This window comes from Rissa tridactyla, chromosome 6 (genome assembly GCF_028500815.1).
Source record: "Rissa tridactyla isolate bRisTri1 chromosome 6, bRisTri1.patW.cur.20221130, whole genome shotgun sequence".
NCBI lineage: Eukaryota > Metazoa > Chordata > Aves > Charadriiformes > Laridae > Rissa > Rissa tridactyla.
The window spans coordinates 24,723,894-25,877,326 of NC_071471.1; the positions used below are offsets into that span (position 1 = coordinate 24,723,894).

Here is a 1,153,433-nt window from a genome sequence, read left to right on the forward strand (position 1 = left end):
AGATGCCACCACTATCCTCTGGAAATGGTGAGGCTAAACTGTGCCTCACCTCCCTGCCTCTCCTGGGAGCCACATCAGGTGTGCATGTTGGGCAGATGCAATTTTGATTCTCAGGGACACTGAGCAGTGTTTACAGTCTGTACTTGGTGAGATAGCCAAGCTGTTGGAGCACCCATAGACATAGTAAGGAGATGTAGGTTGATTCCTTTCTTGGTTGTAGATTTTCCTAGCCATCAGTCTAAAGTAGACTTTGGGGGGGTACTGTCCTGGCCTTCTGTATCTCAAATCTAGTTCTTAGAGCTGGGACAAGGCTCAGAAAAGAGTGCGCTTCAAGGACTGTGTTAGGCATTCAGTAAAACGTAATCATCTTCCAGGATTAAAGCAGCCATGTCTTCCAGATTGCTTTTTCTGAAGGTGTTCTCTTGTCCTAGCATCTGTAACATTGCTCTGAATTTGCTGGTGCTCTGCAGCTTGTAAGTGGCTAATGGATCACAGGGAGGCTCGCAAGGCAGGCTAATAAAAGGCTTTTTTGTGTTAATGGTTGAAATATGGAAGTTGCCTGCGACAGGGTTTCAGATTCAGCTAAAGGTGAGAACAATTAATTCGGATACCAATCTTTCATTTGGAGCATTTAGTCCTGGGATTTGTGGGGCACAATCATGTCATAGATGCAGCTGAAACTAACGACATGTACAGCTCTGCAGAGTGTCATAGGATGAAGCAGTTGTAAAATATTTCTAAGAACACTTAAAAGATGGAATATTTAATATTTGGTGGTAATCTATTTACTAAAGGCAGTACATACATTACTGAAAACTGATGAGAGAAACCAATCTACAGATGCTGTGTTTGAAAACATCTTAAATTGTGCTTTAATACAGCACAAATTGGTGGCCTTTCAGTCTTCCTGGCTTTTGACCTTTTGTGAGTTATATTTGTCTGCTTTTACTTTTTCAGATTTTAAAAATGCAATATTAAAATCAAATGCAAAAGTTCAGCTCTGTTCAGAGACACATGTAACAGGAATAATGGCTTTTATCCAGAATCATTTAGCATGTGTCTACACAGCGCAGTGCTTAACGAGGTAGGTCCTAGAAACAGCATAACTGCATTAACACTGTGCTCTGCCTCTGCAAACATACCCTTCTTCTTGGCAGTGCTAATTAGCCTAAATAGAAGACTGCAATGATGTTTTTATACTGTTTTTAGTACTGGGGAGGTCTGACTACATTTTTCAGTATAAACCTAGCCATCTTTTCCTTGAGTGTCTCTTTAAAATTAATTTTCCCATCTGCAATGCCTCAAACTTCCTATTACTGATATCTTCCTCGCTTTCTCCAGTTGACAAGTTTTAATACAAGCTGGAGAGGATGTTTGTGGGTGATGTCAGTGGGAACAATGCTGGTCTTGAAAGTCTCTATAGACTGTTTAAGCTATTGGAATAAACTAATGCATTATGTATCAATGTTGATCTTTATTTTTTTTAAAGGGTACTTTGTAAATGTGATTACTCAGCCTTGTTTTTATAGTTCAAGAGTTTCTGTACTATTAAAATAGCCATACTTAAGCTTAGTTTTGCATAGCTGTTCAGTACTGGTAAGATTGCAAGATGCTGCAGCTAATATTTTGGTTTTTTTATGCTTCTGAAGACATTGACATGATATTACATCTAAGTCCTACCATAGCTGATCTGAGCCTTACCTGTAGAAAACTTTCCTCTGAAATCTCTTCTGTACTCCTCTTGTAGAGAAGAAAACCATGCAAATGTGTTATGAACAATATGGGATATTTCTTTATTGTGAAATAATTTGATAGCATCTGTAGGCTAATTTATGTACAATGTTTATCCATGCTGTTTGTGACTCCTTGTTCTTCTCATGCTGCTTGTAACTAGGAACACTCACCTGTAAAATCAGTTGTCTTTCTCATACAGAGCATTTCAACTCTACCAGGTTTTGCATTTTAAGGAAGTGATTAATGCTCCTTCTCAAGATAGGTCTGTTGCTGTTGGCTTTTTATGGAAGCTTGTTTCATTCATGAATCCACTTCTGTATATTCAGTTTGTCTTCCTTGGCTTACTTGTCTTCAGATGCAGATCCTATAATACAGCTCAGTTGTAGTTGTCACGCCTGTGCGTGGAATAAGACAGTGTTGAAGGGAGAGTGTTACTTTGGTGTGTATTGTGAACAGCACTACTCCTTCATTGTCAAACCTGCCAAAAGGCACAAAACTGAGGGACTGTCATGGGATTCTGCTGACACAATATATCCCAGAGCAGTTAGTGGAGTGGCTTCTTCAGTCTGTTGCCAGTATGAAGTGTGATACTGTGGTAATTTCTGTTCATCTCAGGCTTGTGTTTATTGAAAGTAACTATAGACTGAGGCTGTTCACTAGCCTCTTTCAAGTAAGATGCTGATGACTGCAGATACTGACTCTGGCAAGAATCCATCCTTGTGGTTGATGGCCTTGTTCTCAGAGTCAAAGAGAAATCACGTGGCAGCATCTGCAAAAAATTCTCCCACTTTAATATTCCCTATTTCGTATTCCTGAGACACTTAAGTATTCAGGACTGTGACCCTGTCACTTCTCTACAGTTTCTAAATTAACTATAAAAGGATTTGAATACCTCAGTTGTTGAAATCTAGCAGAGGCTATTGTTAATGGAGACTTCTCTAACTGTCCATGTTTCACTGGCTTGCTTTCCCACTTCATGCTTTGTTATTGAAGACATAGCAGTGATCTTTATTTGCTTACTCTGGTTTCATGCGTGTTGACTAGATTTTTTTTTTCTTCCCTGTGTCTCCCTTAGGCACATTTAGTAACTTGCATTACTATTTTTGTTGCCGCTGGATTTAAGACAACACCTAACTGAATTGGTCTATCCCTATACCCCCAGATATAACCAGTATATCTGCCTGGTTTATGACTGTCTTTCTAATCTACAGACTTGGCTGACAAGTTGCTTCCTGATAAGACAGAGTTGTTACTGATGGCTGTCTGCCAGCAGAGGTCTGTTATCTTTGCAGGCTGTTTTTCACTGACAACAATTTCCTTCCTTGCTTCCAAAACTCATTACCATTTTTTACTTTGAATGTTCTTGGGAGGCTGATATTTATTTATTTGATTTATTCTTTCAATTTACATGAAACTGTGGTAGCTTCAATTAACAGGCATCCATCTGTTCTCTCGGCACCCTGGTGGTAATTAAAATTAAGCATCTCTGCATTGTCCAAAGCAATATATAGAACCAAATTTTTCAAAACACTTCTGGAAATGTCTAGGTGTAGGGGCTCCCTCTCCTGCTGGCTTCCCTTAGTTTGTAGCATTGGAGTGCAATCATAGCTGTGAATGAAGCATGTATTTTAACGGCTTTGCCTGCTGCTTTTCTTCAAAGCTTAGCAGTTTTTTACAATGGCAATACTTCACAATACATACTGGAGTTCACACCCCCTGCCCAGGGCCAAGAAGTCCACCAGTTCCTGTGAAATAGCAAGCTGTTAGGGAAAGCAAAATACACAATGAAAATGTAAATGCAAAAGTTTTTTTTTGTGTTAGTTCATCCTTCAGGCTGTCCTGTTAAAGTTTGTGCTGATAGCTTGCTGGAGGCCTACCAAAGGGGGCTGTTTCTGGAGCTTGTGTGCTCCAGCCTGCAGCACAACTTCAGTATCAGTGGTCGGTGATTCCTTGTGCTTTATTTGTCCAGTTAATAACAGTATGGAAATGACTAACCTGCAGAACAGTAGTTTTCCTCCTGTTCAGCATCTCAAGTTCTAATGGCCTTTGGCTAATCATGAAAAGGAAATGCTCTTCATTAGTTTATTCTCCCTCTCTTGACTCTCACCCCAAAAGCCGTAAAATGCTTTTCAGAAACTATTATTAAATATAAGGATTATAAATTTTTCTATATTGACAGCTTGCTCCTTCAGTATTAGGTCACTTGACTGAACATTCTTACCTTTGTACCAGGAGACCTCTTGGCAATGGAGAGGTGTGAGAAGATGATGGGGTTGTTAGTATGATGTAGAGTATAATAACCTCACACTAGATGCACTCTGCCTGTATCTTCATGTGTTTTAAAGTAAATGCAGTCTCAGGTGAAAGTTTAGTCCTCTTTAATTTAGCAGAGGACAGGTTGCAGTATAGAAGGCTGGAGGGATAACTTCAGGATGCAGGTAACCTGTGTGTAAAACTGCTGCTTTGGCCTTGAGGCTGGCTTAGTTCAACTGGGAACTGTATAACCAACTTGTATTGTGACATTGCAAACACCACAAAATAAGCAGTCTGTTTAATATTGCTTAATGGTGAATTTTTATCTTGAAGGCCCTTGTACTAGTGAATTACTGATAAGGGTAATGGGAGTTACGCTGACAAGCAGATTCTAAGGATTGGGCTTTCTTGTACTGTAGGCCATTCAGATCTATTTTGAGATTTTCAGCTATTGGTTTTTCCCTGTCTTTAGCACATGTTACCAGACAGAGTATGTCGTAACCTAGGTGCCCTCAGCATTATTCACACCAAAGCTTTCTTCTGACAGTCTTGGAACAGTGTGCCTGCTACATCTTGCATCCATTAGCATTTCTGCTGTCAGAGACTTTGGGAGCAACAAAAGAGATTGAGGGGGGGAAAAATGCATTAAATATCTGAGGTATGGGCATGTTTCTAAGCTCTTATTGCTTTGAAATTATTATTTAACATGGCAAGAATATATTTTTGTTGACATCCTTTAAGCAGGAGCATAGGTTTTTGACAAACTGTACCTCACAACTTGTTAAGGACAAATATTTTAAAGTTGCTGCTTTGCTAGGGATGTGTCAAAAGGATGGTAATACAATCTTAGAAATTCAATTTTTTGTTCAGTTACTCTTTGAAATCATTATGCTTCTGACTTCAAGATCTGGCATCCTTGGTGTATTGATTTTCATATTTTAAAGTATAGATTGTGTAATACTTACATAGCAGTACTAGTAGGTCTGGCATCCTGCAGTTATTCAGATGTAAGATACAAAATTTATAGGTTGAAAGGATGTATTTTATTATAATAGCTGATGCAGTTGGAAAAAGTCAGAAAGCTTTTGGGCACAAGGTCCCCGCATTAGGCTCAACAAAATCAGCGCAAACTTTAAGTTAAGGACACTAGCTGAAGGCTGTTGCGCTTAGTGTAACCTCCCTGTATTAATCTGCTGAATAATTTCAGAAAAATGTATGGGTAACTGTAGGTGTATAAGTGTTGCTTTCTGTAAAACTATTCATGTGACTGTTTTGAAGGGCTGTGGATGTATTTTGGAGGTAGGTGTAATTGCTGGAAAAACCTTCAGGTAAATGGATTTTCAGCTTGTTTTTTGTGGACCATAGGCTACTGGAAGTGTAAGACTGCTTCAGGATAGTTCAACAAAAATAATTAGTTGGCCAAAATTGGGATTCACTGTGAAATAGTCCAGGTTTAATTTGCCATGGCTCAGAGGACTCTTGAAAAGACCTCTATGTTTTGTACCTTCTGGGAAAATTGCTTTGCAGCCAAATCTGAGCCTGTGAATAACAGCAGGCTAAGCACTGCAAGTCGTAATCCCACATTAAATTGTCAGTCATAGTCAATGTTGGGTTTTTTTTTTCCCAATGAATTAAGCTGTGGAGTTGTTGGAACATAGGGCTCATTCCAAAGAGGGAAGCATTTAGTTGTAAAATAGGATGTATGGTGGGTATAAGGCTTAGGGTCTGATCAACTAATCTCACTCACAAGAAGAGAATTTGGAGACAGAAATCACTTGTTTCAGCATGTTCTTGGAGGGCCTGCTCATTATCAGGGACTTCTGCCTTTGTAGTTATTGCTCCACCACTCAAGTGAAAACTTTTCTTGTAGGTAAATGCAGTCTAACACAAAGGCTGCTAACACCAGAGCTAGAAGTAAGTTAAAAAAAAAATCGCCATTGGGTGTTGATTTATGCTCGACAACTGTTGAAGTCACAACAGTACCTGGTTCTGGTTCCTGTGTAAGCCTATTTAAAACCATGAGAAGAAATATGCTCAAGTATTTAACCAATGTCGTCGAGAAATAAATCGAGAACTTTAAAATGTTACCAGATTTAAAAAAAAAAAAGCAAAAACCCAAACCAAAACCCAACAAAACACAATAGCCTGATACCACTGTTATGGTGATAAGTATTAATAAAAACAATCAATTGGTGCTAGATGAAATAGATGTCACACTTTTAAATGGAATATTCTCCAGCTCAAACCTCACTCTATGGATATTTTGGTATATTTAACTGATTTGAGCTATGTCCTTATATATTTTTTCACCTTGTTGTACATCATGAAAATCATTAGTGCTCAGCTGAGTGAAGGCTATTTTGTGCTCATAAGGAATCACAACAGAAAAGTCTTTCTGAGAAACTGGTACTTGAGGGAGGCTGATGCAGGCCTTGCAGCAGCCATAGGAGACAGCTTCCTTTGGGAGCTGGATGAGACCCTTTGTCAGATCCTCCTGTGTGGGAATGTCTGTTTCATCAGCCCTGTGTCTGGAGACTTGTAGGAACACAAACCTGACATCCAATATATCTGAGCTCTGGAATCCAGACCCAGTCACTCAAACATATAAAATTGTTAGCAACAAGTTATTCACCCAGTGTGAAGTGTCACAGGGGAATCTCTGTATTTGAACTTCTGTTTTGCATCTGTGCATTTTATTCTGTGGAAATATGTAAACTAAGAGATAGGCAGCCTAGAAAGAAAGGTGGAGAGATGATGAGTAAGGGGAATGAAACAGTGTGGAAGCAACATCAATGGAAGGAAGAGGCCGAGGGCTGCACTATTAATAGAAAGGGAATTGCTGACTGACCATGAAGTCTTGTGAACAGCCAACTCTTACTCCATATAAACTGTTGTAGTTTGCAGTGCACTGATACGTTCTCTTTTCCTTCCTTCTCTCAATGAGCACTGCTGACGGCCTTGCTAAAGTTTAATTCTTTGCTTTGTGGCTCATTCTGAATCACTTTAAGGTCCTGCATAAAAGCAGGTATTGTGCTGCTGTGTTGGACAGATGAACTTGTATTATTCTTGATGAATTTTTAAGTCTAATTTATTAATTTTGAGATCATAAGTCTATGGTGTTCCCTTTCAGTTGAATAAAGATATTTAGATAAGGACAGTGCGATTTATTATGCTAATAAATTATTGATGGGAGGTAACTACAGGAATAATGTGGGCTTTTTCTGCCAGTTGGGGCTTAAAACACAAGAGTTGTAAGTACTGTCTCTTTATGATATAAAAACCCACTTCCAAGTTTGCTAGAACAAAGAATATGCATTTGAAATATTTCCCAGACTATCAAGTCTTGGATGTGTTTCATTGTAGACCATGTGGGCACCATTAGCGCCATTTTGTCATTCATACTAGTCAACCATGGGAAGGAGAATGCAATGCAGGAAGAAAACTGACGATTCTGTCCTTTCATGTTGCTAACAGACTCCTGGTGTTATGCCTCAGTACAGTACCTCTATCAGCCCTACCTCCTAGCAATGCCACACAGAGTCCTTGCCTCAAAGAAGACCTGGCCTCATGGCCACTGTTAAAAGCATGGGATTAAGAGTGCCGGGGGGGGAGCGGTGGAGAAGGGGAAGAGGCTTCTACAAGGCATGTTTAAGCACTTAATACCGCATCCCAGCATGATGTGTTCCTTTCTCACTCTCATTCTTCATTCACATCTTTTTAAACATGATGAAGGGCATGTTTCTTTGCTTTATCTAATTGAATTAGTAGTTACCTTAAAATTGGCATACAGTAAGTTGGCAAAACAGTTATTGCTTACAATAACAGAGCCTGGGCACTAAGCACAACTCAACATCCTTTCCTAAAAAGAAAAACCACTCTTGAACCAGAGAAAGTGATCTGAATTTGCAAAAATGTTACCTTTTATTCCTTGCTGGACCCTCTGAGATTGCTCCCAATTCGATTCACTCTGTAGAACAATGGAGCCATTGTCTCCAGGCTGGCAGCAGTCACTTGCACAGCTTGCCTCAATGAATATTTTGTCAGAATGTTTTTTGCATTGCCAATCTTCTATGCTAACCCCCATGCCCCCAGCTTGGAGCTAATTAGTAATGCATAACAGAGGAAGTGCTTCTTTTCCTCTCCCTGAAAGAATAACTTGCCCTGCTAACAGATAACTCTTGGCACTATGAGAACAGGCCACAGAAATGTTTTTCTTGTAGTGAAGATGCAGCAGGAGGAATGGACTGTTTTCTGAAGGTTCTCTTGGGATTATTTGCATATCAAACATTAAATATACCATGGAAAACAGTTATTTAACTGACTGCTTATGTTTTTCAAAACTTGCCTTTTTTTTTCCTCTGCTCTTTACTGTGTTATGTCAGAATTTGATATACTTATTATAGCTCTACTATGAAACTAATAGTTGACAAGATCATGCTCTGTCACACCCACCATGTGTTAGTTTATTATCTAAAGTTCTTCTTTGCTTTCCTTCCTTTCTACTCTACCCACACCATGGCACCCCTGCTAATTCTTTCATGGAGGCTGCTGCTGTCTAAGCCCTTTAGATGAGCTCTGAGAAAAGCATTGTGAGCAATGTGGTGGCCTCCTTTTCAGCTGTCTCTTCTGAAGATGGTAAAACATAAATTAGCTGTGTTTGTACAACACAAGATTCATTCCTGTTTTATAGCTAAGAATGGCTCAACTAAAAATCTAACTTATCGTAGAATGGTTAGAGTTGGAAGGGACCTTAATGATCATCTAGTTGCACCCCTGCTGCCATGGGCAGGAATACCTCCCGCTATAGACCAGGCTGCTCAAAGCCCCATCCAGCCTGGCCTTGAACACTTCCAGGGATGGGGCATTTACAACTTCCCTGGCAACCTGTTCCAGTGTCTCGTCACCCTCACAGTAAAGAATTTCTTCTTAATATTTAATCTAAATCTCCCCTCTTTTGGTTTAAAATAGTTACCCTTGTCCTATTGCTCTACTGCCTCTCTGCCTTTCCTGTAGGCCCTTTTTACATACTGGAAGGTTCTTATAAGGTCTCCCGAGAGCCTTCTCTTCTCCAGGCTGAACAAGCTCAGCTCTCTCAGCCTGCCTTCATAGGAGAGATGCTCCATCCCTCTGATAATTTTTGTGGCCCTCCTCTGGACTTGTTCTGGAAGGTCCGTGTCTGTCTTCTGTTGAGAGCCCTATGGCTGGATGCAGTACTCCAGGTGGGGTCTCACCAGAGCAGAGTAGAGGGGCAGAATCCCCTCCCTCCACCTGCTGGCCATGCTGCTTTTGATGCAGCCCAGGAGGTAGTTGGCTTTCTAGGCTGTGAGTGCCCATTGCTGGCTCATGTTGAGCTTCTCATCCACCAACACCCCCAAGTCCTTCTCCTCAGGGCTGCTCTTAATCCATTCCCCACCCAGCCTGTATTTGTGCCTGGGATTGCCGTGACCCAGGTGCAGGACCTTGTAGTTGCCCAGGTCCCTCTGGATGGCATCCCTTCCCTCCAGTGTGTCGAGACTGCTCCACACAGTTGGGTGTTGTCATCAAACTTGCTGAGAGTGCACTCAATCCCACTGTCCATGTTGTCAACAAAGATGTTAAACAGCACTGGTCCCCCATTTATGACACAGTCTGGAGAAACAATTATACACCAAGGAGGAGAAAGTGGTGAAGGGGGACATAACAACAAGCCCAAACAACATAAAAACAAATGTATGCTGTGAAAAGCCACAAGAACCAAAACAGGCAATATAATCACTTATTAAAAGCAGTTTAGGTTTTTCTTTCCTTGAAGGAAGAGAAACACTGAATTAATGCTGCCCTGAACAAAGCCCCTTCACCTTCTGGGGATGCTTTTGTATTCAGTGGTATTAAAATAATTCTAATTCAAATTAAAATTAAGGCTGTCTTGAAATCACCTAAAAATATGGTTGTCGATAGCTTCTGATAACTTATTCTCCACATACTGCTTTTCATCACTGGCCATTGTGTTCTGTTGTAAACTGCATCCTTTGATTCATGGGGATTTTGGCTGCCGTCTCATGCCAAAGTAATTCAGAAGGTTGCTTTTGATTTTGTCAGCATAAGTGACATAACTCATGTTTGCTTCCTTTATTAAAAATTCCAGTTTATGGTGTTAATTACTGATGATAATGAAATGGGTATAGCAGGAAACCTTAGCAGAAACTCCTACATTTGCTGTAGAACTTCTCATAATTGTTGCCTGGCTATCAGAGTCCTTGAATCTCTGGAATTTGATTACTTGTGAACTATGGTGCTTGCTTAAATAGAGGAATAAATTCTGCAATCCACAGAAGACCTCATCAAATGGGGTGAAACTGAACATGTATGAGTTAGAAGGGTTTTGTTGCTTCTTGTAATCTCTAGTATTTTTAATTAGTTAGTTGATGGACAAGACCTGTGTTACTGTCTAGTTCTTAGCCTAGTTACGTTTATCACATGTGATCCTCACCTTCTCTTTTCACGAATGCGAAACTTCTATTAACTTGGCTACAGTTTCAATTTGGCATGACTTACCGAGTAAAGGTTTTCATAAGATGCTTATGAAACAAAATTTTACTGTAATAGCTGTTTGTTTGAACACACCAAAAGATGATGATGCAGCTACTCTAGGAAATATTTCCCTGAAAGCAGCTTTGGATTTGCTTTTGCAAATAAATTTTTCTTTAGCACAGCTGAAAGGCAGTGTCAAAATGTGCTTGACTTTCAAGTTTGATCTTGATAGGATCAAACTTTAGCTGTATATGACTGTGAATTATCAGATGGAGTTAGGAGGTCAAAATACTCATGGAATTAAGAAAAGGGTTGAATGCTGAGAGTGACTGAGAACATGGCACTTCTGTTGCTGACAGAAGAAATCCCTTGTGTCAATATTAGTTTCTAAAGAACTATATAAGGTGTACATTGCTTCGATGGGATTCTTTAAAATCATGATGAATTTTTCTGTGTAAATCTTGCTGTGTGGCATCTGAGAAGGTTGAACATAAATCAGTGTATGCTGTAGCTCTTCCAGGATCATGTTTAAGTAATTGGAAAGACTTGAAATCTTAGCCCTGGCTTCAGGACCTGGGACAACTGGAGCAGGGTAATCTCTGGTCAGTAGTGGTCTGTGGAGTTACGCTTTTGGGCAGAAACCATATGTGGCTTCTGCCAAGGCTCTGCCAGTAAGGCAGTGTGTATGATCCTGTAATTATTGTCTGTTAGACTGTTGACTATCCACCAGAAATCTTGTCCAACCTGCAGATGTCTCTCCTGAAAAATATAGCAAATAATTTTTTTTGCACCTATTACATTTTATTCAAGGGGATCATTGTGTCTTACAATAGTTCTGTGTATTAATTCTCCTGTCAGCTAGTAAATGTATTTCATGGAAGGATACACAGAGACAGAAATTGCGTAAAGTCACATAAGAAAAAATAGTTAGACACAGAAGTCAATTCTCCTGTTTTATCTGTACTTTTTTTAATTCCTAAGCATGACTTTCAATTATGTGTAATATTAAAGATTTTTTCCTCAGTGAATACCCAGTCATGTGAGGCAATGTGCTTTCAGGTGAGGTTCTTCGATAGCTTTATCACTAATATCAGCATTTGTGGAAGGTTTTTAAGTAGTTTCACAGGAATGTACATAATCTTGCAAGACTGATTGTTTGTAAGGAACAGGAATGCGAAAGTCTTCCAGTAGTTTTCAGGCACAGTTTTTAAACTGTTTCCTGTTCTTCCAGTCCAAGTGATGAGTTGTGGCAGCAGCATTGTGTGGGAAGTTGTGGCAATGCATCCAGGGTCAGCAGTTCAGCTTCTCTGAGGAAAAGCCAGGTGCAGACTTTCAGGGACAAGTAGGAGTATACCTTTAATACAGTCCAAGGTAGAACTGATCCATGTGAAGACTCAAGGATGACAGCTGTGGTAATGGTCCCCTCTGAAAGCAGCCACTTTCTGGGGGCATGGTCCAAGCTACTGAGTGCACACGTGGGGTCTTGAATGGGCTTGTGCAGGCCCTGATGGATGCCAGGAATCTGCAGTTTCTCTGCTAGGGATAACAGAGCTGTCTAGCTCAAAGCTGGTTTGAGTGTTTTCTTGTGTACTGCAGATACACTTCTTGACTGCATTGCAGATAAACTGCATATATAACTTGATTTATGTATGTACATGTTTCCTCACCCTGAAACAGAGAAACACAAAGACAGTATGCAGCATTATCCCTACTGTACAAAGTCTTCCAATGTCAATAAGATGACTTCCAGGGAAGAGCTGTGCCTTATTTGCCTCAAACCAATAACATTTTCCAACTGCTTAGTTGTATATCTTACAGTTTTGACACCAAGTTGCATCATCTTGAAGATGAGTACATGCTTATGCACTGCAAAAATAGTTGAGGAAGCTGTCTGTGATTTGCCCTTCTTTGTGTCCTATGATACCAATGTAGCATGTGTATGAGTTTCTCGTACTGGTTAATGAGTGAACAAGATTCACCTCAAGTAATGAGTAAAAATTGGACAGCATGGTGTATGGCCAAACTGCCAATGACCTTAAAAAAAAAAAAAATTTAAAAAGGCTTCCTTTATTATGGCCTCCTTCAGCTCTTTGAGGGTGTAACTGCAATTTCTATTTATCTTCAATGAAGTGTTCAAGTATGTGAAACTGTGAAACTAGTAATATGCAGAGTGCCGTAAACAATATGGTAATCTGTAACCAAAAGAACTGCTATGTGCACTCCCACCAACCAAGGGGGGGGGGAAATAATGATTTAGCCAAATTTTCAGAGCAAATAATCTTGTGCCTATTCCTGTCTCTTTGAAGTTTCTGTGAGAATATTGCTGAGTTGGGACTTAAAGTTCAATGTGGCTCTAATTAGTGACTGAGAAAAGGTGTATTTGTGTCAGCTGGAAAAATGTGTCTTCAAGGACTCAGCTCTGTTGATCTTGGATCTGATTTCAAATTGGCTGACTTGCAAACCAGCCCTTTAAACTTAGATTCTGCTTTAGAACGACTGCTGTCAAAATAGTAGAAAAAATAAACAAGAAAGTCCTATATATATAACCCTGTAGTGTATGCAAAAAGCAGCTCTAGGAGCAGCATGGGTGACTGTGTTATAAATGATGTGCCATAGGCATCCAGCTGTGTAGATGTAAGTCTTCTTCCTCTGGAAATGCATGTGCATCCCTTTGTGTTTGCTGAGGCATTATCTAAACTCAAATATACAATATTTTCTTGGGAATTGAACTGCATTTTAAAAGCTCTAGTGGCTTCATCAAACAGTCTGGAAGAAATACAGTTGGCTGCTACGTATATTTGAAAATATAGGAACAATCACACCTTTTTTGAAGAGGGTCATGTGGGATAGAGATGGGAGAGGTAATATTTGCCCACAGGAAATTGTGAGATTTTTGTAGTGTAACCTCTCAAGCTTCCCTATGCAATGTCATCCAGCTGTTCCAGCAACAAATCCATTTTTTTTCAGATGTATCCATACATTTATGAGATGATTCGAGCTTGAAGAGTTTTAATCCACTGCTGTTTTGGGCTCAGCTTTTGCAAAAATATATTTATCTGCTTAGTAGTTCTACAGTTATGAAGAACCTATAGGATTCAAAGCGGGCAGAGTGATTTAGAGACTGATGCTAGAAAAAGCTGCTCAAAACCTGGTATTTTGATATAAAAACCAAATTGAAAAATTGAACAGCAAACCCACCACTGTTTAGATTAAACAAACTTTGTGCGTGTACTTTTCAACAAAATGGGAAAAATGTAAACACTTACTTTGGAGGCAACTGATCCTTTTTTCTTCTTTTGACATGAAGAAAAATAGATAATTTATTATTTCATTATTCCCTCCTCCGGGATGGATTTTCAGAAATACGATTTCAGACAGATTGAGGACTCATTTTGAAAATGTAAAAGCAAAATATTTTGTTATTTCCCAAGAGAATAACTTAATCTGAAAAAGTCAAACTTAAGTATTTAAACCTGTTCAAGAATCCCCATTTACACTTCTGTTTAAAACTTGTTTGCTGAATTTGACGTAGATTTGTGGACATTTTTACTCCCTCAGAACTTCATTTCTCTGTGAGTTTGGTAACAGATGTGAGGGTAAATCCTCTGTTACAACTCGTTGCTTGACTGTAGGCAAATCATGCTCTTGATGTCTTCAGCGTTGAAGAGAGACACTGTGCAGACTCATATATTCATTTACTCTTTCACGTAACAGGGCAAGTTCAGCTTTGGACAAAAGCAGACCTTGAGGATTAGGTCTGTGGGGTTTCATGAAGCTTCACATAGTGTTTGGAAGCAACAGAGCTGGAGAAGCAGTCCAACTGATGCTGCAAAACAGAGCAGTTATTCAGAGCAGTTCTGCATCTGTGAGTTATAAGCTGCAAATTGCTATTGCCATGACTGATCTTCTCCAAGTATATACATACGTGTCAACAAATTAGAGCAGAGCAGGAGTACAAGTAACCTGGCACTCCTGGCTTGGTTTACTCCCGAAGATATGACCCACCCTCACAGTCTAAATTTCTCTTGGCTGCGGAGAAGCAGGACATGAGCTTAAAATTCTGGATAATAAACAGAATACTGAATTAAAATCAGGATGATGCACCAGACAGAGAATCATTTGTGCTGCTCTGCTTGTCTCTCGTTGGGCTTTTTGCCTAGCTGGCCAGCACCCAGGGAGTGCAAACTGCTGCTGTTCTCTCCAGGAGACCAGCAACCGAGGGAAACTGGTTGGAAATTAAGTCCTGCTTCCCATTCCTGACGATGAGAGGCACTTACTGAGTGCAGCAGGGGAGTTGATGGTCAGTCTAAGGAAAGCAGCTTGCTGGGACTCCAGAGGGAATGGCAGCTGCTCGGGGAGGCGGAGCAAAGCATTGGGATGCAGTGGTGCATAAGGCCAAGCCTGCAGCTGTAACACAGTGTTATTTTAGAAATCCTGAGCTGATTCAAATAACAGCCTGGTTGAACAGCTTCAGCATGTAATATCGCCATCGTGACGGCACTGAGAGACACGCCTGAGGGACTGGGTCAGTTGGAAGTCAGAAACTAAGGAAGCAAAATGGAGTAGCCAGGGGTGAGGTTCCCAGGCTTGACCAGGGACCCTGTGGGAAGGGCAGGATTGTGGCAGCATTGAGTGTCCACCTGAGAGAAGGTACCCCATCCTGAGGGAGAAACTGAGTGGGCATTGGGCAGAGGAGGCTGCTCTGTGGGTATGTGGGGACAGTGCAGCAGAGTAGTGCTGCATGAGAGTTTGTCATAGGGCATGTGTGTAATGGTAAATACATCCACAAGGAAAAGACCATGAAAATAAAAGCAGGAGGGAAAAGTCAGGAAGGCTGCTAATGTCCAATGTGATTTACTCTGAAGTGGAAGGGGAGGAATGGAGCATGGAGGGGAAAATGAAGAAATTGGAGTAGTGGGCGAAAGGGATTTGGAAGCTGAAAGTGTCTTGTGACCAAAAAGTATGCTTGTGGGAGCTGCTCTACTAAAAATGACCCTGACAACCACTGAAAAAATAATTACATTCCCCTGTGCAATAAGTTTCTCTCCTTCGTAGAATGGGGACACTAACACTCTTCAATCTAAGTTGTGTGTGTGCACCAGTTATTTTTGTGTGGGAAGGACCAGAGACCCCAGTCAGGGTCTGAGTCTTGTTATACCAAGCGTTGTAAACAGCAGAAGAGCCCAGACATATTTAAAAATAATTAATATGCAATTTAAGTGTATTTATGTATCACTGTAGGGGAGCTCTTTGTAAGACTCCAGGCAATATGTTATGGCTGGAAAAGGAGGACATAGGTGGGAAGTGAAGAATAACCGTGAAATGGCAAGAATCAAATGAATTAAGCTTGTGGAATAGTAGTTCTTAGTCATAAACAGAAAATAGTGGGAACAGATTTCCCAATACCTGGCAGAACTGAGAATAGATCCTTTCCTCTTTCCTGACCTTTCATTGCAGATAAAGATTAAAAACACATTAGCCTTGGGATACTTAGGAGAAAGGGGCACAGAATTGGCATGGATTTTGCTACTCTTGCTGTGAGAATAGAGGTGATCATAAATTCTTAGTCTGTATCTTCTGTGGCTAGATAGGGTATGTACTGTTAAATTTATGATTTGGAATCATGGTGTTAGAAGGATTATTCAGTGTCCTGCGTGCATTTAGCTGGCCCAAGTGTGTTTGGTTTTTTTTTTTTCTAAATGAATAGTGTAGGCAGAGTGCATTCAATCCTGATCTGGTTAGAAGGAGGGTTGTTAAATGGGAAGTGGTGTATTGATTACTATTTTCACAAGCTGTGATAGCTTACCTTTATCATTTTAAGAGATTCTTGTTTTGCCCTTTCACTTAGTGCAAGGTCATGGAACAATTGATTTGGCATTTAGTACAATTTGCAGTTAAAGGGGATGGAAACCATGGGTGAGGAAGTAGAACGGTTGCAGTATTTGTTTTGCTGCTTCCCCCTCGCTCCTCCCCCCCCCCCCCCCAAATGATCACCTGCTGCATTTGCAAGGAAAATTAATAACCAGATTGTCAAACTACAGATTTCTGCTTGATCAGAGGCTCAGTTGGATCCAATAGTTATTTCTCCAGCAGGTGCCAAAGACAGGATGGGATTCTTCTGCTGTTACCCGCACCCTCCCTCCCCCCTTTGCTAAGATAACAGTAATTCCACGTTGCATGCTTTTATCAAAAAGTGTAATACAGCATTTATGGTGCAGTGCACAATTATTCTTTATTCTTAGCTATTTTTAATCCTTTATAATGTTCTCATCTAACATATGATATAGCTTTCTTAGTTGTAAAATAGTGTGATTTGACTGTTGTTTGAAGGTACTATTTTATTTTTGTTAAAAAACACAACAGACCACAAACGAACACCCAGCAAACAATGCAGTGCTCTCATATGCAAGGATGCTCTATCATGACGTGCAGTCGACATAATCAGCCTCATAATGCAGTGTCTCTTTCTCCATGGGGGGTAGAGGTCCTGATGTAATTTGGAGGATGTCGAAGCTAGTGGGGATTTTCACGCAATATGGGCAGTGGTTTGGCTTTTTGGGTTGGAAGTGTGGTAGCAGCAGCCCTGTGACAACAGCTCTGTTTGATACTTTTGCCATGACAAAGCTCCCTAGCAACCGTGGCTGGCAAGCAGGGTGTGCTTGCAGGGATGCTGTCCTCCTGCCTCAAAACACTGCCCTTTGTGTGCTTCCGAGCGCTGGAGGAAGAAAATGGCCTGACTCCAATCAGGACCGTGTGCTTGAACAACTGGAGAGCAGCTATCTTGCAAATGGCAGGCACACAGAAAAACTGCTTCTGTGTGTGCCTTGCTTTTCAGAGCTATAGTGCTTGCTAGGATGAAATGCTTTGTGACAGATATTAGCTGGTGTTTATGATGGGTTTTGTCCACAATATATCATACTGGTTAAAGATTCCTATAGGAAACACTATTCTTGGTACTGGGGACAAGAATAAACTATAGACTGCACAGATTTCAGTCCTTTTTCTTTGTGAGGAGGAGTTTGTGATTAGAATAATCTGTCATACAGCAGCTGCAAAAAGACAGCCCAGCCCCTGCAGTCTAGTATATAAGGTCATTTTACTTTAAGGAAACACCGTAAAGAACAAACTGGCCCTAACCTTATTTTCATAATGAAAATAGAGAGAAATCTAATGAAGCCTTCTGATGCTCAGGCACTTAAAGTGCTCTGTTGCAAACAGTAGCCCAAACCTTTCTGCGCAACCTCACTAGATAAGTGATTGCTTCTTGCTCTTTCTTAGGGAATGTTTTCTATTAACAAGCCCTATTTACAGAGTGCAGAGAGTTAATTATATCCTATGCTTAATGAGTTCTTAGTTTCTGAGAATTCCTCTGGCTGAGAACTGTTGACATATTTCATAGGCAAACCATTTGCTGTTATCCCTGGCTTGCTGAAAGGCTACAATTGCTTTACCTTTGTACGCCCTGGTAGTGAAAGAGGCGTTGATGATAGGAATGGAAGTTCCCTGAGAAAATTATGCTATAAAACACATGCTGTGCAACTTCCATGGGAAGTTTCTAAATTTTTGTAGCCTTGCTCTTTAAAGCTGCCCAGCTTCAGGAAAAGTAATTGTAGGAAGGCTACCTATGCAATGGTGCCATTTTCAGAGGAGATGTGGGAGGAGGGGATGGCGATTCCCCTACAGCTAGTAAAAAAAGAAGATGCATGATTATATGGGCTTCATATTTATGAGAAAAGACAACCTTTTTAGTATTGCACTAACCCATGGTCAATACAAGCATTACTTCATCTTGCTGACTACGCTTCAAGATGTGGGGAAGGCTTAATCTCTTTCTTGCCTACCTAATTGTATCACTAATGAGAATCAGCGTTTAAGGGCTATTGAGTTGCATGTCTCAGTGAGAGCTGGGGATGCCTGGCACTGGACAGGATGAAACCTCTTGGTTCCCTTTCCCTGATGTAAATTGGGATTAAAACTCCACAGATATGCTGCATGGTTTTGGTGAAAGGGAGAAGAGACTGGGCCCTGTGTTTATTTTTTTTAAATGAGGATACTGGTTACTGCAGTGGAAGTCTGCATGTGTGAATGATAATGACATATGAATCAGGAAATGAATGGAGAAGAACATGTTAGGGAAACAGTCAGGAAATGGCAGTTAATTTCAACTGAAAGGAGAATGAGCTGTGCTACAGCACTTACACAGCAAGGGATGAAAAGGAGAGGAGCAATATTGTTAATATGGCTTCTCTCATCATATTTATTTTTTTTGATGGGGATGAAAGCCTGAAAATAAGCTGGAGGCAGCAGACTTTCATGTCTAATCCCTAAGCACTTTCCTCTTTTCCAGGGTAACTAGGGGAACCTGGCATTAGTCATTACTTGAGGTGATTGGGGAGCAGGAGGGATTTATGGCTGAGAAGTGAAGGGTTTAGAAGTCAGTCACAATTCATCTAATCACAGCCACTGAACTGACTTTAATTTGAGAGCATTTGGTGTGTTGTTGGCAAGCTTTCCATCTGTCATAAAGACACCAAACTAACGAAAATACTTGCCAACCCCCTTACCTCCTACACAAAAACATTACAAAGGCAAGTGGCAAAGACGTGTTTGATGTTGAATTAATACTGGCAGGGGTGGGAGAGCATCTATTGATCTGCTTCACATATGCATGTCTATAACTCAGATGGCTGTGTTAAGATGAAATATGAGGTACAGAGAAGTGGTTTGATATTGGGAGAGAAGGAATCTGCCTCTAATAGAATCATTTGGGTTGGAAAAGACCCTTGGGATCATCGAGTCCAACCATCAACCCCACTCTACAGAGTTCTACCCTACACCATAACCCCTAACATATATAATTATACACATGGGCAAAGCAGCTTTTAAAGCAAATCAAAATGAAGACTTTGGTCCGAATTCAACTCTGCTACAACTCTGAGGGCAGTACTGTTACACCAAGGATGGATTTGTCTTTCAGACCTTCACAAAGGGGATGTTATTGAGGCTGGTGAAATGAATTGACAATATAGTGGGTCTCATGAGAGGATATTCAGAGCAGTAAAAGCCCTGTCCTTTTTTGCCAGGCAGGTACTGGAGACAGTGCAAAGGGCTCTGTGTTCCCCACAGTGCCACAGGGAGGGATCTTTCTTTTCGTGAAAGGGAAAGGCAGTGATGAGAGAGATAGACGGCAGCCTACCTGCCTATAGGAGTAGGCATTAACATGAGAGGAAATAATCAGCCCTTTGTCTGGGCATTGGAAACAGTCAGCCGTCTTGCTGAACAAATGAAAATGTTCAGTCAGGTTACATGCATCTCTTTGCCGGGGCAGGAAAGGGAAGCAGTTGTAAATACAGTGCAAAGCTTGTATGGTAGTGCTATTCCCTGCTTTATTTACAGTTTATAGAGCTTTCAACTCTGGGTTCTTTGGCAAACGCTAATGCTAAGCAGTACTAGACTTCTCCAGACGACCTTCCACAAAATGACTGTAAGGGCTGAAGGTTTCAATTCTCTGCTTAAATTTTCACTTTTCAAGTGGAAGTAAAGAGAAAAGCATTTTTTAGTTTATGCTCCATTCTTTCCCAGCTGAAATGAACTTGGCTCAGGCCATTAAAAAAAGCTGAAGTAAACTCATTTTCTGGGAGAATATTAAAATCTTCAAGTTTTTGAAGGGTGTAAATGCCAAGAAGAAAGAGGCTTCATTTTCATAATGATGAACAACATACTGGGAGCAACAGATTGAAATTAAGGAAAGAAAAATTTAGGCTTTATATGATGAAACACTGTCTTTCATTGGAGCCTATGTGCCACTCGCACATTCTGAGGAAGAGGCAGAGCATGCCAGCAACTGGCTCTCTTAGAAGTGGAAAAGCTGAAATGCTGAGCTGTGTAGTTACTGGTCCTCAGAGCAGCTGGGAGGTAGCTGGTGATGGCGTGAAGGTCTGAGACATGCATGTTCAGTGAGACTGAGGTTGTCATTTTTATTTATGTGCCTTGTGCTCAGTGCTGGCATGTGTGGCAGGGACTTGGGGTCATTGTGGTGTTCCTCATCACGAATGTTGCAGTACTTTCCAAGCTATGGGTATACGTAGGCATCTAAGGCTTCAGGTTTAAGAAACAGCGTGAAAAACTATTGGCTGGTTTTGAAATAACTTATTTTGATTTTTTTTTTAATGTTAATATTCCCCTTTGGCACTGGAAAGCTGAAGTACCTAGAGGAGATCTGGAGTCAGATTGGTGATCAGGTTCATCGCCTTGTGGCAGAAACAAGGCTACAGAGATGAGGGAAATAGTAAAAGACGGAGTTGCATTAGGAGACTCAAGCTGGGATTTCCAACCTTTTCAAAGTTGGGGTAGAGACTATTTAGGTCTTGGTTCCTGGGGTAGGGCCTGTCTCCTCCCAGGACTTGTAGCACAGGGCCTGTTCTGCCTAAAGTGTGACTCTAATCTTGTGTGCAGCATGTTTTTGCAAGAGGAATAAGAAGCAGCCTATTATGCAATCTGCTCCCATCAGATGGGTCAGCTTTTATTTGTAGCGTTCAGTCTTGGCTCTCTGCTAGTCCTGATGTAAACCCACCACAACGCCTGTCTGTCTGAACACAGGCTCCCCACCCTATCCGCAGTTTATCATACAACAGGGGCAAAGCAGCACACTTTTGTTGGAGTAAATGGGACCCCTCAGTTATCTAATTGTTGCTGATTTGCCCGTAATTGCTTCCAGCAAACATGATTTGATGCTTCGTTGAAATGAGACTAAATGAATTCAAGTTGTGAATTTCCCTCATCAATTTTTTGAATGGGGTGGGGTGATAGGAGGGAATTATAATAAAATAAAAACAACAAACAAACATACAAAACCAAAAAAACACACCCCCCCCAACCCCCAATAGTGGGTGTTATCCCGTTCAAGAGGTAATTCAAGACCATTAGTAACCTGCTCCTCATTCTGTGCCCCTCACTGCTGAAGGCCAGGAAATGGCACAGGAATGCACTAAATTGCATGTTCTCGGTTATAACGGTTCAGTGGGCAAGAAAATATCAGTGAATAAACCTTGTCTCAGAAACGTTCTCCTCTAACTGCTCTTACTATCTTCTCAGCTGTGTAACAACAGTGCCTTCAAGTCCATTGTCCTCCTTCTCCTTGATGTATTGACTTTGGGCCCATCTTCCAGTTGAGCAGAAAAGGTGACTCCAAAGGCTCTCTCCCAGCTTTGCCTCCCTGTACCACAGCATTGATTTGGTTCAGTTAAGGGCAAGTGCAGCCTTCCCCATGGCTGGGTCGCTTGGCAGCACTGGCAAGGAGGCCAGACGCATGCACAGTGGCATGTGGCTGGGATGCCTCTCCTGGTAAACTTTCTAACCTACATTCCCCCAAAATGAGGTGAAGAGGAGGCTTTGTTTATTCATCTGCTCCCCAGATATAAAGGAGGTGGCGCTTTAAGGTGAAAGGCAGACAGGATATTTTTGATGATACCTGCTTTAAGTTCAAAGATCAGCAAAATTATCTGATATTTGCTGCCTGACTTCTTAAATTCCTGAAGTCAAACTGGTTCCCATCCAAACGGAAAAATAAAAAAGCAAACCATGTTTCTAGTCAGAAGGATTTATTCTCTCGGAAAAACCAATAGTCCTTTCAGTGCATTAGAAAATTGGCTGCACTGTCCAGACATATGCTCTGTTCAGCTCTCTGGATTGCTGTAAAACCAGCTTTAGGTATTTGAATTCAAGCCACTGATGCAAGACAGGGAAAAGCAGTCCCACAAAAAGGGAAGCATTTACAGGGCAACTGTCACTGCGTGTGGCAAGCCCCTTTCATAGCACAATCAGTTAGGATTAAGCTTTTTCTTACATAATGATAAATCTGCAGCTGGACTTGTGCACAGATCAAGATTTCAGCAGGTAGATCTGAAATTAAGATCACACTGGGTCCCTGTAACCTTCCCCTCTCCTAAGGGAACCATACCCACTTTGCATCTGAGAAACAGGATGATTAAAAGTTATGTATCACAGGGCTATTGTGAACATTGCCAGCAACATCTGTCTTGTCAACACTGGAAATAAAGGTGGGAGGCTCGTGGGAGATGGCCACCTAAGTCCTGGGTGGCCCGGCTCTGGCGGCAGATGGGTGTGTTTCCCACTGGCGACATGCTGGGCAGGCAGAGCGGCATTCTGCAAGTGCTCCTGCTCCTTCCCTTCCCCTCCTCCGGCACTAGGACACAGTGCTGGTGGGACCCCTTCTGTGATCAGGGCTACCTCTGCTCTGAGTGTTAGAAATGTCTGTGTTAGCTCCTCTTGTCTCCCTGAAACTGATTGCCGTTTCAAGTCTTAAAATTTACTAATTGCTCTAATTGATTTAAAATGGAAAAAAAAATTGTAGAAAAACGGAAAATTGATGCTTCTCAGTCACTTTTTACCCTCTCAGCTTTCTCTAGAGCAATAAAAAGCACTAGATTTTTATGGAAAAAAGCAATTATCCCCCTGTTTGGTTTGAAAGTACTTTTTTATTTTGGAATCATACTATCAAATTGAGAAAAGTCCAAGGTAAAAACTTTGAAGAAAATCAAAGCATTTTTTTCCAAAAAAGTAGAAGTCCAGATTTCATAGTAACAGAAGAGTTTTTGCTGGGGAAAGGATTCATATACTTTGCCTCTTCAAAAAAAGTTTTTTTCTTTTGGTATAAACTTTCTTGTATGCATTCTTTTTTCCCCTGGAACTTTTCTTAAACACAACATCGAATCAAAAAAACCCCCAGAACCTCAACTTTGCAAACCTGGGGAACTTGCCAAGTTCTCTCAAATGTATGATTCCTGTTGTATAGTTTTCCTTTTGACATAAAGAGAATGTGATACATGAAAATATCTTTCTTTTCTCTGTAAGGGGATAAAATGAATGTGTTTGCCAAATGGACAGCTTATATGAATGACTTATGATTTTATATTTTAACAGAAATCTGCCAGCTATGTACAGCTGCATGTTTAATTCATACTGAATAATTTATGCAAGCAATTTCTTTTTTTATTCATAAATTCTTTTTTTAACACAATCTTTATTTCAGGCTTAACTCCAGTTTAACAGATGCTTTTGCCCATGAACATATTAATAGATGGTTGTCCTTCCTTTAACTAGTGTGAGTTTCCTGGCTTTGTCGTCATGTTCCCATTTAAACCTCTGGGGATTTTGAGGCCGTGTCATGGAAAAAGATTATTGTAGTGGGATGGAGCTTATTTGGGTGAAGCGGCCAGGGAGCCAGCAAAGAGAGGAAGTGAGCTGGTTTGAGACTGCTGGAGTTCATGTGATAAATGACATTCTTTACTACCCTGTCGCTGCTGGAGCAAGGAGATACTTGTCCTTTCTTATCTGGGAAGCCCTGTGCATGTCCTGTGTTCCCAGCGGGGCTGTTGGCCATAGGGGTTGGGCTCTGGGCCTGGAAGCAGACTCTGTTAGCCAAGGTTCAAGGAGACAAATTAGTGTTTTTATAAGGGCTAATCCTAGGGGGGATGACACAAAAAATCCTTATATCTGAAAACTTTTCCCGCTTATGAACTAGAATGAAAACCTAAAATCTCTTATGAGGACCTGAACCAGTATTGTTTCATAATTTAAATCTTTTTAAATATACTTTTGAATTTAGGTATAATATACAATGTCAAATAATATCCCTCTATACTAATATTTAATGCAGTAAGGGTATAAGTGTGCAAAACTTTAACCAAAACAAAGCAACAATCAAAATGATTAATGCTGAGTTCTGTTCCTTGGAGCTTTTAGTGAAATCAGCACAGTATTGTGCAATGCTTGATTTTTTTTTTTTGATGTAAAGGTGCTTTTTTTTATTGCAAAACATCTGAGCAGTATTTTTGATCAGTTCTATTGCAAGTACCCGGCAACAATGAGAGCTAATTTAACTATGTCCAAGTCACTCTGAAAAGTCACTCTGAATTCTGTAGCTTATGGACAGCACTGCAGTGGAGCAGCAAAGGTGAAGACTATCCAAGGGGAAATGAAATAATAAGGTGCAGAAAATGGGCCATCAATGAATGTCATACCAGACATCTAATACTGTTATTGCTCTAGAGAAATCTGAGAAGGTAAAAGTGACTGAGAAGCATCAACTTTCTGTTTTTCTGACTTTGTCCTGTGAACTCTTGCACTGGCTTTCCCAGTTGTCTGCATTGTTGAGACAAGAAAGACTATTTTGTATATAGAAGGGGAAAAAAGGACATGACTGATTCTGAGGGCAAGAAGGTTGATGGCTACCTTCAAAGGGGTGATGCCTGCTGACCTTCACCTTCATAGGCATATGTCATTTTTTGGAAGGTTTTGAGGCATATCTGCCCCTTCTGAAGACATCAGGAAGGACAGTGGCCAGTGCAGGAGGACAGTTTGCCATCTGCAGGGAAGCATCAGCATAACACCATGACAGGCACTGGGGATAAGTGCTGGGAATAAGTGTTTTGTTTCTACAATCTTCAGTGGTGGTGGCTTCTTGTCAAACCAGTTTACCTTGGAGGAAAATGTGGAAATATGAGTCCCTGCAGGAGAGGAGCAGGAATGATATGTTTTGTGTCTTCCTGGGATGACTGTTGTCCATGCAGGTGTGGGCAGGGTCTGGCCTGGCTCTTGCACCCTTTGGAGCTGGCGGAGCAGGTCACCCTTTGGAGAGGCCTTCACAGAAGCCTGCTCTGGGGAAGCTCCAATGCCTTATCTGCAGCATAGTTATGGGCAACTGGTACCTATAATGTCTAGGGAAACTGGGGCAGAGTTTGTTGAGGCATGATTTGTCAGGTGGGTGGAAGTAGGCCAAAAAAGTCAGGAATAAGGGCCAGGAGCTGTACTTGCATGAATATCTACTGCCCTGAATTTTCTTTATGTGGCTATGGCTTGAAACTGTTTAAATTATATTGTAGCTGTAGCTTAACTTGCTAATTATTTAGAGATGTTAATTTCTAGATAATACAAAACCTCTTTGTAAGGACTGTGGGAAGGTAGGGGATGTATTAGTGAGGTTGGACAGTTTATCTCTAATTAGAAAATCTTATAAGCCGCCTTAGTTGTAAAGAGTTTGGGCCTCCACTTAATGCTGCGGAGCTGCATGTTGGCAAATTCATGTAAACTAGAGCATTGTTTCACTGTGCTGCAAAATTAAAGCATTAGAGTGTCAATCTTCAATTTACACCTGAAGGAGAAACCTCATAGATCTTAGGAACTGTTTTCCCTATATGCAGTATATCCCAATATAAATTGTAGATCTCATCTGTGTTTGTAGCTGCTTGTGGAGCATATTCTCTTCATGTTTTCAGAATTTGGAAGAACAGATGGTGAAAGCTTAGTCTAAATAAACTGAGTCCCAACCAGGGCTCTCAACACGAGTAAATCCTGGATGTTAAAATGACAAAGAATCCAAGAGCTTCAGGCATTGCTTATCTCCAACAACCACACCTCTAACCTTGCACTACTGCATCCTGAAGTGATACCTTTCTGTACAGGAAGTTTCTGAGAAAATCCTCATCAACTAAGGCTGTTAGGAGTAAGAGACCAAATTGTACAGAAGCCATATGCTGGAGCAGCCATGGAAAAATATGCTGCAACACACACTGGGTTTTCACACAAATCCTGGCTCTCCTGAGAAGTCATGCAGACTGCTCCACATTGCCTTGGCTGAGAGGCTGAACAAAAGATGAGGTCATCATTCCTCATGCTTGCCCAGGTCCTAGCCTGGGCCTCCCTGGGTAGCCTCAACTTCAAAAAAGAAAAAGGAAAAAACCAAACAACCCAAACCAGTCCAGCAGCAATGGCCTGGAGGGGGTTAGCACTGTTTACTCCTTACACAGTTGCTGAGGCATGCTGCAATGGAAATTGGTTTCATTCTTGGAGTAGGGACCTTACTGTGCTGATCAGATCAAGGTGCATTTCATGCTGCAGTCTTGTCTTACAAGTCCTGCTGGGAGCAATGAGCACTTTGGCACTTCCTATGGGCTAGTTTCAGTGTGACTTTAAGGCTGCAATAGGTTTCACTGAGCTGCTGGTTATTAATTACTTCCAAAAATTAAATTATTTAGCCTATGAATTTTAGGAGGTTAAGTTTAGACTAGTTTTAAAAAATCTTGGCTCACTTTAACATGAAGCAAATCTTTGGACAACCTTGTAATAATAAATACATGGATTTAGTAGTGAAGATGAACTGGGGGTGGTTATACACTGCTCCAACCTATCCTTGATCAGGTTCCCGTAGGAAACGAAGGACAGAAAGGCAAAGGGGAGGCTGTGTACTGCTGGACCGCATCTGGATCTCTCCTGCCTCAATCATCGAGGCTGGAGCAGTGCGATTGCACAGACTGTTTGCTGGCTCAGGTCACCTGCTTAGCAGTGGGCTAGTGCAGCAGACTGAGGGATACTGAAATAACTTTCTAAGTAACCAGAAGTTATTGACAGGTCTAGAAATCATCTGGGAAGCTCTAAGAACAGTCTTGATTTATGTAGTGGTCTTCCTTACTCCCATTGTGTACTGTGAGTTTTTTTAAGAAAAGCACCTAATAAAAGTCTATTGAGGTCATTCAGATGATACTCATGATACAACCATTTCTAAATCTTTTGAAGAGACACCTTAAATCAGTGAAGAGCTATTTTTAAAGGCACCAGTGAATCTGTTTCTGTCTTTCTTTAATAAACCTTGTTAACCAGGGTTTAAATGGTTTCAGAAGATGGTGCCAAGTGTCTGTGGAATTAACCAGTTTTCCTAAGAATTCTGTTTGAGGTGGGACATAAAAACAACTTAAAAGTGAACTACACTAAAAGTCGGGGAATCTGTCTCTGTGTTCCTACCTGTATACTGAAATCCTCATCCAGGATCCAGGATTCCTGTAAATAATAAGGGTCTCAGTGTTTGCAGACAGATCCCTGCAGTAAACAAGAGTAAGAAACAGAACAGTGATTTTTTTTTTATTTTATTTTTTTTGCATAGGCCTCATGGTTCATTCAGTAGAAGCTACAGTACTTGTCTCAAGCACCCTCTTCACATTTAGCTTCCACTCAAAAAAGCGCTCCAGTCACTTCTCAAATGAACAGCGGCAGCAGGGCTCTCAGTACCAGGAGGAAAACGTGCCTGCACCATGAAATGGTAAGTGAGCAATGCCACTTTTCCTACTCTGCCAGCTGGAAGCCTCTGCTTGGTTTGTTGCAGATAAATGTGAGCCCTCCCATGGGTGAGGGACCTTTCCCTCCAGGAGCTGCCCAAGGCTGTGGGACTATGCACTAAAGTGGGAAAAGAGAGCAGGTTTGGATTTAGGGTGTGTATCAGCGTTCTGCAGCTATTGTCTGTGCTGGCACCTCCCCAGCAGTGGGTGTAAGCTAGTGTGCCCTAGCTTTTGAAGGTTAAGCTGTCTCATCCTTACTATAAGAAAAGAACATGCAGACGGATTGCTCATATGATGTTGCTGACTGGCTCTGGTGCTGACTGGCTCTGAAACCATGTTACTTCTGCCTTTGAGACTGGTTTCTGTGGCCTGTCTTAAGGAGTTTTGCTCCTGTTCGTTCCTGTAAAGTTACGAGCACTTGCTCTTAACTTTACTAGGCATCGGGAAGTGCCTAAAGGATATTGCCATGTGTTTGACCCACCTGTTTTTGTGATCTCTGCTTGGAGTAGAAGTTGTATAGTTCATGCACTCTTGCATCGTATCAGTTTCTTTTTGAAAAGCTATTAAAATTGTGTTGGGTGTGGACGTCAAGCGAAGAAGGAAAAGGACTTCATAAAACTTTGCTAGCCCAAGGGGTGGGGGAAGTAAAGTTTTCATCTTAAAATAAAGGTAAACCAGAGAAGATGAAAGTGACAACTTGGTGAGGGGGAAAAAAAAAAGCTGGTGAAAGAGAGAGAAATTAAATAAGGAAGACTGAGGAACTTATATCTTCAGTTGTTTTTCCATACTTCGGCAAACAGCAGACTCGTGTTGCTTTTATTGCTTTGCTAACAGTGCTGTTGAAAGATTCGCCTTTCACCCTGGGTCCTTTTTCTTCATTTTCTTTAAATTTGGTCAACCTTCAGCTGGCAGTCGTGGCTCCCTTTAGGTCTATGGAGTGCCTAAGACTTAAAATGCAGTAGTGTCAGGAATATGCCTCTAGCAAAGTTTTTTTAGAAATGGTCTTCAAACTAATTCTTAGTTTCTCACACTACTGGAAAATACTTAATTTGGGTTTTAGTCTGCAGTTGCTATGAATATCTTTCTGATCTTTTTCAATTTGAGTATTATCTTTGGCACTGATTCTCCCCCTTTCCTTCCTTCCTTCATTTATTCATTTCCTTTTCTCTCTTATGTTTTCATTTCTAGTCAGGCATGTGTTATAAAGTACTGGGTTACATTTAGAAGGTACTGTACCTCTGGAACAAAAAAAATCTCATTAAGCTTATGGGATATTATCCTGTTTCAAGTCACTTGTGTATAACTTGTCCTAGGCCTGCATAATGCCTAAAATCATGGCTTAAGGTTAGTTCCTTAAGTGTTTAGATTGTTAGGCATAGTGGTCTCTAGTTTCAAATCCTTATTGAATAAAGTAACAGTGTTTTATTTATGTCCATCTGCCTTTGCTGCAGCACGCACAGAAGCAGACAGCTATGTGGTAAGGAATGATGTAGAACAGTATCTGGAAAACGCTCCTGGGTATTGTCTACTGCTTCTGGCACCTGAATTTCAAGCCCTGCCAAGTCCTCAGAAGGATGATATTGATTTGACTTGCTCAGATTTGGGATACTCTGAGGCCTGAAACAATATTTGTTTTTCTGTACCTCAGGTCTGATTTTTGTAGGGGAATAATGTTGACCGGTGACACTGAATTAGGTGGGGAAAATGTTGCCTCTTCTCTGACACTGGTAAAAAAAAGTCTGATTTGTGAGCAGAATCACTTCTGTTACACGTACCATGCAGCAGAGCTTGTGCAGCACTTGTCTCCTCTGGTGTGCAGAGGGAAAACTGCCCAGAGCCAGGGTGCGCTGGTGTGAGAGGAAATCAATGTGGTTGTTAACAGTGGGAAAGCTGGAAGGGTGTAATTGGAAACCTGAAGACTGTAGTGTGGTTTTTTGTTTTTTTTTTTCTTTTTTTTCCCCAGTAGAACTCCATGGAAGTGAGAGACAGTCTTGGCTCGTGGCTTTTCTAGCAGTGCAGCTGCAGTGGGCCCATGCTGATGGTGCTAAGGGGCTGTTAAGAACAGAGCCAAAGTTGGAGTTGGAGGCTTGACACGCTTTGGGTTAACTGTAGGAAAGTACCTGTACTTTTCACGTGGGAAAGACAAATCTGGGCCGTTAATTGCCACCATGGAGCTGACAGACATTATGTTTTATTTTTTGGAGAAGTTGTCTGTGCTTCTTAACAAATGCCAGGATGTCCAGTAGGTTGTTTTAAATCTGAAAGTGTAACTTGCACCACCAGGCTGTTGAAGGGGATATTTGCTTGGCTGATGTCCATCATTGCACTAGGCTGTCCTATTTCCTTAATCACTTGAAAGGGATGAATAAAGAGAAAGACAAGTACTGCATTGGCAGACAAAGTCTTCTTTCATACTGTTCTGGAACTTGCACTCAAGTGTGTGATTATGATGTAAAAAAACCAAAACAAACCCCAAACAAACAAAAAAACCACCACCAACAAAAAAAACCCCAAAAACCAAGCCAATATTCAAGGAAAAACATGTTCAGGTGTTTTGTCTAACTCTCCTGAACAGTAATATCTGCCATAAAAACTAATCACTGAGCTAGGAGGAGGAGGGGATTTCATGATCTGAAAATTGACTGGTATTGGGACCAAGGCTGTGGTTAAACTAACATTTTCTTTGGATTAACTGGAGAATTTTGAAGTTTTGAAAGACTGTTTATGAAATAAAAATGTTGACAAGTCTTTCACAGTTTACTGAGCAGAACTTATGTCTGTTGGGATTATATTGTCAGAGATGAGTTTGCTCATGTTAAGTTATTTAAAATGCTTAGAACCGGTTTGCTTTAAGATGTTGAAAAGGACTATTTTCTGTTCTGCTAGAAGGAAGTAAGTGAAAAACAACTTTGTCTTTAGAAGAAATAGTTTTTCAATCTCTAAAGTGAGTATTCAGAATATTTTCTTTGTTCTCTGAAATCCATAATTAATATTTGTACCCCAAGAATTCTCAGTCTCAGAAATAAAGGTGTGTAATGCTCATGTGCCTCTGAAATAGACTTATGTATATTGCTGCGTTTTTGTTGTACCCAAATATACACAGCAATTGGGATGTTACAGGCTCAGTGTTAGTTGGTGGCTGATAGCAAAATACAGACCAGCTTTCAAAAGGAAAGGCAGACCTATTATACCAACTATCCTCAGCCCAGCAAGGCACATAAGTTACTAGGTGGAAAGGGTGTGAACTGCTCTTATGGCTTCAATGCAATTAGTTTAGTGGCTTAAGTTATGCACAATGGGTTAATCGCATTGCTGAAGATAGCCCTAATGTGGTTACTATGGAAAAGTCTGAACTTTTAACACAGCAACAAAAATGTTTACTTTCCAATGGCCCCCACTTTTGTTGAGGTTACTAAATGTTGCGCTTTTCTGTGGAAGTTATCATAGTGACCTGATATTTGTAGTACAGTACCTCTTTGGACTGTCTCTGCTGTATAGCCAGGATTCATTCTGCTGCTTCCAACCTTAGCCAAACAATCTCAGCAGTTCAGTATGAAATTACAGTTACTACTTCTGAAACCTAAAAGCTTTAGCAGTATTGCAGATTTCCATCTTTCCTAACACTTTGGCCTTTATTCTGAGTATGCAGGCACTACATTTTGACAACATATTTTACACTTCATTTTCTGAACAGTGTTTTATTAGATTAACTCAAAAAGGAAGACTAGCTTCTCATTTATCGTGACTTGCACATTCAGTCAAACACTGTGTGATACTGAGTAGTTTAAATCTCCAGTGTATGAACTGTAAATTGACATTAAAGACCTCTCTTAACATCCATTACTCTGTTTAAACAGTCGTGCAGAATTACTAGTTGCCAGTAATTTCTCCTTGAATACAAATATATCATCTGTTCTAATGTTGTTTTAACTCTCTTGATTTGCATGTCATGAAAGGAATATCTTAAAATTAGGAAATGGCAAGGCTGAATAGTGTAATGGATAATAGTGATGACTATTGCTATTTAGTAGAAGTTTTGGGTTTGCTTGCACATGAAATTACTAATTTTCTTAAAAGCTAATAATACTTTGGTTGCTGAGCATGGTCCTGGAGGATAAATACCCATCCTGCTGGGACCACCAATTTGGCCTCTTCAGTCTTATCACAAAAATCTGACCTGTGAGGATGTGAAGTATGCACTCTTCTGTTGCAAGAGATGACTTTCTTTACTTAGTTGCCCTTTAACGCATTCAGGCAGAACAGTGTGTACTCACCACACAGACTACAAAGAGAATTTCAAACCCCAGAGCTCTCCATTTATCACATTGCATAAGTGTGACAAATTTGGACAGAGGCACAATAAATAAATCAGTAAAACCCATGTAGAGTATACTGCAGGATGCATTTCAGGGTGGAATCTGAGAGCAGAGCTGTTGGTGAAGAGCTTGTCATTTCCAGTTCATGTAGCAGTTGTGAAAAACAGCTTTGCATCTTAATACTGCAGCAGTTTATTGATTTGCACTATAACCGAAGGACTGGGATCCTTGCTTCCCAAGGAGGTTATGTAGCCTGGTGACATGCATTCTGTACTTCTGAAGATTGAAATCAGAAACTCTGCCTACTGAAAACAGGACTGTTAGGGCCTGTCTATGGTAATACCTCCTCACTGTGTTGCCACATATTTGCCTCGCTGCAGTGTGTCTCCACCTGCTTATCCCGCCTCCTGTTATCTTTGCTATCTCTTTCTGCATGCTGCAGGGTGCACAGTAGCAGGCCAGAAAACCTTACCTCTTCATCCATTCTCCATCCCTTCTCGCAACCTGCTGCGCATCTTTTCCCACCTCATGCAGCTAAACAAGGCAAAGCAGGGAGCTGGAAATTCATTAGTTCTCCTCAAACTTGTTATCATGCCTGAATATTATTTGTTTTAAACCACATTGGGATTAAGATCCTTTGAAGTTCTTTGATAAGTGTTTAGGGGAAAATGAGATGCGAGTTTAAGCTTCTGATATTTTGTAACAGCATATATAACACCAGTGTTCAAATTTATGCTTAAACCAGCTGTTTTAGAGTCACATTTAACCAAAAATTAATTAGCCTGGAAAAGAATGACTGAAACTTGATTATATTTAAGTTTGTATTTCAGCTTCCATCTGTGGTGAAATCAAGACCTATTCAGCTTTATGATCATTCATGGTGATGGCTTGATTTTTATTCTTATAGATTACAAATTTCTTGCTTGCTTGTTGTCTTTGTATATTAAGAATGACCTTATTTAAAAACTCCTTGTGGTTTAACTTTCTTAGCAGGAACATTATCATACACAGTTGAAACTCATGTGGTGAGAAAAGGCATGTGCCTCTAGCAAAAGCCTGGTTCTATCCATGTATTTGCACTACTTAGCCGATATGTGCAAAAGTTGATCTGTGCTGATGCTTGATAACAGTATGTGGCAGCTAGCTGTATGTATGGCTGACCAGTTGTTTATCCAGTTACTGTGTTTATGCAGACACAATTAGTACTTTCACAGCTCAACTCTCCTCTTGTTTGTTGTTTGTTTTTTTTTTATATCTAGCCACCACTGTCCTCATCACTAATGTGACATTGAGTGCCCAACATAGAGAGATGGAAAAACTTATCCTTGGAGCAGCTGGTCTTAATATATAGCTGTTTTGCAGAAACATTCGATTAGAAACAACTTGCTTTCCTTGAACAATAAAAAATGAAACTGTTTACTCCTTAAATCAAAGCATATATTTGGAATGATCTTGTGAAACAACAAAATTTTTCCCAGCATGTAGGCTTCATGTACTGCAAAGATGTAATGACAAATGCTTTGCGGAATAACTGCTGTTTAAACACTGGTCATGCCCATTCTGTGCAGCAGTAAAAGGGGCTCTGTTGCTGGTTTCATAGACTTCAGTGACTCCTACCATCAATGTTCAGTTTGTGGCAGCCTCCTATATAGACTAGGCTATAAGGTGCATTTAGAAAGCACATATGTCGGGCTGGTTCTCAGGAAAAGTCTATACTGTGAGCCTGACTTATTAAGACTGAGGTGCTGTGATGCATGTTTTAAGTATTTTTAGATCCCATACTCATTGGGCAAATATTCTCCTGCTTCTTTCTTATAAATGTAATGGCTATTGGAGTAGTAGCTATCTATAGATCTGTTCAGGAACAGCTGTATAAAAACTGCTGTTGTCACGTGAGCATAAACATATTAAGAAGCTATTTCTCTGCATTCCAGCTGATTAAAGACTGTAAGCAACATTCAAAGGCCTGTGTACATGTGAGGGGCATGGTACAGTCAAGTGCTGAGACAAAACATGACTGTAATGGATTTACAGTGAGAGTGCCCTACATCTTTTTATTTAAAAACTGCTGCAGTCAGAAACCCTGCATATTGTTGTAGGTACATGGATGATGGTAAACTCTTTCCTGGCAGAGCAGACAGTTGGTAAAATCTACGTTTTCTGTGGGGTTTTTTTTGTGTGTGTGCTTAGTACACTTTCTAGCCTGTTGTTCACTAATAGTATCTCATATTTCTTTCTTTTAGTCTTATTTCTTGTGATTAACATTCCACTGTTCATGCCAGTGAATTCATCTGGGGTTGACCCGCAGTGTGTTCAAGCTGGAGTTCGTACCCTCCTAATCCTAGGTCTCCTTCATGAATATCTTCCTTGCCTGTAGCCTGGGTGAAGCCTGTTCTGTCCTGTGCTGGCCCTGGTATGTGAGCAGACGATTCGTAGTTTTCAGTCAGTTCGTCATTATTTATGATATAATCTGTGCCATCATCCTTCAGTTGATCCTGTATTTGAACAAAGAAAAATATCAGTGGAAGGGAGACTGAGGAGGTTTTTTGCTAAAGCTTAAATGAAGAACAAGTCTGATGAAATTCCACTTTTATTTCATTATTTGCTTCAGGTGTTAATTTAGTATCTTGATGTTGATTAAAGCAAATAGTTGCTTACTATGTTCTGCTCTTGAGCAGCGTTGAGAAACATAACCTACCCTTCAGATCTTTAAGATAATTTCAGTGCTTAAACATCACTGATGGGTAGCCAATACTTCCAGCATCTGGCTGAATAATTCAGAACATGTCACTCACGTGAAGCTTGCAATATTAGTGGCTATTCTTGAAAATGTAGCACAGCACCTCCCAAGATCTCTTCTCTACACCCCTGAAGAAATTGTATAATTCTTAGCCTTAAAAGTAATAAGCTTTGGAAAAAGGACTCTAGAAAAATGTTTCAATGAGTATGGCAGGTTTTGGATTACACCTTAAATACAATTAACCAAGGTAGGTACTTACGCCATATGCACTGGGGCTGGTCAGAAGCCTGGCAACAGGATTACACCATTCAGGTAATGTCGTCGTGAGAGGTGGACCAGCGTGGGTTAAGATAGGTTTTAGGTATCTGAAGTTTGTTAAAGAATATTTCCTATACAGATATTGATGTTAACACTCTTCTCTCTTGGACAAAGAGATTTCATTTTAAAGCATAAGGGAATCATCTAACCAAATGGAAACATAGAAAATACTATCTCTTTACCCACCTGTTACCGCATACATTCACCTGTAATCAGTCTTGTCTAATGTTTTTTAGTAACAACAAAAAAACCACCAGTCAAAACCAACCCTCCCCCTTCCAAAAAAAAAAACCCCGCCCAAATGCTAAAACACTTGATGCTCAAAATCTGACTTGAAGAGTACCAGAATGTCTGAAGGGGATGTATTGTGGGATACATAAATGCAGTAGGAGCTGGAAGAGAGGAAATGTGTACTAGATAATCCTGTTTACTTATTCTCATCTGCTGTTTGCTCTAAGTGTGTGATCTCTTATGCAATTTTAACAGGAAACCATTTAAGATGCAACTGTATCAGCTACTTTATATAAGAACAGTAGTGAATGTTTTCTTAAATGCATATACTCAGCCTTTTGCAAAATCAGTGCATTTCTTCAATAGGCAAAGTGTATTTCATCAAATATTAAGTTTCTTTATCGCTGGGAGTGTACATAAGTTGTTCTCTGTAATACTTTATTTTCAGTATTCAACGCATTTGTTTTACACTTCATACATCAATTCTCCTTTATATAAAATTATGTAAATAAGTTAGGAACAGGCTTTATGCTATCGTCTTGCACCTGTCTTTCCAATCTTCTCATCCCAAAGTACTTTATTGAGATAAAAGAAAAACCTGCTCATCTTGAGCAACTATATCATTCTTGTACCTGTCAATAACGGCTCTCCCATGAGTCCTTCAAGTTGACTTATCCTCTCTGCTACTTTTACTCACAAAGTAATTTTCTGTGTTTTTTGGGAAGCAGGTCTGTCAGCTCTTTTTGCTCCCAGGAAAAATTTGCTTTATTGATTGTTGTCTCACTTTCTCCCCCCTGCTCCTTTCTCTTGCTTGCTTGCTTGTGCTCTCTCCCTCACTTTTTCTCTCTGCCTCCTTAAAGAAGAAAGGAACAAATGTAAAACTGAGCAGTGATTCAAGTCCTGCAGCAATATTGTAGAAAAACCGAGTAAGTAACAATGGGTCTTAAACCATTCCAGTGCCTCCTTTTCTTTCATAATTGGTTGTTTATGGTATCGCTGCTTTACACACCAAGTACAAATTCTGAATCCTGAACAGTTATGTAAAACATCCTTATGATCTCAGTTACTGATTGAAAAGCTAAATAACTTCCTCTGCTGTCCTCCATACTACAGCCATGGAAGTTGTGCTATAGTTATCTGGGTTTTGTGTGCATTTGTGTATTTTTTTTTTTTAAAATTAAATTGCATCTGTCAGAGGATTGTGTGATTCCTTCATCCAATGTCATATACTGAGTTAGTGTGGAAAAAAAAATTGAGTCTACTTCAAAAAAGATTGTAAGATTGTAATATAAATTCTTAGCAGAACCATGATCAAGGTGGGAATCTCATGAGATCAAATTTTGTAGGGAAAGTTTAGATCTTCTTGCTTCTGTAAGAGTAAAATCAAACCAAACAATCCTTTTCTGATCCATGCCCAGTCTTATTTGAAACCTCCAAAGTGCCAAGCAGTTAAGAGCTATTATTAAAAAGCAATATATGAAAGCCATCAATTAGAGTTGTTCTGTTTTCAGAACTTCAGAAAAAACTAATTAAAAGGCCAAAAATGGAAGTAGGAGCCTAGTTCTAGGTTTTTAATCTTTGGAAATATTGGCTTTGTTAGTACAAACAACTTGAATTGTTTGAACTGAGTTGTCAGACCTGGCATGAAAAATACAGGCTTCTAATGGAAGTTGCATTTGATTATACTGAGTTCTGTCTGCTCTGTTCTTTTATTTTTTTTTCAGAATAAGTAACTGAAGATTTAATATTAGTCAACATTTCCTCCTTAATCTGATGATCTCTGAGCTAGGCCTAACTTCTAAGCAGCCTTATAACTTCATAACAAGCTTTTATACCTCTCAGTAAAAATTTGAGTCCTGTTTTCCTCCCATGCTTGCACCACATCATATAGGAATAGGAGGTGCAATCTACTTGGCTGCCACAGTAGTCTTCAGTATTTTGACCCACCACCACTTTTAGCATAAACTGTTGTGTCTGGTGTGTTTAACTAGTTGCTATGTGTGTACACTGATGTTTAAATTGAGTGATGGCTTCATTTTGGGCTGCAACATATCCTCTACATCCCCTTGCTTTTGCAGTTGTGCCGACATGTTCATTGTGTATTGTCCGTGCTTCTGCTTTGAAGCCTCTTGAGATGTGGTTTAAAGCAAAGACAATTTTCTTGTGCTTGGCATGATGCTTCTGATTTTGCAATAAATTTATTTGTCTCTTTGTTCCTTATTTAACTAGTTATTATTTAGCCCACTAAAGGAACTTAAGTTGCACTGGCCTATTTTTCATTGTTTTAATAACCTATGTCATAAATGTTTCCTCTTTATTGTTGGCACATTTGCTTTATAATATTACAGACATAATCACATTGTTCAGTGCAGCATGAAGAAGGAATTCTAACCCATGTGCAGTGCTGGCACTTCAAAACTATATCAGACATGGGTCTATAGCGTTTTAAGGCTGGCAGAGAAGTATTATCACACTCCAGGTGCTTTGATTGCATCTCCAGGGAGAAATAATTTAAATAGTGTAATAGAAAAAGGTAGATTTTGCACTAAGGCTGCTTTAAAAATTGGAAGAAACTAAGTGTAAACCTCTTAGCATAACTCAGGAATTACTGCTGCACCAAATTCATGCCTGCCTAATTCAGGGATAGGGGAAAACATCGTATCAATCAACCCACTTCTAGATTTGCACTTTAGCCATCCATGGGCAGAACAGCCCACCTGCATGTCTCTGCTTCTACACCATATGATATACTGTGTTAAAGAACTTCCTTAATATTGTATAGGTGGTAACTTCTAAGTTGGGGAACTGAATTCAGGATGCCTGTATATGCACATGTATAGAATTTTAATCCGTATAGAGTGCTGGCACATTAGCATGCTTTGCTTTCATAATCAAATACCAATTTTTCCATTGATTCCACACACCTTCAGGCTTCTGCTCTCAGTTCACATGCCCAGAAATGTTTACCCTGGGTCCCCTCGTTTCTGGTTGAACATCCCTTTGTTCAGGCAGTTCCAGTCTCTCCTTGCCATTAGCGAGGCACACTTCCTGTCCCTTCCTGTATCACTGCCACCAGACTCAACATCTAAATCTGTTTACCCCTTCCTGGTCCACTTCTGTCTCTTCTGAATTTGACTTATGATGTCCTCTTCTGTACTGCCCAGCAACAAGCAAAGAAGGTAATGCCACTGCAGATAAAGCAGTTGGCAAGTGTCTGAACAGTGTAGCCAAAAGTTGAATCACAGGCAAGTTGTTCACGGGGGCTGATGAGGCTGAGGAGTTCAAACAAGGGCTGTGGGAGGGTACAGTGTGCTCAACAGTAACAGAACCTTCAGAATTTAGCTCTTCAAATTGAAGAGTATGGGGTTTTGGTTGTTTTGTGGGTTGGTTTTTTTTTTTTTTGAAGGGTATCAATAGCCAATTTTTCAGTCTCACAATGTGATTTAGTTTAGGATGGAGTTTCAAAGAAATGGCACAAGGCATCCCTAGGGTGGAGTATGAGGTCTTTGCTCTATGTACAGTGCATTTAAACATAATCTCATGAGGATTTATAAGGAACAAAATAATAGAATTGCATTATTTTTATTTTTTCCCCCAAAAACATTATACCTGAAACAAGTATCTATCACGGAAATTATCTTCCTATATAGTTACTGTTTTGCAAAAATACAGGTTACCTGAGCCAGACTTTTCAAGTGAGAAGTCTCAGGTAATCTTGATGAGAAACACTACTGCAACTAGTCATATGGCAGAACATTTAGGATTTCCTTTATGCAGAAAATTCTGAGACTTCAAAATATTTTTTGCATCATATTGGGATGAAAAATCTGAATCTCAAAAATTCTGGGTTTTTTTAGGCCAATAAGTATCAAACAGCCACACTTTGTTAAATTGATATGTTCTTTCCAAACTTGGAGAATGTTGGTAAAAATTACTATCTTTTTGATAAAATGATATTAGCATGTTCAAATAGGGAAAAATATTCTGGCTGTTTTGACTCGGACTTAAAGGAGGTTCACTCTCTTTCTGTTGGAGAAAGAGAGTCCTAGTCTAACTGTGGCTCTGCTGAAAACTAATAGTAAGAGAGAAATAACTTGCAGCTGGGGGGGTGGGGAATAAAAACAACAGCAAACCAATCACAACAACAAAAACCCCAAACGAAACACCCCACACACACACACTCTGACGAAGCAAGAGATGTGGTCACAGTCAGAAATACACATGGCAGCTCTGCTTAAGCTCTGTAAAGTCCTGCATTTGGCCCAGAAGGTATTTTAACTTTTGCCTCATCACATAATGGGGGCTCTGTAACTCAAGGTAATGCCATCCTCCCCAAAGGCAAATATACCCACACTGTAATATTTACTATTAAAAAGCCCCACAGTACAGGAATTTTTGTGATACTGGTCAAAGTTACATATAGCGATTTTTTTTCTTTTTTTTTTGACACTATTTTCCTATATCAAATGGCACTATAAATACACATTCTATTGCTAGGTGTTATACTTCTGCTGTAGGCATGAGTCTGTAGAGGTAAATGTCACCACTCCCAGAATCCATTCTTTGTGCAATGTTTTTAAGATTACTTGAGGCTTGCAGCCTTTATTTTAAAATGTCCCTTTTGTGAATATTTTTATTTAAGTCTGAGTTTGTAAATTGGTTATGTCATGAGTTTAATACTACTCTTTGTTGTGTTTATTAAGAAACATACATAAGAAATCCATCAAAGAAAATATGTCACTTCTGTTCCTTCAGTCTATTTTCTGTAGTAGAGACAAATGATGTTTTGTTCCTTGGTAGGGTGTTGGGTGGGTTTTTTTTTGTGTGGGTGGTTTGTTTGTTTTTTTTTTTTTTTGAGAGGGAATGATTTTGATATTAGCCATGTGATAGCCTAAAGAGTAAAAATTTCCATTTTGGTAGTGTTTGAATTGGGAGCAGGCAAACCATGAAACTTTGATTATCTGTTTAAGTTCTGCACGTGGCTGACTCCTGCTAACAGCTGACTGAGATTATTTGGTTACTTTATGCAACAGCTCACGTGCATGACTGAGCTGGTGAGGCACAGAGACATCTCCAGGTCCCAAGTGCATGCACTGCAGATTAAAATCACCTGAAGAAGGAGAGGTTTTTAGAGGGGGTCTCTCCTGACTCTTGTGAGAGATGAAGATGTTTTCTCGTGTACTGGGGAATTGTCTTCAGAGGATGGGGAGTTACCAGCGTAGACTGTAGAAAAGTGCACGGCATGGTTATGTTAGATTTCATTGTAAAAATAACAGATATGTTTTTGAAAAGACCACGACATCTATAGTGAATTAACATGTAAAGGTAACCTAATCTGCACTGTGGAGAAAGCTGAGAAGGAATCACTAAATCTGGCATAAATAATATTTTAACTTATAGCCGTTATTAGTGAATTCTGCTCTAGTTCTTTGACTCTTCTCCTTTTACGAAGTAGTTTAAAAAAAATAAAATTCACACTACCGTTGTAACTTAATATTAAACAACTGAGGATAAGTGGAATCATACTTTAGTCCTGCAAAGTCAAATCATCAGGTTGTTTTTTGTTTGTTTGTTTTTTTAAGATTCATTCTTTCTGTCTACCTTTGTCTTTCTCATGTCTGAGAGCAGAGAGGGTGGATGAAAATCGGTGGTAATAGAACTAGTTCAATATATCCTTACAGTACAGGAAAGTTGGTCTGACTGTCAGATTGTAGAGGCAGATGTAGTGTCAGACCCAAAGAATTAACTCTGGCTTTTATGCAGAATATGGCTAAAAATTTGCTGCTTTCAACTCTGAAACTGTAAGCATTGCAGAGATGTGGGCAAAATGGAGGGAGTTAATAGAATTGATTTTAGTCAGGTCTTTTTACACATAAGTAGCTGCAGACTGACAAGTGGCTTGTTCTCTAGTACGCACTGAGCAAAATGTGTGGGATATTTGCAGACCATGGGCTTCTGGTTGTGAGCTTACTGAAGCAGAGAAGAAAACTGAGACATCTTACTGAAGTTATTTGAAGCCTATTATATTCTGAATATAACTCTTCCACGCAAAGAAAAAATGTGAGACATAAATGGGAACTTGCTTATACAACTGATGAGTGGGTAATGCAGCTACTCTTGAAAACAGAAGGATAGGGCATGCAAAAGGATAGAAGAATACTTATATAAGATTCAAAAGGAATATATGAACAGGCACTAATATCAGACAAATTAACATTAGAAAGAGCTTTGGAAGATGCAAACTATGTGGGACAGCTAAAGAGAAGAAAAAAAAAAAACCACCTTGACATCAGTTGTATAATAACAAGGAAATGACCCTCCATCCAACAAAAAAACCCCAACCAAAATATAACCAACTACAAAAAATAATGCACCACCAGAGACGCATAGGAGTCAGCTACACACATAACGAAGAGAGAAGGCTGTATTGCATTAGTGGCATCAGCATTGATGACATGCATGTGACGTCTCAGAAAAATGTGTGTGATTCAAAATTGATATCATTGGAGGATTCATCTCCTCTATCTTCAGATGCCTTATAGTAGGATATTGGAAAGAAATCTAATCTACCAGCCTTACTTTTCATCATTAAAGAGAAATGGCCAATTCCCAAGGCAGTTAGTATCATCCTGCAGTGCTGGAGTTAATTGGAATTAATTGAAACTAGGATGATTTTCTTTCCCTTTATTGACTATAAAAGAGCCTGAACAACTAGATTAGACTTTGGCTAACAATTAAATATCTCAAGTTTGGTGAAACAAATCTCACTTCAGGACATATGTAAATAGGAGCCCTGAGGCAAAAATATAAGAAAAAAACCCACAACATCCTCAGTACTAAGGGAAACTAGGAGTGTATGAAAGGCATCCATTTCCATAATGAAGTGCTATATTAAATGCTTTTAGAAGAAAGAAGATAAAAGCAATACGTTTAAATATGGCATCAAAGCCAGCAGCAGAAACAAACAACTTTAAAATCATTAAGTTTGTGAAAACCTGAATGACCATGGAATTCATAAAAAGAAATTTCACCTCAGAGAAAACTTAAAAAGACTTCCTGGCATGTTTGAAGGCATAGAAAATTTCTCAGGACATTGCAAAACTGGTCTACCCGTGGCTTGGCAATAGGGTTTCTTTTCCTGTAAAAAAGGAACTTATGCGTATGGTACATCTTTAGCATGATTACAAAGCTAGAGATACTATTGGCACGACTAAGCTAAATTATTGCATTTAAAAGGATGAACACTGGTGTTACCTAGCTGTGCGTAGACCCTTAAGGCCTTAAAATGCCAGCTGCTTCAGATGAGATGACTTTCAAGCTCTTCACGTGAAGCGCATCAACTGTATAAAATGTCTCAGCCCTGGTACTGGCAGAGGGAATGCGTGTAGAAGAGCAAGCAGGTTAGCAGGGATTTCGGCACTCTGTGTGGAAGACTATGCTTCATGAGAATGTCCTTGGCACAACCATCTGCCTAAGAAGTATTCCAGAAAGCAGATGTGTGAAGAATGAGGACTGGCAGCAGTTACACGCCTTGCTAATGACAATCTAATACCAGTGGCACGACAAATTTAATCATTTGCAAGATGCAGAGAGAGTAAAGCTTAAAGATTAAATGCAATGAAGTGCAAGTACAAACTGGTTTTGATCAAATGAATTACTTCAGTTGCATCATAGAGGAACAGAGAAAAGTTCCAATCCAAATAAAGTGAAAGCTATAAAGCTTTTAAAAAAACCCCTCTTATCAATAAATTACATTGGGTACAATGAACTTGCACGTACTAAGACAGGTACTGAGGATAGGAATGGTTGTAGTGCATCTACCTTGAGAGGAGAACTTGGAGACCAGGAGGGTGTTGGAAGGAGTGGGTAGCAAGAGGCTAACGTGAACAAGGCTTTCCAAACGAGATAGGCATCATTCTGCTCAAACTAAAATACTACAGTGAAAGCAGGGCAATAAAATGGCTACTAGAACTTTGTAAGCAACAGCTGGAGTAATATTCTTGCTATGGACCTCTGGTGATGTGGACTGAGAGCTACAGCCAGTGTACCAAAATTACACTTAAATAGGAAAATAATTATCTGGCATATTTTCAGGAAGTCAGATCACATATTTTATCATTACATAGATATAACTACACAGTAACACTTAAAATAGTTCACAGATCTGTGGAGAGCGTTTTTGACGGATCTCCGGTTTCTGCATTGCCAAGATTCAGAGGATGCTCTCACAGTTATGAAGGTACAGCTTGAAAGGAAAATATGATCCCCTATGAGAAAATCCTGTAAAGAACTTATTTTCTTGCACGATTTTGTTGAAGGATGAGCTATAAGTGTGGAAGAAGGCTTGGAGGAATAATGTGTCTTATTTTCTGATGCTTGCTTGTGTTTGTAAAGATGCTAACAAAAACAGAAACAAAAGTGATAATTAGCTGTATCTTTAGGAAAAAAAAAAAAGAGATGATCTGTATAAAAATAACAGAATCTCCCTTCCTCTATCAGAAGACTGTGGAAAAAAGAGTAAATAAGGAGGTGGGTGTCATGCCAGAAGGAAAGAGAACAGTAGCTCCAAAGAAAATGAAAATTTTAAAGAAGTTTTTTTGAGGACTAGTTGGTATAGTAGTGAAGATAGACCAGAGAGCTGTTCTCTTGGCCCAGTATGAGTGTACAAACAGAACTGTGATCAGGGATTTGTGTATCCCTATAGAACATAAAAGCAGGGCACCAAGGTGACCTGTGCTGGGTGAAGCCCCCGGCAAAGCTGACAGCAACAGAGTAACATGCAATGTACTAATGAAATTATATTAGTGCTTATTTGTACAGTTGTGAGAAACAATGCTCATTCCAGATATGGAAGTAGATTCAAAACCTGTGTGAGAAGATCAGGACATGGTTTAGCACTTTTGCAGAGGACTGTTTTACTCAGTAGTGTACTTCTGGCCGGTTAAGTAATGAGTAAGAGGCGCTGGAAGTGACTTAAAAAAAGCAGTCTTTTAATCTCCCTATGCTGAGCTGAGCCGAGCTGCTGAGAGCAGGATAGCCTTTGTAAAGCCTTGTTAATAGAAAGCTTGTTTAGTTTAATATATCCTCTGAGAATCTCTAGTCCTGTGAGCAGATTGGTCTAAGGATTATGTCTTCAGATTCTCCAGCAGCTTTTTCCACAGTGTAACCCATGTTACATGCACAATTATCTAGCTGGATGAAGTTGGAAGTCTCTAATAGGTTTGTGAAGAAAGCACGTAAAGAAGTGGAGGGCTCAGTGTTGAGGAAGCGAAGACGTATTGCACAGGACTAGGTTCCGGTGTAATACAATGAAAGCAGCTTTCTGGCAAGCCAGATCTTTGCTTTTGTAAAGATATTTTAAAACAGAGAAAGACCAGTTTGAAAACCCTCATGATATAATGTTCCCTAAGAGGTATGCAAATTTCAGTGCAAAGAACAATTGAGGATAACGAATTATGGCAGATACCATAGCAAAAAAAAAAATAATAATAAAAAAAATTACTGAATGAGGATAATTGCAGCTTTTATACTGCTAGAAGTGAAAGAAATGTGAGGTATTTATCCTATTACAGTTTAAAATTCTAAATAGGTAAAACAATATTTTGTTTAGGGACAGTGGCAGATTAAAATAACAGCACAGAGGATACATACTAAAAGAGATCAAACTGCCTTTTGATCAGCAGAGAAGCTTATAAAATATAAAACAGAAATAGGAAAAACTAGCACTGGATTTCCAGTTGGGATAGTTCATCTCACTGCTGCTATCGCTGTACTAGTCTGGAGCGCAATAACCAAACTCTTAACACCTGTCTTTGTGCACAAGGCTTTCCTGTGAGCCTGTGAACGAATGGTAGAGAAACATACGTTGAGTGAGGACAGTGTGCTGTGATGGAGAAAATTTGAGACACACAAGGCGGGCGGGGTGTGTGCAGGGTGGGAACAAGAGAGATCTTTGTGAGTGTGACAAGTGACTTTTATGGTTTGGTGAAAAGTATAGTTGGGCAAAGGTGGGGAAAAAACCGATTATTTTTGCTAGGGTGAAGATTTGAAGGGGATATAGTTTTGCAAAGCTATGGTATTCTAGATGAGAAGCTACAATGAGAATTTCTAAGCCTTTCTTCTGTTTTACTCCATTTTTAAAGGAATGTGGGGACTTAACGAAATTAAAGGGTGCTCACTTTCAGGCAAACAGAAAGATGTATGATTTTACAGCAGCAATTCATGGTGTGGCAATCATTGCCTGAAGAAATCACGGAGCTTGTGAGAAAGGGAAGTGTAATCTGATACTGTAACACAATTACAGCTGTGCAAGCCAAGGCAAGAGGGGGGTGACAGACCTTAGGCCTCCGGGAGGGGTGAGGGAATACCCCTGCTTATTTCTGTACAACCCACAAGATGTAATTGTAGGCTTTTATTTTTTCCATCTGCTGCTGGGACATCAGCGTGATGGTAAATAACGAATGTGCCACAGTACGAGGAGATCTGTGCCCTTGTAATGCTGTCATTGCTGTGTTTGGATAAAGTATAAAATGCTTTTGTAATTTTTTTAATGGATTACTTTTGATGTGTTATTAGAGATGTTGCAGGTATTAGTCAGGCATTGGTTTCAGAGAGGTTAAGCCAGTCTCTTAAAGCTTGCCTACCTCATGTCTGACAGTTCATTATGTTTCCAGTGAAAGATTCTGGAAACAGATCATGAAAGATATTTTTGTTATAATTTGGCATCAGTCCCTTCTATTTATTGGCACAATACACTGTGCACATGTACCAAGGCTGGCACTGACCCAAATACAGGCAATAATAGAGGTGGGGGAAAGTACAGTGCAGCATGAATGAGCATGAGGTTTTCTCATTCTCAGTGTTTCATTACAGATGGAGAGGTCAGCTATTGGGGTTTCAGTCACGAGTTGCTTGTAATACAAAAGCCAGCTATACTGTGCACGAGCAAGTGTTAGCTGTTCCCTGAATGTGATTTGGTTAAGAAACACATTCATTGAGATCACTGCTTTTCTTTTCCTTTCCCATCTCTGACAACTCCTGCACTTAACTCCTGATCCAGATCTGATTTCAAAATGCCACTCAGATTTCACTCTAATGGTTTGTTTCCAAATACTTTCACATTTTAATTGACTTAGACCTAGATTTGTATTCAGATGGCTAACTCTGTGAGAACTTATGCTCAGTTTATTTCCTTTTTTTCACAGATATTTTTTTCCCCACATAAAACTGATGTAGTCACTTGCTTATCTTTTATCTTTTTTTTTTTTTTTTTTTCTTATTGGTAGAGGTATGGCCTGTTCTGATTCAGTGAACTTTAAAATTATTTCTTGGCTGTTGATGACAGCTTGGTTGGATGACAGTATTTGGATAACTAAGACCATTGATCTGTTTTACCCTGAGAAAACATAGGAAGGAATTTGGTCACTTGGAGGCACTTGACTAAATTCTTCTAAAAATTTGTTGCAAGTAGAGGGGACCTGTTTGCAGCAGTGCAGTTAACTCTCTCCAACGTGTTTACATAGCTCTGCAGTCTGCTGTGGAAGGTGGGTAAAGCATGGTCCGTCCTTCTCTGGGGCTTCAGCTTTCAGGATTTATGTTAGAGGCCTTGTGTGCTTTGGTTTCCAAGAATGCCTATGATGACGACCTGGCAGATATCAAAATGACTTCTAAGCCTGTGAGAGGAGCATGGATAGCCTAGCACTATAAATAACTGAACTTTTGCAATAGTACGGCTAGAGCTAATTTGGCAACAACCAAAGTACAGTAGTGTAGAGGACAGAAGATCAAGCAAAGAATGGAAATAATCTCTGGACCTGTGTTTCTTAAAGTGTGAAAGAGCTCTAAGCAGCAGCAGGTAGGACATGCCTCCTGCTTTCCATATGAGCTAAGGCAACGCACCAGGCTCGCTGTGTGTGAACTGCAAGGGTCCTGTAAGGTGTTTTGTAAGTGAAAATCTGAATACAATATAGGTTAGTTTGATTTGCCCTTCTGAGTTGGTGTCAGTTATGTGTGGTCTAATGGCTGAATTTTTCATGTTGAACTATAATAAGCTCTTGTCTAGAGCGTTACCATTAAGACTCCCATGGCAAGGCGTTCCTTTGCATGTCACTCAGTGACTTAGGTCATGTAATCCTCCAAGCTCCTGTCAAACAAAGGTAGGCAATGCTGCCACAGGCACCTGAGTTGGCAAGGCTTTCTGGTACGGATCGCTACATCTAGATTTCTGTGTTGCTAATTAATAATCCAAACTGAAGGACACCTATTATTTATTAGGAGGATGATAATCTCCGGCAGTTTTTTTGAATCAAAATCCATTATGGTACCTTAAAAAAACCACAAAACAAACAAAAACCAAAACCAAACCCCAATCTCCCAAAAAAACCCTGTCGGAAGTGTGGAAACTGAAAACATGTTAAAACGTATTGCTAAGTATACTGCGTATCTTAGCAGTAGCAGTCATATTTTTGAGTACTTAATGAATTGTATGTAACACTGCAGTATAGAAATAGCTGGCATCAAGGTACTCTCTTGGAGCTTGCAATGTTAAAGTCAAATTCTTCTCAAAAAAAAAGAAAAATAGGGAAGAGAAAATGGTCAAATGTTTTGGTTTTGCTAGAATTGGAAATTGTTACTATTTTGTGCTAGATGCTATTTAATTGACATTGACAGCTTGGTTGGATGACCAAGCTTTTAACTCTACTACATTTTAAACTCTACTACATTTATCTTCTCTTGCTTACTGTGGAATCTGGGACTAAGTATCAAATAGAGTTAGTATTCCAAATTGTAAAAAAAATTATATGAAAACCCCACCAAACAGCCCAGCATTAGTGAATCATAATTAGTTTAAAATCACATAATAGAAACTTAAAAAAATATTTTCTGGTGTTTGGTACTAGAAACCTGCTCCAACCTCTGTAATGTAGCCCTTGGAGATAGATCATTTTAGGCTGCATTTGGAACTTTTTTCCTGTGGCTTTCAAGGCAGAAGAGAACTGTAACACAGTGACAATAACGTCTATTTAACCTACATATAAGGCTGTTGAGAATGTTTTTATAGAAAAGAGATCTTGTCAGGCAAATCTAATTTTATCCTTGGATGAAATTACAAGTTTGATAAAAATGACCTGCACTTAATAAGCTTTGTTAAGGCATTTGGAATGGCATTACGATAAAAAATTAGCTCTCTACAGTATCAATAAGGCATGCATTAAATTGATTAAGATTTAGCTGGTTGATAGACCTGAAGAAATAATCACCAGTGGAGAACTGCCATGAATTAGTGAGTGCTTCAGTGCAGGTTTTAGAGGAATCAATAGAAAATTTGATATTCAATAATTTCACCACTATGAAGTTACTGATAATAAAACATGTGAATGATGCAGACTAAATCAAGATAAGGACAGAGTGGTCATGTAGATGTACCTTGATTGCCTGGTAAGCTGGTCTCATTCAAATATATTTCCTCTAATTGGATTCCTGAAAACAAATAAGCAAGGAGACCCAACTTCCCTGCAGTGCCTGTGGGTTGTAGTGACTTTTCATGAGCTCTGAGGAAAGAGATGCACGCCAACTGCAAGGGGAGAATAAAACTAGTGTGCCAATGCTTCTGTATTAAACACTAGTGAGACCAGTGCTAGAAAACCATGCCCAATGTGGTGGTCCATGTTTTAAAGGGGTTTTCAAAAAGTTGGGAAAGATGTAAGAAAGAAAGAGCCCCCCCACTCTTTTCCCCCCAAATACTAAAAATAAAGGAAAAGGTAAAACAGTGACAATGAAATCTTTAAGTACCTTTTCATGAAAAAAATACATGATACTGGAATGTTTATTTTTTTTAAATAAATTTATGCAGGCAATAAGCTAAATCTGTGCTAAAGGACACAAAACAGATGTTTTATCAGTGACAAACCAGTGGAAAATATTCCTAAGGGAAGTAATGAATTCTCCATTCCTGGTATTTTCGGGTCAGGAATGGATACCTTCCTGATACCTGGTATCCTTTAGCTCACACAAGTTTCTGAAATCAATATGGAATGAAGTTTAAGAGTCTGATGCCCAGGAGTTCAGAATTGATACTGTAAAAGGCCCTGCGCAGCCTAAAATTTAAGCTTTATGAATTTAATTAGTTAACACCTTAGAAGCCCTTTGACACTAGGGAAGTCACAGAAGTACTCACTTACTTCCCCTTCCTTTTGGAAACATAGCTGGCTTAGTATCTGAGAAAGATTTAAGTATTTTTTTTCTTAATTTCCTATAACCTGGAACAACTATGCATATGACTGTGCGACTACGCTCGGTAAACCCTATCTTTCCAGTTACTTATCTCTGCTTCATTTAGCTTGTTAACATTCTGTGGAAGCACATCTATGTTCCTCTTTGTTCTCTATCAGAGGAATAAGTACTTCGCTATCTTTGAGTGTGAACCTGTAGTTCTTGAATGAGTTTTACAATACTGTATTGGCTTTGTACTCAATTATAATCACTAGCTTCAAGTTTGTCAACAACAGACTGCAGAGGACACTTAACTCATTTAACATCCTGAGAAAATTGCTGTGTGCCAAGGTATTTAGATTTAAAGTAACTTTGATTTATTTTTTTTTTTTACACTCTGTCTCCAACATGTATGAATAAAATTACAGTAACGGACTATTCTCTCTTATTATGGAAAAATATCTTCAAATCACATTGAAGATCTCATGGAAATTGACACCAGATCAAAGATCTGTCTATCTCTGCAGAACTGTTGTTGTTAGCATGCTGTTGCAAGGCTTTTGATGGTGCACAGGGAAAACACTATCCCAGCCAGGATACGGTTAGTGATGGACAGCTTTCAGAGGGTCAAATGTTTATTTTGCTACAGGTGTCACAATAGGTGTCCCAGCAAATAGCTACCTGTGGTACTGTCACAGAAGCTGCCTTAAATCTGTGTTAACTAGACTCATTCTTCACAAACATCATGACGACAAATGTCTCTGCTTCCTCTGGAGAAAGGCTGCTTTTCCCTCCTTTCTGCCTGGCCAGTGGTGCTACTGCCTCTGCTCCCCAAAGAGCCAGAGCAAACTGTGTGTGTATGTGATCAGCTGGCAACGTCTGGACCTCGGAAAACAGCAGCAAAGGAAGCTGTGTTGGGGCAGGGTGTTCCCACTGCCCCAGCCCCTGACAATTTCTCTCCCAGGGGCAGATACTCATTTTCCGGGGAGTTAGTGAGATGAAAGAGAGAGGCACTAGGTACAGTCTCCAGAAACCTGATTAGCTTCTTATCCGGAAGGCTCAATAGCATGGCAGTAGCTGGTAGGTAGTGCTTGATGATTTGTGGGTATCGGTATCAATGAAAGACTTAAATGAGGTTGCCTCTCCTCAGTTTCACTTCATCAGTCTGAAGGAACCCCCTGAGGGGACAATTTCCTTTAATCTATTTGGATCATTGGCATGGTCATGATCTGGATGAGGGATTATGACACCTTTACTAAAAAAAAATTATTTTTTTGCCTTTATAGCTAATAATTTTCTTCCAGAGCACCGTTCGAGCAGCTCCCTCTGCTATTTTTGGCATACACACCTCTAGACTGCAGACAAGAGCTCACTGTCTGCCCCTTCTTCCTATATTATGATTTTCTGTATCTGAGCATGATAGTGGGTGTTATTCTGGATTCTGTTGCAGTAGTTCTTAACAATTGCACATCCAGGAAAGCTCTTTTTGATCAGAGTGAGGGTTTCAAACTACAATTTCTGCAAGATGCTAAATTAACATTTATAATAGTTATAATATTTATGATATATAATGTATATTATAATAATAGATTTTTCAGATGAAAACGTTTCTGGGTTTGGATGCTTGACATTTCAATGAAAAGTCAGAATTTTCCAAGGGCACTTTCATTCTGTTGAAAGCTGCTTTTTCTGTTGAAAATAGTTTTGAGGGAAAATATTTGACCGGCACAGTTAAGGGCCGACTATATATACAAATACAGCTTTGTCCTCCCTAGGTTAGTAGTCGAGAACAGAGGACTACAAGTATTTTGCATTGAGGGATGGCTATGTAAGGCTGACCCCAGTACTAAGCAAAGTATTTGAACACCTTTTGAAGGAAAAGGGTAATCCAAGGACATGAAGTTACATGGAAAATTGGATAAAATGCAATGTGTTTTTAACAAAAGCTGATTGTGTCAGACTAGACCAGTATCTATCTTTGATAAGATAACTCATTTGCTAGACAAGGTTGAAGTAACAGATCAAATATATATGTAGGTTTAAGCAAAGCATATAAGGTACATTGTCTCATGGGAAAATATTATTCAAGAGAGACAAAAAGGAATAGTATGAATGAGAAGACAGATAAGAAATTAATTTCCTGTTTAGCCAGCTCGGGTCGTCTTACAAAGGGCATTTAAGAATGGAGAGAAGCTGTGTGGGGTGTGCCTCAGGCCCTAGTCTTGGGAACAGTCCTGTTACACATAAGTGAGGTTAATGCATGAAGTAGTGGTCATAAGTAGATTTCATAAACAGGTGCAAAACAAAACCAAAATGGTGTCACCAATACTGAGGAGGATTAGATTACTTGAGCAAAGAGATAATCTTGAGGACAGCAATAATAGAAAGGGAAGAAATTCAACAGTATAAAATACAGTCAAGCACCTAGTTACTAATTGTTTAATAAGTTTTCCTCCTTAGCTGGCAAGTCCTTATTTTTATATAACAAATAACGTCACCTTAAGGCGAGGAGAGCCGCTTAGTAGTTGCGGTGCAAAAGCAGCATGGCTTTGAGTGTCAGTAAGGAGACGCAATTTGCTCAAGAATTGCTTAGCACATTGGCACAAGGAGATTTGTCATACCTCAAGAACAGCTTTCCAGGATGTTTCTTGTGATTTATAGATTTGGTTGTGTGAAGATACCACTCGAATAATATGGACTTATATTTGTTTGCAACTCTGTGGATGTGTGTACAAATATAGTCCCAAATTTTCTTTTGAGCGGGGGCCATCAAGCATTAGAGTGGAGAAATGGAATTAACTTTATCCATTTTGCTTGTGACACGTTTTTAAAACTAAAAGCATATAAAAAGTGTGTCAGTTTGTTTAAAAGCATTTGATAACAAAGTTTTTCCTCTGTTTCAAGTTTGATTCTTGCCTAAATGTTTGGCTTTTATCTTATTTTATTCTGACAAATTTGTCAAGTGTTTAATTACTAGCTGTTCTTTGCTTACTTTTCAGTAAAAACTGTACTCACCAGGTATAATCATGATACATGTTTCTGTCAGGCACCATATTTCAGTGCTTCACAAATATTACTTGAACCTTACAAAAATATACCATCTTCTGAGTTCAGGAGATGGGAATCCTAGCTCAGCCAATAATTTCCCTTGTAAATGCACTTTTCTGTTTATCATTCCATAAAACAGGATTACTAATGTGATATTTGACCTACTTGACAGGTATGTTGTAATCTGCTCTGTTTCTGAGAATTTATTAATGCAGCTCACTCTGGTTCTGATTTAAAGTATCTTTAAAAGATTTTCAAAAAGAGTTACCATTTGAAAAAGAGGCTTTTGTATCCATAGTTCAAATTCCAGATAAGTAGGCAGATTTTCAAAAGAACGTGACAGTTCTTACTGACTATTGTGGCCTGTAATGTTAACTATTTTTAATTCACACTGTGATTGTCCAACAAATGAGATTTTTTTTTTTTTAAGGGGCTATGTTTTAATACCTTAGTGTTAGTTATTTTTGAGACTAAAAGAGACTTGAAACTGGAAGAAATGAAGATCAAAAGGAATTAAAATAGGGTGACATTTTATAAGAACATAAGGTACTTTATCATTGGAATGACTTATTTCCAGTTCGAATGCCAAATTTTTAGTATCACCACCAGTTATGCTGATTTACAAAGTAGAGAGGTAGAATAAGGCAGGTAGTATAACATTTTGGCAGTCTTAATCTGAGACAGCATTTGAAATAAAGTGTTTGGATGAGAGATTCATATGCAGAGTATAATGATTTGTGTCTTTATCAGGAATAATGCCATCAACCTAAATAAACCTGAAATTTACTCTTACTCTTCTAACTTTATTCAGCTCTTTATATTCACCTTACTCACCTGACTTTTGCAATCATGGGTCTCAAATAGCTTAATCCTAAACAAATCTATTGAGAAGATGGTAAAAGATACTTTCTATTAAAACCTCTAAAAAATTCATGGGCACAAGTGCTATCTGATTTGATCCTTTTTGTGAAGTCAACTCTGACAGCAAATTAAGCTGCATGTCATAAGATTACACTGCCATTTTTAAAACAAAATCCCCTCTCCTTTTTAACTGTGTGGTCTTGTGTATTTGTTTGTGTGATGGTATAGAAGAAATGGATCAATACCAGAGGTTTGAAATTAGCATTAGTAGATAGGTACCTAAAGGGAAAGAATAGGAAAGGAATCATACTGCAATTTGAACTCCAATTTGTCACAATTATTTGCCTCAGCTTCCTTACTGTAAGAGTTCATCCATCGTGGCCATTGAGCCTGCTTGTTCTTAAATTGATATAAATGGTACTTGGATACCTGCACTATTATTTTTATGTTTCATCCAGTGTTGGCAACAGGTTGTGTGTACACACTGAGGAATGGTATTTGGTACGTAATCTGTCTTGGAATTAGGAAACAATTAATCTGAGCCTTCAGTAAAAGCTAGACATCTTTAGCTTTGAATCTTTTGGCCTGTTTCCAAATATCTGTGTTGTATTTTGTTTCCTAGTATTTCTGTTCATGTGCTTATGCAGTAGACAAAAAGAAACATCTTTCATGTGCCTTACAGCAATAAAAATAAGAGCAGCTAGACAGGTGTCCAACATATAGCATTAAAAATACTCTAGAAACTATCCTTCTGAACTGTTTTGCTATTTTTGATTCTTGCTCTCTTTTATAAGAATGGATCCGCAGTATGTGGAGTTTAGTCTTCCACATTTTTTTATGGAACGTGGAAAAGATTCATTAATCTTAGTTAATGTGTGTTTATGTATATACCACCTAGGTTTTATGAAGCAATTTTCTTCCAAATGTCTGAACTTTCCTAATTGATACTCTTTGTAGGGTTATGTTCAAGATACTTTTTTGTACCCACTAGAAATCCTATGAGACTTCTCAACTTCTGTTAATTTGTTTGTGGCCTAAGGAACAAAGTCTTCGGTGGCTGTAAAATACTTGATTTGATTCTTGATCCTCTTTACTTGCTAACTCATGAATTAATTCATGCAAGTTTGTTTAGTTTAATGGTATTATTGCAGATGAGCAGACACAAATATGAACAGACATATGACTCTATCATCTAAAGGTATTTTCCTTTTAAATGTTGTCTCAGATTAAGACTGCTGAAGTGGTAGACTGCCTGCCTTTTTTAGCTTTATCTAGTTTGCAAATACTTCTACAGGATGCTCAAAGATTTACCAGTTATGTGTTATATTTTTGTGTGTGTGTTGCAAATGATTTCTTTTTTCCTACTAGGGCAGAGATGAAAAAGGGAAAATTAGTCACTGATCAGCAATTGTAAATGACAAATTCCAGAAAAGCGTGTTTAAAAAGAACTTAAAGTGAAAAGGCTAACCCTTAAAATTCAATTCCTACATCCAAGTTACTGTTCAGGGATGCTCTCTAGCAGGACAAGAAATTGATTTCCTAAAAATCTGTAGACTATGCTCAGTAGTTATAAGTTGGTGGTTTTCACCATTTTTGCTAGTAAGGTAATGAAAACAATACTAGAATGATACCAGAAACTATGTAAATAAACTGTTGTGTTAAACTACCGTAGGCAGTTATTGAAGTAGTATGGCCCTGTGCTAATACTATGAGACATGATGATGTTTTGGTGTCCTGTGCTAAACAGTTTGGTGAACTCGCATGATATCCAAGATGACAGGTCTGCCACCTACGAAAGTCAGACCGAGTTTTCTTTTTAATGGTTCACAAGGCAGTGAAGGGTGTTGGAAAGTGCATGACACAAGAAACTAAAAGGTCTACATTCTTCCTAGTCTTCTGCTGACTTTGTTTCTGATATTTGACATGCCATTTAACTTTACCTATCTTCCCTGTTTTTTTGTCTCTGATATTAGTGGTAAGGTCATCTCATCAAGCACTTTAAAATCTATGGGCAAAAAATGTCAGATGTGATTCATAGGCATCCTTTTTGAAAGCTATTTGCGGAGGAGTTCAAGGGCTGAACTGGGGGATGGAATCGAGCCACTCTTGCTGCCAAACACACTTGTTCCAAGTCAGAGCTGAGCGTAGGAGAGTGGTGGTGGTGTACTCTAACAATGTGTGGCTGTCCTTTGCTGTGTTTGTGAGTATCAGTTACTATAAAAAATAAGAAGTTAGACTGATTCTCTGTATAATTCCCTCCTTGATGTTTTTATTTCTAGTTATTTCTCTAATGGTATCAGGCTGATTGTCACTTACAATAAAACACTCTGACAATGTGAGAAAAGTGCCTGAGAAGTGCACGTTTCCACTGCTGTCACTCTGGGACACTGAGGTATTTTACTGTGAACCTTGTCAGGTGAACTAACTGAAAGGAGCCTGTGACATACGAAGTGGAAGGAATTTAAGACACAGAACGGTTTAACAGCAGAGCACTCTTTTGACCTCGCAGTTTTGACAAAAACTCTTACAGCATTATCTTATCTTGAGAGGCAACCAGAAGGCTGTTTTTTTCTGAAAGGAAAGATGACAGCAGATTATCTCTTAGGGCTGCAGTAACATTGTCTGAATGGGTGAATTAGGCTCCCGTGTTTGTTTAAGGATGAGACAGAACTTTGAACAGACCTAGCATCGTTTTGAGATGCCGTGTGTCAGATAGTTTTATTTGCCTGCGTCTCAGTTCCATCGCTAAGGAAACTGAGACAATTCATTCAGTCTCTAGCCATACCCTGCTGAGCTACATCAACTTTGAGTCCTGTCCCCAGCATCAATGATGTATAGAAAATACTCTTCAGTTTCCTTGAGGAACTGAGGCTGGCAGGTCCCAGCTCCCAGGTAGTATTTGTGGCCCTGCTGTATGAAGTCATTCTCTTTTACTCTATATTGCATGGTCTTTACCTGCATAGTTTGACTTTCAGTTGAGGTTTAGCAGTAGGTCCCTCTGTGTATGTATATGGGATAGCATTGTGGGATAACAAAGGGCAGAAAATTCGAATACACGATAATAGTACTAATATTATTTTGATTTTTCTTATTGGCAGTGTAGTGCTACCTGAAAGCATCCCGCTCAGACTAGACAGTGTGTTGTAATCTAAATAGCATGCTATAAAACACGTCATGATCAAATGAAACGTTATTTCAAGGAAATTAAATATCTACACAATGATCAAAAATGAGCTCTGTAGTACTCATTACAAGTGCTAGTAAGTTTTACTTCATGGCACTCCCATAACAACAGAAAAGTAGCTAAATTATTTGAACACATAAACAGTTTCATCTTGAATGTTTTTTCAATAACCTAAGGGATGATTTTTTGAGGAAAAACTTGTGATTCACTTTTGTCTCTCCTCCAGTTCTGGACCAGCCCTAACGATCTTTGTACACGTGCATTTGGGCTTACACCATAAAAACTAATAGGAGCTTGGAGGGATTGGGAGGTAGTAATAAGGGATGAGGAATAGTGTAATTGGATGAATTTTGCATTTGGGTGTCTGTCAGGCAAGCTAGATGGAGGGCCTGGGGGAGGAGGCTCACCACTTTGTGGTCTTACACTCACTTCTGATGTTTGGATGGAGAATCGAGAGGTGAGCAAAGCCCTGCAACAGGAATGTAGGCGGAAAAAGGACTAGAATGTGCACTGATCACTGAAACATGAACAAAACAGGTTTGAGGAAAAAAATGGCTTTTGTGGAAAAAACACTAGTATGTATCATAGTGCACACTGCATACACAATGAGCTGAATGACAATAATAGAGATATTTGCTAACTTTTGACGCTGTAACGCTGCAGATTTAAAAGAAGAGCAAAGCATTTTGGTGTGCTGCTGTTAAGAGTGAGATCCTGCTAAGGGGTTGCTGATTTTTCCACTGGATTTCAGATTTGGTGATGATTAGTCATGCTAAATCCCAGGGGTGTTCACATACATAGTCTGTCCTCCTTTTTTCTCTGTTCCTTTTGGACTCTTTCTCTTCTGTTTCCCCAGATTTTCTGATTGACTTTTCTGATTGAATTTTCATGGATTTGCCTCACCTCATCATTCATCTCTCACTCAGTATTAAGAGTTATTCTACCTCTATTTGTCAGCATTCTAGCTCACGTTATCTACCTATGAAACTTTCCAGAAAGCATGTTCTTTATTTTGTGTTGCCCCTCACGCTTCCATTGTTTTATTAGAAAAATACTTAGGACTAACTATTTAACTATTATTTATCTTAAAACTGCTGCTGTTATGTCAGACACCGATCTCCATCACACTCTCTCCAAAATCAAAAAAATCCTACCCCTAGATGCTCGAATAAGATGCAATGTTTGTTAATTATCAATTTTTCATTACCCTAATCTATTCTGCTGTCATATACTGTCTGATAATTTCCTTCTATATCTTTCTCTATCTGTATCTCCTTATGGTATTATGTCTGGCAATTTGTTGTCCTGCAGGGTGTGGGGGAGCTTTTTATTTGGTTTCTGCGCAGTGTTGAGCACAGTGGAGCCTCCAGTTTGTTGCTGAAGGTTCTGAGAACAAATAATATAGAAATAACAATAAAAATATAAACACATGATTTTGCACTTCTATTGTGCAGAAATTTTCTATCACAATGTTTATACACATGCTCTCCTTTACACCCCACCCTCAAATTTTAGGTATAAAATGAGATTTAAATTAAAATATTGCCCATTCATATGATTTTACATTGCTCAGTTAGAGATCAAAATTAAAACTAGAGAAAGTAAAAAAAAAAATAATAATCAAACCCTAAGAAATAATAATAAAGAAAGAATATGTTTTCATTGCTTTTCATTTTGTTGTCTTTCACCTTGCTCTTATTCACAGCCTTTTACCCAATGCAGGAGTGATTTCTTCAAAATGAGTTTCCCTTTGGCTTTTGGGCATTAATGCACTTATTTTTCTTCCTACTGCTGAATGTTATCTGATCTTGAAACTGGCTACAACGAATTATAGAATGTTCCTGTCAATCACAGCTGCTTATCTGAGTTTTATTTGGTCTGAAATTGAAAATTCCTTAATAGTAGAGCTTAGGTATTTTCTCACAAGTGCCAAATCATATTTCCTTCCTCCTTGCCCCTCTGCAGGCATCGCACCCATGACCAGCTGCAGTGGTTATCATCTCATAGAAAGTGTTGGGGTGAATCTCTGTGCACATTTCACTTTGTGAAATGTGAGGGATGCAGTGGTAGGAAGGAGGTGTTAGCTGAGTTTGGGAACTAGCTGAGTTCATCAGCTATTCTTAAGCACTGCAGCAACTCTGTTGGTGCAGCAGTTGCTGAAAGGTGAAGCTATTGCTGCCCTGTAATTCATGAAGGAAGATTCTGACCCAATGCACACAGCCTCTTTTCTTAGGTTTTGCAGGATATGCTTGCTTCCGCTCTACCTGCCCGACTCCCAGGAGATGTTAGAATAACATAATGTTCAGGTATCTGTCCCCAAACTAACAATTGCTATTAATAATTCATAATTTTGTTTGTTAGCAAGGGTTGTGTTTACAAGGGCACTAAAACTTTAAATCATGAGCAAAATTTAATGAAAACCATACTGGGAAAGAACAAAAGAAGGCATAAAGGTTTTACAAAGTGATGGTAGGAAATTAATTTTTAGAAAAGAAACTAAAACAAAATACAATTGTAAAGTATGGAAGAAGAACTCAACACAATAAACCCATGATTTTCCTTGTAATCTATATGACAGAGCTGAGTAAAGGCAGTATTTGTTTTTTATGTAATCTCCCTGTGTTTGTGCATAGCATAATATCAAGTCTAATTTCTGTCTTACTAGAGTATTGATCTGTGCTTCAGAAAACTCATAAAACAAAGATAAAACATCCTTTTTGCAAGTTGTTTCATGCACCTTCTGTTGTGTATTTGATATACATAGGTTGTGCCATATACTTTGTGGAAAATGTGGTTTAAATTGATGAAACATAGCGTAAGCCAAAGCAGTTGTATGACTTCAAGCACAGCACACGCTTGTTGTTTAGAAAGTCTCAGGGATTTAGCAAAAAGGTAGGATTCAAAAAATTGCAACTGGGGGAAACAGTCTGCCTTGGACAGGTTTTCAGACTCCCTTTCCTGTTTGCATTTCTGAGTAAATAAAACATCTTGGGAAAATAAGTAAGCAAATAACCTCTGTGTTTTAATGAAAATGTGATAACACGTTAGCGCAGCTGAGCGCGGTACTTTCTCATGAGACAGCTGGCTGGTGCTGGATGCACCTGAGAGGTGCCTCGCAAATAAAAGGTCTTGGCAACTCTCTGTCTTGGTCCAAAGACAGAAGATGGTTATTGATAAACACCCGTCTAACAGCCTCTGCAAAGGGAGACTACCTTAGTGTTACAGGCAGAGTTCACTCTATTCCATCCTTTGGAGCACTGATATTTGAGTTTTTTCAAATATATTTTTTTAAAATAGTAAACTCCTTCCTTATTTGCAACCAACATGATCAAATATTACTTAGTCTTAGAAGCTTTTATAAACATTTCTCAATCTGGGTAATTAAACTTCATTTATATGCTTAAAGGATTAATGAAATAGCTTTTCTTACAGGCATGGAAAGATTGCAAAAATATTACTGAAAACACAGGAATATTCTCAGTTTTGATTCTGAGGACTTAATCCATGTAACTATTGATATGAAACAATCTGCAAAACAAGTGTAAGAAGTTGTCCAATTTGTTTCAGAAAGAAACTTTTGGAGTCCTGTTCACATTGGAGTTTTCGATGGAGACATAGCATGCTGAGGAGTATACAGAATCCCTGGTAGCCTACTTGTATCTACGCGCAGATGAACCTATTCACACCAGGAGGCAGGGCAAAACAGATGTTACCTTTGAAAAATTGATTTGTTCATAAAGTATATTTATTCTATTTGTGTTAATAAATTTTGGCATCTCTCCAAAGAACTACTAGAATGCACAGACTTTTTGCTGTTTTGCTACTTAATTTGTTAGCTTAGGGCACATTGATATTCAGAGCTGTACCACTAAAACTTAAATCAGGTAATTCCATCATAAATCAGGTATGCTGAGCGTCTAGTGCACTAAAAGTGTCCAGTCAAGGTTTTTGCACCACTTTAAGTTTTAAAATATCACCATTGAGCCAGCATGACTGAATAAAGGTTGGGTGTAAGTTTTCCAACCTGTTTAACTGAGTAATGCTGAGAACAGGGGTAGGGATTTTTTTTTTTCCTAAGTACCACTAGCAGACCAGCAGTCAATGAAAACTGTACTGGGGAAAGAACAAATATAGTTAGCAAGCTTAGACAACACAGTCCTCCAAAGATGGATTGCTTCCCTTTTATCCTGTCTAGCTAGTGTGGCAGAACTTCCTGTTCTGAAACAGGAATAACCTGTGCCGCTGCCTGGGCTGGAAACATCTCTTTTGAGAACAGAAAAGGAAGTAACATATTTTTGTAATCAGCTGTAAACCAAATGTGGTTGTAGTTACATAATAATTTAAAAAATAATGCTAATGAAGATTCACATGGAGTTATGAAATTGTTTTGTTATAATAGGTCAAGGAACTCAGTTCTAAAGCCCTTGCTGATAATTCATTTTCTCACCAAATCCCCTGACACTACTTGCTTGTGTAGGTGCCACGTAGTGTGCACAGGAATTACAGAACTGCATCTACTGAGGTACTGTACAGTCCTTATCAAAACTGTTTCTGAAATTGATTCTTTGGGGTACTTGGGTGTTACAGCACTCACCGCTGCACCACCTAATTCTGGGATCCCAAACTGCCTACTGTAATCATGAGCTTTGGGCTCTATAATAACAAGACTTTGGCATAAAGAGACTTTGGAGTCCGGATGAGTTGAGAATCCACTGAAGCTGCAGAGGAACGAGATGCCAAGGGAGCCTGGGAAGCATAAGTATCTCTCCCTGTTTAGCGCTCTGCTCTGGCAGGCACTCCCAACAGTGGTCTTCTGTCTCTTGGGATCTTGACCTGGAATGTGGTGTTAGACATCCTCTGTAAAAATAACTTCTCCCCAACTTTCTCCTTCCCATAACTCCAGACACTTAATGGCCTGGGGGCTGGAGCACATTCAAAAGACTTGTTTCAGATTTATGCTGCCTGATCCAGAGTTGCAAGTTGAACCACAGCCAGAACTATGTGGCATTCTGTGGTGGTGGATCTCTTGGTGTGTTGCATCTATTAGTATTTACCCACTTGGACACAGCCTCAGTTTTCCTCACGTGAGGCACAGACAGGTTTTAGAGTCCATGCTTCTTTCTGCCTCATGGAGTATTTAATGACTTAGACAAGAGAAAGTAGCTGTAATGGGAGAAACAGAGATATCTGCACCTGAAGGGATTTCCATAATTTTTTAAAAGCTGAGATTCAGTCTCTACAAATGTGTGGCTCTTTATGCCTTACATAGCCGGTGAGCTCTGCTGGGCTGGGGAAAAGCTGCACTCAAATGGTCTTGTCTTCTGAGCACACCTAAAGAAAAGGAGCAAACTGGCAACTTAGGCAGGGCGTGACAGTTTTGTGAGTCATCCTCTAGGATGATGGCAGCAGTTCTAGTTGGGTTGCATGCTTTGCCCACTGGTGGAAATACAGACATCTGGGGTGGAAATTTAGCTACCACAAAATGCAGGTGCTTCTGGGGGTAGTTCACAAATGAAAAGTATCATGTCTGCCATTTAGGTTAATAAGCATCAGCATATGTAAAAGCTTGGAAGCTTCTAACTTGTTTTGGATGCTTTTTTTTTTTTTTTTGTGATTATAGGATTTTCTGGTGTGCTGCTTCTCATACCCTTGTACCTTTAGTTGAGTATACTGAAAGCATGTCCTTGACTTCAATGGTTTTGTTCCTTTTGAGTTTATCCTATAAATTGTGCTATCGCTATACGAAAAAAGATTAGAGCCCTAAATATATCAGGAGCATAATATATATTTTATTTTAGCTCAGCACTGCAACCATTTGAGAAAACTATTTACACAGAGAAATATGATAATAGAAGTAGTAACTCATGTGATACTTCTATGCAAATCAAGTCAGCATATACTAAAAAGCCGCAAGTAACTGATATCTTTGGGTGACAGACTAAAGTGGAAAGAGAAAAGTGAGAAATATTGTACTAAATCTAAAAATTATTGTTAGAATTAGAAAGTTTGTTTAGGACATTTGCCTGCAAAGTGGAAGAATAATTTATGGAATTTAATTTACACCAGTTAACCAAGAAGAATATTTACTGTGATAAGTGCCAGCTATTCTTTAACTTTGGGTTGGTTCTCCCTGCTTCCAAATGCAGCACAGTCCAGTGCTGGGAGATGTACTGCTTTCTGCAGGCTTAGATGCTTATCCAGATTATTACCTAGTCACGCTAAGGATTTCCTGTACTGAAAAAGCCAGGTGTGTTGGGCATAGTATTTTCTAATAAAGTGGGCCCTCTTCCAAAGTTATAACTGCTTTTATTTTATTTTAGTATCCAGATAGACACATCCTCTGTGTGTTTGAAGCTGGACACTGTTGAAGCAAAAAAAAAAGGCTGGTGGAGTCAGTAGGGAAAGGCGTTCATAGCAAACACATACAGAAAAGAAACACAGCTAAATGAGTATTTTGGAAAAAAAAAATTAGCCTAACAACTAGATTTGGCTCACATTAGCCAGTTCTGCTTCAGTTTTTGTGTAGTCTTAATGTCACTTTAAAACACTAGGCAGAATAACCATGCCTTACTTGGTATCTCATTAAAGAGACGGAACAGTGCTCTGCTAATTAATCAAAAAAATATCAGTTGTACATGTCCTTCCAAAGTATTCTTTCTCTATAAGTCTTTTTGGAACATTTCTTCACCAACTAAATGTTGCCTGCCTCCTCTGCTTGGGACCCTGCTCCCCAGTAGCCAGGGCTATGGAAAGGCGATCATCCTAAGTGGGTCAAGCTGCTGAGAAAAGCAGGAAAGGAGGCAGCTGGTAGCGTGGGAGACTTTCAGTGAGAACACAGAGAGAAGGGGGCAGGACTATACAACTGGCTAATTTCGTTCCTTGGTTCCCTCTGTTAGACTTAGATTTGTCTAACATTCCTCATTTCGTTGCTGTAAGGCAATTTATGTGTATTGTCAGGTCAGCAGTTTAGTCAGTTGCACATAATACAAATATCCTGTAATCTCAAGTGAACTTCCTCCCCACTAGTCTTTTGCCTTTTTTATAGCTTCTCTCCCAGGTATTTTTTTCTTCCCCGTAACTCACTTTTTAATATACAGATAACCACTAATTTTTTTTTCCCATTCAGAATTACAATCAAAATTTCTGCATTTAACATACTGCATTGTAACTCAGCATCAATAACGGCTGTCTTACTGTTTTTTCACTTTCCTTTGTAACTGAACTTGTAAATACTTCAAAAATAACTATAATCATTGACCTCTGTGATTACTAAGCCTGAAATTTGATTTTAACTTTTTTTTTTCATATGCTCTGCTATGTCAACTGAACATTATGATTGAATTAGGCTTGTGGATTACATTGCACATTTCTTGTATAGTACTGATACAAGTTGGTTTTATGGATTAGTTATAATTTACTCTAGCTTTTAGAAAAGCAAGAACCGATGGCACTGCTTGATATCTGTCCAAAGAACATCAGGAAACATTCAAGTTTCTACTCTTGAATCTAAACATGCTCTTTGGTTGTGACCTGAAACATGTTTACTAATCTACTGCTCTGCTGAAAGCACACTCTCCATTGAGAAAAAATTCCTTAGTGTAGTTTGACAGTTCCTACAGTATGAGTAAAGCATGAAGATCTATTTTACTTTTCATTCTAGCTTGGACTTATTATCACACATTAGATGTAATATTAGGGACTGAGTAGTTTGTGCATTAACCAGTATAAAATTTTTATCTAGTATTATGCATTTAACGTGTAGTTTGATTGTATTTGAAACACATTCTGGTTCTCTGATGAGGAACATTTAAATGCTTCTACCTGGTACAGAGATTATATTAGTACAGTAGTTTATCTACATCTTCATAAAAAATTTAGTTTTTAAAATGGAAAATGACTGCTTGATACTTCATGTGGAATGATATTACTTATCCATCCTCTGTTCTGAAGTTCATGAGATGCATGTTTTTCACACCTATCAAAGTAATAGAAGCTCATTCCTTTGTATATTGCAGATATTACTGCAGCTACAGACATGCCAACATGGTATGGTGTAAGGATACAGTGTCCTTATGAAACTTAAAAGAAAACCAAACTTGTCTTCAAGAAAGTCTTCTTAAGCTGGTTGGTAAATGTTACTAGATCAACATTGCTGCTGGTGGTGTGTTTTAGACTGGTAGACAATATTGTCTGCTTCACAGAAATATGACAAATAAAAGGGCAGATGAAGAAGACATCATTCACTGTGAGATCCTCGGTGTGATCTTTGATGACATCAGAAACTTTAAGAGAAGAGAACTAAATCTAGCCAATGAACTCTATAGAACTTCTTCTAAGTCTAGGGATGCTAGTTAAGAACCAGGGCATGGATCGATTCAATTAACCTATGAAGCCTCTATGTGGCATCTTGATATGTGAGATAAAACAGATTCTCCAAGAGTAGCATTCTGCATAAGCTTCAATCTGTTTAAAAAGTTGTCAACTAGTAACAACAAAACATAGTTGATATTTTTAGTCATCTGAACAATGCAAGAAAGGTGCATTTTAGTCCCATTTATATGACCTGTGGTACTTTAGAACTATTTTCCCCCAAATTAGATTACTGAAAAGGTAAATAATGTCACCCGATAAGAGCTGAAGTGAAAGAAATGCATGGCGCCTCTCAAGAAACTCTATGTGCTCATCTGGGTTTTCCAAGAACAGCCAAGGTTGGCACTCCAGCTGCAGAAACCAGAGAATCATTCCCCTCAGAAAACATATACTCCAGTGTTTTTTCCCTTACAGGGAAAGGAGGGTGAGAAGAAAAACATAATAATAATCCATGGAAAGGAAAAGGAGTCTAATGTGAATTTTCAAACAGTAAACCAAACGGTTAAGTCAATTATGGGGTATCTATATATTTTTAGTTACTGTAAGGTGTTTCTTTGCATAATATTAAAATGTATTTTGTATTTGTGGTGGACAGGGAAATAAGAATATAGATCCTCTTCATGTTGGCAAGTGTCTGCGTTTTGGAAAGGACAAATGCTATTAAATTTCTTCCCAGTAGGAAGTCCTCTGAAACCATCAGCCTTCTGCATACAAGTAGGTCAAGGAGGACTTCTTCCAAAATTTGTACTTTTTAGCTGCATATAGGACACTATTCCTCATTCTCATGTCCCAAAGGCCATATTAAACCTGACCTCAAGCTTATGTACAGTTTTGCTTGACCTTTAGAATCCCTTCTGCTAGAAAATTGCCTTTTGTTGTCACTTAAAATATATTTCACTGTCAATGTTAGTCAGTATAGAAGCACAGTGGAATCCTGACTTCACCGATGTCAGTGGAAACGTTTCTATCTTCTCTGATAGCACTAAGATTTTCTTCTACCTACTTTATTATATCAACTACTGTCATTAATTTTTTCCCTCTATTTTTCTTCTGGATTACAAAAAAAAGCGTTCTTTTGACTGAGCGGCATATGTGTTTGCATATATATTAGCATTCAGTTCTGCGTTCATGCAATGGCAGTTATATTTGTGTAACTGGCGTTTTCATGTTTTCATCACTCTCATCTTTATGAAAGAAATACTATTTTTCTTTTTGCTTCTCTTCAATTGCATAACATCTGCACAAAAGCAGAATTCTCAAACATGCTTCTTGTTCTGTTATTTCTTCTAAATATCAACCTACTTGTTTGTAGCAAGAGCAGTGACCCTGCCTGCAGACAGCGTGCTGATACCATAAGGAATCTCACAAGCCAGTTTTGTGGCTTGCTTCTCTCATAACACCAAATCTGATGAGAAAGTTTTGATAAAAGCTGGAACAATAGCAAAATAGGGATCTGTCAAGTTACTGTTTTCTTTCTTTCCACCATTTTAAAACATTCTAGTTTTTGCCTCCAGACTGACTACCACAATACATGCATTTTTTCCAGCTCTTGGCAAGTACTGTTATATCCACAACTTGTGAAAAGATCCTCATAAAAAGTGTGAATCGTCTTTGACTGCAGAGTTACAGGTGCAATTTGTTGTTACTGTATCTGTAGAAATGGACATCTATGTCAACAATTGGTACCTTAACTACTGTGTATTGTGGTTTATTCAGCTGCAAAAAAAGGAACAGTAATATTTATATCACAGGTGATCTTTAAAGAATAAATATTTTAAGGTGCGTTGAGGTCTGTGCTGAGGCTCTACTCATATACGTGCGCTACAGAAAATTGGTTTGAAAATTAGGCTAAAAACGCGCCCAAATCTGCATGTATTAAAATGGATGGAAAAAGCTCCCCTTGACTTCAGTCGTGCTGCTTATGGTCCATGCAACTTCTGTGAAGTTACATGGTGAAACTGGTGTGAACTTGGGAACAGAAGCCCAAGATCCTTTAACTTTGCATACCACTGTCATATGATTAAATAGGTGGTAAAATAAAGGCTTTATTAAGATTCTTCTTAAAACTTCAGATGATTTCTAATTCAGCAGTTCTTGAATATTTTGCCTATTTTGTGAAATTTACCTCCTAAAATTAAAGACACTTAGACACTTTTAAGAAAAAAAAAAGTTGTGCAATATCCTTGTTTTTTATGTTCAAGCAGTGTTAACAAAATTAAGGCACGTAGCCACAGCATGAAAACAAACTTGCATACTGTTTTGACATGTGCATCCCATGGAAGGATTGCTAATTGGTGAAAATGCCAGTCATTACAGGAAGTGATTCATTCTCAGGAGTGGATGATATCTACTGATGCCACATGGCATAGAATCAATGGTGTGGGAACCAGTCATGACCACTATTTAAAGTATTTGGGAGAAATTTCAGTCTTCAAAATGGATCTCCCACAGAAAGAATTGCACTTTTACCCTGTTGTGAGCACAGAAAAGGAGGAGTTGTTTCCAGGGGAACATTGAAACAGAGAAAAATAAGAAATCACTGAAGGAAAAAATAAATCTATGTATACATGTTTTTTAATTTTGGTAGAAAGGAAAAATAGTGCCACTCACCCACTCTGTGCTCACACAGTGGTGCTGGAGAATGAACAGTGACGGTTACCGTGGGAGTGAGCTGGTATGAGCACTGTAAGGGCGCAGTTGTTTCCTGACAGCTGGAGTCGGTGGGTTTTCCTAAAGCCCTGCACTGGGGAGTGGGGTGGTGCTGCCTCTGGGGACTCATAGTCACAGGGCACAGCTGCTGGCGTTTCACCAGCTGCATGTGCTGTGCTGAGAGATGGCGGAAAGGGGAGTGGGTGAGCCATACCTCTATTCTGCCCCTTTCTTCCTAGATACTTCCACAAATGTTCCTCTGTGCCCTTGGCAGTGAAAGATCTTGCTGTGCATCTTCAAAAAATCAGTCTTTTGCCCATTCTTGCCTCCCAAGACTGGAGACATACCTTACCTCAACATCTGAAAAGCTGTTAGCTCTGTGAGCTGGGACATTGTTTTGTTTATGAAATGCCAAAGGTCATTCTTCTGATTTGTCGTGTATCCTGTAGATTCAATGATACACTTAGTGCAGAGGTGCAACTGCAGCTTTTATAGGTTTCTCCTGCTAGACATTAGCTAGCTCAGGCTCTGGTAGCAATGCAACAGCAGAAGCAGCATGCCTTAGTGTGGGACAATTGTTAGGGAGCCTACTCAATTTCCAGGACAGGAGTTGCACTGCTGGAAGCAAATGGGCAAGAGTTGTCATAGTCATTAGTCAGATTTAGTAAGACACAGAACATGCTCTCATCTGTCAGGGATAAAGAGCAAGTTAAGTTTCATTAAAAGGACATTATCAAATGCTTATGAAAATCAGAAAATAGGCTTCCATTCCCGCAAGATTATCAATTTGCCTTCTCCAGTGACTGTTAGTCATAGCCTGCTGGTGGTATAGTTTACAATTGCATAAGCAGTGGCCGTGCCGGTGGTATATCTAAGTGAAGAATGAGAAACCTTGACAGACTTGCACTTGAATTGTGAAGAACAACATCTTTTAGAAGTCTCTAAACAAAATATAAGCTATTAAATGTGTTGCTGCAATGAAGTGCTGATCTGCAAATGGAGGGCAACTCAGTGCTTTTGTCAGGGGGAAAAAAAAAGACAAGGATTTCAGCTACTTTGGAGTCTCACAGATTACCAGGAGGCAATTTTGTTACTAGAGCAGTGGGCAGAACTTCTCCTTTTCTTGCTGTATCAAAACATCCATTGGAGAGAAAGGATTTTGTTCTCTGCCATGGAGATTTCTCCAGGTACTGAAGAAAATACCACAGCAGGCTTTTCTGAATCACAAATTTGCTGGCTTGCATTTTCATGCTCAAGGTGGGAGAGCTACATTTAAACATGTGATCCTGTATTTTTCCCCTTGTAGATCAGTTCAAAACACAGCATTTGGTCCTTGTGGGGAACAACAGGGATAATTACAGTGGTGGTAGACTCTGTGTGTAATTATGGAAATCGCATTCCCACAGTATATGGAGAGGTTTTAAATGTCTCGGTTTGGAGTTTTATTATATTGTATATGGCTCAACTAAATTTATGAAAAGGACTGTGCTTGTTTTTTGCATATATCTAATTCATGTCATTCAGCACATAATCATATATGATTAAAATATATGTTTAAAAAATACAGATTGTACTATGTGTGTATGTATGGTACAATTTGCAGGTAGCTCTTAAAACCAGTCATGAGGCATCTTTAAAGTCTGTTGAAAATGCCATGCTAATGGTTTAACTGAGAAAATGGATGATTCCAACAAAACAAATGAACCTATGGAAATAATACCTGTTGATTCATGGAAACCTTTTAATTTACAGATTAGAGGTCATCAAAATACTGTTTCTTCTATGCAGGTGACGTTCTTAAATAATGGTTGACATGCAACAATTCAGATCATCAAAAAAGCCCTGTAGGATGATCAAAGGGAAAGGATCTTACAGATATTTTTTTTAACCAGTCTACTAAGGAAGCATGACTTATGATGTTTATTAAAGTTTCAACTCTTCGGGTTTTATTAGATTCCCTTCAGACTTTTCAGAGAAAAATTACTGCCCATAGACAATAGCTGACAAAGTCTTATGGAGGCTGAAAACATTAGATATGGTATCAAGTAGCTGCATTGTAATCTCAGTCAGTTTTAGCAGCAATTTATTAATTAACCTATGGACAGATATTCTAGGGCTAAAGGATTCTGAAAAGATGATGGTTTTTACAAGTATGCTCCTGGAGGATTAGTATTTATTGGAAGCCTACTACAGCTACAGAATATTAGATAAGTGCTTATAGATAGTAGACTGGCAGCAAACTACCATCTACTGGCAACAACCCCAAACCAAAACAACCCACTCAACACCTAAAAATAAGATTTAAAAAAAAAATAATCCAATCTATCAAAAGGCAATGAGGAAAATAATAGTTCTAACATGAAAACATCAGGGTCAATGGGAAACTTCAACTTGAGCTGAGACACAGATTTAAGGCCCTTTCAGAATCAGATGAAGATGAAAGACAGAAAAAAACAGGTTGGGAAACTATACAATTGCAACTGGATACTGACACAAGTGGAGCCAGAACTGAAGTGATGCAGTGCTTCACCGAGGATGAAAGAGGATGGTGATTAGAGTTGAAGACTTATTTAGATCACCAGGGAAGAAAGCATTTTCAAGTAAATGTCTTGTAAAGAATTTGGCCATCCAGTGAAAAGGCTAGTGCCGTGATGAATGCAGAAATATCACTAACCAGTCTCTTAGAACTGAAAGAAAGTTTCAACACATTAAGGTGCGTGTACTTTGGCTACATACTGAAACTCATTAGATGATTAATCTTAAATCAATCAGTGTAAGGAAGTAAAAATGCCAAAGAGAAATGTTAAATATGTTCCTTAGCAGGAGAACAAACCAGTACCCTCAGCAACTGAGAGAGAACTGGGAGAGGTTAACTTCAATTCTGTAAATGCCAGCATGGGAAGGATAAAAAAAGCAAAATGATGCTGAATGATTTTTCAAAGCTTGATCTATCATTTATGGCTTTTATGCAGATCTACAAATCATGACCAGCTGTTTATTTCCAACTTACCTATGTCCTCTTCATTTGGAAATTCCAATAGGAAGACTCTAGAATTAACCTCCTGCAGAAAGGCACCTGTTCTCATTTCACACAGCTAAGGTATCACCTTGTCTTTGTATTTTTGCATCAGTTGGTCTTGGCTTATAATTTGTAGGTTAAGTTTGAAGCCATAAGTGTCCTCACCTTTTCAAGTGCTGTAAATTAGCATGGTCTGGTATTTCAGAAAGAGAGAGTTGGGTTATATATTATTTTAAAATGCCATCATACCTGTGAATAGAGCATATACAAATGAACAAATACAGCTTTAAATGTAGGCTGCTTTTCCCCGCAGTATATCAGTAATAATTTGTCTTAGATTTTGTTGTGATATATTATTTAATAATGTAGGAATCTTACGAGAATACTGAAGCTTGAGTGAAGTTTTTACTTGTATTCTCATTGACATGTGTTTTACATGCACACTGATGAAACGTCTCTCTCCTTAACATCTGCCTGATCCCTTTGCGTTGCCTGTTCTCTATTCTGCTTGTCCATACAACTTAGTGTTAAATATTATATTTAACGTATAAATATTAGGTTGTTAAAAACTTAGCATATCCTTATGAGAGCATCGTGCATCATGTAGCTCTTTACTTGGTGACAGATCTTGCAGATGGTCCTTCCACTGTGAAAAGACACACGTGGAGGTTGTGCCCCTAGTCTGCAGGACTCTGTAGGGAAGGCTGGTAGTGCACGCTGGGTGTCCTGATGCTTTCAGATTCCTCATGCTCATCTTGGGTTTACTCTGGCTTTCACAGCAGACAGTTGAAAAGCATCTCAGCCTTCAGTAGGCATGGACTGCACACACCATTCTTAGTCACTTCAGTGGCAGAAGAGCTCATTTAAACTTAGTTTCTATGATTTTTATTGTGTCCTGGGGCAAAAGGATTCAGTAGTTTTTTCAGTTCCTGCATGTGAAGGAGGAGCAAGATCTTGCACACTAGACAGCTCAGGTATCTACCCCTTCACTCATCATCACGCAGGGTACCTGTAACCCTGGCTATTGCTCCCAGTTGGTGAGAGTTATTGCTAAACACTGAAGTGTATGCTGGACCAAGCACCCTTAAGACTGGCTGTTCTTGCCTGGTGCCACCATTACATCAATCTTCACAACCCAGTGAAACAACAGGAAAGAACAGCCAAAGAAAATTCTGCCCTCAGTTACAGTGGTGCTAATGCAGAATAACTAACTCCATCTGTGCTGGATTTAGTACTTGGAGCAAGAGCTGTTATGTCAGGAGTCATATCGATTCCACTCCTTCCAAGGGGCTTATTTTGGATTTACTTTTACATTGGGTTGTTTGTTGCTTTATTGACACTAATACAAGGTGGCAGTGAATGTGTGTGCTATTTTTGCATGTAATTCATCTATATACTTTTCCTGTATGCTATTTTCACAACAATTTGTGTAACTGTAGTTTTAAAATAAAACATAAAATAGGAAGCATAAACACGGAACAAAGAAAAGAAGTAACCCCTATGCTCAGATAACACAACTTTTGCAAATGTAATTAATGCGTAGTCTAAGGGGACTAGCTGAAATTCTGTGCAGAATCATTATACACCCCCTGACCTTCCAAGCTCTCTATCATTTATTGTGAAATTTGTTGCTAGAAGATTCCCTGAAATGTGTGCATTCTAGCAGCAGACATCAAAACTGCAGGTATTAAGACACAGGGCATAGAAACATAAGAATCCAATAATCTTCTGGCTGTGTGTGATAGATTGTAGCTCTTTAGACTTAGTCTTGAGCATTATTTGATAGTTACAGTTTCGCACACAGTAGCTCTAAAAAATGTTCGTTGCTGAGGAGCTTACACCCACCTCTGTAAGCAACTAGAATCCAAATTAACGATAATGAGAACCGTTCATACATCAGAAGGAGAAAAGAATGCAAGAAGAGTCATTTCTCTCCTGAAGCAGCCTGTCTCCTCGACTGTCAGTAGAAGGAACGCATACCTTAGGAAATCAGTCTTCTCTTGTTAATTCCAGCTGAAATGTCTCAAAAATGTTTCTTGCAAGTGTTTTGACAGAAAGTACAGAGAAGGATAAGAGGTCTATTCCTCTGGTGTTTCAGCTGGAACTAACACTGGAAGGCTTTTAAAGAAGAATATAGTGAGGAGGCTCAACAGTCAAAAGGGGAGCTTATGCATTAATATCCAAATTAAAGTAAAACTTCTATATCTGAAAAAGTAAAAGCAAAACAAAATAAAAAAAGCAGGAAAACATTGGCGAAAAACAGAAGCCTCTTAACAGGTCAGAAATACTTCATAAATGGAAATAAGGACTTAGTCCTCTTCTCCAATGTCCAAAAGCAAAAGGGCTTACAAAGGCTGGTGCTGACAGCATATAATCATATGAGAGGAAGTCAGGAAGGGCCCCATGCACATCAAATGCAAAGCAAATAAGCATTTTAATTCAATCTGTCAAAATTAATTAGAAACAAGATTAAAAAAAACCTTCACAATCAGATGAAGCATTAGCTTGTTAATGTTAATTCCTGTTCTGTTATTGTTTGTGATAAACTGAGTCATAGCTATTTGCTTTGCAGCTGATGAACTGCTCTACAGAATCTGAATTTCCTTTTTATTTACCCCTGAAAGTTTGAGTAGAAAGTATCTATCTGCAGTGACAAGCTCATAGCGTATCTCCCCAGCCGTGGGGAAGGGAGGTTTTGGGGGCAAGGTCTTGCTGAGGCTTCTGCTGCAGGAACTCCCCTCCCCACCCGAAGGACCTGCACGCCTTCCAGGGAAGGAATATGGGAGTGGGTCCCAGATATATCTTATGGGGAACTCCTGAGAGAGCATTTGTGATGCGTCTGCCCTGAGCTTCCAACCTGATCTGATCTATGGCTATTTGCTTACAGCTTCCTAGTTGTATTTCATAGCATACCTCCTTGGTCTTTTCTTGCCATGTGTGCTCAGGAGATAGCAGCTCTGGCTTGGCACTGCTCTCATGTGCAGTGTAGCTTTCAGATTGCAATTACCTTGCGCATGGAGGCAAAGCAAGCATATGTCTACTTGCTAGTGAATGTGCAGCCATTTTTGCTCATTTGCATTGATTGGACCTGCCACTCTATGCATGAAATCATACCCCAAGCTTTCTCTATGCTTTGTGTCAGGTTTGATCTGACCAACTCAGTAGGGATATTACTGTAAACCCCACTGTGTAATGAAGGGGTGTTGTGCATTCTCAGAAGAACTGCTATGTGTCTGGACTAAGCGTGGTAAGGCTTGATCCAGGAGGTGCTTTTACTTTGAACAGATGTATCTAATGTTAGAAAAACATTGTAAATATGTCATTATAGGAACAGGTAAAAAGATTATTGTGCTGTGCTGTACAAAGGGTGGTTATGTAGAGAGAGGACTGAAAAAGCAGCCCAAGACATAATGCTCATTTTGTAGTTGCACGTGTAATTTAAGCATCCACGTATTTATGCTTAAAAAATAGGATCTAGCTCTCCTATGGGCAAAAGTAAAAACACCACCATTCTTGTTGTATCTGTAGCAACAGAGTCTAAAGCAAAAACATATAGAGATGCATTTTTTACTATATAACAAGTTAAAATAAAAATGTAATTTTCAGCTATCCTTTATGTTCTTGGAAATCTTGGTGAAGATGCACAGTCAAATAAAATGAGCAGAGTGGGCATTTTACACTGTTAAGAATAGACCACAAGTCACCTCCATTATTAGCCACAAATTTCCTTAGGTTCCTAGTCATATCCCTATGCATGGTAAGAAGCAACCTGGGCTGGGAAGAGAGGCATCAAAGAGGCAGACACCTCAGTATCACTGTAACTTGGGCAGGGCTGTGGAGATATTTCATTTCTGCCTTATTTCCTAGAGTGACATGATAAGTTAGGTGTCCTTGTACTATCCCTAACTCATTGAGACAGCAGTGAACTGAACCAAAAAACCTCAGCTGCCAGGTGAGTTACTGGCCATTTTTTACATAATAGCCTGGGTGTTAAAGCACCAATCTGGGAAGTGAAAGATCAGGATTTTTAGTTCCTCTTAGCCCAAGAGGGTTTGAATCAGCTGTTTCTATTTTCTAAAAGAATACCCTGGCAGGCAAGATAGAGACTGGCCTGTGTTGGGGCCATGCTTTCTCTTTTGAATCTTGCTACCGAGACTGCACCATTGTGTAAGTGAGCATGAAAGTAGGGAAAATGACAATTGAAAAATATTATTATATTCACTATGGACCACATATATATGTAGTCCATATTGTTATAAAATATTGTAAAATATACATAATAATAGATAATATATATGTATTATACATACATATTGCAAATTATATATATTCCATATTGTTTTTATTCTTTCCTTATATTTTAACATTTAAGGTATTATTGAGTATCACAGATAATTAAACATAAAAACTGTATCTCTCTATTGCTTCTTTAAATTTGTGTAGCAACCTGTGGAACAACCAGATTCAGAGTTGCTTTATCTGCATTTTCATGGATGATTAACAAATAGCGTTTTCTGCATAGCAAAAAGTGTAATTCTCTAGTGTAGCTGGAAGGACCAAGCCCTGAAGACCAATCACATCTTTATCCACGCCAGTTCCCACTGGTATCTGCCATGATACAAAGTATCAATAGCAGTTTAACTATGTCTTAGCAGACCGTACATATGTGTTTTTTACATCTGAGTTTTAATTAAATGTGAATGAACCTGATATGCAGTCATTTGTGCAGCAAGTGTAATCGTATTTTATGCATTTGAAACTTTTGGATGCCTGAAGTACATGAAAAGCACTTTACGGGTACTCGCGTTATTGCATATTTCATTATAATGTAATTCTATATTAGATATTCTATTTATGCAGAATCCAAAAATAGTTTGTGCTGTGTAGCAATGCAAATTTCAGTGAATAATCCACAAAGAATTTCAAAGCCTTAACCATTTGTGACATGCACTATTCCGTATCTTTAATGAGGACTCAGCCTGTGAATAAATCTTACTGGGCTTTTTATGAGTAAAACCCATTTCTGTGCTTCCCCATTAAAGAAGGGTCTATCACTTCTTATCGTAATCACATTGAAAATATTAGGGCTTATCATTACTGTTCAAAATTCCTCAAACTGGTTTTAGGTGTTCTGTCAACAGTTAAAGTGTAAATCAGGTTTCTGCACTGTAAGGCTGTGCTCCCTGCTTCCCACCTGATGGCTGACGGCTGGAGAATGGGAAAGCATACAGAGTTTTATGACCAAGGCTATGTAGGATAGTGCAATAGCTGAGGACAAAAACCACTTTCCCCTTAACTTTCTTTTTAAGGAATCCAACTTAAATCAATTTAGAATGGAGGGAATTTCTTTCCTGCCAGTTTAGGGAAACAGCGGACGTGAATAGGGATGCTTTGTTTTACCTAGTATAACTGAGACTCTTAAGACACTGAACGCAGAGACGTATACAGTGAAAGGCTCGAAGGTTGTATGCATTGATAGGTTCCCTTCTACTGGTGTAAAATAAGACTAATGGACTGCTCAAGTTAATGATATTACACGGCTGTAACAATTGCAGTTCAAATCATCTCTGAGTTTTGACCACAGGTTTTTAGTGGTGTACCAAACACAAAATGAAACAGGAAAGGAACCAATTCTTGAACTCCTTACAGACGTTACAAAGCTGGGACTTCTCTTTTTCTATTCTTTAAAATGGTACTAAGCAGAAGTTTGGCTGCTGCTGAGGATATAATAACTAACTATTTACTGTTTAAAATGTTAAGATTATGGTCAATGTCAGCGGGTTATTTTAAGAAATTCCGTATTTCAAAAAGTGTTAAAGAAAGGCTTCACTTTTTAACTGGTTTTCCCTACTTCTGCATCCAAAATTAAATATTGGAAGTATTATAATGGGATAAAGAGTCAGTTCAGAAAATCACCAGGTTGCTTTTTGCAGAGTAAATAAAACACCCCCTATAAATTTCTAATGAACAGACAGCAAAACACTCAAAGTCCATCAGCACTTTGTAGAATTTGAGCGAGATTTTACTATTCATAGCACAATTGTCTTCTCAGTACTTAGCTATATGGAAGACCAAAAAAAAAAAAAAAAACTGTAAAAATTGTAATCTGTAAAACCCTGCATAAATAATACATCCTTTACAATAATTTTTAAAAATTTTTAACAGATTAAAACTTTTTCATCAGGTATAACAGCAGAAGTTAAAAAACAATTTGACCAAAATCATCAGACCAAAATGCTTATTCTATTCCTTCATGTAATTAGGTACACGTTTCCCTACTTTCTGCGACAGTATTTCTTGCTTTTTGAAATAGCCCTCCAGGACATTGAACCTACAAATTTTTGGTATTATTTTCATCATCTTTTAGGTAAACTCTAGACATTTTGTCAGAGTTATTATTTTACAGTCTATCATTATTCCTCTCCCTCTGCACAGCTATGTGATCAAGCCACAAAGGAAGCATCTGAAAATGTTATGTGCTCCCACCTATTCCTCTACTGTTTGCTTTCAGGAATGGCTCCTTTTTCTAGAAGTAGAAGTTCATGAAATAATTGTGCTGTCCTGTTCTGTCACAGACCATACGCTCTAAGTCATAACATCTTCCTATGCCCCTGTTGCTAAGAACACAGTAACAGGTTTTATGGTTATGATGCTGGTATCAGAGGAGTAGAGCTGGTGCCGTGATTGGAAATACAGCTCGTTTTCTTTATCTGTACGTCAAACTGGACTCTGTTTATGACAAGCAGATGCATACTGATAAAGTTCTAAAAATACTGTCACCAAAATTTCTTCAGCTTCTGGGCCTATAGGAAGGAGAAGATTGTATAAATCTGAATGCTGCATTTACTATGAGTAAGTAAATCACACTGTGCAAAGAAGGTCAGGATGACAAGTTCTGTCAAATAGCTTTTAGTAAGAAGCTCACAGACATGTTCAGCTGGAAGCAATGGTGCTAGCTTTACGGAAAAAAACTCTGCGAAGATAACTGGAATGTACAGAAATCAAGAGGTTCCTGAGCTCTAGGTCTATATTTATGAAAAACAAAACGCCACAGCCTTGATTTTCAGAAGTGCTCTGCTGATTGTTTTGGCATCTAAATTAAAAGACTGTGTTCCTATGGACACTATACTCTGATTTCCATTTTACTTGAAGCTTGTAGTATAATTTAGGATGAAAGGTAGCCTTTGTCTCCCCTGTTTGGGACTTTTGCATTCTCTTAAAGTAAGCTCGTAAGATGTGATGATCTGCTGCAATACCTAATGCAAACTTGTAGTCAGCCTAAATCAGTATTTTCATTCTTCTGATTTATCCTCTCCACCTTCCCTTAGCATGCCCTTGAGAAGTGCTGGTTCTATGATTGGTTGATTCACAATAGACTTGAACATGCGATGATGCAATTGTTCTAGTGAATCAGGCACCTATTTCAATATCAGAAAATAGAAAATGGCTCTTGAGTTTCTCTGCTGCCAAGAATTGCATTATTTTGAATCACTGATTGCCAGAGTGTTCTTAAAATTAGAGGCAAATGGTTTTTTTTTTCCCCTCACATTTGCACATTTGCCTCAGCCTTATTGGTGGTTCTGTGTTACAGAGTGCTAAAGTAGTTTAACTCAACTCAAACTATCACATCCAATACAAACTGAGGATACCAACACTGCTTTTTCCAGAGCAATGACCTAAAACAGGAAGAATGCCAATATACAGATTAAGGTTCCAAATAAGACCTGTATTGAGGGCCTCATCCACACCCACTGAAGGCACTGGAACATGTCAGTGACTTCAAGGGTTTTGCATGCCAGTATTAGCTTTCTGTAAGTGAGTTCAATTTAAGAATACTTTCTAATGGAAAATCATTAACGTGCCCTTTGGCATTCCTGGCAGTAACCTTAATCATACTGAATTCCTTTAGTCTTACAGCTATTACAGGAATACCACTGTAATTTAACATTAATAACAGACCCTTACTAGGAAGTATTACCAATTTCTTGCTTAGGTGATGTTATAATTAGCAATATCTTGCTGTGACAATTGCCGCTGTAAAAGAAGTGCCATTTATAGATGGTATTACATATGCAGCATGTTCTGCATGCATGTCCAAGCATTCTGATATGTGCTAAGTGACTGGAAAGGCAACAGTGAAAGATATACATGCAGAAGAACATTTTAAAACACCTTAGATGTAATGCAAAGTCACTTTTTGCACATACAGGGCTGTAAATGAAGTAAGAGACTTGAAAGAAGGTTTTAAGTTATGCTTGATTAAATCTGTATTATAATCTTCTGGTACTCTTATATCATACTTAGGTCTCCTGGGTGCTGTTAAGTTTTGTCAGCCAACAAACTATAATTTCATGCTTGAGTGGACTAATACAAGTCCAGGCTTCTTTTTCTTTGTACATTCAGACTACAGTATGCTGTAATAATAAAGTAAGAAGGGAGGAAAAAATAAAGCAAAATAAAGAATTGTCACATGGAATAACAATTAATACTTATCAGTAAAATCAGATACAAAGATGTCTTGAGCTATAATTTGTTGAGATCAATAAACTGTGAGTCAATTTACTTCACTAGGCTTTAGATCAACCCTTCAAGTTCTGTATTTTGATTTGACAGGTACTGTAACACAGAAGTAAGCTGCAGAACTGGATGGTCTTTTTTAAATGCAGCAATTTTTCTAGTTGTGTCTTTTGTCCATGCTGGAACATTTGGCTTTTGGTCAACAGCTATTAATACAGCACCTCCGTATAAAATATGGGTATGAGAGGAATCCTCTGTACTTAGTTCTGTCTTGGTAGCATATGTGCTGAATTTCTCTTATGCTAAAATGTAAATCTTGACACTGTCTAGTTTTAACATGCTACAGCTTGTATGTGCCTTCATACAGCTGAAAATAACATTAAGAGAAAAAAAACGAAAACAGTTCCGCAAGCTGGATTGCCTGACTGAGGCCTTGCTTGTATGAAGTGCTACATTCTCTTGATGGGACTTGTAAGCATCCACTGATGTGGTGAATAGCTTCAGAAACAGCTCTTGGTAAATCTGGGAGGAATGGCTTGGGTATTTCAGCTCTCGGGTGTAGTGCAAAGGTTCCTCAGGTCGGGTGGGGACTGACCACTCATCCACAGGCAGGGATGAGGCATGTAGTGGTGCTTTGCTGGGAAAAGGGGCTTCTTTAATGCCAGCTGCTAAAACATACTGACAGAAATTAGTTGTAGCCAGTCAAAATTTTTCAGGTGTGTTATCTCTGTGTCTAAAGTGTGCGTTTGCTGAAATAAAAAAAGTCACTTTCAGCAGCATTGTAGACAGAAGTTTTGCCTGTTTCCTACCTCTTCCCCTTTACCCCCCCTGCTCTGGCACATTAACAGTCTCTTCTGAGAGCTCTGCAAAAGCCAGATTTCTCAGGGCTCCAGAGGTGCCAGTTCCACCTCTCTACCTTTTTTCAATTTTCTGACCTACTTGGTGGGCTGCCAGACTCCTATGCAGCTGATGAGCCTCAGAAACATTTCAGAAATACTTAAAAAAAAATAATCGACTTTAAAAATGAGCTTTGGAGTTGTTTTGTACTGGAAAGATTTGAGTTACATTTCTTCTGTGAAAAACTTTATATTTAAATTTAAGAACTCCTTGTGTGATGAGGATTGTAGTTTCTATAGTTTCTAGCTATTGCAGATTTTAATGCATTTTAATATAGTTTTACATGAAAGAAAATGACATAGTTACATAAAACCCCATGTGTTTATATTTGGGCCGTTGTGGTCTGTGAAACAATTTTTATATTTGGTTGTGGTCCTCGTTATCAGAAATTGAGAAAACCCCTTGAACGGCACAAACAAAAGGTATACTGCATCAAATGAGCTAGGATGTTAAATGGAAAAGCTGGTGATTATACACCAAGTTGTCTAGAATATGCTGTAGGCCAGGTTCTGCCTTAGAAACCATGCAAAACTGACAAAAATCAATGGCTGTTTGATGCAAAGAACAGAAAAAGAGAACCTGGCCCAGCACGTCTCCGATGGATGACAACAAGGATTCGATAACAGCTTACACAATGTTTTGGGGTTTTTTGACTTTACTGTGAATCTCTTTTCACATCAAAGCACTTCCTCTTTTCTCAGATTGCAATAATAATGACATGCTCTCCTTCTACACTTGTCCCATGCCTGCACTGCTTACCCATTATTTTGAACATTGATTATTTTTTAAATCCCACAAAGTTTCCCCCATGTGTGTCTCTATTCCTTCCCTTAAAGGCAAAAGCACTGCATACTACTATGAAGGCTTTAAAGAAATCAAGGCATTAGATATAATGGTTTTGCTACCAGCAAAGTAAAAGCCTTTGGCAAAAATAAAATCTTCTTCCAGAATTACTTAGTTTTCCTATTATTTTATATAAGAGAAAAAATAAAGACTATGAAAAAGAATCTGATCTTTCTATTTTCTACCCTTGTCAGTTCCTTTTCTCCCTAACTACATTATTTTTTTGCCTCTTTTTTCAGTTTTAAACATGTAAATAAACCTTTCGGCAATTTATCGAATCTTACTGTCAGGATGAAAAATCTAAATAGTAAAAATTTCAAACTTTATCTCCTTTTGATTGTATTTTGTGGAAACAAAATTCCTGCAGCTCCCTTGTCCCTTCAGGATAACGGCAGGGAAAGGATGGGTTCAAAGACTTATATTTTGCAATAAAAATAACAAGAAATGATCACAAATAATCATAGACTGGGTTAGGTACATATGTCTCTATGCGATGGAAGGGTAAAAAGGAGCATATGTGAAATACTATAAAAGAACCAGAGATTTTTTCATTTAACACTTTGTATTTAACTTTGCATTTATACTTAGCATTCAACTCACGTTTAGTAATGTTTTGTTGTAAAAATACCTGGACAAGAAAGAGATTTTCAACGAATTGACATGAGAGAAACTTTACAAATGAGAATGATTTTACTTGCATATTCAGCATGGAATTGTTTAAGAATTATTTATCCAGGTTTCTTTCTGTGAATGGAGGACAAACTGAGGTCACTTATTATTCTGGTTAATCATTAGCCATGTTTATTTATTAGGTTAATTTGCAGAGTTTCAACAATCTTGCGTCCTTGGAAAGGGTCAGGAAATAGCACGAAATCAGATATACTGATTATTTGTGCTGTAAAAACAACGAGTTTTTCTGGATCACATGCTTGAAAATTCAACATGTTGTTGGAATGAGTTTTGAACAAAGTTCATGAAATTGTTGCTAGTGATAAAATACCTTCTGGGGACCCTGTCCTGCTAAAGTTTGCAGTGCTTGAGAAAACCTTATGGTACAGTTACCTGCTCTTGCATCATGTTCATGTTATGATATCCACTATAATCCATTCACTAGGATTTGTGCTTTCCCCTCAGCTTTTACTATGATCTACTTGTAACACCTGCAAAACTGATTCTTGTGCTCTATTTGCATATCTGTGCTACGAGGTCTACATTTCTTGCTAGTCAATTACACATTACTGTTTCTGTGTGCTGCCTGAATTTGCTTACGTTACGTTATCTGATGCTGCTTTGATTCATAATTAGACTGAAGTCTTGCTGCGATAAAATTGTCTTTTCTGTTTTTGAAAACTGTCTAGCAAAATGAGGTTCAGGTCCAAAACTAGGATACCATGTGCTATTTTGCTGTCGTCATTGACGTGATAAAGAATATCAAATCAGAATATTAGTGATTAAGAAACGTTTCATTCTTCAGCAGGTAAAAGAAAATGGTGTGCACATGCATGTTTACAGCCTCTTGTCTTTTCCTTCCAAAGATTTCTGTCTCTGATATGAGAGTGGCAAGTCATCCCATAAGGAAAATTCAGCTGAAGACCACAAAATGCTGAATTTTTCTTTGATTGTCAGTTCACCCTGGAATGCACTTTTGCTTTTAGTAGCGTTTCCATTTTCTCACAGGCACAGAACAGTACTTATCTTACTTCATCGGCAGCCATTATGGCTGTTTTATCCACGTACAAAGCATAGGAGAAATAAAATGATAGGTGCCCTGATAAGTTAAGGAGGATAAACTTTTGAAGTCTACAAATAATGCAGTTCCTTTTGGCTGATTGATTTCAGGTAAGTGCAAAGGACAAAACCAACTTAAAACAACTTTTTTTTTTTTTTAAGCTGAAAGGAATGTATCTGAATGAGGGATAACTGCAGTTCAAGTAGAAACACTTTTACAAGTCGCTTTATGGAGAATTGGCTCACTCTGTCCCAGACTCCTGCTTCTATTCAGTGTAACTGAATGTTAGTTCCTCAGATTGAAAAGAAATCTGTAAAGAAGTAGAAAGCTCTCGTCTGTTTGTGGCACTGTGCATGTGAGCTGCTCAAAAGTAAAGCTCTGTGCAAGTTAGACAGCTACGTTGCTATTCAGTAGCTTGGAGCAATATCAAGGATGCACTAGGCCTGTCATTGCAATAGTTAAAATACCCAAACTAGCCAGCTAACAACAACCATCATCTTTCTCTTGCTCCCTCTCATCCCTCATGTGCCAGAGGTAGGCAGCATTAGTGCTCTGGTTGTTGTTTAGTTTTGGAGGATCACATCACACGCAATCTCATCCTCACCCCATTGTCAGAAGAAAAAAATTATTAGACTTGGCTGCAGGTGGGCCCAAGGCCTGTCTCTGGCAATTTAACACTGAAGTATTCAAAGAAACTTACCGTGCATTTGAAGTCTTTGTCCCTCTTCCTTCCCTTCTTGCATTCTCCTATTGTAATCTTGCATACATTTTCCTGTTACGCAGTAACTACTTTTTTCTCAATGCAAGTTTCAGTGTGTGCTATTAGAAGTACATATCCTGCAACATAACGTAGGCTTCTCCTTATGAAGACAGTGAACATTTACGGTAGGAAACACCTTAGCACATACATTATGCTCTCTTTTTTTCATCTTCAGTTTCAGTTATTTTTGCACTTTTGTGTTTTAGTGCAGAAATCCCAAATCCTTCCTTCTCCTCTCTGTATGCAGCACAAGAAGCTGGGAGAACAGTGTAGTCACCTTCCTGCCTGATGCTACAGAACAGCCATTGAGAGCAAATATGCCCCCACATGAGGAAGTGAGAATTACACGAACGCAGAAAGAGAAAGAAGCCTTAGTGAACAAAAAGCTTTGTATAAGATCGTGTTAAACCAGAAATGATCACAGGAGTTTAGTCTAAAGTAGCTGCAAAAACAGGTGAAGATTTTTTGCTAGTCATTTTTGTTATATGAATTTTACCTTTGTTTTTAGCAATAGATTGTAACTGGGAACATAGGCCTGTGTAGAGAGGGAATTCTGTCTCTAGTCAAGTACGCAATGTCTTGGGACCAAGCAGGCAAAAGCCAGTGATGCTTGTTGGGGCAAGCAAGTAAAGAGGTTTGGGACTCAGAAGACTTAAAAGCAAACTACTACCAGCTGGGAGCAAAGTTATTTGTGGGATGCTCTGGAATAGGATGACTTTGCGCACCATTTGTTTGAGCTCTGCCCTTATATACACAGGTACTTGCCCTTACAGGATAAAATTTCCACCTACTTATTCTTATGTTAGCTAAACTTGACTACATCTGCCTTGAAAAAACAGAAATGACAAAATAAAAGCCATGTACATAATCCGGGATTATAGATCTTGGTACTTTCCCCTGATAAATTCTTGAAATATCTTTGTTTATTCCCTCACTTTTCTACTTGCCCCAAGTAGGTTATTACAGCTTCAAATGGTAATGCATTGTAAGCTGTAAAAGCAAAGAAGTCAAAATAAATTCACTGAAATTTATCAATTTTTAGATACCAAGTATTTTATTTTTCATTTTCCTTGCTTAAATTATTGAGATGAAAATCCAAGATGACATCTCTAAGTACTTAAATGATCTGTTATTCATTTTTATTATTCCAATATTAATATTTTTTAGCCTAGATTTTAGAGAATGCTGTGTTTTTCTTAGGTATCAATGCCTGATTCAAAGATATTTGCTTAAAGAAAACAACCCTTATTGAACCCAGCTGGCTCTGGATCAGGCTCCTACTGTTTCTTTCAGAATAAAAATAAAATCGGATTCTCAAAAAGAATTTCAGGGTTTTTTTTTTTTTTTTGCATAGTTCTACCCTAGTGTGGCATGTTGCTACCTAGTGTGGCATGTTGCCATTGCCTAAGACCACTGAACTAAGTGGAAATCATTCATAAGGACAGCAAGGAACAGCATAACTTTTTGATTTCCTTAGTGATATTACCTGCCTCTTGATTTTCCCTTGTGAAATAAATAGGCATAAGAGATGCTATTGCCAGAAAGGTGGGCAGATCTGTGTCGATGCCTAAGTGAAAATGTCAAACTATAGAAACGTCACAGTCTTGTCTGCTTTCAAAGTATACAACTGGATAGATTATTATTTTGCTGTATCTTCTCTTCGAAAACTTTGTCATAATCCTCTATGCAATCTTGTATTGGGCACAAATACTGTGCTACATGGCAATTTCTTCTTCTAAATTTAGCACCGCAGCTCTGTAACATTAGGCAGGGAAAGGCAAAAGAAAGTTTGGGTGGATAATTTCTCTCTCGCTGAAAAGAATGTCTTTCAGAAATAGTCATACCAAAGAAATGCTGAGAGCTGTGAGTCATAGCATTAGCGTGTTAAACTATTATTCTGTGCAGGTATATGGGCATACATTTTCAGGATTAGTAAAATGAAGAAGTATTATTTGTAATAAAAATATATTTTAGGATAATGGCAGGGCTATAATGTCTGAAAATCTGAATTCTAAAGAAAGACTATGATGACTTGAAGAGAGTGACACTTATTAATAAATTTGTTCTTTTTAAGGATTTTTTTTTAAATCACTTAGAATATTTTCTTGAAATCCAAAAGACGTGGAAACCAGACTTTCCAGAATAAAGCATCAGACACCCACGCTCAAGATCACCACCACAGAAATAATCTCTGAGAAGCAGTGCTTCTGGTGCCTTCTAGAGTTCTGTCATTTCGCATGTACTCTTGTCAGGCTTTTTCATATTGATTTCTCCTTCCCTTCTGCCTCTGTCCCTTGTTTTCTAGCTCTACCCTTGTTGTCTCTGTCATGTCTTTTTTTAACTCATGCCTCTGTCCCGTTCTTGCCCTCCACATTTTCTTGATTTCTTTTTTCTCTTTTTTTTTTTTTTTCCTTTGCAGCAATGTTTTTCCCCCCTGTTTATCTGTTCCTTCTGACTTATCGTTTCTAAGATATACCACAACCACAGGCTATTCCTTCTGTAAAAGAAGGGGGACTGGGTGGTAGTTAAAGCCAGTTATGCTGGTACTCAGCATTAGCATTTAAACATATTTTCCCCCTCTATACAGCATTCACCTACCCTTTCTAAGTATTCTTGAAGAATTATTCTAGGGAAACACTTTAATGCTAAGTGTTTTTTGGCTCTTAGAACTGCTCTGGTAGATGAATCAGGGCAATACATTCATTGTTAACCAAAAAGATGGTTTTTTCCATCAAAAGTCTCTTTGAAGGGTAACTTCACTTGAATTCTCTAAGAACGCTGTATTCCCAAAGAGTTACATTTTATCAGCTGAAATACTTCATCCTAGTTTGCTGTAGCTGGTATCAGAAAAACAGACATGTAGCCTGAATGTTACTCTCTACTCTGCAGGGTAATGGACCAATAGATGTGCTATTGGATACTGGTAGAGCTTTGCCTGTTTGGCTCCTGAGCCAGTATGCACAGAAATTAGCAGATGGGCTTCTCTTATATTCGTTCTATATCTCTGTTAAAGACTTAGGGCATGACTGTTACTGTGGCATCTTACTGATAGCTATGCAAAGCCTTTGCAGAGTCAGCTTAAAATGGCAATAAATTAGAATGGTAGCTTTCACCATCTTTGCAAAGGCATTAGTGACAGTATGGGTGTCAAAGACTCTGCTCTACCTTGGCTTTGGGAGGATGTAGACGCGAGAGAGTGTTGCCTCAGTAAGAATGCGAATAGAAGCACAAAGGCTCGGGAATTGGGGACTAGGAAGTATGAGCTCCAGGGAAGTCCTGGGAGCTGTGTCTTCATAATAGGTGCATCTTCCTCTGTTTGTAAGAGGTGTGGGTAAACCAGTCTTGTCTTATTTTTACTTTCTCTTGGGTAGCTACTGCTTTGTGAATACATGGACAGGCAGCAGCCATTGGGCTGCTTCAGTCTCCAACCTTTTGGTTTCCCAGACACAGAATTTACACCATATCTGATTAATAATTGGATTAGTTTCATCCTGGAATTTAAAAAGGTTAATTTATTTAAACCTATTGACAATATATTACTGTAGGGCAGAGCTTCTCACTCCTTACAGCCTCAATCAGGAACATACTACCACTGTACTGTCCTGCTTTTCTAGACCTTCTGTTTCTTTGAACTTTCAAAATTTCTTCCACTTACAAAAATGTAATTTATTTTAATGTCTTTAGTTTTTGTTTTTAGAAGTATAATAATTTTTGGATTTGTAAATATTTTGAAGGTGCCGGTTGTAATGAAACTATCATCTATAGCAGAAAAGGATACTTGTGATCAAAGCCATACCATATTCTGAACAGCCATGCACTCTCAGCTTTGGTTGTATTTTTATCCAAATTAGATGCAGTCTGCAAAAATAAACAAATGAATAAAGTGAAAACCATTTTATAACATAAATAAATCATGAAGTTCCAATATTAAAAATACATGTCAAACCAAATTACAACTTAACTGCTTTTTTTTGTTTTAATTTAAAAAGCCTCCTTGCAGAAATGTCATCTCTGTGAATAAGTTCAGGCGCAAATTGGCTCGTATAGCACATTTCTCATTGCTTATATACTCATTGGAAGAGTGCAGCATTTACTTTTATTAATGATTCCAATTTTATTAAGCAGCTGAGAAGCACTATATTCTGAGATCAACAAAATGATATTTCCATTTAATTGCCATTGTGGGACTACTTCAGTTTACTTCCTGCAGGATCGGATGCTATTTGCGTATGGCTAACAAAATGTCATTCCCAAAGGGATCATGATATTCTAATAATTATGGCACTACTTTTCTTTCTGTGCTTCTTTCCAAGGGGAGAGGAACACAGCTTTGGAGCTGTGTCTGAACTTCCCTGTGTATGGCTGTTACTTTTCATTCCCTGTGAATCTGGAAAGCCCAACAATGTTCTCTTAGATGGATGACACTTGTTAGTATGGGATATATGCAAGAAAACCAACTTCTTTCACTGTGAAGACACGCTAACACAGGAAAAAAATGAAAAGTAGGTAAATCAAATAAAAATGTCATATTTGAAAAAAAGAGAAAGAAAAAGACAACAAAGGGGAAGAAGAAGAATGAGAGAGATGAGATGAGAGAGAAAATTAAAAGAAATAACCTGACATAAATTGAATAATTGTGACAGGTACTAAGTTAAAACAAAGAGGGCTGCAGAGAATGCAGCAGAGCTCTGTATTAGTAAAAGACTGAGATGTCAAATACAAAAAAATCAGACAAATGAAAATAGAATGACACAGGGGGGAAAAGGAATAATCAGTGTAGCAAAACTATCTTCCAGGGTAAAATTTACTACTATAAGGAATGCTGACTTGGACATGATAGGGCATGAAAGGTGTTATATTTATTTACAACTTCTGTGTTGTATTGCCAAGTTCTTGTCAAGAGAGGTAGGTGTTAATTCACAGGGCACAGTTGGGACATTGGATGTGTTATTGTTATTCATAAACATGATTATTTTCACTTTTAATAAAAGAAGGAGAAAATTAGATGCCTAGTGACTTCTGAAGAAATCAAGTTTTCACAAAACATGCATTCAGCAGTCTCTGATCTTTGATAATTCATGAATGCTGTAAAGTAAAAATTAGAAATAGAAAATTTCTGAAATTATGTATCTTTAAAATCCAGTCAAGAATAGATTAAGTTTCTGTGTCCTGGCCTTGGTCAGAATTTGGGCTGAGACATTGCAGGAATTCCCACCAAGATGCTCAGGGAGAGTCATATTAGTTGATTAGTCCCTTCAGATTCAGAATAAATCAGGATCTTGGCATGTGGTGCAATGGAGCTTTATGCTAACCCTTTTAATTGTGACTGAGTTGTAAAACTAAGGATATGGTCAGACATGAATAATATTGCTTTTCCTTTTTTTTTCTCCAAAGAACACCTGAAATCCATTCACTTTCAATGAAATCTGAGACCCTAAATGCCTTCAGATATGTGTAAATGTTAAGAATACTCAGTATGTAAGACAGATTAAAATTCTGCCTAATGATATCTTTAACGTATTTTCAAGTGAACAGGGTCTCTTATTCATGTCTTGCCCCAACAAATTTTCTACATTTATATCACTGTTGTGTGATTTCAATTTAAGTTCCAGTTGTGCAGTCTGAAAGAGTGCACGGGATGGTATTTCCTAGAAACAGGAACACAGTTATTATTAGGTGCTCTTTTGCTTTTGGCTGTGGCAACTTGTCAAGTGCAGCGTTGCTTCTCCCCAGCCCTACTGCTGTTCCGCTTACCCTGCGGAAGCACACGGCGCGTCTCTGTGTTGACTCTATAGATTTCTACTGTTGTTGCAGGCAGTGCTGCATTTGAAACAATGCCACACAGGCATGACAAAAAAGGGAGGGTGACAGATGAACAGCTGCAGCTTGTTAAATAGCCTCCTTTAGTTTAAAGTTTTCAAGTTCACAATGTACTTATGCTTCCATGTGAAAAATAGCTGAAAAATATTTTCATAAATCTAACCTACTAGAATTGAACATTACATATTTTCCTTTTGTATTCCAGGGAATTAAACATTGTTCTGAGATGTCTCACTTCCAGAAATGCAGCATTTGGAAGGTGATAAATATTTGGATTTATCAAGGCACTACTTCTATTATTTTGTTAATTAGATCTCTCAGGATATCCACATTTATGTATAATTTTCTTCACAAATTTGTAACATTTTTAGTTACAAAATTTTCATGAGTTCATGGACATTGAAAAAAAATCTATCTCCTCTCTTTCTACCTTGTGCAATAGATACTTTGCAGCTCCTTTTTATTTTCCACCTGTTGAATATTTTCAGCTAAAATATTATTTTTGTCAAACATGATCTGCCAACAACTGAACAGTTTTTCATTCAGCGTGTATGTCTAAAATCCTGACATACCTCGTTTGCAGCTTCTGCTTTCAGATCTTCATCTGGATCTATGCCAACTCTGTTAAAAAAGAAACCAACAAAACAAAGACGGCGGTAATGGTCTGATATACATTAGAGAGCTTTGAGGGTAGAAATATTTCTCTTGTGCCACTTGTTTCTTACTATATGAGAAATGTAGAGAAGAGCTGGAAAAACATTAAATCACTGTTTTTAATCAAGGAAGTTCTTGATAAGTTTTTAGGAAACTTGAGATTCTTTTTAACTGCCATTCACAACACCCGAGATTAGATATTTACCCTGGCTCTGATCCATGTCTGGGGAGAGATAATCAAGTCATTAACCTGTGCTATGAAATCCTTTATTACTGGCAGAAGAGAGGTGTTGAGGAGGAACTGGAGTTAGGGAGGTATGCGGAGAGTAGGATGGCAGGACTCTGTCATTTCTTGACTGTGCTGCATTATGGATGGCTTCTAGCATTCAGAAAGGGCTTTACTTAGTGCACAAGGTACAGGGAAGCAAACCAGAGGGAAGAGGAGATTGTGGTGGGTGATGTGCAACGTGATGAGGACCTGGATGGTATTTTACTAATATGGACAGGAAAAAAATAAAATTGGCTGTTAAAAGTGACATGGTGGAAAAATTGGCAGAGTCTGAATATGGCTGATACTCAGAACTGCGGAGAAATGCGACTGAGATGTTATGAGTTGAATAACAGGCCTGTGCTGATGTTCACACCAAGAAAGGAAGGAGAACAAGTGAGGGATGACAAATAACAAACCTTACCAGGGGAATCTGAAGCCCATAGCTATAGAGTGACCAACAGCACCCGAATGCCTCACAAGATCCCACATAGAACCAGGTCCACCAAGCTAATAGAGAATTTACTGATGCAAATAAAATGTGCTCTTTCACTAGATTTTCATTTAAGGCCACTTTACTGTTTTTCTGACATTCTTCCTTCTTGAGTATATTTTTGCTTTTGGTAATAAGACATCAAAATAAATTTAAAAATAATATTTAATATTAAAAACTACATACCTCAGCATTCTTTCCTGTAAATATTATGCACACAAACTTATTCAGTCAGAGACAATGACAGGAACTATATGCAAAGTAGATGCTTTTTATATGTAAATACTGAATAGAAGAGAAAAAAAGACGTTTGTTTCTATCATAGCTCTTGAGCTTCAACAAATCCGAGTCCTTCAGGCATAAATATTTCTATCTTTTTATTAAAAATAACAATCCTGGTGCTGACTCAACAAGGAGACAGAACGAGTAGCTGTCTCTCTTCCTTTTTTCTTTTGGTCCTGTTCTTTAAATTGCTAGAAACAGCTTCTGATGGCACTAACCTATTCATTAGTTTGGAGTAAAGCAAGTTAGGTATTTTCCATTTCATTAAAATGGAAACATTTACATGTGAAAAGAAAAGGAAACATTATATTGAGGTTTAACCATCTGTCTGACATAGTATTTGTTATTGTCACATACAGAACAGTGGTGTCTAGGGCCTTATCTGTGCTTGGCATTGTAAAACTAAGCAGTGTGAGACAGCCCTGCACCTCGGAGTGTACAGCGTAACTACAGTGGGATGTGAATGCTGAAACAACGGCACAAATGCAAGTGTGATGGCCCCAAACTCATCAACTGGGTCAGAATCAGAAAGAGAAATCCCAGTCTCCTAAATGCAATGATGTGCCCTGATTACTAGACTACACTTAGTTGCTAGATGTGTTCACCAACAACACTACTTGGCCAGTACAGAAAAACACCAGCAGTACAATAGTTAAGGATCTGCACCATTCTAGAAATAAAAGAATTCAAAGCGTTTACGCATGAGAGGGACAGCTGAAAGGCTAGAGCAGAAACTTCCCCACACTCTCTTCTCCTTAATGAGCTTGACTTGACCTCAAAGAATCAGTCTCCTGGGACAGAAGTAATTTAGCCTTCATGCAGTTCTGAACTTACTGGAGTTGAGAAACTGCCAGTTCTGACTGATTGTGTGTGTTGGAGTTGTGATGCGTTTATTATAGAATGTGCTAAGACAACAGAAAACATTTCACCCGGGACTAAAAGGACTGTAATAGCAAATGGGAAAAAGGGGAGGCAACGGGGCCAATAGGATCCAGAGTTTCTGGCTGTGTAATATAGTTTCAGTAGCAGTGATATAACAACTAACCAATCACATTGACAACAGGAATCCACAGGCATAAAAAAAATTTGGATGTACAGAGTTCTGCAGAATTTGTGGTATGCTTAAGTTTCTCTGCGTGTATAATTTCTAATCCTTATAGTTACAGAGGTAGCTAGCTGTTTTGCTTTGTTTATTCTGCAGACATTAGATTATTATAATATAGCATGTATGAAGATACTCACATGAAATCTTAACAGAAATATTACATTTTAAGTGTAATTTAAGCTGGCTTTAAGCCAGAAAAATCCAGCAATAAATATCTGATGAAATCACACTTCTGTCTTAGATTTTTCACATAGGAAAAAAAAAAAAGGTTTTTATGCCATGTGAATGCCGTAGAACTACAGCTGATGCTTTCCTTTGGTCTGGTCTCTCATTTAAAACACAGGGTCAGATGTCATTGCTGTTTTTCTCATGAAATAGTATCTCGCTACTGGAAATTTGTGTGGATAGCACAATCTTACCTATTGATTTAAAGTCCCTTGGGAAAAGGACCCGATCATTCTTTGCATTCTATGTGAGGTTTTTTTAATGCATTAAAATAGCAATAAATTTTTTGTAATATTTTGCATATTAGCAATTTTATTAAGTATGCACTAAGCAGACTTATTTCAGTCAGTTCTGAAATTGAGGCTAATTATTTCATATCAAACGTAGGCTTGGGAGCCTAACATCAGGCACCTAGCATTGCAAATCATGGTCTGCTATAATTAGCTCTGATATACTTGACATGAACTAGAATGCTATTTTTAAATTGCAAATGTTGAAAAAACAAAGCATAAGGAATTACATGAGACAGTCAAGACAACTGAAGTTAACTACTGATATGCACTTCAAGTTTACATCCTTGACTTCCTCATAAGACCAGCTAGATCTAATGCTATTGCACTAGAATTTGTAAACTTAAAACTCTTAAAAATTAATACAAAGGCCTCTAAGAAATACCATATTGTTATTATTTGTATAAAAGTCTATCCTTTTTTAACCTTCTCAGTTTTCCACTTCTGTGAGAAAATTTAATGGACGGTCAGAAAAATACTCTCTTAGTATTTTTTCTCCTTTCTTGCTGTCAACTTTGTCTCTTTTTCCCCTGTTACCTTGTTCTACTTCTTGCAGTCTCCCTTTTCCGTCCTTCTTTCCCACTTTCCTGGTTGCTCTCTGTTCCTTGTTCATTTCTTCTTGGCTCCTCTAAATATTGTATGCTTTTATTTCTGACTTTCTATTTTTGCATCTTTTTATTCTATACATTAAACATTTAGGATGACTTCCATAAAAAAAAAATGCAATGACTTTTTAATCAGAACTATATTGCAGTGGAGTTTATCTACTCTGTGTATTTAGATAAGGTTTACTAATGTCTTAGATTCAAATGCCTTCAATATGAAGGAATTCAAAATCCTTGAAAGCTGCTCTGTGTTCTTCTTCCTTTGGGTCTTTTTTGGGGGTGTGTGTGTAGTTTTTTGTTTTTAAATAATGGCTGGATGAAAACTTGGATTCAGAGATTGTTCAAAGCTGCTCTATTCAAAACCTGGAAGCCAAGCTCTTTACTTCAGTCAGACTCTAGCAATTAGGTCTAAGCATTGCTAGGAACCGTGCATTAGTCTGCAGAAGTACCCTTTACAGTTGACGGTATTTAAATCCCCGTGTGCTATCAAGTGCATCATTTTTTTTAGCAGCAGTCAGAATGCATTTGGTAATAAGAGGAGGAATTTGTCACTGAATACAAAGCAGTCAATAACATCTTTTCTTATGTGGTTTGAAATGAAAATGGATGGAAAGATAAATCCCAAATTGTCAGGGGAACTAGTAGTAAGAAATACAAAACCAATCCATAGGAATACCGAGTAGTAAATCACTATTCAGGCATTGCAAACTTTTAATTCCCTTGCTTCAAATGACCACAAAGTCAACACTGTAGGATAAAATCTCTGCTTTCCACAGTGAAGCCACAGAAAAATGTATGGACTCATGTCTTCATGAGAATGTAGGCATGCAGAGCAGAACTTTTGGTGTCTATACTTACAAGTGTGATTCTCAGCCATCCCTCACTTTAGCTGCCAGGAAATCTGTAAATAGAGATATTTCTCTGGAATCTGAATTCTAATTACTGAAATTCTATTTTTGGGCCTTTATGCAAGTGGAATCTTGCTTGCAGTCCCACCTATGCTGGTGTGCACCCACCATACACTCATGCTGGTTAGCTGCGCTCCACATGAAGCAGCCAGGGCTGCTTTTATTTGAAAACATGTCCTGACAGCAAGTAGTTGATTCCACCCCCTTTTTATTTAATGACTGATCAATTCGAGTGCCCTGCAAAGAACTGAAAAGCCTGGTTTCATCAGTCACCTCAAACTGAGGTGATTCCCCACCACACTTCTCGGAAGTGCCATAAATACTGGCCTGCGAATGATATGGATGGTGGCACTATCCACTGTCCTGCTGATGTTGTCCTCTTGCACCAAACATCTTTCAAATTCAAGCACCAATGAAGCCCCAAGAAATAGTTGTTTATATGTGTATTATTTAATGCAGCTAATGATTTAATGAACAAAACATCGGGCTTGGGAAAGTTTACAAGAGAAATGTCTCCTAATGTGAGTAACAATCTTCCCTGATCTAAGTGCATGATGGTGAATGTCCCAATGGAACATGATACTACAGAGCTGTCAGATACGAGTCAGAATTAGCCATGTCTCCTCTATTTCCTTTTCTAGATCAGTGGGGAAACAAAGGCAATTCAAGAGGTGAAAAGTCTGGCATCACTTTCTGTTTCTGGTCTTACATTATAAACTGGGGATAATACTTCCTCCACCCCATTGTTCATCTGTTGTGTGTATTTAGCTTGTAAGTGCACATCCTTCATTATGTTCATACAATATCTATCTTAGCAGAGCTGTGATTTTGTTTAGAGCCCTAGGAGTGCTGCTACAAAATAATTAATTATATTGGCTTCTTTGCTTGTCAAAGGTTTTACTGGAAGAACTCACTGTCTCAGTGCAATTGCCTCAGCCTTCCACTGGCTGTCTCATTTTAACTAAAATAGTCTTTAAGCCTCAGCTTATATCTTAAAAACTGCACATACCAGGAAGGGTTTTTTGAGTAAATGATTTATAACCCAATTTTCAAAGATGGCCATTAAACAGCATTTGCAGCAGGAGTCTTGAATATTTTTGCATGAATAAATCTGAAGCTTGTAGCTATCCATCACCAGCATATTGTATTCAGTACAGAATTATTAACTGTAAAGACTAGAAACATGAGCAAAATCTAAAAAAGATTGTTTCACCATCTCTAATAAATCATTACAATTGAAATTAAAAAACCTTCAGGATAAATAATGATTGCTCAGGCCATTATTCTTGTCCATGTGGCAGTAAGTGTGATGTGTATTCCTAACAAACTGACACCTAAAATCTGCTTTTGGTTCTAGATTGCAGTATTTCTGCTATGTATTGCTATTGCTGTGGACTGATGCTGCTTTTTATAGTACAATGTTTTGATTGACACAAAATCCATGGAGAGTTATGGCATGAGTATAGATCTTCAAAGTTCATCTCAAGCTGATTTTGTTAATAAATGAAAACACTTTAAGGCAGGAATAATCACTTGGGTATCACAGCAGAAAGACCAAATCAGTTTAATTTCTTGCTGAGAAGGAGTAAAATAAATTATCAGGTAAACGATGCTTCCGAAATGGTTATGACAGCTGTTTGTCATGTGGCTAATGCTTTCTATGTTATATACATGACATACTGAAATAGAACAGAGTATGACTTTAAACCACTAGAATCATATGAGTAACAGGTAAGTGTTATCATAGTTTGACTTTTGAACTTGTTATTTCACAAAAACTAGTAAGATAATTTTTTGGGAAATACTACTGCAAAACACTAGTCCTATGGTCAAGGTCTATGGATAATTTTTAGTGGACATATGAAGAACTACTTTGTTGCAGAGTTGGCAATTAAATTAATACGTTACCTCTATAAATGCCTTCCAAGTAAAGAAGGGTTGCAATACATTAAGATAATGTGTAAATGCAAATAGAAGATAAAGTTGAAGAAGGAACTGTAGTGCTCTATAAGAGATCCACAAGTTATAGTCTCTAGATGTCATCTTAAGTATCAAAAAGATTGTGAAATTGTGGATAATGTTACCGCACAAAATTTTACCAATCACTTCCCTACAGCTGTGCAGCTGTGTGAAATAAAATGATAAAATTTAAAAATAGATGATGGCTTACATTTACATCATGCACTTATGCGGATAGTAACTAGAATGATGAACTGGATCTTTAGGTATCTGGTATCTGATTCTCTATTCCGTTAATCGTATTTTATCTTGATATCAGGAGGGACAGGATAAAATAGTTTGGTCACTTTGAAGTAACAAGGTAGATCTGTATGGCAGAATGCAATATCAGGTGTCTTACACTCATGACAGCTTGGCACTCCAGCTCAGGAGTTCTGCGAAGCAGTGATTTACAGCCCTATAATGCTTCTGGCACACCTGGTACCTTATGAATGTCATTGTGCTATGTGAATATACCTGTAGTGAGGAATCAAGCCTCTTGCTTAAAAATAGGAACCAAAGTTGACTAAAATGAGCACCATTTAACTTCTGTGGAATTTTTAGAAATCATCATTTGTAGTAATATTGCTGCATGTGAACAGAATTGGAATAAAATCAGGGTGAAGGTTGGCTGCAACCAAAATAATGTGAACTTCTGTGTGGCAACAGTGTAAGAACTGGGACTTGTTTTCAGATTTAAGGGAATACCATTGTAGTAGATTCTCAGCCTAGAATAAGACATATTTGTTATATTGTTCATTACATTATGACACACAGGCTTCTTACACCAAAGTTTACCAAATCTAGCTGGATGGGAAATGCAGATTGTGTGTTTATGTCCACAGACACAGGAATTGCATGAATTACATTGAATTCCATGTTAAACTGGAAAAATAGCTGCTGACTCTGCCAAACCCCCTCTGCATGCTTACTTTGCCCTAACAGCATACTACCTGTCGCTAACTAAGCAGATCTAACTCACAGCATGTTGCTGCAAGTCAGTTCAGGACTTTTTCATATTCAGGCAGTGGGCTGCACGTGGTTCCCATTTTAAAGCTCGATTCTGAAAAATGTGTAGTGCAAGGCCATTTTACATTCATGCGTATATACGTACATGTGTGCAGTCTACAGGGATCCAAAGTCACAGTTGCCTCTGATACTAAGTGAGTGCATGAGAAATTTGGTTTCTGTGCTTTCTCTGGAACTGTTTTCTTGGAGTTCACAAAAGTTGCCCCATTGAATATCTTCAGTGTGTGGCCCATAGACAGCTAGTGAAACCCACAGGCCTTGGCAGCAATGTTAATCTGCCACTCAGGACATCAGCTGATCAGCACTATTTTGCTTCTTTTCTGTACTGGTGTCTCTTCTGTGAAACTCTCCCTCACTTTACTTTTCCCTCTTCCTCTTTGGTTTTACCCTTTATTTTTGGTTTTCCTATTTATATGTGCTTATAGTCATACATTGTTCCTGTTCCTTTCATCGCACTCTGGTATGTGATCCAGCTGCCGCCACATGCTTTGCTGTTTACAGCTCTACAGCTCTACTTTGGCGAGTAACAGTTCATGTGCGTGTTTTGTTTTTCTCGTCCTGCCTTAGGGAGAAGAAAAGCCATTCATAAAATGGTATTTTTAGTAGTCCAAATTTAGATTAATAAACTTTATGTCTTAACGTATGTGTAAAACTCCTCCATTCTTCACCCTTTTTTATATCCTTCTCTGGAAAACATGTATCTTGGATATAACTGTTTTTCTACAAACCTGGCAATGTTCAGATTCCTCTGGTAGGTTAGCGAAGCTTTGTTGTGTTCCCCATTCCTTAGTAAGGACTGCAGTGTGCGCTGTGTGCTTGTGCATCAGCCGTTCCCCTTCCACAGAAGAGCACTTTTTCTTCATCCTTCCTTTTTCTGAAATGCCCCCCCTGGTTTTTGTGCCGACTCCAAACTGCAGTGTGAGGGGAGGTTTCCAAAGGCTCCCAGCGTGGGGCTCACTGCTCCCCTTCACGCCAATGTCAATGGTGTCACTGTCACTCCTTCAAAAGGAGCAAACTTACGTGGTACTGAGTGTTTCCAAAGAGCCTTGCCTTAATATTTTTGCCATCTCTCAGCATCCCTCAGCTATACAGGGATCTGGTGGTCATTTTCATTTTCCACACGCCAGAGTACTGGCGCAGCTCATCTGAGATGCATGTCATCAACAGATTGGCTGGTGAATGGCACTTCCTGGTATCCCTGTCATTTGCTATTTTCTCAATGAAAGAAACAGATAGTTTCATGAAGCTCATTTATGTAAAAACCAAGATCTATAGAACAAGGTGAGCATTTTACTGCCTGCTTTTCGAGCATTCTATAAGCAAGTCTATAAGCTCCCTCTTACTTTGAAGAGCAAGAAGAGAAGAGAGAAGGTCCAGAACAGTGTCATAAGGCTACATGGCCATAGCCAGTTAGTAGTCACCGCCCTTCTCAGTTACACTCTTTACTTACTGAATGGGTGTGTGATTGCTCGTAGGCAGATGCAGATTTATGGGAAAAGGATGGGAAAGCTTGAAAGGACTGTAATCCTCCTAATTTTTTGTTTTTAATGTCAGCTACAGAAAAAACCCAAACCCCAAATCCTTAGCAAATCTGAGATTCAGAGTAACTCCATTGCTACCAGCAGCCTTCTAAAATGAAACTCTCATGCTAACAGTAGAATCTTTAATATTAAAATGTTACAAAATTATTAAAGTTTAAGTTTGTTCTGAATTGGAAAAAAATCTTTTCAGACTCAATTGAGATGCAGGCATGTCTGGAGAAAAATGGTTACAAGGTCACATCACTCAGGAATACTACATTGCGATTACAGACACTGAACAATAATAACACATGAAAAATAATGTAACCTGAATAATTTTCTAAAGCTGCAAGAGAAGTTTAGACATGAGGAATGTGCACGATAGTAGCTGCGATATACACTGCAATTATTACTTTCTCTGTAAGGCTGCATTTTGCTATTTTGTTTTCACCTGAGTTTTATGTCTCAGATAAGAGGTGGGGCTCCTAGAATAACAGGGTCCCCTGGTATCGTATTACAGCATTGGTGCAGCATTGACTTAGGAGAAAGGAGGGGATTTGGTACCTCTTTTGGTAGTAATGAGGTTATTTCTTTTGAGTCTCAACCCAGTAAATCCCAACAAAGTTGAGCTTTTGAAATATCATTGGATAACAGCACAGACTGGCAAGGCTCTTATGAGGTGACTGTGATGCTTCCCATCCAAACTCTTTACCCTGTAACTGTTTCGGAAAAAAATAAAAGGTATGTTTTGATTTCCCACACTTTAAGTCGAATAGTATTATTTTGAATAGCATCTGTTGAGACTGTTATCAGCCTACATGTGTTAAGGACAAATGATCACACAGAGAGGAGCAGCTACTGGTGATGGAAGGTGCTTTTTTGCTTTAACTTAAGATGTTGCAAAATGAAGAGGTATAGACACACAAATGCATTTCTGTATCATCCTTTCAATAAGAGGCAGTACACAAAACATAATATTGATCAGCCTCCACAGGCTTTAAGAAATTCAGTATTATTACCATACCTCTTCCCATGCTGTGAGGAAGTCTATAGATCAAATACTCTGTACACAATTCTGAAACTATATTAATAAAAAAAAGCCCTGGAACATTATCAAAAACGCATTTTCAGTCAACGCAAAAAGACAGAAACACTACTGCATTACAAGAAGTATCATTTTTGCACAGAGCAAATGTCCTAATTGCTACTTTTACGAACTCTAGGGAGATGAATACAGCTTTAAAAAAAAAAAAGAAAGAAAAAAGTCAGGAATTAGGCCATTTTGTTGGCATCTTACTTAGACTACTAATGAGCTTTGCCAGCCAGGAAAAATGAGAACTGATTTTACAAAAGATCTGTATGAGGAAAAGAAACTGTGCCGAGATGTATTTTGACAATTTCCTACAGATGAGGGTAGTTAATTCCTGGCTTAGAAATAACAGTTCCCTCCAGTGAATTATGTCAATGATTTTTAGAGCAGTAAAATGTTTGTTCTCTGAATCACTTTAGGTGTCTGTTCCTTTATTTTCCTTGAATGCAAACAGCACAGCTTTGGAAAGAAGCCCAGGCCATTGTAGACGCACTATATTATTGCTAATGTGATTAACACAAAATAAAACATTAAATGCTCCTGAGGCATTAGTCTAAATAATGAGATGACCAACTCTAAGTTCCCTGGGCTCACAGCATGGGGGAAAAACATATCATGCACTTAATCTTTTCCATCGACATTTGAAATTTCTCACATAAAGCCGATACTGGGAGCAATTCTGTGCATAGCCATTGCAAGTGAAGAGTAATGCTGGTCAGGATAAATGACCAGCACCAAAACGCACTGAGTAAACACTACTGGCTTTGCGGCTGAGAACTGGTGACAAGGTACCTGGCATGAAAGCTGTCACTAATTTTTCCATTTAGGTTGCTCTTTTCCCAACCTGTGAAAATCAGTTGCATTGCTTAAGTTCATATTTAATTCCCAGTTTCAAACGTGTTCACTTAAGTTCTGTCTGAAATGCTCAGAATAGCAGGAAATGATAGTAAGGACTCGTATGGATTGATTGACGCAAAGCTGTATAAAACAGATATACGGTATATTGGTGAATATACCTTCGAAGATATGCTGTACAATTGTTCTACCAAAAGGTAAATCACAATGGCATTTCTGGATTCTTGACATGATCTTAACCATGCAGCACAATGGCCTTTAGAGCTGAGGTCACTACATTCATAAGCAGATGCACTGTGGTTGGTCATCTGAGTAACCACTGAAAGGATTTTTTCACGTTTCCTCATCTAGAAGTAAATATCGTAGGACAGAGAGTGCTCAGTTAGCTGTAAATTAGTCATAGAAATACAGAAAAAAAAAACCCTGCTGTGAAATTAAAAAATGCTTTTATTTTATTTATATTTTAAATTATCTATTTTCATATCAGATGCATAATCATTAAATTGTATCAGCTCTGGGCATTCGCCTTCTTTTTACATTTGAAATCACTAAGCTTTCTAAAGGAAGAACCTAGGGAAAAGTCTCAGACCACGTAAAATGCTAGGTACTAAAATGGAAGAGTTTTGCCTAAATTTTCATTGTCTGATGTGTGCAGTGTCAACAATTATTACCCTTTCATTTTTAATGGCAGAGAAACACCTCTGCACATTCGTGTTGAACCACTTTAAATAAGCAGGGTATACAGTACTGTCATTTCTGAAGACAATGTTCTAAAATACTGCTAAATGGAAATTTTAACTTTTCATTTCTTTTACAACACTTTGCTTCTCAACAACAAAGAATAAAAAAAAAAGACTCAAAAGGACAGCAATTTTATTTAATTTTGTTACTCTATCATTAAAAAAGAAAACCACAAAGATTACATACGGTCCTGATACAGTAAATATCAATTAAAGCATAATAGTCTTTTCGACAGAGAGCGGCTATATGGAAGCGCTGAAAAAGTATGCTCCCCTTCATCATTGTGTTTATATCATTCCATGTTGGTTTTAACTAATGTTTTATTCCACTATAATCTTGGTCTCATAATTGCACTTTTTAGTTTAGACAGTGTAGATTTCAGTTAATTTTAGATTTTCTTTTGCAATGTAATCCTTCCTTCAGAAACTTGGCCATCTTTGCCAGTTTCAGGCAATGCATTTAAATCTCACCTGGCTGTTTCAACTGATATTTAGGCCTTTCACATGAAAACTTATTGTCTTCAAAATAGGTACTGATCTGTAGTCGCACTGTTTACAATGTGAAAATTATTATTGATATAACTGTGCCTGTGCGCATACCCACAGACAGACTCTCTCTCTACTACAGAGCTTCCAGAGGTAAAAAAATATTTTCCAGTGCAGTTAGTAATTTGGACCACGTGCCATCCATGATAGCATAAGTTCTGCTAGTCACACAGCGATCATCAAGCAGCGTATAGCTGTGATAGAATGTTATTCAGGGTTTTGTTGTGTGGTGTTTTTTTTTTTCCTCTTATGTTTGCAGGAGAGTTTTACTTCTACAACAGCGACAACAAAGATAGATACTTTTACCTCAGTTGCTGTATTTATCCAGAACTATAGGAACTGTCCTTAATTCACAGTATGTAAAGTCCCTTTCCAGAGTTCAGAAAGTACCCTAAATACAAATGTTAGGCTTGTTTTTTCTCTCTTGAATTTAGCAGTCTCACATTTTTCAATATGTATGACTTGGTAACAAGCTCATTCATCTAGAGAGAATAAGAGCTTAAGTGGAATGTAAATGATTCAGAAGCCCAGGTCTGGTGCCTTAACATAGGTGAAATTCAACTTATATACATACATTTGTATTATGTTATGTCGTAGTCAGAAGAATTTAGGAAATATCAGACACTTATTTTGCATTTCCAAATACTTATTCTGGGAAAGCAAAGGTTTCAAACGTCAACACGAGCTTTTTCCTTTATGTCAGCAACTCATCTGTGACTACAAACCTCTTGATCCTTCTAATTCCATCCATCTCGAGTCAAAAATTTCCTAATTTTCTTCTTTTTTGGGTAATTCTTGTCTGGTTTGCTGGGGGCTCTCTCCTATACATGTGCTGTTTTGAGATTTTTACACTGCCTGCACCAGTCCTTGCAAGCCTTTTGTGAGCACCCAGGAGGAGGGTTAGTCACCCCCTTGTTGAATAGCACTTATTAACTGTGACACTGTAGTTAAGGTTGATAAATCATTTTAATTAATTAAAGCCTTTATCTTTTTACATGAGCATTTGGAGACACTCTTCAAAGCTTCTAATTTTTTTTAATTATATTTTTTTCATTATATTTTTTTCTTCTTCTCCTTGTAACCATATACAGCTTGAGCATAAAGCCCGAAGCACCCAGTTGAAGTTGGCTACCATTTAAAATGAGTGCAGTGGAAAAGGAGTGCTGGGAGGATGAGATAGGGAGTGTGCTATAAAGATTCAGTTTTATTTTTGCTTCTTGTGTTGCTTAGCAGTGTGTTGGAAGGTGTTTGCTGCATTATGGTTAAGAAAGGGACTCCATTCCCATTGTGTTTCTGCCTTCTTGTAAAAATAATAAAGTACTGTATGTAGCAACTATAAGCCAACATCTGAATTCAAGCAGTGATCACAATGAAAGCAATAGCTTGCATGAGATAATGAAGAGGCAAAGTGAGAAAGAAGAGTAAGAAATTGCCTCAATCGGGGAGCCCCAAAGCATATTATACTTCTGCCTACAGGCCAAGAAAATAAATGAATGTTATTATGACAGTCTGCACCAGCCAAGGATCTCTCCCCATTTATCCATAGCCACTCGGCTTCCCTGGGGCTCTAAGTAATTCTCTGTGGCTAGTGACTTCAGGCATATGTGATAGTTCTGTTCGTGTGGTCATAAATATGTGATACTTTGACATTGGCTCCAGGTTCCCACCTTACCGTATAGAGCAAGAAGACTTGACAGCTGAAAGGCAAGTCTAATGCTTAAAATTCCACGTGCCCTGCACCCTAATGAATCAGTAAATACTGTGAGAGAATATGTCTTAAATCTAAAGGATTTGCCTCCTGTTTGAGGTATAACATTGGGATCCAGAAAGCATATATATACAAGAGTTGAGTTGTAAACCACAAAAGTGCTTTTGATTTTTTAAGAGCCCTATAAAATACAGCTTTTCCTCTTGTTGACAGAGAACACTTATTGACAAAATCATCAATAAATTAGGCTTTTTAAAAATGATTTTGTGTAGTTTTTTGTTAGGAAGATTGCTGACAGTCTGTTTAGCTTGATACAACTCAATGTGGTAGAAAATACCTCAGGGAGCTTGCTATCTAAATGACAAAACTGGGAAGGCAAGAGACACTGTGAAACTCAGAAAAGATTAATTAATTTTACATTTTAAATGTATCACTGCCCCTTTCTGGGATATGCATCTTTCTTTTCTGGTAAGTATAGTGTAAGTTGAGGTATATGTAATAAATTGGATTGAAAGCTGTGACATTTGCTTAATCTAAATTGGCAAACTTGTCACTTGTTTATAATTCAGATTTTCAATGTAAGTGATAGCAAAATGGCACACAGCCATTGTGACTTAGATTTCAAAGAGATAGGGTAATACAAAGAAATGCTCTGACAGAGAATCCAGTACGTTTCTTTTTCCAGTATTGTATTGAGCATAAATAAGAAAGGATGTAGGCTGCAGACTGTCTTTTGGAATTAAGTTGGGCAAATGGATGATTTTAGTCCTTATCTGTATGAAAGCATTACAATAGTATTTCTGAAGATGTGATAGAAGGAAATAATGCTACTTTTTTCGTCAGTAAACTAAGACATGGCAATTGAACCAGATCTGGCAACTTATTTTATGGGATGAGAAGTTTTCTTAATGCTTTCAGAATCAGCATAATGTAAAACCATGCCCAAGCATCAGTTTCAAACCAGCCCAAGCATCACCACTGAGGAGCCCAGGTGGTGCCCATTTAAAACGGGAGCTAGTCACACAAAGCCCGAGATCTTCAGATCAATAAAGGACATTCAGATTGATGGGAGACAACGTAGTCCCCCTAATTTCAGGAGGAAAAAATAATGATCTTTGGTCTTTTTTAAAAGCTTGATCTTGAGTAAATGCAAATATACATATACATAAGGGTCACTAGTTCAGAAAGCACGTGAGCAGTCATTCTGCTGTAGACTACTGAATAGGGTACTGGAAGACCTGGATTCTGATCTTGACTACACAGAAGATTACTGTATTTTAGTTGATGATTCATTTTACATTAAACAGAAACACTTATTTGGACAGGAGCCGAAACCTCCCTAGTGAACGTATTAACCACTAGTCTACAGAATAATTTTATCTCATTTTCTGTTTCAGTTAATTAAAATTATTTTCTGCTTTCTCTGCTTCCCTCATCTCATGGATACACGTGCATACACGTGCAGAACTGGTGAGGTTTGGGCTAGAATTCCTCCAGAAAGATGGAAGAAATATGTGTGAATTGAATGAGGCAGAGGAAGCAAACGATCAAGTCCGTACCACTAGTTGATGGGATGCAGCAGGGAAGAGGGAGAACTGGGCCTCTTTTTCTGTGTCTAAAATGAAAACTGGGGCTGCCACGGCAGGAATCCCTTTGGGTGGAGATTAGAAAAGTTCAGGGACTGATTATGATTCAGGAGATTCAGGCAGACTACCTGAACCTACGCTGTGATTCCTGACCAGGACTAATGCACACGGATAAGTGAATAGCAAAGGCAACTGGGAATTTTCAAGGTCACAGTGTATAGCACCTTGTCTACTTGTAAGATTAGTTCAGCAAAGCATGGGGTTTAGGATTGCTGTTTAGGGTATTTTACATAAACAGCACTTTATGAACTTTTATATATAAACAGACTTTCTATATATTTATTTACATAGAAAATAACTTGGATTTCTAAAAACAGAATTTTGTGTACAATTTCAAGATTCCTTTATATGTTATTTGTCATTACGTAACAAAATGGTACTCCTTGTAGAAGTAAAAAATGTAGAAGTGGATAATATATTTTTAAGCGCATTGAAATCAATTACTTCTTGCTGAGATAAGAGGTAATTTTCTCATTTAAATCTCATAGATGTACTGACTAGTACAAATCACTGTTGGGCTGTTGCTGCACTGATAATTCACTATAAAAAGTCTGTATTATAGTGTAATTAGCTGTTTACAAAATGCTAAAAGCTCATACTGCTATACAGAGCCTAGGTTATTTAATATCTGCTTTAATTAACCTTTTACATTCAACTAATTCTGGAACGATTTTATACGTTTATCAAGGGTGTGAGAGCTTTCCTTCCATTTGACATTTTAAAAAAGAACAGAAAGTTCAGAATTTCCAGAGGAATGTTTTATGAGAGTTTAAATTTTCAGGAAAGTCACACAGTTCTCTTCCATCAGTAAGTTCCTTTGCAAACCCTGATACACTAATGTATGCTTTTATTTGTTTAGATTTACAAAAGATTTCTATCACAACCCATATAATGTATAAGACCATTAAGGCCTAATTCTCTTCCCAGTTAGCACTGTTTTTCTTGTCAAAAGGTAAAGATATGTTTTGGTCTTTTTTCTACACTTGATGTATAGTTTAAAAATGGAATTTAATGTTCTTGTGTTGCATGAAATACTTGATAGCAGAAAGCTATCAAGAAAGATACTTGTTAGCAGAAAGCTAAAAAAACCTAAGAAAGACTGAGAAATGTTGGTTTTTTTCAGACGGAAACAATATTTTAAGTCAAAATGAAATATTCATTTCATATTTTCTTCTTGAAGAAATTCCAACTTTCTTTGTCAAGCAAAATGTGAGAAGAATGAACATACATCCTTTGGAAATTAAGCACGCTAACAAATGTGAAGAACATACTAATTTCATACCCTTCTATTTTTTGGGCCAGCCGACAGTATTATACAGTTCTTAAAATGTGAAAGTTCAATGAGCTTCCAGAGCAATTATTTTGCAAAAAGCAACAGTATGTGATCAATAATAGAGAGAGAGAGTTAAGAGGGATCTTGATCAATACCTACAAAGCAGGGATAAAAGATTCATCTCAGTAAACGTAATCGTTATTTTTTCTAGAGCCAGGATTTTGTAGCACGTATTTATCTCAAACTTTTAAAGGCTCAAATTATTTTTCTCTACCTCCTATTTACCCTCAAACACCACGGTTACCCTCAAACACCACCTCAAACGGCACACGATTGAAGTCAACCAAGTTTATGCTTGCACCAATCCAATTTTGGAGGACTCGTTAGAGAAAGGTGTGGTGCATTTTGGTAGAAAGTAATAAGTCATTAGTTTTATTCTAAAGTCACAGATAATTAATTAAGAAGTTCCCTACCAGTATTTCCAGATAGGTTTGTTTGAGTCCTTATTTGTAGTTTTAACAACTTCATCATGTTGAATGCTGCATAGCAGCTACCTTTTGTATGACAGGGAGATACATTTTAATGAAAGAAAAAATGATTGCAGGAAATGGAAGAAAAGGGTTTTTTGCATATTTGGACATATTAAAGCAACAGTATTTTAAATGATAATAAAAGAAATATTTTAATTGACACAAATCGTGATGGAAGCTATAGGTTTATTTATAATTTTCTGTAAATATCTATAAAAAATATTCTGGGTTTTTTGCATGTGAAAAATGCATCCTATTATTTATTGCTAGTAAACTGAAATGCATGAATCTTTCTTATTGCTGTGTTATTTTCCCTCTCTCCCATACCAAATATTCTAGCAATAAAATTCTATTTTTCATTTCTTTCTTCCTTTTCTGTTTTCAATAGCCATGTAGCGCTAGAAATACAAGGTATGTAAGGTGGGATTTATCTGTCATGACAGGAGACTGTGCCCAAAATTAGACACCTCTGGCCAATAAAGACCAACAGAGTTGAAAGCAGGAGTCAGGTACGTGTCATGCACAAGTCACAATTGCAATCCAAAATCTCCCGTTCAACAGCCACCCAGGACGGACTGCCTTTCACAGTCGGAGTCAGAAAGCCCAAGTCCTCTGTATTTTGGTCTTTTTATTTTGTTATCAAGGACTATTACAGCACAAATGTTTATAAACCTTGTTTAGTATCATCCAGGCAAAATACTATGGTGAATAACTCTGAGAGATCAAATGCACACCTTATCTTAGCAGAAAAGTACCTTGCAAATAAATGATAAGCATTTCAGCAGATCACTGCGATTCATTACCTGGACCATTTCTCATTTTCAGATAAAAATGAACGGAAATTATCCAATTTCTCTTTTTATAATAACATCCAATACATTTAATGTCCAATTTCATACTTCTTCTTGATTTATAGCATTTACCAGGCTAATCAAGCCCCAGCTACTATTATAAAGCAGCCATTATATTAACCCTTTCAAGTGTGGGTGTGCCCCAAGAAGAGTTTTCTTTGCTCGCAGATTATTTTACGTGTGATGCTGAACATATCAGGCTTTGAAGTAGAATGCATTTCCCCAATACGTCCTTACTCAGGAACACCAGATCATTTCCTATTTCCTGTAGATACTATGTACACACTATGAGTATACATATGCGCTAAGACCACTGGGCAAAGGGAAAGTATCCCATCTAGAAATATTTTTGTGTAAAAAAGATCTTTAACTAGGATCTAAACTAATGTTTTGGTCTCTGCTACTACAACAGATCAAAGGGAATGAAGTGGAAAACCAGAATCCGATCTTAGGCTCTCTGTGGCCCATGTCACAAGTAATCAATAGATTACTGTACAAATTACTCAAACGCTTAATCACAATGATCTCTAATGTGCTTGACCAAACTTGAAATTGCTGATAGTTATTTACAGCAGCTAAATTTCTTACAGCTGAAGCTAAAACTCTGCCTCTTCCTCTGTCTTCCTGGATCACTTGTTACCCATCTACTGGTGGACAGAGAGTGACTGACAGCCATGCAGTTTCCTACCCAAGTCAACCCTAAAATACTATTTTTCCGTCACGCTCAGAGTACTGTGTAGCAGAAAGGATGGAGCTCATCGGCAAAGCTCTGTGTCTTTAAGATAACGCTCCTTTGATAATCATGGGACAGTGCCTTCTCTAAATCATTGTTTCAGACTGTCTGTGAACTCGCACAAACGCTTCCTTGTTAGTTTTATTTGAATAATTTTCAAGGCGTTCTTTGCAATTGTGAAACTTATGTTTTAAATAGGAATGCGGATTTTGTGACCTAAGAGTCTGCACATAAATCAGTAACATCCTAATGCTGAGGAGAGCCTGGGGGTCAGCAATGTGGTTTCTCATGTATACGCATTTAGTGTTTGTTAGTGCAGGAACATTCAAACTATCATTGGTGTAAAAGATGCTAGGCAAAATGTTGTCATTTAGATGTCCACAGGGACAGATAGTTGGCCAACTAAGGACAGCAGTAACTTTAAAATAACTGTAGCATTAACGGTTAAACTTGCTACATTAAATTTCAGGTGTTTCTGGATTTCAGAGGGTTTCGTTAGGATTTAAAAGACTTTCCAGGCAAAGACAGTGTGATCTCTGTTGAAAGTTAAAAGTAACTCAGTGGGCTGAAGCAGCTTGGCTGAAATTGGGCTCTTAACAGGAATGTTTATTGCAGCATGATTTAAAATACTTACTGTACTCTGGCTAAAGAGGACTATGACCCTGGAAACAAAGAAAGAGCTTTGTTTATTGGAGCTATTTCTGTTACTGAGAGGGGATACCAGTTAGATGGATTATGAGTAATCTAAAACCAAAACAAAATAATAAACAGTACAAAGTGCACAGAAATATAACAGTACTTGAAAACATACTGCCTTTAATTGAACTGTTCGTCTCTATGTTGTGGTCACTCGCAAATTACAGTTGAAGGTACTGGGGCTGACATTCTGCTTTCAATAGTAAATCAACAGATCCTTCACCTTCACTAAATTGTTTTCCAGGACTCTAGAGGAAATATGACCCAAAGGAATATGGTTCTAAAAGAGAGAATGTGCCAAGGCCAGGAGAAAACATTTAATTAAACCTCCTTTTCCAAACTGACCTTCCTTCCTCCTGACAAACGGTGAAAAGAAAATGTGTTCAAAGGAATACAAGCAAAACAAGCAAGAAGGTTCGTAATAATTTATAACTATTGAATTACGAACCATCTGAAGATATGAACACATGCTCTTGGTTGTTGAATTCAGAGTATCTCAAGGACTAGCTATGTTTCAGGAGGGATAATCCTTGTGCGCCTGTGTGAGGCTGAAAGAGGAAAGCTAAGATGCGTTCACTCAGAGTAAACTTTCCACTCAATTTAGGAATAAATGAGGAGCAGCAGAGATCAAACTCCTACAGGAATCTAGTTCATAACAAATGACTGTAAGGAGATGTACTATCTCATGCTCTTTATGAGCAGAGAAGAATTCAGCAATGAAGTACAATATTTCTGATGAGCCTCTTCCTAACCAGGCAACAGGATCGCTCCTCCTCGCCTCTGCTGACTGCAGCCTCTTGCCTGGATCAGCTGTCAGGACACCATTCTTTCCAGTGCCATAGTCATGTCTCACCCCAGCAAGATTAGAGAAGGCATTGCACCATTTAGCGTCGCATGAAGCTGTCTAAATCAAACTTTTGAAAGTGACTTAGGAGCTTCAGCTCCATTGAATTTCAATGTATTTGACTTTTCTAAGCTGCATTTGACTATAGGACTTTGCAATATGGCGTAGAACATGTGTTTAAGACTTACTATTATTTGTTTTACGATTTGTGAATTTACAAGATACAGTTACTTTATCACTCTGAAAGTTTTAATACAGTTAGAAGAGACTCAAGATTCTCACTATTTTTATTTACAGTAAGAGATAGCATCTCAGGAGCTGAGGGGGCTCAGTTACCTGTTGGGAAACAATAAAAAGGGCCCATTAGAGTTTGCTCATAAGGCTCTGGGGCAGCAGCTTGTCAAGCACGTGAAAATGCTTTCTGGTCAACCGAAGGCTGAGACTTGTGTGACCTCTGCCTGAGTTTGCAGTGTTTGACCATCTTCTTAAAGCTCCAGATACCAGCGACAGGCGCTGCCTGTCCTTTACCTGCACAGCAGACTATTGCAGGTTGTGTCCATCCTCAGTATCTGAAAGTTCCTCATTATCAGGTAAAGATGCAGAACCCCAATGTGGATAGTGATGGAAGAAGCCTTACATGAGAGGAATTTTCTGTCAAGTTAAAGGTGAAAATAAGCAGTTTCTGGTAATACCTTAATCACTCAGTACAGTGTTGTTCTATCCTTGTGCCCACAGCACAGCAGATGCTGCAAATAGAGGCTGATATGAAAATTATGAGTTTAACATTGCTTATGTCTCGTTTAGATCACTTTTAAGCGAGTTTGTTATTGTCCAAAGACTTCTTTTTGGCATACATTGTAGGATTAAGCATGGTAACATCGGAGTGCAGTTATATCATTACCTCTCCCATAGATCCCATTCATAGAGATGTCTACAATTGTGGTCTTGAAGAAGATAATATTCTGTTATAACTGATTTGAAAAAAGAGAGCGAATAAAGCCATCCCGATGGTACAAACATACGATGGCAAATCAGAACTTAACTCTGGCAGAGCTCGGAAATAGGTGGATTTTTAATAAGACAGACTTGTATGTCATTATAAAAAAAGGAAGAAAGTATCAGTCTTTCTATATAACTGGAAAAATATAGGCAGCAGGCAGCACCATCCACCTTGTCTAAACCAGTCTGTTAGTCCTTTCATCTAAAGTGCATCCTTTGTTCTGGGGCCGTGGAAAGGGAAGGTTTCTGCTCAGCACCTCCTGTTCTGGAGCCCTGAGGCTCAGTCACGTTTTTACCACCATTTCAGCCCTTGAGATTTCTTACCACAACTGTTGCCTTTCTAGATAAGGCAGAACTCTTTCCAAAGCCCACAATATTGGTTTGGTGTTTTGTTTTGTTTTGTTTTGTTTTTTTTAATTTTAAGGGCCTCTTCTGGGAAGCAGAAAGAACAACTTTGGAAGCTTAAAGTACAGACCAAATCTGATCAAAGCTTCCCACTTGGCAGCAACTGGTGCTACCACTGTGGCATTGTAAACTGTCTTTCTGCAGCATCTCTTTGAACACAGCTGAACACAGGGAATACTACTATAGAGTTTGGGAATAATGAAAAGGCTATTTTTGCTACTGAAATAGTAGTGCTATAATACTGGCCAAGGTCACGTTGTTACTCCAGTTGCTCTATAATAGAGTTCTGTCTTTCAGCAGTCTATAACCAGTTGATACATGGCTGGGATAAGCACAGATTCTTACTCTACCAACCAATTCTTTTTTTGGTAGAAAGCTGTGGTCGCAAGCAGTCAACCCACAGCATTTAGCCCTGCTGCCCACCTGCATCCCTAATGCCATATTCTGGTAAACATATATACTACATTAGCCTTTGATACTGGAGCAACAGGTTAAAGTGCTGGATGCTGAAGGAATCAAAATTTTGACTTCTTGAAAGAATGGCTTATCCAGGAAACGTTTTCATTGTAAGGGGATATACTAGCATTCTCAATGACATTGAGCTCTGCTGGCTCATGACTTCTGGGTGCTGATGTCGGCTGAACGCTCATTTCCTATTGTATTCAGTGCATTTGCAATATGGCAATAGGTGGGAGTTTAGGAGTTAGCAGTGTTTTGATCTTCCAACTTTTACACCATAACACTGAATAATGTTATAATTCTATGCTTCAGATGTGATACATTCAAATAGTTGGCCTTATTTCAAAAGCATTAACAGCAAAGCCAGATTCTCAAAATGTTTTGGATACAGCCCTGTAACGGTTTTTCCTTTTTTATTTAGAAAATAGTGCTGCGGCCGTATCACGAGGAAACCCCCACGAAAGAATCCAGTCTGTTCATGTTTTGTGGTGGAACTTCTAATAGTGGAACAAAAAAACCTCAAAATAAAACTTTAAAAACTTTCTTTAAAAAATTTACTTTGCCAAAATAGCGATATATGAGTTGGTAATTAGGTCTTTCTGCAACTTTTAGTCTGAGTTCTTACGTTCTGTCAGTGTTATTCAGTGCAGATTTACCATCAAAATAGATAAACGTAAACCCCTATAAGGAGTGTATATTTGAGTTGGTTGAATGATTCAGTCTATGAAGAATGAAGGATCCTTGAGACAACTCTTTGTCAGGCTTTGGTGGCTTCATATCAGTGATAGACATATATCTATATGTAATCTGTAAATGATTTTTCCTTTCCTTCATGGCTGTAGATCTGGATGGGGGGTTACTGTATGCTTGAACCTTGCAAATGGCAGATTTTTTTTTCATGCTGATAACAATATTGCTCCTAGTTTACCTCCACTCTAATCCTAGTCAGTCAGCCAGCCAGCATCGTGTCTCATACAAAACAGAAAAGGGTCTCCACAGCAATGATATCCCCTTTGCTATGTACTTATTTCAAACAGGTCTGAGGACTCTTAAATTACAGGATGTGAATGCTATCCTCTTGTTATGTGCATTACACTATTTTTTCAGTTATATTTTTTACACTTGATGCATTTCTGGTTGGTGCTCTCAGAGATCACTGACTATATGCCAGTGGAGTGTAAATGAATGACCAGCTGCTGTTCACCATCAGAGACCTTTTGGCTCCATTGATGCAAAGAAAGTTTTGGAAGTGTATAACCTTGACATTTTTAGGTTTAGTTTTGCCTAGATGGTCAAAGAGAAATAGCTGTCAATAGTTATAAAGGTGGAATCTGAACAGTGAAAAGAATAAGCAGAGCTCAGGGAAACCTCTGGAAGCAAATCCAAACATTTGGGTCAAGTAGAAGTTTAGGGAAGGCAACAGTCGCATATTAGAAGAATATTTTGTTTTGATTAATTTCATTTCCTGTGTTGGTGCTTTCTCATAAAAGAGTACAATGAGGAGATGCTCCTGCTGAGAAATTGAGTTTGGACAGTCTTGCTCATCCCCCAAAAATGTGGTATGCCAGGCCTCTGGCATTAGTATTTAGAGAAAGTTAGGAGGTTTGGAACTGAAGTTTTAGGTAGTTTTAGGTGAACTACAGATGGTTAAGTTTTCAAGGGCAGCCAGGCATGTAGACATAGACAGTTTCTAAAATACATACCAAAGGCGATGGCCAGTTAGGCACAATTTCAAAAGTTTACTATTCAGTGCTGCTTAGTATTTATTTAGGATACAGAATAAGAATCTTCCTATTCACTGAAGAACTGTTGCAAAGAGATGCACAAGAGTCTGGAAATAATTTGACAAATATTTACACAGGAGGTGATGATAAACAAACAGGACCTGATAGCTAGCACAATGCCTTTATAGGACATGTTTTATTAGCAGCTTTGTATTTTTGCTGTGCCTGTCAGGAGAATCGTTTATCCCCAAACCTCTCATTGCAGATTTACTGTAAAATGTAGCTCTCTATTTTTAATCAGAGTATGGGGAATGAAGGGAGAGATATATCCAAAAGCATTAGCAAGTAATACTCAGCATCTCTGAAGGCACATTTATTGAATACTTCAATTTGACTGTGAACTCATGCTTAAATGGCTGTCTTTGTTTTGCTGTTGATGTATCATGATATTATTCTCATATACTGATGCAGGTTTATTCATTGTCTGCCAAGAGCAGTATATTGTAGCCCTTTCACATGGGGAGTAAAGACAATTTTTTCCTAGTTATAACTCTCAGATAAGCCAAAAGATAATGTATTATTTAGGAATGAGGTGCAACCAATTATGTTCTCAGAATGCCAGCTGATAACACTGTTACTGGCTGGGCATATGCCTCTATGCTCAGAAATGTTGTTACTGCGCCAGACAACTGTGAACATTTAAATAAGACTGGATTTTCAGAAAGGAAAGGCTCAACACTTCCCGAAATTCAGAATTTATGTTATCTAAAAAAGGAGACAGCTAAAATAAATAAGACATTTCTGAAAATGTATGTCTCATTCTTTTAGAACAAAGTTAAAAAATATTCAGACTTTGCCAAGAGTTTTAAGACTCGTTTTGAAGGCTACTGCGTATGGGTAAGTATACTAGTGAAATAATGAGAACTATTGGTACGGATTTCTTTTAAAACAGTATTTTTACATATAGAGACATGTAGACATAAATTCAGCCATTAGCAGGTCAGATTTCCAAGGCTTTAAGAATCTTTCTTTAGATTCAAGCTATGGTGTAAGTAGGAACACGTGTTTCGATATAATTTGTTTGTTAAATGTAGGGACCTAGAATTGTGAACCTTAATAAACTTGTGTGAACTCCTGGGATCCATTTAAGCTTCTTTTTACAAAAGCTCTCAGCACAGCTGGTCTCTGCAACCTTGTGAGATAGTTCGGTGATATTGCTGCATTGAATGGGAGATACAAACAGAGCCTTTTCCAGTAGTACATGGTTAGTTTTGATAATATATCTTACTATATGTTTTGGCAATAATTTGCAAGTGTTGTATAAGCCATACATATTCCTGGAATAAATCAGCTAGTTATCTCTGAAGACACATCTTCATCTTTTCTCTAAAAATAGAGTGACAGATTATATTTACATTAAGTTGAATTTTAACTGAAAAAAAAGAAATGCAGATCTGATGCTATTGCTGTGAGGAGAGGTGGAATATTATGGAAATTCCAGTTATTATGGAAACAAAGATTGATTTTTCAGAAGACTATTACTACTATTATTTTTAAAAATTGTCATTGTTTTATTCCCTTATACTCTGTTGATATACCAGGAGTCTTGGTCACCATTATGAGAATTTCACAATGTAAATTACAGAGAGTGCAATAAATCATTGAAACATAGTATAATATGCAGAAAATAATATAGAATAAGAAGGCTGTACGGATCTGGAATACTGTCTTTTACCTTGACTAACACTGTAATGCATTATGGTAGAGCAAATGGTAAATATATGTTAGTTATTTGTAATTTATGTTATTTTTACATGTCTTCAACTTAATTGATGATAGATTTATTTATGTTTTAAAACCAAAATGTGGATAAACTCAAGCGCTTATCTCTAGGATAAGACTAACTTGATCAACCTTGAGGAGTTAAGAGTTGCATCTCCTGAACTACTGATAGGAACTGTAACCTTTTGCGTATAACTAGAGTGGGCACAAATTAAAATGTATGTGAATAAGATTCAATTCATCCAAATAGTGTCAGAAATCACATTCCTCTTTATTAACCTCTGAATCCCTCCTGTTCAATTAAATACATTACCTGCTGGATAATCATTTTATCATGAAATGGTTAATTGGCAAAGAAAGCACACTCAGCCTTGGACTGTTTTTTGTTTGATCACTGTATTTTTGACCGTTCCTCTCTCCTGAGAAGGTTTACCTATACAGCAACTCATAGGTTACATAGGGAAATCAAGTGTAGTCACTGTGACCTTAAAGCAGCCATTCATATATTTTTTTATTTCCTGTAAGTACTTAATTTTGATATTGTGAGTAACTTTATTTCTAGTTGTTTAGATTAACTGATCTAGCACTGTGCTCTGGATTTGAACAATACGGTAAATCTGGTTCCCTAAAGCACTGGGGTAAAACACAGAAGGTTTCAAACTGCCCTGGGATGGTGCCTGATATAAGTTCACATCAATTGAACACTTAAGGGCTAGCGTGAGACCAGTCTCCCTCTTCTGTACTTACAGACACAGTTGCAGCATTTCACTGGCTTCACCCCTTTTTTCTGTAATTGATGATATACCAACCCATTCCAATGAGTCTCTTCACAGACAATCTCATAATTTTTGTACTCATAACACAGTTTCCCTTGGCTTTGTGAACAGAATCCCCCAAACTAACATGAAAAATACCATCTCCTTTAATTTTATATAAAAGCAAGTGGATATAGATGCAGCTCAGAATTGCCATTCAGGCACAGCTGCAAACACACTGGAGGTATTACACCAAGCAAGGTGGTGTAATTTGGAGCAGCCCCGTATCACTCAGCAAACCTGTCTGCTGGAATCATAGAGGTATCAACTTGCATGAATTACCACCACCTTTGAATACAATAATTTAGCAAAATTACTTAAAAATAAAATGACAAATGCTTGTAGCTAAGGACAAAATTCCATATTGAGGTGTAATAAATTATAAAGACAGTTAAATATATTTACTAGAAAGAGAAATCACAGCCTCGAGATATGTTTGTAATTAAAGATGTCTATTTAAAGTTTTATCTCAGTTTGACCACATACTCCCATTTTATGAAGCTGTACGTTCTGATGTCAAGAAATCAAATGTGAATTGTGAACCTGTAAGAAAATCTACATGCTGGTTACAAAAACAAATAATTTGATTGGTAAATCTGCCTGGCAGATCTGCTGGGATTTAGATGAGATCTCCAGAGATGACCATTTCAGACCAATTGATGACTGTCTACTTTCAGTGTCTCTGGTAAAATCTATTGTATGAGTGGGTAAAGAAAGAAGGACATGCTTGCATTGAATGGTATAAATAGTTAACATGAGAGTCAGCCCCTCGCTTGCCATCTTGTAAGCCTTCCCACCTCTGGGCAGGACTACGTAGCAGAAGAAATGCCATTGTATCCAACTGAGTTGCTTGTATTAGTGAAAGCACTTGACAATGTTCATTTAAAAATTACCTAAAAAGCTAGACCAGGACAGGCACCCAGTCGACCTAAGTTCTTAGAGTAACCACATGACTACTGCTCACCTCCTTTTTCCCCTTACTGTATTCTCAAAATTATTCCTTAATCTCCTATTATAGTAACGCAAACTGATTTGGTCCACAAGATCTAATGAGAATATTCCTCTGCACCCACGTTTCCATTACCATATAGAGCAACTCTGTTGCTGACTGACAGTGAAAAAGTGGCAAATCTCAGAAAGATGGCTGGAAGTGACAGAGTACATCGAAACTGTAATGACCTTAATTGACTTTATGGGACATGAGAGATGTCACAAAAAGAAATCAAACTGTCACAGAAAGCCCCCACATTGCATATGGATGCCTGCATTTTATGTTTATACAGGACACTTGTATGATGGTCCTTATTTTATCTGCAAGCTTTTACCTATGCTCTTTCTGAAAGCTCCAATTTAGTTCTCTTCAGCTGGTATTTTATAGCAACAGTCTGACACAGTGACTCGTTAATTAGACATCATTTGGTAGACAACGAAAGCATATGCTATATATAGAATAAATGATAAGGAATTGTGAATTATAAGCCTGTCTTGATACTGAGGTTTTCTTTGGTGACCTTATGAACCTTGTCAGTCAGCTCTAAATGGATTTTGAAGTAACCAGAACTCAGCAATAGCATTATACTCTTATTGTTAAAAGAGGGGTTTCAAAAAAGCACGCTTAGCAGGACACTACATTTAAATTAGATACTCTTTATTCCAGCTTCCTATTTCCTTCTCTTTTCTCATTTAACCTCCCTTGTCATTTGTTGCTGTCTGTGAATACAAGTGACTATGAGGTAATTTAAAAAGAATGTAATGAAGGAGCATTTATAAAACAATGAGTAATAAATCAACGGCTGAATGATGCACCAATGCAGGCTGAACTACAGACCAATGCAGGCAGATTTTCTAGTATATTCACATTATAATCAGAAATCCATTATTTATGACAAGTTTGTGTAATGAATAAACATGTTTAGATGAGGGCAAAATCTGCCTTTATAGCTCTTTCTTCAACAGTGAGGAGGACAGTGCTAACACTTATTCACAGTGTTTAAAAGGAACAGTAGTGAAACACACTCTTAGGAAACAGGGATGGATCTGACCTAGGTTCGAATTCCTAAAGAGCTTGGGAAGCACCTGTTCCTTGTGCTCTGGAGCCTCTACCAGGTAGAAAAATACTTCCTTTGTGCTTGTAAAACTCTATTAAAAAGCATAAATAAGCCTTAGAAAGCTGTAGGAATTTAGTAACTGATCATAGTGATTGCATTCTAATTTGATGGTTAATATTGTAAAGAGAGTACTAACCTGATCTGAAGCCACGTCAGCATTGGTGTTGTGCCCCCACCAAATACCCAGACTGTGAAAAACACGATAAGCAGTGCTGTTGTAAACATCATTTGTTTGGGTTGGGATTCTGTGTCTCGAATAGCCAATGCAAATGCTATTGCACCACGTAAACCTATAAAAAAAGGACAAGAATGATGAACTTAATGCGAAAGAGAAATAGAATTTTACTCTTTTCAGCCCAAACACAATTCCAAGGGCAGGGGGGGATTTTCCGACCACGATCATACTTATGAAATGCTGAATTGTGCTAACTGAAAGGATGGTGTTTAATGCAAGTGTAAGCAACTTTGCAAAAGTGGACAATGAAACTACTCTTACATTCACATAATAATCACACATTTGTTGTACATCCACTGAATTCTTTGTCTTGAATAATTGCAAATTAAATAGTAATCTGGACTTTATGCATTTAAAAAAAGAAATCTATTCCCTGTGTTGTTTCCCTGATTTCAGTGGGGACTACTCATGAAATCAGGTGGAAGTGAGAAAGAGGTCTGGCATTAAAATCTGTACCCAAATAGGCTACCCATTTCTTGCTTGAAACAACAGAAAATTTCTTTAAAATCTTTGTGTGCTAAGAACGGTCATAAAAGTTACGAATTAAGAACAATGAATGGTTTTTAAAAGATGAGTTTAAGTATTGAAAAAGGGGATGCAGAATAAATGTAGATTCTTAGCTCTTTAGTGTACTTGAAATATTATAACAGTAAAATTATACACCTACAGAGACCAAATAAACAAAAACTTACAAACATGGAGAAAACAGCTAACTGAGTTTAAAAAAAGCCCACTAGTGCCTCCAGCCCTCAGGATGCGTAACACAAATAATACTCTATCTTTTCCAATGCTATTCCTTTATTTAAATTTATTGTTTTCTAAAAATTTTTTTCCACAAAATAAGTGTAGAGAGCAAGGCCATTATAGGTGTACAACACACAGGGAAGCACAACAAGTACTTTCCAAGTATCGAGAGATTAAACCTAATTATTAAACCTCTTGTAAGGCACTGATAGTATATCCAAAATCATTTAATCAACTGCTAAAAAGCAGCTATTTTTGGAGTTGAACTCTAAAGCTCTTTAAGTTACATAGCTAGAATGTGAATTATTTGGTATAGAAGATGGGCAGTTTACCCAGAGAACAACAGAAAGCTGTTTCTGCAAGGAAGGACCAGACTGTGGTTGCACCAGCTGAAAATGGGCAGTGGCAGCAGATTTAAAATCTCTGCATTTATGAAAATAACGTTGCAGTCAACAAGGGGGCTTGTCCTTGGCTTTGCTTTTTTGTAGAAGACATCTCTGAGGATGTGCCTGCTTTTCTCTTTTCTTGTGGGGAAAAAAATACCATCTCATTTAAAACAAGTATCCAAGAAAGGAATGAACCACTACCGAAATGGTCTTTTTCCAGTGGTTACAATGGTAATGTAGGTGACTAGCCCAGATGAAATGCTTAAATTATTTGTGACTACATTTTGGTGGAAAACAATGCTGCTTTCCACAACTGCATCAAAATGGTATGTGCAATATTAAATCCTAGAACACCTGTTTTTGTAAGAGGGAATATTAAAAAAATAATTGTTAATTAATATGCTGCTAAGGCTTTCTACTTCTTGAGTGCTGGACTGGGTGTTTCTTCAGTTCAGGGAAATAGTGAATGCCTTCACTACATTTTTCATTTACAAAAGGCTCAACATGGTCTATGAGATCTAATTCAGTTTCAAATAAAACTGTCTCTAAAGTAAAATAAATAAGCAAACAAAGCTTTTGTTTCCACCTAAAGCAGTGGGAAGCAGCTGAATATAACCTCTGAAATATAAAGACTCAATGAGAAGCAAGGAATGCTCTTATATGTATCAAAATACATTGCAGGTAACAACACAACCGAAGGCAGGGAATTTTAACAACTTCAGAAGATGGTAAGATACTGAAATAGACTGAAACAGAAAGTTAGGTTTTCTGTAACACCTCAGGGAAAAACACCAACAGAAAGCAATGGAACGATTGGCTCCAATGGACATTGGTATCTCAGCTACACCTGGAGAGAGCGATGTGATAGAAGAAAAGTGCTCTGATGAACCGTTAGAGAGAGATTCTCTCCACTCATCTTTCAGAGATGCCACCCTGACAGCAGCTCTACATCTGTGTTGTGATCCATTAATCCTTTGGGCTCTGTCACAGACTTCCTACCAGATTTTTCTGCTAGCTGTGCCAGCTCTTAGAGATTTATCTTTAAGACATATTCTTCCATGTGTCAGGGCCTCCAAAGAAAACCACCCCAAAGGTTAAGCTTCAGAGGCCCACAAAATAGAAAAGGTGTGTTCTGTGGTTGTTATCTATCCTTTGCTCACACTCCACAAACACGCGTCTCTCCGAACCCCAGCCTCTGAAGAGCCTTTGAGGGCAGTAGTGTTTGTGGGTAGCGTGGAGAGAATCTGCCAGGAAAGGAGACTTTCTGTATGTAGATTGGGTGTTTTGGTTTCAGCTGCAGTTCTCTGCTCTTTTCTTCCTTGCTTTCTATTCTCTTCAGCTGATTTCTTTTCATACCTGTCTTCTTGGAAAAGTTCACTTTGACACTTCCCACCACCATGTATGTGTAAGTGTGCAGATGTAAATGCCTGCGCAACAGCTGCCTGTACACAGGCATTCCTTTTTCATTTTTCTTCTGCATTTGTGTTCTACCCTTTCAGACTCCACTGCTGCTGTAATGTCTTATATTAACAGCAATCACACCTGTGCACTGTGTCCCACAAGCCTCTCTCTTGCTGACTTATATGCTGTAGAGAAGAGGAAAGCATAGTAAAAAGTAAATATAAATACTGGAATACGAGTGGAAGGTGCATTACTGTACCTGTGAAACAGTCCTCTCCTGGTCAGGGGGCACTGATGCCTAAATATGAAACATATTCTTGCCATTAATAAGTCTACCTGGATCTATTTAGTTTCCTTAGTTTCCTTCCCTTTTAATTTTATTACCAGTTAAAGGCATCATAGCAGGGTCTGAATTGAAATGAGGCATTTCATGCAGCATAGACCACTAGTGTATAGTGATAGCTCCTTTGTAATTTAAGACATTAAAATATTTCTTTTTCACATGAGCAGAGACTGTTGGCCTGCTCATTTTAGCTGATGTTGAATTTAATTTGAGAAACTCAGCCTTAATTACAAAAGGACTAATCTAGTTTTGATTTGTAATGGAATATTATCAGAATCATGATTAAACATAGATGCAAAGGTGAATTCACCCTCTGTAATGTGTTGTTAGAGGAGTGGCATAAGCAAATGAAGAATGTAATAAATCAAAATGCTACATAATCCACTTCCAAGCTCTAACTCTTCCACCTTTTCTCAAATGTATTAATACTCCTCAAAAAGTAGAATTTAATGACTTCAGTAGAATTCTTTGCGGAGTAAGGTATACTCAAATGCTAATCAACAATATACTTGCCTGACTTTAATTGCTTTTTTCAGACTTTGATATTTATGGCGATTATGGCAGTAAAACTCAGTAAAGCAAGCAGGAAATGTATGTAGCATTTGGTAATGTTAAGATTGAAAACAAAACTATCCCCAAATTTGTTGTTTTCTGCATCTTAGTGGGTGATGCTGTGGTGAGTGAAGCTCAGTTTTCCCTGTGATGGACTAGAATCTGATGCTGTACCAGAATATTGCTGCTGATCTTGTGTAGGCAATAAGCATCTTCCTCCAAACTCAAATTCATGGTGTGTTTACCCATATCAGAAACGTGTGTCTCTTCTGGCACTCATTCTCTCTCTGTTTTTCATGATATACAGTATGACCGGTAAATAAGAATGTTACTGGTAACTGAGCACAAATCTTAGTGCATATTAAAAAGCACAATTATACAGAAAATCTACATATCCTAAGTGTGACATGTGAAGCTGCTGGCAGTGTGAGAGGCAGTGTATTGATTTACTTGCAGATGATGCTATTTACTTTTTTATAATGTTGTAAAGATATTTTTCTCTACAAAATACAGTCTTTCTTTGAAAACAGTTAAAAATTACTTTTCTGAGTATTTTAACATTTACATTTTAGAAGTTTTCAGTACTACTATTTTCAGTTCTTAGCTGCCAGATTGTACTGGAAAGCTAATGTGTGAGTTCTCATGTTCAGTTGTTGGCTGCAGGCTACTTTCAGCTCTTAGTTTTGTGGAGAATGAAATTTGACTGGAGAAAAAGAGGACAGAAAAGTTGAAGAATAAAATATATTTTGAAAGATTTTTAATTCTATACTTTATCTGATGAAAAATAAAAGCAAAAATGGAGCCCAGAAACTAGATAACTAATGATATGAAGCTATTTTTCATGCTGTTGTCAAGTTGGCCACCTGCTAGCTTTACTAGAGTGATCTACATATATGTCTTACACAGCTAACAATCGTAGGTGAGCAGGAGGTCTGAAAGTCAGTTCCCAATGGATGGATGTCATCATCTCTCACTATAATCTAGCTGGTATTAACTGACATTTTCAGTGGCAGCTTTTATCAGAAGGATTGTATGGATATAGAAATGAACTACTGTGTTGCTCTCTAGAGAAATGGAATTATATAGGCATAAATGAGGCACCATGATGTGGAGTACTCCTGATGAGGGAGCTTGAAATATGGTGTATTGTGCTTTACTTGTTATCTGGCTAAATAGATCAGTATATATCAAGGTTGTCAATCAAGAACTTTTACCTATAAAAATTTGGAATAGGTTTTTGTACAAAACCCAAGAAAATGAAGAAAAAAGTGCTGACTTTCTAATTTTAGAAAATTATTTCATAAATGGCATTGGTGGATCTGTGTTTCTGTCTTTTACTGAACAAATGCTATTAGCTGATAAGTGAGGTTTTTCCTAACTAGCATGAGAATGTCAAGAGGAGGTACTTCTAGCTTGTGCAAGTCCAAAAATACAGAATCCAGCTGAGATTTTGACAGTTCAGGGGATGATGCACAAACCAGAGTAGAACATGGCTCCCTCTTCTGGATTTTTTTTATTTTATTCTACAATGTTAACCAGAGTTAAAAATCAAAAAATCTGAATTTGGAAAATAAAGTACTCAAATATCAGGCTGGAATACGTACGAAAAGGTCTGTGAAATTACAGTCTCATGTTTTGAAGTAAAACTGTTCCTGAAGTTACAGGAATTGCCAAAGTCCATGTCTAATTTGAGTATCAATGCTAACACCTTTTAAGTTGGATATTTGTTTGCTGGTACGTAAGCATACTGTCAGGTATATTACAGGTGCCTCCAAGACAACACAACATAAAAACATGATATTCCCAAATTGTCATGGAAGTGTAGGCAGATGGGGGACAATGGGTTGAAAGATTGGCTTCTTGGGTGGTAGGTTTTCAAAAAGTTAATTAAAATAGGTCCAGAGCACAGTGAGGTTGATAAGAATACATCCATTGGCTTCAGTAGCTTTGAAGAGACTGTCTTGAGTTTTAAAATAATGACTTCTTTGTGATAGATGTGGCTTTTTCTAGTGATAGACGACTATCTTTGTCAGTTGTTAAATACAGACAGGAAAAATACCAAAATAGCACTTACCTGAAAACATCATCATGTGCTGAAAGTTCCTGGGAATCTTTTGTTTTCGACCCAAATTCAAAAGGAAAGAAAGTGGGTATATGTTGCAAGCTCTTGCTACAAAAACTGCCACCTAAAATGTAAGATGTTGAGGAAAATGGTGGAGGAACTACTGACAAAACCAGTTAACTTAAACTCAGTATTTTTCCGGAGTTATTTTAAAAGTGCAATTAAAATGAATATGAGATTATCTTCCTTCATATTTTACATATCAGATCCTTCTGGTTCTAGTTTCATTATAAAACTGTGCAGTGGCAGAGATTGTCTTCCCCAGACATCTGGGTTTTATATTCATCATTACATATCCCACTTCAGTTACTCTACTTTTACTCATCACATTTGTATCACATATGACTTCATCTTCAGTCCTTCAGTAAAATGCCCGTCATCAATTGCAGAGATGGCATTATCTCCTTGAGCAGCAATTTGCAAAGAATAAATGTGCTTTTGGACATGATTACTTTCTTCTTTCCTGACAATTCATATTGTCTATATCCAACGCTCTTTGCTTTTTTTTTTTTTCCTTTTTCTTTGGACATTTGTCAAAAGGAGTTCTTTATTACTCCTCTGTAGAATGATCACAAAAGTTGCCTTAATTAGAAATAGGAGGCTATTTCAGATTAAAAAAAAAGACAATCAGAGCTCCTTATATATGCTTTTAGCAGGTTCCGTCCTCCCCTTATCTTGTGACTCTTAGTGCACAATTACAGCACTCTCAGTCTGAGACATGCTGTGGGCTATAGAATCGATGAAGTACTTGAGTGGAAATGCCTGGATGTATCACACCTGCTGGGACAAAAGCTGCTTAAAGCTCCTATGGACTTGGGAGAACATGCGTTAGCAGCGGTTGCTTCACGTGGCCTGTGCTCAGCCGTCTGGCGCAACCCTGTTGCAGTCTGTGGGTCCTTAGTGAGAGGAAACAAGAGTGCCTGGTCCCTGCCATGCTCTGCAACACAGACCCCACCTGGGGTGCCGAGTACTGCTCCCACGTTCACCTGCCTTCCCACGCCAGGAGTGCAGGAATCAGGTGCTGGTGGGGTGCAACAGGCTCTTGGGGGTCCTCTCTGCCATCTAAACCCAACCTGTAGCCAAGGGAGCTGTGATGCAGTTCTTATTATTCATTTGGAAATTAGATATAAAAATTACTGCAAGTAAACAGTATGATCCCAACTTTCAAAGCTATTACAATTCATCAAAAAGTGATAAGCAAAGGGCTGCTGCTCTGAGCCAAAAAAATCATTGCGTGAATTGTCAGTATGAAAAGAATCAATGCCACTGTACAAGTAAGCAACAGATTTGTTGAGAAAGCATGGCAGAATTAAAGACAGAGTCTTTTCCTACTAATCTCTTAGGCATATGATCATGCAAATCATTTGATGTACACTAGAGGTATCAAATACAAACACAGACAGATTTGAGCAATGCAGAACTGTTTGCTTTTTAAGGACTTAATGTAATTTAAGTAGCTCTGAGGAGTTCTGCTTATGATACCTATGTGTCTGGAGGCAGCTCTACTGTTTGTGGATCTGCACTGGCTGTGGACAGGCAAGAAGATTTTGTGTGCCTGCACCTGTCCCCAGGGATGTGCCCCAATACACACCCCAATTTTCCACCCAACTTGTAAACCAGTGGCAAAAGTTCCCCACCTGGTTTAAAACTATTTGCCTTGTAGCAGATCTGCAAAACAGCAACTGTCAAAAGACCATGTGCTTACACGTATTCAGATGGTTATTGAGATATACGTAATAAAGACGATTGCCTTTGGACATGACAAAAAATTGATTTTTAGCATTTAAGGAACTGATTGGTTTGCTTGATGACATTTTTTTTCACATAGATCACGCATTCTTTATATAGATACACAAAAAAATATATACACATACATAGATATATATTACTTTAAAGCAAAGGATACAAATGCACCAAAGATAAAAAGAGGACTGAAGATATGATTTTGAAACGTGAATAGTGCAAGTCCCATGTAGCAGAAGATGACATTCTCAGCCAAAAAATTCATAAACTCGAACAACTTAAATGAGAGAGAAAGAACATAATTATGGCTCACGTCTGTAACTAACTACTGTTTATTACCAAGTTCTCTTGGAATACATAACTGTTTAGATGAACATAAATCCCACCTATTTCAAGGGTGGATTTTAAAACCGTCTAATTTGCTATACAGGATATGTAGTGTTTTTTAGCTTTAAAAATTCTAGTTGCTTGCATGTTTTTCTCTGATTTGCGTATGAAAGTTTGATGTAGACAATTGATAAAATATATAAGCAGCCAGTAAGTTATACAAGCTTCAATGCAAACTGCAAGGAAGTAGAGGGAATTTAACTTCACTCGTGTTTACACAGGTGAACCTGGGATATGGCTCAGATCCTGGTGACGGAAGTGGCTATGCACGATACAGTACTGGGCTTGGCTACACTAATGCCAACAGAGAAAAAAAATAACTCATGAACAGACTTTTGAGAACCTATGCCTTTAAAATCTAACATTAATATTATCCTGCAGATGAAAACTTTTATTGCACTGTATGGACGTCAATATCAATTACTTATTTCAAACCAAACTATTTAAGATATCATTTAAGCCTAAAATACATGATTACGGTAGGATTTCTTCTGTGAAAAAACAAGTAAAGCCAAAACATTCATTTGCCTTGAGGGTATGTTCTTGATTGCATTTGCAGCTGATGATATAAAAACTAATAAAATAAATTTTCGTATTTATCCACATCTGGAAAAAATCAATCACTGCTGCCAAATAACTACAGAGGAGAGAAAAAGAGGTCTTTTCACTTCTGAAGTCACTTTTGTGCTCAGAAGTCTATGCTAACAAATCCTGATGCAGAATTAGGGCCGAAGTTTGTCAGTCTGCCTACAACCAGTAATATATCACTTTCTGGAATGTTACTATGGAGATACTTTATTCATCCTCAATGGGCTTATGTATTTTTTGTAATATGTTTGTGCTTCTAAAAATAAATATCCAATAACAGTCACTAAGATCTAACAAAGGAAAAATGAGAGCTGTCAGAATCATTATTTAAAACAAATTTCAGAGGCAAAATGGCATAAACCTCAGTAGTATCTGGGAAGATATTTCAGACCCCATGGCAGCACCATCAATTATCCCAAGCACACATTCCATAGCCCCCATTATGTGCCGCAATGCTGAACAACATGAAAACAAACACAAGAAATATTTGTAAGTTAGTAGACTTAGATTATTTAAATTAAATTTAAATGAGACAAACCAGTTGTCAAAAAACCTCAAAATGTGGGATCTGTCAACCCATAGAATTATTATGATAAATCTTTGCATTTCCATTTTGGGAGCAAACATGATCCTACTTCTTTGTGGGAATGTCATCTGACACGTTTTTCTAATGCTTTAAAAAAATGTATCAGGAGTGTAATGATAAGATTTATATATATATAGAAAAAAATATGTATTTGTGTATATATAAAAATCTTACGAGGGAAAGATACTGCTACGAGGTGCACAACTGCATACTTCAGTTGTTGCGATAAGGTAAAGGTGCTCCAGAGGTTTTAAAGCTGAATAATATTTCACTCTTCATTTACAAAATGTCATTCAAGATTTAAAGAAATGTAAAGTAGATCTACTACTGGTGCATTTTAGAAACACAGTTTCTGAAACTAAAGTTTCTTTCTGCCTACTTGCTAGACGATTACCTCTGGGCTAGTTTCATTCCTTTGTATAGTAAAAATCCAGGTGCTATTTCAATAGCTAATTTTGAGTAGGCTCCTTCCTATTCCTATTCTCTTATGAAAGATTCAGGTCCTTAGAATGGTAAAACTGGCTTGTTAGCTTCATTCGGTCTTCTGTGTTCCCCATATAGTTTGCTCTCTCTTTTAAAAAGTATAGCACTCATATGACACGTTGATTCATGGAGTGCAGCCTATTCAAATTTCTCACCCTGAGTTAACCAAAAGAATATTTAAAAGTATCAACTGTGTCAGAACTAGTTATTGTCACAAAAGAAGTGATATATGAATGCCTTTTCCCAGAACATGGCACTTGTAGATATAACGTAAAACCTACTTGCTGTCCTTCAGACTTCACTTTTATCCCTGTATTCAGTATAGTGTTTGATTTAGTGTTTCTTCAGCGTCTGTGTTTTGTTCAACACTAATACAGAGCCCATGGAGATACTCCATTAAGCACTTAACTGTCAGTACTGTGGCAGCATAAATCCCATCAGAACAAACCAATTTATTCTAAAGAGATCTTCTGAAAACCATGTTAAGAAACAGCTTCCATAGAAGCATTTTCCCAAATTGTCATTCCTTTCACACAAATATTTCTGTCGCTATTTAAAGATGAGATGTCAAGACCTTTTGATGAGAAGCAGAGGACTAGAAGGAATAGGTTTTCAGCTGGAATTCTTAATTTCCTGTGACACCCAAGGAGTTCCAAGAAGAGCTGCACCATACACATTAGCTTCTGAAAAACATTCTTTTTTGTCCAAGTGGCCATAATCCAGGACTACACTATGTCCGTGGTCTGCTTAAGTGCCACTCAAAAATTTCCCTCATTTTGAATAAGGGAATTTTGCAAGTGGGATTACTTGTATGAAAAAAGGAAAAAAAAGTTAGGATTAGAATCCTAGATATTGAGACCTTGGAAGTATTTTGTCTATAACCATAAATTCCCTTCTCTTGCCTTCCACACAGACAACTAATCTCTTTCTACTCTAAATTGGCATTAAAGTGCTCATATGCTGCCATTAGTTTCCCCAAGGCTACCAGAAAATTATACTAGAAACCATTTTAATATACACATAGTAATGACTTTTTTTTGTATAAAACTGAAGAACCTCATTTGTAATGTGCCATTTCTACCTCTCCACGATGTCTATAAATCTGCTTATAGCTTTAAAGTAAGAGTTGTAATAAATCAGCAGTGTCAACACATTGCAGAGTAGAGTATTAATTACAAAAACACCAGTTCAGGACCAGTCTGGGCACTTGGTTTAGGTCTTTAGCTCAGTGAGTTACTGAAACTGGTATTTACTTTGCTTTGATTATTTTCTCTGTAAAAATTGAATATTACAAAAGATTTATACCAAAAATGTCTACTAAAATCAACATAATATTTACGCATTTAAAAACACATCGTTCACCAAATATGCTTAGGTTTTCTACTACTCTCAGCCATTGTAAGTACTAGGAGGGGTGCGCAAAAAATCAGTTTTAAGTTGGGATGTTTTTCTGCTAAGTGCCACTTGCAGTTCAGTTCTCACTGGCAGAGGAAGGAATCGATCCAGGTTGTCTACACCTTAAGCCACTACGTTTATCTTATACCAATGCTTTATTTTCACTCAAGTGAAAAATTGTATATGATATAAAAACTGTATTAGTTTTATCTGTTGAGCAAGAAAAGGAAGGCGCCTTCTTTTTTCTTCTTTCTTCCCTCCACCCCCACAGTTAAATTCAAGCCAATTAGAGAAACAAGCTATGCCAAAATGGGTTTTGCAACTTGATCCATTTTATAGAACTACTTAAATTTTCACTGAGTGTCAGAGAGATTATCTAGGTGAGTAAATAGTGTACCTGGAAGATGGGTCACGCTAAGTTCCCATCTCAGCTGCAATAAAAATAGAATTCTTTAAAGTAGTATCAAAAGGAGAAAATAAACATATTTTATTCACAGTCCCCTTGCAGTTGTGGAGATGGAAAATGTAAGATTTCTTAAATCCTAATATTTTAAACAGCATTTTTCATCGCAAGGGAATAAAGTTAGTATGAGAGTACTGAGTAAGTGCACTCTTTCACCTCAGGGGAATAATGGTAGTACGGGGATATCGGGTAAAAGCTGAATTACATCCACAACTTATTTCCAGCAAAATTCAGTGAATTTTACTCCCTGATGGCAATATTAGAGTTTTTCATGCGATTTAATACCTGCTGAAGGAATGTCATCCACCTCTTGTAGGTACCTGCAAGGCTTCTGCAGTTCCTTTGATTTTGCTAGCAACAGGGAGCAATGCCACCTGTCTAGGGGTTACACCTTACAGGGATATATTCTTGCATGACATCGAAATAGGGAGAGGTTCAACAGTGCAACAGCAGCTAGGAAGCTAGGATGGAAAATTGATTATACTTTTTAAGAGAGATTTGAAGGTGACAGGGAGCTATTAAAATCCCAAGCACTCAATGTTAAGTGATGGTTATAAAATTTATTATATTTGAATAATGCTATTTAATTAGAACACAGCTATCAAAAATGTTCCATGAAGTCAAGGGTATTGATAAATCAATAGCTGATGAAAATTGCTTTTCCCTAACTATTTTGAATTAAAATGCAGTGAGAATTCAAACTACCATAATTTTTTTGAGATTGTAGAAGCTTTTATTATAGCCTAATTGCTTTATTTAATCTTTCTCTTTTGATTAGAGGTTTCAAAATCAGAAAAAGGTTTGAATTTGAACCTCTTGCCTGAAATCTATTGTACAGCTATAATGAATCTTCACAGCATAGTGATACAATGCTCATTTCTAGAATAACATGCTTAGATTAAAAGAATTGGCAAAAGTACCTAGAATATAAACTTGTTTATGGTGCTAATTTTGATATCCAAGCATATTTGACTGTAAACTTACAAACACACCAGCAGAGAGAGACTCTTACAAGATCTTTTACATCCTGGGGCAAAATTCTGACCTTTTTTATCAGTAGGCTTTGCTACTGAATTCAATGAATTTCACCCCAACAGACTTATGGAAGGCACACAATAACTTTCTATTTTCCTATAGAGCTGTGAGGTTTAAAAAATCCGTAAGTCCTGAGAAAGAACTGGGAAAGTAAAAGGAAAAAGAAATAAAGAAAACAGCAGCACCAAGGGAGAGGAAAGGCCAGCATATTTACACAGTATGGATTATTCTTTCTGGCATAATCTACACACCACCACCAAAGGTCAGCTTGGGAGAAGCTGGATAAGTTACTGGCACAGAATACACTTCTGACTAGCAACAGTAAAGAAAGAATGTTGGCACCAGCTATCAAGGCAAATCCTTTCTGTTATTAAAAATGGCATAGGTCTTGAAGGGCTTTGCTGGACAAAAGAAGTTTAAACCAAAAATGTTGAAAATTGGGCAGCTAAATTAGAATCTTTTTATTGTTCTAAACTACTCAGAGCAATGAAAATCCGAGGGAGAATGACTTAAAAAGTAAAACATTCAGAACTTCCTTAAAAAGGTTTTACTTCAGGGGTGAATGGAACTTAGTTTGGTTCGTATTTACAATCTGTCAACATCATTAATTACAGGATTCAAATTAACCCTCAGAAAGAACTCTGTTATTTGGTTTTATCAATTAACTGACGAGTAAGTGACTGTTCAAAATCTAAGACTCAATATAGTAATTTCTTATGTGTGTAAGACACGGAGAGCAGTAGAAACATTGGTGTGCACTTGTGGTAGTATAGCCACATTCACAGCCTCAACAGAATTTATATATTGCCTTCAGTAGACTTTGGATGCAGTTGTAAAAAATTAATTATTCTGTCATTAGTCTTGCTAACTTGCCTAGGAAAGGGTGTTTCTTCAAACTTTCTTTTTTTTTTCAAATATGGATCAGTTTGTAAGAGAAGGAACTTTTTTCACAGACTCTTTTCAGTGGTTCCCAGTAACAGGATGAGGGGTAACAGGCACAAGCTGGAACATAGGAAGTTCCACACAAATATGAGAAAAAACTTCTTTATGGTGAGGGTGACAGAGCACTGGAACAGGCTGCCCAGGGAGGTTGTGGAGTCCCCTTCTCTGGAGGCTTTCAAGACCCACCTGGATGCAGTCCTGAGTAATGTGCTCTAGGCAATCCTGCTTTAGCAGGGGAGTTGGACTAGATGATGTCTAGAGGTCCCTTCCAACTCTGAAAAATTCCGTGATTCCGTGAACCTTTTAAGATCGCCATTTCCCTTTCCTACAGTACAACCAACTTTTGCTGTTATACATCAGGTATTAAGTTGTACCTAAAAATAACCCAAGAATGACACCTTAATGGAAGGTGCCAAAATAGAGAGGATGATGCTGTTGCTCCCACAGCTTATCATCTAAGCTATTATTTGGTTCAAAAACTAGAAACAAATGTTTTCAAAGTGCTATTCATCTTAAAATCCTGAACTGAGATGTCGCGGGCACAAAGGAAGGGAGGAATCATCAGTGCTCTCTTGTATCAAGATAATGTGCGCAGGGATTACTGCAGTTAAAGCTCTGTACGTTGACTTCCGCAGTACTGTATTACTCTGTGAGCATTATGGAAGGGTTCCGCTGAAGATGGGCATAACGGATTGTAGCTGGAAAATTGTTTGAAGGGATATAAAGAGCATTTGACTGGTCAGCGATTAATAGTGGTACTAGAAGCACTGTGTTTAGGGATGAGTTTGGAAATTTTGGGGAACATTGATGGCTATTCCATTTGCTCATGGAGGGATAATTATGGTAATGGAAAATGAAGAGGCTATGAACAGCCTGTGCTTTCTAGGATTAAGCTATTATTCTTATAAAGCTTAAATCAGAGAATAAACTATGCGTAGAAAAAAGAATTTTAAAAAAAGCTGTGAAATAATAATAAAAATGAAGCTTAAGTTTGTGACCTATTCTGAACAACTTGAAAGATACTTTCTTGGAAGGCATCCTTCTGGGGCAGGTGGAAGCAGGGATATTATGCACTGACAGTTAAGAGTATATTGAAGAGTGGTTAAAAAAATAAGCAAAAGAAAGAAATATTTTGTGGCTTTGCCAAAGCCAATTTCAGTTAACAAAGGAGACTTAGATGTTTTAAAACATGACTGTTCTCCTTCTGGTCAAAGAAAAATATTAATGTTACCAGTGTAATCTAGTTGTCTTTAAAATTGCAATGAACTAATACATCTTTTGTGTTTCTGCACTTATGTTAGAATTAGACAAAATGCTGCTGATTTTTCAAAAGTAAAGCACAAAATCAATCTCATCTTCCTCTCCTCACCCCTCTCAAGTGTTTTTTTCCATAACTTGCCATCACAGTCCTAACCTCAAGCGATCAATTCAATTTCTAAGGAGGACAAATGCAATTTATTCCATTTTAATTTGCTGAGAGGAAATATTCTCTAATATTAATTCTTGAAGTGAGTTCATAAAAACAATTTCCTTCCTTCAAAGTTTTGGCTGTTGGAAAGAAATTCAGTTACTCTTTGACATATTAGGAACTAGTAACCAATATGAGGGCCTTTACCAGGAAGAAAAAAAAAAAAGGATTCTTATGACATCTGTCATAACTTTTCTTTATGCTTTCCAGCAAGAATCAAGGCTGCAAAAAATTATCTGATGCTCATGACCTTAAGATTTCCATGTCCCTGCAAGTCCATCACGCTAGAGGACACATACTTGCTCTCTTTGCACCTGTTCTGTAGAAATTATATTGCAGCTTCTGTCTACTCGTATTGATGCTTCCCTTTATAGTCTGTAAAACTACTTCTGTGGAAAAATGCTGTAGAACTATAAATGGGGGAAGACTACCTTAATCTAGAAAACAGTAGCAATATTTCCAAGTGTTTTTCTGATGACATGCTGTTTTGTTTCTATTCAGTGCTTATTCTAAGATAAAAAGAGTGTTTACTAAATAACTTCTCTACTTTCTGTGCTCCAGCTATTTGTTCAGGGTTTTCCATACATACACTGTTTTGTTATCAGTCTATTTATAGAGCCTGGAGGGGAATGGGCAGAAGACCTTACCTCTTTCTAACCTAGGGAGAGCACCCTCACTCTAAGAAGTATTCTTACTCTAACTGGTGTTAAATAGCATGAGATGGTGATGATATTAAGTTCCATTTATTCTTCTTCAAGGCTTATAACTGATGAGGCAACTTTTAACTTCATTACCTTGGCAGAATGCTACTGTATAGTTATGTTTGGCAGTATTATTTGCAATTACTTTGCAGATTCTAATACCAGTTTCTGAATCAGGATACTGGGTTAGGAGGTCCACTGATCTGATCTTATATGGCAAAGTTTAGGGTGGGAATACGGGTAATTTTTTTTGTTTCATTTTTACAATCATCCTCAAGCAGCTTCCCTGTCTCTTGATGCATGCTGCTATTCAAAAATTGGTGACTCATTTGGAGAAAAAGACCGAGAAATGTGAATAGCAACCACGTTTCTGTGTGTCACATTTTTTAATTAAGTATTGGAGTTCATGACTTTTTGTATCTAACAGTACTCTATACTTAAATATATAATCTAGAGTGAATACTGTATGGAGATGAGACAAATGTGACATACAATGTGAGCAGGACTTCCTTGAACATTAAGTGTGAAAGGTCCAGTTTCTCAAATACAGAAAATGCCAGATACTCACTGGTGAGACACTTTTTGAAAGCAGTACAAAGGACCATCTTGTGGATAAAGCACAAGAAGGCTTTCATCAAATCCAAGTTAGCTTCGAAGTGCCTGCAACTTTTGTACTTCCACTATAAGTAAATAATTGCCTTTGGTGAAGGGCTGTTTAACACCCTGCACTTGTATCTGTGAAATACATCAAAAAATTGCAGATGAAAGTTAATTAGAGAAGATGAACCTAAATTTAAAGAGAGGAAATTATCAGCAGTGTTTGTACGTGCATTTTACATATCAGAGTGCATATGTGGGGATGTGTGTATGTCTGCATACACCAATATATGTGTACAATTCAGTGGAGATGAGTATGTAGTATTAAACACAAACAGGGCAAAGATTAATAATGTCAAAGCTACAAAAGCTAAAGCAGTTGGATGTTGTTAGGGTGCAAAGAATGAAAGGTGAAATCTTGCCCCCAAAGTTAGTGTAGACAGACCCAAATTGAGCCCGTGGCTATTTGAATTTAAATGATAGTTTCATAATTAATTTCAATGGGGCAGGTTTGCATCTGGCTGCAATGTGACTACTGTTGAAACGAACAGAATAGAAGCTGTTGGAGAAAGCACTGTAAAGATTTCAAGCATTTTCAGGTCTACTAAATTACTAGTAGTCTACTTGACAGCTACACCTTCAACTGTACTTAAATCTGAGAGCTCAGGACCCTCTTTATTTTGCATAAGATTAAGTATCTGTAGTGAAAAGATACAACTAGTCATTCTTTAATGCACCTTACAAATAGCTCCTGATAGGAATCTGTAGGAAAGCAGAAGGTGAGTGGACTAGGGAAGTACCATCTGGCACCTCATACAGAGAAATGGATTTTTAAGAAAAGTATTAGTTACTACATGGATGTGTGCTTCTGAGGATGCTAAACGTCTGTTTGTAATTCTCAAACATTCAGAACTCTTCTCAAGTTCACTGGAGGCAAAAGGTGGTTAACATCCCCCTAAATTGGTGTGACTGAAGGAGAATTAAAAGTCAAAAGCTTGAAATAGATGCTCAAACTTGCATGCTATTTTCATTATTTTAAGTGAATGAAAGTAGATAGGTACCAAAATATGTGGAAGGATAGAGTACTTATTTGAATCCTAGTCATGATTTAGACATTTAATCTGAAAGATTTTGACAAAGGGCTTTTTAGCCCTTAATTATTCCTGCAGACGGCACCATGAGAAAGAGATGAGCTATAGTCAGCCGTTTAGTATTTCTTGCACTGTGCTACCATTTTGTACAAATGTCTCTTTTGAAGGTAGAAAATCCATTAGTCGTGTAGTGGAAACACAGCTGTGCAGTCACTAAAAAGATGGGATGCTGGCAAGTGCTTTAGACTGTTATAGTGCCTTATTTTACAGTTATTTATTTTCTTCTTGAAGCCTACTGTGTGAGAATTTTAGTGTTAGCTACATATTTCTAAAAAGTTTTAACCAAGGCTTTTGTGCAGTTTTTGAGCAGCTATGGAATTTTGCAGATGATATCCCTAGAAAGAGAATTGTAAGGGATCAGCAGTCATGCAAGAATCATTCAAGTTATAAAAGGCGAGATATATAAAAGATATTTCAGATTGCAAGAATGGATCTTTTGTCAATAGCAGTTTGGTAATGTCAGAAATCACACAACAGCTCAGATTCCTTAAGGCCTCCTATTGCCCCAGGATCCTCTGGGCAGGGCAAAAGCATTGCCCTTTGCAGGGGAAGCAGAGGCCTCAGAACATCAATAAAGCTGCCGGCTCCCAAACCAGGCAGGCTTCTTTCCGCGAAGTCAGTGCACATCCGTGGACAAAATGTTTGAGGCTCTATAAAGATCACAACGTAACCTATCTAACCACCCAAGAAACAGCTTAATTTCTTTACCGAACACCATGTCCCGTTATGAACGCATCGACACATACTCATGCAAGTGTAAGGCAACACAGGGTTATAACAAAGGAACCAGCATTAAAACTATGTAAACCTATGTGCCTAGTAATTTTTCTACATTCGAATTTAGCGCTATAATGTACTATGCAGAGAAATACAAAGCAGAGGATGTTTTCTAGAGGTTCATTCCATAATTGGAGAACTTATCGATTAATTCTGGACTAAAATCACCCAACACAATAATGTGAAGTGTCAGTGTTTCAGACAAAGTTAGAGAAAATTATTACTATTGGGACATAACTATATTTTAAGAAAGAATCTGAGTGTTTTTACTTATTATCATTGTATTTGTAACCACTTCATTTATAGCATAAACCAAATCTCATTAAAGTCAAAGGGCTTTGGTTCATGACGTAAAACTCCATTAAATTGCTTTACCTGTATGAAAATGAAAAAAGGCTTTAATGAAGAATCCCACCTTTATTTTTTATCTCTGTCACAAATTCTCAGATGAGAGAGTTGTGAATGACTACATTTAAGGGAATGTTGTAATGGTCAACTTTTACAAAATGTGAAATTGAATAAGAGATAATTTAAACTAAAGGTAACCATATATACTCAAAGTATGTGATGTTAAACTGCACTCTGCTCTGTTTCAGTACAATGTGTTGCTGATGTGAGAGTATGTGCATAGCCCAGGATTAGACTGATTTTGGTTTGCTTTTTCTCCCTCTGCATTCCAAGTTGCAGTGATGAGGAGGGTGGCAATAATTAAGAAGGGACTTGATTTGACAACCTACATAGAGGAAATTGTCCTCACAAAACTAGCTGTGCTTTGCAGAGGTGGGGGATCTTTGCATGGATGCACACTTTAAGGATAGCTACTAGTGGTAGCTACCCACAGTAAGGAGAAATGTTTCAGAGGTCGCTCTTCAAACCTCTTTGAGAAGATCGAGAGAGACCCAATAACAGATGCATGCAAAGTACAATGACATGATCTGCATAGTTATATAAACCAGCTTTTTGGTTCTTCAGTAGCTTACATGGCCCCATAGAGTTTGACTCCACTGCACATATGAAGGCAAATGAGACTCTCATTTGCGATTCAGGGCACCTTTCAAGGCAACTACAGCATGTGTCTCAGTTTGGAATTCCATTACGTGTTTCTCCATATGCCAATGAGATATCTGGCCTATAGGTTTTAGTTCCAATTGGTATATGTTAGCTAACTGCTGGCATCTGCTACTGTGCGGTAAAGAGTAAACTTTAACCTTAACAATCAAAGAACTTTATTAATATTTAAAGAAAATGTTTAATGTTTAAACAGATTCTAAAAACTTTAATGAAGCCATTTGGAAACTAGTTTGCATATGGCATTATGCTTCTTATCCTACCAGCATCAAAAATGACATCATTTTTCAAGCATATGAACTTCCCTGCAGAAATACTGCTTTCACTACAGTTCTGGGTTTCTTCAGGGTATGAATTACATTTGAGCATGTGTATTTCCCAGTTCCTCTGCTTAAGCCAAATGAAGAAAAGTTGTTTTCCTTTGTTTTTCATAGAAAATCTCTTTTTCATAGGTCCGAAATACTATTTTTAATTCATAGGGGGGGTGCATGTGTAAGATATTAGAATATGGTATCCTTACAGAATGCTGATGACAGGAACATATGCTTGATGGGAACTAATGAGGCCAGAGTAAATCTGCACATTCTCAGTTAAGGAATCACTAAAGCAGGTATACAAAATGAGAGGAAAAATAGAGATTAAATAATGAAGAATAGAACTGAATATTCTAATGAGCTTTCTGTATTTTCCCAATATTTTCAGTATTATGCAGAAGATAGCAGCTAATTTATGACATAAATCATAAATTATGTGGCTAATTACTGATATACCATAGTTATAAAGTCTGCTGTTATCAGTTTATTTGTGGCAATGTTTCCTAGCTGTTTGCCATCCATCATGTAGCTCGTAGCTAAAAGAGAGGAAACAATTACAGCATTTCCACATAAATTTAAGGGGAGCTGCACGTACAGAGACTGCAGATTAACATTCTTTTAGCATGGTTAAGTAATCAGGAACATCAGTCAGATAATGAGGGATTTTGTTGAGAAATTCAGATTGAAAGACATGGTAGTATAATTCCTTCTACAGAAATCAAGATTTTCTTGTGTTATTTTGATTCTTCTTGTTAAACCCATACAGTAAGCAGCTTTAGCTTTCTTTATAGCATTATAGTATTCTACAGGGTTCCATAAGATCTTATGGTACATCTGGTCAAACAATGCCTCTGGCATGTTTCCAATCTTCAGCTTTTTCTGCTAAACACAGAAAATAGCTGTGTAGAGAACTGGAATTCATTGTACACTTCCTGTCAATTGCAATCCATTTTAAAGGTAATAATTATTATGAGCACTATGCATGTGGTGCATATTCAATTAGAGATAAGAAGGCAATTTATAAACGAGGGCAGCCTGTTTGTAACAGTGGCTCTGTAGAGATGCACTGAGTTAGCAAGCTATGAGGGTCCAGCTCAGGAATACATGCTTGGCCAGCACGCCTGTGGCACAGCTGGAGCTCATTAGTGCCTCAGGAGGGAAAACTGGAAGTTATAAGGGAAACTGCAGGAGAAGAATGAGGGGTTACTTCTCTTCAGGGTACTTAGGCTAGATGATAGCCTATGTGATTACCTAAATGATAGCTAATATCTAGAGACATGTGGGCTCTTGGACTTGTAGAAGACAGCCGTATGCTAAATGCAGCATAAGCCACTCTTCTTCGTCTTCTTGTTTTAACTCTGTGCTTACAACCTTTATATGTCCGAATAATATTCTTCTCGCAGAAAGAAAAAGAACAGGGGCATTTTTATATCCTCCCCAATCATTTGGAACAGCTGGTTTTGCTACAGGCCCTGTCTCAAAAAAAAAAAAAAAAAAAAAGAAAACACCAAAAAAACCCTGGGTAAAATATAAGAAACCAAGAGCAAGGTTTTTCCCTAATGTAATTCATTTCCAGAGTTTTTACTTTAAGCAAAACTGGCTAAAACAAGGGCAGAACTATACTAATATACCATTCCAATACAAATAAATCTTCCCAAATGATATTTTAGTTTCTTATTCTTGTTATTAGAAGTAGCTGCTGCTTCAGACCTTTCTGGTGACCACTGTAAGCTGGTCACCTGGACTCTTTCCTGAGCAGCACTGCCTGAAACCCCAGTCTATTGCTTTTGAGTCTGAACTTGAAGGGGTTCAAGGGCTTGGAAATTAGGGGGGTTTTGTTCAGCTACACAAAAGGAACCATGAGACAGGAGCCAGTGCCCATCAGAGCTAACTTTTATGCTCGGTCTCTACTTAAAGGGAAGAAAGTACTTTATGCATGCAACCTGTTTAATGCTAACTAGGAATTTGGACTTTATTGGACCCTTTAGGCAAGGAGTTCTTGTATACTTTTTGAAGAGTGTCAGACCCGAGTGCCATATATTAGTTAAAAAGAATTTCCAGTTTACCCTCAGATAGAATATTAGCCATCAAATATGTTATCTTATGTCAGACAGCCAATGGTGGTATATACCTCAGAAGATAATGAAAACACATTCTAGTATGGAATTTTCCTGCAGGCACTGTGGTTGTGGTGTGCTGGAAGAACAGATTCCTCCTGCACAGCACATATGCGAAGACTGATTAGAATCTGGTACTGGTGGCAATCTTGTTTGAAAGACAACTTTCTTTTCTCTCAGTCTTTCTCTCTGTCAATCATTTATGTGGAAACACCTGATCTCTTGCAGTGCCTTAAAGGTCATTTTTCCTTAAGTAGAGTTCTTCAACAAATCACAACAGCTGCCAATTAGGCTGCTCATTTAAAAGGATGAGAATTATGTTTTGTGGCTGTTGCTACTTTGTTAATTATTGAGGACATTTTGCTGTAAGTAGGGTTTTCCTCAGTCTAGAAATACTCTTGAATTTTTTAAAAGTCAAGAGACTAAATTGTAAGAGCCATTATATCCTGACATTTGTGTGGCCTTTTCTTCATAGAAGTGTAAACTAATTATCTATAAACAATCCGATGTCTGATAACAGAAAATAGTAGGCATTAACCAGAGATAAATTAATATAGGCTGTGTGCTTTAGAAGTAAGCACAGCTCTGATTGTTCTGTCTCTTAAACACTCATACAAATAGCAGGACCAAAGCCACAGGGCGCACACATGTCCTGTGTGACTGTGGAGGGTTTAAGGTAAGGGCACTAAACCCATTTCATTTTGTGCTGTTGCTCCCTATGATTTTAGAGGGCTGCTTCTCCCAAACACAATATGGGTGCTAGGTATCCAGAGCGGGACCCCTGGCAAACAGCAGGTTGAGGCAGTTTTGGCAGTAGTAGTACGCAGCCATCTCCACCCAGCTGCTCCCCTTCTCTCACAGAAAGACGGAAACAGTAGCTGCAGTTCCTGGCATATGATTGTAACAACAAACTCAAGAGGAAAACATTCTGCTACTGGAGCAGAATTTGCACTACGTCATTTATTTTCTTATGAAAAGATAGCTGATGGAAGAATCCTATAAGATAGTTACTGTATTGTGTATCTAGACAAAGGAGATCTGTTGTTTCAATTGTGAGAGTAGGTCTGCTTATAACTTGTTTACAAGACACTTAGGCCAGCGGAAAAGCAGTAGAATGACTAGGTCACAGTGATGGTGCTTCATTTGGATGCAGTGAGCCAAAACCCGACTTCAGCCATCTCTTTGCCTTTAAGTCCTACAATGCTCTTTTTACTAAACATTGTCTGATGCTGTTCAGGAACCACTCCTTTGATTCATCATTTTATTTTTTTTTCCCCCACTTTCAGCAGATTTGAACATCTCCATTGCCATACTTGAATTTTTAATTTATTCTCTGCTGTTATGTTCCGATTTGTTTCAGAAGTGAGTCTACAGTTATGAATGGAACAGCATCAAGTTTAAAGTTATATTGAGGCTATTTGATGACGTTATCAGGGTCAAGAGACTATAATGATTTGATTTACAGTTTTTGAGGAATTAAAAAGAAGTTTCATGACTTTTGTCAGCCTGTTTCAATTAATATGGTTAATTAGCATTAAATTTAACATGCCTATACACACAACCCTTTTACACGAAACTGTCTTTGGAATACAGCTCAATTTATGATCCAGCAATCAGCTGATTGATCCCTAGCCTGTTTCCTTGATGTAAAACTTATAGCTATATCAGAAATGAGCTAAACAAGTTTTGAAAACTTAATGTATTTTCAAGGGATTTCCAGGAGAGCTGCTCCTCTGCAAAGTGATGACTTTTAACAGAGATAATCATGTCCGCTTTATAGTGGAGATTAAAATTTGAAGCAATCAGTACTATGTCCACCAGTGAGCAAGGCCCAAACACCAGTCTGAACTTTCAGTCCTTCAGTGTAAGTTAATTTGCTCACGCAGCCCTAGTAATACCACATGCTTTGGTGAAGTTACTCAGAAGTTATGCAGCACTGAGTTCTCTTCTTTCACCTTTATGCAGTTCTCAAGTTGTGTAAAACCTTTGGAGGTGAAGGGCCGCTGAAATCTTAATGTGGCATCTTGTGCATACCGCACGCCTGGTGCAGCTGAACAATCAGGCCACAAGCTTTTGCCTATAAGGCAGGTGTTCCCTAATGGGTTTGCTATCAGGATCAGCAAAAAGTGTAACTGTTTAACTAGTAATGTGGTTAGAAAGGCTATTACACCTAATTTGAGAAAGCAACCTTCACGAGGTTGTTAGACACAACTATTTCAGAGGTGACAATGTAAAAAAGGGTTAGACTGGTGGAAGGAATGTACACAGGCAGGACAGTATGTGACATCCCCCCTTGCTGACTGGGCATGCTTTCCTATGCCTTCTGGTAATTCCCTGGTTCCACTCCATTGGAGACGCGTTTCAGAATTCCCTTTCCAGAATTTATAACTTGCTGGCACTGTATTTTGTCTGAAAGTAGAATTCTCCATACCCTTGCACACTGAACCAAAGAGAGGTATTGCCCTGTCCTCTGTTTTTTTTTGTTGTGGCTGTTCCCTGGAGTTAAAGGAACATAACCAGAAAATGGTATAACTCGTAAGTATGATGGATAACATTTACAGCCGTTAGCGAAAGCGAGAAGCTTCTGTTAATACTGCACCACTAGGAAACCGTGCTGGTCTTAGCTTGCCATTTGAGTGAAGCTGGTAGAGGACAGAGAGAAAAAAATAGTGAGGAATGTCTTCTCTTCCTGTAGAAAACACAGCGTTGTCCATGCATCCTTTTCTAGAGCTGACCTGTAGGGATTTACAGTCTGCCTGCTTTCAAACCAGTAATTTCTGTTTATCTAGCAACACTCTGCCCAGCCACTGACTTGCTTGTAGCTGTGCAAATCAACGCAACCCCACTGTACACCTGAAGAACGTAATGTAAAATCTGAACTATAATGTCTCAAGTTTTAGCAGCAACTGTTGTTTGCCTGCAGCATAACGTGAGGTTATACTAGCAGCTGTAAATAATTCTAGAGAAAGCTGCACAGAATCAAATAGCTTTCGATCAGGTCCTACCAGTTTCATCTTCTCCTTCACTAAAGATATATTGGATAAATTAAACTTTAAATGTGTGAAACTCAAGCACTCTGTTTGACCTAACCTTGTTGCCATGGATGGCAGTGTCAATTTTAATGGCAAAATCACTATGACTGTAGTCAGGTCAATGATGATGACTTAAAAATAGTGCCATAAAACATCTTTTATGTTAAAAACAAACAATAAAAACACACAGAGAGAATGTTCATAAATACTTAGTGAGAACTGGGATAATTGGATTGAATGAAAACTCTCTAAAGCCTGCATCACTAAATCTTTGTTATCTTACTTTTGACGATGTTAAAATAATCCATTGTTTGTGACAAGACTTGTGTTACTTCATACTTTCAGATTCTGTAAGTTTCAGATGCTTGAAATCTAGTATTTCATGGAATGTTAAACAGTGATTGACTGGATAATAAAGAATACATGGGGACTAATAAACACAGGGCATCTTTTAACAGGCATTCTTAAGACAGGTTCTTAAATTCTGATTTAAGAACTGTAGATAAGTTTTCATTTTATATCAATTCATGAAGAAAATTATACCGGTCTTTTTTTAATCTATCTTTTTCATAAAAATGATGAGGTATTATGAGAAATGCAGAACTCAGTATCATGGCCAGAAATGCCATCTCTATCATTGCATCCTGAATTTTACAATCAAGCTATGAAATTTTAACAGCCAGTAAAAAATGCAAAGAAAATTATGCAAAGCAGTAGGGAAAAAGCATTTGTTTAAAAACAGCCAACACAATCTCACAATCTGACTTCCAGTTTTAAATCTAATTTCCATGTTTTTTCTTAGGTTTAGCTTCGGCCTTAACTCACTGTTTTGTCAGTGTGCATTACAGCTCACCAGTCCTTATTGAAAGATCTGTCACATTGTAACAAAAGAGAGAGACTGCTTTGGAATAATTCTATAAATGAACTGAAAAGCCCTTGATTTTGGCCAGTAATGAGTAATAAAAATGACTTAAATTGGGAGTGAAGCCATCTGTCTGAGCAACAATGTTCATTTAAAATGCACTGAAGTCATATATGATTATGAAAATGCCAAGCGTGTGGCTTAGTAAATTTGCTTGAAGAGAATTCTTCAGGGGAGAGAAAGAAAGAGAGGCAGTGCAGGTCTCGCTGAAACAGCTGCATATGAAAGGGTAATCTTTGGATTAGAAAATAAATTAGAAGAATTCAAAGGAATTTAACAACAATTTTTGAACCATATCGTAAGGGAGGCTGAGGATTAAGGGCTTATGGGGGAAGAGAAAAACAGAATAGAAGGGGTGCATAAAACTCATAGCTCTATAGAGAAACACATAATCCCATTTCTGTGTGTTCAAGGGTAGATTCAGTTTATTTTCACTATTTTATTTTGCACTGTTGAATTGGGAGGAAATAAAAGAGTAAACATGAACAAAACCAATATGCATTTAAACTAAATGTTAGTTAATTCTGTAATTGAAAAGGTTCATATGTAATTAAAACCACCGTGGCGTTTCTTTCTCTCTTTCTGTTCCTAAATCAGGCAGATGAATCCCTGAAAAGCCTTGTATTCAAATTGTAACAGGTATATGCAAGGGTAGTAATGGCATATGCAATTCAGTATTTCTGCAAAATAGAAACAATTCTATAGTAGATATAAATGTTATTTCTTTATGATACAGTTATCAGAGAAAGGTTCTCTTCTCCGCTGGAATACTTTTCAAAAGCATCAGCCTCTGCTGGTATGAAGAAACACAATCGAGACTTATCCTGTTCAATATCTAGCAATTTATTCTGGAAGTACTGACCAGAAACTTTTTTGTGATTTAAAATCTGAGAGGGTCTGACAGTTGAACTGACACTGTGGCCAGTATTTTTTCTATCAAACTGTTTTTGATAGAAAATTGGATTTTTGATTAAATTGACATGTGCAAGAAGTGATGAAATTTTCTACGTAAAATTTCCAACACTTAAAACAGAGGAAGTGCTGAAAAAGGTACCAGATTGTATCATGAAAATTATAGTCTCGGACCATATGTTTCCATTTTGTTCTAGGAGATAGATTTTCTACAAGCTGGTTCTTGGGACATAGAAGTCAACATTAAAAGGGAAGAGAGCTGCATTTAAATGACTTCTCACAGGACCTAGGTAGTGGCGAGGTAGTCTAAAATTACTCCTTAAGCTGAAAAGTATTTTGAGCATTGCAATGCCATATATCTAGTACTGAGAACAGTCTGAAATTTTAAAACATAATTACAATTGCACTAGTCACCTATTCGAACAAAAAACAGATGACCAAATTTCTCTTGTCTCTGAACACTAAATAACACAATAGGAAAAAAAAACAACCACTCTTTCTAGTTATGTCAATTTTTTTAATGAAGCAGAAATGAAAGGATGTCATTGCTCAAGTCTGTGGGCCAGACTGCAGTTTATACAGTCTCTCTGCAAAAATCCACATGGATCCAATCTCTCAGACCACTTCTCTCTCAACTACCAGAGCTCTTTGATTTCCTTAACCTGTAGCATTTTTGTATGGAGGCTAGTGTAAACTTTTCTCCCTACCCTTCATCTTCTTAACCGACATTTCAGGTCTCTTGTGAAGAACAGATTCTTATTTTTTTTTTTACTTATCCAGAGGATTATTACTGTTTTCTAGGCAAAATCTCTAGTCTTTCCCCTAATGAAGACATAACCTTCTTCCTTTGCATTAACAAAATCCCATCCAGCTATATTCCAGAATAGACCTCTGTCTATTTCTTACACCAGTTGAAGACACAAAGTCAGTTATTTCCATGCCCTACCTGTTTAGTTCTCATTTTGGAATCTGGTGACAGATTGTTGTAGGTATAATGGGCCTGTGTAACTCCACAGAAAAGGACTGCAACAATACCTGAAATTCAAAGAAAAACCAGAGTTAGCGGCTTGTATTTTCTTAGGTTTGTCAAAGGGCTGCATAAAAAAGCTAATTAGACTGTTAACAGCATTTTGTAACAAAAAAACTCTAAGATATTTTTTATAAGAGCATCTTTCAAATAATCTAGAATTTTTTTTCTTTGCTAAAAATCATGAAGGTCCTGAATCTTCTACCTGGTCCGTCATGCATTCATAGCATTTCCACTGTTGTGTATTTCTACAGTACCAAAAACTGTAGAAAATTTGTTTGAATTAATACATGGTAACATCTGACTGTAATCTGACTGGCAGTTAGGCAAGGCTAACATAATTGTAATATGAAGGACTTTACAATGTTTGAAAATTTTGGCAGAGACTGAATAGGAAAGGAAAAAATAATTTTATTACATTTACATGGTTTGAGAGCACAGGGTACTGAATGACTGCAACAGGGGCAAGCCATTTCAGTCTGTGCCTGGTTGATAGCCTTGTTATAAGCAGTGTGTAACAATGTGCAAGGTGGACAACGACACATTTCTTAAAAATAATGCTCCGGCAGGTGCAAGCCGCATTGCCCAGAATGACTAGGTGAAAAACTGTAGCCATGAGGCAATAATTACACTTCCCAGCTTGTGGAAGGTCTTGAGGAGCCCAGCAGCAGGGTTGTCGGGTATAATAATAACTTTGTATTATAGTGATATTTCTTATTTTTGAATACTTCCTCCCTGGCCCCGGTCCTAACTCACTAGCATCATTGAGTAACGTCACTGTAATGCAGTATTATAATTAAAGTAGCTAGTAAGATTGTAACCGCAATTTCCTGTCAACTCTGGACACAGATAAGGCAGAAGGAACCCACACAGGGTGAAAATGGAAAACCAAAAATAAGTGTCCACCAGTAACCATATGTAAATGCCTATGGAGCAAGAAAGCTCTGTGCTTTTCTTAAACTTGGGGCACGTCTACATAGATAATTATTTACGCAACAGCTCAGGGCTTGCTCGTGTCCATTCCAATCATCATTCCCCTGAAAATCTCCACATGCGCTTCCTGAAGCATGCAGAGCGTGCGAGTTCTGCTCAGTTTCTAGATGCACACCACGTGAGCACCAAGCCAGCCTGCAGCGCCATTGCTGCGTGCCCTTGATCCCCGGGCCAGTTGTCCACCATCCACCCCACAGTGCTTTTGTTCTTGTGCCTTTCAGCCCTTCTACCCCCTTCTCCTGTCTAAGAGCTACAGCATGCCCTAATTAGCATTTTAGTTCTGCTTCCTCATGGGCTGCTCTGCAAATTGTTAGGTAATTTTTAGCTCACAGGCTGCTGATGTACTGAAATAACACCGATGAATCCAGGGAAACACACCAAGGCAACAAATCAAGCAAAAAGATACCTGTCCAGGTTTAGGCAATACCCATCCTTGCAATGTGACTGCGCAGCAGCTTTCTAGGTATTTATTGGGTTAAACTAGCATGAACTGAAACATAGAAACCAATTCTACTGGAAGCAAAGAGCATGAACTAGAGTTGTGAAAATAATCCCAGTCTGTGCCTTCACTCCTGGACGTGAAACTGGATAAGGCTTCCTCCAGCTTCTCCAGGATGGTGACTCTCCTGCATTTCCAAAGAGCGGGAAGAAGAGGCTCAGTAAGAGGGCAGAATTTACCGTGCTGCAGGCTTTAGCACGGCAAACCCAACATAAAACAAGCTGCTGCTTCAAAAGGATTAATAGAAGCAGCCCAGGCTTCATACAGTCCCAGGAAAAAATGGATGGTGATGTACTGAACAAATGTCTGGTCAAAGTGCTGGTGCCTCAATAGGTTCTTTAATAGGCTCATCCAAACCTCTAAATGTTTGAGTTTTAGCAGCATGAGTGCCCTAGAGGGGAGTGAAATACCCTCCTTCCCTAAAGGCCGGCATAGATAAGGAAACGTCAAAGTGAAAATTTAGACAATGCTGAAACTATTTTGTTTGGGGGAATGTGTGTGAGAACAACACATTCCCACATACCAGTTGGAGTAATTATTACCTTACCATGTCTTTCTCAAGTTTCTGACTCTCTTTGGATTGCTAACTGTGAAAATATTGTCCAACAAAATCCAACTTTCTTTACTTGCAAGCCTCTCTTGTTTCTGGGAAGGACAGGCCTGGCATTAATATGCCTTTGATGGAAGAAAAAAGTATGGAGTAAAAAATTCTGAGATGAATTTGGCATGAAGGATAACTGCTATCAGAAAGAAAATGAGAAAGCAATTTATTTTTTTTCCCATAAACCACTGTGGACATTTTCTTTTCCTCTGTGTTCTCTTTATATTGTAAATTTACCTGTGCTACTTCCACAGAACACAGTCTCTGCAGCCAAGAGAAATTCCACTGAGCTTTAACTGCTGTGTCTTTGGTTTTTAATATTTATTTTCTTACGTCTGTTTTGATATTTATTTTTTTCTAACTACACTAAGGCTTCTCTTTGCAGTAAACAATGTGGGGAGTAGCGGGATTGTCACTGCCTAAATACGTTCCTGGAAGTTCATGTTTTTGCGAGGTCTAATTGTTCTCTTAAATGTGTCTAACTCTTTTTTCTCAGTAACTGTATTTGATTGCACAGAACTGATCTGGGGAGTTTAAAAATTCTCAGGGCATTAATAATACGCAATGGGATGCTCAAACAAGGAAATTTCAGTTAAAAAATATAACCAATCAGTATCATTGCTGCTAAGCATCACTGGCTCCAGGCTCAGTAACAGAAATGGAGATAAGAGTTTCTGATTCACTTTCTTCTACATGAATCATCATCATGACAAGTCTTGCATTTTTAAAATTGACTACTAAATTCAACTATGATTATAAAATGTTTTTTGACTGCTAAGAAACTGTTAGTTATGGGTAGTGAGAGAACTGAGAGAGTGACATGAGGAATAAAATGGCCTAAATCTGATCTTACAATAGGAATAAATGATCTGAACCAAACAATTATGCAAGTGCAGAAACCAGATACCCTGTTTCCAGGGAAGACTGGGGGAATGCAGTGGAATATTTCAATTGCTACAACTGAAGGCTTAATATGTACCAGCCATGCCTCTTGCAATGAATGCTTCATTAAGAGGCTTGAAGAAAATTGTTTGTAATGCATTTCCATAAAAATGATTACTTAAGAGTAATGACCAATTACATGTTAATGCAACTACAAAGGAAAGAGAAGTACCTAAAGAGGCAAACACAGGACTTTTTAGCTGGAAGGAAAAAGCAATCTGGATTTCTTTGTAAGACTATTAAAGCTGGATTTTGAAGTTAGCTGGGTACCAAGATACGGTATGAACTGTGTACGGCACGTAAATTAGGTTGTTAAATTTTTGCAGGCTTTCTGTCACAGAAAACCAGATAAGACCAGATATGATAATACTGGAATTGTAAATAGAAAGTATTTATGAGATGCAGGGAGGCAGATAAAGGGAGATGGTCCTTTTACCAGTCCTTAGTGCTCGGTGCTTTAATTTCAGGGTCTTGGAGACTCAGCTCACTTTTTCAGTGCTGTTACATTGTTTCATTTTTAAGTGGCAGATTTAGCAATTACTAAGATACTTAATTCTACAATTGCTGAACAAAATGCTAACCTAAAGTAAACAGGGAGTGTTCTGAGTTGAAATGGGTGATCAGTTGTTAAGTGCAATACAGCTGCTTGTGTCTATAAATAAACTTATTGAATTTTTTCACTTAATATAAAAAATGAGAAAACTCTCAGTAAAATGTTGACAGTCACTAGTGAAGTTTCAGCTGCAGCTCAGCCTCTTTGAAGAGGTTTTATTAGAAATAAAAGCCTACCATTTTATTTGATGTTTTTGCTTCTCATGTAACAGAAATAGCAATAGCTTATTAGCTGCTTATACAGTTAGAGAACTTATTCTTATATCAGTTTTGCTGAATACTTGTATTATAAAATTGTTTCTACGAAAAAAACTGGTGATATCAAAATATAATATAGGATAACGGTGTAACATATCTTTAAAAGTATTTTACTGTTGGTGTCAACATTAACATGACAATGTGAGCATTAATTTATAAGTTTTAATCTAAAAATAATTCCTATATTGTCACTGAAAGACAAAATAGGTTTTTTTTTGATCATTTCAAAAATAGGCAAAAGGAAGCCCACCCTTGCTTTTCAATATCTGGTGCTAAGAGAATAACTGGAAAAAAGTCTGTGTTTTGTCAGAGAAGGGCAGCATGTGCATAAACTTCGGAATTTTCTAATCTGAGACAACAGAACTAACATTATGTCTCCAGCTGTCAGGTATTTTAGTGGTAAAAAAAGGAATTTACAAAAAAACCAACCCCCAAACTTCTACCTTCTGGGGAAACAGTGGAGTGGATAAAATGTATAACTTAATTTGAAAAGATCTATAGGTAAACTGACTGGTTTACATCCCAACTTTGAAGCATTCCAGGGCTTCAGGGATGAACTAATGATGCACAACGTACTGTAAATCCCACAGTACAACAAGCAACAGGAGCTGGTCTTTCATCAAAGGCAGTGAAATGTGGGGAAAAGAGACCAATGAGGACTGGGTATAGAGAAATTATTTAAATCGGATAACATTTACTTTGGAGTCATATTTATGTCAGAATATCTCCACAGCACCTACTGGGCACATCCCAGTGCAGACTGAAAGCGTGAGTGGCAGAAAATGAGGCACTGTCTTCTGCATCAAATTGTTGCAGTAATAAGGGAATGAAACCAGTAGCAACAATATCCCTATTCAGACTGTTTTCACTGAGGGTATGAAGTGTGACTAATCACTTTTTTGATACTGAAGCAAAGATTCAAGGCTTCTTTCACCCGACCTGCACCAATGCAGAACCGACACTGGTGCTTTGTTCATGAAGCTTTCATCTCTGGAGTTGTCTAAGATTGATTTTATGTTGAAGTGACAGAAAGCAACAAAAGACAGAGATGAGGGAATTTTTTAGGCCCTTGTCTGAGGAATGATTATTGGTATTGCACCTGGCTGCTTCAAGTGATACCTGAGCTTCAGTGTTGCACTTCTGTAACCCCAAATGAATTGCTGCATTCCACTTACATTGGAACTCATACGGTGAGACACACCAGGTTTTATTCTAGACACGCTAAGAGTGCTTACCCTGTTTATCCTAAACCTATTCACTAGCAATAAGACTCCAGATCCTCATTTTATGCAACTCATCATCAATCTCAGCCTAATGCCATGCTAGAATATGTACTTCTCTCTAAAAACAAACACCTTTCTCATCTTACCTACAACAGGACCTAAGTTAGCCAGACACAAGCACTGACTCAAGTGTGTGCACAGTCTGGTCAAGTGATGCTGTTGAAAGGGCAAGTGGGATAACTGAAACTGCACAGGGTATTGGATCTAGCTTATATGTCAGCAAAGTATGCCTAGAGCTTCCTTTAAAATACAGTATTGACCTGGCACTCCCCATTTTAGAATACAAATAGATCATCCAGAGCCATCTCTGAAGTCCTACAGGCAAGTAATAGGTTAATAACTGGTGGCATACTTGCCCAGTTGTCATCTGTCTTGGCACAGCAGTGCAAATGCCATATTCTTATCTATGAAGAGCCTGCTTTCCTAATTAGACCCAAATTTCACCCTTTCCTCTCAGGAGTGAGCGAACTACAACTTAAGACAGTTGAGGTCTATTTCCTTTTGACCTGGAAGCCAAGCTTGCCCCTTCTCCCTCGTTACTGGGAGGAGTCTACCTACTTCTCTGTATGCCACAATGTGGCCCATTACTTATGAATAAAGGAAAGAAAACCACAAAGCTGAGAATTTAAAGCCCAGAATAGCTTCCTTTTATGGAATAATGTCAGCCCAATGAATTAAAGCCAATCAGGTACCAACCTGCATTGTGCTCTCACAGTGCTCAGAACTGTTTTGATAGATCCCTTCTGAGAGTGATAGAAGAAGAAGAACTGGTCACAACATTTAAAAAAAGCAATGCGGTAGATGATGGATCCAAGGCAAATTACATCAGAAAACAATCACTTTGGGCTGGGCTTTGAAAACAGTAAGGAACAAAGATGATCCTCTCCAACATTTTCTCCTTCGAGATCTATTGTCTTAACTTCATAGCACAGGTCTTTGGCATGTAAAATCAGAGGTTGTTGGCTGTAATTTTGATGCATTTACAGTGATAAATTCTATGTGACTTTGAAGTATGCATTAACTGAATACATAAACACAAATAAATTCACAGATGTATATTTGAGTGCATTTTTGCAGGTATATTAATCTCTTTTTATTTGAATATCTACTTAGTTCAAACATCTGTAGATAGAAAGGGTCTAACTGAGGTGAACATTAAATGCCCACGTACATCTTGGAATCTTTCACAGACTAATGACTGTGAGTGATCAGTTAAAAATTAGCAAATTTTGTTAATTATAAAGCAAAAGAACGAGCAATTAATAAATCCAAGATGTACTTTCCACATTTATTTTGACAAGTGTTTAATTTAAATTATTTATGATTTTTTTTTTGTAGCCTACTAGTAAATATTCTGTAATTAAGTTTGAAAATGAAAGCAACTATATTAATACTGACCTTACTATAGTACTCTGCTGTTACAACTTTGCTCAGCGGTCAGGAATGATATACTTCAGGGCAAATCAGAAAGTGCACAAATTAGATTCTACTGTATAAGAATCAATTTATCATGCATATGTCACAGCTTGACGATAGGGCTATAAGATTAATAACCATAACATTCATTTATAATTTGCAGTTATCAGTATAACAATAATTGTGTAGTCATCCCAGATTTTTATTATGATTTGCTGGTTTGATCACATCAATTTTTCAACCAGGGTCATGTCCATATATTGTGTGTTATATATTATGGGATATCTTGAGGTAGAGGGATAAAATATTTTATAACATGTTGACTTGTACTATTCTCCATGCACATTTTATTTAAAAAATATGCAAGCTAAACAAGTGAGCACTACCACCTTCTATATCTACAGAAAAAACAGTATAGCCTTTTATTTATAAATAATGGCATACTTCAATATTAGACATCAAACGCCTCATAGTGATTGAAGAACTAGTGTGGAAAGCATTGTAAGGATAAAACTATTTTGCAATTACATTACTTAATAGCTACAGGGAAATACTGATGTCTAGTCCTTTGAAGTTCATTTAGAAGGGATCAACACAGGAAACACAATATCCAAGGAAAATGAAGAGGACTACAGGCATAAATCTACAGTGGATCGAGTTAATTTTTGAAGCAAGCCTACTGAAGTCAAAGACTTCAAACTATGAATTTAGTTCATTGAAGGGAGTGGTCCAGCAGAGTCATTGCCTGGTTGTGATGCTCTCTTAATTCTCATTATTGCTTTTGAGGATAGACACACTTGACTGCAAAACCAGATGATTTATGCATTAAGACAAAGGGCAAAGCAAGTAAGCTGGAAATGACTGGAAATGATAGAGTATGAATTAAGAGCTGAGAGTGTTCTGAAGGATGACTGACTTTCCCCCCGGCTCCCCGCGCCTTCTGCAACAGGTGCTTCGTGCATCCCACGCCCACGTGGGAGACTGCGCACAATAACTGCATTGTACACACATTTCCTTAGCATTGGTATGAGAAATCACAGCCACCTCTGAAATCTATACCTCTAACAGAACCCAAGTCAGATGAAAATTTCTTAACCAATACAGTAATTCTCCTGTTGAACTGGAAATCTAAAATCATGTTACGAAAGGAGGGGAGTTGGAGCTATTTCAGATGAGACTGAGAGAAGACGAAAGCGACATCAAAACTGGTTAAACCAGACAACTAAAAATATCCACTCTAAAGTGTAATGTTAGCCCAGTACTAATAAAGTCAATGCATTCACAAAACACAGCTTTGAACTTCTGAAGCTACAAGAAAGGCTCCATGAGGTTTTTTTTCCACCGTTATCAGCTTCTGACAAAAGCCTTTCACAGAAACCAAATGGCAAAGACTCAACTGATAAAACTTTCAAGATTAAACTTTGCCTCTTCACAACAGTATAATTAAACAATTTCCACCTGAAACTCAGAACACATCCATGAAAAAAAGGATAGTGACAGACCTAAAAGGGCTTGGTATATTTTTCTTGTAATTTGTGTGTTGGCAGAGCAATTCTCTTTTATATGCCTATATCAATTCCTTTATTTATAGAAACAGCTAAATTTCCCAAAAGTTTTCTATTTTTTTCCCTTTAACTGGAACTTTAATCTGGTTGCACTCTCTTTCTCTGACTCTCCCTCTGCCCATTTAAAATTCCTTACCATGGCTACTGTAAAAACATCTGTGGTGTTCAATAATTAAGTCTTTTATTTCAGATATTTTATACCTCACAAAAGAAAAGAGAAATGAAAGACTCCTCAGAGTGACTACCAGGAGAGACTATGGTGTCTGTCATCACATTTGCAGTATGCAAAAAGACATATGCTAATTATTTTTTTCTCTGGATGTACAGTCTAATCCTATGCCCCCAAAATGGAAATTGCCTTTGGTGCAGAACCTGAGGCTCTGAAAGATATTACTGTTTTCCTTACAAATCCACTTTTTGGGTATAATATGTAACTTAACAATTGTGCATTTGCTGAAACATAGCATCCTTGTTATCAGTTGGGAATGTATTTGAAAACAGTCTTTCCTTGGAAGTCATTGGATTAGGAAATCATTACCTCCAGTAGGAGGCAAGTGATTAATAATCATCCTTCTTTACTTCCATTTTTATGTCACGTTTTAAAGAGCCGTTAAGCATAAAGACACAAAATGGACTTTTATTCCAGCTGGTATCCAGTTTTATCTGCGTCATGGAATACCACCCTTTTGTTCACTTCATGTGCTTCTCTTTTTATTCATTGGCCTGAAGATTTTGGCAGTAAGCAGGATGCAAATTTGTATGTTTAATAAGGCAAAGATGCCAGAAGATGCATATGTTAATACCCATTCAGAAATAGTTTCATTGTGTGGCTAATATTAAAAAAGTAACATGCTGGCTCCATAGAATTCAGTAGAAATATAACTGTTGGCTTCAAAACGCTTTAAACAATTTTGTAAACAAACCAGCATGGGCTGCGTTAACACTCTATTAAACCGCTTTCTTCCCCTGATTATCCCTGACATTAATTAGAGCACTAGATTTCAGAGGTGACAGCATCAAGGACATTAAAATGATCGAAGTCTTACAAACTTTGTTCTTTCAAATTTCACTATACAATAGGCTGCTGTTGAGGTAAACTGTATCCATTTAAATTTTTGCCTAAATTTCTGTGAACTCTACATTGTAAAAAGCAGTCCCAGAGTATGTACTTGACTGTGATTGCACAATTTCTTTGTCAGTATTAACAAAAGCCCAATCAGATCACATGTCTTTCTACCTGTCACTGGGACACGACTGTACTTCTCCTGTTGCAAAAGGTGTTTATGGAGGTGCACCGAACAAGATAAATTTAAAAAAAAACAAATCCAGAGGTGGCTGCAACCCACCGGCAATGTTGAGGATGGCCCTTTCCTCTGTTTAGTCATTAGTAGTTGGGAAAGAGGAGGAGGGAGCGGGACAATGCAGTGCATGCAGAGCAGCATGCTCTGACAGTCACGCGGCACTGTGTATTTGCTTCCTCGTACTTACCATCAGCTTTGGTCCTATAGCTTGGCAGAAAACAGTGGCATCAATAGTGGGACTAATAGGGATGGGACAATGTAGGCAAGGTAGGGAAGAAAGACTGATGACTTCAGCCTGATCTACTAAGTCTTTGTCTGGAAGAACTATTCAATGTCTCTATAGATTTGTTCTTAGAGATGAAACCATCTCCAATATAGCAACTGGCTTTTAGAAGCTTTATACATGATGTCACACCCCAAATAAACATGCCACTTGCCCATACTAGAGGCATATTATAAAACTGCTTTTATTCAATAAAATGCAACACTTACCTGTAAGACCGGCGGCTTCTGCTGATAAGAAGGCACTCCAGGATAGGAGGAAAAACAGACCTGTCTCCAACATAGGGAACTCACACAGCTTTGTAAATTTTGTCAAGTGCTAAAAGATTACTAAGGAAAAGTAAAAACATAACTGTTTTGTAAGCTAAAACTGCCCCAACCTGAAAAAGGATGAAAGAAAGCAAGCTCCCCCACCATACTCATCTATAAAAGTTAAATGCAGGAAAAACTGCACCGCTTCTAAACTATCTCAAACAAAGAGAAGAATCCAGCACAGGTTTTAAATAGGTGAATTCTACAATTCAGCAGTTTCAAGTACTTTTGTGGTTTTTGAACCAATGCCTAATTGATTCCATTTGATATTCTTTTCCCAGAAAAAGGGAAAAGAAAGTAACTTTGTCCAGTTTGGTAAACAAACTGGCAGTTGTTTACATTTGCACCAATGCAAGAAAGATGAAAATCACTGCTCTTTCTACCATAGTATTTTACATTAAGAGCTGTAAAACACAAGAAAAAAATGCAGGGCAACAGATATACCTTTTATTTCTAGTTTAGGAAAACTGACTGACTTCATTTGTAGTCTAGTGTTTGCCTTGTATTTTTGTATAATTGTTGAGAGTCTGAAGTTCATAAATTAATGTTTTGACCTTAAAATACTTCAAAAAAACTTTCCTAAAAACATAATTATTTGCAAATAGTAAAATAAAGACCAGAGTCTTGCCTAATGTTAAAAAGAAATTTGCATATTAAGTTCTTTGTGGACTCTGACAAGTGAAATTTCCTGTCGATGTATGATTTGACTGTTTTCAAAGTCTTGAATTAACAGTGAAAAGGTTCAGCCTTAAACTAAAGATGGTCAGTCTCAGATATCACACATTTTTCCCAACATATAAAGATTTTTCTCTCTGAAAACAAACCATAAAGGATATTAAAGCTGTGACAACAGCGTAAGAGGATCCCATGGCAAATGATCCAGCAAAGATCCCTAGGAAATTTCCCACTGACTGGAAGAAAGCAGCAGCATCAAACGCATTAGGATTCTCCTTAGGACTGTAAATGGATATGGAGCTGAAACAAAAACAAAGGGATGGCTGAGAGGGAGAGAAAAAGAAATAAAGAATTCAATCCCGTCGTTATGATATTGGAATCAGTAATTGAAAATGGACGTTTTCAGGGACTCAAAATGTAAAACAAGGCTTCTCTGGGCTGATAGCAGATGGGAGAGCAAAGCAGATGGAGACTGGGGGGGAACACAGTTTATTTTCAAAGTATCACACTGGAAATCAATAGTCTACTGCCAGTCAGTAAACATTTTTATACTAGAAGTGCCATAAAGAATATTGTTTCCAGGCCAACTAAACATTAAAAGGTGGTAGGAGTATAAGAAAACTGCAGGGAAGATAGATAACTTTGAATTATTTATTGGCCATATGTCTTCAGAGCAGTTATATATTCACAAATATTCTTGATAAAAAGTGCAGCTTTATGGCTGAAGCTCAAATGGGTGACACAAATCACAGTAGGTACCAAATCTGCAGCAGCAATCTTGTCATAAACCACCTAGTAGTTCCCTTCTTGGTATTACCCTTCATAAATAGAGCTGAAAGCATATCAAGAGCTCAACCATAGGAAACCTTGTGGGCAGAATGAATGTTGTCCTACAGAAGGAAACTACTGCAGTTGTCAAAGGTCATCTCCTATATCCCACCCCTCAATACAGCCATCAAGGGTATTTTTGAATGGGAAATGATGCCACCAAAGGGAAGGCCGTGCACTAAAGCATTTTTGAGAGTTTCAGGGTTGCTATTTGCCGCTAGTCAGTTACTGCCCAGAACACTAGTAACACCAAGTGTGTATGCCTTTTTTCTTATTGAAACATTAAATTTAACAGATACAAAATAGCCCTAAGCGTCACTAACACTAATTAGGCAACATTTTAGATCTTTGTGGTTCTATTGCTTTCAGTACTGTCGGTCTTTTATGTTCATTGTCAAAGAAACTGTACTGAGTTTGGCATTGGATTACAGAAAGCAGCTTGGATTGCTGGAAAATGATTGGTATTTTAAGCATTAAAAATTTAGAATTTTTAAAATGTTCTGAATATTTTAAGCTCTTGCATATTAAGAACATGATCTTGGCGGCCTGATGTCTTCCATCTGGAGATGAGGCTTAGAGATGAAGCTCTGTGTGGAGGATTTTCTAAACAGTTGCATTCATTTAGGAATCTCCAAATAACATGAAGACATGTGAAAACAGATCTCATGCTTTCAATCTGGAAAAAAGGCATAAGGATTCTAAAGGCATATGGTGGAGCACCACTAAATACGAGTGGTGAATACTTATCCATTACAACAAAAATTACTAAGCACCAAAATCTGATATCTCCAGTTATGCTAATTAGCACCACCACAAAACTAGTGAGATGATTTGTAGCAGAAAGTGCTATTAATATAAATACAAAAAATATTGTTCCCAGAGGAAATGCTAATTGACAAAATGTTGCTATTTAAATGTTCAGTCCTCTTTCGATTGTGACTCTCCTAGACCAGAGGTCAGTTATAATTCTTTGCTTCTCTTGCCTTCAGATGATTCTTGAAATGTTTGTCATCTCTGGCCTACTCAACATTTATTGGTTTAGATCCCATATGAAATAATCAACTATATTAAGCCATAGATAGACTTTCTAAACTGATGGAATAGCTCTATCAAAGGAAATCTTATCAGCTGTGATACTGTACATTTATAGTCTAATTTACTAAGTGTATTTTGTATGCTTAGGGAGGGCTTCGGTTAGTTATTTAAAGTTGAAACTATTTGGTAGTGTAACCAGAACTGTTAGATATAAAACTTTTAGGCATGTCTTGACAGCAAAGCAGCCACTTGGTTCTCTGATATTTGCCCCAAATAGGAACTGCACCTGCTCTTCTGTATCGCTTAGTGAATCAGGAATTGATCTTTTGTGCTGCCACAAGCACTGAGTGGTGAATTCAGAGAAGTCAAGCTGCCTACACCCTAAAATCAAGGAAAATTGTTCTATTATATTGATGGGCTCTGCCCGCAGAAGGGATGGTCAGTAATGAAAAAGTAAAATAAAAATCCTGACATGGAGCGAAAGTTTAGTAGTCAAATGTAAGCTATAGCCATTAACGGCATTTTTATTAAGTATGTTAACCTTAAGGCAAGAAAGGTTGACTTTGTTAAGACCAGTTAGAGTTCCAGTTTGCCCTCCAGTTTACCAACAGCTTTCAGGTATGTAGAAAACTAGAAGAAAGCATCCTATTCTTAATGTAGGTATGTCGGGAACAAATACGGAGTGAATCATTCTCACTGGGAAATTTTTCTACTCAATATGCCCCCCAAGTCACATGATTTTTTTAAAGCACCATAACACAACATATGCTCATTATATTAACTCTGGTTTCTGGTGTAAATCTTTCCAGAACTCAGGTGTCCCTATATCTCAAAGAGTATTTAGTTCTATTTTTCATTTTGCATTATTCTTTACTAGAGCTATTATTTCTTTTTCTGAATATGTTTCATCTTTAACGCTAATTTTTAACTCTTTCAAGCATCTAAAATACATACTAATTTACCTGATAGTTTTTCTATATAAACTGTATTTCAAGAGAAGAGAATTTTATCCTGTTTGTTCCAGTACTCCCTGACAAGCCAATTATTTGACCTAAACTCAAAATTGTAACATTTAACACTGGAGAGAACCATAGTTAAACTTAAGAGTGCCCCTACTATTCTTCTTTCTCAGAGAGTAATTCAAGAAAGATGCTGGTGTGACTTGCCATTTCTGCTATCTGCTCTCTGCGCCTGATACAAAAGGGGTTGATCACAATTCATTAACAAGGAGCATGTGAGTTTGATACTAAATTTGAAACTGTGTTTAGTTTCTAACTGTTGAATTAGTATAAGAAAAAAAAAAAGGTTTATTTCTGTAAATTTGTATCAGAGGTGGATTAAGCAAATCCTGAAAATAAATGGAGTAGAAAAAACTGTTTTCAGAGATTGATAAATCAACAGAACTAATGACAAAGATACGCTTTATCTACCACCCATAATGAGATGGAGTGGAGGGATAGAAATAAAAGATTTTTATTGGGTCCTCACTGAATGCTTGACAAACATATCTCACAAACACCTGCCCTAGTGCCTACTATCTATCTATATGTAAGTTTGGTAACCTCTGCCTCTCCTTCAGGTTGGAGTAGAGAATAATAATTAGTTTCCTTACTGGTTCTTATAAGGATTAGCTAGCCCTTTCTACATTAGAAACTATTAAACAGATCACTTTTTCTTTCCAGTTCTTCTGTGCTTCCTTTACCAAATAACAACGGACAGGGTCAAGTGCTTTCACAGCTTTCAAAAATGAAATAACAGAAGCAATATTCATTTATATAATAAATTGCAAGTTAGGATGGTAGCTTTTGCTTGAAACAGAAAGAAGAATTAACAGTTTGTGCCAGTTGTACGGCGCTGATCATTCTGCTTCTTCCCTTCCCTCATCTGTTAAGATCATTTTAGGATGAGGCTCAGCATGACAAAGAATGAATGTTTCTTTCTACGGACTTATATGGGGATATATTACTGAAGGTCTCCATGACAAGCAGAAGTGCTACTGTAACAGAAAGAGTAGAGCCACATTTCCAGTTACATCTTGGTTACTTGCTTTTTACATCTTCAGTTATTCTCAAGGAAAATTTCATTTATTCATAAGATCATTCTCTTCTGTAAGTTTTCCCAGCCTGTGAATGTAGCACAATGTATTTGCCTTTTAAAAGAAATTGAAAGTATTTAGGATGAGAGCAAAGGCTTGCAGTAAGTCATGGAAGTTTTTTGAGGAAAAATCTGTAGGTGAGGTTAAATCTTGTATCCCACCTTTTGTTCCTGTCAAGGCCTGATATGCCTAGGGCTAGTGTGGCAGCATCGAATAAACGAGATGTTAATCAGTTGTAACTAGCGGAACAGCACAAAGATCCTTGGTTTTGATATAAGCCAGTGATGTAACGTGTATCAGATGAATTTTAGGAAACGGCAATGTGCTGAAGAAAATACACTCAAGCATCAGAACTGTGTGCAAATGGCAGAAAATTTCTAATTTTATGATATGGAATCAATGACTAGAAATAACCAGTAAATAAACTGTTTTATTTCTTTCTTCCTCCTTCTGTCTATTTGACCAACATGAAAACAAACAGCTTATTATCTTTAGATTTAGATTTCTTTCTACTTGCTAAGCCAAAGGGCTTCCTCTTGCCCAGTGGCCTCCTTCCTATTTGCTGCACTATCACGTGCCACATAATAGTGCACAGAAGAGAATCAGGGACAATCTAAAAAAAAAAATAAAAAAAAATCATCCCTGAAAATACAGAAAGGTCAGATATTCCTTAAAATACTTTCATTGAATGAAGTAGGATCTCCCTCGGGTGACAAATAATTATAGAACTACATGGTGATTTCATCAGCTGCTAATTAAGAAAAATAAAACAGGCCAGGGGAAAAAAAAATATTCTAGGGTTCAAGGTTGTTTTTAAGAGGGAAAGAAGGTTATTTTTTCCTGACCTAGGTATTATACCCATACAGAACAAGGTAGGTCGCTATACTGTGTTAGAAAACTTGGAGCTTTCAGAGAAGTGGATTGAACTGAACGATTTCTGTTCCCACACAATTTTTTAACGATCTAGTTTTCCTAAGTGTTGAAAGGAAGCCAAAAAGAGAGAATCATAATTTTCCCACAACGTAAGTGTCTGAACTAGAAGCTAGATGTGAAAGTGCATGCATAGCACCAGACACCTACACCTTCTCTTGGCAAGTTTTAGGTTGGTAAAGCCTTCCAGGCTTCCTGATAAAATAGCTCCTCACACAGTAATAGTAAGTAGATGAACTATAAAAATTAAAACAAATGCAGTAAGACTGGGATGTGATCATACTAAGCCAACAAGAGTATGTATGAAGTAGAGAAGTTTTGCAGAGAATTAAGGCAGGGCAAAGAAGAGACACGGCAGTGCAGGAAGGCTCTAGGACTAGCAAAAGCAGCTGATTGTAACAATAGTGTGAGGCAAATACATGGAGATCCTCTAGATGAAAATTTCCAACAACAAGCAAGCTTACTGTATTTTTCAGACATGTTTAAAACAGTGATCAGTAACCAACACAAACGCACAGAAGGTGCATTAAAAGAACACAGATGAGTCTTCTGTACATCCTTCTGTACAAACAAATCTGTCTCCTTGGAATTTATTCCTGACAATATTTGCAAACTTTTAGAGAATTAAGTCTCCAGAAACATGGATTTCACAGAAATATACATATTAAGCTTCTGTTTATATAAGAACTGCAAAAACAAAAAAAGGAAGGTTACTGGTGGCTGAGTTACTGGTCAGACGGCTAGTATTTGAACCTTCATTTTTCTGAATATCCAAAACTTTATTCTCCTTGGCAAGGCATCACATTGTGGGTTTTTTCCACTCGCAACCTGGTTTCAGCACAGTGCTAGTAGTGTTATTGGTTTTAATTCTAGCAAAAAGGTCTAGCAGTCATTTTAGAAGCTATTTTCTAGCTGGGATTACACTCTGTTCCTTTGCCTCTGTGTCATGGCATATTTGCTTTCTCTCTTTTCTGTCCTCACTTTTGATACTTTCTATATTTTTCCAGACTTTATGAACTATTATAGGACATTTTATTTCAATTACTTTAAACCAAACTAACACTTACTGTTGCTGTACAGAAGGCTTTTACTGTTTATGAAAACCTTTCTCAAAATGGATTTGTTACCAGTTCCAAAGTGGCTAGCTGCTTGCAGATGTCAAAGCATGAGCAATGGTGGAAAAGTAAAGCTGTCATAGACTTTATGGAAAATATAAATTTTCCCATTTATGAGCAAAAGCAACATCTGCATGAAAATAAAAAAGGAATTCAGGGTCTTTGCTAGATTTTCACTTAGCATAAAATATCACGGGCTAGTTCTGCTGTCTCAGGCTCCTTTTTAGGTGACATAAGGCATCCTCAAATCTGATGCAACTGGAGAGCTTACTAAGTCTTTCAGTGGTATTGCAAAGCAGCTGCAGAATTTGAGTGACTCTGTCCCTTAACTTGGGCAGCCAGAAATCAGCTTAGCTCACCAGGAGTCATTTTTGGCAGCTTATGATAAATATTTTCTACACTGGTAACTACTTCAGTTTTCTTTTGTGTTCAGGCCTGAGCTGACACATGGCAGCAGCTTGCAGTAAAGCCAGAGAAAATAATGAGTAGTTTGTGGTGTTCCAGGTGGACTTTCTCTAATGCAGATCTTAGTTCTCATCTACCTGCAAACAACAGGGACACAGAAAATCTGTCATAGTCCCTCCTTCTCCCCTGCTTCCCTAGACATTACCCTTAGGAAGCCTGCTCTGCCTCCTTAGGGAGGCTTGGAAACCATCTCTTTATCATGGTGATCCTGTTGTTGCCCTGAAAATTCCACCACCTTTGCCTTAAAAGGACCTGCTATCTCGTCCATCTCCATAGGGTTGAACCCAATATCCTGATGCCCAGAGACAACCTCTGCAAGCCCCCCCGACAGAGGTGCTGGGAACATCCCCTCCCTCTGATCCTCGTCAGAACTCGGTCACTACAGACCTGTAGTCACTACAGACACATAGAAAAGAGATGCAAGATGACAGTTTTGACAATGAGTAACGATGTAATGGGCCTGCAGGCTGAACAACTTCAAGTCTAAAGTCATATCTGATCTGGAGTGGATCTTCTCTACCCTTTTGCATTTGAGAAATGGTATGTGCTTTCCTAATGTATCCGTACAAATATCTTAACTTTTCATTATCTTATTCTAGGCAAATACTACCCTATTTTTATCTTTGACAGAAAGAAATCTGGACGAACAGCAACCTAGACTTAAAATTCTTTTTATAAAAGAAAATCAAGGCTTTTATAATAAAATATGTTAGCATTTATCTGAGGCTTGGTATAGGAATGTTTAATTTTAAATGACTGATATTGCTTCTAGATGTCTAATTTTCATAAATCTATTTGAAAATATGACAGTCATTTTCTAGTGACGACTCTTTTCCAAAAAGCCTGTCCCATATCTTTGAGAGGAATGAAGCACATCAGCAGAAAACAGATGGCTGATAGTGAGATGTCTGTGACAGCATGTGCTGTATTCTATGGTATGCTATTACCAGTGTCTGACTGTCCTTACTTATGAGTTGATCATATCGAAAGGCACATAATTTGCAGATTTCTGTGCCTGCAAATATGATCCTTTCTCATTTGGGTATCAGAACTGTAATCCAACTCAGTGTTAATTTCCATTCTTTGCAAACACTGCACAAAGAGAAATGGCCTGTGTATCTAGAGCAGCTTGAAGTCTGTCCTCCCAGTTAGGGAGCTCTTAGTGGCTTCATCAACTGCAAAGATGCGCATAGTGTGGAGAAAGTAGAAAAAAAGAATCAACCATCAAGGAACATATATATAAAAAAGTAAATTATTATTGTATTAACACGAAGAGCTGGATTTCTCCTCTGCCTTGCATCTCTCTGTAATCACTTATGCCTATGCAAAACAACTTATAAATTAGAACAGTACTGTAAAAAAAATGCAGTTTTTCTGCATAAGAAAACATGACTAAAAGTTACAAACCAGTGGTGTATGGAACTACCAACGCTCTGAGTTAACAAGAAACAATGAACAAGGAAAAAGATTCTCCGATTGGTATCTGGAGGAAAAAAGAAACAAATTCCTATATGTTGTTTGAACCAAATCTACTATGTCATGCTAATTAAACAACTCAGGTAGAGCATATCTAGTGGATAACAGTACCTCATACTTTGTGAAGGCATCTTCAGGCCCCTAAGAAGTGCAATAATCCCCAAGATACATGTCAGCTAAAACTGTTTCCTGAACAAAAAGAAAATGGTAAAAACCAAAAAGAGAACCTAAAATTTAAATTTATATATTGTGCCATTAAGGGAATTAGATGTGCTGTATGCGTTAACACTAACACTTGCCTGTGAGCCTGAACTATCTTTTTGCTTCCCGCCTCCTGATACCCGAGTTGAGAGAGCTGTCATCTGCTCCCAGCTTTCTCACTTCTAGAACCAACCATCTGAACTTGTAAAGTGATGTCATGATTTGTATTTCTCTAATAATGTGTGCAGCACATACTTTCTTCATATATGGCTAGAACTTTATCTGCTGTCACCTGTACATTATTTTTCTTCATTATATCATTCTTCACCTCTGTATTATCCTTCAATTTCTTGTCTGTGAGCCACTAGCCTCCAGTTACTCAGAGTAGAGTTGATAAATATTTATCAGAAACATTTGCAAGACCTTCCGTTTATGTGACAGTTCTTATCATTAGTCCAGGGTGATGAGCCCCTGAAATAAAGATTTTCAGTGAAAATGATGTACCTCTTTTGAAAGACAAAAATTGAATTAATGTGTAATTGCAAGTGTTCTATGAGAGTAAGGAAGAAAGTTTAATGTGCTCTTGGAGGAGTAATTCCATCCATGGCTCAGGTTTATTTGTACAAAAGTGTCAAAATGTGATACTATGGGACTTAATTTACTCTACACACACAGAGTGCAAAGAATAAAACATCAGAGCACACTAACAAGACACTGACTGATGTGTCCATAGGAGGTAAGGAGGGTGATTACCAGAAGGATGGGTGGTCTTAATTAAAACCCCCCTTTCATACTAAAATTGTTGGGATAACTCCAGGATGAGACAATGATGCCTTTCAATGACCCTCATCTTTTACGGTGACTGCACTCTTGCAAGTAAATGTGACATTTATCTATGTCAATTGAATTCTACCTCCCTGTTGATAAAACGATGCAGCCTGATGGTTGCCTGCGCTGAGCGATACAGGTTAGAACGCTGCAGCAGATTACCACTAAATGACTATGATTTACTGCCATTCTGCTTGAGCGCTCTAGATGAGAATCTGCCTCAAACTACCATTGCAATGATAAGTATCTAAAGTAACTCCACTGATTCAACGCAGTTGTTCCAGATTTACACTGATATCACAAAAAAAGTAGCATATGACCCAAACACTTTAAGGAACATTTCAAGGAGCATGGTTAGCCATGAAAAATCCTTTGCCCTTAAGGGTAACTACTAGAGATTAAGTGGAAACAGTTTGCAGTGAACCTTTACTGAATCGTAATTTTCTTAGAATCACACAGCTCATGATTTTGTTCAGGAGAATCTTAAAACTTGAAATAACAGAAAGCGATGTATATTTTATGCCGGGCAGTAGTCCCTTTATTTCGGGTTTGACTTGTTGTCATAACATTGTAGCAGAACTCACTATGCCCGTCTGCAGTGTGGAATACTGAGGGATGAATAGCAGCCTCTGTAATAGCTAGTCCTTATCCTTCACAAATGCATAGTCCTACTCACATCACCCTCCTTTGGGGTTTAAATCAGCTTCTCCCTGAGAGTTAGATGGTTAAACAGTACTACAGTATACTATAATCTGCTCTGAAATCTCCTCGAATTAATCTGAATGAAGGGGTGGAGGGTCAATATCAGAGTGCTTAGCTGATCAATGAAAGAACACATACAGCAGGTTCTTATTTAACATTCAAAGAGCTTTTCTCTTCTGTGGCCTCTGCTTATGAAGATGTCAAGACTGATGTGTTCGAGGGTGGTGTGCCCAATTTCTGTTCACAGACAGCACTCCACATTCACAGGAGACCTGTCTGTAGACAGCTCAGTACTCCCAGAGACAGCATGAGGAAGCTCTAGGTGCCCAGTCCTCCTCATCTCGAGGAAAACAAATAGCCTGTTCTTTCACTGCTTCTCTCCTCTTTGTCAGTGAAACAGGACAGAATCCTATTCTTACCATTGGTCCATGTTTTAAGTGTAACAGAGCATGTAAAGCTTCCCTATGAATGTTGAAGAGGAAGGACAGAATTGGGAGCATGCTACTGGTGATATGCTAACAAAGAACTCAAAGCATTAAGTGAGGGAGCAGGAGAAACTGAAAGGAAACTATATCTTCGTGATTTCTACCAGATCTCAGTCTCTTAAAAATATAATGTACAAATCACAAACTTCCGTAAATTTTTCTTAGGCACAACTGTAGTTTTGTTTTTTGTTCTGTCTTTCCACTGTGTCACCTCCCTGAACCAAACTGTCTATTATACAAAAATAATGTAATGAAGCTGGACTAAATGATAATTTTTGTTCAGAACAAACCTGGAGTTTAGTAAGTAGTCAAGGAGGTACGGGTACTCTTTGTTAAGAGATCTGTAAGCTACTGTTTGTGTTTAAAATATTGTATCCCAGACAGAGCTAAGTCTGCTGCTAGAGGATGCAGGTAGCTGCTGGAGCAGATGGATAGTCTATTACCAATCCTGAAGAGCTGTGCTGTGCCGTGCCAAATTTCTGGCCTATCAACAGCCGTGGGCTTTTTCACTTCTAGAATGTTTTGTGTAAAAGATTAAGAAAGGAGCCCCCAGTCTCCCTTCACACAACTTCAGCAGCTTTAGGAACTTGTGAACAGAGCAGTACACTGCGGGGCCTGATGCTGAATGCAACTGATGAAGATAAACTACGTTAAATCCTATAAAAATTAGAGAGAAAGGAGTTTGAAAGTCTGTCTAAAGTTTTTTTCTATTTCAGTGTTTTCCCTCACTCCGGCCTAGGGCTCTCTAATGTTTAATAAATAGGAAGAAATATGATCCTTAGTATCTGTCCACAACATGGTATGTGGTCCCTGTATAGTCTGTGCTTGCAAAACGTATTTTATCATATTCAGAAGGGAAATAGGAATATAGTTTTACATTTCATGTACTATTTTCCTATAAATAGGAAAACAGTTTTATATTTCATGTACATTTTCAACATCTGGAATACAGTTTGTCAATCTCCTACCCAGATTCTTGTGGAGATTAAAAAAAAAAACGCTGTGAGAAATACTGGAAACAGATGCAAAAAAAATGGGCCACATGATTCCTAATGTACCTGGACCATAGACCAGATGACCCTACTTCCATTCTGACTTGGAATAACATCACCTTGAGGTCAGTGCAAAACTTCCTTTATCTGCATTTTAATAGGGAAAATAGTACGCTATTATCTCAAGTAACATAGTATGTTGCAAGTGATACGAAGCAAAATCTTAAGGTAAGCGTAGTTCATTTTGAACTATTTTGTGTTAGCATTGCAAACTGCCTACGAATTTTTCCTTTGCAATAGACATTCGCACTTTTTAAGGACGGGTCACATCTTTTTTTTCCTCCAGTGCGGACACACCCAATGTACTCAGTTTGCTGTCTCTGTGCTTCAGTTGAGAACGCAGCTCACAAGGGCATGAGATTTTTAAATCTTGGTACCCCTATCAATTTTTTTTCGTGTGCCCACCAAACAGATGATAATTTTTGCCTCTTGCTAATCTGGATTTGAGATGAGCCAGTAATCTAAAGAAGGAAATCTTTTTAATCTCCTGAGCTGTTCAATCCCACCTACATTTCATTATTGAAAATATTTTCTATATTTTTTCTTTTAAAAAATGGAAAGGCTCTGGTATTGTCTGAATGAAATACTATCTTGATAACAGAGCTTCCATCACAAATATTAGTTCCACTTCTATTGCTTTATAATAAACGGTTACAGCTGTTGCCATGGCAATTTTCATTTTTAAAAATGTATCCAAGTGAAGACAAGAAATGCAGCTGTTATCATGAGAAACTCTAAAATAAATCCAGATGTGAATTGTATCCTCTAGTGTTGGCAGTAATAACGTCAAAACCAAAACACGTTACATGTTTTGCCTTCTTGACATACTGGAGCTGAGGATGGGGATTTAGGGATATTCTGAATTGCAGGTCTCTGTTCCTGATCCAAATATAGCAAATGAACAGAATGAAATTTCACCTTAGGGAAAGGCGCTTCACTTGCTAGAAAATCTGGTCAGCCTTGCATAGAGAATCGCAGTAATATTCCTGTAGGAGCAAGGTAGGCCTGAAGTTCTCTTCATTTATTCTGATAATAGGCTAACATTTTGGTTTTTATGGCTTATAAAAAGAAAAATCCAAGCCATGGTAGAAATCTTACAATAACAATCTTACCTACTGCTTGTTGCCTTATCAGAGCAAATAAAGACCCTGAAAGCTCTTTAAAATTACTGCTATATCTTTAACGTTAGACAAAGAACATTAAATGAAAATTACTGGGCAGTGCTCTACAAAGAAGGTGTAACAAGTCCTAACACATGTAAATAGTCATCTGCTGGAAAATTGAACTGTGGTTGGGAAGGTGTAGTGTATTTAAGTCACTTTAGAGAAAAAACTATTTAAAGAGAGAATCTCTGAGAAAGTGATAGAGGAACAGCTTTGGACTTATCTTCAGGGGTATTTTTCTCAAAACTCTTGGTACAGTCTTTATTTCCCTATCCCTGCTTGCAGGAGTTTCAAATGATAAACCAACTTTAAGCAGTGCTACATAAACATATGGCACTCTTGAAGAACAATTTAAAAGCTGAGTGGAATCTTGAAAATAATATAGATGATAAAATCCTAAGACCCCCCCACCCCCCACTTTCCTAAATATACTTCAAATCACTTAATCAAAGAGACCTTACATCAAGTATCTTCCTTTGATAAGAATGCATTATTCGTAAGTATATATGTTAAGGTTTTTGGACATATAACTGGCAGCCGGTCATGAACTATTCCTCAATGGTAAGATTAAAAGAGATAAGCAAGATCTCCCTTTGTTTAAAATTAAGGTATCTGCTATTATCTGTGGCCCAGATCCAGTGCACTGTGGAAAATTTCACAGAAATTATAGGCAGCCAAAAAGGCATTTCTTCTTTCTGGATTTGTGAAGACTCCATTGATTTATGGATAAACATTTAGTATAACGCACTGATTTCCACCACTTAGTTTTAAAACAGATACTTTCCCCAGACAGGCAGTTCCATGAGGCTTAAACACAGCTATTAATAAAATGAAAATAATTCTGCCTAGCTTCATTACCCTCGTAATTACTAGAATGAAGGAGTCTTGCCTCACAAACCTTGCATTTACCTCACTCTAACAATGTGCAATGAAAACACTATCCTAGCAATGGGCTAAGTCCTGCTAACTCTAGAAATAGAATGAAAAACTGTGAACATCCTAAAATGATGGTTTAGAAATACCTTTAACATTACTCTGTAGGAATAAAAATACCATAATAAAGAAGATGCATGCTGTTAAATGGTCCAGGTGGTTGAAATATTTTCTTCAGGAATATTTTCATCTAGCTATAACCCTTTCCCAGTGTGTTTGAGGCAGAGAACAGCAGCCTGCGAGGCACTCTATTATTCTCATTTCTCTCACTATCGTTTCTGACCGTGCTTGCTACAGATCAGTAGAACAATATAGAAAGGAAGAACTGTTTGATTTCTTTTAAGTGAGTATAAATATGCAATGAATAGGGATACAAAATGAAAATGTTGTATGTTTAAAAATTATTTCACTTTTGTGAGACTTTGTAATGAAGAAATTACTATGGGAAAATTGCAAACATCAGTTCAATGCATTGTTGGGATGCTATTTTGTTCAAATTTTAATCGTATTTAAACCTTCCTTTTCAAAATCCAAATTCTAATGTCACTAGGTCTCCCCAGAAATGTACTGAAATATCATTATGAATCCAACTAACATACACATATGCATATTACCTTCAGAATATGTAGATCGTTATAATTAGCAATTAGTTAGGGAACATCAAAGTACCGAACACATTAAGAGGAAACTGGTAACAAGACTAGATTTTTTATTTTCATACAATGGTTCTACAGCAACTGTTCATAAGTCCCATTTCCCTAATCACGGCAGGAATGAGCCAGCTCTGTCACACTGTCCTCTCTCAGGGCCACTCGCACAACTGCTGTCCCGAGTGTTTCCTGTCTTTCAGCCTAGCTCATACCTGCAGCATGCCAGGCAGTGCCCTGATTTTATTTGGCTGTTGTTTTTTCACGGTTTGTGACTGCCAAAATGACACCATTTTGACTATGTTTGCATGTTGCATTTGCACTTTTTGTGAGGACTTTTTCTTTTTTTTTTTAAATTTAGCCATTTTGCAGAACCAATGTAGAGAAATACGTTTGTGCTTATCTTGGATAGAAACCTTACAATGACATAATTACAAAGCTTTCTCACCGTACCGCTTTCAAATTCAGACATGTCGCTTCTAAGGGGAGGAAAGAGGAAATTACCCATCTGTTTCTCATGCATCTTTCACCCTTGTAAAAATGTGCCAAAATCGAGCAATTTCTTAAGGTTTCTGAAATGTTTAGTTGAGAAATCTCAGCAGAGATATGATAAACTTCATCAGCTAAAAATCTTCTAAGATCTCATTTGTATTAGGTATGTGCCATCTAAAACTGAAATATAATTTTTTTCCTGCAGTTGTTGCTCCCTAAACTCTGCCATCTACGCTTTCACCAGCCTTCAGAACTGACCATCAGCATCACCCTCTCTCATCCTCATTATCTCCTCTGTTTCTCACAACATAATAAGGAGGACAACAAAGAGGCATGTGTATCAGAAATAAGGTCAGGGTATCTCTTGGCTTTAGGGAATGAAGAAGATTGGGTAAAGAGTTTTCAGTCCTAGCTCATCTTTAGAAATAATTTCTTTCCATCTCAGATGGGAGACAAAAGGAGAAGTGGTGGAGTAGGTCATGCAATTCAGGGGAATGGGTAGAGTGAGATAGAGATGGTGACCCTTGTCTATTGAAAAATAAAGGAGAGAGAAGGAACGAGACTGAGACCAAAACAAAAGCAGGTGGAAACAGAGAGTGGAGCTCTATAACTATTGGAAAAAATTCAAAGAATAGAAATTTGCTGAGTATCACCATTTAAGCAACTATGAAATACAGTAGCTTGTGGTAAACAGTCTCTCCTCCTGCTGTGCCTGGAACTCAAGGAAGGCAGCTGCATGCTACTGTTATCAATTATTCTCTTTGCTCAAGTGACAAAAGGAGATTCTGAAAACATTAAAGTTCCTAGTCCAAAACGTGTAACACGCACACTGAAATAGTGCCTTGGGTATGGAGAGAGGGAGATTTCTGTGTATGAAAAAATAAACTTAAAAATTGCATTTGACTAAAATGTTTACAGAAGGTGTATCTCAACTCCTCTTCTGTAAGGCATGAAAATATATTTGGGGCATTATAGAACTTTTGAGTACTTGATAACCTTTGCGTTATTTTGATGTGCTTTCTGTATGACTCCTCATGCACGCATAAGCATATATGTACACATTTGCACACGCAAAAGAATTTCACGTAGAGCTATGTTGGTTCACTCTAACAGACTCGGTAGCTTAAGGATTTGAATCTTAAAAGATCAAGGCTTGCAGTGGGAACCAGTTTACCTGATGCTGCTGTTAGTTAAAAAAAAAAAAAAGCAGGGCTCACTAGAGATTTCAGTCTTTCCTAGTGCTCCTGGGTAGCCAGTGGAAATACGCAGTCCATTCTCCCACAGTGCGGATGGGTTCTTCTTTCATGTAATCACAACCTGATCTCCAAAGAATAAAAGAATTTTGATGGGAGTTTTTCCTGTTGTAACAAAACGTCTGTCTTGAGATAGCTGTACTCTTCAATACCGTATTTCTGGGAAGGATTTGAATAGTGAATAGGCATTTGTGGGTACTCAGTAAATGAAATGGCAAGCTCTTCCTCACCTTTCTGATTCATACTCCTTTTCTGTCTTCCCTGCCAAGAAGACTTGAAAAATATGGTGATCTACTGCAAGTACCAGACAGACTCTTATGTACAGTACCTCATCCAGAGAGGATGAAATGAGATTTCTTTTGGAACACTTCAAGGGAAATAGTATCAATACGTTCATTTTAAACTGAAAGGGAGTTGTCTCTGTAAGTAGAATTAGACTCTGTATGTAATTATCTTGCTCTCAGAAAATCTGTCTTATTCACTAGAGAAAGGTTATTTGGATAAGAAAAAACATCTGGAAGAGCTCAAAAAACAAGCTGACTCGTACCAGGGTGTACTTCAGTTCTGAAGAGTTCCCAATAGAAATCTTTGAAATGAAGAAGCTTTGATGCCAATTCGGTCATTTGTATGGAAAATGTAGCTAAATAATTGCCTCTTACATGTGATTTGCGAGCACTGCAGGCAGCATTCTTAATTCTGAGTTTGCAGATCATATTTTTAAATGTTATCAGTTTATTTGTGTATAAGTGGACAGAAATACCTGCAGCTAGTCTGATTTGATTGGATATGACAAGTACAGACATTCCCAGCTGATTTTGAGCTAAGCTGCATTTTCATACATCCCTGAGGGCAATCTCCATAAAAGTGCTCACTGAAATCTATTCTAGCTTAGCAGACTGCAACTGAAGGCTGCCTATTCAAATAAATTGCACAAACAAAGCAGAGCCAATTAGATAACTTATAGCTAGAAAGACCTTTAGCATGTATTAACTAGAAGCTAAGTAGAACCTTAATGTGGAGCTGATATTGGAAAAAGGGAGATGAAATGTTAAAAAGTGAAAAAAAACATAGCGATGAGGATTACCTCCTGAAAACATTCTGTTCCAAGTCTCCATTTTCCTACTGAAAATGCTATTACAAGCATTACAGAAATTCCATAGCATTTTTCCCCCTGATTCAAGCCCAACACTGGTCTGTACAGTAAGCCCCATGGAGAAAAAAGAAAGGAAGTTTTATTAAGCAAGGACACCATCACTTTATGGGGGATTTCCTCTGTTCTGGGAAAGAAGCTCTTTTAAAGTTCCTCCTAATAGCAAGTTTGGTTAGTTTCCCAGCGCTCACATCTCCTGTTCCAGATGGTCAGTGACGTGAAACTCTAATTATCATCAACAAAATAAGCTGGGACTAAACCCTTCCTCAAAGGTAAAAAGAGCAGATGGACAACCGTAATTTCATTATTATAGAAATAATAGATGGAAAGGGTTTCTCATCCACCTTTTAAAATTGCTCACTAACTTGTTGCATAATTAATTCCTTCCTGTATTAATTTATAAGTTACTCTGTTTGACTGGTTGAATGTCTGCTTGGTACATAAGCCTGTCTAACGATATAGGGAATAGCAGCCAAATTCATCTTGTCTTAAGGGGAACCAGTAAGTGAAATGTTTAGGCTGAGCTTCCATCCAGCACTTTGATTTCTGTCAGGTTTTCAGGTAATTCTATTTTATTCCCCTCCACAGTGTTACAGTCATCCCTCCTCAGGAATCTTTGTGTGGATAAAATCACAAATAGTATTCATCTGGAATGAGGTTATGGATAACTCCAGAGATGCAGTTAGGCATTTCTCCAGAACTGTAGCTCACAGGCATTCAAATCCCTAAATCACAAAGACTTGACAAACAAGGACTCAAGATAATGCAAGTCAGTACCTGGTCAGTCAGTACAATGCTGGTCTCACTTTGATCTGTGAGTTCTAGGTCAGGTTTTGCAAAGGCAACCACCCACCGAAGCCTGCCACTGCTCAAACTAGCAGCCTCAATTAGAAGCCTCAGTTCCTCCAGTTTTGCCAATTAATTTATGTAGAGACAGCTACAAAGAAAGGGTCTGGGCACAACTCCCTGTGTTTCTGGCAGAATCTTATTCCTTTCCTGAATTCAGATTCCTTACCTGATTGCAGCACACAACTCTTTAAAACTGGCTGTCCTAATTCCTATACTTTTCACTGTTTCTTCTCAGTTCAGGAGCACGTTCTACTGTACTACGTAAGGATTTCAAACATAGACATTCCTAACAAAACAATATAATACTGCAACAATGCACCAGAGAAAAATAATCAGGTTTTCCTCTGCATCGCTATGAGTAAAGAAGCTTTTCTTTCCTCTAAAGAGTCCTCGCTACAGGTTTAAGTATCACTGTCATGATCTGTATTTACACAGTATGCCATATCTTGGTTTCTCGCTGTGTCTTGTCTTTTCTCACTCTTGCTTCTTTTTTCTAGCCATGCCCTCACAATTTCCGTTTGTTGCTTTCATCAGTTCAATTTCTTACTTTCTCTTTCATCCCTGTTTCACCTTCTCTTCCCACCTTTACAAATCTATATGCCACCTATTTTCTTTAACCAGGAAAATGTTGCACGTGTTAATCCCTTTTACCTTTTTGTCATCTGCCTGATGGCACAGATGCTTGTATTTCCCTCTTTTCTGCCTTGGCTGGAAGTGTGTCTCTGTGCATACTTTCTACAATAGCTGTCAAGGAATGAGGCTTATATGCTTTTGAAAAAGAAGTACCTGGGCTGAACAGTTTTATGTGTAGCTACACTAAAGCTATCAATTGTGTGTGCATAAGGACTCATGAATAGAAGGGTGGTTTTTTTACACTATTACTTACATACTGATATGCTTAGGCTGTGTGAATAATATCTTGTCTGCACTGAGATACATGTTGGAAATAAACTTAAATGAGTTTCTTTTTCACTCCAGTGGCTGAAATAGTATAGTAAAAGACACTAAGAAATGGCATGAATACGTGGTTAAAAAATGTCTAAAAATACAAGGGCAATAGAGAAACAAATATCCATTTTTCACATGCAATGACTCAATACTGAAGCAATCATATTTTTGCTATTTGCTAACGGTGCCTAATAAATCTCTGCAGGAGGTATGGGATACGAGCTGACAGACTTCACCATATTCTTAGACTGAATGAACTCCCAGTTACCTACAGATGAGGAGGAAACTGAAACAAAGACAAAGTATTGGCTGATAGAAAAGTCTTTGTTTCTTAATTGACTACGTAATACAAAAGGTTTTGAGATAGTACATATGGAAGCTCATGATACCACTTTTAAAGGCTGCTTTTGACTATAAATGCAGTTTAAGGGAAAAATAGGATATGAGAATACTCAGCTGTATTTTCTTGGCAAAATTTGTTATTCAGTGGGTTCAGGGATCAAAGTGTGGCAAAATCTATACAGAATAATGCTCCAAAAATGGAAGGGCAAAGGATCCAAATTAGAGACAGCCCATGACAAAAGAAGAAAGCTTAAAATAATTGTAAAGGGAGCCTCACATCTACTGAGATATGCATCAAGGAGACACCCATCACAGTTTTCAAAGCCAATATTATTTCCTGCAAATCCCAGCTCCCAACTTCATTATTAAGCAGCATGGTTACAATATCTTTTCATGTCATTTACAGAACTGCTTATTTTAATATATAATAAACAAAGAATCACAATTAGAAATCTTGAAAATAGGAAAGCAATGCTTGCAGATAATGGATAGTTACCTCACCAGGCCAATGACCAAGTTAAGTGAAACATAAACTGAATATTTGCACCTATATTTGGTGTTTGTCAAATGTCTGTTTCTTCAGTCTCTGATTACATTTTACTCCTGTGTAAACTACCTTTAAGTTCAATGACATAACAACAGAATTAAAACCACAGAAGTAATAGAAGAATACAGGTAAACAAATAACTAAAACCAGAAAGGTTTAAAGGTTCTTACTAATTTTCTGTTTGAGATCCATTTGGTCAAAAGAGTTTCTTATATTTTGGAGAGAGCTGAACTAAAATTAGTAATATCTTGACTATACCTATCAGTAAGAATCACCAGTGTGACAGAAGGAATTCTCTTGACTTCCTCAGGCAATTATAGGGATCACTGTCTGAGAAATGTCAACCTTAGTGGGTGCTCAGCACAAACTGAGCCGAACTCTGTCTTCTGAGTTATTTCCCCTGGAAATGGATACTGTTTTTCAATAAATTTGTCTCAGTTACCTTTGACGTGTTATTTTAGGAAGCCCCATACAAGCTTCTAGGAGAACTTTGGCCAAGAAAGAATGGATTGAACATGATATTAACTTGCAAAAGCTACTACTAGAGTAGAATGAAAGTATTTTTTGAGCAGAGAACATATGTTGTGATGAAGATATGTTATGACATGCGTTGGTTCATGTCCATCCTGGAAATACTTAAGAGGAGCCATGATTTCCTCACTGGGCATTGCAAAGCTAACCATCACCTTTAGTGATTTGTCCTGCCCCTTCTTCCCTCAATACTATTCCCTGTACCACAAACACATTGAATAGTTAGAGTTCCTCCTTTATACCTTATCCTACTGTAGCAGATAATCCCTGTTTACGCTGAAGAAGGAAAGATAAAAGCAAGATGAAATGGGCAGTGCCCAAACTACCTGTCATAAATTTCAAGCCTTTTAAACTATTAAAAAGGGGTCTGGATTCTATGGACAGTTAATTTATCAAGCACAGATATAGTGTCATATGCTGTAGCTAGATGATGAAAAATGGACTTGAAATCCATCTATTATTAGAAAAAAATTATATTTCAAGAACTTTGGAAAAGGAGATTTCTTCATCCTGGTAAACTGCTTGGTAAATCTTTGAACCAGTCAATATAAGCTTACTACATAGAAGGTGGTTGTAATACCCTTTTACCAGCACAGATTTTTTTTTTTGGGGGGGAAGGAAAAAAAATTAAAGTTACCTATTTATTCTAGACCATTTTATCTGGCCAATCTGAATTCCTGAAACAATATTGCATCTGTGAGCATCAGTGCAAATATGCATCTCACCAGCAAATACTGTTCTATCAGCAATGGGTCATACAATAACAGGATCTGTTACACCTCCATTTCTTACCTAGTTCTAAGAATTTAGCCTTTCGGTGCTGGTCCTAAACTTTTGCAAAGGGAGCCTTACAGCCTGACTGTGTCAAAATCTGGGCCTTCCATTGCCCAATTTTTGCTAATAGGCATGAATGAACTTTGTGGAATCTATACAACTAACAAATACTTTACAAAAAAAGCAGAATACCTGTTTCAAAACAATCCATTATTTTTTGTTTCCTTTCCTCTTCATGTTCTTCTGAACCTCCAAGGTCATCATCTCTTCCTTTATATGCCATTTAAGGTACTTAAAAATGGCAATCCAAACTTCACCAGAAAACTACGCTTGCAGTATTACTTTCCTCTCTGCCCAGAAATATCTATACTTCTAAGCCTTCTAGGGCAATTGGCATTTTGACATGGGAGGTCTTCATTTCATATGTCAGCTAGTTTCTGTGTTCTCTGGCTTCACTGATGTGTGATCCTCAACCATGCTTTTTATCTCCAGGATTTTCACTTCATTCATGTATCAAACTGTTCTTGATTGTATATAACAGAGCTAGGAAATCCATTCCTTGCCATATGTCACAATGTCACGTGTCCTGTGTCCCCTGGCTCCCACTCACTTGTTTTGATCGCTTGTGAAAGACGATGGCATACGCCCCTGCTGCCCATGTGATTTCCACACTATCACCTCTCCCAGGAAGGGGATGAAACTCATCAGGTCCACTGAGCAGTGCTACAGGGCCAGCAGAGAAATGAAGTTGTGTCTTTCACAATAATGATGATACAAACGCTTCTGACATTGACTACAATGGAAACATCTCTCATGTAATGTTCTCTTAGATAATTTGTTAACAGGGAACACGTATCAGTATTCATTAATGCTTTCCACATCCTGCACTCACTGAGCACTCAGCATGAGAAAGATTTAATAGCTCTGCTAAATAAACTGTCTCAATGCTAATGACCTGTTCAGCTACTTTTCAGTCACATCTCAAGCTACTCAATGCTTTTTATACAACTTCTTCCGTACTTTCTTCATCAAATTTCTCTGCAAATGTGAAAAAACTATGCCAAGTCCAAACCTACGGCATGTGCACTCAAAATATATGTAGATGCTTTCTTCAATAAGTGATATATGGTCTGAAGACAGAACAATGAAAAATGAATGAAAGTGAAATAAGAGGTTAATCCTCATGACTTGCTCAAAAATATCCATAAATTATTGATTTTCATCCAGATTCTACCATCTTCATGACACACACAACTCCAACTGAAGTTACTGGAACGTTTCTCACTTTTGATCTTTAGAATGTGGTCCACTAGCTAGTAAGTGTCTAACTACGCAGGCAGTTCATTGTAGTTGGCTGTAAAGTTCTATCTACAAACCTTAGCAACAATAAACATTCCTGGGTCTGAAATCTATGAATGAAATAGATCACCTTGAACGTTGTGTCCTATGGCATGGATGCCTATGCATATCTGAAGCTGAACAAACTGCTGCTTTGTGATGTTCAGGGAATTGGATGGCAGAAGGTTAAGTTTATAGTGCAGAGAACAGCTTTCTGTGTGTTGGAACATTTGTAAGCTAAATTTTGTTATTATTTTTGCAAAAAAACTGAGGAAGTTGAAAACTCAGGAGTTAGAGGATACAAACAGTGGTACAAAAGCTATCATCTGGAATCGTTTATGAAAGTATTGACTACATCGTAGACCAACACCCAAGAAAGCAAAAGAAGTCATTCTACGTGCATATATTATGATACAGCAATGGAAGAAAAATAATCTTAAATTATATTCTTTTATTCCAGAAGCTACAGAATAAACTCAGGTAAACTTTCTTGGTGATGAAATACAATGTCTTCTGAAGAAGACAGAATGATTTCTTTCTTAAAAATTGTAATAAAAATATCATTGGAAAGATCTTTTCATAAAAGGTTGCCACAATCTGTTGTCTAAAATTAAATTCCGAATAGTGAAACAATCTCTAATCATAAAGACTATAAGTGTTTTTAAACACACTCAGAAGGAGCTCAAAAATCGTATTTTTCCTACATATATTTTCTTTGTTTTAATGTTAGCATATAAAAAATACTTCTACAGATAAAGCTTATGCTGTAAATAGACACAGAAAGTGGACACAGCTGCCCAGTCCTGGAAAACAAAGCACGTAGGAAATATTTGTGGCATAATTAGTCATATAGTTTTTTCTGGGTAAAAGCAATGTTTAGTCATCAAATAAGTACTGTCTTGAAGGGCTCTTATTATTTTTCTTAAATATCTTGAATCCTTGATACACAACAGGCTCAAAAATTACTCATTTTGAATATTTGAATCCTCATTTTCATCCAAAATGTTTATTTTCTGTGAGAATTCTTACAGACTTTTTATTAAAAGGAGGACTTTGCCCTAATAATGAAAATTTGTAAGCAACTCCGCAAGTTACTCATATAGGAGAAAATCCTTGTTACATCTACAGTACCCTTGCTTATAGAGGCCTTTGTATGAGCTCTCCCAGATGCGCGACAGCTTGTCAGCCTTTTTGCAGCCACTCCTGTCAATTTGATTCACAGTGATCCCTCCTGCATGGATTATCTTAAAATAGCACAGTATAAATGAAATTTTGCAATTATCACAAACAGTCAGGTGTTTGCAGTCAGGTGTTTGGTATGGCTAGATGGCCTGGGGGAGAGTTGCTGATTTGGCCTGGAGAACTTGTGTGCTTGATCGGTATTTTCTTGAAGGCAATTGGCCACTGTGTCTATACGTACTATTGCAGCAACACACAGCTAATTTGACTTTTTAAATCCATATGAAAAATGTAGGGGTAGCTGGTCCTGCTGCTGTCCTTCTAAATGGTAAACAGCACAGGAAAAATAGAGGTTGGAGGGAAAAGCTGGAGGAAAAGAGAGATGTCAATATAAAGCCTTGTTGGCAGACAGCCATACTACCTTCACCTTGCCAAATTGCCACAGCCAGCCATAAGGGCCTTCCCTCTTTTCTCCTCTTCCCTTTCCTGCAGTGAGTCACTCCTGCAGACGTTAACTTGGTTATGCTGTTAGTTGATAAAAGACACCGTGTAGTCTCTTTTTCTATTTTCTGTTTACCATTACATAGCATACAAAATGACTTATTGCTTTTCCAGATCTGTAAACATTATTTTCACACCTTTTTAAATAGTCCTCTATTACTGTAATTATGAACGTGTGTTTGCACCATCCTAAAAAGTGGTATGTGTTACAGAGAAAAAAACCTAGCTGTTCTTTTGTAGTGACAGAAAAATCACATTCTTCATTTAAACTTGTTTTGGTTTAGTGGGGTGTTAACGCACTGAAGCTGACATTATTAACAGTACAGCCTTACTTAAAAGGCTACAGGAAGGGAGATCATATTAGGTTGCAGAAACATTGTATTTGTGCATAAACTGATTATTTAAGCCAGAAATTAATTAAATGTGAAAATGATGCCGCCGTATATTCTCTTCAGTCTCTACAAATTACTAAATATATTACAGAAATAAAGGTATCAGTCACACTGAATATATAGAAAATACATGAGTTGTAATCTCCTGTGTACAGCACAGAAAACATGAGAAGGAGATAGCCAGCATTTGCATCAGGCATCCTTCCTATAGATATCTGTATCCATGTGCAGGCTGAGGGTCATAATGTAGAGTTGAGTACTGGCAAGAGTAAAGGTTAGAAACTCATGAATCATGTACAGTGATTTTTCATTGTCGTGTACAATGACAGCATTTTTCTTTCTAGATTTGCTTTGCAGTAGAGTTGTACCTTTGAAGAGATCCATGTGCTTTGACATCGCAGCAACTGAAAACTACAGACATTTGAAATATTCTGGGTCTCCTTGAGTTGCTTGTAGCTTAACTGTTCCACAGTCTATAGGAACCTTGCACTAGCAGGTGAAGAGTCTAAACGAGCTATAAATGCCTAGGCCTTTATTAAACAAAGCCAAGGAAGAGAGAAAAAAAACCCTCACTTTTTGTCACCTGCATGCTTCTTTCCAATTCTAATAGCTGCTTTAATGCTTTTCTATCCGTCTTCTCTACTGAAGCTTCTATTCTTTGCTTAGCTTTTCCCTTTGCACATTTTATTTTCTGATGTACTAGATGCTCTCCTAAGTGACGCATTCCAACCGCAGTCACTGAATGTGACAGCCATGCTGTATCTAATCATGAAATGCTGTGCTCAGACACTTGACAGAGTTTGAAAATATTACTCTTGCTCTAAAAACTATGTGAGGAGTTCAGTGTAGGTGAATTTAACTAGACTGATAATTGGAGAATGAGAAATTAAATAGGAATACTATTTTTTTGTATTGTGAAACAATTTTGTTTGGGGTTTTTTGCAATTCAACTATTATAAGTTTCTCCATGGGGTTTCAGACAAAATACAAAGCTAACTTTTTAATGACTAGAAACTCTTTAAAAGTCTGTTTTTCTGAAGGATAGGACAAATCTTAGAGGAGCTAAGGAGAAAGGTGTCACTGACTTGGGCCTTACTGTGCAGCATCTTCAAGCATCACAGAAAACTGAATTTGATTTTGCAGAGTTCTGTTACTTTTAAGATTATCTGAGAGGATTATTTGTATTTCTAGCAAAGCTCCAGGAAGCATATAATACATGTAGAGTGGAGTTAACTTGAGATCCTGTTAATCATGTACTTAGTATCTGTATTTTTAGGACAGCATATACTTGTGTGATTTTGACCCATCATTTGTGATCTGTTTGAGGATTTTTGAGAATAAAAAGGCTATATATAAACTTAGTATTATCAGCTGAAGCTCTGTCAGATTCAATAGGCAGAAGTAGATAAACCGAGCTACTGTGTACCACTTTGTGGTTTAATCTTGGAAAATAATAGATTGCAAAAAATAAAAAGATCCTATCTCCAATTTTATAGTTGTCCTATATCCTGGGTGCTCATTCAGCATTATTTTTTTCAAGATATCTTGTTTAGATGAGAAAATAAATCATATTAAATTAAATTCACGCATTTCACAGAATATACTGCTTTCTAGGTTGAAGAAAATGAACTAAAATTGTATTCTGGGTACACAGTCACCATTAACAATATTGGAATTCTGGTGTTTAACAAGCCAAGAACAACTCCAGAACTACAACTCTGTAATGAAATCTTCAAATGTTACATCTATACTTGCACAAGCTATATCAGTGAGAATTATACCAGCAATTAAAGCTTGTAATTATCTCACCAAGTAAAGAACGGAGGTGGGTGTACTTACTACGTCAGTACGATAGCCACGGCATCATTTAGGACACTCTCTCCAAACAGGAGTGTGTACAAATCTGTATCCACATGCAGCTCATGGAAAATAGCTAGGACTGTCACTGTATGGAGAAAAAGCAAAGTGAGTTTGTTATTTTCATATTCCTCTGGCAGTTCAAGAAATAAAGCAATGTTAGAATGTGAGTTTTGAGAAGTCCAGTCCTATTTGTTACCTGAGTGGATACCATAAGTTAAAAGGGATCAGCTGAAGTATATCAGATCCTTAAATCCAGCAAGTCTATGAGTTTTGCTGCTTCAGCTGAGTTAGAAAGAACCTTTCCCTGTCACGCAGAGAACCACGCACAAATTAAAATGTCACAGCATATTTCACTGTGCATAAAGGACTGTGATCTTGTGACCAAGGAGAAATAAGGGTGCTGAAAAGACGGGTTTTGCCATAGACTTTTTGTGCGATGAGAGTAGCAGTTTACCTAGTTTAAGAAGGATGTAATAACACTTATCCATCTGTTATGCGTGTTCACTGAGGAACGTGCATAATAACCTTATACCCTGTCCCACCAGCAGCAGAACCACTTTCATCGCAAGTGTAGCGTATCTGTAGTCATGAAGCTCTCTTATCCAGATCAGGCTATCTGATACTTGTCACCCATTTTAAGGTTCCGTCAGCATATCATTAATTTAAGTCCCTCCTTTCTTCCTGCTATATTTGATTTTACCTTATCGGTGCAATATTAAAAAATAGAGCGTGTTGAATTTAAACTGAAGTTGGGCAAATCACTTAGACACACATCCTCAAGGGCATTTAGACACTTGGCTTATATTCAAGTAATTAAGTCCTGTAGATATTACAGGATGTCTAAGTTGTTTTATGCCTCAGTTTGCTTACCTGTGAACAGGGGGTCATAATCCTTCCCAAGATCAACCTAGCACTTCATAATCTCCAAAGAGATAGCCAAAGAAGGCTATCTACGCTCTGTGTTGATATTCTTATTCTCTCTTCGCATGGATGAAGCAAAGCTTTCTCTTTTCAAACAAAACTCAATGTAAAGGGCCCCCATTATTTGTATGGTTAAAAATTACACAGTAACTCACTGCTTCACTGGTGCTCATTCTAGTACGTAATTGTGCAATTGACTCAATCCTTATAGCCCAGGAATCCCAAAGATTCGGAGTGCCTCTGGGATACTATGTTAACATCTGACATTTCAGAAATGAAAATTACATACTTTTACACTGAGACGACTGCTGATAATTCACACAAAAATATGAACAGGTGATTATGCTTTGTCTTAATAACACTTCTTGGAACTTTGAAATCACTGCTGGTAAGATTTTCTAAATGGCACTTAAATATCTGTGTAATCTAAAAATCAGTTTATAAACCCAAAATAGATTCACAGTTCTCCTGTGAGATTTTATGTCAAAGTGATCTCTGTTGATGTGTTATCTTTGAAGAATTTTCTTCTACAGAAGACAATTTAGGAGATGTGTGTAGCTGAACATTTGCTGATATAGCTATATTTAAATCAGCTAGTTATATTTAACCATCCTGGTAACCTCGCTCATGTACTCCCGGTACAGGTAGAATTTAAACTAGGAAGAGTTCTTTCCCCAGAACAGCTCAAAGGTGTAGGAAGAAGTTTTATTGGTAAAAGATATTTCCTTGGTTCACCAATATCTATATTCGCTTTTTCCTTGATTAGCAACTCTGCCTTAATGTGCTAAATGTGGACCCAATTTAGTCTCCCATTCTTTGATGTCATTGGCATAACAACAGACTTGTTTTCTAAAACTGTTTGCCATTTCCAGCTTTTGCTTATTAGCTAATTAGTTTGGGCTCACATTAATAGTCCCTGTGATAATGACAGAAGGAAAAGAAAATAGTAATCAAAGTCCGATGTACTGTTGGTATGTATGTATAGCAAGCCAAACCAATTAGACAGATGCCTACACGTTCCTCTCCTTCCTCTTGCCCCCTAAGAAAACAGCTTTCTCTTCTTGTTTTCTCTCCCAACTCTACCCCAAAAATCTGACTTAAAATCTTTTCAAATGAAAGCAAAGTAATAAAGCAACCAACATAGTAATGCATCAATTGCCTCTTCTGGGAGAGGCTCCCCAGTTCACCCAGTTCTCAGAAAGTATCTTCCATTTCAAATGTTTCTCCCATTCCCAATGGAGGTTCTTGGATCTTTGCAGCATTGCTGGTCCCTGACTGAAAAATTCTGATCTCTGCTCTGTCCCTATGTTTGTCTGGCCCAAGACGCAGCAAGCTTCAGCCATACTGCTGCTGACAGATCCTTATCTGATCTGTTTTTAAAGAACTAAAGTGATGCTGATTCCACAAATCCCAAGGGAGACTAACCTGCTCTTCAGTATTCATACAATTTATAAATGCAGTTATTCCTGAATGTCAAACCTAAATCTCCCCTCCTGCTCTTCAAGTCTGTAATTTCCATTCCTAGCCTAATGAGACGCGAATAATTTGTCACGTTTGTTCCCCTTTTCTTTCCAGCAACATTTGCCTATTCAAAGACTCATTTCAGACGTCTCCTCCCTAAACTGACTCACTTCTTTCAATCTCCTCCTTTCAGTAATGTTTTCGAGCCCTCTAACCACTTCTAATCAGCTCATATCTTTCTTGAAATACAGTGCCCAAAATCAGATCCAAGTACTGTAGTTGACACTTGCTGTCAAGAAACAGAGTGAAAAGATGCTGTAGAACACTTTAATAAATCCTGCTTTCCTTTTTTTGCTATGTATTGGTACTGATGACTCATTTTCAGGTTGTAAACTCAAAATCCTTTTCAGAAGTGAATGCTCATTTCTTATTTTCTATCTATGAAGTTGATTATTTCTAAGCGTAGCATTTATCCTTGTTGATTTTAAATCATTGCAAGAATTGCATTGAGTTCTAATCCTGTCCTTCAAAGTGTCTGCAATCTCCTCTCAGCATAGTATTATACATTAGAGAAGCATCCTCTATTGCATTAGCCAGCTCATTAATGAAAATGTTAAATATTATCTTCATAAGAAAGAGAACTGCATAATCTTTAGCACATCCACCCCATTTAAGAGTTCAGCAAAACATTTTCACCTTGTTTTGCCAACCAGTGACTAGTCATTTCCTCAAGATCTCATGTGCCTTCATTAATTATGACAATCTATGGTTATAGTTCAGAAGGGGCATACTAAAAGGGACATGATACTCTGCTATTGAAGAAAGGTAATTTAAATTACTTACTGGATAGAATAATGCTGTATGAATAGTCATCATTGTCCAAAGTAGTCACATCATATTTTGTCTGATGGATGACTTTAAAACTCAATGGAATTAATTAAAAAATTCAGTACTTGCTATCATATACCACAGTAACATATCTAGTCTCTGAGAACCTTCCTATCTAAGTAAAGATCATGGATACTACACTGCAGTGAGTCTGGCCTCTCCAGCTTTCTGAAGGCACTTTTGAGGAACAGTAAGTAGGGCTTGGTTTTTGTGTGGCAACTACTCAAAGACTTGTATAATTCATTAGATACAATATGTATTATAAAAATTAAAGTACACAGTATCTCTTCATCTCTTATTTCAGTCTAAGCATATGAGGACAGAGATAGAGACGGATAAAGAACTAGATGGCTAGAAGGCCAGATAATTGAGGGACAGCAAACAAACATCTTTTGTGGCAGTAGAAAACTGACTCAAATAGAAATAATATGTATCAGAGCTCCTGACTCAGAGCGGGTTGTGAATGTCATTGAAAAATTCAGTGATGGGAAGCATGAAATAGTGAAGTAGCTAAGATTTTCACAGTACTTCTGCCAACAGAAATCTGATTCACTTCTTCCTTGACTCCATGGACTGAGGTAACATCTGTTAGATGCTAAGCCTGGCACGGTTTTGGTTGTACTCGAGTCAGAACAAATGTCTGTGCAGCTGGTTTGTGAAAGATATCTTTAGACATATGTAGAAACAATTTGGCCTGTTATTAATTCCTGTAAAAAGTATGTATAACTGAAATATCAGCAAACTACAACAATCCCTAAGCTAACTGTATCCCATACTTCTTTGCTGTTATGCTTGAAAACAATACAGAAGCTCAGAAAATAAATGAGACCAGTATATAAAGTACTGGTATTATTGTATCTGGGTCTTCTGACTAGAACTATTAATATCTTTCATAGCTCATGGGCCTAAATTCTTTTAGGAGGGCAGTATCAAATGGGAAGAAAATAAGATGAGAGAAATCTCACTTAAATTTCCTATCCATTTTTCTCTAAAAATAACAATTCTAATTTTAATTATAGTCTCCTTTCCCTACTAATCAGTCACGCCACTCACAGATTAGTTCAGTGGTGAATAAGAAGAAAGCATAAAAATACTTTAATGAAAAATAGTTTTCTAAACAGTCTTATATAACCAGTGTATAAAATGTATTACTTTGCAGTATTTATAAATTATGCTTCTTAATACATAATCCTTTGATTTTATGAGAAACAGAAACTGCTCTTTCTGATAAATATCCAATTTTATCAATAATAACAGCAGTGCAACTTGCATTTTCACTTCAGCTGTAACCATAGTAACTTCAAATAGAGAAGAGCCTTGTGTTTATCAATATGACCAAAGGTAAGGGAGTTCATCTAACTCAGAAATAGCTATGCCTCAGCAAACCTTGTGAGGGTCAGTCTGTTTTCTATGCTTGAAATGTCAAAAGTTAAAAAAAAAAGAAGTGCTAAAGATACATGAAAAGTCTTTGGATTCGAAGGTCATTTCACAGAATGTGTTAATAACAACAGCTAAGACAAACTGCCAAAGTTGTACTTTCCACTTATTTTTTGCTTGCTAAGGTAGAGGTCAAATATATTCATTCATGTGCCAGTTTTGTTCTGTCATTCACCTTATTCCATTACAACTACTGGTACCCTGACGCAGCCTATTGCTGTGGCCTGTTGCTGTGTCGGCTTTCAACCACAGAGGACAGTTGTCAGAATACCCTTATCCGTGCTTGCATGTGAGGCAGTTTCGTTTTGCAGGTCTCTGATGCTCAGGGAGAGAGAGCTGGGGGCTCCACTCCCCACACCACCACCTTTTCCACAGTCTCTTTGCTGCTCTTGATGAGCGATGCATGTACCAGAACATAGGGAGGAACTGCTCCATACCCTTTGAAGGGATCACACCAAAAAAATTCCAGAGTCAGGTTATATTAGAAATCAAAACACAATATTAACACAAGGCAAACCCCTTCAACAGCAAAACAGAGGAATCCATGCTGTTTTACGCAGATAAAATAGCAAGAAGAGATGATTTCCCCAACTACACGATAAATGATACCTATTGATCAGAATAAAGAAAACTATAAATACTGGTCTGTCATTTTAAATTGAAGACTAATGAAGGGAGAATTTGAGAATTTTAAAATTCTATTCCTTAGAAATTAAACTTCTGACCTGAAGTCTTGAAATGAGAAACCTCTTCTGCTGAAAATGACAAATTATTGGAAGGCGATATTTGCTGTAAAATAAATGATTCACTTGAAAGTAACCTTGCTTTGTCCCTAAAGTTTCTACTTTTTCTTTCTAGAGATGTGAGAGTTTTTTGAGGCATCCCTAAGTATCACAGATGTTTAGGGATAACAGTCTATAAAGCAAAACATAGTCCCAAGTATATTTAGTCATAAATTCATTCCTTAAACTTAGTTCAAGTGCTGGTTTCCTAGATAAGGGAAACCCTAGCATGTAAGAGGAATTCTTCTGAACTAATTTCATGCAAAAATCTCTGTACTAAAGATCTTCAAATACCCTTCAAAACTAAAACCTACAGAGTGGTATGAGATTATTTCCTTCTTTTTAACAATATTAGCAACTTTTAGCTGGCGTGCATTTGTTTACTGCCCTTGTAGTAAAATTCTTTATTTAACATGTAAACATCTACCAGTCATCTTTAGTCTTACAAATAAGAAACTCAATCAGAACAACTTCTGTCAAGTCAACAGCTCAGTTTTTAACATCTTTTGAGACTTAATTGCTTTCCACAGCCAAGGGAAATTAAATCTTTTTTTGAAATGAGCTTATAATCCTACAAGGTGAAGAATTAAATGAAAAATCAGGTAGCAAATCTGACAGGAATTTATTATTTCATCTTAAGACAGTAATTTATTATTCTATCATGCTTCTATAACACTAACAACATTTTACCAAAGATTTCTTTATTTTTTTAAAGCTAGATATCACATATAAAATCATTAGACTGATTATTTTATACTCTAGGATGTATCGGTCCTCCAGGGGACCATATTTTAACTGATTTTGGAATTCCAATGAGCTCTTTACATGGCTTGAGTTTATAATTCGTTAGCAAATCCTACAACACAAATATTTTCATCAATGTCTACTGTTAAATTAAGAAAAAATTTCAATCAAAGTTCTCTAAGTCTTTGAGGGACTAAACTTTACAAATAAAATTAGTGAAAACATGAAACAGCTTAGAATATTGTGAATAGATAACAGAGGAAGCAAGACTGACCATTAAAAAACCTCTTGGATATGCACAGACACTCTACATAAGCAGAAGAGTAATTACAAACACTATTAATCAATGATAGTTTGTCACACTAGAAGTAGTTCTCTCAACTGCAGTTTTCAAGCTGATTTAAAAATCTGGGAGAAGTAATCCTTTTCACTTCTCATTCCTTCCAGCACAAGAGGAGCCTCTCTTTTTTTTCCCCTCATGATTGTTCCAGATTAATCAGTAGTGATTTAATACTATTATAATCAAAATCAGTGCATTTGTCTTATATACTTCTCCTCATAAGTCAACCCGTTCATTTGTGAAACTAAATCGTATTGGACTGGAAAATGGGAAAAGAAACTAAGCCAGCTGAAAAACTCTATTCATAGCACAATCAAGAAATGTACTTGGAAGCTGTAAGCAACCTTTTATTCCATAAGCAATTTATTTTCCTAGTTTTTCGTTGTGCTTTCAGTTTCTGTGTTTTTCTCTTGCTCTGAGGATAGGCTCCAATCATGTGCTGAATCTTATTAATGTACTTGGACGATTTTATAAGTGGCAGCATATTGGATGCTTGGATTAATTTGAGAATAACAATTCGATGCAGCTTTTACAGCAATCTTGCAACAACCAGTTTTGTGGAAATAAATTGTTATACACCATATTTTTAAACCATCAGAATGATAAATCACAAGCTCAATGTCTTTTGTTAAATATTGAGGGTTCATTTAAAGAATGGAACAAATTTGTAGAACAATGTTGCTTTTTGTCATTTCTTTTAATAGCCATGAATTTGAAAGATTTATTCATAAGTTTCTCAGAGAGGCTTCTCAAGGGTAGTTAACACTAATGCAGCATGTCATGTGCATCACCAAATGCCTTCTGTCCCACTTCCTGTAACAGCTCAACTGAAAATTTTGCAAAAATCCAATGTACCCTTGCAGTCCTTGTACTTTGTCTCTTTGTACATAACGTATCAAAAAATCCTTTTTCACTTCCTCCTTCACTATTGTCCCACAGCTGCAAAAAGCAGTACTTTCCTTTTCATATCAGAGTACTCTGATATTGACATTTTCAATGTAACAAAACCTGAATAAATCTATAAACTTGGCTAACTTTGAGGTTAGCCCTGTTTTGATTAGGAGGTTGGACTAGAAGACCTCCAGACGCCCCTTCAAATCTAAACGATTCTGCAATTCTGTGATTCTAAAATTCCCCGAGTCTGTTTCCCAGATTTGGTATTTACTGTAACTGTAGGCTTTAAATCTCACCTGCAAATTCAAGTCTGGTATTGTTAGACTATCTTTTGGTATCTGTCTTTGTATCTATCTTTTAGACTTGTATTTATCATGAAAAACTGCATTCACATTGTAAACCGATACCTTATAAACCTTATATGGCCAAATCTGAAAGCTATGTTTCCCATATCTTTAACCTGTGTTAGATCACACATGAATGCAATGTCTAAATTATTAACCATGAGGCTCCAGCATTACAGCAGTTTTCACATCAGCAATGACGAGACTGGTATCCTGAAGACTGGAGAACAACATTTTTCTAATCTCCCCAGCAACTTCATTCATATAGTTTGTGAGGTAAACATAGGTAAACCAGTTACTAAAACAAAAACTAGGGATATCGGGAGCCAATTTGACTTATGATTGTCAGAATATCAAACATTTAACAGCTATGGGAATAAAAAATCAAAAACAGAGATTTTGAACATTTCTACGGCACACGCAGTTGCTATGTCTTATTTACTCTTCTGACTTTTGAAAAAGTGATTTATTTTAAATGGTTACCTGGATCTGTGGCAGACATCAACGATCCAAAAAATAAACAGTCAGTGAAGTGGAATTCCCATCCTTTTAACTGGCCAATGTGTAGCATGGCCTTCACAAAACCATACATTATCAACCTGTCAGGGGAAAGATAAGACAGGCATGCAGACAGAGTATATAACACTTATGCTTAATTTACAATATTAAGCAGATTCTTATTCTCTTCAGCTTCTTTTAAATAACTGTATCACGTGAATACTGAACATAAACTGCTATCATATAAGAATTCTATCTCCTATTCAACTGTTCAAGTACTGCATTGAAACATCACAGACAATTCCAAAGCAAAGATTTTTCTGAATTATTGTCATTGGCTGGTAGCAGAGGACAATGCTTTTAGCTGTTTATTTTTCAAAAAGAAAGGTAATGTAAGCTTAAGACGACATTATTAAGACTAATTTGTCTAATGCTGTAGAACATTTAAACAAAGGCAGTTCTATTATCAGCTCTGTGGCTTGCTCTAATATTTCTAAATGAATTGTTTTATTCTATCAGCTTTTAAACGTTAGCTGTATTCCGAGTTCCAGATAAGGTCTCCAAATGAGACAGATATTTGACAACTCACAATGACAGTAAGGCAAGAAAGTCACACTTCAAAATGCACTGCTAAATCCTCACTATTTCATAGGAAATGTTAAAATTGGTGTATATAACTAGGTAATGGTATCCGAGATGTGCATTTTAACAAGAATCTTAACATATGTTAAAAAAAGCAATTCACTTGGTAGAATCTGTAGTAATTTAATTTTTGTACTTTCCCAATCTAGTTATTAAAAAACCCCATGGTGTTCAGTACCTTTTCGATAAACACAACGTATAAATTGACAACTGTGCTCTTCTAATTACAGACTTTAAAAAATTGTTTAAACAGAGTTATATGCATTCACATACTTAGCTACATTTTGCCCTCAGCTATACTCCTAAGATGTTTCTGAAGTCACGTAAGTGCAGAAGATCTGAGTGACAGATAAAGTGCTACTAAACAATCAGCCTGAGTTAATTACGAATTGTTTTCAGATACTTTACCAAGCTGTGGATTTTCTGAAGTATAGTAACCTTATTACATTGAGAAGGAAGCAGATAGGTCACCACAAAATTCCCCAATGGTTCGAAGTATTTGTGTATGTATTTACATAAGCTGCCTAGCAAACAGTTAGCCACCAATTGTTCTAAAACAATTTATCCAGCTGTGGGTCTCCTTGATTGATGAGCTCACTTTCTCTCCATTCCCAAAGAATAACGATTCAAGACCCTGCAGTGAAGTTAGTCTTTTTATCCCCAGTATAAATATGTTTGCTTTAGGGAATAAGTTCTTCAAAAACTGACTGTGGTGCCGCTGTCCTGATTTGCGATTGTCTCAAAAGTCACAAGTAATGGAAGTGAACATATGCCTGCCTTTTAGAAATGATTCCCCAAACCTGCTTGCGGTTTTGACCAGAGTTACTCTTCTGACTCGGTTTAAAATATTTTAAAATAATAAATAAAATGAAGTTTTGACTATCTGGTAAACGTAGTCATGATAATTCTTTAAATACCCAGTGTAAACATCATCCTGGTCTTTAGCATTGTTTCTTATACATTACTAAATATTTTCAGTATGTCTCTGCTTACTGGATGTACAGAGTTGCAGATGAACTGGACAAAATTGGATTCAGGAGTCTTTCACTGACAGAGGAGGTTTGCCATACAGTTTAGTACAGCAGAAGACTCACAGAACCTGGTCTTAGTTCACATACCATTTGGTTCTTGGCTGCACTGAAAATGGAAATAAAACTGAAGAACGGACTAAACAATGGTGCTGATTTGGTCACTGAGATGTTAACCCTTGTCCAAGAGATAAAAGAGAACTGCAAACTCAGAATATTGTGCTATTAAAAAAAAAATAATAAAAAAATTCATGAAGTACTTAATACATTTTGGTAATGCCAAAATGGCAAAGGTCCAATTTTTCAAACATAAACCCAACTAAGTGCAGACATTTGGATTATGTGAGAAACTACTGGCCTAAATAAGCCACATGAACCTGTACTTGTACCTTCTCCATCTAACACGTATGGAAACATGCACAGAAATAATTTCCTATTGTAAATTAACTTTTAAAACACACTGGTTTATCTTTTCTTTAAAAGCTGTGTATTTTTAATGAAGGTAATACATTAAAGTAAATAGTAAATAACTTATAAGTGATTTCTCACTAGACAAAGCCATACAAAATGCAAACCCTCCTTCACTTTAAATAACTATATTAACTTTAAAATAATGTTAAATAACTTTAAACCAGAAATAATTTATTTTGTTTTCAATTTTAATTTTATAGTCATCTCAATATTTGGTTTCTTGTGATCTCTCAAAACTACACAAAAAGTTCATGTAGAGGCTATTTTGAAAACTAGAAATCAAAGGGCAGTTCTGCACTGGGGGGAAGTTCTCTGAGGTTTGTAAAATTAGCAGAACTATGGCACCTTATACCAGCCAAGAGTTTGCTCTCAGGAAAAGAATTTAATAAATTCGCGGTCATATAGGATATACTCACGCATCCACTTTAAAAATGGGAATTTACCTTGTTGTATTTTTCTAGATATATCACAAGCTGTGTATGTCATGTCTTTAGTATTTTTTAGATTTACATTTTAAATACAATTGCTTTTATTATCCTGCACGTGACATCAGATCCTGTTCTCAGTTTTACAGATTAGAACGAAGATAAATATCATTTCTAAATCACAGGAGTTACTCTGCATTTTAGACTGTTAAAGCTGAGATCAGACTCTAACCCTGCGTATTCCAGCTTGTAATTTTTTATTATTCAAAAAAGTCACTCTGGCTTTATCATTGTCTTCAGTGACAGTGATTATTCAGGTGACACAGTCTAATACACAGTCAAATTTAAACAAGAAAGCAATTTATCTATGAGAAACATTAATACCAACTCTTTTTAGAGAACTAGTTGATGATGTAGTGTAACTTTTCCACTATATATTGAAAAGTTGGATCTCAGCTGGATACTTGAGCTCCCAATGATAGTGATATTAAAGATAATCCAGTATTACACAACGTAAGTGTTCTTGATGGAAATCCAATGAGGAAAGCATGCCCCAATGACAGCGGGACATTAATCCCAAGGAAATACCCTGCACTGATGTTCCTATTGCTATTATAAACTAGAACTAAAAAAAATAATAGTCTTATTGATTTTTAGGGCTGCTGTCACTTCATTTGATATATCTAGGTTATTCTTAGCAAGTTTACACTCACCAAGTTTTAGCAAATCTGATTGCTTTATTCATCTTCAACAATCCATTTAATATACATGTTAAAAAAATCATTAAAATATCTGTTAAAAAGTTGTAAATAAGTCAAAGTGTCAGTGACTCTGCATTTCCTCCAGAATGTTCCTGTCCCACTAGAGCACATCCCCAACCCAGTGCTCACTGTTGTCACAGAGTAGGCTATTGACACAAATCAAGTTAACACTATTAGCAGCTCTGAACCTGTTTAGTAGGACGGTACTTCCATCTTTCCTGTCTGTAAAATCATCTTTTTTACTTTACTTTTTACTTTTTTACTAACCTAGAATGCTAAATTTTCTTTTCTATTCTTTTAGAATATCAGAACTGAGATCTTCAAGGCTGTATAAAGGAAATAGAAGCCGAGTTGCAAATCAATGTAACCCTAATTTCCAATGTGGCTTTGAAAATCTTAATTTAAAACAATCTTAACTTAAAATACACTTGCAGAGTAATTTTATTTCATAAGCTTTTTTAAATCTTGTTTTTAAATCTATATTGTAAGTTCTTTGGGAAAGTGGTTGCCCCTTAAACTATGGGACCTTTACCTCTGTGTTCAATGTGATACTTCTCTGATAATTACTACAAAGTAACTGCTATTTTCTGTATATGTCTAGCTTTTGCATTTGTACTGCGAAGTGTGTATCATTTAGAATACTGTATTATTTGCTTGAGATAGCATTCTTTTATTTTCCCAAAATGAAGTGGCAAGTAGCATTCTGTGTAACAAAAAGAATGAGGCACAGATCTATGAAAGGACTTAGACGGGAGACTTCCACGTATGTTGAAAATCTAAATCCTCAGAGCTGCTGCCTTAGAGCCCTATTACACTTTATTTTCACCCTCTTAAATCCCAAAAGGTCTTTTTGGGGTGGCTTGTCCAGCACTAGGTAATGCATGTACTGGCTGCCTGAAGATCCTTTGGGATTCACAAGCTAGTGAATGACAGGTCTTGCCAGTGAGGTCTGTTAGAGTGATGCTGAGACCTGGCCCTCACAAAACCCAAAGCTGAGTGAAAAAGAGGTAGTTCCACTTCACAGTCCCTTTTCATTCAACTCAGTTAGAGCAAGATATGTGAGCCTTAGATTCAAAACCCTGCTTCATCTTGTTCATGTTCATTTTTCCTAGATACTAACAACATGCCAGAGAGAGACTCTAGGTTCCCAGTGCCTAGCAGCTGCTCCATCTTGCTTATCATTAGCCATTATTCATTAAACTAAGCAGCTAGAAAGTGCATGAATGTGGAAGTGTGATGTAGTATCAGGCGATTTGGACCCTCATCCCTGGTGACGGAAGTCTGAGCTTGAGCCTACACTTTGAACTTTTATTTTTTTTCCCTGCTCTGTCCCTCCAGCTCTGTATAGGTAACTTGAAGCTGTGAATTCTGCTAGGTGACGAAGTGTCTCAAACCATGTCTTTTTAGCATCTAGGAATATACCACTGTTCAAGGAGCTACACACAATCAATACAGAGCAGGGAGCTGATTTGGAGTTGCTCTACCTCTGTATCAACTTCTTATTGTCATGAATAAATATGCAAATTCAACAATTTATTTGTGTGAGCAGCAACTAGATGATTAGAAACATTATACTTCAGAAAGAAATGGCAAGTAGATCGGTCAGGAATAAACAGTCGCTGAGGACTTCTCAGTTGGACTTAGTGATGATTCGGTACTGCAAGTAATGTTTGTGAATAACTGATTTGGTCATGGACTAAGGAAGTGATCATCCCTTTGTATTCTGCACTGGTGGGGCCACACTTTGAATACTGTGTTTCGTTTTGGGCCCCTCACTACAGGAGGGACACCGAGGTTCTACAGCGGGTCCAGAGAAGGGCAAACTGGTGAGGGGTCTAGAGAACAAGTCTTACGAGCAGCGCCTGAGGGAGCTGGGGCTGTTTAGCCTGGAGAAAAGGAGGCTGAGGGGAGACCTTATCGCTCTCTACAGCTACCTGAAAGGAGGCTGTAGCAGGTGGGGGTTGGTCTTTTCTCCCAATTAACAGGCGATAGGACAAGAGGAAACGGTGTCAAGCTGCACCAAGGAGATCAGATATTTGGAAAAATTTCTTCACTGAAAGGGTTGTCAAGCGTTGGAACAGGCTGCCCAGGGAAGCGGTTGAGTCACCATACCTTAGGGATGTGGTTTAGAGGTGGACCTGGATCTTTTCCAACCTATGTGATTCTGTGATTTGGAATATTAATAAAGCAATGCAATAGAGGAATAAAACTCAGATTAGCTTTACTGCAGGAGACATGACATTTTCTACAACCAAACATAATTTTTTTGAAAGTATGGGGAGGTACCCATCAGGCTAGAGCAAGTATTTTGCCACTTCAAGAGGAAAAGAAAAAAACAGTAATGTAATGAAACACAAGCGAATTCAGAATTTTCCAGATTATGCAAGTCCGTCATTTACCAAGTGCCTCATCTCTAAAAAATGCTACATACAATGTTCTCATTACACAGTAGAGGAGATACTATGTAAACATTTGACTGGCTGAAGTAAGAATCATCTTCTGGGAAACTGACCTTTAGCTACCATAATTTCCAGTACGAATCGGCAAGTAGACCACATAAAATCTCAGTACAATAATGCAAAATAAATTTTAGACTGACAAAAAATCAAAGGAAATAACAGACACTGAAGAACCAGAACAAAAATTCTGCAAGGCTTTAATGATTCTGAGCACCGGGTCCTTACATTTTTGAAGCTCAACTGAATTAAAGCTTGCCGGTGTGAAAAAAGGGGGAAGAATCTCCATATGTAAAAGGTCCAGGTTTTTTACTAGCATAGTACTGCTGCTACTAACCTTTTATTGCCACGTGTTGAGGAAAGGAGTTTGGATGCAGTACTAGATGCAGCTCAACTGAAGCCTATTTTTTGCAAGAGTTTCCTTTAGCAACGGCCGGTTTTAAGAAGGGATCTAAAAAGAGATAGCGAAATTGCTTTGGGGGTTTTTGGGAAGCTCTTGTCAGGAAGTTCTAAGTAGTAAAACGTCTATCCAGCAAACTGCTAGTAAAAGAGACATAATGTGTAGTTTTAAAGTAGAGGCAAGCGGAGCATGTCTGATGCAGAACAGAATGGGAAGGCTGGAGGAGAGATGCAAAGGAAGAAGCTGTCAAGGGACTGGAAGAACGATTTTAACAGAAGCATTGTGAATAGACACAAATGGGATCAGATCTGTGAAGGAAAAAGATACTGGAGTCATCAAGACAGGAAAGATGAAAGCCTGGCAAGAGTTTTAGCCATATAGGTGGATGAGAAAGGCTATATAAGAAACATATCAGTGAGCAGCATACCCAACATCTAAACATTTAACAAAAAGCTGTACTATACCTAAATGCACCTGATAAAAAAAACCCAAATAGCATTTCTGGGAACGCAAGGCAACGTGGTGTCCAAACAAACTCTTGAGAGGGGCTATATATGCATGAACAGTGAACAAAGGGGGACAAGATGACAATGACAAGCAGGGTACCTTTCCATAAGGTAGCTTAGGTACATGTGAGATGAGACAAATACAAGTTGAAAAAAATCCTATAAATCTCTTATGGTAAAAATATGCCTGAATGGTGCAGTCAGGTGAGAAAACTTGTGCTGAGTTTTGTTTCCTAAAAATTCTGGCCAAATCTTCAGCTTGCATAAAGTGGCATCGCAGCACCTACCCCTGTGCATTAGAGCAAACTGAAAGAATTATGTCATTAAATACATATTGGCAGGTTAGTTTATAGGATGCTGTTTCTTTGATAAGTACCTTCATCCTCACATGCAAGCTAATGGGGAAACCTATCAGTTCTAAAAGAATATACTCCTAATTTAAAGCTGTAGGGGACATAATTAGAATGTAACAGAAACTGCTAAGTGAAGATGTACAACACACATACCATATCCTCAACAGACAGCCCCATCTGCCTGATGATTTTATGAGAAGTTGTATTTTCTTCAGTTTTATTATTCATTGTAACATCACTGCTGAATCTCACTGCTAAGGGTCTTTATTATATTAAAGGTTTAAAAGCATAATTCCAGATTTAAAGTGTTTGTGCAGTTATGCTATGTAGCATGAATGAGACTTGTAATTTAAATCTTTCTTGCCAAATGTTTTTGCTAATCTGCAGAGAACTTTCCATCTCATATTCTAACTCCCTAAAGAATCTTACTCTATCTAGACCTGATTATCTTGTAGCCTGAAGCCAGTTCAACATAGCTACAGATTGTAATCATGCAAGCAAAAGATGAAAATAATCTGTATTGCATTTCTTTCTTTTCACAAGAAATAGCAATATTAATAAGGCAACAGTAGCAAAAGTAGATGATTTTATTTTTGCTTATGTATGAGGTAACAGTGATTGACTTATCGATATCACAACAGTAATAAAAAGGCACTAGTTAGAATTTAAAATGTATGCTGAAAAACATAAATAGGAGAGGTGAAAATGAAATACTAATTCCTTTATTCTGATCTTTCTATTTCTATCATACCAATATATTCCTATAACTTTTTCTATACAGCAGAATGCTTCACATCAGATGTTTTGGCGACAGTGATTCGTTATTTCAAAGTGCTCTATGTACTAGTATAATCTCCTTTTTGTCATCTTTTAAATCAGTTTTGTCACCAGAAAGGATATTATCATGAGCTTTTCTTCAATAAATCATTTGCTAGCTAATCAAAGCAAGAGAAAACCTCAGTAAAGTGTCTCAGGTAACACTAAACCAATAATAAATTTACTGTAAGGCATTCTGTATAGATGGCACAAGAAGAAAACCCCTTTGGCTATAGAAATAACTGGAAGAATGGAAAAGAAACTGTCTTTACAAATCCACTGCATACCTAATTACCTGGAGCACGATGACTGCTCAACAGCTGAGTATTAGAACTATATGGATAGCTTTAGCATTTATAGATCTGACTAATGGTTCAGGTGGGGTCTTGGTAGGACATTAGGTGATGTAAGAAGTGCTTTTGCTTAGCATTTCCCAATGAGCAATGGAAAAGATCTACCACCAAGGTTTTTTTTAGTCGTCACAGATTATCTTCTTTTTGCTTCTTAAATCAGAAGTTTTGGTGGAAAGGCCTAAAGGAAAGAAACACACTTTACTTCAGAGATATGATGTATGTGGGTATGAGTAACAAGGGCTGCATTTCAGTAACCATGGTACTATAGATAGCTTAGCTCGTTAGATATTCCTGTGGTATTGGACTTTTGGGAAAGTGATGGCTGTTTAGAGTTATTCAAACGATAAGCAGATACTGAATGTGGATGAAAAAAGGCCAGCCCAGATTTCTGTATCAGTCAGTTTGGGGGCCACTGGTAACAGAAAAAGTGAAGAGAACTGAAACACGCTTCAAAATATTTCTCTTAGGTTCTGCGATCCACCTTTATTGGTACAGGACCAAAGCAAGAGACTGTCCTTACACTGAAACTGGGAGAAATCAATGGAAACACATGCAAACATACCCAGTCATGGCCTTCAGCAAGGTGCATGTATGAAAGATGCTGGCAGAGGCCAGTGCTAGTCTGTCACTGCTGTATCACGGAAAGCAAGCTCAGGGGTTACTGTGTTTGCTGGAGCTGCCCCCTTTGCTGTATCTCAATTGCAAGGCCGTCATGCCTGAGTAAGCCAAGTCCTTTGACTTTAGGAAAGACCAACCCTACTTGTGTTTGGTGCTTTAGGACTGGCTTGAATGAGACTATGAGGAATGCCAGAGTGGTTGGAAAGCCTGACTGCGTGAGCCTTCGCTTACTTAAAAACAACCTCCTACGGAGTTGTGCTCAAGAAGGTAAAGAATTGCTACATGTCAGTATGAATTTCATTTTGGTTAGTCTTCTGTAGTACATTTGACCATGGCAAATATCTATTGGGATATAGAGATGCTTTCCTTTAAAATGGAAAAAACATTTTGCCCAGGTTCAAAATTTCAGGATGCAATCCTAGGTTTTGCTAAGTAACGCTAACAAGGTAGCAAAAGTAAGTGAGGGGTGAAAAAAAGAGAGTAAGGTCTGGACCTACATGAGCTGAAAAGTTAGTTGAGGTCACCAAACAGCCAGAAACTGTCAAGAAATGGTATTTCAGGTTGTCGTTTTTTTAAAAAAAAACCACCTCTTTTTTCAGACTGACTTTCAAATAGCCCTTACTGTGCGATAGTTTTACAACATTTTGCATCAAAGACATACAAACCAATTCACCACAGCTCACAACTGCACAATATTATTTAATGTGTTTTTAATATTCCTCTAATGAGTATAACACAGCTTTAAGATCCCTGTGTTCCTGAGCTCCATTTAAATCAGAGACATTATGCATTATATACATAAAAACCTGAATCTCTTTGCAATGAAAAAGCTGCACTTGATCTTTGAGTGATGACTAAAATCACATAATTACTTGAGCGAATGAGCCATGAAACTCTGTCAACTGTACTGTGTCCAAATCATAGAGCCAGTGAATATTTTATTGCACTACAAAGATTTAAATATTACATCAAGATTTACTTGACTCAGTATTATTAATTGAGAGAACCTCCGATAGATATTGAATAATTGTGAATCTTACATGCAGATTTTGAGACGGATACCCTCATGAGAGTAAAAATAAAATCTACAAAAATCAGACATAAATATAAGATTTTCCAGATACAATAACGGCAGTTTATTTAAGAAATGCCTAAATCACCGTTGTACAGAAGGTGATGGAATTCTAAGAAAAATATTAGTGACACTGAGAGACTTCCCTATGAAAAGAGAACTGTGAAAACACCTAGTTTACAGAGGGAAAATTAGATAGTGACAGTGTATTACCTACAGGAGTTGAAAACATTGTAATTAAATAACAATTATTCTGAGTTCTCAGATTACACAACTGTTGTCACATACTGCACTAAAATAACAAGTCAGTCAAGGAGTCAGGTAAATCAGATTCACTAATTAATTAGCTAATTTATTCAGTCAGCAATGAATTCAGTTCACCAATGAGTTACTTCAAAGATTAACATTATTATAGCAATTATACATGCAAGGTTCTTTCTTTACATATAAGATGTTAATATCCTGAAGAATTTAGCGTGGTCAAAACATTCAAGAATTTTTGTAAGTTCAAGAAAACCTGTTGCAACCAATTATAAAATTGCCATCTATAAGTGAAGTTTCTGGTTCTCAGCTGAGTGAGTGCTTTGTATTCTGAAACGTGAAGACCCCTAATCCCATCTCATTATCAATATAAATGTCTGACTTTATTAAAGACTCTGCTAAATCCATGGCTTTAACAACATCTGATAGCATTAAGTATCACGGATTAGCTACAGACCAAGAACAAAAGTTTGTATCAGTTTTCTTCACCTTTGATCAGCTTCAAATGTGCTAACCTTTAATATCATTCAGTATCACCTCATTATTATATTGACAGAGGGATATATGAGGATCATTTTGTCTTTTCTTTTCAACCTCAAGAACATTCCCACTGTCAAAAAAAACTTTTATTTGAGTTTTCTTCAGAACTCCATGTAACGGCAGAATCCTACTTTCAGAAATAGGTTTCAGGACAGTTGAGAACATTAGTATAAAAGACCTGTCTAGGGAAAGTCTTCAAACCTTGAGGACTTAAATGATTAAAAAGAAAAAAAAAAGTCTGATTCAGCAGAAATTCAGAAGAAAAGTATTTTGAGTTAAGAAAGTTAGCAGCAATAATGTTTTGAACTCCTTCTCCAAGTACAGAAACATTGCTAAATACTAATGTGTGACCAATCTATGTGGAAGACAGACTCATGCTTCTGGTTATTATTCACTCTGAACTAATTCACAAATAATTCAGCTATTCTCTAAATTTCAGAACGAAAACCCCCCCAAAGATTCTGAAACAGCAATATTTTTGCCCCCCTTTTAAAAAATAGTGTAAATATGGAATTTTACATATAAAATATTACAATATTTTCATTTAGAATTTGCCATCAAAATACATAAAACCCATGATCTTATGTTTGCAAGAAACCGTTACAGTCAGTTTTCACAGGAGCACCTGATTTTCCCATTAAATGAGCTTGTATTACCATTAAAAGATAATTAGGATCAGTTTGTGATTTCAGAATAATGTAAATTAGATTAGAGAATAACCTGCTGTAAAATAGGACATTAAATGAACTATAGAGAAATTTGTTTGAAACCATTTTAGCATTTTTATTGGATTAACTCAGCCAAATTGTGATACAAGTGCACAAGAACAAAGAAAAGAGGAATTCATACCCGCACCATAAGTAGAGATTGTCAGGTACCCTAGATGGACATTTAACTTATAGTGCAGTTTTGAAATGTAAAATATATTTTTTGATTGAACAGTTGAATATTTTTAGGATAGACAGGGACCTTGTTAAGCTTTCAGATATCTACCTGGGCTTGGTTCAATCTCCCATAGGAATACCGGGCACTTAAGAATATCAACCCTAAGTTTCACGTTTCTAAGTAAGGGTGTGGTTATCTCTTGGGTCATGGTTCAGTCTTGTGCCAGATTTTCTTCCTTAGTATTTGAAATCCAAAATTTAGACCTCTGAAAGTCTCAGAATCTCTGTAAGTGTGTAGACAGGAAAAGAAACTCGTCTAACCTTTAAGAAATATTTTAAGTTTGGTTTTATTTTTTAAACAGCATCCTTGCTACAGCAAACAAGGATGGAGGAGAGTGACAAGACTTCTTGTGTCCAGGCTAGATGCTCTTTCTAGGGATACAAGAGTATTAATGTGCAATGATGTTCATTGGTCAAGTGGAAAACGCAATTTTTTTTCTTGGGAAAAAAGATAATTAACTGAATGACAGGCATACAGATAGGTCTAATGTGACAAGAAACTACTATGATAAACTTTAGGAACCTTCTAGGACAGTAAATAACTTCTCAGGGTGAAAGTATTTGTCCTAGTATGATTCAGCATGAATCAGCAGGACATGAGCTTCCAAACACCGTTACCTAACTTGTGGCAAACAGGTGAATGACAATGCAAATGAAAACCTCCTGTCCACGCTACCAAGAATGTACTAGATATTCAGAGTGCATGCTGGTTTTTGTCAGATCTGGACCATACCAGAGCGATCCATAAACTTCTGCCTCACAGGCTTTAACCCTGTAAAAAGCCCTATGTAAAATTTTTTTCTTCTGTTAACGGAGTTCATATTGCACGAACCCCAACCACACAGCAGTGCATTCTGTGGCTCTACCCTATACGCATGCTATACCTATACTCTATATCCTGTACCCAGGACAGGTCCTGCTTAAGGTTAGGAATTGCCAGGAAATTTGGTCAGTTATTGCTAGTAGAGGCATTAGGTGGAAGTTATTACTTATTCCTTCTGGTTTGTAGGATACAAACCTATAGGATCCTGTAGGATATATGACTGAACCTCTAGCATAAATCTACAGATGTGTCAAGATCTACTTCATTCCCTCTCCAGTTTTTCATTTCCTTTCCCCTCCAGGCAGAACAACTTTCTAAAGAACTGTATTTTATTTTACTAGCACTAGGATCCAATTAAGAAGACTTACACAGGCACAAGTCTGATGTATAAAAGTGAGTTTTACTACAGCATTTCTGAACAGTTTGAACGTTCTGAACAGTGGAAGCAACATCTTTAGGACAGATTGACTTGATGCGTCTCATGAAGGGCACTTTTCTAAGCTCCAAGGCTTGCACTTGCCTAGTTACAGGACATGCTATTCCCATTGCAGGGTCTTCATAATGGTTGTGTGTCTAGTTTAACAAATAAAATTTCCCATTCTACAGGACAAGGTTTGACAATCTTTAAAATCTAAAGCTACTGCTGTAGCTTTTAGTTGAAATGATTAAGTGGAAAATTGCCTTAAATGTTTCCTGGGTGAGGCAAATGAATGATAATTAAATTGATTAACTGGAAATGCAGTTGTAAGGTATTGGCTGCTTTCACATGGAAAATTTACTTTGTAAATATATGAAGAATAAATGTTTTTGATGAGAAAAGATTGAGAGATTTATATAACAGATTTTGACTTTGGAACAGCTTTAACATAGTAACAGTGGATTACAGGGGATATAATTCTCAAATGTGTATGTAAAAAAACAGGGGACAAGTAACTTTTGCCTAACTCATGTGAATTACGTCAAATTAAATACAAACATGAATAAGGCAAGGATATGGGATTTGGCTGGCTGAAAATAACACTAAAAAACTGTTGTGGCTCTTTTTCTTCACTTGCTCAGATGAAATGTCACTCCTAGACACTGATTCCTGTCAATAGGGTGTAAATGCAGAGTAACTGCATGAATAGCTTTGGACTTCCATCGCTATTCACTGGGCATGACTGCCAGGCCCTGGCACTGCTCTGAACACGTCTTGTATATTTTATTGATCTTTGAGTATTTAAAGAGCTTGGAGAAAGAGTTCCCTTTTCTAGCCATGAACAATTCTGTCAGATGAATCATATAAACATTTGCCTATCAGTAAACCAAATCCATGTGATATAATGCTTTATAAGACACACACTATTTACTAACATAAATGAACTGATAATAAAAAGGAGGAAAGCAAACTCCCCCTGTGAGAAAAGGCTGATTATTTCATTGCAAGTTACACTTTTGGGTTTTTTTTCACCAAGTCTATGACAGCTGATGGAATGACTGATTTTCCCTTTACGTGGTATATTAGGGCTCCTTCGGCTGAAGAACGGCTATCAAGGAGCGAGCAGAGCTGGAACTTAGGAGTAATGAATAATCTGTCCCCACCTCTAGCATGTCCATTGCTCACACGAGCAGTGTGACAGTGTGCCAGTTCTGCGCTGTTCCAGCCACTTCATTTTCCTATAGGGATCTTTAACCTGGTCAGGTTACAACGCTTCTGTGCTTGGGTAATGGAAGACGCTGTATCAGACCTGAGAACTGTGTACTAAGCGTAAACTGACCTTAAATTTCTAGGTTTGTGAAGACAGAACGCTACTACTGATTGTTAGAAAAGCAGGTGCAACTTACTCAGATTCAGGGTGCATTTATAAATATGTGTCACATTGTGCAGTTATGTTTGCATCAGAATGTAGCAGTCGCTCAATAGTGCCTCTCACTCTGATAAAGCCTGTGGAACAGGGAACAAGAAATACAGCCTACAATCAAAACTGCACAGGAAGCCTGTGTGAGAATGAAATGTAATTATTATAGCTAAAGCTCGTAAGGAGATTGGGCCAAATGTCACTATTCCTGCAAAAGTGTGCAATGGGACCTTTATACATGCATTATTCACAATTTTACAGTTCTTCTAGAAGTACAGGTACCCTTGCATGTTATTCTGGGCAGTATTCTATTAGAGGTGAAAGGAATATTTACTGAACCACTGACACTGCTATATTATGTTTCCTACACGCCAGCATTGGCTTCAACAATTCTCACCAGAGCCCTCTACTGAGGCCAGGACATGGGTGGAGTTAAGCGGCTATGCAGTAATGTGCTGCAATCAGACATAGATTTGACAAGAGGCTGGAAAATATTTTTCCAGCAATAGGACTGATTAGACATTCACAGCTCGAGCTGAAGCACTGTAGAAATGCAAATAGATTTGTTCTCTATAATGGCAGCAATTACTGCTTTGCTTCATCCTATAGCTGGATCAAAGCAGAGAGAAAAGGACTGACATTTCTGCACACTAGAATTGCTCCTTCATTATTTCCATGCTCCCAGGTTTTTATATATACTGGACAAAGTACCCAAGAATGCACTGCAGAGTAGCCTTTTAGGGATGGAATAATGAGCTATATGGTTTAATAGCTCTTTTCTTGCTCTAATTTCTGTGCCTCCGTGATCTACTCCTTCGTTTCATCACTTCAAAGATCAGAGAAAGATTATATTCCTAAACGAGCAAGACTGAAGAACATTCCCTTCCTGGGAGGACACTGATAAAAGTTAACTGATGTTACATCACTGAGCATAGCCTACTACGAACTATGGTAACTTTTGGTTTTGATATCGTTCAGCAGTGGTAGCCAAATTTGTTTTACACAGAAACATAGTTTTACAGAGTATCTATTTAGACTTTACTGTAAGCTGTAAACTGCGGAAATCTTTTTTTTTCTTTTTACTTTAATCTTATATGGACAATCGATTACTCAAAATGCTTGCCATTAGCAGCTTATATCATAGGTTGAACCAGAGTTCATGAGATACTGCTCATATCACATTAGAGAATTCTTTCTTAAATCAGGCCGGGCCTCCACAGATGGGAAAAGTTTTGAGATTACTCACAAAAGTAAGAAGTGCTTCAGAAATAAGTAAACATTAATTGGTTTAGGCTGCCTGTTGGTACAGTTTCAAGCAATTAAATTAGTAAGTATTTCTGGAATTTCTTGACAAAACTAAAAAAAAAGGCCTTAAGATCTCTACTTCCTTCAGTTTGGAATTCTTGCTATGTTAACTTGTATGTTATACTTTTTATATTACATTTCAGTTTTTTATACACATGCACACACATAGCCTTCTTTTTTCATAGCAATTTCTCCTGTACAATAATCATGGGTCTGTGTTTTGGAGCATTGAAAGGGTTAGAGGTGTTACAGAATTACCCACATTCGTCAAAGACCTACTGAAGTCAACAGACATTTGGGCTGTACAAGGAAATAACAATGACAATGTTTTTTTTCTAGTAACTGAACGTACGGTAAAAAGCAAACAGAATATGAAAGACAAGACAGAGAAGCACAGCAGAGCTGTCTGCAGTTAAGCAATAGCACTAGCAACAGGAGATCAGGGAATAAATCTTGATCCCACATGATAGATGAGGAAGCCTCCGGACTGGAAATGAATGTTAAACACCGGTTCAGGCGCAGGGAGCCCGAGCTGCGGGGGGGGCGGGTCACCAGCGCCCACCAGCATCCCCAGGCGTTTGAGAACTGCGCTTTGCCACCCTCTGCTGTCCAAGGCCTACCCAAGCACCAGTCAGTCATTTTACCCAGTTAAAACCTTTTTTGAAGCAACTTGTTTTCTGAGGTACATAACTAAAAGAGTGGGTATCGTTATCTTCTAGTAGCCTTTTACTTCGCAAGATTTTATGAGAGTTTGGTTTGTTCCCAGCCCCCAGCACAAACCCAGAAAGGGAGCTCCGAGTATAAATTTGGTACATTTTGTTTGCCACATCTTTTTCAAATACTTCAGCTGACTGCAGCTGGGACGTGACACAGCATCAAAAGGACAGGCAGGGTTCTGCACCAAAGCTTCTGGCCCACAAGCCAATCTATTGCTACCATGCAGGACGTGACTTTGACCCGACCTAAGGAGTCCCCTAGGATGGATTTATTCCCAGTTTTCCTGCTCTTCCCTGTCGTGTTGCAGCTTAAGCCTGAAGAATAAGTGAGCCTTGTTCGTCCTAGAATGACTGTTTGTACCTGCTTTTGCTGATTGAAAATATTTTCAATCTCAAATTAATTTCAGTGAGCGTTAGAACTTCTATAGGATAAAAAACAGACCCAGGAGCTGCATTTACACTCACTGAAGCTTGAAATCTGTTCGGTGGCATAGAAAGCAGAACTGTCTGCAACACCTTGCCAGGAGAAAAAGCACAGATGAAAGGAGGAATCACGGCACTAAGGATTTTACGCTTCCATTGCACTTTGATGTTCAGCTCTCACTCCCCTCCCTACCCGAAGAAAGCCAACACCACCGCGTGTGACTACATGCTTCTAAGTGGTTGAATCTGCCTCCAGGCACTCTCCTTGAGTCTTCCTTGCTACATTTGAAAAGATCATCTGCCTCCCCAGCATCTGTTCACGAGTGATGACGATCAATGCTAAAGGAAGAGAAAGGGCAGCCCAGTGGCAATTTTATCAACTGGAAATCATGCATGAGGCTTTCAAAATGGGCTAGCAAGAGGAAATTAAGAATAGGTAGACTGTAATGATTGCGCAGATCAAAGTAGTGAGAGGAAGAGGGGAAACTAACTCAGATGCGTTTTTAGAGGCAGAAAGCCCTGCAGAAAAGGAAGCATGAAGGCACAAATATCTCAGCAGAGCATCTTGGCACTGCACTGTTACACATTCCCTTGAGACGGGGGCTTATACGGTATCACTATGGAAAGAAGAGAGAACTCCAGTAGGGACACTGGCTGAGTAACACTGCAGTGTTTCCACCCCTAACGTGTTAAAAAACCATCAAAAGATAAATAACAAGTCCTCAAACAAAATTTTTATTAAATGACATAGTTTGTATTCTTTGGATTGTTCAGCTTTTAGTTTGCAGTTGGATGATATTTTCCAGTTTCTCTTCATAACGAGGCATTAAAAAGTAATTGAATATGAGGTTTTTGAGCAACAAGAATATCCTCAAGTGTGGCACTTTAATTAAAATATCGAAGATAATAAGGTTTGACAATAAAGCCAGGTTTGATAACACAGAGGTGTGGCACACCTCTGAAATGTGTTGCCTGGCTTCAGCCATCTGTCCTGGCTGTTACCTAAGGTTTTTGTCCTTGTAACACAATGGGGTTAGTTGTTGTTGAAGAGAGGTATGTAGACAGAGTTTGAATAATTAATTATTTCAAAGCAGAAGCCACCCAGAGGCCAGTACCTAATACACAGAGGAGAAAGAGTTTGTGGCTACAGATGCCTCGTTTACAGCCCATGACAAGTTAACGTCGTGGTGTGGCATTTTCTTCTCCTCATCCCCTTCCTGAGGCTCTTTAATCACTGGGAATATTATCTGAGACTATATTTTCTTTGTGGAACTGTTTGCCCTTCATAAAGCATTTGTGGGCAATTATTGGGAAATGTGTTAAACTGATACCAGGTGCTCTATTGATGTGAAAGTAGCCTGCCTGGATGCTTCACAGCTTTCCCAAGTCAACCTGAGACAACAATCTCATTTAAAGAATCTATGAGAAAAATTGGAATTTGTCCTTGCATTATACTGAACACTTTTACCTTTAGAACCCAATGGCTGCTTGTCTCTACCCTGCACTGAAAGCCTAGGGACTGACAATTCAGCCAGAGAATGAGGGTGAATACTCTGAAGGAATGAAGTCTGAATAGCTTATGAACCTTGGGCGACCCTTGCCAGCTGTCCTATTAGGCTGTGTTTTCTCATGATCAGACCCTAACACGCATGGACATGTATTTGAGCCCTACAGATTTTAGTAACAGGCTGCTGTTCTCAGGGCAAACACTGAAGTCAAGGATACCTTTCTCTCACAATGAGCTTTGATCGCCAGTTGCTGACACTCTCCTTGCTATATTGGTTTGTTATCCTGGCTTTGTTACTTGTTACTCTTTTTTTTTTTCCTACTCAATCGCTCCGCCAGCAGGGAAAAAGTCTTGCTACCTTCTTAGATCTTAGACGCAGTTAAGAGATAATAATGCTCCTTTATTACATGCATCACATGTGCTTGCTGTGTGCCAGACTGGTGCGAGGGACACATGAGGGAGTGCTTGTGGGCTAATGGCAGACCTGTTCCTAATTATATAAATTTCTTGTATTAGTGGAGTTAGTGAATGGGACCACCTACTGCCTGTCTGATAACAACTGATATTGCCCTGTAGTAATGCTAATGTATTGCAGGTCAATATGTCATTGATATATTCTTTCATTTAAAAAAGAATTATATACATCATCTTGTCATATATAAGAATTATATAGAACGTCCACACCACTGAAGAGACAGTTTTGTGAGGAAAGGGAGAAGTTACTTTATGTCTTGGCTCACTGGGAAAATATGACAAAATTTATGTGCTTACAATTATCATTAGATCTTAATTTTTGGCAGGTTTAACTACTATCTTCTCTTCCCATTTATTTTTAAGTGGGTTGTGTGTTCGTGAATGTGCCAGTTTGATAGCCCCAAAGACAGAGAGCATCTGTTTGCCTATAAAGGAAATATATTTACAACATTCACTTCCACAAACTGCTCCCAAAAGAGCGCTTCAGTCACACACTTGAGGGGCTAACAAGAGGATCAGTAATGTAAAACCCCCATCATCTTGCCAAGATTACTAATGAGGCTGCAATTTGCCAGTGAGAGGTTGCAACTGTAATGGGTTTTGCAGTCTATTCCTTTTGCTAGAAGGGCATTCTAACAACTAGTTCAGGCTCTGAGTCACTTCCAATCCTGCAAGTGTTCCCAGAACTAATGTAATTTTGTTAGTGATGTCCTTAAATCATTGTTTCACGATTCCAGTAACTAAGTCTCCATAGTCAGAAAACTAAGTGAAAACATTTGAAAATCAGGGTGATTATTAGCATTCTGACATTTAGGCACACTGGACAACAATTTTAGCTAAAAGACTCCCTCATATCTAGTTTTCTAGATATCATCTCTAGTTTTCTAATAATAGTTCATCAGAATTGTTTCATTCACTGCATTATTCAGAATCCTTGGGTAGATCTGTGCTTGAAGAGTGACTTGTAAAGGATGATGCTTGTTTGGTAACTCGTAGTATACCCTTACAACCAGTGTCCAAAGTTGGACAAAAGAGAAGTGAATGTCCTTGCTCCAGCAGACTTTGGAAGGTATTCTGGTCGTGCAATAAACAAGAGAGCTGGCGCTGGCTCTTCCCATTTTGGAATTGGGAGCATTGCCTCACTCCGGTTATCCTGAATCTGGATGCCCCCAAACTAGGCCCACCACGTGGACAGGTGCCCCCACCACTAACCTAGAGAAGAGCTCTAAATAGAAACCAGGCATTTGGAAAAATATGGTTTTGTTTGAAATAAAATGAAATGTTTATTTCCCTCCTTAATATTTTTAATGATCTAAAAACCAACACAAAAACTGCCTTTGACTCAGCTTGACATTTCTCCTACCCCCTTTCCCCGCTGAGCCATGTACATGAGCTCACAGGGAGTGCCGAGGAAACCCAGGGTCTGCTCCGCTAAACCCCGCTTTTCCCCGCGGCGGCCCGGGCGGGATGCCGCGCAGAGCTGCCGCCCTGGGCGCTTACCAGCTTTCTGAGTCACCGCCGCCCCCCACGCCCGCCACACCAACACGGCGAACAGCAGCGAGGGAGGAGAAGGCGGCCGCAGCGCTGCGTTTCCGCCGCGCCCGCAGGAGCAGCCTCGGCAGGCGGCACCGCCCGGGCGGGCGCTGGCTGCCGGCGGGGCGCGGGCGGAGCGCGGGCGCCACCTGCTGCCTGCGGCGGGCGCTGCCGGCGGCGGAGCCGGTGTGAGGGGGGGACGGGACCCCTGGACCCCCGAGCAGGGCTTCCCCGAGAGCGGGCGCTATTTTGATTATTTCTTACTGCAGCAGTGCGTGTTATCTATCCTTAAATATTTCTATTTGCTGTTTCTCTCACTGTCCGTTGTATTTTGTAAGAAGTTAAGACGTGGTTTTTCTCCTGACGCGTGTGGAAGGCAATGCCGAGGGCCCGGGTCTTCAACGGAGCAGAGAGTTTACAAACAGCCCAGCCACACGTGCTGCATGTTAAACGTATGACAAAGTCCAACAGCAAAATGGGACCATTCAGAGTCTTACTAAAAGCGTGACTAAGGCTCTTGCACTGAATGGCTGACTCAGGATGAAACACAAATGTTCCTTTTGGCCACAGTAGAGGGCTGTTTTGGGCAGATGCCAAAAAGGGATTGTGATTTGGACGGGAAACCAGACCCTGAGTAACCCAGCTCCATCTGTAAGCCCTCTGGCTCTGGCACTGCTCTTTGAGGCTGGCCTCACCGAGGCCATTCTCTCTTCCATTGTATGTGAATTTTTGAGCCACCTGAATGGTGATGGCAAAAAAGCGCTTTTCAGATACCCGCAGTTGCGCAGCAAACAGTGAACCACAGCCCAGCGATTAGAGCAGCGGCTGGGGCTTCAGAGCTGTCTGCCAGCTCTATCGCCGACACTGAGTGAACAGCCACATCCTTCAACCTGTCAGCACGTGCATTTTTCCCACATCTAAAGTGAGAGCAATATTGTACTTCCTAGAAATCATGCTGAACTTAAAAGGTACTTTAACATCTTTGAATGAGGCCGTCTATGTAGCAGACAGGTTAGACATGTAATAATGTGCTATAGCACAAATTGTACATACATTTCTGTATGGGCTAGATAAGATAGCGTTAATAGGAAGATTGCTGAAAGCTGGTTAAATGAAGTCACTCACCAAGAAAAACCCACTCTCCTGCTGGGTTCGGAAAGTAATGAACATTGGTTTGAAATCCAGCTGGTATTTTGTAACTAATGCTATTCTTCCGAGATGGATACTGAGATACATTCAAAACTTGACCAGATAAGGCTCAGAGTAGCCTGCCCTAACTTTTGAAGTTAGCCTTGTCTCCATCAGGGGATCGGACCCAGGGTCAGTTCTACCCTAAATTATGCAATGACTATGACAAAAGAGTGGTGAAGAGCAATCTCACTCAGAATGCCGTTTGAAGGGAGAGAAACTGAAATCAGCCATATCCATATCCCCATGAACAATGGAGGGCAACTGCTTAAACCACATGACAGGATTTGCAAGACCGAACAACTTGGATTAAATCAAATAGGCAAACAGAACTCTGAAAATAATCCCTATCCCTCAGCAAAATGAATCTTTCCTTATTTTCACCACCAAGTGGATTGTAAGGATGGGTGAAAGGAAGGTGAACAATTTAAAAAATTACTTTGTTTTGGTTTTCAGCCTGAGTAATAGCAATCGTCTATCAGAGGGCTACAAAAAGGTGCTGTATGTAGGGCAGTCAATGTGTCTATATATGACCTTATATTCTACTTGCAGAGTTTCACTTATATTCTTGTTGCAGAGTTTCACTATTAGTCATTGTTTTTTTTACAGACCAAGTATTTTTTACCAGTGACATCATCCTGCTCAAAACTCGCAGTGTGCACATGAATACCACATAACAGATAAAAGCACCCATGCTCCCAATAAGGGAGAGGTCAAAAAGGAGCGGAGATTGCGGTGTTTCAACATTTCAATTTTGTTTGCTGCTAAGCTTCAGGGAGAGGGTGGTTAGCTGGGGAGAGGTGATGGAGGAAAGAGCGAGTCCCCAGTCAGTACATTACAGAAATGAAAGTGATTTTTCCTTTTTAAGGTATGGAGCTGGGTATGAGCAGAGGCTAATTAGCATTTTAAAGAGGCATCTTCATGCATAAAGTCCTCACTGCAGCAGGAAATGAAATAATCCTAGTCATTTTTCTTCTGTAAGACTTTTTTATTGCAGACTCCATATTTCAAAAGAAGGTGAGGAGAAAGAAAAGCTGCCTGGGAAGATAATTGTCGGGTATGGGATGATGGGGACTAAGATAATTAAATTAAAAGAAAAAGTGGGAGAAAATCTGAATGTACAAAATGGCTGAAAGGAATGGACTAGGGGCAGAACATGTTCTGCTGTAATGTATGTTATTTATAGCATCACAGAATTGTAGACTAGCTTTGTTTGGAAGGGACCACAGGACATATCTACTCCAAATTCCTACTCAAAGCAGGGTCAGCTATGAGACCAAACCAGAGTGCTGAGGGCTTTAGCCACTTAGGTCTTGAAAACCTCCAAGGATGGAGATTGCACAGCATCTCTGGAGAACCTGTTCTGATGCTGGACTGTCCTCATGGTGAAAAAGTTTTTGCTTCTGTCAAGTCAGACCTATTTAAAATTACAACTTGTATCTGTCAATTTGTCTGCCTACTGTGCACTGCTTGAAGAGCCTGGCTTTCTCTTCTTGATAACCTCCCCTCAAAGCCTTTCTTATTTAGGCTAAACAAGCTCAGTTTCTGCAGCTCCTTCTTACAGGGCAAATGTCTCAGCCCTTGTCCATCTTGGTGGCCATCCACTGAACTTGCTGCAGTTTATCAACATTGTCAAATGTAATGGAGTTTCTTCTCAGACAGAAAGTATTAAGAGAACAGCCAAGACTAGGGAAACATCTTGGGTCGTTCATTGTCATCTTAATACTCAGAAACAACCAAAAGCTGAAGAAAAGCTCCACATGTTATTTACCTCTCACTGTGGAGAATGTGACTGATCAGACCAGCTTTGGTAGGTTCTGTCTCCACTGAGTGTAGCATCTACCCTAGAGCCATCATGAAGGCTGGTGTGTTTACAAAATATTTCCACCTAATAGCAGTTGTGCTCCATAAAACATTTGTAAGATGCAAACGTACTATTTGATCAACTGGCTCAGAAGATGGATATGTAAAATAGTGGTGGGTGGGTGAACAAAGCATCCTCTGAGTTGGCTTATTATGAAAATTTCAAGGTAACAGGTAGGAGGAGATCTATGTCACCCTCTCCCTTTCTGCTCCAAGTCTAGCACACCAATGAGTTACTGCCTGTACACTTCTAAATGTTGGTCAGCATTTTTTATCTGTCTAACTGTAAATTGATCAGTTTGAAGAAGCTAAACATTGCAGGCAGCACCATGGTCGTGAAGTAGAACAGGATTTTCCTCTTCTCTTTTAGATTTCTGTAACACCTTTCACCCTGAAGCAGCTCAAAGTACTTTGCAACCAATTCACAAATTCCTGTGTACATGACAGAGGTCATGTCATCGCCCAGAAGACGCGTGGTATGGCTCACTACCTAGAAAAGCCATACAGTTACATATGGCCTGCAGCAACGCATAGCATGGGCTGAAGCAGAGATATCTTCCTCAGTCATATGCTTTGTGTGCAGGTTTCTTATGCAGTGTGGAAAAAGAATAAATATGCCAGTCAGTATACCTCCTCCTGCTTTTGTCTTCTTCTCCTCTGTAGCCTGGAATTGTTCCGGGAAGAGGGTATATACTTTTGAGAATGGCAGTGGACTGTCAGGATATGGGACCAGAAGAGATGCATATTTTCCATTTCACTAGCTCTGTAAAGATGTTTTCCCTGAAAGTTAATATAGAGACTGCAAGAGTAGTCTTGCAAACTGGAGACTTGCCAAATGATGCTGCAGCCAAGCAAGCCGGGTTGCACAGGTGTAAGGATGGTCTGTAGCCAGAGAAATAAGGGATGGAAATCTCTGGATGCCACATTGTGTGTCAATTCTTAAAGCATCCCGGGAAGAAGACATTAGGACATCTATCCAAAAGCATTCTTGCAGTAAAAAGCTTCAACTTCTAAGGCAACTTGGAAGAAATTTTGTTAAAAAAAAATCTCAAAACCAAACAAACCCTTCCCTCCAGTGTGGGGTTTCTTCTTGGGAAATATCTGGACTCAGCTGTTCTTCCTATATTGCAACAAATGCCATTTGCACATTTTTCAGAAGAATGCACGATTTAAAGTTTTTGCTGGATTCCTGGAGAACCTACTGGATATCAAATACCAAATTTAACATCCTTTTGGCTTCCGATGAGTCTCCTGGTATTCCAGCCTCTGTTTGTCTCTGCAGTTCCACACCTTTAGTGTTCCCTAAAATACAATTATTTCAATATCCTTAGTATGCTGAGGGGTTCTTCTGGAAGATGCAAATAATTATGCCCTGCTGTTCACCACATCTGTTTATGAGAAGAAAAACTGTGTTTTCTGCATGATCAACTCTGCTGCAGTAAACAATGTCAGATGTTTATTGCGAAATAGCTACAAATTCTGACTGAACTTGCAGCAACACACACACTTGAATGCATCAAAGTACTCTTGGAAGAACTTTCAGATCTGTGTGGGTGTTAGTGGTCTGGGAAACACTATTTTATATCAGTGTCTTGATTTAACACAGCTTCTCATCCATAAATTGAGAATTTATGCAAATTAGAGGCTTTTTTTTTACTACTTTATAACTTAGAACTGCTAGAACCCTCTGAGAGTTATGTCTATGAGAAAGTCTCTTCCCTTTTTACTCCCTTTCCTTTTCAAAATTCCTACACCCAGATATCATAGCGGGGGGTATATTTTCAAGCTTCTCTAAACTCATACCTTAGTAACCCATTTTGGATTCACCAAACACCTTTAAACAAAGTGATAAGCAGCAATTACCCCTTGCAGCTGAAGCTGTGAGTTGCAGTTTGCAACTCCACAGACTGCAACAGAGTTATTTCACATTTGGACTGACCAAAGAATCAAAGCTACAGCACTGGGGCACTGAGCGGCACATTAGCAACTAACCAAACCAATTCTTTTCCTACCGGGGCTCAGTGTTAGGTTGCCGCCTTTGGAGAACTCTGGAGAGACTTAGCTTGATTTTTCAGCTAAATCATGCTTGTTGAGTTTCCTCAAGTCAGTGCAAAAATGGTGCCATACTGTCTCATGACTGAAAGAAAATGCCTGCATTCACTCTAAGATGGGACATGAAAGCAGCCAAAAAAACCAAAATAAGGTACCAACACAGCTACTATATTTTTACGAAAGTTATACTATATTCAAATGAACGTCTGCTTACTAGTTTTGTCTTTATTTCCAGTCATAGGCTGAATGTCTGGCTTTAGAAGGTCAGTAGAAATTATTAAAGCCAGACATTTGATCTTCAGGGGGTTTTATCACTGGGGAGGGCAAATTATCTATATATAATTTTTCCCTCTTTCTCCCTCAGTTAACTTCTACAGCACCAAGACACTTTAACACTCCCCCTCACCAGTTTCTGTTTATATCAAAAATAAAGCTTTTATTCTTGCCTCTGGGGAGGTTAAGCATTTGCTATTTACAGGTGGTGCGTGGAGGAAAGATGGACCTGCTTTTTTTATATCATTTGGTGAGAACATGTGGTAGAAAACAATATTTTATTAGAAAAAAGTACTACTTTCCTTGTGCATGAACTAATTCTGAATTAATACAAAACTGATCATCTGGGAGGGCAAGAGCTTAGGTGGTGTAGCAGCAGATAATCCATGTAAAGACATTTGATTAGTTTATGGAGAGCTCTACAACAGAGATATTTCCTTCTGTTAACCTTAACCTGGCCCCATTTTTCCTTGCAGACAGAGTTTCCAAAATCCAGAAAAATCCCATAGCACTGTACAGTAGATTGAAGCCAAATAACATTTGGGTTTGCTCTGCTGAAGCACGTAGCTACAAGTGTTTAGTTTCCAAGTTGTAAAGTCTATCCGGAGCCCTCAGATGAGAAAGAATAGTCAGATTATAAACTCAATACTGTTTCATATCAGCAGACCCTATTTGTATATTCCATTAAGCTTCACTGAGAAAATAATACAGAACACACCTATAAACTAACTAAACACACATCTAGCATTTGCCAAACTACTGTAATATCTATGAAAATGAAAACGAAAAATTAAGAAGAAATCCCCAGAGTCATGCAGTGCTCAGTAAACATAACTATTGCATGCTGAACCTTTCAGGTGTGCGCTGCCAAATGCTTAATGAGAGATGGACCCTGTGTCTACTGAGAATATGCCAATATATCAGTATATCAATAGTCTTATGTTACAATAAGGCCATACCAAGCTACTTGTTGAGAAGGAGGTTGTAAAATAAGCTAACTTTTCAGGAGGAAATTAATTAACCACACACACACACAAAAGTCACACTTTCTTCTTGTTTTGAAAGACTGCTTTTTACTAAAAATGATTAATTGTAAATAGTGTGTTAAAATGGTATGACAGTAGAAGGAATGTGTCTCCTAATCTGTAAAAGTACAACTGGATAGGTATACTAATGAGAGAACTGAATCTTTGACTGCATACTTAAGTCAGGATGCATCATACCCAGGTAAACTGTGTAAAGAAAAGTTGAACATTTCTTGCTACTTGCTGCTTTTTAGCAACACTGTTGTTAATTCAGCCAATCTCTTCCTCCTTTAGGAGGCACAAAGAGGGGCTGTTAAAAGTGTGCAGTTAAGAGTGAAGAAAAAACATTTTCATGTGATGATGGAATCTTGGTACCACAGTCATTTGAATGGAAAATGTCTAGTTTCATAGAAAGGTTATGATGGAAAACCCAACCTCAGGACTTTTTTTTCTCAAAAATATCTGGAGTGGTATTTGATATTTCTTGATATTTTTTGCCTTCTCTCTTACAAATTTATATGTGTGTGTGTGTGTATAGAAACAAAAAATAGTTCTGGCTTTCAAACAAAACCATTTAAGATTCAGTTTTTGGAAGAAGGAATTCAGAAAATATATTATATTATATTATATTATATTATATTATATTATATTATATTATATTATATTATCAGCTTTTAGTGATCATGTGCAAGAAGCATTTGAATATTCATTGCATAATGGTGAGGAATGGCAAGGGAAAGGATTCTCAACTGCCTGTGAGAAACAAGTATGATGACTTATTCCTGACACTTTAATTTAAATGTCAGAAGAGACTTCTTTGTCCAAACTTTTACTCTCTGCAGTTAAACACAGATGCATAGAAGAAACATTTTGATTCTCTGTGTTTGTTTTTTTTTTTTTTTTAATTTGAAGTTCACTTTTAGGCACTGATTACCATGAAACAATCTGATAGACTTATTCTAAAGCAAGCATCCATGTGCTCACAGACTTGTCCTGGAATTAATGAGGCCAAAATAAGCAACTTTGATTCTAGTTGGAATACAGAGAAGTCCTACCTCTCCAGCCAGAGAAGGCTATGCAAACTGAGTAGCTAATATAAACATCTACATCGTTCCCCTTAAAACAGTGATGATCTTGGAATGACTCTTCCTAACACCAGTATTATCAGCTGTTTGTATTTCATAACTTCACCATCTTGAAACTACAATTACTCTATTTTCTGATCCAAACCCTATTTTTCACCTCAGCTTTATTCAAGCAAAATTCTCACTGCAGCCACAAAAGTTTGCCTAAGTTGTCTGCAAATAAGTTTGCTATTTCAGTTGTACTCTCCAAGAGCTCTGAATTCCAGAAAAATCAGGCCTTGCCAAACATAATAGGCAGGCTGGAAAAATATGAGTAAGTGACTGTGAACATGCTGCATTCTGAATATCTAAAATGTGGTTTTGGCATTGCAATTCGAGAGAACCCAAGTGAAAACAAATCAAAAATTATAGATAAGGCCAGCTTTATGAAGTCAGTGCTCCTGTGCACAGGCATCTTGGCCCTGGCTGGCACTGAGAATGCTGATCTAAGAAGTCAAGATGATTTCAAGAGAGGAAAAAAAAATGCAAATCTTTCCACTTCTGCTACCATTCAGTACTTCATATATTGCTCTGATAGGCTGTTACCACAGTGTCAAGATTTTTCCAAACACTTGAGCACTCTTCCATTATCAAAATTGATAATAGGGCCCTTCTCCTTGCTTCTTCTTAAAAGGTAAAAAAAACCCAAAACCTAAGCCAGTGGGGGTGGATATTAATTTAATTTTTCATCAACCCAGTTTTCATGGGTTCACTGAGCAGTGTCAGCTCAGTGCTGCTCTTCAACTTACAGTCATCAATACACAGCTAATATCTAGATTCATATTGCAAAAATTGAATAACCCCTTGCAACAACAGGAGCATGACTGGCTAGATAGCTACGTGCAGAAAACCCCTGGAGTCTTGAAGGATATGAAGTTTAGCGTGAGCCAGAAGTGGTCTTCCTAATTGCAGCTAATTGCAAACCAGGTTGCGTTCATGGAAGTGTAGTGAGCGAGTTAAGAGAAGTAAGTCTCTTCTTGGCACTTGTGAGGTGGCATCTGGAATAATGTGTCTGGTTTTGGACTCCCAGTACAAAAAACACTGATAGGAAACAATCCGAACTACTAGGATAGTCAGGGGACTGATAGGCGTGATGTATGGGAAGAGACAAAGGGCTGAGTTATTTCAGCCTGGAGAAAACCAGCTTAGCTTTCTCATGGAACTGGGAAGGGAGCTAACTGCCGTCTTCAACTAATAGATGCCTATAGAGAAGATGAAGCCACCTTTGATGGATGCATAGTGAAAGGATGGGAGGCAATGGCCACGAGGTGAAGCAAGGGAAATTCCAATTGGATATACAGAAAAACAATCTTTGTAGTGAGAGTGGTTAAGATTGGAACAGGTTTCCCAGACAGCCAGTGGAATTCACATTCTTGGAGATATTCAAAACTGAGTTGGACAGAGCCCTGTGGAACTGGATTCAAATTTGAAGCCAGTCATGCATTTATTAGTAGGTTGGACTGCAAACATCCAGACATTGCTTCCAACCTAAATTATTCTCTGAGTCTGTGAAAATCAAGTAGTCTGCTACAGGAAGTGTGCCCACCCTGTATCAGAGAAGGCCTCAGAGACATTTAACCTGTATGATTTTTCTTAGGAGTAAAGAGCTGTCTTGCTGATTATCCTACACTATTCTTCAGGAGATGGGAGAGAAAATCTTCTCATTGGCAGATAAAAGATCTGTTGAGAGACTGGATGTATATGATCCTGTACTATGCGGACTCAGAGTCAGCAGACTCTGTTCACCATGAAGGGGACAACTTCAGCAATTCTGCAGTCGACGTGGCTTTTAGTGGGGCAATCTCTCCTTTCCCTCATGGGGTCTCTCTGCGTGGATCCTCGCTAGTCAGACTTGGTGCAAAGGGCATAATTTGGCCTAGCTGGAAGAGCTTGGGAATTACCATAACTTGCATGTGTGTTAAGTGGCTGAGGACAGTATACAGCTAACGGGCAGGCATTCCTTAGAGTAGGATTTAGTTGGAAGCAATTACGTTTCAGCGCTTCCTTCACTAAAAAAAAAGCAATCCCTCTTACCTCTCTTTTCCCTGTCCTCAGTGGGAATATCTGATTATAGCCTTTTCACTCAAATTCCACACAGTTCCTCTTTCTTGATGCCAGAAGACAGTCTTTCATACAAAAGCAAAGATTTACAAAGAGGAGACAGACACCATTGTATCACTGTGTTCCATGGCAACTTGTTACCACTCTGAGTTTGCACAATGCAAATGATGTGTCTGTTCTTTATTAATGATATTTCCCAGCTGTTTCTGGTTTCAAAGAGAGGTCTGGTCCTTCTTTGTTACAGGCTGTACCCTGTCACTACAGCAAGCCCCACAGGAGGAGTTCGCATTGGGGTGCTTTGTAATTTTCTCAGGCTGGAAGAGCACAGTCCCAGTGAGAGGCTGCAGATACACAGAATCTAAGCCTATGTATAGTGATGTACTGTACATATGTATGTGCTGTGCACATGTAATAAAAAGTAAGCACATATTTAATCATACCTACGCACAAAATACTTGTCTACAGCAGTGCAATCTAGAAGTATCTTAGGGTTCTGTCCTTTCTTTTGTAAGAATAACTATAGCTATTCATCCCTTCTCTCTTAGGATATGTTTTTCCTTTAGGACTTATTTTTAGTTCCCTTCAGTAAAGTTTTTATACCATCTTTCTTCTTCATGCACTCATTATCTCATTCGTATCCTGACGTGTATGTTATTCAAACATACTTCACATTCACATAAACCCTATTCTGAATATATTACTGCCTTCTCTGCAATGATTTCATTGGGGTTGGGGGTTTCCATGAACACAGTACAAGGCCCAGTGCTGCTCAGTGCTTACTCCTCTACCTTAGGGTTTTCTTTAGATCTTTATCCCTGACTATGGGCTTGAACTTTGAATTGCTAGTAGGAATTGTTCCTAGTAGGAACTTTCTGTAGTGGATTCTATCTGCATTTATTCTGTTTTAGATAAAATAACATGGATACAGGAATGACAGTGTGTGTAATTTAGGCTAAACTCAAAATATTACGTTTCTTTTAACAAGCTTATCAAAGCTGCTCTGGCATTTTCCATTTACAAAGGGCAATGACATATGTCAGAGCTCATAAACCAAATGCATGTTTAAGACCATCACTGGTCTGGACAGCCCTGCTGCTTTTCTGCAGACTCACAGAGCTAGTAGCAATCGGTTTACAGGAGAGAAATGTTCAATGGCTAAGACAAGTGAGAGGACGCACAGGAAGAGTCCCAATGAGATCTAGAACCACTGTTACCTCAGTAATGTGATAGCATTCAGCTCAAACTGTTATTAGGAGGTAGATTTTTTACTGAATTTATAATTGCAACCTTATGGGTGCTATTGGCCGTATAAATGGGTATGAAAAGAAGGAACTCCAAGAGCTAGGGTAATACAGAGGTGTGTATTACTGCAAATAAAGATGGGGGAAAAACATGAGTGGTTTAGCTGCCCAAGCTGTGATCTTCATGGATCTGTAAGCAGGCACTCACCCCACAAGTGACAATGTTGTGATACTGATGTTTCGCTTTCACGTGGGTTAGTGCTTTTGGAGCTCTACCACAAGCTTTAGAGCCTCACAAAGAAAGGAATAGAGTGGTTTAAGTGTAGGGACATCAAGAAACCAGACAGGAAATTGTTCTGATTGTTTAATTATGTCACTTTGTGGAAGCCTGAATATTCTGTGTCTAAACCACCATGCCTGTTCCCATTAGAAAAGAAGGATCCCTAAGATCCAGAGCTTTCTGCCTCACATCCTTCTCCAGAGGAGAACAAGCAATAGGAGAGATAAGAGGATGAGGTGCCATTTCTCAAGGAAAGCAAAATTTCAGAAAGAAAAGCAGGAGTAATCTTTTTCCTCTCCAATAAGTGAGACACGTGTCACACTGTCTCCTGGAGTTCCAGATTTGTGTCTTGAAATCAAAAGTATTCTTTCTCCTTACCCGATGTTCAGCAGTTTTTCTCACATGAAGGGGAAACAGCTGCAGACAGACCTCGCATTCCTTTTTATTTCAGCACAGAAGGTGATCATAATCTGAATGTTGCTTTTCATTGTGGAGTCTAAAATTTCCTGACATTTGGAGTGATCCTAGCTTGCAGAACATTTAATGGCCACAGTGCCTCAGGTACATTATGCTTACTAAGCTACTTGATTATTAGGAATCTAGAATATCAAGATAGATACGATGACATATTCATAAAAGAATAGTTTTAAAATCATTGAACTCTAAGTTATAGGTCAGTCATGTGTTTTACTATTACCAAAATGACATTAAAGGAGAAAGTTCCATCTCATAATAATGCCAGCAAGGAGCTTACACCTTGATGGAGCACATACATCTTTACTTAAAGGTCCATTATAAAGAAAGGGAAAAAAAAGAAATAAAAGATTAATTGCTTCTCTAATTTGAAAGTGGTGTTCATAGGTACAGAATTTTGACCAGTTTTAAATTCAGGCACCCTCACAAAACCTGAAGCGTTTCCCTAAATCTTTCCATATCATGCAGAGATTTAAATGGTAATTTCATAGTTCTACAGACCAGGACCTCACGTAAATCCTACAAGATGCAGTGTGCTTCCTAGTCTAAAACCTGAACACCAGAAAGTTCTGTGGCTTTTTGCCGTGTTGACTCTGCACAATCCCAGCAAGATCAAGGCCTCTCAGCAAGACTTAGTCACTTAGATGCAGCCCTGCCCCATCACCTCCGCAGAGCATACAGACTCAGCTAGCTCAGCTGTCTCCGCACCACTCCATAGCACAGAAATGCCACGGGATGCCTAGTAATGCTAAGGTTAAACTGTGAATGGTGCACTGCTTTTCTCAGTAAGGGTCTGTGCAGGCACAGATACCCACTCACTTCAGAATCCTCCAACTCTGGTCATTCATTTTCACTTGCATCAGGAACTTTCCTAGAACATGAGAGCTGAAGTGTCTGTGTGGTATCCATAAATATTGTGAAACACATGCACTTTTAAGATCCAAAAGTATTTTTAAATGGTTTGTTTAATTTTCATTGAGGTAACCAAACAGACAAACAAAAGTTTTACATCATGCCAGCCTGGAAATACATAATTCATTTCTGACTAGCAAATCTTTTCTTTCATTAGGCAAATTTTGAAACAAAATTAGAAATTTTCACTAAGGAGGTATGGAAATAAAAAAGGATTTTTTCTTCCTCTCTGCTTTTTCCCTTCCTCTTTTTCTGCAGAAGCCACTTAGTCATATCCAGGCTAAATTTACACAGAGCTCCAGACTGAGACTTTTCACATGATCTTCAACTAAAAAGTTTCATTTGGCCTTTGAAATTACTCCAGTTATTTTACATATACGCCACTAGGTTTCTGTTCCTCCCCCTTTTAAGCTTTAAAGTCCTTCCTTTTTTGTTAAGAGATCTGCTCTCCTCTAGGAGGAATTCTGGTTAGAAGTATGGAATTTCAATTAAGAGAATGGTTCTATATCTCAGGACAGATGATTAAAGCTACAAGGTTGTAGAAAGCAGTTCACGCTTACATCAGTCACAGACCAGAGATTAAGGACACAATTCCTTAAATGCCCTAGACAGTTCTTACTATCCAACAGTTTTGCCTTTTCCATCTCAGCATTCCCTGATAAATAATTACTTTATCTGTTACAGAAATTGTGAAGTATATTTACCATGCAGCGTCCGCAATTCTTTTTACAGTTTAGTTTTTAATTGAAAAAAAAAATACCTAATAGCTAATAACAACTTCAGCAATTATAGCAGAAGTCATTCACTTACCCTATGACAATGCAGGAGATGGCAGTTCCCAAAAAGGCGTAGGTTAAAATCGATCCTAAGTTACGAAAAAAATGTCTCTGCAGAGGAAGGTTTGAAAAAAAGTCCTTTGTAGTAAGAGTCAATAAAAGAACATTCAGACCAAGTTGAAACACTGCATCTAGAATTGCCATTTGTTACAATCCGTACCTCAAACATAAGATCAAACAATATAGGCTACATCAGTTATTTTGGAAAATACAGTTAAAGATGGAATGCCGTTGAAATTCCCTCTTTTATGTGTCCAGATAGATGCTTCAGGATCATAACAGAAAGTATCTGATCCAAACAGTCCCATAACTCCATCCCTTGAACGAAGTCCTGATCATGCAGTATATAAAACACAGACATTAATCACCATGCATCTTTAATTTGCTTCCATTCCTGCCAAGTTCTTCCCATGCAATTTAATTGTTAACTGACTCTTTTCTCTGTCACTCATTGGATCTACAAAGTAGCAATCACATTCGGTCACTTTTGTCATTTAAGAAAGAGACACATACCTTCTTTAAACTATACCCAGCATGAAATATAATCGGTGGCAGCAAAATATTGAAGAAGATAGAAGGATCAAATGTCATCTGCCAGAAAGGAAAAAACACAGGGTCAGGACAAACAAAATAGCATTTAATTTGATAGGGTAGGTTTTAATTGTAACTTCATATCAGGATTAATCTCAGGATCAGTCTCAGGATCAGCTTCAATGTCTGCAGGCCAGAATGTTATCCTGAGTTGTTTTCTTACAAGTATTAATGTGTAGTTCCTTACTGCTTACATATGTATAATGCTACTTGAAAAGTATTGCTTTAAAGGAGAAAATCAGTCATGCGCTGTTTTACAGGGAACACATATGAGCAGCGTTACCTGTGATAGTAAATATCTGCACTACCAGACATCCAACTTGACAGTCCTATGGCTTAATTCCTGGTTCAGACACGGACTTCCTCTTCAGTTTCAGGAAAGACACATCACCCGTGTTGTGCCTCAGTTCTCATGTACAGAGTGGTGATAAAAGACAAGGCCTGCGCTACCAAAACCAGTGTGATCTTTCCTTTGAAGCATATCTATTTAGGCACAGACAGGGCTTGCTGATGTTGCTTAACAAACTACTGGCTGTCAGCTATGTGCTTTCTTGAGCTACTGCACATTAAAACTGTGCACACTTTGACCATCTCCATTACTTCGTTTGAGTTAACCTATAAAAAAAAATAATTTACCTCACGTTTTTAGCAGGCAAGGAACATTCATGTGGCTAGGCAATGTACCTCAGACACGACACAACTCATTAAACTACACGTGTATCATCAGCTCTGCTAACCTGTCAGCACAGGTTTCTACTGTCCTGCAGTTTCTCAATAAATCTGCAGACTGGTTCTCTAGCATCACTTCCATTGTAACACATCTCGTAAAATATAATAGATCCTATCCAGTCAATCAGTTTTGGCCTGACTGCAACAAAACAAGCCCTAGACTCTTCACAGTAAATAGCTATTTCTACTTCCTAACAAAATATAAGTGTTGCAAAGCGCAAGTTGTCCTATTTGGCAAAAGGACTGTCTACGTAGGCATGAAATTCACGAACGGCATAAAGCCTTTTCTTCCAGATTTCAATTTGAGGGTTTGTGATGGCCTTAATTATTAGCAGCTCAAGTACTTTACTAGTAACTTCCTCAGTTGCTTGCTGTTTTTTCTATTTCTGTATGTGCTGACATTGTAAGTCATATTGTCACGGCAATGAAACTGTAATTTGCTTCTGGTGAGAGTTACCTATCTCTGTGTCACTGAAGATGCAACATATCACTGTGTTATGAAATCTGAGAGGCACTAGCACTGTCTATCGCCTACATATCTTGCATCTGTTTTATAGGCAAAGGGGTTGCCTTATATCCTCAATAAGCTAAGGGCTAGATACAGCCATTCTCCAAGACTAACTGGATTTTCTGCAAACACCCAACTACGGTGCTATTTGCTTTCAGACCTGAAGGTATGCTTCTGGCTACTCTCTTCACGCGTCCTGTTCCAAGCCACTGGCTGGCACAGCAGCAGACACCACTTCATCCTCTGTTGTGCAGTTTGTTACACTCAAATGCCTGTGTAATGTCAGCCGTGTTCATGTGAAACGTTCATTTTTGTTTCTACAACAGCCATAAACAGTTTATAAAATGCCCATTACAATTTTTAAAGTAATGCTAGAATGAGGATGATGTTAGGCAAGGCAAAAAGTTCTTATTCCAGCTGTTGTCAGTACTCTGTTCATATTTGCAGAGACCAGCAACAATGTTCAGTGACCGCACTTCATGACAAGTAGCTTTCAATAAAACATGATCCTGTTTAAAACCACAGCATTGCTTGAGAAAAAATATTTTAATAAACCTGTGTACTGTTTACTGTTCTGTCAGCAGGTGATATTATAGCCATACTTTTAAAAGAACAGGATGTAATTAATGCAATGGCTTGCAGCTCCTTTGTTCAGATAAATTGATATTTTAAGGCTACAGTATTCTAGATGAATTCTTTAGCTTCAAAAGAGTAAGACCTGCCTACAGAATTACTTCTGTCTTCTTACTAACAGACAGCTTGATTTGATAAACAGGAAGTGAGAGCTCAGCCTTTTTTTCCATTCTGCTTACTTTGAGTTACGAAGTTGAAAAAAACTTGCTGGCAAACAACGTGCCGGCAACTTTAGTTATGCCAATAACTTTCTTGAAAGCATGACAGAAAAAGGATTTTTTTCACTTATGAACTAACAGTCTGAAATGTTAATTTTGGAATTAATTCAGCAAATAACATTAAAAGTTTTCTCATAGGGGCCAGAAATCCTGACTGCATGTTTCATTATTCAAAACCGTGTTCTAAAGGATACGTGTTTGTATGATAAATGCACTTTGACCTTACACTGAGGTCAAAAGCGAATTACAGTTCTACAAAAAACACAGCACAGTGTGATCATATTTTGTGTTTTTTATGTTAGTACTTTTGCCAGTCAGGAAGGCTGCCAGGCATTGTTATGGTCTCCTAAATACTATTGAGTTCCTCCCTCTTTCCTTTTTTATTTATTTTCTTTTTAAGAGGGCATCTGCCAGATACATTTAAAGTAAAAAGGAGTGATGAAAACCCAGGCAGGCCGAGACGTCTCCAGTAATACAGAGAAACCCACAATTCACAGTTGAGACTGTTAAGAATCTTCCAAAAAAGCGAGATTATGGAACAAAGATTGGGCAATCCCCTGTAAGGGCAACAGAAATTTCTGTGTGAGTTAGTGCTCCTCCTTTCTCATAACACAGGTCAGCTTCAGTATACCAGGTTTGATGAAGATGTTCAAATGCAATGGATTTGCCTTGGAAACTAAACACACACTTTGACTAAGACAAACCTCTTGCAACCAACTAGCCGGAAAAAGGATGAAGATTCAGCAAAATCTGACTAGTCTGACTGCCACAGTATTTTCCTGTCTCCACCCACCACAGCTCTAGTAGTCCCCGACAGTCTAGTTCTTTCTGAGAATGGCAGAGTCCGGCAGTAACGACAGACAGGCACACAATGGTGCTGCGTCAGCAAGGAATTTGAGCAGATGGTGAAATCCTAGTTCTGCTGAGTTCCCCAGTGTACATTCTAAGCATAACTTAAAAGTTTTTATAATGATAACCACTACAATACACAGGAATATGTATTACTGTGCTAGATAAACAATAATACTTGGAAAAAACCCCAAATAATATATTGTAATACTGTAAAAAAACGCTTGTAAAGGCTTAGAAGCTTCATCTGAATATGTGATGTCTTTGAGCATAAATTCGAGGTTTTAAAACGTCCCTCCGCACTCCTAAATTCTTTAAATGCATGTAATTTTTTTAAGAAAGTGAACATTACAAAAAGTAAATATTGCAAGGGAGTGGGGGGAAAAGGATAGTAACAAAGTAAAGTATTTTAGTTGTTATATACTGGAAAAGAGAAAAGGCTATGATATTGTAAAGGACTGTAAACTTCCTCCAGTGCTTCACTTTTTGCATCCAGCCCGAATTGCCACAATGCTGCCTCCCCAAGCCTGGGGATAGCCAGTGAAATCCCTCCTGAGGACCAGGGCAGTACTGAATGAATCTGAGAACCCTGTAGTGCATTATAGCATTATAAAAACCCCCACTTATCTATGGAAGAAGTTTACATACTTAGAAGTTTATATTTTGTAAAATGTTTAGAGTTTGTAGACAGAAGGTAAAGCTCGCTTGTGTTCTGCTGCCAGAGCTAGCCACTTTTAAAAAAGAGGATAAACAGATTAAACAGTGGGGTTTATAAAGTTTTGGTGTCAATGAACTCAAGGTAACAGCTTCGCCTGCAAGTGAACGCAGTGTCTGCAGGAGGCAAGACTGCCACGTAAAAGAGTTCAGGCAACTATTCTGCAAGCATAAAGCTATGCAGTATGCTAAATGATGGTCAGATTTCTACTGCACCTTATTTCTGTTCCTGTTCTTCTTCCTCAGTTACCCTTCTCACCCTAAATTCAGAATAGCCTCTCTCTCTCTGTGTCACAATTTAGCTTGAAACTTGTTTTCCTCTCTCTAGGGTGTAAATAAAAGAAATATCTTACAGTTTAGAACAAAAATAAGACAGGTTTTACCTTTTGAAGCATTGCATTGCCCTGGTGACCGTTGACGTTGTGGTGGCTGATCTCTCTTTTGTATTGATATTCATACACCTGATTAGTTATATTAATAAGTAGAGTGGATGGCCCAGATTTCAGCTTTTCACATTCATAAACAGTTCCACTGTCAACATCTGATGCTTTTGTTGCGTATCGTATAATTAATCCCATTACAAGGCCTGGAGAGTAAAAACAAAACAAAAACAAAACCAAGGAGATCAGGTACCTTTAAGTATCTGATGCTATACAATTACTGATTTGGAAAAAAAAATGAACTCTATTAAAGCTACGACACCACTTTCTCAGGGTTTCCACCTTCACAGAGGCACACCTCACTCAACACTTCATGGATGACCATAAAATATTCTTCCAAGATGGTAATTTCACAGAATCACAGAAACTTCAGAGTTGGAAGGGACCTCTAGAGATCATCTAGTCCAACTCCCCTGCTAAAGCAGGATTGCCTAGAGCACATTACTCAGGGCTGCATCCAGGCAAGTCTTGAAAATCTCCAGAGAAGGGGACTCCACAACCTCCCTGGGCAGCCTGTTCCAGTGCTCTGTGATTCTCACCGCAAAGATGGTTTTCCGTGTATTTGAATGGAACTTCCTATGTTCCAGCTTGTGCCCGTTACCCCTCGTCCTGTTACTAGGAACCATTGAAAAGAGTCTGGCTCCATCCTCCTTAAATCCACCCTTTAGATACTTGTAAACATTAATAAGGTCTCCCCTCAGCCTTCTCTTCTCCAGGCTAAAGAGTCCCAGCTCTCTCAGCCTTTCCTCATAAGGGAGATGCTCCAATCCCTCAGTCATCTTTGTTGCCCTGCGCTGGGCCCGCTCCAGTAGTTCCCTGTCCCTCTTGAACTGGGGAGCCCAGAACTGGACACAGTACTCCAGTTGTGGCCTCACCAGTGCAGAGTAGAGGGGGAGAATGACCTCCTCCAACCTACTGGCCACACTCTTCCCTATGCAGCCCAGGATTCCATTGGCCTTCTTGGCAGCAAGGGCACACTGCTGGCTCATGGATAATTTACTGTCTACCAGGACCCGCAGATCCTTCTCCTCAGAACTACTTCCCAGCAGGTCCACCCCTAACCTATACTGGTGCTTAGCATTCTTCCTCCCCAGGTGGAGGACCTTGCACTTGCTTTTGTTGAACCTCATTAGGTTCTTCTCTGCCCAGCTCTCCAGCCTGTCCAGGTCACGCTGGATGGCAGCACGGCCCTCTGGAGTGTCAGCCACCCCTCCCAGTTTGGTATCATCAGCAAACTTGCTGAGGATACACTCTGTCCCATCATCCAAGTCATTAATGAATGTACTGAACAAAACTGGTCCAAGTATTGACCCCTGGGGGACACCACTGGTTACAGGCCTCCAACTGGACTCTGTGCCGCTGATCACAACCCTCTGAGTTCTGTCACTCAGCCAGCTCTCGACCCACCTCACTGTCACCTCGTCTAGCCCATACTTCCTCAGCTTCCTAATGAGAATGTTATGGGAGACGGTGTCAAAAGCCTTGCTAAAGTCTATTTCATTAGAATAAGAATACAGATGTTGGTCTGACATACGTTCAGCTGTACTCCTGTTTTTTGTTATCCAGTTGCTGGAATCATTCTGATATAGTTATTAACTGAGTTGCTCAACCACCCCATTTTCAACAGATACATAGAGAAGAGGGATGCCTGCATAACCGATGTGCTGTACTGAGCATACAAAAATCAGCTGTGCTTTTGGTGATTTCATACACTTCATTCATGAGGGCAAAACTCTTAACACAGTATCCTTAGGCACATTCTACTTTCTGTAGAAGACTCTATTTTTGAGACTCTATAAAGATGGGAAAATAAAAGCAGGAAGAAGGAAAGGAAGATCAAGACTGGGATTAATTGATTTGATTATCTACAATTTAGGACTCTTACTAAGACAGACATTTTGGCTCCCTTTACAGTTAACAGAGAGGAAAATGTACTTCTGCAACTGTCCTCTGGAAGGTATGCTTCTTTCTGTTGGCTCTAGTGGGAGCTTGCATGATTATTTCAGGAGAGTTGACTAATATTTAGCTAGATAACATTACTGAGATTATTTCCACCCTCAGAGAGTTGGATTTGGTTTCAAATTTAATTTCCATGCTTTTTTTATGTCCATGCTTTAAGTCCCATGTACATGATAAACAGCTTTACAGTAACTAATTATGAACACATTCATAAAATGCTAAGAATACTCAGATTAAATATTGGTGGAAGACATCTAAACATCTAGATGGATATACTTAGTAATGAAAGATAAGAGAGAAATTATATTACAGGAAATAGCTGATAAACATCTAAAAAATAATGATATTTAAGTTTTATCCAGTAATCTGATGCCATGGTGACAAAAGTGATCATAAATGCCTAGAGAGATAAATAGAATGTCTTTGTTATTGACACATTTTCCCATAACAGCGGCTCTCTGAACTGCTGATTTCTAGCATACACGCAAGGCAAGTCTGTAGCTTCCTGGACTGCAGCTACTAGAGAGTAACAGCTGTACCGCTTGTTTAGTATGCGTATGTATTTATGCTTGTTTTGTATCTATTGTTTAGTATGGTTGGTTTCTTTAAAGGGTAGAGGATATAGATAAGCAGTAGAAAATCCCAAGGACACTTTCACAAGTTGTAGAGCATTTGTGCAATAAATCAGATAATAAATCTAGCTGTAGTAAAAGATGGAATTCCTCAAAATTTTAGGGGAAAGCACAAATGGGAAAAGGGAAGCAAGCACTGCCCCTGCTACTATGAAATATGACTTCTACAGTGGTCAGCCCCAGATGTTCAAAATCATGAGTCAGAACCCGGGAAACCATTAATTAGTTAAAACAGCCTGGGTTTTCATCTTATTTTTATTAGATTTCCTCTAGAAAAACCACATATTTCATTTCCAAATTAGATTTCAAATACATTAAAAATTCAACTTCATTTGGTGGTTGGACAAGAATTTATGTTTTCTTCTTACTCTGTAAAATAGAAAAGTTTTAGTTTTTCCTTTACCATTTTTGTTCCTATCACTCAATGTTTTAAGCTATAGCCTCTGTTGCACTTCTGTTACCAGGTATTACATAGACTTAATCAGCTCAGGTAACAAAAACATTTTGCAGACCACCAATGCCTGTGCAAGGACACTGGCAGAAAAGGACTGCTCAAGAACAGCAACATTTGGCAACACACTTTGCCAGCATCAGTAACAGGTCACAAGATGGAATAGGTTTCGAATAGTCAGGAGAAAGAAGTGTTTTGTTAGACAAATGTGCTGTTACAACCTGTTCACACATCCCCATTGTCTCCTCTTTCCTTTCCCTTTCCTTTCCTTCTGCATTCTCTCTGTCTGCTTACCAAATTTCCCTGTATGTCCCTCATTACATTTCCCACACATGATTCTTCTGTGCTTGCCCAACTTCTTGTCTTGCTGCATTTCCTGGTCTCTAACATTTACCTGTTCGTTTACAGCATCTGTCATATTAACCTGCCTTTTTCTGGACCGTAATTTTTTTCTACTAGCCTGGCTTCTCTTATACCAGCAACAATGAGCATTGTACTTATTAGTACAAGTCGTCTTGGTGCATACAGAAGACAAGACTTTGAGGAAATAGTGCTGTTTTTAATGGAGAGCTCAAAAGTGGAGAATGAAGAGCTAAAAACATGAAAGTGATTTTTAAAATAAGTGTTTATATCCTAGTATTCAGAGTTGTTCTGATTTATTTTTTAGCCTTTAAAGTTTAACTGTTTACATGGCTTGTACACATCATAACTTTCAGAATGGCAACACCGAAGTGCTGAAGGGAGATCAGTGGAGACCGGCTGACATTGCCTTTACCATCTCTATTGTACAGCCAGGTGGACTACTATGTCCTACAACATTTTGAGATTCCCAGTATGTGTGTTGTATTGGCTAATATAGCATATACTTCGAAACACATCCTGTTTGATAGTTTTTAAAAATGAAAACAAATGTTCTCAATTATAGTAATGCAATTGCACTGAAATGTTCAAGGGTAAATTATTTCAACACGTAGTGTTAAGTTTAGACTAGGAGCAGGGGACTGTTCTTACTCTGTATTCTGAGAAATGATCTTATCTTCATCTGTAGTCTCAAACTGTCTCTGTAAGAATTTTCTAAAATGGAAAACAATGCAAATATTGTAGATCCTAGTCCTGCAAGACAGCTCTTGAGTATAAATAAATTAATTTGCAGAAATATTTTTAAAATATGATCACAGTAGCTGTAGAGAAATAAAGATCAACACTGACTGAGATTTACAACTGGAATTGAAGTTTGCATTTTGGGTTTTCTTCTACCAGCTTTAGATCTTATCCTCTGATGGAGTCCAGATCCAGGTAACATAACAAAAACAAATAATGAAATGATAATGAAAGAACAAGGAAATTGTGAGAGTATCCAACAGTATACACGTATTGGAGAAATTATATTAGAGAAGATTATAACAGTCAATATTCTCAGGGCATCAATGGGGTTTTAAGGTCTTTTTAATTCTCAAGGAAATTCTATAATGTATTACATTTGAACAAAATATGGACAGGATCCATAATGATGACTTCAGAATATTCTCCAATGCAATATGGAAGGTTCAGACGAAGACAATTGCTATCACTACACTATATTGTAAGAGTCAATATAAGCGATGGGATTGTATTCTTCCTTCAGTAATAATAAATGTGCCAAAGACTCTATATAAAATCCCCAGGGAATTAAAAATCTGGGAAGAGTGTATTTAATATTTTAGTAGGTGTATAATTTATGGAATTCACTTTCTGCTTTAAATCATTATATAACATTTCTTCCCTGGTAGAATTCAGGAGGCAGATTATATAGAAATAATTAATTTTTAAGTAGGCGTATAATGTATTCTCCCTTCTACTATTCTCCCCTCCAAACTGAAATAATGCTTTTGTCATGTATCTTCTGAAACATTCTTTATAGTTCATTTAAAGAAAAAAAAAGATTGGGGAAATACCATTTGGATATATCTACTATGAAAAAAGAATAATAATTTCTAATTTCCTTGCAATCAGTATTTCATGGCAGAATAATTTAACATGAAATTTTTCTCACAAAGTTCTATGGACTTTGTTATGTAAAATCATACCTTCTCTACAAATAGTTCTGACTTCATAGTGGCATGCACAGAAAGCCTGGCTTTACCACGTAAGTTCAGGAATTTGGCAGTTAAAACTCCCTGAAGATGAGTCAGGAATGATGCTGCATCCGTTACCTACATCCGTTAACCAATACCTATTATACTAAGGTATTGGTTAGCATGAATAAAAAGTTTCAAATAGTACTACATCAGTTAAGGATGTAGGTAATTGTAAATGCAAACTCTTATGCAAGGCTAAACTTGAGCGTAGTGGCACAACGTAGAGTACCTGTCTTGTATTCTAGGAGTCCAAATCCAATTATAAAAATTTTCATCTCAGCTTCCCTGTGTTGAAGATATTTTCTTTCAAAACTAGTACCAAGGCTTCTTTTAATTCATGTTTTAAAGCACATTTAAATGCAGGATTGAAACAGAAAAGGGTATAACTAATGTTACAGATTTCTTTGAAAAAGTCTCAATTGATCTTTGAAGTAAGATCTTGAAGCAGAATTTCACTCTAACTAGAACTCAGTCATGTTTCAATTGAAAGCAATGAAGGTTTTCCAACTTCTTCAGTGGAAGTAGGATAAAATCCTTAATCATAGATGAGAGCATTGGAAGGGATTTCATAAGCCATTCATGCCAAACTCCTGAGCTAAACAGGACTGTTCTTTCCCCAGGATTTTATCTAGTCAGCTGTTAAATGCATTCCTCAATAATGACATTCAGGGAGGCAGTTTTAGCCATTACTTGATTTTTCCAAATATTTTAGAATTTCTTCCACATTTCTTTGTTTGCCTCAAGAATGCTATTCCTGTCTTCCATCTACCTCCTACAATGTCAGTTTCTGCCTCAATCATGATTTTCCTCATGTATTCCTCTGAATCCTGACAACGTCTCTTCATTATGAATGTTGTAGTCAGGAAGACAAAGAAGTACTCTTCATTATTTCATTGAGGGCTAGAGATTCTTCTTTCTGGGACTTGCTACATCCATTGCTGCCTTTGAGAATTAGGAACACACTCACAATCGGAAGAAAAGTACAATTATTCCACACAAGAAGCAGAATGGATGTAGGAGGTGTACAAATCATATTGCCTAATCATTAGACATCTCTACCAAAGCAGAATAAAGAACTCTGCTACGTGCCTCACTTCCAAACAAGCCCTATGGGATCCTCAGAAGAAGCTAAGGAAGGGCTACTGTGAGGCAGCTTCCCCATGCACACCTGGCAACAGCCGAACTGGAGAGAAGAAAAAGAGTGGTAGACCTCCAATCCCAGCCCTCCAATCCCCTCAAAACTTCAGGAAGCATCTCTAACCACAGCAACACAAAGCCATTTCTTGTGAGTGCTGTAATGACTGTATTCTGTCATTCATCCTTTTTATGTTTTCCTTCCGGTCTGATTGACTAGTCTCACAGAGCACAACTTTGAGGGCAGATAGATCTTCCATCAGGCTCACCTCCACCCTAACGGGCATCACACATTCCCTAGGGATGACAACTATTCAAGCTGAGAACAATTTCAACCACAGTTGCTAATTAACCTAGCCAATAAAAGGCACAGATAGTATTGGTGGGAGTTTTGTTTGTCTGTTAACGGTGGGTTTTCTTTAATTACATTCTGGCTGCCTACCTGCAGGAGTGCTTTAGCCTCTTAGTCACAGGTAACTGGTGGCACCTATATGTAGCCCGAATACTTATGTTCTGGGGAGGATGAAAAATATTGAATACTTATGTTTTTTAATTATGGTAGCTCTGGGCTATTCCCCCACTAATGTGGAGGGCTATGATTTATGTATTATATGGGGAATTTAGCACCTAACATTTTATGACTGAGGTATCTAAAGAGATCAGGCTCTGCAGGAGCTGGCTAATAGGCACTTAAGTCTTTTTTTTTAGTGTGGTACTAAGAGACCGTCTTCTGGGGTCTGGTCCTAAGAGAAAGGCCACCTATTCTTATCTGAGAGAAGTGGCATTCAGTTTTCATTACTGCTTGTGTAGATAATCTACCACAGTAATTCTGACTATGCTGTTGTATAGAAAACCGTGCTGATAATGTATATAAAGGATGCGCTTCCCTTTCTGGGTGGCACAAAGTTACCCTTTCATGCTTACCTGACTCCTTGATATACAGAAATCAGTAAGTACGTTGACTTTACTATTTGGGATCTGTTTGTCAAACCTAGCTACGGTGTGCAGAGAAATTTGTTCTCTGAGATACTGGAAAACAATGGAATAAATGAAGAAACAGGTAAGTCTGTATTCTTCTTCATCATTTGTGAGTGATTTTTCAGATTGGTGTCAAAACAAACAAAAAAATTTGAGTGTTCAAATACTTTCAAGCTAAATGCCTTGAAATGTGTGTATATATATATCTACACATATTTTTTTTTGTGAAGTAATGTTGAATTCCTGTTGAATTGATTATGGGTTATGCTAAATGGTTTGGGTTTTTTTTCTTTGCAACTGCAGAAAGATTTTTAATTTAAGTATAACTATATTTAGTGTTGAACTATTGCTTTGCTAAAAAAATATTAATATATCTTATTTTTTAAAGTTTCTAAATGGACAGTTTTCCAGTACAGGCTTTTCTTTAGCTGGAACTATTAAGCCTAAAACTGCATTATCCTACAAAGCTTATGCAAAAAACCCCCAAACAACCCTTTCACTTGTTCTATACTTTAAAGAGAACTCTCTATCAGGCTGTTCCTCGTGTTCAATTTGTGGCTGTTCAGCACTTTGCAGTAACTGTGAAACTTCTTCCTGTTTTTGTATTTCTTTGTTGTTTTTTTTTCCCCTGGCCTTCCTCATATTTCACTTTCTCCATCCTTTCCGCTGCTATACCCCTAATGGCACATTGCCTTGATAGGGAATACAGACTCATTTATCATACTGTGGGACACAGCCTGCAAACAAGTGGCCATATTCTTCTAGCACCTGAAGCAAAATTATCAGTTTCTTGTGCTGCTATTCATGTATATAGCAAATAGCTGGATGGGCTGGAGTAAAGCAAACTCTAGGGCAGAGACTTTGGGTTTGTACAAAACAGGTATAAACCAGAACTGTTCTGACAAAGAAGGCGGGAAATAATTGAGGACAGGATTCAGATCGCTGTCGGTTCTTGGTGCTATGAAGATTTTCTCATGAAGTTGCTGCCTGTTGATCTGACACCACTATCATGACTTCTGAAATTCTTTTCATAATTGCTATTCCACAATGCTAAAGATACCTAAACCATATCCAGAATTTCTAATGATAAAAAGGACATCATCAGCTTTCTGTATCCTATGAATAAGCTTTTTCTCCCCTTTTGAAGGTTTCCATAAATAATGCAAGGCTAAATAGTTTATTTGCAATCACAAGAAATGTTTCCTTTGTTCATGAATGTTTTAATAATTCAAAAGCTCTGTCCTGCTGGAGCACTAATCTCTTAACTGATCAAAAGAATATAATGAGCTGGTTATCGTCATGATGTGTAGATTATGTTCTGGGCAGGCAGAAAAACAGAACCAAAAGATAAAACTAATTAAATACTGATTTTATTGTGTAATGTTGTATTCCCCCATGTTTAATTTCTATTTTGATAGGCCTTTGTCTAAATTCTCAACAAATGTTGTCAGCTGCACATGGGAAACGGCACAATAGTGTAAAGGAAGCTACTATAGAAGAGTCACCCATCTAATCAGAAAAAATTGTCGTAATTTACAAGTTGATCAAAATGTATATATTGCATGGTGTTTCGTGGCTTTCCCTTTGAGAGATGTTAATAGAAATGCAACAAGCAAATGTATTCTCAGTGATGCTATGAAGCCTGTACCCTGTAAAACTGTTAAACAACAATCTAGGTGATGTCTGACAATGAAAACCATTGCATTTAAACCAAGTATCGTGTGATGTGTCTTTCTGTCTCAACTGACTCAGTTGAAGTGTGTTTTCTACGTGCAACAGACTTCAAGATTAGAAAAAGGGCATATTATCAAATAAATACTTTTTCACAACTTTAAATAAATGCAAGGCAGATGAGAATTAAGAGATCCCATAGACTTCCTCGTCCAGGTGTTAAGGGCTCGGTGACTAGATTAATCCAAGAGTTTCTTCTTTAATTGCTTTCCTTCAAAGTATCAAGTCACTTGTGAAGAGTCACTGAGCCAAGAAGATGAAATAGCCTGTGTTCTTGAAATTTCATACAGTTAATTTATCTAATTAAATAGTTTGAAAGGGATACAAGGAAGTCTGTAATCTTCAACTGCAGTCCTCCTGTGGACCTGAAATAATCTAAAAATGCTTGATATAGAAAGAGCAAATGAAGCGTCTATCTCGAACTATCAACTGTCAGTTGCCTTTTCTGTTGCAGGCTTGCAACTGAACCTCCATAGAGTTTTTTTGCATGCAGGGTGCCATGATAAACAAATATTCTTCAGAATATGCAATCATAACAAAAACAGTTTTGAGTATTACACTGCTAGAGTATGTGATGTGCATAGAATAAGTCTGCGTCAAAACAGTTTAGCATTTAGATATGTAATGACTGAGCTGTTGATTTATGTCTTCCACTTTGACAGATTTATATCTTCCATTACCCTCCTATGTGTTTTATGGTAACATTTCTGTTACCAGTCACCTGCTTTTCTCAAAGTGAAACAACAGTAAGAGAGAATGACAAGAGAAATCATTATACACATAAGTGTATACCATCAAACCAGTGTGTACTACTTATCACTGGACAACGAAGAAAGTTCTACATGAAAGTGATACACAAAGTGATTGCAAAACTTCATAAAAGCAGATTAGAAATAGACAGGCAAACTGAAATTGCAGTACAATGACAGCACTCAGAGAAGGCTTGAGAGGCTTTCTTCACAGTCTGTTTGTCAAAGGCACAAAGAAAAACCAAAATAAAAATCTCAAGATCATTTAAACTACAATTAGACAACACGGCTGTATTCACAAGGCTCCTTAGTCTAACACCTTTGAATGTTATACAAAACAAGCATCTAAAATAAACCAAATTAAATAATCTCTTTCACTGTGGGCATTTGCTTCTTTTGAAAACAACAAACTCCCTAACTCCCAAAGTGTCATGCAGCATCTGTCTGCCCATAGAGGAACATAACGTGCGCATCGTGAGGATAATCAGCTCATGATAGTTGCTCCCTTAACAAGTCAGCCTCGAGCTACTTCATGAGATGCTGTTACGTTATTATTTTACTGTACAGCTACAGATCTGATGACATTCATTCAGTGCATTTTCTGAGCTGTGTCAGCACTTGATCTCAAGTGCCAAATCATAAATATGCAACTAGACCATGTTAAGCTGGCACTTGAATTTATACTCACCATAAAGCATAGCTCCTCCAGTTTCATGCAGAAAGCGGAATCGATGGTTTTTAAACAACCAAATTGTTAATATTGTAAGAATAAGCAGAAAGTTAAAGACCAGCAACTCCACAGCTCCCTGATGATAAAACTGATCTTCATCTTTCACTGATACGTATTTCTTCAACTTCTCCATTTCATTCCCTTTATGGAAAATATGTGCAAAACAAAACTATAAAAAAAAAAAATAATCACAGGAAGGAAAGTGTTACCACCTTTGGTACAAAAAAGTCCAGATAGTACAGAAATTCACAGCAAGCACATCTGTTTCATTTGCAGCCTCAGGGTAAAGTGCCCCAGCTCAGAATTCAGCTGGGTTCTAGTTACAGCTTCCTGTTTCTCTCTTAAAGCCGCCCTGTCTCATTTTTAATGTTACGGTTGCATCGCTGGACTGCGCTTGCTCCAGCTGTAGATGCACAAACCGCCTCCAAGGCTCAGGCTCTGTCAGTTTCTAAAGTTTTGTTGTAAAACTTAGTCAGTGTTCATATTTGTCCCTGTGGTTTGCAGCATACTCTGAATCCTAAAAATCATATTTTGTCTTGATAATTTAAGGTGGAAAAAATGATGTTAAAAGAATGGCATCACAACCTTCACTACGTTTTGGAAGTTTAACAATCTTTCCTCTTTCTTACTTTTAAATGTGATGTAGAATAAAGGTGGCACTTTACTATGGTGCAAAGACAGAAGAAGAAAACAAAACAATGAATAAGGATTTCAAGTCTTAGGCCTTGAACTTGTATTGATCCTGCAGAAAGACTGAAAGATCTTTGTAAAAGCAAGTGTCCAATTGCCTAAAATTAAAAGCACTTTAAAAACCTATCAAACTGAATAAAATGCAGCGGAATTAACTTTCCATCATTTCTGCTGTTTGCATGTTTTTATGTACATCGCTCAATTAAGCCAGTAAAACAGTAGAAATTGTCTTAGTACTTATAGCTAATGCTCATGGAAGCGTTCCTGTCCAAGCCCAGGGGCACAATACATGTATTATACTGGAGAATACCAAATAAACTCTCATCATCATCAGAAAAAAAACTGATTCTGCTTCTCATTAAAAAAAGGACAACCTTCTCATTTTTTGTCCCAATCTCACAACACATATTTTTTAAAAAACATTTTGGGCTAATCTGCACAGAATCCATTCGAAGTCAGATATTTCTCAAAGGTAAATAAAGTAGCAATAAATACTTAAGATATCCATACTTTCAGTAATTTCATGGCTGTAGCTCATAATAGTATGTGTGTTCCTAAGGAGGCACTGTTGCTTTGATCTGCAATGTTTTAATATAATTTTTGCTTGGCAAACAATCAGTTGTATCCTCTCTGTAAACTAATTTCACCATACTTTACAGGTTTTAATTTTTTCTTTCACTTTGCATGAAAAGCAGTTTCCTTCTAGTTCTTTTTTTAATTAATGCTTTTTCTTTGCTTACCAGATATTTTTTTTCAGTCTCTGTCGCTGGTTTTACCCTGTCCTCTCAACTGCTTCATTATCTCCTCTCCTTTGTGTTTCCCTCATTGTCTCTTTCTTTTTGTAATTTTACCTGATAATTTGCAAACATAGTCAGGATTATTTAAGTCAAAACTCTGTTTCTGAGATGATTATCAGTGGAGTCTCTGTGAGATGAAAAGTTGACAAAAACCAGCTGATACTCCTCAAGTTAATGAACCATGAAACTCAATTTCAAGTAAAGATAAAACTTTGATGTTAACCTGTATGTGTTGAGAATTATTTACTACTGTATTTTGAATGACAAAATAATGTATAAAGGACTTAGGCGTAGCAATTTCATTACATAACTGATGCAACTCTTTAAAATGCTGGAGTCACATAGCTAAGGCTTGTAACTTTTACAAAGGAGAAAAATAAAAATGGAGACTTGATTTGGATATCATATTCACAGTTTAGAAACAACAGTGACTTTAATGTTGTGAGACTGATCATCCATCTCCAATATGGAAGTATCAAAAGCAAACCAAAAATAATTTGACAATAACCACATTCAGTATCTATCACAATGAAAAACAAAGATTTACTTATTATGAAAACCAGAGTTCTTTGCTACCCTTGTCAAATAGGTAATTTGCAGGCACTTATAATAAAATTAATGGAAAATAAGCACAAAACAGTGAAAGGAGGTCATTTTATACTGAGAATCTCAGTGATTAGACCATTCACCTCAGATTTGGGAGACCAGGTGCAACTCCCTTTTCTATTTGAATTTACTTGAACCCATATTTCTCACCAGACAATAAGGAGTTTCTCAGTCTTACTGCTAGAGCAGTTGCTGTATGCAATACTTGAAATGCCGAAGTGTTAATTTCCCAAAGCTGCATTTTCCCTTTTGCAAAACAGGGTTATAATTCTGCCCTATCTCACAAGATAAGCTGATGCTTGTTTGTGAAACAATCACATGCTGTAGCCATTTGCACTATGCCAGAGCTTAATTAGAAACAAATAATTTTATATTTAGTATCAGATGTTGACAATAAACATATTTTAATTTATTATAAATAATTTAATAAAATAAACGTAATAACAGGAGGTGAAATGATGGAAATTTCTGAGTTATTTGTCCTCTGTGTCCTATCCATTTGCATACTCATCACATCAGTTACATAAAAAAAATAATACATGATCATATGAATAAAAGGTATATTTTTTAGGAGCAAGGGGGAAGAATTTAGATTTCATAAACAACTTGAATTCTTTATTTCCCAGTCTTCTGCGCACTCTCTTTTAATATGAAGTATTTTAGAGTGTATTGAAAATTCTGTGAAAAATATTACGAAGAATATGCTGACTATCACATATACACTACAAATTGCTAGGCAATATATTAGTGGGAAAAAAGTAGTACAGTTTCCCTGGCTTTTGACTCCCCAGTAAAGAATTTGACAGAGCTTTTAAGTGTGGTGTTTTGGTTTCTGGTGGCTTTTTTTTTATGTGCTTGTTTATATGGAAAAGTATAATTCAAGGGGAAAAAACAAAAATCTAACTTACATGGTCATTAGATAACCAAAGATCGGACTTTGTTCAGGAAGAAATTTCTACAAAATGGACACACTGTAAAAATAATTAAATTGTCTAGTGGTTGATCAGTCATGTTTCTGTGTGTGAAACTGTTTTAGAAAGAACTGTAAGGTCATCAGAGAGCATGGGTTTTTTTAGAGAAGAGCTGAAGGCATTGTCAGAGCTCTTTTATGTAAGAAAAGACATCTGTGTCAGGAAAAGCTTTACTCAGAAAACACTGTCCTCAGGAATGAGAATTTAGACACTAGTAATCCTGCTTCAGACATCACAAAGACTTGCCCTTGTTGGGGAAATGTTGGGGGTTTTGTGTTTGTTTTGTTTTGTGTTTGGTTTTATTTGTTCGTTTCTGCTGAACTAAAAATCACAGGCTTGTTCCAAGATTTACTTTTTTCGTAGGTTATAAGTTTCTGCAATTTGAATGTTAATAACATAAGGGCTTCAAAAAAGACCGTGTCTGAAAAGTAAGACCAAATGTCCTAGCCCTACAAACTTTTGAGCATATGCTTAAATTTCTGAAGGGGCACGCTCCCAGTTAAGTCACTGATTCAAGCTTCACTTACTGAGTAGGTTTTGGACTGAAATTAATCTAGACACATACCATGCTTTCTCTTTACTGATAGTTAAAGGGGTATGTTTCCTTAATTTTGGCATAGTAAAAAATGCCTATACTTCAAGAGCTTATTGCTGTAATGGATGAGGGATAAATTATGTATTTTATCGCTTTAGCTGCTTCCACATTCTGGGTTTCATACCAGTGAATTATTTTAGTAGAAAAAAACCCACACCTCTATAGAAATTAGCTAATAGTTTAGCATTCTTAGTATGTATTTGTCCTGTGCGGTTCTAAAGAAATTAATGCAGGTTTGCATCAGTCGATATCTTTTCCACATACTGGGTTAATCTTACGTTTTTGGGAAAGGAGATAAAACAGGCTCATAAGTGGACTTATTGCCACTGATAACATTCATGAAGCTACTAAAGAATCAAGTATTTAAATTGGCCATGTTGAAGCAGTATAAGCTTATCCGCTGGTAGATCTTGGAAGAAATACTTGTGCAGTGCTGGTGAGTAGAAAGCTGATGTTGCAGACTTGTTGTGACTGAGTAATACAGACTGAAACAGGCAAGTATTTTTCATCAGGTGATCTGTGCTAAGGGCCTGGGCTCAAAGAGAACACTTTTCTTTATTCTTTTTAAATACAGAGAAAAATCTCACTGTATGTAATTTAAAAATGTGACGTGTCTCACAACATGGTTGTTTGCTATTTCACAACACGTTTGCCAAAAGTGACCATTTTTCTTTCTTTCTTTCTAATTTAATGTCATCATTCGTTCACTATGAAGAAGTGCTACAAAAAAGAAGTAGCTTTTTTTTTTCTACAAAACAAAGGATACTTGTTTTTAGCTAACTGTTGCAATTTACCTACATCTGTAGAATCCCATTGACTTAGCTCGATTCCTTACAGAGAGTACAAAGCTGTCTCATTTTAGGATTGGGAATAGCAATGTTTACATCATTCGCAAGGCTTTTTAGGAATTCATTAATATTTGTAAATGGTTTTAGATCATTGAGTGAAAAGTGCTATCTGAATAAAAAGTAATCTTAATATCAGCTTTTGGCATTCACTTAGTTATTTTAAGTTTCCTTTGCAAATATACACTGGTGCTTACTTCATATTCCTTCTGTATCAGATAAGGCATTTGAAAAATACTCTAATGGCTGAGCACGTACAGAAGCAAAATTCTCATATCTGAGTTTTAATTTACTAATATATTCTAAGCGAGCCAGATGTTCAGCTGCAGCAATCCTCGTGAGAGTTCGCTACTTTATTATTGGTATATACTATCTGAACTACGCAAAAAAAATATGAAGATATGATGATTAAGGCAAACTAACTCTCTGATGCAACATGTTTGCAAGTGGGTATTTTATACATACATTACTGAGAGACATATACTTCAACCAGATACCTCTTGAGGTAAATCAAACCAAATCACCTCTCCAGTGTTTCTTCAGGAATGTTTTGCTAAGTGAAGTCCTGGAAAAAAGGATGACTCTGGATAGATGGGAAGCACCTCTACTGAAAAAAAGTAGAGCTTTCTGTGAAAAATACAGAGAAACACAGTATGGCCTCAGAAAACCTTAACAGTGAAGTAAGATCTCATTTGAAAAATTGTTGGCAATATGACTGGACAATCTTTGATTCTTTCTGTGCTCAGGCCTTTCCATCTTCTTATACATAACCACATTTTCAGTGGTATCCAGCCCCCTCATCAATGTCCTCTCTTAACTGGAATAACTTCCCTCCAAGTTTTCGTTGGTTTGCAGGTCAGATAGAACAACAATGTTTTGCAGCAGCTGCATCATATTTGCCATATTGATAACAGATGATAAATCAAGAAGGAGGGAATCTGGATAGAAAAAAAATTACATTTTGGTTTTCAGAACTGGCTACCAGGTGAATGACGAAAGTTTTCACAGGGAAGGTATTTCGAATATTATTTAACAGGCCAAAGAATAAGTTAAAGGCCAAAATAAGTTAAAGTTTGTGTTGGAAGGTCAAGCAATTCTCATAATACTGTGCTCTTACTACAAACAATATTTGCTTCATCTCCCTTGGCACGTAATTTTTACAAACCAAGAGGCAGTAGTCTTGCTTACTTTCTGTGTTCACCTTATCAACTCTACTTTATGAATTTCACAGAACAATAATCCTTTCCTCCCTTAGCTTGGCAGATGTAGAAGCCTGCTCTTACAGAAACTATCAGGCAAGAGGAGTCTTGTAAATAAGCGGAGCGATTCTCGTCTTAGAAAATATAAAGTCAGAAAAGGAGCACAATTTTAAAATTGTAATTAATTACAGTAATCATAGTGGGAATTCCAAGCAAAGAGACAATGCTTTAGCAACACTGGCAATTATGCAAGCATAGGAAAAGTACAGCCAAAAATAAAAACAAACATTGAAAGCAAGTGCACCTATATATGTAAATAAAAAAACCCAAGCAAAACCAACTCTGAAACTGAGAAATCAACCACATTGCCAGTGCACAGATAAATGTTCTGTCACAGCTTGCTTGCCTAAAATCCCCAGACAGACTGGAACAGGATTAGTGGGATCACAACTGGTTATCCTTCTCTAATCTATTCCAGCCAGGAAGATCTGCCTTGCTAGCTTCTGTTCTGATACACGGCTGCCTGTGAAATACTGTGGGCTAAGGCCACTAAGGCCACGGTGGTGGGCTAAGTGTCACTTTATAACTGCCAGGCCTCAATGTATTTTGAAATCTGTTCTTCTACTGCTTAGAAGAGCCTTCCTATGAAAATGGTTTATTTGCTGGTTGCTATTGATCCTGTCCTATCTTTTTTTTTCTGAGGTCAGACTCTGGTTTTACTATTGCTTATTCGGTATTGCTGGTATTCTATCTACATGGCTCACAGTGACAGAAATAACAGTCCATGTAATCTATGTATCTAGTATGTTACAGCTATTACTCTTAGCCAAAAAATAGCTTTAAAAATAATTTCTGCTTAGTGGAGTACACCTTTCTATCCAGAAGGCAAAGTCTATTTTCTATTTTTATAACGCCTTGTTTCAGAGCCTGTTTTAATGCCTAATCAAAATACAATACTAATTATGATAAATATACATTGACTGGAGTGGAACTGGACTTTTACTATCCCAAGAGAGTTGTGATATTTCTGCTCATATGTCACTGTCTCCAGGCATTGTATCAACACAGGAAAATCTCTTCTCCCTTTTAAGCACCAATGAATTCAGCGCACCCTGAGATGTAATATCCAGCTCAACACACTGTAATCATCATGCTGGAACCAACATTTACAGACCAATTTCACTTGAGAGAGCTGAAATGGTCATATACATTTTTCTTTCTGAGAAGACAGAAATGCCAGCAGTCCTGGAGAAATTAAAGCCCTGAAAGACAGAACAGTTTGCTTCTATGAGTTATCAAAGCGCAGTTGATCTGCTCTGTTTTACACTGTTTGAGCCAATGGGTTCAGAACTAAGATGAATTCTTAGGTAATACCAGTTTATCAGAATTTCATATTTATACAGTTTAAATCAATCCACATTGTTAAATGTCAGGATCATGAAGGACATATTTACAAGTTTACTTCTGTGGAAGTAAATGTACTTCAATCTTAATTTTCAGCTTGAACTGCTGCCCTGAGGTTTTGGGGTTTGTTTTTTCATATTTTAATAAACTGAAGAACAGTTTAGAGAGAAAGAGTTAACTTAAAGGTGCCAATTGTAAAGATAATTTTTAAATTATAGTTTCCTATTGGAAGACTACTATGGGGAGCTAAAAAGAGGACAGGTTCACTGTGAAATGTAATGTTCATCCACTGAAATCTCAGCACACATAAAGGTTGATTTGCTTCTTATCTCAGGCAGTCTATTTTTGGAAGGACTGTAGCACACTGGCTCATGTTCAACTTGTGGAACCATGGACTTGTGCATATCCACTGGTTTAAGTTTAGTTTCTTATACAGCAGGTAATGCATCATTCCCGTAGACTCTGCTGCAGGCTGCGAGGTGTGAAGGCAAACCTTACCACTAAAAACTGAGGGAAAAAGGTCATTGAATACCTTTGTCTTTTTCATGTCCTTTCTCACTAGTTTCTCTGCCCCACTGAGCCATGGGTCTATATTTTCAATAGCCACTTTTGCTGCCAATGTAGTCATAGAAGCCCTTTTTCTTATATCCCTAGCAAGTTTCAACTCCAACTGTTTCAGCACTTTTCTGTATGCTCAGGCAATGTCCCTATATTCCTCCTGCGTTGCCTGTTCCCGCTTCCACCTTCTTTGTCCTTCCTTTTCCCATTTGAGCTCAGCCAGGTGTTCCTTCTTCATCCACATTGCTTGTTTGACTTTCTGCATGTTGGGAGGTTCTTGCACTTTGAGGAAGCTATCTTTGAAGATCAATCAGCTCTCCTGGGCTGTTGGCATTAATAATACCCCACCCTTCCATATGAACAGTGATATCACATCACTGATTTGATTCTGTTGGATATACAGCAACTACAGACTGTCATGTAGCAGCAAACATCCTGACTCTGTTGACATTTAAATCTTAAAAAAAAACAAAAAATGCTGCCTGACAAAGTATATTGCTACAGTGCTTTTTGCTTTTCTCGGATTGTTGTTCAAATGTATGCCACTTGCTGACTTCTGTTTCAGATACAAATTACATTACATTGTACTGTGTACTATGAAGGAAAGTGGGAAAAATACCCAGTTTAACTGGCTGTTACATGACAATGACTGTTCTTTCTCGTAAATCGAATCTGAAAGTATATTCCACTAGAGGGCTGTCTTTACACATGAAATGAAAATCTGACTTTCAGCAGTATCTTCTATCGGTTTTTCAGGTTAAAGACAGGGCTTTTAGTTTATGTGAGAAACGTATTGTAGTGCATCACTATACTGGACAAGACCCCGTTTGGAATATATAATTAGTTTTGTGACTTCATTTTCAGAGGAAACATACTGGTCCAAATTAATTATTTTTAGACTGTGAACATGAACATTTTGGATAACACCTAATTAAATTAAACATCTTGTCCAAATTCACATCTCCCTGAAGTCAGTAGGAATTGGATGAGGCCAAAATTGGTATTCTGACAATATCATTAAAGTATTTTTAGTGGGGGTTTATGTTTACATATGGTGGCCTTTCTTTTGTGAAGATAATGCTGCTATCTTCCTACCTGAGAGCCTAAAAACATATTTTACTAAAATAGACCTATGATGAGCAATGCTGGTTTTATCTCTATCAGTATCCAAACAACAGCTGTTCCTTTTTTCACTTGAACACTCCTTAAAAACTTGTAAATAAGAAATATTAAGAACAGATAGCCGTCATTTCTATGTAATTACACTGTGCTACCAGCAGAAGCATTTCAAGAACACAAGTTGCGTTCTTCCATGTTGAAGAGAAATAGGGCTATGTTTGCAAAGAAATGTAGGCACAAGAATTTCAGGCAGGTGCTTTTGAAAATCCCAGTGGACTTAAACTCCTCTTGCAGACAAGGTTTAGCCCTGCTTCTCTCCTGTAGTAACCAGTCTTACTTTAAGAGAATAATGACACAAAATAACTAATTTAGATCTGGGAGTATGTGTCTGAAGGACTGTATTGCTTCCCTTACCCAATGGAAAGCCTGAGCTGCTCCCTCTCTCATCTCCAATCTAGCCCTTGGCCTGTGCCCTCTCTTCCTTTGTCATTGTCCGCGTAGGTTCTGGACAATAATTTCTCTTCACTTCGAGCCATGTTTTATCCTTATGTTGCTTTTGGTTCCAACCTTCTTATTCATAGACCTATTTTCTTCCAACTGACAGTTTTCAAATATTTTTCTTTTGTTCTTTGGAAACTCTAGTTGCTATAGAGACACCTGATGATTACAGAGACACTGACTACCTTTGTTAGAACCTCAGTTGCTATAGCAATGACTGTTGGCTATGGGTTCAATGAAATCTGCTACACGGTACGTGCCCTTTTACACAGCAATACAGCTTGTAAAATCTTCTTTTAATTGTTATGCTCAGTAATGAGACTGTGAGCCAAATTCTGTTCTAATTGAAGTCAGCGGGAGTTTTGCCATTAACTTCAGTGAGACCACAGTTTGGTCCTGGTGTCCGATGTGCATAAATAACAAAAGGAATCTACTTTCAGCACAGCAGCAAGCAGAGTATGGTTTCATTCAGTTAGTAACATCTGAACCCGGTAACAAAACTTGGGTGTCTGTGACTATTTGAGTAAAGACTGACTTAAATGATAATCTCTTTGGGAATATTCTATAGTCAATTCTCAGATCAAAAATATCACTGTCATCTTTAAAATACTTCAATCATTTGTTTTTCTTCAAGGATAAATGTTTATTGTTGCTTTGTGACAACAGTAACAAAAGTAAACATCTTCAAGGAAATATCTTCACATCACAGAAGGGGTATCCCTACTGAAAAGGTAGATATAATGCTGTTCTTCCAAAGGCCATTATTTCTTGGCAGTCTCTCTGAATTTCTCTGACGTTATGGGAATGACCTCTGAAGAATGTCTTAAAGCCAGCTTTGCCTTGGAGCTATTTCTGTTCTATTTAAGGTTTCCTGGAGATAGTTTTAAAGTTGTGGGAATCAAATTCAAGTACAAGTTGAGATCGGAAAGTACTATATTTGGTGTGTCCTTCCACTTGTGTTTCTTTTGTTAGGTTATACCCAAATTATCATATATTATGACCATTGTAGTTACTTGTTCCTTCTTCTGGTGGCCTTTTTAGGAACTCATTACTGTTCTCCTGCTTATCCACTGTTTTTGTGAAGCTATATGGAAATGTGCCGTGAGTTTGTGTCAGCAGAACAGAAGTGCTTCCCGTTGATCCCCTTGATAAGGTTTAAGTTACTGGCCAGATTATAAAGGGTCTAATTTTCAGCGTGCTCAGAATAAAAACTCTGACATGCTCATTTCAACAGCTGCTGCAGAATTAAAACACACTCAGAAGTCCTCTTACAGAGTTCTACCATGCACAATTTTCATGAAATCTGCTCATTTTAAGCAGTCAGGAATAGATGAAAGAAAATCATGAAAGTGCCTAAAATAACTACCATTGGTCCCTTTCTAAAGACCTAGGCCAAAATGATCACAGTGGAGTTTTTCATTTGCTAAGGGAAAAGTATAGAATGGAGAAACATTGCCATTGCAACAGAAACACTGAAGTCTTTAGTAAATCACACTGTATATCAGCACATATTTTATATAGTTTTCTACTAGAATCACTCCCCAGGTACTGTGAGATACATGCAGAACACTAGAACTCTGTATGTACTCCCATGCTTTTGGTGTGCTTACCACTCTGTAGTATTTTTTTGGGCCCAGACCAAGACTCTGGGGGAATCCAGGCTCACTTCTCTTTCCTTTCCCTTCATAGAAATTCCTCAAAATTTGGCATTTCTTCTTGCTGCAGCAGTCATTTCTGTTTCTCTTTTTTCTCCTGTTCTCCAAAGATAAGCTGTGGAAGACTCCCAAAATAAATCATAAAAAAAAAAAATCCTCTCTTATGAATTCTGCTCTCCTCTGGTGATCGGCCTCATCCGATGATCAAAGTCCGTTTTAGGCATTTCTTTGTTTTGATACTAGCCTGTTGGGCAAACTGGTTCTTCTTGCTATTTAGGCATGCTAGGTTTTCTGTGAATAGAGGCTCATGAATTGTTAACAACTGTCTATTATGAATCCTGTGCAATTATCTTTTGGAATTTCTGATTGATGTAGCATCATAAAATCAGAATAAAAGAATAATTCAGGTTTGAAGGGACTTCAGGGAGTCATCTGATCCAAAGTCTGAGCCAGCTTAGATCAGGCTCCTGCTCAATGCCTTGCTGTTTTGTTTACTGGGTCTTTAACTTGCAGGTAGAGAAGAGAGGAAGGAAACAAGTACTGCATTCAAATTAAGTTAGCAGTTTGAAGAAGTCAGATACACAAAAGACGTTTATAATGTAGAGCTGAAATTCAAAAGTTATATATAAATTATATCATACTCAAAGCATCATATGGTGACTCCTGCATTTTTATTCCTCTGTCAGTCAGGTCATGGAATAACAATAGAATTATTGTTTTTGTTGCTGAAGTTTCACTTTCTTAGGCATTGCAGTAACATTTTGCACCAATCTGTTATGGGGGACACAGGAGACTGCAATACTGAAAATTCTTGGGGACCGCTAATTTTAGTGAGATTTTCCCTGACTCTGCTTTGCAGGAAAAATGTTTATGAATTATGTACTGACAAATCTGCTCTATTTCTAAGGCATGTGAGGAATTCTGTCCTGTCTTCTAACATGCATGCACAATGTATTTTGGATTATTGACATACTCTGCTTGGATGCCTAGTGCATTCTTATATAATTTATGGACAAACCATATTCTAGTATTTGAAAGGGATTATTTTCCATATCCTTCTAGTAAGAATACTCGATCTGAAATGAGCAACAAAAAACCTTAAATTTGTGTCTGCTGCTATCGGAGGGAGAACTAATACTGATTCCCTGCTTGAGGATGTTCTTTCCATCCATGCCCCATGTTAAAATTTACAGCACTTCTCTGGCACTGGTAGGGAGAGGAACTACAGGGGCTCTCCATCCTAGCTTACTAAAGGCTTGGAACAAAGCTAGGTTTGTGTGTCTTCGAATCACACGTGTTGTTCTGGCAAGTGCTCCGTAAGTGCTTAACTGATTAACCAGTGCGCATCCAGGACACTGAGACTTTCATCGATGTTCATGTCTCTCACAGCTTAGGTGCTTCTTAGGAAAAACAGAGTATCTTCTCAACATCCTTAAAAGTAAAAGGAAATAATTTTAGGGGAAATTGGCTAAGTATCCCAGATAGAAAGTGGTAGAAAGTTATTCAAGCTGAGCCAGCACTTGTGGTATTGCTGCTTTGTTCTCAGACTTGTACTTAATAGTGTTCTTTATCCACCTTGTTGTCCCCTCTCTTACCAGTCTTCTTCCATCTCCATTGGATGCAGGCCAGGAGCAGAAGTTGTTCCTTGTAAGGCAGCTTTAGCAAAAAGAAAGAAAAATGGTGTTGAACTTAGATTTACTTCTTGTTGCTTGACTTTTCTCCTCTGGAGCACAGCTTGCATTCTTCCAAGGACGTTCTCTCCACCGTGTCTGACAGTCTAAATCTGGCAACACTCTACCTGTTGAGAACAGCCCTCCAGGTGTACGAAAGCTGGCAGGATGGGTCCTCACCTACCAGAACTAAGATTCTCTAAAATGAGAAGAGCCCTAAACGAGGGATTATTAGATCAATGTCTCACAGCAGTCCTTTCTTTGTTTGTTTTAGTATCAGCAAACCCCACAACTTCTGTGCATCTACATATCTGTCACTCCGAAGTGGAGTGAATTGAACTGGTCTTGGAAAAGAGGAAAAACTGGAGCTTCCTGACAAGCTGGATTTTACTGGATTTGGAGACACAACAGTCTGAAATATTCAGCACTCTTCTTGTTATTGCTTCCATCTTCTTCCCACCTCTTAAATGAATAGAGAATTTGAATGTAGTTCTTCATATATTCCATAATATTACACATGGAAAAAAAAAGGGTCTTTTGGGGGTGTTAAACGGGATATATTACATCATGAATCATGTTTGTCAGGTTGAGTTAATGGGTAGGCTTAAAGGTTCTCTTTCTGACTCTAGAAGACTCTGCCGGAGAAGCACAGGCTAGTTTGTTTGAATATTTGTTAAGTCTGGTTTTGAGTACGGCCTTTCGTTGAAAGACACTTTACAGGGGAGCAAAGGGTCAGTTATAGGCTCTGAAAGAAAGTAATTTCTTGGGTTACATTTGCATCTTGCATACTAATTAATTTTTAGTGGTTTTAAAAGAAGTAAAACTGAAAATACCATTGTCTGGCTTTGGGAGTTGTTCCTTTATCTAGGAATTATGCATTTCAAAAATAACATTAAATATTTGGAATCTGGATATTGTAATGTTTTTTAATGATACATATTTTTCATGTCTTAAGATGGTAGAAGAAGAGAGATAGTATGTTAGTATTCTGATAACACAATGAGTTGCATTTTTGCAATGCAAATTCAGATTTCAAAGTCTCCTCCTAAATCTCCCATAGAAATCAATTCCATGGAATTTAATAATACATATCTCACATTAGAGCTAGACTTCTTTGGGAAAAAAGTTAGTAAAAATGTTTTAATATATTATTTAAAGTTATTGACTAATATACGTTATTCAGCATATCCACAAAATGGAATATTGTGCACTGAGAAATACCTTTTATTGCACTGCTTTTTTTAAAAAAAGTGGGTCACATAAGTTTTCATGTGCTATTTGAAAAGATTTATGGCATTTTAAAAGGTATGATAAGAACACATCTTAAACTGAATTGCAGTCATAGTAGGCAAATAGAGGAACATTTGCATACCAAATGGGAATTAGAAAATTTCTCATCCTTCCTTAACATTTTTAGAATTTCTATATAAAATGATAATTTTGTGGAGGAAAATAGTATGATTTTTGATATTGAAAGAACACCGTTTAGACAATCCTTTTCAAATTTATCACTCATTTGAAATGGATGGGAGGGACCATAAAATTAGCTAGCCAGATAAACAATATATTTTATTGACAGAACTTTTGCTCTGGAATCAAATCTAGGGTTAGCCTGGTTAGTCATCTGCTCAGCCATAAATTACTGTTATTCTGCTTCAGCTTGGCTTTTTCTCTCTGTGCAATCTAAATCCAATGCAGACACATTTGTTTTGCAGTTCATAAAGGGGATATTGACATAAAAACAAGCAATTCACTACTTGTTGCTTGTGTACTGCCATCCTACCTGGACTCATTATAAAAATGAATCTCACTTCAGATTTTTACATATGAATTTATACACTTTAGGCCTGCCTCTTTCTGAAAACACTAGCTAAAATGATTAAATAGAGTATATACTTTGTCCTAAGGAAGCACTGAAATTACTTTAAATTGTCCAAACACCTTCATGTAAGTGAGGTAACATTTTCAAAAATACAGTAAATAATGGGTTTTTGTTTCCAGCATTCGTACTGGTAAGCAAAAGTTACTAGCAATACCATTATTTGAGCTTCTGTTGCAAAACAAATAGAAGTCAATACAGTGCTATTTAATGGGGGAAAAGAGACTTATTTCTTAAATAATACTAAAAAATGGTGTTAGTTGTAAATAGGATGTGCAATTGAAGAAAAGCTACCAATAGCTATACAGAAAATGGATCTTTACTTTCAACTCTGCCCTCCATTTCAATCCCATTTGCAGAAAACAAATGTTTTTGTTCCCTGTGCACTAAAGTTTAGAGTGGAACTCATGGGCCTGCATTTTTAAATTAATTCCACAGTGTGCAGAGGCTTGCATGGGAGAATGGCATTTCTAAAATTGCAGAATCACAGAAAGCTGGGATCTTGCCAGTCATGTAGCCTAAACAGTAAAGTACTACAGTGGCATACCAAAAAATATCTGTTTAGATATGGTATTTGTCACTTCTGCAAAACTATGACATATGTTTGGAATCTTCTGAGAAATTAGAAAATCCCATGCTAAAATCAATGCTTTGGGCGATGTTTTCATTTGTCCTGTAAATCTGCAACAACGACTGCTTCAGTTTAAGACAGAGTAGGTAAATCAGAAACACATTAAATAGCTTCCTCTAATTTTTCAGAAGTGTTTTGTACTCATACGGTTGAACTGTAGGAGTACAAAATTATGGTTGTTAAATGCAAGAGCACACAATTTTTTTTTGTGTACCCTACAGTGTGAAATGTATATTGACTCCACTGAACAATATTGTATCATAAATAGGTTGAAGGAGAGCCTTCTGTTAACTTGAACACTGAATAGTATACTGAGGAAGATGAAATCGAAGCCATTTAGTGCCATATGTACATAAGTGTGTAAAAAAATATGATAGAACCTTTGTGTTAGGAGGAATTTTTTTAGAACTGTACACCTGACTATTCAACATATCTGAATACATGGTGCTCTTAGTCTTTTTTTCCTTGTATCATTAATGTCTGGGAAACAAGATTTTCATCAGTAATAACAGCATTTAGCCAGATCTTTAAAAAATTCCATTGAAAGAAAAAAACAACTGTCACGGTGAGTTAGTTTACTGTCCTTTTCCTGCTGGAGACCTAAGGTTGAATTCTGAGTTGGGTCACAAATGAAAGAGTAATTTTATGCCAGTCACCATCTGTGCAGCACCACAACATTACCACACATTCTAGTATCACTCAGAATGGTATGAAATCAAAGTTGCAAAGACACGCATCCTTGCCTCTGTAGTGAGATGTACTGATAGTGCTGCTTGGGAACACTTAAGCAGCCCTACTGCATGATGGTTCATTCTGTTACTGCTTCACTTATTAAAAGCAGGCTCTCATCTCTCTTGCATCTGAGGAAATGAGATCACAATTTGGCCCCATAACAGTGAAATAACTCATTTGATACCTAATGTGTTACTCCATTAAGCACCAATATACCAACCAGTCACAGATATAATTCCCTAGTTCTTGTTTTAATCCTGCTACACTTTCAAACGCATTCCAAATGTCGGAGAATTTTTCTGCATGGAAATATAATTACATCCTTAAGTTGAGACCATGAAACATTGCATCTGGCAACAGTGATTTTGATACCTACAGATAGATTGCATTAAGCTAACTTTGCTACTGAAAACTGACAGGGCTTACAATTACGCCTTCACTAGATCTGCAAAAGCAGAGCAGGGAAGCAGCATTTGTAAGACTGCTTTGTGCCAGATGGCACACCATGTCAGAAAAATCTATTTGAGCCCTTGTGTTCTTGCATTATAACCAGCAGATTGTCAGCTGGAATAAAATACAGAAAGTATGTAATTCAACTGACCTTGTCTCTGTAGGAATTGATTCAGAATCAGAGGATAAAACTATTGATGTTTGACTTGGGAAGGCCACTTCCTTTTTTCTTCTCTCATACAAGATGTATCAGTGATTGATATGGACTGCTGCAAAACTTGCTCTGAAATGTGAACGATTTGTGAACTTGAAAGACATGCCATTTTAATAAAATAACACTCTCTAATACTGCTTCTCAATCCTATGACCTCAGATACCTAGAAGTAAGTTTCTTTGGATCGCAAATTACAAAATACAGCTCTACTCATTTTCATGGTTACATGCTAGAAACCATGTATTTTCAGACTGTGATCTTGGAGTCAAACTTCAGACACAAAATCAGGCTGCTCTGTAATTGATATGCAAAATTCCATGGATAAACCACTTCAGGCCGAAGACCCAAAGCACGTTGCCTTCTAACACAGTGTGGCCAGTAAGCAGCAACCTTTCAGTTACCTTCAGGTTCCTTCATTAACTTTCAGTTAATTACAGAACATTGGGTAGTGCACTCACAGGGGAACTGTTTGAGAACCCTCATGACCGGATATGTAGGGAGGAAAAAAAGCAGCTCGCTTTCTTCCCACCAGCACAGCTTGCTTGGGTGCATGCTCTTTATCTCGTAACAGGGAAAGATGCTCAGACTGTCCATTACTATCACAGCTGCACCCTGGTAGAGTTCTGAGAGTGCCCTACTTTGGATTCAGCAAAAGTTTGTTAAACCCGAGATATTTAAAATGAAATACCTCCGAATCAATGAACCAATGCTTTCTAACTATGTAACCAGCAATATATAATGGTCTTTTATGGAACTCAGTTAAAAAAATGTGAGGTCATCTGTCAAACCAGCCACTAATGTTTGTTTCTACAAATTACTCATTTTTCAACCAAAACCAGTTAAAATAAAATTTGAAATAAATGAAAATCAAATAAATAGTGCAATCTTAATTGTATCCCCTTATTTCTTCCAGTGCTTTAATTTTAAAAAAATAAGGCAGACTGTTGCTTTCTGGGAAATATAGGACACTTTTTATCTCACTGTTTATGACTAGCATAACACGGCAAACATTTCTAAGCTGCCTTTGAGCCTGGCAAATGTCCAGTGCTAATGCAACTTATGAAATCAAACCAGAGGTATAGCTGTCTCCTGAACAGAAGGCAGGTAAATAGAAAAAATTCAGCCTTAAACTTACATCTTTTTGATTGCTTTACAGTACAAACAAGAAAAAGTATTTATTAGGATAGTCAGAAACTTCAAAATATATATTACTCGCAATGCTGTCTTCATTGTTGTCCAAATGTTTCACCTTGTCAAGAAATTTTCCATTCGTTTTTGTTTTAGTAAGCAGTTAAACAATAAGTGAATACAGCTTTTTAAAATATATTTGTTTCTCTTAAGTCTCTATACCTTTTCTAGTTAATGAAAGTCTAGATGGTGCAGAGAATTAAGTAGAAAAAAACAAACCAACCTCCACCTGTGCACACTGTTACCCTGCAGGCAAAGTCAGACTGCAGGATATTCATTTCAACTAGCTTTGGGCTAAGTTTATACTTTCTAGTTGTAATATTTAAAGTGTAGTAAGTAAAATGGTTTTAATGGGAGTTCTGCACATGGTGCACTTGCATGCCAAACCCTTATTTGAGCACAGGTGATCGTATTTTGCTCACTGTCATAGTACTAAGGTGATTAATAGCCATGATGCCAAAATTCTGTCTATCATTTTGCTTTGCCTTTTTTTTACTCTTGTATAATTTATGTTCCCAAACTTATATTTAAAAAGACATTAACTTCTCTGTCTGTGATATCCCTAGTCCTTTAGTTTCCATTTACTCTAAGTGAATTAAAATGAAATCAGTTTTTTCTTTTTCGTTCTATCGGTGGTTATTTTTGTAATGTTTAGATGTGTGTTGCAATAGTGAATCTAAGCTTACTCATTTCTCTTGTTCTTCCCACTATGCTAGTTCTATAATTGGATACAAATGCCAGTTTTTCCACCTTTAGACTACTGTTTCTATTTCTGTAAGAGTACATCTTAACACTCTTGCTTATTTTGAATATGCTACCGTATCCATGTTATCCTAAAAACTAAACTATGCCCATGTAGCATTTTTGAGGTTCATTTTAAAAGTATTTCTAGTTATACAAACCAAAACTGAGTATCGTCTCTGTAGACAAAGGCACGTCAAAAGTCATGAATGTACTGTGGGCCACCATAACAACACTTACAGAAGGAAAAGGTCATTTCAAATAGTACTGAATTTCAAGCTTGGCAAAATTTTGTCTTGCATTGGGATTCTACACATCCTTTCAAGATCTCCCAAGTTTTTTCGTGACCATTATGGCTCTAACAATGGTTGTGGTTTTTAAAGATAGAAATTCAGTACTTTCCCCCTTTTTGGTATTCTTTGCCTGTTAACTTTCTGTGATTAGAAGAATTTAATTAGTTGTCAGTTAACAGATGAATCAGTAGACTTTTCTTTATCAAGTAGTTAAACCCATTTCTCTCTTTCTTAATGAATTTTCTGATTATTTTTTATTATTTTTTCTCTCATTTTTTTTACTAGTGATTTTTTTTTCTGTTTTAATTCTCTGCTCACTATTCATTAATTTTTATCTCACTTAGGTCTGTAGCCACCTTGCTAAGCACTAAACAATACTTTTTTACTTAGTTGTGTTTTTTATAGTAAAAGAAACATATACTTCTGGATTATTTAAGCTGAATTTGCTGTAGCTCTGATCTATATAAACCTCAGTTGTGTGGACATAACTAATTTTCCTGTAAATTTGAGGCATAAATAACCATGATATTCCTTATTCTAGTCATCTTTATTGTGAAGTCCTCAAATACGTAGGCCTTGTTACAGTATTCATCTGCAAAGCAGGGTAAGAAGTGTATGCTTTTCCATATGCAAAACTGTTGGCTGAAGCAAAAACTAGCTAGAACTGGCTTTTAAGTTATCCTGACTAGACAGTAATTTATTATTTTTTTCTCAACACAGCTTCAGTAGAAATGCTAAGCAGGTGACAGTATGTATCAAATCCATTTTTCTACTTTGTGGTGTATCAAATATTGTAACGTTACAAAAATGGGATGCATTTTCATGAGCTTCATGGTTTCCCAGACCAGAAAGGGTTATTAAATCATCCAGTCTGGTGTTTTACACAGAATCATAGAATGGCTCGGGTTGGAAGGGACCTTAAAGATCATCTACTTCCAAACCCCCTGCCATGGGCAGGGACTTCTCCCGCTAGATCAGGTTGCTCAGAGCCTCATCCAGCCTGGCCTTAAAAACTTCCAGGGATGGGGCTTCCACCACCTCTCTGGGCAACCCGTTCCAGTGTCTCACCACCCTCATGGTGAAGAACTTCTTCCTAACATCCAATCTGAATCGTCCCATCTCTAGTTTTAATCCATTCCCTGTAGTCCTACCATTACCCGACATCCTAAAAAGTCCCTCACCAGCTTTCTTGTAGGCCCCCTTAAGATACTGGTAGGCCACCATAAGGTCTCCTTGGAGCCTTCTTTTCTCCAGGCTGAACAACCCCAACTCTCTCAGTCTGTCCTCATAGGAGAGGTGCTCCAGACCTCTGATCATCCTCGTGGCCCTTCTCTGGACACATTCCAGCACGTCCATATCTCTCTTGTAGTAGGAGCTCCAGAATTGGACGCAGTACTTCAGGTGGGGTCTCACGAGAGTGGAGTAGAGGGGGAGAATTGCCTGCTGGCCACGCTTCTCCTGATGCAGCCCAGGATACACTTGGCTTTCTGGGCTGCTAGTGCACACTGACGGCTCATGTTGAGCCTCTTGTCCACCAGCACCCCCAAGTCCTTTTCTTTAGGGCTGCTCTCAAGCCAGTCACTGCCCAGCCTATATCGGTGCTTGGGATTGCCCTGACCCAGATGGAGGGCCTTGCACTTGGTCTTGTTGAACTTCATGAGGTTGGCATGGTCCCACCTCTCCAGCCTGTCAAGGTCCCTCTGGATGGCATCCCTTCCCTCCAGCGTGTCAGCCGCCCCACACAGCTTGGTGTCGTTGGCAAACTTGCTGAGGGTGCACTCTAGGCCACTGTTCATGTCGCTGACAAAGATGTTAAACAAGACCAGTCCCAGTACTGATCCTTGAGGGACTCCACTTGTCACTGGCCTTCACTTAGACGTAGACCCACTGACAGCCACTCTTTGGGTGTGGCCATCAAGCCAGTTCTTTACCCACTGAATTGTCAGTCCACCAAAGCCATATTTTATCAGCTTGGAGACCAGGATGTCATGCAGGACAGTGTCAAAGGCTTTGCTCAGGTCCAGGTAAATGATGTCAGTTGCTCTCCCCTTGTCTATTGATGTTGTGACCTTCTCATAGAAGGCCACCAGGTTTCTCAGGTATGATTTGCCCTTGGTGAAGCTGTGTTGATTGTACCCAATCACCTCTTTGTTATTCTTCTGCCTCAGCAGTGCCTCCAGGAGGATCTGCTCCATAATCTTACCAGGCACGGAGGTGAGACTGACTGGCCTATAGTTCCCTGCTTCCTCCTTCTTTCCCTTTTTGAAAATGGGGATTACGGTTCCCCTTTTCCAGTCAGTGGGGACTTCATCAGACTGCCATGACTTTTGGAATATAATAGAGAGCGGTTTAGCAACCTCATCCGCCAGTTCCTTCAGTACCTGTGGGTGTATCCCATCAGGTCCCATGGACTTGTTCACTTTCAAGTTCATCAGATGGTCACGAACCTCATCTTCACTTACGATGGGCAGTTCTGTCCAACCTCTGCCATTGTCTTCTGTGACTCCGGGAGTGTGGCTGGTGCCCTTGCCAGTGAAGACTGAGGAAAAGAAGTCGTTGAGAACCTCAGCCTTCTCCATATCACTTGTCACCAGCTCCCCCGTTTCCTTTCTGAGGGGGCCCACACCCTCCCTAGTTGTCTTCTTACCATTAATGTACCTATAGAAATTTTTGCTGTTTCCCTTGATCTCCTTGGCTAGATTTAATTCTATCTGAGCTTTAGCTTTTCTCACCAGGTATCTTGCTGTTCGGACAGCTTCCTTATATGCCCCCCATTCTAGCTGTCCTTTCTTCTACTCGTTATAAAGTTTCTTTTTGTGTGACAGTGTGTCCAGGAGCTCCCTGTTCATCCAGGCGGGTCTCCTAGCATTCTTTCCTCCCTTCCTCTTTAAATTTGAGTCAGTTACCCCTTTATTAAGCTAAATCCACTGCTTAATCAACCAGCAGTTTATTCTGTAATTCTGAGTTGGACAATTCCAAGACATTTTGGTTGTTTTATTGAGTTTTTAGGAATCCTCAGTGGTTGCTTAACTGAGAAGAAAGAAAAGAAAAAACTGCCAGCATAAGCCAATGTAAAATTGTTCTAGAGAATTATTTCCTTGTTGGAGATAAGAAAACGTTTCTTTTGTGTTAGACAAATAGTTTAGGAGATTTGTTCCTAGACTAAACTAATCACTGGACAACCTGGAACTTTTCATAGCTCCTATATGATCATAGTGCTGATTCTGGACTACATAACATTTTTAATGGTTATGAAAAAAACTTACATTAATTTTTGAATTGTATTTTTTGGGGAAGAGGTGCACTAAATTCTTAAGTGGTCAGACCTTTCTTTGAAAGCATGCCCCTTACAATTTTTCTAAAAATCTGTTTCTCCTGGTGTGGTTTGTTATTCTCCAGGTTCTGTTTCTCCAAGTGTTCTCTTTCATATAAGAGTAATGAAATTAGTTGGGTTTTATCCGCTGTTGTAAGATGCAAAAGCCTCATTTCACCTTTTGGGGATTTTCTCCATTCCATAAAAGTCCAAGCTTTATATAACAGTGTTAAAGCAGAAGAAAATCTCTCAACTTTCTTTAGTAGTCCTGTTCTCATTGAGTCAGTGAGCCTTCCACGCCTCTAAAAAAACCTGTTTGTTGCTTTAATATATACTTCCTTGGTGTTCTCACTTATCAGATATAATTGTATTTAAAATGAGTGGTTCATTTATCATTTACACTTGAACCTGTAAGGAATTCATACTGGTGCATCTGGAACACTATGGTAGTTCTGACACCAACTGAGACATCTATGACTTTAGTTCTGACCTAAGCAGGAGAAAACAAGGTGGGATGAGTCTCCATAGGGAAAAAAAGTATCCTTAGTTATGGAGGGGCATGTAGGCAATTAGTGGATCAGGGTAACGCTTTAAATGTTTAATCCTTTACTTAGAAAGACTAATCTTGACTGCAACATTTGTCTAATTAGAAGACAATTTCAGATCTTCGTTTCCTTGGCAAAAATTCTTAAAACGGTGCAGTCCCTTGATTATAATTATTCATTCAGTCCCTTGATTATAATTATTTACAATAGAGTTTGCAGTGTATTACAGAAGCTTTACTGAAAGACACAGTTATATTGTCAGCCCTATTAAAACCATTTGAAGACAAAAAGGTTAAGTGGTACCTTTTTTACCTTGTTCAAGACTGCCTTTTTTTATTATTTTGATAAACTTATTGAAATTTAAGAGATTCCTTTAGGTAAATCTTCATTTAGGAAATGAAGAAAAAAACAAAAAAAACACTGGGCCAACTTCCCAGACTTCTCAATTCAGCAGACTCTGAAGGAAGAAGGTCTTTGGGTTGTTGTGGCTGTATTCACAAAGGGCACCACTACAGGGAACGCTGCATACTGCTTTTCAGCTTCTGACCAAAATCCTTTGTTGGGGCCTATATGATCCAAAGACAACCTGACAAGGAAGTACCTTTGATAGATGTGATACATCTGGTAGATATGTCCTTCATCCTATTGAATTAAGGCATTCAGGTGACACTGGCTATGGACTCCTTACTGTTGTTTTAAATTCTGAAGGGACTAAAGCTAAGAGATGCTCAGCCCTTCTGAACGCAGCAGAACTTCAAGCACATAAGTATTTTTACTAGCAGAATGTGTCTCCATGGTTAGATGGCATTGGAACATCTTAAGATTTTGAGATGCTAAGACTTGAACACGTCTACCAATTCCTATCTGTTTTCCAGCTTTGCTATGTCTAACCTTAATTTTTAAACATATTTATTGCCATACAGTATGTTCTGTCTTTATTCTTTGTATTTTACTGTCCTTGCTACAACTTAATTCCTGTTATCATAGTTTAAAATTTAGTTTTATATTTCTTGTTATGACCATTCTCATTATCTCTCATAAACTGTTCTAGCATATACTTTGCATGACAGTAAAATTTATTTCATTTCTCTTTTCCTTTTGAATAGTTATTTGTTCATGTGCCAGATTGTTTGGCAAGTATGGCATATTCAAAATACTTAGTTTCCTCCAAGATTTCTGTATTGGGTTTATGTGGCAAGGTTTTGGTAGCAGCGGGGCCTGCAGGGGTGGTATGAACACACCTGAATCTATATTAATAAAGGAACAGAACAAAACCTCAAGTATTAAAAAAGTGGTATCCTTTGTCGCAGCAATTTCTAAGTTCTAAATTTCATCACTGTCGTGAGTAGTTTCAGAGTCAACAACAGTTTCTTTGTTTCTTCCAGTATGACTTAATTTTAATGAGCTCGGTGATTTTTTATTATGTTCCCTACTTAGCAAAATGCAGTTAAGAGAACTTCTGCATTCTTTAGAAGCTTCATCCCAGTGGCAGGAAACTTTCAATTAGGTTTTAAAAAATATGTCAATAAATGGACATCAAAGCAAGTGTTTAAGCCCTTCAGCTTACACTGAAGATCAAGTGTTTAAAAATGCAATGTTTTATAAACAGAATAATAATGGACCTACTGTCAAACAGCTGATCTGCCAACAACTTTCAAATATTTGCATTTGTTTCATGTCTGGAAAACAAATATAGTAAGATTAAATACCTTATTGTTGTTTTATATTTTGGAAGACAATGCTGTTTACAGGGTATGGACATTTAAAGACAAGCCTACTGGGCCAAACCAAATACCCATGAAGACCAATACCCTGTCATTAACTGTATCCATGAAGTGGATGCCTAGGAAGAAGTAGGAATTGGGTGGACACAGGCTTTCGCCTAATACTTTTGCAAATTTTTGCACCTGAGCAATCCTTTTCAGCTCAGGGACTTCCAAAGTCAGATACAGCTTCTGTGTACTCGGTTAGCCTCAATGTGCTTCTTTTTCATGAAGCTGCCCAGTCTTCCTGAGAAGCAATATAAACTCTGAGCATCTGCAATGACCTTTGGTAAGGAGTTCCACAGCTCTGTTACCCATTGCATTACTCATTTTATTGTTCTGAAACAGGATCCCACCAGCTTAATTTGTGGGTTTTTTAATTGGTTCTTGCAGTAGATAAGATGATGAACATCTGAGATGTATCCAGCCTTTCCATTACACTTACTATCTTGTACTTTCATCATATTCCTCTGTGATATCTTTTTCTCAAACTGAACAGTCGTAATTTACTTTATCGCTCCTAGTAAGAAAGTTATATTTTTGATCGCCCCTCAGCTCTTCTCTGAATCTTTTTCAGTCCTAGTTTACATTTTTTGATATAGCAGATAAAAGGACCGGCATGGTGAACCATAACAAAGGATTTTAATTCTTTTGACCCTTTTCTATGCCAAGTAATATTCTACTTCTGTAAGTAATACTAGACATTACTTACTTGTAATCTTTCTGTGTTATATTTTCCTCATCTTTGAAGCAGGGATAACATAAAATACTTCCCTCACAAGACTGTCAAGAAGATTAATGAGATTATTTTACTCTTACTGACATAAGGAACACACTTCGTACTTCCTCTGCCTGCTGGACCAAGAGACACACTGTTTAGGAAGTATCTAAATGGCGTAGCAGAATGCCATAGCTTAGATCTAAAGACATCTCTGAAAAGGTAAAATAGCATATAGTGTAGAACCAGAGGAAAACTGACTGGATTTTAGTTCTTAGAATATGGGACATGAAAAAAATAAAAATAGACCTATTGAAACAGAAGCCCCAATTATATATTCCTCCTGGAAAGGCTGGCAAGAGAGAAAAACTTTTTCATAACTATTGACTATAAGTACTATAAAAATTGATAAGTATTGATAATACAGACTTTCTGAAAGTGAATTAGTGGAAAATCTTCTCATCTTTTGAATTTGACAAAACAGTATGAAAGGGACTTTGTTGTGTTACCCTTTGCACAGTTATTTCTCATGGCACAAAATCGCACTAAAGTGAAGGCTTTAGCTAATCTTCAACAACTGTAAGACTGAAACGGGAAGACTAAATAAACCTAACTCATAGATTGGCTTAATTTGACATTAGATGTGTAGCTTTTGAAATGCTGGTGTCTTTTTTTCAGGTTAAACACATAAACACAATGCTGGTGTCTTTTTTTCAGGTCAAGCACATAAAAATTGGAAAAAGAGACATTATCATCTTTAACGTATATATGCAACAGCAATGAAAAGCAAGCAGCTGCTGTTGTGGCTAATAGTTACCATAGCAATACATTCCCATAGTCACTTAGAGATTCATTTATAATAATAGCAGCTTTAGTAAAGAAGAATACAAAAGTTGCCAATAGCATTCATGTGGTTTCCTGTATTACAGATTTTCAGTGTTTGCAATAAGATACTTTTATTAACATATGAACAGTCACCACTGAAGGAACATGACAAAGTAAATTAGAGAGTTGGTTTTTAGTTCCTTTCTTCCAATCTGAATAATTACTTGTAAACAATCCTTTGAAATCAGTAACACAAGACCCAGGACTGAACTAAAAGTCCACTAAAAGTCCAAGCCAATATCCAATCAATGATCTTCTGTTAATTTTGGCGCAGTCTTATCAGGTTCATACTTATATAAAATAATACAAAAAGAAGAATAAGCTTCAGATGCCCACAATTTCCCTGCCCTGAAAATTCTGATTACTGTAAAATAAAACTTGCAGACTGGTAAGAAAAAAAACCACCTAAACACCCCCAGCAGACAAACCTGAAAATCCACATTAAGCAATGCTATATTTAAATAAACACATGTATCAAATGCTATATAATACTTACATATAGAACTAATTGAACAAAATCAAGCTCCACGTAAAGCAAAATTCAACAACTCTTAAGACTGAAGCTGAAAGACTAAATAAACCTAACTCATGGATGGGCTTCAGCAGACTGCACTGAAAGAAAAGATCTTGTGTGTTTATGGTAAAACTTTTGTGTAAAGATTGAAGATGAAAATAAGTCATTGTTTTCATTGAGAGATTTCAAAATTTCCACAAGAAACAAAAAGACTTCACACAATAACATATGCACTGTCACCTTATTGTTACACCAATATGAAGAACACACTGCATGAAATCAGAATAAAAACAGATGTTGACTTTAAAGCACAAAAATAATGACCATCCTTAATGTATACTTGAAGATGTGAGGAAAGGGAAAGGAGAACTTAAAAATACTTGTGCAGATTTTGATATTATCTTGATATTATTATTTTGATCTTATGATTTTGATCTTCTTGATCTTATTATTTTGATATGCACATTTGCTATAATCAGCAAATGTGCATATCATGATGATAAAGCACATTTGCTAGGATGTTGATTCAGCACAATAACTTGTAACATTATTTAGCTGTTCAAAGCATGTATTACTTCGACAGCAATTAAAAAGAAGAAGAAATTGAGGAAAACCACCAAATTACTCAAGGCAAAAAATTCTACAGAGCCAGTATTTCTGTGTTATGCTGCTGTATGTACAGTATGTTACGTGCATGAAATTCAACCCAATTAAAAATTTGATGATTATTTATAAAAAATGTAACCTTGTTTTTTTTCATTTTTGCCTGCACTCTAAGCAGGAATTAGTATTGTACACAGTAAATTAAAACACCAATTTACTGTAATTTTTTATTGGTTAAAGAAGGGCACTCCTGCCCACTCCTCATATAACAGATTAACCTACAGATAGTAGCTAGATACTCGTAGTATCTATAGTTAGTAGCTAGATAGTAGTTAGTATAGACCGATAGTTACACAGCTCAGCCATATATCCAGATTTCTTCACGTGTTCTCTTTTTTGACAAGTGATCAAATTTGAAAGATGTCTGAGGATATTGAACATTTGTCTGAATCTGCGGATATCCCCCAATACTACAACGCAAAACATTCAGACATCTCAGGCATGCCCACTGCAGCCATTCCTGTGAAAAATACTTCTGAACTATGTGTATGCAGTCAGTCTAATGCATGTGAACAGAACTATGTAAACTCTTGATTATAAAGGCACAGAACTTAGAATTGTTTTTCATGGCACATCTTTCAGACTTGCCTGGTTAAAGTGACAGTGATCCCTGTTTTGAAAGTGGCAAGGTGATTCTGTCATTGAATGTGGGGATGAGTCTCTAGACAATTTAAAAAAAAATAAAATACTCCAGACTATTTTGCAGTATTTCCAAGGATTTTGAGATAGCTGTCATTTTGGACAGCTGCTCATTCTGTAGTTTGAAATAGAAGAGCTCAGAGTGAAGTGCCCTAGTAAGCGGGAGTCTGTTATCAGACCTTTACGTAGAGTTGCTGGATTATCTTTTCATTCGAAACTGTTTAAATTCTGGGTGGTTGTTTGCTTTCTCATTATGGAGAGTGAAGGCTTGGATCTATTCAAGTCTTCTTTCAAATCAATATACTAGATAATTTAATGTAGCACAAGACATCTCTGTAAGATGTACAGTTCATGATTTTCATGAAGCCTCTTGATGTCTCTGAAAACAGTGGGAATATATTACATCCACTTACATTAAAAGTCTGTGGCTAACTCAAACACAGCATTGTTATGGGAGATGGAAAAAAATCCATATATGGAGCCAGCAATAACAGGTAACTGTTAGAATGACACTTCATAACATGCAGCAAACTGAGACCCTATTGCTGAGCTACTGCAAAGAAGCCCTCTGCAACAAAACTAACCTGCTATACATGAGAGAACTTCCTGCCCTTGCACTCCACTGGTGGTCTGTATTTTCACTCCAGTCACTGGAATCTTTGATGAATTACATTGTCATATATAATGAAGTCTTCACAGGAAAATTACTTTAGTTTATTTTGAAGCTTAATCAGAAGAAGGCAACTCTAGAAAAATGGGAAATACATATATTATAGTGCATTATCTAGTCAGTTTTGCACTCCCCTGTGCCTTCGATTCCCCTTTCCCCTTGAAATGGATCCTCCACAAATCATGCTTTTTAAGAGTTACAAGATATAACTATCATTCTCACAGAATTATCAATTTTTTACTCAGTTGCTCTCCCTGCTTTGCTTTTACGTACCAACTCTGCCTCAACTTATTTTTTCACTTTTCAGTCTTCAAAATGGAATCAGCTGCATCTTCCTTTCAGTCTCTTTTGTTTCTTTAAGCAAAATTTGTAATCTGTGAAACCAAATTACAGCCACATTGTATAAAAAGGCAGCCTCCACCTTCCTTTATCCCTCAGAAACAACCCAAAAATCTCTGTAGAATACCAATGAAACCAGAAATAATAGCGACCTTTATGTAACTCAGAACACTTTCTGATCTGTTTAGAAACAACAGATCTATTTATTTGTTTATGGATTTGCAATGTCAAATACTTTAAGAACACTACATTGTTGTTGGAAAAACATATCAGTTAAACTATTTAAAAGATCCTTTGTACTTAAAAATGATATTTTCATCTAGTAAAAATGAAAATATTCTGCTCGTATTCAGAAAGAGCAAGCTGTTTCCCTATAACTGAGTCAATCAGAAAGCTTGAGAAATAAGCAATGTAGAAAATAAACGTTAATTCAATATATTTGTTTATATTTGGATTTGTTAGTGACTTAATAAGTTACAGACTAAATATTGTTAAATGAAAAAACACTACTAGCATGTAAAGAAGACCAAACATGTTTGGCTAGTGAGTTTGGAGTTTACATCCAGCAAAAAAATCTGTTCATCTTTCAGGATCTATTATTATTACTCAAAATGTGGCATCAAACAGTGTGACAACAAATGAAGACCTAAGTTAAGGAAAGCTATATATATTTATTTGTTATGTCTGTATATTTATTTTCTAGTAAAACCAGCGGTTTGCAGACTAGAACTTGCTGATTGGGTGATTTGACCCTCCAAGCAGCATTTAACAAGGCACGTTGAATGAGATATGGTCATGCTCAATATACACCAAGTGGTGCAAGTTCACTGTACACATTCAGCAGAGTGACAAAATCTCAGTATGATGGATTCTTTGAGCTGTTTTTATACAAATAAATGTCAAAACACAGTACGTACAGAGAAAAGTACACGCTAATGTAAAAAGACAGATGTATTTGCAATATTTTAGATACTAAGCACCTAAATTTATGTATCATGGAAATGAAATAACTGGAAGTTAACCAGTCTGCTACACTTGCCCTGATGATCACATCCCCTACTGCACTCTTGAGACTGAAGAGGCAATATGAAAGCGGTCTCTAACTTGGGAGAGTACAGGGCCATTTTAAGAAAAGCAGAATTGAAAGAATTAAGACTTTCACCTTCTTAATGTCTTTTTCTCTATTCCGTGTTAGTTTTATAGAATGGTTCTTAACCTGTGGCCGGCGACTCGGAGGGATTGTGAGGGCAGCCCACAGAGCACGCTGCCCCCTTCCTTCAGCTGGCTGGGTGGCTACACCCTGTCGGTTCTTCCCTGCGGATCCCGCGGGGATGAGCGCATTTGGAAGGACCAGGTGTAGCGCTCCCACGATAAAACCCAGACATTATCAAACACGTGAACCGCCCGTGCTAGCACTGCAACTTGAAACTGTAAAACCCGTCCTGTGGCCCCAACAAACCAAACTGGTTTGTGCAGCTTTATCAGTTGTTTGCAGACCGCACAGTTGTGTGAAGTGCTTTTGCACGAACCTCGGTTCTGTGCTTCTTTCCTGACGAAAAGCACCGTACACCGGGCGCGACAGGCGGGGCGCCAGCCGCCGGAGGCTGCCGGGCCCCGGCCGGCCGGCGGTGCCAGCACCGCTAGGACCGAGCCTTCCGCGCGGGCCAGAGGCCGGGTCCCGCCGCGCCGGGCCGTCCCGGGCGCTCGCCGACTGCGCGGCAGCCGCGGCCCCGCGATGCCTCTCAGCGAGCGGCCGCTTAGGGGCAGGTCTGAGCCGCGCTGGCGCCGGACCGCCGTGCCAGCCGATAGCGGCGGCCCCGCCGCGGCGGCCCTTGAAGGCAGGCGGGCGAGCGGGCAGCGGCACCCGCAGCGCTGTGAGGCGCGGGCCGTGAGGAGCGGGCTGGGCCGCGCGGGGGGACGGAAACTGCACGGACAGCAACAAGGTCGGGTCCGGCCGGTCGCGTAGCACCGCTGGCCCGGCTCGGGCAGACGCTGCCCGCTGCGTGGCTAGCGAGCGCCTCGGCCCAGGGCAGGGGGCAGGCAACATGGCGGCGGCGGGCGCCAACCCCTCCGCCCCCTGCCCAGGCGGCGAACGAGCCCGGCCGGGCTAGGTCTGAGGCGGCGGGAAGGGCGCCTCGCCCCGCCCCTTCCTCAGAGCGCGCGCAGGGACCGCCCCGAGCCCCGCCCTCCCCGCGTGCGTGGCGGCCCCGCCCTCCGACTCCGAGGGGCGGGGGGGGGGGACCGGGGCCGGGGGTGGGCGTGGGCCGCACGCGACCGCGCCGCGTCACGCGCAGCCAACCGCCGCCGTCGCTCGCGCCAGGCCCCTCCCACCTTCCTCGTGTGGGCGGGGCCAGCGGCGGGAGGCGGAGACCCCTCCGGAGCGGGGCGGGCGGGCGGCTCGCGCCCACCGCCGCGGCGGGAGCGGCGGGAGCGGCGGCGGAGCCCCTCCCCCGGGGGCGGGTCCGCCCGGGCCGGCGGGCTGCTGGCACCTCCCCCCCTCCCCTCCCCTCCCCCTCCCCGCCGTCCCCTCAGTAACTTGGCCGCCTTTTATCGGGCGAGCGGCGAGGCGGAGAGTTTATTGGTGCCGGAGCTGCGGCGCGGCCGGGGCGGGGAGCGAGCGCGGGGGGGGGGGGTGTGGGCGGCCGAGCCCGGCCCGGCCCGGTCCGGTCCGGCGCGGTGCGGGACGATGCTGCGCCTGGTGTCGCTGAAGTTGGGTCGGCTGTACCGCTACGTGAAGCTGGCGGTGCTGGGTAGCCTGGCGGCGGCGCTGGTGCTGAACACGCACTCGCTGCTGGCCTCGCTGCAGCGCAACGAGCTGTCGGAGCGGCGGTTCCTGCAGCTCAATAAGTGCCCGGCCTGCTGGGGCACCAGCTGGTGCCGCAAGTTCCTCAACGGGCAGCTGCGGCTGGAGAGCTGGGGCCGCCTGCGCCTCTTCGACTTCTTCAACGTCAAGAACGTCTACTTCGCCCGCTATGGGGAGCCCCGCGAGGGCAGCCGCCGCGTCGTCCTCAAGCGGCTGGGCTCGGCGCAGGAGCTGGCCGACATCGACACCAAGATCTGCCGCCGCGCCACCGGCAGGGGCCGCTGCGACCTCCTGCAGGCCCTGCACGCCACCGAGTTCGCCAGCCTCAACGGCGACGTGCGGCTCCTCACCCCCGACGCCGTGGAGGGCTGGTCGGACCTGGTGCACTGCCCCTCGCAGCGCCTGCTCGACCGCCTGGTCCGCCGCTACGCCGAGACCAAGGACTCGGGCAGCTTCCTGCTGCGCAACCTGAAGGACTCGGAGCGCATGCAGCTCCTCATCACCCTCGCCTTCAACCCGGAGCCGCTGGTGCTGCAGGTAAGCGCCACCCACGCCGCCCCCCGCCCCGCTCTCCTTGGTGCTGCGCGGCCGGGTAGGGGCGGCCCCGGCCGGGCAGGGGCCGACGGGCCCCTTGCTGGAAGCCTGGGCTCCGCCGAGCGGCCTCCGCGGCCCTTCCTCCCCCGCTGTCCCCTTTGCCGCCTGGTCCCCGTTGCCGCCGCGCCCGGGCGCAGGCAGCCGTGTCTCTGCCGGGGAGAGGGGGGCAGCTGGGCTCCGAAACGGCGGCGGAGCGCTGGGGTCCTCCTCGGGGTCCGTGCCCCAGCAGTGACTCCGATGTAAAGGTACCAGCTGGGTGGGCTGAGGAGGGGGTCCCCGATTCCCACTCCAGGCAGGAGGCGTTTCCTTGTCGCACTCAGTCTCACAGTTTTTAGTTCTTCCTCAAAGACTGTGCGTTTTCCTGATCTGTCTTCCTCCTCGGTGCTACCATGCCTTATGGCTTTAACTCCTTCTCCATCCATCCTTCTTGCTTTTCTCGTCTAGGCAGGGAGATTGCTTTTCTCTTCGGTATTGAAGGGTGAAAGCAAGCAGCTGTTCGGCTGGAAGCAAGGCGGGGTGATGCTTTCTGGTGGATTTATGCCTTTCTCACAGTTAAGTGTTAGGCTTTAATCCTGTGGCGTCTCCCATAATACATATATCCCTAGGCAGCTGTGGGAATCGGTGATTAGTTTCTTAGGGTCTAGTTTAATGGGTAGTGGGGTAGAGACTTTACAGTGATGCTGTTCTGCTTTCCTTGTCAAAAACTGATTCGGGTGCTACGTTGAGCTCTTATGTGAACTAAATCTAATTTTTATTTTTCTGTGGGTAAAAATGAGAAATAGGTATTTCGTAGCCTGAAAATGGAGTGACAAATAAGTGAACAGCATTCTCTTTCCAGCAGTTACTTATTCTGTATTCTTTAGTTAGGAGAACTGGTTATGTGCACAGACCAGAAATTTGTTCTTTAATGTCACGTACATTTATAGGTGAAAACTTTGTATATTCTGTGGCACCAGTCAGTTGCTTCCATTGCATGTCTGTTTACATTGGGAGCTTTGCATTTTGGCTCTTAACACTATCAAGAGAACTCCAAATACGCCTTTGTGTGCCAGTTTGGACTCGTAATTGTTTAGTCTAACTACTGAACTGTCCTTGCCTTTGTCTGGTGTATGATAAAAAGAATATTTGCAAATACGTTTCAAAGCATCACTGCACGATTATTGTTACAAACATTTGCTCTTTCTCTAGTCAGAGGCCAAGAAATATCTAATGCTTAAAAAGCAGTGCTGCAGGCTTTACCCTCCAGCACATTCACCTACTGAGGAATTTCTAGAGAATGCATTTATGAACTCTGCTTAATTAAAAATATGCTTTCGGTAGTATGTCTTCTGCCTTTCAGTCTCCCCATGTACAGCTCTTGGGTTTTGTTTTCAAAGTTTCCAGTCCGCTTCTCAGTGGGCTTAGGGTACGGTATGTCTCTTCCATTTTGATGTAAAGTTGGTCCTAAGCACAGTGGAAAAGGAAACTCCACTTAAGAAAATCAAAACTGCTTTGCTGAGTATATTTGGAAAATCTTTGAAAATTGATTTGTTTTGGCTGCATTTCATACAACTTAGAGTTTTCGTTTTGAACGCTGGTTCCAGCATACTGAGCAGAGACCTAGATGGCCAGAAAACAGCTCTGTATGTTTCTTCATAATTTGTGGGGGTAATGTATTCTTTGCAGACAAAGGGAATGGCACAGTTGCAGCATTTACTGTTGTGGTGTGGATCAAAGGCAGTGAGCAGCACTGGTTGATTTAAGAGCTTTGATTCCTGTCAGCATCTTGATAAGCTGTGGATGAGCCCTGAGGCTGTCAAGCAAATCTGTTGAAGAGATGAAAATCTTTGGATGTGAATTTAACAAGCACTTTGCTCGCCATTTATCTTAGCGAAGGTGCTGCTGAAAGCAGAGCAGGTCAAATTGGTGGGAAGTGAGGCAGCCGTTGCCACTCCAGAGTATGGTAAAGTTGTCACCTTTTACCAGATCAAAAGTGGTTTGCAGAGTCTTGTAAATTTCGATGAATAGGCATATCCTGGAAAATATTTCTGGGCAACTTCAGGCCAGCTTTGTGTGTTGAAACACTCTTCACGTATTCTCCAGAAGAAGTATTCATCAACTTTGTTAATGGGTACTGGAGGTTTGAATACCTTCCCTCAGTTGGGATGAAATATTTTAAATATGCAAATCTGAACGAACTCTTCTCATTTGCATAACATGTCACATTCTCAGCCTCTACCCAAGAAACATGTAGGGAATGGATAATTCTGTGTTGTGCAGCTATTGCAATGGCAAGATGCAAGGCAATCTTTATGAGAGATGAAGTTACTTTCCAGAAGTGATAACTGGCTCCTGAGAAGTTTGCTTTTATGTATACATGAGATATATAAAACATCTTATGGTATAGTTTCTGCAGTATTGACAAGGGCAGATATTGGCACAAGTATGAGACTTGTAGGCTTGTTCTAAAAATCAGTGGCTTCCAAGAAAGGAAACCTGCATGACATCATGTGAAGAATCAGATTTTAATTTAAAATAAATAAATAAATAAAAATGAGGCATTTAACTGATGCTGCTTATCACTGAACAGCACTGGAAAAGTACTGCTAGTTTTTGCCTTGAGCTTTTCATGAAACACTACTGTGGCTGTTTAAAAGCTGTCATGAATAGCAGTTTTGGTTTAGAAGCAGAGATGACTTCTAAATTCTTGGTGTTCAGTGTATTAAAGTTCTGTGTTATTTAATTAAGTTATAGGAGCAGCCAAAAAAAATTAGGCACTGAATTTAAAGCTTGATCTTTGTCTTATAGTAGAAAATTCACTTTAATCATCTACTAGAGCTAGCAGTTTGTGGATTATAAGACTTTTTATCAGAGATTGGGATTTTAGCTTGAAGCCTATTTGGAGTATGGATTATTCCTAAAGTGCTGTTGCTTACAAACCGCGTCTTGTCACAGCGGATTTACAGCTTTTGCCATAGGAAGTTTTCAGGTGGGGCTTTAACCCGTAGCATGGTACGCTTTTGTTACAAGTTTCCAAACAGTAGTAAACTAGCACAGTTTTGTATAGGTTACGTATTGTAATCCTTACTCAATATTTGTATTATTTATAGCTTTCTTGTTAACATTCTTTATCCACATTTGTTAAACAGTTGTGTAGGTGTACTCAATGAAGAATTCAGCCCCTTTGGCCATTTTATTTGATGAATCGAATGGAAGGACAGCTGCATTATTACGTGGTACAGTTTACGTCTTTTCTGGGTATTAAAATACTATTTTTACTTTTGTAGAACCTTGCTAAACTAGTCAGTACTTAAAATCTCTCACTTTTTTTATCTGCATTCACATTTGAATGAAACAACCTGTATGCGAGGGCTGAGGAAAGAATTTTTTAACTTGAAGTGTAAATGTTTAAGATTTACCTTCTGATAGGTTTTGGGTTTTTCCTTCCTCTTTCTAATAGTCCTTTCCCACAATAAAGGAAAACACATTTTAGTAAAGTACGTTCTGATCTGTAATCAAAATTTGATAGATCTAAAACAATATTTTATATAAACACTAACACTTCATTCAGACTAAAGCAAGAACAAAACTTGCTGCTGTTCCCTTCGACTCACTTAATGGAAACCAGAGTATTTTAACTAGGAATCACCTGGAGGATAGGATCCGTTCATGGCATCTGATTCATAATTCAATATGATGACTCTGTGTGTCAAACAATTGCAAAGATAGGTCGGCAAAAGTTGCCTTGTGAAGAAATAGCAAAATTTTAAAAATAAATTGGGTTACAGGCTGAGTGCAGTGTGAATATTCACTTCGTGCAGAATTCGTAGAACCAGCATGGATGCAAGTAGATTTATCCTCACTCTATGACTTTTTATAAACCACCCACCTTCTAGTTTGTCATTTAAAAATAACTGTAGCGGACAAACTGTCTTCATTTTTTTTAGCCATGATGTGCACTCAAATAATGGCTGTTATTCAACTTTATGAAGTAACATGATTAATTTTTATCTTCACTGGCAGACAGAACCATAAACTTACTGTTGTAGAACCAGAAATGTTTGCTGCCTATTGTTAGTTTCCATAGAGGCTAAGATTGTTGTTCATTCAGACTTTGACTCCTACAAAAATTCTTCCTTCCCCTTGATTCCCCCCCCATTCCTTCTAACAAGATTTTTTCCAAAATCAACGCAATTCAACAGAAAGATTTGGGGAAATAGTTAAGCTTTCTCTGGGTGTACCTCTTATTTTCCATAGAGCTCCTGCACTGATCTCTGTCAGCCTCCAGATTTCATACTTAGAGCCACTGTGACTGTCTCTTAACAGTTTTTGAGCTACTGTTGCTGTGCCACCGTAGCTGCCATGCTGTGAGCTACAGCCTGCGACCACACATTGTCCAACACATGGAGGCTTGTGGCAAAACTTTTTGTTTTGTACTTAAACATGAAAAAATCCTCCAAAACCAACAATACCCAAAGAACAGGGCAAAGTGGAGAATTCCTTGTTTTGGGAGTTGGGGAAACTACAGTATAAGTCACTATTGCTGAAAGAAGAAATTGTTTTCAGGTAAGAAAATTGTGTAGATAAGACAATTTTTTTTTTTCAGTAAAGTGGTTGTATTTCTCCTGAGATCTTATGGTTAGCTGTGAAAGACAGATTACTTCTGTCCCAGAGTAACTGAAACAGAGGTTCTATTACTTGTGGCAAAAGTCTAGAGCTGGTCTTGCAATACTCAGGCTTGCCTTTGTGCTGGCTATTGTATTGGTGTACAATACTGCCAGATGCACTATTAAAATGATAGTGCATTTGCTTTGTTTTCAAAGCAAACTTGAAGTTTCAAAGCAAACTTTGGCATTAAAATAGAAGTAAATAAAATGCTTGCAAGTAATGTGGTTGTTTTTTTCCAAACTGTCGAAGGTGTCTGTGAATTATATCCAGAGTGCATTAATGCTCGAGCTTTGTCTTGAGCTGTAGCTTTTAACAACCTGTTTAAAATGGACAGTCTTTAAAGAATGACGGCGAACATTGGTATCTTGTATGTAAAGTACAAGTCTCAAAGACTTTTATTTTTCTGACTCTAAGAAAAATTCCAATATCTATATGGAAAATAGCAGCATTTCTTCATTTTTTTAATAGATGGTGTAAATTTTTGCTCTTCTCTCAGATGGGTATTTAGCTTTCTCAATACTTAAGCGTAATGACTTTATACTTCTCACAACTTCTCATCATTGGTATTCCTTGTGGGGAAAAAAAAAACAACCACGAAAACCAACAGCTGTATCTCTATTCGTAGTATAATTACTCCACATGAACAGTCTGTTGCCGCATAACCTAAAATTATTCTGGTTTCTCTTCGTGTCATCATTGGGGTTTCTGTTGGGTTTTGTTACAGGAAGAACAATAATTGACATCTGGTAAACATCTATTAAAACATTAACTGTGATCTCTTTGAAACAATTTCTTGCGCTGAATTCACTCAGAGTAGCAATTTAGCCAAATGTTTCACAGAATTATTCTGCTGATCCATACATAACTCAGTAAGAAGTAAAGGGGCAACTTTTCTTGCCTGGGATTTCGTTTTTCTTTTTTTATCATTCACACTGTTTTAGTCATAGGCTATTTTCTGTAGTTCTATTCTAAATACATTGGTAGAATGCCATCCAGTTTTAATACTTGGTGCCTTTTAAACTTTCTTCATTACTCAGTTTGGTGTTTCCAGCACGTAATTGCTATGCTAAATACCATGTAGTGGATGCAAGGCAGTTATCTGCACTACCTGATGTGTCCTCTAGTGGACTTGTATTATTTAAGTCGTAGCTCACAGAGATACTGGCATTTTGACATACTAAGTTGTATTTAGTGTGTCATATTTTAAAATTTTGGATATTTTCCTCTGATCTTTATGAAAAAGTTAAAATGTAGTTGTTTGAGATCAGTTGTTAATAGTTATGTTACCTCCATTTTCTTTTGAGGCTTTTTAATCAAAAATTTATTATCTGCAATTTTATATGTTATTCCATTTTAAAGATTCACTATAGTCTGCTGCAGACAATTATAAATCATGACTTCCTGCTCCCTTCAAATTACTCCCAGTTGCAGTTGGATTATATTTTTTTGTTTTTTCTTTTTGCAGTTAACATAAACTGCACTTAAGGAACGTCCAGTGCTACTTTATGGGTAAATGGATTTTTTTTTCTTTTTAGGTCTTAACTTTTCTTAAAATTCATTTTTACACAAATCAGTTGACTGACAGTTGTAGAAAAGATAATTCAGCAAGCAAGGGATTTAAATTTCAGATGTTAAAGTGAGGCTTTAGTCTTTCGTGATTTCTGTTTTACATACTTTTAAGTATTGCGGAGAAAGGAGATTAATTTCTTTTCCATCCCTGAAGTTCCATTGTGCACATTTTAAAAAATAAAAATTACTGTTTTGTTAAATTAAAATTGAATTGCCTTGTGTTACAAGAATATTCCACTGATTTGATTATATTGAAAATTGAAGAGTTATTTTTTGCAGTGACATGTAATATGTATATATTAGGCCAGAACTGGCTTGTACTTGTCCCGTTACCATGTTTAATTATGCTTCTTAAATGATCAAAACTATTTTCATCCTTCTTTCTGGTGAAACTTTCGAAAAGTGATGACATGTAAGTAAAGTTATAGGAATGTTTTAGAACAGTGTAGAAATTCTTCAAGTTATTGTGGGGCAATCGAGAGGCTGCTGTGAAATCACTATACAGTCTTAAATAGAAATCCTTGTGATAAATTGTAACTCTGAGCAGTTTTCAGTAACACAAAAACAAGTGTGTTACCCCACATTCCAAACCTTGAACTACCAATGTTGTCCATTTACTTCTGGTATGTCTGATGTAGAGGGGGAGCTGTATTTTACTTCCTTGAATTAAGTAATTGAGGCTTTCTTTTAGTCTCTCCAATTTTGCAAATTAACTTTCATAAATAAGAGTGGGCCATCTCTGCGAGGACTTCTTCATAGTGATATGTTCCAATACCGAGAAGTAGATAGTGATCATTTTCATCTGTAGCAAATTTAATCTGAACCAACTTTTATGAACTACAAACTGATTTGAACAGGTAACAACCAATGCAACATTAAATTTTCTACACGATGGTTCTTGCCTTTACTCATTATTCATTAATTTGTTTGGAGAAATGACATGTATCTGCTAACATTGCGAAATATAACTTCTACAGTTCAAGCGTTCAACTTAATCATTGAGGAATTTCTAATTCTGAGTGGGTTTATATTTAGAGTTGTCTGTGTATTTTTGTCCTGCAGTGTGTCAATTAAGCCTTTTGTTGGCATGAATTGCTTGTAGTAACCAGTTAAAATGTAACAAAACTGAACAGAAGTCAAATAAATGAAATAAAAATAGTTTTAATGGAAATACTAATATTTGGAATATTCAATGAAATCCACCCTTTACTCTGTGTGTGTAGGCTATATATATATATATATATATGCGCTTCTGTGGGAGTTTTAGTCGAATGTCAAATGATTTGGCATATAGTTGAGAACAAAAGTTTTTTCATTATACTCAACAGCATTCGCAAATACATTTGAATACATACCTTCTAGAATTCAGATCAGTTCCTGACAAAAGAAGGCATCTGTGTTTAGACTGTGCTTTTTAACCTCCTTTGATCTGAAAAGTTTCAGATCAAGTCTGCTCTCCAGGTCTGCGTGGTTGCAGAGCTTTACTTATTTGCCTTGGTGACTAATACAAGTGCTACTCCTGTTTACACTGTAGAATCAACAGTACTCTGTGAGAGCAAACTAATTTTTTTCTTTCTGAGGAAGGGCATATTATTCAAATTCCACTTGCCCTGCCAGTTTGTGCCTGGGCAAACGCAATTTAGTAGGATGATTTTAACAAAGGTGTCACAAAGACTGTAATTTTGCCATGAAGGTCTTCAGGATCGTAAGGAATAGGAAGAGAAGTCCCCACTCTGTTTTGCTTTTTAATTTTGTCATATTTAGGTGTAAGTCTTTGGTTGGTTGGTCTGTCTTTTTAGATGAAACTCACTTTATACAAAAATTGGTAGTGACATGTAGCATCTTCTATAGTAGTTTTGAAAATGAAAAGCATATTTTTTTTAATGGTACAGTGAAATTGTAGCTCAAAGATGCAGTTGTTACTTAAACTGTTTTGGCTTTTTTTGGACTTGATTATTAGGATGAATTACATGCTTGATTATGATAAACTAATATTCTTTTAAATGTTTAATTCAAAGGAGATTTGTGTTATTGCAGACTACAAAAGGCCTTATCAGCTTCAGGCTGGTGAGTCTTTACTGCATGATCTAATTCACAGCTCTGAACATTCGAAAACAGTGGCAGATTTGTATATCTTCTCCTGTTTAGACAGGTGGAAGTGAGGAAGACAAATTCACTGATACTGTGTTTTATGCTTCAGTGAAATGATAAATTCACCCTATTAATTCTCAATATTTATTCCAAGACTACAGTGTATTTTTTTAAAAAGACATAAATGCAGTATTATTCTTTCAGGAACAAAGTGCCCTTTGTCCCTTTGACAGGGTTGGCTTAGGTTTTTAAGCCTTGCTTAGAGAGGTATCTTGTAACTACACTAATTAGAGCAACTAAAATATTTTTTTGATGTGTGTGTCACTGGGAATGGAGGTAGCAGAAGTTTTTGTCATATTTACTGTTTTCCATCTTTCCGTTAGAAATTATACATATTTCTCTGTGAATAGAGAAAGATAATAACTTTAATGAGGGACAAACTCACTAAGCTACCTGTTTGTAATTTTTCGTATGCATTACTATATTTTAAAACACTTCTAAAAGCTTAATTGTCTGTGGTTTCCATGGCATTTGTGTGTGTATTCACAGATGAAATGTGAGTGGGTGCATGAGGACTGCAGTTTCTTTTGTCAGATGGCTGTTTCTGGTTTTGAACAGGAGCTTAGTTTTTATCTTAATTGTCAAATGCACATTTTTCAGTCTTAGAATAGCATATTCAAGTACAAAATTATCTAATTAAATATTTATATTACCAATAATTAGAGAATCAAAATAAAAAATATGTTATGCATCACTCTACAGAAATCTGAGATTTTTGACAGCTATTTATTAAGCCTTTTGTTTCTAAATGCAAGTTGTTAATGGAAAACATGTTTAATGACCATAAAAATGTGTTCATGTCTTATTGGCTTTCAAAATTTTAATACATGAAGAAAAAAAATCCTCATTTTAAGTTAGCTGCAATTTCATATAGAAAAATGCTTTCGAAATAGAATAGGGCAAAAAGTTACAAATCTGTGCTTGCAAAGACAACAGATTTGCACTTCAATTAATATTCTTGTCAAACTCACTGAGTGAATATAAAACTGCTGAATGAGGCACTTGTACATATTTTTATCCCCTTCTTCGGCTACTGACTTGGGTAATGAAGTGTAGATGCGGCTGTTACATGCCAGTTGGAAGGGAGCCAAAACAGAGATGTTGTTTGTACATGTGCAGATGTTGGCAGGATTCCCTGCACTCCTGTTGTCAAAAGATCTTTTTATTGCCTCAGAGTTATAAATATATCTGTGTTACAGTATGGCATGCAGATACTTTGCTAGTAATGTTTGGGATGTTCACTTCTTAATAAACCAAGCTGCCTCTGGAATTTCTTGTGTGAAATGAAATTCAGTGTACACAATGCAGGTAGCATAATAGATGCGTTTTGAAGATCAGTGTACCATTGTGACTAACGCTGTACTTTCAAAATCAGTTTAATCCATTACACAAATCCCTGCTGCTGCTGGAAAGGAAAGGCCCTCTTAGCTCCTTTCCTCTCTTCTGCACCTGGCTGTTCAGGCCTTCTCCCTTCCTTGTGTCAGTACTAGCAAGATGTGGTGATGTGATGAGCTGGATCAGGCTACTGATCCAACTGAACACCAGCCCAGCAAGTACCAGCTGAATTGCTTTCCTAGTGGCATGATGGAGGGGATTGAAATGAGTGTGCTTGATGGGTTGGGAGGGATGGACACCTTTGCTTCCAATGGTAGCACGGTCTTTGCTAGCTTCAACTGTTTGTGGCTAAATTTGTATTTGGAAAGGGAAGTAAAGGTCTAAGCAGAGCAGGACTGGAATATAGGAAAGCAGAGGGGTGGAAAAGGAGTGGGGTGGTCCAAAGTCATGCTTAAATAAAAATATTTAGGCATATTTGCTGTAGCAATTGAATTGATTATATTGCATTGAGTGCTGATAAAATGCAGCAATACCAAAATGTTATGCACATTTTGGTGTAATCAGTTAAACCTGTGTTTATCAGAAAATGTAATCAGGTAAATCAGGTACATTTTCTCCAATTTAAGGTATAAATTTGGGTTTATAAGATAGGAGTAAAGTAGACGTGCATGGGTACAGGACTGATAGGTACACATATCCGGGCTTTCCCAATGGTAAGCTGTATGGCTTTTTCCTGATAGGTACTGGTAGGCAGTATTTTGAATTTTCCCATATGCCCCTTGATCCCACTCACTGTAATGAAAAATTTTTCTTGCCCAGAGTTCTCTGGACGTTATGCCTTAGCACCAACTCCTGCTTGCTTCTTTTTGAGTGAAATGGCATGTTCCTTTGTGAATAACTGATTTCATTTGATGGACAACAGCCATTTGCTTATTGGTTTGTTTTGATCCCGGACTGAATACAGTAATGATAAATGTGCATGAAATCTCATTTTGGTGGCATTTATTGATGCCACAGGCATGAGTTTTCATTGTATTGGCCTGTTTGTAGGATAAGTAAGGAAGACTGAATTAGCACACACTTCATTTGTTGGAAGGTTATTTTGCTAACCACAAAACAAGCAAAAAAACCCCAGCCAACTTCTTAACTGTGGAATGTATCACTTGACTTTGCCCTTTACTAGTGGAAATTTGCCTGTACTTACCACCTTCATAAATTGCTGTGAAGCCTACTGATAAAAAACCTGAAGACTGGATAATGTCATTCTTATTGCATAGTAGATTCAGTTAGTGAGAGAGATTTAGTTCTGCTCAATTATATGGTATCACAGTTTGAAAATATCATACTGGTCTCAAAACCATCAAATTAGTTCTGTATTATCCTCAGGTTTTTTCAGTATCACATTCACCTCTGGGTAGATCAGGTCATCAAAATACAGTGGAAATCCAGACACTTAGGCACCCCAAAAACTTTGAACCTATTCTGTAATGAATATGGGTTTGATGTCCTTTTGAACAACCAAGAAAGGTTCTTCGTTGCAATGGTGAACACAGTTATTCCCCCTAATATTGTCTTCTACACTTGCCATGTTAGAGGTTAGCTTAATGGCTTTTGCCATAAAGATGGCAAACTTTGTCAACACTATATATTAATTATGATTTTTAATTTCTTTACATATACAATATAGACAAGATTTGCTATGTAGAAACTTTGAAGCGTCCTTGAAAATTCCATAGAGGACATCTTGAGCCAGAATAGTCTGGGATGGATGCTCAGCTTGCAGTAAGATCCAGTTATCAAATATTGTTAACACATAAACAAATGGATATTTTTACTATCTCAAAGCTATATTTAAAATATTAAATAATTTTAAAACTGTAGATGAACAAATTGCAATGTTCTTAAGTGTTCCAAGCAAGAACCGCTGGAAGCTAGGTACAAGTTAACCTGCTACTCAGCCTTCATTTTAGATACAGGCTCAATTAGGGCCTCTACAAGATTTTATTAAATGCTTTAATTATATCAAACAAAAAGTGTTTTAATGACCGTTAAGTCATGCCGTTTTAACAAAAGCCAGTTAAATGTGAAAGTGGACACTTTTCATTTGGAAAGGCTCGTCTTCTTGATGAGAGTAGCTAGATAACATTAAACAGCGTGTCCTAACATCATAAGGCCTGTACTCAGAATGGAAATCTTAAAATGGTAATTGTGTATGCTCTGATGCTACCTTCTGTTAAGTATTTTATGGTTCTGGTAATAATACTTGCCTTAAGCTTTTCTGTTCTTAACTTTATCAAAATAAAAATTTAGTAAAGACTACCCTTATGCTGGAGGATTAAGCATTTCAGGTTCTTCCCTAGAAGTACATTGATTCCTTCTTATTTGACAGGTATATATTTGGAATAAGATACATAAACAATCCTTGCTTGACATTAGGAAGCTAGGAAGGGCTTTGCGTCACTTAGCATAGAACTTGGCAAGGACCATCGTTCCAGAGCAGAAACTTCGATCCTGAATCTTCTCTCTCTGTCTTAAAGCCTTTAGAAAGATGGAAATGAGCGTGCTCTGGGTAGGTGAACTGGTTTGCAGGGCTGGAGACCCCCAAAGTGAGAGCCATACGGAGCTTTAGAGTGATGTTCTCCGCTATCAGTGGCACAGAAATGGAAATGAATGCCCAAACCTTTTCTTTACCTTTTTTTTGGGGGTGGTTGGGGGAGTGGTGGTGGTGGGTGGTGGAGGAATTATTGCCTGGTCCATCAATAATAACTGTTTCTTTTTCCTAGTCACCTCTGTCTTACTTTTGATAAAAATGTTATGCAGCTGCGTGTAATAAACACACAGGGTATGTATGTAGCAATTACTCAAGAGGTAGATTGTTAAGGAGTACTAGAGGCATAAGAAACCTTAAGCTTGCTTTTATACCTTAATCTGTTCTGTAATCCTTTCTATGAGAGATTTTCAAGTGAGAGGATCCTCAAAGGAATCCAGTCAGCTGGGAAGAATGTGAAGGGGTGGTGGTGGAGAGAAGGAGGTGTCACTTTTTAAAGCTTTTCCCTTTAGGTTATTAAAAAAATCAGTTTTAATTAAAAATATCAGATGCATAACTATCTTGGTGGGAAGTATACTTGCATTAGTACAACAGATGTGTATAAAACACCAATAGAAAAATATAGTTTGTGGAATTGTGCATGTGTATGTGACAATACATATATATGTGTGCATATATAGTATGTGGAAAGCAAGATAAGGGTTGTATATTATTTCAGGACCTCCAGTTCTTTCTCTTTAGTAGTCCAGCAGGGCCTCTTGCTCACATAAACATATTTTGTGTTGTTTTTTCTTTCCCTTCAAAACTTAAAAGTATGTGGAAATGTAGCATTGATCGGTATTTATAGATGTCTCTTCTAATTTTTAGTGAACAGCCTTTTAAAATCTAAGGTGTTTTGTATTAATTAAAATTTTAAAAAAAATCTTTTTATATACAGAGTTTTCCATCTGATGAGGGTTGGCCGTTCGCAAAATACTTAGGAGCATGCGGAAGAATGGTGGCTGTCAATTACGTTGGAGAAGAGCTGTGGAGTTACTTTAATGCACCATGGGAGAAACGAGTGGATCTGGCCTGGCAATTAATGGAAATAGCTGAGCAGCTGACAAATAATGACTTTGAATTTGCACTCTACCTCCTTGACGTCAGCTTTGACAACTTTGCAGTTGGACCGAGAGATGGGAAAGTTATCATTGTAGATGCAGAAAATGTTCTGGTAGCAGACAAAAGGTTAATCAGACAGAGTAAGTGTCTTCTTTCTCTCCCTTCCCCTCATCCCATGTCTCTTGCTTCTTTCTCTGCAAATGCAATATTTAAAGTATGTGTAGTTGCTAAATACCCATTTTGTTGGCTTTATAACTAGACTACTAATTAAAAAAACAATTAGCTTTCTTCCGCAATTAGACTACTAATTAACTTGACCAATTTTCAATTTTACGAAGCATTGAGTTTACCTGAACTTGATTTACATACACTTTTAATCTCTTTAATCTTGCTTAAATGGAGTGGTGCGGGTGGAAAGGAGGGGTTTGGATGTTGGATGGGTTTGTACAGATGGATGGACAGATAGACAGATGGGCTGGCTGACCGACTTGTCTACCTTAGCTCAGAGAGGGAGCTTCCTTTCATCTTTTCCAGACATCTGTAAGGATGGTAGTCTTGATATTTTATTTTCTGTGAGTGACAAGACAGTCTTCCTGCTCGCTTTCGCCTTAGTTACATACCCTGCCTCTGGCTCAGTTGTTCAGGTTGGTGCTTTTTAATAACGTAACCAGAGCAATGGGTAATTTTAATGCTGTTTCCAAATGGGAATAGTGAAAATTCATTCATCTCTCTGTCAACTGTAAAAGATCAGAGCAGTGGCAGCAGGAGAGATGTTTGACAAAGTGGCATTACATGGGTTTATATTCTTTTTGAGCTTATAAGGAAAACTTTACAGACCTAAGGACTAGAGACATTGAACATGAAACCCTAGATTCTGCAGAAGTTCATGGCAATAGGCCAAGTGATTCCAGTTTGCTTTGGATGAGTGGATTTTTTTAAGCTTTGCAAATAGACTTCATATGCTGTGCTGCTGAATTAACTTTAAGACTATATTTTCTATCTACACACTTTTCTACAATGAAGTATGTTTTTGGGGTTTGGGGTTTTTTTGGTGGTGTGGGTTAGTTTGTTTTGGTTTTGTTTTTTTTTTTCTTGTATTAGATTTATTATACATCCTCAAGGATCTTAGAGTAAAATTATCTGAGCCTACCAAGAAAACCCTGGCTATCCAGTACACTTATTTCAGTACTTACAGGCCACACAAATAAACTTCATTTTTCTTTTTTTTTTTTTTTTTTTTTTTTTTTTTTCATTTTTCCACCCTCTTAAAATAATACTACTTAAGACTTTGACTTTTGGAGCATGTCCGAATTGCTCAGTCACAAAGATTACCAAGTGAACTCTGAAAAAGTTGATGTGTACATGGAATAGGAGCAAGTAGCATCTTGCAGAAGCTCAATGCCGGAAGTGTCACACTTATATCTGTTGTCTATAATTCTCAGAGTAATTTGGATCTAACTAGGATTTTGCTGCATGATTTGTAATCTAACGATTAATCAAGAACAGAGAAAACAAATTAGGACACAAGAAAGTTCTCAGTCTTTGTATAAACTTGACATTTAATACTGATTTCATTTATCTCCTGGAAAGTTTCATTAAGCAATCTCTGTCTAGAGTGATTAACATGCCTGTTTAGATATTTGAATATGTACATTCTGTCCACTTGCACTGTACAGTAATAACTAATTGTACCCTATGTGGGATATCATAGTTGAGTTTGCTGAAGTCCTTTTTTCCCATTCTCCTTTGCTAGCTTCTTTTCCATGTTGAGTTTGCTGTTCATTGTACAAATTTTACATCATGTTTTTATAGTTTTAGCAGTCATCCTTCTGTACGCTTTTTTTCTAGTCTGGCTTGCAGTGCACCGTGAATTAGTAGACCAATAGTCAGCTTAGAGACTACCAAACACAGATAAATTTTTCTTTGTACATCACAGTGCTAGAGGAGATCTGCAAAACTATGAGGCTCCTTGATGAGGACCTCTTCTCAGAGCTGTCAGTAATCTAGAAACTTAAGGTGAAAGTTTTCTAACAAAAAGTAGTAAGAACTCAGGAGACCTCACACTTGGTAATCTTTTGCGTATTGTCGTATAAGGTATTTTCTGTAAATCAGGTTTTAAGTTAAAGAAAGCTTTGTGACAAGGCCACTAGTTACACCTTCAAATTTTGATAACTCTTTATAAAGAAGGGTTTATACATGTGTGTAAATGCCATTTTTTTTGTTGAATTTTTTATTTTTTCAAAGATTATATGTAACGCATCTGCTTTTTTTTACACACTTCTTAGTTACTACCATGTCTGAAGTAAGAGGTTGGATGTTTCAGAAGTTTATGGCAATTACTTTGTGATGTTTTTTTAATTTTTTTTGTAGACCGCTTGACCGCTTAGTGTTAGTTCCCAGGGTAACTGGAGAAACCCAGTCTATGTTGCTAAAATAAATCATGTTGCTTGTTTGTTTTTCTCTCAATTTCAGCTATGAATCATTCTCTTATACTTGTTTGTACTACATTTTTTCCTCTGGGTATGTGTGTGAATGTAGATTTCATGTGTTCAGTGTGCTGTTGTTTTTGCTTCCCTCTCCTTGCTGTCTATTTTACCCTCTTTCTTTCTTTCCCTTATTTTTTTGTATTGCCAGGACCATTTCAGCAGAAGGGTATATGAAACTGTCAGATGCAATCTTAGACTAAAACGTTGAAGAGTTCATCTAAACGAAGTTGGTTTATAGCTTAAATATTTCCAGTTTGCTGTGTATTGATCTTCTGATTGTATTCAGGCACACATATGTTCTTTCCTCCTCTCTCTCACTTTTTTTTTTTTACTGTCTCCTTATATTTCACAGATAAACCTGAAAACTGGGATGTATGGTATGAAAGCAAATTTGATGACTGTGATAAAGAAGCTTGTCTGTCCTTCTCAAAAGAGATTCTTTGTGCTCGTGTCACTGTGGACCACAATTATTATGCTATTTGTCAGAACCTTTTATCAAGACATGCCACATGGCGTGGCACTTCTGGAGGACTACTTCATGACCCCCCAGCTGAAATTGCCAAAGATGGCCGACTTGAGGCCTTGCTGGATGAGTGTGCCAACCCAAAGAAGCGATACGGTAGATTCCAAGCTGCAAAAGAACTGCGGGAATACCTTGCACAACTGAGTAACAATGTGAGGTAGTCCACAGTGAAAATTTCTTGCAACACTGGCTAAAACACTATTGCAAAGACACATAGAAAATGAAGTTTTGAACTTGTGTATTAAAAAGAGAAAATAATAAAAAACCCTAGTTATCAGTTTTCTAAATACCATAAAAATATAATTTTATGGTGTTATAATGTTCCTTTGCAAACAGACAAGGTACTTACTGAATTAAAACTTGAGCTACTATTGACTCTCCTCCCTAAATATTTAAAAGGGAGTAGGTCAAAAAAGACTGTGATAGCTAATTGACAGCTTGTGTGTCAAAGGGTACTTTACATAAAACTGCATTAGTGTCACAGTTTTGTGAAGCTGATGTTCTTACTTGGAAAGTCAAGTTAGACTGATGGCCTGTTTTAAAGGCCTTTTTTTTGGACATCGTTGTCTCATTTTTGTGTTGTTTAAACACCTTGAAGTGGCATTTACATCCAGGTAAATCTAGCTGTCTGCATTGTTTCAAATTTAACAGGCTTACATGTTAATGATGTGCAGTACATTCCTACTGTGAGTGCAGGATTCCCACGTTTACTGTCTAATTTTAGGGGGTTTTACACTGTATTTTACTATGCTTAGACATTGTGTATTATTTTTTTTTTTAAGATCATCATAAACTCTAATGTCATTTGAACTACCATTCATTTGATGTCTTTTGCAGTTCTGCTATTGGAAATATCACTTAATGTAATTATTGTACAAAACTTTTACCCTTCATGCCAGTATATACACATGGCTGCTTAGCAGGAAATCATGGTATGAGCAAACTCTTACTTTTAACAGAGAAAATTTGAGAATTGGAGACACACTACAATTAAATGATCTGTATTAATTTAAATTGGGGATAGAAGCTCGACTAAAAGTAAAAATTCACTAGTACAGTGTAGTTAAGCATAAACCAAAGAAAATGGTTTTGTTTATTAGTTTCTAAACAAATACTAAAGAAAAAATGCTATACTGTAATGAAGCTAATAATTCTCAAAATTCACATTTCAGTGGTCCTTGGTTACTTTTTGAAGAACTTCTAAAACTATGTGCTTATGCTAGAAAAAAACCCCTAATTTGAATAATAATGTCTAGAAAATTAGCAGTTTATTTTACATCATTCCCATTCTGTTGAATTCATTGTAATGGAGTTTACTGAATACTCATCTTTTGGTTTACTGGCTAAATTGATAAAGCTCTATTCGTTCTAAACACCTTTTCTTGAACTAAGTTGGACCATTCCCAGTGCAGTTAAAATTGACTTGTTGAGGTTTTTTTAAATTTGGAGTTTTTCTGATAAATTACAGTTTATATAAAAACCTCAGTTACTGCTTCAAAGCTTGCTCTTTTTTTTATTATTATTATTTTTTTACAACTACTATTATACTATAATGCTTCATTTTCCTGAAGTCTTATTCATAAAAAGATACTCTTAGAAAATGTATGCATATTGCTTCTTGTAACAGTAATGAAGGAAACTAATATTTCTTAAATATATGTATACAACAATATTTCGCACAAGCTAAAAAGAATTCTGAGCAAGGTAGTATGTTCTATTTTCAAGAGCAAAGTTAGTACGCCTCTCATACGGCATCAGAAGACTGATGGAAATTGTTGCTTTACCAAACTGCTGCAAGCGCAAAGTGAGGAAAATGGCAAACTCACTGATCGGCCCTTCTTTCTCAAAGCTCAAAAAGTGGAGCTGTGTAATTTCTTAGATGACAAAATTAAGGATATTTCAGAATTCGAAATTCTCGCTTTAAATCATCTTTGCCTAAGTAGTCCTAATTTGCTCCCAGTCCCTTGTCTCATTTTCTGAAGTTAGAATGCCCAATGCAGCTTTTAATTTTCATTTCTCCCCTCTCCTCATTTGAAAATGGTTTTACTTGCTTGCTCTGGCGCAAGCTGTCAGAGAAGGTTCGTGTTGGTTTTCATCATAAAATCTTATTTGACGAAAATAGACTAACCCTCAGACTAGGTAATGCTACCCTACCATAAAAGCCTCGACTTCTCACTAAAGTTGATTTTTAAACATCTACTGCATTTCCCAATGAGCGAGTGGAGTATGCTTGTTGAAGTTATAAAAGAAACAAACACTGCCAGTTCTGGTTACTACTCGAGGCAGTTCAGTAACTGTCATAATGTCCTATCAGATTTGGGTGGGGGTTTATCTCCCCCAGAAGTAAGTTACTAAAGCCGATTATAAAAGGAATTTGGAACTTTAAAAAAAACACAAACACTACAGGGAAAACATTGTGGAGAGCAATAAATCTTGTTCCATTTGCACCTATCAGATATTTATTGTACAATAACAATTTATATTTTTAGTCATTGCCCATTATTATTGATGAAGACAGTGAAATATTTTTGAATGAGATGTTTGGGGTTTGTATGTGCATTACAATTGTCCTTTTGTACTGTAAGTTACTGTTTGATTGGAATATTTTATCAAAACTGTCTCCCTGTGCCTTTATATTACAAGAAAGTTGTTTCTGCAACTTCTAATGATATTAATAAAGAATACTTTAAGAACCTCATCTCAGATATTCATTTTCAGATCAGTAAGTCTTTTAAGATTGACTTCGTCTAGGATGCATTAAAATATGCATAGAAATAGTTTTTGTAGTGTTGGAGAACGCACCATCGTCAAAAGTGACATGTAGGAACTTTTTTTTCCCCTCCTGTCTAGTAGACTGCTTGATCCAAAGTATGAGTGTTCTGTCAGGAATCTTTTTGTTTTAGAGATTATCGTAAGTGGGACTCATTTTAAAAAAAACTCGATCAAGCCATGTCTTTCTGTTGCATTAACTGAAAGAAAATATTTTCACATTAAGCAAGTTGATAGCTTCTCTCGTTATTGTTTGAGAAATTTATTTTTTCTTGTATTGAGAGTCACTTATATTGCTAGTATCACTGTGTCTTACGTACAAGATTGTAGCAGTTAATGTAATAGTAATACATTATGAGTTTTTGGTGTTTCTCCTTTACTCTGGATTTTTCAGTGAGCATTTGAAACTAAGTCCTGCAGTTATACTGGAGAGTATATTCCTTTCTGACTTTCTGAGCCTGTGTAAATAATAGGAACAACTTGTCTCAAAAACACTTGGATTTTTCTATTTTTTTTTTTTTTGTTGCATTCCTACTGCCTGAACATATGTCTCCAGGATCTGCAAACATGCAGATTGAAACTTGTAAACTTTCCAGTGTGCCTCAGATGTCAAGATCATTACGATCTTAAAAAGAAACTAACATGAATAACTGCTGCATCTTTTCTTTCAACGTTTTCCAGAGTATAGTATAGTCTGATCCTGGTTGCCGTGAACTTCAAGACATGGTGTATCTGGTACTTGCTTATCAGGTACTTTTTCATGGTGGGATATTTTTTTATGAGACGCTTCAGACATGTTTAATTTTGCATGCTACTGTGACTTACCACAAAGACTAGGTTAAATGTGATTTTCTTTACATTTATTAGAGTTGAATCCTTGGCTACCCTTAAAAGGCACTAAAATGTTTTGGTTCCCTACAGTCAGTCTAATCTTTTTGTAGAAACTAGCAATGGTGCTTTCATGGATTCCTGTTTTTCCATATGATGTCTGAATTCAGTACTGACTTCTAAGCTCGTTTGTTAGTTATGTTGTTTGAAACCTGTGATTTGGAGATTAGGATAGATTGGACTGTGAAACCTCTGTAAAAGGCATGTCTAGTGAGTATCAGAGAAATGCTCCATTAGGGAAGTGTATTTCTCAATTTGAAGATTTGGTGTACCGCCTGCTTAAACCTCTTGGTTTCTTTCTATCTCACAGTCTTCCCAAGCCTTTAAAAATCCAGTCCATCAAATGGAGACTTCACTACTGTTGATTTCAATGACTTTTTTTTGGTTGAAGTTGCAATATACAGACCTGCTAATTTAATTGATAGCCTTCATCTGACTAGTTCGCTCATTATGAGCATCACTATTATTTCTACTTTAAATGTCTGCTGGTTTTCGTTTTCTGTTTCCTTACTTTCAGATCATGTTCAAATATGTACAACTAGTTTAAATAGACCTTTGTCTTCTCCTAGTTTCATTTTATGGTGTTTTAAAGGAATTTTTCCTATGATGATTTGCCATTTTTTTAATGTGACTCTCCAGATCTGACAAGTGTCGGTTTCCCTGGGGAACGTCTAAGCATCAGATTCCTTTTATATTTCATACTGAGTTTTATGAACACATTTCACTATTCTTGCAGGCAAAAGTCTTTGTTGGTCAGCCTTGTACTGTACACTACGCTAACGAGCCTTTGCTAGATGCAGAAAGGCCCTGTGGCTGCTAGATGTCTTTGTAGAGGGTGCATGTGATGTTAGGACAAGGAAGAGTCTGTTGTTTTGGCAGCAGATGAGTCTGTTGTTGCCACTCTGGAAGTATGAGGATATACCTGTTTTGTGTGGTTCAAAAGCTAGACAAATTTAAGGAGCATTAGTAATGAACGTTGGCCACGTATACCAACTTGCATGTTCAGGTCAGAGCAGGAAGGTTTTGACTTTAAAAAAAAAATATCTAAGGCTGTTTTTTATATTTGGCGGATTAACGCCAGTCTTCTGAGAACAGAAATGTGAAAGCAGAATATACTTCAAAGCAAAATAGACTGTTTAATATACAGCTTGTGTTCAGATAGAAAAAAAGAGCATTTTTTTTAGGTCAGAGTTTCAAATAGCTTGTCTATTAGTCAAAGAATTTTAATACACATCTTTCTATTCTGAACATGATGCTTTTGTATATGCTTAACTTTTACTACAGATTCTACCTTTTGATATTATTAATGGAGGCTTAGTGCATCCATTTATTGTGCCCTTGGTATAACTACACATTCCCAAATAGGTGCCCTGGAGCTTTTTAAAGGAATGGGGGTTTCAAAATTTAGTGCATTTTTATTTTGTGCCTTTTTTTTTTTTTTCACCAAAATAATTCTGAAACTCCTCAAAATAGTTGAGCAGCTGATTTCATTGCTTCCAACCATTATGGAGTTTAATTTTTACTTGAAAGTTCTCATCTTCTGCGGTTGTTCAGGCTGGGGTAGGAACATCTGGCTTTCTGTAAAATCTAGCAGTTCTCAGTGTGGAGCTATGGCACCCGGAGCTTAATAGATATTTTTTCCTTATAAGAGAATTTGTTTTCTTATTTTGTGGGGATTTTTGACAGTTTTATATATTAAATATTTTTCATACTGTTGCAAATAAGCTTGCAGTTTCACTGTGGGAAGAAAGGCCTACCTCTTCTGGAGAGAGCACAAAGAAATAATGATCAGAATTATGAGGAAATAAAAAATATGGGGAATATTTTGAGTTTACTGACTTCAGTGCCTCACAGTAGAAAATTAGTATACCAATAATGGGCCTAATTATTTCACTTCTTGTAGAATATCAAGAGCAGTTGTTGATTTAGATACTTATTTTGGAAACTATATGTTGAGATTGGTGAGCGTAACATGCTCGTGCTTGCTTTCCTAAGGGTAAATTTAGAGCTCTGGCAGACAGCAGATGTAGTTGTCAACAACTTGTAAGAATTGCTCTCTTCAAGGGAGCTCTTTCTTTGTCAACGGCCGCCACACTCAGTGAATGAGCAGAGAATATTTGTACACTGAATGCACAAAGTTACATGAATACGGCAACGCATACTTTGGGGTTTGGTGTCTCGAAACCTGGCTCTCGCTTGTTATCTAGTTCTAACATGGAGCATTAATCAATATACCTTTTTAAAAAAATATGTAGATTTATCTTTTAATTTGCTTACTGTTTTATAAAAGTTATACATGTGAACACCTGATTTTTTTTTTTTTTAAAGTCTGGCAGCTGTGTCTTCATTTATTTTAGAGGAAGATCAGATTTGACCAAAGATGGGAAAACATGTTTCTTTCTCAGACTACAGCCTTACATTCTTTGACTTACATGCTATTGGTTGTGTTTGGTTTTGTTGGTGGTGATGTTTTGTTTAAAAACTTCCTAGTTTAGGAAGGAGGAGAACTTGACAAGGAAGATAAAAGCAGTTTAATAGCTATCCCTTCAGCTGTTCACCTGCCAGTCCTTCTCAGCTGTACGTACTGCTACCGTTCTCCCCAGTCTTTTTTGCAGATACTGTCAGCTATTCCGTTACAATATTTTTTCTAATTATTTTTCTAATTACTTGGAGTACTGTAGGTTTTTTCCAAAGACATTATATAAAACTTTATATTAGAGGGTTTTTTAACATCTTTGTTGGAAGAGGTGGTGTTTTGTCTCTGCCAGATTGTAAAATTGTGTATATGTGCGATATTAAATGATAGTTCTCTTTCTCCTTTTTATATCCTGTTTATTTTCAGCATAATCATTAAGTACATTATAGTATAAATAGATTGGATTTGCTTTCTACTAGCATTATATTTTTTTCCTTAATAATTAATTGGCAATTGAACCAAAGGTTTAGGGCCATGTCATTCCCCATTCCTTTCAGGAAGGTGGGGACTGGGTAAAAAGAAACTGGCTAATGGAAGCGTGGTGGTGTTCACTGTTTAAAAAGTGTAAAATTGTGCTGTACTACAAAAGCATGGACCAATATCTAGTTTTATATGGCATGTACTTGCTATGATGTACACCTGCCCCATCACTGAATACATACATAGTCAGAAACCTTTTTTTATCAGTTTTGTAGAAATTCTTTGCTTCTGGACACAGAATGTTTATTATGTATATGACTGCATTATCCAGATCTTTAACAGCAAGTACAACTGGATGAGAACAGAAGACTCGGGAGGTCCTTGTCCCAGGCGCAGCACAGCCGTTCTTTCCCTGGCACTGTCTGCTGCCGTGTCTGCCCCACCGAGGAGTGCGGTGCAGCAGGAGCCGCTCGGCGGACTGTAGCATTGGTGTCAAAGCCTCTACATCTTTGCTGTGTACATGTCTGTGATTTCGCTTCAGCCTAAGTGAGCTCAGCTGAGCACCTTCAGTATGTGTATGCTCAGTTAGCAGGTTGAACTTGTAGGTGTCTGCCTGGAAGACATTTGGCACGCACGTGGATAACAGCTTCTGGCTTAGTTTTCTCTGCAAGGAAACTGGTTCACGTGTATCAACACTGCGTTGCGACCACACCAACACCTGGAAGTGGGAAGGTGATTGAGAGATGCACTTCAAATCTGCCTTACTTCTCTGAACCAAAATGTTAATGTAAACCCAGACGCTAATAGCTGAATGTGTTCTTCACTAGACAGAGTGAGGATCCTGCATTGACTGAACTTCCTCTGAGTTCTTAAGTTTATACATCATTTATCTATTATCTTTTATTGATGTCGTATTCAAATTTTATCTGTATATATAAATGTATACACATCTATAAATATATATACTCAAATTTGATTTCTGTAACTATATAAAAATGAAATTCGTATATATCTACACACATGTATATGTGTATGTATATTTAACAGAAGCTGCTATTGTAAAATTCTAATTGGACTCCAACTTCTCAGCTAAGAATGATGTTTTGCTTAATGGAAGTGTTTTACTTGTGAAAAGTCTGATAACCCAATTTCCCTCCTTTGTTTTCTTTATCTAAGTCACTTTGATCAGCAGATCTGATGTCTTAAGTATCTAAAAACTGATCTTATACTGGTGTTAATCTATAACCAGCTATTGTTTGGAACAGACTAATGATCTTTGTATTCTTATTTTAAGTCATTCTGAAGTAAGTTGTTTGATTTCTGATGTGATAACTGAGATTATATGACACTGCTGTATTTATATGATAAGGAACTGTGATTATTGATTGTTTTGCTAATTATGAAGGTGTTTATGTTTTCTCAATTTGGGATACTAGTCTTATAGACTTCTAGATGTTTTGTCAGTAATTTAAGAGAAGGATTGCGGCTCTGAGTTTTAGATCCAGTGATCCTTGACAGAGCTGATCATAGGAATTCTGAAATGCACTCACAAGGACCCCATCTCGTCATTCACTTCATGTGGAATGGGTACAAACTGTTTCTTTTAATACCTGGATTTTGGAGGCATGAGAATATTCCTGTGTTGGAGCAGCCATAACCTCCCTTAAGGCTAAAACCTCATGAAAAGGAGAAAATATATTCTTATAGATGAATTTTTGTTCTTTTTTTATTATATTTTTTTTGTTCTGCATTATTCCATACTTGTCTGGAGTTTGTGATTACAATTCATGAGATGTGTCTAATTATGCCGCCTTTATAATGTTAAAATCTTGCAAAAGTCACTTTTTAGAAATGCATAATTGTTACTTTTTAAAGTAGAATTTTATAATTTTAATGCAATGTATTTCCATAAATGAGCAGTAATTGCAAACGCTTTTGCTAAGTGTAAGCATATTTTTGTATTCTGATTGTTCCTAGACACTTTTTTCCATATTTGGGCATTGAACTTTAGCTGCCCACCAAAAATATCACTTGTACCAGACTTGGATTTACCCCGGAGGCAATCTCTTTCCTGTCTGTTATTACTAAAATTCATGTATGATATTCATGTAAGTGCAGTTGCATTTACCCTCTCCTGGTTGGGGCAATACCTGTCCTTGGTCTCTAGCACTGCTCTTTATTAGCAGATTATCAGAGCTTCTCTATTCTACCAACAACCAAACAAAAATGTGTTCTACTGCTTAGGTACCGTTACATTAGCCACAACATGAATTATATTTGTGTGAATTAAAAGTACCTGGGACTGCAAGCAATAGATGCATTAGAAGCTTCCATAGAAGCTTCTATTATTTTTAGCAAATAATGAAATATCACAAAGATATATTCATGTGCCAGGTGATGTGGGAGAGGTATCACTTCACCAGCCTCAGACTACAAACTAGCAGAAGTCCAGAAATTAGAAACAGTGGTTTGAGGAGTGAAACAAAGAATGGTGTCGCTGCATGGAAGAAGTAAGAACAACTTTGGTAAGTCAAGCATCATAACTTATGTGGGGATTTAACTGGTACTCAATTTTTTCTTAGTGAAGAAGAGGAATGCTGTGATTGGGATTTCTGTGTCTCAGCAGAAAAGGAGCGATGCAGGAGTTGAGGCGCTGAACTGCAATGCAGTAACTGCCTTGGCTCAGCAGCAGAGCAGCCTTTACCACCAGCGCTCCTCTGGATTGCTCTCTGTCTGGATTTATTACTGTTCCTGTGAGACGTGAAAGCCCCAACCGTACTAGAGTTTGTATCTAAGCAGTGAGCCATTCTGTTGATTGATCTGCTGTTACTGTATAGCAAATGGCTTGGGTATGTTTTAGCTGGGACAGGTGGGTTTCTGTTAGCCAGTATTCATGTGGCTCACAGCACAGATCATGTAAGGTACCACGTCATGTCAGACTCGCCTTGTGATCATGACAAGCAGACAGGTTGAGTATCAGAGAAAGGAAAGAAAAGAAATAGATGCACTGTACAAATGGAAAATCTCATATTTTTTTTTCTTTTGTGATTAAGAAAACATAGAGCAGATCTTTTATATATGTGGGCTGAAACAATTTTAAAAAAAAAAAAAAGATAACTTTGCTAAGAGAGACATGGTTTTCATCCTAGAGATTTTTACGGAATACCTGAATTCTAACTTGTATCTCCAACTATATAAGCCACTGCACTGTAAAAGTGCCCTTCAGATTCAGAGATCTCTAACCTGAACTGAAAAGGTGAGTTAAATCACAGGGAAAAGTGCTTAGCACTTGTGGAGCAATGGTATATTTGGATTACCTGGCAGTTCCCAGCAAAGCCAGTGCTTCAGAGCCAGGTACCTGAACACTGGGATGGGTAATGAGCTGCAGGCGTGGTTTACATGGATACTGGCAGTCCTCCACTGAAGTAATATTATTAGTGGATTTCTTAGTCAGGGAAGATAACATTCAAAGTAGAGATGTGCTGTTTTGACTGGAAGACCATCCCTAACAAGATTTCAGATTTGTAGTGGTTAAAGAATTATTGCAGTGAGAGGCAGACCTTGCTATTCTTTGGCTTACAATTAATCTATCTTAATTTTTAACTCTACATTTTGACAAATAAGGTAGCTGTAAGTAGAGGGTTCGGATGACAAAAATGTATCCTTATATGGTTGTTTATGCCATTAGTTTTTAAAGCAGCTTTTAAAGCTTTTTTTTTTAAAGCTAGCTCAGATTGCCGTATTACTTCTTTTTCTTTGGAGCCCACGTTGAAGAAAATTGAATTTAGATTACCAGATGCACTAGTTCGTAGCATTTCACAATTTTAACACAGATTTAAGATTTAAAATGTGCTTTTGGTCTTACTTGTACATCGTGTGATTTGGTTTATCTTTTTATGATTTTAGAAATAAGCAAAATGTATTTAAACAGGTCTAAATTGTGTATGCTTTTAAGGGACAAAAATGAAGCGTTAGGACAGAACATTTGGTTTTGAAGAGAAACAAAAGAAAGTCTGTTTCTCCCTCCTAATTAATATTCTTCAGGAAAGCCTCCGATGAAAATATGCAAAGGGCACAGGATCTCATTAGCAATATTTTCCTTTGTCTATCTTTTTTTTTTTTTTTTATAATTATATCAAAATCCTTCCTAATACTTGGAGATGTAGGAGATAAGGGTTTAAAGGGGAACTTTAGATGACTACGAATACTGGTACAAGCGCAGTGGGGACACCAAGAGCAGCTGCGATCAGGACTGTGACAGTTACAGTCTCCGAGCGCCTAAAGTCTAAGGGCTTGCATATTTTTAGAAGTTGCTGTGCTACAAATTTAAATCGGACATCCACAAATTGCTTACAGGATAGAAGTGCCTTTTGCAGAAGCACTTTGCCTTGTTAATGACGTCCCTTTCAAAGGGCAGGGAAATGAGCCTCCCGTGGACTTCTTAGACCTTTAAAGTTTTTATTTTCTGTCATCATTTCCTACCTTCCCTTCCAGAGAAGGTGGAACCTTCAAAATATGTGTACAATAAATTGAAGGCTATTTCTTAACCTTACATTGGGTTTGGAAAGGTAAAGGAGGGAAACCATGTTACTGTTTAGGTACCAGCTCAGTCACGGAATGGGCAGGAAAACCTGGGCTGCATAAAAACTGCAATTAAATCAATTACATACTACAATGTCTTCATTATCTTACTGATAATTCAGAAATATTCATAATACATAGTCTTCCAGGTAGAGAAGTTACTCCTATTATGTAAATGTTACTAAAAATCAATATGAAAATTTAATATTCTTTGGCCGGTTGTAACTTGCAGGGTGAAATGTCAAGGCATGTGGGAAACTACGCTGCGGGAATAGGCAAGTGGCTGGAAGATGTGTGAAAAAACAGGACTTGACTGTCTGCTAAAGACATCTAGGAGATTTACATATCTACAAAAGACCTTTTTGTAATTTATAATCACAATGTTATGGTGAGATTAAGAGTCTTTTGATGTAACACAGGAGTGTGTTACAGTAAGTGTCTGTTAAAAAAAAACTCATTCATGCTGGTTTTAAATTAATATTGAAAACATTTCTCAAGTCATTTCTCCTTTTACAGCTTTGTGGTGGATTTCCCCACAGACACTCTGCATGGAGAAGAAGGTGCTGCACACTCTAAATGTGGTACCTTCTTTAATCCACTCATTTCTGTGATGTGTCCCGTCTCTGTAAAAATGCTGGGGATTAGTTGAAAATGGTATTAGTAGCATGGCATCTGAGTGCTAAATGGTTTCTAAGTGCATACGGTGATTTAGGAGGTATTGAAATAAGCTGAATGTAGCTGCTTAGGTTAGACAAAGTGGGCTAATTGAAAATATGCCATAGCAGTGGGGTTGTAAGTCAACCTTCTCTTACTTCACATGCATCGTAGGAGGAGTGAACCATGTCTGAAAAAACCCACACATGGGAAAGTCATGCAGAGAGAAGAGATTATGTTTGGAAGAGTTTTTGTTCCCAGTGAGCTACACAAGGTAATTTGCGTCTGGTATACAATGGTATCGGCATACTGAATTGCAGGAAGAGCAGGTATTGCGGGGGGTCAGGATCTGTTTTTAAGATTTGTTTGTGCTCAATAGTCAGCAAGAAGAGAAGAAATATAATTAGAAGACCATGAACCACGTTAAGAGTTGTTTCTTCCAAAGAAGAAACAATGAGGAGAGGATGTCTGCTGAAATAGCCCCTCAGTCCAGGCAGCTGAGGGATGTCCACGGAAGGAAATCTGTTCAGCAGCCCATAATCGCCCCTAGTTCCAGGTAGATGTTGATCTTTTGTTCTACCCATTTCCTTTTGGTAACTGTTTTCTGTTTTGCAATCGAGAGACAGAATAAATTTGACTTACGCTTTTCCTTACCTAGTGACAAAGAGTCTAAGGCCAAGCCTTGGTGGACACTGGTTGCTCTTCAGGGAACAAAAAACGTGAGAGCAGAGGCACGCAGGCAGAGGCAGAATGCTTCACCTCCACAATGCTTCGGAGTTCACAGGGCTTGGGATATATTACTTCCTAGTTCTGTTTGATGCAAAGTGGTAGCTCGCAAAAGGAAGCCTCCAGGGGCAGGGATTAGCAAGCGCGCCTTTGCCGGGTTCCACTTGAAGAGAAAACAGTGTTTAACTTTGGGAATGTATCTTGGAGATTCCTTTGCAATTACTGCGACCAGACTAAGTCCAGTTTTTAGGGAACTTCATCTGCGCCAGTATCTGTCTATCAGGGGGTGTAATAAAAAGGGATACTGAGCCGTAATTCACAATGGCCGAAATGTATGGTCAGATGATTCCCCTACAAGAAAACTACCTAACGGAGTATTCGGATCATATTTTTGCAATTCAAAGATCTATGGTATTTAATTATATATTTAATTGAGGCCCATTCTTCTCTAGCATTTGAAAAGGCTTCCAGGTTCTTGCTAGTTGTCTTATTAACAGATAACTGTAAGTAGCCCTTCACTTTTGTAGCGCTTTGACAAACCATGGAGGGAAATGAGACATCAGCCTGCCAGCGCCTTACGGCTTTTGTAATTTTGAATAGATGTCCAAGGTGTCAGAAATGTTTTGAAGTAATTTGGTCTCTTAAGAAAAATGTTGCTGCATTCAAGGGCATCAAAACCAGGTAGTGTTTCTAAAATTTATATATTTTATATATTGAGTGCAATTTTTGTGTCAAAATGGTCACAGGTACCCTTCATATCCATCCTGTTTTGTACATCTGCAGAGTTTTTTCCCCAGTATGTTTGGGAATGTTTTGGTACTTACAGACCACATTTTCAAAGCTGAGTGTGGAAAGTGGTAGCATTTATCTTACTTGCTGAATAGGCTAAACCCAGTAATATTTTACTACTCTAATGATGGATGTAAATTCTAGACTGTATCCTCTTAACTGCCAACTTGTTTTCCTAGTGAAAAAAGATAGAATAACATAATAGGTGTAGTAATTGCCAGTTAAAATAGTACAGCAAGCTGAGGTCTCTATTTTAATAATACCAAGTGATAGAGGATCCTTTCATCAGAGTTGACCAACGTACAACAGTAAGATTTCTGTAGAAAATGAGATTCTGATACTACCTTGGTTTTCAGCGGAACAAAACAATGCCTGGAGAAATTAAAAAGGGAAAAAGAAAAAGAAAGAAAAGAATCGGAGACCATCTCACCTACCCACCCTCATGGACACTTAGTAAGGTGTAGAGTGTTTAAGGTTTTTGCCATGTTACAGGAACTTAGGGGATGCTCTTGCTCTGAATCAAGTCAAGCATTGACATGGCCATGGATCCTTGAAAATCCCTGGAGAGATCTCTCAGAGTAAGTATTGAATTAACTCACTTCCTGAGCGGCTATTCCACCCTGTACCAGAGCAGTCCTTCCTCCAGAAGTCCGTGGAAGACAATGCTGTGTTTTGAAGACAGATAGTCCAGAAAAGCAGGGGAAGGGTTCTGTGAACCTTCTACCAAATACATAGTAAACAGAGCTAGTTCCCATCTCCTTTCCCCTGGGCAGCACTTTCCTTTTGCTGCTGCCCTGTACCGCGTTGAAGTGCAGTGCGGGTCACCATGGCTTAGCCAGAGACAGATGTGTCTGTCCCACATTTATCGCTACAGAAAAGACATCTACAGCTGGGTTTTCCGTGAAGTAATGTTTGAGTACCGAAACAGCGCTGTGGAGACACACAGCGTGTCAAGGTTTGTGCAAAGTTTTAAATCAAAGGGTTGGTTGAATTTCCCTTATTGTTGTGCTACCAGTGGGTGCAGTGTGTTACCAGAGACTTCACCAGTTTTTGGAGACTGGTATTTGTAGAGAGCAGTTTCAGAAAACAGAATATTTATTGCTACTGCACTGAGCTCATAAATAGGGGAAGTGTAAAATGTTTAAGTGCTAAGGTTGTATTTTAGTATTGTTATTCAAGAACAGGCTCACATACTTCAAAGCAAAGCCTGGACTTGTTTATGGTGCTGTTAGAAATCTTTCTCTGTATGACATACGTAGTAACATAAATAACGATATCATTATTAGTAGAAGTAATTTATATTATGGTAATGTCTAGGCACTGCAAGGACTGAGCCTCTCCATGAGAGATCTCTGTAAAATAGAGAAGCAAGGAGACAATTTTGACCCAGAGAATAACAATTTAGGCATTAGTCTACATGTGGATGGATCAGCCAAAGGTGTGGGAAGAGGTACGACAAAACAAACCTGGTCAGCACTGGAGGCTGCTGTCGTCACTGACCAGCCAAACCGTTATCATTTTGTACTGTCCACAGGCATCGTGGCAGCAGGGAACTAGGGAAAATTTTATCCCTTTACAATCCAGCAAGGAAAGGGTGAGGTTCCAGCAGTGAAGGACACAGAAGAACTCACTGCAGTCGGTGTTCAACATATGGATTTTAACTAGGCTGTTCTAGGCCAAGTCTTTCCCTGAAGGGAACTCTTGAGAGCTGCTGAAACTGCTTAAGCCTGCTAAGCAATCCTTTTGGGTAAGTAAAGTGCTGTTTTCGAGGCTTTAAAGTGTGGCTCAACTGTGAAAATCTCCCTCGTAGAGGAGCGAATGTTCAAGGTTTGTACTACAACATCTGTATATTTATTTGTTTGTAAAGCATGAAGCGGGAAGCATTTCCAGGCCTGGTAGGAGAGGCACAATAAGTTTCCAGCCTGTTCGCTTTGCACATTCCGGGTTTCACTGAAGGAAAACTGAGGAGCGTGGGCTCAGAGGAGTCTCGGAGTCCTCTGAGGAGGGGGCTTGAAAATACCTCGCAGTGTGTTGTAGCAAGTAAACTGAAGTGCAGAGGAGAGGCTGAGAGGTGGCAAAGAACCAGTTAATCCTGAAACGTAAAATGCACGCAGAATCTGGGCTACCGTGCTGATTTTCAGGAAATACGTATTGCTAGGTCAGATTCTCTGGGATTTTATACATTTAAAAATTTTACTCCTTCCCTGTCTTTCTCCCAGGTTGTGTGTACGGATTTTTCTTCTTGGTTTTTTTTCAGCTTTTAGATCTAGATTTACAATACTGTGAAGTGAATGCATTTACATGCCATGCCATAATATGGTAATATTTGCCTGTGCAGAGTTTCATTATGCAAACCTCTGTGGAAAAAGGAAACTCGAGTTCCAGCAGTAGCTTTTCCTTGTTCTGTCTTGGAAAGAAGGGAAAAATTTATTTGTGCTCTTGATTCTGCTTATTTTGGTGCCTTCCTGGCAGCGTGAACGGATCAGAACAAGTCTGTCCCAACAGAACTGGTGTTGAAAGATGAATGTTTAAAGACTGTCATCGTCCCCATGCCACAATGCTGAATGGATTCAGCAAAGCACTTAAACACACACTTGAAGTTGCAATGAAGTTGCATGGAACCAAGTTTATATTTGTGTTATTTTAAAATGCATTTGAGGACCATTAAGTGCATGCATCTTTCAGGAAACCTTTATTAGATACCAGAGGAAATTAATTATGTCTAAATTTGATGTAACCTTAATATGCGCTGGGATTGCTGTACATTAGGTTTTGTTTCTAAATGACCAGAATAGAAAATTAAAACCAAAAAAAGTATTTAGGAAACTATTATTATGACTACATCAAGGTGATCACGCAACAAAAAGGCTTTAAAAATAGTGAAAACAATATGTTCTGTAAATTTTAGAGATGTAAGTCTATAAATGTTTCATTTCCAGCTGTTGAAAAACAAGCGTGGAAGCTGATGGTTCCGTTTAATTTTGCTTCTCTGCTAACTTAAGTCTACATTCAGACAAACGCTTAAAAAACGGTTGATCTCTTCAACTTCCTCTTACAGTTGGAATATTTGACTGAAGGAGGGCAGTAAATTGAGTAGACTGATTTAATAAAATAAATTATCCTTGTCACATATCTCTAGTACTTCTTCCGTTAATTTTCAGAGCTAATGGATTTATTAAATGTACTTGGAAAAGGGGAGAGTAGCTCTTTAGTAGAGGGTGTAGCGCAGTTTTTCCTTGTTTTACAAAAGGAACACAAAGTTAGTTTTGCTGCTTTGAATTTTTGAAACTGTCTTTTGAGTAGTTATTTTAAAATTTTAACCTTAGCGAAACTAAAACTTGTTTTAACTTGGCATGATAACAGGAATTTTTTTTGAAAGTATTGGCTTCATTGAGAGGGAGTCTCACTATCACCTTTTAAGTGCCTGCGTTCTTATACTCTGGTACTTCCGTAATTAATGCAGGGGCTCTTTCAGGCAGTGACTTAAAGCCTACTTCTAGAAATACTAATTTTGCAATATTACCTAAGAAAAAGAAAATAAAAAAGGAAAAGGTAATAGTCAGGAAATTCTGCTAAAGAAACAGACAAAGCAAAATGCTGGTGCATGGATATCACTTCATTGGCAGGGATTTTCTGATACAAGAGGCATATATGAATGTGGGACTCTCGTTTAATATTTCCCAAATGAGATTAAAAAGGTGAAAATTAAAAGTGATTGTTCTAGCGGTGTGTGCATAGGAGAGCCGGTTAAAATTGTAAAAGGTTCTTCAGTATTTTGAACTTCAAAGATGGATGTTTCCTGAAATGTCACACTTCCATTACATATGGCTCATAACCTTTAAATGTGGTTACAGTAAAACAAAATGTATTTCAGATTCAACACATTAATCCTCGATGAGAGATGTGCAGAGCTGTCATTTTCACCAAGCATTCATACACGGTCACTGGGGTTTTCCATGGGTCTCTTCCACAGAGATACTTTGCCTTTTAGCAGATAAACACGGGTATTTTTTTTCCTAGCAAAACTGAGAAAAATCTGTCCTCAAAGAAAAGCAGCTCTATACAATCTATAGGGCTACTCTCTTTTTTTCTGTAAAACCTTCAAGAGCTAAGAAACCCATTTTCACAATGCTGTCATAACGCTGTGCTTTTATTAGCAATTTTTTTTAAAGCATCTCTAGTAAACATTGTCAGTGGAGTTGCTTATTATCACACGAGTGCCATCTGGAACAATCAGCCTCTAAACCTGACTATTTAAAAATGAGGTGATTAAGCCAATAATGCTGGATAATATATGGTTCCTGCATTTTCTGTTTTGGTTTGCAAATTCATTCATAATATGTGCTAGCCCGCATACTCCCAGCTGTATTCAGTATTTTGGAAGACTTGCTTTTCTGATTAGTTTATTATTTATTTGCCAAACAATATATGTGCAATGGGTTATTAAGTAACATGGCACTGAAGCTATATTGGGGTTTTTTTTGATAGAAACACTTCCAAAAATGTTTTTAAAAGAACAAAGGCAAATCATTCAGAGGTGGAAAGTCAATGGCAGTTGGATCCCTCTGCCCCTCTGACTTTTACTCTGTAAATTATGACACAGTCATTTCCAAGGGAGGAAGGAAGTTGAATGCACAAACATCTGTGCTAAATGTCAAGTAACTTTGGCACCTGCGCAGTGAAAATAGGACCAGGCTAGTGGCTGGTGGGATGGGGGAGAGAAAGGGAAGAGCAAAAGGCAAGTCCTGCCTGACCAACTTTGTGGCCTTCTATGATGGAGTGACTACATCAGTGGACAAGGGAAGAGCTATCTGGACTTCTGTAAGGCCTTTGACACAGTCCCCCACAACATCCTTCTCTCCAAATTGGAGAGGTATGGATTTGAGGGGTGGACTGTTTGGTGGATGAGGAATTGGTTGGATGGTTGCATCCAGAGGGTAGTGGTCAGTGGCTTAATGTCCAGATGGAAACTGGTACTGTTTAATATCTTCATCAATGACATAGACAGTGGGATTGAGTACACCCTCAGCAGGTTTGTGGATGGCACCAAGCTGAGTGGTGCGGCTGACACACCTGAGGGATGGGATGCCATCCAGAGGGACCTGGACAGGCTCAAGAAGTAGGCTCATGTGAACATCATGAGGTTCAACAAGGCCAAGTGCAGGGTCCTGCGCCTGGGTCAGGGCAACCCCTGGTATCAGTAGAGGCTGGGCGATGAAGGGATTGAGAGCAGCCCTGCTGAGAAGGACTTGGAGGTACTGGTGGATGAACAGCTGGACATGAGCCAACAATGTGTGCTCATGGCCCAGAAAGCCAACAATATCCTGGGCCGCATCAAAAGAAGTGTGGCCAGCAGGTCGAGGGAGGTGATTCCGCCCCTCTGCTCCACCCTGGTGAGACCCCACCTGGAGTACTGCATCCAGCTCTGGAGTCCTCAGGACAGGAAAGACATGGACCTGTTGGAGCGGGTCCAGAGGAGGGCCATGAAGATGATCAGAGGGCTGGAAAACCTCTCCTGTGAGGACAGGTTGAGAGGTTGGGGTTTTTCAGTGTGGAGAAGAGAAGGCTCCAGGGAGACCTTATTGAGGCCTCCCAGTACTTAAAGGGGGCTAATAAGAAAGATGGGGACAAACTTCTTAGCAGGGCCTGTTGTGATAGGACAAGGAAAAATGGTTTTAAGTGAAAAGAGGGAAGATTTAGACTAGATATTTTTTTTACGATGGGTGTTGTGAAACCCTGGCACAGGTTGCCCAGAGAGGTGGTAAATGCCCCATCCCTGGGAACTTTCAAGGTCAGGTTGGACGGGGCTCTGAGCAACCCGATCTAGTTGAAGATGTCCCTGCACATTGCGGGGGGGTGGGATTGGAGTAGATGACCTTTAAAGGTCCCTTCCAACCCAAACTATTCCAGGATTCTATGATTCTAAAAGTGAGAAAACTCCTCGGTCAGCATAAAGACACTTTAATAAGTGAAGGGAAAAAACCCTCAGTGATGCAAAGGCCACCGCTCACCACCACCCACCGGCAGGGCAATGCCCAGCCAGTCGCTGAGCAACAGCCACCTTGGCAGGACAAACCCCTGCTTCTTCCTCTGCCACCAGTTTTACCGCTGAGCATGGCACTAGGTGGCATGGGGTTGGGGTGTCCCTTTGAGCAGTCCTGTGTCCCCTCCCAGCCTGTTGCCCACCCCCAGCCCGTTCCTGGGGAAGCAGAGAGGGAAACGGGGAAAGCCTTGACAGGGCGCCAGCAGTGCTCAGCAATAGCCAGAACGTGGATGCCTGGTCAAGCCTGGTTTAGCCACAAATCCAAACCCCAGCACTCTATGGGGTGCTGTGAAATATTAACCCAGTCCTGGCCAGAGCCAGCACAAAAACGATCCAGGCGAAACTGCGAAAGAGACTCACAAAGGCTGCTGTTACAAGGAAAAATACGTAAGGGCAATATTTCATTTCAACTGTTTATTTCAACAATTTATGTTTAGTTAAAGTCTCTTGGATTTGAGGGGTAATATTGTCTCGTTAGGAGAGATGATAAACTGATCTCCAATGACTAGTGGTTTATTGAACACGACCTAATTACAATGAGGTGAATGGGAAACGTTTTCCGACAGGCTGAGAAAAGCTCTGTGGGAAAGAGCTACGCAAGGTTGTCCTAGCCATGGCAGGAGGGGATGGATGGAATTTAACTCTTGAGAGACTGCTCCAGGCACTTAGATAATTGGACGATAGGAGCTATACTGGAACCCAGATAGAATAATTCAGACTTGTTTGAAGTCATCAAAAGGACTGAATCCACTTCAGAGCAACGGCGCGATTCTGAGTACAGTGTCTTTGGCAAGTCCTGCAGTGAGTGAGCTTACGTCTCTCAGACAGACATAAATTGGTGCCCACAGGACTTTTCTCAAATGAATTTGAGTTTTTAGCAGTTAAAATTCTCCCCACAGAAATTAATGATTACCTACTACCTCAGCAACCCCACGGGACCGTGCTGGTTTTTTGGAACACGAGGTTCCTTGGGCTGCACAGTTTACTATTTATTTCAACTTGCCTGAAATATGTCAGTAAACAGCGGTGGAGAATGTAATCTTGTACGTCGAGTCCCACAGATGATATCCATTTCCTACTAGTTGCATAATAATAAAACATGACAGCAAATGGAAGCTAGAGCAAGAGGAGAGTGAAAAGCAGGGGCCAAGGGGCCGAGCCGCTGTGTTGGGTCAGGGTGTAACAGAGCGGAGGAGCCGCAGGCGCGGGGCGGGAGGCAGCGGCAGTAAAATCGTTGCTTGATTTTTTTCTGGCCTCTATTGTTTATCAGCTGAAGTTGAAAAACCTATAATCGCCTGAAGAAATTGCAGCCTTAGGCCTACGCTCTGGAGTTCTCTCATCCCAGAAGCTTTTCAATTGATTTCGGGAGTGTGGCCTGGGAGAAGTAATATAATGCATAAGAGGCAGCAGCATTTTGGAGTCATATAGAGAAATTGGTTATAAATGCACACACACACCCCTTTTTTTTATAGACTACAGTGTTCATAGACTTTTAACTTGTAAAATTGCTATTACCATAAATATCAATAACATGGCAAATGAATTATTTTTTCTCCTTTAGTTCTGTTTTTATAATGGTGGTATAGATATAAAGATAGAAGCCAATTGCACAGAGTAACTGCAGATTCTGGAAAGAATTTAGATCGTTGTTAATATTTTGAAAAACAAAAACTGGAATTGCTGGAAAAAATGAATGTGCACTGTAAATTCTCACAAAAGTGTGTTTAATTTGTCAATTATGGACAATTTAAAGCACCTATATACACCTATATTTGATTGCACTTCTAGAACCTATTGTATTACCTTTATTGTTATTATAATTTTATTGTGCTCGTTTGATTTCAGTGTCACAAAACTTTGGTTGCAGTTGTTACACATGGAGGATCATATTAAATCAAATGGTGATTTGAAAATTGACTCTGATAATTTCAAACACGGATACAGAAAAGTAAGTCTGGAAGAAGCGCTAAATACGGAATTTGAAAGCACTCTTACTGTCACTGACAACGTTTTCTCTTTTTCAAACTTTTTTTAATATGGTATTCGCAGACCGGAAAATATATTTTCTTCTCTTTAGCGAAGAGAAACAGGTTTTTTCTTAACGTATTAAGTGAATTAAACTTGTTTGCTATGGACTTTGTTGGACCATAAGCCCCCAGAACCAGCTGGTTTCCCCTGCTTTCCCTGGCAGCGCAGGACACTGCAGCGGTGCTGTGGTTAGGAGAGGAGAGTGCTCAGCAGTCACATGGTTGCTGACAACCTTTTTTCTTTTTTCTTTATTTTTTTTTTTTTTTTATTCCCCCACCTCCCTCAAGTCTTTAAGTCTTTGCCAGGTCTGAAGCCAGGTGCAATAGCTCGCTCTTCCACAAAATCCAAATCACTCTTCTCCCACGAAGTGCTAAATGCAGGTACGGTGGCTGAGTGCTGTATTTGGTTGATAGTTTACATTTAGCTTGAGGTTTAGATCTCTTGTGGCATCTAGGGAATGAAATGCGATGCTCTGTTATTTTACTGAACTGACTTAAAATGTATCCTTTTGGCCTCATGAAGACATATAAAGCTCAGTGTGTTTTATAAACTGGACACTATTTCTATTCAAATGGAATGAAAGCTCTAATATTTTAATCACAATTCAGAACAATATTTTTGTATTTTCTTGCTGTATTTTTTTTTTTTAACCGTAGATCTGTAAATATTGGTTTTGCTCTGAACAGGAAAGTTGTTATCCTGTATTAGAAGTATTGCAACCTCTCCTCTGCAAATACCACATGCTCTAAGAAGTTAAAAACAGTCGGAAATTAGGCTAAAAAGCAGGTGCCAAATAACCTAACTGTACTTTTCACAGTTATGAGTAATCTGCACTTCCTTTTCCTAACGCCTTGACTAAAAAGGCTTATTTAGTGTATGTGCTTCAAGCTGTAATGTAGTGCTTCATTTCCCTCATAATTTTTGAAGCTGGGAGCTAAAATAATGTTTTTCTGGGCCTTAGCACATTGCTTGATCTTGCAAAGTCTATTTCATGGTCTGCTAGATCCTAATGGAGATTGTTGGTAATGAGATAACATTTATTTATATAAAACTAAATTTACTGCCAACCGCCTAAAACCTACAAGCAATTGAAGTAACAGGTTGTTTGAAGTTTTCAGTTCATTTCATCAGTATCTAAGAAAATATATGGAGGGCACAATTTCAACGCCCTAAAAAAACCCCAAAATTCTATATGTTATTATAGACAAGACGTATCAAGACATATTGTCTTCTCAGACTTTTAAATGAGGCTGTATATTAATGTTTCTGCGGGAGCTGCATTTATGTTTGGAGCTTCTGCTTCCCAAAGCCATTAAAATCATTTGGCAATAAAAGTTACACTTCATTCACTAAAATCAGATCTTATGTGCATCCGTTAATGTAACCAACCTTAAAGCTTAACCGTACGCAAAAAGAAGGGGAACTTCTACAGATGCTCGACAGGCTTTGAGAATGACCTTGATATTAGCTGTGCTAATAGCATTTCTAACAGAGAATCTGCAGTCGGCTTTTTGCCTCGAGCCACACTGTAAATTATTGCTGCATTGCAGATTACAGTTTAATTGTTCAAGGGAAGCGGGGGAAAAATTACCATTCTGAATTCCCAAGCGGGAGCTACAGTACATCAGTGAAGGCCGAACAGAAAAGTCTAGTATGACAATATAGATGCTGTACAAACCAAAGAGAATCAAAAGATTTGTCTTCTCCCAACGAGCTCGTTGTGCTGTAGACACCATCTGTGCTTTAACTTGCAGGAGGTGTCCTGTCAGCGCATGGAGCTCTATTTGCAAGTGGCGGTGACGTGAGTGCCCCGTCGCTGTTTTGAGGATGTTTTGTTGAGGTGTTGCCAGTGTTTGGGTGGTGAGCGGTTTCTAAAATCAGATTTCCGATTTGGGGGGGGTCATCAAAATCACATTCCGTTTGCAAATATGAAACACGTTATAAACAACTATACATGCAGAAAGCTTTATATCAGCCCACGTATGCATTTACAATAGGGGGAAAAAGACTATTGTGAAAGATCTATCTGTTGTTCACAAGGTTAGTAATTGGATTATCTATTGATTTTAAGTTCAATCCTGTATCTATAGATCAGAGTGATAATGTAATGAGTTCAAAGGTTTCGTGAGTTCATGTTTGAAATAGTGAAGCCACGGCTTAATTTTGTAGGTCATATCAAATCTATGCCAATAATTCTTTAGGTGATGGCACGTTATTTGTGCACAAACAACTTTTAAAGGGGTAGAGGCTCTGGAAAATGTCTATTATCTCTGTTTTTAATTATACCTTCATATGCAGAGTGCTGGAGACACTGATGATTAAGACTTCAAGTGTAGTGGCCTCAGGCAAAAGGGAACATTGTACCTCACTGTCAGAAACCTCTCCAAGTTGTCTAAAATCACAACTTTTTCACTTATTTTCTTTTTTTAAGATTCAGGATTGCAGGGCTCTCCCAGGCGATGAAGCTGGCAGTCTTCACTGCCCAGGAAGGTTTACTGAGAGATTTCAGTTTTACAGTCAAAGCATATTAGATGCTTTAAAATATGTACGCTTCATTTTCATGTGAATTTATACAAAGCACAAGCAATATGGAAAATAATGTTTTTAAAAGGTTGCAAGAGAAAGTTTATAACAGTAAGATGATGGAGCAAAAAATGGCAAGCTTTACCAACGTTGTGGGAGGTGGGATTTTAGGTTTTGTAGTGGTCTGCTTTATCGTCTTCTCCTGTTCTTTGTAAACAGTGTTAGGTTGAAGTTATATGATGTTGGTTGGTTTTTTTTCCTGGAGAGTGCATTTGTTGCTTTTTTTTCTGTTTGGTCAGTTAAGCTAAAATAGAGAATTGAAGAGAAATTGTGCTTTTGTTTATACCAGTGTGAATCTGGAATAACTAATCTAGAATTTGGAATAACAAATTGCATTCATGTGCAGTTATTCTAGAACTAGATGGGCAGAAAAAGAGAAGCTAGCTATGGCATTCATTGATGAGCAGGATGGAGATGAGTCTTTAAAGAGGGAGATTTTAATTAATGTCCAAATACTTCTATTACATTCAGATTTATGTTTTAGGAAAAGATTTAAAATACAAGTTCAGGAAATAAGTTTAAGGGAAAAATTCTCTTTGCTTTTCACATATGCTGCTGGGGGAGAGAGCTTGTGCTCTTTCCCTGCCTTTCTAGCAGTGAGAGGCCCACATAAAACACAAGAAAGTTTCAGGAGAGCAGCTGATCCTGTGGGTTCAACTGTTCGCTGCTGCACCTTCACTCGGCATTCCTGCTGTTGTCCTCATTTAGGTACTGGCAAACCTGCAGTTCTTTGGTCGGCCAGTTCTGCAGCTGAATGGAAAACTCATGAGAAAAAAACCCATGCTTTTCAGCTCCTGGATTTCTGAATCGGCTCCAAGAACCAGTTCACTTGGCAGCTGCGTTCTGGTTTGCTCTCCACCGCCGGGGAAAAAGAGAGGAGGGGCTGGGTGGGACTGGGGTAGGATGCAGGTCCTGCGCTCCTGAGCCAGCCCCAGTGAGCACAGATGCTTGGCTAGGACTTATAATTAGGTCTGACCTGGCCAGTTGGTTTCATGGTATCTGTGATTGAGGAGATGCTAGTAATTCCTAAAATCAGTAGCAGCGCGTGCCTCTGTGCCCAGAACGGCTGTCTGCCTGTCCTGGGATGGCAGGGGGAAACAACGTGTGCTCGGCACCCTGCCTTTTCCCCAGAACGGCTTCTTCCACTGAGGATAAGATTTTACCCTGCATCAGGAAAAGCACAATTAAAGCTGCAAATCAGCTAAGTAGTTCACTTTTCTTGAATGTAGGTTAATGCCAGAGCAGCCTTATTTTGTGTTATGTTGTGGTTTTCTTCTAAATTTATAAAAGGATGAGAACTATCTGTTCTCCAGGCACTTCAATCAACCAAATTAAAGCACAGAAAATGGGTGAATAAACACTATAATCCGTGTAGAAAGAAAACAACTAGTAATCACAAAATACCTAATTCATTAGCTATGCAGAGCCAATGATTAACAATAATACCACTGCACCTGGGGCATGGTTGCCCTTCAGCACGTTTAAAACACAATACCAAAAAGCCTCGCAGCACGTCCTGGGGGTCAGACAACCGGGTATTTCACGTCAATAACGCAGGAGCACAGTAAAGGTGCTGAAGTAGCTGCTGCTTATTTATTCAGAGTAGGGTTGGCCTTAGGGCATTCGCTGATTTCAGCTGCCACGTTGCATTTGGGGGCCAGAGGCAGCCTCGCAGGCGGGCAGGTAGCAGATCTGACAGGGCTTAGGTCAAAAAATTGCACCTTGGAAAACTACAGGTCGCTCCTACGTGCTATGAATCGCTCATGGAATGTGTTCATGGTCACTTGCTCTACTTCAGACTTTACATAAATTCCCTCTGAGTTGCTGTCTTGTCCTGTTTCATTCTTAAGATGAACGTATGCCCTGTCTTGAGGCTTGTAGCAAGCTGGCCAAACACTGACTAAAGAAGATAACGTGGACAGAAGTTAATATGAACAAGAAGTTAATATGAAGAAGTGCTTACCAAAACCATGCATGACAGACTGAGCATATGGGATCATCATTAGAAGAAATACCATGTATACTGTCTAAGAGGTACAGAAGTGCCACCGATGTCATGAAATCATTTACCTTGTACCGTTTCCGAGTTGAAACCCAGCAGCACTATGACAGCCAAGGCTCTCATCCACACTTGTGGTTTTTGGAGCAATGAATGACATTTCAAATTTTGAGTTTGTTTTTCAGTAGAGCCACCATCACCATGACAGCCAGCTCCAAATACTGGCACACACCTATCGATATCTGTAGAGACTGTACAGACACAACTGGGTGTGCCTGAAGGCGAGTGTTGCGAGGCACTCCCTGCTCCACTGTCGGCCAATGCCCTGGGGTGGGTCAAGGGTACTACACACACATTAAATTATTGAATTTCCAACTTCAGCTGGATAAATTACTCTTTATTTTCTGTGGAAGCTCGCTATCTATTATTAAGTGATTCCTGTATTCAACATCTGGAGCACTGCTTTGCAGAAGCACTGCTTTACAGTAACAGGTAAACTAGCTCCTTTACAATCTATTACTATTCTTCATTTTCCCAGATGAAAGGTATTAAAAAAATGTAAATGATTAATAATTTCTCAGGATATATATGGATTTTTTTTTTAATTTTAAGCAAGTGACTTAAATATTTAGAGTGTAAAATTAATAGGTCAGATCATACTGAAATGTTAGACTAAGTTCTAGAAACAAAGAAGTTGCTGCATTGTTTAAAATGTTAAGTATATATTTTATATCTGAAAGGTGCTTCTCAAAGTAACAGAAGTTCATATTTTAATAGAAAGGGGAGAAAAAGAACTTTATCTGAAAAGATTATGTTCTAGGAACTGCACTGCTTTACTCTGACCATTATATCTTTTATTAAATACTGTGTAATTCAAGATGCTTTAAAAAATTTATGCAATTTTTAAATCGTTTAATCAGTTTAGGTTGATTTTTGAGCTCAGAGAAACACATCAGTGCTGAGAGGCAGATGGAATTACAGAGGTGTATTAGACTGGAGCTAGCATGTTAAAATATTAACAAGAATGAATTTAATCTACTGTGCATTGCTACGAACTGTTAGCTGGAGAGAAAGCTGTCACAAAGATGTGATGTAGTACAAGTGGTAGCTGGAATTGAGAATGCTACACAAAAATATATGCAAAGCAGAAGTGAAATGACAATTCTACAATGGTATCTATGCGTGTGAAACCCAAATTGAAGGTTATGGATGAAATTCAAAACAACAGATTCGGGACTGGTGTAATTATTGTGCTGAGCTATTATTGTAAAGTCTTCATTCAGCTGAGCCTTCCAGGGTACCACATACAATGAAGTTTAGGTGCTCTTACTTAATTTAAAGCCACATGCTCACATAGGTCGACTCCCCTTGGCAATGCTGCCAAGTCTTGTTGAATCTTAAAAGGGAGCAGCAGGCTTTAGGAAGGTGAGGTGCTAGCTGTGAGGGACTTCAGTGGACCTTGATGGATTTAGAGGGGTTTTTTTGAAGTCTAGAAGGAAAGCAGAGTGATCCCGTGTCTCATGATTCACGGGGATGTGAGCAGATGAGGTTCGCATGACTCCCAGCTGTGAAGAGAAATTTGAATGTGTGCATCTGAGGACAGCATCTAACCAAGATGCAGCTGGGCAAGATGTCCCTCCATCACTATGTGGATTCAGTGCTCCACTGGAAATCCCTAAGGTACCTAGCATGGACTTTGAAGCACTTGATAAATTGGGAACGTTTGGGCTTTTTATGATTCTTGTACTGTTAAACCATGCCAGACACTGGGTTAAACTCCATTCCATTCCACTGTCTCCACTACCACATTATGCATTTATATTTTATGATGATTAGATTTGTCAAGTGATTTTGAGGCCGTCCCACTCAGAAGACTCCACTTCTTTCTAGATACTCTGTAGCCCGCTATGTTTTAATGATATAATAAATTCCAATTTAGTACTCTTAGTACTGAAAAATTGCTATGGGCACGTGGCAAAAATGCTGACTCCGTGTAAAAACCCTTTGCAGGTTCTGATAAGTTTTAAAATTATTGACAAGTTAACTTTGTACCAGTCCATTTATGCTGAACAGGTATTATTTGTCTTTTGTAGCCAGAATAATGTTCCATAAAAGTGTAAGCCAGCCTGAATTTCAGAATTCCTGCTTTGGTTAACTTGAAAAATGCAACTGTATGAATCTAGGTTCAGATCCACACCCTTCTGCTTAATGACAATGACTTTGAGAGAAACTTCCAGCACTGTGTACGTCAAGGACCGTAAACAATGCCGCGAACAATGGGTACATTGGAAGAGGAAACTGTTATCTCATAATATCATGACAATAATTTTGACATAAAAGTCTGACGTAATTTTATAAGCAACTATCACTTGCCCCTCAAGTAATATGGGAAATGTCAGAACTAAATTTAAAGTGTTTTGAAGCAGAAACACCAAAATAGTGATGGAGGGGAAAAAAGATGTTTAGGGAAGGCTGGAAAAACACTTTGCAAAGATCACTGGTATATTTTGGTTTAAAAGTAACTTGCTCTTTTTGAGCACAAGGAGGAGTGGAGTTGTGACTAGTGTTTAAGTAAGATCTCAGTTTACCTTTGAAAATTGTGTAGCTGCAGCTGGCTGGGAATTGGCTCACTTTATGTGTCCATGTGTTTTCAAATGACAGATGGGAAAACAATTTGGACTATTCATTTTTAGGCCACTGAAATACTGACGCGTATGGCAGACAGTAATTTCTAGAGGCATTGTATTTTCCTTCACTACTAATTGACTTATTCTATAAAACTTGTACCTTGAACAACTGGTCCTGTCCTACTTCCCCTTGTCATATTTTCTTCCCTGCTATAATTTAGCTGTGTAGCCTGGCTGCAATAGTAGGGCTTCTATTTTTCTTCTATTTCGAGGAGAAGTGTGAATGTCCTCAAAACGTGACTGAGACTCCCATGCAGAAAAGCTAAGAGGTCTGGTTACCTCCATTTTGTTTGGAGGAAGAAGAAGTAGTCTTGGCAAATAAAATAAGTCTTCCTAAAGTAAGATCTTGGACAACAAGACACAGCGAGTTGCTAGACCTCGTGTTTGGCTACAGTAATGTAAGAGAACTCTACAGGGCAGAGGAAGTTCAGATACTGCTGCCTTTGGCTCCTCCTAATTGCTGAATTCCCTGGTGTTCATCAGAATTCACTAACAGTGAGAGGCTGCCAGTTTTGATAGAAATAACCAGAAACCTGAAGTGAAGGGTGAGAAGAGTGTAACGTGGAGTTGTTGTAATGACTACTGAAATCAGAATGAAGACTGAATGGCATTGATGCCTATATGGTAAGCACTAGTGGGTCAAAATCTGAGCACTACTGTACCCCAGAAAATTGCAGTTATATTTAGGTGAAAGAAAGAAAAAGCCTGAAACGTGCCTGTCAAGTCACATTTCTCTTACTTATGTTTACTCTTTCAGTGTTGTCTCTTCAGTTTTTCCTTTTCTGTATGTGTTTCTTTCTGAGCCTTGACAAGATAGGCAATATTGTTACATTGACGCATTAGCGTAGCATAAGAAATTTAGAAAATATTATGTGAAAATGGTTGTCAGCACAAATTTTCTGGTGTCCTTCTAGACTTTTAGTTAAAATATTAGGTACTGGAAGCTCCTTTCTAGCTCTTACCTCATAATTTAATCTACCAGTTTAGCCTCTGGGCCACAGCACCAGTATTCTGTAGCTGTCCCTTTTCTCATTTCCTTTGACTTCTCTTTCACATTTGGACTCTTTCATGAAAGAAAACTCATCAGCGCGTCTCTGCCCATAAGGGGTTGTCCCAGATTGTCCTGCACGTGTCTGTCTTTGGTGACACGTGTCAGTCTTTTGGTTGTGGCAATCCCTATTGTTTCAGCAATCTGGTTCTAAATAAAATACTTGGATAAAATTCTTGGAAATAAAAAGCAAAATGCTGATGCAACAGAGGATACAATATGGGGCTGCCAAATGAATAAGTGGCTTTGGTAAAAGTTCCTTCTTCATGCCACTGCCTGCTCATGTGCCCAGCTTAGTTTTAGGAAAAGACATCTATTCACAGTGGCTTTCAAGCACATATTTCAGTGCTTTACTGAGTCAGAGTTTCAGTGATCTGTTTTTTAAATTATACTAAATTATATAAATTACTCACAGATGGCTTTGGATCACAAGTCAGCTTTTTGAGATGTTAGCCTTGTAAAATAAACAAGACTAAACCCCAGAGGGAAGAAAACCCACATTCCTTTTCTAAATTTCAGGCACAGGATTCTACTGCAGCCAACCCTTCCTCTTCCAATAAAAAACCCTGTGGTGACTTCAAGTATGTATATATTTCGCTTTTCTCTAATATGATCTTGGTCATTTGGAGAACTTGGAATTCACACTCCTCATCTCATCGGAAAACTTTTATAGATATTACTTGTGGTGGAACGGCACAGGCCTGCAGGCCGGGAGACCCGAACACATCTCTTTTGCCTCGTAGGCGAAAGAAAATGTACTTTCACATCAGACTTTTTCTCTAGGATGGAAGTGGATTGAAATCAAAATGACATTCTTGGAGATTTCTTTCCTTGAACCAGGCTCTTGAGGCTATCTGTGCTTGTCTGAGTAATGAACCGTGAGTTGCACCGGAGTCATAAGCACAGCCCTAACTGTTTTACTGAAGAGGTTTGGGATTAATCACGTGCTTACAATTGAACAGGTGTTTATTTGCTTTGCAGTCTTGCCAATCAAGGACCATCCCATCCCAATACTTGTCTTTTATGCTAAAAAATGACTACAAAACAGTTCTACTTCTTTGGCTCTGACTTTCCCCAGTTAACCAAAATGAATACTTTAAAACCCTTATCAACATAATGAATCTCATTCTCATATAATGCAGGCTTTTATTAGAAAACTGTAGCCATACGTCTTTTCTTACTCAAGGCTGATGATTCTGCAAGTATAGACAAGATGAATGGGCGTCATTCTCTCTGGGATTCTGCGCATTCCTTATTTCTCACAGCTCCTTTACTTTTAGGATCGACATTCGTTTAATCAGAGCAGTCCTGCCAGTCATACGTAGTCATTCTTGGAGACATAACCTTGGCTAGTAATTAATTATGCTCTGAATTTGTTAACGAATTCAGGTTCAGGACATCTTAGTATATATTCCTCTCTTATATCACATACTGTGCCTATACCCTAGTCAAACATAAATGGTTGTCTTCAGTAGGCTGCCATTCATGGCATGCCTGAAAAGATGGCTGAATTCTTTGAGGCTGTGATCCTGTGAGGTTAGGATCACAATCAGCTCCTGGACTAATGGCAAATTATATCTGCTGGAACTGCTCAGCAGTTTATAACATCGATGCTTTCTGTGCTTTTTATCATCAAATCCTTATATATTGCATAAGGTAAATATTCTTCTCCTGCAACGTCATTTGCAACAGAGCACAGGGAGTGGAGTAGCACCTTTCTGGCTGTCTCAAGGCAGGAAGTCACACTTCCGTCCTTGTTCTCCCGTTATTTGGTGGAGGAATCCTCTGTGCTAACTGGGGCATTGGTGCAGAAGAAGTGGCACTAAAACTGTCCTCATTTTCTGCCCACCATCTAGTCAGGGAGCAAGCCGTCTGGCAGGAGCTGCTTTCCTTCTCACTGCAAGCAAACTGCAGCCTCCACAGGAGAGTTAATGCCTTTCTATTCTTCTGTGGGAGTTTATCTCGGTTTCCAACCTATGAATATAAACATTAGTTGGGAAAATGAAAGATTTTCTTATTGATAAGCCATGAAATTAAATTCTCCTTTGATCTTTGCTGGAAATCATCATATACACAGGTTTCTCTGTTCAGGGAAAACGGAGGATAAGCTGCATTAAACATCTAGCAAATAAAACAAAAGCCATGACCATTTTCCTAGGAAATAATGGTGTCACATTATGCTTTATCAGTATAATTTATCTATGCATTGTGTAGAAAATAAATCCTTTTAAAGGCTATTGTGAGGAATAATTAAATAGATGAAAAGTGCCACTATTAAAAGTAATCAACGGAGTTTTTCGTCAGTTGTGGCCAGATCCAAAACCTGTTGAAGTTAATGAAATGGCTTACAGTGATGTAAGCTGGCTTTCGTATTGCTCCATATAATCACGAGTAAGCTGCACGGAAGGCTGTTGTGGTGTTTTTCTCTACCATGTCGTATAGGAGGTAAAATATTCAGAAGTTAGAGCAAGAATCAAAGAAGCTTATAAACCAAGTCTCACTATCAGTTATGACTTAAAGCCAGATTTTGAATGCATTTAGATGCTTAAAGATCAGCTAGAAAAACCTGCTGGGCTTTTCAAAATCATGCAAGTGCTTTCCTGCATGATCAAAAGGACCGTGGGTCTGTGCGTTGAAAGCTGCCTGTACACTCAAAATCGGGCTCCTAGATAAGTGCCCATGGGATTTTAAAAAGGATACTTAGTCATTAAGTCACTGAGGTTCCTTTGCAAATGCTATCCAGAAAAAACCCTTCTCATTCTAGAATATCTTTCAGCTTATCTGTAACTGCAATATGCCAACTTCAGTCAAACTAAGACCCCTGTCTCAGCTGTGTGGTCAGCAATGATTCTGGAATATACGGCTATAAAGTAATATGACTTATAAATCATCCAACCCAGAAGTTCTTTGTTATATTTTGTTAAATGCGATTATTACGCTAAATGAATTATGTTTTAAGAAAAAGATAAACAAAATATTGTAAAAGGTCTTGGAAAAAGACTGCAAAAACGTGTTAACAAGAAAAATGTTAGTTTCATGATACAATAGAAAACTTGCTAGCTGATACTTGAAGCCGAATAAATTGTTTTTCTTTACAATAGTTTTGACTCGTGATACTGACGGTAACGGAAACATATCTACAAAGTCAGTGCAACTTGGAAGTTATGTAAATCCAAATTTTAACTTGTCTCAGAAAACATCCTGCGAAAAATCTGTATCAACTTTAAGAAGCAAGCAAAATAGATAATGTTGCTTGTACATCTGGGGTGGCATTTGAAGGTTTCTAGAAGTGCTCCATTGGCTGAGAGCAGAAGATTTGGCATCTGTGAAGCCAGAGTGTGTAATACAGTGCTACCATTTGCGGAAACTCTGTTTGTGTGTTATCAGATATTCCCAAAAGGCTCCTGGGTATAAAGTTTAAAGTTAAATAGGGAGTCAATGTAAAAGCAATTTAGTGTTTAAAACTGTGGAATGAGGAACAAAAGCTGTCAACAGGCCAAGATAAATGCAGCCCCCTTTTGGTAGTTGTTTTCAGGCATATTCTAGGACTTTTGTATACTGTCTTCAACCCATAATTTATGAGATGCAGTTTAATTGCCTTTATCTTCCATTGTGGACCTATGCAACTAAAAGACCTTTGCTTCCAGGCAGTGTGTAGAATTTGCTACAGTCAAATTAATGACTCAGGCAACATTAAAGACTCTATAGCATTAAAATGCTTTGTATATCAAGAACACTGTATTATTAGTCAGCACAGTTTGTATTTAAGCTTTCTGAAATTACTTTATTCTGAGGAGAAACTGTTTTACAATGGAAGCCTGATTTTTCAGTTGCCAGGCATACCTGTGTGTGCCTAGTAAACCTAGCATAATAATGCAGTGGAGTTCACAAAGATGATACACACATATAATGTCAGACATATGGTGAAGGTATGAAATTATATACACTCATTTTATTGTACTCAGACATTTCTGAAAGTGCAGTCACACACTGCAAAACCTGATCAGTGAGACAGAGGCTCTCTTGCCACCACCTCAAATATATCATCTTAAAAATAAGCAAGCACTAAGAACAGCACTGCAAGCCCCAGCTACCCACAAATGGCAGCTTGTCTACTTGAAAGGTTACTTAAAAGGGTTGAATTCTGCACAGAGTCTTGATGTTACCTGTTAGCATTCATCAGCAATAACTGTGGATAAACACAGCATAGTTACCGAGAAAGTGAATACAAATCACCTCCGCCAGAGAAGACTAGTCATTAGACCTCAGAGGTAAGGAACAGAACTACTTTTATGCTGATTTCTCTTTTATCTTTTTTCTTTCCTTTGAAGAAGGAAAAATGAGAGACCACATCCAGTAAACGAGGAACTAAATTTGCAGTGACTGTTAGCTGTAAAAAAGCAACCAGCTCTAGTTCCATGCTGTCAAATGTGTATACTATGTTTCACTGTTGTCAGGATAAAAAACTACCTGGTTGAGTTCATTAAAAATAGGTTTAAAACCTCACATAAACCTATTTCTCGCATGCAGAATCTTAAATGAATCTTAAAGGATCCTGCTGAAATCTTGATTATTTATTTCTTAGCAGCTGAACAGCTGTTGACTGATGGCTGCTGGAAGCTCGGTGGTGAATGCTAAATGGCTTAGATTAAGAACTGGCTAAAAAATTACAAGGTATAAGGAAAAATAAACAACCAAGTCTTTATTAACACCAAGGAAAACAGTGCAGAGTGCCCAGAGATAGCTGTGGAGGTTGCCAAAGTCCCATATGGCTACCAGTATATGTTGGCTTTTCCACTTGAAAGGTGGCAAAGTGGTGAAAGTTACCCATACTTTGAGAGCTTTTTGGCTGGGAAAATCCAAAGGTTTTACTCCCACAGAATCTGATCACCAAATCTGTAATTTAAATCTGTAATTTTATCTGAGATGTATCTGATTTTCATCCATAATCAAGCTACAGAAAGGCAAGTGTCTTTTCTCTTTTCTCTATCCATTATCCAAAAGGAAACAGAGAAGGGCCAATCTTATGGACAATTATCTTGCAAACTATGTAGATGGACTTGTAATTAAAGCAGGGTAATCTCCACAGTCCCATATTCTGCCCAGGCCAGAAGATATAGCTCCTCTAATGCACCGCTTTCCCACCTAGGGCGCAAACAAACATTATATTTACGTTTAGCAGTGGCTGACAGTATTGATGCTTGTGGCTGCAGTGCAGTTATCTTTAGACTCTGTAGCAGAAATGACCTACCTGATATCCTAGACATCCTTTTCTTCAGGGTAGGGTAGACCTGGATGTCTCTGAAATAAAATAATCACGTGTCTTACCTAATTCTGCAGGCAGCTGAAGGGAATGAATTTGTACCTCATAAACCATTCTCCTCTATGTAGACTGAACTATGTCGACAGGAACCACTAAAAGCTACAATGTGATGCAGTTATTGCTCAGCTGTGTGAAGTAACATCGCAAACCGCTTTAGAACAGCAAGTGAAATACCTACTTAAAATTTTGGAGGAAACGCTTTCTTCAAATATAATGTACTTAGAGACTTAGCTAAACTTTGATTTTTCACTGTAAAAAATGCTCTAAAATCTTTAATAACTTCAAAGGTTGAGGGTTTCAGTTTTACAGTAGCAAAATGCTGACTGAGCCTTTCCTCAGGACGAGTTCAAAAGCAAGAGCACAACTTGCTTTGATCAGAGATATCTTCTTAATTATATTATGGTTCTAGCGAAGTCTGCATTGCCTTGATAACTGCAACTGGCAAATTTTACCCTTCCATTTCTCCATCATACTATACAAAATAATCACTTTCCACATATAACTCATGAGTTATGATAAATGATCCACATCGCACGGCCTTGCCTCTCATCTCTGATTCGAAGACCAAGGTTTTCAGTATACTGGTGGAAAGCCTTCTGTTCCTACACGTTCTTGCAGAACACAGAAAAGGAAAAAGCCCTTCCTAGCTGTTGTGTACCTGGGTCAGCTACTTCAAATTTCTGAAACCTGTAAGTTCTAGAACGTATTTTTGTTTCATTTAACAACTAACAACTATGCTCAAGTCTACCAGGTCATGGCCATATTCACCAACAGACAACTAATAACATCTACGTGAGAAGGGAGAAACTGAAGCCTGCTGAGAACAAGAGAACAAAAGACTATTATGCAATTTAATGCCCCTTACTGGGACTAAATATCTGCCAAGGGGCTGCCTGCTTTTATAACCCTTAAAAAACCCCACAAAATACTTCACCTTTTGTGATTGTGGGTTAGGCAAAAGGAGACGCTGTATAACACACAGCCAAACTATTGATCTCTTCCTTACTACAGGACTTCTGCAGGTGAGACCAAACACAATGAAATGCTTTGGACAAATTGGATTGGGCCCAAATCCTGACAACTGTGCCAGAGAAGAAAGCAGGCAAAGCATCATAGATCCTCAAGTAAATAACAAAGGTCCAATAATTTGCATGTATTAGCATGTGTCTATCTAGGATGTCATCTGTTCTGATGACAGTTGCCTGAACTGTCCACGTGGGACCTTGTCAGTACCTTCCCTGCCCCAGCCTGTTAGTGTTTCAACCTACCCTGTCTCCAGTTCATTCTCCCTTCCCTTCCAAATTCTATTTTTCTATTTTCTTCAGTCTTTTGTTACTATACTTTTTTTTTTCCTTCTCCCTATCTCTGTCAAGTCTTTCTAACTTGCTCTCTTTCCCAATTCTTCCCAGTTCTTTTCTTCTGAATTACACAGCTCTGTTTTCTTCAGTGCCAAAGCTACAGAAAACATAGGAGGAGTTTCTCTTTTCTTGTTTCTCAAGCACGGTGTTAAATTACTCAAGGCAATTGTGCAATTACAGAAAAAAAGGTTTCTTTAGTCCAGGCTAGAAATTGCATATTCAAAGCATTTTACTGTCAGGCTGTACCAAAAGCCTCAACTGTTCACGTGGGAACTCAAATTTTGGAGGCTTATATCTTAACCAAATTTGAGAGGATTTTCACACCATGACATCACAGTGATACCTTGCCTCTGCCAAATTTCAATTTCTTACTGTAGTCTGAAGGTGTTAAAAATTTTAAATGAAATTTTTCTTTTTTTTTTTGGAATGGTAAATCATTATTCATTTGCATCTTTCTTGAAATTGGTTCATCTGTTTAAACTGATACTTTCCCAAAATCTTTCAGCCTGAGGCGAGCACCCAGCAGCACAGGAAATTCCTAGGAATGGTCAACATTGGCAAAGTTATAGACAACTAAAAATAGGTCTTATCAGGGATTATGCTGACTGTAAGAGGTACTGTCAGCTCCATGTGTATGAGACAGAATAGAGAGCCTGGCTTCCTTTAGAGGTACCTTGGCAAAGACCTGCTCATCTCCTGAGGCAGTTCACATGCACACTGTTCCTGGGCACGTTTCCAAACAAAGAGTGGAGTAAATGCTACACCACAAGCCAGGACAGGATTGAAAAACTTGCTCTGTGGCCCCTGTGCTCTCAGAGCAATAAGCAAATATGGTAGGGTGAGACTGTGGTTTATATCCTCTTTACAGATCCCGGAGATTACTGTCTCCAGCTGCTCATCGCCACCTCTTTTGGAGTTCTTAATCTCTGTTGACTTGCCAATGGCAGATACAAGCGGTGGGTTAGATCAGTTGGCTCACTGATATATCAAATATGAAGAAAAAAAATAAAATCAAAAAGCTGGAGAATGATAGTTGTTTGTTTAGTTGATTGGTTTTTTTTCTGGAAGGACACTAGCATAGTTAGCATACTTTGGTGTAAAGACCAATTTACTACTAGTTTGCCTTACAGAATTTATGCAAACAGAAATGTTAATGTTACTCAGTTCATCTTCAAGTGCTGGTAGATTAAGCACTACGGTGTTCTTAACCTCAGCTCTCCAGCACGAAATCAATATGAGCCAATGGTTTTCTGATTAGCCCTATACTGATTTACCTTAATCTAAGTGTAATGTTTCTCCCTAGTAACAGTAATCCCTCAGGAATGCCATGGCTTCCTTGATGATAGATGACATAATAATCTTCATTACCTTCTTTTTGTTGTTTTTTTTTTTGTGGCATGGCTGCAGTTCACAAGTAGTGTATGAGCTGTTTCTCCATAAAGAACGTGCTTTGCTGCTTTACTTTGAACTTAGTGGCTTCATCTTTATTAGTTAATTAACTTTTAAAACTTTTTATGATGTAGATATCTGTAACTTTTACTTTTGTGGCACAGATTTTTAATATTCATGATCTGAATAAAAGTTTCTAGAAAGAGATGAGTATGGTACATCATTATGGACAGGGGATGACAGCATGAGAGTATATTTTTGCCTTCTAGAAGTAGGTCTTTTGAGAAAAAATCTCTCAAGCCTAATTGAAACTGCTGTCTGTAAAGAAGCTGTCAATGACTCAACAAGACTTTTTATTTTGTCATGGAGTTTTATCAGATGTGCTCAGTTTATGGATAAAATACTGTCCCTGATCCCTGTTAGCCTGGTATACATCACCTAAGATCTGAAAGCCAAGGTGGACACTTTCCTTTTGAACCCTACTTCTGTTAGTAAGAGCACCACAGGCTAAATTATGCCATCATTTAAGTTGTCTGCCCCCATTTATTTCTTTTAGGAAGGACATCTTAGGATAAACTTGTCCAAATCTATTAGTTTTCAGCAGGATTTGCAGAGGTGTAACTGAGGACAGTCTGGCCTGCAGCAGTTTATACTATTGCAGGTGACAGCACATGAAAACATGGATAATCAACACATGACCCGAACATCTCTGTCTTTTACCATTCTTCACTGAATAGAATTTATAGTGTCACAAAATTATATGCTTTTGTCACTGCTTCAATAGAACTGAACTGGTTTAATACAAATGGAATAAATATTCAGTCACCTGTAAACAGAAAGATTCGCTTCCTCTTCTAAATTCTCTTCCAGTAGAAGATTGCTATATACCGACTTTGGTGTTTTGGCTAGTCCAATTTTAAATTCAAGCAACAAGGCATCCATTGTTGCTATTTAAAGACTTTCATTCTAATAGCTTCTACTAGGGGGAATTTTGCAGCTTCCCTATTTTTTAACTTTACATTTGCTAAACCTGTTCATGTCACACAGAGCTGTTCTCTCAGCTCAAATTACTGTTAAAGCACAGCAGTTTGGTGTCCCTGGATGCTTACAGGAATCAAACTTCTTCAAGAGGTATGGAACACCTACAAACCGTATTTGGCTATGTTTTATTCTCTTTAATCCCATTTAGTGTATTCACTTAAAATACATCTTGCTGAGAAAATGACTTTTGATCCAAGACTGGCTTAGCAACTTTCAGGACCGCCTAATCAGGCAGCTTGAGACGTGTTTTGAGTTAAACCCAAGTGATGCAATTATGCCTGAATTCATACCTGGGAAATAACAACTATTTCAAATACAGTTACCATTCAGGGGCTGGTTTATGCCATGCAGATTTTGATGGGAGGAGATGAAGGTGGTAATTTGTGCTTGCAGAATCAGCTGTGCTAGAGGAGGGGTTAACACCTTTGTGACTGTGGCAGCTGTGTAGCTGATTTCTCTGAGAGTTTTTCTGGGGGAGAGAGGGTTTAAATTCTGCCTGCCTAGTTAAGAAGCTCTTTCAGTAGTGGCTGCCTGGGTGGAGGGTGCTTCTGTCTTGCCCAGGCTCTATGTCTCTTTAGTTGTTTAAGAACAAGAAATTAGTTAAATCAGAAAATAGAGTTGCAGGTAAGACTGAGAATGATTTTGTCTTTTGCTATTGTGAGAGGTAATATGTATATGTACGTATTTAATGTTTGGGGGTGAAATCCCTGGAGTTATTACAAGCTGGTAGAGAGCACTGGCAGCGTGTTGGCCTGGGCCTCCCCAGCTTTCCCAGGGTTCCCTAGCTGGTGTCGGCCTGGGCCCCTCTCCCACTTGTCTGAGGGGTAGGTGAGTATGTTTGTCGCTGCCTCCTCTCCTTAGTTTTACCTAGCTGAGCAGTCCTGACAGCAGCTTAGAGACGTTGCCTAAACCTTGGCAGAGATAGCTAATGGGGTTACCCAAGGGACTAACTGGTTTTGTCTGGGCTGTGTGCTGCTTTTAGCTTTTGCTGGCCTCGGCACAGGGAAATGTTGTGAGTGCGTTCTGCTGCTGCAGCTTTCTCAGCCTGCCTACAGTGAGGGTGAGCTAGAGCTTAACCCTAGAGTTGAGGTGAATCTTATTACTAAGGTCTACATTAATCTCTCTGACAAGTGTGCTGTATACCTCAGTGTGTTTCTGCTGGATCCAAATGAATTATTTTTCCTATGGACAGTAATCTTCGTTAAATATAGCAAGCACCTACACAGCGCATGAAGAGACAAGCAGGAACTTATGCCAGCATGCTTCAGCTATATATTAGTGGGATAGTTCTTACAAAAAAGCTAGCTCAGCGAATAGGAAAGAAATGATGTTTTGTCAATCCTGCACTGAATCTCCCTACCCTTATTATATATATAAGGTTGCGTAAGTGATAAATCAGGAGCAAGTAAATTGTATGATGGCAGAAAGCCAGTCAATCATTTCTAATCATCACATTATGCTTGACAATATCTTTAGAAACTCCTTCTGTTACAATAGGGATGAAGGAAAACTTCCTAGCACAGTATCTACCAGCTGCTGTGCTTTGAGAGGTCTGATAAGATGATATGAGGTTTCAAAGATAAACATCTAATTTATGGTTTGGGTAGTGGTTTGTTGTTTTTGTTTTTTTTTTTGTTTTGTTTTCTTTTAAAGGGAACAAGTAAATCTGACAAATGTGGTAGTTGGTTTGAGAGTGATTTGGGAACAAAGCATGTGGTAGAAAACCATTTGTTAGGCTTCACAGAAGCAGAAAATCAATTTGCCTCCTACAAAGGTGGTTGTTATCTCTGGTGTCCATGCTTACTGCCCATGTCAGGCCATCATTTCTGTGGCCTCTTGGTTAAAGATATTATCTACTTTAATGAAATTTAGTTCGTTTTCCCAAATGATCTCAAAGTCAATTGCTGTTTAAAATACACAATACAGTTCTGCTTTATGTTAAAGAAGATTGATCTCGTTCCACTAGTGTAAAGGGTCTACCAGTGAGCATATTTTATGGACTATATAGAGAAGCCAAGATCAGTAAATCCAAAAGGCATATGTTCCTTTTGCCTTGCCTCTCTACTTCTCCCATCAGCTACTTTCTTGCAGTGACCCTCCCCTTTGGAATAATATTCTTTTTAACATACTCCAAGTCTCATCTATCTTCTTCAAAAACAACCTGAAAACCCATCAGCGCTGCAAATGCTTCCAGTCTTAATAGCAATATACCTTTTCTAAAATCATTATTTCATTAGGCTTCAGGTTCTTTGCCTAAGGCTATATGTGTAATTTTACCTTTAGTAAAATGCTGTTTTTTAAAAAAAATAACTTAAAAAGTGTGAAAAATTATAATTTCCCTTCCCGCTGAAAAGAGGGGACTTCAGGGGACAGACTACAACAACTATTTAATAGAGCTCAGCAGTACTGAAACTCTGTAGATGAGATCAACATTAAACTGGCAAAGAGGCTTGAACAGATACAGTAAAACTTCAAAAGCTTTTATTTGATTACAAAATGGGCGAAGATTCCTATTATTAGGATAAATAACATTAGATTTTAACAATATAAGTCTAAATGTAAAGATCGGTGAAATTATAGTGTCTTTGAAGCTATTTGCTCTATTCTTAATGGTTTTGCTAGGGTCAGGATATCATCCAGCTCTTAAATAGCACTGAGCTTAGGGGGCAGGGGGTGAGGGAGAGAGTTGATATGCGATTTACTGAAGTGAAATAGTGGGATCGGTTGCAGGACTGGAGTCTTTATGACTCGAATTATCCAGCAGCAAGCTCCTGTCTGGTTTTCCTTCCAAAAATCTGGTCTTGACTGGCAATTGCTCTGCCTGTGGTGCTGTAGCCTTGCTTGTATGTTGGTTGTTCAGCTGGATGGAGACACTGAGTATGGAACTACTTAGAATTTAAAGTATGAAATATAAGGAAAACCTCAGTCTATATAAAGAGCTTTCCTTCATCAGTACTGCAGGGATTGTCTACTATTGTATGAGACTGAGGTCAAATCGTAGCGCCACAGGAATACAGAATTTTTAAAATTCATTCTGATAATTTTACTGGAATATTTGTTGTTATTAAATTGGGAAAAAGAGATAACTTCATTCTGTCATGCTTTTGCTTATTGATCTTACTGAAGTGAGCTGCACATTTTCCTATTAATCCACCCCCTCTTCAAGAATATGCCTAATGAAGCTTTCATGAATCCCATGGGATGGTTTATTGGAGAACATAATACTCCTGTTTTGTTTCAGGCTTCAGGTTTGCTTTGTGTCACATACCAAGTTTCTCTCTTATTTTAGGTAAACACAAAATTGAAGGAAATATCCCTCCTGCATATAAAAGTGACTTGAATACATATTTACTCTGTTGTATTTTTTAAGTACTTTGGTGATTAATCCTCTATATCTGTGACAGTTTAATCTCACAAGCTAATTGTGCAATGAGTTTACTAGTTTCTCAATTGGCAAATTTACCCTGAAGACACATCACTTAAAATTTGCACTAAGGGCTGAGTCAGCAGCTGGCTGGGTTGGAAAGGCAGAGTGAACAGTTCAGCATGTTTTTATGAACACAAACTGTTTGAAGAAACATCGTGATCTTCTCAGAATTATTTATTTGTCCAAATCAATTAGCCCCTTTTGCCTTGCTCTTTCCTCTGTCACACCTCTTGGCATAGATTAGCGGTTGTTGAGACAGGCACAACGTGCCAGCTCGGTGTTTGTGCTGTGCTGGTATGGCTTCATACCAGCAAGGGATGCTCCTTGACATCATTCCAATAACAAAAAAATAAAAATGCTGCTACTTATATAGTCAGATTCTAGAAACTGATGGTGAGTTTTCCGGTACTAATTTTGACTTTGCAGAATTCGATAACTGACTGGCTGAGAAAGAAAAGTGAATATTGCAATAAATCCTTGGTTAAGCATATGTTTTTGTAAAACTGTGTTGTTCACGATCCATTTGATTGTCAGTCATCTCTAGGAAGAATTATTTTTAAAAAAAGCTGGCTAACTGTTTATACAGTTTTGTCTATACTCGGCTTTTTGGCCTATACCTGAAGAGTGTCGCTAGTTTTCTCTGCACCACTTCTTGCACTACACTGTGGCCAATGCTTACTAAAAGAATGCCTCTATAAAACACAGCCTAGGCATGCTTTCTCACTCTGTTTGTGAAAACCTTGCTTTTCACACCCTTCTCCTTCATTTATCTTTGTTTCTGGTTCTGTTGCTGCTGTGTGTTCCTCCTCGGGCTCCTGCTGTGCCCCCTCTCTCCCTGCTGTGCTGAGTGAGGCCCCAAGCTGTGGAGGTTCCATGTTGCTCTTCCCTTAGAAAAGTGCTCTTTCAGGTACACACAGATGCTGTGAAGAGCATAGTGTGAGAACACAGGGAACTGCTAAAACCAATGGTCTAAGACAGTCTCTGGCAAAGCTAGGAGGAGTGTTGAGGGGTGTCTCTGTGGCCTGGTGAGGCCTAGCAGCGGCAGGGCCACCTCCAGCCTGAGGCGGGAGCAGAGGGACACACTGAGGGAAGGAGCCGGGGGCGGGATGGCCTGGAGAAGGCTGGGAGGGAGACTCAGAGGAGGTGTCCCTGCTGGCATTTGGCAGCCCTTTCACATGTCTGTCTCATGTGGAGAGCTGTGTGCCCCAGGGATGGGGGTCATGCGTGGCTTTCCCTTGTGCTGCTGTTTAAGATGACTGTTGCTGTGGAAACTGCCTGCCAGCCTGCGAGTTACACGCTGCTGAAGCCGGCCGCCTGTGACTTGTCTCGCTGTGAGCAGAGCGCAATCTGGCAGCCCGGCTCCCCAGGGGACATGTGCTGCGAGTAGGTGTGAGGCCTGGGATGGAGGGCTCATCTTCTGAGCAGGGCCCTCCTTGTCATCGCCATGACAGCCTCAACAGCGCGCCAGGGCTGAGGAGGCTCCAGGGAGGGCAATGGGCTGAACTCCTTTGGGAGCACTGATGGGGGAAGCTGGCAGTGTAAGTTTATCTTGGCTCTCCTTTTGGTGTTGTCCTTTAGATAGTTTGTTGTTGTGTTGTTTTTTTTTAAAGTGTACAGAATACACGTGCAGGTAAAAGCAGCACCAAAATCTGTCTGTTGCTACCCAGGCCCCTGCAGGCATGCCTGGGGCCTGCTGCCCGAGCGCAGTCATGGGGGTCCTGATGGCCAGGACCCTCAGGGTCCTAGCTTTCTAGTTTTTTGCCTACTATCTTGCTAAATCAAGTATATGGCGAAGTGGTGCTTTAGTTTAAGCCCTTGAATGCTGCTGCATCTGTGTATTCAGTGTACGGCTTGGTTACTTAAGCTGCTGTCAGAAAACATAAATACTCTGGAGAGCAATATATTCTTCAGGCGTCATTTCAGATTATATAGGTAATTTAAATTTAACCCCTCAATACTTTAATGAGCTTCACTTTTTTACATATTGTCACAACATGAGTGTACCTTTCTGAGTGAGAACAAGATACCTTTTATTGTTAGTTTCAAGTGAGAGCAGTAGTCGTCTTTGTTTTGTGTTGTGGTTTCGGCCAAATAGGCCAATGGCCGGCGACAGATGCTCCCCCCAGCCTCTTGTGCACGGAGAGGAGGAGGAGAGATAGAGAGATTTACAAGTTTAGAAGAAACTAAACTAATTTAATGAAATATTAATAATAAAACAAAAAGGAAAATAATGAAGTAGAGACAGTATACACAAAACCATATTAAGCTCCCAGGATGATGTCACTGGCAGTCACTGGGGAAGTCCCAGGCTGGACTCAGCAACGGGTGGGCACCAGGGTCCAGAGTTGGAGTCAGGAACACACTGATTGGGATCAAAGGCAGATGAACAGACAGGGTCCTCCTTGGATGTCAGCCATTGAAGGAAGAGAAGTTGACCCTTTGATCCCTCAGCTTTTATACTGAGCATGGGGCAGATGGGATGGAATACCCCTGTTGGTCAGTTTTGGGTCACCTGTCTAGTCCGCTCCTCCCTGCAGGTGGGACCCCTCTACGCTTTTCTGCCTCTGACCCTCCAACAGGGCAAATAACGAAATTAGCTGACCTTGGTTGTTATAGCAATAAGTATAAGCAAGAGCCTTTCTGCATACCATTCCTTGGCACAAACTGTGTTATCACTCTGAACAAACTGTTTTAGATACAACATGCTGTTAATTTCAAAGACAGAAGAGGCCTAGCTAAGAAAATAAAACTACTAAAACAGAAAGTTGGTTCTGTTTTACCTCAAACCAGGACAGTTTTGATATGTCAAAATGTTGGTATATCTAACTGTTTTGTTCCCTGGTCACATATACATGTGGTGTTTCTAGTCTGGATTTTGTTTCCAAACTTGTCTCTTTTTTCTTTTTTAAATATAGTATGTTGAATTATGTTACATTATATTACTGTTTATAGCAGGTAAAGCTGTATGAGACACAGTTTGGATGTAACCGGATGACCTAAAAAGTTGGGAATATTGAGTAAAACTGTATGACCCCACCGAGTAAAATAAAAAAAGAATAAAAGATCCTTAATTATTTTCTGCCTGAATGATACTGCTGGCATCATCAGAGAGAGAATAAATTTTATTACTTTCTGTTAACTCCAGCCATCTTACAGTCTTTCTATATTGATTGTGGGTGCTTGTTTGCAAACAAGACACCTCTTGTACTTCATATCCTGTATATGTCTTGTTAGTAATCTGTCCAGACTCTAGTATTAGATTTTTGTTGCTTTTTCCTTAAGGCAATCTTGGGCAGAATTTGTCCAAAGAATCTTGGTGACAGCAACAAATCTCTCTCTTTCAGTTGAAAAATGTCATAGAGTTCTGAGCAGCCAAAACACACATGGCAGTCTCCTCACTTGGAAATCTGTAAAACAGCACTGGCATAATTGAAGCTTTGCCTATTATTACAGGCTGATAATCTTGTCTATGCATTTTAGGAGGAGTCTTACTGCCTGACCTCATATATCACATGGGAAGACTTCACAGATAGCTCCAGCGTCATGCCCAGGGGCTAAAACGGTCGCTGATCTCTAATCTTAAGTTTTTGATTTGAAGACATGGTGAGTGTTGGAAGCCTGCTGCATATCTTGATAAGCTGCTATAAAGGTTGATTACATGTCATTTTACTTTCTTGAAAAGCTGTTTCATTTTCCAGTCTGAAATTTCCAGCTGCTGTGGCAAGGGGGCAGATTCCTGTACAAAACATCGTCCAGTGGGAACATTCTTGGGGCCAGAGTTCATTATATTAATGCCTTTCCTCTGGGGTGAAGTCAGGCAGGAGACCTGTGAAAGGCTTGCAGGAGGTAACACGAATCTGATGAGAAAGGCCATGAGAAGCTGAGAGATGAAAACTGGAGGTGAGGGGGGAGAGTCAGAGGCAGGGAGTGCTAGATTCAGATTGAACCCTTTTTAGGCTACTTCTCCATTTTCATTTCACTTGAATTTTTACTGTGTGCTTCTGCAGAAACCTATTCGATCAAGAAACCTAAAACACAATCTAAGACTGCAGCTCTGAACTCTGCCGTTCAGACTAACAGTGCAGATCTAAACAGCTTGAATACTGCATGGGCTAGAACGTGGTTTGAATTGGCAGTTGTGATGATGATCTCTTAGCAACTTTCTGCAGTGTGATAGGACATAACCTCCTCTGCCAAATGACATGTTGTCCTGCTTGCAAAGAGACTGGAAAAGGAGTTCCTAGTGAACAGAAATAAGAAACTACAGCTAAAAAAGCAAACCTATTGTATTCAATCCATAACTTGAAAATTACTCTGAAATGGCAGCCCTCATTTGAGATGGTGGCAGAGTTACAGTAGCTGATTAATGCTGCCCAAGTGCTTTGCCTGTGCAGGTTAGACATAGGCTGAATGCCTTAGGGACAACAGAGAGGAGGCATCACCTTCAACAGGTTAACATGGAGTGTCCCTCTTTCCTGCTGCGGTTGGTCTGCTCAGAGCCTTTGCTTTTTGTTGTGCAGGGCAGCATCAGCTTGCCCAGGAGCAGCTCTTCAGCTTAGTAGCCAGACCCAGTCTTGTGCTGAGCAGCAGCTTGCAGTAGCAACTTGCTTGTGGAGTTATCTGAACAAATGTTGCTTTTATTTACATGGTTAGTGCTAAAGAGGTTCCCTCTCTTGCACTCCCCATCCTGTATGAATGCACCTGCAGTATACACAAGTACTTTCGTATTTCTTCTACATTTTTGCATAGGTGAACATAGCGGTGTATTGGTGTAAGTCTGACAATGGTTCTGACAGCGATATAACTCTTGGTGAGAAAATTCTAAACTAATATCATTGCTGAGTCGCAAACTTTCAAATGTAGACCAGACCTAAATATTGTATTTACAAAACAGAGTAGATTTAAAGGCTTTGCTCAGCTTCGTTCAAAATAGCTTTAAAATATCTTTTGGTTTTTTGCACAAAGATTGTTTTATTGCTTTCAACAGTGAGATATGGATGCTGTGCAAAAGAAAGCATGGGCTTGGAAGAAAGTTCTTGTGCTGCCATGTACTATACAGTTAACTAGGAATGCGGTCAAGAGCGTGAAGCTCTTCTGTGGGAACTGCAAGCCTGCTGAAGTGTACCCCATGTTTGATGGGTACCCAGAAGTTATTTACTCAGTAGTTAGAAAAAGTCATTCTTTTGGAAAATGTTTGCGTTTAAGCAAACAATGCTGCTGCTTGGAGCATGCACCATCTAATTATTTCCCCACAACCTGTGATCCGATATCTTCTGCTCTGCTTGTGTTAATGTAAGACAGTTCTCCCTCTAAAGTGGTAGTTACTTTGTAGTGGTTTAAAAGACTGTGTAAGATGCAGTGCAATGGTTGTTAAGGTCTTGTACATCCAAATTTAGAAACACTTTCTGACAGTGCATTTCAAAGTCTACAATTATTTTTTGCTTTAAAAAGAAATTGCTAAATCCTGTGAAAACAACCTGCCAAGGCATGGAAAATTTGAGACAAACTTTAAAACAGAAAGCAAACTGCCTTCTGGCGTTTTACTATTTAATAGATCCTATTCACTCTGTATGCAGTTGCAGCTCTTGTTGACTTTAACAGGAGTTGGATTTATTTATATGTCAGGACTTCTATAGTTCAATAGTTTCAAAGATATCAAAGCATATGAAACAATCGTATGTGTTTTGAACTTATGTGCAGTTTGAAGACTTATTTTTTTCATAGAGCTGCATTTGCATCCAGATTTAAACTTTCAAAAAATGAAATCTACAGTCTAGAGATAAGCTTCTGTTTTCCTCCTATCTATTTAAATAAATATTACTGCTCATTCTCTTGTGAATATATGGTTTGGGTTTCTATAAAAGAAAAACGTCTAGCCTCACTAGGTGGATGCTGAGCTTGATAACATTTTGAAACCTAAGTTTGAACAAGTATAGGCATATAGATACAAGGTGCAGATGCTTGTGCCATTGCATTTTTTTTTATATGGAAAAAAGGTTTCTGAATATATAGGTTTCTCAATCTTAAGGCCATATACTAGAATTTTCCCATGTTCCAATAGAAAACCTGTTTCTTCCACATTTCATGTCTTTTGCACAGCTTGACGGATATTGTGCCAGACATTTATTGGTGTAAGCAATGTTGCATTCTACAATTTTTTAGAGCTATTTTGTTTCTAACCCAGAAAGCAATTGTTTTGTATTTTCTGGGGGTCTTCTCTCATTTGATTTTTTTTTTTTCAAATCTCTGGGAAAAGAATACAAAAACAAAATCCAGAAGTCTACAACTTTCTCCAGCTTTTCAGAGTAAAGTGAAATGACAAAATCTTCTTCTAAGTGCTAAAGTCGAAAGTAAAGGTGTGTGCCTCATTTTGAATGTCCTTAAAGTCATGTGCTTGTCAAATGTACTGGGTGAAACTCTGTAGACAGGTATTATGCACTTGACTATGTTTTGTAGAAACTAGTACAGAGGTGGAAGCGATCCATCTTTAAAGCGAAATACAGAATGTATGCTTTTGAAACATCTGTTGCTAAGATGGAGAAGCAATGCTGGTCTCCATTTCAAAGACTAGAAGAGGGTAATTGTAAAGAGGGCTATAGTGCAATGTAGTTCAACCTGTGATCTCCAATCTGACTGAACTGCAAGTGATCACAGAGGCGTCAAAATATCTGTGAAATGTTTGCCAAAAACTGAAGTGCTGACAGGCTTAGCTGGAATCTGATTCCTGGTGATTGTTAGCACTTTCTGGCAACAACAGCTACAAATTGCTAGAAATTGCCAGCCAGCAATTTTCATGCTAAAGTTATAATTCTGTGAGCCAGACACGTTCTGTTTAGCTCAGTGATAAGTACTGTACTGGTCATCATCAAAGAATGAGGACCACAACTCTTCTAAGGCAAGTCAAAGCAACCAGACTTGTCCCTTCTTCCCCTCTTCTCCCTTTCCCTTCTGTAATTTTGAGGTTTCAAAATAAGTATCCTGAATAGAAAGCTCATTAGTTGCCCATGTTATTTGATAATGCCTTTAGTTTACCATGTTTTGGAAGCTTGTTGGTACAGGAATGTGTAATGTCAATTTTAAGTATGCTCAGGTGTTTTAATTGAAAGAGAGATCATGCTGTAACTCTACCACCTTTTCGAACTAATAGAAAACTCGCAATGAGTGAGGGGGGGAAAACTGGGAATATGTATCAGATGAACTGCCTTAGACACATATGTATAGCGTCAGACATGACATTCTATCTCAGGAAATAAATACAGTCTCTTTCTGGTCAGAATCTGATATAGAGGTTTTAGTAGCATACAGTATTACTTGCATGAATCTTATTAATCACACATGATGCTGACTTTTTCTTTTTTGTATAGCTATCTAGATACTGCAGTTAACATAGCTCTTAAAGTTATCCTTGTCTTTGCTGTGCTGCTTCTTCACTCTTGATTGTTCTTGAATTCTGTAGTTTAATGACCGTTCTACCTTCAGTGATTTGTAGCTGCTATAAGGAAAAAGTACTTCATCCTTTGTTCAGCACAACTGTAACACATGGGATACATTTTTGTCTGTGTACTGGTCCTTGATATCTTAACTGCATTGTGCCTGGACCTTCAAGAATTTTGTGAAAGTACAGAACGTGTAGTCATTGTCTCTATAAAGTAGATTTGTATATATCCATATTGTTCTTCCTCTTTGCCTCTGCTGTTTACCCACCCCCTGTCATGATTGTCTTTCCCAACTGCTTCTCCTCTTTTTTTTTTTCAATTTTCCCCCTTCTTGCAAATCCTTATTGTAGTAGCAGTGCCTCAGGCAATATTTCTCCTGTTGTCTTGCTTTAATAACATCACAACTTCCCTAGAGCGCAGCCTTGCAATGCTGACTTGTGACTAGCTCAGTGTATCAAGGTCAGTCAGCCATCCTGCCTACGCCCTTTCCTCCTCGGGGAGATGCAGCATTGTCAAGGACTGGAAATCTGCCACTCACTCTGTGATTTCTGACCTAAACAGACGTGCTTTCAGATCAGCGCGTTCTATGCGTCACCTGCTCTGATATATTTTGCAGGCATCATTTAGGGCTGGCTCCCAAAATCCTATTCTACTTTTTAGAGGAAGGCAGACCCTATTAGAGTACTGAATGGTTTAGTAATTGGAATTGTCCTTCACTCTGAAAGTTCTTCACAGGTCATGAGAACCATCAATAATATAAATTTGCTTCATTTAAGCACTGTTTTATCAGCGATTTTAGGCCTGCATGGACTGCTTTTGTAACAGGATTAAGAATTCTAATTCTTTTAGGAAGGAATTTGATTTCTAGAAGGGAGACTGAAATTCTGTTACATAATGCCACTGCTTTTTTTGAGGGGGAACTGGTGTTAAATGGACAAAGATGTATAATGTTAAATTATTGCTTGTGTGTTTGCATGTGTGAAAGATTTTTATACTGTATGCTTTTGCCTTTTCATCCAGAAAGTCGTGCTGCTGTAGCTTGATCCAGCAAGCATTTAAACAATGCCTAATGTTAAAAATGCATATAGCTAGTTAAGATCAGCAAGGACTACCTTGAATTGAAATGTTTTTCTGGATTTGGTCCGGGGCGGGGGGGGGTGGTGGGGTGGGGGTGGGGTGGGGGTGCAGACTGTGGGAGGTGTTTAACTCCTGATGTATTCCTAAGGGGCAGAAATGCCTCACTTGCCCTGATGTAATATTACACCCTCCTCTCCCTCTTTGTCAAGCCTTGTCATCTGTGAGTGTGGGATATGGCATCATAATGATAGCAGCATGTTCCTTGCAGTTCTTTAACTCTTGTGGATGGGAGGAGATTTTAAAAAATTGCTAAAAGGTTTTCATTGCCCATCTTCCATTGGGAGTCAGCTATTCCAAACTGCAGATACTGTTATGAAGTTGACAAAATCATTTGACCGCACTGATGATTAATTTATCAAGGGCTTAAAGGCATTAAACCAGTGACCTGGTAAAAATCATTGGTCTCAGATAAAGGGATGCCTGCATTAACAGAGCTGAGGCCTTTTAACAGCTTTTAGATGAAAAGTATGTGTTAAAAGAATGGGAAAAATGACAGTCTTCAGAAAACAGGATAGCCAAAGTAATTTGCAAAGAGAAATAGTATGATACTTTTGCATACAGACTTTGATTGTTGCTTATACCAATCTGGGGCCCCAGCAGCAATGAGAGATGAAAACTGGAGAAAAATAAATTCCCAACCTCTTTTTTTCTTAAGGAAAAATTAAAATTCTTTCTATATTATTAAGTTCTTGGGTAATAGGAATCCCATCCTATCTTGCAGTTTTGGATCCTTGCATCCATCTAAAGCCTCACTTAAGCTATTGCTAGCAAAAGTGTCTGCCTGAGAGCTGTACATCTTAGTAAAGGGGTCTCATTCTGGTATCTATGCATATTCCCTAAGACTACTTGGTGCTCTGATATTGCTGGTTGTCCGTTGGCTCATATTTGTTCATAACATATTTATGTAAATAATTTTGCAAGGTCTTCACCATTTAGTCTAGACAGTACTGTTGATCCTTAAGTCCTTCTGGTTCTTGATTAAGTGCATTAAGCCACTTTTGATTAAGTGGCTTTTGTGTGATAAATTCTGCAATTCAAAAGACATCGTGGGAAGGTAAACCTTTATTTTTTTGAATGTATAAGCCAATATCTTTTGCTAAACAGACCAAGAAGCTCATAATTGTGAAACATGTCTGCCTTAATACATCAATATGACTTCTCAAATACTTTGGAATGCAATATTCTGAACTGGCTTTTTGAGGAAAGAAGGTAGTCAACTTGCATTCATTTACAGCTTGACTGTGTCATGGACTGTACCAGATAGGGTCTGTCAGGGTTATTTGCTCACAGGCAGCACTACATCAATGTGACAGTAGTGCTTCAAATGTTGAGGCTAATATTATCAAGCTTTGTAGACCTGTGCATCGCAGGAAGAACCATCCCCAATTCCTCAACACTACCTATTCAGAATGATTTGCGTGGGATTTTGCTCCTCTCCAATGACCGTTTCTTTGCTGATTTCGCTTGTCTCCAATGACCGTATCTTCTAACTTTCTGTATATTTTAAGATTGTGACTGTCATAACATTCTTCCTTTACATTTAAAATAGCCTGCAATAATGTAAGTTTTAAGCAGTAATTACTACTATATTAGACATCTTGTCTGCTCCAAGGAAAGTTCACACCAATTAGATTTTAATGATTATATGTAAAATTAAAGCCACTAGTCTCCATCTAGAAAATGCCTACTGTGATAAATCTATTATTGCAAGCAGATAAGAAATAGAAATTCAGACTTGTGGTAGTTTAATGATGACATCATTTGCCTGAACCTGTGTCCAATTACTACTATTCAACAGTGCTGTAACAGAATATCAAGTCTTGGGCAACCCACACAATAAACAATAGAGGCAATTATTGTGGTGCTGCAGTTACTGAATGACCTTGCTGGCAGAAACAGTAATTACAATTAAACATAGAGAGGTGGTTCTTCTCTTTGTTTGCTTTTTAAACACCACCACCCCCACCCCAACCCCCCCCCCCCCCCAAAAAGGTGCCTTTTAAGGCAGGTAAGGAAGTAAACAATCATCATAAGGAAGTAAAGTAAACAATCAGATTGCAGCTGGATTGTAAATGAAATAGCACAAGTCCTTTACCTTCAAACATCACTGCTGGTTTATGTTTATTAGCAGACAATGTACATCTGCTGATGTCTTCTCTAAAGTATTTTTAGTGGGTACTTAGCAAATTTACTAACACAATTTTTCTTGGGGCACTGAAAATACAAATCCAGGAGTTATTTCTCAATGGTGGTATAAGCTTAGTCACTTCTCTGTCCTGTCTTCTCAGTTCTTCCCATTTTTTTCAGCAGACCAGCTTGGTGAACAAGAGTGAAGAATCCATTTGAGCTAAAAACAACCACTTATTTCCTTGCTGGGAGTAAGATTGTGTTAGTCCAAAAGGCTCTGCAATGAAAAGATACTTTTGCTTAAATATGCGTATATTGCAGTAGCTAATTTTGCATGGTCTTCCTGTGGATTGGAAGCTGAATCAGTAAGTCCAGTGACACTGCCTACATTGAAACGCAGATTTAGCTCCTTTTCTTATTTGTGCTCTTATTTAAACCATCCTGTCCCCAAAGCACTGTAGAAGTGAGAAGCAGAACTCCAAAGAAAAGTTAATAGTGTGGAGTATAGAAAACCAATCAAATCTTTTCAAATACCAGTATTGTAATGTGTTTAGTTCATTGGATACAAGTTAAATAGGAGGCTAGTGATATTGGGAAATTTTGAGGAAAACCTCTTATTTCATTGTGTTTGGATGAAATTGCCTTTTCTAAACTTTTCATTATATACTCTTGTATAAATGTGTGCCTTTAATGTTTCAAAATTTAGAAATGTAAATCTATAAATTCTAAAAGTTTATATTGAATGAGGACAGAGTAGTTAACACATATAAAGTTTTTTTTGAGAAAGCTTTTACCCATGAAAATTCGAAACTAACTTTCTATCCTCATTCAAAATATGACCTTTTTTCTCGTGTAGCTCTTACTGGTAAAGTTATTTTTGTTGTTGAGGCTGAGCAAAGTAAAAATGTAACCAAATTCATGAATTAATGAAAAGAGGAAAAATGTTTTAAAATTATACCTTTATTAAAATAAAAGCTAGTGACTTTTTTAAACCCAGGAGTTCTTTAATGTAAAATTCCCATTGTGTAAGTTCTATTCTATGCTGTTCTGGTGAGATTGTCCTTCTTATTATGTGACAGGATTAGACAATAACCTGCCATCTGTGTGTTGTTTCTACATGAGGTTTTGTGTAATATGTACTTTCAGACCACACGGCAATTGGAGCTTGGGTTACAGTTTACCATGGTAATCCTTCAGAGGAACCTACTGTCAAGAGGATGTATGGTTTATGTTTGTGGTTTTGTGTATTTTTAAAAAAACTGAATATTTTAAAATGTTCGTGTTTGTCACTGACATGCTGAATAAGCACTATTCTAGGCTTAGTTTTAGAGGGAAAAATTGTGGTTCTATATTCCTCCTTTAATGTTACACAAAAGTGAGTGAATGATAATTCGTTCAGAACCTCTTCCAAACACTGGGTTAAATTTGGCTCTTCTCTTTTTTTTTTTTCTTCCTCTATGATTCAAGGCAAGCTTTAAAAATTTCTCAGTCTGCATCTAAAGTAGAATCTGAAGAGTAAGAGGCAAGGAATGATTCCCACAGTATACTAGAGCCTTTGTAGGCCCTAGAAAAAAGTGAACAACCACATAATACAGTTTAGCTTTCTATAAAAATTGTCATGTAAATACTTTTCTAAGATTTTAAACTAGTCAAGTACTGATTGTTCTTTAACATATTGTGTAGTAAAATAATTTTGTTTGTTCCCTTGAACCATCTTTTTATATTGCTCTAATAGTATATGTTGTATCTTTTGAAGAAAAATGCATTACCATTTATTAACAGTAGTTGTCACAGGAAAATTCTTGCTGAGATATTGCCCCTTGTCATAGAATAAATATGGAACAGAACGTTACAGAAAGGATTTTCTTACGTGTATATGATTTTGTTTAATTGTTCTCCTTTAGCCATCTGCCACAAATGGTTCAAAGTTAAATGCAAAGAATTCCATCTCTATATTCTTAAATTACTATCAGAATTTATATTTTAGCTGCTTATAGTTTAGTTTTAGAAGTTCCACTAGTTTTTGCGTATTACCTTATTGCTGTAGTTCTGCACAACTTATTGCACAGAAGTGCACATTGATATCAGGACTTATGACTTGTAACTCCAGAGTTTCAGAGCTCCTTGGATGAGGCACCAGATGCACAAGTGAGATAACCCTGTTACCCAGAGAGCCCTTGGGATTCTTCATCCTCCTCTTACACACCACCTTCTCTGCATTAATGGTTTAGATTCAATTTGTTCAGATTGAAGCTGAGCACACACAGAGTCAATTTTTATTTGCCTTGAGGCTTTTGTTAAAAATGTGGCAGAAATTATTTAACAATTAGGGCAAACTGAATTAAGGTTGCAATATTTATTTCATTAAAAAAAGTTCCAGTGGTATTAGGCAAGGAGTGTCAATAAAACATTGAATCACTTGTGCAAATAGCATAGCTGCTTTTAACCATGCAAATAAAATTCCAATAACTCAAAGGACAATTTAAATATATCATGGCATATATTAATTGTATTCAAGCATACTCGAGATAGTAGTTCAGCAGTAAGGTACCACCTTCTGCAATACTACTTTCACATACTCCACCCCATGCAGGATTCACGCTTCTGTAAAATCACCTGTGTTACAGCAGCAGGGCTGGCTTTGTGTTAATTCTGTTGTGGTGGTATCCTGTGGACAGGATCATGGGATACGGGGATTCACTTGGCAGCTTGGCTTCCTCTTTTCAGTGTGGACATGCACAGGAGGCACTGTTTTGGGCTGCTGAAAACAGAGCTCTTCTGCAAACGTGGATCCTTAGTGATCCCATGACTAAGTGGGAGTTGAGCTCTTCGGAACTGGACCTTTGGGATTTGCTGCCTTCCTGGTTCTACAGATGAGAAACACTTTCAGCATTTCTCTCTGTGTCTCTTCTCTCTATTGATGGTGATATCCTCCAAGGCAGGCCTGTCTCTTCCTACTTCTGTACTAATATGCTCTGGATATGGCATATCTTTGATCTCAAGTGGGGCCCCTACTCAGCCTGTTGGCGCAAATAATAAATGATAAAGCTCACTGACAGCAGAACACTGGGTTCAAAATACCTCCGGTCCAGCTGAACCGCATTTTTAAGTTATTCCTGAATTGCATTTGCCTTGGAAGTAGAGCTTTGCTACTTCAAGAATACGTGCTTCATATAATTTTTAATAGAAAAAGGACTGAGACACAGAAGCCTGCTGGATGTAGCATTTCCAGTTTCTCTTTTCACTATGTACCATTGTCTAAACTTAGCAATTACTTTAAATAACACTTGGCTGCAGTCTCTTCATCATTTTTCTTTCTGTGTTTGTTTTTTTTTTTTAAAGGCATAATAAAAGCATATTCAGGTACTTGGCTTCTTTGGAGAGCTGAATGATTTGTGAAAAAATCTTGCAATTTATGACAGCCACCTGCTCTCTTGGTCATAGATTAATAACACCTGACCAAGCATGAAAACATGCTGAGGCCATCTGCCTCTCCCCATACCGGGGGGCATTGCAGTGTTGTCTTATTAACTTCACAGCACAGCATCCCATTCAGAATCATATTAACAGTTCTGTGCCACCCAGCTCACTTGAGAGAGTGTGGGATCTGCTCACACAGGACCTTGGCAAACAGTGTTTTTATCTGGACTTCTTTTGCCATAGTGCTGCAAAGTTTTCTGTGTCTGCATTTTGTAAGAAGAGGGTTTATTGTTAGTTAATATTCCATAGAGATTCTTATTGAACCTCTTTGAATGAACCGCAGGGATGCTGCCTGTGTCTGACCGTGTCTCGCAGGACTGCGTCCGGATTATTGTTACTGCTTAATTCTGCAAAGTGCTAAAATATGTTTTCGACTTTAAGCACAAAATGGTCCTATTGAAAGAAGTACTAGGGTGGAATAAAGATGATCAGTAAACTAAATTTTTATTGTTATTTCAAAATAAAAAAAAAAATCTTTCATGGAGTCTGAATTCATTAAGATACCCGTAATGAGCAAACTGTATGAACAAGTGGTGGCTTATATCCACACAGAACATCTTACTTAAAATAGTAATGATAATTAGTACCTTCAGGAGCCATCAGCCTGTACTGTGCTTATATAATAGCCAGCTATATAATTAAGTGATCTTATTTTTCAGTTTGGTCCTTTCTTTTTCCACAATTATCAGTTCAGATCTTGCAATTCAGTCTGTGAAGCCTGACACTTGTGTTAGCATTGCAGTCAACCAAGGCTGGAGCCTTTATCCTACAGGTAGATCGGCATGTGCAGAACTGCTTATGGCATTAGTCCAAAAGTTTAAGCTCCTTGGGCAAAGGCCCCTACCAAACTACCTTGTTTCTAGACCAGATCTTCATTGTGATCTTACATGCTATAACAATGTGATTGAAAGATGGAAGCTCAACGTCCTATAAAGCTATCCCAAATCTGAGTAGAAAACATAACAAACGGATAAATTAGTTTGCAGGAGCTACTATAAATAATGAAGGATGTAAGTAACAGTAAGATTCCATGGATGTTAAAGTTGAACTATAATGTTGAAAGAACACATCGACTCTCTTGGAATGAAGTAAATGCCTGCCCTTTTTCAGAAGACTGTAGCCCCTCCATTTTTTGATTCATGTCAATACTGAAATTCCTTTTTTGATGAAAAGAAATATATAACTTTTTAAATGAAAACAAAAATTGCAGTAATTCAGTGAGAGTAAGAAGGACATATTTCAAAGTTTCTTTATCTATCCAGTATAGTTTGTAGATACTAGGGGGACCATGAAGGACTCTGCTAGTCTTTTCCACTGTGCTTTTCAAATTGTTGCTGTTTGGGACTTAATGCTCAAACTTGTGGACAAATGAACATCCAGGCACAAGGACTGTATGTAGTTGTATCCCATGTTGACTACTTATGCCCAAAGATTGTGCTGCTGTTCTTTAAATTCTAGGAAGGGAGAAAAATATTTTGGGGTAAGAAAATGAAGTATTTTACTTGACTTAAATGATTGCTTGACTTTTTTATTTGTGCAAATAAAATTAGAAAGCATTTACATTCCTCTGCAACAAATGTTTTGTTTTGCTTCATCTCTGACCAGAAAATAAAACTGTTATTCATTGTGCAGGTTTTGTCTGGGATAGACTCTAAATCAGTATGCTGTCATATTACAATAGTGGCATCAGCTGAATTGCCTATCTAACAGGAGAAGTTACTAAAGAAATGTTGGTGGTATATTCATATTCATGTGTCTACTCTTGTTTACATTTGCTACACAGGTGCTTTTATAGTCAGTGGAGAAAAGAGATGGTTCACTTCTAGGGAACTTCATCTGGGGGAAAAGAAGGCGATTGAAAGAAAGGAAGTGCTATTACAAATAATACTGAGTTTAAGTCCATTTTTAGACACATGCCATTGTTCGATTTACAATGCGATACCAAAAAAATTCATTTTCACCACATCCTAAGCAAACATTTTGTACAGAAAATTTGCAAAATGTAATTCTTTTGCGATGAGGGTTTTAATTTAATTACATAAAAAATAAACTGCTTGCTTATAAGGGTTATATTATGCAGAGTATTTTTATGCTTTGATAAATACTCTTGTGATATTTAGTCCCCCTTATGTGATAGCTTGTCAAAACACATGAGTCATTCTGAAATGTTTATGTTCTAGAAAGATAGGAATTGCTCTCCCTTTGGAGACGGAAATCAAAAAAGAACATCGATCAGTTTGTGAATGTAAGAATTATTTTACCCAGCGTATCCCGCCAAAATAGTTTTCAAATCCAGGGAATTCATTCTTGTTCAAGAATAGAAACAAAAGATGTATGGAATTGGTTTTGCTGTCACCCATTTTCTGCTGCTGCCTCCTCATGAGTGTCGTCTCACCTCCCCCATCTGGGATCTTATTTCACAACCAAAGAATGGCAGCAACTTTGTTCAGATTGATCCCAGTTTTGATAGTCTCTTCTGTATCTTATTGTTTCTTTTTTAACTTTCATAACAAAAAACAATCATACAGATCAAAGAAAATATATTAAATGTGCAACAGAACTAGCTGAAAGTTGCTCTGATGCAATAGTATTCTGCTGGGAATCGGACTCTAACAAAATTTGAATCTCTTAAAATTAAAAAGGTAACTAATTAGAAAATTTGACTTTACTTTTACATTCTATGAAAAATTTAAATGTTCTTTTGTTTCCCTCAAAATGGAGTGTGAAACTATAGTGGAAACATTATAACTGTAATGAAATAAATGATTGGCTTAAAAATAATAAAGAATCAGTCTTGTATAATTTGGGATTGAACTGTATTTCAAAGTCTCAGAAATTTCCACTGGATGACAATTATTGTGGTTTTTTTATGAACACAGCTGATGTAGATAAAAGACTAGGTAGCTAGACAAATAGTAGTAGTAGTATGCTCATTGTTCATATATATGAAACTACATTTCTCCCTTTTTTTCCTCACACGCTGTCTAGTCTAAGTTAAAAAGTTAAAAGGAATGTAAAAAGATTCACATTCTTAATGGAACAGTTTTGCAGAGTACAGAGGATATAGGCCTGTGAGTTTTGTTAACTTTGAGTCCTGTGTTGGCCCTGCCACTGTCCAAGAATTACTGAGGAATAGTTCTGTTGCCTCTGATAGACACAGCTGTTCCTTTTCCCTCCGAACTCTGACTTCTGCTCCTGCTTTCTTTTTTCCTTTTGCTTTATGGACTACTCACTCATCTTAAACGGGTGGCACCTGTATCTGACAGCAAAGTGCCTTCTTCATAGTCCATGAAACCACATAGGTTTTGAGTTTACTTTCAAACTTGTTACATTTGAGACTCTGGGGCTAGTAAAATGGTAAGTAGAAATTAGATTTAGTTTTGAGTAACTTTTTAGCTGTCTTGCAACACTTAAAGATTATTTTATTCACCACACAGGCCAAAATAGTCTCATTTGAAATAATTTTTGCTATTTGGCAGATCATGGGGGAAGAAGCTGGTTTAGTCTCAAACTGCTGTCATTTTCTGGCTGAGAGGAGCTATTTACCACACCTCCTTCAAGGTGGGAATTAAGTTTACAGCCTCAATCTTCCTAGCATCTCTACAAACATGCACTGAATGGTCAGCTTTTGTTGCTGTCATCAGTCAAACACCACAAACATTTCTTTTTATGGTATTGCAGGATGCAGATACTCTTATTGTTAATTTCTGAGGGTCTTTGGATTTGGTTTTTATTTGGAGAACATGCTACAACTTTGACTTGCTAACTATGTAGACTGTGTATTATGCCTGGTTTTTAATTATTGTGATTTACTGAAATCAAGGCTTTTAAATTAGGAAACCATACTTGATGAAAGTAGTTATGCAGAGGAACCTGTGAAAATGTCAAATCTCCTGTGCTTGGAGGCTTATATTTCACAAATGGGCTCTAGTGTGTTGGCATTTCAGTCTAGGATCTCACTGGCTACCCTTGGGTGAGTCTGCAGGCATCTGCAAGCTTTCTGCATATGCCCAAACACAGTCTGTCAGATGCATCAGACTTCAGTTCTTTTGTGTTTTATCAGTGTGAACTCACTACAAATCTTTAGCCTCTTGTCTATTTACTTTTGAACCAATACTGCTTTGTAGGTTTTTTCCTCTGTGTATAAGAGCCTGTTTTGCAACTAGGTGAAGACCTTGTTTTCTTTTACTTTAAAATTAATGCGCTTCTAGTCTAATTTCACATGCCTTCTTGTTGATGAACTGTAGTCAGTTTACAATTCCCTGTGCAGTTTCCCATTGCAAGGTTTTCTACACAGAAGCAGCTCTCTGATTTGTTTTGCAGCAGTATTTTCCACAGAGATCTGTCATCCCCTAAAACTATGTCAGTGTTGACCAATGTTATGATACATGTATTGTGGTTTTTGTTGTGCTCTCACTACCCATGGCCTTTTCAAAAATGTTCTTATTTGTGTAATCAAACTTAACCTTAACCATCAATTTGGCACTGTTTACCTATTGTGCTTGTACATGTAATGTGTTAAGGTCACACAAAAATAAATGTGCATAATCATAAAGAGATAGTTCATCTAGAGATGTAAAGAATGCTTAATTACTGTAGTTGGTGTAGAATTACTGTAAGAATAAAATGTTTGAAAGAATGAGATACTCTAGAAAGTGTATGGTGTTGAATTAATAATTGAATCAATTAACAAGTATTACATAATCTTAGCCTGAGGGTCAGAATCTGGTATTCCTAATAACACTGATTATAAGCTTCCTTTAGGGAAAGAAATCACTGTAAGGAAGAATTGCAGAGAATTTCCCCAAAATAGTAAATGTAAGCTAAAATTGCCCACGTATTAATCTGACATGCAGTTATATTGTTTTAGGGAAATATGTCTATCTTGCAGTTTATAGATAGATGAGAAGGCCAGAAAAGCACTCAGTAGACTATCTGCCATTTTATGAGTGGTTGCCAATAATTATGTCTCTCTTTTGAAATGATCTACCAGTAATTCAAATTGATGATAATGTGAGATGTGCCAAATGATTTGGCAAAAATATCAGGTATCTCCGAACATGGCAGTTCCTGCTGACCTGCTATATAAAATGACATAATGTGGTGTGACTGACGCTGCATAACATTAAGCAGCATGTAGGAAATTGGAAAATACAGTGTTTTCAAGGCCAAGGTAGTGAGGAAAAATACATTTTTGATGGATGTCTACTTAAAATGAAATCTTGCTGTTTGCGAAATGTCTCTTTAGTCTAGTATTGGAGGACAGAGAATGGATTTTATGTCTGGATATCAGCCTTGGCTCTCATCAGTTAAAAGATGCTGTTGAAGATATCGGGAAAGGTGTTAAATTATAGGGTAAACAGTTTGACCTACTTAAGGGCTGTTTTCTTCTGGATAGAGAGGGAGAAGGAAGGGAAATGTCCCTTAATAGACTGTATCCAAGGCTTAAAGGAAAACATAATGACACTAGCTATTATCAGAGACTGGGATTCTCTTCTGGATTCAGAGTTCTGTGCTTTAAACAGTAAGTTCCAAGCAATGAGATTTAAATATCCTTTCTCTCATTTGTTAGTACCTTGCTCCATGCACTGATCTCACTGATGTGAACCAAGCTGCTCTCAGAGCAAGGGGCAAGAGGGTGACAGTCTGGTCTACAGAGATGCATGTGCTGGCTCTACACTGAAGAGGATTTACCAGTTATGAGTAGGCAACAGCTCACCTGTGAAAACAGGCTGACAGAGATGCTTTAGTAGCTTGCCAAAATGGCCAAAGAAATGGTTGTCTCTGTAAAATAAACGGTGACTCGTTTTCACATTCTCATTCTTATTGTGGTTAAAGAAAAGGGATGAGTTAGAAGCTGCAAAATTAACAGGATCTTACAGACCTAGGTTCAGACCAAGAGCCTGTGGAAATGGATGGAAATCTTTGACCTAAACCTTATAATGTCAGCTTAAACTTCTAAGACTAATAGCCTTGTTATACAAGGAATAAAAATGAGTGAGTGTAGAATTCATATACTACTGCTAATGTAATTTGTGTTTCTAATAACTTATTTTTCAGTAGTACAAAGAAACACATTTTTTTGGTGTGGTGGGGTTTTTTTGTATTTTTTGTTTTTGTTGGAGCAAAACCCTGAGCAAGTTGCAAGTACTACAGAAAGAATTCAGGAAGCATTCACAGTCACTATTGTTGTCTTTTCTATACTTGTTTGAGGGCTTAGTAGTTTACAAGCCAGTGATATTTCACTCTGACTTCAGTGCTGATTCAGCTGCTTTTCTTGAGAAGCAAGAGTGATGCCAAGCCTCTCTCAGTGCTTACCTGGCTTTTTCAGTACTTACGTAGGTATCCTGCTGAATTTTGTGTTACAACTTGAGGTCTGAGTAAAGCACCAAAGGGAAAGTGTACCTTGTTCTTATTCTCTAGGAAGGGAGTATAGTCTACATTTCAGTTCAGCTCAGTGAGATTAGACTGTTGCATAAGAGATTCCTGAGGGGAATGGGAGCAGTTGAAAGAGTATAAATGAGGCGGGAAGGGATACTGTCATCTACATCAAAAAAATGCCCTACACTGATGGTGAGAATAGAATTGAATTATGTGATACCAGTTCACTGGTGTTATCCACCTCTCACTTCTCTTATTGGATGCACTAGCTGGAGACACTGCGATAACTATAGCACCATCTGAAATGTGTCATACACCTACTTAGACTAATACAGGCCCGTACTTGAGCATAGGCTTTCTTATCACTCACCCTTGTGTAGCATAAATTTTTCAAGTCCTGTTTTTTGCTAATAGCTGCAGCTCTAAGAATCTTTTTGCTGATATATAGGATGTATAGGTTGTTATTATTAGCTTAGTAAAATGAAACTGCTATGGATATGAAAGTTTTGATACAAAAATGCAGTGAGATGTCAGGAAGCTATGATGACTACACTGTTGTACCAGAAATATATATTCTGATAAGGTCTGTCATGCATTCACCGTATGCATGTACAAGCTGGTGAGGATTGAATCGTAGGTAGCATAGTATTCGTGCCATAGAAGATTATAGCTCCCCACTTCAAGAGGAGAGACAGAACTATCAGTTGGGATCTCTCCACTGAAGAGGACAATGGTGACCAGTTGTCTTGGGGTAACCCCAGTAGGCAGCCAAGCCTCACACAGCTACTCGCTCACTCCTTCCCAGTGGGATGGGGAAGAGAACTGATGGGCTAAAAGTGAGAAAACTTGAGCGTTGAGATAAAGACACCTTAATAGGTAAAGTTAAAGCTGCAAGTGCAAACAAACAAAATAAGGAATTAGTTCACTACTTCCCATGGGCAGGCAGATGTTTAGCCGTTTCCAGTAAAGCAGGGCGTCATCATGTGTCATGGTTACTTGAGAATACTAAGGCTGTAACTCTGAACGTACTCCCCTTCCCCCTTTCCTTCTTGACACCGTCTTTAACTGCTGAGCGTGACATCATATGATATGGAAAATCCCTATGGTCAGTTGAGGTCAGCTGTCCCACTGTGTCCCGTCTCAGCTTCTTGTGCATCCCCAGCCCGCTCACTGGCAGGGCAGCGTGAGAAACAGAAAAGGCCTTGATGTAAATAGAGACCAACAACAGCTAAAACATCCCTGTATTACCAACAGTGGTTGGGCCACAAATCCAAAACATAGCACCACATTAGCAACTGTGAAGAAAATTAACTCTATCCCAGCCAAAACTAGTACACCAGTGATTTGCTAAACTTGTGTCACTCAGCAAGTGACCAATGCAACTACAGCTTATTATGATTTACTATACGTTGTATATAATAGCAAAGATTTCTAGTGTGCTTGACACTGTCTTCCATGACTGCCTTGATCCCATAGAATCAAGCTATTGTGATAACACCTTTGTTTCTATAAACTAAAACTTTTATACCACTTCACGAAAATCTGGTGTTGTCAAAGGCAGTAAGATCAAAGTCCCATTGAACCTTCTTTTTGCATAATTTGTAAGTTGTTTTAGTGCACTGAAGCATGTGTGTAATGGAGAGTATGAAGCTAAATAATCAGGGAAAAGGAGTCTTATACCTTGTTGTGAGCAATCTTCTGAAATAGAATACTAATATTTGATGAAAGTTAATCAGTGTTAATTAATTTACGTGTTTGTCTGCTCTCCACTGTTACTTCCAATTTTGTCAACACAATTTTCCTCTGCATTTGGTTTTAAACTTGCAAATTTCCACAACTATTCCTATCTTTCATCATTGACCCAAATCTAGCCAAGAAGTTGCTCATAATCGTGCTGTTTTACTAGCATGTCACTCTTAACGAATTATGATTCCCCATTTTCTAACCATACTTCCTTCTTACTGTTTCCAGGACTATGTTTATGTGTAGATATCATAACTTTTAACACTATAAATATAGGTTATTTTTATCTTTTGACTTTTTGTGCAATTTTTATGTCTTTAAGCCAATACTAGTTCCTGTGTATTTGTAGAATCTCCTCAGACATATGTAAGGTGCATCGAGGTGAAACATGATAAGTTGACTCTGCATTTATTGAAGTCAATGGGGATAACTCTTGGGTGCAGAATTACTCATCCACTTAATTTTTTTTTTTTCAAGATTGAAACCTAAGATTACAGCAATTATTTTAAGCTTTTCTTTTTTTGTTAGTTAATGCTGAGTGGGCTGAAATTATTTATTTTTTAGGATAAATAAGCAGTTAGCTTCTAATGGGTAGAATGGGAGTGGGAAGCGACAATTTTGTAACCTAGATAATGTTTATGGACCCAGATTTTTAGAGGTAATTTTTTTTAGAGGAATTAGGAACTTTGCTTGATAAACTTTTGGTTTTGTTTTAGCTTATATTTTTAGAATGTAGCTGCAGTGGAATTTTTTGTTTGATTGTAAGGAGATAACGATGTTAAGATGCTATTTGCCAGACTGCCAGAGAACTTGCTCATCAGGTTTTCCATCCAGTCAGCCTGGTTTCAAGTGTCACAAGTACCAGAAAGCATGTTAGCTCAGTCTAAGTTTGTAAGAAGCACAAAGTAGTATAAAGCCTTTTATTTTCTGATATGAGTAAATGCAAAAGTTCTGTTTAATATGTAGTCTGTAGCTTCAGTCATTGAGTGGGAAGGCAACAATTCTGAGCTGTGCAGTTCTACATGGGGCATGTAGGTAGAGAAAACTTGCCTTTGATATCTAGCTTGGAGTAGTTGCCTGCTGGGCACGTGGGTGAGAGCTGCCATCACCATGGTGGTGACTCTGTTGATACTGCCCTTCACTATCTTAAAGGAAGAACTAGAATAATGATTTCTTCATCTCAATATTAGTGGGACAGGGTCATTAATATGGAAAACCTTCCATTAGTATGGCAAACCATGGACCTTCCTACTCATTCATTCAGCATCCTCGTAAAGATGTAGATAGGCTATGCGCATCCTAGCATGGCACTAGCAGAAACTGGAAATGTTATGAATGCAGATGAAGTATGAAATGCATGACGTATGATAATGTTAGCTTACAAAAAATAAGTCATAATCTATGGTAAACATAGGTATAAACAGAACTCATTAATTTTTCAATTTGGCCAACACAGAATTTACTACTTTTTATTGTCCAGGCTGGAACAACACTCAGGTTAATTTCTTTCCTTTCAGATTTCATTAGCCCATAGTAATAACGGATCCATGCCAAACAATAAACAGTGCCGTTCCCAATTACTTTTGGTTTTTTTACACTGATATAAACAGTGAAGGTAATTTTCATTTTTGTTCATGCTTAGTGATCTTGGCCAGCCAAAACCTTATGTCCTATTTAATTCTGAGTCAAGGACTGGGCTCAGTCATGCCTGTGAAAACTTGTCAGCTTTCCAACCATTCATCTTCACAGCCAAGGAGTAGGAAAAATGTCTGCAGCTGAATGCTGCTCCTCCCCCAGATTGCTTTTGTCTCATTTTACAAAACTATCCTTATGCAACGCACTTAGGCTGTGACGTAGTGATAACTCCAGTGAGGCTTTTTCAGTTCTAAGTCATTATTGCCTATTATATTCTTCCTGCCTCAAGAGCTGCTCTAATTATATAAAGAGAACTGGCTTTTCATAAAAATAGACATACCAATCACAGCATGCATAAACTTTCATGAGGAAAAAAAACAAGCTTTTGTCACTTGCTATTAATTTCCACCATATGCTTTCTGTATAAAAGGATTCATGGTTTTGATTTCGTACAGCTAGAGTCTTTTAATAGTTTTAGTTCCCTTTTTTCCCCATTCATAGCAATGGATATGAAATGCTCATGCTCAAATGCCAAAATAGTGATTGCTGGTTTATAGTTGTTGCAGGATTTGTTGTTTGAATGATATTTTAGTTTCCTTAAGTGTTCAAGATAGTAGTCTTTATTAAAGAAAAGGAATAAATGGAAAATTTAAATTGCCATTGAATGCCTGTGGAAGAACAGCCACCTCTGAACAATGTATTTTAGCTGTGATGTAGAAGTGCATTCTTGCCAGCTGGGAAAAATGTTAATGATGCCAATTACCCACTTTATGATAATGAATGGGGAAGGCTGGAATGCAGGATTCTTCTTTTGATGATATGACTGCATGAGTGATGTTCAAATAACTTTCAGTAAGATTCATATTTGAGAGCTGATTTTTAAACAATACAATTAATTCGCCTTCATTCTGTCTTTCAAATAAGTGTTAGAATGTCAGATAGTATATCTATTGGGGGAGGGGGAGGAAATCGTAAATGGTGAGTATTCACTTAAGTGATATGAGGAAATACTGGCAATAAGGGTATTCTACGGAAGAAGACTGGTCTGTGGTACTGTCAGTGCTTGCTCTTTGTAGCAGGACTGTGCCAGATGTTCCCAGCAGCCGAGGAGGTGCACACTTCTCCCCCAGGTGACCAAGAGGCTCTAGGCTGGATGAATTGTTGTGGCAGTCCATGAAGTCTTCAAAGGCTGCGCTGTTGGTATTGCTGATGTAGCCTCAAGTGCATATATTCTTATCTACCTGCAACCTATCGTTTGGTAAGGCAGATAAATCAAACATTCAGTAGTTAGGAGACTGCAAAGCTTATTGTCCTCCCAAGAATAAGTTAACTGATCTTGAGACTTCTTACATGTAGAAAAGCTCTGCTGAATGGCACGAAAGTCTTGCTTATGGAAACCGGTGAAGCTCCATTGCATTAAAATGTACTGACTTTAAACTTAAAATATACCTGTGTTCCACGTGAGTTTGTAGACTATTTTGTAGTCTCCTGCCTGCTGAGAGGGAAGTACAAACCCTTTGACTGCAGAAAGTGTCAGGGGGTTGGGGAAAGATATCAAAAGTAGAAATTGATTTTCCATGTGGGATGAGCAATTTTAACACAAGAAGTAGAGGAAGGAAGTAGCTATGTCTCACTGCTATCGCCGTGGTTATGCACACAACACTGCATTTCAAATTTAGGAACAGAATGTTAGCGTGGGCTGCAGCGATCAAATTAAAAACAGAAACCATAGAAATGTGCTGTAAAACTTGTGCTTGATTAAGCATTGTCTCTTATTCCCCAGCCTGCTTACTGCCAGGACAACTTGCTACAAATTGAGTGCTTGAAAACTCCCATACACTATTCCTCTGCTGAAAACCTTCCCGACAAATTCTTCCCCTGAGCTAGAGTTCACTAGCAAATTCCAGTAATGCTCTGGGTAGTTGTGTGTCGTGTAAACTTGTGTCTTAACCTCTGAACTCTGCTGTTTCTAATTTCAGCTGAACATGTGTGGCAGGCCAGGGCTGTGGCTTGTGAAACCAGCTGTTCTGTGCTCACTGCAGCTGTGATAAGCCACCAGGCACTGTCTTTCATTCCTTTTGATAAAGAAAACATTTATTCATGTGCTCTAGTCTTGAAGTGGCAGAGTTCATGACAGAGACATGGTACCACTTGTGTAAGCTTTCCTTTCCTGCATTCCTGTGTGTGTTAGAAATGTATGACATAATTCAGACAAACAGTTCACTAATAAAATGATTCACTTCATAGCCAAACTCCTCTTGGCTATTGTTTATGTCTAGCTGCAGATGAAACTTAAAAAGAAAAGAAGAAAAGGGCAGAAGTGTTGATTTTCTCTCTAGTGCTGGTCAAATGACTCCAGTTTCACAATATTCACAAATAGGAAGTTTCTATTATTGGCACAGATTTGCTGAGAGAGACACTTGTCTAGGGTAGGAAATGACTTAAAATTACATCTGACCTTTCTGTTTAAAGTCCAGCAGAAACCCATGCTTGTTATTTAGATTTAATAACTAGAGGTATTAAGTTGTATTTGTGCATCACAACCCAATTAAGTTCTGCAATTATTTAGATTTCCTTCTATTCTTGGTAAGGTATCTGTAGCTTTCCTGCTTTCTATGCAAAGAAAAGATAGGAGAATCAAATTTTTTTTCTACAACTATTCTTTATTTCTTTTGGCATTTGGTGAATTAATAAGTAGCTGTATTCTGCAGATCAGCTTCTTTCTTATTCTAGCTCATGACTCAGCTGTATTTCCAAAGACTGCATCTGATGTGCATATTCCCCCTACCTCCTGGAGTGACGAATATTTATAAAGAGAGATCACTTTTCAAAATACATTTTTAGTTCAGTCACTTTGCTTTCTGAGCTTTAATTGGCATGGCCAAATTCAAGTTCATAGCATCCAAGCATACAGCAGTGACTCATTCTTAGTTAAAATTGCAGATACCAAATCTGGCATGTCTAGCTGCTATTCAATATGCCAATTATTAAACTACTATATGCTGCCTATTGCTAGCACAATAGTCATACTGCCCTCTCTGTAAATTATGCTGCTTCTTATTTTTATTGGAGAGAGATGACCACCTGTTTTTATACCCTGTGCACGAGTGCATTTTTTTTTTACATGGAGGCAGGTGGTAATGCAGGCCCCTCCTCTTGGTGGGAATCTGTAAATACTTGTACGCTTCCTTTTTTTTTTTACTTTTATGCCAAGTCAGGTGTTCTTGTCCTCTTTTTTTTTTTTAACGGGTGATCTTGTGGATGAAAACTGTTACAGACTTATGGAGAAGACTTTCATTTTGGTTTCTAGCTCTACCTTCTCTCAGGTCCTTTTTTTTTTTCTTTTTACAGTATACACTATCTCCAGAAGAAAAAAAAACCTAAAAACCTAGCCTTGTAGAGATCAAGTACTTTGTGATGCACGTGCAGTTCGTAGTCTGATTTGTGTGCTGTATATTTTCCTAGGTCTTCAGATGCCTATGAAGGTCATATGAAGTAGAGATAAAGGAAAAGGCTGTATTGAAGCTGTTTCAGCTTTCCTTCACGTAGATGAATGAAGAATAGAAACTGGACAGCAGGGCACGATGGTGGAAATAGAAAATAACACTAAAAGGATTTCAGCATTAGTATAAAAAGGAGAAACGAACCATAATGAAGCTGTCATTCCACTGTATAACAGTAGCTAGTATTGACCTGAGAGAAAGGTGTGATGATCTAATGACCTGAGAATCCTGACTTGCATTTGCAGTAGAGAATAGACTTAAGCCATAGAGTGATTTCTCTCTCCACTACTTGCAAATGTATTCCCTTCCACTTCTGACACATTCACTTTCCTTTCTGCAAGCAACTTCAATCGTTTGCTTTCCTTGCATTCAGTCTCTGCCCTAGGCAGCCGATGGCTTCCTGTAGAAATGCTTAAAGCCACACTGCTTACTTAATCTTTGCAAATGTATAGCACGAATCTATGAAGTCTTCTGTTTTAAAATACAAGCCTCCCTTGAAAGTTTTCGTGAGTGTAGAGTGCATTTGAAACCTTGTATCAGATTAATTACCTCTTTCTTTGTACGTTTAATGGTAACTTTTTAAAATAATATGCTGTGACATCTTTATTATCCGTTAGTGATGAGGACAGTGAGCACAATAATAATTTTAAGCCTCAGTAGGTTAATGGAGTTAGGCATGTCACCATACATTATAAAAGCAATCAAAAGTGTTTTTAATGAGCTTCAGTTGAGTGTGAATCCCAGCTTTATACAGCTCAAGCTGGAGAGCGCCTTATAACAGAGCATGTCTTACCGCTTTGGAAACATGCTAGGAGGAGCTTTCATCTTCTGTCACCAAACACAGGCAGTTTGACTAAACCCCTGAGTCTAAGGCTTGTGTAGAGAAAATAGAAACTGAATTAAGTAGAGTGACATTTGCAGACATGTTTTAGTTGGCCACCTTCTTTACTCTCCCTGTATTTGTCATGGCTGAAAACTATGCCTGAAAGGAAATAAATAGTGTCAACTCTAGGCTTGTTTTGCTTTGCCACAAGTTAGATTTTATGTGGGCAATTCAAGCCAAAGAGAATCTATAAACACTCTTAAATGATAGTGACAATAGGCCTTTTCCTAGAATACTCATAATACTGTAAGAAAGGTCCTGCTATTTTAAGTTGTGACACACTCCTCAATAGGCTCCTGTTAATTTCTGTTGCTTTACCTCAAGTCCCATTTTGTTCTCTTAGGTGCTGTCGTATATAACGTATTGCTGAGGTCTGTGGGAGAAATACACAATTCCTGTAGTGCCTAGGTATCTAAAGATTTTGCAGTTCTAATCTTGTGACTTCCCCAAGGGTAATGCCTTCAGACCTATGTATAATCAAAGCTAGGCTCATGCCCTAACACACTAGACCCTTTTTCCTACTTCAGGTTGAGGCATCCGTTTTCTTAAACTCCATCCCTGGACTTGATAATGTCCATACCTTGCCAGTTTGCCTTTCCCTATGAGCTCTAATAAGGATCCAGCTTCCTATTTCTAATCCTTCTAACCTAAAATATAAAATTACTCCATTTGAGGAGAGGGACAGCTTGCTGAAATAACATGGCTTATCGAGTGGCAAGTAATGAAACTTCTAGGAAAATGTGTCATCAATGGCTAGATAATCTTTGCTGCTTGCTTCTGCTCTTTAGGCATTAATCCTGCCTGTTTATTCTGTGTGTGTTGTCTCTGAATAATTTTCTGACTAATTTCATGTGCTTTGGTTCTAGCTTTGTAATTATAGTATTGCAGCCACATTCAGATGTCGTGATGGTGAATTGTTATTCTCCTGTAATTGGGGTGAAAAAGTCACTTTCTTTCAAAGCCCTTTTCTGAGTTGGTTATAATATTCTGAATAACTTATTTGGCCAGAAAACTTGTATTACTTGCGTTCCACAAAATGAGATTTTAAAATTGAATTCTATCAAAGTCTTTATGCCATTTAGGATTTCCTGACTCTGAAAATTTGTGCATTGAGAAAACTATGAATAAATTCTCCTTATACTTTGCTAAGATCATCACCCTTGTAACAAATCTCCTATATGCATGTAAAATTTGAAATATTTTGATGCTCAAGTTTCATGTAACTGGTGCAGAGGAAGATGTATGGGTTTGTTGTGGTTTAACCCCAGCCAGCAACTAGGACCACGCAGTCACTTGCCCGCTTCTCCCCCTGCAGTGGGATGGGGAGAAGAATAGGAAAAAATTAAGGAAAACCTGTGGGTTGAGATAAAGACAGATTAAGTAAAGCAAAAGCCATGCATGAAAGCAAAGCCAAACAAGGAATTAATTCACTGCTTCTCATCAGCAGGCAGGTGTTCAGCCATCGCCAGGAAAGCAGGGCTCCATCACACATAATGGTTACTTGGCAAGACAAACATCACTCCTCTGAACGTCCTCTCTTCCTCCTTATCCCAGCTTAATATACTGAGCATAATGTTATATGGTATGGAATATCCCTTGGGTCAGTTGGGGTCAGCTGTTTCAGCTGTGTCTCCTCCCAACTTTTTGTGCACTCCCAGCCTGCTTGCTGGTGGGGTGGTGTGAGGAGCAGAAAAGGCCCTGACTGCTTAGCAACAACCAAAAACATCTGTGTGCCATCAACACTACTCCCATCCCAAATCCAAAACACAGCATCACACCAGTTGCCAGTAAGAAAGTCAACTCCATCCCAGCCAAAATCATGACAGGGTTTAAAGCTCAGTTTTGGACCATGGGGTCTGGAGCTCAGCACATTTAAAATTACTTGAAGTGAGAATCTTTCTTAATAAAAATGAGGTCTTACTGTGGTATTCTTGGGAAATGGTGTGCTCTTCCTATTTGCTTAAATGTGAAGTCCAGTAAAGTTCACTAGCAACTCATTCTGTACATAATTGCTGGCTTCGTTTCCTGTGGTGGCTACATGATAGAAGAAATGGCTTTTCTGCATATTTAATTTCTAATTCAATTTGGTGATCACATTTGCCTGTCAGTCAGGTCTCAGAGATTTTCAGATCTTACTGTTTACAGTGTTATTCTGTTCTGCAGATGCTGATGATCTGTTATCCACGCTCCTGCTAACAGCCCTCTCTGCTCCACTCTTTTTCCTTTCTCAAATGCCAGCTACTCTTTCTCTCAAATTTTCCAGTTAATTAACGTAATTAGGTTAAATCATGGTCTTGGAGGCTGTGATACTGAGGAACCTTTTCTTGGCAGTTCTTTTCCTCTTGAGCAGTTCCTGTGCTTGTTCTTCCTGCTTCCCACCACTTGTTTTCATTGCTGTAGCACATTGTAACCGGATTCATGTACGTCAAAGAATCTCTCCTCCCTTTTTTAAAATCCTAAGCAATTCCCTGCTCAGGTTCACAGAGCAGCCCCACAAATGGTTGCTTTGGGACTACTGGAGGGTGACAGCAAACGGGTGAGTGGACAGGAACTCAGGGCTAGCTGCAGTAAGAGGGGAAAGAAAAGGCCTAGGCTACCACTGCTGCTCAAAAAAGAGGTCTGTATTTATTTGAGATCTGCTGTTTTGTCAGAACTTGTGAAGGGAGGAATCCCAAAGCTTGGTGCTTTTTCACAAGGTTTCAGTGGATTTAATGCTAAAAAAAAAAAAACCCCAAAAACGACACACCCACCACCAATAACAAAAACACCAAGCAAACCCAAAATCAAGCAAACCAACAGAACACCACCCCCTGCCCCGAAACCTAAACAAAAAAACCCTTACTTTACAGACCTTGCAGAACCCAGCTCCATCACCTTCTTCAGTACCATGTTCTGGTCTGAATGGAACTGCCTTAAATATTACCACTGAATTGTACCTTGACTTGCTGGTTGTTATGACAGGTGCTCATCAACATTTCCATCAATGCCACCGATTTCAGCACAAGGAAGGGCGATGATTATGGCACCAGGGAATCATCACGGCCTGTAATGATACTTTTGTTCATGTGGTTGTAAAATGAACATGTGCAAGTTAAACTCTTTAATGCATGGCACAACTGAGGGGATAATAAGGTAGAAAGGAACTACTCAAACTGGCACTGCCACTGGAAGAAGTGCTTATAGATCTACACCTATAGTTGTTTCTTGCTGGGGAGTGCTTGGCCTCCCTAGTAATTCTATTTTTCAATTCTTTCAAATGAATAGCTATATATAACGCTTAATTTAAAATAACAAAATTGGCCACTTTGGCCTAGTGAAGCTTGGAATTTCGACTTTATCTTGGAGCTAATCTACCTTTGAGTTTTGCTAGTATAAAAATGCTATTCAGGAATATGGGTACACTTATGTTATGAGGCAGAGTATCCATTCCTCACCTGAGTAATAGCCCTAGCATGTATAGCTGCTCCAGTCAATGCTCTAGTGTATGCCTAAGTATACCAACTTAGCCTCTTGAGCCTCTTGAGACTTACGTGGTTTGTTTACAGGCTGGTATAAGCTATTCTAATGGGAGTTGATGTTAAAACTCTTCATTGAAAATGGCCGTGGATAACTTTAAGGAAACCAGTGTGAGCTATCACCCACAAGAAAGGCACAACACACGGGTAACATAGATAGAAAGTTTTCTTGAGGGTTTGTGGTGATACATCTTTCTGTAAAGCGCGGAAGTGAAGTCAATGAAAATGAGACAAAAGAGAACAAATAACTGGTGTGGAAGATACAAACAAAAACTTTTGCCTATGTTTCTTCTCCCAGTGCTGGCTTCAGCAAATTTATTTCAATCTCTATAAATCCCTACAATATGCGTAGTATCAAAGTAAAAACCATATTGCTTAACAACAAGATTAGTGGTGTTTACCCTCATTACCTGGTCCCTGTCAATATTGCTGGGTCACTAAGTCATCAGTGTGTTTGACTATACTGTGTTGAGACTAATTACACTGTTGTTCAGAGCAATTGGAGGCTATAAAAGGGAGCCATTTCTTAGAGCTACTCTGTTTGTATATATACACACACACACGAAGGCAGAAAAGCTTTTAATGTTAGCTGTGCTTTGTAACTTGCTGGATGAGCACCACTCGGTGGTCTCTGAAATGCAGACCTGTTTGGGTAGAATATATGCGTGCTAACAGATGCAAAAGCTGCAAATCTTTGTTCATACGTTTCATAAAAGGTTGGGGAGGGTGATGTGTCCTCCCCCCACTCCCCGCTTCCGCTTCTCTCATACTAACTCTGAAGTCAATCTGGTTTTGTAAAAAAGTAGACATCCAGTTCTGGAGGGCGATTTAGAAATGTAAGTATTTCTTCTGCTGGCTTTCAAATTCTTAAGCCTTTTTTTACTTTATCTGTGGCCTTCATATATATGATTTTATCTGAAATAATGTCTTTGTCACATAATTATACTCAATTTAAAAACAGAAGGCTAAATATGGAAGAGTTAATGGGGAATTTTCTTTGTATGTCCTCTCTTCCTTTGCCATGTGGTTACTATCTTCTTATGCATAACTGTGGCTTTGGCATAATTGAAAGATTCCCCTGATGTCCTTGCACTTGTTTTCACCACGGCTGAAGTCAACTTTGTGTTTTGTGATTTGGGTGTTCTTTGGGAGAAAAATAATAAAGGACTTGGACTGATAAACTACAGCAGATTTAGCAATGAGAAGTTAAGACATTCTTCTCTCCAGCTGCCTGCCTGTCCCATCAGCTGAGGTTACAGCCAGGAAAGCAAATCTGGCAGCATAAAACATGTCTCCAGGCAAAGCACCCACTCACTCTGGCATCCTTTGCTGACAGTTTGTGCGAATGTGCCAGACCCTGACTGACAGTGGCCGAGACACACACGCATGTGGTGCAATGGGGGCAGTAACTACTGGCAGAGGAGCTGGAGACAGTAATGTCTCCAAATACCTCAGTATCACCTGATTTTATCTTTGGAAAGTCTGTCTCTCTCTCCTTTAGTATCACTTCTTTCAGCCTGCCCTTGAAAATAGGATACAGCAAAGTCCCTGACAGAGAAAGCAATCTTCTGTCTTCATATTTTTACAGGAAGAAATAGCGTCCAGTATTCCTAATTCATTATTTTAGTAATAATTCTAATGCCTTGGAATTACTCTTTAAGTGAAGAATTTAGTGTAATTTTTATTACATATAGTGATTTTTTCTTTATCAATGACAGTGATGAACAAAGATTATTTTCTGTTTTCTCTTTATTAAAAACCTGGTTCTTTTCCTGTTCATATGAAGCTTTATCTAAAATCATTTTTATTAACATCTTACTGTGAATGTCATACTTTATTTTCATTGGGTGTATTTTGAAAGGTTGTTTAGTCTTCCCAGTAATATTCTGAATCTCCTACTCTTGAAGCATTTTTCCTTTCTTATCTGTATCTTTGCTTTATATGCACTGACATCCTAATCCTGCCAGATCAGAGTCTTGTAATTTTGCTCTTGCGGAGCACTTAAGTATTAATGGCTTCACAATAGTGGAACTGAAGAGCTGGCACCTTGCAGTACAGACCTGTAGAACAAGGACTTCTTACTTCTGATTTGTACAGAGCTGAGCAAATTGCTCCTGTCAAGGGGTACGTAAGAGTAGTGCTGGTTTATAACTGTGGTAACTAACAATGGATTGGCCCTTTAAAATCAGGTTTGCCCTGTTATATCGTATCCTGCTTCCACTGGCAAATCTTCCCACAGCAAACCTCAAGGCTGCTCACCCCAATGGGACTATTGTTTCTGTCTTCCATTTCTATTGCCTTACAAACAGTCAGCTGCAGACTGGAGGTTACATACCCATTCTCTATGGACAAGGTAACAGTGTAAGATTATTATTTTTTTAATACTGCTGAAACCTGTGTGAATTTTAGTCACTCCAGCTGTATCTATATTCAATGAATTTTGATGTTTTGGTACAGGATTGTCCAACCTTGATCCTAGCAACGTAATTGCACTTTGTATTATTAGTGTTCCTCAAGGTAGTTCCAAAAACCATCTCAAAATTAATGTGCATGCTTGCTTTCTTTTTTTTTTTTTCCCCTCTTTTTTCTTTCTTCTTTTTTGCTCTCTTTATATGTATCCTGTATGCCTGCTTGTGTGTGTAGGAATTGACGTCACTAATATATAAAACAGAAGTGTTCAAGACCAGGCTGGATGGGGCTTTAAGCAACTTGGTCTAGTGGAAGGTGTCCCGGCCCTTAGCAGGGGGGTTGGAACTAGATGATCTTCAAAATCCCTTCCAATTCTAACCATTCTATGATAAGGTGGTGGCACATCTTTATTAGCTCAACATATTTTCACTAGACGTTTAAAGAATTTCATTGAATCCATTTGAAAATGTGATGACTTAAAAGTATAATAGAGGGCAAAGTCTTCAAGTATATTTTTATTGCAATTTTTCACATCGTGTATAATAGAAATAATTTATTATACTAAACATAAGTACTTCATTCCAAATCATTTGACGCATATTCAAATACATTGTGAAACTACGGACAAATGCATGTGTGTAAATATTATTTAATATATCATAATTTCTTTTGTTTGTGGACTCTGAGATCAGAATTACAAGTATTTCTTTCTATGGCTAACACCTTAAATCCACAACATCTAATTTATGCGGCTGAGTATGAATTTAGCAGTCTAGTATCAAGCATGTGCTTTTGGCTATACTGATCTTTAGCATTGTTTTATTATTTTAATGCAGAATTTAACCTTTTAGTTGCTACTTCTTTTTTTTCAGTTTGGGTCATTTAAAAAATGAATGGTCGTCCAGTGTTTCACACTAACAATTCTTTTTCTTCATATCCTTACTGAGACCAAAATAATATCGTCATGTGAATATGTGGCTTTTTCCCCACAACACTATCTAGAAAACAGTAAAAATATCTATGCTAATATTATTTTGTTCAGCTTTAAGTAGTTTTCCACTCTCCTCTGCACTCAGCAGAATAAGCCAGACCCACCTGACCCAGAGCCAAGAATAACAGTAATGCTGCCTCTTTCTTCTCCCTTCTCTTCCTTCTTCTCTCACAGAAAGAAAAAAAAAAATAATTTTTTTTTCTTTATTTGGTGAGCCCAAACAAGTTAAGGCTCTGCATCAAATATTTTTTTGTACCCTTTAACATTTCTGAAGTATGATAACAGATTTTGTGTTGATTATGTGGCAAATAGTTTACTCATGTTATGCTTGTAAAAATTTCCTTTGCCTATACTGGTGGTTAGAAATGCTGCCAGTATGCATGAGTAATCGCAAGAACAGCCATCGGTCTTCAGATGAAGTCAATATTTGCTTGTGCTTCAAGTGTGGATATGTTCGTGTGGGAGCTTAAAACTGTCGATAAATGGTGTGAAGCCATCTTTATCTGGAACACAACGGTAGCTAAGGTGGTATTAGAAGCACTGTATTATAATTCTGCGCAAGAACTATGCTCCTTACTTAGTTTCTTCTGAAACATGACACCGATTTAAATGTGAATTTACATGATTTCCAATCTAATAGTTAATATTAGTGGAGTCTCAAGGGTTTAGAGAGGAAAAAAAAAAATCTCAAAAATGCCAATGTGTTAATACAAGAACTAAAACTTACTATTCTAGCTTAATTAATTTGGCCGGAAAATGTTTTCTGGTGATGTTTTGGATCCATTTTTATTGTTTTCTCCTTATTTTTGCATTAAACACAATTAGAAAGCATGGTGGGGTGCAACAAAGGAAAAGCTCTTGAGGCATATTTGAATTTTATGTTATGGTCTTTTAAATTTCACTTTTGGAGGGGATTTGAGGGATGAGGTGAGACTGGAAAGTTATGTGTTCGACATTCATTCCTGCCTCTGACAAGAGGAGAAAAGCAGGACTTTTCAATATTTTAATTGTACATTGAAGTAAGAAAGGGGGGATGGGGTGGTGTGTGCAAAAAAACTCTAATGGTATATACTGCAACACAAATTTGCATACATATGAGATCTTTGGCATATGAACAGCAGCTTTCACAGCCATCTGTTCTTTTGTTGGGGTTGCAGCAACTTGCCTCAGTTCCAAATATTCACTGATGTGGACTAAATATGTTTAATAAGCACCTATTGAAAGCATAGGTTACAGGAAGCAAACCCCATGTTGTTTCTAGGCAAATGATGATGATTATTGTGGTATACATCCAGTCAGCTAGCTCTTGTCCATGCTCTTTTGTTTTTCTTTGGGAAGATTGTGGCTGTTCTGACATGTTTATCTGCTGGTATTGGCATATTCAGAGATCAGGGAATCTTATTACACGGAGAGAAGGAGCTCCACTGTAGCTGGGGTCAAGAGCTCTGCACTTCTAGATGGGCAAAACCTAGGGAGAGAGGAGAGGATTACAACCTTGTGTGATCTGCCTTTACAAAGGAAAAGTGGGTTTGGGGAAGGATACAATCCAAGTATCTCTCAAACTCAACCTCTAAAACTCTGGTGGTATCTAATAGCTGACTTGGACTCTCCACCCTTTAAACTAGGAGCGTGTACTTGTCTCATTTAACTGTCAGACAGCCCTGTGGCCGAAGGGGTTATGATACAGATATCTAGATGTAGTGTTGCAATGATGCACTTTGGGGCACTTTGGATAAAATACATCTCTTTTGTTCCTATAAATTAATGTTAGGAATGGATTCAGCCCAGGTCCTCTCGTATTGAGTTTTGCTAAGTCCATCCAGCAAAACATTCAAAACAAAGACTGCTGGAGTGCTGGAAAGTAATTTGTGTTGGCTATTGATTATTCTAGGAGGTACGGGAAAGGATGGGCTCTTTGGCTTGCCTTATTATGCCTTATTATTTTTTGTTTTGTTGTCGTCGTCCCCCTCCATGTCCCCCCCGCAAGTTTCCTGTTGAGTTTCTGGAAATGTAAAATATTCAGGCAGACAATCTAAACTGAATCATAGAATGGCTAGAGTTGGAAGGGACCTTAAAGATCACCCAGTTTCAGCCCCCCTGCCATGGGCAGGGACACCTCTCACTAGACGAGGTTGCTCAAAGACCCATCCAGCCTGGTCTTGAACATTTCCAGGGATGGGGCCTCAAAAACTTTGCTGGACAACCTGTTCCAGTGCCTAACCACCCTCATAGTGAAAAATTTCTTCCTGATATCTAATCTAAATCTATCCTCTTCAAGTTTGAAGTCATTACCCCTTGTCTTATCACTACGTGCCCTTGCAAAAAGTCCCTCTCCAGCTTTCTTGTAGGCCCCTTTCAGGTACTGGAAAGCTGCTATAAGGTGTCCCCGAAGCCTTCACTTCTGCAAGCTGAACCCCAACCCTCTCAGACTGTCTTCACAGGAAAGGTGCTCCAGCCCTCTAATCATCTTTGAGGCTCTCCTCTGGACTCACTCCAGCAGGTCCGTGTCCTTATGCTGGGGGCTCCAGAGCTGGATGCAGTCATGTCATGTGAGACGTGAGGTCTCACCAGAGCAGAGTAGAAGGTGAGAATCATCTCCCTCGACCTGCTGGCCACACTTTCTTTGCAGCCCAGGATGCAGTTGGCTTTCTGGGCTATGAGCACACATTGCTGGCTCATGTTGAGCTTCTCTTCCACCAACACTCCCAAGGGCTACTCTCAATCCATTCTCCGCCCAGCCTGTATTTGTGCTTGGGATTGCCCTGACCCATGTGTAGGACCTTACACTTGGCCTGGCTGAACTTCATGAGGGTTTTCACAGGCCCACCTCTCACGCCTGTCGAGGTCCATCTGGATGGCATCCCTTCCCTCCAGCGTGTCAGCTGTTCCGCACAGCTTGGTGTTACTTACTGGGGGAATACTGACTTTAACTTATTTTCTCTGCACATCTTTACTCTGGGCTAATACAGGAATGGGAAGTAAGATAATAATTCAGTATTTAGTTGGTGTTGCTAACTTTCTCCCAATTCCTGATTTTCAGCAGTTACCTCACAGATTTCAGAATATCTGTCTGTAGCTGCGAATGTGTCAGAAGTTGCTAACAAGCACTTGTAAGTGTGAAAATTGAAGTATAAATATTTTTAATCAAAATCATTCCTGAATTATTGTAGTTGGTGAATGAATAAGCATCTAATTAGTCATTACAAATCCATGCTGGAGAGAGCTATGACCACCCTGTGACCCAGTGACGAAGATCTGGCAACTGTATGCGTTTAAAAGGACAAAGTGTCTAAAATATAGCAACAAGAATGAATTGCAGAAGTGAAATAAGGAAAGAATGCTTCAGAGCTGAAGAATTTCAGGCTTATATTTTTACTGGGCTTATATTTATAAATTTCTAAAGACAACTTTGTCTTTTAAACCTCCTACCATAATTTCCTTAAAGACATTTAATCTAAGGAATATAAAGCATTGATCAAGGACTGGATGTCCATTTAAGACAAATCTGAAGAGGGTATAAACATAGCTGCGATATTTGCAGGCCTATCAGCAATATATGGCACCTTAATACATGGGAAGCTCCTTATCAAATATATGGCATGGTGAAAATTTGTTTCGTACTGAAATCAACACCTCTGAAAGGGCTGATAAATCCATGATTGAGGAATTTTTTCACTATAGCAGCTGCTGAAGTCATGTACAAGGTAAAATCCAAACTATTTTGACTATAGCCTCTTCAGGATTCAGGTATGATATCAAAATTAATACTGTGCCAATCCAGTTAAAACACAAATGAATTTCTCCCATTTCTAGAATTATGAAGATGATAGACAGTTTGGTACAGTTTGGAGAGAAGTGCGGGTCATGATTGCTTTCAATGAGAGTGACTTTATCTCTGTGGCTTCTTTTTCCAGGGATCCATCAGAGTAGATTGTAGTTTCTGGACTAAGTACAGAATTCACAAATTTGAGGTTAATTAATTCGAACTATCATAACTAAATGCAGTTATTCAGTAGCTGAATAGGCATATCCAGTGAGGTAAAGACTTTCACATAAGTGTGTTGAAAGATGTTTTTCATTTATTATTGTGTGCCATAGATTATTATGGGGACTTGCTGTCCCTAATCAGCCGACCAGACCTCAGGCGAGTGTTCTGCTGCATAACTGTTCAGAAAATCAATCAAAAACTAAATCACTGGAGTTGTTGGATTGGCAGCTCATTCCATTTAATGAAGGGTTAAAAAGGAAAGCTGCTGGTCTTGAACACTTGCCTAAAGTAGCTGGAATAGACTGGAAAATCCAGACATGTTTGACAAGTCCTTGAATAGGAATTGGGAGAGTAAATTTTACAATAAATACTTTCAGTTTTAATACAGATAACATCTAGTTACATAGAAAAATTATGTGTCTGATTTGTAGTTAATCATGAAGCAAGACAAAGTCACAGTGATGAACAAGCAGTCATATGTGTACAATTTAAACCTGTAGGTCATGATAGCTGGAGATTCTAGGTTTTGGGATTTATCTATTTTATGTTCTTATTTGCATATCTAATGAATATGCATTATCATTTGCATATATGACATGATCCCTAACATCAGGTCTTAGCCTAACAACATATTTTCTCAGCAAGAAGCCAAATGACTGTGCTTTAATCTTACAAATGCTGGAATCCAGTGCACTAGAATTAGATACAATCTCTGTACTGTGAGTAACTGGAGGAAAATGACCCTGCCCCCTTTTAGTGTGCAAAAGCTGTTTGTAATTTCTTGGAATTACTCCCTTCCCACAGAGATAATATTTAGACATAATATTGAAGGTTAGCACTCTTCTCTTAAGTCAATGCTCTGCCTTGGTTGCTGGATGTCCTTCTGGGTTCTCTGTAGCTCAAATCCTGGAGCAAATCAGACCAATAACTGAATTCATCAGTTCTCTAGACAGCCTTGTGTTTAGCTCCCTTTGGGAGGCTGAGTCATTCCCAGCAGCTGTCATGTTATGGAGCTTCCTGTAGAGTAGTGCCAAATCTAGAGATTTTCAGTTTGCTAGTTCTGATTTTTGGCTGAACACTCAAGTTCATTCAGTTATGAAATTGTGATTTCAGCTTTCATTTAAAACTAAAAGCAACTTTTAACCCTTATAGAAATGTAGAAATCTGAAACTGTGAAACAGTACGAGCTAAACTTTTTGAAGAATAAAAAAATCAAAACAAAGCAAACCCCCAAAACCCCAGAAAAAGGGAAGATAGTAGTGTTTTTGCATCAGATGATTTCTTTTTCTCTTCCACCCCCTACCCCTCCTGGACAGATTTTAGAAAGGGCAGCCTGTACCTGGGACTGACAGTGGGAGTACTGAGAGCAGGGGTGAAGAAGGGCTGCTTTAAGATGGGATAAGATAATTGGGAGGCACAAGCTCACCAGTAGACTTCTAGACTTCTGTATGGGATACCTAGGTTGGGAATACTGAAGAAGTGGCTGTGCCCCTTTTTATTTTACCCTTACCTCCTTTTCCCAAACCACCTCTCTTGTTTTCATTAGGCACCGTAGAGTTTCCTCACTTTTCATAATCTATTATAAGTCAAAAATTCAGTCCTCCTGCTTCAAACTAGTCTTCGTATGTACTGGTTTACCTGGGCTCCTACTGTTCTCACTTGTTCTCGTTGGTGTTTGACTGCAGTCTTTTGGATGAATTTTAATTGCAAAAGTGAAGCCCAGCTTCTGCTCTGGCAGGTTCTGAGAGATGCTGGATAGAGAATGAATATACCACAAACCTCCCAGGATTCAGAAAAAAGTATGTACAGAGTTAAAAATGGTCATTATAATAGAATTATTCCAACTAAATCAGGACTTTTATTGCATTTTTATGCTGTTCCAATTTACCTGAGATAAAAGGCCAAGCAGTAGCTGCTACTTTGCTTCTAGAAGTAGGAGGAGTTTGAAAGGAAAAGCACATCCAAGCCTTTGGTTTAAATAATGAGAAGTTTAAATGGAAATAAAGAATGTTTCTTGGAACAGAGTTATCTTATCTGACACAGGAAAAAATGTAAGACTCAAAAGACTGATACGCAAAATGCTGAATGCTTATATTGCTTGGCTACAGTTGTGCTGCAGAAGCTTGTTCTTAAATTTTTTTTGTTTCTTATTGTCCATTTTGTTCCTTTTGTCAAGAAAGTCTGAAATGCTACTGTTTTCTGTTAGATAACCAACAGCTGCTTAAGGCTCATTTTCTTGGCTTTTCTAATGAGACTATTGTTTTTTTAGATCTTTTAGTTCTTGTAGAGTTGACAAGAGGTGAATTTTCATTGTTACGGTTTGTTTAGGAGCTCAGCATGTGACCTAAGACTCTACTTCTTCAGGCATAATAACCACAGAGCAAAAGCACAGTTGCTACATCCACTCATACTCACCTCCGTTATCAAAGGTCTTACTGGCCTGAAATGTTTTGCATGTAAACAATACTTCCCCGCATTGCCCCCTCCCGCCCACCCCTCCCCGTCCCCCGAACCTAGAACTCTGGTTGTAGTGCTAAACATTTCTGATTAGAATTCATTGCTACAGCGCTCTTCTGCACAGGAAAGTTCATGCGCTATCCTGGAACGACTTTATAATGTAAGTTGCGGTTTCTGCTTTGGTATTATTCAGCTGGTTTAGTTAAGTACTTACTGTTGGACACACTGTGATCAAGCCTAAGTGTTAATGTCTGGTTTTGTTTTCTGGTGCCTTTATTTTTTTTTCTCCTTCCACTCCCTCCATTCCTTCTTTGTTGGAAAGTGCTGCCCAGCTCCTGGCTTTACTCTGTCACTGACAGCAATGGAGTGATGAGGCCTTCCCAGAGCCAGACAGATGCTACTTATTGGAGTTTTGTTTGCTGTATATGTTTGGGTCCCCTTCAGATCTGTCTTTTTTTGGCAACCTAATCCCAATCACTAGGTCAAAAGAAACCCTTCACACTCTGGAGGACTGAGACTGAACTTGGTAAAATTTGTCCAGATTAATGTTACTTTTGAAGTTGCTGCAAGGTTTAGGATTCTGGCACATCCTAATCTCTCAAATTTATTTTAACATTTTAATGAACACAAACAATATAAAATGCCCACAATTAGTGGCTAGCAGTAGGAAATAAATCTTTATTGTCAGATATGTATGTTCCAAGTGAAAAACAAACATTCTTTCTAGCCTATTGAGACATTTCATAATAAAATGTTTCCTAGGTATGTCTCTTTATATTAGTCCTTATTTAACTTTCTGATCCAGCTGCTGAGGATCCATCCCTAAATGGAAAAAATATAAATGCGTCACACTTGCACTATTTTATTCTCTCCATTATCTAAGGTGCTGAACTGTCTTTTTCAGTAGAATTTGTGATGGTGTTCCATCAGTCTAGCCTATTTTTAAAAAAAACAAACCAACAACAAACCAAATTATTGAAAGTTTGTGGATAGGATCATGCCTATTTCCCATGGCAGCAGACTGCCTTAAAATTAATGGTCACATAATACTTCAGAAGATCGATACAATTTTTTTAAGGTAGGGTATTCTGCTTGTCTGAATAAACCCACCTAGTGTGACTTGTAATTTAAGTAATGGGGTTGCCCGGTACCCCATTATAGACCTTTTGTACTGAAAGATGGTGGAAAGTGGCAGAAAACGTCATTGTTTTTACAAGCAGCATATGAAATCACTGAATATGACGATTTTCTAGAATACTTGAAAATTGAACTAAATGCACTGTCTATAAGAAGGACAGATACCAAGTCTCGTTGCAATGAGCAATGTCAGAAATAGGCTGAGAGTGATGGGACCTGAACTGACAGATGTACTGAAAGATATAATATACTTATTGTTTAATCATGTGGATAGAGTAGAAGATGGAAACATTGAGAATAAGAAGCTTACAGTAAGAGCTACCGCTTAATCTGAGCAATAGCCCCTGAGGCTTCTTAATCTACTAGGGGAATTGTACAGATGCACTAAGTCTGACAAGACAAATAAAAGAATAAAGAATCCTGTAAATCTGTGAAATTCTAGATTTTAATTTCTGCTATTCTACTAGGGATTAGGGAAAGGCAAATAAAGAGAAGAAAGCAAAAAAAATGTTGTGCACGAGTTCTGTTCATAATTTAGGAAATAGAAATGAGTCTAAGATGTACTAGTTTTTCCTTTTGGAAGCATATTAATTGCAGGCTTAGAATCCCCAGCCTTGACTGAGGAGTAAAGATGGCTGCGCTGCCGATTGACGTAGTTTGTGGTTAAATATTGCCATGGTGTCAAAAAGCCTCAGCCAGGTCTGAGAAAAACATGTGGTAAATAACTGTCCCTCTCCCACAGGGCTTGTGGTTTAAAAGTTTGCAAGAAATTAAAGGATGTAAAGATCGCCTGAGGGCTATATAACTGCCGCCCATAATGATGTGTTGGATAGGCAGGACTGAAGTAGCTCAGTTTTGATCAATGGGAATGACGTGGGATAGGTGGGCGTGGAATGAGAAAATAGTAGTAAGTCCTAACATGCCCATCTTAATAATTTAAAAATGTAAACACACTAGGAAGTTGGGCTTTTCAACAAGCATGCTTGTGTGGGAGTATATCAATGTTACACTTGTGGCCACAGAAGGCAAGGTAATGCAAATAAATGCAGGTAATCTACTGGTAGTTAGAGGGACCACAGATAAAGCTTCCCCTTGTGTGCTGCAAGAATACACTGCTTATTGCAACATGTGTTTAGAGAACTGTAAACTAATATAATTTTTTCAAGATAGAAAATCATAAAAACTATTTAGCATATTTATTATTGCTAACAAGTCATTAACATTGGAAGCAATGTAACGTAAACAGACTGCTCTCCCTGACCTGTCTATCACGGCAGTTGTTGAACAGCACATTAACTTGAACAACTGCAGCAACTTTTACGTGTTCTGTGAAACATCTAAACTGCATCAGTAGGAAAGGTATTTTAGGAAATTTAATTAGATACCAAAGTATGCAGATGCTTGAAATTTAGTCACTCAAAAAGGATGGATTGCTAAACGCTTCATAACTTTGTTTTTGTTCATCTTTTGTTTAGTGCACACTGGTTCCATGAATGCTAAGCAGTGGAATTTTTACTTAAAATTTTAATAAACACTACAATAGGAAATTTAAAAACTATAAACATTTAAAATTCTTCTGTAGTCTGTAGTAGATGTATGATGCAATAATTTAAATTATTCTGTATGTTATTATAAAGATCTTAAGAAAAATTTCTATCCTTTCCAAGTCCAGCAAATCTTGTGCAATAGAGAAATGCCTTATGTGGGTTTCTGCAGTGTTGAAGACTATTGTCAGCCATAAGCCTTCAAAGAATATAAATCATAAGCTTAAAAATAAAAAACTTTTACTACCCCTATTTTGATACATAGAGCTGTCTTGCTCCCTTAGGGCACAACATGTTATGCTTGCTTTCAGCTTTAACTTCTCTTTTGCTGTTAATTCCTCTCTCTGGTATGTTCTTGTCTTCTCAACTCTTCATCTTCCCGTCACCTCTCACTTACTCTGTGTTTCTGCGTTTTTCTGAGTCGCTAACCACAAAAGCCTGGCTTAGAGCTTTAGTTGACTCCGGGGGCAGTGGTGAATAGGAAGCATGACTGTATTGTCATGAGGAACTGGCTGTCAACTACAGAAACTTGGGAAGAAGCATCTTTCTGTGGCTTCATGCCTGTTGAAAGAGATGGCCAGAAATCATCTTTGTAATTACAATAAACATTTGTAAAAGCTGGCAATTTAAGATGACCTTAATCTCTCCTAGATGTCTTCTCTGCTTGTAACGTGAGGACCTCAGAGCTTTTGTTCTGAGTGCATTGCTTTCCAGACCGTACTTGCTTCCCTTCCAAGAATGGTGTCAGGACTCATTCTTTAAAGTCTAAACAGTGAAACTAAAATATGTTTAATTAAAGCTCATATGACTAATGATTTAATCTCCCCTTTCCTCTCCTCCCTGTTATCACAAACAGTGCTGGAATGTGTTCTGCAGCAGGGCTAACGCTAGTTTCAGTCAGTCCACTTGCTGCTGTTCTAACTTGCCTGAATTGGTTGCTTTCAGTACAGACCCATTACCCAATACTTCCTTGCCAGGCAGTGTCCCAAGAATATGCAGAAAGCAATAGAAAAGGAATATTGCTGTATTTCAGTTAAGCATAGTTAGGCTCATTTCATCCCGAGAGGACTTGTTCTGATTGCAATACTTGGACAGTGTTTTTATAACATGAAAGTGTTTCTGTGTTGAGAGATGAGGAAGCTTATGTTAATGAAAAGATAGTTTCAACATTGTTAGTTACCTACCCAAGCTCTTTAAAGGTTTTTCACAATATTTTTATCAGTAATAATTTAGTTTCACAAAGTCACACATCTCAGTGCAGTCGGTGCCACTGGAGTTGGTGTGTCTGAATGGCTCTGTGGGTGTTCATGCTTGGTCAGCTTCTCAAATAAACACTTAAAGTTCCTTTAAAAAAACCCACCTATTTTCTGTAAATGTCATCTTGATATCCAAGAGTTTCACGCTGATAGTGATCTCTCTTCCATTTCCTCTTCCCTCCCAATAATGCCATAGCATTCAAGTGCATTTTTTTGGTAAAAAGTAACTTTAAGGTAATATCAGAGGAAAAGTTTTCAGTTTTCAGATGGAAAAAACTGTAGGTGGCAGAACAAAACTTATTTGTTTTCATATTTTTTCTTCTAATTTGGCTATGCCTGTTTAAATTTAGAAGTATAATGAAGAATATACAAATAAGGAATGATTAATAAGTACCTATAATTTTAAACTGTTTTGCTATCTATATGAAACTTATTGCATTAAAAGAAACAAAATATATTTCAGGACAAATAAGATAAAGGAACAATAGGTAATTTGTCAAAAAACTGGCTCAATTATCTGAGTACAAGATACTGAATAATTATCTATGCAAGCACTAAAAAGTCATTAATTCCCTGATTGGTTTGGATTGTCAGTGTTTTCAATATTTATACAACTAATTCAGAAAAATATAATAAAATCAATGGGATTATAATAATTCAAAACAGTCAGGCTTTGAGCCTCTAATCATACAGGTTTTTCAGTGCTTATCTGCAAGTAATGGGAGTAGTGAATATATTGGAGGTAAGTCTTTGGGTTATAGTATGAGTGGAGTCAAGTCTTCTCTGATTGTTATCGTTATTACTTAAATTAGGTATGAATAAACATGTGCTTGAGGCTTATTTTTGCAGGGGCAAAATGAAGCCAGATGATTTAAATGGGGTTTCCATGTGTTGAAAGGCATTGAGATTACTGGAAACTTTAACAAATGTTCTATATAAATTTTAATCTAAAAATGTGATATACAAATAATTATATATCAGATTATTTTATTTCAGTATATTATTGCTCTTTCCAAAAGAGAGGTAGATAGAGGATTTGGAAAGGCAAGTGTTTTTCCTGAGACATCTGTATATTTTTGAAAGGATCCTAAGTGACTTCCATAACTGTTTTGTGTACCCGAGCGTGATAATATTTCATTGTTAAGGAACATTTCCCATCCTTAGCTTGGGGCCCTTCCCTAGTGTATTGTGATACAAAAATTGGTTTTTTCAATTTCTTACTGAATTCATATGAAAACCAATGAACAAGGAATAGGTACCTGCCAGATCTTATTCTGATATGATCTAGCTACTTTGAATTCCTATCCAAATACTGATGCAATGTAGAGTGATGTCCACCAGCTGTGCAAGAACTTTGCAGCCATAAAGTGCACCTGTTATGCTCATTCTGTTTTCTCTGCATTTGTGGAAAAAAAATGTTGGTGGAATGACTGTTGTCATTGAAAATTGTACATCTGGGAAGGTCAATCTTTCTTGTCAACTAATTTTTTACATCTTTATGCCTCTTAGACTTGAATTGTTTAGCTCAAGTACCCCCTTTTTTTTTTTTTGTTGGATTTGTTCTTTTTGGTGGGATATTTTGGGTTTTTTTGAGGGTTTTTTGTTGGTTTGTTGTTTTCGGGTTGTTTGTTTTTTTTAAGGCTTGAATTGTTGAGGAAGGCGATGGTGATATGGTACTGCTGTGGAAAAGCCCAGTTTGAAACTGTATATTTAAAGCCTTGAAAAAACTTTTTTAAAAGATCCTAAAACAAATATGTCATCTTGTGTTTAAACCTAAATAAGTATCCATCAGTGGAATCACACTGTATGCTTTATAAACACAAAATCTCAGGGCAGGGATACTGGCAAGGAACCATCGTTTCCTTAGACCACAGAGAACAATATCAGTGAAGATTCAGTTCATTTATGTCTCAGATAAAACCAATGGAATACTCCCCACATATAGGGAGCTGGTATTCTGAAGAAAGGAGTTGAGGAAGACCTTATCAGTAGATAAGATTTTTATATCACTAAGCAAAATGCATGTAATCACCTCCCAAGAACTGTTTTTCCATTCACTTAGTGCCCCTAATCAGGTTTTCTGGTTCAGTGAGATGAGTGTAAAGGTTGCTAAAGCCATTGTGAAATAATGAGAAATAGACATAGTTAAAGCAGATTTGTAGTCATTTGTGATGCCTAGTTTTGCAATTAAGATGTGCTATTTTCTATTTATGATCACAAATAAGCCACTACCTTCTGTAATATTGATTGGCACATAGCAAATTGAACCTATTTACCTGATCTTCTTAATATGTCTCTGCACTAAATGTGGGGCAAGACAGCTGAATATAAGAAAGTAAATCAAAGCAGCTGCCTGCTTCCATTTGTAATGGTGTAGAATTCTAGACTATGAGGGGTATTTCCCTGTTGGACAACTTATTTCATAAAGCAACCCAAGAAGCAGCTTTTTGAGAGAAAATCTCTTGTTCGTTGTGAAACAGCTTTAAAAATACTGTCATAAATAAATCCCTGGAAATCACTGGTTGGAGTAAGATGAATTATGATTTACATCATAGCTAAATCTAAGATATTTCATTATGTTTTTTATATCCTTACTGAAGATTTATAAGAACCATTAACTTAATGCAATTCTGTGACGATGCGTCCTTCTGAAATGAAAAAGGGTTATTTTGGGCATCGGTTTAATGCCAATTTGTCACTCTATGCATGAGTACGTAAACAGGCACACAGACACATACTTAAGGCTTTTTAATTGTTTGTGCTCTACTCATGTCCCAGGTTATACTCCTTACTGGACAGTTAAGCTGATAAAACTGTTCTTGAGACGTTTCTAGCTAAGATACTTTTAGCAGATTAAAATGAATAAGCAGGATGAACATCCGTTTAAGTGTACAAAGAACACTGTATTTAGCAGGCATCTCCTGCAGCCACCTTGGAATATTTCTGCGCTGTGAATTTTAACAAATTTGGTTACAGGGGATACTTGTTAGTGTCAATTATCAGTTATTCGAAGGTCACTATTGACAGGAGTTATCATATGTGTAGAAGTGTCAGAGTGAAAGGAAGAACATGTGGCCTCATATTCTAGTTGCCCCAAATTAGGAAAAGAAACATGAATATTCTGAGAAATGTACCAGTATCAAGAGAAACCTATAAGATAAAACTTCAGTATTTATTATGAGATCATCTGTGTGTTTTTAGCCAATGATCAGAACCAAGGCAGGTCCCAAAACCACAACTGGGGTAAGATTTTTTTTATTTTTTTTTTCCCTTGAAGATGCACAAAGGTTTCCAGAATGCCTTGGGGGCAGAGGGATTTGCGAACGCTAGCATTTCAGGATTGGCCAAGATTTATTGAGCTGCCTTTTTTATTTTGTGAAGAAAGTGTATTTTTTGTGGAAATGATAACTACGGAATATTCACAGGTTAGAGAATGTCTTTTGCTTTTTAACAAAGAAACACACAATTTGTATTAAATAGTTGATGGGCTGTTACTTTGCTCTTCCTTCCCCAACCAGTGCATTGTTCTGAGGTTTGGTTTTTTTTTAGCCTGTGATAATTGACTTATGTGAAACAAAAAAAAAAAGATTGCTTAATTCCTAATGGAAAGCACTTGTGTTAGTTATGTTTGAGAAAAGGTAATGCTTCACAGAAAGAGATCTGCTTTTTCCAAAGGTGACTAGGAATCATTTGAGTGCTGATGTGCAGCAGCATCCTATACCTGAAATATCCCAGTTTGCAAAGTTAATTAAATATGCCTAATTCATTATTACCAAGGACAATGCAAAATCTGTTTGGAAAGATCTCAAAGAAGGAAAAAATTATATATGTTGTCTTCATTTCCTCTGAAAATTATACTGTTAGGATCTGTTTATGTAGGATTGAAGATCAGAAAGCTTGACAGCTGAAGCTAATCGCTTTCTTCAGTAAAATTTCATTTAGAAACTGAAGCTGAAAACTGGGTTCAGTGAGTAGTTCCTCAGAACTGAGACAGCTGCAGTAAGTTTCAGTTCAATCTTGTTTATGACTTTCACCTCAGAGCGGAGGTGAAAAAGGAGGTCAGGATCCCCTAAGTGGTCAGTAAGGGATACTTTTGTGTCTAGAGCTGTATAAGAGTTGTGAACTTTAGAGTACTGAGTGTTTATAATGGGGAAAGAAAAGTCTGAGAAGAGGGACGATAGAAAGACGTGACTTTCTGTGCTGCTTCCATTTCTTTTTCCGGTTGACCAATCTCAGAAACTTTAAGAAGGTTATTTCAAGCATAAGTAAGGGATCCATTAATATCTGGGTTGGGCAGAACTACGCTGCTGCAGAAGCTATACCTGTAGTCTGCATTGGTACATCTGAAGTAGCTGAATAATAGTATGGTGATCAGTAAAAGCTGACTGGGTGACTGGGTAATGGTTCTCTGCTAAAACCCATGCCACCTAACATCTTTACTATTATTGAGAACTAGTCCAGATCAAAGATATCTTGCTTAAGTGTACTTTCCGAAGGCCAGGCAGCTGTACTATAAAGACTGAGGGAAGAAGAGATGACAAACCCCTTAAATTTAGAAATGCTGCATGGACTCTTCTAGGTAGGAAAGAGTCACTGTGTTTCTGTTGATGCTCCTTAATGCTGCAAGAGGACCAGGCACTTCTTGGATAGTGTTAAAATTACCAAGTGGGAAGTCCCACTTCTTTCTCTAGGACTTCCAAAAAGAAGGGCATGGTACATGTTTCTCTGACACAGAGCTGCAGAAGGGAGTGTTTTCTATACTTTTTGAAGACATTAAAATGCACTTTTATATCTGCACTCTTTCTGTCTGCTTTTAGTCAGTGCCATAATATTCCCTGGCTGATTTACTGCTGCTTGGAAAAAGTACTGGTATCATTCAAACCCCCATGAAGCACTTGGAGCCATTGCTTGGTTTATCTGCATTTTGTGATTCTCTTCAGACTGTATGTACCGAGAACAAGGAAACTGATAATGGGGGAGGAGGAAATTTTAACACATTCTGAGGTTAAGCAGATGAGTAGCTATCTCTGAAAAAGCTGGTCCGGGCCCAGAACATGATGCAGTACAAAAAGGTCATCCTACTCAGCAGGTTTTCCAGTTACTTAGAGAAGACCTCCCCACTCCCATGCTAGCAAAAATTAAATTGACAGAACCCCTTTTGCTCTCTTGAGACCAATCAGTCAGTCTCCACTCATTAAGTTCCCGCTTGAAACTACTTTCAGAAATTGCTCGAGGGGAGAGGAGACTCTGAGAGCAGCAGTAGGAATTATTTTTTTTTAAAAAAGATGCATTTCGGAAGAATTTAAATGAAAAGAAACCATTTTTGAGAAGTTCATTAAAAACTACTTTCTCAGCAAAACTGAGACCTTAACTTTGGTTAGATGCTTTAGATTTGGGCTTATTTCTACCTTTGTCTTATAGCACTCTGACTTTTTTTTATTCACTTTAAAATAAATGTATTTTTTACTCTACTAATTCTTCTACTGTAATTTAAACTCATTAAGTAGAAAAAAAATCATTCTGGATACATAATTTTTCCATAATTGTAGAGATAGAAAAATGCTTCTAAATTCTGCTGATTGTTGTTCACTCAAATTAGATTACAAACAAGAATATCAATTCAGCTAATGTAAACTTGGTGTAGCTGCATTGACCAGCAGAGGAAGCTGCTCACTTCAGTGTATTATACTGTTATAGGTGCTGAAACCTATGTGTCATCCTCAGGAATTTTATTCTTGAAGCTAAATTTTACTGTTCTCCAAAAAGATTTGAAAATAACTCCAGCTTGTAATAGCTGTCTCTCCTAGCTTGTTGTCAATTACATTTAATTTAGCAAATGTAACAAGTATATCTCATCCAAAGAGGCAAGATTTGTCAAGAGATGTGTCTTTTCTTAGACCAGCTAATATAACCAGGAAAGCAACAGAGATTTCAGGCATCTAAGACCTTCTTGAGCCCTCAAATGTCATGTGAAAAGCAAAAGAATTTTGTTTCAGTTCAATTTCCATTCCAAATTCTCCAATAATAATGTAGAATTCACATTTCCAACACCACCAGTGTCAAATTCTTTGCCTTATCAGTTGATGGCATGAGCCATACTCTGTTATTAGTGTGTCAGTTTCTCCTCCTGCCTCCTCTTCAGCCATATCATCTAAACTTAAATTGATGGCTTCAGAATAATATTTTGTGAAACAGAAAAAAAGAATATCAAAATAATTTAGGCCCCAGTTGGTTATGGAGAGCCTAGTTGTCCTACAGGCATGGTATTAAGTAAACAGTTTTTTTGAAGTGTATGTAATTTGTCTTTTAAATTAATGAAATTTGGTGATGTTGCTGAGAACCTAGAAAAGTTTTTTACTTTGGGAATTATTTCACTTCTTGGCTTGAAATGTCCTATAACCCATATTTTTTTACATCTATGTGTAATATTTTTTGTTTGTGTGATAGAAGAAAGTGACAAAGGAGTCAGTACTTGAAGAAACTGGGAAATTTGGAAACATTTTGAAAAATACAGCTCTCTGTGCAATGTTCTCTTGTTTAAACATGCATTACTTTATTCTATCTAATAATTTATTTTACATAGTGACAAATGCCTTCACATAACCGTAAAAACCTGAGCTGCTTTGCTGTGGTAGTTCTGTCCCTGCAAAACATATTTAAATGGTACCCTAGGCTTGGTGTGTTCCCCAAATAGCATATTGTAACTACAGCTGAGATAGACTTAGAATCATAGAATTGTTAGAGTTGGAAGGGACCTTAAAGATCATCTACTTCCAAACCCCCTGCCACAGGCAGGGACATCTCCCACTAGATCAGGTTGCTCAGAGCCTCATCCAGTCTGGTCTTAAAAACTTCCAGGGATGGGGCTTCCACCACCTCTCTGGGCAACCCGTTCCAGTGTCTCACCACCCTCATGGTGAAGAACTTCTTCCTAACATCCAATCTGAATCGTCCCATCTCTAGTTTTAATCCATTCCCTGTAGTCCTACCATTACCCGACATCCTAAAGAGTCCCTCACCAGCTTTCTTGTAGGCCCCCTTAAGATACTGGTAGGCCACTATAAGGTCTCCTTGGAGCCTTCTTTTCTCCAGGCTGAACAACCCCAAGCTTGGTGTCGTTGGCAAACTTGCTGAGGGTGCACTCTAGGCCACTGTTCATGTCGCTGACAAAGATGTTAAACAAGACCGGTCCCAGTACTGATCCTTGAGGGACTCCACTCGTCACTGGCCTTCACTTAGACATAGACCCACTGACAGCCACTCTTTGGGATCGGCCGTCAAGCCAGTTCTTTACCCACTGAATTGTCAGTCCACCAAAGCCATATTTTATCAGCTTGGAGACCAGGATGTCATGCGGGACAGTGTCAAAGGCTTTGCTCAGGTCCAGGTAAATGACGTCAGTTGCTCTCCCCTTGTCTATTGATGTTCGTACTTGACATATGAGGTACATGATAGCAATTTAACTGTAACTCTAATTACAACGAAGCACCACAAAGAAAAACTATCTAGAAAGACCACTGGGCTCTGTCTCTTTTTTTCTTATTCTGGTACAAATAGGAAATAACTCTGCTCCCTACTACAGTCAACGGAAACAAGTCAGTGTAAAATAAATTTATATCAGAATATTTTTAATATAGAAAATCCAACTTATTAAAGAGACCAAAAGAAAAACAAGCAGTCCTGCAGAGTTTGTAGGAAAAAAACCCAAACAAATAAACACTATTGCATGTTAAAACATTTTTTTTAACTGTAAGTAATTTACATAGTCTGACAAATAGCATGATGGGGGGGGGGAATAGAAAAGCGTGTGTAATCTATAAATATCCAGGAAAAATATCTCCATTTTAAGGATAGTTTGTGATTTCCATAACCATACTAGTGAGTGATAGTAGGGCTACTCAAGTAAGTGATCCTAGTGTGGCAAAAAAATAGGAATATTGTATAAGCAACTATTTATCTATTTACCTCTAGATTTGAGATTAGGTTGTATGCAGCTTTCACTCTAGAAAAAGAATTCTAGAACCTGTAAAAGAATATGTTGGTGGCCCATACCACTACATGTGACATGAAATATTGCTTTGCAACATCTGTGAATAGCCTTGTTCTTCTGGAGATGCTTAATATGGCTATTAGCTTACAGCACAGGGTATTTATCCATTCACTGAAATGTACAAGATAATTCGACAGCAAAATTAATGTGTCAGCTTGAACCAGTACAGAAATTCTTTTATTCCAAAAGAGTATAGTTCTCAAACATAAATAAATACCTGCTGGTATTTTAGGTTAGCAAAAGTTGAATACTTGCTGCTCCCTGAATTAATAGCCATAATTTTGTATAATTTTCTTTGAGGTTTAGAGTGAATGTATTTTAGCTTTCAGAACTTTAGTTCCTTCTGATTTTTGCTTGTCCTCTTTTCTGACCTAGAAAAAAGTGAAGTTGGTCAGAAAAATACTTAAGCGTTTCCTCTGAGGTTGCAAAAAGAGGGAAATAAGGATGGCCAGAAAGAATTATTTCACTTTAATTGTGATGCTGGTGGGGTAGGTCTCTTCTCTTATGCTGACTATATGCTAATACCTCCCTGCACCTGATTAGCCTGAATAACCATGTTGTATTTTTACTTTTCTGTAATAACGTTTTCAAAAAGCTGATATGAGCATACACAATACTCCCCACACCCATGAGACAGTAGTTATCAAGAAAAACGAACCAAACTTTTTTTTCTGGGGGGCTAGAAAGAAACACATACGTAAGGTAAGTTTGAAGGGGGTGGTGCAGTGAAGGAGAGGAAGGATTTTGCGTAGGTTAGTTTTAGCCCAGGGTATCTAGTTTCCCTACACTCTCTTCTGTTGATGATGATGATGGCAGACACTTTTTCAAGAAGACAAAATCTGAGTCTTAACTGTGCTCAAGAGGATCCTGTTTCTCTATTCATTGAGTATATGGAAAACATATGGCTGTTAACCTCCTTGGATTAAAGTAAGACTTTTAAATACTGCCATGCTGCTCTTTCCATTTTAGGATATATAAGTAGTGCTCTAATCTGTGATAAGAGATCAAACAAAAGCTTAGACATATAGATAAAACATATGGGGCTGCTTACCTCTTTAGACAGCTTTAGAAGAGTCTGGAGTTGGTTGCCGGGATCTGATATAATTTGTGCAGAAAAAGAAGAAAAAAAATTAATTACACTTTTTTTCTCTCTGGTGGCTAGAAAGTGCTGTCTTGGTATTTTATAGACATGCTTGGTTTTCAGTGATAACTAAGTATCCAGAGCGTAAATAGTCATTCTTTTATTTGTGTAGACAAATAAAAATTACTATTGTATTAAATAATTTTCCCTGCCTGTCTGGACTGATTACCTATTACCTACTGCATTACCTGTTTACCTACTGCCTGTACAGAGCTGCACTGTGTGTACTGCTATTTGCAGGATCTTCGTGGGACAGTAACACTGCATGTATAGTCAACAGAAAACTTAAGTTATACCTACATTTTTATTAGAACCTCATGTTATATAGTCACTTTTTAGGATACAATCATTAATATGACAGTAATTAACTGAAATAACTTCAATTTTCATATGATTATGAAAAATTACCCATCCTTATTCTCCATAAAAACTGTACATGCCACTGGGCAGGGGTGAGATTGCACAAGCATTCTTTGGCAAGGAACAGAATAAGTACAGCTTATCTGTGTGTTTGCCACTTATTTACATCCTTTGCTCTCTACAGGTCAGACTTGACTTTGTAGACCTTTTCTAAATGACCCATACCCATAAAACACAGAATTAAGGCCTGTCTTCATCAATGTATTATCTGTTATCTAAGTTGAGATTGTATTTTTAACCTAGTCAAACACATAGCTGTCACCTGAGCTGGTTACAGTTGATTTAAGCATTTTAGTATGTGCATGAAATAATAAGATCCCATCTGTCCTACAACAGTCAACTGTGTCGCAGGGAATGACGATGTTCTAATCAGTGTCCTTTGTTGATTATAACCATGGTAATGATGAAACTCAAGGGTGGGCAGATGGGGTAGGGTGGGGGGTGACTGGGATTGTTAATTTGCCGTAGAGGCTTTTCTTCCGGAAAGAGGTTTTACCCCATGCGGTCGTTTCCTGCAGACTACTAGACAGCCATCAAATGATGTGACCTCTTAGGGACAAAACCTCCTGTATTTATACAACAATCCCTCAGCCAGGTCTTGAGGAACTACAGTTTTCTGAAGGGGTATCAGAGATAGAGCCGTTTTCTACCCACAAGGGGTCTCTTAACACTTAAGCACAAATGTTTCTCTACCTTAGGAAGCTTTGGTTAGTATTAAAAGAACTGAAATTGAGGATTTCTAGGGCTATTTCGATGGAATATAGTGTATTATATCAGAATGTGTTCTCCTGTTTTTTGTGCGGCTGGTGTTCTCTGTCCCTCCCCTGCAAGCCTACCTGCAAACATAATTTGTATCGCTTCCAGTCATCTTTCCTTGTTGGCAATAAAAGGAGCCTAAGGTCTGGACAAATATGTTTCCCTGTTTGACCATTAGAAACAGCTGAACAGGCTGCATGCTTTTGTTCATTTAAGTGTGAAGATCAGTCTCTTCTGTTGGTATTGCTGTGTCCTAAACACGTCGGGCTGGGCTTTTAATCTTTGGCTATAGCTGCTGAAGTCAAGTCCATCAAAAATAGGAATTATGGTACTGAGTGACCAGGTGTGTGTTGTGATGGCAATCACAGTCACCGTTATTGCATTGCTGACACTGAATGATCTGTGGAAATTCACTAGCAGAACAAGTTGCTGCTTTGTGAATACTTTTAGTCTATTTTCCTATATTTTGCTTGGCTGTGCGCTCCATGGTCTACTTCACAGAGATGGAAAATTTACTATGGAAAATTTAGCCTCTCTTTTATCACTAGAGCAACAATGACTGGTGGATAGGGTAGTGAGAAAGGAATACAAAAGGAAAGCTTCCATAGTCTTGTATACAGATCGTTTGGGCAAAATTTTTCCCTAATATCAAGTGCAGATCTGTGCATACAAGGAGCCATAAACTGATTTTATCATTATTTTGATTAGAGTAAAAATTACACGACTTGACCATGAGAACTAGTTTCAGTAACTTGCAAACCAGCAAAGTGAAGTCATTCATTCCCTTTACTCTTGATTAATACATTGTCATACGAGTAGCAGCTTGTTTCTAATTCTGTTAGGATTACTCCAGTTTATCCAGACACTTGCCAATGAGTAGCAATAACGCCAGTTTGGGCAGGTTGCAATCTGCCTCCCACATCAATGTAACAGTTGTGGCAAAGCTGTGAACCTCTAGAGCCCTGAGCTTGCAGAAAGCAGTTGTCTACCCCACCCACATGGACACTTCTGGTGAGTTGGGCTGGAACTGGGGGTTGAGGGCTTCTTAAAGTTGCCTCTTTTTGCCACCTCTCCCTTTCTGGAAGATCACTGACATGAACCTCAACATCTGGCATTATCAACCTTAAAAGCGTCTGTGGAAACTTGGCAGGAGATAGTCCCCAAGCCCTGAGTTTCCATGGTAGGCTACATACTTGAAGAGATTGCCTGTGCAGTAACCCTAGCTGGCATGCTTGCTGTTATGTATGTAGCCTTGGTTTCTCCTCTTCCTCCGGATTTGCCTTTGATACTAAACAAACTGAAGATGAAAAATAGCACGCAAGATTATTGCAGTGAAATAGCAGTCTAAACTTCTGCTATGGAAATGAAAACAGTTATGACAGGGAAATCTAAAACATGGATTTAGAGCACGTGACACCAAATCACTCTCTTTATCAAGGTAAATTGCAGCTGTGAAGACAGTGATGCAGCTAAGGAGAACTTTGTTCTTTCAGTATACTTTGAAATTACTGTCAAGGCCACTTTGGGAATGAGAGAGAACTGGAAATCCTGCTCCTCTCTCATGCACAGGTTGATAGCGGTTTGAGATCTTTCTCTCTTCCTTTCTTTGAAACCAGATCTTCTGTTTTTATCCACTGATAGTCTTATCTAATTCTTTTTTCCATAAAATGAAAATATGTATCCCTGACCTCTGTTCTGGGGATCATTATTAAGTTGTGTCTCTATTGTTTAGTAACTAGCATATTCCTTCCTGTGTGAATGCTTCCCATAGTGGCCACAAAGCTCTATAAAGCATTGGAAAAATTCATTGTGTGTGTCTCTTCATAAATTCAGTATTTCCTCCTCACACTCAGCTTCCATGGATGCTGCATGTAATTCAATCAAGGCAGACTCAGTATAAGGGCATTTGTCAAACTAATCTCCCTTTTTGTTTTAGGAATTGCTGCGGTCAAAAATCCAGCATTTTCTGTTGAGATGTGAAACATACCAGTGCTTCTCTTCTGGTTACAGTTATCCCCCCTAGTCTTACACAGCCTGGAGTAGAACAACATGCTAGCAGTTCTTCTACTGCTATATTTATAAAGTGCAGCTGTAACTGGAATATGTGGTAGGGGAACGGTAAATTTCCTGACAGTCTGTATTCTCAGGCTAGATTAATGGCTAACTAAATATACTGCTTACCCTCCTCTTATCCACAATTTCTGTCTCAAGATGAGAGCATTTGCTGTTGAAGCACTGCATACTCGTCACTTTTGGAGGTGGATGTTATGTGGCAGCCTCTTTGTTAAGAGCATCTTATTAACTGTAGATTTGGGATAGCAATGGTTTGGGGAAGGAGGGTGTACTGCAGAATTTTTTTCTATTTTTTTCCTAAGATATTTTGCATATCCAAACAAAGAGAGCTCTTGATAATTTGAAACAGAAATGTGAAGAGCTAGCAGGAGAGGAAGAAAAATAGAAGCTAAGCAGAAAAATATTGGCAAGAATCAGTATACCTGAGCTAATTTGGTCTAAGTTTTTTGTTGCTGGTATTCCCTGTAAAATTTTCTTCATCTGAGCTAAAAATTGTCTTTTTCCAACTGTTTTAATTAATCAAGGGTTTCTGTCCCCCTTGCCTCTAGTGACCGTTTCTCTGGGCTGGCCCGGGAAACTGTAGATCCTTTGCTGAGGAACAGGAAACAGCAGCTACATGGTATATTCCTCAAGTGGTGAACACCTGCTGCTGGAGAGGTTCTCAAATCTATGCTGCCCACAAAGATCAGAACAAAACCAAGCAGCATGCTGAAGGTAAGACTGGGAAATTAAGAACAGTACCTGTTAGAGAAGCAGTACGTCCTTCTTGGACTAAGGAAAGGGCTCACCAGATCAACATGTTGTTGGGAATTGGATCCAGGTTTCCTGTGTCTGGTCTGGTGACCAGTCCTCAAGCTAGGAGTAGTTGCCTGGTCAATAAGTTAAAGACTTTGGATAAATCATTAGAATAATCTCCAGAATTTATCACTCTAGGATCAAACTTCAGAGTTCTCTTCCAGACTAATAGCTATTGTTTTGTTTTGCTGTGTTTAGAATCAAATAAGTGTGAAATTCTGTAGCGTGAAATTAAATTTATTCCTGTTCATAAATAATTAAGCTTTACATCCCTAATACCTGACAAGCTGGAGCCATGCTGAGATAAAAAAAAATGGGGGGAAAACAGAAAACTAATGACTGAAGCTCTACTGGTTGGATAGAGACAGACATAGCGTATGAACCTGAAAGCCTATGATTAAATCGCCTGGTGTCTCTGTTTAATTTGCTGCCATGGCTGTCCTTGCTGCACAGCTCTCCAGACATTCAATCCTTGTCTTATTAAGTGTTTGTTCTGATCTTTCTTCTCTGTTCCTACTCTTAAGCCTTTTTCATTCTTTCCACCCTTTGGGGTTGCTAGCATTCATGCTCCAAGAGGACTGAAAAGAAAACATTACCTTTCTGAAGAACACAGGCTGGATTATGACTTTCCCCTGTCCTGCTGTTCATTAGGAAATGCATAATTTATACTGCTATGCAATGGTTCCCATGTTTCAATTTTATGCCTGCCTGGTTTCCTGGATCATGCACTGTGCTTACAATTTGCATGATGAACTTCTAATTTTGTATTTGCATGTGATAGCTAGTCAATGTTTGGTTTTGATACAACTTTCTTTTTTTACCCTTGCATACATCTGGTGACTTAGATAATGCAGCAAATTGCTTCAGAACTGAAAACTGTTAAATTTGTGTCTCCTGGTCAGGAGCAGCTTAGCAACCTGTACCACCTCTCTTTTGTGCGAAATGCTGGTGTTCAGCCTTATTGTTCGGGGTTCAGAAAATCTGTCACCAAGGCCAAAGTGTAGAAAAAACCCCATCATTATCACTCTGTGTGCCTTATCCTTCTCACCCTTTTAATATCTCTTAAACTAAAATAAGGCAATCTCTTCTTTATGGTGGTCAGTGGGGAGAGCTGGCAGCTGACTGAAAAAGGAGCTGAAAGTATGGAGAGGCTGTGCTGTGAGCAATTCTGCAGCTGCTATTATCACTTGCATTTACTTGCTTGTTTGTCCTGCTTGTTAGTTTTCAGGTTTTTTGCCTTCTTTAAAAATCAGTTCTGTTTCTTTTGGGTACAACTAGTGCCCCCACTTGCAAATCAGACACCAATGTTGTTTATAACATGAAACTGAGGTTGTTTATCTTCAGAAATTTCCAGCGCATCCAGTCGTATGTTATGACTCTAGTTCATTCTTAGCAAGATTGTGACTGTTTCTTTACAAGCACTTAAGGATCTTTGGGTGTTATGCAAACTGGCCTTTTTTTTTGTTTTAGAAGCTTTATAGTACTTTGCACTTCTTACAAATTAGACTGAGCTAACATGCTTTCTGGTACTTGTGACGCTCAAAACCATGCTGACTGGGACAGAAAACCAGATGAGCGAGTTCTCCTGTGCACTCCGGGAAGCAGCTTCCTAACATGGTTAACTTCTTACAGCCAAACAGAAATCTGCACTGCAGCTCCATAACTCCACCTTTTTTTTTTCTTTTTCTTTTTTTTTTTTTTTTTTTTTTTTTTTAAAGTTGGGGAGGGTATCTTTCAAAAACTGCTTGACTTACTGACCGGTGTAACACAAGTTCACGCATGGTTTGTGCAGGTATCTTGAAGATAACTTCAAGATCCTGCTATGATACACGTCTGAGCTGGGGCAGGTATGTCTCATTTTTCAGACATAAATAAAATTAATTAATCAGATCCTAATGTTTAAGTGGGTTGGAAAGAAAAAACTCCAGCCCCAGTCTGCATTAGGATGATTATATAGAAGGTCTGATTTGGGTTCGAGAACCCATTTTGAATTTGAAGGACAGAAAATTGTAAATGTCTGTCTTTTCCTGTTAGCTAAAGGAAAATGATCTTTGCTATTTACGTGATCTTTTTTCAATTAAAAAATGATAATTGATGATTAATATAGCGTTTTAATTAAGATGTTTCAAATTTGGATTTCAAATAAATGCTCTCTGTTCTTTAGCTTCTTTTGGTGACTTTTTAATTGATGCTTATGTTGTAACAGGATATACATATTTAAATATACGTATAATGAGCTCAGACAGATGAGGGGACAGATGTTTTCTTCAGCCAGTGTCTCATTATGCATGTTCTTGCTTCAGACAAGGTTACTTTAAATAAGTTTTCTTAAGAATTTTAATCTTCAACTTCACTACTCCTTCAACTCTTTGGTTTTGAGTCAGGCTATTTTTACATTGCATAAATTCAGTGCTACCCTTCTCAAGGGGATGAGGATTGTTTAATTCTGTTCCTATTTACATTTATAAAATCCTGATAAGCATATAAAAAAATTTTGCCCAATATTCTATTTAGTAAATACTTATCCAGAAACTTTACACATTCTGTGGTTACTGCAGTAACGGGGCATCAACTTTTGCTCGGCCTTCATGCACAATTTTCTGAAATATCTGTGTGCTAAGGAAGTATGTTATTCATTCCTTATTGAAGCGCTTAAAACACTGAGAGTCTGACACAAGTCAGTCTTCCCAGGCTGGCGGCAATGTCTTTTTCTCAATCTGTGACATGAGTAACTTTTTTTCCCAGCAGATAGAACCTCCGCTAGAAACCCCTCCATACAGTTCTGGGTTTATGAAACACTTCTGAGCTGGTAGATCAGGCGCTCTAATGGTGTGGTGCAACTGTGCCTGCGGTGGAGAAGTTTTAACGAGTAGCTGTCCGTCTGCACCACAGCAACTGAGTGTTATCAGGACTGTTGCCCTATGGTATCATTTGTATTGGGGGAACCTAAGGTAGATAAGACTTGAGAAGCACGGAGTATTTCATCTTTGGGGTTGCAAGCAGTGTTTCTCACTAAAATCAGGATCTGACCCAGTGTCCTGTTTTCTTTTGGAGCATTGCTTACTTGTGATGTGTCACAGAAATCCTGTAACAAAATAGCACAGATCCCCAGACTAGTGTTTGAACTAGGTCTGCTTCCAGTCATCTGGTTTTCTCTTTGCTCAGCTGCCAAACCTTTGTTAAACTTCATGGTTATCAATTTTTCGTTGTGCTGGTTTTTTAAAGTGCATTATTTCGCCAACCTTCTTAAGATCTTCGCAGAATGCTATATAAATGTGAACATCTGAATGATTAACAGCCCAATTTTGACACACTTCATATATGAGCATTCAGCTCTAGTGTCACTGCAAAACTTCGTACAAAAAGTCTTCAATACAGTGAATATTGATATTTTTTTTCTATTTTTTTTTCTCTATGTTGCTAGCACTGGTAGCTGCTTTCAATTTGTCTTCACCTTTATCTTCTTATAATAACTCATTAAATGCTTTTTGAAGGTTTTAAGGATTTTCAATGACTTTGATTTTACTGCTGTTCCTTTTTACTTACATGCTATGCCAGTAGTTTTTAGCTTGTCTTCCCACAGCTGTTACCTACTAATCTGGGGTGTCATGGAGACAGGTCACAGCCTGTCAGGCCTGATGTAGTGGAAGCAGCCAGCATTTTCTGTACATCCAAGGGTCTGGTGAAGGAATCCCTTGAGTCACTATGAGCACTCACAGCAGTCAGAAGAAAGTGTGGGAAGGAGGTGTGTGAAAAGGAGATAGCGAAACTCATCTGGAAGTCACATTAGCTCTTTACACTTCCATAGGCCATCAGGTAACCGTTTTTCATTAACAGAAACAGAATTCTGCCCAAATAGATTAAGTGCTCTGATGCAAGCAGGAGATGACAACAGGCTGTTTAGTGACTAATTTTGAGGTGTCTCTGATTTACCTCCTCTTCTGGGTCTGCCAGAAGTGAAAGAAGTTGAGCACCTGGCCCATGAAGCAGGTAAAGCACCTCTGCCAGCCTTACACCGAAAGTCAATACCTTAACACAGGGGGAATTGTCTGTCCGGTGTCTAATCTTTTCAGTGCTGAAGGCGTAATATGGGGAGTGGTCCTAGTGGTCTGAAAAATTCAGCCTTGTCTCTCCATGCGCACTCTCTGTAAGTTATTTATGGTTTAGATACGAACATTTCCTTTTTCTGCGCTAAGGCCAGAGTTTAGGCTTTGTCTTCATACAGTTTTTTCTGCTGTGTTTGTTTATGTTTGTGTTGTCAGAGGAGTTCCAATTTGTCAATGTGATGCTAGGTGTAGCAAAGTGGCAGAAATCTAAGCATGTGCCTCGGTGGTGTAACGAATGGGAAATAATGATTACTTTTGACAGGGTATGTTGAACAGCACCACCCTTCTGCATTACATTTTGCATTTGAAATGTTAAGTACACGTTACTAGCTTACTGACAACGTAAAGGACACGTGCACCTTAAATGTAGGTCATACTGCTTCATATGAAAACCTCTGCCCTTACAGCTGAAGATATGCCAGGCATTCTCTCTAGGGGCAGCAAAGACAGGGTACACTTGACCTGATCTACATAGTTCACTGGATCTAACATCTGCGTTATGATACCAGAGTTCAGGTGCTTCATTTCTTACCTTATTTTGTCACTTTATTGCTGCCAAAAGAGGATAGCAGCTGAGTGTGAAATAAACAAATGTTTGCATATGCAGATGAATTTTTTTGCAATTGCATCTGTTAGATGATGTTTGGGTTGTTTGTTGTTGTTTTTTTGTTGGTTTTTTTTAATGGTTATTCAAGAGTCACTCAGCAGCTAAAAGGAAAAACTTACTAAATATTTAATGTCTCTGAATCACTCTGAGACTGAAATAGTCCTGTTTCTGCAGCTTTGGTTTAACATAATGGACTATAAAAGGAGGCCAATGATTATAGGACCATTTGAGAGTCAAAGTCAAACCTAAATCAAGTATGTCAGCAAACAATGAAAGAATTTTGATAAAAATCATGCTGACAAAAATATAGCAGAAATACTATATATAGAGAAATAAAATATGGAGTACATGATAGTTTCAATGTTCATAAGATAAAATGTAGCCTAATATTAATGAAATGGATATACAGTATAGTACTTAACCATAAGGGATATTTTTGTTATCCTTGGTCAGCAAGAGTAGCACTTTATTTTGTGAATGTACCTGCTGAAACGGGATAGACTAGCTATTCCTGGCATGAAATGCTACTCAGTGGGACTGTGGCCACCTGAATGCTGCACTTCCTGACTAAGGATCAGCAAATTTCAGAGAAGTGCAGAGCTTGCTAAAGTTTAGGAAGGCCTCTGATATTTTGGAAGATTGGTTGAATTAATAAGTCTTCTGCAAACATTCTTTATTTGTAAGGAAAAACATAATAATAATAAAAAAGGACATTCTTTCCCAATTTGCTCTTAGACATCCACTGGAAATGAGTTTGTTTTTAAGTTGGGTTTCAGACTTTAGGGAAGCAGAATGACGGGGTTTGCCAGAACCAGTCAAACGTCACTGTGAATCGTACTGTGCTAGGCTGATCATTTGGCTGCGCTTGTGCAACTATCAAAGCAAATGGAGTTTTGCAGACACAGCTAGAGTAGGTAAAAAAATTGTGGCTTGTATTCAGATGTAGTACAGGCTGCTGAAATATGTCTGAGTGATATAAAATAAAGTTTTCCTAACAGCCTGAGAAGAATCGTTCCACTCCCGGGTCTCATGTCTAGATTCCAGGTTACTCCCATATGCTCTCAGAGATGGTATCGGGTAGGACTGAGATGTGTTTCTCTGACAGGCATATCAGGTGGATACTTGACACTTGTCCTGAAGTTTTTTCTTCCCTTTCTTCCTGTAAGAGTTGAACAATAGCCACACCATTGCATATCTGAGTTATCTTCATGTGAGTGAATCTAGTTTCATCTAGCTATTGACAACCCTGTTGAACTTGCCTTTAAGTCAACATTATTCAATAAACTGACGCTTTGCAGACTGGTATTCTATTCATTATTTTTCTACTCAAGGATGTGAAAAATTTGAAGCAATTTCTTTACTCTTCCTATTAGCTAGTGTAATTAGAGATCCTTAGCAAAAGATGATAAATTGTTCATTTATCAGTCCTGAGCAACAGGAACATGATGGACTTTCCCACTCTGAAGCAAGAGCCAAGCAACAAAGGTGAATTTACAATTAAAAAAACAAAACAAAACAAAAAAAACCCCACCAAACTTCTCTCTGTCAAAGTGACATTTAAGATAATCCCCAGATAAATTTATACTAATGCCTTTGATTTCTTTGTTTTATTTATTTTTAGACCAAACTTTCTTTCTCTTTTTTTTTTTTTTGGTGGTTGTTGTAGTAATAGCATACACTCATCTGATTTGTTACCCTGTGCTGCTGCTGTTCCAACACTAAATAAAAAACACATCTTTCCTTAACTCTTTCATTCACTATTCCTGCAGGGCCTAATTTTCCTCATCTTACTGTTGGACTTCAATGAACTTCCATCATCTTAACATGAGGAAAATGTGCCTGTGGCATGGAAATTTTGATGTCTGATTTTAATTCAGTTTTTGATTGATAAAACTTGAATAACTCATGTTTCACAATGACAGAAGATGTTGAACTTAAGCAGGACCAAACTAAAATTGTTCTGAGATTTCAGCAGTTAACTTGCATCTGTGGTAGAAGTGACAGCAGAATACGTTCATGAATCATACCTTAGTTCCCCCAGACAGATCCCTGCAGATGATAAAACCTCTATTTCCATTCAAGCACTTAAATTTCCTTTTGATTAAATAATTCCATGTTTGAGTGATGTTCACAGGTAGAACATGCTTCTGTAAGCTCCCTTGATTAGAGCAGCATCCTGAGGAATTTATCACTTGATGATTTTTAGCTTCAGTATGTTCTGGCAAAGTAAATCTTGCTAAATAGTCTGCACATCTAATCCACTGAACTCTTTCACACCGGCTTTAGCATAAACCTCTAGCTTTAGAGCAGTGCTTCAAGTTTACAAGCTGCTAATTGTTCTGGGGTGCAGCTGTCTGAGTTAGATTATCAGTCATGATTTACTAGTTGCTTTATGATAGCACAGGGGATCAGCACAGGGGATCACCAGCGGCCCTCAGCGCTACACCCTGCGCGAAGAGACCTGGAGAGCTCCCAGACACCTTTCAACCAGAAGTCAGCTACCAGACACGGGTTACCTTAGGTGGGCACAGGGCAACAGGGGAGCAACACAGATCAAAGTGGAGGCAGATTATCAAACCACATGTCAATACACTTGAGATGGGAATGATCTGGATTATTTAAATCTGGTTTGAATTTAAAGTGTTTTGCGTAGTCTCAGCAAAAGACCACACGATGCTGCTGGAAGTGAGACTACTGCCTGGGTAACACTGCTGATAGAATGCCTTTACTTTAAATTGTGCTCAGGTGTGTGTAAGTATTCCTAAAAAAAATTCCATTTGTGGCAGCCAGTATTTCAAAGGAGGAGGTTTACCAAATGTGGGAGCAAAACAAAAGTCATTTTTTAATTGAATTTCTGAAATGTTAGACCACTGTGCCAACAGTTTTTTAAAAATAAAGTAAGAGAAGCTATAATATATCTTTTTTTTTCCTGGATGGTTCTAGTCTCTCTAAGGATATTTTATTTTTATACAGCGTATTTATAAATTGTAACATATACAAGCAGTTTTTATTTAGTCATTACTCACACAGGACTCCCACAGAAGTCTACAAGAACTATGTGTTTATTTGACAGTAGAAGGTATACCTAAGGCGTCTACATTAATTTCTTTATCTCATTTCACATTTATTTTTTGTATACCACACATTGTAAATACATACTGAAAACCAAGAAATACTTAGCTAGGTTCAAATTCTAATTTTTAGAAAACGGAGGAAATGCACAATGAAAAATACACTGGGAACCTGGGCTCTTCTGTGCAAAGTGGTGGCACGCTTCATACAGTGCCCCTCCTACTTCTCCTGGGTTATGAAGTGGCAGAGCCAGGCACCAGTGCGTTCTTCCTCTTTCCAAGGCCTTTCAGAAAGGGGAAGTAGAAAAGCACCACATCACTTCATAAAGTACGTCCAAACAACTGGCTCTCGTTAAGTTTTCAAAGTAAGTGACTTTCAAATTTGTATCCCACTCTAGTGCTGCAAGAACAAGCCCTAGCAAAACGATGGGAGAGTGGTCCCTTCCACCAAGTGGTCCTGTGGTGTATGGAAATGAGAGGTGATTCGACAAATCGCTCTTTAATTTCAGTTAGTGGGGAAAGCCTGCATCTGAATACCCAGCATGCTCTCAGGCAGCACTGTGAGATCCAAGGGCTTTTACCAACAGTGAGTCAAACTGGTGTGTGTATACTTTTATATATATACTATATAAATATATATATACTATATAAATATAGTATATTTTTCCCCCCCCGTTAGTTCCTGAATACATTTATGTCTTTCCTTAGATATGCTCAAAGATCTTGATTGGAAACAAAGCCATACTGCTTGGGAGTCCAAACTAAGCTAAGAAAATCAGTCAAAAGCAGCGCCAGTCAGCTCCTGTGTCATAACAAACTTGGTTTTAATTTATGGCAGGAAAATATGCGTGTTGCTGCTGTTGGGGGGGTGTTTGTACAAACACATTTTTTGTGGATGTTTTGCTCAGCTGAAGCAGGTAATAAATTTTTCAAACTCTGGTTACACAGATGGCTGGAGATACCTCTGCTGTACAAAGCAAATGGGGAGGGAAACCTTCTGTTTTTCGCCATAGTAGCATATGAGGGGCAGTAACAAAACCTAGCCATTGTCTACTTCAGAACAAATTAAATGCACCGGTACGTCTTGCTGTTTGTGGAATTAATTTAAAAGCTTAATTGACTACTTCTGACTGGTTTAAAGAAATGTCCTTCAAATGTAAAGGTAACTGATCCCGTTCCTGTAAATAGAATAATATATATGTGCATATGTTTAGTCAGTGCTCACCTGCTTTGCAATCTCTTTGCAAAAGCAGTTCTAGAATTATGTATCTGACCTTGCTACAGGAAAACAGTGTATTACACCTCACACTACATTGTTTCAGTGATGCTGCTTTTTAAATGGCCCTGTATGATAGTGTCTGCACTGTACTGGAGATCACAGGTCCGAACCACGTTAGTTTTAGAAACCGCAAGGAAATTAATTTCTTTTCCCACGTTACTTCTTGAGTTTCTTTTTTATGTTCGGTTTGGGTGCAAAACAGATTTGTACAAGAATGCTGAAGCCAGACTAATCAACCTTTCTTCCTGATGCACGCCATTCCTTGACAATTGGGTGAATGGGGATTGCTCGTGTGTATGTATAAGGCAGGGTCAGGTGCCCCTTTTAAACTGGTCTTGTGCCATTCACTAACAACAAGAAACAGATGAGAGTGAGAAGAGTGGTGTAAATTGTGCGTGGTTAGTTTTTCTTCCCCTGATTCCTACCTTTGAGTATGTTTTTTTGGGTAGTAATCATGCAGACTGGGGAAGAATAATCCTACTAGTGAAGAAGTAAGGCTCAAACAGGAAGCTAAGTGTCAAAATTAGGGTCCACTTGTTCTCTTTTCTCCTTTAAAAGTGCTCTGAACATAAGTAAAGGTTGGACACGTGGCAGTGTTGCAAAGACATTACAGGGGCAGGGAAGAAATGAGTTTCTCATCAGTGGACGTAACTGCATAACTCTCAGTAAAGCTAATAGCCTGATGCTGTATTTCTTCCAGTCAGTCAGAAATTTCCTGAGACTGAAACTTAACTGCAGTGTTGACTGGAAGAAGAAATAAAAAGATTTTGTGCTATCTAAATAAATAGCACTTTGTTGTACTTACCTATACACCTTGTGTGTTACTCTAGGATTACCTCACTCTTGAAGAAGTATTTTCCCCCTTTATATGCAAAGATCAATTATGGAACTTGCTATTTCCTTTGGGGGAAAGATATCCCTCTGCTTGTGTCTGTCTGTGTGCGCAACTGTTGTCTTCAATCCATGCAGAGGTAATTGAGTCAGGATTATGGATGCATGGTCTAAATGAAGGAAATCCTACTTGCTACGTAATTATAAAACAATCTGAAGACAAATCTACATTAGTTATAAAGAAGCAGAAACCTGAAGGGTGTAAAACTCTTGTAGCACTTTAGCACTTTTTTATTTATTTAATTAATTAATTCTTTCATTCATTTTGCACAGCTGAGCAGGGAAGGCCTGTTGTCTCTCCTGTTTATCGTTTAGAAAAAAAGTTCCCAGATCTGAAAATTTCGCAAAATGTTAAGCAGTCGTGTGCTGCTCCTGCTGGGAAGTAGATCAGCCCATGTGCTTGTTCTCCTCCCTTCTTATTCACTAACAATAGGGCCCTCCTTTGCAAAGAGGCATCTGCCTTACGAATTCTATAGAACAATAAATTACCTTATGCAGGTGACTAAATCACTTTTCAAGAGCACAGAAGGTTATTTTTCCAATAGTAAATAATAAAACAAAGTTTACTTGACAAGGACAGATGGAAAGACATGCAAATAAGGCTGTGCAGCCAATTATACATTGTTTTTGATGAGCATATGGACTATAGCAAAACAGAATAGGTCCACGCCAGACAAATGAGTTGACTACATTAAGAAAAACACTTATAAAGAGCTCTAAACAGAATTATGCCCATTAATGAACAAGATAAATTATATTAATGGCAACTCTAAAATGGCTGAAATTGTTTTGCCTTTAGCAAGAAAAAAAAAGTTATTTGGGCAAAAAAGATATTTTGGGAATGAGGGAAATGAATATACCCCGATGAGCTTGTGCGTATCCGATAGTGAAATTCAGAATGTTTTTGGTGACCAGGAAAAGTCACACGTGTTACTGAAGCCCTTTCCCTATATGTGTCACACACAAAGTCTGCATGTTGCAGCAGTGGGTGAAGCTGCCCTTTAAGCAAAGGTGAATTTAATTTCTCCTCTGAATTCCAGACGCACAAACCTGCAGTCAGATGTCACCCAGTGTTTGTGTGCTGTGTATACCATTGGTATTTTTGAGACTTGAGTTTGAGACTTTTTGAGTTATTTTTGAGACTTACAGAGAATGAAGGAATGGTGAGAAATAGTAATGGATAGTTCAAAAGAACAATCAATGCAATAATTTTCTGAGGTTAAAAGATTTCTTATTTTAGTAATGTTTGCGGTTTTTTTAGTTTTAATATTAAATTCTATTGAAAGAATTTGGGCAAGCTGAAAACGTATTCATGAAATATTTCTAGATATTTCTGAACTAACTTTCCTTTGGTTAATATTTCTCCTCGTAAATAATTGTAGACTGCAATCCAGCAAGTGAGGGAGAGGTAAACTGTGTATATGAAAAAGGAGATTCAGGCTAGCAGGCTGTTTGAGGTATACACCACCTGTTTCTTTTTATATCAGATGTATTTCTATCTCATAACTTCAGAACTCATTTCTTGTTGCATTAAGATCAGTTTAACATAAACCGTGGCCCTACTGAAGCCAATAATTCATTAACTTCAGTCTAAGAGAACTAAATATTCTGCAAGGATTTTTTGCTTTTTGTGTCTTATTAAATAATACCAGGTGTGGTGATCAATTGCCAAAAAAACATGTTTTATGGTAGCCACACTCTATTTTTTTACAAGATAAAATCACTATGTTCTCTATAGCAGGAAATGCTGTTTGTTTCTAGTCTCTGCCTATTGCTAAATGAGCAAATTGTTGCAAACAAAAATCCATTTTTGCAATCACAAACTGAAGTTTATTGTTTATGCAATGTATTTAGCTGCAGGAAGCTTTTGTTTAAAATTATCTACTCACTATAACTGCTAGAAATGCTTTTTTCATCGCCATTAAACTTCTGGTTTAGTTCATTAACATATTGTTAATTGTTGTGTGATTTAGTTTAGTTCCACATGAGTGACATTTGTGAAGAAGAAATTGGTTTTTATATTTATCATTTGTTTGAAAAGAAAATCTTTTAAAGTGATTGGAAAGCGAGGGGAATGTAGAGTACTTGCAATCATAGCTGTACCTCTAAATAATTTTGAAGTTTACTATTTAAATAAATAAAGAAGAAATAAGTAGGTACAAGATTGTGCTTACAGGCAGAGAAATGAACAATCTGATAAATTCACAAACAGCATCCATACAGAATGGAGTTAGCTTTAAAGTACATCTAAAATGTATACATTTGAGGGAAAAGAAAGAGCTTTAATTTAAACTCAGCCACATTTCTTTGAAAATTCTGAAGTTCTAGGGGTTTGTACAACATAACTGTCTGTTGCTTTGTGAGGTACTCCCTGCTAATCCAATTGGGACTGAGAGCTGAATGCAGATATTGAATGGTAACTGCTTGCAAAAGACAGAATTTTATCCAGAAAGACAAATAATGCCCCCCATCCCCTTGCCCCAAATGCACAAAAAATCCTGGATGATACAGGAAAAATGTGAAAACCACAGCTGGAAACATCTTTCTCAGAATTTCTTACTGCTTGAATTGCAGCATCTGAAAACTATTTAGGTCTTTTATTGCAAACCATCAAAGTGCTGGTTCAAAAGATACAAGCCAACCCTCTGTTCTGCCCTCTCTGTTCTGGTTTGCTCTAAAGCCTCTGACAATTGTTTTGATTAAATGCACAGTCAATTTTCATACTTTAAAATTGAGGCTCTATAGAAATGTATCTATGTATACGCACACACAGTTTTATATACATACACTTTCTTTTTAGGGGAATATAAGGATACATCCAAAATAAATACACTCAGAGCTAATCTGTATCACAGTAGTATTTTTCTGCCCTGGGTTGCGATTTGGTCAAGTGTTGATATTTAAATAAAACGATGACCAGGCACCACAAAAAATGACCTAACTGCTGGAGAACAGATTACCTCATTGTTTTAAAACCGTGAGAAATTTGAGTATATCTGGAATAGACATCTTAAATAAGGCTGATCTGGAAATGTCAAAATATTCCTCTATGTCTGGAGGAAGAGATAGGGAATGGTTTTAGGCTAATCTGAAAATTAATATGGAAATAATTATTTTCATAGTTCTGCATGACAAGAAGGCCTCAAAAGATCTACTTCAGATTTTCTTTTTTTTCAGGATTCCCTCCTCCCCTCCCCACGCCACTCCACCCCCAGTAATTTGTTTATGTGAGGCTTTTCAGATTCTTATTAGTTATGTGATAAATAATGTTGACATGACTGCTGGAGAGGACCAAAACATAAATACAAAAGATAATAACAATTAAAATAGAATGACAAAAAAAAAATCTGCAAGGTAAAGCCATAGGACTTCACATTATAAAATATCAATTATTTTTTTTGTAAAACTACAGCATGAAATTGAAAAATCACCATTTCTATTTCAAAGAAGGCAGTATTTTTTAATTGTAAAATATTTCTCACAAGTCTGCTTAAGAAGGAATGTTTTGTGATCTTTTAACAAGCTTTAGAAAACAATGTCATGAATATCTAGAGCTTAAGAATATGTATGTTTCCTGTTAGGGTTTTACAGTTCTGAAAATAAAATTTGTGGTTTTCCAAATTCTGATTAATTGCTCAGTAGTGTATTGTGCTGATCTTCCTGTTTGCTGCTTTGTCATCACTGTTTCTGCCAGCACTCAGAACAAATATCCGCCTTTATAGGAAAGATGTTTCTGTGGCTGATACCAAGTCTGAGATAACAGGTAGAGCCTGGAAAAAACTCTTTTATAATCCTTAAGAGTTTATTGATTGTTGGGGGTTTTTTTGTTTGTTTTCCCCCTAAAATTAAGAGTAGTGAGTTTTTGTATTTTTCTGAAAAATTCTATAAATATTGCCAATTTGCAGGTGTTTAACAGGAGGCTGGATAACTTTGCCATATCCTTATGAAGAGATCTATCTTATTCTATTTATGCACTGAACTTCGGGTTTCATGTCCAATGTACTGTGGCTGCATACATTTGTGTCAGCGTCTCTTGGGGTTTCCTTAAAATATAATTTGGTTTTAGTGTGGTTTTTATGTTGTTTGGTTGTTTTTTCATTTTTGCTCCTAAGTGAGGAGCAACATAAACTGCTCATAAAACCCAGTGAAAATGAATCCAAAAAAGTCTTTCACTGTGAAAGAAGTCTACTTCTGTGCCTGGAAAGTAAGAACAGATTGTAAGAAGAGAAGCTTGGAAAGATTTGTTATCTGTTGTACGTAAAAGCGGTTAAAAAAAATGCAAGGGGAACAGGTTCTGAGCACGCTGCTCATTTGCTCCTCACATACAGCCCAGCCCCGGAATGCTGTCCCAGTGGGCCCACCAAGGGCTTTCAACTTGCCTGACCGGTGTTTGAGGGCCCTTGAAAACTGCTACCGGTTGCAAACAGAGGGGAACAGACAAAACAACAGACACAACGTGTGTCGATGCCTCTTCCTTTGTTAGGCTTAAGGAGGAGGTACGATGTGCTTTTCATATTTTTAGGTAGAAAATACCTGGTGTTTAGCAAAAGAGTAGTTCAGCTGATACTCAGAATATATTTGAAACATTCTTCCAATATACGACCTGAAATAAGGGGGTGACCTTTCTGGGAATGTGTTTGACAAATTTCTTTGCTCTGAGATCATACATTTACCTAGCCTTTGTTATTAAGAAGAAAATGCTTTCCTTAGTTCTCTTTTTTCCAGTTCCTTCGAAGTTGTGAATTAAGGGTTATATGCTTGGGAGCTGTGAAAATTTAATTTTACCAAAACCATGGATCAGAAATATGGAGGGTACAGAGTGTCGTCTTAGCAGGAATTTTATTCTGTGCTGTGATTGATGAGGAAAAAATTAAATGCTGTTTCTATCAGAATCAATCTAGCACCACTAATGAAGTACAATTTTATAGACTCTGCTCTTCCTTGGATGGATAAGAAGAGACAAGTCACTTGTGGATCCAATCAAATTTAAAATTTCTACAGTTAACTTAAGTCAGAATTGTCACAAATTAATGTGAAGAGACAAGCCTCTGTGTTGATGTAAAGTTCAAGGCAACATTGCTTTGCTATTGAAACACTTCAGTTCCATTCTCTGCTTCCAGCACAGGAAACAATTCTGGTGCAGTGGTTTTACCAAACCAGAGCAGTCAACAGGACTGATGGGAAAAAAAGTTGTACATTTTTTTTCTCAACATCATGTAAGAGCAATATGCTTAAATCTGGGGTAAAAAAAAAAAAAAAGTAAATACTGCTGTTGAAAACCCTTAAGAGGTTTTTTGCACTGGAAGAAGTGATTCTTTCCTTGGTACATGCTTTATGAGGAGACTGCTATGTAGTCTTTTGATTACGTTGATAAACATGGATTTGCTTCTGCTTGATGCCAGTTTGGCATTTGTGCACGAAGTGAATCTGAAAATCTTTCAAACTGTTAGCATGTATTTATCACACTGCATCTAGGGGCAGCTCCCCTTCCTTGTCCCAGCTGCAACTCTCTCAATAACAGCTTTATAGTGTTTCTGTAGGAATGCACTCGGGAAAAGACTCAGTGCTGCTTTAGCTTTTCTTCAGTGGGATTTGAGAAATGGAAACAATGAGGATGAGTCATCCCCATTTGGTCAGTAGGTTTGCTTATCCAAAGAGCTAGTCAATTCTCCTTGGATCATTCCCGGGTCCTAGACATAATTTTGACCATAATGGGTTCTTGCATAATGCTACCAGTTTTTCCATGTTTCCCTGGCTTTCTATCAGTACCACAAATTATAGGTTACACACAATGAAAAGACATTTTTTCAAAAATAATAGGAAAATACACTTGCAAATATGGAAAATCTGTTTTGTTTTGATTTTTTTATATGCTAAGCCCTTAGGCCCTATGTTATTTGATGTAATTGCTTGGAGGCTGTTAGTTTAGTTATATCTAGAAAACACACATCAAATTCATGCCTTAGCCTGTTAGTGATCTTTATATTGAACAAAGCAGATGAAGTACTGGGAAAGAGCAGATGAAAGAGAAAGAAGAAAGCATTAAGAAATTTAGATGAAAAAATGTAATTTACTTAAGTCTTTGAAATAACAGACAGCAGAGAACATGACAGTAGAAAGAACCATTTTTGCAAAAAAAATGGTTCTATGTTTGAAGCTATGGGGAAAAAAGATCCCATTCAAGCAACTTAGATAAATGGACTTATGAAAAGTAAATAATGCACAATCTAAGAGGACCTGAAGCACCATTCTAGTCTTAAAACGCAACAAGTTGTCAAAAGTCAAAACGCATTTCCTTTTCTTTTTTTTCATGCCCAGTTTTTCACCCTTTTGCAAACAAAGCGATGAGCTGCCACTGGGAGGTAGCTTGTGCTCAGAAGGTACCTTCAGAGCCGCGAGCGCAGGAGAGCTTGCTGGCTGGGGCCTTTTGGGGCTGGTGGGGCTGCGGTGACTGCCCTGTTCCTGCACACTGCTCCTGCATGTACTGCCTTTGCCAACCTCACTGCTGCAGCTGCATTTGCCTCTGATTGAACTGACTTTATTTATAAAGAAAAGGGTTTTTTTTAAAGCCTGTTTTATTTCCAGCAGTACTGAGTGACTTAGTTAAGGCAGGCAGTCCTGTTGTTCTTTATTTTATGGCAAGAGGATCCCACTGACAGATCAAAGGAGCCTTGTTGTCCTCACCAGGCCTTTCCATGACTAGGTCAGCAGTTTTGCCTGCTTTCTTCTTCTGTTTGTGAAGATTTGCCTCCATCTCTGATTTGGGAAAGGACATTTCCTATAGTGTTAGAGCATATGTTTACATTTAAGCGGATACTTATAGTGTTCTCTTTAAAGACTTGGTTGTTTTGTGGGTCTAAAGTGAAGAACCTCAAAAAATAAATTATTATAGCCAAATATGGACTCTAAGTGCATATTAATGAAGCCTAATAAAAATACCTGTGCTCTCAAAGGGTCTGATAAAAAATTAATTTTTTTTGGCCAGTTTTGAAGCAGAAATCAGATCAAGTAGCCCCAGAAATGGCAGGTGGTGTAGTAGAACATTACTTTCTGGCCGCCGCTTCACAAGAAGCCTAAAAGGTTTCTGCCCTCTGCTGTCTATGCTTACTTGTTCTTGTTCTCCCTTTTGTAGGCCTCTGTAAGAGAAATCTTCTGATCCAGATTCTGATACAGTTTTACAAACAGCAGCGCTGGCACTGTTGGGTGGGTGATGAATGAGCGAGCAGGCAGAGGAGAGGCTCAGCACCTCTCTTGCTGGCTGGCTTGCTGGAGAAAATGTAACAAGAAGCTGCGCTCTGTCGGTGAATGGTATTAGCTGCTGGGGTGATGTTTAATGTAGCCTGTTCCCGCAAAGTGCATTTATTTCGTCTAGAGGATTTGGAATAAAAATGAGCCAGCCAGAAAATATGAGCAACTTGCCAAGAAACCTAAGACCCACACTACCATCTGGGGATGCTCACGTAGAATTTACCTACAAGGGAAACAATTCCAGAATATCTGCTTGCTCATCTCAGTATGACACAGTTTCATTTTAGTATATGAGTGTTTGCATAAGAAGTCTATTCAGTGTAGCAATCTCCCTTTACATTTACATCTTTCTTTAAAGTCACTTCCTTGTGTAAATATGTCCTTAGAAGATCACTTAAAGTGAGTAGCATTACTTTTGTGCAGGATACCCAAAGTCCTTTGATAATCTGTTTATAAGATTATTCAGATTCAAAACTATTTCAGCTGGTCTTTAGCTCTGGCTCTAGTTAATGTAGGAATGTATCCTGGAAGTAGATTTTTGCTGAACATATGGGTATGAAGTAGACCAAGTTGTAAAAGGGATAAATTAAGTAGAAGGTGTATCTGGAGAAGAAAAATGTGACAGCTAGTACAAAGAAAAAGTGAAATCAGAGTTGCTTTTCAACATAGCAGTAAAATCATGGAGTGATCACCGAAGAATGAATTTTAGTAATATATGAATGAGGTTGGGTGGCTTCAGTGCAGAGATGGTGTATGAAGTAGAAGACGCATGGACTGTAGGTGTGTTTTGTCTTTTGAGTGTTAAATCTCAGAATGGAGGTCTGACATAAAATAAACATCCATGATTATCAAACATTGAAAGTAAATTCATTTTTCATCCAATCAGTATTATATTTAAAGATAGTTTATAAAGTTTTAACCACATGCTTTAAGTACAAAGTTTTTTTAACCACAAAGTTTTAACTCAGCAGTTAACAGTTAACTGCTTGGCTCTAGTAAGGTGCTTGTGTACAGTACTTCTTATATATACATCTGAAAATATTTGCTAATGATATGCTGTTGCACATTGTATTGACATCTGTAAAAAAATATGTAATGCTTATTTCTCAACTTTATTTGTAAACCTTGTGTGAATGCATCTTTGATGGAAAGCAAGACTAAGCTAGTGGCTTCACTGATCCTAAAGTAAAGAGTCAATATTTATGCGTTGTAGCTAGGGTTTTAGAAAGGCTTGGAGGTTGATAACAGAGATTGTGTTGCTCCAAAGAGACAGGAGTGAGAATGGATACAGGTATACTAGTAAATAATGTACGGATAGTATGGGAGAAGAAGAATCCCGAGGATACGTAGAGTGCTGAAGAGTCAGCAAACACTAGAATTCTCCTGTGAATGCAGAGACTTATGTGCTGCTGAGCAGCCAGAGAGTGATGTAAGGCAAAAATAAATTTAGCAAATGCAAGAATGCTTATTACCTTTACATGCAAATGAAGCATCATTTATTTAATCAGTTTTTGATGTCTGTAGTGGTGTGCATACTGTGTTTTATATGGTTCCTGTGTGGCCATAAATAAATTTTATTTAGAACATTGGAGGGAGCGGTTATTAACTGAGTTACTCACAGCCAACATCAATTACCTCTGGTATTCTACAAACAGTTATTTATGGTTACAATAAAATATTGTTGTGGAAGTGCAGTTCTGTAAAACTACCTAGAATACCTAGTATGGGGACTTCATCTTCTAGAATAAATCCACTGTTTTATGTGACAAAAATATGGAGAATTGGTGAGTCACTGAACAACCCTCAAAGTGCTAGCCCTTATGAGTTAGCATGTTCTGTCATTTGTCTGTGTCAGGGCATGGTCCTCTTATGTCATGAATAAAAGCTCACAAGAAGATTACCTTTGTAAAGAGAAAAAGGTATAATAATTTGGAATGTGGTACTAAAGCTTTCCATGATTAAAAATCGGATAGATAAGTTTCTTCAGCAAACTGATTATAGACATTTCTTGTAGTAGGCTTTTGGTTTTTCTCTACTTTTGTGACTTGTCATAAAGATAATTTAAGTTTCTGGAGCAGAGGGTGTATTTTTTTTTAATATTGTGGTATGTGTGTACCCAGTCTTTGATAGTTTCAAGGCCCTAATGCGTTACTTATTCTGCACTTTATCATTAGAGTATTCTTTTTATTATAGGGTTATGTGTATGAATTTTTTTCCACTTATACCACTGGTAGGGAGCATTATAGCTACCAAAAAGCGCAGTATTTTACAGTTTGTTTGTCTCTCTGTATTGCAAAGATCCAAAGAAGAGAGCCCCATGCACACTGACAAGCATGTGCAGGTCATATAATGGAAAAGAGTTACTTCTTCATTTGTGACAAAATGATTGGAAGATTATTAGTGGCAGAACTTTCCTTCTCATCTGAAAGGGGGCTGATGTAGTCTTTTGCACATGATGACAGTTATCAGCCTGTATTAGACAAGAATATTTATGAGCTATAGTTGGTAAACTGTAAATCACCAGAGTCCCTGAATTAGCAAAGACATTAATGGTTAGCCATATATTTTATAGTTAAGTGTATTTCTTTTAAAGTATAAAGGAATATAAAGACATTGATATGATTTCTAAGGAGCATGTGTTGCATTAGTCATTGGCTATTACATAATTCCATTGTCATTGGATTATTATAAAGTGTTTTAATTTGTGGCTTTAGCAGATTAGATTTTCTGGAAGTACTGTCAGGTTGTATGTGAAGCTGTGCAATTAGTGATTGTGCCCTTTTTAATATTTTTATCTCAGATTCTTTAATATTTTTATCTCAGATTCTTGAAGGTCTGATGAACGATGGAAAATCATCAGATTCATATTTGTCAAATCACAAGCAGATTTCACTGCCAGCGAAACTGGAATACTGCAGAACTTGAAATATGTTTCTCTTCTGTTCTATGCAATATGAGAAAGTAAGAGATAGGCAGTCTCACAGCAACCCACAGAAAAAGTATAAATCATCAATCTTAGATGCCAAATTATAGTCTGATCATAAATGAAAAACCATTAGAGAAGAGTTTGAAGTCAACCAGATATCATGTGGAACTTGGCTACTACTTCTCTTAGGAGTCAAGGAAATTATTTATCACCGATTTTTCAATATATTTTTTTCTTTTTTAAACTATATTATCAGTAAGAACAAAGTATGACGTTTTCATCACAGTCACAGCTCTTTTTTTAAGAAGCAAGGTGTCCAAGCAGAAAAGAACCTTTCCGTATTGCTGGAGTATAGATATAGGATATGAATAACGTCCACGTGGAAATGAATGTACAATGCCAAGTAAAATACAGCTGACTGTCACAGTGTGACACCCAAGTTTCATTGAACTGGACTATGTGTTGCGCAATATTTTTCTTTCCATGTAGTATTAGACAAATACTTTCTTGTTTCTGATATTGTTAGACTGCCATAGGCTTATCATGGATATTTATGGGTGAGCTGGAGCTTAAACTACCTGAATTATTGTAAGTTACTATGAAAGACAGGAAAGTTAGCAGATATATTAATATAATTTCAAAACAGAAAGCCAGAAAATGCAAGCAATCTGCCAAAATACATACATCCTAATGCTGGCCATGTTTTCCAATTAGTAAAGACAAGGCTACTGTTTCTCCACATCTGAAATGCTTCAAAATTCTGACACTACTGGAAACCAAAGTAAGTTAAGAGGTTAATTGTTGCACGAGTGTCTGCGGTGCCATTTCAGTTCCAGCTTTTACAGAGAACTTCACTGCTAAGTGATTTAACAGTTACTTAAGTAAACGGATATATCGTAATTTACTACAGCCGCTTCACTGTACTGCAGTTAAAACCTTCCAAAGCAGGAGCCGGAGAATGTCTCTATGTAGTTATTTTGTTCTGCCTCATTTGCCACAAGGGAAAATAACCTTCGTTCTGATCACAGAGCAGCTAACGTGGTGCACAAGACACTTCCTACAGCACAGCTTCCTCCTGATTACCCTTTTAGTGAGAATATTCCCCAGTTGCTCCTTTTATCCATAAATATATAAAAATTACTAGGCCCATAAGAAACATGTTCTTTTGTGACAATTTTTAAACTGTTAAAACTCCTTGTCTGGCAAAACAAAATTATCACAAATAGTTGAAAAAGATGAATGAATACCATAAAAATAATTAGAAACTTAATCTCTTGGTGGTTTTAGGGGTATTTTTAAAGTTTTGTTTATAATGTTTGGTTTTATTTAGCATAAGAAAAAATCGAGGCAGGATTTTAGAAAACCATATTCTTGTGGTCCTTAATCCACTCATGTCATGCCTATTTTTATTCCACATTAAGTATTGTTCCTGCAATATTCTGTTTATTATAGTCACAAGCTTTATGGACAATTCTGTTCCTATGTTGCCATCATGAGATGGAGCACACTGTCATGGCAATGTAAAAGCTCTTCCATTGAATGAACTTGGAGATTTTGGAAAGTAAAAGGCTTAGATTTTAGTTGGTTCATTTTTATGTATTATACCATGTCAGACAAATACAGGACATAATCCTCACGCTATTTGAAATTTATCTGAGGCACACACATAACCTTTTTGTCCATATGGCTTGCATACTTGCTTTTGATAGCAAATTTTATTGGAAACTCATGAAATCATTTGTATGAATAGAAACATGCACACTTACAGGTCCTCCCAGATAAGAATGAAGTATTAAAACGTGGGCGTTGCTCCAGCCTGCCCTGTGTTGTGCAAAATAGCAAATGCGATGGAGGAAAGCTCCCGGAGATACACTATAAGAGGAAGGACAAAGGGGACCAGCTTCCCGCTAGAAACGGTTGCTGCTGAAGTGGTTTTTTTCTGGCCTGTGGGGATAAGACAGCAGTTGTTAGTGGGTTTTGCCACCAGGCTCTCCCGGCTTCCCATCTGCTGAAACTTTGTCCCATCTACGAGCCTGGCTATGCAAGTGTACGTTAGGGAGCGCAGCGCACTACTCCTGGCTGCAGCAACAGGGTCACGGTGTGCCTGAAAGGGCATCTCTGTCACTTAGCCTTTATAGCTACAGCAAAAATCGTTATTCTTATAAGGAAGTCACTGTGCACGTTGTAGATCTTGTAAGCTTCCTTTCTGTCCAGCAAGCTCCCAAACATTAAAAAATGACACGTACCACTACCACTCTTATCCGGTTTCCTTTTAATTTTTCAGGTTCTGCTTTTGTGGCTTGTTTTCTTTTTACAATGGGCATTCAGCGGTTTTCCAGTAGCTCAATTCGAAGTCTCAGGCAGCTGCTGTAATTGTTGCCAGGGAGAGGTTCGGTTAGTTACACACCGAAGGCCTAATTAGTCTTTTAACTGTTAGAGGTCACCTAGTTAGTGAAACAGATTGAAACGATTCTCTCTCCTCTTGCCATTTCAAATAATTCCATTTGGAGTGCTGGTTTAAAAGGGAAATTCTGTCTTCCTAAATTTAAATGATCTATTACTCACTAATTCCCTTGAGTTAATAGCTGTTGAAAACATATGTAGCATATTCTTTACTTACTGGGAGATGCGATTTCTTGGATCAGACCATTCTAGATGGAGAAGAGGGACGTTTTAATTTGAATTTCAGGTCATTTCCAACTTTGGAGTTGTATTACATAATGACTAAGTGGTTTGACTCCTCTGGTTATTTAAGCATTTAATATTCTTAATTGCTGAACCCAAAAGAAGCTGATAGAAGATGAGACTGTAATTTATCTGTCAGAATGCATTTCCTTTGCAGCAGCCCTGTAGCAACGGTAAAAATCAGTGGTTTGCCTTGGGTATTTCATCAAGTGGGGTCAATTTAAGACACAAAATCAGAACGGATCCCATATACTTATAGCACACTAATGAAGTCAATTAGCTAATATGACTTTTGTCTATTTATTCGAAGAATTGTCTGCATTAAGAAGTGATGTTGGGTTTTTTTTATAGCCAGCACAGAAAATTTGAACTCACTTCTACAAGAAGTTTGAAGGTCATTGTAGCAATTGGTGAATGATTTTAAATTACAATAGGAGTGGATAGAGATCTCTTAAAGTGATGGAATTCTGCTAAAATAATAATGACATTGATGTGACTTTTTTTCAGTGTAAGTTAGCAAAAATTTCATGATACTATGTTTCAAAAAGAGAAGGATCTGTGAAACATTAAGGTTAATGAAAAATTGACTAAATTACTAATATGCAGTAGTACTTTTGCTGATCATATAAACTGTGTAGAAAGAGGGATGAGGACCGAGATGTGTTAGACTTGCAGTATTCTTTGAATCATCCTCACAGAGTTACCACCTCCAGTTTACTCACATGTTGTTTCTCATGCTTAGCGTATGGACAGGAGACTCCCAAACCTTGTGTATTCTACACCGGTCATTGCTTAATGCTTGTCTTTTAATTCCCGTTCCATACCCAGGCAAACAGAGCTTAAATACCACTACATCTGTGAGTTTATGCTTGGAATACTTGTTAATTTTGGTTTATATATTTGTTTGTTGGAAACAAATGACGTCAACTGAGATTTAGTCTGGTGCCTCTGGAATACATATGATGAGCGTAATGCAATTTAATCTCAGTAAATTCTCTTTTCTTGGATAGAACTTGCTATAATTGTACTGTGGCCCTAAATCAAATTGAGATTTGGGAATAGAAATGAAGTTTTCTGATATACCAATAGGCTTAGTCAAAAGCCTACTATATTTTTTCATCAGCTGTAATGGGCTCAGACCAGGTGTAAGGATAATTAAACACTTTTGTAGCAACAGCTAAATGATGTATCAATGAGATGGTTTCATGTAGGATTTTGGTTTTTTAAACATAGATGAAACATGCTTTTTTCAGCAATAATATTAGGAAAAAAAATAATCTCAAAGATGAAGCAGCATCTCCCTGATGGGGTGGGACGTTTCAGTCCTGCAGCTCAGGAAATTGCTTTTTCCTATACACAAAAAGACTGAGGATCCAATACTGTTCTCTTACCTACATGCTACCCATTACAATTAAGGAAAGCAATTTGTATCTATAAAAAGTCTCATTAAATCAAACAGCATTCATTTCAGTATATAATAGTCTCATCAAAATCAATAGGATTGAAGGCGATAATCTTTGCGTCCAAGGGGAATTGTGTGTGCTGGTGCCTTCCTTGTCTTGGAAGGTCTCTGAACCTTTCTGCACAACCCTGTAATATAGAAAGGAGCCTCTTGAAAACCTTCGTTGCTATATATTGAACTGCTTTGATTTTCCTTCTTTTATGAAATATTGTGGGATCCTGTGTACCACTGTCCTTGGGATGCCTATTAATAGCCATTATAATGGATATACTATTCCATTTCTTTTTCATGTCAGTATAAAGGTTTGTATCCTCTAAGAAAAAATAATTACCGTGCATTTTCTGTAATGTTTTTCACTTATGAAAAAAGAAACCCTTAGTAAATGGCACATCTTCTGATGTAATTATTCAGCAATGTAGTTTAAATCTCTGACTCTTCCATTTTCTGTATCTTTTCCCAGTCTGATTAACATACACAATGAAAGTATTTATCAGTGTGGCTGAAAGAACAAAGTGCAGCTGTATGCTACCAAATCTAATGAAAGACATCTCGCTGTCTGTGGAGGTTGGTTTGAATTTTCTATTCTGCCTTGTTATCATTGAGAGAATCCTCTCTGACTGATTATGACAGTTGAAAATGTAGCAGCAGATAGTCTGAAGGGAAAAAACACCCTAAATCATTACAAAAACAAATTATTTTATATTACTATGCAATTGCAGTGAACTACAAGCTTACCGCAGTAAACATAACAATAACTTGTTTTCACAATATCCTGCACTGACTTACAATTTAAGGAATCATTCACAAAGTGGGATCTGGCAGTGGGAACTGCCAGCTGATGCTGACAACGTATTAATTAATACAATCAAGCATCAATAATGACACTTAAGGGCATCATGCAAATCTTATATTTGAGTTATACTTATAACCTGATTAGGAATTACTCAAGGGACTTCACATTATTAACTGAGTCCTTTTTAGGCTTTTAGCAGGAACCTTTACTTTCTTTCCTTCTTCTGTGGATAAGTACAGGGGTCACACTCTGATGTGTCTGACTACACCTTTCACTGTATAATCATGCTTTTTGTTATAGAAATGTTATAAACTATTTTGTCGATTACCTCTTAGAGTTAGCAATTGGTATAAATAAGAATAAAAGGGATAGTCTTTTTTTTAGAAGATTTGATTTCAATCCTGTGAATAGGAATTGTGTCTGTGACACTCCACTCCCGCCTAAACAGTCTGGCTGCATCAGCCATTGTGGTGATCAAGATCCTTTCACTTCAAAGTGTTTAAACCATCTCATCAAATATACACTAAGAATAGAAATGATGAACAGCCAGTCTCTCATTTTTCTGATTTTTTCTTTTTTCTTCCTGTTTTCCTTTCAAGTTTTGAAATCTTTGGCCATGGGGATAATTAGCCTGCTCTTGGGATGGAGTCTTTCCTCTGGCTGACAGCTTGAACAAGCAGCTAAAGATAATTTATAAGTTGAAAGTTGGTTTATGACTGAAAGGATAAATGCAGTCAAATAAGCAAATTTGTTGCCTATGACCTACCTTTTAAGTCTTTCTTCCATGTAATGCCAGGTGTATCATATCCACATGTCATCTTTTTCCCCTTCCACTTTTAAAAAGAGTTATTTTAATCATCAACCTAAGTGTAAGATCATTTGTGATCTTCAGAGACCATGGAGCAACTGGGAATGACAGAAGGAATAGAGATAAACATAGCATGGCCAAAAGACAGAAGGAAGGAAATAGAATAAAAAATCTAGATGAAGCCTTCTGTACTGCGTTTCACACATCACGGTGTTGGTGATGGCTGAAAGCTTTGGAAAGTCTTATGGAAATAATATCAAGAAAGTAGTGTTGCTCATGTCTGTTCACAGCCCCTATGCATTAGATAAAACTTTATTTTCCTCTTCTTTTGTTGATATTTTTCACTTACTAGAAACTTTGTGACTTTTACAAGCAAATACTGAGTGTGGGAAAGGGTTTGGTTTTTTTTTTTTCAATTTGCCACACACAAAGATTTAAAAAAGGGTGGGGCAAGGTATATTTAAAGCACCAGTGTTAAGGTGCTTAGCTTTGGTGTCTGAGTGAAGAGGCTAAGCTCTCTAAATTCCATGAACAGACATATGATAGCAGTCTATAAAATCATTAGCAACATGCAAATGATAGATGGAGACTAGTTGTTGCTGGCTTTTCCAGCAATAGTAGCTGGAGGCCATCAGATGAAGCCAGGATGGGAGAGGTTCAAAACAAACAAAATGAGCAGAAGGATTAAGGGGTAGGAGGTCTGTGATCTCCTTGACAAGGAATGCTGTGGGTGCCAAAAGTTCAAGTCGGTCCTAGGGCAAATTAGACACATTCATTTGAAGTTTTGCATGAAAGGCTGTTTTATTAGTAAAATGAAATTATGCTGTCTCTTAAAAGAAACCCTAGATGATTCTGGCTATTTTTACCAGCCAGGATGAAAGGAAAAAAAAAATTTACTTAGTATTTTAGGAATTCCCACTCTGACAATACTCAGAAAGATGGAAAGGTGTTAGCAGCTTTGCAAACAGACTTTGTCTTTTGAAGTTTGATTCAGTTTTGGGCGAAGGTTTCCATAAACTGATGACAAATGAGATTTGTAAGAATCTAAGTGCAGAATAATAACTATTATGAATAATGGTATGTGTAGCTTTTGGTAGTGCCTCACTCAGCATCCTGGTCACATTGCACAGACAAGCAGTTTCACTAGAATTTCATAGAAATACTTTTAAAGGTAAGCATTTGCTTTCCTGCAACACCTATTTCTTTCTTCAACCTGTCAGCATATTTCTTTCACGTAAGAAACCAAATGTAGAGAGCAAGCATTGACTAATGTCTTTCTTTTGTGTTTTTAATGTGGGAAAACTCTCCATAAAGAAGATACATTTATTCCTTAACTAGTAGTAAAGCATTACAGCTGGCTAGATGCTCCATTTGCCTATTGCAAGATTTTATGTTAGTTTGGCATACTTCTTTAAACCTTCCAAAAATCCTTCATAAAGCAAGTAAATGTAGTTTTGCGTACAACGTGTAGCGAATATGAGCTATTTTCCTCTTCATTTGCTTTCTTCTTTTTTAGTTGGTGTGTGTTATATCAGATGATTCAGGTTTGGGTGGTTTCTCTTTATACAAATATATGATTATCCTCTCAAAGTGAAAATGTGTTAAAACTAAATATAGTACCAAATAATTTTACAGATGAAAAGCCATCAAAGGATTTTTAAATTCTGCATATTTCTCATGCGTAGTCAGATGAGAGCTAAGTTCTCCAAAAAAAAAAAAAGAAAAAGGAGTGTGATGATCTTTAGATATGCAGTCCTCACTACAAATAGAATGGTTTTCTAGCCTTTAAAATACCTAAGCTTTATATTTCAGGACAATCTGTTCCATTAGAACATTCTTCCTTTAATTTTTTCTTCTATCTCCATTTGACTCACTGGAGGGGGGACGGGGGGAAGAAGAGAGCAAAAAAGACTTATGCGCTTGGTTTTAAGAGAATAACGATGATAACTTTTGGTGTTTCCACTGCTTTATTATCTAGTAACAAATATCCAAATGTAGAAGTATTTCTCATAAATGTCAGCATCTCTATTCTTCAAAGTGTATTTGGGCTAGTCCCTTACATCTAACTCCATTTCACTTTTGCATCCACAGTTGCTGTGACCTAAAGTTATATCACCTACTGGCTGATATAATGTTAGTCCATTTTAGAAACAGAATAGTGTATGTGTAAGACTCATATACATGCAAACTTACTGTGTCTGCATTACTAAATTATATATTCCCGAGAAAACCTCACTAGGGAACAATATGAGCTGTAAGCAACAGTCTATAGTATGCATGAAGAAAGCCTTTATTATAATAGTTAACTTCAGTGTGTGCTGGCAGGGCTACTAAAGAGTTTCTTCAGATTTTTTTAAAATAAAATGTAATTTCTTTGTAAAGTTTTGTTCTGAGCCCACCATGGAGTAACTCGGTAGGATTTCCTTCAGAAAAACAAGAATTTGTACATTGCCTAATTACGATTCACTACCCTTTCTTTGTACAACAGAATATAACCTGAGTGTGATAACTCCCTGACTCAAAACCACTGATACTTTCTGCTTGGGAAATACATTTTAAGTGAAGAATGTTGACCAAAACCATAGTCAGATAAAACAGATTTGACTAATTACAGTGGTCAAAAGCCATCTGTGTTAAAACATACATTATTGGAAAGAAGCTGCAGTTGATAAAGGGTGCTAGTGGAAATATGTCAATGGCCAAAGGGTTAAAGAATTTTTAAAAGTATTTTAGAATATAATTGGGATCAAAAAAACCCTTTATTGGATTCTTTGCTTGATACAGATGGTGAAATCTTGAATAGTGATGCAAAAGAGGCAAGACATCTCAACATCATGTTCCGTCCTAGATTTGGAACAAAGCAAGAACACACATGCAGGAGGCAAATACTGATGGAATAGAATATTCACCATTTAGGACAAAAAAAAACGTAGTAGCACTTACTGAAACTAGGATCTTTCTTAAACCATGGATTCAGAAAATTTATGTCAGTGACTTTAAAGACATTAGATGAACAACAGTGTTATTTTTTTCACAGATCTGAGAAATCTGGGGAAACTCCTGGTTTCAGAAGAGCAGGCAACTCTAAGCTGGTTAGCCTCAGGTCAAGCAGAGGCATAATAAATGTAAGGGTTAAATAGAGACTGTAAACAAAAAATTTAAGATTAAAAATGTAAGATATGTCCATCAACACGGCTTCATGAGAAGTATTTTTGGTAAAAAACCATCTGTTATCCGTTTCATAGAAATACAGGTTTGATTGATAAAAACAGCTACATTGAGTAGTAAATTTTAACAGAATTTAATATCACGTGACCTACTAAGGTGAGCCACGTGTGTCAATTGCGTTATGTAGACTTATCAAGGGTGCGTGTTAGTTTGATTCACTGATAATTTTTAAAATGTAGTTGTCAATAGAGAATTATTAATGAGCAAGGTTTTTATTAACAGAGACTCTCAGGAATTTCTTCCGTTAATGGTATTTGACATTATCAACATTCTAAATTCTAAAATCTTTATGATTAAGGTTTGCTGATGAAACAAAGTCTGGTGATTCAGAAGACAATGAGGGCATGTTACGGTTGTTAAATGATTTGAACAACAATTTTGTCAGAATCCAGCATCATAAAATCCACCAAAGACAAAAAAATGCAGAGAGGATCAGGGAGGGGATAGAGGTTGATATTGCAAATGGAAGACTTCTGTGAGGTAGAAACAGAACTAAGATGTTATGATGGCACCAGCATGAACATGAGATGCCTTTAGAGTTTTGTGGTTGGAAGGTTAATATAATCCTTTGATATCCAAAAAGAAAGGGCTATTGAAGTGCTCCTTCCTCTTGTTAAAAACACCAGAAATCTGCAATGTTAATTCTTGTTTTAACAATCTCCAAAGGACTTTCAGATAGCAGAAAAGGATGTCACAGAAGTGAAATAGACTTTCAATGTGAAGTTCTGGCTTAGAGCCAACACACAGTATAGATTCAGTGCAATCGTGGTTTTCTGACCATGTTTGGTATGCTGACAGGATCAAACCCACAAACACAACGGATTTTCCACTTGAAACAAGAAAAGATGCATTAGGAGCTGTAGGCTTGGACCCCTTTGATTTTTCCTTTACTTACAGCCTGTAAATTCTAAAATTATTGGGGGAAAATTACAGCACCAATTTCCAATTGATGTACAGGTCATGTCTGCAGTACTTAGTCTAGAATGGTGTGAGGAGGAGAGATTACTCTTTCTGCCACAGGTGTTTTGTGGCCACAGATCAATCAGAGCAGCTCTTTGAACCTACAGACTTCTTTGAATAAAGCAGATGGGAATGTTATGTGGAGAGTTGTGGATATACTTGTTATAACAGGAGCCGAGCGCTTCCCATTGTAGTAAATCTGGTTTTTTTGCTTAGCAATCTGAATTTATATTTAGATATCTGATTTGTGGAATGCAAATCATTAAAGTTTTGGCTTCAGCATATTGGGTGTGAAATGGTACTTTCAGGTTCTGTTAAAGTCTATAAATACGAGGGTCTAAGGATAGTGATAGTGTGGGTAGGAGTCAGAAGATAATGCAGTTTGGATTACGTACATACTCCTCTCTCTATTCTTAATGGCTAGTGGAATCAATATGGAATTATACAAAATGGTGGGCTACCTCTTGAATGCCTGATCCTTGTCTGAGGAGTGTTGATTAACGTCAGGCAGGGTGAATTCTTGACATCGACATGCCCTAAGCATGCTGTGGTCTAGTGCTTTCACATAGTTTCAAAACCCAACAATACTTAGCCCTGTTAGCTCTTAATATGTCGTGGTGCAATCCATGTGTAAATAACAGATAACAAACCCAAGGAACTATATACAGTTTCGTTTTGTTCATCAGACTGTAAGTTGCATGTATTGGGGTAAAATATGGACAGTATTTGTGTAGAAAGGAAGCCCCTAAAGCACCTCTAAACACCCCAAAGACGTTCTAGGCTTGGGAGTAGCACTCCCCTACACCAGGGCCCAATTTACAAATTTTGGGGGTTTATTAAAAATTTAAATTACATATAACACCCCAAATACATCTTTTCTTTCTTATTGTAATCTTCTTTTTGGCAGCATTAATAGAATAGCAATTTCATTTAACTGCTTAGGGACATAGCTACTGGGAACTCTCAGTGGAGAAGGAGCTGAAGTTTTCTGAGTGCTTGCAGTATATTTGGCATACTAGCAATATCTGCTGAGTTATGTTCTACATAATTTTTTGAATCATGTTCCACAGCACTCAGCAATATCTGTCATATGCTTCATATCTATGTCACAGTTATTGCTGACTTCAAATGAATAATATTTAGGTAATTTTCTTTGAGAAATTCAGGTGAAAAACTCCAAAAGATTCACACTGTAGCAAAGTTTCATCTTCTACAGATGAGTCATTACTTTTTATGAAACTTTAATGAGCACCAGCAAGTACATATAAGTCGTAACCGAGTTTACAAAGAAAGGTAGCATTATAATTTCTTTTTCTGCACTCATCTGAAATGCTGATGACTCCCAAGGACAGGCCTTTTCTTTCTTAATCAAACTAAAGAAAAATTGGTTTTATAAAAAAGTATTTCAAAATAACTTTCGCTGTATGTTAATGTCAACAAAATTGCTTGTGAAAGCAATCATTTAAAACACAATAGGCTTTAAACAACAGAGATCATGCTTAGTATGCAATGATCAGTTAGCTTCAAAGAGCAGAAATCAAAGGTTTTCAAATAATTAGAAATTGGAAGTGGAAATTATCTTTTTAGGTCACCTTTTCTTTCTCTGCACATAAATTTTTCAGCTTTAGTATCCTTGCTAGCTGCAAATATTATTACCTTAGCCAGCCTTTACCTTTGTGTGACAGCTTTCCCATGTTTTTGAATGTACAACTTTTTTGTCTGGGAGGTTGAAAGCAGCTGAGAATATTTGTGTTTTACCCCTATTCACCCTCTCTGTACACTCCCCTGCAGTAAAAGGTTCCGAATTTCTGTGCTGTACCACTATACCTGTCTCACAGTCTTCTTTGCAACAAAGGACAAAATGAACATGTAAATCTGCAGCATATTTTAAATTCAGTAGGGATTATTTTCCTTCATCATATATATAATTTCTGGTAGATTTCCTTGGGCCCATATTTACATCTCTATAACTAGTACTCTTTTAAAACTCACAGAACTCACAGGCAAAGTTGAAATATTCCAGAAGTTGGATGTGAAATGCTATCTTAATTGTTTGGATTAATTCATAGATACTACATTCTTTGCTGAAGAAGAAGAGATTTAAAGATGCAGGGTCTAATTCTTGCTGATATCCAGGTACCTCTAAACGGAGTAACAAATCCTCACTTTTCTAAATACCAGGCTTTTGACCTTGGTAATAAGAGTTTACTTGGATCGAGTTGCGTCATGCTGTTCTTCACACAAGAGCAAACTGAGTTCAAGTACATTGCACATGGCAGTGTAACATAGAGAGAGCTGAACCAAATTAAAAAATAGCAAGAGAGTTCAAGAATAGCAGCTTTAGGCTTGAGGTAGGCTACGTGATAGCCTGAAACTTCAAAGTGGTGCCTCACACCCAAAGTGGTGATCACACACCCTTCTGCATGGGAGAGGGATGAGTGGGCTTCATTTGCTTCTGCTGGCTTTTTGTCAGAGGAGCTTCCCTCTCCCTGGAGAACTGTCAGCACCCAAATCTAGAGGAGTCTGGGGGGCTTGTAGATTTGTGACATCCACCTGGTGGTGCCTTTACGGTGTGAGTTATTTCATTTTCTGCATTAACTCAGCCTCCAATTTAAAAACATTCCTGAGCTGGTGTCAGTGCAGCTCCTGAGCTGAGAGTGCTTGTCTGCCACCGGTAAAACCTGACAAGAACAGCTGTTCCGAGATATTCTGAATTTCTTTTGCTAGTTAGAAATTCCTTACCTCTTAAACACACTTTACCTTTTCTGTGAACCTCAAATGATGAGTACATTAATTTAGAGGTGCTCACAAAGATATCATGCCTTTTATATTGAAAATGACAAAAGCAAACAGTGTGAATGTAATGTTCTATAGCTGTCTGTTTATACTTAATGTAATATATTGGGTTTATCAGCTCTTGTTTGGCTTGTGGCAACAAGTAGATTAATTAGTGTAATGGTGCTGTATTGAAGAAGCTGTGAATTATTTGGGTTGTGGAAAATAAATGTTATTTGTATGAGTACCAGAATTAAAAAACTGTACCAGAATGACTCATAGGAAACTAGGCTATGGGATTTTGGGCAAGGCCCCTCTGACAAATTTAGTAATCTAGTCGCTTTTGCTATCCATGCACATAGGCGTCCCATTCCTTTCTGTAAGCAGAGTTACAGATCTGATAAAGCCTTGATGTTTCTGCATGTGTCACTAAATATTTTTGAAGGAGTACCCTGTGAAGATGGAATGCTCCAAGTGTAAATGGCAGCTCCAAAACAACTAAAAATGACTGGGGACGTGCCTCAGGCTCCCAGGCCTTGTTTTTAAATGAAAAATATAGAGTGAGACTCCCAGATATCCTTTTCTTTCATGTTCTATGCTTAGGGCCATAGCAACTAAAAAGCCTTGCTGCATTGAGACTTGAGATAAGCTGAGGGAATATTGAATAAGCCAGTACGCAGAGATCACTGGGAGTAGGTAGGAGTTTGAAAGCTCCAGTTTATAAAAGTAACTAGGAAATTGTGCTGGTAGCTAAAAGATCAAACATTCAACTTATCAAAGGTTATGTTTGAAGTTTTGGGAAACAAAATAAAGAAATTCCTTGTTCTATTTCAGTGACTTCTGTGGCATATTTTCTTTGGCCATCGCACTTTCCTTAATAAGAGCTGATTTTTGTGGGGGTAACTTTTAGCAGTGCTGCATCATACAAGATGATTCCACAGTAAATGTTCTGCAAACAGTGTGTTAAATTGATTTCTTGTTCCTACTTGAGGTTGATTAAATGTAAATTTCAGGTTCTTGATCTAGTAGTTGTTGGCTTTGTGCCCTGGCTCAGGCTAGTGTGTTTCTTCTAAAACACACTTCAGCCAAAAGCACCAGTCTTTCGTAGTCCTCTGTATTCATGCTGAGAAAAATATTTTTCTTGCTGGAGAAAGGCAGCAACTTTATTGCATCATGGATTTTTTTCATTTGGTATATGGCACCTAACGACTCTCTGCCTCTAACCAGCTTTAACATTGTGTTGCTGATCTAGAATACAGGCTTCAAATGAGTTTACAGGCAAGAGCTGTAGCAGGATTAATGAAAATGAAAATATATTCTTCCTCATTTTGGCGATTGTGATTGAATAGTTTTCCCCCTGTTTTGGGGGAGCATTAAAATCATAAGCCTATAGAGAATGAGACCTTTATGTGCTTTTTTGCAAAAATCACGTTAATTTGAAAAAGAATAGAAGATTTTCTTTGAAGTAGAACCAAAACCACTGAAAAACAGGACTATTTCTACTCAGCAAAATGCCAAACATTTCCCTGTTTATTTATAGGTCAAGTCTGAAGGAGACTTGGAAGCCTGGGAACTTTCCTCTGGCTACATCCCTAATTTGTCCAGCAGTTAAACTCTGCTTGCCTGTCTGCACTGTGAATAGTCTGATTTCAGTGGGATTATTTATAGTACATAAAGTTAAATCATGAGTGAGCTTTGCAGGATTGAGACCTTCAGAGGCAACTGGCAGATTTAAAATGCATTATTCCAAAATGCGCTGAAGAGTTCTTCAAGTTATGCTAAGTGTGCTTTATTACACCAAACTAATCTCCTAGTTATAACTAATCTCTTAGAGCTTGATTCTGTTCATCCTCATTTCAGTAAGGGCAAAGTCATTGCCTGAATCAAGTTAGGGTGTCTGACTTTCTTATTCCTTCATCCTTAATTATTACATAACCTTTAATACAGAGTTTACAGAATAGAGAGATAGGTCCAGCGTATAAATTGGATTACTCCTCCTCAAACCCATGGAGTACAACTGTTTACGGTGACTAAGAATCTGCCCCATAAACTTCACTGAAAGGCTTTCTGTAATCTGGCAGTATAATTAGACTGAAAGAGTTATTTTCAAGGGTTGTTACTACCTGAAAATGAATACTCACTGGGGCATCGTTAGCATAATAGCAAAGTCAGTTCTCGAGGACACTGAAAATCCAAACACTCTGCTCTGTGTTGCTCAATAGGACAGTTAATGTATTGTTTGTCTCCTATGTGATCTGTGTAGTAAAACTGGCCTATTAACTATAACATGTGCATATTTCCCTAATCAAAAAATGAAACTGATGTCTCTGGCAATACTTAACTATACACCTAGCAAGACAGGTACTCATGCCTTTTGATAGAGAAAGCAGCTTTTCCATGTCCAGTGCGGACTTTACAAAAACACATAAACAGCAAAATAATTTATATTTGTAGATAGAAACATCACATATACTGAATAAACTAGAGAAAGCTGAGCATATATCTTTTAATACAGTTCATCAGCAGTACATTAAGGAGCAGACCTAAAGCCTTATGGAAATGGAAGGATGCTTCCTGACTTCAGCAAGGCCTTGATTGATCTTGTTACCCTTAAGGTGCGCGGGCTCTCATGGGGGAAAGGAACCATGACACATATAATATTCAGGCATACACAAAATCACAGCGCCAACTATGTAGCCCCCATGAGGCAGCCCTACTCATACGATCAGGTGAATGCAGACATAGAATAAGGCTTCAGATAACTGCTCATCTGGCAGTGGCTGCAGGATTGTTTGTGATTTATAGACAAAGCCCATAGCAAAGATGAGGCACAGACACATCAAAAAGTGTCATGACAGGCACCATGGCTCAGATGGGTGAAACACCCTCTACAATCAAGCTGTCTGCTGCTAAGCCTTGTGTGACAGCAGTGAGGACAGCAAGAAGAGGGAGCATCTCCTCTCTGTGTCCCATATTTGTGGAAGTTGTGAGCATCCTCTTTGCCTGCCTTGGCAAGCACGGTTACAGTCTGCCAGGCACTGGTGAGTGCTGCTTGTCCTGCTCAGTGGTGAAGTCAGTGTTGAGAGCAGCAGAGCCATCTCCCCCTGCCTCTGTCCTGTCCCATCTTGCTGCCGAGGTAAGGGCTAAAGGTAGTCCCTGAGCTTTAAGAGTCTCCCTGGGCCTTTTACAGGCCTTAGGAGACGTATAGGAACAAAGTCCTCTCCAATGCTGCAGGCTTGCCAGGTAGGACTTCAAATCTCTCCTTGGCAAGAAACCAGATATTACGAATATCTGTGAAGGTCTAGCCACTTTCTTCCTAAAAATCCTGGTAAGACTTCATTATTTGTTGGTAAAGATAAGAAAGCATTTTCTCATGATAGGTCCTGTCAGTCCCTGCCACGAGACAGACAGAATCACCATCAGCTCTTGCACATCTGCGGTTATCAGATCTACACAGAGAGCGTGGGGCTGGTGCAGTTCAGAGTGACAGATGAGCTCTGCACGCTCTCCTCCGGTCCCCTCGTCTACCTGGGCACTGTGCGCACTCACACCCTCACCCCGGCACGGTGGTTTTCTCAGACAGGCTATAGACGTATCCCAGTGGCAGAGCAGCGGCGAGGAAGAATATTACAGCAGTGAGGTCTGCGGCTTTTCTGTACAGATATGACTGTTGTTGTAACACATCTCATTTTATATGCACAAAATGCTTTATGCCTGTACTTAAAATAGTTGCTCAAGTATTAAGACATCTGTTTTACATCTGTTATGCATATGAATGCAAACACTGGTCTTTAAAGGTAATTTTTACTAATGTGCTCACCATTTCAGAATTCCCTGTCTTGATGTATCATCAGGGTGATACATCTAATGCCATCAGCACACCATATTTCAAAGCAAATTATAATGTGTTGCTAGTGTGAAGCTTAAGACATGCTTTGTTAAAAGCCAGCTTTTATCTGAGAGAAAGGTTTTTCTCTCTAACATCAGAGACTGTTTACACTGAATACAAATAATTCTGCCTCTGAAAGTTATCTGGCCAAATTAATACTGTCAGTTTCTACAAAGCTGTATCAGGAAATTTTGGTTTATTTCTTGTTTCTCCATGCTAAACTTTAATACCATTTTGTCCCACTTTATGTATTTATGCTTTTGCAATGTTTATGACTTGACCACTGAGGGCTAATCTGGTGCATAATATATCAAGTGAAATTATTTTCATGTCATCCATTTTTATCCTAATTTGAATTCTAAAATAGCTGTTGAGCTGGTTAAATGATGGCTTATTAGTATTTCTGTATTTGCTAAATACGAGTTGGAACTTTCTATTTAAAAGTTACTCCAATCTCCTAATGCAACTGTTTGTAATATTTTTAACCACAGATTAATTCTTCCAAGAGCCACAAAGAAGCAAATACCTAAGACATGTATGCTCTCTAAGTATAGAAAAGTTCTGGTACTGAGATGAATGATAGGAACAGAATTATTTTATGCAACAAAACGATCAAAGAGAAGCTTCTGGTAAAGTATCAGTTGATAGAAATTTGTGCTGAGCTGAAAAAAAATCTGCACTTTTGTGAAGTCTACAGCGAACCAATTTTAAATGTGAATTAATCTACCACTGCTGGCCTTAAAAGCTAAAACTGCAGAGGAAAAAAAAAAAAAAAAGAATATATCATCATGTCAGATGCCAGAGTAGTGAGAAGATGAAATGTTTTCTTCATTGTTGGATTATAAAAGTGAAACTTGGTAGTCATCTGATGGACTGGATCGTAAGATATTATTAGGTATGATTGCACAAATTCCTACTACCTATTTCCCACCTCTTTCTCACTGGGACTATAAGTGCCTAAAACTTTGTGTTAAAAAAAAAAAAAAAAGATTTCTCTTTCAGGGAAACTCCCCAGTTTTCTCTCATCCAATGGATACATAAATGGTTGCTAATGCAAAAAAGGCGTGAAAACATAATTTCTGTGCTTGGAAATCCTGAGGAACATTATGCTACATATTTATTTAGGAGAATTGGAATACTTTCAAAGGCAGAGACCTCTGACATTATTAATACTACTAATTAAATCTTCCTGTCAGGAAGGTTCTCAAAGCTAATTTAGAAGGACCTCGAGGATTTACTAGCACTGTGCCTGCTGTGTAGCTGTGCCAGGATGGGTACTCATTAGTGGCAGTGTTGTCTTGTACTCATTTAGCAAGGACTGCAGGGTCCAACAGCAGTCTGAGGCTCTGTTTTCCTTCTACCTACCTAGCCTGACCTGTACCAATTAAGAATAGATATTTTTGGTATCAAATATTTTAAAAGTACAACCTTTTTAATGACTTTCTGATACGTTAATGAGAAAACGGAGGGAGGAGGCAGATTTTGTAACTTTTAATAAAACTTCATGGGCATTTGTATGCTTCAGTAAGAGAGTCATCTTTTCAGCATCTTTTGTTTGTGTTTACTTTCCACAACTAACACTGAAGGCAGTTATTTTTATGAGGAAGTAAAATAAATGGGCTAATGTGAACTGAGAGAAAGCCTGTTATTATAGATCCTCTGCGAGTGGCCCTTGCGAAGATCTGTAAAGCTGCAAAGAGCTCACAAATCTTTAGTCCTTGGGCATCTGCTCCTGAGCCTGGTAAAGAGCTGGGATCATCCATATTTGTGCACAATGATGCTGTCTGCCGCCTTCCTTTGTCTGCTCATGTTACTCTAGTTGCAGGTAACTGGTTGTGCGTGAGGGGCCTCCCCTGTAATCTCAGTAGCTGCTGTTACTTCTTTTTTTCTCTGTGGCACAGGGATCTTTTCCACAAACACCCACAGCCTGATACGCATTTGCAAAGTCACAAGGACCTGATAGGCTAAAAGGGCCTGGTTTGCAGTTTCCTGTTTTGGAACACTCTCCTGAGTGCTTTTTCTGTTTTTAACTGTACCATGGGGAAGAGCTTGCAGCTTGACATGACCATCATACTATAATAATATATTCCATTAAATCATTGTTTACTGCTTGTATTAGCTTTAATTTTTTTTTTTAAAGACAGACATCAAAAATACAAGGGTTGGGTTGTGGTTTTGGTTTTTTTTAAGGGAAAAACCCCCAGTTATACGATAGGAAGAAGGATTTTGGGCTTGTGCAAGGCTTAAGAAGAACACTTAAGTACTCTTGACCCTCTAGTGAGGAACAGCAGAAAGAATAAAAGTCAAGATTTTCCATGCAGTGGGCATTTATGTGCTTAACAGTATTCAGCTTCATAAGCTGTAACAGAAACTTCTTTGGGTAGGTCTTTCATCTCTATAAACAGCTTACTGCAGCCATCACAGTTAATTTGATTAGTGGCACTCAGACATAAACCCAGTGAAATAGCAGCTTAAGAGCACTTTTGCAACCAGCAACTATATTGGGAATTCTAATCTTTCAGAGCCGCACAGGAGGACAGCTACTTCTCTCGCGTTTCTGAATGTTTTTAAACTATTTTGAACACTTATGTGCTTCAGGGAATGACAGATAAAGGGTGAGAAAGATTATCACCTGACAAAGCTTTCTTGAATTAGGTCACTGCAGGCTGTTTCATTTAACAGTTGTTCCTTTTCCTATGTGCTAAAAATCAAGCTTTCCTTCTCCGCTCTTGCATAAGATAGGGCAGTGTTTCTTGATGTGCGAACCCAGAGAGGATGCATGCCTGTGGTGTCAGAGAAGGAAGGATAATACCTTTCTCAAATACCCTTGGAAGGAAGAAAGGACAGGATCCATAATTCGTATAACAGTTGGATTTTGCATGCATCCCAGGATTGTGCTGTGCTGCTCCCATAAATTGTCTTTTCAAGACTATCAATAGTTAATATGGCTTTGTTTCCTATTTCTCAAGTTGGATAGGATGGTATATTTGCTTGCAGAACTGATGAAATGCGCAGATTGTTTGGGTCCTGCAGATTTTAAAATGGAAAATGTGAAATGCAAACTATTGTGGCAGGAAAGGAAGGGGAAGAAGCTGCAGGCTTTTACAGCTCGGAGTCTTTTCGTGTACAAAGATCGGAGCGATCAGTTTCCATATTTGACATGCAGGTGACAAAGGCAAATGCTGTACTTGAGAGAGGATGCACTTCCCCTCTCTCCTCTGTTGGGGAGGTACAGATACAACATTCAGTTCAAAGGCTGTACCTGTTCATATCTTGATACAGTAAAACTGAGCGGAATTATCTCTTATCTTAGTATCTTATACATAGAATAATAGTGTAAGGTTTTGATAATCACTGGTTAATTGTGGCTGGCAAAACACTCAGCAGTGAAACAGTTGAAGTGAAGGTATTTAAGCACTGCCACTTGGTTTTATAGTTAACACCTCCTGCGATAAATTCAAGCTGCTAGCATTAGTTGCTTTCAAAATGGGAAAAAAAAAAAGTTTCACTTCTGTAAGTGAAAGTTCTGTATGTGACTTGGCAAATTTCAGGAAAGAGAAAACTAAGCAGCAGTTTATGTGACCAGATTATCGTGTCTTCCCTATAAGATTTGAATTACAGATGCTGCAGAGGCTCTTGGCCCACACACATTTAATAAGCACTAAAACATCTTCCAGGAACCGTGTGTATCTGAGAATGGATACATGCTATGGCATTACAGATGGCACTGTATCTGATCAGTAATTTTGATCTCAAAGTTTTCTGTTGTTTTTTTTACAGTATGTCCTTTCCCTAAATAATTAGAACTGACTTTAAAATGTTATGCACGTGATTGCAGACTTATCAATACTTCCCTCAGTCTCACATGAAGGCAAGCATACTACTCTACTCTCAGTTTAATATTAACCAAACTGGTTAATACACTCAAAAATTATGGCAAACTTTTTCCTGATAGTATGAAGACCATAAAGTTGTGTAAAATGGTTGTTTGAACCTTCCCTTCAGTAGTGCTGCAGAGTAACACTAAGCCATGGTTGCCAGCAAAAGAAGGAATGTAGAGTTTGCCAGCTGTTTTTTTCCTTACAAAAATCATTTGGATCAAGGTACTTTATATAAATATATTCAGGGTACATATGAAATATGTTTTGGATATGTTTGCCAGTTTCTTTTATCTAAACAGAAGCTTTGAAAATTACAGCTGTTTCGCACACAATGTGCCAACAGCAGTCAGGTGACAGAATGACAGACTGAGAAACTGAATGGAGTTTCTTTAAACAAACTATTCAAACATTCAGATCAGCTACACCTAGTCATCTGTCTAGCAACTCACCAACCATCCCACCCCTCCCTGGGAAAACATGGGAAAGCAGGAGTGTCTGGAAGGATGATAAATTGAGACCTGATAAACAAAGGTGGAACAAGACTTTCAGAACTGGCTGTGCTTTTTGAGGAGTGCCGTGTTCTATTGAAACATATGTGGATTTACACTGGTTTATTATATTGTAGTGAGACAAATCATTCAGTCCTAGAATCAATTTGCAGTTAAAAAAAGACAAATTGTTGAATTGTATTGGCCAATAATGGCTACTGTATATATTTGGATTCTGCTATTCAGCTCAGTTTCAGGGGCCTGAACAAATGACAGGGAAGTAATGTAAAATTGCATGGCTCGAAGGACTGCTTAATAGGATACAGAGCCTCTTATCTCTAAGTAGTCTGTGTGGGCTTAATAGGGCCCAAATGTTGTGACAAACACTTATGCAGACACCAGAGCACAGTGTCCTGATTTTTTTTTAAGGGCTACATACTCTAGTCCTACTGACGTCAATGGAACCGTGAGTGTCTCAGCTTCTTATAAATGACTTAGTATGCACAGACAAAAACTAATTTAGATCACCCAGTTTTTAACTCTTACAGAGCCTTATGTAAGTAAAGAGAACAATATATATTTTAGTCAGCTCTCAAATTCACAAGAATCCACTTAGTACCAAAAGGATTCTTGCTTGTTTGAGCAATTACCTCTTTTCAAACTGCTTCACGTTGTTGGCACGAGTAGCTGTGTCTGCTTCTTGGCAGAGGGAGAAAATAGCCATTTCAATGTGTTTCTTGTGCCACCTATGTCACTTGTTTGTGTACGTTAGTGATACCACTAGGTGCAAATGCACTGAAATCCAAAGTGGAAGTGTCAAAAACTCCCAAGAGATTTCAAGTTGCATTGAAGTACTTGGATGTGTGTTTGTAGAGTGCTTAGATCCTTTTGGAAATCCCACAACTATTTTTTCTTGGTGCTCATCGTCTGCTGAGTACAGAAGTGGGTACGGTAAAGAAGGGACAGACCATGACTTATTCTTTCAGTTGCTGGCTGCCTCAAAGAGGTTCAATTTTAGAAGTCTGTAAGACCTGGTTTGCCTTTCTGTTTATGCTCATGTCCGTGTTAAGGCACAAAATACAGCATGGCTGATGTCTGCACTTCACTTACTAGGAGAGAAGTTTTCTTTCCAGGACTCATCGTCTGAGTCCTTTCATGGGTACTGACTAACCAATAAAAAAATTAAAGATTAAAAGGAAATAAAATGTTTACCATGAACAGTGTTAACAGGCTTAACTAAACACTGCTGCTACTGAGAAGAGGTTCCACCAGACACTAGTTTTTCATTACTTGAAAAGCTCTTTCATTAGAATGCTCAAAAATGGCTGTATTGAAATATATCTGGCTCTACTTACATAATCTATACACCTATCATAATTATGTACTGTTGTAAAATTCAGGTTCAGCATACTACAAGTAGATTCCTGCTTGCAAGTAAATCGAGTTTGTTTAAAAAGTTAGAAGTAAAGAGAAAGAAGAACATATTGAAAAGGAAGATATCTTCCAGAATTTTCCTTGGATGATTTGGAGGATTTCATGGTTATTCTGTAAATGTTGCTGAGGAAACCGATCTCTTTTGTTAAGCTGGCTAGAAAGTTCATTTTTCAGAAAAAAATTTATACTTTAAAACTAAGTTCTAAGATGACACAAGCCAGTAAATCCAGGCAGCACATCTAAGAAAGCAATTTTTTCTCATCACAGAAAACCTGAAGCTAATCTAACAAGTATAAAAAGACACTTCTTCCTTTGCATTTATATAAGGTAGAAAACTATTATACCAAGCAGACAAAATATCTGACATTGGCCTCTTGATCTCTGTCTTACAAACTGGATAATGGTATCCATTCATTACATCATCCACTATCTCTTTCTGCCCTGTTCAATGGGAACTATTCTCTGGTTGCAGTGTACTTCAATGAAAACTTTTTTAAAAAGCACCTGCTTCAACACTTTGCTGCTCTATAATCAAGCAGAAAGCTCTTCAAAAGTTCTATACATATACATTTATATATATGTACTGTCCGTACATATATATATAAAATATACACACACATATAATATATGCGTCCTATGCTGCATTCACTGTCGTTGACTTACTTTCCATTTATGAATGATGAGAATTCTGCATGCTGTAGGGGTAAAAATATGAGATCTTTCACCCTACTGAGCTGTTTCTGTAAAAGCTACAGTCTCTCAAATTGCAGGCAGAGTTTAGAAATTGCTGGAAGTTTGAAGAGCTGTAAATACCCATTTCTTGATCAGAAAATTTCACTGTTTATTTTCACTTCTCTCCAATATCTGGTTTTCATTCTTTCTGTGTCTTATAGAAAGAATCTCTGTCCTATTTGGGTTCTATAGTTCCTAAATCATTGCATGCATCTGTATCTACAGTCATGCATCACTGTGGTGTCTGACTTGCAGGGAAAAAGCAAAGGCTGTGGGGTTTGTTTGTTTTAGAACAAGCTATTTCTATACTCTTACCCTTTCAGTTTTGGAATATGGAAATATAAGTCTAATAAGGTTAAAGAACCTGTAGGGAGTCCTTCCATATAAGGAGAAAGTTTAGTAGCATGAAGTCATGGAAGTGCATGTCATCACATGCTGGCCCATAGCATTTTTTCAACGAAAAAGGAAAGAATTTGTTTTTAAATCTCAGAATGGCCACTGCAGAGCACTTAGAAGACAGTCATACAGCAGTCAGGCTATTCTACCCTTCCTCCAGCAGCAGTGTGCTAGTATGTGACAGCAGAGTTATCAAAAATTTACAGAAGTGTTGGTAAAATAGCTTTGTCTTTTGCAAACTCAACACTGAACATACGTTGGCTGCAGAACCCAGCATATAATGCCTGGAGGCATGTAGCATCAGCTGATTCCCATGATAATCTGAGGAGTGCCCTATTTAATTTACTTGTTCAGTAGCAGTGGTTAAGGAAGAGTCAGGCCCAGATGAACATATAATGCAGTGCTGCATTGCTTTTAATGAAAGCTGAAACAATATCCAGCTGTTCCAGAGGATACTTGAGCATCTTGAGTCATTATTTCTGCTCTGTTTAAGGGGCTAATACCATGATTGAGGGAATGTATTAGTCATGCATACATCAATACTGGAATTTGGTTAGTAACAGGTTAGTTCTTGTTCACAGCAGATGCTCTTTATTATAGCAGGAAGGTTTGGGAGGGAAAGTTAGAGTTAACAAAGAACTATCCTGTTGCAATTGTATTTTCTTTCTTCCAAGTGTGCTAGGCAATCTGTATTATAGTCATGCAGGAGTACAGCGTGACTAATGCATTTCTGAGATACTTTTCATTTCAGTAAGTTAAGAGTGTAGAGCAGTAGGTGGCATTTTAGTGAGGGTCCTTCCCTCAGCTCTGGATGCAAGGCCTTTGTCAGACACCACTCGTGCCACTCTGAAATCCCTGTGAAGTGGCCTATGGGAAGGTGCATTGCACAAAACTGAGCTCTGTACTTTCGTGTTTCCTCTTTTTGTTCTGCTAAAACCAAACCCCAAAATTGTTTCATATAGTGCTGTCGCTAGTCTCATCAGCTCTAGAAATGGGTAGGAATAAGAGCGTTTGAAGCAATGTTTTATGCACAGGCTGCATTTCCCATCGAAGTCAACAGGTAACTTCCCTCAGCTGCAGCTCACCAGGAGAGTTGCTGTCACCAACTCATTTCCTCTGAAATGACCCTTTTCTCTCTGAAGTTGTGCTTGTTTTTATACCCAGATTCCATGGTAATTTTTATTGTTAATTTTGTGTAGCAGTGAACAGAGAAGTTTTTGTTTACATAGCATAAGACTTAGAAGCCATTGAGTTGTTTATCATCCATGACACTCATTTCACATCTCATCTGTTGTATGATTGCAATATGAAAATAATCATGTTTTTCTAGCATATCAGGGCTAAAATGGCTTACAACCAACAGGAACGTCTGGAGTTATTTTTAGTCTTCTTTGTTAGTGTAATTTACCAGCTAAAGACTGGAACCATTTTCCCCTTTTCACAGGTTTATAGTAGTAGTAAGGGCCAAAACTACAGAACTGCTACAGCTCACAAACCCATTGATGGGTCTTAAGATACTAGTCTCAATGGCGGGGTTGTTTTTTTGCATTTATTTTAATATAGCACAGACTCAGAATTCTTTGAATGCTCACCTTGCAAATAATCACAACTGGCCTAATTCTGTTACTCAAGCACACTGAGAAAAATTCTGGATGGTCTAAATGACATCAGTATCACTGCTTGATGTACTTTCCATTCGCCATGAGCAATGGTGCGGGGATTGGTACCTGATTTCTCTTGAGTAAAGATATTTAATTGGAAACAAATTATGTTTCTTTTATTTTGAACTAGAGAAGGCAAATATTTGGAAGGAAGGGAAAAGACAAGACTGTGCTGTCCCCTATAGAGTATAGCATCAAATTACAGTCAACAGGCTCTTTAAAGATTCAGAAGAGAAACAAATTCATAGTACAAAAACTCATAAGAGAGTGGCTGTTCTTGTCAGAGCAGAGTAACAGATAAGAATGGTGGAGTTAGGTAGTTAGAACTTGCTAAAGAATTATTTGTGAGTTGTGCTTTGTAATGAGACAAAGACCTAGGGTTTTTGGTTGGCGGGGTTTTTTGGCATCTTCTTGAGAGCAGAATGGTTTTTAATTCTGATCTGATTTCCATTGTGAACATAGTCATTATAACTCACTCGATTATAACTCTGAAAATTACTAGTTGCTTAGGGCAACACTTTGATGAAGTTTGGAATGTAGTTTAAAAAGTCTGTAAGAGAATTTTATGTTTTACTTTATACGCTTCAGACTATATAGGTGGTTCAAATGTCATAATGAATATTAGGAGAATCAATTTGCTTCCATACCTAAATATAGTTAAACCAGAGAGCTCCAGGCTTGTCTTTATGACTTCGTATATCTATTATACATCAAAGGGACACAACAGTTGTGTTATGAATAAGAAAATTCACAATTAAAGAAAAAAAGTTGCACACGTACTCAGCAAAACCGAAGTGCAACTCATTAGAAATTAATTAAGCAACTCACTGTGAAATCCTTATAAAGACAAAACTCCCACTGGTACAAATTCACTGCTAGCCTAGCAGGGTTGAGTTTCAAGAAAGTTGAATTTATCTCAAGATTTAAATGTTAGAAAACAGTTGGAGTTCCACAGAGCAAGGATTACAGAATAAAACACTAGACTTGAGCAGGACAGATTTGTTCTCTCATTTTGGGAGGTAAGCCCCAGTGTTTTTTCCTTTCAAGTTGAAGAAGAGACAAACACAGATTTTTTTCTTAAAAAATAAATATGGTAAAGTAGGATGCAAAAGTCATTACGCTGTAAGGACCTGGATTCATTCATATCTCTGTCCATTATTTAAAGACAATTTAGGCCATTACCTAAATTCTATAAAAAGAGAGATAGATGTCTTTTCAGATTTCAGGCCTATCCAATGACTTTCAAGGAATATCAGCCAATGAATCAAGGTCCGACTTCTGTCCATCCATGTAACTATGTGAACAAGGTCAAATTGTACCGATGAAAGCACATGTGCAACTCGTCTCTTGTTTATATTAAACATGTCTTTCTAAAATATTCATGTTCAGATGTGAAGATATCTATTGTTATCTGCATACAATTCATCTAAGACTCACAGATTTTGTTTTCATGGTTGAGGACAACTTAGTAAATGAAAGACTAGCCTGAAGCACGTACTAGGAAAAAAAATGGAAAGGCAGTAAAGGAACTTTAGGGAACATGTATGACATTCACAAATTGTTTCAGGTATTCAAACTTGTAACAGTGCAGCTAATTTTTTTGATACTTAATTTCTCCAGTTGTCTTTGGCAGCAGTTTTTTTTTTATACAGAATTAGTCATTATTAAAGGAAACAGTGATTGAGTGGTGCAGTTAAGTATGATGAGAGAAGCATCACCTGGAGCCTGGCTTCTTCAGTTGGATTTGAAATCTTGTATCCTAGATGTACACAGACATTAACTTCTCCTTTCTAGCTGATATGTTCATCTTAGGGTCAAAAGAAACACTTTATTACAGTTAGTCTTCTACCTCTCCCGGAAGATAGGGAGTGATGCTGTAGAAGTTGTTCAAACAAGGAATTCCTAGTAGTCTGATTTACTGATGAAACCCAAGTGTCTTCACATGCCATTGCTTGTTCCATGCAATACATTTGTTTAGGATTTATAGGCATCTGACAATCTGATAGAAGCAATAAGTCTATCTGGAATCCCAGACAAATGGTCTTACAGGTTTTTGGGCAGCACACCAGACTTTCACTCCCAAACTGAGCGCTGAAGTGCTCGCATGTGTTAGATCAGATTCAGTCCTGATATATTGACCTTACTGCACGCGCACTGCAGGACACACATGATCACACGAGAGATGGGTGTAGTCCCATGTCACATGATTTACTCTGCACATCCCATTCTTCCATTTGCTAAGAGTCAGAGCAAATAAAAAATTGTTCTGTGATGGTTGTTTGCCTACTATTCTACATAGTCAGAGCAGAAAACCTTTATAAAGGGGTACTATTTCATTATTTTCAAGATAGTTCAATTTTTATGCTGTTGCTGGAGAGAGAAAAAGCCATGTGTGATTTACCTTTCTATAGCTGTCTTACACAGAATGATATAAACAATTTCACCTCTTAATTATTGCATTTGGCTAACTGATATCCAGAGACCTAATAGTGATAAAAATGACATAGAATAGGTTATGGAGCTAAGTACCACAATGGATAAATTGTATTTTCAGTTATGTCTTTGAAAATCCTTTAGAAATCAATGAAGATGTGTTGCGTGGGTGTGACTGATGGCAGGATATGGCCTATTAACTCTGCATTAAAGAAGGGAATAATGTGAATACCTCTGATTAGTGTGGCTGCTGAAAGCAAAGATGGTCTTAGCTGCTGCTATGGAGTATAAAAAACATTTTTCTGGTTTTAAATCCACCTCTCAACAACAAAAATAAAGGAGAAAAGCCAGTTTTCTCCCTGAAAGGAATAAAGCAACGTCTATTTTGATCAAACTTTCGTTCCCATTTGCAAAGAAACTGATGTTTCAGGCCCAAGCAAATAAATAAATACATGTTTGCTTAGAGATATTGCCAAAGCTTTAACCCTAAAAATATGGGCCTGTCAGGAAACAACTGGCCTTCTCTAAAGCTCGGCCCAAACCATGACACTTTAATAATGCTTTTTTTTTTTTTCTTGTGATATTCCAGGCCTCCAAGGTACTGTAGATTCCAAAGCAAAACATCAAGAGAAACTATAAAGAGAAAATAAACCATGATACAGTTGCAATGAAAGGACTTATTTTTCTCAGTTTTAATGTATGCTAAGGTTTGAGCGCTGTCTTAGTCTTTTCAAAGCAAGTTTTACAGGACTCGATGATCTCAAAGGTTCTTTCCAACCATGAAGATTCTATGATTGTTATCCTGAAGCAGCATTCAGCAAAATAATTTTGCAATCCACAGGGTCTCTCCTGGGTGCTTTTTTTGAATATTAATAAGATATTTTTATTTCATGGAAAAAATTTATCTTTTAGATTAGAAGAGGAAGTACATATAAACTGTGAAATAAATGGATCTTAGAGTTTCATAATTCAACGTTTTGACATGACCACATGCAACAATTTAGAGAAACACTGGAAAGAGGGCAGCTCAAGCAACTTCTAAGGTGACTCACATCTTGAATTTTCAACTTGTTAAGAAACATAGTTTCTTAAAGGTAGTTGTCAGAAAGATTGTTCACAACATAAATTTGTCTCTTGTATGTGAAAGTGTAATTAACAACGTTTCATGGCACTGTTTTCTCTCTGATTTATTTCTTAAAAGAAGTCTCCAGAGATTTTGTAAGAATGAATTAAAAATGTTAAGCAGATCTCCCCTTATCATCAGTGTAATTTAATGTATCTTTTAATCAGAAGCATTCAGACTGACTGATACTCAAACAACAAAACCTGCAGTCACATTCAATTTTAAGGAATTCTATAATTGTTTATGGTTAATAAGCTGTTATTAACAGTTGTCTTTGCAAGGTTGCACATGGTTTACAGATATATATGTTGCATCTTTACCTGGCTAGCTGGCCATAAACAGAATCAAAATACAATTTAAGCCTGGTCTAAGTTATCCAGGTAGTTGCAGGTTTCTGTTCTGAGAATCTTTTCTAATTGCGTCTGGCTGCTTGGGAGTTAGCAGGTATTTCAGAAATACAGAGTTCAGGTTTTACAGTAACATTTACATTTGGAGCAGGTTGCTATTGCCGCCTTCTTCGTTTGCTCTTTGGTCCTTGGTTTTGCAGTAAGCAGGATCATGGGAAAAAGCATTCAGCCAAGCCCTGCCAGAAACAGCAGAAGCCAAAAAATGTAGTACAGTCCACTGTGGTAGCCCCACAATGAGACTCTTCTACCCCAGATTGAATACTCAGGGAAAATGTGGTAGTTTACCCTGGAGATAGAAAAACCCCATTATTTCAGGGAAGTCCTGTCAGTTTCTTCTAGAACATGGTTTACAATATGAAAATGCTGGAGAGCCTCTATTTTTCTGACAAAATGAGCAGAATTTAGTCTCTGCACTGTGGACTGTTTTATCACAGCTGATTCTCACAGAATGTTCTTTATGGATCTAAATATTTATCCAACACTGTCTGGCTTCATTATGCCCCTCCTCTAGATTTGGGATTTTTTATGGTTTCTGTTTTGTATCAACTTGGTTAGATGCACTATTTTTCTTTCACTTTCTAGTTACTGTGCATAGCTGAAACCTCCTGAGTCTTTCTTTATGTGGTTTATTTCATACTCCTTTTTTTCTCCCAAATGTCTGTCTAGCATTTGGCATTTAGGGTCTTTGACAGTCACTCAAAACAAGTTAAGGTTTTTATTGCAAATTACTTACGCAAGGGTTAAGGAAGGTGGTAAGGTGTAAAACGAGGAAAGAATGCTATTGTCAGCTCAGATTTCATTGACTGGAAGGATAAAACTGTGGCTACGTATTGCCGCTGAAAACCACTCTATTCAGAAGACAAGAGCCATATGCAGCAAAAATGCTTGTATATGGTAACAGGGATGCTGCAACCTAAAAATTATTTTAAATAGGTAGCAACCCTCATTTCTTATAAGTTCAAATACCACCTAATACATTTGAATAACTAAGCGTAACGGGAGCATTACAGATTTCTCTGTATTTTTTTCAGACTCTTAAAACTGAATAGTAACCACAGGCTTTGGTACAATAAGAGATGGGAGCCCTGAGCTCTTACAAAAGTAGGTAGAAAAGGAGGAGAAAATTTCATCAGAAGAAGAATACTAAGTACTGGACTTAAAATCACTACTGCAAAGGGAATGAAGAGAAAAATCTATTTTGATCTTATTATGTGTTGACAAGACTTTGCATCATTGAAATATAAGATGGACTAATTGCATTAAAGCAATTACACTTAGGTTTTTTTAGTTTGCTGTAAAACTAATTATAAAACAGCTTTTAATAAAATATTCTGTGGCAAAGCCAATGTATTTTATATTGTCTTCGTTACAAAATGAATAATCTCTTGTGCTGCAGTTTTAAATTCTTAATCGCATTCTTCATTTAGATTCTAGGAAAGAAATGAAGATGTTACATATAACTGCCTCTTTGACAGGGTTTTCTTTATGAATAGTCCAGGGATGTGGTGAAATGCTTTCTTTAATGTAGCCTGAATGATAACATAGAAGCTTTTTCTCAATAGTGGGTCAGTTTAACTGTGATGTTACTAGATACCTGCCTGTGACATGCCCTAAACTCTAAGTCAGGGATGTTTTCCTAACACTCAGTTGAGCCTTATCGCTATTTTGTTCATCCTTATTAAGTCTACAAATTGACACCTATATTCAAAGAAAGTCACCAGTTCTCAGTGTAAACTACAGTCTAAACGATTCTTAAAAATAATCTCAAAAACAGACCAATTTTCTACCAGAGACGTAGAAAAGAGCTAAAACATTGCAAATTTCAACTTCTTAGCCTAAGACTTTAAAAAGTTATGTTGATTTAATTACTCAAACTCTACAGCTTTTAGTGGGAGCTGTATACATAAAATCCTTCCCCATCCTTTGTACATTAGTCAGAGGATTTAATGGGGAAAAATAAAAAAAGGAAAAGCACATATGCATGCAATTTGTTTTTCTTTTTGTCTCTCAGGCTAAGCTGAATATAAGTATGTGTTGGACTACCCAGTCAGAGACTTTGTAGGGCATCTAATATTCAGAAAACATTACACAGAAAATCTTGCATTGTAGTTTTTTTGTGGGTTTTTTTTAAGGTCTTAACATTAGGTCCAAAGTAATCTGAATGTTTGCCATGATTGTGCTTGCTCCTGTGCAACTCCAAAGATAATCCATGTCCTGAAGGACTTGCAGAGCAGATTGTTTGGGACAGAATGTTACGTGATGACATGCCATTGCCAACCCTGATAATAACGTCAGTTGGCAAGCAATCTCACTAATTTCAGTGGAGTAAGATGTTACTCCAAGTGAGCCACATTGTCTGAATCTAGAATAGTCAAAGTCCTGTAAGAGTGAGCTGTTTTGCTCAAGCATCATATTTTGGCTGATAATTCTTGAAGTCTGTCAGTGTCTTGAAAACAATGTACAGATGCCTCTTGCTTCAGATCAGTTATATTTGCCAGCATTGTCTCATATCAACATGATATGTCTTTGTAGTGTTATATACAAAAGTGGTATTTCTTACATCACTGTGACATTTTATTTCGTATCGACCAAAAGGAGAATATCTGCAAGGACGTTTTATCTGTGTGTGGAAAATGGAAGGAGGACAGCGGTGTGCAGAGATGGTTATTCGGGGAGCCATGTTCCACGAGATTGCCTGCATCTCCTTCAGTAGGGTCCAAACACACAGAGCATAAACCAGGCCCATCATTTAAATGCCCAACTGAGGAATTCCTCTCCCAGCCATACAGGCACCGCAACTGCCTTCTGGTCTTGCTGGTTTAAAGTTTCTTCTGGAGAATCTGTGAGTGGCCAACTAGATGTTTAACAATGCACTAAGCGACAGACTCCTTCAGGCCTGGTGGACATGTCATGCTCACACTGTCAAACTGCTCGCCAGGCTCGGCAAGGCAGGAATTTTTGCCAGTTAAACTCAAGTGTTTGCCTCAATGGATTCTGATCTTTGATCCTCTTGATATTGTAGTTTGTCTAGAAACAATCTATTGGCAAATATAAGGGAAAATCATTCAATATATGGGGAAATTTAGAGGTGAAACCATGACCTGAAGATCTAGGAAATCCTTTATGTGGAGATGTGAAGTAAGTAGAAGAGATGCATATAAAGATCACGCAATAGAATTAGCTTGTCTGAGGCTGAGCAAGTTTTCCAGAGGAGGAGGAGAGGATGATGCTGTGTATGACAGCCAATAGGTGAAGGCCCATTTAAGGTTAGGTGTTTGGTGCAAGGAGGAGGAGGGGAGGAGAATTTCAGCATGGGAGATCAGCAGAGCCCACTGCAGAAGTAAGGGAGGACTGGTAAGAGTTAAAGATGGTTGGCATTGAGGCTGTCAGATGAGAGAGATGCAGGAAAATGGATTGTTAGGAAAAGTAACATAAAAGTAACAGCATAAAGTGAAGGATAGTGAAACTAAAAATTAATCTTGAAAGAATAAAGATGACTGAGAAACAAACCGTCAGCTATTGAAAGCTGTAGTTGGTATGTAATATGACAAAGACAAGACACCTAACAGATTATTAATTCAAACTCTCAGAGCAGGTAACTCAGAAGGGTAGGTGGCTGAGGAGCTCAGTGACAACACAGCTGGGTGTCATGGGGTGGGTGGAGCAGGTGGTGCTGTGGATCTTCAGGCAGGAGGTTGCCTGGGTTTGCTTTTCTCCCTGAAGCCTGTTTTGTGGAATCCTCTACTTTTCAACTCGCAAAGATAACCCAAGGTGAGATTGCTGCTTAGAAAATGAGAAAGAACATCATCTGATGGTACTGTATAACAAATGCTTCGTTTCTTGAACTCATGACTGGTATTAGCTACCCGGACCTATATGTGCAAGCAGTTAAACACAAGTTGTGCAATTCAGCCCTTACTACTAAATAGCTGTAGGCTTTTGCTTTGAAATATTTGCTTCGTGTTTATTTTTTCTGGTGAGGCATGATCATGAGGTTTCTACACAAACTGCTGATTGGCTTTATTGTTTTTAATGGTCTTGTTTCTGGTAGCTGTCAATAGAAGCAAAACAGAAACCTTGTTCAGTTCCAGAATCTGCCTGGGCTGTTGGCTCTTCCCAGTGAGAGCTGTTAGTTACTGAAATCAGCTACTCTGATTTCAACAAGCCTTGCTAGACCTAGCTTTTACTCTTTCAAACTTACCTCCATCCAGAACAAAAGGGCATTTGGGTATAAGTCAGACACGTACTTATCTACTTGCAACATCAAAGCAAAATTGCGTTCCTGCAGTCTGGTTTAAACAGAAGAGGGTTTGTGTTCATTGTAAAGCTGGATTTGAACCAGTGGCAAGTAAACAGCAGACACAGCTCAGCCTTTGAGTAATTTGCAAGTGCCAGGTTAGCACAGCAGGAATAACTGTAGTGGGCTACGGGAGAGACTGACTCCTGTTCAGACATCACTGGCAAAGAATCAATCATCCCCAGATCAGTCAGAGCTAATCAACACTTTTCAAGTTATGAATACTGAACACTTGTCACAATCTGCAGCTGAAAAGTTATTCACTGAAATTATACAGTGAATTAATTGAAGTAGTACCTTTGAGAAAATTCTAAGTGTTTTGCAGGCAATTTGTGAACAGGTAGAATTGAAATTAATTGAATGAATTATTTGTTATGAACTATTCTTCCAGCAATAATTTAGAAGTAGGAAGGTTCTGGTTTTCCTTTTTCTGATTTTACTAAAGGAAGCTGGAAATGTTCACCCGTATATCCTGCTTTAGAAACATAATCCCAGACTTGGCCATTCTTTTCATCTTCTTTATCACCTTGCCATATTGTGAGATCACCGACATCTTTAGGTGTATTCATGAAGCAACCTATAGCTGAAACACATTAGGAGTTTCTTTGATGATTATTATGTAATTAGAAATAGAAATTGTCCAGTTTATTATTTTTTACTCACTTTCCCTGCTGTACGACATTTACATCAGTCTACCATATAATGCTAAGACGTAAAATTTTATCTATAAGCAAAATTTTGAAGCAATAATCTAATGCGGATTTCTCCCTGATATCTGAAGTAATTCTACCTCTGAAAGATCATATTAACAGCTGACTAACAGTTTTAGAAAAGAGAAATGAAGCACTCTCCATCTTTTTCACTCTGTCTTTAGTGCTTAGCATAATTTTTCCATTTCCACAATGTAATGCATTGTGGTTTTGCCTCAGAAAGCAATTGTTCAGTCTTTATTAATGAACACTTTTATCTAGACTTAATAAATTTGTCAAAACTGCAACGCATTCTGACTTGACTAGATTGAAAGCGAATGCCATGTGCCTCCCACATATGCTCTGTTCTGAATACGAAGGTACTTTCATTGTATGATCTTCGGTTTTTGCATGTGAAATATGTCCAAAACATAAAACAAAGTCCTATTTTGTTATACTTCTGTAAGTTATCTGTAAAGATATCACCTTAACAGTGATATTAAGTACAATTGTGACACCTGATAGCTTTTCACTTTATCCCCAAGTTCTTGCCCCTGCACAGTGGATAATGCTTGGTAGCTCAAGAAGTCTCCTGCCTGAGGAGATTTTGCTACATTTAATGAATTCCTCCATCCCTGGCATTTTCATACAATATACCAGAGGAAGCATTTTCAGAAGTATCTGTTGGCTTCTTTGCTCTGAAATCACTAGAAATTTTACTTTCCTCTCTGAGTCAGGCTAAAGTGAATTCTTTTGAAAATCCCATTCTACTTGTCTATACTGGAAAAAAACATTGTGGCCTACAAAGATAAAAGCTTTCTCAGAGAAACACTGGCATCTTGATATCACACTTGGGGAATTCTTATTAGCACTTTATTATACGGCTTTGGAGAGCAAAACCAGGTTCCTTTGCTGTGTCTGCCAAACTATCTGAGGAATCCTTGAGCAGCATAGAATAAATATCCTTAGGCCTTTTGAAAAGATCAGAGGTACCATGACTGAGATTTGAGACTGCAGTTTCCTAGGACCTTGATTCTTGAAGCTCAAATTGTCACTATTTAAACTAAAAGCTTCCTCCTTCTGTGAGAACAGTTTTGATTTGTTATAATAACGCTATGGAACAGTTTATTAAGGAACAATTAAACATCCTCTTCCCCTGCCCCCCTCCTCCCAGGATCCTTTGAATTATAGCTGCCCTAACTAATTGCGGCAAGCTTGAGCTTATAGTTACAACGTGATCTAAGGGGAGGAAAACCTTTTAACTTCACTTCCAACCAAATTCCCTTCCTCACAGTCTAAAATACTTCTCTTTATTGACATAAGCAACATGAAACAAAGATAAATACTAGCATTTGTTAACAATCCATTTATTTTAGCTGCAGCTTCTGACTGAATTGACATTATTCATTTTAGCTATCACCTCCTTTAGACAGCAATGTAGGCTTAGACCAGGGACCATGCTGTGATCTGTATACCTTTTTTGTGGATGAATTATTCTACTATCACGTGGTAAGAAGAGACAGAGAGTGCTGAACTAGAAGTAATATGGGTTTCTTTTTCTCTCTCACCTTGGATTTAATTTGGAAAAGGTGAGGGGGGAGAATGTTTTTCTCATTTACTTTTAGAGAAGCACATTAGAATGATCTGTGTAGCTAAGGCAGGCAAACCAGCTGACATGTAGTTTAGGATGGATGAAAGAGTCTCGTGTCTGCTTTTCCGTGGGTAGTTGTTGAGTTGACTTGCCTGTTGCCGAGTTGCTCTCTGGGGAGGAAAGGTGTCACGCTGATCTGTGCATGGCCTGGCTGCTGCTTGGTCACTTCACGCCGGTGTTCCCAGATTCCTACACAAAAGATTTGTTGGATAGCTTTTCTCAGGTCTGGGATTTCTACAAATATGAAGATTTTTTTTTTATTGTTTTTCTTCGTTCCAATTTGGATTGCTTCGACAGTGCCAAAATACTCTGTCGCCTGAATTAAATGTGCCTTCCTGGCTGTTGTGATCTTGCTGCCTTCATGAAGCTCAAGAGGGATGGGGGAGATGCAGCTTCTGGCCCCAGGACACTGCTGAGAAAGGCAGGAGTTCACATGGTGTGTGCCGCCCCAAGTATCTCCCTGCCTGCGGGGCACTCCACCTGGCAGATTTGCCTTGAAGCCATGGATGCCCAATTGTGAGACATTGCTCCGTAAATCCCTATGTGTTTCCCTGTAAGGAACTAGGTAGTTGTCAAAAGTTCATCACTAATGAGATTTTTCAGTTTAAGTTACTTGAACATACTCTATTAGTGTTTTCTGCGGAGCTTTTCTACAGAATATATTTCATAGTTGTAATTCTAGTATCATTATCTGCTTTAACAATGCTGCAATAGAGATGTCCAAGAAGTTTTCATTTCCTCACTATGTTTCCAAAGAAAATCTTGTCTGTGCTAAACACAAACAAGTCAGTGCATTTGTTTTAGTACTTTGAATTCAAACCAAGTCAGCTCTAATTGCCTTGAGCTTAGTTTCACATCAATTAAATTGATACGGTATTTGTGAACTACACGATGGACAAGAGAGACCAACTTTAAATTAGTAAACTACTTTTTTTTTAAGCGAAGGGGAATTCAGAAATACTGGAGCTAGATAAATGTGGCTTGTGTTTTACTAACTGAGTTAAAAAACATTTTGCTCTTTCTGATGTGCACATCATTCCAAGTCCATTTTTTTCCTTTGAGTCCCTAGACAATGTTGCCACGATAGGAGAATGGATCACCAGATAGTGTGTGAACACAGTGGGGGTTCACACTCTTTAAAACTATGGGTGTATCACTAAAAGGCTGATAAATCACTTGAAAGCGGTTCCACCAGCTGTAACCTTGGAACAGACTGAATTGTTAATTGCCAAGACTTACTTAAAGGTTCCAAATTTGTAGATTCAAAGCAAAATATACAATAATTTCAGGTCCAAATCTGATATGGAATGTGATTTAACAATATTGTGTATGCATAAACCAGTTCTGCAATGTTTTCTGCTGACTGAGGTAGAACAAAAAGAGCAAAGGCTGGATTTGCCATTATGCATTAGCTTCCAGCTTTGTTAAACATAGGACCTTATCTCCAGCATGCTCCAACATCGTCTTATTCCAGATGAAGCTAATGTCACCACCCCCATCAAATTCCATGATTTACTGTTAGCGAGAATAAAAACAAAAGCTAGGCTTCAGGTCTGCAGTATCATGAAATGTATTTTCCTGTTTAGGTGCACAACAAAATTTATTTGTAATTAGGTTATCTCGTCCTTGTTGTGTCCTGTTGATTCCTATTAAGTGGTAGGATTTCAACGTAGGTACCGTGCACTTCTGTTGTGCAGAAGACAGTGTACAAAGAGATCTGGGTTGTGCTTTTCCTGTTGCTGGTATATAAACAGTGCCAGAGCCTCTCTAGACATAGCAAGTCACCAAACAATTAAACTTTCTATGTCAGTGCTTTGCTATGGTCTTAATTCTTCTTCTTCAGAACTAAATACACAGGTTTGGTGATTATGGTTTCCTGCATGTGAAAAGCTTTGAGGTGGAAATATGAAGTCTCTTTCATAGGTGCAATTAACTGACATTGAGAATAGCTGATCTCTGGTTCTCAAAACAAAACATCATTTTTTAAAATGTATGTTAAGATTTTCCAAGAATACTTGTTTGGTTTTCTTGTGAAGAAACAAAGCAGTCTTTGTAAAAAAGGCTGTCTCCTGATTGACTTGTACTGCTATTTTGCCACGTGGATGCCACCACAATCAAACGCAAACATGATGGGATAATGCAATAATGATTAGCTGGAATACAGCTGTGAAAACGTACAGATTAATTTTACCATATGCAATGCACAGAAAGGAAACAGTGAATAAACCTTTAAATGTATTTGGAAGTGAAAATGAAAGGCTGTAGCGGGTAAGTTAATTACTAAGGGCAAATTCAACACTTGGTCACATACACCAAATTAAGCATGGGTGCAACATGGTGCATGATAAAATGCATGTTGCTGAATGCTGAGAGGAGTTACCATTGTTCCCAAGGAAACAATTATAGCCAGAAACATTCAGATGCATCAAGTCATCACCTAGTTGTATTAAAGCTCATTGCTTTAGACAGACACTCTCTCTTGAGGTAGAAAAGACGAGAACGGAACATAGATGATTTTGTAGTTCCTAAAGAAGTGTTTATAAACCCTATTTCTGAAGACTTTGGCTTGTATCTGATGCCAGTTCCAAATTAAATACGAGCAAATGTTTGAGTTTCTTCTTGTGGTCTGTCTCAGGCTTTCATGTCAGGCCACCCAGGAGGATGCTTTGTACGGAGGGGTTTTCCTAACCTCCAAACTGGTGTTTGGATGCTGAACTCAGGCTGCTCTGTTTTGGAATTCAGTACTGCGTCTGCCAAGTGAGTGCGATAATGGTGTTAAAAAGAACACATCTCTTCCCTCAAGGAAGTTCTTTGCATACCCCTTAAAGGAATTGTTATCTGTTAAAATAAGCTATCTTGATAGATTTCATTAGGTGCATTAATTGTTATATATTGGAATGTCATGTAAAATTTACTAGCCAGATGGACTTGCTTTCATGAGAGATTTACTTTGATTGCTAGATTTTTTCAGTATTTTTAATGTTAATGTTGCCTTCCACTCAAATAACGTGTTGTCACAAAGCATCTAGGGCGTTCAGGGCACTAAAGATCTAAACCCTGCAAATTACAAGGCAATTAATTTTTGAATTATTTGGTAACTTCAATTAGAGTGACTAAATGATGTACATAATTGCTTAATTATATGCAAATATGTATTTGTGAAGTAATTACAGAGTATTACATGTGGCAGGTAAATAGTGAAGAGAGGAAGAATCCATGTGAATGAATTCGACTGAAGACATACAGTAATCTCCCAGATAGAGGGAGCCAACTTTGAATTGCTTTCCATTACATCTGGGGGTCAGGATTTCAGTTCATATTGTGAAGTTTTCTAAAATTAGTCAACAGGATAGCTACAGGGAGATTGCTGAGCCACTCTGGTTTTCTGCTTCTTTGCTTTCTAAAATAATTGTTCTCATGTCTTTCCCCTCCAAAAAGTTCTGTAATTACCTGGATACAGTTAATGAAAAACTTGAGTTTTGGCAGTTACAATGTTTAAAGAACAGGAGCTTTAGCAATTAGTAGCAGCAATTTAAAGTTTACCACCCTTATTTTGATCCCTCTCGGCATTACGTAAATAAATTTGTTTTGCAATTACCTATTCTCATGAGAGGCTTTGTCAAAAGAGCAAGGGAGCAGGATGAAAGCCAGATATCTGCTAGGAAGCGTTACCGTGTGCTCTGTAGTGGGAATCCTTGGCATCTTTCTTTCCTCTAGCTGGAGTTTCAATTATAGGAAAAATATGTAATAATAAGCTGGCACGCTGTGATGAAGTAGTGCTCATACTAAAGAGGGAATGGTTGATGGTTAGTTTTAGGATGCTTAACAATTTTTGTTATCCAGATGAACGTGAAACTAATATCATAAATCATGTTGGGGCCTGCGAGGAGCTCCATGTAATTCTGCCCAAATACGGAGCACCTTCCTGGGAATTTTAAGGTAGGCTGTGGTAGTGACTATCACTTCACCATCATTCCCAGTATGGGAATACAATGTCCAAGGCAGAGAGAGGGCGGGAGACTGTGTATGTGAGAGAGAGTGTGAGAATGTGCTCTGCTTTTTCCTCACCTCCCTTTAAGACCACTGATGGGCCCTGACTAATTTTAGAGCATCATGTCTTGCAGAAATATGGTGAGAGTTAAGAAAGTTATCATACAAATAGATAGCGGTAGGCTGGAGCAATCAACACCTCCTTTTGCCCAGAAGCCTGCTGATAGACTATGCTGCAGATTGCATTAAGCATTGCTCCCCAAAAACTTTCTGGGAGGAATCTCAAGAGACAAGATTTACATAATCCTCTCATTCTGTGCTGCTTCTGACAATGCCTCTCGGAGGTGTTTTTATTCCAACCTATTAATTGTGTTGTAACTTACAAGCATATATTTAAAGAACACCTTGTTTCTGCCAAGGATTCAAGGCAGCTGAGCATGTCGACCTGCTGTTCCATGGGAGAATTAAATGGTCAAAGATTGCAGAAATACTGGGCAGCTTTTAATGGAGAGGCTCTAAAAAGTCTTTTGTGTCTGTCCTAATACAGAAAGAAATTATAATCAGAACACTTTTCAGAATTGGCGTTGAGCTTCCTACTTGGAAAAGCACTTATCTAGCAAAAGCAAATGATTTCTTTACTGCTTCAAACTGCAGACCCTTTTGAAATGTAAATTAGGAAAATGGAGGTCTCAGCGCTAGGAAGAGCTCTGAAGATTCATTTGTTATGATGTTCCTCCCCGCTGTGCTATACCTAAAGTCATACAATGGGGCTGCCTTGCATAGTTCAGCTGTATCAAACAAGGAGGTACCACATTTAAAAGATTAGGCTACAGGGACGTGTGTTGCTGCAGTTTATGGGAAAGCCAGCTCTATCAGCTATAGCATTTAGCTGTTTCTCTTGTCTTTGCTTTTAAGTTACAAATTAATGAGCATACAATGAACCCACCTGTTATAGCAAGAGAACTGAAAGAAGTCCAGTTTTTGATGAATGCAGAAATAAACGTGCAGAGAAAGTTCCCAGTGCTCTACCACAGATGAGAGAAGAGAGATAAAAGAAAATGACTGTGAATGATATGAGACTACTATCCTCACAGCGCCATTTCTAACCTAAGTCCAAACGTGTGGTCACATTTCATGACTGGAGACCAGCATCATTAGTGAGCTGATGATAATTTTAAAAACATAAATTCTTTGGTTTTAAACCATCAGAAAGTAACAAAAATTATTATTTTCCTTGAGAAGCGGTGGTCCTTTTAACTTCACTTTCATAGTTGCAAATAAGCTAACAATTTTATGAAACAAAATAATGCTTTTTGTGACAGTCATTCTCTTTAGTACAGCAGGACTGAATATATTATTCCTAAACTGAAGAAAGCGTCTGCACTAAACTGGAAAATGACACCGGGAAGTGAAATTTCAATTTGTGAAGGTTGTCCTGAGGCTTGAATATGGTAGCCGACACTATGCTGCAGAGATGCATATTTAAATGCATCTCTCTGTACTTTTGAACAGTATTATTGCAATGCACAGCGGGCTGTAGAGAGCAGTGTTCAGGCAGGATAAATCTTCAGTCCATCAGCACCTCGTTGGGGATCACACTGCAGAAGTCTGTGCTCTTGCCATTCTTCCTGCTGCTTCGGGAAAGTTTGGGCTGATTTGTGGAAATCTGTCTAATCTTGCATGACATGGGTTTGTGATGTTAGCATCCAGCAAAATACTGGCTTCAAACATTTTGCCTCAGGAGGAGGAGGTTTCCTTGCTAACAGTGGATGGAAGAGGCACTTTTGGTTATTAGTGTTTCATTAATAAGAAGGCTTTGATACCTTTTCAACGATCTAATAGCTTAATAACAGCACTCACTGTTTTATCAAGGTATTTTTCTTTCACTCACCTCAAGCTAGTGTTGTTGTAGGTTGATCGGTGTGTTAAATAATCCTGCAGAATGGACCATGAAAATTATTGCAGAGAGCTGTGGGAGCCAGTGTGGACTGTTTTGCATGTTTCGAGAATGTTTGCATTTTTCGAAATACCTGCATTGCTGGTATCTCATAGATGACAATGCTGGAAGCAACCACTGTACTGCAGATTGCCTAAACTCTTGTTTTACTTTTGGCCTCCTTTGTGTTCATCCATGCCTACAGGCTTTTTTCGAAATTTGGAAATGGTAAACCTTGATGCAAACACAATATATTTAGAAAGTAGTTAGCCATGTTATCATTATGAAGCTATTCTTGTGCATGCGTTTGAGAAGAGGGAATATTTCCCTTCATGAAGGGAACGATATTTAAGTATTTTCAGTGAGGATCTCAAGCACTTTTAGCAGTTACATAGCCAAATTGGGAGCTCACCACTGGCACCATGTCTGATGTGCAGAAAATGATCCTGAAGTGGCAAAGTATTGTCATGTGATAAGAACAGGACATTACATCAAATGAATTAACTAATTGCTTTGGTTGGGTGAAGGGGCCCTGAACTAGCAGTAGATTATTTAATTTTGAGATGGCATGGCAGTGGCTAATATACCTCCGCCTCTAAAAAATGGAATGTTACAAAATAAAGCAAGTTTGGAGGTGAAACTTCGCAAACATAAATGGCAAGCTTGCACTTGAGTGTAATACAGCTCCCAGTGCTTTGGCGGTGTTGATGAACACTCGCTCTTCCTTCGAGCACTTAGTTGAAACAACCATTTCTCAGTCTCCTTCCTCCCTGCTGTGAACTGATCCAAGGCTACAAATCTTGCATGGACTATTGGTCCTTCCAGCACTGGTTTAACCTCCTTTCCTCTTTGCAACTACAAAAAGTAAAAGTACAAGCAACTACAAGTAAAAGACAAGCTTAAAACCTAGCATTTTATTGTTAATGTTATGCCTCTAAAGTTATATCCTTTCATATATATGAATTTACCTTCTTTGTACCCAATTCTCCGTCACTGTCAGATGCCCCCGAATTTTTTACTTTTACAGGTCCTGGATTCTGTCCTTCACAACCGCAAATTCTCCTGCATTGGCAGATTTTTGATGACTGAATTACCGAAGAGAGAGAAAGTAAAAGCGAGGAATACTATGTATGACTGAAGTTTCTTAGGATGGCATGATCCCCTGGTTGTTTTATTGTAGGTTGTTTGCCATGTGACACAAATGGTCTGAAGAACTTTATGAGCCAACTTTGGGTGGCTGCAGTTTGGTTTTTGAAGATCATTTGTTAAAGATGCATGAGTACAGAGGAGAGTGAGCTTTCTTTTCCTTTTTACCCCTCCAAACTTGATGATCATTATAGTACAGGTGGAGCGTGATATCACTGAAGTGCAGGACAGAGGTAGACCAATGGCTCTGAAATATCTATCACTATTCATTACACCCTCTGAAATGATTTTTGGAGGTTTTGCGATAAATCCCTTAATTTTCAAGTTCACAAAGACCCTGAAGCAATGCTCCACTAAAAACTTTTCAAATTCAGTGTGTTCTGGATAATACTAAGTGGCTTGCTACCTGTGACTAGCCCTCTGAGCTCTCTGCTTTCAGTGCAAGGTAGACAGTTCAGTTAGATGTATTGCTATATTTTCACAAAATAATCCAGGTGAATTGTTCTGTTTGTGTCATGGTCATTGGTTCTTAGTTCTGGTTCATTATTTTTTTCTGTCTAGGTACAGATGAAGTGTTAATCATAAAAACAGTGAGCCACTGAGAGCAACGCCACTTGCATCTGCAACAAAGGAAAATGCCCAGTGTTCCCCTACATAAAAATTAACAGGGGCTGTCTTTCTGTTGCTGCACAGAAGAAATTGCTACGCAGGCTTGCTCGTGAAGAGACATGCCTAAGACACTGTTATTCCTGACCGGAATCTGCCCTGTCAATTAACACTCAGCATGGCAGATACTGCCAAGAACAGAGCTAATGTGCTGTGTCATGATTATTGTACTCCTCCGAGCATAAATTGAATGGGGAATGGTTAGTAATTAGCTCAAGCCAAATAGACACTACACTTGTCTTCTTTTGTCATTAAAGTCCAGGCTGATAACAAAAGAAGCTCTGGTAATTAGCACAGAACCACGCAAGAGGCCTGACTGTGCTTCAAGAACTCTTTCACACATGTGTTTTTGTTCTAATGAAATTTTGACTTGAGAAAACAATGGGCAATGATAAGATGATTGTACATTAATAAGCAATAATTATTTTAGAAAGAAATTCAATTTAAGGATCCTTTCTCTTAATGGCAAAGAATTATTAATAAAGCAATTATATACAGGTTTACGGATATAGATATGTAATCAAATACGTGTATGCATGCAGCCCTTCCCCCGAACTCTCCTGCTTAGAGCTAAACAGAGCTGCTTTTGAATTTTGCGAATATTCCGTGCTCCCAGCAATAAGATTTGCAGAACCTGCATTTTGTGCAGTGTTTTAGAGGAAAAGCTACCTTTTGATTTTTTTTTTCTTCATTTTGATTTAAAGAGTCTAGAAAACACCTAAGGAGTTCAGTACAAATGAATATTTGAAATTTTTAATATATTTTATACAAATATATGTATATATTTATGTTCTGCTTCCTGAAAAGGTAGGTATTACACTTGCGTTCATTGACTCATAGTTTTGGGAGCTACACAATGAATGTTTCAAACTCTGAAAATACGCATGAAATTTTTTTTTACAAGTCCTTTCTGCTATTTTTTGGGATTTTTTTTTTACAATAAAATATAAAGATGCCTGCAACACAGAAAACTTGTTCATAGACTGCTTAATGTTTGTTGACCCCACCAAGGCTTGTAGAAAAAGCGAGACACTGAAATTCGTATGAGACTTCTAGATTCCAGTTTGCAAACACTGGTTTTCAACTGTAGCAGCTCTATTTTTTTTGGGGGGAATGATTTAGGGTTTTTTAACTTGTATAAGAAAAATTTAATAAGATCCTTTTCGAGATAATCTGTCCATGCTTCCCGGGGTTGTAATAGAATTAAAAATTATCCTCCTTGTGCATTGTAGCTACTGCATCCCAAACTAATGTGAAAGAACTGATGCAAATTTTAGGAGAAATATTTTTCTTTCTGTGCTTCAAAGCCATTCCAGCTTGCTCCTTCACTCTGATAACGGTGTTTACACTTCAGATAGCAACAACCAATACTAAAACACACCAAGTGTGCATGTGCGGAGAATGAAATGCAGCAGTTTATCTATTTTGGCAGCTCTGCTATATTCCTCTCTTTTTTTTCTTCTTTTTTTCCTGAAAGTGCTATCTAAGCATGTTTTCCCAGAGAGATCAATAGCTGCTTCATGTGTGTAAACTGATGTGTATATGGCTTACAATGAGGATATGATAGAGGAAGACTCTAGAATTGCTGATATAGACAAATTCATTAAGATAACAGTGTTTATCTAATCTTACTGATGTGTTGCAGTTATAGATCACCTATTGTTATAGCAATTCATTTCTGTTTCTATTCAGGTGATTTTTATCATTAGTTTTGTCCCCACATAGATGGCTCTAAATCATTTCTCTCAAGATTTAGAGATATTTCAGGTTTTAAAGACAAAATACTTCTCTTAGTTATAATGATAAAGACAGAAATACATAGCTGTAGTCTATTGGCCAATAGTGTGAGGTCTTCAAGAAGAGCACTAAAAGAAATCAGTAGGGTGAAAAAACCTAGTCTTCAACAGGATCACCCAAGGTCTTAAGGACTTTGCAGCTTCAGAGCTGACTGTTGGGGCTGTAATCTCCAGCCTGTTGACTGGCATCGCTCCAAACCAGTAAAGGTGACAAATCATTGGGATCAAGGGGCCCTCTTGGGGCTTCTGTGAGATGCGCCTGGGATGGCAATCCCCTCTGTGGAGAAGACAGAACAGTCTCTAGGGCTACTCATTTAACTGCTTACATTGGCTAAAGACAAAATATACCCAGGTTGTGACACTCTGCATCCAGCACAGTGCCAGTGCAGAGAAGCCCATAACTACTTCATGGGGTGCCCCAATGGCAGTTTCAGCTCTTCTAATGCCAACATATCTGGTGCGTTACATATATAAGCCACTCATCATGTTAGATTCAAGTTACTTTTATTCAAAGGATACTGATGAGTTCAAAAGTACAAACGTTGATAAAATTCTCACAAACCATCCAGGGAAGAAAAAAAGATAAGTGTTATCTCCCCATTTTGCAGAAAGTGAAGCTGACACTTAAAAGGAGCCACTTCCCTGTGGAAAGTGCCTTGCCTATCCCTGAAGTATCCTTTTTCAAAGCTGCCAGCTTATGATGTATATGTGAATAAAACATTGCGATTAATACTGAGTTGGGGAGTGATGCCATTCATTGTGTATAATGCTGTCATTGGCATCATGTTCTTTTCAGCCCTAAATTGTATTCTTAAATTTTATTCATCAATGTGTTTGGAAAGGAAAATTGATAGAGCTCATGTTATCACGTGGAGTCTCGTGTACATTTTTCAGCCCTGGCTTGAAAGGATTATGTTTTCTGCCCTGTGGATGCCATGGCAAGGAGTGAAATGCTTGGAGGAGACAGCTGTTTGGGTGAATGCTGGGTGCTGTCCCCCCAGCTCTGGCTCTGGGAAACGCCTGCTCTGCTGAAGGTGTAATTGCCTCAATGTGAAAATTGTCCTCATCAGGCAAAGATGGACTGTGGATATGAAACTTCTGGCACAACTTTTAAGCTGTGATGAGAACTACCTTGCACAGTTGTGCAATTTGCACTCTTAAGCTGTTACACTTTTTTTCTTACTGCTTATGAAACTTTATGAAAAAGTAAGGGTCTTAGATTATATCTTGAGTTTAATATTCTGTTTATACAGTAAGTGCAAACAACAGCAGCAAAATATGATGAATGGTTCCAATGCTTTTATTGTGCAGTTAAAACCTACATTAAAAACAAATCTGTTTCTAGTACATCACAGCGAGTAGCTCTTCAGCGTAGATGCTTTTATAGTTATCAAGTCACTTTCCAAAATTTTAGATGGTAAATAGCTGGCAGTATCCAGAAACCCTCACACCAGATAGGAAAACATAATTGATGTTGTATTAAAACAAGTAATTTGTCCAGGCAGCCTGGATTCCACTTTCACTGCTGTCGTGGTTTGGCCTCAGACGGCAACAAAGAGCCACGTGCCGCTCGCTCGCGCCTTCCCGATACAGGAAGAATCAGAAGAAAAAGGCAAAACTCTTGGGTTGAGACAAAGGCAGTTCAACAGAACAGCAAAGGGAACAGGCAAACAACAACAACAACACGGACAGAGGAATATACAAACACGACTACGGAACCGCCGCTCCCCGACCGGACCCGGGACGCCCCAGCCCGCTCCAAGCGGCACTTCCTGCCCCCTCCCCCGGCAGCTCCGGGCGGGCATGGCTCACACGGCATGGAATACCAGGAAAAATTAACCCTGTCCCCGCCGGAACCAGGACAACTGCTTAGATGATACGTATTTGTGTTTAAACATGTACCATTGTTCAGGCATTTTGAATGGAAATAATTGAGTGCTGTTGGAATTTCATAGTACGGGAGAAAGTATTTCTATGTTTAGCGCTTTCACAGTTGTGTTACCTAAAAGCCCAGACCACTTTTTTTTTTTTTTAATTGCTTGTCCATTGTCAGTTTTGATCAAAATCACTGGAAGCAGTAGTCCAGTACTGTTGGTTTGGGTGGTAGTTGCTTTTCCAAAAGGTTTTATTTGTAATCGTTCATGAAATTGCTTGAGCATCAGGCACTTGGATGCAAGGATAAGAGCTGATATTCCACATAGCATCCCCTCAGAATTTTATTGCCTGGTTTATTGTTATATCTAGCCTTGCACTGGTCGGTTTTGCTTTTTTTTTTCTTTCTTGCTTGCTTTTTTTTTTCCTGATAAGATCTGTCAGATGCTGATTCATCTGATGTGTTGATTCTGATTTAGGTATTGTCTGTGCTCTCCCAGGGAAAACTTTACGGGTATTATTTTGAACAAGATATTAAAGGAATGAGAACACTGTATTGTCAATGAAAGCTGAAATAGTACCTAAGACAAGGAAAGCAAGGATTCTTACTTCTAGTGATACATTCAAAAAATGTTTAGCTGGTTATGTTGAACGCTTAGGCAGTGAAACTGATAATACATTACAGAGTAACTGTTCAGTTAATGACTAGGGTTTTTTGCTGCCTTCCAGGGTAGGTTAGGAAGGGGAGCTTGAATCTGCGTGAAACAGCCAGAATAGCCGATATCTTCAGCTGTATGCTGAAGTATTTTGGTTATTTGCTGCGCCGCAAACAGGAGGGATGAAACCATTCACACACATTGTGGTGGGGTGACCCTGGCTGATGACAGGTGCCCACCAAGCCGCTCTGTCACTCCCCTCCTCAGCAGGATGGGCGTGGGGGAGAAAATAAGATGGGAAAACACCCTTGTGGGTCAAGATAAAGGCAGTTTAATAAAAGCAAAAGCTGCACGTGAAAGCAAAGGAAAACAAAAGAATTATTCTCTAACTCCCATCAGCAGGCTATGTCCAGTCACTTCCCAGGAAGCAGGGCTTCAGTGTACATAGTGGTTGCCTCAGAAGACAAACGTTGTAAATAATGAATGCCCCCCCTTTCTTCTCCTTTCTCTTAGCTTTTATTGCTGAGCAAACATCATATGGTATGGAATATCCCTTTAGTTAGTTTGGGTCATCTGTCCTGGCTCTATCCTCTTCCGAGGTCTTGCCCGCCCGCAGCCTACTGGTGAGGGGTAGAATGTTGGAGAGACAGCCCTGGCGCTGTGCAAGCGCTGCTCAGCAGTAGCCAGAACACTGGTGTGTTACCAACAGCTTTCTAGCTACCGATACAAAGCACAGCACTATGAGGGCTGCTATGGGGAGAATTAACTCCACCTTGGGCACACCCAATACGCTTCTGTAATGAACTCACTTCTCAGTCCTAAACTGGGCTCTAATCTTGGATTTGGCAGTAGCATTAATCTTGAAGTAGTGTGTTGTGGGGTTTTTTTTCTAATCAGGTGGGAATGCAAACAATAAGAAATGAATAGCTTTAAAACTTTTGTTTATTTGCCACATAATAGGTTCAGCTGGCAGCCCCTGATTCTCCGGCTGTGTAAATCCACGTGGCCTTACAGGCTTACAAAGAGTCCTACCAGGCCACAACTGAGACTGGTAAATAGTAAAAATTTGGAAAGCTCGCTACAATTTATCAGGGCAAGTTACGAAAATGTAAAGGGATGGCCTTGGATAGAGCCCTGTTCCCTAGAGATGTCCACTGGAGTGGTGCATAAAGCTTGGTTGAGACCCCTGCTGCTCTGACGGTGGGAGAAGGCATCTGCATGGCAGACCCACCTGCCTCAGCAAACATTAGCCCGGTCTTCCACTTTGATGTCATAGGTATTTTTACTCTATTGATTTTTCAAGAAGTTAGAGAAACTTGCAATTTACTGTGACTTGAGATGACAGCCAATGTTTTCTCCTTTATCACCCTCACATGACTACTTTCCAGAGCGTGCGGTTTAGGCATGCATCAATAGGAGTTGTGATGGTGGAGGCTGCGGCTGGCAGAGATTATATACACCTAACATAGATGTTGGGATGTCTCACGTCAATTCTTTGGGGAATGAGTTGAGTTAAAGTTTAAATTTTAATTTGACAGCATTGTATTTAAACAAATAAATAGTGACAAAAACTTTTGCATTCCCATAGTGACTCGTGATACGAAACAGAGCCAGTGTATATCAGAGGATCTTACCCTAACACTAGCAGAGAAGACAGGGCATCAAAACTGTTGGCTCCAGAGCGGCAGGAAACTGATTGATTTCCCCTCACAAACCTGGATTAGAGTAGCTCTACAACAGGCCAATCAACAAGAAATAATGGCACTTCTGACAGCATTGCAACCTTTTATTATCTCCACCTGCACCACTTGACATTCACAACTCCTGCTAGAAAATGTGGGATAGCATTCAAAGTATGTGAGTCTGCTGTAGGCTCCAGTATGCTATGCAATTATGGAAGTCCTTCTCAAAGCAATTTTTTAATCTTATGGGGCTTTTCACCTGGGGAGGGGAAAGTTGGAGCTAAGATTTGGGTGAAAGTTGAGCCGCCTGATGCCATAGGGATGGAGTTTGGGTCTTCAAAACAGCTGTATGAGCATGTGGATACATTATATATTTTAATGATAGACTGCTGGTGGTGTTTTCTGTGCCTGGGCTTGGTCAAGCTGAGTGTCCCTGGTGATTCATCATGTGAACTAGCAATCTACCTTAGATTTCTATCCAGCAAACTGCAGTGTGGGACTGGACTTGTCTTGACTCAATTTATAGATCTCATTAATATTGCTTACAATTTTTAGAGAGGAAGCCGAGTGTGACCCTTGCCCTATCCAATCCTTAGTGTCTTGTTGCTGGATGTTCAGTTTGTGTGAACGATCTCGGCTCCTTTAAGTTCACTGAAACAACTTTCATTTACAGCTCACGAGCATATTACTTCTTGTCCTTGACAAGGCAAAGGGAAACTCCTAAGACTACTATATTAATCAATAGATTTACACAATCTTCTCTCGTATTTGCTTCAGAACGTGTGCAACATGGTGTGCAATGAGGAAAAACTAAGTTCAACAACTTCTGTTGGTTATAGCGATACAGAGTCAGACTAACAGCATTACTTTTATTGGAACATCTGTATCAGTACGCCAGAGAGCAAAATCTCTCTGTTGTGTTGGATCTGAGTGTTAAAATAAAACATCACAATTAAGCTAGAGAAGATGTTGGGTATGAAAGGAAAAGCAGAGGGGAGTCATCCACATTTTTTTCTTATGATGTTATAAAGTGCTACAGCCATTTCAGTTTGTACTGAGCCAAAAATAACTCAGTATAAGTGTTTCACAAACTCTTAGTTTTTATCACTATTGTATTAGGAGAAGAAATAAGAAATAAAAAGAATAGTAAGTTTAATGTAAAAATGGAAGTGAGTAATGTTGAAATTGCTGTTTCAATATTCTTTTTGCTCCTCATTTGTATTATCCAGTCCCCTTTGTGTTACCTGTCTTTCTGGTTACAGCAGAATTTATAGCTCCTCAGACTTATAGCAGAATTTATAGCTCCTCAGACTTATTTTAAATACATCCATTGCCTTATTTAAAGACAAGCCCTTGTGTGTAAGAGGTTTTCATCAGTATCAGGCCAGATTTTGCCCTCATTTTATTTGCAGCACAGTCTGAGCAACTCAGCTGAGCTCTCTGAAATGTTCCAAAAGTCCAGCAGTCTGAAACAGCCTCATCTCCTGTCTCCTGGTGAAACTTCTGTCAATACTGCTTATTGCAGTGTGCCGACTTGAGGAATTATGGCTAACGAAAACAGCATTTATAAGCAAAGACATTGACTCCTTTCCATTGATACAGAATTGAATTTGGAAGGAAGTAAAACCCTAAGATTATAGTGGGGCAACAGCTCCAAGCTTAAATAACTGAAAGCTTTCCTTAAAATAGAATAAAAAATGACATTCATACCTACTAATCACAGGCTTTTGTTCCTAAGCTGATAAAATAATTGAGAACAGCAGTAATAAAAAAATCCAAAATTGAAATAATATGAAGAATTAATAGGAAGAGCAATCCATTACATCACAATGGGAATTTACTGAAGAGTTATCTGAGCTCCAGAGGCTCTCCTTTGTGTAATTTCAAGTGTCTGAATGACAGGCATTGTGAAGAAATTAAAATGAAAACTAAGTAGAAGTCTGTTCAGTTTAGCAGATGAAGGATGCTGGGACTTTGGGAAGTGGTGTGGTCCTTGGGAGATTTGTTCTTCAGCATGGTTTTGCTATGGAACAAAAAATCCAATTTAAATAACTCTATAGACACATAATTTTAATTTATAAACTACTCTCTGAATTTCTTTAAAAGAATACCACCGAGTTTGCCATGACACTCTTTCATACTGAAAAGAGAATTGTTAATCTGGACAACTAAGTTTCTAGCCTTTAGGGGGGAAGCTTCAAGAACAGTAATTTGATCAAAACATTCTCAGTTCTGTTTATGAATCTGGGAATATGTATCAGCTAAATTGTGTCCGTGGTTTTAATATTAATGGAAACAACAATAAGAATCTGCATAAACACAGAGGGATCGGCATTTCCAGATCCCCCAAAACATAAAAAAGGGACACGGGGTAGGAGAAGGAATTCAGAACCATCATCCTCCACTTCTGCTTTTCCATTATTTCTTATGCAAGAATCTTGTTTTCCACTACCAGGGGGGTTAGGAATGGTATGGAGGAAAATGTGCACTCAGTTTCTAGCGAGTACTACACTTTCTGGTTTTAAATTACTTAACTACTTATAAACAGTATGTTTGATAAAGGCCAGTGAAATCTGCTTAGGAACGTCATCGATATATTCCTCAACTTTTGACCAGTGTTACCTAAGTGGAACTTTCAATAAGATTTTTTTCCTCTAAAGCATGTATAAAATTAAATATGTGGTCTCAGAAAGCTGGTTCACTAATTTAAAAAAATCTGTCTTGTTCAGGCTAGTTATCAGCTGTGATTTTGTAGAATGATTGATGTTAGACTTTTAAATTTATTTTTTTTTGAAGCTTAGTGAGAAGCCAAAACAGTATTACTATGAAATGATTCTGGCTTCTATTAACAGGATCAACAGATTGCTAAGAGCTAATGCAGTAGCAGCACTGTACCTAATAGAGGAACTACCTACTCAGTTGATTTTTTTTGATTGCTGGCAGTACATGTGAAATGGACTAGCCACTTATTTCTGGCAAATTGAATACAGACCAGTGCCAATATAATAAAACTGAACTGACTGTATCATCCAGACATTCATTTTTCCTGAGGTTTGGAAAGCAAACCCATGACCAGTATTGTTTATTAAAGCCTCTGTCTTCAAATGCTGCTCTAGATCCTTCCCTTTCAGCTGCATGTTGATACACCATCCTTTCTGTTAAAATGGTCAGCTTCTTCTAATGGCTGCCGGTGCTATTTTGCTTTTGGGGAGTTTTGAACCCAACAGATCCATCTCTCAGTCTATACCAGACTGACCAAGTTTTAAATGTGTACTAGCAGTAGGTGGTGGCACAGCATGGGATGCAAACTACGTATACAGGTTTTTTCCCCCACCCATATGATTCTGACTGGGGAGGAAGCTGCTCTCTAGAGCCATCATTTCAGTCTCTCTACCCAGTCTGTGGTTAAAATGGTTGCTAGCACTTTCTTGCCCTTCTACCATATTCAAATAGTCTGCCCAGCCAATAAGGACTTATTCAATTAAATTGATTGAAGTTTATAGTGGAAGCTATGTTGGCATCTGTTACCAAATATAGCTCATCTTCTAAGTATGCAGACTGCCAGAAAAGGCATTTTCCTGGTTCATTGAATATGAGAAATTTGCAATAGAAAATGCATTGTTGTAGCACTTTTCTTTCAACACGCAAGTCAAACATTTTTCACAGATTTCAAAGCATGCTTCACATAATATGTGGAAAAACTGCTAATGTAAAACTTGTCTTTTGCTGAATCCCTGGAAAAATTTTCAAGTCTTGTGTTACCGCAATAGGAGTTGTTACTGATGCATTTTGGACCGTGCTTTATGTAAGATGTATAACAAAGAGTAAATAGGTGTCTGATGCTGCTATTGAGTTTTGTGGAGAGAGGACTGAAAGTGGTAATTCTGGTTTTTGTTCATGAGAAACAGAGCAGATGATCTGTGGACTCTGAGCCACACCACCGCTTTGATGACGGGACACTAGACTGGTGACCAAGTCTGATTTTGCAAAATGAAGTGATAGTTTGCTATTATTTATCTTTGCATGAAACTTTGTTTGTCTCTCACAAAGCCTTCCTTGTCATGTAGCTTCAATATAATGTATGAGTGGGTTCCACCTTAAAGCTCAGGGTTCAAAGTTAATTGCTGTATTCCAGGGAATTATTGCTTCCCTTCTTCACTTCCTCCTTCGGTCAAGCGAGCACAAAGGTTCAAAGGGGAACGGCAGTGCTGTGAAGGGGATGAGAGGAGCTCTAATATCTAATATCAGTCACAGGGCAAGACTTATTTGCTTCCCTCTACCTAAACTCCTCCAACAGTAAACTCATTCATCTGGAATTTGGTCATATAAGGAGATTGGGCTGTATATCTTCTATGAAAGTTGTAATCTTCTTATCTGTTGGTGTTTGCCTTCCTAATTTAGTTTTCTTTTTCTTTGTTCTTAAAAAAAAGAGAATTGCTCTTTTACTGTTAGTTCTCTGGATTAATAGTGCAGAAAAATCACGACATAATGTCTAGGGTATTGCATTTTCCTCCTAGAGGCAGGCAGCAGTGTCACGAGCACAGGGCTGTTACTCTTGCAGAGTCACTACCTACAGAAAGGGAAGCCAGGGAGCGGGGAATTTTTACTTAAAAACAAATTGAATGAGTGAATAAAGAAAATCATTAAGGCTTCATCTATAAATACTCTCTAATTTAAATTCACATCGGCATGAAATTTTAAAGATTTATTTCCATAATTTGAAGTAAAAGGTATTTGTTTTAGGGGTGATTAATTCACACACTGCCTTATGGGTAAGGGAAAATTGCAGAATCAGGATAGTATAAATTAATGGTTGGAGTATGTGTACTAAGTGTGAGAAAAGATTTTAGTCAAGCTTTTTTCTAGTTCCTTCTTCCTATTAGCATAGTGGTTGTAGAATTTCCTGATTCATCAGCGTTGAACAGGTACTGGTCTTATTACCAGAGTAAATAAAATTATCATCACTGGTTAAACAAAATTACCAACACCAGAAAGAAGATGGACAAGAATAAAGAAACAGAAAGAATTTATTACCTGTTTTAGAGTGGGAAACAGTTAGAACAACTGTGTTGCTCAATGTTTTTTAGTTTGCAAAGAGAAATATACCTTATTTGAGAAAATAAAATATTTTAAGGTATGATTGTGCTGAAACTTGGTAAATACTATGTATAAACAGCTAAAGCTCAGGAACCAGAGTCCTTTACCCAGACATCATCCTGCAAATCCATCAGAGCAGCTTCACTGCTCTTGCTGACCAGCAATTGGAGTTGTTTGGGTGAGTTATTAGGGGGACAGCTGTTAATGGCAGATGTCTGTGCAGGGGCAGTGCTGTGCAAGCTCATGTTTTGTTTACAAGGCAATTGCTTTTGAGCATTTGGGGGTGTGTGGGATGACTCGTCTTCTGCGGCCTTTTTCTTTGACATGCTGGCCTATGCCTGGTTCTCTAATAATTTTTAGAAGGTTCAGTGTTCTTAATAATTATTTTAATAAATTAAATGTAAGGGTTTCTTTTAATGTTTTTTTTCTTTCTTATGTTATTAGCAAATTGCCTGATTTCCCTGCTAGATTGTTTAGTGACTAGAATGGAAAGCACATCACAATATTTCTTTCTTTTCCCTTTAAAAAAAAATAAATGGTATTTATGAGGATCATGATATTTCAGATTCTAAAAACATTTGCAGCACGTTGAATATCTGCTGTCCTTTGTCACTCCCTGGATCCAACCTGGACTCGAGGCCTTGTTTCCATGGAGGCAATGCTTGTTATTAAAGATATTTCTTCTACAAACAGACTTGTCAATTCTCACACCTTTGGTTCAAGCTTTATAGTTTTAAGCCTTATCTGGAGCTTTAACGTTCCATCTTCTTTGATCTTCTGCCAGAAGGCTTTACGTTGCAGACTAAGGTTATGATGTTTGCATGTTTTACCTCTCAGTTGATCTGTGAACAGCAAACAAAAATTACATCACATTTCCTTCCTTCACAAAGCAGCATTGCAAGTCATTAAACATGGACAAAGCCTGTTTTCATTGCATTGCTCTTATTATTGTCACATTTTTCAAAGTATGAATATCTATTGGCAAATACCTTAAGTTACAGCTAGGCTTCTCCGTTGCTCTCCCTCAAGACAAACCAGAGTTGTGGGAAGCTTGAACTGGGAATATGTTTCTCTGTGAACTGTTTTCCCGGAGAGTACTGTTGACTTGTTAATACACTTTCTTTCAGTAAAGGTTTAACATTTCTGCAGTTTGGATAAAGTGGTACAATGTGAATTTTTAGGCTGGAAGACCCCATCTGATTATCAAGTCACCTGCTAGCATATTATTTCACCCATTTTATCTCTTTGAGTTACCAGAATAGTATACATCAATTTTGTTGCCAGAATCTTGGAATTCCAACAGACTTTAAGGTTTTGACAGATGGGAATCCACCATTGCTAGTGATAAACTGTTACAGTGGCTAATTATCTCTCTGTGCTTATTTTAGCTTTCCCTCGTTCACCACTATTCTTTCTTTTTCTGCATTATAGAGGCCTTACACTGTGGGTTTTCTTCCTGCAAATGTTCCGGGCACCATTCAGTCTTTTCTGATAAACTAAACAGGTTGAACTTTTTAAGCCTCTTACTGTAAAGCTTTTTTAATACCCTAGAATCATTACTGTTGTTCTTTGCATATTTTTTTCTATAATTGTACCAATCACAATCAAGTGAATTGTGCAGCAAAGGTTTTTTTCAGATAAACACGCTTTTCCTTCTCAGAATTGTCTGAACTTTTCCTTATGGAACCTCAATAAGTCTTTGATAATAGCTTAAAAAAATTAATAACGATTTTTCTTGCTGCAGCACAACTGGATGGTGTTTAAATACAAGGAGGACTATCAAATTTTTCATTGAAAGAGAAAAATCTACCTCTAAAATTAATAGCCATTTTGAAATTGAAATGTAAAACTAATAGACATTTTGAAAACAAAGTTTAGAATGAAAAGAATTATCAGAAAAAAACATAAGGAAGTAGGTATGTATGCAATTACTCTCTTCAGTAATTGGAAGCAACTGTTCTCTGTTCACTGCAGCTAATACACAGGGTATAGAGATCTTGGATTGCAATAAGGTTAAGTTAGGATACATTTAAGAAAACTTTCTAATAATAAATACACTTAAGTACTAGAATGAATTTCCAATGGAGATTGTGGAATTTCCTTTGTTGGAGGACTTACACATTTGCCAGAAATGATTAAGTATAGTTGATTGTGGTTTGGATTTGGGGGATGAGGGAGCAGGTGGCATTGAAGATACTTTTAGTGTTTCTTTCAAATTTTTTTTGACAATAGATATTTCAGCAGAATTCCGTGAATCTGTGATCCCATCAAAGTCAATGTCTTCCACTGAATTCACTGAGTGGGAAGTTGAAACTTGAAACTATCAAACAATCTGGTGACCTGAAGTTACTCAGATGCTCTTACCCCCTGAACATTCAAAGGTAGTGGATGGCGATTTCTTCTTTCCCTAAATCATCTGAAGCTGTTTTGTATGGAGGGATTAGGAGGAAGACCAAGGTACCTGCCAGTCCTATTTTTAATTCTAAGATTTTAAAATTTGATTCTGAGCAGTCCCATTTAAAGTGGCCATGCATACAAAGAATAACCTCCAGTAAGGAATGCTGTGGATTAGCAAAGCCCTGGAACTTCTTTTTGCATTTTTGCAGATTCTACTCAGAAGTATTATTAGGTGTTTCCCTTGCCACACTATATCTGTATCTCCTCTCAGCCTCAAGTTCCTCTTACACCCAGTTTAGAACAACACTTTTTTTGCTCTTAAGAACAGCAAAAATAGATCCTTTTGCAGTCAGATAACCTTAATTCTTTCAGTTAGCAGGAAGACAGTTGTTCTAATAAAAAGAAGCACTTCAGAGCCACCCAGTATCATTAAGGTGACCACGAGAAGAAAGTTTTGGGCAGAGTAAGCGAGGAAAGCTTACTGGCAGGAATAGGAAGCTCCTGTCGTGAGCTTGAGTCATTGATAGATGTAGCAGAGAAGATCTTTGGATCAAGTGTCTCTGAGTTGTGTGAGTCCTTTGAGGCCTTTCTTATGATTTGCTCTGCTGAATAATCGTTGGCACTATGTATTGGCTTCTGAACCATTTGTTTTTCAGAGTAAGCTTTACTGGTTAAACCTGAGATTTCTTATGTAACTGTGAAGGCTTCTGTGTGCTTCAGTTTCCTTTCACTTCCAAAATTAGAGTGCTATTTGCCTGCCTCAAAGTATCTATGTAGCAAATCAAGATCCTTTTAATAAAGTTACCTTAATATATGATGTATCCAACCAGCGTAATGGCAAAGGTGTGAAACTGTGCCTACAGAGGGTTTGGGGGCTGACTTTCTAAAACTGTTAAAGTGACACATACAAGAAGCGTCATGTTTTTGCTTTGCAAATACAGCCTCAAGGTGATATAAGGATTAAAAAAAGAAGTGTCTGTGAAGTTCTTAGGATTCTTGCAGGTTTGGCTTTGCAAGTGAAAAGCAGAGTTGTTATTTCTTCAGGATAATAATTAGTATATAACTAGATAACTACATACTAGTATATAACCAGTAGTAAGAAGATAATTAGTCCTGTTTTTTGAGGAAGAGGAACTTACCAAGGTGAGTTCACATGAGGATACTCAGCTTCAGACAGCCTGTTATAATCAGATTTTGGATAGACTTAAGAACACAGAGAAGTCCAGTCCATAGCAGGATTTCTAGAAGCCTCCAGGCACATTCCCTGAGTCGGATTAGGTGATTTTAGACTTGACTCTAACCTTAGAGAAAGGGGACATGCAGTTCAGTTGTGGCTTCAGAACAAGTTAGCTTGGCCTGTTAGCTCAACCATCTTGATTGTCTTTATAAATGAAATTTCGCCTGTTGTGAGATAAAATATGTCGTATCAACCCTCAATTTTAGAGTCTTAAACAAAAATATTTTGCCTAACATCTAGGTGGGTTAGGAACTTAGACAGTTATAATGACTCTGCTGCTAAATGCTATCTTGATTACATTCGGTTGTGCATCCTTGGAAAATAATGATGCCATTACACACCATTTATACTGATTACATATACTGAGAAAATGGTCTCCAAATATTCTCTGATAGCATTTATTCAAATATATTGTGAATGACAGTATTCCTTTCTCTAGCTGTTATTACTCCATGTCGTCTGTATAGATGAAGATAAAACTATTTGCCAAGTGACCAAGTGAATTCACAAGTTTATTCTTCTGATAGAAATATGACCTCGTGATCTAGTAGCAATAATCTTGACTCATAGCTTAAGGAAAGTATCTTTAAAGAAATGAGAAAGGTAAAGACCCACGTCCCACTGCAGTTCTGTTACCTCTGAAAACTTCAGCCTGAATATGTTACCTGCAATTTAACGTGTTGATCCAAAGGTATGAGTTCTTGTGTTTGTGACAATTTTTCATGGTCAGAATCAGTTTGGTGCTCTCTCTTTTTTTTTTTTTTTCCTTAAATGTCTTTTCATTTCATCCAAATAGTCTACATCTCTGAAGTAAACAAGTTTTTTTTCCTTCCTCATTTCCTAGATCTGAGTTAGATTCTCTGCTTTGTCTTTGTTCTTTTATAAACATTGCTTACTAGAAGCTGATATTGAAGATTCAGTGATTGGATCTAAACTTTTGAAAAATAATTTGCAAAACCAGGACATAAACATCAGTCCCTTTCCCTTTTCTGATGTTGCTTGCCTATGAGATACTGCCTAGGCTGCTATTTCTATTGATCTTGATGGACAGATTGGCTGCCCTTGTGAGGATTAAGGATTTGGGCCTGTGAAAAGGTAGCGAATCATTTCAAGGTTATCCTTTTCCCAACCTCCATTAAAGCTATTCAGTATTTAAAGAAATTCTATAGGCATGGATTGTCCTTTTAAGCATCAAAACATTTTATCCAATAAATACGAGTCACATTTTTTGACAGTTCACCAGATAATTCAAATATATCTCTTTTCTTCTATTTCTCTGCTTGCAAAAAAGATTTGCTTTAATTTTGTTTTACCTTTAGTTTATGACAGGACAACTGCAAATTGTTTTACGTTATTCAGAGAAGAATATGGACTAACTGGTAGGTTCTGAGGGGCTGCATCTGTGGAAATCTGTATATAAACACTGCACCATGAAGACAACGAGAACAGAGTGAATAAATCTTGTAAACCATTTCTAGGTGTAGATAAAGATGTAAAATTTCTAAATATTTCCCACTGTAGAATAATCCAGGCCATCTGCCTATGTTTAAAGATAATATTTTAGAGGTGTAGAAACAGGGATATAGGATTAAATTTGCACAGGATCTCCTTGAGAAAAATAATTTAATGTATTTGTAAGAGCTTAATAGGGGATTTAATTGCCCCCCTTTTTTCTTTTTGGGAATTCCACAAGTTGGGAAGCAATAGCTTCTGACCTAGACTTTCTCTCTTCAAAATTTACAATATACAAAACTGAGAAGAAAGGGAAATATAATTGAATTTGCAGGTAGTTTCTGTGAGATTTTTCATTTTAGTAGTCTATAACATTGATCTCAAAAAACCAAAACTGGCAAAACAGAGAACAAAAAGCTTGAGGAACCCCTTCCACTAGCACTAGTAATTCAGTACCTAGATTTAATTGTAAACTTGCTTTGATACAGAACCGGGGTCTATAACTGAGTTCTGAGTCCTATTAGCTGTCATCGTTTCATGGATATTCTAGACCTTTACAATATTCTTGGCAACATGTGGATCTCAAATGAGTTCAATAAATAGCATTTGTGCACAAAAATTCATATATAATTAAAGAAAAAACACCTCCTTGGACATGTTTAGTATAATATTAGGAGGGGGGAACATTTATCTATGTTTTCAGACTGGCGGATGAGAAAATTTTGCCAGGTTTTAAGGTGATTCTGAATTTACTACATCAGTTGAGTTGACAACAGGCCTATGAGCATCTCTAATAACACTGAAAATTTCATGTCTCTGGATTTAGTAATCTGGATTGCAAAGGAAAATGATTCATTCAAATGTTCCGTAGACTCAGCAAGGTGAAACAAGTGTTCACATGTTCATACTGGACTCTTTATTTTTTTGAACAAAATAAACCCAGAAAAGGGGTTGTAGGCTCTGGTTCAGCAGGCAGTACTTGTTTGTGGTAGAAGAACTAGTACTTGCTGGGTAATAGGAGAAAGAATTTCTGTAATGTACAAAGAAGGAAGCAAAATATTACTTAAAAATAACTCTTATATGACTTGGAAATTGCTACTTGGTTCTGGATGTCCTCCCACAGAATAATTCAACAGAAAAGAAGTATGGGGATAGGGAAGGGTGATGGTGATGGTTAGAATTTTAGAAAGATTTTCATGAGAGGAAGACACTGAAAAGAATGGGGGTTTTAGATGTGGAGAGGGCTTCAGAAGCTCTTCAAAATAAGCTCTTCATAGCTAACAATCTAGCTTCACTGCTTTTTCAAAATGAGAAAGCCATTTGGGTTTTTTATAAGAACTAAAGAATATTGTAGAAATTGAACGATAATACTTTGAAAAGCCATAACAACATTTTTAACATTTAATTCTGGGTAGACTTGTAAAATAATTGTTGATGTCAGAATAGATCATTAACCCTTTCTTGTATGACCTCTACTGAAATAACAGACTACAGGAGTTTCGGTAAATGGTGCTTGTAGCCCAGTAACATCTCATTCAATTTCTGAACTTCTGCTCATTCTGAAAAATTTAATCTAGATTTAAAAAGCTGAACTGATGACAAATCTATGCTGCCTTGAGTAAGTGGTCCAGTATCTCCATTTCTTGGTTTAGCTAAATATGTTCTGAACTAGAATTTGTTTTGGTCTTTCTCAAAGTGTAGGCTGTTTTACAATGAAAAATAATTATTGTAGCACTTCTTCTAAGGTCTGTGAATTCAATATCTTTTTAAACATGGAAACTAGAGCTGAATGTCACAGTCCACCAAAAGTCTGATTAACACCCTGGTATAGAGAGAACACTTTCCTGACCTCCAATCTGTATTTCTGTGTTTAGTTTTTGAGCTCCATGTTAAGTCAGGAGCTTATCTTGTGTAGTTTCTTCTCTGCTGTGGTCCTGAAATTCTTTTAAATACCACTGATTTCTATGAGAAGGTTGTTTTTTTTTTGTAAGCATCACCTCTCCTCTTTGTTTCTGTGTTTATAGTTCTTTATCTAACTACTTTAAAATAACACTAATTAGAATAAACACCTTCTAGATAGAGTATTCTGTGGAGACTAGGGCTTAAATGCAGTAAAAACCAGCTTATACATTTCCATGGACATTCACAGTTAAATGAGCAAGGACAAAACATATAAAACTCAAGAATTCTTATGTCTTCAGCATAACACAAATGATAACTGACAAAGACTGGTAAAAAATGGAACACTGCAGGAGTCGGGATAAGGGTAAATGGATTTGAAGTATTGTCTGAAATCTCTAATTCAGTGTAACTTCAAAATGTCTCCTACTTGTTATGCTGAAATGTGTTGAGTCAGAACCCCTTTGTTAGGGCTTGCCTGTTGGGTTGGGGTTTTTTTTTTATTCTTTGTTTTGCTTTGTTTCCCCTTACCAAGTTTCAGTTCCTGCCATTAGTTGTTACGGAAGTGTCAGAGGGTTACATTTTATACAGTGTTTTCTAACCTCAGGGACCACCTGGAGAGTATCTAGATATTGTACTATTGTACTAGATTCTGTACACAGAAAAGGCACCTCATGGAAAAAAAAACAATTACAAACCACTGATTGTATAACTAAAACGCAATATGGGAAGTTTTTATATTTTAAAATGCAAATTACATATAGTTTTAATAATCTGCAGGTATCCTGCAAAGTTCTGTCAAGTGAATGAACATGGAGGAAAGGGAAAATATAAGTCACAGGAATAGTCATAAAAGACATACTGGGTTACCTACCTGATCTCTTACAAGTGCAAGATAGGTTCCTGTTGCCTACTTTTGGCAAGTGACAAGCATGGGCTATCAGCTAAGTGGTTCGGGTTCCTTCAGAGAGGGACTGTGTCCTGAAAGTTTTGTAATATTTACTCCCAGTATGGCAAGAAGCATATGTTTTGAAGTGAATGCATGTGAATGACAGCAAAATCTGGTAGGCACACATCTCAGGAGAGAGCTTGGACGCCATGTGGGAAACGTCTAGTTTCTAAGGATTATGTTCACTACTATGATCTGTCCTTTGTCTCACAGTAAGGACATATTATATTTGCTTGCTGGTAAGAAAGGTGTGTAGATAGCTGTGCAGCTTTGAAATTCCAACCACACCATTGGAAGGATTAAAATTTCTGTCTTGGAATAAAACTAGATAAGGACTGTAGAAAGAGCAATTTCATCACTAATGACTTGCTTTAATTGAGTAAACATTAAAACTCTTGCTCTCCTACCCCACTTGGGTGCTGTAAAGATGTTTCTAGGTTACTTCTGCTTTTTGCAAGATTAAAAAATATATTTGTCAATATACATTCTATTGAAAAATTATCCCATTTACATTTTAATTGTTTATGTGAAAAGAAGTGCTTTTATATCACAAAATAAATATGAACAAAAATTTATCTTTTCCCCTAAAGGAATGTATTTGACAAAGCTTAGAAATGGTTCTGCTTTCAACAAAAATATGCATATTATATGTTTTTAACCCATTCTAAAATAGAAATTCTGTTCCCGTTGAGTCAACTGTAAGGTTCTTAGAAGTTTAATTTTTCTTAGGAAATAGCAATGGAGTTGGAACATGCTCAGCTGGAAGACAGAAACTGCTCCACAAGGCAGCTCACATTTCTGTATGACTTTTTGCAAGCTCACTCGATTGGATACACTTCTTGCCATGCCTTGGACGTGGAATACTCAGAAGCCTACTTCAATGTCACTGTTTCCTTTGAAAATACCACTCATGCTAAAATACCTGCCTGACACTGGTTCTCTAGAGCTTCTAATTTATGGCATAAAATATCATTATTTTTAACATAGCAGAAAGAGCCCTTAGATTTATTTTTTTTTTAATACCATACTGAGCATTTATAGCCGAGTGAGTACCTTCAAGCATTTCCATTTTATCCCCTAATTTTTCCCATTCGTAGAGCATAAGTGTCCAATTTAACATCAAATTTCTCTTCCATGGGTTTAATAGCACTTAGTTTGGTACTTAGGGAAATTTCATAGGTAGAACCAATCTCTGTCAGCTTCCCCAGGGTGGAAATTACAGGGCGTGGGAGAGAATATGGAGCTACTGAGGGAGAACTCCCTGGAGTGATCTCCCTATCTTTCTCTCCGAAGCATATTAAAAATCATTTCTGAAGTGCCACAGCTATATTTGGAGGGGTTTTTTTTCTGACAAATACAAGAGAAGATGATAAAATCTTCTGCAAAATCTCCTAAACTAAAAGCTTTGCCCTCCAAAATCTTGCTGCTGGATGTGTCAGCTGGGTTTGCAATTATGATCAACTCCAGTGAAGATAATAAGATGCCACTATGTCCAACAGTGTTCACAGCAGTGGCGTTCGGATTACAAAATTACACTATTGAAGAAGAACAGACCTTTTCCACAGCTGTGAAATTATTAACTCTGAGAAAATGGAAGAATTAATTTTTGTTATTATTTCCCAGATCTTAAATTAATACCATCACTGTTGATTAAACTCAAGGTCACATGAATTCTGCAGAAAATGGTCTCAGATTCTATGGTTGCTGGTTTCTGTGGCAACATAATTCATATCGAAAGAGCTTAATTTTATTGTGAAAGTTAGTGATGCTTTTAGCACCATAACCCTTGGCAGTTTGTTTTGAAATTACCTTTTATCCTTTTTCTACAGTATGGTGTGGTGCAGAATTTTTTCGTTTAACAAAACATAAATGCTTGAGAGAAATTACTAATAAAATGTTTGAGTTGATGGATTATCAAAACTCGTAAAACATTGGATGTATGTTAAATCAGCTGTCATTGCCTGTAACCTTGACAATATAGTGGGGATAATGTTCACTGTTAGATCTTTAGTTCTTTTGAAATGAGCTGGATGTTGTTCACAAATACAAAATGTAAAACAAACTCTCTCCCCCAGCTATCAAACATATGTATATATATATATATAGAGAGAGAGATATGTATATCCTTCAAGTACTAGGTGATATTTATATTTTGTTTATTTTGAAACTGTAAGTATCTTAACTAACAGCTGCTGCCAAAAGGGAATTACTTGTTCCTCGTACAGTTTCTCTTTAACTTCATTGGGCAAGTGCAAGTAACAAGGAATGAACTCCGAGAAATGTGAAGGTTTCTGTTCACCATACTGGGGACAAGTTCTTCCCCTGCAGGTTTTGATGGATATTTCTAAATGTGTCACTTGCTGACAGTAGGTGAATGAAAGTAGTGTCATACGTGTTTCCTGAAGATAATGGTAAAATTCTGTAAAAGTTGGTGTTTGCTCTTTACTTCTAAGCAAAGTTTGCATGATTTTGAATTCACGCCTATTTTACACAACCATAATTTTGTTCAATTAGGCCTGTCAATCCACCCCTGTCATTTTTGGGGGGAGCAGTTACTACTCTTATTTGTATGTCTTTGATTTCTTTGAAGTCCTCTCCCACCTACCTGAACTACATCTAGTGTGCTGAGCTTCCAGTCTAACTGAGCCATTCAGTTCTCCTACCTCTGACTGTGCTGAGGAGGGCTATGCTGGGAAACTGTAAATAACTTTAGGGGTTTTTTTATTAACTTGTTTTCATATATTAATGCACAATGGGAAAGTGTGACCTGTGTTAGTGAGAGTGAGATTGACAATAAAATGCAAAGTAAAGGACTTGTAAATAACTTATATTCCTCTCTCTTGGACAAATACTGGGCAGTGTTGCATCTGAGTTGTCCCTTTGAAGGAAGTGTTTAAGACTCTTCTAATCTGAATGGAACAAGATCAGTCTGAGCTCCTCTCTGGGTAAGATCCATATTGCAGATTACGTTGCAATCAATCTGAACTGAGATTTCTTCAGTAGACATTTGATGCAAACTATATAATCACCGTTATACATTGCACAATTGGAAGTCTGAACTAGTTGTCTGCCTCTTCTGTGAGATCAAGTATGAGGAAGCAGCTGTCAGGAATTGCTAATGAGGTGCACTGGTAGAGCTGTGGGGATAGTTTTACCACCTTTTGTCTATGCAAAGCCCAGTGGAAGCTGAGTTATCATTATGCTAAATTGTAGAAGAATTTTTATATAATTGTATATTCAAACCTGTCAAATATAACTTAAATGATATGAGATAGGCCCATAGCTGGTTTCTGCTTCATACTATCCCGCCATTGTGGCCATTCAGTGAAAACACGACCTCTTGCCCTAAGCGCCATTCCCAAGTTTCATTATGCCCTCAAAGAAGGGCCATAAGAATGTGTTTTCTCCAGTTGCAGCCTGATGCTGAAGTTGCTACATGAAGAGAATGAGGTCAACAATTTCTGGCTCAAATTTGCCATGGCTTTGGTCTGCTTCGCTAGATCAATGGCGAAAAAGAGGCTGGTTTAGCAAAATATTTAAGGCCTTGTCTAACTTCAAGCACCTAATTTAAACTTAAACCTAATTTAAATCAATGGGATGGTTCATGTGCCCAAATACATAATGCAGCGTTAGGGTCTGTGTAAATAGGACTCAATCCAATATCCTTCAGGTCCAAGGTTTCATAGTTTTTTCTTTAGCAGTAGAAAGATTCTAATTGCTGGTATACTAAGTTTCTGTGGAAAACATTCTTAAAAACCTTCTTAACAGCGTTCTACAGAAGAAAGCAAGACAGAAAACTAGTATAACAATATTCTTGTGTTCTGGTAAGCTGGTAGTACAGAAGCACAAGCCCTATCGATGTTTGCTATTGATCAGGCTGTTTGTAGACAGTTCTTCCTATTTTTCTCTTTCCATTTCTTCCTTACTCCTGTGAAATATTAAGTGATTTTCTTTACTACATCAAAATACAGAAACAAAGTGTAAATTGTCATCGTTACAATTTTTTTTAACATGGCATTACTGAAGAATCAGATTAGTTTAAGGAACGCATAATTCATTGTCTGGATGATAGTCACATTGCTGGATACTGACAAAATTCTATATTATCTTTTTTTCTACCTAACTGGCGTTTCTATGCCCTTTTCATGAAAGAATATCCTATTCATAAATCTAGTACATCCAGGACTTATGTTACGTTGCTTTTATTATTATTGTATCACTGTTTCAGTAGTTCAGTTTTAGAACTGCAGACATAACTGTCAAGGAGATTTACAACTGCCTGTTATCCCAGCATTTTATAGCTCAGACTGCACTACAGTTCCTTTAAAGACTTAACACTTATCCTGTGACTTCAGTTTAAAAATACAATTTGCGTCTTTCTGTCGATAAGAGCTGTTGGTACCATGAGATACTGGAATAATCTGTTGCCCACAATACTTTTTTACTTATTTTGGATAGAATTCTGAGTTTCCAACAACAATGATTTGCTGCTAAAATTCATTATCAAAATGCACTTCTCACCCCCGTGCACACCTTTCCTGCCCACCCTGGCTCATATCACTGCTGTTCTTTTCCATATTCTACTTTGTGTCTCAACAAATATTCATGGAGAAAAAGCATTCCAGAACCTGAATGCAGTAAATTCGCTGATGATACCAAACTGGGAGGGGTGGCTGACACCCCAGAGGGCCGTGCTGCCATCCAGCGTGACCTAGACAGGCTGGAGAGCTGGTCAGAGAAGAACCTAATGAGGTTCAACAAGGACAAGCGTAGGGTCCTCCACCTGGGGAGGAAGAATGTCAGGCACCAGTATAGGTTAGGGGTGGACCTGCTGGAAAGCAGCTCTGAAGAAAAGGGTCTGGGGGTCTTGGTAGGCAGTAAATTATCCATGAGCCAGCAATGTGCCCTTGTTGCCAAGAAGGCCAATGGAATCCTGGGCTGCATAGGGAAGAGTGTGGCCAGCAGGTCAAGGGAGGTCCTTCTCCCCCTCTGCTCTGCACTGGTGAGGCCACAACTGGAATACTGTGTCCAGTTCTGGGCTCCCCAGTTCAAGAGGGACAGGGAACTACTGAAGACAGTCCAGCGCAGGGCAACAAAGATGACTGAGGGATTGGAGCATCTCCCTTATGAGGAAAGGCTGAGAGAGCTGGGGCTCTTCAGCCTGGAGAAGAGAAGGCTGAGGGGAGACCTTATTAATGTTTACAAGTATCTAAAGGGTGGGTTTAAGGAGGATGGAGCCAGACTCTTTTCAGTGGTTCCTAGTAACAGGACGAGGGGTAATGGGCACAAGCTGGAACATAGGAAGTTCCACACAAATATGAGAAAAAACTTCTTTATGGTGAGGGTGACAGAGCACTGGAACAGGCTGCCCAGGGAGATTGTGGAGTCCCCTTCTCTGGAGGCTTTCAAGACCCACCTGGATGCAGCCCTGAGGGATGTGCTCTAGGCAATCCTGCTTTAGCAGGGGAGTTGGACTAGATGATCTCTAGAGGTCCCTTCCAACTCTGAAAAATTCCGTGATTCTGTGAAAAGCTACACAAGAAAACAGGTTATTTCCTTTCCCCCCTTTTTAAGGGTTTCTAGAGAGAATAATGGAACCAAAACCAAAATTCTGCTTTGTCAGTGGTCATCTATCGCTATCTTCAATTTTTTACCAATATCCTGCACTTCCCCGAGTACTTTATTTCTCCAATTATTTTTTTCTTTCTACCTACCTACAAATAGCCAAACTGATTCATACCCTTCTTTCTTGTCACTGTTACTTATCTGAAAAATCCCATGTTTCCTACTACTCTGCCTATCCCCTCTCACAAAGGAAATATGCATGTGGCTTATCCTTTGTACCTTGAAAAATATTTACTGCTCAATGTCCTCCTTAATATGTAGTTCACCTGCTGTTTTTCCTGATGCAATCTTTCTTTGGTAAATCTCTCACTAAATAGGTTACCAGTTCAACATCTCATCAGTGAATACATGTGTGGGAGTGTGCGTGTGCGTGTGTGGTCAAGCTCTGTGAAGATCAGGGAAGGAAAAAAAGAGGTGAAATAGGCACCTCTTTCTGTTTCTGTAAATTACTATTTGAAGTAGTCATATGTGTGTATAGTAAATGTATACATCTCTATAAAATAACACAGAATTGCAATTATAGCACAAAAAGTAGTTGTTACAAAAGAGAACACCATTTTGTTATGAATAATGGAATTAATGAGGCCTGGCTTCCTATGGATTTATGTCCTTTGTCTCCTAAATCCTCTCCTCTTATGCACTACTCCCAGTTCCTTCCCCAGTGTCCTGTGATGATCCCACTGGTAAGAAATAGCACTTTCTGCAGTTAACATGGAACTGCGAAAGAAAAGCGTATAATGGCTGAATCCTGTCTGTCTTGCCCTCTGTTAGGGCACTAATTTGTATCCTTCCTGCACAGCTGCTGATTTCCAGAATGTGTGCAGGAGCTTCAGACTTTCATCTGTCTTTCAAATTTGTCCTCAGCTGGCCAGCATTTACTGCGGGAAAGGAAAGTTAACAGACATGTAGCATTATTAAAGATGTCTCTCTCCTTAAGTACCAAACTAAAAATGAGCTCAAATTAAAATATACAGTTTGTGTGGAATAAAATATTTTGGAACATCAGTTATTATTCCAAAAGAGTCTTTTACTCTTGTTATAAAAATTACTGATTTTATTAAATAAATAAAGTGCTATGGTAGTAAAAGGATGTACAACTCCAAGAATTTGAATCTACATATATTATTTTATTAATGTCTGAGCATCAAATACAAAACAACCATCTCATTGATGTGTATAACGGAAATATCAGAATTCACAGCTGCTAAACATACACTTTAGGCAGAACAACACTTACCTTCATCAATACTAGGCCAGTGAAAGCCAAGTTTTTCCATATGCAGAGGTCTGAAATTAATGTAGTTCTTCTGTACACCTATGTCAGAGTAATGTTTTTCTTTAATAACATATTTGGAAAATGACAGCATAGTATTGTTAGAGACCCAGTCTTTAAATAGAATTGAAAAAGACTCAAGAAATGCATAACAGTCCCTCCAAAATATGTACCCAGCACCCTAAAGGTTACAGAATGTCATCTTTCCAGTTGAATCAGTAAGTGTGACGGTTTGTGTGTGCCAAGTAGCTGGATGACAGAATATAAATATTGTATAACAAGCTATTGCTCTCTGAAGAACCCAGGCAGACATAGTCTAGAAATGGAACTCTTAAGGAAGCATAAAAGTTCACTGGCTGAATATTTGCCTCTATTTGCTATTTCAAATAAATAACATTAAATTATAAGCCCTCAATCCATATAAAAATAGCCTTGAAATGGTAAAAGGACCTTGCAATATTAATGGATTAGAAATAATTCATCATTCTAGCATATTTTTGAGTGCTGTGTCAATTTATTTAAACTGTTTCAGTGCCTAAGGTTTCCCAAACCATTGTAACTATTGTAACTTATTTTGATGATAGTTTTGATTAACATTAGCTGAAGGCAGGGGATTTCAAGGTGTTTGCTAGATTATTCATATTTAAACATAGCTATAAATATAAAAATTGAAACAGTGAAAGGGACGGGAATAGAATAAAATGCTCTAGAAAAGATCTGTAGAGTATGGAGACAAGTACACTTGGAGGCCTAGAGCCTTGTGGTATCGAGACCACAAAACCCCTCACACAGAAATGACCAGAAAGTTGATTTTAAACATCATTTACTAAGCTGGAAAAACCTTGATTGCAATCTTCTGAAAGTGCTGTTATAAACCTGAAACTAAGGTCTGATCAGCAAAGCAGGTGAGAGCACAAACCTCAAGAAAAAAAGGAAAAAAAGTTGTCCTGAGTCTGGAGGAAAGAATAAAATGATCTACAGAGTTTTATCTGTTTGGTGTTTGCTTGTGGTTTTTTTTCTTTTTTTTTTTTTTTTGTCTGCTATAAATTTCTTTTAAGTTTCTTTTCTCTCTGGTATAAATTACCCCTTTTATTGAATTGAAAAATATTGAAAAAAATATACCAGTGCTGCATACTCATACACTTTGCTGGAATGAGCCATAGCCTGCATGAGGAAAGATGTGGCACAAGTCATAGCTTTTTAACTGATTCTCAACGGAAGCAGAAGACACTTACAAGTACTTGAGCTAAAATACATTATCAGGAATGTATTTCCTCTGAAAAGGTCTCATGGCAGGAGCAGTTTCAAGAAGCTCCATGAATATTTACTGACGATTTTAACTCAGGGACAAGTAAATAGTAAACATGCAAGGAAGGAATTCGTGAGAGAGGAGAGTGAAAGATGTGTGTGACTTTCAAGCAGTTCATGCAAACGTGACATTTGGATCTTCATGCTGGTGTCAAAATTGTATGGTTTAGAAGATATGTGATCTAGGAAACTGTAAACTGGGCGGGGACTGGATGGAAACTAGGCCAAGTAGATGTTCCTGCAATATTTCTTCCAGGGACTCCAGAGATTCAGAGCAGCTTTATTTCCCAGGGAAGTCACTTCTAGCCTTTGAAGAGACCTTCCAACATGCAGTCTCCTCACCCTGGTGGTTTTGCCTGTGTTGGACCATCATAATAATGATATTTTTCAACTTTAGAATTTCATCCTTTAGGAATTTCAGTCTTTTCCAAAGCCATGGGTTCAGATTTGTATTGCAAGCAGGAGACTGCTGCCATAATCTGCTGTTCATTAATTACTGCCAGAGGCAGGCTCTTTTCTCAGCATCCTGCTGGATGAACAGTCTGTCACAGACTAGCTGTCCCACTAGTTATGTTTCCTTCAGGCATTGCTGGACAGTTGGGAACACCTCCTGACACACATCTCATTGCTCTCTTCTTATCATCATTGCAGAAGTAAGTTAATGATCTTGTCCATGAATATCTTGAAGGAGGGGAACTTTCGAGGTATCCTCTGTTCTGCATCAGGTGGTAAAAAACAAAGGGAATTCAACAGAAATTAAAGAAAAACAACAGTTGTAGCTTGATCTGTGTCCAATCAGGAAGGAGCATTTGTGGTAATAACTCAGACAGCTCCCTGCTCTCTCTGGTTCATCTGTCCATTCCTGGTAGGCCAAATAGACTGTTGGTATTCGCAGGCAGATTGCAGACAAGCTCCACCATGGTCAAGTGTATGTGATCGTGATATTTTGCCTTGTGTTTTTTTTTAGGACATAGGGTTATTATGATGTCCCAACATCTAATATTTCTGCCTTTCACTCCCACTCCTCTGCACTTAGAGTGATAATGTGTTCTCAGTTGCTTTCCAAGTCTGCAATATGAAATTTATTTCTTTAGGTATTGAATCTCCCTTTTTCCATCATTCTCTTTCAACTCTTTTGAGTCTTCAGTTTGGTATCTTAGCCAGTCTTCTGCATAATCCAAATCTCCATGATCCCAGTTACATCATGTTTCTTTTTAACTACTCTGTGCTGTATCTAAAAAAACCTGCAAATTTCTTCGTTCTCCTGCTTCTATTTTTGTAGAAAGAATTGACTTGCATAGGACTCATGTGTCCTCTCCTCACCATTTCCCCGGCTCACTTTCTCCCTGCTGCTGAGAGAGAGATTCTGCTTGTTGGTTACTGGTTTAGTTTTATCCTGGATTGCTGTTGTCCAAAATTATCTCTTGACAGTCTATACAGTGTTCCAAAACAAAAAAAGAATATTCCCAATATGCTTTTATTTCTTTAAAAGAAAAAAAAAAAGGAAAAAAGGATTGCTTTCTGAAAGGTTTGCCTACTGATTCCAGTTAACTAAAACATGTCTTGGCCAATCTCATGTACTTATGTTTCTCCTGTTATGGTTGCTTATATTTCTCTTAATCTTCCCTCTGTGATAATCTATTTGCCTTTTTTCATATTATTTGAAATAGACACTGCTAACATTTTCTTGAAATTAAATGTGCTGTAACCCAGTAAATTCTCTAAACACTGTTGCCAAGAAATTTAAAAGCACCTAAGTGACTTAGAAAAGAAAGAGCATTTTCCACAACGTAGCACTATGTGAGATGTTCCCAGATGGAAGCTGGCATTCTCCTCTGGCAGTGCACCGCTGTGCAAGGATACCAGCATAGGTCTGGCAACTCATATAGCTGCATATTATTGGTTTTCATCTCCTAAATCATGTAAGTTCCGAGCACTTTTTCTTATCTAATTACAAGGCAGAATGTGAAATATAAAACTGTATGGCAAATACCGAAATAATTAACAGCGCTGCCATTAGATGCATTCAAATCTAATAACAGAAATCCTTCATCAGAACCAGTCTTGGGGATGCCTCACAAGCCACATGTATGAATGAGCCTGTGGCTACTCAGTATTTACTGGCTTCTAAGAAATACTGAACTGGATTCTCTCTGGGAAATACTATCATTGAAATGTGTGCATTGTCCCCATGCCATTGTCTCCATTCATAGCTGGGGAGAAAATGCAGCAGGGATGAGGACTGCTGAAAAGCTGTTCCGAACCGTGGGGTGTTGGGTTTGAATTGCAGTCACGTAGGGAGATCCCCAAAGCTGTCAAGGCCTCTCTGTACTATCCATGCATTTCACAAATGACTAGTGAGAGTGATCATTAAAAACTCTGGAATTTAAACAAACAGGGAAGACTGGAGAGGAAGTGGACTTACATCCAAGCGTCATATACAGGAAAAGCAACCATTAAAGCCTTAATCTCCTGACTTGCAGCATAAAGTTTTATATATGCTGCTTCTGTGCTTCCTTCTTCCTTGTTTCAGGATGTTCATCTGATTAAGTGTCCACCAAGTGTCATGGGGAAGAGCTGGATCCACAGCAGCTTCAAAAACCACACTTATCAGTGCTCAAAGCTTGTCTCAGCACTTACGCAACGTCGCTTTTGAGGAGGGGAACCCAGGACTGCGTTCCTCCAAAGGCAGACGATCCCATGACAGCTTTTATGTGTTTCAAAGGTGGATGGCTGCAAAGAACTACTTGCCAATGCAATTGTAATTACTTTTCAGACAAATAGAAACAGTCTGCCCAAATTGGGCATTTGAGGTCAGTTCAAGGAGTTTGTTATGGGGCAGAATGCTTTGAACGGAGCAGCACAAACCCCTAGGTATCTGTAAGATACTGGAAGAAGCAAGGGACTAGGGAGATTTCTAGGTCTTGTCACGTGGCAGAGACTACAGAAATTGTACTGAGTGGAATTAGTGATTCCTCTCACATGGTGAGTGCCCTCTGTAACTCTAAATCCCATTAAGTGACAGAACCCTTGCAATAAAGGTCATTCTTGAGGATATTACTCATTATTAATAAAGCCTGATTTCTGCTTAATTGTATCCATGCCTTTGACCTCTCCCCTGTTACTGGTGAGAGATCATCTTTGCTCTGGAGTTCCCACCTATGAGCTAATCCTCCCCTGCACCTGATGTTGAGGTTTACCTTCTGGAAGGTGCCAGCCAGACCTGGGCTGCCAGGGAAGGAGCTCTGGAAAATCTGCGAGCTGCAGAGACATCCACTCTCCTGTACCAAGTGCACTCAGTTGGACCCTGCCCTGCTTGCCTACACAAGCCCTCCTGAACCTCCTGGGTAGACAGACTTGCCAGACCAAGAGACAGCAAACAGGATCTGTGCAGGAAGGATCTGAGATTAAAGCAGTGTCAGAGTTTCACAGGTGCACATTATGGACAATATATAAACTTTATCTCTTGGCACATAGTAAAATACAATCCATGTACTTAACCCTATACTGATTGAGGGGATTAGTGTGACAGAGAGGGAGAGGAAGCCTGTCAGAATAGTGATGGGTGTCTGTTTTTCCCCTAATAATAAAAGTAATCTATGACTTCTAGGGCAAGGGTCTGTACTTAACAGTTTTGCTTACATTTTAATTGGTACTGTGAATCTTCTGGACATGAGAAAAAAGTATTCAAATAAACCAAAGAAAATAGAGAAAATGCCTTAGAATACAAGATCTGTAAAAAGGGTGAAAAATGAGCTGAAGTGGAGATCATGAGAAACCCTGGATCCTATCTGGATCCTGGGGGAGACTAATGTTGTGTGCTAAATGACATTCTTCAAGCATTTCAGGCTACCTTTCTGAGTCCTGCAGCATTTCTTTGAATGGCTGCCATGGCAACTAGCATGGCTTCAGAGGGCTGTAGAGTGGGCAAGGTGTTGAGCATACCAAAGTGTGAGTACCTGAAAATTCCTTAGCAGAGATACATATCCGCTATGGTGTCATTTGTACTGAATTTTTCTGTCAGAGGCACGGACTCTATGGGATGCGATGCATTAATATGTGGAATATCTTGCTGCTACCGCTTGGCAAGTAGGCTAAGAAAATGGCTTTATTGTCTTCAGAAAGGATTCCTTTTCAATGGGCTCTACAGAAAGATCAACTGTGCACTATGGGGGCTATTATCTGTCCTCCACTACCAGTTTTTCCACTCAGGAGACAGTAAATGTCCCCTAAACTTATTCCATGTACCCTTTTGTGTCTCTTGACCCTCTGTGCTGCACGGTCAGCCACCACAGGAGGTAGCGCTATTCTAGAAGTATGTTCTTTTACCGCTAGGAACATTTACAGAGTGGTGGGAGATGTGTGGGAAATGCGAGAGGTCTTCATCTGTCTTGGAGCAGATAGTCAGGCTGGCTGGAGGACTAGAACAGTGGTGCAGACCAAGGGCACTGAAATGAAATTGTACCTACATCCTCCTCCTTCCTCAAGTTCTTTTGTTTAACATCCTTTACAGCAGCTGTAGTGCTGAACACTCTCCTCAGATTCGTGTTAGAACTCCTATTTGGTTATTTTTAATTGCATAAGAAGCCCTCATAACACTAGAAAAGAAGTAGTTGCAGAGAGGAAAAGAAAAAGAAAAAAGTTTTCAAACAAATAAACAGAAGCAAAGGTGTTACCAAAAAAGAAGCGTGGTTTTAAATTTTATTGCAATCCCAGGTGGAGCAGATAATAGATACAATTAAGAAGTAGACTTAACTGACAAGAACAATTAATTTAAGGTATTATTTTAAAATATCAATTTTAATAACACCTTAGATTTATTTTATAACTTAAGTGATCAAAACAAACCAGACTGCACTTTAGAGACTTAAAGAATGCTGCGTTCTCAGAGTAAAAATCAAAACAGTTTCATAGGAGAAATCAAGATGAGGGACAAAGGCATGAGACTGATTCACGTCTTTCAGATTCATGGAGTTTCTAATTTGAGGACACATTGTATCAGAAATCAGAACACCAAAAATAACTAAAAGACTGCTGCAAAGACAGGTTTAGAAGAAGCGGGATTGTTTAGAGTAGGAAAGCATAGACGTTTTGGCAGGAAGATGATGTAATTACTCAGTGGACTTAGTTTGCAAAACAAAGAACCAGAATTACTTGCTATGCTGGAAAAAAGGACTGAAAAATACAGAGAGTATAATTTTGAATAAAACAAAAAATCCAAATGATATCGCAGAATGCTCAGAACTAAACAGTGTCACGCCTTCACACAAAGGTGCAATGTTTGCATTGAGCAAAAACATTTTCTGAAAGTCCGTAGACAATGACAAATAAGTAGACCTACACACATACTCAGACATATTCTTCACAGTACAGATTGAAGCAGAAGGTGATTGCAGAGAAAGGAGAACCAAAGGATAAGAGGATTTCTCTGCACAATTTGTTGAGGAAATGGCTGCACCTTTTGTTTGGAACATTTGCTTGAACATAAAGCTTTTCCCTTGCTTTGTTTGTAAGATGTTCTCCACACACAGAGACCACTCTTTGCACTTCAGACTCCTTTTTTCCTTATGCTCAGTTATGTAATTGTTGCTACATTACAAATGCACCTCAGTTGTCCTCAGTAAAGCTCATACAGACACAGACTCAGCCGTAGACTTCTGACTAATAGGAGTACACAAGAGCCGTAGGATGCTGTAGAACCCCTTGTCCTGGTTTGGGCTGAACTGGCCACTGAAATGAATGACAGATGCTCTCCCCCCACCTCTTTCTCCAAGGAGAGGAGGGAGAGAGAGAAAGAGACTTATGAGTTTAGGAAAAAACTAAACTACTTTAATTAAATATTAATAAAATAATAAAAAAAGAAAAAAGAAAATAATGAAATATATACAATATATACAAAACCGTTTCAGGTTCCCAGGATGACGATCGTGTCACCAACAGGCACAGGGAAAGTCCCAGACTGGACTCAGTGATGGACGGAAGCTGGGTTCTGAATCTGGATTCAGGAATGCACGGATCAGGATCAAAGGCAGACGAACAGAGGGAGTCTTCCTTGGAAGCTGGCCATTGAAGAAAGAGGGCTGACCCTTTGATCTCTCACAGGATTCGAACCTGCCCAGGGAAACCCCAACGGAAAATTGGTTCTGTTTTACCTCAGACCAGGACACCGTTGTGTAAGTAATGGTCATGCTTTATCTGCAAAACTTTAGTTCATTTCTGGTCCTTCAAGATGAAGGAAGATAAATTAAAACTAAGATTCAAGAAAAGGCTACAAGTACGATAAGTGAGTGGAAAAAGTACTGTGAGTCTAGCAAAGCTTTGTTTGTTTAGTTTAGCACAATAAAAGAGAAGAGAGGAGTTGTGATAAGATATATTTGCTCTTTTTAGGGGGATTTAATGTAATCACCTTTATTTATTTAAAATTAATTTAATTTAGCTTAATTTAAGTGGATAAGAGAAAGGGTGAACAGGAGAAACACCAAGGAGGAGAAAGAACTTTTTAAGTGAAAAGACAACACCTGACACAAGCAAACTCTGCACAAATTACTGATGAATAAATATATCACTCGTACAGGAAATTATAGGAATTAATCAATTCTGGACCAGTTCAGTCATAATAACAGTGTGGTTAAATCAACAAGTCCAGTCTCAAGAAAGACTATATAAATTGTTATTGCTCTAAATTAGGACCTTAGGACATTGCTGCCTTCAGTACTAGGAAGGATTTGCATTGAAGCTATATTCAGATTCTGCACTCTTGTGCCTCCATTTAGCTTGAAACATGAAGTGTGGATAGGTCAGTCTCTAAGGCAGGGGGATTGTGTGTGCCCTGCCCCAGAAAAGTACCTTAGCTTCATTTACTATTTTTTCTTTCTCTTTCACAAGTAACAGCTTTATATAGACCTGTCAGTGAACTACTGTGCAAAAAAATACCAAATATTATTGTGACCATTGCTTTGTTTGAGGCTTTTCAAACAGAAAGTTTTACACTTTTTTTGCTGTTGTATAGGTAGAGCTGGAAAAATATTTGTATTCTTGGTAGTTACCTTGTTCAGGGCTGAAGTTCTTCTGAAGGATCAGTCTCATGCTGCAGGGAGACGGAGTCTGCTTCAGTGTCTTTCCTTGCATTCAGAATGAGATTCTGACATCCCAGAAAATATTGTTCTATGCGTGCAGCTTCATGTGATTCATGAAAGTACCATTGAGGATTAATTTTGTATTATTTTGAAGATATTTTTCACTGCTGGCAAGGAGGTGAACATTTATATGTATGTAAAATAGAAACCCAATGTCCCTTTTGAAAACTAATAATGAAAAATGTCAGAGGAAATCTTTAAAACTACAGCTTATTTTTGCAATCAGGTAGAATAGCATATATTTGGATCTGGATATTATTCTCTGTGGAGAATGGAAACAACAATTTGTTTCTTTCTAGATCTACCTTTTCATTATGTGATTGTACAGGCTGTAATACAAAGGACATGAATTGGTAATTCCTCATTGTTTGGTAATAAGAATTAACATAAATCAAATTATTAAATAATGTATGAAAAGAGCAATAATAAAAATCCTTTGAATAATCTTTCTTGAAAGACAAAGATTTTAACTTTCTTCCTGAATCTGGGCACGTGCTATTGATTTATAACTCCTGCAGGAGAAACAATCGGCTTGACCAATATTGCACCATTGGCAAGCTATTTAATGGAACTTTCTTTCCAGTCCACATTATGACAGCTCTCATACTCCTAAGCAAAACCCTGTTATTATCAATTCATTATTAGTTTTCATTGCAGGCCTGGGTCACGTCACAAACCTTTTTTTAAAGACCCCATGACTATTACTTTCTCTTCCAGAGATAAGTAAGGAAATGATGGATGAAACTTACTTACCACAGTTAAATTATCAGTAGAAAATTCATCAGCTAGTCCAGCAGGGTAAAGAAATTTAATAAATTCAATAAACCACCAGCAGTATAATGTGTATATATACATGTGAGATGCAATAAAACAGAGATTAACCAAGCTGATTAGAAAGACAGAAACACATTAAAATACATGGCTGGTAAACTCTGAAGGAGGCTGTTTAATGTGGATAAGCTTCACACAGTGCAACTATGCTGGTAGAAAAAATAGCTGGAAAGTTTATAAGGACAACCCTGCAGATTGTGCAAGCGGCTGGTGTGGAAGTCAGAAAAGAGAAGCCAAATACTTTTCAGTTTATTTCCCCCAGGCTTTAGTGGCTTTCTTCTCTGCCAGTAATAACGAGCAAGGACTTTTCTAAACTACATTAAAGACTTTGTGAAAGAAATACCTTTATTTAATATGGAATATTTCTCAGCCAGTTTCTGATACTTCTGAGCATGACGTGCAAGTAATTCCTTACTTGTCTATCAGTTCCATTGATTTTATTAGCACCATTTGCAGATGCCTCAGTACAACAAATATTTAAGACTATATTTGAAGTTAAACAGCTGCTGAATGGTTTGCTGGATCTAGTGCAGAATGAGCTATTAGATTTTTTAATGACAGTCTCTGGCTCTCAGTGCCACTTTGCTATGTTAGCAACAACTCTAGCCTGTGGCAAGCAAAAGAAATCTTCTCTGTTATGCTGAGTGCAAAAGTCAAGAAAGATTTGGTCTTTCTTAGGACTAGTAACTTAGAGTATGACTTCAGTATATTTTGTCTGCTTCATTGCTGCATATTAGCCTGATAATTTCCTTTACAGACACAATAATATGCGACCATTTTTGGATGTACTAAATACTTGTTGAATAAGTACAGCTTTTTTTTCCTCTCACAGTCAACTAATGCGTTTCTCCCTTCTGTCTCAGTTCACTATTTTAGGAACAGTGAAGGAGGGAAGAAGCCCATGATAGAAACAAAGAACATTTTATAAAGAGAGGAAACGTGAGCTTTTCTGTGACATTTTTTGTCTCAAGCATTTATCATGTTGTATCTGTGTGCTGCACTGATAATTGCTATTCTGTTTCTGTTCTGAAGTAATGCTGAATCAGTACTGCTTGTACATGGCTTTTTAGGCGTTCTGTGGATTTAATACAATAATACATTACTCCTGAAAGTTGTCCTCATTGATGTTACCAAAGCAATGCATCTAGATCCCATCACAAACTGAGAGCCTGTTCTGTAAATGCTTCTATGTTTATTCAAACACACAGTGCTGGTATGTACTGTAAGACCTACCCGTAAAGCATCGCTCATGTGCAGTGGAACTAAATGATATTGTGTATAACAAGAAACAGCACTGCTCCAGCTTATATCTTGTTCATCCTTGTTCAGGGAATGTCACCTTTCAGGAGAGTGTACCCATTTGTATAACTTACAATGTAGTTGCAAATTAAACATGAAACCAATATTTACTGAAATAATTAAATAAGCGAATTGGACTCTCTTGCTTTTGCTGTGATTTTATAAGGAGTTTTCCATTTTATCATGTGCCATCATCAGCCAGAAGTACCTAATGTTTTAAAGAAGACTGAACGTGGTTGTTTTTCTCAGTCTCATTTAGGATCAAACCTGTCACACACCCAACACTGGCCTGGCACAGGGGGAAGGGACCCAGGGGGAAGCTCCAGCAGTGTCCTGCTGGAGACCGAGCTACCCGGCACGGGGGAGACGAAAGCCAGCTCCCGCCTGGACTCTTGAAAAATGGTTGTTTACAGGAACTTGCCTGTCCTTGCTGTGCTCTGTTTTCTGTTGGGAGGACAAATTAGAAGCTGAATGACAAAACCTAATAACAATTATGCTTCTGTATGTAAGGACATGCATGTATTCACTTAGGTTCAACAGCTAGTTAACATTAAATGGATTGGTTTCACCAGGGCCAAGGGAGACCAATTTTTGCCTTGGGACAACACTGAACTGTCCGTTGGGAAGCTACACTCCCTCTTAGTCCAAAAGTATTCATTGAAAATGAATGGGAAGATTCCTTCTCTTCCTTACTTCAGCTTGTAAAGTAGCATATTTTATGATTAAAATAATTTCTTTTAAAAATAACTAGTTAGAAACTATGGTATCATCTTTGAGCTAGGTAAAAATGAGGAGATATTTGGGTGCAGACTAAAGGAGACAATGATCACAGGACAATTGCTTGCTTGCAATTCTGTTTTGCCACCTGTGGAGGCTTGGAAGGGAGCCCAGCATTTGTACAGTACAACTCATCTGCTACTTGAAGCACAAAATCCTGTTTGTTTTGTCGCTTTCTGGACACATGGTTTTGGCTTGAATCCAAAAAGGCATTTTGAGATTTGTGTCTGATGATCAGTAGATAAGGTATCGTTCATTGGTTGCATCACATTTTCTGTGCTTTAAAATAACATTTCTCCAGAGTAATACAACAAATATTTGTATGGGTGTTTATCTTTTTTCCCCCCAAAACACAGATAAATTTCATTATGGAAATTTAGATTTATGTTGTGTACATACATAGGTCTTTAACATAAAATAAAAACAAGGTAAAACTTTGAAAACTGTTACCAAAACCATACTCATTAATGAGATCCTTCCAAGGACTCTTATTGTTTTGATTCACAAAATCAACTATTAAACAGTACATGAAGACAATTTTCAAATGTAAATGTAAAGTGCATTTTATTAAGTGTAAAAGAACATAAAAAACATTTAAAGAAAATAAGTAGAGAGGTTGGAAGAGGATTGGAAGGTGAGGAAAAAGAAATGCAAAACCAAACTCATCTTTGCTCCAGTGCTGCTAGCAATCTGCCTTTTCAGCACTCTGTACAGAGTATTTTTACAGTTTTTACTATTGAACTTTTGCATGAAAAATTAGAGGACAGTGAATTCCCACGCAGTCCTCAACAGCAAAGAACATGACATAGCTCTTTTGTGGACTTCAAACAGCTGATGCTTTTGGTGCACACAGTTCAGAGAGCTCCTTTACTGCTTGATTGTGCAAGCTCTTTCCATCTCTATAAATATGGGAAGAATTTTGTGTGTACAGAGTTTTAGACATGAAAGCTGCTGATTAAATGTTAGCAATCAGTCTGAGGCCTCTTTGAAAATGTGATCCTGAGGAATTTTACACATGGAAAAATTTGAAGATTCCAATTATCATCCTAGCAATCCAAATGTCAGAAAGTGGGAAGAGATGTGACGGGGCAAGGGTGAGTGTAGTGAATAGAACCTGTTAATAGGAATTGCGTGCTGGGGCTGTGGACAGTCAGGATGCCAACATCCAATTTCTTTTTGATTGAAAGAACATTCTTTCTCTCTCTCTCTCTCTTTTTTTTTTTTTAAATTTGTTTAACTGAAAACAAATACTGTGAATGAATTATTATAGGCCAGAACACGTGAGAACTCTAATCCTCTCCAATTAATACAATAGTCAGCAGACTGGTAAGAACACCTACAGTCTTACTGGTGGTTTATTTTCTTGTTAGTGGTAACTATCCGTAAGAGATGCTACTGGGAACCTTTCTTACTGCTGTCATTCTCAAACACTCAAGAAAATACACATGTATTGCTCTTTGCGTAAAATACCATTCACATAAATGTCAACAGCTAAGCTCCCCTTTATTTAAAGAGATTAAGATTTTATTTCCTGAGTCATCTTTTGCATGTCAGCAATGACAGTATTTATAAGTTCTCCACTTTTACTCGTTTTATTATTGTTATTGCAGTAAGATTGGTTTTATTCATAATTTTAAAAAAATAAATTGTCGGTAATATGCAATGTTTCATTTCTGTTATGTTGCTTGTTCTGTTCTTGTAAACCATACTGCCACAGAAAACATGGCATTGCTAAGGGTAATTTGCATAACAAAATCTGGCAGACCTGACAGGCGGCTAGTGCCAAAGGAAGATTTTTATTATTTTTTTTGCAAGAAGGGTGAAATGCTAAGTTTTCAGTAAAGCCGCATATCTGCATAAAATGAGAATAGAAGGTGACCATAGCAATGTGATTTTGCCTAAGGGTTCCAACTTAATATGTGTCTTTCTGTTGCTTTTAAGTTTTTTGATATGTAAAATTTCAGATTGAAATTGTTCGAGCTTATTTCCACTGACAGTATTCTTTTGAGTGATCCAAACTGGTGTGTTTAAGTTTCATCAAATGATTCCACATTTTTTTAAAATCTATTAAGGGAGAAAATGGCTGTTTGACAGTTGTCCCAGTTTATTATTTTTTCAGTAATGTCATTTACTATCAAGAGTTTGTGTCAGAAATTTGAGATCTGACAGAGGAAATAATATTGTGTACCAAAACCAACATTTTTGTCTTTTCATGAAAATCCTTCTAAGCCTGCTATTATGAATATGAACAAATTTTCATTAATGCCTATGCAATAAAAATCATTAGCTGATTGCTGCTAAAATTTTTGAACATTTCATCTGCAGGAAGCATGACCCATAATTGTAGTGTAGATGTAGCTCCTGTGGACAGGACACAGGAAAATGAATGGTACTGCCTGTCTTGTCCTTTCTCCCTTGTTCCTGTGAGGTTACGTGGCATGAAGTAATCTTTAGACTAGTAGATAAGACCACAGAGTGTGATCTTGACAGTAGACTCAGTTAGGGATTGCTGTTTTTTTTTTCTGTAGCCATGCTTCATATCTTATGTTTTCATTTTGTAGTCACTTTGGCCTCTCTGCTTTTTGAAATTATAGTAGAAACACTGTCCTTTTATTAGAGGCAGTTTATGGAAGTCTTTTCTGACACAGAGTTTAGGTACAAAGACCAGGAATGGAATGAAAATTTTTTGTTCTGCTATGTTGAATTTTGGAAATTTTGTTAGCTTTCTCTTCAAAATATAATAGGGGTTTACTGATGTTTGTTCATCCTCAATTTTGCATAATATGTTAGGGCTCTGTTCTAGCTGTGGTGTTTGCTGTCCTTACTTTGAAGTCTCAGCTATTGAGGATTTTGCATTTGAAAAGTAGCCACTGCTATGAATATGCCTGAGTTACTCTTCCTAGTGTTTTCATTGTGTCATAGGTAAATCGAACCGATTCCATGAAATCCCTATCCCAGGAGATATGATTTCAGTGGGAGCATTTCTTAATGTCGCTTCCATTGAGATCAAAATTTCTTAGAAGAGAAAAAATAGTAGCTGTGCCATTAGAGTCACATTGCATCTGTGGGGCTTTGGGGAGGAGGAACACAATGTCAATGCAAAGCATCACAGATATTTTTTCTTTCTCTAAAATTGTAAATACTAGGGATTTAGCTTTTGAAAAGAAATGGCCTTTATGAATACATTTTAGTTACTGTTAATAGTGTTTTCATTGTGTCAAAGGTGTATTGAATTTGTTCCATTGTCTCCTGAGACGCAGTTTCAGTAGGAGCATCTCTTACTGCCACTTCCATTGAGATCATGATTGCTTGGAAGACAAAAAATAGTGACTGTGTCATTAAAGTCATACCATATCTGTAGGACTTGAAAACACTACAATGTCAATGGAAAATGTCACATGCACTTTTTCTTTCTTTAACTTGCAGGATTTTAAATGAAAAAAAAATATAAATAAAGGGTTAACGCAATATTTTGCATCCATTTTAGTCCTTTCAATTCTGCTCTTATGTACCAGTGTCTAAACCAATAGGAGCTGTTGAGCAGCATTCAAACACTGAGGCCTATGTACATATTTGAAAGCAAACATCCAAATTAAAAAGAACAAAGTCTGCAATTGTCTTGCTTCGGTCACCAACAAAGATAAGCCTAGTACAAGAGATCAGATGCAATTGTGAATCTTGGAATTCAAGCCATGAAGCAGCTGAGCCCACAAGACTTGGTAAAAGTCATTTCCTTGACTTCACTGGATTTTGTACTGGGCTCCAGACTGGAATTCAGAAGCTGTAGCACAGGGGTATGTATGAGACCTGTGGCATGCAGGGCTCTTCCAGTGATGCACACTTCTGTGAATCGTGACGACTGTTTCTGCCATTTGCCCAGAAGATTAAAAAAAGTGTGTATAAGCCTCTGAGTCCAATCTGAAGAAAGAAAAAGGTGTCTTTTTACCCAGCCACTTGGCTAACGGTGACAAAATGCGTACCTCTAGTTGCACTGAGCACAGCCAAGGTCCCAATTCTGTAAATGAATTGAGAAGTGATCATAGTACTGAGATATAAATATGCATTTTTTTAATGTCTAATTTCTGTTGTTTCAGGTACTTAGCCAAAAATCTGTTTCTCTTTTTGATACGTAGTTTTGGACTTTATGGTGAACATGCTATTTATTATGTGAAGCGGGCTGAGAAAAACTGTAATTTGACTTCTTAACTTACACGTATCTACTTCTTGTTTTATTCTCCAGAACAGGTGAGATAGCACTAGAACAGGTGAAATAGTACTACCAGCAGAGAATCTGGTCATAACTTCAGCTGCATGCCCCTTCTCCCTTCTGCTCACATCTCATTAGTGATATTGTTCTAATAAAATAAAAATAATTAAATTGTACATCTTCACAGATGAACCAAACAGCCCCAAGTGAAAACAAATTTCAATAATTTACACTTTCACACTTTCTGTGATTTAAATTGGGAGCATGGTGATCTCTGGACAAGAAAATCTTAGATCTCGACAAGTAAAATAAGTTACTTGAGTGGCTGGAATTAGCAAGTCACACATACTGTTGTCTTTTTTAATTTTCCACCTCATTAACATCTGCAAATGAGTATGTAAGGCTGAACCTACAGAAGTCATACACTTTTGTCATTAAACATGTTTGCTGCTAGCAATAACTGGCTCTCTTAATGCTCTTTTGCAGATATATGTGTATTTACTGCCAAAATACAACAATGTGGTGAACTTGCAGAGTTGTGCAATCAATACAAGTGTCCTGAATTTGTGGGACAGTTAGAGCTAGCCTTTCCAACTCAGTGGCATTGTCTTAACAGCTCTAAGTTTTAAGCAGTTTCTAATAAGTAAAATTTAGCTTAAAAAATCAGTCAGACACTGAAAGACAGAATTTTCTTACTCCAAACTAAGAATGACCAAAACTTCAAGAGAAGATTCTTTTTGGGCTAAGCACCTCTGTTGAGGCTTATATCAGATATCACACAGGTAGATAGTTTTTCAGCGATGTCCTCCTGAATGATCTAGTTTGAAAGTAAATGTAAAATATTTTCCTTTATGATTCCTGCCTGCAAAGGGCTCAATGAGTTTCGTTTATACAGAAGTAAAGGTGGGGCGTGATCCTTTAATAAATACAAGTACCAGCTGTATATAGTCTGTATAATATTATCCCACCACATGTGGAATATAATCCCGTTATGGTCATTGAATGAATCACACACAGTCATTATTATGGGGCTGTAATTTAAAGTTTGGATTCCAAACCACCATTAGCTTTCATTTGAACTAATGGAAAGTCGTGTTCCTGTGGAACTGTAAAAGGGCCATTTCTCAAAGCAGGGCAGACTTGTAGACATTTTGTTTAAATTGAATCCAGCCATTTTGTTAATCTGCCTAACTGGTCCCTATTGCTATACTCATCCTTGCTAACTGCTAGTAACATAGGATGGCAAATGTGGCATTATAGAAATCCTTAAGAGTATTTATAACATGACTTTTTTTGTTGCCCTACAATCAATAAATCTTTCTTTCTCCAAAAGCTTTTCAGTGTCCGAACTGGTTTTCAGTTCTCTTAAAACTGCTGTCATCCAAATTTCTCCCAAAATCCAAGTCCATTGGAAGAGGATTAAACAGCTTGACAAACCAGAAGGAACAACTTGACCTTTGTGGTTTTGACTGTTCTTTCGTAATGCCATCACAAAGAAAAAATAAATAATATCTGATGATGCTCACATATCAGGAAAGACTGGAAAATGGCATTGCTCAGACTTGACATTTTGAGTGGCAGATGGGATAACAAACAATTTTCCCCCATCTTTTCTTGTCAATATTTAATTTAAAGCACTGAAGTTGATAAATATAGTGCATTTAGTTACACAAAATACAAATATCAATACGCTTCTCTGGCCTAATGGCTAATATGTTGACAAGAACTGAATCATAATTTGACATGAGAACGGACTTTTTTTCCCTATTTTGATACAGAGAGCATAGCGTATCATAGTGCTGATAAAAATCAGTATCCCATTGTCAAGTATTCTCTTTGATGTTTTCAAAACATCCACCTTTCAGTATTTTGAGGTATCTCTCACTGAAGAGTTGAGCACGCTGCAAACCAATGGCACCAAATATTTCATGTTTCTAAGTTAATTGCTCTGACTTATGAACCCCAAGTGTTTAGAATTTTAATTCAAACATTAATGAAGTCAATACCGAGTCTGTACAGTTTGTATATGACCTATGTAAATATAAACCAGTTAACTGTGCATATATTGTTCTAATTCTAGTAGCTTCATAGACCTATGTCATCTCTTATTCCTGCTAATTAGACTTGCTCTTTCTATCAGTCTCACCTGTTCCTGCTAATTAGGCTTGCTCTTTCTGTTAGTCTACGGATTTTCTACAGGGGCTATCACTATATAATTAAATTCTTCCCCTGTCATATCCTGTGTCTTCCAGTAGGTTTTGGAAATTATTTACCCCGTGTTCTGGATGTAAAGCCTTACTGAATATACTTTGCTATTAGTTAAGCAGCATCTCTGAAGGGCTAAAACCAAGCACTGGAAAAAGTATATGGATTTTTCTCAAACTGAAGATCAGCTGAAGCTGGGGCTATGTGCAATTCTTAAAAGTATGTAAGCACCTAAAGATGAAAGGAGGCATTTACTAGATTTAAAAAACTCCCAGTAGGAGAATTCAAGCACAGCTAAAAATCCCACAACTTCTACATCCTGTCTTTTACCTGGTGGCACCCTGGAGCACAACTTGGAAAATTGCACCAATGAGAGGGTTTTATTTAGACACATGAACATCTTGTATCAGTAATAGCTAAATAATTGAATTGTAATTGATGTATAATTGATCTAAAGCTTGCCTTCAGTCATGGTTTCATAGGAACATTTTATTTGGTCCTTTTTTTCTACCAGTAATTTCACGGATTATAAATATATGAAATAATAGGCATATATGGATCATTAGAGTGCTAGGTTTGACACAACTATAAATGAAACTGTTTGAAAGCCTTCAAAGAAAGCTGAACGAAATCTTTGCTATGTTTCCGTGTTGTCTTTTTTCTTTTCTTTTATCTCTATAGATACAGACCAATGCAGGTTAACAGGGATTAGAGATGTTACAAGTTACTTAGAAAAAAATATGTGAAATAAATTTGGCTTTGCTGTTCCTGATAGACTGTAAAAAATATGTTATTTGTTAATTATCAAGACGTTTCTTCTAATTTATATTAAATTTCCACATTTTTCTCTCAGTTAGTATTTCAGTGTCATGTAAGACCATGAAAGCGTGACTCAGGATAGCTATCATACGACATGCTAATTTTCTACAGTGCATTTCCTTTGTTAAAACTATGAAAGCTATTTGTTGCTTTGAAAAATATTTTTTAAAAGCATATTTATTTTACAGTCCTTTTTCTTTTGTAGTAGGTATATGTCTAGTCTTTTCTACCCTAATGGATGAATAGAATACCTTTAGGAATTTTTCATGAAATCTCCTTAAAGGTTAGAAGTTTTAGAAGATAAGATCACGTTTGTATCGCTGAGATTCTACATTACAGCACTGAATGCAATGTTGGGTAGTCCCCCTCTTTACAAGCATTCCCACTGAATTCAGAGCTGCTGCTGATGGGAGATAGTTCTTCTCTGTCACAACCTTACGCTGACTGCCATTTTTATTAGTCAGCTCTAAAACCCACATGTAATGGAATGACCCAGCACCTGTGTTTTGTGGGGTATGTAACTGAGAGCTTTGCAAAGAGGTAAAATGCCAGTGCATTGTTTACCACAGGTGGATTTTCTGTTGGGTTTCCCTGGTGGAGCACTCTCTGGCTGATGGAAGTGTGAATTTACATTAGTAAGGACTGATGGGACACCACAGTTCCCAATCTTCTCAAATAATTTTTAAAGATTCACTAGAATCAGGGAGGTGATTATGGAGATGGAGAATTGATAGGGTTACGTGTTAGTATTAAACCAGTTTCTTCTTGCTGGATCTTTTATGTATATTTTCTCAAAACACTTGAACTCAAAACTTCTTTTATCCTCCATGTAACAATGCAGTACTGAGTAAAATGAATAATTTCTGATAGGAGTGCTACAGCAGGAACAGCTTTCCAACTCCAAATAAAACTTTCAGAACTGAAAAAAAAAAAAAGAGTTAACAGTTAATTGCTGCCCAACTTTCACATGGACAACCCAAAATCTGGAGAGGTTTCTGCTCAGGCCTGGAGTCCTAGCTACTCTTTAGGATGCCATTGGACATCACAGCTTAAGCAAAGTTTTGAGATTTCCGTGTGTGAGTACGAGATAGCTGAAGCTGAACTTTCTGGAGTTGAGGAACAACTATGTAGACAAAACTATACCATCCTTATTGGTTTAGTTTTGGGGAATAAGTTTACAGAAAGATGTGAAGGTTGATAAATGAACTCATAAGCCAGAGGAGAGTCAGGAGTAAACACATTCTCCCAAATAAAGGTCCAATACTCAAACTGCCAAGCAGCACTTTTTGTCTCTTAAAAATACATACGGACATCTTAAAAGATATACAGTATCTGAAAACATATATATATATTGTTGCCTCAAACATTCATAAAATGAAATGCATTTTCCTAACTTTAAGGAAACAAGAAACAAGAGCTTCTTCACTTTCTAAACCAGATGTGCTTGGAGCAGCTTTTCTCCTCTGTATGCTCTGTGTACAAACATATTAAAAATGTAAATGTCAAACTTGATGTGAGGTTTCAGTGTGGACCTGTCTGCAAATTCCATTTTCAGCTTGCCAGCAAGCACTTTACCCTGCTCAGTAGCTTGCACCTTTTCAAGAAGTGGAATAACTTAAGGCACTTCTCATACAGTCATTAATTGGCTGTTTCTAGTGGGATCTCTTCACTGAGTACATGTTAATGTTCGTGATGTGGGTCACAACTCTGCATTGCTATTTTCTCTAATTACCGTCCTTCAGTGTTTTTTCCCTCAGCTGGAACATTGTGTTCTCCCAGGCACAGTGTATGCAAAAGTGGAGATACCACAAAATGAGTGGAAAAAATAACCTAATTATCTTCATGGTCCAGGAAGGTCCAATTAGCAATTAGAGAAATGTGTTGAAATAAAAATTGTACATTGCTTCTTTTGACTCTGCTTCTAAACTATTAAGCTCACTGCTCAGATTTATCACGGGATTAACTAACTGCTGATAAGAACACTTTTAACACCAGAGCTTTAACGTTTCTGAACACAGATGGTTTGAGGTGTTTGCAACTGCATGAATTACTGAACTACAGTATCATTGCAAGGTTGTTAATTGTTCACTGAGCCTTGACTGGAAATATACGGTAATGCGTGCTGCACCATCGCTGGATGTGCAATCATCATAAATGAACACACACAGTCGCCACGTCGAGAATGCAAGAAAGTGATGCATTGATTGACCTGGGAATGTGCAGGCGCTGCTCATTCCCGCTCCTTGCAGAGGTGCACAAAACTGGTCACATGTTACAGAACCTCCAGAAAGAATAAGATAATGACATTGCTTTGTTCTGAGGTTTCATAGTTTACACTGAATTAGAGAGAGTAAGGAATGACTAGGGTGGAAAAGGAATGCTTTATTTCAGGATGGCTGACTACAACGGTGACACGTTTTCTCTGTGAACCTGGCTTCCCTCTCCTTTAGTATGAACTACACCTGAATTACCAAGTACAGTCTGCAAAAAATTATCACAAACTAGGATTGTGTTTGAGAAGAAAGTGAAAAAAGGAGATGTTATATGTGATCCATAGTCACATCCACAATTTAATTCCAAGGGTTGATGTGGTTATATGATAGTCTTCATTCATCATTTATACTATTGTGTATCTACTCTGGAAGGTGTCTACATCAATCTTAGCAATCTCTCTCTCGGAAGTCCTAAGGGTAGGCATAGATTCCTACCAGCATGCAGCCTGGGGTTGGAAGCCTACTTGGTGAAATATTATTTATTAAAACCTTTGAAGGGAAACTAGAACAGATCAATGTAAGCACATAGGTAACAAAGAATTTTAACACTTCTGCCTCTGCAGGATCAATTTATTTTTTCTTTTTGTCCAGATGGATTCACGTTTCTGCGATTCGAAGCTTTGAAGTTGGTAGCTAGCAGGAATATTTACATGTCTGTTTCAGAAGAGCAGTAAGGTATATTCAGTGTTGGTGGTGTAAGCCATAATGAAATATCATAACAAAACTTGTAGGCTGCATGATATCAAAGGCACAGAGGGTAGTACCAGCATTTTCCTCTTGTCCCGGACAGAAGAAAATAGTGAAAAACATGCTCTGCTTAATATCATGTACTGTTACCTTACCCTTCTTGTCATTTAGTTGTTCTAGGCATTTCTTTTTGCATCTCTCTGTCTTTTTTCTTCTTGGACTAGAAGATGTTTTTTATTTTTGGATTTCATACTCAATGTACTTATTCTCTAATTTCTCACTCTGAAGCCAAACCAATTCTTGACCGTGCTTTGCTGCTCAGGTGCACCACACAAATCGGGCTGGAAGAGTAATGACAGGCAAAGGCCAAAGTACTCACTGTGCATAAGGCCTCAGTCCTTAGAATCTAAGATTGCTGTATGTAAGCATTTAAATACAGGAGTGCTTCCTATGGTATATGAAATGTAACGTTATGCCTCATTGTTACTTAGATGTATTCAGGAAAATATTTTTAATAGTTTTGCATTGTAATAAAACTCTAAAAAATTGCATCCGTCTTGGCTCCCAGTGCCTTTTTGGGCTCCGTTCCTCCTCTGCATAAGATACTTTGCAACAAGCTTCATTGGCTTCTGTTAGAAGTATGTCAAGGGAGACTGGGCCATATTGCTTCAGGGTGCAGAGATAATTGATAAGATCTAGGCTGGGAAACTGTTTCCATTTTTCCATTCACTGCGTATCAAGCAGGAATTGGACCATGTAGAGAAGGTCAAATGGAAAGTAGAGAGAAATACCAAGGATGTAGAAAACATAAGGTATGAGGGTGTGGGGTTATTTATTCTAGAAAGGGGCAGCTGCATCTCCTTTGTCCAGGGAAAGGAATGCAAGGCCGCTCTGGAATGGAAAGGAAGGAAATAACCTGAATAACCATATATATAAGACAAAAGTGAGGTGGCAAAGAAGATTTCAGCTAGATAGGATAAAACTAACAGTTGGGAAAGCGACACAGCACAGATTGAACACAGAAACATGGCATTTCTGCCATTAGTACTTTTAAAGAACAAGTGAAATAAGCATCTGTCAGCAATATCAAGGAGCAGCTAATCTTCCTTAGGGCAGTAGAATGTTTTTGGTCATGTTTTAAAATCCCTTTCGGTACTAATTTTTCATTGACCGTATTGAGACTTTACAGGGAGACTTTCAGCCCAAAGGGCTTATACTAGGAAGTCCTGTGTTGTTTTGTCTGAGATTTTTTAGGTGTTTTTTCTCTAGGAGTAACTGGAAAATGTCACATGGGGAATGTCTGGTCAAATAAATGAATGTTGAGAACTACAATGTTTTACAAATGTACAGGGAGCAAGTTTGTAAAGCAGATTCCTGAGGTTGCTACAATCAATGTCAAAAATCCTATTGACTTAAGTGGTTAGAGTTGCAAACCTTAAGCTACTTGGAAGATATCAGTTAATCAATTTGAATCAAATTCTTCTGCTCTGCATGTTGAACCAAGCAACAGTTTTCTGTTCTCTCGAGAGGTGACAATCTATCATGCCAATCCCCCTACGCCCACAATTCTTGGGAATTCATTTTAATTAATATTAATTAAATTTGCCTTGAGCGAGTTATTTTGCTGTCCAGATTTTGTGAAAGATTTTCCATTCTTGCTGCTTGCCTGCTTTATCACCTCGGTGCATCCATTTACAGAAGATGTAGGTGCCATATAAAATATTCATTCATCAATTTGCTGAGGTTAAAACGGTCTTTCCCCCCGCTTTGCCTGCAGTCGTTTGGGCTCTGCGCCGCTGCCAGCTGCCGTTGGAGGCGGCTCAGGGCGAGCTGCACTCCTTGCAGAGGGCACCGAGGGGAGCCTGGGGCGGGGGAAGCTGTGCTGGGAGCCATCCTTGGGGATTGCCCCTGGCTGCTGCTGGGTGACAGGAATCAGGGCCCTGCCTGCCAGGGTGCAGAGAGCAGCTGAGCTTGGTTGGGAGCCCGCTTCTCCCTACTTAACACAACCCCTTGGGTTTGGGTGCCTCCTGGCTTTTCCTGGGGATGGTCCCGCAGGGTTGCGCCGGGGCGAAAGGCTGCAAGGCCGAGCAGGGCTGCCCTGGATGCGATGATTGCTTTCAGGTGAAAAGGGGCCTCGTTCCCTCCATGTGGGGGTGGCAGAGGCGTTAATTGCCCCTTTATGTAGCTCAGGTGGTGCTGCGCAGCCTGGCAGCAGTGTGGGTGCTGGAGAGCAGGCAGAGCTACGAGGAGAAAATGCCTGTGAATTCGCCCTGCCTGCGGCAGGGCGAAGGCGCTGGGGGGCACGGCTTGCCCCCGGCGGGGTGCTGCGGCTGGCGGGCGGCGGTGCTGGAGCCGGAACCCGCCCGGGTGCCGCGGGGTAAGTGCGGGGCCCGCCCCGCGGCGGAGCGCTGGGCGCTGCCCGAGGCCCTGGCCGGGGGTGCCCCGGGCGCGCCGCGCGTCTCGGCCCTCCCCCGCTCCCGGCAGTCGCAGCGGGCGTCCTCTGCTGTTTTAGGTCAAATGAGAACCTTAATTTGTTTACTTGGCTTTTAAGGGGAGGTGGGAAGCCTGAGCTCTCATAGTGTGAAATGTTCTGTCGGTCTCAGGAAAAAACAAGTACGTAGCAGGTGTTCCTCGATGGGCCTTAAGGCTGTGGTGGGAGTTCTTGTGTTGTGTCATGGGGAAATACTTAGAGGGAGGGAGAGGTTAATGGGGAGGAAATCTCTCTCCTCCCTGGTTTTTAGGGTAAATCTGTATTTGATCCTAGACTTTACAGAACCGGAGAGCAAAATAACATGGACTTGATGTTTTAAAGTTCTGAATCTTTGTGAGTAGACAGACACAACTCTCTAGGCTGTGGTTTGATATTGTGTTTGTGTTTTGGTTTTTTTTGTTATTGTTTTTGAAAAGTGACAGACTACATCTTTTTGTATTTGCGGTGTATCTCAAACTGTAGCATTCTCCTGACTGCTTTATCCTGCTATTCTGTGGAATAATGCATCTTGCAGCACTGTAGAAAATGTATGTAACTCTGCTCCCCAAACCCAATTTCCCGCAAAACATTGTATATAACAATCCTGTATCTCACTTCTATTTTTCTCATGTTCTCTCCTGATTTAAAACTAAAACTTACTAGAACCTAGCTTCAAAGTTGGATTAACAGCTGCCTGCGCTCTTCATCAGTTGAATAAGCAGAGTATCTCTTACATTAGTGATTATTTAGCATGTTCTAGATTCCTAAATATGTTCATCTGTAACTTAGGCTTTTTTTTTTTTAGGGTGCCCAATTGGACATTGCCTTGTTAAATTGGACATACTCATCTGTAGCAAAATCACCGTAATAATGGAAATGTTCTTACTTTCACTGTACTATGGCATATATTGCTGCAGAGGTACATGTTGTAGGAAAATCTAAATTAATTTTGTTAGTGCTTACAAAGCTAAGAAAGACTTATACTTTTTATTTCTATGAATTAAGGATAAACTTAGTCTTATCAAAACTCTAGGAAAAATACAGTCTTCTAGCAAACTACTTAATTGATAATTTAAAATACAATATACTCTGTAATATGGAAGTATTATGCTCTTTAAGGAAGCCCAAGGCTAATATTTTGGCAGTCAGTTTAATCTTTAGTGTAGCAAAAAATAAGACAACTGTAAAAGTTGCATTAATTACTGGTTGTACAACAAGCAGCTTTTCTAAGCGTGGGATTGTCTTGGTTTAAACTGACCTGTTTTTCTCAAAAATTATTTTTGATGAGTAAAAATGTTCTTAAAATTAATACTTTGAGCATCTTGTTTGCAAATCCCTGGAGAAATCTAGCTGCATTGCAGGCAGTGAGAGTACTATTGCTCTGGGGGAAAGCAGGCTTTCTCCGGACACTCTCTCTCACAGGAATCGAGGATGGGAAGGGATCTTCCAAGTCCTGAAACGCAATCTGCTGCCTTTGGAAACAGCTGATGCATCTGGTGCTATTCAGATGTTCATGTTACTTCATCACATGCACATCTTCCCATGGCTTCGCTGTTCTGATGGTTGAAATCCTCCTCTGCTTCTTTAGCTATTGTTATTCACTTCCAGATTAAACCCGTCAATCTTGAGCATGTTTTTGGCTCTTCTCCCTTGTTGGTTGTCCCCTTTCCATAGATCTTTATAGACAACAGTTCTCTCAGTTCTGTTTTACTGGATGAAACCACTTAGGAATAGGCAGTTAATACCAATGAGTAGTTACTCCTAATCAGCTGCTACAAGCTCCCGTTCCCAGGCAGTGGATAACTGACCGGCAGTTTGTCTGGCAGTGAATTGGGGTTGCATGGGGAGAGAATGCTGCCGGCCGTATTGCCCCAGGCAAGGACTGCTTTCTTTACTTGCATCTTTCTGTAGTTTTCCAGTCCCCCCATAGTGTAGCGCCTCTGGCTTTCTCTTTCCCCTCTGTGCCCACCTCCTTCCCAGCAGCCTGCTGATGGCTCCACCAGTGGCTGTGCCCCCAGGCCTTGGTTCCGCTCCCCTCCTGCCCCACTCGGCTCAGATAGTTCCCAGTGGAGTGTCCCACATGGCTCCCTGGTTTGCAGAGAGGCCGGAGCAGGTGACTTTATGGCTGTTTCTGTTGTTTATGACTGAGGGAACAGGGCCAGCCAAAGGCTTTATTGTATTCAGAGAGTGCAGTAGGCCAATGAAGTGGCTTAGTGGAACACATCCAGCTGAAGAGCCATATGTCGTGCAGGTCTGGTGCAACTCAGGCACGTTGTACAATCCTTTGAATACAGTTCATCCCTGAAGATAGATCTGCTTGACTCTGCTGCTCCAGCCAGGAGCTTGTGCACCACTGAGGCTGGAACCCCAAGCACAGCTATTCCAAAGCCTCATGCTCACCCTCTTCTAGTTGGAAACCTTTTGCTTGGTATATGTGTTGTCCCTTAAGCTATCCTGATAAACATGATGTGAGCAGTTTGAATATGAGTAATCTTTTTTTTTTTAAACACTGTTATCTCTCATGGACGCCAGTACCCCTTGTATTGTGTGACTAAGGGTACGTGTATCTTAAATTGTGCTATCATAAGAACGAAACTGATTGTATTCATAAATCTTACTGATAACTCTAAGAGCATTTGAAGCTCTTTGTCCCTTTCTTAGTCTAGATAACATGTACCAAGACTGGGAGCATCTACAAATATTTGGTTACCCTGCAGCACATGACTGAAACTGAAAACTTCTGCTTTGGTGTTGCAACTTTTAAAAACTGTTGCCCACCGTTTTAAAAAAGGGGCTGCAGTGGGACATAGCTGAAAGGCCAAGGTTTTCTTGCTGCCGCTTGGTAATATCTTAAACTTGTCTGCCTCAGATTAGATTAGACTCATGTTTAGCTAGTTTCCTCAGCAATGTTTGGCTTTCAGGAATTGTATTTGCTTATCAGATTATTTTTTTTTTTTCCCTTTAACATATGGCCATTCCAAGGTGATTTTTGCAGTGTTATTCCTTTTGGAGATTATTAATCACGTTTGATAATTTAAGAGTGTCTATTCTCAATGTTCCTGCAAGCACTGCATGTAAAATAGATCTAAATCTTAATTGATAATGTTTATTTTCCTTTGGGGGAGTGAGGGGCACCCCAGCAAGGGATTTGCAAAGGTATATTTATCAGTTAGACTATTAAATGAAAATCAAGTGAATGGGTAAAATCAGCTCAATGAAAATCTGGAGGAATCTGATAAGTGTTTATTTCTCTGTGTGTGTATAAGTACGTGTTGTGCTCCTTAGTTCCAAAGAGTGCAATAGAAGCTAAACAATAATGCTCAGTGTTATTGCCAGATACTTCTGGAGTGAGGAAAACAGTCTGAGGACAGCTGAGATCCCTTCAGCGGGAGGAGTAAGAGAGGTACTCGGTGACCTCAGAAATTTGCAGTGGGTCTTGGGAGTCCTCACAGATCCAAAATATGCTTTCGTCTCAACTCTTACAACGTGACTGTTATTACTTGCCTGGTAATATTTATTACTAAGAATTTATGTTTATTGCTTGGGAAACTTTAAAGGCAATTTTTATGTATCATTGCAACTGGAAGAAAAATGCAAACATTTCCAAATCGTAGACTTGATTCATTTTTTTAGTATGTCTGCTTATGATACGAGCTGTCTATTTGGTTATGGAGCAATACAGTGGTGTATAGCCAGTTCAAAACAGCTACATCTGTCTACGAACCAGGTATGGGGAAGAGTTCCGATGTAATTGTTGGCTCTGTGCAGGACATCCCTATGTGGAAGCAATACCCTCCCTCCATCACCCTCCGCTGCTCCTTCTGGTGATGCCGTGGCTGTGCAATGCTCTGCCTTTCCTCGCGCTCCGCGTTTCTCTCTCTTCGCTGAGCTTGCTTAAAGTTTATTGCTAACTTCAGGGCTGCCCCTTAATCCTTTGTCAAAGACTTTAGGTTTGTTAGTCTTATTAGTCTGTTACCATGGTGTTTCCTTCATTTATATTCCTTTGTGAAAGATACCCTGGTTCACATTGGAGCTTACAAACTACATTTTCAGTTAAATGGTATTCTGCAGGACTTGCACGTATATTTTTGCTAAACTAATTTTCTTTTGGGTTCATTGATCTCTTTAATGAAAGTCTAAGCATTTTTATGAGCCAGAACCTCATTACACTGTACAGAGGCAGTACTTTAAACCTATCTGTTCTGTTACTGTACATTTTAATAAAACTTTATTAGATTTCTTTTCTGATGAAAGACAGCAGGAAATGTTTCCTTCATTAGAAAACTTGAGGTGCTGGGAAACTTAATGTTGCATTCTTGTTTTCAGATTAATTATGGGTTTTGTTATACCTGGTTAATGGGCCTTCTATGAAAGGAATTCAATTTAAATTATCCCATAGAAGATAGCTGCATTCACGGCAAGATTATCTTTACACATCTGATCATGTGGCTTCTTTTCAATGAATAATAATTTTTTTCAGTCTTGGATTTAAGTTTTTCCTGTTGTAAATGGGTATGATACGTGTTTTGTAACAAGGTATTTTATCTAAATTCTGCTTCTACCAGTGACACTTCGGTTTGCTACAGCAGCAGATGCAAATCTACTGCAAATGTAAATCTACTGAAATGTATTTTTTTCCCTTCTTTTAGTGAAGAAGGCTTCCATTTTTTTTAAAGTGGTTTCCTATGCAACATGGGGTACAGTAATCTGCACAGCTATTAGGTTGTCTGAATAGGATGAGATGAAATTCCTATTTCATAGGAACGAAAGCATTTTTATGTAACTTAATTTTGTAAAATCCTGAGTAGCATCTGGAGGGAAGAGAATGACAGGGAATTAAAAACTCGGGGGATTTGCTCAATATGTTGAATCTACTCCAATATCTTATTTTTCCTTCTGTGACTACTGCGCATATGTTTGGGCTCTACTGAGAGCAGAAGAACTTGCTTAACTGAAAGCTACAAGAAGGGATTTTTTTCTGAAAATATAAGCCACTTTTTCCTCTTTCTTATATTAGAGCCACATCTTATTAGTGTCCTAGGCTTAAGTAAGAGAGGTTAAAAGTCACTTGCACTTTTTTTTTCCCCTGCTGCCACCACTCTGGAAGGCTTAAAATCAAGAAAGATTCTTATATCCCATTATATCTATGCCTGAATTATTCCTGTGTTCCTAACTCTGTTTGTTTTTTTTTGGTTTGTGGGTTTTTTTGTTTGTTGGTTTGTTTTTAAACCAGGAAATATATATTTAAAAAACCCCAACCAAACAAAAAACCCCACTTCTAACCCAAGTGGGTAGTCAACATGAAGCACCTTGCATATTGTTCCCCTTAAAGAGGGAAACTAGTGAAAGGTAACCTTATCACCAACACAAACTTGTTTATTTGAAAGCAATTTGCACAAAACCCCAAGCACAAGCAAGATCCAAATGTAAGTTTTTTGAAGGGGTACTCCTAACTTTATCTTTCAATAATTATTATTCCCCTATTTCTTAGCTAGTGCTGAACCCAAAAGCTTCTTCCTTTGCTTTCTCTCAGAATCATGCTCTAAATTGGACCATTTCAGGCTGATTTTTTTTTTGTTTGTTCTCCAGTTTACATCTCCATGCAAACAACCCCAAAGCGTAGGTCCCGACTGAAAAGGTCATGGCTTTTGGTGACCTGTGCTTTGTTACAGAAATTGGTTGAGCTCGTATCCTCTTGCTCTTCTTGGGAGACGTGTTGGCTTTTTTTTTTCTGAATAACCGTGTCAAGCCACGTGAATATACTCAGAGCCTGCCTGGTGGGTCGACATTGGGCTGCAGCCAGATGTTTCTCACATCCTCAGTCCTCACGGGTGTTTCACCCTTCCTTACATCCGCCTCCCGAGAGGTGCCATCAGCATCGCCTCTGGGCGCAGCCCTGCGGTGGGGCCATTAGAAGCAGGTGGAATTAGCAGTGCGGGGCAGCCCTGGCCTCTCCCCTCGGACCCTGCTGCCAGCTCCTGGGCAGGGCCACCCCACCCCACTGCTCACAGTGCTCGCTGCTCAGCAGTCAGTCTTTACTGATAAAGTGCTGTCGTATATTTGAATATCAGAGTTATCCCCGCAACAGCTTCTTTCTCGTTGCTGTTGGTGTCTTACTGATCTGAGAGCCCCACAGCTGAATAACGGGGGTGGGCAGAGCAGGACATGGCTCCCCAGCGCTGGTGGTGCTGCGTGGTTGCTCCGGGATGCAGGAGAGGTGGTGGCAACCATCATACAGCAGAGAAAGGAGTTGAAAGGAGATGGGAAATCTACAGGTAAAGCCAGTTAACGCTTTTTGGTGAGTATGCCTCAGCTCTGCATAGCAGTAAATATTTGTAACACAAGGGAACACGAGTCTTATCTCAAAATATTGTGAAAGAAGGAACAAACAACACTCTGTACAGCAGCAATGCTGATGTTTACCTTACCAGGGGCTTTTATCTCCTGGTTGGTGGTGTCAAGAGTTGCTCTTTTTCATGCACGGGGTCATTTTGAACCTGAAGTTTTAAACTCTTAGTTACATACAGATGTCCCCCCCAGCCAGCTGCTGTGGATTTACATCCCTTGGATTTCATTAGCTCTTCTCTTATCAGTAGGAGGGTTTTAAATCCTCAGGATAAAGGGAGTGTTTTGTAGGAAAAGCTTTCTGAGGCTTCTGAAGGCTCTCAGGCTTGGAGGCTGCCTGGGGAATGGGCCTTGTTCTGGTTAGGTTCGGGTTTAGTATTTAATCTTTTTTAAAAGTCTTTGATAGTTGCTAACGTTCAAGCTGGTGGCTATGTGTGGAATATATGCCAAAGCGCTAATCTGTATAAAACGGTGTTGAATTGTTTAAGTTATGTACTTCTAAAATAAATGTCCGTTTAGAGCGACCTACTTCTGATGTGCTTCATCTGACATGGGGAGCACCTTCTTTCTTTCCAGTAAGCAGGTCACTTTGAGGTGTTCCTAATGAGAGGAATAAATAATTTATGAATATAGAGCAGTCTGATTTTTTTCAGCTGGGGCTTTGATCTGGAATTACATGGAGGTAGTGGACTGGTTCAGATTCCAGGATAAATGCTTCCCATGCTTCCCAGGAAGTGATTTACTTTTGACCTCCTCCAGACACTTCAGGTTTTGGCTCCTGACAGGCATTCTGTCATAGGTAAAGAAGAGTCTTTGATGCAAATACCCTAGGTGTTGTACTGAATGATAAATCGATAATAATTTGTGATACAGTGTGTGTAATGACTGGCTGTTCGCTTCTGAAGGGCCACTGTAGGTGCTAATCAGTGAGTCAGCCCAAGCACGCTGACCTCCAAGGCTTTCATCTCTGGAAAGCTGTGTTAAAATGTATACTCTGGCTTACTAAGCAGAGAGGATGATATAAATACAGCCAGTTCCATATAGCTGAGATGACTTCAATTAACTGGTGAAAACTGACTGCTTCCTCTTAATTGCTACAAAATAGCAGTACACAAAGTAAAACAATAGGAATGTTGTCAGTGTCTAGCGGTGAATGATTCAGCATCATTATCTTCCTAATAATGTGTCTGGAATAGCGTGGATTATAGCAAATGTGTTTACATTATTACGTTGGCTTTCAACGATCGAACTTTGTGCTTTATTTGCTGCTGGTTTCCTACAGCTTCTTGGTATAAAATAGGATACAATGGCTGTTGGCTGCAGGTCATCAAGCAAATGATTTGCAGTGTAGGCTCCCTGAGCAGTGTTCTCCAAAGGAATGTGTGGTAGCACCAGGCATCTCCAACTCATGCCAACCCCCGTTGACTCTCTTCTAGCTGTGAACAGGTCATGTTTTCCAGTCTGAGAAATGCTCTGAGTTTGTGCCTGGTCTACCCTAAAAGTTCTGTGAGAGCTCTCAAAGTTCATCATTAGTGGACTGAATTGATGTGAAACTCTGATTTAATTTTTTTTTTTTGTAGTCAACACTTAGGTATGTGGTTTTTCTTATTTGAGTTGCTTTAACCTAGAAAGCATGACTGTACTTTGTCGTATTTGGCCAGCCTGAGGGTTTTTTTAGTGGTCTCATACATGCGATAGTGCACTTCTGTTGTAACCAAACAGCACAACTCAGGCATGCAATTTCCTGCTAAGTATTTTCTTTTTCAGCAAAAAGGTTCACGCAATAGCTCCCCACTCAAACCTGAGCAAATCTGTTAATTGGGTGGAAAACTTCAAATACTACTGCAAGAGCTGTAGTGTGCCCCTGAGGTTTAGATCAGAGCTCTGATCTGAATGATGTGATGTGGCATCCAGAGCTGGAGCTGCTGCTTTGGCACCCTGTGGCAGCCAGAATCCTGTGGAGGGATGGATTTGTTGGGTTTTCCTATTGGGAAGTTGATGGGAGCTGGGTCCAGAAAAAGCTGCCTCTTTCCAGTGCTCCTGCCAACTTCTGGCTCAGTAGGCTCCTAACTGTTGCAGTAGCAAAGCCTGTTCTCCTTAAGTGTCAAGAATCGCATGCCCTCTTGGTTCAACTTTAACTCAAAATAAGAGAAACACTGGGCACCGGCCTGATATTCTTGTTAAGACAATAAGTGGTGGTTTGTTTTTTTTCCAGCTGCTATATTTAGGAAATGATTTTTATTCAGTTCTTGTTTAAACAAGTCCATGTACCCTTTATTTATACTACCACTTGACTCAGAGTTGCATTTCTAAACACTGTAAATGCTTGACAATTAGTGTCTAATTAGCAAAATCTAAGAAGTTCTGCAGTTTTGGATCTCTTCTAGACTTCTGCTGCTTGGTCCAAAAGCTTATTAAAATGCCTCTGATGAGATAATATTGCAGCGATCATCAGAGGCATCGTCCTTCACCCTGTTTTCGCTCATCAATAACACTTAATACTGCTCAATATTCTGTATGAATGAGAATAAGCTTGTGAAGTCTTGCAGGGTAGGTGGGTTAATGGATCAATATTGACCTTTACCATTACAACTGCAATTAAAGCTGCATATGAACTGAAACGAGGGTAGCGGTTTCAGCACAAATGGAGAGGGTGTGGGGTTTGCAGCAAGATTTTCTTCATCTAACAGTACTTTATGCCATTTTAGATGTCTCTGAAAACATCACAGAATTGGAAATAAAAATGTGTGGAGAATGCTATGAGGGTGTGGATAGTTTTAAACCAGGACTAGGTTGTGTGGATTTTTGTTGTTGGCGGTGTCTGGTTTGTTTTTTTCTTTTTTTCCTTGACAGTACAAAACCTCCTAGCAGTGAGTTTTAGCTATCTTCAACAAATTCAGATGGTATTTTGTTTTACTGGCTTGATTTCTCTTACTGTATTTGCTGTGTGGTTTTGATGACGGAATGGCATTTAGCTCAAGAAGATCTCGCGCGCAGTGGGCAGACTGGGTTAGCGGCATAGTGCTCTTTGTGGGCCATGGCAGTGTGAAGCCAGAACACGCTTGTTCCCTGGCAGCATGCACCCTTCAGAAGCAGGCTTCACTCGCCAGTGTGATAGCCTTTGAACGCCCTTTGGCTATGCTTTCACATCTTGTGTGACCACCTATGTCACACAAGTGGCCTGGCACTTCCAAGTCACGATGAGGGAATATTTGTCTTCAGCAGGTAGAAAATGTGCTAATTGAAATATGACTCTTGGGCAGCTGGAAAATGGAAGCTTTTGGCATCATGAGAGGCTTCTAAACTTTTTGTTCTGTTTACTATTTTGATTTAATCTCATGTCTATGCTCTCTGTTGCTTTGGTGTTGTTTTGTTGTTGTTTTTGTGGTTTGGTTTTTTTAGGAGATGGGGGTAGCAGTATGTATGGAAGGAAAAAATAAAAATCAGTTTCACACAGTTAATACAGCATGAAAGTGAGAACCAAGAACGAGGGGGGGAAAAAAAGGGGGTATGTGGGTGGAAGGGCGCAAGGACAGTCAGTCCATTTCAGAATACTTTCTCTGTTTTCAAAAAATAGAATTTTTTAAAAAAATAGCTTTTCCACTGTGTACCAAAGCCCTAACTCTGCATTCAAATGGGAATGTATGTTTGTGGGTGGCTTTAACCCTAGTCCTCTTTACCTGCTATTCTCATACCTATGTTTTATTATGAAATAGAGAAATATGAGAGGGTCTACATTAACAAGCAAGAGGAGACATCAAATAGCTGAAATCTCCTATCATTTTAGCTAACTTTGGTTATAAACTGAAGAAGGCTATGTTTACAGCTAAAGAAAGGGAAAGAGAAATACTCATCAATTCCCACATCTTGTCCTGACAAAATAAGAGTTGTAGAAAGGATAAAGTGAAATAGGAAAATGAGAATGAAAAACTTCAAAGGAAGTTTAAAAGTAGCCAGGAGATATTAAGTGAATGGATTGAGAACAGCACAATTTCATCATTGAACAGTGTCAGGTTTTGCTACCCTTATTAAATTAGTATTTTAACTTTGCAAAGAGTTAAAAGCCCTCTCAAAGCTCTACCTTGCTTATGATTGGAGAGCTACTGCCAGCACTGAAGTGTAAGTTTTTAATTTGTCCACAGATACAAGTATCTGTGGACACAAAGTAAAGAAAACATGCTTTCCAAGTGGGACTATGTAGTACTCCCATCTCCAGAAGAAAATTCCTTTTTGACCAAGACTGGAAATGAATGGGATCCTACAGGTACCCGTCTTGTCTCTGGCACTCCTGCCAGCTGGGTGGCCACCCCCTGCTGCGTAACAGTGAGAAGAAAGCTGAAAGGGCCAGGAGGGATTGATCCTTTTTGGGTGCAAGTGCAGGATGCTCCCCAGTGTATCTGGGAGAAACAAGTAGTATTGATCTGTTCTGTGGGAATGCTAAACTTGCACTGAAGAGAGAAATCTCATTAAAGCTCCCCAAGATTCCCTTTGCTGCTATTGTTTGGGTTTTTTTAAACATTTTCTGTACAACGGTTTTCTTTAGATTAAATGGCCTCAAGTGTAGCAGGATCAATGCAGCTATCTGGAGATTTACTTTTGGTAAATAAAAATAATTAATACAGCAAATAAAACTTATTTGCCACGTTATCTAGTGAAAACTGGGGCAGAATCTTTAATTTGTTCTGAAGTGTTGAAAATCTATAATGCTAGTGTTTGGGTGCTTCTTCTCTCCCTCCTGTGCTGTACCATGTTCTCAATGTAGCAAATAATCTTGCCAATCAAAGATACTTTACTTTTATTTAAAAAAACCCAAAACAAACAACAACAAAAACCAAAAGCTAATTCATACCATAGAACTATAGAATGTCTCGGGCTGGAAGGTACTATAAAGATCATCTAGTTCCACCCCCCTGCCATGGGCAGGGACACCTCCCACTAGACCAGGCTGCTCAAAGCCCCATCCAGCCTGGCCTTCAACACCTCCAGGGATGGGGCATCCACAGCTTCTCTGGGCAACCCCTGCCAGTGCCTCACTAGAACATGAATATGTTTGAAAGTAACTGCAGTTGAAGTGGGACTGTAACCGTTATTACATGTTACCTCTATTTAAGCTACTCTGGATCAGTCTCTTTGTTTTCTTGAATTATTTTAGAGGCTATTATATAAATCATGCATACTTTGTCTTTAGACTGCTGCAGGTAACGTTAAAAAAAAAAAGTACAATAGTTATTGTGTCCTTCCCTCTTTAGATTCGGTATATAGATGTTTATTTGTGTCTCAGTAGATATCTAAGTGTGATTTAGCCTTAGGTGCTGGTTAATGGTTTGGTCCTAAACTTTTTCTGAAAATGAAATTTCAAGTTGAGTTTGATAATGTATCACAGAAGTAATAACTTCTGGTTGTGCTGCTTTTTACCTGAAGAGCCCAAAGTACTTTGGAAATGCATTATTTATTAGTATTGTGCAGGGAGCTTTATGAAACTCATGGCCTGTAAAACTATGTATACGGACAAGTTCTATGTATGGAAGACTATTTAGAGAGAAGACCCTCTCCATTCCAATACTTAAGTTGGGGGTTGAAGCTCCCTCTGAGCAGGAGCTGACGGACAAAACTGTCTTTGGACCAAGTCCAACAGTGATAGGCAACACCAAGCAATTTGCATCACTTCAATTCACCTTTTTGTTCCTCAGTTTGCCTGGTATGCAAACATACCTGTACAAACGCAATCTGCCAAATACTGTTGCTCCTTGTGAGAAAGCATTAGTAGTGATTCAGCATCCAGAAAAAGGGTAGTTTGATTCCAGAGCTTGTACAACAACAGAGGACATGGTCTCTTGTGAACCATCACATCTGAAAAAAAAGGAGTAAAGGAAGATCAAGGCTTTCTCGTTTGATCTAGTTTCATTTTTTCTGTGAATACGGCAAGCTTCTAGTAGTATAATCTCTTAGACCATCATTTTTACTTGACAGCAGCTAATTGCTCACATTTTTGTCAACTTTCTGACCTTTAAATGGTGCCACTTTTGACAGCACTTAAAAATGGTGACTGCTTTTAGAGCAAGTAAGAAGAAACAAGGCATGCACTTCCACTTTAATTAGGATTTGTAGTGCATTAATGACAATCATGCTGTCAGAAAACTTTACACACTTGTGAGGCTGTCATGATGGGCAGTTGTTATTCCTTGTCATCTTCCTTTCTTTTTCCTATCCATAAAAGTGAAGAGTGTCCCCAAGGGTAATGTGACTTGGTGCACAGTGCAGCATTCTATTGAAAACACATCTCTGCTAGTGACATGAGGGGAAAATCACTGTATAATGTACTGCCAGGCTGCGTGTAGAGAGGAAGCAATGGCAAAAGAAGGCTCTGTGGCAATCCCCACACTGTCATACTTCTGGAAGTTGCAGGGTGTGTCTGAGTGTCTCCTACTCGACATGGAGAATGTCTGACTTGCTAGATAATTTGGACAAACAACTTCTGAAGGCAGGAGACAGCCATGTGTTTTGGGTTTCTGTACTAGATTCTGTCTGAAAGACCTGAGTGCATGCAGTAGGGCCAACTCTGACCTGTGCCGTAGGTCTGGCCTTACCATAGAGTGACAGCTCATGGGGTTGAGATGTGGGTCTTGCATCCTGCTCGTCCCAAACAAGGAAGCAGGTTGGAGCTGATGATTGCCGACAGAACTGCTTGCTGTTGCTGTTTCACAGACCTCCTCAAATGCTGGTGCTCCATTTCTCTTGTGTGACTATGTGGGTACTTGTCTCATCTTGGAGGGAAAAAGCTGCAGGGGAGTATGATGGTGAGGATGTAACTGCCACCAGAATAATTCACTGAGCTTGTAGTTAACTCTTTGGTGTTGCCACTGGCAAAAGAGAGCCTCTGGGCACAAGCTGTGAAGCATGGTTGTCATTTGGTTTCCCCTTACTTAGTGTAATGCTTGCCTATAATTTTAGATTTAAACTTATACACTTGCCCTTCATGTCTGCCTCTTGTGGTTCATGGACTGAAACCCCAGCATCTAGTAAACTGCTCTTACAGGGTGTCTCTACTATACTTGTACAGAGGACTGTACAGACCTTCTGAGACCAGTCGCCATTTCTTTGAAAGAAGCTTTATCTAAAGTTAAGATCACTGAGGAAAAATGAAATACATAGGAATGTTTAACTGTGTGTTTCAAGTTATCATAAATTTGACTTTTCTCTAAGGCTCTTATTAGTAGGTTATTGGAAAAAATAGAATATAAAGAGTAAATGTTGGCTGTGTGTTCAGTTGGGGATTTTTTTTTAGGAAGGATTCTTTTCTGACCCACTTCAGAAGCAGTTTGTCCTGTGTCTGTTTTATACTATCTCGTACTATTGTGGAGCAGACTTCTTGTGATTCCTAGGAAAACTGCTTACTGCCTTTTCCTATATATATGTTTGTCTTGAAAGTTATTATTAGCTGAACTCTTTATTGTCAAAGTAGGTGAATCAAGTCACTGAACTCTGGTATTATATTGATAACACCTTTGTGCTAGATGGGTGTCCCTGAATCAGTGAGTGTGTGACTTTTGAACTGTTCAAAGAAGGGTTTACTTTCTTAAAACTTAATTCATTCTCTGTTTTCCCTGACTTATTAATATAAATACTGATATTTTTAGACCTTTGAGTGGTCACTATGTAGTCATAAACTTAAGAGTAAGGAGGAGTAGTAAAACGACACAGCTAATGTTACAAACATTCAACCTTCATAAATAGCAAAATGAAGACCTTTCTAGGAGAGGTGGGTTGGACAGTGCTGCTTTAGGCATGCTTTTGGTACAAGTGATGTGGAGTCTTCTGGCCATGTTCTGAGTTTGTCTTGTCTGCCTATTTTTTTATAGAAAGCAAAGGTCTGACCCTTCAATTAAAGATAAATCTGCTTTTTCTGTTTTCTAGAGACGTGCAGAAGAATGAAGTGTGCCATATTTGATCTTGGGTTTCGTTTAAATATCTAAAGTATTTTTAGCTTGAAAATACACTTCCATAAATGAAAGACCCCAAATAAAAATGTCAGGATTTCATTGGTTTCTTATAAATCCCGAAAATAAGTTATTCAGTTACAAACCGTGAATGTTTTTAGAGCAGTGCACATATTTGTAATATGTCTCCTAATAAAATAGTGACTGTGATTAGAGCATGAAATTTTAAGAAATATTCTTTTTCACCCTGTTCTGCACCTTCTGATAAAATTCTCTGAGAAACATCCTGTATCTGGATGGCTTATTCTGTAACCTTATTGACTAAGATCTCACGAAGGTGCTACTTCCTAACTCTTGGCTGTGTACATTAGAATTTAGACCTGCAAGGGGAACATGCAGCACTTAACCTTGAAGATATGCTATTGAAATGTTATTTGTTAATGCATTCTAATAGGCCAATCTAAGTACTTGGACAACCTGAATAGGATGAGTGGTTGTTTTGTGTTGATGAACATTTAGGGAAGAATGCGTTGCCCCCATTCCTGCCTGTAGGGGTTTACTGCTTATTTTCCTTTGCTAGCTATGCATGTGGCCTTTAATGTGAATGAAAAGAATGAGAACACTCATTATGAAAAATAGCCTGATAAGCTTATATATAATTTAAAAAGGCTAAAACCCTTATTATTTACACAAACATGCTGGGAGCTACATCCAAGTAGCAATTCTTACCTTCCATGCAGAATTCTGCATAAGGCTGTTAACACCATCACATGTTGTAGACAAATACTTTTTCTTGTTTTCATGGGAGACAAAAGAAATATTGATAATACTGAGCTGAATGTGATGTATCTTTCAGGCAAAATATGTTGACCTGTTGGCATTGCTGTGGTCCGCTCTCACGAAAGCGTGACCTTGTTTTGGAGCAGCAAGCTATTTATGCTAGGCTCATTATGCTAGGCCTTCTGAGAGCGTGGACAGCAGTTCTCTTTTTCCTAAAAGCAGCATGCCCAGCTTGAATTATAGAGAAAATGGCTTGCTTTAAAAATGATAATGCCCAGGATTATGCCTGAAGACTCTAGAATAGGAAAACATTTAGCTGCCTCTCACGCTGCAGTTTGAGGTTTAGGCATGTTTAAATACTGATGAATCAGGGCCTCAATTATTCTTCAGGCTTGTAAATGTTTTTTAATTTATTATTTTTCAAGTAGGTTTCAGAAATATAGTCTCAGTTAAAGAAGACAATAATAAGGCACACCATGACAAAAACAGGCTTCAGCTCTGTTTTTGAGATGTTTTCACCAGTTCCAGTCTCTCTGCATGGGGCCAGAATCCTGCAGATGTTTGCCCAGTCTGTTGCTTGCATCTTTTTTTTTTTTTTAGATACTGCTTTCCAGGATTCAGTCTCTTATTTTGAACTCCTTTACCAAGTGTCTGACCTTGTGTTTATCTGTGAATAGCTTTGACTTGCTAGCTAAGCCGGTTTGCTTTTATGGTTATCCTGCCCCTCTCAATATTTAGTACTACTCCAATGGGTCAGTCATCTACACATTTTATCAGCAGTGACTTTCCTATTTCCACCTCATTGTTTTTTGTTGCTTTGTTGTTGTTTGTGTGGTTTTTTTAACTCTAACAAAAAACTGATCTGGAAAAAGAATTGCTTTTAAAGCTTGCAGATTATGTGTCTTGGAGACATAATAACAAGCATTGAAGGTGGAGCACCTGTGCAGATCAATCTAGCTAGATTTGGGTTTTACATCAAAGAAAAAGCTTATGCTCTGACTGCAGTAATTTCTCTCTATGTGAACTCTGCTCTCACTCAGTGGTGGCAGGAAGGGATAAACCCCCATTTATGTGCAAGAGAAATGGTTTAATTTATCTCTGGGCATGTGATTCCTTGTAGTCTCCTGCTGTAGTCCAGCAAAATCACAGCATATCAGTCAAAGGACACTTGCTGAATATTTACCAAAGGTTATCTGCATCTGGGAGATATCAGATGTGTACTTTCTTATCTTAGAGGGTCATGGACTTGATAGTTGCATGTTCTGGGGTTTGCAATGCAAGGGGAATGAGTTCCTGTAAATAATGACAGGACTGAAAGGTTCTTCAAACCTTAACTGCTTCAGTGCCCTAAGGATGTAAAGAATGTGCCCAATGAAAGTTACCCCAATGCGACCCCTTAGCGTCACTGGATTTTGTTGCTTTCCTCTGGAATGTTATTTGCCTAATAAATGTCTCTGCACACAAGGGATTACTCTGTAAAGGCATATGCTACAGGCACTCAAATACAGAGTAATGGTTTTATTTTTCATTCCCTTCTGCAAGGAAAGGGGGAAAACGTGATTATTTTTTTTTCTTGAAAGAGTGATTCTTGACCCAGTGAATCATCCTTTGCATTTTTCTCCCCCCTTCCCATCTTTATTCTAGGAAAAAATCCCATAATTGCAAAGTCTTTGGTGGCTGTAATCAATATATCATCTTCATTTCAGTAGGCAGTACTCAGACTCATTAGAAATTCTGGGCCATAATTAAAGTCAGTAGAGAGCTCTAATAGGTGCGAGACATCCATTGTCTGTCTTGTCTCAGGGTGGTGGGTTTTAAAAACTGAATTGTGAGCTCTTCCCAGAGAAGCTGAGCCTCCAGACAGGGGTATGTGATTGCAAGAAACGATTTACAGATCTACAAAATACTTGTGCACAGCCAAGTGCAATTATCAAGATGGTTCGTGTTACTCTTAAATCTGCTAGTATTTTGACATGCTTCTACAGATACTTGTGAGTAGTGGATAAACACAGTAAGTCTGTTACTTCATTGCACTCTGAAGCTTGTGTATCTCCATTCATTTAAAAGATTGCCCTTTCTCTGCGTTTTACGTTTCTATTTGTATCTGCAAATGTTAATTAACATTCTAGTTTGTCAATTTCAGAAACTTGACTTAAATCTGTAACTGTTTATGCCTGGATGTATCAAATCCTTTTACCCTTACATCTTCTATTGATGTGAGAATTGGGGTAAGGCCTTCTACATATGGTGTGTTTTTTCTGTTCCTCTGGTTGCTAGAGCAGTATCTGTTTAGAGAGAAGTAATAGAAATAATTGTTACTGGAGTGGCTTGGTGGGCAGACAGTGGGTGAGTAGGTCAAGGTGACAATATAAAAATGTACGGTTCAAAAACTGCTTGCAAACTACAAATTCCTTTGTGTTCTGTGATTACAACTGCGTGTTGTCCCTGTGTGGCTTTTTTACTTCAAAATATTGGAGAATTCTTTGTTATAGTGTGCACCCAGAGATAAGCGGAGTTACCTTTCAAAAGGCCAAGAATTACCTCACTGTGACTAGAGGCAATGGATTTATTTCCAGTTCTGAATTTGGAAAGATAACTGATATCTAATAATCATATCTTAACAATGGTTACTCTGTGGTTGTAAGAAACTTGGCAGACAATTAATGATGAATTAAATCCACTGCTTTGATCTCTCTCTTTGATAAATATCTATGGGCAGATAATGATTCTTTCAAATGGATTTGCTGTTCATTTTCTCTTAAAGCCTTTTCTTTGCTGTGGGTATATTAAGCTTTGCCTCTGTTGCCATGTCTCTATTAGCAAAAGCTCTAGTAGAGAAGAATGTTGTATTTGCAAGAACAATTACTGCTTAGCCCAATAACCTTAGTTTACAGAATTTGTAGACTGATATATGTTACAGTGGCAAAAACATTGCCATTGTCAGTGTAGGGTGTGTTTGGAGGTTTTGCACTCTTAAGAATGTACCAGGAAAATAACAGATGTACCTGCAATATTTTGGTGTACAATTATCCTAACTGAAGCGTATTATGTGATTCTTGGTCTCTGGTTCTGTGTAGATATGAATCCTTCTGCATTTTTTTTTAACAGCATATCTCCCAATGGAAGAGAACTCTATCAACACTGTACAACTTGTGTTGTCATAATTAGCACTGGAGTGTGTTTAAACAGTGGTGTGGAAGGATCCCTTTACAGAAGATAGAACAATCAGCACTACTCCTTAGAAGTGAATATTGAGAAACGAACCACAGCAGGCAATCTTCAGAGGGGTAATGACACTTGTAGTTTGTAGCTTTATGGAATATGAACCAGCAGCCTGCAGGCAAATATCTCTAGGTAGGCCCACCACCAATCACCTGGGCTAAACAGGCTGCCGATATCCACTCAGCACAAATATGTTTTTCAGGCAAAGGATCTATTGCTTTTTTCCTTATTCATGTAGCTCCCATTAATGTCAAAGGGAACTATGTGTTTGCAAAAAGAAAATGGATCCCCTGAGGGTGTCAAGTATTGTAAGGTAATGTTCTTCTGTTACGTGTTATGCACTACTTATTTTTATGAGTTGTTGTAATTGTTTAGTGTGTATGATTGCTTTAGGGCCTGCTGTCAGGTGTGGAATCACTGCATAAAAAGGGCTTGTGAATGAAATATTGAGAATGTAGAAAAGCAACCTCATCCTTTTAATGTCAGCAAAACAAATATATAACATTCAAAATGGGAACTTACATAAGGAACAGCAGAAATTAAGAGCTGCTTGAGAACTGTGAAAGTGCGTGGTCCTAACTGAGCAATTAATGCCTGCAGTTATTGACATTTCAGTAATTCATTAAGATCTGTATCAGTTCTGAAACAACTGGTCTGCTGGGAGGAGAGCCTATAAAGGCAGCATTGATTAAATACACTGAACCTGAGAGACCAGATTAGTGGTCATATTTCTAATTTGTAAATCAAATACATTTACAATGTAAACAACTTCTTTGGTCTTGTTTTCGAGGAAACCTTTTGACATGAGCTTGGAAGTGCTGTTACCTGAGCTAACGGAATTGTTACAAAGTAATGGTGAACCTTTTTTCTTGGTTTATACAATTAGTCAGTGAAAACTAGATATTCCTTGGCAATGATCAAATGATTTTTATTTTAAGCTGTAAAAGGTCCAAGAAAGGACCTTTTCTTGATACAAGCAATTTGTGCTACTATTGCTACCACTACCTGAAAACTGACGGATGGATTTCTTTGACGCTGCTCACTGAATAGAGTCACTGTAAACATGAAAAGACAAACTAAGTAAGAGTTGTCCTGAATGTGAAGTAAGGATGGATAAGGAAGACAACTCTTAACTTTTGTAAACAAAGCTTTATATAAACTCAGGTATTTAACTGTTTTGGGTTTTTTTGGTGTTATGTGAAGCTCTTAATTCAGAGAAACGGGTTGAAAGATATTTTAAGCTACATGGGGTGGGAGTCCCTGCTTCCCAGAACTTCAGTGCTTTTCTACATTTCTGTTTACCATCAAGATGAAAAGTTGTTACCAGGACTGAAATCCTCTTCCAGCATTAGGTTTCACAGAACTATAGCAATGGCTGCAGTTCTGTCCACAAAGACTTTTTTGTTAAGGTGAAGAAGAGTAATAAGATTGTCTCCTGTGCTTCCACTTGATAGCAGTTGTCTTTGGTGCAAACCTGCTCATTTGGAGGTTAGTCCACTCAAGTGAGTGGTTCTACTGGGTAAATAATGCATTAACAGAAAAGCTGTAAATAATGAAAGTAACTTTTTTATTAACATACAATTTTCTACCCAGTCCTTGGCCATGGGAGTTAACTTGGCATTGCCATGTCTGATTTGGTTCAAGTCAGGAATGATGAGTTAAATCAGTAGACAAATTCAGTCTGTGCATCAGATCTGTGGTTGATGTGAATTATCACCAGAATATGGGGACAGCCTGTTTCTGATATGCTGACTTATATACCCAGTTGTTGACTCTCTTCTGGTATGTAACCTGTGTTATAGCTCCAAATAAAATTCAACCCTCTGACACATTCCTAAAGCAGCTTTTTCAGAACTTTCTTCTACGTTGAGAAAGCATAACCCATACTGTGTTGATGCTTTATTGTCTACTTCTGATATGTTCTTGAAAAAAGCCAGTATGGGTTACTTCAATACTGCTATTTTTAATAACAAAACCAGTTCTTTTTCCCCCAGAAAATGCAGTATTTCCCTTTGTCTTTCAAGTGGATCTCTGGTACTGTAACTAGGTTACCAAATTGGCACAATGGGCAAGACAGCTGGCTGGCCAAGTCTGCATATCTGGCAAGACAGTACTGCAGGTGCAGGAATAAAATACTTGTTTTCAAGAACAATTTTTTGGGGCTGACTTCACGCGCTTGAGCTTCTTGCAAACAGCAGATATTTTTCTTCTCGTTGCGCAGCTGAAAACTAGAATTGCATTAATCTACTTATCCCTAACTTTGCGCTATAGAAATTGATTCTATCGGAAGCCATTTTTCTTGTGTTCCCTTTTATACCAACCCGCTTTCCTGTTTCTCTCCAGCATTGCACGAAATGCTTGGATTGCAGGTGATCTTGTGAATTAATTTCAAATCAGTTTATTACTTCAGTGACCACTTGAGTTCTTCGCAATGGTACTTTTCAATGTTTAATTAAAACTAGAATTCTGTAAAAGTCAAATTATGTTCAAGCCTAGCTTTGGGGAACAGAAATAGGAAATTAAAAAGGGGTACGTGAGAGTTATTTTTTCAGTAGAAACTTCAAACAAGTTTCCAGCTTTTAAATGCATTGGATTGTTTTTTGATTTGAGTATTCCATATTCAGGTATACTAATTTCTTGTATTGTCATTGAGCTGGCCTTAGTGCGTGAGAGCTGATCTTTCTAATTAAGACTAATTGCTGAATTAATGCAAGCACTTGATTCGTAGGTTTACTAGCACTGCTGGTACCTATAGAGGAGAAAGGGGAGTCACTGTACTGTCCCTGAGGGCGGTTTCCCCAGGGGTCCTGTTGACTAACTCCTTGAAGAGCTGGAAGTTTGCTATCCTAAAATTCAGGGTCTTGGCTTTACTCTTCCCCTGACGTGTATCCCTCAGGAGTGCAAACTCCACCACTGCATGATTGCTTCAGCCCAGGTTGCCTCCAATGTTGAGGCGACTGATGAGCTCGCTTGCGTTGGTGACCAAGTTACTTTTCAGCTCTGGCCTTCAGTTGATCAGGGAAAGAAATATCTAAATAGTGCCTTTGAGTTTTATGGGTGTGTATTGAAGAAAGATGGGTACGATGGAGCAGGGAATAATTTTAAGTAAAATTATATCTAGCCAAGCCAAGTATATACACAGAAAAGCAAAGATTCTGACTAATGAGGTTTGTAAACAGTGATTAAGTGATTAGTATATAGCAGCTGGTCCCCAGAAGGGCCCATGTAATCCCCGGATTTTAAAGAAGCTGAATTTTCTAGCTCTGGTTTAGTTGTCTATACATGAACTCTATTCTTTCTCCACCACCTCATTCCCCTGGTGTTCTACTAAATAAATCAGGTCATCTCCCACTCTGTATCTTTCCTTGTTTTTTATTAAACACGTCCCAGAGTGAGATGTGTAGGGTTGTTTGGCGTTGGTTGGTTGGTGGTTTTTTTGGGTTTTTTGAGGAAGGAGGAAAGACGACTGATGAAATACATGCATCTCAAACACTCTTAAAAGATAGACTGATATAGTAAGGTCTGGTACATTTGCCAGTGACACAAGTTTTATGATAATGTAATTTTACTAAATTCAAAGGGAACAGAAAGCAAGTCAGCAGGGTTATAACACTGTAAAACCACTGTTGGGGTAAGATAATCAAAACTTAATGTCTGTCTTTCTCGGTGGATTTATTCCTCCTTTCTGTGTTGTCAAGAGAGAGGAGGATGTGACTGATATGAATCAGTGTCTTTACAGGCTTAAAAAATGGAAAGAAGAGGGGGAAGGTGAGCTGTCCCTAGTTGCCTGTAACTGCAAATCCTTTCTCTTGTTTGTGAACTCGCTATACAACAGCGTGAAACGTTGAGGACCTACATTTGTTTTCCCAGACAAGTGTAGGTAATGATACCTGGAGGCCATTGTATTTTAAGACAGACCAAGTCCTTGTAAAATCAAAACTGCTAACAAGTTACAAGTCACGCGTACAATTCCTGTATGCAAGGCCTTCACCAATCTTATGAAAAGCTTTTCAAGTCAACAGCAGTATTCGGGTGCCGCCATTAACAGGTGTGTAGTACTCTAAGTTCTAGGCCTGACATAACTGGTTTTTATCTCAGTCTTGAAAAACCGAGCAGACCACATCCTGAGGCTGCAGTTTGCCCCTGCCTGCCCAGACCTGACTAAAATGACTAGACTGGCAGAAAACTGTCCAGCGAGAAAATTGCTGTTTAATGAATTAAACTGGCTTGGCAAAAGTGTTGACTCCAGAGTGGGTGCAGTGTGGTTGGGAGGAAGGAAAGTGAGACCCTTTCAGCATCATTGAACTATTAGATAGCCTCAACTGTCTTGTATGACATTCCCCTTCCCAGAGAACAGCTACAGTTGTGTCTCAAAAAGTCTGCTTGAAGCCTCACTGCCCAAGTAGAGAATATGGGATCACATATTACTGTATTACTCGCTCTCTTCAGACCAGAGTCTCAGCCTTCTGTAGCAACTCAGTGATGACTCTTTAAATTATCTACTGAAAAGCCACACACTTGAGCTGCTTTGGGGCAAGGGGAATGGAGTCTTAAATCCATCAGGTTCACACCATAGTGTCTTATATAGTATTGTGTAAACAAAATGTAGTGGTCTTAAATGCTTGCCAGTAGGAATTTAATAAACACTCTTACAGCATATGGATTACTGTAATAATGGTACTGGAACTTGATTACCCTTTAAAAAAAAATGTACTGCAGAACACTTCAGATCGTGCTATGGAATATAGTAAAAACTGAACTATACCTGTCAAATGAGCAAAGAACATATTGCAGTGCATATTTTACTTTCTCTACTTGTATTTCTTCACTTTCTACAGTATTTTGGATTTCTCTGTAGGTCTAACAATCATTAGTGCTAATTAAAACCTTGTAATGGTGGTTTTATGTAAATGAAATTGTCATTTCATGTGGTGAATTTGACTTGCAACATATGTCACTCTCTTTGTTTGCCTATTCCCCCTTTCGGAGGAAGGCACATAAAATGGACGATACCTTCTGTTTCAAGGCCGACGGCCTTTAAGGACCCTTTGGATGTACTGTTTTTCTTTTCTTATACTGAATATCATTCAGAGAATCCTGCAGAAGCCTGCGTAGCATTGTCTCTGCATAGAGATTGGTTATTAAAATTCTGTTCCAGACAGTGTTTTTGTATGAACTGTGTGACTTCAAAGTGACGTTAAATCTTAGAGGTTTGGTTTTCCTTAGATGTTTGTGTATTGACCCCATGGCTACCTAAATGCCACTTCAATATTACACAACTGTTTGGAACGTAATTTTGCAACTTTTATATAGAAAATAATATTTCTCTTGCCATTTCTGAATCGCTAGAAATGTTGGCTGCTATTAGTGTGGCTGTAAGTGGATTTCTCTCTATTGTAGGTATCTTTGTATAGGAGGAAAATGACATTGTTTTTAGACTACTTAAAATGCACCTCTTCTGTAAAGAAATGGGAGGGAGAAAGGAATCTGTTAATCTGTCCTGATGACTTATAAAAATCCTTCCTCACTACTTAAAAGCTACGGTATAGTTACAGTCACCCAACCAACTGGCCCCTTCACACATGCATGCTAAATTCCCTCCCAAATATGCAATAAAAGAAAGGAAGAATACTGTTCTGTGCTTTAAACTGAACTCTAAGCAAGCTACAGATACCTTCTCGAGAGACGGCAGTCTATAAAATGTTGTTTCTGAAACACTTCAAAGAGCTAGAGTTGTGAATTTCATAGCTAAAGTGTGATAGATGTGCATGAATCAATAGTTCAGATCATGTCAGGCAAGTCTAGTTTAGGTCTACTGTTCTTGACGATATTACTTTAACAATAACTTGGGCTTTATCTTTCTGGGAGACATTTGAAAATACAAACTCCATGGAAATTGTAGCTGGTTTTTTTTTTTCCTCCGGCATCTGAGAGGAGTCACAAGTTTGGAAGAATATCTTACTCTGCCTTTGCTGGTTGTTGTCATTGATTTCTTTGCCCTGAGAAAGGGAAAATGAAACAAACCTTCAGACATGGTTTTCATTATGAATGGTAGATGAAGGCAGAATTATTTTTTTAAAACCTGTTTCTAGACCTATGTGCTACACTTTTTTTTTTGAGAGCTGGCTGCACTGAATGTGCCACTTGAGATATCACGGGTGCACCAGGATGCTTTGTGCTGTCCCTAATGTTCATGTCTATGGGGATTTAATATGTTCCTGAATGTAAAAAGAAACACGTATTCAAAAGCAGACTTTAATTTGTTGCTGGACTGCTTTGATTATTTAAGGACACTACCTCTGTGGATTTTTACCTGCCCAGATTTTTTTATAAAAAGCATATTTTGTTTGTAAGCTGTGTCATAAGCTGTGCCTTTGTTCTTGTCTCGAGTCTTACTTGTTTTGTAACAAAGATAACAGATAATTTCTCACCGTTTCTCTATTAGGTCCCAACATAGCAAACAGCTGGTGCACTTACTATTAAGATCTCTCTGCATGCATGTTATTTTGCAAACACTTATGATTTATGAGGATGTCAGATATTCCAGTGCAATCTGTTAAAAAGACTTACCTTGTTTGTTTGTTCCTAGACTGAAGGGGGGAAAGGGGTAGAGGGGGGTGGGAAGTCCCAACACTTAACGCAGTATTTACAGGGGTGGTGCTTTGAACACCTCTAGCACTTTTCTGAGTGGTAGATGATCAGCTTTCTCTAAGTATTAATGGGAATTTAGGTAACCAAACTAATTACTGTCTTGACTGCTCTACTACTGGTCATATCCAAGGATGTATCATGCTTAGAGAATGCTTATTTATGGATTTCTCTTTGCCAGTACAATGTGTGTTCTCATGTTTGGTTGTTAAATACCCAAGACTGGAGCTTTGTTGATCTTCAGCAAATATCTTATTCCCTCAGTGTAAATCTGTATATGTACATAGGCTATGCAATACATATTCTGAGACTCTCTAAGAAGCAAAAAACATGATACCTTAGCACAGATATTACTTATTCAGAAATGAGCCACTAGGTGAAAAAGTTTGGTGGCGCTGGGTTGTTACAGAAACCAAAAAAAAAAGTGGTGTGAGTATTCTTTACTTACAAAGAATATGCCCGAAATTCTTTCTCTGAACATAGTAGAAAGAAAACAACAGTAGGGTTGTTCTCCTTTTGAGTATCCCTGGATTTTACCTCTTCATCAAGTTTTTTGTAGCAGGTTGTTCTAATGCAAGTATTCATTTGGTATATCTTAAACTTGAGCTAGGTAGCTTGTAGTTAGAAATAAATTGGTAGAGGTCAAGAATTAGAATAAAACTTCATGTAAATCACATGAGGCCTTAACACCTGTTTGGTTGCACTTTCCAAGGCATTTGCACAGTTTAAACTAGGCAGACAGTGCAACAAATGCAAAACTTTTGTTGCCCATTTTACAATTTTTTTAATTGACATAAAAGACTATACAGAGCAGGGCAGAAAGTTGCTCCAATGAATATCAGCTCTAGCAAAACTTGTTCAATACCTAGTTTTCCTCTTGCCATCAGTGAAGAAGAGATGAGGTTTTGTAAGTGTGAGTGTTTATGTATGCTTTGTGTCTATCAATATCAGTGAGGGAGCTAGTGATTGCTGCAGTCCAGAACCTGTAGGGTGAGGTCCCCGGCTGCTTTCCCCTTCCTCCCACGGGCTAACCCATCTTTTCTTGTGCTTTCCCGCACTTTCTACATCTTCCCTCCTTAGCTGTGCTGCAGTGGGGGATTGCATCGGGAAGCTGTGCAAGTGACTCACGCAAAGCAGTCAGTGCTACAGGTGAAGCAATAGCTCAGGAATACTCTTATTCGTTAGCACTTTTTAAGGCTGGAGTGGAAGATGTTACATTAGTGTGTTCTCACAGTGTGTTTTTGAATATCCTTAAAAATACTCCGTCTATGCAAATACATTAGTTTGTCATGTTTTATCCGTTGCCTGCAATCATTGGACCGATATTATTAGGGGTTTGTTCTATTTGTGTTAATAATAAAATTAACAAGTAAGACTTCCTGAAAAAAATAGCAGTTGCTTGTTAGAATTATAGTGTGATTTTTTTTTTCTTCACATTTTATTTTTAGGAATTTTAGTGGAAAATATTGTCATGCTATAAAAGATAGTCAATAAGAAAAACTATGCATGGTTATTGATACCTTGTATGTACACAGAGAGCAACTTCCCTCTATATTTTTTTTAATGGTCTCCGAAATTACTGTGTTCGAAATGCCTCTGTTAGAATATGAATCTACCCACTTAATATAGTTACATTAAAGCAGAGACCAATTTTTTCAGTTATTAAATTACAAACAAAAATAACTTTGTCATGGTTCCTACTTGCATGAAGATCAGGATTCTTCTCTAAACTGTATGCTTTACAGTAAATTAGGAGGAATCTGTTTTTAACTTCTATATTAGAGTTCTTCGGTTAGATTGTTTCTTCTGTAGTTTTTAATAGACTGAAACGTAGTTGACCTGATCCTTTATAGTGTCTGAAAATAGCTCAGTTCTGGCGAAGAGGTAGCTGAAAACAGCTGGCTGTAGGTCCCTGCTGGGAAGGGAGGATTCTGGTGAGCCACATAAAGTGGCTGATGGTTCAAGCCTGCCTTGAGAGTTTACACTCCACTTGGATCTGAGCTTCCTTGCTCTGCTTTGTATGGGGTATTGCAGACTGCTCTGCATGAATCTAAAAATGTGTCAAATCCAGTCTAATAAGCTCAGTTACTGAATGTCTCTTTGGCTATTCTGCCTTAGGGTAGAATAGAGGTGATGAGGTACCTCATGGATTGTTGGCATTTAACGCACGCTTTGAAAGCAAGCTTAATATATTGGTGTTATTTTATAAACTATCAGATGTGAAGCTGTACCAGGCTGTTGGGAGGTAACTAGTAGTTAATAGGAAAAGGATCGGGCACTGCTTTCGTTGGCCCCTGCTAAGTCCCATTTGGGCATGTTGTCCCTAGGAAGACCAGTGATCCTTCTGTGCCAGTGCCGTTTGGGATCTTAAGTCCCTGGCCCAAGGGACTAGAATGATCCTCCTCACCCTAGGTTTCTCAGCGTTGTAAATCGGATCAAAGTTTTGATGTTTTACTGAATGAAGATTGTGCAAGGTTCAACAGGAAAATATAAAGAGTAATTAATTATTGTTTAACTCTTTAGCCAGTGTGTTGCTTGTGTAGTTATTGCCATGCAGCTTCTTAAATCACCTGGGTAGCTGCCCTCTGGCTCAGCATTATTAAGGCTCTGGTAATGCTTATTCATTGTTTCTCATCGGAAGTTGTGTATTGCTGGGTGGTTATGGAGGAACTGGGGGACAGGCTTCCATCCTATAATGTTTCATCCAAGGGAAGGCTGCTTTATCTAGCTCCTGTCCTCTCTTTGGACAAATCAAGGTATAGGCTCAGTACAGAGATATATGCAAGAAAAATTAATTGCTTTTGATATATAAAGAGATTTGTTTTTATTGTAGCAGTCTAACAGTGCCTTTAACTCTAGATTGTATGAATATATGAGCCTTCATGACAAAATGAAGATGGATACAGAGGGTAATAGCTCTCAGCCGCTCTGTTCTATTATAGTTGCATCTGTGTAATATCAACAAGCAAATATCTGCAAATGAAAAACTAAAAATTATGATATGCTAACCAAAGCCTGAACCACACTATCACATCTGTGATTTATCTTCTAGCAGTCTAAATCAGTTTTTGTCTCTTTTCAGTGCCCTTCTTGTGATCACATTTGTGAAAGTCTAATAACCTAGTCTTTATATAATTGCAGGTGAGCTCACCTATTCTTTTGCTCCTGGTCTTCTGTATCTTGCTGTCTCTCAGCAGGCAGAGCAAGATGGAAATGTTCCCATAGCTTCTTTTTAGGTTTCTAACAATATATATTTTTCTAAAAAATTCGTCTAGTGTTTCTATAATTTTAAACCTTTCAAATGTACATTTATGTAATTAGTAAAGAGTATTATGACTAGAAAAATAACTAGAAGAAAATATTTAAATTTAATCTCTTTTTTAAAAGATTATACAAGAAAGTTCAATAGAAAAATCAAGAGTAATTTTTCAACTGTTGTCTGACTTTTGTGTTCAAAATTGCATTATTTTTTTTTCTAACATACCAGGTATACCATTTAAAGATGTCTGATGATACTTAGGTCTATTGAGAAAAAAGATATTATCAAGCAGCCATTCTGTATATCCTTCTACAATATTTATTCATAGCTCTGTAAAACAAAAGTAAACCTTGGCAGAACAACAGTGTTTTCCAAGAGTCTGGCAGCCAATATTTGGCTGCATCACTGAGTACCATATGAAATATTAATTACCATTGCAGTTTACTCTGTGATTGCTGATACAAGTTTAATTGTTGAAGGAGAAAGCTTCCATGTGAATCTGACCTTAATAATTTTATTTCCTTTTCCAGATATTTTTTTTCATTCTAATCTGAAAATTTGTGATGTGTCAGAAAGCTCTCTGCTCTCTTTGCCACTAAATCTCCACAAGGGTTTGTAGAGAATCTCTTCGTTAGCCTTGACAATGGGGAGAAACTGTTTCAATCTATTTAATAATTTAGTTGATGCTTTTCTTCTTCACACCATTCAAAAAAAAAAACCAAACCACCAACAACTATCAAATCACCTGACACTTTAAAAGCAAATTCAGTGTTCTGGGAGAAGTTTGACACTTGCCACAGAGTGGAATGTTCTTCTCCCTGAAGTCAGGCTAGAAAGAGGCAAATACAAATGCAGATTTCTTCGTGCTCTCTGAACAGGGCCAGGGGGGGCAGGAATTCCTCTGGTCTCAGTCAGCAGCAGCACTTACAAAGCTGGACTGTGGCTCTCATGTGGTATAGACCCACTCTTCAGAAGAATAAGATGGCAGTTGCCAGCTTTTTTTACTTGGCTATTCTTATGATCCTGCTTTTTACTTCCTTAAGTCACCAGATTGCTTTCAGGGCAGGAATCGCAGTACTGAATGTGAGTGCAAGAAGTTGTTTGTTTTGGGGTTTTTTTCTGTGCTCTTCCCTCCTCTCCCCATACTCTTGTCTTGTGTAAATCCTGATCCTGTGAGCATGGAAACTTCCTCAGCAGCTGGCCCTGAAGAACATGGTCAGACATAGAAAACCTCATTTGTAAGTGTAACTGGGCCACAGCTGGGGCAGGGACTGAACTCCTTGGAGGTCTCAGCTGGTCACAGTAAGAAGTAGAACTGGGGCAATGACTGTGGGCTTAGAAATCCAGGAGCCTCTGCCTAGGCAAGGTATTAAGGATCTAGTTTTGGAGATGGAGTATCATCATGAGTAGTTAGGGCTAGAGATAAGTATTAGGGCTAAAGTATCTTTTGTTTGTAGATCTTGTTGCCAAACTTGTAGTAAGCAACTAGAAAAGTACCTTTTAAAAGTCCAGAGGCAGAACCACTGTCAAAACTTATATTCCTGGTAAAATGTTTCTAATGCTGCTGAATTCACTGTTATCTACTATACTTTTTTATTATTGGGAGTTGACTTTCAGCAGCCATGTTGTATTCATTAATTGTAAATAAGCTGGTTGAAATGCCACATTTTCTAAATTGAATTTACACTTGCACTAGTCTTCTAAAATGATTTCTAATTGTTTTTAGATGGCTGTGATCTGGGTTCATTAAACAGACTGTATTTTTTGTGTCTAAACATTTTGGGTACTTAGTTTTTATAAAAAAAAAACCCTGCCTCTGCCACTGAGATGCATATCGCAATCTTACAGATGCATAACCAATGAAACAAATTTTGAGCCCTATTCCAAATTTCCCTCCAAGCTTCTCAGTATTACTTATTCAGTCATTAGCCATACCCATTCACTTATTGATCTTCAGCCTACAGCTAATTTTTCTGATGTAATTTTTTTTGGAGTATAACTTGGCTACGCAGATGGCTTTGGTAGTTTGAAATAGGCAGTTCTTTTATCCTCTTTATAAGACGGAGAGAACAGGGTAGGATTCCACTAAACACAAGCTTTTTTTCTTTTTATGATATATCATGGTCAGTAAAGCTTATCCTGAATTTCTGCCTGGTTATTGCATTGCTTTACTACCAGTGAGCCATGGTCTTGGATGCCTGACTTGGTGCTACTCAAAGAGATGTATTTCTTGCATTCCTATCTCACTCTACTTTTCTCCTTTTGAGTTTTACGATCAGTTGCAGAGCTAGGGGGAGTAGTGTTTTTATGGCCTGAAAAAAGATGAGTCAGCTAGAAAGTGTCTTAAACTCTGAAAAGAAACTACATGATGTCTCTTTCAAGCTGTGGGCTAGATACATTGGGCGTATACGTGGTGTTGAGAAATTTGTTATTGCTCAGTACTATACACTGCTTTGTGCTCCCACAGTAATGTGTTAAGGCAGAAAGACTCCTAATGGATTCTAGTAGAAGCATTGAGAAGCGTCCTTCTCTGACAGAATACTTTGCTTCCTTAGCAAACACTTCATTATTTCAAAGCATTGATATTTAAAGGAAGTTGCTGATGTTTCTCAGGACATGTGGCTTCTAATAAAAGTAGGACCCTTTATGTTATTTCTCTGCTTTTGATGTGCCATAGCTTTCTCTGGGTTGCTGTCACAGGCACTGGGAACCCCAGTGCCACTCCAAGCAATGCAGTAAGCCTGCAGGTAACATGGTAATTACAGCAACTGGAAGGCGTAGCATCATTTGGAAGCGTTACATAAATGCTTGTTGTTCCTAGACATGTACATGAGCAAAGCAGTGACCCTCCTCTGGCCATGTCTTGCTCTCAGCTGGGATGCCTCAGCCTAACCTGCTCGGGACAGTGGTATAGCACAGAACAGCTTTGGTCCGTGCTCCTGGTGGAGGCTGGTGCTGATCGACCATCTGCTCTCGCTCAAGCCAGTTCTCTTGGCTCACGCTGTTGCTGCCGCAGACTAGCACAGTAAAGGAGCATCCTATGGGGGCCTTCATTGTGTTTAGGTAAAGGTAGGTCTGTGAAATCAACCCCTGTTCTCACTACACCTAGCAACCGAAGTATTCAATGGAAGTATTTTAATGCAAATAAATATTTCTGCTGGTCTGGTGCCAGTGTTTTCCTTTTGAAGTAGCTTAGTGTGTCTTGGACAGGGCTCACTTCCCTGCTGGATGTTTCCAGGTAGTAGAGCAATGGTGGATCTTCTTAGCAGTGGGTGCTATGGGTATTAATGCAAATTAAGGGATGGTTGCTCACTCTCAGAATGGCAGTATTGGGTATGTCTTTGTATGGTAGGTTTTCCAGCTGATGTCAGGGTCTGTATGAGGAGCTGACTAACTTCCCTAGGTTGAAGATTGGAGCTTATTTATGCCTTATGGTTCTCCTATACATGTGCAGGGGGCCTGCAATAAGTTTCTTACTCTTTCAGGTTGATTTTTTTTTTAAGGTCAGATTTGAAGCTTTTGAATTCAACTAAGAGCTTCTGGCCAGTTTTAGGTAAAATAGCTACTTGCACTGACAGGGTAATAGAGTCCTTACTCTGCCTGCTGTGAGGTACTGCAGTACGTTTTGTGAGATAATGAATATTGGCCTTACAAATAAGGGTGCGGTTCTTTGCATTTGTGCAAACGTCATGTTTACAACACTGCCTTCATGCGCTCTTAAATGGCAGCTGTTTCTGTCCTGAATGTGAATTGCTTCAGAAACAGCCAAAATAGTAATTTTAAATGCTTCACACAACTTTTTGAAAAAATCTAAGAAAATGCTATTTCACTCTTCAGTGATACAAAATTGGAACATTCTTTAACATTATTGAAATAAAATGCAGTTTTTCATGGTAAAAATGGTTCTGAGAATTAAAAGAATATAAATAAGGACAAAATGATGCACATGACCATGAGAGAGAGACACTGATGGGGAGAGGATGAGGACAATATGTGAACAGAAAGAACTTGGAAAATTTTGTAGCACTAACTCATATATTCTCATGACAGGGTAGGTATATGAGAAATCTTGTCTTTCTCAAACCAAGCTGATCATGAAGAGAACTGCTAGCTCTCCTTCCAGTATTTCTGTTATTCCTTATATTCTGTTATTGTCTCCTGGATGCATCATACCCAGTGCTCCTTCCAAGTACCTGTCTCCCTGTCCTACTTGCTTTGAGCCTGGGCAGGTTGCTAGGCCATTAAAGCTGTGGTAGAAAAAGAGAACACTGACAGCTAATCAAACTGCTCTTTCTTGTATTGCCTCCCCCCTTTTTGCAGAGTCTTCATAGTTTGAGGTTTATACAAAATTACGTGCAGTGTGATATGGATGGAGCATATGCTGAGCAGTAGGTCCCTTTCAGCTCAACAGGCTGTGCCTATAAATCAGGAGACATGCTGTGATGTTCATCCTACCTGAATTGGCATCAGCTGCTCTTTGTTCCGCAACCAAGTCATAAAGTGCCATTTCAGGCACGGGCAGAACAGGCTGTGAGTGCAGTGAACTCGTGGGGGGTGGGTGCAGGAGAGTTATTCTATGCTTTGAGGCTAATCACCTGAAAACACTAGTCATTGTCAAATTGCAGCACTTTTCTTAAATGCTGACACGAAATAAAACTTAAAAAATATGGCTTTGTGTAATCTCTGTACTGTCTTCAGCCTGCTGGGAGCGGGAGAGGTAGGTTTGATTATTTCACAGTGCAATTTCCTTCCTAAATGCATCCAAATCTGGATCCTGCTTGGAAGGCAGACCATGGCAGAGGACTTTCTGATGCCAGTTTTGGATGTTCTCCATTTTCACAGACTTAGCTGAATTTTACATGTGACTGTGCAGATACACAGCCTTTGGAGTGATTGGATTCTGAGCCCAGAACGATTAATCTAGTACAGATGGTCTTGTGGCCAAAGAGCCTTCACAGATCTGTGATTGTGTATTGAAAAAGGAGTTACTTTGGGTACCTGCTTCTTATTTCTCTAAAACAAAAAGACTGTGGAAGAAGTACACTTGTGACTTGTGTTCAGAAAACAAATTGGTTTCAGTCTTTGATATTCTCATTACTAGAAGCTGAACTTCCATTTAGTATCTGTACTTATACATTGTATATGATGAAACTGGAAGATATATTTCAGGAGAAGTTGTGGTCAATACATAGATGTCAGTGCAATTTAAAAAAAAAAAAAATTGTGTTGCAAATCTACTGGAGCACTTACCAGAGCTGTCAGAATCTTTTTGCCCAGGGCTCATAATGACTGACTTCTGTCAGTAAGCACCAAAATTTTGGCATCTAACTGGCACCTAAATTATGAGCATTTGCTAAATCAGTAGGGAGTGGTAGGTGCTTTCAGAGGCTATCCAGATGTTCTGGTAACTGAAGCATGCTCTGCAGGTGCTTGTCTGCCTCCACTGATTACAGAGGATAAGGATGTTTGTCATTAGGTGAGTGTAACGTGGGCTGGTTCTTCCCTGCTCTTCCCCAACATTACCTGTGCTAGAGGGAGCAAAGCATGGTGTGCGTGATGGCTTCGGTTGCATCTGGAAGTTACAGAAAGAGGACCCAGGCTAACTTTAAATTACAAATTAAAAAGTCAAACTGTCTGTTTGAAAACTTCTTTATTTGCGAAATCATAGTTTTCTTTGCATATGTGAGTAAGAAATGAATCAAATAAGCCTGGTTTGACTTGCTGTGTTTTGGGTTTTTTGGGGGGGGGGTTGTTGGTTTGGGTTTTTTTTGTCTTTGCTTTTTTTTAAGCATGCATTTTAGCATTATTTAGACTTCTCTGGAAGCCTTGTCGATATTTTTATAACTCTGAGCTTAGTAGTCATAGTCAGCATGGATCCGATTACTGGCTTGTCAAGCCAAAAATGGTACTCAGTTTATGTCGTTCTGAATGTCATACCGATAACTTCTGCTTAATTCACTCTCGCATCTACATATTGCACACCTGATTATTTTAACCTTATTGTAAATGCACACCTCATTGTTCATGTAAATTTGTTCACTTTCTCATTTTCTCTAACTGTTCTCCATAGCAATTAAATAAGCAAAATGGTACTACGAAGAATCCAGGATGAGCAGAGTTAGACTGTAAAATGTAGTTTCTAAGTATATTTGGAACAAACAAAATCCTAATTACTATTTTGCTGTCAAACATGATAAAACTGCTGATAGTAGATAGGAGAGAGTTTATAGAATATAAATGCTTCTGATCTGAAGGGGGGAGGAAGCGCATGATATATAGCTACTTATTCTTAGCATACGCCAGTAACAAAGTTCACTCAAGTCAGGTGAATTACTGATTCATGATACTGAATTGTAGCTGCTGAAGTTAAGTTCTTTTCATATTAGCGAACACAGATAACAAGTGTCCAAGGGATTTAGACGATCACCAAAGGATCCTCTGGAACTGAGTGTTCATCATGGTGGTGTTGGTGACTTTCTTTGGGGTGGGTTTTTGGTGCTCGTTTCTTCCCCCAGAGCTCCTAAAGCAGTGGAGTTCTGGAAGAAGATTGATGTTCCCTTAGTATTTTGCAAGGGTAAACAGGATTTACCTGTTAGCTCATTATTTCTCCAGTCATACCAGCTGATTCTATCTACTGTGCTCCTTGAACACAGTTAAGAGGGATGTAGATCTGAGACAATAAGCATGACTTTTTGACGCACAATAGTGTCAAACTAACTTCATTGGTTATTCTCACTCATTTTCAAGTTTGGTTAATTGATTAAAAATACTATTAAAATAAGATAGAGCATAGACATAAGGGTTTTTTTAACACGGACTGTAACACAGTTTAAATAAATAGAAGAATAAGTAACACAATTAACTGGGTGTGCATTATGTGAATAAGCAGCAGTTTATGGTAATCTCAAAATGCAATTTTAAACAGGAAGTGGTGATTGTACTCAAATAGTTCTGGATTCCAGATAATGTTTGTCCCAGCAGTTTGGAGCAATAGTAAAATTAGTATTTAATCATTACTCATATTTACAGATGATCTCTAGTAAGATTGGAGAATACTAAATAACTGATATAGGTCCTAGCCATTCTGCATCATTTGGGCAGCTGAATTCAGTCAACCACACACGCTCTTTATTTGTGGGCTTTTAACTTGGTCATGCTCTGATAGAAGTTAAACCTTGGAGTAAGGGAACTGAGTTCTGGGAAATAAAGTTATGAAAAAGGCAAGAAGAGGATGAAGATGGCTAATTAGCAGTTTAAGATTCCTCAGTGTTAAAATGCCCTGAAAACTGTAATTCTATTCTTAGATTTATAAAAAGGGAACTATTTAGTAGCAGCAGTAGTTCCTGTATTTGACATTATTACGCGGGCTTTTGGGATCATCTTAATCTGAATCCAAATGTAAGCAGGAAGCTGGAGAATTGGTCAAGATTGACAAAAATGTTTAAACAATCAAATACAGATTTAGAGTGAATGAGTCCTGCCTATTTATCTTAGGGGGTCTGCTTTAGATGTTTATGTACTTTTGTGGGATGAGTATTTTGGTCAGATTTGAAATAAGGTTACCTCTTCCCCCCCTCTTTTTTTTTTCTTTTTTTCTTTTAAACAATATAATCAAACCTCAATTTGGCAGTACTATTCTGTAAAAGTTGTTTTCAAGAGCAAACTGACAAGCAAAAATTCATACTTACTTCAAGCAACAGGTCTGCTTTTCTTCAGGAAAATGGGTATAGAAATGCTGGAAGAAATGGCAGCAAGAGATACATCATATCCATGTAATTCGTTAGAGCCAATAATGATGCATTATCACAAATCTGCTTTTCAGCTGTGTCATTCATTACCTATGGGATTTATTGCTTTATTAATGAAGAGTGAGAAGAGCAGAGTAACAAAAAATCACTCATTAAAATTGAACCAATCAATCCAGAAAAAATACTAAATTATTCTTGTTATGAAACTTTACTAATTAAAAGAAAAGCTTCATAATAACTGTGTTTTGCTGAATGTAACCAATCGGTGGCAGTGTTCCCAGCTCTGATGTGAATACAGCCTACGGAAACTAATTGACTAAGTTGTTTTGGCCTTGCCAGAGCCTAAATGCTGTCACGTTTGTCTAGGAGAAGAGAAAAAGCTCTTCTGTTTTGTGTAAACTCTGGCACATTACGTACCATAAACAAGATGATGATGTAAGGTTTTCGCCGCCTTCGCAGTGGTGAATAATGTCACCACTTCAATGAACATCAAGCTGGTTTGGTTTTAGTTTCAAATAATCCATGAAGGTCAAATTTTGTTACTGTCTAAAATTTCCAATTGCTGTTAGATGTGTAACTTGAATAAATGAATAATGGCAAAATGTGTTTAACCTAAAGCTTACTATTTAAACTTATGGCAGAGTGTGTAATATCTGTGATATCGGTTCTGCTCTTAAACATTTTTGTGATGAAGCATCCAGTTTATTTGTAGTTAAACAAATATTCGCAGTAGGGAAAACCATGAGTTATTCTGCAAACAAAGTTCAGTCCCACATTTAGATGCTCATAAATGGACTGAAAATCATCTTTATGTAAAGAAAAGGCACAAAGGCTGTGCTTCATTGGCCTCTTGCTTAAGCTGTTTTACCTCCTGAGGGCCACAAGCCATGAACTGGCCCTTTGAATGGAAGGATAATTTAATTTATTTTCAAGAAATCAAAATGCAAATAAAAGACTAAATTCTGTTTCCAAATATGGCAATAAATGTAGTGCTCATAGTGAGGCATGACAAAAATCATGTATTGAAAAAACTGCCTCATGGAACGCAGTAGTGATATCGCTTGTCTTTCTCTTGAAGGAAGAAGGAAGTGGAGGATCTCATTGCCCATGAAAGATGGGCTGAAACGTGTTCCATGTAACTTGCTATTCATTGAACTCCCTTATGTAAATCTACAAATTATTAAAAAAAAAAAGTGAGTTGATCCAAGATACTGCAAACTGAGCATAAGGAAAAACTAGAACTAAGTAATTAATGTTCAGCAGGTTGTTAAAAAACAAAAATTCTGCTCCAAACAGGAGCAAAGGGTGGTGAAAATGTTTGGGGTTTTTTTGGGGGGGGGTACTAAGAACGTTGCCATTTAAATCAGCACGAATGTGCAACGTTTATACGTGTTCTGAAGGAACATTCTAAATGAGCTGCCAGCTTGTTTTCTCGTACGAAATCTGAAAATGTAATATCTATAGTTTTTAAACTGATCAATATGAATGTGGCAATCAGTCTCACCTTTGTATTCCAAAGTCATTCCTAATCAAGTTTGCATTTAAAAAACCGAAACAAAAAAAATAATCCCAAAGACAAACAAACAACAACAACAAAAACACAAACAAAAAAACAAACCCAAAACTGCCTGAAGATAAAAAGTAAAGCACCTCTATTAAACATAGTATATATCACTGCACTGGAGTTACTTTGTTAAGGAATTAAATCTCCTTCTGCCAAATGATTCAATCAGCTAAGTGGATATTTTGTATTACCATGGAAATGAAATCGTAAAGTGCAATTGTCAGGTTTAAAAAAGTCTAACGCACAATATGCTTTTTTCTTCTTTCATTCACTTTCTCATTTCTTACTAATTAATTTCCTGATTAAAATCTGAGTGATAATCTTGATTTGTATTCAAGGTAGGATGTCAACATAGAGAGCGGAGTCATAGAGGTGAAATAGATCGCTGTTTGAAGTTGTACAAAGTTGGTTGGTTTCTTTTTACTTCATTATTCTGGGGAAATCAGGATCATTTATTTTACTTTGTGTTTGTCATGACTCTAAGAGAGAATGCTAATTTTACTGGGCTGCAAACATTTAATATTAACAACACTAACTGCTTTTAGGGCTGTAGTTACTGATAATGGAAAGAAAAAGTGTTTAGATTTGAAAATTAAATCATCCTCCACATCCACAGTTCCTAGCTTTCTCTACTTTTTGGTTTAGTGTTTGCAATGAAATTTTAAAATATGACTACTTGCCTTTAGGCAAAGAAATGTCTGCTGGGTACTTGGTCCTTTTCTAGACCAGGACATGCATTTATTACCTCCAGGTTTCACTGTTGGTAGTAATTATCTGCATTTAGATCTGCCTCTAAAATGAGGCCATTCCTGTTTTCATTCTGTATCCACTGCTTTATATATAAAGTTGTTGTAGCTTCGCTATGGTCTCTCTTATCTAACATACCATTTATATAGCTTTGTATTTAGTGGTTGCAGTGGCTGGCTTCCAACTAAGACTCAGTTAAATTTTATACTTGGTTCTGGGTTCTCTAACTTTGTTGGTTTTGTTTTGGTTTTTTTTTTTTCCTCTCTTTAGACACGGTTCATAGTTCCTTACTTTTCTCAAACAAAAAAATAGCCAACTACAAGGCTAGGGGAAGTAAACAAATTAAGCCTATTGTTGGAGTTGAGTATAGATTTGACTGTTGATTCTCCAACATCCTCTTTTTATCCTTCTTGAGCTTGTATTCTGCTAGGCATTTGGAGCTGGTAAAGGAAAAGCTTCTAAGAACGTTGCTCTAGATCTTGGAGCAGAAAGAAGGGGGGTAGTCCTCCTACCTAGGCCAATAGATGGTCTTGTTCCTCAATAAAAATTGTCTGTATTCAGTGATGGTGTCTCTAGCTTTAAAACTCTCACAGGTTAAAATATATATAATGGCATTAAAAAAAGGGGGCGTGAGTCTCAAATACATGAGCTATTTTTTGCCAGTCCTATAAACAAGGATAAAGACCTAAATTCTCAAGTTGTCTCACTGGAAAAAAAAAAAAAGGAAATAAAACTATTTTGGCATTAGGAATGGGATAGCAATCCCAGCTCTCGCAATAAGCTGTTCAGGGTGCAGTGCAGCTTTACGTGATAATATTCTGCCCACACCAGAACCAAATAAATGACAAGATAGATGTGGTTTTATACTTTTGCAATTACAATTCTCTCAAACGTCAGAAAAAATATTTTCAGGCTATGGGGATTGAAATGAATTTTTCAGCTGTATAACAGGATTTTTCTTGATGTAGAATTGAGCTATACCCCACAGTCATTCAATTAACTTGTCACGGGCCCATACTACTTTCATTCCTTAAGTTTATATTTCCTGGAATTGCTTTTACAATGTATGTTTTACTGGAACTGTGTCAGTCACCGAGCCCTTACTTTTCAACATAGCACATTAAAAAAAAAAAAAAAAAAAGCCCACAAAAGAACCCAAACACCATCCCCCAAAAAAAACACAAACCAAAAAAAACCAAACCAAAGCACCCCCTCCCCTACTCCCCCCCCCCCAAAAAAAAAACCCCACAAAACCCAAAACAAACACCTAAACAAACCCAAACCCAATAAAATGGGAAGAGAAGCCAAATCAATGCTGAGAAGCAAGGATACCACATCAGTCACCTCTTACGAAATAGCCAGACTTTCTCGTACTTTAGTGGCTTGGCTTTTTTTTTAAAAAAAAAAAAGGAAGGAAATGAAATTGTTTTGACTGTGAGTTCACATGGAACTTAGATCTCTTCTGAGCATCCCTTAGTTGCTTTTGTGGTTTACCTAACACATTAGTGGTGTGTTAGTTCACACTAGTTCATAGCACTTCTGAAATCTTTCTCTCGAGTCAGTTCCAGCTGCTGTCTGTGGCAGGCTGGGGGAGGGAGAGGAGTAATGGATTCTCGTGGGGTAAAGCTGGAGGCTGCTTGTTGGCTAAATAGCAGCCCAGAAGTTGAGGAGAGTGTTTCCAAGTTTAGTTCTTTACACAAATCAGCGTGATCTGTGTTATTTGTACAACTGCAAATTTCTGTTTAACGGGTTCCTTTGCAAAAAGCCTGATGTAATATTCAGTAATATAATTAATGTGAGTTTCCTTTAGCTTCAGGCAATTGTTCACTTGGGTAATAATTACATAAAAAAGGGGTAACTTTTCACATTCATCTTGGCTGAAAGGTAAATACTAGCAATACCCCAGTGTCACCTACCTCTGCTGACCTAGAGGTCTGTGGAAAAATTCTGAATTAAGTTCTGTCAGCTCTTGGCCCTGAATTGCTTTTAGCTTATAGGCAAGTTATGTAGCCTTCCCCCTCCCCAAGTACTGTGCTTGAAATACAGGAACAAGGGTGTCAGGATCACTGGTGTGCTGCATTGAAAAGAGGTCTTTTATGAGAAAAGCTAGTTAGAGGATATAATAGCATTATTATGCAGTTTCATACCTCTAAATAAGGATTGGCATTTTTTTAACTGACTGGTCGATTCTGAAAGCATTTGGTAAATGTGCACTTAATGCGACTTTTATTTAAACCCTTCTAAAGATAGCCTCCTTAACCATGTTCTCTGTTGCAAGGAGACTGATGGTGTGGCCTTTGTATGACCTTGTGGTTAAATAAGCTGCACACTATAGCATTGCCACTTAATTAGTTAATGATACCTTGATCAAGTTAGATAAATGGATTGGAACAATGCTGTATTCAATTAATTTTCATTTTCAGCTAATTAGTATTGCTACTATTGCCTGTAATTCAAGATGTGGTTTTGTGTTGTGATATCTTATTCATTTCTATTTAAAATGGGAAAGCTAGATCTTTCCAGACTCAAATGCATTTATTGTACTGAGGGTAATTACATTTAAACTTCTTAATTGATGGCACTGGGTATGTATTTTTTACACGTGATGTTTGTGTAATCTGTACCCTGCTAGTACTTGCGGGCAAGATTTTCATCAGCCGTGTGAGTCTGACAGCGCGGGTGTCCGGCATCAGCCTCGGTGCGAGATCTAGGGAGCTAACAGGGCACGGGGAGAAAGGAGCTTGTTATCTCTTGATTGGGTTGTTGCCCTGCCTAGCTTTTGGTGACTTGCTAGACCTCAAAAAATCCAGGAAGGTTTCAATCCCTTTTGTCTTATCTCTGTGAATGCTTTAAAAAGCGCCTGGTATTAACCACATTTTACAAAACCCCAATAAGGTCCTATCGCTCTGGAGCCTCGAATCCCTCCTAGAGACAGATTCTGGTTAAGAATCCCAGTTCATTGTGCCTATTTACTTCCAGAAAGGTAGAAAAAGTTGCGCGCCATTCTGTTGGAGATGGGTGGAGAAATCTAATTCCATTTTATAGGGAATTTCAGTGTGTCAAAACCTTGTTTCTTTCTGGTCTGTAATGAGAATGGAGCACTCCGAAATCATTTTGGGTTGGGATGGTGCGCCTGACAAGCAGCAGCACAAGAAGTGATGGAGTTTAGGTGCCAGTGTCTTCAGGCTGGCACAAAGTTGGAGCCAGAAAGTCTTTGGTCTGCAACAGAGCTCAGGGCATGAAGAGTTTGCTGCTAACAGGTAGTTTAAGTCCTGTGCTTCTCATCACGTCACTGATGGATGCTGAAGAGCAGAGAGCCGCGACAGCGCAGGCTCTGCAGAAGCCGCTGAAGCTGACTGCTGGGCCGGCGAGCTGGCAGCAAACCCAGTGGGTTTAGAAGCCTGCCTGTCTGTCGGGTGGTTTTCACGGGGGCTCTGCCCTAGGTCTCTTCAAGGTATCATTAAAATTACAAACTTTCTTAGTGAAATGTTTTATTTTCAATATAGGCATGTTATGCTTTGAGAAATTGTTAAAATGTGGTATTTTGTCAGATGGGGAAAGCTGAAAATGACATCAATGGAATGTCAACCCGATACACAGCTTACTGTGAATTACAGTCATTTTCTTGCTTATAAATGCAAAAATGGCAAACTTAAGCTACAAGCGATTTTCTTTGATGCGGTGCTTGGTCTGATGAGTAGTCTTAGTCCCTCAATAAAGCAACCGTCTCTGCCAATAAAGGCTTTATTTGGATTTTTTTTATATGATTGCTACCAGACAATAACAAGAAGTGAGTGGGAGGAACTCATAAGAAAAGACCAATTTGGACCATCTGTTCCAGAAATGTAAGCTGAGGTGATACTGTAAAGGGGAAAGCCATGTCTGAAATGGTGATCAGTGGCTGTTTCGCGTTTGTGTTAAAATCGTTATTCTCTTCATACTAGTTCTGGAAGTAACCAGTATTCTATATAGTTAAAGAAACTATGTCTTTACTAGACTTTTGCATTGCTGAAATGGCTGACCTGGCAGTTTAGCTCTGTTTATAGCACAACTTACATGGAGAGCTACAGTGGGCCATTTCAAATGCTTTTATTTATAGCAGTGAAGATCTCCAATTCCTGGTAATAGCAGTTGGTACCATGATATATCAACATAAGATCTAGGAGTGCCAGAATGCTCTGAATTGGCCAAAAGGTTTATTGACAATCAGTGAGTTTTTTAGTTTGCAAAATAAGGTTACAACCTGTAAGCCAATCAGTCTTTCTTATGCCATGGACTTTTACGCATTTTAAAGGCTGTCTGGTCTATTATAGTTAAGGTAGAGATCGTGTGTTTTTTATTTGCTGCTGTAGTTGTAGGAAACGCTGTCACAAATCATGCTTGAACCATGACCCTGTTCTCAGTTGTTCAGATACATGGTCTGTGGCCTTTTCAGAGCTCTTTCATTATAACTGTGTAAAGTGTGTTCTGTATCTTCTAAACTCTTCAGTGTGGGAAGATTACGTTCTACATAAAAGTTCAGTTAGCCAAGTCTAATAACTGTAATATGGAATTCTCCTTGTGAAAATGTGGTGCGTTTAGCTGTTTTGGCATCATACAGAATATTAAAATATACAAATAATAGAAATATAAGGCTGCATTTCAAGTTCAGTTAGTCAGTTTCAGCATCTGGTCCTTACTGAAGGCAGTATGAAATATCTGGTTGTTGGACCCATTAGTCCATCTCCCTTAATATGAAGTTTTATGAAAACAGCAGAACTTATTCTAATAAAGCGCTAATTTCTGTTGAAGACAAAGACTTCCTAGATTCATATGCGAGGAATTAATTTCTACTTGTTGAACAGATGACAGTGTTGTCATTATTGAAGCTGATCTATTAGTTGTTCTTCCTGTCTGCATAGGTTAATGCTAAAGTTAATTACAGCTTTCATTCCAGAGGCAACTTTTCATTGTCACGAATCTAGATTTAATTTGCAAATTTTGGAATGGTAAAACACTGCCTGGGCCAGAGACCAGGCAAACATGGATAAGCTATACTGTATTTTAAGTGCTGCTTTTTTTTTCGAATTTTTTTTTTATCCTGATGAAAAGCAATTTTCCCTGGTTTTACTTTTGCTGAAGACATAATTTGGCTAAATGTTAATGTGCTTGAGTTTCCTTTACATCACATCAATTTAATTTTAATAGTTCTTGTAAAACATTCTGTGACGTTGGATGCCCCAGTGGCTCCGAGGTAATTTGAACTTTTCATCATGGAGTACCTGAACTTGCTCCCCGTACCAAGCCCCTTCCTTTCTTCCTCCCTTCCCCTAAACGATTGCAACAGCACTGGGAGCTGGATGGGAAATTCTGCTGTTGCCCCATCATTTGAGCACAGCTGGAGAGTGTGGAGGAAAAAGGTATGTGGATCAGATCTGCCTGACTCAGTGTTTTGGACTAGTGCATAAAGGTTAGGAGGTAAAATATTGTGCCAGTGCAGAATGCTGCTCGTAAACATCTTGAACAGATGTTACCAAAGGGCTTATTACTATTCTATGTGTGGTTCCACTTAGATAATTTACACCTCTCACTGTAGTTCTTTAGATATTTGCAAAGAATGTCAGAATTATGACAGTGCCTGTCACACAATTGACAGTCAGCATTTTTTCTTTAAAAGAAATGCATGTCATGGCAAACCTGAAGCAAAAAGTCACAGATGACAAGTGCTTTTTATTTTAATAATAATAAAGGTCTGATACAACAACAAAACATCTATTTACAATTCTCCTTTGAATTTTGATCTCGTTTGCTTAAGTAGAAGCTGTAATGAGGAAGATCCTCCTAAGGGGAAAAAGGAAAAACAACAAAAAACCCAAAAAATACCCCCCCCAAAACAAAACCCCAAACACCACCACCACCCCCGCCCTGGCCCCCCAAACTAAAAAAAAAAACCCACACCAAAACCAAGATATTGGAGACATTGGCATATTTTGCAACTCAATCTTGTATGTGTTTTATGTGTAGGCAACTCTGGAAATCTGGATCAGCTGTAGAGTCCTAGATGGTTTTGCAGGGTGACAAAGTGGTTGGGAGACATCAGTGTTACCCCACTGCTGGATATAGTGTTCCTGCAGCAGCTCTCTGTAGGCTTTCTGTGTGAACTCAGCCCTCAGAAACCCAGGTGTTATTAAGAGTGTTGATGGCAATTAGGTAACTTCTGAACCTGGGACTGAAGAGTGAAGACAAATATCCTCGTAGAGACCTAGTGGAAGTGGTTTATGAAACCACCTATAGTTAGTTTTCAGGTGTGAAGCAGTAATGGCTTCCACAGTGCATCACCTCTGGGATGACTTGGACAAATCTGATCTCTTTGGCGTGTAAACAGGTACAACAGGGTTTGTAGGGTCACTCTGGCTGAGGGAAGGGCAGCAGTAAGTCTACAGTTTTGTTTTTTTTTTTTTTTTTCATCTCTGTAGCTTTTGTCCTTACCCTGTGAAGTTTATTTAAGTTAAGTGCCAAGTAAATCTCTAATACTTGTAATATCATTAATTGAAAAGGACAAAGAACCTAATAATACTGACACTGATTTGTATTTGGTTTTTTTTTTTTCAAATGGTATGGCTGGGAAACGTTTTCCCTTACTAATTGAAGTATTTCAATGTCCTGAGAGGAAACAAATGGAATAATTACAGTTATTTTTGTAGCTCTTGCTATGTACAGTTTGAGACTAAAATGTATGGAATCTGTATGGCTTGAATAGCATAAGTTTTTGCAAGTGAGCCCACAGACTCATGCTTATCTTCTACTTTTATCTTACTTCCCAAATATTTAATTGCCGTATTTGACTCTTCATATGCACCAACTGTAGTCTATTTCTATTATACTGCATGCTGTGTTACTCTAATTAAAATAAACTTTCACATTTTGAATTGTCATTTTTTTTCTTTCCTACTTTGGCAATAAAAACTATCCTTGTCAGAAATGCAAGGCATTTTCTTCACAATCTCATTAAACAAGCAAAGTAGGTCACTCAGCATATTTGTATCAAGCTAATACAGAAACCACACAGTCAACATATTTTAAAGCTGCGCAGCTCAACCCTTGTTCCTACAAGGAATGACCTTGTATCAAAACTGTCACTTCAAGGTTTTGACAAAATCTGGCATATTGTAGGTGTAACTTGTCAGGAAGCAGTGGGATGGCTGAGGACAGTGAATTGCTTCATAGGCCAGTAACAAACTGGAATGTGAACTGAGGTGAGGATGTGCTTGCCAGTCATCAGTGCAGGTTTAAAAACACCAACAACAAAAAACCACACAAAAAAACAAACCCGAAGAAAAAGTAAACAAACAAAAAAAACGCAACCCACAGAGAAAACAATCTTTTGTTGATGTGTTGTTTTTTTTTTTTCATGAGGAATTAAGGTTACAGTGCCTCCTTTGCTCTTAATCTGAAAGAAACAAAACAAACCCCAAAGAAAAAGCCCATAACGAGTAATGCATTAATTACAAAACCAGTCATAAAAATAATTATTCTAGCTCTCTGGAGGAACATTTGCATCTCGATGAGCCTTCCTGCCATGGAGAAAAAAGAATGCTTAGCAATTAAGCAAAAGCTAATGTTATGGATGTGTCCAATTTTCTTTTAATTGCAAGAATTTGACCATGTAAAGCTGCTTTATCTTTGATGTTGGAGATTTCCATTACGATATCAACTTCTGAAAGATATGAACAGCAAAAAGTACCTAGAACTAAAAATGCCTAGTTAATTGTACAGCACATTCTGTCAGTTACTGTGCAAAATTTGGAGAGAGTGATAGGCCATAAACAAAAGATAGTCTAAAATTCAGTCTAATGCAAAAGTACACCATGGCTGGTTATGAACTGGATCCATGCTAGTTTGTGAGGTGTTAATTATGAATCTTCTGAATCAAGTCTTCTAAACAGAGTTAGTTCCAGCAACAACTCTAGCTGTATTGACTGTATTTAAGATTATGGTAATAGCCTCCCATTATTTTGCCTAAAAATGGGGAGCCTCTAGCATGCCAGGAAGCGTAGCTGTGCTTTGTAAAGTGCTTTGGTCGTACTGTTCAGCTAGAAGGTTTTTGTCAAGAGGTGGCGATAATGCGAGTGAGGTCTGTTCTATGTAATATGGATTCCAGAGATTTATATATTTTGCAGCCCATAAAAATATATCGGACCTGTGTTTCTTCTCCCCGCCCTCATTCTGGAAAGTTGTTAAGATCTTAATTTCATCGAGAGGCTTGGGATCTGGTCTGAAGTTTGCTATCTATTGAGTGGATTCTCTTGGACTGGAAGATGACAATAGTGGGCTTCCCTAGAGGTCATACCTGTAGAATTGAACGCGTCCCTTCATCTGCTCCATTTTCCTACCGCTTCCCCCAGCTAATCCTGTGGTGGCCCTTGCTGAAAATGGTAAAATTGTTAGATGAGTTGTCCGTGTGCTTCCTCGTCTCACTTGTGTCACGATTTGGTGCTTTAGCTTGAGGCTTGTACCAGACCGAAGCTTCTCTATGTCGCCTGGAGGAACGCAAGCCAGAGTGGCATAGGTTACTGGATTGTTGATAGAGTGATGGCATAGTGCCTTGATTTCATGCAGCAGTACACTTTTTCAAAGAAAAAGATAAAATAACTGAGACTTCTTTGTTTACATACTGCCTAAAGAAAAATTTCTTCTGAATGCATGTGTCTTGAAATTATGGCCATATAATTACTTCTAATGATCCTATAGTGAGGTTTGAGACAATTGCTCCTTACATAATTCGATAGGAGATGAGTTGGTTAGTTTGACTGTTATCGTGGTGCATTCTTTCTTTGATGGGAAGCTATAGGAATAATTTCTTATTATAGAAGTTTATTAGCAATTATTTTATTTTGATAATCTTTGTCACATGTATTTTTGCTAAAATTTCTCTATAGTTCAATGAAGTGATAACCACTTCATTTTCTCAAAGTTGTCTGGCATTTTTAATATTTCAGCTAAAAAAAAATAAATCTGTAAAATGGCAAATTAATCATACACACATCTGTAATAGTCTTATTCACAGAAGCAACTTTCAGCATTACAATGTGACCTTTTCAGAGCACAATAACTGGTGTGTTTTGCAGGAAAATTTTATTATTTTCCCCCTGAATTCTGATCTTGTTCTAAGCGGACAGATACAACCTAAATGGGAAATATCAAGCAGAAGTGAATAACGTTTTATTATTCATCTGCTTATATTTAGGTTTTAACTGAAGAAAAAGAGGGGGGAAAAAGGACATACGCATGCACTTAAAAAAAACCCAAACCAACAAACCAAAACCAAAAAAAAAACCCAAACTTTGTTAGAGAGCTATTATACCATAACCAAAGATGTCTCCCTACAATTCTCCAAAGAGTAGGGGAGAGAAGAGTTATAAATCTGACATGGTCAAAGTTAGTGCTGTTGATGTAATGTAGGTGTTCCTGTTTGAATATAATATTTATGGAGCGACCCTGAATATAAATGACTTTGTTTAACCTTGAAAACAGTCAGATTTTACTGAATGCCTAAAGAGGTATGTGTATATATAAAGAAGATATACCTAATCTACAAAAAATTGATATCTAAAGTATGACAATGCTCCGTTTCTTGATGTAACGAATAGCTTAAAGGTAGTCAGAGAAGGTAAGGATTAGCTACAGCTATAAGTATGCTTTTGTTCCAAGGAGGTGTCTGTACTGTGTCATACACATATATCTTCAGGGAGGGGAACTAAAATATTTCTTTCTATCATAAGACTATTTCTACATAAAAGAACAATACTTGCTCTAGGCGACCACTTCACTTTCCTTCAAAAAAAGAAAAAATAAAAATTGTGCAATCCAGTTAAGTGAGTTTGAATTCCTCTTCCCAACTCCACTGCCAACTATAAATTGATCTTCCACCCTCCTATCTCCTAAACAAATGGCTACAGAAGGATACATTTAACCGGGTAGTTATGAGAACAGGTCATATTTGAGTCCCGTTTTCCAAATAGGAGTGCTTGAGATATAGGCTTTATTCATTATTATTTTTTCCCTAGTAATGCTACTTCGTGTGTCGTAATATCTTTCTAGGATTTAAAATCCCAAGGGTTTTCAATGGCCCAGAGTAAGGTCCTGAGAAAATAATGCTACCTGCAATAACTAAAGTTCTGGAATATGGGACAAAGAAAATTTCATGGAGTTTAGAGCTGTATATGAAATAATATATTATGCAATATGAACATTAAAAGATTATTAAATAAATATTAAGAAATATTTTACAGTTGGGATTATTCTTAAATTGTATAATACTTCTATCAAATCACCCACTAGATAATTAGAGTGAATTCTGGGTATAGTGTATTTGAAGAGGGGCAGGGTGTTTATTGTTACAATCAATCCAATATGTGAGTACATTCGGAACACTAAGTCTTACAGAATACAACTTTAAAACTCTAAACAGACCATACATCTTCCTTTAGAACGTTATAGCTTTTCCTATTTAATAATTGTGATTCTGATCTTCCTTATAAAAGTTTAGATAACTTGTTTATAGAGCAGTAACTCTAATGAAAGCTAAAGCAAATAAAATAAAACTCAGGGCTACAGACTTGAGCTGTATACAGAAAGTATTAAGTCCTCAGCTATTCTCAACCTGGTTGAAATGTTGGGAGATATGTAAAGTTTTCTGCCCTCCCTAAAAATGGCTGAGGTGGACTCCTCTTCCATGGGAATTAACGGGTTTGAAGGTGGTCTTAGTGATCCTCTTCTGTACTGTGCTGGCACCACTGCTGAAGAATGTGGTCATCAATTTATTAAATAATGAAATATTATTATGTGGTTAATGACAGAAGTATAACTTATTCCAAACAAGTATCCAGGGTTTGTCTGGATGTAGACTTTAGTTTCATTGTGAAAAGAGGAGAAAATTAGATTAGCTATTAAATCAATATACAGGGGGAAACATCAAGAAATCTGGTGCGTATGCACAGAACATCTGTTTCAAGAGTTGCAAATGAGACGTTTGCAAAATTTCAGAGTGGACTGCATGATGCAGTTTCTAAATGGATCCTGTAGGGTCCCTTGCCAGCAGCCCTAATAAATATTTCTACTGTTATTGTTTACCCTGTTTAATAACTGTGAGTCACAGCTGTTTTCATCTGAAAACTAATTTAGACTGTTTAGCCTCTTCCAGTGGCATTGTTGCACTGAGAGATCTCTGGGGAGATCTATTTCCTGCACATACCACCTTAGCACTTGAAGTCTTTGTCTGGCCAAGATGGTTATAATCAAATCTGTGCAGATAAAAGAGCACTTTTCATATACAAGTCTCCAGGCAGAAACTTTTTTTTTTGGATGCATTGCTGTAAAAATTCCGTTATGTCCCAAGAATACACGGTGGTGTCTGCCTTGGTAAAGTGGCCTTCATTTCCTGTTGAGTTTGCTCAGCTTGTGTTGCTCACTACTTTACAGATTATAGCACAGAGTGAGCTTCCCAGTGGGACATGGCTGGATTTTTATTGCAATATTTTTCTTTGGAGATGTTCTGAATGACTGCGAGGCCAAAGAGAATCATTAGATGCAATAGATATTCCACCAGCGTGCTGGTCCAGAGCCTGCACCCCAACAACCTGTGCTGCATTCGATCAGGCAACACTAGAAGTTCAGATCTACCTGAAACCTTTGTGCTCAGCATTTCTGATGATATGCGTTGATTGCACTTAGACACAGTTGTGCCGAGAGTTATTTTCTTAATATGAATTATTACTTGACTTTCTTTGAGAGATTTCAAATGCTTTATGGTATTGGACTAGTGTGTATTTATCATCTGTCAGGTCTGTGTGGATGTGTACTGGGTCTTGGACATGTGCTGGAGTTTGGCACTAGCCATGCTAAGATGCAAGAGCTATGTGAAATTTTAGCAAATTGCTTGTCTTCTAATTTAATGCAAATAGGATTTCAAAAGCTTAAAGTCTTGAATGTATATAATAAGTAGGCTACAGCAAATTTGAGAAGTTTGTTTTCTGAAATGAAATCTTCCATTAAAAAGTCATTTCCATGGTCTGTTGAACCAGGCAAATTAGTAGTGGCCATATCTTCTTTGTGAAGAAAGCACAAGGGACAGTCTTTTCAGCTTTTTTTTTTTCTTTTTCTATCCTCCTTTCTCTCTGAGTACTATTCTTCTGCAGCTGGCTAATCTCTTCTATAAGATTTCTTTTTAATTGAGACTTAAGAACTTATTATGACAGTAATTATTCAGGGGGCAACCTCTGACTTGATGCTCAGCCTGGTAAATGAACATACGTTACTTTGGGTTTTTGCTTAAATCAGGGGGATTTCAAACTCTTCGGTTTCTGTGAGGTGTAACTTCCCCGGATTAGTTTAGATTTCTGGTGCAGCTGTAGCAGAGTTTACTTGCTTCTCCATTGGGATGCTTCTCCATGGATGTTTCAAGCAAAAGCAAGTGATGACATCACATCAGTGTTGCTGGACTGTAAATGATGTAATAGTTGTCTTAATGTTGACTGGATTACACTTGTAATATGGTGGGAAGAGTTAGAAAACAATATCACAGTTTTAGGACTCTGGGTATGACACATGCTTCTCAGATGATTGTGCCATCAAAACCAGTGTTTTTAACCAACTTGAGTTCATTGCTAGTGGGAAGAAAAAGTGGCACCTGTAGAAAGGGGGGCAGTAGCATTTAAGGGGGAACTGGGTGGCCTTCACTAGCTGCTCCTCCTGTTCTACCTATAGGCAAGGGGAAGCAGAAGTGAATGTCCACGGACAAGCTTTTGAAGTGTAGTGAAGTAGCCTAAAAGCCCAAGTTGCAAACTGCAGTGGCTGAGGCATCTGTTCTTCTCCTCTGCCCCAGCTCCAGGGAGAGAAAGTTTTAGGAGAAACCTTGAGTGAACACGTGGAGATGGCATCACCTTGCTCAGATCCCCTCACTGCAGGGGCATCAATGCCAGGGATTGCTGCTGCTTAAATTCAGCTGCCTTCAGCAGTTGCTTGTAGATGTGCACCAACCCTGCTTTTGCTAGGCATTAAAGTCCCAATGTTGTTATATAGCTTGTCTTCACAGGGAGAGAAATTTATGAGGAATGTACTGTAAGGTGAAGTTTATTGGAAAAGGGAATAAATAACTTTAAGACATCCTAGAAGGCTGGGTTAGCTGTAGGTGCAGCGGGATGCAGTAAGGATAAGACAATGAAAAGAACATGGAAGTTCCATACTAATAAATACCGCATTTAGTGTTAGCTATGTCAGAGAGACTAGCACTTTCTTGTTTTAAGAAAGAAAAAAAGAATTTCAACTAAAAAAATATATGAATTGCCCTATAGAGAGGAGCCTTCTCTTGTAGAAGAGTTCAATAAAAACAAAAACATTCTGAGTTTTTAAAAATTAGGAAAAAAAAATTCCTTTCTGTTTTTTCCTTTACGATTTAGCAATATATAGTGCGCTTAACAATGAAACTTCATAAATTGCCATGTAGCTTTTTATTTTTTTTTTTTTATTTAGCTATTCTAAGAAAATCAATTTAGCTGGGTAGCAGTGATAGGATCTCCAGCTATTATCACCTAATCATTAATTTCTCCTGGACTCTGTTTAATACAACTGCTGCAGAATGTTTAATAAATCATTAAAATAGCTTGGATTTAACTGAAAAATAAATTATTTAAAGCCGTAACTACAACCTATTCCCCCACTCCCAACCTGCGAAAACCTCTTTGCTTATTAAAGCCTAAGTGAATTAAAGCACAATAAAATGATAAATATAGGAATCTACAGCTTCTTAAAAAAAACCCAAACCACTCTGAAGTGAATAAATGCAGATGACTGAATTCTTACATCTAGTCTGCTCACGATCCATGCTTGCAGATAACACAGAGTTGTATTTCATAAAGTACTTACTACCTCCAGTGTTCACACTGTGATTGTCTGGTTTAGAATGAAGATATCCCTCTCCTTGTGTTTGCTGTTGCATATGTCTTTTATCTAAAGCTGCAGAAAGACCTTCAGCACCTCCAGATAGTGACTTGGTTGGTGTTTTGCAGCTGTGATTCCAGCCCTGGCCGACGACTCAGGGCATGAAATGATGGGTCTGTGCACAGCAGGCTCAACGCAGTGGTACCCTGAGGAACCTGAGTGATGAGGACCACTAACCCACAAGTGCTTTGCGCCTCAGTAGATTTAGTGAGAGCTGTTCATATATGTAACTTTACTTCGATAAGCTGTTGGTTTTTCTGTTCTTTTTAATAAATTTGGCAGCTGGTTTGCTCTTTGAGCATCAGATCCTGGTGGTATGGAAACACTGAGGAAGCGCGTAAGAAACTTTCAGCTGGTATAAAATGACATAGTGAACTCTTATCTTCTCCTCTGTATTTTGTGAACTGGATAGATGCTGAATCTGGAACTTATTTCTTTCTGTTCCTGGAAACTGGCATGGCGGGGGGGAGAAACAGACAGAAACGCACCCCCTTCGGTCCCCCCCAAACTATCCAGTTACTTAGAGCAAGGGGGACTGTTAGTTCTCTTCTTTGCAGGGATCTTCTGGTCTTGCTGTCTAATAAACAGACTTTTGAAGCCATACATTGAGGTAAAAAATGTCATATGGTGTTCCTCATACTGATGCTGAAGAGGGGAAAAATTAAATTGCAGAAAGCTTTGAGAATAGGGATTTTTTTTTTTTTTCATGGGTGTACTTTGCATAACTAGCTGATGAATTCCCAGTGTTAAGGTTATAGAGGGAAAGAAATGTCTCTGTTATCTTTTTCTAGAAGTAGCAGCTGAACCCCCATGTATTACAGAAAGTGAATAGAAAAGTTTCAGACTTATTACAAACCAACTTTATTTAATCAAATAGCCTGGAAAATGCATTCACTAAAAATGGATGTCGACCCTTTGAAATTTTGTTTGAAGGATTAATTATGGAGCTGTGTGACCAGCCTGCATAGCTCGAAGTGCCTGTCTCTATTTTAGGATGTTTCTGTCACTGTACTGAAGTATTTGGCTCATGCACCTTACCAGGTGACACTGGCTTCACATTAAAAAAGAACTTGAACTGCAGAAAATGTGGTGATTGCAAGGAAAGACATCTGATATCAAATGTAATTGCAGATAAAGCCATACCCAAATGCTTATTGCATAGAGAAATGATCTATTTACTTCTGTAAATAGACATAATTCTATTAAAGCAAATTACAGCTGAACTCTGATTTGTAACAGGTGAGGGTATGTCTAGCAATATATTAATTAAGTGCTCTGGAGGCATTCAGTGGGAGAGCTGAACCAGGGCATAGAAGCACAAATCAAAGGATACGAAGGAGAACCCAGCTGTGCCAGAACAGTGTTATACCTTTACATGAAACAGTCAGCAAATGAAAGCTGAATATTTGCAGTTGGCCAGTTCATAATTGCAGCTACTGTGGAATGTAGGCAAAATAGATGCTAGTTCAGGGTGAGCAATACCTCTTAACTGGGAAAGGCAAAACAAATAAAAAATAGAGGAAATGCATCATCTTTTGCCTCAAGAAGTTCACGTTTGGAAATAGCTTGATAGAGATGAGTGGAAGCCTAGAAGCTCTCTTGGCTGAGTGGTGGGGTTGGCTTTGAGGGGTTTTTCTTTGTTTGTTTTTTAGTGGCTTTCCTCAGTTCGTCTAACTTCATCAGCCTGGATCCCATTGTGTGCAGGGTTTTGAGTAACTTCTGTTCCTGCTGATTTCCCAGGTCTAGCTGTGACATGACAGATACTGCAGAGAGTTAAAAATGGGGAGGAAGGGAAAGAGAATAAGTACCAAAAGTAAACACCTGAAATGCCTTTTGTAATTTTTTTATGACAAAAAAAAAAAAAGAAAACCAAAACTGCCTGCTACTACCGGCAAACAGGTAAAAGAGTCTGACTCTTCAGAGTCCACTGTACAGCGGATGTGCTGGGTAAGAACATGCTTTGCTTTTGTTTAGGCCCTTTGGAAATGCAGGTGGAGACAAGGTGCAGGTAATTTTTCTGTTCTGCTTTATTTGCAAAATTCTTGGCCTTTACGACTTTTGTAGGCTTATACAAATCGACTTGAAATAATTCGTGAAAGATATCCCTGACTCTGCTTCTCCGCAGCCAGAAATGGGAGCAGATGTATCCCCCTCGTAAGAGAAGTAACAACTGTGTTTCCTCAGAAGTAGAGATTTGCAGCATTTTTGCAGCTCTCCATTCTTCCTAATAAATCCTGCATTTATAGTTCAAAAAACCCTACTGGAGTAGCTCATAAAAGAAAACATTCTTAGCTACTTGCAGCAGCGAACATCACATATAGTGTTGACTCTGTCTAAAGACCTCGAAGATTTAACGTATACAAACCACTGAGGGAAAGAGTAAACTTCTTATTTTAAAGAAGGGACACTTAATATTCTCAAACTCTGCAGTAATATCAGCAACCCTCCAGATGAGGAAGAACAAGCAGAAACCTCTGTGTTCTCCCTAATTCTCTCCTGTTTCCTGCCCTGTAGATGAGAGCTGTTTGCGAATTTGGAATTAGAGGGGCTCTTTGGAGGGATTGCTATTTCCCATGTTTTCCAAGTACACAGAAGATATGGTGTGTGGCTGTATTTCCCCCAGCCAAAGGCACTGATCCAACACAATGTGCTATTGTGAAGGCACTCAAATGCAAAAATTAACTATCCCAGGGTGGTTTAGCACTTTTACAGGAGGCGGAGAGGAAGAGAACGTGTCTATCAGCTTCCACCCCTGTGCTTTACATCTTGAATACTGGGTAGAACAGAGGAAAAAAGTAAACCACAACTGATATTTTTCTGCTTCCTTGCACGGAGGCTAGAAAACAGCATTTGCAGGCATTTTTAGCCATTATTAACCTATGCAATTCTAACCTTTGTAATTTTCTCCCTTCAAAGTGTGGAAGACACTGAAATAACAGCCTAAGGAGGTTTGGAAATTGGGACTTGGCACTTAAAGCCTAGTCAGCTTGCATTGCATTGTGTAGTAATTGCTAGTTAATGTAGTAGCAAAACCATTACAGTGACAAAATCTTAGAGTGTATTTCTCTTTTGATGTGTAAATTAGGACTGTCAGAAAGCGGTCCCAATATTAAATAGCCCCCCTCATCCATTCTAGTTTGAAAACACTTAATCCCTGGCAGCATATATACACTCTTTTGCTTGTGTCTGCCATGTTCACTAGCGTCATCTTTCACGCAGACCAAAGGAGAAAGATTTATAGGGGCTGTGAAATGTTTGAGAGGTATTCTGCCTTGAACAAGTTGCCTGTTTGGGACAAAGAAGCAATGATTAATTTTTCTTAAGTCAAATTCTGCTAATGTTTTAGTAGCAAACTGCAAAATGCAAACTTCTGAAGCCTAGATATTTTGGTACATTATTTCTTTTCAAACAACAGTGCAAGATTAAAGAAGTTTGGCAAAGATAATGTGTTTCCAGGGAATCAGAGAATTTTTGAGATAAGCTGCCTAGCCTATTTGTAGAAATTACAGAAGCTTCAATAAAACTCAAACAGCAACCATCTGTTTCTTCCATTGTGTAAATTTTAATTGCTTTTATTATGGTTTAGACATCAAAATATAACTCTCTAACTTATTTTTAGATACCACATAAAAATGGTGAAACAAACTTTCCCATATTATGTTCTCACTTTAGCAGAATTCCTCATAGGTGTATTTCTTCTCCCAAAGATCTCAAACAGTTTTGTGAATTACCAAGGAAAAGTCAAAGTGGTATTTCTTCATGGAAGGGTGAAATATAAATGACTTGCTGTTCCCCCTCATGTGCTTGGTTGAACATCTCTGTGCTCCTACCTCCTCCGCTTCTGTTCCTGCCAAATTTTGAAATAATAATCATGGCTTTGTAGAAGTGAATCTGGTGGTTTGACTGTAAACTGTGTATCTTTTCTTTAGTTAGGGTGTAGTGAGGACCTTGGAATGACTGGTGGTAGTGACCCATTTCAGTGTCACTCAGCTAGCTCTCACTCTGTCATATTTGACTTTTTTTTTTCCTCTTGTGGAATAGAAGTTGCAAACTAATTCTGAGAAGGTTTCCATAGGCTTACATAGTCTCCTAAAGTCTTTCTTGTGAAAGTAGTAGTTTGATGGGATTCACGTGTGCTGAAATAATGAGTCACTTTGAGGGGTGGGAGGGGGGAAACAACCACCAAACAAAACACTGCACTGCAGTACATCTGCCAAAGCCAGCAAGCCTGCAGTATTAATAGTTTAATGCTATGGAGGAAACAAGCAATTAAGTAGCTAATATGTGATGTTCCATCAAACAAGTGACTTCAGCTGGTGTTAGCAAAAAAGATAGGAATTGCTGCACATCCTTCTCCCACAGCACGTCCCTACTTTGCCACTTTGCTGAAGGCTCTGTTAGATGAGACCCAAGGCCTCTGCGTTGACCCAGAGGGTGTCTTGTTCACAGCGAGACGTATGTCTTGCCTGGGAGATGCTGGCTAAGAGCATCTCTGTGACTGGAGTTGATGGTTGGACTTGATGATCCCAAGGGTCTTTTCCAACCTAAATGATTCTATGATTCTTGTAGGACAACTGTAGAGCTGCTCTTTAGGGGCAGTGTGCCACGTCACGGGTGTGTGTAATCTTCCTTCATCTCAAAAGTCCAAGGTGTAAAAGTCTTTTTTGATGAACTGTTGTTTTCTCTGTCCTGCGTTAAGGGTGAACGGGTGGTTTGTCGTCATTGTGTTGCTTAATGTTGAGGAATATTTCTAGTGACACTTTGATCAACATATGCAAGGTAATCACTGTGAGACAATTAAAAAAAAAAAAAGCCACTTTGAAGTTGCTGACAGAGAAAGGAATTATTCCTCGGGGACTGTTTTCTTAATCTTTTATTCTGTCCAGTAGAGGAACTTAAAGTTTGCATAATAATCATTATGCTAATATAATGGTATTTAGAAGGCCATTTCTCCTCCTACTTGCAAATGAATAGGTTATTAGTCACCTGCTCTGTACTTTTGAGATGCAAGAAAGTGTCGAATCAATAGAATCAATTTATTTTATGTTAAAAAAAACCCCAAAGTAGTCTTAAACTTCCAGTAAACCTGCAGTCATGTAACTTGTAAATTAAACAGTTTTAATTCCTTGAAAGATCAAGAAGGGAACTTCATATTTATAGCAAGAATGAAAGGGAAATTGTTCATCAGTATTTAAAAAAAAAAATAAATATTTTAAGTCTTCACTTGGTTTAGGAGTAGAAAAATATGCCGAAGGGTTTGAAGAACCATAATGAAATGAAATCTAAAGAATTTCATAATGCAGGGACTTGAGTTTGTTTCTTACAGTAAAAGTCTGACATCTTAGAAGGGGATCCTGAAGCCTTCATTAGAAAGATGGGAAAAGATGGGTTGTTTTTAATCTTGTTCTTTGGTGCTTTGACGCCTGACAAAGGATGCAGGGAGGTACCTCCCTGCCCTGGCAATCGTAGCCTGGAACAGTGGGTAAGTACCAGTTGCCTTTTATTCACAAACTCAACAATGGCCTTTTTTTTTTTCCGTCCCCCCCCAAATAAAGCAGGAATGGAAGGTGATGGTTTTAATTTTATAGATTATTTTCTTTTTTTATATCAGAGTGATTAAAGCACTCATGGAGGTTATGGGAGGTTGTGGTTCAATGTCTTTTTCTGCTTTACTAGGTAAACTGAGTTTCAGTGCTTGAGAATATATTCTGGGAAAAAAGTGCCTTGTAGCATTTAAGATGACTGTTGGGTGACTTGGTACTGCTGAACTTAAGGCTTGTTACAAACAGTATGGAATAATCTGGTGCAAAAATCATTCCTTCCAGCCTGATGAGCTGAGCAAAGCAAACAATTTATATCATATTGTTCATTTTTTTTTCCCCTTTTTCTTTCCTAAATGCTCTGAACCTTTATTAGCTTACCCAAGAAACCCAGTATAATAGGAGTCGATTGCAAAGAAAAGTCTTGATTCTGCCAGAAGAGTGAATGAGAGCACTTGAAGTGATTACAATGACTTGCGTTCATTTCTCCTACTACTCTAATAGATGAATTTGACAGGTTTTTATTTTCTGTTTTCTTAGCTAAGTGATAAAACCTGATACAGGGTAGGAATTAAGATGAAAGTGCTGCTCAACTTTGAACTCTGTAAAAAGACCTCCCAATAAATTACTATGGTTTCAAAGGATTTGGGGAGCATCCAGGAGGCTGTGCTACTACTGTGTGCTACAGCCTGTGCTAACAGCCCCCTAAACGTGTGAAGTCGCTCCCTTCCAACAGCTTTACCTGACTGACCTGTAATCAAATCTGCCTTACTGACTGTATATTACTTATTCCCATAGCTGTACTTTATATCATGCTGCCACTTTTGGTCTCAATAATACTCATTTTTCAGCTCTTCATCCTGAGCACAAGCCTTTGTGTTCCCTTTCAGGGCCAGAGGGGTAACGGATCCTCTGACCGTGGGCGTGCATTTTGCAAAGTCTACTAGTGGCCCTGCAAATAAGAAGGCAGGCCGTCTTTTTTTCTTTCTTACTCCCTTTCTCCCCAGAAAAACCCCAGATGATCTCCCCACCCCAAATCCCAGGCCCTTCCAATTTAATATCTAAGTGTTGGCAGTAAGAGGAAAATGGGAGAGATGAAAGATACTTGACTCTGTGTTAAAATACTGCTTCAGAGCTGCACCTGCAGTTTTCATCCATCTGCACCCATACTGCTGTGTATAAGCTATCCAGTTCCAAATATTTAGAAGCTGCGACACTTCTTTGGTTTCTAGATCCTATTCTGTCCTGTCTGATAGTTGAACCTGTCTTGACAGTCATTCTTGGCCAGAGTACCGTACTGGAGTTTAATCTCTTTAGTACCATGTTTTCCAGGGCAATCTGATGTGAGCTGTTAAACTAATACATCGTTGGAAAGAGCTGACACTTTAATGATGTATTAATGTCACATGTCATGACAGTGAAATGCAAGGTAAAAAAATATATTCTGCAAAATATGGTGCCCTCTATGGAATAAAATTTCTGGAGGGCAGAGGTATGATAATGATTTAAAAACAAATAAAAACCCACAAATGAAAACAAATGGGAAAAAAAACCCCAAAAACCAATCACAAACCCCCAAACCAAAACCAGACAACTTTAATTATTATGAAGTATAGGCTGACTTTACTTTACCAATTGTGTAGCACATATAGAATGCGGCATTATTGTATTTGAGTGTTTTAAGTAAAGCAAGAGATATATTTTTTTTACACAACAATAACTTTTTTTTTCCTGTTGGATTTTAGCCAGGTTCACCAGAATAAGTGATGGGATAGACAAGCAGCTTGGTCTGTATTATATTACTGTGGGAGAGAGGCTTCTGCATACCAGTTTTCCCTTGTAGCCAACATCTTCCTTATCCAAACCCAGAAGAAACAGAGTGGGTTTTGAAGGGTTTCCATTCCTGTGTGTTTTCTGCCAGAGGGTTCTGCAGTCCCTTCACTTAACTCATACCAAAGCTCGCCGGCAAAATACTAGAGACAAACCAGAACCACTAGTGGTGTCTTCCCAGAGGCGTGCAGAGACGATCACGGGTGAGTGAACGCCTCAGAAATTGGATATCTCCGGCTTTTAGTTGCTCTTGAATGGGTCATGCCTACGTTTTGTGCTTCCATTTCCCGCAATGGGTAGGAGAAAGTTTCAGCGCCAAATGTTCTGGAGTAACGTAAGATTGCTGGTTGGTGCTCGCTGGGGCATGTGAAGCTGGTGTGAAGGGTTTCGTTCAGTCCTGTGCTTTTGCAGATTTTATTTCATGTCAGTTAAAGACACGTGACTGCAAGGTTTGGATTTCTGGAACACTGCTAGGCTTTGTGGTTCGAGTGCTGCTCCTCTCACCCCTGCCACTTTTCTTTGGGTGTTTTCTGAAGCGCAGAAAGCGATGATCTCTGGAAGCGTGTGTACGTGTTGTGTGGTGGCTGTTAATGTGGAATGCTACCCCTGAGATCTTGGAAGTGCTTTAGAAGTTTGGCAAGTGGGGGTTGGGTTTGGCTTGGTTTTCCTATGTATTTATGATAGAAAACGTCAGTCTTTCTTTCCATGGATGAAACCCACCTGCTGGGAGGTGGCTACCTGCTGTGTCAGAATCTTGGATATTTTTTGTGTGTTCTGACAAAAGTTGCAGCAATTTTGTATCCATATGGTTTCAAGGATCGTGTGCCTTGCTGTTGTGATTTTGCTACTGATGCTGTTCCAGCATCAGTAGAAATATATTGGTCTAACAAAATATTGTGAAAAGATAGTTTGGCTGAAGTTAAGAAAAAAAAATAATTCTAATTTGACTTAACAGTTGGACGCTTTCCCTATGGCTAATAGTTACTGTGATACATTGTGCCGGTGATACGCCTAGTCACTAGACCCACGTGTGGTTTTAAGCATTGTATTCAGCCATGTTTCTGGCAGTTGCTTTTGTGCTTTTCATCTTGTTATCCCTTGCACAATAAAAGGATGTACGAGCTCACAGTGGCTGCTTGCAAATCAGTGCTTTAATCCAGATAGTTACATCCTGACATAACTAACCCTCTCACTGTTGAATAACATACGCTCTTTTGGCTGTTCCGACCTGTAAAAGTGGAGAAGAGCCGTCCTTAACCAAACCCAGCTGCTGGCAGAGTGGATGACAGCTATTTACATGTGTATAGTAATGCACGTAAACAAATGCGCTGCATTACAAGTGTGCCATTTAGGAAGCAGAAGGTTTGAGGGAAGATGAGCCAATTCTAGCCAGGATAACTTAAAATTACTATTGCTTTATAAACCAAGGAATCCTAATAATATCAAGTACAGAAGGAAAAACAAGTACAATTAAAACATTTAGAAGTTTAGAATTGTTAAAAATAATTTTTACTATGCCAGTTGCAATGGTCCCCCTCCCCTTTCGCTTTAGAAAGACAGACTGGTAGTTCGTTACTCACAAAGGAAGAAGAAGGAAAGAAAAAAGGAAGTAAGAATATATAATTGTGCTTATTAGAAGAAATAGTCAGAAACTGATTAGTGTGGGAGGAATTAATTATTAAATCTACCCACGCTTTCTGTTTTTTAATTTTTTGCTATTCAATTATGCATGAGTAAATGGTATTGTGCAATCACTGGTAAGATGCTAATTAGTATTTATGAATTGGTGCTTTTTATGTCTGACCTTTTGATAATTTCCCTTTGTGGAGATGGTTTTATGTATACAGCGATCTTGGAGAACTGTCGTCTTTTTCATTCCTTTTTATTCTTAGTGCTGAATTTTTGATACACTGTTGCCGTAGCAGTGACTTACAATCCCCTTTAATTTTTGCTAATAAAAACAGAAGCTTTAATGCACAGAAAGGTGCCCCTGTAAATCACTGAAGTAAAAGAAAAAAAAATAATCTTAAAGTTCGGTAAGGAAATGGATGTAAATCAGTGATCAGTGAAAAGTACTGTGAAAGGTAGTAAACAGATGCCTCTTAAAATCAAGCTGCTTATCTAGGTGCCTAAATTGGATTTAGATGCCTATGTTTAACTTGACACTTACAGAGATTTTGTATTTTAATTATTTATGAACCCTTGAACACAGCAGACGTCACTGGTGTTATCTTTACTAGATAATTATACCCACCAGTATGACTTCATTCTGAAAATCACCGTTTTTACCCCTTCTGAAACAGAAATCTAGCATTCCTGATCTCCCAAGCACCAATTTTGTAAATGTCCTGAGGTGATTAAAGGGGATTGTGGGAGTGAGTGGGATCATAGCTAATCAGACTGACTGAGGGGATTGTGGTCAGTGCTGCTCAACCATTTGTCCGCATGAAGGCTTCCACCGTGGAAGAAAAGCGCATTATTCCTTTGATTTCCACCCTGTCCTGCCGACATGCTTTGTGCTCTGCTAGAATGAGTGCTTCTCTGGGTGCACTGGTGCCAGGATCCACTCAAATGTTCTTCACCTTTTAAAAAAAAAAAAAAGTGAACAGGGAAATGCTGTTTGGTTTAACCAAGAAGAGCTGAAAAGACTCATTTGATTCATCCTTTGTGTATCTTAGATTTGTGTAAGTGTTTGGTTTTAATATTAAACCGCCCTTTCTTGATGCTGAGGATTCATTGCCAGTTGCAGCACTTCACTGTGCCTCATGGGCAGGATTTCAGGGCGCTTGTTCTCTTTAGGAAACAAGCTTGTCTGGATAAGAACTGCATAATCTTAAAGTTGAATTACCATGACTCACGCCTTTTACGTTTTGAGTTATATTGCTTGCCTATGGGACGGAGGATTATTTCTAGTAAGCTGATTCAAAGCCTTTTTAGGCACTAAAAGAATTTTTTTTTGGACAAAGCTAAGAACAGTTTTGATATCAGAAAATTCTATTTGATCAAAACGGGTTAAGTCTCTCTGGTCTTGTATGAAGCGTATAATGTAACACTCTCCCAGACTGCATAGTCACCTTGTGTGCTAGGAGGGATATGGCTTCTTCACGATGTCATCCATTCTCAATGACTAGCCCTTAAGTGGAATAACTAAGCTGTGGCTAGGGGTTTTTTTTTGTTTCTGGGCTTGTGTTTTGTTTTTTTTGTGAGCTTGTACAACAGACTTAAATTGGATATGTACACATAGTCTTGTGCCGTCCAATGCAAATATGCCCTTGTCCTCCTTTTTTCCCCACTTGAACATTTAAAAGTAACTTTGTGGATTTGACTTGATAAATATTAAATATTCCATTATGTTCTAGATGTAGAATTAAATTCAAGGACAAATTATTTTTCTAATACTGTTTTTACATGTTCTGAAAGTGGTTTTGAAATGTATTGAAACACAAAGATGCTTCAGCTAGGCAATAACTCTGCGACTGAAACTGGATATGTAGAAGAAAATACACTGAATTCTTTTGTGGTTTTGGATTCACTACTGTTGTGACTTCTTTTGGAAGTCTCTTCCTTTAAAAATATAGAAGTCTGACAAGAACATGGTATATTAGTGTTATACTAATGTGATTTAGCTAAATACAACATCAATTCTTTGAACAGCAACATAAATAAGGACTCTGATTTTACTTAAATAAAATATGGCAATGGGTGAAATAGGAAATTTTAAGTCTCCAAGGAAAGAATTGATCTCATGTTGTTTCTGATAAGGAATTACCGTTACCATTGCTAGTTATGTTGCATTCATGAATAGTTACTGTTCAGCAGAGCAAATGCAGAGAATCATTAAAGCAGCAATGAAAACAGCAGCATCTCAAACCAGTTATGTTTTCTTCTAGAACTGATCCCTTCTGACTAAATTCTAGTTTATCTTTGAGGTTTCCATTTTTTGCCACCTTCAAATCTGTGGTGCTTGTATCTTTTGTATACTGCGCAAATACAGCTACTCAGTTAAATGATAAAATGTATTTTGGCATTTGTGAGATAAGATTTTTGTGGCCAGTTCAATTTTGTGATCATAAACAGGAAAACCACAATCGTCTTCAAAACTTTTTTTTAAATTTATCTTCAGATCTGTCTGCATTGGTTTGAGTTTCTTCTACTGTCATGAGAATTTGAATGTAAAACTACTCTGAGAAAAGTTCTAATCAAAGCAAAGCCCTGTGTGCACACAAAGCCAAAGACACCTTTTTATTTAGTTGTTTGTTTGTTTGTTTCATTAAGTAGAATATAACATTTGTATAATTTCAGTGTGTTTTGACCCTAATGTAATTGAGCCAGCTTAGCTGGGAGCTGAACTGAGATCCTTAATGAGCAGAGACTTGAGCTGAAGTCAGTACTTCTTACATGTGGAAAAGAACTAAGTAATACTAAGGAGTTGTGGGAAGAGATGTAAAGGTGCCCTTTATTAATGATTTATGCAAGTTCATGCTTTTTCAAACACAACCAAAATGGATTCGTGCTAATGGTCTGCACTTTGATCTTCAGAACTCTAGCAATAGTATTGTCTCACTAAATGCTATATTTAATAAGTGGAAATCTGTGGTATTAAACTACTTATAAGCAATTTTTGTCTATATCAGGAGAAAAACCTGTTCAAGTAGGAGACACTGTATCCATTACCATCTTTTGATTTCTGCACTCTCTATTTAAAATCCTATAATAGAGTCAGTACTTCCTGTAGAGTGTTTTAAGTCTCTTGAACAGGCTATTTCTTTATTTGCCATTTGCAAGCCACCAGAGAGTGATCTGCAGGACTTCAGTTATAAAAGATAGTAGGAGAAATGCCTCTTGGTATTCTGGAAGGGAAGTGCTTTTGTGTGAACTGCTCCATGGAGTTCATATTTATCTGTTGACTAAAACTGTCTCCTTTTGCCTTCAGCCCCACTGTCTTCCACACAAATCTTAAACTGTAATAATAAACTAGTCTCACTAACTAATGTTGATTATGTAATAATTAGTGGCATCCCATTGTTGATAATTTTCCCCAAAACACTAAAACAAGATATGAATGTTATATGAATAACTTTTCAATTCACTTTCCAGATGCTGCGTAATAGTTGTGCTACGCTGTGATGCTTCACAACGCTCTAAATTTGAGATGTGCCCATGCGAATTCACATGATCTGTAGTCAGTATCTATCAACAAAGAACTGCTAGTTGCAACTTCATCTGCAGGAAAGCCGGAGTAGTCGAAAGGAAATGCTCCTCAGAGGTAAGAGAGCTTACCCTTTTTTTTTTTTTTTAAATTCTCTCCAATGATGAATTCTGCCCGTTTGGATTTGTCCAGTTGCATGGACTGAAGTTTGTTGCAGGAACGCAGCAGAAATAAAAAGACACGGGATGCAGATCTTCAACCTTGGGTTTTGAATTTTTTCTCTAAATTTAATTTTCAGTTTTCAAAGAAAGATTTTGCTGTGATGAGGGTATCTATTTCTGTTGGCTAGGGAATTTGTATGGGGTTCTTCCTCTTACACTCCAAAAATGGAAAGACAGAACCTCAGAGCTGAAAGGCTTCTCATATGCCTTCTGATCTGCTACAGAAATCCAATTAGCAAATTAATATACATTTCCAGGTTATGCCCCTTTTCAGTTTACGAAAGTTAGACACTTTCACATCCTCGTATTGTAAAGTGGGCAGGTAAGTAGTGGAGAAAGCAGTACAATACCTCTTGAACACATGCCTCTTGGGAAGCAGAGACTGGAAATGAACTATGAGCCATGTGTAGACAAGCCTGATTCAAAGAGCTTCCACAGGGAAATCTGAGAACAGGCTTTTTGTTGTGGACACTTTGGGGATGGCTCCTATTGCTCCTGCTGCGCATAGTCCTTCTTACAGCTGTTTATATTAAGCTGCACCCTGGAGTGATTAGTCTTCTGTAGATGGGCAAGAGGGAGATGTCTGTCGTGTACGGCTGTAGTAAAAAGACTGTGTGTTTGGAGGAAATTTCATGGATTGGATTTGACCTCTGCAGCAAATGAGCTGTGGAAATCCTTGTAACTCTCACCCAGAAAAAGAGAAAGCATGTGTTCTCCTTATCAAATGGCCTTCAACGGTTTAACTTATTTTTCTGTTGCTGTAAGGCCAAAAGCCCTTCTATATCTATGCCTGTTGATCTTGCTTTTTATTATTTCTTATAGTTTTAGCTGCGGTAAGACACACTTGTCATGCTGGGCTTTATAATTTTCTTCCTGAGTGTGATTATAATGAAAAATATTAGACAAAGGAGTAGGAGGGGAGGGAAAAGTTTTTGGAATTGTGCATGTGGGCTGTAGCTAGAACCCCATAGGTGAGGGAGTTAGCACGGTGAGAGCCTGCCTGCCCAGCTTATTAGTACTCAGCATTATGGTGTTGGTGCTTTCAAAATGCTCTTGAAATGAAGACTGCTCACAGAGCAGGAAGATGATATATTGTGTTATTGTCTATACATTTGGTTGCAGCGTTTCATTCTTCTAGGAGACTGTTAGCACTGTTATATGAGTTCGTGCTGTTGCTGTGATTTTTTTTTTTTTAAACGTAATTATCTCAAAAGCTAGAAGCAAAAGTCTGAAAAGTTAGGAAGCTGAAGGCAAGAAGGGGTTACGTTTGTTTCATTTGTGATTGGAACCTTTGTTTAAACCTTTGTTGCGATTCACGCTTTGACTCTTAGAAATTGATGAGTCAAGTTGTAGCAGTTGGAGTCTTTACTGTTCAGCTTCTAGTACCTTTTGAGACTGATCAGTAACTTATCATTCCTCTAAAACTTAATGGGACAGTAGGCACAGGGCAAAAGGCTCTTTCAGTTTCTGCCTCGTAGGTCTACAATGGTTTGAGATGTGTGTTTTGTCTCACTCTTGTAGGATACCCTCTCTTGCAGCAAAAGCAGCAAGGATAGCATGTAATTGACTCAATAACAACATACTGGCCTGTACCCCACCAGCTAAATCCACACATGACTGTGATGCTGAGAGCTTTTTCTCTTCCTCAGTGAGCAGTATAAAGCGGAGAATAATTAAAATAAGTGCATAGCTTGCCTGCGGATGTCAGGTGCCAAAGTCACTGAAACCTGTAACTTCAAAAGATTTCAAATTCCGGGAAGGTCTTTCAGGATCTTTGTATGATCTCAGCTTTTTCCAAATTCTCCATAATCGTTACACAAAGAACAGTCTAGTTCTGTTTTTCTTCCTTAGTTTCTTTATGTGATTCTTTGTTTAACTAGATGAGAATCTAGTATTAGATTCAGTTCAGTCTTGATTGTCTGAATCTCATTTACTTCCTGCTATTAAATCAGGATAACAGGTCATAATACTTTATTAATAAACATTTGATGCCTTCATCCATAATTCTGTTCTCTCCCTAACCCTTTCTGTATGGATTTGTAGCGTCATGTTGAGCTAATGTATGGAGTACCTATAATACAAATTCAGCTATCCAAATTTGCCAATTTTGGATTAATATATTGAAAGATTATTCATTCATAGCAAATAGTGAGAGCTATGTCAAAGGAAAATAACAAGATCTTGGTATAGGCAGAGTTGTAATTTTTTTTCTCTTATGCAAGTAAGATAGAAGTGATGTTGAAAGTAATCAAAAGGGTGAGGGGAAAGAATAATAAAAAGCATCAGAAAAAAGGAATGTTCTGAGGTCTAAGAACTTTTGAAAAAGCAAAACGTTTTACCTAGTGTTCTTTAGCTAGCTTCTGATTTAGACCTTAGATATTTACATATAAACGAAAAGCATTAGCTGTTAATATTCAGGCAGCCAGATACTGAAGTATTTTGTCCCTTTGCAGGAATTTAAAATGCTAATGAATGATTAGGCTTCACTAACAAGCTGCCTAATTTCACTTGCAGTGATTTAACAAGTGTTTTCCATCTGGGAGATGCTAGAAACTAACAACTCTTAATTTTTGGCAATGGATTTGTTAGTTTATTGTTCTTTCTGAGGTTGTGTTATGATGGAGTCCTATAAAGGGAGTTGTTGGTTGTTTCTGGACCTTGTCAGAAAAATACACATGGGTAATATTGTTAGAAGAGGAAAAATTTATCCAGAAGACTATATCAACACATTCTCTACAGGCTTTTCCTTAGAAACATATGTAGATTGAGTATCATAGTCTTCAAAGCAAAGAAGCAGAACTTTGTTTTAAGATGGGATATTCAAAGCTCTAAGGCTTATTTCTAGTGTAGCAATTAGAAAGTTCTGGGAGCATCCTGCAAAACTGCTACAAATGCATTGTTATGTTACATAGCAAAATCTAAAAGGAAATATACTATGGATTTTGTAGTGAAAATACTTTATAAGTAAAAGCACATTTATGATATATTTCTGTAGTTTCTGTAGTTTTAGGGCACATAATTCTCACAATGTAATACAATAAAACTTTTAAGTTGTGGCACATGTCAAGAACCAGACAGAAGGTAGGCACTTCTTTTGCATTCAATATGGACTTTATTTAAAGAGAATGTTGTGTGATATTGGCTGGCGTTTTCAGCATGTCTTAAAAAGCTATATTCCTTCTCCCTGCTTCACCCCTTTTCTCTCTGTTCCAAATAACATTTTTCACTTAATTTCCATTAGACTTGTAAAACTTGCCCTTTCCTAAGTTAGCTGTTGTGGAGATGAGAACAAATAGATCGCTATTTGGTCTGGTGCAAATGCAAATTGTTTTCTTTTTTTTTTTCTTGTTGCATTATACGAACTGAATGTAGGATGGAAATGTACAACACAGGCATCCTATATAATGGAGAACAATACGAATGTTTTTGCTATCAGTATCTCTGTTAACTGCTCAGGGAGAAAGGGATACCTCTAGTGGTATTTTCATCCCTTTTGCATAAACAAGATTCCGTGCTTTATGAACTTGCTTTTATAACGTGCTTAATGCGTGCTCTACGGCCAGCAAGGCATCAGAATGCGGATGTAACTGTATACACAGAAAGTTCCGTTAATCTTGGCTGTGACTCCGCATGATTTTAGAACTCTGTACATCCTTGGGTCACAGTCAGTCTGTTCAGCACCTTGCAGCATCAAACCCCCAGTCTTTGAAACACTTAGTTTAAACACGTATGGGTGCAGTTGGTATGTATGCCATGTGCATGGGCACCCTGAAAGCAACACCAGGCGATTCATTGTGTGTATGGGTGTGCTTGATAAGAACAAAGTGCGCTTGCTAGAAATGACAAAACATTCAGCAGCGAGAAGTGTTTCTACATCACTGTGGTGAACAGCACTTATAAAACTAAAGGGATGGGCTTTTTTCACAATTTGTTAATGTAGACATATCGCAGATTTATTTATTTTTTTGTCATGTGTTGTAGAATTGTTCTGCATATTTGCTACCTATATTGGCAGATCTCCTAAGTTTTCCTAAGTGGAGAAAAAACCCAAACACAATAATTAGAGGCCAGTAGTGCTGATGATGATGCGGGTAACTATGAAGTGAAAATATTTATGGTCAATAAATTCTTACTGAATTCAATGTACCTAGAATCAGACAATAAATGACTTCTTTCTCACTGCTTTTTTAGCCTTATTGAATTTGAGTAATGACCCCCCTATTTTATTTCTCTCCTTTGAAATCTTAAAAGGGGAGGTGGAAGAAGGAAAGGAGGTGGGGGGAAGAAAAAATATTCATCTCCCTGGCGGTAACTGAGCTGCAGTAACTTTGGTTTTACAGCCTTGTTGTTCCGCACTGCAGTCTAGTAAGTGCCTTAGATCTGAATCACCTTATTGTGTGAGGTTTAAACACTAATTTTCTACTCTCCTATTCTAGAGAGAGAGAAACCTTAGCATGTTCATGTAACTTTCCAGACTAATTGAGCTTCATCTGAAGAAAGCTTATTAATTCAAATACAGGTGTAAATGTTAGTATGCTGCTATCATAAATATTTTTTTTTAGTTATTTCTTGAAGGGGGGGTAGGTCATGGTTTTTTTTATAGTTATTTTATGCAACTGTAGTAGGTACTTTTGCGTGCTTTTCACTCAGTGTAAGGACTGTTTTATTTTGGTAATGTAACAATTTAACTCTAGTTAGGAAATAGTGCAATGAAAAAATCCCACCATTAAAAAAATACTATTCCTTTAAAGATTCTACATGCTGTGTGTGAATTAATGCTGTTTTCGTTAAAAGTTTTCATTGAGTCTCCTCTGTTTGAATGTACAACAATGATGATTATTAACATGCAGTCCTGTAAGAGAATAATCCTCCTTTACGGACAGAAAACAGCATTTGGTTTGATGCGGGAAATTAAATCACTTTATCCTTGTGAGGCTTGTTAATCATATCTGAAGTAGAGGATTGTAATTGATCTCAATACTTGCTGTACAAAATAATTTTCTTCGCTTGAGTGTGAAAGACTGCATATCCATTTTTAGCCTGTTTTTTATCTTTAACATTGGTTTAAGCTTTTGTTTTTAAAAAAAATTCAAACAATAGTTTCCACAGCTAATAACAATTTGGTTCAGAAGCACCTTCTGTGCGATTCCTTATGCTGGCAGCAACTTTGAAAGCGTGGAAAGAACAGAGATGAGCTTGAGATAATGACTAGGTAATTAATTAATACAGTAATATCCCAATTTGTCCACTTAGTGGAATTTCAGTTCCCTTGGTGAGGTGGTTGGCTGACCCTGGTGGGAGGAGGGGGTGAGGCCAAGCAGAGAGCTTCTCTTAGTAACGCTCTGTTTTCAGTCTCAGTCCAAAATATGAAACTTACTGCACGTGTCTTGTCTTCCTCCCATCTCCTGTCCAGGCAGTACATACATTTGATTTTTGTTCCCTGAATCTGTTAATGCATCCTATTATTTCTGCCCCCTGCCCAATGTGACTACAATATTTCTAAGCTTAGACTACGTGGATTTAGCCTCAGTGAGCCAAATAGTTACGGAAAGGTACGCTTTTGCTGCTTTAACCAGCATGGTGCAGGTAGTGGTTTCTTTTTGTCATAGGTTTGTATCTGTTAATGCACTTAACAACCAGATTGTATGAGCTCTTAAAGTTTAGTCCTGCCATGTGGCATATGTGATATTTACCAGTGAACCATAAGAAGGTTGAATATTTAATCCAAATAGCCGGTTTGGCTATAAAATGAAAAAGAAAGGAAATGGAATTAATTTGTGAGTTGTGGATGAGGCCCAGGATGGAAATACAAAACACAGTAGAAGGAAATAATATGAGTATTACCTCCACCAGTTTCTTATCTGCTTGAGTCCAGAGTGTTCAGAGAGCAGAGCACATTTCAAGGCAATTGAGTGCTGGAATTCACTCCTGCTGTGCTCTGCTCATCTACTTCTATAGCCCAGATGGAACCTTATTTACCAATCAAAGTAGGGATGAAGGAATTGATGGAGCTCAATTTGCAAGGATTAAATGATGTACAGTCAGTTTCAAATGCTGTTGAAAATAAAAAGAAAGAAATGGACGCGTGGTTGAGCTACTTTCATTTGAAAAAGTTTGATCAGTTTTAAATTTCAAGTTCTTTTATCAAACACTTTCATTTTGCCTTCATCAAAACTCAAGTTTTTTCCTAAAAGAACTTCCTAAAAGAAGCTGACAGGAAATTTCCATCCAATGTTAGACATAGATATGTCTGTGGTCATGGATGATTTAAGCCCAGGGCCACTGGAATATGACAATATGTCCTGGTTTTAGCTGAGATAAAGTTAGTTTTCTTTCTGGTGGTTGCTGAGTTTTCAAATTTGGTAGGAAAGGAATGTCAATAATGCATATGGTTTTAGTTGTTGCTAAATTATGTTTATACTAGTCAGGGACTTCTTTCAGCTTCCCATAGAAGCTGAGGTGGAGCATCAACAGAACAGTGGAATGGCCAATGGAGCATTCCGTGCGATGAATGTCACGCTCGGTACATAAATGCGGGTTGTCTGGGGGTGCCCAATGTGCAATCTGTGCTTGGGTCAGGCAACAGTTCACCAGGTGATGAGTGACTTGTGTCTTGTATATTCTTTTGCTATTATTATTAGTATTATTATTGTTTTCCTTTTCTGTTATTGTTCTATTAAACTGTTTTTATCTCAACCCATGAGGTGTTTGTTTTGTGGTTTGTTTTCTTGTTTTGTTTTTTTTTTTTTCCTCCCCCCTTCCCCTCCTTGTCTCCCTTTTCTCCCTCCCTCCCCTCTTGGGGAGGAATGGGGGGTGAGCGAGGGGCTGCGTGGTCCTACCTGCTGACTGGGTTTGAAACATAACCCAGTCGCCACGCAGATGTGTTTCCCATCGTGTGTGTCTCCTTACTCCTGTCCTTTTCCTCAGTCAGGATCAGTTCACCCCAGCTGCATAGGTACAACATAAGTGACAGGATTTTTTTGTTCCATTGTGTGAATGTTTTGAAGCGCTTCTGATCTGGATTGCGATTGGCTAAATTCAGCTAAATATTTCTTGGATATATGTTCTATCGTGGTCCAGCCTTCCTACGATATCAGCTTACGTGGTCTGGTAGAAAAAGAAAGCTGAGGTACTTAGCAGGAGCATGACTCTCTCCAAAGAGCCAAGTGAGATTTTCTTGCCAAACTGTGTGCTTTATTACTCTGATGGTGATCTGAGGAACTTCCAGAGATACTGGACATCTGGTTTCCCACCGTGACAAAACAGTGCAAATGGTTACAAAAAGGGAACAATTAAAAAAATTGCAGTGGAAGACTCCTAAGAGGAAAGGGAGGAACTAGAGGGTTTATTCTTCCACTGAATCTGTCATAGGTTTTGTTCTCCATTTAAACAGGATTTCTGCTTTTTGGGGGTTTTTTTGTGGATTTAGCAAAGTTAATAAAAGGAAAATGAACCACAATACTCAATATATGAGGGAGAAACTGCTGCTTATGTGTATTTGTCAGGAGCAAAGGGAATAATCTTTGCAGGGGTCATATAAGGAAAACTGAAGTCTCTGCTGAGAGGTTAGTAAACTGGTCTCCAGCCATGTATTTTATAAGAAGGGATTTGAGTATTTGAGATCTTTCCTCTTCTGTTGACACACACACAAAAAAAAATCTAGTTAGTAGAAGAGTATTGATTGATTGCTGATGAAGTTCTGAAACAGTGGATAGAAAAATGATGGTAATGTGCGGTTGTATATACTTGCAGAAACAAAGTGTAAATACAGCTGTAAGCACTGCAATGAAAGCTTAGAGTTAGGTGGTGAACTGGCATGTACTCGTGGTGGTGATCCCTAAATGTAAAACTTAGGATATCTTGTCTCTGTTCTTGAAAGGAACCCTACCTGGAGGCAGATCAGTGGTTTAGTATTCTAGCTCCCCATGGAGGACAGAGGAGGGTTAGGCTATTCCGTTTTGTGGAGTTGTTTCTGTCTGTTTGGTTTTTGCTTTTGATTTTCACTTGTCAGAGCTGCCTGAAATAACAGCTCTGTATCCTAAATGGAGAAATTCTGAGTCAATGACATAATTTTTGGTTTTCCAATGATCATATTTACCCTTGCCTTTGTTTAGTCTTCCAACTTGCTTTCTGCTCTCTTCTCCCAAAATGATGCACGCACCTCTGGTTTCACAGCAGTTGTTATTCAGCATCAGAAAGGTAATACAGCAGATCTACAGAACAAATCATTAAGGTTTTGAGGGGGGTTGTTTTGTGGTTTTTTGGGGTTTTTTTGTCTGGTTTGGTATTTTTCTAGCAAAACGTCATCAGGATGGTTTTTAATGTTACCTTGATTGAAACAAGGAACATGTAATATTAATAGGAGCTGTGTGGTTGAGAATCAGCATTTAACACGCTTATCCCATCCATTCCCTAGCACAAATGCTACATTTAGCTTTTTATTCTTAGCAAAAAGAAACACGGAATTATCCGGAATTGCCTTCCAGTGATATTTAATATACTCTTGTGTGCTGAGACCCTGACTAAATCATTCCAGGTACACACCATATGTTGGGTTGAAGTCAGTCTTTGCTGAGAAACAAAGTATAATTAAAAAAAAAAAATGTGAAGCCCTGCAGATTTCATTGTCGGGCTTGAAATTGGTGACAAAGTCAGTTTGTCCAGCTGTAGACTTGAGTGCATCCTGCAGCAATTAGCAGCCTATCGCCTGCGAGTCAACCTATAAGATGGAATTGTGGCATTGAACAAACTGATGAGTGGTACCAGTTTCTGTTTTTTCTCATTGCGATTTCATATAACTATATCAAATGATTGCATTATGGGAGCTAAGTTAAGTGTTGTGGCATTAACTTTTAAAGCAATAGATTTGAAATAACAACAATAAAAAATAATATACTAATTATTGCTGTTGTAATAAAGTTTAGTTTATCAAAGCTATGAAGGTCCTACAAACCTGTTGTTTTTGCAACTAAAAGAGCATCACTAGAGAAATTTCGTTTATTATAATTACGAAAACAGATACCGTGAGAAGCAGATGTTTTGAGAAAGCTGAAAAATGGAGTTAAGTTTTAATGAGAGCTGTTGTTGTGGTTTAAATAATGCATATCTCCAGCTACATAGATGCTTACATTTAGAGATTCTAAAATCTTATTTTCCGGTGTGGGCACAATTAAAATGTCTTTTTATCACCAATTTAAGTAATGCTTGAAAACTAAGAAATTCAAGTGTCTTCCCTGAAGCAAGAAACTATTCAATAACGATAACAATGGCTTATTCCCTATTGTACTGAATTTTGCAGCAATAGCTTTTTGAAAAGAACTAACCTTCAACAACCTGCATTGCCGAAATCTGGAAATGATGTTCTGTGGGACAGGAAAAATGCAAAGATCTAAGCATTTCATAGAACCACTATACTTTGTATTCTGTTCAAACAGTAGTCTTTCATACAGTATTTTACGTTTCAAGCTTGTTCTATTGACCTCATCTGCATTTGCACCTCTTCTCCCAATCAACTCTAGCCTTTAGTTTTCACATGACTTAAAAGACAGGCTAGAAATTTAATTTTTGGCAGTTTTGATTTAAGTGAATTCTGGACTCTCAGGAAATCCCTTCTGGAGAAAGTGGAAAAAGGGCTCTGAACCAGGCTGGGGTGCAGGGAGTGTGGTGCAGTGAGAGGTGTTTTTGCCTCTTTCAGGCATGGGCCTTTTCTGTCCTATTTGCCTGGCATGTGCTAACCTTGTCTTTTATCATACTTCGTACCCCAGCCCAGGCCACTTGCTTTGCTAGGCAAGTTCCAGGCCTCTCAGTTTTCTTTCATCACTCTAAGGCTGCGTTTCCTGCAGGTCCTATTTTTGGCACACATCCTGGTCTTTCACTGAGCAATCGTTTCCTTTGCCCTGACTCTGGAGAAGGACCTTGCTCTTTGTGCAGAAGACCAAAGGGGGAGTCGTCATTCCTCAACCGTTGCTAGAAAGCAAGCCTGGCCCACCCCAGGCAAATGTATCTCCAGTGCAGGGCAAATCTTTGCTGTCTTCTAAGATGACCCGAGTATGATGGATATTAAGTCACACAGTATTGATGTAGGGAAGCTTTTCAGATAAAGGTTTTTTTTTTTAAACTTAAGCAAAACTGTGTAATTAGTGTAGGACTTAAAACTGGCTAAATGTATATGAAAGTATCCACTAAAATAGCAGATATATCAGGCTGTCTTAATTATGGGCATATCTACAAGCTGTCCTTCAGCATATTGAATTCATTCAGATTGTAGATATATGCAGAATGAGTGGGGAAATAACGGAAACATCCCTGCTAGAAATTATGTTTTAAAAGTCTTTAATAAACGCAGTTATACCTCTTAATGAACAGTAAGTTTACTGTAAACAATATGTAAAAATAGGATGGGTGTCTGAAATATGGTGCTATCTTAGAGTTTTGTGTGGAGAAATTAAAAGTAGCTATCAGAATAATACAGCATTTTCACTACTTTTTTTTTTTTTTTTTTTTTTTTTTTTTGGAATACACAAGGCATGTCACAGTGCTCTGTAGTGTTGTAGGTACCAGCATTTCCTTGGATTGCTCTACTCAGTCCTTTTCTGTCTTCTATTATCTATTGAAGAAAAAGACCATAATAAAGATCTTATTTTTGGATACAGCTAATCATAAGGAAAAAATGCAGAACTTCTTAACTGTCTGGCAAAGCCAGCAATTCTTCAGGGACAATGCAGTTAATTTCCTTTCTTTGTATTTCATATGCATATTGCTATTAATCATGGAGATCATAAGCTCAACATTCCTGAAAATGTGGTAGTTAAATAAATGCAACTGACTTAAAATATACCTCATAAGAAATCTTTGGAGAGCTAAGTTTTTTGCTGTGCACAAGAAATTGTTAGTATTCTTTCTGAATATGGTGTTGAAATGGAGCAAAGGCCTAGAGCGTGCAGTCAGACCTTTCTAGGGCCTTGCCGTGGTTTCAGCTGGGATGGAGTTAACTTTCTTGCTGGCAGCTGGTGTAGGGCTGTGCTTTGGATTTGGGGTGAGAAATAGTGCTGATAGTGCACTCGTGTTTTGGCTGTTGCCAAGCATTCGAGGCCTTTTCTGCTCCTCTCGTTGCCCCACCAGCGAGGAGGCTTAGGGTGCACAAGAAGTTGGGAGGAGCCACAGCCAGGACAGCTGACCCCAGCTGACCCAAGGGATATTCCATTCCACGTGATGTCACGCTCGGCATATAAAGCTGGGGGAAGAAGAAGGAAGGGGGAACATCTGGAGTTACGGTGTTCATCTTCCCAAGTCACCATTACATGTGGTGGAGCCCTGCTTTCCTGGGGATGGCTGAACACCTGCCTGCCCAGGGGAAGCAGCGAATTAATTCCTTGTTTTGCTTTGCTTGTGGGCGCGGCTTTTGCTTTATTATTAAACTGTCTTTGTCTCAACCCATGAGTTTTCTCACTTTTACTCCTCTGATTCTCTTCCCCATCCCACTGGGGGAAAACTGTGTCAGTGGCTGCGTGCTCCTAGCTGCCGGCTGGGGTGAAACCACGACGGGCCTTGAAGGAAGTGGGCTCCAATTCTTATTCCTCAGTATGAATTTTATTTATTTTTATTAAGCTGTCTTAAAATCTGTCTTAAAATATTATTGGTGACTTCGTTACTACTGAAACATGATAGGTTCATTGCTGGCTGTGGATGTGGGAGTTTGGTGATTCTAGGTCAGAGCATGTCTGCATGTTTTATTCTGATCTAGAATGAGTGTAAAGCATTTCAGTACCAGACTGGCACTGCAGGTAACAGTTGCTTTTTGGGGTTTTTTGGTTGGTTGGTTGGTTTTTCTTCCCTTTAAAAAAAACCCCACAACCAACCAATCAAAAAAAAAAAAAAAAAAAAAAACCAAACCAAAAAACCCAAACCAACCAAGCAAGCAATAATCATCTGTGTTTGTTGTCATAAGCCTGTCACTTAACTCTGCATTTTGCAAGCCTGAAGAATCCTAAAATCAGATTCCATAACTGAATTAAATTAATAGATGTAACCGTTTGTATGTTAATTACTGTCTCATATTCCTGCCTTAATACTTTACTTTGCAGTGTTGTGCTCTGGATTAATTCATCACTCGAATTGTGTGACTGAAAAGGTCACAGAAGGGTACTGCGAGTGTTGAAGGTCTAAGCTGTATCGCGGCTCATAATTTACGATTACTCATAAGAAAAGGCAGACAGAAAACAGGACAGATGAGGCTTTTCCAAATGAAATAAGAAGCAAAGTGGTTTCTCCAACACAAGCCCGTATGACAGACCTTGACAATGTAATTGCTTTCAGTCTGCTAACTTTAGATGTACTTGAGCATTTTGACCAACATCTCGCTGCTTTATCTCCCTGTGCAAGTAATTCTTCTTGTTCTTAAAATTAGCATTTATATCTTATTTTAACCTTAATTAATTTATTCGTAAATAAACTGTATTCAATCTAGAATGTAAACACCATTCTAATTACTTACTTCTATATGCCCGCAGACCTTGAATGGCCACTTACTTAAGTCAAAGGAGTTTCTTTAAAAAAAAAAAAAGGAGGGTTATGACAAGTGCTCTCTCTCATCAGTTGCAGAAGAGAACAAGATACACCTGTGTAGCCAGAGGAAGATTATTTTTTTTTAAATTCATAATAACCATCAAATCAATTAGCATAACCATGCAATGCTCATTTTGTGGCACATTACACCAGATGCTGTTAACTTGGTGACAATGTAAGCTGGTTGGCATTCTGGTTTCAATTTTTTAGGGGGTGTCAGTCAAAAGGGCTTTGAGGTGAATCTGTTTTAAGGCTTTCACAGTGAATTTCCCGAAGAAGGCTAAATAGAGATAATTAACACTGTAAAAAATCCAAGTCACTAGCAAAGGCAGTGTGATACGCAAACTTTTTTCTTGAGACGAACTAAAACAGTGAAGAGAAAATTATGACAATCACTTCTTTTCCCTGTAAAATTCTGCAGGTTAAAACAGTGGTGTAGAACAAGGAGTGCTCAACTGCAATCTCTTGGGAGAAGATCACGACTTGAAACGCCAGTTGGTTATTTCTGCCCGCTTGGGTGTAGTGGGTGGTCTTTGCTGTGAAAAGGTCACATAGAATTTTAATTAGGAAGAGGGAAGAAAGCAGGAAGAAAAGGGACAGGAAGCACTCTGCAGCCTGACAGCGTACCTGCCCTGCTTTCCCTTGTGCCTCTCCAGCACAGTATGGCTTTAGCAGAGTCACCTTTGTCCCTCGAAACGCCCCCGAGCTGGGTGGCTGAGGCTCTCGGTGGGAAATGCACCTTCGGGGCTCCGTGCTGGAGCAGGGACTTGTACCCTTACTGCTATTATCCTGCACAAGTTCTCAGGTCACAGAAACGCTATTCCCCCCACTAAAAAGGTGGGAAATTATCACTCTTAGTTTAGCAAGCAGCATTCAAGTGGTGTCTTTTGATTTATTTTTGTGGTACTGAAAAAGAAATGAAGCAATTTGTTTAAAGCCGAGTAGAAGGCTTTGTTCAATGAGGAAAGAAAGCTTTTCGCTCTGCCTGTCAAAGAAAAGTGAAAATAAATGTAATCGTGGTTGCACCGAAGTGTACGTCTTTGGTATCCACACCCTGAATATGGTGTGTTTGCTTTGGTTTGTTTTTTTCTTTTCTTTTTTTTTTTTTTTTTTTTAAGTGCTTTTAGTTCTTTTCAACCCCTGCTGAAACCATTTTACACACCATTACCTGTACTCACCATTACCTGTACTGAGGACTAGGCCTCGGATCTATAACAGGGCCAGTGGTGACCACGTATCTGCTCTTACCTAAGGTACTAAAGGTGATGAAAGGCTTTGAAAAGCCAGAGCTTTCCCTTAGTTTAGCTTCCTTTAGAAACTAGGTTTTCTAAACCTACTTATCCTAACTGTTACTTTTAGTTCATGTGGTTCTGGGTCAGAACTTGTCCTCTTCGTTAAAAATAGGTCTGTCTTGTGTAACTGTGTCAGGTGTGCCTTCATGCTGTGTTTGTTTATGTGTATATAAGAAAGGCTTAGGGAAAGAGAGAGAAGGATGATACCGCTGGTTCTGAATTTTTAGTTATTTTAATTATGGCTGCAATTTATTTTTGTGTTTGAAATGGAATGTTTTAACTACTATGCTTTTTGATAAAACAAAATGCACCACACTATTGCTATGAAGTCCTTAAAAATCAACAGGAAGTTCCAAAAATGTGGATTGTTAACGTAACCTTTCCCATTTTAATGTCACTATGGGTATTGACATTAAATATTTAATAGAAACATTTTATTTTCACTGTACGAAAGTGGGTGGTGGTGTCTATCCTATTTTCAGTGGTGTGGTAGGACTTCTTGGCTGCACCAAAGGCTGTGTAAACCTTGCTGTGCTGTCTCCAAAGGTAGTTCTGAGAGGAAACCAGTGAGGGTATAAATGAACACTAATTTTACAGGAACTTAGCTAAGGAAAATGGTTCATGTATTCTCTTAACTGAACTAGGCAGTGCCAACAGGACTGGGTTTAAAATATTCAGAACTGCATTTTAAGATACAGAAATAAGTGGATGTATAGTCAATGCCAAGCTGCATCAAGAAGGAAGATTGTAATTCTGAAATTCTTTCACTTTAAATCAAAGACGTCTGGCTGTTTATACTATTAGCAAAGAATAACGCTTTCTCTGTTAGTGAACTTTCAGTGACCATTATAGAAAAGGAAGCTTTCTTTATTATACACTAGAAAAAATATACAATACTAGAATATACAGTTGAGAAGATATGACTTAAAATAACTTCTGACCTTAGGGAGATGAAGGAGAGAGAGTAGCAAGATATTGTTCTTGAAGGGCAAAGGTGAGGGGGAGGGAGAAGGAAAGACTTTTAAGACAAAATGAGCACTGAAAAAGGCAAACTTCGTATGTTCTAAATCCACAAAAGATAGTTCTTATTGCCTAAACAGCCACCTTATGAGTGTAGTCTGAACTCCTGAGGTAATCCTTTGCATTCTCAAGTGAAACTTGGATTTTTTGGTTTTGTTTTGTTTTTTTTAACTCTATAGTGTCTTGGAAAAAAACTGAAGGTTTTTTATCAGCCAGAAAAGCAACATGCTCGGTCACTTGTTCTTGACTGTAACTCTTTCTTCAGCAGCAGTTACTAGATACAGTGAATCTATTTTGCGAAAAGGAAGTGGTGTATATATTAAACTGTGATCATATGACATTTAAATGTGACTTCTGTGTTTTAAATGCTTCTAAAAATCCTAGAATTAAGTTCAATAGATTCTAGTGGGACTGAGCATCTAAATAATTTTATTAATTAAGGCTCCATTAATGCTTTGATGCAGTTACGCTAGATAAGGTATTTGTTCATAATTACTACTTCAAATTTTTGCGAAATAAAGGGGAAAGCTTTTATTCAGTTCAAAAACTCAACTCTTTCCCACAGAATTATTGATGAAAAGCCTGAAGGGTTCGATGTACAGTACAAACTGAGGCGTCAGTTTGCATTTGGATCTGCTCTAGAAGTTTATCTGTTGTCGGCTGATGTGGCATTACGGCGTGTTTTATTTAACTTGTTGGTTTTGTGAAATTGGTGTTTATGCAGCTGTATTACACAGATTGCTTCCTTTACTGCTGAATTTTAGTTTTCCCGATGAGAAACGTGGAGGATGCCAGCGAATACACAGCACTGCCAAAAAATGTGTTCAGGACCACAAAGAATATTTTGTTATGTAAAGCAGTTTTGTTTGTTCTGATCTCTAATATTTTAGTTTTTACCTGGGGAGGGGGTTCCCCCATAATCTGTTTTTTTTAGATTAGTATGGAATGTATCCTAAATACTGAGTGAGTTAGGAAATAACGAAGAGACAGTAATGTGGGTTGTGGTTTGCTGGGGGAATACTGGCATTTGGCCTAAGATAATTCAGATGTTTGGATGTGGCTGACAGTCACCCAGACTGTGTGTTGAAGACATACTGATGCTGACAAGTCCTGGCACTATATTGTTTATGAGATCTGATGAGATAACAGCATGAATTAATATGGCTGCAGTATGTAGACGACACACTGTATTAATCAAACTGAAGTTTACAGGTCTTGAGTTGTTCACTTAAAATTTAACCATCTTTTAAAAAACAAAAGGTAAATAATATTGTGATCTGTCTCCAAGATTTATGTATACCAAATCCAGCAATATATACCTTTATAGGAAGTCACAATTCAGCTGTGACATCCTTCATTGCAAAAATGCTATTCCAGACATCACAAATGACATTTCCCTTTGAGCTAGGCTGCAGATGAAGAAGCACCAATACTGTTCAGAAGCTGATTTAGAGTTAACAGGGGGACAATTTTACTATGCTACAGTACATAAACATTCTACACTGACGTTTTATAGCTGGTCACAATGCTGATAAATATATTTTATGGAATATCTGCTTGTAACGTGCAGATAGAGGCAGGAGAATTCTCTGTTATATTTTGGTTTATTTTATTTTGTCATTTTAATATGATTCAGAATAAGCCTGATATGCCATTAAGAACTAGCAGATATACTTAGCTTTTAGTTACACTGATGTAAATTACAGTTTGCTGTCTTTGGTAAAGTTATTCCACACTTATAGAACAATTTGCATATTGTAGCTATGCCTTATGGCATTAGGAAGATGTAAAATCAGAGCAAATGAAATAAGCATCAAACCTTTCCTGGAAATTATTGCTGCTGGTTTTTTGTTGTTGTTATTGGGGTTTTTTTGTTTTGGTTTTTTTTTTAATCCTGCATTTGAAAAATAAAGCAAACCCCCCCACAAAACAACCACCACAAAACCCCCTTACACAAGATGTCTGTATTTGTACTACCTTCTGGAATAATAAAAATACATTCTGATTAAAGGCTAATTATAGTGTTTGCCTTAGGCTCTTTGTGTCTAAAGAGTCTACTGCTGACATTGCAATAAGTGGGGTCAGTGCCTGGGGAGGGCTGGCTTCCTAAATCTTAAGTTCCTTAACTAGTCATTCTGGTTTAAAATGTCATAAACCTTGCGATCCTACGTTAATTTATTTTTTGACATCTTTTACTGGGTGCATTAGAACAGGGAAATATGAGACTATGAAACTCTAATCCTCTTCTTAAAGTCAGTATGAGAAGTCTTATAAGCCCTATTTTTTATCTTGTGTTTTGTTTTGTTATTTTTACCTGAATTTTACCTGTTGCTGAATATTATTCTTCGTCACTGTTGGGGCAGCTTCAAATCTGTCTAAATCCTGGAAGACTTTCCAAGCCCCAGAGGGTTTTGCCACCACACCCGGGAACCACACCCGGGAACCATCCCAACCAGGGTGGGGCTCAGTTGTGAACCTGCCTTTCTCCAACTCTGCCCTCTCTGCGGAGGGCAAGGAAGGAGACTAGTAGAAAATGAGAGCTTCTTCTTTGCGATTTCTTACGGTTCCATTATAGATCTCTCACTATAAGTTATCTTCTTAACAGCTGGCTTAATTTGTTTGAATCCTTTAGACTGAGCAGGGAAAACCTTGTTTGCAGTGTAGGCGTATGATTTAACCTTTGTGACTTCCGAAGGAGCAGGAACAGGTTTGCAAATATCAGAGCTGCCTTCCTGTGGAGCCCTGGCTGGGACTGTGCTGGAGGCAAACACCTTGTAAATCCACAGCATTAACATGAAGCTGTTGACAGAGGCCTCAGAATTACCATACTACAAAGTGTACGATTTCCTATCCCAGGATCATACGTGGAGATTTTTGTGTCCTACAGAACACTGAAATGTACGGCGTGGATTCTTATAGTCTACTGAAATATTTTGAAGGCATGATGAGCTTGGGAAAATGCTGTCCCAGGAATTGCAATATGCCAGTATCGCCTGCAGGGTGTCTTTGTTCAGTTTTGATGTCATGCCTTAACGACCGTGTTTCCCTACTGTAAGGGAACTATCCTGGCTGAGCAAAACCTTAGCCAAGTTAGGAGGAAAAACATAACCTAATACCAATTGTCTTGATTCTTCTCTTGCAATGTGTTACACTATACTGAAGCTAGTAGTGGTTATGGTGCAATTCGAGTTTTAGCATTGAATTTATAGGATTTGTTTTACTTCTGTCTGTTTGCTTCTCGCTCAGCATGCACCACAGGATGATCAGTATTAGGGAAGAATCTTGCAGTTCCTCCTTTTTCTGCCTCAAACTGTCAACACTAGAATATGAGCTATCAATTTACCTGGACGCTCACCAGACATGCACACTTCTTGAAGAGAGAACCTCTGTACTATACCAGCATAGTAGCGGTGATGCGTTTGTGGGGATTTTAGAAGCAACAGAAAACAAAGTGCAGATTTAATGTTAGCTGAGCTGCATCTGTGCTACAAGAAAAAAATGCATGTTTCTTCCTCTGAAATAAGCTTATTTTGCCTTAGTGTTTTCCTGTCTCTTTTGTATACATCTGTCTAGCCCACAATCTAATTTTTTATTTTTAAACAAGATTCAGAATGTGTCAACAGAGTTAAAATATATTAATATTAATTCATGAATTTGAGCCACACTCTGGATCCCACCCCAGGGGTCTTTCTTCATCAGCACTGCTGTAACGGATGCTAAGGTTGGATATATGTGGTTTCAGTCATATACATCTGAGTACTGTTGTGCTTTATTATGCTCGCATGATAGACCACATAAGCTAGAAATAAATCTTTGCTGATTGCAGAGCAAGAACTAAAGAGACAGAACTTGAGACGTCTGGCTTTGGCACTGTCCCTTAAGAGTCCTTAAACATGAGCTTGTAGAGTGTTTGTTTTTTGACTTATGTGGTAGCTGGAGCCTCTGTCTTGTTACTTCAGCTAACAGTTATGTTTTTTTATCCCCTCATGGATATGTCTTTGCTGTGATGATGTTTTTCTGAGTGTTAACAGGGTCTCTGTATTGGTAAGCATACTGTGGAGCTGTGCCCTTTTTTAACAGTGTCACTACTAGTTTTGCCTTTTTCTGCCTGGCTGGGATTTCTGTGAATGCCTTGCACAGGCTTTTGTTTCTGTTTTGGTTTTCTTCTGAAAAAAGCTGAGCCACATAGATTTTCTCACCATAAATTGCAGGAGAAGTCGGCCATCCTTCTAGCAATGGTAGAAAGAATTATGGGCAGACGTTAAGTGTCTACAAGCGTTTTACCTTCTTGCAGACAGAACTGGCAGACCGCAGTCCAAACTGGAGGCGTTACCTGAGCCAGGCAGCCGAGTTAAAAGCACCATTGATTTCAGGTCAAATAGTTCTGTATTTTGGCAGGGGAAAGGTCAGGAACAGTGGCTGTGGAAGAGCCTGGATTAGCTATGGTGTGAATACAAGTATTAGTCAGCAATAGCACAAGGGCAGATAGATGCTTTAAGTGGGCAAATGCCAATAAGGCCTGCAATTTGACAGAGGTGTTGCTAGTTTTGCACTGGTATTGAATTTGTATTGATTTGCGTTTCGGAATTTATGTTACATTAATCATGTGTTTATTTGTATTGTGAACCTTAGTAGAAGCAAAAACAGGGCCCTCATCAATGTAAAAAGCAGTCTTTGTTACTGGGTGTGTTTGTGCTGGGCGGAAAGTGCTGCCACTGCAGTTAACCCCGCTGAGCTTCAGGAGCTGTAATTATTGCTGTTAGTTGACATCTTTGTTGCGTAGAGTATAAAGATGACTTCAGTACCCACTTTTGCTGTTTACTTGGCTCTGTTATGCTTTCCTTGGAGTTCTTTTTCCTTCTTTCAAGATAGTTGCATATTTTTTTTGAAAACAAACAAAAGAAAAAAACAAACCAAAAAAAAAAAAAACAAAAACAAAAACCAAAAAACAAAAAACCCAAACAACAGTCAGTGCAGCTCTGAACACTTAAATCCTTATAATACCACTTCTTTTAGGCACCTTGCATCTGACGTCATGTCTGCCATCAGTAAGAAACAAAAATTAAATCATTGGAGAAGAATAAAATACTTTGGTTTGCTTTCTTCAGTGATCAGTTAGTTATACATGAAGAAAGGTGTTGGAAAGCAAGAAATACTAAAACATACGTGTATAAGCACATTCTTAAGGCTATGGCATTTGAGAACCTTTATAGTACGGATGAATACAAAGACTTTTCCTGGTATGGTCTGAAGAAACTCTTTTTGTGACTCTCACAAACCAGGCATTGTATTTCAAAAATGTTCCTTTAAACAGAGCTGATATTTCACTGTAGGTTTTTCTGCCAGAAATATTCCTATAGCTGCTGTGTAATGATGCAATAAATTCACTCAGGAGCTTGTTACAGTTAATAACCTGTAAAGGGCAAAGGTATTTGGACAACGCACATTAAATTACACCTGTATCAATTACTAATAATGTAAGTTATTTCTTCTTTTGTCCTTCAAAGAAATGTCATTTTGTAGAAAAAAAATAGAGGTCAACTTATTTTCTGCATGTTTAATTTTTACAGCCAGTGACTTCTTTGTGAATAAATAATATGCCTTGTTCAGAAGACAAGCATCAACTCCGAACAATTATCAAAGACATTAGGATACAATGCTAATGTATTTCATGCTTCAAAAGCTACAGCTGCCAGAAATTCATAGTTATCAATCAACATTTTTTTTGCTGTTTTTCGTGTATTAGCAACGCACCAGGGGTAATAATGATGACCCTGCCTGCCCCCACTCTTTCAAATAGATTTACTGGTTATACTGACTCACTTAATGTGCCTCTCTGGCTGTTTCATAAGCAGGTACCATTTCAGAAAGCAAGTAGCCTTTTATTTCCCTCTCTCTGTAGAACGCTTTTTTTTTCTTTTTTTTTTTTTCAGACAATTTAACACCTTTCTTGGTATTTGAATACAATTACCTTTTCTGGCACTAATCTGTAAATTAGAAAGCTAAACAATAGAGCTGCAATAGGTAAAGGCTTTGTCTTTCATAGCCTGTCAAGTCATTCTTCAATTCTTCAATAAACTATGTCTGGTGATTACAGTGCAGGCCCTAGCGTAAAGTACTCCGTAAGAGAGGACTACTCCATTTATTGGAACAAATGTTTGTGCGGCTGAGGTCAGAAAGGTCTTTGGTAAATTCTTGCATATAGAGTGAATTATTTGAAAACGTGGAAAGCCAAAGATTGCAGGGGTTTTCTAGGTCAAGGCTTATGCTACAGGCAGAAAAACTTGTATTAAAGGAATTTGCATTATGTGCTGTCTCCATTTAAAAGACTTAAGTTTTCCAATCCCGTCTCTCTCTCGCTTGACCTTCATCCAGAATAGACTGTAATAAAAACTATTTTTATAAGTGACAAAAAGGAAGCACAGGTACTGCAGCTATAACCATGTGAGATTACCTGTGGATTTATGAGTAGGGGTTGTTGCTGCTTTGGTTATAGCAATGAATCTCACTTGTGTTAATAAGCAGCATTGTCTCTGCGGTGCGGATGCTGGGGCAAAGTCATTGTGATGCTTTTTGCCAGAGCTAGCTGCGCACTGTGGCAGTGAGCTCTGTTTTCTGTCTTTCACACTAGATAAAAAAGGAATCTATCTTGAAGAGAAAATGGAAATTACAAAATGCCCGTTCATAACTTTGCCTTTGTTTTTTTTTCCCCTGCCCTAAATTACTGGATCTACAGATCATTTCAAAATTAGTTTCTCAGAAAAGGAGCCCTCATCTTTCATGGTAAAAGAAAGCAGCCAAGGCCTTGTGAATATCCTGCCATTCCTTGCTGTTATTCAGATAGCCAAGGAACAACAGACTGAATAGATATTCCCCTTCAGATGAAACTGGCTGCCCAAAGCTGCCTTCTTGCATCTCCTCTTCTTTTATATGAGGTTTGGGCTGAGACATGCCCTGGTATCTCCTATTTATGAAAGGAGGATGAGAGGAACGGGAGGCTATTGGGATGAGACAGTGTGATACCTCTCCTTTTGGCTTTATGCTCTGTGAGATGAAGGAATGATAGATGAGGAAAGATTTTGTGTAGAAAAATTAAAATAGCCTGTTGCAAGTAGAAACTGTGTTGTTAAAGTTATGGTCTGAAATGCAATATTATTTACATCATATTATACGCTATCATAATTTTGTGGTTATTGCTGAAGCAATTGCAGGCAAGATATACTTTTACATAGGTTTGTAGATTTAAAAAATACTTAAAAGCTATTTAAACAGCTGACTACTTTTGCGAGATCAGTAAAATTTTACTATAGCTTTTGAAAGCTGGCCTGTGATATTGATATGTGATTGAAAGTTAGATTGGTTTTTTTCTGATGCTGCAGAAGAGAGCAAAAAAGCTAGTTCACAGTGCTTTAGTATTGCAGTAGTAAAAGGACAGGAGGAATTTTTATTTTTATATAGAATCAGAGGATTTCACTTTGAATACCCATACATAGAGTTTGTAATCTGCAACTATGGTAAAGAATACAAATTTAACAGACTGGTTTTGCTGTTAGACGTTTGCTTGTATTATTAATATGTCTTTGTGTGTGTATTCGTAACTACTTTCCTACAAAGACCAGTGTCTGAAACACCTGCTTTTGGTACCTCAGGGGCTTGCTTGTTGAAATGCAACAATTGTATTCCGGGTAGATCTGTTGCATACATGCACAGAGCTATGTTCACCAGGTTTGACTCCCTATGCCTGGTTTCTTAGGTATTAAGTTAATAGCATTTTCCAGAAAGATATCTAAACTTTCTCTTACACGATGCTTGGTGAATAATTTATCGCCAATTTACTGCAGCATGTCTGTGATGGCTGTGGAGTCATGCACCAGCTGTGCCCTCACTCAGGAGATGTGAAATGTCTCCATGTGCTCTGAGCAATGAGGAATGATCTCTGTTTATTTGCTTATATGAAAGAACAAGTCCATGTAAAAATGTAATGGAAATAAAACCCCTTAACAGCTGTACTGAGATAGCTAACTACAATTTTAAAAAGCCCAACCACCAAGCAAAACCGCAACAGATTAGGTTTAATAGAAAACTAATGAAGATGGAAGAGTTCTTGACTTCCATTTCATAACTGCCTTGAAAGTCATGCTTCCTCAGAGATAAGGTATGTAAACAGTAGTATCCATCAATCTTTATAAAGCGTCAAGGAAAGTGGGATGAAACAAAAGAAAGTCCTAAACGTTTTTATTGTGCCTGACAAAAGAAAACAGCACACTAAGTACTTCATAGGCTGCACCGAGTCCCATTGTTCATAGTAATGAAAGATTCTGCTTCCCTTCTGCACGTAAGATGATGAAATAGAAGTTATCTTATTTTGTAGCATCACCTTCTAAAGGTAAAGGTTCAGCAACAGACACGATGCAAGGATGATTTCAAAGCATGTATTGATTTCTCTTTTATTTATAAGAAAAGGGGGATATTTGCAACTGATGTAAATTACTAGTGTTGTCCTTGAGATTGCAGAGTTAGTCCTGTGTGCAAGACCACTCAGGTAAAGTTGAAGTCAAGTAATTTTTCCAAGGCTTTTCCCCTCTTTGACTTTGTGAGTTTGTGGCAGATGTGCCTTCCCCAGGACTAGAGTTGAACGGTAACTTAAAAATCTGCCAACCTCCATTAAATTCCTCAGTTAGTGTGTAAGTCTTAGCTCTTCAAAAAAGTTGAGAAGTTTGGACTGCCAAAAGGTTTGAGAGCTAAGCAGTGCTAAGCATTTGAATACACCAGCCTGTCTTAAGCCTATTTATTCTGTCTTAATTTGCAGAGTAAAAGCTTTTTGTTTATGTGGACATGCATAAGGCATGAGTGGCTCTGCAATGGATCATAAGTTTATTGAAAAGAAAAGCAGTATTTGGTCTCTCTCCACCACCTTTATTTTTAAATTTTTATTCACTTATCACTATAAGGTATCTTGGGACAGGGAAAAGTAATTTTCTAATGGTAAATTGTGGATGCATGTTATTACAATGGAAAATCAAATGTGCATTCTTCTTGGAGATGGGTAGAAATAGGAGTGATAGCTGTGATGTAAGCAAAGGTAATTCTTTCACCTGAGCGTTGGTAAGACTTTCACCTGCAGTACTGCTCATTTTGACACCTCACTTCAAGACAGACATGGACCAAAGACAGCAGAAGAGGTACAGGAATAATTTCAGGTCTGAAAATTTGCTGAAATAATTTAATCTAAGAAAGAAGGTTAAGGGAGAGGCGTGACAAGTCCTCTGATATTTTAAAAAGAAAGCAAAACAAACCAAAAACCATCCCCCACTCCCCCCTCACCCCCAACCCGACATGCACAAAAAGAAAAGAACATACCTGATAACTCCAACCTCCGGTAAAAAAACACTTCAGAAACCCTCAAAACTCTTCAGTGTGTCGGCTGGGTAAAGTAATACATGATGTTAGATTTCAGCAGCAAGAAATTTAGTCAAGGATCCACGTATGTCTTGGCAGACTGCAGGTACTACCACTACGATTGTGAAGTTTTTGAGCTCAGGACTGGGCTATGTGGTACTCTGAAATGGCTTGTTGGGCCACTTGTACTGTCTGTAGTGTAGTTTGGACGCTCGGGCCAGACATGAAGGGAATTTTCTATCTACAAGGATAATTAATCATTGCTGTACAGCCAGGGAAGTGCAGGTTATCCATCATACGCGGTTTAAGGAACAAGGTAGAAAAGCATGTGTCAAATGTTTCAATATCTGATGTGGTTTGAGATGGGAGATGGACCAGATGATCTCATAAGATGCGCTATAGCTTTCCTGTGAGTTCTAAATGCCAGTGATTTTTTCAGAGTCCTTTAAGCCTAAGGTTGGTCATACTTACAACAGTGTTGTGGTCTTGGTATAGCTGGTTTGCAATTTAGCACGCAGGCTTGTAGATTTCTTCTTTTATGGCTCAGATTTTCTATCTGAAAACAATCTTAATGAGAAGCTTAATGACTGCCAGTGGTGGGTTAAAAGACAGTGAAGTCAGTTTACAGCAGGGAGGAATATTATAGAAAAAAACAAAGAAATAAACAACCCAGTATTTGGAGTAGTGCTTATAGCTTTGTTGTTTTTATATTACAGTGTGATTATGTCAAAATTTCTGGGTTTTATTTTTACTGAAACTTTTTTGTATCTCTTTGCCCAAAGCATTAGTGGTATTCTTTGTTCTTTGCTCTTTCTTCTTTCTACTTGCCTCTTACCTTTGGCAGGTTGTGTTTTCCGCTAGTTGGAAGAAGTAGAATAAAGTGAAAAGATAACCAAAGAGGAGGTGAAGAAAGGTAAGATCAAAGTCACAGAGACAGTTCAGTTATGAATTGGGAAAAAAAAAGTAAAAGAAAAAAAAAAGTACCTGCCCATCTAGTAAAAATAAAGGCACTCAGAAGAAACGTGACAGAGGGCAGAGAACAAAGACGGACATACAGTCAAATACAGAAGATGCAGTCTGTAATTTTTGTCTGATTCCACACCCTCCCATTCCTTTCATATGGTGACAGTGAAGCAATAGAGGCTTTTAAATAAAATGCACGCCTCTCGTACAGTCCTCTAGTTCTATGTACTTAATGATAAATGCACTTTTATCTAAAAAGTACAAAGGACTGTACTGAAGTCTTCCAGTCCACCTAAGGAACTATATATAGCTGCTTTGCCTTCAGAGCACAGCTGGGGTTGAGCAACTTGATTTCCCTTTTCTGTGGAGAATGGTGTGTAGTGGCTGCTTTCTCGGCAGGGGCATAGCCGGACTGGCCGTGGTGGTGATAGAGAAGGTGGATTCTGAAGGTTTGCCCCCAAGATCTTTCTTGAATGCCATCTCCCCATAGTTGGGGAGATGTCAGCACTACCTAGATGCCACCTGCATGGTCAGAAGGTGACATGTGCTCCCCTGTGGCTGTCTGTGGGGTATTCCTGTGGGACCCAGCCCTGCTTTTTTCCATCTCCTAATAGCCAGTCTGCTAGGGATAACAGATCCAGAGGTCAAGATTGGTGTGCTGGTGTTTCTGGTTCATGGTTTAAAGGGCATAAACAAGTGAATTTCTTTTCTGGTGGAGTCTCCCTCCTGCCTGTCCATGATAGGTTGGGTTTTGGTGGTGGTGGGGGGCTTGGGCGCTGGTGGTGGGCTGGGGAGTGTTAATTTTCTGTTACCTCTTTTCCTTTTTTGTGTGTTTTTTTTTTTTTTTTTTTGATAAAACAAGCCCCAAACTTGGCAAAGGTCCATTTGCCTTCCTCTTCTGAAAGAATTCCTTTAAATTATGGTTGCAAGAAGTTCAGTAGTTGCTGTTCCACAGTTGCTTAAGTTAAACCTCCTTGCAGCATGATAATTTGGAAGGGGAGGAAACATAATTCTCTGCAAACCCAAACAACCCTGCTCCCCACCACGCCAGCGAAGTCCTTACAGGGAAGACGCAACATTTTATTCCTGCATTATGCTATTATTATTTGAATTTGTGAGCAATCCTTTCAGTATGTTTGAGTAGTATTGACACAATTAGAAGTGTAAACAAGACATAAAAGGAATAGAACGGCTGCCACCTTACTCGGAGGGCAGCTCTTACAACACTTGAGTACGCAGGTGGCACCTTGCTGGGACTAACATCTCCTTGATGGGAGAACACAGCTCTAAAAGTGGTCTTTCAAAAAATGTCATTCCAGAAGCAAAACACAAAATACAGACTTTTTCTTCCCCGCAAATTGTAGTTATATTGGTCAAAGCCTACTGTCTTTATTCTCTCAATATTATTACTATTATTATATGTAATTATTATGAAATTTAATAATGCAGTACAAGTTGTACAGGATTATATATATTATATGATACAGTATTATTACTGTTATCTCAGTAGCTTTCTTCTGATCTCACTTCAGAAACTTTTATCTTGTTCAGTTCTTCTTTCTTTTCCACACTTTTCATAACTGGATAAACTGAAGTCAGGTAAAATACTACTCCTTTTCCTCCCATTTTATCCCATGGTGCCTCACCACTATTTTCTCTTAGGCTGCACCTAATAGTGGGCTCTCAGGTGTGTATTATTTCCATAAGTTCTGTGCAACACTTTGTTTGTGTGTCTGTGTGTTTTAAAATAATATGCTTGCGGAAAGCATACCTTATGTCTGAAGCTATGGTGTCCAGTCATTCAGGCTTTTGTACACAGCCTGAACAGCTAACTCTTACTTTCATTTACTGAATTTTAATTCAGGATTGGTTATGTTCTGTTTTTTTATAAAAACAAAACCAACCGAAAAAAGCAAGCCCCCCCTGTCCCACGTCCAAACTAAACTAAACCAAAAAAACCCACACAAAACTTGCAGAAACAATTGGACTAAGACACTGCTAGCCATGCACGTATGATTATAATAGCGTTGATTCTACTTCAATTTTTGAAGCCAGCACAAATATTTAAGGAATTGTACTTTTTTTCAGGGATTAATATGATTCTCAATTTTCTCCACTGATTGTTGAAATTAATATATTTCTAGTCATATATTTATGTAACTTGTCTTCAGTTAAAATGGCTCATAAGCTTTATCATTTACGGTAACATTTCTTCATGAAAGAAATAGACTGTTAACGCGTAAACCTTTGGATTCTAAAGCAGTTTTGCCTTCCAAGCTTATGAGCGGTGACAAGTACTGTTTCTTTTCTGGACTACAGCGTTCATAAATTCTCCAGCCCCTTGGAAGAAAAGGGAGCAATTATTTGGAGGGGAGAAAAAAAGCTTCCAACATAGAGCTAAAATGAGTCAAGCAGTTGAAAGACGTGTGAATTACTGTCCTAATGTTTTCAGTCTTAAAAATTTCAAGGTGGAAATGGGTATCTTAATTATAGGTCTTCATAAAACTAATAGCTTGCAAGTGGTTGTGCAGCAGTTTTATTTGCCTACAAGCCTATTTAAGATTAAAACTTACCACAATTGACACATACACAATTAAAAAAATATGTGGAAGTTAACTTTCCCTGTTAAAGTCCTTCTTGTAATGAAGCATGTGACAGGAGTAGTACATACAAGTATTAAGAGGAATTTTAGAAAAAAACTGAAAGGAATTAACTACTTAAATTTCTTTCAAGAAGAATTAATTTTTTACCTTTTCTTGGTGCACGGTTTTGACTAATCTCCCAAGCTACTAGCTACGTGAATGAAGACTGACTTTTAGAACTTTTTTAGAACTTTTTATACTCTTCTAAAAATACCAGTGCTCAATTATAGCAGTCTAAATCTTTTAGTCCTGAGTAGAATGTATTATTTGAATATGTTCAGAACACCTGGACTTGCATTAAAAATGCTCTGGTGTCAAAAACAAATAATGACCAAAATATGAACAGGGAATGATGGGAAATAATTTTCTTTTAAAAAGCATTAACAGCATTGTTCTAACTGCACGTACCATCTGCTTGTATTTTAAATATGGATTAATTGGCACAACGGTCAAGACCAAAATAAAAAAAAAAGAAACAATGAACATAGAGAAATGTAAATCTGTGCTAGTAATAAAAAATAATTTTGAGTTAATGTTATATTTTATATGCCATCTGAACCATCTCACTGTATTTATATGCTTGTAATTTAGCCTAACCCATACTTTCTGCATTCATCGATATAAGAAGAATCCAGCGAATGAGTACCTATTACATGCGAGATCTATGGCCTGGGGACAGTTTTATTTTACTCATAAATTTTAATATCCATTCTCTACTACAGTGAAAATAATGAGCCTGTAGCGGTTTTGTCCATCATTAAATGGAACTTTTTTTAAAGCCGTAAAAAGGAGTTGTGACTGATTGGAATTGACCCATGAATCTCAGACTAGGCTTTTCTCAATTTTTTTGTCAAATGTCAAACAGCCTTTGGACAGCATTAGCTTGTATCTGGCCATTGTAATGATCTTGCTCTTCTCCATTCATCATAATTTCTTGATCCTTTGTTACAAAAAGAAGGGATAAAATCAGGGTTGTTTTTTTTTTTTTTTTTCACTCGAACAGGAAAGTATGGTTTTGGTTTTGCTCTTAAATGAAGTACTAGAATTTTTAGCTTATCTTTGATCATGACTTCCACTAAAAATCGTATTTTTAGGATCATTAGCAATCAAGGTGAGTAATTCTTGTTGGATTTTGGTGCAGTTTTGTTGCCAAACCACCTTAGACTCCTCTGAAAATGTAAGCTGTGTTTTTTCCTAATGATCACTTGTGGAAGATAATTCTGGCTTTAAGTTTTATCCAATCCACATATGGAAGATCCAGTGGGAGTCTGCCATCACAAAAATTCAGCAGTTCAGACTCTCTGTTGTGTCTGCAGGATTCTCTGCCAATATTCTGTGAATGTGTATTCACTAGATAAATACAGAAAAGTAAACATGCCTCTCTGAGGGGAGAAGACATCTCCTGGTCTGGACGAAACCAATCAATGAGCTGGGTTCTGAGGCCTCCAAAAATCACGTCATTTATATCAATACTGACAATTTGGCTCCCAAGTATTGAAACACCGGTCATGTTCTATTTCATGTTTAAAAAGAAATTTAAGGTCAAGCTATAATGAACTTAATGCTCAGGTTGCAGATGTGTGTGATTATTTCAGTTGCACAAATCCTAATTTTTTGTGTGGATATTTCAAACGATGTATTAAAAAAAGGGGATCGGATAGTAGAAGACAGATCAGGAAAAGCACTAGTAGACTTTCTCAAAATTAAAAATGACTTTTCTTATAACATTACATAGAATAAAGCAACATATTGCATATTATGTAAGTTAACCTTGCAAAAGGATCGTATTTTATCTGTTAAAAAAAGCTTTTCTAATGATTCACAAATCTTGCTTTACTATTTTCTATAAACTTTCAAAATTAATGTTGCCTTCAAACCTCAATCTTTTTCTCTAGAAATATATATATCACACTGGGTTTCGTGTTGGCTGAATTCAGAAATGTTAATTCCTTCTGCCATGTCATGAAACATTTGTCTGAGGGTCAGGGATGATCAGGAAATCATACTAATCACTGTCATTGAATCCCAAATATCTGTGTTCTTAAAGTCGGCCCTGTCACCTTTCTCGTTAGTCTGCTTTTTTAAAGTTGTTGGAATACTTTATGTTCAGCAGTTATTTAAGCAACGTATTCTGCCCAAAGGTGAAGGGTAAAGAAAGTTGGTTTTGGTGAAAAGTGGTGGTTTTTGACTAGCCTTAATCTCCTGAGGCCCAGTCGGCGACTTCAGGCTGGAGCCCACAGAGAGCACGCCCACACGCAGACATGCTTCCCGGGCTGCTTCAGACAATTAGTTTTAATTTAAATGAATTCTTTTCTGAGACTATAGGTACCCTTCATTTACAGTTGAGCTTCCCTTCCCTAGATTATTTTCTTTTTTCATCTCTCTCTCTCTCTGCACCTGCTCTGACCTCGATCTTCCCCTTTTTGGTTCCTGAATTCAAAATCGTGGTCAGCCTTTGCCACGTGGGTGCTCCCACCAGTTTTGGCTCGTAATTGCCACAGGTTTCCTTAGTGTGTTTCCCAAATGCCAGATCTCATTTAACAGTGGGAACAGTCTGGCACCGGTGGGCAGCTGTTGAGGATCTGGGCCAGAGAGAACATTTCAGTGTTACACATTAAAAGTTTGCTCCTAGGCCTTGTACTTACACTTTAAATAAACACATTGTTCTGACAGTGTCTCAGCTTTTGACGTGTTTGCACTTTTCCGAACCCATCTGTGCAGAACTTCTTACCCTAATTGACACGTTCCTTCCTGGTCACCTACTGCTGTCTGCTTTTTTGTCATTACTCATAAAACCAGCAGCTGCTGATGCTCTTCTTTTTTCCTAATTTTTGTGAAGGTCACTTTCTGTGGAAGGACATGCCTGCATCTGCTCTGTCAGTGCCCCCAGTCTGGTGTTCAGACACCTCTTTCTGTCTTGTTTCATCAACAGTTTATTTTCCGTGGAAGGAAAATAACAAACAGAATCTCAATATAAGAAATGTTGATTTTAGCTCTTTAAGTATCAGTCGGGATTGAAAAAAACCGATTATTTCTTTGAGTGATAAGGGCCGCTGGTTTAACATCTGTAATTATTCATTTTAATAACTAAGATGATTAGTTAATTTTATATAGGTCACATTGCTTGGTATATTACATTAACTTGCAAAAATATCACAACTGGCATATGATCCCCAAATGATGCTAAATTATTCTGTTCACACATCCTTCCCCTTTTCCCCCCAAATCTATCTCATATTTGCCAAGGTACCACAGTAGTTTCCTTAGTTTTCATAATTTTCCCCTTACAGGCAGCATATGAATTTGCTTTTACTTTGTGTTCCTGACAGGTCTATTTTTTTAAGGGAGTTTTAATATACATCAAATTCTTAAACTTTAGTATGGATTACAGTCAGTCATTTGAAGCTTGATGTTTAAATTAGCAGCCGATTTTCTTTGATTTCTTTGATCTCTGCACTTTCACTCTTAAGCAGAACTTCTCTTGCCAGTGGGGATGCTTAAGTTTAAAACAAACAAACAAAATAATCTCTCTCAATTTTAAATAAGAAAATTGGAAACAGATTAATGAACTCTGCCAAAACATTATCTTAAAATTTGTTCTTTTTTACTGTTATTTTTATTGCAATGTACTTTGTTTCAAATAGATTCAACCTGAAACACTTAAAATTTTCATTCACAAAGTTTGAGCTGAAAACGACCAAAAATGTTACAACTTTTTAGGAAATATTTTGAAAATTGAAAGGATATATTTTTATAAACTCCATGAGTATTTGTTTCAGTAAATGAATTGTTCTCTTGAATAATATTAATAATAAGAGAGCTACTAAGTTCTCAGATGAGGTTCACGGGGGTGTTTTTTAATGTGGGTCTTTCTTCCAGTTAAAACTTCTTTATTGTGGGCCGTTTACTGGGGTACAATGGCTCTTTTGGGACATTGATTTATGCTGTTTCCCCATTGAAGGGGAAAAAGAAAACAAACCAGAAAAAAGCCAGCCATTTTGTCAACTGAAGGTGAACAATAAATAATGAATGCATCTGTGTTTTAGGTTGGAACGGCACAGACCACTGAAGCAGTCAGCATTAGCAGGCAGTCGAGAGGCCCCAGCAGCAGCTGTGCTGGTTTTAGGCGTGCACTGTATTATCTCCAGAGCAATCTGTTATTTCTTACAGCTGCTGGAGCTATTGTAAATTTTTTTTTTTCTTTCGTGACCTGTCAAAAATCTCTAAACCAGATATTACAGAAGTTGTAGATGGATGTCGTTAAATAGCATTCATTATATGGAATCTTTGTTATACATGTTATTTCTGCTTTCATACTATAATACTTTAGCTTCTAGTTACAATATTAATTTCTAGTGAAAGTTGTATGATTGGTGGTACTCATAGAAGCATACAGGGGAGCTGAATTGAAGAGCGCAAGGGGTACAATAAATTTTTCCTTTTAATCTTGTTCCCCGATGATTATGAGAGAGAATGTGGCCAGGCATCGCTGCTTTCTGATGGGGGCGGGTGGGGAAACAGGCGCAACGGGCAGTATCTGCCAGAAGAAACGGTGGCTGAAGAAATAATGCTCTCCTGTCACCATGTGTTCCTCTTCTCTGTGTCCTTAAGGAAAGAGAAACACTGGACTGCATTTTGAAGTACACGACCTGGTGAGCCTCAGCTCGGAGTGGGAGGACTGTGTGGACTCCCAGCTCTCTGAAGGCTGGGGTATGACTTTGTGCTCTTTGTGGCTCGAATGGTGAAGGTCACGGGTGACAGAAGGACTGCCATGCAAGTCTTGGCCTTGAGGCAACACCATGCTCCCTGGCAGCCCTCGGGACCCGGTCACTTTGATAGTTTAATTCCAGGTCTTCGTCTTGGTGCAGTGGTTTTTGTGGGGTGGATTGTAGCCGAGCTCAGGAAAAGTGGTTTTATAACGGGATTACGCATAGTCTTAGATTTAGGCAGAAATTTGATTACTTTATTGATTTGGGAAATTAGTTCTAAACCTGAAGATATTTTCTGTTTCCAGAATGAACTGTAATAGGTCAAATGCTCAGTAACAGCAAAATTTCGCGTAATGTTTACAACATACCAATCTTTCTCTTTGCTGCTGTTGGCTACAGACACAGTTGAGTGATCATTTTGCTCTTTTGAGATGATTTTAATGTTACGTTTGAATTATGTTGTATAACCTTCAATGCAAAACTGCAATGAAAGGCAATGTGTTTATATGCTGAATATTTCTCCCTAATGGCTGCTTTTACAGAGAAGCTGGCTTCTTTCTGACGAGAGTGTGCCATGCTGCTGCTGGTGCTTTTGGACTGGAAGTATTTTTACGTTATATTAATGAAAGCAGTAGGAGTTTACTATTTGGTTGCAGTAGGGCTAGGATTTCTGTCTTGAAATTGTAATTTTATCCCAAGCAATCTCACTGGTGCTTCAAGAATATTTGTTCTTTGCTGACTTCCCTCATAAGGGCACTTCTGCCGCTGAAGTAATTGGAATTCTAGACAGTATTCCAGGTATTACTTAAATCTATAAATTGTACAAAAGATGCAAGTCAAGTCAGATCATTCTTGCGGACTGTTGTAGTGGTTTTATTGTTTTATCTTCTAGTATTACACGTTTGTTTCCCCTTTTACTTCATTATATTATGCTGCTGGGAAAGATACACTAACATGCATTTTAAACAGTCTTTTAAGATAAGGAAAAATACTTCAATACACCAGAAGTCGATCAATATAAGTTTTTAGTTGCTATATGCAAACCAGAGGTTTGGAAGTAAAAGCTCTCACTTCAGTCTCTAGCGGTGTAGTAAATTAGGCTTACGTCTTTCAGGTTAATGTGAGTTATGCTCAGACAAAATAGGTAAAAGAATATTAAAAACATGTAGGTCTAAATTAGCAGAGATGTTTTTCTACTGCAGATTTAGTGCTATTTGAAGCTTCCAAAGAGCATTATTAAAAGCACTTCAGAATTGCTCTCAAGCAGTTAAATAACCTCTCATTGCAAACATTTTTGTAACTGAACCTGTGCAAGTACAAAGACTTTTAATAACAGTGCTTAAGGCCTCTTCATTGATTTAAATACTTCTGCTTTATGCAGCCTGAATCATGCACCTGTTCTAGCCTTTTACGACTGCTGTAATGAAAATCTGTAGTATTTTATATCTTTTTATGTTTTTTTTTTCCTTCACTTTCTCCTCACTTTAACTTTTTCAAGTACTTTTTTTTTTTATCATGTCTTTTTTTCCTATCTTCTGGTATTTTAGTATGTTTTTCCTAAAGCGCTAATAAGACCATTTATTTTCCTGGAACTTCAATGAAAACAAGCAGCAACAGATGTGTCTCCCTTAGATTAATTCCATCCTCTTTAATTCCGCTAGTCCTGGAAATGCACTAATTTAGTATTTCAGAATGCCTTTTTTTTTTTCCTATACCCTGCAACTTTGAGATATGTTTAAAAAATGGTATGCCAGTGCCAAGATCAAAGTATCATCTTTGAAATCTTTTTGGGAAAGAAGAAGAATGGTAACTCATTTATCTTTCCTCCAGGGGGTATTAAACACCTTGCCGATTACTGCTGAGGGAGACCTGAACCCAGATTATTTTGTCAGATGGGTTTCAACTAGTCACAGTCAGGAACTGGAAGGGTAGTCCCGTCAGCATCACAGACATACCTGCCCGGCTTCATAAGTTAATTCAAATTCCCATTGAAAGCAAAGGCTGAATTACCCATTTCACACTTCCTTTGGAAGACTACAATCAATCAATTCCTCATGAATTTTTTGGCTGCAAAGTCATGCTCCCCCACCCCTAGCCTTCTCATAGTTTAATGTAGCAGAATAAACATTTAAGGAAGAGATTTCTCTGAGATTTCTCCTGTGACTACAGTATTTCACTGATAAGTTGATACTGTGACACACAAGGTCTATGGAATGAGTTATGGAGTGTATTAACGGCATAAGTTAATTCCATTTTAAAGAAGAAAAAAAAAAAGCCAGAGCTATGCAGTTAAAGCTGGGTGAGCTGTGAATATCTGAGTTTCTCTGAAGGAAACGGGTTATTGTCATGTAGTTAGAAGAAAAATTAATCTATGCAAGAAGATATACAGATGCATATTAAGGGTCAGCTGAAGCTTTGTACCTTAAGAATTAGAGCAAAGGCATAAATGTATGCAGTAAGAGGTCTGGAGGAGACGTTCCATTATCTGCAAGAAAAGCCACCAATTGATGCTGATGCATTGATAGGCTGAACTTCAACGTTCTTCATGCAGCACATAGCAGTGGCAGGTTTGTTTTCTGACCACACATCCCATTTCTGCCAAGGTAAAGGCTTCCTGTACAAAGCAAGATAAATTTGCACCTGATTGGGTGGGAAATAATTAAAATTGATGTTAAAATAATTTGAATATGCAACTTAACAATACAGAATTGTCGTTTGCTCTTTTCATTTTTCACTGTTTGAGGTCAAAGTTATTTGTCACTTTCTGGAAAAAAAACCCAAAAACACCAACAAACCTGTAGCCTTTTTCTTGGTGGTTCTGCAGGTGCTTGCGCCAGTCCACAGGGTGGAGGATGGGGCATGGGCTTCCTATTGAGCTGTTCAGTCACATCTTTCTACTGTTCTTAACTTTATTCAAATACGCCTAATTGGTTGCAAAGGCATTATTGTTTCTTGCACAAGTTGTTCTAATTTGAACCAATTAGAATATAATTACACTATTTTATGCTTAATTAGACTCTCAAGTAGCTTCTTCAGACTAAGGTTATCCCCCTGACTCTGTATTTTGAGATCCCTTGGCTCCACTGGAAGACTCAGGTAAAATAAGAGGGCCTCTGAACTCAAGAAGTGCTGCTACTTTTAAGTTCATTAAGTTCCTGTTCAGGAACGCTACTATTCCATAGTTAATTTCTTCCAGGACATTGGAACAAGAACCATATGGTGGCGATTCACTGCACTTGCATTTCTCAGGTTGCTCTATTATTTCCTTCATAAAGTGTTTAATCTCTGTTAAGGCCACACTGTGAATTCTTATAAGAAGTGCCCTTGGAATAGAAATTTCCTCATTATCCTTTATGATAAAGGCTTGTGCCAAAAAATCATTTAATTTCACTGCTGTTTCATCATTATTTTTAATTCCTTACAGATCCCTAATGCAGAAAGGGCTTGGAGTTGCTCAGGCATTCACCTTGATATTAAAGCTTTTAGATACTTCCATGCATACAGAAATCTCAAACCCCATAATATGATGCTGACTTTTAAAATATTAATGGTTGTGAGCTAACTGTGGACTACTTTCTTTTATTTTTAAACGTATATTTTCTGTGTGGTGAATTCTGAAAAAGGAAGTAATTTAAAAAATATTTTGACTGTGAAAAATGAGGGGAAAAGAATAAAATACTTACATGCTTATGAAATATTGAGGTTTAAGCAGTTCTCCATGGTAATTCCAGTGGAATTACATTAACAATTCATTTGCCCCAGTACCGTCCGTCTGGATTTTGTGCATCTTTGTTAGATATGGATGTAACCTGAGAAGTCACTTAATAGTAGCATAGTTTTCTTCAATGTTTACTCATAAAAATGAGATACTTCATCATCTTCATATTAGTCATTTACTCAAAAAAGGCTTACTAAGACTACATATATTCAATGTGCTGAATAAATTGGAAGATTTTGATGGCAGCTAGAATCAGACACGATGTACTTTGGACTTCTGTGTAGTGATCAGGTATATAAACAAAAAGAATTATACTATTGTATTTCTTGATGAATATTGAGTAGATATTTGACATTATTTTCTCTCTATATATATTGCTGCTGTTGTGGTAATGTTGTGGGAAAGAAACGCAATGGTGAGTAAAACTATTCCCGGTGGTACATTAATCTTAAACAGCCTTGTTGTTGGTATTGTGGCAAGCTGAGAAAGAGATTAAAAGTCTGATAAATATTAGCTAATCACTGATGTCTCACCTTTCTATCCATCTTTTTAAGGTGCAGGGCAAATACCTGGTTGTACTTTCATTCTGTGTCATTCAGGAGTGACATCTGCAGTGATGAAGAGTCCATCTAGCTTTAGAACTAGGATTTGCTGGGTTGGCCCTAAAATTACACATATATTACACAGGCAACAACCTACATTGTTTTACTACAGAGTATTAAAAAAAAAAAAGTTATTTATTAAAAAATAAGAGTGTGTCTACTTTAGGAGAAGCAATAAAGATTTTTAGTTAATAAAAGTGTTCAAATGAATTTAAAAAGAAAAATTCAAGAAATTGCATCCAGACATAAGGTCATACAGCAGATCAAGGTCCTAGACTTTTACCAGTGTTGCAGCACCAGAACATTGTATAAAAGAATAATGAGGACATATCTTTCAGAAAGAAGGCCTCTAGATGTCTTATTTATTCAATACAGACAACAGTACAAACATCATAGTTATGTCAGAACTTCTGCTATCTCAGATGTTGAATAAAACTGCTACAATAAAATTTAGTGATTTAGTGGTAGCAGCTTGGAGCCTAGGGCACTTGGTTGAGATGCGGGTGAATGGCAGATAAATTACTGTTTCTTTAGGTGAGGAGAATGACCCAGCTGGTTGGGTCTGTACAGACTAGAGGGAAGAGAGCCTGGGTTTGTTCTGAAATATGTTTTGAAAGCCCAATATTTTTTTAGTATTCTTCTGTTCAGTGCTGTTGTGAACAGATCCTAACCTTGTCGGGGCCAGTGGTGTGCTATTGCGACTGCCAGAGCAGAAGGCTATTGTGATGTCTGAGCAGCACAATCCCTTCTATCAACTCTATTCTACAGGCCTGGTAATTAGTTTGAACCAATGTCGCTTAAAGATCTTTTGTTATACAGGTTTAACCAGCATCAGTGCTCTCCTGACTTCACACATCCACGTGCCCTTAGGTATCGGTTTTTCCAGTGGCAATGGATATACCAGCCCTGCTTGCTTCTCTGTATCTGCACCAGGGGAGCAGTGAGAGATATGCAGTGAATTATTTTATATTCTTCTCTGGCAAAGCCCTAGTCAGTAGATAGTTCTTAATGTTTAGAAAGAGGGGACAGAAACTTTCACCTCCTAATGGTAAATGTGTGTATCAATTATTAGTATTAAATGGAATACTTGAACTTCTGAAGAGCTCACACCATGCAGAGGAAAAAGCTTGCTTTTTCTCACTGAGTCCTCTTTTTTTTTATCAGTGGCAAAGTGAATCCTCATCCTTATGATTAACTGAATTGGAGATTTAAATGTACAGGCACTTACTTAAATAGGGGCCTGAGGTTCACCCAGATGGGCTGACACATAAAGTAGCAGGAAATTACACCAATTCAAGACCGCCCATACTCTAATTATATCTGCTGTACATTATTTAGTGTTACAAATCTCAAATCCCTGACAGAGTAACAGTTTCTGAACCAGCTTTTCACTGCCAACTAACGCAATGTGTAATTCCACCTGTCTGGGATCTATTCTTCAGGGTTTATATCCCCTGCAGGTGGCAGAGAGATGCTGCAATACTGCAGATGTCCAAAAATCCATGCAGATCCCTGTGAACTTATTGTCTAGCAGCTGCTGATGGAGACTAATGGCTCCCAACTATTTATATACCCAGCTATTATATTTTCTAATTCACCGGTTTTAGCAGCAGAGAAAACTGATCTCTCTGTGGCTGCCTGGGGCTTTGAAACCTTGAAACTTGCTCACCGCTGTTGCAATTCTTGACCTAATCAGCAGTGCTAGAAATTAAAACAAAGCCTTGGAATGAAAATGTTTTTAACCTGCTATGCCGATCCTTTGTCTTGAAGTTGCTTTACAGAGATAAAGGAAGAATTCCGGTTGCAAATGCTAGAATGACATGTGTGAAACTGTTGATATGAAGTAGGATCTGTAGGGTTAGTTTTTGCTTCTCTTTCTTTTTCAGAAGTCCAAAAACTACTACCAGTATGCATAATATACCTTTATGGCATTCATTTCATATGTAAGATGTGGGAACGTTTTTTCGTATCCATTCAAAAAATCCTGAACTGTTTCTAGTCATTCTGATAGTTTGACTCTATACATTTTTTTCTTCATACTGCACATGGATTTTCTCAAATGTAATCTCTTCATTTCTTCATACCTTTCTGACATGTTATTCCTCTACTTAATCTCCTTAGTGAAGTCCTAATTCTGCCTTTGACAAAGGCAATGTCACCTGCAGTTTTATGTCAATTAGTGTTCTATGACCTTTCATCTCAGATTCCAATACAGAAATATAGAAAGGATTTCAGTGTACATCTGGGCAAGTGAATGAAACATTCCGTAGCGCCTTAACTGGGAAATGCAGTTATGAAGCAAAATTAAACTAGGCAAGTATTGTTTTATTAAACGTAGATCAATTAAAACATTTCAAAAAATGCAAATAATACCTGTAGCCTGTACTGGAAAGAACAAGAAATATTGTTTCCCACTATATGAGAGAACTGAGTTAGAAAACGAAATTACCATGAGGAAACCTTGTCAGTTTTCAACTCTGCAAATTATAATATTAGTTAGAGCTTTGTTTAGCATAAAGTGAGCTAATGCAAAGTTTTTGTTAGCTTTTCCATTGTAAGAACACCAAATAAACAACCATCCGTCAAAGAAATAGAACAGATACTTTTGTTCTATCAGAACTAATCAAACATTCATGACTGTTTTTCATGTGTACCAGGTGGTCGGGGTAAATGGAAAAGAACAAAGGAGAGCTTAAGTTGGCACTTTTCTCTGCTCCCCTACTTCTAGCCATTCACCATTCATGTGTTTCGTGGATGTTTAGCAAACCATTTCTAATCCCCTCAGATGAGAACAAAGTGTATGTAACAGTTATTTTTCACCTTTTTTTTTTTTTTTGGAACAGATGCTTTATCTGCAATGCATATGCATACATCTGATTTGTTTCAGAAAGCTTATGTAATTGGGTTGTATGGTTTGAGGATTTTTTCCTTTAGGGGATATGTGTGTGGACTAATAAGCAAACAGCTTGCATTAGAAATAATGTAGCATCGCATTATTTCAGTAAATGTCACGGTATTAAAATGAATTAGGAGCAGTCAGATAAATGGGTAGTGTGGAAGAAGATGCATCTCTGAAGGTCTGGAGAGAGTGTTTATACAGCAGAGAGAGCCTCTAGGATAAAGTTTGTGGCTAATATTCAGCTATTCTAATTTCTTCTACTATCCTTTGAAACATCCTTCTACATTTTGGGAAATAGTGTTAGCTAATATTTTCAAACAAGAGGCTGTGTTTTGCATTCTGCGTTTATCCCCATGTTGTGTGAGTTTTTGGAGAGAATTTAGCTCAGACAATCCCAGGGTGACTTGGGAATTAATAAGGCTGAATTTCTATGAAGAGTTGTTGCTGAGCAGCTCTGGGTTGTGGATAGCACAAGAAGGTGAGCCAGGCTCCTGGGGCTGTGTTCAGCACGGCACCACTGGCTAATGGCATTGCCAGGAGTTCCCTCTTCCCTCCAGTCATTCCTGGAGCCCACTGAAAAGATGGACTGGCCAGCAAGTGGCGGAGTGTCACAAAAATAAGCCGCCTCCTTCTGTTCTGTCTCTGTCACATTGTGAGTCATGTGGCTTTTCCTTTGGAGAGAGCTTTTTCCCAAGCTGCTGTTGGGTGTATTGCTGGCCTTATTGATGCATCAGAATTTTGATTCAGGATCTATCACATTTTCAGTGCTAAATAAAAGAAAGGGATTCATCATAAAGGGTTGTAGGGGAAGCACAAATGTGAACTGTGTGATACCCACCTCTTGGGTGCCATTCAAAGCTGTACCTCTTTAAGAAATTTAGATTAGGATTCTGCGTGCAAAGCAGGCATTCAGGCTATATCGGGTATCGGAGGGAAGATCCTTCACTGAAAATTAAACTCTGTGTCTGTGGATACTTTTGGAGTGGTGATAGACTGCTGGGCTAGCTGAGTAACAAAGGTCAGAACTTGGTCATAGTATTTGGAAAAATGCAGTTTGTCAGCTTTTATTTTCACAGCTGTCTTGATATCTTTAATATTATTGATCACTGATCAGTGAAGAAGTAATACAGTTCCCTCAGGGGCATGTTATGATGCTGACATATCAGCATTATTTACAAACTGTTTGAAACATCTCTGCTAGGAATGTATGGAATATTAAATGACATTAAGTCACAATAGGATGCAAATTAGTTTTTTCCTCTCTAGTGGTTTACAAGGCTTTCATCATTTGTGAATTATGAAAATTAAATTTCACTCAGGGTCACGGAAACTACATGTTAATCTATTAACAGCAAGTACAGTTTCAAAGGAACGTGCAGCTGAAACAATTTTTTATCATAAATTCATGCCTGGGAGTTCTACGTTATTTCAACCAACCAGCAGTTCTGAATGTAAGTTTCTTTCTTTGATGGCCCCTTAGGTAAGATTTCTTGTTGTGTAATTTCTGCTAGAATGCAAAAATGATCTTGAATGAAAAACATACATAGGTTTAACAATCTAGTGAAATCAAGGCTCTTATGTTCCGAGTGCTCCGAACAGAAATCAGAAGCGTTCATTTAGTCATATGAGTAATGATTCTTAGAGTTTTAAGTATAGTATTTAGTATCTTAGTGAAATGCAGTGACAGTAGAATTTGTTTGATGAAATCATAGGTGTTTTGCCTTGGAAAACCCAAAGACCCGTGAGTATGCAGAATGCTAAGCATTTGAGACTCCACCTTAATCATCCACAACTGAAATGCCTGTACAGGAGATAAATTAATCTCTTTGGGAGGAGCCTTTCTGCTCTGGCCATGCTTGGGGGCCTTGCTAAGAAATTGCAGCGGGAGTGTGCCAGAGCTCCACCCCAGTTACAGACTCCTAGAAAGTTGCTTAGGCAACTATTCCTGTCTGCCTCTTTACTGAGACCTGGAAGCTGATTTCATGAGCACTTTTATATCATTTTAGAGTAGATTTAAATAGTTTCACTAGTGAAGCACTGAAGATGATTTTGAGGCAGACTGTTGGCCCTCACTCTGGGACAGACTAGAAATACTCTTGTGCTCAGCTGTATTTCACAATCATAGAATCACTAAGGTTGGAAAAGACCCTTAAGATCACTGAGTCCAACCGTTAACCTAATACTGACAATTCCGCCACTAAACCATGTCCCTCAGCACCGCATCTACACGTCCTTTAAATACCTCCAGGGACAGTGACTTAACCACTTCCCTGGGCAGCCTGTTCCAATGCTTGACAACCCTTTTGGTGAAGACATTTTTCCTAATATCCAATCTAAACCTCCCCTGGTGCAACTTGAGGCTGTTTCCTCTTGTCCTATCACTCGTTACTTGGAAGAAGAGAGCAACCCCCATCTCGCTACAGCCTCCTTTCGGGTAGCTGTAGAGAGCGATAAGGTCTCCCCTCAGCCTCCTTTTCTCCAGGTTAAACAACCCCAGTTCCCTCAGCCGTTTCAAAGACTACAGTCTCAGTGCAAGTGAAAGGGGATGATTTGCATAACAAATGCACAAGATGTTTATCTCAGTAGTTATATTGTGAATTAGTTCAGGCTTCAGAACTACACTGTGTTGCTACATGTCCCTGTCCTTTGCCCCATGTGAGGGTTTGTTGTTGTTTTTTCTTTTCTTCTTTCTCTGGATACATCAATGTGGTTTGCTGCAGCTATTCAGAAGTCATCTTCAGCTCTGATGCATTGTTCTGCTCTCTTGCCATCTTCTGCCAGGTGTTCATAGATGTTGGACTCTTTCGTGCTGCTGTTTGGGTGCACACTGAACAGCATTGATGTCCCTTCCAGTAGATAATGCTTAAGGCACAAACTTCGTCAAGCAAAAAGGGTGGTGTTAGAAATAGGGTGCTGGAACCTTGTTCCTTTGTTTCTTCCACATACAACAGTACAGAGTTTAACAGCCGTATTGTTAACTGAGGTATTCTCCGTATTTCTTCAGTGCAACAATTTATGTGAGATCATGTCATTAAAATTTTTAAAAACTATTTTGAACATTTTTCTATTTGTTAAAGTTGTCCTACAGAATACTTGTCACATGCTTTTTTCAATACATTTTATCTGAGTTGCAATAGAAATTTAAGTTTTCCACTAAAGTTCTTTGATGCAAGTGTCTTCATTGCCAAACACCACTACTGGTGAAGGCTCGCATCACTTTACACCTTCAGTTAGAGCATTTTTTTATGCTGATGTAATATCGTTGGAATCATGTGGAACTGCAGAAGTGAACATTAAGGCAGCAGTGTTTAATAATGAAACAGTGTATTGAACAAGGCAAAACCACTTAAAGAACAGTAAAATAAGGCAAATTGCTTAAATCAATGCTCTTGATTCAACCTGTTGTTGCAAAAAAGGTTAGAGCATTAGTCAAAACTGTTATTTTAATAAAAGGTGAAAATGAGTACTACATTGGAGTACTCCAAACAACGCTAATAGGCCCTTTTGAGGGGCTGCTGCTTGCTTTTCTCAATACGCTGGAAAGGCGTTTACCACTCTGGAACCTGAAATTACTGAGCAGGGATATACCTAGAGAAGAACTTTCTCAGGCACAAATATAGGGAGTCTTTATACTGGGACTTGAGGAACTAGTATTTTATTCATATTTTTTACATATGGGTAACTATAGGAAAACTGCTTCACATCATGTCTGAAGGTTCTTTATCTACAAAATGAAGTATTTCTGAAACACTGAATACTGAGAAAAAGGGTATAACTGCTAAGGATGTTGGTCTTTTGTGCTACATAATCTCTATCATGCTGATACGATATCAGTTATCTGTCTAAATGTTGTGTTTATGCTTCCAGGATTTATGATTCTTCCTTTTCGGTGTTTTTTTATTGTTGTTTGGTTGGGTTTTTTTGTGGGGTTTTTTTGTTGTTTTTTTTCTTCTGCTTATAATTTGACGAAAGCATAAGGGTTGGGGGGCTTAAAAATGTTGATGTATTCTCTATCACTTCAGAAAGGTTTTTCTTCTACAGATTTGCTCTAGACTAGATTAGCTCTCACTTCATTGGGTTTGACACCGGAATTACTGGATAAAACTTTTTTGATATATGTCACATAAATCAATGCAGAAAATGGAAATGGATCCAGTGCGTCCTCTAGTTAAAAATCTGTGATTCAATCACTGCAAAATATGCAGTGATGAAAACGTGCAAGTCTTTTTCAAATGAAGTCTGAGAAATACTCTTAACGCTTGATGCTTTATTTCACTTTCAGGGAAGAATTGGCAAGTGCATGAGGATGGGGGTTGGAGTAAGTTAAGACTTTCTTATTTGAATTTGTAGTATTTAAAACTTTAAATAACTCTAAAAGAATGAGAGGAGTTAATTTTAGGAGGTACCTCTCCAAACTAGAAAGCTATACGCCTCCAAGAAATCTCACTGAAAATGAAATTATCCTGAGGTCACATCTGTGCATGGGCACTAACTACACACAGAAGTTCTAGAGGATTGGGTTGGGGCCCTGGGCCAAGTGATTTGGCACTAAGCAGCCTTTCCTACTCAACTTTTGGATTACCTGTTGACTTCCATGCACACACAGCCCCTTTATTGGCCATGTCTCGTAGCCCTGGGATGGGAGCTGTGTGCTGCCCAAGAGCCACGGCCTGCCCACTGCTGTTCTACAAGCTGCTGCCTTCTGTCTCTGAGAAGGGGTAGCCCCTCATCAGCCTAAAAAAGCGTAGATTTTCTTTCTTTTTTTTTTCTTTTTTTTGTGAAGGAGAAACTCACATCAGTAACTATAGAAACAGGCAGAAGAGGACAGAAGAGGAAAGTAGAAGTAAAAAATAGTAATATGAACCAATAAATCAGATACTCTAATTATGGATAACATATAATAGAAACGAACCTGGGAAGTTTAGTATTCTGAATGCTCAGCTGGCAAATATCCTTCCCATGTGGGGCACTTCATTTCTGTAATCAATAACATGAACAAACAATTGTTTGACAATGTTTTACCACTGTAATCATCAACCGTTGGATCGATAAAGAGCATTGAACACTTTCTAAAAAGAGAGCAACACATCTGTTAATGTTAATATCCCTGAATTGGCCTATATACTTGTTTGATTCAATAGTCTGCTAAGAGCTAAAACAATGAAAATATCGGGGGATGGAAAAAAGTTTTCATTATGACTTATTTTACACCAAGTAGATATGCTTCATATAACAAGATCAGTAAGTATGGCACTGAATGCAGATAGACACACCTGAACTGTGAGGGTATTTCAGTTTTTCTGTTTGTACAGATGCAGCTGTAGCAAGTTCAGAGGAGATTTTTCTGGCATTAGTATGAAGTTGCTTCAAGAGAAACCGGCTTTTCTCAGCATTGGGATGCTTTGGGAGGACTCTCTTCTTCTGGTCTCCACATAACTACATACCAGAGAGATCTCTGATAAGTGGAATTTTTTAAATTAAGTTTGTCTTGAGTCCGACTGTTGAGTGCTGAGCCTAGCAGTGGCATTTAAAGTAGGCATCATTTCAGAGCTATTTTCTGCCCCCTACAATTCAGAATCTGGCATGGGAAAAGAGGCGTCAGAAGAGAATAAGAGAACCATTTAAGAAGGTGCTCATTGCTTTTTGTTATTGTTTCCTTTATGTAAGTTTAGAACAGGAGAGATTGTGATGGTAGTGGTATAAGTTGGTGTGTGTTCTTGGGTGTGAATGGTTCATTGCTACTCTTAAAAATCAAGAGCTGTATCCATTTTATTCCCACACCTGAAAACTGACATCTTTTTGTTTTTCATGTAACAAAAAATTTATATTTTTATATGAAACATAAGGTTCGGTGCACAAAGTTTCAGTGAATGAAGTATTCAACACATTTATTTTATGCTTTTATGAATGACTTGCTACTAATTACCTAACCACTAAGTAGGCAGATGCCTACAATAGGCTATATTCAACAGACACCTTGAAGTTGGAGGAGGCAGCTATTAATTTATACAACAGACAGTTTAAAATGTGTCACCAGATTAAACTGTGAATGGGAAAGAGGTTGTACCTCTCTGGAAAGGTCATTTCTTTTGACCTGGTTTAGAGATCCACAGGAAATGAAGGTTCCCAGATTCAGATCCTCTTCTGTAAATGCAGTGTGAGGGCAGAGAGTTGCAGAGCTGCTAGCTGTTTGTAAAAGCCTTGTGGTTAGTAATAGGAAGAAAAAGAGAGATCTAACAGATTCAGTTTTGGGAGAAGTTAAGCATGGTTTTGTTTTAGTCACCTATCTCATGTCTGGTTTGCATATCTGTAAATAAACACACTTATTTTAGTCTGGCTTGAGTTAAAGTTGATTTCAAGGTACTGGCTGAGAAGAGAACTCCATCCTTGCTATTGTAGAGGACCTTACATTTGGCATCAGGGACTATGAGTTTGGCCAAATGTTTGCCTTTGCTGAGCCGTACTGACTGCTGTGGGGACCACTCTTGCAGTTGTACAGGTGGAGATAATATTTTCCAGCGGTCAGTGTTGAGAAAGCTGCCAAGTACTGTGGCTGCTGGAAGCTAGGGAGGATGCCTTGCCATGATGATCAAGAGTTATGAAATCTTTGGGATTAGTTTAATTAAAAAGATGTAAGAAGTGCAGATGTTGAAATTGTCTGTATGTACTCAAAAACACAAAAAAAGCCCCCTGATTTTCTTCCTGAAAGAGTGATTTAAGCTAAAGTAAGCTCACACTGAACTGAGATTAAAGGCAGAGTAATAGGTGTGCACATGTTTTGATATATGCTAACTTTACACATGTGCAACTGAGTTTTTTTGCTTTGCCTTTTAGAATATTATTTCAAGATGCTTTTGGTAGCCTGGGATGTTTTGCAGCTGTGATTTGATGTTAGTTTCTTGGCATACATCCATCCCTTTGAAACCAGTTAAAAGACAACATAAATGGTGGGATAGTCCTGATACCATATTGTACTGATAAAATATCCCGTAAAGCTACATGACATTTTACCTTGGAAAGCAGAAAATTCAAGTCGAAGTGAAAGAGGCTTACTTGGATTCGGCGTAACATCATTGTAGGCTGCTGTCTGCAGTCTGGGAAGCCAGGAGATTTCAGGATGCTGGATTAAAAGTTATCCACAAAGCCCAAATTCTATAAGTGGAAAATGGGACTAATATTAGATCTGGCAGCTAAACTAAATTGTTTAGGTTCTAGGTTATCAGCTCCAATGCTTTTATTAAGATTGATAATGTGGGAGCACTTCACAACTCTGTTCAGCGGAGACTGGAAAAAGCCTAAAATCATTAGAGTTGCCATAAATAACAGACTAGGACTCTCTGTGGTCAATTGTTTGTATAGGTAGCTTAAATAGCTCTTTGAATCCAGCATTGAGATTGCTGAAGTGACTGTCAAGTTCATTAGCAGCATGTGGCCATTTAGTACTACAGCAGGAACTTGCATGTGGGTAATAGTGAAGACAAACCAATCTTTATTCCCAGGTCAGAGATCCTCCGGACAGTGTCTTTTCAGTATTTCCGGTTCTTTTTAAAAACCACAGAGATGGGCTAGTGGAGGTTGGTGGTCCTTCTTGATGCAGGAGGCAGCATTACTTCGTGCTCCTCTCAGAAGCAAGATGGTGTGACTAAGACCTCTGGGTGGAGCAGATCGTGTTCCACACCTCTCTGTGGACACAAGCAGTAGCGTCTTTGTCCCAGAGACAGAGCTTCTAGTGGACCTTGAAGGACCTTAACGCAGACATCTTTCAGCAGCTGTAATGAAACCAAGGAACTACCAACCTTACAGTCTGCAATGGATGCAGGTACTGTTACTTAGTAGCTTGGGTTGCAAAAGTCCTTTCTGGTTGCTGTAACTCAAATATGTCACATATAAATGCCTGGGGCTTTTTGGTTTTGTTTGCTTATGGGTTTTTCCCCCCCGATATGTAGAGGAAGAAAAAGGGGAGCTGGAGGGAGAAATATTTAAAATTGGCAGAACATTTCAGTTGGATGTTTTCCAAATGAAACCTTTTCATACAAGGTGGCAGGGTTTGTTGTAGGTAGAGAGAAGGGTTAGAAGAATTCTGTTTTCATTGGACCAGAATTGATTCCCCACCCCCAATATTTTCCTTTTGTCCTTTAACTAGCAAAACTTTTGCATAAAATGAAATGGGGCCTGACTACTGTCTCAGAATTTAATTCTAACATAGACTAGCAAATTTGATAGATGTGGCCAGATTCATGTAGTCATTGAGTCAAGCTTGACTGTAAATTCCTAGTGGCTAAAGAATAAAAGCGTCTGACGGAGCAAACATCTGACATCTGGTACATTGTTAAAGCTACAAAATTGTTTCTATGGATCCAGCTTAGTAATGAATATAGTTTAATGAGCCATAGAATACTGCATTGTATAATATTAAAATGCATCTGTTTACATTTTATTTTACTATGTTACATAATAATATTTCAATTTTTCCTGTTGAAGTACATAACTATTTGCAGGTTTTCAGGAAAGTAAACAAATAGTTTCGGAAGAAAGGACAAGAAAATCCTTATAATAGTAAAACCCCTATGCAGTGTAAACAATGGAAAAATTGGCCTCAGCCAGAATTCTTTCTCGACTTTCTACCAAAACATTAACCATACAATTTTTTTGTGTGTGTGAAATGTAACAGAATGCAAGCCCAAGGCACAGGTTTTTCCAAGCCTTCTGTGTTATTGGGGTAAAGTGATTTTAAATGTACAGCATGGAAATTGCTGCAGTCATTTTTATTTAAAAAAAAAAAATGGATCTTGCCACACAGTATTTTATTAATGTAGTGCTATTGTATAGCTTGTTCCGATGGAAGCAGGACAATGCTATTTTTTTTGAGATGTTCTAGATGCCCACCAGCGTCTCATCAATGTAACCACCAAGAAGCATGTGATGAAAAACTCTAGAAATATTCATTACAAAAGATGGTGTAAATTTACTTTTTTGATGCATATATTTTGTTGGTTTTGTTGATAAAATACTACCAACGGAGCTCTTAAGTTTTGATGTCTTAGTTTGATCTCGTTGAATAGCAACAAACCTGAAGAAAGCAATTTGAGTTGTTACATGCTTGTACATGGAAACGTTCTTTCTCCGGTGGGAATGTACATACTTGACATACAGTTATGTCCCCAAATAATGCCTAGAATACACCACTAATCAATCTGATAATTGGCAGTTGCAGTCAAATGTACAAACATAATTCAACAGAATTTCTGACTGTTTTCAGTACCTTGAATTATTTCAAGTTTCTACTGGGCAATCAACATCTAGTATAGGTGTATTTTTCAAGAGCACTATGACTCTACTGATCCCAAACTGATATGCAAATAATCTCTGAAACAGCTTTTATTATGATTTCAATTTTTACATCAATTTTAGAAAGAGATTTTCTGCTTCTGTTGTCACATGTCCCCTTGGAATACTCTTGCCTCTAGAAAATATTTCAAGTTAGAATTTACTGTTTCCCAGCTGAAATTTTTCACCTATAAAATCTATAATGTGATTGTATTATTTTTCATGAGAACATAAAATCTTTACAGGCTCAGATCAAAGTACTGTCTGGCTTGAAGTGTATATCTAGGGGAAGGTACAGGAACGAACTTATTGTTAGTGATACTTTACTGTAATATTCTTTCAGTAAACAATTTACTGCTGAGAGATTTCCTGAGCCAAAGGTGATCTCTTTAAGTTTAGTAATGCTTTGGAATTTTTTTTTACCCATGAACATGTCAGTCTCCTCTTTCACCATCTCTAGCACTCCAGAGCAAGAGTTCCAAAGCTTATCTGTGGCCTCTGTGAAGAGCTATTTTCTTCAGCTTATGCTGAAACTTGCCCTTGCAGACACGCAGTGACGCTTCCAGCCCAGCTCCCTGTGATCTGTAATTCAGGCACTGCGTGACATGTTGCATCGAAACAGCCTTGACTGATTTCTTTTAAGTGAATTTACGTAACTACTTTTCTTAATCAAAGTTTGGAAATTATACTTTACTGCACTTTCAATTCAATATTTACAAGCAAGATTTGTGATCCTGAAATTAATAGTCTCATCTAAACCATTTTGGCTTTTTACTGCCTTGGTGTTCAATTACACTGCGATCTGATCCATTTGCTCTGAAACTGCCAGCTGCTGGGGAGCTCTGATGCTTCTGGGATTCCCTGCTGAGTGACAGTGAGGTCTTATTCCTCTCCACTCGCAGCTGAAGCATCTGGAGTGTTAAGCAGTAAGTACAGCATCCAGTGCCTCCCATTCCTTGTAAAACAAACAGAGAATGCTCCCCACAGAATGGTTCTTTTTCATTGTACCAAATCGAAGCAATACCGAGAACACACTCCTTGGTGGAAATCACAAATAGAGTCGGTACACATAAAATATTAACATAAGCAATAATGTACCCCAGGCACATAAAGCTGTTATGACCGCGTTGTTTTTTAAGGCAATGGTGTCAACTTCATAGTGCAGCTTTCTGTGTTTTCGTGAAGCTGGCCATAAAGGGAAACCAATCAAGTCTGGTGATTTGTAATGGTGAGACACACAAGGTATATTAGAGCACTGTAAGAAGGACTGCTGCCTGTACATATTGGTAGCTCTGCTTTGGGAATTCCACTGCGTGAAATTATTGCATAAATTATCTGAACTCATGAGAGTTAAGACATTATAAGTTTCTTCCAAGAGAAGCTGTGGCAAGGGGTGACTTCTGTGGACATATCTTTGTAGGTATAGGTATGTATTTATATATATACATATACGATAGGTATGTATTTATGTATATATTTTAATTCTGAGTCATATGGTTATGAAAGATTCGGTTCTCTAGTGTGATCAGAAGTATATGCGGATCCCCCAAATTAGAAAAATCATTTCTCTCATCCTGTTGTCACTGTAGTATTTATAAATAAATACTTGTGTATCTTTGATATTCAGCCTACACACTCTATAACTTTAATCCATTGTTGCCATTTAGTACAGTAGTACAATTACATCCTTGAATGTCGACTTCAGGCAGTGTGTACTTTTATCAGCTTCTCACACTTCCTTCTTCCCATGTGTGTCTATCTCTGAGGTCAGAATCTTGACAGTACAGCACAAAACCATGAAATCTGCCTTCGTTCCTGGTCGTGTTACTGCAGTTCAGTCATTCTGAAATTGCCTGGTTCTTGCATGTGAGTTACGGCTCTTTGTATGTGCTTGGTTGGTTAGGGAGTGGGAGGGACCCGTACTGTGTAGGGCTGTATGATGCAGAATTTTCAAACCTCACCTGCGCTCTAACCCATCACGGTTCCTTTAAAAGTGAAACAAAGTATGAGGACATAGCTTCTTCTCTCCTTTGCCTCCGTTTCCTGTATTTTTTTGGTATGAACTTTGGGCCAGATGATCTTCAGTCAAGCACTAAAGACAGCGTCAGAATGATCTGAGTTTTTAGGAGGAGGCCGGGTGCCGATTTCTGTTCATAACTTACTTCCATCCCAAGTAACTGTAGATATGGCGGGAAAGGGATAAAGTTAAGTTGATCTTTTCTTCAATAAGTACTGACTGAAAGAAGAATAAAATCCTTTTGTTTTATGCCACTGGTGAAGAAATGGCCAACACATGATTAGGATTCGTAGGAAATAGCTCACAAAATCATACTTGTTGAGTAGACATTAAAACTGCAATAACACTGTTATGGAAAGTAAAGCTACATTAGGTAACTTTTAAAAGGTTCTAAAGTTTTATTAGCTATGAATATTTTTTCTTTTTTTTTTCTTCTGCAAAATGTATACCACAAGAATCGTAGTGCTGCAGGAATGTATTTCACATACAAAAGTATATGAAAAATAGGACCAAAAATTTCCAAACTCCATAGTAAAAACCCCAGCTTCTGAAAAATCATTTTTCTATAAAATATGTAATATGTGTAGAAGTCTTGGTGCTGTGGTTATATAAATGTTACAGAGGCACTCGGGATTAACACTGTCATTCTAACCCATACCTATAAGAGCTTTATATTGTGTCACGCCAGCATGTATTTTATACATGCTCTGTGCACATAGATATTTTTATTGATGGTTCTGATCAGTCGCAGGTCATGTGTACCTCTCTTTCACATCATGTGGTAAAATCACTGTTTTCTCTTGACATATGTTCTCTTCTTGCCTTGCTCATAGGTGATGCTTGCAAGCCACCCCTTTGGCCAGGTTAGATGTAAAGAAATGAGGCAAGGATGTTGGTTTACAAATGTAAAAATGTGACTGGAAGATGATTGATAGGTATATGCTTTTCTGTAGTTTATTTCTTCTCTGAAACATTGTTGCATTGAAGGGATTTTTTGGGGGCTGGACTTTGTTCATTTGTTTGGGAATTCTGGGCTCTAAAAGGTGAAGAAGAGAAGGAAAGTTTGGTCAAGATGTTAGGACAGGAGTAAGTACATCGTATACGAAATGTGGCGAAAGTGAGCAAAGAAACAGAAGGGCTGAAAAATGGTCATTAACACGCAGTAACGCGGCAAGAGAAGGGAAAGGGAGTAATTGTGTGTGTAAATTCCAAATGCCTAGCAGAACCAGTCAATGGTAACGCGTTTCAAAGAGATACAAAGATGAAGGAGAATGCAGTGGATCGCCCTTCAGAAAGTGTGTGTGGGAAGACTAATACAATCTCAACCACTTTACAACAAATTTCAAATCCTAGCTGTATCGAAATGGCCAGTCACCTGTCCTAGCTTGGTCTCTACCTTTCAGTAGTTCACGAACAGTTTTAATTGACTCCTCTCTGCATTAGTCACCGTGACACCGCCGAGGAAACACAGCCCTGCTGAAATGAGCGGTGTCGATCAAAACCATGGTGTCATTTCATAACCGGCACGGCACTTTTAAAAATTAAACCTGAGAATGTGCATAGCATCAGTTTCTTATTCATATTAAAGCCACAAGGCTAATTAGAGCAATGCATATGCAAATGTAATTAGAGAGGACATGCATGCAAATAATTTAAAATTAATCTTGATAAATATTTCACTAATTCCATAACAAGGATGACATTTGATCAGGAAGCAATTGCTTAGAGCTGCTTTTAATCGAAATGTCACAAACATTTGAAGAGGAATGTCTTGGTTGTGTATAAGTTCTGCTCTGAAGGAAGAGAGGATGAGTGCTAACTTTAGTCCTTCTTTTAAAATAAGACTGATTAGAAATTAGCTTTAAATGTGCAGAGTTTGACGCTGTTTGACAGAAGGCTTCCACTGCTACCCAGTTGTCAGGAGTTTTAGCAGATGGAATGTGCGTGACCGGACAGTGAGGAAAGCGCTGTGTGTCATACAACAACAGTAAAATCAACAACAGTCCAATTACGACAGCCCAACGCTGTTTATAATTATAATGCTTAATTAGGTGAGACACAAACAAGGAGAGAGTTCATTTGGTCAGCATTCTCTACCATACTGTGTTCTGATGGGAAATAAAATCTCTATACCGACTAAGTAATCAAAACAAACTTTTATACTGTTCATATCCATTGGCAAAATTAAGCTTTGTAATTGTGATATTTTATCCAAAGTTTTGACAAAACTTTACCCTTTTTTAAATGAAAATCTAGCTGTATAGAGCAACTCTTCTTGAGAATAGTCAGATGTGCTCCTTCCCAAGCCACGCTTTTCCTGTTTGAAAACTGAAATATGTTGCTACGGAAAAGCTGCATGGTTATCCACTTAGTGGTATATGGTATCTTGTCATTGTAACCTCAGCTAAGGAAGGTATTTCACTGAGGTCTTCCCTAATGGTGAAAGCAGGCAGTTGCAATGCAGGTATCCATCCCAGCCAAAATCACCCAGGGACATGCTGGAGAGGTCTTAACCTGGGGGTATCCACAGAGCTGGGAGCTCTTTGCAGGGAGCTGTGCCTTTGCTTTACAGCAGAACTGCAGAGAACTCAGCAATGAGAAGCCACAAGATGATGATATGTATCCCCAAAGCCACAGCTTTGTTCCCTAAATCTTTGTTTGCCGAGCTGTTGTTTTGGAACCCTCTTACCATAAAAATCTAAGTTCTGGATCAGGCTGGTGCCCTCTCTTGGTATCTCATCGCCCACAGCAGCAAATATGAGGGAAGGAGAGTAAGAAAGGAAAATACTTTAATAATCTTTCCCCCAGAAGACACCTGCAGCCTCCAGCAATTTTGTTTCTTGAAGGGCATTTTGAGCCAGTTGTATCGTATTTGTAATTGCTTTTGAGGTATTTTTCCATGTTACCTGTTTTCCTCTCTCAGCTGCGTCCTTTGTCCTGTCCCAGTGGCATCTCAACAACATGATTCTCTATTTTTGTAGTGAAAGCAACTCTTTTACCTTGAGATGCTGTCAGTAAAGTGGAGTTTTGGTAGGAGACTTTCACATAGTCCTACTAGAAGATCAGACTCCCCAACGTAATGTGTTTCCGTTGACATGACGCGAGCTCTGTACACTTACTTTACACACATTGCGTGTTGCGCACACACTACAGTTTTCATTGTGGTGACAACAGTGAAGAGTTAAAATAAGACATTAACACATGTATTTTGGGCACGGAGGAAGAGAAGACTTTTCTACTGCAAGATGGCAGTTGCTGGTGGTTGTATTTTGTTTGTTTTTTTTTTTAAAGTGGGACATCACTTAATTGCTACAGTAGACACATAAAGGTGACATTTTTTAATTGAAATGTCTTGCTAGAAATGCAGTGTGACTTACATAATTTTTCTGCAAACTTTTGTCAAGTTGCTTTATTTAAAAAAGGGGAACATGAGAAAATTCCACAAAGCTTGTAAAGGAAATTGTCACTTAAAAAGTATCTGAGTTTAAAAAAATGAATGCCAGTGCACTCAAAACCAAGGAAATATTTTGCTGGAGCTGATGTTTCTTCAGCTATAGAGGGGGGAAAAAAAAAAAAGGATAGTTTCCTTTGTTTTGTGTTGTAATGGTCACTGCTCACTGGTATCTGTACTGAAAGCCCAACAGTGGGTGGTATGCAAAGCAGAAGTTGTAAAAGTGCTGCAAAAAATACTGAAAAATTGTGGGATTTTCTCACTCTGGTCTTCAGTCTGTTTGTCAGTCAGACTAAAGTAACAAAATATTTTACTAAGCTAAGGATTAATTTGATCATTTATCTTAAGTCTCAGAGAATAGTTCGTTATTATTTGTAATTGTGTGGCCATTACAGCTGTAGAGTAAGTTAATAAAAATGACTTACAGTGCTGAGTATTAATTTTTGACTAACAAGTTGTAATGCTCGTTTCTGTGCTTCAGGGATTGTTTCTTCTTTAATGCAATTAGCATTTTTATGCTGAAAGAGGCATGTTCTTACTCAAGGCATAAATTATTAAGCAACACTAAATAAAAAATCTGAAGTACGCATGTATGCATTTCTGTATGTTTCTTCAGGCAATTAATTTTTAATTTAACAATGTCATATATTGGCAGTAACTTTTAGCACAGTAAGGTTGTTTTATCCATTTGATTGTCATTTAGTAAATCAACTGTAGGCTACACATACAAGGAAGTGCTTTTCGAGCCAGGCGTTGAATTGAATTATTTTATATTTCTGTATGCTTTCCAGAAAATAAGCATAAAATGGAGTGATAAACCTGACTCAGAATAACTCATGTTAAAACGAGGAAGCAGAATGTATTGAAAGATTATTTAATAGAGTTCCTGAGCATTAGTCTTGGAACCAATATTGTTTAATGTTTTCAGCAATAGCTTTGGCACCAAAAATGTATTATTCTGTTGAAATTTACCAAGGATTTGAAGTTAGGTGGCATTGTCAACAGAGGAGATGGACTGACTTGCTGGGCAGAATGTGTGGAATTTTTTTTTTTTAAGAGTCCCCCTCCAAAAAACCTCCCAAACCCCCAGTCAGATTAAATTCCATAATACAAAACATAAAATAATTCACATGGGGATCAAACCAAAGATATTCCCCATTAGTCTAACTGTCCGTCCCTTTGAGGGAAGAAATGGTTTCAAGTCTAAATTGATCCAGGTATGACTGTGAGTTGCCAGTGTGATGCAACTGCGAGGGGAAAAGGGAAATTCCGTTGCAGATTATGACATTTAAGATCCTTCCAGTAAAACTACTGGTGTGTTAGGACCCCGTGCAAAATCCTGTTACTCTATAGAGGGTTATATACTCTTGATTAAGAAGAAAGAATTATTACAGATGAGGATCGAATGTGGCGCTAATTTTGAACATCTGATATCACAATGTTTGTAATTTATTTTTTGTGTATTAAGTATCATGTTAGATGCTAGTGAAACTGTATAATTAAATAGTTAAATCCTTAGAATTCATACTTATATGCGAGAAATAGAAGTGACCTGGAGTGCTTTGACTTTAGGATGAATAGTTTTTGATGCTTTCTTTGATCATTTTCCTTTCTGAAAATCACTAAGCATTTCATGATTTCACAATACATAAATTGAAGAAGTATGAAATCATAAATCATGTCACTTCTGAAAATTTGTTCTTAAGAACAGTTAGTCTGTTCATTATGTCTGTTGGATGATAAATATACTTCATTCCTTCTCCTTTGAAAATGATGTCTTACTAATATTAGTTTTAATGTTATATATAATTTTCATTATATATATTTCTGTAACATTATGTAATAGCTTTCGTTTTATTGAAAAAGGACTAAAAGTACTCATTGTAAATGCACACGCATCTCTTAATATTTTGGTTATCTCAGAAAGGAATAAAGCTGTTAACTGTAAATATAAACATACTTTTCAATATATAGTGTTTTTAGATATAGAAAACCGGAGCATTAAGCAGTGGAACAGTCACAAGTGGGGATTTACAGACATTAACATCTGCTGTGTTATTTGAATGCTATGGAAATGTACTGCAGAGTGCAAATAGAAATAACTGCACATTAATGGAAGAGATCCAGATTGCGTCTGTTTATTAATATATACCAACCCTATGGTTTGTACCGAAGTTGCGTGCTGAAAAGTCCTTATACCTCATCATTTCCATATCAGTGAAAGTAGCTGCAGGTTGACCTTATTCACTGTTCCTCAAGCCCTGCCATAGATAGCTTTTAGGAATGATTGAAATTTTTGTAGCTTGACTTGCCAGTCATGAAACTTAGGAGTTAGTGAACATGATGCATGTCCAGAGGAAGGGCAATGACAAGGGGAAAGGTGAAAGTCTTCTAGAAACCAGACACATGTCCAAGCATATTCTTCTTCAAAAAAGGAAGAGACTTGCTGTGCCGTAGGGTCTATCCCACAACTGAGCTCCTTTCATGTCACTTCAGGAAGAAGCTGCACTGCCCAACTCTTTCCTGAACCTCTTTCTTGTTCAGTGCCACAGTATTTCCCTCTCTGTATAAGGCTTAAGTAGAGATTTTGTTTGTTTCTTTATTTTTAATGCTCTTTTATTCGTGATAGGCCCGCCATGGTGACTTATTCTCACGAGTAGCAAACTGGAGCGCTACTGCCATATCATCTTTTTTATTTTGAACTATTGACCTATCTGACAAATATTTATATGTTTATAAATGTACTGCTGTAATATATTGTATTTTTCAAAGATTTTTACTCTCCAAGATCCTTGAGCCTGGGTTTCTACTTTTGCATTTCCAGCTTGCTGAAATGGAAGTGTTTTAGTTTAAACCACATGATTTTGTAAATAAATAAGATGTGATCAGTGGATGAGCTGATGAGTTAGTCATGCTATGTTCCCTTTGGACTTGCTGGAAATCTAGTCTATAAACTCAGTGAAAACTAGGATTTAATTAGCATCACCCTAGAGGAAATGTTTCCTTGTGATCAGCTACGTAATGTTCCAAAAATGTCTGTTTTTCTTCATTGACTACAGAGTTAGGGACGTCCATATTGCTTCAGTGAACTAATTCATTCATTTTCCTAGTTTGCCACGAAATGAGTAAAATCATAGGGAACGGTTTAAATGTATCTAGCCTTGTCATACTTAGAGCTTTCATAACAAAAATTTCTGATTGTGGGAATGGGATCAGGAATTCACTCGAAATGTGTTTATATTATTGCTAGTGTTTTGTTAAAGGGCCTCTGGGTAAGCCATTATGCAGTAAATGCCAAATGTTCATCATGGGCTAGGAGAGATTATTTAATGAGATCGCAGGGGATAAATACTGCCAATCCAAGGAACATGGCTTTATCGTTCATAATGCAGGAAAAATTAAAGGAAATTAATTTTTTCCTAACTACCTCAGTTGGCCTAGGAGTCTAATTTCCTTGCAAATCTTGGCCTCATGTTTCATCTATTGCCAGTCTTGAGATTTCTGAGTTCAGGAAAGCTTATCTGGCATAAAAATATAAACAGTTTAAAAATATTTAAGATGAAGTTTTGATTCTATAAAATATATAAAATCTTTTAAATTGTTGAAATTATTACATTCTCGACAACCTTGTATAATGTTCAGTACTCAATTAAAATATATTCTTTCTCTGCAGCTGAAAAGTTTTTAATGATTCATAGAAAGTTGAAAGCCTCAGTTGTAGTTTGAAGTCTTTTTCTTCAATATGGTTGGCTTTTAATCTAGAGATAAATGGATCAGCAAAACTGATAGGCATTTATTTTATTAGCATTTTTCAATATTATCAATTCTGTGTCTGATACTGTCAACCAGAAGAATCCAATCATAAGAATGCTGTTTTAACTCAGTCTTGCTACACAATAAGATTTTGTTTTGTTTTGTTTTTTAAAAAAAAGTAATATTATGAGTAAGACATCAGAGAGAACTGAAATTTTTTGCTACCTCAGAGATATGTGGCAAATCAGCTTAATTCCTAATATAATGTGTGCTCAGTGGGATCCTTTGATAGTGAAAGGGCTTTTTCCAACATCTGCAAAGCTTCTTCCTGCCAACTAGGATCTTTGCAGCTCTAAACCACAACTCCTTAGCAGCAATCTGAAAACACACTTGAAGCATATGGATGTTGCAGTATGAGCGTATGGGCCATCTGGTCATCATATGTCTGCTTTGCATGCTTAGATTGGTTTGTCAAGGGTCTCGGAACTGTTTCCGAAGGGTTATTAAACAAGACAAAACCAGAAGATTGCTGCAAAGCAGTGAAGGGTCTTGGGCCCCTTTTGGCACATCTTTCTTTAGTCTTGTAAAGTCTAGTAATGTAAAATGAATATGCTTACCAAATATCTTTACTCTCCTGCTGGATGGGTTCAGAACCGTGTCCTCCTGTTCTCTTGGCTCTGATGTTCCTCAAACGGGACTAACCTGCAGGACTACCACTTGGCTTCTGAGTGAGGCAGTCAGCGAGCAGTGCCTGTTGCGTCTCCTCCAGCCCAACTTACAAACTTTATGGCGATGTATTTGCCGCACTCAGACTTTGTATGTTCATTAATTTCTTCTCCGCTTTGTGTACCCAGGGACAATTTCATTTCTGCAGCAGTGGTATTCAGTTTACTATAGCTTTTTCATGGTCAAAGTATTTAAAATGGGAAGAAAAAAAATACCCTGTTGTCTGCCTTAGGTAGGCAAAATTCTGTCTCTTGGCATTTAACATGAGATTTAGAACCTCCAACAATTACTTTTAACTGGGATAAGAGGAAGTTTAGGCTTACAGTTGTCAGTTCTTTCTTTCTTTTCACTCTTTATTTTTTCTTGTATGTAAGGGAGGAAGTTTGATAATTTAGATACTGTACAACAGATCTCTTCCAGAAAAAAAGTTTTTCTTCCTATGCTTTACTGAAATTTTTAGTGCTGTAACAAATTGCACAGAGTATTATAGATCATTGAAGACTTTGTGAAGAATGCTGTCTTAACAGAGGACATGTACTTGTCAAGATCCACGTAATCATCCACATTTTCTGGTATTTAGTAAACTGGAAAGTTGATCAACAAGCAGAAAATTGCTTGGAACATTAATGAGAACAGTAGAAATATGCTGCATTCACATGGAAAGGTTTTAAATATTTTCCAGTCAAAGCTCCATGACCCGTACGCAGGCAGTGGTGTATAATTAATGAGGAAAACGCTTTATCTGCCTGTATTGATGTATGTCAGTAATACGCTGTGCCTTTTTTTTTTTTTTAAACTGGTTAACAGGAAATACGGTGCTGAAAAATTGTGTAAATTATCATTGGGTACTATCATTGGGTATTTTGTATAGCTTTTTTTGTGTATGCCTTTTTCTTGCATGAGTGGTTCCCTTTTTACCAAGAATATCTTCCACCAAATTTTGCTTTAAAAAAAAAAAAAAAAAGGGTGGGGACAAATTTAAACTCTTATTCTTTTCTGTTTTTTTATAATTTTGCATATATATGTATATATGTTTCTCTTTCTTTATGTTTCTGAACAACATAGGCATTGTGAAGAAAAAAAAACCTCTGAGTGTGGCTGGAGGATGAGTTCTGTTTCCTCTCAAGCTGGTTTTTATCATCTACGTATAGCTTTTAAAGCCAAGTTCCTATAACTAAAGGGATCAGAGAAATTTTCAGGCCCTTCTTTCTCTGACCAAGTTTCTTTAAGAGCAAAGTTGACGCTGTGGTGGCAAGTCCCAGTCCTGTCATGGGCGGCGTGCGTGGGGCCGTGTGGTCACATACAGACTACTGCAATGGTCAGAGCTGAAATAAGTACTCTTGGTGTTCGTTGCAGCAGAGGGAACCAGTTTGCTGGAGATGTTTTGCGGTTGAAATCCAAGCTGGTGTGCAATCATGAAATAGCACGTATTCTATGCAATAACGGAGACACCAAGTACGAAGCCCCAAAGTTTACATTACAAACTACAGTGATGGGCACTTGGAAGTGAGTAGATTTTGCAGAGAGGAATGTTTTATGAGATTATTACTGTTTGTTTTGCTTGCTGAGTCAAACAGTTTTTACTTCATTCTGTCTATTGATATGCTAAGATTTCAGCGAGGTCTGTGTCAGAACACATCCTCTGCCATGGACATTGTTGTGTGAGGTCTTGCCTATTGTGCAACTTCCCGGAGATTCAGGAACACTTTTTTGTGTTATATCTGTATCTTTGATGAACCAGCCCTTGCCTTTTAACCGTGTGGTTGGGTTCGGATCAAATACTGCACCACCACAATGCCAGCAGGCTTTCTCCTCCCCATCTCCTCTTTGAACTCAACTTCAGCTACAACTGAAGCTGCCAAAGCCCTGCTGCTGCGTCCTTCTCCAGAGCGCGTACCTTGGTGGCTTTTGGTTCCTGCACCCTGCCTGTTTGACTATTACTCCAGGGCTCTTGGTGTTTGTACAGGTGTTGGTCTGCTCTCTGCATTGCTGGAGGTGTTGCTCTTATGGGAAGGGAGGTGGGCGTTGGACGTCGGTGCGACCCGGTCTCCTGCGCCACCAAGCTGGCACCAACATGGCTGCTGCCAGGCTCTTTGGTTCCTTGCTGTTCTTCTCAAGTTTCTCCCAAAGTTTGCCTCACTTTATTTAGAAAAAATTATTTATGCTGATGAAAGAACATTAAAATCATTAATGATATTTGTGCCTGAAATGATGAGATGATCACTGAGGCAAAGCCATCGTGTGCTTGATTGTATGGTAACCAAAACCAAAAAGAAAACTAGCTTGCATTTCTGAAGTGAGGGCAATCTTTCCCTACGTGATTATTTATATCCATTCATGTGAAATAGACTGCTTAATTTGTTAAGTTGTTCTCTCATATTCAGATTATTTATTTTTCTCTTAAATCTAAGATGACTCTGCTGATTTAGATGAAGAATGATCTCTATTGTAAGAGCCACTATAAAATAAATGGATGGCTTCACATAAATATTTTTATCTGTTGCTCTTGTAGCTGAACATAATTACTTCACATATGTATCTGAAAACTAATAGACAGAGCTCTCTATGCAGATTTGATGATTTCTTAAAAATAGAGACTAGAGAACTTTTAAAACTAAATTATTTTAATATTAGAATGATCTGAAGGAACCAGGGAAGATGAAGTCATTTAGGAATCTGTTAGATTATTTTTAATATTTTAGGCAATCCTCATTATTCCAGTGCATTCTCAACAAAAAGCTGTTCACTGGTGGTATTTCCCATGAAAAACGCAGAAGATTTTTATTCCTTTCTAGTCTTTTTCAAATCACCTTACCCACAGAGTAATGAGTGGTGGAGGATAATCCAATGGCTGTTTCCTTGACTTATATGGAAAGAACGTGAATTCTTATGAGAGTCTCTTGGGAAAGGTTTACTGCATTAATTCAAGTTATATTTCATTGTTTAGTTTCATATGGTATGCTTTTTCTTTTTTATTTTTTTTTAACGAGACAAATATGGCATATTGCACTGGAATTAATAATTGATTTTTACTTATGTTTCTAGTACGGATGCAAATAGTTCAGATTTTGATAAGCCACTATTCATAAGGTCTACTTGAATTACACTATAATTAATTACAAATGGGGACTGATGATTTTTTCGTTGCAGTTGATGTTACAATAAAACTGCATTTTGTAGGGAAATTATTTTTTTTTTTGCAGAAAATTCAACTGAACTATGGGTTTGAGAACACATTTCTAATTCCTGAAAATATCTATTTAATAGAATTCTGAATTTCACTTTTCCTGGAGTATTTAAAATACTTATTTTAAATCTCACTGATTTCAAATTAAAAATGCAGTACTGCTATTCTGTATGATATTACAGTTTAGCATAGTAAGCCTGGGATTCTTAAGTACTACTATATTTTTAATTTTTTTATTCATCAAGTTAGTAGCAACAAATACAAGGTAAGATTTTGTTGTTGTTGTTGGAAGTGAACAGAATGGTTTGTTAATCATGAAGTCCTAGTTATATTCTTGAAGTTCAGTTCTGCAGCATTACTTCTCTTCAGTGCTGCTAAGGGCCATACTTGTTAATATGTGGCTAAACCAGAAAGAGATAGAATTGCGTGCAGATTAGTTTCTTTCCTCTTTTGCTTTGCCTTATTGTCTGTGTCTTTTTCGTAAGTGAACACTACCCCCAACACCAGAGGCTTTGAGGAACGCAAATTACAACTGTGCTGTATGTGAAGGCTTGTCCCCTTTCCCTGTGTTCAGACCTAAATTGCTAAAACTTTAGAGGTTTATAGATAGAGCATTTCCACAAACAACACAAACATCGTAATATTTTCTCGTGTATTTAATTGCTTTTCAAAGGGGTATGTAGGCATGAGTGAAATGAGATGATAATAATAAAAACCTGTAGGCTGAAATACTGCTTTCTTGGTGCCTTTCAAGTTTTCACTGAATATATATTTTATTATTTTTTTTCTATAATTTCAGTTTATAACTAAAGTTTATCCACTGGAGTTAAATGTGATGCTGATTGCTAAAGCGTCTTAGCCCCCAAGCATATTGTCAGTATTAACCTTGCTCCTTTAATAACTTAAGATAGTCCTGCTTGTAAGTCTGCTTTCTCTCATGATGCTGTACTGCCCCAGGCTAACAGCTGCACTTAGCTCAGGCACCGAGCTGCAAATCCTCTGCACTGAGTCCAGGGGGGCAACACAAACATTTTTCCATGAAGAGATTTAATTTGCCCATCTATTCCCCCCTGAAAATTTCTGGTAGCTTGTATTTCTTTCTTTGCTTCGAGGAAGAGAATCCCCATTTGTCCCTGCAGAAAAATCAGTTCTCTCCTTCCCCACTGATTTGAGCATTCTCAAGGCTTTGGCTCCTCGTTTGTCCTGGGCTGCGTTAGCCACGGATGAGCAATCTCCTAACCTTTTGCTGTGCTGATGCCCGTACGGGGCAGCCAGCTGCCTGTTCCCTGCCCTGCTACTTTTGCTCTCTTCTGTATACCTAATCAAGAAATTCATGAAAGGATGCTTCTAGAAGCAGTAGAAAAGAACTACTTCTAGAAGACAATCTGCTGCCTTTTATAATATTTCTCCCACTCTTGGCAGTAAGCTTCAATATTGACAGTACTAGCCTATTTATGGCTCAAGTTTCCGGCTAAAAATGGTTTCAGTTCAAGGCTAATGGGTAGCGATAATGCAGTGGGTTTTCCAAGTTCTGATGCAATATGAAACTTCTCCTTTATGTACCTTGAGGTGTAATGCCACCCCCTAATGACACTGGAGTGAGAAGCCAACTATTTTCCTTGAAAAGGTTGGAAGCATCATAGAAATTGGAAGGGTTGCATAGAGACAAATGTATTTTATTTCCTATTCTTTTCTTGTATTGTTCTACATATTAATTAAAAGTTAGAGGGAGCTGGAAGTTGCCGGAGTAATGAGTAAGCAGAGATTATTTAATACTTGTTCATGGTCAGGGTCTGCTCCCATATTGCAGGTGGTTTCTTGTTTACAGTTATCAAGTTATCAACCTTACAGAGTATTAGATTAAAAAAATAAAAAAAGAGGAGCTAACTCTAAATTGCAAAAAAAGAACCATTTAAGTTCCATTAGTGACATAAGATCAGGCGCACTATGCTGCCTGTGATTATTTTAAAAAATATAAATGCCTTAAAAGCAGGAACATAAAGAGATACTAAACCACATCCGTAATCAGAAAATTAAGACGGAAGATGGGTATTATTTCAAGTGCTTTTAGTGTTTTTAAAAAAAAAAAAATCCAAACTATGGAGAAAATAGATAAATTGTTACTGCGTGGCCACCTCCCCCACTGGCAAAAATCCTCCATACTTTAAATGTTAGGAGACAGGATTGTCTTAAAATATGTGGGAGAAGAAAAACAAAGGCCATGGAATATGTACTTTTGCCCTTTATTTTATAATGTAATTGTATCTTGAAAGGAAAAATATTCTTTCCTATGATAATGGAACTCATCGGTTTTACAGCACAGCAGTTATATTATTAATAGATTGTAGTACAATTTTTTTTTAAAAGCTTCATATGCTTGCAAATCAGTAGATTATTTGGAAAGTTATTATTACTAAGAAATAGAAAATAGGTTACTTCACTTTACAGTAGCTTGTACCTATATACGATTGATTGAAGGACACTTTTTTCCAAGGCCTATAAGTTGTATATAGCAATAGGAAACTAAATGAAAATGTAATAAAAAGACTTTTAAAAATTTTTTTTAAATGTAAGATAATAGCAGTAAATTATTTGAATAGCAGCAGTTCTGTTACTTTATTTCTGAGATAAGCAGGAAGTACATTTATAGAGCTGCATACAAGGAAGTAAAAACTTGAAGTAATCGTAATTGTTTATATAATTTTGTTTCCACTGGGCCATAAAAAACTGTTTTGCGTAGTGGAGTTTCATTTTAAATGGCTTTGAAAATTTTCCCATTTATCTATATGATAGCATAAGTTTTATCCAGGAATTTCTGGAATTATGTTTAGTGCTTGTTCCTGATCATGTAGCTTGAGTCACTTCTCTTGTTTGAAATGCCGTATAATTTGAGAAGTGTAAGTATCCACCAGTTTGGTCAGCTACACTTAGAAATGTGAAACCAACAAATAATTGTTGAGAGAACAAGGTTTTTCCCAAACTCATCCATCAACTGCAGAAGCTTCATGCAGATGTCCAGCTCCGTAAAACTGAGAACGTTTCAGGTTTCTCAACTAACGTATGGAACAGGTTTGGTGAGATCTTTACTTTGGTGGGGTTTTCTCTTTTTTCTTTTCTTTTTTTTTTAATCCTTTTTCTCCTATGCAGTTCTGTTTTGAGTAGGTTTTGTAAGGTTTTGAGTGACAGGGAAAAGAAAGACTGAGAATAAAGAAAAGATGGGGAAATACTTAGGGAGAGATACTGCGCTAGTTTCTGTGGGCTGGTTACCATAGAGAAATCCTTTCCTGGTAAATCAGGATCCTTAATTCAAGCCTGTAGTCTGACATCCAAGTATGGGCTGTCTGGGAGAGTGGAGGAGAGAGGGAGAAGGTATGGCATAGATATTGCCTGGTTATTAGGTTGTAGGTTGTCATTTACTCAGTGACAAAAGAAACATTGTTCCTAAGTGTCTGGGTGAATCTAAAGCAATCTATGAGGAACAGAAGTGGGTGGTAGTATGTAATTAAATGTCCAAGTATCTTTGGAGTGCCTGATGTGTTCTGAAACCACAATTTGATTTGTTGTTGCTGCTTCTTGCTTGTCAAGCGTATGAACTGAGAGCCAGGAACCCAATACATGGGTCAATTGTTCGGTGCAGTGTGATACTGTAAACACTCGCTTATCTCTGCAGAGACCTAATAATATTAAAAGGATGATTGATGCCTCTGGCAAATAAATATAGAAATCAGAGATGATAAGAGTTGTCTTTACAAAGGTTTCATCTGTTGTTGGAAGGCGCTTTTTTTTTTTTTGGTAAATGGGCACTTCTCTTGGGAAATTAAAAAGATTAGTAAAGTTCCTCAAGAGAGAGGCACTTCTGCATGGAAAGTATTTCAGTTATTACAGTGACCCGCTTCCATTGTAGAAGACCAAAGTTCAGTTCCCTTCTCACATAACTTAGACCTGGGATTTGCGTTTGGGCCCTGGGACTGCCTTTTCTAGCTTCTGTCATTTTTCCACGTGTTGTTCCACCTGGCAGCTCCTGAGGTTGAATGAAATCTTCAAAAGCTCTCACAAAAATAATTCTTGTTTTCTGCTCAGCTTAATATTAAGGACTGTTTGGGTTGAGTGATATGCATGTCAAATTCATCTATGTTCTGAAATGAACTTCCTCTGCAAACAAGCTCCCGTGGAGGAACAACACCTACAAACGGATTTTCTCTCTTGTAGCTAATCTTCTCCGCATGGTTCAATCTGAGATGTTTGAATTTTGTTGGGCACGAGGTAATTAATTTTCATGGTTTGTTTTATTGCTTTTTATTATGAGCCTTACAACACATTTTATATGACATAACATAGTAAAAGTCTTGTGGAACAATATAGGTATATAGAATATACTCTTTAATAAATGAGATGCATTCAGAAAATCATCACAATTATTTTCCCTGATTATTGCTAAATCTAATGGAAAAGCCACAAGAGATAAATTTATCCTGATCAGTTTGCTTCCCTCTTACAAAAGTCAATTATGAATAAGTATATTTTAACCAAAACCAGTGTTAAAGTAATATATTAGAAAATTGTATTTATAAACACATTCATTCAAAAATTAATAGAAAATTGCAAGTCAGGATCCGAAGCAGGACTGGTCTGTCTGTCCAGGATTTAATTTCAAGTATTGTTAGGTTTGTGTTAGATCACTGACTTCTAGAGAGAACCTGGGAAAGGATATGCCTACCTTCGTGGGGGGAAAAACCAAACAAACCAAAACATGCCCATGAAATACACGTGTGTGCATAAAGCCTCTTCAGTTGTTAGCGAGTGCCTCATCTCAGAGAATGAGATACAAGAGACTTCTGATCGTATTGTTTTGCTGCTTGTGACAGTTTATGCATTAATTAAGCTCTATTCATACCACGTTGAGTGCGCACAGTCACAGCCAGTCAGCCCAGGCCGGTACCTACTCCTGCTTTATTGCTAGTGCTTGGGAAAGAAAGGAAGAAGATGGTGGGCCTGACTGGGCCATCATCACCTGTGCATCTTTTGAGGTGCCAAAATCTGGTGTGGGGAATGTTTAGCTGCTGCCCTCAATTTGGCAGTAGAATTTCACTTGCTGCATATATCTACAAGCACTGCATGAAATCGGAATCTTACCCGGAGAAATATTTTTAGAGACCTGCAGAATAGAGGTGTTTTTCCACTTGCTTGCCTTGTTTGTTTTTAAGAAGTATTCATCAACTAACAGGTTAGCTAGGAATATGCTGGATTTTTGTTTTTCAGTTGCTGAATATTACCCAGTTTATACTTCTGTAATTATGCATTCAGTTACTTGCATTTTTATTTCTGTTTCTTCTACCATCACTCTGTTTATCGTGTTGGTGGTTATCATTTACTACTTCTCATAGAACAATTGAAAAATACATTGGGTATCTTATAAATCAAGATTTGGGTAAGACGTATTTCACTTTTAATTCTCAACTGTGTTTTGGACAGGACTTTATGGATTAAATAGTAAACAGAGTGAACGTGGATGACTTTACCCAGTTAATTTCCTGTTGTCTTAATGAATTACAGGATTATACTTAAATGCACTCAAGACAAACCAATGAACACATACTAAAAGTGAATGAAACCTTTATGTTGTTAGAATTAAGAGGAGATAAGGACAATCTTCCTTGGAAAAAATTTCATTGTTACTGATGGAGGATATCTACATATATTAGGAGATGCTCTCTTAGCTGATCTGTCTTTCATTTCTATTTCACAACCTATGAATGACAGTGTGAAAAAATGCTGTATGTATAAAACTGGAACTTGATCTATATTCAAGCAAACTCCCCAGTTAGACTACCATATTAATTATGCTGCTGTTATTCCACAGCAGTTCCACTGAAGTGGGTTAAAGCCTGCAGATTTACTGAGGTACAGCAGAGCATACATCTTATATAGATAAGTTTTTTCATAAAAATAAGCTCTCTCCAGGTCCATAAAATCCACATGAGCTTTATTAATCTTAAACCAATTGTAAATAAAAGCAAGTGCTATTGTTTCTGGCATTTCTGCCCATAAACAGAAACAATGCTACATAATCTAGCTTTTGTTGTTGTTGTTACATTTATTGTTATATTTGCCTCCAGAGAAATGTATTGTATGTTAGTCACCATGCTGGGTTCACGTAATGGTCCTTAGAATTGCAATTTATGAATTTATAACTATTAGTCTTGTAGGATAAAGCTCAAGAATATTAGCATAGTGGAGGGGGGAGTGGAAGTGCTTGAGGCACCATCCCTGGAGATATTTAAAGGATGGGTAGATGCAGTGCTTAGAGATATGGTTTACTGATTGTTTTTGTCAGAGTTAGGTCGATGGTTGGACAAGATCTGAAAGGTCCCTTCCGACCTAGGCAATTCTGTGATTCTATGAAGTCTCTTGTAACAGTATGTCCAACCTGCAGATGGGAGACAATGGCACACTTACACCCCCTGTGACATTCAGGCGGGTACTTGCACGGTGTCTCCGACTCCGTAAAATCTTGTTGCTGAAGAGCAGTTCCACCAAGAGGGACTGGTCCTGCAATCTCTTACACTGCTACTAGGTATGCGTTGCTTCCAGAGTTTGCAGCAGAGTCAGAAACACAGAGTAAATCCTTATAAGAACAAGGTCTCCTTTGCTAAAGGGAAGTGGAGTTGATTTGCATGCATTCCACTCTACACCCTACACTCAAAGAATCATCCATTCTTTGAAATACTAGCAAATTTGGGTTTGGCAGTACTTTTGAGACATCCATACTTCTCAATAAGAAAATCCAAAATTATTTGCCCCTGCAAAATATAGTTTTTATCTTTCTTCTTGGTGTGTTTTCCCATGAGACAACCTGGAACATAGTACCTACCTATAAACTGGTGTTTAAATCAAGTCACCTTAAACAAATGATAAGGTGTTAATGGTTTACAGATTTAATAGTCATAAAAAGCATTGGTGTTTTGCAATGGAAGAGGATAGACAAAGAATTATTATTGAAGTAATTCCTTCAGGCAGTATAAATTGTTTTGGTTGAACCGTAATCATTCTTGTCAATCATTTGTTGAAAATAGATGAGCAGGGGACACCTGACATCTACTTTCACAACTGTCTTACTGTGGAAATAATTCACTAATTAATATAAAATTAGATATTTGCAGCTAGGATGCTTCTTCCATTTCAAATAAGTGTTAGTTGCATTTATATTGTAAATGTGAATGAGGTGATAAGATCTGTTTTTTCCTTTGCTGTCCTATTTCTTCTTTAATTTACAACAGCTTCATTGAAATTGAGACCATTGGACTTATTTTACTCATGCACCGTTTACCAAAAAACACATAAAAAATGACTGAAGATATTACATATTCTTCCCAGAGAACAGTAACCACTAAACATTTAAGCCCAGTTTTAAAATACGTTTAGTAAATATTGTGAATGTCAAGGGTGATAGTGTCCCGCTGATCGTTACAAGCTGTGAAAAGAGGTGTCATATAGACATGATGGACACAATTCAGTATCCAGCAATAGAGAAGTTTTCCAGGCTTTCTCTGATCCTTGGTCGTTTTCCCTGGTCCAAGGGCTGTAAGATGTAAATCTTTGTGTATTGTGACATTCATGCGTGGCTTTTCCACGTAAATACGTGGCTACGTGTAAAAAAAAAAAAAAAACCAAATCACAAAACAAACAAAAACCAACAAAAAACCCACCCCAAACAAAAAAACACCCCAAAAAACAAACCCCCAAAACAAAAAGCCCACATCATTTTGGGATCCAAGCACTGTCACCATGGCTTGACTACATCAGCAGCCCAGAACAGCATGAGAATAGTTCAAACATGCTGTTAACACCACGCAGGTTGGGAGTCAGGCATAAAGCCCCAATTTGTTCATCTTTCCATTCCGCAGGATTTGGAATCACAAGTGTGTAAATCTTGAATTGATGTCTAGGAGCTTGGTAGCCTGAGCGTGGTGACTATCGCATTTGCTTTCTGCGTGGGAAGAATTTCCATCCAGGCTAGCTGCTGTCTTTAACGTGTGTTTTCATCTGCGCGTCTCTGCAGCACAAAACCTCCTTTCTGTTACCGACCCTTTTTCCTCACTGTAATGGATAACTGTGATTGCGTTCACTACATATGGAAAAATGCAGAGCATCTTGAGTAAAGATTCAGAGCCTGCGTATGTGTATGTAAAGTGGAGGGGTTTTAGCCAAGAGCCAGCGCTGTTCCTGGAATTTAAAAGGTAGTGTTCAAAGAGGTTTAACTCTGCCAACTTCAGATGCTATCTAATATGGATTAAATCAATAAAGTGATTATTAAATCACTTTAATAAAGATGATGAGTCTGATTTAAGCTGCAGTCACGCTGGGTCACACCAGAACAGATTACATTCAGCTTCCATTAAATAAAAACTGGATGTAAATTTTTTACCAATTATTGGGGCTTTGGAGGAGAAGCCCTAGCCATGGATGAATAAATAAGGGAAATAGGATTTTGTATGTACTATTCCGGAGTAAAATTCTGAGGCATGCTGAATGAGTATTGAATTCAAGGACGTGCTTTTCATTGAAGGTTTCAGGAGGATTATTTTGGAAAAAAGGCAGGGAGGAAACTTCTTCCTGAGGGAAGTCCTGAATTAGAAGTGAAGCATACTCTTAGCAAACTGAAGTTGGAAACCAGGTTCTTGCACACTACACAATTATCTTAACTAAACCCCTGCAATAAATTACCCTGGGTTTTACAGTTCTCCTGGGATCTGACCTCTATAGATAACGTAGCTGTTTGTAGTAGATAAAATTGGAAGTTTAGTGGTAATTTAAACATGAAAATACTAAATAAAACAGCACCCCTGTTGTACCTATTTTTATTTTACACTTGATTAACTGTTTTATACCTTAATTTGATTAGTTTCGAGATTCAGGTTGCAGTAGAATTTAAAGAGGAAAAATATTGAACACACTCTCAAGGAAAACCTGTCATTTTGGGCCAAATGACAGCTAGAGTGTTTAGTCCCACGTTAAGTCTGGGAATTAGCTGGGATTTACAACAGATGCAAAGGCTGGTAGTTTGATCATTAGGGAAATAATTAATTGACATTTGTATGATTGTATTTCAGCTAAATCAAAGCTGCTATTTCAGACTGTCTGGAAACTTGGAATGACGTTGCTGCATTGTGTTGCATTTGTTTCCCTTTGGAAACATATTTTTAGCAATTAATAAGCCTTTGAAATCTCATTTCTCCCTACCCTAAATACTGTGGCAGAAATTGTGCTGCTTCAGTGCGCATAGAATATATAGTCATCTGGGAAAAATAAACTCAGAACTTGTGTTTCCTAAGTGACATGTGGAATGAGTTTTCAAAAGAAAACTTCACAAAGTTTCCAGCAGTTTCCGGATAGCCAGAGATATTTGAATGAGCTACTTGTTAGAACTGATGCTAATTTATACAAAACACATGTTTATGTGAAATAATTGCATAATTCTGATTGACTCTTCAGAAGCCTAAAAATTATACCGGGTTTGAATGTAGGTGGTCAGTAATGCTACTTGCCCTGCGAAAGGGCTGGGGTTGATTGTCCTGTGTATCATATCTTTTAGTGGTTACAAAAGAGATGGAGATAACAAAGAAAGGAAAGGGAGTCTTTCTGCATAGCAGAAAGTCCATAAGTCTCCTAGAAGGCCCCGATAAGCATTTGACAGGATTTTTTTTTTTTCTCTACTTAAATGGATGATGACATTCTTCTGAGACTGAAACTAAGACCAGATGGGCATTCTCATCAGTCATTTTTTCTAGAGTAAAACGGTATGTAGTCAATGCAATTCTTGAATTACACTTTTCTTCCTCATTTTTAAGTGGTTTCACTAGGGTGAAAGCTCTATAAATACCTGGTTTACATACTTCTTTCCTTCTTTTCCCACGGATGAAATCTGACAATTAATATTTGTTTTAAATTTGACCTCCTTGGCTTGTTGTTTTTACTGTTGAAACAACAATGGGTCTGTTAAATCTCCTCGGGGGGCTCCGCAGCTGGAGAGGCTTTGAGCACGTGCACAACTCGGCTCACAGAAGGCGGCATCCCTATGACATGAAAGCGCCACTGAAGGCTTCAGTGAGCTTTGTGCCTACAGCAGCTTTATTCCAGATGCGTAACGCACAAGTCTCAATGTGCTGCTTGTTATGACCGCGTCAAGAATGCACGAAGAGTGGTAGAATTGGGTGACTGTGTAAAACTTCTAGATTATGGAAAGAGACATTGAATAACCAAGTTTAATACAACTTCCCATCTTCTGGCCTGTTTCTCTTCTTAGTCCTTGAAAAACCACACTCCTACACAGATTTAGTATATTGAGACAATTATTAACAGTGCATTAGGAGGGAATATCTCACAAACTGCTGTTTGATCACAAAATATTTTTTAGTAGAAAATAACAGCACAACGTATTTCATAGAGAGCATGAGTCAGGTTTGGGTTTCATTTTCCTTTCTAATGTTTTTTTTTTTAAATATGTTTCATTACGAAGAATTGTGTCTTTTCTTCACGTGTAATTTTGCTGTTCTATCAAAGAGCTAACTGTCTTTACTGAAGCTTATCTTGCCTTGGAAAAACTTAGACTAATGTGAAGAGTGAAAACGGAAAAATGCTTCTGCAAACTCAGATGATAATTCTGACAAGCAATAGTGATAGCTTCTGTTTTGACAGCTAAAACTGAACCTAAAGCAGGAGAGATCTTTGAGATTCACTCTGCCTGACAGTGACTGAGCCGAATTGGGCTACTGGGATGCCGCTGGTGCGGGATGATGTGCTGTAGTTCACATATGAGCTTGGCAGGTTGTAAAAAAACCTGTATTTTTGGTGTTTGAGAGTTGATAGCCATTAAGAATCTTTGAATTCTCTTTGGACACAGGAATATAGGGGTTTTTAAGGTAAATTATTTATACAGTGTACTCTGGGCCTATCTGGAGAGATGGGTGAGCCCTGTAGTACTGGAACAGACCTCTGCAATATCATGTGCTTGATATAGAAGCTAGATCCCAGTCTTAAGGCTTATCCCAGACTCAGTTTGTTTCCTCTGATACGTTCAGACTGCAAAGAAAGCCAGCCCTTGCCAGAGCTCCAGCTGAGCAAAATGCTTGCAGTGAGCCAACATCTACTTTCTTCTGGCCTGCGGTTTTGGGACCACAGTTTTTGTGAGCTTCAAACTGTGTTCTCTAAAAGCACATAAATTTCAGCTGAAGTTTCTTCAGCAGACTCTCTAAATCACCTCTCTGCCTGCAGAGCCCCATTTATCCTCTGGCGCTCTCTGACTGCAGTTCAGTGGCTGGGTGGGCTGCAGCTTCGGAGCTTCCAAATAGCACTGGGTAACTATCCGGAGACATTGCTTGATATAGACTATAAGCCTCCTTCTAAAACATCTTGTAGGGAGGTGGAATCAGGAGGTGGAGCAATGTTTCAGAGAGGCCATCTGGGATACGGAGGCAGCCCACAATAGCAAATCTCGTACATAATGATTCCCACTGAAACACAAACAGCCCGACACGCTGTGCAGCCAGGAACCATCAGTTAAAAAGCTGGTGCAAAAGGTTCTGCATATGAGCACTGGGTAACTCTTTGCTTTTGATTTTAGTTATTAATGAGATAATAAGAAAAAAAGTTACAGTTTTGTAGATTTTCCTTGGTTTAATTTTCATCATATTTATGCAATTTGGCTCAGATGAGCCTCCATATCTTAGAAAGTGGGTAAATGCTTCCAGTGTCCAACATGTCATAACCTCAAAAATCAGATCTAATTTCTTCTTTTCTGCCTCCTTCAGTTTCATACTAGTTATGTTGCTGTGATGCCTGCGGGCCTCGTGATAAACATACACATAGAGCAAAGCATCAGATCTCCTAGCTGATTTGAACTGTTGACTTCACATGTTTACATGCCCTGTTTGATTTGAGCAATGAGGGGTTTGTCCTGTACACGTAGAAATTGAATAGTGGACACTCCTCCGTGCACTCTCACTCCAGTTATCTTTGTATAAGAATTGCAAGTCTGAAATGAAACTGACCTCCATCATCAGTGTTGCTGCAGCTTTATGATGCTGAAAGAAATTTAGATAAAGAGGATTGAATACAAACAAAGAAGTGGCAGGTGAAAAAAATATTTTTTGTGTATATGCTCTGTTCAGTTATGGCACACGTTACCCTGTGATTTCATGGTATTTCTGTGCAGTCTATGTGCATTCCAGTGAAAAGCTGATAAAACAAAGGAAGAAACTGAGCTATGGGGTAGTATAATAAAGGAGTGAATAATGACGGAGTCAGTACCCGAGTTGTACAATCTGAGGGTTGACATTTGTGTATGACCACCTACTTCACGCAGATCATGTGACAGCTGCTCTTGGAAGAGGAGATGTGCAGAAAGCTGGGACGTGGACCAAAAGCAGCGGTGTAAGTGGTGAGCCTGGGGAGCAGAGGCCCTTCCGTCTCCCTGGTGTTTATGCTGATACCTCCACGTGCGTATCCTCCTACTCCGGGAGAGCTTTAGGGCGCGTGTCCCAGGTTGAGCGGTCACACGCTGTGTGCTCCCCGCCAGAGGTTTGTGAGCAGTGGTGCCTGTGCCGCCATCCTCTGCCCTGTGTTCGCCACCTGAGCACCTGCTCATCACGCAGCGGGTGGCCAAGTCCGTGTGGCCGCTGGTGCTTGGACACTGCGCTGTGCTCGGCTGCTGATGAATTTGCTTTGCTGTTAGGGACGAATGAGATCCCTAATGGCTTTCATGTAGTGAAGGAGCTAGACCATATTCTAGCAAGATTTGAGGTTTCTTCAATACAGTGTATTCTCAGCTCTAGTGAGCAAAACTCATTTTTATTCATGGTTTACTGAATCATGAAGCAGGAAGTATTTTTCTTTGTGTTTTATTTAGTAGTGGGGCTTTTTTTTTTTTTTTTTCTGTCCTTGGAGTCATTTGTAAGAATATTGACATGGAATGAGAGACATGTGAAAGACAGTTATGTTCAAAATAATTGTGATCACTTGAAGAACTTAAATTATAATAATCAGCTGGCAGGGAAAATTTAATTTGGGAGATAACTGTATATAATTAAAATACAGTACTAGTGGGGATTGACCTCTTCATATATTATTACTTGTGTATGATTTAGTAAATTAGCAGATAAAAATGTATGGCTACCCCTTTCCCCATGAAATGAAAATCTGACCTACTTTTTTTATTTAAATAAAAAAAAAAGTATTTTCATGAAATTCTAAAAAAGGCTAGTTATGAAATAAAATTAAAAATAGCTTTGATCCAAAGAAGATTTATTTAATATTTAGTAATTTCTTATAAATACTGAAATCTATATTAATCCTGCAAAAGAAACAAAATCCCATTTGAACAAAAATGGCTTTTTCTTGTGTTTAAAATGAGGAAATATTAGAATGTATGTAGATTTTCTGCAGATGTACAGAAAAAAGGTCTAAAGAAAAGAGGTGGTTAGTTCTTTTTTTACTCACTTGTCAAAGAAAGGAAAGCCCTATGCTATTGTCAGTAGCTTAAATAAATTTTGGATGGAAAAAATAAACATTGCATCTACATAAAAAAAAAAAAACAACTTGCAGCAATATTTCTGGTAAAAGTGGTAAGGTCTGTATGTGACACTGCATTCAAAATGTAAGTGGCGTAGTTTATTTGCAGGGGGGAAAAAAAAAGCAAGTTCATTAAGAAGGACCATCCTGTCACAGATGACATTAATTAGCTCTGACACAGTTTCCAGAAGAGCAGTAAGAAGGAGTAGCTCACAAAATCCGAGCGTGCACTGGACTTAATTATTTCCTTTCCGCTGTTTGCTGTTGTCAGTTCCTCAAATGAGAGCAGACCCCTGGCCTGCGCTGAGTCCTGCCTCTGTCCTCTCCGCTGCCCGACCGCCGGTGCCTTAGTGTCCCCCGGCTCAGCTACCTGGGAGTTGCCTCTGGGCATTAGGCTCTTCCAACACAGACAATTGAAGGGGAGAATTTTGTTGATTGTCTTACACCATGTTAAGGGTGTGGGAAGATTTTTTTTTTTTTTTTTTTTTTTTTTTTTTTAAAGGTTGGGGGCATGTCTCAAAGTCGGGAAGCTCGCCACAGCCTCTGCCGTAATGGGCACTCTGAAGCTGGGTGGGGTGGGCAGAGTGAGGACATCTGGCGCGTATGTCGGGTCAGCATGGCCCACTCTCATCCCGTGTTTCTCCTGGGAAACTACTGGTTGGAACAGCACTTCTGTTAACAAACTGCTTATGCGTGTAGTAGTAAGAAATCCCAAAATATATTTGAAAGTACAGATTTCTTACCCTTCCACTGCAGTGCCTTTCTGTGCAATAACGAACATTACCATAAGCCTTGATATTCCTACATCCACTGGCTGTTCAACTCCAAACTTGTATCGCTCTCAGGGCAACACAGCAGTTGAGAATAATAAACGTTGGTGCATTCATTGGTCTTCTGATCGCTGGAACTGCTGCTGTGATACTGTGAGTCCTCTGCCATGCGGCTGCCTCCTTCTTTTTTTAGAATTATGTGTTTGTGGTTTATTTATCTGTTTATTTTACAATTTGGCATTTTCTCTCCTCAGTTGTATCTCCAAATTCTCATAATTTCCCTTTCTGGAAATCTTCTTCCTGTTCACTCACTTCCTTCAGTAAATGCAGTGGCACAGGTATTGTAGGTTTAGTCCCAATATCTTCTGCTATAAATGCATTTCTAAACATGAGATTATTAGAAAGAGTGCAGGCTATAGGTTCATAGTATCCTTAATGTTTTCTTAATTAAATTTGAATTTTGTAACAAGAATTACAAAACTGTATTTTTAATACTTCTGCACAGATCTTCAGACCTGTTGATATCAGGTTCCATTAATGTGAGCTCAGTCTTTTGGGAGTCGTTTCTAGATGAGAACAGTGGAACGGGATTCTGAGAATCTGAGCACTGTCCCAGACTCTGCCACTGGCAAATAAGGTACCTTGGATAGACCATTTTAGGCATTATATAAATGCAAATTTTTTCATCAGCATCAAGGAAAACTTAAATAAGAGCTTTTAAAAGGCTCAGTTGAGACTGAATGAAGTTGGAAGAACCAAATGAAAAGATAAAGCAAGATGACAGGTAGGGTTTCTTTGTTTGGTTTGGGTTTTTGTTTGGTTTTTTTGTGTGAAAGCAACAGGAGTTTGTTTATTTTTGATACAGTACTTGAACAAGTTATTAGGTAAAGGAAAATTTCACATTAGCTTTACTTTATTGCTGTTTTCTAAAAACCAAAAAGTTTGAACAGGATGCTAACATCAGATCGCATTTGGAATATGCCTCCTGATAATTCTGTAAGTGAAGATGATAATCTATAAGAAAGAAAAACAAAAACCTCTTGAAATTTGGTATATTAAGGCTTTGCCAGTTATTAAAGAGAAAAAAGTCAAACCTTGTGACTCAAGCTGGCATCTAAGTAAAGGACAGATAGGTCATAAAATGAATCATCCAGACTTGGAAGTTTTAAGATCTCTTCTTTCCCCTCTAAAACGTCTCGCACGTCTGTGGAGAGATATACTCTGCCTCAGTCCTTGGAAAGCTGCATATCTGGCAGGGAAAAGGCGTGTCTGAACTCTGTCACTTATAAACAGCCTCATGATGATGATGATGAATCTTTGCATCTCGAGCTTCGTTTGTCTCTGTCCTGCCTGTAAACTCTGATCATGAGCTTGTTCCAGCCTGAATAGGAGTTTATGGGAGTTGATAATAACAAAATATATTAATATTTGGAAAGTTGGAAATGCGAAGTATTTTAGAATTTGTTTCTATGTATAGTCAGGTTGTCATGCACTGAATATTCCACTGAAGAATATTTGCTTTTATTGTTGTTTTCTCTCTGCTGTTCCACCTGTGGTTTCTTAAAACTGCTTAAATGTCCCTCAGAACTATAGACATGTGAAAACCTGGCTGCAAACGGGTGCAGTTCAGTAAGACCCAGGCTGTGCGCGGTAGTTTCCTTGCTGTGTGGGGTCCTTTATTTGTTGTTTTCGTCTGGTCCAGGCTGTCTTCTTCGCCTTCAATAACAAGAGCAGCTGATTAATGGTTAATAATGAAATCTCAGGTATAATCCCTTGGGAATTAGGTCAAACTTTATTGAAATATTCCTTGGAAGTTCATAGTTATTTGGTACATCCCAATGGTCAGGATTAAAATGTTTTTCTAAAATTACTTCTCTAAGTTATACTAGAAAAAGAAAAAAAAAAGCTATTTAAAAGATGTTTGGCTCATACATATATGCTTGTAATTATGAAAGTAATATCACATCCACAGAATAACAATTACTAAGTTATCTAGGTGATGTTTTTAAAAAAAGCATCTTCACAATACAAAGAAATACTTGTGTTAGTCTAATGGTATTTAAAATTAGCCAATACATTAGAGACTGTTTAAGTAGGTAGGTGCAATTTAATGTCAAACTTTTGACTAGAGCATTTAAATTTAAATGTAATCCATGAAGCGATAAATACATCACTAATTAGCATTAATGTAAAATGATTACAAAATAAACATTTGATTAGTACATTTAAATTTCAGTGTAATAAACTGCTGAACTAATTAGTAAATAAAGTGCCGTTAATGCCAACCTTTTGACGAGACATTTATGTGTTGTATATGGGGAAGGTGTTTATAGTTAAAGCACAAAACAAACCCCTATCCTTACCAGTGGATATGGAAGTTAAATAGCTTAGTAAATAAACAAAACCTTTGAAAATTACTTTCCGGCCTCACTAGAGTTTTCTTCTGCTACAAGTTTAGTAACAGATTCACAAGATGCATGGCTTCATAAATGTTGGAGCCGAGAACGTGAGCAACTGCCCCAGGTCCCGGCCTGTCACCTGAGTGATCAGAGATAGACATAGACATGAAGTTCCTACAGCTGAGTCTGCCGTTCAGTGTGGTTTTGGGGAAACCTTTCACTATGAATAAAAAGAAGGCTTGGTGAAAAGTGCTAGCTCGATATCAACAGTAATGTACATGATGGTGATCCTTCCAGTTGACTGACAAGTCTTTGAGAGGCTTAACAAGATGAAGCCTGGAAGAGCAACAGTGAGCTGCTGGCTTAGAAAAACGATGTTGAAAAGTGGACTTGGAGTCTCAGAAGGCACCGGTTATTCTTGGAAAACCAAGATGGATGTAGCACTGTTTAGAGTTTTGCCTAGATTTGTTGCAGCCAGTGAGTTTCATTTTTTATTTTCCATTTCAGATACGGCCTTTGTTGTTAGATTTGCAATTTCATACGGGAGCTCTCTGATGTTACACAGTGGGGAAGTCCCAGATCTGTAAGGAATATTCAAATACTGATGAGCCAATGAAAGGAAAATGAAAAATTCATGCCAGAGAAAGAGTGAGTACTAGTACAAACATTTAAAAATACTTTCTCTGAGGACTGCGTAAAAAATAGAGACAATGTTACCCAACCCAGTGTCTTCCACTTAATATACAAGTCACCAAAGGAAACGTATAAAATGTCTGTAATGGACTTTTAAGTTTAACCTAGTTTTTCTCTAATATTCAGGCTTTAGGTCACAGGTTCAGAGAATGGTAAAGGTTTCTTTGTATTTGAAAGTTCTCTTAAGACGATACAGAGATGTTTTCTCTGAAGATCCTGAACTAAACTTGCCTTGCAATTGCTGGTATTGCAGGTAGGAGCAGTTGCCTTAAAAATAATCACAATTATGCTTCTGTACAGAACACGGTATTTTCTAAGCTTTTCAACCCACTTTATTCCAAAGCATAAGCGCCACAGAGCAACCCCAGGACTGAGCAGACAAAGCCATTTTGCATTTCTTCAGCCCTACGCTGAGTGCCTGCTCAGAACATTTCATGAACAGCCCATATATCTTTCAGTACACAAAAAGCTTTCTTGGAAAGCTCTCTTACTCTTTGTAATGCTTTCTTTATTTCTTTTGGCATAGAAGGCATTCAGAAACCGTAAAAGAAATCTTTGCTGTTCTCATTATTTTCTCACTAGCTCCTAGAACAGAATCCATTTCAATTCTTCGTTAAAAGGCAAACTTGTTTGAGCCTTTTAGTTTTGCAATAAGATTTTAATCAGTAAACTATAGCAGCTAATTTAATAGAAGGAGAGCAATTCTTCCAAACTGCTTATCTGGGTTCCCAGTGTCATTTGCAGTATAAAGTGTAGCTATAAATAAATTAAAGCTCTTTTCAATGGAAAGTCAGTCCCAAGGGACATCATCATTGTTGCTGTGAAGTATGATCTATTCTATAGTGACTTAAAAGCTGTAGCAGGGAATATATAATTAGTTGGTATCAAGGATATTTACAGCAGGATTGTTTTTCGGTCTAGGAACTTCTGGGATATCTGGACTTATTTACATTGCACAAGAGTATAACTTGTGGATGTAAGCTTTAACATGTTAGTTATAATAGGCTTTATTACAGCTGCAAAGATTCCCATGTGTTTTGAAAATGAAGGCTCTCATAAGAAGAAAAACATTAACCTTTGAGTGATAGATAGTAATTTTCACTTTTCATATATTTGGAACTGATGGTACTTCAAATGTACATTAAATGGAGTTTACAGCCTATGGCTAACGTAATCCACAGTGTCCAAGTGTTCACTTCTACCCTATGAAATGTTCTGTAGATGCAATTTTCCTATTCATTCTTCAGAGCCGTGCTAATCATCCTGTGAGTGAATCGCACTGTACTACTGCCCTCTTCCTTCTCCAGTCCCATTTTCAGTAAAATCATTCAAATATTTCCCTTCCCTCATCTGAAATTCCCCCATGATTTGGAAACATCAGCAACTATTAAGTCAGTGGCACTGTTAAGTAAGTTCACTGCATGGAACTGGTATACCTGTTCCGGTAAAACGTATTACTGTTGCTTGTATCCTATCTACTCCTTAGTTGTTGAGTTGGATGTCTTTCATGACAGTCACATTTTGGATGGGGACATGGCCTTCTGTGGTTCTGGAGAAGGGTGCACAGTGGAAGCCTCATTTTTCTGAGATTTCAAGGCCATAGTGGAGCACAAAGGTATTAGCACAGTCCTGACTGCTGCCCGATCAGAATGGATATGCCACAGAGACTTTACATATTAAGGATTTGTGATTTTTTTTACCTGGAGTGTCATTAGGGTGTTGCTGTCACATTACAGGTACAGTGGGCACACCAAGGCAGCTCTCTCTATTTTTTTCCCATGCTTTTTTATTGGAATTGCACTGATTTTCCTAGACTTAGCTTTTTTTTTTATCAAGAAAATAAACAAATTGCTGATATAAAATTACTCCTTACCTTCTGTTGGTCTACAAATAGCAATAATGAAGCACTGATGGACATGTATCAAGGGGTGGTGGTGGGAAATAAACAGAGTTCCTAGTAATACCTGTAAAATACCTCTCCAGGAAAGATCTTGGGGTTTGCACGTTATTGCATCTGAAAAGATGAAAAATTTAATTTAACAATTATTCTGATGCGCTCAAGGTTCCTTGCCAGGTAAAGCTCTCTTTCTTGTGGATTGGGTAGAAGCAAAATCTAAAATACGTGCCTTTCCGGAATGTTATTTTCCTTTCCTAACTCAGTTTTTATGTTGGAGACATTAAATCAGCACTAAGCATAGCTAGTGAGTACCACTTTCTTTTACCCTTCTTATGGAAGTAATTTCTGAACTTTTCTTTAACTTTACAGTATGGTAAACTATTTTGAGCTTGTACTTTGTGCTGTAAAAATATAGTGTAGAGAGGAAATATTTCAAAACCAAAGTGGCATACTTGCAATAGGTACAAACATAATAGCTGTTTCACCTATCGGGTAACCAAAAAAAAAAAGGGGGGGGGGCGGGGAAAGGTGAAAATCAGGCTTGTTGTATCTGATCAACAGACCTGATGTTGAATGACTCACAGTACAGATGACATCTGAACTGCTGATATTTGCTTATGGTCAAAGACTGATTTAGTCTTTAGTCTGCAGTCCTAGAGGGTTCAAGTCTTATGACAATAACAGAAGCTGGATCACGTGTGCATTAATAAGAAAACACCTTATTTCAAAGTTCTTAAAGGAAACAAAGAGAAAAACATTTGATCTTCTTGTGCAGACACCAATTGTAATTGACATTTTTCATTATGTGGCAATATTCATAAGCTTTAATATTGTAAAGGAAAATGTTTTTCATACAGAAGCAGATTCTGATTCCCATTGGTAAGGTTTGCAGTGGCTGAAAATACAGCTCTAGTGAGAGGAACCGTTTCAGCTGAATTTTCATTTTAAAATATGAATGTTCTGACATGCAAAAATCTAATAAAGTACAGTGTAAGGAAAGCAGGAAAGAAAAAAAAAGATGTAGATTAAATGTATATAGTGAAGTTGACTGATTTATATTCACAGTTTGGGATTTCTCATTTCTCATTCCAACTTGGCAAAAAGCATGTGTGTGCTTGGTACTTGAATGTGTTCAGTATTGAAGTATCCTTTCTTTGGGCACACTTACAACGTACATTTTTAAAACAAATTTTTAACTCCAAGAAAATGTCTTGCATACTACCTTGAAAAGAAATACAAAACTATGCCTGTGATTAATTCTATGGCTATATTTTACAGAAGGGATCCATATGCTTTCGAGCATTCAGTAACGTATAGTTTTATTAAAGGATGAAGTAACAAACCTCACAACTAATACAATAAGCCTATCTTAGAAATCAAATGTAGCATTTTATTAATAACCTTCCATTTATGGTTTTGAAGCAGAAAACAGAGAAACATTATTAATGATTTAAGCAAGAGGAATAATGTAAATACTGTAGCTCATCACAGAAGTCCATGTGTTGTTGTGAGCGAAATTAAGCAAGGTAATTAAATCCCATGGATGTATTTAAGAATATTCAATACAATTATTTTATAAGTAAGGAATTTTCATTGGTATCACAGTATAAGTTTTTTGAGTTGCCTTTGCTTAAAATGTATTGGTGGATTTTGTGTGTGAGAATATACATGCAAATAAGGGAAACTTTACATGGAAAATTCTGTCAGGAATCATCTTTTATCAACAAAAGGTAGAAGAGAGCTAATGACAAAGAGTCTTAATATTTTGAGTATGTAATACTGGAAGTTTACCATCTTCAAGCATCACTGCGACGTAAAATGTTACTATTTAAAGGCAGTTTTTTAACTAATTTGAAATGGTTCTTTGCTTGATTCCTTCATTGGTGAGAAAGTAGCTCTACCTCACTGAAGCCAATGAAAACAGATCGTGATTTCAGCAAGGCCAGGTTTCCTACCTTTATACTTACGGTGTGTAACTACCAGACCCTTTTCGCCTAATACAACCTTCACAAATAGAAGTTCTACATGTTTGAAAGTATCACTGAAGCAGTGATAATGCATTAAATATGTTGCTTGTGACAAAAAGATATGTTGGATGACTGATGTTCAAGGGTGCGTACTTGGAACTCACCCTATGACCTATCACTTTTATATGCATCTAATTTATCCATTGCTAATCTAACCATGTCAATTAATTTTGCAGATATTTAATTTATGTGTATCTTATCCCTACTGTATTAGGACAGAGGTGTTTTGTTAACCTTTTCTGCTCTGTGCAGCCAGGAAAGCAGGTTCCCACAGGGTGAAATCTTACGTCTTTAAAATATTACAGTTGTTAATTCGCATACTAACTCCTGGCTTGATGTTTTAGGTTGCTTTTCCTTTATCAGCCTTTGAACATTGTTGCTTAAAGTTCAGGTCCAGTGCATGCTGGCAAGTTAAGTTGAAGACAGCCATCAGCAGTCTGTTGGGCCCTCCGTGAGGGAGCAGTACTTTGTGTATCTGCTGTGCTGCTTGGTGAAAGTAAGTTTGATCCTGCATGCAGGAAGATGATTCTTTCTGTTCTTAGTGGTATTTTGACGGTCTTCTGAACATTATCTCTGGTTAATGAAGGAAGAATCACTGGGTAAATTTAGAAAAAGTTATTTCCATTACCTGCAGTTTGGTCATTAAAGCTTGTCCCTGTTTTTCTGAGCCTTTACAAAAGTAATGTCTCCCTGCAACATGCAATACTGAAATGTTGTAATAATTCTGGATCCTCCAGACATCAAATCCTACTTAGAGATCATTTTGTTCAGTTATGCTCAAGACACAGCTAAATATTGGTCTAAAAATCTCCAGTTATTACATTTTAAATAAATTATAACCTTATCCAGATCTGGGGATTCAATAGGACTAGACGAAATAGTTTTTTCTTTTTCTGTTCCTTCTTTAGCATTATAGAAGAAAGCAAGTAGTATGTTGGTAAGTGCAAAACACCTACCAAGAACCTGGTGTGAGTCACTCTAATGGCATTTCTCTGAGCTGTTCTTCATTCAGCAGTAGAAAGAAGGGATCTGTGTCATATTGACCTTTTCTATTAATTAATTACATTTAAATTTAAAAGTAAGGTAGTACCAGTTATGTACTGGTATGATTAAATGCAGTGCACTTAGATGGAAACTTTAATGTCAATTTTTCAGAAATACAGTGATGAAAAAGTAGTATATAACAAGGGGTGCTTCACATAACTTGCCGAGACACATTTCCTGTGGAAAGTGGAATCTACTCCAAGAAATGAAACAGAATAAAAGAAAACAGCTGGAACTTTAAAACTGCTTTTAAAATGTTCTTGCAGATCATGAAAAGGGCAGCAGTGGATTTAGGCAGTCATGGGTTAACTGGCACCAACTGAAGAGCAGCTAGTGAAGGCAGAAAACAGTAAGGCTTCAATAAAAGCTAAGCTTGCTATTGAGTGTCCGTATTATATTGCCAGAGATCAGATAATGATCCAGAATACGGCATTTTCCATTTCAAGAAGCCAAAGTGCTTTATAAACTTCAGTCCATTGTGTACGAACGCCATTGTGGAGTGAACAACCACGCTCTCCTTTCACTGCAGAAGTTGGTCTGTGAGTGTTGCTGCCCCTATACAGGAATAGATACTTACCTTGGCCTCAGGGGCTGTAAATGGAGTAAGGGATTGTCAAAGCTAAAAGTTGCACTTTCTGTGTAATGTGAAACAGTGGGTTGAGTTTGAGCTGCCTTCTCTTCTAACTTTTTTCCAGAGAGTGGTAAATTTTTTTTTTTTTTTTTCTTTTGGCCTTGCTTCATTTTCTAGATGCTGACCAGAAACAAACTGAATGGGTCTTATTTTTTTTTCTCTTCCCTCCTTAACTTTTCCCTAACTCATAACTCCTTTTTTTTTCCTCGATTTAAAGAGTCTCCACAAGTGTCCCTACTCCCCAGCTGACCTGCCAGCTCTCCAGGCGCAGGTCTTGCCGAGTGCCTGCGGTGCCGCGCGTGATGCTGCTGTTACGGTTCTGTTAGCACGTTTTAGCTTTCCGCCATTTTCACTGCCAGATTTTCCTTCTCTGGCTGCAATCAACCTGAAATTTCTGGTGCATTGGCAGTAAATAGATCAGATTGTTGGTACATATTAATTACCAATGTAGATATTTCTTTCAAGGTTAGCTCCTCAGAGGGCACTTAGGCCCCTATATCGTTAAGACGTTTTTTCTCCATACGCTTTTGGGTCATGCCTCAATTCAAAGGCCAGTTGTTTCTCAACTTTATGTTCTGCAGTACTTTGTCACAAAAAAGCAGTCACCATTTATGATTTGCTTGTGCTTTTATCGTGAATCTCTCCTTCTCCTTCCCCCTTCCCGTTCTTCTCTAACCTTTGGTAAGCCTTGTCTCTAGCAAATAGGCCATGTGGAAGAAGGTCCCTCTTATGGTCAAGAGCTGAGGTAGTGAAAAAGGAAATAATAGGTGCTGGGCATTAGGAGTTCATATGAGCAGGGTAGCGGGAATGTGCAAGGAAGAGGAGGATTAACACTATCACTTTGTAGTGTTTCTGCATATAACTGGATGGGCAATCTCTAGAATGTGTATAGCTGGAGAATGAAGCTGTGCCAAGACTATGACTCATTTGCATGGTTTCGTAAATCAAGTCGAAAGATGCTTGAGATGATGGCAGGTAGTTCACACTGCTTTTAGCAACACGTCTTCCTTTGCGTTGAACCTTTTATAAATAGTTCCTCCATCAACACATTGAATTCTTAACATCAAGTAATCCTCTCCAGAGTAGCCACAAGGGAAAGTCATGCCTGAGACATGCTGCAGTTTTGCTGATGGTATCCAAAGGCTGCAGCTGACGTACCTGCAGCTCAAATGAAAATAACTTCAGCAGTGGATTCCTTTAGCATTCAGTAAACCCCAACCAATTAGACACTTGGAAGCTGAGGGGTTATTCAGGTGCTAATTAGAAGCCTCCCAGATGACAACATTTGCACGTATTAGTGCGGGTAAAGTGGCTGCAACTGCAGCTCTATATTGTTGCCATTAGTTTTGCATGAGACAATTTGAAATAATTAGATTTAAATCCGGTAGTTAAGAAAAAACAAATACAAACCAGTGGGCAAATTTTAAAGTTATTTATGACAGAACAGCGCATAGTAAAACTTGAATAGTCTTCATCACTTACTATCTGAGCTGAAGTTTCATATATTCTAATCTGTTATTACTAAATGGATCAAGATAACAATTCTTCCCTAAGAGGAGGCTTGTTAACTAAAGCAATGGGCTGAATTGTTTAGTTGTTATTTTTGTTCCCTCGTCCGCTTTTTAAATTTTTTCCTCACAAAGATCTTCTGAACACTCCATTAGAACTATTTACACCTTATAATTTATATCTTACTATTGAAGTCAGTCAATTATAAATATAGGCTTCCAGTATTTGGTGATACTCAGATTTATATACCACTTGAGTGGAGTATTGATTCTTCTATCTCTTTATTTTTATAGCCTAGTTTTTTAGGACATAAAAATGGATGTAACACAATCTTCTGTAGTTAAATGCAGACTAAATAGAATTTCTTAGTGGGAAACTGTTCTTGGATTTTACGGAATAGGTGAATAGAAATACATCTTTTGCATATTGAATTGCCAGCAAATTGAATAAAGATAGATAAAAATCCAAGCTGCTATTATTTTCAGCTATATACTCATAGATAAATTCATACTGATGCCTTTGAATGTTTGTCTAATAATTTAAGTCATATATACATTTTTTAGTATTGAATAAGTTTCAATAATTTTGAGGATTTATATTCATATTCTAGTATTTTCAAAAATACTGTCTCAAGTTGGTTAATTTTTCTCAAAAAGTGAAAATGTGTCTGTAATCTCAAGGTATGGCTCCTTCTACCTTTATAAAGAATATTAGTTGAGTGAACTATTAATTTCAGCATAATTAAAAATAAAAGGGAATTTACAAATGAGTAAATTTAAGGAAGAAAAAAGTCACGTTGTCTTTTCTTTGCAAAACGAAGTGGAAAGCATTTCAGTACTTGCATTTTTATCAAATAATCCATCTAAGTCTGGCTCTTGCTGCAGACCTGACACCTGCAGCACTGGGAAAGTAAGTAGTGAATGGGCTTATTTGATATAAATTCAGAGAAATGCTGTATGGTAACACCGTATATCAAACAAAATAGATAGGATTGAAAGCAAAGGGTGGCCCTTTTGAAAATACCTAATAAGCTGGCCACGTTCTCGAAGATAGTTTCAAACCAGACCCCTTCCCTTTTTTGCTCAGATAGCCTACATTACTTTTTGTTGTGTATCAGCCTTTTGGTTAATTATGTTTTGGCCTACCTGCCACGTCTTGATTTAACTTATGTGGAAAGCTAGTGGCAACTCTTGTAATGAAAACACATTTTTAAGTTGAACTTGTTAATCATATCTCTTCATTAAGAGGCGGATTTTGTTCCTATCTAGGTGAATGTAGTGGGCTCAGAGGAGGTCCCTGTGAAACACAGGTCATTGTTTCCAAGAGCAAACTGTAAGAGTTGGTAAGGTCCAAAGCTGCTCTTTCACTCTTGTTTTCCTTCAGATTTTAAAATCTCCCTGCTTTTCCTCGGATCGGGCTGGGGATCTTGACTGGTTATTCTGTGCCAGTTCGTCAGGTGGAATAGTATTCATGTTCGTTCTGCACAGGGAATGAGAGCGAAATATTTAGCAGAGCTCTGCAGAATTAGAGAAAAAAATTACAGCCAGGAGTATTGAGAAAACTCAATGTTCATGGAAAGTCTACATACTAAGGAAAATTAGCGTTTAGCAACACAGTATACCCAGTGGGCTAATGGGCTGTTACATAAAATAAAGGTATCATCAACAGAACTGCTATTAAAAGTAACAGAGTTAAATTGAGCAGGATCTCGGAGAAGGCACCTCTCTACCATGTTATATTCTACTTCGGGGGGTTTGGCTGCTGTTCTGGTGCCTGGGCAAAGAAAACTGCTGGAGTCTGATATTCCTGGTATTTCCAAACCTCACTTACAGAAAGGAGATGAGTATCATTGCTCTCAAGTCACAAGTCAGCCATCCCTGACAGAGGGCCGTTTTCCTCCCATTTTAGCTGCCAATGTCCACAGCTAGTGCCGCTCTGTGTCCCGAAAGACAGTAGCACCGAAGTGGGACAATCTGCTGGGCCTGTTCCTTGCATGTGCTCTCTTCCCTGGTCATGTCACTGCAGGACCAGACGGCATATTGCCGCCATGCACCATAGAAATATGCCAGACACCAAAAAAGTGAATGTGTTTAAACCTTCCTGAACCAGTGAGCTCAAAAATACGTTGTAAAGGTGTCATCTTTCAGGAATGAGTTGTGAATCGTTGGCAGCTGCATTTCGGTATGTATAGAAAGGGCTAGATTCATGCAGCCCAGCTGTGACCTGAGTTGAGTCCCTTGTGTTCCCTGTTGGCTAAGTGCCTTCAGATGCCCAAAACCAGTCAGAGGACAGGCGAGGTGACAGTCATACTGTGTATTTAATGCACAATTAATACTGGAAGTTAATGCTTAATGTAGAGGATGCTATTGCTGCTCACTGATCATGAGGTGTGATCAAAACACTAGTGTATGTCTCTAGAGAATGTCTCCAAACTTGTGAACTTAAAAAAATGAGATGTTAAAGGTGCAGACAAAAGAATTACAAACAACTTAGAGGAACAGACATAAGAATACAGACTGTCTGCCTTTGGTAAAGAGATCACATCACCTGTGTACAAATCTAGCTGAATTCAGTGGGAAGATGTGAAAAACAAACCTCAAAGATGGGGCAAGAGGCTTTCAGTACCTGAATATATGTATGCGGGTGCCCAACAAAGAAATGGGTTTGGGCTCTATTCACATAAGGTGCTGGTTAGTTTCAGGAGTGCGTGCACAAAAGGTGTTAGAGAGTGTCTGCTGGTGCGCTGGTTTGGGGTCTGAGCCTGGTTCCCTGGAGGATCCTCTCCAATGCCCTTTGCTTCAGGCGAATAGGCTGTACCAGCACTGGCACTCTTGAATGCTCTTCAGTTGTCCTCCAAGAATAGATTGAGGGTTGTTGGAAGGAAAAAAAACATAGTGTAGTCAAAGAAAAATGTGAAAGAAAGAACATGTTGTATTAAAGATTAATTGAGTACTACTTATGACCAATACCTCTTAACTTGAGCTTTTATTAGTTTTTGTTTAAATAATTTTTTTTATTGATCCATAAATTATTGTTATCACTAGCCTTTATATGACTGATCAGCTTTATAAAGGTTTAAGTGGGGTTATAGATGATCAAGGTTTGGAGCAGTATGAGAACAATCGCAGTGTATATGTAATTCTTTGTTTTATTTTTCCATAGTATTACAATTTAATTCTTCTAGCCACCTGTGTCACTCTGCAATACTTCCAAGTACAGCTTGACCCAGTATGTTTTTTATGACATACAACAAAGTGAACAGAATTTTAAAAAATGAGAAAGCCAGCCCTTAACAGTATATTATTAAGGTAGTATTTTATTTGTGATGGCTTTGATTTTGGAAGCAGATACTTAAGCATGTAGCTATCTATTCTGTTAAGCGATTCCTGTTTTTTCATAACAATGTTTTAATTTGGAATTCTTTTCGAAGGCTCTCTCTTGCTGTGCATTCTTCTTTGTCTACCTAAACAGCTTACCTTGAGACAGTTATTGGCAGCAATACAAATTATCTGGCTCCTGTAATGATCCATTAGAAGAAGAGTATGAAAAACCAGTGCAAATTAGCAATAAAAAATGCTAAAGCTATATATCACCAGCAACAATTTAGGAATAATATCTCTGCCTGAAGCAAATTCTGGTGATTCACTGGTAATTTGCTAGAAGCCTTTTAACTCGGTTCTCATTTGTAAAGTTAATGGTAGGTTATTTTGCATTGTGATTGAAAGACCTGAAATCTTAGTTATTATTTAAGACTATTGATTTCTCCAAATGGAAATTTACCCATATATTAAAGATCTTCCTGTCATAAATGATAAAGGCAATGGTAAGAATATTGTTTCCACATATTTTAAAATACTACTCTCGTGTAGACACTGTCTTTGCTTTGGCATGAGGTTCACCACCTGCTGCTTATTGTGTAAAGGACGTTCTCAGTTTAGGCAGCTGCTTTTATGACAAGCGTAAGAGCCAGCATTTTTTGCAGTGAAGAATAAAGGATCCTGTTCTGATTCAAAGGGCTTACAGGGTTTCTGCAATCAGGGCTAACAAAGAAGGCAGTTCCCAGCATAGCAGGCTGCTTGGGGCACCAAGACCTGTACTCAGATGTCTTGCCTATGCCCCGACGCTGGGGATCCAGCTTTCTAACTTCACTGCTGCCGTCGAAGGGGACCTGAGGCTGGGGGGGAGGTTGGGCTGGGGGAGGTTTTCTCTGTGCAACCACTGTGTCTCGCTCTTCCCTGCGCACCCCAAAACCCAAAGCTCTAGGGCTGCTTTGTGGCTAATTAAACTAGGATGGGGTTGTATCCTTCATTCCCATAGTCTGGCCGGAGCAGTGCAGCCCCGGCTCCATGCTTTAGCCTATAGGGATCAAGAGTCTTCAGCTGACTCAGTGCTGTTCACGCTCCGTATCTTTGTGCAGGATACGGAGGGGTGCTGGCATCGGTATAACTGAGCATCCCTTAGCACTGGGAGAACTGGCAGCCAGAGGTTTTTTCCCAACTCTAACGGGCATAATGCGATTTAAAATTAAAATACTATACTGCACAGGCAGGGAATAGTTTTTCCATAAATATACGTTATTAATCTATTGAGATCATGTTGAATACAAGGTAGCAGGGATCTCTCTATTTAATTTTAAATAGGAATTTATGGCTTTGTGCTGATTTTTTTTTCTTTAGCACAATTCCACAAAGATGTATCCTGTATGTGGCTTCTGCCACTTTGCTGCCATATGGGGGTGTGAAGATGGAAACACACACAGGTTGAGATGCCACCTTGGTGAGGCCGCACCTGGAGTACTGTGTCCAGTTCTGGGCTCCCTGGTTCAAGAGGGACAGGGAACTGCTGGAGAGGGTGCAGCAAAGGGCTGCCAAGATGATTAGGGGACTGGAACACCTCTCTTATGAAGAAAGGCTGAGGGATTTGGGTCTCTTCAGTCTGGAAAAAAGACGGCTGAGGGGGGACCTTATCAGCACTTATAAATACTTAAAGGGTGGGTGCCAGGAGGATGGGGCCAGGCTCTTTTCAGTGGTGCCCGGGGACAGGACAAGAGGTAATGGGCACAAACTTGAGCATAGGAAGTTCCGTCTAAACATGAGGAGGAGCTTCTTTCCTCTGAGGGTGGCAGAGCCCTGGAACAGGCTGCCCAGAGAGGTGGTGGAGTCTCCAACTCTGGAGATGTTCCAAACCCGCCTGGATGTGTTCCTGTGCGACCTGCTCTGGGTGACCCTGCTCTGGCAGGGGGATTGGACTAGATGATCTCCAGAGGTCCCTTCCAACCCTATGATTCTGTGATTCTATGATAAGGGTGGTCAGATTAAATCTTGGTCCACATAAGGGTCTACAGGGGAACAGAGGCTCCAAAACAAAAGCAGAGTGACGCTGGATCGTGCCAGCAAGCCCTCTGTGAGAACTGTACACCTGGCTGTGTCCTGAGTTTGCTTCTTTCCAAAGGCTACAGAAATAAAGTAATATAAACTGTTGGAGGAAAAATGCAGAGTTCGGTTTTCAAAGGTCGAATCTACTATGCCAGCTGCTTTGTTTAATTCTATCCATTACTCACCGAATAAAAGCAGTCCTAGTTCATTGCAGCATGGTAGCACAATAAAGTTTATTTGTGGTAAAAAAGAAGGCTCATAATACTTAACATTTAAAAATATATATCTTCATGGCATTTGTCCTTTTCGTTGCCTATTTGATTTGCCCATGCTAGAGTTGTAGGCATGCACTTCCTTTTAGAGGTCATGCAATTAGCCAGTGTGTGTGGTTTTCTCAAATAGCATTAGAGCCACACTGCGAATTTAATCAACTTCCTACTGAAATTCACTCTGAATTCCTTTTCCACGGGAAGTCATCAAGCTCAGTTCTGTGTGTGCAGTGTAATTCACCTGGCAATACCTCGGTGAACTAAGGCATTCACGTAGTAGAAAAGAAACCTTTTCATAATGAGGCGTGTTTGAGGAAATAGTATTCTGGGCTCCGTTCCTGGTTATACACTGCTGCATACTCGGAATAATACTTAGCAGAGTTTTTGCTCCTCTTACACTATGATAACTGACAGTGGAATTTTTCTCACGGGCATCCAGTCCAGTTGGTGGAAAGGTGCCAAGTGCTATGAGTTACACTTGTATATCTTTACTCTTGATTTCCATATTTTGATTCTTGCTGGTAGAGAATTCATATGCAGATGCATTTGTTAATACCTTGGAGGAAATCCTGGCTTCAGTGGTGCCAAAATGTAACTCCTAAATGCAAGATGACATATAAGGAGAACATTTGTTTGCCTTTGTTTTAAATGTTTATGTTTTAATAGCTGTATTTTTATACTGCTCTAATTTCAGCCCATCCCTGTCGACGTTAAGGCTGTGGAAAGTCTATGCAACAGAACGTATCGGTATTCAGACCTTATCTGACTTGGGATCAGAAAAATACTTTTCAGTGTTAATAGATCCTGAGATACCGTTATCTTAGTTGCTTTGAGAAATAAAGGGCTATGTAAGTGCTAAACCTGAATATTTAGATTACTATTAATTATTAGAAATTGACCGTTTAATTCTATTCTGCATGTTTTGGAGGACGCTGCATATACTCTTGACACCTCAGTTCCTATAATGTATTTAGTTTGCGGTCTATATGGCACAGGTTTCTGACAGATGTTTTGCTAAACAAGGAAAAACAGGAGTGGTGGGTTATTTGATTTAAGGATTTTTTGAAGGAAAAAGAAATAAATCTTTTGGAGAGTAGTTTTGTGTCTTAAGTCTGCTTAAACGAGCACCTATGCTCATTTTATCCTGGAAAATATAATTAGGAAACTCAATTAAGATGTAGCTAACAATACAGCAATTTTTTCATCACTGCTAATTTTCAGATTGCAGAAAGGGTTATGTGGGTTTGTTTTTCACATTTCCATCAGATGCATGGCATTCTTTTTACAGGCAAATTTCCTGGTGTATTTTCATTTCAAATTTGTCTTTATGAAGCCCATTATTTAAAAACTTCGGGAAATATATAACAACATTTTTTTTTTTTCTTCCTTTAACTAGGAAACTTTGTTGATGGGGTAGTCAGTTCGAATGTGCAGATTTCTGAGACAGTGCTGTTACTGTCTATTGTTTCTTTTAAGTAAATGCCAGATGATGTTTCTATAACACAAAGGGAAAGTGCCATTTTCTCTCTAGATGTCTAAGTTCAATTTCAGGAAAATTTAGCTAATCTAGGAAAAAGCTACAATCCCTGAAATCAATTTGAAATAGCTTACCTTCATTTGTTGTAATGTTTTTCCCAGTGAATGTGGCTTCTTAAGCATTACAGATGGTATCAGAAAAAAATAGTGATTATAAGGATCCGGTCTGAGACTCAGGAGACCTGGATTTTAATTCTGTTCATCATCTGTTTGCCATAGGCAAGTTACTTTGCCTGCAGTTATGTCACCTGAGACCTCTGGGTCTGACTGCGATACAGATAACGTTAACTCCTGTATTTGTTTAATAGCAATAATGAAATTTAGTTGATCCGTCAGCTCCCTCATCCATTGTACATGTTACTGGTCCTGCGACAATGTTATATTTTCACTTCTAAGTTTCATTGCTAATACGAATCAAGACCATTGTACTTCTAACTCAGTAGAAGATCCACCACTCCTTACGCTTGTTAGTTTGTTGGGGTTTTGTTGGTTTTGTGGTCGGTTGGGTTTTTTTTGTGCTTGGATTTTTATAGCAGACCATAGGTTTACAGAGTTGCAGTTGGCCCCACTCCAGCATCCTGAAAGCTTTAATCACGCCTTTGGAGGGTCTGTATTCCTAAACAGATTATTTCAGCAGATGTCAGTGAAATAAATCCTCCTGAAATAAAAAAGACAGTGTTCACGTTATGTCTCCTCCTCAAGTGAACTTATTTGTGAAAGGTAATGTAAAGAGAGCTAGAACTGGAGACTGAAATTCTTTGGGTTTTAGACTAGATGAAACGTGTAGCAGCTGTTCAGACTGTTCGGCTTCTCCTCCAACACCACCCTGGAGCCCCTCGCAAGGCAGGGATGGGGATGCAGCTAATCCTCCTACCCGAGCCTTGGCCTCTGCTCTGCTGAGCAAGGACACCAATTAGTAGCGGGAGAGCTGGAGCTTTCATAACCGGGCATTGTAATGAGACTGCTGTAAAGCCCAAACAGCTCGTGGCAACTACTTCTGTTCTCTACCTAGCTGACTTAAATTCAGACTGGCATCTGGTGCGAGGGTCTGTGCTCCAGTCAAACAGATGGTGTTGGGCGTTGCTTATACGTTACCCCGTAGCACACATGCGCGTAGCTGGGCAAAAAGATGTGTAGATAAAACGATGCTGTATAATCTCTTGCCTGTCTCTCAACATTAGTGGAGCAGACCTGGGTAGCCCTTTTACCTTCTGTGCAACCAGAATAAAAATAAAACTTTTCCCGCTGCCATGTAGATGACCATATTCACTGCCTATATTGTGAATGGTCCTGATTCTTATCATTAAAAGATTAGCAAAATCTCATACATAATTTTTAGAAATTTTTACAAAATTTGCATCAAAAATGGGAGTTTTTCAGTCAGTACTGATCCCTGAAGGACAGTGGGGAAAAAACCCACCAGTTTTAATTTTAATTCTCAGGGATTTCTAACCTTTTCACCTTAGCCTCTATTCCGCTCTTGATTTGTACCCTCTGGTGGAGCGAGCACCTGGTGAAACTTGCCTAATATTTCCTCCTGCAAGAAAAGCCCTAATATTTCACTGTAGATCAGTGCGGCTTTTTGGATTCTCATGTCTGCTCAGTGTGAATCTGTGTTTCTCAGAACATGAGAGTTGAGAGGGCTGTCCAAGGGAAGCAGTCCTCCCTTAATGGGAAAATGTGGGGACTCTCAGCAAAAATACCAGTCTCTGAGTCTGTAATGACTTATGCATGTGATTAAACTTAAGCATATGAAATATCCTGCTGTATCCTCTTAAGAGTAACCCTTTGCATAATTAAAACTTAGAACGTCTTCTTTTTTTTTTCTTTTTTTTTTCTTTTTTTTTTTCTCGGAGAGGATGATTTAAAAGTTGTGTCACTGTGATCAAAATTACTCATTCTGTCTCGTAAGTGAGACTAGTGATCGAGATGAAAAATGATAGTTAGAAAATTATTATTATTGTTCCCATTTTTCACATCAGCGGTTTCCAGGCTCTCAGAATGTAGCCATACTCAATTAATATTCATGTAACTGCAGGGTAGAAATGAGTGGCAGAGGATAAAGCGGGCGGGCGAGAGAGGGAAGAATGCCGTGGTGTTTCCAACACTGATGAAGCAAGTTTCACGTCCAGCTCCTTCAGCAGATTCTCAGGTTCCCCCACCATCCTCATTTTTACCTTTGCCACCAACAGCTTGTTCCACCAGCTCAACTAGCTGTCCGTGGGGCTGAGCACCAACTGAGAAATTGGACACTTTTTTGGTGGTCAAGAACAAGAGGCTGAAATGGGAAGCTTCTTTTAAGAACGAAAGGATAAAATGAGTATTGTTTATGAAAACGAAAACTCAGCGAACCGGTTACCGTTAGTAGTGATGTGGAACTGTGATCAGGATAGGGTGCTCTCTCCAACAGAAGAGTGACATTTTCATTCTTCCCCTTCAAAATATCGTTATGAATGTAGCTGCTGAATTAGGTCTCTGTATTTAATAAAGTATTTTGATGCTGGTTTGGGGGTTTTTTTTGGTGGTGTGTTTTGGTTTGGTTTGGTTTTGCTACAGTGGACTCAATTTTAAATGGTCAGTTGTCTTACATAAAGTAGCTTTTGAACCAATATTGATGAAGATTCATAAGTAAAGAGAATCCTTAAAAGTAGTGTTGCATTTCACAAGACTTGAGGGAGTATGTTTCTTTTCGAGTGCAGCTACTTCTCAGTGCCTGCCTCCCAATTTGCACGAATAATTGACAGCTCATTAACAACTCAGTAGGAGCTCTGAAAGCCAACTGAGAAAAACAACTTCGGTACAACAGGGGGAACAAACTATCTGCTCGTCAATTATGCTGATAGTCTCCAACCAGATTTAAAATGAGGTTAGAAAACAACCTAAGTAATAAATTATACAGGAAGAAAAGATTATGCTTGCATAGATAACTCCTGCAAGCTTTCACCGGGCTGCACGGGGTATTTCATCTGAAGTGTGCGGATGCCGGTGGTTCCTGCCTGCTCTTGCTCATGGACTCTGTGGACGTCTGTGGTGGGAGGGGGTCCGCAGTCCTTCTGCAACCGCACTTCTGCGCTGGCACTGCTGAGGCAGGGGAAAGACGCTTCTTTGCACTAAAAATTTGCTATGCCTTCTCTTGGATTTTACTCCAAATTTTGTCAAATTAGTTAACACTACTGTTTTTCTCTGGATATTGCAGCTGCAGAAGGGAATTGCTTGTTTGTTTATGTGTTGATTTTTTTTGTTTTGTTATTGTGTGGGCTTGGGGAAGACTTGTGGTACATATGGAAAAGTGGTGTCCCACTTAGTGGTCGAATCCGCTATTAACAGAGCCTGCAGCCAGCTCTGCTCCCAAAACCACTGGCTTCTCTTCTTAAGTAACGGTTCCTCTGTGTGAGAAAGAATTTTTTTTTTTTTTTTTTCCCTTCATTTCTCTGGGAAATTGCCCAGATTTCAATTCCAGACCCCGCAACGTCTGCCCTCCCACCAGCCCACACCGCAGCTCTTGCCACCCAGGACAAACAGTGATCTTCTGCCAGCAAGAGCTCATACCAGTTTTGCGTGGGGAGAAAGGGAATTGCATCCTGCTTTTGCCTTCCTCTTTCTGTCTTGTATGTGGGGTTCTGTTTGGTGACGTTACATGCATATTGGAGATTTAGATTGGTTGCTAGAAAAAGGAGAAACCATTTCGTCCAGAAAGAAAAGGTACTGGAGTAACTTTCTGAAAACAAATTATGACCTTTGTCTAAAGAATCGAATTAGCATTTCATATGCGGCCTCCTGGCAACATCCCCGTAATCATTAGTCTGATATGATGAATAGAGGAATAACATTCGAGAACATCAAGAGACAAATTCAACACAGTGCTTTCTAATTTGGTAAAGACCCTAATTACTGAGACATCTGAGGAGCTGCAACTCCAGTTGTGGTCTGTGTTATTGCAGGAATACAGCACGCCTACAAAGCTCTGGGTCTGGGACATTTAATTCAGATCACCAGAGTATGCCAGTGAGGCAAATTACATGAACAGCAAGTTGAAACTGGGGAAAGGTACTCTTTTTCTTTCATTTTTTGAAGTGTTCTAGCAATTAAATGGTGTTCTTGAAATAATTTATTTCCTTGGGAATCAAATTAAGATTGCAGCAGCATGTGTTTTTAGCCATGGTAAATGAAGAAAACTGTAGTTAATGATTTTATCAATATTTTATGACCTTGTTCTTTAATGTGTAATTGGTGATCCACAAGGCACTGAGTAAAAAGCCATTCCCATAAGTAAATATTTTGATAAATCCAAAAGGCAATGGGCTATGCAGAATGAAAAGAAATACTACTTGGAAACATAACCATTGATAGCTTTTCACCTTTTGGAGTATTAGTATTGCTGGCTTTTGTGTGGTATTTGTAATAACAAAAAGAAATGCGGAGGAAACTGAAGTAGCCAGGAAAAGGTTACTTCGCATGTTGATGTGTTTTTTGAGAGTTTTCTAGAATGCTGCAACGTGATTCAGGAAGTAATCAAAACAGTATAATGCTTCAGCAATAATATAATATAAATTGGATGGTGTTCCCACTATCAATATTTATCTGTCGCAACTGGTAATTGAGTATGCAACCCTTTAGTTTTCAAATTATGCGTGCACATACATCCTCTGAAATTACCGACATTGCTTACCGCCTGATGATAAACAGGATAACATACATAACCAGATTTATATATACAGTGTTGAAGGCTGGGCATAAGATACGTTCAGCTAATTGACAGCTGTTTAGATCCAAACCACACCACCAAAAGTCAAACGTGTGTCCCACTGAACTCGGAAAAGAAGGTAAGTGCAGTCCACGGACCGACTTCTTTCCCAGCAGTAGAGATGCTCTCTTGAGGCCAGAGTTTCAGATAAAGCTTTGCAGTGAAGGCTTCCAGTGTTGCCTCTCTCTGTTTTGATGAGTGGGTAAACAAAGAATTTGCTGCTTCCAAAGCTGTCAGTAAAGTAGATTTGAATTTCTCATTTGCAGATATTTTCTAAGGAAAAACCAAACAGATCTTTACACAATTCTGTTTTTTACAGAAAAGTCTGGGCCTGGTTTGGTTACTTTACTTTGTATTCTACGCTCTTGTCTCTACTGCTCACTGGGCAAATAGCAGTTTCTTTATTATTTTTGGTTTTCACTCTTGCATTATTCAAAAACTTCTGTTTTGAATCCCAAAAGAGAGAAAAACTTCATCATGCATTCAAATCCATACATATATTATAAGAACATCCACTGGTGATGAGCGTCATTGGCAGCTTTCACAAGCTAACATTAATTATGCACATAACTAAAAAGCACCATGACTGGGAATCATCATTTCTAATAAAAACACTGACTTCTAGTCATGGATCATTTTATCCCTCCTTGGGGTATAAATCACTCGTGTCACTAAGATATATGCTTTTTCTCTTTTTAGTTTTTTCTTTATAGAACACTGTTGCTAGGAGTGTGCTGGTGTGGTGAGGGGAAGAGGCGGAAACTGTCTTGCTTTGTCTTTTTGTCTCAACATCTTGGTCATCTACGGTGAGATGCCAGGGCAGGTTAGATGCCTATGGGCTGGGGCAGGAGAGAAAATGCTGAGACTGAGTGCAAGGAACAAGGCAAAGTCAAGGGTAGATTCTGTGCAGCTGCTGTGCTCCACCGTCTCATGGTAAAAGCTTTACTTAGGGGAGAGTGATATCCTTCATATTTAAGGCTGTGTCATATCCCTTTCTTTCTGGTCTTAGGTGTGCAGGACAGAGAGAGAAGCTTGTTTTTGTTTTGGTGTAGAAGCTTTTCCAAAGCAGGAGGTTCTTTTGGCATTCCCTAAAGGTGGCCAGGTGCAGGACTAATCACGTGGTGATGGAGAGCTTGCTCTATTGCGCAACACTTATTCAGCAAAACTTTTCCCTTGGTTCTTGTGATCCCGAACTCTGTAATGCGTTTTATTTCCTAAGGTGACCTCATTGAATTAATCAGTTTTGGAGGATGCATTGACAATGTGTAGTGAGAGAAACAGAAATTCTAAAATCCTTCCAGAACATCGGTCAGGTCCTTCTTCTGTATATTTCTTATCTATTATTCGTTTCCTTGCTTTCCTATGAATATTTAGATTGGGCATATGGAAAAGTTGTTAAAGTATTTCTAATCTTGTCAAAAGATGGGAATACTAAGAATCCTGTTTATTATTTACAACCTCTTAGAAAATGTTTCCGAAATGCTGTTGCATGCAAATTAAACCCAAAAGGAATACTGGGGGCCGTTGGCTTGCAAAGTGGTGTAGATGCTGGTCACAAACATTGTACGGACCTTAACTAAGAGTATCTGAGGCCTGATTCAGGACTGGCACCCAGCCCACATGCTGTTGAGGTTGTGATCCTCTTCACCGCACATTAGCTCAAAGTATGAAATTAGTAAATGAAAATTGTTTGGCAGCTGAAGGAACAGGACGCAGGATACCATACAACTGCCCCAGATTCTGCCTGGTCAGCCACTTTATTTCAGGTGGGATGTTTTTTTTCCTACTTCTCACTGATTGTAAGGTCATTTCTGTCTACTTTTGTGTTTGCCATCTCTTGTAGTCTGCTTGGCATTTGGATCTGCCAACACTTTGGAATCAATAGATGTATGTGAACAGAGGAAGCCACGTAAAGCGAGTGTGTCAAGATTACATCCCCTGCTTGAAAGCTGTTGTCAATATTGCAGGGCGTTCGAGAGCAGTGAGGCTTCCTGTGGAAGCAGCTGCTACTTTTCTACAGAATTTCTGGAATACTGAAGAAATGTCAACTTTTTCTGCACGATATTTTTCTAAGACTTTTCTTAATTCTTCTAGTATGGCTACACACAAAACGGAGAGGTTTGTGGATCCCAGTGCCAAGGCTGGCAGATGACAGTGAACGCATATAGATTCGGCTGGTTACATCTGAAAACAGTGGCCACATTTGTGTGGTGCAGCACCTCCAACACAAAAGTTTCAGGGTTATATATAGAGTTCTTATACTTTTTTTCAAAAAGTAAGCGTTTCAGAGCTCCTGGTCAGATCCTGAAACAGCATCTGTTAATGTAGAGACAATGGACCTTGTGGTTTATAATTTATTTTTTTTACATATATATTTCTTGTTTTCCTTTTGTACATCCCTTTTCTCAGTGTTTGGTGCCCGTTTAGGGTATGTCAGTGTGAAGAAAGAAGTAGTAACAGGTGAAACGCGGAGTTTCTAAAACAACAATTTTGCTGTGAAGGGCAAGCAAAGACTTTAGTCAGGAGTATGAAAAGACAGAGTAAAACTTTTCAAAGTTTATTTTCTAAGAATCAGTGGTAACAAGTCACTTTCCTTATGTCCCTTTTTAAGGGAAGTTTCCATTTACCATCTGAAGCTTTTTTCCTAAAACAGTTTTATAAGATTTCCAAGTCCTCTTATGCAGTATTTACTAATACGATGTACGGTTAGAGAAGCTGTCTATTTTAACTTGGCATTCACTGTGTGAAGGTACCAGGTCAGGTCCACAGCCGTACTTTGCCTCCCAGAAAGTTTAACACGCTTATGTTAATACATGACAGCACTCTTCAAGCTGTGAACACGCATTAATTGACTTTGATCCAAGCAATTGAAAGAGTGGTGCAATGAGCAGTTCATTCCACAAATATCTATTCCTTATTACAAGCAGAGCTGAGGGTTTATGAAAATGTTCCCTGTTTAAACATCAGGCCTTTGAAACAAATTGAAGCAGTTTTAATTATTAAAAAACATGAAATGTAAAAACTTTCAGAGTTTATAAGCCTCAGGGTGGCTTAATTAAAACTGAAGAGAAATTAAAATTATCAGAATTTAGGGCAACAGGAAAAGAAATGGTAGGTAGGAAATTTCAGGCTATAATAAGAAAAGAAATAGCTTTAAGTCACTTGGTAATTGTAGAGTAAAACTTCTCTCATGTGCTGGCTCAAGTTATTAACTGACCCAAATCTCTAAAGCATCTATGTCTTAACCTTAAAATAAAGCTTTTATGCATGCATAGTTCTACAGTAAAGTAACTTTACATCCGTTATTTACAATGTTAATAGAAATAAACTACTGATAATTTATCGTAAACACTTATCACTGTAGTCCTTAAAATGGTAGATTAAACTACTTTTAGATCACAAATGAATCCGTGATTTAAATTCAGACTATTTTCAGCATCACTGACTGGTGCAAGTGTGATTCCTATCAGTCTGTAGTATTCCTGACACGAAGCGGTACCCGCTTCTGTAAGAGCCGTTGTAACTACTGTCCTTAGTGGTCCGCTTGCTCAGGAAGATCACTTCAGTTCCACTGCACTGAGAATCAAAGGCCTTTTATTGATATCAGATGGTTTGTGTATAATCACTTCCTGTGCTAGATGCCTCGTGTTATCCTGCAAAACTTAATGCATCTTCTTAAATCAGGAGTTCACAGTGCCGTTTGTATGTATTTGTCGGTTTTGCAAATATTTGTGTAAGGAGTGTCCTGCAGCACAGTGGCCCCATGGCAGTGCGTCACCCTGTGTGGTGGTTAAGGGGGACAGAGGTTTCTGCTCATGAAGTTCTTTGAGGAAATAACTGATCTCTTTTGCTGCTGAGGTATTTGCCTTCCTGGAGTCCGTGTTGTGTCGCAGTCTACACGTGCATTTGTCTGGTTTTAGATGCCAAAGTTGAAGCTGTCGTTAGGATATTCTTCTATCTACAACAAGGTCCATGTTAAACTTTTCAATATCTACCTAGACTTGAGCTATTCCATCCATTCTTTTGTCATGACTTTTACAGTGGTTTTGAGATTTGATCAAAGCAATTAGTTAATTATGCTAGTTCTTAGAGGTTAGTAAAAACTAGATTTTAGTTACTAAATTGTATTATTAGTGTCAGATAGGAAGAGAAGAATGAAACTTTCTTTGATTTCAAGATGTCATCTTGATTTTTATGATTAGGAAACAAATTCAGTATAGCTGAGTGTTCTAAATGAAAAGCCAAAGAGCAGTAGCAAATCCAGGCACATCATTCCACAGCATCAAGCTATTATTCAAAGTTCATAATCCCAACACTTGGAAAAACACAGCATAGATGACAGACTGCAGTTCATTGTTGGATCTGTTTGTTTGAGTTAACACCTTAGCAATAAGTTATTTCTGTAATAAAGCCATGGCCAATAGAAAATAATTCCATCTGCTGCAGCTGACAATTCAGTGTACAATAGCAGCTTAACGTGGCATGAAGAAATTTTTCTAATGTAATTTTTATCAATCAGAACTCTCTGAGAACTTAATTATGTGTTTCCACCTACCCTTTCTCCTCTTTTTATTGTCGCTCTCTACCTGTCTTAAGGAACGGTGAGTTGATCTCTTACCTTTCACAGTAAGGAAGATGTACCTGAAATGTTTAGATAATGTGATATAAATTCTCTTCCTGCTTATTTTTACAAAAATGAAAGTAGCAGTGTTGAGAAAACCACCGCTGAAAGCTTCACATGCGGTTGCTCTGCGTTTTCAGACTAGCCTGCGTTAATTAAATATAATAAAAGATTGTGTGTTGCATATTGTTATGTAACTTTACAATTATGTTGCATGACAGATGACAGATAAGTGAATGCTGCTGTCCCTGTTTCTACGCCAGAACACAAAAAGTATTCAACTTGAGGTGATACAGGGACAAGGTTGGAGTAGAATGAAAAATGAGATTTTTACCTATGCTACAGACATATTTTCTGGGATTTTCTCTTGTAACAGCGTTGCAGTGATATCCAGCAGAATTTCTCAGCGTGGTGTTTATGCTGGGTCAGAGGTAGGTGGCTGTAGGTAGTATCACACAGTTCTAGATTCAGACAAGCCTCAGTGGGGGAAGATGGACAAGAACCCACAAGAAGCGAGTCTGGCCCTTGGTGGGAGGATGGTGAGCGGCTCTGTACCATACAGACTGCCCTGCCGTGGTACCTGCAGGTGGGACTAAGCCCTCAAAAGCTTCCTGAAATAGAATAGCATCCTGGGCAGCCTTGATTTCAGAAGAGTGCAAAAGTGTTTTCTCCAGGCACAGGCTGCAGGTCCCCGAGCTGGAGCACCATGTCCTGCTCCGCTCTGGCTTTTGATTTATCAGAGACTGGCTGGGGTTTTGTATTGTTGTTCCTTCTAATCTATGGCATGGTTGTTGCCATTGTTCATTTGTTTTGTTCTGTTTTTCTTTTTTAGCTTTTTAAAAAGGATTTATAGTCCAGGAACAGAACTGTTTTATTTACCCACAGCAAAAAAGATGGCAATAATATATTTTAACCTACGCTCTCTCTCAGTAATACCTCATTTCTAAGCTGGGGAAAAAAGCAGTTTTGATGCCATTATCGTTTTGTTGAGTCTTCATTAAGGGTGCAGTTTGTGATCTGGATTTTCTTGCTTGTCATATGTATTCACTGGTAACCCACTCGTTTTTAATTACCCCAAGGCATTCCAGGCCTATCTTATTTAGACAAGTGCACAGCTGTGTATTTTCTGGGGGATTACTATTTGAGCCCTATTCTGAGCATTATTTAGATGATAAAGTATAAATTTAGAGGTGGCAGGTTGATGTATTTTACATAAGGGATATGTGGTGGTTTGTAGGCACCAGGAGTTTCAGAGGAATTAATCTACTGCACAATAGCAGGGCTGATGGTGTGAATCACCCCTGTACGTTCAGTTCAGGTTCAGGCACATTATAGTACCATGCTTCCTGCTTTACATGCTCAGTATTCACGCCCTTCACTTATGAAATATTCACGTATTGTGTGAGGACCCTTTGAAAAAAAAAAAAGTATTTAAAATGCAAGTGTTTTTGCGTGAACCAACTTGCCTGTCTGTATCTGGATTAGCAAACACTTCAGTTCTGATGTGTATAAGCTATTCAAAAAGGCCTTATATCTCACATGGTATGTTTTCTGTTGTTCTCTCTAAAATGTGGTTCAAGCAGAATGCACATGTGGCCAAACCTAACAAGGATATCTGTCCTGTTGATTAATTTACATAGAGCTATAGCCAACATGTTCAGCAAAACACTTGAAATGGCACCCCTCTGTAGGTTTCAGGAAACCTGTCTGTTCTGTGCACTTCTAACGATGAAAATGTTGAATAATACATTATAATTTTAAATTTTAGAACAAAAAATGAATATTGCAGAAGTGTGGTAAAATTACTGAAGCTTGGGGTTTTTTTTCCCCTTTATAACAAACGATCCTTTCCCTTTAAAAAAAATATTTTTTTAAAAAAATCTCCAAATGCTGCTGTTATTTTCAGACATGTAAAGTGAGCGTGAAACTTACTTTTAACTAACACAGAATGTTAATTCTTTGTTAAAACTAACAAAGAATATTAATACAGTGGCAGAAAAAAACCCCTAAAAAGTTATTTTTTAATGCCAAGAGAGAAGATATTGTTACCATAGTGAAGCAGGCCATGTATTTTTAACTTGCCCCAGTGTTTGTAAATAGCACCTTCTCATACACTGTCTTACCACAGCTGGGTGTCAGCATGGCCGAGTCCTACAGGGGGGAGTGATATCATCCCGTTGTACAGCCAAGGAAAAGCTTTTAATGGTAGTCCACTGTCACAGTCTCGGGATTTTCAGACATGCCGGTGCCCCAGCACGCTGCAAGAGAGAGGGAGGAGAGACGGGGTTGGAGGGAGGATGCGGTGCAGCTGCGGTGCTGCAGCCTGGAGGAGCAGTAGTGACCCCGGGCCGTCAGCACTGCCGTAGCCATACTCCATCCTCTGGGGCAGCGCTACGCTGGGCACCTCTGCGTGCTGGTGACAGACCACAGAGATGCACCTCCGCTTGAACAAGACCTGGTTTTTTTTTTTCCCTTCTCTGGTTCAGAAAATGCTCTGGTTTTGTTGCCTCAGGTGTGCCCCTGCATCTCCTGGGGTGCTTCAGTGACCTGGCAGGTGAACAAATTCACCGAGATTCCCTGCCAGCTGGGTAAATAATAACAGAAATATTGTTTAAATAGTTCATATCTTGCAAAATCTTTCAAATTTTGGTCTCCATATTTTTTCTCTTTATCTCATTCTCTGTATGAATGGGGTAAAGGAAGGGTGGTCTGATGAGTCCTCCAATAATCTTTTCATTTGATAGTAGAGAGAAAAAGCATCTCAAAAGGATACCATTTCTTTTAACGATAATAATTTGTGTTTTGCATAAGCCTTTGAATGTTCCAGGTTGTTTAATCATGTGAATGCAAAACTCAGCTGCCGAGCCTTTGTTGTATGCCCATAGCTGGTGCCTTGCTTATTTAATTGCTGTGAACATCTTCAGTTTGATGACAAGATATGTAATGAGGCATCCAGCTATCTGTGCATCTGTGTACACAGAAGCCTCAAGAAGGGAACAAACAATACTACATCTTAATATAAGATATATGATTAGCCTAGTTATATATGTGTTTCTGGGTATTTTCAAATTTTTTTTCTTAGTACCATATACTCCTCATTCTCCTTTTCATCTGAATTTAAAATACAATTCTTACACAGGGTATATTTAAATACCAATGCATTGTATAAACAGATGCATGAAAATGTCATGATAACAAACATAATTTTTACTTGGCAAACTCAATTGTCACGCTCTTCTCTTTAATGTAGGGTACCTCCTCCTTGTATCTCTTAAAAATACAGTCTTCATATATCTTGCTATTTGGTAAGAAGTTATGCTGTTAACAACAAACTAACAATATTTTCTTGAAGTTTCATACTCTGTTTGTGGGGGTTTTTTGGTAGTTTTTCTGCCTAAAATGGTTAAATATTTCAAAGCGTCCAATGAAATAACACAGATTTTTATCAAAGATTTTTTTGTAAAAATACTATGTTTTAAAGATTCTTTGTGAAAAAGAGTCTGACTTTCTATCTCTGAATTCTTCTAGCTCTGGAATGATATATGGAAAAGAGAAACACGCATGCACTATTACACCTTTATTCTTCATAAAAGAAAATAAGCAGACTTTTTTTTAGTCTACTGCCAAAAAGAAATTAAATCAGTGTTAGACATTCTTTTCCTGTTTTTGTTTTTGCAGGATCAAAAATTATCTTTCTAAAAACCAATTTCAAAATATTTTTATTGCTATCCCTTTTTGCCACCTAGAGTCTGTCAGTTTTATGTTCCAGAAATAATTTATTTCTTTTATCTTTTCTTTTTTAATGTTGTGTCCTTGTGAAGAATTAAAATATCTTGCATAATTAACAGCTCTATGCAATACGAACTAGAATTGATTAGCTAACAACCAAACCCTGTTTCTTCTGGGTTGGGTTACTGCAGCTGCTATAATTGTTAAAAGCAAAATTACAGAAAAGGGAAGAAAACAGAACACCATAATCAGTCTTACAGCTACCAGAATAGTAAGAGAGTTTAATTGCCTTGGTTGGCTGCATCACTAATGAGTACAGTTTCATTAGAAGTTCCATGGGCTATTTAATTACAGCTGGAAACTTGCATCTCTATTTCTTCCAAAAGACTGCATTTCCTTGGTGCACCTCCCTGGTGATAGCCATACAGTAGACCCAAGGTTACTTTACTTGGAAAATCTCAAGAGGTCAGAGCCCAAATCCCATCTCTGCCACTCTGATCCGGTGAACATTTCGTACTGCGTACGGCACAACAAATTCTCTGCCCATTTGATAGGCAGGAGGTTTTACTGCACAGTTTGCAGTAAGAGTTCTAGATTTGGAAAACAATTTTAGATTAAGTGGGGACACTTAATGTCTACCCTTAATAGTTGAGGGTCTTTGTCATGCTTTGTACTTCTCTCCAAAATGCCAGAATTCAGCAGGTCTGCACACTTAAAATAATTCTTGGCTTTTGTCTTCCAACTCTTTTCAGATAAAGGGAAAAACAGACTTAAAAAAGAAACAGCTTATCAAACTGGAATAGACGTATAGCCCCAAAATGAAAATAAAAGTGAATACATTAGGAAGGAGATCTTAGCATATAGGGAATAGGAGAGCAGAATCATCCAGTCATTCAGAAGCCAATTTATCATTAGACAGAACTAGGGAGATTAATTAAAATATGAATCCTTTATTTCCTCCCCACTGTCCCAAGTAAGGTCATTCTTAATTTTTCTTTTTTTTGTTGTTGTTTTTTTTTTTTCCTTCAAATTATAATTTGATATAATTTCAAACTTTCTTCAAATGATAATTTTAGCTATTGGGTGTCTGGCATAGCTGCATTTACCAGAAAAAAAGTGATATGAGCAAGATTTCAACAACTGGATTGTCACAAAACCTCTAAGCAAATAACTTAAGTAACAGCAGGGCAAACTATGGTTTTTCCTCCCCCCGGTTGCCTGCCGTCATCAGCAGGTATCTAAATCTGCTTTGAGTGGCAGATTCCAAAACTGAGGAACTTAAAGAGAATATGATACTGGGCCTCATCAGATATTTTAGCAGAGAGGGTTATGAGAACCTTAAAACTGTCTGTGCCTGTGCCGTATGCAGTGGCTTTCTGCTATCTGTTACAGCCCTCTCCCCACCCTAGCAAAGCCCACATACTGTTGGAAGACTGATGAGCGTGAGGTCCCACGGGATTTAAGAGAATGGTAGTCTTCTGTGAGCATCAATTCTCCTCATGTCCAGCTGCTTCCATGGAGGTGTCAAAGCCTTTTTTGCAGGACTTTCCTACGTTGCTGGTGACCAAAACTCTTGGGGAGCCAGTAAGGACGCTTTCAAGGAGGTAGGGCTTGGTGCAAGAGGTGCTGTTTAGCAGCAGATCCAGGCTGATGAAGAGTGAGATTGCAGATGGGTGAGATGATTAGGACACAGGTAGACCAGGAATCTGGCATTTGTGCCAGATTTTGTTTCTGTTGCCATTAAAAACTCAAATTCTCCTGTGGTCCACAGCCTGCTTCTCCCTGTGCAGCCCAGGGTGTGAGTCAGGTCTCACCTGATGGTGGTGACCATAGCCTTTAGGAGACTGCAGACTGTACTTGTCTCTGTGTTGCAATCAAAACGTCTTTGATTCCATTACATTTTACTCAACATCTAGCTGTAACCCCTGAGGGCTGCTTCATTCATCTGTGTGTTAAGATCCAGATTCGTAAGCCTTTAAAGTTGATAGATCATTTTCTTTTATGTTACATTAAAAGGGCTGTAAGGAACACCCAGTGATAATTTATTGAAAAGACAATTAACAATGACGTTAATGACAGTGATACATCCGAGCTGTGATTCAACCTGGTAAAATAATTAGTACTTTCAGAAATACACAGGGTCTTTTTTTTTTTTTTTCACACAAAAGAATTAAATACATAACTGTTGTATTGCAGTCTTGTGGATTCATAGTTTTCCTTTAGTCTTTATCACGAGGGTTAAGGTTTTGCCATTTTAAAGTTTTATATATGAATTCCCCGTGCACAAGCTGTGCGACGCTACCAGCAGCGCACAAGTTTCTAGGCTTCATGAGGAGCACAGCTACAGCGGTGCTGCAGATTGATTCCGGGAGGCCGTTTGCATTTCCTCTTGTTCCACGTATCATAAACATCCCAGCAGAAGGCATAACTGTGTCAACCCTGCTTTTACAGCTACTTCAACATCATTTTAACGCTGAACTCCTCAGGTCAGTTGTTGCCAAAACAGGAGAAATCTGTTGCTGCTTTGGTGGTTACGAGTTGTCACGGACAAAGTGTGTTCAGTGGAATTAGTGCTGTCACCCCAAGACATATTTGTAGGATTAACTGAGGATATTCTTCATAACCATTCCTCTTGTCACTAATTATCTCTTATACCCTTTCTTCGAAATTGAAACTACGCACCTAGGCTTTAAGAGTGTTTTGGTGAATCTGTCTTTGTTTAATGTGAGGTTTAAATTATTTTTGAGAAATAATACAACTAGTGTCTGATTTGTAGTATGGATGTGGTTTGAGTTCTCTGCTGGTGGGGGAACATATCTAGAAGCAAAGGCAGCTGGCATTCAGTAATACGTTCTACAACATAGGAAGATGTTATCCATGTCTCAAAGAGTGCAGTAAGTTAATTTTCCAAGCAAAAATGCATTTACATATGTAACACACTTAGGTATGATAAATGTATTAAATTCATCAAAGCATGTATTTTCATTTAAAGGATGTTACATTTTCATCGTGTTTGAGCGTATCTTTGAGTTGTTTTGACATTAATAGTGACATGTTTAATAGATAAAAGGTGCATAATTTGTGAGTTTCATTTCATCTGAACTTTGGAAGAAGTAATTTCTTCTTCCTTACAGACAAACAACCCCCCAAGCCAGATGTGTTTCTCAAGATTTTTTGCATTAAAATCACCTGCCTAAGTGCATCAAAACATGAGTTCTCTCAGGCACGAGAGACAGGCTATTGATTGAAGTACAAGGCTATTTCTCTTTCTCCTAAGTGTTGTCCCCCGATTACTCCAGGCAATAGAGTACCTGTCCCTCAGCTCATGTGGTAAGATGCAAGTAAGAAGCGAGTGTCCCAACAGTAATTTACTGCATTGAAAACTGTCTCCCTATTAAATGTGAAGTATTTTCTGTTATCTTCTGTAGCTACAGGATGCTGATCCTTGTGTGGTGTTGGATTGATAGTGAACTTTAAAAACATAGCAAAGCTTTTTCTTGTTGCTGACATTGAGGTGAGTTGCAGTGTCCAAAAGTGAATTACCTGTTTCTTTTGTGCCCCGGCCTGCATATAATACATTTTTTGGTACTTCTGAGGTTTTTATTTCAGTGCACAAAGGGCTGTCACGTACTGTTAGGATGTGAGTCACTTTCAGTGTAAAAATTCCCAAGTAAAGAAGGTGTCACCTCTGTTTTTAGATAGCTTGAGATTTTGTTTTTAAGAAGTCTGATAATTCTGCTCTTAAACAGATTCTGTTTGAAGTTTTACCCTTCCTGCTCATGCAGAAATGCTGATACTTTTGCTTTATTGTCTTCCAGATTAAAATGGTAGAATGTTATCTGTGGATTCTATATTTTCAACCCAGAAAATCTACGAATTTGTGTTATCTAGCATAAGCCTTAGAGCACAGGCTTTGTGTTCTGGAATCTGTGACTGTCCATTTCCCCACGTGCCCTGGGTGTGTCTGTGCAGCACGTTCCTCACAAACGTTTCACCTTGTGAGGCTGGCCTTCCAGATTGTAGAAATGCCATGGTTCTGTTGCAAAATTTGCCACTTTTTGTGGCTGTCTCCAAACCAAACAATTTCTAATGCATCCTGCAAGGCCAGGTTGTTGGATTACTTGATTTTGCCTGAGCCATATTCCTTGCTTCTTTATGAATATTCTGCTGATATTTGAAAACCAAACGGTCAGCAATAGTTCCGTTTTCCTTTTCCATTCTCAAAGGCAGAAGCGCTCTCTCTGTACCAATATACTAGGTACAAGGGCCATTTTCTCATTACCTGATTGTCACTTTTTACATACTCTTTCATATCTCTCAGATACAGGTCAGGTGAACTTTCAGAGTAAGTTTCCCCCGAATGGCCAGGCTCTGTGAACCCTCTCTGTCTCTGTCTGAGCCAGCTGTTTAGTCCTTGGTCTGACCCTCCTTAGCCTAAACCTCCCTCCTGTGCTCCCTCTGTAGTGCCGGAGCCCCGGTACCTCTGCAACCGGCTTCTTCCCTCTCTCTCTGCACACGTGGGGAAAAGGAGAAACCCCACGAGCACGGCTGGCATTCAAACAAGTGACTTCGTTAACTCTGTGAAGAGGTCCCAGATTTTCATGTCTACTGCTGCTTTGACGCCTCTGCAGCAGAGGAAAGGAGGCTGGCTAGCGTACGTAGGACTGCAAGGAAGTTTATTATATAAAAACTCCCAAATTTCTTTATTAAGCACAGGGGGCAAGCATTATCTCTACCCATTGTTCCCGTTTCTTCTGTTTTGCATCCACTGGGTGCAATCCCGACAGAATGTTTATCCAACACGTCCCTTCCAAAGGATTTTACATTTCCCTCCCACCCTATCTGGCCATAACCGAAGCAGTGCTGTTCTCAGGGTAATGCTACGATTGGGAATACTCCTGGCTTAAAATGATGCTAATGCAGACACCAGCAATTTTCCTGCATGATCCAAAGCTTCCAAACGTCTCTTTTAGAAGTTCTTCCTTGTACCATTTGGAAGGACTATGTGATTGCATTTTCACATTGTAGGATTTCTTGTTGTATCTTCTTTATGATCTTCATATGGTTATTAAGACATTTTTTCTTTAAGGAAGCTGCTGGAAGTTGTCTTCAATTAGCCAGTAGGAACGTATGTTATTAAAGAGAGCTTTTTTTTCTGGAGTGAAGGGGGGGGGGTGTTGGAAGTGATGACTCGTTATTATTCAAATGTATTCATAATTTTTTTTTTCTTCAACATACATGTCATGCACAGGCTTTTCATTTTAAGTGCCATATACAATACCTGTCACGCGTGCTTACTTAACCCGAAGACAGAAAGAAATGACAAAACCGGTGCTGTTGAGTAAGAACAGTCTCAGTTGCATAATTTCTCCTCTAATGTCTATATTATCATACTGTGAAGGGGTTTTTTTTGGCATTTTACTTTTAGTCCAGAAGGTTCCCAGCCTGGTATCAAACAATTATATCATGTAGCTGTTATGTTATAAAGCTTAATCTGACTTGATTGACAGTTGTACAGTCATAGAAGGAGTGATAGGACTTGTCCTTTGTTTGGGATGTTTACTTTTTCTCCAAAAATGTTTTGTTAAGATTTCTGTAAAACTTCAGATGTTTTGTTGTTGTTGCTAGTGGGTTGTTTTGGGTTTGGTTTTTTTTTTTTTTCTATAGGAATTCTGTATCACAAAAGCAGTGACACAGCACAGGCGTTGTGGGATGTGCTGTCGCTGATAGCGGTGGTTATACCTGAGCTGCAGGTGGGTCTGCCCTGGGGTGCTGTACGTCTGCTTGTTCAGACTGAAACCCTACTGGAAACGACCACGGGCTGCTGCCCAGCCTGAGTCTTCTCTCCAAGGAGACCTTAGTGTGGTGTCAGTGCCTGCTGGCGAGTGTGGAGAGAAAGAGGAATAAAAGAAGTCTTGTGCTGTAGAGCTTTTGCTGTTATAAAAAGGACTTGGCCACGGAATGCACCCAGGCTGTTCCAGAGACTGGTAAAACAGATATAGCCATTGAGACTCAAACGCGTACTTGAGTTTATGATTTTGATCTCCTTGCAGGGTCAGAATCAAGGTGAGATAGCCCTTAGACTGCTTGTAGTGGAAAGGAAAGATGCAGATTTCAGGCAAAAGTAGCAAAAGGTAACAAACTACCCGAGGATCATGCTGTGGTTGCACAGGAGCCTGGGAGAAAACAGTGAATGTGCTTCTCTGACAGTCATAGAAGACAATACCCTCAGGTGGTGTAAACCGGTTTCCCACCAAAAAGGCTTCTGAGGATGAGTCAAGCAGCATTTGACAGGAAGTTTGCTTTTTAAAGGCCATTCTGTGCAGGAGCAGATGGCTCACTGCATTCCCAAAGTCTGCCTCGTGCAAGTGAGAAGGCCTAAATATGTCCTAAACTGCTGCCACTATTAAGCTTCACAGATAATCCTTCCTACCTCTTGCAAACACTCCTGTCAAAGTTAGATTAAAGTCTTTCCTTCACCATAGATGAGGGCACAACTGAGCTGTACTGAGAAGCAGAACGTTTTACATAACACGCAGAACACGGCAATTTTGTGTTTGTTTTCCTATCAAAGTGACTCTATATGACAATGTGTAAAGTACGTACAGATGGCAAGAACAGTTATGTTATCAAGTTTGCTTCCTCTGCAGATGCTTACAGAAAAATAATTCTAGCTCCCCATCTAAAAGTATAAATAAACGAGGAAACAAAATAGCTTTTCCCTCCACCAGCAGAATAGACACTTCAAAGTTTTTTTTCCCAGAGTATGGTTATACAGGATTAAATGGGACAAGGAGTCTTCTGAAGATCGCTGTATTTCTCAGTCATATACCTTTCAAATTGCATCATACAGTTAGCTCCTAATTTTTTTATACTAATTAGGCGTCTTCTTACATTCATTGCGAGAAAGTAATTTGTATAGCCTATAACCTGATGGAGATATGCAAAATAAGATGATTAATGAAGGGAAGCTTCATTTCACTGCACATCTGTGTCTAACCGTGGGTCCTTAGGACGTTTGGCCTTGTCAGAACCAGTTAGGAAACCTTGCTTGTTTGAATTTTTCTAGGAAATGTTCTGGGATTTGCCCAGCTGAGAATGCTCGGTTTGTACTGAAAGAAACTGAAAAGCCCAGATGCAAGAATCCTTCCAAATTAGAGAAAAACGCCAGCCCCTCCCCATCAAATGCAAGAGGTTCAACTATTATTCTAGTTTTCTTTCTAATGAGAACTTTATTAGTTTATTTTTACACCCGTTTAAATAGATAAGTAAAATAAAGAAATTTCACTTTCATGATGGTGTAAGTACAACCCTGTTGGAGAGTTTTCAAAAAGGAAAAAAAGATACGAGTCTAGAGCAGAGTTAAAACTATGAAACATTACAGAAAGAAAAAGAACAGAAAAAGGGAAAATAAGGATGTATGTAGTATCTATGAATTCTTTATTCTGAATACTTTTCCTTCTTGAAAAGAAAGTATTATTTCTTGTGTTTTTAAATGTTTCAAGAGTCAGTGCTATTGCATAGGCTTTTTTCTGATATAATTGCTTTTTTATTAGTGTTTTCCCATTCATGGTGTTGTGGCTGGAAAATAATTTGTGTAAAAAATGAAGGTACAGAATAACAAAATAAAGCGGTAGAAAATATCTACAAGAAAACAAAGTCTTTTTTCTATTTTTGTGGTATTGCAATAAATAGTGCATAAACAAAATTTCTAAGTTCCTTTATCTGTAGCACTCATTGCTTTTACTTCCTTAAACATATAAAATGTTAATTTTCTTTATATTCAAGATGTTACTTATCAGTTTTTTTGTGTGGCAATGAAACATTTCTTTTAAATTCTGTTCATACAGACAAGAACTGAAAAATGAATGATTACTTTTTCTTTCTTGTGAGATATTGACCAGGAGAGATGAAAATGTTCATCTTCTGTGGTGAGATTCAAGTGAGATTCAGTAAACATCTGCAGTCTTTTTCAAGTAATTCATAAACCAAAAATATTTTGTTTACTTAAAATGTGATGAAAGTGAAATCTCTTTGCTTGATACAGATATTTAAAAATTCAAATGGATGAATCAAAAAATTGTTTTTTTAAGAAATAATATTTCTATAATTTTAAAATTAATTCAGTTAATCCAGGAGCTTCCGAGTCCCTCACTGATATATTACTGGCACCACCTCAGCACATTTTATTTTTGACATTTGTCTTTGACCTTTTATGCCAGTTTAAATGCTTGAGATAAGATACTTCCAGTCGGCTGATGCAATAAAAAATAAAGATGTAGGATCTTGTCGCCTTGTCAAGCCCTCTAGCCACCTTGCAGAGGTCAGTCATTCATTTCTGCTGGGAAATTCTCTCTCTAGACGTTGGCTGCCAGTGGAAGGATCAGGAGGTCTCCAAGGTGTGAGGGGAGGTACGCAACACACGACTGCACTGCTGCTCAGGCAACGAACAAAGAATAAGGATAACTTTGTGCACTAGGGGAAGCTTCCTTGTCGTAGAATTCCTTTTTATCAAATTTCATGCTAGATTTCATGATGGCTTTCCAGTGTAGTCCCCAAGTGGGCCGTTGGCCAGTGTAGTCTTTCTGCAGAGAGAACCCTATAGTGAACCTTCTTGCTGTTAGCAGTGGACCTTTACACCAAAAGGGGATTTTGGAGTGTTCAGTATGATACGGCATGTGGTGTTCAAATGCACATATACAGAGTATTACAGTTACCTGTCTGTGCCACAGACAATGTCTGACAGTAATGCAAAAAGCAGGATCAGAGGTAATGTGGGTTGATTCTGACATCTCTCAGCCCTTGACAGTAACACTAAATACATTTTCTTCTTCCAGAACTTTTATCTACTGCAAAATTTAAATTCTGATTTTGCACTTGTTCTGATAGTTACACATACCTGAAAGATGTTTAAGTAGTGTAAATCTCATTGAAGAGAATCTGTGTCTGAAATATTAATCCTACAAGTTGAGAACTGGAAGAGAGAGAATCCAAGATGACTGGTACAAAGCAGAGCTTTCCTTTTCACATCTACCGGTACATTTCAGAAGCAGGAGTTCCAATAATACTTAAAACCACCAGTGGCAATAATTTGAAAAGCTGTTCATGGTAATGCATTTCTTGGCGATTACACACCATGCCCTATACATCAGTAAGGTTGTATTAGTTTGATATCCTAGAGGGAGAAAATCACTGATCAAGCAGCCATCAGGGACTATAAATAAGGAATATCAGTGTTCAGTCTTTAATATGAATTATATAAAGATTTTTAAGTTTGGGACAAAGTGGAATTGTGAGACTGCCTCTAGGGATTGCTTTTTCGTTTATAACAAGTAGCTCACAGAAAAGAGGTACTAAATTTAGTTGAACAAGGGCCACTTCCCTGAAACACACAAGTGTGCATACAAACCTCGTATCACTCCACTGCAGGAGGGACCAGTGTGTATTTTCCATCGTTTTTCATGAAAGTGTAAGCTGACCCCTTCCTCCTAAGGCCTGTTTTAAATACCACTTTTGATCTAGTGAGTAACCCTGCACTCTGTAACGCTTGAGTGGGATTTTTGCAATTGCTTTCAGTTTAACTAATTTGGTTTTCACAGAATCATAGAATGGTTTGGGTTGGAAGGGACCTTTAAAGGTCTGGATTCAACTGCTGAATGATTTATGAAGTGAAACTCCTAGATTTGCCCCACCCCAGGCTACTTTTCTCCTTATGTGAAAAGCTACGTGACTTTTCATAGAGACCATAAAAATATTCTATCCATTTCTGTCTTGAGATGCTTGTTTTTCCAGCATCACTACTGGTATGTTCTACTCGTTTGTATCATCTGTATTTTCGTGTCCTATCATATGGAAGGATGAAGTTAAGTTATTTGATATTTGTAACCAATTAAATTGTTCTTAGCCCTAATTACAGCAACTTGATTATACTTTAAGAGGTTTTAAGTGGACAAATTCTGTATTCTGTTTTTGATGGAATTTCTCTTCTTCATCTCATAGCCATTTAAGATGAAACCCCACACTACTGATGCAACTAGACACCTCCTGAGTCCCCTTGCAGCCTGTGCTAATTTGTGATTTCTAAGTCCTACCTGTACAAACAAACCTCCGTAATTTTACTGATGACATTGAAATTGTCCTAAGTGTAAAGAAAACCCAAACCAAACCCAAACAAAACCGCCCCAAAAAACCCCACACCAAATCCCCCACTCTGAAATGTTTAACGGACATTTCATTTAGTGTGGATTTTGAGTTTGCTGTTTAAAAGATAAGAGTGAAAGAAATGTAGGTACTTATTTAAAAAAAATAATAATAAAATCATCAAGCTGATAATGTTTTTCTAGATTCTTCATTTGCTTGTCAGGTTAGACTCATAGGTTTCACAAAGAACAAGCACTCTAACAGGACTTTGTTCTACCATTTTCTGTAACTGATGCTAGAGGATACAGAATTGCAGACATATTTTTCAGAGATATTCCTGTGCTTTTCCACTGTGATTTATTGGTGTTTAGACTTGTGATATAAACTAATATTCAAGCACTATTTTTGCCTAACTTTATTAAAGAGGAGGGTAAAGTAACAGCAGAGTAATTTTGACAAATAGAGTTTAAAATGCAGTTTAATAAACAGCAAAATAATTGAATTTGCTGTATGAGCTGTATATTGTGGAAGAAAATATAAATTCATCCAAGGTTAAGTAAAAAATTCTACTGTAATCCAAAAGACTTATTTCTTGCTCAAATTAGAAAATTAATCTTAATGAGGAATCAAAAATTCCAAGGGATCCATAAATGTAATTGGGTAAAATAAGTTAATATAAAGTAGAAACGGCTGAAGAACTGCTTGTTATACAAACTCGTGATAACGCGCATGAAATCAATGTTATATGCACTCTAACACAATTCTCTTCTAATAGGATAAGCAGACTCCAAAAATAATCTTGTTCAATCAGTTGGTCAAAGTGGTTTTATTTCCCTTAGAAAAGCAAACAGTTTGGTATATGTTCAGAATTGGAACAGCTAAATAAAAATTGAAAGAACTCTATACCTGTGGATATATGCTCCCTAAAAAAGGTTTTACTTAAACTAATTAGCAAAACTTGCTAGTTGGTATTTTCCTCTTCAGCAGAATACTCTGAAACATTCTTTGCCATTCTTTCCTAGAACGAGGTAGGTTTTGCTCATTCGTTTCAGAGCACGGGCACTCAGTGCAGCAGCAACAGGCTCGGAGCTGGTAACTGGTCTTCAGCAACCTTGGTTGGGGCTGCCCTCAGGAGTGGTGCCCAGGGGCAACTTTGGCCTGGTCTCCTTTTGATGGCTGATGTCAGGAGTCCCTACTTATGGGACGACCTACGATATTGAAAATCACTTTTCCAGTTGAAACAGAAAGTTGGCGTTTCTGTGTAGGTGTATGAGGAGAGGGCGACAGGTGTCTAGGGCAATGAGCGCTCTCCAGAAGAATTTGGTGTGGCATCATTTTAGAGGTAAAAGGACCTTCTGACATAAGTGGTACTTTCTCTGTGCAATTCTAGTTGTGCAGTTTGATAAATAGGTGGAAATAAAGAACTTGAACTTGCATTGTTCAGCTTGGGACTTGGAAACAACCACACATAAGAAACGGAGGAAGGAGGTCTAGGATATTTGCTAGAATGGCTGAGCCTATCTTAGGGTAACTGGTTTTAGTGTATTTTGGTTGTTACTGATAATTGCTTGAAAATATCTTGGTGTTATGTGGTGAGAATTGCACCATATTCAATCATGTCCTTGCTTCATTTTTCTCTTACAAAGGTATCTTTTTTAAAAAAATATGATAATCTGTGAATTGCTCTGAGATGGGCAGGAGGTGTAGTCAAGTGGTGAAGATAATGTTTATGTATTAACTCTGTAATGGTATGACATCTTAGTATGATGCATATTTAACTTAAAGTTATGTTTAACATATGTTAAATACTTGTGTAAGACTAAATAAAATACAGATAGAATAAAAGTTTGGGTTTTTTTCTTGAAGAAAAGCAGAAATTAAAACTTCCCGTCTAAATCACAACTATTTGAATAGATGAATACTTTAAAATTTTCTCCTATTCACTGTTATATCTTTTAAGACAGGGGACATGCAGAGAATACTGCAAAGCAATGATAATTATTTGAGATTAAAAACTACCACCAGAGAATTGAAACAAAGGCTGACTTACAGATCGCACCCACCAACCTTTATTGTAGAAAACAATGTAGTCCTCTGTCTTTGTCTTACAGCTTACTTTTCTTTCAATAGATCAGACAATTCCTTCTCATTGCCTTTGAATTCTAATCATACCCTTTTTCTGTTTCTCTTTTTTTCACATAGTCTTTCTGAGAAAACTGACTATAAATGATCTGACTTACCCCAGCCCTTGGCTTGCCCTCCCTTCACCCCTCACAGCTCTGCCTTTTTATCTCTTGGCACTGGATGTAGAAGTTTCTTGCATATGCGGTGTCTGATCTTATCCTCACCCATACGCCAGTGACCTTCACTTAATTCATCTCCAGATCTCTCTTGTGCCTCTGACTTTCCCTCCCTTAACATTCTTTTAAAGCTCTCTGCTTTTTTTTTGTCACCCATACAGCAATGAGGATGCTGTGTACTAAGACCTTGTGGCCCATGTGAGTACCCAAAATTCATCTTCTCCTATCACTAAGGTCATCCAATGTGCCCATTACCATTGTTGTTTGGAGACAGCAAAGTCAGCTCCTGCATCTTGTTTTCACCAAAATCTCTACAGAGAAGAACTACTTACAAAGATTCATGCAGATTTGACTGGTTTTCTGACTGCTTTTCTCCTTTTACATATCATCTCTGGTAGATTCATCTGAAGGCACAAGGTCAGCTACTCTCCTTACCTGAGTTGTTGGCAGACCCACTCTTTTATGTGTTTGTCTCCATCTGTCCAAATGGAATCAATCAGCTTGTAGTCAGTATAACCAACCAGAATTCTTATTCTTTACCCTCAGATTTTAACTGTTACGATATTCTCTTTCAGTTGTTAAGAAAACACTGCCTTCTGTTGGCCGTTTAGGCCGTATTATGCATATCATTCTTCATCTTCTCTGACTTGCAGTATCCAGGCCCTACACACATGACATCTCCAATGCTGTATCTTTTCTTTCCATGTGCTATAACTGAAGTCTATCTACTGCATCCATCCCTTGGATGTGACAAATACTAAATGCTTTCCTTGTATTCACTTTCAGCTACAGAGATCTTTCTCCTGGCTCGTTCTAGCCAGTCCCTATTAGTCCCTCTCTGTGGAAGTTTTTCCTCCCCAAAGAGCTGCTTCACCCCAGTGTGTCCCCATGCACTCTTAGTTGTTTTTGAAATATCAACCCTCATTTCCAGTTAGCCCAGGGTATTAGCCTTCATTCCTTGTTATAACCCTCAAATACGCATGTTTTCCCTTTTGCCATATTTCCTCAGACTCTTGGAATATTAACATGCCAAAATACTTCATTAACTGCTTTCAGGTACTACCATAAAACTACATGATTTTACTACCCTGATTAAAATAATTTTGACAGTGTTAAATGTGGAAGTGTACTAAGGTTGCTTCTTGTCACTAACCAGTTTTTGTCTTTGCCTTTTTCATTTGGTTTCTCTTAAACTTGGGCTGAAAGTTGCGTAGGGCCAGACCTCCTCTTTTTATGAACTGATTCATAGCACTTGGAAAGCACATACTTTGTAGGAGAATTTTTTTCAGTCGTCTCGCAAGATCACTATCTTTTTCTCCCTACCCTCTTTTTCCTCGTAGGCAAGAGTGTAACTTTCACATGTGCATTTCTCATTAAGGCCCGACTGTTCCCATGAGAAGTTCAGAATCTCACTATTTCTGCTAGATTAGGAATCTAGACATGTGCAATTAGAAAGCAGATGATAATAAATTGCTTCATGTCAAAGCCTTTGAAATTGTTTTAATTCCAGCCATCCTTAAATTGAGTTTCTTGTTCCTTTTTTCTAAAGTGCGTTTTCTTGAAATAAGGATGTTTTCTTGTCACTATGAGGCAGATACCTAGACGTTGAGCATAATGTGTTTATCTTTCTCTGAGTTTAACCAGGCCGTTGGCTTTAAAAAATCAAGTTTGAAGTCTGTAATTTCTCGGAGGTCTTTAATTTTGTTTTTAACAGAGTCTGCTCAATTTCTAATTTTCATTACTATTTCCCTCTGGTGATGCCTCCACAGACCTACATAAGCAGAAAATTAGAGATGAGTCGAATATGGAAGATCTCCAGGGTCTTTGGAAAAACAAGCATAACTGTCTCTAACAGCACTGAACAAACAGTAACATAGTGTTTAGGTATGCTTAGGTATAGCTTCAAAATATTTGCGTGTGAAAGAAAATAGCTAAAAAAGAAATATGAGCAGTGTTGATTAATCATAGTTCCGTTTTTATGTCTGTGTGCTCTAAAATCAAATGTGCTTGTTTTCTGCTGTCTCTTAACTTTAATTTCTGGTATGTTGGAAAAAGCTAATACTGTGTATGGTATCCTAGAAAGAAATTTATGGGGAAGCTCTGAATAACTGCCTTGTTCTAGCTCATCCGAAGTGAATTTTTCTTTCTTCGTGAGGAGAAAAAAAGTGATGCCTGACCTTCAGTAACTAGGTTTTGTAACCTTGGAATTGTGAAGAGTTCATTTCAGCACAAAGTTATATTGAAAGGCAGCCCATGGGATGAAGTTTCAGGATGGTTTTTTTACCACAGCGGTTTAAGAATCTCCAATATCTATGCTTTGATGTTAAAAGGGAAAGAGAACACCCTAGAGAAATGATAACAAGAAATCCATTATTGCGTAGATCCAAAACTTCCACCTCCAGAAAGCATGTTCAGCTGCTTTTTGCTTTTGAAACCCCCAATCCTAATGGCTCACCAAAAGCATTTGTTAGGTACAGCCAGGGCTATGTACATCCTAACTGCTGAGCACATAGGTACCTAAGGCTCATTGCACAAGACTTTTGGCCCCGTGTCTCAGTTCTCTTGGGTGTTCACTTTCAGCTATTGGATAAAAGTGGGAGAATAATAATATCTATATATCAGGCTTGCCTAAATACGGTTCCAAATTGCGGAAGGATCCTGTATTTTTTTTCCTTGAGTTTGGGCCAGAAATCAATGAAAGCACCAGAATTTCCTCCTAACACTGTGGTAATTTCCCATTCAGAAGAGCTGCCCACTCAAAACATTGGTTTATTGGAGGTCTTGTTATTTACTGTTTGTAACTCAGCTAACGCTGGTATTACGCAGTTCCCCCTGCTAATGTTCCCCCAGATACCAACTGGATTTTCCCTCGGGTAGCACAACTGGTAAATTCAGCCCTGTAACTTACAGCTTATGTTCAGTTTGGAAGATTATTGATTCTGCTTCAGAAAAGTTTTTGTGCCTAAAAGGTGCTTTTTCCCCTGCATGATGTCTATTAACTTAATGAAGACATAACCTCTGCCCCAAAGCTTTGCCTTATTAAAGCGTGTGTACTTAGAGTATTATGACTATGGCAATATTCCTGCTAGTTCTGCATAGTCGCTGTCTATGGAGTGCGTAATTAAAAGGTGTGACTTTACCATAAAGCAAAGAATGTATGAGTGAAGTACTTTTACAACAGACTCTGCAAGAGTCAAAATCTAGTCCTCTGCAAACATCCCAGTTCTGTGCTGTGTCTGTGGAGCAGGTTTTCTCCAGTAACTCAACAATTTGGCCAGATGAAGAGTCAGCGGAGGACTTGTAATGCCTTATCATGGAAAAGCTCTCAGAATATGCATATACTAACCAAGATCTCAGAATTTAAGGGAAGACTTTGAGCAGCCCGTGGTCTAGACAAGTGTTGTGGTTTAGCCCAGCAGGCAGCTGAACACCACACAGCCATTCGCTCACTGCCCACCCAGTGGGATGGGGGAGAGAACTGGAAAAAAGGTAAAACTTGCAGGTTGAGATAAAGATAGTTTAATAGGACAGAAAAGGAAGGGAAAATAATAATAACAGTAGTACAGAAAACAAGTGATGCACGATGCAATCGTTCACCCCCCCACCGACCGATGCCCAGCCAGTGGAGCAGTGGGTGCCACATCCTGGCCAACTCCCCCCGGCTTTATATGCTGAGCATGACGTCGTGTGGTATGGAACATCCCTTTGGGCAGTTTGGGTCAGCTGTCCTGGCGGTGTCCCCTCCCAGCTTCTTGTGCACCCCCAGCCTGCTCGCTGGCAGGGGGATGTGAGAAGCTGAAAAGTCCTTGACTTAGTGTAAGCACTGCTCAGCAACAACTAAAACATCAGCGTGTCATCAACATTGTTCTCATCCTAAATCCAAAACACGGCGCTATACTGGCTACTAGGAAGAAAATTAACTCTACCCCAGCTGAAACCAGGACAATGACTTAAATATTTATGAAAAAATAATTCAGGCAGAAACAATTTTCTAATGGTTTTGAGAACTGCATGGCTGCTTAGAATATCCCATGATCTAGATAAGTGCTTATAGCAGTGCAATAGAGGTATGCGCATCTTGCCCAAATTCTCTTAAATATGCTTGCCAAAAATATGTTCATGTTGTCCACCTCTCGACTATGAAACTTGCTTTTTATATGTATATTGGGAATTTTTATTTGCATATATGTGCTATATGATCCATAGAACATCATCTCAAATACTGAGTATCTGAAATGGACTCATTTATATGTTTTTATTCCTGGTTTAAAATGCTGCATCATTTCACCTTTCCCTCAAGAAGTGACATTAATTCATTCTATAAAGGCCTGTCATATCCATTTCATTTTAAATGGGGTGTATATAATTTCTTTAAAGGGGAAAAAAATCTGTTACTTGTGAAAATTATTTTTAATGTGACTTGGCTAAGCTGCAGATTGAATGAATTAACATATCTGTTAAAATCTAGTCTAAGTGCAAGATTTAATTTTGGGTGATTTCATTGACCTAAGAGGATTTTATGTCTAATTTGACTTCTCTGGGGTTTTGACATTATTGCCTGAGCTGTTAAAATACAAAAAGTAGGCTGGACTTTTTATACCCCTGCTAATTAAATTTCAGTGACATCCGCAATGTGATGAGACTGTTAATACGGGCCCAGAACATGAAGGCCTGAGGCCATGTCTCCACCAAATCAATCTTCACCCTTTTGCCTGTTTGTTGGGGCCTTGGTGGACACAACAGCAGCAACACAGAGCTTTGCCCTCAAAGGATTTGGCTTCAAGAGCTCCGGCTGCTGCCGAACGCCGTCTGAGCCGTGTTAGCACCAGAGACAGTTAAGTCTTCTGCCATTCCTATTTACGTAGATTTGGCCAGGGCTGAAAGCTAAAGTGCCAACATCTGTCATCGCTTCTGTTTCTCATGATTTTGAGCTCCACTTTGGGGAACAAAAAGATTCAGGTGATTTGCAGTTTTGTTGAAACACCTACATGCTTAGATCGAAACATACATCAAAACGTTGGAGAAATATTTTTCTCTGATAGCTTCTGAGGGCATCAGCTTGCTTGTTTGAGTATTTATCTTTGTTTTTTAAGATGGTGAGAGGCACAGTCACCTGATTCAGAAAGATCAGGAAGAATTTACCCGTCGATGACTTTGCTGCAGAAGCAGTCACAGATGCAGAACTTCCTTTACCCTGCTCTTGCCATTGAGTAGAGTATAGTGCATCCCTGTAAATGAGCGGAAGGGAAATCTTTGCACGTTTTATGTTGGGATCATAGCTATGCGTTGGGAATATGTTGCAAAGTTCGTGATAAGCCAACCTGAAATATTCCATGTGCACAATATATATTAAAATAGTTGTTTCAGCCTCTGTGTTTCACTGGCCCATCGTCTGTAGCTTTCCTTACCTGGTGGGATTTGCTCGGTTACTGCCTATATTGGAAATAAGCAAAACCATTTTCTGCATTAGTCTCGTTAGTAAATGCTGAGCCCTTGCCTAGAGGAAAAGGGAGCTTTTGAAAGCCACCCAAAAGAAAACAGAAGGGCCACAGCAGAGTTCAAACAAGCCAGCAGGCTTTTAAAGCCACATGCTGGTGATACTGGTTGGTAGCATATACTGGACGGTAGCACAACTATGGGGACTTTAAAGAGAGCAGTATTTTTTCTGGTATGTTTATAATCAGTTCTGTAAGAAACAGCATGTTGTCATGTCATAGTGCTAAGCGAGATTTCAGCTGCTCTTTAGGTAGATGCTGCTCTTTTATACACAGCCCCGGTAGCGTGAAATATGTCCTTTTCCAAAGGCCGGTGGTCAGATGAAATTCTGAGGTTTGTGTCATAATCCTTTAACTGGCCAGGTCTTTCGGTTACTGACAGTTCAAGCTAGAAGCTTTTGCATTTGACTGTTCCGGGATGAAGCTTTCGGAATAGATAAAACTTCATTTTAAATGCTACTATTTTCCTCATTCAGAATCTGTAGCAACATAACAAGAAGTGCTTATATTTGAATAACAACTAGCCTAAAAAGCTTTTTCTTCAAATGAGGGAGAACTTTTCAACTAAGTTTTTCTTATATAGCTACATTGGTTTTGGCTGGTTATTTTTCATTTAATGTAGCTGTATGTGTTCTGAAGAAATAAGACGTTAGATATCTTGGTTTCTGGTGTGGTTTTATTCGGTGAAAGACATAATGGGTTTTGTGTAACTGTCAAATCTAAATCCCTGGACTGACTCTCAGAAAAGTTTCAGTGGTATACATCCTTTCTAATGAGGAGGAAATATACTGTGATTTTTTTTCTTGTTCCTAGAAGTCGGATGAAGTGTGTTAAAATTAACTCGTGTACTATGCTTATATTGTGTTATTTATGGTGGAAAAGGGGGGAAAGTCCTTTTTTGTTAAAATAACAGGAGAATCATCTATCTCATGGCAAAATAATTTTCTCTCAAGTATATTTAAGAAAGAAAATATAATTTCATTATATTGCTTTTATTTTGCCTTTGTTGTTTTAAGTTCTGTTGGTATGATTTCCGTATTTATTCAAATACTGAATAATGTTTATTGATTAGCAAATTTTATTCTGATGCCCCCGCAGTATTACTACAGATGAAGTGGAGAGGTGAAATTTGGATTCAGTGTTTCTCAATGCCATAGGTTTGGTTTTGCTCGTGTTTTTCAATGTGAATTTCTGGTTCAAATTTATTCCTTAATAAGGTATTATTTAATTTTTTATTTTGAAAGTGATAGGTGGAATGGGATCTTTTGAAGTACCAGCTTCATGAAATACAGCTTCATGCAGCTTCACCTACATGAAATACAATAATTTAGGAGTGGAGCCTAGTTATATTCTTATGCATAGCCGTATGTTGAAATTCTTCTCAAAAACAGTTTTTTCTAAAACACTCAAGGATAGACTAATTAAACTAATGCTTGTGAGAGTTTTGGCTAAACAGATCCATTTACTGAATCCGATTTAAATCAACAACATCTGTCCACACTGAGGATTGCGTTTATACTGATATTTTAAAAAAATTATATCATACACGCAGGTGATAGTTTCAAATGCATGCATAAAATTCAAATTCCTTATTTGTTTATTCTCCTGTTCCAAATCATATTATGAATATGACACATTTGCTGTTACTCAGGCAAAGCCTAATGGGAATTGTGGTGAGAAATTCTTTCTGTATTTTTCACGGTGGCTACGCAAGAGATGGGATTGACTTTTTTACAGTGCTGCTACCTTTTAATGTGGCATGAGATAGTGAATTTTAAATCAGATGTTCAGTTTGCCATCTAGCCATGTACTTGGTGTATTAATTTTAAAGGAGAAATTAAAATAAGGAACTATATAAAACAAACCATGAAAGTGCAAGTAATTTTTATTTTTTGGAAGGTATCTATTTGTGATGATCGTGCACATGGTTTTCAATTCAGAATGAGCTTAGGACTTACCTTGTATATTATTTCAGAGTAATAATGTTGCTTCTTGTAGAAAAATAAGTATATAAATTATTCAACTGAGACAAGATAGGGTTACCCCAATACCCACGTATCATCTATGGGTTGTTCTAAAATTAATTTTAAGCAGACTCTGTCACATGGTTCATAAATTCAATGGTAAAGTTCTTGAGAAGTGGGGAATTAGTGAAGAAGCTGTTTTAAAGAGAAGTGGTTATCTTGTGCTCTCTTACTGACCCTGTAAGCAGAGGGACCTTTTTGCAGTATTGATGTTCCCTTCCTACGGTGAGGGTAGTCAAGCTGCCTTGGCTACTACAGAAAAACATACCAAAGCCTTTACCTCGTGGTTCATCTGCTATGAGACTCAAAAAGTTGCACTGTCTTCTCCTTTAGCTCCATATATCGACCGGAGTTAGGTATCGTTAAAAATGGCACTTGGTGCAAAATACTGTTTAATTGTTTGTTTTTTCATCTAGAATGTCAAGGTATACCTAAACTGGAACTGATCAGAAACTATTCTGATTAAACAAATGTTTTACCAGGAGAACGTTCATTAGTAAACAGGGGCTTGCTTCAGGAGCATACCAGTTTTGAAAACTTTTTGGTTTAGTCTCATCTCCATAATGGAGTTGCAGTTTAATTCAAGGTGATGTCTTTCTTCATTAAACTTGTGTTGAGAAGCGGTGTATGATGCTGCAAATCTTTCAGTACATAACTTATGTTAATTTGCCAGCCATCGGGCTCATGAATATGGCCAGTTGTGCTTTTCCATTGGGTGAATTAAATTTTCATCCAGCAGAAAGCCTGACTCCATAGCTAGCATTCACAGGAGATGTGGCAAGCGTTGATTCAGCGCATGCTCCTTTTCTTATCTTATCTATATGCAGCAAAGCAACTCAATGGGAATTATTCATATCTGGAAAACCAAAGACATAGGAGTTAACACCCTTGTTTCAGATATTGGGTAATGGTAGCACAAGGATTTCATTTCAGGCATTAAACTTTTGGTGGTTTAAGCCCAGAGTAGATCTTTTCCTGTGTAGAATTTGGAAGTATCTTGGTTTCCTGCTAATGCAGAGGGGGGAGATTTTTTGATATGTAATGACGTTTTTCAACATGGGAAAATAGTTCAACATTATTTTCATCTCCTGGTAGGTCTCGGTATGTTTGGGATTCTAGTAGAAATGTTTTTATTACATTCTGTGACCTTCAGTTTCTGAGATACGTAAAAGAATATAAAAATAAATTGCTATGAGTTTTGATGCATCCATTTCTACATGGAAAACGTGCATCGATGTGTTTTGTGAACCAGCATCAATGTAGAAATTAACCCTTTAAGACTGTCCGCTAACAGTTCAAAGAAAAAATAATCTGGGGGAAAGAGTAGGTTGCTTTGCTGAATCTCATTTAAACACAATTAGGTTTTCTTTGCACTTCAATAAAATACCATAAATTTTTATATCTTCCAAGTTACGATCTTGTCCTCTCTACAGAGTTAATTAAACCTGTCGAATGGTATACTCAATAACACGAGCATATAAAAAAGAATAAGCAGCAATACCTGTCTAGCACTAACTCATCTTGCAATCAATGGACATGTTTATAGTTTTATTCAGCAACAGACCTGCTTTAATAAAAACGCTCATTTCAGATACCAGTAAAACTGGGTATTTGATGGAATTTGAAAGAAGAGTAACTGAATTGAAAATTTGTCTAGCAGCAGCTAGTAAATCTTTGATACATACATAAATGTCTTAATCTTGTATCTGACATTTACATCCTTGTCTTATTCAGAACTAATTTATCTTATTTGCAGCTGAATATAGAAGTCTGATAACATTAACTTTGTATTGTTAGCTAATTTGATTCTTTTTCCATCTTCTTTCAAATAAGGAAGGACATCTAAAGATACTTTTCTCATACCATATACAGAAACTGATTATGTCTCTAAAGAATACCTTCAATCACCAACAGCCACAATGCTTTATTGGCAGCGCGTTCTCAATCATGTCAAAAATTTCATTAATAGCATTTAATGGCTAGCAATTTAATAGAGCTGTTCCACTCTGCTTGATCATACAGAAACCTTTTTAGTAGCGGGGAAAAGCAGGCAGCTTGTTTTGCACTGTGAGAACACTTCAGTGACATAAATGTTACCCAACAATTTTTCTCAAAAAACAACATCCAAGGCAACTTCTGGAGTAATTTAGGATGTGCGGAATGAAGCTGTGTGCTTTGCCGTTGTCAAGGGTATAGTTAATAACAGCATAGAATTCTTTGTTCATTTCCTTCCCTGCCTCGTTTCTTACTGCATTTGCACTTCATTTTAAGCAAGTCTGCTCTTATAGTCCCTAAACCATACTTTTAATATCTTGGTGAAAAATGTTATTTATAAGGCTTCTGAGGTTTCTTTCTTTAGGTCCCTATATTGCTTTTGAAGACTTTGAGTTGAAATATCACCTCAGCCTGATTGTTTATCTCATGAGACTTGTTGAAATAACACACAAAACTGTCCAGATGCCACAAGAAAATATCAACAGACTTCAAGGTTTCTTTTCTGCTGCTGTTGTTACTCCTAGCATATAAATTGCGCTGCTGAGCTTTAAAATAAGAATGGAGTTTAGTGAACAGGGGTATGCAAATATGGATGTCTTTTCAAAGTACCTTGTTGGGTGGCTGAGTTAAATTTTATGAAACCGTAAGCCTGAAAACTTTTCATAAAGACTGCCGAAGGAAATGCAAGCGTGTGCAAAGCCAGCGCATTTTACAAGGAATACGTGATCATACAGACTAACTATGGAATTACAAGTCATCAAAAAGATTAATAGAATCTGAAAACTAGCTATTAGAGATACGAAAGGTAATTAAAACCAAAAACCCCTGAAACTTTTCCTTTGCAACTACTGTTGTTAAATCATAGGAAAATGAGAAATGATTTTTGTTTTTAGAATGATAATAAGCTTTTAAAATATCTGAATTGTCATGTCAGGTCCAGAGCTTTCAGCAAGGCCCATTGCCTGCTGCGGATGCAGAGTCTGAACGTGTTAGTGCTAAATGTAGTTCTGCCTACAAAAGAGATGCCAAATTTAAAGTAATCTTTGAAGTCCAGTGATGAAGCTGATATTGCTTTGGATAAAATTAACATTTAAAAGAGAATAGTAATAGACAGACTCTGAAATGAGTAAGTTCTGCCAAATGAGTTACTTGTGTATTGGATGCATGTATTTCAGCAGTTATTATTATTTTAGATGAAGCAAACTAATAAGACAAATGTCAAAGCAGCTCTTTAATTATGATATATTGACATGTATATTTATCTTTAAAAAAGTTAAAAAAATACAAGCTCATCTAAATGAAGATCAGGGAAATGAAAAGAAATGTCAACAGCGATGTGTAATTTGCTAGCACGAAATCCAAGTACAGTAGCTCCTTTCGTGCACCGTAACAACGAACGTCAGAAGGCAGGCCGCATTTTCAGTACAGCAAAGTCAATGAAAAATAATTCATACTGAGGATGCAACACCCTTCTCGCTTCTCCCCCCTGTATTTTGCTAGATTAGCAGTTCAAGTGGAAAAATGATTTTGGTGGATTAAGGACCACTGGAGATAGTACAGGATTCCAGAATTTATGCTGCAAGCTTTTTATCCTTTTTATCCCTTCCATATTTTTCTCTCTATGTATAATAAACCGTGCAATAATGCTTTAACCTGTAAAACATCAAAACCCTTTGGGCTCCACCGTTTGCAGTTAACTGGGATTGACTTAATTTGGTAACATTTCTGTCCTTTTTAAATAGTTATGTTTTCTTTCTGATCCCCAGTTAAAGCTAGATTTTTTGTACCTCTAAGAGGATTTGGAACAGGCTATGTCTGTTTCATGTCACATTATAATGAGTGTCCTTTATCCTGATTACTAAATTACATGTTCAAATAATATAGAGGCAAAATTTTAACAGCCTATAACATTTACATATACCTGCATTTATTTAATTGTTAAAAATAATGAAAAATAGTATATTAATTATATAAATGAAGTATCAGTGAAACAGAAGAGTATTCACCGTATTTAAATATTTCATTACGCTATCCAGGACAGTGAGTTCATTAAGCTGTGTATTATGGCATACATAATATTATAAAACTAGAACTCCATTTCATAAACGTTAAAAAATTCTGGGCCAGTATAATTTTTAATTGGTGAGTATGATCAAATAGGTCAACTTGAAGAAAACCTAGACTTAAATGTGTTGGTTTAGCCATTATATTTGATATAGACCATTAACTGTGAATTTCTCCGTGTTGGGTTTATGAAGTACTGAGGACTGCTTCTACAAGTTTATTCACTGTCTGACTACTGAGCAAGTAAGGTTTTTTCTTTATCGTTCCTTCAGGAAGACAGGAACCTCTTCTAATTTGTATTTCCCAAATTCCATCCTGTTTTTAGTAACCTGTTTGTTGTCATGGTGTGTTTATGCAAATCCTAAAGCAAGTATCTGTTCTGTTCACGAGCTTTTTGCCTTTGCTTTCAAGTCTTAGGATCTTTGGGCTTCACTTGCATGAATAGTATTAAAGGAAAAGTTAAGATGAAATGTTTGTGTCATCACTGAAAATGAATACCAAGTTACGTACCCAGCTCCAATATCTATGGTTGCGCTTAGTAATTGCATATGCTGTTTAGTTCAAACAGCACAGTGTAATTTGCAAATGGCTAAGGAGTTCTTACTAAACAGTGGATGACAAACACGTTATTACCAACATGGATACAGTGCTAGTCCATGAACTGATATCTCATGTCTAAGCTATGAGGCCTAGTTTACGCCCAATTGCTGTATAAGAACCGTCAGAGAATAGAAGGCTATAAAATCTGAATTCTGCCCTCATTATTTCCCGTGTTGTTACCAATATCTTCTAAAGAAAGGAAAATATTGCCATCTGTTGCCAGTAAGGAGATCAGAGTCTTTGTAGGACCTGTCAGGACCCTGCTACCACTTGGTAGCAAGTTGGGCATTGGGGAGGAACTTACATTCCTGGAGGGAGAGGTGCAGTGCATCTTGTTGAAAAACTTGCGTCTTCAAGGTGTTCAAAGCACCCTTGTAATTATCACCTCACAAATTTTCCGAACAGAATATATTGTCCATTGACCTCATGGTAAGAAATCAATTGCTTCCATTGGAGAAGGAAACCAGCAGGAGAAGGAGAAGAGGTATTCTTCATACAAATAAGTACCAGAAAGAACAAGGCAATTCTGTTTTCATACAGCTATGTTGCATCTGGTACCAGCAGGAATCTCAGAATAAATTTAGGTACATTTATATAAGTTATTTAGAAAACTAAGTCAATTTAGTTATGTTTGAATTGGGTTTAGAATATGGTCCTTTACTATAGTGCTGCAGTGGAAAAAGTGTAATTAATTCTTGTTAGTTTGACGTATAGCAGGAGATTATCTCTCTGTTCTTCTTACAGAATTCAATAACTGAAATATTTGTATTGTAAGGTGAAATATTTGATTTAAAAAACTTGAGGTGCACCATGAGAGCAAAATACGTCAATGAAAAGGCTGACCAATTTTGAGGTGATACATGACAGCCCATTACGCACATGGAAGTTGAAGTTCAAACTGTAAAGCGTCTTGGTTTGCAGTGCTCAGCCTTCAGTGTAGGCAGGCTGGTAATTGCTTAGGTGAAACACAGGTTGTCATTTCATAAGAACAATTTTAATACAGTTTATTATGATTAATGATTATGTCTAACATTACAGATGACTGATAAAATGATCAAATCATGATGATTTGCACTTTCTATCCTATTTGATCACTAGGCTGAGTCACTCTTTATCTGAATAGGTGTGCAAGTGCCTTTGGTCTGGTAAAGTCTGTTTTCCAAGGGTATCTTAATGGCTGAGTGTATATGAAAGTGTATAAGCAAGTAAAAGAGCACCTAATGCAGTTGTTAGTGTGTGTTGCAAACTAGCCATCCATTTTTAATCACTGAATGCCCTGAATCTGCACCTACTTTCCTCTATACTGGTAGAATTGCACAGTACCCTGCAATTGCAGGGTCTTGTTTCCCTATCCAGCGGTTTCTGGGAATGAGGACACTGCAATTGCAGGATACTGCCGGGATAAGAGCTCAAGAGAACTCAAAAAGAATGTTTCTGAAAGCGCATGGCTACCTCGCTGTTTGCTTAGGGCACTTTCTGAACTCGGTACTTACTCATTGCTCACTGATGGAGATTTCTGCTGCGTATTTTAAAAAGCCATCTGAAACATCTGTAGGAGAGGAGCAGAGTAGAAAGTCACACATTGACAGTGATCATGCAGTTTTTGCTACAGTGTTGATTCTGTTCAGTTCCATCCTTGTCAGGGCAGTGCAAAATCTCTGAGCAACAGCGCTAAGATTAACTCCCTTGTGGCTGGCAAGTCCTCAGTAAGTGTGAGAGTCACACTGCAGTAGAATTGCAGTCCCATTTTTGCCATTGGGATAATTCTGTTCCCTTTGCAGCTTGCAAACATTGAAAACTCTCTTTGGAGGTCTCTTCTGTGTAATTTTTAGAAATAATCCTTCAGAGATCTCTTTTATCTAGATTTCCTCTGTCCTTCAGATCAGTGTTGCATTCAAAGAATTCTTCCTGTTTCTGGACCTCAGGTTTGTCAGATTTCCTCTGCCCGTGGGTACAGATAGCCGTGATGGAAAGCACAGTGAGAGGTATATGTCCATCACATTACTTGAGTTGAGAAGATTATTAGATCTCAGTGACTTTTATGCTGTAATTAGTGTGTGAGAAAAAAAAAAAAAAATCATTTTTCTTGTAAAAGGCTTGTTCTTGAAAATTCTATAATCTGAATGTAGTTTTTCATGTCAGACCTGCACTGGTAACTGGAAATCTGTCAAAAGAGAGCGGTAAAGAAATTGGATGACCTAGAATTAATCTCTGTTAAAGCCAGATTGGGCCAGATGGTGGTCAAAATGCCAAAGTTGTTTGGGTAGCACTGTGCTGTGTGGATGTGTGTTGTACTTGAATTATCCTTTGAACGTGGGTTGTGGTGGATGAGGTTAGCAGTCCAAATGCGTCTCTCTTGTATGACTGTAACAAGGTGGTAAAAAGTGATCATATCCTATGGGGAATACGTATTAATACGTAATTGTTTTCACTTGGAATTTAATTAGTCTCAGATTATCCTTCTTGCTTTGTAGATATCATTTTGATTAGATAGAAGATTGATTTTGCATGGAATACTTCCAGGCTCCTGACAAAGTTATGCTCCAAGTGCTATCGTCTGAAGTTTCTGGGAAAGTAGCATTCTGTTTTCCCATACTTATTGCAATGCCACGTTCAAATGCATAGATGAAATATAGCCTTCAGATGAGAAATTTTCTGAGTATCATCACGATATCTCTAATTGTGTGTGGAGTAGAAAGGAATGGTCACAGCCTTTCTTTTTCCTCCAAATTGGCTAAAAGTAATGTGTATGAGCCATAGAAGAATAAAATTGTATTTGCTTTACAAATGAACAAACATAAACTTGGGCAGGATTAATTGTAAATCAAATCCATAGAAACGTAAGTGCATTGTACCTCATTCTTCTCCAAAACCACCTTACGACTTCACTGGGAACTGGGCATAATAAGGTAGCAGCCATATCATCCCAGCTTTCCAACTTCAAATTGTATTAATTTATAGCAGTTTTTGGAAAATAATTTTTAATTCCTTTTTTTCCTCATTATTGTATTATAATGAGTGCATTTCTGTTTTCAGAATGAGTCAGATTATTTTTTCATATTCTTTGAATTTCGACTCACATAATCAACAGAATTGACAAAGCTGACAAACAGAATGCAGAATGTCAAATTCAGGATAATCAAATAGATAAATAAATAAATAGAAAAAATAAATTTTTGGTCTGAATCAGGACAGGTTGTATCCCCACGTCGAACCTTACTTAGCTAAGACCACGTTTTATATTCACATGAGCGCTAACAAAAGCAGAGATTAGGTGAGGTTGCAGATAGATGGGGATATCTTTTGCTGATTCCACCAAAATTCAGTAGTCAGGGCTCCTCTAGTTCTCTCCTATTCCTGTTTTAGAGTTTCGTCTCTCTGAAAATTTGCTGTGAGACATGGAACTAGAGAAAAGAATTCATATTTTTGGAGGACCAGAGAATCTGAGTAAGTCCGAAAGTTACTCCTGAATATGACTAGGGGATAACCACCAAGGGTGAGGACTGAGCACCTTTGTACAGTTAAAAAAAAATAAATCTGTTCCTGTAATGAATACAATATTTTAACGTCCTTCCCCATGCTTGTCTTCATGTGGGATAAGGGGTGTAACCCCAACTCTACTCGCTTAGTCTTGCCTACAGCCTTTCAGTCTTGAGTTCTGTGCGGTGACAAAAAAGGGCAGATACCAGGTGGATAATACCATCCAGATTATGGATACCAGATGTGTAAAACGTGTATTCTGCCAGGGAATAAAGTTGCCTTTGGAGATGTAAATAGATAAAAGAAATCTGAGTGCTTTTAAAAGCAAGCAGCTTACAAAAACAGCCAGCAGCTTGGAAATCTTCCGCAAGAGATCCTGACTACTAAACCAGAATGATGTAACGGTCTCTATTGCTTACAAGAGCTCTCATGATAGAAAAAACTAGAAAAATCAATACCCTTTTCCAGTATAGTAAAAGCTTGAGATACCTTATTTCAGTGAACAGTGGTAGATTTTTATTTAAAGAAAGCAAGCGATTTCTCATGCCGGGACTAAGTAAGTCTTTTTTGTTTGTTTGTTTTTGTTCCATGAAAAAGATTCAAACCCCTGAACTGGATAGTTTAATGCAGTTGCAAGTGGTAGGAAGGAGCCACAAATCTGGGTTAATGTTGCGTATGAGTCCAGAATAAGGTTTCAAAACTTCAAAGTAGCTGAAGAAAGGGTAGACTCACAGGTAAAGAATAATAGTAATAATAATAAAATGACAGTGAATAACATAATGACTCTTAGTAAGTTTGTAAATGTAAAGTGTACCTTACAAATGCTGCAGTGTGTGACAGCACGTTTCTACAACCTTAATGTGTCTGAGCCAGGAGAGGATGCTGCAACTGAAAAGGTGGATGAAAAAGCAGATGATCAAGAATCGGTTTGGCATTTATTTAGCTTTAATTTATGCATTATGGTTCTATTCCTTCTTCTGTTTTCATTCTTACTTATTAAAAAGCAACTTTAAATGTAAGCTCTTAAACAAAGTACTTGTTTCCCCAGTGAGGTCTCTACTGTGGACTAGACACATTGATACTGTACATATCAATTTTATCCACTCATAATCGAACTCTATCAAAGTGTGTGCACTTGCAGACTTGTGAGGCCAGAAGTGTTGTCATTTTATTGTTTAAGGAAAAAGAAAGTAAGAAATAAGAGACCTGCAGCCCTCTGCCGTGTGAAATTTTCCATTAAAAAAAAAAAAGAACCACCTTATTACTATCTATCTCCCTGTCACCTGGCTAAGCATCTGTATGCTCATAATAATATGCATATTTTTCTTAGCGAGAAGTGACGAGTCACTGCAAAGTTACTTCTTGCATTGCTGGCAGTCTGCTTGCCAGGATCTGAGATGTGGCTATGCCCTAATTACTGAAGTGTCATGCTCGGCTAGAGTATTTGCTGAATTCTTCTTTCCAGCCCCTTCTCTAACCTACGCAAGGATGTGTAATTTGAAGGGGGTTAAGAGCTACCGGTCTCTGCGTAGTCTGTAGCAGGAAATGTTCAATATACAATAGGGAAACCCAGCTGAAGAGGTTTTAGAAATAGTCCAAGTTCTTCACTGAAATGCAATGTATTACAAGTTGGCCTTGGCCTTAGCGAAGGGAAAGCTGGCTGTCCTTATTCTTACGCTTTTCTGCTCTAAGCTGACACAGAAAGTTTGAGAATGAGAGCCCAGCCAGCCGCTGCAGCCATAGCCCTGCTGTAACGCAGCAGCTGCATTTGCAGCTGAACAGGACGCAGCTCTTTGTCTCTCCATGTGTCGGATTTTGTCCTGCCTAGATAGCCATGGTGTGCACGTATATAATAACGATTTTATGTTAGCCATTGACATTGGGTTTGTCAGTGAATGTCCCCATATTTGGGTCATTCTGTCCTCAGGGCTGCGGTCTGCAGTTCTGACATTTACTGCATGGAACAAGCAATTAGAAAGTCTGGAGGAATATCTGGGTAGGGAAGAAATATGACATTGAAATCTGAAAGGACAAAAAATGTCAACTTTCATCTATGATGAAAGAAAACGTGCCAGAGCCGCCTTCAGAAATCTTGGAAGTTCCGAAGGCTGTGGCCAATGTCTACAGGAAGATGTGAGAAAGAAATTCAGGGATTAGGACAGTAAACCTGGAGAATTGAAATGGTTTAAGAGGAAAATAACAGCTGAAAATGTTTTAAAAAGGACAATAAAATTTAGCCAGTAAATCTCAAACCTTCCTGACCACTTGAATTCTCCCATTGGACATCTTTTAGTGAAGCAGGTTTGAAGGTCAAATCTATAGTGGTAATGTATCTGATGCAGGAGGCAAAGCCCTGTGATGTGTGCTTGTTTATTGGTGAGGAAAGCTTGTACGTATAAATCGAAACCTCTTAATTTATTCAGAAGCTATTGGTCTACTCAAGTGACAGAGTTTTAACATCTTGTAAATGCAATATGGTAGATGAAAATATTGGGCATACATGCCAAACAGTAAAAAGTAGGAGATAGATTTTTCATTGCAGCCACAATATCGATGTAGGATTAGGGGAACAGGAGTACAGTACGAATTTACCGAAAGCAGTTATAGATGGAAAGAGTGTTTCATAGGCTCCTTCATAAGAAAAAGACACATTTATTTGCAGCATTGAGGAAGCTTTCTGCCTTCAGGGAATAAGGGAGATGCGTATTTCATTATACTAGTAGTAAAAGTAAAGATTCCAGCAATGTTAGAGCAAAACACAGAGCCATAGTGGAGGCACTTTTATTATTATTAATTTTTTTTGAAAGGTATTTTAATTAACTCAGGATTATGAAGAAGCGTGACTGCCACCAGGTGGATGGGCCAGCCAAACCTCCTCACAGGAAAGTCAGTACTTGCTGGTAGGAGAGGCAGGAATAACTGGAATGTATGAAGTGTACGGGCAAAAAAGCTGCAGTGCACTAAGTGACTTAGTTTAAGAGACACCCCCTCCTCTGCAGAGCCCGTAGCCTAAACAGTTAAGACCGACTTTCCATCTGGGAGAAGGAGCATTTGTTACTCCCACTTCACATGTAGGGAACTGAAGCAGAGCGCTCTGATTTAGGAGATTAGATGGGTTTGGGACATGGTTAAATGTGGAAATGAGCGGACTCTCTCCATTGCACTGTTTCTTCCTTGGTACAATATGGCAGATGAGAAACGCCATTCAAATATCCCAGCTAGAGAAGTGAGATAAAGAACTGGTTTGGAAATGACTTGGTATAATTCTCTGGTGGCGTGAACAAGTTACAGAAATGGATGCTGATTTGGAAGGCAGTTATGCAAATGATTAAAAAGTTGTCCTGGTGTGAGATAGAAAAGAATCAATTTTCTTTCCAGTAATTTTACTTTTCAGTTATGTCTCTTCTAGCTAACTGTACTCTCTGAAATTAATGGCATATTTTTCAGAGGCACGTTTTTAATTGCTTTACTCTGGCATCAGGCGAGTTGTGAATTTGTGCAGCTCACAAAGGAAGACTAAGTCATTATTTTAAAACTGAAGGCACTATATCCAACATGCTATCCCAGAGCTTTGACCATATATATGGTCATCTTTCTTGTGTTTCTTCTGTAAAAAAATCACATATTTGAATATATTCTGTTATCTTAAAACCAAGAAACTGCAAATTCTTCTGATATAAAGTACGTGATTTATTTATTTATTTCATATTACTTAGAATACCTGTTATTTGAAGTGAAAACTTGGCTGTGTTTTTATACAAGGTTTTCTATAGCGTTTAAATGATGCAAATCATGATACTTCAGTGACCGTATTAGTCATAGCGAGGTCCAAAATTATTTTCAATACGGTATTCATTAGAATATTACAAAAACAGAGAAAAAAGGCTTTCAAAATCAAGCTTTAATTTGATCATCTACATTAATGTTAGGGATTTAAATAAATGTCCTTAGCTGCCGACAGGTCAGTTATTCTGACTGGCAATGTATGGACGTTTGATGACTTTTTGTGAGAACTAGTTATGTGAAAAGCAAACATCCAAAATCGCATGAGGTGCTTTTTTGTAATAGGACAGTTTCTCTGTAATCCAAGACAGTACTCTCCATTTTTTTTTCCCCAGGTCTTACTTGGCCCAAACAGAAAATCTATCCCACATTCCGCACATGGAATATTAACCACTGTGTGAGAATGTGTCTCACATACGTGAGAAGGACAACCACCGTGGGCAGATGATTCTCTGCCACTTCTGAAATGTCACAAAGCAATTCATCAGGCCCAGCTTTGAGGAAATGTGTTTTGGCATATACTGAAATAAACAGGAGTAGGAGCTAAATATTAAATACGTTTAATTAAATGGTTTTCCTTCTCTTTTATGCATGAAATTTCTCCCCACTACTTTAACAGTTAGGCTTGAAGCTTCGGTATTTTTAGTTTATTGCTCACTGTGCCATCTATTCTCTTTAAATTTGGATAAGTTGTTTAATCCCTCGGGGGTCATGAAGATGAATTAATTAACACTGGTTAAGCAGGTTGAGATATCAGCGTAAAAGGCACTGTAAAACTGAAGTTATACATATTACTGTAAAATTACATAGGCTGTAAGGTGAAGCTTTTATTGGACAGTATATTGCCCCTTGAACTTTTCATTTTAGCTGTCACTAAGGAGTTTTCAGTAGGTCATTATACACCAACACGCGTGAGCTCTGAGGAAAGCATAAAGGCACATCTTTGCAATTCAAATGAAGAGTAACCTATTTATAATTTCATTATTATTTTATTACTGTATGACTTCTGCTATTTGTAAATGTCAAATACAAAAAAGAGTGCTTCAATTTAACCTTCCTCGTCATAAAATAAAAGCTTTATTTCCACTGTCTTTAAGGAAGTACTTCATGTCTCAGAGTAAAATATATTAGACTTAGCTCAATAGAGAATCATTTTGATGTGAGTGGGGATGGGGATGGCATTTTTCTTTTAAAGCTTATTTCATACACACAGGACATGCAAGCACACAATATTTCCAACCAGACTTAAGCAAACATCCAATGGTCTTATTCTCCGTGTTTCATTTTCTCCTGCTCTCTTTTGTAAGTAGGCAACTCATGCAACATAGACTGTATAAAGCTCAAGAGAAGGGAAACAAATTTCTGTATCTCGACCTATTACATACCTCCCATCATCACTATTTTTTTTTTTTGGTGGGTCATTAAAACCAATTGAAAAGCAAATGAGGGAGTTCTTCCCAAAGAGCCATCACCAATGCCAGGAAGAATGTTATAATAATGGAGAGAATGCTTATGCTGACAATGTTCTGAATATACCTTTTTCTAAATTTGTGTGCATTTAACCCAAACATGAAACAAATTTTAAGGGACATAGAATGTTCTTAATTTGCTTTTTTGAGGCAGTTCTTGAACTATATTCTAGATTTAGAGGTCAGCAATTTCTCTTCTAGTAGCCAATGGAGGAGAGCCTTTGGTGATCTCACATCTGACTTCATGGTAGTCTTAAGTATTTTGTTGACTCAAGCTAGGTACATGAAGGTTTACCTGAGTACGGATGATTTCAGGAAAAATAATAAAATATTATTGATGTTCTTTTCATTAACATGGACTGATCCATTTTTGCAATATTAATATTCAGTTTTGTTCTGCCCTACTTATACGCGGAGACTGTCTTAAAGTGAAATAATAGTTTAAAACTGAAATGCATTATTTACTTGTCTTTTTGTAATTACCTTCACTTTTCCTAAAAATATTTTTTTTCCTGGGTTGTTGGAAATCATCATATCTTTTTGAAAGGTGATCAAGAGTTAGTAGGGATTTTCACCAAAACGTTTTCTTTCTTACTTTCGTTTGCAATGCACTGCAGAGAAAAATGAGAAAGAAATAATAAAAATTGATCATATTTTAAGTAGTGCAAATGAGACATTTAAAGGAGGGCATGAGGAACAAAAACTGGTGTGATAGCAAGAGTAACTATTAGGTGTCATCATTAGAGACTAGGATAGTCTCTAGAGTGTTTTTTATGTGTGAGATAAACATTGACCTTACCTGGCAGCCTGGAGAGGGATGCAACTGTTCTCTTAAAGTTCCCTTAAAACAAAAAAAACCCTCAGTTTTTATGGAATTCAAGTATATAAGAAGAATCACTCACCTCTACTATTTTAACATGTTTACATTTGTGTTTTCTGAAGTACAAAATCCTGTTGTTCTGCTTTTATTCCTTTCAAGAACCAGCTGAAGTGGAGTGTCTTGAATGACCGAGGATGCCCTTCCTTCACTAGTCTTCACGTTACTGGCTTGTGACTTCTGCACAGCAGGGACAAACCCCGAGGGTTACCCTGCCACTTCTTTTGTTGTCTGCATAAACGAGTGATCACTCTTGGCTGCTCTGATGAAGAATTGGCGGTTAGGAAAAATAGCATTCACAAGCCATAATACAGTAGCTAACTCTCAAAGAGGTTTTACTGTGCTGAGGACGCGGGGGGAGGATCCCACATTGCTCCGTACAGCTGTGACTGCACTCAGTTAGAAAGGGCTGTATCCATTCCGACAGTTTACTTTTCCTAAATAACATTTTCTTCATTTCACACATATGCTTAAACATTTCCAGAGGGAAGAACAGCCTCCTTAAGGGTGTATTTGGCTCTAGATACTTTAACCAAGAGTTCAGGTGAGGATATTTGGTAGTTTTAAAAGGACTTCACGCTATTTCAGCTGGTTTTCTTATTTCTGACTGTACTTGACAAAAAGTATTCCCTGAATAGCTTTCCAAACTAGAGAGAAATGTTTTCCATCAGAGAGTGCTAACTGTATGAAATTGAACTGTTTTGAAGGATCATGTTTATTTTGATATTTTTTTCATGAAGCACTGCTGAAACATATTAGATGTCTGGTTTTCATTGTCAGTTTGACCATTCCATCGCATAACTGGAGGAAGAAAAACACCAGGGATGTGTTTTCAACTTGTCAAAATAAAGCATATTGACAAGGTCATTTGTGTGTTCCCTGAAAAAAGTTTTGTAGAAAGTTTCAGCCTATTGTTCCCTTTGGGTGGGGGGGAAAAATCAACATAAGGAAATTTTAGCATCAAATGGGAATGCTAAATTGTTACCGGCATGTTAGCTGCATTTATCCCACCATGAATTTCAGCATTTCATTGCAAGTTGAGTAGAATCCACTTCACTGAACTATCCTAAAATTGCTACAAGTAGCTCCCTTCTGGTCAGGTAATCTGGGCAACTGATAACCTCGAGCTTTTCCATATAGACTCCTAAATGTATTGCAAGCCAAAATCTACAGTAGTGAGAACTTACCTGTGAAAGAGTAGAATTTTTTGATGTTTCCATGTAGGTGTCACTCACAAGACATATGTCAGAGAAATATTTCATAGTTGAGAATGAGATTTTAAGAAGGCTTACCTGGTCATAAAGCATTATCTACTCGGGAAGTATTTATAAAACCTGATTAAATAGTTTTGGGGGTTTTTTACTTAAGAGTAATGCTGCTGTCAATCAGATGAAAAATGCAAAGGAAACTAGCATTTAGAGGAGAGTTGAATCTTGAGATAATAGACATTAATTGGTTAATTCTTTTCTTCCAGTATACAGTACTCATCTCCGTATAATTTAAAATGGATTTTGTGTTTTCTACTTTTTAGGTACTTCAGTATGTTTTAGGGTTGGCATGACAGTTGTGTAAAGTCATTCGCAGTGGGCTGTTTAGTATTCGTCGGCATTGCCCAGTCTGCCACCTCAGCTCTTAACTGAAAATGAAAGCTACAATTGCCCTGTATCATCAATTATGTTTTCAAGATTTATTTTTGGATGGGAGTTATACTGCACAGGGAGTTGGAGGCAGAGGAGGGTGTAGTATAATATGAATTCAATCATCTTAAATAGGGAGCAAGCAAAGTTATCGGTGTTTAATTCTTTTAAAGGCAGCAGTCTGCTGGAATAAGAGCAGCTGGTTTTTTGCTAGTACTAGAGCAATGACACCCTTTTGATTTTACATTTTTTGCGTGCTACATTTCTGTAATTGATGCTTGCTTACAGCTGCAACAGGAACAGTAAATAAGCATCTGGCTAGAACTGGCTTTTTTTTTGCACAGCCAGGATCCAGCAGGTTCTAAATAAAGACCAGCTCAGTCATTTCCAAAGGGCTGAACTAACAGCCCTGGAGGAAGGCTTTCTGCATCACTACAAGGCTGTTAATCAGTTACTTTCCCAACTAGTTCTGAATGCTAAATGTGGATTTCTGCTAAGCTTTTAATATACTCACATTTGTTTTCATCTGCCAACATAAACTAGTGATGCAAATTGTATATGAAGTGTATGAACTTGCTACATTAAGAAGTTAATGTTTGAAAACGTTATGGAGCGTATCTCAACCTGGCTGGACCGCTTTGGAATCACGATACTGAGAGGAGAGGGTTAGGGTACCACAAGTGCAGGGAAAGGATCTTTTCCCTTGCTAGGCATGAGGTCCTCGCACCTCTGTACAGCTTGGGCCTGGGGAGATGAGGAAGCAAGCAAAAAAAGGGCTATTCAGAAATAAAGCTTTTAGAGACATCGCATATGTGATTAGAGAACAGAAAAACTTCTGCTGCTTGTTTGCGCAAGTGTTGTTTTTCCCATTGATCAAGTAGACGGCAATTTCTAATCTGAAATTTGCCAAATGAATGGAATTCTGCAAGGTACATCTGAGAGCCAGATCTGAAACTTCTCCCCTTGGCAATGTTATTCATAGATTTCAGTTGAGGAAGACCACATCTGAAGGTGCTTAAGCTAGCATTCTTAGTGACATCAAAAATCCTTTCATCTAAAATTTGAGTTTTTATTGACTCTCTGGGCCTAATTCTGATTTTATTTGAACCTATACCGTCATAACTAACTAATGAAAGTCAGCTATTTCAAAATTCTCACTGTGCTTATGGATATAGGACTGAGTAGAAGCAGCACCATCCAGATCAATGAAAATATTAATTTAACTGTGGTCTGCTTGTTCCAGCCCTTTGACATCAAACAGAACATTTAAAGGAGATTTATTCTGAAACAGAAGGAATTGATGTAAGGGCCTGGAATTCTGGAACACTTAATTTCTTTGTGTTTTGACGGCAGAAGCACATGGCTTTGTTTCAGTATAACATGGTCTCAGTGTAATGACCTTCACCTTGATAGTTATAAAAGGCCTTGGTATAAACAAGAGTTACATCACGTGTTCAAATCCACTTAATTTTAAGCATCGTTGTCCGTTTTGATAACTATAAATATATAGGTGTAGAGGAGGAAAAGTTTGTTGTTATGTCGTTAGTTTTGTGATAAATCACTTTGAATGCATACCCATGATATTAGGGAAGTGACTTGCTAGATGAAGGGAACCACGTGAAAGAACCTATGTTTAGTTATATTTCTCTGCTGAAATGGAAGGTAAACTTTTGATACAGAACTCATCTAAATCAATTTGGACCTTTCCTTAAACTTGTTTTGGCACTGCATCAGGTACTGGAAGCAGATGTAGAACATAGAGTTGGAAGCTATTCTAGTGGAAATAAATGATAATTAGTCAAGCCACTTACAATACTGTGAATTATGTCGACACCAATAATTGCTTTTCCAAAATTTAGTATGCTTCTACTTTATGTCACTATAAGTCTTCAGTGAGAAGAATGCCTTTTTTTTTTAAGAATATCCCATTCTGTATTCCAAACATCTTTATTTCTCACCACAAACAGTGAATTTAACTTCCATGATTCAAATCAGATATATTTGCTAGTTATTGATGGATCATATTTTAGAATTTTTAATAGAAAACTATTTTCATGACAAATTTAATGAAAAAGCACAACAAATAATATTTCTAATAAATTTTTGGTGTGGGTTTTTTTTTGGGTTTGTTTTTTTTTTTTTTTGAAGAAAGAAAGCCTTAGATAGTATTGTCTGTGCCACTTGCTATCAGGTACCCTCAGCAGCGATTATTTCTTATCAAATCAGGCAGGCATGGGAAGCAAACTGATTAAGTTTGGCATGTTGCCCACAAAAAAGGCATTGCTTCCTGAATCCCTCTGTTGCACTTATCCTTTTCAATGTATATATAATTTCATGAAAGAGCTTTGCCTCAAGGGCTTTGACACTGCATTTTGGATGCAAAATACAAAGCAAACAACAAAAAAACCAGCTGATATGCTGTTAGAACTTTCCATTGATGACTGAGTCTGATTCTAGTTAGCTTCTAGGGTGGTGCTCAAGATTTTTTAAACCCAGCTTGTGATTTTGTAAGGGCATTGACATCTAGAGCCCATAAGGAACTCCAGAATTTAAATTTATCAAGTTTTTTCTCTATCGGAACATCTTTGTGCAAACCTGTACTCATCTTGCATGTGAATACTCCCATTGATTTCAGTGGATTGTCTTGCTTGAGTAGGTTCAGCACAGTGACCTTGGATGTAAAAGGCTTAGGAAACAAACTGAAGACAAAATGAGTGTGCATCTGTAACACAACATGATCCTGACTTACTGAAACACTTAAGCATTTGTTTAATTGTCACCTTCAATAAACACAGCTAAATTTTCGAAAAGAGAAATGTGGCATTAGTGGATGTTTAATAAAACAGAAAGCTAAAATACCAAAGTAGGAGATAACGTAACTTTTTGTCCTGTAACATTATTAAAGCTGGATGTAGCTGTGTTATTAGTTTATTTTTGAAACATAATTTCCATAGCTAATTGGCTTCAGGTGGCTTTGATACGTTAATGACAGCTCTGAAGAAGACCCTGTAGAAATCAAGCAGTGGAACTGCATATGCTTAGACAGAGCCCTGGTATGGTCTTTGTTGGAGAAAAAGCACGGAAAGTGATTTCACTCTTGAGTCGATAGGAATGATATAATAAGAAATAACTTATGAGCGAGGCAGTATGGTACTGTATATTCAATGCATAATATCTGTGTCTCAACAGTTTATGAGAACACGTACCCCTTTTTTGGACCCCTGTGTGAATGATTTACAATGTTAGTACAGAACTGGAAGTAAAACATGCTGCTGACTTTCTTCCAAGCTCTAGATATTATCACAGTATCAGCAGCATATATTCAGCAATAGTTTTGTTCCCAATCACATTTAACAGAATTACTCTGTCAGCCTCAGTTCATTGAAGAAGTTACTCCTCACATCTTATTTTCAAAATTGTTTAAGCTCATACTGACTTCTGTAAAATTATGTATTACATGACTTTTCTCTGTCTCTCTCAGAGGAAAGGAAAAGGTACATTGTTAGAGATACTGTTATGTACCTGCTCAGAAAAGAAGTAATCCACAACCATTTTACTTTGTGAAAGTTCTCTGTATAGTGGAAAATGTTTTACCTTCAGCGAGGCAGGAGGAGGATAGAGATACTCGCTGCAGGAATGTAGAGCTATTCCTACAAAAAAAAATATTAAAAGCCCTTCAATCCGCCATTATATGAAGTCTGCTTCAGTGTTGCAGGTCTTGAAATATTTTTACTGGAGAGAAGAACAACTGGTAGCTGGAGGGAGGAAATAGCAATACCACGATTTTCAAAAGGTGTGTTTTGCAACAGCTATATTCTGCTAAACATTAATTTTTTAAAGATCGACTTGCTTCTTAAGAGATCGGTTCTGAAGTCTGCAATAAGGTCTCTTCAGAGCCTTCTCTTCTCCAGGCTGAACAACCCCACCTCTGTCAGCCTGTCTTCATAGGGCTTCATCAGCCCTCTGATCATCTTTGTGGCCCTCCTCTGGACTTGCTCAAACAGGTCCATGTCCTCCTTCTGTTGGGAGCCCTAGAGCTGGACGCAGTACTCCAGGTGGGGTCTCACCAGAGCAGAGTAGAGGGGCAGAATCCCCTCCCTCCACCCGCTGGCCACAGTTCTTTTGCTGCAGCCCAGGATGTGGTTGGCTTTCTGGGCTGTGAGTGCCCATTGCTGGCTCATGTTGAGCTTCTTGTCCACCAACATCCCCAACTCCTTCTCCTCAGGGCTGCTCTTAATCCATTCTCCACCCAGCCTGTATTTGTGCCTGGGATTGCCGTGACCCATGTGCAGGACCTTGCACTTGGCCTGGTTGAACTTCATGAGGTTTGCATGGGCCCACCTCCCAAGCCTGTCCAGGTCCCTCTGGATGGCATCCCGTCCCTCTAGCATGTCGAGACTGCTCCACACAGCTTGGTGTTGACGGCAAACTTGCTGAGAGTGCACTCAATCCCACTGTCCATGTCTACGACAAAGATGTTATAACACTGGTTTACCAGCTGTTAAACTGCAGCAATTTAACAGATGTTAAACTGTTAATTGTCCTTTATGAGAAGTGGGAATGCAGTGGCAGTGAATGTAGGGCAGTTTGTGCTGTCATGGTGATTTGTTTCTGGGTGTCTGTTTGTATTTTCATGTTTTCTGTAATTGAGCAAGATAAAGATTGTCCTTTCAAAGATGCCAAGAATAAATGAGTACAAAATAGAATGCATGGTCATATGAATTATTAAAGTAATTTCAGATCTGTGCCATTGAAGTCAGAAGGATTTTACAATAAATGGCCAAGCCTGTACATCAATATTTAATTGCTAGGTGGTACTTCTAGACGTTAGTCTAAAATTTCCTGACTGACCTGCAAGGAATCTGGGGACATGAAGGATGTCAGGCTCTGTATATGGCTCTGAGTTTGTAATAAGGCACCTAAACTAAGTACTGTGCTTTTCAAAGGTGTTTTGAATCTAAAACTATGCAGTTGTTCATAGTTAAATTTGTAATATAAATTTGGCAGTTTCATTTTTTCAATCTAAGATTATAAATAAGGTAAGGTTTGGTTTTGTTCATTATTTCCTATATAGATATATATATGTATATATAAAAGTAAATTTTAAAAAGAAGCGTATTTCAATAAAGTTAATTATGCCCAAACATATTATTTCAATGCTGGAGTATAGAAATAATAATTTAGAACATGTTAGTTGTCTGAGTACCTGTATTACAATGAAAGAATAATGTAAGATCTGTTGCACTGCAGCTTTTAGCATCTGTCTGTGTTTTTCCCCTGGATGAGGCTACAGCCGTTTTTTCAGTTATAAATTCTGAAGCTGACCCCAAGTCCGAGCTGAACACCAGCATCTTACAAACACGGGCCCTGCCCTTACTCTATTTTTTAAATATAGCTCATTGCTTTTGATGCTTTTATTCCTGCTCCACGCTAATGAAGAATTCAAGCCGTATGCATCTGCTTGTGTAAAACAGCTTAAGTGATAAGATATGAACGGCAGGTGTGTTGTCCTCATGGCTCTTTTAAGGAAGGCCTCACAATGGCTTGCGTAGAATTTACCTAGTCAGGTGATGTGGCTCCTTACTGCCTAAGGACACGGTAAATGATGCAAGTTAGTGAGATAAAGTGTGTGCTGGGTTTAGGACCTCAGCTGGATTGTTGTTGTGAAGCAGAAAGTGCTAGTTATCCTGAAAGATGAAAGGAAGTGTACATGGGGTTCGAGCAGTGTGGAACCCATTTGAATCCGAATTTTATACAGAAACCTTGAACAGCGATTGATCCAGTCTTTCTGGCCTTGAAACTTTGATGTATCCTTAGGGGGAGAACAAAGTGTTTGCTTTCAATTATACAGCATTGCTAGATAGCTGTATGCAGGTGGGGTAATTAGTTGTTTAATCTATCCTTTAACATTCGGCAATAAAAGGCGTTTTTCTTTCAATAGAGATCCGGTTCGCAGAAGACAAGGAGATCAAAGGGTGATGTCTTTAAGTTAGGTAACGTCCATAAGTTCTCAGAACAAATTGCTCGTTACACTCATTTTCTTTCTGACCGTTATTAGTATTTATTGTCAATTGTTCTGATTGCCAGGCCCTTGAATGCTTTATAAACAGATGTGTTGTTATGATATAATCTTTAAAGTTGGTTTCCAACATTGAAATGCATAATTTCTGAGACACAGCTTGAACAAGCGCTCATTTCATTTCCGTGTGGGCTGCTGTGGCAATATAAATTATAGAAAATAGGAAGTACATGGTGAATCCGCAAATGTAGGAGATGCAGTTGAACTGCAGTGGATTCACCGCTGCTGTTGTACATATGGGACAATGAGTGAGCAAGACTGGGGACCACGCTGTTGACAGCAGCTTATCTGTTAAACTGAAAACATGCAAAAGGGCTCCAAATGTTACTTCTGGGTCAGCACTACAATGACCACTGTAGAGCAACTTGGCTTCTTTTCTTCACAGCGTCAGGATAATTTGTCTTGAGAGTTAGAATGAGAATTGGTATTTCAAACAGGGCTGCTCATGTTGAAGTCATAACCATGCAGGTTAATCTGTCTTGAAACATGCAAAACAATCTGTTCTGTAATCTCAAAAAAATCACCCGTTTCTAGAATAAACGCTTTTTAAGAAAATCCTCAAAATACATATGAAGCAGTTAACATTATGTAAACTTCAAATAATAGACAATTAGTTTTACATAAGCTTCAAATTGGGTAATTTCTACATTTACGTATGTTGTCTCTAAATATCAACTTTGGTGTTCTGTGGCAAAATTAAAAATACTGTTCCTGATTTGGAACAGTCAAATGACTCTTGGTTTTGGAGGAGGGCCTGAGAAGATAGAAGGGAGATGAATTTGCAGGCACTGGGGAGGGAGAGAAGCCCAGGGTACTTTTGACTCCTCTCTGACGTAAACAGAGAACGAACAATAGGAGCCAGTGGGGAACGCGTGTGCCTCAAGGCTGCCTGTGAGTTGGCATGCTATTGCTTAGGAAACTCGCTTTTTATATGCAGTCCTGTTTTTAAGGTAAACAGCCAAGCAATAAATTTTCTTCTTTCTGTTATTGGTGAGCTGTCAGCTACAACAGAATGATGTTTTCCATAAAAACTTGATTATCTTATGTTTGTTTTTCTTGTGTGTAGGATGCTGCGCCAGGGAAATCGTTCTCCTTTGGATAGCTCAGGTCACCAGAATTGCTCTGCCTTTGTACCTTTTGCTATCTTGTTGTGTGCTAGATTTAAGTATGCTCTTTTTTTTTTTTTTTTTTTTTCCTTCTTGAGGCTGTATTCTCCTTAGACATGTAATGCTATTGTGTGACCCAGATCCAGAGATGTGAGGTTTTCCCTTATTTGTACCACTCAGTGTGCTGCAGCTAGTTTCTGCTCTTACTTGTTTGGGAAGGTACCAGGAGCAGTGCTTTATAGAATCATAGAATAATTTAGGTTGGAAAAGACCTTTAAGGTTGTTGAATCCAACCATTAACCTGGCACTGTCAAATCCACCACTAAACCATGTCCCTCAGCACCGCATCTACACGTCTTTTAAATACTTCCAGGGACAGTGACTTAACCACTTCCCTGGGCAGCCTGTTCCAATGCTTGACAACCCTTTTGGTGAAGAAAATTTTCCTAATATCCAATCTAAACCTCCCCTGGTGCAACTTGAGGCTGTTCCCTCTTGTCCTATCGCCTGTTAATTGGGAGAAGAGACCAACCCCCACCTGCTACAGCTTCCTTTCGGGTAGCTGTAGAGAGCGATAAGGTCTCCCCTCAGCCTCCTTTTCTCCAGGCTAAACAGCCCCAGCTCCCTCAGGTGCTGCTCGTAAGACTTGTTCTCTAGACCCCTCACCAGCTTTGTTGCTCTTCTTTGGATGTGCACCAGCACCTCAGTGTCTTTCTTGTAGTGAGGGGCCCAAAACTGAACACAGCATTTGAGGTGTGGCCTCACCAGTGACGAGTACAAAGGGACATTCGGTTCCCTGGTCCTGTTGGTCACACTATTTCTGATACAAGCCTTCTTGGCCACTTGGGCACTCTGCTGGCTCAGTGTTGTGCTGTCTTAACTGGCCAGCAGAACAGTTATTATGATGGTATACCAGAGCAGAGAGTAATCTTTTACCCTCCCACAGTGGTACATACCAAATTCTGAAAAAGTCATAAGCTCCATGTGAAACCTGGATAGAAAATATACCCAGTTGAAAAGTTTCCTACCAAACTTAGGAAATATTGGCTGCCAGAGAATATGAGAGTAGATGAATCACTGCTGTTATATATGGTATTGTAATAACTATTTTTGCAAACTCAGTCAGCTAACAGCACAACTAGAGCAACATCCCTGAAATCAGTCGTCTTTATTTACGTAAGATCCCATCCTGATGTAGGAAAGGTCATTCTATTTTTATTCTTTTTTAAGATGTCGTAGACTTTCTCATTATTCATGTAAATGTCTATCTTCTGATTAACCTCTTAGCCATTTTTATTTGCAGAAATCAACTATATAATGAAAATACCAATAATTCGGATGCATGTTTTGCCATCTTTTATTTGTCACATCCTTGCTTCTTCAGTGAGGACAATGTACAGTGCAATTTCCTTCTGTCATTTATAGTTACATATAAGATTTTCCCAGAGTCTTAAATTTTCTACTGTCAGCTTATAACATTCTTCCAAATTCCAAAGAATCTTGGCTAATATGAGCTCAGAATTTGGCAATTCGTTGCTAAATCCCAGTCAAGGTCATTATGGCAAGCTGATTGTTGGGGCACTTTGTCACATTAAGAAAGGACTCCCTTCTTTTTCCTCCTTAATATCCAGCAATAGTTATTGGAGCAGTATTTAAAATTGAAGAAATATTTCTGGAGCTCTGTTTTATTTTGACCCTAACCTTCATTTGTAGTTACATTAAATCTTCCTAGCTGAAGTAGTGTGTGTGTGTGTGTATATATATATATATACACATATATATATATACACACACACACACACATATATAATATAGTACTTTCATTTAAAAAAATTAAATAAAGTTGTTCCAGTGGGAGAGCAATGCGACAGTTGACACAGCATGGGCTTTGAGAAGTGGCACTTAGATAAGTGCTGGTGTAGGTAATTTTTTTTCATGCCTCAGCTTGTATCCAATTCTAAATGCCAACAGAATAGATGCTTTTGACAATTTAATAAGTGCAATAAATTCTAATATTTACAATGGCATTGCTTGATAGATAAACACTAAGCATTTTTGTTACTTGCACTTCATCCTATAAAATTTTGCTGAGTGAGAGAACGTGGTAAATGACTGTGACTCTTGGTCTGCTTTTTTTTCTGATGACCTGGACAATAAATGGCTATAAGAGTTCTGTGGTGCTTTACCATGTTTTTTGGCATTCTGGATGCACATTTGGTTAAATGTTTGTGTTAGGAACATACTTTCCTCTTTATAAAGATTTGCCAAAGATTATGTTTAGGTAAAATGAGCTTTTGATAACAGTTGAGATTCAAACTGTTCTCCAGGGATCACAATCTGATGTGAGAAACTGCTTGGTATCATTATTAAAGGCATAATTCACAGCATCTGCTGGATGCTGCAATTGATGTTAGAGAAACAGAAACCAGCCTGATGGACAGGCTGTGCAGGATTGTGGAAATCCAGAGGTGCCTCACATGAATGTCTGCTGGGTGGGTGTGAAGCAACCAGATGGGGTATTGACTTGGCACCAGTTAGCTGGGAAAGTGGTTCAGGGCCAGCCTCAGTGGACTTCAGGTTAAGCCAGCTGGGTGCAGGTGCTGAATGCTTCCTGTGGTGCGGTGCTGTGTCTGAGCAGATAAGCCCTGTCAGCGTGGCTGTGGGTAAGATTTTGTAACTATGAACTCTGCCCATGCAGTGAACTTGCTGGAGTAGCCCTGGGGTAGTCACCGAACTGTTGACACTTCACAGCGTAGACCTTCCAAGTTACCTTTGCACTGCCCAGTGTGGAGCTGAGGTTGATACACGCTCTGCTCTGCTCATGAGTGAGTTCAGAGTTAAATTTGAGGAACGCATTCCTGCTGCCGTTCTAGCAAGCAATGAATGCAAAAATATTTCCTTTCAATGAAGAACTTAACAAGAGAGGAAAGCAAGCAGTGGATGTAAAGCATGTTAGTAGCTTCCATCAAAGACGCCCTCTCACACTCTTGACACATTTAATATATTGACAGATATTAAAGAATATACCTTCAAAAGAAATGAGAGCCTGGCTTAATTTCTCTGATGCCATTTTTTATCTACCCATCAGAAAGGGCATGCATTTTAGGGACAGACTCAGAAATTCCAATACTTAGATGATGGCAAATTCCCAGCTTCTGATAAAGCTGTCAGTTGTCTACTTCAGGTATCTAGAAATACTTTCAAGGGGCAAGACATCAAAGATAATTTTATGCTTGCTCTTTGCCAAAGGCTCAGTATTCCTAAACCAACTGCAGAGTGCACATACCCTGCAGAAAACTAGTGAATGCAGGCAGTAATTAACCTGCTTATTTAAAATAGTGTCCTGAAGGTGAGAAAGAAGTTTGGACGCCACTAACAGGAAGGCGTGTGCAATATCAGATTCCAAAGCAAACAGCTGTCAAATGAAAGCGGTACGGTTCTTTACTGAAATATTTCTCTTGTATCTTAAAATGATAATATTTTTTCTTTTTATTTGCAAGTTTATATATAATCTTCTACTGGTCACTCCCTGTACAATGCTCTGTAGCAAGCTATTGTTTTTGTAGCCACTAGCAGTAGCTTCTTTGTAGGTAATCAGAAATGTTTAAATAATAGAATGCTGTACAACAATTACACCTTTGTAGTGCTTTCATAAACTGGCTGGCTGCTTATTGAGGAGTATTACTAACACACTAGCATGAACTGCATCTAATTTTGCAATCCAAACCCATGGAAAGCCATTCTGGATTGTCCCCATGGTTTTGTCTCATCTGCTGTTCTCTCTTAAACTGTAGAATTACACCAAACACTTCTCTGAAAGATGCAGGAAAATGTTTGGCGAAGTTAACATATAATGAGCTGTATTTCAGCAGTAGAGAAACACTGAAAATCCATAAAGTAGATAAAAAATAATGTTTGTGTGACACAATTGCATCATGTGTTGGATACATTCACACTGCATTCAAACTGTTGTGTCCTGCATGGAATAATGCTATATTCTGTAGGACTATAAACATTATCGCCTGCTTCTGTACATTTGTAATTAGCCAGGATAAAGCATTTTGCTGCCCTTGGGTAATGAGATAGCTCCAGCACATCCACCTGGCATTGCACTGCATTTTAGAAACACCCCGTTGTTTTCAGCATATGCACTGCAATGTGACCCTGGAATTAATCGTATTAAAAGAAAGAAACAAAAAGAAGAACTATGAGAGTGCACATTAGAGGTGGAATAATAATGTTGCAGAATATCAATTAAATTAAAAACAAAGGTAATCCAGAAGTTATTTCGTTGTTGTTGTCAGGCCTCTCCTAACTCACACCATGATGATGGAATGGAAGGGGGAAAAGTCCGGAGATTTCCAAGTCTCAAACTGTGGCTGCACTCCCCTAGGTATTCCTTCTGTCTTTTCTAAGAAGATTTGGCCTATAAGGAAATGGAGTTTATTTCCTGCTTTTACGAGTTTTGGTTCGCCCGGGAAGTAGTGTCCGTTTAAATAATCTTTTCTGATTTGGGGTGAAGGGTTGGCAGTTGTCCCAGCTAAGTCACAATACATACAGATTGTGATAACTTAGGCTTTGTTCATTTTATTGATCTCGGCTACCTGACATAAATACTGGAATTATTTAAGAAAATACTTGTCTTATCAGTGTTTTGCTCAATGGCCCTTTTATCCTTCATTGTGTTTCCCAGATCATAACTTAGAAACCGAATAAAGGGGATTATGAAAAAGGTGGCAAACTTGGTCAGAAAATGCTTCCTTTGCTGCAGCAAGAGTGCCTAGGGTACTGTTCTTTGCAAAGATTTATTACAAAGTATAGAAGAGGAGAATAGTGTAAGTCAAACAAGCAGGAGATGGTGTTAGAAAGCTGCAGCACAGCACTTTGACAGGCAAGTACAGTTACAGGACAAAGGGCAAAAAAAAGTCAAGACAGAATCAGGAAGAGGTAAAGAACTGATGTAAATCCAAAAGTATTTGCAGTGCATAGCACTCCCTGGGAGTCACTGGGTTTAGGCAGAAGGAAATTTGCATTTGATAAACAAGATGATGTCATCCTAAAAGGAATTATTAATATTATTTGTCTTTCATTTCAGGGCTATATGGAAATAAGAGAATATTTAAAAACATCTAGCAGCTGAGAAATTTCAGCAGCTCTGTATGATTATATGGTTTGATTTTTTTCAATTTTTTTTTCCCTGAAGAGAATTTAAGGTTACATATAACTAATTAGCATCTATAAATTGACATAGTATAGCAAAATTCAAGCATGAGGGGCAGCTAGGAACTGTGGATTATGAATCTTATTGTTATGGAGGAAATACTGCACATTCTTAGCATCACCATATTTATTTATTGTGAAGGTATCAGACTCACATCTAATCCTGAGGACATTGGAGAAAGGTCTGCACCCCGCTTCCAAGCACAGGTGAATGCCTAAGGCACTTCACCGTAGGATCACAAAGCTTCCCACGCTCTCTTTCTGTTGCAGTGAATCCTTAATTCTTATCTGCAGAGTGAAATAACTGCAACAGGCAAAAATGGGAGTGCCCAGTCAGCCCAGAATATAAATAAGCATAATTTTTGCCTTGCTTTTCTGCAAACTGTATTGGGTTATAATGAGCCATGAAATACGAATCTGAGTTTGCATTTTCCAAAGTTCTTGGTTATTCACTTCGGAGAGCGCAGTAGTGATCACAAAAGCTTTTGTTCGTTTTGGGAATCTTCTGCAAAGCGAATGAGATATTCTGGTGGCCTTTAGTGTGACAAGGTGGGGTGTAAGCAGAGAGGGGAATTCTGCCCCCTTGTTGTTGCAACATTCCTACTTAAGTATTAATTTAAAGGTCTTCTGATTACTAGCATCTATTGCCAGAAGGAAAAGGAATAAGAAGCACACAGCTGGATTAATACCCGTTATAGCAAGTTTCAAGATAGCCATGAAATTTCTCTATTAATATAGAAGCAGGCAGAATCATAAGCATTCCAGCAATCATGAGATAATAGCAACAAAAGTGTAATTTTGCACCATTGTCCATGCCTACAGTGCCGCTGCCTGTGGCAGTGAACAGATCCTTTGCTTATTTCTTTTCCTGTGAAATTCACTGCTCTACAGTTTGCAAACCTGCTTCAGGGATACACCATCTCTGCATAGACACACGGACCAAAATAGCTTGAGAATTGTATAAAGAATTGCAGAATTTATTTGGTAGTATTACTGCTCCTTTTAAAGCAGGCTTAAATGTTGAAGGAACTATTTCTGTCAACATAATTATCATGGTGAATTGGGCATGTGACAGCCTTTACAGAAATGGACCCACTGAGTTTATAAAAGAAAATCATATGGCATATCTAGTTTGAAATATCCTAAGAGCCTATTTCTTGCCGAAAAAAGATTCAAATAAAAGACCAACCACAAAAGAGTGCTGAGTAGCTGTATGGGTTTCTGGGAAGACTATTAGCTTGTCAAATCCATTCTTTTCCTTTTCCCATGTCCTCTTAATCTTGGTGCCTTTTCTTCTGTATTCTTTTTAATTCCCTTCAAGTTCAGTGAATTTTGTTTGTGTAAAGATCATAAGAGACGAGTTTTTTCTATGCTACGTTTTGTTTGGTGTGAAAGGTGTACTTCAGAAACCTTTACAGAGAGAATAAAAACCCCCACCAGCATGCATCTCAGCAGCTGAAACAAAAGCCATTCCTTTTGTTTTCCCCCTTTCCACGTAGATTTTCTTTGTAAAAATGTTTGGTGATAAAATGTTTCTTTCCAAACCTTAAAATAATAGAGTGTTTTTCTGCATCTTGTCTATCTCAGAAAAAAAGAGCATAGCTTTGCCCTACCTTCTCTGGCTATACTCTCTTGGAGTAAGGAACCCTGGTTTCTAGTCCCTAGCCAGAAATATAATCATATAACTAATTATACCTTCAGCACCGGATGGATGAAAACTGTTAAATATTCTTTGAGCAGGAACATGGCTCTTGTTATTTGTCACTCGACCAAGTGACAGTATTTGCTAAACTCTAAGAGAAAATCCTATTGCAGTCTAATGAAACAATTTTGCAAGTTTGGACTGTATTACAGCTTTTTGCTCTCTTTTTCAGAGAGCTTCCTCTGCCCTCACGTGAATAAGAGTACAAAAGACTTCTCTTTCCCACTGGTTTCAGTTTTTCAGTGTGCTCCATTTTGTAGTTTATCCTTCTGTTGTCTACAGAAAGCAATTAGGTCACTGTGCTTCTTGGAGCTTTACCAGTTACAGAAGCATTTGTACGTTAGCTGATTAATCATTAGCACTTCTTATTATCTTTATCATCTTCTACACTGGGCTGAAATTAACTGTAATAGAAGGGATTCCATTCCTTAGTTCTGAAGGCTGAACTGGCACAGGCCACGGACACGGGGCTCGGGCATGGTGGGTCTCTGCTCCCCTCTCCAGGGGGGCTTTCTTCAGTTCTATTCGGCTCTTTACGAACTGGCTTTGATAACATCTACTCTACACCCTCAATTAAACAACAGAAGTTAAAGTACTTTGTAGAGAAATAAACCTCTAACGGAAATTCCTTATTGTAACTCAGTTTGAACTCTAAACTCAAAGCAAGCTGAGAGTGAATTATGCATGTGGTGGGATGATCAAGGGAACGGGGGTTTAGTAATATACATAGCACACTTAACAACTGTTTTGGGGAACTTATATAGGAAATAAACATTTCTGTATTTACCACCTCTCCACTCCTCCAATAAAATGCAAAGGGGATGCAATGAAGAGCATCCATTTACCTCCTCATTTCTATGCAGCTTTTTATTAATGAGTAGGTGCCGAAGCAGGGCTCTGCCATAAGGCAGTGTTTTTCTGGCACTGAGCTGATGTTCATGCAGAGATTTTCACGTGCAGGTGAAAGGAGTCCTTCGTTCCATTCAACCTGTGGTATCTGAGATTGGGCCAAGCTTTTAGGGTAGCTGCATAAGTAGTGTTTCCCAGCATCTTAAAACTTATGAGAATGTTAAGCATTAAGTCTCTTCTGTTTTACTTTCATACAGCTATACTGTTCATGCATCTCTTTCATTTAATTTCTATATTCTGTTATTCTGATTCATTTGATATACTCAACAGTATTTTCAGTAATGTTGTTAGGTTGGTTCCTTGCTCGTGTTTTGAGGTCAGCGCTGAAGAATGGGACTTATGGTTTAGAAAATATTTCTGAAACTACTCCTAATAAATACATAAAGTTTTACAAGAGAAGGACTCTTGTGACTTTAGAATGCTGACATAGCTATTTATCTACATATCAGACACTGCAAGCATGATAAGGATTTCTTTATATTGTCTGACAAACCGGCTAAGCATTGATTTGGAAGGTCCGTTTGTCTCCAGCTCAAACATAATTCAGTATCTGTCAGAGGACACCTGCTGCCCCCTACCATGCCAAAATACCTAGCTCTGCCTGCTCACATGGCCTGATCATAAATGTGTTCCCATATCAGTCTAACAAGTGCTACTCACAATTTATTGTAAGAAGCATATTCCTTGAGGTAAAAAAAAAAAAGAACATCCAACCAAGTTTCTTTTGTACCAGTATATTCAACACCCAAGTATATTCAAACTTAACTTTAGATGAATGTGACTCTTTTCCTTGAGTACTTGTAGCCTATTTATCACAAAGAAAGAGTGAAAAAGTAAGACTGGAGGCCTGTTAATAGTTTCTGAAAATCAGTGACTAAAGGAAGTATAATGAGGATATTGGTTTTCTTCCCTTTCTTTTTTTTTTAATGAGACTGAACAACATTCTTATAGTGACATTGATGAAGTCACCTGTCAGGGAGAATTTAAAATATATTCCAAATGAGAAGCCTGTTGAGCATTTTGTCTACAGCAGTTGTAAGGAACAAAATGTTTTACCCAGTATTGGCAGATTCCTAAGTTCTTTTTGTTCTGTCAAAGAAAAAAGGGTCATATCCCATTACAATTGGCTTTTAATGTATTATGCAAAAAAGAATTCACAGAATTAAAGAGATTAAGAGAGTACTATTCAGAGCAAAAATATGAGCAGATGAATAGGATAGAACTAAAATGTTGAAATCCTCATACACACATAGAGGGGATACAGTTTCATGTCTTAGAGTTTGCCTGAGCTCTCAACTAAAGCACTATTAACATCGATTTAAGTTATTCCTATTGACACTGGCTGTGGCAGAACAGTTTAGGCCTTCCTCTATAAATATTTGGGTTTTCTACTGGCTGTAGACTTCATCTCATTGGCAAAGCTGCCATTTATCTCAGAATAGCATGACTTGAATTCTGTTTGCATTTCCCTGAAGATGTATGTTGGATGTCCAAAATCAGCATTGGAGAAGTAAGTCTAATTTCCAGTAGCTGGTCTTTTTGACTGTCTACTTCTTCCCTGCCATGGGAAAATCTACCCATTGTTTTAATGACATACTTATCATTTCCAACTTCAGTCTCGTGAGAGATAAAACTTCATAATTTTTCTCCACCTTAAGATACAAGTCTATACCTTCCATTAGAGCTCACTTTCTCTAGAATAGAATTCTTTTATTTGAGTCTTTTTGTCCTCTTTTTACAAACACAGCAGAATAATTTCTTCAGAAATCCCAAGTAATGAACTGTACAGAACAAAAAGGATCCCAGAACTCTTTGCAAATGTCTTTTAGAAAGCGCTGCATAGTATCCATTTCGTTGACTCCGTGTCTGCTGCCTCCTTTCCAGCATCACCGGAAGAGGTTAAAAGATTTGACTTAGTGGCCAGATCTTGATCACATCATAGTGACACAGGAATCCTTTGGGTATGTAATTCCTTTATTTGGATTTTTGTTACCTTTCCATATTTTGGTGGCTGGAGTAATTAATCATAAAGCAGTGGTTTATGTGTCATGAAATACAGCTGCTGACAACAGAAGAGAAGGATCCATCTTACAAAAGACTCTTCTTAAAAATTCTTGGAAACCTAAACAATGCATTTTCAGTGAGATACTATTTACATTCTGGTTTGCTGAGGTATTGCCAATGCAACGTGGAATGTAGAATCTCACTAAAATTGTTAGATAAGAAACTTAAGTAGGTTAATTCCTGAGCTCTCTAAATTAGCTATTTAAAGCTGGTGTGCGTACTTCCAAACTGAACAAAATTTGCTGCATGGTACTTGTCTTTTGTGTTAGTGGAAGGAGGTGACAACTTCTCCATTTGAATATTATTTGTGTTAATGTGACATTTTCATGTGAAGGGATTTTCAGAACATGGGATGTGCATACTCCAAGCTTAATTCAGAAACACAGCGAGAGAACAGCCACTTGCATTTTAAATATAGCTTGGATTGACTCTACTTGAATCAAATACAGAGAAGACAGCATCGCAAATGAATGGAATAGCCGGAAAATCTCACTTGACGTAATAACTTCTAATTTCATTGAATCAGTACCAACAGGCCTCTAAAAATATATATACTGCCCTTTAGAAAAATACTCTTGACTTTTCGCTAAATCTTACTGTTTGTCAGGAGCTAAGTTTTGATACTGCACTGGAAACTATTCCATTGAAATTGGTCTGTTTGTAGAGTTAGGCATCATTCAGTGTGAGTAAACATACCACAGTATGTGTGTCTAACACCTATACAGGATATTTTAAATGGTAATTGCCTTACTTATATGAATTGAAAAGTAACATAGTCTGTGATACACTTTAGTTCACATACATTTTTGAAGTAAATGTAGTCTTTCCTGTTGAAGTCTCAAGTATTAAGATTTGTTACGTATCTAATATGCTGATCACAAGATACTGGTTAGTTCTGAAAAGGATGAAAAGCTTCGGCTCCCCCTCACCCCCATACTGCCTGCAATCAGACTCCAGTGGGTAAGCATCAGATCAGTTCACATGAAGGGCAAACTGCCACCAACCTCTAGTTGTCACAAAAACGAGTAAGCAAATGACCTGTAAATATAAAAAGTGCTACGTATAATAATATTTCCTATGATGTTTGACCGGAAGTGAATAACCCCAACGGGTATTTCTAAGCTCACCTGATGACAACATGCAGATTACAAATGTCAGCAAAAACGGGAGGCTATACTAGTTTTATTCCTGCCGTGAGGAAACATAGCTGCATTTAACTAAGTTCTGCATTCTGACTCTTTCTGTGTGAGCTTGAAAAAGTTTTGGAATCATGACATTGACAAAATTTATTAAACGTTTTCCAAAATCATAGTCCCGCTGCAACTTAATTGAAGATTCTATTTGCCCTTAAAATAGATGGAGCAATTAAATTTTATTCTTTGCTTCTAATTCTTACAGCACTTGCATTTTTCTCGATGAAATTTTTTCAGATTTGCTTGCTGCAAAATAGCTCAATTTGAAGCTCAGAGCAAATACTTAGATTTGCTTGATATTCAAATGATGTAAATGTTTAAGCATATATTATGATGAATAACCTTTGTGTGGTGATAAGTGGTAATTTACTACACAAACCTATCTTGAAAGTGTTTGAGTAAGGCAAAATTCTGATTGCAAATAAGTGCAAGTTTTAAATAGTCACTTTTTTGTTTCCTTGGTGACCTGATACCAAGGTTACACCCAGCACCACGTGTTTACCATCTCCATTCCAAAACATAATGTAAAGAATATTAATTGCATCCCTGCTGTGTTTGATCCTATAAATTCCTATTTATATTGGCATTGTGTGGGAAGAAATGAGCAACAAAACCATGTTAATCTGGGAGGAATTAACCCTAGTTCAAATCATTCTCAGGCACTGGAGGAGGTTTGCTTTGGGTTTTCATTGGTTTCACCTGGTGGCCTTGCTGTGAAATTTTCAGAATTGAAGAGATTTAAAAATATCTATGTATTTGAGGGATCTGGAGAGAATTGAAAAAAGCAACTGTTTGCCTTAGCAAATGGAATTGTCTTAATAATTTTAGCAACAAATTGTCCCGTTTAAAAAAAGGCAGAATTTTCTATAAGCAAAATTTTCTAATATTTCAGTGCTTGATCTGTCACTTGTCTAATTCTTGTGGGTCATTTTAGTTGTATGTGCTTTGCACCAGCAGAAGAGTAATAACCTCAATAACCAACCAGCAAACTTCAAACTAAGAGGCCCATAACTAAGAGATCACCAATATGTAACATTATGGGTGATAAACTAATTTGACTGTGTGCGGTGCTACCTTAGTGGCAAATATGTTGTCACATATCAACAGTTGCTTAAAGGACAGGCAATGGTTTGGAGTTAGCAATTTTCTCACCTATGCATATTGTGTTCTATATTTTGGTGGTTGGTAACAGTATAATCTGCACTACTTGTATCTGTGTGTATGTTACGACAACCCATAAGATTCTTCAGAGCTAAAGAACAGCTAACTGTAGATGAGAGCTTGGGAGAAAAACATAACTTATATTATACCTAACAATTTCTGTAATAGTATTTTTAGTTACAATAGCTGTGGAGGGGTTTCACATTACTTTGAATGTAAGAGAGGTCAGTATGCGGTGAACAACTCAGGCTGGTTTTGGGTGTTATGGTGCAGCTCCATCCTTGTTGTTCATCTGTCCTGCTGTGAACTGCTAATTACATTACTTAAGTATCAAGCAGCAATTTTTGTCTGCAGTGTTTCTCCATCGATAAGTTGTATGTCATGCATATCTCTCTACTCATCCCAGAAGTTGCCATTTAATTTTTCACTGGGTAAAGAATGGAGTCGGATTCTATGATATCTATACATCTTCATCTCTATTCTTAAGTCACTTCCATAGAAATGGACTCTCAAATTGTCACACACTGTGAAAAGCGCAATGGGATAACATGATAACACACAAATGTCATAAAACTTCTAACATTTTTGTCGTCTAATTTTTAAAGATTGCAATTGCCATTAATTTTTATGAGAATTTTTATGTAAGATGCTTGCCATTATACACAATTCTGTTCAAATAATTTGCAGTGGGAGGCAGTAGAATATTGGAATCATATTGAATCCATTTTCTACAAGAAAGTTGGAGAGGAACTTTTTACAAGGGCATGTAGTGATAGGACAAGGGGTAGTGGCTTCAAACTGGAAGAGGGTGGATTTAGGGTTGGTATCAGGAAGAAATTCGTCATAATGAGGGTGGTGAGACACTGGAACAGGTTGCCCAGCAAAGTTGTTGAGGCCCCCTCCCTGGAAGTGTTCAAGGCCAGGCTGGATGGGGCTTTGAGCAGCCTGGTCTAGTGGGAGGTGTCCCTGCCCTGGGCAGGGTGGGTTGGAACCTGATGATCTTTAAGGTCCCTTCCAACCTCAACGCTTCTATGATTCTATGTAGCTTTTTTTTTTTTTTTTTTTTTACCTACTTTTGCACTGCTGAGCAAGTAGTGGCTTTTTTAATTAGAAGACAAATGTTTGACAAAAAAGGGTTCTTTGGAATATTGAAAGATAATTCTTTGGCAATTTGAAATCATCTATTTAAAACTCTTCTGTCATCAGAACCCAGATGGATTCAATATCACAGTCAGTCACATACCATGAATGTATTTGTCATTAGTGGCTGAATTTATTGAATTTTTTCTGATCAGAGAATAAGTAACATAAAATGAATCCCTAAGGCTGCATTCCTATGGAAAAATAAATCATACCAATAAAGTAAGCAGAGTTGTTGTTAATGTAGTGAGGCGATCATTCATTTACATTGAAAATAACAAAGAATGCTGATGTAGTATCAGTTAGAATTTTTTTATTTAGCCTGAGTTGCCATAGCAGCCACAGGAATCATGAGATCACATTTTAATTAAGAATCTCCTAGTAATTCTGATTCTAACAATTGCTCATCATAAATACACAGTATGTTAACGTGCATATTAAATGCAGACGAGGTTGATAAATATACGGTCACTGGAATTTTAGTATGCTCATAGGAGGGTAAATACAGATTCAGCAGATCAGGTAATATCTTTCAATCTTACATACTACTGAAATATGACAGGAAAAGTAAAAACAAATCTTTCTCAGGCAGCGTTGTAGAAAAAGCTGGGAAAAGTAAGAAATATGTTATGTCTTTGCACACATTGAAATCGGCGCACAGTAAGATGGTAACAATACATGCTACAATTCTCTGCAGGACTGCAGAAGTATTGGCAACCCCTTCTTAAATCGGGTGCAGATTTCATGGCTAGTGAATTTAGGAGTGAGTGCTGTATAAACAGAATCAGAGACCATGAAGCATGTTAACTGCAAAATTGCATGTGTCCTTGAGAAGTAAATATCCAGTTAGGTTGTTTTGCATTTGAAGACCTCTGAAAACAGTCAAACAACTTAATCTTGCCAGGTAGTTTAGAGAACTATCTAGTTAAAATATAGAATTATTTATGGAAGGAAATCATTAAGAATCAGTTTTGAATTGACTGAACTCAACCTCTTCCTCAGTCCCTTTCAGTAAGCCAAACACCTCTAGGTGTTTATATGTTACTCTCCAAAGTTTGGTACCATCAGAATTAAGAATGCAAACCTGTCACGGTGCTGCTTTTCCAGTCATGCAGCTGTAGGTGCCTGTGTTGTTTCACTTGAAATAAATTATGGACTAATTAAACAATAGGAAGGTAAAATTATTTGTCTGTGAGGCAGGGCTTTTTTTTTTGCCTTTTTTTTTTTTTGAGATGTGAGAATTTTTTAAATTTTTTACCTGTCCTAAACTGAATCTGAAAATTTTAAACAGAAATTCTCAAATATAACCATAAATCAGGTCATGAAAGTTTATTCTGGGATAATTAGAAGTCAAATATTGAAATAAACACACTGAAAAGTTAACTTGAAGCTGGCTGTTTGTCACAAATAATGTCAGCTTCTACTGGAAAAAACATTTGGGCAGGAAGAAGATTATGCTAGAAAACTTGTAACCACCACTACTACTCATGCAATCTAGGAAAGTAACATGCATAGCAGAAATCAATTTGATAATACGACATAAACTGTAAAAGCTTAAAATGTCATTGCTAGATCAGTTTCCTGAATGCTATTCAGAAATATTTACTTTGGTGATTACAACCTACATTCCTGCCAGTCAGCGGATATATAACACTTTGCATGTCTTTAACCTCTTTGATCTTCTCACTGTTTAAAAATTCTGGGATTTCTGACTTATTATAGTTTGCAATAATTTCTGGAAAGGGTGTGGAATAAACATTTCAAGTATTATAGTGATGGAGCAATAATCTCCTGTCTTCAAGTAATTTTGATAAACACATCCACTAACCTGCTCACCTTCAAACCAGTATGAAGCATTGGCTAAATGTTTCTACCAGACTATATTTCTCAGATATATATAACAGGACTTTCTTGGTAAAGGCTGTTAAAATGTAGCCATGTTTTCCAGTATGACCATTGTACTACATCTGCTTTTAAGTATTCACACAGGATGCATGTTCAAGGAGAAAATCGAGAAAGAATATTCATATATAGGTCAAACTAGGCTGAAATAGGAAATCAGTGGCTGGATAATCACTGGATGATTTAGTTCCGTCTCTCTGTGGCACTGAATGATGTTGTAATGATGGATACAAGTATTTCAAACCAACCTGGTTATGACGCTTCATGCTATGCAATTCCAATGTGATATAATTCAATATCCTCTGCACAATGCATTGGCTGCTTAATTAATTGCACTAATGACGTTGTCCAGCATTTTACACTTAGTGACAGAAGATTAGGTTGAAGTAACATTCAGCGTAAAATCTATTCATATAAAAATTCCAAGATACCATCTGCAATATGAGCAACTGTAAATATCTATTGCAGACTATAATGAATTCACTCAGTTGAAAACAATGTTTCCAAGAATTTTTTAATGTTAAGTAAAAGAGTTGCATGCTTCCTGGTTATGCTATTATTTGAGGTAGAAATGCTTTTTTTTTTTTGTTATTTTGCTGTTGATTTAGAACATATTTTAGATTCACAGAAACATAAAAAAAGAACAATAAAACTAATCTGAAATATCAGAGAAGTATATTGCCAGATGTTATACTTAACCTGAATATCCTCTAACTGTTGCATTGAACATGAAAAGCATGTTGTCATTTCCAATGGGAAAGTTAAAAAAAAAATGAGGAGGGGAAAAAAAACCACCCAAACCCAAAGAACAAAATTAGTTCTGGGACAGAATACGTTACTGTTATTATGACCATAAAAACTTCTCTCCCCCCACTTTGTAAAGGTTCATTATTGCTGTATGGTTGTGGTATAGCACCATATTTTCATAATTAATTGAAGAAAAAAATGAATGTATTTAGATTACAGTCCTTTGCAGTTAACTTATGCTATTCCATGAAAAAAGAGTTGCTGCTTTGTTTCCTTTGTATTTGTATTCTACTTAACATGCGAAAAAACCTACAAATAGAACTTTACATTGAACTTCTTGTTCTGTTCTCTCCGGATATGGAATTTGAATGATCAGAATTTTCAGAAACATTTGCAACATTGCAGCAAAATAGGAGGTGCTAGAATCTGAAAAATCTTGGAAATATGGCTGTTTTGTTCAGATGTCTACAACAAGCCCTAAAACTTTATTTTGATTATTTCACGGGAGATGTAAAGTAAGGCCAAACTGTTATCTCAAACAGAAAGTTCAGAGAATTCCTATGGTGAAATAAAAGGTTAAATACAGGCTAACCTCCTCTAATTCAAGAAAAGAGATTCAGAAAAATGCTGAACAGATATTAAGGATGTTTCATGCTCTGATGTTAAATGATATTGCAACCTGGACAAAAAACGTAGTATGGAGCTAGTGAATGGGTTACAGATATCCATTTGCACAAGGTGAAGAAAACTCCTCCTATAAATGTTAAGTAGAATTTTTATGCCAAATTTTGTGCTAGTGCCTGCAAAAAGCACCGTGTACTAGCAATTTAACTAAGTGTGTGATTAATAATTAAAATAGATAGCTGATTAGCAATTGCATCAAGAATGTAGGAGTGCCTGCATGTATATGAATGTCTACAAAAATAATCTCTTAAATCATAAGAAGCTTTTAACAGCAATTAGAAATCATTTGATGGTGATGCAGAAGGAAACAATTTTCCATATGGTGTTTTCTCTCTGGCTCAAAACACTGGCTTTTACGTAGAGCAAGGTTTTTCCATTTTTGGGCTAACCTTATGCCACCAGGATAAAAGTAGTATCATTAGTGATCTCCAGTAAGTAACTAAACATTAGGGAAGCTGGTATTAGTGCGTTACAATTGTTTGATCACCTGCTGTTACAACAGATGACATTTTCCCTTTTGAGTAGCTGAGGGGGGTGGCGGGGAAAGCTGTGTAGGAATTTATCCTTAGAGATTATCAACGTGTGGATGGCAAGTAAAATTGCACAGAGTTGAACTTTTTGTGTGTTGTGTAATCTTTCAAAATATGACCACGGAAGTTCTATGCAATTCTGTAGGTAACAACACAAGAATTTGACATTGAAATTATTCCTTGTATTCTGTAGCATACAAATTTTCAGGGTGTGTTTCTGAAATTGGATTTTCTTTTGTGTTTTTTTCTTTTTCTCACACACAGACACACTTTTTACCTCTTTTGGTCACTTATTCAAAGGCTTTTTGTTCAGTGTTGTCTTAAACTCCTTGCTAGGAAGAACTTTTGTGAAGTCAAGTAGATCAGTGTCTAGGATTGTTATTCAGTGTTTAGTGTGATAATTTTAAAGATCTAATATAGACCTTAATGACATACTTATGCTATTCATTTTATCTCTGGTTTCATTTCTGATTTAGTCATTAAACGTAGATTTTCCCTACTACACAGTATACGGACTTTTTCATTTTCTAGTCAATGTCTTTTTTCAGTCTAGTTTGACATTTCAGCAGTGCAGGTGTGCATGTGAAACATAAAAGTTTGCATTGTTCCTGCTGCATTCTCCTCCTTTGTTATTAGCATTAATATAATTTTTGACAATCTTATGACCATATGTAATATCACTCATATTTAGTTCTACTCTCTCTAGGATGCCTTTCTTACCATGTCTTCTCCAAGACTCATGCTTAGCTTGTTCAAGTTGAGCATGTAACCATTTCTCCCAATTTTTGCTCAGTCACAAGGCCTAGAGTTGCTTGATGTTTGAATGAAAAAAAACACATGCTATTCATCATGTCAGAGAAGTCAACCAGATAATTGTGGAAGTGATCCACCATGGCCTTTGTCATTTCAGTGCCTTTAAAAAAATTTGCTCTATTCAAATTAAATGCTATGAAGAAAATAATAAGTTGGAACGATGTCAAAGTTAAGGGAAAGGCAATGTAGTTACTCTAGCTTTGATATTATTAAGCTTTTGTAATGTGTAAAAGCCATTTACAAGACATATGTAAAACTTGAGTCTCCTGTAGACTTTGCCACCCTCCTGTGCCCTTGTTTTTCTGATCAATTTGGTATCAGTGGAGAGTCATTCAAATTTTAATTTTAAGAAGATGTTTCTAGGCCTACAACTCTTTTAGGTCAATATGAAATATTTCAGCTACTCACTTCCATGCACCATTAACCTTCCAGGTGATAGAAGGCTGCAACTTATACCAAGCAAGGCAAAGAACTTTACTGTCCAATGACCTTTATCTGTTATTCTGTTGTCCAGAAAAGCAAGTTTATAGGCAGCTTGTACCATGGCTACAGAAAAGTAAGCTGTAGCTCTGTGATTATCTTATAAATAGCTTTTACATATTGAATGTGATCTAATTTATGGTAAATGCATGAATTGTCCCATAGGTGTGATATTACTTGAGTATAATTTTATTTACAATGTTTAGCCAAGAGGTATGTTTTCTCAATAACCATACATACATTTGAATTTTACTACAAAATAGTTGACATTTGAAACTTCATTTTTGAATGTCACGTTCAAGAAGTTTGGTGAATGATAATTACGATATGCTGCATAATTTCCATTTTGTAATAGTCAGTGCTGTTTATTTTATTTTTTTTTATTTACTCTGGAAAATGAAATGTGTAGATACTTTGGAATGAATAAGTAATACAGATTAGAACATGTTCTAAAGGCGTGACACATTTTTAGAATTAAAAGGGAGAAATACGCAAACAGATTAAAAGACTAACAGCTGCAATGCTGTAAGATAAGCAGCCTTTTGCTTCAGAAAAATACAAAGAGGACAGGAGAGGCCTCAATCTACGATTTTAAAATGTGGCTTCTTATCCATTAAAAATAAAAACCAAGCTGAAAAAGATTCTGACGGGAAATAGGAGTTTATATTTTGAATTGAGGCTCTTCAGGTGTAGGACCTTCCCTTATAAAGACAAGTACAAAGAGTAGCTAGTGGACTTTTGAGTAGTTATGTAAAGGTTCTTTTGTGACATTTTTTACATTACTGCAGCACAATATATTTCTGGCTAAGCAACATAACCTGCTGTGACTAAAATTTTCAATCCCTTTTATCATCTCCTCTACACCTGATGTGCAAACACAAAAGATCAGTCCTCAATAGAGTATAACAGGCATTGCTGCATTTGTGAAGTCGAGTAGAATCTAAAAATAAAAATGGGAAAACCTTGACTCTTCTGCTTCTCTGTTATTGTATTTTTACGTAAAAACCAAATTAAGTAAGCTAGAGGAACTGCAATACTACTGGACATTTTTGAAAGATGAGGCTCTTGGCAGAGATATATTTCTAAATTAAAACAGTTTTGGTAACACTGAAGTCATGCATTCAATGTTACCGTGCTGCACTTCTACTTAAAAGTCAAGAATCAAAACTGAAGAGTTTCTAGTTATATCAAGCAATGTTAAAGAAAGGATTAATTTTTCAAAATACATTGCTTGAAAGAGAGGAAGAAATGAAGGATAATTTATAGCAGGACTTCAGATCCTCTTTGTTCCTAAAATGATGACTTTTGATGGTGGCTGATTGACAAGCATTGCAAAATATGGCCTGGGAATGCTTTCGCACTTTCAAGTAAACCTATTTGTCCACACTCTATGAATACCCTTCCCATTAAGAATGTCACCTAGAATACTTTCAGAAATATTTGTGAATTATTAGCAAATATTGTAGAATATTATAGGAATGCTAATTTAGAGTCATAAGTGAGAATCTGATGCTAAGACTGACTTAAAGTTATCAAATCTTTACAGTGACTTTTCTCTGAATAAGCTAAGTACCATTGCATTATTTAATAATGAAAATTCAAAGGGAATCTCATCATGTTAAATATGGAGAAGTATTTATATGAAAGCATCTTAACTCTTATTTTAAGAGAAAACTAAAAAAATTCATTATAGGCATTTTAAGGCACCATCGTGACAATTATTGAAAGAATTTAATGTTGTAACTGGAGGTCGTGTCCATTACGTATAGTGATAATCTACATTAAGATAAATTCATCGATTTATTGGTAATTCAGAGGTTTTCCATGTCGATTAATCTTTCACCTATGAACAAATTAGAATATGAGGAATTTTTCCTTCTTTCCAATCAGAGTATTTTGGAATATATAAGACCAGATGTAACTAAATGATTACAGTGTTGATATTTTGTTTAAATACCAAAACTCGTATGGCTTTGATGTTGCAAAAAATGCCTGTGGTTGATAACTGGAGGTATCAGAAAACTGATTTGATCTGAGTTCTGCTGCATGACACTTCTGAGTTACAAAATTGACAATTTCCTTCAATAATCCATTTAGGGAGTTAAAGAAAAAAGAGAGGAGCAGTAGATCAAACCAGGCTGGAAGGTGACTGACAGCAAAGCGTGAGTAGAAATCTATTTAAGTTTCATTTTTGTGCAATATTCGTCTATGATGAGGGCATGCAGTGTAGGAAAACAGAAGTGGTTTTGTTAAATACATAAAACAAGAAACACATTTTCCATGGTTCTTTGTTTTCAGTTCCACAAATCTGATCTTACTACATCCAGTATTTTCTCTGTGAGAGCAGAGTAGACTTGAAGATTTTGGATCTGAAATTATTTCTTCAGAATGAATTCTTTTTTCATATTCAAGGTATTTAGGGATTAGTTGCAGAAAGACATCTGGTTTCTGAATTGAAGTCTATAGCCGTGAACTTTAACACCCAAAATGCTGTCTACAATCTGAAGAAGACCTAAATGCTGTAGAAATCATGCATAAGAGACAGTTAAGTCAGTGGGGACCATTTCAAGGTAACCCATGGAAAATGTTGAATAAAGAAGAGTTTTCCTTTCTAGCTATTTGACTTTTCTGTGCAGGAGAGAGAAAAAGCTAATTTATAAACAACATATGTTGCTTATAGCTCTATTTTGTAGTTTACTTCGACTGCATGTCTGACTGTATTTTCCTGTCAGTGACTGCAGAATAAAAAATAGTTCTTTGTGTGGTTTAACTAGAAACATAGAAACATTTAATTAAATTTTAACATATTGTGGTCTCTCACTTTAATATATGGTACATTAATTTTCTATGATGCTGGCATGCCGTGCTGATGGATTTCTCAGTCTACCAAATGATGTAAACCAGGGACTTTCCGGGCAGTTTAATTTTTTCTAGATACAATGGCATTAACATTCTTTTTGGGAAGACAGTTATCAAAACTTGATATTTCATTAGATGTTTGAACTTTTATTTTAATTTATATTCAATCTTGTCACTGTAGTAATGATAGCCTGTTATATGCCACCTTTGTTAGTGAAACTACGACAACCCTTACTCAATGACAGTTGGGCTTTATTACCAAAGAAATGTTATTTAAAAAACTGGAAGTCATAAATACCTTTCCATCATTGCAGTAATTGTTACTATCCTCTGTAATGTCAGAAAAATGAATCTAGTTTGATCATTAAGCTTTGTATGGTTTTGGTTTTGGTGTGTTGTGGTGGTGTTTGTTTTTTTTTTTTTTATTGGGGAGGAGGGTGTGTGTTTTCCTTGAATCATTTGTTTAAATTTGTTAGTGATCAAATTCCTTGTCCCATAATAAGTACCTTTAAAATTTTAGTGTAGGACTGTTTTGCGTCTACTTTGTGTGACCTGGTGATAAGGAAAATAAGTTGCAAACCCTTTTTTTTTTCTTTCCAATTCTGGTCAGTGATTAGCATGAAGTAAACTAATCTAATAATCTAATCAGTGATTAGATTTTTGTTTCTTCTTAATTGCTTTGCAGAAGCAGGAATTGCTGGGACACCCCTCTTGCACATTCATGTCAGGAAACTGTTCCCTGAGCATCTGATGACTGTGCTTATGTATTAGTATTGGTGAATATAGTTGTCCTTTTCTAGATTGTCTACAGCATATACAGGAAGTATAAGAAGTAAAAGTTAAGAAGTTAACAACAGTTAAGAAAGGAGAGGTGAGATGAAGAAACTATATGTTGCCATTGGTATACTGGTATAATAAGCATTTTCAGTATTGTCATTATAGCTTCACTTCATTTTTTGGATCGCTTACAGTGATGTCTTAGTGAAGGAAAAGTTTTCAAACATTTTCATTGATGTAGGTGAGGAATTCCTTCGAAGCGTAAGGTGCCACATTGAAGAAAACATTAGCATGACTTTGCCTTCAAGAGCATACTGGAATTCAGACTGGGCTTTTCAGATCTTAATGAAACATAAGTATGATGTGAAGAGGGTCTGAAGACAAAGATGGAGATGTGAAGGGAAGCAAAGAGACAAGAGATGTGATTCAAGCTCTGGTCTTTGCAGCATAATTCTGCAGTATTCCTTGTAGCGAACTGGAAAATGCAGTTGAAATACTGCATGTATCTAGTCAAGAATAAAGGATATTATAGGAATAAAACATGGGATAATATTCTGGGCAAACATCTATGGTATGAGGGGTTGAATTAGAAAGACAGTGATATCTGCAGCGTGGCTTTACCTAGTCTGGGCGTGAAGACTAGAGAAGTTTCCGACATAGATCCTGCCAACGTGGAAAGAAAGGAGGAAGATGAGCCTTTTAAATAATTGTCATATATTAATTTTAGGGCCACAAATGCAGTTTTTCTAATCTGCTACTTTTCAGAGATGTTTTTTTTTTTTTTTTTATATTTCACTGCAATTCATACTCCAAGGGCAGAATGTAAGTAAAAGATCTTATGGGCAATAAAGACGATCTGTTCTTGGTGTAGCATTGTGAATTTCTGTGGTCATGTGCAATATGTTGGGATACGTGACTGCTTCTTGAAAGTGTAGCGTTCTGCAGCCGGAGAGACTTTCTGTACTTTTCTGCTCATTAATTCAAATTTACTGCACTTTATGACTGCATTGTTTCCCTTTAAGTACTTTACAAAGGATATTGAAAGGGATATTGAAATACTGAAGGTTGGTAAGATGCATTTTCAGGCTGTAAAATTACAGAGGTAATAGATAACATTTAAGTAGAAAGCACTTACCATAAATGATAGTTTATTGTTGGGTTTTTTTGTCAGATAGGTAGTGTAATATATAATATATGACACTTCCATCAAGCTAGTTTTAGTGCACAGTCATGTTTTTTCAACTATGATATGAAACTTGACTGAATTCTGCTTCTGCTCTATGTTCATATTTTAACTCTTCAGAAACAGTTGAATTAACATATGCTTATCAAACATAGCTTTTACACGAATTCCAATACACCTGCTTTCAGGCACTCCATTGTCCCAAAGGGTATCCAGCTCAAATGGATGATCAACAGTTAACTACTGAAACCATACCTCATCTAGAAGGAAATGTTGTTGGAAATGGTGGAATATTTGGTTGTGTATACAGTGATTGTCAGGATGACAACTTAAGTTGCATCACAACCAGAATGTGCACTAGTACGGAAGCCACTCAAACTACCACCTATGTCAACACTGTTCCTCATCTGATTGAAATTATTTTTACTATAGTAAAGCACTGAGTTTACCGGGTCCTAGCTGTGTAACCTGTACATTCACTAGTTGTGTTAATTTAGTAGAAAGTATACGTTATTTAGAAAAGCAAAGTGCCAAATCCTGCTTTATTGTGTAGCTGTATTACACTCACGCTAAAATGATTCTCTTCTGTCTGAGAACGTGGTTGTATTTACTTTCCAGAAGCACAACGTACGTGCTATATAGGTTTGTTCTGTATCAGAACATATTTTTTTCTCTGCTTTCTTTCTGCATCAGTTAACAGGGGTGTTTCTGAGCACTGTGTTGCAGCAGAGTTTGGCAGAGGTGACGGAGGTTGTGCTGGGTTGTGATGCAGCACAGCAGGCTAACCTAAGCGACCCATTAATGCAAGCCATGCTGTGGTGGGATTCAAGATTAAAAGTTACTTCAATTTTCTCATCACTGGGAGGGCTACTTACAAGAGGGCTGTTTGCTGTGGCAAGTGGTAACACCAGGAACTGTAAATAACAAGAATGTGTTCGATCCGACTGAGAGTTGAACTTTTGCCTTCCTAATGCAGCATGCAAAGCATATTAATATGCTGAAGATTGTCATCGTGATTCCCTTAGCACGTGTATTTGCAGCTGCTTCTTAACACAGTGCAAGAGTGTGCTATGCAGGAATGACTGGTTGGAGACTACCTGCCTGGCAAGGTATTTTATAGGTGACATGTCTTAATCTAGTCATCTTGCCTCCAAAGTGAAAAGAAAATTTACTTCAAGAAGCTCAAAAAAATAATCCTCAAATCTTTTCTACTCTGTGACTGTAATATAATCATTACATTCACACTTTGCGTTCACAAGTCCTTTAAAGGGATTCGATAATTATTTTTGCTGTTCAGACCTGGGAAATCCTGAATATGATTTGTGTAATCTACTGAAGTTCCTTCTGGTTGTTTTAAAATCCTCATCCTAGCACGGCTGACCTGGTTAAAATATGTAATAACTCACATTTTGTGGTTAACCAGGACAGAATTATAATAATGCCAGAGTCTATTAAAGTAAAAGGCTATGCGTTTATTACTTAAAGGTCAGTGAAGTCCTCTACAGTGACATCTGTGTTACTGTATTGTGTTTTCAATCTTCAGATTTTCATATAATAAACAGATACTGACACATTATGTATTGAAATTCATCATGAATATTGGGGAAAGAGTTCAGGTTTAATATCTTTATCATGCACTCGCTACCACCAGCTTTCTGCAATTTGACTGCTTTTTCCCTTCAGCGATGATTACACTATTCCTTAATTTTGTCAGACAAAATGGTAGTAACCTTAGGCAATTATGCTAAAGTAACTTGTCAGCTACTCATTATTTTATTTTTAATATCTTAAGAAATTAAAAGCTTGAAAAGGCAACAGACTAAGGAGCTGAGTCCCTCCATGTATTTACAGGACGTCTTCAGAAGAAGCAGTAGCTGAGCAGAGTTCCCGTACTGCCCGGCAGTGCACGGTCTGGGTGCCGGGGCCCTGAGGGTGTAGTAGGCTGTAATGGCCCTGTGCAGCCCCCCAGGGCCTCCCCCACCCTGCCCAAGGCCCAGGATGCTACTTCAGCCCCCCCTGTCCGTCCGTCCTGGCCTCCAGCTCCCCACGTTGCTGCCCTGCCTGGCCATGGCCCTGCTGAGCGGGGCCCACCCACAGGCCGCCATCCCGGCCTGTCCCAGGGGGGTGCTGAGGGCTGAGGGTGGGATGGGCCCTGGCTGCGAGGCCCGGCCCTGCCGCCCTGGAGTCCCCCAGCTGCTCCTGGCCCCGGGGATCAGCCAGCCTGTCCTGTGCCCTCACAAAGCCTGCGTGAAAAGTCGAGGACTTACTCATGAAGAAATTTCATTCTCTACACCAAGTTCACCACTGTCTGACAGAGGTAGTTCCAGTGCCACCGCCATCTGAACAAGGATGTAAAAGGATGTGTTATCTCAGTACCTGTCCAGCGCCCCAATGCAGCTTTCCTGTGAGAAGGTCTAAATATTTTTCGCATGCTTGGCCTAGAATCACTATCTCTGTCTGTGTTCACCCATCTTAGCCTCCAAAGTGCAGGACTCTCTCAGCCAGTCAGCAGGAGAGAAGGGAAACATCTGGTTTCTTGGAGGAAATTTGTCCTCATTTCTCATAGGAGTCCAATCTCCATGACAGGGAAAGAAGAGATGAGAAGGGAAGAAAAGCTGTGGTAACTGATTGCCTGCTCTGAGGTGTTTAGTAGAAACTGTTGTTTGTAAGCTTCTTAGCTCATGCTCCATGACAGACATATTAACCATACACAGCCAGAATAGCTGAAGTGCTGGAAGGTTCAAGGAGTCTCTCCTCTTCCAGCTGGACCCCTGCAATGCTGACTCGTGTCACTGTACAGATAGCACCTGACCATCCTGCTTGAGAGGTTTGATACCCCAAGTAATTGTTACGCCATCTCAAGGCCTTGTTTCTTTTAACAAACACTCTTTGTGGGCATCTGTGCAGCAACATGATATATGCACATACAAAGATCCTCTCACCATCAATTTTGCAACTCCCCTTAGGACTTGTTGGGGAGACAAAGCCAAGGGCTGGCTTCTGTGGCTGTCCAGTACTCTGGAGAAGGTATCTCTTAATACCTTGGCCTTTTTTTTCCCCAAATGAAGGAAAATAGGGCCATCGGTGTTTCGGTCTATGAGAGGTTCTTGTGGCCTTGCTAAGTGTACTGCATCCCCTCCCCCTGCAAGGTTTGTTTCATGTTGGAGCTCAAAGGACACCTTTCACTGTGGTATACTTTATAGACTTAAAAGCATTGTGCCTGTTCTATGGCATGTTGCTTTCAGGTATTCAGGTGTTCTTTTTTTTTCTTTTCTTTTTTTTTCCCCCCAGGATTACTTTGACTAGAAGAGTACCTTATTATTACTAACAGCCTTTGAAAAGGGACATTTCAGGTAATTTTCACAGATCTCATTGACATTATTCTAGTACATACTGCACTGTACTTCCACAAATGACATACTGCCATCAGTAATGAATCTGATAATTTTACCAATTCTAAGAGAATAAATATTCTGGCCTTTGAAATTCCCTTTATATACGAAGTGTGTGACAGTTAGTTTGCTGATTTAAACAAAAGATATGTTTCATCCCACATTATCTCTTGATAGATAACTGACTAGTACATCTCCTTGTTCTCTTTCATGATTATTAGTAGCCTGGACATATTTCTTGTAATATCGCTCTACAAATAATTCTAGGCTCAGAAGTTTGTTTCTTTTATAAATTAAGCTATCCAAAAGTGATAGCTCGTTTCTCCATAACTAGAATCTGTCCCCTCTAGGGGAAATTTATCCTTGCAGCAGCTGACCTTTAGGCATTATTTCTTTCAGAAACTTATATTAATCATCTTTGCCAGTTTCCCTCTCAGTCTTTCTCTTCCCACAATCTTCTGTTGCAGTCAGAACATCCACCAAGTTTTCCAAATATTTATACTGCTGTTTTTAGAGGGGGAAGGGTTATCTGAGACGCTGTTTTATTAAAACTTGATTGTGTAAACACTGATCGTTAATGGTTGCATGCTGAAAACTCAAATCTGACTTTTTGTAGGGGATGGCGGTTTTGTGAAGTCAATCTATATGACAGGTGTAGATACACATACATAAATCACTACAGATTGTCCTCTGAGAGAGACAGGTGCAATAAATGAAAATCAATTTGAAGCAAGACAGCAAAAAGTAGACCTAATGGTTTTGAGTTTTCCTGCCACCGACTAGAAGGGTTAGCTTGGCAAGAATGTCTTTCCAAGCTTCTCTTGTGTCAACTGTTAAGCCTCAATGCCAACGATTAGCCTAAGAGAGACCTACATTTCCAAAACATCCCCTTCTATTCTCATCTACTGTTCAAAGTGTAGCTATGATTCCTCAGTTAACCATGAGACAGATGAACTCTCTGAGGGCAGACTGGCATAGCTGCCACCTTCCACTTTGAGAAAGTTATAAAGGCAAACTATGCTGAGATGAGAAACTCATATTAAGAGTTGGATTATATAGACTGCAAAGCTGATCTGGGTGAGGAGACATACCAATCTGGCATACCCATTTAGGATATATGTTTGGCGCTGCTTTTATATCAAACAATTAAGATGTGCCATAGAGAATTTAGTGCCGTCCTTGTAGCTATAACTCACACTGATGGAACAGTTGCTGTTCATATGCTAAATGGAAGTCCTTTACAAACTATTTTAAACATTATTGAGCTAGGTTTTGCTGGCAGTTGCATTATTTCTTTTATATTGATTAAGAAATTTAATCAAATGGATTTTTTTATGACTTCAAACAGTCTAAATGATTCATACATTGCATCTTTAACATGCCGTCTCAACAAATGGGTATTCTATTTTGTTAGGGCTATAAAAGAATATTCTTGTTTTCATTGCTACGTGCATTGTTGAAGAAAAGAGCATGCAAAAATTCACACAAGTGTCTGTGAAAGCATTCTTTTTGGTATTTCATGTATTATTTCATCAATTTTTATTCTTTTGAAACCGATGACTGATGAACAGCAAAGAAGAGAATATCCTGTGACAAGTCCATGCTTTAATTTAAAAAAAAAAAGATAATTTAACAATGCTGCACCATAGCATATACCCTTTAGTTTAGAAAAGTTATATGCAATCCTGAACTGCTTAAGGTACATCTTATTTCCATGTAGGTTCCAAATATGCATATATGTATTTTTATATATATATATACAAACTTATGTATACTTATATATAAAATAGTGAGAATTTTAAAATTTGTTACTATTCACTTTAAGTATCTGTTTAGTTTGCAGAGTAGTTATTTCTTCTGATGTTAATGATTGGGGAAGTAGACAGAAACAGACCTCAGATTTTAAGGTGACATGAACTCACACTCCAGTTCATCATCAAATGTGCTTACAAATGTCTATCAGTAATGCCTGAATCTATCCCTTAAAACCTTCAGTGTAAGAAATTCTACAAACATTATAAACTATATATTCCATTACTTACATCTGTGTACTTTGAGAAGGCTTTTCCTGATGTCTGTCTTGTACCTTTCCTGCTGCAACATAAACCATGTTGCTGTTTTTCTTATCAGTGGTAGAGATCTCATTTTCCCCTTCTATTTTGCTGAAGGGATATTTGAAGACCCTTATCCTGTACCCCTTCAATCTTCTTGCTAGACTAAAATGATGATACCTGCTAATATTTCCTCTGCTTCTCACTCTGTAATAGAGATTTTTTTCCATGGTTAGACAAGCTACGAGTTCTGCAGTGTCTCACAAAGTGATTTGTATACCTCATCAGTATCATCAGTTGATAGATGGCTTGGAGTGTAGTCCCCGTATTATATTGTTTTTTCTTTTTTTTTTTTCTGACAACATTTCAGCTATATGAAGGGCAACTTCTTTAGTGTTATATTTATGGCGTGAACCATTTTCTCATTTGATTTTATTTTTTGCTGCATATTCTAGATTGTTTAATCTAATGCTAGAAACTGTTCTCCTAAAATGACTTCTTAGACTTCATTATCTGGGATTGGGTGTTATATTTCTGTATTGGCTAAACTTGCATGATACTGACAAGCTGCGACATATGAATGCTTCTTGTGGCCCATACTTCTCAGAATAAAATGAACTTGATTTCTTACTTTTATTCACTTTCTCTCCTAATCCTCTCATTATTTTTTTCCAATGCATCTAATTTCCTTATTCCTTTCCAAAATATAATTTTCCTTTACAAATGTTTTTCATGATCACAAAATCACAATGTTTTTCTTGATCTGGATTAAATTATTCTTGATGAGATCTTTATTTCATTGATTTCTTTGTAGAGAAGAAAATCTCATATATGTTCTCATATATGTGGGGAGACGCTTTTTTTGCTGGTTGGCTGATGATAGAATAGACTATAGATCAGCATCTGAGAATAGCTCTTCATTTCTCTTTTGTCATGCTAATTGTTATGGTTTCTGACTCCCTAGAAAATGAAAGGTAGAAATGCTACTGGGTTGAAATGAATAGACTCTGAATAAGTATTATATTGCTGTGTCTGTTTAAACAGACAGAACATTATTTGTGTGCGGGTTTTGGTGGAGCTGAAAGTTCTGGTTTTGTCTGATTATTTTTTTCCCCATGTCCCTGACAGAATAGTCACATTGGAAGAGAGATTAGTATACTCTACCCAGTTTGCAGATCCAAACACTACCTAGTTTCTTCAGGCTTTGAAAGGATAATGACAAAGAAGTGCTTATAAATCTTGTGTTAATTTAAGGTATTTAGTCTTCTGTCTCTTAGATGGATATACTTTGGCACTTTAATTAACTCCTTGTTAATTCTAGCCTTGCATTTGTTCTGTGCAGAGGCTGTAAATAAGATATACCTATACTGAGACTATATTAACTGGCATATTTTAGCAGTAAATAGATTCCAACTTTATGCATCCCATATATCATTTGGCTTGTGATTCAAAACACACAAGACATGTTTCCAGGGTTTCATGTACTGTAAATAAATGTAAAACAAGCTCCTTGCACAAAAACGCTACAAAGAAATCAGCACCAGGAAGGCTAAGAAGCTAAATGGTACTTGGAAGACTGTAATTAATATTAATCTCTTGCATGCCAGAACAAGTGATTAAGCTACTCCACCTCTTTTGCTTTATATGCAAATCTGGCTGAATGGCAACATTGTGTGATAAACACACTACTATTGCTGCCAGTGATTGAATTTTAAATATGCTATGTAGCAAGAGGGGAAGAATTTAAGAAAGAGCGTGCACAGTTAAAGAATTTCAGCAGTTTAAAGCCTGTCAGTGGTCCGTTTTCATTGATAGTAGGAAAGAAAAGGACAGCAATTGTACATTTTTCGGTGTGAATTCGTTCAGGTAGAAAACTGACCTCCAGAACTCTCTTTGCCAGCATATGTTTCTTCCTCAAACTCGGAAAACCAACACACAAAGCACCTGGTAAATATGACTGGACAGTTATCCAAGAGAATATATGAGAACTAGATATTCCAGCCTTCTCCCTGCTCTCAGCATGTCTCCAAAAAGCTATTCCTGTTGTATTGTTACAAAAGCTACTCTCCTCAAGTGACTGTTGGTCACTTTTCTTCTCTCTCCCTTCTGGCAAGCTCCATTCTTCCCTCTGTGCTGGAAGAAAGTCAGGTTACGCTCTAGTTTACTGCCCGCTGATGAGTTAATTCTCTGAATATTCAGATTGTTGTAGAATTAGCTCAAATTCAATATTTTTTTTTTCATAGTCAGATGCTCTCCTTCCATCTTTGAAGTCAAGATTGACACTTCAGGTCCTTCTAGATCAAGATTTTCTAAGATACTTCTCCTTTCTCTGCTCTTGAGTTTCTTATTTTGCCAACTGATTTCCTCCTGGCTTCAAATTCAGAATCATCTGAGACAAGGAAGAGATCACTTTACCCATTGCAGTCCTGATTCAAACCCTGGTCAAAGAGGACAAACTTCTATAATGTATTTTTTTCTAAGTGTGAGAATGACACAGAAATAAAGTGCATTTAAGTTAAATTCAATTTGATTTTTTAACAGGATCAAATTTCTCATTAGACAGACATACTGACTAATAAGGTTTATTTGTAATGAAACATAAATATGTTAAGCAATTGTAGAACTTGATAATGCCTATGCATACTCTGTGTATTTTTAAGTGTCAGCATTGCAATAAATTTAACAAGATTAATGCAATTTATTTTGCTTCCTAGGTAGCTGAGAAACTGTGTTCTGTGCTGACATGAAGCTCTTAATTTTCTTGACAGCTTTTTGGATTCATTTATTATTTCAGTTACATCTTTACATTTTAGTCTTCGGTTTAGGTATTTATAACTTCTGCTAGGTATTGTAAAAGATTACCAAAGTCTTAGCTTTGATGGTCTGTGTATGACAATGAAATAATGTCAATGGAATGGAATGTCAGAACTTCTGACATTGTCAATCCAACTGATACTTTAACTAGCTTAAGGGAAAACTTTTCCAATACAGCAGAGAACCAAAAAGACAGCAAATCCCCTATATTTTTAAATCATCCATTTTATTCACAGAACAACACTTTAGATGTAAAGGCTGGAATTATCAGAAGAAGTCAACATTGGCGTAACTCTCCTTTTTTTTTGGCAGTATTAATGAATTGAATAGTGGTTTTGCATCTTCCATGCTGTTCTCAGAAGCTTGGCAGTCAGCTCACTCTACTGGAAGGTTAGGTTTACGTAGTCTCCAATAATGACCTTTTTTTCCGACCTATTTTGACCCAAAGGGACATTTGTTCAATGCTGTCTTTTGTGGGCTAATATAGCAGAAAAAAACCCAGAATTTCTGTTCCAGGCAGATCTACTGGTGTGCTTTCAAGCCTGTAGCAAAATTAATAGTTTTAATTTTGAATACATGAGAGAGGAGCTTTTGAATAAAAGGCTTCAACTCTAAAAAGCTGATTTTTCATTATGTCATTATTATCATTATTATTATCACTTCAAGAGGAGTTGGATGCTCTTATAGTTTAATTGGACACAACTTACAGTATGATGGCCCTGGATCAGGCTCCTCTGTGAAGATGTGCCTTGACCCTTTTGTTAAGCTTCCTACATCTAACACCTAAATGGGCAAATTTTGCTTACCATCCATCCCAGTTGATGGGGTGACTTTTTTTTTTTCCTCTCTTCAATGTCTTTGTTTACAATTACGTTTTTCTTGTTTTAAGACAACTGGGTGAGATGAAGCTCATCTAACCCATCTACTTATGTGGTTTGGACGTTGTTGTTTCCCTTGTTCCAAGGGTTTTTATTTTCTGTTTTGATTTATCTTGGTTTTTTTGAGCATGGTGATATATGCATACTGGTAGGTTGATTTTCATGGTACAATACAAAGTAAAAGAAGTAGAAATGAAACAAAACAACAAGAAAAGAACAAGCAGTGAGAGTCTGGCTGTTTGTTTACATATAGAGCTATGATGCCAGCTGTGTCTTTAATGACATTTTCAGGCAAACTTCTGGAAAAAGAAATTGTTTGATTTTTAATGGCAAAGCCTCAGGTGCTGGAAATTTTCACACTGTCCTGGTGATATAAAACCTTTCCCATATTAAAAAAGAAACAAAACCCAGCTCATAAGATAACGACCTTATAACCGATGAGGTTTGCTTCCTGGTTTTTATTTCATTCCTAGTAGTTGTGTATTACAGAGCTGATCAGCATGCAGTTTTCTGAAGATGTTGACAAATTGAAGGACAAGCTAGTGTATTCATCTCCCTTCACCTTTTACAGATTTTCCATTAATGTTCAAGGGCATTTCTTTACTTCTTACAAGAGTTTTCAACATCAAATCTTTATTGCAAAGATACCAAGCAAAACACTTGATATGCAATTGTGAAATTCAAGTTGTTAATATGGAATTATCTGTTGTGTTAAAATCTTGATTTCTTCATGATTTCAAATTTCTTTCTGGTTGATAGATGCTTTGGGAGTAATTCCCATTTTAAAAACAACCTGTTGTCCCAAAAATGCTTGACTGATGTATAACGCTCTCACTCTTGACATTTTTCTGTGGTATTGGTAGACTACAGCTCTTTTTTTTTTTGTCTTCAACAGCTTTGAACAGGGCCTCCTATGGGCTGGGGTTTTTTTTGTGGGTTTTGTTGCTTTGTGGTTTTTTTGTGTGTGTGTGACATTCATTTCTTTGTGTTTATCTCCATTTGTCTACTGGACTGTCCCAGTTTCTGTAAGAATGATTTTCCTGAAAAGCTTTCTGCAAAATATGTCAAATATTTCTTTCTCTCTGATTATGCCTAAGAGATTCCTTCTTTGTTCCTGCCATTTGCATCACTATTCCTCCTTTTATTTTTGCTTATTTGGTACTGCTAAAAGTATTGAAATTATAGTTTTATCATCTTATTTCTGGCTTTGAACATAAGTGTTGCAAGTATTTGTTGTTGGTGATGGTATTAAAGTCTCCACAGAGAAAAAGGGATAACCCTTTTCCTTTGCTGTGCAGAATGATGGCAGATGTCTGTCATAACATTTTTATCTGAGAAGCGTTTAATCTGTTTTAAGTCTTTATGAACTTTGCTTAGTGAATAAAATGCGTATGTTGGATATAGTTTAACTTCACTGTGAACTGCTTATTGGGGGTTATTATTAAGCAGAGGTGTTATCAAAGAATGGGAATGGAAGGGCTAGAAGAAGTAGAGATTGCACTTAGCTTCTATATTGTTTTATATATTTATTTTTATAGATTCTTATGTATGTATTTGTAACTGCTACAGATAGGGACATAACTAAATTACAGTTGTGTAGCCTAGTCCTTTTTAAATAAATCGTTCTTTCAGAATCATTACTCCTGGCATACAAAGGAGGAAATCATACTCATAAAGCCATCTACTACATTGTATTGACACAGCTACATTCACAGTAAAGGGTTTTATTATTTCATCAACTTTGAGTAAGAAAAAAGAAAACCACAAATAGAATTGTTAATAAAAAAAAAAAAAGTCTGAGAGACTAATCTGGTAAAAACCTCATATGAAGTAGCATATTGCATGCTTACATCAGTATCTGGAATTTTAGAGCAGAGAGAAGAGATTAAAAAAAAAATCTGGAAGGTCACACTTCAATTTCAGAGAATTTGCAACAATTTTTTTCCAATTTTATATTTTTCAATATTTTAATCAACATTTCCATGAATTGAAAACTCATTTTGTGTAAAAAAAAAAAAAAAAAAAGTATGAAATCACTACTTTACTTTCAGTTTTTATAAATATTGTATATTTGATATCACTGATCCTTTTTCTCTCAAACCTTCTTAGAAGTGAAACTAAGTCTAGTTTTATAGTTTATAGCATGTCAGTAAATTTTTAGAGAACACTTAAATTTTAAGAGGACTCCCTTTAAAGTATCTCCCTGTTTTCACTATTTTTATCAATCCTACTTGGCTATTACTGGAGCAATATGAAAAGTTTAATTCTGGCTTGAGAGAATTCTTTCCTGGGAAATTTTATTTAGTGCAATATACTCATGATATTTGGACAAGAATAACATGAATAGAGTTTAATTTTTTGTATCCAAACTCAGACAGACTGGATTTGATGTGTTCATTTATTTTATTATTTAGTAATATTCTCTTTTGGTTTTCGCCAAGGCTAAGATTAACAGACCATCTGCCTATTTTACTACAAAACGGTATCTGCTACTCATTATTGGCAGTTAATTTTGTGGCAGAAATTCAGAGAATGTGATCTGGCGTTCTGATTTCTTCAGTGACATTCACAGAAATCTAGCAAATCCAACCAGAGAATTAAAGGATACTGAGCAGAAGAAAAGTGTCATGAAAAATATTCACAACTGCCACTATTTAAAAATATGGCAATGGTATGCTTCCATGTCATACCGCTTGGCCAGATTTACTCTGAATAACTCAAAGTTATATTAGATATTTCCATCAGGAAGATGTAGCATCGTTCGGCACAAGTCTAGAATATTTATGCCTGTGAGAGTGATCTTGTGTCTGTGCAGTGCACTAAGAATATGAAGCGATTCTACTCCCGTGCGTTGCGTACTATAGACTCACATCCATTTTTACATTATGTCATAAAGTCATAAAGATGTCACAAAATATGCCATAAAAGTATGCTTAGAAACAAAAGGATAACTGGAGATAATGAGCTGTTCTCTTTTTAACTTCCCAAAACTGACAAGTTATTTAAATTCTTCTGTTTCCCTGCAATGTTTCTGGAATATTTATAGATGGAAAAACACATCCAATTCAACAGAATCTACAATTTGAATTTTACTACTATTACAGTTTATGCAACTTTTTTAGATCTTCCTTCTGATTTTTCTCATTTCATTTTTGTTGGTGCAGATGAGCTGTAGATGTCCTTATCATGGCAATTTTCATCCTTATTTTCGCTCAGTCAAGATTACGATCTTATGTTCAACAAAGTTCTTCACAAAGCTACTGACAGTCGTTCATCCTTGATCCTTCTTTTGTTCTTTATGTGCAAGTTCCTCAACCTTTTCACCATTACTTTGGAATTTAAAGTCAACTTGGAGCTAGGGTATAACAACTGCACTTCTTTCTGCCTGACACAGGTATTTTTTACAATGCATAATTCTCCTTCAGGGAAATGAGAAAGGGTTACTTCTGCTAATCCTTTGTGTTAACCAGCATGCCAAGTTCTAGTAATTGGAGCTGCCTATTTCTAGTGAAGCAGCATCTTTAGAGCAGCTGAAGCTATGCTTTGCTGCAGATTGTGGTGTATATTTAAGAATACCTGTGTTAACTTTAAATATAATAACACAGAGACTAGCAGTGTCTATGTAGCTTCACTTAGCCTAATCTTCTCTTGGGGAGACTCTTATCTTCTAAACAAGACATTGTAATTTTTGCTGTTAACTGAGTAGTTCATTCTCCTAATGTACAAGGATATTCTTTCAAGTTGCTTGAGTAGTTGTTCTCAGTGTTGGCACTCTTCTCTGGGGTAAACCAATTAGCACTAATATCCAAAGCTGTCGTGGTTAGACTACTTTCTGTATGTTCATGCTAGACTCATGGAGCTTGGGTAGGTGCTTTGAATTGACAGAGCAACAGATGAATCCTAATCCTGAAAGTTTTGTGAAAGAATTTCCCCTTGGGACAGGTAGGGCAACTACTGTGCATTGGCAGAGGGTTGCTGTGTGATATCTTTGTGCTTTACTTATTTTTATATTAGGCTTTTATGGTTTTCCTGTGCATAAAAGGGAATCAGAAACTCTTTGAGTATCTTTTCTGTAGCGATCAGGCAATTCCCTGAGCTTTTGTATACATACTGCAGAAGAACACCATACAAAATAAGCAAAACCATGCTAAAGTAGCTATGTTACCTTTTGGATGAATCTGCATGTGCTGTGTAGACATAAAGGCTTGTTCAAGGGTCTTTACCGTGTTTCTGTGTTGTACTGTCCACTGTCTTGGTTTGACTGAAAGTTATTATAAAGCATCTTAGGTTTGTCAATAATCGGTCTTCCTAGTTATACATAAAAGCTCCTTTTACAAAGCTTTTAGGCATCAGCAAAGATTGATTGTGGAATTAAAGTTTATTCCAAACTTGGTTATATAACTAAGTGTAGAAAAGCGTATCATTAGAGAAGCAAATATAATCAGGAAATGAAATAAAAATATTTACGCGTCCCTGATAGAAAAGCAGCTGCTCTGTTTCTGTTTAAAGAACTGCTAAAAATCCAAGAGAAGATAATTTAGGAGGAAATGTTAATAGAGACGAGAAATTTAGGTTTTGGGGTTTTTCTTTTAGATTTCTAATTGCCTCACTGAAGAATACTGACACATATATAACAAACAGCTATTAACCTGGTTTTTATCCTTTTTCAGTTAAAACATGGTAAAATTAGAAAGATTATATGAGAGAGAGAGAAAATTAAGAGACATGTTGGAAAGTCACAAATTAGTGAATAGTTTAGAAGGAGAGGCTTTATGCTTTTTATTTGTTTGGTTTTTTTTGTCCAAATCTACTGTGCCAACATTATTCTGATTGGTAGTTACTTTAACCTGATAGCAAGAGATATTTACTTCCAGAGTGTATAAAAAAGTATGTACTCAAAAGAAATTCTTTAGAGATGCTCACAATGAAAAAGGAGGTAGGTGTGCGGATGAGTAATCCCATTTTTGGACATAACTTCTAGTTTTTTTGCAGCATAAGGGCACACACCTCTGCACTCAGAGGCAAACTTTTGTACCCAGTCAACATCCTAATTTTGTGTCTGTATTTCTCTGTAGAAAATAATGTTTCTATAAGAAGATTATAGCCCAATGTAAATGTGAAAAATGGAGTTCACAGAAAATGTAGTTTGAGACATTTTGAGTGTCAGACTGTATTGCAAAATGGTAATACAATTTGTTGATAATATTTTTAAGGAGTAATTTTTAATTCAAATTATTTTGATTTGAATGGATATTTGCAATGTGCACATTTTAGCTTAAAATATATATTTATTCATAAAACTTTAGTTGCAAAACACTAACAATTTTTAAGTAATGTGTTTTAGTGGTTTCAAATTATTCTAAAGAAAGTTTCTAATCTAATGAGTAAGGTAGAAAACGTTAGGAAGAAAAAATATGTCTACTTGATATATGTAATTAATCAAGTACTAATTTAGGCCTATGTCTTACAAAGCTTTTTTTTACATGGAATGACATTGAAAGGATTCGTGCATACAGTTTTTGGAAGTTTGATGCACCATTTAATGTACTGCTTAAATGCAGAAGAATTTTTAGATGGCAAAGTTTGTATTACAGAAGCTTAGTTTGCTTGGAATATTTAGTGCTGTCAGTACTTCTAAAATGTTTTCGTACAGAGTTAGCAGGATGGAGGGATGCAATTTATCAGATGTAGCTTATTTCTTCTGCTCAAATAAATACATGTTTTTATCAGAATTTAATATTTTAATTCAAAATTAATGATTTAATTCAAGACTTGTAATTCAGTCAAGTGAAAGAACAGCAAAGCAATTTTCCCTCCCCCCCACTATCAAGTTGAACTTTCAGAGGTGTTGCAGAAGGAGTATGAAATATTTTCTTTTCATTGACATTATAATGACGCTTTGCAGGTGTCCTTAGACTCTAATCATCCAAGACGTTCACATATGCTACACACTGTGAACAGTCCCTTTGAAGTTAATTGGGTTTCACCAGTTTACTCCAGCAGAGAGTTGAAACCCTGTTTACTGAATTTTAAATTAAATATAAACACATTAAAATATAAAACTGTACTTTAACTCCTGGTAGTTCTATTATGCACGTTGTAGGCTTTCTCAATTAAAACACATCCAATTAGATATATTTAAAGATGAAATCACTCTCTGAGGCTTTGGGTGTAGAAATGGATTAAAAACTAATTAAATGTAAGTCTCTGGAGACCTGAATTGCTTTCCCCTCCCCCTAAAATCAGACATATGCCTAAATAAGAAGGAGATCTGAAGGTTAGTGATAACCTCAGGGTTGTTGTTTTTTATTTACTCTCAGATCGCCTGGCATCGGCTAGCTTTTTCCTTCATACAAAATGTTGCCTTCTCTTTGGCTTTTTAGAGACTGAAATGTGACTTCAGGTACTCCCAAAGCTTTCATTGTTATTGAGGTTGAACAACATGCATTTTTGAAAGCTCTTTCCTAAATAAGGTGAGAAAACTACAGTTGAAATTTTCCAGAGGAAAGGAACGTAAGCCAAAGCATGACACTGTAACCAGAATAGCCCCATCAATGAGCAAAATGAGAGCATCAGAACTGTCAGAAAAAGGCATTTTATTTTCCCAGATGCGACTGTGGATGTCTGCTTGGGGGTGAGCAGAATTTGCATTGATTGAATGACTTTGCAGAGAAAACTTCATTACTCTGGCAACTAGTTTAAAATTAAATTGGACTAAAATTGAATTTATAGTATGTAATGGGCCAGATCGTATGAGATTTCAACTCAGTAGGAACGGGGCATTCAGTATTACTTGGAGCTTAGCCCAAAGTCACCTTAACTCAATTTACGTAACTTCTACTAGTGGAAGATTGTACACGTTTATTAAGGATCACCATTGTGTCTATACCTGGAGGATATAAATCTGTATAGTCAGAATTAAAAAGACTGAAATATTTTCTAAGTGATATTAAAAAGTGAATCTCATGCAGTGAAGCATGGTGCATGGTGTAGAATAAAGGTCTTATTCAGCCGAAGGTGGTAAAACCTGAAATTAGTTTCAAGATGAAGTGTAAAGTTCCCACGTGTTGGATACAGACAGTGGGAGAGGTTGGAGAGGGGCACAGGCAGAATGGAGAGTAGCTGTCATGGGATCCTCCAAAACTGCAACTGGAAGTAGCTTGTTCCAAACCTGGCTTAAGCGTGAAGTTATTTGATTGCTATTATGCCTGTGCTCATGAAAAGCAGATAGTGAATCAAGGAATCACAACCAACATATGCCCAGGAGAGTAAGTTGTGATTTTCAGTGTCAGTGTATGTATTAGTCTGAAATAAAATTTATGCACGGAAATTATACTTAGAATTGTGGAAGCACTTCAGTGTTTTTTTCAGAGGGGGTAAATACTTTGCTTACATTTTAAACAGTACCAAAGTGTCCTTTTGATCCCTGTGGGTCTGATCAGATTTTACTTATTTGTGCCATAAGAATCTCAGCACTTCCCAAGCTATGTGTACAATCCCTAGTTTAAGATCTTCATAAGAATACAGTCTAAAAATCACAGGTAATCCTCAAAAGGGCAGTGTCGTTGGAAAGGTTTGCATTTGATTGAAATACCAGAAGGAGAAAATAAGTGTATAAGGGTACATTTGTCCTCAGGTTGCAGTCACCTGTGACAGCAACATCCCTGATAATGGTCTTGTCTGGCAATGGAGTCCTAGCTCCCAGGTAGCTATTTAAATTGGTCTCGGAGCAAACATATTGGTATGACATTTTTACTTCATTTCTGTACAAAATCTCTCTAAAACTATTAATTGTTTTGTTACAATTTTTATTCCTATTGCAATGCCTTTTTTTTTAGCTCTATCTCAAATACTTTACTGTTTAGGTACTTGTGAGGCACCTGCAGTAATTCCAGTGAAGTCTGCAAACCATGGACGTTTCAGTTCGGAAGAAGTGATTGATAGACCAGCACCCTGATATTAATGCTGCAGGGGGCAGGGGGTATTTCTGTATTAACCTAATGTAGCTTTGGAGATGGAAATGCAGCAAGGGATCTGCTTTGGAAGGAATATATTTAGTGAGAAGAGTCTACTGGCATATATCCCTGGCATGCAGCAAGACAGTGGAAGATGGGCTGAATGAGGAAGCTTTCCTGTGAGTCTGTAACAGTTCTGGCAAGTGTATTTGGGAAGTTCCCCCAAAGCAGCATCTGCATCACTGGATTAGATTTGAAGTGTAGTGGCATCTCTTCACTGATGCTGCCTGAATGTTTTAGAGTCTAATTTCTGGATGTTGTTGTCTTCTCCTTTCCTTATCCTTCCAAATTCTCCAGAAGCTTTGCAAATTGTCTAGTCGTGCACACAACCCATGAACACCACCAGCAAGGGACACAAAATCGATACAGAAAATCTTTTCCCCCCTTACCCTTTCCCCCTTCTTGAAAATTTCCTGGATGATCCTAAAGTATATAGTGCCACACGACTGAAGTCAGTGGTTAATCAAGTTGACTTTAACGGGTTAGAGTATTGTACATCATGGACTTTTATGCTGTGTCAGACCTATCTGAATGTTTACATGTTTAGTATTCTCAAATTCTTATATTTACACATCCGTGCAGCTGTCCATATATGTTGATGCTAACCTGAGAAATAATAAGTTGTTCAGACTATGCTTTGGGCTGTAACGTAGGGTCTTAAGGTATAAAATAAAGACATTAAAGATGGATTCTTGTTCTTCATGTGATTAAATGTGATTCCCATTGTTACTATAGGGTGGTTTTTAATCTTTTGTGTGATACTTTAAGGGAATCTGCTGAATAGAAACCGTAACACTATTAATTTAGTGTAACACTAAGCCTCAGGAGCAAATGCTAAATAACATTTAGTAATGGGTTTTATAAAAAATTTATGGAGCTCCTTATGTGTACTTTTCACTCTTTTTCAATGCTAATGTTATTATATATTAGCACTCAGATGTTCTTCTTCATGATACGAGAGCTACAGCAATCTGCATACACAGACTCCAAATAACTTCATTTAATGCTTGGTGAAGACAATAGAAAGATTTAATGGGTGTTGTATCAGATCCTCTACAAAACCAGCTTAAAATACTGACACACCACTTTTCCATATGTCTCTATTCTTCAAGATGAACTATGTGTTCTTGAACAAGAATTAGTTTTTTGTGTGTATTCTGTCCCCCCACACAGGGGGGGGAAAAGGGAAATATTTGTTAATGTGCCTGAAGTAGTGTTTGTACTGAGTGTAAGGAGCAGAGAGTGAGGTATTTCTGTTATATTTTAAGAAGTTCACTGGGCAACTGGTCATAAATGATTATTCCATAAGGCAGGAGGAAAGACAACGTGATACAAGGCCTGACCAATGCTGTTGAAAGCAGTCAATTCAGTGGTCTCTGACTCAAGGGGTTTTTTCAGATTTTCTTGTAGCTGAGTGAAAGATATTTCTAACTCCACAAGATATGTATGCATGCTCACAAAAATTATAAGGCAAGTGGGTATTCAAGATTCCACTCTGCAGATGGTTCTGGGGACATCTTTGTGCACAATGTTCTTGTTAAGTCTGTGAGATTGGGAAGATTTCATTTAAAAGTATCTGACTTCTTATGAATGAAAACGTAGAACGTAGAAGGCTTTTCTCAGAAAGAGAATACTTGAAGTTAAAAGACAGGGCGAAAAATGCTGGTAAGAAGGAGTTTTCAGTTGGAAGTCCAGTCAATGAATTACTTATTAACTGGACAATGCACTCAGTAAAACAGTAGCAGGAAATTTTCTGCGTTAGATAACATAGTAGGCCTTCCTCAGGAGATTTCTGTGATGTGTTATAGATTGCTTTGCTCTGGTCTCTTAAGAAATAGGATTTGCAATTCTTACTGAAATGTTTTTTTGAAAACTGTAGGTCAAATTTCTGATTAGTATGTATGGCTTTGAGACTTCTCTGTAATGACAGGTTTGACATAATAGTGTATAATGTTTGTTGTTACCTATATTCAGATATAATTTATCAGATTATTATTTTAGTGCCTGTGACAAGTGAGGTGCAACAACATTTATATTCATTTGAGTTTTATTTATCTGCTAATGGAAATGTCATTGTACTATCCTACATGGTGGATTCTTTAAAATGGAATAATTTGTACCAGAGATAACGGAGACGGGAAAAAACTGAATTCGGTTTTTATATTCTCTAAGATCAATGCCAAATGCTCATCTAAGGTAGATGAGGCTTCTACGTTTATTTTATTGCTAGATCATCCACTTCACTGGTCTACTGTTTTAACAAAGGCAAGTTTCTCAGCCAGCAAGTATCAGATCTTTAACGGCCTTTTCATTTTTCAGGAGTATTGTTCACTAATTGCACTATAAATATGCAAGTATTTATTACATGTCAGTTGTATTGATTCATGAAAATAGCAGTTCTGGTGTAGATTTTAAAGATTTTCTAAATAATCAAAAGGTTTCAAGTGTTACTGAACTATGAAATAATATTAGGTATGTACATTTTTGTCTGGGAAGTGGAGCTTTGTTTTCCCTGCATTGCAGCTCTGAGTTACTAATTGATTTATCAAAATTAAGTTGCACATTTACTTCCTGAAGCTAGTCTGTATCTGTCTGTCCAAAACTGAGGGCAAAAGGAGGGAGAAAAAGTGCATCTCTAAACATGTCTATGACAGGAATCCAGTTTCATGAATAAGCCACATAGTACTTAAGCATTGCCTCTGGCTTTTTTTTTTCCCCCCCCATAGTGCCTCATAGTGGTTATCACTAAATTTATAGGTAGAAGGAAGGGCTATTACTTCATCCAGCCCATCATCCCTGACAGTTCACATTTATTCTCTGAAGTTTCTGTTGTTGCATTTTGTTTAGCACTGAAAGGTCTGTCATTACAGGAGGCTGATCTACCTCCTCTACTAGCATTGTGAATAGCAACCTCCTTAGATGTTGTAGTCCCTCTCCTGATTCACTGCAGTGCTTGTGGCACTTGCAAACAGATTTTTCGGCTTTGGTGTAATAAATGAGCATGCTCTGTGTTACTAATGGAAACAAAAACAAAAAAAAAGAGTGAATTAAGACTTACTGCACTGTTGTTATTGCCCACAGGAAATACTGTGATGGGTAGTAGATGCCTCTTCTTGTTCATGATTGTTCATCAATTTCTGTAAATGTCACCAGTTGAAAATGGAGATATAGCCATAGCCGTGAGCATGACCATTTAGCAGCGTTTTGCAGCAAATATAAAGTCCATGCAGACATTTGAATATGACTTACTTTCAGTGTAATTTTTCAGAATAAGAGGAGCCAGTGGCAGTTTAATGTAAAACACAGAATTAGACTTGGCTCAGTGACCAGAACTCTGGATTTTGCTCTCCCAGTTGAAGGTTCAATTGCTGATGTACAGAGAGCCACGCTCATGCTCTTTGCTCCAACAAATCTGGAATATGTTCCTGTATCGCTGTTCCAATGGGAGGGTTAAAGAATGCTTCCACCCCAAATATAACCTACACATGTGTGTCCTATTGCCAGACAGTAGGCTAGATCCCAACCCTGACAGCCTTCCAGCTGGCCTGTTGCCCTTTCTTTGAAAAAGAGGGGCAACGGCCAAATGGCTGTGAATGATGAGAGTTGGAGGCTCGCCTCCTCAGGGATGGAGGGGGTTCAGCTGGAGGCACATCCACACCTATTCAAGCATGTGGTTTGTTTTTTACGGTCACTGCCACATCAGTGAAGTCTGTAAAGAGTGTTACGTGATTGAGACTCAGCTCATGTGGCTGCAGAGGTGGAAAACCTTTACTGTCACTGGGGCGATCAGTAGGGAGGGGAAACGGGAAAATTTGAGTCTTGGTACAAAACTGAGAGTGGTGATGCAGAAGTGTAGGGACAAAGAGTAAGCAAGAGAATGTTGTAATCTCCCTGAGTTCAACTATAACTACAAAACATGATAAAATAGTATATTTACTTTTTCTCTTTTTCTGCAGCAAGATAAATGGAAAAAGTTTAAGCATTTCTAAATCACATTACTTGCCTCAGGAAACTGAAATGGTAATGATGTGTCTTTTCATAGTTATTTTAAACTGCTCATGTATGTGTTAGCTGACGTTGGCATAAGTAAATTGTTTCTCTGTGGTGTTTCATTTTCTTGGTTGTTCGGAATTCAGCTTAATTCTCAATTTGTCTGTTTTATGCAGGCATGTATATCAGCGTGAAACTATTCACACTCATTTTCTCCCAGTCTCACTGTCACACTTCCATATGTGGATTCACATTTAACTAATATACTCAGATAATTTCATGTACCCTGAAGCTGTATTGACTATATTATCGATTTTGTACTGTCATTTAGAGTTAGGCTTAGTTTTGTATGTCTCCTTACATCCATCTGTCAGCGATAATGCAATACGATAAGGATATACTGTCTGATTTAGCAGAGATACTTTAACAGAGTGAAACTGTTAAGATATTTACGTGACATAATTATTTTACTGCTGTTCATTCTGCTTTTTTTTTCTCTTAACCACTGCCTGTCTTTCTTGGTTTTACCTTTACTAAATGCTGTAATAAAATATTCATTTATTTTACTCATGAATTTGGTATTCATCTGCTAAGAGCTCTGTAACAAAAGAGCTGTTCCCTTCCATTTTCATAAATGTTGATACCTTGTGTGGAAGTGGTAGTGATTCCTACTTTCCAAGGTTGTGTACGTTAATAGTGAATATAAGCAACTAAAGCTGTATCTTCGGTTTGGCATATTTCTTTAACTGCATTTTATTTTCTTGGGATTAGAGTCAAGTTTATATTTATGGTATGCAAACACAGGGTCCAGTTACCCAAAAGGCTTAACACTATCTGATTTCTTAAGTTATTATTTTCTGTAAGCATTAGTTTCAGCAGTTATTTCTGAAGTCATTAGTTTCTTAATCTTCCTTTTTCCTTTTATCTCTTGAACTATTGAAAGTTTCATGATATACCAAATCTCCTTTTCACTTTCAGACCACTCCTTTATTTTGGGATAGCTTCCAGCTTTCTTTTTGAGGTATCCAAGATGAAACTTCACAATTAGAATATCATGCATTATCAATGAAAATCAACTACAGGAAAATCTCAACTGCTGAAAAGTACGAAGTGAGAACGTTTCAGAGCTGAAGTAGCAAGATTTGAAGCTTCAAAGAAAGGAGGAAGGATAGAGAGGGTCACTAACTGGAACGAGCTTAAATGATGCATATCAGCAGTAGAAATAGGAAACTTCAGAAACAATTCTCTCTGAGGCACACCATAGATTGGAGTAGATGTAGAAGTAATTGTTTAGAAAGGATGAAGGGCCCATGGTCTGTCTAGGGCAAGAGGAGGAGTAAGGTGGGGGGGATATGGCACTGGATATGCACTTCTACGGGCTGCTTTGAAGCTTGCCTTATTTAAGGAATGGTGGGTCATCCTTCAGATCCCAGCTAGCAGGTAATGACCAATGGATATCGGTCAATCCTGCATAAGCATAGAGAGGTTGAAACTTGCATCCACTGCAGCCCATAAGGAAGTTTACCTTTCTTCTATACTTAATGTAAATGAACACTGTGTGATAAAGCAAAGAAATGCACCTTTCCTTGCTGGAATCAGCAAATCTATTGTATGGCAATTAAAGTTACAAGATTAAGCTTTTTACTGTTTAAAACATTCTCTGCACCTCTATTCTTTGCATTGTGGGAATTGTGAGCTATGCCATTAATAGCTATTTTTGTTATTTAACCAAAAGTCAAGAAGTAGGTAAAAGTATTTGGGGAAAACACCAAAAGGTTACCTTGCAAAAAAAAAAGGAAACAGAAGAGATATACTGAAGCTGGGTTAGAGATTAAGGAGAATTTAGGTGTGTTCCAAATATTACGTAAAAACTTCAGTCAGTTTTTGTTAAGGATGCTAATCATGTATCTGAGGCTAGTAGTATGGACCACACGGGAATGATAATAGAACTTTTTCTATCCAAAGTGGGTCAAAATTTAACTTATATTCTGTACTGAAATCAGGAGATTTAGGTAATCTCTGCTGCAAAATAACGGCACGTGAAATCATAAATCCACAAGACATAATTTTTAATGGATCTGTCAATGCCACTTTAATGACTGGAAAAAAGAAACACGGGCCCAATATGGAACAAAATAGAATTGAATGAGAATGCTTCATCTCCTTAGTATGACTTCAGTACTACAAAAAGTTATATTTTGATGGATGTCATGACTAAACCTAAAGTAAAAGTGTGTGGGGGGAAGAGATACATTTGATCCCTCTGTAGATTATTTCAGACTAATTTGATGTTCCCTTCCTTTAATTCCTTTAAAAGAGCAATAACAGGGTAATTGGGGTTTTATATGATAGCCATATAGGAAACCTGATTTAGCCATTTTTTATATAGTATCATATCTGATACAGTGTTAAAGTATAGGAGGGTACTATTTATTTAAGGTGGTGAACAATAGAAGAATTGAAAGCTTGATAAGTCACTTGGAAGAGACAGTAAAATGTGTCTTTGGAAGTGGGAGTCAGTGGGTTGGACAGGGTTTTCCAATAGTGTTTTTTGGAGAACAGCTCAAGGAGACATTGCCAGATTTGATTTTGAAAACAAATTTTTGCCCATGACAAAACCAAACTAAGGAGGTCTTTTTAGGTGGTGTTGAGTAGCTGTACTTTTCCTGCAAGCTGGTTTCTCATTCATTTTTTCCTGGACCTGCTGAAAAATCAAGAATGGGATCCTCCCTTTAAAGAAGTCAGTATTTTGATGTTGCAATTCTCAGAAACAACACGTAACAACTCTTCACAGCGTCAGTCACTGTTTACATTTCTCAGTACATATCACCAAACATTTTGCAGCATTAGTTTAAGATGAATGTACTACTGCTTTTTCATGCAAAAATACTAATAAAATCTCTTGATTATGTTAATTATCATATTGATATAAAATAAGCCATTATACTGCCAGAAATATTTTGCAGTAAATTTATTGATTATATAATTTCTGCAACTTCTTATAGCACAGAAAACCTGTCTTAATTTTTGCCCATTATAATTACCAACTAAAGACATTTTTCACAGTATCTAGTCTGCTAATTAATGACGATACTGAAGGATGGGCATCTGATAATGGCACCTAATTTGCATAAGATGCCTGCTAGAATGAAAGAGCATCTTCCTTTGTAAATCCACTATAAATGAGCATAAACTAAAAGATTAGGTTTAGATCTTCAAAGCCACCTAAGGGATTCATGACTTTGAAAATCTCAGCCATAATGTGTACTGCTATAAATGAGAACAAAACAATTCCAATGCATAACAGCATGGGGAGAAAAAATTAACATGTGTAAATAATTTAGAAATGAGGCTGTTCTTTGGAGGGCTAGCTATATTAGCTTCATCATAATAGCTGTTCTCTTGAACATTGTTGGGAGCTGCTGCATTGCAATAACACTTCATCTGGACCCAAGAAATGCCTCTATACTCTGATTTGCAGGCGTTCCTTTGGTAACATAAGAACTCTCCCACATAGGGAGGTGGAAAGATGTGACTGCCTGTGGTGAGAAAAATATTTGTGTCTTCATTTCAGTCCCTAGAGTGAGAACATTTGGGAATCTGAAAGGTTCAGGAATGATAAATAGGAAACTTTCGTTGGGGTTGTTTTGTAGACTATACTTGGAAATAGCAGTTGTTATTGAAAGCCTTCTAAATTACATTGAATGTCTTTGTAATGTTCTTATAAGAAGGTAAATGAGATATTATTCAGATGCTCATATTTATTTTGTCTTTAATATAGCATAAAAGCTATCTTAAAAGAGCTGTGAGACAGGGAAAGAAATCTGTGGATCTTTGTCTTACCCAATAAGAAACAGAAACTAGACCGTTGCAAAACTTGGTGCAATTTAGACAACCCCGTTTCCATCTTTTAATGAAGGGTAGTAACTTCTTTCCTTCTACCTTTCTACAGTAATGGATACAAAGCATTTTGCAACTGCTCACATGCCTGACGTTAAAGTTGACTGACACATTCTCAGTAAACGCTCATTTATTTTTATCTGCTGCCATTCATTTACTCCTTTTTAAAGAATGTTGCATCCCTGTCTCCCACAAAATTTGATTATAAGAAGCTGGTGCTGAATCTTTTCCGCTTTTCCCCAACACTTTTCTTTCAGAAAGATTTCATATTGCTTTCTGTTCTAAACTATTTTTTTTTTCTGCATGACCATTTAACATTATTTAGTATGTGTTAGCAACAGGGTACCAGTGCACAGCTCACCATATATTGTTGTGAACTCTTAAGATTTTTGTAGGGTTTTTTATTGCTTCCTAAAGGGTGTTTGCAGCTGTTACATGTGTGATGATATCTGTTAGTCTCTGTTTAGCGATTACTATGAGTTTCTTCAGTTACAGACTGAATTCTGACCTGAAGGAGGCTGATTGTTTTTTCTTTTCTGTTTTGAAGTTTGTTTTTTCCCCACATTCTTCCAAGAAGCAGGAGAAGAAAGGTGGTACAAAATGTCAGCTAGTGAGGAAAAATAGGTAAAAGCATGACATGGTATTGCCTTCTCATCCATTCTTCCCTGGACCTGTCAAACATCATGCAAAGCAGATGGCAGAGGCAGCACACTGCCACGGGAGAGCTTTTGATCTTTGGTGCAGGCTTTCACAGCAAAATTGTCCAATCACCTTGTAGGCAGGCAAAATGCCATAGCAACAGATGAGGAGGAGTGTGAGTAGCCATATATCTTGTCTGTTTGTTGAGCTGAGACTGTCCAAAGGGCTTTGGGTTCAAATAAACAGCTTGCCGGCACTTGGTGCGACAAAGGGGCAAGGTGATTCAATGCTAAATATATTCTTCCCAGTTCCAGTTGACATTGGAAAAATCCTCTTTGATATAACTTAGAGCAGCATAAAGATAAATCTGTTAGCAACTGGATTTCATGGTAGATTGTTTCCCAAAATATAGGTCTGCTCTGATATCGTGTCACGCTACCTCTGATGTTCCCTTATGATGAAGCTGCAAGTAGGATGCTTAGGAGACCACCACAATGTGAACGTTCACTTACAAAGTCTATGTGTGTCAGTCTTCTGGATTGTTCTGTCAAGCTTTATTGTTCCTTGCGCAACAAGCAGAAAAATAAGGTTCGGTTTCATAATCAAGATCCTTAGACTCTATTTCATTCAGTGCATTTTAGTTAGTAACGCACAGTGGTATTTGAGATTCTGTGGACGTCTTTTTTTCCTATCATGGTTTTGTATTCCAGGCTTGTTGATAAGCATTTATGTTCAGTGCACAATGAGAGTGGGTTTTTAGCTTTGGGTAGTCATATTCAAACAAGAGGGGAAATAAAGATATCTGCCTTATATGCCATGTATTCTTGTCTTTCCCAGTGAAGAAAATGGAAAACTTAATGGCAATTTCCATAACAGTAGGGCTTTCAATCTCACTTTGGTTTTGCAACATAGTATTAAATACTTACATGAACGCTGTTCAGAAGCAAAGCACAAACGAATCCACATTGTCTTACTGCTTCTTCATATGGAGTGAAAATTCTTATGGCACCCTGTTCAAATATTTTTTTTCGAGTATGTCATTCTAAGTATAACACTATTAAAAAAGCATAAAGATTTTAAAGATTAAGCCTGTGTGGTTCAGTAGAAATGTAATTTACCTCAACAGAAATTGCTATGAAGAAATCAGAGAGAATTAAATAGAACTTGCAAATGTTGCTATAGGCTATTGAAGCATTTTATCAAAGCATATAATTTTCAATGAAATTATGAAAACTTTCCAGAAGGATAAATCAGAGATCAAAATAATATAACTTGAAAATCTTACTCATCTGCGAAAACTGTATTTACTCATTTCAAAGACATATCCACATAAGAATTTTTAATAGCAATTTTACTATTGAATTTCATTATTTTATTATGTGTCTTAGCATCTTTACTTTTCAACAACCAGCTTGTAGAATTAGCTAATTATTTTGATAATTTTATTTTTCATAGAAAAGAAAGGAAATCGCTCTTACCAAAAAAAAAAGATAAAACGATGCTAAGCCAAAAAAAACCAAAAAACAACCCAACACCTAGAATGAAAGAAGAAAAATACTCCCCCTCAAGTTTAACATGAAAAGTAATAACTTTTAATGTATAGTATTAATAAATCTGGATTGCTAAATGTGCTAGCTACGACAACTGCTATCAAAACTTGACAGTAAGGGAAAACGTCAAACTACATTTGCTTTTTTCTTTTTTTCTTCTTCCCCTTCTTTTTCTTTCTTTGACAAAAGAATGGAGAAATTCAGCCTGGTTTGCAAAGTAGCGTGAGAATCACTGGGAAGCAATGACACGGGAACGTAGATCCATTCAAAATTTTGCTTACACTTCTGTACAGAAAAAAACTTAGTTTATCTTCTGGAATTAATTCTCAAATTGCTCAGATATCCTTCACTGAATCAGCACAGAAAAAGATTTTGAAGTATAGGCGTATTGTTCTAAGGGTACTTTCTCCAGACTGCATGTTACTTGCGTTCCTTTTGCATTCACAGACAGAGAGATTTTTTTATGAGGAAACTTAATGCTGAGAATGCTGAATAAGAAATAAGCACATCTTTTTTTATTCCTCTCCCCACTCTTTTTTGAGCAATTGCTCTTCTGCCATGCCCTAATTTCCCTGTATAGATGAGTTTTCATAAAGTGTTCCAGGCAGGTTATGAATGTTTGTCCAATAAATTTGTTGACTTTTAGTTAAAAACAAAAAACCAAGACCTTGACAGTGAAGTTCCAGATTGAAATTGTTTTATTATAACAAATAAGAATGTTCCAATGGAAAGGCTTTCTTTATTTCTAAACTGGTGAGTCTACATAGCACTTTTGGGTCCTTTACATTGATTCCAGTGCATGCAAAGATTTTTTTAGCATGCTCCAAAAATTTCCAATGTCATCGTAGAAGATTATTTTCCCTTCCATTTTATTAATCAGAAGCTAGGGACTTTATTATCCCTTTTACTGACAGTGGGCTTCTGTGGTTTTAATATTGTGTTTTAATTTTTTATGTAATTTTCCTACTCTTTTCTTTTTTTAAAAAAAAAAAAAGCATGATCCTATGGATGAAGAGTTTTTCTGACTGGTTTTCAAAACTTGGAAAACAACACTTTTTATAAAATATTAATCTCATATCACATGGCCAGCATAGCAATATACTCAAGCATGGCCTCTTGTTGCCATGTGCATGATTTTTAGAATTTGTGGCTAGATTTCATTTGGCTGTTAAGAAGAAACTGAAACTGTAGAAAGGAAAAGAGAGAAGACATCAGTCGGTAACTAGTTGAACAAGTTGTTCTGCTTATTCATTTCTTTTTCATTTCTCTTCTGTTTCTGCAAGGCAATTCGGCATGAAAACATTGTGGCAAGTCTCTCTCTTAGGTGTTAATAGTGTAAGGACAGGTAAAATCTTAAAATGTTTTCAAGCCCCTCCTCACCTGCCCTTTAAGCTTATTCCTTTGTCTGGATGTTGTAGAGGAGATTCCTCTGCACGTTCAGAGACAAATTCAGAGTTGAGTTCAGCAAATGGTTTTTTGCTTCTTGTCCATTTTCTTTTTGCTGGGTATCCATGATTGCTGGGTGTAACAGTTTTTCTGAAGGTGCTGCTCTGATCCCGTTGTCTTAGCAGCAGAAGTCAGTGGTAAAGGTCGCCCAGGGTTTGCTCTGAATCTTTAGATTTCTCTTTCATGTTTCAACTGTTGCTTAACAGTCTGTAGACCTCTTGCTGTGATTTTAAGTGTTCCATTTATCTGACCTTTTGACTCAGAATTTTATTGCTGACTTATTTTCTTTTTAAAGACTTGATCACTTCAGATGCAATTTTTTCAAGACAGCTCATCACTGGCCCAACTCTGCTTCAATTAAAAATGGAAGGTAAAATAAAAGAAGATTAGGCATACCCGGTATGTTTTAAAATCCTAGCCGAGATACTTCTGTATACCCTTCTGTAATCCAGTCATCCCAGTAAAACCTCATCTGTTTGTTCATCTCAAGGGTCCTTCACAGAAACCGTTCTGTCAGCAAATGCGCTCAATTTTGTCACAGGAGGTTAAAGTTCATGAGAAGAGATGATGTCTCTGCAATGGTTTGCTTCCAAATTAAAATCGTTCTGTAAGGAATAGATCTAAAGTTTAAATATATTTAAGCCAGAAGTCGGATTAGAAGTGAGACCAGTCTGCAGATGCTAATCAGCAATGTGGCTGTATTTATTCTTATTGTCAATTAGTCAGCAATCGTGTTTTGTACCATGGCCATTTGTGTATCTCCTCAGAAAAACTGCCTACAGCACACATTCAGAAAAATGCATGAGGTTTTGTAACTGAAGGAGATTTTTGTGTCTGGACAAGAAAAAATGGATGAGAGTAACCAAGAACAGTGCAATATTGATAAGACCCAGGTCTGACTATTGGGATAAGCATCCAGGCTCTGATAAGTCTGAGAGCTCCAGTCTGATAATCGGAGGGGGGAAAAAAAAACAAAACAAAAAAACCGCACAGCAAACAAACAAACAAAAAAAGAGATATTTTTGGATAACTTTAGCGTTTAATACAGTCTCTGGTGAAACCTTCCTGGAGCAGACAATGGAAAGTCATCTCTTTACCTCACTTATTTTTTAAAAATATACATCTTTTCTAATATTCATAGTTCTAAAAGGCTTTAATGTTGAACTTCTTTAAGAAAGGAATTAATACAAAATTCATGAAAAAATGAGGGGGTTTTGTGTGTCCAAAAGTCTTTTCAGTTAGATCAAGTAAATGCAAAGCAAACCTGTAAGAGAATGGCTGTATTCAGTTTGATACCATTTTGATTAATTCAAAAGATTTTTCTTACTGCCTTCTAGAGAGACCGTGGAGAAGTGAGAAATGATAACGCCACTAGAGTTTACGTGTAGGTCCACATTTAACAACCTTGGCAAGCGTGAAGAGGAGTACTTCCCGGAGTACTCTGCTGAAAGAGACCCTTAGTTCCCATCCTTGAGATCGATGTGTGCTGCAGTCACTTAAATAATGCTTTGAAATCCCACTGCAAATGGAAATTGATTACAACAGCTGTAAGTGATTTGACTTTCCCTGTATATTCAAGACATCTTTTTTTTTCTGTATTTTTTCTGGAAAGGTAATGCAGGTCAATGTTTTAGTTAATTCATAATGTGTGTAAGCTCTGAACCTCAATTTAGAAGGGAACAGCAATCTGCAGCCTCATTTAGTTGTGCATCCTTTAAAATGCCAGTTTTGAAAGGGAATTATGAAGTAATAGACAATAAATAGGAAAAATATATGTTGGTATTATTTTAGTACATACATTAAATGCATATAGCTAAATATGAAATTGTGTTATTTGAAGTAACAGATCCATTGATACAGTGAATTTGAATGCAAATGGTGACATTTTAATAGCATAATTTTACAGATGTAATTCATTCCCACTAGGTGTCCTGCCAAAATTTTATGTAGCAATGTAATACTGAATCAACTGTATTAGTGCTAGGTGGTATTCTTGTCCAGGTGCATCAATGCCAAGACCACTCCTGCCTTCCCACCCTGCCACGGTCCTGCTTTTCTGGGCTTGTCTTGCCTTCCCCTCTGTCACTTCTGCTCGCATTTTGCCTTTCCCCTGGTCAAGGCCCTGCCCCTTGGAGCAGCAAAATTAAATTGTTCAGAAGACTTGAATCACCTTAGATTGAACCAAAATGGCCTAATCTAACTCTATATAGAGGAAGGTTGACCTCTCTGTACCATAGTACTATTTTATCTGAAAGTTACTTGTGTTACTTCTGCAGATGTTACAAGCTACTGATTAAAGCTCAGTGATTCTCAAGCCAGTCCTGGGACTGTCTGTTCTTATTTTTCCTCCTATCCGTGTTTCAAACTTCTGGCATTTATCTAGCTATATTGAAAATGTAAAGTTTGTTCTCAGGTTTCTAAGTTTTATTTCCTGCTCAGTTGTCAATATTGTTGTTCTGTTGTTTTGGGACTATCTTGCTGATGAAAGTGCATTTCTTTCCATAATTTGTCTCTGAAACCTGTTTCATTTTCGGTGCAGTAGCCAATAAAATATGTACAGCACTGTGAATATTATTTGAAAAAAATAAATGCACCTGATTAGCTGCCCAGATAAAAGTATTGTGCTTTGATTGCATTTATGCAGCTTTTCGTAAATATGTATAATGACTAAGGGAATTTTTTTTTTTTGCAGAAAATGTCATATACATAGTAGAGAATTTTGATCTTGTTAATGTATGCAAAACAGAAACTTTATTCTAAAAGCTATACTCTACTCGTCATTGAAAAGAAGGTATGCCTCATTATTTGTAAATAATAGATGATGGATCAACGTTTTCATAACAACTTTGAACTTCATGAACTGTGAATGGGGTTCCGCTCAAGCACTAGAGGCAGAAATATGCAGGTATAGTGCTAAATAATTTAGGATAGTTTGAAAAATAAGAGTCATGAGCAACCTGTGAATAAAACAAAATGCTGAATGCAATAAGTAGATAACTTGCTAGAAATTATTTCAGTTATTTTTAGTACTAGGCCAAATTTGATTTGCACATATATGTGACTTAATGGAACAGCTCAGGTGCTTAATATTAAGCATAAGATTAAGTGCTTCACTGGATCAAGACCCTGTTTGATAGCACCTTGTCCTCTGGGCTATGCTAATTCATTTTCTGGCTGATTGCAGTGGACTATAAGGAGTGTGAAATTGCTTTCCATTGGAATTTTCTCACTGTGATAGTGATGTGTGCATATTTTGAAGGTTATCTGCCCGGGATTCATAAGCTGTGGTGCAGTGAAATTCTCCTCCCCATATTTCTTTCATGAACCACGATTTATACATTTTAGCTCTATTCAGGGCTGAATAGAAGCATCAGTTTTCTGTCTCATTTTCTTGAGTTCTTGAAATTACTTTTCAAGCTGGGACATGTTTTGAGGGGTTTGAGGTTGTTTGAGATTTCTGGAACTTCTGGTTTTAGTGGCATAATTACAATGGGTTTATCTTTGAAACCTGTTAGTTGAGAGGATGCAATGAGCTAATTTCTCTATCATCTTACTGAGTCCCTGTAAAATAAATTGTTGTTGAAGCCTCATATCTGAACGGGGTTTATTTATCAGACCCCCAAAACTTCACCATTATCATCTTTGCCTCAGGCTATGCCAGGCTGCTTAACAGGCTGAGAAATGGAAGGGTAAAGGGACACCAAGCCCCCCCACCCCCCAATTTTTTTTCTGATACATGAAATACTTACATAGCTTCTGTTCAGTTTCTTGGCACAACTCTTTCCCAAATGTGCAATATGATTTGCAAAGCATGCCGCTGCCCTTGCAGAAGGAGATTCAGGACCAAGAGACTTGTTGGTCTGCACTGCACATCTGTGGTTAGGAATAAAAAAGTTTCTCCCCCCATGTCTTGGAGGAGTCATGAGTTGGTCAGAAAGGGAATTATTGTGAGAAAGGAGCTTCATTTCTAAACATCCTTACAGGAAGTTCATCTGTGTGCATGTTGGCTTTTACATTTTATGAAGGATGATTGATAGAATCATAATTCAGTATCAATCTCTAGCCATTTCACCACATCAAATTAAGGAAGGCTGTGAGAAAAGGGACATATTAATCACAGTTGTTTGCATTTGGACACTATCACAACTGTCAGTTGGTGGCCTGTCTATGTAATTAGGAAAAATCAGATATATGCCCTTCTACTGTATACTTCTGGCTTAAGATGTTTATTTTGCTTAGAGAGAGGAATTCTCCTACAAGGGGAATAAATGGCTTGCAGAGGGATGAGAAAGCAGCTGGAGGAGTGTTTTTTCCTCCAGCTGGCCTGCTTGCTTGAGAACAGGAATGGTGTTTACAAACTCCAGTTTGACTAGCTCTTTGAAATGAGCAAACCCATCAGTTCAGTACATGCTGCAGACAACCTACCTAATGCTTGAAAACCTTTAATTCCGTGCAGGTTATGTTGAAAAGCAGTTAACTTCAGTCTTCCAAAACTGCAGCTGAATCCTAAATGTCACCACATTTGAGGTCCACAGTCTGAAGTGATCTAAATCTTTTACAGTCATTAGCTTTCTGGCATTTGTGTTGAAATGCAAAGTATTATATATTACCAAGAACATGAGCCTGGTTTTTTTTGCAGAGAAGACTGCACATGTTTGAATTTCCGTCCAATCTACTTGAGAATTTCCATTTTCAAGTAATATGATTCTTTAGAACAGGTTATTCTTAATTGTGCCTTCTTGCACAGCTTTGTAACCTTCCACCTTTTCTTGTAAGAGAAAATACATCTTTAGTTTTAGATTCTTATTTTGCCTTTTATGCCTTTCATTCTCTGCGCACAAAAATCAGTCAAACTGCTAGACAGCACCAGCTGTCTCCCAGGGATCTAAAACTCTTTCTTAGTGCTCAGTAGGAGATCAGCTGCAGACCAAGAATAACAGAAAATGCATTATTTATGTGCTCTATTCCTTCTGAGCTGGCAGCTCCAGGATTCTGGGAGGTGTAAACCGTATTGAATTTTCCACGTCTCGATGTAAATTGCAACACACTCTTATTAAACATTCTGTAAGTCCTGAAAATATTTCTGTTATTGGATCATCTCCATCTTTTTCTCTGTTCTCTCTCTGTCCTTTCTTCCCCTTCTTTTGCTGTCTTCCAAATAGGTTATTTATGCTATTCTGCAAAACTTAAGTTGACAAATTCAACCTAATATTTGCTTTAGGATTCTCCCCATTCCTGTCCTCGGATAAAAAAAAAATATTTTCATACTGTGTGGACCTGAGATGTCCCTAGGACAATCCTTACAAAACTGCTGGGTAAATTTGGCTATGGCCAAGTGTCCTTGACCAGATGTGCTAGTGATGGTCATGAGATACGGCACTCTTTGCAGACACATTGACGGGAGGAATGCGTGTACAAAAATATTTTGACTTGTAATTTACACATAAGTCACAAAAACAGAACAAAATAAAACCTGTATAGCTGTCTGCAATATTGATTTCCCTTGTTCAGTTCAACCTAAGCTGCTTAGTCTTTTGTAATAAACAGAGTAAACACACTGGCAGTACAGCTGCCCTCCTTGTGAAAGGCCAGTGAAGAGCCAACATACAGCTTCAGGCATATTCGGGCCTTGTTTTACTCTTTAAAATAGCAACAAGGCAAGGGTTTCTAGCTGCTGCGTATTCAGACTGAATAGATTACCCCATACACCTGTAATTACTTGCCCTCTAACCTGATGGGTGGCATGATTTGTTTGAGCACATTGGCAAAGGGTCAGATTATACTGCGGGAGAAGAGTTGAAGCAATTTCTAACATAATTCCAGCATGAGACATGAAATATATTTCAGGAAGAATGTTTTCTGTCAAGAGTTGGATCAATTTCTATAGTGGTGTAAGGAATGCGTGTTTGGTTTTCAGGTTTTAATTAGCATTCCAGTGATCTTGATGGACTTATGCAGTTCAACTCTACCTCTCACAAATGACATGTTTGTAAAACAGGCTGCTGCTTTTCTGTGCTATGCAAGAAGAAAAAAAAGCTTTATCTGTCACACACAGAGTGAGCTGCTTCTCACCCCCTTTAAAAATCTTTTTGGAGTACGACAATCAAAGAGTAGAGGTGATATGCAAGCCAGGTCTCCAGCCACTCATTTTTTGAGTTACACTTTCTGAGTTTTTAGAATGATGACAAGACTAACCTGACCTTTTAAATATAAAAGCATATTTGTAGTTCTCTGGTCTGTGAAGGTAGTCCTCAAAATATAAATTTTATGTTGGCGCTTTTTCTCTGTCTTCCCTCCACCCTTGTTCTCCTTCTAGTTTCATTTTCTCCTTGGCCTGATCTATGTCCTTTCTCTCTGCTGTTTTACACTCTTTCTCCTATGTTCTTTTTGGCTGTCTCTTACTAACTGCCAAATATTATCTCTCTCTATATAGAGAGCGATTTGATGTATTTTACTTCAAAAGCAAACGCTGTTTGACCAAAACCCATTGTGTTAATAAAAAAGCAGAGAAAAAACTCTTTCTTCCTAATCGATATGATGAATCCTGGCTATTGTCCGGCTATTAAACCATAGTAATAAGGCCATAGTGTTTAATGGTTATGTCCAAATTAACAGTAGTGTGATTTTTCTAAATCTTTTTAGCTGCCCTGGTAGTATCCCTATAATACAATATAAAAACATCCATATACTAGCTTAGTTTATGCTATGTGATTAAATAGTAAACTATAGATTTCATATATGTGACATCATTCTACATCTTTATTAATCTTTCTATATTGGAGTAGTATTCTTTATTCATTACAAATTAAATAAAAAGCAAAGGGCAGTCTTTTACTGCCTCTTGTGATAAAAAGATGAAATATTGTGTCATTATTAATGTAGTCATTATAAGCATATTTAATCACATCAATAATAATGGATAAAGCTAAGCGTAGATAAAGCAACAGAATATACATCATGATTCTATTTGATATAGAAAAACAAGTTGCAAGCATTGCAAAGGGTTCTGTAAGACTTTTCTGGTAATGGTCTGTTGAAAATGAATTCTGCATTTGTATGTTTTAGCATATTTATAGTATCCGGAACTGATGCTGGTGCTGTAAGCCATATTTTAAGAATGGTCTCATTAAAATTGTATTTACCTGTGTTATTAGTCTTAAGTACAATGGCTAAATGCACTTTCTCTTCCAGTGTACTATACTGATATACTCGGTTTCCTCATCTACAATACTAGGCATCTTTTGTTTGTCTAAGGTTCATGTACCCCCAGGGATAGTTGGGAAAGGGAACTGTTGGAGCTTTTTGCTTTTATTTAATACTTAAGCTATATGCACATTCAAATATGTGTAGATGTCAATCTATAGATTGTATTTTTATAAAATTATAAAGATTGTGTATATTTTACATTATATATCATCTGAAAATCTTTTCAGGTGTAGGATAATCAATTAAATGTGTTTCAGGATTAATACTTTGGATTTAGATAGCTCAATAGGGCATAAGCCAATATGTGTTTTATGAACGTGAAACTTCTGATTTCAAATTCAAAGCCAATAGGTCCGTTGGTGGTGTTTCTACCACAAAGGAGATGAGAAAGACACCAGAGATTAGTGTCATATTCAGATTAGAAGGAGATCTCTGCGAAAGACCAAAACCACTAAATAACTAAAGTTGCTTTCTTGAAAGCAATTTAAGCCAATCAGATATGGACAGTCCTCTTCAGAAGTATCACATCAGCTTCTTTGTTTTGTTTAGATTAGCATTGTGCCTCCCTTCTGACTAGAATTACCTGACACAGAAAAATCAAGTTTCTCAGTGTGATCCATTCATATTTCACTGGCATAAAAAGTAAGTCTTGAAGAATATCGTAATATGGGTAAAATGCTTTCTGTGAAGAGATAATTAAACATTTCACTGGACATATTATTCTAAAGATTTTCCACTCCTCCATTTGTCAAAAAATCCAAATATCCATCCCTTCAATGAAATAGAAAATTCAAGAAACCTGAGTGCTGTAATGCTGAAATGTTTTCCCAGAGCTATTAATGTTTACTTTTCCCTATGAAAAACATTGAAATATATGTCCTTTTTCCTGAAATAACCTGCTTTGTTCCATTTGACACTGAGCAGCAAACCGTTTCATTTGTGTTGTTTGTTCATGTTGATTCACGTGCCTATTTTACCACAAATGTAAAGATATTTGACCAAAGTATACTTGTCCCAGCCTAGCAATACTTTGGAAGAAAGCCACAATTTGTCAGCGTGCCTGAAGTGAAGATCAAACCTGTAGGCATTGCAACTAGTGGCAGATTAATGTCACGCTGGTGCACAAATCCAAGCCTATAAAAGCACAGACTAGATATGTACTTTCTCTCTTCCTTATGATTTAAAGTTTTGGAATTTTTTAAGAAACAACATAGCTGAATATTGAAAGAGAATTCCTCCCTGTCTTGTAATATTTTACTCTGGTTTTTATTCAGCACCTCTGGAGATAAAATGGAAGACAGGAGCATTCTTTGGATATGATTTTCAGTCAATTCTTTTATCCCTGTTTTCTTAGGAACAGTTTTCTGTCCCAATACTTTAACACATTGAAAACATCACAGGGCAATAAATCCTTGGATTAAATCTTAACTTCACTGAATTCAGTGAGAATTTTTCCCTCATTGACTTTTGTGGGACTAGGATTTTGCACTTCCAGCACATCTGCAGAGCAAGAATCCATTATCCTGTTGGAAGGCCACGACAGGTATTTGCCTCTGTCCTCCTCTTTCTCAGGCTTGCTTTGGTCAGAAGTTTATTTTTTTCTCTCGTACAGTCAATGTTATGTAAAAGCCATATTATTTTAATCTTGATTTTGAGAATGTCATTCATACTGAGCATCAATGACTACATTTCCTTGGTTTCAGATATATTCTTCCATGTGGAAAATTGTAATATAGTCTTGGTTTACATTTTCTTATGAAAAGATGTCTTTCCCAGCTGCATGCTGTCATCACAGAATTTCTAGATATAGACCATTGCACCAAAACGAAAATGCTGACACCTACTGCTAGTTTTCAAGGCCAGTTTTCAGATAAAAATCAAAGAAATAAGCATGAAACAATTTTATTTTGGAAAATTCTTTTAAAGTTTCTACATGAAAAAAAGGTTTAATTATCAAAAAAGCATAGATTCTTTGCACCAGAAGGTGTATGACCCTGAGGGGTTTTTTTCCTCCTGTATATGTCTTACTATGAGTATTAAAATAATTTAGAGGAATAATCCCTATGAGTCATAAATTAAAAAAAAAAACAAACCTCAACTTTTTCTGTATGGATATAATTTTAAATTGACCAATTTTTCTTTCTCAAATGATTTTTCAACATCTCAAATGATGTTTGATCTTGCAACATTTTTGATAGAAAATATTTTAATATTTTTTCATTCACAGAAACATTTTCTTTAATAAAACCAAGAAGGTTGATAAAAATGTTCACCAAGTTGCATAATTAGTCCAAAGTGCATATCCTTAAAAATCTGTATCAGTGAGCTCCATGTCTCTGAAATACCACCTCATCATATATCCTATCAAAGAGTTAACACTGGAAAAAATTGTATAAAACCATATTTGGGGAATAAATGAATTTTTAATAGGCTGTTTTGTAAAGTAAAAAAGCCCTGGTTCTAGCCTTGGTTAACCATTTGGATTTAAGTAACGGAAACTTTCCATATTACCATTCCTGTCCCATTCACAAATGGCAGGAGAATCAAGAGAATAATCAGAACCACAGAGTGTCATCTTTAATAAGAAGAAAATATTTAAATTGTAGTACAGAGACATTGACGTAGGCTAAAACTATAAAGGATTTTCAGTAAATTGCAGCTGCTGTCGAGTCCTTCATTGACTCTTGCTTGTTGTGTATCAGTGTAGAACTTCTGTGGCTTTGCGATACAGCAGTGTTCTTCTGAAAGCAGAAAGCCTCAAACTTGCCCATAGATCTACAGAGGATGAATGTGTTCGGTTCTAGGACGAGACAGGCAACAGACAAAGGCAACTCAACAATGCTATAAACTGAACTCAGCTGTTGCGAGCAGTTCCCTTTTATCCTTAAATGAAGGGATTCTCTAATGAAAAGTGACAGACAGAATATAGATAAAAGACTAAGTGCTTTGTTGTTTTCAATGAGACATGTTTCCAATGTGTCTTATAAAAGAGAACCAAGCTACGAATAAATAGGCACCATCACAGTAGGGTGAGAGTGTGTGTGTTGGGGGAATCTTACAACAGGAGATCTTGGGCTATTCATAGCTGCAAAAATTTGTATGTGGAGATAGACTTCATCAGTTACAGATACTTACCTAAACAGACCGTTGAAACAAGCTGGAACAATATAAACCCAGAATTACTCTGTCTAAATCTCTGCAATGACATTGTTCTTGGTGCCATTGCAGATATTTACAGTCCTAAAGCACTTGCAGTATCAAGGACTCTCTTATCTAAGGCATGTCTTGTCCAATATACCACTGAAGAATTAACGAATCCTCTGGAAGAATTTGTCTTTGGTTCCTAAACTCTTCTCACACTCCCCAGTGTGGAAATAGACTACAAATCACATTCAGAAATAGCACTGTAAGCCTTACAGACAGAAAATGTTGTATATACCTGATTATTTTAATTACAGCTGTCAGAAAGGGAGGGGGGATGGACACAGGATCGAGAGGAAAATGGAGTCAGGAAGGCAGCGGGGATATTACACTTGTTCAGCTGAAGACTGAAGTAAGCATCCTGCTTGAAAACCCACTGCAGTCATAAGTGTCTATCAAAAGACTTGAGTAAGCTTTAACACTGTAGTATGCCTCGTTTGCTGGCAAGCGTCCAAGCTATATGTTTACATATTCTGCAAAAACAGAGCTTATGCTGTCCTGTAGTACAATCTAGATAGGGAGCTCATTGTTGCTTCAAAAAAACTAGCTGAAAGACTGAAATGAAAATGGTCCTCAGCCATATAAAATTTAAACTATTAAGTCCTGCAGTAGTAATTCAAGTAATTCTATTATGTGCGTCAAGCTTTCTGATAGGCAATATTAGTGGAAATACTTTTCTCATCAAAACTACATTCAGTTATAGCAGAACTGAGAGAGAAAAGAAAGCTTTGTATAAAATTGTCATTGGAGTTGCCAATTTTATAAGAGCTCCCATTCTCTAGGAATGGGAGACATAATGACTAAATAAAATAAAACTAGTTGAGATGCCTGAAACAGAAAAGGTCTTTTTAGATTATTATGACTTTAGACAATAATTGCCTCAGAGGTACTGCTAAAACAAGACATACAGGCATAAAGGCAGAACTTAATATAATCATCATGTCCTGTAAAGGACTATTTTAATGGAAGAGAAGTATAGCATTAGAGAAAAGAACATTGACTTTCAAAACCCATCAACGCCAAATTAATCAAAATTATTAAAACTAGATTAAAATCCATGAAGAAATTCTCTTTTCTTAGTGCATAAAATGAGCTAACTTTAAGTCAAATACTTCCTTCTGTTCTGATTTCCATCTTGGTCCAAGAATCCCAAAGACACCACCGTACTCCAAAGGAGCACAGAATACTAGTAATAATTAAGCCCTGTAACAGAAGCTTCTAGTGTGTATGCCTGTCCGTGGCTGTGGAAGGAAAAAATATGGGCCACTGTGACAGACATTATTTATAGGTTTGGGGTTTTGTCTTAACTTTTTCATACTGCCTGGCAAAAAGCACATGGAGTCAGACACCTTAGAGAATGGAGATGGTGCTACAATGGATGTTGCAAATGCTATTGTTTCTTTCTTTAGAAAATAGAAAGATTAGAAAATACTGAAGACACTTCAACTACGGTTCTGACATTAAAAGAGAAAGGGCGGTGGTTGTCCTCGTGTGTGGAAACTTCTCTTCCCTGACTCGGCCAATGCACCTGAGTCATCGTTTGCTGGGTACCCATTCTGCCGACTTTAAAACATCCATGGGATGGGTTGGAACAAAGTGAAATTATTGATATTTGTTACCAGGCTTTTGTGGTGTATTATGATTTGCCATAAGCAAAAAGTCTATTATACTTAGACAATGGTATACTTTAGTTATGCAATAAATTATACTTAGTTTAAAAATTCAGGCAAATTGAATTAATCGCATATACTCACACTAGGTATCTTCAGTCCACATTTAGCAAGGTGGTTTTTTGTTTCGGTTTGTTTTTTTCTCCCCCTGTGCTCGGAACAGATCTGAGCCCAGGTATTGCACGCTGCAAATTCAGGCCTGCTTAATTCATTTGATTTTTTTTTTCTCCATTTGTGTGTGTAAAACTGGAATAGGGTTCTTTCTGAGGAATTGTAAACAAAGTTTCTTTCAATGTATATCTTACATTGAAAACGAAATACTTATTTTATGACATACTTTATGGTACTTTTGGAGTTTGCAACAGCAGTGAATACTATTGGCTTAGACACTTAGTGACAGTTACTGCCTTCGGATGCATGACAAGGTATTTAGGGGGGAAAAAAAAAAGAAAGTTGATCTATAATGATTTTGGTGGAAGCAAACTGAAAGTAGCTCGAGATAATGTTTTTAATCCTTTTGGAGAGTCCAGATGTAAACAAATAGAAAGAAAAAGAACAAATAAATTCAGTCATAAAAAATGTGGAAGGGGAAGAAGTAGCAAAGAAAATTATAAATTGTCACATTTGTTCATCTGCTGTAGCTGGTTGTGCAAATTCTAAATTTCGAAATGATCTTATCTCTTTGAAGATAGCAGGAACTTTAACTTGACTTCAGGAGATGCAGGATTGGGCTCTAAGTTAAATGAACACTATTTTATACCAAGTGGCAAATCCTCAGTCTTACAGGATAGATAGAAAAGTATATAAATTAAATTGCTCATGTAAAGCAATTCTACTTACATCCTAAATATGTTACATCTATATATAATTTGTTAGCCTTTTAAAATCTAACACCTCTGTCTAATGTACAATGCTGTGTAAATCAAGTGGTGATCCACACAGTATGCCATATTTTAGTGTTGTTTAAACATTATGTCCAAGATATAGTATAGAAAAGGGTTGTGAGCAAAATATTCCTCAGTCCCTGCAGTTGTCTTTACACTTCAAAGAGCAGATGTTCAGTTTGTCTGATGAGCTGAGAAATATCACTGACTGCATTCACAGAAAAATAATCTTGAAAAAAGGACCTAAACTCTATGATATATATTAGGTGCTGTATCAGTTTTTCATTTACCCACTCACAATTTTTATTGCAAATTTTGTAATGCATGATAAGCAGTGCCAGAATAACACATGCAATCATGCAGCCAGAACTGGTTTTTGTATTACTGTGAACTGCTGACTTCAATTCATTTCCCTTCCATTTGAAACTCTTTCTTCTGCAACAAAAAAAAAAAAAAAAAAAAAAAAGGCAAGGAAGAAAGATGGATCTGGTAAAACTGAGGTGCGGCGCATGCAGATTTTACTGTGTCTTCAGATGGAGGTTACCCCTTTGAGTCACCCAATGTCATTATTCCACTTCAGCTTCCATTGGTTGTGTGGAAGGGAGAGGAATTTCCCCTGGCCTGTACCAGCAGCAAATAAAATCCAACTTATGACAATAGAACAGGGAACAGAGTGACATTTTCTGTTAATTCTTTGCTCTTTCTCCCCTCTGCTCTCTAGGACTAGGCAGTGTTTCCTTCCTTCAAGCCCAGAGTCAAAGTTGGGATATTCTGTATGACATCGGTTGCTAACTATATGGCCCAGCTTACTTGCCGAGTGATAAGACAACAAAGTTCAAAGGCTAAAATTTTATTTTATCCATCTTGATTAGGAGAAATCATAATGATAGTACTTTGTGCTCTATATGGTACTTTAATCTGAAAGTATGTAATTTTCTGCATTGTTTTTGTGGGGAAACCGAAGTGTGAGTTTATGTGATTGCTAATTGTTAAATGACTAAAAATTAAATGGCAGGTTCCTGACAGAAATTGGAGTGCTAGATTCTCCAAACAGGTTCAAGTATTAATTCTCATAAAATCCATACTATAGTTTAAGCCTACAGCAAAAATTGCCTCAAACCACATTTTTGTATGCAAAATGGGTAGAGATCTTTTGAGGGATGCAGGAACCAGAAGCCAGGAGTGTGTCTTTCCCAGACTTCAAGGGGAACCTCAAGTTGGCAGGGTTTTTTTGAAAAAGTTAGCTATATTGTAGGGAGGATTGTACATTCTGATCATCACATTTTTTCCACAAGAATAATAATGTTAAAAAAAGAATAGCTGAAAACAGCCTCCACAAATCAGATTCCCGGTTTTGAACATGATATTTTAAAAAATCAAATTTCAAATGCAGAAGCCATTATCTGACAGCCACTCTGAAAGTCGTTTTCCTTGCTATTTCTATAATAGTAATAGAAGTGGGATTTGAGAGAAGAGAGCTTGTTAAAGAGAAGTAGGGGATGTTGAAGAAATGAAGGCAAGCAAGAAATAAGGAAATCTAACAGTGGTCTGTCCATGAAAAGGCAATAGAAAATAGGGCATGATGGACAACTGAAAAAAACTTCAAAATTATTCTGGGCATCTAAAACATTTTTTTTGTGGACAGACACCTATAAAGAAAGCATTAAATAGCACCATTGTGAATAATTTGTGTCTTCATTTATTTTCTATGCAGGGAGAGGAGGAGGGTGATAGAATTTGAACTTGTTTACATGTATCATGTGTTTATATTAATCTGTAATTTCTGGTCTACTATGTTAAAGTATCTGATGTTTATATGAAGCCTTTCATTTATGGAAGGCTAAAACCAAAAAATAATTAGACTATTGAGAGGCCTAATTAAACATTTTGCTATGTCCGACAGACAAAAGAACTGATGTGACAGAAATAAGCGTTGTCCCATAGGCCTATAGGAACGTAGTGCTGTACCTTTGCGCTTCCTAGTGTGTTTTTCTGGTTTTTTTGAGTAAGAATAATAATAAACTTTATTGTGCATTACTTTTAGCTTAAGTGTGTCATTTCAGGAAGCAACGTTTCTATATGTAATACCTTTAGTGATGTTAGCAAAGTCAGAATTTGTTGAAAATAAACTTATGATACCTGTAAGATTAATGCTTGAGAACATTGAGACTATAATGATAATGTTACATATGAATAGTGTAAGTGTAAATTTACTCAATAAGGATCCTTCAGAGTGCATTGTAGAGTATATGAACTATGAATAGGGCATACAAAGGGCTATATAAATAGTATTTTCTAGCATAGAACACATTTAAGAATAGTAGTTTCAATGGTATGAGACCTCTGTATGCATAATCCATTTTAGTCTTGCCAAGATAAAGAATGAGCATAATGGTCAGAGTTTTGCTCTATGTTGATAAATGGTATTACACTTGGATCTTTTTATCTCTGTTTGCAAGCATGCAGGATTTGCTATAGCATCTTTAATAACCATCATTTAATTATGAGATCTAATTCCAGATGTGCAGTAAGTTTTGTTTAACTTGAAACATCTACCATCACAGAGCTCAGTACCTCAGTTGGATGTTCCTTCTGGAAGTCAGCTAGTGGCTCTTTGGGCAGCAGTAGTAACAGAAGGCTTCTGAGTTCAGCAGAACATTTTCTTTGACTACTTTCCAACAAAAACCATTCTATTGTTTGTTATGTCTCCAAGCAGAGAATAATGTTGTTCTGGTGAATAAGAAGAAATGATGAAAGTTAACACAAGTTCTGATGGTCTTAAATGATATAACACATGAGTTACCATAGACCATATTTTCCATGCTTGAGTAATTAAACCAGTTAAAAGTAAATTCCAACTTCAGATGTGCAATAATGTGTGTTAGAGCAAAAATCCACTGCAGCACACTTGGGGTAGCTTGAGATTTACATTTGAAATTCTTACCCACTCTTTTGCTTTTAGTAGCAAAAACATCTGCCAAGAATATTAAGAAAATTGTGATTATGAGCGTCGAAACGTACAAGTTGAAATTCTTGTATCATAGTTTAAAAGCATGTCCAAAGTTGCTTGATTCTCATCCTTTTCTTTACATCATCTATATATATTTTCTTGGGTTTTTTTTCCCCCCAAAATGGAATCTGAGTCCTCTTACAGTTCATGTTACTGGTGAGAGGTTTGATGTATCTGAAGATTTTCTCCTCCTTTTTTAGCTGTTGACAGAAATGCTCTATTTTTTATTCAGTAAAATTTGAAGAAACTTATACACTCTTCTACATGCTACCTTCAGCATGAAGTTTCTTGTCACTTTGACCACAATAACAGCTCCAAGATACAATTCTTTCTGTCAGCTAAACACAAAAAAGGATAAAAGGAATCTTTTATTTCATTAGTGCTTTTTCACAAACTACTTCGATCTCCATATATGTGCTTCATCAAATCCCATGGCAAGATTGCTAAACAGAATTCCTTTCTGTATCTATTCTTTCTGTTCACTTGTTCTTTTGAATATTTTCCCGTGATTACATTATGCTTTCATCATGTAGTCTCTGTTTCCAGTGCTCTATTGATCTTATCTGTATTTGTCCCTGTTTCTTCCTATATCTACATCTGAATGGTGCACTGTGTCTCATCTTCACGTTTTCTTTGAATAGTTTTTAAGTGGTCTTCATTTTCTTCCCCTTCACCCACCAGTTCTTCCATCCAGGCATGTATGTGTTGGTACCCTCACATCTAATTCTCTAATTGCAATGTTTCATCCTGTTTAGAGTGTGAACGCCTCAGGTCAATGACCTATCAGGGCTGTATCAGGCGCATTTTTAAGCACTATGGTAGCAGTGAAGAAACAACAGTCACATCTTGTATTGATATCAAGTGGTTCAGGACATATCAGTATTATGATGATGAACGAGGATAGAAGTTTCTATGTTTCTTGGCATTACAGCAACTGTCAATATATGGAAAGAACAATTCCATGAGTTTCACCAAATAGGCCTATAAACCATAACTACAGTAGTAACTGAGAAAACGTAAAAACTTAGTAGCTTTGGAATAGAGCCATTCATAAATACATACAAATAGTCTATTCCTGCTCAGAAAAAAAAGCCATTTCACAGTGCTATCAGTCAGATTAATATACCCCAAAAAGTATAAAAATGTGACAAGCCGAGTTTTTGATTCTCTTCTTAGAAACGATTTCTGTAGTGTCCGAGACACTATTGAAGACATAGTCTTCAGTAACATTTCAGAAAAGTTCTTACCTTCAAATCTGAAAGCTGAACTGAAAATACTTCTCTACTGAAATATTAGACCAAATTTGTTCTTAATGTTTCTATCATATGTGAAGAATATCAATATGGGAGGAATATGGGTCTTTTTAAGTCAATGACATTATGTAGTCACTTGTGATGATAGAATAATTTTGTTCAAGTGGAATAACATTGATTTATTGAAGGGTAGACCTGAATCCTTTCTATGACTGCCTACAGTGAAGGCAAAGTTCATGATGTTTTAATGATTAAAGGTTTGTTTCTATTTTCTGTTTAGCGGTGTAGATTAGGAGAAAGTGGAAACATAGCAAAGTGTGAACGAAACAGTGTTACTTTCATAATTCGTATAGATTTCATCAGGGGAGACACTCAAAAATTTTTTCTCCTTATGTTTGTGAGATTATTATTTTGTGTACAATATGGTCTATTCTGTTTTTCTGCTGCATCAGGAGGGCTGTGCTAGAATGTATAGAGGTACTCCATTTATACTACAGGCAGGACTGGAATTATTGGAGGTGTTTATCTTTGTGAAAAGTTCTTGAACAAATGAGCCTTCTGCAGGCTGTAGAGATGTATGTCAAAGGATCAGGATGTGTAACTTGGAGGTGTTTAAAACTTGACAGGACAAAGCCCTGAGAAACCTGATTTGCTTTGAAAAGAGGGGTTTGTCCTAAATAACCTTTAGTGTTTCTTCAAACCTACGATTCAACTAGATTTATTTTAAAAACAAAAGGCCCTTCTGTCATCATATGCATTCTGTTTGGGAGCTTCCAGCTAACCATGTTTACCAGTTGATGGTAATTAATATTTACATTTTCCCTTCAGGAAAATGCTTCCATTTAAAAAAAAATATTTTTCCCCAAACTATTGGTCAAATACACACTTTGTGTGTAATCATGCAACTACTCTGTTGCAGACAGTCTGTGGTGTGTACAGGAAGGGTTTGAAAGGGAAGATGCTGAATGTTCCTTGAACTATCAATTCACAGGGACATGCTGATAGCGTAGCTGGTTGGAAGCAGAAGCTGATATCTAGTGATCAGAAACAAGGGACAGAGATTAATGATGAAAACAAGAAAAAGGCAGAGAGCCTTTCACTATCACAGCAGTAAAAACAAATGTTGTTTATTACTGGGGACAAGCAGAAAAGAAACTGGTAGTAGTTGACATGAACTATCCAACTTTTTATTGGCTTTGACTTTTCGGTGTAATGTGTGAGAGGATGTAGAAGGTGCCTCAGATGGGGGTCCCATAATAGTTATCGCAGCTGAGACTTCTGTTTAGTAATGATGGTAGTTAATTTAGCAGTGTCTAGAGCCAGAGAAATAACAATTCATTTATGTTTTAATTTATCATAGCGCAGGTTATGTTACATTACTTCAGAGACTGTCTTCCAATTTTATTCGTTCAGAAGGAATTTTAAACGCATGTGTATTCATTAATTCAAGTGTAATTCAACTGTATGAGACTGCCTCTAAAAAACCAAAAAGTAGTGATGCTTCAACAAATGAAGCTGTCCTAAATCAGTTTTCTGTGCATGTTCCTGTTGAAAAGCTGCTAGCTATAACATACTTTGCTGTGGTAAGTATTCTTTAGCTAACAAATAGTTTTTACATTCTATGCAATTAATCTATGGCATCATCATTTTGCTTTGTGTAGTTTGACATGACTGTAGCAGTAGAAAATACCTCGGACTATATCCACACATGATGGTTCATTTTATAGTTATGTCATCTTGATCCAGTTCTTCAGTGAAAAGACCTGGTGTAGGCAATATAGGGAGAAAAACATAATGGTAACTAACAGCAGGTGAAAATTTGTTGAAACTTTTAATGTTTTCTGCCTTTTTTTAATGAAAATTAAAAAATTGAGGAATGCTGGTACGGGAAGCAGACTTCTGTGATGAGAGAAAGTTAAACACATTGCTACTTATCAAAAATTACAGGATATGAGTACTGACCACCCTCCTCCATAGCTAGTTGCAGATAGCAGTTTGACTGTGAATTTGACTGTGTGTCAGCCTGTGACTGTGAGTTGGCTTCCTCTGAAATCACAACAGGGGAAGTAGTTCTTGCTTTCCTGAGTTAATCCATTGCCAAAAGTGGTCTCCATTTGTGTGTTATGGGTGTGCCGAGGCTGCTTATTTGGTATATACATAGCTGTAGAGCTAAAGGAGACAGGATTTGTGCCCTGTATAGGGACTGCTGAACTCTATTCTGCTCCAGTTTACAGAACGCAGTTGGAAGTGGGCTTTGTTTCAATGGCCAAGAAAGCAGCCCTACTCTAAGTACTGTATTTAATGTGTAAATGAGTGTGAAGTTTTCTCATTGCTGCAGGGTTATTTGGGTCTGTTTGTTCTCAGGACGAGATTAGAGTGATGCAATTTGTAAAGAAAACGCATCGTTGCTGCATTCAGCTTCTGAAGCTGGTGCAAAGTATTTCCATTAGTTCATTAATATCTGCAGCGAGAAAATATTAGCTCAGTGCTCTTTGACCTTCAGTTTTAATCGCTTTCTGGATGGAAGTCAAGATATTGATCATAACATAATTCAGTACGTTTTGGAGGCAGCATACCACATGAATTTCCTCTCTGATTGCTGCATATTAGCCACTGCTGAGGTTTACAAAGGCAATTGGCTGGAACTTGCATAGGATAAATGAAAGAAAGGGAGCAAGTTTCTGCATTGTATTTCTGTAGAAGAATTGAGGTTTCAATTCTGCGTCCATGATGAGTCATTATAAAGAATAATAAGCAACAGGAGTGGGAATTATTCCTTGATGATCCTTGAAAAGGCATAATCTTCTTCATTGGGCTAAAACAGGTGACTACAGCATGTGCTGAGATGAATAACTTACATTAGCCTGTGATTTTAACTTATGGACAAGATTCCAAGAGACTTTCTCCGTGGGTTTTTCCCCCTAATTTTTAGTGCCCCTTTCCCCAGAAAATATGGTATGAGTTAATTACATACTCACTTTGATAGACTTGTCACTTGTATTAGCAGAGCAGGACTCTTACTTATCTGTTACTTTTCTGTTAATCTAGCAACATTTCTACTATATTTGTGTCCAGATACATCTATGTTGGTGTCTTGCTTTCTCTGTATGCTTTTTAAACAATCTCTTAAAATATTATAAGTAATTACCTTTTTCTAATCAGAGAACACAGCAATTAAAACGTGGCATATATTTTTCTTTTTATGTATTGATTTTGAAGGCTTTTACTTGTGTATTTGTTAGGCAGCTAGTCTTACAAATCAGTAATATTTTAGGACTAATAATAATAATTTATAGATCGATTTGGGGACAAATCTATGAGCGAATAGGGCTCTGGAGTATGGACTTCATTCTTCATCCGTGCACACATTACACTATATCATGAAAGTCCAGAAGGCTGCTCTTTGGGAGAGCAATGCTACTCATTGAAACTTGGTATTAAATTAGACAAGTTACTTGAATAACTAGGTTCATAATAATCTTGTTTCTAATATTACTTGGCATAGTATCATCATCAAAGAGCTGTCCCTGTACTGAAGAAATTAACCAAAGGTCAAATTTTCCCAGCTGGTATTTGAATTTCTTTTACCAGTTCCTTCTCTTTGAAATACGTGTTCATACAGTTTAATGTGATATACATTACAAGACAGCTAATGTATCCAGAAAGCTAACAGTGAGTCTAGATATAATTCCTTCTATTTAAAATATAACTCTAAGAAACAGAAAATGGAAAATATCCTAAAGTATTTTTAAAATTTCAAGTTAATGTTCTCCGATTGTTTTTGAAATTATGTAGTAGTCTTTAAAGCCTCAAATGTATAATTTTAATTGTCTGGAAAGAGAGAGATATGTTTTTCTAGTAGATTAATGGTTATCAAGTGTGTTTTCCATCTTTTTTCTTTTCATATATCAGGAAACTGTGGGTTATTTGTAATGATTTGTTTTTCAGAAAGATTGCATGTACTTATTTCTTTCTAATGTTCTGTGGATATTATAGTATACTTATATAAAATTGGAATCACTAAGGATAATGCATTGGCCACAGGAAAATAAGGTACTAAATTAAATGAGGACTTGGTAATGAACTGGAAAATTAAGAATTTAGACTATAAATCATTCCTTTTGCTATGACCCTGAATAATACACCTTTTGGGAAATCACAAAGACTGAAACAAGAGCCAAAAAAGAATTTAAAATATCCTTGCATCATAGCTGATCAAAACAGCATTTTTTTAACGTTACTATATTTTATTGAAAACCTCCACAGAGATATTAGAAATATGCCATGTCTTTAACATTAAGGTTAGATTATATTTGATAGATTCAAGCTTGACCTTCTGTTCTGTATTTAATCATAACTATAGGTAGTTAATTCCTTCACCAGACTGTTAATTAACAATTTAAAAACCTACAGCTGCCTTCAGAGGAAGGGACACATAGTTTATTGTTGGTTTTTTTTTCTGGGCTGCATATTTTCTCTTTTGGAGACTTATTTTGAATTTCTTGTTTACCTCCAAATCCTACTGGTGTTTTTGAAAGCTTCGGAGAAGGTAAAAAGATAGAATCAGGCCTTTTGTGAAACCTTATGTATTTCCTAATGCTGAGAGCTAGAATTCAGGTTGCAATTACATAGCTGGTTTTTCTACAATGAGGTACTGTAAGTGCATTAAACTACCAGTGCTGTGCACATTGAGTGCTGTTCCATAGTTTAAAGCCACAGCATTTAAAGTTATTTCATTACTTTCAGTTTTTCTTCCCTAATGATTTAACCTTTCAGAAGTAGCCTCTTTTCATGGCTTTTATACTTTAAAAGAAAGTTTGCTAACAGAATTGGATTTTCAACGTGGTCAATAAAACTACAACTAAACTACTCGTGGATCATGTCATTTGCTCCCCTTTCCTCAATTGTTTGATTGCTTTTAAAAAGTGATGTGAGTGAACTAAAACACCCAACCAGGGAAAGTGAGCGCAAACATCTCATGTATAAGCTGGTACATGGTAGGAACTGTACATTTTGGAATTTCACAATATTACAGAGATCTAGAATGGGTAATTTTCTGCATATAATTCCTTTAGTGAGGAACCTTCTTTTTGATGTGCAAAATTGTTGTTCAGAAAACTAACGGTCAAACTATATTCCCGGTGTTAAGATACATATATGAATAGTGAGAGTCCTGGATTCAAATCGATTTTTACTAACTGAAGTAGGAACCGAAAGGTGAATCTTTCTCCACATTTCAGTGCTAAGTGACCAGTCTGCTACTCTTGCATATGGCCACATGGCTACTCTGGGAAAATGTTTCTATTCTAACTACATATTGAAATATTTACTGTCAGAACAGGAGTGTCATCTTCCCCAAGTAACTACCTGTAAAAGTGGAAAGACTTGCTTTGGAAAGAAAGGATTTTAACCTTATATATCTTGGGCTCTTATATCCAAGGCAAAAATAAAAATAAGTATTTAAGCCTTTTGATTGACAATTATACATAATTCAGGATAAAATGCAGCTCATTCTACCATCATGGAGTTAAGAAAAACGTTGCCTTTGGAAAGTATTACCTGAAGGTGGGAGGTGAGATACTGTTTTTAGGGACAGCTTTTTCATTGTTTGTCTTTAATGACAATTTCTGCCTTAAATTCAAAAAGAAAAAACTTTTCTTTTTCTTAAACCCTTCACTGTGGCAGGTCAGGAAGTAAGGACACAGCATTTAGAAACAGCATTTGTAAAGAGAACTCTTGCAGCTGGGCACAACGGATGTAGGCTATTAGGTTTTGCTCTACATGGACAAAAATTGGGCTCAGCTTCTCTTCTCTACAGACCTGTCCCTTTTCTTGGCTTTGAACTGTGCAACCAAGCCTTGCACATTGCTCTTTGTATGTGGCTATGTGATACTTGTACAAGCAGGGTAACATACCTACAGCATATGCTGTATATGTGCTATAGCATAAGCTATTTTGATGTTATGGCATATGGCTTCACAAACTGGTGTACTTCTATAGGAGCTGTCACCCTTGGGGATGTGAAAGCCTTTGACAAATATTGTTTAGTTGAACCTTACGATCTACTTTGAAATAAGCATTATTTTCTCTGTTTTCTCCAAAATGACAAGTTTGGCTGTGGTTTCACACATAGTAGCACTGATCAGGCTGAAAGATTTTTCCTTTTCTTGTTTACCAACCCCCACGCACACCCCCCCCCCAATGAAATCAGTTCTTTATTTCAGTTCACTACAATAAGGGCTCTGGCAGCTGTGTCAGCACTACACCAGGTGGTGGTACAGGAATTCAGTTGCCTTCTGTAGCTGGGGGGCAGCAGGGTGCTTAAGCTATCACCAAAGAAATTGTGTTGAAACAGTTTTTGACATGTGGTTGGGTTACTGGTTCGCTCAAAATCACATTGAAGTTGGTCACAGATGATGGTAGGAGAGTATAGCTGTCCTAAGTCTTTGCATCAGAGACAAGACTAATCTGCAACAGGAAGGAATTTGCATACGGTGTGAAGGAACATCTTATCTAGAATATCCATTTTCTCCTTTGTTTCCATCTGTTTGTGAAATAAGGTTTTTTTTTTTCGTTCTTAAATGCCAAGTTGCTTTTGAGAAAATCAGCAGGGATATATTTGCAACTCGCCCAGTAATTGCCCCAATTATTTCTGAAATGTAAGGGGTTTAATCAAAGTTAGGATGAGAGATGGGGAGTCAATTAAAAAAAAAAAGCTGATATTTCTTTCTAATACTTAGGCTTGTGAAGGAAGCCTTGGTAAAGCTGTAGGAGAGAGACTGGATAGTAGTATTTATTTACCAATGTATTTATTTTTTGCTGTACTGCTTTTAGTTTTCATGTGAGCAAAGCATGAAAAGCTAGGAAGGAAGAAGACTATACTCCCCAGCTTGGGTGAAACCCAGGATGCTAATAAAAATATTCATGATCTGGCTTAATAGAGACAGATTAAATTGTAGTTTAAATTGCATTATACTTGCTAGATTGTAGGTTTATTAGACAACTATAGTACAAGGCATAACAGTTTTGTAACTCATTAGATTTCAAAACTATAAACTGAAGACTTGGTGAATCAGGTCTTTGGTGTTGAAAGAGTTCTTAAAGCCAAAGGTAAATTAATACTTAGACTATGCGTCTTTGCCACACTGAGGTAGAAATTATAGACAGCTACAAGAATATTTCTAACACTGTCTGATATGTCCAGCAAAGACAAAATTCTTACCTAGTTTTTATGTTTATAAATTATTATTAAACTAAGAAGGAAGATACTAACTTACTAAGGACAGAATTTTCTGTTAAATCAAACAACCTGGGTAGCACATTTTAAGTTTTGTAATTATAGAAAATACACACACAAACCTTCCTCAGTGTTTGTTATTGTCTTCACATCTCATTCAATAGTTAGTTATGAGTGTTTTCACTAATGTAAACATGTTTTACATGGTTCTCAACCTATAACAGAGGGCATGTTGATGAGGACTTTATGCAGTAAATCTGAATGGTTACTACTTGGGCAGAGTGAAATGTACATTGTATGACTGGTCTAACACTGGACAGCTAAAAATTAAGTTTTTCTAGGCCTGTCATCAGGAAGTGGCATTCAAAAGACCTTTGCACATCAAGTGCTACCAGTGCAACAGCGATAATTCATTAGTAGACAGGTTAAATCTTACATTCTTGCTGGATTTAATTATAAAGAGTCAGAGTAACCCTCCTTCCCTAGAGATGCATTCACTCTCCTGAGATCCAGGGAGATGGGAGATAGATAGAGGAAGACTTTGCTTCCAAACAGCAGCTTTTACATGGAAAGAGAATGCCTGAAAGAGTTAAATTATCTGAGAATGGAACCCATTTCTGACACCTGGGCAGATCATCCTGGTAGTTCAGTTCACAGTCCAAAGAAAACATCTTGAAGCTAAGCCAAAGCAGCAGGTAGCTATTGCTGTTTCATTTCATAGCATCTGTTTCCAAGCACAAGAGAACTTGTTTACTTTGAATTCGATTACAATGAGCTTGAGTTTACTTCATTATTAAAGTGTGCTTGGGGAAAGAGTAATTTCAGGTTGGCTGGGCAAACACTAGAATATCTCATCCCTTAAGGAACTGGTAAACTCTATACTACACAATTCTTTGTCAAACTCTCTTTGGGAAAGATGTTTCCAAAAGGGTGCTAGACCTACTTGGCAGCTCATTATACAGGCTGGCGGGCTCAGTGGGATGCAGCAAGAAAGGTCTTGTATTTGCCAGGCATTAAGCAGAAGTGACTTTTGTAAACAGGAAACACGGAAGACAGACAAAAATCAGAGAACTCATGAACTCATAACATACATACATACTTTCCTACAGACTCTGCTTTCAGGTACATATAACTTTGCTAAAGTTTAGTTCTATTTTTTTAATATTGTTATTACTGGGACTTATTTTTAAAAAGGCATAGCATTCAGACAATCAGGCTAGAGAAAACACATGGTTTTGATAATGTCAAATGGATGTAAAATTGTGTCAGCGTGTAAAATTGTATCAGCACAAGTCTCAAATGCTTCATTTTTTTGAGCATCTCTCAATAGTTATTCTGGGTCAGCAGGATGATTTTTGCCATCCCAGTGAAATGAGCCATAAACCACTGAAGGTTGTGTTTGCATAAATTCCAGAGGGACTTCTCAAAGCCAAAGCTTGCCAATATTTAGTGAGTAGAAGATGTTCAACACGATAACACAGCAGCAAGTAGAATAAATCCTGTGGCTGACCTGTAAAAGATGAGGCCAGATTCCAGATGTACTGATATCTTTCAGTTTGACAGCTGAATCATTTAGTCAGGAGCTCAAATGGTAGTGTTTTATATACATCTGATTAAGAGACTGTGGTCGTGGGTATTTTATTTTTATTCTTTTTCCATCCAGTTCTCAGGTGTTAGTTTTAATATTTGATGTATCTTTTGAGGGTGGTGGACATGATGACTTTGTAATATCCTCTAAAATGTGGCCTCATATTGATACTTTCTTCCAGCAAGAGGAAATCAAATCTGAACTTTCTGGTTATTTTCCGATCTTAAAAGGTCTTTGATGTTTTCCTGAGTGAGGCATCCAAGGGTAAGGAGTATTTGTACTGATACGGTTCTTTCTGGTTAGAAGTCACACATGGCAAAAGATTCCAAATATTAGAAATAATAACTTCTAGGATAGAAGCAAGGTGACAACTCAAATTACGTTTTTTGCAAACAAGTATGAACTCTCGGAACATTATCTGACTGAAAGATAAGTAAATAATTAGATTCAATTCTGAGAGTGAGGCTTCTCCCACACAAAAGCTATCTGTACTGTTATCTCCCACTGTAATAGCTTATCAAAAAAATAAAGTAGAACTGTTTGCACAAGTGGTAATCTTAGTGCAGACATTGCCAGAGGCCAATTTAGCTGGAGGTGGAAGTGTTTCTAAACAAACAAAAAACAATAGCAATAACCTCATATTCTGGTCTTTCACTGTGTTCTAGCCAATTTCTTCAGTACCTTTCCCCTTCTGGTTTTGTTTTTGGTTAGGAAGTTGCCACATTAGTATCTGGGGGAGACATACAACTATAATAGAGTCATTGTTCAATAGTTACTTTATTATAATACGTTTACAATTTTACAGCTTTTTAGAGCAAAATGTGAATTTTACTCATGGAATCCTGGTTAAAAAGGCCGTTCAAGAGCTGATGTAATTCATTCCTTTTGTCCCAGTGCAGGATCAGCAACAGTAATCACGTTGTTTGAGATAGATATCTCTCCAGTCCAGCTATCTTAGTTTGCTGTTTGCCTCTGTTTCCTAGATGTATTTACAGGCAGTTACACACTGCTGGTCACTTACCTACATGCAGAAGGTCACGGGCCTGCTCAGCACCTGCCCTTTCCTTTATGGGGAATTCCACCCAGCAGCTTAGACCTGTACTTCTCAGCCTGTGGTCATACAGCATCAGGCGGCATAGATCCTATTTTATGAATTCCTGCTCAGACCTATTATTAAAGATCTCCAACAGTGACGATTTAATAAACTACATATGCAACCTAGGCTAGCGCGTAATCTTTAGACAGTTTCTTCTAATGCCTTTCCTTGCTACAATGTAAAAGTCTTCCTCTTAGCCTGCCCACCACAGACACAAAAAAGAGTTGTATCTGAAGGCTTTGTCTCCCATTACTCATCCCTTCCTTTTCCCCAGGACATGTTTCTCTAAACCTTCTCTGTGCTTTCCTCTGGACTTCCCTTAATGCGCAGTGTGAAACACCGTACCTTGTATGTGCTCTTCCAGTTCATCTGTCACAAGCTGATGGGTTTTTGCTCTCCCCATTGCAGTTATCAGTACAACATTGTTAGCCCCTGTTTATGATCCACTATTTCACTAAATCTTCTGCAGAGCTGCAGGCAGCCAGCTGGTTCCTCACCTGTGGCCAGCCTCCCCCCAGTTTGGACTTCTAATCCTATTCTCTTCATCCAACTGCAAGGTAGGGTTTGGTTGTGGTGTCTTTTTTTCCCTTTTTAGAATGTCTTTTTCCTGATTTTACTAAAGTGTCAGACCCTATGCTACCCCAGAAAAATTCTGTCTATTTAGGCTTTGCTTTAAGTCTTTTCTTTGAAGGTGTAGGTGTATATAGCAGGAAAGAAGCTTCAATCTTTGACTACCCCAAACACAGAGTCATCTATCAAAGCTGTAATAAATGTTTTATCTCAATAGGCAGAAAGAGAGGGAAAATTCTAGCTTTGGTCTTTTTCCATTGCTTTGTTCTGGTGTTTTATTGTCTTTCTGTTCTGGGAATCTCTGAGAGGGGCAGGTAATTTCTTAATGAGAATGAATCAACTAATGTTTTTATCTGGTTCAGTATATCAGGCAGATGGAGAAGGAGAAAGAAGGGACGGTATAGAACAAAAGAAGTTTCAAATTCAAAGTCTCAAGTGGAAAAAATAATTAAAAACATTTCTTCTACTGGAAGAAATAGAATAGCTTAATATGTAGTAGCAGCACCAATTGGGTATAGTGAAATCATAGCCTTATTTCTACAAGACAAGTGCAGTATTTTCACATACTAACTAGTATTTTTTAACCCCAGACATTTAAAATACAGTTGAATGTCACTTCAGTGCCTACATGTCTTATGACAGAGTATTTACTGCAGTGGCTGAATTTTCTGAAAGTGTCACCTTCATTCTCTTTTATGCCTGAAAGGAATAAACTGTATTTATAAGAAATGTAAATATGTCTGGGTACATGAGTATTTAGATAGATACATTTATGTGGATGTATACGTTCTGGTATTTCTAGTGCTTATTTCAGAAATTGTTAACATAATGGGAAGGTCTAATAGGAACCACTCTCATCTTCTTTAATGCAAGTTACAAAAGATTGTATGTAACTCATTGAAGGCAAGAAATGGTCCACCTGTGGATGAGCCATATAAGCTCATTTTTAAGTACATATTTTTCATGGATGAAGAGCTGATAGACAGGAAAGCTTTGAAAATTTTAAAGATACAGGAAAAAGATTTGCAGGTGCGTCTGTGGTATTGATATTGCGATATAAGTTACAGATAAACCCTATGCCAAAGCCCCACCTCTTTCTCTTCTGTCCATCCTCATTCACCTTACAAAGACTCTTAACCTCCTAATCCTGGTTGTTCCTAGCTTTCAACTGTGTGTTGTAATTTCAAACTGTCATTTGCTTTCCTCCTACCACACACCTGTATTTCCTCACCCCCTTTCCTTTTGTCTGAGTTCACCAGAGGTAACCACATATGGGCAGGCAGGACGAGGCTGCTTGAATATGTGTTGCAGGCACCAGCAGAGGTTGGGAAATTCTAGTATGAAAGATTAAATGCAGCTTGCTGGAAGTAAGCATGAATTACTGCCGTGATGGACACAGTAATGTAGACTTAGTGTTTGCTTCAAACTTTAAAGTGGCCAAGGCTAGAAAAATATCTGACCTTTAACGGACAGACTTGTCTGGGAATGTTTTATGTAAAAGAGGGAATAAAGAGGAGAGGCTTCTACCTTTTTCACCACGACTGAAAACCAGATAATAAAGTACTGTATTCTAATGTTTTCCCATTTTATCTCTCAGTGGCAGTCATTGTTTTAGAAAAATCTGGACTAAAAGCTTTTCCAGAAGTCTATTTTCAAGCAGTTACTTACTAATGTGTCCAATTATATTGCATCCTCAGCTTTGTCCAGGCAAAAAGGGGGAAAAAAGATGGATGACAACTAACTGAAATGAAATGTGCTTTCTAATTACATAATGCTAGGAACGAAAATGATTTGTTGTGTTGTGACTTTAAGTCTTCATTTCAGTTCCAATAAACCTTGCATAAAAATCCCCTTATTGTGAAAGAGATTTGTTATAGCAGTGTAGCAGAACAGTTTATTTTAAACAAATAAGATACAAAAACCTATCAGGACTCTGAGAGCATAGGACATGATTCAACAAATCCCTAATTTCTTCAAGAAATATATCTCTAGGGAGAGCAAGCTCCTGAGAACTCCAATTTAAATAGTCACTTCTCTCATGCCTACAGAAATGCAGGCTTTCTGTCTTGGGTGCTTGTGTTTTTTCAGTACTTTCCCTATAACATCACCGTGCTTCGTGCCCTCATGAACTTGGTGTGTGTGGAGACTGCCACTGCCGTTCTGCAGAACACTTTTTGCATTTAAAACAAGCTGGTCTTCAGGGAATGATTCCAGATGCCCAAAAGAAGTTTGTTAGAAGCTTAGGTGACCTGCTGTACTTTACATGTCTGTCTTTATTGTGTGAAAATAACCTCTGTAGAAATTCGACATCCTGAATGGTTTTATACTTCACAGAACGTAGTAACTGGGGAGTCTTTATGGGCGTTAAGTCTTGATCTGGTAATGCAACTGAGGATCAACTATGTGAAGTAAAAGAGAGAGGCAATCATTCATTAAGCATAGGCTTAGTGGGCTCCTGATTCTCAGTCCATTTTTTTGTTGTTGTTATCTTCTAAAGCTTTTTGGAACACTAAAAGATATATTAACCCCTTTCTTTGTACTTTCTTCTCCAATGGATGAGTCCTATGGACGAAGCTTTACATTTTAGTCCCTTACCACGGAGGACAACCCCGGTGTTCACCTTGTGGCATTTTCTAAGCTAAACCCTCTTATTTGGTGCCTGAAGCTGTAGGAGAAAGTCCAGTGAAACTTCAGAGATGATTTTTCTATCCCACACTGCCTTGGACAAATAATAATTGATTTTCAGCAGATCACTGAAAGGTCTACCACTCACTCTTGGTCTAGTCTCTGCCACGTCTCAAGTTACTTTCCTGAATCCACAATTATCTTCTGAGCAATATCCTACTGCAGAACTCAAGAAGATGCAAAGCATTTAAAATATTAGGAAATATCTTGTTTTACAAAACAAAATTTTATTCTAAGATTAGCATCAGAAATAGCTGCTTTCTTGTCCATGTAACTTGGAGAGCGGAGGGCATGGAAAGTGTTCATAGCACTGATGTATGTAAGACATATTTATAAGTATCTCCTCTGGAACCCTTCTGGACATCCTTCTGAAAAACTGTTGAAGCCTGTTTGGAGTTTAGGCTTGTGGTTTGCCCTGAACTGTGGATACTTTTCAATAATGAGTCCAAAATGCTAATTATCATACAAATTAATAATTGCAAGGCATTTTGATTCAGTGAGCCTGTCTGGATCCACATCTACCAAAAAACCTAGGGCAAAAGGGAAGATCAAGGTCAGTCATTGAAAGAAGGAACGTACAAGGTCAAACTTACTCCTTTTTAATTTATTTCTGTCATTCTAGACTTTGTGAATTCCCTAGAGCTTGTTTATAAGCAGTATAAGGTTTTGCATTTTCATTTCTCAGTGTAGTAAGGGAAACTTTAGCCTTTTAAATAGTATCTCAATTACAAAATTGGTTTTTAAAAACTTGACTGCTTTTCTAATAACAGTAGTGGATAAAATCAGTGGTGGATAGAATCTATAATATTTCAGTTACCCCTTAAAAAAGATTAGACACTGTGAAAATAGGGTATTTTCATTTTTCTGAAGCTGATTTATATTAAGGGAAAGAAACATTTTGCAAGATTCGAAAAAGTTTACCTCAAGGCAATATTTTTCTATGTTCATAATCTCAATAACTAAACACCACTAAATACATCTTCTCAACTTTTTTCTAGTAGAAATTACTATCATCCAGTTTCATAGTGTTAAATGATATGTGCCTATAATTAACTCTCTTTTGACATGAAGAATATTTAAAACATCAAGAAAAACTGCTTTTGACAAGAAGCTTATTTTGTCTTTCCAAACTACTATCACTGTGATCAGAGATTATTTTCATAAGGCTCTGTGCAAATCCCATGCACGCTTCCTTCCTCAGAATAAAACAAGCTTCACAAAAATCCTGCTATGCCACCCAGCATAGGCAACAGATTGGTTATATTCTTTAAACAAGTGTTATCTAGCAGGACTGCATTTGAAGGACTAGATATGTGCATATGGGAGATCTAATAGAAAAATGCCAAAAAAAAAAAGACATTTTGATAGCCTATTGCAACAGTTTGCCATCACATTTTTACCACAAGCAATTTGTAAAGAAGCAGTTGAGTTTAAATATGCTATCTATTTCAGGAGATAAATTTTCAACACTGTGTGAATGGTTTTACAGCTTGGTAAGGAAAATATGTTTTTTAAATATGAACTCTATTCTGTGTGAGCTGTAGTCTGAACAACTGTGAGCATTTCAGAATGAATCAATTCCAAATTCTCTGTTCCATCCCTTTCCTCATTAAAGGCTTTAAGCCTTGCTTCAGAACCACACAGATATCTTGACAAGTTTAAAAAAAAAGTCAGTGCGTGAGAGAGAATATTTTTGTTCTTGTTAAAATTGTCTTGCTAAGTAAATATTGATCAGATGCCGCAAAACCCTGCGGCTGAATTCATTGCATTTGAGGACAAGGGAGGAGGAAAAAACTGCCTCAGGCTTCTGTAACTTATAAAACTGTGATAAGCAAAATAGGCGTGCACGGTACTTTCGGCTGGGATCCTGGTACAAAAAAGAGGAGTTTTGAACAAAGTCCTTTGAACCTATTAAATTCGCTCTCCTTCTTGCAGGGTTATTGATTAGGCCCACTCCAACTGCAGATGGAAGTCTGCAGGGGAAGGAGCAGGTCTTCAATGTGCCTCTACAGATCTGCTGACATTATTAGCTCTGGTAAGAGCCATAGCGTCTCAGCAGTTGTGGTGGGAGAGCTGTGCAAGACCTGAGTTTTGTCATCTTAGCTCTCTTCCACGTTTTAAAAATATTTAAAAGCTTATCAAATCTTTTGCCATATCATGTGGAGATTTGCTACATCAAATAGATAATTTCCAACGTATGCCAAGTTGGGATTGCTACCAGCGGCTTCCAGAATAGAGCAGTTAAATGATAGTTCTCCCTGAAATAGAGCTGGGGTCTGCCTTTTTCCTCAGAGCTGGGTGAAGGGGGGTGGCTCTGGGATCACTGGGACAGAGGGAAGAAGCAGCCTTGTAATCCCTAGCTCATGGACAGATTGGTGCTGTGGCTGACCTGCACAACAGGAGTGAGGGCAGCAGCCAGCCCACGTGGGCTGCCCATGGCAGGCCAGGATGTGAACTGACTGGGAATAAAGAGAAAGAGTTGGCGTTGTGTGTGCATGGAATATTTCCTCATGTTAATCTCAAGAGATTTCTTGTGACGCCATCATATATGACAAGCGTAATAATTACTCTCTAAACCAGTGATTGTTTACAGGTCCACTTATTTATCCCCATTCATCTTAGTGTAAGTATATATAATCACAGTTGCCTATATGCCATGAAACTTAGCCCAAAATATTTTGCTGTTTCTATGTCCATTTAATTCTGCCTGCTTCCATGCCACTTGTTCATACCTCTGTGTGCAATTTTGGTCCCACGGCTTTCGTAAAGGACGGAATTCTCAATTCCTGAAGTTTTTTTACTGCATGCTGAGGTAGCCTCCCTGAGATTTTTCCACTCAAGGTGAAGCATGTATTCTCTGTAGGTGGTCTCCAAATATCTTGGAAAGTCTTCAGGTTCATCAGCAAAGTCTGGGGTTCATATTTCTAAGGCAGGAGTATGCTGGCATTCATCACGATAGGCTTTGGAGAAATTTGGAACTGCTGAGCGCTAAAAGGAATATTTTATCCATCTCTTCCAAATAGATGTGGTTAAATTCAGAAGCTGATTATATGAATTATAGAGCACAACTAATCTACAGCTTAATATTGAGTTACAGACAAGCAAATCAGCTTTGCTTAAACACGAAAGCAGGAATTTCAGACATCCGTTATGTCTACCAAGAAATTAATGTCTTTTTAGTTTTTTCTGATCTATATTGGTATGCCTGTATCTTTTTATTTTTTTATTCTTACTGATGCACCTTTTTCAAAATAAGGCATTCAGTCATGTCTTTGAACAAACATGAAATGTTTGGAATCTGTTTTTTTTTTTTTTTTTTTACCCCAATATTTCCCATTGCTAAGGAAAAAATGTATTACATTCCTACTGGACTTAAAGGATAGGTGTATTTCCAGTTTTCTGATCTGTTTTGGTTTTTAATTTGTTAATACTGACCAAACTGAAACATCTTATTTGCTGGTTACCTGTAACACAAATTGTATTAGAAAGAGTTCAGAAGTTCATTAGCAAAATCTTGCTTGTGTGCTCTCTGCAAAAGCCAGACTTTGCCACAGTTCAAATGGTAATAGAAAAGCACTTTAGCTGTGCGAGTCTACACCACAAAGTAGTTATAACACCTAACGAGTAAACATTTTTATACTGAGGTCTGGGTAGTTATACACAATTCTCTATTGTCTGTCTGTATCAACATATTTATTTTTAAACGCTTAGACTTTACCTTAGTACTCTCCTGTGGGTTTTGAGACCTCAAGTTTCTCCTAACACCAGCAACTAGTATGGCAGTTGTGAGAAGGACAGGTGTTTCAGTCCTTGAAGTTGTTCTGTAGCTGTTTAAGCTTTTATACTTTTAAAATTACATTTTTTTCCTATGCTAAATCTTTCCATACTTAAAATAATTCCCTAATTTGCTAATAACATTTGATTCATCCAGAAGTCTCAGTACTTTAGTGGCAAAAGTAAGAGAAAGCCTATACTAACTACAATTAGGCAAATATGATTTGCAAGGATGTAAGTAAAAAAAGTGGAGACAGTAGATTAAAGGAGCTGTTTTTCATTATGTACAAAAAACTGTTACCTTGAAAAAGAAGGCTTAGTATGAAAATAGGAAATTGCCACCTTCCAATTATAATTTCTTATGAGCTGCTGTTCTCGCCACCTTCCTTTGAAATCCCACTGTGAATCCTTGGAAAGCATCAGCAATGGTCCAGTGCTGCCTCTCATTTTCTCTGTGCTGCATTCAGCTACTGGCTGTTTGCTCTTTTTAGCCAACCTGCTGTAAATTTTAAGGGAAGATGACTTGACTTTCCTATAACACATTCCAAGTTTGTGTGTATTTGACGTTTTCAAGACATGTGGGGTTTTTCTCTTTTCTTTCTTCAGTTTTCTGAAATGTGTATCATTATTACTCACTGTGTTCTGAGAAATACAGCTGGAGATAGCCACTCTCCTTGTATTTGGCAATGATTTTTTATAATATTTCATAGTTCTTGACTGAAAATGACAATTCAATCCAGTAATCATCTACATGGAAAAAGGGAACAAAACCAATATGTTTTTCCAGGAATTTCATCTGTCTGTAATCTTTATGCTAAATTAGCTTTGTTTAAAAGAAACATTCTTCCTATTGGGTTCATGTGCTTCATAAATCCTATGATCAATATCTAATAAATAAATAATGACACAGCATCAGATTAGCTCCAAAGAAGGATTAGTACTAGGATTAGTACTAGGAATAATGTCTGCAGTAACTAATCACTTGTAATTATAAAAAAGTAACTGATCTAAAACTTGGAACTCGTGGAAACTGGAAAGTCCTAGACATCAGATTTGTGACAATCTAAACACGAGATGTGAATAATCCACAGGAATCAATAAATTGTATTGTCAAGAAAGAGGTGGAACAAAAACATGAGCAAACATTGGATATCACACAAAGTGTTAATAAATCCTTCAGAAATTCCTCTAAGAGAAAAACATTAAGCTTATTTTGACAAGCATTTCCCACATATTACAAGTTTTGGACTAATTCAAATTTTTAAGTGGATTTGAGCCATCTTACCTTCTTCAGCCTGCTTCTGTTGAAGAAATATGAGATCTTGTTTGGGAAAACAAACAGATTAGGTGCAGTCAAGGTAATTTTTTTCCCTTTCATAAGTACCAGAAATTAATATATTCTTAAATATCAAATCTGTTCTTCCCTGATAGGAGTTAAAAAATACAGGATATTTATAAGTTCTCCAGTCAAGTTTTATATGCAGTCTGACTAAATTGCTGAAAGTGATCATCTTTTGTCCTGCTGCATTAGCTTGCTTCTCTTAAAGCAGCATGTTGTGGGTGCCCTTCAACTAAGTCAGTAACACCGCTCTTACTGACTGCACAGTACTAGTAGAGCTCCTTAGGTTCCTTATTTTAAATACCTTTTACACAGCACAATATACAGCTAGTTTTTGGTTATTATCTGATATGGAACACATACAGTAATCCCCAAGGCTGGCATCCATGTACATTTTTTTATCACTTTGAGACTCAGCATATCAGTGTTTTCTGATTGCCTTATTTTCAAGCTAAATTCAGCAAGAAATGTTCCCTGAAGATCTAAATTGTTCAGAAAAGTATCGCTTTGTTATGACAACCAAGCATCCCTTCTCACCCACATGGTCTTGTCTCATTTCACGTTATTGCTTTTGTTGCCCATACTTCTTTTTTTTTTTTTTTTAATATATAGTAAAGTTAAATATCTGGTATAAAAAGATTTTTACTTCTTTGCTCCCATTTCTTTATGTTATATGCATTGCACACTCCATCTTCTTCTTTCCATCTACGACAACAATAAAAAAAAGATTCTCTCATACATGTAAAAATTATCGTGTCATGTAGAATAGCGGGGTTCAATTCCTGGGTCACGGAGTGGCTTTCCTGGAAATATCACTTAGAGTCACCTGCCCACCTGAGATTGCTTTCCCCAGCCCAGCGCTGCAGAGCCATGCAGCACACAACACAGGGTCTGCAGCGCTCATGATCATGAGTGTCCTCTTTACCCACCTCTTGGATTGTTCAAGACATTAGAAGAATCGAGTTGTTTTGGACTCATAATTTGCAGACTGGGTTTGTGGCCACGTGATTCAGTGTTGTTTCTTAAGCTTCGGGGAAGAGTGAATGCTTGTTTGTCATAGTTGCGCTGGCTTTCAAAGGAACCACAGGCATTTGGGAGCTGGCCAGTGTGATGTCATTGTTCCAGACCTGATGAGTTTCATAGCTTTAAATCACTGTAACTGAAAGAGAAATCTAGAGATTAATATTTTCCTTTCTTCAGAAAAAGATATCCTTAAGGCTACACAGCGAACAGAACAAACTTATCATCACTATGTACTGAGCCGTGATATAGCAAGAATATCCTTAAGCTTTGAGAAATAGTTCTAGAAATGCATCACCAGATATTATATTAGAGTGCGCACATTATAATATTCATTACAGTAGCAGAATGTGAACTGCATGTTATTGTAAAAGAAAATCCAATTTGCTGCCTACTGCCTTCAATTTGGTTTTGACAAGTACTCAATCTTTTGCTATATTTTGCTTTCTACATTTATCTTCTTGGGCATGTTCTGTAGTGTCTGCTTAGGGCAAAAACAATAATCTTTTCATTTAATTTAGAGAAAAAGCTCATGTATTCTCTATGCTTACTAGGTACAACAATATGAAAACAAATCCCAGTTGCTAAAGATCCATTTGACAGTATGAAATAGATTCTGACTTTTTAATTTAGGCATAAAACTGCAGAGGGCATATAAGGGATGCAGGTTTACTGAGCTGTGCCATTTATTTATGAGTGATCTGCAAAAGCCTGTATTATTTTACCTGTGATGGATGAACCTAAGGGGGTATAAAAAAGTTGAATTTGACCCTTGCAGAACAACTCTGGAAAGTATCGAGCTTATTTGGCTTTGGTAAAAATCTGAGAACTTGAGTTCATCTCAGTTTCTGCAATGAGTATTTCCTCAAAGTGGAACATAGTTTTAATTAAATTGAAGTTTGCTAGCTTGTAATTTAGCTCACTGCAAACCATGGGCGGGAGGGAGGGAGGGGAGAATTTCAATAGGAACACTTCTGCTGCATTGTGTTTGAAGCAATACTGTGTCATCAAAGGGAAACTAGTCTTGCCAAAATTTGAATTGTTTTAGATATGAGGTTTGGTTTGCTTTATGTTCTTCCTAAATACTCACCTGAATTTGCCCAGTAGTATTTGTTTGGAAATGTCAAAAGAAAATGTTTTATCTTGTTTACGGTAATTCGAAGGGTGGTAAATATGCCTTTCTAATTTTCTTATTAGTGACTGTTTGGATAAACTTTTCAATTAACTTAACCCATAAACACCTCCAGTGCCTCACTCTCCAAGACCTGTGTCTCAGATTTTAGAAAATGAAGCTTGTAGAAGTTTTTGCTATATAGCTCACAGAATCAGGTAAGCTGACCGTGCTGACCTAAAAAAACATTTTTTAGCCCAATCCCTCTACATCCTTCCAGAAACTAAACAAAGAAATAAAAGGATCTCAAAGTTTGTTCTTTACAGCACTGTTAAACCTGATGTCTTATTCCTTCAAACAGCCTGCTGTGGCGTCTTTCCTGTCCCCTCATTTATAATAGGGAATAGCTGAAGGGAGCCCAAGTTAGGTTTGGGTTTTGTTTCTGTATTTTTTTCCTGGGATAAGCATCACACTGAATACTAGGAGCTACACCATGGCCTTATGTATTAGGGATTCCTTCTGGTGATGGCTGAATAATTCAAATCATTCCTTATCTCCTCAAACTTGAAGGAGGCAGCAAAGCCTCAAGGAAAACGAACCACAGCCATATAGTTTGTGGAGCTGGTTTTGTGGAATCAAACACCGTCAGAGCCATTTTGGTACTTCTCAGACCTCTGAGTTTACATTATCAGTTGGCAAAGTATATCTTTAAAGTTTAGCAGAGTTTTGTTCCATAGCCAGAAATACATTTTATTCTTCAGAACTAAACATTGCAATCCCTGGCTCCGAAAAATTCCCATTGACTTCAAATGTAATTTGTCTGAGCTGGCCTGTAGGATTTGACCATCTGTGAGCTAGTCTGCAAGATACCAGACTTTTGATTTACTTGATATAAATGTCCAATCTGTTTTATGGACTTGTGAGCAATTTAATTTTTCTCACCAAGGCATTCAGTCACTATGGAGATAGGTGTGAGTTTAGAAACTGGTGTCACACGTGCTCTGGAGCTCTGCTCTCAGTCAACACATTTGCAACCAATTGCAAGTGTTTCTGCATGACCTGAAGATGCACCAAAGGCTGAAATTTAGCCAGCAAGTACAGAATTGTGATTTCACAAATCCTACCAGCTTGCTGCATTGCCCCAGAGTTTCCCAGGACTCTTTGTGGCATAAGAGTTTCTTCAGACTCTGAGCATTTCGTTTTCTGTCATTTAAATCCCTGAGAGGCTCAAAATTTAGGAGGCCTTTTAGAGCATATTTACAGAAATCGGTATTATATCATCACTGAAAATATTGATGAGCCCATTAATTAATCTGGGGACAGAAGCCCCCAAACGCTCAGTACTGCCTTCCCACCCTCTTCCCTTCGCATCCATCCTTTCAGGAAAGCTCCCTTGGATGTGCTGGCACGGGTGACTTTCTCACCTGATCCCAATGATACCGATGCCCCTGTGTGGAAAGATGTCAGGAACCCTTGGCATGCAGCATTAGTGCCTCTACAGAGGTACAGCCTGAGGAAGGCATTTTTGTATCCCTTTGGTCTGAGAAGGGCATTAAAGTCTAAACTTCTGCATCTTCTGAAATTGGTGTAATATTAAGATACTCTAAAAGAGCATGATTTCTTCCGCTGCTTGATGTTTTTAAGTTTTCTGCTCCACTTTGAAGTCTAAATTATTTCAGTTTCCTAGAAATTATTCAATCTATTTTTTTCTGCATAAAGCTCTTAATCCTTAGCCAATCTGGAAATACACAAGAACTTCAAACCACACTCGGTGGTGATTTAGTCTTGTATGTCTTCATTCTGCATCAGCCTGTTAACAGTCCTCCTCTCATCCGTTGACTTCTGTCTCTCTTTGCTGTAACCTTTTTGCCACAGAGAGCCTCTCACAGTAATCAAGAAGTTTCATATACAGCAATTGTGACGGATAATTAAATAACAACTCTATTTCAAATCAATTTAAATCCATCTGACTTTCAGAAATGACAGTTACTACAGTGTAAAACCCTTTGTGAATAAAACCCTTTTGAATACTTAAATCAATCCCAACTTTGTTTCATCTTAATCTTCAGAAAGCAATTCCTGAAAATGTCAATACTGCCCTAATAGTTTAGGTGATGATATCTCTGTATATGTTAGCTTCAGAGATACACTTGTATCAGATCACTTAAATGACTGTAATTGTTGCTTTTCTACGCATCACAGATAGAAGCAGTTTTCTGGCATGGTGCTTGAGATAAAGCATGTATTTACTGCAGTGCTTAAGTATTACTGTTGACAGAACTGGATTTCTCCAGTATATGCAATATTGTGTGTATTGCATATATACAGCAGCTGCTATACGTTTATCAGCTAACGGCCAATAACATTGTATGGCTATACAGAATGGATATTTTTGTATGGTTGTGGAGACGATTTTTTTATCTAGGATCAGGGTCTGATGTAGACCTGTGCTGTGCAAATGCACACGCAGATATAATCCTTTTCCCTTAATCAAATGCAGAGAGTGGAAAGAAACAATATAACAACAGGTTACAGGGCAAACCACTGGCATAACAGAAACCATCTTAACTGAGTCCCATCACGTGCAATAAGGCATCTGCAATATACAAAAATGCTTTTTATCTTTTTTATGTTTGAGAGTCTGCCGTTACCTGTCTATGAACGTCAAATATATGTTTCAGTTCACATATTCACAAAGAAGTTTGCAATGAAGTAACGGCTAACATATGTTCCTGAATTATGTTTGTTTAGCTACCCCCAGTCACCTGCGATCCTGAATATAAAAGTTACTGTCACAAAATTATCAGTCTTTATATGTGTCTGGTGATAGTGGTCATCTTATCCATCTTGATGGGTTTTGTGTTAGTAATAAAGAAGAAAGGACAGGAATTAGCAGGTGGTATTGCTGGATGTAGCCAACTGTTTGTCTGGCTCTGAGGGCTCAGATGATTTGCAGTCATTGAACAATAACAATCCAAATTACTAAAATTAGCGGAAAATACATAGTATTTGTACCTTGTTGGAAAACTGCAGCTGGCAGAGACAGCTAATTAGTCTGGGGTTTACCCACAAAGCACTAGTTATGTCCTCAACTGAAACAATTATCTCGAGTTGTAATATGCTTTTAATAATACTCGAAGTTCTTAAATCTAAAATTTCACTTCCAGGTAGTATCATAATTTGCCTGTACTTTTAGCGAGAATTGAAAACTGTCACAAATTACATTGCTTCCCAGGTAAAATTATGGTTATGGTAGGGATTTGAACAACAGCTATCTAAAGGCTTATTCAGAATGTGTGGTGGGCTGAGCAGTGCTCTCAGCTCAAACTGCTGCTACTGAGTTAGCAGACAGTGTTGCAGGAGAACTGTATTAGGAATAATTACCAAACCAAGTTTCACTGATGGTACAAAAGTGTCCAGGTAAATGAATCTGAGCATGACTAACCCAGGTCGTATTGGCACAAGAGCTAACTGTCGAAAAGCAGAGGCAAGTAAGAAGGTAATGAAAGGTAATTTGACTGTGTCATGGTATCTTCAATAAAAAGGAGACATACAAAAATGGAAAAAAGGGCAGTTGAATCTCATAGGCTATCAAAAACCTTTAGCTTTAAAATCAGCCAGGCTAAAGTGCTGAGTGCATTGAGATTTACTAGAGGTAAGGGAAGGAAGAGGTTCTATAAATACATTAGATGAAAAAAAGAACAACGAAATGAGTCCGGCTATCAATTAATGGGAGAGAAAAACAGTAGAAACCAGGGAGGAAGCATTCAAAGCCCTCCTCCCTCTGTCTTTGCAAAAAGGTTAACAGTGACCAGACACTCATGAGTCTAATAAGGCTTTAAGAAACAGACAAAACAGATTTATCAAGAACTAATGGTATCAAACTGATTCGATCTGCTTCTTTGACAGAAAGCTTAGACTCTATGGAGGAGTCAATGTGCTGTACTGGAAATTTAGATAAAGCTTAGTATCCTGTTAACTGACATGTTCATAAGCAATTAATGGAAATACAGGGTGGAGGAAATGTTCCTAAGGTATGGTGCAACAGTCAGTTTGGGAAACTGTAATTAAACAGCAATTGCCTATAGGTCTTTCAAGTTTCTGGAAAGGCCTGTGCACTTTAACGTATTCCCCCCTTTCCTTTCTCCTCTTCTCTCTTTCTTTTCGTTTTTCTTTTGCCAGTGAGTGAAATAAGATGAAATAATTAAGGCTTAGGAATTACTTTCTTTACATTAATTTTCTTTGCCAGTGAGCAAAATTTTCTTAAGATTGGAGATGCTCAGCACAGTGACTGAAAATGTACAGAAAGATTATGTTCTCTGAGTGTCAAGGGGGAGAAGAAGAAAACCAGGGTTCCCTACATTATTTTTTGAGATCTTTGGGTTTATGATTTGTTGTGGGGGTTTTTGTTTGGTTTTCGTTGTTGTTGTTTGTTTGGGTTTTTTTTAAGTCTGTTAAATTTGCTACTCTCCTACTTAAAAATATGATGTAAAGTGTTTTGTTTGTTTTTTCCCTACACAGTACTAACTTTCAGATTAGAGGAGGCCAGATCAGTGGGGAAAGTAAGTTGACATTGATTTGTTCTTTCAACAAAATGGGCTGAAGGGAAGCTGAAGCAAAGCTAAGGGAAGCAGGAGGGCTCCTACTAATCTATGTGTCGCTCAGAAAATAAGTTCTCATGTGGAAACTTTTCTATTGCGTGATTTCTGTAAGTATTCCTGTCAAAAACCATGACTGCTGAATAACAAAGATTAACACGCCTATGGCCACAAGTAAGCTTTTCATTTTGTTATTTTTGAGCTTCTCATCTCTGTGATTAATAATTCGTCAAAAGGCTTGAATTCTAGACTCAGAATGCTAAATACATTAGTAATTAGAGCTCTGCAAAATAACTTTGTAAACAGAATACCCAATGAGCTTTCAGATACGCTCTAAAACACAAAGACCTTTTGAAGGAGGGAGGAACAAAGTGATGTAGGACAGAGGGAAAGGGAAATGCCTGTGACTGGAGTCTGAGCCTTGACAGAGGCATGGGGTCTGCTTCTGGCCTTTTCCTCACCAGGCTCACAGCCTTCTCAAAAGCACATGGGAAAGGCATGTTGTTTGGTGTATATAAACTGCACCTTTGGAGATGAGAAGCCCCCATCCAGGACAGAAAGAGAGGGGAGACTTGGAGCTGGAAAACAAATGAGAGGGGCAAGGTCAGTTGTACCAAAGTCTGTGAACATGTACCAAAGCTGCTGCAGTTGCTTCTTCCAGCTCCAGCCTGGGCAGTGAATCCCCGTGGTCACACACAGCAAAGGAATGGCCCATTACAGAATACAGAAACACATTTGGAAAAAATATATGGCATAGCACATCTTGGAGAATATGTGTATATATGTGTATAAAGTTTTTGTGGGACTGCAAGGGAATTTTAACTGAATAGGAAGTTCAAAAAATTAAGTTGCCTTTCAGTCTAGGCTAAGCATAGGATTAGGTATGCAGAAGAAATGATCTGTCTCGCTCACAGTTAAAATTACAGGAGATTCAGTTTGAGTACATGATTCACAACTGGGATGATCTGCTCTCCAAAGGCAACAAGCCTTACAATAGTGCGCTGATTCAAACTTATATTCTCTGCTGTGACCAGTGAAGGAGTGCTTCTGGGAGATCTAGAAAAGGCCAATTCAACTTTTTTGAATGTCCCGGAAATCATCCTAATAAATCATAATCATAGTAATCCGTTCATTTCAGTATAGCGTGGCAATCACCAAGATCAAACTCTCTCTTTTCATTACAGGAGTGGAGTGATAATTCTTGGAACTTGACCGCTTGAGGTGTATAAGCCAGTGATCATAAATAGCAGTTGGAGACCATCGCCATAAACCTCCTTGGCAATGCAGTAAACTGCTGAGTTGGAAATATAAGAGTAGATAATATTTTAAATGTGAACAGTTGATAGTCTCTAAATTGGTGCTATTGAGCTGTTACTTTTATGTTTCAGGACTTACTTTTGTATAAAAGAAAGTACAAAAGCTGTGGTTTTATTGTTACATCATGAATTTAGGAAAATCTGTGGGGATAAAATGGAAGTGCTTTTTCCTGAAGCCAACCTATGTCTTAGTCACTGAAAATTCAGAGGTAATACACTCATTATTATCGCTCTGGTTATTATTGTGAAAGCTGGTACAAATTCTTTCACTAAAATGTGATTGATGGTCTTTCAGTTGTTCATTAGGCTCATGAGTTTTGAATGGAAATAATAAATTCTCTAAATAAGTTTCCTTTTAAAATGCTAACTTAGGAGTAAATTACAATCTACCAAGAGTTGTAGAACCAGTATGAGCATCCACTGATGCTGGTCATGGGTTCTGTAAATCAGTATTTTTCAAACTTTTTATTTACCAAGAAGTTGTGAATCTTTTCAGGAAAAAAAAAAAATCATACAACAGGGCCAGTGTTACTGCAATGGTTTTTATTAATAACTGAAGATTAGGCTAAACTTTGCATAATCATTCTTTCTTTTATTTTCCTTTATTTTGGTTGGTCATTTTTTTGCGCACGTAGGAACACATGCAGCTGGTTGGGGTTTTTTTGGTTGGTTTTTTTTCGGTATATGGTGATTGTTTCACAGTCACCTAATCTCCTACAGTTCCCATGAGCACAAGACATGACAAAGAGAAACACTGCTAACACATTAGTTCCTGCCTCTGGTGCTTTTCTACTCTAGATATGAACTTTCAGCCCAGTTGTACACCAGTTAAGCAAAAAAACCCAGTAGCTATTATGTTAAGATGGAACAGATAACTGATATGACTAACCCTCTTTTGGACTTAGCTAAATAAACATTTCAGGTACTCATGCCTGTATAGCTTTTTTTTCTCTGTCCTGTTGGTGAAGTATTCGGTGCCTTTTTTTAACTTGTTTTGTTTTTAAATGAAAGAAATCACAGATGATGCTTGGTGCTTTGGTCGGTACTTTTATTTTCTGAATAATTGCCAGATGCAGGTTGCATTTGGACATTTTACTGAACACCCTTGGCTGCTGAAAAGACAGGTGCTGGTTCAGATCCATGCAGTGAATACCTTTTGCTTGGACTTCTCCAGAGAGCTAAAACATGTCTTTCCCTGATTTTTGCAGCAGATTCTGCAGGGCTGATTATTCTCCCAAGTCTCTGGGAAAGCAGCAGCAATGTGCCAGCACACTGTGAATTTCAAAGATGGCATGGAGTGCCCTCCCTCCTGCTGAGAGGCCCTCATAAAAATAAGTAGACCTCAGTGAAATTACCCAGCAGGCCTTGGTGAAAATGAACAGAGTAGAGCAATTGTTAACATGATGTCAAGTGTATCATTCTATATCAATGGAGCTGCTATTGCTGCTATCAGGGTAAGACTGCAAGAAGGAAATGGGAGAAAAAACTGCTTTTCCATCTACTTCAGCCTTTCTGCCCACACTAGAAAAACAAAACCAAAAAAAACCCCAAACCAAACAAAACCCAATTAACAATACCCTTGCAGTGTAACATAACTTAAAATGCTGACGTTCCTTTCAAAGGTTTGATCCTTCCTGTAGATTGTAAGAAGCAGAAATATTCCAGCTAAGGAGTTCCACAGTATGCTTATTGAACAAACCATAATTAGCAAGTTACACTAATTCTCACCGTTAGTGTTCTAGGACCTGTAAAACATTAATTAACAGGCATTTCTAATTCTAATCGCTACTGGAGAATGAAAAAGGAAAGCGGGTAACTGCCCTGCCTGCTGCTGTTTTTAGGACATGCAGAAGTGTCTTGCCAGCAGTACTCTAGAAACTGTAATGCAGAAAAAAAGTAAATTCTCACCCTTTAAATAAATATCTTAATTCTTGTAATATTCCATGCTTATAGTAGTGTCTTCTCTGTGTATTTTCATAGTCCTGATTAGGGTTTGCTACCCTGGGTTTTTACTTGGAAACACTGTGCAGTGCTATGGAGCCTGTGCTGGGGTAGCTTTATACCGCCAGGGAACATCGCCGTGCTGCGTTGCTCCTTTCGTGCACAGGAAACGGGGTGGGTTCTGCATAGCTGCATGTTTGCATCTCTGGATTTATCAGGTTGTCTGTGTACATTGCATACCTCTGCTGTCATGCACAGTAGGATTTCTGGATATCCAGCATTCTCGCTGGAGGTGTGGCCACTGCTGTGAAGAGGCTTTGGACATCCTGAAATCAAACACAAATGTGTGCAATTCAATTTCCAAGTGGTTCAGGTTTCATGGCAAAAAATGAAGAGATATTGTGGAAGGAAGTAAAATATACAATAGCTCTAGCCCACAACTCTCTCTCTCCTTCCATCCTACTTTGCTGCCTCATCACTTCTCCCCGTGCCAAAGAACTGAGTTCTGCTCCTGATCCACCTGGAAATTGATGGTCTTATAGTGTTTCTACAGCTGAAGTTGCCTCATTCTACTTTCCTTGCACCTTTATAAGAGATAAAATTGATTTTATATCTATGGGGCATTATAAGATTGTTTAATATGCAGTATTACGAAAAGATATAAATTCTTTTCTGTGAACTTTAATAGTATTATTCACATTTTCATATTTTCATATGCATGCACTGGTAATACATCTATCTGAGGCATGGTGGCAGGAATCTTGCATTATCAATATGATTGAATGCTGTCTTTACCAGTAAATGGCAGAGATTAGGAAGTAACTGAAAAAAGATCATGGAAAGTTTAGAGACTGACTTCCAACAGGATTTGAAAATGAAAATTCTTAATAGATCATTCTGTATTTAAATGCAAGCACTTCTACATTCACATTTTTGTAGCCACACGTGTATATGCTTAAGGATATGCTCTAGGTTCTCTGAGAAATGGAATTTTGTTTGCTCTGTGTGAGTTTGGATGTCCTGTTTAGGTAACAAAGAAAGGTGTTTCAAGGGTGCTGGGCATTTTAAGAGGTGAGAAATATTTTTTTGCAAACACTGTTACAGTCTATAGTATACCGCCTAAGTAAAACAAGCAGCACGAGTTTAGAGCGCTCACTAGGGCTCAATTGTCATTCCTCTGGAGGCTTTTTCATGTACGTCTGTGTGCCCACAATTCTTGAACCTGTTGCTCAATTTCAGACGCATATAACAAAGGGGAAGATGCCTCAGTATCTTCAGTTAATATCAGTTGCACTAAAATTGCTGGTCAGTTAGGGGTGAGAGGCCCTGACAGTCCGTTCTCTGGAGGAACAGTTGAATGTTGAGATCAATTTTTACTAGAAGAAAGAAAAAAAAGAAAAAAAGAAAAGAAAGAAAGAAAGAAAGAGAGAAAGAAAGAAATCAGTCTTTAAAATGTCCCAACTGTAGCCTTTATCCATGGATAGCCATTTATCATGGATAGCCTTTATCCATGGAACACACATCTGAAAGAAACCAGGCTGGGAAAGGGATTTGGTTAAATTTATTTTTGGTGTTGGAATCTTCCAGTTCTTCTTGTGTCTTCATTGGAATTAGTTTACTTTCCATGCTGTATATCACAGAAGTTCAGATGTGCACTTGTTTACTGTCTTTGCAAGACTGCATATTTCAAATGGACACAAAACATTGATTTTCATTTCTTTTTTTTATTTTTTTAAATTTAAAAAGCTTAAAAATCTATAATTTTCTTTTCTGTAAAATCAACTTGTTGTTAAGTCAGTGGTGTTTCCATAGCTAAATATAATATGTTGATTCGTATTAAGTCTCCTATCTCGTCTCTTCAATCCGGATACATATGTAAGAGCCTATACTCCCATTGCAAATTCTAGATTCTGATTTATATACCAGGAAAAATAATATAGTTCTGTATTTCAACATATTCATCAGTGATCTGGTAAATGGAGTGGGCAGTGATGTGACAGCATTTACTGCTGTTAGTTAGTTATTTAATGTAAAAAGGACAAGAATAATTACAGAAGGATTTTGTAAGATTGAGTGACTGTGTAGTAAAATGATAGGTAAAATTCAGCGTGGATAAATATAAAGTGATGCAGAAGAAGAAAACAGTTTGAGCTCCCCATATAAAATTATGGTATCTGGGATTATTAATCGTCAAGAGCAAGATGCTGGGATTGTTATAGATAGCGCTGCTGAAAAGTGTCAGCTTGGTGTTTGGTGAGTCCAGAACAAACCACATTTTAGGAATTATTAGGGAAATAATACAGCAGAAATAAATTAATAAATTGTTACGTCCCTGTATCAATACATTGTTCACCCACACTGTGAATGCCGTGTGCTTTTCTGGTGTCTCTCCTATCTCAGAATGGATGTATTGGAATTCAAAAGCTTTGCAGAAAGGAAACAGAGATGATGAAATGCCTTGCAGATATGAAACGGCTAAGTGTGCTGGGACTTTTTGTTGGAAAGGAGACAGTTTAGAGGGAGATCTTAGCTACATTCGTACTTAGTGTATAAATTTTTAATTAGTCTGTAAATGCAAATATACTTAATGTGACATTTGAAACTCCTTCATTTTCCTGTCCTTTATTGTGACTGTTTATGTTTTCTTTATGGAAGCATACAATTAAGGGAAAATTAGTTAACTGTGATCTAACTGAAGGAATTCATGTCGTGTAGATTCCTCTTTAGCAGAAGTCAATAGTAAAAATCCCAGTGGGATCCCGATCCTGAGATTGGGATGTATAAATACACTTCTATGTGATACGGAAATTAACTTAAAATATAGGATTAAATCCTGTTCATCACAGTCAGGCAACATCAGTGTTTGCTTCAGAGGGACTACTCATTTGAATAAGAACATTATCCATAATCAGCAAGTCCTTTCAAAGCTTGGATCAATGCCAGGCTAAAAGTTCTCCATTCTTATCTCTTGGAGCCAAAGGAAAGCTCTTTTGAGAGAAAATATTACAATAGGCATTCTTATCAGCTGGTTTAATCAAGTAAGCATTTATCTCGCTACTTTGTTGGAAAAGAGGAGAGAAACCTCACTTCTTTGAATCCTCTGACCTTGTAAGTTAGACAGGCTGGCCTGTTGTATGACAGGCTCAGAAGATAACCTTCTCTTTTCCTATTCTGAGTGAAAGGATGCAGTTCTCCTCAAAGAGAAAAGCAGAGAGACAATCAAGGCTATATTTACTTTAAGGAGAGTGCAGACTGGTGGGAAGTGCACGGACTGGTCTGAGAGAGAAGGAGCAAGATCTTCTGTTACTCCATGTTACTGGTTCTCTACTTCATTGCGTTAATGTGGAAGAGCGATGGTAGCAGCCATGAGGGAACACTGTTCATTCAAGTGACACAGTAGGGAGACCAGAGTAGGCCTCCTTTTATCCCCCAGAGTACATATAAATGGGAGTGGAAGCAGAATCTTTTCCAGTCTTTTCTGACCTTTTTCCAGTCTTCCTCTACTCTCTAAGAGTTTTTACCTTTTGTGTAGGGAAATAGTGAATGTAAAAATGCATTCAAAATAAGCTTTATAAATTTAACATGCAGATTTTATATATATCTATGTCAGTAGGAATGTTTTAGGTTTTAAAGAGAAAATTAATGTAGAAGTTAGAAATGGTGATAAAAATTTCCCCTGGAGGCTGTGTAGGGGCACTGCTGGTGGCAGGGAAGCTATAGCACCCTGAAGTGTGCACGGGTTATGTCCCCACACTTCCAGTACCTAAACCTACATTGTCTGGTTATTTGGGAGTGAATAGTTTATAGAGAATTGTAAGGAGAAATTTTCAAATAAATCCTTTTTCTTTGTCCTTTAAGCTACTCAGAAATATTAAACTACATTTTGAGCTTATCTACCTTCGTTCATTTTGTTTTACTCTTCTGTGTAATTGAGGTGATAACCTCAGCCCTAAATACCCCATGCATTTCCATCTTTTCAATTTCCTCTCCCTTTTTCCATACCTCGGTTACAGAAGGGTTGTGTGACAGAGTGTAATTTTAATTCCACTGTGCTCTGAATGACCTCAGAGCTAGAATAGCTGTGCAACTTTATAGCATTTCCCTTGCTGAAAATAAATGCTGGATGGAAGGCTCCCTCCATGATTCAACGTAGTAGAAATAAAAACGTTTAGATCACAGAGTATTTTGCAAGGATTTAGTGAACTACTTGGCAGTTTCGCTCCTGGGAAGCACAAGTGAAGGGGGCAAGAAAGGAGATCTGTGCCAAATGAAAAGATGGAAGAAATATTGGAAAGGAAAAGAGACTAGGAACCTTGCCACTGTTGATACAACAGAGAAAAAACTAATGGTCTCAAATACTGCTTTAGCTACCAAAATATTTGTTTAAAATATTGTCTAGGGAAACAAGTCATTTTTAACACCTAGAGCTGGTCCAAGATGAAGTAGGTATATTTTCTACTCTTTTTGCACTAAAAATTTCCTCCTTGAGCTAATTCTAAAGTAATGTCTTCTAACAGATTCACCTCTTTTCAAGCCCTTAGAGTCTACTGTAATCACTGAAGTCTGCCTTTCAGTATTTTACAGGCTAAGTACTTTTGGTGTCAGTGTTACAGTACCTACCTAGAGATTAAGAATTTAAAATTTCAAGTTGTGAAAAATCTGTTCCTTTTGATAAAATATTCTAAAAATTAGTAATCATTCCAGTAAAAAACGTGTACCTTTTCCTAGATGGAACTTCAACTCCCAGACTTTCTTTCTTTATTTTTATATACCTGTTCAGATATCTCTCTCTAGGAAATTAAACAAATTACCATGAAAATAAATTATGATAATTGGATTTAAGTTTCCTATGCTGTGTCACCCCCCTTGCCTCCCACCTCCCCCGATAATCAAGTGTTTTGGGAAATGGGTATTTAGACTTAAGTTAGATTAACTTCATTTGTCCATCTTCCAAAATACCTTAATGGAAAATAAGGCTAAAATAGACATAAAATTGCAGAGGAAATTTGAAAGCTATCACCACAAATCAATTTGCAAGAAAAAGACTTTCCAGTTTTCACTTACATTGATTTTTAAAATGGCAGCCGAAATAAAAAGATGAGTTGATTTTATTGGTATCACACAAAACTGGAGGGCTTTATTTTCATTGTGTCATAACAGATTCATGTTGTTCCAGACTGTATTTAGGAAAAGACTGTCTGGCATTTGACATTGTGCTTGTTTACTTCAATGGAAATATTACCGATTGGCTGAGAACAGCTTGAAACGGAACCCAGCTTGCAGTTGGAACCCTAAGCTTGAAGCAATTAAGCTAGAATTATATTTACAGAATTAAAACGTTTGAGGGGAAACAAATAATGATTATTTTATGGTGTTTTCTTGATTCCCAGTTATACTTCTCACATTGTTTTATAAATTTCTGTGAAATTCTTGTCCAAGAAGCCTCTTGAATGCAGACTTTCAAAAGCACTGCGTAGTACTATTCTTGGAGTTTCTTTCAAGTTGTTTTTGAAAAATCCAGTCCTGTCTACTCATAACTGAATGGGAAAGAACAATGCACAAGTATTAATTCTGTCTCTCAGAACAAGTTTTAGAAATTGACTTGTAAAAATCTACAATCTTTTCTCTATTTTAAATGCAATTTCTTGCAGACTAAGTCCATTTGTATTTTTTAGCCTGAGAAGTTCTTTCCATGGCTGAATGAAAAAACAGTTCCGGAGAAATTAGATATAAGTGATTGTTTCACACCAGAGTAGTTCTCTCTCTCTCTTTGTCCTTGCTAGTGCTGAGGTTTGGGTTCTGTTTTTTCTTTTTCTTTTCCTTCCAAAGTCTCTCAAGGTTTTTCAATTACTTTGAGGTCAAAACTCTGGTTAATGCTGGGAAAATCATGGAAACGTGTTGCTACAGATGTTATCACTGTGTAAGCAAGTGCTCTTTCTGTTACCACTTACTGATGGCTTGTGTGACAATATTTTCTATTCATATTTCCTAGAAAACTTGCTTCTCAAAATATTTTTTCTTTTGCTTGAAAAATGTTTCAAGCTTGATGCATCCACTTGGATGTTTGCTGGCCTCCTAGGAGCAATTCCATTTTGAGCATCTCCTACATCCCTCTCAGTTTGCAAGTCTGAAGTTGATGAAATTTCCTGGAATTTTGTCAGTTCAACTGCTTCAGCTGGTAGTTTTCAAAGACGTGGCCTTTAATTTTCTTTTTGGATTCTTAGCAAATTGACTCAGACTTTTGTGAATTAATGACAACTGACTTGTCAATATCAGCCCTTGCTACATGAAATTTCATATAGCAAGAGCTTGCTGTTTTAAATTCAGTTTGTATAAATTACATGATATAATTCTTTTCTGTCTTCATTGCATGGCCAACGCTTTCCAAGCTGAAGTCATCTCTGTGTAGGCTGTTCGAAGTCCTACTGAGAAAAAGGGACATTTTAGAAAGCAAGCCATCACATCTGAGCAGGTGGTAGAAAATCAGTGCCTTAAACTTTGCTGAAAGTGAGGAGATAAATTGAAGGTATTCCCTAAATTTTTTATTCCATTAACTTCAGTTTCATATTCACCAAGTAGTTGAACATATAATAGATAAGCACTTATGTCTTTTTAGGGACCCACTTATTACCTCTGTCTCTGTAATATGAACACGTACTCATGCACAAATGTTCTTTTAACACATACAGGAACAAAAACAAGATCCCAAAAAGACTATAAATGAGGAAAGCAGAGGAGGATAGCAGAGTACTTGTTCAGGTTTATTTAGTTCAAAAAGGGAAGAGCCTCACAGATTTAATGGAGTAACTATTACCAGACCAAGAAGTTATCTCCCTCTTACAGAGGAAAACAGATAATTGACACATCCTAGTGACAGACCAGATCAGCCACCCTTGGCTCATTCTTGTTAGTGAAATCATCCCATTGCATTTATTTAAAAATTGCTTTTTCACTTGGCTGAAATCTTGGGAGTGGGGACAGGATAAAATGCCTTTTCTGGAATCATACGTTTGTTTACTCAAGTTATGTACACTTGCAAAAACCTTTGGGGACATAATTGTTTTCTTCTTGTTGGATCACTGTTGATTTGAGAAGTTTCCTATATTCCACATAAAATTATTATTTTCAATTACTCCTTAAAACATTTTCAACGATCATTTTATGTGATCACCACATGTTTGGTCTCCAGAAGGTTTATAAATCTCTGTGAGGCTCTCAGTCTTTTCAGAGGTATAATTGCAGATGAGCCCATCTGTTCCCTTTTAATTTCCATCTTCCATGTTTATGCACCTTTCTTATGTTTGGCAGCATATGGATGGCAGAGGGGCTCAGCAGTTGGTGAAAAGGTGGTAGTCCTTGATATTGCCAAGGCCGAAGAAAATAGAACAAATTTGAAACTTGAAAAATATGTTGTAATAAATACATGAATGACTTCAAATTCAGTTTGTGAACCAAAATGGTGAAAAACTACGGGCCCAATTTAACTTACAAAGCTAAATTCCTATATAATTTGTTTTAAGGATAATTTGTGTTTTTCAAAACAACTAAATATTATGGATCACTGCTGGACACCAGCAGTAGCACCCTTACTGCATTTGTAAATCAATAGAGCACAAGAGGAATTCTCAACAGAACTCTTGGAAAATTTCAAAAGCCTGGAAAATGTCTTCCTAATATCTTGGAGCGGCCACGCCACAATGTTGGTGCAAGTAACAAACTAGGTAGGTCCCCTACATATATCAGTGCCTGAAGTTGTTAAATTGGTTCATAACTTTTAAGCTCAGATTAAGAGGGGAGAAAAGCCAAAGTAGTTGCTGAGACACTTCCCAACTTCACCTTCCTTTGAGGACTGATCTGGCATGGATAGGATATTGTTTGGTACATTTTTGTTCAGTTATCAGCAATGTGAGGGCCTCACTGATCATACAAAGGATTTAGCTGCTGCTGCGCACTCTGTGTGGGCTGCCTTGGAGGTGATGATGCTTTTCTCCTGAAGCCATTGCAATAGCTGCTGCTGCTGCTGCAGCCTAAGCAGGGGCCAGGAAGGCAATAGCAACCTTGCTTGACCAGCAGAGAAAGGGGTAGAAGTTGACAAGTGTGGAATAGGAAAGAGCCTCTTTTTCTCAGGTGACAGGACAGTTGGGAACCACTGCTCCAGGTGTTGCTGACTGGTTTAGCAACCCAGGAAAGCTCCAGCATTCTGCCTTAAATTTACAGAAATTTAGAAATTTAGATTTCCAGAAATCTAGTTAAATTTGCGGAAATCTAGTTAATTTTTCTTTATCTCATCTCAGGATCCCCTCACATCACTCAGATAAGCTGTATCAGTTTTATTCAGACTACCATGAAAATGCAGAGTTGTCATACAGGATGTAGCCCATAAATTTACTCATTTTGTAAATACATGTAAAAAGTATATACGTATATGTACAGTTGGTGCAGGTTATATGTGAAACCAGCAAATGTCTGATGACCTTTCAGGTTTGATGACCAAATTACTCATGAATGGCAGAACCTGTAGTGCATTATTAGCCATCCAATAAAATGTTTGGACCTTGTGTGCTCTTTATGTGCCATAATTTTTTTTTTGGGGGGGGACACCTTTCTAAGTTTGCAGTCTTTAAGGTTGTTATAAAATGTAATACAGCTGTTCTTGGAACATAAACAGACACACTGGTGGAGAAATTCTGTACAAGAAGAGTCTAAAGTAGAAAATGCTTCTCTCTCAGCTGATGACAGTTGGGTTTGTTTGTTTTTTTTTCATTTGTTTGTTTCTCTTTTTGATGTCTTCTGGCATGAGCTGTTCCAAGCTGTGAGGGGAGGCAGATCAGCAGATGGAATGTAGGTGAAGCAGACAGGTCCGTGACGGGATTCATCACTTGAATGTTGTAACCTTCCTAAAGAAATTTTTACCTATATTTTTATACTGCCAAAAATAAAAAGGCAATTTCCCTTATTATTCTGTAATTTCTCATATTGTGGCACTTCATAGCAGTCGGGTACAGTATTAGTGCTATTCCTGTTTTATAAGCTAGGACATGATGCATAGAGATTAACGCCTGTGTCCAGTTACATTAGAGCTGAGTTACTTCTGTGAGGCCATAGCAAAAGTTTATGGTAAGCTTCCCAGGCACTAGGGTAACATCCTAGGCTAATGTTATGCCCATTTTAGGCTCATCCTGGACTGACAGTCCTGCACTCATTTTTAATGAGGAACAGTGAAAACTGCACGCCTCAGGGAATGATTTGTTAGGTATCGAACATGTGCAATTTGTTCGTCGTTCAGTTTGTTATATGGATTCATCATTAGTTTGGGAAACTTCAATCCACATTGCTGGAAGGGCTTTCTGTGAAAAATATTGCTCTCTATTTCCTTTCAAAATGCCCATTCCTTGGCCAACGTTGGGACCAAAGTACTAGACTAGGGGCATCTTTTATCTGACCCAGAAGAACAGTTCTTGGGTCCCTGTGCAAGGATTGACTGAATCTTGCCAGTCAGCCTGCTCTGCATTGCAGTGCCCTGGCAGGCAGGCCACAGGGCATTACTGCATTAGTAAACTAAGCTGTTTAGCTCTGCTCCTTCTCAAAGGCTACAGCTTTCACAACAGAGTTGAGTAGAATGAGCGATCCTCTGAGTTAACATTTATAGGCGTTTTCTGCTTGCAATATCTATCTAGGTATGTACACAGTCCTCAGCATCTTATAGCAATGTTTCTTCCATTGGTTTTACTGCCTATCCTCCTTTATAGGTAGAGAATTGAGATAAAAGATATCTGCTTGAGGGCAGGTAGGTGAAGACTGTCATGAATTGGAACAGAATCCAGTATTTCAGTCTTACCCTGATCACCCATCCACTTTTCTCAGAATGAATTGCCCTTCTCTCTCCCAGAGGGCTGGAGAGCCTTATTCTTGCAATTCTGCTTCTGCTCAGTGTGCAGTTCTGCAAGTTTGTACATACAAATATAAAATATAAAATACGATTAGTAAAAAATAAAAATCATCAAAAATGAACCTCTTCTTTTCAAGGTGTCTAGCTACTCAAGAAGTCACTTGTTGTTCTGAAATTACTAGTATTACAAACGTAATTTCATAAGAGTTTTCTTTTCTCATGAGTAGTTTCCAATTAATGCACAATATCACTGCAGCAGGCAGCATTTAACCTCTCACTAATTGCCACTAATGACATGTAACTGCATCAATAGTTTTTTGTAATAGGTGGAGTGATGGTTTTAAAGGAATTCCTGAAGTAGTTCTCTCCCACTTTATCAAGGAAAGGTGATAAAATGCATGCAATATTTTTAATTGATGACCTTTTCATTTTTGGAGCTGGCTGATTACTTGAAGCCATTGTTCTTGAGCATAGAGTATTAGAGTGATTTCTGCTTTGTACACACATGTGACACACTTGATAGAGCACCTGTCTCAGTCTCCTTTTCTTCTCTGTAACAGTGACTGTGAATTCTGTTTGTCACAAGCCAGATTAAGGCCCTTACATGCATTGTTATTTGTTGGGACTCAAGATAAGAAACATTAATTAGTTTGGTAAGGCCCCCTGTTTTTTTGACATGTGGTAGCATAAAAATTAAATAATAGACACCCTCTTTCTAATGGAATGAGAGATTATTGGAAATGATTATCAACATGCAAAGAGGATGTCTAAAATGAGAGTAGGTCTCAGTTGCTTCTATAAGGCAACACCAATTACAGAGTTAAAATCTAGGGGATTATCTCTGTTTCTGAGAAAATCAAATGGACTGAGAAGGTGCTTGGAATTAGACTGAAACGTAGTATAGAATTTTATTTTTTTTATAGTTAACAAGAGAAGACTTAAACATATACTTTTTTAAAAATGTAGCTATTTTTTCCATTAAAATTATTCATTCTACATTAACAGATAATAGAGATTTCACTTCATTGACATCTTCCACGTTTCCGTGTAATGAAAATCCAACTGTGAAGTTTCAGACTCCTGAAAGCTGCCCTAATGGACACCATTTAATTAAATGGGCAACTCTGTCAGTGATCAGTATGCTGCAGGCCCTTGTAATTTAGCAGACTGCAGAGGAATAGAATGAGATATGGAATAAAATGCATGATTCTCTGCTGCAAAAGCTTGGGGTTTGTAAATTCATCAGAACAGAAGTTATCTTGCGGAATACAGGGCTGTCAGTTCTAGTCCTCTCCACTGGAGGACAGTCTGCCATAACGTCTTGCTTCCCAAACTGGCAGCGGTACTGGGCTGGAAGGAATCTTTCTAATGTTCCCTCAAGGGAGGGAAAGACAAGATTACCATTCCTACAACAAAGCTCTGAAGTTTGGGCCAGAGGCATTATAGACATATCTAGGGTTTTCCACAAAGGCAGAGTGCCTTCTCCAGTCTTCTTTTCCATGACACCTGGAGATGGAAAGTATCAGTAAAAAGAAGAATCTGGCCACAAAGTCCAGGAAAGCAAAACATCTTTATAGGATTTGGGCAGATTTATACAGAGACTGTCCAGGGCCTGGCTGGCCAGTAAAGTACTAAGAAGTAAAAATTCTCCTTTTTGCTAGAACTGCAAGGAAGCCTGAGGTAACTGAGAAGGAATTGGAAGACTTTTCAGGTACAGCTGCAGGTATAGCTAAATACACTCTAAAACACCTGCTGTATCTTCCTCAAGGTCCTTTCAGCTCCAACCAATAACTTTCTTGGATAGGTCACAAGGATACCACAACTTATTGCCTAGTGGTGTTTATTTTGGTCATCAGCTGAGCCATAATTCTCCTTACAGAATCCAGTCAGTCACTGTCCCAGTCCAGCAGTATTGGACAAACTTGTGCCCAAGAATCTGTTGAGTATGGAGAGTATATTTCTTTTTTTTTTTTTCTTTGTGGATTTGGGGTTTTTTTGGCTTGTATGTAAAGGATAACATTCATTGTGCCTGGCTGTACCTTTGAACATTTCATCCTCATCGAACAACTTGCCTTAAAATCATTTATTGTCCTGCAGGGTATAAGCATGCAAAAGACTGACGACTCTAATTCAGAAAGCACCATAGGGATATGCTCAACATTACATCCTGCATAGATAAAGGGTGGTATAGTGCTTGAATTAGTTGGATTTTAGAGATCAAAACACTTGAGTTCAACTCTTAATGCAGACTTCCTCTCTGACCTTGAGTAAATCACATGTAATCTCAGGCCCCATTTCCTTGCGTGCAAGATGAGGGTAACTAGTGCTGTTCTGCTTGATAGGTGAGAACTGTAAAGACTGTGAGGTATGTTGATAGTGAAAACCATGAGTATACATATACTCATACCTATATACAGCCTAATGAACGGGGGGATGCATATAGACTCTCTCTGTCTGCCCTTTGCACTAGGCAAACAGATTTAGAAGCTTCAGAGCAGATTTGTCTTTGTAAATACCCATCCAAGTATCTCTGAAGCATATTCACTCTTTTTAACACTGTAACAGATAAAGAAAAAAAAAATCTGTTAGTGCTCCTCGTATAGGCTAGACAAGTGTTTTTAATACCTTTCGTGTAAGAAGGATTTGTCAGAACTGGCCTAAAAATGAATTATCAGACAAATACATGATAAGGAAAGGGGAAAGGTCCAGCAGATGAGTCCCAAGGAACTGAAGTTCACATTTGGTAATGTAAGGTAAATGCTTGAGTGGTTTCATTTTATCCTACTTATACAAACAGGGATTTATTGTTCTTTCCTTGTTCTCCTTGTCAAAGACAGGTAAAGAGTTGAGAGATTAAAATTTATCTTAAGAACCTCAATTCAGTAGAAAATTACACTTCAAGGTAAAAGAAGACCACTAAATTCTTTTCAATCAGACACAATTTTTATTCTAGCATTATTCAATATTGCATGCTCAGAAACTCTATGTAAAAAAAAAAAAAAAAAGAAAGCAAACCTAAATTGAAAATTGATTAATCTCTTAAAGGAGAAAAGGGTTTCCAGTACCTAAAAGTATGTCATTTTCTGCTTTGGATCTTTCATTAATATGGTCAGATTTCATAATGCGTACTGTCTTGACAGCATGTTCTTGAGGTTTCTCAGAAATTGCTATAGTTTACAAACACTATTTTTTATTAGTACATTCCAGTTTCCCAAAATACACTTGACTGAGCATGTGATAACATGGGCGCTAGCTGTAAAATACTGATTTCCTCTGTCATCTCAGAACAGCTTGACTCTATCAGCTGACGTGTCAGAAGTTCCCTAGCCATGCATTTGACTGAGGGAAGAATTCTGGGGATGCCACAAAGCTTCTGTTTACTGAACTTAGAGATTTATGAGACTCCAGTTTCTTCCTTTACTCTTATTATATAAGTTTATGACGTTTGATAGACACGAAAGGCAGCTAGTCGCTCTGTTGTCCCACATATGCATCAGCATTAGTCCATCCCAAAATACATTCAGGTAACATGTTAGGTGTTTCTCAAAAGGGAATATGTTATTTTATTCCAGCATTTTCATGTCTTCCTAACTATGTGGAAGGATAAGTTCTTTTTAAAGTGCTACAGAATTATGTAAATTTTCACTGCTCCCGTCAAAAAATGGTTGACATTTCAACATGGAATTTCTTTTCTGGACCACATTGAGTCTTCCAGTCAACTATGATCGTTTTATTTGGCGTTCTTTTGGGCTCCATTGTAATATACAGAGGAGGTGGTTATGTGGCAGTATAAGGGCAAGTATTTGCATTTTTGTCAGTCAACAGGGCTAAAAGTCTGTGTTACTCATAAAAGCAGTTGTATCGCTTGAGGTCAAGGGCCAAAACCTCTCTGCTTTATTTGCATGAACAGTCAGTTTTTGAAGTTAGCATGAACATTGCTGTGAAAAGACAAGTACTGTGTAGCCTGAAGCTAGGAAACAAAAATACCCAGAGATATGCAACATAAACATAAAAACTGTACTACTTTAGAAAAATTTGCTATATATAAATTATAAGTTTCCGTATCACTATTGTAGCAATTGTAATGGAGTATCACCAGCAGAAAAAGGACGCAGAGGAGGTCACAACTTTCGAGTCAGAAATAGTCAGTGTCAGTAGCTCTCCCAGTCCAGGACAGAATCAGTCTCAAGAAACAATGCACCCTAAATGGTTTCTTTCTGTCTCTCTCCATTCAAAAATTTGTGGGTTTGTCTTCATATTGTCATGTGAATCAATCTTATCCATATATTAGGTATATATATGTATATACACACACGCATATGTGTGTTTCATAATGACGCAAATTGAATTCATGAAGGAAATTTAATGGTGTATTCTGAATATTTTTTCTTTATAATTCACAGGAATCTCACAATCTTACCCACAAATATGCAGTGGAATCCTGTTTTCAGTGAAGACAATGGCAAAACGCTGTTTATTTCAGCAGGAGCAGAGCTGGTTTGCAAACCAAACTGTCTAGTAGTTTTCAAAATTGCTGTCTATCTTCTTCGAGGTTTTTTTTCTTCTTCTTCTCAATTCTACTAAGCTTCGTTTATTATAGTCTTACTATTTTAAGAAAATCCATTGTATCAACATGGACAAGATTATAGATCAATTTGATATTATTGGTATTATGTTAATCCTTGGAAAACATGAGATCACCTAATGCATCCTAGAGTCTGAGTTAGTTTTACCTAAAGACAGACAGGTTTTGTATGTTAGTCTGAAGCCTGGAAAGAAAACTCTATTTACTTTAGAGCTGTCTATTAAGAATGTAAATATCAATGGGTTGTGGCCTACTGGGCATGACATAGAACAATCAGATGAGTAACGACCTTATTTATTTTGCCTATTTTCAAAATACTTTTTTTCTTTTTGGTACCAAAATGAAAATGTTGATAAAATGATGTATCTGCTTATATAAGTAGTCTATAAAACTGGTAGTTTTCAGTTCATTGTTGATGTAGTGAGGTGTCTGAATACAGTGAATGTTCAAAACGGGCCAAGACTTCAAAAAAAAAAGCCAAAGTTAAATACTAAATCTGTATTCCAGTTAGACAGCTGTGCAAACTAAGGTTTCCTGAACTTCTTTCATTGTCACCCATATATATTTGCATAACTCTTCTCAAGAAAACTTGGCAGAACTGTTAAGCCTGTTTCCAATTCTTTTCAATCCCAGCACAAGCATGGAGAATGCATTTCCAGACGTAGAGAGCACGCGCAGAAACAAAAAGATATCAACACGCTGATTAGTGATGGTAATTTCCAACTTGTGGCAAAGCATTTACTTGAATCACCATAAGAGAATGCAACTGGGATAATAAATAAAATGGAAATTTTAAAAATATAAAATAAATCAGGGTTATAATCTAAAGGTTGGAAAGCTAATACAGCTTCTAGAGAGAAGCTAGTTTACATTGTATTTAAAAGGTTACTGAACAAAATAGGCACTAATCGGATTATTTATGTGCTGGTCATTGATTAAAGTTCAAGTTGTTCTGCAGTGATCTTCTCACCTCGCTTGTTTTCACCAATATCTACTGTGCTGTGTAAAACAGGAAATGTATTTTCTTTCTTAACTTGATTATTGGACACCATATCTGTTGACACCTCATATCAGGGAAAAAGTTAGCCACATCACAGTACTTTTTTTTTTAACCTAAGAATGTTTCTGATAACAGCTTATATTTGAATTCTTTTGGTTAGCTTCCCAATATAGGAAACGTCATGATAAAGATCTGGGCTTATTAAAGAGAATGTTTTGTTTCATTTGCAAGACATCCGTTGTGACCTATACAAACATCTAAGTCTCAGGGACAAACCTTCATATTTTTAACAAATACCTTTTCTCTACACATTGCAAGGTGTTCTTCCAAGAAAAGAAACTTCCTCTCTTGCTCAGTGAATACTCTGAGAATAATCTGCATCAGCATTGCATGCTAGTGTGGTCCTGCAGCATTAAAAATTCCATCATGCTGTGTTTTTCATATTTTGGTGCTCTTTTCAAAAACTTTCAAAAACTACCATGAGGAATGAGAGGTGTGATCCTAATGAGTTGTGAGGGGTTTCTGGAAGATCCTTACAGGCTGCTAGAAACTGAGAACAAATGGAAATGTGGTCATCTGAGTATTTTTGCTTTATTTGGCTCCACTAGGGACAGTGTCTTCCAAAATGATAGGAAAACTGTCCCAGAAAATCACTTTGAAAATGAAAAGCCAAATAAATCACACCCTTGCAAAAATAAATAAATAAATAAAATCCCCAAATTTTTATACTGGTTTATAAGGCAACATTTTTATAGTTCTCCTAAAAGGCTTTTGTACTTTACCAGATAAATTCTGATGGCTTGATATCTGGGGGATTGAACTTTGAGTTGAGGTATGTGTTGTAACTGATTGGTGCCTGCTGAGTGCTTTTCTTAACCTGCTGGCCTGTGTTTTTGTTTTACTTTTTGGCATTTTCACCCTTTTACTGGTATTTTTGTATACTTGAGTGCATAAAATCAGTGGAAAACAGAGATGTGTTGGAAATGTGTAACCAATATTGTCAACGTGTCTTTTATTTCTGCTGGACGTCAATTGTCTGACTTATTCCAGTCTGCACAAAAGCAGCAGATTTAGACAAATATTCTTCTCATCCAACCCTAAAGGAAGCAAACGGCACTGATGGCTCTAAAACCCACAGATACATTACCTGTGTGAATGAAGGTGACACTGATGTTCAGCTACTCAGTAGCAAGTACTGAAATGCCAAGTAACTACAAATGCCAAACGACAAATCAGAAAAGGCAGGTGTCAAGTTCTCTGCAAGACAAACTGGTAAGTGAGGTAGTGGTAGCTGCCTGCTTTCAATGCTACCATCTTAGCCTCTTTTTCAAAGATAAAAGAAAATAACCTGGTTGCCATACCACGAAGCCAGTTGTTTTATCCCTAAACACCTGTACTGTGTACCTTTGGTTCTGTTGTTTTCATTCGTTAGAAAAAGTATAGTTGGTCACAAAGAACCAGCTGCACTCCAAAAAAAATGACAGACTTGAAACATAATTGTGATTTCAGGGTTTTAGTGACCCCATCAGACATTAGAGACAGGTTTTTGTGTTGCATGGGAGCTTGTTGAATCGGAGCTTGTTGTCCACTGATTGTACTCCCTCATCTGAAAATGTTTAATTAGCCTTTGGAAGGGCTCAGCTTTGACATCATTCTTGCATGCAGAGGCTTGGGTGCAGCAGGCACTTTTGACTACACTGCCCGTAGTAATAGACCTGACGAGGAAAGCAACAAATTAGTGCAGAACTATCAAAGACAAGGGGAATTTTTATTTATCTTCCTCTTCTTCAGAAAATGACTGTGGGATATCACCATTTGAAGCTTTCCTGTGCAGTGGATCAGCTAAATGCCAGGGTCCAAATGACTGCATACTAAAATCTCTGCTTCTGCTGTTTCAACCTAAATATTAATTTTAAAATTCTCAGTCTAAATTCCAGCTAGTTCAAGATGCTGGGCTTTGGGTCTGGTCTGTTCCAGAAGAAAGGCAGTTTTAAAGTTGTGGGACACTGTGTACACATGAGCAAAGTAATTCTGTGTTGCCTTAGAGCAGAATCTAACTTCATTCTGTATCAGGACATCTAAAATAGGGGCATCTAAATTTGATAACTATCTCAAGCCATGGTGTAATTGATAGCTTGAAAGATCTAATTTTTCAGATATTGTAAATATCTTCAGCTTTCATAGAAAACCAGATACAGTTTTTTAAAATATGTAACATGTACGGTTGCAGTGCAGATCTGTGTTCAAACCTGCGAGTGGTTCTTTATGTGTGTGCTTTCACCTTTTTTTGCATGCACAAAAGAGAAGCTCTGAAAGAAGCTCGTATGACTTTCATACTTGTATTTAAAAAGGTACGGTGGCAAAACAGCCTGTAAGTATGTCCACAAAACAGTAGACATGAAAAGAAACAGTGCTACAAAATAATCTTCATACTGTATACATATGTATATTTCATATACATATAAAATAGTCTTTATTTGAGATTATTGATCTCTTTTTAAAAAATCTTTCTTTTTTTGCCTCAGTCACTGAAATGTCACCCACGTGCTAGAGGTCAGTATCTCATCGCACAGTGAGCATATCCATTAACTCCCGTGCAACATCAAAGACATCTGCCTTATTTTCAACATTTACATCTCCCAAATGATTGTGAGTTTTGAAAACCACATATCTTGAAAGCTGGAGCAAAAAATGCCCCAAACTTCCTTGAACGTTAATGTATCCCACCTAAGAAATTCACCTAAAGCCACCATGGATGATGTATGCACATTTTATGCCGTTAGGTTATGATTGCAGGCCAGTGGAAATGGTGGCTCATTCTTTGGATTAGGATCTGGCCCTTAACGTTACATTCCATTTCCAGCAAGAAAGTGCTTGATGGTCTGAAAATTGTGGAATCTTGCCAACTGCAGACTAATGAACATTGCAGCTATACCCTGTAATTAGGAAGCAGAAGATTGCAATTCCATTTTCTAAAAATTTTGCCAAGCTTATTTTTCTATTATTATAACAGAAGGAAGGGATGGGTTGGCAAGCTTTCTTGAAAACGTATTTACACTCTGGTTTTGAATAATGTAAATTTGTAATAGGTTTTATGCAGTAGAAATATAACAAACAAAAGATGTCAGTGCAGAGTGGAACTAAATAACTTCTCATGTTGTCAGACAGGAAAAAGCATAACCTATCTAAATGCATAGCCTATCTTGGATCTGGCATTTAATACCCCGGCATTGATTATAACTTCTATTTAGTAATGCTTCTGGTGCAACTTCCTCAAAACCAAAAATCCTTTTTGGGAATAAAAACGTATCCTGAACTTAATGTTATCTCAACACACACATGTACTGGAATTGAAAATAATATACATCACTTGCTTGTCCAATGATGAGAAACTTTGCACTTGCAAATTCATGTAAAAGGCAGTTTTCTGACTTCTGATCTGATTGGTCGCTTTAACCCTTTGCAGGATTATCCCATTGCTTCTATTGCTTTGTCAAAAGCCCTGTGTTCTGCATGTGACAAAGACTGTGTATATTAATAACTTAATTATACTTCTTCCAATCCTAATTATTTTAATTACTACAATCACGGTAGTATAGCACCTGCAATTCAGAGCAATCAACTGTTCTTGGATTACAAAAATTAAGTGTTCATATGAAATATTAAGAAATGTGAACTTTTGTAGAGGTCTGTCAATAAGTCAGCTATAAAATGACCTAACCTGTTGCAACCCTTTCTACAATTCTTAGGAGAAAGAAATGGTTTGGAAAGAATCACCGTTGGGTGGCCCTGTATGATGTTAAGGATCTCATTGTCTACTTGTGTGTATTATCTGAGTGTGCTCTGTGTAGCTCTAGCTTTGCCAGAAGGATTGAAAGTAAAACGAGTGGAAGGAATTAATTTATAAGTTGAGTGGCAGTATGAGCTCTTCAAAGTTTAACAATTTTCCTATGTGTAATAAATCTGAGAATGAAATGCAAAGGCATTTTTCACAGGAGAAACGCCAAAATAACTGCATTGACAGTATCTGTGAAAGAGCTGGGCATCTCCTACCTCAGTGACATTTCAGAATATGAGTTTGTCAGCTCACCACTGAACTTGGTACTGAGATAACCAGCTGTTTATAAGAAATGGTATCAACCTCCATATTTGACGTGCCAGAAGAATTCTGAAAAAGACCAATGAACCTAAGAATGATCTATAGCTCCTTGACTTATTTAAAAGATCTCAATTTTCTTTTAAGGGACTACGTAATTGCTGAAGGATCTAAACAAAGTTTAAAATGGATACCTTGATTTTTCTGGGGATTTATGCCATTATCTATGGCGTTAGATACAAATTCCTAGAAGAATTGAAATTATTATTGGTTAGAATTATCTACCTGCATAAAAGCTAAAAGAAATGCCTATTAGGAAATCAGAATAGTGAACTGCCGAGGCAAACTGAGCCCAGAGTTTATAATGGTTAAGTTCTAAAGGCAAGTGTCCAAACATATTACTGAGGAATTTCTTTGCTTAAATGCTAGATATCTTCCTTCATGACAGAGAACTGGAACAGCAAAGCAGCTGTCAGTCTGAAATGCAATCAGTTCCCTACAACATATGCTTCATGACATGTAGAGAGTGGTGCAGAAAATAAACATCATGGAGATTTTCCTGACTGAGAGAACATGCAATAGGGAAAAATATACTTTAAGTAGATTTTTTTAAACAGTTAGCGAAGCTAATGTTTCTCACAAAACTCCATTTCAGGCTTCTCACTCAAAATAATTTGAATGCCTTTTGAGACTGCTACTAAACAAAGTAAAAACAATGTTCAATAACAGGAAATAAAATACATTGTGTTTTGACAATTTTTAAACAAAAAGTTTCAAGTTTTCATTTTGCTATGATATTTGAAAATAGCATTTAACTAAATTCAGTGTTTAAGGGGTCAGAGAATTTGGAAACAATATTTTATTTTGGCAGGATGAATTTTTTTCAAGTTTAAGTGTGGTTTTTTTCACTATTGCATTTGGGTAGGAAACAAAACTAGCAGTTTTATTCAGGTGTATTCAAAACATTGTTTGCTCTGAGTGTGTTCCTCACCCACCGCAAACACTGAACCAAATAAGAAACAAGCCCAATTTACAAATGTTTATACAGAGCACTCCTCAGTGCTACATAGAATTCCCAGAGCTTAGCCTAAAATTTCCCACCATTTTTAATGATCCCACCCCCTAATTATAAACTAAGCGGGTAAGACTATGGTAATAAGTAAATTTAGAGTAAAGCTGGTTTACTATAAAAAAATGTTGATATTTGTTTCAGTCAGTCATGGTAACAATCTTAATTGGTTAATAAAATTGACATAAATAAAAGGCAATTCTTGTTTCCAACCAGATGATAAATATTTATTTCTGAGAGATGTGCTATGGTAAAAGAATCTCTAATTCTTCCAAAGAGCATTTCTGATTTTCTTTTATGTAGATATGTTGCTGCTGCCAAGTCAGCTTTATGAAACTGTGAAAGTGTACAGTCAGGAAATTTATATTTCTGCTAAAAGTTCTAAGCCGCCTGTCGTAATAGTACCTTTTTTTAATATTATCTTTTTTAGCAGAGAGTAAAGTAATGTTGATCAGTATCTTTTGTGACTTTTATTTCTGCACATTGCAAAAGACATTATCATGAGCATCGGAAAATAATATGGCAAAGTAGATGATTTCCTTATCTATTAAGTTTGCAGACCAAAGCCTCACATGGTGTGAACATCAGCCTGTCCAGCCCTATAGCAAATTAGATGTTTGCAGTCTAGCATCCAAACTTTGCTTTCACAAAGTGCCTTTTTATTTTTTGCAGGTAAAATGCATTTTCTTAGGCCACTAGTTCGTTTCAAAGGAACCGCTCCTACCTATCCTCTTTACGAAGCTCCAGTCTAGAAATTTGTTTAAACCCGACTCAAATCTAAATGATATTAACACCAATGGAAGATCTGTGCATCAATGTAATTTTGAAGTAGGATGAGAGCTGGTAACTGAATTCTGCATTTGGGGCCAAAATTCTGCTTCTGAATGCATTATTCAGTATATAGATGAATGATATTCAGCTCTTCCCATTCCTCATAAGTAATATGTATGATCTCAGAGTGCATAAAGACAACGGTAATACATAGGTAATGGACTGCAATACATTGCATTTTCGGAAATGTGGCATGCCAGCAAAATGAAACAGGATTCAAGCAGGTGTTCAGTGGTGACATGCTGCCTCAGCTGTGGCATGCGTTAGCAGAGAAACTAGAGAACAACGTGCTTTTCACCGTGTAGAAAGACTGTGCCATTACAGAAGTCTGCAGTCTCCTCTCGTTTCTAGTCAATTCTGCTCTCTCTCAAACACAGAACTCTCAAGAGTTAAACAAAACTGTTTAAAAAAAAGAAACAAAACAGTTTTGTGATTGTTATGTATTAAAGTTAATTAACTATTTAAAGAATCGTGTTTGTATCATGCCACATGTTTTTAAAAAGCAGGTAAGCAAGGCAATAAATCTAAGTATTATCAGAATTTCATAGATTAACAGACTATCTGTGTTTTGTGTCTCTGAGTTTAAGGAACCTGTATAAACTGTTTCTTCCAAATTAGAAGAATGTACAGAAGTTCAGATGCCAGAACTTCCAACAACATCCATGAAATTTATAGTAGATAAACACTGGTCAGTTGAACAATTTCCTTGCATGCCAGTTTCACGTAGGTATATGTGCATAAAGCTTCTTAGAGGTGATTCCCTCCTTAATTTGTTCTTAGGGATTTTCCCTACTCTGAATTTCGGAGAAAATTTTGAGCTTAAAAAGAAAGGGTTCAACAGAGTAGGACAACATAGTGTTGTTATGATGTACTGCGTACATCATATTGCTTCTTGGCTTCTTGGGTTGCCTGCATTTTGCTAATTTTCAGTGCATTGGATTTGGGCTTTGATAGACTTTAAAAAAAAAAGTGCATTTAAAAAAAGGACTGTATTTCTAGTTGTTAATTTCTGCTCTCTCTTTCAGTCAGACACATGTTGCATCTGACTGATTGCTTTTTATTGTTTCTTAAAAGACCTGATGATGCGGGCTCAGCAGGCCGAGGTCGAATATCGGTAGCCGGGAGCCAAGTAAGATCTCTTGATATAGTAGCCGGGAGCCAAGTAAGATCTCTTGATATAGCTTCTCCTTCCATTTACTGCATAAGGAAAAAAATTCCTAGGCTTTCTGCATCCTATTGCCAGCTTTAAAACGGGAATAATGAAGCTTATGCATTGAAAAATGCACCAAAATACTATGATTTAAGTATCCTGTTCCAAATCCTGAAGTCCTGTTGATTTCAATATGAGTTGATTAGTCCCTATCATATACAGAAATAAGCATACTATCAAAATGCCATAAAATGGTGACACTTTAAAGGGTAAATTTTGACAGAATTGTAATGACAGTGGTTATCTTAGAAAAAACCTTGAAAAAGCCTGCAGCGTAGAAAAGCAAACTCCAATATTAATTAATAAATGTTGCATTAGTAGAAACAGTTTCTGACTGTCTCTAAGTTACTCGCTTTCAAATTATAGATTGTTTACTCAGCGTACTTCATTGCCAGTAAAACTTTCTTTTAAATAGAAGTTTATAAAGCAAATTATCCAACTGTGAAATTGGAAGCACAACTGTTTCAGCCCATCTGAATTTTTTAAACATTCCCCCACAGTAATCTGCACTCAGCTTTATAGTGCCTACAACTGAAAAGGATTATCTAGTCAGAATACATCAGTATATAATAAATGTGCTTCATTTCTTCCACAGTCCTTAAAGCTGACAGCCAAAATGAATGTTTGTCTCAGCATTGGCACCACTGGTACTTTTGCAGAGACTATTTCATGGTCCATTGGACCCTAAAGGACATTGTTTTTAAAGGCATATTATCAAAAGGAATGAAGCATACCATCAGACTGCATATCAGCGTGTATTATTAAACTTAAGGGCAATAGTATTGCTTAGTTGATATTGTAAGGTTCTCTAGTCAAAATGTATTAAAACTAATCTTTACGCTTCTCAGGTTTTATAATTTTTTTTTGTGTCTAACTAGTAAATACAGGTCATGAAAGGTACTTGCAGATATCCGGTAACTTTGAAAGAACAGAAAAGTACTTTATAAACAAAGTAATTTATCATCCTTTCTGTATGTATATAGAAAACCTGCTATCACAACTGCTGTTATACTAATGGTTTTCCCATACAGTGCCACATTAATTAGCTGTCAAAGTAGCACAGCTCTGAATCCCGTTTTGCTGATTTATGAAAAAAAAACCCTACGTTCCTTTAAAAATATGCAGATTCACTGTTAGGGATATTATCATGAAGTAATCAGCTTTCTTGGAAAAAGCTATTGAACTGCACAATGCAAATTTCTGGATCTCAAAGGTTGGGGGCTCATTAGCATATTCATTGGTCAAATCACAGCTAGGGTAAGATTGTGCGGGCATTGCCTAATTTGATACAGATTGCAGCAGTGTTCATTGGGTTAGATGCTGCATGGTCCTGACAGCTTAACTGTCAGATAAATTGCTGCAGTTATAGCATATGAGCAAGCCCATAAGCTGATCATATTAATGTTACGAAAATATGACACCAAAAACTAATAATGTTCTTTGAGGCATCTGGACAGAAGCAAAATCTAATCTTGTCTAAAAGATCTCCATTAGCAGTAATCATTCTGTAATATGATCAACATATTCTTGTCAAAGCAGATAGTACTGTGCAGTATTAGTAAAACTGATTAAACATGGCATGCTATTCTAAAATAAACCTTCAACTTTGAGAATCAAGGCCTGCTGATTACACTGGATTTGTTGGTTAAAACTTCAAAATAGCTTCTTCTGGTGATTTTTTCTTAGTAAGGGATAAATATACAGTAGTAGAAAAGAAATCGAAATGAGAAGTTAGGCCATATAAAATTTGAACAGCTCGAGGAAAGAGGAAAAAAAACATCTGAGAAGTGTTGAGCCCTTAGTACTATAATCTTTCATCGCCTCCCAGAAAAATGTAGGTTTATACATCCTTTGCTTGTGATACCTTGTGATCCAATTGCATAAACAATCATAGTTCCTTCAAGGGTGCACATTCTTATAGCTGAAGAATAAATATATCAGGAGCACATCAGGCTTTCTTCTCTGTTGAAAAAGGCCTCACTCTTTGGGGTAAGCCTTTGCAAGTGATGGATGATTTGCTGAATGTTTATGCTGTGAAACATATGGTCTGTGATGCTCTGATGTTTCTTGCAACCACAGAAGTTAATGAACTTAAAAGGGAGAATAAAGCTTCACATTGGGCACCATGCATTTTTTGCTCAGTATTGTTGCTGTTGGCCAGGAAAGTTCCATGCATGGTAATATAGAGCAAGGCAAAAAAGCTGGAATTTAGTATTAAGAGAGCACATGAATGGTTCTCTTTGGGTTTCGGGGTTTTTTTTTGTAAATATTTTTATTTAACTAAATCTTCTCTAAGATCTCCAGAGTGCTGTAGAATCCAGCTATTCTGCTAGGGATGTGCATTCGCCTGCCCAAGGAGCACACAGACCCTAGTTTAAATTATAATTGGGAAATATTTCTCCAGCTGTGAACTGATTCCCCTTTTGGGGTTGTAAAAGGATTCAAATAGATCTGAGGAGCTCTAGTCTGCACTATCTCAGTTCCTTAATGTTGAGAGAGGGGTGACGCAGCTCCAGCTGCTTCAGGAACCAGGTTTAACTTCTGAGTGCAGTGAATGACTTTTTTAACACTTATCCCGGATGATTTAGCCCATAAAAGTTAACCTCATAGGGTACATCTTTTACACATGATTTCAAAGCAGAAATAATGCTTCACTAATATCTTATTAGAACCAATAGCTCACTCTGTAATGAAGTCTTAACTCCACCAACAGTCAAACTGAATGAATACAAAGGAACAAAGCTGCTCACTTGCAGCCTGCAAGTGTTTACTTTGTCTGGAAAATGGCTAAGTACCTTTTAGAGCTGGCACCAGCTAAGTTTTTATAGAGAAGGAGAATGAGCAAAAAAGGTGCAACCAGATAAGGATGGTTGTTCCTGCTTTCTTGTCTGTAGGACGCAAGTTGCAACTTCTTGCAGATCATCTGCAAATAGACATGAGCTAAAACAGGAAAGGAAGGCAAGGTATGGTGGGAGAGACTTGGGGGGGGGGGGGAGGGGCGGCGGCACAGGGGATTTTTTTTCTTAGAAAATGAGGAGTTGCAAGGTCTTGGGTTGCCTTTCAGAGATGGAGCCAGATGGACCTACACCCAATGACAAAGGACTTGCAAAAATCCAAATAATATAGTTTCAAATGTCCACCCCTAATGAAGAGTCTGGTTCCAAACTACAAGGGAGATAATTTAGTTGTTTTCTGTGACGTAAAGACAAAGGCAGCAACCATCAGATAGGCAAATAATATGTTTTCAGCATGATTTTGTATTTTCTTTCACTCAGCCATTTTGAACTGAACATCGAATACTTTTTTGTTCCACTGATGAAAGGGCAGTTATTACACTGGGATAAAGTATTTCCCAATATTTATCCTTGCAAAGTGAAAAATAGGGCTAAACCTTGGAACACCTCAGAAAATTAAGTTTAGTTTCTGCTGGCACGACCTTGTCTAACAGGATGGGCATCTGTATCATGATGTTATAGTGTTCTCATGAGAGAGATGCCTTGTTTTTACAGCAGGAGAGCTACTTTCAAGGTGAAGGATGTTCAATGTTAAATCATAAATTCAACAAGCCTACTCTGTCACAAGAAACAAATTCAATTTTACAGTAAAAATCGTACACTGAGTATCTGGTTCTAAAATGGAGATGGGCTGGTGATAGATGAGATCAGGGCAATAGATGTCAGACCCTCTAAATTATGTGGGCTAGATTGAAAGTAGTACTGCACACACAACGAAGTAAAAGGAAATGAGAGTGCACTCATTTATGTGAATATTTACATGCTAAGTATCTTTTAATTTGTGTGTATGAAATAGATGGAAATACCTTCACTTTTCCCTATCTTGTGCTCCGACACCGGCTCACAGGAGGTTGTGGGGTTTGCTGATCAATGTCAGAAAGTCCACCTGGTGCTTTTCTCCCCCTTTACAAGGAGCAAGAAGGCAGCTGCCCCCCAGCCTGCCTCCCTGTCCACCTGCCTCCCATGCTGATGCACTTCCAGGCAAGTCCTTCCTCAGGCTGCATCAGGAACCAGGTTTAACTTCTGAGTACAATGAATTAGTTTTTTAACATTTTTCCATGATGATTTAGCCCTTAAAAGTTAACCTCATAGGGTACATCATTTAAACATGATTTCAAAGCAGAAATAATACTTCACTAAGATCTTATTGGAACCAATAGCTCACTCTGTAATGAAATCTTCACTCCACCGACAGCCAGCTGAATGAATACAAAGGAACAAAGCTGCTCAAACACTGAAAACCAATTATTTCACTTTCTTTTCTGTCTGTACCATGCAATAATATTGTCTTATTAAGGCAGTATATTTCAGAGGAATCACAATTTATATACAATGAACAATATCTTAAAATATCATTGTTTCTTGCGTATTTTCAGTGAAACAACTAATGGGCAGATCTTTCACTGGAAGCTGTAGAAGCAGAAATTAAACTGAAAAGTGCTGTGCGCCATTTGTAGTAGGAAAATAATGATACTGGGTTCAACAGATATGCATTATAAATACACAGGACCAGATGTATGTATCTCTTTTGAAAATTTTAGCATTGAGATAAATTTGGTAAAATGTGTTCTCAGACTTACTGTGTTGCTCTGTTTCCTGGACTTTTGCTAATGATTAAACTTAATATGGTCTTCTGATTTACAGCTATCCAGAGATGCATGGGGTTGCCAAAGATCTTAGGCATGCACTAATCGGCACAGATGACGGGTGATTTCGGAGATAAAACTCTCTCAGGAGTGACAATATCAGTGTGCTGTTGTTCATTATGTGTGAAGGACATCCCCTCAATTAAGGGGTTTGGTGGTTTGCTTAAGTCAACACTGCTATGGTCAGCAGTGAAGAACAACTCTGCTGGATTTCAAGATGCTGCCATTACAGGTAACTCCCACTCAAATCCTTACTCATAAATCTCCTTTTTCTAAAATTTATAAAAACCTGCTTATGTGCATTTTCTGTAAAGGGTTTTCTACAGGTTTTGAAAGCTAGGGAACATTCCACCATCCCTTTCTTCCCAGTAACTTGTTTTTTTGCAATAGGATGGATTATAAATCCTTTCAGTCCTTCTGGATAAGAAATACTAAAAAGTTATTTGACCTCCTGTCAAAATAGTTTCCCAGTGCCCACTAACAATGGTGCGTGGCCAGGCTATTGAGGTTGCAGCTAGTGAAAATTGCTATGACCTACAGGTAGGAAACACTATGACTGAGATGCACCCTAATATAAAAATCCAGAGAATAGGAAAAGCACACAGTGATGGTGATATATTACAGGGAGCTTCCAACTCATGTGTTGTACCACTTAAAATTTCTGATAACCATAAGTTGCCTTGACCTTGTGAGCCTACAGTCCAATAGCTCTGATTGTGTAAGCATATGACACAGAGCACGTACAGCTAAATCAGGCTGTGTTCTAAGACACTGACGAGTAGCCCAGGCATGTACAAGAAAAAAGAAAAAAAAGAAAGCTTTTATATATTTTAACTAGGCAGAGTGGAATCTGGCTAAGAAGAATTTAGTAACCTGAACTCCCACTGCTGAGATCTACCTTACAAATTTTATGACTGTCGGTGTGGGTATGGAATATGTTGTAAATGAACTGGTAATAAAGGGGACAAAAGATGACCGTGCTTCCCATGCATCGTTCCTGTCTATTCAACCAGCAGAAAAGCTCTCCGAAATGGAATATTCTCAAGGGTTAGTTTTTCTGACCACAAAGATCTTCCAGCAGCAGCAACCTATGTTTTGGTGAAAAGTGAAAGACCATCAGGGAGAGCACAGATCTGAATGAATCTAGATCATTAAGACTACATGAAATACGTTATGTGACTGTGTGTGTAATAGTCTTATCTCCTAATCTTAGAAGAAAAATGTTATAGTGTTGAAACCTCCTTGTTGCTGGGGAATGCTTTCCTGGTATTATGGGAAGAGTCAGAGGTTAAAAATTTCAATCTTGATTTGAGTTTCCCTAAAGTTTCAGAAAAGTCTCATAGCTCCAGTATATAAGAAAATTTAAGAACTTTCAACTTTATTATTTCATATGTGTCAGAATTCTTACAGTATATGCTCTCTGTGTGTCAATTTTGGATCCTGTTTAAATAAAATATAATCTAAGTGTTTATGAGAAAGGGAAAAGACATTACTGAAATTGCTCTTTCATATTTTGCTTTGTAAGTGAACAGAAATAAATAAGTAAAAATAGTGTGTTTTATTGAAAGGGGAGGGAAGAGGAATGAACATAATTTCCTTAGGAAGAAAATGCTAGTTACACTACCAGATGTTGAAATAATGCCCGTTAAAATATTTTTATACAAATTCAACTTAGCAGGAATTCAGCACTGTGAATAGTTAAACCCTCAGAGCGCCAGATGGGTTAACAAGACAAAACAACATAAAGTGTTGCAAAGGTGGTACTTATAATTCAGCAACCAAAATGCTGGAAATAACTGAATTCTTGAGAAAAAATTACTTAATGTACTCTGTGATCCAGAGGTTATTTGTAATTGCTCTCAATAACTTTACTTTATGTTAATTCCCCCCCCCCCCATTATTTATTTTTAAATTTCTTCAGAAATGGAGAATAAAGACTTGTTCAGTGAAGTGGAACTTAGCTAATACAAAAGCTAATGAAATTAATTAAAAGTTTTCTGTTATATCTTCTAAAAAAAGTGATTCAGAAATCTTTTACATATTTTCATAGAATGGTTGGATGTTCCAAAAATGCGAGAAATTTAACAAACTGAATCCAAAGAGGTAGTTGTCATGTAGTGTACACCTACATGGGACTTACTACACTAAGCAGTTTGGCATTTGCTTATTTCTGAAAATTTAAGTGATGCAGGGAAGTTTCATGCTTGCTTGGTTTTTTTTTAACTACTTTGCTAGACTGAGGTCTTACCGAGGTCTGTCAAGCTTCATTTGACTTGTTTCAGTAGTCACCATTATGGTAATGGCCAAGGGACCGTTTCTGAAGAATATACCTAAACTCATGTTTGAAGGTAATAGAATAAGAATTTTTAAATAGCCCTCTTAGCAAAAATGTATTTCCCCCTCTCTTGTAAAAAACAATGTAGCATGCAAGTCTCTGAAGCACCTGGAAAGACAGTGACTCCAAAAGGAATTGGAACTCCGTAGTATGTTCCTAAATGTCTTATGTTGAACTATGCAGCGTGATTTTTTTCTGTGGAAACTCAGATGGCAGGGGGGAGGGAGAGGGACCCTCCTAACAGGAAACAGATTGACTCTTAAGGGCAGAAATGCCCCCAGACCTGACAGGTTCATCAGGAACAGTTAGATCCCTCTGCATGTGGAGGGACAGGTCCAGGAATCTGTAAATCCCTCTCTCTGCCCCTGTTTGTGCTGCTGCAGGTCAGTGCCGGGGCTGAGCAGGTGCCCGCTGCAGTAACACACTCCTTCGGAGCCTGCGCCCGTGGCCAGAGGCTGTGGAGGGAGGGAGGGAGGTGGGTCCTGGGACCACAGGCAGGAGAATATGGGGAGCACCAAGGCTGGAGGCAGAAATGGGCCATGGCTCGCGCTGAGAGCAGCTGTGGAGTCGTGGCGAGTCACAGTGGCAGGAGGAGCCAGCGTGTGACTGGGAAAGGGCATATTAATGGGGCTACTGGGGAGCAATACGGAGGTTTAGGAGAAAAGACCGTGGGCTGGCCCTGTCTGTGTGTGCAATCTGATGATGTTTATTTCTATCTGTCAAAAGAAATAGGGTTCGATTCAGATTCAAGGAATGACTGGTGCCAGAATTTTGTTCAGGACTCGTTTTTTTTTCCTTTCCTTGAATGTTAGAGTCTAATGCAGTTAGAAAAAAGTAAGAAGCTTGATTGTAATTAAAATAATTTTAATGAGTATATCAAGTGAGTGCAATTAAAATCTAGATACATAAATAATATGCCATCCTAATTAGAAGGAAAGTGTTTTTTTTTCCAGAGTATGCTTACTAAAGTTTTTTGTGTGTTTTTTGGTGGTGGTTTTTTTTTTTTAAATTAATTGAAAATATAGGCCACTCCACACTGAGAAAAGAATATAAAAGAAATTTATTTTATTTTACTTAAGCTTCAGCAGTTACCCAATGTTCTTGGTTATTTTTCATCCTGAAAAATATTTTTTTTTAAAAAGTTTGTCTGCACTGTCTTCATTAATGCTGCAGCTGGTTTGGTTTGTTAATATTCATACCAGTAAGTCACCATTTCTTGATTGATAAGTGATTGAACTAATTCAGTATATTTTATTTAGTCGGAGTTCCATTTTTAGGCCCAGTCCTCCATTCAAGCGTGCAGGAGTCCATATGTGAGGAGAGAGAGCGAGGGAAAAGGAAGAAGGGATAAAACTCCTTGCAGAGCCATGTTAAGGTAGGGGGGGGTTTGTTTGAGCAGAGCTTAGGCGAGATCAAGTGTTAGCTATTGCAGGATTTATATCAGTGCATTGGAGATTATCGCCATCGCAGGAATATGCTCTAGGCTCAATTACCTTCTTGCAGGACACAGACCATTAGGATCCCATTGCTTATGTGTCCCCAATCTGAGGAATTTAGTAAGAGCATGAAGTGTACAAGTGATTAAGGTTTTTGCCAGTGTATCAAGATCTTCTTTCTAAAATAGATTTAACTATCTAAATGTTATCTTTCTGCCAAAGATTATAAAACAAATCAGTGGCCTGCTAGTATATTTTTTCCTCCATTCTGTAAAAAATTATTGACTGGGTAGCGTATAGATGACCCTTCGTAGGAGGAGGAAAACATTGTTTTCAGAAGTTCACGTAATTATAGACATGAGAAATGGAATGGTGTATTAACTTGTTAATGTTCCTGTAAGTATGGGGTTGCTGTCATGCGTACAAGTTACATACTTTTTTACATTAATAAGTGAATCATCATACTCTGCTCTCTAGTTCTGATTTTCTGCTGAAAAGTTCTACTTAAATGCTAGTTTGAATTGCTACAAGAAGAGAGATTTTTTAGAGGCTAGTAAATCGATTCTGCTTGCATTGACTGAGCCAAGAAAATAATAGCTTGAAAGGCTCCCAGAGCCTCACATACCACAGTATTACAGCTTCTGGTATGTTACAAATGAGGTAGACAAGTTTATCAGACAGAGGGAACAAGAGATGACTGAGACAGTTCAGATTCAGAGACTGGTAAGAGGCATCAACAGAGAAAGGCGACTTCTTTGCTTATTTGCTGGTGCATCGCACGCCCAGTCCAACATGAACTGGGTGTGCAAAAGGAAGACCTTCCAACTTTGAGTGGGAGGCAGAGGTCTCTAGACGCTGAATAGTGCAAAGCCTGCTAACAGAAGGAAGAAATGCCCTACGTTGACTCTCTATATGTACTTTTATTTCAATTCATGAAATTTTGAAGCAAAAGGAAAAGGGAGGGATAGACTGAAATTAAACTAAAGAATGAGGATCCTCAATACTATGTGCCATGGGAGTCTGCACTATCCGTAGTAAATAAATGTCTTTTCTCTGTGGGGAACTCTCAAAATGAAGTCTTCCCCTTCCATTAACACCAAAATTTAAAAAATAAATTAATTGCACCCACTGCCCTGAAACTCATCCACTGTTCTGAAACTCATGCCTCGTTTTTGTCCTTGAATACTCTAACCAATTAGTGAGCGCAAAAGGACTTAAAAGATTCTCACAAGGGATCGTCTTACATTAAAGACCTTACTTGTTACACTGAATGACACCAAGTACCTGAGGGCAGTACTGCTGTGAGGAACAGGGATATTCTGGCTCTATGTGAATACAATATATTCATGCTGTAGTATTCCCTAGCAATGTTGTGGTAAGCAGCTTAGCTGGAAAACACTTCATGTAAATAGCAATTTGTCATTAAAACTGAAGTAGAGAAAGCTAAGGTTAAATAAAAAGCATTTAAGGTCTTATCAGGATAGCCAAACATATTTTTCATGTTGGAAAAGCATGTTTAGACGTTGAGTAACTGATGTATTTAGTTCTCATAGCATACTTTAAATGCAGATAAACTTGATAAGCTAAGGCACATCTGCTGAATAGGAGCATGGTTTATCATTTTTCTCCTGAGGTAATGACTACCTATTCACCCTCCCCTGCCTCACCAGCATCTATAAGACTTCTCTGCATTCCTATGCAAAGTGACAGTGCAAGTTGTTCTACTTATTATTCTTGTATTGCCAACACTGTGCCTGTCTTTTTCAATGATGTATGGCCTTACCATGGTGGTGGTTAATCTAATGATGGACTAACTCCCTAGAGGTTACAGGCACCATATTCTGTGTTTCTAGCTAGCAGCCAGCATCACATGGTGATGAATGTTTTGGGCCCCCCTCCTTACCTGTGCTGACTGTGTGCACATTTATTGCAGAGTTAAATTACAGCTATAGCTTCAAAAAGAGCAATTTCCTGGCAAGGCATCTTTGGTGTCTTATGTGCTTCATTCACCAATTAGACTATGTTGAAAAGATAATGAATTAATTCAGGAGAGCAACAAAACACAGGAGTGGCTCCAGGATGAGGGCACTGAAGTTCCTCAAATGAGATGTAAAACCAAGCTCTATCACTTAAATATCTCTGCAGATTCAGTTAAAAGCTCAGACCATCTTATTACGTTTCAGCTAGTAACGTTCAGCGTGCTGAAACATCATTTGACTGAAACCTGGCCAGGCAGTTTTAAAAAAACTCCGTATCATTGGGAGAAAAGTTTTTTTCTAAAATACTAGTTAATGCATGTTCTGAAAGCTAACTAGATGACAAACTGTACGACAAAGGAGAAATAGTAAATTTATTAATGTTGATATTGATGCTTGAGCTTGTGGCTGTTATCCTACAGAAACTGTTTTGCTCGTACAATTCTATCAAGCAGAAGCAGATAATAAGAATGACCAAGAGAGAACAAAAATAGCTGATAGTGTTTGGGTATTTGCTTAACACAATTTATTTCCACAGAGCGTGCAAGTCTCACAATCAAACATAAGTGTGAAATCTTAAAAAAAAAAAAAAAAAAAAAATTGACCTTTGTAATACTGCTTTTGCAAATTTTATTTCATAAATTATATTGAAATCTCTGCCATGTCCTAACTTATGCCAGAAAGCAGTTTACAACATTTTCTTTGTTAGGTCTGTGTGTGAGTTCTTTAGGGGTGTTTTTTTTGGAACAACTGGTGAAGAGAAGATTTGAGATGAAAGAAGATTTGTGAGAAGATTTGAGATGAAATGAAAAAATACAGCGACTTCCTTTCTGGTTCAATCCTCCTTCAGGCCTATCTGGCTTAAGCAAGTTAGTGGTGTCATCCTCTCATTAATTCACAATTTGTTGACCCTTCTTGAGTTTGTTCCACTAGTATGCGTAGCTAACAAATACGTATTTTGTTGCTATATATATGGAAGAATCTCCAATCTTCAAAAAAGGCAAGAAGGAGGACCCAGGGAACTACAGGCCGGTTAGTCTCACCTCTGTCCCTGGGAAGGTAATGGAGCGACTCATTCTGGATGTCGTCTCCAAACACATAGAGGAACAGGAAGTTATTGGAAGTGGTCAGCATGGATTTACCAAGGGTAAATCATGCCTGACCAATCTGATAGCTTTCTATGATGTTATAACGGGTTGGCTGGATGAGGGGAGAGCCGTAGATGTCATCTACCTTGACCTTAGCAAGGCTTTTGACACTGTCTCCCATAACATCCTCATTAGGAAGCTGAGGAAGTATGGGCTAGACGAGGTGACAGTGAGGTGGGTCAAGAGCTGGCTGAGTGACAGAACTCAGAGGGTTGTGATCAGCGGCAGAGTCCAGTTGGAGGCCTGTAACGAGTGGTGTCCCTCAGGGGTCAATACTTGGACCAATTTTGTTCAATATATTCATTAATGACCTAGATGAGGGGACAGAGTGTATCCTCAGCAAGTTTGCTGATGATACCAAGCTGGGAGGAGTGGCCGACACTCCAGAGGGCCGTGCTGCCATCCAGCGTGACCTGGACAGGCTGGAGAGCTGGGCAGAGAAGAACCTAATGAGGTTCAACAAAAGCAAGTGTAGGGTCCTGCACCTGGGAAGGAAGAATGCCAAACACCAGTATATATTAGGGGCGGACATGCTGGGAAGCAGCTCTGAGGAGAAGGACCTGGGGGTCCTGGTAGACAGCAAATTATCCATGAGCCAGCAGTGTGCCCTTGTCGCCAAGAAGGCCAATGGCATCCTGGGCTGCATAGGGAAGACTGTGGCCAGTAGGTCGAGGGAGGTCATTCTCCCCCTCTGCTCTGCACTGGTGAGGCCACAACTGGAGTACTGTGTCCAGTTTTGGGCTCCCCAGTTCAAGAGGGACAGGGAACTACTGGAGAGAGTCCAGCGTAGGGCAACCAAGATGATTATGAGACTGGAGCATCTCCCTTATGAGGAAAGGCTGAAAGAGCTGGGACTCTTTAGCCTGGAGAAGAGAAGGTTGAGGGGGGACCTGATTAATGTTTACAAGTATCTAAAGGGTGGGTTTAAGGAGGACGGAGCCAGGCTCTTTTCAATGGTTCCCAGCGACAGGACAAGGGGCAATGGGCACAAGCTAGAACATAGGAAGTTCCGTTCAAATACACGGGAAAACTTCTTTACAGTGAGGGTGACAGAGCACTGGAACAGGCTGCCCAGGGAGGTTGTGGAGTCCCCTTCTCTGGAGATTTTCAAGACCCGCCTGGATGCAGCCCTGAGGGATGTGCTCTAGGCAATCCTGCTCTAGCAGGGGAGTTGGACTAGATGATCTCTAGAGGTCCCTTCCAACTCTGAAGATTCCGTGATTCCGTGAATAGTAATATTGCCTCCTACTAATAATTATATTTAGAAGCAGATAATCATAAAAGTAAGACGTTATCCCAAACTGAGCATCTGTTCATTCTGTCTGCAAAGTGAAGCTGAACATAGTTGACTTAGTTGAAATGGATTTTTGTGTTATTTTGGCATTTCTTTATTTTGTATTTATTTTTATTACTCAGTTTTGTTGTGGTGGTTGTTTTGATTGTTTTTAGATAGAAATTGAATTGGTTAGATGACTCCTTTCCCTAGTTTTTTGGTAGAATTAGTCACAGAAGTCTATTGAAAACTTTTAACATTTGATCAACCCAGAACTGCATTTTTCAAGCATTAAACTATTTGACTAAAGACATTTGTTCTATAGTAGTTATATTATTCTTTTGGCAGAATTTTCTGGTTTTGAATATGAGTTTAATGCTTTCCTTTATCTAGTGAATTTCTGTTATGAACTTTCCATTCCGTAATAATTCAAGGGGTGTTTAAATTCTATTTCAAATATTCCAAACAATATTGAATGTACAGGTATTTTGAAATGGAAAATTTTAAATTCTTGCATCTTAAATTGTTTATTTTTGTGTAATCTTAATGGAGTCATCCATTGATCCTAGTGCTTCACAGAGCTTTCTGGTGAAAATTCCCCTTGCAATTCGTGATGTGTATGGACTGTGCAGAAATTTATTCATATATATTTTAAATAAGGATTACATTTGAGAATTCCCCAGTCAGATCATGCACAGTTTATAAATAGGGAAAATGAGATAGAAATAATGAAATTATTCATGATGAGGTGTTTGCTCAGATTTAGTTACCAGTTCTTTCCTCTGACATTTTATTAGGTCTGGCCTATTTTAGTACCTCAGTTCTTTTTCATTGGATTTCTTGACTGTTTTCATGCTGTACTGTTTCCCCTGTGACCCCAACTCAAAACCTGAAAGTTTTAATGTGGAACTTTAAGCTGTAAATTATTCTGGGCCTTTTTTTTAGGACAGAGCAGGATTGCATTTAGATTAAGATTCACAGCATAAGTTCACGAATTTTAATTGCATCTTATGCTAAGGGGCTTTTGTTTGCACAGGTTAAATAAGGACTGCAACAATGGGGTTTAAATCCTCCAGAAATCTGCTGAAGACAGCAGTATACCGTGCACTTTATTTCTAATTTAATGGTTTAGAAAACCACTTCAACTCTTATTCTCTAATGGCCTGATGGGGGAGCTCAGGAAGAGAGAAGACGGTCAGAGTGAAGAACACGTACAAAGCGAAGCAAACGGAGTGAGCAATTTCAATTCACAGTGTTTCAGTGCTGATGTTTCCTACATTCCCGTGACAAGCTCAGGCAAGGGTGTAAAATCACATCCTTTTTACGTTTGCTACAATTTATACTTCCCAAAGACCATTGAGATACTAGGTTCAGTCAGACAAGGCAGAAGAGAAGTCCCAAAGTAAATCGATTATTCCTCAGCAGGGTACAAAAAGAGTTCCTGTAAGAGCTGAGAAAAGAAAGGCCACTGTAATATAATGGGATACAATGCAGAGGTCCCTACATCTCTCTAAGGTGAATCCAGGTTTGTAGAGAACCTTTTATCCCTTATCAGACAGATACTGAACAAGCAGATCCTGGGGTTTTTTTTCCCCTTGTCCCTAATAATCCCTTGGACCTCCGAAACTAGGAAAGTCTTTTCTTCCTTCCTGAAGTAAACATCCAGAAATCAATACTGGTTTTTGCAAGTCTTCATAGGAGATATACTCTATCCCAATACCCTTTAAAGAAAGTAATGTCAATAACATGACTACTTAAACAAAATCTTTTCTGCCTTGAACCTAAGTATATACTTTGTGTTGTGGACTACATGGAAGAAACCTCCTGGGCACTCTTTAGTTTGAATATCTTTAAAAGAAACAGATGCAATCTGACTACAGCCAATCGATCCTCAAAACTGGGATGTAAATATCGTAATGCTTCTCAGCGATACTAGCAATACGACCTTTACAGATTAATGTATTCTTGTCTTTGCAAACAACCCTATTTATGGCTGACCCAATTACTTAAGAGCTCATTAGTCTGAGATCTAAATTGTTAGATGGGGAAGTTTAGAGTTGTCTTTAGAGTCAGCTACTCATCTCTATTATTTTGGACAAATATAATCAGACCTCTCAGGGATCAATATTCAGCTGATTTAGATTTACAATTAGAACAGGGCTTCTGTCAGTACTGGAGAAGCTAAATGATGAACAAAGCACAGGAATGAAAAGCCCACGAGCATTTTCAGTGCTTGCTGCTGGAGTTGTCTCATTCTCTGAACTTCCTAGCCTGAAAACAGAGAGAGAAAGCTGCTGAAGTAACACTGTCATCTCTTCCCAGGCTTAAACCACCTTAAATCTAAACCTTAATAAATATTTCAGCTCAAAAATGAGCACTTGCCACACCCAAAGAAAGACTCAATGCAGTGCTGTGAAACCTCGGAGCTCCCAAGCTATTCTTTATTGTTGCTCCTAAATCTACTCGAGATGGCCACCTCATCTTCTGCTGCTCATCCCCAAGCCTCGCCCAAGGCCCAGCCTGGACATATGTTGGGCCTGAAGCAGCAACACTGAACTCTTCCAAAAAGCAAGATAAGGTGCTGCAGCCATAGAGCGTGGCTGAAAATCCACCTCACCATTGCCAGGCAGTCCAGAAACGTTGCTGTGTTTCCTGAATAACTCACCGCCATCTGTAACCATAACCTTAGGCGTCACCACTTAATTTTGGCATGTGAATAGCAATGTTGGCTGGGAAGAGACATCCTCTCTTCTTCCATTTTGTCACAGCCGTAAGCTCTCCTCTCCGGAAATGTGGATCAGCTTTTCATGCATTATCAAGCCCTGCCCCAGCCCCAGGCTGATGAGAGGCAGCAGGCTCCTATCTCTGCTGCAGTTGCAGAGGAGGTGGTGAACAATTCAAAGAATGAGCCTCACTGGATGTCTTCTCCTCCTGACTTACAGATCCAAGCCCTAACCCAAACACGAGAATTAGCTGAGCTTTAAAGGGAGGGAGGAAACCTTCAATATCACAGCAGCGCAGACAAGGACAGAGACCTCAAATGTTTCTTCTCCAGAATCCATTCTTCCTCTCGCACTTTTGGTTTTGTACTAAGGGAAACTTAGCCTCCACTCTCCCTACATATTTCTCCTGTAGTAGGAGATCACAGTGGCCCAGAACAGACCAAGGGGTTGACTCCAGAGAGATGCAGCCCTGAGGACTGCTTGAAAATGCTATCTAAGCACACTGATGTTAAGGAAGGTGTTAAATGGTCAATTATAGTAGCCATTTACTGAAAAAAAATCACTTACTCTTAGTTGACATCCATTTAAAGTAGGAAGATTCCTAAGATTATTATCTACTGTTTTCTGTGTGGATCAGTTACATTTTAGATACATTATAGGGAAAAAAATTGAAAAGTATATATTCTTTTGAAACTTTATAGTGAGGCATAAATTACTTTAATGACACTTCATATAATTGTGTTTATGCTAATTCTTAATGGTCTTAAAATTTCTAGATGATCTTAACGAGTTAAAAATGTGTATAGAAGACACCCTCAAAAAAGCTGTGATGTAGATCCTCTCCATAGTTTTTAGACCGAATATGTCAAAAGCAATATGTATGAGATGTATTTTATGTGTCTCTAAATGTATTCAGTATCAGTTTTCCACATAAAATCTAGAATAAACCTACTAGCTGGTTTAGTGCCGTGACCACGTTCACATTAAATGCAATGTCTCTGATGACATTTGCAGCTGAGGTCAGAGTGCTAACCCCAACGGATGATCCAGTCAAAGTGTACGGGTAAATAAACTAAAAGCGCTTTAACAACACATGCACACGCGCCCCCTATATCCCATCACAACGGGTTCTTATAACAAGTCAGTGCACAGAGGGCTTTGATGTTTTTTGCTAAAGCAATAACTGGTTCTGTCAAATACCAGTATTCGACAGCCGTAATGTTCCTACTTTGTCTAGATTCAGGACGGCATCGCTCCAGTGGCTAGAAAACATGACAAAGCATTGTAACAAGTAGCAGTTCAAAATACTTTTAAAAACTCAGTGTGGAGGTGATTAAAATAGTAGGCCAAAAAGATGAGAGAAATAGTGTATATTTAACAACACCTTTTTAAAAGCGAGCCATATATAATGCTGGGCTGTCACAAGCTCCTTATGAGCAGTGACATTTTAAGAAAAGCTACTGTCCACTTCTCTTCCCATTTACCCTGCAGAATGCTTGCTATTCTCCTTGCCCTTTTCAATCAGGCTGGCATTCATAAAATGAGGCGAAACAGTGAAAAATGCACAGTACAAAAAGGAGAGAAGTTTGTAAGACTGCTGAGAAGCCTTAGCTCGTGAGACATAGGTCCTGATGGACAATTTCTGCCATTCGTTGCTGAGGTGCTGTGCTATGCAAGTGACTTTTTAACCTCAGTGCCAGGTGGAAGGCTGACACTAAAAGTTTTAAGTATGCATTAGAATCTGGATACAACTTCATTTATCATATATGTTCAGGAGTATCAACCATCCAACTCATAGATACTCGGTACCCCTGCAGTACGACAAGCGTCACGGAAAAATATGCTCCTTGTATTCCCCTAGACATTTTGCTGCAGAGGCATAAAGACCCTCCCCTGCATTGACCACCTTGGCTTTCCTTCCCTCAAGGCTTTCCAGCTTATCACCTGAAATGTGCTGCTGGAGATTGTCCCAACCTAATGTCACTGGCAACCACAGCTGTAACAAACATACAGGGAGAAAGAGCTGTGCATGCTGACGCTGGGAGGACAGCAAGCCCTGAAGACCTACTTATCTTGTCTCTCCTTGGATTTTCATTAATTTTCCTTCCTGAATTCTGCATCTGGCTGATTTTGCAATTGTATTCTGGTTAAATAGGTTAAGATGGGGACTTATAAGAACTTCAGAAAGTTGGAAGAGTGACTAAATAAGTAACAGCGAGAGGAAATCCTCCCCTGGGGAAGGTGGCCTCTCCTACCCCTACACTTCTATCACTATGCCTTCAGGCTTATGCAGTCATACCAAAATGCTAAGAGCAAAATGATTTAGAGAAAGACATGAAAGAAAAGAGAAGCAAAGGAAAACAAACTGCAAAGGCAAATAAACCTCAAAAATATTTAAAAAACCTTCCCACATTAAGAAGTCATATAAATGAAAACCCACCCGTTTCCCAAAATTCATTTCAATCACTAGGACTACTCAAGAATTAAGTTATGACTCAAAGATGTTGATTCACATCTGACCCTCAGCAAAAATGCAAATCTGTTAGTAGCTTCCAGAACTCCTCTCAAGTAATCAATCAGATAAAAGAACCTTTATATCTAGGAAGTGTTTCTTGTATCTTACCATTTAATTTCCTGTAGTTGAAAAAGAGAGTTTTGCGTTAATGAAGGCAGCAATATAAGTTATTTTAGTATTCAGCTAAAAATAGTTAGCTATTCCTTGAATGGTTATAGCTTGAGAAAACCATCTTTTTTACTGTTTTAAATTTGCATGTGATTTGGTGATGCCTTGTTTTGCTTTACACCTAGCACTGCTGGTGTTTACACAACTGTTAAACGTTAAGACTGGCAGCTAACACTTCTTTCCAATTATGAGTTAATACAAGAAAGTCTCTATGTTATAAATTATGTATTATTTTTAGAAAATCTATAAAACTTTTCATTGGCCACATTAGCAGTTCAGCATGTTCCTACAGGAATATTATGATGCACAGGTGATGGAGTTTCTGGAGGGAATCAGTAAGTGTGGCCCTGCTTAAGCAGGGTAGTTGGGCAAGAAAAGCTCCATAGGTTCCTTCCAACCTCAACTGTTCTGTGAAGTGTGGGCTATTGAAAAAGGAAATTTAATTAATGGTATATCCAACATTAATGACAAATAGATTACTGCAATTTTGAAACAAAACGTCCCCATTTGATTCAAATTTTGTGAATGCCAAAAATTCTAGAGTTTAGGCAACCTCCAGATATAGTATGATTGCAGAGTTTAGGGCTATTTGGAAAGACAGTAATATCATAAAATGTTTCATTTTGGAGGTAGTGTTGCACTAGTATAAATCATGTCATTTGACTTAATTATACAGAACCAGCGCTTACTGTTATTATCTGATTATTAACCCCCACGTGAGCTATTTACATCTCAGTCTTGAGTAATCAGTGTAATGATTACCTGCCTGTTGTGGTAATAATTAAGTAGAAAAGCCAGCAACAAAATAATGAGATTTTTTAATATTCTTTTTAGGTTGGACGTAATGAGCGTGGAGTGTAATAGTGGGTCTCTAATATAATGCAATTGAGAATAATTTTAAGAGGCCTATTTTTTTTCACTGACAGATATTTATTTTTTGTCAAGGGGAAGCTAAAAATGTTTAGGAGCACAATAAACTAAAAGGTCTGATTATCATGGATAAGACTTCATGACGTGCCAGAAGAGGAAGGGAGTGCTTACACCTGAGCCACTCTTATGCTGGTGTTTGCACATGTACTTAACACTGTAGGCTACGCACCAGATCCTCAGTGGTGTGAAATGTCACCCCTCCGTTTCCATCGGTGGCGCTGCAGCAGTTTGCACCAAGTCATGAGTAGCATCAGGAGAACTTTTTTAAAATTGACGAGCTTATTCATCACTAGATTTTTTTCCAGGCACCTGAAGTTATGGGTGTCCAATGTTATTCAAATGAGGAAGATACTTTCAGCTTAGTATCAGAATAATATAACGTAGGGCTGATCCGGGTTGCAGAGTTATCTCCGAAGGGAAGTGATAGAAGTTTGCTGACTGTGGGCATTGGAAATTAGATTCAATAATGCTCTAAGAAATTTACTGCAAGATACTAATACTGCAAATGTGCTAGTGTACAGCATATGGCTCTGATCTGAAAATACTGAAGCATGAGCTCATTTTCACTTGAGTAGTCCTGCGGGACTAACATCTTAAATTCATCTGGAATTCTGCAGCTGGTGTACGTTTTGGAGGATTACTTGTAAGTGTTCGTTTTGCCAGCATATTAAACTACTGCTGTATTGCGTTAATTTTCTGCCATTAATCGCAAATTAAGCATTTTTCACAACAATTTCTTACTATATTCTGCTCTCTTCTCAGTTTAGACATCCTGATGAACACATAATAGCCCATAGAAGACAAAGCCACTGACTGTATGAAACAGTTGCCTTTAGAAAACCAGATCTTTTGAGATTTTGTTGGTTTTCTCTGAGCTTTCTTGATTTTGTTTAGAGTTAGTTATCTGGTTTTAATCTGAAGACAACTCAAAGCAACACCTTCAACCCGCATTAGGATTATACACAGAAAGACTCTTATCTCCATTCTTGATAATAAGGTGCCCTGATAGCGCATGCGAAGTATGTTGGCATTATTTGCTACATTCTTGCAAAGTAATCTTATATGTAAATTGCTTTCTGTGCTGGAACAACTCTTTTCTGATTGTCTAACTTCATCTGAACCAGCTTTTAAACAATACCTCATGTTTTTCTTTTAGTTTTTCAAACATATTAATATTGCTTAATTATATTTCTGTTTAAAAACTCTCATTACTGTTCGTTAGTTCAGGCTCATAAACTATGGTAGGGGACCTATGCTAATTATTTACAGGTATTTTCTCCATGTAGGGAGAAAAATCAAACATAAGTCATTGATGACATCATATTTTCTAAGATTAAAATGTCAAAATTGTCTTTGTTTCATTAGAATAACATCTTCATTAAGGACAGAATTTAATGGGAAGCTACTGAGCCATCCATGGATTAATAATAAAAGCTTTAGTGTTCTTATTTAATTTCGATTCTGACCCCTTTGAAACATTGATTGTTTGTGATTATTTTCCAACTCTGCTCTCAAACTTCTCTTTCATCAGCTCTCTGAATGCTACATGGAGCACTCAAAAGTCCCATACTGGTTCTCCCCTGAGGCTTTTCTCATCTGGGTTTGTTCTTTGTCTTTTTGTGTAATTGCATTTGTGTATTAAAGGTTAACATGTTTTATTTCTCTACTGACAGATATTTGGGGATGGGTTTGTTTTCTAATGCAGAATAGTATTGAAGGCCTCAGCTCTGCAGTAAATTGAGTAATCAGTTCATGATAATTAGAGGAGGGCTGGTGAGGCCCATCCAGATGTTAGTGCATGGTTGAGGCTAAAAGAAGAAACAGAAGTTATTTTATGTATATATTAAGGAATATGCAGCACCAGCATATCATAAAGTCCTCTGATGCTTCAAATGCGCATGTATATTTAACTTCATAGACACAAGTAATTCACTGACAGTAATGGGACTACTTGTATCCAGTTTGGATTAAGTGTTTGCTTATCCAGAAATGAAAGTTTATGTCCTCAGTCGCAGTACAGTTCCTTGGAGAAATGTTATAACTTGCCTTTCATCCCTCAGTGCAATGATCCTTGCGTAAGCCCTATACTTGAAGAACTTTGTCTTTAAACAAAAGGGAACTGTGTCTTCTACTTTCAGTGGATACGGATTTTAAAACCATGATATTTTAAACCTTCTGTTAGGTTTTTTTAAGCAAAGTAGAGATGCTTTTGCTCAGTGAAGAAAAAATACTGGTGTTTTGCTTTGCTAGGGTTGGGCTTAAAAGAGGTCGTTCTTTATGCTGCATGAATGGTTGGAGAAGAGAGAATGCAAAAAGTAACGGCTTTTGTTTCTTAACTCAATTTTTTTAAATATTGTTAAAGATGAAAATGTTTGCAGGAAAGATTAAACTCTACCAAAGCTTCAGTAGATTGAAATGAAGACGAGTTAATGTCTAAGATTATCTTCTGAATACTTTTTTTTTCTTTTTTAAGTATAGCTTTGTCAGCTAAATATAGTTCAGATTTTTACATTTTTATAGACCATGTGAGTTCCCTGCAGGCACATTGTCTCTCTTCAGTGATTTATATAGTTTGAATTATAGTAGATGATAAGCATTTGCTGTTCAATAGTGTAGTTAATGCTCAGCCCCCCGGGTAACAGAGCAGTGAAGCATTTACTACTCAGTGGTAGTTCTGCAACAATCAGCAGCAGTGTGGCTCTATCACAGTAAATTTACATCGGTACACTTCATCCTCAGGGAGCTGAACATTCACTCAACATAGTCTAGGGAAAACAACAAGGATGGACGTTTTCGAGTCTGTTTGGGTGGCGCAACAGGAGAAGTTTACTATTGTAACCGGATCAGAAACAGAAACCACAGATGGTACAACATGCAAATTGTCCAACTTTTATTTTCTCTCCTTTTTTCCCCTCCAGCATAAAAAAAAAATAAATAAATACTTGGAGTAGAAAGTTTTTGGAAAGTTGAAAGTTGGAAAAGGTGTAGTATTGGCAGACCCACTGCAGTTCTGTGCAGAAGCCAGAGGCTCTGGGAGGGCTCTGAGCCTTTCACTCCCATGATTAGGAGGAATCTCCTCTATCAGGTAGGTGAGCATACAGGCGCTGTAGCTATATAGCACTTCTGTTACTGTGACTGTTATGAGAAAATAGCAAGGGCTGCATCAGCCAAGCAATAATAGCTTTTCTTTTGCAGGATATTTTTCTTCAGTAGGCCCGAAAACATTTTATAGAGGAAGCCAATATCATCTTCATATGAAAAATGGTGAAACTGAAGCAAAAAGAGGCCCCAGGAGTTGGGCACAGTCCTTCAGCGAGAGCGTGACAGAGTGAAAAATACAGCTGCGGTTCCCAGGGTGTCTTGCTTAATGCTTTAACTGCTGCAGTCAACACTGCCCTCTCTCTCTGAAATGCACCTGGAAGCCTCAGGCTGCAGTACAGCCTGCAGCGAGACTAAGGACTGACACAGCTAATTTTTCTCTTGTAAGATATAAAGGATGAGGCAGAGTAAGATATAGAAGAGGAGGCAGAGGATTCTACAGCAGGCAGGATGAGCTTCAGCCTAGAAAACACAGTGGGAAAGTGTGAAGCGGGATTTCTGTAAGTACTCCATCCCCACAGATGCTGTTGTGGTTGTGAGAAAAGACGATTGCAGTGAACCGGAGAGGCGTAACTCTGCTTTGGCGACAGGGAATCTATATGTAATGACTATTAAACCTACACTGTGTTTTTAAGCCTAACTAGTCATACAGTAGAAAGCCAGCAAGTATAAACATAGGCACACTTAAGTGCACTTCTCAGGGCCCTCACGTCTCCACATCTGTACATTCGGTAGCATATTACCACACCGGAGTGCCTGAACAGCCTGACTGCAAGAAGGCTTCAAGCTGAGAGGGCAAGTCAGGTTTCCAGAAGAAGTGTTATGCTCCGTGCTTGCCTGCCTGACACGGTGTGGAAACAGCATAAGGACATTGTGAAGTGCCTCGGAAAAGCTGATGTTGACAGGCAAGTGGAGAAGATTGAGGAAATAAAAGCATAATTTGTGTTAAAGTTTGTGGAGACAATGCTGCTGACATCCCCTGGCAGTGATGAGAATGTAACGCTACCCTGTGGTTGTGAATAATTAAAAAGCAGCTCGATGGCATTAGAATTGGGAACATTTGGGAATCAGCATAAAAACTAAGAGTTTCAGAACTTTCAAAGAGCGGGAATCTGATTAATAATAATGGAGGGGGGGGAATTAAAAAAATAAATGGCTGTTTGGCTGAGAATTGTGAGATCCCAGATGAGCCATTCCAGTCAGTGCTCTGCTGGGCACGCATCTGCTCCTTGTAGTCAGCAGGCGTTGAGTGTCATTCCCCCACACCCAGCCTGCGTCTGACCTTAAAGCATGGACACTGATAATAAAGCAAGGACGACTACTTATGTAAAGCCTGGAATGAGCACTATAGAACCAACAAAGATAGATTTTATCTAGTAAAAAAGTGTTGCCTGTTTGGTTACTCTAGTCAAGCAGATCAAAATCACGTTCCAGTTCTAGAAGGAACTTTAAATTTAAAACTGTGAAATAGAAAAAATAAAGAACTATGAATAAAATCAAAGAGAAAAATGAAAAGGTCACACTTAGAGTCAAAGAGAACATGAAGGGGCACTAAACTAATAGCAAACCAGCTTACTACGAGGCAGAATAATAATCTCGGCAGCTTCAAGGTTCAGGTAACCGACCCATTCCTTCAATTCCTAAAGCTAAAAGGCAGGTCTCTTGGGGAGAGTGGTAGTAATATTTGAATAATTTCAATAGTAATATCAGAAGGAAGTTGAGAATAATGAAGGATTCATTAGGTCAAATTCAGAATCTGTGGTCTCAGAAATAGGAGAGGAGCAGATGTGGAAGGAAGATAAAGTATTAATGTTGTGTCGGTGCACATGTATGTAATACAAAGAGTCTGTATTGCTTTATGTCTGACTTACCTCTGTTGTTACCTCCATCCTCTTTCCTGCATCACAGTATACCTAACGCAATAGGAACGGGCCAAGACATAATGTGGAGTTACACAATGCAAATAAATGTGAGGGTGCCACACAGAACATCTATTATAGGTGATAGTGTGTATGCTTGAAAGAGCTGATGCCTTCAAATGGTAAGAAAAAATATTTCTTTAAAATTTGTGCAGCTGAGAGGGAAATCATTGATTGCATCAGAATGGCACTGTACCAGACCCCTTTTGAAGTGCTGGAGCGTGTCCAGAGGAGAGCTACCAGGCCGGTGAGGGGTCTGGAGACCAGGTCATATGAGGAGAGGCTGAGGGAGCTGGGCATGTTTAGCTTGGAGAGGAGGAGGCTGAGGGGAGACCTCATTGCCCTCTACAGCTACCTGAAAGGAGGTTGGAGAGAGGTGGGTGTTGGCCTCTTCTCCCAGGTGAATAATGACAGGACCAGAGGAAATGGCCTGAAGTTGCGGCAGGGGAGGTTTAGGTTAGATATTAGGAAGAATGACTTTACTGAAAGAGTGGTCAGGCACTGGAACAGCCTGCCCAGGGAGGTGGTTGAGTCACCATCCCTAGAGGTATTTAAGAAACGTGTAGATTTGGCACTTCAGGGCATGCTCTAGTGGCAGAGATTGTATGTAGGGTTTTTTTTTTTGTGTGTATGGTTGGACTCGATGATCTCAAAGGTCCTTTCCAACCATGAAGATTCTCTGATTCTATGATTCTTTTACAGGCTCTTTCCAGAGCAGAATCACATATGGAAACAATTTTAGATAACGTGCTGTAAAATACATCCCAGGGAATAATCCTATGCTGGCAGAGATTTAACTAGACAGTTTAATAAGTCTTCCATCCCTAATTTCTCTCTGCTTATGATTCTTTAAGATGAAGCCACGTAATTTTATGTTCTCTATAGCTTTTGAGTCATCCAGTATTTTCCGATGTACAGCTTGACCTATGTATAACAAACTCCAGGTTGCTTGAGGAAGAAAGACACCCTAATCATAACAGCAGGTTTCAGATACGACATTGCCAACTTCAGACCCTTATTTCATTTATTTATTTATTTATTTATTTATTTGGTCTGGGGAATGAAATATACGCTAAGAAATATCTGCAGTCACCAGCCTCCCCTAGGGCCTTTATTAAATCCTCATACTGCGGAAGTGCAGAGTGGTAAAAGTGATATAGAAATTCAAGGCAAGATATACAGAAATGAGCTGAAAAAATTTGTGTGAGGCTGTCCTCATTTCTTAAGTGTGAGTGTTGGGAGGGGTGGTGTCATAGCATCGAATGGACCGTACATTCTGTGTGGCTACCAAGGACTGAGGACACTGCACAACCTTTGATGGACAATGTGTAACTTTTGGAGGTCTGCAATATTTCACATGATGTTGATCCAGAGACTACAACCTGTTTCTTCAGAGCACCTCTGAATTTCTCATCTGTATCAGGAACTGTTAGCAAGCTAAATCTTTGACAAAATTTCTGATACCTGAAACCCCAACTTGGAAGTAGCTATTATGGAAGAGAGACATGTTTGGTCTCATCTCACCTGACTGTAGGCATCTAAATCTTAAAATGAGAAGAATCACCTTCTGAAAGTACTGCTCTTTCTGTTGACCATTCTGGTCTTACAGAATGGAGAGACACAGGCACTTCCGGGGGGCATTTTATCCCACGAGTCTGTCATAAAAAGAATGACTTCAGATCACTGAGAGTAAACCTTATGCTTCACAATTCAGCAGATGAGGTTTGGTGGGATGAATTTCAACCAAAAACTGGAATACTTACAAATTTTTCCTGGAAAAACAATAGGCATTTAAGTAGGCTGAAATCTGTAACAAAGTTGTGTTAGGCTCCAAGTCTTCAACTGCCTGCATTCGTACCAGCGCAAGCACGAGGAAAATTGTAAAACTGCTACAAACGTTTGTAAAGAAATTTTAAAAATACTTTGATCTATGCAAGAATACTGTTAGGGGAAATGCCTTTCAACAAGAAGCTGTCAGATGAGACTGTTGACTGTTTTGTCAATGAACAGCACAATCAAAAGAATTCATGTAAAATGTTAATAGGTGAACTAATTAGAAATGGAGATCTATGCAATTATAACTATGTCACACCAACAGTACCAAGAGAAATGCTCCCCCCAAAAATTGTATTCATCATCACACTGAATGCTACACTTTCCAAATGATAGTATTAGTGAGCAAAGAAGGACCTCAATTGCATTCAATTAAAAATTCATACCGAGAATTTTCAACAGATGGTGGCGGGGAGAAGGAGGGAGAATAAAAAGCCAAAGAATATATTTGTTTGTAATAACACTGAATGTGACTTAATTTTCTATTTTTAGTTGGGATTTAAATAGTGTGGAGACTGATTATGAATCAGTAAATCATAATTTATTATAAATCAATTTTCATTCCAGTGTAATCTCAGGTTTTGGAAGAGCTCTTGTTTGAATAACTAGAAGATTATTAATTTTTATATTCAAGACATGATTGTATCACTTAGGATTGTATCAGAAAGTCTGTTTCACTATGAATGTGTCAAACTCAGGCATGACAGTGTTGGTTCCTCGTGAAGAAAATACACAAAAGTTGATACTGGAAGTATCACCCAGATTGATTTTTCTATCCGCAAAAGCTTGCTAGGTCTGTCTTAATAAAAGAGTTGAACCTGAAACAGGATAATTAAACATATCTATGATAAGCTTAATCTGGTGAAATACAAAACACCCACAAAACACCACTCTACTTTAACAAAGCAATGAACCGTTTATTTTTAAGACTGTGTTTAGACCTGGAACATTCATAAACATCATCATTGTGGGGACTGACACCAGTGACTGCCCAAACCGACCTCCCAGAGGTGTGTGTGCAATGATGTGGAAAGTCCACGTTCAGTGTGATGTGGCTTTGGATCAGTTTGAGTTAAAATTCGTTATAAAGGACTAAATGCATAGTGAAGAAAGAAAATCAACTTATCCAGCCACTTAACAGCATTGATTGAAATCTTGGTGTAGGCAATACTTGGACTGAGATCCGCCAAGTAGCAATTGCATGTTGACTAATGGTGCCAAAAATGTAGTTACAATTACTTTTGTGATACAATCAAAAATGGGAAATAGGGGGTTTGCATTAAAATGGGTTTGAAAAGGTTTTTAGAATTGTGTTTATTGCAAAACTTATCCCAGAAATAGATACAACCTCAACACCAGTCCTGCTAGAGAAACCACATGCTAACGTAAGCTGGAGGAGCTCCACCTGACCCTAACAGTAGGGGCTTAATGGGAAAATAAAAGCTGCATGGTCTTACCTTTGTTTGATGTTCCAGTCTGAGACATCCAGAGAAGTGCTCAAGCAGCTGAATTAGTAGTGGCAAAACTTGGTGTACATGCATTTACCTTCATCTGGACCATTATGCAATTCCCATGTGGAATACTGCAGGCTCCAGAGGCCTACAGTGCCTGAATGTAACCTGGTGAACTAGCCTTATAAATGTCTCAGACAAGGACAAACACTATTTATTGAAGGAATACTACTTCATACGTGTGATAGTCATGCTATGTGGCAGTGGTGAAAAGGGTCTGTGATTTGTATTTGTTTTTTTCCAGAATAACAGATCAGAATTTGAAGCCACATCTCAGAATCAAGTACAAGCTTGATGATGAGGTAGGTAGCAAGTGAAAAAGACAATTGATTTGTAATCGCAAATAATGTCTTCACCTTGAACACAATGGAACGGTCCAACTGTGCTGTAGACTTGACTTTGTTCAAGGTAATTTGATATTGATCAGCCTTCAACTGTAATGCTGCAACAATCAAACTGATCAAATGTAATGCTACACAGATGTGGTTTTTCAGGCATATTATTTCTATGAGAAATCATCACATGACAGAGAAAAAAAGCAGACTGGCAAAAGCATATTTATCATGCTTAGTTTCTTTTTCTCCCTTCTGCTGTGTTTGTATAGAGTTTTCTTTTTAACATTTGAAAATGGCTGTGAAATATGTGGTTATTTCAGACATTCAGTGAACACTGGGTTTTCTTTTTCAATCCTCTTAAATGCACTAATAATGTAAACAATAAGGCAATACCCAAAGTGTTTGTTTTGAATTCACTTATTTACTCCGGCCCATCTCTGAAATTCAGTAAGTTCTCTAAATTTAATGGAGACTTTTCTCACTTACTTTAATGAAGAGAGTGTTCAGACCTTGCTAAAATTCATATTTATAAGTGAGATACGTTCACGTGGCTTCTCCTAAATCCCTGTTTTATTGTCCATTTCCAGTGTGGCAGTATGGCTGTTCTGTGGCTTACCAACTCTATATACTATTTGCAGCTGATCAACCCAGTGACCACATAAGCTGATATATACACTTGCATCCATAATTCTATTGCTTCTGCTGTGAGAGTAAGATTGATCCAAGGTGTATTGACATCTAGAAAATTCATTGGGTCTTTTGACCAGTATGATTTGCATTGCATTCCTACAACCAGATACATTTTGAAAGGCATTTTACTTATTGAAAAGGTACGAGTGTCCTATCTACACTATCTAGATCTGAGCAACCTGATCTAGTTAAAGAAGTCTGGATGGGGTTGGACTAGATGACCTTTAAAGGTCCTTTCCAACCCAAACTATTCTGTGATTCTATTATTTTTTCTCCTGCATATTCAACATCTTAATCTTAAAACTTATTTTTCTTGAAAAGCAAAAAGCGTTCAGCTCTATCTTTAACTCAGAAATAGATGTTGTCGAGAGTCATGCAATTAAAACTTGGGGAGTGATTTACCTTAATACTAAAATGAATTTAGAATTATATGCTTCACTCTCATGCTTAATATACAAATAGAGGTAATCAGAGTGGATTGCTTAAAATAGCCCATTTACAGTGGGAATTGCATCAGCGTTCAAAATTCATCAAGATATGGATATATGTTACTCAGCCAAATAATCACTTTTTAAACAATTAATGGCGTTAAATCTTCACAGATTAGATTCTGACCAACAGAGTCTTGGGCAAGCTTCTTATACAAAGAATATAAAACATATTAATTAGCAAATCCAAGTGCAAACTCATTAGTTTAAGACCACATAGCAGAAGCATGAAAACAGTTACATTTTTCCCCTTAGGATGACAACTTCACAATTATAAACAGAGCTTGAGAAGATATGCTTAGGAGGCACTTCTTTCAGATGAGCTAATTAATAACGTTCTGTTTATTTTTGTGTGCGCCCAAGTGAACAGTACTATTAGGGCAGAAGGAACTAGATAATATATAAATCCCATTCACAGTTTGTTCAAGTGGTATTATTTGGTTTCAAGACAGTGGTTCCAACTCAGATTGGACACATTTTATTCAGTATAATTTTAGAAGATAATAAAAATGCAAAAAACTCCTGAGGGTAAGTCATGTCATCTAAAGGATTAATTCAGGTGTCCTCTTTAAATTAAAAGCACTTAGTTAGAAAAAAATAGAAAACATAGCAGATTCAGTTAAATGCTTAACAGAAGGTTTAGAAACCATGGTATTCAAAATATTCTGGTCCACTATTCAATAGCAAGAACTTAAGTCTTTTTTCTGTGCTGCATTTACATTTGCTGCAGCATCATGTCTTTTGTTATTAAATATCCATGTACCCATCAAAACAAATCCCATTGGTTATGTTGGTATTTCATTTTGCCATCTGACAAGAATTGATTGATATCAGCGAAATGACCTCAGCGTAATCTTTGGTGATGTATTCATCTGTTCAGGAGCTGAAAATGCACCCATGCGAACATTTCTGCTGAGAGTAATTCTTTTTATTCTGTCTTGTGAGCAATAACATTAACAATAAACTAGTATAGCTGTAGGTCTAGCTCTAAGCACATATAATTTCACAGCAGCCTTTTCCTTTGCAATATTAATGGTCAAAGTGCCATTGTTGCAGGGCAAATACAACAGTGCAGACTACATGCCTCCTTACTCCATGAATGCAGTAAGAATCAAGTGAGCTTTTGTCATTTGTAAAACACCTCTAACTGAATGCTAGTATATACTGTATATATACGTATATCGTGTATTATAGAGAGAGAGAAATCAATGCACTTGATCACTCCAGGGAATGTGTCAAAAAACTGTGTGGGAAATTCTACCATGAGCAGATATATTACTTTACTTCTGCTTAATATAACAATGTTAATTTATTCATTGGTGTTTTATTATCAAAACGCATGGCAGTCAGGCATGGAGTGACTGCTTCTCAGAAAACACCATTGAAATTGGTCAGCGTTCCTAGTGGAGAAAAGAATGAAGTCTCATTATTTTGAATTTAGTATCTACAATTCTACTTTACTCACAGGATTTCTAAGCTTCCTTTTTTTTTTTTTTTTCCATTGGGAAGGAAAGCATTTTGACTGGCTTGAAGGCTTAATATGCTCCCATGCACTTTTTATGACTTAATCATTAGAAATAAACTGCTTCATGATCTCTGTTATTTGATGCAAGTCTATTGTTTTTTTACAGTCCATCTTGATTACAGGAAGTAGAAAGCTCTTGCTGGCAAGCCAGTAAAAATACTTTTGCAATCATTTAGTAGCTGCAGAAAATAGCTTATCTGAATCAGGCTCTTGAAATTTGAGCAAAGAAATCTGGCTGATTTTAGTTCTGAGACAAGCCATTGCCGAGCAGTGTTGACACTAATGAGATTCCTGTCTTGCTCCTTGTCCCTCAGTCTGTCCCTCAGTGTGTGTCTGAATTCCCCTACTTTTGAACTGATTGACTAGTTTAAACTGAAGTCTTGCAGATATTTGTGCAAGTCATTACTACAAATTTGATGAAAACAGATAACCAGGTAGAAGAGGGAGATTTAGTGTACCTTCTGAAAGGTCTACTATGCTTTAGGGTAGACAAAGGGGTTTTTTCTTCTATGCAATGGAAAAATAACCAGTCACATTGTCATTCACATCTGACCCAAATAACAGGGTCAGGTAAACTCTCCAAATTCACTTCCCATGCAGTTCTCCCAGAATCACAGCTACCCTTAGCTGAAATTCACTGGAAGGTGCCAAGGCTGCCATTCTGATCGCTACTCAAGTTGACAAGGATGTTTTCCAGGGTCTTCCTTGGATTCCAGCAAAATTCACTGAACGCTCCTTAGGAGAAAAAGCTTTCTATTCCTACCTAGTGAAAATGGGAAATTTGTCTGCCAGATGCTGTCTCTTGTTTTCCTGTGATTCACAAGCCTAATAAAACAAAATTTCAGCAGGTGAAATGGAAATTGTAGTGCAATTAGATTTTCAATACATTAATAGCCATGGAGTTGTGCAAGAAATCACTCAGGATCATGAAAAGAAAAGAGAACATTACAGTGGTAAATCACATACATACACAAGAGGTACTGTTTCAACCTGAGAAATGCTAGTTTCTCCTTGAGCAAAACAACTTATTGCACAGAGAAAGAGGTTTTACATAACTTCATGTTGCTCATTTTTCTTCTTTGCTTAATTCAGCATTTCTACAAAAGTGGGAGTTTTGGTGCTAAGAAGGCACATAAGCCTGGGAGGGATGCTGTGAGTCTAAATCTCTTTATACTTCTAACAACGTAAAACTAAAGTGACTTGGTTAGAAGAAGTCAGATCAGAATAAATAAACTTCCCAAATGCAGCAGCCTTCCCAAATGAAGTGCAACTTAAAGAGGGTGGCTTGAATTATTATAGTTGTACTTGTCTAAACCCAATGCCTGAGTACAACAAAAGTTTGGGTTGTTTTCTATTCAGGCTATTTTTTTGGGAAAGGGTTGAACTAAACCAAAGGTGGCTGTGGGGAGAGGGTATCCAGCTGAGGAGGGAGGACTCAGCTTCTGAATTTGTTGTTTCACTAAAAAAAAAATGAAATCAGCGTTTAAAATAATGATAAGTATATAAACATTCTCACTAATATTTTTTTTTCAAATAAAGAAAAAATGATTCCATGCCAAATGCAGAGACCTAGCAACCTGAAGACCCCAAGAATCAAGACTTCCACTGAATTTCCTGAAACTGGAGGTGCTTGTGAGAGAGCTACAAAGAAAGTGAGTGAACTTGTAGAAAATGAACCATTCTTACTGAGTCTTGCTATGGGGTAGAGGTAGTCAGGGACCGGTAGTTGTTAGTCAGAGGTTGGTGACGGAGCTTACATATGAGATGAGACACCAGATTTTTCTCAGCGTTATCACAGTTGCTGTGCCCCTGCCCAGGTTTATTAAGATGCCGAGAGACTTCCCTGCTAGTGCTAGGCAAGTAACAGCAACTATAAGGCTGTTCTTGTGCCCATACCAACAGACTACATGATGTAAACCTTCTGAAGCAATTAATGCTGAAATAAGTAAACTATGGAGAGTTCTGGTGTGGATTACAAGGTGTAAGAAAGATTTATTTGGGTTGAGCTGGTTGGCATCAAACTTAAAGTTGACCTTAAATATTGCTGATTTTATGGGCTAGTTATCATTGTGCATAAGACAGTTATCCTCATGGTTAGCTGCAAGGCCGTTTAGTGAAATGCTAGGTACTGGAGTAAAAATTTAGGCACTGGAGACCTCCGTTTGAAGCTTTCTATGAGCATTTTTTCATGTGCCAACTTCTTAATGAAAAAATTCCTGTATTTCTGCTGTGCTCAAATTAAATGTCAGAAGTTAATCCCTACGCTTCAAACTTTAACCCAATTCCTTGTTTGGCAAATTTGAAATATGTGTAGGTATGGAAAGAAGTACTGTAGAATTTGTTAGGGCTTGACACCAAATTAAAAAGAAGCAATTTGTTCATCCACACCACCTGACACATTCTGACTTCATCTGTTCTGAGGATAAAAAGTGACAAAGGAAATTCATTAGTCACAATGCCAGGTCAGCCCAAAATAATGGGAAAAAATAATTTTTTAAGAATAGGAAGAGTATTTGTTCTCAGCTGGGTATTTTTATACTCCACGGCAGAATCCTGTTAGAGATCTGTGGAAAACAGTTCCTGGAAATGGGAAAGGTCATCTTCTGTGCATTATTTACATCCATCATAAACCAGCCTTAGGGTTCTGCTGAAGGGCTCTGTGTTCAGTCTTGATTGCCTTTAAAAATTGCAGCTCTTTTACTCCTTTCTTCTTTACTTATGGTTCACCTGGAGGTGCAAAGTCTGTGACAAAGAGCAGATAAGGAGACAAAATGGGCAGTGATAAGGTAGGAAAATACAGACAAAGAAGCAGATATGCTGAAATGCTGCAGGAATACGCACCTACTTCCTAGAGACTTCATCCAGCTACCAGAGCTACTCACATTATTAATGTGTAAAGAGAATGCGGAAATATCTTCTCACATCTTTAAGAGTATAGGGCATATACTCTTTAATTACCAAAAGTACTACTGCTAAGTGAGGGAATGCTATAACAAATATTTTTCTATTTTCATGTAACGTTGTGGAGTGCTGTTTTTTAAGCTGTGTAACAGTGCATATCAAGTAGTGAACCAAAAATGAATGAACCAATAGTTTATTTCAAAAAATAAAGACAAACGCTACCAATGGCTCTTGCCCTCCAAAGCACTTAGAGATTCATTAGTGAAAATACATGGTCATTGGTAAATGCGCTACTAAAAATTGTCTTAGGTATGCTAGGGGGTTGGAGAGAAATGGTTTTGCTGTTCCACCACTAATTCCTTGATCTAGTTCTTCTATCTATTGTTTAATGTCATGGTGATTTTAATTTTATTTCAGTAGCAGCACATTAATTTTCTTTTATGTTTCTTTTCATGATTACGTTTTGCAGGTTGGAGAATACACAGTGATAATGGTCTCTACCTTTAGGGTTTGAGGGGTTTTTTCCTAAATAAGGGTGATCTGATATCCTCTTTCCAGACAGGTTGATTTGTGGTAGTCTGTAATGACAGGAATCCAGCATCTTTGGCCATATATGGGGCCTCAGACACAGTCCACTGAAGCTGTTAAAATATAGCTGGCTAGTGTGATCTTCAGACCTCTGAACGGAGCACAGCAGACACCCATCATGACTGAAGTTTCCAAGTCCCACTGTAAAGTAAACCACCGTACAAGCGGTAAAGCATGTACGAAATATTTGGTGTTCTGTGAATGGTATGCTGCTACTTTCAATGCAAAAATGCTCCTTTTAATGTCTGAGGATTCCTTCCCTTCTTCATCTTTTTCTCTTTTTTTGGACAAGTAGCCATGACTTGTGAGAAGAGTCTCACTGGGTAACCTCATTAAATAGATTATTAAATGATAGAAGGTGCAATCAAGTAATTCAGCTAGCAGCACACTTGGTTGAATGAGAAATGTTTGTTTAGACTCCAATTTATGGTTGTTTGGTTTGGTTTTTTTTATTTTACCCTCAGGAAGGAGCTTAAATGTTTAATTATGCAGCTTTTCTAATATTTTACAAAGCACACAATAAAGCATAAGGCAACTTTGCCTGGTTTATACCAGCATTTTTAATTAAATGTTTTTTCTTTTCATTGCAAACTGAAATTTAAAACCAAAAATCAGCAGCAGGAGATTTTAACGGCACAACATTATTTTGAGTTGGAGACAAAAGCTCTCATCGGTTTCACTGGAGGAATGTCGTTACTTTCTTTTTTATCTGGTTTGTCTGGTCTAATTTGTTGAGTTTTTCTACCTGAGTTTGTGGTCTAGAAGCTTAGCTAAGCCCTTCCTGATAACAAATTACCTTCACAAAATTGTTGTCAGGGAGAAGATGATTTATTTGACCTTTATATGTTGGAACAAGGCACATCGGAAACAGTAAATACCTTTGTGGATCTGGTGCTGTGTTCAGTGTTGTATGATCAACACCTCTTGTATGCTGGCCAAATGCCCGTGCCACAGAACCATTGTTCTGTCTTGAAGTGCTATCAAGACATCTATTTGTAGTCTAACAGAAAGAACGCAATTCAAGGAAAATTTAAATTCAGTGGACCAGATTGGTTTTGGACTGTCTTTGTGTTGTATTTTGCAAACTGTAATGGAGTCTGCTCACAGGGCCCAGTTTCAGCAAATTGCCTCTAATGGCGGGATTGTGACCTGCTTTTCCCATCGCAGGGTGTGGACCAAGGAGGCCTCCGCATAAGCTTTTTGTTACCCCTTTCACTCGCTATCTTGGTTTGCACAAGCCAAACCACATTTCTGACAAATAGAAGAATAGGACATTAGCTGAGTATCTTCACATAATGTTTTCATGGGCACCTGAGGGGCCCTGAAAATGCCCTTTTTTTTTGCAGAACATGAACTCAAAAATGTAGCTGCAGAGTGGGAGCACGTCTAGGGCTTCCTATCACGCCTGTACGCATAGACATTTCCGCATGGCTACAGTCGTTACATCTGCTTTACTTCAATTTGATTGCATGTGAACAGCATATTCAGTAGAAAGCTTATTAGATTGAATTTTGAAGCTGGCTTGAAGCTACTTGTCATATCCATTTTTTGGTCCAGTATAAAATGTATACAGTAGAGACACCATAGAATGAAAGTCTTGCTCTTTGTTTAACTTGGAACTCCTAAGTATATGCCTGCTTTATTAAAAACATATCTGCAAAAACTCAAACTAGGTGAGATAATTCAGGCAAACAAAGCCCAAGCCAGAGACAATAACTTAGAAGCAATATACTTTTTTGTGAGTATTCTAGGAGCTGAAATGGGAAATACTGACTCATTCCCCAGAAACACGAGCCTAATTCTTACCACATTCCTACCCTAATTGTGCAGACTCACCAGTTCAGCCGAGTTTCAGAGAGACAGCTAAACGTCTAGGCACTGCTTTGGGTTTGTATTGTTTTATTCAATCTCATATGAGCTGAGAGCTGATTTGTTTGAGGCTGGACTTCTACTGAATGTGAACTTTGCCTTCCAGATTTTGTAAATGATGGATTTTCAAAAAGCTTCCTCCTGGTCATGAACTCTGTAGTTATACCACCCATTAATGTAAAATGTTTGCATCATTATTTCTAGATGAATGATTCACTTGTTAAAAAGTAATAGGGAAAAAAAAAAGCTTACGAGATTTCAGCAGAAAAGCAATAACCTGGATCCCTCTAGAGGCCATTTGTGTAATATTTGGTAGGGAAAAAGAATTGAACTTGTCTCTCAATTCTCTGTCTACAAATAAAGGAAGCTTATCTGTCTCATGTTGTTGCTTATTATCTTGCCAGCATTCTTCTGTTGCACAGTGAAAGCTGCATAATTATTGTACTTTCTCTCCCTTAAACCAGTTCATGCTTAGAACGAGTAATGCAGCAGGAGTTTCCGTATGCATTAATTCAGAGTCTTAAATTAATTCCTATATTAATGTTTCCTTGAAGATTTTTTTTTTTAGAAAGCGAGTGTTTTATATCAGATGCTAATCGAGGCACTAGAAAGATAGGTTTCCCTTTGTAGTAGTATCACTAAGGAGCTAATTAAACAGGCCAGACAAAACGGATACTGTTACCCTCCCACCTGTGTGCTTTTTAAGCAAATGCCTGGGTGGGCCTGATTCTGATCTCAAGTATAGTTGTTCCTAAGTATGTGTGAAAAGCCAAAATGTAAATACCTATAAAAGACAAGACAGGCCATCGTGGTGGTGGAAAACTGCACACAATCAGCCAAAGTGTGAGCAGGTCGAATGGAAAGGAACAGTGCTCAACATAGCGAGGTAAAGAACAGAGCTTTCTAAATTCCTCACATTTCTTCTGGAATAAAAACATTCAAAGCCCAAATTTAAGAGAGTATTTAAGTTATGATTAAGTTCGTGCCTGTCTACAATATATTTTCTACATTAAATGCTTCCTGGGCCTGAGAGCACTGCTATTCCAATGGTTTATTCAGGACAATCTGCTGATTGGGGTGTATGGATTGACTTAAAGGATGGCAATAACACCAGTTTATCAGCAGTCCCTGTGACACAGCAGACTGTGAATACCCTGTATGAAGTACTAGTAATGTGTCACAATCTGTCCTTCATTGATTGATTGAAAAAGCTCACCACAAAAAAAGCCAAATCAGTTTGGACAGCTAATTGAAAAAACCAGAATGTTTTCACCTTTGTAAAATTCATTGAATTACCTTTGCTGCCAGTTATGTATGCACTTTGTGTAATTTGAGTTGATGGTGTGTAAATAGTTTATGATTAATGTCCTTTAAAGTATTTTCAATTCATCCTCTGGTCCTTGTTCTGAACATTTGTCATTCTTATCTCCTTCCTAGCAAAGTGTTATAGTCCTCTATCACTGTGTTATTCCACAGGATACTCCCAGGTATTTGAAAATCAATTTTAATTTTTTAATGAAATGAAAGTGAAGGGTGGTATACTTTTATACTTACTTCTGGCATAGAGCAAAATAGATTTTGATCATTCATTACATGCAAAATATCCTATTGTACACCATGAAATGTAATTTCATCCACATGAGTGAACACTGATGAGGTGCTTTTGAAGAAGCGTTGGGTAAAATTACTGGCCATATTCAACTTTGCTATAAAGGTGAAAAGAATAATGTTATAATGAAAGATAAAGATGTGGGAGAATACTCATAAAGGCAATTTACAAAACAATTTACAAAGAGCAGCGTATTTTTATGCAGCATTATGCTGCCTTGGAAAAAACCTGTAATTTGCATATATTGTGCACTACAATATGCCAAAACATAGGCAGATTATGCATAATCTGGATTAATTTTCTGACCACAAAATGTCAATATACCAGACTATAATAATCTGTGGTGCACAGAAAATGCTGGTAGTGTCAGATCCTCACCCTTACTTTCTTATTGCAGCTGGGTCAAGAACTACTGATGGAGGGGGAAAGACTCCAGTGGGTTTTGTATCGTTCTTCACTCTGCTTCACCACTTTGCCTAAGTGCCACTTTAAATTTTGTTCATGTGCTTGTTCGTGGTAGAAGTTTCATTTCAAAGCAGGAAGTCTATTTGAAAGGATGTGAGCTGTCACCGGGTACTTTTAAGCAGTGCAATTCTTTTATTCTGGGTTGATCGACTGGGTGATCGATTCCTCACTGCTTACTTTTGGCTCAGTAATTAAGTGGGAAGCAATAACTCAAGGGCTGCATCTGCCAGTGAGTGGAGCTCTTTGCCAGCCTGGGGAGGTGTGTCCTCACCAGGAGCCTTTCCCCCCCAAGCTGAAACTGCTAGAGAACTGGTATTAGTTTTTCTTTGGCCCTTTTGCAATTTCTGCATTATGTTCCAGTTCTGTTGTTCTATAAAACAAGAGAATGATGGCTAAAATCAAGCAAATTATAAATTATTTTATTTCCACAGAGATTTTATTGCTTTTCTCTTTGACAGCAAGCTGTTGAATTCATTCCCTTTGCCACTTAAAAGAAAGAGGAAATTTTAACATTTTCTTTGTATTTTATGTTTTCGTAGGAAATATATCCTTGTATTTTTAGTAAAAGTGGTGCAGTTTGCCATATCATGGACATGGAGGGCAGAGGGGATGGTCTTTCTATACTTTTCACACTATGGGCTCATTGCCCAGTGATGAGCGGTCATAGTAATGGTTCCTTAGAGCAGAATGTCAACCCAGTTGTGCGATGATCTACTTTGTGGTTTTAGAAACGGTGTAGAGTGTGGGACAGTGAAGGATCTGCTTTCATGAGAACTGCTCTTCTAAGCATCAACTTTATTTTAAATTCCCCTTCTTCTCTACTCCAAGATGTCTAGATTAGGAAGGATCTTTAATGAAAACATAAGTTTCTGGTCACATAAAAAGAAGCATGGAGAAAATTGCATTCAATCAACATGAGATGTCAAGATTAGTTTTCTAACTTAAATTCTCAAAAGAATCCTCAATGAAATCCAGATTGAACATAGCGTTTGCTTGCTAACGCTAGAGGTGTACTTCTTTATGTACTTCATTAATGTTGGAGTCTCTTTTATTTATGCTGGTATGTGGTTTACTTGGTAGGTTACTCGATGTATGCTGGCAATGTTTTATCCTAATTATTGTATATATACATTGGTTAGTGCTAAGTCAGCCAGCTTTCTGAAGGTAGCTCATTTTGTGCATAAAGTGTACTCTGTAACACTTGTCTTTGTTCCCTCAGAGCTCGCCAGTGTTCCTACTCCCCCGCAGTGGGAACGTGTATTGCTTTCTTATTCCTGAAAGAAGACCAAGACTATTATGGCAGGAAAAATATGTTATTTTATGTATGTAGCTATGACTTAATAAGACAAAAAGAGGAACATGCATCCTCTCCTCGCACATCCATGTGCGCTTAGTAGGGAGCCTCCTCTTTCCTCCAGTTGTGTTGAGGACAAGTTAAGCGGGGAGAATTCACCACACCTTGGAGATGACATCTGCTAGCTCCATGGCTTCAAAGTGAAGCTGGAGGGGAATGCAGATTGAATTTCTGAAAAGATTTCAAACAGTTAACCCCCTTTTCTCAGTGCTTCTAAGGAATATCAATCAGTAAATTAACAACGTTATTCATGTTAGTAACAAAAAAGCCCAAGGAAGTAGAGCACACATCCCTGGCGTACAGGCGGAGGCAGAGACTGTGAGATGGATTAAGTGAATTTCCACATGGTGAAGTTGGAAATGGTATCCAGCTCTCTTGTGCCCGAATCCTACTCTGTAAGACCTCTCACTTTTGGTCCTTTTGAAATTATTGGTGTTATGAGGCATTCTCAGCTTTCCTCTTCTTTCATTGCCAGGACAGTGTTCCCTGGAAATGCTTTGTAATCCTGCATGCTTGGCCAGGTCTTTGTAGCCCTGGGAGACAGATTCAAGCTTAAACTAAAATCTCAAAGTCTTTAAATAAGGGAAACTCAAAACAACAAAGTAAGAGAAAATGGAAATAAAATGGGCTTGTAAGAAAAATAAAAAACAAACTATGACAGTCTTTGCAAGCTGCTTGTTGCTTCTAGGATTAGATTTTGACTCTCCACAACTTTCTGAGCTGCAACAAAGTGTGCGGATTCCAGATTCCAGCTTTGCCTCCCCTCTCTTGAAGCATCTTCCCCTGAGTTTCCTCAGCAGCTTTTGAGAAAAGATGCTGCCTCCTCTCTTCATCCCTGACCCACTGATTTCTGAAAGGAATACAGCATGTGATGTAGAATGCAAAAATTAAATAGCCACAGGCCTCCCCTTGTAGAGGCCGTTTCTCAAGTGGGAAGGTAGGGAGGATCTTTGCATCTAAAGAAAAAAATTCTCCCCAAATAAACAATGAGAAGAGCTCTCTATAGCTACAGGGAAACTATGAAATGAAGGGGAAACAGTCTTCACGAGACAGGAGAGTGGCTCGAGCCAGCTTTCCACGGTACATTTGCTCCCTGAAACCTATTGTGTTTCCCAGCCTCTGCAGAAACCAAAGCTCACCTGTGCTTTCCCTGAGGTCTTCAAGGGACTGCTTGTTTTTCAAAGTACAAAGACCTACTTCATTTAGCTTTTAGGGGCTTTCAATGGTACTATGAAGTCACTCATATATTCAGAAAAGTACACCTGTATATCTCTGCAGGATCACATTGTACAGCACAGTGAGACTGCATTTCAGATCACTCCCAGGCAAATCTGCCTTTTGTTCCACATAAAAGTAAGGTCTCCCATAAACCATAGCTCAGTTTAGAAACACACTCAGGGACTGTTGCCTCTTACAAAGCAAGGAAGGGAGCAAATAGTTTCACTCAATCAAAACAAAATCAGACAAAAAACCCCTTCCCTGAAAGCCCACCGTATCAGTGCAATAAGCCTCAAGGCTTCAGTAACTTATACTCCTCTCAATTGCGTGTGACTTTGTTAGAGGATTCATTAGTTAACGTTAATGAGTGCTTGCCTACACACTCTCATCTTTATAACTAAGACACCAGCACTTGTCTCAGAGCATTACAGAGACATTACATCAGGCTACATAGCTAACTGTGATTTATTAGACTGAAAAACAAAAGCAATGTAAAAATTAGTTAGAATGGATACTGGGAGAAGAAAAAATGTCAGACTGATTTTACTTATTTCCTTAAGAGAGGATGCAGCCACTCTATCTAAATCAAGGTCCGTGTATATTCTTTGCTTTCTCTTTATATTCAGAAAGGCCATCTAAAGCAGGCTGGATTTTATGACTGTATGTTAAAATTCTCTGTCAATTTACATGAACATTGAAGGAGGTGTCAAAGCTCTTTAAACTCGAGGTAAGGACAAACCAACAAACTTCATACCCACAAGTCCAAATATGGAGAAGAGAAACATTAACTTCAGTGGAACAGCGCGGGGACTGCAAACTGAGGAAGTACCTAAATGCTCTGATGGCTCATTGCCTCCTTCTGCCCTGTTTTATACCAGACTGGTGCAGTTGAATTGAACGGGAAAGACAGGGTAATGTAGCCATAGTTCACAGGCAGCCAGTGCGCATATAACTTTGTAAGACAACCTCCCCTTTGACTTGAGTCAGAGCGTTGGCAGCTTAAATTAAGTAGAGGGGTTATTTTGTAGCTTTACATCCCCGTGCTGCAATCAGACCCGGAGAGGGTCTCTCAAAAGAAATGCCTGAATCACGGAGCCATTTTGAGTCACTGTCACCGCGGGAGAGACAGTAAGTGCTGTGATACGGGAAGCTGCGCGCTGGGTAATCAGGTGCTGAAAAGTGACTGATGCGGAAAGCCTTGACTGTCCTTAGCATTCATCACCAAATTGCCTGCTCATAACGAGCTTCCAGTTCGAAGGCCTTATGTGAAGTACACACCTTATAATAGCACATTCCACGGGGCAAAGATATACCTCTAGAAAAGTTAAAAGAAATAGAGGTAAGACAGCAATGAATTATTTTGTCACTTCTCTCATGTTGTTCTGTAAACAATGGACAAGTTGTTTAAATACGCTGTTTTGGTAAGTATTTTGATGTTTAATCATTATTTTTTGCAGGTTAGGCTATCGGGTAGGTATAGTCTCTGCATGTGCTGCAATTGCTATCAAATAGAGAAAAATTAATTCCCAGGTATGGTTTCTTTGTACCGTATAAACCACAGAAGGAAATGTAATTGGAGTCAATTTTGGTTGCCTTTTCGATAATTTTCATGTAGGGGCTTTGGACAAGGGTTTATTTCTGAATCCTTTGTGAAAATAAAAAAGCAAACCCAAGAAAATAGAAGGTTATATGAAAGTTAAATCACAAGGGAAAATGTAAGAGTTGAAGAGTTCCTATAAGACTTCCGAGAATGCAGTGGAACTGTAAAGAGGAGGGCTGGGCTGACCTCACATACGATCAGGTAAAGCTATTCGTGAAGAGATATGTTTCTGACTTCAAAAACCTGAGCATGGACATTTGGAGAGTTCTGCTGTTTCTTTAAACAGTGGTTATGAAAAAAACACATTCATAAATAGGCAGTGTGAGATCTACTGATAAATTCAACAAAGGCAATTTTATATCTATTGCAGAGATAGGACCAAGCCTGACGTTTAAATGAATGCCCACAGCAGTAAATTGAGAAGAGTACATAGATAGCTATATCCATTGCTAGCTGTCTTCCTTCTGTCCTGTATTTTTAAGCAATCAGAGTCAGAAAAAAAGAGGAGAGATTTTCTTCTTTCAGAAGAGAGAGGACTAACAAATGAGCTCTTTTTGCCTTGTTAAAATTAGAGGTGTCAGATCTTCATTTATATTATCGCCCTCCATTTTTATTTCCAGCTCTACCGCAATACTTAGACAATAGTTGGAATAAGCAGTGTAAAACTTCAAGTGAAAGAAAAGGTCATTCTGTGGAAATAAATATCAAAAATAGGTCAGTAGCCTGTACCGCAAAGCCTCCTTTATGCTGTTCTGGTAGTGGTAAAGGTTATCAAAGACCCAGAAAGAGTCCCAAGGGTTACCCCTTTGGAAAAGAAGATGCCATCAATTGATCGGCTTTACTACACACGTAGCATAGAAAGCAGGGGTCAAAAAATAATGGAGCATGGAAAGAAGAGGAGAAGAGTGTCAGAATTCAAATTGTTCAGGGTAAAGCTGTCCCAAAAGGCCCCAAGGCCATCGGAGGACAGCCTTGTGCCAGGGCCATGGGAGCTACAGTCCCACGGCCTTTGTGAACCACCTCTGCCAGCAAGTACTTTGCTGCTGACAGAGAAATTTCCTTTGGGACTTTTATACTTGGATTAAAGCTTTTTGCACCTTTCATCTCAGCTTGCAGAGCTGAAATGAATTAGTAGTTAAGATTCTAAACTACCTAAATCACTGAAAAAAAATCCATTCTCTTAAGCAATTGTAGTGCATCTCTCTAGAGTGCTGATGTTGCCAGGGTGATCGTGTAGTAGAGTGGAGAACAGGGAAACACTGGCGCTCCATGTTTTGGGGCAGATGGCCTGCAAAATTCATCTTACTGCATTTGCCGCCTTCCAAAACGGATCTTGATTTGGATTTAGTGGCTCTTTGACTTTCTCTAGCATACATGTCTGTGTCTTTCTTAATGTGAGCTTTAGAAATTTCAGTTATTACAGACCTGAGGCTGCAAACTGGCTTAGATGGAAATCCATGTCTCTCTTGCATTTTATTTCCCTCTTTACTGAAGGAGAAAATTAAAGGGCCTGTCTGAAGAGATTCAGCTTCTCAGGAGAGGTGCTGCACAACTCCCAAAAGGACTGAAATCTGGATTCATGGGCGGCAACAGTAATGTAATGGTAGCTTTTACATGTGCTGTTGGTTGATCTCTGTAGTACACCTACAGAGACATAGGAAAACTGAGCTTTTTGTGGAAGTCCAGATCCACTGTGCAACAGTTACCTCTCTGGCTGTCATGTCATTTATCCAGAAATCCCATATACACTGCATGGGGAAGTGTCACTGAGTGAGAAGGAAGGGCTAAAAACCCATTAGTCGCTAGTAAATCTGCTTTGAAGACAGTAAGGGCTAATCTGATCTATTCGAGCTCCGTACAATATTCCTGCAGGCAGACTAGATTTACAGTGCCTCCAATAAGTGCGAGCACAGATCATCACCGCTGCCTTGGGGGGATCACCAGGGCTCAGCTCTGGCCGCTCAGTTTGGAGAGCAGTGACACGTTTGAATTCTTGGTTTCAGTTACAGCCAGAGGTTTTTTATCTGGGTTGTACTTATTTTCTTCTTGAAGCTTTAATAACACTGAAACTTTACGAGTTAATCACCCAAGTCAGATTTCTGCCTGCTCTGTTTTCAGAAGATTTTGATTCTGTGAAACCTGAACTGTAATCTAAACAGAGCTCAATTTCAAGCATCAGAATAAATATCTCTGTCCATCTGAGCTTAACCTATGATCCTTTCCCTCCTGACACTCCAGTGTCAAATCCATCGTCTCTCCCACATTCAGCAGAAAGCCTTTGAATCACGTATCGCAGAGCACACCAGCGTTGTACATCGGTGTGAAAAAAGTTAAAGATGACAATGACTCTGCTAGAGACCTGCTCACTTCTAAAAATCGGCAATGACTCTACTGATGGCAAATGTACTGTGCTGAGTACAACTTTTGGCCCCTGGGCCTAATGGTGCAAGGCAAGAGTTTGGCCACTGCCACCAACAGGGGCAGGGAACAGTGATGGCTCTGGGGACGTCCCTGCTCACCCAGCCGTAGAGCTCCCCCGGCACAGGCTCAGCCCGAAGATGCTGCTTTAAACAGTCCCCTCGAAACCAGTTGCGCTCTGCTATGAGCAGGGTCTGTCCTCCTGGTACAAGACACAGGAGAAAAATGCTGTGACTCACTCTGGGCTGGGGGTCCTGACTTGCCTTTGTGTTGTCATTGCTGTTGTACAAGCCAACTCTTATTTGTACCACGTAAGTTTTCATGCTACATCAGCAGCTGTACGATGCCTTGCCACTCTTATTGTTGAACAAAGGTTATTGCATCCAGTGGTAAAATCAAGGGGTGCATTACTCGGGGAAAAACGTAGTTTTGCGCAAACAACCATCTCGAACCCTCTCAAGTCAGTCTCCAGCCTGTTTCTGTGACAGAGACATGCTATGTTACTCCTCACGGCAAACCCACATAAATAATATGAATAAAATGAAGGAAATCTGGGATCAGGCTCATGTAGGAATCCGATTTCTGCTTCTGAGGCTGTTATCCAGTCAGGGGGGAAATTGCTGTTCTTTTCTGACTAGTGTGTAAAATAATCTGAGAATTTGTTTATAGATAAAGAAAATACACAGGAATGCAATGGGATGAGTGTAAAACTTCCCATACTCAGAAAGAGTAAGTAGTCTGTCTGTTTTTGAAGTTCTTCCACCTTTGCTTTGTTACTCAGTAGGGACAATATTTTTTTCCTTGCTTTTTTTTTTTTGTTTTGGTTTAAGATAAGAACTATTCCGTAGGCTTTATTCTCTGTGTCACTTAAAAGAAGATGGAAATTTATGTGGGATATATTTTTTCTCACTATTTCTTCTTGGCTAATCTTTTAAATAAAATCTCTGTCTAAGAGCCAAATATAAATATGAAGCACTTGAAGCTGCTAAACCAGAGGATCTCCCTATGACATGTGCATATCAGATTCTGGTTTTAATCTCAGAATACACGAGCTTTTTTTCTCTCCCCTCCAAAAGGGAATTACACCCGGCAATGGAAGAAGTTTTGTCCTGCAGCTGCTATTGCTGCCAGTTTCTCATGTAGTAAAAGTATATGATTCCAGTGGTGCTGTAAACTTCATCACTTCTGAAAGCTTTTCTGCACATGCTGGACTGTGAAGTGACACTTGCCAGGTGGTTTCTGTGCTCAAGTACATCTGCTCTGCCTGTCATCGTAACGTTTTCTAATTGTAAATGCTGTTGGTCCTGGGCCTGAGTCTCCTTCAAACCAGAACAATGATTGACGTGTTGTCGTCTCTCCTTACAAGTAAAATTAATTATGCCCCTGTCAGTGTCACGGAAGTACTAACACAGTACTCTCTGCACAATTAAGGTGACTGTGGTAGCAGCCCAGAAGCATGAACTTTCTGTCGTCTGCTCTGAATTGCACCTACTCACAGTGCTCTAGCCGAGGCGGAGAGGAATTTCACGCTGTTTTGCATTGCCTGTGATTTCAGGTAAGAAAACCTTACGTTGTTGGACCCACTATCTCTTCTTTATTGGATGATTCCCTTTGATTTACGTAAACAAAATATTTTAACGCATAAAAATTGCTGGAAAAACATTAAATGGAAGTTAATTAATTTGCAGGCATATTTAGTCTCTAAAACATTTCAAGGTAAGTGTGGTTAAAATGCCAAAATGTTTTAAATGTGCGGTTTTGGAAGTACCACAGGTCCTTGGAAATATCCTTTCATGGAATGTAGCCTCTAAATGTTTAATTTAACAGCTGATAATAGGTTTCAGTCTCTTCAGGCTGAGAGGTTTCAGAAGTTTATTCAGCTTGTTTATCTAGATAGAGCAGGGACACAGCATGTAATTGAATAAACAATGGCTTAATTAATTTTTCAATCTTGCAGCATAGTTCATTTGTACACGTGAATGATAACCCCTTTGGCGGATGCTGGTTTCAGATCATAAAGCAGTGTTCCGCTACAGGGACAAAAAATGGCCTTTCAGTCCCCATCTGTGTTTTACTTCTGAAGAAAGTACAATAAATCTTTTTTATAGATAACACAGAAATATTATGATGCTTGTTTGAAAGTTGAGATGTCATGGCCTGAGAGCCTCTGTTTAATAGTAGTTTGTCTTTCACTTCAGCATGAACTACACCCTTTCCTGGGGGAAGGCAGCCTGGGTGTCCAGACCCAGTCTGCACTTGGGTCCCCCCAACATGGGTTTATTGGCAAACCCGTCCAGCTGTAGAGGCTGGTGCATGATTGCCTGGGTATGTGTGTAGACACTGAGAGGCCTTGGTTGGGTTGGCAGGGTCGGATGAAGCACTGTAGAAACACGGCCAGCTTTGTCTGCTTTCTCCCTTCTGAACACATGGCTGGGAATGAGAGATGTCTGAGCATACAGAATTTGGCCATTCCTACTTCTAATATGTAGTTTCAAGCTTTGGGGTTGTGCTTTTGGCTTGGTTTTTTGCTTGTTTGTTTGGCTTCCTTCTACTGCAGCAAACAGAGCGTTTGTAAAGTGCAGATACATTTTGAAAAACCACAATAAAATGAAAGAAAATCACAATAATTACAAAGACCGAGTAAAGGTCAAAGATAGAGTTGGTCAAAGTCATCACCCAAACTTGCTCTGTAGTTTTCTTGTGGTGCGTCACAGCTCCTCAGACTTACACGGGGCACTGCCAGTCCTGTTTGCTTGATTGCCTTTCTCCATGTCTCAGTCTTTTTTTAGGAGTCCTGCACCCACAGCTGCAAGAAGTAATGTACAGACAAACTGTAAGATTTCGTATTAAACACAAGGTTGGTTTTGGACCTCAGTTAGGCTGAAGTAATCAGACTGAGAGCTTAAAACCTCCAGTTTTTCTCAGACTTGTCTTACAATGCCATTTTTAGGATGCCTTTTTTTTTTTACCATTTTTAACTTGTTTTTTGACAATGATTCCAGGAAAAAAAGCAAGCATGAAATTATTGAAAAACTGCAGTTCCTGTGCCTTTGACACAGGTGATGTGACTTGAGTATCATAGGACTAATTTAGCAGCTAGTACAAAAAGATCTACTTAGGAATGTTCAGGCTCTGATACACAGGATTTTGGGTATGATTGAAGTGGCTTTTGGTTGCACAATAAGCTTGTGACCAGATAACGTTAAATTTGGATTGCCCTTTACATTTTTCAAGTCCAGTGATAAGGAAATGCAGTGAAGATGTAACTGCAAGGAGAATTTGATTGAAATAAGAAAAGCATCAGCAAAGATTTTATCATTCTGCTCAGACCAAGCGCATGACAGAAAGTCATTGGTTATATAAATTACCTCATCTAGTAGCATCTGAGGATTATGTGTATTGAAAACAAGCAATTCAGGATCTTTTGCAAGGAATTAGAATGATAATGAGTGTAGAAACTCCTAAGCAAGTTAAAATCTCCAAGGTGTTTTCTGGTCTGCACCATTCCAAACAATAATCAACTAATACAGCAACTAATCACTCTCTTAGTAAGATCTGCACAAGAGAAAAGTAATGGAGGAGACCTCTCACCTCCCTCCAGAGCCAGAAAGCTTGGGAAAGAGCGAGCCTAAGGAGACATCCACAGATGTGCAACAGCAGCCAGAAGCTGGGGAAGAGAGGAAAACGTTGGCACAAAGCATAAAAGTCAAACTGAAGGCTCAGCAAGCAAGAGGTTAACAGTGAAAACCAGACTTCCCACCTACCACAGGGCTGATACGGAGCCGGGAAGGGAAGTGTTGGCTGGCTCTCTGGTGGGAAGGCTGTGTCCTCTCCACCCTACGTTCACTGGAAAAGCCTCTGGTGTTTGCTGTAGAGGGCTTTACTCATTCCTGGAACGTCCTTTGTGCTAATAGAGTTGTCTCTGGCCTGATGCAGTAAAAAGTTTCTTTTCAGAAAAAAAAAACAAAACCAAACCCAAGAAACAACAAAACCCACAACTAAAACCCACAATAATAGGATTTAGAAACAAAACCAAATAAATTTATAGTAGCAGACTGGCTGTTAACCTTTCCTGTACACAGATTGTTCTGATTTATATTTGGAATATGGCACTAAGCTCTAGATTTATTCATGAATGCTCTGAGAAATTTACTTTCTCTTCATTACAGGACACAAGATCCCACAACTCTCTGATCTTCTTTCCTTTCACTTTCTACCTTAGTCTGAAAGGCTTTGATCTCCTGGCTCCTCTGCAGTATATTCCTTGGCTTTTTACAGAAGTACAACTTCTGTGTGCCAAACTCTTTCACATACTGTAACTCAGCCCATATGTCCAGTTCATACAATTGAACACAAATCTCTGGCAGATGCTCTCTGAAAATCTGGCTACCACTTTAGCATTTTTCATCCCATGGAATTTTTTCAAGAGATCTTTGCATATGCAGCTTTAACTTTTGGCAATTGGAAATAAAAGCACCTTCTTTCCTGCTATAGATTTCAGTTTCTTAAAGGCTTGATTTCCAGTTTTCACATTCAAAGCACAGTGACCTGGAAATTAGCTGTTCTGTTTTCCTAGTCCTTCCTGTTTTCCGAAGGAAAGCTTTGAAAGATTTGAAGACATTTCTTAAAAAAGGATGGAAATTCCGGAATTTTGCCTAATGTTCCTCTGTCCTAATCCAATTTCTTTGATTTTTTGTTAGCAGCTTGTACTTGGTTGCAGTTGTTGTTCTGCCTCTTTCTTGCTGGGCTACATGAGATTGCTGAAGAAGTGGACGCAGCGAGTTGCGTGTTGTGTTTGTCCATCACATTTCAAAGCAGCTCATCTTCTGGATCAAAATTAGCTCTACCAGTTTTCATCTTTTGGTTTAGACAGAAAAAAGCACAACAGTATTCAAGCTTCTGCAATAGTCAAAGTCTATTCAGTTTCCTTATCTGAAGACTACCATTTTGGTTTATATGCCTGTGAAATGAAGCTATATTTTCATGCGTCTTTGTTCTGTGACCAAATTCTGTAAATGAAAGATCAAACACTAGAAGACGTGCACACAATGTACTTCTGCACTCAGCCTGACAAAAAAAAATCAAGCTGTAAAAACCGACTGAGCTACCAAAAGGAGTTCTGAGGAAGTATGAGTGCTTTCAAAGATATTTAGAGAGAATATGTGTTTGTACAGTAAATTAATTTCAAACAAAAGCAGTTTATCTTGTCTGGAGGTTCACGTGGTATGTAACGCAATTGGATTAGAAAAACAAGAACAGGATGCTCGGAAATTCTTACCTATTTAAAAAGCTGCACTAGGCACTTTCTATTTTGGGACAAGACTTAATTGCATTCTGTAAAATGCCCTGGCAGGACAGTCATTTTCTCACCAGCAGGTAACAGCAGTTCCAAAAAATGTGCTTTCTCCAATGTAGCTGTAGGAACTGTTACCACTTAGAAACTAGCATAGTCATTAATCAAAACAAAAAGAACAAACTGTTATATAAAGCAATATTTTTACCAGACAAGTACTCTGAGTCTGCCTGAAACAGATGATCAGAACATATTACCCAGTTCTTGGTTTATTGTCTCCATAAAAACTTGGAAGGATACATGTCTCGTCTATTAAATTTTTTATTTTTTTTCCAGGCACAAATAAAATGTTCTTCCTCAAGTGATTTCTTTTTTTTTTTTTTAATTCTTTCTCGTTCTTGCAACATTTTTACCTTATTGTTGTCTGACTTATTACTGCAATAGTTCAAACACACCCGTTGTCCAAGGCGACTGCACCGAAGATGCTGAAAAAGCGTGAATACCAATGGGAAGCTTCGCTGGGAGCGTTGTTATCAGTAAGTATGTTGCTGGTAGTAACCATGGAAACATTTAGGATGATCAGAAGTAGTCTAAGGATAAGTAATAGGATGAAAGCAAGCAGAGGCAAATTTATGCTGATTTTTAGGGAAAAATAAACTCTTCATGTTGCATCCTGTTAGATTACATAAAAGGTCACTAGGGAACAGGTAGGTGCTTGGAGTCATTTTAAACAGGTTTGGATGAAGAAATTTGAGGTTCTCTTGCAGGAAGCTGTTCTGGCAGGAGGAGGGACTCTTCTGATCCTAGATAAATCTCAACATTAATTGCGAATGTTACAATTCTGTGGGCCTTGCTGAGCACTGGTAACTTTCTCAGATTGAGTAAGTGCCTGGCAAGTACCTTTTCAAATTAACGCTGGAAATCCCTATTCGCTAGGGATAATACCATTCTTCTGGAAAATATTAATTGAACCAGGAGACATTTCAGAGACTAAGCCGCTATCCTGCTGTCTTAGCATGTGTATAAATTAAATAGATCTTTCTTAAACAGAGGCCTGTAAGTGGAGCTCAAGCAGACAATTTTCTCCTAATTTACAGTAAGTTAGGGAGAGGAAATAATTTAGTTAGAAACCTGAGTTTGAATAAGAAGTTATTTGGTTAGAAATAATTCAGTATTCAATCAACTATTTATTTTGGGTTTGTATTCTATTTCAGAGAGGCTGAACAAAAAGGGAGTACAAGAAGCGAGTGAATGGAAAAATAAAATGAAATTCAGGTATGGTGTTGTAGAGTGAGTTTGAGTAAATACAAATACTTGAAAGCTGGCAAAATGAGGTGAGACAAAATGTTAATATTGATATACTACATTTATCCTACATGAGCTGCCTATTGGTTCCAGCAAGCTGTTTCTTCCATCCCTGTTGTGCTCCATATCATGGAATCATAGAATGATTTAGGTTGAAGGGACCTTAAAGGTCATCTAGTTCCAACCCCCTGCCATGGGCAGGGACACCTCCCACTAGACCAGGCTGCTCAAAGCCTCATCCAGCCTGGCCTTGAACACTTCCAGGGATGGGGCAGCCACAACTTCTCTGGGCAACCTGTGCCAGTGTCTCACCACCCTCACAGTAAAGAATTTCTTCCTGATATCTAATCTAAATCTCCCCTCTTTCAGTTTGAAACCATTACCCCTCATCCTATCGCTCCACTCCCTGATAAAGAGTCCCTCCCCATCCTTCCCGTAGGCCCCCTTTGGTTACTGGAAGGCTGCAATAAGGTCTCCTTGGCAAAGCTCGCAGCAATAGGATGAGTACCTTTGCTCTCTTGCTATCCCTTTTTTTGTAGGGATACATTTTAAAATGGTACATTGATTTATTTTTGACTCCTGCGCTCCTAAATAGATGAGGATTTGCAAAACCGTGTTTTACTTTTCCTATTCCTTCACATTGTTACAGATGCTGAAGAATTATTTTCTAATTTTAATTTCAATTATTTTTAGTCTAAATCTGAACACAGGTTACCTCCTCCTGGTCCTCCCACAGGCAGCATATCACTGGCAAAAAGAGAATACTCTAAATTCCTTTATTGTACATTGATCTTGGTGTCTGTTATAACAAAGGCATTATAATAAATTTTTAAATATTAAAGAATACAAGATTTTCATTGCATTGAATCTCCACAAATATAGCGTTATAAAAAAGGATTTATGAGGCTTTTTCCTCATTTTCTTGATAAAACCACCAGAAACAGGAAAAAGAAAGTAAAGAGCTTGCTTGATTCAATATGCATACCAGGATGCTTGGTCGGCTGCCCATGCTGTAAAAGACAGTGATCCTTTCTGTGGTATTCTCATGAACGATTCCTTGCATTATAACCTGGTTAGAGGGAATTTTTTTTTTATGCTGTTTTCAAAAAGTGAGATGGCAATGAAACAAGTAATTTCTTTGAAGAAGCCGGTAGATTTTTTTGACGTTACCTCACTTTTATTATTGTGGAGCTTTCTTCTGATGAACCCATGCAAGTCACTTACACAGAAGTTTCCATGTATGACTCTTTGAGGTTAGTTTATTTACTTTTATATTAATAGAAAGTAGCAGAGAGAAATCATAAATGTGTTACTTTCCAATTCAGACTTGCCTGGGTCATAAATAATGCTATATCGAGTTGTTACGTAAAGCAAGTACATTTTTATGTGATAAGATTAGACTTCGTTGAAATTGATGGGTAGAAAAACTGCCTCCACCTCTCTCTCTTTCCTGTCGTCTTTGCTTAACATTTGGAAACCAATGACCTATAAGAGTCTCTTGGAAATCCCAACGTGATATGTAGGAAGCAGCCAAGTGTCACTACTGGTCTCTGGCTTGTACAGCTTCTTAGATCCCTCAGATGTGATTTAGGCAGCTCTGAACATGTTTTTACATAACACTTGTTGTAAAGAAGCCAAATTAGCCTTTTCTAATGCCTTGAATTCATAAAAGACACAATTGGTATAAAGCCACCTTGGGTCATCTTAATACCTGTTCAACCTTAGGCTGAATACAGCTCACCAAGGCCGAGTTCTCTGACTGTATCTAAAAGGGCCACGATGAATAATTTGAAGTTTTTTCTGACTACTTTTAGATATTATTTTCTGGTATATCGAGAAACAATTTTTTTTTATTTACTGTGATCAGTATAATCCAGATGTGACTGCTCTTCTTTGTATGTCCACTTCCATGCTTTTAGCTTCCAATCTGCTCAAGAATAACATACTGTAGGGTAATGTGGTGAATAAAAATCATTCTGCCTTTGAACTCTACTTGACCTATCAAGTACTCAGTGAAAAACCATGAGTAGCTTGAGCCACAAAGGTAGCAGACTGAGGTTTTTCAGGGAACTCGTACTCAGCAAGCTCTATAGTCTTCTCTGAGCTGTGGCATTGACTTAAAATGCTCTGTGACCATTTGTTCATTACCAAGAAATCAAAATAGGTTGTTAGTCAAATAAACAAATGTAACCATGCACTATTACTGTCAATTCGGCGGCTTCCCTGACCATTTGTAAATTAACTGGTTTAACAAAACTTATTTTCTTCCTGAACACAACAGCCAGGAAAAAATACCAAACAAATGAATAAACAAATAAAAACCACAGAAATCCCTCAGTGCTATTTAGAGTTATGAGGCCAGCTTGTAAAAGTGTTGCATGTGTGTACACACTGAAAGAGATGGAAGATAAAAGCATGTACTAAGACCAGAACTTCTTGACTCAAATCAGAATCCTGATAATAAATCAAAATTCATAGTTAGGTGTTTGACAGATGCAAACTAGTGTGTAATTAACTGCACCAAACAGTGTAATTTGGTATTAAACCCTTTGAAGAGCTTTTCTTATTTTTCTGAATATAATTTCAAAGGATTCCAGCTCTTGTCATCAGGTTTGTGCTGATGGGAGCTCTGCGGAGTAGTACTTATTTCTGACTTTAGCAGAGTTCTCATGTGTTGCTTTGCAACATTGATGTTGTCTACTGATCTCCTTCCAGATCCTGATAAAATGATTTTCACAGGTATCAAAAGGTTCTTATAATGAAAAGAACATGATATTTGATTAAATGGCATTTAAAGTATGATTTTTCTCTCACAGTGTTCCTCCTGTAATTTCCTTTCTTCAGTCACCTTTCTTCCTCCTTAGTTATGTAGCCATTTCAATCTGACAAGCGCTGGATAATGCTCCAGAGGCAGCAGCTGAAAGGAATAGTCAGAGGAGCACTGAAAGAACAGCAAATATGGAAATCCTGCCTAGATACTTGTAGCCTGCCACTTCGTCTGCCTGTTGTAGGCACTCACATAGCTCACATATCTCCAGTCAGAGTAAATTTTTTTATGTATTTTTTCTTCAGGAGAATCGTTTGAAGAAAAATATACTGTCTTATCTGATTGTTTCATATAAACAGTCCATTATCTGAGATGGGGCCGAAGGAAGAGGTGTAAAGCAAACGTATACAATTGCTGTTTCCACTCTCCCGTGGGCTCAGGGTGAGTGTTGGGTGGGCTCAGAGGCTCTGCTCAGCCATGCTGTTGGCTTGGCAGAGAAGCCGCTAGCGACTGTGCAAACTCAGAGTTCAGAGGTGCTTGGAATGGCGTAGGTATTCCTGTGCTTCACCAAGTACTCATTGTCAAGGGAGTTCCCATTTCTTCTCAGTCTAAGAATTTTTGCAAGTCTAGGAAATAAGATGTGTTTCATTGCAGTTTATATCTGGATTTTTTTTATTTTAAAGATTAGGATGTGAAGCATTTCTGCAATAAAATTAATCTTTCTATATACGTTCTATTGCATGTGCTGTTTTTTCTTATCAGAGGAATTAACCTCCAGTACCGAAAAATATAATAAACTTTAAAAGTTAAAGAGGGCACTAAAAACATAGTAATAAAAAGGGCATAAATCAGTTTAAAAATAACAATAGGTTTTCTAGTTGAGCTGTTTATTACCATTCATATTAAAATTTTATGGGAGAATAAAAATGTCAGTTATTTCTGTGCATCTGACCATCAAATTGCAAACTTGCCCATTAGTTAAAATAATGAAGTTCAAAGCAAACACTCATGTCTGAATGACCAAGCAAGTGTAAAAAGTTAATATATCTCAATGAAAGTAAGTTAAGAATGATCAGCTATTAGATTACAGATTGTTATCTTAAATAGGAAATCTCCATTGGCATCGTTTATAACAAACCTTCCACAGAAATGCACTTGATTCAGAGTCATTCAATCTCTTGAATAACAAGTATAACAATATCTAAATGTGATATAAAATCATTGCTAGTAAAATTTGCCAATGAAAAAAAAAACCCTGTAAAGCAGCAACAAGTAACGATGCTAGGTCAGTTCTACGTACAGCTCAGCGTGGGTGAGAAGGCGTACTTACTGTAACGACAAATTATTGTTTCTACAGAAGTAGAAACCTTTAAGACTAAATACTTAATTTTGTATATTCAGGAGATGTTTGCTAAGTTCAGCCATCTTTTGACGCACAGGGTCTCTTGTAAAATTTTGTTTTGGTCTAAAGTGTTGCAGTTTTAGCTGTCCTGAGTTTTTATTTGAGTCTGGGGATTTGAAAGCCTCAAGAAATTTGAAATACGTAAGGCTGGTTTTCACATCAAACTACAAAAGGGGGAGTTTCGCATGGTTTCAACATGAAGCCATAAATCAGAACTGTTTTTCCGAAGCCTGATACCAAGGCAGCCATAAGAAACTGAAACCTGTGATGTGATTCACACCATATCCACTTCTTTTTGAAAGTAGATAAGTTTTCAGTCATCTTCCATTTATTATATGTTTTCTGTAACTCTAATACTTTGCCTCTGGCCTTGCTCTTGCTAAAGCGCCCTGTTGTTGCAGAACTCCCGTTTGCGATGACTCACCCCCCTGAGCTGCCTTTCTGTTGAACGATGACAGTGTTGCTGAGTCTTTATTCTTTGCTTCATGGCATATTTAATGATAAATAGTGCTGAGATGCAAATTCTTTTATGGGAGTAAGATAAGTGATCACCAGCTCAGACTAAGTAATTCCTCTGTGACCTTAGGCAAGAGACTTCAGTTCTCTAGCTGACATCCTTATCTGTAAAATGTGAATGGCACCACTTCATTTATTGCCTAAAAAGAAAGCAACAATAAAGCTTTGTGCTTCTAGCGCTATGATAATGCACATCTGACAGGCATTACTGTTCATGAGGAAAGAAATGCCTACTACGGAGGACCAAGCAATTACTCTGTACAAGTCCAAGACTTTGAGTGTTTTATACTTAGACACAAGTGTTTCAACCTTTGAGTACTTACGTAGAGATTTGGGAGTTTGCTGGTTATTACTTTAAGAAAACCAAACAAAACAGTTGTTTTTCTGTTCATTCCCGAACGTGCCATGTAGAGAGCTCAGTTTTTGAGTGCATTGCATTCAGTTTGCGTGGTGGAGGGAATAAAGATCTGAGTCCCTGAAGTCTGTGGAGAGCTATCTGTCAATATGTCCTTTAACATGTCTTCAGGAAAACTGCAAAATCCACAACCTGCCCCTTCCCACCACACTGAGAAATTCCACACCAATAGCACCATGAATGGGCTGCAGCCATCTGTGTGGAGTGCTTGTTTTCTGAGGTGTGAGCCTGATGAATACACTTTGCTTAACAGCGCTGTCATGATTTAACATTGGCATTTTATCCATCGATATTTACAACCTTCAGAAAATTGGGTGTTGGTAAACACACAATAGGCACAAATATCTTCCATGCCTGTAAGCAGGGAGAATGATAAAGGCCAGAGTGCCTAGTGTGTTTTTAATTTTTATTGTCGTTGCCAGTCTTGAGTATTAAAACTATAAAACATTTCTAACTGCCTTGCTTTAAGGGGTTGGATTCATTTTTCTTTCTTGCAGTCATTCAGGATGAAACATGTGTTTAGAAACACTCCTGAACCTCGCCATACCTTCCTGTTGTGCTTTCAGTGTAGTATAGAGACATCTATGGCTTTTGTGGTGTAGTTATAAGCATGGCTTGGTCCTTAGTTTTTCATTAAAAGGAAATCTGCAGAGGTATAATTATGCTAGATAATATTTTTATAATTTTTTATTCTGACTTGTTGCCAAATTTAAACATAGCTTCAGAATATTATGCTTTACAGCAAGATTTTTGCACTATGTTAGCTAGAAGGATAGGTATTTGCCTAACAGAAGTACTGGTGTGCAAAACCTCATGTATCCAGGTGACACCTGGTGCAAACTATTAAGGTCTTTCCTTCTGCTCCCCACACTTTGGTTTCCAAGGGAAATAAAGCCAGGCCTGCGCAGGCTCCATCATTGCCTCTCTGGTCTGATTCCTCATCTAGATAATTAGGAGCCCGAGACTCACCAAAGCACACAAACCACCCTGAGAAAAATACATGGTTATCTGAATTTGGATTTTGAACTTTCATGTGCTTTCAGATAAGAGAACTCCTTGAGGCGCTCTAGTTAACTGGCACGCTTAGGTAGTAGCATTTAAATTTTAACTCCCTTTGTTTTTCTTTATAAATTGGGCTTCATTTGAGGGACTCAGTTTACATGAAACCCAGAAAAAGACAAGCTTGCCGTTGTATTGCTCTGTTATTGCCACATAATGCCATCCATCATAGACAAAAAAGATGACGGTATGATGTTTCTCTGTTTGGGTGCAATGATATTCAATATGCTTTTTGGAGAGCTGTGTGGGTGAAGTCAGAGAAACCAGAGCTTTTCTTCTGACCTTTCTCGCGTCCTTTGTAGAATTTGATTCTTAAATCTTTTTTATTTTTTTTTTAGGTGCTAGAGTGGGAAAATGGCTTCTAGGTCTGTAAGCTTTTCTTAAGAGAGATAAAGGGAAGTGGAATGTCTGGTATCAGGTTTCCAGTATCTTGAAGAAAAAGGAATAATTTAAAAGTTGACACAGTTTGAGTCATTTATTTAAATTCAGATGTGCTGTAAGTAAATTCTGACTGTCTTGAAATCGGTGAAATGGAACGCTTTTACGTAGAGTTTCAGTGATGGCATTACTGTTCTCTAAAGAGATGAGTTTATTTCAAGTATTTTCTCACCCTTTGTCATGCCCGTGGAGGCGCTGTGCTGCTGCCCAAAAAAGGGGGCACCTGGGAGAGGGCCGGCAGCTCTTGCATCCTGCTCGGGGCTGCCCTTTTTTTCCCGGGTACTTTACAAATTCGTCACAGCTTGCAAGCGGAAAATGGCCTGCAGGCTGTAAGATGGCTGCGGTCATTAGATTTAGCCTGCTTTGAATGAAGGAAAGCATAATGCAGGGCTCGGTAAAAAGGCAAGCAAATGGCTTTGCGTCTTGTGCTTTGCTTTATAAAACTTACAGAGGGATGATGCCCTGAGCATACTGAAGAGCCTGGGACACGCAGATTGGAAGATTTCTTTGAGGTTTTTATTGCTGGGCTCGTTCTGCCTCAATCTGATCCGTCTGCCTGCGCCTGATCTTGCCCGTGACTGACCTGGATCACAGAATCAGAAAAATGTCTCTGCCCTTAGGTGGCGTTGGGAGAATCTTTATGATGTAGCAGATTTCCCTCCCCTGTCCCTCTGATATTTGAGCCAACAGGTGGAGAAGAGAAAACACCAGTGTGTTTGCTATTTCGTGGCTGGTTTTTCTACATTAGCTAATGGAGTTGCAAGGATGGGAGACAATAAACTATATTGAAATTAGGGTCCTGCCCCACGTACTGTGGCACAGAGTGAGACAAGTATCAGAAGACAACATGAGAAAAACATAAAAAAGTTGCATACAGTTGGAAATCAGCAGTGTGGCAGTTAACCAGCACTAAAAGCTACTTGCCTTAATAATGATGTCTTGAAAATATGCAGTAATTAGGCACGGTAGTCTTGAGATGCACTTCTTTCACAACATCAGGCTTATGATGAGCATTTAACTCACAGAGATACTTTTTTTCATTAAAAATGATTACTCGAGCATGGTTTTAGTAATTATTTGAGGAAAGTTGTAAACAAGAGTTAAATTCCCAAGCCTTTACGTGCTTCAAAGGTTCCTTTCTGTATCAGACTTGGGTAACCAGAAAAGCTAGAAAGGAGTTTGCAATTGTGTTTTTTAACACAGTACAGAATTTTTCCAAGTATTAATATTTATTAAAGGAAATTTAGTACCTAACTGGAATGCCAAATCTATTTAACAATATTATGGCTTTGTATCCTCTTCTCTGGAGTAAGTTAAGGCTTCCTACCAAGTGGTGCAGAAGCTAATTTCCTTATCAAATTCCGGACCACAGACAAGCAATATTTAATTTGTATTTCTTACCATTGTTGTAAAGATTATTGTTAAGACAAGTCATCTTCATGCTGCTGAATGACACGGAGTATGTCTCTACCTTGGGAGCAGACACAGGTAAAGATTAAATTCTATCTTCTCTTTCTCTCCCCTCCCGCCCTCCCTTTCTCTCACAATGCACCCATATTATTGCATACATTTACCAGTGTTGATAATTTACTGTTTTTAATGGTTAACCATATTGGCAGCTGTTTGTAGAGACTGCAACAGCAGAACATGAGGGAGAGGAACTGCAAAAACCCTCCCGTGTCTCTTTGATACGGATGTTTCCCGTAACTTCAGAGGGGAGTAACCTCCAGCCTGTTCATCATGAAGAAAACTCGATGACTTCTTGAAGCACAGACACCGATTTCTCCACTTCTGCAGTTGACTAATGTTCAGATGATGGGACTTCATTGCTGTGCAAACCCAATAACATGGGTAAGTTTGTGGTTCAAGTAAGTGCAAAATGTCCTTAAACCATTTATACTGGTTTACTGGTTAGATAGTACATACAAAATTGCTGTGAGCAGGTGGGACGTTTGTTGGCTGTGTAAAAGGATGGCAGCCTGGTTTTTCAATCCTCACAGTCCAGTTGAAACCTAATACCTGATGTGGTTCACACCAAGTCTTCTGAGAGATGCAGACGACACAGACCTTGTGTGAGCAAGTAGAAATGGCTTGATGAGTTTTTTATTACTAGAAGGAAGAGATTGCACCTATTATATTATTACTATGCAATTTATGGATGTATTGTGGGGTTTAGCAATACTCTGACTAGTTTTTTTTCAATGTGCATATTTGTTTGCTGTGGATGCTGAGGATATGTAATGAGCATATAAGGATCACTTTTTTAAGGTACTATTCATCTGTCCTTCACTGACATATCCACTATTTTGCCCAGAATATTTCCTCACAATATCCTAAATACAGTGCTTCCTTTTTCTTTAGCAGCATTTACACGGAAATGGCATATAGTGAAGAAAATTTATTAGATATTGGTATGCTACCGTCATGACTGTTGAATAAAAATAATTCAGTATCTATACAATGCCGGTCTTGTAATCATAGGCAAAAGTAAAGAAGTAATAAAAATTTAATTAAATCGGTTGTATTATTGTTATCCTTCAAACTCAAATGGAGCAGGGAAAGAGTAATATTAAAACTACTAAACCATATACCAGGAGTTTTAAAGACATTTATAATTTAATGCAAGAAAATAAATAAGATCAAGACTAGTTTTAAATTGAACTAAATCAAAGGTTGTAACATGAAGTTTCCCGAATTACGTTCTCCCTAAATAAAGGCGTGTCTGGCTGGAGAAGAGACGTGAAAAAGCAATGTCTTTGCACTATTGATATGCTCAGCTGTATACATACATATACATACACCTGTAGCTGCTTTAGGAATGCTCTGACTTACAGTAGGTCTGGAAATACAGCAATATGGAGGTGACACAACTGGGTTTTTGGTTCCTCAGTCTGCTCCTGTGCTGGCTGAGATGTAAGCCCAGAGCATATCAGAGCGCGAGATTTCTGATCACTCAGAACACCGAGTCTATAAAATATTCATAAAACCTCTGCAATTTGAATTGGCCTTTCAAGTAATAAAAAAATACATCAAAGTAATACAATAAACGAGTAAGTCCCTCTACTACATGTGATAGAAGACATAAGGATTTCTTTTAAATATTTGATTATTGAAAAGTAAATGAGGCTTTTTCTGATACGACAGTTATGGCATTTCATACAGTATGAAACAGTAACAAGAAAGATACCATGTTATTGTTAATGGGTCTATTTCTTACCATCTAAACTAATGAGCATCTTTGATCTTCTCTGATTTCTTCATGCTTCGTTGTTTCCATCATTGTCAAAAGCCCACTTCTTCACTTTCCTTGTGAAATAATCTACATAATGCAAAGTGACTGTTTATGGAGCGCAGTGAGTATTCCACCAGCAAGGAAGAAAGGGCATCATTTGATAAAACCAGATGGATCGTTGAGACAGCTACAAAATTAGATAATTTTAGCAGAGAGCAGATTATTTTTTTCTGCCAGTCAGGATTTAAACAAAGGAACCGTCCCACATTTGGCAGATAATTATGATTCTCTAAGGGAAAACATAACACCAAGTGAAAAGAGTTAAGGTCTCTTTTTTCCTCAGATAATTTTGTTCTTCGAGAATTTTCAAATGCCTGTTTCATGAAAAAGCTAAAAAATCTGAACAACTGTAACAATTTTGTTCCAGGGATATAAGTAATGTTGATGTCATCATTTTATGAGTTCATTTTTTTACTTCACTTCTCAGACTCCTGCATCACTAATTTTTCCTTTTGGTCCCCAGACAGCAGATACCAATGTAGGAGGACACCTACCACCATCCATATTGTTGATGTACCAGTTTCAATAAATTTCTTTGAAGCATTCATGTTGGATAGTAAAATATAAGACTCTAACCCTATAATGTTTCCTAAGTTTGGAAGCCCTTCTTAATTTTAGTAGAATTGAGGGTCTACCTCAAGTCTACCTATATGGAATTTTTACAGCATTTATTATTATATATATTTACATAAGGAACAAGAGAGAATGATTTTAAAGATCTTTGATTACAATCGTGCGTGTATTTAGCTCAGTGTGGCTGTATTTGAATGAGTCTGCTACAAATAAAAACTACAATTTAAAAATCAAATGCTTAGTGACAAATTGGCATTGTTGGTATGGCAGATTCCGGAAAAGAGAAGATCCTGCACATGAATACACAGGACCTGATTTTTACTGCGTTTGTGCCCAGCACAATTTCCATTGACCTCGGAGGATTTACATCAGTGTGAATGACACAAGAGCCAAAAGTAGAAAGGGTTGGGTCCAGCCTGCTTAAACACACTGTCCTGAAGAATGCGGTGTTCAGGGAAAGTAATTTAAAGCCCTTTCTCTCTCTAAACAGGCTGAATTTTCAAACTGGAAGAAAAGTTAAAGTGCAGCTGCCTTCTGCAACACGGTGACCTGTCGATTCAAGGTCCCCAGGCACTCCTTACCTGAAGTCAGTAACTGCAGCGTGTCTGGTTTGCAGCACATCAAAGCACCTCCTCTCGCCAGGGACAGCTTCCAAACCGAGTCCAGCCGCTCCCCGTGCCTTTGTCAGTGAGACCGTGTTGCCCCCCCCGGCCCTTTGTTTGTCTGAAAGTGGGAAAATAAAGCAAAGTTTCTCTTAGGAAACTGTATACCAGATGTAGAGTGTTTCATTTCCAGTGGGATCAGAAAATGGCCAGAGCTGAAGAGGCCGCGGATTGCTTACCCATTGCTTTGCAAAGTATCTGACTGGAGGGAAACTGACCTAATTCCGATATTCCTTTTTGAAGCTAACCTTCCTTAAACAAAAAAAAAGAAGAAAACAAACGAAACAAGAACCAGTTTTATTCAAAGCAGCAGCATGAGAGATCAGCAAGCAGCTGACTGATCCCTAGAGGAAGGGGAACATACTCTTTTTCTCCTCTCATCATATACTCCCGGGAATATCTTGATCAATATCAGAGCTGTGTGCAATATGTAAAAGCGATTACATTTCATAAGATATATTTTAAATTATACATTTCCACACACTGTATTAATATGAGATGAAATTCTATCTGATTTTAATACTTTAATGTTAGCTTCCATTATTTGCGCAGTACGTAAGTGAAGAGATGCACGTGAAATCTGGATTTAATTAGATAGGACATGCTTTCGCTTGCTGACTGACAGAAGTAGAATACATTATGTACATGCATTGTATAATACTCCTGTCTTGAGATGATGCAGAGCAACATAACAAAGTTACATTTAATGCTGACTCAAAACCCAGCTGTTTGAATTTTCTTAAAAAATATAAAATTAAAGTTTTTAGAGGGTAGATGTGGCATTGACAACATTTTCTCCTTTTTTTCTGGCTGAGATTATTCACTAGGTTCATTCAGCTTTCAAAAGCACTTGTTATTTCTTTCAACACGATCCTTTTGGCCATTCATTAATTCTACTGGTAATGACCAAAAGAAAATCCTGCGCGATTCTCCCATAACGGAGACTTGCTACTATTACTGACAGTCGAAGCTTTCTTTATGCCAGATGTGTTATTATTGTGCCACATACAAGAGCACCAGACATAAGAACCAAAAAGAGAACAAGTTTGCAGAAGGAAAGTTAGCAAGGCTGGGCCATGACCCAGGGAAATGTCTGCCTCCAGGTGTTTTGAAAACCTGCTACAGAATGAAATTGCTTTTTCATTTTTTAGCTCCCATGGAGCATGGTCTAAATGCCTATGTGATTCATCAGTGTCCCTGATTGATAGCTCTCTGAGATATCTAGTTATAGCCTTACTAATGCCATTGGTATTTCTTGTGGCTTTGTGAGAAGGTGGGTTTGCGGGAGCAGCTCTCTTCCAGAGGGAGAGGAGGAGGGCACTTGCCGGGGCTGAGCCAGGTACTCACTCAGCCTTGTTCCTCCGCCCAAAATCCCAGCACCGGGACGGCTTTTCACTCCAGCAGTAGCGCTGCTTTCAAAGCCCTTTCATTATGGCCAAATAACAGATGTTGCATAAGCCTTACACTTTGCTGCTGTGATAGAGCTCCTGGTGACCAACAAAGCTGAGGACGGTAATCAGTTATGGTTTCTCTGTTGTTCTCAGGCTACTTCTCTTCTCTGAGGTACGTTTCTAGCGCTTTCATTACAGTGGCATCTGAGCACCTCATTGCCTTTAATCTCTCAGCGGTGTCAAAGCCGTATCCAGAGTCGCAGCTGCAGCAGGCCACCTCAGCACTGCCACGGCACAGGGAGATCTTCAAAGAAGGTCGATGCAGATGCCGACAGTCCAGAGCCGAGCACAAGCTCGCTCAGCCACCTCCTTGGGTAAGGTTTGCACCCCATTTTCTGTCTGTAGCGCTGTGCTTGGACTGTGGTGGGTACCCAGTACTGGTGTGGTGCAGCTGGCCCTTCATCTCACCAGAACCGCTTTTCTGATGAGTTTGTGCAGGTGGACGTGCTCATGGTGACCAGGAGCCCTGCGTCCACACTGTACTAGCTGTGACGGTGCAACAGGATGTTTGGAAGACAAGACAAGTTTCCTAAGGCCTGACATTTCTCCAGGGCGAGGAAGAGGATGGTGACCAGTGCTGTGGTAACTCTACATACTTCCCTCTGTGTTTTCTTTTTTCTTTTTCTTGGTTGCTAATTCTCATTAGACAAACAGTTTTCTACACCATAGTTTGTTATACACAGTTCACATAGAAAATTGTTGTTCAATATTAAAAAAAAAGTAAATTATTTTATTTTGGAGAAGAGTCAGAATAAAACCAGATCTATTCAATTCCTCTCAAGAGATCTGATTTCCAGTAGCTCCTTCCACTTCCACGTGGCTTTTTGATTTTCCCTCATGGCAGAGGGATAGAACCTTTCTATCTTTATTCATAGCCGCCTACATAAATTCTTGGCTTGTTATTTATGCTATCTATGACAATGCCCCTTTCATCTTAAAATGCTGCACTGAATTTTTCTTGATTTTATGTTAAAGGTTACACTGACAAAGGCTGATAAAACACATGGAGCATTATTTGTATTTACTTATAAAGCTGCAGTATCCAGGATGACGTGATCACTTCTATAAAGTATTATCCTGTAAAGATCATTTTGAAAGTGAATGTCATATCTCATTTAACTTTGACGTGTAAATACATTTCAGCCTATCTGTCTAAGCCTTTCCAGCACATCCATCACTTCAGAAGCGCGCTGGTGCCAGTGAATCAAAAGCTAGATCAGCAGTTAACAAGCGGTGTGCTAATTAATGGCTCAAGCAGAAAGTTGTGAGAGTGATTTTTCCAGACACTTCACTCAAAAGTGATTGAGAAGGAAAAGCCTTTTTAAAATTTTTATATAATGTCACACTAAATGAACCATAGAGAAACAATATAGAAAATACATAGCTTGTAATTTATGAGAACACTTTACAACTATTAAAGACCACATTTAAAGGTCTGGATTTTAAATGGAGCTGAGGGACCTTTGAAAACAGCTTTACCAGCAAGGTCATCTTTAAAAATGGAAAGAAAGAAAGAGAGCCAGGTCCCAAACATCACAGTCAGCAACATAGCAAAGAACAGAATTGCCAGACAAGAGAGGAAGAAAGGAAGCTAAAATGCTAAGAAATCATCATACAGATCATATTTATTTAAATCCAAGAGAAATGTCGACTGCCAGTCACCAGCAAAATGAGAAATGGCATTACAGCTGGCTTTAAAAAAAGAAAAGGTCTTTTGGACCAGTCATCCTCACGGGCTACTTCAAGCTGCTGCTGTTCACAGCTTAGCTGGTGTCATGTTACTCCACCTCAGAAAATGCAGATCCGTCTCACGAGAAAACAGTTCTCAAAAGGTTATTTTTTTCTGATGACATATGGAAAGAAATTCCTCATACATATTGAAACCATTTTACTTTCTTTCAAGCTGTTTCAGTCGTATGATATATGGTATAGCACAAAAAGCAGTTCCAAAGTAAAAAGCCTAGAAGAAAAAGATTCTAAATTTTTTTTTTAAATGTTTACTTTTGGAAACACCCTTTCGCCCATCTTTTCATCAATAAATTCAATTTCTGTGAAATGGATATTACTTTTACAAAGTAATTTGGCTTTGACAAAACAACGTATTGACTTAGATTTGGATTCTCTGGCAACATCTTTTTCAAACGGACCTGATAGTAGAAACATTATCCTTATTTTGTGAAAATAAAGGTCGTCATTGCTTTAAGTGGGGCAGTTAGTTCCCACCCTCTCCAAAAAGACAGAACTCAAATCGCTGTTTGGAAAGGAGTATAAAAAAAATCCAACTACTAATATTTTTTTGGTAGGAAATACAAGGCCAAGCTCTGTCACTGGCTGAAACATGGAAAGCAAAAGTGTAGTGGCAGAAACAAAGCTTATCGATGGTATTCTTGACTATTTTTTTCAGTAGCCCTGGCCTCCTCCCAGCCATGCGGATTGTCATACGGTAATGTAAGCAGTGTCGAGGACACACTTGTCCTTCCCTGCCCCGTAAGTACTGGGCTGTGGTCTGTCAGGAGAGACGGGGTTACTTGGGGAGCAACATGTTGCAATTGCACATTTGCAGGTTGTGGGAAAGGTAATGGGAGAACATACCCTTTGCATTAAATAACCTGGTAATTGCATCCAAAACAGCGATCGTATGTCAGCAGGGTCCCACCGTACACCCAATGATGTTTTAGAGTTGTTTTGCACGTTTTGCTTCATCGTAATTATTATTGCATTTTGTTCTACCTTTCAGAGAGGAGCTGAGAAAGGTCCAGCGGCCCGGACTGCGGGATGTTTTCTGATGCTGGGATCGAAAACTCCCAGCCTTGTTTTGCCACTGCCTGCGATGAGGAGCGCAGTCCACTGGCGCTGGGTCTGGGAGGCATTTCCCAGGACCCTGCTCCGGCTGCGCTGCCGGGGGGAGGAGAAGGACGGGGCAGGGCTCTGCCACTCTCCAGGGCAGGCAGCAGCTCTGTCGCTGCGTGGTGAGCTGTGGAGGCTTTCTGTGAAGGCTGTGAACACCCCAGTGTGATTATTGCCTTCAATGAGCCAGCGAAGGAATGAGGAAAGCTTGCCAGATGTTCCTCTTGCGTCTTTTCTTGCACAGTGCTGGGAGGGGGTGAAGGAAAGGACAGCTTTCTGGCGGCTAAGATAATTCTCTGCTTGAAATTTGGTTTTGAAAGCTGTCCAAACATGTATACCTTTTGCCTTTGAAAAAGATATTATTACTGAAGGTTTTACAAAATAATACTCGCCTATTTCGTATTCATTGAAGAGTACGACTTCATGCAAAGCTACAACAAATGCATCCAGAAAAGACCTCCAGGTAATTAGCAGTGATAATTGTTTGCCACCTCTTTTTTTAAGTCAGATGTTTTCAAGACGTGTAAATAAGTAGTGTATAACACTAATACAGCCTTTATTGTTACATAACGTTGAACTTGCCAACCATTTTACTTATCAGTTTTTAAAGAAAACATTTTAGAGCTAGAATCTTGTAAAATTTCAGCCCGGAGCAGACTTCACCAAAGTTAATGAGGTGTGAAAAATAAGATTTAGCTTGGGAAGGCTGCTAAAACCTTTTTGCAGCTATAGCCTGCACGAGCAGGCTATGATCAGTTAAAATAGATACCTCAATTAATCCTTTCGTGGAAATTGAGAAAACAACCTATATAGTTTCATTAAAAAAGAAAAATATTTGGCAGTCTTTCTAGTGGGTTATGGTGCCTTTGTGGCACCAAGAGGATGGGAATCGCTGCAAAGGCAAGGAGGAGCTGGGGAAATACAGCTCTGGTCTGCTGAGCCTTCCTGCTCCTTCCTTCCCTCTCCCCTGCCCGGGCGAGTGTGTGCCGGGGTGGGAGCGTGGTGGAGCTGCGCCCGGAGGGAGCTGAGAACCTCCCTGCAGTTCTTCCACATCCTGGGACCTCTCTCCTTCCCACATAAATGATGCCAGAGGGAGCGTGAGGGGGGGTGGAGTTCCTCCTCCTTCCCTCCCTGGTACTTTACCCCAGGGACCAGTTCAAAAAGTTCCTCCGAGGTTCATCTAAATGCTACATCCAAAAAATTCCATTCAGAGTTGTATTGTAACAACCATGGAGGCTAAGGGAAAGTACTTAAATACAAATATGCTTCTTTGGATATGATTAATAAATGTTATTAAAAAGTAAAATGAAATCAATAGGCACAGATTCTTCTCGCTCCCCTAAATCCCTCTAGCAAAGACAGGCAGGTGTTTTTTTTATTATGAAAAATAAGAAAAAGGGAAAGTCTGCTTCAGTTTTGCAAAAATGTTCCTGCTACGGAAAGGGATATTCTCTGTGGATCCTATTGCAAACCAAAATGGTAGATATTTCATCTTTAAAATGGAATAAAACAGATCATAGTGCCAAAAACTAGAACCGGCTGAAGACAATTAATTACTGCAGTGCTGGTTTTGGCAGAGTGTCTGGTCATAAATCAGAATGCACTCAGATCAGTCTCATCTCCAGGAAAGAAATCCAGAAGGTTAATTTTCTTTTCTAGATTTCTCATATGCATATATATAAACGCTCACTTACATATGTGTATGTATCTATGTGTATGTAACATACACACCTATGTATGTTTAGCTATTTATGTATTTTTAGATATATATATTTTGCATGTGTGACTAACACGTCCCAACACTATGCTTTGAAAACCAAACAATCTCGAAACACTCTTGTATATGTTCTGTATGATATTTGTTGTTGTCTTCTTTTTTTTTTTTTTTTCCTAACGTGGAATGATAGTAATCTGTATTGGAAGAAAAAGATATGAAAAAATGCAATGGTTAATTTAAGAGTCTAGGTTTTGTTATCATGTTAACAACTTGTCTACGTATTTATAGGTTTTCTTTTAGAAGACCAAACTATATCTTTTCCTATTTTAAATTAAGGTCATCACAGAAATGCAAATCAAAACAAAGAAATCAAAACCCCATTTACTTTTTTGGCAGGGTGAACTAGTACAGTAAAATCTGTCATAAAGTTTTACTCAATTTTAAGCTCTATTCACAATTTTTTGACTTTCAGCTTTCCCTTCTTTTCCAGACAGGTGTCTGGGAAAAACAGAAAACAACAAACTGTCGCTACATCCACCATGCTGGACTCTCGTTCCAAATGTCATTTTCGCTCATGCTGCTTGGTAAGATCATATGAGAAATGACATAGAAAGGTCACAGAACTGTCACTTCTATATTAAAATGAAATAGCCTCTCATTTGCCGTGCTTCTTCACAATTTTCAGAACTTAATGTCAGTAAATGAGTGGCATACAAATGGCATTTATAAATTCATTCCATTTTGTTGTATCTAAAAAGCAGATATGGAACTTGGCACCTTCTGGGTGTTTTCTTCATAGCAGATATTTAGAAAAATATCTGACTACGTGAAGAATAATTTATCAAACTTAACATGCTATCTATATGTAAACACTCCTACCTGTTGCAGAGATTACTTTTATATCCCTGTTTTCCTCCAGCCTTGGTGGCATATTGTAGCACTTGAAGCGCTGATAAAAATGATTGGGCCCTGCTGACCGCAGAATGGGAAATGTCAAATAGATAGAAATCCACAGATTAAAGCAAAAATAATTGCTGAAGTTGCTACTGTTGCTTGTACATACTTGCTTGGCAACGCAATGTCCATGTTAATAGACAAATGTAATAGATAAATGTCACTGTAGTCCAAAAAGAATGCCTTGCACCATAACTGGCTATAAACGTTAGCACTCCATCTTCGTGGGGGAATGTTGTATGAGATTAGGCACTAAACTTCCCTCATTACTTTTTAGAAATCATACTGGCTGCTACCTGTCAGCACCTAAATATCTATGGCCACCTGGTCCATGGGAATACATATTTAAAGGTGCATGGTAATGTGTAGTGCGGGAACGGATGCAGTTCTTTAATCCGTGGAAAAGAAGAGCTCACACGCCAGACTGGAATATTTTCCTGACCTGAGGCACAGCTGAAAAACCTCTCCCAAAAGCAAAGGCAAAGGGCTGAACGGTCACTCGATCCAGCTCCTGCTGCTGTGGGCAAGACAGCTGATGACTTCAGCCAACTCCATCCCAAACCGAAGCAGACCAGCTGCCTCCTTCCTCCTGGCTCGCCAGGCAGCACCTACGCTCAGCTCAACCCCCTTCCTTAACTCCTAGCTCCAGTGCAGATACGTATCAAAGCCTTATTTAAAATCTAGGTGACACACAGTTACCACACGTGTCTAAAACACAGGAGCGGATTGCTCTGGCATTCTCAGTGTCACTTTTCAAGCCCTCTTCCTTCTAGGTCTTCAGGGTTTTTTTCCCTTCCCCTTTTGTTTCATTGCCCCCCTGGCTGGGGCAGTCACCACGTAACGTTCTCCTCCACCCATTTCCCCCTCTCCTTCCATTCTTCACTGTCATTGCCATATTTTATATTCGCTGCTATGAGGTATCATCTCCCCCTTACACCCACATCTGAAAGAATTATTAAACTCCTTTCTATCGTCTTGCAACACTACGTGCCAGCTTTTTCAGCACTGGGGGGGTGGAATAGCAAGTCCCTCAGTAGGAGTCTATTGAGGGCCTGTTCTGTTTGACTGCCAGCTCTGCTCTCGCACTTTCTAGCTAATACACGGTTGTATCAGCTAGTCTACCTTCTCGTCCATAAACTACATTCATATTCCTACTAAAAAATCTAACATACCCATATGCTGTAGAGGCCCTCTGCATTGCCTTAAATCTCCCATCTTCTGGTGTTCTCTTTCATTTGACTGTCCAGGGTTTTTATTGTATTCTTGGTTTCCTTTGCAAAGTCTGGCAACTTTCACTTCCTCCCTTCTTCTTCTCTCTAGATCTCCCTTTCTCTGCCTAAATCTCCAAGATTCAGCTGCTGTTGCAAATAAATCTCTTTTTCCATTCCAAGTTGGTGTTCTGCTTGCTCTTTGCTGTCCTACTGAATAGGGTTATTTGTCCAATAATCTCTCAACTACTAATTTTCACATCTTACTGGGATACAGGTTGCAGGCAGCTTTTGCCTTTATTTTAAAAATAACCTAACCTCTCCATTCCACCTGACTTTATTGTTTCTCTTACATACTAAAAGCTTGCCTGTTTCAAAATGAAGCTTACTATTTGTTGATATTTACACAAAAGTAATGTGTGAGCTCTCAGTTCACATCAATTTACATCAGTTTAAAATGAATTCCTTCACCGAAATTGGTGGCTGAATGAATTTCCAAAGCACCCTTTGCTTTGGAAACAGTGAAGAAGCCTTTCACCTGCCGCAGCCCACAGTGACCGAGCCATCTTGGCAACACCTGCTCTCCTATCTGCCTTTGGGAAGTTAATGTATCTCATGATGGTACAGATCCCGGCAGTATTTCTCTCTGTAGTAATATTTGTCTCTTTAACTTTATCTCTTTCCAGTCTGCTTGAGCAAAGGCGAGTCATAACAGGCAAAGGATTTAGGACAGATGCATCCCTCAACACCAACAGAAATTGATCTACAGTAATTCTTCAAAGTGCTTTGGCTCCAGATAAATTCTTGTAACGCCAGGTTCCCAATCAGCGCATGCCACCAGTCCTTGCCTCAGTCACGGTGGATGTTTGGCTGTCCCTACAAAATCTGACTCATCCTGCAGCAGAAATTCTAATTCCTCTTTTATGCTCCTGACATTTTTTAATCCTCCTTTGCTGAACAATCATTGCAGTTGTTCTTTTCTCCTTAAACCTAATTGTGTGACATTACAGCTAAGTAGCTCACGGTCTCTGCTGCTGAACAATAACACTTTTTATACCAGCAAGAACCCTTTGTAATATTTCATGCTGCCGGTGCAGCTGTAGGCTGTGGCATTCTGAATATTTTCTGTCTGAGTCCTTGGAAAACCATTTTGTGTTTAAGATGTACAGAAGAGTTTTCTTGATGAAAGGAGATACAGTGACAGATTCTGATAGATCGGGTCTCCACTATATTCTTTCTGTTACTGCTCAAGTAGGGCAGATGAATGAGAGATGAGACGATTCTTCTTATCACTAATTCCAGAATTCCTTGAGAGAAGAGTCCACATTCTTGAATGAAAAATACTGGATTTTCAGTACTAGACTTTCCTTGATAATTTGTGCTTGTGGGTGCTGGCCATTTTTTTTTCGCAACGAGCAGAAAGAGAAATGGAAAGAACACTTTGCTGCTCCTCGGTCTGTAAAAGTAATTTTCCTGTTGCTTCTATTCGTTGGCTATTGGCTTGGAAAAGTAAATTCTGGAATTTGGCAACTTACTTCCATTGAAATTAGCAACAAAACTTCCAGTCAGTTTAGCAGAGGCCAGACTTCCCCTCAAGGGCATGAGAGGGTCTTCCTGCTTTGTAGCGCAGTTGGGTCCCCATTCTGCTCGCTGACGGAAGCAACTACAGCCCAGCAGGAGGGAACTGTGGCATTCCCTCTGTCCACCGCCTGTCTGCAGAGTCACTGAAAACTCTGTATCACTGAAAACTCAAGTATACAGTAGATATATCTCAGGATAGTTAAAAATATATCAACGTAAGCATCAGTAAAACCAGTTACAGTCCAGACGATGGACTAGTCTGTGCAAGAGGCGGATTTGCCAGTACCATCTCCAACCATTCTAAAGTTACTCTGGGGTGCAATAACTGAATTGTCTCTCTTTTATGACCTCTAGGTTAAATCCACCTTGGTATTTGAGGGCTGAAAGGCAGAAAATATGATAAACGTGTGTAATGGGAAAGCCATAGAATTACGAGACAGTAAATCTGATATCCATACCTTAAAAATTATTAGAAAGTATAAGAAAAATGGAAATAGATAAACTAGAATATAGATGAGAGTTTTCATTTGTTACTGTTCTATGAAGGAGACAAAAAGTGTGTGACAAAGATCCATTTGATATATTCTATTTGGCTTTCCAAAAGGCTCTCAAAAACTCCCTCACCAGAAGGGAAAGATTAAAGATCTTAAAACATAGAGTAGGAGTAAAGACTGAAGCTTCACTAAAGAGATGCAAAAAAACCCCTTTGAGATGGGTGAGCAGTCATTGAAATCGGAGATAAAATTCAACAAAGTAAATGCGAAATGATATAGATGAGGGAAAGAAAAATTATAATTTCACATATAACATGATGGGCTCTAAATTACTGCAGATTGTGTCTTGCAGAGTAATACACGATCCATGAGAACATCAGCTCAGGGAGTAGAAAAATAAAGCCAAATGTTAGGAACTATTAAGAAGGGGTAGGGGGGGGAGAAGAAAACTTTCTCTGGCTGAGGTAGTTTCTGATTGCACGTTTGGCCTGTCCTACACAGCTGCTTTTGGTCATTGCTAGAGCCGGCATTACTAGGACCTTTGGTCTTACACAGTATAGCAATTTTTAATGCTTTTACTGACATGCCTCAGAGAATTAAGCAATTTCTTCAGTAAAAAGTATAAAAATCAGACTTCCATAAATAATATAACAAAGCCTAATTGCATCAGGCTTGTTTTCATTTCCTATGAGTGTATCTATATTTTTTTCCCAATCTATTTCATTTTTCTAATCCTAAATTGCAATATCGCATTGTCATTTTTATTCCATCTTATATCCTTTATATTTATCTCTCCTTAAATGCTCCCAATATGTTCCTCAAAAGCATGACTCTAACTAGGAAGGCCAAGGAACATTAAATAAACTGTATTGAACTTGTCTGAACATAGTTTGACTGGCAGCGTGCCTTAAATATTATTTTGCTCCTGGTGTATCCTATTGATTTTACAACAGAAATTTCCCTGAAGCAGCGCTTACATTACAATGCTTTCCCTAAAACAGATTAATTGCTATTCTTTTTAATTATTCTCCACTCGGCTTCAGAAGAGCTGTCAAAATATGCCTTTGTGGTAATATATTTCACAATGAGATTGGAACGAGGACTGGACCATTAAAATAAAAAGTAAAAAAAAAAAATAATAATTTCTAGGTAAGCTAGTTTTTCTCATCAGCTACCTTGGAAGAAATTTGCACAGCATAATGCATTGCATACATCGCTTGCAAATATGCTAGGAACAGCTTATTGAGAGTGACAAATAATTAAAATAAAGTTTGATAGGGGAAAGATGCAAGCATATAAAGACTCATAAAAATAATAAAATTTTTATTAGATGCAATTCATACAGAAAATTGGGCTCCTTCAAGTGGTATCCTCCTTCTGATGTTCCTACACCAAGTTCAAAATTAAACAATTTGAAAAATTGGTATAAAATTAGGTCTCAGCTTAGAAAACTTCTTCATCACTTTACTGTAGGTTGCCAAAGAACATTATCTGTATAATAAATCAGGGTCTACCTTGGCTCTTGTGAAGTTATTCTCTTTCTTCCCTTGGCCTTTGAGATATATTTTTTCGTTTGGCATATGCTATTCTCAGTGAGGCACAACTTTTCTGTTACTCATCTATTTCCCTCTGCACTTGAACAAGCTAGCTTTACCTCCTCAAAACCCACATGCCCCAGGAGTCTTTGAGTGCACAGTTTCTTCTGAGGTGGGCACAGACATTGGCAGGATGAAGCTCTGTTACTGTTTTAGGCTGATCTAGATCTGTTGTGTTACCGTCGGCATTGTCTGCCCCTTGATCCTGCTTGGTCTTTTGTTACTGAGCCCTTCTCTGTGCCATTGCTGATCTGGTCACAGACATGAGTTGATTACAAATAAAACAAATTTTTAAAATTCTGTTACTTTTAATGGGGTTGTGTCTCCAGGCAGGTGGAGGAAGGCAGCTGGTGGCCCGTGGGAGGTTTGACAAGGTCTGATTCAGGCTTCTTGAAAAGAGCAACCGGAGTCAGCCCAACTTTACTTGCCTTCGGGGCGGTCCCTCTTCAGCTGCAACATTCAGCTCTTCTGTTCCCTTTGAGTCCCCCACTGTCCCACGGGACAGCTACCATCTTTTAAGCATCAGAGAATTCAATAGATTTTAAGAACAGAAGAGAGAATTTTACGTTTTGCCTGCGCCAGACCTTTAGGTTTCATACACATACCCTATTGTCATCCCCAAAGTATTTGAGTTTATAATCTTAGATGCAGCTTAAGAGGTATACACAGCACTTACAGATTCTATTTCTTCAGCAGAAGTTGTAGCCTTATGAGACTGCGAGTGCCTGCACATCTGCGACTGTGTCCTTGGGGTCTGCCATGGTGTAGGGAAGCCAGGGGGGTGTCGCCCAATGGCTGTATCCTTCGTCCTCTCTATGCAGACTCGCATACCCGCCTGCAGTACTCTCCAGCTGTTGGAAAAGGCACACATCAGAAAAAGAACAGAGGTAAAATCGAACTGCAGATCTTTCAACAGCCTCAAATCTCGAAGCAGCCCTTTCTGTTGGGATTTAGACAAGGTCAATAACAAGGAACACGAAGTTAAATTACAGAGGTCAGTAAAGTAATCAGAGGTTAATCTCTAAGGTCATGTCTGAAGTGTGGTTAAAGATATTTTAGTGACTTATTCTTACAAAGTAAGCAACGCAAATACTGGATATATATCCCAGTTACAACAATCTTAGAACCTGACTGACTGTCTGAGCCTTGTTGTTCTGCAACAGCATAAGGCTGTGTTACTCCACCCCATAGTAAATGAGCATGGAAATAACCATGGACTAATCACAGAAAGAATTTTTTTTGTTGAATTGCTTTGGGAAAATGGAAGTCCTACTGAAAACTTCTACTTTTGAAATTATTCATTTTCCTAGCATGTGCACCACTTCAGACAGACAGATACTAACTGCCATACAAACACTAATTAACAATATGTGGGACCTGGACAGAAAATAAACTATATTAAGGTATACCCACTCCCCACGGCACTTTATTCCCTCCCACAGGGATGTATCTTATTCTTAGAAAAACATGTAATTGGTCAGTGTATTTAGTGATTTAGATATGGAGAAAGAAGTGAAAATTAGTGAAAATAACACAAATTAGTGAAAATAATCACACATTTTTAATGTGTTTTACGTGTCTTAATCCATATAGTGATGCCGGTCCAGGTTCGCATTATGGGGGGGCGCAAGATCGAAATTACTTTGGTGGTTGAAGAGTCAGGGTAGATGTTCTCAAACAGCTGCAAAAGGCTTCATGCCCTCCTGAAAGTGTGATGTGCTCTTCCCCTACATCTCTTCCAACGTTCTGGTGGAAAAAGTTCTTAAAGAGACAGAAATTGTTCCATCGCTCAATTTCACGACACACCTGGTTCCTGAATACTATTAACTGAGCTTCCAGTGAAAATATTTCAGGAGGGGGAGGGATTGGAGCTGGATGTCAAGGTTAGAAGTGATGCAGCTTCAGGTCTGTAATTATCAAAAAGAGTTTGTCCATTAGCTAAGGCTCCGCTAAAAAGTTCTTGATAAAGCATGTTTTCCCTTTGTTTTCTGCTAAATATTAGTTGTAGTATACACCTGAATGTGGCATAGCCTTTTAACAGGAAAGTGTGTGTCTGCTTAAAGTTCCATGAAATAAAATTGGTATTAATTTTAGACGTTTTAAAAAAGTAGTTATCTATGATCTTTTGCTTTTCATTTTTCTCTTTTTTAAGGAAAATTTGAGCGGTAGATTTTTTTTAATGTTGTTCCTCAGTTTGCCACATTGTTTGATTCATAACAAACATGACTGGGTTTAATTGAAGGCAAAGGGACAGAGGAGAGATTATTTATTTTAGCAGTCTGCACAATGATAAAATACCAGCAGAAAGAGGGAGAAAGTATTTGTTGATGGGAAGAAATAGCTCCAATGAGTAACGGAAACCCTGTCTTTGGGAGGAGGAAGGGATATGTTAGAGAATAGACAAGGAAGACTAGGCAAGTGAAAGATATCTGTTAAACATTTACCCAAGGCTGCGCAGAAGTGAAGCAATTTGGCTAAACTCAACGTTCTTTTTGACTCATATCTGATGGAAAACCACACAAGCAGTAGACCTCCAAAAAGTATAAATGGACATTGGTCTTGATACCTAAATTATGAGTTGTCCGTGGCTCAGTTCTCCTTAAGCAAGAACAAAAACCCTGTAAGGATGGGTCATCTTTCTGATACCAAGCCAGATCAGGGGCCACAACAGGGCCACCGCCTGCCCTGTGTGGGGTTTGAATCACAAGCAACGCACCTTTGAAAAATACAAAGCATTTGGCATCAGATAATTTTTAGCCGGCCTACTTGGAGGATATTTTTAACAACAGTGCACGTAGTACTTACTATTTATTGTTCAAAATAAATATCTACTGTTAAACTATTAATGTTTTTATTGGGCTATGAAATAAAAATTTATAGCCTTCTTGCTGCAATTTAATTTATTTTTAGGTGAAAATGTATAGGTTGGAGCACGGCAGCAAGTAGTTTCATCTACGTACAGTTTTTATGTAAGAAAATTATTTCATAAGAGTACAAGTAGAAATTTCCCTGAAAGTAAGCTAGGGAAGTGTTGCTGGAAGAGTACTTCTTAGTTTTGTACTTGTGCCAAAACCAGTGAAACCTATTTCAAATTAGACAGAGAGAGCATTTGTTTTACTACTTGTTTGGGTATCTCAGAATCAAACTCAAGGCTACTCTTTGGATCCCTTTCTTTCTCTCTTCACTCGTAATCAAAACCATCCATCACGTAAGTTAAATAAGTCTCAGTATTGCCAAGGAAACCACAGCCCTGTGTTGTATGTCCCACTTGTAATTTCTGGATACCCATGAACATCTTTTACTGGGTGAGGTAAATGCATGGGGATACTGTGTCTGCGTGTTGTCTGGGTCTCCATTTCTACTGCGTGGCTTCCAATGCCTCTGCTATGGGGCGATGTGATGGTTTTGCACAAATAATAGCCATTGTTACCAAAAAGCTCTGATATGTCTGAAACTAGTCACAGGTGTCTAATTTAAAGTACAATTCTAGCTTAGGCTTCGGTAAGACAACGCGAAATCAGACAACTGTTCAATATGTCGTATCTTTTTCAATGTGTAGCTCATGTTTTTCAAACCTATACAGCTAAACAAAAAGAGGGAGGCGAGCACCTCCAATGTGGCTGAATTTGAAAATAGTATTTCCCTGAAAAAGTAAAAATGCCATTTACTTACATGATTACTATTCTAATACTTTTATTAAATGGAGTTTAATGCATGCAAGCTCTCTTAATATTTTCTGCTTTCTGATTTTAGGAGATTATTTTTGTTTCCATGCGTCTCTCGCAGTACTCATTATTACTAGAGTTTTTTAGACTGTTATTAGACTCTTTTGTAAGAGAGCTCAAACCCACTCCGTGAGAAAACCTTTAGGCTTCAGAAGGAGCAGTGAGCACTTGCAAATGCCCTTCTCTTGGTCTGCGCCGTTCTTTATGAGGACTGAACGTGAGCTAACACAGATAAGTGAGCTTGCCTACCCCAGCCTGTCTATTCCCAATTAGTAGGTTTAACTCAACAGTATTACTTTTCAACTTTATCTTACTCTGAATCTCAAGCCGAGGAGAACAATCTTTTTTAGCAAATAATACAGTTATGGACCAGAGTTTAACGTTGAGACAGAAGATTTTTTGCAGAGTAAATCCATTACATTTCTCTGCTTTCCACCTTCTTTCCTTAGCACAGCAGGGTTTATTCTGGAATCGAAAAGGTACTACTTTTGTGCAATTTTTTGCCAACATTTTGTGGTTCTAAGTCTGTTATTTGGGGGCCTTTCCCATGGAATTTAGCCATTCCAGTGACACTTTGTAATTTGCTTTGTTCAGGAAAGATTTTCAGTCACGCAAGTAGCATACAGGCAAAGAATACAGAAGACCAAAATAAATGCTCTTCCAAACAGTGAAATGTTTATATAGAAGGCTTACCGAGAAGTGATGTAATTATGGGAGGAATCCAAATATCCTGTAGACCTCTATTGGCTACATATGGCTTTAGCAAATAACGCCTTGTATTGTTCAGAATACCTATTCCAAAAACAAAAACACAACAAAACCCACATGAAAACCAGAAATCTTTTTCCTGTAATTTTCTGGACCTCTAAAGTGTCACAGCTGAAATAAAATCTGAAGTAGAAAACTCTCTGAACTTTCAGAAAAAAGTATTGTTTCAGTGCTTTTGTTGTCATATTTCAAACTGTCATTACAAAATTTTCACTCTGGGTGAATGCTTATTTATTTGTATAATGGTAGTGCCCAAGTGAACAAGGGATAGGCATTGCATGTGTGCTAAGCATTGTGTGCACAGACAATAAACGACAAACCCAGCAAAAGAAACGGTAACATAAGTGTCATTCAAGTCAGCTAAATGCATATACTTAACTTTGTGCTATTAAGGAATATTGAGAATTAAATCTTTGCACAGGCAACAACGATTCTGGGTCTGTTCCATCTCTATTAGCAGTAATGCAGTTCAACAGAGAGCACCGTGCAGTCAAAGGATTCACTGCAATATTGGCCATAGTCCGGGGCTTGGGAGGTTGGGTTTTTTCCCTCTGGTAATAGGAACCTCTCACTAAGATATATCATCGTTATTTCCATTTCTTGATATGGGATCCTCACGTCTCTGATCTTTCTGTTATCTATTTCCTGTGTCCTATTAATCATTTGCAGATACCCACATTCCAGGCCAGGAGTTACACATCTGGGGTGGGTAAGACCTACGTCTCATGCGCAATGGGACTGTAATTGAGCGATGGACTGGCACTTCCCCGGTACTGCAGGCTGCAATATATATGGCATTTCTAGTCCTTGCCAACTTAACCAGAGCATTTTATTTTTACGAGCAATTGATCAATAGGGATTGAAGTGTGCAATGAACTATCAACAACGGTTGGTAAGATGGTTTTCCACCTAGCCTTTTTTTATTGCTACTGTAGATCACTTTTTCCTGTGCTCCTGAAGTACCTGTCTTCTAGCGACTCGTTACTCAACCACACAGTAGAAAATGGAAACCCACCCGCAGTGATGGCAACTAAATGAATATGCAGTATAATACAAATAGCTCCAGATGTTAACTGGAGCAAAATAAATTATTCCTATATGCGCCAGGACATTTTCAAGCAGGTTTCACCATTATAGAAGAATAAATCCAGTAATTCTTTCTTATAGTTGAAGAAATATCAAAGGAAAGTTCACCAGAGTACCCTCACAGTATTTTGTATAGAAATCATGTCTTGACCAAGGCTACAGAAGGCAGAAAAAGACAGCAACAGCCAGAAATTGAACTGTTATTGAAAATAAGGGGACAATACTTCTCTGGGCAGTACGTGGGAGGAAATCTTGGTCCCTGTATGTCACCACTGTCATCCATTTTGTGATTACATCTATTTTTCTGAGCTTGAATTTGTGCTGGGGTTTGCTTTCTTCTGTAGGATTTAGCTGTGCTAATAGTATTGCATAAATTTTAGGCTTTAACCCTTTTCTGACTGTCTGAAGAGGAAGGAGTAGCCGTGTAACTTTCCTTCAAACACGGAAACTTTAACCATGGGAAACTGTGCAGAACTCAAGGACTTTGAGCTCCCCTGCTGGAGCAGTGCATTGCCATCAGTTCATAAGTAATTCCAAAATTCTATGACCAGATATTTTGCACATTTTTGTCCTCACTTTCAACAATGAGAAAATAAAAATAGAAATCCTTTCTATAATAAGGATGTTTTGGTTTTGTTCTTTTAATTTTTCATTGATTGTCAGGAGAAAGGAATATATGCAAGCATCGGAAAAAAAGAAACTTTAAAAAAAACCAGTGTGAGTGAATCTAAAAAAAACCCCAAAACACAGCAATTTTCAAGCTTTCCCCCTCCCCCTCCTAAAGCTTCAAACATTTTAAACTCATTCGTTTTTATTAATTTACAATTAAAAAAAAAATTTAAATGGCCAAGAAAATATCTCCACAAACATTACTTCTCTCCTATCTTTAACTTCAATTCATCTCTGAATTTGCCCTTGGGGGAAAAAAAAAAAAAAAGAAAAGCAAGAATTTAAAAAAAATGAAAAGATGCCAGAAATTGTTTGATTCAAAAACCTGCTGATTCACTGTAACACCGAGCATCTCCCTAAAACATTAGCTTTGCAAGCTATTTTTCTAAGTGTTCAACAGACTTGAGCAGAGATATTTATATATTTGCATTGTATGCATGGCTTTAGACATTTTGGACTAAATCTAAACTGTATAGTTTTGCGCTGCTTTTCTTGTAAATAGTAGAGGAGACTCTTATATCAGAAAATCACTAGAAAAGTGGAAATGGCATGTGCTGCCCTGTGCTGGCCTATTCCAAGTCCTGCTGCAGAACAGCCTTAAAGAAAGACTTTCCCTCTTCCGCATAATGGAAGAAGGAGGATTTCCATTATGGTCTCTCACAAAAGAGAGAATAGCGAGCAGTATCACGGTAACTCACAGGACATAACTTATGTTAATAAGATTGTGGCCTGATGTTATAGTTTTTCGGGAAACTATTTATTATATCTAGTCTGCTACACAGTAACTTTACAGTTGGAAATTTCACAGAAGACAGAGGTGTATTCAGTTCCATGATTTTCCACATATAAAAGTTAATGACCATAGAAATAGAAACTTTTTTCCAAGACTGGGTACATCCAACACCAAGTGTATAGTGCCCCGTTTATATCACCCATATGAAACCACTCCTGGCTGAGTTCGGCATTTTCCTCAGGAGGTCTGTGGGCTTTATAACTGTCTCTGAATGCATCTTAGAAAATGAGAGATGGAAATACCTGGCCAGGAGAAGTGAGCTGTAAGAAAAGAAATCTGCTCTGCCGTTTGAGTTCTGTGACCGGTATTGGAAAAAAAATCGTGGATGGGTCTAAAACCAATGCGGTATGAACATGGTGCACATTAGAATGAAATTTTGGTTGTAATCCCAAGTCTGTTGAAGTCAATGGAAGGACTCATAATGGCTTCAAAGGATGGTGAACTGTGGCGTGGATCCTGAGCTGCCTTCGGGTTATGGAATCACAGGAACGTGTGACAAGATTTCAACATCTGCTGAAATCGTTGCTCCAATAGAAAAGTCAAGGGTGCACTTTAAACCATTTTCCACTTAATACAGAATTGCTTCTTATAGAGTAGAATCTTTTCTTTTAAATACGGTGTCAAAAATGGCTTTTGATGTGTATCAAAGTAATATCCGTGTAGAAATACATGTCACATTTCGAACTGGCACAGAGTTTCCATTCTGTTTCAACTTGGAAGGTTTCACAGTTTTTCTCTAAATTACTTACTCATCTAGTCTCATTTATGTGTTAAAATCATCACATACACAGCATTTAAATTATTCTGTCAGCATGTTTTGTGAATGTATAAAGCACATTTAACCTAGTTTGGAAAATATATTGTATGGCTTGCTTTGACTGCAAATGATTTGTTTCTTCTGCAGAAGCAAAACACATTGTGATGTACCTTTATGTGTGTTCTGCTGCAAAGCTCACTTAGGTTTATGGCTTTAGCATTAACTGCTCCAGGAAGGAGGTCACATGGAGTCATTCTCTGCCCTGAAAAATAAAGACGACTGTATGTAAGGGTCAAAAGTCTGTATCCAGATGCTAAACTGCATGCAGTTAGATCAAAACCACCATGTCCAATATAGTTTTGGTTTATATCAAAATGAGGCCTCTGGAACTCAAAATATACTATGTTAATATAATAGTAATAGATTATAATGTTAATATTGCCATTTTGGGGCCTTATATTAACATTTTGGACCTTAACGTTAACATATTATGGTGATGGTGAACATAACTGGTGAGATGTCCAGTCCTCATGTTCACTTAATGTGCTTCCAAGTATCACTCAAGAAGAATCCAGATACTGTCAGAAAGTAAATATGGGAGCAAGTAATTAATTCTGATTTTTAATCTAGGATGAACCCTGCCCACATCAGGGAAGCTGGAAGTAGATGACCTTTAAGATCCCTTCCAACCCAAACCGTTCTATGATTCTATAATGTAAGTTTTCAGAACCAGTGATACCATTTAGTGGAGCCATTCATTTTCCATTTACGTGTGTTGATTAAATAAGCATAGGTTTAAATATCAGCTGGTAGAGCAGCGCTGGGGTACAGCATTCCGGATTTCCTAGTCTAGTGAACCAGGCTTCAGACAGGAATTTGCAGCTGTTTGCAAGGACCTACATATATGAGTTTTGATTTATTTTGAACCTTTGCTTTAGATATTGTAAAGCTTTGGCAATAAACACTTGGTTTGGAAGAAAGCTGCCATAGTTTTGGATTAATGGTTAGATTCGATCCTAGTTTAGCCCTTTCAATATCTCTTTTATTGTATGGGAAGTTTTGAAATCCCAGAGCAAACAACAGCAGTTACTTAAAAAATACTATAATTTCAGGCATTGCACCACAGTGAAAAATGAAAACTCCCATCAACTACCGTGAATTTCAAGTCAGGCATATATACATAAATCATAATTCCTTCACACTTACTCCCTTTTGTAAATCAGGTTCCTTATTGAAGGGACAGTCACAGATTGAGTCATGTAACACAGCTTCAATAAATTGCTGTCCGAAAACTGAACCAGCCAGTAAGTTTTTTTACTGAATATCAAACTTGAAAACTGCTCCCGCAAACTTCTCTTTCAATGCGATACCAAATGACACCACGCTTATTAGGCACTGATATGATCACAGTAGCCACAAACGTGGTTTTATGCTGCTCTCTGACACTGTGCCTGGTCCAACCCAGCCCTGCGGTGACTCCCATCCTGCGTTACAGACACACGCCTCCCACCGAGCATTTCATGCGTCACGAAGTGTATGTTTTCAAAAGAAAGGTTACTCTACCTGGAAGCGTCTTCCACTATCCAGAAAATGCTGTAGGGTTTTAGAGGAAGCAATATTTGCTGTATAACCAGAAAAAGGATAGTTTAGTAAAATGGGTGACATAGCATCTCTGAAAAATGAAGCCCTTTGAAATAAGGATTTATATTAATCTGCTGAAGGGTTGCTCCTGGGATTTTCTGCTGGAATTATCAAAGACAAGCTGAACATAAATGACTATCAAATCCCTATTTCTTTCCTTTTGTTTTCTTTTTCACCCTGACTTCTACTTTTTCATTCTCCAGATACGGTGTTCCAGCTTCCCTGGTTGTTCCTCCAGACCTTTGAAATTCTTCTTTCCTTTCATTTAAGAAAAGCTATCACCAAAAAGCTATCAAAAAAGCTATCATCTTTTAATTATTGCAGTTTTAGCCTTTTTCAAATGTCTTTTAATACCTTAAAACAATAAAATGTTATAGTTATTAGTAGTTCTCCATTACTTAATAAAGATAAAGTCCACCTCAATTGTCACTCGTCACATCCTCCTTAGGACTTGCTGTAGCTTTTCTTTCTAGAGCCAGCCAGGCCCACCGAGCAATTTTCCTGGGAGAGGAAATCACTAAGCAGATATTGGGAGACTATGGATGTTTTTATTACTTTATTCCATTAGCTAGCATGGGCATCTCAAGAGTTGTTTCATCTTGTGATATTCTATGGTCAGACTTCAAAGTTACGGCCGTTAACTGTTTGAGCTTTTTTAACTCAAAAACGTCCTTGGCCTGGGTCCAGTTAGTCTGGAAATATTCTTCCCAAGCTTTGTTTAACATCCCAGTCTTAAAGATGCTATGGGCTGCAAGCTTCCCAGCTGGCAAGGCAGCAGAGCAGTCTCTATTTACCAGTACAGAGCCAGGCTCCAAGCAGAATAAATGTGCAGGTGTTCACAGGGACCTAAACATTTCTCTGTTTGTTTGTTTCAGTCCTTTGCTCTGGGCATTACAGAGCTTTGACAATAAATAACGCTGGGTTTGAAGGCAGCTGTTTTTAAATCACTTTCAGTAATGTTAGCAGATGCTTGTAACAGAAGAGTTTTAAATCTAATGGGACAACCTGAATCGGTCCATTTCGAAAGGGAAGAGCTACAGAGCAGGCTGTCTGCTACTGGTGGAACTCCACAATTCCACGCCAAACTGGCCAAAATTAGTTAAACCTTTCTCCACCTGCACAAGTAGCCCACCCTGGCAAAGTGCTCTGCAGCTCACAGATTTCACAGCATGTACTGAAAGCGGTGAGTTATGTGCGAAGCTACCCGAGTAACTGATCAGGAAAAAAATGAGCATCCTCTAGTATTGCAATTGCACTGCCTTATTAATGGTATTAACAAAACCATGACGTGTATGTTTGCATGTCATGTGTTTCTTAATGGGTCATATTTAATTGACTTCATGTCTCAACTGGGCTTTTTTTTTTTTTTTTCATACAGAATAGCTCATGGATCACCAAGTAACAGAATATTTCTAATGATCTTGTGTAAGAGCCTGCCCAGTCTTTGAAAATGTAGCTGTGTATGGGAGTTCTGTTAGGAAACAAACTCACTTTGCACATCTCATATGTCACGCCGTGGAACACGACAAGCCAGGGCTGCTTCTGACTGATGCGGAGTGAATAAACTGAGCCAGGGCATACATGTAATTTCATGGCAAAGCACATGAGGGACAAAACAGAGCAGACATCTGTGGTTTCTGACCCTGTCAGGGTGATGTATTTCCCTGAGAGCTAATGAAGGAGAGATAATGAAGTCCAATTATCTAGCAAATCCAGATCCCTGACCCTCCATTCCATGGGTAGCAGAAGTGTTGTTGTGTTAGCAATAGTGATGCTCATAAAGCATTTTACCAAGCTACATTGGTGCAGAACACTTTTATGAAAATGTTCTCACAAAAGATCAAAAGTCACCATTATTATACTATTCCCTTGTGAAAGTTGTTGCTCCTGTTCACAGAATTTCAGCCCGCCCAAAGGCAGTGTGTGTGATCATATAGTGCTGGAACCAGCGGCCCAGGCTGCTGAAGCCCAGTGAAACGCCTACTGTATGCCTCCCTCCTCCTTCGCTTACGTATTAAAGTCACAATTATTTTTATTACCTGACAAAAGTCTAGATTTATACGATGGCTCTCACAATAGCCATGGCTGGCTGTGTCGTTACTGGTGAAGGATCGAAGGGCTTTGGGGGAGTGTGCTGCTTTGAAGTGTTACCCTGGACGGAGACAGCAGCTATCCCAGCCTTTTGTCTCTGAGACTAATTTCACCAAAGCCTTTGTTTTCACAGAGAATTTCATAGAAGTTCCAGCAAAAGCTTTCCCAACCCATTAATTCTTACCCTCCTTAAGGGGAAAAGGAAAGGGTGGGTTTGTTTTTTTTCCTTAAGCAGTCCTCCCCTCATCTGGAGGGCTCCGTAACACGCTGATGTGTTACATGCTACTAATGTGCAAACCTGCAAAATGTGTAGTTAGACAGGGGGTATGAGTGCAGAAAATAAATACTGGTGTTTCAGAACATAAAGTGAGTGATGAATTGGATGGTGCAGTTTTACGCTCTGCACTGTTCACTTGATATCATTTTGCCTATCATTTCGCCTATCATTTCCCATTTTGCTGCAGCAAACTCTCACCCCTTCCTGTCCTTACAGTCCATTATGGTGTCCTACCACTGTAGTCCATCAAAGTGTTGCTTTGAAGTGCTTTAAGGTCGCTCTGATTGTTCGTGAGTCTTTTACAAACTATAGAAAAACCTGAGCTATTTGTTACGGAGTATCTTAGAATTCATGAATTCAGTAAAAGGAAAGAGGGAAATGCGTGACAGAGAGGAAGCTTTGATGCGTTGCACAGCTCTCATGGTGCTGTTTACCGCTTAGGCTGTCTAGTATCTGTTCTTAAAGATTTATTTTATTTTATTTTTAATTATAAAAATTCGGTGGGTTTTTAGAAGTTGGACAGAAGTGGCCTGTTTTAGGCTTACAAAAATATGATAAAATAAATTAAACTTCAGTTCTATTTTTTTTTCCAAAAAATTTAACTCTCAAAGTGACAACCATTTAACTCGGGTATGGAGAATTGTACTTCCTTGTTATTGCTTGTGAATAATCCTCAGACGCTTAAATGTGCCACAGGAATCTAAACAGAAATATCTGACACATAATATTAAAGCAGGTGCACATGTCTTCTGGGGATTCCCTCTCTAACAAGAGTTCACCTCCCAGGTCAGCGAATCGCTCCTGTTACAGAGACATACCATAGCTGAAGGTCAAAGTCTTAAGGTCAAAGGGCTCCGGGTGATATTAGAAACTCCTTTGTGCAAGGCGGTGGCCATGCCATGGGAGGCAGGCAGCCTCCCCTCACTTTAAAGTCTAAAGACTGGACAAACCAAGAAGAAGGAGGAAAGATGCTCCTCCAGAAAGGTGCCTGGGAGAGATGAAAATTTCCACTGTCACTTAATTGAACAGTGGCAAAATTAGGAAAAAAAAATCTACAGGAAATCCTGGTTGTTTCACTTTTATAATAAAAAGAAAGTTTTCATGTTTCTGAAAAGCATTGCTAGATTGATCCTATCATAAAAAGAGCTGGGACTGGTTTGCAGATGGACAGAAAATTCCTTGTTTGGCAAGGTTTTGTTTTGGTTCCCTCTCCCTGTTTTGGATTTGACGTAGCCCAACCCGTAATGAGCTCTTGGAGCAGAGATCAAAGGCCCTGGCCCCTCTTCTCATAAAGGGCTGCTGGGCACAGAGGAAACAGTTGTCTAACAATGGTCAGTAACTCCCCATGCACGGGTACAGTATCATTTATAAATGTAATAGTATATAAATTTTTGCTAAAGTGTTAAAATATCGGCACATTCTGTGTAGCTGGTGAGTCATAGTAACTCCACGATGGGTTAGCAGATGGTGAGCTGAGCCAGACGGTGTGCTGTGTCTCATATATTTTGAAATAAATGAGAAACATATTCTCTATAAGGAAAACAGAGCCACAATATTTTCTTTTGAAGACAAATCCTGTTTTTTTCTATATGACAGCATGCTCTAGTGGCAGAGATTGTAGGGGTTTTTTTTTTGTGTGTGTATGGTCGGACTCAATGATCTCCAAGGTCATTTCCAACCATGAAGATTCTATGATTCTATGATTCTTTGTTGACTGAAAGGAAGAAGAAGCATCCCTGTGTCACACAGAGCCGCTCCATGGGCTGCTACTTCGCCATAACCTCAGTTTGCCAAACCACATCTTCTCCAGCATTGCTGCTTGCAACCCTATTCACACGACAATGACGGTGCTTGTGTGCTATCACTGACTATACCGTTCCAAGCCCTACTTTTTCAAGTACTGCAAAAAATATACTGTTGGTGCTGTATGTGTGCAAACACGAGAAGGGAGTACAGTTAACCCAAAGTCTAATAAAAATATACTTTAAAAATATGCTTTGCTGCCTTTTGAGACACCAGTATGAAAGGCTGTTAAAATTGAATGTATGTGCCAACTGTTTAGACGAACAAAGTATTTTAAAGGAAAATAAGTGTCATGCCAACTGCTTTAAAAAACAAACACTGCCAATATATTTAAATAGCTAAGCATTCATCTTCCCTTACTTCAGTGCCTAAACAACTTGCTTAAAAAATAATACCGAAATAAAGAAATACTAGGGAAGCAGCAGCTTTCTAAAGGGGGCACCATAGTAGATACATCCCCACAGATGTAGGACCTAACACAGCAAGCGTCTCTGAGGAGCATATTGAATATGGACTGCCAAAAGAAGCTTTTGTTTCTAAGTGTAATATACAGAGACTGAGACATACAGCGTAGTCTCATTTCATTGTTATTACTGCTTTCTTGTTTTGATCTCTGCAAAGTGTTCTCCAAATCATTTAATCATTCTGGCCTTCTTGTCAGACAACTTCAGTGACAGTTCAGAGGACCCTAAGATTATAAAATTTCCAAAACATGAAAAAAGAACTAATTCACATAGCTCAGCACTTGCCTAAAATGTTTCAGACCTGAACAGAGCAGTGAGGCAAAGAAATCTCTTAGGATTTTGAGAAAAATACATTTTTAGCAATTTCGGTGACATTATACTGCAAATAAATTCAGTCTGCTTGTTTAAATAGTTCAACAAACATCATTAGAAAGATCAAGTCTCTCTAAGTATTTTTTAATAGATACATAATCTACTGAAGAACAGCATGATCATCATTAACTAGAGGAAACAGAACCAGGAAAGTCTTCTAAGAAAGAGAAGTGTTTCTCTTAAAGAAATAGAAAACGAGGTGGAAAAGGAGACAAGAGCTGTGAGAAAGAAGAATTACAGACACCTGGCAGAAAGGTTATTGTTGTATCCATTTGGTAACAATCTGAACCCAAAGGAGGCTCCTTTAGGCTCATTATGAAATGTTTGCAGTTCTGGGCTGGCTAAGCCTAGAAGGTGCTATTACACATACCTCATTGGCTGCTTTACCAGTGCAGGGAATAAATCAAGACAAAAGCAAATGAAAAGTAAGTAGTGTAGATATTCTGCTGCCTTTTTTAATGTTCCTGTGTAGAAAGGAATTATTTTAGTACAAAAACTATATCAAAATTAAAAGATCATGGAACAGTGATAATATCGCTGTGCTATCTATTTGCAAATCACTGAAAAAAATGCCAGAATTTTCCAATCAATGGAAATTGATTGGCAGTTCACTCATGGAGCACCTGGATGGCACTCCATCTCAACAGGGCAGGATTGTGCCTTTTTCACACTGAACAAGTCATTTTGTTTGTATCTAACAGTCCTTGGCAATTCCTGCCTCAGGGAGATGTAATATTTACGCTGGAGAAACCTTCCAAAAAGCTGGTTGTTTGAGCTGCTCAGTGACAGAAATGTCCTTCAGACTGATCTGCTGCCCTTATTTTAATCACTGCATCTCCTTCGTATGCTACATATCCCAGTTCTTTTTACAGTTTCATCTGTTTTTCTTTAAGCCTACAGCTTCTTCTGTTGACTTGCTGACTCAATAATCTCCATGATCCAAGCTTTCATCTTAAGGATCTGTTTTCTCCACGATGGATCAGAAACTGCTGCAGGTATTGGACCTATGTAACCTGTACAGAAATCACCAGGCTGCAGTTTTTTCCTCCACCTTTGCCTCAGGCATCAATGTCATCATCAAACCTCAAGATACTTGCTTTCTTGCTTCACAACTAAATTTTCATCCTGATTTATTCGCAACCTGCTCCTAGACCAGGTGCTCCTAGACCTTGAAAGGTGGATTATCCATCACCTTGGTATTCTGAGTCATTAAACTCATGGTTAAGCTGATCTTTCTTTAAGTTGATAGATCTGACCAGGGTCAAACCCATTGCTTTGACTTGTACCTGAACAAAGTATTCGTGACATTTCCTTCCAATGCACGTACCTGAATCGCCACCCGCCAGGCGCATCCCACCCAGCCGGGCTGCCAGCACAGCCCAGTGGCACTCGCTAACCCCAGCGTGCAGCGAACGCTTTCCAGGCTGCTTTGGAGCACAAAAATTGTCTCTTAATTTTCAAAATCACCTGGATGTCTAAAGGACAGGCAATCTCTCTGAAGTCTTTGAGGCATCATGACCGAGCGCATGACAACCTAAAATCTGCCGTAAGAAATCCACTGCTCTGTAAAGGATTTTCTCTCCATTCCCTTTGCAATGCTGAACAGGCATTAGTGAAGCATAACTGTTACCTAAAAAGTCCTCATGTTGTATATAATTAGTGTATGCGTGAGCAGACAACAGGCTAGTTAATACTTCTGCTTGGTACCTGTATTCATACATGATTAACCTCCCATAACTTCCAGAGCAGGAACACTACGTGATAATGCCAAAACAGAAAAGGGCCAGGAGGGAATAAAGATGTTTGTGTAAAAGCTGATGCACTGGTTCCTGCGTCCAGTACGCTCAATGGTGCAGAAAAAATACATGTTGAAGTACAGGCCAGACAACTGGAGGCAAACAGCTAAGTAAGAAGGAAAAGAACTTGGCAGACCAGACTTCAAATAACAAAAACTGAGTATGAATCCTGAAGTAAAACTGTAGAAGACTCACACGTAAGTGAAAAAGCTGACAGTGAAATGGGTGGCCTTAGCTGCTCTTTACTGCATGGACCAGAAAAGTTACTAATGAGATATTAAGTAAAAGATCTGTAGAGTCCTTATGTTTTTAGCATAATATGACAATATTTCTGTATCATATTTTGAATTAAACTGAAAGTGCAAAAAGCTCTCAGTGATGCCAATAAAGATAACATTCATCAGTTTACAGTTTGCTGAACTTCGATTCAGATTCATTTGAATTGCTTGCTCAGGCTTACTGAAAGTGAACGTCAGCTTTGGGAGTGAAGCCCGGCAGTTAAGACTAGGGTCATACTCAGCAGCCTCAAACTAGACGAGTGTCCCCTTGCCTCACGTATAGCATAAGAAATAACACAGAGCTGGGACATGGGCTATGGAATCAGAAGGGGAACTCTTTCTAAGGGCACAGAAACAACAGCAAATCACAGCCCTTTTTCTCTGTCTGAGTAAGAATTTCACAGATTTCATATATCACCCCCTCTGCACCTTATTTTGCTGCGTACTTTTCTGAGATGCCTTGAGCTAAATTTCAGTTGTTTTGTACTGGCCTGTTCTTGGAAACCTTGTTTCTAAAGATTTTTCATTTGTATTTTAATATCTAGCACAGCAGACCACCAGAACCATAAACAACAAACTTGTTGAGGAGATTGTCAGGCGTGTTTGTGAATACTTCAAGAAAATATACAAGTTTAATATCACGTAAAGTCATTTCTTTGGCTGCTGCACGTTTTAGTAAGAAGCAGGCAGTCATCTCAGGTACAGCGAGAAGAGCAAAAGTCTTCGAAACTCTTACATTTTGCTGAAAAGTTACTTTTCTAAAGAGTTATTCTAATATCTCCTGGTACTGAAGGGAAGGTCCAGCTTTTGAATGCACGTCTTTGTACCACTGACGCTGGTAAGGCCCAGCATAATCCTTGAGAGGTCATGCAAGGATAAGAGTCGTGTCCTTAGCCAACATCCAGGAGCTGCAAGCAAATACTGGAGAGCGCGAATAGCATTTTCAGTGAAAAGAGACCAATTTTGGTGTCTCTGTTTACAACTGTCTCCCTTCTCAGTGAATTCACAAACCTTAAACCTTACCACTCTGACTGGCTTTTGCAGGTATAAAAATTAGCAATACCTTTGCAGCTGACAGGATTTTGGCATAAGTCATTTGGCACCTAAATGCTAGTCCATTCTCTGAGGAATAAAATACTCATTATGATTAATTTTTAAAAATAATAATTATTTTTTATGTCTCGTGTTAGTCACCTGTGGAAAAAAAAAAATCTCCTTTTAGTGTTTATATGCATAACTCTAGACAGGCTTTTTTTTTCGCAAGAGGACTAAATTTTTTAGAAAATTTTATCAGTGAGTACACAAAAAATAAATTGGCATAACATCAGCTTGTATAATATAGCTTGTACCTCTCCATTTCTATTAGAAAAGTGTTGTCAGCAATTCTTTTCATCTTTTGCAAAAGGCTTTAGAAAACACTTGCAAAAATATTAATTAGAAATTTAACTCCATAGTGGGCTGAGAGGACAGATATTCCCTGTTTACAAAAGCTTTAAATTCGTATTCTGAACACCCTCCTGATTAAGATGTGTTTTGTTTTATTCTGATGAGCAAATGTTTTAAATGCCCTTGTCCATCAACAAGATTAAAAAAATAAGGTTGGCCTGATTTCCGTCTGTTTATGCTTAATGTCAAAGACACGGTATCCAAAAATTGCATATAAAAAGCTTTTAGCTCCTATGTGCCTTTTCTAGAGCCACCTGCTCCTGCTAATATCCTATTGACTTTCATTTTCAAAATTAATATATTCATCTGCTTCTCTATAATAAGTGCAGATTTTCGACAAATATGTGCAGAATGATGGCTCTGTTGCACTCATGAATCTACTTTAAATTAGATCCCAGGTAAATAGAGACAGGCTGGAAAAGAAAGTATTCAAGTTTCAATGGACAAAGACCTAATTAATAAAGTAAACTGGTTTGCCAAAATGCAAGTTCAGGTCGAATTTGCAAATTCAATTTAAAACAGACATTCTAAAGGGGTCATTAACCAAATAAATAGAAAAGATAAGCAGGAAAAAAAATGAAGCAGAACTGTTATACAGTAAGGATGATATAGAGTTTAAAGAATTTTAAGCCCAAAAATGAAATGTAACATGTGCCTGCATTTTTAATAAAGATGATAAAGTAGAATACGGGGACAAAACAACGGATGGCTAATGAACTGCGACTATTGAAAATAAAATTACCATATCCAAGGTTCATCCAAGGCTGAAATTTATGTGTTCACACAAGGAATCTCCATCCAGAACACTGAAAGAACTGGCACAGGATCAAACCTGAGGTGCTTCGTGACTGACAAAAAGCTAAGGGAGAACTTCCAGTTACAAAAAAGGGAAAAATAACTGTTCCAATCACTGCCTGATATGTCATCGCCATCGAGACCAGGATGAGTCTACCTTAAAATAATGAAAAAGTCTTATAAAGAAAAATGAGATTAAAATAGAGCGTGTGATTAATAGTGATAGTTGTATCAAACTCATTGAACTGATCCTTGAACAAATGTTGAAGTTTTTTTTGTGTCTGTGTTTTATTTTTTTGAAGATGTGAAAAAATGCAATAGTGTTAATGTGCCTGAACTTCAATGAATACATGGGAAATAATTAATTTGGAGGAAACTAATGGTTGTAGCCTAAGAAAGCAGTGAGTCAAAAGAAGTTTTGCCAAAATGTGAAGTACTGGACTGGAAGGACATTAAAACAGAGTGTGCCTTGAGCAGTAATATTGGGCTCCATCTCATTCAGTGTCCTGTCAGGGAAGATGCCTTTTAAAGCCCTTGCTGCTGAATCGTGCTGGTGATACAACACTGGGAGAAAAGGTACGTACCAAGGAGGACAGGAACATCATAGAGAAGAAACACAATATCGGGAACTGGACTGATTAAAAGAGAAAAAAGTATAATTGCAGAAAGTACTATTATATCTCTTTACTGATAAAAAGTCAGTGGAAATGTGAGAAAGGTGCCCTGGGCAGGATGCCCCATTAGAAAAAGTGGGGCTTTTAGTAACAGTAAGAAAGACAAAGACCAAGGCTTGGTAAAGACTGAACGTGTGTAACAAGAGCACGGGGGACACAAGAATAGGTTTGAACTTTTCTGCGGAACAAGTTCTTAAGTGGAATAAGTTAAGAAATAATTTGAAGTAGGCTTTTTGATAAAATTTGGGTAATATTATCAATGGTATTAAATAGTACAGCAGTCTGTTTTAGGAAGAGCCTGGAGCTGGTATTCCTGTATTAACAGCTAAACCCTCAATGTGCTTAATAAGACCAAGAGATCATGTAGAATATAGCAGCTATATTAATTAATTAATATTCTAATGAATGGAGGATTAAAATTTTCATCTTTAGTTATATGAAATCAAGGAACACTCACCTTTTTCAGAGAAGATTGTGTAACCCCTCCTGTTCGCACCTACGGTGTTTCCAGCCTGTATTCTGCGGGAGTCTCTCGCGGCTGCTGAGGACGCCTGTGGAATCCAGGAGCATCCCAGCCAGGCAGCTGAAGCACTTGCGTCCAATGGCTCTTGTATCCTACCATCGCCGCCTTCCATGCTAGGCGGATTGGCAGATCTGTGAAGGCTGCACCTTCATTGTAATTAGAAGAGCGAAATAAAAAAATGGGATCACTAAGCTATACAAACCTTTTAGCTATCAATTAGTGCATCAAGTCCAGATATTTGTAATAGATAGTGCATCAAGTCCAGATTAGTCATCAATAGATTAGTGCATCAAGTCCAGATATTTGTAATTTAAATTGTGTGTGCCATTTTGTGCGTATAATTTTAGCTTTCTTGTCCTTTCATTTGCATGCAATACGTGGGAGATACAGCAACTTATTTTTAAAATCCACAAAACATAAGCTTCATTTCCTCCTACTTATAAAAATGTCTCAGTTCATACACTTCTATGGAAATACAGTGTTCAGCTTCCTGCTAAATTTTTAGTGTGTTTCTGCCAACATCTCAAAATGTTTTCCTTCACCCTTGTTGATTGTGACAAAATTCCTAACCAGATCTTGAGGCACTGAAACAGAATAGAGGCTCTAAGCCGCTAGCAATTATTTTTTGACGTAGCGAGCTGATATACATGAGCCTTTTTCCTAGAGGTGTGAAAACCTGGAAATCAGACCACAGGAAAGGAAAGTCTGGGCCTGCCCAGCAAAAGTCATTTCTTCCCCAACTTGTCTGCCATTATGAAATAAACAATTTCCCATGGACCACAAGCCCATCATTCCTGAGAAGCTTCTGTCAACTCCCTTGTAAACTGTAACTGCGTTTCCTAAGAGTCTGCAAGAATCAGCCCCCTCTCCCTCAGCACCAGGGTAAGAGCAAACTTCTTACACAGTTCGCATATGATGGACTCTACCGCATCTAACTGCATCACAGTTTCTTTCCTACTGGAATTTACTGACAGTGTAGCTGTCCTAGAGTCACATTTCTATGCAATATTTTTTTTTTATGCTCAAAGATATGATTATACTTGCACTGAAACCAACCCATTTTTTCAAAGTCTTGTCCTTGTTGGAGTCATCCCCGCCTCCACCCCAAAGGATCTGCTCTGACCTAATACAAGTGAAAACTTTATCCCCATGGCCATGGGAGAGTGATGACAACTCCAGTTTATGTTATTTCCACTGCCTGCCCCATATGTATATTTCTCATAACAGGAGAAACAGAAAAGCAGGTAAGAAAACTTCAAGTTCTGCTGCCCAGACAGAGGAGAAAAAAGAAGAAGGAAGGGGGGGGGGGGGGGCGGGGGGAAGAACAAAGAAAAAGGAAGAAATAATCTTAAAATCAACAAAAATTTTTGATGCTAAGTCTGGAATAATCTCCATTTTCTTCACACCCTGAAACTTCACTTTTAGCAGTTGCTTCTTCCTACGTTTTTTGTTTACCAGATGCAGACAGTGAGTTACAGCAAAATAAACAGAGCTGTCTTTCCACTTCCAGCCATTATTCCTGCATGCTTCTTCATATGGTTTTATTTTTAAACATTTTCCCATAAAGATGTAACTTACTTTAGGGCTTACTTCAAGGAAGTTCCCGACAAGTTCCCATATGCGGCTGCTTAACCCAGAACAGCTGATCTTTGGAAATCAGCAACAGACCCAGCAGCAGTATCTGACTGTACTAGGCTGATGGATTTTTGCCTGTTTGTAGTGCAGTCAGTTCACTAATGAGGAGCTGGCAAGAGGCACAATGCCCCCCGGACCTCATTAAACAGGCTTATTTTGGCCTGCTGAAACGTTTCCTCGGGACTTGAGCAGAGAGGCTGGCTCAGCGCTCTGCTGCACAAACGGAGGTCCCATCTCACCGGCGGAGGTGGCGTCTTCCTGAAGAGTTTTCAGTCAGGTTTCCTCCCTGTCACTGTCCCTCTGGGTATGACGCACGGATACAATGACACCCCAATGAAAGCGGGTTTAACTCAGAGGCCTGTGGATGTTCGCACTGAAGAGGCCCAATCCCGTCACGAGGACACTCCGCCGTCGCTCCCCACTGCCTAACGCCATCACCCCATGCTGACAGCCTCCAAGCACATGCTGGCCCTCCTTAGGCCTCTCTGCTCTTCTCTGCACAGACAGACATATCTTCCCAATGCAAGGGAAGCTACGGGAGCAGCAGGGAGCCAGCGGAGTCGCTGCGCTCTGCTCCCGGGCTGGGCAGCCTCGGGCCGGCAGGAGAGGGAAAGCCACAGATGCATTAACATTACCCCAGTCAAATCTTGTTACTTAGTTCTCTCAGGTGTAGGGGGTGGGCATCCGAAAGTGAACTGCAGTCATTAATGCTTCCTAACATGCTCTCATTTTCCTCAGCTGTCATGTCCAGGTTTGCTATTTCTAGCTCAGACACGCTGGCAAAAGCCATCCTTATGGAGTGAAGCTCAAGTGCCAAATCCAAAGGTCCCTTGAGGCTGCAGACTACTTTGCTTGGAGGCTCATCTCCACTCTGGCTAAGCAGAGGAGTGAAAACAAGACAAATCTAATTAGTCTTTTTCTCAGCCCACGAGTATGCAACTTCTGCTATTGTGAAAACTAGAACCCGAGGCTCCGGTTGTGAAAAAAACCTCAAAATTGCTTTGGAAGGGAAAGAGCTACCTGCAGGAGCAACTTGAGCCATGACAGCCGTGCTTCCAGCCCGGTAAAGGACCAAAGCTGTGGACACCTCGCCCCATGCCAGAGCTCGATGGGCAGTGCCGTCTGACGCCGTCCAGGAGGCTCATGTGGATACGGTGGAACGTTGGGCTGGTCAGGGAAGCTCCTGTGGATTTTTGGACTCCTCTGGTGTCTCTGGGGCTGGTACAGGACTGTCAGCAGAAGTGGTGTTCTCCAGTCAGTTTTGCTTTTAAGTCCATGGGTATTGAATTGCTCCCAAAGCTGCAGAAGTATTTGGAAAACAGGAAAAAAGACTTAGGATCTTAACTGCAGATTTTCATTAGCAAAGATTAAAAGCTACTTTACGTTAGCCTAACTAGAGGCTTTACTTACTAATAGAGCATTATCCATTTCCAAGCCCCTGTAAGTACAGCTAGAGGTGCGGTGTCAGCTGTTTGCCCGCACGGCTGCAGTCAGTGTCTGGAGACCAGCCATGTCTTTCGGTTCCTGCCGTGGGAGGTCGTTAGGCAGCTGCCGCAGGTGGTGCTCCGAAATGTCCTGCTGCTCGGCCGTCACCTCAGAGGTAGAATTTATGGAAAGAGATATATAAGACATGCTTTTCTAAATTAGTAATGACTTTATCAATCTGGACAGGAATATCCTGGCCAGGGACATCGAACAAGAAGTGAGAGAGCTATTTTTGTTCTTCTGTGTCTGTACAGAAACACGTTTGATAACGTTGGGAGCCGCCAGCTTGCCGAGACATCCATCAGAGATGCTGAAGCTCAGAGTGGAGCATTTGTTCGTGACAGCACCCCCAGCCGTCCCAGTCCTTGGGGAAGTTTGCATCTCCCGCTGGTTCGATGGGACACAGTCCTGGCTGCTGTTGTCATGGCTCTGGCTCTGCCGCCACCTCCGTCTAAGCCTTTATTCCCTTGATTGAAGCACAGCGTACTAAAAAGCAGCGTCAAAATCTCAGGCTTTGCGGGGTGCCTTATTTGACAAAGTTCACAGCTCTGCTACAGCTCCAGTTTATCATAATAAAGTAGCTGTTTTAGTGTACACAGAGGGTGTTTCTTTCCCCATTCAGTCTCCTGTGCTTCTGATTTATTGGGGTTCCATTATGTGTCCCCAAGGAACTGCTCTCACCATATTTTCAGCAGACATGTCTTGCGGGAGATTGCCATTTAGAAGGCAAGCAGTTATTCCTGTTTCAAGACTTGCCATTCAGCATCTCCACGGAGAAAACTCACATTAACAACGGAGAAGGCTGAGCACACACAGCTCCTCGGATACAGCCCAGAAGCGTGCCCAGAAAAAGCCTGCACAGCCAAGCGGGGAGCCCTGCCTCCACGGGCTGAGAGGCTTCAGCAGCATTTTGGGGTGGGAGAGCAGCTCAGGGCCAGCGCGGCAGTCCTGCCCCACTCAAAACAGAGAGGGAAAGACCGGGTTTGGTTACACTGTGCAGCTTGTGATGTTCTCTGTTCCTCTTACACATAGTTCACGTTTTAAATGTAGACATAAGTCATAACTGATACTACCGGAACTCACCTGCCCTTATGGATTCAATGCTTACAGATTTTTTTTTTAATGTAATTTTAGTCCAAAGCCTTTTGACTGACAAGGACTTAAAAAAAAAAAACAAATACAGGGGCAGTGCATCTCTAGTGCCTAGTAGCTCTGCTTAGTCTGAGATAAGTTTCTTCCCAACTCACTCAATTCATTACTGGGCAGAAGCTGAGACTGACTCACTTTCACTTTTTTTGGTGTTCATTTGACAAGAGACTACTTTGCTAACACAGCTGCATGGAGGTTTAAGAAACAGTGCAAGTTACAATTAGAAAACTGCCTTTTCATTTTCTCTGATTGGAATAAAACACATTTGTCCACGTGACCCACATTTTGTGTCCGTCTTCTTCATAAAATAAAATTAGGAAAGTTCCATTGACTGAACTCCTAACATAGGGCAGTTCCCAAAGAACTGGTAAGGAGCCATTGCTTCCTGATCCTTCCTAAAATTTACCCATCAAATGTGGAATGAAATATGCAGGGAAGTTTTTGGTTTCGGGCCATTCTGCCTGCTTACTGACACAGGAAAAAATAATATACCTTAAAGAAGTAGGCAGCAAGGGCACTTAAAAAAGAAATTAAGCACATTTATGATTATGTTGGTATCAGCTATGTAAATTTCCACTAAAGTTAAAATCCAGTGGTGCATTTCCCATGTTTACTTACAAAACTTAACCCACTGGTGGTACTTCAGCAAGACTAGTTGCTTAGTTGACTTAGACTTAATTTCTCACAGCCACAGCACCTTGATCATTACATAAAAACTTTTGAGTTTTTTCTGAATTATTTTTAATATTTTTGTTCGCCAAAAAACACCCGTGTTGCTAATTTATACTGCTGGTTTAGTCGAGTTTCCTTAGAATCTGTCCTGCCTTAAGTTTAGCCTCAAATAACTTTTATGCATGCCTTTCTTCATGATTTCTTCTAAGATATTGGCAAAATTAGTTTAAGACTCTTACCCATCTTGAGTAATACACATCTGAAGATCATCTACACCGTGACAGCTGAAGGTGTATAAATAACGAGTTGCAAAAATGAACCTGGAGGATTAAATCACGCAGCAGGTACTCACAGCACTGAATGTGGGGACTTGTGAGAGATTTTGCAGATTTCCTCTCGCCATGAGATCCTGAATCCGCCAGGGAGCTTCCCAACTGCCGGGCTCTAAGTTGAGGGGAAAAAAATTCTAGGGGTTTTCCTGAAGTAAAATTACACTGGTTTACTTCTTACAGGATCTGTGGAAAACAGGACAGTAATTAACAGTAATTTAAATAATTGCTTCAAAATAAGTGTGCACGAGAAATATCTTTTTAGATGAGTTCTCCCGATAGGACAGTGGCTTCAGCCTGAACTGTTAAATAGATCAGTTCTAGCTGGGACATAGTGCTACCAGTGCAAACTGTTTACACATCAGTTACAATCACTAGGTCCCATTGGAAATGTTTACTCCGTCACCAAATGTTACTACATCAGTCAAGCAGGGGAAAAAAAGGCAAAAATTTGCGGTTTTACTATTCCACTGCTTAATTATTTATCTTCTATTATTTCTATCATGAATTAAGCTGTGCAGTAGATCCCAAGAATCATTGATCTGTTTAAATAAACAATACGACACACACCAGCCCGCAAGAGCCATCTGACAATGATTTCTTTCGTTTCCATTTGTGGAGCAGGCAAATTATATACTGTGCAGTTTGAACAAACCTATCCATATGATTTCATCAAAGATCTTCATTTGTGGTGGTAAGTTCCACCACACCACTTGATGGGCTGTTCTTCCTAAATGGAAACATTTCTGGCTCTTGGAGAGCGAAGGAGATGACATTTCCGTAAGAGAAGTCGCTACATGTACATTTGTGGTTCTCTCATTGGCATAAAGCTAGTAAATGCCAGACTGACAGGGTTCAGGATCTTATATATGTTAACCACAAACTTGGTTCCCCTCCGAAGGAATTGAAAAGGAGCTTGCTGGAAACATTTTTCCACCCATTTGTGATAGGTTTTACAGGTTAGGAAGGCTAACTTTATAGGTACCATTTACTCTCATTCAGCAAGATTGTTTCCATAAGAAAAGTGGCGCTAGTCCCTGGTCTAAATATACATTAAGTAAAAAGACTTCTCGCAGCCAGAGTTTCAAATTGCACAAGCATTGATTGAGCACTTGAACCAACGTTCAACCCTCAAGACTGGAGCATGCCGAGTTCTGGGGGGCACCACAGGAGAATGGAGGTAGCCTCCGTTCCAGGAGTGCCTCTCTCCCTCATGGGGTGAAGGCTACCCTGTAGCACAGGGCTCCTGCCTATACCTCAAGGAAGTGTCTCCTTAAGATGCCCCCTGTAACCACCCAGGGGACATAGAATCACAGAAGAGTTTGAGTTGGAAGGGACCTTTAAAGGTCATCTAGTCCCAAGCCCCCTGCAGAGACCAGGGACATCTTCAACTAGATCGGGTTGCTCAGAGCCCCATCCAACCTGACCTTGAATGTTTCCAGGGATGGGGCATCTACCACCTCTCTGGGCAACCTATGCCAGTGTTTCACTACCCTCATTGTAAAAAATTTCTTCCTTATATCTAGTCTAAATCTGACCTCTTTTAGTTTAAAACCATTACCACCGTCCTACCGCAACAGGCCCTGCTAAAAAGTCTGTCCCCATCTTTCTTATAAGCCTCCTTTAAGTACCGAAGGAGCCTTCTCTTCTCCAGGCTGAATAACCCCAACTATCTCAGCCTGTCCTCATAGGACACACAGGCCACCCAGGCCCAATAGACTCAATGGAGTAAAGGCTGCACCAGCAACATTTTCTTCTTGGTCCCGAGTTTCAGGTACTTGAGTCTCTGGATTTGACCTGTGTTGTGAAGCCCCTAGAAGCAGCAAAGCCAAGCCTCTACAAGTAAAGCCTCTGAGGAGTCCTGAGTGAGAGAAGGTTAGAGGAAAATTAATTGCCCGGAAGAAAACATATAAGAGAGCTCCAATGGCTCCCTAACAGAAGAGAGCAAAGAAATCTAATGCCAGGGGCCAGCTGGTTACACCCTCTTCAGCAGCTCACGCAGTCCTCCGCCATGCAACAGTGACATTGAATATGGGGAAAAAGTATTTGAAGCAGCAAATGTTTTTTAAATTTTTCCTAGATGGTGCTCTTTACGTGCCAGAGAACTTTTTATCTTTATGTACAAGGCCTTACTGCCAGAAATGTTGATATTCAACACAAGTATTTTGTCATTTATTATTATGAAATAAATGATAACGTTTTTTTCTACAGAGAGCTTATTTTGTTCCCTGAGTATTACTTTAGACTATTGGCAGTATAACTGCCTCCTATTTGTCAGAAAGCTAATTTGATCAATCCCATAGCAGGCAGATCCATGGCCCTCCTCCAGACGATATTGAAAATGCTGCTTTAGCATCAAGGAGGTTATAAATCCACACTATGTGATCAAGCTGAAGGTTCAAGGAACAGCTATACTGAAAAATGAGTAGTTATGTTCTTTCTACAGCCTTGAGACAATTTCTAGGCTAGCTGGTCCCTCTAGAGCCTGACTTATGTGCCAGAACAGCATATAAACTCAGGCAATATTGTAAAGCAATTCCATAGATTTCTAAATTTTCTGATGTTAAGAGATAACCATATGGACTGACTGAGCAAACAAAAAAATATTTGAGAGAAAATGAAATCTTCTGGGTCCCGGACATGTAAAAAAATTGAACTTCCCCATATTTAGACATCCCAGGAGAGTTTTCCATCCCTATGCTTCCTGCAGTTGGGAGGCCCTTGGTATTCTGAGAGGACCAGTAAATGTGACTTGTGTTAAAGATCACATGTTCTGGCAATATAATTTACTTTTCCATTAACATCCTCAGCAATGTATTCATTTGTCTCAGAGATTGATGTATGCACGTACTTCTGCGTGGCCTGGCAGAAGGAACTGCCCATGTTTGGGCAGAGCTGTTGGTAACTTGCTTGCCTGCATCGCATCTCAAATAGCGGGCTCTCTGTGTGCCTATGAGACGGGTGCTAACTTCGATGTGGAAGTGTTAATTAATGACAATCCATAAGGTCACCTCTTCACAATTGAAATTCCTTCCCAGTGGAGAAGAGCAGAGAGCAGCAGAGATGCAAAAAGAGCATGCTAGGGCCACTGTAAATATAACGGACAAGCACATTTATTCCCTGAGCTTCTCTTCTTACAAGAAAAAGATGAATTATTTGGATGCTAGAATATAACTTCTCACAGATTACAAGCACAGACAGATCCTCTGTTGCAGAACAGGCATCTCAATTTACCTAATAAAGATTTACTGATTTGTAGGAAAAGCTTGTAAGTTGGTAACAAAGTGGAAAAGTAATGCAATAGTCATGTCATCTCTTTCTGTGAAAAAATACACGAGACAACGTACAACTCCTGCAATTCCTGCCTAAGCACCCGCTCTGAGAAAAGTGCTGGCAGGACAGCAGGGCGAGGAAGATGGTAATTCTGTGTAATATGAAGATAAAGATTTTCTTTCAGGACTCTCTAGGCTCTGGGGTCAGTTTTCACTTGTAGGAATTTGTCTTCAGATCTGCCTCCTCAAATGCCATATCTCAGTCAAAAATTAAACCTAGGGAAGATGCTAAGAGGCTAGTCCAGAATGTAATAAAAACTACGCAAGAAAGGTACCTTCCCTGGTCTCTTCTCCTGGGCGAGAGGGTACTAAATCAGGTAAAAGAGCAAGCAGAGACCTGGCTTTCTTGAAATATACGACAAAGAGAAAACCCTTTGTGAAGCCATTTTCCTACACGGTGAGTCACAGAATTTGCATTCCATTACACGCTTAGCAAGAAGTGTAAAAATACAGCTCCTTCAAACATGTATGAATAGACTCTCTGGATCAATCTACATGACAAAGCCTTTGTTTTCAGTATCCTATGATGTGCTAGACCTTCACACAGACAATGAGCAAGGAATGTCAACTACAAAAAAAATCAATAGGGTATAAATTAACAGTTCACGATGTCAGATCTATGAAGGCCGGATAACCTCAGACGTGCAAATAATATGATAGGATTATCCTATTACGTATCTATCACTCATTTTTGTTGCATGATTGAGACAAAGATGGACAGAAAAGCAGTGATGCTGCCAGCCAACATGGAGGTGATAGGTGAGGAAGATCTGTGGTCTGGACGTAGGTTAAAGTCAAGTTATACAGTCATTTGGAGAGAGATATTAGTTACATTCATGTCACAGCTGACATCCCTACATCCAGAAAGCTGCTTCTCTGAATTTTGTGTGGGAGGAAGGGACCAGGTATCCTTCTCCATGTGGGAACAGCTGGAAGAGTGCTTGGATGAGCCCTGCAGCCCATATGGGACTGTGCCTGGTATGCCTATACATTTAGCAGAAACTCGCAGTTTTTGCACTCAGGTTTGACATGCAATTCCTTCTGAGCAACTGGAGTTGCAGCTTCTTTATCCATCTGCCACAGTGTGTACTAGCTGTGCTGCTATACATCCTTGGATTGAATTCAGCCCTAAAGCTATTAGAGTTTCACAGGTACTAAATTCTCTAACATAATTTTTAGAAAAATAAAATAAGGCAGTAAAGTTGTTAACTTAGAACTTACTTGATATATTGTCAGCTTGAGGCCTTTCTAAGAAAACACATGGCAGAAAAGAAAAACAAAACTAAACAGCAACATAAATTTAGAGTTCATAAAATGTTCAGTGCAATTTGCAGCATTTATAGTTGTTACAGTCCTGTCTTATACTGCCAGGAAATATTTAAACATACTTAAATATATATGCAGGCTCCACCCTGCCAGATAAAACTATGCACTACATAAAGACAGATGGGAATGAGCTGTGTATTCTGTATTTGACTGCTGGATTGTATCACACTAAGACTGGTCGTAGTCATAAAGTTGGTTGATGCCACTATTCATATTTACCTAGAAGTTCACAAGATAGCCATTGAAACAGTAGTCCTTTTCTTACCCAAGAAAACAAGCGCAGAGAGACTGAAAGTATCCGAGCTCTTCTGGAAGATGCTGTTGTAAGCAAAGCTTGCTTAAAGTTGCCTTCTTTTCAATCGCACAGGGAGATGGGTGGAGTGTAGCAGTGACCGGACAGAAAATAAAACAAAGCACTCAGAGCTGGCTGCCAGACCGATATAATGCGGCAAAAGTTGGAGGCAAAGCCTGTAAATCATTCCAGAAATAAAGTGGTCAGGATTTAAGCTTTGGACAAATATTACTCTACAGTAAAAATATGTGAATCTTCATCAGGAAATAAATCTAAAGCAGGATTATTTTTTTAAAAGACCTCAAAATTAAATACCTCTGTTGTCCAGTAACTCTGGAGTTTACAAGAGAAGTATAGACCATCTGTTCAAGAGACCAGTAACACAATCTGTGCAGCTAATCAGCATGATAGCAGTAGGAAATGATTTCATAGGGGCCTATCACATCTGGTTTTCAAACTAGTAGCCTTTTAGACTTTTTTATTTTTAATACATTCTCTGCATCTCTCACAAAACCTATTTTCTGATAGGATTTATGCCTTAGGAGAAGGTTTTAAAAAATTTTTATCAGTCTCTGAACAGGAATACGCGTGAGTACATAAATACATATACAATATGGTGCATGGGTATTCCTGAAGCCTATTACTACCTCTGTGAATAGCATTTGGGGTTATTCAGCAATGGAGAACATCGCTATCACCATAAAATACTAATATAAAACCTTTTTAGATGGACTGTCTTGATTAATTATATAAAAACAATAAAATCAGCAGTCAATTAACTGAACTTCCTAGCTATTTTTCATTTTTACTAGCCGATATAATTGTTATCTGGGTATAATTTTTACTATTTTAGAACATTTTGTTAAATTCTGAATATGGAAATCTGGAACGCTTTACCGAGTGCATTTTTGATCAATTTTTTTGGGCCAAGAAATAAGAAAATGTATAACAAAAAGTGCTACAGTGCTCAGAAATCTGCTTACTACTTCTCCCAATGGTAGGAATACCTGATACAAAACACCTAAACGAACATATCTTAAGGTATTTACAGAAAAAAGTTTTATCAGGGATTTCTGAGGATGATGGGAGATGCAGTGGTTTTTTTTACAGCAATGTTACACAGGTCTGATACAAATACCCTGGATATTGTAGCAAAACTTCTTTAATACTTCTGTGAACCCCACTAACATTTCCTTTTGTATTTACCTCTATAAAGTCTATCTGGCTGCTTCCTTGGAAAGAGGTCTGTGTACATCGTGATTTTTTTTTCAGGGCACAAATAGAAAACTGTGACCTAAGGACTTTGAGAAACAAATGGAAATGAATGAAAAACCTGATCTTGTGACTCCCTTCCTGTTTGTCATCCACCAGTACAGGAGAAACTACAGGAAATAGCCACAATTTCTGTTCTTGCTGAACTCTATAGGAGGAACACCAATATTACAACAGCAAAAAGAAAAGCCTCCTTGAGCGTACGCCGCAGCGGATCAGCTGTGACTCTCCCGCACTATGAGCGGTGCAGAGACAGCAAGTCCTGAGTGGAACTAAAATCCCCAGAAAGGGGCAACCACCTCTGGCCAAGTGAGCAAGGACCAAGTGGATCCATAGCTTACTCTGCTCACCGTACAAAAGGGATTTGTTAGACTGTGTCAAGAAAGGACGTTCATGGCACTGTGCATTGGAACTCCGAGTTCTTTGGTACCATCTTCCTGTGAAGCAGTCATTTTAGAAGTAGAGCAAATATAGTCTTTAGAGCTAGCTGGGAAAAAAAAGAGAGGAGGGATGTGTATTTCCCATTTTTTATTTTTAAATCTGAAAACTACTTTGACATTTACCATGTCTTCATTTTCAAGTGCCATAAACACTGAAATAAAAATGGCCTCTTATTATAAACTGCTTCTGTGTGCTTCTCTGAGACCTCAGGATCACAAGCACAAATAAGTTCAAACTGCCTGATAATGATAATGACCCTAGATCTGGATGTCCTACATTTGGAGACTGAAAATTGTTTGCTTCCTGACAACGAGGCACTAAAACCAACTTTGGAGTACACAAAATTGATTTAATTACTTCTTGGATATATGAATTTGGAAAAAAAAATAATCTGAGAAATAACTTGCTAGAAAACAGACCTTTTTATTTCACACAAAACCAGCAGGAATGCTGTTGTTCATGCCATTGTATATCAGCAACCTGGAAAGTCAGTATGACTAAACGAATATATAATAATGTGCTCTGAAGTTTTATTCCATCAGAAATATTGACTCTGAACACCATGTGTCTCTAGATGTGTAACTCTGGTGGCTTATGGAATTTTCACCTAATTTCTCTAAGTCCTTATGTCTCCAAATGGTTAAAGCAAGCAGAAAAGTTAAAGAATAATCTTCCATATGCAACAAGAACGGCAAAGCACAAATACATATCTAGAATAAATAAATAAGAAAGAACTGGAAATATTTGAGTGACCTCATCATTGAAGATATTGGTTATATATCTTGGTCCTGCATTATTATTATATGCAGGATTTTCCCCTTTCACACTCCTGATGAACTACTCCTTGTATTTTTTTCTGGCAGCACAAAGGAGTTAATAGTACTCAAAGTGCTTGGAGCCATACTGCGGTCTAATAGAAAAAAGGAGATCTGTGCTCAGGAAGAAACTCACGGCCTGCCCTCCCACACCCCTGTTGCTCATGCCAGCAATTCCCCAGTGGGCTGGAACTTCCCTTTCTTGTGGCGACTAGCCCAGATCTCATTTGTCCAGCCTTGGCCCCCCAGGACATATGCTGAAGTCTGGCCCTTGCGCAAAGAGCCAGTGTTGCAGCTCTCTTCCCAAGAAGTCCTGTTTCTCTGGTAGCCTTATGAGCTTACGCCCTCCCTCCTTCCATGGGAATTCAGACCAGAGACACCTCTGCCTGATCACGTTTGCTCCTTCCCTGTTGGATCTTAGCGAGCTCTACTGTAAGGACAACTAGCCCCAATTCCGAGGTGATCAATCTAAGCAGTTAGTGTTTCTAATGGGGGAATTCACAGTAGATATTGAACTGGTTCAGTAAACTTAAAGAATGGGATAGGGCTTACTCTAGGGTCTTACGCCTCTGCCCAGAAAAGACTACACGCTGTCATTGATGGATTTGGAAGCAGGACTGCATTTACATACTCTGCTTATCTTGGTGTTAAAATTCTGGTCAGTGCTACTGATAACAGGGATGCAACTGAACCTGTGAGAAAATGAACGGGGCCCTGCTAAGTTAGGAGCACAGTAAGGGTGATGTATTAACCAGGAGAGTTTGGGTTTTTTCCCTGAAAACAACTTTGACTTATTTATTATCCTCATCTGTTTGCAAATGGCACGTGCTGTCAATGTATTGACTGCAGTTATTCCAACATATGAATTGGCTTTAAGGGAAAGGTTTTCTGCACGTGAACTCCACTCAAAAGCAAGGGTGGGCAGAAAGGGTCAATGTACCCTTGCAATTTATGAGCAGTTTTCAATCAGCTTAATTTAGGTGGCCCTTGGACAATGTAGATGAATATTTAAAGCTGTCCTATTAAGATTAGCCTAATTACATTAATTTTGAGCCACAGAGACTGGGTTTTAATAATAGACTATTTGTGCAAGAAAGTAAAAGAGACCATTTGGATACAATTTTGATTCCAGATCTGATCTTTGCAAGACGGTGCCTAAGCAAGGACCTCCCCAGATTCCCATCTGTCTTCTGCTCCCTCCCTACTGTTACACTTATTGTAACAAAAAATTCCAACTGTGAAGAGTTTGAGGAGTGAGTTGCTTATCACCACTGGTCTGTAACCAGGGCTTTGAAAAAATGCTAATACAAACAACACAAAGCTCGCACAGAAAAATAGAGCACTTGAAAATGTAAAGTGGAGTGGCAGGAAAATGTAAGTGCAAGGCCCCTAAGTTATCTGCGAAGTCACAAGGAATTAAAAGTGTATTTGGCAAGCTATTATTGTTAGTCCCTTAAGTGCACTGGAGGTATGTAGTTATGCCTGCAGGCCAATGGACTGCAGAGGACTTAATTCTCCTCCTGGTTTCCCTCTGCCTGATTTACTGAAGCGATCCAGCAGCTTCTGCAACACCAGCATGAGCTCCAACAATAATGATGCGGTTTGGTAAGTATAATGACAAAATCTGGAAGATATTTAGGCCCAGACCTCAGGTTTTCTTGCAGATTTCTAAAGGTTATTTTTTTTAAAAAAAAGTAATTCATGAGATTTTTTTTTTCAGTTGGGTGGTTAAAGGCTGACTTGCAGTCAGGCACTTCCTGCTACATTTGCAACTAAGAATTGCATTATCGTGTAGGTGGCATAGAGTGCCTACAAAGATACGGGAAAAGAGAAGGAATGAGGCTGGTGGCGTCACCAGCAATGACCACCTTGCTCCGTGCTTCCAGTCCCTCGCCTCCCAGGAGGGCACAGATGAGAACAAGCTACAGTGGTCACCCCTGAACTCAAACTGCTACGCTCACCTGCTGCATCTGGAATGACTGTCCCAAAGAAACATTACGTGTGCACATACAGAGTTAGATATTTCAGATCTGCACCTAACTTCTTCAAGGCACAGAGAGAGAAGGGGATGTTTTGTCACCTGTAGCAGAATGCAACCTTCCTGCCTTCAGGGAGGAAGGACCGCCCCCCCAAAACAAGGAAATGCTGATCAACAATTTTTGCATTAGTTAATTGTTTAGTCTCAGAGGCTTTTCCAATCTGTTTTTTTCCATGCTGAAAACCAGGCAGCTCCGCAGGAAGAAAGGAACTTGTGTTTGAGAAACAAAGTACTTCAGAGAATGGTGTGGTTTGCTAGACATTGTACGCAAACCAGAGCTGCTTCTGTCTGAAGGATTTTCAAAGTAAGCACCGGATTCCTCCTCACCACTGCGGATGCTTTACAGTGCCCAAGTGGCAGCATCTAAAAGAAAATGTGAGTTACTATGGGACATTTTCCCACCGCTGTGCAAATATTATGCTGCAGTGACAGGGTTTTCTATCATCAGTGTAATAGTCTGTAATATCGCCTAACGCAGAACATAACCTGCCTGTGTAACTCGCTGCTGCAGCGACAGAAACAGTTCAGTTTCAACCAGTTTGTTTAAAATATCGATCCCGAAATAAAAGGCTCATGTTTTAAAGCTTTCTTACTGTAACCCTTTCAAAACTTTTCAATGAATTTTTTATAGCACTAAATTTGATCTGTCATGTCCCACATATTTAGCATACTAATCGGGTACTGAAATTGCTAAATTAGGCAGTTTGAGGGCACCGTGATGTATATTTGGTACCTAAGTGCTATTTTTTCACCACAATAAAGAATCTGTGCCTTGATTCTACTTTGTCTTGCATTACTAAGGGATCAGTAATTCTGTCTGCCACAGAAGCCGCTTAAACATTATGGGCTTTACAACTGCAGATGCTGCTAAATGAAAACCAGCAGACATCGACAAACAGACGTTTTACTGATCCTTTTTACTGTCATGGAAACAGCGATGGAGGAATGCGCATAGCCACGGCATCACTGAACTTCTGTGTCAACACAAGCAACAAAAACAATGGATTGGGCAAGGTGCAATGGGAATAAATGTGTCTTTAATACTGGCACAACAGTTTCCATCCACGCCAAGGCTTCCTAGAAAGCTTCATGCAAGAGCGAGGATATCATTTTCAGTGCACAACAGGTTGTGTTACGGAAAAGCATTTTTAGTTCAATAGCAGTATAGAGTTGTTTTGGGTAGCAAGAATTTTCTTCCACATTTAGGAGGGCAGTTCTGATACTGCACTAATAAGAAGGTGGGAGACTGAGGAAACTAGGTTATGATGGGATGTTAGCCAGTTATGTTATGATAATGGGGGATGCTGCCCACTGCGAGGTTGGTTGCAAACGCTTCGCACCAGCTAGCACCACCATTACAGTCACGTCAGCAAAGCGGTGTTTTGCACTAAATGGACTGACTTACTGCTCTTAAGCTAGACTGAAAAGAAAAAAAAAGTCTGAAAGCTAAATGGAGCAACATGAGATATGAAACAATCATCTTGACACTTGAACCCTTCAAGACCTAGATCTCTCTGTTTTGCCACTGCGGCTCCCTCCGACAAGGTGCTGAGCAGCAAACCATATGTGGAAGTCAGACACAAGTCTCGGCAAAGTAATAATGAATAATCCTCAAAGACTACAGAGCAATTTCTAAAGACGAAACTACCTGAAATCTGTCTTTCCTTGCATCCTCACCGCCTCCACTGGTCGTCAGCAAGTGAAACCTCAACTTTACAGCCCTGAATAGATGTCTGTATATTAACGGTGAAAGGATTTTACAGGCATCGTCCGCTGCAGTTCTCTGGTCTACTCTTGCTGCATAGACTCTGAAGGTTAATAAGGTAAAAATTTTACTTACAAGATCATAGACAACTTCTTTGTAACAAACAAGGAAAGATAGATATGTGAGAGTGGTTTGAAATACTAGCAGGTTAATGATGTTTTAATACATTTTTGAAAGTTATATTTGCAGATAGTTACTCTAAAAGAAGCACGGATATTTATATACATTTACTCTAAAACAAGTATGGATATTTATATACATAGATATAGATCTAGCTGACAACAATATAGTTATAAATAACAATGTCAGAAAATCCTGTGGTTCAAATGAGGAAAATCTCGGAAAGCAGCACTCAGGTGTTTTTTTCTTCACCTATAAAAGAGATGTTGAAATTCTGTTCATTTTTTTCCTTTTGTTTTTTCGAGAGCCAAGGTTACCCTGACTTTTCTGCTTTTTTAGGTGTTTGTCCTTAGATAACCTTGAGGACAGTGAAAGAAGTCAGAATACTTAATGGGTGGTTTTGGATAACAGCTATTTTTTCACAGCTGTATCAAGAATGGTAATCTTTTAAGACTCCTAAATTTCCTTTGCCTGTAATACTAAAGGCTTCATCCAGGAGAACAGTTCATTGGTGAAATTACCACAAGTTGCCCATCAAATACATATATGAAAGGCAAATAATACAAATAGCTTCTAGAAACTTTGTTCAACAGAATGACTACTTAACAGCTTAGCAAAAATGAAAACTTTATCAAACCTGGGATACAGAACATATCATCTAGGTAGCAAAGCAATGGATGGCAAAAACCATTGCAAAATGTTTGAAAACTAGTCTCAGTGATGGCTTATCAAAGGACATACTTCACTTTTCATTCTGAAACAGAAATTAGGACCCTTTTAGTCAGCTACTACTGCCTATAGGCAGATTACACGTGCCTGTAAGCAACATAATCAGAGGAGCAGGAGGAAATTTCCTCATTCCCTTGGCTAAGCTGAAAGTCCTAAATATGTAAAAGCAAGCTATCCACTTAAAATTTTTGCTTCATAGCCTTAATGACTGTAAAGGAGGACTGAAAAAAAGATTATGTGGGTTTCTGCAGGATTTTTTTGCTCTTTAAAGAGTTACAAAGAGAAATATCAGCAATACATATTTTTTCAATTTTCAGCATCGAGGAATCACAGATGACTACTACAACTCCAAATCCTGTGCTCTGAATGCACAAACACATAAGAAATTATTCCATTCTTGATTTCTGATGGAAAAAGTTTTTTACAAAACAAGCCACCTTGAATTGTTTTAATCATTTGATTAAAATTCTCATTTGTTCTTAATGACTAAAATTTTGTTTCCTGATATTTCTGGTGTCAGTATAATGCATCAACTAATGCATTATTAATGCAATAGAACTGTTAAGGCATATTATACTAGTTAAAGCAAGCAGCAGTAAAAGAGGGGACAGGGAAGAATCTCTAAGAAAAAGAACTAACAAAAACATCTTTCTTAAGCTTCAGAAACCATTAATATAGGAAGGATTATAGCCTACTTTTAAACTAAGCCAATCTAGCTTTTACTGAGAATATAAACTCTATGTCTTCCTTCTCCAATGTAGACATATCCTTCCTATTTTGTACCAAAACCCTCCTTAGGCTTCAATATACATTAAAGTTAAACCAAGGCATCAAAAGCAAACAAGTCTGATAACCTAAAATTCTGTGCAGGTGTTTTTCCAGTAATGAATAATTAAGTACTTTGATTAATCTCTACTCTCGAAGCCAATGGGGGTTTTATCATCAGTTTTAATTATAACAAGCACGCATCTGAAATTTTTGAACACATTAAATAAAGATGTTTTAATAAAAAGACTGGATATTTAAGAGCATTTTATATAGATTTCTAAAATGGATTTTTTACACTTAGAATAAATGATGGAAAAAGGCTGGTTACTCTCCCAGCTTTGCATGCCTACCGATTCGAATTCCTTTCTATTTCCATATTAAAACCTTACAAACTCTGAATATAACGGCTTACATCTGTTTCTTTTGGGCTCTTACATCTCCAGCTGGGAGTTAGAGCAGGAGAACACAGAGCACAGGGGGAAGGGAAAGCCACTGCCCATGGGTATCGCAGGACTGGGAGCAGTCCTCCTCACAGACCACTCCATACAGCACCAGACACCCCCCAAAGGGTGGGACAGGCTTAGCCCTGTGCTCAGACAGGTCCACGAGCACCACAAGGACAGGCTTGGTTTCTGGTGGGTTGGGTCTTGCCCTTGGGAAGAGAAGATGGTGACTGGCAGTGGTAGCACAGCCCAGGGCTGGACATGGGCTCCGTGCTGCCGCGCACGGCCTGGAGCCCCAGGAACGTCCCTCTCCCTATCACATCAGGCAACACACAACTAATGAGAAAGAATGAAGGGATCAGGTTAGAGGAGAGCTAAAAGAAACAAAAACCTTGTGTGCTTAGGGAGCCAGGCTAAAAGGAAAAAAAATATGTGAAATCTCTGGTGGATTAAATTCCCTGTCTATCCTCATGCCATTGAGCTGAGATGTGTGAACAAGAGATGTAAGTGATATCAGACTTCACCTTGGAGGACAACATTACCTGGCTGTCACTTTCAGAAACATCTTTCTAAAAGATGAGCCTAGACTCAAAAGCGTTTTAACCTGGGAATTAAAGAATTGAAAGGAATTATTCCTCAAAGGAAACCACCCATGTAGTTAATTAGCAATGAGCCCTACCATGACAGGGTGCTTTTTCATAATTTTACTTTCACTGAACTCAAATGAATTGTATATTAGCTTCTAAAAATGCTTTGAAATGAAGATTTTTGGATTTAATATAAGCCGGCATAAGAGAATGTAAAGGGGGTTAAAAGTTCAGGAAGATACTTGAGACAAATAATTGCATAAAATGTGTCAGTACATTCTTGAGGAGGAGAAAAAGCAATGGTCGTTTATGAATGTTTAATGATTTTACTCCAGGATCAGCGAAGTCTTAATCAAAGTGGGATGCATACTTAGCCTGATCAAATAACGCATGAAGATTCAAACGTTCTTTCTGAATACTAATGTGGCATTATACTTGGACTTTTAAGTAATCAACATTTGAAAACTGTCAGAAGACCTCCAGAGCACACAGAAGAAATACATGATTCGGTGAAACATTTTAAATTTCGTGTCTTAAACATGGATTTTATCCTAATTACTGAAATTAAAGTGGCTACTAAACGTTTTTTCAAGCAGTCAGGAATGTTGAATGTCATCTGGCAGAAAGGTATCTGAATATTCTCTTTAGCATCTGAAGCTATTTATCTTTTCTTCACCAAAGAGCACAGCAGGCAATAGTAACACATGCAGAGGAACGCTGAAAGTTAGGAAACTCCACCCTTCCGTGTTATGGCGAGTTTGCTATATATATCTATCTACACACACACCCTACATCCAGCTCCCATCCCCTCAAATTGTTCCTTCAGTGGGAGAGGTTTCTATTTTATTTTTATATGGAATCTGCAATACACATATACATAGGTACAGATCAATACAGCAAGTCACAAAACAGGCCCACAAAATCAGATATGTGCCTTTGGGTGTCCATAATATCACAAATAAATATTTTTTTCTCTCTGTTGAAAAATCCTTCTATCTGAAACTCTGTGGGTTATATTCAGAAAAATTGAAATCTGATTTGACAGTGCAGGTTTGTCTACTGATGCATTCTGCTCAACCAAAATAATATTTTCAGGTGGTTTGGAGTGGGGGAGGTTTGAGGAGGGAGCAAATTTAATATTAAATGGAAAGTTTTCAAAGTTTTCACTCAATCATTTCCTCCAAACGTACTTGTGCACGGTCTGCAAGTCTGCGTGTCTGTTTTCCCTATTCACGCCCTGAGGAGTTTCCTCGTGGGACACCGAGGCTCCCCTGGGCCTTACTTGTCTCCAACACTATGAGCCCGTCTGCAGACACAGACTAAATGCTAGTAGCTTGTGCTCGCACAATGATCTTGTTCGCTCCAAAAAGATGTGAAAATGGTTAAGTATTATCCGGGAAGAAAAGGAACCGGCAGGAAAAGCACGCCGCTGGTTTGGTTTTTGTAAGACTTTTTTAATACTTAACAACATTGATTAGAAAGCAAAGTAAATTGCATCTAACTCCAAATACGACCTAACAGTTTATTAGGTTTTGTAGTGAATTAAGGCTACAATCTCAACAAACAAGATTTTGCCTTATCTCTGCTAAATTGGCCATTTTCCAAAGATAGCCTGGTATGAGTGCTTCTGCACCCCCGGGCTTTGCTTTTACAACTTTCACTGGTATTACGTATGTATACACAGTGCCTAAACCAGGAATGATCCTGAAATCACAGCAGTAGTAACATCACTCACCCATGATTTGCAAAGCTCCCTGTAACAGCTCTTCATGTCCGAAGGAGCCTGCTTAGTCGGTTGTATGGAAGTTCAGCGATGGTCAATAATCAAAAGCCAAACTTTCTCACTGTCAAGACACAGAAAGCCAAGGATATTCACCAGCAGGCAGTACAGTCTCGCCAACACATGCATGGATTTTAATGAGAGAGAAGGGCTTGATCTTCAGGTGTCCAATGCAGAAATATTTTTACATAATGTACGTCTCCTGCAAAAGCACGTTTAATATTTTGATATTTATTTAAATTATATACACAGGAGAAAGCCTAGCATCCCATTGTAAAAGAAACGATAGATTGAACTATGGAATTATTTTTAAGGAGTCAGGTTTGTGCAGTTAATTTTTAGGGGCTGAAGAGCTGTGTGGATAAATGACTTACGAAAGAGGGTAACGCTCCTATATTTTACTATAGTCAGACTATCCAAAACCTATTCCTTGCTAAATATATGCCATATAAATCCATGGAAAAGACACTAAGCAGAGAGAAAACTCAATGAACGTATGAAAACCAGCAAAATGCACAGGACAAAGAACTGTTAATTCTTAAACTTCAGGAAATGGATGTTCGTCCCTTGTTTACTTTAATTAAAAAAAACAGGATTAGTAGTTCCTTCTTGTATATACACTGAAATAACTTGTCCTTTTAGGAAAATGATTACTAGATTCCTGCAACAAAGCAAAACTAATCTGCAATACTTGTTGCTGTCTAGTACTACTATGAATTAGTTTTTTTCCCTACATCCAAATGTGTCATTAGAATTTTAAAATAAGTTCTTCTAATGTGCATTTAGAACTGCTAGTAATCTGCCCACTTTGCTTGTCCTTTTCTAGGGTATTTTAAGGTGTTTGCTGGAAATAATTCCACTGTTATGACAGTCAGAATACCTTGTTTTAACTACTATAGCTGTGATGTAAAAAATGCAAACTAGCCATGCCCAAGGAGAACTGGATCCAAACAGAATATTCTGACATTTATGTTGCTGGTATTTCCTTCTATGGCTTGATGGAATAAGTCTTGAAAGCATGAAAATCAACAGCACTCACAGCAAACTCTGGAAAATATTATGAGACCTGTGTTGTTGAACTTTTCTTTTGCTCCTGGAGGTGGCCCTTTCAAAACACAGCGGAGCATCTTTGCCAACGCTCAGTGCCAGCGTTGGTGTTGCTTATTCTGTGCGTACACTGAGCTCATGGTTTCCACCTCTGCTGACATTTGGCAGAATTTCTTTTTAGGAAGAAATGAAAGAGAAATCCTGATTTCAATGGAATATCTGAAAGAGCAGCTTTTCAAACAATAAAAGAAAAATCTAGCACAGCTTTCTAAAGTTAGGTGCTTCTGTTTACAGAGTTCCTAAGGGAAAAGGGGCCAGACAGTCCAAATCAACAGCTTCTTGCCCCTACCAGGTTTGTGGGTTAGTGGTATTAGTTGTGTCTAGCCAAAAAAGCTTACAGTCTTATGGATCCCTTATTCAATAAAGGACTTTGGCACCAAATATTTGATGCTGCAGTCAAGAACTGATTTCTGGTCATTGCTCCCAGTGGTTAGAGGAATACCCAAGGGAGACACAAGCACCAGCTCTGGGGCTTGTCTCTTCAAGGCAGCACTGGAGTATTGATGGATCTAATGGTTCCTGACTCCAGTTTGACCACTGTGAGCACAGATTTATCTATACTTGCTGGGCTTTCTGGCAATTAGATTAGCAAATCCTCAAAAAACCTAGATAATCTCTAGCTATTAAAATAGTAGTTGTTTCACTTCCTTTCCTTTATGGTATTTACTATTGAAAAATCATTGTTTTCTCCCCTAGCAATGCAGCTATTTTGAACTAGTAGAGTAAAGCAAATATATAGGGCCATCTGTACTGCTGCTTCCCCAAAATGGGAACATCACACGCTCCTTGTAGTTACTCTTTGCAGATAAATTGGCTCCTTGATTGTTCACTCTAAAATGTTTTCATAAGTTTATTATCCCGAAGTGACATTTCTGCTCAAAATATCAGTAGAAACAGCAAAAGAAAAGGTCGGTTTATTATCGATGGCTCTCTACTGGAGGTTTTCTTTTCTGTCACCGCACAAATGCTAAGTGTTTAGATCTTAAAATAGGTATCAATTATTAACAAAGACGGTGGAGAAAGAAAGCACAGTTTTTCTGACAAATTACACCATAAGCAGAGTTCCATAATCCTGCATGCTGCATTTTCATTCTTCAGAGGAGAAAGAGAAGAATGACTAATACATCAATTTCAGTCTTTTTTTGAAAAGCACCTTGCTCTCTAAGACTACCCTTAATTTACCATCTTTTGAAGACAGAAAGTGGAACGAAAACATTCGTCTCTGGTTTCTGCTAGCCTGTAATATTAAACATTAGAGTAATAGTTATTCTCCACCCACTCATTAATCACATCCCTACTCCATGCAGACTCCTCTGCTCTTCTGACACCTTTTATAAACTACCTAAAACGGACACCTCTTCCTCTGCTTAAAGAAATTTCTATTGCAGAAGGGAATGAAAGCTCTGAATTCTGTGAAGTTAAGATGTACAGGACTTTATACACTGATGATCCAGAGCTTTGGATTTTAATTCCTTAGCGCTGTTAAGGATTTTAGAATTCCTGGACTTCAACTCATCACAACATGCCAAATGCCAAAATCCCACAGCAAGAGGTTTGTAGGAGCTACGCAGACAGCCACTTCAGGAGCATGAGGATATTTATACCCACCTGAGAGCTTCCCGTCCTTTACTCGATTAGATAAACAAATTTTCTTTTACCTATATATGATACCTGGAGCCAACTTGGGTTCACTCCGCCTGTGCCCTGGAGTGGCAGGTCACAAGCCAGCCCTGATCTAAAAGCCATCCGATGGCATGAGCATGGCACAGAGCCCACACTAATACACTTGTTTCTCTGCAGGACTTACAAACTCAGAAGTAGTGCCATGGTCATATGGTGATGGAGGTCTCAGCTGCCTCAGAGCTCCACCAGGGTGGGCTTGTTTCTGCCGCATACCAGGTCACCATGCCCACCTAAGGAGTTTCACTAGTCCGTGAAGCACAGCTGGATCACAGAAAGATTTACAAGACAGCTGAACAACGCCAGTCTCTGTGTTGTCAAAAACTAATAGCAATTTCCTTTTAGTATCAGTAGTAGGGTCTGTGCTTTTTAGCTGCACAAACTCAGCTGGTTAACCTCACTGCTGCCTCAAAGTTCTCTGTGGCCACAATGCGCAGCCTCCTACCAACTGGTCCGTCGTCCCACAGCCCCGCTTTACAAAGCTCTCTTCATTTTTCCAGCCCTTCAAAAGTGTATCTGAAGGTTTTGCCTGCAGTCACTCAGTACTTGTCCCAGAATGCTTTGTAGAGTCCCTGACTCCTCCTCCACAGCAAGAAGTCGCTGCTGGGGAATAAATATCAGATCTTTTATGGATGCTCAAGGGCTAGGAAATTTGGTGTCTAAGGGATTACATATGAAGGTGCAGTACATGTTGAGCCCTTCATTTTTATGGAGGACAATTTGTGTTTGTGTGGGAGTGCAGGTGCATCTTGAACAAATTTCTCAGTGTAATAATTTGGAAACATCGGTTAATTTTTCTCATCCTTTCATCTACTTCATTGACCTAGGCATAATCTCTTCATATCCTGAATAAGACATCACTACAGCTCTATGAATTTCTGCCAGGCCCTAGTTACTCCTGAAGGTCTCAACAGCAGTGAATCACAGCCTAGTCCTGGCATACATACCAAGGGCCCAGAGGCCAAGGAACTAATTGAAATCAGTGAGTTCATACACAAACACACATGCATGCATACAAAAACACATGCTTCACTTTGAAATGCATTGTTTTTCAATTGAAAAATCAAACCAAGACAGAAAGTACTCACAAGTACTTGCTAGCTGCAAACTACTGGACTGGATACCATCCTAACTGGTAAGTTTGACACGTGCAGCTTTGTCCAAGAGGTTGTCATCATTGCTCAATGTTTAAAAATATGTTATCTGAAGCTTTCGATTTATCAAGGCTATGGAGTAAGGAACAGAAGTCCTTCATGTTTGTGTTGAAACAATACTAACCCCTCTAACAACATTCTCGCTAGTATCCTCCAGTTTTCCATTTTCCTCTAGGGTTTTGCCATTTGACAATTTTTCATGCAGAAACTTGGGCTACAGCTGGATCTAGTCCAAATATTTCATGTTGTTTGGAGGCAGAGGGGGAGAAAAGGGGTTTTGTTTTGATGGGCTATGTTTTTTTTTTTAATATTTTATTTCCATACAACATCATCCCACTTGCTATAAATCAACTGTCAATGAGAATTCAACACTCACAGGCACTTCTTGTAGCAGCAGCTGCAGTTTCAGGCAAGTCAGGGCAGATTGTGCTCATCTGAAATAAAGTCTTACCTACTCCTGTTATGCTAATCTAGAGTTTCTAGCTGTAAACCAAGGAGTGAAAGGGAGGACTCTGGCAGGCCTGGGATTGCTTCACCCATTGTGCTCACCTGGCTGAGCACTCGTGGCGTCCTCTGCTGCAGGGACTCCTATAGCCAGAGAAGGTGCTGCGTTAGACACAAACCTGAGCCTTCCTCCTTCCCATCCACAGTGTGACCACACCTGCACATTCCCATGCATTCACTTTTGTGTGCTTGTTTTGTGCCCTCTCCACCCCCCCTTTTTATTTTTTTCCATTTGATATACATGACTGCTCTTATCTTTATTGGGCAGTATTCCCCCTGTAAAGATGCACGAAGCATCTTGCTCCCATTGGATTTTGACAAAGAAGTAGGAGGAGGTAAAATACAAGTGGGACAAATCCCCTGAAACCCTTTTACATAAGCCATCAAAAGTAAGTCAAAGGCACATATAGAAACAGGATTTACTTTTAACAAACTTGCTCTGCTAACCAGCTGTGATTGCTTGTTGTTTGTTTTTTTTTTTTAGGTTATTTTATAAGCATAATTGAACTTTACATAAAAGCACTAAGTGTTTTTATTTCTCACCTTGAAACAGACCATTCTGATTAATCTCTTAGGATCTGTACTTACTCTCTGTTGGCAGTGAGCTGAGTAAATGCATCTGAAGACCCACACTTCTTACTGGCAAGGCCAGGACAGCATAGACAAACAGAACTGTCATTATGGAGATCAACAACACAAGGCCAACAGAGTAGGTTTGAAGGCCAGACCATTTCCAGATTTCTAGACTGGTTGTTTGGGGTTTTTTTTCCTTCATTAAAGCATAATACTTTGGGATGGTTTTCAAATGCAAGTCTGGCTCCCAAGGACCCAAAAAAGGCATTTGCTGATAAAAAGCAAAATGGACACGGGCCTGTTCTTCTACTTGAGCTTTTTTGAATCTTTGCAAGATTGTTTATTTCCCAAAATATCAATCCACAGAGAGTTAATCTTACTGGCTATATGAAACTATATATCTGCCTCTGGCTAAACTAGAAGTGATACACATCCAAACAATTACTTTTCTAATAAAATACTAGAAGGTATCCTTTACACACCACTCCATCATCTATAACGTCCTGTCAAAGCTGGTTTAGTATATGCCAATATACTTTGTGATTCCCTAGAAGAAAAAAAAAAAAAAAAAAAAAGGAAAAAAAAAAAAGAGGGGCAGAGGGGAGACCTAGCTCATTCTTTCCTGCTTTGAACATTAAAACGAGACTTCAAATATTATCCACTTCCAGAACCATGGAACTTGGCACGATATCCATGCCTTGTTACAGACTCCTGGTTTTCACTTTCAAAAATGCTTTTAGCCTATATGGCTGGGGGTGAGGGGGGGGAAAGCTTCCAAACCATAAATTTTGTTTGAATTGGCAACATGTTTTCTCTATGAGACCACAAAGTGCCTGAATGAAGATCTCTTAACCATACCATTAATATCCATGGAGTATGGGCATAAAAACTGAAAGCTCCCTAAACCTGACTGTAGATCAGTTAGTCTAATAAAAGACTCTGCTTTTACTACATAACTTTGCCTTGTTTATCCCTCCAGATCATTTTGGTTAGTAACACCAATGTTATTAGTGCTTGGTACACTACAACCTCCAATTGGGTCTCCAGTCCCCTTACAGAAAAGGGCCTGAAAGTTCAGGCCCCTGGGTAATTTCTCTGGCAAAAACAGCTCTGCCAGCCAAAGGGATACAGCAGAGGTGAGGTTTGAAGAAAGGGTTTTGATGTCCCTGTTGCAGGCACTGACCCTTCTCTGCCTTCCTTATCTCTCAGCACCAGCTTGGCCATCACCTGGGGCTCAGCATCCTCCAGTGGAAATGGGTACCAGACTGTAGAGAAAGCCCCTGCACGTTGCATCTCCTTAGGCATCTCCTTACTAAGTCTTTAGCCATTTATTCTTTACTGCTTTTCTCCATTTCATCTGCACAAAGGGTTTGTGGCAATAATGATAAAGAGGTACGTCCATAATGAAAAAAGCAACACCTCAGTCCTGCCCTCTTCATCTGGCCCGAAGCCACAGCTCACAGGCTCTGTGTTTGGAGCAGCCTGTTTGTCTTGCCCTCCTGAAGGTCTCTGAGCCCTTTCATGTATCAGCATGATGCTCGGTGCCCTCGTTCCACTTGTTTAGCCCCGAGCTTCAAGGTAGGTAGTGTGCTGCACGTGCTTCTTGGGCTGCTCTGCCATGCTCCAGCTCAGAGCCTGCTCACCCCTGCACAGTAACAAAGGCAAAGGTACCAAACACCCGCTCCCATTCCTGCCCTGACATGCCTTTAACTCCTCCTTACTATTTCTAGCATGTTTCAGTACCTGTGCAGAGGAAGAAATGCTTTATTTTAGTAACTGACTGCAACCTGAAAACATCACATGTCCAGAGTCTCAGAAAGCACAAGCGCCAAACTCCCTCTGATCTGGCTCCTCAGGATCTGGCATATCTGCCTCATTTATCAGCTCCTCCGGATTCAGGCTTCTCAGCCTCCCAAAGCATCCAGCTCCAGAGTGTGATCAGAATTGATGGAGAATACAGGTTATTGCAAAACAGGAACTCTTTGTGCAGCGACGTTTGCTATTCTGCTATGACTAGTGAAAACCACCTGCATTAAACACTTTAGCTGATACATTGCCCAAATAACTGAAACTTAAATCATCGGTATCATGCAATTCTTAGGCTGAGACCCTTGTATCATAGTCCTTAACATAAATACATGCACTCTTCAATAACTCCACAATTCAAAGTCATAATCCTAATAGTCCATTTTCCTCAACAAAACACTTAACAGAGTTTGGGAACAGAAGCATGAAGAAAACAAAAACAAAAACAGAGCTACCATCTAGCAAATGACTTTGTCTTATTCTGCACAACACATTCTTGCTGGCCACAGATGACAAAAGCAATTTAGGACAATTACAGATTAACCACAAATACAACCAAACACGAGGTCAGAGTGGATGCAGACCAACATACCACTAAATAGCCACAGTCTAGAATATCTCTAATTTGGCTAATTCGTTTCAATTCATTAATTCTTAAATTAGTAAACTGTACACCTGCTTTGGCAAAGCCTGTTTGTTTCAGCTGCAGCTCGATGTTGCCCTCCTGTGGGACGAAAAAAGGGAGAGCAGTTGTGTTTCTTCACACCTTTGCCGTATCAAGAGAAACCTGGGCATGGTCTGCTCCTTTCCAGCTGAGACAGAGTAAGCACAGATGAGCCAAGTTCCCGTGAATCATGTAAATGTAACGTTGTTCTCCAGATTTAATCACTTCTGGACAATTTTGGTACAAGTCTTTTCCAGATCAGCCATAGAAATGAACATCTGCATCTTGCCAAATCAGTCACAGCTCCCAATATGGTATTTACACTTTCTTCCAGCTAAGGGAAGAGAGCTGATAAATTTTCTGGAATGAAGAACTATTTTACACTTTTTTCAGCAGGTCTGAATGGCAGAGTGAATATTTTTTTTTCATCCTTTGCCTCCTGACAGCATGAGTGCCCAGCAATGGGGTCTTCAGTCTTGAGGTCCCCAGACATAAACCATTTTTGCTTCTGATTTGATGAAGGCCTTTCCCATGTAAGGCTGGGGTGGATTTGTCTGCAACAGCCTCGTAATAACACAGTTAAGTGCTCATCACTTGTGTGACACTTCCCATGTTTTTGTCACTTGGAGACTGTAGGTCCCCAATTCTGTAACAGACTGAATTGGGGACTCATCTGAATTCTGAACTATGGTTGAATTGACTTGGGGACGGCAGGTAGTTCAGTTGGTCTCCAGTTAGCCTTCCACTTCCTAAGGATGGGATAGAGAGGACAATTCCCCACCAGCAGGAGGTAGGAAATGCTCCAAAACCAGTGACTTGTGAAACACAGACAGCACTTGAAAACTGGGAAGCTAATAATTGGTCTCTTCACACCTGAAGCAACAGCCAGGAGAGAAGATGGGAGTACCTGGGCTAAGTAAGAAAAGACCATACTCCTTTTCTTGTGCACAATGCATGAGTAGTGAAAGCCGTGAGAAACACAGGGTAGTAGGGTTTGTTTTGTTATTTAAATTAGTAATTAACAATTCTTCCTGCATCACATTCCCTAGTGAATTATTCATAGTGCTATAATGGCTGTTGCTCTAGTAAGGTTGACTCCCCCGGGATTCCTTCAGGACCTGCACAGTGCTAAGGGAAGGAAAAGGTGTTTGAGGCAGCCACAGGCAGAAACTGAGCTTCAATTCCTCGTATCGGAGCAGCACAGCTCAGGTCTATGCCAAGGTCACTGCAAAGCTCAGGGAGAGACGGTCTCACTTCCAGCCTGCGAGGTGACTGTCTTCCTCCCTGAGATGATATTTATGGCACTCTGGAGCAAAATCACATCAAGCTGAGATTTTCAGTTCATTTATTTTCACTGAAGATGCAAGTTGCCTACGGCATTGTTCCAAACAAAAAAGGGAGTTAAATCTTTAGCAATAGAGTTTGACTCTACGCGAGTCAACATGAAGCAATAAGTTGCGTAGTCTTGGATGACTGGTAAAATCCACCTCCGAATTCAGAAATGGACTTTGCAGCTGGGTTTGACCGTTGCTATAGGCCAAACCAACATCTCAAATCCAAACATAACCTCAAACTGAGGAAGCTGAGGTCAGACAATTGCGGCTTGGGTTCATGTCTAGTTGCTACCAAGTCAAAGGCTTGCCTCTTGAAAACAGAGTGCTAATGATCAAGCGACAATCCAAATGCAAACAAGAAAGAAGCACCAAGAAAACATCTGGAAGCAATACTGCTAGGAAGAGAACATGGAGACGTGGCCAAATGCTTCACTGCCAAAAAGGAAAAAAAAAAGTAAAAAAATTAATGACAAGGGGCTTTTCCCTGCCTCCATTCAAAGATCATCAACAGAGCATCTGTGTAGAATAAAAGGCTATGAGAGAAAGTACATACGTGGCTAGGGAATGAAGAAATAAGAAGCTGCTAGAAAAGCAACCCCAGAGCAGTTAAGGAAAAGGCAGCTGATTAGCATTCAGTCGCAGTCAGTTGATATCTACACAATAAATAGCATAATCAACATTGATATACATCTGTCCAATAAAACCTGTAAGAGCCACCATTTTTCCTTAACAAAATCACCAAATTACCACACACTGGCAAACAAAGTCAAATTTCTGAAATCTTTCTTGCCACAATCAATCTATTGATTAAGCATCAGGATAATGCAAAAAGTCAAATTAATGAAAGCCACTGGAAACTTTCATATTAATGCTTAGGCTATGGTGGCTGCTGACACAATGAATTTAAATGAATTCCAGAGACTGGCTGGCAAAGAAAACATTTTGAAGCAGAGGGAGATTTTTAAAGCAAATCTGTGCATTTTCTGAAAAGGTAGTTTTGCTGGGGCTTGTTTCTGAAGAAAAAGAAGGAGAAAAAAAAAAAAAAAAAGGAGCTACTTTTCACTCTCCTGCAGCAGTTTTAACTTAAACAGGAACATTGCTCCGTATTCAACAGCCAGTTCTTACAAAGGCCCCCCTTCAGGGCAGACTTCCAAATATTAGGAGATGGACAGAGATGCAGCACAAGCATTTACACTGCCCTGTGAGGTAGAAAGTGAGAGGCAGTAAAACATGGGTTTGTTATGTCTTATAAAAAGAGAGAGAGAAATGCATGTTGCCAAGAGCACCCGTCGCCTGGTTTCCATTTTCCAGCTCCCAGCACCTCTCCGCAGGACGCCGAGGCTCCCATCGAGGGTCGGGGGGGAGCCCACTGTCCAGCTGCCCGCAGGGCTCATGGTCTGTGTCCTCGGGGATAAGCTTTGGCACATGCCTTTGAGCTGAGCTTCTTCCTCACGGGCTGCAAATACAGGAGCCAACGCCACCTCACAAAAAGTCAGGACACAGAAAAATCTGTTGTCCGTACGAGTTGCTTTTAGAAGAGCTGGTTCTGCAGCTGAAAGCACTTTTAACCTACTATCAAATTATATAATGGAGCAAGGGACAAATTACTGCCTCTTTCCAGCCCTGCTCGAAACGAGTTTCACAGGCTTTATTCTTCCTCTGAATCACTTCAGCTCTAGCACAGTCTTCCAGTTGTTAAAAAGCCATTTCTGAAAGTGCCTTCATCCAAATGACAATTCAAATAAAATATACTACATGCAGACATTTATTTGTCCTTAATAGCACATTCCTTGATGGATATATACTTTCCATACATCTAGGAAATGAAACCTGACCAGAGATGTGAAGAATTTGCGAGGAGGCAAGATCCGATGAGTAAGCAGCTGCTTTATTAGCAGCCGTACAGCTCTTGATTTAGAGGCTTCATTCACTCAGAGCTGAGGAACATCTTCCGTGCCTGATGCTATAAATGTTGGTCGGGACTAAAAATGGCAACAGGACATTTTTTTTGTTGCTTCCCGGCCATGTCACCTGAGTCCAAAGAAGCTGAACGGGTGATATAGGAAGCGGATTCTCTGGCAGCGGTGTTAACAGTCCTGTCCCTCATCCCTCGCATCCGCGCCTCCTCCTCCTCTACCGCAGCGGGGACGGCTGTGGAGGGAAAGCAGAGCCATGAAAACAAACAGGTCTCCCAGCGACCAGCCAGCAGCTCCACACACACACTGAGCCCTCTCTGCATCTCTAAACTTTCCACCGATGCGATGAAAGCCTGGTCTCTCCAGAACCGCTTCATACTTTCAAAACTATCTGGATTGTCAGACCTGTATTCATTCCTGGCCAAGAATGACCTCTTAAGATAAACAAAGCATGATTTACCCAGCTGACAGACCAGCTGTGGTCAGAGAGTGCTGTAGGATAACCAGGACATCCAGTGGGACGCTGAACGAGACCAGCACTGTAGCATTTGTGAAATAGTGCTGACACGTGGCACGAGAGCAACTCAATGCACCTTAATTTTTCCAGCAACCTGCTTTCTTTTTAAAGAAAGCTGTTCTTCCCCTGCCTCAGCCCAGAAGTCTGTTTTAACTTGACTCAGTACAAGCAACCACAGAAGTCCCTGGGTAATTAAACATATACTTGCTACATTTTCCATTCTTATAGGAAAGAAGGTTCTTAACCCTTTAGGGTACTTTGGTTTTTAGTCCATTTAGAAGGAGCAGAACCTCAAGTAACCACCAAACACGGTAAAGACTAATCCAGCAAAAAAATCCTTAAGGTTCATCTATGAACTTTATTTTCCAGTTAGTATTTTAAAAATGCTATTCCCACTCACCACATCTATAAAAGAAACCCACAGCATGAAAATATTCCATGTGGTTCAAAGCTGTAACTTTTCAGCTCACATAGAAGAGGGAGTTAATAATCTCTAATAAGAAAACAATTCTGCAGTTGTATTCTCTTATCTGTCACACCCGTAAATTCACACGCCAATCCAGAAAAAACAAACCGGCTTTACTCACTAAGAAATTGCCTCTTCTCCTCATAATGACTTCCTTTGACAACAAAATTACACTGAAACAACTGAACTTTGCCAACAGAGAATTTATGAGATAGGAAGGGAAATCTTTGTGCTATCAGAGTGAGCAGCTCAAGATCTAGTCCAGTGCAGTTAAGGGAAATAGAACTATTATTAAAAATGAATATTTATAAAACATAATGACCCAAGCATTTCACAGTTTTAAGGTTTAAAATGTAAATTATTTCTGCATTTTGTCTTTTCCTTTGCAGCCTACAAACCACATAACCAGTGAATATACTCACTGAAGTATAGAGTTTCTATTTAACTTTTTTCTACTTGACTAAAATGAGCAGACAAACCCATCAAATCAGAGTTGATAAAAATGGCTCTATCCACTTACCTCTTGTTGTTAAAAGAAACAGTTCTGGGTAAATATTTTTTTTTAATAGTTTTACGTTCTATATTCTTTTTTTTACCTGGCTTTGACAAGGTATACAACCAAACATATGTCAGTGGTGACTTGAAATACTCGACGGTGTTTTGGTAAGGACTGGAGATATCAAAACGAAAAAAAAAAAAAAAAAAAAAAACAAAAATAAAACCAGGGTTTCAGTCTTTGGAATAGTAAGTGATTTCAAAGAAACAAGATGAAATTTTACTTTTAATTCCGGAAGGTAACAGCTATTTTCTCATGTCCAAATAATTACCAGAAGAACTTGGAAAAGGGGCCCCATCTCTCCATGTCCTTTATACTTAACTGCATGCAGCATACTGAAAGGGCATATCCAACCAATATCTAGGAAAATAATAAACACGTTACCTGCTCCACCATGTATTAACACTGCCCCTATATATTAATATTCAAACAACAGCATAAGAGTCAGAAATAGGATTTCATTAGAATGTCAAACAAGCGCCTAAGTGCCAGGTGCAGGAGAGATTGTGCGTAGCGCAGGGAGGCGGAGGGCTCCCCGCAGACAAGACGAGGGAAGGGAAGAGATGCTCCCACGGCATTGCATTGGCCGGCATCGCTCTTGGCTCCTACAATCCGGGAGATTCTGGTTTCATACCAGAAGACATTTTTAGAAAGGCACAGAATAGGACTAGGGAAGAGATCCCGCACTAGACATCAGCTTGTTGGGAAAGTTTTGTCTTACTTTTCGCTCTGCATATCGAGCTGGCAGAGAGCTCTGTCTGGTATTTGAAGCATGTCCCTCCTCACAGCCCCCTCCCGTCCCGCCACCCCCAGACTCTAGCGGGACTGCCGGGAAGGCAGTCGGATAAATTGTGGATGCTTGCCTGGCTACTGAGTCACTCAGTTGGAGGTCAAAGCCAAGCCTGCAAACTGAGACTCTGCAGTCTCTTCCCAGATCTGTTGCCAAACGGTATGAACAAATCAGCTTTTCTGAGCTTCAATTTTCCCATCTACTTATAAAATACTTTGACGCATTTAGATGAAAGGCTATGCTCTATTACCAGACACTATTTCACCCTCTCTCGGGTTATAAATTGCAACTACTACACAAAAATGTGCGTATGCAAGTATTTTTTCAAGGCTTTTTAGGTATACACGTACAAATGCACACTGCCCAAATGTGAACGCTTTACTAGACTTGAATTCTAAAACTATATCTTAACTATTATGGTTAAGCATTTTTGCAGCTATTACGTCTGTCCTAATTTCTATTACCCAGACCCCATCATGTCTTTAATAAACATCTGTAAAATTCATTTTTGGCCACAGGATGGCAGAGTATAAAAGTACTATTTTACCTTCAGCTTCTACTCACCAAGGAAAAAGTATATACCTAAGGCAAAGTGTTTTTTTTCTTTCCACTGTCTGTTTGCTCATACTTTTATTAACTAGGTTAAATACTTTGACTTCCCCAGTAAATTACAGAAGATGGTTTCTAGAACAGACATATCATGAAATTAAATCAAGAAAGTTCATTTACAAGAAGAAGCTCAAGTCAGATGTGTAGAAATTCAGAAATTTGCAGGCATGGCCCCAAACCAGATCTCACTGCTTCATTGTTCATACATAGTGTTAATTGTGTTAAAATTAAAGTTACTGTTATTTCCATTTTACTTAGCAGAGCTTTTAAGATTATTCTTGCAAGCAGCATTAAGTAACCACCAAATGAATTAAATCACGTTGTTGTGGTGTATTTACTCAATACATACCCAAGATAGCAGAATAAATGACCAGAAGCTTAGCAGACAGAAGGTTATTGTGGGACTACCCAAAATTCACTCCTAAATTATAAGGATTTTTTTCTTGCTGTTATTATTCTTGGTTTGAGTTCAGTGAATTTGAGATTTTTAATAGCCTTCTGCCCCAACTTCTAAAGAAAAGGAGCACACAAAGCACCATTAAATATTGCAGAGGTCTTTCTTTGAACTTCATGTGTTATGATTTAATCAAAGCGTAATGCACTCCAACTTGCAGAGAGCAGCAGTTCAGTTCAAAGAGTTATAATGCTTCTTCAAATAATTTCCTGAGCAATAAATAAATACAAGATTGACACTGTACCAAACCATTAGTCCAGTATCTATGCAAGTCTTTACACAGTCCTGAACCTAATGCTGTTCTAATAAGAAGAGGAAAGCTTTTCTTCAGCATTGGAATACATTTATTTCTGAATTGAAGGAGGGATGGAGACAAAGAGAAGAACTGAAGCCTGGAGAAGCATACCATAAAGAAACCATGCTTCACATTTAAGTAGCGTTTATATTGCCAATGATACTGGCCATATTGCTGGAGTGTTTTCTCCTTTCCCACAACACTCTACTACAAAGAAAAACATTCATAATTCAAAGCTTAGGAGGTTGGAAAGCTAGCTCAGAAGGATGAATATTCTCTTTATCAAGGTTCATTTTATACAGAGGGCTACCAACATGCTGAACTAAAGCCAGGTGGGAACACAGAAAGAAGCTCTGTATCTACAACCAATTTCCAGGAATTTGAAAGGAGAAGTGAAATGTTTAATAAAGCGGTAAGGAAGGACTGCAGGCATCTCTATAATCGCTTTACCAGTGGACCACAGGCATTTAGGAAAACACTGTATTCAAGAAAGAAGTTGGCACGAAGTATGGAGAAATGCCATGTCTTAGTACTCTGCTTGTACCATGAGACATTCCACCAAGCAACACACACTGAGGGCAGCACAGCAAAGTTAAAAAATAATGAACCAAAGTCATCTAAAAGCTGATGAAAAGGAAACATAAAGAGTAAATTTAAGCTGCCGGTGGGGGCAACCTAGGAGTTCCTATTAGTTGCTTTATGAATAATCCTCAGTGTTTCAGCTGACCAAACCTGACAAATGACAGCAGAGATGTGTGTTGGGGATTCAGTCCCTTAGAGCAGAAAAATAAAAGACAACAGAGGATTTGCTCACTTCTGACATGATCAATATATTTCACTGTCCATTATCACTTGGCAACTGGATTGAAAAAAGACACTACACAAAGTTATTTTTCTCATGAATGGTAGAGCATGATATGCAAAGTTGTCACTGGCTTACTCAATTCCACTGCCTTGCACTTTTTCTAAACTCATTTCCAATGCATGAACATTTATAACTTTACTTTGTATACAATCACTTGGCTCCATTATAAAAAAAACCAAAGTTTTATTTCTTTCCTCGTGAAAAGCAAAATTGAATCCCAAACCAGTTTTCTTCAGTGTTTTTTTTTGGATCTGCAAGTTTTGTTAGTGAAAGGAAAACATACTTATGATCAGCAATAAACACTCTTATCTCTTCTTAGATATTTAAAAGAAAAAAGATAAAAATCCGCTAAAATTTGCTATAAGTTTTTATAATGAGTAAATATTCTGTGGAAGACATTCAGTCTGAAAGAGCTTTCTTGGCTTGTCTCTGAAGTAAAGAAGTAGCACTACAATACAGCATGTCGCACATAAAATCTTCATCTTGAAGATAAACACATCAAAAACAAAAGAGCAGAAGCAGTACTTTTACGTATGGGACAGATAAAAACCAACCTACATTTATAAAATGAAAGTAACTATACAGTAGTGGTATTTGTGTATGAGTAATTATAATAAACGCAAGGGTGTCCTTCTCTAAAGTTTCTTTGTGAAGGAAGGAAATATTTTTAAGCCTTATGAGACCAATTCCTTTTGCATTAGCAAAGAAGTGCTGTTTTACTTCGTACATATTTAACTCCATTATCTAAAGAAATCAAATAATTCTGTAGGGGCATTTCCAGCAAAAAGAAAAAGCTTTGCTTACTGTAGACCTCCTAGACTTTGTCAACAGGAATTTCTTTATATTTGAACACTCTATGTATTTTATCTGTTTCCCTGCAAGAAGGGAGTGTTCGCTTCTCATTCTAACACATTTCTATAGTTCTAGTGATTTACATTATTCAAGAACTATATTAGCTTCCTTCATTCCCCAAGTTAAAAAAAACCCAAAACAACAAAAAAACAACTAAAAAAAGGGCACAGTAAAACACCACAGATCAATACCGTGAAAAACGACACTTCCTCTCTTCCAGGGTCTTTTCTCTGCCTCAGTGCCTCTGCTTAGATGTCCATCAAACCCTGGTGCTACTCTACAGTTGCCAGCCTGCTCCTACAGATTCACAAGAAATGCATCAGAAACAGAGAGCTCTAGCTGGGTTTCTAAAATACCAAGACAAGAAAAGCTTCTGAGATTTCAGCACCCTTTGAGAAAAGTCTTCCATTCAACAACTGTCTCATTTGTGCTAAAGGTAGAGCTTGTCCAGGAAAACCAAGAGAACAGAATGGTGGATATATGTCCTCTCAACCTTTGGCCCCAGTGGTCTCAATATAAAATAGCATCACCTGCACTTTAGGTGTAAGTATTTTGCAAACGTTATCAGCTTAGGTACTGGCAAGCAAAGGATACTTTGAAGCTGTACACACATATTCATTCTAGCTGAAATTGATACTTACATCAGCGACCTGCATTCACAAATGCGGTTTCAATTCCTGCATGAAATCTGTTGAAAAAACACCTGTCTCTATACTTGTCTATTTTTTTTTCCTGTTAACTTTGAATAACCTATTTGCCATACAGTTTTAATGCCAGGCATGAGACCTAGTAGACATTAGTGCTGCATGCAGTATCGTACCCCAGGGGCTTCTCAGCTAAGCAATGACGACTAGGTTAGAGGTTTGGCCTTATTTTTGAATACATATCTGCCCTCTGATATCCCTCATCTTTGATCGTACATGAAGAAAAGACCCTTCAAGGAAGAAAGTTTGCAGCTAGGAGCTCTTCCCATTCAGTCTTTTTTTTTAGAATTATTTTTAAAGAAAGATAAATTTGTATAAAAATAAAAATAGGCTGCGGTATTTTGACGACATTCCTCAAGTGCCTCCTCAGGGTTCTGGTCATAAAACACTCCATGCAGGGAGTAGTTTTGTTGTCTTAATGGTTGCAAAGTTTTCCTCTCCTCTGCAATATAATCTCAATTTATTTTTTTTTTTTTTTTCATGAGCTTATGATTCCCAGCATTTGAATGCTGCTATAGCTTTATAATGTGTTTTTGTTCCCTTCAGACGAAAAGTAAATAAGAACGGGAACAACTTGCCAAGCACAATCCATTTATTTGCTCAAACAACATTTCAAGAACACCTGCACAGCTGTTTTGGAAACACACCGGTATCCCCACTCAGCCTTTCACGTCTGTGTTATCCTATTCAAGTAGATTATGTCTACCTAAAGATGAAAAATGCACAGCATTTCCCATACCTCTGTGTTCAGCTAAAGAACATCTCATTTTCCTACTTTGCCATTCGAAAAACTAATATGGACCAATTAATTAATGGAAAGTTCATATTCCCTTTGTGTCAGTGATATCTAGGGAAAAATCAAGCCTTACCTGTGCTCTTCGGTGTGCCATAATTTTTTGAAAAAGGGAAACACTTTTTTCAAGTCTCAGCAGCACAATGAAAAAAGTCCTCTTTGTAGAACAAGGCCAAGATACAGCCAGGCTATGGAAAAGATCAAGCATGGGTTTGTATTTGTACACACATAGGCATATGCTGATGGCTAACAAGACGAAGACTAAAAAACCCTCATCAAATACACATCACGACAGCGAAATATCACAGCAGTCACCTGCTCCAACAGCCACCAGCGATGCCACAGGTTGGGATGAAAGGCTCGCCTGTGGGATCTGAGGAACTGCACTCGCCAGTGGCCATCTGGATCCACCTCATCCCACTGGCAGCATAAACTACAAGAAAAAAGTATAATCGGGAAATATCTTTTATGCTTTTCTACAGAGCATATCTCAGTTATACCCTTGATATATAACAGCTCACTAGTTCTGATCCTGAGGCATCTTTCCTTACCACAGAAACCTCGCTTTAAAATCTACACTTCCAGAACACTAAAATAAAGATCCCTTGTCTCTGCCTTCCTTGCTCCTGCCTTCATTTATGCAAAAGCCGTCGGCCACCCGTGCTTTTTTTGTTGGGTCAGCTGGAAAGCTGACATCTAGCAAACACAGGAGATGTGAAGAGGGCATGGTTTGCATGGGAAGTGGTGTGCACATGTACAGCTGAGCGATGGGGCATGGGCAAGGAGTCTAAGAGAACAAAAAGCTCATACCTCATATGAGCAAAATGCTCTCATGCAGGTTAATGCATGCAATGGAAGTAAAAGAACTGAGAATTTCCTCTTTTTGGAAATAATGTGATCAAGATCTCCACTTTACAATTCATGAGAGCACAGCAAAGACAAGTCTGAGAGTCAGATCTGGAAATTTTAAGGCAAATGCTACTTTATATAGCAGGACCTGCCCTACTTTACATGGTACGTGTTTTAAAGAATGACCAAACACTTGAAATAGGTCCCTGGTGAATCACAGTTTGCAAAAGTGATTCAGAGACGACAAGTCTCTAAATCTGTCTGTGACAGTTCATTGTTGCATTGTGCACCTGCACACCTCTTACATTCCTCCAGTACTTCAAAAGACAAAACCTAGTTTTTAATAGCTTATGCTTAATACTTTCTGGCTAAACTTCTCATGCGTTGTATTTACTTCATGCTGGAAAACCTTCTTTTAAAAAGCTGCAATGGCCTTGTGCTTTTGGGACTTGAAACTCACTTAAGGGACACCACTTTTTACAGAAATCTCTTCAGTCACCATTATGCCCAAGTTAGAAGTCTCTGGGGTAAAAACAGGTTAAACCCCCTAAAATCCTCATCTTCTGTAAGCTCAGAGACTTGAGAGAATTCAGGAGCTAAAATACCAAAGGAGTTCATCCTTACAAAATACAGTCCGTTTTCTCCAAGGTCTTTATAAACATCCTGGGGGCAACTAAGTTGTATCCAACTACAGCAGCAAAAATCAAATTTCTCCGTAATCGGTGTGCTGAGCGCCACTGGAGACTGGAGCAGGATACAGCTGCCTCTCTCAGGTACCCTCACCAACTCCATCTGTCTCTGTCCTCACTGCTGCCACAGTAGGATGGAGCAAGCCCTATCATTCAAACATTAACAACAGCAGTTGGACACACCTTCCCCTTGCAGAAGAATAACAATTGTTATCAGTCACCAAGTTACTTTAAGGAGCAAAGACCTGTGCAATTATTTTGCTAGTTCTGCTGCTATATTATATGGAGAAGATAATTTAATTTATATGCTTGGAAAAATATGCTTTAATTTCAATTACTACTGAAAATTACTACTCTAAAACCAAAGTGGAAAACAGTAAGGTTGCAAACCTCCTTTTCACACACCGCCAGTGGACTAGTGTACATTGTGAGAGATTCGCAACCCAAGTCTGAGAAAGCTTAAAGCCTGAAGTGTTAGTCAAGGCCACTTTGAAGGGTAGGTCCTGATGTCTTAAGCTATTAAATATTGTAAACCATCTCATGGGCTTAAAGTATTGCTCACTTTAACTGCCATTCCAACTGAAGCTGTGAAAATGCAATGTTTTCATGCCTCATCTGTACTACAGACATTGTAGTAAGGAAGTAGCTTATACTAAATTTGCTTTGCTACTTTCCTTCTCTCTCTGTTCCCCACTCCCAAAAGAGTACAGAAACAAAATGGTGCAAAGCCATGAGTAGTTGAGCAACTCCTTTCACAACTAAGCAAAATTCTTGGAAATAGAAGAATTCTGGTTTCGATCCAAAAGACTGTTCCTGAATAAATTTGTTACTATGCAACTATGTATCTCCCTTGCCAATTTCAGGTACTCTGAGACATTCAACAACTGTAAATCAGTAGTAAGTGGAGCAGGCAAGCACAGAGGGAACAATATTCAGGACCCAAAACACAAGTAAGCTTTTTCATTGCCCCGAAGCGCTGCCTGCCATATGGCCAATATCCTCCACGCTGGCCAGGCTTTCAGCTCTGCTACTTCTGAATTTGCATTGAAGCCAAAAAAGGCTGTAACTATGCTGGGCGAAATCCTGCTTTCGAACGGCTGCCTTACTCTATTAAATACCTTAAGACGAATATGCTTTTATCATATAGCTGATCTCAAGTTTGATTCTTGTGCAAAATAAAATAATCCCGAGGGGCATTGCTTTAAATGCAGCCAAAACAGCTTTTCTGAAGTGAAGGTCAATCCATAAAATTAACTTTCCAAAAGCAATAAATTACCAAGAGAAAAATGACAATCACCTCTACATTTAGCAACCTTAACATCACATCAAGATAACAACTGCTTCCCAGACCTCCTCCTGTTAGTTTGGTATGGAGGTGCCGTAGGAACACCCTGCACAGCTGTGTGCCAATAGCTGCAGAAGGAAGCAATTCTGTGTGGTGAATTTTGAGCTTTCCTGAGCTTTGACCCACCAACGCAGTTGGTGAGGGTACTCATTTGCGATCCCCCCAACCCTGAAATGCACTAAAAGACAGCCATCGTCCCATAAGTGGGGTGTATTTATACAGATCTTAAAAGCTATGTCAAATGGGAAGATAACTACAGGAAAAAAAAAAAATACAACTGGCAAATAAAATGTTTCACTGAAAGTGATAAAAGCATCTCTTTCCAATTCTGTTTAACATTTGATTTGTATATAAGAACAAGGTTCTTCAGTACCGTTGAGCAGGACTATCTGCACCACCAATTCTCACTTCAGTTTTAGTGTTGGCTGCAAACTAACTTTCTGTTAGAGACCACCTTTCTTGGCAGCAGCTACGGGGAAGAAACGGAACAAGTGGGACTTCCTGGCGGTCATAAATTAATTACTTATTCCTGCAACTCTACAGTTAACTCTACTAGTGCAAATATCAGCTCTAAGAGCTGACAATATCAATTCTACAAATGCATTTTATAAAGGCTCTGCCCTCTAATTCATGCTCTGCTATGGAATCAAAAAATGCCATAATTAAAAAGAATAATAATCAAGTAATTTATCTGACACCTGATAGAGGCCTGCTGGGACAGGTATTGTGTTCCCTCTCCCTCACAAAAATAGCAGAGCAGTCTACTCTGCCATGCAAGAAAGTGAGGATTCAGGAAGTGAAGATTCAGAAAATACTTACTTCTTTCAGAACTGAATCCATGGAAGACCATATCAGAAATAAATCAAAGGAAAATGAAATGCATATATTCTTTAAAAAGCTCATTGCAGTAGCTGAAAAGAAAAATCTGGAGAAATTCTTTCACGCAGAAAAACAAAACCAATACTAGTAGGTGCACATGGGAGGAAGGAATGAGAAGGGTCTGTTTCTAGGCATTTCCAGCTCTTTAAATGCCTTTGTCTCCTTATTTCTTACATGCTGAAAAAGAGAAACTGTTGTGGAAGCCCTGCATTGAATTAACATTTATTTCATGAATACAGTAGATGTAGGGGAAAAGCCATTGCAAAAGAAAAAGGCACAATCAAATAGATTTCATTATTATGGCCTCACTGAAAATCTGTCTTCTTTTTGGGGTTGTCATAGTCTTACTCCTATCAGCTCACAGTACGAGTGGAACAGTAATCCTTTGGGGAAAAAAAAATAATAATGAAGTGACAAATACACATTGGAATTACTTATTGCACAGTGATGTTAAAGAAGATTAAATGTGTAAAATACTACCCAATGCCCTACACATTTTTTAGGAGTATCAGAATCGGAATAGTTCAGAATACGAAATAAAACCAAACTATATTCAGTCTCCTTTTGGTCAAAAATATTATTAAATTCTCTTGCCCATATACTTCTGTTTCACCCCTTACCCACACAACAGTACCTTCAAGTACTTAACAGTGAAAAATAGAGCTTGATGAAAGCAGAACAAATCAAGTACTTTACAAATGTCTCATCTGTTGCAGAGCACCTTTATGTCCCTGTACTCCTGAGGCTTCTCATACACTGCTGGAATTAAAGGTTGCTGCTTTCCTCCTGATGCATGTATCTTCTATGCCCCAAAACAAACTTCGTTAGGAGTCACAAAGTTTGTTTTGTGAGAGTCTTTAAGTGCTTTTAAAAGAAATACAATTAAAAATAATTTCCTAATAGTGACAATTCTGTTCTGCTCGTGTACTCACATGCTAACAGTACAGCAAAGCTTTCAGAACTAATTCAAGTGAACTGTTAAGAGCAAATTTTTTCTGGTATCTGTCAGTTCCCAAGAAATGAATGAGGACACTTCCATACACGTTGCCATCCACCTGAAAGGTAGTAGTTAGCCTTTGCAAATACTTCATCAAAAGAAAAAACAAGAGAGAATTTTAGCAATGTGAGCACGCTAGACATGTTTTTCCCTTCCAACAAATGTGCAGCACAGTAAACATAGCATTACATGTCACTACATGACAGAGTAAATTAATAGTTGCAAACGTAGAAATTTAACAGTAAGTAAAGCCCTCATATATAGGTTGAGGGAAAAAATACACATTAAAAAAATTAAATGTGGCTCAGAACTATAAAATACATAATTAAAATACAAGTTATGAAAAAAAAAATCTGCAAAAGAACTTCCCCTGTGTGTTACAAGACTGTATTTTTGTGGGTTTTTTTCCAAGAAAGCTCCTCATAACAGTATACTGTCTGTAAGGGATCCAGTGGTAAAAATATTATTCTGTTCTGAGTTAGTCTAAGAGACCACAGGCAAATGCTCAGAAAAAGGTGATTAACAAAGGCTGCTTTCATTCTGAAGGCCCAAAGATTTTCTGATCTGTAAAGTTTGCCTAAGCAGGGGCTACATAGATAGAGACGCTCACTATGGCAGAATAGTGTTCCATGTCTGGAAACAAAGTCAGGGGATATCAACCACCAAACGTTAGCCCGAAACAGAGAAAAGTTAAGAGCGTAAAGAAAGAGAAATGAAGAGAAAGCAAAACAACTTCCTGCGAAAAGCCATTCCTTTTCATGCCAGCCCACTTTAGTACATTATTGAAGTTACTACGTTTTGATGTATTTGCTTCAGCGTAACTTTAGTACAGTTACAAGCCACTCCTCAAAACTGCTGAACAGGGAAATTAGCAGACTTGCTTATTTTCCGTAACAGAATAACCTTTGAACTCCTCTCCCAATCCTTCCAGCTTCAAATAAAGCTTCTGTTTAGGAAACGTGATATAAAGTTTCTTCAATTATTAGCAGATATAAAGTGAACTACTGTTTAGATCACCAAAAAGCCTCTATATAAAAAAGGATGGTTGGTGCAGAAAACAAGAAGCAACCATCCTGCTGGGGTCATTCTGAAAGGGCAACGCGCTTCCGGTAATGTACCCAGGCACCAACTCACGTGAGAAATAATTTCAATAGTTACAGAGGAAATAAGCCAAAAGCTGACACTTAGAGAAGCCTCCAATTTAAATATATCTACAATTACTTTAAAAATATTCATCATTAAATATAATTTCTGTAAGAACAATGGCAACATGCAAAGAAACTACCTAATGCAGTCAAGTAAAAGCTTTTACATTAATTTAAAATTACCCTTTATTTTTCACAAGTTTTTCCAACACATTGTGCATTTTGGCACGGTAGACTTTGAGATAGTTTGCTTCAAGTTTCTTTAAATTACAAACAGTAGATACAGTAGGAATATTTTAAACTGATTTCTTTAAAATAAAAGGCAAGTTAAGACCCTTAGTTTTAAAAGAGACTGCCACAATTTCATTTTCCTGACACAAAATTCAAGTAATTTTAAGTAAGAGTAGAAAACTGTCTTTATAAAACATCCTCTTATGAAAATTTACTAGCTTTCTGAAAATAAACATCAAATTTCCAGTATCAATTGGGTACATTTACACATTTAGAAAAATAACTCATTTTAAATGAAGGTCACTTGGTGAAGAAAAATAAATTTTCAACAGTATGAGTTTTTAAAACAAATGATAAACCATTTTTTTCTTAGCTAAATTATTTAATCCTTGCTCCATCTCCACAATTAATTTATTTTTTCTTCTAAAGGTGTACATTTCAGTATTGAAAATGAATTAAGAAAACAGGTTACTGAGATGTTTTCCCTTCAGTATATACTAGCATACAGAATTATTGCTCATCCCCAACAACTGTACAAGATTCACTTGATTTTGGTTTTATGCTGTGGTTTTCAATTGTTTGGTACCAAATATACACACACCACAACAACTTTTGCTGTGTCACTTTACTGAGTGAAAACCACAATAAACTTTTCATATGATTTTGTATCTAGGGTTGTTTGGGGTTTTTTCAACAAAGAAATGGATTCATTATAAAATGGTTTTCCATTTTCCCTCCTTACCTACTTTTTAAGACAGCAGAATGGAAAAATAAGCAGGACATGTTTACTTTGTGACTCAAGGCTCAGAGCAGATATTGAGAAGTCTTCCAACAATTTTAGAACATTTTCTTTTTTTTCATTCTGTTAGCCCAAAGTAACTTTGCTGTCTAGGAACAGTAACTTAAAGTTTCTTTTGTCACCATCTTCCAGAAGAAATCTATAAATAAATGTTTATATAAAGAATCAAACACTGCTGAAGAGGGCAAAAAAATAAAAAAAAAAATAAAATTAAGGATCAATAAATGATACTGCAATGTATCTTGTGCCATTCAAGATAGGGAGTCCTTCATGTAAATGAGTAAGTCTTCCTGGGTGCATGAAACTCCATCCTTTCCTGGGAGACTCAATGGAGCAGTTGTACCTAAGAAATTTACATCCACCTCCCTGCAGCAAAAATAGAAAGAAAACAAAATGCCAGATATTTACCTGCTGTTTTAATTGAGTAAGGTCCTTTTTATTTATCCACATTTTCAAATATTTTGCTATTATTAATAAACCGTTAACAATATTTTCTTTTTTACTATCCCTAAACCTAAGGTTGTTTAAATAACACCAGCTTTAGAGCAATACATAACAGACATGCGTTTGCAATCAAAGATTTCCCCTTGCTTTGCTTTAGCATTCCCTGGACAACGACTCATTCAAGGAGCAACTCTGACAAACAGATCTTCAATAACTTTACTGTAGGTGCCACCAGGGAGAAGCAAATCATGTTCACAGGCCCTGTTCCAGGACTGCATCCCTATCCAGGATAGCATTTAAACAAATCGTAAACAAATTAATCTGGTTGTTTCTTTCAAACTGAAGGCGTGTTTTGTTTTCTAAAGTACTAAGTTTGAGAAACACACTTATGGACATTAAGTGGGAATATGAATAATATAGGTTCATAAACAAAACAGGTTAAGTTTCTCTACTAGTCAAAGCTGGACATTACTGACACTGTCCTGCCTATGTCCATACTCTGGGGTCTGTTTTATTTGAATCAATATCACAGTAGAAAACAATTTATCTCAGAGAAAAAAAAAAAAATAAACAACAAACCAGGAACAGCACCTGAAAAATTTCATCCTGTGTCTGATCTAGAAAAAGAATCATTAAAAAAGTTCGAAAGAAAAGAAGCCATTTGAGTCAACTTGAGACTATTTAAAGTATTTTGAAAAATTGGTTTTCACTGTACAGAAATGAAGCATTTCAGAAATGTTAAAAATGAAATGGCTAACATCTCCAAAGTTGTTTTTTTTAAACCCCTTCTCCCCCCTACCATCTGAAACCATTTTGACCAAATCAGCCTGACTACATCAACAGTTCTAGATCCTGCAATCAGGCAAATTTAGTAATTGTCAAAAAAACATATATAATATATCTCAATTTGTGACACACATCTTTTTCTTTTCAACAGGGTCTTTAAATATATCCATTTGGGCTCTAGTTTGGAAAAAATACTAGACAGACAAAGGACATTTTTTAAGTCAGTAAGTTGTCAACTTACTTGAAAGTCCTCTCCTACTTTGTTGAGAGCGATGTTGATTGTGAATGTAGAGGAGTCATGATGAGGTCTGAGCGATCGTTGTCTGTCAGGGCTATATTTTACAACAAAATTCAATAAAGCATACCCCTGAAACAAAATATACAATCAGACTTAAACATATGAACTTCCCAGTCACACACAGGGTTCTTGGGGGTTTTTCTGTTTAAAGTTGTTAACAACATTCATCTATATATTCAACAACAAACTTCTGCTACATCATGTATAAACTCCCAACCATACCAAATAGGGTACATTCAATAAAACTCTTAGAATTACTCATGCCATGCAGTAATTATCTGCAAAAGTTTTAAACACATACCTTGGTATAATAGCCAGCAAACACTTTTAGCGTTACTGGTGCAATGAACTCTCTTATGAAATGCAGCCATTCATTATCCAGTCCAATTTGCTTCATATGAATATCATCAGTTGGGACATTTTCATAACCTCCAGAAATACGGCTGTCCTAATGAAAACACCATAAATAGCCTTGAAATATGGACATGGAATGCTTCTGGCACTTCTACAAATATTCATTTGAAATTTGCAGAATCACAAAACTGCAACAAAGCCATGCTTTAGTGGGCATATGTGAGCTTGCTGTACAGTAATTTCCAAGCTAACTGCTGTCAGGAAAAAAAAAAAAAAAAAACAAAACTGCTGAGCAAAAATTGGAAGTTTTTTAAAAGGTGAGTCAATATTTGGATGTGTTGCCTGTAAATAAGGGCTTCCTGGGGTAATGGTTTCATTTATTGAGATGTAAACACAACTGAAGTTATATCAAATCAAGGGAGTACAGGCCTCAACTTCACATGGTAATAAATGCTGAAATAATTTGAAGATAAAAGTATGTTAAAATCCTTTCCAGAGGCCCCTCCTTGCAGTAAAATAATGACTGCAATTTATCTTGTTTCCAAGGTAACACATTTGTGAATATGACAAACATTTATCCGATTTTAGTAGTAGTTAATGAATACCTTGAGCTTTCTGCAAACACAAACACAATAGCTCGTAACATTTATGGATAACTGCTTAGGGGGACAAGTCCAACAAATTAGTACTGAAGAGGTAAAGGAGTAAAACTTCTCTGAATGCTTATCGACGGCTACCTAAGATCAGCCTTGGATAACTGCTGGGTAACTACTAGAGCAACTGCACCACTGTCAGTGCCTGAATATGCTAGTTCAAGGTTAACTGAGGAACGTCTCTAAATCTACTGAACAACAAGCTATGTGGTAGACTAAACTAAGCATTCTGTACCATGAGGCAGGTGCCTCAGGTCATTGGCAATCATTGGAATGTTTGTTGCAGTGCGCTGCTATTAACAGTGTACTGCAGTACATTGTTACAGCACACTTATTATCATAAAGATACTCACTCATTAAGGTCATGTTTATATAGGCTGACACTTACTTGGTGTCTTCCACCAGACCATTGTCCAAAATGTTCCATTTCTTCTACCAATTCATCACAGGCGGTGTCAGAAAATATGGGAAACCAAAACACATCTGGACATGGCTACAAAAGAAAAGAAAAAAAAATATTGAAGACCTACATTCATGTCTTTCAGTGGAGTTAAGCTTTAACAGCTATATTTCATTTTCAATGCTAAAAAAGGACATCCCTTTTATTGGTCACTAAAGAATATCAGCTGTTCTCATCTGAGAGATTATTCAGATACATGTAAATAATTAAATTTTGTCTTGATCCACAAGCACATCCTCACAGAATGAAGCAAAAACTACAAGCTACCTTGTAAGCTGTGACAGCACGAACAGCTGCGTCAGTGTACCTACATATGCTGTGTCTTGGTTGGTCTAAATAACAACCTAAATCTTCTACATTACAAGCTATTAAGAAAAACAGTTTAAAATTTAACATTGTTTTAAACACAAAAACAATTTATCACGGCTTCTTAGGGAAGCAAAGTTCATTAAATCACTGTCCCTAATTGTGACAGAACTGATCATCCAACACCAGTACAACAATTATCTTCTTAGAACTGCAGATCAGTTGCATGAAAGCAAGCAGCCAGGCAGACAAAAAAAAAATAAAAATAAAGACCTCATCTTGGATTCATGGTTTTCAGACCTTAGAGAATCCACAGGGAAAGGCACAGACCAAGGAAAGTGTCTAGAAAAGCTTGCCTTTACTAGCTACCAGAAAACACAGCAATCTGCTACATAAATTTTATTAGGCCTTCTGCTAGTGGTACTAGCTACTTCAAATAAATGAGCTAATTACATCTGTAGTCTGGAGAAGGAAATTACTTGGACAACTGCGTTATTCTGAGAAATCTAGTAATTATTTTTTGGACTCCTCTAATCTAGTTTTCAAAATGGCAAAAATTCAGTTCTGATCCAAAACATTAAAAAGCTGTTCAGCCACACACCAAAACAGCATTTGCATGGAAATAGTTACTGTATGACAACTTATTACCAGTCAGTCCCACAAATTTTATGAATACTACTTATACCCACCTGTTCTACTATATTATCAGTGAAGATCTTTGAGTAGTTTGGATTTATATAGGTTTCCTTCCAGTCCTAAAAAATAAAAAAAAAATTAAAATGTTAAAACAGAACAAATGAATTTATAGGTAACAAAAACCAATTTATATTCTATTCGCTTGCAATACTGAAAGCATTGGAAAAAGTTAAACAATTTCTTATATCTATAAACGAACTGGTTCTCATCATGGCAAAAAACATGACACCTATTACACCAGGGCCATATCTCCAACTCCTTATTCTTGTAATCAGTTGGCTTGTTGATATGATATATTGTCATTTGCTTAAGCAGGCGGCAGATGACACCTCTTAGCACCCAACCAATATTTAGTACATAATAAACATATGTTCTCCATGTAAAGTCTTTAAATTCTGAGTTCTTTACAACACATACGCCTTACAATTTTTTCAAATAACTGTTTCATCAGTAACTAGATGCATACCACAGGATTTTCAAAGATCTGCCAGAGGTCGTTGTTGTAGTGGGAAGTGTTGTAATTGGCCGTAGAAATAAGCCTTCCGAATTCATGTCTGTTGGTAATGTACATGAAAACACCCTATACCAAGTAGAGAAAATGTCATTAGCAAAACTGCCCATCTTAGCAAAAATGTTTTTAAAAAGTCTGTTTGTTTATGCTTGCACTTTCATAAAATATATCACATGCTTGTACATACATATTATACACGTGCTGTTCACTTAGCGGCCTTAATTTTCAAATGGTTGGTTCTAATCACCAACTAGTCTTCATAATTTCTTCTTTACAAGCATTTGGTTGAATTTATTTTCTAAACACATTAAACCAAAACATATATTGTTCATAACGTAAACACACATACAGTTATAGAAAGGAAAAAACAGAGAAGTGGTTGGTCGATTTGTTTTCCATAAAACCTAAGGAGACACACTGGAAGCACCTGTTCTCAAACTGAAAATACTCATACAAGAAAACCAACATCTAGCGTTCAGTTTCTGATTAAAAACAGAAAGAATAACCTAACAATAAAAGGGCTAAAGGAAGTCAGAACAAGAAACTTATTTCAGAGTATTCACTACATGATCCTCTGGTGAATTGGCCTGAAATAAAAAGATATTGGCAAATACAGCATAAAAGAATATTCAGATCAGGGTACAAAACAGCTGAGCACTGTGAAGTATGTTCACCTAAGCAAACATCGCAAAATATGTGCAAGGTATCAAGTGTGGTAAGATACAGCTTTATTAACAAGCTATTAACAGAAGATATTAACAAAATTCTTGATTAGAAATAGTAGCAGAAAACAGTTCTTTTTAAAGAAATTTAGGTTTTGTGGGTTTGGGATTTTTTTAGTTAACTGTTTTTCAGACTAAAACCTAATTTCAAAAGTGTTTGTGACTTTTAGATTTGCAGCAGATGAAGACATTCTTATTTAGATATATTGGTATTTCTGTCTATGTTTCTGTCTGAAAAAGAGTTAAACAGAAAGATAATAATTATATTAAACATGTGCCCAGTTTTGGGTGCTTACCGAATCATAAAATAGCTGCAGCAGGGAGAATAAGGAGGGTCTGGGTCAAGAAAAACAGCTTAAAATGACACCCATTTCACAGCTGCCCTGTATGGTCACCAAGGGGGTCTGTCTGACCTGCTCGGAATTTGAGCTTTAGGCTTTCCTAGGACTGCTGAAACAATTTTAGCTACAGAAGCACAGCTTCAGCACACCTTGACCTCAGAAGCACTAAGAAAACTCCCTAAGGAAACAACGACCCTCTCTAAGACATTTTGAGCTGGTCATGAAGAACCCGTCCCTGGCAAAAAGCTTGAACCTTAGAAGACTGAAGAGAAAGCTAGAGGAGTATTTCATTAGAGTAAGTGGACAGAGGAGAAGTGTCTTCCTGTGGTAGAATAATACTGCACGTAACAATAACTAATGAATAAAAAATAAAGCAACACCTTTGGGGGTCTGAGCATATGGAATGTTTCCGAAGAAGGGGAGTCTTTTTCCCTTTGTAAAGTCTAAAATGAAGGAGAATCATCACATCAGTTTTCTGATACATAAACTCTTTCTCTTTTTTCGACTACTATTAGGTTTCCACAGTCACATTAGGGAAATAGCAGCCTTTGATCAAAAGCTGGTATGCCTTTACAGACAACATGCATCTCCAAGCAAAGCTCATAATACACATGTCAAAGCTGTTTCCACCAGCCCCTTCTTATCTGCTGCAATACAAAAACAAGCACGTACCAGACCATCTTACAGCACAGTCTGAGAAAGAGGAAAAGAGAAAGCAATTTTCTGATGAGCCAGTCAGATTAGTTTAATGAGCGCATGGGAAGCACAGGTTTGCAATAACTGACGCTGAGAAGGTTTGAATACAACAGAACTGGATGGGGATGCTCTGAAGAATCAGTACAAACAAAGGAAATCATGCCTTGTTATGAGGGAATAAAAAAAATTAATACTTGCCAACTTTTCTTGTTCAATTCAGCAAAATTATTTTTCAATGCTACAGTGTCTGGAAATAGGTCTGGTTTAGGTCTTATTTGTTTCTGTGCTGAAACTAGTGTAAATATCAGTAGAAATGTGGATTTACATATTCATATTTTTACAGTACAAATAGATGTTCTCTCTTTACTTACACATTAGTGCAAGTAACAAATTTCTGATACAGTTTTAATATATCTGGAAAACTAAATGAGTAATTGACGCTCCCTGAGAAGATTCGTACAATTTCATAAATCACTTTGGCTTTTTATATCAACATTGCCTGTCGGTAGTTCAAATATGTATCTATTTAAATATAAAATTGCAAAATATTCCAACTTAGTCTGACAGAAGGTTCTTATGGTATAAAAATGTGCATAACAGAGATGCTCTAAATGCATCGATACGTTTGAAGTCACACACAGCCCAGAAGTTGAGCCCTCTTTCATCCTGTTGAGTTTGTGCCAACAAGAAAGGTATTCCAACCTCAACAGGAATTTTCAGCGCATTTAAAAGCCATCATGCAGTCAGTGCACCACTGCACTGGCCTTGCAAAAACCTCTGTTCTCAACTATTTAAAGAAATATACCTGAGATGTTCTATGTCACAAAAATTGGCCAGTACTTTGAATTAGAAGTAAAAATATAATATCCAAGATCAATCAAGTGAAGCATTCAAGTGTAGCAGGACACAGAAGTCTAGGTGCATTTAAAAGCAAGCTGTTATAGATACACCTTACCATTTCCCTGGTATTCCTGCAGAGAGCCATATCAGGATCCAACTTATCACGCATAAAGTAGTTCTTTTCTTTCATCTCCAATCTGAGAGTTTGTCCCTTAATCAAGTATATATTAGCCATATAAGGAATATTCCATACTCCTCTGTAAAAGGAAAAAAAAACAAACCATAAACCAAATGCAAATAGTTTAAAGTCATGAAAACTAATTTGTTGCCTATTCTATCAAATCAGCATCTCTATATTTGCTGACAAGACTAAGCAAGTTTCAAGGAAATTAAGCTGAAAGGTTACCAAGACTTTTGAAAAACTACAGCTGGACATTGTGGACATCTCGCACATAGGCGTAGGCAGTAATTCAGCTTTTATGAAGTATTGTTATAAAAAATAGAAAGGTCAAATTCTCTAAGGAGTTTTAGCTACAAATGTACTTCATGTTTCCATAGTTAAGGCAATCAGTCAAACTCTTATATTATTCTACGCTACCAAATGGAGAAAGTAATTCTAAACCAGATTTTTAAGTGAGTTTAAAGATTTCACTGAGGCTTCACAGAGCTGGTCTGACCTCCTCACACAAATACCCACGGACCACAGCAGGCCACGTATTTATGTCAGTTGGGCCAATATCAACAAAAAAGCATAGCTGTCACAATGCTTGCTCTGCAGATTTCCTCCCTCCCAGCGCCATGATCACATCTTTCAGTGCGAGTGAAAATGAGCCAGTCCTATTCAAGCAGTCAATCTCTTTCAGACCTTTTTGTTCTTCCAGGGCAATGAAAAGGCATCACCGCACGGGAAAGTCAAGCTTAGAACAACTTACATCACATTCATTTAGGGGAAGGACAAACCCAAAAGGATATGTGACAAAAGTGTTTCTCAAGAGCTCCTTAGGATATATCTGACATAATAAACAGGGAAAAACACAGTTAATTAAATATTTGTCCCAAAGAGATGAAGAAGTCATTTGACGAATGCAACAATCATTTCTTTTGACTGAGGTTCCAGGGATACAGAGTTTTGTGTTTGCTATTTGTTTGTCTTGACATTCTTTGTATTATGCACTGCTAGAGTAACCAGCCACAATCCATTGCTAATATCAGCTCATTATGTGTTAAACTCTCTGCTTTTTTTATTCAAGCTGCAAATGGGAAAAAACAAACGGGAAAACAAATGCATTCCTATGAAATAGAAAAAGGCAAACAATAAAAACAACCTAAGCTGTTCAGGAATATCAGATTGCATGAAAATGTAAGAATATGTTGCTAATAACCATACTGGGTGCCTTGACTTTAAAAATTAGCTTACAATTACTTACACTCGGTTCCCTTGGACAATATCAACATAATCTTCTGATCGAGCATAATAGCCATCTGGGCTCAAAGCACCCCAGAAATTGGACCAAAGCTTCCCATGACGAGTTACAAGTGGAGCAATTATCTTTCTGTGAAGTGAAATATTGAATAAGAAAATATGAACTGCTACACGTAGACTATATGTCAAAATATACCAGCTTTCCTCAGTCTTGAGTATAGTGTAGTTAAAAAACCAATGACTGTCAAATCTCAGAACAGCTATTCTGAGCTTAAGCTGGAAGAAACATTGTCAAGTACCCACTGCCCAGAGAAATCATCAATGTAACAGAAACAAAGATTCCTATAAATCAGAGGTGGCTTGATTTTCAGTCAAGCAAAAAAAATACTGCCCATAGCATAATGACAAAAAGCATCACAAAGTCAAAGACATGGGGGAAGGGGGGGAGGACGGGAGGGGAGAAGGCACAATGAGATTTAACTCTAACCAGAATTTAGCAAGAGTAAAAGGGGAAATCTAAGTTGACCAGAATAAAAAGAATAAAATGGCACTTTGTTTCAGAAAGTGCCTACTGGTAGACATATTTTGCAACGCTTCTGTTTCTTCTACCTGGCTTTTAGCCTCTTTCTACAACAGTAAATATTACAAGGAATATAATGCAGGACTGACAGCCACATCTTTACTTAAGCTCCATCCCTTTGCACTAGTAGGTCACAACAGACATTGATAATTTATCTTTCTGTGATACACCTGAGTGTCCCAGATTTGTTACGATGAGGCAAACATGACCTACCTACCTAATACGGGAAGTTACAAATTGGCAGGAGTGAAGTGCACAGCATTGACAGCAGGCCCAGTCTGCTGAAAGCTGCTGCTGATAAAGTCACAGCTTTGTCTAACTTAAGAGATGATACTAATACAAGGAGAAACTGGTCATTAAAGTTGCTTCATGACCAATACCTTTCCACTATTTTATTGCATCTATGATTTAAAAAGAAAGTAACAGTACTGCAACATTAGAGTAATAAACTCTAGGGAGTTTTTATTTGATTTTATTTAGGGTTTTTTGTTGTTGTTATTTGGGTTTGGTTTTTTAAACATTTTGTGTGTGACCAACTTTGGAATTAATATTCAGTGCAATCTTAATTAATTTCATAAAACTTGCTTACACCATACCATTCTCTTCAGAGGAACTTCGAAGCATTTGAAATTCACACCAGGAATTGTTGCTTGACAGGGACAAAATGCTTTGCAAATTGTTGGCCTTCAAGCCTGTTATGAACTAGGGCAATCAAACACTACAGGCAAACAATGAGGATCTAACTCTGCAAGAACAGAGGGGATCTTATTTTCTGTGGATGGGCCCCAGAGAATCCCTTCAAGTTGGAGGAAATTCTGTAAAAATCAAGAGATATACTACACCTGTTCTGTTCTATCAGTATTCTTAACGTTTTGAGGTTTGTCAGCACAACATCTGCATCTATGCTGAAGTAATATTCACATGCTTTATCCTGGCGACAAAGGTCCCTAAAAAGACAAAAAGTAATGGTTAACTCACACACGTCCAGAAAACATTCATAAACAACACAACAAAAAAAATGCAAAAAACCCAAACCACAACCAAGTGCTCTACTCATACACTGTATTAAAAGCCCTCTGCTGCGTAGTATAGTAAAAGAAAGGCGTCTTCAGATTACAGTATTCTGATAAATTAAGAGAAGATTTAAAAACATGGATCAGATGCCTTATATTTTCCTTTTAATAAACTAAGTGATCTCTAACCTTTACCAAGTTCACTAAGATCTACTATGACCTGCCCTAATGGAAAATGGCAGGGCGGGGAGGGAGGGGGAAAGGAATCAAGCCACTAATTTATATAGTTGGATATCAGTACAGTCACTTAATAGTGGAGTACGAGCTTATTAAGCACACTTCTCTAGTAAGTAACTGCATGTGGCTGTAACACTGCCTTTGATGCTACAGATGTGATCAGCTGATCTGCATAGTAATTGAAACCTTGTGGAGTGTGTAATACAAAAAGTACAAAAGAATATATACATATTTAAAGACCTTTTCTTAGTTTTCTTGTGACCAACAAGAGTAACAGTTAGTAAAGAGAAATATAAAACAATTGTACAGGCAGTGAATGGAAATCAGAGAAAGGAACTGAATTTGTCCCATACACTATTTCTATCAGAATAAATTATTTGCATAGGTTCCCATGTCTTCAAGAGAAAGCTTCAACCAAGCAGAAGACACATTCTACTGTAAATATAAAAGTAAGATACACGGACTACATTTGTATGTTTCTGGCAGGGTACACTTGCTAGGCTAAGATCCAGTATAGTGAATTCAGCTTTCCTATGCCAAAAGAATAGTAGGAGATTATAGCAAATCAAATATACTTTTAGAGGAAGTGGAATAAGCAGTAGCTTTCTATCATGCAGGTGGTATTGCTTATTTTGCCTATTTTCCCCACTATTATTGACAGAACTTGCACAAATTCCATCGTAACAGCTTAAAACAATAAAATTATTTTACTTTCTTACTTTAAAATGTTTATAAACACTATTTTAATTTAAGTTTGATGTGATTTGATTGCTTGTGACTCTCTCAGAAGATCTGATAAATGGTTGATGTGACAGGCCACATACAAGTCAAGGCAACTGCTGGCATGGCTTCCTGCCTGCTGCTCCTCCATTCCCCTCCACTACCTAATACAGCACTTCATCCAGCATTTACGAGTTGTGCTTGTAAAATCTTGCTGTGGGGTTTTGTAGCATAAAGAACCTAAAACTCTAGGGAGCTCCCTACTCCTGGCTTGCAAAGCCAATGGTTAGAAAACAAGTGGAGTACAGGAACTCTGCTGAAGAACAGCATCATCTGAAACAACTGCAACATGACTCCAAGTCCTTTCTCAGAATGTTTCATCCCAAAACAAAAGACAAGTGGTACTCAAGTTTTTGCTCCATTAAGAGCCCAGAGTTAAGGCTATCTAGCATACTAATTCTAGTAGAAAAGAAGCGATTTTAGTATCCACTCTGATGGCCAGCACCTACTAACTGGTGGTGGACCTAGAAAACTTTTGCCTGGAGCTAATCACCCAGCTTCTTCCAAAGACATCTAAGAGCCATCTGTTCCAACTCCCTTCCCATCACGTGACCAAACACATTACGCATTTAGTCATGTCCTATTGTACAAGAACATGCACTTGCCACATGAAGGATACGCTACAAGACTCCAGGAAATTTGTCCACAGGAAACAGGCTGGAATTGCTGTGGTGCAACTCACCCAAGGTAAGTTAAGCTCCCCTAGACCAAAGCATTTAAGGTACCCAGAGAATGCCAATTGCATGGTCTCTCTGCTGCACAGATTTATTTTTAGTATTTGCAATTTCTTCTGCATAGGCCAGAACCAACCAAACCCAGCACTCCTATATTGCTGAATTTGCTCATTCAGGTTTGCTAAACTCTTGCTTTTAATACATGACATATCTAAAGAGTTTACATAGAGCATTATATAACTTATGTGTGCGTATACATAAATATATTAAAAGGGTAAAAATCAAGGCTACTATTCTGATCACACTTTGACTCATTTTTCCCCCTATTTCTTTCTATACAGCATTGAAGATTGGGTCCCTAAATGGCAAAACTTCATGTTTAAAGCATAATTCTCCTCGCATTTCCAGACACAAGTCATCATGTCAAATGTCAAGTATAAGTTTGTTAGTGACTTTAAAGTGCAAATGCAAAAAATTTTCACAAAACACCTCCAGTTTCAGGTATACAGAAAAAGAGTTACAAAAGTTTCTGTCAAAATTAATAAAGTAAGCCTACTCTTAAGAAATTCATGCATCTTCTCTTTAGGCTTTCAATGTTGCCAGGTACCTTTCCCAAGGAAATAAGAGTAATCTGATATTCTCATGTTTTAAAGTATTACCTTCATATAGTGTATGTTAAACTCTCCAGATGTAGAAATCCACGATTATATGTGAAACTATTTATTATGTATATCCAGGTCACAGCAAGGAACAAGTGGAAAGTGCTTTTTAGCAATACTCATACGTATAGTAATACACTTCCTAATCTAAATTCAATGGCTAAAACCTTTAATCTACTTGCTTTACACTCCACATGCTTATAAACTAAGACCAAATAATGAAAAGAAAGCTATATTCTTGTACATAACTTGAAGCCATTTCAGTGTAATGATTAATGAAAATTTAGTAGAAGGCCAACATTTTTTGTTAGAAGTGTGAAGTGAAGCTCAGCAGATCAGTTTACAGTATTTTGCAATCAGAGTGATGTTTAACTTTGCTTACAAACTGAGAGCCCATCTGGAACAGTGACCTCATCTGAAAAGGGAAAGTGTCACTGCTCTTCTCTTCATCAAACTTTCCACTGAGATATTCCAAGGGGCTGGTTGTTTATAACACTGAAACATATAGTCTACTCAATTCCTTTGCCGTTGAGTCACTCACACTATTTTTTTTTTTTAGACGTAGACTGAATTTGCAATTAATCAATATATCATTTTTATACCTCTCACAGTTTGGAAATATAATTCCAAATGTGGACTGTGAGGCTGAAGGGAGAGCACTTCAACCATTTGACAGACCTCTGAAAGAAAAGGTGCCCCAGATACAAGTCTGCAACACTCACTGAAAGACTGGGTGACAATGCCTGCCATTTAGGATTACATTTTGCATCTCTCTAGATAGCCACAACAGTATAAAGAAACTCTTTATCACTCATCACTAAAAACAAACAAATGTATCCACAAAACAGACAAAGTACTAATGTTTAGTTTTGCATGCCAGGCTTAAGTATCGTTACCGCAGTTACCACACCTGGAAGCTACTGAACGCAGATATGGGTGGGAAAATTGTTTTTCTTCTACAATACTCAAAGTTCAAAATATTCCTTCTCCATCTGAAGCTGAAACCCAAAACTGCTGAAGTGTTCAGGAGAAGCAGCTCAAGAAAATCCAAGTCTCCCCAGGAGAAATCACTTGACGTCTGGGAGACACAGATTTAATCCCTGCTCTTCCTTTAACCACAGATACTTGTCCTACTCGTGGGACTGAAAGGGAGCCCCTCCTGCGTCCATGTCATCATTTATCAATACCAATGGGAGCTTGGAGACAGACTTAGTATCTTCTCAATTCCAAGAAGTACAGAGGAGACTCCAAATTCAGCTCAAAATGCAACAGTAAGGTCAATGAACTCTCTAACTGATACTGATGTCTCCACTATTCTTCCTGAAACTTTTGAAAGCTTTCAATGCAAACTTTCATTGAAATGTGCACATTTCCACTAAAAGTTGAGATAAATCACATTTTTTAAAAAGTTCAGGAAAAATCCTAGCTAGTTCTATTACTAACATTTTTGAGGGAGGAAAAAAAAACAACCCAAAAAAAGAAACCCCAAAGTCCACAATTACTGGCGCAAAAAAGATTACAGAATATAAGCTTTTTATAAATAAAACCTCAGAGAAGTGAATGGGATAAATTCCTGTATTTCCCCACTTTCTGTTACTGCTTGAATATATTTCATATTGTTATTTTACATTTTCTGTCATAACAAATTCTGTAACAGCTGGATGAAATCTCCTCTCCAAACAAGTCAAACCCACAAATGAACTTTTTCTTAAAGAAAAAAAGAACCAACTGTAAGCACTCTAATATATTCCTTGTAGACAAAGGCTAAAAAAAAGAAGGTTTAAAGGGATGTATGCGCAGAGAAAATACTCAGACAACACGCAGCTAAACTTTCCTTCTCTTTATTCTACTTTATTTTCCTCTCTTTCTATTCTGTTTCAGCCCACGATAAGGAAAGCTGTGCACTCCTGCCTGCCACTATTGTTGAATTGTAACAACTCTTTGCTGACTGCACAATTTTTGGTCCTCTCCAACACCTATCCAACTTTCACAAGTGCAGGAGACGGCTTCTCCATGTCAAGAAGAAGCAAGAAAGCAAATGCTTCAACTGTACGTTATCACATGAATGAGAAGAGTAGACAGGTTTGCTGCATGGCTACGCCTGACATTAAAAAAAAAAATGTTATTTTCTTACATTTATGTTGTCAGAAAAGAGTCTCATTTACTGAGAACCGCATTGTGATTTATCACCACTTTTTACTGAGCCAAAGAGGGGAAAAAAAAGAGGTAAGGAGAAAACTGACCCAATCGCATTATATACTCAAAAGTATTCTGCTGAAAACAAACCAGACCTTCAATGTTTAAATTAACTCTCTCTTTTTTTCTCTCTTTTTTTTTTTTTTTTTTAAATTCTATCACTAGGGACTGAACAGTATTAATAGAAGCCTGTTTTGCTGCTTCGGATAAATAGACTTTTTGTGTGAAATGTGCAAGTGAGGAGACCAAATTAATTCTAAATCTACTGGAAATTAACAGAGAGATACTAAAATGGAAATAGATACTTAATGGAAGAAGAGAGAAAGCAAGTGTTTGAGGCAGATGGAACGAAACTATCAGTCAATAATGCAGACAGAGGCAGAAGAAAATTAATTATAAGACTGAATATATCAATCTCTGTAAATCAAGCCATTAAACAGGTTTGAAGAATCACTCTTTTTAAATTATTCCCATTGCAGTATTAGTGAGAAATAAATGAAGTTATTATGTTGGAAGCCAGCTGAAGGGTTGAAAGCAAATAATTTTTTATAGTATCTATCTCTCCCATGAACATCCTGTGCTTTTGAGCTAGATTTTTGAGGAAAAGTAAAACACAGCTGTTCCAGAGAAGTGGTCATGTTCACAAGGGCAGCCAAGCAGACCAGGAGTGCAAAAAAAGCAGCAGATGAACTGAACCTTCTTCAGTCAAATTGAAAGAGCCATCAAATTAAGTCTACAGTGTTCACATGAAAGATCCTGCTGCTAACACTCCTACCTTCTGGATGATTCAGGATTTTGGCACGAAATCATTCTACATACATTATACTTCACATTTTCTCTGTGTGCTGTGTATCTCTTTAGGACAGAATCTTTATTGAAGAAGCCTTTTAAAGCAGGAGCAACATGGGTCAAGTTATATCTAGACAATGGATAACACATCACAGTGTATCCAGTGGTATACATCACACGTATGATTATCTCCCTGCCTCACATAACAGAATTTGAAATGATTTTGTGCAAATATAGATTTAAATTACTATTTTTTATCCACAGATCAAGCAAAGACCATATATCATATTAAAAACTGTCATTTAAACTGGCAGGTTTAAAGATCTTTGGGTGAGATTAGTAACAGTATAGAAATAGTTTATCTAAAGATTCTGCCTTATGGTGTCTATACAACAACAAAGCGGAAAAAGCAATTCCAGAAATTCCACCTCAGTTATGCGTAATATACATTACTTCAAAAAGTTTGCAAACATAGTACATTAGCTTTAGAGACTATTGGAAATAAAGAAAGAATGATTCATAAACATCTGAACAGCTGCTTACACTACACTGGACATCTGCAGCGTTTCCTAGAAAGGCTACAGGAGAGGCTTGGACCTCAGCCAAATACCAGTTTCCCAGTGGCTTCAGCATAACAAAACCCCATTCAAACAAATTTCCAAGAACACCCTGGAGACTCAGGACTAGACCTTCATTTTTCAGTTGATGCCATGAACGGCCTATGCTATGGTCTTAACCTCTAAATATAAAAGAAAAGGGCCTTTTGAAATTAATTTCTCTGCTCTGACAACTCATGGAAGATTTGGGAGAAAAAAACATGGATGAATTATGTGAGAATGAAGCCTGCTCAAGGACCACAGCGAGGTCTTGGTGGGATCCTGGTCTGTAAAACTCCATAATCTGACTGATGGACATAATGGGAGAGCCATGAGCAAGTGTTAGTAGCCAGCGCTGGAGCCACTGAGGAGATCCCTTGACAGGCAAGTCTAACGTGGGATACATACACCAGGGTTCAGATTTAGGCCTGGTAAGTGCCACGTTTAAAAGCTAAAGAGTTGGATTCCCTAATAGGAATGGAAGGAAAAAAGAGAAAAAGCAAGACCAAGGATAATGTCAGTTGCCTTTACAAGTCCTGAAAGCAGAAACCTCCACTAGAGTACTTCTAAAGGATATTCCTGTCTCTTCGAACCATGGGAAGAAATATAATTCTTTCATCTATATGTCCAGGTCAAGCTGTAACCATATCTTTACTTAAATGTAATGTCATTTAAAAAAAAAGGGAGGAGAGACCAGAACAAAAGTACAATTGTTAAATGCATAACCAGTGCAAGTGGTACTTCTATTCTGTGAGATCGCTGTGATAATTTAGCATGAAAAGGTTTTGAATAAAAAAATAAAACTAAATACATTTTTAGAAGATACACTGCAATTAGAATTTCTATGTACATTTGCACCTGTTTCTACCTTCTTTTTTTTTTAAAATTACTACTACATATAATTTTGTGCACAAACTTTATAAAAAGTTTGTTGTATTGGACCATCAATTTTATTTCAATAGCATTTTTTAAAAAAAAAATATTTAAACTTTACAGTTTATGCTTAGCATGTTTTAACATATACCCATGTTTGAGATAACTATACTGTAAAACTAATCTGACACCTCTTATTTCTTTGTAGTCTACTATTGGCTACGCCTCCTTTAGAAGACAAGATGACACAATACCAAAGTAGTCCAAAGCAGAGATGTTTTCACAAGGATCAACAGCTTTTTATATTAGAGAAAAACCATAAAATACTCAACAGTTCATATCTTATATCTAGACCTTTTTCTACCACAAAAGCTCCCACTTTTGTATCTTAAGATGTAAAGTTGTTAGTGTTTAAGATGCAAAATAATACACATAAAAGATGAAAAAATGTTGGCGTATGCATCATATAACAGATTTAGAAATTAGAATTTACATTCCCATGTTCCGGGCTTCTGCTTGACTCAGATTTTCTTCAGGTCCAACAATTTTTATACTTCTGATAATGTTCTTGGCTTTTTCCCAGAATTTCTTGATGTGCTTTTCATGGTAAACCTCCTGTAATCATGTTAACATTATTTATAGTGAATGAAAAGTACAACTTGCTGTGAAATCATAAACATAGTGTCCAAGAACACATTGTATTCTACCCTAAACAAACAGTATTTGAAGATGTTCCAATATATCTGTCATTAAAATGAAGCTCTTCTGTCCAAAATTTTAGCAAAAGAATCCAACACATCAGCAATATAAAACAAAGCTCCAGACCAATGATGCAAGATTCTCAGCCTTGATAGTTTTTCAGGATATTTATTTTACGATCTTCAAATCCCATCCTACAACCCCAGTCTTTACTTCTTTAAAATGTAGTCACAGGTACTGTTTCTATAATTTCTAATTACCCACCCTCTAATTTAAGAGATCTCAGCTGCATGCAATGCTTCCAACCCCATGCCCTCATTTATAGCTTTTGCATATTATGGCTGACACAAGAATAATTAAAATATTGGGTAGGGTTTTCCCCTCTCTATGATAAAAAAAAAAGCTATTCAGTCTTTTATATTCACCTCAAATACCATACGACTTCTGGCTGAAGCAAAGAAACTTAGCATAGCCTACAATTCCTATGTGCACATCACATTTATAGCTTTAACATCCACTTACAAAAACAGACTGAAGACTTTAAAGATAAGCTTTACTTCTATTACTCAGGCCTTTCGTGCTACGATATCAACAGTAATGCACGCCAAGTGAAAAAAGGCAGAATTATATTTTCCTCCATTTTCTCTTCCAGACCAGTTTTTTCCAAAAGACTTACACATGTCCGTCACCTTACTCATGAAAATAGCAATACAGAAGTCACTGGTCAAGCATCAGCAACACTAGATTGTTAGGTAAAAGCATTAAAAAATATTTTAAAAAGCAACTTATCTGTACTGCCATTCAAAATATACCTGGACACACCAGTCTTTCCCTTGGCACGCAGCAGGAGCACCAAGAAAAATATAAATGCACTGGGGTATCAATGAGATGAAAAGCAAATCCAATGTTAACTCCTGGATAATAGTTATCCAGTAATAGCTATCGTTGTAGGTCCCTTCCAACTGGAACTTTTCTGTTCTTATTCTACTCTATTTTTATGTCCATCAGTACTTCAGCCAGAAGCACACACTTTAAAATAGAATCTTTTGCATTACTGAAAGAAAGAATCTAAGCACTTTCTTTAAAGAGAGACTTCAGTGAGCACTGTCACAATTTCACTTAATTTGTATATTTTTTCCATTTCTGCACACTAAATTCTGAAAGATTATTTCTTCCTATGCAGTTTAACTATGTATATATATTAAACCCATATACTCCCTCACACACTTTCATTCGTACCATAATTTCCAGAATTGAAGCTTTGCACAGTAGCAACATTGTACTTACATTATTGTGAATGAAGATACTGAGTGCCTCCTTTGGGTAGTCCAGAGTCAACAGTCTGTCTAAAAATTTAGGTAGGAAAGGAGTGGGTTGTTCAATGAAAACACCAATTTTTACTCTTGGATATTCCTAAAAAAAATGATATTTTGACACAACCAATAAGACTTGCCTCCTTTCTAAGATTAGTTATATTAAAAAGCAACTAATGTCATGTTGTAGTAACTTAGGCCACACAGCTTTCAAACTATCAAACCCAAATAGCTCAGAAGTGCTATGCCCCCTGTTTATTGTCACTGACTTCACTAAATAAGGAAAGATAATGGATTTAATATTGCTAGAAAACTCTTTGAATTCCAACAACAGAAACTGGAAGTAGAAAATAATGTATTATGTTTTTTAAAATTCTTACATTAAAAAAAAATTAAAACATCAAAAAAGTATTTAAGGAAATACACCTAGAACTGCACGACAAATTCATTTTTTTTAAAGGACCGTACATATATATGTTACATTTACAGGAAAACATAGGGAAGACCAGTTTTTTCAATAGTAGTTAAAGAATAAATACCACAAAGTATTTTACTCGTGTACTTTAAGCCAAAGACGGCAACACCCTTCCATACACTCACATGTACTATTTCCCCCTGACCATTGTAAGCAGGCTCTGCATTACTTCCCTACTCACTGATTTTATCAAGACCTTTAGTGAACTAACTAGAGCTTCTCCCCCTGCATCCAAGGTTACTGAAGTTTTATCCATCTTATTTTAATGTAAATTCACATCTTTTGAGCAGTGGTATTAATTCTTGGCTTGTACGTGCTTGATATAGAGATCGTGACCACTAAAACAAAACCTAGACAGTACTTTTGTGTATTCCTAAAATATATTATTACATTATGCGAGACAGAAATTTAACCTTCAAAGGCCTCGACTCTTACACAAAGAAATGCACTGATTAAACAAAAATTTTTTCCACCTCTAAAACACACAGTTAGTACAAACGTCTAACCCACTACAAGGCTCAGAGAGAAACCTTATATGAGTATAGAAGGCTGCAAGTTGGCTTTCCTTAAGCAAGCCAACACCCACTTGAAAAATGTCTGGATAAACCATCAGCGCATGTCAGTATTTCACAGTGTCACTGTCTACATCGGAAATCCAGAAACATACTGGCAAGTGCACCAGATCGGAAATATTAGGCACTAATCTTTACTCTGACTACCTTCTATTCACAACTTCATCTGCAAACCTCATACGTACTCATGCAGACATCCTAATAACTTCACAGCAGCTATGAAGACAAGTACACCGATGTGTCTTGAAAAAAGCAACTGTGATATTCTCTGGCAACCACTCCATTGAGGCTGGTGTCATGGTAACTGGTACCGCTGATTGCGAGTGATAAGGAAAACAGTCTGTTCCATCGGGCTTGCTACGCTGAACACGTATGCATGCTACCAATAAGAGAACTGCTGCAATAATTTATTTTGCATATTTCTCTAATTCTAAGGCATTTTCCCCTTATTCTCCAGGACAAAGAGAAGCAGGTTCAGGCTGGACCTGCAAAGGTTATAGGGACAATAAGGAATTACTAACACTCCTTCAATACTCCAGAGTGTGAACCACTTGGCTCCAATGTCTACAATGTCTACGCTAAAATCTCAGGAGTGTGACCAAAGCAAAACAGTGCTTAAAAAAGTTAAGAATAAAAATTCCTGCAAACTGCATCTCCTTAAAGCAGGGAGTTCATCAATCTAGAGCCTGGTTCACTACACTATAAAAAGTTGTCTCTGCATAATCTGAATCTAGGTCAGAATGAACAATTGCAATACCCAGCATTTTGAGTATATCAAGTCTGAAGTTTTGGTGCTTCCCAGTTAAGCCTCAGCAAAACCACTTTGGGAATACCTAGTCTGTACCAGGATGTTACGTTTTCTCTGAGAGATTTTCTCTGACCTTTTCACTAAGGTCGTATGTTTGCCTTTTAAAGTTTACTTTTTCACAACCATTAGGTGAGTGTATGGCAAGTTTTGAAAGAAATACAGGACAATGCTCTGTGCAGTCTTACTGAGACAAAAATCCAGGAACCCTTGCCACAAGAGGTGCCAGTGAAGCAAGAGGATGAGTGAAGTCATCCTTTCCAACCGCACCAGAAAGTCTCCATACCAGTAACAAACTTTAGAATTTAAGAAGTAGCTCTAGGGTGAGCTTTGTTGTCCAATTTAATTTAGGTTTTAGAAAAAAATAACTTAAGAAAAGTGGCAAAAATTTCCACTCATTGAGCCAATGTGCATTCTTCAACTTATTTACCATTACCCTGCTTTGACCTGGGCAGGTAGCTACTTTGGGGGTGGCATGGGCTGCTGCTGTTAGCAGAGAAGAAAGCAGTTACTGAGTGTTTCCACACCTCAGCAGTGGTCAGAGCAAGGGAGATCTTGCTCCTATGAACAGGACAAAGACAGAACAAAAGACTGCATTTGTGGCTCTCGGCTCCTTCACAGGTAACCCCAAAGCTCAGCTTTTCACAGGCCATGCTCCCAGCACCTCCTCACACTGACCCTGGGAGTACCTTAGGCTCTTCTGTTTATCCATCACAGAACAACCTGCACAGTCCACGGCAATGCTTCCACCCACCTCTGCCTTGCATACACCTACCCCTAACCTTCACAGAAGGAAAAGTATCTTTGTGCCATGATAGAAGGCAGCAAGCCTTATGAAGTTCAACAAGGCCAAGTGCAAGACCCTACACTTGGGTGGGGACAATCCTCATTATCAATACAGGCTGGGGGATGATGTGATAGAGAGTAGCTCTGCGGAAAAGGACTTGGGGGTACTCGTGGATGAAAAGCTGGACATGAGCCAACAATGTGTGCTTGCAGCCCAGAAGGCCAATCACATCCTGGACTGTATCAAAAGAACTGTGGCAAGCAGATCCAGAGAGGTGATTCTCCGCCTCTACTCTGCTCTCGTGAGACCCCACCTGGAGTACTGTATCCAGCTCTGGAACCCTCAGCACAAGAAGGACACGGACCTGTTGGAGCGGGTCCAGAGGAGGGCCATGAAGATGATCTGAGGGCTGGAGCACCTCTCCTATGAAGGCCAAGTGCCGGGTCCTGCATTTCGGTCACAACAACCCCAAGCAATGCTGCAGGCTTGGGGAAGAGTGGCTGGAAAGCTGCCCGGCAGAAAAGGACCTGGGGGTGCTGGTGGATGGCCAGCTTAACATGAGCCAGCAGTGTGCCCAGGTGGCCAAGAAGGCCAATAGCATTCTGGCTTGTATCAGGAATAGCGTGGCCAGCAGGAGCAGGGAAGTGATGGTGCCTCTGTACTCGGCACTGGTGAGGCCTCACCTCGAGTACTGTGTTCAGTTCTGGGCCCCTCTGTACAAGAGGGACATTGAAGTGCTGGAGCGTGTCCAGAGGAGAGCTGCCAGGCTGGTGAGGGGTCTGGAGACCAGGTCATATGAGGAGTGACCGAGGGAGCTGGGCATGTTTAGCTTGGAGAAGAAGAGGCTGAGGGGAGACCTCATTGCCCTCTACAGCTACCTGAAAGGAGGTTGGAGAGAGGTGGGTGTTGGCCTCTTCTCCCGAGTGAATAATGACCGGACCAGAGGAAATGGTCTGAAGTTGCGGCAGGGGAGGTTTAGGTTAGATATTAGGAAGAATTACTTTACTGAAAGAGCGGTCAGGCACTGGAACAGCCTGCCCAGGGAGGTGGCTGAGTCACCATCCCTAGAGGTGTTTAAGAAACGTGTAGATGTGGCACTTCAGGGCATGCTCTAGTGGCAGAGATTGCAGGTTGTTTGGTTGGACTCGATGATCTTAAGGGTCCTTTCCAACCATGAAGATTCTGTGAGATAAAGACAAGCTGAGAGAGTTGGGGTTGTTCAGCCTGGAGAAGAGAAGGCTCTGAGGAGACCTTATAGCGGCCTTCCAGTACCTGAAGGGGGCCTACAGGAAAGCTGGGGAGGGGCTGTTTGCAAGGGCATGTAGTGATAGGATGAGGGGCAATGGTTTTAAACTAGAGTAGGGTAGGTTTAGATTAGACATTAGGAAGAAGTTCTTTACAATGAGGGTGGTGAGACACTGGAACAGGTTGCCCAGAGAGGTGGTGGAGGCCCCATCCCTGGGAACATTCAAGGCCAGGCTTGATGAGGCTCTGAGCAACCTGATCTAGTTGAAGATGTCCCTGCTTACTGCAGGGGGGTTGGACTAGATGACCTTTGGAGGTCCCTTCCAACACAACACATTCTGTGATTCTATGATTATTTTAGCTCCTTGTTCTACACTGGGGCTTACCTGTTTTGTACTGCTAAAGTCAAGGTCTTTATGTAAGCCCATCCCAAAACGTTGAAACCACAACACCTAAGCATATTAAGCCAAGGACCCATTCATGCCAGAATTCATCTAAAGGAACTCAAAGCCCAAAACAAAGTTGGTATCAACAAATCTGATTCTCTACCTGCTTATGAGAAGAACAAGCAAAACCCTCAGAAGGTATGAGTGCACCAATGCAGAAAGTTAAATAAAACAATATGAGAAGAATGATTAGAGGTCCAGAGTTTGTATTGCTCTTTTCACTGAAGATTTCTTGTGAAGTAGTAACCAGCCAGGCCAGAACAGAAAGTGTGTTCAGAAAATGAAATACTGCTTTTCCTCAGAAATGCCTGAAGTAAACATTCCACTGAGGCCAAGGAAAAGTCTTGTTATTTCTGCTGGCAGAGTGAGTGAGGTATGAAGTCCAAACAATGAATTACAGTAAGGAAGACACATTCCAAGTAGATGTACATAAACTATAGGAAGCTATCCAGTAAATCACTGCAAGTTACTCCCCATTACTGGCTTTAAGATTTAACTGTTCTCCAACCATGTTTGCCAACACCATTAGGGAAAACTTAGACCAACTTCTTTTCCTCAGGTAAACTTTATGTTGAGAGTGCAAACACTATTTCAGTAGAACACCATTCAAAGCAAAATTAAAATAAGATACAAGAAGAATCTGACGTTTATTACAATTCCAGCAATAGCTTTTTAAATTTATATTCCAGTCCATAAGCTGCTTGTCAGGCAGAAACTCTTTCACTTTTTTTCATTACAAAGATAACAAGACACTACTTCTTTCATGGTATCTTCAACATGACCCTCTAAGACCTGTTCTCATTCAAATCTTCAATACAGAACAGAAATGAAACAGCTGCTGGAAATAGCCTGTTAAGAATAATCAGAATGTTCCTTTAAGTACAATTCTTACATTTCCACATGGTAGATCTTAGTATTTACCCTGCCTAAAGTTTACATATTCATAAAGGCACTAAAGATGTCATGCTTGGAACCAAAGTGCCAAAATAAGTTCCCAAATATTTCATATACACACATGTGTACATGTATGTTTGTCCTGTGAGAATTCTGAAGACTGAACTGATATTTGATCTCAGCTACCTTAGATTTATTCTACAGATACACATTTGCATATACAATGCAGATATCTGTATCACCCTTTACAAGGTGAAGCAGTTTCGACTATTTCTCTATACTGCTCAGAAAATAGTAACTGTAACCATGTTGCGGTTAATTGTTAACCTCTATTTGTAACAGAAATTGTTAAACTGATGCATATTCAAGCCCTTTGTAGGTCTGCAGTTAAAAATCTGAAATGTCTAAAGAGTTTTTCTACCTCCCAAAAATTCTAATTATTCACTTGAATCTTGCATGATTCAAAAATGATTCATTTACCCTCCGCAAACAGAGGAAGGGATCTGGAAGGCTTCTGGGGCTGGGATCATCTTCAGTAATATTGGGGGAGCCTTTATTAAAATGCATGAGTAAAAACATTTTTAAAAGTACTGATATTTCCAGTAAACTAAAATTCCATCTTTACAGTTTCATATAACAGGAAAAAAAAAAAGTCCTAAGGTTCCTACAGAACACAATACTGCATACTGAATCTGCTTTGCCTCAGAAATCACTATGCACCTATCAAATGCATTCAAAAGGGTTTTGTTCTTGTGAAAAGTATTCTTACCGTTGCTGTTGACAGGTCTAGTAAGTCTAAATCACAAATACTGCAACCAGTTTCCCGTGTCCATGCATTGGGGATATAGTTTCCCAAATAATTCAAGTGAATCTGGTAAATAAATGAACAATTCAGATTGATGAAATGTGCATGCAAATGGTGATTTGTACCTTTTAAAGAATTCATTGAATCTCTTATACCCAAAGGCAATTGACTGTCTTTTCTTTTCTTTTTTAATTTAAGATTAAAAAAAAAAACAAAACAAAAAAATAGCTGGTAAAAGCTTTTTCTTTGTCTTTTCATTTACAAACCAGAGATGATCTTCTCCTAGCACCTACATTTTTATTGCTTCAGTCAAACCAATAATTTGTTGCAAGCATAACAACTACCAACTAAATGCTTGTATGCCTCCCAAGACACAGACTATAGATCATTCAGCTCTCAAAAGCTGCCAGGCCTGATTTCAAGCCAAAAATGATTATAGTTTAATTCTTTTCCCAAATCTGAGAATCATCAACACTTTACACAAAACACGAGTGACCATAAGAAAGGCACACAGAAAATGCAGAAGACAGGTGCTCAGATGATGTGTTTTTGACAGTCTATGCCAAGATTCAGAAGCCAGGCAGTCAGATACGTTTTAAAGCGGCATCTAGCTTCTTAACACATTTTGAATTGGCACTGAACAAAATATGTACTTTTTCTGTTAATGGTCTGCCTGGGCTGCCTTGTCCTCCTGGATTCCATGGGAAGTTTGTGCAGAACTTCAGTCTTCTCTACTGCCATTTGCATTGGTTAAGGGGTTTCTTATGCTGGGAAAAGTCTGCCTGAGGGAAGGCTGCTACTCATTCCTGCTCTACTGCCCTCATCAAAAACTGGGAAGGTAGACTATAATTTTACAGAAAACACACTCCAGCCCAATACTCAATCTTCATTTTATCATAATTTTGGGCATTTGTTTATGCATATTGAAAATCATTCTAGACAGATTACAAATAGAATTGCTTGAACTTACTTTCAGAGATGTACAAAAATGAACATTTCACAAAAAAGCCATTGCACTTGAGAAAAACAAAAATATTAAAATTACATGTAAGGATATCAGGATAACTTAGGATCCATGTCAAAGAAGCGTCTCTGACTGATGCTATTTACTAATTTGCAAATTGAAGAGATTAAATACAAAACAGAAGGTTCTTATAAACAGAAACCTTATTATTTGGAGTTAATTCTTGGAATTACTTTCATGACAGTTTATTTGCTAACTAGGGAAAATTTTTTCCAATCCCATTATCCTATTGTCCTCTTTTATTCTATGTTTATAACAGAAGAGCCTAATCACATTGACAAAGCAATATACAAAGAGTTTCCTTTGTTTTTAAAACTATATCACTACATGCAAAGTTTTGTTTAATGTAGCGTAACTTGTAGACTAGTATAAGAAGTTCCAACCTAAACTGCTTGCCCAACTGTAAAACACAGTACCTTCCTTTTCATTGGCAAAGTGCCAGGAAAGCCAGTGATGACAGATAACTTGAGGATTTAATTGAGGCAAAAATAACTGCAGCAACATGGAAGAAATTGGTCATGTATTTCACCACTGCTGAGTTATAAGCCAAACAGAGAACGGCATTATTATATCCACTAATTCCAAAGATGAAATAGAGTGCAAAACCTAAGAAGAAGCAGTGTTTGGGATATTAGTGAGTTTCAAGTTTTATTTCATTCTCCTAGGAGGCATTTTTCTGAAAATAAGGAGCTACAGTAAGGAGCCAGTAGAGGCTGGCTATGACACACCTTTATGATTCTTTGCCATGTAACAAAAAATGCAACCGCCGTATGACCAAAAACCAACCATTTCTCCCAGAGAAACCGTGCCAGGTCCTCTGGACCACTGAACCTTACACATGGACAAAAGCTGCCAAAAGAGCTGTTTCACAGGCCAGACAGTGCTCTATGAAGAACCAAAAGCTCATGACCCGTAAGTACATTGCAGGCAGTGATCAATGATGCTAAAGACGCAACAACAGAAGCCAGTCATGTGTGTGTGTAGATATACAAACACACATACATACGTGTATTTTTGCCTATATACAATATGTTTTTTTTATGTATGTGTACACAAACACACACCAAGGTCTGCAGTAGGATCCAAAGTGTTACTGTTCTGTACTGCAGCCTGTGACTCTTAGTTAGATTTTTCTCACCCTGAAAACCTCTTCTTCTGATTACTGTTTAATGACCAGATAGACATTCTTCATTAGCTTTCAAGAACAAATTAACATAAGCTTACTCACTTTTACTATCCCATGTTACAATGAATTTGGGAGCAGAATGAGTTGTTTCAGCAGCGATATCAAGTTAGTGATAACAGAATAACAATATGGAGAGAGCTATTAGAATGGGTTTTTTATCTTTGCAATTCTTATTAACATTAATTGGAAATGAGCAGTGCACTATGCCAGTTCCAGACTCTTCCACCATTGTTTTTGCCTCTATTAAAACTGCCATCTTCGCACAAAAATAATAATAAAAAAACAACCTGTCACTCACTTTAGTTGGACCATTTCCATGAACGGTGATCGGTAATGTGTCGTACACTGAATTCCTTGCTCTTACTTTTCCTTCTTCAAATTTCAAAAGGACTTCATCTAAAAATCAAAGATTGTACAGCAATAACAGCTTACAAAAAAGCACTAAAATTTCAGAGTTCTTTAAGTTCTTGCTGATACAATATAACCTACTGTTGCTATCATTGTCAATGTTACTTATTTGGAAGCTTCTGTCCATTTTTTTAACTAGTTTTTGAATTCTAAGCTCTTTATGCTAAATAAGGTTACAGCACAGTTTGCCATCAGCAGCCTTCAGTATTTGAATAAAGTCTTCTTTAAAAATAAAACTAATTTTGTGCAAATGCTATTTATAGAGAAATCACAGTTATTTCAGATATAATCTGACTATAAAAAGTTGTTCCATAATTTGAGTTTAAAGTTAAGAAAGGAAGTTTGGACAGGTGCCATTTTTCAATTTAAATTCATGACAATTAAATAAAGGAAATTCCACATTATTCCATATTCCATTTCATTACATATAGCTATTTGCTTAAGAACATCTAAAATGCAATTTTAATTACCAATCTTACTCTTGTAACTAAGTTTGTGAAAGGCAGATGGAAAAACAGTTCTTAACTTTGTATTTACTGCTAACATAATTTATTGAAAACTATTTTTTCTATTTTAAATCAAATATTTTATCAATGGGAGAAATCAATTAACATTAAACCCAAACGACTGGTAACTAATCTGGTAATCAGGTTTATTCATCCACCTATTTCTTTAAAACAAGTAAACGTTCAGGGAATCATATTCATGGTTACACAAAGAAAGTGTTAATAACAGTTAATAAAATGCACAACGTGCATATCATACACTTACCAACAGCTCCATTTAGGGTCTGGAAAATTGTACATTTGTGGTCCAAAGTAATGTTAATGCGTTCCTGAAATATAAGTAGCAAAGATGTTGAGGCATTCTAAAAGCCAATGTTTTTACCATAACGTTACAGTTATACTGCAGTGGCAGCAAGTCATCAGGCAAAACTACTCTACATCTTCATCTCTTAAATATAATTCTTAATTTTATGCTGTTAAGTTTTTCTATATTCCTGCATTGTGCAGCTGTAGAGCAATGAGTTTTATATATGCAAAAACTTTATCTAAACTTGAAGGATTAAGGTCATAACTCTCCAAAGAAACTTCAGTTTGGTTGTACAAGCTAAAGAAAATTTGTGTCTTACCTTAAAAAAAAAAACAAACCCAAGTCTTGGCCAAGCAAGAAAATCTACTGTGTTTCACAGTCTCAAATACAAAAGCCAAATCTAAGTATCATGTCAGAACAGAAAACACCACTGGTTTTAAAATGCGTCCCTAATATTGTATTATTAATCCTACTTAGATTCTTATTTAAAGTACCTTGTTTTGAAGTTTTAACATGTTGATCAAAGTATATAACCTTTAGAACACACTTAAAAACATTTATACAGATAACATACTCTGTTTTGGCCTTCCAAGATTTTGTTACATATTCTACAGCATTAGACATTACCGTACAGAAAATCAGTGCTAATATACAGTACAGTATCCCAAGCTAAGCACCACAGAGGCATCTTGAATCAGAGTGCAGCAGTGCACTGTGCAGAGGTACGCATTTTTTGTCTAGAATACAATCTGTTTAGACAGCTTCTGACTTTTTTTACTGCTGACTTTGGTGGAGAGTCATCTTTAATGTCTCTACACCCTGACATTTCAACTGCATGTATAGCATCTGACTTAACTAGCATAAAATCAATTCAAACATTAAGGACTGGAAGGTATGTCCAATGAGGAGCAACTGAGGACTTTGGGCTTATCTAGTTTGGAGCAAAGGCGGCTGAGGGGTAACCTCATTGCTCTCCATGGCTTCCTGAGGAGGGGATGTGGAGGGGGAGCTGCTGATCTCTTCTCCCTGGGATCCAGTGCCAGGATGCATGGGAATGGTTCAAAGCTGCACCAGGCGTGGTTTAGACTGGACATTAGGAAACATCTTCCTTACTGAGAGAGAGGGTGGTCAAACACTGGAACACGCTTCCTGTTCCTAGAGAGGTGGTCGATGCCCCAAGCCTATCAAGTGTTTATGAAGCATTTGGACAATGCCCTTAATAACATGCTTTAACTTTTGGTCAGCCCCACGCTGGTCAGGCAGTTGGACTAGATAATCATGAACAAGTCCATGGGACCTGATGGGATACACCCACAGGTACTGAAGGAACTGGCGGATGAGGTTGCTAAACCGCTCTCTATTATATTCCAAAAGTCATGGCAGTCTGATGAAGTCCCCACTGACTGGAAAAGGGGAAACATAATCCCCATTTGCAAAAAGGGAAAGAAGGAGGAACCAGGGAACTATAGGCCAGTCAGTTCCATGCCTGGTAAGATTATGGAGCAGATCCTCCTGGAGGCACTGCTGAGGCAGAAGAATAACAAAGAGGTGATTGGGTACAATCAACACAGCTTCACCAAGGGCAAATCATACCTGAGAAACCTGGTGGCCTTCTATGAGAAGGTCACAACATCAATAGACAAGGGGAGAGCAACTGACGTCATTTACCTGGACCTGAGCAAAGCCTTTGACACTGTCCTGCATGACATCCTGGTCTCCAAGCTGATAAAATATGGCTTTGGTGGACTGACAATTCAGTGGGTAAAGAACTGGCTTGATGGCCACACCCAAAGAGTGGCTGTCAATGGGTCCATGTCCAAGTAGAGGCCAGTGACAAGTGGAGTCCCTCAAGGATCAGTACTGGGACTGGTCTTGTTTAACATCTTCGTCAGCGACATGAACAGTGGCCTAGAGTGCACCCTCAGCAAGTTGGTCAATGACACCAAGCTGTGTGGGGCGGCTGACATGCTGGAGGGAAGGGATACCATCCAGAGGGACCTTGACAGACTGGAGAGGTGGGCCCATGCCAACCTCATGAAGTTCAACAAGACCAAGCGCAAGGTCCTCCATCTGGGCTGGGGCAACCCCAAGCACCGATATAGACTGGTCAGTGACTGGCTTAAGAGCAGCCCTGAAGAAAAGGACTTGGGGGGTGCTGGTGGACAAGAGGCTCAACACGAGCTGTCAGTGTGCACTAGCAGCCCAGAAAGCCAAGTGTATCCTGGGCTGCATCAGGAGAAGTGTGGCCAGGAGGTTGAAGGAGGTGATTCTCCCCCTCTACTCCACTCTCGTGAGATCCCACCTGAAGTACTGCGTCCAATTCTGGAGCCCCTACTACAAGAAAGATATGGACATGCTGGAACATGTCCAGAGAAGGGCCACAAGGATGATCAGAGGTCTGGAGCACCTCTCCTATGAGGACAGACTGAGAGAGTTGGGGTTGTTCAGCCTGGAGAAAAGAAGGCTCCAAGGAGACCTTATAGTGGCCTACCAGTATCTTAAGGGGGCCTACAAGAAAGCTGGTGAGGGACTTTTTAGGACGTCGGGACAGATTAGGACTAGACAGATTAAAACTAGAGATGGGATGATTCAGATTGGACATTAGGAAGAAGGTCTTCACCGTGAGGGTGGTGAGACACTGGAACAGGTTGCCCAGAGAGATGGTGGAAGCCCCATCTCTGGAAGTTTTTAAGGCCAGGCTGGATGGGGCTCTGAGCAACCTGATCTAGTGGGAGATGTCCCTGCCCATGGCAGGGTGGTTGGACCTAGATGATCTTTAAGGTCCCTTCCAACCCTAACAATTCTATGATTCTATCATTGTAGGTCCCTTCCAACTGAAATATTCCACTCTAGATACAGCTACAGAAATAGAATAAAGATGCCTGATGTTTCGGGCATAATTTAAGAGAACATAAATGTATTTCACATTTGCCTAAAACATACAAACACTCAAAAATCAACCTTAAAATTGTGTAATATCAGCTTTTAAAAGTCTTTTTGCATCAATACTTTGTTAACTTTCGTCACCCCTCTTTTTCCAGCATCAGGGCTGTACCTCTGACATATATCATGCCTTAATGCTGCTACTCAGCACAGAACTTTGCTAAGCTAGGGCACAGAGCGGTCGTCACCAAAAATTTATGATGCAGCTTTATTGAACATATCTGCACAGAAAGCTGAAGAGTGAGAGGCAGCTGCGGGCAGGATCTGAAATGGCAGCAACCCAAAATACAAAACACTGGATCAGCAAGTATTTCAGTGACACCATGGAAAAATGCCACATTCTCCAGCCGTCTAACTGCCAAATACATGGGACCTCATTGAGATGAATGTGTCCAATCATATACCTCAGAGCTATTATTTCTAACAAGGAAGCACAACCTGCCTGCATCTGCAGACAGCCTGAAATGATGTATCAAGTCATGACCCTTTGGAAGCCTGTTCATCACTCCGACAGTAGGAACCTCCAGAGAACAAACACAACCGTCAACATGGCACTCAGGAATAAAGAGACAGCATTCCTTTTATTTTTATCTCCTGATGTTTTATGAGGAACAGCATGTTATTTCAAGCAAGAAGAAATGAGAAAGCCAGTCACTACCTACCCTTGCCAATGGGTCAACATAGATTTTGGTGTAAAACAGCTGGTCATCATCATTATCCTGCAGATTCCATTGCTGCACAATACGATTTATATATGGAGCATAACCAATAAATCCTGCAATATCACACACACATAAGTTATTTCCATAAAAAGCACTACTCTGCCAATGCTGTCCACCAGTCAGGAACTTGACTCTGACTGTTGGTGCCAGCAAAGGAAAGGTATGAAATTCATACGACTTGGCTCAAAATTCAGTTTTCTTCCTGTGATATGTACCACTTCTGTTTTAAAGAGTTCAAAATTAAGGGTTATTTTTATACTAATGCTATTTTAAGGTAAAAAGTAGGAAACAGAACTGTTTAGAATGGTCCCGAGAACTCCAAAGCATAAGCTCAGACTACTACTGTTCCCAAGAGGCCCATCTGTGGAAAAAGTTTAATTTTCATCAATCACTTCTTGCTGGCAGAGAAGCCTGAATCTAATACTGCCAGAACTACAAAGAGAATTCAACTCAAAACCAGTATGCATTATGTTTAAGCCAAAACAAAAAAAGATAGGGCAGATAAGTGAGGTAAAGAAGGGAATGAAAGGAAAGGGGACGCTCCAAGATCTACACACTGCCCAGCATCATGTACCTAGGAGAAGTGACATACTGTGCTCTGTAGCAGTTACAAGATATCAGTATCAGCGTGGGTATTAATCAACTGAAAAATTATTACCAAAGCTGGCATTTAAAGGAGGACTTCAGAATTAACACATCATTGAGATTAACAGGAATAACTTGCGCTTCTCTTGGAATGAACTGCTAAAGCCATGCTCGTGGGACAGGCAGAGCTCCCAGCACATCTCCACTGTATGCAGAGATCCCCAAGAACGAGGTAGCTAAGTCAGGAAATTCTGTGACCCAGCTAAACTGTGCCTTTAAATAGCATGTACTGCTTTGACTTGGCTTGTACACTAGTTTGTTTCTGAAGTATATTCAGTGGGTGGCAATTGGGTCATCCCTGCACAGCAAGGCACAACAACATTGCAAGGCACAGTTGCTTGCTAGGCTATTTATTTACCTGCTTTTTAGAAGTTTGTGCCAACAAATACTATGTGAGTTTGAATGAAGACTATTTTTGAGCGCGGAAGAGGAGCTATTCAAGTGGGGAGGAAGAGGGGAAGAGGAGGACAGCAAATCCAGTCCTCGATTTTATATTTAGGGAATTCAGGAACAGTTCCACATACAGATACATAAAACAGGTAACAGAGGTGAGTCATGTTCAATTTCAAGAGTTTAATGTGTTCGAGAATCACACTTGCCTCCTGAGTTCAGGAATCGTTTTCCACTCCGGACAACAGGGTACTTGTCAGCTAGCCTTTTATCTGGCCAAATAAGTCCATCTGCTGCAAACACCACTTTATGATTTGTTTCCTGAAATTTTTTTAGCAATTCTTCAGGACCCCCTGCAAAGATAACATCATAGCTGAAAATAAAGAAAAGATATCCATTAGATTAGTTTAATTTTAATGCTTCTGTGTTCAAAACAGTAAGTGGCTGGACTATTCAAATTTTTAAAATCATACAGACAGCCCTCTTATTCTGAAAAATTACTCATTAAATCGTGTTTTACTATCATGTAAAAAACCTATACACTTCTAGATGAAAAACTTCAGTAAGTACTATTTATCCAATACAGTTTCCCCTTCTATTTGTACTTTTTTTTTTTTTAGCCTTACACATTCCTTTTCCTTCAGATTTTGTCTACCTGAAATTGATTTTCACATTTCATATATTTTGAGTGAAAAAAATATATTTTCCCCTTTAGAAAACTGTTTATATGTTTAAGAACAACAACAAAAAAACCTAAGCCAATGAACTAGAGTAGGACTGAAAGATGATTTGGGTGACTCACTGGGAAACTCTCGATGATCTTGTTCCAAAACACAGTGTCTGACTTTCTTTTCAAAAGTCTTATCGAGACTGTACTTAGATATTTCTCAATACAGTTTAGTTGCCCATAAACTTAAACTGTGTTGCATCCTGACAACATATAGATTTCTCCTTCAAGCTCTTTAATGTGCAGAAGACTTCAGAAGGCTCTAAACTTCACCATATCTATTTATGAAAAACGTCACCTGCCTTTATGTGTTCATCAGATTTGACTCCCCATTCCTACTGAGGACACAGACCAAAAGGTGGAGGGCTCATCTCTAAAAACAGCAGTTACCCACAGCTGAAGGTCAGCACTATCCCAAAACAGAAAGAAACATGCACGGGTTTGGCAAAGTTCATGTAAGAATATAGTATCACAAGCCTAGTGGTTTCTTGTTGAACCATATCTGAATCAATGCCTCTGAGAAAAACACACACAAAAAAAAAAAAAGAAAAACAAAACCAAAACCTCAAAATATGTATGTGATTAAATTATTCAGAGTATAAGGTTCCTTTCTTTGTACTTGACATCTACATATAAAAGCATTAATGTGCAAAACACTTCAAGGTTCATATTACGTTGCATGAAACCATGACACCTTAATATTGGAATCATGTCATACATTAGTCTCTGGCTGAAGAGGCAGAATATTTGGATTTTATGTCAGCTTCTCAGCCTCACAGCTTCCTCCTCTGAATGCAGGTATATTCTTATTCTGCACAGTTACCTTCGTAACTGAAAATCACCAGCCCTGATATAGGGCAAAGGAATGGTACAGCCACCAAAAATCAAAAGGTCTAGCCTCGACCAAGATTTTGTTCTTGCAAAGTCTTTTAGCTGGGCTAAGAAGGAGGACATCAGTACCCTCACCTGAAGCACACAGAACTTTTTGGACTGCAATGTATTACTCAGCAATAGTGCCAACAGATCAACCATTACTGACTTCTGGTACTCCTTTATTACAATTCTGGTATTATTTTAAATGTACTTTCTTCAAAGGGGATTTCATGCAATTGGCCTAAAAAAACTGAACAACAGCTGGCTTACAAATGCAAAAGAGAAGATTTCCACTGCAGAGAGAAGTTGAGCCCTGGAGAGGAAGTGTTGTGTAGTATATATAAAGTACGTGGGTTTCCAAAAACTCTGTTTTGTTTTTCTGTAACTTTGGCAGAAGAACATATGAAAAAAAAAATTGTACATTTTGGAGCTTGCCCAGTTTTGCAAAAACTGCCTGTTTCTGCCCAAACATACAGGAATACACTTCGCTCCCTTTCCATTCAACTGGAGTAGCCCAATTCAAAGCCAGAACGAGCCTGAAGAACAAGCAAGAAACAGGAGACAAGTTGAAGACAGACAAAAACAGAGATTTGTCTGAGGCTTTAACTTAATAGCTTATGGCAGGCTGTGCTTCTCCTCTTTGATCAGGTTAGTGCTGCTGCTGCAATGACTTACAGCTGCGGGAAGGAACCAAACACCCCTGGAACATTGCTTCCAAGGACTGTCATTCTGGAAAAGAAAGCCAAAGTTGAGCAACATGCTGGGCTAGCCACAGCCTCTGCTTGTGAAAGGGATATGCTACTTAATACAGCACAGTTTCTAATACAAAGCACAGTACAGAGCTGCTAAACTGCATTACCAATTATTGTAAACTTTACACACTAATGGATATTATGCAGGAGTATGAATCCAGTGTGGACCCACATTTTCCACTAATTTTCATGGCCCTCTGTTTTGTAAAGAGGTGACTTGCTGCCACCACACCTCCTCCTGGGCAGGACCTCCACTAGCCTTCTGCCCCTCACTGCTAGTCTCCCCATCAGCTGCTTTATGAGGCTCCCTGCTTTTCTCTCCAGGCTATAGGAAAACTTCTAGAGTCAAACTAAAACCTATAAATCCATCATTTGCCTTGCTTAACTGCTATGTCAGACGATGTTCAGTCTATCCAGCACTCAACCTCTATTGTCAGGGAGGATTCAGCTCAGGTCTACACCACTAAGATCATCACAAAATGGGTCCCAGGACTATCCTTGACAGTTTATACTGTTATTATGGGTGATGCACATGACTTTAAACAGAGCTTCAAAATTTGACAGGGAAGAAAAAGTGTGGATATATCCAGGAAAAAGCAGGCTGCCTTGGCAAGCTGGAAAAGCTCAGATATTCTTTTATTTATTCTTCATAAATCCTTCCGATGAAGTAGAAAGCAAGAAGAAAAATAAAAGAAGAAAAAAAAAACCCAGAAAGTTTCCACAACTCCAATCCCATTTCCTGAAGTTCACAGATGGCAGATGCTTGGGGCTGGAATCCACCCATCCCTCCTCCTTTTTTGCAGCAGTAAAGCATCCCAGCTACGCACCCAGCACTCCCAGCAACACAGGGAAACAGTGACAGTGGCTCAAGTCCTCAAGAATTGAACGTGCAATTTTTGCATCCACAACTTTTATAACAACAAGGACTTGTTACTGTTGGAGCTGCAAGTTAAGAGTTCAAAATACAAACAAGAGAGGCTTACTAGTAACCAGCAATTCAGGTCCCAGGTTTCATCTTAATTAACTGGACCTTTCAGCCACACAGCCATTTTGTCAATTACACTGTATCCCCACCAGGATCACACCTTAACCATTTTGAGATGTGTAGAAAATATAATTATCCCTTGCTTCGTGACAAATGCTTACAAAGAAAACAAAATAAAATTTAAAAATATATAAATAAATAAATAATAAAGAAACCCAAATGGTGGGGGGAAAAAAAAGCCAAACTGAGAGGCTTCAGAAGTCTTCCACGATACAAATAGATGGCTGTGAGAGTTCTGGATGAACAGTCACAGCATCAACCATTTTATCCAGTCTACGCTGGCCATTATCCAGTTCAATCTGAGATGGTCCAAAGTAAACCAGTAGTTAGCTCTCACAAAAACAAGCCTAATTTAAATAGTGTTCCATCTGCAGGCAAAGTGCTTTGCTATCTGTACCTAGACACAAGTTGTCCACAGAAGTTCAAACTATTTCCAGAATTGAGCCATATAAAAAACTGCTCAAAAAAAAAAAAAAAGGGCAAGAAGCTAAGTTTTTTTTAAGTAAATAGTTCACGCGAAATGGTTTGCCTAGTTACAGTAAGTAAACCAGACACTTCCTTCCCCCTCCCCAAGATTAATATTCCAAATGCTTCACAATGAACATAATGAAAAACACTTGAAAAAGAAAGGAAGTTCACTATATTTGTCTTTTCCAAACTTACTGCTACATTGATCAACATTTAAATAGCTAACTAGGATTCCTGGAAATGAAAAAGCTCATTAGAGTTAAAACATAATGCTAGAATCAGCAAACTCTTTTTTTCTGCTATTTGGAGTCAGTTCCACCAGCTTTAAATCAATATATACTTGGGATTATGGACCTCAAGAACCTGGGAGGCTTTAAATCCTGTGATTTTTCATGGCAAGAAAGATTGTGACATGTGCCCTTCAACACACATGGTCCTCTGTACTCTCTCATCCTTGCCAGCATACAGCCTGCCCCTCTAGAGAATAAATTACGTTGGAGAAGAATTTGAGCTATACACAAATCTAATAACAAATTTGCATATTTTACCATATAGAGAGAAAATAGTGACAAACCAGGATAACAGATTTGAAAACAAAGAAATTCAATGTAAGTAGCAAACATTTGGGAAACATATGATTCATCTGAGCATTTAGTAAAAAATAAAATAATCTCCCAAGTTAATCTTAAAAAGTTTCAGCCATTAGGCCAAGATCAGTAGGACACCACCATCAACAAACACGTAACATATTTACTTACAGATACTTTTTCCACTTACCAAATGCAAAACTGATCAACTCATTACGAAAAAAATTCAAAAACTGCATGTATACCTCCAAACTCTTTGTTATTTTTACTGTCAATTAAGTGTACAAAGAAAATATTTGGTGTAACAAGTTTCCCTCATAAAGCTTGTTCATAAATTGGTTTAGATGATTTAGACATTGGCTTTCTAGCTCCATCTTATCATAAGAGGTAAAATTGAAAAAGAAAACTGAGTAGCATCTTTAAATTTGCTACCAGTTAAATAGGCTACACCAATCCTAGACACTTAACTTATGCAAAACAACAAATGAACTTTCCACTAAATACCACTGTCAGACCACTTTCTCTCTCGTGATGATATCTGCTGTACAAATCCTGCCAAACTTCTAACTTGCAAAAGGGTCCCTAAAATTCTTCAGCTGTCAAATTTTAAAAAAATAAATAAATTTTAAAAAGCAGGTTAAAAGCTGAAAGAAAATTCTGGAGCAGGCATTCCAACATGACCGGGTAAACCCACGCACAAACGTCTCCAAGCTTGCACTCGGTACCTTCCCAAGGCTGCCTGTCTGCAATCAAGGCTTTGTGTCCCCAATTTGAGAGTTGGTCCCGTGCCTTCCTTGCAGGGATTCTTTTAGAGCTGTGACCCCACTGTGGTTAACGCTAGTGTGGAAGAGCTTGGCAGCTGTTGTCAGCTGGATTCTTAGCTGCTCTGATCATGCTCTTGTCACAGAAACAAAAGAAGTGAAGGAGGAGGGGAAAAAAGAGCAGAAGGAAGCAATGGAAAAAGTGGGATTTGAACATGTTTGAGCTCCCTTTTCTCTGTGACAGGGAGAAACCTATCTGGCCTCCAGTGAGGATGTTCAAGCATAGTTGTGCTATGAGCTATAATCTGGCATCTGCAGCACCACTGTCTCTCCATCCTTCCACCGCACAGGCAGCACAGGCATCAGGGGTTTATCTGGCACCAAGCCTCTTGTTCCAGTTCTCTAACACGTAAAAGAAGTTCTCCTGTTAAGTGCTCTCCTCAGGGGCCCATTTTCCAGCTTCCTCCATATCACTGTTAGTTCATCGAACAAGATCACGCTCTGGTCTCTACTGGCCACTTTATTTTTGGAGCTGCTTTTGCTCCACCACCACCACCATTCCACACTCACAGCCCACAGCCACGTCCTGCCCTCGCTGCCACTGAACAGGGAGAGGACGAATGCTTGCCTAAAAGCCTGTCAGCTCTCCATAACATTTTTTTACCCCCTTGAGGCAGCAGAACTATGAACTATTCTTACATCTGTAAATCCATAAAAAAGTAACGATTGCTCCCAGAGCAATCTACTATTTTTATGAATGGAGAAAAATGGAAGCAAACCCTCTCAAATAAACAGCGAGAGGGAAAAGCAGCTTTCCTTTTGTCACAAGGAGCTTTCCCTTCAGCATGTCACAGCAGCTACGTTTGCATGCCTACCCAGACTAAAACATAAAGGCAACAAGCCAGGTTTGCTCACCATTCAACAAACATTATAACCAAGTCCTCTTGATCAGCGTAGCTTTCTATGCCTTCTTTCAGCAGTCGAACTTTCTGCCCTCCGCCAATAGAGTTAGGCAGCTCACCACCTTTCCACTCTTCACCTTTTCCAAGTACCTGGAGCAAGAAAAAAATCCCACCTTTTTGCTAGTACCCAAACCAAGAGGTTTTTTTAAAGCAGACCCTTATTGAAAACAGATGTTAAAGCAGAAGCAACACATTAAAGCATAGCAAGCCAGCATTTCCAGCATCATAAGTTTTCCATGTCTGAAGCAGCATTCAGCACAATGACATCACTGCAAAAACATGAGAGAGACATTTCTTAACCAAATAGGAATCGAGCAATTGCCTGTTACCACCGCTTATTCAAATGTGTCTCCTTCGGGGGAAAAAAAAAAAAAAAAAAAAAAAAGGAAAAAGCTAATAATTGTTTCAAAATTTGTATTAGGAAAAACATTCTGAACGAGATCTTTTAAAGTCAATATAATCACTTTAGGAGCAGGAAGAATAAGAGACCTTGGTGGATCAGGGTATTACTAATACAAATTGCAAGCTGCAGTCTTTCTGAAATCCTTCCAGAACACTTCTGTACAAGGAAAGGATAGATGGCTGCTAAAATCAGCTAAACAAAATTCCTGCCTAGACAAGTACTATAGCAAAGTATATCTCAAAAACAAAAAACCCCCTTACACTTTTTGTGGGTTTTGAGCGTAATATTTTTGGAACTTCTAAAACCTGGAAGAACTACATTGCATGATGTTTTGGACAAATCTGCAAAGGTAACAGATGTATCCAGAGCTCGGGCTTCTTGGGTGCTTTAGTACAGCATTATCATATTAGGAAAGGTTCTCTCGGTCTTCCAAGGTCAGAGATCCAAATGATTTCCTATTTATAGTGTAGGCACTGTGGTAAGTAAGCAGAAAAATGTCATAACACCATCTGAATTCCTGGATTTTTTCTTGCAGAACGAATTTGTGGGGAAAGTTTAGAAGGTTACTGCCCTCCCTTTTTCCCAAGGCCACGTGGAGGCCAACTTCAGTACGTGACATATGGAGTCGTGGAAGAAGGTAGAAAAGGCTGGCAAGAACAGTAGAAAAGTCTTGTCCTCTCAAAGAATTGCAGGTTCTTGTGAAACACAGTGAAACTTTCAGTTGTGACCCTCCCTCCTTCCCTGCAGCAGGGATCCAGCCTTGTTTAAGAAGGAAGGAGACATCCAAAGCCCTCTGAGTGCAGCGCAGCTTCCAGAAGTATTCATGCAAACATTAGCCGCACTGAAAAGAAAGGCTATATGATAAATCATGACAGAACCTGTAAGTGACTGAGGACCCTGATCACAATAGCTACTAATCTGTAAAACAGTTCCTAAGGCAGTGGAAGAAGCACCCTACCGTGGTCATTCAGAAGGGGACCAGCACATAAACAACAGGGACAGCAACAAGGACATGTGCAAGTGCCCTATCCGCCCCAAGCTCTGTAATTGTTTTACTTTGCCCCAGCATGCAAAGAAGCTAATGCAACTTCAGTTACTATTGCGCTGTTTCTGTCTTAAAGGCTGTATAGTATGAATATTTGGTATGAAAACATACAATACCTTGACTGTGTAGTTGAAGTGCTTTGCAGTTTGCATGAAACGGTGAAAGCCATCAGTTTCTTTAGTTGCTACAGTAAAAACTAGTAGTTTATCTGAGGGAGAAAACGGAGGAACATGTATTAATACAAATAAAAAGCACTGAACGGCATTGGATCAGGGGGTTTATGAGTTGCCTGCATCACATTCAAGAGAGGAGGCAAATACACTCATATTATAGGCACTAGACATTATCAAACATGAACTGCTATGGAAAAGGGTGCTGTATTTAAAACTATCCTCAGGAAGAGGAAGTAAGGAAATCTATCTACTCTGATAACAACTAGCTCAAGACATGAAAATAAAGCTAGTATGACTACTGGACAGGAAGGAATCTTCAAAACAAAAATACCTTACTAGTTTTCAGTCCGAGCTAATCCTGTAACCTCTTATCACAGGCCTGAATGGTACTAGAGAACTTCACCCAACCCCAGTAACTCCCCTGAAAGCAAGTAGTTCATACTCTTCGTGAAAACAGGGCAAAAAAGAACAACCATGGAAAACAGTCCCCCATCAGTGCTTTTAAGTCCTTGGGCAGAAACAGAAGAGCCTCTGTAAATTATAGCAGTGCTAATTTTGCCCTCTTACTGCATGCAGGCAAATGACCATGCAACCAATTTCCTTTTCACATGCCAGGGCTTTTGACATAGTTCAAATGAGGCCATGAATTCCCGCTAAACAGCTTCCCGATTAAACTACTGAACAGCATTCAGCACCTTATGCAATATGCTGCGTAATCAAGGTACGTAATTCAAAGCTATGAGAAAGACAGTATCCCTATCCAACATCAAGTATTTAATCAGACCAGCCTGGATCCCAGAGCACATTGCAGTTCCACGATTTGATCTGAGTTAAAGCAACTGCTGCCCTCTAAACAGAGCCCATAAGATCAATATTTACAAGAATGTAAAATTAATAGGCTCTAATGAACATTCCAGACACAGTGCCTGTTGTTGCTTCACTTTCCCAAAAAACATCCTCTGGCTTTATCTTCACCAGAACAGTAACATGTACTAGAAGTGAGCCCTGTGAAAAATATTCCTATCAACCCTCAGCCTTTTCCACCACCGCAGACTTAGCAGCCCTCAGACACCCAAGATGCTATCCTGATTGTATTCAAATAAATCACAGATCTTCATTTTGTTTTATTTGACACCAGCAAAATTAACACACAAGATGATGATCCACTTCCTGCTTTGTAGAAGAAATACACCTTCCAAGTTACTCATGTGATGCTCTGCAGCCAAGTACCAGGGTACTTCAAGTGGACCTCTGCTCAGTCAAGCAAAAATACCCGAGGAGCACAGACATACTTTGCGGAGCAACATAAAAACCACACGTTCTAAATGAAATTCAAGTCCGTCTAAAATAGCCATAGCAGGCAAACTATGGAGACTAGTCTCAGGAGCCAGATATTTTTTCCACTGAAACAGGGCTTAGGTTCAGCACTGGTCACCACGTTGCTTCCAAGAACACTCCTACCAAGTCAGACAGCGGTCTGGCTAGTCCATCCTCAACAGCAGCTATAACAGCGTACATGATGAAGAGCAAGGATAAAATAAGCATATACGATGCTTTCTCTGCTTTTCCTCCCAGTCTCAGTTTATGGGTTTTCCTGACCTGCATAGAGTTTTCGTATATTCTGAAACACTCGTTCCACTTCATGATTTGCTCTCACCTACTCACTCACCACGTGACCAGTACCTACTCCACAAAAAACATTCTTCTGTGCCTTGAGTAGGGCTCCTACAGTTTTTATCTGACACAGCCCAGGTTCTTCAACTACAGATGACACCTCTACCTGGCCTCCCCACAAAACACAATTTTGCAGATTTCTCCCACATTCTGCCACAGCTTTTTCTTTTTTTTTGGTTCTTTTTGCGCAACCGTCCTAGTGAAGAGTTTAACTGATGGATTTTAACACTCCTGCAATACAATACACAGCGAAGAAGAAACTGGAAATACTTTAAATGCTTCAATCAACTCAACTTGAACACCCAAAAATTTTGGAAAGGCAGTTTTAGAAGATTAATTGCTCCATATTTTTCCTCACTTAAGTGCTAGCAGTCTTTTGTAGGCACGAATCAGAAGAAAATCCCATGAGCACATCTCAGAAGGGCCGGCAGACCTCCACAGAGGATTCCAGTGCAATGCGTTCACAGATGCATTGACTCACAGATAGACAGAAACACAGCAATAATGGTTCAGTACCTTCAAAATCATTTATCCCAAAGGTCACGCAATCTAAAGTAATTCTACAGAAGTCACCACAGAATGAATAAAGAACACGATATCTTAAAGTATGACTAAAACAGAACTGAAGACAGAGGATATGATTTTCTCTATGGAACAGATTAAGTTATGATTAATTTTTTGTTCAAGCATTGCATTTTCAAATCAGAGGGAACTGGAAAAATCTGATCATACCAGACTGCACCATCAAGCCAAGTGAATTCATTATTGAAAGTTTCCTAGGTGACCAGTCAAGCACTGACTATAACCATGGAATTTGGTTTGCAATAGACATATTTCACACCTACCCCTTCCTGAGAAATGCTAACAGCAAGGATTTCAAAAATCCGTACTTAACAACATGATGTAAATGACAGAATGTGGAATGCATCAGATTCATCCCATAGTCACTAAGTCAAAGAAACTATTAAATCAATGTACAAGGACAGTTTGGCAAGCAAAAACTAATCTACCTTTCTTTACGGGATATTGTTACTCCCTTTTAATGGAGCCCACAGTAATTCTACCTAGACATTGCTCATGTATGTCAAGATTCACTACGGAGCCTGGTAAGTTACTTGAGTTTTGCAGAATCGGAGGAAAGAGAATGATGTGCCAAATTATAAGGAATTTCAACCCAAGCTATATAAAATGGAGAAAGCTGAGCAGACAAATAATGCAGTTTATATTGATATGAAACTGGAAGAAAACTTGTATTACACTCACAGTCAATGAAGCAATCTAAGTAAGCTGCCTGAGTCAGGTTTGCAAACCATCACAGAACGAACAGGAAGCCATTTTTATAAAGGTATTATTCACGTTGGAAAAAGTTTTCCTTTTAGCATACTTTCCAATGGTCAGTTTTTTAAAATTACAGATTAAGAGGTTTAAAAGGCTTTATTTCCATGTCTCTGCTGCACCACAGAATTTTAGGTGCATCTGGTACTTAAATAATTTTTAAGTGCAGCAGAAACGTAATTATAGTATTTAGAGTCCATTTAGAACTAGAGTTTCTTTATAGACTCTTTAGTCTTTGTTGGTTTGTAGTTTGGGGGGTTCGTTGTTGTGTTGTGGGGTTTTTTTTTTTTGGGGGGGGGGGGGGGGGGAGGGGCGCGGGGTGTTGCTTGGGTTTGTTTTATGTTGTTTGTTTTTTTTAAGAAGAAATCTCTGTTTGACCAAAGAGCAGAGCAACATGCTTTTATTCTGTCTACAGCATCTATGGAGAGACAATGCAAAGTGCATTAAGTGATAGTTACCTTGGCACATTATAGAGGGTGTTATTAACCAATGAGGGAAGCAGTACCATTCTCTTCTAGCTGGTAAAACTACTAGCTACATTACAAAAATATTAACATAATTCCTGTAGGCTCCTGTGACTTTATTTAGATGTGACAACTTGCACCAGTTTTGCTGGCAGAGATCCACTATGCGTAGCATGGGAGACATTTGTTTCTTCCGGTGGAAGCGAGTGAAGAGAATGCTTCTGACCACCAAATACTTCTGCTAACTTCTTTTTAACCTTTTAACTTCATTCACTTTGAAAAATCTATTCTTTGTTTCCTACATTTAGGTATAACAACCCCTTAGAACACTTGTCCCATTTGTGCCTAGTAACACAAATTCAAAGCAACTTACATGAACTCACAAGTGTGTAAATGTGCAAGCACAACACAGATCCCAGGGAAGTAAATTTACTCAAGTGACATTTCCTTTTCAGGATGTGTTTGGCTACATCTATTTTAAATGCAGCTACCCACAGTGTCCCTGCTGTGCGGAGCAGGTTTGGTCCCAGAGAGCCCTGCCAGTGGAGCGGTTCAGTGCAGCACCAGAGCCCTTATAACAGGTTGTCACATGCAAATGTCACTCTGAGAAGTTGTGTGACTGGCCCAGAATCCCCATCAGCATCACTGTGCTGGCGCCAGGGCTCCAGCTGTGCAATGAAGACCTAGGCGTAGCAGCGGAAAGCTGCCTGCAATTACTCAGACCCCAAGTTACCACTGCGGCCCGGTACTCCCCAGCAAGCAAGCCGCAAAATTCTCAGTCTCCACAAGAACCCCACGATGAATTCTAGCTGCATCAACACTGTTCCCGCTCCATCATCCACTCTGGCACAAACCCCTGCCCTGCCCTCCACCCAGACGTCTACCCTGAGAAGCTCTGCTGCATGGTCTTACATACGGACTTGAGCTATCCAGTTTCTTAAGTCTGACTATCCCACTCACACGAGGGGATGAACACACACTCGCAGTAATATTTTCCAACAAACAGCAACAGCATCCTCAAAATGCAAACATATATGAAACCAAGAACACAGCAGGCAGTCACAGCCCCCCACACTTGCAGGGTACTGGGACACCGCTGGGCTCCCCGGCACACAGCCTGCCAAAGGCTTCTTGGCAGTCACTGAAGGGGATTACCAAGCCTGGCATTTATTTCCACAAGTAAAGTCAGTTTGTATAAAAAGGAAATGCAAACCCTATACTGAAGTTCAACAGGAAGGCATGCAAAACAAAAAGAAAGTCTCTGAAGAGCTTCATGCCAGCTATGAGGGTGCTGAAGTTTAACACGAGTGCAATTATTCCAGACAGCTTTCAGATAGTTACATTCACAAAACAGCTGTTCTGTTTTGAAAACAAGCCTGAGAGCGCACAGGTTTCGCCAAGAAAAGTATATCCAGTGACAAAGAGAATTCATTTTTACATGCAAATTAGGAAACCCTTTATCACTCAAGTTGTGAAAGACAACACTGCATACAGAGCACACTCAATGTATTAGGAAATCCAATGAAGGTTTATCAAAACATCTTATTTTTTTACTCAGTCTTTTGTGCTGCTACCATCAGGAATCTGACTGCATCATAAATATTTATTATTTATTTCCAGAAATAAGAACTATAAACCAGAGCCTTTGTCTTCAGTGAATTGCCTGGAGAGGTCTCAGCCAGGAATTGCCATGGCAGGACTGCTGTAAGTAGCAGTGACCTCTCTCCTTGTACCTTTGCATACTTCTTTGCCAAGAACTGCAGTCATTCCTCACACACCCACATGGTTCTTATTTATCTTGAATGAACACTGACAGAGATTACTACGTAATTTCTACCAGGGGTTGCGGGCACTGGCACAATAGCTTCAGAGCAGCCAAAACGGAGGATATTGCTCACAGCCACATGGGAGCTGATGTTTACTTCTTGGATTCAAGTACCATGGACTTCTCTGGTGGAGGAGTGTGTGCTCTAAGATTAAAGGACATCTGTGCACAGTAACACATTATTAAAATCTATCTCTATCTTTAAAACTAGTGTCTTATAATGGTAAACAAATAATGTTTGGTTCCTGCAATACAGTTTTATCCATGTTCTAGTGTCTACCTAAAACAGTCTACTTTCCCGTTTTCAGATTATGTCCCGCCCGGAATTGCTCAACAGAGTAACAACTGTGCATCAACCTCTCCATTAAATGAGCAGAGAAATGAACAATTGCAAAATAATTCACCAAAGGTTTCTAGCAAGCAAATAAATAAGTTGCTAGAGATCACAGGAAAAGCTTGGGAACTTCAGCATACTCGGAATGCCTCCATGGATTAAAAAAAATAAATAAATAAATTAAAAAACCACATACACACTGTCAAAGAAAGGTCAGGTAGTAACGTTGGCAGTGATCTGCATGACCTTAATCTAAGGCATAGGTTGCACAGATACCTGGAAGTGAAGATGGATGACTTGGATACCTGGAAGAGGCACATGGATGCATCCGAACCCATTAATGACGCTGCGTAATTGTGCCTATTATTATGTGTCACGCATCTCTGGAGATGCGGGAGACCAACAGGATACAGCTTCCCACAAAAGACAACCAACCCACAGACTGGATTTAGCTTGCCTTTACACCACATAGAAGCATGCTTCTCCATCATTAGAGAGACACACTAAAGCACAACACAACTGAAAAAGTACTTTCAGCCCGGATTCCTCCCGTCACACTTCAAGAGCACAGTAATAAGGAATGTTCAAAAGCTGAACTGAGAAGTAGTTGTCAGAGTGACAGTAAACAGCCACAACTAACTGCAGACTTCTGACTGCATTTCCACTATTATTTATTGTTTCCACAGGTTAACTGTTAAAAAAAAAAGAAAGAAAGTAAAAGGGAGAAAAAAGCTTGTTTGTTTTCAGATTGAAATTTTCAGTATGCCTGTTTATTTCCAGAGCATGCAACCTACCCCATTTATAATCATCTCAAATTTATGAGTTTGGACTTGGCCATGCCACTTTCCCTTCCAACTTCTGTACTCAGACAGTAATGAGAAGGTGAACTAGAAGAATCATCCTCAACAAGTTCTATTTTCCTTCCTTACGCACCTCAACTAAAGCACATCTTCCATCAACAAAATCCATGTTGTGAGACTTTTACAGTAGTCTGAGTTAGAAAAAAAAAATGTAATTAGCAGTTTCCTTGACCTTCCCATTCACTCTGCTCCCCTAAAAGGGGAATAATTCTGTGCGTGGAGGAGAAATCACAGTCCTCAGCTCTACCTTCAGCATAACTGCTTGCACACCAGAAGCTCCTGGTGGGTGCTTTCCAGAATGTCACCAGCCCTGTTTGGAGAACACACCATTTTAATATCATTGCCCTGATAAGCATATTGATTACACCACATTCGAGTTAGTAAATAAAAGGATAATAATGCCAGTTGAGCTGCATGCAGGTCAGCTTACACTGTGTGAAGGCATGATCCATAACTGGGATTCAAGATCTAGAGTTTTTCATAACTTCATGATAAAACTGTTAAATTTTGGAAGAATAAAACTTTAAACATTATTTAGGAATACAGTGTTTTTATACAACTATCATATCCTGTAATTTCTCTAACAGATGAGTTATATTTCTGCAAGGTATGCTGGAAAATGTAAAATACTCTACAATATCTTCTGAACAAGATGAAGCTTACTAAGATAAAAAAAAAATGGCTGATGTAAAGCCTGTTGGAAAATATCTTATTTATAGGGTCAATTACTGTTTCCTCTATAAAACTAAATAACATAACAGTCTGAGTCCCAATTAATTGCAAAACTGCGAAAGAGCTTTTAAAGACAATGCAGCACAAGTTTTAAGGCCACAGCATTCAAAGCACTGAAGTGGGCTACACAGTACCGTATGAAGCCAATACAGTTATAACTTATTCTCTTCCCACGCAGTTTTGATGACTTTACTAAAACCAATTCTTCCATATGGTTCCAAGCCTTGTTGAAGCTCTGCAGATAGCTAGAGGGTCACTGATGGTGCCAACAGCAACTTCCCTTCCCTATTTATATGGACTCAGACTGTATGTTCAAAACCCAAAGAACTGTTAAGCCAACTAAAAAGTTGAAATATCAAATGGCACTTTCAAAATCCAGATTTTTAGCACAACACAATCTTTCACTTATCACTCAAAAACACAATATCAGACTTCTCAAAAGGAATTTTTTTTCCCCTATAAATAGGAATTATAGACTAAATTTAAGATTCTATGTCAAATAAAACTTTTGAAAATCCACATACTCTGAAAAGATGTCAAACAGCCGGAGACAGGAGAAACCCATCATATGCAATGTAACCATGATTATAAGTTATACCTACTATATATAAGTATATACTCGGTTAACGTAATCCAGCAGCAAATAAAGAAGATCTTAAGTACACAATGTGAAAACACAAACTTGAAACCTATATATCTACACGGTGTCAGTTTATATGATGTACATATGGTCAAAGAAAGTAGTAAGCCAACAGAAGAATTTCTGGTCAAATAAAACTTTTGGCATAAAGAGGCAAAAGATAAAGCCATCCAACAGCTGTTTACTTTCCCCCAGGATTCTTTAGAAACGCGATAATGTGCTGAAATAGCAAACATGGTCATCTTTTCTCAGGAAAGAAATGTGCACTACACTCCAGGAAGTGGAAAGATGACTGATGCATAAACAATACTACTTCATATTTCGAAGTTCTGGGTTGTCTTTTTTTTTAGTCTGATCTTTATATTACACAGTCAACTTCTGTTCCACAGAGAACACTTTGCTGCATGCCTCCACTCATCCCACAGTTTACTGCTTCCCAGAGAGGCATACTGGTTTCAAAGTCCCATTAACCATAGCCACGACCACCTTCTAAGATCGGATCCTCTGCAATTTAATATCGCACAATTGGATTGCTGTTAAAAAAAAAAAAAACCTTGGAGGGGAGAAAAAATATGCTTGAAAAACTCATGAAAGATAGGAAAGTGATAAGATTTAAAATAAAAGATGAAATTAGAATTTACAGATAGGAAATTAACAGTCATGGGTTGCCAAACATACTGATTTCCTATACCAATAAATTCTTGCGTGAGAGATGGGTTTCTAAGAAACAATGTTTCAAATAAATATTAAAGGCCAGATTTTGAAGAAGCAGACCTTCCTGTACGGACCTCTGCTGAAAGTTTTGTCTGTTTTCCTCTGTATCACAAACCTCCTATTAAATCACCGCATTTCAACACATACAGTCTTACCGCAAAATACGAAGAGCAGCACAAACATTATTTTTGTAATTTCCAAAAAAGAATTAGGTTCTTCTTGGCTAGCTATTATCAGACTTTTACCTTCTCCACTTCAAACCAGACATATTAAGCTAAAGCAAAATAAATAGGAGCCTTTTGGTGCATAAGCATAGTTATTGCAGAGCTATGTAGGTACACCTCTGCTACCACCTGATCCTCAAAATGGTTCAACCTGCAGAAAAAAAAATTTAAAAAAATACTGCTGCCTTTAAAGTGTTGCAAAAATTTTAGGACCACAACTGGCATTTATGGTTATCAGGGATCACTCAATGCATGGGCTGCCCATGGATAAACCTTCCCGTGCTCCTCCAGGTTATGTGTAGACCTTGCTGGTGCAGAGCCATAGCTACCGGTATCAAAACTTCCAACCCTGTCCCAAGCCATGGAACATAACTAGTAAAGGCAGGAAGTTTTCAGAAGCTGACTAGGGTAAGAAATATAGAATGTACAATTTCCCGGTTTCAGTTACTTTTGAACAGCTGATACTGTTGCAACTTCCTCAGCCCTGGCAAATGTTGCCTGTTACAGGGTTCTGCCTTTTCTCATGTGTTTTAAAGGAACGAAGAAGCTGGGTTAGCAGAAATGTGTGCTTTTATTAAGCAAGAGCTGCTCTGAATTTTCTCATAATATAGAATTTATGCTAGATTAGCACTTGCCAGGACACTAATTTTTTTTTTCTTTTCTACTATCTGAATCCAAACTGAGACCTAACATTCAAGAGTCCCATTATTGTTAAACACCATCTGCAATCTAAATCCATTTATGAAGAGGTGAACAGTGTCATAGCAACCGTACATTTCAGAAACTAAAGTTTGTTATGAAAATACCACAAGATTTCTCATGCAAAGAAATTCTCTTGTGCTTTAATTCACAGCCCACAGGGATGTGAACAGGCATTTCTCTCTTCCACGGGTACTGACTCAAACAGCAAGCCTGCTGAGCTACTGCTTACTGCCTTTTATCACATGATTTCTGATGTCACATAGATATAGCATCTAAAATGTTTACATGGAAATTATCAACTATTGAATAGAGCCAGTTCTAAACAAACTAAATAAAAAAACACCATCCACAGACCGCATCTCTGTAACTATTTTTCTGTATATGTGTATATATATACATACACTTTCAGACGAAGATTAGCAGTTACTCCCAAGATTAATACACAAATGATTTCAGAAAACAGTTGAAAGCTGATCCTGTCTCAGCTCTTAATTTACTTTCTTTTAATTTAGTCGTATTGAATATACAGTCAACAAGAGCTCATTAAGACCTGTATGTGCACTCATCAATCACCCGTGTCAGTCCCGGGTGCAGCGCTGGCCGGTGCTCAGGCCCACGCTCATTCTAACGCAAGACTTCCTCTTTTTGATAGCTGAACAAAACCAGATACAAGCAGCAGTAGTCAAAAGTTTCTCCACAAGTTTTAGCGGACTTGGATGAGACCCTGTTTACTGAATCAGTTATTCTGTAGTAAAGCAAAGATAAGACACATTCCTTAGTGCCCAAGTAAGAAAAAAATTAAAATCAACTGTTTGTAAATGACATCATTGCCATGCATGAAGCAACTCCTCCAACAGGAGCTGCTGCCTAACTTCCCGACAAGCGGGGAACAGATCAGGTTACAGCTGTTTATTAGTGCCCAGATAGCAATCAAACCACAAAAATCTTCTTGAGAGTGGGAGTGGATGGAGTCATGGCACAGGCTGGGTGTTGCTCGAACATGCCAATTGGATGGCCCTGCTATAAACTGTCATCAGGGCTGTGCAGCTGAGAGTGGGACACAATTAACATCAGCTGTCTAAGTGAGAAAGTTTACTCAGCTTTTGCCTTTTAGTAGCTTTGCCCTTTCTGTCTCTCTCATAAATATGTATCTAGAGAAAAGCATGCTTCTTCTTAAGCTGTTGTTTAGCAAATCCAGCTGTTTAAACAGAAGCAGTCACACACAGCATCAGGCACTGTTAAAGTCTGTTTTCTGACAGCCAATCAATACATCAATGAAACTCAGCAGTTAAGATTTGCAATAACAGTTTCTCCTTAGACTAGTCTTTGCTTAAAAAAGGAGAAATTTGACCTGGAACTGGAGCCATCCTGAAGATGCGTAATGTCCTTCATGCCTACACCATGGTTCCTGTTGTCAGCGGACTCTACCACCCCGATTAGTCAGTTCTTTTGAAAAAGCTGCCCTACAGCTTCACATCTGGCCCTATGTCCAGATACTGGACATGTGTCCTGGTTCTCGGAACAGAAACACAGGCCACGCAACCCTGGAAGAAGAAAAAAAAAAACCATACTTTTTAAAGATCCCCTTTCTGTGTGAAGAAGCAACTTAAACTCCACATTTGTGAGATACAGGTAGTGCCCTGCCTTGAACTACTCAGTCTTTCAAACCATGAAATAGCACCAAAATAGCACTTATGACACAAGACATCACGACATGTCATGTACGATGTGTAATTCAAGATCAAACACCTGGGCCAGCAACTTCAGTTATTAAGTTTACACACCTGGCTCTGATTTCACACCAACATGTGTACAATTGTTTTACAGTGATGTAAAACAGAATTAAGTAAACTGCTTATGAGGACAGCCTGAGGAAACACTTTGCTGTATTAAAGTTTCAGGTGAACTACAAAACTAAAGGTAAACAATCCATTTTTACTTTATTGCAAAAAAAAAAAAAAAGTAAAAAAAATTACAAAAGCAATTCTGTCAGATATCAATTATTTTCTGCACAGCTCATTTCAGCAACAATCCCTAATGGGCTCATTCAGTACATTAATACTTAGACCCACAGGTACGGAATTAACTCTCAGGGGAATGGCACTTAAATGCCAAACCTACTTTTAACATTTTTCTGCCTTCTTTCCTTAAATTTTCTTTGCCTTAATTACAAATACTGCGTATGTCAGCTTTAAAAACATACTTGCAGTTACATGGCAAGTATGAGTACTACCATCAAAAATGACTCGCCACTTCACTCACCTTTTCTTCCCCCCGTGTCTATTTTCCAAGAAAATCCACAGTGGATCAATAAATCTGCAACTTGTCCAAGAAAGCACCTGGAATACTTTCAAAGGGCAGACCATAAGAACTGGTGAGCCAACCACTAAAACAAAGGGGTTTTTTTCAGAATTGTCTTATAAATTTGACTGTAATGTTTTAAGCCAAGGCAGAGTTCTACTGTTTAGCCTTAAACTATTAAGGAAATTGATCTGTAATTACTTTGTACTCCATTACAAAAATAGTCATGTATTTTAAAATAAATTATACAGTAATTCACAGTATCTTTAATTTTGGTTCAAGCAGAAACAGAATGAAATGATCACATATGTCAACTGTATAATTTGTCAATAATCTAAATATTTCAACAATTACTAAGGACCTGAGTTTCTGCAGTCTCAGTGCTCACTTGGAAACAATATCATTAAAACATTATATAAAGAAAGGCACACAGGCAACCACACACACTGAGAACACGAAGAAGACAGATTACTTTGATCATCAAATTAAAGATTTACTCTGTTTCTTCAGTGGACTTGTCATATGTTTGTTTTTCATTTGTTTAGTTTTTCTTCTACTACAAATTGTAAAAGGAATTCTAGCTTCTGGGAGAAAAAGATAGCTGGGATGAAACACTGACTTTACATATTAAGTCTCCTCGTGACCAGTATAATCCGTATTTTGAAAACTGAATTCACTTTAAGGAAATACTCCTGAAGCAGTTCTACTAAACCACGTAAAGCCACTTGTGGTGTCAAGGCTGTGCTTGCAAGCACGTATTCCTTGATGAATAAGTGTCATTTATTCTCTAGAGCTACAACATTCCCACACATACAGACACATTCCTGCTACTGATCTGTTTGGTCAAGTTGTGTTTCGTGCTGGAGGGAACCATGCTCTATGTTTAAATTAAGAGGGAACAAAAATATTCTTCACTTTCAAACTTGTTTGCCTTGCAACTGGTCCCTCAAAAAAATATTAAAAAAAAAAATTATAAACTGAAAATAAAAATGCCCTTATTGCGACCATTCTTACTCTTCATGACAAGGGAATTCACTTGAGCAGCATGTCATATTTCAGACCAGCAGTCCTACCCAAATGGAAAGATACTGCTTTTGATTACACAATGTAATAATGCTAATTCAACAGACAAACTAAACACTTCCCCATGAAGAGACTGAGTCACTTTTGCTTAAATAAGCAGCAGTGAGGGAAAAAGCCAAGAACTTTGCCATAAATCATGGCTCTACAGAATATGCCATGAGAGTAAAGAAAACTTTGAGAAATAATCTGTTAGATTAAATCCTTGACAGGAACATATTTCACACAAAAAACCCCCAGCTCAGATAACCACAGTACTTATTCCACTGTACCTTTACACTGCAATTTACAGCATCAAATGCTGATGATAAATGTCATAACAGTTTTACTTTTTCTTGTTTTAATTAGAAATGCATTTTACAGTCAAAGTTGCAGTGATCTTATCCGACCCCGCTGCATATCACAGAGAAGCAATGTCACATCCACCACCATCCATCCACAGCGTAATTATTCCCTCCACCTAAGAAAAGAAAGAAAAGCCTGGCCAAAAAAAAACCTCTAAAATACTTTTTTTTATTTTATTTTGCAACAGAGACTGGCATTGTGCAGCCTCTAAATGAGGTGCTATGAAGAACTCAGACTGCCAACTTTGTGTGTCTTCAAGGACGAATATTTTCAAGGGAAAAATACGTGATGGAAGAACGACTTTGCTGCTTTGCACCTCCACAGCCATGTTCACTTATTTTTAACTAATTTCCAAACACACACACACCCCCACTACCCACCGTTTCATTTGCTATTCACCATTTATTTCAAAGCTGGAGCATAAAGGAATCTACGTGAGCGATCACTGCTCCTCTGAAGCGGTGCCCACTGATGGTTGCCCGCGTTCCTCCATACCCCCCAGGCAGTCGGGATGATGGTGGCCCCGGGACACGGGTGACCCAAACACTGTCCTCTGCTGGGTTGGGTCCTGGCTACGTCCTTCTCTGCCTTTACCCTTCACCTGTAAGGGGCGGGTGACAACTTTTTCATACAGTCCTCACAAAAAGGGCAAAAAGCTCCCAAAGACCCAGCGGAGATTTTTTCCCCAACAGAGGTTTACGTAGCAGTTTTAGATACTGCGGTGGCAACATGGGGCAAAAGTAGCATCAATAGAGAAGCAAGAAACAGAAAATCGGGCAGAGGTGGAGGCAGACATGGAGTGCTGTACTTACGGTCTCTCCACCAAGCAGGCCAAGTCTTTCAGTACTTCTAAAAACTACGTCAAGATGGTTGAATGACTGAATTCCCTTGTTCGTGCACCACAGGTGGCTCAGAGGGAAGGGCCTACCGATCACTCACTGTCACTCGCAGCGGCCATTTTGGCTCAGCCCAAAAAAAGTCAACAGAAATGGTAATAGTACACACTGTACCGCCAAGTGAGCCCTCGCACAGCTAGACCAGTCAGCAATCGCTGTGTGAAGGGTTTGTGACCAGCATTTGAGGGACACCGGGGTGGAGGAAAGCCCGACAGCTCAGAGCCTGCCGGGCCACCCGCACGTCCCGGCCGGGCTGGCTCTGGAAAGCCACGCACACAGCCAGGGCCCTCCCCGTGACAGACCCTCTCCTGACCCGCCCTCACACCCCTCACATTTCGGGAGCACAGACACCCCAAAACCTGCCCGTTCGCCGCCGTTACAACCTGCGGCCCCAACGCCTCAGTGCAGCCGCGCGCCGGCCGGCCAAGTCCCCACAGCCACTCTGGGGAACAGATTCAAAGGCAGCGAAGCCATTTCGTTCCCTGCAAACTAGCTGATTAATAAAACATTTCAGGTGGGAACGTTGTTTGCATCCATTGCCAAGAGCAGCGACTGCTTCTAGCGCAATGACAAATGTCTTCTCCCCCTGCTCTCCACATGTCCTGGCCTGCATTACATGATAAACAACACGCACGCCGCAAATACAGTACAGCGGAAATATTTTAACGCTGTTGTTTTAACACAGAAACTTCTGTATCTTCACTGTACAGGCGTCAGCATTTCGGACCTCAATGGTGCTCTTCTCTCTGATTATTCGGGACGCAAAGCGGGGGCAAAGGAGCCTGGGAGGGGTTTCTGCACACACGGGTTGCCACAGGGCCACGCTAATGGCTCATGGCTCTAGTAGCCACTGCTGGGCAACAGGCTGCTCTCCCGCTACAACTTTTTCAAGCCTTTTGAGTAAAGCAGTAAAGTCTTATTAAGAAATAAAGATGCAGCTTGGCAGTCAGTTTTACGTACTCTTGGCACAGCTTATTTCTGAAGGAAGCAACAGCTTCAAAATCTGACAGGGTGCCTTCGCTGTGCTGCTTTACACCAAGCGGTACAAAGTATCAAGAAATTAGAAATTAAAACCCAGATTTCTAGAACTGGAGGCACACCAAGGTCTGCCCCTCTTCAAGCAATACAGCACAGACTCCGTAAAAACATTTAAGGGTTAAAACAAGTAACACAGCAGGCAGTGTCTGGGGTCATGAAACTACTCAAGGAGTGGTTTCCCTGCTGCAATTCAGGCTACTAATGTTTAAATCAAACAGAATTAAGATTTTACTGTGCAAACACCTATATATAAATGTATCGGTGCTTTCTCGCACTGTAATTTGCATAGCATCATTTTTATTATTTATATAGGTGTAGCAGTCTATTTTTGGTTTGCTGAATCATACAGTGCTGTCTGGACTATGCACTCTTTGCTTTTCACACTTTTGAACAGCAACAGGATTAAAAAAAAAACCCTCACCGTGCCAGCTATTGGCTCGAGATCCCACAACGCACATATGTAGCTAAAAGGAACACACTATTTGAATAGATGTTTTTGAGAAAACATAACTGTGATCGTAATAACTGATTTCCAAAGGAGCTTGACTTACAGCCTCACTGCCCTGACTACACACAGGAGCTCAACACTGTACTCCAAACATGTCCCCATCGGCTGCCCCTTCGAGGGACAGGGAGGGCTGCACAGTAACGCTCACACACCCCCGGCAGCCTGCGAACAACAGCGCACACCACAGCCTCCAGAGACATCCTCTGAACGACCAAAAGCAGCAAAGCATTAAGAAAACTGGAAATGAAAAGCTCATTGAGCAGAGCCTGTTATTCGACAACATCTTTCTTATTTATTTATTTATTTTACACTACTTATCAACAAAGTCAGCAGTTTTCCTATCGAAATTAGAACTTGCTGACCAAACTTGCTTCTCAAAAAAAGGAGCTTCCTTCTTCACACCAGAAGAAAACTAAGCTAGACATTAAAAATAACTTGATTACACTCTTGAGTAAACAAGCCAAGAGATGAAACTATTTTGGACTTCATCTGGTAATAATCTAGTGGGATGAAATACCTTTGTATGCCTAGAATAGAAACCAGAAGTACAGATTCTAAAACAGTATTAGAGCAAGAAATATGTTTTGCCATATCGTTGGACATGCATGTGCTTGGACACCTCTCTCTGAGAGAATTTCCTGAATACCTTCTTTTCTTTTACATGCTGAAGATAAAATTTCTCTCCATCTTCTAGCTCCTTGAAACTAAAGTGACTACAAAACGCCAAGCAAGCAAGCCAGCCTCTGAGGGACAGGAAGGGGCACTGAAGTCTCCAGCTCACTTCTGCATGAAGTAGGAAACTTCATCAGCGGTTGCTGCAGTTCAGAGAATATGCGAGTGACGCTATGCTTTTCACAGCCTTGGAAAAACATGTTCATCAACACCTTGTCCCAGGGAAAGGGAAGGAAGGCGGGGGGGGGGGGGGGGGCGGGGGGGGGGGAGGGAGGAGAAAGTCTGGGAGACTCATTTCCCATTAAGGAATCTTTTTCTTTTTCAAGGGGGGGTTATACATCTATTTCTGTCTGACTCACTCTGGCGGGTTAAAGCACTTTCAGCCAAGCGGTTCCTCTCGACAGCAACCTGGGGAGCCCTGCCCCAGCCGGCGCCGCAGCCCCCTCCCGCGCCACCGAGCCCGCTCGGAGGAGGGGGATGGGGGAAAAAAATGAATAAATGGGGAAAGCGGCGGTTCCCAGCCTCCGCAGGGGAGACGGGAAGCTTTTCCCCTTCCTGGCGGATGTTACCGAGCCGGGAAGCACAAAGCCGCCGGTACCGCATCCCCGCCGCGCCCGAACACACCTCCCGCAGGCGGCGGGACGGCGGGGGACCGCGCCGCGGGGTACCGCCATCCCCCCCTCCACCCCAAACCTTCCGCGCCGCTCCGCGCCTCACCTGCGGGGCCGGGCCCGGGGCTCCGCTGCTCCGCCGCCGCCGGCAGCGCCAGGGCCAGCAGCAGCAGCGGCAGGAGGAGGCGCGGCGGCCGGGCGCCGCTCCACGCCATCTTCCCCCTCCTCACCCGCCGGCCTGCCGCCGCTCCCCGCGCCGCCAGCCCCCGAGAGCGGGGCGGGGAACGGGGGTGGAAAACGAGGGGAAAAAACGCTGCCTGGGGAGCCGCCGCCGCGCCGGGAGTGCCGCTCCTCCTTCGCAGCGGGCAGGAGCGCCGGGCGCTGCCGCCCGCCCCAGACTTTATACGGCGGTGGGAGGACCCGGGCAGCCGGGGCACCCGGCGGCGCAACAGGAGCCGCTTGTGGCCGCCGCGCCCGGGTGCACGCTGCTGCCGCTGCCGCCGGGGAAGGGGCGGGCGGCCAAGCCCCGCCTCGGCCTCCGCCAGCCGGGCCGCCGCCGCCGTAGGTGCGCATCGCTGCGCACGCCCGCCGCGGCGGGGAGGGAGCGGGAGCGGGGCGGGGGACGCGCCCGGAGCCTGGGCCCAGCAGCTGTCCCGGGTCGGGTCTGGCGCGGTACCTGCCGGGGAGCGGGGCCAGGCTGGCGCTAGAGACCCCGCACGGGAAACGTCCCCGAGTGTGCTGGCCGCACGGTGAAGTATACTTGCCTCCCCCTCCAAACGTTTTGTCTGTGATTTTCTTGGCCACCATCACGTCCCGATAAAGATATTCCTGAAAATGTAATGTTGTTCGGGAGACTGTGAGAAACGGATGCCCACATGGGCCTCCATGGGCCAACAAAAACAGTGTGACCCTTTTGCCTAGCACAGTTGGCATCAGGAGTGCACAGTGCATCCACTCTGCTTGTGAACAACATACCCGTCAAACCCTCCATCATCTTAGCATTCAGATTTCCATAAAGAAAAGAGTTCATTTGCCTAATCTTAACAGACAAAACTATGACACTTTTATCATTAAAGAAACACCCAACAAATCACTAAATTACTGAAGGCAAGCGTGGTGATGATGAAGGAGGTGTACTGGCCCACCTCCACTCTTTTTCTTATTGCGATGCAAAGTACATTAAAAAAAATACCATAAACAATAGCTTAATGTTTAAAAGCCATGTAAAATTATAAAAGCAGATGGCAGTCTATTGGAATCAGTGTGGATTTACACCTTGGAAATATTATTTGAGGACCAAAGGCACAATCCAAAACAAAAATTAGTGCTGAAAGCAGGACTCATGTATTTGAGATCCACCTATATAATCGTCAAATAGACACCTCATTTTTTATCCCAAGTCTCTCTATGGGCCTAACAGATGTGCTTTTTTGGAGCCACATTGGAAAGAAAGAAGGGGGAAAGAAGGGAAAACTTGACCTTGGCTATTGCAACCGTAAGAACGGCATGCTTTTGTTTGGAACCCAGAGCAGAAATCAGAGCCTGCATTATGTGCCCAGATGCTTTTATGGTTAATTGGGAGGGCTCATTCTTTCTGGCCCAGGCAGCACACAGAGCAGGGAGGGAGGTAGAGCAAACCAAAGAAAAAGAGTGGGTCCTCAGTCCCAAGGGGCTCCTAGAAGAGAGAAGGGCCAGGAAAGCAGCAACTGGGAAATACTGAAAATGAGTTCACGCAATGATGAAGCTGCAGTTGCCAACTACAGGAGAAACAGAAAAGACCCTCCAGTTCTTGGGCAATTACTCATGACCTACTTTCTCCTCCCACCTCTGTCAGGCACGCAGAGATTCACCAGAGAGCAAATATCTTTTGAACACAGACAGTATGGCCACATTTATGCACACATTCATGAACAGCCTCTGCTCACTCTTCCAAGAACCAGCACTACTGGTGCTGATCAACTTCAGTAGGTACACAGACTGCGTTAGCTGAAAGCAAGCAATGCCATGACTGGGGTGATACTGCAGGTGGAATCATAGAATCATCTAGGTTGGAAGGACCGTTAAGACCGCTGAGTCCAACCATTAGTCTAACACTGCCAAAATCACCATTAAACCATGTCCCTCAGCACAACATCTACCCATCTATTAAATACTTCCAGGGTACTTCTATCTTAATTTATTTTTTAAAACAAGTTCAGGAAACTTGGCCTATAAAAAATGAACATAAAAAAAAGTAACTATTTCACAGCTATAGTTATAAGGTAGAAAACAGGTAAACAAGCATTTCAAAAGAGGTCCTCAACAGACTGAACCTCACCTCAGATCCAGAACAGCTTAACAGTAACACTTATACTTGGAGATACAAAGAAAGTGGAATTACAAAGTTGAAAAAATAAGAAATCATCAATAAGGAGTTAGAGACAAGAGACATGTAGAACACACGTAATACCATCAACCAGGAAAGAAATGGCAGATTTCTTCAATAAAATCTGAGGGGAAAACGACAGGACCGTTGGGCATGATTTCAGAATACCATGGAGATGATGTCACGGCTCCCACGAATGGGAAGCAGACGAAGCTTCAGCCTTGAGAATCAAGAGTAAAATGGCAGCTGAGAGTCACGTACATACACAGTGCTTTGAGAAATCACAGCCCGGTACCTCACCTCCCTCAGAAGCAGCTAGTTTCATCAGAGACGAATACACAGGTCCTGAAACAGCACTGTTGGGTGGAAACCAACCGGCATAAAGAGGAGGGAGCATCCGAGAGAAATCCTAAGAGGCATTTTGCTATCAAAAACTACATGTAAACAGTAGCAGGGAAGAATGAAAAGAATTAGTGAAACAAAGCTGTAAATATGCAATAATGAAAGGAAAGGAAATAGCTGGCAAAGACAAATTTCTAATGTATGAGGAAAATGGGTTGAGAGAACTGTGATATAAATACAGCTCGTACCTAGAACAGCAAGCCCAGACTTTGACTAGAAACTTTTACATTTTCTTGTAATTTTCCTTGGTCTCTTGAAAGCTAATTTCATTTTTGACTGTTCTTAGAAAATGCAAGCTTTGCCCCCAGAGAGAAAACAGAGCTGAAAGCTGCTCAAAACACTGCTTTTAAAGCGACAGATGTGGCCAAGACATCTCCTATCCCCAGAGGCTTCACTCGGACACTGGCCGATGGAAGGGAAAATGCTTGTGAAACTTCAGAACTGAGCTCCACCAGCTGTGCAGTGCCCAAGGGCTCTGTCTCGCCCTGCCTCCACAGACACTCGGGTTAGAAATGCTACTTTTGCCCAGAAATATCAACTTCAAGGCCTGAACTGGCAGTTGGTGGTTAGCAGGGTCTTCAGCTCTCCTGGTGCTGTTGGCAAACTGCTTCAATACTCTATTACTGTTATAGTGTACTCAACACTTAAATCTCTGAATTGCTAACTAGAAACTTACACTCAAATCAAAATAATTTTAAGTAATAACATAGACAGTGTGTAATATAATGTGCCTGTATGCACATTACACTACAGAGGTTCACTTCAGAAACAATTCCTACAAATGTCCCGAGAAACAGTTTCATGTTCTTGCTGTTGTCACTATTTGCTCCTTTGACTTTTGACTTTATCGAGCCTTTTTCATAAACAATAAAACCTTCCTTTTCCTCTGCAACAAGGTAATTTCTTTAAGAGAAAGTACTTAGTTTGGTTAAGTAGACACGGAGGAGAGGAGAGAGTTCATTAGTGTTGGTTGTGGGGCTCTGAAGGTGGGAGCCCAAGGAGTTTTCTTATCCTACCACTCCAGCAATAGTAAGCAAAACCAGAAAGGGAGCTACTGTAAGCAGTCCTCGCTTCACAAAGTTACTATGAAAAGTGATTTTCTGTCATCTCACAATCAGTTGCCAAACTTAATTTTATTTTTTTTTTCAGACCCAGTGCATTTTCAACAGATCAGCAATGGTATCTAGAATTCAGCTGGCAGATATTTGGGCAAAAATCTACAGAACCTCTGCAGGAGACAACAGCTTCCTGAATTTTTAGTAACCGCCATTCCTTCAGTGCCTTTTTCTTAGATGTCTAGGTCGTTCTTTCGCAGTCTCAGTAACTCCCTGTCTGTATCTGCCTATCCCTTCCTCCTTTTCCCCCTCTCTTTCCTAATTGTCTGTAAGAAATCATGATGGGGTTGGCAACTTCCATCTTCCCCAAACCACCAACAATTTTATATTTCAGAACGCATATAGCTGGTGCCACGTGGAATGGAAACAGACATAGTTCATTGCATCGCCAGCCCCTCACTGCAGCCAGACGGAGCTAGGTCCTGCGGTAGGAAACTGCCTTCTAAACTACAGAAGCTTCTTATAAGAGACATTGTTAGATCCTCTAACTACTCTTCATTTCACTATCTTTAAGAACATAGTCTGTGGTCCTGCTGTGCTTTGTCTGTCCTTGAACTCACCTCGCCTTGCATCTAGGCTTCAAAATCTCTTCTTTTATCCTGGAGCCCCACTAGAATACCTTTTCCACAGATGCTAAAACAGAGCAGAGCTGGTCACAGAAACGTCCTTCCCTAATCTTGCAACACTGGCATTGTTTGTTATACAGTAATAAAATTAAAAGAGAAGAAAAATAACAAGATTGGTTTGTGGAAAGCCATGGGACAGAAGGAATTGTCAACAATTCACCCGCAGGAGTATTCCAAGAATTAAAAAAAAAAAATCATCATGCAAGGATCCCAAGTCCCTTACTGCAATAAAGATCATAAAGAGATTTTTAACAGATAATGAATTTGACATAAAACAGCCAAAACCCTGGAAAAAGCCAGTCATTCCCCCTGTACTTTCAATAGCAGCAGTCATTAGTCGTTTGTTGTGAAGAACAAATTAATTCCTCTCCCATTCTATCCTAGCTTGTCCTCTGAAATATTTTTCTATTTTCATAAAATTTGTCCTCTCTTTGTTTTACAGAGGTAATTCCATACCCTTGTGATTTCACTGCCTGGTTCAAGTGCATACAAACTATAGAATTAAACAGAAGGTTTTGGCTTCATGTGGTTTTATTACTGATCTAATTTATTATATCTAAGTAGTAACCCTGAGTTTAGCTTTAAGATTAGATTAGTAAAACACCTTTGAGTTAATAAATCATACTTATTTTTTCCAGTTAAATGATTTACCTTGTGTAATTCCTAAAAATAAAATACTGGGTTTGAATTATAATTTCAACACATATCAGGATTTTACATGAGTCAGGGATAGCTGAAAATAGGACTTTGTGATTACTGAATAATCCTAATAGAAATTAACATTCCGAAGTAATAGAAAGCTTAAAAATACCTTTTCAGTCATAGGAAAAATGCACTTCAGATATATTTTGTTTAGATGCTTGCGGCTGTTTTAATTTGACCTCAAGCCAATGAAACACTAGAACTAAACTAGAATTAAAAAAAAAGAAGTATGTATATTTTTTTTCCAAAAATACATCACTATGAATATAAAGGCCCATCTGGCAATAATATGGCATTCAAACGTGCATCACATTAGTATGACTTAGTATGTGTATGCGGGCCTTTAACAAGGGCCTCTTAAGTACTTCAACCCTAATAAGGAATCTTCCATGGACGGTTTATTTCCAAGGAATCAGGCTAAATGTTACTGAAATTCTACTCTTGCTGTCTGAAAATAGTTTTGCTTTGGTTGCCTCCCTTTAATTTATCCTCAACTTCAACAAGAACATTTCTTTGAGTTGCCGCCCCAGTCTGGTTATTATGGGTGCGATCCAGCCCGTTGCCGAGAGGCGCCAAGCACTCCTCGGGGGTGCTGAGACCCCACTGATTTCAGCAGATGCTCAGCACCTTTCGCTATTGAGTGATGAGTGAGTCCTTTGGGCTGTAGTCATAGTTTCTTTCCCAAGCCACCCAATCAGAAATTACTTTGCTTCATTCACTCATTTATAATTATAGCTATAAACAGCCCATATGAGCAAAAGATTAATAGTGTTAGCAAGGCTTTCCAGGGTATAATCAGCTGTCATCCCATAATTACTCAAAAGATTGAATGAGTGGCTTTGAAATTACAAGGAGAGTTACATTCCTTTACTGAGACTGAGCAGCAAGACATGAGTGCCCATGAAAATCTGTGCTAAGTTTTTGTCTGTGGTCCATCCTTTGGCATTTATGACATGATTGCTCCAGCCTCATGGTCCTATCCTGCACTACAGAAGTCAGTGAGCATCATAAGAGAATAAATCCTGCTGACCTGGCCTTAAACCAGATGCTTTAGACCTGCGTCACTGCTTCTGGTGGACAAAAAGGTCTGATCCCCATTTTTGCTTTCATTGCATTCATTTTTACGTGATTGATACAGGCACAAGAAACTGAGAATTAAATCCTGCGGAGTGTATCTTGTAAACCCTGCTGATCAGGGCTCATCTTGTAAAGATTTCAGTCCCATCACCCAATAAACTATAAAATGCTTCCCAGAGCCTCAAATGAGACGTGTTGAAACAGACAATTAATCATAATGACTAATTTAAAGTCTTGCTTTTGTTATAGTTTACGGATGCAGAAAAGAATATAATGGAAAAGGAATTGGCTTTCAAGAACACTGGCTGAAAGCAAATAATTTTAAACATTTACTGTGGGATTAATAGGAACTAGTGGAAAAATGTGTTTATGAAGTTCTCTGAAGCTGGGAGTCTCTATGAGTGTTCGTGTCTATGTCAACAAACCATCGTAATGTAAAAAATGTTGCTCTGAAGTAAGCCTGTGGCGTTAAACAGACTGAAGCGTGTCACGTATCTGACCAATAGAGGAGGGGAGGTCAATAAGCGTTTTACAATAGTTACCCTAAAGCCTACTTTTTTTTGTGATTTCAGAAGCCTAGTGGAGACTCCTAGAGTGGCAATTTGGGAAAACCGCTGGAGCAGAGAAGCATGTCCCACAAGTATTCCCCTACGGGAAGACATCAGATTTCATATTCTCTCTTACTGGAATGGTTTGGGTCGAAGTTTCTTTTCCTGCCCCTGCTCTGGGACTTTTATGACTGTTCTGCCTGTCCACAATGACCTCATTCTCTCCAGCTGACTTGTATAAGGTAAATAGAAACTGCTGTCTGACACAGCCTAATTTTGACAGGTAGGTCTTTTTAGTAGTTTATTTTGATTTATAACAAAATTGCTATTAAATTAGTCTTATTTCCTTCTTCCTGTATGAGCTAAATGTGGAATCCCAGATGGCCCCAGAACAACTTGTGGCAGCATTGCTGGAGCGCTGGATTCGAGAGAGAAAGAAAAGAGATGGGCTGGCCATTATTGTGCTGCTGCTAAAGTCCCCTTGCACACAAGCCTTCCAACTTCCACTTTTCAGCAGGCATTGTGTGGAAGAACGACTACAGGAAAGGTGAGAAAAAGCTAAAAGCCACAGCTTTGCAATAGCTAACTGTTTTGCCTCTTGGCAAGAAAGCCTTTTACAGGGAAAAAGAGGTGGCAGCCAATAAAAACAAGGTGGGGAAAGTAAAAATACTCTCTTTAAATTAACAGTTAAATACAGTTACGAGGAAAGTTGAGGTTGTGAGCAATGTCCCTGACACGAGCAAGAAAGCAAGAAAATCTCATGATTAATCAGTAGGAGAATGTGCTTTCAAGCTTAGAAACATTTAGGAGCTAAACACTGGCTTTGAAGTTTTTTTTTTCTCATCCTCTTCTCCATCTTGCATTGCATGTTCACATAGTTGTATCTGGTAAAAAGGAATATGAAGGGAGGTTATGTTCAGATCACACTAGAAAATTTTCTCTGCTGAGCAGGGTCACAACTGTTAACCCACACAAGTGTACTTAATCATTTAACTCAGTGACTGCTAGGGTAAGTGCGAGAGCAGAACAGATCCAGACCTTTAACACTAAAATGGCCAGGAGTTACTGAAGCAATGAAAAAGTTTTAGGTTTCAGGCTGTGTACGGTGAAAGTGAAATGCATTCAGTCTGGATGCTTCCTCTCGATTGTACTTCTTAGGTCAGTGAGCAAAAGCACGTATGCCTTTTTTTAAGTCTGGGAGCTTGACCGTTCTCAGCTTACGCGGGAAGGGGCACAGAGGAGGCAAGCTTTGAATAGCAGCATAGTTTTGACAAATGTGATCCACTCTGCATTCAAGACAACTCACCTGTCAGCTGTTCAGGGAATGACTAGAATAAATCGAGAACTTCTAATAGGTCCTCAAGAGGGCTCTTTTCAAAAGATTTGGAAATTTAATTATTTTTTAGCACACCACTCAACAGAAGCTAGAAGGATGGCTGCTTTGAATCTTTGAAATCATTTCTCAGAGACTGCAGTTTGTATTACTTTAAGTTTGGATGCTCAGGAAGATGAAGTCTCTAGGTAAGATAATTCTGATGACTTGTCAAGGTTGGCAAAACCTGACATTGGCAGTACATCTTGCTCCTATAGTCTGGGCTTTAGGAGGGTAGTTTCAGAGGTGATCTGGCTGCTTCACTTCCAGATAATCCACAGCCTGTACTGTTCAAGGCAACATACAGATTGATTCTACATTAAGGAATTTGATGGAATGAAATTCCTTCCTATGTAAAGAAAACTAAAGAAACTTACTTTATATATCAGAAGATATATCAGCAACCTCCTCCAGAATGGGGAGGAACATTGTGATGAATAAATAGCAGGAGTCACAGGTAGCTGGGCACTGGTCCGGCACGTTGAATGGCTGTTCATAAAATCCCAAGCAGAATTAAGAAAGGGGGCAAAATTGCACATAGCCTGAGCATCACTGACAAGCCTGGGTCACTGTCGTATTCTGCTCTTCCCTCTTCCTCACTCCATCAAGAGGATATGCGTAGTATATAAAACTGTAGCCAAAATCACTTTTGTAGGGCTTAGAAGAGTAGGAACCATAATACTCAACCAAATACTGTCCTCAGATAAACTGTGCCGGCAGCCTCTATTCCAGGGTACCTAAAGGAGGAGGGAAACTTGGTAGGCACAGAGCACACATCCCCAGGATGCTCCTAGTAAATGGCCAGGTAAAAGCCATCCTGTTGTCATAGAAAAAAAAGGGGTAGACACAAGTCCCCTTTCCTTGTATCCCTGTACCAATGTAAGGATATTCTTGCCTTTGAGATATTTACACACTAACAACGTTCTTTGATGTAGCCAGAAAGAAATAAGAAAAACCTTATAGCTTCTATATCTGTCTCTGGCAGGCAGCTACCTAGCAAATTATCACCTCTGCAAAATCCTTACTTACAGAAAAGTCTTATTAATGTGGCTGTCTCATTGTGCTTACATTCTGCCTCCTAGAATTCAGCATTCTCCTGAAATAAGGCCTGCAGAACTCACTGTGGCTCAGCTGTAATGCTCCCCGCGTGTAGGGGAGAATATCGATATTATTGCATTTGGGTTCTCAAAGTGGGACTTGTACACCTGATTCAGGAAAAAAAAATCAGTAATACTACTCTTATTATTCTGCTTGGAAAGGCTATGTAAACATTTGTGTTAAGCTACTAAATTTTTTTGAACCAGACAGATTTGACACAAACTATAATCAAAAAATATCCTTTACACCAGTCATTTTCATATTATTTCCATTCCACGTATCCTCATTTTCAAGGTGCTGCTTCTTCACTTTTTCTACCAAAATATGCTCATGCAGTGTAGCCAGAGCTGCATTAGTACTGTATTAGCCTCGTCCCAGTATAAAAGCTCTGCAGGTCCATACGTATTTCATGCTCCGTGTTTCATGACAGGGACATAGGACTATCTTTAGCTCAGTCCCCTTCTTTTGTGTATAATCTTTTGTTCTGCCAGCTCTGTGTGGAGATGACTCAACCGTCTCTAAGTCCGCCAGTCTGCTCCAGCATGAAACAGTGCTCAGAAACATCAGCACGCCTTTCCAGCCTTTGGGTAAATGCACTCGGCCGCGAGTTCAGCATTTCCAGTCATGTGGCCTTCGTCTTTTTTTCTAGATCCTTTCGAAGTTGTTGGTTCATGAGATGCGAGAGTCAAATCCCAAGACTGCGGATCACTTAATCCTCTCACTTTGCATGTATTTTTACGCTAGCCAGTTGGAGTGTTTGTACCTAGGCTCAACGCAGGTCGAGGGAATCGTTGGATCAACCCCTGTAGGTTAGTGCCATCTGAAAGATTGCAAGCTGCCAGATAACGTCACAGTCATGGTTTCCAGTTCTCAAAATAGTGTCCATGAAAGTAATTTTGAAATCCTATTGTGTACAAGAAACTAGGAACTACTACAAATGTTACTAGTTTCTCTGAAGGGGAGAGAAGTAAAAGAGAGCATCTGTTGTTTGTTTTCGTGGCCAGCCCAGCCCAAACCACGACACCAGGGCAAGGCAATTTATTTTTTCAACCTTGCCTTCCTAAATAGCACATTCATATTATAAACACCTTTGGACGTTTTTCAAGATAAAAAGGAACATTAAGTAATCCCAGTAGATTATTATTAATTTGGTTTTATTATTGCTACCAGTTTGGTAAATTTGGTATTGTTTGACTCCAGAGGAGCATCAGACACATTGTGCACAGCACTGTAGTGACAGTCTGCAGAAGCCTGCTGAGCACCACCTGGGCCAGCAGGGGACTAGTAATCTGAATGATGATGTTGAGACTGTTATTAAATATTTACTGAGCCATCAGGACTCCTCAAATCACTATATAAAGCTGTTGTGAGGTATTAGTATTGCCACAAGCTATTCATGTTACTCATTTTTAAGGTTCAGCCCTCTGGAGGTAACAGTGATAACCTCCCCAGCTTTCCAATCCAAAGAACAGAAATCACTTGCTCCCAAAACAAAAATAATCTTTAAATTGGACCATGCTTGAAGTAGCCACCAAAGCCAGAGAGGGTACTATGATGCAATTTCCAAAGGAAAACAAAGACAGACAAGATAAAGGCAGAAAATATTCCCCTCTAAATCACAGAAATTCAAGAAAGCTCATACACTACTAAAGCCAGACTTCTGCAAAATCTCAATTGCAGCCTCTTTATCTTTTTGGTACCTCACGTGTCTTTTTCCAGATCAGTGTCAGAGAGGATGAAGATTCTTGTTGTTTTAGTAAGAGCAGGCCATTTAATCCTGCTCTTCATGTCTCCCTGCTGCTGTTCTTGAGCAAACCAGCTTGCTGTATATAAATATGCATTTGTTCTGTTGAATTATTACAAATAATTCTCTAGTTCTCAAACATAATTCTAGGGGTTTATTCCCCTCTTACTCTAGGACACTCTTACTCTGAGACAGCTGATGGTGCAGCTGAATGTAAGCTTCCATAAACAAACGCTGTGCGCTTGAACTCAACTGCACGTAGGCCATCCACACACTTTTTCCACTCTGGCTGTTGCTGCCTGCAGCCAATTGGGAAAGATGTTTTGGCCATAACTCCATCATAGCTTACTCCACATCAGACCAACAACTGAAGTGAGGAAAAAGCTACTGGTTAAATGTCCATGGTTTTCAGCCAGTACGTCAAGAGCCTCAAATGAGTTGCACTCCCCCTCTCTTTTGAAAAGATGAGTGCCCCCAGGCTGACCTTCAAAGCCGAGCTCTGTTTGTGGGAGTGTGTACTCTTCACCTCTCAAAGACAGGGAAATTACTGCAGCACTTGAAATTTTACTGGCTGTGTTTGCTTTTCATATAGTGCAGGCAGGCGATATTAGGCAGGGATTTGCTTTACAATCACCGTTTATATCATTTATTCTTTTTCTTTTCATCCCAGAGAAAGCCTAACCTTTTTCCCATGGAATTTCTCTTTAGTGAGTCACAGAAGTCAACTGCTGCCCAGGCACTTACAGGAAAGATGGATTTACATTTTATGTGCGTTTTTAGGAACACTCTTCTGTCACACCATACATCTCAATGACTAAATTAGGTCATCCCTTTGCTTTTTCCCTCTTTGCATTGTAGAGGAAAACAGACGTGATTTATCAGTCTGTCATTATGGAGGAGGCTTAATTCTGAGTTTGTCCATCCACTTCTAACTCCACACAAACCTCAGTCTGTGATTCCCATCATTTTGGGGCTTCATAAGTGGAGAGCATGACTGGGCAGAGAAAGGCTTTGATACTTTTGTGATTAAACACTTAAAAAACACCTAATTTAAATGATGGATGGATGACAGCATGGAAGCAACATCTCTCTGTGACATGGTCTCCCCATAACCCACTGAAGAACATTTGGCAATAAGCAAAGATTCAGAAAACAGGTACTAGCAAATATACTTTGTTTCTCCATGTATGCTGTGCCTGAGATAGCTGTTCGTGACAAGTCACTGTGGGACAGCACATGTCACTGGCAACAGGACCTACAGCCACTCTGCACAACACTTGGTCCTCCCCAGCTTCCCCGCGATTGCACCCTATAGCAGTGCTATAGGGAACCCTGTGCCTTTTCAGTGGTGATAAAGGAAGCTTTTAAGGAGATGATTCCTGTGAGTGCTTTTTGGCCTTCTACGGATTTCAAATGTATGGAATAAATTCTTAATCTTGCACTAAAACTCGTTTAGGAGTTGCATATATCAACTTTTAAACCAAAGTAACTTTTTGCACAAGTCATCTGCTCCATTACTAGCAAGGGACTGATGAGACTTAGAAGAAACTTAAATAACGCTCCACAAGCACAGAAATATCCAGTAAACAGGGCATTGTCTAACTAAGTCTAATGCAATAATTAAGTATCATTATTTAGAGAATTCCATCATATATGAAAGTATAAAAATCTTAAGCACAAAATTCCTAGATTAACAGGAGCAACTTCATAACTCTACCTGGCTGCATTTTTTCCTTTCTTTTGGGAGGAAAAAAAAATATAGTTCTTATATTTTAATGTGAGAAGAGACAGTTGATCAGCTGTTCTGACCAGAATGTCACACTCATTGCATTCCTCTTAAATACCCTCATATCACCGCCAAGAACATGAGTTAGATTAAAACATTTTGGTCCTCAGCAGAGTAAACTGTTGACGCCATGCTGACAGCCCGTTAACAGCAACAAACTATTAGTGGAACTGCTGTGGGAGTTTGTAGGAAGGCATTTGCAAATGCTTTACAGATTTACCTCAGACAGCATCAGCTGTTGTGGCCTCGGTGGATATGCCATGTTCTTCCTCCTCGCCGAAGAAAAAGCGCTTGAATCAATATGAGTTGCAGGTAGATAGCTCAGGTGGAGAGAAGATGACGGTCTCAGTGAAGAGACGAAGTTTCAGGAATTGCAACAGTTTTCCATGTACCTGTAATCAAGCAGCACTAAAGCACGTCTCCAAAGAAAGCACTCATCATGCTCTCTTATCCAGGCACTCCAGGCTGTAGCTTGATTATGCTGAGATTTCAAGCCCTGGTATTTTTTGCACCCTTCTCTGGCTTTTTTCCATTGTCAGCAGGTATATTTATATTTTTAAATGGTCAAATTCTAATCTTAAGCGTACATTAACCAAAAATCCCCTAATCTGTGTAGAAATACTGGTGTGGCTGGATCTGAGCTGAGATGCAGAGATTTATCAGTGGTGCTAGGTGCCCTCTGGACCTGACAGCTAATTGCCTTTGACTTTGCCGAGCTTTGGCTTGATAGGATTTTGAAGTCAAATGTATTTCATAGATGTTTACACCTCATTACATCTTTTTGAAAAGATAAAAACTTGACTAGTGTATATTTCTGTTTGCAAATTTGGCTTGAGTTTATCTGATAGTGAAAGCTTTTGCTAAATTTCACCACATAATTACTGAAGTGCAAATCCCCAGGAAAAACAATTTGCTGTAAAGATTTCATATTTGCAGCTTAAAAGGCGTTGATTAGTTGATGTTTTACTGTGGCACCGCATTGTAGTAGATCCCTTAAAGCATACATAACCACTGACATGTTAATGATTTATTTTTCATTACTTTTTCTTTATATGCACTTCTGCACAAATATTTCCTTCAGCTAAACTTACTGCTTAGAAAGTTGAGCACTGTAAACGAAACACAAACAACATACATAAATTTAGTTGATTTATTCAACAGAGATTTTACCTCCCTCTCTCTTGCTCTCTTTTCTACCACTGAAACATTAACAATTTGCTCTTTCCCCTCCACCCCCTCCATGGAAAAATGTGTGCTGCAATGCACAGGTAAGTTCTTGTTCATTTCAATGGCTGGCTTTAATTCTTGGTGCATTTTTATATTAGCTTACTACCTCTCATGGCCTTTCCAAAGTTTGTTCAGTGGAAAAAGAGGACAGGGCACAGTGAGCCCTTGTCTGTGTTGAACAACTTTGCTTGTATTTCTTTTCTATCCTAATCTGGCAACAAGCAGAATACAGACATAAACAGAGTGCCGGCAAGCTCAGCCTCAGTTCACTGAAAGACCTATATTTTCCCGGAGACACAAATTCTGGTCCCTGAAAAATGAGAAATTTGCTGACACAATAAAGCAGTGTGCCTTGGTTCCATTGTACAGCCATACTCAGTGGGATAAAAAAATAGTTTTATACCAGTTAAAAAGTTTTATACTAGTTAAAAAGCAGGACTGGCTGCAGGAGTAAAAGAAGACAGGATTTTGTAGGTCTTTGGCAAAGGGACACAACGCTTGCTGTGTTAGGATTCATTTTGTTCAAATTCCCCAGGCCAAGTGTTGCTCTGTGTCCTGCATGGTGGAGAGAGCCAGAGTACTGAGCTGAAATATCAGCTGGGGGGATTGGGAAAGATCATAAAGAACAACTTACGGAATGTAAAAACTGTTGGAGTGAGCTCATCGGTAGTGTACATGACAGCTCAGTTGTATAGCAGGCTATAACTGAATAGAACGTGGACCAGCACAAAGCTGCGCTTGTGCAAGTTCAGATACTTTGGGAGGTTGTGCAGTTCAAATTGTGCCAAAAAAAATCCCAACATTCAGGAGGAACTGTACACTTACACAAGAGGGACTATGCTTCAGAGCAGCACCACACAGCCAGGATCTCAATTACAAAAGTGTATTGCACAGATGTGCTGGTTATACATAATACCAGTAAAATGTTGCTGTAAGCCACAAAGCCAAGGCAGCCCCAAAGTCTGTAGAGTCTTCAGGGTCAAAACCTATGACTGGGTCATTTAAATTAGAAGTTACCTTTTGTTTATACTTTTCTTCTCATAAATAGCTTTAATTATAGCCTTCACCACAAACCCCAGCTTCCCCAGTTTGCATAGGAGTTTCCACGTGGCATTTGCCACCCACCACTCGCTCTTGGGGCTCGGTGCCAGCTGACTGCATCCCCAGAGTGCCATCACCACAGGGCCAGCACCATCTCCCAGCTTCGTGTGCAGTGCTATGGCAGTGTTGTGGTATTTGACCACTTACCTTTGAAATACGCCTTTGTCCGTGTTCCTTGCAGTCATGACGTATTGTTGCACGGGTATTTTCCTGTTGCTGAACATCTCTGTGTCACTCCCTCTCTGTAGTGCACAGAGTGAGGAACAGGAGACTCCTGGCCAGAAGGCAGACAAGCCAGCGGTCCCTGCATTGCACTAGCCCACTCCCCAGGGTTTTTTTTGGCATACATTTGTAACCGGGGACTGAAGCTGGTTGCGCAGCAGAGCCGGGGACACCAGGAGTTGCTGAGGTGTTGGTGCATACAGCACCAGCACAGGCTCCCTCTGTGTGTCCTGCCCAGCCTCGTACCAGTTTCTGTTCGCTCCTCAGTAAATGGCAATCAACAAAGGAGAAATATTGACTTCCTCAGCTGCTACCAGCTGCCCAGGTTCAATAACTAGGTCAGCTGAAGGTTAAACCAGCTGAGGCACGAACAGCAAGTTAAAATTTAAAAAGAAAAAAACAAAACAAAACAAAAAATACCCCACAACCAAAGCCTCGAGGGAAGCCTGGAGCAGATTCCCAGGCCTGCCTAGCCATAGGTTCCTGTCCCTCGCCCTCCCCTCCACCCCTCTCCCCACAGCACTCATGGTCCACGTCACGGCCATGCACACTGAAGCCACCTCATGTCTAAGGGGCTCAATGCACCTCAGATGTAAATCAGTCACATTAAACCAGCAATGAAATTAGGCTGTTTGCTTTGACGTACCCTGCTGTGATATATTAATTTTTTTCATTGTGTAGTAAATTATGTCAGAAATCATAGTCCAATTCAAAATTTTACCATTTACTAAGCTTAATGCAACTTTACGGACATTACACAGTATTTGTCTGGGTTTTCTTAAATCAAGTAACGTTTAACATACTTTCACACACATTTTTTTAGTTTTCCTAGTGGCATGTAATTGCATTTGAAGCTTAAGATTTTGCAGCTTTGGTGGGAAAGACACATCCAGCTTTCCACACTCATGTAGGGAATACATACTTTGGAGATAGTGTAATCTGAAATTCTTCCACTGAGAAAATCAGAATGACAACTAGCAAAACCGCCTGTGAAGCGCAGAGCAAGGCTTTAAGCAGTGAAAACATAATTCTTGTGCTAGCACTGCCACCTATTGCCACCTACTGAAAAATAGGAGAAAAATAGGATTCATCATCAATCCCTGTTCTCATCTGTTCTCCCTCCGTGGTTTTTGTTGCAATCCTTTCATGTAGATTTTCTCCTCACTTCTATCTTTAATAGCATAGTGTTAGTGCAGAAAAAAAAAATGCAAAAAACCCAAACCCAAGTGATATGTCAAATATATCTGTAGAACAGAGGATAAAGTCTCTCCAGAACAAAATCAGCACTGTCTCCCTGTGAGTGGTGGCAGGCAGCTCCTGGAGTCCTAGAGCGATCTGATCCAGTACATAAGCATAGCATGTATAAGTGTGTATATATCATGTGTGATGGATGGACTCGACCCCATAACCAAACTAGCACTGGTTTGGTACAAGCTGCAATGGAGGTGAAGGCCTGAGCCATAGCCGGGCCAAGAACTCCTCTGGTTTCAATCTGTTCTCTGAAAACCCACAAAGGAGCCGAGTGACACAGCGAGCACCGATGCTTGTGAGCTTGGAACACCAATCATACCATTAACACAGGGATAGCGGGTGGCTTTTCCGCGACTCATTTATCAAGGTACAAAGAAAGCTGTGGGTACAACGAATCTCATGCACACCTTTCCCATCGCAGGTAATTTGGCTACAAGCCCACCACTTCATCCCATAAATATGACGGTCTAAGGGAGCCTTCTTTGAGCTCTCCCTGCTAGGCAGCGTGGCAGCATGGTGGTGATCTCCCCTTGAGCTGGGACACCTCTCAGGGCTGCTCCTCAAGGTAGAGAGACCTTTCACCAACATCAGATCTTTGGTAAGTGGCCGATATCACACATAACCTTGTAGTACAGTAACTTTGATTTGTGCCTTGGTAATTTTGATTTTGTCTTGGTAGTTTTGAATCATTGTTCAAATGACTGTGTCGTACAGTAATAGAGTGAACCTTGCCATCCAACTTTGTTAAGTTGCACTTTTACAACATCATATTAAAATCACTTTTGCTAATACCTTTGACAGTGGTTCTTTAAGTGATCTAAATCACCTATTTGCAAAATCATGAAAACATGTAAAGCCCCAGACCAACACAACAGAATTCTTCACTAGCTGTGCTCTTCCCTCTACCCTGAGAGAGCTGCAGCTTTTTCTTTGTTATTCTCTCCCTCCGACCTCTTGTTATTTTCTGTAGGATTTTTATACCTTTTTTACCTCCTGTCTCACTAATTTTAAGATCAATCTTTACTCTTTGCTTGAAGGGGCTGCTTCATCTTGTGGTATAGTGGTGGTTTCCCCTCCATGCAACCTGTATTCGTTTCCTTGCTCTGGTCTTGTGAGATTCCCTTATCCGCAAGTTCCTCTGACTCCACAACTTCTTCCCTGCATCTTCCTTTTACCCTTACCATTTATCAATTTCATACGTATTTCTGTCACAATTTCTATTCACACTCCTAGTCATACAATGCCCATTAGTAGTCACTTAAGCCATGCAATTTTACAGTACATTCCCTTGAACAAAAATTTGATTTTCTTTGTTACTCCTAGCATTTTCAATGAGTTACCCTTGCATCTGCGGTAAATGAGCTAAATTCAGTCCAGGAAAACCAGTTGTTTTCTCCTTCCCTTACTCAACGTGTATTGTGCAGTCCCTGCTGTCAGCTTTTGAGCTCTGGTCAAAGTCATTCTCGTTAGTAAAACCAAGAAGAGGCATCTATGAGGGATGTAAGGGCTGTCCTTGGGTTTACAAAAAGACCCAAAGAGGCCTTTTCATAAATTTTTCAAATATGAATTATAATGTTTTAGTAGACCATAGCAGACCAACTCTAATACAATATACTTTAAAACAATGTTCCTCCTCTGATTAGCAAAATTATTCTCTCTTCTCAATTAGCAAAAACCTAATCTTGCTTAAGGAGGATTGAATTACTTTTTTTTTTTCTTTTGTACACTTATAATTTTCGTTTCTGGACACTGGAATTAACTATGCTTTTTTACTGAGAAACATCATATAAATTATGCCTTTCTGTGCCGAGTAGACCATAGGGTTTCATTAAGTGACTGCATCTCCTGTACAGCTGGAGGTGAAAAACTTACAGGGATGATACAGATGGAAAGGTCATTAACAGAACTGGAGAAATCCATCTGCAAATCTCACTCTGCAGAGGTTTTTTGTAGCAGCTCTAGCTAACTGAGATAGTATTGAATAACAGGCAGCACGCTGAAAGTCTTCTAATGCTTTCCAAAGCCTGGATTTATGGATAGGGGTATAAATCATTGTATTGCTTATAGTCTGATGGATGAAGGGTGGAGAGTTCTAGAGTCTGGTGATTTATTAAATATGGATGTTGTTATGGGTTCTTTCAAAATGAAGAAAGACAGCTCAAAGAATGATTTATTCTGCAATTAGCACAATCGGTTTCAGAAATGAGCAAGTGAATACAGCTGTCTTCATAAGTTCTAGAAAAATTTAAGGAATAAGCATTTTTCAATTAAATATTATTAGCCAAAAGTGAAAGAGATTACAAAGGTGATTAGATATTGTTTGGTTAACTAAAGAGTTACCCCCTGATAGCTTTAGTTAGGACTTTTCATGTAAAGTTTTCAGTTTGTGAGAGTCTGTGAACCCTTTCACAAGAGAAAAGTTTATGAGCTGTGTAACCAGTACCAGAGCAAGCCAGTTACCCAGCTGATGGAAAGTTGCCCTAGTCCAATGCTCCCTCTGTCCTTTTATGATCTGAGGTTGTGGAACTTCTTTCCTGTTCTTACCGCAATTCTGGCAAATCTAAGAGGCTTAGCTTGAGCTTCTTTCACCTTACTGTGTAGCTGGATTCACATGCTGGTTCCCTTGGGCTATCTAATTCTTCATCTTATTTACTAATTTTTCTAAATACGTGGTAAAGGAATAAGCTGTAGCAATTTGTCCACTAGGCTCAAGCAGCACAAAATCCAAAAATCTATATGACAGCAGCACAACTTACACAATTTCATTGTTGGGTTTCACTGTGTTTGAGAAACCTGTTTGTAAGCAAAGATATCATTGCTTTGATTACACTTTACAGAGTTGTTACTGCTTGCAACTGCAATTCCGCTTAAGATACAAGAGTTGCAGCATTTTTTTCCTATACACCCTGATGCAAAGGTGATCATTCTTGACTGCTTTCATTTCCACATTCTTCCCTTGCTGCTCTACAGAGATGTGTGTGAATTTTTCTATGTAATTTTGTATGCAAGGTTGTTGGGACAATGGTGCTTCCAGGATTTACGGTGAATACCTAAGCACAACATTTGAACATAAAATTTTGAATTACTTGGAGGAATGAAAATAAAGTCTCCTGGTTATGTCCCATTATCCCAAGGTCCTAATACCTTAGCTCAATTTGCATACGCTCCCTAGTTTATTGTCAAGGGATGAATTTATGACGCAAAATGCTTTTCAGCATAGGCAAGGGTATCGCTGTTTTGCCTACTTGCAAAATATGAGTCCATCCATTCTTCAAACAGCCACAAACAGACCTCACTGTAACGCAAAAAGTAAATTTAAATTCTATGCAGAACCTGACATGGAATTAAACAGGTATTTTCAAATCTCTCCCCAAATTGTTTATGTAACATTTGAGTAACTCTGCTCTCTGTTGAAAGTGCAACTATTGAACGTGCTTGAGCCGGGGACTTCAGAGCTACAGGCAGAACTGAAGCTGTGTATCAGCCCTTGCAGGAAAAATAATAGCGATGGGCTTAGCCATATAAATCCCTACAGGACAGGTCTAGTCCTGGGCGCATTATTTGGTTTCTATACATGTAGTATCTATTCTGACCTGAAACAATCAGAAACTTTTAGCAGATTTTAGCAAAACTCAATTTCCGGTATCTCATTAATATCTGGTCAATAAAACATAGAATAATTTCAAAGTAACAATAATTTAAGTCCTTGAGAATAGTGTTGATAAATCAAAAATGCACCTCCAGCAATCCCTATTATTAAAGACACCATAATCAAGGAATTTTGTCTCTAGCAGCAGAAGCTAACTTTAACAAGGCATAATATACAATTTTAAAGACTTTCAGAACAGTATAGATTGTTGTCACAAGTTTGTACAACTCCTGCAACATCAAAGAGAGTCCAAATACATAGCAGCAATGGCACTGCCCTTTTTCTCTGCATTTTGACTGGCCAGGAGCAATCAATAAATTGAAAATACTGAACAAAAGGAATCTTTAGCAAAATTAGAATACAACTGAAAATATTGGCAAGGACTTCCCCCCGTAGCTGGATCCCAAGAACCGCTATATGCGTGTGCTTGTGTGAAGCTGGGGCAGGAAATTGCAACTTTATCCACTGCTTGCCCATTTAAATAAAGCTATAAATGCTAAGAAATAGACCTGCCATTTCACGCATGTGCTTTTGAAGTGGAATTGTTCTGTTTATTATTCCTGTGCCCTCACACCTACAGACAGACTTACAATCTGTGAAAACCATGGGCTAAATGAAGAGGAAAGAGGACTGGAGAAACTGAAAAGTAAGTAACTAGTTTTTCCTTGCCTCAGGAAAAAAACGCACTCACACACAAAGCAATTACCGAAGGATTATTAAACATAAGCAGGCATCTATATTTCCTGTCTCCTCTAAACTTCTGTTGGTGAAAATCAAAGCCTTAAGTTTCAAAACAACCCAAATTATGAAAATAAGTAACATGAAGGGACTCATATTTGACAGCAGATTTATCACTAGATTAATACAATTTTACAGTGATTTCTGATAATTCTGTTCACTTAGATCACTTTGTTTTGAATCTATATATTTGATCAGAATTTGGAAACAACAGAACGTGAACGCCAAGGCAAAACTACCAAAGAAGGATACACAGGAAAAGATCAGGCCCTCTTTATTAGGCTTACTGCTTATATTAATATTGAATATAGAAATAGTCCTCTTTTTTAGGCATTAAAGTAACTATAAGGAGTTATTTTACAGTTCCAAATTTCTTGGGAAAATATTCCTGTAAATTACAGCATTGATCTGTACAGGCAAAGCATTCTTATTTGCATAGTACATATTATTTCATCAGATTACCCTCCCCCCCCCCCCAAAAAAAAAAAAAGACCATAAGGTTTTAGTTTATAGAAATATAACTACAAGCACAAAATGTACATTTCTAGTATTCTTACTGGAGCTCTGCAATCCACTGGAAAGTTGAGAGATTTACGTTCTTCATCCTTTTATACAAAACTTCTAGATTTCATTGCCAAACTCCTGCTCGCTGTTTTTTATCACCAGCATGATCAAAAAACATGAAGTCCTAAGAAGGAAACAAAAAGCAAGCAAAACAAATACTTCTTAAATGTGGTTCTTAGTTCAGAGATCTCCTGGTTGCTTTGCAAGGTATTAAAAGTGCCTTCCTCTGGGAAACCTCAACCGGTGAGAAGAAGTTGGGGGCACCTCTCTCCAGTCCCCCATCACCTGGGTCTCTCAGAATAGGACACCCACCGAGAGAAAGACGTGGTGAAAGACCTACATGGAAACTTTAAATTATCACCAGCCAAAGATATGCTTCTGTTACTCAGGATTCCTGCCTTGACTTTGTTTGACCTGACTCAGTCCCTTCAGTTTTACCTTGAACTGGAGTCCATCATAATGGTGACTATCTTTAGTTTACATCTGGGGCCCCCATTTTCTGTGCCTGGGGTCCTGGGTTGCTCGCACTCACTAACGCTGTACTTCATGCCCGTGGTAGCACACGAACACACACGGCTAAGGAGAACCTGGATTGTGCACAGGGCTGAGGCTGGTGAGAACTTTCCAAACACAAGGTGCTTCACATGCCCCTTTCCTCACCCTCTGCAGCCCTGCCAGCACAGAAGCAGTACACTTTTTGAAGTAGCACCTGATGACCAATTGTACTGGTAAGTGGAAAAGTGAGTGTGCTGCACACTGTTTTCAAAGAGCAAAGTGAGATGCATGGCAGTATCTGACACAGCAGAGTCAGAGTGCGGCTGAAAAGCGCTCTATCAAGTTGGATGCACTTTTCCTCCACAGAAGTCCCTCCCATTAGAAATAACCTCTTTGAGAGCATTTAATCCTGCCCAGCTCACTGCTTCACATGCTTCCAAGGAGAGTCGGGAGGAACTGGCTGCAGCATTCACCTGTCCAGCTCAACAGCTCACAGGCTGCCCTGGCTTTGGGTGGGTCTTTTGGCTATTGCTGATCTGCACTTTTCTGGTTTCACCATCCACATAAACATGCTTGACTACTAATGCGTCGGCACAGAGTCTTCCCTTTACAGGGTTTCTCAGTCCCATCATATACGAAGCCCTCCTTAAATGCAGTTAGCACTTCGTGTAGTCTAGAATAAGCCTGTTATCTGAAATAATTCTTTGTTGCCCTCCATGGTTACTTTTACACACGGAAAGTTCACAACAAGCTGTCGCCCACTGCAGGGAGCTCAGAGTCAAATCCTTTACCAGCGCAATTTCAACATGGAGATGAAAAAATCAGTTCACATTCAGGTATTAGTGAATGACAGACTTACGATAAGGAAGCAAGCACCGATCATGACAGCTTTCATTTTTACATCAAGGTCCATTGGGAATGTGATTCCAAAGTTATCTGCATCTGTAACGGCTTCTTTCAAAAGCCCAGTCCACTGCTTAGAGATCCTCCCGACAGCACAGCTCTCATCCACAGACTTCACCTAGTTTAATATAAAATTAAAAAACCAACATCAAATCTGTCACTCATAATACTACCAAATCCTTTTCATAATAGATCCATTTGAAAGCTTCAGACTGCGTTATTTGAATTAATGCAGTCACTGCGTGCAACCGTTTGTACCAAAGGCAACCCTGACTATCAGAAAGTCAGTCTTAAGTAGCAGAGACATGAACTTAGTTCTCAACCTGCCTGTGGAGTTCGATGCTTTAATGGTGTTGGAAGACAGCTACCACACGCACGCACACACACACCCTGCTGGAAGTGTTGTCTTTTAGCCAAGAGAGTGAATTAGTTTCTCCTGTCATGTATCAGGAACCGCTTAAGTGAAAATTAAACAAATTACATTCTTCTGTTCCAAAGCAGAGATTAGCCCTTCGTCAACATGACGTTTCCTAAAGGTAGATTCAGTCTTAAGGGTCATGTGAAAGACTAGTCCCCAAAATAAAATAATACTACATTTGCGTTAGCAACTACTTGCAACATCACTTTAAATACTGAATGGTAGGCTAGTGTATCTACTACTTCATGTGTACAAATGTAATAATGCATTAATCACTATTATTTTTAAGTGAAAGTTGTAATGCTTTGGTCGTTCAAATCTATATTGTAGGTCTAAATTATCTTGATTTACTTGATCATCAAATCATTATTAAATGATTGAATGAGTGGCTGTAGGAATTCATTTTAATAAATATCTGATACAGCTGAGAATAACATTTTTGCTAGGGCCTGACATTTTGCTGCTAAATATTTCAATCAATAGATTTGTATGCAACCACAGGGAATCAGTCTCACTGATCATTGATGAGTGACTTTAAGATGTCATTTCTGGAAGTTTGTCTGGCTTATCTAGAGTAATCTAGATATCCAGAGAAGTTAATTGATTATACTCCCATTGAAAGATTATGTACTAATTACTTAATACATAAAATAGTTCAGTTGACAGGTAATAAGTCCAGCAACAAACTTATCAAACTACTATCGGAAAGAAGATATATATACAAACAATTTTTAGCATTGCATACCTCAAAATTAACATCCTCACAACAGCTGCAGACAACACATGGGCCAGAGATTTTCAGTATGTCCATCCTTTTCTCATCTTGAATGGTAAACTTTGGCAGGCAGGCATGCCAGTTCTGGACAACGTAACCAACTGGTGTTCCTGGAGGCGCCTGAACTTCTAGCTTCACAGGAAAAAGAAAACCTCCACGTGAATGTTCATGCTTTGATATGTTTGTTAGACAAAATCCACACTAGCGCATAAACCAAACACTTTTTCCACAACAATCTGGCTTTCCAATGCATGAAGCTGCATGGGGGTTTCTGTGAACACTTTCAGAAAACCACACAAAAATTGCAGACCTCATATGCAACTTTTGCCTTCACAGGAAAAAATAAGATGGTCCTAAGGCTATATGTACACAAGCTCTATGTCTACAGTAGAAAGATCAAAGTCTAGTGAAAGGCTGCGAGCATCCTGAAAGCATTCAGTGAAGACTTCACAGGATGCAGCTACTAGAAATCCCTCAGTAAGAGCTCTGAGTAGGCTCAGATTTGAGGCTTCAGAAGTTGCATCACCCTATAATTATTTTAATACTAAAAAAGCTCATCAATTCACGTGTTGAATTCCACTACAGCTTTTACAGCAGTAGAGTGAAAACTCTAGCTGTTATTTTATGAAAGCTCTTGTCCAGCTCTCACACCAGAAGTTCATCTCCAGCACAGATTTCGGCACTAGCCACAAGTTCCCTGACATGCTGTAGAATCCAATTTCTCATTACCGTAATCAGAACTGGCCAGAGTGAACCTAAGTGTTGCAGCACACTAGCTTTTTCCCAGACCAAGGAGACCCCATGCACAAATCCCACAAAACCCGACTTGTTTCACTTCACCTCCTGATTCAAGACAACCCCATCCTAAAACTGCAGAGGTGGACCATGTCCCACGTGAAGGAAGATGCTGAGAGGGAGCAACTCACTTCCTGTAAGCAGCAGGGAAAGCAGCACGAAGAACACCGGAGGGGTCTCTCCAGTGTTATCACCTCGTGGCCCAGGTTGTCTGTGATGTGAATGGTGAAGGGTCGTGATGGCCCGCAGCAATTCCTGGTACAGCAGTCAGTGTCCTCTGCTGCAAAGTACACCCTTTGCCCCAGAGTATTCTTGATTTCATATTTGTTTTTTGTTTCAAAGCCAGTCAAAACTGAAAAACAGGGACAGAATTGTTAAGTTTCTGAGGTGCGTCTGGTCAGAAAAGTCACCGTGCTAACTCTAAAGCTACCCTTTGGGAAGGCAGCCCCCACTCGAAGTCTGTCAGAGGCAGCTACTGGTGAAGGGAAGCGGTGGGGAAGGACCCTCGAGCAGAGCAGCCTGACAGAGTTCAGAGAGGAGAAGCCACCATGAACATGGCAACACGGAAAGAGCATGGAGATATCCAACAGTCCCCTCCCACCAGATATGGACACCTACTGCCAGAGCAAGCACCGTAATTATAAATAACACAGCATGGAAGATTCCCAGGGAAGAGCTGAAGGCATGAGAATTAAGGAAACTTGTGAATTTGGGGGTGACGCAAGAAAAGGGCTCTAGAGGGCCCAAATACATTCAGAAGGAGAAGGCCACAAGAACAAAGCCTCACGGTCAAGAATCACAGCAGCACAAATAGAAAACAAGAGCCAGGACAGAAATTTTGATTAATTTCGCTAACAAATCAAAGTACTCTTTGAAGCATTATGGAAAGAAAATGCAGCAGCATTAAGTGTCAGCACAGACGGACGGTACATTTTATTTCTTCTGTTTGAAAGACACTGATAACATGACTTTGATGATCTTAAAGTGAACGGAATGAGGGGAGCAGAAGGAAAGCACTTCAATTCGCTAAAACAGCAGGATTGCTTGGAAACGAGATTGCAGCCGCATGGCAGTCTATGGAACTAGATAGAGTAAGAGAGGACAGAAAAGAAGATTTTTAAGTAGGGAAGAGAGGCAAGTAGAAATCATGGGAATGAGTAACATGGGAAACGTGTGACTTCAGCTATAACTAGCTACTAAGATTATTCAGTCGCATTGCTATGTATCTTTTAAGGTATAGAACATGCTTAAAATCCTCCACCCTCCTATTTTCTCCTTCCTCTCCTCCACAGCTTTTGCAGGAATTGAGACAGATAACAGGCAGGAAAGAGAAAGGCAGCAATCCCCCTTAAACACGTAGTGTCAAAGAAAGTCTAAATTTTACCATTCTTGGGATTATTAGATTTTAAAATTTCTCTGTTATAAATACTTTTCACTTACTCTCGAGAAGTTCAATTTGCTGATGAATTAATATCTGGTCAATCTGTTCGTGGTTGAAAAATTAAACAGAATAAATAGTTAACGAGTTGTAACTGAGAGAAATCTAGTTTTAAGAAGCATTGTTGTTTCATTTCAGAATGCAGATTTATGGATCAACACATTGTCTAGAGGCAGAACACCTACTGGTATAGCTGTGGAAGTAGATCATGTCCCCCCTTGTCCTGTCCTCTGTTAATTTAGCAGAACAGTGTTTCAGAGCATTGGGGCAGAGGCCAGAAGTTGTACCCAAGCTGGTCTGGTGACAAGCAGGCAGGGCGCGTGTGCCTGTGCTCCTTGCAGGACTCGAGGTAGCTCAGCTACAGAGCCTGAGCGAGCATCCCACACCACATATCCCAGCCGCCTACCTCGGGGCTCCCTACACACAATAGCAGGAAACTGAGAAATTTTCGAGCGGAAGCTCAGCTACTGCTCAGCTCTGAGTAAAACTCAAGAAAAATCAGCCTCCCCTCGCTGGCAACAACACATCAGTGTTAAGCTGCGATATCTTCTCCCAGTGGTGAGATGAACTGTACTTTTACAGTACAAGGACATATCTGTCCTGCAATGTGGAAACAACTCTTGTTTTGCTATTAGCATTCTCTACGTTGTGAAGCCTGACTAGCACCTCTCCTAACGACATTACGAAGAGGTGTGAAGAAAGCATCATGCAGAAAATTAAGCACCACTAATGTGCTACAGTTGCCCATATTATATCTATTTATTACATACACCTTGCCAAATCACATTACATCCCACAAATAGTAGCTTCAGAAATGGGAAGGATGTATGATAGCCCTGAGCCGCCTTTAGAATCACAGAATTGCCTAGGTTGGCAGGGACCTTTCAGACCATGTAGTCCAAACTTCAACCTAACTCTTGACAAAAACCATCACTAAACCATATCTCTAAGCACTATGTCTACCCATCTTTTAAATACCTCCAGGGATGGTGCCTCAACCACTTCCCTGGGCAGCCTCTTCCAATGCTTAATAATGCTTTCAGTGTAAAAATTTTTCCTAATATCCAGTCTAAACCTCCCCTGGCGCAACTTCAGGCCGTTTCCTCTTATCCTATCACCCATTACTTGGGAGAAGAGACCAACCCCCACCTCTCAACCTCCTTTCAGGCAGTTGTAGAGAGCGATGAGGTCTCCTCTTAGCCTCCTTTAGCATCTCACTTGGCAGAAGAGCACTCCATGAAGTGCTTCAGCCGTAACAGGCACCTCCACACTCAAATATGCATCACCCACTACTAAAGGCTTCACTTAGTAGCCCAAAATGGCAACCTGCATAGCTGCAACAAAGCCAGATGCTTTTTTTAACTATTTCATAGATGCAGGCTGCTTCTCAGGTGAACACCTGTTCTCTGGGGAAGGAGGAAGGGTGCAGGTACCTGTGTGAGGTATTCCAGTCCAGGAGGACAGTTGGGAAAAGGAGGAGGGACTGGCATCCAGATTGCCCCCTCCTGCATGACGGGCTGGTTCTGGATGGGTGGACCAGCAAATCCGGGTGGAACAGCAAATCCAGGTGGAACTGGACTCATGGCCTGTAGCTGGAAGCCATAGCTCCCCGCATCTGCGACACCTGGTGCTGTAAGAGAGATGCAGTTATGAAACTTAGATGTTGGAAAAGGATTGCTCCATGGATCTTCGAAAGATTCATTTGTTTACTATTTTGACCTATGAAGATCCTTATACCAACAATATATTTCACTTATGAATACTGCAGCTTTTGTGAGGGAAGTTACACTGGATTGGCATGTTCTAATCCCTCCAGACAAAACCAAACAAAATAAATAAATGTATAGTTCTTGAATATAACAGAAGTTTTATTCACATAAAGATAGGCTATCTAAAAATTAGAAATAAATATATGAAGTAGGGAAGACAGAATACCTTTAAAAACATGAATAGTATTGGCATTTACGAGTTGTCAGTTGAGCAAATGAGGCGTCTTAAGATAAAATTTTCCCGGAATTATACCTTCTACTTATATGATAGGAAACGTCCTTTAAGCAAAGATTATCTCCAGGTTTCAAACCACGTAACTGTTATCTAAAAACTGCACTTTCTCATTTGTTTAATGGATTCTCTTTCAAAACCCAGGAAATCCACAACTCCCTTCATGGAGAAGATGTGGAACTGTTTTCTTCCTTGGTACACATTTTGTGAACATCAAGTAAGTCTCCTCCGGTTAGCACTCTATAGGAAACACAACCTCTCAGGAAGCACTTCAGGGTCCAGTCGCTCAGCACCCACCAGATGGCACAGGCAGCACTGCCTCAGTGCTCACCACCATCCCATGTCCCCAGGCTGTGCTCAGCACCCGGCCTTGCCTGGGTACCGTCCCGCAGAACACGGCCTTTGCTACAGAGATGCTTTATGACCTTGTGGCTAAAGGTGTTATTGAAAGTTACAGAACAAGAATTGTATTTTTTTCATCATTTAATACTTTCCTGATAGGCTGACAAGGCCTTCAATCTGAAGCAGAGGAATTCTACATTTTACTCAGAAGCAAGCACAACGCAGAAGCCGCAAAAAATATTTTTGTAGAGCCGTACAAAGACGAATAGTTCAAGAGCTGCTGACCTGAAGACTTATCTTTAGCCCAAATCATCTCAGCACCAATGTTTCACACTACGTTACAAAACTTGGACTGCACCACGTGAGAGCTCATGCGGTGGCCATAAGCGGGACAATACCTCAGGTGATGTGAGCAGCTGTGGCTTAAAACGCACAGGTGGTGCAATCCCTCACCCCAGAGAAGGACCTGCCCTTATGGAATACAAAATTTTAGGTCGGAGCACAGGCTTTGCACACAAACTGAGTGTCTACTGCTATCGTGTGCAAGTGTGCGCACATACAATTATTCCAGGTGAAAAATGCTCCCCGAGCTCCATTGCACGGGCAGCGCGTCCCCATTCCCCGCTGAAGTACAGACCTCAGAGTGCCTTGCCACAAGATGCACAACTTTTAACTGGTGAACCGCACAGTAACTTGGGCCAAACTTTTTGCATTTTATCTACAACCTATGCTTTGAACTTGATTGTTAGAAATTGCTCATTGTGGTTCAGTTCTTCAGAACGCAATTAGTTACCAGCACGTGAGAAGCTATTTACGAGTGCTGCATTTTGAACGGAGAACAGAAAATGACGCAGAAGAAGAGAAAAGCAAATGCCTGAAAGCGTAAGTGTAATTACAGCAACAAAGTAGGGAACAGGAACAGAACACATGGACCAACAGAACTGAAAGAAAAAAACAATTCTTCAGTTCTTGATTTGTAGAGGAAAATAAAGTGAAAACCTGAAATAACATCTTAATTAAAAAATCTGATCATCAGCAAGAAGCTGCCACACATTAATTGCTTTGCATCGGTAACACCACCCTAACAAACTCCTCACAGTGACCACTGAGGAACGTTTTTAACTTCCACCACTATTGGTACTGCTTAGCACATACCAACATGTAGCACCAAGAAGGAAAGATGATGACTTTTCAGCAAAACAGAAATTAACAGAAGCTGTACACAATTAACAGCAGAAAAGTAAATCAGAGATGGTCCCCCTTGTGCAACCTCCTACCTCCCGTGCTTATTTCCTAACAGTACAGCAGATCCGTAGCCAAGCAACCTACCTTGGTAAATCCCGGGTGCCTGCTGAGGGTAGTCACAAGGGGCTTGATTTCCTGGTGCATAGCCAGCATTTGAAAATCCAGGTGCTGGTGCAGGTTTATGTGCTGGAAGAATGGAACATACGCTTTGAGTATTGCTCATTTCCTCCTACCCTAGGGTGAAAGATCCCCAACATCGCCTCCTTTTTCAGAGCAGACACATAACAAAATTAAGCAGCTGTTTTCTGTATAGCAAAAACTGTACAACAAGCTCATATTTATGCACAACATGAATATTAAACATCATACATGATATCACAAAGATGACACAGAGTCGTTTAGCTTGGGAGGGATCTCTTGAGATCACCTGGTCCAACCCCAGCTCAAGCAGGGTCAGTTCACTCTCTGGATGAGAGGTGCCTTTGTTCATTTATATTTAGAAGGAGGCTTTAATGCAAAGAATTGCCAGGGAACAGAACAGACTGGTAATGAGCCATTCGCCACTATATAGATTATTTTCTCCCAATTTCTTCAAGTTAGGACTATACTGATGCCTCACCAGCAGACTCAGAGGGTTATGGATTTAAAAAACGTTAACCAAGTTCAGTTTGTAAGTAGAAATAACTTGAATTTCAAGACTATTTATTTTTTTATTTTATTTTACTTCAGAAATCAAGATCAGAAAATGTAAGCTACGTGTTCTGTAAATGATTCAATTTTAAAATGTAAACAATCTCAATTTAAAACATTAATACATATTTCATAAAATTAGAAGGTAAACTAATAAGTACGCTGATATTGCTTCAACACCTCGGAAGGACTCATGTTATCTTTTGTTAATATCAGAGATTACATTTTGGTTATATTTTACTCACCTTGCATTGCCGTGGATCTGCTTATAATTGTTCTGCAAAACAACATTTTTATTTCATGATTTTTTAAATATATAATTTCACACAGGAGTTATTCAGAGTTTTCTATTTATTAATAAAAGATACTTGCCTACCTAAACCATATAGGAAAGCTGAATTACAAATACAAGCTAAAATAACTTTAAATATCTCAGCTTCTTTCTAGGCCATGTCTCCACCACAAGGTAAGCCTGCATTGTCTATGCCTGCATCCATGCTTTCAGTATCCTGAACTCACCCTCAACTGAGAGGGAAGCATTGGGATGTGCAATTACTTCATTGCAGTGCAGGACTCCATTGTGCAGCCATTCGGAAACATCATGCAATTGATGTGAACAAGTTACTACAGTAATTTCAGAGTGACTGGTTTAGTGCATTGACGTTGGACTACAAAACCAGCTTGGGTAAATCCTGGAGCAGCCGAAATGCCATACTACCACCTATTCACTTCTTTATACTATTCTACTTCTTAAGCGCTACTTAAGCACTACTAAAGACCACGTATGCAATTTTTGTCTCCACACAATAACAAAGGGTGGGCTTGCACAGGCGAGTGGGCTTCCACAGCAGAATATCATGACTGAAAGGGCCAACTGCTTGTCTTTTCCTATCTACTCTTCCAGTGTTGCCAAAAGGAGCTTAAAAAAAAAAGGCAGAAAGAACACTTACTGATACCAGCATCATCGAATCATAGGATGGTTTGGATTGGAAAGGACCTTAAAGATCATCTTGTTCCAACCCTCCTGCTCTTGGCAGGGACACCTCCCACTAGACCAGGCTGCTCAAAGCCCCATCCAGCTTGGCCTTGAACACCTCCAGGGATGGGGCATCCACAGCTTCTCTGGGCAACCTGTGCCAATGCCTCGCCACCCTCATCGTAAAGAATTTCTTCCTAATATCCAATCTAAATCTGCCCTCCTTCAGTTTGAAACCGTTACCCCTTGTCCTATCACTCCACTCCCTGATAAGCAGTCCCTCCCCATCCTTCCTGTAGGCCCCCTTTGGGTACTGGAAGGGGCTATAAGGTGTCCCCGGAGCCTTCTCTTCTCCAGGCTGAACAACCCCAACCCTCTCAGCCTGTCCTCATAGCAGAGGTGCTACAGACCTCTGATCATCATGATCAACCTTGAGAGAGAAAAAAGAGGAAAAATGCTGTTCCTTTGTAATGGAGTTAAAATTCCACAGAATTAAAGGAAAAAAAAAAAAAGTGCTTCATCAAGTAGAAGTCTATTGCTGAATTAATTTTGGTTCAACAAAAACAGTAGCTGCATGAATCCCTTGAGCTACGCTGGCCACATGCTACAGCCTGAATTCACAACGTAAATCGAGAGTAAGTTGTATGGGAATGAATAAGCTGGCCACGGTGTTCCAGAAGAAGCAGGTGTATATCTTTGCATACATCTTACGAAAAGCTTTTACAAGGCCCTGAGCAATCTCATCTAAATTTAAATTTAGGCTGACCTCCAAAGGTTACCCTTTCCAAGCTACGTTATACTGGAATTATAAGGGCCCTTCACATCCGATTACATTACCTGAGGTATTTGCTGATCAAACATTCCCCAAATTCCCCCAGTGGGAGTGCAGAAGGAGAGAGGAGGCTGGGGACCAGGCTACGGCTCCCACCACCTCACCCCTCACTGGGGCTATTTTGGCCTAGGGCTGCACCAGAAAAAGCAGCTGTGTTTTGCCCTTTCCTGACAGTAACTCCTAGCTCTGGGTCCAATCTCCCAAAGGGAGTACAGATGACATATAAATATCCTCTCTTCTCTGGAAGAGGGGACATACCTGGGTCCAGCTTTACACAAGGAAACGCAGAAGCAGTTTTGCTGGCAGGAAGGAAGCACAGGGAGACTAAGAATGCTTCCTGCAAAGCAGCTGTTTGGTAATGAATAATCCTTATGAAATACAGTCTCTGGATGGCCTGAGGTCCCTGCGCTGCGCCTGCGCGCCGGCAGTGGGACAGGCAGGGGCTGCCCGCCCTGCACACAGCCAGCTGCCTCCCCTAAAACACAGCCTGAACCCCGCAGCGTGGCTTCCAGCGGCAGCTACTACACTGCGGGGAGGAATCGAAAGGCAAAAGAACTGCCACACACACCCCCACACACACACCAGTCCTTCGACTGCCAAGACTGGCCATTCAGCTGGGGGTTATCAAGCTGACAGCAGACCCCCACACCTCAGTTGCTGTACTGCTCGCGAGATAAAGGGACTCACATCAAGAAGTCCCATTCTTCATACCCTGTCCCTATACGTTGTACTATCTAGAACCCCTATTGCCAGCCTTCCTCCTCATCCATAGTGGTTCCCAGACTTTTTTCCTTTGCAGTCAACCGCTGCGATAGCCTAAACCAGCACCAGCACATCCAGCCAGATCCTCACTTTCTCTTTACTTTCTTGAATCATTACTCAAATGGGTAACAGGGAAGCAACCCTCAGAGGCATTTGGGTACCCAGGCACGGCGGTTTCCCCCCTCCGAGAATTTAGAGCCTGGGCGCTTAAGAACAACCAAAAACTTTTGGGAGGGAAATCGAGGAAAAACCGGTTCCAAAGGAAGTCAGAACAAAGCTGCTCTAGTTCGGAAACCAGTAAGGAAATAACATCCCTAGACTGTTCCTTTTTAAGGAATGGCAGAATGCCCACATTTCTCTTCAGTCGCTTTCTCATTTTCAGAACTGCATTACACAACTACAATTCCCTTACCCTGATGCACATCATTAGATATGCTGCAACTGATTTAGAAAGGCCTTAATTCAGTTAACTACAGAACTTCTGTTTTTTGTCAGAAAAACAATACACTAGCATGACATTCCGTTTTGTTTCTTGTCTAGCTCACTAACATACTCCCAAGAGCATATTGACATAAGCTGCCAAGCACAAATATCACGCATGGAGCTATTTAAATACCAAGCCAGCCCTTTCCAAGAAGGTTTATGAATCAAAAAATAGACTTAGAAAGCCAAATAGCTGCGAGGCATGCATTAGTTCACCCTAGCTAGCTTTGTGGCGCTTCTTTTCATCATCACATTATATTAGACTATTGAGCCACTAGATTTTAACCTTGACTGCTGGAGAAACAGTATAGTTAAAAATACTCTAGTTGATCTAATTAAGCACGTTATTTTCTGGTAAAGTTAACAAAATAGCCTTCAGAAAAGGAATGAAACGAACTGTAAGCTGACAACATTATTTCGTTCTGTTGCAGTAAGGTACCTCCTCCCCTTACGTAGACACCTCTCCTGAAACCTGGGAGCCCCCTGAGAGCCAAAAGCACAGATGCCACTCTGGGTACCCGGCGTCAGGGAGAGGAGGGCACATCTCTAACGCTGCCCGCCTCCCTGCTGGGTGCCAGGGCCACCATCGCCCGAACCATGCCTGCTGCTCTCCTCTCTCCGGAGTGGGGCTCTCGCAGGACAGCTTTGGCAGACAGATCCTTTCCTTCCATCAGCCTTTGTAACCAAGTTACTTTGCTAACGAGAGACTCTGCCTAATTTACGCACGCAATCCCCAACTGGAAAACGCGGCCCTTCTAATCAGCAGGTCCATTTCACGGCCCTTCTTATCATTGTAACGAAAATATAGCAGATACCCGGAAGAACCACCTAGAAGAAACCATATACGGTGAAGGCACTTATACTCACAGCAAAAAGGAAAAATAAAAAACTAGCCGTTCCCGAAGCCGATCCCGCAGCGAACCCGGCCGCCGGCCGCCCCGCCCCGCCCCGCCCCGCCCCGCCGCCTCCGTCCCCGTCGCGTCCCGGCGCTGCCGGAAAACCCGGCGCTGCGGGCGGGGGCCGCCCGAGGCCGCCCCCTCTCAGGGCAGCGCAGGGGCGGGGAGCCGGCACAGTTCCTTGTTTCCAGTACAAAAAAAAAAAAAAAAATAAAAAAAAAATCAACCGTGCCCAAAACCACGGCCGTTTCGCCGCAAAGGGCTCCACCGTTGCTGGGGGCAACGGCGTTCGTGAGCGCTGCGGGCTCAGGGAGCGCTGTTCCCTTGCCGTAGCAGGGGAACAGAAGGACAAATATTTTCGTAAAATTAAGTGATGCAGTACTTCTAGACGGTTTTCTTGCAAAGCCAGAAATTTAAGGTAGTAATGTCTCAGTGTAACTGTTACAACTGAAATAACAACATGAGGCTGGTGAGACACTGGCACAGGTTGCCCAGGGAAGTTGTGGATGCCCCATCCCTGGAGGTGTTCAAGGCCAGGCTGGATGGGGCTCTGAGCAGCCTGGTCTGGTGGGAGGTGTCCCTGCCCATGGCAGGGGGTTGGAACTAGATGGTCTTCAGGGTCCCTTCCAACCCGAACCATTCTGTGAGTCTGTGGTGTTCTTTCATTAAGAAGGTCGGGCAGTACAAACCTGCCCATGTAACTATTGCCTTTTCTGTGTATACCAAATTATTGTTCACAGTAAAGTATAATCCTAAAAAAAAAGTCTTAGGTTTCCTATAATATTGACACTATCACCTTCTCCTGTCTGAAGAAGCTTTCACTCTGACCTAAATGTTCAAAGACAGCTGGTTTCCGTGAAATAACTGTCAATTAAAAAAAAAATCAAACCAAACACAACAACAACAAAAAAAAACGCAAACCTAATCCTTTGATTGGTGCTTACCCCAATGCACTAGTCAGTTCAGGAGAGATTTTCTGAACACACGGGTGATTTGAGGGAATTATTACCTTACCTTTGGTTCATTCTAATGTTTGATACTACATTAATACTTATCGGTATGATACTATTTGGAGAAAACCAGACAGTGCCGTGCATTCATACTGCTTGAGGAAACACCTTTTAAGTCTGAAAAGGTCCAAAGTTTCTAAAAGTTTCCTATAACTTTTAAAGTGGTTTTGTTTATTTAGTTATTTATTTTTATTTCAGAAACACTTGCATCTAGATAATTACCCCAAAAATGAGTCTTACAAAAAGGGACAGTTTCATGATGCTGAATCCAGACATACAAGATTATGAGAACTGGGGTAAGGGACAGGGGCACCTATTAATTTGTTTACTCTTTTGATAACAAATTTAACTGTATGAGGTGAAGCCCATGAAGGATAGACAATACTTTAATTTCAAATCTGACTGTATACAAGTATATTTTGTGTGTGGTCCCAAGTTTACTGTGATCTCCTGGTTCCATGTGGGCTCTGTGGAGCCACACACCATCCTTAATCCATTAGCAACACTTCCGTGATGAAGAATGGGGAGGCCCAAAATGAGAGTACCAGGAGAGATGCTGAAGGACTCTCGTGTACAAGCAGTGGAGTTTTAGACCCAGATGATCACTTTAAAACAAGGGTTTCTGTTAAATAAATTTTACCCTAAAATTATTTAAAAAAAAAAAAACAAACCAAAAAACAAAAAGAAACCCCAAACCAAACCAAACAAACAGAAAAGCCCCAACCATACTTCTGTATCTCAAAGTGACCCATTTGTGGTGAATTTGTTGTTGGATCATGTAAAATTAAGACAGGGAAGTGTTAAATCCTTAGTGTTAAATCTAAAAAACCTCAGCTTTTTAAGAAAGAAGCTATTTTGTCATAAAATATGTTGTATATTACAAATATTTTCACGTTAAAGATGATCAAAAGATGCAGTTAACATCAATGTGACATAGATAAGCCATGAATATATTAAACTTAAACGCCTGATTTTATAAGGGTCATTGTAAATTTACGCAATGTTTGTTAATGATCATCATAAAACATTCCAGGGCTACAAAGAAACATATTATAATATATTGCGTAAAACATATTGCAGAGCATTGGCTGATGGAGACATTTCTTTAAATGTCACTGTTAAGATTCACATGAAAGTCCTATTGTCTGCAAACGCGTAGTCTATATTTTTACTGTAATGTATTTTCATTTACTTGTTAGTGAGTTTTTAATCTTTAGATTCTATAAAACCAATTACATTCTAGATTTTTTCCTAACATATTACAGTGAATAATAAAATATTTTCATGAGTTTTAAATATAATGCTTAATTCTCCTGCTAACTTCTTCAATATTTTTGGTTCACAGACCATTCAATAAATATGATAAACTGAGATTTAAAAATAGCATAACATAACATAAAAAAATTAGGGTCTTTTAAACTTCTGTTCATATTGTTGAAAGTCATGTCTTTCATTCTTCAGAAGCCTTTGGATATTATTACATGTACAATGTGTACAGGTGCAGATAAAACCTAATGAAATGCAATATGCAGGCCTTATTTTCAGCATAGCGAAATTATAAAACAAAGCAAAGAATGGTTCTGTTCTGTCAAAGGATCCAAATAATGGATCTATAGTAGCAAAATGCACTTTTGATATTTCCATCTGTAGGCTGCCACTATCCTTGTCTTTCGTTATACATTCCTACTCCTCAAGTTTCAGGGCTACTTCCAGACAAGTACTAGTTACCTATGAAGAAGGTAATCTGGTTTGATAGATGACTAGAAACAAAAATGTGTGATGTTTTCACAAGAAGTGAAAAAGATCGTCTGCTCCTCCTGTGTTAGGGACGAGCTAGCTAATTCTTAAAATCGGTTGATCACAGTGCCAAGGGGGCTATAATAAGTAGCATCATTCTGAAATACAAGATATTTCAGATGGCATCAAATACAAGCCCATTGCTCAGACAGCAAAACAGAGTTACCTCTTTGCCAGATCCCACAGCTTTGAATACCTTTGCAGCAAGGAATTAACCGCAGTTCACCTTGGATCACCTTATAGACCGTGAAGTGACAGATGAAGAATTCGATGCTCAGAGGTTACAGAGCCTAAATTAGATACTTAGAGTAAGAAAGCCAGCACCAGTCCTGACAACTTCTCCAGGAATACCACAGGCACAGGGAACTCCTAATGGATAACTCTGAAAGACAAAATTACCTTGTCCTCAGGAAAGAGCAGTTCTGAAAACCCAGTACAAATCTTGCCCCACTAGCCCCAAGATAGGATGCTAGAAAACAACATGAAATCCTGTCCCAGTTGTCGTCTCTTACAACCTACCAAATTAATAGCCCAGTTTTGAGGGCCTTTAGTCTGACCAGGGTTGCACTCAGCTACGCTGAGGGCTGAAAGTTGGACAAATTCCTTCCGAGTGGGGGGTTTTGAACTTCCATAGACATAGCTGAGAGCAGCCTCGGCAGGAAATGAAGTCGCATTGCTGAGGGGTTTGATGAGCTGCACGGCAGAGATCCACTGCAATCCCAAATTAGTGGTGTATCACAAGAAATCATCCAAACTGCACGGCTGCTGGAACCGCTCGGTGTGCCGTGTGCGTCGCGAAGCTGCCCTGCCGCCATCAGGGACCTGGCCCGTGACACCCGGACTGGCTGTTTGAAAACTTGGATACATCCGGAGAAGTTGTAACAACTTTTCTGGATTGCCCTAAATTCAAACTTGTCATAAAATTCAGCAGGAAAGAGTAGCACCGAGGGAGGCTGCCTCCTCCCCTGGCTGCCAGCAGCTGCCCCAGCTCTGCTTGAGAAGGTGCCAGGGAGCAGCAGGGCTGGGCTGGGCTTCAGCTCCTTCCCACAGCCTGGACAAGCCCTCGTTAGGATGTTGTTGTTGAAACTGAAGTCCGTGATTTTTACAGATTCACATGTTTAATATCCACTCAAAAAAAAAAAAAAACCCAAACCAAAAAAAACGAACAAAACCCAAACAAAAACCACAAAACCCCAACCAATAAAACCCAAGCAAAATCAAACAAAAGAACCCAACCCAAAACACTATCAAAACATGTTACTCCGTTTCAAGAGGAAAAAACCCAACCCAAAACTAATACGCTTTGTCTTTCAGGGCCTTTTTTTTCCCCCATGCACAGAGTGGAAAGGACATTGTGTATCTATTGTAAAATGCAATACTTAGCTTTTCTCCTTATGATATTTATTTTTTTTTTCATCTTATCAAAGAGAACAGACATCGCAGCGTATTTCTTCCTTTTCCTTTCAGGCATTTACCAGCAGGAAGAAACCTATTCACCTGCGGTGGCAGAAAAAAAAGATGCTGCAGTTCACACAATACAAAGTAAATTTTTGGTCTTTGCCATATCAAATAATGCTCCACTTCTTTTCTTATCCAGCTAGGGTCACTGGTGTTTTGACTGGCAGCCGGTGCTTTTCTTTTAGATCAGTGGGTTGAAATACTCACTAACTTTTTATTTTCCCCAGTGAGCAGATTTGGTCAGTGCCACAGGGGAACTGCTTAAATATTTGGGAAGTGGGAAAGGGACCGTGCTCCTAGTAATTTATTCATCAGGTTTAGCATGCTTAACTGAAAAGAAACATTATTTGTAGATTCTTGACCCCGCTTTCTAGGTGTGTTGCTTATGGTCTGCATATTCAGAATATGACTACTGCTTCAGCTTCCGATCCCCCTGACTCCTGCACCTCCTCTGATCCCGTGGTACCCAACACCAGAAATGGGATGAGTTCCTCCGCCAGCTTCTGACACGGGGGTCTCAGTAACCTGATTTGCTGGATGGGGTTGTTGACCAAAGGAGCTGTTTTCTTCCTGACGTCACCTAAACGGCTCGGTTCCCCTTAGTGCTCAGGCTGCGCGGTGTTTGTGATGGACCGTCGGAGGAAATTCACCCGTGGCTGGACACAAGAAGCAAATAGCTTTTGTGCAGCTCAAATGGTTGGTGTATAACCACGTTCAACCTTGAGACAGGCATTGTTTGCATGCCACGGGAAATAACAGCGATTACCAGCAGGTTTGGCTTTTGTATCCGTGCACGTAATCCCGCAGAAGACACAAACTCAATTCTCTGGCAGAGAGAGACCTGGAAAGCGAACCCAGATCGGCAAGCAGCCCTGGCAGATGCGGGGAAAGATTAGCTGTGGTGAGTGGTTGTTTTTGCGTTAAATACAGAAAAGACAGAGGATGTGAGGTTTCAGGCGCAAAATTGAGGGTGGTGCCAGGAAATGAAAAAGGGGGGAGAAAAGAGGAGGAAGGAGAAAAAGGGAAAAAAAGGAAAAAATCCCCCCCCTCCCCATGGGAGGCCAGGAGAGGCTCCGGAGCTGCACTGGCAGCAGCCCCAGCCAAGGGGTACCTTTTTTCTCTCCTGTCTCCCATCCCTCCCTTGTGCACAGCTCTGAAAGGCTGCTGCCACTCAAACTGCACACACAGGGGAATGGGAAATGTACTGACTGTGCCCAGGAGCTCCCGTTTCTGACCTAAGATTTAGGGCCTGCCCTAATGCTTGGACGCCTGCATTGTAAAATCCTTCCATCCCTCTGCAGGGGAACTGCTGCGGGGACAAGGCAGGACGGAGTAAATTGGAGTCAGTGTTATCATCTGGGGATGATGGGGCAAAAATGAAACGGAATATAAAATACCGAAAAATATTTTGTTGCATAGAGGAGGAAAGGTGAGTCCTGACTCTCCTGAGGTTGCAATATCGGCTGCTCTGCACTCTCCAGGTTTTGCTGGCCAAGGCCACACAATTTGCAGTCACACAAAACGCACTCTTAAGTGACAGGATTTTCACAACACTAAGAACTTGCAGGGAGAATTTAGGTTTTAAAAGGTTAACCCTAGCCCCTGCACTCCCAGTTATTCACATTTTAGGAATCTTATCCATAATCAATAAATTATCTTCCTTTTGCATTTATACTACTTGTTGTATCCAATCTAGTAACGATTTTGAAAGCAGATAGGCAAATAATGAAGTGTTCCAACAGGCAAAATCTACATTTTGATAAAACATGATGAGTCTAACATCAGACCACCACCAGCGTGTCAGACATGATGTACATGTAGTAAAAGGCAGTTTAAATCCAAACAATTTTAAAAGTAGATGAATTGCTATTATTATTTCTTTGATGTGGAACTGGGGCAAATAGATTCCATCACGCTCACAGCTGACAGGCATCCGACATCTCCCAAGTCCCAGTATAGCTCTCTTTTTGGTTCAGTAATTAGGCCTTCACTAAGATAATAAAAAATGTATTCACGAAACCAGAAGAGGCAGCTAACACATTTCCTCTGTATTAAAGATTTGTAACTGTGGTAACAGGCCTGCTAGCTTATTTGATTTCATTTAACAATGTCAAGTCAGTCATCAAGCCTGCAGTCTAGCAAATGAGTCTTAGGTTCTTCTCTGAGAGGGAAACTGGGTGAAAAGGGTTTTAATACTGTAGTATCTTCGTTAATTCAGTACCCATACAGCAGGATTGTACAGTTAACAGTTCCAAACCCCATAAAGCAGCAGTAATAATTTTTTCACATAATACTGACCAGCAACACGTCCCCTCGGGCCGTCACTAAATATTGTGGTAATCATTTAGACAGGAAAGGCAATTGCCACAGTGAACAGTCAGCCATCACCATCAGTCTTTCCTCAGGGTGTTTGAACACAAGGGCAAAACAGCAACTAAACGACAATAGAAACAAGACAATGTATTTGATTTTGCTACTAAATGTTTTTGTGCCAAACCAGTTTCTTTCTTAGACCAAAAAAGAGGCTAAATAAAGTTTTACTGCTGCCAGTCATACAGGTTTTTGAATGTCAGCACTGCAGATGAACCAGCATAAGCCGCTTTAGAGTGGGAAACCAAGATATACGGAGGAAAAGAACAACTTGACGTAAAGAAATAGGCCATTACAGTTTACAGCATTTAGGATTAACTGTGATACCAAGAGTTTAAAATGCAGCTTGTGTAAATCCTGGTTTCCGCTAAAGGGATACTGATACTGCAAATAGATACTTACAGCCAACATTTTCCTAGGGAAGGTTTTTTTTCCTAAAAGGCATAATACCAGCTTAATCAATACAATACACCAGGAAAACCAACCCAGGCCAATTCCACACGCCCCATCCTGCGGATGTGCAGCTCTGTGTGTTGAAGTTGGCAGTCTGGATTTCCAGGCTGCTTAGAGTTTATCTGGACTTGGGGGGGTTGTTTGTTTAGGGGTTTTGTTTGTTTGTTCGGGATTTTTTTTTTTTTAAGATTTTTGCAAAGCCAAGTTCTGTCATTTAAGCACCGTTGCAGGCAACATTAGATCATACAGCAGCAATGGAGTGTTAGTAGTCCTTGAACACTCCCCTCGCTCCAGTACGTTTCCTGGACAAGCAGGGAATGTGCGTGGGTGGGAGTCACTGGCCAAATTCCTCTAGAGCTGATGTAAAAGTGTAATCACATAAAACGGTTATGTTAGGACACCTGGGGCCTTGAAATGACACCCCACCTCCCCTTTTAAAAGATGCACAAAATAAAAATATCAGTTAGCAGCAGCCCTTTGCCATGGTGCAGGGGGTATCTTTTGCTGGAGGGGAGGAATCCCCTCTGCTCCCTTTGCCTGTCGTCCTCCAGAGCCCCCGCTGTCCCCCTGCACACCCCCACCTCTGTCCTAGCACAGCAAACAATATCCAAACGCACCCAGGCCCACATCTCTTTTCGTTTGCACTATTTTAGTCTTTTGGACACCAGCATTGTTCTTAAAATCACTATTATGAAAAAAATAACGCTTCTTAAACTTTACTGTTCTTAGGCAACTTAGGCTTGTTGGGAAGCTGCTGACAAAGGAAAAGCTGTAAGTGGGTGGTTTCTGACTGTGTGTGATATACACTGGCACCCCCTTCTTTTCTCAACCTGAGGATGAATATTGCAATACCTAAACGCATAACCAGGCTGAGAGCAGAATATTATTACAACCGGCAAAGCCGAAGTTAACGCGTTTCATAACAGACTCATCTGATAAAAAACTTACTGGGGACATTGAGGGTTTCATTAATTAAGAAGATAATTAAGAAGTTGTAAAAGTAGAAGGGCAAGAGTTTATGAGGTGAATTTATAGGTCAATTAAGAATGAGAACTGAGGAAACTCAGCGCCAGGCATTGCTTCTCACACAGGGAGCTATGGGATTTGGGAGGTTTGGAAGCTGGGGAGCAGAAAACATAGGGAAGGAAAATGGAAGATTTACATCAGACATAAACTCTATTAACTAGAAATCCTGCACACAGCTTCCAAGACATTCATATTTAGCCCTATTATTCCTTAAATCAAGTTTGTCAGGTTTGCTACTCACAGCCCAGGAGACATTTCTCCCTGGCTGCTGTATCATGCGGTATCATAAATTGTGTTTGCCTTCCAATCCCTCATTCAATTGTTTAATGTAATTAAGCTGCTGGTGGTTACTGAGCGAGGAGAAGCTCTCTCCTCTTCCCTTAATCACGTCTCACTGCCGGCAAGGCAAAAGCAGAATCTGTCCACCCTTCCTGCGCAAGGAGAGGTGCTGGTGGGAGCTCCTGGCCCAAGACTGCAGTTTCTCTTCCAGCTGCGGCAGGTTTGCAGTGTGCTGCTGGAGGACACTGCACCAGTGGAGACCCACACCAGGAGCCAGCCCTGCCAAGACATGTCTGCTCCTCCTGCATTGCTGCGGGAGGAGGCTTAGTGCCCCCCCAGCCCCCAACCCTGGGAAACGGCCACTCTCTTCTGCTGGAGATGGAAGGTCCAACCCCCTGGACTTGCAGCTTCTGCAAGTTGGGTGGAATGAGTTGGCCTGCAGGGTTCTGGATCCAATATGCTCCTTAGCAGGTCTTCAAAATGGAGGTTACAGCCTTTTTCACGCTGGTATTTACAATTATTCTATATGGTTCTCTTTCAACGATCTTTCCCAGAATTTCAAAGCATGTGATTTCTGCCTAAGTGTATCCATATTAGCATTAACCAGTATTTTCTACATCTTTAGAACTAGAACAAACATTTTACACCATTCACCCGTTATTTGCTCTGAGTTACTAATATAATATACTTGCTGGTAGAGCTGCATACAGTTCCTCTGAACTCATCTGACAAAAGGCCCTAATGACCTGTTGCAAAGGTTAACACTTATTTCATTGGCCTTTGAATGAAACCCTGTGGTTTTAATGCTTCAATCTAGTGCCAGAACTCTAAGCCCTTCTACATCAACCAAGACTGCAGATAAGATGACGTTGCTTTATAAACCACAGACTGAACAAAACTATTTACAAAATTTGATTTCCAGGACAGCGTGGGAGAAGAGAGGAGTCTGATCTCTTTTGTATAGGTTTGGTTTTCTTCATTGGGTTTTTTTGTTTGGTTGGGTTGGGGTTTTTTTTGGTTTTTTGTTTGGTTGGTTGTTTTTTTGTTTTTGTTTGTTTGTTTGTTTTTGTTGTTGGTTTTTTTTTTTACTTTATCTGCTATGATATATCTCCTTCACGAAAGGCTTCTATTATAGCCTTTTACAGTTAAGTGATTTAGAGTAAAAAGTTCACCAAGAAAGCTAACATATATTTGTAGCAATAAATATATATGATACCAAGGACATCAATGCTGCCTACATTGATTTATCTACAGGATTTCCTTAAAACATTTTCCCTTCTTAACCATATCCTATCAGTGATATTCCCAAAGTACAAGATAACTTGTTATCAAGATAACAAGATGACAAGCGTTATAGCTTGAACAGATCAGCAGCGATTAGATAACGAAGACTTCACCAAGCAGGTGTTGATTTTGTAATGAAGCTCCATCATGCTATTTCCACTCAGCACACATTTGTGAAGACCTGGTTAGACTTCACAGCTAGTTGAAAACATTCATTTACTTTTGGTAGAAATATTTTGTTCTCCTTGTATCCTACTCCGCTCCCTGCTTGTTTTGTTCCCATGACACCCTTGCTCTTCCCTTCACCCCAAGTTACCCTGTGGTTTTGTAAGGATACATCTCAGTCAGACTCTTCCTCTTCCCGAGCTCCACAATCATTTACCCTTTCCCTGACATCAGGGCCAATGGCCTTACCAAGCCCGGTGACAGTTTAACTAAAACATCACGTTCCCTAAAACGTGCCAAACCCAGCGCTGCCAAGAGATGACTGAGCAAAAGGCCAAACGAATTGAGACAAGTTATTTTATGAGACTGCTTATACAAACAGGTTAGTGAGTGTCAGGTCATGCGTATGCCTTCCCCTCCCCCGTCATATAACCACACTTCTCTACGATAAGTCTCCCTGATGGTGCACGTAGGGAAGTCATATGCTTATACCCATTGGAGGAGACAAGTTTTTCTGTTGAAAAACCCAAAAATCAAGACAAAATGCCTAGTCCCACTTGTTCCATCCACTGCAGCTAAAAGGAAGCGGTTTTAGGTTACAGAAGTTTTTGTGAATCCCATACGCACTCCTCGTTTCGGTGTCACACTTACTGACGTGTTTAATGTCAATAAAGCAGCCGGTGCTTATCTGCTTTTGCTGAACAAAGCCTTTCCCAAAGACACACCCTGACTGTTTACACAGGCAGGTCTCTCTGCAGTCCTGCCAAGCCCTAGCTTTTGTGTCTCTTCTCCTTACCTAACTGCCCAGAAATTTTCACGTTGCTTCCTCATGCACTGCTTGTAGTTATTCAGCAAAGCAAGAAGAAAATGCACTCATTTGAGCTCTCCTCAGCAACAAGCACAGAACCACTTCACACTGCATGTGTTTTTAACAATGCGTGTACTGGTCTGGTGTCAGAACGATGAACACCATCTGAGTGTCCACGATGGGTGAAGGTCATCAATAATGGCACATCTTGCAGATCATTGAAAGGAAAAACATCTCTAATTTTCTATGAGGCTCCACTAGGAAAGGAATCAAAGCGTGGGACTGTATTGACTTTGTCACAGCACTGTGTCAAGAAGGATGAAATACACTGTACACCACTAATTCTTGCCGGGGTTTCACTCTTCTGGGAGTTTGTATTGGATTCCACCATTTTACATCAGGCCCTTGATAGCCTGCAGCAATAAAGGCAGAGATAAAACTGTTCCTGATAGGGAACCACTTAATTAATTTTTTACTATATTGTTGATTTAAATAAAAACCTGTTTCGCCTGGCAAGCCACGCTTGATGTTTCTATCTGAGCTGTTGCATTTATGGAGCATTTGTGTGATGCTGCTCTCATACGGTAGGCTCAGCTAAGTGAAAATGTTTCAGAACCAAATATGTATCGAATCAAAACTGCTCCAAACTCTAAAGAATTTAAAATTCCCATATAATTCTTGATTTAAATACTGACATTTAAAAAATTCCCTTGAACCACAAACAGTGAGGACTTGTCTAACCTTAGCCTTATTTTTAAGGGAAACTTAAAGTTCCAGGTGCAGTGTTGCTGCCCTGGTGCTGGGCGATGGTGAAGGATAGAGAAGGCATCACTTGTGGCTCTTACTTAGTTCCCAGGTTCTCTGAGCCTTAATCTACAACTGTAAGAAACTAGAGATAGGAGAGAAGCTAAAATAAATACATTTAAAAATCATCTTTTCCCCTCCTTTCCTATACACTTAGCAAACTATTCTCTATAATAGCCAAAATATCACCCCTAAATTTGCAAAGCAAATAGGATTTTTCTTTTTAAAGTAAAACAGTATTTTCACACTTTGGGTTCTTCATGACACCATGAAACTTTCATTTGAATTCTAGCAAAGTGTGAAGCTACAACATATTTCTAGTAATGATCCTTATTTTGATGCCAGGCTGCATTTCTTATTTCGGTGCTGGCTGGAACGTAGGGCATTATTATTAAAGACAGCTGCCCAAAGTGATTCCTAATGGCAAAATATAATTCTTCATGGGTCTAGAAATAACACGTGAATAGAATAACAATAGTCATTAGCCATGTCCAAAAATTCCCCAAGTTTCTGCAAGCAATCCATAAATAAGAAAAGACTTATAACGCAGTACTGGACCTTGACACATGCACTGTGACATTTGCTTTCTCTAAATGTGCTCATCTGAAACAACAACAGAAAAAAACGCCCAGGGTCATTTCTAGATAGAAACAGGTATTTCTAGAGACAGCAGTGGCTACCAACAGTAGCTTGTAGGGCTTTGTTTTTGTATGCCGTTTTTCTTTTTAATAAAAAAAAAAAATCAGTAACGTAAATAGAGCACTTACCTGATGTTGTTGGCATGAAGCAAAAATATTCCCTCAAACTAATACCTTAAAGTTGGAAAAACACATCAAGCTGATGAGTCCTGTTGAAATGACTTACAGGAATAATTTTCCCTCAATACTCACCCAGTTATCAGAATAAAAACATTGTTAGCCGCATTATGACTGGCCTATAGAAACCTAGAGATGGAAAATGTGTGGTGTGTGCTTCCCCGTTTTCCAGCCATGTGTACCCCAAGCGCGTCTTTCCCTGTAAGCGTTGGGGGTGAGGATGCCCCAGCCCTGGGGTGGCTGTGAGGCAGCACGGCTCTCCTGGTGCCACCCTGCGGCTCTTGGTTCCCTCCTGCATGTTTCCATAATACTATTTTATTTTATTGCACGCTAAACCTAATCTATCAACCTTCATGCAAAAGTAGTCCTACTTTAAATAAACCACTAGTCAACGAGGTCACTCAAATAAGTGTGGACTTTCCTCCCAATTAGGATTTTATGTGAGAACTCAGGAGTTCATGTCAACGTTTTTTATTGCATAGTTATTTGAGGATTAAACCTGGGAGGTGCTGTGTTCTTTAGAAATAAGAGTACACAAAGTGCTCACTTATTTTTAAGCATATGAGCAATTTCCGTGCTTATCTGCTTGCCAACATCCAGATTTTAGGAGCTATTCTGCGCCAGAGCCCATGTCGTAAGAACTACACAGAATTGAACCCGCAGACTGTGAAATATATATTGCCTAACTTATTTATTCCTCATGATTGGCGATATTAAATGGTGGAGATTAATTTAATCCATGCAATACAGTAAAGTAAATTTATTTCAAGACCAAGAGTGACAAACCAGCCGCCCAAGTACCAGTGCTGCCTGGCTTCACAGCTGACCCCAGGACTCCAAACTGGAAACACAGTCCATCAACATGAACGTCGCTGTGTGCCTTTTCAATAACAGTGAGACGAGGACTGAACAGGCCTGTGCCCATTAATGCGGCAGGTTTACTATGAGAGCTGTAGCTTCAAAGCAGGTCTGCTGGGCGTCAAGGCAGGTGAGGTCAGGACTCCGATTCCTGCAGCAAGGCTGGAATAACTACATTTATACTCCTTTGCCAGAAGAAAATGAAAGTAAGAATAGGGATGAGAAGTCTCTGCGTTGTTTTTGCAAATAGAGACTGGGGAATAAGACATAATTGTGCATTGAGATGAATTTTCAATGGCATCCAGGAGATACACAACAATGTGAGGTCGCCTGCAGGTCTCCCTTTCACAGTGGCAGGAATTCACTGTCTGTGGTGGTTTTGGCTGAATTGGCCAATGGCCAGTGACAGATGCTCTCCCCCCCATCTCTCACCCATGGAGAGGAGGAGGAGAGATAAAGACACTTATGAGTTTAGAAGAAACTAAGCTACTTTAATGAAATATTAATAATAAAACAAAAAGGAAAATAATAAAATAGATACAGTACATACAAAACTGTATTAAGCTCCCAGGATGATGTCACTGGCAGTCACTGGGGAAGTCCCAGGCTGGACTCAGCGACGGGTGGGAACTGGATTCCAGAGCTGGAGTCAGGAACACACCAATTGGGATCAAAGGCAGGTGAACAGGCAGGGTCCTCCTTGGACGTCGGCCATTGAAGAAGGAGACTGACCCGTTGATCCCTCAGCTTTTGTACTGAGCATGGGGCAGATGGGATGGAATACCCCTGTTGGTCAGTTTTGGGTCACCTGTCCTGTCCGCTCCTCCCTGCAGGTGGGACCCCTCTACGCTTTTCCACTTCCAACCCTCCAACAGGACAAATAATGAAATTAGCTGACCCTGGTTGTTATAGCAATAAGTATAAGCAAGAGCCTTTCTGCATACCATTCCTCGGCACTAATTGTAAACATTGGGCTTATCAGTCTGAGAACAAATAGTTTTCGGCACAACATGCTGTTAATTTCAGAATTAGAAGAGGCTTAGCTAAGAAGTAAAATTACTGAACAGAAAAGTTGGTTCTGTTTTACCTCAAAGCAGGACACTGTCCTTTGGGATAAAGGAAGGAACGCGCTTTGGGGGCAAGTCACTGGGCCCAGTCCAGTGTCTGTCCTTCTGACCTTTCTTTTATAAGAGCTTAGCGGGCTGTTGTAGGCATACCACTGACAAAGAGAGAGAGCAAGCAGGAAGTCGTATCTCACTCCAAAAAGTAGGCATTATTCTCTTAAAAATTGTTTTGTTGATTTCTTTTCGGAGGAGTGAAGTAATAAAATGCTGACAAACCATGAATAAACTGTTGTCTCATGGCAGGTGCTAATAGAGTACTTCAATAATGATTTGGCACTAAGGAAGTTATTCCTAAGAAGGATAGAGTTTAGAAAAACATTTAGGATTCCAGGAAAAAAATAACAAATCTCCTTTCACAGGATATGTGGTAATTTACCCTAAGAAACCAAAGCTTTTTTTGCCCCCTAAGGGAAGAAAAAAAGTACATTTTAAAACCTAAAGTTGGTCTTTAAATTAAACTATTATGCATCATTCTAACATAGAATATACCATTCTAATTGAAAAGAAATAAATTCAACTAAGAAGAAAGTCAGGAAGAGGAAATTGCATATATATTTCCTTTTCAAACAGGTACCACTTAGTCAGCTCCATTAGGAAATGTGTATTCTGGATCATTTCTAGGTTTGTCTGATCATAAAATAACCCAATTGAAACAAAACCAGATTTTTTCAATATGCACATCAAAGTCTACAAAGAGAAGTACTTTTGCACCCACCACATTATTAGATGACCAAATGATCTCAGGATTTACAGAGATGCTGTGCTGCCACTCTTACAAAAAGTGGTTGACCTTGCCATGGACAATCCAGCCCCTTCCCAGGTCGTGGTGTCATCTGGGTTTGTGGCAGTACAGGGGGTTCCCTTCCCTGTGTCCCAGGACAGCACATAGTGATGGACCATGATGCCATGACATGGGGGCAGAGTTATTTTACCCATAGAAACCTTCTATGTTTCTAGGGACCCCACCACAAGGCAATCTCCTTTAGACACCGCACTTTCTGTTTCTGCAGAAAGTAGAGTATGTCCCAGGGCCTCTGTCCACCTGTGGAAGCTGGAGAGATGCTCCAGGTGCAAAAAAATAGGTTTCGGGATGGCCAGAAGAGCTCACTTTGTGGTAGACTGGATTCTGCCCATGCATCTACCAGGTGTCATAAAATATCAGTCACCAATAATTCAGCCGTACATAGCAGGCAATGAAGATAACTCGGCATCATGTGACAAAGATTTAATATCAGACAAAGAAAATAAAATCCTCGAGTTAAGGGTAGAAATCAATTAGAGGTTAAAAGGTGTGTTGATCTTTAATCAGCGTCCTGGGTACATCTTGTGATCTGTGGAAAGCTAAATATTGTAATAATGAGCTGTTGCTGCCATCTACTGAACACAAGAATGTTGTACTACACAGCTTTACAATCTGGTTAGTGATCAAGTGAAAAACGATTTGCTTGGTAAAATTTCCGTTTCATTAGAACAATCATGTTTCTTTCTAGAAGATGTTCAGGACATGAATCTGCTTTAGAGAATATCTGTCCCCCTTTGGGCAACACCAAATTCTCCTTTGGAAAGCCACTCCCAGCCCTTGGGGGAATCGTGAAAGGTGACATTTGTAAAGAGCTTACGTAGCTCCCGTAATGCGAAACGCATTGCTATTAATAAGAAAGAGTTACCAGTTAGAGCCGCAGGGTTTTAAAACCTTAGAACACCTTAGCTTTTCTTTACTAATACCATGCAGAACTCCACCATCTTTGCTGAGGATAAATACCTGCCCTCGTCTGGCAGCTGTTGGTTTAGAAGAAGGAGCTTCCAGTTGAAAAAGTGCTGGCATTGGCACTGAATTTCTACCAGGATGTAGAAGGGTAGGACCAAGGTCAAGCAGGCTGCTGAGGAAGTTCTAGCCAGCAAGAGCTATCCCAGCCCCAGTGCTTTTTTTATCCAGGGACTGAACCTGTTTCTGTATGTCGCAGAAGCTGCTGCTGGGTATAAACAGAGGCATTCAAACATACTCACATACGTACGCAAGCATTACACTTAAAAAAAAAAAAAAAAATTGTACTAGCATACTCAATGGCAACAGAGTCACTAAGTGCAAGAAGTACAGTACTATCATCTGGTTGCAATATATATAAAAAAATATGCATATATTGCTTACCTACCGGGTATATATGTGGACACTCACAGCCAAATTCATCCCCGCAGGTAAACAAGACCCTATTTCATATTGACTTCAACGGTGGTTGGACACATTTTCTTCTTTGGCTTGTTAAGGGTCATAAGAAGGCTGGAAATCTCAGAGAAAGAGTGGTAGATGGAAGAGGAACCTGCTGATCTCACCAGGCACTGCATTCAGCCAGGCGTTCAGACACACAGAATTCAAAAATAGTGCAAGAACGTGGTTTTGCGTGAGACCCAAAACCGTTGCCTACAATAATCACTTCTGTCTAAGATGGCAAAGGGATTTAAAGAGATACATTAATATAAAAAACTGGCGCTCTTTCTCAATCCACATTAGAGTAAGTCAGGAGTGAAAGGATTGCGTTTAATAGAATGACACCAATGTGAAACAAGTGAGAATAGCAAATTGGCATCAGTCATGGGCATTCTTCTGCAAAGCTATAAATTTCCACACGAGGGAGCTTCTTGCCCACGAAGCTCACAGCGACTGCACAGGGTGCTTCCTCCTGGGAAAGGCGACGGCAACGCTTCCCCGCGAGTTCATAACTCCTGCGGATCGCAGCCTGATTGCGCTGCTGAGAGTCACAGCCAGAGCCCGTAACGAAACGGTTAACAGATAATGATGATTGTCAGAGCTTGTTAACCACAATTATTTTCAAGACATATGTAAATCTGTATAAATACCTAAGTGTGGTATATAATCTAAAACACGCTGTTTAAATCTATAAGCATTCCTGAGTTAATTTCACTATGGGAACATTAGTTGCAACTTCCTGACTTCACTGTGTTTGAATGCATATCCATGAACATTAATTTAAAATTAGTCTAAATATTTGTTGAGACTTAATCACCAGATAAATTTAGCTCTTTTTCATTTTTATGAATTATTCATTATCTCCCCTCCTTTCCGATGATGTGTTGGTTATTTGCAAGAACTGAATTACTAGTTCATGCTAAAAAAAAAAAATCCATCATTCACAGTGATCTGTAAAATGTTCCACTTGGAAACCTGACCAGTGGCTATGATAGATTTATTTTTACCATCAATATTGTATGGTACTGGTTTGCTTCCTGAGGACTCATTGGAGTTTTAAAGAGAGACATAAGCAGGTTCATACAGCAAATATTTTACAACAAAGTTTTTTTCTGTTTACGTCTTGCATATATATCATGGATGAAGGAAGGTTGTATTAGTAGAAGCCTGTTGGCGGGAGCGTTTGGGAACAGTATGATGAGGTGTGACTGCAGGAATGATCAGCTACTTAAAACTGCTACCTGAAATAAAAAAAGCTCCACTTGCACAGTCCTATCACGGAAAATACCTGAGCTCGCCAGCGGAAAAGAATAATTCTGTTCTAGGGCAAGGCTGAATGAAAAGTTATCAACCACCAGATACTGAGGGGAACAAACCTTTTGAGGAAATTCTCGAGTGGATGGGAGCAAGAATTCTGACCGCTAGACTGTTCAAATGTGAAGTGATTTGTGCCCCTCCAGCACATATAGGACCATCTCTCAAACCTTATGGCCCACATTCAATAAAAGCAGTGGAAGACCAGATTCTCTGAATAGAGTTCACGTTCCCAAGTCTAGCACCGGAAGCCTAATTTCTGGCTGCCACTCATTAAACAAATCTTTGCCATAGAATTAATTTACTAGCAAGCATCACTTCCCTTCTTTCAACTCACTGAAACAGATAACATCTCGAACTTCCCATCGGGTGATGTCTTTATATTTGTTACTTTCAATCTCAGTTTGTTACTATTAATTAAATAACAAATCAGAAAATTACTTCCAAAATTATGAAAAAGCAAAACCCCCAGAACACACCCTCATGTGGTTAGTAACTGGTACCAGCACTTGCAAAACTTCAAAGGCTTCTCTAAACATAGACTTTCATCAGTGACGCTGCAAGCCTTCGTCTAATCTTTCATGATTTCCTATGCAGGGACATCAAAAGAGAAAGAAGAGAATAGCGCTGTTCCAAAGCAACAGTGCTCTGTGTGAAAAGTATGTGTTTAGCTACAACGCACATAAAACGTAAGTGGGAAATTATTATTTACATGAGACATATTTTAATAAACACCGTCATTAGCTCCCTTTCTTTTCCTATAAGGAACAAGGATTTGCGCAGTTCAAAAACATGTCCAAAGCTCAAGGGATTTCTGGAAGAAAATGAAAAAGAATTAGAAAGTATCTAACGCATAAGTCTTCAAAGCAAGAAGATCAATTTATTTTCATTTTTACTTACTGAAACACATTCTGCATATTTTATTATTTCTGTCATCTTGTTATAATCCATCCAAAGAGTTTTCAAAGAACATTAAGTCCTACAAATAAACAAACTGTGAACGGTAAAGAAGGTACAAAAATGCAACAATTACTATCAAAAGTCTTACTTGTAGGCTTTTCTTACATAAAGTAATCACATTTGTCAATCATTTTCTATTACTCTGCCACTGAGCAACAGGAGTTTTGGAGGACACAATCCAAAAATCTTAACTGCCATGAGAGTTACATTTCTCACCTAATAAAAAAAAAATGTCTGAATTATTGTTGTTATTTTAAAGCAAACACTTCGCAGTGAGTAATTCAAATAGCGTTGGCCTTTTGTTTTATATTCTCTGACGTAAGTATCACACACGATTTTGAACCCATAGCATGTTAATATTAGCGCAGTAGTGTTGGCAAAAGATGTACACAGCAAATATATATTTGTAATCCTAGAAAACACACACCTTGACTTCATCCTTCCCCCTAGCAGTGAGCATTCTCCTTTTCATATAGTTACCTTCTTGTGATGATCTTCACAAGGGAATTTTTGTAGGAAGTTTAATATGACCTAAAGCTGTTACATGCAACACTTGACAGAACTATTGAAGGGGCACTCACTGTTTGAAGCTGCCATTAGAAATAACATAACTTTTGGTTTGGTTCGTATACAGAATGACAGAATACCCATTCAAACACAACAGATAAGGAGTTTGGGACAGTCGGGTAGGTTTGACATGTGTGGTGATATTTGAGCCTGCCATGTAAGATATAAGTGGAATACTATGGAAACAGACTAATAAACAAAAATGTTAGGAACCTAAAGATGTTCAGAAAGCAAGAAAAAAACAACAGCAGCCATAAAAATTAGAAGGGTTTCAGGTAACTTGTCTTTTAGGTAGCACGTTTGGTTTTCCGCTGCGCTTATGCCTTTCTAGGATCACAGCTGATAGCAAAGGCCCCTTTGGTCCCAATCTGCCCACCTCTATAGGTCTACCTCCTGTTTTTGCATACTTACAATGAGGAAACAGGCACCAATCATTACTGCCTTGATTCTCACATCAAGATCTACAGGGACCTGGATCCCAAAGTTGGCTGTGTTGGTAAAGACATTGTTTACAAATCCAGACCAGTATTTGGAAATTTTGCCAATTGTTGACATCTCGTTGAGAGCTTTTACCTGCACAAATGAAAAACAGGAATGCGAGTAAATGTAAATAAATCAAATACACACTGATTATATCTCCACAGAACTAATGACTGCGCCCCGACACACAAAGTATGCTATAGTTGTCAGGTCGTTCTTTTATTCTTACCATTGAGATGCTCTATTAGTGTCAGAATTGCCTTTAGGAGTGGCACACAAGAAAGGGTCTCAAGTTTGGAAACATCAGCATCTTTAGAGCTGACAGAAAAGTGGAGGAAAGCAATTTGAAAGTTTATACCACCTTTGCTTTTCTTTCACAAGGAATTGTTTCTTCCTGTCTTGTGTTTCTGATAGGCTCCAAGTCACAGCAGCACCATTGCTGTGGACCCCTGTGCCCTACAATCGACGGACACGTTTTCAATTATTTAGCCATCTGCATGTTTCTCACAGTATACTGAAATTTGAGCCAGTACCCACTGAAGTCTTCTGATTTGGCTAACGAGTTGATCAACACAGGAGCTCTTTTATGATTCCTTAGCTAAGGCAAAGTGCTTGGTTCACATCAGAAAACTGTGCAGGGTTTCTTAAAGCATCTCACATTCTCCCTCTGATCCCTTAAATGTCTCGTTGGCTCCTCAGAATTATTTTTCTCCTGATTAATGTTTTCAAATGCATGTAGACATACTGGGCAGTTGTTCTCAGTCTGAGAGTAATGAAGGCAGCACACTCAATGCCACAGTCTTCAGGGAACTGTGTGTCAGGTAACAGTGAACGCATGTGGGATGAAACCCTGAGCCTACCAAAATCAATGGCTGAGTCCCATGGATGGACTGCAGAGCACCAGGACTTCACTTAGTGACACGTTTATTTCCTTGAAGGAATTGTCACTCCTGACCAGAAATCATCTGTAGAAATCTGAGTGTACAAGTTAGGAACTCCAATGCACATTGTTCTACTTCTGTTTCATAATTATAGCAACATATGCATTATTTTTAAGGGTAGAATAACAGGATTTTTGAGTGACACATTTGTTCAAAGTAGTAAAATTTTTAAATGCTTAACACTCATAAAAAACATACCTCAAAGTCAACATCGTCAAAACAGCCACAAGTTGCATACGGGCCAATTATTTTTAGTACATCTTCTTTACTTTCATTCTGTATAGTAAACTTTGGCAGAAAAGGGTCCCAGTTCTGTACAACGTACCCAGCTATTGTACCTGGTGGAGACTGAACTTCTAACTAGCAAATAAAAGAAAACAAACAAAAAAATCTTATAAACTAATTTTACATTAGTATATTATTCCATGATAGTTTATTGTTTATATAATGACAAAATATTTATTTATTGAATATAATTACATATAATTTTGACAAGCTCTGAACTAGATACTACAAGGCTGTCTAATGGTGTTTTTAGATATAGTGGACAATATGACACTCAAAAGCTGCACCAGAAGATAGCAGCTTATATATAATATAAGATTTGATAAAAGTCATACACTGTGAAAAGGTTTTGTTATTGTAATCAGTGAGTATTCTATTAGCTTTTTTATACAGTAGCTGTGCTACCAAAGGGCCCTTTTTTTGAAAAAAAAAAAAAAAAAAAAAAAAAATCCTGATGTAGTACTGAGAAAGTAGGTAGATGAGTTAACCAATAAAACGTTTTCATAAAACAAGGAAGATGTCTGAATAAAGGAGATTCAGAAATAAGAAAAGATATAATAGTCTGTAGGAGCTGCATTTTTCACTCAAAGCAGCATATTTACAAGTTCTGGAATTTCCCAGAGATACGTGGTCTTGAAGAGGCAGAGCCATGGAGTGAAGCATTGGCCTCCTCGGAGAGCTGCTTCCCCGGTCATACCCACACGCACTAATGGCCCCCAGGGATTTTCCATCCTTCACGCCCTGGGAGCAGAGGACACTTCTGTAGCACTAACAGACGTTAGTCTGTGCCAGGCAAGCAGTGTTTTAGGGTGTTCCCTAACTGGGGAGACATCTGTATCATCAGATACAGAGGCTTTGTTTGGGCTGTCAGTAGAGTAAAGTCCCATGAAAGGTAGGAGGCAAGCTGGGAATAGAACTCGTACAGGGGCCTTGTTTATCAATAGTTACTTCTAAACAAAGTCTTCTGCGCGGTCCCCCAGGCTGAGAGCTGGGCGTGAATTCCACCCTGCTGTCCTCGCAGAGGTTGCACAGGGCTTCGTTAATGCTGTGCACATCCAGCGAGATGGTCAGGCAGCCTGAAGGCAATTAGGATTCACTCACCTCTTGCAGGAAGCAGGGGAACAGGCAGCTGTTGCATCTCAAGGGTCTGTTCACTGTAATCACTTCTCGGCCCGTGTTATCAGCAATCCTTATGGTGAAAGACCTTATGGGCGAACACAAGTTACGATCAAAGCAACCGTTTTCTTCCACTGCAAAGTAAACTCTTTGTCCCAAATGGTTTTTTATCTCGTATTTGCTGGAGGTCTCTGTGCCAAGTATGGCTAATAAAGCAAAACAAGCAGTACATTACCTTAGTATAATGTTAGAATTAGAGTTAGCCTTTACCAAGACTCACCAAATTCAGCTTTGCATACAAGTTTATAGTTCCAGTCTTCTCTATAGTATATAGTCTAAAAATCTGTAGAACAGAGACCATTTAAAAAATTCTTTTGAAATAATGACACAAAGTAAATATACAATTACAAGGAAATAATAATGTCAGGTCTATATTTTGAAGGAACATTCAGTTCCAAGGCTTTGATTTGCTGTATGCTGAAGTACATATCACAAAACAGAATTCAGATCCTGAGTTTTGGTTTGGGCTTTTTCTTGCTTTATCATCTGCGAAAAGTAACAACATGAGGCTGCCCCACTCCATGGACAAAACTTTCACTCAGTGAGATGCCCAAGAATCAAGCCAACAACATTTTGAATGAGAGAAATACATTAAAAATTGTTTTACTTGTGGAACTTAATACTTGTTCAGTACTTTGGAATTCTGAGGAACTCTGTAAATAGAAACTGTTATGCTTCATTTTGTGTCTTCTGACCTTCCTTTCTTCATTTGCTTTGTTTCTCATAGCATGCTAATTATTGTTAAAGACATTTTTCCATGGATTGGAAAGGTGGTTAAACTTTAATAACTTTGAGGGAGAGGTGTCTGAGGGAGAGACTTTAGGACTGGTGTGGAGATTACTCACTGCCATCTTTCTCTCCTCTTTGGTTTGCTGCAGAACAGGCATAAAGAAAGCAATTTTCATCAGCCTACCACCTCATTACGAGCCTGATGCAAGGTCAGCAGGAGGCTTCGCAATGACTTCAACAAGGTGAGGACAACTTGGAAGCCTTTTGGAGACATCTGTGTACCAGCACTGTTAAAGAGTGACAAGGATTGCACCATACCTTCGAGAAGCTCCACCTGCTGATGAATAATTATCCGGTCCAGCTGTTTAAAAAAAAAAAAAAAAAAAACAAACAAAAAATCAAAACAAAACAAGATGGTGGATGTTGGAAAGGTCTGGGACTGCCAGCAGCCACCCATTTATTTTTACTGCTAATCTCCCTGTTATTAGGATTTCTTTCCTTCCAGAAGTGCACAAGCTGTGTGCCCTAGGAGTATCTCAAGTCACACTTCAGACATCCCTCTGAAATAATGACTGAAGAGCGTGACAGGAGGTGCAGTGGTCAGGTAACTCACCCACATGTTTGAAGGAAAATAATTTTCACTGGGGGAATGAGGAAGCCAATGCAATGGACAGATGTATGTGAGAAGCAGGACCCACTTCTCACTCCTGTTCCTCCCTCCTGGTCTTGGCAGAGGGGAAGCCCCTTACCCCAAAGCTAAGGGCGGTGCTGGGCTCCATGGCAGTTGCAGGAGTGAATGGGTTTGGGCTCAAGTTCAAAACGTTCTGTAGACACATGCCCTGCCGGGGCAGCCCAGCAGAGTTATCTCGTGCTGCCAACGACGGCACACACGAGCTTTAACGCTCTGATTTCAGGCACTGGGAGTTCTGCATCCTAAATCTGGCAAACAGTCACGCCGGGATGCCGGAAAGAGCAAAACACCAGCTCCCCAGAGAAACCCTCGGCTGGCTGAAACCGTCCTCCTCTGTGAGCTGGTTACAAATGAACGAGGAAAACTGCCACGCTACCCAGCTTTTCTGTGCTTATCGTCCCTGCAACATTACTCTTTTTTAGAGAACAGTCATTAGTATTATAAAACCAGCCAGACCTAATTTCAGTCTACCTTTCCATTTTTATATGGCTTTTTATGCCTGTTTTATGTGATAGTTTAGGCCTTGCTAATTTCTTTTCCTTAAATTCCTGATGGGCAAACGCTTGGCACAGGGTTTTGCCATTACTCACAGCTGCAGACAGAAAGCACACAACAACCTTCTGAGACCAGCATGTCACAGCTCTCCAGCATCTGTATATTTTACAATTGATAAATCTTGCCTGGTACGTATTCAAACTGTTGCAGCTATTTGTCAGTTCTAGTCATCTCCTGCAGCTAGTTCAGGCTGCAAAGAAAAGCTGGTAAAAGAGAAACTTCCTTATCCCTTTCATTAATCTCTGAAATGTGCATGCCAGTAATTGAAATAATAAAAAATATTTGGACTTAAAAATTCTCTCCCAAGAATCTTTGCTGTTTGCAGTCTAGATTTCATGAGATATGTGAACTCTTGGAGCTCATGGGAAGTGCTCTGCCAATGAAAAAAGAATAAACAAGTTAATGATGGCAGGGCTATGTTAATGTTTTAGCATTGATTTTAATATGGATTTCTTTGCCCCACACCGACTTGCACGGGGAAAAGAAAATTAATGAGCCTGAGCAGTTAAAACCTTTGAATGATTTTGGTCTGTGTATTGGTTTATTGCATACAATGTATAAACGATGTTGAGGCAAGGTGGCGATGTCCCTTGTTAGGTTTGCTTGTTTTGCCTTTCACTGGTTTCTGCAAGGCAGCTATTCCGATGTATCTTTCATAGGGGCACTTGTGGATCAAGGGAATTCTGCACTTGCACTTGAAAGCATCTAAAGCCCTTTGGTCTACAAGGGTCTGAGTCCCCTTGAGCTCAGATGCGTTAAAACTCCTTCTACACAGCTAATTCTCAGTATTCAGTTTTGCGGGCATTAAATTTACATCTGATCCGTCTAGGCAAGAATAAACTAAGAAGCTTCCTATAAAATTGGTTAAGCCTGGATGGTGGGACAACACACGATTGATCTACTTGGAAAATTCTTCTCCAAGGTCTCATCTGTCTCTTCCCGCTACAGGCAAAATTTCCCTCGGTTTTTATGATGGGCACTGGCCAATTCCTCAAACTATGGCTGTGATCTGGAAGGTAATAATGAGGTTTGGGTAACTTGTTGTGGAAGAAATTGTTTAAAGAGTGTCACTTTTGTGATAATGATAGAAAGCATGGCATCAGTTTGCCAGGGCAGCAGCAGCTTATTGCCCTTCTCTGGTCCACCTTGAAAGCGCATCGCTCCTCAGCCTGACGGACTCCGGGGGTGTATTTGCAGAATGAAGTGTTGCTGTCTGGCCTTAATGTACACAACAGATAATGTCTTTTCCTCTCATCCAACACTATATGCTGTATCCTTGAGTCGCTGTGTAGAACAGGACTGTAAGGATATCTCTGAGATTCATTACTTTTGGATCCTTGTTTCAGAATCAACCGGTCTTACTAAGAAATATATTCAGCTTTCTCAAATCTGTCCACCTCTCTTCCCCGCTCCTGCTGGAGATAATCCCAGAACCTCATTTCTATTTTTTATCCCTTATTTATTCACAACCACTTTCTATACAATCTTTCTTCTGGTAATATCATTCTATAAATCAAACGTCTCTTTTCCCCCACAGGTTGTTTACTCTTCTAGGGGTGAGAGCTGTCACAGTTTCCTCTCGGGTAGCAAATCGTTAGTCTAAAGATGAAACACTTGCAGTCTTGTTTTAAAGCAGGTTCTCTATTCCCCATGTCCTTCCAGTAGCACCTGTCTGTGCCTATTTAAATTTGGACCCACCTTTCCCCAAAACACAAACAACCAGAAGGATACGTGGTATTCCAGTCTTCCCAATGGCATCAGAAATTCCCAGTTCTGCTAGAAACACCTTAATTCACTTGAGAATTTCGTTACATGAAAATCTTTTAGTCCGTCAGGATAAATCCCAAGGGATCACCCTGGCAGCTGTGACTCCCACAGTCGTTCTGCAGGCAGCCCTCTCCCTGCTGGTCGGATCTCCTTTCTGCTGCAATCTGTCCTGTGTGAGCTGGTTTCATTACTCACACGGCCAGTATGACTTCGGCATCGCACACCAAAATGTTCTGCAACGCATGGAAACGCTAGCTGCGGGTATATGCCAATAATCAGCATTGCACACACGCTTTCCACTTGCAGACTGCAGAGAAAATTGAAAATAATTAGCAAGGGCTGCAGCACAGACACACAGTGATTGGGCAGAGAGCAAGCATGAATGAAGTCTTGAGTTCTAGTTATAGTTCTGACAGCCACTCGCTCTTTTGTCTTTATGTCAGATGTAAAGCTTCTATAAAATGGAGTAATCGAATTTGCTTGCCCACATTGTGTGGGCAAATCTGAGGGATAATTCATGTTCGCACAGGAGACTGAATATGTAACCTGCCAAGTATTTACTGTCACAATCACTTTTAGACTAAAAAATGTAGCTCCCATAGTCTGTGGGCAAATGCTCACGTAATTGACAACACATATCATATTGTGCATGGGCACCACGAAATGAAAATCATAACTCCACATGAAAGATTGTTTCTGAAGGGTCTCCTGGTTTCATTAGCTATCTAGGTAACCTAGTTTCAAATATAAAATACATTCAATTTCTGCTTCTGTACAAAACTACCAGAAATGTATATCTAAAAGACGGACCTGGAGTGAAATAAACATTTCCCGGGCACCACCGAAATACAAACACAGCAGAAGTGTGTGCAGCAGAATCACAATCTGACCGCACTGGGGCCTCATTCGGTCCCTGCCCATACCAGGCAGGGTGCAGGAAGCGTTACTCGACATACATAAGAGTGGCAGAATCCAGACAACATGTGAAATGCAAACCGGAGTCAGTGACACACCAGCAGCAGCAGTGACCCTCCAAGTAAAAAAAATGCAGGAGGAGATGACACTTCTGGAGCAGAGCTGCAGATCATCACTGGTCTGAGCTCCAGGAGCCGGGAGGTTTCACAGAGCGACAGCTACACGTTTAGCGGTGGGATTGAGAAGACTTTAGCACTCCTTTTCCCTCCCTTGCCTGTGACCTACTCATCTGCTTCCATTTGCAGCACTTCCCTCCCTCAGGCACTAGCCCTTTCCTGACCCATGACCCGACTCAGAGCGGCTGAGGGTTTGTAGCCAGCCCAGGCTCACGCTCACAAAGCCGTCACCAAGGGAGCTTGCAGCCCCAGGACCTTACCTCTAACCTGGAGTGCACTGTCCCTGGCAGAAGGAATTTGCTCAGAAGACCTTCAGTTCCTCAAAGGATAGGTTATAAGGAGATGACAATTCCCTCGCCCACTGCCTGCTCTTGAGGTCAACTGGAGTTTTAGATAGCCATTTCCCTGAGAGTGAGCTCTTAAGGAAGAAAACTGGGGGGAAAATGAGAGGGGTAATACCATGACCTAGCAAAAGTCCTAGAGGGAAGAAAACTATGGTTTTGGTGCAAGAAGAGCTGCAGCACAACAAATGGATTTCTGTAGAAATGAATGGCGGCAATGAAGGAAGGGCTTGTCATTCCTATGTTCCTTACTTCACAGTAACATAAATAGAAGCCTCTCCACCTCCACCTGCTCTCCCCAAGAAAAAATCCAAGCAATCCCATCCCCCAAGGTATCAAAGAAATCTATGAGGAAAACAAAACAATTCTAACATTTGGAAAGATTCAGGACCTGGTTCAGGTACTCCAGACCAGGTGGCAAGTTATGAGTGAGTGATGTTTGCTTCCAGAGACTCGTTGGTTCCACAGACTTGTTCTGTTCAGGAAGGTCAGAAGAACCAGGGAGGTAATCCTTAAAGATTGAGTTGGTTTGTCCCTGAGATTCTGCAGGAAAAGAAAAAAAATCAGAAATTAACAGGGCCAAACAGCAGCTAGCTGCTTGGATCAATACTGGAACACTAATGTCCCATTCTGCCTGTGACTATATCAGCGTTTTAATTCAGATCCGGAGTGAGGGTCTGAAACACATCTCCCACCCTTCGAGCGCTCTGATTCAGTTTATAAAGTGGTCTCGGAGTATGCAAAGTGGAATCAACCAGGAGACGTGGGCTTGGATCTGCTCTGACAGCTTGCCAGCACTCAGTCGGTGGGACAAGGCTGGAGCTGGTGGCCACAAGCTCCTCAGCCCTTCGTCCTGGTGCACACCGAGCTGCTGAGGGCTTGCTTCTAGCAAGATGCTTCCTAGCATCTTGAGGGCATGCATATTTTCTCTTAATTAGAGATAACCTTTCCCGGGATCTCAGATTCCCCAAGCTGGATGTTACAACCCCAGTATCAAAGCCTACACAGCCTCTTACAGTGTATTATTCATTATTATCTTAATGAAAAGATCAGATATCGTTAAGCTGTGTTTTCTGGTTGCTGTTGCAGACACGTCCTTTAGGACACAGCGGTGGTTACCTTGGCTGGTGCTGGGAGGGTAAGGAGAGTATTTACGGTTGCAGGCGCCGGTGTGCCTGCACCCCTTCGCATGCACGGGTACCGTCCCCCACAGCGCAGTGACCCCCTCAGACATTCGATTCTCAACAAACTCCTGCGGGTTGTACTACGAGCATCTTCCTGCAGCCCTCAGTAACACTGGCTCTGCCGGAACAAGAGCGAGCGAGCTGAAGTTCTCCGCATCTAAATGGTAAATCCTCGTATTGAGATGAGCCCCCGCGCTTGAGCAGTAAATCAGTCCCCAAACCCATCATTTTTATCTCATGTGTGACAGCGCTTAGGCACGATGGGGTCTGAGGTCCAGAAGGAATTTTGGCTCTAGGTCTGAAGCTCTCTTTTGCTGTTGTGGGTTTTAAATGAGTTTCTTCAGCATTATTTGCACTCACTATGGGTGATTCATCGTTTAATCATATTTTGATCTTAATTTGTCTTTGCAGCCACTGCTTTCTTTCAAAGTCTGAGACCACAGGAAGAAGAAGTAACCCCTTTGAATTTGTAGCTGGCTTTTAAAAATGTATAACTGGGTAATAAATATTTTATATGCTCTTCTGCATCATTTTACCTCTAAGGGTTCTGTTACTGCCGTAACTCTTGTTGTTACATGAAATGCCATGAAGTGGCCAAGTGTTAGTGTTATTCTCGAATAATAAAGAGAAAAAAAGACAACAAATTGCAGTTCTACCTGTCAAATTTTAAGCTATACAAAAATGAAACAGTAAAAACATTAAATATTCATGACAATCCGAGCTACTCTGACACTTTGTCTATTTTTGTTGATGTTTCCCATTTCATTTATGGTATGGGAAAACTTAAAAGTTACCGTATGATACAGTGAGCATTCTGTACAATCATAATTTATAGAGTTACTTGTTCCTAAAAGAAGGATATTATCAAGGTTTTTCATTCTGAAAACAGTATTACAAAACACGACTATTTTTCTGCTTCTTGTTAACTACTATGTATTAAAAATACAGAAAACCATATCTCTTTTATATGGCTAAAGGTAAGAAAAATGCATACCCTTCAAGGTAAAAAAAAATGTACATTCTAAGAGTGCAACAATGCTGCAAAACCATGCTTCCTGCTTTATAACTTTTAGTCCTGTAACTACAGAATGTTTTGAGTATTATTTGGGGGGGGTGGAGGGAGGGGAAGAGAGAGGAGTAAAGATTTGACAAACATAAACAGACATTGCTGAAACTCCCTGGGCCAACATCTGCCTCTGTACGTCACAACAGGGTGACCTCTGGGGAGCTGCATTCATGTTAAGAAAAAACAGATTTGTGTCCTTCTACTTAGTTTAAGCATTTGAAAGCACGGACAAAATTAATTTAGAAGGCTTGTTAGATCAGCACACTGCAGTGTTTGCCTATAGCCCTGAGCACCCAACCGGCTGCAGCTAAAAGACAATACGTGACAAAGATGAATCCAGATAGGAGTATTCTGAGTAAATTCAGTTATTCTTCGGATATTTATTTTTTTCTTATGTGGTTATATCAGGACTCTGGCCAGTTTTGAAAATGAAAAGCATTTGCTGATTTGGTATTTTCGAAGTGGAATAGGAAAGAAGCGTGCAAAAATAGTGGTACCCTTGGCTCAGTCCCTGCCCTTCCCAGGCATTCCGTACCGACAGGTTTAAGCACAAAGATACAAACACTAAATTTTCTGATTGAATGCAGATGCTAACGTTTTGTAACATATTTTATTCAAGTAACATCCTAGTATAGATTTTAGTCTCCTTAGGAGCCTCTTGAATACTGAAAAATTAAAGGATGCCAAAACAACTGTGCTTTGGCTGATGTGGTTTTAGCCTGAAACTCTCACTTCATCAGGCTGCTGATTGCTGGAAACGTACAAGACTGTAGTTTTCTGTAAACATGATCTAAAAATACAGACTATAGATGCACTTACCTTGAGAGGCCATGAAGCTTCCTGAGTTACTTCTTCAAAGGAAGCCAGGTTAAAAGAAAAGGCTTTTCTTGTTGCAGCAAAGAAAAAAAGAGCACAGCATGCACAAAACTTCAGAAGGTGTCTGTCTACTTCATATCAGCTTACAAAGAACTGGAGGAAATGTATTGCCTTTCTCATGTTCCAGAACACTGCATTTTATGTCGATGGACAACAGGGGGAGATGATGCTAACAAACAAGAAAAACATTATTCATTTCAAGTCGTTTGCACCAATGGAAAGAGGAAAAAGTGTTTTGTGAATACAAAGAGGCAAAACTTCAATGTACCCACTGGCTAACTGAACACATTAGACCTAAAATTCTGCTTTATAATGTATGTATATATTCTGAGACTATACAAATTCTCTCTTTATAATTCAATATTTATGTTTCTGTTCCTTCAGGGCACCTAGTAAAGACAGAGGAGCTGATTACCTGCATTTCCCTATGGCTGGTCCCCAGTCAATGTTTCCCAGGCACAGAGCAGGAAAAGCTACCTTGGATTTCTCACTGTGTTCCATCCGCCAGCCTCCCCTCCAAGGGATGTCATGCCTGCACCCAGACCCAGAAAATGGTCCTGTGCCCCCTCACCCTGCACAACCCCCCCCACCCCACAGGGCTCTGCTGATCCGTGTGAGGTGTTTAAACCAGATCTGGAGAATTAAAACAGATTGGCTGTGCCTTGCTCCGAACCAAGCACCGTCTATACCAAAACGTAACACATGTAATCACCCGCATTGCACTGAGAAGAGAGGAGGAGGAGGAGGGAGAGTAACCTTGACTTACCAGCTCATATTTCTGCCTCGAGTGCCCAAGTCGCCATGGAGATCATCACGCACACACAATCTGCAGACAGACATGATGCATGGCTGCAAAAATGGCAGAGCCTACGCACAGAGCCCGGCGGAGCAGAGTGAGGTGTCGGGGACCATCTTCTGATCTCTGCTACTGCAAGTCTGACTGATTTGAAATGATCCGTAGGAGCATGTCCGAGCGGGTTTAATTCCAGAGCTTACAGTTCAGCAAGAAGCTGATGAGGATTCTCTGAAGGAAGAATACAGAAAAGCTCTCTAAAAATATATATACTTACAGAAGCTGATTTTTATTAACTATATTAGTCCATGCAAAGGCCCCAGGTCTACCCACGGAACATGTGAAAATTTGGCTATGCGAAACTTCCCAGCAGTTTATCGTTGCCTGCTTGAGAAGTGCCTGGGTGCAGTGGCAATGGAGCCCGACCCGGCGGCCGGTCCCTGCTGTGCTCAGCCCTGGAAACACCATCTGAAGGGAGAAGGCAGCCCACGGACAAAAACTTTGGTGGCTGAAAAACAGGCACCAAACAAATCCTTCTGGACTGGGAACAAGTTTGAAATCACTTTCTTCTTCCTTTCTCCCCCTCAAAAATGTGCTGCTTTGGAGCAGGGGATCTAACCTGGAGAGCAGACACAGCAGACACAAGGCCTAAACAAAGAAGAAAAACAGAAAGGGAAAGCTCTGGACAAATATAGTAAACCTAACTTTGAAAATGACAGATGAAAACTCAGATGAGATAGTACCCAACTACCTTTAAAAAGGAATAAAGACTCGCTTTAGCTCCCAGGAAACGAAGCACAAAAAAACATCCCTGGCGGTGCTGGGAGCTGCTGGCACCATGGCGTGGGCTCCTGGGCAAGAGCCGCCGCGGTGGCACAGGCAGGTCCACCCATCTGAAGGAGCCAGGTTTCATCATCCTGCCACTCATGAAATAAACAGTTCCCTGAAGCAGTTCTGCCCCAAAGAACTAATTTTCTGGCATTATTTACAAAATTGCAGTAAATAGGTAATAGAAAGATATAAAACTTGGCTCGAAGTAGATTTTATGTTTTTCCATTTCTTTCACGATGTCCCCTCTTACCCCATTCTTATTGTTTTATTCTGAAGCAATAATTTTAGTAGATTACATCAAGAGATTTCTGCAGGATTTGTAAACAATAGCCTTGCGTTGGCATATGTCTTTACAAATAAAACTATGTATTCAATAGTTTCTTTAACCTGAATATTTAGCTTATTTAGTCTTTTTTTTTTTTTTTAAAAAAATAAGTACTCACATTTTGGTCAAAATCTACTCCAGCCATGATTAAACGCAACCTCTCTAAGGACTTCAGGAGCAGAAGACTAAATCATGTTTGTCCAGGGACAAATGCAGCCATCCTTTGGTGCTATTTAGAAACGCACAGGAAAAACTACTCAAGAAATCAGGACAAACACTTACAGAATTGTGTACAGCCATTTCTGGCCATTGATGACTTCAGGAAGCAGAGCGGCAGCACCCGAAGTGGGATTCTGCCAAGACACCGAGCTCATTGCCTTTGTCCCTTGCAGAAGGCTCCCAGGGGTCATTGCCTACATTTGCTCTGTCGTTAGGAGGCCGAGTGTGCTCCCTGCCTCTGTATGAATGTGCCGAACATCTCTAACACAGTCACAGATATAAATAAATTTTTTAAAAAATTAAAAAAAAAAAAAAAAATCCCTGAGTGTGCGTACATGTAGTCCCTCTACCTGTAAAACATACTCATTCCACCCCACGCTGTAAAGCTTATAGAGAGTGCCAGGCAAACCCTCAGAAGATGCAATTTAGCGTGGATCCATTAAAATCAATGAGACTATCCAGATCAGGCAAGCAGTGCTTGGCTGGAGGACTTTATACATCTAGAACCTTCCTTCTTTAAAGAAAAGTTACATTGCACCTTTTCTATAAATACCACTTCTCCAGAAGCGCAGGGATCCATCCATCCTGCTAAGCTGACGTACAAACATCACTGCAGTTCATGGTTATTACACAAACTACTGCAGCTTGTAGGAAACCTGTTCGTGGACCACAACATCATTGTCCCAGACAGCAGAGAGCCAAAACACAGATTTTCCTCCAAAGAGCATATCGTATTAGTCAACCAAGTGGATCAATAGAGCAAAGATACCATATGGCTCAGCATAGGTGCTGCTTTTCTGGAGCCTTGATCACTCTTCTATTTTCTACAGGCACCACAGCCGGAGTATGGCAATTGTTTCACAAAAGCCACCTTCACTAGTGGTCAGAGGCACCAAGAGTAAAACAGGAGACGGCAATAAAATTCGAAGCATTAGGAAAAGCTGTCCTGCTCCCTGCTGCTTGCAAAACTGCCCTATAAACCCGGTGTGAGATATTTGCCCTTGTACTCAGCAGGGAAAACAACGACCCTGCCCTTTCACCACTGTAGCGCTGTCGGCCCCCCCAGGTAAGCAGGGACTGCCTCTCCCCTCGTCCCCGCAGTCGAGACAAGTTCATGCCAGGCAGCTCAGCTCCTCCCCACCTGCCCTGCCTGAGGCCCAAGCAGCCATCCTGTGCCATCCTGCAGGCAGGATACGGAGAGAGCGCGGGCACCATCAAATGCACCCCGAAACCTCCCCCAGCAACGCCTCAGCTTCCCTGCTGCTAAGACGGGGGGGGATCGCTAACGCCCATTCCCGTTTTACATTTCATTTCCTCAAAAGATCAATTGTCACCAGCATTAAAATTTCGTGGTGGTGGTGTTTTTAACAGGAAATTTAAATAGGAAATTTTACAGCCTTCCTCCCTTTCCTAGACTTGTCTTTTAGCACGGGGAGAAACGCTGAGCATGAGCGTATCAGACTGTGACCCTTTGCAACAAGAAGCTCCAAGTTACAGATTTTTTTTTAACACAGTTTTCCTTTCTGCAATGGGGAGGTGGGGAGGGGAAATAAATAATTAATTTCTTAAACAAGTGACCGTCTAATACGGATCTCACCTTGAACTTTGGTTTGTGAGGCGTCTTGCGGCGGCTGGTGTCTGCAGTAACCCCCTCCCCTCCGAAGACGTCCGCGATCAGGTTGAAATACTGCGGCCGGCGCCAGGCATGGGCAGCGCTGGGCGTCTGCCCGCGCTGAGGACACACGCGTCACACGCGGCCCCCCGGAACAGCCTGCCCGCGGCGGCCTTCCCACGGCTACGCCACAAGGTGACTGCCTGCCGCGAATTAGTAGCAACGTACGACCTTTAAAAAAATTACAGCTGTTCGGCGGTCCACTCTTTATTGCGCTTTTAACGGAACTGGGAGAAACGGGACCAAAATAACGATCTTAAAATGATTGTGTAAGAAAAGAGCAAGAAAGAAACCTTTCCAGCACTTGTATTTAGAAATGGCACTGAATATGTATCAGAAATTTTAGTGCTCCCCCCAGCAAGTATTGACATGGGTCAGAGCCTAAATACAGATGTCAGCAAAATACAGCGATCGACTGGAAATTCGTAAACCAGCTTCCATACCCAATTTTGATGCAGCAGGTGGAGAAGGCTTTGGGGGTTTTTTGTTTGGTTAGTTGCTTTTTGTGGAAGGAGGTTTTTGGTTTTGTCATTGTTTTTTGGGGGGTGGATTTTTGTTGTGTTGGGGTGGGTTTTTTGCTTGTCAGTTGGGGGTTTTGGTTTTTGTTGGATTTTTTTTGTTTGTTTTGGGGGTTTTTGTTGTTTTTTTTCACATGTAAAGTCTTGTTCTCGCGAAAATACGGCGCACGAAGGGCTGCGGGCGCTGCTGGTGAGCAGTGCCTCACGCACATTCAGCAACTCTGAAACAGCTGCGTGAAATGATTAGTCCAAAACACTGAATTCAACCCCAGACCCAAATATTTCAATTTGAATCACATTAAACAGATTTTAGGATAAAAGCAGAGAAGTGTGACCAAGAAGAGGTTGGTTTATGTAAGCAGACCAATATAACTTATAAAATATAATATAAAATATAAAAACCAATATAACTTATAAAAATAAGGCCAGAAAGGAGCAGCACGCAAGACCTGAATGTATCTTGTACCTAATGAATATTGAAGGATATTTACCTGGAGCAGAATAGTTTCAGGATAGATTTAAAAAAAGTAATCCTGAGAGTTCTCATTGATTAGGACAAATTCACTCAAAGGTGAGAGACTAGTTTCAAAATTTCTTCATGACCTAAGAGGTTTGGTACCTGGTTTGGAGCAAGATACATTGTCTTAGTGTCCTGGAAAGCCAGAATGTATCAGAAAACACTGGGTGTATTTTAGGTGCTTTTCCTTCTGTAAAAATGACTTAAATTGAAATCAACATTTGCATCAACTGTCACATCAACTCATCAAGGCACTAGGTAAGATCTGCACAGCCCTAGCTGTGTCCACATTAGCCAACAGCGCAGTGCAACAGCAGCAGACCTGTAGAAAGAAGAGACAGGCACTGAGGACTCACCCGCACTCCGTGGCTCTGGTTTTGCTCTGGCTCTTCTGTGGCTCTTCAGTTGAGCATCATTGGTGGCTCTTGTCGTGCTCCAGGAGCACGTCTTCTAATTTGGTCTCACCCAACAGGAATCAATCTGCACACTCCAAGACCGGTCCAAAACTACACTCAAGCACAACAAGTGGGGATGACCAGGCAATTCACTTAAAAAATTCTGTACAAACTACATCACTAACACGGACATAGCCAGCTCACCACAACATTTCCTCTCAGATGACTTCTTCCATCCATAAAAGACATTTCATTAAGGTGCAATAAATTTTTGGCAGTCATCATGATGTCTGCCTGATAGTTGAGTTTTGCAAGTTCCACCTCTGGAAAATACAAGCCAACGTTACTGAGTTATTCTAGCAGGCTGCTGGGGTGTCTGTTTACAAGTTAATCCCCAGTAACGCAGACCCAGTGACCCAGAGGTGAGCAGTTTTGTGCTCATATAAAGCACGAGGGGAACAGTCCTGACACTCCCATGAGGGCTGCAACTATTCCAAGATTATCAGCTCATCTCCTCCGCGTGTTCGGAAAGTCACCGTTCAATATTCTAATTCTAAATTCAAGCTAAATAAAATATTTTTCACTTTTTGAGGGAAGAAAAAGAAGAGAAATGGATAAGACATCGGAAAGATTTAATGACATAACGGTAACTCTATTAGGACATCAAAATTAATTTCAGTTTCCCTGAGGTATCTTATTTTAATTAACAAATGCATGATCCTGCTCTATTAATTAGCATACTGAAAGAATAATAAGTTTCAGATGAGCTTAATTCTAATAAAGCTTTTCATCCCCTAAAAAAATAATAAAAGGAATTAAGGATCTCAATCCAATTTGTTTTCTACATTTAGTAGCAATATTTAGAAATTCTACCCAATAGTACAGCACAACTATTAGTTGGGGGTTTTTTAATTTGAAAATGTTTTGGTTTTACACTTATTGCATTTCAGACATTCTACCTATCAAAGGGACGGCAGTGGCCCACTGGCAAAAATAATTCTTGCAGGATAACAGGTAATTTTATTTTTCATATTATTTCCTGCTATTAAAATTGATAACTAATAGGGGTAACACATGGGGGTTTATTAAATCCTTATCCATTGCTGATTTTCCAACAAACCCACATAGCAGCAGTTACCCATTAACATCCCAACTGGGTCAAAAAAAATTCTAGGGTGTACCTGGGACATCAAGCTGCACAATAGGTGTTTTGTGCCTCGGTTTACCTGGACCATTCAGTGGTCACCAAGTGGCTGCTATACTACTGGTCAAATCACACTGAAGAAAAGTCAAAACAGTTATTACGTGACAGAAAAAAAAAATAGCATCAATGGAATATGTAGAAAGAGTTAAGCAATTTAAAAACTATGGGTTATAATGGAAAATGCTTCACTAATACTTCTGCCAGCACTGTCGCTGCACAGTCCCTCTCTCTTCCAGCAATCACAGAGCAGGGAATGGCAGGAACTGCTCTATGTCCACGGCAAGATGCTCTGATAGTTAAAGTTGGTCCTGCTGTCTCCCCTTCTCAGCTGCCTTGTGTATCCCATGAGATCCCGAAGTGACAACCTGGTGCTACCTTGCCTCTGATGTATGCAGGACACTGGCGGATATTCTCTCTAAAGATATAAGACCATGGAGAGTTCATTATCACAGACAACAACTTTTTGCAGGAATATGTGAAGCTATGTTTGCTTTATTTTTATTTTCAACTCCTTTTCATCTCCGTGTGGTCCACCGAGGAAGCCTAATTAGCAGGTGTTTCTCATATATGCGTTTTTCCCTCAGGCATCTAGTAGTGATCATTCTGTGTGTTTATTTTCAACTCTTTGTGTCACAGACATGTTAAAGGAGGGGGATGTTTCTCAGCAAAATGACTAACAACACGATCACCTTATCATTTGTCTTTTCTAAAGGCTTTGTGACGTGTTTGGTAGTTTACTCTGAAGAAACACCGTAGTTAATAGAGGCAAAATTTTTCTTGAGAAAACAGGGCAGTACTTTCAGAGATCCAGTGCTCTAATAATTTATCGTCTTGGAACAACCTTAATTGTGGACGACTGAGAACACGGAGGCAGTGAACATCCTTATTTCTTGCTTTATGTTTTTGAATGAGGGTTCTAGCATCGCAGGATTGAAATTTTTGCTACAGTGGTACAGATGTAGGTGCTGTAGGTTGGCACAGATGGAACCATTCATTCTGTAAAAAAAATACAATAGTTCCTTAATGGGAGCTATAAATTAATGCTTAATAATAGACTAAATATCAGCTTGATTATCCTATGCTTGCCAGCTCTCACAGTGTATGAAGTACGGAACTCCAGGTTTCAGATTTGTCCAAAAGAACGGGAAGTTAAAAGAAGATTCTCCCCTCCCCCCCGCTAAACACACACCCCATTTTCATGTGGTAATTATACTAATTTAGTCTAATACTTACAGTTCAAATACAGTAGACAGACGGAGGAAGAGTTAGTATACCAAAACCAGAAAAAGTAATGAATTATAGCAGCAAGAAATGAGAATAATCAAATATTGGATGAAATTCTTCTCTAATTTAATCCTGCATAATCGTTTATTCTGGTGACTGGTATGTGAATGTGGCCTTTTCTATATTTATTTTTTTTTATACAAAGAATTATACATTTTATAGATTCCAATGTTTAGTTAATGGTTACTAAATCTAGCATTTACAGAGACATTAAGAAAGATGGTATTTATTTGCAATTTTATTTCCCTCATAGTGAAATGTGGAATCCATACAGCTGTACGCTGAAGATGATTAGAATCGCTAGAAATGAAGGCCTCCTGGGAAAAAAAAAAAAATATCAATAGCATAGTTTAACTACATGAACCATAATTGCATTATTATCTCTGCTGTGCACTACCACAGGAAAGCTAACGACATGATTCTGAAGAAGCTTTATAGATTATGGAAAACTGTATAACCTCTTGCGCTCCCGTTGATGACACAACTCATTGGAGATCCATGCCATTGTAGCAAGGAAGGCTGCCTCATTTTTCACAAGCCTTGTGAATATGTCTTTTCATGGATTCTAAGTATTAACTGTATATATGCCCACGGACCAGCAGCTGAAATAATAAACAACGATTTCTTTAACCTTAGCTGTGGCAAATTTAGCCGTGAATTGTGTTTTCAGCCCCAGCCCAACAAAGAAAACGACAGTTGTGGAAGGAGTGAGGAATAAGAGGCGACTCCCCACTGCAGGCAGGTGCTGGCTGCGTCCGAGAGGTAGCAAGAAGGTTACTATCATAAACTGACAGTGAAAGGAAATGTCTATTTTTTCCAGAGTTATAAGTGTACTTACTGCTAAATCAATCTGCCTACAGTTTACTAGCGGGACTCCAGCTTACAAGCAGAAGCACAAAATAATTTTCCTTCCATTCTGACAACACACAATAGTTATTCCCAGTGAGTCACTCCCGCTTTGTCCCTGTGTTTTACCCTCCCACCCACCCAGTCCCCAGGTTGCAAAGATATAAATACATGAAAACTATGACTTTTTCAGTAGTTACTGAAATAGAAAAAATGCATAATCAAGATTATTAAGTCTCCAAACATGAAACTACCCAAAATGCAATCCTAAAACATTGGGCCTGGGAGACATCTCGTCTCCTCCATCACATCACCCAGAGCCAGTTTGCTTGAACAGCCAACTTGCACACATTTGCTCTTTGGCTCCGTGGTGACCTGCAAAGGCCAATATACATTTTTCCTTCCTTTATTTGTGCACTCAAAGGCACCAGTTCACCACCATACAAGGATCAGCAACTTCTTTTTTCACTGCGATGGTTCCCACTCCATGGGAACTGACAGAGAACCCACCTCAGGGTGTTTCCCCATCCAGAGCTCAAAGGTGAGCATAATTCATTTCACCCGTTTTAGGTCTTGGATCACTTCACCGCTCTGCACCAAGCAACCCGGGGTCTTGCCTTGGCGGTTCCCAGGCAGGTTCAGCGCAGCCCGGCTTGGCGGTGCCCTCACATCCCAGCACCTGCAGAACGGGCAGGTTTGCTCCCTCTCCTGGCTGCGGGGCTGCTCCTGCCCTCCGTGACACCATGAGACCATACAGGAGCTGAGAGTACAAGGGGGAAGACTTGCCTTTCAACTGGATGTGGGGAAGCAGGATAAAAAACTCTGAATAGAAAAAGAGCTCTAATTTACCAGCAAAATGTCCTATCATTATTTACACGCCATCTACTGTGTGTGTATATATATATTTACAGAAGATATACATAAATTGTCACTGAGACAACTTACCACTCTGCAAACCTATTAATACATGATACCCACTTCTGCTGGAAAGGGTTAGTTTACTGAAGGAAGCGCTAACTTGCTAAATGAAATCCTGTGGCAAGGGAATCCCTAAACGGACGTGCAATGGTGATATACACACGATACGGTGGATAAAAATCTTATTTGCAGAGGTTATTGGAAAACGATGTTGTATGAACGTCTGGAGCTTTTTTAACTGGGTCCTGAGGAACCGTGCAGGATTCCAGGTTTACCGTTTCTACTGTCAAATTCTGCTGGGTTTACTTATGCGTGGTAAAATGTTGCCATCAAGTGGCCATTTATTCAATTACAGAGCACCTCTCCCCTCTGGGGCAGGCTGCTCGCCTTTCCTTAGGTGATGCCTTCCTACATCAAACTGCCTGGTACGTAAGTGCATTAACTCCGCTGCTACTAGTTATGCAATCACATTACCCCAAAACACTTTTTGATCCCAATTGCTTCGAATATACAAAAAGGAGGAGAAGATTTAAAGCATCTACATTAGCAACACCTGACCTCTTTATTAAGAAAAGCCAGACACATTTTTCCTCTGTAGCAGAGGAGCATAACATGTAATTCTAATTCTACTGAAAAAAAACACATAGGGAAGAATTCTTCTTAATGTCATCGTACATACTCCCTTACAAACCATAGGGGGCATTATGTTACCATGGTTTGTTCTTCTAATTTATCAATTTAGAATGATGCTCTGTTATTATCATATTCAAACCACCCAAAGCCCTATATTTACACCAACTCAAGAAATAAACACAGAAAACTATGTTCTACATATTTTGCTGTTTCTAAAGTCTTTTTCAGGGCATACAAAGCATGGGATTTGCACGGTTTTTTACCTGCAACTTAATTTAGATTCACTTACATGCTCTGAAATGTGCAGATTAATCTGTAAAGTGACAAGAATCTGTTGAGTGAATGTACAAAGAAAGCAAGGGACTAACCTTTGGGAAGAGACGAGAAAGGCAATATAACTTTAGAATCCAGTGCTCTGCAAAGCATGAGAGCATTGCCTCACTTTTGCCTTGAAAAGAAACACAACCGCAGGGGTGACGAGGAGGGCAGGATGGCTTTGGTCCAGCTCTGGCCCACCTGTGCCTTCACACGGCACGTCAGGCACAGGCAGCAGAACCTGACAATCTGCAGGAGCCAGCCAAATTACTTTGGCTTTGTCACCGGGTCTCAGCCGGTCTCCCGGCTCCCTGCAATCTTGCGCGTACATACCCAGCAGAGAGCCAGCAAAAACCCCGGGGACCGACGGCGGGGTTGTGCCCTGGGTGCCACCACGCTGGTGCCTGCGGGCAGAGTCACACACTTGTTTCTACAACCGCAGCGATTTGAAGCATCCCCATCCTTGTTCACCTCTCACATGGCTGCCTAGCTGCCAACGTGAGGACAGGTCTGTAAAATGATGGTTTCCCTAAACTTTCTAGGAGTCCGCACTCCAGTTTGCTAGCGCAGCCCACCCAGCCACGGGTGCGGAGGGAGGGTTAACATGCTAATCGTTATAGCCACTTCCAAAGCCCCGTTTAATAATCTTTGCACGCTTTCTGCAGAAAGAAGCTTTTGGGATCTTGTAAACAGCAGAATTAAAGGCAATTTCAAAATTGGCTAGCAATTTTTGTTTAGAGGAATTATCTTTGAGGCAGCAGGAAGGAAGCCTTTCAAACATGAAATTCACTGTGACTTAGCCCAAATTTAGGTAAAAAAGCAGGTATGAATTAGCAACCTTGGTGCTGAATCTAAACTTATTTTAAACTTTAGCCTAATACTTATTTTAAACTTTAGTCAGGAAAGGGTTAATTGAAGAACAGATCCTCATCTTACGTAACTGACTTTCCCTAGGTTAAGAAACATAGCAAAAACTAAAACGTGCAGAGTTTGTAGACTGCTTTAACAATAAATATTTAGACCACTTCAGAATGAATGCCACCTCGTGAGGGTGAGATTTGGTACCCTGTATGGCATCAAGAGGTATACACAGTTTCTTGTTCAAATAAAGACTTGCAGAAACAAAATACGGGAGAAATGGACAAAATCAAAAGTACTAGATTGCAAAATGGCAGCTGAGGCTTGGGTTCTGTGAGGGGGGTAAGGGGTGGAATATCAGCCATTTGTATTAATCATCTTTAGGAAAATTCAATCGTTTAGTATTCATAAACTCATTGCTAATTATATACTGGCATCCTGAGGAGAGAAAAAGGAGACTATAATGAGAAAGGCAGAAACATTTCATAGCAGAATATGCTTTTCTGAACAACTTCAAGAACAGACTAACCATTTGCTGCTAAGATGGTTCTCCCAGTTGAGAACTGTACTCTATTTTCTTTTTCTTTTTCAAACTTTTGAAAGAGTTGGTTTTACTTCATACCACCCAGTTTCTCTCCCATTCCTTCTAGTGCAAAGATTGCTCAAATGCATAAAGGGTGCACTGATACTTTTTGGTCGATCTCCCACAGCACACTTCAGTCACCGAGTTGCAAAAAAGCTCCCGCTGAAAAAAATAAAGCCAACTGCATCTTTCTAACAGCCAACACTGCCTGATACCTCTAGTACAGGTAAGGTGTGACTGCTTACTGACAGTTATCTCCATGGATTTTGCTATCTTACCATACAAAAATCTAGTACAGAACTGAAAGTACAGCAGAAGACAAGCTCTGGCGTAGGAAGAGTGCCCGCTCCAGCAGCATCAGGGAAGAGCCGGTTGTATTGCACAGAGACATAAGTGATTGAACAAGGAGAGAGTTCAGTGCTCTTGACACCTACAAAAACATTATCAAGAGAAAGAAAGGGAGATGGGGCCACCTAATTGTATAATATTAGAAGAATACTTGCATAATTACAGAGCTACAGTGACAGCTGCTTACAATGTCCGCTATCACACGCTGCAGGTGGTAATTTATCCATAGGTTTCCCATTCATCTGAATGGAAAACGGCAGGGGGTGGCCTATTGGCATCCCACATAATGGCAGACACTTTAAGCAACTACCGTGCACTAGGTCCCCCCATTTTAATTTTGGGGTAAGGATACGGACTCGCCTATTGCTAAGTGCTAATTTTAAGGCTCTATTCTTCATTGTCAGGGATGTCATAGGACAAATAGGAGACGAGCAGGGAACTCAAGTAAAGTTCCTAGGACTGTTTATCACAGACTTCATTTCTGGAAATTTCCTTTAAGATGTGTTCTCTATTGAGTGCATTTTACAGGAGATGGTAAAGGAGAGCCGTGCCATTTAAAATTCAGGACTCTAAAATACCAGCAAGTGTGAAGACAACTGTTGGTAGTTTGAAATAATAACATAGATATAAAAGCCGCCTTTGTTATTTTATTTATACCTCAATTATGTTACTTCTAAAAACACAGTTTGGAAAGAAGGGCATATCTCTGTGCATATCCTTTCACCTCCTTCATGCATATGAGTATACAAAATTCACCTCAGGGTCAGAAATCAAATGGTTATTATGGCTTCAGAAGGAACATCACACATGCAGTGCTCTGTGGTGTCTCACAATACGCTCGCTTCATCTCTTCAGTTACCATCCACTCTTTATGAATAAGCAGTAAGCTCAAACCAGAGCACAGCTTTAATCCGATACTTCTTTTGAGCAGGATGGTGTGCTATCCTCGCTTGCTTACAGCCTTCTTTTAGTGGCACCCACATACCGTATACTTACAGCGGTATTTGCTTTATTTTTATTTCCATTAAAGAGTATATGTTTTCCTGCTTTCCGTAGTGTGTTTCAATCACTTGTTGAGCAATGCTACCACAGACGCATTGCTCAGGTCTCACCACGCTTGGTGAGATGCCAGAGCTTCCAGCAAAAACAAAAGCCCATTGCAGCCGTGCCGATTATTCTCGGTGCCGCCAGGAAAAGCTGGCAGACTCACTTTGTCACTTTTGCAGCTGGGTGGCATTTGTGAGGTGTGTTTCATGTTCTCACAGCACTAACTTGCATCACAGAAAAGCACAAAACTATCATTTTAATTGGAGTAATCATAGGTATCATTCTTGCCACTGTATATTACATTAAGTTAATGAACTTTGGGAGATACACTTGAACACATCATCGCGATCAACCCAATTCATTATAAACTGTATGCCTCATTTACATGGGTTCCTAGGTTATTTTACTGGGGATGGGGAATATGCATGCTCTGCAATCAGCTCAACTTTTTTTCTTCCACACGCAAATTACTACTTCCGAGAGACAGGCTAAAGTGATATAGGAAACAAAATAAACATAAAAAGAATATACACATACTCTACTTTGGTGCTGGATTCAAATTTGGACTGCTGAATATGAAGGAAGCATAAAATAAGGTTTTGAAAGAGCTGTATTTTATTTTTTTTTTAAATCTTTTTACTTACATATTTGCCTGAGGAGAGTGAGAGTTTTTCCTACCATCCACCAGTACTCTCCTCTGGAACTGTGCTCTCCAGCAGACCTCATGCAGGAGGGATCCCACCTTGCAGCTATGGGTTCTTGTTTCCCTGCCCCCCTTTTCCCCTTGAAGCTGAACTTGATTTAAAAAGAAAATAATCACAGCTGGTTTAGAGTTAAAATTAGCTTGAAGGAAAAGGAAGCATCTCAAAAAGAAAAAAATTACAGAAAAGTCACTCTTCCCTACAGCTTTGTCTGAACAATCCTTTCCAACAGTTGACTAAGGAACTCTCCCGTCTATACTCCCTTCTCATCTTTCTTGTTGTGCCGTATAAACTGCACATTATTTCTGAACCACAATGCCAGAATACATTTGTGCATTTTTATATAATGTGTCTGAGCCCGCCATCGCTAGAGACCTCTTTAGAGCTCTGTAAGAGAGAGACAGAAACAATGCTCTTTCTCTGTCTGCTGCCTTTCCGTGGAGTTGTCAACCAGGCCACCCAGAAACTCTTCTCTGTCCTATCTCATGTTTCTTTACTTTACATGTTCGCGTTTTTTTATGAAGCTAGAAAGTAGCAAAGATTTTGCAGCTTTCATAATTTCTATAAATGTTCATTAAATGTGGGCATCAAGAAAATACAACTGTGTTGTAGCTCCCAACTCCAAGGGGAAATTTTTTTCAGCAGAACAATTCCAGGTAAGCGTACATGTGCAAACTACAAACATTTCAGATAATTTCAAGGGCTCTTTCATCAGAAAGCCTGACTCAAGCCCATTGTGTCACAGAATTATCAAGCAGCTGTAGTCATCATGCACTCCTTGAGAAGTTTGTCCGTGAAGACGATGAGTAGAATGTCAGGTCACAATGACGACATGCGTCTACTAACTAGCTCATCTGTTAACTAAAGCTGACAAGCGTAAATCAGCCACTGAAGTATTTTCTTCCCAAAACCAAGGATATTTTTTCTAGTTTTGTCAACTCTTTCACAAACCTTAAAGAATATACTCATCTTCCCCCGGCTAAAATTAGAAACAAGGAAGGCAAAGGGTATTGCCTTCTGATTTGCACATGCCTATGTTATATACCACAAATTATTTCTGGTGCACTTTTTGCCTGGAAATCCAAGCGCTAGATTAAGTCTGTTTACTGTTCTCTTTCCAAACAACTGCTTACACCAGGGCTGTAGGTTTCTGTAATCATCTAGCAAGGAGGGAAGCAACAGGGATTGCAGCAGCAGCAAGTGTTTGTTTTTATGTGTAGAAGCCATGATACTCTAAAAATACAGGTCACAAATAAATACAAGCAAAACACTAGAGATTTAGGCAATACCTAAATCTCAGTTGCTGTCAAGTGCTCTGTCAGCCTGAAGGTGATCCAAACAGACAGGCTTATAAGGTGAGATTTCCGCATATCTTGACTTCTGCTGATCTTATAGCAGTGAGGCAGCACCAGCTTTTGTATTCTCAAAAATTTGCTATTTATCTGCCCACTGTCGCCCCCTCCACATGTTTTGTACAGTAATGAGAAGATGAGAATACTAATCGTTTATAAGACAGTGGGTGGATAAGAGTAAAAAAAAAAAAATATTAAAATGGATTATGTGAATAATTAAAACCACTTTTCTATCTGCTGAAGGAACAGAAACCACAAAGATGAAAGTAAGGTCGGTTGTTTTATGAGTTGCCTAGCCAATCAATACCAGCCCGCAGCAGCAACTGTATAAACACATCCCCTCAGCAGAGCCTTTGTAGAGCCACCTGCACCCTGATCCAGACTGAACCTCGGTGACATTTTAAACATTCTCACGAGAAGTTTTCTTCATTCGGTGAATACAGCATACTGCATGGCTGAGCAAATTACTGGAACATATGCAGTGGTAGTTTAGGGTTTTCAAGCAGCGGTTTAAGTTGTTGGGGTTTTTTTAAGCAATGCTTTGTTTTAACATTTGAAACCCCCATATGCATTTCCTTCCATGTTCCAACCGGATTTGCCAAAACTTTTGCATACTTTGCAGTTTGAATCGCAACAGGCTAATTCCTCAGCCACTGTAAATCAGTTTAGCCGCACTGAACTCAGCGGAGAGAGGTGGATTCAATCTAGCAGAGGATTTAGGCTATTGCATTTTAAAGTTTAAACAAAAAAAAGCATCTTGAGCAGTTATTTATTACGGAGCTATCAGGTTTATTTATTTTTTGCAATGTTTGACAGAGTCATAGGAGTGAATTGTCATTGCAGGAAGCAGGGGGTTATACACACAATTCTCATTAACAGTAGTATTTTTCTTGGGATTTTGCAATGCCAATGCCATCTAATCAGTCCTAGCTTTCATGCTTCTGCATGCACAAACCAGAAGGGATAGGACTTAAGGAAGGTGAAGTGAAATTACTATGCAAAAAAACCTCCAACCTGATTTCGTCGCTGAACTTCACAATCCCCAAGCAATGTGAACGACGATACTTAACAACATTTCACGCAGAATTCAAGGCAGTCATTGCCTTATCCAGCCTGCTCTGAGTCCCCAGGTTTGCCCTCTGGAATCTTCCCTTTAATGTAAAGGCTGACTTTAATTTAAAAGGTCTTTCTTTAAAATTTATTAAAAAGTCTATCTTTATATTAGAGATAAACCTCTGCCAAAAGAAAATTTATTTGTTAAAGATACGATTTACTTTTTGTTTAGGCCTGAAATCAGCAGGTGTTTTTCCATTTCTTTAATGACAGAAAAACAATAACCCACAGGTGCTTAATGCATGTGCATTAAAGGGAAAAAGCACATTGCATCACGGTTTCCTCCTCCCATTTTTCCAGAGCGCTGTTTAATTTTGCAGCTCCATTCCCACATTGTGTGGTGGTTGTCTAGAACCAGGGTAATTCAGTGCAAAAAGGAAGAACAGAAATTAGAGAAGCTGCACAAGTCATATAAGAACTATTTGCTGTTAGTCTTTTTATTTTCCTTCTCTCACCAATTATGCATGTGAGAATACCAGTGCCATGGATTCAACAACATTTAACTTTTTCTTCCTACACAATATTGTCAGATTCCTCATCAAAACTTTTACAGTCGCATATACGCTTGATTCTCAGATACTAAATGGCATCGTCATTCATAGGTGGGTTTCCATAATTGGTCTTTAAAGTAGGTGAAATTACAATAGCAACAGTGACACTGGGACAGAAACTCAAGACGAGAACACAGGCAGACCTACCAAGCTTTCATGTGAAACTTACAGTATTTCTTTCCTCTAGCTCTGACAAGAGACAGCAGTCATTGGTAATTCTTCTTTTTGCCATCAAGGCCAGGAGAAAGAAAAAAAACAAGGAGAACCAAACTGTGAAAGCATTAATTCAGAATCAATTTTGGCAAAGGAAAAGTCCAAATTTCTCCACCTGCCTTCAAAGTGAAATAAGCAAAGAAGTACGACTTCAAAGTTCTCTAGACAAGATCCATTGGTAGGATAGAAACTGCTGTAGTTGCACAAAACTGTCAAAATATGTGATAAAACATATCTTTTTCTTTCATTAAAAAGTGTAGTTTTAATGAGATTGAAATATTTCAAACAAACGCTTTCACAAAGCGATATACAGTGCATCCCGTAAACCTCCATGGGAAATATTAAAGGAGGAAAGGGGGTTGAAGCATGAAGAGCAAGTCAGAAAACTTGTTTTTCTAATAAATGTCAAAGGAATTCTTTGCCAATATAGTGAGATTATCAGGCTCCACGCTGACTGGTTAAGCAACCCTATGTGCCTTGCCTACACAAAACTTCCAGTGCAGTAACCACCTAATAATTCATTGGTAGATGTGTCAAAAAAAAAAAAAAACAAACACAAAACAAAACACCCTATAGGCAGAACATGCAAAATCTCCTCATAAATCAGTAATTATCTTTTTCAGTGTACTTCCCAGAACAGAAAAGCATTACTGGAAGCAGTGGCTAAGCAAATACCTCAAATTCTAGCCTCTCTCTGACCTTACCAAAAGTATAATACAACATAATTATTTATATATTTTTGTTTGGGTAGACTTTTTGCTCGTAAAAACGGGGCGCAAGCAGCTCGTTCAAGTTTGGAACAGCTTTTTCTAGCCTGGGAATCTTTGTTCCAATGGGCATCTTTTGGCATCAGGCTCTGTGTTGATGTGCGCAGAGGCACACGCGCAGAGCCTGGATCGCCTTGGTGTCAGCTCAGACGGCACAGACGTTGCTGGCTTGAGGCGAGGGTTTTCCTTCGAAAGCTGTCAATAACTTTCCACTCTATAGCTGAGAACAGTGTTCAAAACCTTGCATTCTTCTAATGAAATAAAATAAACATCAGGAAAAAAAAAACCCAAACCAAAACGTAACAGATATTTTTAAACTGGAACGAATTCAAAGATGCCGCTGCCAAGATCATACACCGCACAACACAAAAACACATCTTAACCGATCACATCCCACTGCAGCATAAAACCGTTTTGAAAAAGCACCTTTTTCTGTCACCTTGTCTGACGAGCTTTATGTATTTTATTTGTATGCAAGTGAATGGCAGTTTATTGTGTCCCAGGGGATGAAGTATTAATGATCATTTGCTCCCCGCGGTGCGGCCTGTCATAATTTTGCCGAAAGACTGACAGAAGTAACAACCAATCAGCCTGTTAATACTCGCCTGACAGTGGCCACTCAGTCCATTTTAACCAAGGTCCTTTGCCACATCCTTAGGTAATTTTCATTACAAAAAAAATGCTATTTTTGATAGCGTCTGCAAATTGCCAGATAGAAGCAGACTAAACAAACCGTATATTTCTTTTGTGTAGCAGTCAGACTTCTATCTCAGCAGGTGTTTTCTGGAAAAAAAGGCTTCCAATCTGAAAGCCCATTTTGGTCAGCAAGAATCAATCTCTAAAACATTCAGCAATTTGTTATATCAATATCTTAACATGGAGAATTCCTTGCAGCATCTAAGAATTAAATCCAGTTCTGACAAGCAAATAGAAGGCAGAATTTTTTTAAAATGATAGTTGAAAGTCAAATGTCAAAAAATCCCACAGATTTGTACAACGTGATGTCATTCATTTCTCTCTTCTCCGCAATGCTGCCTGCTTTGAGGCTTGTGGAAAAACCCAGATAAAGACAGTTGTTACCAACTCTGACACACAAATAACCTTACGTATTATTAGTCATTTTGTATCATGCAGCCCCGCCGGTAGATGCATCTGAGCTATTAAAAAAAAGTTTTGAGAAAACGATTTCTGAGTGTTTGCCAAGCACAAGGTATGGATGATTACGGGGGAGATTAGCAGATGTTGGTACTGACAGACAGTTGCCGTCTCCCCCCGCCCCCGCCGCACCGCAAGAAGAGCCGTGTTTCTTTCCAAGCAACTGTATTTTATTCTTATTCACACGAAAACAATGTAGAGTCCCAATATCCCCAGAATTAGTCTGAAAGCAAAATTCTCTCCTGAAGAATGCCGGTGATAAAATAATATTGAGGGAGGGAAATTAAAAGAAAAAAAAGATTTAAAAAAAAAAAAAATCCGTGACAGGTGCACATCAGCTTGAGACAACCCCTGCCTCCCGGGTGACAGATAGGCCGTGACAAGGTGTGACATGCCTGACGGACCCTACCTGAAGGAAACGGCGTTAGTCGTTACCTTCACATGGCGTGCGCTTCTGAGACCTAACGACAGTTAACATCACTCAGGTGTTGCAGCTATAACATTTTGATGTAAATTAAATAGATACATTGCATCAAAGGCATTTGTATAAATGGAATAAGAAAGGGAAAGGTACTTGTTTGCTGCCTGCTGTTCTTTATATGCAAATCGTAGTATATTACATGGCAACGTACTTGCCTTCCATAGCCACATAAATGTTTTACTGTTTTATGAGATGTTTGCAATAAATGTGATTGATGATGATTTTTTTTTTTTTTTCATAATTGCCTATTAGAAATACACTATTTTGGTGACAAATCCTTAAGGGATATCTCAGTTTCCAAACTGAAGAGAATGAGAGATACCTGTACCAGGAACTGGGCGGTGCTGCTAACAAATGGCAAAATGCACATTCAATCTGCTGGTTAATTTTACTCATACATTTCTTTAAGCTTGTTAGCATCCTTTCCAGGTTTACCGAGTTTTGCATTTCAATCAGATACAAAGATGTATAAAAATACTGCTACAGTACCTTAGGGCAGGCAAATAGCTTTAAGCTACACACACAAATAGTCACAAGGGTGAATAGCTATAATTATATTGGAGTGCATCCAAGAAATCAGCTATTCTGTTTATACTTCTTGCCTCTTTGAATTTATGTGCACTTCAAGCAAACATACTGTAAACTGATTTTAATACTGAAACTGTTGACCTTAGTATTGAAGCTTATCGACTATTTTTCACACAATTGCTGTTGTGCTGGAAAAGATATGAATGTCTGGGTAAAAATTTATAGCAGGAAATCTCCTGGATCATTTGTAAGTAATATCGGAGATCACTAATATTCACTTTAAAATGCAAGAACGTTAAAGAATCTTTGGTCTATGGTTTTAAATCCTAATTCTGTCCTAAGTAATTCTGAAACCGGCAGAGATGTAGGAACAGAAAGAAACCAGCTCTATTATTTTCATATCCATAGTCATTTTGAAATGCTAGGTATCGGTAGGATTCTTCCAGCACAAGCCACATCAGAGGCTGAAGACAGCTGCATGAATGCTCTAAAGGTCATACATGGATTTGCACTCATTAGTGGCCCTTGTAATGTATTTGTCAGAGGTTTGGCTTCATTGTTTACATCAGACACCTCCACATATAATAAGGAAGTGGCGGGAAAGCAGGGCTATAGCTATCGGCATGAAGAATATGAATTACGTTCTAGGAGGATACACAACTATAACCCTCTGATCTATACCCTGTCCGCATAAAATCAAAGTAGCATGCATAGGCAAACTCATGTTTCTGTGTTGCCACTGAATTATGTTCAGGACCTGCCCCCAGTCATGGGTTTGCTTCGGCTTTTGTTGGGACTTAGCGCTTTGGTTTTTCCAACATTAAGACATAAACAACGAGAATTCTTTTTTGCACCACCTTGAGATGTAGCAGTCAAAACTACTAGGAATGTATTATTGCTGATGAAAATGCATCATCCACTGATTAGCGGTGTCCACAAAATTATCAGTAACACACCAAGAAAAATCAATTGGCAAATATAATATTCAATAAGTATGCAAATAATCACATAGGACAGAAAAATCTTCTGCAACATTAAACGACAAGAAAGTAATTCAGTACCATTTATCAAACTTTTCAAATACACACATAGTTCAATTAACTCTTTCTAGTTAAATTACAGTGAACAAAAATAGCAATTGTAAGATAGTAAATGAATGGAACCAAAATCAGGACTTTCACATCTGTGAATTATTAGTCACAGATTTCCATAACAATACATTTTTTTTCTTCTGGGTTAATTCAATTAAGAGGAAATTTGTCCAATTTTTTTGCCAAATAAATTAGATTTAACATATTAACTTGGGAAGACATCAGAGGAAATTTACTGGGTTCATTAGGCTTAGGAAATTAAGTTACAGAAAATTGTGCTTCCTTGTAATAGATTTAAGCAGTAATATTTAGCAGTCTGCCAAAGATACACATTCCTCATACAAACAGATATCTTATGACCTGAAAGAGCCACTACTTCTTCACAGCACCTGCAGTCATGATTTTGTAACACAAAGACTGCTCCTACTTGTAAGAGCTTCTAAAATACCTAGAGACCTCAACAGAATGGTAGAAAGTGCTAAGTGCATCCACAAAAATTAACCATTTGCCCATTATCTGGGGTAATGGTAGGTGAGGATACTCTGAATAACAAAAAAAACTGGGAAAAACAAGGTAAAGAACATAGCAGCAAGACACTCAAAGCTGGTCGAAAGGGTATGTTAGCCGTCGCTCAGCTGTGCTGGTCCTCAGCACCAGCTCTTGAACATCTCGCACATGCCCTCCATGCTCTCCGGTGGCCAGGGCGGAGGGGGACAGCCGGCACCCAGCCCAGTCTCAGTCTGGCTTATCCAAATCCACAGCAAGATTAATCCACAAGCCCATGACAACTGACAGCACGCATCAAGGGAAACACGCAGAGGGGAAAACGCACAGCCTGGTATGCTTGGGATGTATTCTGGAAGGTTGTAGGGGTGACCAGGAAATTTTGGGTAACTGACATGCACGACACTTTACATAGGTGCTCTACAATGCTATTTCTACGCATCTCCTAGTAACAAGCAAGGTGTCCACCACGTAACTGTTCCTTCCTTTCCCCGTGTGTGAATACATCGCCTCCTATTGAAAAAGGACAACACCAAAGACATGAGAACGGACCGGAAGTAATTTTCTGTATTTCTGAACCTGTAAGGGGGTTCAAGACCAAAACCTTTTCCAAAAAGGCAGAGGAGGAGCTCTTACCTTCCCATGGGCCTGTGACAGCCCAGAGCTATTCCTACTCGAACTAGGCCAAGGAGTTCAATATCTTAGGGGAGAGAAAGTGGTTACAGCCATTTCTGACAGCTCAGAGGGGGCAATAGGAGAGACATAAAGAACTCTAAATCTAACCCCCAACCTAAATAGAAAGAGAAGAATTTGAGCTGCTGACTCCTTTCTCCTGAGCAGGATGACAAAAACACTTGGGTAGTGACCTTTTGGGAGAACATTGTCAAGTCTCATTAAATTCCATTCTAGAGGTACAGAGGTTTTCCAAAAAGCATTAGTGTAACTATACCAGATTCCTATGAATAATTGATGTTTGAAAACTTACCTCTGGCATGAAATTTAAAAAATGGATTAAAAATTCTGGAATGGAACTGCCTTACACATGAAGCAGAAACTGGAAAACCTTGTCATGATCAGCCTTAATTCTAACAGGGAGGATATTGCTCAATATGAGTTCCTTCCTCCCAGAGTGATTTATTCTGGCTGCATAAAACAGATCTGAGTAGGAAAATAAAGTGGCAGCCTCCTCCTCCTGTCACATGCATAGTTAAAGCTCAAATTAAATGTAGCCTGGTCTCTGTAGCTAAATTTGGCCAAAATATCAAAAATTAAGAATTTCTATTGGCACCAAAGCACCAAGGGGTACAAAACCAGTTTCCTAATCTAAACACTTCGTAAATTGGGATTACATGGTCTCTAAAAGTATAGCCAGATACAGCAGTGCAGACTCCACAGAACACCTTCAGTCTTTACTGCCTAAATCCACACCTCTGACTTCAATACCTAACGCTGGCACTGGACTAGGAAGAGACATACCTGTGTTCAAGGGAGAAAAAAATAAATAAAATAAAAAAAAAAAAAAAGCAGCTCCCAGTAATCAAAGAGCTTTATAGCAGGCCTTATCTGTGGCCCTTGAATAACTTCTCATAACAAGGCTGCTGTGGAGCACTGTTGCGGAGACAGACTTTCAGCAAAGAGGAACAGAGCAAGACAGGCCTGTACAGAGTGATGTCCACCGCACTTGGGCCACTGTTTGTGGACAGACTCAGGATTTCCATTCCTCTCTTCCAGGGATATATCAAACGCCATAACTGGAGCTGTTGCTGTTTTCCTTCTCTATGCCTTCCTTTCTTCAGACAAATTGTCTTTTTTACCTCTTATTGCTCTGCCAGTTAGCTAGTAGATAATTTGATTTGCAGAAGAACGCACAGAGGACTCCTAAAGTGGCTTATTTCAGACTGCTAGTGGTATCAAAATAACACTCCAATGGGCAACCTCAGCTCCCAGAAGAGTTTGTTAAAATGCGATCCTGCAAGTATCAAACAAATAGCACTTCATCAGATGTGCATAAGATGGGCATTTAAAGAAGTGGTGCAAACCACGGGTTTAAAATTCTTTATTTGGTAATAACAAACAACAACAATTTGATGATTGAAACATTCTGGTATGTCATACTTGCATAACTGCTAAACAGACGCAACAGCAGAAATGTGGTATGTGAGGGCTCTTTTTTACCTCCTGTCCCTCAGCAGTATTTCTAAATATTATGTTTGTCTTTTCAGTTCTGTTTTCATCACTGCCTTCAAGCACAGGCTGCCAGATGTAACCACTGAAATACTTGGTGATATCTAGGAGTGCCCGCTTAAGGAAATGGGCAGAAGTGGGTGGTGTTTTCTGGCTTTCTTTCAAATTCTGGAAGTGAGAACTAATGTTTGAGAAGAATACAATAAGAAGCTATGAAGGCTGTGTGAAAGCAGTAGATTATCCCTGGTAATTTTAGGCTCGACCTCAGTAATATTCTGAAGATGTGCTTTTTTTCATTATGATTATTTATATATTGACTGTATGGATACAATGCACAGGGCTTGAAATACTCTTGTAGTTAAAAGTGCTTCACCCATCTAGTAAAAAAGTATTTTAGATTGATAAGGTTGCAAAAGCAAGTGCAACATGAGAATGAGATCTTCTAAGAAGACAGACAGCTAAGACAGTAGAAGTGAAGACCGAACTTTGGCATGAAGTTCTGCAATCCTCTCCTCCCGCCACGTTTATCTAAAAAAGATTCAAAGGGTCTGGATAACTAACACAAGCCGCTTAGCAACAAGGACTATCCTGCTACTAGGATATTTGACCATCCTAGGTCAAGGATCGCCGAAAAGGATCTTCCTTTTCTGATGCTGCTGCTGATTTCCTACACTTCTTGTCCTGTGTCTAATGATCCACTTCCCCACATGAAAAGGACACAGGTCTAAAACAAGTACCTGGAGCATGTACAAGCACCATAAGGAGCTGTATAATTACTTTATATCTTGTGCTTAGATAACAAATAACTGACAAAAAGCAGCACAAAACTGAAGAGAAAGGAAACCAACACGGGGTAGCATTTTTACAGGTGGGCCATATTTTGGTGCCAGGCAGGTAGAAACTATTAAACTGGAAGACTGGCCTACTAAGTGGTGCTGGGCATTTAATTGGCTATTTGACATGTAGTTCCCTCCTTATCTACTGCAAAGGGAACAAGCCACTTTCCGCTTCTCTGGTCCCAGCTGAGAGATAACATTTCTGTACCTTGCTTAAGATACCCGTGGTAAAGAGATCTGTTATTTTTCAGCTAAAAACTCACAAGAAGGAGTATGCTAACAAGTGCAGGTTGCATACCTGAATTTTGTGAGAGGCTTGTTTAAAATGACTTAAAACACCAACTTCAGCCCATATAAAACATCAGCTCTTCAACATTTACTCCTAAGCTTGTACAGCTGGGGCTTTGACCCCAGTGGAGCAGATGGTGTAGATAGCTTAGCATATATTTTCAGGATCCATGAAAATAAAAAGCACGCTATCATATGAACTTCTTTATTATTACTCCTCACAACATTGGTGCTTGGTTAGGGAGAAGAACAGTATCTAAACATTCAAATTTTTTTTAGGCATTTTAGGGGTGTCCCAGAATATATATTACAGTCTATAAAACCATTCTTTACGTTTGATGAATATACTTACAAATGACCATCTGGAAATTATCAAAATTCACAGGAACTGGAAAATATATACACAGTGTGGTTTCATTATTCCCCACACTCCCGTATCACCTCCCTTATTTAGAAAGACAGAGCCGCCCATTTATTTATTTTTAAAATACTTGAGCAGAAGATTAAGCTCTTAGAGAGGATGACTAGAATAGGAATATAACGAACCAAACCAGACAATAGTGCTTTTCTATTCTTGGCCACCCCCTCCCCCTTCCCGGTACCATGTCCCTATTATACAAACAAATGCCACTATCCCCACGCACTAAGGTACAGGCTGTCTCACAAGATACTGTCATCCCTGGTGTGCTCAATTTGACAGTTTGCCCATGCAACTCAAATAATCTGTGGCCTAATGAAGGCTTTGCTTTTTCTCTCTCTAATTATCACCTCTTTATTGACATGCATTGGGAGGCCTGATTCAACCTCCCCACTCCAGTGCTGTGCTAAACGTATTCTTTCTTTTGAGGTTTACAAAATACCTGGTATTATTGCAAAACACCAGCTAAAACAGTGGAAAGTATAATTTCAGTTTGGGGCTGTCTTTTACTGGAATAAAAAAAGCCCAACAGTTTTCACACAATTACTTTAGGCCTGTGGGGATTGATTCATTAAAAAAATAACTTTGTGGCTTCCATGGTTTGATGCCAGTAGAATCATTAATATAATGTCTTATATTTCTTAATATGAGAATTCTCATTAACGTGATACATCCACGATTACCATATTCATCTCAAATTTGGTGCCAACAATTTCCAGAGTGACTTCCCATATAAAAAGGGTGATTGGAGAACTAATAATTGAAACAGACATTAACAAAGACAGTTTGATTATTAATAACCAGCCCCGGTGCCTTTCTATGGTAGCTTAAGCACGAATTGGGTTTTTTTCTACCTGTCACATTTATTTTTCTATGAAACTTTGAAAATAAATCATGAAAAGCCAAAACAGTTACTGTAAGTCAAAGCACATGGAAAAAAGTTTTTCTTAACTACTTTTATTTTACTCTTTAAAGGAAGCCTGCATATTTCAGGTAGTGTACACAGAGTAGCTTTGCTTAAGAAACCATCTCAAGGTTCTGTAAATTTTTAACAGTGCCCTTTATAAATGTTTCAGGGGCTATAGAAATGAGACAGGCCTATATGAAGTTTAATGGGTCCCTGTTTAGCCATTTGTAATGGGGATTTAACTGCTTTGTTTGTGAGCTTCAGCCAAGAAAACAGATTACCTTCATCAAGTACTAATACTCCAGAGTCAATCTAAACTCTGCTCAGCTATGGAAAGGTATCATGGGATGTCAATAAGTATTATAAACACTAATCCAGCAAACCTGTCAGCTGCTTTATAAAAAAATTATATCCAAATCCAAGCTCCAAGTTCAACACTGCTCTTCCGTGTCCAAAGCTTTTTAAAAAAAATGCGATGGATCATCAGAGGCACATTTCAAAATATTCTAGTCGTAATTGAAACCCTTGCAGTGAAAGTGGTGCTCTCTGAACACCAGCAAACTAAAGGCAAGTGCTAAAGGTTAACGAAACAATAATTACAAGGCCTCCAAAATGACGTCATATACACCATTTCCATCACAAAAATTTCCTCCCCATATGCATCGTGTCCATCTCACGGGAACGAAGCTGTTACCAGCAGAAGGTAGAACCACTGCTCAGCTTATCCAGGACACCCAGACCCTATAGGGCAAGTCAAAACAAGAGATTCATTGCCATGATTCCCTGTGAGTGACTGCTGCTGTTAAATCTTAAACACAGTATATAGGAATGAAGAACGAAGGTATGCCCCAACCTCCTCTCCAGATTTACTTGCACAAAGAGGACACAGAGGGTTAGCTCCTCTGTGCCCTGGCCGAGGCAGAGCTAGTCCCAAAGGAGGGGTGCCTCCTGCACTGATTGCCTTTGCTCCACAGAGCAGGACAGAAAGAGCAGAAGCAGCAGAAGCTGGGTCTATACGCTTCACGGGACTACTCAAGGAGAAATCACGTCGCCCCTGCTTTTGTCTTCTGGACTAAATGTAATTCCCATCCCATTTCTCCTTCAAAAGCTGTTTTTCCTTAAATCAAGGTGAGGAATGATATGCAGGCAGAAATCTTATCTTTTCCTAGAGCAGCTCATCCATTTGGGATGAGAGAGAAGCTCTGGGCCAGCTGACTCTCCTGGGCAGCAAGGTGCTGCCAAACCCGTGCCAGCCAGGACTGCCCCTGGCAGACGGCAGCTGGGGCAGCCTTTTAGCTGAGGAACTTCTGGGGCACAGGCTCAGCCTGTCAAGGAGCTGAGCAACATGATCCAGCAGAACACTTGAGGGTCCAGTTAACTACCCTTGTTTTCTCATTGACTGTAGACAGATGGTGAACATGCTTTAGCAGTCTACTAGACCAGGCACACCACCACAGTACTTTGGAAGATGGAGCCCAGCCCAGGAAATGCTGCAGTACTGCTGCCTGATACATAAGCAGAAATTTCCTTTCTCCAGGGCTTTCATTCTGGTACCTTTTATGACCACTAAAAAAAAAAAAAAAAACAACAACAACAACAAAAAAAAAAGAGAGAGAAGGAATCTCTCATGGGCTTTATCCTTCATTTCCATCTCCTTGCCCAGAGCAATTATTTACTAAATATTTGTAATAGCATTAACAATTTTATACAGCTGAAACTGTGTTCTCAAGTTTGGGAAGCTACAGCAGGTTGCTGTCGTGTAGCTCTCATACTTACTACGTATTTTGTGCTTGGTAGTAAATATTCCTATGAAGAAGAGTGTTTAGTGAAGAAAAAAATTATAAGAGTTACATATGATTGGCATATGGAAAAATATAAACAGAACACTATTTGCATAAGAGTACATTAGGAGAATTTCTTTTATGTTTATTCAACAAATGTTTCCTAAAAGGTTTTCCTCCAAACCAAGCAATTTAATTTTCTTTTTAATGTTATTCTCAGTGGTTATAAACTTAATTAGCTTTTTAAGCTTCACATTTATTTGCGTTTGAGATAAATGTAATCTGTTCTTGGTATAACTTTTTGAAATCAAAATATGGACTAAAAAGGTGCAAGTTTGATTAGTGGAACAGATACTGTAGCAAGTAATCATAGCAATGAGATGTTAATTGGTGTCTGGGTGGTTCTATTCATAGCAACAATAGGCCATAATAACACCCGGTGTCCTCTACTGTTCAACAGTATTTTGCCTTCTCATTTATCATACTGACAATTATATTGTTCTCGAATTTCCTGCCTGTCTTAACAACAGAAAGGTATATAAAAATGAGTCAGACACCTGTGATTTTTTGAGGCAGAGGAAACCAGGAGGAGTGTGCTGTAGTTCACCATAACTCCTGTTTGTTTCTGGAAGTTAGCAGGCTGGAACCAGTCTAATATTTTTTTCCACAAAAAAATAAAAAAAAAAAAGTATGTGGTTTTTGTTGTTGTTGTTGGTTTGGTTTGTTTTTTTTCCCCTCTCCTGAAAATCCTGCTCCATATACTTCCCCTAGCTGATCTGAGGATTGCAGTGATACTTCACCCAAGAGGAAAGGGATCAGGATGTGTCCCAGGTGTGGTCCTACCTCCTTTCAAAATGCATGCAGTAAAGGACAACATTTAGGGCTTGACACAACAATCTTCACCCTCCAGCCTAATTGCTCCTACTTTTGCTCCTCTCTAGGCATTTTTCCACCCCCATCAGACTTTCTTTATTCGACTAGAAAGATTTTCAGTATTGAGATTCTCTTGTTAGAGGCTCAACCGTCAGGATTCAAATCTACATGGTTTTCAATTACATGTCAAATAATCACCCATGCCTTAAAGCACAAGCACATAAGCAACACAGACCTCTGTGCTCAGGTTTTGCCCAGTTTGGTGGGCCCAACAGCAACATCAGTCATGCCCAGTGATCCCAAGAGCGTAGAAGGAAACATTTCTCCATGGTACATGTGAGCAGGCACAGGCTGAGTCAGAGACAGGGCTTTGAGAGGGAGAGCAAGGGCAGAAAGAAGAAATGCAAGAGCCCAGGAAAAACGCAGCCCCGATGCAGTTGCTCCTTCATTGCATGGCATTATATACCTCTAATTTTTACTCATTATTTTAAAGTGAATGTTACTCCTTTCTCTCCCGACCTCCACTACCATCTGCAGCGTTTCCAATTATATGGTCAACTTTATGCTCAATTGCCTTTAATTCATAATCCCCCTTGCATGATATTTGTACTGTTTAGCCCACAAGTGCAGATTTCTTTATTTGGGTAATTTAATTTCATTGATACTTCTGTTTTTCTGTTCCTAGCAGAAGTCTGGGATTCACATTAACTACCTTCCTTGCCATTTTCTGCTAATAGCATTCCCCTCAGTGAGCCACCCATACTTCTGGGTCAGAAGCCTTTTCCGTTTCCCTTCAGAATTTTGTTGTTTAATTCATCTGAACATCTGCCAATTTGGAAAGTTACTGCATAGGTAGCAAGAGTAAGGGAAAAAAGAACAGCAAGTTCCTGAAATCCAGAAAAATACACGTTCGTGAAAGGAAAAGAAAAGCCTTGCAGCTTATTTGAAGTTTATGAAAAAAGTGTCACATTCAATTTAAGAAAAAAATAACTCACTTTATGCACTAAGGTGCATAGTACCTGCTTAAGACATGCAGACCCTGAAATTGCATTTGGGCTGCATTAAGAAATCAGTGATGATACCAGGAAGTTTCTCTTTTTTTTCATGGGACAAATCACTTTGGTGGATTGCAACGTTTACCTGCCAAAGATTTCTAAAAGCCATATTACATTCCAATGAAGTTTTACTTCCATTTCATACACAGAAGCATACATCCAATGCAGTAACTAGCTCATTCTCAGATAATGTACCTTACTCGGGTGGTAGACAGGGAAAATGACACTGCAAATGAAAAGAAGTCGAAGAGGAGAGACTTTTCCTCTATCCTAAAAATTTAGAGTAGATGAACTCTTCTTATCAAGAATTCCCAAAGTTGCCCTTAGAATTTATTACATGGCTATCCTTCACGAAACTCTTTCTGCAAACACTTTGATGTACTGTCTTAAGTAAATAAACAGCCCTTCAAAGATAAATGAGAGTTCTTGCACAGAAATCCTTTGGATTTCACCCAGCCTCGGCACTCTGCTACATATTCCCCAGCATTTTGAGAGCTTCAAGCTTTCATTCAAGAGACAGGATCGATCATTTAAAGCTGTCCGTATCAGTGAAGTAGGCTTAAAAGCTGTTAGAAATATCAGTCCTGGAGAGGGTTCCTCTCTTTTACCCTTTTATTTCTCTTTAGTATGGGGGTGAAAAAAATGAAAAAAATAAAAAAATAAAAAAAGCAGAGAGAGAGGGGGATAAACAGGTTTTAGAAAAGCTGAATCCAGAACAGTCCTATCCACATGCTCCATACCTTTGTTTTCTCATTATCAGAGGCAACTTTAACCCTTCTGAAATGTTAAACCATTTCAGCAGTTGTTATCAGAGGGATCTTTTTCTCTGACTTGTATACAAAGTGGCCATAATCACTATCCTCACAGCTCTGCTCATACGTATTCCAAAACCAGTGTCACCCAGTATATACAAAACACTTAATCTCTTGCAATAAAGAAACAATTGACCTAAGGTAGTTTTCACTGCCACTGTGAACTGCCTGGAAGCAAACAACTCCTGCATGTAAAATAGGTTCCTGATCCCCTGAAATTGATTAGCTAAAACAATTACAATCAATTAACACTCTTCAAAGGGTTGCTGCAATCCACAGAAAGAACAAAATCAGCCAGGTGACCTTTAGCATTAATAGACGCCAGAACATTTACATATTAAGCTCACATTAAAAAAAAAAAAAAAAAAAGATTACTCCAGGCCCTGATCCTCAGCTGATGTGAATAAATAAACCTGAATATAAGAAAAAACAGGGAGCTCAGCAGCTTTGACCAGCTGAGCATGTAGCACTCAAGCACGCTCCAAGAGAAGAGTGCATCAAAGGAACAACTAAGTATTTAATATCAAAAAATGTGAAAAATGAGATGCTGAACTATGATTGCACTATGCAAAATTATGGAAAAAATAGGAAGATTTACAATCCATGAAAGGACACACAACAGTTTCAGCCTCTACATACCCAACATTCCTCGACAGAAAGCCTTGTGAGCACGTAGGTTTTCTTCATTTTTAAGGAATGTGAATTAAATCTTAACTTCTTGCATATAAGTAATTTCTGTACGGTTTTTACACACGCACATTCAGACTAGAGTGTACAGATTGGCTACAGGTGCTCCCAAGAATTGTATTACTGCTCTTCCCTGATGACTTCTGTTGATAAACGTGCTGGCTAAATTTAATTAGGCTGAGCTGCTTTCTTTCTTTTTTTTTTTTTTTACTAAAATAAAAGTTGCTTAATAGTTTAGCAGATTGGTTTTGAGTACCAGAAAGTTCATTTTTGAAACTTGTTTCAAACAACAAATAATATTTTCACTTGCTTCTACATTTTATATACATTGCAAAAGAGATTAATAAGGAGCCAGTGACTTATTTCACAGTTGCCAAGGCTCACGTATTTTTCCCATCCCTGTAGACTACAAATTCCCACAGAATTTGTATTTATGCAACTGATTGTAAAAGGCATAAGTATCTAAAACTTATTTGGTTATTAACAATTTGAAAGCCTGGATCAACTTCAGTGGTGAGAGGCCAAAGCAAAGACACCTGCCAGTACAGAAAGTGTTCTACATGCAAAGTGCTATGACTTGCTCAGGGTGACAAACCATAAAAACCAGAGGAGATACCAAGGAGTTTTACCCAAAATGTCATATTGCTTGCCATTTCCAGCAACGAATTTTGCAGATTCATTAAAAAGAGCATTAGAAGACAATAGTGAACCTGCTTCCCACTAGTGGTATCACAATGACCAATTTCACTGTCTCTTGCAAGTCTGGTAACCTCCAAGATACAAGCGTCAGCATTCATTAGCTATTGATGAAACATGAGTATTTCTCCAGGATAATAATAATAATATAGAACACAACTTTTCATTACTTCCTTAGAGAAAGCGGCATTCGTAGTTTTAGGATTAGTCAGTTTGGAAAGCCAAACAGTAGGAAAGGCCTGTCTTCCTCAATCTCGTTTTCTTTAAAAGGGTATTGGAAGTGGTAGGTACCGTGTAACACTGGGAAGAATGATTCTGACTACACACTGTCTCCAAAAATTAAGCGTTTCATTGTGTTAGATACAGAATCTCTTCTAAGACTTATGAAAGTGTCTCTGATTGTGAAGAGGCAAGGCTGAATCAACACTGTCTCACTGGATGCTTCTGTATCTGTAGATTAGACAACTCTTGTTCACAGTATAGTGGCAAAAAATACTATTATTTCTCAGAGGATTAATACGTCTGTGCATGCTGCAAAGACGCTCGTTTCTGTTCTCTTCCTACATTTAAAGCTGAGGGAGTCTCAAAAAATAGTATCTGCTGCTCTCCAGCTGTTTTCTGTCTCCCCTCATACACATAGGATGTATCCAAGGTGCGTGTCATATTATGCACCTTCGTAAGTGTATTACCTACCTACAGACCAGTAATTTGTTACAGCAGTAACATTTATCTGCAAGCCTTTAACAGCAGCAGAAATCAGTGCATCATTCCAAATACTCTAAATGTTCTAGAGAGACGATTAACGCTGCCTCCTCTCACCCAGGCTGACCAAGTGCAAGCCTGGTGTACGAGCACCACACTAGCCAAGCACTAAGGATGTCCCACAACGCCACTTATGGCCTTCTTGCCACAACCAAGAAGTGGGATCACTTTCCTGAGAACGAGGAGGGAAGAATCCTCGTTCCTGCCCCCTGGGTAAAGGAGGAGGGAGAAGGCAGTGGGCTTCTGCATGGCAGACTGGCTGGAGGCAGCAGCATGGGTCCCGGCTACGGGAAGACACTCAAAGTTCATGAGTCAACCAAGGGTCAACGCATGTAGTCTAAAGCACATTGCTCTCTGTATGATCTAATTTCTGTGTTGGGGCCTAAGAGGAGAACAAAGCTATAGTAACCAAGATCAATTTACTCTGAATGGGATATTCACAAGGGAGAAGGGATAGCAGTTATGTGCATTAATAAGCTAAAAGTATCTTATTAAACTAAACCTCCCCCAATTGTCCCTTTGTAGTCCAGCCATCCAGCTCCTGCACTTAATACCAGATGAGTTGCTTTAATATGACCTTTTATTAAACCAAAGTCTCTTTCAAATTATCATAGATAACCGTCTGCTACGAGAGACACATAGGCCGCCAAGCTGAGCTGAACAAGGAGGAAAGGTAGATCTGCCACCGCCCCAAAGTAAGTGGCGTACTTAGTAAATACAATGTTTACAGACCCCGCTTGCAAAATGCCAGGTCTCTCTTCCTGCTTGAGGGACAGGAGCATAATCTGCTAAAAGACCAATTGATCCAGTATTTCGATGCGACCAATATAGTTACACTGCGAAGGCAGGCAGTGCATCAAGTTCATCGAGGGAAGTGCTTATGAACTGATCTTTTATTGTTACAAAGGGCTTCAGCCACGTGAAGAAGACTCGATATCTCTGGTATAGTATTTCTCAATATCTCAGCAGAGAATTTGACTGTATTAGCAGCATAAGAGAGATCTATACCCATAGCAGGATTTACAGCTAGCCTGTGTCAGCTACATGAAAGAGATGGGTAACTGAGCACTGATTTGGATTCATAAAGAACAACGGAATCAAAATATTTCTTTTGTGACACCTGCACACTGAGTAAAACAGTACTGTACAAGATAAAATACTTTGAGGTTTTTCTTCCTTGTTTTTTTTTTTTTCCACTTTTATTGCATAGTAACATTTTCTTCTTTCTTTTTCTAGTCAGACTAAACAGCTGAATCCAAAAGGAATCACAAGAGAGACAGAAGCAGTGATCTCTGAGCACTCAACATAGTGTTCATGTTCATCTCCAGAATATTTAAAAAAAAAAATAATCAAAAAATCCAGGTCCTGAGGGTAGTAATGAGTTCTGGTTGACTGAGAAATTAGACAGCTTGGTGGCTCCCACCTTCCTCTGTCTTCTAAGTGTGAATAAAAAAAGGGAACATGAAACCAGAGCGTGGTGGTTTCTCTCACCACCACTCCCCACCAAAATGCGTACGCATGGAATTGATCCTTTAAAAAAAAAAAAAAAAAGAAAAAGAAAAAAAAAAAAGGAAGCAAGGGTAATACAGAGTCCTAGAGAAACTGGGAAGCCAGCAGAGAAAAGACTGTAAACTGAAAGAACAATTTTATGGTTTTTGACAAGCAAAAGAACTAGGGAGTAAAAAGCTCCACCTGGAACATTTCTCACTTGCAAAATAAGCTCTTAAAAATATTTCCCATAGGATTTAAAGCATGTACAAAAGCTACTTAACCTACAGAAAAGTGGGTTGATGTCACTGCCTGCATATTTGTTCTTGTTCCAGACACTGTTACACTGTTTTGCTGATTTTAGTGATATATGACTTAGAGTGACCTTACTTTTTAAGGAGATAAGAACCAAATTAATAGTGATCTAGAAAATTTTTTTGAAGATCCACGTATCTTAGAGAATAGAGCTTTTAAAATTAGTGATCAGAATTCTGCTGCGGGTTATATGTCTCCAGTAAAATGTAGAGACAGTGTATCCCTTTGTTACAGCAGGACCTCTAATAGAGAAAATATAGTCCCTTATGTTTCCCATTATTAGCTTAAATTCGTGATCAGACATTGAAATATTCTTGAGCTCTCCTCAGAGTTAAAATGACTTGTGCTAAAGTTCAAAACTCACTGAATTAGAAGAAATATTTCAATTAGGGGGATAAAGAAATGTCAGTGAGATTAATGGCAAGCAGGTACTAAAGATTTGTTACCAGCCTATCGTTGCTCACACTGACCCTGTGCCTCCACACCTCGTCTTACTGACCGTCCCACTTGCACGTTAAACTGTCCCTACCTTTATCAGCGAGTGACAAAGAACACTCTTACATGGCAAAAAAATTTCTGTCACAATTTTCTTTAGTAATTATTGAAGCTATCCTTACTCTATACACACCACACACACGTTTTTTGCACTCATGTTAACATGAAAAAGGTGCAAAACCCTGGATGGGCCTGAATTGTCTTTTGCATAGCATCACTTACAATAAAGCAGAAAAATTACTTCCAAAAAGGAAAAAGTCTATTACACAGGACCCGACGTCTGTTTAAGCTAAGTTTTACACGTAAGCTGCGTCTGTAACAATGAGGTTTATTGAGCTGGAATAAAATTTCCTTTCCTGAGTGACGTTCCATGCAATGCAAGTATGTGCAGAACACACTTCTTTTGTCATAAATGTGACATGTTTAAGTTGCACTGAATGCAGAGGAAAGCTGTGGTGAACTTTACAGACTTGCTGTGGTAATAGATCAATTCTGCCACTTCAGCGCTGAGCTGGAAATCACCCCCAGGTAATTACCAACCACAGGTCTTGGAGCCTGCGTTATATTCCCCAACGCCTTCCAGCACTTGCCCTTACCACCACCTTATTCCAAAATGACCTATACCATCCAGAAAGGAAGTAGACCCACATTGGCTTCTCACACTGTTAAGTCTTACTACCGGTTCCCAGGGAAAGGAAACCTTTGGTGGAGAGAAGGGAAAGTCCTTTGTCACCTTTGGAGTGAAGAACGTGCAGAGAAGCTGCAGACCAGTACTCCCTCCCTCTTTCTGGGTAGATCATGCTACAGGCAGACACCTCTACCTCCTCCAAAGTCACCACAATGTCTCCTAACAGCTGACAGACTAAAATATTTATTTGTAGCTTTTAACTAATTTATAGTCTGCTGTTGTATATGTCATGTTATATTTTATGCAATAAGGCACTTTGGACTAAAAATTAGCATTTGACAGGGCCAGAACTGCAGAAGCAGCAATGAGGAGCAGCAGAATTTCCGGAGCAAATCTGATTTAAACCTCCAGGAATTTTAGACAAGAATTTCTCAAACTGCTAGTATAATCCAGTGCACGAAAACAGCAGAATGCTTCGAGAAAAAATAATCATTGTAAGAGATATTCATGTGGTATAAAAAAAAAAAAAAGATTAATTTTTCTGTTAACAGGGTACAATCAGCTGCTCCACCTCCAAACACTCAGCTAACAAAGACATCTTGCAGTATTTGAAGCTCTTACGACAAGACACTCTGCCAACACAGGCTGTCCCAATTTTCACCAGCTGGAGAGATGATTGGGTTATTGAGTCAACCTCTGAAGTTGACTCATCTTGGCTGAGGGCAAGCCGATCCTCATACCTTATTGAGAGGAAAGGGCAAGGATCTGGAGTCAAGAGACTCCAGGGAAGCTCCAGCCCAAAGGAGACAGTGGCACAGCCCGGGGGCTCCGGCTCCCACTGCCCCACTCAGACCCTCCACCCTGGCAGCAGGGACGGGGCCTGCAGGAAAGGTCCCACATTGCCTCCTCTGAAGTTGTTCCACTCGAAAAGCTGCCACACATGAGTTTTATATCTATAGTGGATGGCAATCCAGCAGAGTGCAGCATGGATTACCAGATATCTACCCTGGCCCGTATTAGCACAGCACACCTCCCGATTCATGCATCTGCCGTCAGTCCTACTGGAAGAACTAGAAAAACAAAATCTGAATGATTACTTTCTATCTATAAAAAAAAAAAAACAACCTTTTTACTTGCTAACAAATTAAGTACTTCTAGAATAAAGAAAAAGAGGAAAGTACAATACAATCTAATGCTCGTTAAATTCAATATATATAAAAATGGTGGAAAAAAGGCTATTGCTTTTTTAATAAACCAAGAGCAGCTGTAATAAGCACACACACTTCCGATAGTCTGAAAGAATGAATAAGATGCAATCCAAATTTTAAAAAACATGTTTTGTTATAGAATGCTCTATGTTATTTGCCATCAACTACACAGTTAATTCAGATGAGTCAAAGAAGATTTCATTATATGAATAAATTGACAATTTTTTCAGCACCTCTGTTATAATTCCATGTAAATTACACACATTAAATAGAAAACACTACAAGGAACAGTCATGGTATCGTATACCGTAATTCTAATAGATCCTATATTGGGGAACGAGGGATAATCTATATTTTCTGGATTCCAATGTACTAAGATCATAATGTTATGAAGGTTTTGCAACTATTGCCTAAGCTACAATTTTAAATTCTAAACTGCTTGCATTTTTACTTCAGAATTCACCTCATTCATTGAAATGTTACCTCAGCATCTATTAAGGTTTTGCCTTGAGCAAGGAATTATTGGGCTTTTTGTTTTATTTTGTTTTTCATTTTTACATATAAAAGCTGTCTGCTTCCAAAATGAAGCTATTTAATCCCTTGTCATCACATGGCCATAAAAATTGCAGGCAGACAGAAGTTAGCAATGGCTGCTTCACAGGCCCCACAGCAACGCATGGTAACAGATTTTCAAAGCAGTTCAAAGAGTCCAGTTTCCATCTGTGTTTGGTGAAGGGTGCAAAAACCTTGGGGCCATGTGAAAACTCTGCTTCATCTCTAACACTTGGAATAACAAAGGTGTTATTTTTCAAAGCCACATTCTCCCCTCCTGGGGTGGCTCTGCAGATATAGTTCAGGGAAGGTGGGAAACTTCAGAGTAGATATTCTCCTTCTAGACTTTGCCTCCTTCAGGGAGTTCTTTTGAGGATGTCACAATGGTGGCCTATATAACATGGGTTACTGCCAGCAGAGGCCAACAGTTAATGAACCCTATAGACAAATTCTTTCTTCTGATTTCAGTACAAAAATCTGCAGGAAAACAGCATCGATGTTCCCCCTACACACCCTTCTCTTCAAGCCCAGGAAAGTTATTTGATCAAAAGAAAGTAGAGGGTGCTCTACACCCATTGTACAACCCAAAATCATGCAATACAACATAGATACTCAGTACATCCAGCTAAGCCAGCTTCACTAAACAAAACAATACGAAAGCAATAACAATGAAAGAGGATTATTAGTTTGCTTTCTTCTTGATAAGTAGCCAGTTGCTAATCTGCGTCTCATTGTCATACACAGGGCAAGTGCTTCTCTGATGTTTATTTCCACTTTGCAGCTGTATAAAGTGAAAAAAAGAAAAAAGAAAAACCAAAAAAACCAACTTGCTAATTATTTGTCAGGCATTTTGTGTAATATCCCTCTATTAACCATCTGCTATTGCATTTCTTGTGACCTGGTATCACATGAACACATACCAGAACAGACATACAGAGAACAAGTTGACCAGAGAACACCAACATACATACGCAAAAGGAAAGGGCAATAACTATGAGAATCTCCTGGAAGTTTCCTTAAAAAAGGTTCTGGGCAATAAAGGTTTTTGAAGTAATAAATTCTCACTCTTTTAAGCAAACACTTTTGCTTTGCACAAATGCTGCAATATATGTATAATATGTATGTTTAAATTCAAGCCTAGATGTTCACTTACAGTCAAATCAAAGCTTCAGTATATTCACATGGACTTCAATGGGCTTTGATTCAGTGGACTTCTAGCCCACCCAATGCGGTTGTGGTCAGGATAATTTCACAAGGCTGAAAGGAGTGTACATCTATTTAATGCAATATTTCTGTTAAAGTCCGAGAGACACTTTTATATGGAAGGGCCGATGAATGGTTTTGACTTTTGTGTTCTAGCATGCATGTCTTAAAACTTAACATCCTCAAGAGAATTTGATTGATTTTTAAAGGTGTATTTTCCCCTAGGTAGCTTATTTGGTGATATCTACTACAGCAAGACTTTATGACAGGTTATGTTTTGAACTTAACCTTCTTCATTAGCTCAGCTTCTAGAATTGGATGCATCTTCAATATGCCCTTCCATACTTCCCTCGAGACTCTTTTTCCCCTCTCCTAAAGACAACATGATTATTTTCTAGCCTTTTTACATTAGTGTTATGCAAATCATTTCAGTGGAAATAAACCAACACAAAATCAGCATGAAGGAGCTCTGTTCCAAGGTCCCTGCCTCTCCTGTAGTGCTGGGATTGGTAGGTGGGAGCATAGATGGTGGTTCATTTTGGGGAGGAGGTGTAATGTGCCATCTGTTCCCACTGCTGGTAGGAATCAAAGTGGAAGAGAGCACAACAACTGTACACTCACACCACCATTCCAAGAGCTTGCTGTTTATTTTCTACATTTGAATGAAATTCCGTGCCTACCGCTGCCTACAGGGACCCGCATTTGTCTGCAGACATTTCTTTCTTTGTTGGAAGGCTCCAGGCCTCCTCTTTTTGTTCAAAGCTTCCCTCTCAGGGCAATCTCTACCCTGACTCACATCATGTTTCTTCCTCTTTGACGTCATTGTAGGTGAGAGTCAGGACAGAAGTCGGCCTTAAATCTTATGCTAAAGTATATTCTTTTGAAATCAAGAATTATTTCTTCATAGTTTTATCATTACCTCTATGCTTTGACTAGTATTTAAATTAGAGTTGGAAGGATAAAGTTCCAAAATGAAAACTAGATTACTTCCTTTTGGCATGTGCTTTGTTGTCTTTATATTAATTATTCTATCGTTCTGAGCAATTCAAAATTGAAATGCAATGAGAATTGGGTTACAGTGATTCTGATTTCTGAATAAAGATGGTTTTGGCAGAAGACTTTCTAAGGCACTGGAAGGTTTAGAAGGCACATGGAGGACAGCAAGACTTAGTTTAATAGATGATGAGGCTATTCTTTCTGCTCGTGTAAAAGCTTTTTTAGGACTCCTCTGTAGTCCTGGCATATACTATCTGATGCATGGGAAGTGCTGGGGAATGGGGAGCAGTGACATTTTTGGTGGGAAGGGGAGCACTTTGAAGTCATGCATTGTTCTGTCTCTTCTCGTCTTGCACACTTCCCATCACCATGGTAACTGCCGGCTTCAGTGAAAGAGGAAACCTGCTTGGAATTTGTTTGAGTCATGCATGTACCATTACAACAGTGGTTTCTGACTAAATTATTAATTTCATGTCATCATCAAGCTTAGGTAAGCTATGCAAACCTGCAGCAGCTGAGGAATGAACCCTTGACAAGAATTTTTGCAGTATGTACAGGTTGAAAGCAAACCACTGTTTTAAACTGAAGGGATTAAATATCACAGTCTAAGTCTAAATCTATCTAAAGTAGCTTTCCATGAATTTTTGTATCTTGTGCCATTATTTACCGACGATAGCTAGACCATTTCTGAAAGTTGGCATTTAAAGTTTATATTTACAGCTTGTTGAAAGATATTTTTATGGCATAGCAATCGTTGCTTTCGTTGCTTCAAATTTATACTCAAGAGTCTAGGTAGGCTATGTAGTTGGGAATAAATAGTTAAATACATACTGATTAAAAAATATGGAATACAACACTTCCTAGCAGGTACAGAAAGTCTGAAGTGACCAAGTCTGTTCTTTTCATAAGGGAAAGAAGATAAAAATCAAATTATCAGGGCTACTTTGGCATGAGAACTCTTAACACTGATCGTCAAAATACAACTCCCTTCCACAGGCACTGCAGAGGCTTGGACTGATGCTTTAAACTCATCTTTCACCAGGTGCTACATCTAAAATCCAATTCAGTTTAGAACTGTTTCTGTCCCTGTCACTATCACAGTGCTTCAGGTAACATGGAACACTATGTCCAGCATTCACCAAATCCAGACTAGCACATATCCAAAATCTAATTCGCACCACAAATTTTAGAAAATCTTTGTGCAGGGAGATGCCCCTTGTGTATTTTAAACGATTCATCTACTCTAACACTCACACTGTATTAATAGAAAGAAGTAATGGCTTATGCTTTCTTCTACATTGTGTTGTTATGTATCATCATAAAAGTATGAAAATTATTATTTTAATGTAAGGTATGCCATTTACTAGGCAAAGAATTTTCTTTATGTTGCAATAGCGGTACATGACAGTAAATTTTCTCCAGACATTAAACCTCTAGACATTTCTGTTAAAATAAACAAACAGAACAAAACCACCACACTCCACGTTCCTCTTGATGCCTCTTACACCAAGAAATGTGAAAGTTATATGAAGTGATCTTTTAGGCCTAGGCTTTAGCATAATCCATCCCTACGCACATGCAACATAATACATATCTAAGAAAAAAGCAGCATCCATATGTTGTATTGAGCCATTGTCACATAGACACACAAACACAACAGACATTAAAAGGCAGACTGTAAATGCATAAATTGAATGGGAAATCAGGCCTGTGCCTTTTACACAAAATCACTGGGTCTTTCTTAAGCAAGTTTATATACATTTCAGCTTAATTCACTTGTCTGCCCAGCAACTGGCTTGGGGCTGGAGCATACAGGCTTCCATAAAAATCAGCTTGTGAGTTCCAGGTCCATCAATGCTACTGTGGCTGCAGTTCACAGAGACAAGGCTGAGCTAGTTTGTAGTTATGGAGTTCTGACACCACCTAGATGGTAACTGCCAACATGAAACTTGGTCTGTGATGCCAAATGCTCACATTGTTGATCCATATTGAGCTTAAGCACCAAAGATACTCAAAATTGATCTGATTGTACTTTAGTACTTCCGTCCTGTATATACAATCACTTCAGTATAGACATGATTTTAATTAAATTACTGATGTTAAAGGCAAAAAGGCCAAGATAGCTTTACTGAAACTTGGTGGGTTTTTTAAAGATTATTCCCTATATTTAAAAACTTTTCCAGCTTTTATCCGCAAACCCAAACTCCCAAGCAAACTTAACATTTTTAATTAGTAAGAAAGACAGCTACACATTAATAAGTACTTAAATACTCTCTTGAAGGAGATAAAAAGTGCTAACACAAAGCAGAAAAACAATAAAGATATTATTATACTAGCATTCACATTTCCTCCTTAGCCCATTTCCTCACAACTTGCAATATACAAACCAGGAAAACCAAACAGAGTAATTTGACCTTAATAACTAAGCATAGGGAAAAAATTCAAAGCCTTTGAAAGAGAGAGACTGCTGGGTGCAACAGGAAAGCAGCTCCCTATATCCATTATAAAATACAACGATATAAATGGATCATTTATAATCAGGTGAATTGTAACAAAGCATCTTTTCTCAGCTTTTGACCTGAATAGTATCCTGGCATAGCCATGCATGGCATAATTTACACAGAAAGGATTAATGTGCGTAGTGCTTATTCCTATTCCTAAATTTATTTTCTGCATGAATCAAGACTACATCATTCAATAAAGTAGAATCCCTTTGAAACAGACTACTTATATATCATAAGCACATTTCCATTATACACATAAATTAGGATCCAGGTAAAGCTTTGTCTTTGGGACAAGGCATAAACATTCAGATCTAGAGATTAAAATGGACGGATTATACTTAAAGTTCAGTCTCAAAACATGTGTTTTGGCTCATTTTCTCCATGCTTTTTGCATCCACAGTACAGGGCAGGCACACAGAGGAGGCAAAGATGACTTCCCCTGGCCGCAGGAGAGCAGTGGTACCCTGGCAGTTCCCAAATGGCAGGAGGTCCCTGGACCCCAGCTCCCTCCTGGAGCGACCCCACACCTCAGCCAAACCCTCCCGGCATAATTCAGCCACGCACAGGCTTGTGTCCAGGCAGGTGACAGAGCGCAGGGCATGGGCAGTGCAGGGCTGTAGGTGACTGCAGAGAACAAACAGGCTTTCACCATTCCTCAACCAGATCCACTGGCAGATTTAAATTCCTTTTCTTTCATAGCAGCAGCTGGCTCATTGGATTTTCCTTCAACTAGGGACAGGTAGCTCATGTTTTCTCCATCCCTTTGTACTTGAAATTCATTGGAATTGAGCTTTTGGGGGCTGCTCGTCACAGGTCTGTCTTTTACTCCCCCAAATTCTCCCTCAGACATGGTTGTCCACCTCATTATTGCTTCTGGACATAATTGTGACTCTTCCATCACTCTGACAGGAGCTATTCTACTCTTGCTTTCATTAGGCCACTGAAAGTTGACTTGTACAGAACAGAGGGAGCTACCCTGCCTACCACGTATGATTTTGGTGTCATCTGCAAGGATGGGTATTGCAGCCTTGCAGCAAAGAATGATCAGTTTTCCTGGAAGCCATCACTATTAGAGATTAACATACGAAGGAGAGTGCTGTTTGTACCCGACCACAATAAATTTTTAACTGGTTATCGCTAACTAGGCAGCTACATATGAAAACAATCCTCACAAAAAGATACAGCCACTTAAATTAAACACACATGTTTGCCTTGGTTTGGGAAATTAACTTTTGTATCCTTCCTGTTTCAGCAGTACAATCTAAAGGTAAGTCTGCATTTGGCTGCTAGATATTCCCATCCTGCTCAAATGAACTCAAAAATCTGGTTTCCATCCATGCTATGAAAAGATCAGCTAAAGCAGATTTAAGTGATTAGCAAAGCACCCCATCTGGTAGGAGGGCTCCATGTATGTCCTTCACACACCGACATCTGATGCTCCCAACCGGGAGCCTTATGGTCCAAATTCAGCAGCACTGCCGGTGGGTTGGAGAGGAGCTCACCCCCCGACCAATGGCAGCAGCTACGCTAAGCTTGTCTCAACTCTAACTTTTTTGTGCTTGCATTAGCCAACTGTAAGCAGATTGCTGAAGCAATCCCTCTATCTGTCCCAGCAAGAGACAGACAACACAGATTTGACCACTTTGCCTTTATCAAGAGGGGCGCAAGGGAACACCATGGATCCTCCTTCAATGTGTCAGCACATGCCTCTTCCAGTCACAGGATACTCAGCTGGGCAGACCCATGGTCTGTTCCAGTATGTCTAATTCCACTAATAATAATAATCCCCTGTAATAGGCTCATGGCTTGAGCTAGAGCCATTAATCTCACTCCCCTCACCCTACCCTAATTCTGAGCAGCAGTCAGGGAGTCTCCATCCTTCCCCGTCACTGAGCTACAGACTGTGTCAACAGGAATTAAGCAGGCACCTGTGATACCACCTGCTGCAATCTATTTAATTCTTTGTCACGTAACCATTTGGGGTTTTTTATAGCTTGTTCAGTGCAAGAGGAGGAGGAGGGGAGGAGGAACACCGCTGATGGTAACTTTCCACTCCCACAAGTGATGAAGTTGCCCTTAGAGCACACAGGATTATCAGTGAGATGTTTCTATTTGGTCTGTGTACTTTCCTACCCACGGTTGTGTTAAGCTTTAGTAAACTATAAATGCTGTATCAGTTCCAAATATACTCAAGAACCAAAGCAATATACCTCAGTCCTCTGAATCTATACATCGACGCCTTTTTTTTTTTTTTTTAACTCTGCAGCAAGCAAAGAAATTGGGAAACATGTTCCCACGTGAAAATGAGAAATCCTAGATCATGGCACAGAATGAAAAATCTCAACCTAATTAGATGTTATGGGAGGTAGCCTTCTTCTCTAACAGAAGAGCAATTCACTGATCATAATCTTTATTTCCAGCCCCTTCCCCAGCAAAAAAAAAAAAAAAAAAAAAGCCCTTACATTTTTATGCTTTTCTAGTCCTGTTCCTCAAGAGCTCGAGACAAGACAGAATTTTACGTAGAAAGCCACTCTTCTTGCATGTTCCCTCCTTCAAGACACCCCAAAGCAATAGATACCTAAAAGCTTTGCCCATAACACAAAGTTGCATTGAACATTGTAACTCACCAAACGCATCCTGTGACACACCATATGAGCTGGTTTATCTATAGGCAGCAATAGGGTGGGGGAAAGACATTTAAGGGCAAAATAAAAGGCTATCCACTGCACAGAAACATAGTTCTGGAAAGCCATGGAAAAAAACGTGGTTTACAAGAATTTTCATTCTATGGTAATATTTGAAGTAACAGTTACCGTAGAATATAGTGTTTCTCTCAGCAAACTTGAGCCAGATATAACGATATTTGAAGCCTTAATAAGGAATTAAATGAATGGCAGGGCTTTAAAGCAAGCTGTGAAAAAGTAGCAATATAGTGCAGCCTTCATTGGAGTGTAACCGAATTCCACTCTTCCCCCGTAATGGTATATTATAACACCAAACTGATGGGCAGTTAGGGTTACCAGGTTACAAAGATACATTTACCACACTGACATTTACCATAATTGTAGTAGATTGTCATTTCCTATAATGTAATATGTGAAATTAATAACAGACCTAGTTACGATAGATGGATTTTGTGCAGGTTTTTTCAAAGGCACACCATACAACTGTGGAAATAGAAGAGCATCAGAAGACAGAAGGGTAGATTTGGAGCCAAAACCAGAATAACCTGTATCAAAAGTAGTATCTGTATCAGCCACTCTAAATTGTAGGTAAAGGAATGGTGTGTTTCTACTAAGGAGACCGCATGGGCTAAAAAAAGACTTGATTTGAAGTATCACATTCTTTTATGAGGTATCACATTCTCACAACACATGAAAAAATAGGAGAAAAAATGGAAAATGGAGGCTGGCAAAGCCTCTCACTGAAACTAAGATACGAGTAGTTCATAAGAAGTCACTCCCAGCAGATGCTCAGTTCCAAGACTTTATGGAGTTCTGTGTTCATTTTCTGAATGTGGAAGAGAAATCTCAGAATGGATTTTATTTAGGGCAAGGCTGCGCATGCTTTAATTTATTCAATTTGAGTCTCTTTCTTTATGTGAAAGTGAGTCCTTTAAATGTGTATGAACTTCTTATTTGTGTTAAATACCTATTTTTAAATGCACCTTCCATCTCCCAAATAAAAATTACGTTGGCTGAAAAAAATGCTTTGCTTAAAAAAAAAAAAAAAAAAAGGTAAGTTTTCCATTTTCAGAGGTAGTATACATCTACAGATAACCTGGATCAACTCAAGACGTCAGTGGGCAAAAGGTGCTTTTGTAGTAGCACCATGTAGTAGCACATGACAGTGCTTTACTTTCTGCAGTTCATATCCCCAATCAGACCATTTTTAGTGGGCATTTTAAGCCTGGTTCCTTCACAAACTCACTAATATGCCTTACATAAGTGTAAGCAGTCCCACCAAAATCAGTGTGAAGGAATAGTAGGTAAAATTAAGAATGAGTGAGTTTTTTCCAGAATCAATATCCTCTTTCATCTTACTAATGTAATGTATTGCAATTCCAAGTAATTTTGTACCCACACACACAAAATAAAAATCAAGTATTGCACAATTACCTGTCAAAGAGTACAGAAGTTATTAAATATCTAGCTAAAGAGATGGAATATTATATTTTCTTTTGTCCACCTCTCGTGCTAAGCCTATGTCATCAAAGCCTGCCCCCTTTCACGCTAGCCACCTTCTTATCTCTTAGAGCTCTCCTTAGTCTCACTTTTGCTGTCTTCTGAGGAGAGCTAAAAGAAAGTGAGATAAAGCTTTACTTTAGAGTTGCCTCCAAGATGCCCTTACATTAATTCCAGGAACGTTATTACAGAATTATCTTGGATGCTCCCTCCTTGGATCCCTTTCAAGGGGACAGAGGTTTGGGTGTCACCACTCTGTGACTTCAGACTCAATTTGCATCTCTTTATATTCCGAGCAAGTTTTCAGTCATGTCAGCCTTCGTATCTTCAGTGAAGGCTTGCATTGCTTTCTGTATTTTTTGTTGAAGAAAACATGTAGAAGCACACTGGAAGGCATACAGCAAGCCTGCACAGATGATTCATGTTAAGTTGTGCGCCAACTTCGATTCAGCTTAGCACCTTTCAAATGAAGTGAATTGTTCTGATGAAGAAAAAGGTATTACTCAAGAACACCTCCCTCTTAAACACTGCTGTTATAAGCACACTTTGTTACCTGTCTTAGGATTGCAAGGCCTATTTACTTGGTCAGTCTGAGATGGATAAGCTGTAATTTCCAAGCAGAAAAGCTTATTTTTACTTTTTGAGTGCCTGGGAATGTTGATGTTCAACGGCAGCTAAGTTTTTCCACCCTGGTTTGTCCCACCTTTGTCTTCAGCAAGTTCTGTTGCTAGGGGGAACACTAAGGCAGTGAAACATCATTTTTGCTGGGTACAATGTGCTTTTTAATAGTTTTATTCCATTTTGCTTATCAAACTCAGAAGCCAACTATTGATCCTACCGAGACCTTGTGAGTGAAGATTAAAGCATTCCAACTTGCTTGTCTACAGGTGTGCCATGGTGAATTATGATCTTCGCATAATTCATAGAATGAAAAAGTTGCACCAAGAAACCAACTGTTAATCAGTGTATAGGCACAGGAGATCAATCTTTGATTCATATATTCACAAATCCTGTTTACTTGGCCACATTAGAGAACAGACGGGTGTTCTGGAATGGATTCTTAGAAATGATGGATGCAATTGTCAAAACTGCCAAGGTCAATGTATAATGTTCAAAAAAGAACCAACTCATTTCAAGCACCTTCCATTTATCATTCGTGCAATTTGACCCCCAGTTCTCTTTGTAATAACATACTATGAAGGAACAACTGCTGTGTTCATTCCTATATACTCCTGTGGACTTTTAAATATCATGCAGGTCACAGCCTTTCCAAAAGACTGAGGACATTTGTATATAACTTTTTTCCACCCTGAAGTATGTGGAAACTATTAGATGAAGCCTGACTTTAATAAGAGTAAGTTTGTTTCCTATAGAATTGTTATGCTGCAGCACTATACGCATTCGAAAGAAACTTGTTCCAGAATTTCATGGTTTTTCCATTTAAGAAACGTACATTGATTTATAATAAGTTCTGAAAAACATGCCTAAATAATTTGCTTTTCAGATCTGAGATGTTCCCACCATTGATGATGTATCTTAGTTGCTTAACATCATGCTGTGGAATATCAGCCAACTCTAAATAATGAGGGTTAGAGAAAAACTGTCCCTGTGGACAGTTTACTCCATAACTCAGCCCTTTCTTTTAAATACCAGCCTTGATCAGAGTCAGGATAATGAGTCAAGGGGAATGGCCTGGTAGTTTGTATTGGTATGTAGGTCTAAGTATCTGGAAGTAATTCAAAGGGTTTGATTTTCAGATTTAAAGAAAAACAGAAATGTAAATTTTAGCTTTTCAGGCTTTAAATGTGGCATTTTAAAATGCCAGAACCTCAAAATCTCTATTTTCTGGTATTATGTTCATAAAGGTTAGGAAGGGGAAGACATATGCTTCTGTCAATTTTTTGTTACCACTAGGTACACTTTTTTTACTTTTGGAGTTTGCAACTTTTACCACTCTATTTTCACAAACGGTGGTATAAACTAGTAGAGTGAACCTGAAAAGAGGTACCCAGCACACCATTTTCTCTCAGCTAACACAGAATAGGACATTGTTTCACCATCGCCGTTGTTCACAATTATTTTTAAATTTAATAGAGAAGAATAGAGTCATAACATACATGAATAACACAATGGATATTTTCCCCTGGAGTGTGATGATAACCAGACTCTGTTTGCTTTTCAAGAAACAAACACACTTTGGTTCATATTCTGTTGAACAGTTTAGAAACAAAGGCAAATCTGAGGATGTGGTTCAAGATTAGTACAACCTGCTAGCTGTAACTGAATACCAAATGAATAGTTGGCACCAAAAACCTTTATGAAGAAGGTGGAGAGGCCTGGGACCATCAGGCACATAAACAGCTACAATCACATGCTTTAATCTTACCAGTTTCCACAGTTTCAATAAGTCTGTGGACATGGTGAAATGCCATTCTGCGTTAAGTTAGCATCCCTAAAACAGATGTTGAAGAAAGAATATTTACTAAATTTTCCCTTCTCTTCTTACACCATTATCTTTTAATGAAAAAGTAACAGCCAGCCACACACATCTGTTGGGATGTCATATTCCTCCCAAATAAATGAGTTCATTTCTCCTCAAGCTCATGACATGGTAATAGAGTGGGGAGGTGCTTTGCATAATTTCTTCATTTCTCATATAACATTGAAACAAGACAGTTACTTGTAGGTGGAGAAACGGTGACACCAGCCGAAGGACAACAGAAAGGTGCATGGAGAAGCAATCATGTCTGAAATAGAAGATTGTTTTGTCTAACTTTTGCACCTTACAGCTGAGCTGTAATCTTGGTAACAGAGCTTTCTACTTAAGAAGAGGCACTTTCTCCTAAAATACTCTTAAAAAAAAAAATCTTTGAGATCTGGAACAGAGAGTCTCCAGAAAAATTAAGTGACGACGTCGGCTTACGTGATCGAAAAGTCTTTGCAGGGAATAAAAGGAGTAAAAGATTCTGCTCACAAGGAGCTTTAGAAATATGACAGGGGAGGGTGGACAATGCAGAAGAGCTCCACATCCCCTCACAAAACCACCTGCTGAAGGCTATAAATCTACAGACTGTTTGAAAGGCAGGCTGCCTTTGGATGTAGAAGTGGTCTCCCTGGCAGACATCAGGCGTTTATTAGATTTAAATGAACATGAACTATCTCAGCACTTGGCTGAAGAGCCACCACGGAGACGTGCGTAGCTCAGGATGGTGACGTGTGAGCCAGTGCTTGTCGGGAAGCCATAGTGGTCTGCTGGCAGACTGGGACATCTGTCAGGCAGTTACAGCTCATGGTTTGGAGCTGCCTTACATCCATCCATAGGGAACACGCGTGGTGCTAGTGTGCAGTGGCCTGTGCTCAACTGAGCTCACAGGTCCACACTTTTATTTTTTTTATTGAATTAACATGCATCAGGGCCAAACCTTTTGATCGCTTCCAAATAAAAACTTGCCACTATGAGAATATACTTCATTTGTGATCAGTACAAAGGGAGATGAATTAATCTGATTAGTTTTATAATCCTTTGCACCCCATTGCTTTTTCAGCCAACTTGATATTCAGGTGTAAAACCACTGTAGAGACAAAAGCATGCTTTGTAAGCAGCAGCAGCTTTGAAGTATAACCCATGCTGCAGGTGGAGTTTGGGCAATGCTGCTTTTGTACATAAATCTCAGTCAAGAAGTCAGGCATACAACTTTTAAAAGTAGCTATGGAAAACGTACAAATTAGTGCTCCTGATAAAACTCCTGGTTGCACACTTCCAATGCATCCCGACATCAGGCTACTGCAGGCCTTCGCCTCCACGTGTGGAATTCATCAGGAAGAGCCAGTGGCAGCAACTAATCAGTAACCACAAATATCAGGGACACCCGGAGGCAAGATTGCACCCCTGCAGATATGCTGCACAACACGGGATAACAGGCACACTAATGATGAAGGCTCATGCTTAGGTACTAGGTATGACCCACTTAACTTGCCTTCAAATTAGATCACGTAAGCTTGGAGTGCAAACCCATGGAGCTATTTCATTAGAAGGGTTGTACATGTTTCAGGTGCCAGCCTTACAGTATGAGGACAGTAACTGTATATTACTCTGGCCATCAGTACCCTTCACACACAGGCAGTGGTGTCAAAAGTTATCACTTGCAGATGAGAACTGTGAAAGATGTGAATACAAGTGTCAAGTTATCTCTCTCTAGAGCAGAGTGCTTATCCACCGAACATGCATATATTGCTTTACCTCAGAGACTCAGTATATGCGAACGGAAGCTGCTTTTCCATCTCACCTTCTTTATGTCTGCTGAGCTTTCCGCTGAGCAATTACTATTCAGCTTTTATAGAAGCAGGAAGTTTTATTGCTTGTTGGACCCTACCTCAACCAACCCAGCACCCAGTCCTTAGAGAAGAGCAGAGGAATTTGCAATTGGGATACTAAGCGGGGATATGAGAGCCTTGCCCCGAGATATCTATTGTACTACACAACTGTGAAACGTTGGGCAAGACTCTGCCCCAGGCCCCTGTGCGCAAGGCTGGGTAGCAGAATTTCTGTATCTCACAGGGCTATTTGTGCCATCAGCTTTAGCTACTCTGAAGGGCTCAGACACTTCCCTCAAGATGAGAGGGTTAGCTTCCGAACATAACATACAGCACAGAACTGTTATTACAGGGCATTCCTGGATGCTTTGAATGAATGGAATTTTACAAGACAATGATTATAGCCCAAAGTGAAGGGTTTAATTTAACCCATACATCACCAAAAAAAAGATATTGGAGAAGAGTCACTGCAAGAAATAATGAGGTGACTGTCATTAATGACCTGAGCTCTATGTGCAGAGCACACACCCTCGCAACTGGGTAACTATCAGAACACCCCTGTCTGCAGCTGTATACCTATTTAATTGAAGCGGCGCAGACAGGCACAACCATTTTGTTAATCAGAAAGCCAGCTTCTGTCAGATGTCAAATTCGTCCTTTTCTCAATTTCAGTTGTCCAACCCTTCAAGCATAAATGAGATGGCCTAATAATCTTTGGATGTACAATTCCTTTTGAGTCTCCCACCATTCCCACCATTCCTCCCCAACTGCAATAGGAGCAGTTTTTATAAAGGTAGAAATTACTATTTCATAACAATCTGGCTGTATCACAACAGTACATGCTTTTACATTTTCCCTATTTATATAAGGTTGATAACGCTCCTCTTTTGTACGTGCAAAGCGTGATCTCGTCTTCACTGTTCAGCCACCGAGATATGAAAGGAGAAGAGAGTAATTATATTTCTGCTTCCATTTTTTGCTAACATTGTCAGATAATGAAGTATGTATTACTGTAGGCTTCTGCAAAACAAACCAAAGGGACGGTAGTGTCAGAACGGAAAACGGAAGAAGAAAGTCAGCTTTGAAGTCTACCTGTACATCTTCACTGCTCTGCCAGCTCTGAGCTCGTTTTGAAATCAAAGAACGATCACACAAAATTCGAAGCAATCAGACACATATTGCTACATGGAGACTTCACATCAAGTTCTTTCTTTTTAGCATGGAAAAGTAAAAACCCTGATGTTTTGAGATGAAGACTACAAGCAAATTAGTCACATCTAGCGTCTAATTAATGTTTTCAGCATTCCAGTGAAGAAAACCACTTTGAAAACTTATAAAAATGTGGGGTTATTTTCTTGAACATATAGTATGAGAACCTGTCAGTTTTACGCAACGATGGCAATCAATTTTGAAATCTTCACAGATGCACTGTTAAAGTTATTAATTTCACCAGGATGATCACAAATGCTTTACTCAGCTGTTCCACAAACATTAGAATAATACGAATCAAACCAAGTCCTAAGTTACAATACCCCTTGTCCTTAGCGCTGGGATTTCTGGCTTGCCTTGCATGCTTTGAAT

The 1,153,433-nt window shown here is 38.5% G+C and overlaps 5 protein-coding genes and 2 long non-coding RNA genes across 17 annotated transcripts; 3 read left to right on the top strand and 4 right to left on the bottom strand.

Moving 5' to 3' along the window:
- Positions 1 to 31,470: 31,470 nt before the first annotated feature.
- SLC9A9 (solute carrier family 9 member A9) lies at positions 31,471 to 240,025 on the bottom strand. 4 transcript variants are annotated; one of them, XM_054206424.1, is made up of 16 exons: positions 239,686 to 240,025; positions 229,190 to 229,392; positions 225,078 to 225,155; positions 224,539 to 224,615; positions 190,956 to 191,071; positions 182,641 to 182,746; positions 156,712 to 156,850; positions 155,774 to 155,879; positions 145,731 to 145,819; positions 126,010 to 126,123; positions 124,056 to 124,167; positions 118,457 to 118,610; positions 89,712 to 89,760; positions 87,098 to 87,177; positions 34,942 to 35,047; positions 31,471 to 34,437 (listed from the first exon to the last, which is right to left on the bottom strand). In XM_054206424.1, the coding sequence occupies exons 1-16, from the start codon at positions 239,858 to 239,860 to the stop codon at positions 34,216 to 34,218; spliced, it is 1,926 nt and encodes a 641-aa protein (XP_054062399.1). In that variant the 5' UTR covers positions 239,861 to 240,025; the 3' UTR covers positions 31,471 to 34,215. The 4 variants fall into 4 exon arrangements, with proteins under 4 accessions (XP_054062399.1, XP_054062400.1, XP_054062401.1 ...); XM_054206425.1 differs by having other exon boundaries at positions 155,774 to 155,874; positions 156,707 to 156,850; XM_054206426.1 differs by lacking the exon at positions 126,010 to 126,123.
- A 31,116-nt stretch (positions 240,026 to 271,141) lies between these two features.
- DIPK2A (divergent protein kinase domain 2A) lies at positions 271,142 to 291,120 on the top strand. Its single transcript, XM_054206428.1, has 3 exons — positions 271,142 to 271,851; positions 285,096 to 285,399; positions 288,098 to 291,120. Exons 1-3 carry the CDS (start codon positions 271,198 to 271,200, stop codon positions 288,427 to 288,429), a joined length of 1,290 nt encoding a protein of 429 aa, XP_054062403.1. The 5' UTR covers positions 271,142 to 271,197; the 3' UTR covers positions 288,430 to 291,120.
- An 18,821-nt stretch (positions 291,121 to 309,941) lies between these two features.
- On the top strand, positions 309,942 to 884,413 carry LOC128911471 (uncharacterized). Of its 3 annotated transcripts, XR_008467089.1 has the most exons (12): positions 309,942 to 310,022; positions 333,978 to 334,100; positions 389,108 to 389,273; positions 486,165 to 486,428; positions 567,654 to 567,822; positions 738,697 to 738,761; positions 829,885 to 830,033; positions 830,700 to 832,338; positions 842,931 to 843,164; positions 866,043 to 866,100; positions 870,376 to 870,488; positions 884,290 to 884,413. It is a non-coding gene; the product is annotated as an uncharacterized LOC128911471 (long non-coding RNA). The 3 variants fall into 3 exon arrangements; XR_008467088.1 differs by lacking the exon at positions 389,108 to 389,273; XR_008467090.1 differs by lacking the exon at positions 333,978 to 334,100 and having other exon boundaries at positions 309,948 to 310,022.
- Positions 884,414 to 894,221: 9,808 nt separating this feature from the next.
- On the top strand, positions 894,222 to 901,288 carry LOC128911934 (uncharacterized). Its single transcript, XR_008467240.1, has 3 exons — positions 894,222 to 897,541; positions 897,673 to 897,904; positions 900,409 to 901,288. It is a non-coding gene; the product is annotated as an uncharacterized LOC128911934 (long non-coding RNA).
- A 75,786-nt stretch (positions 901,289 to 977,074) lies between these two features.
- Positions 977,075 to 1,051,392, bottom strand: PLOD2 (procollagen-lysine,2-oxoglutarate 5-dioxygenase 2). Of its 4 annotated transcripts, XM_054205926.1 has the most exons (21): positions 1,051,097 to 1,051,392; positions 1,048,842 to 1,049,013; positions 1,018,775 to 1,018,866; positions 1,017,164 to 1,017,300; positions 1,011,245 to 1,011,408; positions 1,009,941 to 1,010,053; positions 1,006,294 to 1,006,357; positions 1,005,413 to 1,005,510; positions 1,002,869 to 1,002,970; positions 996,850 to 996,975; positions 995,357 to 995,478; positions 987,889 to 987,993; positions 986,471 to 986,596; positions 985,159 to 985,300; positions 983,888 to 983,950; positions 982,400 to 982,513; positions 981,927 to 981,992; positions 980,860 to 980,964; positions 979,766 to 979,912; positions 979,408 to 979,533; positions 977,075 to 978,302 (listed from the first exon to the last, which is right to left on the bottom strand). In XM_054205926.1, exons 3-21 carry the CDS (start codon positions 1,018,808 to 1,018,810, stop codon positions 978,147 to 978,149), a joined length of 2,112 nt encoding a protein of 703 aa, XP_054061901.1. In that variant the 5' UTR covers positions 1,018,811 to 1,018,866; positions 1,048,842 to 1,049,013; positions 1,051,097 to 1,051,392; the 3' UTR covers positions 977,075 to 978,146. The 4 variants fall into 4 exon arrangements, with proteins under 4 accessions (XP_054061901.1, XP_054061902.1, XP_054061898.1 ...); XM_054205927.1 differs by lacking the exon at positions 1,051,097 to 1,051,392 and having other exon boundaries at positions 1,048,842 to 1,049,101; XM_054205923.1 differs by lacking the exons at positions 1,048,842 to 1,049,013; positions 1,051,097 to 1,051,392 and adding an exon at positions 1,035,893 to 1,036,281.
- A 5,666-nt stretch (positions 1,051,393 to 1,057,058) lies between these two features.
- Positions 1,057,059 to 1,070,479, bottom strand: PLSCR1 (phospholipid scramblase 1). Of its 2 annotated transcripts, none has more exons than XM_054206452.1 (8): positions 1,070,396 to 1,070,479; positions 1,065,870 to 1,065,971; positions 1,063,631 to 1,063,827; positions 1,062,200 to 1,062,242; positions 1,060,891 to 1,061,111; positions 1,059,935 to 1,060,096; positions 1,058,728 to 1,058,889; positions 1,057,059 to 1,057,497 (listed from the first exon to the last, which is right to left on the bottom strand). In XM_054206452.1, the coding sequence occupies exons 3-8, from the start codon at positions 1,063,778 to 1,063,780 to the stop codon at positions 1,057,438 to 1,057,440; spliced, it is 798 nt and encodes a 265-aa protein (XP_054062427.1). In that variant the 5' UTR covers positions 1,063,781 to 1,063,827; positions 1,065,870 to 1,065,971; positions 1,070,396 to 1,070,479; the 3' UTR covers positions 1,057,059 to 1,057,437. The 2 variants fall into 2 exon arrangements, with proteins under 2 accessions (XP_054062427.1, XP_054062425.1); XM_054206450.1 differs by lacking the exon at positions 1,070,396 to 1,070,479 and adding an exon at positions 1,066,721 to 1,066,781.
- A 16,786-nt stretch (positions 1,070,480 to 1,087,265) lies between these two features.
- Positions 1,087,266 to 1,104,786, bottom strand: LOC128911899 (phospholipid scramblase family member 5-like). Of its 2 annotated transcripts, none has more exons than XM_054207480.1 (10): positions 1,104,670 to 1,104,786; positions 1,101,671 to 1,101,928; positions 1,100,848 to 1,101,073; positions 1,098,170 to 1,098,321; positions 1,093,652 to 1,093,694; positions 1,092,530 to 1,092,750; positions 1,091,342 to 1,091,503; positions 1,090,134 to 1,090,295; positions 1,089,096 to 1,089,174; positions 1,087,266 to 1,089,009 (listed from the first exon to the last, which is right to left on the bottom strand). In XM_054207480.1, the coding sequence occupies exons 3-9, from the start codon at positions 1,100,858 to 1,100,860 to the stop codon at positions 1,089,136 to 1,089,138; spliced, it is 792 nt and encodes a 263-aa protein (XP_054063455.1). In that variant the 5' UTR covers positions 1,100,861 to 1,101,073; positions 1,101,671 to 1,101,928; positions 1,104,670 to 1,104,786; the 3' UTR covers positions 1,087,266 to 1,089,009; positions 1,089,096 to 1,089,135. The 2 variants fall into 2 exon arrangements, with proteins under 2 accessions (XP_054063455.1, XP_054063456.1); XM_054207481.1 differs by having other exon boundaries at positions 1,101,671 to 1,101,730; positions 1,104,670 to 1,104,758.
- Between the last annotated feature and the right edge of the window lie 48,647 nt (positions 1,104,787 to 1,153,433).

Bases quoted from the DNA above. Each gene is read 5' to 3' on its own strand.
- PLSCR1 (XM_054206450.1), bottom strand. From the start codon at position 1,066,766: ATGTTGTTTTGCAGAACAATTATAAGCAGATCCACGGCAATGCAAG. The intron at 1,062,243-1,063,630 runs GTACCTGCACCC...AACCACGAACAG, and splicing joins GACTGGAATACCTCACACAG to ATTGACCAGATATTAATTCA. The intron at 1,061,112-1,062,199 runs GTAAGTGAAAAG...CCTGTTTTTCAG, and splicing joins GCAAATTGAACTTCTCGAGA to TTTTGACTGGCTTTGAAACA.
- SLC9A9 (XM_054206424.1), bottom strand. From the start codon at position 239,860: ATGGAGAAGTTGAAGAAATACGTATCAGTGAAAGATGAAGATCAGTTT. The intron at 229,393-239,685 runs GTGAGTATAAAT...TTTACTCTCCAG, and splicing joins TGGAGGAGCTATGCTTTATG to GCCTTGTAATGGGATTAATT. The intron at 225,156-229,189 runs GTAAAACCTGTC...CCTTTCTGGCAG, and splicing joins GCAATGCAATGCTTCAAAAG to ATGACATTTGATCCTTCTAT.
- PLOD2 (XM_054205923.1), bottom strand. From the start codon at position 1,036,001: ATGGCGTGGAGCGGCGCCCGGCCGCCGCGCCTCCTCCTGCCGCTGCTG. The intron at 981,993-982,399 runs GTATGCATCTAG...TTTATTTTTTAG, and splicing joins AGATCTTTGAAAATCCTGTG to GACTGGAAGGAAACCTATAT. The intron at 979,913-980,859 runs GTAAGTGTCAGC...TGTTTTCATTAG, and splicing joins GGTCTGGTGGAAGACACCAA to GACAGCCGTATTTCTGGAGG.
- LOC128911899 (XM_054207480.1), bottom strand. The intron at 1,091,504-1,092,529 runs GTGAGTGAATCC...TTTATTTGCTAG, and splicing joins TCCCCTGCTTCCTGCAAGAG to TTAGAAGTTCAGTCTCCACC. The intron at 1,090,296-1,091,341 runs GTATGTTTTTTA...TCATTTGTGCAG, and splicing joins TTGACGATGTTGACTTTGAG to GTAAAAGCTCTCAACGAGAT.
- DIPK2A (XM_054206428.1), top strand. From the start codon at position 271,198: ATGCTGCGCCTGGTGTCGCTGAAGTTGGGTCGGCTGTACCGCTACGTG. The intron at 271,852-285,095 runs GTAAGCGCCACC...TTTTATATACAG, and splicing joins CGGAGCCGCTGGTGCTGCAG to AGTTTTCCATCTGATGAGGG. The intron at 285,400-288,097 runs GTAAGTGTCTTC...TATATTTCACAG, and splicing joins CAAAAGGTTAATCAGACAGA to ATAAACCTGAAAACTGGGAT.